We start from the raw sequence: 1,063,460 nt of genomic DNA, 5'->3' as shown, positions 1-1,063,460 counted from the left end.
TTTCATTTAAAGCATTAATTGAGGGAAAAGAAACACATTGCAACCGATTGGCATTAAAATAAATCAATTTAATTTTTTTTTGCAAAATTTCCCAAAAAAATCGTAAGGGGTACCCCTTATGAAATTTTCGAGTTGAAAATTTTTTTTAAAATTTTTTTGCGATTTTATATTCTTTTTTTAATTTAAAGCATTATTTGAGTGAAAAGAAACTTATTGCAACAAATTCGCATTATAATATATCACATTTAAAAATTTTGCTACATTGCTCAAAAATGAGGAAAATTTTACATTTTCTCAAACAGGGTAAGGAACTTGGTTCCTCGAATAACTTCTGGCACAGACATCTGAGCGCATGGCCGTCCAAGAAGAAAATGTAGCCATAGGTGCCATCTATCGACCACAGGTTAAAGATTGGCGATTCGGTGGATACCGACCGAGTTATAGGCAAAACTTGGTGCAAAAATGAGCCTTAGTAACTTTTTATTTTTTAGATTTTTTGATTATTTTTCACTTTTTTTTTTATTTAAAGCATTACTTGAGTGAAAAGAAACACATTGCAACCGATTGGCATTAAAATAAAACAATTTAATTTTTTTTGCAAAATTTCTCAAAAAAATCGTAAGGGGTACCCCTTATAAAATTTTCGAGTTGAAAATTTTTTTAAAATTTTTTTGCGATTTTTTATTCTTTTTTTAATTTGAAGCATTTTTTGAGTGAAAAGAAACTTATTGCAACAAATTCGCATTATAATATATCACATTTAACAATGTTGCTACATTGCTCAAAAATGAGGAAAATTTTACATTTTCTCAAACAGGTAAGGAACTTGGTTCCTCGAATAACTTCTGGCACAGACATCTGAGCGCATGGCCGTCCAAGAAGAAAATGTAGCCATTGGTGTCATCTATCGACCACAGGTTAAAGATTGGCGATTCGGTGGATATCAACCGAGTTAAAGGCAAAACTTGGTACAAAAAAGAGCCTTAGTAAATTGTTATTTTTTTGATTTTTTTGATTTTTGATTATTTTTCACACTTTTTTTTATTTAAAGCATTAATTGAGTGAAAAGAAACACATTGCAACCGATTAGCATTAAAATAAAACAATTTAATTTTTTTTGCAAAATTTCTCAAAAAAATCGTAAGGGGTACCCCTTATGAAATTTTCGAGTTGAAAATTTTTTTAAAATTTTTTTTCGATTTTTTATTCTTTTTTTAATTTAAAGCATTATTTGAGTGAAAAGAAACTTATTGCAACAAATTCGCATTATAATATATCACATTTAAAAATGTTGCTACATTGCTCAAAAATGAGGAAAATTTTACATTTTCTCAAACAGGGTAAGGAACTTGGTTCCTCGAATAACTTCTGGCACAGACATCTGAGCGCATGGCCGTCCAAGAAAAAAATGTAGCCATTGCTGCCATCTATCGACCACAGGTTAAAGATTGGCGATTCGGTGGATATCCACCGAGTTATAGGCAAAACTTGGTGCAAAAATGAGCCTTAGTAAATTTTTATTTTTTTGATTTTTTTGATTTTTTGATTATTTTTCACTCTTTTTTTTATTTAAAGCATTAATTGAGTGAAAAGAAACACATTGCAACCGATTAGCATTAAAATAAAACAATTTAATTTTTTTTGCAAAATTTCTCAAAAAAATCGTAAGGGGTACCCCTTATAAAATTTTCGAGTTGAAAATTTTTTTAAAATTTTTTTGCGATATTGTATTCTTTTTTTAATTTAAAGCATTATTTGAGTGAAAAGAAACTTATTGCAACATATTCGCAATAAAATATATCACATTTAAAAATTTTGCTGAATTGCAGAAAAATGAGGAAAATTTTACATTTTCTCAAACAGGGTAAGGAACTTGGTTCCTCGAATAACTTCTGGCACAGACATCTGAGCGCATGGCCGTCCAAGAAAAAAATGTAGTCATTGGTGCCATCTATCGACCACAGGTTAAAGATTGGCGATTCGGTGGATATCAACCGAGTTATAGGCAAAACTTGGTGCAAAAATGAGCCTTAGTAAATTTTTATTTTTTTGATTTTTTTGATTTTTTGATTATTTTTCACTCTTTTTTTTATTTAAAGCATTAATTGAGTGAAAAGAAACACATTGCAACCGATTAGCATTAAAATAAAACAATTTAATTTTTTTTTGCAAAATTTCTCAAAAAAATCGTAAGGGGTACCCCTTATGAAATTTTCGAGTTGAAATTTGTTTTAAATTTTTTTTCGATTTTTTATTCTTTTTTTAATTTAAAGCATTATTTGAGTGAAAAGAAACTTATTGCAACAAATTCGCATTATAATGTATCACATTTAAAAATTTTGCTACATTGCTCAAAAATGAGGAAAATTTTACATTTTCTCAAACAGGGTAAGGAACTTGGTTCCTCGAATAACTTCTGGCACAGACATCTGAGCACATGGCCGTCCAAGAAGAAAATGTAGCCATAGGTGCCATCTATCGACCACAGGTTAAAGATTGGCGATTCGGTGGATACCGACCGAGTTATAGGCAAAACTTGGTGCAAAAATGAGCCTTAGTAACTTTTTATTTTTTTGATTTTTTGATTATTTTTCACTTTTTTTTTATTTAAAGCATTACTTGAGTGAAAAGAAACACATTGCAACCGATTGGCATTAAAATAAAACAATTTAATTTTTTTTGCAAAATTTCTCAAAAAAATCGTAAGGGGTACCCCTTATAAAATTTTCGAGTTGAAAATTTTTTTAAAATTTTTTTTCGATTTTTTATTCTTTTTTTAATTTGAAGCATTTTTTGAGTGAAAAGAAACTTATTGCAACAAATTCGCATTATAATATATCACATTTAAAAATGTTGCTACATTGCTCAAAAATGAGGAAAATTTTACATTTTCTCAAACAGGTAAGGAACTTGGTTCCTCGAATAACTTCTGGCACAGACATCTGAGCGCATGGCCGTCCAAGAAAAAAATGTAGCCATTGGTACCATCTATCGACCACAGGTTAAAGATTGGCGATTCGGTGGATATCAACCGAGTTATAGGCAAAACTTGGTGCAAAAATGAAGAAAATTTTACATTTTCTTAAACAGGGTAAGGAACTTGGTTCCTCGAATAACTTCTGGCACAGACATCTGAGCGCATGGCCGTCCAAGAAAAAAATGTAGCCATTGATGCCATCTATCGACCACAGGTTAAATATTGGCGATTCGGTGGATATCAACCGAGTTATAGGCAAAACTTGGTGCAAAAATGAGCCTTAGTAAATTTTTATTTTTTTGATTTTTTGATTATTTTTCACTCTTTTTTTTATTTAAAGTATTAATTGAGTGAAAAGAAACACATTGCAACCGATTGGCATTAAAATAAAACAATTTAATTTTTTTTGCAAAATTTCTCAAAAAATCGTAAGGGGTACCCCTTATGAAATTTTCGAGTTGAAATTTTTTTTAAATTTTTTTTGCGATTTTTTATTCTTTTTTTAATTTAAAGCATTATTTGAGTGAAAAGAAACTTATTGCAAACAAATTCGCATTATAATATATCACATTTAAAAATTTTGTTACATTGCTCAAAAATGAGGAAAATTTTACATTTTCTCAAACATCGGGCCAGCAATAAGAAAAAAAAAAGTAAAATCCAGTCATCGACGAGCGACAACCCGTTACAAGTGTCTCGAGATCGATAAACCAAAAATATATCAACCCGACACAACCATCTCGGAACCTTGGCTGACAAGCCTTCTGGCCGTTGAGCTGTTAGTGCCTATTGTACCCTGATCCTGAATGCTAGGCGTAAATCACCTTTAATCATCGAACAACTTCAGCGGCTTTGTGAAGCACGGAGTGCAGCGCGTAGAAGAACTACAACCACGCTACAATATTTTACACAACAACATCCTACGTCATCAAGCGGAGTGCAGCGCGTACAAATCTACAACTACAACTGAAACTACAACTACGCGGCTGTTTGCTGATCACCCGTTTATCTGTATCGGTCCTGGGGGCAAAGACAACGAGCGCGGAGAGCAACTGAAAAGGACCATCAACACACTGCAAGACACTACATGCGGATACGGTTGATGTAAGTACGCGAAAAATTTGATATGATACCTAAATACTAATCAATGCTGCGTGTTGAAAACGGTTGTTGTGCGCGTATATACGAAAGTGAAATTTGCAAAGTGTGAGGTTAGGCATGGACTCGTAGGAACGCATAACACGTGCTAACATATCGTACCAAAACACACTACCTGTACTATCTGGTGTGCGCGAATTAGTGAAACCGACGATTGTGATGGTGAAATGTGAGGTTAAGAGTTTACAGAATGTTAGGTTAGGCGTTATATAAGGACGTTATTAAATTCACATCCATAAAAATATTCGACCTACCAAAAAAAAAAAAGTAAAGTATAAGGGTAAAGTGTTTGCTTATTACGATTTTCTTGAGATCGCTTTGTGTGGTTCGGGTGTGCTCGCAAATATCTGATTGAATAACGGGAAAAATGAATTTTCGCATTGCAAAAATAGCTCATAGGTAAAAAAAAAAAATCGTGCGTAGAAAATGCGGCTAATTTTTTTATTATTTTTTTTGCACCTACATCTATTCTAATCTGATAACGGCTGTAAGGTAAAAAAAAAAAAAAAGAAAAGAAAAAAAAAAGTCAATAGCGGATTTCTATTTCATACATCTTTTTCATCTTATCGTTACGTTTGTAGTATTACTATCATAAATTTAATTTTTGCAAACTTTATTTTTCATGCCGGTACACCATTACGTTTATCTCATAATATTACACACGTATGTACGGTGCGCGTTTTACTCATTCGTTGCATGTACCTCGCATGCCCGCAAGAACTCGTGGTAGACCAAAAGGAAGTGGAAGTAACAAAATGGCGGAAAAGTTGGATTTAAGCTTAGCTCTGAAGCTAGTAAAACCTTTTTCAGGAAATTCAACGGAGTTATCAAGCTTCATAGAAAGTGTTGAATTGTTAAAGGACTATTCAGAAAAAGTGGAAGAAGCCCAAATTTTAAGGTTAATGAAGGTCACGCTAACCGGAGCCGCACATGGCGCTATTGACGGTGCCACTACTTTAAAAGAAGCTTTTACGCTTTTAAAGACAAGATTTGGAGTGAAAATTTCACCAAATGCGGTCGAAAATGAGATGAAGTCCTCAAAGCAGGCAGAAAAATCAATTACTGATTTTGGAGCCGAAATCGAGGCTCTTTCGACCAAACTAGCGGCAGCGCATGTGTCATTGGGAACTTTCTCAACCGAAGCAGCTGCATCTAATGTGGTACAACCCATAGCCGTGCGAGCGTTCATTAACGGGCTGACTAATGCAACCACTCGGTTTTTTTTAAAGGCCCGAAATCCCACGTCCATGACAAAAACAATTTCAGATGCACTTGAATGTGACGATACAGAACCAGAATCCACTGCTGATTGTGCATTTTTAAACCCATATTATCAGCAAGGGATACTAAATCGGTATCCGCGTTACACATATCGACGTCCCCAATACAACCGAGGTCAAACTTATTATATGGGTTACTATACACGAGGAAACAAACCGAACAGAGGATATTATCCACAAAACCAAAGAGTACGTGGTCAAAATCGGCCTCCGCAAAGCAGGGAAAACTTCCATAGGAACAATTCAACTTTGAGATTTTCGGATAGGAATAATGCAAATTTAGCAGTGTTGCCACAGGAACAGGAACAAGATAATGAATCAAGTGAAGTTGCGGAAAATGAAGAAACTTCTCTACTGACTGATCTTTTTCGTTAGTTACAGTTTAAACAGTAACACAAAAGCAGATTTTTTTTTATTCAATAATCCTGTAAAGTTGATAATAGATAGCGGAGCATCATGCTGCATATTAAACTCAAAAATTGTTCCTCGCCATATAACAATAAATACTAGCCTCCAACTCTCTGTACGAGGAATAAGTGGTTTCACCAAAACCAGAGGATTTGTCGACACTATTATCATTTATGAATCTATTCAATTCCCTATTAGATTTCACGTGTTAGACAATTTACCTGCACTTGGATTAATTGGCACAAATTTTTTGAAAAGGTTTGGAGCCAAATTAGATTTTAAAAAGGAAACATTGATTTTTCAAACCATTCCTAATTATAATAGAACTATTAACATACCGCCTCGAACAGAGATTATTACATATATTAACACTTCTGAAGTTGATACATGTGTTGTTTGGAATGAAGAAATTATTCCTCAAGTTTTTATATCGAATACAATAGCAAAACCAACAAATGGAAAAATTCCTATTAAAATTATGAATTTGAAAAATAAACCTGTCCAAGTAACTAATTTCAATCCCACTATAAAACCAGCATCAAATTATTCAATACTTTGCATCAACACACCTAAATATCATTCTGATCACGGAACTCAAACTTTAAACGAATTAAACTTAAATCATTTATCAAAGGAGGACAAACAAACCATTCAAAATATTTGTCTAAAATTCAATGATATTTTTTGTTTAGAAAACGATTCTCTAAGTACAACTAAACTACATAGTGCTTCATTACATTTAAAAGAAACTATTAATCCTTTATATACCAAACAATATAGATTACCGCAATATCAGAAACCAGAGGTGGAAAAACAAGTCAGGCAAATGCTTAAAGAAAAGGTTATCGAACCAAGCACATCGGAATGGAATAGCCCTATTTTATTGGTGCCAAAAAAGTCCTCTAATGACAAAAAGAAATGGCGTTTAGTAGTTGACTACAGAAAAATCAATGCAATACTTCAGGACGATAAGTTTCCATTGCCAAATATCGAAGAAATTATAGATTCTTTAAGTGGGGCTAAATATTTTACTCATTTAGACCTATCGCAGGGCTATTATCAGTGTGAACTGAAACCTGAAGATAGACCAATAACGTCGTTCACTACCCCATCAGGTCAATATCAGATGACCCGTCTGCCAATGGGTCTAAAAGTCAGCCCGTCAATTTTTTCTAGATTAATGACAGTGGCAATGTCGGGATTGAATATTGAAAAGTGTTTAGTGTATTTAGATGACATTATTGTACATGGAAAAACTATGAGTGAGCATAACCAAAATTTAATGAGAGTATTCGAACGTTTGAGGAAAGTTAATTTAAAACTAAACCCAACCAAATGCAATTTCCTTCAAAAGGAATTGGTTTATTTAGGTCATCTAATTTCAGCTGAGGGTATTAAGCCTGACCCAGCAAAAATAGATTGCATAAAAAATTGGGCGATCCCATCAACAGCAGACGTAGTTAAAAGATTTATCGCATTTGCGAATTATTATAGGAAACGTATTCCTAATTTTGCTAAACGTTGCATTCCTTTAAATAAATTAACTAGAAAGGAAGTTAAGTTCGAATGGTCAGACGAATGCCAGAGAGCATTTGATACACTTAAAGACAAATTTATTAATCCCCCTGTGCTAGATTTTCCAGATTTTAGCGACAAAAACACATTTACCTTACACACAGATGCCTCAGGATACGCTATTGGTGCAGTGTTGAGCAACGAAAATGGAAAACCAGTTGCATATGCCAGTCGCGCTTTAAATAAAGCCGAGCAGAACTATGGGACGATTGATAAGGAACTTTTGGCCATTGTCTGGGCAACAAAACATTTCCGGCCATATCTATATGGAAAACCATTCAATCTATACACAGATCACAGACCTTTAGTATTTCTCTTTTCTTTGACCGACCCATCAAGTCGGCTAACAAAGTTCCGATTAGCACTAGAGGAGTATAACTTCACGATTATGTATAAAAAAGGCAAGGATAACGTAGTTGCTGATGCACTATCCAGGCTAACTAGCTCAGATCTAAAAAGCTTAAATCATAACATTTTCCAAGTAATAACGCGTTCGAAAGCTAAAGCTCTATCCTATAAGGATGATATAAAAAAAAAACACAATTGATAATGGTAATGAAAGCACAAGTACGGTTTATTTGGAGCTTAAAATTGATCCCAAAGCTAAAAAATTAATTATTTCAAATGAAGAAATCATTTTCCCTTCTATCATGAGCACAACTTACTAACGAGGAGTTATGACAAAGGTAAAGGAACATGAGAAAAATATAAAAAAATCTATATGCCTAATCACGAACGAAAATGAAAAAGTTATAAAAGATTTATTAAATAGAATGAAATTTTTAAGTATGAACGGGTTACCAAGGATAGTCCAAATAAACAAAAATGTAAAGATAATAGATGAAAGAGATGTTGGAAAAAAGAAATTAATAATGAACGACCACCACGTACTACCTACAGCAGGACATGCGGGAATCCAAAAAACGCTACACACTATAAAACAGAAATACACATGGAAAGGAATAGATAGCGATGTAAAACAAATGATTAAAACTTGCCCACTTTGTCAATATTTTAAACAAAACAATAATCCAAAAATACCAATGAAAGTAACAGAAACCGCATCAAAACCCATGCAAAAACTATATCTCGATTTAGTAGGACCGTTGGTTAACTCGGAGGGATGTGAGTACGTATTGACCACTCAGTGTGATTTTACGAAATTCATTACTGCAACACCGATAAAGAACAAGAAGACAGAAACAGTAGCAAAAGCTTTTACGGAAAATGTAATATTGCGATATGGAATACCAGAAACAATTTGTACAGATAGGGGAAAAGAATTCATGTCGGAATTATTCAACAAAATATGCAAAATGTTACAAATTAAAAAATTAAACTCTACGGCTTACCATCACCAATCAATAGGTTCGTTAGAAAATTCACACAAAATGCTAGGGAATTTTTTAAGAATCTATTGCGACAAAAATCCTCTATCTTGGATACAGTGGATTAGATTTTATGAATTTGCGTTTAACAACACGGTACATATGTCTACCAAATCATACTCCATTTTATCTGCTATATGGCCGACATCCTAATGTACCATCAAATTTGGTAGAAGAACCTAGAGAGCGTATATCCGACGATATGGATAGTTATACTGAATTTGTAAAAGCTAGACTAAGGATAGCACATAATATAGTAAAAGAAAGATTAGCTAATAGGAAACAAATCAACAAAAGAATTTACGATATGAACTCAAAAATAAAAACATTTCAAATAGGAGATAAGATATTGTTAAAAAATGAAGTGGGGAAAAAACTAGATACTAAATACACCGGCCCATACGAAATAACAAAGGATAGTGATGAAAACGTAGAAATAAAAGTAGGAAACAAAACAGAAATAGTACATAAAAATAGAATTAAACAATTTCATGAAAATTTTTTTTTTTTATTAAGGAAGGGCGTGTAGCGTGCGAAGCAAGATAAAAATTTTTGTTAAGGAAGGGCGTGTAGTGTAGACTCGCATTAAGCGGAATATTGTTACGTTAAGTTTCGTTAAGTTAAGTTTCGTTAAGTAAGATCACGTTAAGTTAGATTCGTTAAGTAAGGTAGCAAGTATAAAATAAAGAATAAACTTCCGGGAAGCCTCTTTGGCCGTTCAACCGCGAACCTAAACGAAACACATAAAGTACACATTACACTACATTGCTCAAAAATGAGGAAAATTTTACATTTTCTCAAACAGGGTAAGGAACTTGGTTCCTCGAATAACTTCTGGCACAGACATCTGAGCGCATGGCCGTCCAAGAAGAAAATGTAGCCATTGGTGCCATCTATCGACCACAGGTTAAAGATTGGCGATTCGGTGGATATCAACCGAGTTATAGGCAAAACTTGGTGCAAAAATGAAGAAAATTTTACATTTTCTTAAACAGGTAAGGAACTTGGTTCTTCGAATAACTTCTGGCACAGACATCTGAGCGCATGGCCGTCCAAGAAAAAAATGTAGCCATTGGTGCCATCTATCGACCACAGGTTAAAGATTGGCGATTCGGTGGATATCAACCGAGTTATAGGCAAAACTTGGTGCAAAAATGAGCCTTAGTAAATTTTTATTTTTTTGATTTTTTTGATTTTTTGATTATTTTTCACTCTTTTTTTATTTAAAGCATTACTTGAGTGTAAAGAAACACATTGCAACCGATTGGCATTAAAATAAAACAATTTCATTTTTTTTTGCAAAATTTCTCAAAAAAATCGTAAGGGGTACCCCTTACGAAATTTTCGAGTTGAAAATTTTGCTAACATTTTTTTGCGATTTTTTATTCTTTTTTTAATTTAAAGCATTATTTGAGTGAAAAGAAACTTATTGCAACAAATTCGCATTATAATATATCACATTTAAAAATTTTGCTACATTGCTCAAAAATGAGGAAAATTTTACATTTTCTCAAACAGGGTAAGGAACTTGGTTCCTCGAATAACTTCTGGCACAGACATCTGAGCGCATGGCCGTCCAAGAAGAAAATGTAGCCATTGGTGCCATCTATCGACCACAGGTTAAAGATTGGCGATTCGGTGGATATCAACCGAGTTATAGGCAAAACTTGGTGCAAAAATGAAGAAAATTTTACATTTTCTTAAACAGGGTAAGGAACTTGGTTCCTCGAATAACTTCAGGCACAGACATCTGAGCGCATGGCCGTCCAAGAAAAAAATGTAGCCATTGGTACCATCTATCGACCACAGGTTAAAGATTGGCGATCCGTTGGATACCGACCGAGTTAAAGGCAAAACTTGGTGCAAAAATAGCCTTAGTAAATTTTTATTTTTTTGATTTTTTGATTATTTTTCACTCTTTTTTTTATGTTAAGCATTACCTGAGTGAAAAGAAACACATTGCAACCGATTGGCATTAAAATAAAACAATTTAATTTTTTTTGCAACATTTCTCAAAAAAATCGTAAGGGGTACCCCTTACGAAACTTTCGAGTTGAAAATTTTTTTACAATTTTTTTCGATTTTTTATTCTTTTTTTAATTTAAAGCATTATTTGAGTGAAAAGAAACTTATTGCAACAAATTCGCATTATAATATATCACATTTAAAAATTTTGCTACATTGCTCAAAAATGAGGAAAATTTTACATTTTCTCAAACAGGGTAAGGAACTTGGTTCCTCGAATAACTTCTGGCACAGACATCTGAGCGCATGGCCGTCCAAGAAAAAAATGTAGCCATTGGTGCCATCTATCGACCACAGGTTAAAGATTGGCGATAGGGTGGATATCAACCGAGTTATAGGCAAAACTTGGTGCAAAAATGAAGAAAATTTTACATTTTCTTAAACAGGTAAGGAACTTGGTTCCTCGAATAACTTCTGGCACAGACATCTGAGCGCATGGCCGTCCAAGAAGAAAATGTAGCCATTGGTGCCATCTATCGACCACAGGTTAAAGATTGGCGATTCGGAGGATATCAACCGAGTTATAGGCAAAACTTGGTGCAAAATGAGGAAAATTTTACATTTTCTCAAACAGAGTAGCGAACTTGGTTCCTCGAATAACTTCTGGCACAGACATCTGAGCGCATGGCCGTCCAAGAAGAAAATGTAGCCATTGGTGCCATCTATCGACCACAGGTTAAAGATTGGTGATTCGGAGGATATCAACCGAGTTATAGGCAAAACTTGGTGCAAAAATGAGGAAAATTTTACATTTTCTCAAACAGAGTAGCGAACTTGGTTCCTCGAATAACTTCTGGCACAGACATCTGAGCGCATGGCCGTCCAAGAAAAAAATGTAGCCATTGGTGCCATCTATCGACCACAGGTTAAAGATTGGCGATTCGGTGGATATCAACCGAGTTATAGTCAAAACTTGGTGCAAAAATGAGCCTTAGTAAATTTTTATTTTTTTGATTTTTTTGATTTTTTGATTATTTTTCACTCTTTTTTTTATTTAAAGCATTACTTGAGTGAAAAGAAACACATTGCAACCGATTGGCATTAAAATAAAACAATTTCATTTTTTTTTGCAAAATTTCTCAAAAAAATCGTAAGGGGTACCCCTTATGAAATTTTCGAGTTGAAAATTTTGCTAACATTTTTTTGCGATTTTTTATTCTTTTTTTAATTTAAAGCATTATTTGAGTGAAAAGAAACTTATTGCAACAAATTCGCATTATAATATATCACATTTAAAAATTTTGCTACATTGCTCAAAAATGAGAAAAATTTTACATTTTCTCAAACAGGGTAAGGAACTTGATTCCTCGAATAACTTCTGGCACAGACATCTGAGCGCATGGCCGTCCAAGAAGAAAATGTAGCCATTGGTGCCATCTATCGACCACAGGTTAAAGATTGGCGATTCGGTGGATATCAACCGAGTTATATCAACCGAGTTATACAATTTTTTTTCGATTTTTTATTCTTTTTTTAATTTAAAGCATTATTTGAGTGAAAAGAAACTTATTGCAACAAATTCGCATTATAATATATCACATTTAAAAATTTTGCTACATTGCTCAAAAATGAGGAAAATTTTACATTTTCTCAAACAGGGTAAGGAACTTGGTTCCTCGAATAACTTCTGGCACAGACATCTGAGCGCATGGCCGTCCAAGAAAAAAATGTAGCCATTGGTGCCATCTATCGACCACAGGTTAAAGATTGGCGATTCGGTGGATATCAACCGAGTTATAGGCAAAACTTGGTGCAAAAATGAAGAAAATTTTACATTTTCTTAAACAGGGTAAGGAACTTGGTTCCTCGAATAACTTCTGGCACAGACATCTGAGCGCATGGCCGTCCAAGAAGAAAATGTAGCCATTGGTGCCATCTATCGACCACAGGTTAAAGATTGGCGATTCGGAGGATATCAACCGAGTTATAGGCAAAACTTGGTGCAAAATGAAGAAAATTTTACATTTTCTCAAACAGAGTAGCGAACTTGGTTCCTCGAATAACTTCTGGCACAGACATCTGAGCGCATGGCCGTCCAAGAAGAAAATGTAGCCATTGGTGCCATCTATCGACCACAGGTTAAAGATTGGTGATTCGGTGGATATCAACCGAGTTATAGGCAAAACTTGGTGCAAAAATGAAGAAAATTTTACATTTTCTAAAACAGAGTAGCGAACTTGGTTCCTCGAATAACTTCTGGCACAGACATCTGAGCGCATGGCCGTCCAAGAAAAAAATGTAGCCATTGGTGCCATCTATCGACCACAGGTTAAAGATTGGCGATTCGGTGGATATCAACCGAGTTATAGTCAAAACTTGGTGCAAAAATGAGCCTTAGTAAATTTTTATTTTTTTGATTTTTTTGATTTTTTGATTATTTTTCACTCTTTTTTTTATTTAAAGCATTACTTGAGTGAAAAGAAACACATTGCAACCGATTGGCATTAAAATAAAACAATTTAATTTTTTTTGCAAAATTTCTCAAAAAAATCGTAAGGGGTACCCCTTATGAAATTTTCGAGTTGAAAATTTTGCTAACATTTTTTTGCGATTTTTTATTCTTTTTTTAATTTAAAGCATTATTTGAGTGAAAAGAAACTTATTGCAACAAATTCGCATTATAATATATCACATTTAAAAATTTTGCTACATTGCTCAAAAATGAGGAAAATTTTACATTTTCTCAAACAGGGTAAGGAACTTGGTTCCTCGAATAACTTCTGGCACGGACATCTGAGCGCATGGCCGTCCAAGAAGAAAATGTAGCCATTGGTGCCATCTATCGACCACAGGTTAAAGATTGGCGATTCGGTGGATATCAACCGAGTTATAGGCAAAACTTGGTGCAAAAATGAACCTTAGTAAATTTTTATTTTTTTGATTTTTTTGATTTTTTGATTATTTTTCACTCTTTTTTTTATTTAAAGCATTACTTGAGTGAAAAGAAACACATTGCAACCGATTGGCATTAAAATAAAACAATTTAATTTTTTTTGCAAAATTTCTCAAAAAAAATCGTAAGGGCGCGACCCTTAAAAGCGACCCTTATAAAATTTTCGAGTTGAAAATTTTTTTAAAATTTTTTTTCGATTTTTTATTCTTTTTTTAATTTAAAGCATTATTTGAGTGAAAAGAAACTTATTGCAACAAATTCGCATTATAATATATCACATTTAAAAATTTTGTTACATTGCTCAAAAATGAAGAAAATTTTACATTTTCTTAAACAGGGTAAGGAACTTGGTTCCTCGAATAACTTCTGGCACAGACATCTGAGCGCATGGCCGTCCAAGAAGAAAATGTAGCCATTGGTGTCATCTATCGACCACAGGTTAAAGATTGGCGATTCGGAGGATATCAACCGAGTTATAGGCAAAACTTGGTGCAAAATGAAGAAAATTTTACATTTTCTCAAACAGAGTAGCGAACTTGGTTCCTCGAATAACTTCTGGCACAGACATCTGAGCGCATGGCCGTCCAAGAAGAAAATGTAGCCATTGGTGCCATCTATCGACCACAGGTTAAAGATTGGTGATTCGGAGGATATCAACCGAGTTATAGGCAAAACTTGGTGCAAAAATGAAGAAAATTTTACATTTTCTAAAACAGAGTAGCGAACTTGGTTCCTCGAATAACTTCTGGCACAGACATCTGAGCGCATGGCCGTCCAAGAAAAAAATGTAGCCATTGGTGCCATCTATCGACCACAGGTTAAAGATTGGCGATTCGGTGGATATCAACCGAGTTATAGTCAAAACTTGGTGCAAAAATGAGCCTTAGTAAATTTTTATTTTTTTGATTTTTTTGATTTTTTGATTATTTTTCACTCTTTTTTTTATTTAAAGCATTACTTAAGTGAAAAGAAACACATTGCAACCGATTGGCATTAAAATAAAACAATTTAATTTTTTTTTGCAAAATTTCTCAAAAAAATCGTAAGGGGTACCCCTTATGAAATTTTCGAGTTGAAAATTTTGCTAACATTTTTTTGCGATTTTTTATTCTTTTTTTAATTTAAAGCATTATTTGAGTGAAAAGAAACTTATTGCAACAAATTCGCATTATAATATATCACATTTAAAAATTTTGCTACATTGCTCAAAAATGAGAAAAATTTTACATTTTCTCAAACAGGGTAAGGAACTTGGTTCCTCGAATAACTTCTGGCACAGACATCTGAGCGCATGGCCGTCCAAGAAGAAAATGTAGCCATTGGTGCCATCTATCGACCACAGGTTAAAGATTGGCGATTCGGTGGATATCAACCGAGTTATAGGCAAAACTTGGTGCAAAAATGAACCTTAGTAAATTGTTATTTTTTTGATTTTTTTGATTTTTTGATTATTTTTCACTCTTTCTTTTATTTAAAGCATTACTTGAGTGAAAAGAAACACATTGCAACCGATTGGCATTAAAATAAAACAATTTAATTTTTTTTTGCAAAATTTCTCAAAAAAAATCGTAAGGGGTACCCCTTATAAAATTTTCGAGTTGAAAATTTTTTTAAAATTTTTTTTCGATTTTTTATTCTTTTTTTAATTTAAAGCATTATTTGAGTGAAAAGAAACTTATTGCAACAAATTCTCATTATAATATATCACATTTAAAAATTTTGTTACATTGCTCAAAAATGAAGAAAATTTTACATTTTCTTAAACAGGGTAAGGAACTTGGTTCCTCGAATAACTTCTGGCACAGACATCTGAGCGCATGGCCGTCCAAGAAGAAAATGTAGCCATTGGTGCCATCTATCGACCACAGGTTAAAGATTAGCGATTCGGTGGGTATCAACCGAGTTATAGGCAAAACTTGGTGCAAAAATGAGCCTTAGTAAATTTTTATTTATTTTGATTTTTTTTTATTTTTTGATTGTTTTTCACTCTTTTTATTTATTTAAAGCATTACTTGAGTGAAAAGAAACACATTGCAACCGATTGGCATTAAAATAAAACAATTTAATTTTTTTTGCAAAATATCTCAAAAAAATCGTAAGGGGTACCCCTTATGAAATTTTCGAGGTGAAATTTTTTTTGCGATTTTTTATTCTTTTTTTAATTTAAAGCATTATTTGAGTGAAAAGAAACTTATTGCAACAAATTCGCAGTATAATATATCACATTTAAAAATTTTGCTACATTGCTCAAAAATGAGAAAAATTTTACATTTTCTCAAACAGGGTAAGGAACTTGATTCCTCGAATAACTTCTGGCACAGACATCTGAGGGCATGGCCGTCCAAGAAGAAAATGTAGCCATAGGTGCCATCTATCGACCACAGGTTAAAAATTGGCGATTCGTTGGATATCAACCGAGTTATAGGCAAAACTTAGCGCAAAAATGAGGAAAATTTTACATTTTCTCAAACAGAGTAGCGAACTTTTTTCCTCGAATAACTTTTGGCACAGACATCTGAGCGCATGGCCGTCCAAGAAGAAAATGTAGCCATTGGTGCCATCTATCGACCACAGGTTAAAGATTGGCGATTCGGTGGATATCAACCGAGTTATATCAACCGAGTTATACAATTTTTTTTCGATTTTTTATTCTTTTTTTAATTTAAAGCATTATTTGAGTGAAAAGAAACTTATTGCAACAAATTCGCATTATAATATATCACATTTAAAAATTTTGCTACATTGCTCAAAAATGAGGAAAATTTTACATTTTCTCAAACAGGGTAAGGAACTTGGTTCCTCGAATAACTTCTGGCACAGACATCTGAGCGCATGGCCGTCCAAGAAAAAAATGTAGCCATTGGTGCCATCTATCGACCACAGGTTAAAGATTGGCGATTCGGTGGATATCAACCGAGTTATAGGCAAAACTTGGTGCAAAAATGAGGAAAATTTTACATTTTCTTAAACAGGGTAAGGAACTTGGTTCCTCGAATAACTTCTGGCACAGACATCTGAGCGCATGGCCGTCCAAGAAGAAAATGTAGCCATTGGTGCCATCTATCGACCACAGGTTAAAGATTGGCGATTCGGAGGATATCAACCGAATTATAAGCAAAACTTGGTGCAAAAATGAAGAAAATTTTACATCTTCTTAAACAGGGTAAGGAACTTGGTTCCTCGAATAACTTCTGGCACAGACATCTGAGCGCATGGCCGTCCAAGAAGAAAATGTAGCCATTGGTGCCATCTATCGACCACAGGTTAAAGATTGGCGATTCGGTGGATATCAACCGAGTTAAAGGCAAAACTTGGTGCAAAAATGAAGAAAATTTTACATTTTCTCAAACAGGGTAAGGAACTTGGTTCCTCGAATAACTTTTGGCACAGACATCTGAGCGCATGGCCGTCCAAGAAGAAAATGTAGTCTTTGGTGCCATCTATCGACCACAGGTTAAAGATTGGCGATTCGGTGGATATCAACCGAGTTATAGGCAAAACTTGGTACAAAAAAGAGCCTTAGTAAATTTTTATTTTTTTGATTTTTTTGATTTTTTGATTATTTTTCACTCTTTTTTTTATTTAAAGCATTACTTGAGTGAAAAGAAACACATTGCAACCGATTGGCATTAAAATAAAACAATTTTTTTTTTTTTGCAAAATTTCTCAAAAAAATCGTAAGGGGTACCCCTTATGAAATTTTCGAGTTGAAAATTTTTTTAAAATTTTTTTGCGATTTTTTATTCTTTTTTTAATTTAAAGCATTATTTGAGTGAAAAGAAACTTATTGCAACAAATTCGCAGTATAATATATCACATTTAAAAATTTTGCTACATTGCTCAAAAATGAGGAAAATTTTACATTTTCTCAAACAGGGTAAGGAACTTGATTCCTCGAATAACTTCTGGCACAGACATCTGAGGGCATGGCCGTCCAAGAAGAAAATGTAGCCATAGGTGCCATCTATCGACCACAGGTTAAAGATTGGCGATTCGGTGGATATCAACCGAGTTATAGGCAAAACTTGGTGCAAAAATGAAGAAAATTTTACATTTTCTCAAACAGAGTAGCGAACTTGGTTCCTCGAATAACTTCTGGCACAGACATCTGAGCGCATGGCCGTCCAAGAAGAAAATGTAGCCATTGGTGCCATCTATCGACCACAGGTTGAAGATTGGCGATTCGGTGGATATCAACCGAGTTATAGGCAAAACTTGGTGCAAAAATGAAGAAAATTTTACATTTTCTTAAACAGGGTAAGGAACTTGGTTCCTCGAATAACTTCTGGCACAGACATCTGAGCGCATGGCCGTCCAAGAAGAAAATGTAGCCATTGGTGCCATCTATCGACCACAGGTTAAAGATTGGCGATTCGGTGGATATCAACCGAGTTATAGGCAAAACTTGGTGCAAAAATGAGCGTTAGTAAATTTTTATTTTTTTGATTTTTTTGATTTTTTGATTATTTTTCACTCTTTTTTTTATTTAAAGCATTACCTGATTGAATAAAAACACATTGCAACCGATTGGCATTAAAATAAAACAATTTAATTTTTTTTGCAAAATTTCTCAAAAAAATCGTAAGGGGTACCCCTTATGAAATTTTCGAGTTGAAATTTTTTTTTAAATTTTTTTGCGATTTTGTATTCTTTTTTTAATTTAAAGCATTATTTGAGTGAAAAGAAACTTATTGCAACAAATTCGCATTATAATATATCACATTTAAAAATTTTGCTACATTGCTCAAAAATGAGGAAAATTTTACATTTTCTCAAACAGGGTAAGGAACTTGGTTCCTCGAATAACTTCTGGCACAGACATCTGAGCACATGGCCGTCCAACAAGAAAATGTAGCCATTGGTGCCATCTATCGACCACAGGTTAAAGATTGGCGATCCGTTGGATACCGACCGAGTTATAGGCAAAACTTGGTGCAAAAATGAAGAAAATTTTACATTTTCTTAAACAGGGTAAGGAACTTGTTTCCACGAATAACTTCTGGCACAGACATCTGAGCGCATGGCCGTCCAAGAAGAAAATGTAGCCATTGGTGCCATCTATCGACCACAGGTTAAAGATTGGCGATTCGGTGGATATCAACCGAGTTATAGGCAAAACTTGGTGCAAAAATGAGCCTTAGTAAATTTTGATTTTTTTGATTTTTTGATTATTTTTCACTCTTTTCTTTTATTTAAAGCATTACTTGAGTGAAAAGAAACACATTGCAACCGATTGGCATTAAAATAAAACAATTTAATTTTTTTTGCAAAATTTCTCAAAAAAATCGTAAGGGGTACCCCTTATGAAATTTTCGAGTTGAAATTTTTTTTTAAATTTTTTTGCGATTTTTTATTCTTTTTTTAATTTAAAGCATTATTTGAGTGAAAAGAAACTTATTGCAACAAATTCGCATTATAATATATCACATTTAAAAATTTTGCTACATTGCTCAAAAATGAGGAAAATTTTACATTTTCTCAAACAGGGTAAGGAACTTGGTTCCTCGAATAACTTCTGGCACAGACATCTGAGCGCATGGCCGTCCAAGAAGAAAATGTAGCCATTGGTGCCATCTATCGACCACAGGTTAAAGATTGGCAATTCGGTGGATATCAACCGAGTTATAGGCAAAACTTGGTGCAAAATGAGCCTTAGTAAATTTTTATTTTTTTGATTTTTTTTGATTTTTTGATTATTTTTCACTCTTTTTTTTATTTAAAGCATTACTTGAGTGAAAAGAAACACATTGCAACCGATTGGCATTAAAATAAAACAATTTAATTTTTTTTGCAAAATTTCTCAACAAAATCGTAAGGGGTACCCCTTATGAAATTTTCGAGTTGAAAATTTTTTTAAAATTTGTTTGCGATTTTTTATTCTTTTTTTAATTTAAAGCATTATTTGAGTGAAAAGAAACTTATTGCAACAAATTCGCATTATAATATATCACATTTAAAAATTTTGCTACATTGCTCAAAAATGAGGAAAATTTTACATTTTCTTAAACAGGGTAAGGAACTTGGTTCCTCGAATAACTACTGGCACAGACATCTGAGCGCATGGCCGTCCAAGAAGAAAATGTAGCCATTGGTGCCATCTATCGACCACAGGTTAAAGATTGGCGATCCGTTGGATACCGACCGAGTTATAGGCAAAACTTGGTGCAAAAATGAGCCTTAGTAAATTTTTATTTTTTTGATTTTTTTGATTTTTTGATTATTTTTCACTCTTTTTTTATTTAAAGCATTACCTGATTGAATAAAAACACATTGCAACCGATTGGCATTAAAATAAAACAATTTAATTTTTTTTGCAAAATTTCTCAAAAAAATCGTAAGGGGTACCCCTTATGAAATTTTCGAGTTGAAATTTTTTTTAAAATTTTTTTGCGATTTTGTATTCTTTTTTAAATTTAAAGCATTATTTGAGTGAAAAGAAACTTATTGCAACAAATTCGCATTATAATGTAGCACATTTAAAAATTTTGCTACATTGCTCAAAAATGAGGAAAATTTTACATTTTCTCAAACAGGGTAAGGAACTTGGTTCCTCGAATAACTTCTGGCACAGACATCTGAGCACATGGCCGTCCAAGAAGAAAATGTAGCCATTGGTGCCATCTATCGACCACAGGTTAAAGATTGGCGATCCGTTGGATACCGACCGAGTTATAGGCAAAACTTGGTGCAAAAATGAAGAAAATTTTACATTTTCTTAAACAGGGTAAGGAACTTGGTTCCTCGAATAACTTCTGGCACAGACATCTGAGCGCATGGCCGTCCAAGAAGAAAATGTAGCCATTGGTGCCATCTATCGACCACAGGTTAAAGATTGGCGATCCGTTGGATACCGACCGAGTTATAGGCAAAACTTGGTGCAAAAATGAAGAAAATTTTACATTTTCTTAAACAGGGTAAGGAACTTGGTTCCTCGAATAACTGCTGGCACAGACATCTGAGCGCATGGCCGTCCAAGAAGAAAATGTAGCCATTGGTGCCATCTATCGACCACAGGTAAAAGATTGGCGATTCGGTGGGTATCAACCGAGTTATAGGCAAAACTTGGTGCAAAAATGAAGAAAATTTTACATTTTCTCAAACAGAGTAGCGAACTTGGTTCCTCGAATAACTTCTGGCACAGACATCTGAGCGCATGGCCGTCCAAGAAGAAAATGTAGCCATTGGTGCCATCTATCGACCACAGGTTAAAGATTGGCGATTCGGTGGATATCAACCGAGTTATAGGCAAAACTTGGTGCAAAAATGAGCCTTAGTAAATTTTTATTTTTTTGATTTTTTTGATTTTTGATTAATTTTCACTCTTTTTTTATTTAAAGCATTACTTGAGTGAAAAGAAACACATTGCAACCGATTGGCATTAAAATAAAACAATTTAATTTTTTTTGCAAAATTTCTCAAAAAAATCGTAAGGGGTACCCCTTATGAAATTTTCGAGTTGAAAATTTTTTTTAAAATTTTTTTGCGATTTTTTATTCTTTTTTTATTTTAAAGCATTATTTGAGTGAAAAGAAACTTATTGCAACAAATTCGCATTATAATGTATCACATATAAAAATTTTGCTACATTGCTCAAAAATGAGGAAAATTTTACATTTTCTCAAACAGGGTAAGGAACTTGGTTCCTCGAATAACTTCTGGCACAGACATCTGAGCACATGGCCGTCCAAGAAGAAAATGTAGCCATTGGTGCCATCTATCGACCACAGGTTAAAGATTGGCGATCCGTTGGATACCGACCGAGTTATAGGCAAAACTTGGTGCAAAAATGAAGAAAATTTTACATTTTCTTAAACAGGGTAAGGAACTTGGTTCCTCGAATAACTTCTGGCACAGACATCTGAGCGCATGGCCGTCCAAGAAAAAAATGTAGCCATTGGTGCCATCTATCGACCACAGGTTAAAGATTGGCGATTCGGTGGATATCAACCGAGTTATAGGCAAAACTTGGTGCAAAAATGAGCCTTAGTAAATTTTGATTTTTTTGATTTTTTTGATTTTTTGATTATTTTTCACTCTTTTCTTTTATTTAAAGCATTACTTGAGTGAAAAGAAACACACTGCAACCGATTGGCATTAAAATAAAACAATTTAATTTTTTTTGCAAAATTTCTCAAAAAAATCGTAAGGGGTACCCCTTATGAAATTTTCGAGTTGAAATTTTTTTTAAATTTTTTTTTCGATTTTTTATTCTTTTTTTCATTTAAAGCATTATTTGAGTGAAAAGAAACTTATTGCAACAAATTCGCATTATAATATATCACATTTAAAAATGTTGCTACATTGCTCAAAAATGAGGAAAATTTTACATTTTCTCAAACAGGGTAAGGAACTTGGTTCCTCGAATAACTTCTGGCACAGGCATCTGAGCGCATGGCCGTCCAAGAAGAAAATGTAGCCATTGGTGCCATCTATCGACCACAGGTTAAAGATTGGCGATTCGGTGGATATCCACCGAGTTATAGGCAAAACTTGGTGCAAATATGTGCCTTAGTAAATTTTTTTTTTTATTTTTTTGATTTTTTGATTATTTTTCACTCTTTTTTTTATTTAAAGCATTACTTGAGTGAAAAGAAACACATTGCAACCGATTGGCATTAAAATAAAACAATTTTTTTTTTTGTAAAATTTCTCAAAAAAATCGTAAGGGGTACCCCTTATGAAATTTTCGAGTTGAAAATTTTTTTAAAATTTTTTTGCGATTTTTTATTCTTTTTTTAATTTAAAGCATTATTTGAGTGAAAAGAAACTTATTGCAACAAATTCGCATTATAATATATCACATTTAAAAATTTTGCTACATTGCTCAAAAATGAGGAAAATTTTACATTTTCTCAAACTGGGTAAGGAACTTGGTTCCTCGAATAACTTCTGGCACAGGCATCTGAGCGCATGGCCGTCCAAGAAGAAAATGTAGCCATTGGAGCCATCTATCGACCACAGGTTGAAGATTGGCGATTCGGTGGATATCAACCGAGTTATAGGCAAAACTTGGTGCAAAAATGAAGAAAATTTTACATTTTCTCAAACAGGGTAAGGAACTTGGTTCCTCGAATAACTTCTGGCACAGACATCTGAGCGCATGGCCGTCCAAGAAAAAAATGTAGCCATTGCTGCCATCTATCGACCACAGGTTAAAGATTGGCGATTCGGTGGATATCCACCGAGTTATAGGCAAAGCTTGGTGCAAAAATGAGCCTTAGTAATTTTTTATTTTTTTGGATTTTTTTGATTTTTTGATTATTTTTCACTCTTTTTTTTATTTAAAGCATTACTTGAGTGAAAAGAAATACATTGCAACCGATTGGCATTAAAATAAAACAATTTAATTTTTTTGCAAAATTTCTCAAAAAAATCGTAAGGGGTACCCCTTATAAAATTTTGGAGTTGAAAATTTTGTTTAAATTTGTTTGCGATGTTTTATTCTTTTTTTAATTTAAAGCATTATTTGAGTGAAAAGAAACTTATTGCAACTAATTCGCATTATAATATATCACATTTACAAATTTTGCTACATTGCTCAAAAATGAGGAAAATTTTACATTTTCTCAAACAGGGTAAGGAACTTGGTTCCTCGAATAACTTCTGGCACAGACATCTGAGCGCATGGCCGTCTAAGAAAAAAATGTAGCCATTGGTGCCATCTATCGACCACAGGTTAAAGGTTGGCGATTCGGTGGATATCAACCGAGTTATAGGCAAAACTTGGTGCAAAAATGAAGAAAATTTTACATTTTCTTAAACAGGGTAAGGAACTTGGTTCCTCGAATAACTTCTGGCACAGACATCTGAGCGCATGGCCGTCCAAGAAAAAAATGTAGCCATTGGTGCCATCTATCGACCACAGGTTAAAGATTGGCGATTCGGTGGATATCAACCGAGTTATAGGCAAAACTTGGTGCAAAAAAGAGCCTTAGTAAATTTTTATTTTTTTGATTTTTTTGATTTTTTGATTATTTTTCACTCTTTTTTTATTTTAAGCATTACTTGAGTGAAAAGAAACACATTGCAACCGATTGGCATTAAAATAAAACAATTTAATTTTTTTTGCAAAATTTCTCAAAAAAATCGTAAGGGGTACCCCTTATGAAATTTTCGAGTTGAAAATTTTTTTTAAATTTTTTTGCGATTTTTTATTCTTCTTTTAATTTAAAGCATTATTTGAGTGAAAAGAAACTTATTGCAACAAATTCGCATTATAATATATCACATTTAAAAATTTTGCTACATTGCTCAAAAATGAGGAAAATTTTACATTTTCTCAAACAGGTTAAGGAACTTGGTTCCTCGAATAACTTCTGGCACAGACATCTGAGGGCATGGCCGTCCAAGAAGAAAATGTAGCCATTGGTGTCATCTATCGACCACAGGTTAAAGATTGGCGATTCGGTGGATATCAACCGAGTTATAGGCAAAACTTGGTGCAAAAATGAGCCTTGGTAATTTTTTTTTTTTATTTTTTTGATTTTTTGATTATTTTTCACTCTTTTTTTATTTAAAGCATTACTTGAGTGAAAAGAAACACATTGCAATCGATTGGCATTAAAATAAAACAATTTAATTTTTTTTGCAAAATTTCTCAAAAAAATCGTAAGGGGTACCCGTTATGAAATTTTCGAGTTGAAAATTTTTTTAAAATTTTTTTGCGATTTTTTATTCTTTTTTTAATTTAAAGCATTATTTGAGTGAAAAGAAACTTATTGCAACAAATTCGCATTATAATATATCACATTTAAAAATTTTGCTACATTGCTCAAAAATGAGGAAAATTTTACATTTTCTCAAACAGGGTAAGGAACTTGGTTCCTCGAATAACTTCTGGCACAGACATCTGAGCGCATGGCCGTCGAAGAAAAAAATGTAGCCATTGGTGCCATCTATCGACCACAGGTTAAAGATTGGCGATTCGGTGGATATCAACCGAGTTATAGGCAAAACTTGGTGCAAAAATGAAGAAAATTTTACATTTTCTTAAACAGGGTAAGGAACTTGGTTCCTCGAATAACTTCTGGCACAGACATCTGAGCGCATGGCCGTCCAAGAAAAAAATGTAGCCATTGGTACCATCTATCGACCACAGGTTAAAGATTGGCGATTCGGTGGATATCAACCGAGTTATAGGCAAAACTTGGTCCAAAAATGAAGAAAATTTTACATTTTCTTAAACAGGGTAAGGAACTTGGTTCCTCGAATAACTTTTGACACAGACATCTGAGCGCATGGCCGTCCAAGAAGAAAATGTAGCCATTGGAGCCATCTATCGACCACAGGTTAAAGATTGGCGATTCGGTGGATATCAACCGAGTTATAGGCAAAACTTGGTGCAAAAATGAGCCTTAGTAAATTTTTATTTTTTTGATTTTTTTGATTTTTTGATTATTTTTCACTCTTTTTTTATTTTAAGCATTACCTGATTGAAAAGAAACACATTGCAACCGATTGGCATTAAAATAAAACAATTTATTTTTTTTTGCAAAATTTCTCAAAAAAATCGTAAAGGGTACCCCTTATGAAATTTTCGAGTTGAAAATTTTGTTAAAATTTTTTTGCGATTTTTTATTCTTTTTTTAATTTAAAGCATTATTTGAGTGAAAAGAAACTTATTGCAACCAATTCGCATTATAATATATCACATTTAAAAATTTTGCTACATTGCTCAAAAATGAGGAAAATTTTACATTTTCTCAAACAGGGTAAGGAACTTGGTTCCTCGAATAACTTCTGGCACAGACATCTGAGGGCATGGCCGTCCAAGAAGAAAATGTAGCCATTGGTGCCATCTATCGACCACAGGTTAAAGATTGGCAATCTGTTGTATACCGACCGAGTTATAGGCAAAACTTGGTGCAAAAATGAGCCGTAGTAAATTTTTATTTTTTTTATTATTTTATATTTTTTTATTATTTTTCACTCTTTTTTTTATTTAATGCATTACTTGAGTGAAAAGAAACACATTGCAACCAATTCGCATTAAAATAAATCAATCTATAAATTTAGAAAAAAAATCCCACAAAAAAAGTTAAGCCTTTTTTATCGTGCACAGCCTCCTTGTCAGCTCACTGCACTATAATGTCATCTAGATTTGTTTACCTTTTTATAAAATGCCTTTGGAGGAAATGCCGATGTCGTTACAAAATCATTTGAGAAACACTGTATGTAAAATTAAACCAATTCACCATTTCACATGTACTAAAAATTTTAGCGCCTTCTGTTGAATGGTAGCCAAATTAACCTGTTGGCGATGGTTTGCAATTCGTGTTGCTATTGCGCCTGGAGCGTATGCAATCGAGGATGTATTTACTTCAATGTTGCTAGTACTTCACTTTCTACCGTTCATGTTCTCTGGATATCAGAAATTGAAAGTGTTCGTTTTTGGAATCTCTCAACGATGGGAGATTTCAGTGAGCAGAGATGAGACGAATAAATTTTGCACGTGTTACAAAATGTGATATGTGCCATGTTTAAATTCAGATTCATATATGTAAAACGAGTTGTTTAGATTTGTAAATAACATTTGTAACTTTTTATTTGAATCCTTCACGCCGTCGTGTGTTGAGTATGAGAGGACCAAATTGTATGTACATCTCGATGATTTTAACTGCTTATTATTAGCTTGCACTTACTATAAATCTATTTTTACAAGTACTTTCCATCATGACAGTGTATCGCTGCTCATTACCATTCATAATCCTACCAAAACGCTTGCCGTTTTCAGTTCTCGTAAGCGCTATGAGTGAACGAACCATCCTATATAATGTGTTACAATCATCGTTCTGTGTGCCTCACAATTAGTTTGCGGTTTGTAAAGTTGTAGAAAAATTAAAGTGTGTTTAAAAAACTCGCTATTGACACACACACGCACAAAGATTGAACTACACCGGTACACCGGAAATTGGCTAACGAGCGGTCAATGAAATTAAAGCTAATTCGGCACCCAAATCATTCGACGCGTCCGAACGCACTCGTCGCCTGCTGAATAGGCCCAATTTTAGTGGATGTATGTGTGTGGAGTTCAAACTGAACTTATTGTAAATCAAACACTTAGTTGTAGAACCGAAGGGTGTATAATTTATCGTACATACATGGCAGCATAACTTCGTGACGGGTTTAAGGGTATGATCGGAATTGTCCTAAACTCTTCGTTCGTTGCGCCCTTCTATCGGCGCCGGTCTCGATCACGATCGCGTGATCGTTCGCGCTCATGCTTGGACGATCGATGCCTACTGCTGCTATCACTATGGCGACTAGAGCCATATTTATCATGCTTCCCATTGTCCCGGTAATCTTTCTCACTGCGCCTATAGTCGTCCCGATCGTAGGCTCCTCCTCCTCCGCCACCACCACCGCCTAGCTTGCCGCTATCTGATCTCATTCGATCCCTGTCGCGATCGCGATTTCGTGAGTGATCCATTGAGTTGTTCGTTCCTTTCGAACGATCGCGATCACGTTCGGAACCGTTGGTGTAACGATTGTCGTTGTTTCTATCTTCACCCCCTCTTCCAGAACGACGATCGTATTTCTTATCACTGCAAACGATAAATCAGAAGAGATTAGTCTATCGGTTTACTGGGTAAATCTGATTCAGATTCATTCATCTTTAAATTCTTCCTAAGCCTTACCTCTTTTTGTACTTCTGAGGCGAATCGGGCGACGGGGAACGGGATGAGTAGTGGCGAGACGATTTTTTCTTAGCCGATGACGACACTTTTAGCGGCGTTCTGGAACGGTGCCGTGACTTTTTCGACGTTCTTCTAGAGCCACCCTTCTCGGTAGGATAGTGAGGCGAGTTTCGTGATCGCGATCTTGACCGTGAGCGTGAAGCTATGCTGCGTGAACGTGAAGTGCGCGTTTTCGAGCGCGACCGTGAATGGGACGTTCGCGAACGGGATCGTGTACCGCGTGAACGGGACCGTGACACGGAACGTGACATCGACCGTGGTGAGCGTGACTTTGAACGGGACGATTTCGATAATGATTTCGAACGAGATCTCGACTTCTTCCCATCGGCCGTCGGTCCTCCGGTGTCAGATTCGTTGTTGTTCAGACCGGCGGCATTACTGTTCGCATTGGTACCACTACCAGTAACACTTCCGGTCGCAGCCGTATTACTCCCTCCGCTATTTGTGGTGCCCGCATTGCCGGACGAATTTAGCGGCAATGGCATCGCACGTTGTATGAAACCACCCCACGCATTGTGGGATCCATTGTTCCGATCGACCGTAATGACGGTTGGTGCTGCTGCCGCCGGATTAGCCTCGGGCCGATCCTTTTTGCGCTGCTCTTGGTACTTTTTCTTTAAAGCTTCAACCGCTTCCTCCAGCTGCTCCGCGTTCGGTTTGCCCCGCTTGTACAGTGCCATGATGCGGTAGCAAACGTCCAGCATGTCGTCCTCGCTGACGCGAAATATCACGAACCACGGTGGACTGTTCGGCAGGGGAATGTTGTGCTTGCGTGCGGTCAAATAAATGCACGCACACGCGATCGTTTCCGGCTGGTACCGCACGAACACATCCGTCCGGAAGGAATCGTTCATGAAGTTCCACGCCATCTGCATCATGTTCTGGTGCTTCTCCAGCTCGAGATACTTCAGGTACATCACGATCAGCTTGTGCGGGTGCTTCACGTGCACGCAGAACCCGAGCTCCTTCAGTACGCGCCGTTCCGCCTTGATCACCTGTGATTTCAGATTGATGTAGTGCTGGTCCAGTATCATCGGTATCATGGGCCTAAGTTTCGCACGGCAGGAAAAAGATAGGCAAAAAACAATCGGGTAAGGAGAGAAAGAAAAACCGAAAAAAGCAAGCAAGTAAACACAAGCACCGTGGCGCGTTTTAGCTGACTCTGTGTTTGTCCGCAAGCCTGGCGTGATGTTGCTCACTGCTCTTTTTAATAATGGGGAACCATTTCCCGGTTTGGGGGCGAGGGTTCAAAATTTGCATGAACAAAACAAAACAAAACAAAAACGCATCTCGTTACACGCTCTTTACCAGCGGCAATGCGCCCATGTCTAGCGAATGGAATCAAACTCTGCACAGCTCATACGTTCCGTTCTTCTTTTCACCTCATTTCTATGTAGAAATTTTTCTTTAACAAATTTTACGTCCAAACAAGACGATTTTCTAATAAAAACACTGTTTTTGAAACAAAAAAAAACCGTCACAATAAAATAAATAAATGATTTGAAATTACTGTTTTAAAAATAGGAATAAACCTTAACCTAACTGTGTTAGCAGTTGCAGTCACCATTCATTCGTAAATCAATTGGAAACGTTGTACAGTGTGCGTTGTCCGTCATATAGATGGATCAAATTACCTGCCAACTTACCAAACGTCTTTCGTCTACACAATCACGCGATTACCCGTTCATTTCCCAGTCGGAATCTTGCAGAAACCAAACAGGACTAAAAAATATCTTAAAAAGCTCATTATTACAAACTAAACCAATCACCGCTAGCTCCAGTTAGTGTTATCAGCGTCCTCGCCAACCATTATTGCCCGTTTATCGGCGATCGTTTTAGCTCCCGCGCTTCATCATCTCTAGGACCATCGCATCGTTGTCCATGTTTGGGGACGCGTTGCTGCCGTCCAAGGTTGTCCGGTTGTCCGAAAATACCGATCACACAACATCCTGCCAATCTTCCTTCATCTCTGGTACACCGTCACACCACGGCCCCTCAGACCGGTGACCCCATTGTCGTTGGCGTTCCGAATCATTCGCTCGCAAGAGTTGTGAGCCGCTAGATCCAGCTCCTTTTCCCCGGTGGGCGCTAAAGGACGCTCGCTTACGTACGGTTGGTTCAGTGATAAGAAAACATAAAGAAAAAAAAAGAGAGAGAACATACTATGCTTCGAGAGTGGGATAGAGAGAAGTTAGAAAGAAACACAAACAAGACTAGTGGCCACACAGTAAAGTGTGGTATAGTGCTACTATTTGTCACATCCCCCCAGGCGGTGTCATCCGGTTGGGTTGGTTGGTTTCTGTTTCTTTGCTGCACTTTTCTCCCCATTTCAATTGTACATTGTACGCGCTCGTCGTTTGCTTTACACCGTTCTGGAATGGTGCAGAGGATCTTTTGGCCGCTTCCAAGTGATTGATTCTCGCACCCGACGACACAGATGAGACCGTCTCCGAACCGGGACGGGAAGGATGTTCCAGAGGGAAGGACGATGGTAACCGAACGTGGATCAATATTTCCAGTCTTCCCGTTCATCTTCTTGCCGATCGTCCTCGCTGTGCTGATGAGTATGTGGAGGGAACATTACCTTGCTTGTGCGACGTTCTATCACGCACTGCAGACAATGGTGAACGATCGTCAAGCCGAGCCGATTCTTCTTTGCTCTTGCATCCGCAGTGATGAAGGGCCCGCATTGTCTTGTTTTTACGATGGATGGGTTGAGAGCTAAGGACACTTAATAACACACACTCGTTTAAACTAACCTGGCCGCTGGTTTTGCAATCGGTAACGCTCGCTTATATGGCCATTGGTTTTTGGGTAACTCGTCGCTGCGCAGCGCTCCGGCACACGTGTTTCAGAGATGGCGATTTGGGTTTTGTTTTGTTCTGTTCAGACCGTAGGTTTGTTTGTATGTTTTGTTTTTAGTTTTGTTCTTTTTTTTTTGGGAGGGTAGGGAGTTTCCCATAGCTTTGCTTGGGATTTGCTTTTACAGAAGGAGACAGAGTTTTGAGTAAGATTGAGCGTCTTACCTACAAAACTATAAGTGAAATAAGTTAATAGAAGTCGCTTAGTGGTACGGGCCAGCAGCAGCAGACGTGTTGCTTGCGGTACAGAGACGGTAACCAGATCGTACGGATCGGCTCCCAGGATACTTACTTTTGGCTTCGGACTTGTTTGATATGATGAAAGACGTTTATCACGTCCCGTATCCGACGGGGTGCTTCCTCGATTTTGGACGCCAGGCAGATGCAGCTCATCGCCGTTGCCTCCATACTGTGACGCACGAAGGATTTCGAATAGAAGAACCGCTGGAACAGTACCTGCCCGGTCGCCATAGCAACCTAAAAGCGTGAAGAAAAAACACATTTAAAACTTGTTTGTTTCGTGTGGTTGTGAAAGTTGGGTTTTTTCTGCTGCTAGCCAACAACAAAAAAACGCTGGAGGACACTTTCAATGACATGCAAAAACAATGAAAACAGTGTCTTTCTTTGTGTTGCAGTGCAAATGGAAACGGTGCTTTGGCAAGTAAAATTATCTTGCAATAGTAACAGTTTGCTGTGAATCATTCAAATGGCATTAATTCAACGAATAATGAGTTTTTATACCGTAAGTGCTACCTTCATCTGCCAAACTTCGCATTCGCGCACTGACTCACACAAACGCACATACACACACACACATGCACGCACACGACAAGATGGCGTCGGAAGCGCTTATGAAACCTCCGAAACTGAAGCATATGCTTACCTGGGGCAATTTAAGCAGTATGCCTGCCGTCTGAATCAGCTCACAGCCAAGGATACGCAGATCGGTTTCCGTTTCCCGATCAAGCCCATCGTTTTGGGACGGCGTTTGGTCGAGCTTCACTTCCGGAAGCAGACAGTTTTCGAGCGTGAGCACAATTTTCCCATATGGGCGCTGCACGGGCATCGTGCTCGCTGCTGCTGGTGCTTGTGCGGTAATCACTGCCGATGCCGTTTTGCCGCTGGTAACCGTTTCAGTGATTGTTTTACTCACGCTCATGATTGCAACGTGCACTTTAACTACGCATCAAGCGGGAGAAAAATCAAATCAGGTTCACGGAAACACAGCCTTGCTCTTTCCGCGATAAAGCAACTTTGAATCTGTCAGCTAGGGTGAGATGGTGTGAGTTAACGAACAAAGCGTACGTGAGAAGGTTTGACAGCTTCGTTTACACCAATACAATGACGGATGCTTTTTGACGGCGCAGGGACAGTGGAAATTTGCCAAATTTGATCGATTTTTTTATCAATTTATTTGTAGAAACTACATTAATATGCAAGTCAGAAAGATGAACAATTTTGTAAAATTTAAAAAATCACAATAGAAATGTATTTTTACATCCAAAATTACCGATGAAGTGCAGACGGCACCGAAACCCTATAACAGTCATCAACTGTTTCGTTTGCACGGTTCCGTTCATTTCTTCCGACACGTGCAAATTTGTACGGCCGCTACTGGCGTTTGATAAATAATTAAATATAAATAAAAATAAACAATGTCCCTTTACATTCTCTTAATTGTATTTAATCTTTGTCAAGACTGTGCTGAGCTGAACGTGAAAGAGCATCGTCGTAACTGCGGAGGTTCTTTTCACATGATATTTTTCTGCATGCTTCGAAACCTCGTGCCGTTCGATCATTGAACCGTATGTCGTCTTCACCACGTGGATCGTACGGACTGCATTTTGTTTCCAACGTGTGGACGATATTTTACAAGAAAAATGTACTATTTCCTGATCTTCCTCGCAAACGGTTTATAGTCATCTGTGCTCTGCATCACGTGAACGTTATTTTGCATCGAAGTGTATGATTTATTTCCAATTATGAATCTAGGGCTTGACCAAAGCAATTTTTTTAAAGTAGTCATATAATTTTGATGATATTAATTCATGATAATTATTTGTTTTCATGTAATGAAGAAAACCATTATGCTGGTTGGTGTAGGTGAGCGTGTCTAAATTGAGTTCAAATCACATCTACAAATAAGTTTTCATTCTACAACTCCATTCATGGGCAGAAGAACTCTTAACGAACAAGCAAAAGGGACTTTCTCACAACGGGTTTTGGGGTTAAAAAACTAAACTTAACTAAACTACTTGTGAGCGTGGCTACGGATGCTTAAAACATTCGTTGGCGGAGGGTACGGGGGCTCTAAACACGTGTGGGCGGGACAAATACACTTTACGAGGACATAGCCCTGCCCACAACTAGTTTAGCTCCACCCACACGTTTTTTAAGCCCTCGTAGCCCCAGACACACATGTTTTGAGCCCTCGTAGCCCCACCCACAAATGTTTAAGCCCTTGTAGCTCCATACGCAAGCAATATATAAAGCATTCATTGGCCGCGTTACGAAGGATCCTAACACGTATGGGCGGAGCTAAAACACTTTATGAGAGCGTAGCCCGCCCAAAAATGCTTTGGCCCCGCCCACACGTGATTTAATCTCTTGTAGCCTCACTCACACGTGTTTCAAGCCCTCGTAGCCTTGTTCACGTAGCCCTGTCCACAACTGTTTTAAGACTCCCGTAGCTCCTCCCACGCGTGTTTTAATTCCAGGTAGCCTCATCCACACGTGTTCTAAGCTCTCTTAGCCCCACCCACAAGTGTTTAAGCCCTTGTAGCACCGTCCGCAAGTGTTTCATCCCCGCTCACACGTGTTTAAGGCATTTGTAGGCGTGACTACGATATTTTAAAATACTTGTGGGCGTGGCTACGAGGGCTTAAAGCATTCATTGGTGGGGCTACGAGGGCTCCAAACACGTATGGGTGGAGCTAAAACAGTTTCTGAGGGCGTACCCACAAATGCTTTGGCCCCGCCCAAACGTGATTTAATCCCTTGTAGCCTCAGCCACACGTGTTTCAAGCCCTCGTAGCCTTGATCACACGTGTTGAAGCCCTCGTAACCTCGACCATACTTGTTTGAAGCCTTCGTAGCCCTGCCTACAAGTGTTTTAAGACCCCGGTAGCTCCTCCCACACGTGTTTTAATCCCTTGTAGCCCCACCCACACGTGTTTTAATCTCACGTAGCCCCATTTGTTTTAAGCCCTCGTAGCCTCATCCACACGTGTTTTAAGCCCTCGTAGCCCCCAACTATTTTAAGCTCCTGTAGTCTCGTCAACGCGTGTTTTAAACGCTCTAAACGGTCCTTGTTTGTGTGCAAAACATTTGGGTCAGGGAGTATGGAACAAGAAGCAATGCAGGATGCAAAATTCATCATAGTTGCGGCGATGGACGCTTTTGGGTATAAATAAACAACTGACCGGCCGGGCAGACTCTGAACATTTTCGTGTTCTCGAATGAAAGTTTTTACTATTATCGCGAATTTTTGGGCCAGCGCCATCAGTTTTGTCGCTAGGGCATGATTTCCTGCGTCCACGCTGCATACATTTCGTACATCAAGCAGCGCCATCTTTTGACTGCTAGCTGTACTATAAAATTTTGTAACGACGGTTAATAATGTTCGAACTATTTTTTGTGGGATTGAATTTTTTTTCATAAAATCCTAATTCATTAACTGATTTTTTACATAATATATTCACATTATATACTACCTATTCCCTTTTTCCACTTACTTCAGAGTCACATTCCATCCACCTATCACAAATGTAGCAGCTTTATAGTGTCTTAAAGGAATGCATTGTTATCGGTATTCATTCCAAGCTCGATAAAGGAAGACCTCTTTCCTTGCTTATCGAACTATTCGGAAAAACAGCCACAGAAAAAAAGCTTCCTATTCCGTACATCGCATTCCGTACTCTCTTCCTGACAAATTAATTAGTTTTCACCTATGTAACCCGAAGCATTCTTTGCATATCAACCAGCCAGCGAATGGCAAAGGATACACCAATCAGGTTCAAAGTAGAACACGAAAAATTAAAATGACAACGAGAAGAAAAGAAATGTTGATAGTGCTCTAGTTACAATGATTCTCAATTTCGGAACTACCAAACGAGAGAGGGAGAGAGAGAGAAAGAACACTGTGATTATTGTTCTGTGGGGGATGATTTTTTTGTGTTCCATCTCACCCCCTCACAGCAACGGTGTGTGGTTATCGATAAGGTGGAGTCGTTCATTCACTGTTCACAGTCCACTGTGCCCAACTTCCGGCTCTTGCATAGAGAGAACAGTTCAGGTGACATGATATGCCACTCCTTCCAGAACTCGACCGGAAAAGACTCAGGGTGCCAGTAACAGTGATCATTTAGCATAGCGTAGCCACCTGGTGGGAACGGATGCAGCAACGTTTTAATTAAAACTCATTTTTATTTAGTTCCCCGTCGGTGGCGGGTTGTCCTCTGCCGTTCGATTGGTTGTGCTTGAGACGGCGAGACACTGAAACGTTCCAAAAAAATAACCCCGACCCGTGGAGGTTAAGAGATGGACCCCGTTGGTGAATGGGGTGGGAAACAAATTAAATCAGACCAGGGTGTACGTATCGCCCGAGGAAAGCAAAATTCCACCAGGGCGTTGACATCGCGGAAGACATCCCAGGGAAAAAGATATGGCCTGGTGGGAAGAAATCATCCTCAAAGATGAGACCAAGGAAGAAAAAAACAAACTTTCCCAATACCCAAGCGGTGAGTGAGGTGGTTCGATAAGTGGTCGACGGTGGCGTTCCGTTCCGATGCTTTTGTGCCGTGCGCAGGGAAATGGAGTTTTCCCACCGGATCGAGTATTAGCAAGAAATGGGGAACGATTACGGTACGGTTCATCATCTTTCTTCCGGAAGGACTCGAGCACCGTTTATAGTGTCAGCCGTCGCTGTTCAGCGTTGCCACCCTTCTTATCGTTTAATCACGTTTACAATGGGGAGAAGTAAGGAAAAAAACAATTTACACACACACACACACAGTCCACGAATGCCGCTATCCTTTCACTATCTTACTTCTGCCCCATTCCTCAAGGGAAGAAGATTGGTTAGAACGAAAAAAACATACCCTTCTCCCTCCCTGTGACCCCGGTGGGCTCAACGAGGAGGTCAGGCAAACAAATTAGAGGGCTACTTAAGCAAAGGAACGGGGTCTAATTCATAATGATTTCAGATCAGTTTCGACTGGCCCACGGGACGAACGGAAACGATAAAGGGAGCTTTAGTATTTCCTTTTGCTTTTTTGCGTTTTTAGATCCGCAAATCAGCAAACACGAGCAATGCAAATTAGCCTTTGCGCGGGATGAACGTTTCTTCGTTTCGTGATTTTATAACATAATGGATCGGTTTAATGCTCCCGAGCTCGCGGGTTATTGTCGGTCCCTATTTTTGTCACTTCAATTATGGTGGGCCCCTCCCCGGTAAGTAAGGATTATTTTTCTTTGCTACCATTGAGCCACAGACTCATGCTTTTTTTGGTGGGAGGAAGGGGGGTTTGGGGTGGATTTTGTTTTGTCCTGACCTCATTACAATTTTCGAAATTTTAGAAACTCAACAAAAACTGCTGCACTTCACTCCTTTCGATACGTTGGTTTTGGGGATGGCGTAAACTGTAAAGCGTGTTTTATTCTGTTCTATGGGTTGGAAAATTAACGAAAAACATCATCTTTTGCAGCGTTTAATGTTGCTGACAGGGAGTGAAAAAAGACATTGGTAAAATCCACAAAACAGTGTAATAGTAAACGATATCATAACGATAAATGCTTTGCAAAGCAACGGAATCTCGGGTAAACCAACTGAATGCGAATTAATTGAGTCAAATTAATCAGCTTATGTGACACGAGAGGATTTTATCTAAAGAGCTACCATCTAATAAAAACAAGTCTTTTAATTGGAATTGAATTTTCTTGGAAAATGGAGTATTTCAAACAGATTCATACATTGCACAAATATCAGTGTACTGATTGTGGAAATAATTAACTGTAATTGATTCCGAGACATTTGAGTTGGGAGATTAATTTCTAATTTAAAGGTAATTTAGCGCACAATGCGCATATGTGACTATTTATATAATTCCACGTAAACAATTAAAGGTGCTGCTAGCGTTAACACATTCCTAGAACTACTCTCAAGTATTAACATTGAAGTTCTGGAAGACATCAGAAAGTGCGTTGAGTCGCTTTCCTGCTTGTAAGTGACTGTATTGGAAAATAAATCCATTTGGTTTGCTATTCGGGAATTCCATTACAGCAAAAACCTTGGGAAACGAATGCTGAAATGATGCACGGCAATGAAGATGAGCACGGGCTTAATATTATTTAAATGAAAAAGCAAACGTAATTCAAGCGTCCTATCAATGGTGTCTACCAAGTACGGAACGGAAAACCGATGTAATGAATGAGTTTTTAAGCCTCAACTGTTGAAGTGGTAGCGTATGGCGGGGGTGGTTTGGGGACATAAGGAAAAAGGGCACAAGAAGGAGAAAAAGGGGGGAAAATCCACTCCTGAAAGCAGAATGATATTCGCACTGATTCGTAAAGCCGTTTGAAGAACTTTTTTTTCTCGTTATTTTGTCCCTTTTTTGTATTTCGAATGGATGTAGGTTTGAGTATTTTTCCCTGTTGCATGTATTCTGTATCTTCCATTATGTTATTGTATCGTCGTCAAATAATCTGCTCGGTGATCATCCTGAACCAGTCCGGGGAATGCTGGAGGGGCTTCGAAGGAGGTTGGCTGATGAGGGCCGAGGGCCAAATTTGGCTCCAATTTGGTGTTTTCAGTGGTGCGCACGGGATCCACTGTGTCGATTGACAATAGTGCCTTTAAATGAGCTCTCTTAGGCAGTCGGCACCGTCTAGATTCGGATGGCTTTTACGCGAATCTCGTGTTACAATGTTCGAAGCAACAACAACAGCAAAAAAAAAAAAACGTAGAAAGAAATAAAATTAAGATCCGCACACCTTGGCGGACAATTGTCTGAGGGTGGATGAGCAGATAAAGCCAACCATCCGTAGAGGTCGTCCATGGAGGGGGCGAAGGGAAAGGCGATCAGGAAAAGCTTCATCAAATACCATCCGAGAAAAGAAGAGCCAAAGGAGAAGATAAAACGGGTTCCGAAAGTGTCTCGGGAACGGAAAGCTGACATAGGACGGGATGGTACGCCGATAGGGATTAAAAGGTTTTTTTGTTGCTTTCCTTCCTATTTAGCTTTTGTGCCCCGTTTTGGTTGCCTTTCCTCCGGCCTGTAGTATCTAAATGTTCGTGCGCTTAATTTACGCGGAAACGGAAACATAACATAGAGAACCGGCCGGATGGAGAGAGAGAAAGAGAGAGAAAGAAAGAGAGGGAGAAAATATATATCCCTATCCTGCGGAATATCCTAACAACTCCCTCCCTTTCCCTCCCTTTTTCCCTCCCTACCCTCCTCCACTTCATTCAACACTCGTGCCTCATTCGATTTGAAAATGTATTTTCATTAATTTTGCCAATATTCCAGCCAGCTCAAGGTAAAATGCTTCGAGCCATTTGAGGCTCTCATCGTTCGAATCGTGTAATGAAGGCGGATGGTTGTGATATCAGATATAGCGCTTCGCAGGCACCCTGCCTGGAATCGGCTTCTGGCGGGCTACAGAATTTATCTCAAATGAAAGCAATCAACCGAACCTCGAATCCCGTTCCGTTTGGAGCATGGTGCAGTTACCTGGAATCGATTAAGCTAAAGAATTTACCAGGAACGGAAGCATTATTTTTAGCGCTGCATTTAGAAGCGCCAAATTACAGCAAATGTAGCAAAGCCGTGACAGTATGAAACTGAAATTATTAATTTAAGCCGATGCTTGTTACGTATGGTACAATCAAGGTCACAGCTTTTTAGATACGAGTACACGAATGTAAACAGAGAACTGTCTTGAATGTTGAATGTAAATAATTAGCACATTCGTTGGGTATAACAGAAAGGTCTTAGACATATTTGAATGATTAAGTAAGGATGATAAACTTAATTTCCTTACTGAAACGTATTACAATCAGTTACTGAGATAATCGTTATGTTAAATTATCATCAAAAAGGACTGTAATAGATGTTTCGTAGAATTGTCTAACGACTGATCCCACGTATTGGGCTCAAAATTATAGGATGAAATCATTCGTTAGAGGTTTGGCTAAGAATGCTCTAATGGTCCCTATTGAGTTCCATTGGGAACGTTGGTAGTCTTCATAGGAAATGTTACATTTCTGAACTTCATATCTCCACCAGTGATTTCTTAACGTGAAAGCAACAACTTTGAGAAGACACTTTGCGACCATATCGTAAATCACTGCAAGTTAAGAAAAGATAATACTATTTTTCTTTTCTCCGATAATTAACAACCACAAGTAGCTTCTGGTGATGGAATTTTCGTATATGGTGTTGGAATTGGCAATGATTATCTTCTTGTTGGAGTTAACATCTTTTAAGAATCTCCCTTACCTCCTTTTAGCTGCTGCCATAACGAATCTAGGCAAGCACATCATCCATCAACATACTGACGTTGCGTCGGAAAGAATTTTATCACCAGCACCTTCAGCCTTTCCTGTTAAGTGATGGTCTTCTGGTCAGATACGGAAAATCTCCACTGAAACTTTAGCATAACAATGTCTATCTTGTTCAGGTACTTCTTTACCAATTGGATTGTTGCACCAACTTCCCAGGAAAATGATGTGGTTTATTTTCTCGCGATCTTCATCGTTAACATCTGAAGCACTTTATCTAAAGTTCCGTAGTAGTATGATCGCGAAAAGTATGTTGTTAAGCACTCTCTCCTTTCTGCACAAGAGATATGATATAATACATGTAGGAGTGTGAGTGTCACTCCGTGACCAATAATTCTGTATATAAGTTGTTGAAAATAAAATAGCAAGACAGTTGCTGCCTGGACTTCAAAAAGGAAACAAGCGTATTTTGCTTTCCTACATGGGGGCTCGTCCGGGAACAGAATTCCGCGAATAAGTGTATTGTGCTTTGTGCGCTGTGGTAAACACTTCGCGTGTTGAGAGTGTACTGTCTGTACGCTGTTTACGCTGTGTGCGTTGTGTACTGTGTGTACGCTGATTACGCTGTGTGCGTTGTGTACTGTGTGTACGCTGATTACGCTGTGTGCGTTGTGTACTGTGTGTACGCTGGTTACGCTGTGTGCGTCGGGTTAGTGTGCTGTGTGCACGCCGGTTTTGCTGTGTGCGTTGCGTGTAGTGCGTGTTGCGCGCGTCGGTAGAAAGTTCGATAACACGTGTCCATTAGCCAAAAATGGAAAAGTTGATCGAAGAGTTTACGCGAACGGGACTAGTGCGCAAGTGTGAAACGGCCGGATTGCCAACAGCCGGTAACAAGGAAGATCTGGCAAAGCGGTTGGTCGACGCTGGCCTAGAAAACATGGAAGGTGATCCCGAGAAGGATCCCATGAGTTCCACCGGTTATCTCGATGCTGAAACGATGCCAGCCGTTAGCACAGCATTGGTGCAAAAAACGGATCATGTCCATCCATACTCCTTTCGCGACGTAGAAGATGGCATAGAGACGTTTGGCGAGGACATCAGTCGAGACGTAAACGAGTGGATCGCCGATTTTGAGAGCGTGGCTAACATTGCCGGGTGGTCAAAGAGTCAAATGTTTATCATGTGCCGAAAGAAGCTCGTGAAAACGGCTAGGAAATTCGCGACTACTTTGCGTGATATTAAACATTATGATCAGCTACGTGTCGCGCTAATTAGGGAATTCGGAACCATCGTCAGGGGAAAGGATGTTCACCGGAAACTTGCATCGCGTGCGAAAAGAAAAAATGAAAATATGTTGGATTACATATACGAGATGCAAAGGATTGCGGCGAGTATCGAACTCGACCAGGATAGTTTGATCGAGTACATAGTTGACGGTGTGACCACGGAGGTCAAAACTCGAGCGTTGCTGTATCGAGCTAAAACAATTGCGGGTTTGAAAGAAGAGCTCGTGTTGCTGGAGCGAGCCGAGAGAAAAACCGAAAAACAATTTCTTAGAAATCCACGATCGGCAACGGAAGCTATACCACAAAAAGCATGTTATAATTGTGGTGAAATGGATCATTTTCGTAAGGACTGTAAGAAGGTTGAAAGTGTTCCGAAAAAAGAAAATAGAAAAGAGAAAAAAACAAAGTGCTATTCGTGCGGTGACAGTGGGCACATTTCGACAGCTTGCCCGAAAAAGTTGAAACCAGCAGTGAACAATATAACTAGTCGATACCCGACAATTTCTGTGAAAATTGACGGACACTCCTTCGATGGAATGATCGACACGGGCAGCGATGTGACATTGTTACGCGAAGACGTGGTGCAAACAATTCGGCGGAAGTATAAGAACAGTAATCGAATTGTTCGCGGGTATGGCGGAGAGCGTCAGTGTGTTAGAGGAGAGCTATTCGTAGAAGCCGAAGTTGGTATCGTAAAAAGAAAAATTAACTTTCTTGTGGTTCTGTGTAAGGCAATCGACACACAGGTACTGATCGGTATGGATTTCCTCAACACAGTGGAGTATGTTATCTCTAATAGTGTGGTAGAGATACGTGAGAAAAATGATCATTGTGATCAAGACGACGAACAATGGATACATCACTTGGATTGTGGTGTGCAAGAATCGTTGGACGTTCCCAGTAAGTACGAGAAAGAGGTGCTGACCATAGTATCGGACTATGAGAGTGGGAAGTTGTGTGATGATTCCTTTGAAAACGACAAAACCGTAGGTGAAATGAGGATCAAATTACACGACGATGAAATTGTGTGTGCGCGACCTCGTCGTTTAGCTCCGTTGGAAAAGCAAATCGTGAAGGAGCAAGTGCGTGAGTGGATTAAAGATGGAATTGTTCGACCATCGTTTAGTCCGTACTCCAGTGCGGTTGTTGTTGTGCCAAAAAAAGGAGGAAAACATCGTGTGTGCATCGATTATCGCGAGTTGAACAAAAAGATAGAGCGCGACAAATACCCGACACCGAACATTGAAGATCAAATTGATGCATTGTCTGAGGCGCGTGTGTATACAACGCTTGATTTAAAAAATTCATATTTTCACGTGAAGCTTAGTGCGGAAAGTTGTAAATATACCTCGTTTATTACAACAGAAGGACAATATGAATTCCTGAGAGCACCATTCGGGTTGTGTACAAGCGGCAGTTCGTTTTGCAGATTTATCAATTCAGTGTTCAAGGAATTGATCGACGCGGGTGAAATTCTGTCGTATATCGATGACATTATTATTCCGTCCAGGAGCGAGGACGAAGGGCTCGTCAAGCTACGACGTGTTATGGAGCTAGCTGCAAAGGCTAATCTGCAGTTTAATTGGAGAAAATGTGCTTTCTTGAAAAGGCGCGTTGAATACCTCGGTTATTCTGTGTATGAAGGGAAAATCGAGCCATCGCAAGAAAAGATTGAGAAGGTGCGACATTTTCCGAAGCCAAGAACGGTTAAGGCATTGCAACGATTTCTTGGACTGGCAAGCTATTTTCGGAAATTTGTTCCGGATTTTGCCAAACGATCGCGTTCGTTGACCATGCTGCTGAAGAAGGATGCTGAGTTCGTCTTTAATGCTGATGCTGATTGTGCATTTGAGGACCTCAAAGCCGCGTTGTCGCAGTATCCAGTGCTGATGATTTTCAAGCCCGGTGTGGAAACTGAAGTTCACACAGACGCTAGCAAGGAAGGGCTAGCGGGAATCTTGATGCAGCGGTCGGTAGAAGATGGATTATTCCACCCCTGTTATTTTTACAGTCGCGTAACGAACAGTGCGGAGCGGAATTATCATTCGTATGATTTGGAAGCATTAGCGGTCGTGGAATCGTTGAAAAAATTCAGGTATTACCTTTTAGGACAAAAGGTTACGGTCATAACAGATTGTATTGCATTCAAGCAATCGATGTCGAAAGTAAATCCAAATGCAAGAGTCGCTAGATGGTTCGTTGTGTTGTCAGAGTTCGATTATCAGATTCAACATCGATCGGCTGAAAAGATGAAACATGTAGATGCGTTATCTAGGGCGACTATAATGCGAATATCTCTCACGGTGAGCAAAAGAATTATTCAGGCTCAACAGGAAGATGCGAAAATAGCAGCAATTAGAAATGCGATAAGTTCTGGTGAATGTTGCGAAGACTTTCATATTGTTAACGGCGTGTTATACAAGACAGAACATGGTAAAGAAAAAGTTGTCATACCAACACAAATTGAGTCGAGCATCATTAGGGAAGCTCATGAGCAAGGTCATTTTAGTGTTAAAAAGACAAAAGAACGTTTATCGGATGATTACTACATTGCTGATATAGAGTCCAAAATAAGGAGATGCGTTGATAATTGCGTTAGGTGTATTGTGAGTGAGAGGAAACGTGGTAAGGCTGAAGGTGAGCTTAAACCTATCCCGAAGGGGGAGTTGCCCCTCGATACTTTTCATGTGGATCATTTGGGTCCGATGCCTTCGACACGTAAATCATACAATTACCTTTTTACTGTAGTAGACGCATTTACAAAGTACGTATGGTTATTCCCAACAAAAACCACAAATGCGGAAGAAGTGGTTAAAAAGTTGAAGATAGTTTCAGAAATATTCGGAGATCCGAGACGCATAGTTTGTGATCGTGGAGCGGCATTTACGTCCGGATTATTTATAAACTATTGTGCGGAACGCGAAATTGAATTACATACAATTGTAACGGGTGTCCCCCGAGGAAATGGACAAGTGGAGAGAATCCACAGGATTATTATACCTGCTTTGACAAAGTTATCGGTTCAGAACCCAGAAGAATGGTTTAAGCATGTCAGTTACGTTCAGATTGCGATTAATAATAGTTGGCAGCGTGCCATACGAATGACACCGTTTGAACTTTTAACAGGAGTAAAAATGAAAACGAAAGCAGATATTGTTATACACAATATTTTGGAACAGGAATTACAAAATGGATTTGTTAATGATCGGGCTGAGTTAAGAAAGTTAGCTGGCCAAGGAATCGAAAGGATTCAGCAAGAAAATATGCGATCTTACAATTTGCGTCGTAAGCCGGTACGTAAATATCAAATAGGAGATTTGGTGGGTGTACCAGTGACCCAATTTGGGGTAAGACGTAAAGTGAAGGCTAAATTTTATGGACCTTATAGAATTTCAAAGGTACTTCCGAATGATCGCATAGAAGTAAAGAAATTAGACCAGGAATTAGAAGGTCCACAAGTAACAACAACAGCCACGGATTGCGTGAAACCATGGAACAATTATGTTGATTAGAATATGTGTAAATCTTTCTTCCAGGTGGAAGAACAGTCAGGAAAGGCCGTGTAGGAGTGTGAGTGTCACTCCGTGACCAATAATTCTGTATATAAGTTGTTGAAAATAAAATAGCAAGACAGTTGCTGCCTGGACTTCAAAAAGGAAACAAGCGTATTTTGCTTTCCTACATACATCTAGCATTACCTAAAATCACTCTCTACAAAATACATCCACAAGTACCTCCAGTGTGACGTTATTATTATTATTATTTTTTTGAAAATATTGGAAAGGAATTACCTTGTTGGTTTCGCAAGGTACGAAGTCAAATTTTGGCTAAGCACAATATGATGACTTGTCCGAGATGTTTTGGCTGGTAGTTTTGGAAGACCAGGGACAACGGTCTTATCCTTTGAATACTACCCCAATGTCCCCTCTCCACCTATTGTTATCCTATTGTTGTGTTGTATTAGTCTTTTTTTGTACTTCGCCAAGCCGTTACAGAAACAGTCGCCTTCGAGAATAACACCAAAGCCGCAAAAGGGAGGTAGACCCGGTGTTTTGTGTTGCCCACAAAATTCGAACTGTTGTTTGTTCTGTTACAGTCCCGTGTAGGTCCCGACCAACAAGCGACAAGACCGCTATTGGTACTGTCCACCACCAACAAACAATAGTACAGTATCAAAAATCAACATTCAACCTGGACACATCGATGCTCACATACCAATAGAATATAGTATAAAGCAACCCACAATAACAACAATTGCACCAACAACAGCAAAACCTTCTATCACCCACTATCAGAACTGAGTAAGCCCTGGATAAGGCAAAGTACAAGGAGGAAATGCTTTGTGGAAATTGTGCACAATTCAGCCCTTTGAGGCTGACAATACGGATAAATGTCGTATTAATTAAATATAAATAAAAATAAATAAAACAATATGATTATTTCAGAATAAAAGTATTCGTCACTAGGTGGCAGGGAACTCATAACAAAAATCGCCAAAAGTTTGTCTAGCGTTACGTGCGTCCTTCTAGAGCGATTCTTTCCCCTTGCAAAAAACTTTAAGATTTAATGCAAAAAAATGGCTTTTTGCTGAAGTTTTAAAGAAAATATTCGAGAACGCTTTAACAATTCATACTACAGCTGCAAATGTTTTGAAGACAGACCATAAAACATCCAACATTAGCAGCAAACTTGTACCAGTACTTTTGTGTGATTTGAGCCCCACCGTTTCCATTCCGTTTGTTCAAATTTGTCGCTTCGTTGCACCAGCCACTGAATTGCAGAAAATGATCTCCAATTCGCTCCATCACCTTTCTCGATTTCACAATTAGCACAATTGACTTGCATTGCTCCTAAACGATCAAAGGGCGTTTTTTTTTGGTATGTGTGTGTGGAAAGAATAAGCGCTAGATCTCCCATTCACAATCACCGTTCAATTTCATCCCGGCAAACGTTGAAGAATACCTGGTTGTGTTCATTGTGATGATTGAATTTTCTCCCACCATCATTAGCTGTTGACTCAAGGCTGAAGCGTCAAGCGTTTGCGTATTGTGTTGGTTCGAAAACGAAGATCGAATGCCATCGTCCAGCAGATGCAAATTTCATCCTCCTCAGTTTGTGGGTGGCGGTACCGATTCGGTGGCTTGGCGTACCGGGCTAGACCATTTGTTGCTACTGGGAAAGGGGGGCCAAAACGGCACTGGACAAGCATCCCTTGCACACACATACACATACCCACACAGTATCACTAGTGTTTTGCCGCTCATGCAAACAATGTCGGCAAAAGGAAACACAAACAATGGAAGCATGGTTGTGTGAGCGGTATGCTAGAATGGGAACGGACCGAGAACAGGAGTGGCAAAAGGCAACACACACACCCGAATGGATGAAATTGAAATTTGCATTCACGGTTTTCTGTTTATTGAAAGCTGTCGATTCGTTCCTTAAACATACCGCTCAGTCAGTGCCGGGTACTGTTGTGCGGTCCGGCTGGGTCTTCCCCCCCATTCCCGATTTGCTTCGCTATTTGTAGCATTCCTTGAAGTTTGCCGGCCTGATGTGTCTTCGATTTTGCAGCATTACTGTCTACTTTTTGTCCTGCAATCTCGACCCGGCCACCGCCACCAACGCTGGCAAACCGCTGGAAGCCGTTTTTCTATCGCTACCTTCTATGTGCGCTGTTGTTTGTGTACGAGCGCGTACTTTTACGGTTAGTTGAGTGTTTGTGCAGTGAAATGTTAGCACCCTTTTGGTCCATGGGGGCACGGGGACACGTGTGGGGTGTCACCGCTACAAGGACTCGGGGCGCACAAAACAACCTTCCGAACAACTCGCACCAAATCTCGTTCTCCCTACCGTCCCACAACCGTCCCATCGTGAAGCATCCGTGTATGGGAACATTTGTGCCATGATTGTATTGCCTCGGTTGTACACATCACCATCAGTACCACCCAGTTGTGCATCACCCTGCTCTGGCCCGTTCCCGAACGATGCTTGGAATCGTTAGACGCAAACATAGTGCCGGAATGATACCGACTACATCGACAATGGCGATGACAACAGTGCGGACGACAAAGGTAACAACGATCGTTTTGAAATGTCACCATGGTGTCGCCTGTTCGGGCCGCGTTTTGCTACCACTGAGCTCGGTGTACTAACATTGAGCACTGCTGGGTTGGGATCGGTCCGGGATCCCGGTAGGCAACAGTCACGGTACGACCGGAGTACATTTTTTTTTGTTCTGTTTGTTTGTTAGCACGATTGAATTACGATTCGCTGCCAGACCAGGAGCCGGTATTGTAAAATTAATAAATAAAACTCTATTGATACTCTTTTTTTAATCCCCTTTTCTGTCCAACTACAGCCAGGGGATCCTGTCAAAACCCGACCATAGGAATCTTATACGCACATTCACGTTGAAACGTTGCGGTACTGTGTGGTGCGGATAGAATGTTTCTTTTTTAACAACGGAAAAAAGAAAAGAACTGAATGGTGTCGAAATGAAAATATATGCCAGCTATTGTGTAGATCCTTTCTCACGCATAGAGAATGGGTTTAAACAGTGTGCGACACAGGTACGGGGCGTTTGTGGAGTCGAAACATTGTAGTTCGTGCTTTCGAAGCGGGATCATACCGGCGGTACATGGTGAACCGCATCAATGGATGTTCTTTGTTTATGGAGTATTTGGTTCGAAACAGAAACAATTCTTTATTTTTAAAGCTACTCTGGCCGCTACCACTCCATACCTCTTGAAGTTATAGTTAATGCTTGTTATTCCAATACGAATGCGGATTTTATACATATAATTACTTGGATTCCCTTATCTAACTGTTGTAACTATTTTGGTTGTCTAAATTAATGTTCTTCAGTGAAATGTTGACTCACTGCACAGTAAAATACAGCAGAGTTAATTTAAACATAGATTAAAATTGCATTGAATAATTCATTCAAGATTCAAAAACCGGTAATCAGATCGATTTCTATGAAAGGATTACACACTGTGATTGGAAAATTGATTTTATACCAAACTAGCGTCTTCATTTTTTTGTATACCAGACACTAGGCGTCTCCTTTTTTTATATACCAGAGACTAGGCGTCTCCATTTTTTTTATCTACAGGCACTAGGCGCCTCCATTGGTATTTTATGTAGTGTAAGCTTTTTTTAATCTACTAAGCTAAATATAAAATAAATGGCTAAAGTCTGAAACACGACCCCCCCCACTCACGGTCACTCATCTGCGTGTCAATTTTTCGTACAGGGTGGTTCGGAAACTATGCAATGTGGCCTGAATTTGATTTTTTTTACAATTACTATTAAATTGTAAGGAGGTTTTCGCATAGTGAAAAGTGATTTATTCATCGAGGAACCAAGTTCCATACGCTGTTTGTGAAACCGTAAAATTTTCCTCATTTTTGGCCCAACTTTGCCCCATAGCTCCGCCGGTATCCAAGATATCGCCAAACTTTCTTCTGGCCATGGCTAGATGGCACTTGTGGCTACATTTCGTCCATGCACCACTAATCGCTACCATGTCTGTGGCCGGAGCTATTCGCGAAAGCTCCAACGGATCGCCAATCTTTGACCTGTGGTCGATAGATGGCACCATTTGCTACATTTTCTTCTTCGACGACCTTGCCCTCAGCTGTCTGTGTCTCGAAACATAATTAAAAAAACACAAAACCGATTTCGAACCACCCTGCACGAAAAAAAGTCACTCAAATGAGTGCCCGTGAGTGGGGGGGTCGTGTTTCAGACTTTAGCCAAATAAATTTTTTGTTAAGCTTGCATTTATAAGCATCATAGTTGAGCGTTAATATGTGATTTGACTTTTTTTAACTGATGAAATATATAATATTATGGTGGATGGTGGATATTATGGTTTTACCTCTCCACACAAACAGGCGTGTCAATTTAGCCTGTGTATTTCCGTTTAGAATGTTTCAATGCTACAAAAGCGTAGATGATCGTCATCTCTGATCCCTACTCGTTTGTCTGACCACACCCGGTCAGACAAATTGTACTAAAGGACCCTTAAAATCTCCTTTTAATTACTGGGTAAATTAGCAGTCGTTTTTATATCTATTTGAGTAGTTTGATATATTGACATTATTAATTTATTGTATTCTAATTTTCATTTACTTTACCTAAACGGTAATATATTATTTGTTATACTTGTATTGTTTTATATATTTGTAAATTAAACAGAAATTTTTAAGGAAAACTATTTCACTAGGTTTACACCGGGGCAAAAATAACTAATTAAAATTAAAATTTAATTTTTAATTTTTTTTTAATTAAAGAACTAAAAAATTAATTTCGAAGCCTATGGCCTGCCTTTAAAACACAGGAACAAATGACATAGTCTGCCGATAAAAAATGCTCGAATGGATAAATTAATAGGTAATATTATTGATGAAAATTAAACAAAAACATTGACTAATACATTTAAGATAATGCTTTGAATAATAGAAAAGAGGACATCAACACGAAAAATAAAAAATGAAATGCCCAATAAATAATTATCTAAAAGTATAAACGACACGTTGAATAACAAAACAGAAAAAACATGAAAATATTTAAAATTTTCACTACACACAGCAGCTGCACGGCTTTAACAATTTAAATCGTTTTATAGAATAAAATAATGATAAAAGCATAATTAAATCAACTCCATTTGAAACAACCGTCCCAAACATGTAGAAAAGGTGCGTGACAAAAAAAAACATTCAACAACATAAAAGTACGCAGTAAGAGTTGGACATAAAAATTTTAAATGATTTTTTCCTCCCTTTTTGAAACCCACATCAGCGTGGCAGGTGGCATCGGAACGGAAAGCATCTGTACCGGTCACGGTACTGTTTTATGAGCGTTATTTGAATCGAATTAATTTGCGAATCATTGAGCTAGCAATAAATATAAATTTTTAATAATAAATAACTTTCATTTCGATGTGTTGCACCCATTTCGTGTCAACGCAATATTTTTTTCTTTCTTTCACGCTGTCGCTGTGGTCGACGGCTACGGTACGATCACTTGCAAAACGTGTCCATGATGATTGAGAATGAAACGGTGCGTTGCGAGCAAAACGAGGGCGAAAAAAAGGGTTGTCATCACGGTTAAAATAAATGAACAAAAGAGGAACGACTTTGTTACCAAAGCATCGGCATTTCCGGTGCACAGTAGAAGGCAGTTAGTGCAATCGGTTGAAAGGAAGTCACACATTCCATGCCTATCCTTTGGTCAGATTGCTTTCCTATAAATGAGCAGCCTAAATGTTAACCCGCGTGACGTTCACCAAAATGTTCTCCAAAGCCCAATCCGTGCTGTGATCAGTCTGCGGAAGGAAATCATTTTCCGAACAACATACAAAAAATCAAACAAAAAAAAAAATAAAGAACCCATAGAAACCCATTTGCTCTTCCAATCGTTCCCGGTAGTGAGTGAACGCAAGCATTATAAAACGCTGTAATGAACATGCAATGCGATGCACGTTTTCATCAAACAAAAAACTTCCCACAATAGCTGTAAATGAACGAACGGGAAAGAAAAAATAGCGTTGCCCCCGTACGATAGGTAGCTTATTAAAAGGAAATGTGGAAACGCGAACAACAACGAAACAGAAATAATCATGAAGTACATCTGGTAAAGTGGCGCCACAACAAAAAAAATTGTTTGACACAGTGGACCATAACTAAAGGTAAAATAACAATAAAAAAAACCCCTACCGAACGCAACAAGCCTCTCGCAAAACCCAAAATTCGGATAGAAATATGACCAACCAACTACACTTTGAACGTAACAAACAAAAAAAAATCCTCTCCGGGACGGATGAATGAATCTACCAGGCCGAAGGACGACGATGATGATGGAACGAAAAATGGAAACATCGGGCGAAAGCATAAAATAAAAGCGACACATATTATAAGTCAATTATGAAACATTTAATTTCCAATAAATAATGTGCAAGCCCCCGACGTAGCACGTGCAATGAGATGATGTGAATGAAGCCTATTAAACAAAAAAAAAGAGACAGAATAAAACGGGAAACAGAAAAGCAAGAAATGGAAGAAAAAATTGTCACAAAATATATATATTAAAAAGTGTAAGCACACATGCAACATGGGTGGTCGGTACGTTGAACTGTGTCGGTGGTGGAAGCTTCTGTACCTTTTACGCCATGGTCGTAATTTTTATTTCTTCGTCGGTTCTGTTTCAGGTTTTCGCATTTTTTCTTTTGTTTTTTGTTTATAATTTTTTGGGCTGATTTTCTCGTACTGCCGGGTTGTTTCGCAAGCACTTTTTTTCATTCTGTTTTGGTTTTTTTGTGCTCTTTTTTTGCTCACTCTTCGCTGGATGGGTGGATTTCACGTGATGTTCAGAAATCAACTTAAATTATTTAAACAATAATTACACGAATCAAAAAGTTTTTCGGCTTTCGGGAAAAAATCTTTTTTTCCTCCGGCTTTGGTGTGCGCACACACACACACACGTTTCGTGGTAATGCCGTTCGAGATATTTTCCCACTTTCGCTAGCCCTTTTGGGAATGCGCGTATGTTGCGGTACGACCACATACCTTTCCTTCTCTCTCTTTTTCTCTCGCTTTCTCTGTCCCTCTCATTTTCCATCATACACGTGTGGAGTTTGAAGGACGTGTCGCGGCCAAACCGTACGAGACGCGTATCGAGCGCGTGGTGGGAATGAATAATACATGCTGATTTTCACGATTGAAATACGAGATAAGTTTAAATATGACATGGAATAAATTAATGGGTAAGAAAGTTTCAGCTTACGTGCCCACCCGATACCACAACGTACCGAAAGCATGTGGGATGGATAAAATGGGTGGTCGGTAAACTTTATACTGACAATTTGGCGAAATATGCGTACAGCGAATTCGGTTCGATTTTCACATGCAGCTGCACAAAGGTGGGTGTGTGCGTTGTGTGGAATTTCGCTACCGTCCCACCAAATGCATGATGGGTTTGGTCGCTTTTTCGAGGAAAACTTAATTGATGAGGATAAATCAAAGGCATGAATAATGGGACAAAACTGTCGCTTCAATGATGCCGATTGCAAAACGTCGATAAATGCTGGTCTTTAAACTTTAATAATGCTTACACGAAGCATGTATAGGCGGCGATATGCTTTTGATCGTTTGAAGCGTTTCATTAAAGTTGTGTTTATTGCATTTAAAAATGAATAAATTATTTGTAAAAAGCAAATTCGCACATTTCTATTTGAAATCTGTGGCAGCAAAGCAAGCTACTTAAAATGCAAATCCATTCTCACTAAAGTGAGACAACAAAGCGACGGCTTAGGCAACCCCATTAGCATAATTTGTTTACTTTTGCTGAAGCAATTAGCAAGAACAAAAGCCAAAACAATGCGATCGGTTTTTGTGCGGGGTAAATTGTGCAACAGAACCGTTACCATATACACCGTCACTTCCGGCCATCATTTCGCACATCATAAGTTAGATGAGCATGGCAAAACGGATGGAAAAAGTGATAAATTGTTGCATCGCCGAGTCCGGAATGGGATTTGTCTTATGCATTTGGTTTGCAGGGGTTTCGAGTGCAACTGTACAAGGTCTGAACAATGTATGGATTGTGTTTAGGTAGAGCGGTGTATGATGTACTTTATGTTTAAAGAATTTAAAATAATGTGAATTTATTTGAGTACAACCTTGTATCCTGCCGAAGGATATGTTGAGGTCTGCTCAAATCTTTCGAATTGCTGTTATGTTAAATCGCAGCATCTGCTAAACGTATCGCAGGAATTCCATGCTATTACTCTTTCTCGAATGTTTTACTGGTTCTTGTCTCTTCTGCTCGTGACCCTAGGGTAATACTTGATGACAGATTAAACTATAACCTAATGTTGATGAGATTCTTTCGAAAGCCAATAGATCCCTTGCATTCATTCTTCGGGTCACCTTGGATTTCAGGGATTTAATCTGCCTTCTTCTTCTTTCTTTCTTGGCCTGCTCCGGCCAGGAGCACGTCGCGAAGACATGGTGAGGTCTTCAATTAGTTTCCAGGAAACTCGGTCTAGGGCTGCAGCGAGTCGCTGACAGGCACCTTCCTGGTGAGGCTTGGGTCCGGCATCCTCATCACGTAGCCCAACCATCGTATCCACGTCAGGATATACTAGCGAGTTCCTTGGCGTCCTCCGTTAGCAAAGTCCACGATTCGTACCTGTAGAGGACTACACGACGCATTAATGTGCGATTAATCGAGCATTTCGTGTGTTGCTGGAGTCTTCTGTACCGTAGGTGTTTGTTGAGCTCGTAGTAATCACGATTTCCCTGAAATCGCCTTCGAAAGCCTTCGGATTTCGCTGCTCATGTTGTTGTCCGAAGTTACGATCATACCAAGGTAGCAGAACTCCTTAACCACCTCTAGATCGACGCCGTCAGTTCCCTCTTTATTGGAGTATGCTTGTATATGGTAACATATCGTTACCATATCGTTATCGTGTCAGAATTGAAAAAAATGCAGCTGTATTTCCAGGCCAGGACAAAATTCTACATATGCTATATTACCATAAAGGACCACTCCACAGGTGGTTTAGTCGATTTTACCATCAGTTCCAATGGGGCTTGCGTTTTAAACTTTTTTCATGTCTCGTAATGTTATCGCTTGTTTCTTGTTTTATCCTTTTCCTTCATTCGCGTTTTGCGCTTACGATAGTTTTTTTTTAAATTCATAGTTGTTCATCAGTATTAGTGTAAGGTATAGTATAGATTAGGGAAAAATTTTAAGCCTAATGGCAGATAATTTAATATTAATGTAATTGAATATAAATATTATAACAGACCCAATTATTTTATAACGAGTCTTTAACCCTGTAAAGCAGTATGTCAGTAGAGAAACCTTCGAACAAGATCAATGTCCACTTGCTCCTTAAAGAGTATTCGAAATCTATTCTAGTTTGCAACGTTGTACTCGAAAACCCTGTATTCATCCATTGGGAAAAGCCGCACTAAGTGCGATACCGTTCTTCTTAAAAATGGCTACAACTAGACTGTGTGTGTAGATCATGCTCCATACCTTCAACGAGTAACCATTTCCTCAACGAGGTGTCAACGAGAGCGTTGGAAGCGACGTGTATCACTCCAAGCCGTATGTTTCATTTCTATTTTGCTACCACTCTGACAGCTAATTCGCGATCTTTTCGCAACATACTGTGCGGCTGCTATGCTACTAGCTCGTCTGGGAAAGCATCGGGCGTTTCGTACATCTAACCACCTTGGAAAGAACCACCAAAAAGATGGAAAGGGGAGTGGGTGAGAGTGGCAAAAGGAAACAAAAATAACGGAACGGAACAGATCCGACATCCCACTTAGTCACCGCCATTATCCTGCTGGAAATGAGGTTGTTAATATGTTTATAACTTTGTCTCTCAGAGGCACAACACACAAGCACACACGATGTCATATTTGGTGTGCGTGTGTATCCGGCCATCGGGAAAACATTTTCCCCCTCAACCCTCGTCCCAGAAAGAACAGTTAAAACTTCAATGTATCGAGCACAGTAGAGAGAAAAAAGAGGGAAACGGGTTACGGTTCGGTTGGGCTAAGCGGTTGGTCGGAAAGCTGTGTTTTCATTCAACTCCAGGCCTATTAAACACATGTGTGGACTTTGTTTTGCAAAGCTGTTTGTCGGGCTGCAAGAGGGAAGGAAAAGTGATAAAAGTGAATAAAAAAAAAAGGCAAAACTGATTCTATTCCTTTCGGAATTAGTGCCTTACGGGGTATATTATTTTGTGTTGATTGAAATAATAAACACAGCAGGGGGAACTAATAGTCAAAAGTATTTTACGAAAAAAATGAATTCTCTAGAATTTACCTTGATTTGAATACTCTATTAGGAGAAACAGGTATTAAAAACCGTCCATGAACATGTTCAAGAAATGAATTATTAATTTTATCCATTTTCTTGAAGCTCGAACGAATAACGAATTTTAACCAAATAAGTCAACGCACCGCCATTAGTGTGAAATAAATGGATGACTCTTAATTTTGCTTTCTCTAGATTCATGAACCTTCAAAGATTATTTTTTCTTCTTTTGTGGTACTACAACCTCAAGGGGTCTTTTCCTGGATATTTCTGGCTATTTATGAAAATATTTACATCAAGCTTAACAATCAATTCTGCGTCTACACATCGGGCGCTCCAGGAGATTATTTAATCTGTATTAGAATTTTACTAAAGGAAAAACCATAAAAGGGCTTACAATTATAGATTCTAAGAGTTTCATGATAATATAGGGATTCATACTAATAAATCTTTTGAGAGTTGACTCATGATTTGAATGATTGAAGTTTCGTATGAATGATTCTTTTCAAAGGATTAATTAACCAAAAAACTAATCAAAAGTTCCCTAAAAATATTCTTAAAGCTTTGTATTCCGATTTATTTGACGAATTGCTAATGCGTATCGCAAAATTCGTTTTTTCCTCAGCGCTGAGCGCTCCCAAGAACGTGTTGTAAAATCGTCAATTTTTGATATTTTTTTAATAAGTTTTTTTTAGTTATTAAAAAATAAGAATACCTTCAAACGATATGCTAGCCAGGGGATACCAACATTTCCATTTAAAATGCATAAAAAAATGAAATGTTTTTTGAGTTTCTGAACGTATTTTTCCACTTAATGCATGTTGTTTGTGGAAATATTAACATTAATTGTCACCTCCTTCCCATCGTATAATGGGTTCCTGTTACAGGCATATTACATTGCAATTCAACATGCACCATCAAAACATGGCTAGCAAAAAAAAGGGAACGAAAGGACAAAAAAACTACGAAACCGATGTCATACCTAGCTGCATACAAACTTTTTTTCCTTTACTGCAAGGTGATCGGAAGTCTCGGTGGCTTTGCGTTGGCCTTCCCAACGAACATGACATTATTATTAACATCCATCGTTATTTTCATATAAACAAGATTCTCTTTAACCCACATACGAAACATGCTCCGTTCGGTGTCCTTAGTGAAAGCAAACGAAAAGCCATACCCCGTTTTGACATTCACATTGTTTTGTGTACTCTCTAGGTGGGTGCAGTTGGTTGGTTTTGCTTTCACATTCGCCAGGTTTCGTGTATCGTGCTGCTTCGATGGGAGGATTGAGAATTGGCTCTAGAGGAAGCGGAACACAGCTAACAAAAAAGAGGAGACTTCGCCTCAAGTACGAGATATAAAAACGTAAAAAGATCGGCGATACTACCGGCGAACGATGTAGGCCACACGCTCCACTTCACTTCGGTAAAGGGAAACTGATAGCTCCCTGCTTCTGCATCAAAAGCGATCCACCGGGTACGGCCATTGAGAAATGGGAAGATAATGGTGAAGGGATAGCCGTTTCGTCCTTCATCTTATGTGTGGAAAAGCAGTTATTGCTTGGCAATCTTTCCCTGGTGAGTCTTTCGAGGCAATCGAGGACCAAAAAATGGTAACGAAACGTTACCACCCGAGATACTGCCATCATCATCTGCCATTCCCACTGCTAGCCACCGAACCGAAATTCTAGCCACTAGTCGTCCTATGTGCCCGCTTCCTGCCTATTTTCACTACGTGTGCCACGACTCTTGATGCCTTCATTGGCACTACTTGAGGTGGAAAATCACGAGTGCACGAAGAGTTGTCTTCACACGCAACACAAGCGCGCCCCAGGTTTGCGGTATCGGATGTACGTTCTGTGGCGGATTTTTCCATTTCAAATGTCCTCCTTAAACATTATGCCATTTTTCCACTACCACCCCCCTCGGCGAACAAAACCGGGAAAAGCTTGAAGTGAGCTAGTGTGCTTTTAGTACCTACGGGCAGCATATTGTCTTCTCGGTAGCATAAAATGAATACGATTTGAATAAATGTAGCTATGTAGCAGGCACCATCATTTGGCGCAGGAAAAAGCGTACGTAGCAAAAACCTCCCACCGTTTCGGATACGGCGTATCATTATGCCCGGGATCGGTATTTCCCATCCACGCTGGCTAGGAGAACAATTTTCAACTCCATCTTTTAACGATGCCTAATGGACAATTATGTTGGTGACTGCGCGTAAAAGTGGTGCACACCACGAGGAAAGAATTCAAAGTGAATTGATTTTAATTTTCCCAGCAATGGGCATTGTGGAGTTCGTAAATGGGCGCATTAAAGTGGGATTGGCTTTCGGGGTTCCTTTGCTAGTTAAAGGAACAGCAGAATTATGCATCCGGTAGCTAGCATCCTTCCGTACTAGTATCCTTTCAGTGACTATTTTACATCTATTACAAGGCTAACTTTCTTGGGATGCGGAAAAACACTTGCCGATAATGTGATGTGGTTATTTGCTTTCTGTTTCTGCGTTATTCACACCGACCACGCAAAAAAAAAAAGAAAAAGAATGAGGAGAAATGTTGCTTCCAAACATAAATGCGATAAATCTAAAAGGAAACTCGATAGAAAGTAAAACAATAATGTTCAGAACATTCTGAAAGTATACAAAAAACTTCAAATAAAAATATTTCAAAAGAAATCAAATAAAAGTCAATAAGCAGATGGATTTAACCATAAACGACGAAGCTCGCGTCCATTGATCAATAGCTTTCTGAAGGATGTTTTGGGCCTCAAACGCGTCAAATCTCGAATGGGCCGTCTTTCACTGTACTCCTTCTTTTCGCTAAAAACTCGACTCATATTATATCGTGCTCCTAATTCACCTGAATTGACAATATTTTACTTTCAGCACAGCAATAAGCTCAAAAACTATCTCTGTAGATACTGTTTTCAGACGAGAGTGCAGATTAAAACAAGTGCAAAGATGGTTCTGAAGGTCACCTTCTTCTTCTTCTTCTTTTCGTTGAGTGGGGCACTACCCTATATGGGACTAAGAAGTTACCTCCTCCGCCATATTCAATGGTACAACCACTCCTGTAGGGCTTTCGACTACTAGAGTCATATGCCTCTCTTTCCTTCTTCTTCCTCATTATATGTGTACGTACCGCTAGGATTAGTTATTTGTATGTAACGCTAGATTTAGATATTTGTATTTGTACTATCGCTATAAAATGTAATCGTATAAAATGTAATGTATTCGTGACATATTGCTAGTAAGAATAAAACACTCAGTCGAGTTTTACACCTAGAAGCGACAGCATCTCTGGCAAGAACTATAACTTGTATATCCGTCTCCTGCATGAAACCCACTATGTGTTTTATGATGGCTCCCTCCCTGTAAGGTCATCCTTGAAATCAATTTATTCAACTGTTCCAAAGATTGGAAAATGCGTTAGCATAAGCCCATTGCATCGGGAAGGGTATAATCGGGCAAAAATTACTTTGAACGTGATGAAGTTATGTTGGAAGAAATAATGAAGAGATTTCAACATTAATGGAAAGTATTCTTATTTTTTGAGACTGCGTTTCATTTTTGCTTAATTTTTAAGAGGTATTAAAGAGAGAAGCATCAATATAAATACATATGTAGGTGTGAGTGTAGAAAGTGTATAGGTTTTTTTTTAAATAAAGCAACTATCTGATTTAAAGACGCTTTTCATCTCTTATTTTAATCTTTTTTCTACGCATTTAAAGTGTGCGTTACGCTTTGATTTGATTAATTGATTTGCTTGAAAGTCACCCCATAACGGTTTACCCATTTTGGAGATTGGAACGTGCACGTGACTGTATATGTTCGCTAGTGGAAATTAATTCTTTCCAGTCTCCCCTTGCCCCCTTTCTACATCCCCCGCCAATGAACGGACATAAGAAAGAATCAATGACGCATATGTGGTGCTTCTTAATTGGTTTCAAGTGTGGTTGAACTTTTAATATACGCATTTTAAAAGAAAACCCCCGTTTCCCGGGCGAAGGCATTTTAATTTGTGCGTGTGTGTGGTAGTGTGTGGCATTCGGGTTTATCCCACCCACATTCCCGACCGATCGGATAAGATCAATAATTTACATTCCTTCGATTGATTCGTTTCGCCCGGTGTGCGAGGTGTAGTGTAGAATGTGCAAACAAAAGGAATCCATTTTTACTCCTTCCGTCTGCAAAGACGCACAAAGCCTCCTACCACGGAGGATGGACGGGATGATGGAATGGTTTTTGTGAGACGATCTTTTTTTATACCACATTCTCCACTTACGATACGGCTCACTGCACACGGCGAAGGGGTTTCGGGTATGTCCCGGATGGGATGAACTTTTCAAAAGAAGCAAAGTCAACGACTGCCTTCAGTGCTGACAGCAACAGGGGAACGATACTTGGTAGGAAAAAGCGAGTCAAACCTGGGTGGGCATGTTTTATAATGAAGTGAAGCAAAGCACAAACACACAGTCGGCTGGAGTATGGCGTGAAGCCATTGGTAGAGTGCTTCGTCAGTCTTACCGAGCCTTTGCCAGGAGCCAGGTTTTCTGTATATCGATTTGATTTAGTGTGTTTACTGGTTGATTGATGTTGTTTGAATATTTTATGAGTTTTCCGGTTGAACGCATGTTTCGTTTTATGTGTGACAATGATGAAAAGCCCTACCGCTTCCCTGTCGGCGTTCGCATCGGTGACGTGTGTTACCGTGTGGGGGGTTGTGAGGGCTGGGACCGGTTAAATTGGTTCGTCGCACTCCCATCGAGTGTGGGTGTATGGAAAGACGAAGTTTGTGGTTGAACGGAGGGACAAGCTCACCGAAGGTGGTATCTTAGAATTGCGGTGTACGTTAACGTAACGCACATACGCTTCCCTTGACATTATGAATTGGTGGTGCGTCGAGCGATCGCTTTAATGGTTGCGAATTTACGGAGATGGCTCTACGCTTGTTTCTTCGCACGGGATTGATGGAAGCGTGGCGTGAACATGGTTTAGAAAAACATGATTTCATAATTAGAATTTGTGCTGCGAATGTGTTTCTTTTTTTGTTCTTTCACTGAGTATCGTGCAATCGCTTTTACATCGTTTCGCTAACAGGACAAACAAACATTGTGTGCGTGCGTGACGATAATGATACTCAAATACGTGTGATGTAAATAAACGACCAGTAAAATGGAGGAGGGATTTTGAATTGAGAGGAAAATTGGGCAATGTTTATGCAACTCATAGGTTAACAGCAACATTGTCATATAAATTAAGCTTTTATGCTAATTATGAAGATGCGTACGCATTTAGAAAAAAGTCTACTGCGGGAAAAAACTGCGGTGCGACACCCCTGTTGTGATGTAAATTATAAAAATAAAAAACTTCATTTCGACGACGCGTCAGTGCAGTTTGCGCTTTGTTGCTGCATCTGCCCATTGGGCAAACACTACACAAAGATTATCGTCAAATTTTTTTAAATAATTCAATATAATTTCATGCCCCTTCATTTCATTTATTTTATTGTTCGCCTCAAGGATATAAAAATATATAATATGATAAACTGAAGTCAAAATGATTGAAGCTCCTTATGCAATGAGGCTATGTATCGTTCTGACCATGAAGAGTGCGACGATTTATTATTGCGACGATAAATTATTTATAACCGAGTATTCCCGGGATAAAACAAACTACTGCTAAATGCGCTAATCATGAAATACAAATAAAATAATGTATTCATATTACTGAAGACCTCTTGTGATTTGAGCAAACATGGTTAAAGCAATATTTTAAATACAAATATTTTTCGAGGGATCGCAATCATCTGAACATCACTAGTGTGCTAGCATTCTTTTAAAGATCCTTTCCTCAAACCTTTTTCTCGGAAACAAAGTCCATCATAACTGGCTATCCTTCCCGGAAGGTGACCAAACCGATTTTTTTCCCTGTAAAGAAAGGATCTCAACCTGCTACCTTACATAATACGGATCAGGAAAGAAAAAAGTTTAACGTTTTGCAGCGGTTAGCACCGTAAGTAATTAAAGCCTCATTTGTGTTTGTTTGGGGTTTTTTTCATTACTTCATGTATTGCGACTCTTGTAAACATTGTACAAAAGATCCCAAAAATCGGATTTTGTTTGTTTTCTTTTTTTATTGTGATTTTCCACCACTTAACGTCACCTCGATAAATTGCGCTCCCATCGATGACACGCAATCTTGAAAATGTGATGTTTTAAAAGAACGCTTTTATGACTTTCGTTGTTTTGTTTTCCAATTTCCTTTTTCTCGCATTTCACCTCCTTCCATCCCTTCTCAAAACGCAACGTTTTGCTTGTTTGCACAATTGCATCACCACCATCGGTAAAACTGTGCCATTTCAGCTTCAGCTTGTTGAAGAACAAGAAGCATAAAAGCCCAGAATCGACAAGCGAAAGCTGTTGAAAAATTGTAATCCGTTATTGTCTTACTCTTTTACTCGTTTCCCTTCTTATTTGAGGGGATTTTGCCTCAGTTTCCTTGAGGCACCTTCAGCATTTCGGGGCAAAGGAATGTTGAATGGATGCAAGGAGTGTGTAAGGATTAAGAAAACTTTTTACCGTCAGGCGCAAACCCGGAACAAATCGTGAGAAAATAGAGAAAAAATAGAGAAAGAAGTGATAGCAAAAAACAAAAAAGAAGTAAAAGCAAGTAAACGCAAGAGCAAGTCGGAAAAGTCCGTTTCCGATCGGTAATGATGAGGGTACCAGGGTGATCCTAACTTTGGCAACTGGTCCGGGGTGTATGTGGCGAAGCGATAAGCGGCAACAGTGTACGTACCACACGGTTTGAGATCCCGGTTCCCACTAAGCAGCAGTTAAATCGCAACGGGGTAAAGTTCTCACCGTATTTTCCCCGTAACCCCTAACCCTCCCCGTCGGTAGATGGGATTGAGTAGCCCGAGGCGTCCACGAGCCAACCGGTGTACGGTTACGAAGTGGAAAAATCGATGAAATAAAAATTAAACTTTGTTTGCTAGAGCAACATCCATTCCGCTGTAGGATAACAAGATAAAGCTTTTAAACTCTTTCTATTATAAATTATTAGATGTATGTGGTGCTATTTTTCTTTAACAGCGCTTTGTACCTTCCTTGTCTCAGGCGTCAAGGTCGGCTAAGAAGTTGTTTCGGCTGGCAATGACTTTTCCCTCACCTCCCTGTTTTAGCTATGCTTTACCAAGGAACTTTGGAATCGTGAAGAAGGAGTAACACCAAGGGTATAACACAAATGGATCCAAACCATGGAGCGAGCATGGATGCTGGATGCATGCTGTACCGCTGGGGTGACGTGGTTCACTGACGTCTTGTGATTGTTGGGAACTGCCACTGCCCTCGCCTACCTTCGTGCCGATTTGCTAGGTTAATAATGTAAGTCTGGAACCCGAGTAGGACCGTTGCGAAAGTTTCCCAACGCTTGTACCGGCACCCAGAACATGGCTGCGAACGGTTAGATAGGCGAACCGTACATGAACACGTGCACATCCGAGGGTACGCGTCACGGTATGGGCGATTCAGCCAGTATTCAGATTACATCGCACGGCAAGCAGAAAGCATGTTTCGCTCTCCCATAGGCATCCGGGCAACGGACATCTCGGTGGTGAAGGTTTTTGGTATTGCCGCCTTTGATAAGGAATGCTCTCGGTCTCTGCCGTAGGGGTGGGGTAGGGAGGTTTGGACATTTTGTGTGGCGCGTACACAGATTTAGAAGTATGCAGCAATAATGTGGGCTTAACAAACAGCTTGCTTGTTACCGCCGAAGGGTGTTACCAGTGTGGAGAGGCTACATCACGATAACGCAATTACCTTTGGTAAAATTGTTTACGATCATCACATTGCCAATGGTTTGCCGAGTTGTGCAGAAAGAAGTGTGTGTGTGAGTCTTGTCAGATTGCAATGCCTTAAATACGGCTTAATATGAGCCGTGGTGGTGATATTACAGGGAGGGAAAGGCAACAAAAAAACAGGATGCAACTTCTTATCAGTGTAATATTTGGACATTTGGAGTTTTATCTCCGGTTGTCAACGTGTTCAACATAAATTCATTGGAAAAATCCTACAACTAAAAATACACCACGCTGCCACGTGGCACCGATCTTCCCATAACAGCTGAGCGGGCATAATTATTCGAAGAGCTTTGTGTAAGGCAATAATTTTTACCGGTGAATAGCGAACTTTTCACACAGCATGCAAAATCATCATTTATGGAATTATCTTTCCACTCTTCTCTTCTTCTACCCCCTGTTCCCCTCTTGTCACAATCCGTAAAAGCCTGGCAGGCGGCAAAAACTGAACAAATAATGAAAAACCCATAAGATTTGGGTATTCTGAGGGATTGGAGAGGGTGCGGAGGGGGAGAGGAAGAAGTGAGTGAAATTAATTTTGAATATTGCGTTTTGCTAGCGGCCATTTTGCTGGTGGCCAAAAACTGGGACCTTCTTTTAATGGCGCGAAAACCGATGATAACATGGTACCATGGTGTGGATGTTGGATGCCCGAAAGTTGCCTCCGACATTCGCTAATGAAATGTATATTTCCCAGTGACTATCGCACCACAAGGTGCGCACTAGAATTTTAGGGAGTTCCGTGTGTTTGTTTGTGTGTCTGTGTGTCTTCAATACAGACACAACAATCGGGGTTGGAAAAGTCGAAATTATCCATTAGCTAATGAGCAATAGCATTTAATACGAGTATATTATACGAATTCTCATCGTGTGTAGGGACACAGATATACCTCGGGTTGCGAGTTTTCCCCGCATCGGATGCGCACAACAGTAAGCACAACAGATTTCTTTTCATCCAACAATCCCCAAAAGTGGTAACACTCTTGTTCGTACACTTTTCCATGTTGCTTCATCTCCGAAAGGAAGACCAAAGCCCGCCACACCGTGTGCCGGGCAGACAATTGGGCAGATGAGGCTAGATGCGTATGTGACATCGGATATAGCAGCAGCACCGGCAGTACAAGAAGACTCGGCTTGGCAGATTAGAGAACTGATAAAACTATTCTATTAGCTTACGGGCACACATTTGGGGGGGAATGTGGCACAAAAGTTGGAGTGCATAAACTCCCGGAAGCTTTTAAAATCACTTTGAAAAGCACTTAAAACTTATGAAATCGACATACCGAAAAAGATGGCAGCAGTACACTGGGAGTTGCCAACCGTTGTTTTTTTTTCTTTTAGGGGAAGGAGATGAGGCATTTGTGCAACTACTATTCAACGGGATGTGATGTGAGAACACAGTTGCACACCGTATGCAACGGTATGTGAAGACACTCGGTGCGTTTGGTCCGAGAGAAGGTCATTCCCGGGTCGCTTGGTACGAGGTCCAGATAAACAGTAAGCGCGCTCGCTTGTGAGATAAAACAGGAACGAAGGGCAGTGAACTGAGGGATTTCGGGAACAAATTTAAGCAAAACTTTTGCAACCCCTTCATACGCTTGCTGTCGGCAGAAAGTGTCCTGTCGGAGCAAAAGAAACGGTATCTTCATCGAAGGGATGGGGAAACATCAAGTTGGAGTACCTTCAAGCAAGCAAGAATTGTCGCCATCCTCCGTCTCTATGCTCGTTTCGCGTGCATCAATGAATGGCACAATAAGCATTTGGCAAATGCTGATGGCAAAACAGCGTGTGAAGGTGGTTCGGTTATCTTTCTCCTTTTCTATTCGCTGTTCCCAGTTTTCATAAATAAGCTTTATCAACACCATGTCGGCGGGGGAAGTTTTTATATGGGAGAGGAGGGAGCAACAAAACTTAAAAGGAAAAGCTCATACACACAAGAAAGATAAGTCGCCCTTTATGCCTTCGAGTGCGTCCAGTCGTAACGCATTCGAGTTTTGATAGGAAAATAATGGTTACGATGGCAGGGGATGTTTTTAGAGGAAAATGGATGCTATCGTTCCCTCTTCTCTCTCTCTATTGAGTAATGAAATGAGTACAGGGTGGTATAATTATCTCGGCTTAGGTTACTCTCATTACAGTGCCTGGTGTAGAATCGTTTCAGTACTGTTGAATAATGCATGTTTACTTGTCATAGCAGCTTCTTTCATGTCAGGAAAACAGCTATTTTGGGGTAGATTTCAGTGCGAAGTAAGTGTAAGTATTACAAGTTAAAGACAAAAATAGCTCAATTGATGTTCCAGTTTCGTACGGTAATTGGGTCTCTAAATGATGTGACGGTTTGCGAACGAAAATGCCAAACTCGATAACATTTCCTCTTTACTCAGAATATGTCTGTTTGTCTGTTGAAAACTAGGCATTTCGAAGGAGGAAACAATTAGTAAGGATTGAACGCTTACCGCCTGGCAAACGATTGCTTGTACTGCCATCAACACATTGCTGAGCGTGTAACAACCCAAATCGCAACGCGTCACCTAGTGGCTCAGCCAAACTGACAAGGGATTTTGTAAATTTATCTACAATGCTAATACACCGGCCACATATTCTGCCATCACCACAGCCACGTAACTCAGCACATGGATGGATACCATGTCAGTCGAGAACGCAAATGTTGCGATGCTGAAGGTGGATCGTAGTTGGGGAATATACCCCACATCCAGTGCGGCAGCGTTGGTGTCAGTCGGCACCGTTGATGTGTCGTACAACACGGAACCGACGGAACCGGCTTGCCACTGTAATCAGATAAGATGACAACCGAACCGCCTTCAGCGGGACGATCCCCCAGTGCAAGGGAAAAGTGACGCTGATGATGACTGATATGATTCAACGGATGGTTGCTCGTGAGCCAAACTTGTATCATTTTGCGAAAACACTTATGAAAAACTTGCTGTTGCGTGTGTTTGTTTTTTGTTGTTGTTGCTTTTCCTTTCACTTCTTTTTGTTGTGTTTCGCTTACGTCTTGTCCTTCCGATTTTCAACCATTCGCTTGTACGGCGAGCTGGTTAAGATTTGCAAAGTTAGATAAATTGTTGTGTTTGGTTAAGGGGTACGCAATACACTTGTGTGTGCCTTCGTTTTTTTTTGCCTCCGTATCCATCTGCGTTGATTAATAGTTATTGGTTTTAGTGTGGCATTGTCGGGAGCTGGGATATTTGATTTACAGCGAGATTTGTGTATCTTGTTAGCAGCTTATAGCGCGGACCGGCAGATCTAGATGGCAGCACATACATATTTGCATGGATTTTGACAAATTTGTCAGTGCAGCAGTTCACTTCAGCGGATGCTACTGATGATGCTTTGCCTTTTAGTATTTGTTCAAGTAAAGTGTATTTTCTATGTAAGCACAAAACAAACGCTTAAAACACACACATACGCGAACGCGAGCGCGAGTTCCATATATTATCTAATGTAAGCTATTTGTTATCATTTCGTTCTTACTTAGCGTCGTTGAAAGCTTCACACTTTCAGGAGGAGAAGGAAGTATTTAAAAGACAGCGGAATCTTACGGCAGCTTTAACATGTAAAGTCCATTAGCCAATGTCGCGCCTATTACGTAGCCCTTTCATACGTGGGCAACATTTGATAATGCAGATACAACGCCATATAGCAGACGGTCCGTAACTGTTACAAATGGTTTTATTAAGAAGGGTTCATAACTGTTTGGCTTGTAATTTGATAAGGTTTTAGATAGTAAGTACCGTCTTCAAGAATTTGAGTTATAAATGAACTAAAATAATGAATTAATTGAAGGTAGCAAAGATAGAATCAAGAGACCAGAATAATTAAAAAAAGTGCAATAAGATTTTTAACTAATAACAAATGTAAAAAAAAATAATAAATACATGAAACGTATAATAACATAAGAAACTATCGAGGTAAAAGTGATGGAGGCGCATGGTGGTTGGTGATACGATACTGTTGAAATACTGTCGGTTGAAATTCATGATTAAAATGGACGATATTCAGAATTGCAAATTCAGAACAAACCAAAAACAGTTGTAAGAAAAAATGTCAACCAAAACTTCATTATTTTTGTTCATTTAATGTATTAAAATGACTTATTGGACATTATTTCAAGTGCTTTTTTATATAGCGTAAATTTCTGAAATCAGTTTCATTAATTTTTGATGAACTTAAGTTGGATTAGAATTCAAATTTATTAGGTTAAATTTAAATTATATCAATTGAATTATTATTATTTACTATAAGCTATAATAAACACCTTTTACGGTATGTAGAACATAAAGAGTTACAAGACCAAAGCAAACAATAAAAAAAACTTTGGACTGATTCTACTTTATCCATTCTGTACTGTTGCGTTGGTGTCCAGATAATACCTGCAAATTTGAAAATAACAATAATGATAGCACAAAATAAAGCTTGAAGATTGCAAGGATCCTTAAAATCTTTACCGCCCCGAAAGATAAATACTTAAAAACGAATCGCTTTGAAAATGATGAGCTCTTAATCATCTTGAAGAGTCAATCTGCTGTCTAACAACACAACTACATTACGAATCACGTCTTTACGTGGATAAAATGTTTTGGAAAATGAGTGAGGCAATGTGTGCGAAGTAGAGAAGCGCTTAAATTTTATATTTTGCATCTGTGAAAAAGAAATTGGTTATAAAAAGTTCAATCATATCGATTATATTATTTAAAACTTTGTAGCAAATTCTTTTAGTGATTATTAAAACAACAATTTAGATATCAAAGAGTTCAACACTAAGTATACTAGACGCATTGTTTTTATACACGAATCATCATCAAATCATCAAAGGAAAGAAACAATTGCCTCCAGCCAAAAACGTCGCAATAGAAACTTTGTTGAAATGAAACAAAATACAATAGTTCTAAACGATGCTTGCACCTGACTCGAACATAATTGAAATAGAATCAAATTTTCTAACGTTACCTGTTATCGTGCCAAACCCGTCTATATCGAAAGTTGGATTTTCAACATAGAAATTGTTCTATTTCGCTTTGTGTTTGTTTCACGTGCGTTGGAATAAATTAAACATTTGTTTATATTTTTAAATGACATGTGCTTCATTTGCAAGAATAGCTACCAGAGCAATCGGATGCGTTACGTTTTGCAAAAGAATCAGTCCAAAGTGGAACTGGTAATTGTTATTAAAACGTTATTAAAACATCGTGCACAGAACCACCACACCGTGCCATCTCAACAGTCGCAGTATGATGTCAAACCGGGCCCGTTCGCCTAGTCAATGGCCAGGTGGTGCGCACGATGCGACCGGAAGCAAAAGTTTCAACCACTTGTGAATGCGAAGTGCTTATCTGTCGTGGCGTAAAAGTTTAATTAATTCAAATCTCAAGATGCCCATCCATCGATCGGGGATCCAGGGGACGGAGGAAGAGGAAGAGAGGATGAAGGGAGGGAGCAGAGGAAGAAGTGGAACTGTACCAGCCAAGCAGATGACTAAAGTTTGACTAGTTATTCAGCCATAAGAATGGTGCCGTACTGATAGAAGACGGAAGTCACTAAAGGTAGAGGAGAAAGTTCTTAAACTGATTAAAGCACATGATGGTTTGCCGTTCGGTAGTAATTGGCCACATTGCAATCGGGTTCGAGCCAGTCTAGTTTCAGGTAGGGTTTTATATTTTTTTTCGATTTAACAGAGTTTTGTGCCCAGTCAAAAATCGACCAAAAAGACGATGCTTCAGTAGCAGTTCAGTTCGAAATTGCAATCTTAAGAAGTCTATCAAATATAAAACTCACGTAGCGCTTAGAAGGTAAATGAAATCATAACTTTATTGTCAAATATTGATCTGATTTTAAGGGAATTCGGTTGCGACAAATGGATGTCATAATGATTGGGTCGGTGGATGATTTCTCGAATCGTCAATTGAACCGTTCCGAAAGAATGGACTTAGAAGCACCTTCTGGAGCTCTCGAGACGGGTTGAAAGTTGGTTTGATTGTCAATAGGTGTATTTCTCTGTTGGTTTTTTTGTTCTCTTCCGTTAGATTACATGCAGAAGAACTGAAGATTGAAGCGTTTTCAAAGGTTTTGCTTTGTTGACCATCAAAAAATAGAAACAGATGAAGCTTACGCATTTTTATGTTTTTACAATCAACATTGAGTTTAAAGTAAATTTAGATACTTTTTTGAAAAAGAAAAAAATTCAAAATAATGTTTTATTCCAATAAATCCTTCACAAAACAAACGACAGAAGAAACAAAATTGATCAAAATTGTATCTTGCTTGGGAAACCTTCCATCGTTTGGGAAGGAATAATGAAAGTTTTTGTATCCTTTTCACAGGAATTTAAATAAATTTCAACTATGGTGACGCAGCAGTAGACAAAGTTTTTTGTTTTTCTCCATGCTCTTCGTGTGGCCATGTTGAAAATTACACACAAACACACAAGCACACCCCACTTACTGGGAATGGTCATTCTAAAAATTCATTCCTCGGGAACTTGTCCACCTGCACGTAGATCAGTTGCCTGCAAACAGTAATAGCACTTGTAACGAAACGTTCCACTACTTCTACCTTTCGTTCGGTTACAAAAACAAACCCTCACCCCCAGAACTTCGAAGATGGATCTGAAAGAGTTGTGTAGGAAAAAGCTTTCCTAAACAAACATTTCGATCCATGATGGATTTTTCCACACTCCCATGCTTTTTTTTTATTGTACCTTTACTTTCGCTATAGTCAAGGAGGAGGACAAGAAAAACACTTCTGCTGAAGAAAGCACACAAGGGGCGAAAGGTTGTTCCCGGGGCCGAAACATAATAAGGAAGGACAGCACGATGGAATTCATCAATTGAACGGTACATTGAAACGAAAAGCGAAACATATGAACCAATTGTGGGTAAAGATAGATTGGTGAAGCGCATCGTACGCTTCCGAGACACGACGTGTATAACTAACCGACGGGAGGCAAAGCATCTTGGGCGAGTAAAAGGTTTCGCAACATGGAAAAAAACCTCACAACACAGTGAAGCACATTGTTTGATGTTGTTTGGAAGCTATCGGGCTGTTGGAGGTTTTGCTTGATCAGGATTCTTTCGACCGATGAATGGAAACGACGGCTGCTCACGTGGTAAGTGTGACATCTTCACCCCCCTAAAAACTACTGCAACAAACTGTGGAGGGGCTGAATGGCAAGAAGCTTCCGATGGGAATTGAATACCAAATTAGATGCTGTAGAACAAATGGTTCGAGTGTTGTAAATTGAAAGGGGATTTTTGCGGATAGTTCCCAGATGGACCTGTGGGCACGGTGAGCGAAATGAAGAACGAATCAGTAAAAGGTTGGTTTCACGGTTGAGCTGTTTTACATCGCTCCATGGTATGGTGCCATGTGGAACAAGGTGCTGTGGATGTAGTTCAGTAATGTGTCCCAAAAACCGGATACCGCTCAAGGACCTCCCACAATCGCCAAAGAAGAAACGGATCGAGGTGCTTTGTGGAACACAAAGAAATAGAAGGAACCAGCAAAAAAAAACAGAAAAGAACGGAAGCACGTACGCCTCACTTTAACCAGAATAGGAATGGACAGGAATGGACAGGTAAGTCCAATAAGTCGAAACCTTCTTAAGAAACCGAAACGAAACTTCCCAGCTAAACCAGTTTCAAACCGTTTGACTTGTTGAAGGTTAATTGAGTGAAGAATCCGGGGACAGCAAGATCCCATTGTTCGAAATTTTAATACCACTCGTTTCGGTCGGGTTTTTGGGAAATAGTGCCGATGGATGATGGGTAAAAAAGAAGGATAGAAATGAGAGGAAAAAAACTCCTGAAAATTCTTGCACCAATACGACTTCTTGGGCGAATAAATGCAGCATCTTCTTGGGGAAGGGACAAACGTCTCGTTACACCCTTCTGGCCTGTGGATGAAATATTCCGAAGCCATCCAGGAAGCATAATTAATAATACTTTACATCGAGTGCTTCTGTCTTGGGCAGCAGCCTCTCGGGACTGGTGCTTCTGAAGGTGATCACGAAAAAAAAAGAAAGGATAATTACCATTCGACAAACGAGAACAGGAGCAGAGAGCTGGTGAAGGAAGAAGATTTTCTAGAGATTTCTTTGATTTTCACAAACTTTTTTTTCCACGCTAAAGTCCTGTAAGGAAGTTGGAAACCCGTTAGCACAAACCATGATCGACTTGCATCGAAGAAGGGCGTTGAATATTAGTTGTTGACAATATGTCAAGCGCTCATGTCCAGCGACGGACCAGGGTGGGACCCGAGCGGTTTTGACAGCGCAGAACACCAGTAGAAAAAGAATAGCGAACGGGAACGGAGCTAAGGAAAAAAGCACTAAAAAATTTATCATCATTCACACTTCGACATAGACACGGAATTTGAATAAAAGAAAGTGTAGAACATCACGATTAAGTTTTTGCATTAAAATCCTTTAGAATCAGTAAAATCAGTTAACGCGTAAATTGTTAACATTATAAATTTTTTATTGTGAATCGTTCGCTATCGAGAAAAAAGTTCTGCTTACGTGCGCAAGTGAGAAGTACGATCTCAGGATTAGCGGGAAAGTGAACAACCCGACCGAGCGATGAGCCGTTGGGAAGAACAATAGCCTTCTAGAATGTGATGAAAAGTTTCGACCGAGCGATGAGCCGTCGAATGAGAAAGCGTTCTTAGAGAAGAAAGGATATTGTCTGGTCCGAGTGCTGAACCGTCCAGAGTGTTCGAAGCGTTCCTGAAGAATCGAAAAAGCGTATTTTCCTGAAAATATACACGTGTAACCGTGCGTGAACGCAAAAAGACATATTGTGCTTCACGATCAAAGAAGTTTGAGAATTGTTTCTGGTCCGAGTGATGAACCGTCCAGAACATTCGGAGCGTCCACAAGCGTCCTGAACGTGCGCGATCGTGCTTAAACGTGTTTCCTTGCAAACCTTTGTACTTCGTTTGGGTACCGTTCTGAGAACGTAGTGAGAGTGCGACCGAGCGATGAGCCGTCGAGTTGTCGAGCGTTCTGAGAATTTTAGTAACATTGTTTGATCCGAGTGCTGAACCATCCAGAGAGTTCCGAGCGTTCCTGAAGGAAAAGGCGCGTTTTGTGAGACACACACACTAACACCAGTTGAGTTGAAAACGCCATCTTGTGTTTTAAGAAAGAACAATAATCAAACGTGCGACGCGTGGTTTGGTTTTACGTGCGTTCGAGAATAGAGTGAGTTTCGTTCGAACTGGAAACAAGGTTACTCCAAAAATGTCTAAACGAGTGACCCGGAGCACGACGAGTGCTAACATCGCTCCGAAAGACAAAGCTGTTCCTCCTTCAAAAGAAAGGGAACCAGAAGAAGTAAAATCCGTGATGACGAACGCGTCATCGAACAAAATGGCGTTGGCCATGAAAAAACTCCAGGAAGAACAAGAAATTCTGGAAGAAGTTGTGCAACGGAAAGCGGAGTTGAAAATGCAAGCCCTCCAACGCAAGTACGAACTTCTTGAAGCAATGACCGATCCTGATCCTGATTTGGCTTCCAGTGAGCATTTCAGCCGACTCGACGATAGAGTGCACCATTGGGTTAACGAAACAGGATTAACCCTCTTGAACGTCGGCGAGAAACAAAATGAGCCATCTTGCGAAAAGAAAATGGCGTCACCCATAGCTGCACATGATCAGCATCAAACTATTAATGTTGACCACAAAAAGGAATTTGAGATTACTCGTTCCCAGGCGGCTGCGCGTAAGGTTGTTTCTGTAGACCTGCCAAAATTCGACGGAAGTTCCGAATCCTGGCCCCTCTTCATAGCTACAGTGAGAAACACGACAAGAATGTGTGGTTATTCCGATGAGGAAAATATGGTTCGCTTGCAAAAGGCTCTCAAAGGCAAGGCTTATGACGCAGTCAAGCCTATGATGATGAACCCAGAGAATTTCGAAGAAGCCTTAAGCACGCTTAAAATGTTGTTCGGCCAACCGGAGCGTGTTATTCATCAGTTGTTGGAAAAAATATCAGCACTTCCAAAAATCCGTGAACATCGATTCGACCAAATCATCGACTTTGCGGTTGCTGTAAAAAACTACAAAGCTACTGTGGAAGCATGCGGACTGGAAGAGTACATGTACAACGTCACCCTGCTGCACCAGCTTGTGTTGAAGCTGCCACCTAACCTCCAATCCAACTGGGCCGAATACAAGGGTAGTTCGGCTACATCGAATCTATCGGTGTTCAGCACGTGGCTGTATGCGAGGGCAAGCGCCTTGAGTACAATCGTCATGCCTGGACCAAGTATTCAACCGCCAAGTGAAAACGCCCGCCAGAGGAACAGTCATCTCCATACTCATCACAGCAACAATAGTAGCGTGGGTATACAAGCTGCCAGATCAAAGTTTTCTTGTTTTCTTTGTAGCAACCAATGCGAGTCTCTAGCGAAATGTGAGAAATTCCGACAACTGCCCGTTCGTGAACGCTGGTCGACGGTTCGGAACGCAAGGGTGTGTAGGATCTGCCTGGGAAAACACAAAAGACCTTGCGTAGCAGCACGATGTGGAAGGAATGGTTGTAGCTATAATCATCACATCCTTCTTCACGACGATGATTTTCGAGCTGGATTACGTTTGCGAGAAGGGCAACCAACATCACCGACAGTCGTCAACAACGAAATGGGCTGTAATAACCATCAGGCACTAACGACATCCACGATCATGCGATATGTTCCAGTCGTGCTATCTGGTCCTAGGGGCGAGTTGCAGACCTTCGCGTTTCTAGATGAGGGATCGGATGTAACACTTATTGACAAGGAAGTAGCCGACCAACTGGGTTTAATTGGTACTCATTTACCTTTATATTTACGTTGGACTGGAGATACTAAGAGGGAAGAGTTGGACTCTCGCGTTGTTGATTTGGTCATAAAAGGGATTCCTAACAGGAAGAGTTTCTCTCTTAGCGGAGTTCGTACAGTGACACACCTTGAACTACCACAACAGAGTGTAGACATGTCGGAGCTATCCCATAATTATGGACACTTGCGAGGTTTGCCTCTAATGTCTTACCGCAACGCTAAACCACCAATTCTTCTGGGTATATGCCATGCTCATTTGGGCCTACCATTGAAGACAAGAGAAGGAAAGCCATACCATCCGGTTGCTACTAAAACTCGATTGGGTTGGTGTGTAGGAGGCTGTTTGGGAAATGAAAAGAACCAGACCGTATACTCTGCCAACGTACATTTATGCCAAGACCATTGCGACGAAGAGGTTCATAACGCGATGAAGAGATATTTCGCTATTGACAGTCATGGAATATCACAACCAGGAAAAGAGATCATGTCTAAAGAGAATGAGAGAGCTTTATCTATGTTGGAGAAACAAACCATTTTCAACGGTGAACGATATGAGACTGGACTTTTGTGGCGCTTCGATGTGAATATCCTCCCTAATAACAAAGAAATGGCCTGGCAACGTCATCGAAGTATGCAAAGTAAAATGAACAAAGATCCGCTCTTGAAAGATATGTTGCAGAAAAAAATCATATCATACATCGAAAAGGATTATGTTCGCGAGCTTTCGGCCAAAGAAGAAAATGATGTAAAGTGGCTTTTACCAGTATTTCCTGTGCAGAACGTGAATAAGCCAGGAAAGATTAGATTAGTATGGGATGCTGCTGCAAAGTTTAAGGGTCAGTCTCTTAATTCCGTTCTTCTTAAAGGACCCGATCTCATGTGCTCTCTCTGGGGAATTTTGTTAAGATTCAGATTACATCCGATTGGACTTACAGGAGACATATGCGAAATGTTTCACCAAATTCGCATACGGGAAGAAGACCAGCTACATCAATGTTTCCTATGGCCTGGGGCAGATGGAGAAACAGTCACCTACGCCATGAAAGTGATGACCTTTGGCGCTTGTTGTTCACCTAGTACGGCGCAATATGTAAAAAATGTCAACGCAGCCAGATTCAAGGACCAATATCCCAGTGCTTATAACGCGATAACACAGTCTCACTATGTGGATGATCTCTTGGTAAGCGTTAAAACATCGGAAGAGGCCATTAAACTTGCCACCGAAGTGAGGGAAATCCATGGCGATGGTGGATTTCGGATTCGAAACTGGTTGAGCAATTCCAAACAAGTGTTGAAAGCGCTCGAAGCCGAGGATACTGAGAAGAAAGATATGAGCCCTTCGGATGATGATTCTCCACAAAAGGTATTGGGAATGTACTGGAATACAACGACGGATTATTTCACGTACAAAATAAATTATAACAATTTCCCACAACAGATGATGAAGGGGGATAGACGACCCACAAAACGAGAATTGCTTCGCGTACTAATGTCGATATACGACCCCATAGGCCTGATATCTCATTTTTTGATGTATTTGAAAGCCCTGCTACAGGATATTTGGAAATCAGGAGTAGCCTGGGACGATGCCATCGGGGATACAGAATTTGAGAATTGGTTACTATGGCTGAAGGTTCTTCCGCAAATAGAAAACGTGCAAATTCCTCGATGTTATAGCGTGGACTTTCCTCTTCACCAAGCAGACGACATACAACTGCATACGTTTGTGGACGCTGGAGCTACTGGAATGGCTGCCATTGTTTTTCTGAGGATAAAAATGGACGAAGTTGTCAACTGCGCCATCGTTGCATCGAAGACAAAAGTCGCGCCCTTGAAGCTTGTTTCAGTACCACGTTTAGAACTGCAAGCGGCGCTGATGGGAACCCGCCTTGCGAAAGCAACTCTAGACGAACTGAAGATCGAGGTCGCTAAGAAAGTTTATTGGACTGATTCAAGGGACGTTCTATGTTGGCTTAAGTCAGACCATAGAAGATACAGCCAATTTGTTGGTTTCCGAGTCACAGAGATTCAAGAATCAACAGAACTCAACGAGTGGCGATATGTGCCCAGCAAGATGAACGTTGCGGATGACGCGACTAAGAGGAAGAAAGTGCCAGATTTCTCTGACTGTAGTAGGTGGTTCAATGGCCCGCCATTTTTGTATGAAGCGGAAAAAGAGTGGCCACAATATAACGTCACTAAAGAGCCCACAGAAGAAGAAAAGCTGCATGTACATACTCATCATTCAGTGAAAACTCCAATATTCAGCCTACATGAATTTTCCAGCTGGTCCCGGCTTCTCCGCATTGTGGCTTGGGTCAAAAGATACATAGATAATGTGCGAAGGAAGGCTAAAAAAAAAGGTATCAGACAAGGGCCACTCTCGAGCGATGAACTCCAGGCAGCCGAATGGTATATCCTACGTAGCGCTCAACAAGAGTGTTTTCCTGCGGAGTACAGTATCCTGTTATCGGGAAAGTCGCTTCCGAAGAGCAGCAAGCTCTATACACTGATCCCGGAACTAGACGATCACGGAGTGATGCGAATGCGGACACGCATTGCTGCATGTCAATATGCAACTGAAGACGCTAAGCGACCCATCATAATGTCGCGCTATCATCGTGCCACAGAATTAATAGTAGCCACTTACCATTCCAAATATCACCATCATAACCATGAAACAGTAATCAACGAGGTGCGACAGAGATATCAAATATTTGGATTGAGAGCTTGCTACAACGCAGTTCGTCGAAAGTGTCAGCGGTGTAAGCTGGATAAAGCCATTCCTCATCCACCACCAATGGCAGATCTTCCCCCATGCCGACTCGAAGCCTTTTCACGCCCTTTCACCCATACGGGGATAGACTTCTTTGGTCCTATAGAAGTCACATTTGGAAGACGGTGTGAGAAGCGTTGGGTTATGCTAGCGACATGTTTAACAGTACGTGCTATCCACTTAGAGGTCGTCCACTCCCTATCTACAACGTCCTGCATACTTGCAATACGCAATTTCATTGCTCGACGTGGACAACCTCGAACCTTCTATAGCGACCGTGGAACCAACTTTGTTGGAGCGAAGAGAGAGTTGGAAAGCATCAAAGCAAAAATCGACAGCGACATTATAATGCGAGAGTTTACAACTAACGACACGGAGTGGGTGTTAAATCCCCCGCTTAGTCCGCACATGGGTGGAAGCTGGGAGAGACAAGTAAGAACTGTGAAGAAAAATTTACTGGCTGTTGCGTCTCTGAAAAAGCTCTCCGATGAGACTTTGCTCAACTTTCTTATTGAAGTTGAGCAAACCGTAAATGCTCATCCTCTTACTCATGTCCCAGTGGACGACGACTCAGCCCCAGCTTTGACGCCGAACCACTTCCTCCTGGGATCCTCTAATGGTATCAAGCCTCTTTCTAGATTGAACGAAACCGGGTCGGCGTTGAAACAAAATTGGCAAACAACACAGATCTTGGCCAATCTGTTTTGGAAGAGGTGGGTCAGCGATTACCTACCGGAAATCACTCGGCGATCGAAATGGTTCCAGGAGGTAAAACCAATAGAAGTTGGAGATATTGTGCTCATCGTGGACGACAAACTACCCCGCAACTGTTGGCCGAAAGGAAGGGTTGTAGACACCACACCAGGTCGCGACGGACGTGTACGATCAGCGACGGTGCAGACAGCCCGCGGTGTCTATGTACGACCAGCCGCAAAAATAGCCGTACTGGACATCCTGCGCGAATCGGAGTAAAGGAACTCGTGGTTCCTGTACTGGGGGGGAGTGTTGACAATATGTCAAGCGCTCATGTCCAGCGACGGACCAGGGTGGGACCCGAGCGGTTTTGACAGCGCAGAACACCAGTAGAAAAAGAATAGCGAACGGGAACGGAGCTAAGGAAAAAAGCACTAAAAAATTTATCATCATTCACACTTCGACATAGACACGGAATTTGAATAAAAGAAAGTGTAGAACATCACGATTAAGTTTTTGCATTAAAATCCTTTAGAATCAGTAAAATCAGTTAACGCGTAAATTGTTAACATTAGTTTTTTTTTGTATATCGTAAAAATGCCTCTACGGCTTGTGTGGCATTTCTGTGGCAGATAACGGAATGGAAATCGATGCTTGTTTTTCATGCCACACAATTTTTCTCCTCCTTGCTCCAAACTAGTAGCAAGGGAAAATATTATAAATTTAGCGAAAATAATTGCTCACGATGTGCTATCGGCTGTGCACGAACGAAGCAAACTCATCGCAACGACTTTACGGAAGAATAAATCGCAAATGATTCACTTCCTACCAACTAGCACGTTCACTTCAAAGCAAGCTTGCAGTGTAGTGGAAATAGAGTACCAAACAGTGGAAAGTGGCGAAAAGAAAATGTACACCAAAAGCTTACATTAATGGAAAGTTATCTCATTAATTACACCGTTTTTATGTTTTTCTTTTCGTCAAGACTTGTGTTTTGTCTTTTCAATTAGCCATATTCTTTTCATGTCACGATGACGGCACACTTTTGCTCATTATCATATTTACTAAGATTGTTCAGCTTTTTTTGTATTTTTGTTGAAGGAAATCAGTTGCGAACTTGGGAAGGAACTCGACTTGGCGGGAAGACACAGGTAAGGAATGTTATTATAACTTTAACGAACATAGATGCTGATGTTGACATGTTTGAAAGCAATTTGTGGGAATTTTGTTCTTTATTTATAATCGAGTTAATAACAGTGAATGGAGGTCACATCAGGTTTTGCTGCTGGCCGCGAGCAAACGATTTAAAATCCCAACTAAGCATGAAGGCAATTCACCGGTCGGATTTATCGTTAACACAAAAGACCTTTTCATTTTGTGTGTGTATGTGTGTGTGTGTGTGTTTTTTGGTTTGGAAAATGTTTGGATGAGACGGAAGGATGGGATTGCAACAAGGAAAAACCGTGCAACAGATTACGGTAAAGGATTTTCCACCAACCCATATCTAACCCGCCCGGCAAAATGCAGGTGTTTTACGTGTTTTATGATATGCAAACGCGATTTGCTGTTTTTTTAACAGTGGTGGTGGATGTTGTTTATATGTATGTTTTGAGCGGGGTATGGTGGCGAAGGTTGGTTGGGTGCACATTTGTTTTATTGCCAGCATTATTGCCATTTTCGCAAATTCACCTTTCAACGAAACACTTGCCGAGATCGCATTGTAAATCCGTGATAAAAAGTGGGTGAGATAAAAAAATGGCTATGGCGATATGGGAACCGATTCCGGGTGGGTCGACAAATATTTCCGAGGTTTCTAACCCTTACCAATCATTTGTATATCCTGTTCGATATGAGTTCTTTTTTTTGGGAGGTAGAGGAGGTTTAGTATGTAAAGGAGAGAAAAAAAATACGAAGCATACTTTCGAGTTACATTGGCAGGTTTGTTCACTGTTCACGATATCATGCGCTTGCCATCACACAGATAGGACACTCACCCACTCACCCCCAACCCCATACACCCCGAGACCGGGGTTTTTTATCCATAATCCCGCTGACTTTTATGCTACCCCCGATAAGCGATACGAATGGCCACCAGGCCAACAGAAACGGCTAGCCGACATGATTGCCGTATATGGGCAGGCAGCCGCGATGTGCTGCGTTTTCATTTTCCCCGATAACATTTACATTAGATTAAATTCCATTTTATTATAGACTTTGGATTATCGCTTATTCGCATGCGACAGTTCGGCGTGACCGGTGGTGCAACGTTTTTGAAACGCTTTCCCGGGCAATTCCCTGACGGTTCTTGGGTTTTTCGTTTCTGGCAAACTGCGTCTCCTGCTGCAATGCGGTTCGTGCCGTTCCGTGGCAGTATGGGAACCGCATGGACGGTTAGCCGTTGCATAAGAACCGTCTGCAGAGTGCAGAGTGCAGGAAAATACCATCAGAACGTATTGAAGTCGTGCAAAACACCACCAACCATCGGTTAAAGGAGGATTCAGAGTGAAACCAAAAAAAGAAAAAGCTTTTCCTTCCGTTTTTCCTCGAAACGGAGTGGTTAAAGCGTCGTGGCTGGAACTATCGCTTGATGGTACGCGGAACTCACGGTTGACAATGGAAACCGCCGTGGAAATCGGTGGAAAAGCTGCACGTTTTTCATTCTATCACGTGCGATGAAGATAGAGGTTTAATTGCTTCCGATGTGGCCTGGGTGCGTTTATTACAAGCAGTCAACCGTGGCGGGCGCTTTACCGCCACCAGCGTGTCGGATTGATCTTGATCTCTAATTGGTCGATATAAAATTGGAATTTATTTCTTATCTAATTGGCCAGTTTTGTTTGAAAATGTGTGTTTCGCGTACTGTTTCTTTTTCGTATGTCCAGAATGTGGACTCAATTCGTACGATGATGCTCGATGAGAGTTGTTGCCAGCGATTGGTCACGAATTGGAAGCGAACGCTCTTTTTTTGGTTGGCATTTCCCTCGCGATTTAAGGGTGATTATTATTGGTAGGTTTTGTTTTTGCGCTGATAATAATCGTTTCTTTTTAAATAAAAATAAAACCATTTTTTCCTCCTTGCTATTCGCTTATCGATCGATAAATAGTTGACAATGTAGGGGGTGAATAAAAATTTGCTTCACGATACAAAATATAAAATCACACAAAAGGTACATTATTTTGCAAAAGCAAACAAAACAAGAAATTATTCCGGCACAAGCGGCACAAAACTTCATTTCGTTAATGGAAGCGTCTTACCATTTCCGGATTCACCTTTTGTACGCAACAATCGCACGCGCACACAAATGTTTCCGTCAGAGCGTAGCAACGGAAAGGAACAAAAGTCGTCGCGACACGCTGGAACTGGAAAATGTTTTGCAGGAAGCCTGCAGTTTACATCCGTTATCATTAACCATTGTTTAGTGATGTTACACATGCAATAATTACCACTACTTTTTTGCCGGAAAGAGGATATGAATGGGAGGAGGAAAGCCTAACAGATCGGGTAGTGACCTGCTTTCTATTGCACTAGTTTTAAAAATGGCTAGACATCGGGAGTTTTTTTTTGTATGGAATGGAATTGAAGCATGAGCTCGCCAACGGTAGAAGAAGCAATTTGTTTAATTCGGTGTTTCTATTTTTAAGAGTTCACGTACGTCCATGCATGGTACCAGGAGGAACTTGTTTGTTTTACGGGGATTTTCTTTTTTTTTTTTTGAGGAAAGGAACACAAAGCTGATGAGTGTTGCGTGACGAAGAAACTGCTTCTGGTACGTTTAGCAATTGTACAAATCATACGGTAAAGCGGCCAATTTTACCCATGTACCAGTTTACATTCCTCATTATCACTGGTGAAGGTGAAAATTTCATCCAATTTTAGACCCCGATTTGGTAAATCATTTTCCTGCCCGACCGGACGCGCTGTGTTCGCCTTGACGCTGTGCTCTCTCGAGTACGGTCTTTCGCATGATAAGATGCAATTCTAAGCATTTCAATCATTTGCCCTGGGATCCGGGGACGGCGTAGCTGCACAGCACGTCAATCGTGTTTAATCGTAGAGAAATAATTTATTAAATTATGTTTTGCATTGCTACGAGTTGATCTGTTCAAGAGCGGTCGGTACTTGACGGAGCGACGCTTCGTGGCATCGTGCGAAGGACGGTTAATTAGGTAGGATCTCTTACCTCAAAGCCATGTGCCCATTTGGGTTGGTTGTGTGCTGTTGTTGCGAGATGAAAGACAGTGGAGTCCACTTGAGTCCATCCAGTTTGCCCGTCTTGTGGAGCGGTTGTTGGATTTGTTGTTGATGGGGGGGGGGAGAGGTTGTCTCCCACACTGTCACTGCGGGAAGGTCCCGTCCATCATCCGTAAGTGATCCTTCCTGAGTTGTGGCGGAGCAGTTTTCGAGTGTGCGCTTAAGTGGCTCAAGAAAGCGAGGAGTGAGTAGGATGGGATGTTTGTGGCAAAAGGGTTGTGTTGGAAAGTCAGTCAGTCAGCCAGCTAGTCATTCAAAAACAGTCGCTCTGGCAGTGAATGGATTAGCGGAGATGCACAAACGCACAATCGACCAGCTTCAATTAAAACATCACTCAATATGTTCCGACAACTGGCGCCAAAGCCAAGTGAGCTTAGCTCGGATGGCAGATCACCGTCAACCGTATTGGCTTCTTGCATCGATGGCTAGATGGCGTCCCCTTCTCCTTGCTCCCTTCCGACCCCCCGTCCACGTGGCAGACATCATGCGGCTGTTAAACGGCTTGCGGTACCATTTTGCATCCAAAGCACCATCCCACGAACGATGCAACTACTGGCTGCTGAATTATTTATCACCCCACCCGAGTTCCTGCGTACCTAACAAAAAAAAACGGAAAGGAAGGAACTAACGAGAGAAGCGGCAACCAACCCCGCCCAAATGGTGGCGCATCATAAAAGCACCAACAACAAAAAAACATAAAAGCTACAACGCAGCATCACAGGTATCGGGAACACGTGAGTAACACAATTTGGAGCGTTTGGTTTATGTATCCCTTTTAAAAGGTTCGGAGTTTTATTTTTTTTTTTGTTAGTGTTTGTATGTGTTCGACGTGGTGTTGTGTGTTTTTTTTTATTCGCTTCGAGCTCAACGTTGTCGTTCACTGTTGCGCACAGAACGCGAGGTCCGGGTACGTGTGTGCATTATTATCGTTGGAAATTTAAATATCTCGTCTCGTCTTTTGCTGCATCACCAGCGTGTTGCTGAACAAGCTGGTCTTTTGGGGTTGAAACGGAGGACTACTACTACTACTGCCGTGGCATAATCGGGGTATGTGCAGTACCATGAGCCGACCGTTCGGTCGTTCTGGCACATGTAAGGGAACGTGTGTTCGCTTCTCCATTGCCTCCGGTTTCTAACCCTATCTAGCTAGCTGGTGGAATGTGGTACGGCGCTTGTCATGCTGAACACAACCCGGGAAACTGGTGGACATACACCGAACATACAATGGACCAGAAGAGATAGCAGCAGAACACTTACCGAAACGTACGCGCTTGCTGCAACTGACAGAATGCAAGTCCTGTCAGTCACCCATCATAAGTGGTGGTTCGCTGGTCCACATGTGACCACCGATCCTCTCCCACATCCTGCACTACTTGCATCCGGTTACGCTGAGCTGCTGGAAACCATTGTGCGTCCATAGCGACTGGTGCTCCGTACAACCGTTCGTACAGGGTGCTCGAGAGATGATTTTAACCCGCGTTTCGCCTTGAAGTGTCATTTGCAAATAAAAGCAGCAGGTATGGGGCGTTACCTTCGGGACGTGTGGAACTTTCACGCGATGAAGCATTAGAACCTGCAGCACGCGTTCATTGAACGATTGGACGAAGAATCGGACAGAGCATAAAGGTTGTGATTGATGCTACCGTGCCGCTGTAGATATAATAAGCAATTTTAAAACAAGCTCTACTACACTGTTAGTAGGATAAAACTAACAGGAAAAAGGGAACAAAATGTCGTTTAAACAAAAAGAAAAAAAGAAGCGAAAAAAGGCATACGAACAGAATTAAATTCCAATCAAATCAACTCGGATGGAAATCGATCCGAGAAGTGGAAACAAAACGATACAATTAACAACTTTACTCCATAAACCAGTCACTAACACACTTCCCATGCTGCTGATGCTGATGGATGTAGAATCTATCTTGAAGGAGCGATTATTTATGTTTTTTCGCTTTGGTGTGTACTTTACACCTCCCAGGACCACATCCGCACCCGGCAAACGTTTCAATCCGAAAAAAAATCCAAACGCTCATTTCCGATCTTGCTTTTCCACAGGTTTCTCCTCTGCGGGAGAAGGAATTTCGACGCATCATCAAAGCGAAATTTGTTTCAAATAAAATCTCGCTCGGTTCATAAAAAGGCGAGTTTTATGTTGCAACAACTGGTAACTTTGTCTTCCTCGTAAACGAACGGAGCCAACAAAAGCGAAAGAGAAATAGAGGGAGAGAAGGAGCGTTTGGTGCAGTTTCGGTGGTTTGTTTTCCCATTTGGGATGTTGTTTTTCACTTGCCTGTTGCCACCGGCCAACCGAGGCCTTTGTTTTTCGGGCGGGTGGGAAATCAGTATGATTTTCCAACGCGAATTAATGCTACGAAAAACAAAAAAAACGCCAGTTTTCTGATGCGCCGTCGTGACAGTAATGATTATGATCGTAAATTGAAACCGAACAGCATGGACGCACCCAGCCCAAAATTCCTAATGTTTGAGAGGTCATAAATTAGTGCCGGAATAGATTAAAACAGAACTACCAGTTAAGGCGAGACGAAAGACAAATAAATAAATGCTCGTCAAATGTGATTGTTATGAGCTGCCCCGCTTGTTGATATCCAAATGGGGCACTCACTTATCCGTGGATCAGTGATTGGAAGAGAGCCCATCATCATCATCATCATCGTCATCTGGTGCTACAGTGTTGTGTTCTGTTTTGACCTACCACGCCGTTACGGATGCAACCGATGTTTGGGGGAGTAATGGAAACGGTTCGGTTGAAGTGCATTAGGGACCTCTCTTACTCTCTCTCTCTCTCTTTTTTCCGCCGAACAACCCAAACCCCCATTACGTCTTTGCGAAGCAAACGAACCAGAGGATTGAAATGAAAAGCAACAGGGAAAATGGGAAGCGAAAATGAAGGCCGCTTGACGTAAAACAAAGACCACGGAAAATGGATGGAAACACATCGTTTTCACGGTGGTTTTCCAAACCAGTCATTTTCTAAAGCTGGACCCGGCGGGAAAGGTTGGCCTTCTTCTTCTTCTGCTCGTCTCACTGCCCCGATGATTTATGCTGAGCTGGGTTTAGCCTTTTTTCCCGACCACTCCTCCCAATCGCTCCATTCCTCGTGGCCTTCAGCGTAACTTCATTTGTTATTTTATTTTCTTAGGGATGAATGGCATGGATGCGATCCGGTCCCCAATGCTCTTGGTTCCCTCATCCAAGCAGCAAACTCCAAATGTAGGTCGGGTGTTTTGAGAAGGTGGCCGAAGTGGTGGAAGGTTTGTCGGTGTAGTGTTGTTCACGGTTTCACGCGGAATGGCTGTATGGAAAATGGATTTTTCCCTCACTAAAACGTTGTTTTGAATTTGGTTTTCCACTTTTCATGCCCATACCACGCTCACACAAACACACGCATGGCATGTTATCTCAATTGCGTCTTGTTCCTTTGGTTTTTGCTGCTGAGTTTTTTTGTTGTTGCTGTTGGATAGTCTTTATCGCGACTGTTTGGGTGTTTTAATGGGGTATGCGAGAATGGAGTACCGAGTGGAATCGGTGTGCGTTCCTGCCGAGCCTGTGCGACGTGTCACTTGGCCCATCGTGATGATACAGCGCTGCACGGAAATAGACTTTTAATGGATTTAATATCATCATTCCGCTCACGAACGTGTGATTAGAGCAGACACAATCGATCACATTTAGCAGGATTATATTTTCCCTCCTCGGCAAGAGGCTTTCGGAAGGAAAAAAAACCCAGGCGATCCGTAGTACGTGGTATGCATAGCCCACTGTTGTCAGACACAACCGGTGCCAAACGATGATGACGATAATCTGGCTCGTACTGCCAGATCGGGTGGGTGCGATGCTAGAGACAGGCTGCACAACACAAGCTGATCCCATGTTTGTATATGGAATGTTTCACTTTTGTTTGAAATGAAACAGAAAACAATCGACCCCGGCTGGAGCAGTGCGGTGGTGAAGATTTATGGTTTTGCGATCCTAATTTAGGTGGAAAGTCATTTTCTTTCATTTTTCCTTTTTGTATGGATGTTTTTGTTTGTTCCACCAGTGGATGACAAATATCGACAGGTTTGGAAGGTGTTAGCTTAATTTATGAATGTACTAGAAGCGCATCTTGAGTAGGAGCCATCGTTATCTGGAGTGTTTTTCTAGAGTGTGAAAGTTAATCTGTTGCCCTGAAGATGTTTGTAAAAATAATTGAAGTGGAATTAGAGACGATGCTACTGACATTACAGCTGGATGATCTTCGGTATGGTTTTCTAGTGCTTAGAAATGTGTACCTAATTTTATGTGAGTGTGTGTGTGTGTTTAAATTAGTTTAAAGAATTTTCTTCTAGTCAAGAAGAAGTAATTTAGAATTGTTGGAAAGTGATAATTAGACACTATCACTGCAAGTGGTCATTCATGGAATTTGAATAAATGCACTTAGCACGTTGAAGAATAATTAAATTTATCTGTATTCTGAAAATGCTTATCGAAATATGTGAATAAGTATCTACTGCACGTATCTACTGCATGTGAATAAGTATCTAGGGGCGGCCCGGTGGTGCATGTGATAAACGGCGCCAGTCCACACGGCCGGACCGGGTTCAAATCCCATCCGGACCTTCCCCCCGTAGCAAGCACTGACTATCCGGCTACGTGGTAAAATAAGTCTAGTAAGCCAGAAATGGCCGGCGTGACCTGTAAGGTCGTTAAGCCAAGAAGAAGAAGAAGATCTACTGCACATACAATAACTTCATTGTCTATGTTGTGTTCGGCTCTTAATGAGTACTGAGCTCTTTGTAACTTCGCCTTATTTGTCTGCTCAGGGTCGAGCCATGGCCAGGTCGTCAATCCGTTTCCAGGAAACTCGGTCTAGGGCTGCAGTCCTCCATCCGCAGCTGCATCCAATCTCCGGCAGGTTTGACTCCACCACTGATTCAGCCAACGAGGTCGCTGTCCTCCTCTACGTCTTATTCCTGGTGGGGCAGCCATTATATCCTTCCGTCAGGGTATCTGCACCGCAAAACAGCACATCTAGATCGTGGCTTTTTTATCTTCAAGCTTATATTACCATCTTAAACTAATAACATAAAATACGCAAAAATGTATATTTGTTATTTTTCTTTTATAATTTCAAATTACAAATCCAAAGTCTGGTATGGTTGACATCAGAAAACAAAAAAAAAGAACATGTTTTAAAATGTTAAATTGAAGCTTGACAACGATTTCTCGCTCCGTCTAATTACCGTTGAGTTGTGCTTCCCACACTTTTAATGAAGCTATGCAAAGTAAAGGGAAATTTTGCTCAATCTTTACCTCAAAATGATTCAAATCAAATCAATCCAGTTTACATAATAATGTTGGTAATTTTTCTCATGGTTTTTGTTTCTCCTTCCTGATTTTCTTGTAAGTGCCACAATTCGCCTTTGCCAGTGAAATATCCACGATGTCGTTGTTGATTGATTGGTTCCATATTTAATAAAGTTATTGCGAAGAATCGTTTCGAAACTGGCATCATTTGATTGGCCAGCCGGGCGGAATGGTTCCAGGTACAACAGTAGTCAACATCGCTGACAACAACAAACCTTCGGCAGCAATCCCCATTTATGTACCTCATTCATCAGCGTCGGAAGCACTGTGAGACAAATATGCATATAAATGAATAAATTCAGGAAATCAGGAATCAATTGGACGACTGGGTTTCCGTACAGTTGGAGGGGACAATATATACATATAGATATGTTTGTACGTTCGTGTACGGGAGCATTTTACTAGCAGCGACGAACGAAACCCCGTCCAAACAGCACAGAGCTGAGACCGGATGAGCCTTGAGTAAATCAACACAAATAAGCAATATTGGGTTATCGGGCAAATCCGCTTTACATTCCACCAATAACGTTTGTACCAACCAAAGAAGCCAGTTTCGCGTTCGACGTCGTCAACTACGCAACGAAAGGATGCTTACAACCGTTCCGGAGACGGTTACTAAAGTAAGGGGGGCCAAACAAAAAAAAACTGGCAATTCAACGGTTTCACCAAACGTTGGGTATTGCATTCAGACTGGCAAAAATCGGAAAGTCTTTCACGTTTGGTGAGCGTGTCGTAGCCTTGTGTGTCGTTTCATTCGGGAACTTTTTCCCCATGTTGCTTTGCTTGGAAAAGCGGAGGTTTGCTTGGGTCGGTTTGTGTGAAGAAAAGCGGGCAAAATTGAAAACTAACGCTCATCGTTTTGCATATGTACCCGGGAGCTTGGTTCGTCGTTCGTCTTGTACCGTTTGAAGGTTGTTCATGTCAAATCGTTAACCGGATATATACAGGAAAATTGGTTCGCTTTCGGGAGGTTTTGTTCCCTTCATTTTCCTTACCCGAGAGCAAAACGAGCGCCAAAGTTTTCCCACTGTAACGCACGTTGTTATTCTTTCTAATCCAATTCAACGCAATCGACTACTGAGCGGGAGATCCTGGCGATTTGAGCAAGGAATGGTAAAGTTGTCTGGGTTTAGGAAGTCGTGGGTTTATTGAACTTTTGATGAGGCCTACTTCGGCTGACACGGTACGGTTCTTTGGTTGTTTGGTCGGAGTGTTTTGTTTGTGACACTTCTTTTGGCATGCGTCCTACTGACGGCTGACGAAGGAACGGGTTCGTTCTAAACGGGTTTGTTGCTTGTAAATACATGAAAATAAAGTTGTACACATTGGTGAAGAACGAATTTCGATGGGTTTGTTTTGGAATGGCTAGGAATTCAATATTGGCTGTAGGGAGTTGTTATTTATAGGTCGTATTAAAACTAAAAAAGCTTGGAAAACTGGTGATACTTATACTCAATTGTACGTGATCTAATAAATATTTCGAATGGTGTAATGGTGTTTGGGTTTTTATTGATTGGAGTAACGCAACTATGACCAACTTACTGGAGTAACTTAATAGTGTGGGAAAAGGACAATCAATTGTAAGAACAGATCATCTACATACGCAGAGTAAACATCTCTCTAGATATCTATAGGAATAAGCACCTCCCGTGCATCTTAAAAATCATTAACTTTGGAAATATTCCGTGACTCAGAAATATCCTTGGGAACTGAAATGCTCTCGAAACCTCGAAAGAAAACCTCGAAACGAAACGAAAGAAAAAGATAGGTAAGAAGTTTTGAAGACTAGTATCATAAGATACACATATTATGATCAATTTTGATTTTAACTTGATCGACAAAATGACGAATATTGGACGAGAATATGACGAAGTCCATAACATAAGTCTTTTAGGATTTTGACTCTTTAATCTCCAACCCTCATATCATCAGAATATTCGAGAATCGCGATTGAATAAAAAATTATAATCAGCAAAGCTTGCATGGGCGTGTCCTGGAAGTAGAGATTGAAGACATGCAAACCCATCGTCTCGACGAGTACTCTTGATGCTAGTAGAGGAACTACCTAGCCTAGTAGGAACTCATCTTTACCCAAATCTGCCACATGTTAAAGATCCCATTGCATAAGCTCCGTAACTTCTCAAAACGGCAAACGATGTAAATCATTCCGTTTTACAACATTTACTAAGGGTAACGAAGGATTAAGATGCCACACATATTCTACTCCAAATCATTGCACGATCTGTACCCAGCTCCATCAGCAAACACAAACTTGCTTCCTTAATCTACCGTACGGCAGTCGAAACACCCCAAGTCACTAGTACACACAAACCGCAGCAAGGTACCGAGCAAGGATAGCTAAGTATGGGGTGCTTATCCCTACGATTCAATCGTTCATGTAAAGTGTATACACGAGCAAAGCGAAGAAGCAAAGCGATGCGAAATAGCGATGGAAAATGGTCCATGAAAGCACCGCTTTTTCCAGCGATGGCAATATTGTGTATCTATTCGCGTAATGGTATGGCGTTACCCGGTCCCAAAAAACCCGCGACAGAATTGACCTGCCCCTCGGAACGCGCGTAGAGATGTTAGCGCGAACGATCAAATTATCGTGGTGTAATTGAACGTGATTAATTAAATATGGAAAATAGTGCGTTTGCTCAGTGATGCAATAAATGCAAAATAGCTGTAAAAAAAGCTATGGTACCGTAGGTGTATGGGAAGGGAAATTTCATCACCTTTTTTAACGTGAAAAAGGACCTAATAAAAAAAATACTCCCCTGACTGACCGAAACCGAGAGTGGATCCCACCGAAACCAAAACCAATTCGGTGTGTGTTTGTGTGTGAGTGGACCAACTTCGGTACGGAACACCGTACTGCACCGTATCGGAAGCTATGCTTTCACTTATGCTCAACGTGGCGAGAAAGTCAATTGTGTGGAAAATCATTACGACGCTCCATAAAGCCGGCCAGTTTCAGTTCGGGGCAGTTGAACCGGTGCGGAAAGATGCTGTATATTAACGCAGCAGTACCAGTATCTTCCTGCCATCGCTATGATAAAGCCGTACGTACGTTAAGCTTCCCACGTTCTGCCACCGAACCGAGTCGGCTATTTGTTTGAACAATTAAAGTTTTCCAAACATCATCACTTGCTTCGTTCGCTTCGTTCGTGTCCGTGCGGTCCCGGCGCAAAAGAAGCTGTCAAGAAAGCTAATTCAATTCGTTCCCTTCCACCACGGGGTTTGGGGGCCACTTGGACCGGAAACCGGTCACCACGCGGCGGTCGTTCAATGTTGATGAGCCTTGAAAATTGTCCAGCTCCCCGAAGTTATGAGCTGGGAGTGGCCACCGGTTCTAAATGAAAATGAATGGCGGTCATTAATCACCCCTCCAAATACCCGTGACATTGTGATTATTCATGACAGACGCCTTTCGAAATGTGCTACCTCAACCCGGTTTCGGTGGGTGAATAAATAGATGCACGTACCAGATGCCGTCCAACCATGTTGCGCCTTCCCGCCTCAAACGACTCCAACGAAGGGCTGATTCGTTCTTAAGTGTGGTTAGTTTTTCGTACTATCAGCCCAAACGCAGGCCAGCTTCAGGTTGTTAGGAGGACTTTGGACGAAAAACAGAAAACTGGTCAGTTGTAAGCCGTGGTCAAGCTGTGTCCCATCATCATGTTTCCATTACGGCGAAGCCCGGAGGCTACCGGGCACCCGACGAGGTGCATATTCGAATGTGAAGATAGCGTCGATGCTTAGAATATCAAAATCTTGCCCCACTCAAAAGGGTGTGTTTGTGTGTCATGTGTGTATCGTTCGTCAGTTCTTGGATGTTGTTTTACTTCGAAACGCTCCTTCCGCCGGTACCGTTTTCCATCGGGACGATGGTCAGCATCTGAAGCAAAATGGGGCGAAGGGGCTGTGTGTGTGACCCATAGTAAAATGGTACACTGGATGCTCGGTTAGGACAATAACAACACTGCTGACGACGTGCTAACATGAGTCATCATCATGCCCCGCTTGACAAGTGTAAATCGACCCCACGAGACCGGACGGAAACGGGAGGGCCGGACGAATCGTTTTCGGCAAGGCAAACAGGGTGAATAACGGGCAAGTTTACTGAAGGATTGACGGCCTCGTGGCGACGGTGCAGTTTTCCCGTGGCAAAAGACAAAACCCCGAGTACCCCTTGAATTGGTTTGCATGAATAGTGGGTGCCACATGGGGAAGTGCAAGGCAAGCGGATTGGTCACGGAAATTGCAATCACGTACACAAATGGAGTGGTGTGCCGTTTTGTCAATGAGTCACCACCGCCGGTCAAGCCGATGGTGGACTGTTGACGGTTGACCTCCGGATGAGCATGTACGCTGATGGTACAACAGTGGAAATAATGGCCACATAATTTCACTGCGGTTCAACAAAGTGATCTTTTCGGGTGCGAGAGTGGGACAGAGAGTGGACATCAAATCAGTAGCCTTTTGAAGTGATTGTCACATCGAACCTGAAGCGGCAAACAATGCAACAAGCGCAATTTGTGCAAACGATTTGCATGGTTCATAAAGTTTTCATGACGAGTGATATTATTTATTGGACATACAGTGTCGGACACGATCGGGTACCAATCAATACAGCGGTATGATTTTGTACGGAAGTGAACCATTGATGGGAAATGTAGGTTTGGCGATTGGATCAAGGGAACAAGGTCCCTACGGTGCATACAGATTAATAACAGTTGTTTACTTTGTGCTTAATTGTATTGCACACACGACACGGTAAGCATGCTGAGAATAATGTAATACAGAACATAACTGAAAATAATGAACTAGAGAAGTTCCGATTAAGAATGGAAAACAATATTTAACAAGAAGTAATTAATACTAAAAAATGAAAAGACTAATTTAAAATACAAAGGAACGAAATAACAAAATAAAATAATAAAGGAAAAGAATAAAAAAGAGGGTTATTCAGGATGCAAAGGGGAAATGAGACGAAAACTAAAGGAGTAAAGGGTAATGATGAAGTAAAATACATGAACAACAATACAATGAACATATGCATATTTGTTTTTATTTTTCCTTCATTATACTTATATTTTATACAAAATATATTTTTATGCCTACAATGGCAGAGTAATTAAATTCGCAACTATTTCTACCGGCGCGGTTTGTGTACCGCCTTCTAAAGGGTCACCACATTGTTACCGCCTTTCACTTCACTTTTCTCACGACCGCAACGGACGGTTGAGTGTTGCGTCTACCAAAAAATCCGAACCATTCGCAAGCATGCACAGCATCCGATTGTCGATCTGGCATCGATCAGCACGCGCCTGTCGTGTGGCGGCGCTTGACTCTGTGATCGATCGCAAATCTTTGAACATTTCTCGTGCACGGTAGACACCAGCCACGCACACCAACATCTATCGGTTTATAGTGTGTCGCATACAGTACTCTACCACGAATCACGCATTGACACGCGACTCGTCTAAAATTAGCCCATTTGCCCGTGGTGAAAAAGATTCTGATCAACTGTGAGCCACCTTTAACGCTTCAAAGGGGTTGCAAGTGCAGCAAATGGGAATTTTTTTTTTCCTACGAAAAAGCTAGAAGTAGAGATTGAGTCAGCTGGATGCAATGAGAATGTTTGAATGCACGCGGCACCGATAGTCTTCTGACGGAGAGACAATATGCATTTAGCAATAGATCACCGTAATAGCGTATGATGGATTGGAAGAGTAGAGATACAGCCCTTGGCATAAATTATGCAATATTAGCCAAATGCACTTTTTCTCTACAGGAACAGGCTCAAATTTTGTGGACTGTTTGCCATTAGTTGACGATAATAAATGGAGCATCTATCCAGGTCCGGGAGTGCTCGGGTTTTGTGGTTCGGTATCCCGCTGTCATTGTTGCGGTTTGGCCGGTACATGATGGCGCAAGTAGTTGATGCCCAAATGCTCCCTCTCTTTCCCCCATATTCTCACCCGCATTTGGACCTCCTACAACCCGGAGCTAATTATTGGAAAATAGTTGTGGCTAAGCGATAATAATTTCATTACTGGTAGCGTCACGCATATTGACACATTCAATATCGAAATCGGGTGTACAAAAGGGATGCATTTTAACACAAACCCCACCTGCGTGGAACCATTCGGCGAAGATCTAATTATGTGGCTCCGTCACGGTTGCCACCATTCGGTTTGCTGTCGTCGGTGCAGTGTGTGCGAAAAAACACGTCGATCCTATCGTAGATCAGGTACGCCACCAGTGTGTTCGGGGTCATCCACGTGGGTGTGTTTGCTGTATTTAGTCAAATAATGCACCTCATATTTCGGCATGCATCGCAAATCATTACCGCATGTGGGCGAAAAAAAAGCCCCACACCAAAAACCCGTACCGGGTCTAGCTGCATAATGTGATTTATGCGTTCCGGTTTCCAGCGGCCATCGGGATTTTGAATATTGAGACGGTTGCGCATCGACACGTTCCCGCAGTACAGCCACAAATCGGAACGCCACGTCTCGTCTCGGTACTCTAATGGAATGGGGTTGCTATTGTACATAAGTAAACCCGGCAAGGAGTGCGTGATGGGGAAGAGAGATGTCATCATTATCATTGTCGGCCATCGGGTGCCGAATGGTAAATTTAAATGGAAATAAATGGCTACCAAATGGAGGATGCAAATATGCACCTCGCCGTGCTTCACGCACGCACAAATACACGGGTCTCTGTTTGCTTTGTAATCCAGCGGCGACCTCGTGTGCCTGGTTGGTTGGGATAACCGACAGAGAAATGTTAGCAAACGGACCACATGTTTAATTATGGTTGTGATCAATTTGTTCCGGGTGTGTGATGCATTATTGCAAATGGAGGACACAAAAAAATGAACTCACATACTACCATCTAGTTTACCATCAAAACGCTCGAACTACGATTGCACGTATATTGTACTGTATTTAGACTAATGGAGTGTATCATCCTTCAAAAGGTGACATTGTTTGAGTGTTTAGTACTCAAACTAACATAAATCATACTCGGTTCGTTGCTCAGTAAATATTACACAGCGTTACATAAAATACTATTGGCTAGCAGATGAACAATACCTTGAAGAACCTTTTCTATGTCTCCCTACAGGTGCTCAGATCGGAAGTTATGATATTTGTCATAAAACTATTTATTATTATCATTAATTTTTCTCATCTAAATAATTGTCTAGCTCAGTTCAGGTTGAGACAAAACTTTATTCATATCTCAATATCAAATACTTATATTCTAATTTATGACTAATTTCCTAATCATCCACTAATCCGAAGCTTTTGTTATAAGTTAATTCAGATCCTGACAAACACTGATAACGTAGACATTATTGGTTAAAGGATCTATAGTAAAGTTTATCTAAAGATTTAGCAGGTAGTGGAAAACCATGGAGATTTTTTTAGTGAATAACGGCCTGGCCGTATTCACATTATTGAAGCCCAATTTGATCATGCCGTACATCACGAATAAAAAAAAATAATAATAATCTCCAAGGTTTTCCGCTACCTTGGACATTATTCAGACTAACAAATTTTGGCTTACGCAGGTGTGATATACAAATAGGATAACACACTTTGGAGGTCGTCCAAAACTTCCCCTACATATCTTAAGTTAAAGGATAGAACCGACAACAACATTGATGTTGAGATATGCGCTAGGATTCTGGATGTCAACAGGTCTTGCTAGAGTCTGAGGAAACTCAGACTCACTCAAAACACCTGTCGCAATGATCGAAGCTGAGATTATATAGATCCTTTATAGCTTCAGTACTAACATACGTCTCTGAGACATGGACTCGGTCCAAAACTGACGAAACACTCTTAGCCGCATTCGATAGGAAGTGACTCAAAAGAATTGTTGGCCCTGTATGTGTGGAAAGGCAATGACGAGTTCTATGATATGTACTAAGAATTTATAGAAGATGACTTGTGAAGTCCTTATAGATGTGTCCACCAGAAAGGAATATTGGATTGGCAGGCGACAGCGCTCCTCTGAGAGCAATTTAGAGGACTCCTCCAACAGGGAAAGATTGGGTTGTCGCGCCTTATAAGCAGGTGAGTGAAGTTGAATAAAAGAAGTAAAACTCCCAACAAAATGCAACTATAGTAAGGTGAATGTGAGAAAGATAATTCAAATAACTTAATCTTCCTGCAAACTAAGTGCACCATTCGAAACACTATCCAATAACATTTAGATCATAAAACATGTGATACTTAAACAAGACATAAATAAGACACTAATAAAACCATATCCGCCCTTAAGTACCAGTTTGTTTTTCCGAATGAAGACATTTTTCATACACACTTCTGAACCCGATTACGGCTGAAGAAAATCAAATGCATAAATAAAAGGCCTATCCTGTGCCCCACCGGAACGGCACTGATTTACACTTACTCACACACGGCCACACGGACACATACAGTGAATCTGATCGTTTGTGCTTTGCCGGTGCCTAGATTTCCACCTCGTGTTGTTCGAGCTGAAGCTTTCAGAACCATAAATAACAAAATCAAATAATATTTACTTGGTGCGTGGTGGTACTGGGGCTGTTGAAATATGCACATTCTATCAGTTCAAATTATGCCGTTGTTAAATTCCATTCGTAACTCCCGATGGTGGTCCATGCACACACCATCCATCCATCCATCCATCCATCATCCGTGAAGCCGTACGGGGCGCAATGGTACAATAAATTTTGTACAAAATAAAGTATTCACTACCATTCACGCTGTAAAAGAACCCCATTGTGTGTGTGTGTCAGAGGAGGGAGATTTTTCTTTCCGGAACCGGTGGGTGAGTTTTTGGGTAAAACTTTACTTAGCTCAATAACCTTCTCAACACTGACGCTTTGCCGGATGCCGGTGGATACTTTTCGTTGTTGAAAGGGCTAAGTGGGATGGTTGTGAGAAGAAGAGAAGGAGGACGTTTTCTCACTAGCTTCTCGTATCACCGACAAACCGCACTCCATGATGACAGGTGAAAAGATCGTTTTAACCCTTGGAGTTTGTGCCTGGTGAGTTGGGCCGTCGAAGGATATGAAGTGCTATTGGGAAGGGAATGGGGCGGAAGGTTGGAAAAACCCAACCACCTGGAAAGGTGCGGATGGTGGAAAGAACAAAAAAAAGAAAAGCGAATTCAAACACTTCATACAAATAACGAAAAAAGTAACCGACGTTGGCGTAGTGTAGAAAAACACACCTACCTCATCCTCACTCACGATGGTGCCACGGTAAGGTAATACTTTTTCACCAAATGAGCATTGCTAAAACAAGCTGGCATAGAAATATGTTTTTAATTAACGGCTTGACTGACAGGGCTACGGTAAATGCCTTGTGTGTCCCGTTTTGCTCTTTCGTCCCTGTGGTTGCGTTTGCTAAGGTCTTCCATCACAACAGGGCAACAGCAACGGCACTAACCGAAACAAAACAAAAAAAAAAATCAAACCCCAAAGAAAAACAAACACAGCTACGTGCCAAAGAAATGGCTATCTACCCATTCTCATCGGAATACCAGATAGGCTGCGTTTTTTTTTTCATTCGCATGCGTATCCTTTTTACTTTTTTTGCTGGTGTGCTGCGTTCCGGTAAGGTGTTGGATTTGGGTGAGTGGTGGTTGGACCATTTTTCGCCACCTTCGGACGCGGTTCACTTCCAAGCGCCGGGACACAACAGGCCCGGAACACGGACTTGTTGTTTGATTCGGTGATTTTGACAGCACGACATCCACTAGCAACGACCGGAACTGGGTGTATAAGTTTTTTTTTCCCTACGTTGTTGTTTTCGTTTGTTGCCGCTTTTTTTTGGTTTGGAAGCTTTCTTCTGCCCGAAAGCTACCGGTTCCTGACCTTGTCCCATAGCAAAGAACGATGTAGCTAATGGGTAGTATGGGAAACAGCGCTACAAGGGTGGACGCTTGCAAGGATACGCAGCATGAATCATGCAACGGTTGACCGACAAAATAAAATTATCATTTTAATTAAAGCGAACGGACACGGCGCGAGTTAACGGGCACAGGCGCGTACCAAAGCGCACGTTGTGAGACCCCTGCAACCGAACCATGGGGACATCGCAGAAGTACGTGGGCTGTAATCCATTCTTTGCCCTGGATGCAACCCAGGGTCTCGTTGTTATGGTGTCTCTCTCGTCGGGAGACGGACCGACACGGTAGGGACGATAAATTATGTTTCACGAGCCGCACACTCTTTAAAGCGTATTCAAAACTGGTCATCATGCATGATGTAGATATTGTTGGCATGGTGATAAATGAACTGTGAATTTCATTATTATTACAGTATCGTTTTATACAGTACACAGTGCCGGCCGCGGGTTGGGACACTGTCACTCGTGACGCTTGCTTGACCGTTTTTAGTGTTTTGGGGGGGCGTTGGATCCCTTTTTCGGCTGGCTCTTAATTAGTTTCATGCTGGAAGTGTACGCGCCAAAATGCGCTAAAATGCATGGAATTTTATTTGATGTGAGGTAAGTTGTTGCATGTAAGCTGTACGGTGTTGGGTAATGAGTTGTAGTTTGTTACAAAAAGTGATAATTTTGTTTTATCTTTGCTTGAGTAATATTTCAAGCGTCAAATATTCACATAAAGTCTTTTATTTTGAAGTTCTTATTTCCTAATAAATTGTGTTAGTTATATTTAATAGCTTCAGAATATATGATATTAAAAATCCATGTTAAAGTTTATCAATTAAAAACTAAAAATAGCATAATTATACATTTTAAATCTACCATCAGTACTGTAACCTATAAGCAACTCCCTTTGATCTCCATCTATTGTTACCTGATATATTTTTATAATCAATAGTCCTATTTAATTAATTTTTCACTGTGTTAAATTAATTAATTTGGGTTTTTAATTTGTTTAAAAATATTTATACTGAATAGATTTGCTTTAAATTCATTCTCCTTATTTCAGCATAAATTAAATGGTATGAGCAAATTTCATGCGAATTTCTAATTACACATAATAATTTACCTAATTGCGCTGTAGTTTAATGAAAAATCATATCAACAAAACGACCACGATTGTAAACCTCTCTTCGCATGGTTTATAATTATTTTACAATGTGTTAATCATTACCAGTGAATCGATTGTTTATTTTTGCGAGAAAAAAAAACCCTTTCCATCCCCGTTTCAACTTCCCACTTAGTAATTAATTCAAAACTCTCATTTTATCAACGCTTTCAATGGTGTCATTCATTAAATGGAAACTGTAACTCGGAAAACTCCTGGCTAAAACATAACACAAAACCAAATTAAAAAGACGATACACCAGTGTTGAAAGCAAAACCAACCAATCCCGATGTCGACGAGTTTTGGCTAGCATTACATTAGAGAGCCAGTTTTGATGTTCAAAGCAGAGAAGAAAAAAAAAACACGAGAAGCTGAATATCAGAAAGGACACAGAAAAAAACGACATCAGCAACGCTGTGATGTTGGGGATGTTTAACTTATTTTTCCTCTTGTTACTTTTCTCACTCTTCATTGTTCTAGAAACGGTTGGATGAAAAGGGTTGACATGTTATTTTGGAATGCTGAGTGATTCATAAGATTCCATCAAAGCGCAACCCTTCAGGGAAAGGATTCTATCGGGCTTATTAGTTTGGTGGAGTTGAAAAAGAAACATACACACATACATACGCACACATACACAAACCGACACATGTACACATTTACACACGCGGGGCAACACGGTTGTATACGCGGGTCAGACCAATGTACACTTGCACGCTTTAATGCGCATTCCTGTCCACGGTATGACACGGGCAGGAATTTGAATATGTATGACAATGCTTAAACTTTCGTATTTGGTGTTATCTCGAGCTGTGAAAGAAACCAGCCCCCCCTCGCCGCTCGATGTTAGCCACAAAATGAGAACCAAATATTCAACAGTGTCTCGTTACGAATGATTATAAAGTATGTGGATATTGGATCGTTTCGGTGCAGCACTGGTAATTGAATTCTCCTATATTTCCACTCCCTTTTTGAAATTGGGTAACGTTGTTGTACATCTTCCTACTGAGCACTGAAGGTATTATCAGAATTTGGAAATTGAATTTAATCGCGTACAGGAAACTGTATCCTTGCAACTGAACCAAAAACATTAGCATTTGAACTAACTGAGCTGTGCTGTGCTGTCTGGTGGTGTTTAATGTCTAGTCAATATGCACAACACATAAAACGCGCTTCGTTCGAGATTAGGTTCCTCGCCTTGAGGTGTGTAAGTGTGATGAGCTGAATCGCACCGTTCGGCTTCGCACCATATAAGGCATTCAGGTAGGAAACAGCTGACCGATTTGGCGGCGCTTGGCACACCACTCATCAATAGTTCGATCTCATTCAATCCATATCGGGCCAGTCTCTGGCACTTCCACCAGGGGTTTTCGGCGAAACACTGCAAAAGGCTTGACGCCTCGAATTCACTGACAAACGCGATCACGGCGAAACGAACACATCGAACACATTCGTTTGATTAGTATGCTATTTTGGTGACGTTTTCATCGGTCTAAACCTCGATTCCTCTCGTGTACCGAACGAGACACACCTTCCCCCGGGGGGGCCGCCATTTTCCATTGGGGGGAAAAACCCGAACGTGCGCCGTCTTCGGTACTCGAAATCCGATCAAATGGCTGAGCTCTCCTTTTTGGAGCTATTTTTGGGGCGACGTATGCGACGGATGCAAGTGGATGCAGATTTTTCGCAAACCAGCACGCACCTACGGAACCTTACCGTTCCGCCATGGTCGCCCGACGACGACACGATTGTTGTTGCGTTTGTCCGATCGACGAGCGATCCTTTAATGGTGATATGGTGATCGATCTTTACTACCGCAGTATATAAGTTGGCACGCGTCAGTTTTGGCTCTCAGTCACCGCCTTGTAGCTGTCGGTTTGTATCGCGTGCAGTATCAGTTCAGTTGAGGTGAGTGTTTGTTGGGTTATTTTTTTTTTTTTGGTGGTGATACGACCGAGTAAAACACGATACCGTTCTGTCATCTGTACCTTCAACAGCCAGCCAGTAACAACACTCAAGCCTCAAGATGTGTGACGATGATGCGGGAGCACTAGTCGTGGACAATGGATCCGGAATGTGCAAAGCGGGTTTCGCCGGTGATGATGCGCCACGTGCCGTCTTCCCGTCCATCGTTGGCCGTCCGCGCCACCAGGGTGTGATGGTCGGTATGGGCAACAAGGATGCGTACGTGGGTGATGAGGCACAGTCCAAGCGCGGTATACTGACGCTCAAGTATCCGATCGAGCATGGTATCATTACGAACTGGGACGATATGGAGAAGATCTGGCATCACACCTTCTACAATGAGCTGCGTGTGGCACCGGAGGAACATCCGGTGCTGCTGACGGAGGCTCCACTCAACCCGAAGTCTAACCGTGAGAAGATGACACAGATCATGTTCGAAACGTTCGCTGCACCGGCCGTCTATGTTGCCATCCAGGCTGTGCTGTCGCTGTACGCATCCGGTCGTACGACGGGTGTGGTACTTGACTCCGGTGATGGTGTATCACATACTGTGCCGATCTATGAAGGATATGCGCTGCCCCATGCAATCCTCCGTATGGATCTGGCCGGTCGCGATCTTACCGACTACCTGATGAAGATTCTGACCGAGCGTGGTTACTCGTTCACGACCACGGCCGAGCGGGAGATCGTGCGTGACATTAAGGAGAAGCTGTGCTACGTTGCGTTGGACTTTGAGCAGGAAATGCAGGCCGCTGCCGCTTCTTCCTCGTCCGAGAAGTCGTACGAATTGCCCGACGGACAGGTCATCACCATCGGCAATGAGCGTTTCCGTGCTCCGGAAGCACTGTTCCAGCCGTCCTTCCTCGGCATGGAGTCGACTGGTATTCACGAGACGGTGTACAACTCGATCATGCGATGCGATGTTGACATCCGTAAGGATCTGTACGCTAACAGTGTCCTGTCCGGTGGTACCACCATGTATCCGGGTATGTTTCGTTCATTGGACGATCGTTGCCGAGTGTGTTGTGGAGATGGTTACTCAAACCCGATCTTATCTTGCAGGTATTGCCGATCGTATGCAGAAGGAAATTACCTCGCTTGCACCGTCGACCATCAAGATCAAGATCATTGCCCCGCCGGAACGTAAGTACTCCGTTTGGATCGGTGGTTCCATCCTTGCCTCGCTGTCCACCTTCCAAACGATGTGGATCTCGAAGCACGAGTACGACGAGGGTGGCCCAGGAATTGTGCACCGCAAGTGCTTCTAGGGTGGGCAGGAGTTCCTACACAGAATCAAACCAAAAAACCAAACCAAACCAAAAAAAAAACTCACCAGAATATCCCTCCTATATTCCGCCCGCGGAACGGAATGCTCATGCGGTGTCGTCTCTTTTTCTTTTTACATTACATCGTTATATTTTTTTTTTAATCTGAAATTGTACCATCTTGGGGAGTAGAGCTAGCGAAGTAAATATATCTTTTTTGATTACATCACGGGTGTTCTGTACGAACGGGGTAGGCGGACGGACGGTCGCAATGCTCGATGTTGCGTGATACCCCGAGCGGTATAGTTGCTGAGAAATGATAATATATTGGAACTGCAGGGTATGTAAATTATATCACCACCGGGGACAAACTCGTTTGTCTCTAGACGTTCGAAAAATGGTTTTTTTTTGTTTGAAGAAGTAGGTACACTCGCGTACTTTTGCGATAAGCTTCTTTTCGGTAAGACGATATGAACTCACCGTACTTCAACAATTGTTTCTTTTTCATCCATATGCAATAGCTGCTGGCATGAGCAGGAACAGCATGTTCGTGTAACTATTTCATTTTTGTTTTGCTACTCATCAATGAAAATTGATTCTTCTCCCGTTGGAAAACCGTTCGTCGAAACAATAGCACGTGAAAGTGTCTCAAGGAACGAAAACCTTCGACCAAGTTCAAGCATGTCTTCGATGAGTTCTCGTTTGCACCGAATAATGCTAATTTCATGTAGATGACTTTCTACCCGACAATGCGTCTGTATGTGTGCTTGTGTGTGTAAAGAGCCATGGTACTGTATCGTACGCCATTTCGCATTTTATGCACTTGTTTTTCTTTATTCTTAGCCACGCAGACGTATTCCTGTGTACACATTTGTTTTCCTTAATTCCACTACACTATTGCGCGCGACGGAAATTGGCGAATGAAAACAAGCGATACCTTTTTTCGGAGCGACATCTCATCACGACAGGAACGGTGGAATTTTTACTGTCCCGCTTTGCATTACGACATTTTCTGCTCGTTTTGTGCGTGGCATTAGCTGTGCTGATGCTGCTACTACATTTATAGAAACGCATTCGTATTTGATGAAAGCATCGAACGGGTGGTACAGTTCAATGGTGAATGCACTCAGCTACGGTGTGTGGCTGATGCTGCTGATAGAGGGTATTATAATGATGGGGTTTTGTTCTGGATTTGTAACAGGCACGCCGTATCTGGTGTGACAGTGCGCCACGAAACGGAGATCATTAAACGGAAGGTTGAAAAGTCAATGTTAAATCATTCGGGTGCAAAAGTTTCCAATCGTCAGTGTGCGAGTGAAGTTGGGGTTTTTAAGCATTCCTAACATTTTAATCAAACAAATAAAAAAACACCGTCCGTGGAGGGAGAGGGAGACAGTTCTGGAGCCATTGCACTGTTTGGGCAGAAGTTTCTAAATGCAGAGCAAACCGAGATCGCACCATTCAACTTTAAGTGAACCGTCTGTAAAATCCATCAAAATGGTAGTTAGTTTCAAACATTCCGACAACAATCCGCAAGCAGATATGAAAGTGATTGAACCGCATGGAATGAATGGCGCATTTGGTTGTACATAAAGAAAAATTGTGCTGATTTAAACTCAACCCGCGTAGAATTCCAATGTGTTTTTTTGTTGTTGTTGTCTCTTCGTTCCTTCGTTTTGCTAAGCACCTAACTTCACCAGTACCATTCATCGCAAACATCGAACAAAACTTTAAATCCAATATCGGTTTGTCAGTTCTGATATACGTTTTTTATCCAAAAACCCATCAATTCGTGGCCACATGGTAAAGCCGCATGTCAGCCACGATTGTCAAAAAATAAAATAATTTTCCCTTTTTAAACGACTTTTCCACACCCATCCTCACGGGAGAGGTTAGCGTTTTTTTTTACTTTGGAGGTGCTTCACTTGAGTGGTGCTTATCTCTTAGTGAGCGAACGAACTTCAGCTTCGATCAACAAAACCGTAATCCCTTCCCAGCGCAATCTGAAGCGACTCACCGCCGTCCCGACGGGTAATAAGAAAAAGTGAACCCATTTAGCTTTATTGTCCTTGGGTGAGCATGCTCGACGTTACTGTTTGGGCACTCATATGCTCTTAGGAAATCTGTGCCATAACACTGAAGACGATTATAATGAAACTAAGACGACGGTCGCAAATATTACTGGGCATGGTATGTGAAACGGAGGAAAAAAAGAGCCAAATTGCAATATGGGAGGATTATATCGTTCAACCACAGGAAAAAAGTTTGTGAAGAGTGTCTTGGTTTGCTGGTAACTAAACAGAATTATCCGTTAATACAAAGACTCTCGATTAAAATTATTATTAAATTTTAGTCTGGAATAAGACTCAGTTTTTTTAATATCCTAATTTAGTCTTTAATGCACTCCCTTACAAATGATAAATTTATATCCCTTTTTATCAAAGATATAAATTCTAACCGCTGGCGCTGGTCATGAATAAATAAAACAATAAAAATGATCATGAATCTTCCAAATAAATCATATTACTGAACGCTTTTTTTACGCTCTTCAGCATGCTTAAAACAAATACTGTCTGCAGTTTTCAACCCAACTCCAATCAACGAATGCATTTTTTATCATCATATCTTTCCATTGCTACACTCCCTGGCTTCATTATGGCACGTTGGCAATTGCAATCCAACCTTCATCAAGGCTATTTGGTTTGGTACGGTGTGCCAAAAATGCGCTTCACTACGGACGGTAATGGTATCGGCGAAGTAAGAGCGGTAGTAACAGTGTTGGTTTTGGTTGCCTCATCGGATTCACCACAACGGAAATGGGACTGTCCTTCATCATTTACTTGGGATGCGCGTGAAACGAAAATAAAAGACATTCTAAGAATCCGCCATCTCTCCTCACCAACTCCATCAGCCGTAGAGCACATTGCTTAATCAATGAACTTGTGTTTGAATTATGCAAACCCCCAAAGGACCTCCCGAGGAACTGAGGCGGGAGTGCAAACGATAAGAGTGGCCTGAACAATTTTGGAGCTTGACGTGGAGTTTATTTTTAACCAGCAAATAGTGACTAATACATTGAGACCCCGAAGCAAGCTAGCATGAAATCAGTTTAGCAAATGTTACTACAACTTTCAATATTTTGTTTCTGTTTTCTCAAGGCTATTTGCAAACGGGTGTTGAAAAGCACGGTGTAAATACGGACACGGTGAAGGTTTTATTTATCCGAAGCATTCGCAAAACGGAACAAATTCTTCCAACATTCATAAATCATGGCTCGCCGTAACAACGTGTTGCTTAGCGTAATTTATCATAATTAGACTTTAGGTTGCTTTTAGCTTTATTTGTGCCTTTGAAGGAAGTAAGAAATGAAATTAACTCTACACCGTAGTAAGGAGTGGATTATTTAAAACTGAAGTTTGTTTGTTGGTTTTACGAAAAGCTACTTTGAAGTTTGATACATTCAAACTCAGGGAAGTAGGACATGAGAATACTTAAAGTTCTCGGCTATGCTGTACTTGAAAAAAAAAAGAAAATTTCCATAATACTGGCGTATTTAAGACTCTGTTTCAACAAGAGCTTCCCTTCATGACGTATATGATGAAAAAAGCTTACCGTTAATTCCAGAACCAATCCACACATTTAACACGCGAGCTTTAAATGATGCAACTAAAGCCCCAACAGAACGAGTCCAGTCCCTCAATAATGTGCATTCCGCAAAATCATTAGTGCAACGATGGACAGCATCAGCTTCAGCTGACAAATGCATTTTCTACCGAACGGACCGAACCTCCACCAAGAACATCATTTGCCTATCGTGCATGTCCTTCAACCCAACACAAGCCCGAGCCCGAGAAGTTTGCGGAAAAACGGTGAGGACATCACGGCAATAACAGCAGACTGATGACGCATCGCTGCTGACCTTGTTTACGCTGGCAGCCGTGTTTTAATTCAGATTGAAACTAATGTTAAATTGCTTAAATAAAACAACCGGAAAACATAATCTGCTCATTAGGAGCGACGCCTGTGACAGTTTGCAAATGAGCTTGGCTTGGGTAGGAAAAACCACTCATTTTGTTACGCTTTTCCTGCTGTACAAAAGGAATGCCGGTGGTTGGTGCCGGTTAGGAGGGAAAATGGGGAAAGGGAGAAGAGTGTGTTCTTGAAAAAGCAAGGGGAAGTTCCGGCCATCATCGGATACCGGTTCGGTGCAAAACGGAAAAATGGAAATGTGTCAGTCAGAAGAAACGAGCGATGCGGTTGGGAAGAGCATCAGCATAAACCCACTCTTTATGGTACACTACGCTTACCATTTTTCTCAATTTCGCAAACATTCAAAGCTGAAAGGCAGCTCAATTATCGTTGGCGTTGGCATAGAGCGTTCGGGTGCCGCTCTGTACGGTTTCCGTGGCTTACGCTACTTCCGCGTGCTGCTGCTGCTGTTGCAAGCACGTCTCCACGCATCCGAACAAGTGCGTCCGAGTGCCGGAGGTCCCGGGTGTTGGGAGTTTCCTATATCCACGCTATAGTTCCTACCCGGCTTACGCGCCTGACAAGATAGCGAACTGACATTGGCTGTGTCGCCGTGGTATGGCTGGCATACCAGCATTTTAGCCCTCTCATGTCCCCAGCATCATCTCAACCGACATTTGGCTTAGCCAACCGTGGTGGATTGTGACTGTAGTTTTTTCTCCCACTTTCTCTCTCTATTTCTGTTCCTGCTAGATACTTAAAGGGAGCCAGAAACGGGGTAAAACAAGACAGCAAGTGTGGAAGAGAAATTCATGCAAGACGCAAAGCACAAAGCTCGTACAAGGAATATCCCTAAAATAGATTTTCTCCAAACTAGTCGAGTTGTTGGGCGACTTAAGCGTTGAGAGTGGAGCTGTGTGCTGGTGGAAAGCTTTTCGGCCATCGTCTTCGAGCTTTTGCCGTAAAGAATATTTTTCCCTTGCCTGCCTGCCCCGATGGTGGATGGAAAAATCTTTTGCATAATGCAAAATAAACAGACATTCTTTATGAGCAGCTGTTAGTGCCCGGCAAAACAGTGGCAAAACAGCATTCCCGGGGTGGTGAGTGTGTCGCGTAAAAGGGGTTTTTTCGCCTAGCGCGAGTTTTGCAACCAACTGACCAACTGATGGTTACTAGTTCCCGGGGGGGGGATCAGAATATTAAGAGCTCCAATGAAGAGTTCTGGATTTGGTTGTATCCTGCTTACCGTTCTTACCTCTACCCCCAGCCAGCAGGCGATGGTAGAAGATTCAATCGAGGAACGAAATTTGTTGGTTGACTTTTTGGAGCATTGCGGAAGTATGCAACCTCGCGGAAGGCGGACACAACAAGACGCGTTTGTAGCAGAGTTGGTTAAAAATTCTTAAAACATAATCACCTCACTGTGGAACGGGGGTTCTGGGTGTTTTGTTGTCGGGTGTTGGATTGGGGTCTAAAGACAAGCCTTTTTGGGGAAGATAATGCTCTAACAGGCACCCAACAGCACCTCACACAAAAACAACAGATTAGCGCTGGACGAAAGTTTCCGAAACAGTGGCAGAACAATACGCTTGCCTAAACTTTTCCGTGCCTCTGTAAATGTAAACAAATTTGTTGTGTTTTTTTTTTGTTTACAATTCGAATGGGGTTGGGAATAGCTGGTCCGCGTTGCACGATAAAAAGGATGAAAAATGAATGATGTTATTGTAAAGTAAAAAAGATTTTTTTTTTGCTTCGGTAGCAAAAGTTTCGCTAGATGGTAATGCTGTAAGACGTTTCGTTTTGGCTGTGCATAAGTTTGGAAATAATTCTTAGTATAAAACCGCAAAACTGTTGATAAAAGCTTTTGCGTTTTGATTAGAATGGAGAGCTGAAGTTAATTATTGAAAGCAAAAAATTTTCCGACCTTTGACTTTTGTGCTTATTCGAAAAAAAAATTAAAATGTGCTAATTATTCAATAAGGTATTATTAAACAGATTTTATAACAATTATACAGTGGTGGTGAACATATGGGATCCATAATTTTAAAATAAATAAGGATCCATAAAGCTTTAGCAGATAAAAGTATACAAAATAGTTTAAGTTGTATATTGTTTTGAAGTATTGATAAGAAACTTGAACTTTATGTACTTTACATTTTAAATATATATTTAAATATTACAGAAAGAAGGAAGAAATTACATTTCTTATTCTTTAAAATAACAACTTCCCATAGCGCAATCATTTATGCTTCTGTTATCATAAACATTGAACTGAAGCCAGGAAAATTGCATCAAACATTCACGCCGTTCGCTTTCACCCGGACTCGTTTGTTTGGCTTCGGCAAAAGCTCGCATCACCATTGAGGGACCTTGAAAGAGAGAGAGAAAAAAAGGAAAAGCACGCACCCAATATTTGGACTTTGTAAACTTTTTTGCCGTAAAACGCAATCAACCAACCAACCATCGTTCGTTCGATGTTTTTCGCTTGAGGAAAATGGAAAACACCTACCAACCATGTTCTATATTTGTTTCGTAACATGCTTCACCAGGCGTATATACGCCTGCGTCTTCCAAACGGCTAAACGGAAGCACTGATCTTGGCGCGTGATTTAATTCGAACACATTGAATGAAAATTTAATATTTTAATTCACACACAAATAAAATACAATGACCGTAGCAAACGTGTTGTGCACGCGGTATGACAGCGATATGTCCACGATTCGGCAGTCCGCTGACTGTTTTGTGCTGAAGCGAGCGAAACGGTTTTTGCATAATCCATCGCGTGTTTTTTTCCTCCCCTTTTGGAGGTCAACAATAAGGCTCTACTGAAATGAATTTCCGAACGAAATTGTGTTATTGAACACAAAGAATGGAGGCGAGCTTAGCCTTGCAAAGTGTACATAATTCAATAGGCAAAACTTTGTGACAACTGGATCAGTGCAGCTCATGGTGCAAAAGTTCACGTTTCTAATTGCCCCACAAAATGTTTTGACAAGATACACATCAGTACCATTTTAGCCCTCTAAAACATCCATTCATGTGGTCGATTTTTTTTGTCGCTTGTTGAACAAACAAAAACTGCAGCTTTATCGATTTACAACGGCAACAGATGTAACGGTGTGTTTGAAAAGGGGTGTGAACACATCATTTACATGCAAAACCTCTGACAAATGACCAACGTTGACTAATCATCATCACCGTGCAAACTTAGCATAATGGTGCATTAATGTTCAATTAATTTGACGTACTTACCGCAAATTATTACTTAATTGCCTGATTGCATATTCATCAACATAGCGGGTGAGAGGTGCAGCGTGCTGTGGCCTCTAATTAGCGCAAAACTGAACGGCCAAAACCTAATCATTTGATCAGTTTTGCAGCATCCTGCGGTGCATGCGATCGGATCGGTGGATGGGAGTGGGAAAGCTTTTTAATTCAACACTGAAATTAAAAAAAAAATCTTTAAATAGAACTCAGGAATGCGGTGTACTAATTTTATAAGCTTGATCTTTTTAATTGACTAATTCTAAGTGTTACTGTTCGGGTGGGGAAAAAGTTTATATTCATTCGCATGCCTCCGTCAAACATAAACAGCAGGAAAGAATTCATCATCCAACAATCGACCGTGAAATGCCATAATATCGTTACTGAATGTTTTATGAGCCTGTTTACGAGCTCAGTAAAAATACCTTGGCCCGGGCAGTTTGTGTCATCATTGATAAGTTTTAATGGTCCATCGGTAGGCCTCTTGACCGCGCACAGGTTTTTTTGTGGAATGAACCTCGAAGCATCCTCACTGCTCCGGTGCCGGAACACAGCGACGACGGTAGATAAAGTTTGGCGAAACTTATCGACTCGGCCCGGGGTTTTGGTTCGTAGCACGTAGCCCGATAGTGTTTGCAGTTCGGCCCACTTTGATGTTGGGAGGATGGGGCACAACATGTAACGGAACTTAAAGCGGATTAATTAAGTTCTCCAAACCGCTTACGAAAAGGAAAACATTCTCCCGGCATTTACATTTAACAGGGCCTGGTTTTGTTGGCTTTGATCCGGGCGAGATAATGTGACGGTGAAGGGTGGTGGAAGGCTTTTTTTGTGCTTCATATATTTACTAGTCTCTACAGTTTGCCTAACGATGGAGACGAAAACTTAAACTAGGATGGGCCCGTACAGTGATCTGGCGCTTGCATGAAGTTTTTGATAAGACCTAGAGCGTTTTGCTTTATGTACCGCTGGGGAAGTGGTTTAGTGCTAAAGTTAATAGCACTATCGTTAAAGTTCTTTTCGAGTCAATTTCTCGTGCGATTGCCTTTGCGGTTGTCCGGGCTGGACTTTGCAGGATTGATTTTATGGCTTTTACGATAGGCTTCGGTTTGAAATTGAAGCAGTATTTAGGTGAAATATGTTTAAGTGCATCATTGACCATGAAATGAAGTAAATTCTTCGAATTGCAAATCTGGATATCGTTCGAAAGGCTAGGGAGTCAGCTCTAATGCTTGTCTTTCAATGTTGCATCATTGCAAAGGTTGGCAGTTACCTGGTCGCTGAAGGTTCTAAGATTATAGGGACGAATAGAAGAAGAACAGTAACATTTAGAACAGAACAATGTAGCAGAGAGAACATTAACGTTGACCGGATTGATTTTTAGGATATCTTCTAAGTTGTAGTCAATATACCTGAATTAGGGATTTTTGGAAACATGGCAACATAATCGCCTCTTCTTGAGAATATGGAAGGCATCATATCCATCAAATCCTTCAAAGTTTTCTCGCAGATGTAAACAAAATACGTCGAAAGATATCTGATCGTCTAAGAGATACTAAGGTGCTTCAGATATGGGTTAAATGGGTTAAGAATGGGTTGCTCTGAAAGCAAGAGAGAAAGATTATGAAAAGTGAGGAGATGAAGAAAATAATTGATGCGTATGCGTCGGTCAGAAATAAACTAAACTTTTACCTTTTACCTGAACTTTACCTGAGCTTACTGTTGTTGGAGCATTATTACGAGGATTCTACAGCCTGAGGTCTTACTGAGGTACGCCAGATTTGCAAGACCTGTTAGATCGCATAGAAATCGGTTGAAATACATTTACAAATACAAATTATGAATTGGTTTTAATTTTAACTTTAAAAAAAGGCCGAAATAATTAATCGAATGACGAGGGTTCTCGACCGTGAGGGTTTTAAAGGACTTCATCAGCAGCTGAAGATCTTGAAGCTTAGGTTGTAGTCCCAAATAAGCAAGTAAGTAATTATTTACAAAGCGAGTTAATGCTTTCGGCGACGATTAAGTTGATCGTGTGAAAAGACCATGATCTACTATAACGTTACGCCGGAGAGAGGACAGAAGAAAGAGTGAACATCGTCCTACATGTTTATTCCCAAGATACAAGGGGGCGCCGATTATCTAGGTACCGTTTATCCGGCTGTCCCATTATCCGTACAGCTCGGAAATGACAGTCCCGAGCGACGATTGACATATGATATACAAAACCGATGATGGCAACAAATAAAAGTCTACCCATTACAAACTAAACACTAATATTTATCAATAAAAAGATTTGTGCCTATTATCCGTGATATTCGCTTATCCGACAAGGGCTGAGTCCCGATGAGCACGGATAACCGACGCTCCACTGTATGTTCAAAAAACTTTTTAAAATTAACAAAAAAGTATTATTCAAGCTAGAAAATAACCAGATTTAACAAACAATTTGTTCTGGGAAATGTGAGTAACTCTTGTTTTTTTAGTGTTCTAGCCAACAATGTCAACAGTAACATTTGAAATGATAAATCTCCCTTTTTTCTCCGCTACGTAGGAGCGCCAACATTCCATCTTTGCCAGGTGTTCGCACAATGCGAAGTAAGGCATGCTTTATAAACGCACATCCTTTGACACAGCGAGCCGATTATCCGGATGTCAACCGAACCAACCTTTGTACGAAAAGAACTGTGAAACAATAAAGGCGTTGGTGAAATCAGAAAACCTAAAATACCAGTGTGAGCTTATATCGACATTTTTTGGTCCTTCAACCCTGATAAAATAAGCAAACGGAATGGCAGAAGCGCGTAAAATCAAGTCGCTGAAACTTCAGCTGAATGCGGTAAAACAATCAATAGATGCAATAGTTGATTTTGCCGAAAAAGCAGCTAAAAACCATGTGGAGGTTACCACGCGCCGGGATAACCTACAAAAGCTGTACTCTCGATTTATCAGTCTGCAGGACGAGCTTATATCACTAGATGATGACCATGAAGAACAACATTTTGCGTTTCGTTTAACAGTGGAAGAGGCTTATTATAAAGCAGATGGCATATTGTCGAGCGCCCGCGACATCGAGGAGAAAAAGGTAAGCCTAACCTCAAAAGTGAAGCTGCCGGACATAAAACTGCCCACGTTTAATGGAAATTCCAAAGATTGGATGAATTTCCACTCGATATTTTTATCCATGATCAACGATGCTCCGCAATACAATGGTACGCAAAAATTGTACTATTTACGTACATCATTGTCCGGCCCAGCACTACAACTCATTCAAAGTATTCCAATCTGCGAAGAAAACTATAACGTGGCGTGGCAACTGCTGACAAAACATTATAACGATCCAAAGAAAATTAAGCAGTTACACGTGGATGCGCTGTTCGACAATGCTGCGTTAAAGAAGGAGTCGGCTAGTGACCTTAGAAGCATGGTCGAAAACTTCGAGGCCAACGTAAATGCATTAAAGCAGTTAGGTGAACCAACCTCTCAATGGGACACGCTGCTCATCCACATGCTGAGTCATCAGCTTGATGCCACTACGTTGCGTAGCTGGAAGGAGTACGCTGCGGAAAAGGATGTGGAAACTTTCACTGATCTGGTTGCGTACATCTACAGACATGTTAGTGTGTTGGAAGATTTAACACCTACAACAGTGGTAAAACCAACCAAACACCGTGCCCTAACCACACAAACGATCAACAGCAAGGGTTGTGTTTTCTGTTGCCAGCAACATCCTCTTTACATGTGTGATGAATTTTTCAAGCTGTCGTTACAGGACAAAGAGAAGTTCGTGAATGAGCACAGACTTTGTCTTAACTGCATGCGTCCTGGACACCGAGCGCGCGAATGTAAATCATCTAGCACATGCAAGAAATGCCGTAAACGCCACCATACTCTGCTATGTCCGTCCTTGCTACAAGTAACTGATTCACCATCCCTGAGACAACACAACGATACTCCGACCACGTCAACTATGTCGTCGATCGTCGAGCCGATCTCTTGTGCGTCGTCCGGGCAACGTAAGACTACATTGCTGGCCACTGCCGCGGTAATTATCGTTGACGACGACGGCAAAGAATACATCGCACGAGCGCTGCTAGATTCAGGGAGTGATACCTGTTTCATTACTGAAAACCTAGCCCAGCAACTCAAATCTCGTAAGGAGAAAAACAATCTTAAAATCTCCGGCATTAGTTCCACCACTACCACAACAAAGTACAGCATACGAGCGACACTTCGCTCACGGATCGGGCGATACTTCGCCGACCTGCAATTTTACGTGTTACCGAAGATCACGGAAAACATTCCTTCTTCGTCGATTGACACATCCGGATGGAATCTGCCGAGCAACATCTTTCTAGCTGATCCTCATTTTGATCGCAGTGATCGAATTGACGTACTGATCGGAGCAGAAATCTTCTTTGAAATAATGAAGCCTCCTGGACGTATTCATCTCGGAAATGATCGACCAACTCTTGTCAATTCAGAATTTGGATGGATATTCACGGGGCCAGTCGTAAGTACGCTCATGTCATCTTTTAAGTCTATTGTAGTTCACCACGTGACGACGAGTGTCAACGAAGTCCATAAACTTATGGAACAATTCTGGACAGTAGAAGAAGATGACAGCGCCAGCGTAATCTCGAGCGAGCAAGCAGCATGTGAAGAACACTTTCGTAACACGTTTTCTCGCACTTCTTCCGGGCGATACGTCGTAAGGCTGCCGGTAAAGTCGCATATTCTTGACAAGCTTGTCGATAATCGCAACACGGCAGTGCGTCGGTTTCATTCATTACAAAATCGTCTCAACACAAATGAGGATCTGCGTAAGGGGTACAGTTCGTTTATCAATGAGTACAACAGACTGGGCCACATGGAACGTATTTCAGAGAACGAATATTTTGATAAAACACAACATCATTATTATCTACCACATCACGCTGTGACACGAGTAGATTCTGCTACGACAAAGCTACGTGTTGTTTTCGACGCGTCCTGTAAGACGCCTAGTGGAGTATCGTTAAACGATGCGTTGATGGTAGGGCCCACTATACAGGATGACATTAGAGCTATTATTATGCGTGCTCGAAAGCATCCCATCATGATCATTGCGGATATTAAGATGATGTACCGTCAAATCCTCGTCGATAATCGTGACACATCACTTCAGCTTATCGTATGGAAGTCGTCAACTTCAGATTCTCTTCAAACATATAAACTTTGTACTGTAACATACGGCACAGCTAGTGCTCCGTATCTTGCAACTCGAGTACTCTCGCAACTCGCCGAAGATGAAGGCGATGATTATCCAGATGCAGCCCAAGTACTGAAAAGGGATTTCTATGTTGATGATTTGGTAACCGGTTCATCTACTGTAGCAGAGGCAACCGAAATCATACAACAACTATCCAAACTCGTTGAAAGAGGTGGCTTCACCTTACGAAAATGGGCTACAAATAATGAAGAGGTACGTCAGAGCATCTCCAACGACAACTTGGCAGACGAAGAATCATTCTGTTTCGACCGAGATCAAGTCATCAAAACACTTGGCTTGCGCTGGCATCCCTTGAACGATACCATGACCTATAGCATTGAATCTCAGAATGAGGTGCAGCCTATAACTAAACGTTCTGCTCTTTCTACAATTGCTCGTCTGTTTGATCCCATAGGTCTCGTGGGACCAGTAGTAGTCAAGGCAAAGATCTTTATGCAGTCACTCTGGACACTTAAGGCAAGTGATGGTTCCTGTTGGGAATGGGATACAGAACTACCGCAGCAGTACAAACAGCAATGGTTAGCCCTCCAACAAGAATTACCTCAACTAAATTCCGTAAAAATCGATCGATGTGTATTACTTCAAGATCCCACTAGCGTCCAATTACACATCTTTGCAGACGCATCTCAAGTTGCGTATGGTACGTGTGCTTATCTTAGATCAACGGACAAGAAAGGTAACATCAAGGTAGCATTGATTGCTGCTAGATCACGAGTGGCGCCTCTGAAGTCGCTGAGTATCCCGAGATTAGAGCTATGCAGTGCCCTCTTAGCCAGCGAATTGAGGACTTCTGTTCAGAAAGCCATGCAACTTGATGCTGAATGTTACTGTTGGCTCGACAGTACCGTGGCTCTTCATTGGATTCAAGCATCTCCATCCAAATGGAACGCTTTTGTGGGCAACCGTGTAACAAAAATACAACAGGCAACTAGCGGTTGTATATGGAGTCACGTCAGCGGTACAGACAACCCAGCTGATCATATATCCCGCGGACTCACTCCCACGGAGCTGATCAGTTGTGACTTATGGTGGCACGGTCCTCCATGGTTACAGCTAGAACAAGATGGGTGGCCGCGATCACAACTGTCGTCAGAACTGCCACCAGAGGTATCCATCGAATCTCGCGTAATAATTCTTTCGGCTCCCGCTGCCCAGTGCGGTGATGTCGAGCAAATAGAGTTTATGAACAACCTGATCGCCAAAATGTCAGATTATCAGAAACTCTTACGAGTGTTGGCTTACTGTATCCGGTATATACATAATCTACGCTCTCCAGCCGTCCAGCCTTCAGTTTTAATTCTTCGCGCAGATGAAATATTGCATGCGGAATCGCTGATCCTGCAAGTCGTGCAGAAGGAAGTCTTTGAAAAAGAATGGAACCAGCTTAACCAGAAACTTCCGGTGTCAACAAAATCTCGACTGAAGTGGTTTCATCCATTCTTGTCATCTGACAAGCTCATACGCATTGGTGGACGTCTATCTCGATCGAATCAACCATATGACGCTAAACATCAGATCTTACTGACTGCATCTCATCCACTATCAGTGTTGTTAGTGAGACATCTTCATCAAAAGCATTTGCATGCAGCGCCGCAGCTATTGGTGACGATACTTCGTCAACGGTACTGGCTCATCGGGGCCAGATCCCTAGCCAAACGCATATGCCATGAGTGTGTAACCTGTTGCCGTGCTCGTCCTCGCCTTCTAGAACAATTTATGGCTGAACTTCCGCGTACACGCATTACTCCCAGCCGACCCTTTTCGATCGTCGGTGTAGACTACTGGGGTCCTATCAGTATGACTCCGATTCATCGTCGTGCAGCACTAGGCAAAGCATTTGTAGCCGTATTCATCTGCTTTGCAACTAAGGCGGTGCACTTAGAGCTTGTTTTGGACCTTACAACAGCAAAGTTCATCCAGGCATTTCGTCGATTCGTCGCTCGACGGGGATTGTGTAATGAGGTTTACAGCGACAATGGGCGAAACTTCATCGGAGCATCGAGAGAGTTGCGTGAGTTAACGCTCGTCGCCACAACCCTTCCACCGGATGTACCCTTTCCTATGATATCTACCTGAAGAATAGGCTACAGATACATAAACATCCGTTCAGGTGCAAGACATGAACATCATCCAGACATCAACAGCCTAAAATGTCCTTCACATCCAGCCAGCATACTGTTGTAAAACAATTCACCAACTATCGCCATGCACCTTTACCTGGTCATCTGTATCCTGGCTATTCAGATACATGCATCCCTAGACCCGTATTGGAATTCCCTGATAAACCGTCTAACATCAGGTACTCCAAGCCACCATCAAGCAAGCAGCGAAACAACGAATCATTAACCCTTCCATCCTGCTTCCTCATATTGTGAAATAGAAATAGTTTATTATATTTAAGGACGAAATTTAGAAATACATTCACTCTCAGTTCAGCTCTTAAACAACAACGTTACTCTGTCCGAGGAATCCGAATCCAACCCCAACCCCCGTGTTTGTTAACTGGCGCCCGAATAGGGACCCGGATACTGCATTTCGTGGACATCTCTCCCGAAGGAAGCCTAGGACCCGTAGTAGGACAACACCAAAAAGGATCATCCGAAGCATCAAGCAGCCTCGCAGGACGGAGCATGAGCATCATCGTATTATTTTCGATGTTACTGTGAGTCATTATAATTTTAAGAAGTGATAATAGGGAATTACTGTCCATCTAGATCAAGGAAAGTGACGAAAGTGAAAATTCAATCAAGAAAACGTGTTAATTGAACGTTTTGAGTGTTTATGGTGGATTATAATTTTGATAGAAAACAGAAAAGACAAGAAGTATACACAAGAAACAGAATGGTTACCGAAAGTACAAGTGCCACGATGACGTACGAAGAGTATATCCAAGTGGGTAAAGTCCCAGATTACGTTAGGGAGTTACCTACATTTGAAGGGAAAGCTGGTGACTTAATGAAATGGATAATGGAAGTAGAGCATGTACTACAAATGTACGCTAGACTCCCAAGGGATTCTACAGCTTACCATGTAATAGAGGGAACCATACGAAGAAAGATCAAAGGTGAAGCATCAGATGTTTTAAATACTAATTGTGTTACCGGAGGTTGGTCACAAATAAAATCAATCCTACTTCTTTATTATAAGGATAAACGGGAATTGAAAACGCTTGATCATGAACTAAGTGGGATCAGCAAAAAACCAAGTGAAAGTTTGAGCAGTTACTTTAGTAGAGTGAACGATCTACAGAACTCGATCATCACTCAAGTACAAACTGACCCGAAATATGCCGTAAATGCGGAAGCTCATACATCCTACTTCAGAGAAAAGGCTTTGGATTGTTTCATAAGAGGTCTGGATAATCCTCTTTGTTTTTTGCTTAAGAATAACAATCCCCCTAATTTGAATGCAGCATATAATTATTGCCTAGAATATTGTAACATGAATATGAGATCAACGCCATTTAAATCTGAACCTCGAACTAATTATGTTCCTAAACCACGAGATCTTTACGTAACACCTCCTAGAGGGACTAGTTATCATACCGCACACCATCAAGGACCACTTCCGCCCAGAAACTTTTCGTACCAATGGCCAAATCCCCCACAAAGAAATAATTACCGATCAGGTCAACATAGCCAAACAAGAAATTATTTTTCTGGAAGAAATCCAGCTGAGCAAGCTAAGATTAATCATCCAGTGCCTATGGAAGTTGATCATAAGAGAGCTAGACCTTCCTCGGCACAGTATAGGCAAACATATTCGGTAGATGCTCCACCGGATTATGTGGCAGGAGCACCGCCGTTAAACGAAACAGAAACTGGAAGGAACTTTAGCTCATATAACGAACCATCCAATCCAATATACGAAGGAGAAACTCATTTTAGATTGGGCCGCAAAATAGTGAAACCATTTCACCCATATATCTTTTTGCGGACAACACAGGGAGAATATCCATTTTTGATAGATAGTGGGTCAAACATTAACCTAATATCGCCGAAACTTGCTTATGCTTACAAGAATTCTAAGCCATATGAATATTCCACTCTTAGCATAAAAAGTGCTACAGGCAAATTCAACGCTACTTCGGCCATAGACATTGCATTTTTTTACCCTAAATCTAACATAAAGTTTCAATTCATTGTGCATGAATTTCATTCATTCTTCTTTGGTATCGTAGGTACATCTATTTTAAAAACACTTGAAGCTCAATTATGCTTCAAGAATAATGTTCTTACAATAATCTCAGACAATGGAATGCCGTTTACAATACCTTTACATGTATATCAGGCTGTTAAAGAAAATCATCTTATTGATTTTCGGGTAGATCATCTAGACCCGTCACAAAAGGGTATGTTAACGGAAGTATTGAACAAAAATAATAATGTTTTTCATAAACCAAACCTTGCCCTGACATGCACCACCAACGTAGAGTGTATAATAAATACCTCAGACGATATACCTGTGCATCAGAAAGTGTACCCTTACCCTGCAGCATATACAGCCGAGGTAAATGAACAAATCAAAACCCTCCTAGAGACAGGTATAATTAGACCATCCAGATCAGCTTGGACTTCTCCAGTCTGGATAGTACCAAAAAAAAACGATGCATCAGGTCAAAAAAAGTTTAGGATGGTAATCGATTATAGGAAATTGAACGAGAAAACAATTAGCGACAGGTACCCAATGCCCGAAATAACGTACGTATTAGATCAATTGAAGGGACAACAATATTTTTCATCTCTAGATCTTGCTTCTGGTTTTCATCAAATCAAAATGAAACCCGAAGATATTGAAAAAACTGCATTCTCTATAAATCACGGAAAATATGAATTCCTGAGAATGCCATTTGGATTAAAAAACGCTCCAGCTATTTTCCAACGAGCTATAGATGATGTCCTAAGAGATCATATAGGGAAAATATGTTACATATATATGGACGATGTAATTGTTTTTGGAAAAACAATGGAAGAACATCTTAAAAATCTTAACACAGTGCTCAGAACGTTAGACACGGCTAATCTGAAAGTGCAAATAGACAAATCTGAATTTCTGCATAGAGAAATAGAATTCCTGGGTCATGTAGTTTCATGCGATGGAATAAAACCTAACATGAAAAAAATAGAAGCCATAAAAATGTTTCCTGCCCCAAGAACCATAAAGGAATTGCGATCATTTTTAGGATTAATGGGTTACTACAGGAGATTTATTAAAGATTTTGCAAAAATAGCAAAGCCATTAACGACTGCATTACGAGGTGAAACAAATCCGGCCTCCAATAGAAAAATAATATTATCATCAGAACAAGTCAAATGCTTTGACAAAATGAAGAATCTTCTATCGTCTTCAGATATTTTAATATATCCCGATTACAGTCAACCGTTTATATTGACAACGGACGCGTCCGACTTTGCCATTGGAGCGGTACTCTCACAAGGAGAGCTGGGTAAAGATAAACCGATCCACTTTGGTTCCCGGTCATTATCAAAAACCGAGGAGTCATATTCTGTACCGGAAAAAGAAATGTTAGCGATAATTTGGGCATTAAAAACCTTCCGAAATTATCTGTATGGTGCCAAGTTTAAAATCTTAACTGATCACCAACCACTCACATTTACGCTTTCTCAAAAAAACACTAACGCTAAACTAAAGAGATGGAAATCATATTTAGAAGAACACGATTATGAAATTATTTATAAACCCGGAAAAACTAACGTAGTAGCAGATGCTCTGAGTCGAGTGGTATATTCCATGACTGCGACACGACATTCTGCAAACGAAAGCGATAATTTCTTTATTCCATCAACCGAAGCTCCTTTGAATGCTTTCAGGCATCAAATCATTTTAAAAGAAGGAGACGACACTGTTTGTTCTTCGCAACCTTTCGAAAACTTCGAACGAAAACAAGTAACGATCTCGGATACTAGTGATAGAAACTTGCTACATGTTTTAAAGACACATTTTAATTCTGCAAAACTAAATGGCTTATTCACAAGTGAATCACTAATGGGAAAAATACAGGAAGTATACAGGCAAAACTATGGAAGACAAAACATGCTGAAAATTCGTTTTACCCAAACGTTACTACAAGATGTAGAAAATGAAAACGACCAGCAGGATATAATAATTAGAGAACATGATAGAGCACATAGAGGATGCGAAGAAAACAAAGCACAAATTATTAAACAGTATTATTTCCCAAAAATGTCTGCCAGAATTAAATATTTCATACGGTCTTGTCGTACTTGTAATGAATGCAAGTATGATAGAAGCCCAATAGTACCGCCAATGCAAAAAACTCCTTTGCCAAACACACCATTTCAAATATTACACATCGACATACTTTTCTTGGAAAAACATTACTTTTTAACTTGTGTAGATAAATTTTCGAAATATGCACAAGTAGTAAAAATTGACTCCAGAGCCGTTGTTGATGTATTACCAGCGTTGAGAGAAGTAATACTAAAACATAAACCTCCCGAAAGCATTGTCTTAGATGGAGAAAAATCTTTTAATTCACGGGAAATTACAGAATTCTTTAAAATCTGTAAAATCAACCCTTACCTAACAGCTACTGGAAGAAGCGAAATGAATGGTGTAGTAGAAAGATTCCATTCAACTTTGCTTGAAATATATCGTATCACAAAATCTGAACATCCTTACAAATCCGTTTTAGATTTAGTTACGATGGCAGTTCACAAATACAATAATTCTATACATTCTTGTACTACATTCACTCCTATCGAAATTATAACACCCACCGACAACACACCTTCAATCTTAAAAAAAGTTCAAACCAATTTGAAGATAAAGCAAGATAAAGATACTAAGTACCATAACAAGAATCGAAAAACAGAAAACATAGCTAACACATCTCAAGCGTACATGAAAACAAAAAGAAGGCTCAAACAAGCAAAACCGTTTAAAAAGATAGAAATAGAGAAGGTTAATAGAACCACCGTTTTAACAAAAGAAGGAAAGAGGATCCATATGAGCGATATAAAACTTAAACCTTTATAAATATATTCTCACAGGTGCCTACGTTGCAGCTATGGCCAAAACATTACATTATCTAACTTGGATAACATACCTATATTGGCATTTAACAGGGGCGACGCGAGAGTAGCAATGGGTAATAACTATTATATCCATCATTTCAATGTTTCAAACATACAGAGCGAAATTAAGATCCTATCGGTTGAATTCAGAACCCTAGAAGAAACCCAATTCTCAACAATGATTGAACAAGAATTTCGAAATGCATACGAAATGTTAAAAAATACTTTCCCAATTCATAGAACTAAAAGATGGGACTCAATAGGAGCCGCTTGGAAATTCATAGCAGGAAGTCCAGATGCCAATGATTTGCGTCTGATTAATTCCACACTAAACGAATTGATAATTAATAATAATGCTCAAGTTAAAATAAATAATGATCTTACGTTTCAACTAACAGATACACTGAAACAAATCAAAGAAGCACTTAGACTTTCGCGAGATTCCTCAATAGATTTCTATTCTCTCAACATTCTCCTAAACCTCAAATACTTATCAGAAAAATTAAGTCTAGTTACAGACAGCATTGCTCTAGCAAAATTAGGTATAACGAATCCTCGCATATTGAATAGAAATGAAATAGACTTATTAATTAATGACATAAAAGAACAAAATATTCCGATTCAAACAATCTCTGAAGCCTTATCATATACGAGTACAAAAATAGCTACTAACAAGGATGAAATGTTATTCATAATAAGTTGTCCAAAACTAACAAACGATGTATACAAAAAAATTGAATTGTATGGTGTAACGAATAAGAATAAGAAAATCGATGTTCCCAAAAAGTTTTACCTTTCCCTACAATCCCAATTCTTCATTGTACCAAACGTCGACAAGAATATCTACGATTCAAAAGAGTTGCAAGAAGACAACGGTAAATGCGTCCCAGCTCTTTTACGAGGACAACCAGCAGTATGTGACTTCATAGCGAACCCAGCAATGATCGAAATCATTCATCTAGACATGGCTCACATTTTGATCAACTCAGCAGTGGAGTTCACAATTAAAACCACATGCGGTCTAAAAAGGAGAAACCTGACAGGCTCGTTTCTCCTATCATACGAATCATGCAACATATTCCTGAATGAGGAAGAGATTTCGAGCAACAAAACTGAACTACATGGATCACCGTTGAATCTTCCTATCTACGAACTCAGAAACGAGATGCACCAAATTCGATTAGAATCCAAGAGCTTCACTTGGACCGGATGGTCTATTACCAGCTTAGTAAGTACACCAATAATGCTGATGATCGTTATCTGTATATACTTCACTACAAAGATGCGGAAAAGAACAATCATAAACATCCATGAAAAACCAACACCTAGAACTGCATCATCGAAATCCCAAGATAGTGAACCCAACGTTGAAAACTTTCACCCGCCAACTATTATGGAAGTTTTTCGGACGGAGCCTCAAATTTAAGGAGGGGCAAGTTAACGCTCGTCGCCACAACCCTTCCACCGGATGTACCCTTTCCTATGATATCTACCTGAAGAATAGGCTACAGATACATAAACATCCGTTCAGGTGCAAGACATGAACATCATCCAGACATCAACAGCCTAAAATGTCCTTCACATCCAGCCAGCATACTGTTGTAAAACAATTCACCAACTATCGCCATGCACCTTTACCTGGTCATCTGTATCCTGGCTATTCAGATACATGCATCCCTAGACCCGTATTGGAATTCCCTGATAAACCGTCTAACATCAGGTACTCCAAGCCACCATCAAGCAAGCAGCGAAACAACGAATCATTAACCCTTCCATCCTGCTTCCTCATATTGTGAAATAGAAATAGTTTATTATATTTAAGGACGAAATTTAGAAATACATTCACTCTCAGTTCAGCTCTTAAACAACAACGTTACTCTGTCCGAGGAATCCGAATCCAACCCCAACCCCCGTGTTTGTTAACTCGTGCACTGGTAACTGGCAAACAACATCGCATCAGCATCATGCAGGAGTGCTCTTCCCTAGGAATCCATTGGTATTTTAATCCACCCAAAGCCTCACACTTCGGTGGATTGTGGGAATCAGCGATTAAATCGGCGCAAAAGCATTTTTTACGTGTCCTCGGCAAGACAACACTTTCACAAGATGACATGGAAACGTTACTGTGTCAAATTGAATGTTGTCTTAACTCGCGTCCATTGGTTCCTCTCAGCGACGACCCATCAGACCTAGAACCACTCACTCCAGGACACTTCCTTGTTGGTGGTAATCTTAAGGCGGTCCCAGATACTAACTACGAGGAGGTATCAATGAACCGGTTGAAACGGTATCATATTGTGCAGAAACTTCTGCAGCATATATGGAGACGATGGAGTGCCGAATATTTGAGCATCCTACAGCCTAGATCAAAGTGGCTCAAAGCACCCGTGACCATAGAGATCGGCCAACTTGTTCTCGTGAAGGATGAATCTACAGGTCCCCTCCATTGGCCAATCGGCAGAATCATCAAGCTTCATCCAGGCGCCGATGGAATAACAAGAGTCGTTACACTTAAAACTGCGTCCGGCGACTACACCCGTCCTGTTGCAAAACTGTGTCTTCTTCCAATACCAACAATGGGTCAGAACGCAAGTTCTGAGGGGCCAGGATGTTCGCACAATGCGAAGTAAGGCATGCTTTATAAACGCACATCCTTTGACACAGCGAGCCGATTATCCGGATGTCAACCGAACCAACCTTTGTACGAAAAGAACTGTGAAACAATAAAGGCGTTGGTGAAATCAGAAAACCTAAAATACCAGTGTGAGCTTATATCGACACCAGGATAAATGCAACTTAATAGACTCACAAGATGGACAACACAACCAACACCGAACCATGAATGCAAAGTCGATGCATTAATGCTACTTTAGTTGAAAGCCGTTACGGGTTTAAAGCACAAAAAAATGTCATTTGATTTTTTACTTCTATTTCCCTATGTACTTTGTGTTATGCCCCACTAGGTTGGGCCGTGGAACACATCCTCGCTTGGCTCGGCGATCCAAGTAGCTCCCGAACCCGAAAACCAATGGATGTGACGACGTTCGGACGATGCCTTACGGCTTTCTGCAAATGCAAAAAGCTCATTCTTCATCCGGGACCACGAGTGTTCGTTCGTGTTCGCTGGTCGCTCGGTTCCAGACAATCGCCGTACCACGACGTAGCAAAGCGGCATAACGTGATTTTAGTTATAATGGAATTATTTCGTGAAGATTATGCAAATCTGCTCAAATGCTCTTTGTGGCTGTCTTCGGCAGCGATGCAGCCATTGTCGGAACGGGAACATACACCGGTCCTGGTGCAGCCCAGTTGAAGGGAATGGCGATTATGTTTTAATGAGGCAGAAAGCAGTCGGACACCGCAGTAAGTTTAAGGCTTTGTGTAGTGTTTGTTCCACGGAAGGACTTGCAAAACCGAGCGGTTCGCAAGTAACAAGCATTATCCAAATTGATAGTGCTGCTTGGGAGTGAATGGAAAATGGTATTGTAATACAATTGCCTTCAGGAATGTTCAACTATCCTATACAATACACGGACCAGTGGACACGATTTGACACGAACCAGACATTCAAGGTCTGATTACACTTCAGAAGCGTTCATCAAGAGCTGCAAGTGAGATACAGAAATTTACACGCAGACCTGTAAAAAAAACCTCTCACCCCAAGCAACAAAACCAAAAATCGAATTCCAATCCCTCATATCCAACATCAAACATTATGTTAACCTGGCTGGCCGGATTATTTGTTGCCATTCGGTATAAATTAAATTAAAAATGCAACATTGATGAAATCAACAGCAAACTGATGGTTTGGCTACTGTTTGCTTTAGCGATGGCTCATCATACCAGCCGAGGTTTCGTTGCAGAACGTCCTTCCGCAATGTGTCCCTTCCGCTGGGTGTTTTTTTTGTGTTGCTTTGTTTTCATCCACTCTTCTGTCCCGAATCCGGACACACCTGAATAAATACAAAATTATTTAACAATCGTTTATTAATTCCCATATCATTGGTACCGTTTTCGATTGGTAGGTAACCCCGTTGCCATTGGTTTTTGGTACCACAAGCCGCACACACTGCAACAACATTCGGAACCACAACGCGCGATGACCACCGGTGTACATCATTATTGATCGCCGTCATGCTTACCGTTTGCAAGCCACTTTCATTGCTATTTCGATTTTGGGGTGAATAAATTCAAACCACCCCAATACTGCCCCCTACCCCGTTTTGTGGGGTGCCATTTGCTCTAGCATTTTTGTTGGGGTGGGGGTGGGGGGTGGGAAGATGACCTCCAAAATACAGTTGCATTTCCGGAATGCACTCGAACACCAACCAAGGGTAGATGGCAAAGCAAAACGATAGGATAATTTGGTGCTTCGATAATAAATAACCGCACCGTTCCGACGACGACCGGTCGGACACCGGCGGTCCACGGTGTGTGTTGGGTGCATTTGAATAAATATTTGTGTGTTGCGAGAGTGTCTGCGAGGTGGTGCTGGTTCGTACATTTCGGGAAGTGGAATAATATGGGTTGAATGAGCTTGCAGTACGGTTAACCGAGAATTAATAAACATTGACCACAATGCGCGGTCACGAGAACGTATCGATACCCGCTGCATTTCATTGCGTTTTAATGAGCTATCTTCCGGTGTGAGTGTTGCATCGGTTGCACACGAAACGATCGCTTCAGGAGCAATCATTTTGATATTATTTTAGTACGCTGCTATGGAGCTTACAACCTTTTATGGGAGTTTGAGGCAATGGAGTTTTGCTCAATTGTACCATGCCGCGGATGGGAATGAAGAAAGGTTCTGCTGAAGCACTTCAATCGGCACTGGTACACGATGACCTTGAATCATCTTTTGTGTTGGTTGGTTTTCTATTTCGAAATTTTCATTTTCCCACACCCACACTATCGCATAACGCTTCAATCGAAAGGGATTAGAGTTTGCCAGTCTATTAATATTCATTTTAAAATCTTATCACTCCTCGGAGGCCACAGCACAATCAACCGGCGGGTTTGTAGCACATCTTGCCAGTGCGAATGGGTATACACCTTCATGAACTTAATCTTTCCCACAGGTATCTTTATAGCTCACCGATAAATCGCCAGAACCAGAACGTCGGTTTTTCCACCGTAGACGGAATACGCTGGGAGGAAGTGATTAGTGTGCACGGTTGGGCGAATCTGGTAATTTATCGTTCTGTCTAAATTTTCCCAACAACATTATCCTGCTGGGAAGAAAAAAAAAAAACGTTTTCACCCTCTTATATACGAATTTCTCAATAGCTTACGCTGACACAAAAATACGCACCGAAACGATGGAAAATTGTGAAGATGTATATAGACGAAAAAAAGGCGAATGTTTCGATTTTCTAAATGGTTGATATAGTCCATTATGGAGGGTAAATCGAATTTTCCATTGGTGAATAAAAAAATGGCTTATTATTTCCCTGAAGGAGCGCACCATGGAAGACAGGTATATTTGATCTGGGAAATAGCCATGTTTCTCTTGTAAAAACTTTATTTAATTATGCAAGCAGGAACAATTTACAATTTAGATCAATTTAGAAGGATACAATTTTTGAGTTCAATGGTTAATGCATTGATTATTTATCGCTTACTTAATGAAAAGAATTCAGAAGACTTCATAGAAAAATAAAATTAACATATAGCAGCTGGTGTGCTATTCTCGATTATAATGTATGTAAATTTTAATTGACAAACTTATTTTCAATGTATTTCGAGAAAAACGCTTTCTGATATGAATGTCTGGTAAGCTTTCGGAAAATCGAAAAAAAGAGTAGCAAGAGTAGCATCTGTGAACATTTAAACTGGTACAAAATAAATGTTACAAGGGATCATTCAACTAGTACGTAACGCTGATAGGGAGGGAGGTTGTTACTATCAGCGTTACATTCTGGGACATATGGTTCAGCTTTCTGTCACGTAACATGACATAAGATTACAAAAATTATTTCTACTATGCTTGATAAAAGCATGCATAAAAAATGTTAATTGTCCTGTAGTAATTATATAGTTTATCAGTTAATTTAAAGAAAATTAAACTAACTAAATCAAAATAATTAAAGAGGCTAAAACAGTCACACAGTGAACAACTGCAAGAAAACCTTGAACGTGAGTGCTTTTGTGCAGATATCTTTACTTCGTTGTTTAGTGATTTGGCATTTTAGGCACTACAAAAAAGTACAAAATCAGAACACACAGGTTACATAATCAAGAAATCGACCAACACCAACACCAACGACCAACTGGACATACTAGTCAACGTAAATTTAATTCAAAAACCTTTTTGAGAGGAATCGGGAGGTGGTAGGTTGTTACGTGATTAAAGCAGGGAGGATGTTTCAGGCGTTACGTTTTGTTACTGTAATGGCTTACGCGATAAAAAATCAGAATTTCTCCTTTACGTAATGCTTGAATGATCCCTAAGGTATATCCTTTTTTCACATTCAATTGCATATCACCAAGCGAAGCTATCAAACGTGCACAGAGTCACTAGCGAAACTTTTTTAATAAGTTTATCAACAATGTTTATCCTATAGCAACACGATAAGTGCAAAACTTTTTGTCAAAGATCGTTACGCCCCATATGGCTGGTTGCCATTTAAACAACAACCCGAGTACATGAGTAAACATGCCTTGTACGCTTAACAGAGAATCACAACAAACCGATCAAACGTTTGGAAAAATCCATTAAGTAGCATATTTTGCTGGAATGTACTTTCATTTTATTTTGACTGAGAAAACTCCTTGTCCATTTGGTTTTCTCCGCTCGGAACGTATTGAAAAGTGCTTTAAAGTTTTGTGGTAAGGAATGTTGCTGCAGTTTAACTGCAACATGTTAGTGGAAGTAAGTTATGTCGCAATTTGTAGATAGTTTCATTCTGATGCAAGAAAAGAAAATCCCAAAAGAGTTTGTTCATTAAAACAACATGTGATGTACAGCTTTCTAAAATTGAAGTGAAGTAGGATGCTCACGTAACTGGTATTAAAATTTGTTTTCAAATTTGTAGAAACTACCTTTCTTCTCTCCAAAAAATATTGCTCGAATTCAAAACCAACTGACAAGAACGGATTAATTTAAATGGCCCTCTTTAAACATGGGCCCAATCGTACAGGTTTCGCATGGCATTATCTCGAGTTCATCTTTCATTCACCTTCCTAATTCCAGCCATGTTCTGGGTGTGTGTTTTGCCGTGTTTGGCAGGTGTATCGGGTTGCCCTAGCTACAGGTCCGTACCGACACTTCCGTGCATGGGCGAGCGTTTAGCTGACACATGTAAATAGCTGCTGACAGGAGTTAATTAACCATTCTTCGGCTGAACGGAGGGCGTTAGTTCGGACGCCACGTCATGTCCGTTTGCTGATTGTTTCGTGAAGCGGTTTTGCAGCACAACCTGGGTGCAAATAAACGGTTCCCTCAACCAAAGATGATGCCAATCTCGTCCTCCTGCCCAACCCACATCTCGCTGGTAGAATAAACATTTGGCACGAAAATTTTCCCACTGTCACGGGGAGGTGTGGAAATTTGTATGCAAATAAGAAAAGTGGTCCGTTCATCCGTCTGTGTCCGTCTGTCCCGGGCCTGATGCCGTTGATGTCGTACGTCCAGTTTTGCCGGATGTCCCGGTGCCCGAGATTAAATCCTTGCCACCGTTTCACGCAACCATTCATGTGTCCATGGTCCGACGGGAGGTGACCGGACAGGAGTTTAGAAGCTGCCACGTTTTGCACCCGTGTTCGAATGTTGAGAGCCGCGAACCCTAACCACCGGCCACTGGGATATGCTTTCTGGCAAAGGATAACTGCTTTCAGTTAATTAAAATAGAGCAAACAATTAGGTTTAATTATCAGTGTGAAGGTGAGCGCCCGCTGAGGCTAAGTTGTGCACACATTGTATGCATACAAATGCCAATAGGCGCCTTCGTGTATGTGTGTGTTGGTGTATTTTCCGTATTCCGTTCGAGTGGGCTATCGCGGAATTTTCACGCCTTGAAGCGCACTCGAACCGACCAGCCACACCGGGAGCGTTTCTCATGCTATTCTAGTCATGCTCAGTTGAACTGATTAAATTGGTTGCAATAATTAAAACAACACACACACACACATACACCCACCCCCACGTACACGATCGCGTAAATGGTTAAGAGATAGGAATTTTCATTCGGTTACCACGGCCAAACGGAAATGTAGCCATCAGGTTTCCGTTTTAACATATTTTACATGACGTTATGTGAAGTTGTCCCATCTTACCGGGATCTGTCTATTTTTAAACCAAAACCTATCGAATTCTGTTCCTATTTCTTGCGTATATTTAATCTTTAATTTAACAAAACGCCTCACTGCTTTGCTTAATGCTTAATGGTCACGAAAGGAAGGAAATGAAAGTTAATTTAATTCAACTACCGAAACCACTTCAAATGTGGAATGGAATTAACGAAATTTGTTAACAAGCAAATAAAATCGCACAAAATGGTGGGTGGCCCGTGATTACTGCTAGGAGCGCATTTAAAAGCAACTCCAACTACGGTTTTAATTCCGCACAGAGAACAAGGAAAAAAACCCCGATTCGGACCTTATAAATTGGTGTGTTTGTGTTCGACCGGTGGTGTGTGTGTGTGCGCCAAAGCCTAAGAAGGAAAGAAAGCTAGAATGAAACGCTTCCAATCCTAACGAATGCGTGGAAAATTAATGAAACAAAACGAATCCCGGTGTAAGTGCTCGAAACGTGCAACGAGTTTACTTACACACATACCCAAACAAAATGTGCCCGGAAAAGAAAAGCTCTCGTAGAATTCACCATGTAATGTTTTGTATTTTATTAGTCTTTTTGCGCATGGCTAGTTAAGGGAACAAAGTTAGCTACGGAGAGTAGAACATTTTTTCTCCTTCTTCTTCTCTACACCTTCATGCGCTCTATTGTTTTGTTCCGTCTATTTTCACTATTTTCATTTACAGCATCTCCAGTAGAATCGGACCGGTTTTTTTTTTGGGTGGAAAACATCTGTAGCCCTAACCCCCCATCGCAACCCCCTTGGTTGCAAGCGACTAATCCCAGCTTAGTCTTAGAGCAGTGTGCTTGTGGAAGGATTTTTCGGTGGTGATTGCGCTTGTTTAGTGACCAATTTGTTTTGTAGATTATTATAATGAACTCCCTTGTACCGGGTACGGACCCCGGCAAGACGGGGGGGGGGGGGGGGGTTGTTGATGGGCGACGGCCAACCCAGTACCAGTAGTCTTGAAGCGTGTAATTTAATCTTACATTCAGCTGGTAATTCTTATGCGAAGAGCGAGTTGTGGTCAGCGTTCACATTCCTTTATGCCAACACCTGGTACCTGGCCAACCTGGCCAAAAACTGGAGCAGAGGTAGTGGTTTAATCCTTTTCTTTCCATCCCTTTTTTTCGCTCTTCGTTTGTGGGTTGTAGAATTGCTTTTAATTTTCAAAACAACTTGAGAATATTTCCATCGCTCTGGTGTGGTTTTGATGATGGTTGTACATTTAGCTCCTAATTTATTCCAATTCACGATTCGACCACAAGCACAATTTGCGATGCGAGGTTATGATCTCCTGGTGTGGGAGGGACTGGGTTACCCTGGTTGTGATTTGAATCCTTTTTTCTTTCAACCTATGTTAGTTCGTACTAGCAGTTTAATTATCAATGAATTTTTACAACCATTTAAATCTTACTGAAACAAGAGAGAGAGAGAGAGAGAGAGGAAGAGAGAGAGGAAGAGAGAAATAAAATGAGTATGTAACCACGTTCGCAAATGTTGCAGATTTTCCTGCCGAAAACTTTCAGCTAATTGTGGCGGAATCGAGGCAGAATGTCTGATAAGAACCAACCTATATGGTGCTTACGGGGGGGAAACTTGTACACGCCAACAGTCTTTTTTCCTGAGTTACAGTGCCTGTTTGAAAAGTAGCTCTATTGCATGTGAAGTTATACCCTTCACGGTACCTGTATTATGTGGTGCAAAACGGTGGATAGAACACGGTTGCACTCCAACGTTGCGCTGCGCCGGTGAAATGAAGGTGATTATTCATACCGGTTGCTTTCGGCCTGGGTGATAATTTATTCATCCTCATCTCGAGACGACGGAACCGTTTACTCATTTTACGCTTCCCCGCATGCACAAACGGTGCTAGTGATGGAAAGTTTGCCCACGCAGACCACGCCGACGACGGTGGAGTTGTTCCGACGGGGCTGGTGGCTGGTTGCAGCGATTCAAATCATTGCAATGTAGCGCCATCATCATCCACGAATGTTTTCTTTTAAGTGCAGTGTTATGCTACCGGGATGAAGATCTTTCACCGAGGATAAAAAAAATATCCCGAAGCTTCTTGTCCCGCTTTCGCTACTTCGGTAGCAGCTCCAAATCATACATCGCACCACTGCACTGTGCAATGGTTTCATTCAATCGTGCGGATTGATTTTTCACGATCATGCACGAAAACATCGCTTCCCTGTTTGCTAACATTTCGAGTGGTTTCCCAACATCGTTATCGCCGCACTAGCCAGGAAATATCTTCAGTGGGTTTTTCTGCGGTCGTTCCGCAGGATTGTGAGAGTGCGTATGGTTTCTTCTTTTTTTATGCTTTTCTTTTGCACTGCCTTTGGGAAATATGTGGTTTTCCGTTTGCAATTTTCCACGGCAACAAACACTTGCAATTCGAGTGGTTGGATGATGTTGGATGATGCGTTTTCTCCCGAGTGCGTTGTATCATCGAATGAAGAACAGATTAAACGAAATGCAGCGTTCGTTTGCTGTTGGGAACTTTATCAGGCAGTAGGGAGAATAGAAACGGAAATTCTTTCTTTTAAAATACAAACAATTTTAAAAATATATTAGTTTTATAAAAAAACTTGATGTTCCTGTAAGTCGATGGAATACTAAGAAATTTCTTTTCCATATTGAATCGCCTTCAATGTAGAAGCCTCAAAATTTAATGTAATCTCAAGTCTTAATTTGTTGCCTTCCCCTAGACGGGTGGAATCTGATATCTTGTCTGACAGATTTTTTTTTCACCATTCAACTTTTTTTGTAATAAGTTTTTTTTCGAGAATATCTGTGCGAGATACAACGATGTACGTGCGTTCAAATTATAAACCTTGGAGCGTCGAGAATTCAACGCATTGATTGCGTATTATTGCATTGCATCCGCTGGCTTCGCTTCGGTGCAAATCGTTCCCAGTGTGCTTCCCTTGCTTCGCTACGTTCGAAAGAATGTGTCCCAAAGAACGGATCTTGTGGCTTGGTGATGAATAACAGCTTCGTTGTGGCCACCAACCACAACGCTATCAGGAGCTAACCGGGTAGGCCCTAGTGTTGCTACCTTACTTAGTCCGTAGCACATTGCTGTCTGTGTTGTGAAGTGTGGAGCCGATTTGGGCCTTAAAACACATGTCTCCATATTCTCTTCCTCTAGAGCGTTGCAAATTTCGTTCCCAACTTCACCATCGAGGATTGCCTTTTTGTGCTGGGAAGCGTTTTTAGCTCTGTGGATTTGGGGATGCTTTCGGTACGGTGCGACTTGTCTGATGTGTTGTGCCATTGATCAGTGGCACGAAGCAGCTCGATGAAACCAAAATCTGTGCCCCGAAATGGCTGACCGTGGGTATGGATGCGGAGTGTCGATGTATATCCTCGGGAGGCACACGTGGTAGCCTGACATTGGCTCATTGATGTGGTATCAGAAGTTTACCTTACGATGAGAATCTTCCGGTCGTACATGTGTTCTGCATCACATGTTACCTACCAGTCATGGTAAACATGCGAAATTCTTACCCTGCCGTACGTTGTTTGGTACATTTGATGAAGGTTTTTTTTTGGTTGGTTTTTGATGCGTTTGGACTCCTTTTTATATGAACCAATATTTTGTTTTTCTTCTCTACATTCTACACCATTCCGAGTGCGTCCGGATGGAACACACTTTAAGCTGTGCTGTTCGTTTGATGTGTGTCCAATAACATTTGAAGTTGAAATTCCTTATCATAGCATGGTGCCGGAGTGCTGGTACGGTTGAATGATGAAAGCGTGTCATCGTCGATGTAGCCAACTGCTGCTTTGTTGCTGCTTCTCAGCAGAAGCGATAAGCTTAAGTCAACAAAACTAAACAGCAGGACAAGCAAAAGGAGGAAAGCGGAGTAATGGCAATAGAAGGTGCAAGGTATCTGACGCTGGAAATATGTATGCAGTCTGTGGTTTACCTTTGTTTTGCGTTGTTTTCACAACTGCTTAGAGATCGCCGTAATATGTGCCGTTAACTCTTGTGGTCGTATCTGCGAAATATCTGGTCCGTGTTGCAACAGATTTTGTGCGTACAGTGTCAGTTAGTTAGAGGAAGTTCCGTTTTGCAAGTGATAATGATTGAGGCAGACATGAGCATAATACACTAGTGTTGTTCTTAAGGAAGCTTATGAAAGGAATGAATACTCATAATTGTGTGAATCCTCAAAGATTTACGAATCCTAATTGATCCATGAATCTGTAACGAATTATGGTTGTACGAATTTTTATTGTGGTTAGCTGTAGAAAAAAAGGATATTTTACAGTATTCGACAGGTCCAATCTCGCCTGGGCCGTACTCGTGACTATCCATCCATAGGTAAATAAACTCAAACAAGGACCAAAAATGGTTAACCAGGATCTCTCATCCAAGTACTGCAAGCATACAATTTTGTACGCAGATTGAGCCGGATTTTTTTTCCAACATTTTGTTTCCTTTGTGGCACTCCAACCTCAAGAGGTCTTGGACACCCATTTCTGGCTTTCCTTCGATTCGAATGGGATTTGATATCCGTTCCCTTTGTGTTAGACCGGCGCTGTTACTTTATAAAACATCGGGATGTCCAGAAACTGTGAGGATTTGTGATTCTATGAAGATTTCAGAAACTTCCTCTTAAGATCATCTTCATCTTCGAGATCTTCAGAATAGAGATTTAGAGTCAGAGTTCAAAGAATCATTCAGAGCTGAACTGTATGACAAGTAAACATAAACATTTTTATGTTAAGTTAATATTGAAATTGATATAACAAAGCAAATTCGTCTTGATTATTAATCCTTGAAATTAACCACACAAATCTACACCGTGGTTTTCTCTTAACTCTGATGCTTGTCTATTATGTAACTGTGCGGTGTCCTTTGGCAAGGAATTCATTAGTGTAGGAAAATTGTTCTGCTTCGGTAACGGATCTTACACTGCCCTAAAATTACCTCGAGGCACGGGTCATCTTTAGGACCGAAACACGCTGGGTTTAATATTTATGGCACATATTCCCTCCGTATCGATTCCTCGCATTGGTCGTAACTTGGGTTTCGGTCCACTGTACAACCTGACCGGAATGATCGACTTTAGCGGCACATTTGTTTGGTGGAAAGGTTAACCGAAAGCTAGAAATGTGGCATCGGTCGGTACAAAACAAATGGTCGTAATTCTTCTCCGGGTTTGCTGCTGGCAAATGTTGAATGCCTTCCATGCACCCTCGACGTGCCACCTACAGACCCTTTTGCTAGGTTTGATGAAGCAAACCCAAAAAAAAACAACAACTCACACACAATGCCCGAAGGTTCGTTCTTGGGTTTCGTTCCAGTGTCAGCAGGTTTGGTTGATCGATCCTTTGCCGGGTTACAGCGGACAGGGATGCGGGCACATTTATCAAAACAAACAAACACATTCAACGGACGCACCACGCATACGCAAAGACACACGTGGTACCTTCCTGGCGCAACATAAGGAAAGGGAATGCCCGAATGCCTAATGCGTACGTACGTGTCGTTTTGTCTGCCGAGGAAGCGAGGAGTGTTGGATAACGCATTGGACCGGTCCTGCATGACTTTCGGATCAAAACAAGCCATTTTACGGGAATTGATTGTTGAAGCATAATGAAGAAGGTATATCGATGTACTCGAAACGATCACCGTGGATGGTGATGCAAAGCATTCCAGGACTGTTAGAGCACTGGCTCCTGATCGAACCGTATTGGTGCGTTGACACTGATCGATTGTTATGAAGATGTTGGGAATGTTGAGAACAGTCCTAGAAGTGCTAACATAGGAGCATAGAGTTTAGCATAAGGGGACAGTTCATGGCGAGAAGCTAGAAATATAAATTATTTGGAAAATTAAGCATTTTGAGCTCGTTTCGATGCTGTTTAGAGCTGGCAGTGAATCACTTGGAGAAGTTTGTTACATTCAATTTTCATCGGCAATTTTACGCGCCAACAAACAAATTAAAGGCGGATTTGGAATAGAATTGAATTTCACGACCTGTCACACGGTCTGATAGATTAGGTAGAAAAGAAGGATCACTCTACACGCAACATCGATGCGAAAGATGCGTTTCCTCTCCCCTCAAGAAATCAATTATCCACTTAATCTCCTTCTTCTTGCAAACGAAGGCAGGGACAGCTGACCGGAGGGGATGTGCCATTATCGTATCATAAACCTTTCTAATGTGCTCATCGTATTTCGGTACGGGTTACGGTGCTAATAGCCCAACACTTAGTTGCTTTTGTCAGTGTGTAACGGAAATCGGTTAAAACCATTTAGTGCGAAAGGGATGGTCCGGGTTCGTAATGGAAACCAACAGCAACAAACGAAAAAACGCCTCTCGAATGCACACAAACGAATGACCAACGCGACAATCGTAACAATGAGTATAGTGTGACTAAACAATGGTCACCACCGAAAAAGTGCTTCGGGGTGTCCCGTCGCGTCTAGCCGACCGGTATGAATAATCATGATGTCATGGTCGTTTAGGGGTGTGATTAATAATCATGATTCATGGGGAAGTTTATCGAATAGTTTCTAGGGAGGGCTTTTTTCCCCCTTTTTTCTTCTTCTGTGCTATGGTACCTCGGTTCGTTTCGAATGTTCCCGGGGTGTAGAGTACAGGATGTGGACGGACTAGCAGTGTGGAACAAACGGCAAACGGGCATTCGAAACCGAAGGGATCGAATTTGGGCACGTTCTAATCCAAAACATTTATTATAGCACCAGTGTGGAGACAAAAGTGTTTCGATTTGGAGTGTTAGGTGGGATAAATTTGTGTGGGCTATTGGTAAGGGCGACTACGCCAGAAGCATGTTAGAACGCAGATCGAACGTAGCCGATAAAAGCGAAACGAACTCATCTCACCTTCTACCGGACAAGGTACACACTACTACACACCATTCTGCCACAGCCACGGGGAAAAAGATCCTCCCGAAAGACACCTTTTTTTTGGCCCCGTAAAGGAACGTGTCACGCAGGCACGCACGCGAAAAGTGTGTTTCTTGCTGTGCGTTCTGCTGAGCTTCCGGGCGTTTTTCGATGAAAAATATCCCGTACACAAAGTGTCGGTGCTGCTAACGCCTACCAATACCGGGGTACCGTTTATCGGACTGGATCGATCCACAAAATCCACACCCAAATGATTTCCCGCAACCGTCCTAGAAAGATACGAGACAAGTTTACGCTAATGGAAAATGGTCGAATCGTGGACGTGTTTCTATTCTCCTTCCGGTGTATTCCGGTTGGAAGCTATGCATCTAATTTGATGAGTGTGCCTCTGATAAGACAAGCCCACACCACACGACTAATTCCAATTCAGTCCTACCACACGTTGACGGTATTATCCTCATCCTCCGGTAGGTAGCTCGCATCGGAATCGTAGGTTCTAGGGATTGAAAAGTTATTAGCACAGGAGTCGCTCGCGCGTCTACGTGTGATGATGAACCAGTACACATCCCTCAAGCAGGTCCGCGAAGTTCCATGTTTTCGGACTGGCCCATTGTCGGATTGCCGGAGGGTTGGGATACTAACCGACAAGTGGCAGTGGTGGTGGTCTGTTTTGAACACTAATTGGATTTCAGCTGCTGTACAACCCAATCTGTCCGCACGTTGTCACGTAGTGGTGTAATTTGCGACAGATGTTGATAATGATTGAACAGTGATTAAGAAACGATGTGTTGCCGATGCCTTGCGCTTGTGTATCGGACAGACAGTGGCTAGTGTGTGCCGTAACCTTTACAGCTATTTTGAGGCAAGCATTATGCGTTGTGGGTTGAGGATCAGAGCAAGTGCTCACTTATGCTGGATGTAATTAATTATCAGTCGCAATTAAAGGTTTTAGCCAGAAAGGTAAATCGTGCAGGGAAACGGGAAGATTAAAGGATTTCTGGAACGTTCTGGATATTAGTAAAATCCATCAGAAGGAATTGTACAGGGTTTTAAGAATTACACTGTATAGATAAATATAATAATATTTTGAATATAAAATATTACTCTTATGAGTTATTCTTTTCTAGTTCCCTTCCCAATATTATGATTGTAACATTAAAATATTTATATTAAACCAAACAATTTCAATACTGAGCAACATTGACTCAATAGCTCTTGGCTCAATATTAAGTTTCAAATACTACGGAAATAAACCAATAAATTTCCAATAAAACAAGTTTTGGACATTTGAAGAAGGGTTCTCAACCTTAATGCCTGTTGATAGAATTTTTAATGTCAAGGTGATTGAATATTTGGACTTGATAAGAAACAATTTGTTCTGTTAGCAGTGTATGCAGTCAGTGTATGAACGGCGTACAGAATGGTAATATATCACTTCAAATATCTGAGCTTGAGTATATCGAGAAACTCAACCTCTTGGGAAGATGGGTTATATGGCAAAATTGAGCGGAGAATCATTGCACAGCCAGCGTCTGTTCTCCAGGTTAGGGGCGGCTGGATGTCCCTTCTGTCCTGACATCCTACGGGACTTTAAACAGCTAGAATGCGTAGGCCCTCCGACGAGACAGGTGGTTCAGAGAGAGAGGTCTTGCAAGCCACTCCCAATATAAACACAACAGAAAGTCAAAAAAAAATTCTAGACTATGCTAGCAGAGGATGCCAATGCACTCGCCATTTTCGAACGGCGAGTTCTAAGAACTAGGTGCTGGTGTGTGAAAGCAGGGCGTGTGGAGAAGGAGAATGAACGACGAGCTAGCTGAGCTGTTTGGCGGTCCGATATCCTGACGGTTGTCAAAGCAGCAAGGATACGATGGCTGGGGCACGTGATGAGGCCCCACGACGAACGAGACGTAAAGGACGTAGAGGATCAAGTGGAGTCGAACCTGTCGGAGATCGGATGCAGCTGCGGAGTGCTGCAGACCTAGACTGAGTGTCCTGGAAACAAATTGGAGACCTGATCATGTCTTCGTGAGCTTCGACCCTGAGCAGACCAAGAAGAAGTATAAGAAGAATCAGTTTGTTTATGGCAATACAATATACAATATTGCAAGAATTTGTCTTTTAATACATAGGATTAGGACATAAAATGTAGCCGCACCTATCTTTATTAAAAAAAATCTTTCTACGGTTTAGCTTAAGTATTTTTTTCTGCGCTGCGATATACTAATTCAAAAATGTTTTGATCGAAATTTAAAATAAGGATAATTGCACCTTATTTAAAAAGGATTTGTGAATCACAGGTAGCCAGTGGTTGTAAACAACTGATGCAGTAAATCATGGGGAAAAAATAACCTCCGAGTGAAAACCTTACGATTTACACGAACTGCAACTAAAGTAGTTTTCCTCGATCCGAGAAAACCATGATCGTTTCTCAACGTACCGATTTTAACTGCTTATTTCTATGTCTAAGTCATTCTAAGTCATCCTTGTCAAGTCTATGTCATTAACTGAACTCGATAATTTGTCCAACTATTTTATACAGTGTAATTCCGTTTCAGTTCATCTTTGGGATATTTCATAAATGATTCAAATTCTTCAAACTCCTAATTCTTCAAACTCCTCCTTAATTAATATAAATTAAAATGAAACAACAACCTGCTAGAAAGTTTGTATGATGTAACAATGCTTCTAAGATGAACTATCAGTAACACTAATCATCATCTCCTGTTTAAACTTGATTTCATGAACAACACTTTTACAACATACCCGTACAAAACATACAAGACAACAATTCTGTTCGAATTGATTTTTACTTATCTCTCCGCATTCATTAGAGTCACTGCAAGTGTTAATCATTTAATAAAACATCCTTCCGCTCCTGCAGCAAACACTTCTAATGTCGCTTATTGTTTTTGCTTCTCCACTTTCGAAAGCATCATTCCAGCTAGTCTCATTAAGATTTATGACCTTCCCATAATTAAGGTCTTAACACAAAAATTTTCATTCTTTCCCCCGGCTTCGCTTCGTCGCCCCTGAACGGTTAGTGGTCAAAGGTTGGCCATGGCTAACTAAAATTACAACTAAAACCTACGGTGTGGTTGTACCGCCATCACCACCCCAAAAGAGCAGAAAAACAGCTTCATCATCGCCATGGAAACGATAGTGTGCCACAAATAGTTTTCTCAACACTTGCCACCGATGCTTCGTGACAGCGGCCCATGACAACGCTGCTGACAATTTTACACATTTCCCGTATGCCGGCCGGAGGAAAAACCCGCATTATTTTCGAGCGTGTCATGTTTTCAAAACGGGGCTCACCGTTACGAAGTGCGTCGTAATGACGGATGACTTAGTTAAAACACTTTCCGAGAGCTGGTTGGTTCATTTCACCATAGGTTTTCACTGCCACTGTCGGAGGGTTTTCCGTTGTGGTTGTCTGTTTTTGTGCTTTTTTGTGTCTTTCATTTCGTTGCGCTTCTATCGCACTTGATTCCCTTATCTGTCCTAATGTGTTGTTTTTATGTACGATACCATTGGATACCCCTATTGTTTGCCGGAAACTGCCGAAAAACTCCACTTACAAAACATGCCATTTCATCGAATGGGTGCTGCGGAAACCGAGCGCCGGTGTGAGACGTTTAAATTTTCACATCCTTGACCACAGAACCTTATAGGCCAGCAAAAAAAATAAATACCGTAAAACCCAGAACGTGTCACGAGGAATTCAAAGTCTCATATTTCGTACTCCCGCACTCCTGTTTAGCACTAAGACCCACGTGTGTGCTGTGCGAATAATATTGTGCCGCGCATGACTAGTAACGATGGCGCGCAATCCAACGAAACGAAATTATGTTAATTTCTTTGTAAGGTTCATGAGAATATGTTAATTGGAATTGAATTAGGGGCAATATTTGCTTTTTGAAAAACAGGACCACCGAGTATGAGCATGGCCTAGTACGGGCCAGGGAGGCAAAGGGTGTGAGGAGGGGATTTGTTTTTCCTGCATTGCTGAAAATTGCGTACCGCGTGAATTTCGGCAATATTTGGCAACGCTCAGCAAAAAAAAAAGCGAGCGTACCACGAGCTTGGGTTTTGCTTGGGGTTTTTCGCTGCTCGCGAACTAGTACGCCGTCCGGTGTACGATTCCGCCAGATCGGCCCCAATCGAGGCTTCATTCGACTGGTGTGTGTGTGTGTGTTTTTGTTGATCCAGTTGACCACTTTTGATGTTAGTTTCCGTTACCTATGCAAATCGATTTATTTTTTAATTACCATTCGGACGCTCGGGCGCTAATTTAGGCTATCTGCTGGTAAAATCGCGTAACCTAGCAGGTCACTTTACGCTTTCAGTTTTTGGGGCGCACCGAACACTGGTATTAAAATTAACATTTAAATTACATCCAAACCTGGATGCTGCAGTGCGTGATCGGAGCATTCACGGAGTGTGTGTATGTGTGTGCTGGATAAAATATTTGTTGGTAGAATATGATGACCTAAAGCGAAGTTCGACTTTGATTGGAATGACCTCAATTAAATTCCTGGACATCAGTGTAATGACAGCATGAAAGCTTTAGCCCCCAAAATATGTTTCAGCTGCAGCATCATTCCCGTTTTCCTCATTCCTTTCTGGTTGCTAATTTCTCACCAAGTTGGGGAGCGTTTTAACGTGAAAAGTATGCCTTCTTCAGGAGATTTCAACACCCTTCCCGCTTGCAGCGTGTAAGATGCCTTTTCAAGTACCATTTTGTCTTCCCATTTACTATGAAAAATGATACTGGCGCCTGTTTGGTCTATGCGCGAACTTTTGCCCGGAATTAGTGTAAAATCTTGCAGGGGATAGACAGAAAAAAATGCTGCAAAAGAACAGGAAAAAAGTGTTTTTGAAAAAATAAAAAAAAATCCCTCAGTAGCCTAATAGCACCGAACGAACGAAGTTGGTCAACTGCCGGGGACATGCCAGGAGCAAATTATGACGATCGAATTTCGATACAAAAAGGGCGGTCGTGATGTTGGCCGAACGGCAAAGGAAGTAATTGAATTTATGAAACTTTCGGCAAGTATCATTTTTCTTTTATCGCTCGAATTGAATTAAATTTTATGGCTTTTCACCGACCGAACTGAACGTCGGGACTCAAAACATGGCGCCACACCATGCCACACAACAATGCAAACTCTCAGACACACACACATACGTACATTTAAGAGGAAAGGACGAAGTTGCAGCAGCCAAGCACTGGAAATTGGCTTCGACCAACTTTATTTATTGGTTGTAATCGATGTTTCTTTGTTTGAGAATCATTTTGTAGCGAATTATTATTTACGATGTACAACCCAATCCCGGTGGGCCCTTCAGTATTGCACCGGTGAGTTGGTGAGACTTTGAGCCCAAAACCCTTCAGGTATCTCTTAAGGTAAACTCTTGAGGGCAACTCGAGAATGTATCGTAAATGGAGGCAAATTACCGAAGGCAGACCTCATGCATATGCACCGGCATGAAGTGTTTTAATCCGACAGTGCCCAGACAGTAGTGTCCCAGGATGAGGTACTTAAAACCGTGGCAACTAATCGCTTTGGAGCCAATTTCATTAGCCATCCCGTGTGAAGTGAAGGTACGGTACGCGCCAAACATCGCAAACAGGATAAGCCGCAGAAGGGAATTAGGAAGTCACTGAACCAAGGAAAACCTTGCAAATGCTTCGGATGTAGGGTGTTGGGTGTAAAATTCGCGCTGTTTAATTTTTTCTTTCTCCCCATCTTTAGACCCTGTCTAATCCACAACCAAACACACGCACATATACACACATAAGACACTTTCGTCTGGGAAATATGGTGCACGATGGTACGTCGGACGATGGCAAAGCGTTTTTTTGGGGGCAGTTCTTGTCCGAACGTTTTGCTAATTATGATGTACGAGGTTCTTCTTCACGTCAGCAACAACGTAGCAGATGGTACAGTAACACTGGGTGAACCTTAAGCTTTCACTCATATAATGAATAACCTTTCGCTACAGTGCGCCACGTGCCCAACGCTTGGAAAACGGGTCTTGCGTTGGTAAGATGTTTCATTAAATCGTTGCGTAACGAATTCCGGGGCTTTTGAAATTAAAGTGTTTTGTAGGCAATTTTATAAACCATGTTTTTTGCTATTTTAAAGCTATCTTAGCTTGAGCACAAAACGCTTCACACGTTTCATCTTCAAGTATAGAACAAAACGACTAAAAGCAGATGCATTACATCGATTAGCCGATAACTTCTATTGCACACTTGTGCTTAGCTTGGAATTGGGTACCAGATTACGGGTTTTGGTGCACTTTCCCTAAACACCCAGGAGCAAAAAAAGTGGAATAAAAGCACTCAGTAGCTCTTCGCATTGATGGGAAACAATTTGGAAACACGAACCCGATCCGGCCAACCGATCCATGTCGACCGGTGCACGCTACGCTATGGAAATGTTCGGAAAACAAACAATTGGAAAAGTTTTCTTATAGGAACTTCATCAGCAAATGCCAGGAACTAGCTCCGTTTTCGGACGATTCGGACGTGTGCTTCACGGTGAGTCGTGAGCTTCATGGAGAGTCACTACGAGCAGTGGCGATTTTCGTCACAACAACCAAAAACGTTATTGGGAGGGAGTGGAACTCCAGAAGCTAAACACCCTCCGTCCGGTGAGATGCTGGCTGGAGTGCTGCTACTCAGTGATCGGATGAAGGTTTTTGTTTTCTTCCGATCATGTTACATGGTTTGGGGGTAGGGGGAACCTGTTGTGGAGGAACATAGAAAGGAGAACAGTTGAACCGTTTTTGTGATGGAAAAGTTGTAGACCGAAGTTAGCATCACGTCAGACAGGACAGTTTTGCTAAACGTTCCACGATAACACTTTGTGCGGCTGAACTAGTTGGGAATGTGTTTAAATTAATTGCTAACTAATAGCATCACTACCGATTGGAGGTGGTTACAAAAAAATATAAATGCGCTATAAATTACAATTACAAGTTCAATATTAGTGAGATAAATTGAAGTTACATGGCGCACCTTGTGTGAAGAATAAATCACACACTTTATCCAACTAATTTACATTCTTTTTCAAATGCTGCTATCGCGATACAACATACAAACAAACGATTGGAGCAGCTTTTTCCATCGTAAGCTGTCAGCGTATTTCCTTCAAACTTCAAAACGACTTTCACACCAATCGAATGGTGAAAAATTCGCGCACAAACACACGGGAAAAGGAAGGTTTCTCCTCTTGGCCAGAAAACGATAATGCCATCGTACCGACGACACCACCATGAGAAGCGGCAGTTTTCTCTTGGCGCGTAGAAGAAATCTGTCGATTTGTCCGTACCTCCGTCTACTCCCTCCAAAACCCCCCAAACCCCAGGAAAAAAGAACGTTTCTTACATTCTCAAAACCCGTCAGTCACAGTCTCCCCGTTCGTTTGCAGCAGCTCGTTGAAGGATTTAAAAGGAAAACTTCGTGAAAACGGATTTATCTGTCATGCTCGTCGTGCCGTCGTAGTTTTCAACCTACCATTCGAGGGACCAACCCCGGCTGCCTGGATCTACGTACATACACACCCAGACCAAACGCACCATTCGCTACCGGCTCTGGTGCATATACATACATCCATTCGATATGAAAAATAATGCAACCCAAGTGAAGCAGAATAATTTGAATTTAGATTGGATTCCATTCCATCCTTTTGTGTGCGTGCAGGTGTGTGTGTGCGTGCGTGTTCTTACCATCTATACACACACAGATACATACAAATATATTTTCTTCTTATGCACCCATCATCATATTTCTTGGCAAGTACGGATGGAATGGAAGCAGGGAAGTTGTTTCTTGAGGTGCATGGTGACGCCGATGCAAGGATAACGGCACATCGTCAATAGACAAACATACAACCGATGACGAAGGAAACGGCATGAACGGGGATCCGGGACCGCAAAAGGTGGAAAGGTGCCAGCAGACCAAACAAAAATAATGCTACCATTTTTCTCATCTTTTCGACGATGATTCTGACAATCGGTTATCCATAACTTTTATCAAGACCCAATTTTCCAAACGTACTGCTCTCCCCCTCCCCATAACCCTCCGTTCATGTCCCGGCCAGGATCTTGATATTGTTTGTTTGCCGAGTCACATCCTTCCTTTTGGACGTGGATGAAACGTTGACTTTTGGGTATGAAATTTTCTTCAGCAGCACACATCGTTCGTGTCTGATACAAACGTACGAAAATGGTACGATCGTATGTACTACACCTGATCTCATGCAGGACCAGTCTGCCCTAACAATGGGTCGGTTGTAACTTTGAAGATAGGTACAGAACATGGAATAGTGGTTTTAACGGGAAAAATCCCGTTCTAAAGCAAATATTTTCTACACTAAACTTACTCTCGAAAGATGGGTTTATGTGCAAAAAAAACATGAAATGTTCGAATTAGTGCGAAGCTAGTGCTTCTGTTAAATAATCCAACATCAAAAAGGGTGTGCATAAAATATATGCTTCCCACATCATATACCCCAGTTCTGGCACGGCTCGGAATGGAAAGCAATCGTAATTTGATTTCGATGTGGAAAATCAAATTACAAACACACGTATACACCTGCTAAAGGTAACACCATCGAAGGAGTTTTTGTGGTTTCTTCAAACATTGAAAGGGTAAGAAATGGGGAATTTTAGGAGACAACGTGTTGTTGGTAATAACATTCGTACTTTGACTTAAAATAGCAGCTTTTTTTGCCCTCCACCTTTGTCAACGACCTTTGACGTTGAAATAAATTAAGCATACGGATCAGTTAGGGAATTTACAACCATATACCAAATTCAATTCGTAGAATTTTACATCAAAATTGCTCGGATGTGCTTTGCTTTAGAAATATTTTCTAATTTTTCTCACACCTTCTGGCACACAAATAAATGCAAAGTACAAACATCAGTGAGGCCATTTTAAATTGCGTGAGAGAGAACGTACGGTTCATCCCATTCACCCGAAGGCGGAAGTCGATGCGGACGTTGGAACATCTTTGCAAAAACAAAATAGTTTTATAAATTGCATTTCATCTGCACGTTAGTTAGAGATCCTGTCCGGTTATGATACATGCACCAATTGTACTTTTTTTCTTCTTCTATTTCTGTGTGTGTGTGTGTTTGTGTTCCCGCGTCACTGCAGATATGCCATGGCTGGGTGGAAATCGGTTTTCCCGGGTGCTCTGTTGCTTTTATTTTGCAGCCATATTCATTCGGCATGAAATGGAATTAGAGCTGACGAAATGAAATGGTTCGGGGATGTTTAGAGATGCACCAGAAAAATGAGGCGCAGTGGGTGTGTGTGTCCATTGTGCAAGGATCCGTGCATTGGCGCTTTGTGTTCGTCCTTGTTGAGTGGGTGGGAAGGAGCAACGAGAGAAAGAGGAAGAAAGGGGTGGTTAGTCAGTGAATGACAGGGGCGCGTAGTGGCTGACATACAATATTTGCTGTCAACATTTTATGACATTCTGCGCTAGTAGATTAAGCTCCGTTATTGTATTAGCATCGAAGCGAAAGGACATCGGCAATGTGGTGTGAGGGATGTCGGAAGCAGCGATGGAAGGTGCCAGGGTTTTATTGAAGAATACATAAAAGTTTAGCTTTTGCTGCATCACAGCTTATGGTTGCGTATTTTAGCTGGTGTTAGTTGCACTCGTTAGTGTTGCAAGCAGATCAACGTTTTTTTTTTGTTTTGTTTTGTTTCACTGTTGATTTTGTGTTAAAGGAAGTGTTGGAAATTTATACTCTCCCAGCAAGAAAAAAAAAGCTCGATTTATTTCACCCACTTTTACCACTGTTTCTACACCAGCTATTCAATAATCTACAGGCAAGACCGCCGTTGGAAAAGATATTGACTACATGAACAAATATTTTGCAATAAAATATAATTGTTTACCGTCCGCGTTCGTAGTGTGTTTCGTTCGGTTCGGTTTGATTGCAAGTTTCCACAGCAAACACAATCGCGCAAAAGGCGTATGAACAGCTTTACGATTACGATGTGGCAGAATGGTACTTTTACATTATTGCTTGCCCGATGATTGCGACGAAAGTTTTTTTTTCTTTCCTTTTTCTCGTAGCACAACCATCAAGTGAGGTGCTTGTTAAAGAAACAAAATAAAGGTCAAAAAACTAAACTACAGCTAATGCATCGTTATGTTGGGATAAGGGGGGTGGCCGGCAATGGGGTGAGAGGTGGTAGAGGGTGCACACACGACCGGACACGCCGAACCGCCAATCCAAAACGGTGGAAAACAAATCTGTAAACAGAAGCAATGGACCGAACACGCGCTAGCTCTAGCAAACAGACTGTTCGAGATTTTTATGATCTTTCGTTAGAAACACGTCTCGCTCGCTTGCTGTTGCCTTGTTGTTTTTTTCTTTTTGTTTCAATTCCTCCCTAATGGCCCAAAGACATATCAATAGCATTGTCTAGAGCCCGAACAAATCCACCCTCCAGTGGAGTAGGTGTGGAATTATGTGTTTGTGGGTGTGCAAGAAAGGGTGGGGAAATCGTATCGTAGTTCCCAAAATAATTCACCCCCAAAATCGCGTGTAACGTGGGAGGCTTCGATTGGTGCGATCAATAAAATGCATCATAAATTAAAGCAGTTTACATAAAATCGAGCTAACAAGAGCTGCTGGATTTTGTTTCTTTAGCTTTTATTCCTGAACATCTTCATACGTTTCTGGAGGTGAATTGAGCATGGTACGGTGTTGGTTTTTGGAAAACCGATCCGTTGCGATAGAGACTTCCAATGACATTAGCATAAGTAATCTGAATCGTACATTTCCTTTGGGGTTGTAATGGTGTGTAATCAAGTCGAAACAGTGAAGCGAAATATGATGCCGTAAAAATATTACTACATGACAGGCACATGTTCACTCGCTGGGGTTAACGGTCACAATGTGGAGCAGTTAATTTACGGCATGAAGGAATCAATATTCATTTAAAAGTTGAATGATTCATGTAAATCATTTAGCTAATAGAAAAAAATAATTTAAAAATAAATTGTTAAGACATTTTTGATGCTATGATTTTGATCATTAATTTAAAAGTAAATCAAGATCTATGACCGGGCGGTCCGGTGGTGCATGTGATAAACGGCGCCAGTCCACACGGCCGGACCGGGTTCAAATCCCATCCGGACCGTTCCCCCGTAGCAAGGACTGACTATCCGGCTACGTGGTAAAATAAGTCTAGTAAGCCAGAAATGGACGGCGTGACCTGTAAGGTCGTTATGCCAAGAAGAAGAAGAAGAAGAAGAAGAAGAAGAAGAAAGATCTATGAATACCTTACTAAAACTTCCAATAAAATAATTTCTACTTTTTCCTCCTTGTCTTCTTCTTCTGCAGACACTTCTGCAGACATTTTTCTTATATGAAGCAAAAAAAACAATATTCTTAGAGTATTGACTACTATTTCTACTTGTGAAGTAGATTAGTTAGTCTATTTTCATAGTTTATTCTCATGTGTTTACTGTTTCTGCTACTTTTCTTAAAACTAATCTAGTATTCTTTTTGCTGTTGGTTTATTTTAGCACAATTTTTTATTCTTTTATTTAATTTATTATTATTTTAGTTTTTTTAATTGTAGACTATGATTCTAATTGATATTTTTTACTTTGATTTGAATTTGTCTATCTTCCATTTTTTCTAATTTTTCTAACATTTAAACCATTTAAGGAAAACATATAACTACGCGATATGGATTTCTAATCGCGAAGTGCTTACAAAAATCACTGAGCAAAATAGACGGACAAGATTTGAACCCAGACCCAGTGAGCCGATAAGTCGGGCGATGTCCATTTAATTTTCGTTGAATCATCATTTCAAAGGTTTTTGGTCTTCAGAACAATTTTCTGAGTGATACAACATAGTTAATAATCTAACCAATGCTAATGAGTTATTTATTAATTTTCGCTTTGGTTCTCAGCTCCTAATGTCAGGCCAATTATTTTAAGGTTACTTCCATTTTGTGTAGTTTAATTTGGAGAATTGGCAACGTATTGTTGGGGGTGTCCTTTTGTCCTGTCCGTCTGATTCTCGCCTTCTACACATACGGAAATAAGATAAGTCCGTCAGTACTGATCAACTTTAGTACTTTATCGTCAACTTGTTTATCAATTCGTTTATCAATTTGTCCGTCAACTTGTCCTTCAACTTTTCTATAATTTCTATACTACGAATTCCAAATGTTATAAGGTGTAAAATAATAGAAGAATTAAACAGGAAATAATAAATACAGCAGAAAAATAAGTAACAAACAAAACGAACCCTCATGGAAGTGATTCTTCGCGCTCGTGAACGTGACAACACTTCAAGCATCAAATTAATTTAATCATTTAACAAAATGCACCATCAACCCTTCGCGTTGATTATATCTTCTTTCATTATCATTCTGCCGTTGTTTCACCGAGACCATATCCACACCGATTCCCACAGGCATGCATTTCGGGGGCAATATTTCACGATGCCTTTCGTTCGTCAACGCATCATTTGTATTATTTTTCATGTACGCAGTTTCCTCCTGATGCCCATGATGGGCGGTTTTTTTCTGTTCCCCTTGCGATGCACAGATGATGTCAGCTCGTTCCACTGCGCGAGGTAGTTGGCTGGTGACAATAAAATCTTTTATGGAGCAAAACCGAATCCCCGAAAAATCATAAACAAAACACCATCAGCATGGTTGTTTCGAGGGTGGGTTATCATTGCCCTCCGGGTCCCATCGCATGGCTCTTGAGGGAGAGCATTGAGTGCGTGCGCCACTGCCACAAAGGAGCGTAGGAGAATAGCAAAGCAGAACTAGCGGAACCGGCAGAAAGATACAGAAACGTTTCCGCGAAATGGAACTGTTTGGTGGAAAAATGACTGTCACTAGGAGGATCGCTCCGTAGCGCGATCGTTCCGAGCTCCCACCACCAAAAGCCCGTTGCTTCGTCGGTACGAATCGTTTGAAGTTCAGCTGCCATAACCCGTGGAAAGTGCCTTCATCTGCGTCCCTTGCGTTCCTCGATGCATATGTTGCGTGCTGGGGCTGTGTTTGGATGATTTTATTATTATTTTGGTGTATATGTTTGCGAGTCGACTGCCGACGTGGTCTATTGGCCTTTCGCGAAAGCCTTTGTTCCGTGGGCACATAGGTCGTGGAGATATTATGTTATACCGCGCACTGGTCCTCTTGTGGCACACTATATCCGCACAACACCAGGAAAAAAGATGAACCCACACACAAAAAAACGAACATCCAACTCGGATTCAGGCAACTGTTCCTGCACTGTGTTCCGATGGATGGAGTTGCCCACTTTACATGACATGTGTGGCGACATAGTTTTGAGCCGTTGTTTTCAAAAGTCGATACAATTACATTACGCATGACATATTTTGTTATGTTTTCTTTCGCTGTGAGTGTACGTTCGTCACCCATTCCGATTCTCATCCGGATTCGAAAAAGTAAAACAACAAGGAGAAAAAAAACTTCATTTGCGTCCGTTTTTTTGTAAGTGTTTTCTTTAGTCGCTTTTGCGGGTGAATATATTTTTTTTGAATTCTTTTCTAGTGGTTATAATTTTTTTTGTTCTGTTTGTTTACCGACATCTGGTGGCAGCCCACCATGTGACGGGTTACAGCATCAAAGGAGTAAAAAAGCGATGCTAATGGAATTGTGTTTCATTTTTTTTCTCTCCCTCTCTCTCTCCCTCGGGCATCAGCACCATCAGCACCATGTGTTTGGTCCTAGACCTGTAAAAGGGAAACGCTTCATGAAACTTGAGATCGTACCGTGGCGCTACGGATCCGCACTGGCGATGCATCGCGCCTATCACTTCCTACCCTGTTTTCCGATCCCTGGACATCGAGGACAAAAAAAGCCCATCCATTATAAAGCCAATGAGTCATTACGGATTTAATAAAACAGAATCTTGATTGCTATTTTGGGGTGGCAACAGATCTGGGAGGGTGGACACTGTTTGTCTGCGGGACGCTTGGACTACACGTGATTGTAGCATTGTATGTGACAGCATCGTAAGGCGCGACTGATATGTCCCCCTTGCTTGCTTTTTTGTTGGAGGGTCACACATTGAAACATGTGCTTTAATGAGACAAGTGACAGGTTTTGTATGGGAACGTTTGGAAGTGGAGCTGTGTGAGAAATAGAACGAAGTTGTGTTCATACATTCGGGGTTAGTTTTTTTCCCCCGATTTATATTGGGAATTGGTTTTACGGAAATATTAAAGATTGGATATTGTTCTTATGGATGTGGTTAGTTTCTCATATGAAACTATTACTGGAGAAGTCCTCTGAATCGTTCAATGTCAATTGTCTGCCAATTGTTTGAACTTCGTCCCTTCATCTCAGTTTAGGCCACACCAAGACTTTTATAGACTGATACACCTGGTGTCATTCTAATTGCATGACCCACACACCGGAATCTGGCGAGTTAAATTACTGATCATTGTATCGGCTCCTGCATTGTCCGTTCACACAAACGAGGCTTGGAATTTATAAGGCCTCAGGGACATATTTGAATGCTGTAACTATGAAAGTTTTATCTAATCCCATCTACAACCATAGCATTCAAGATATTTTGAATTAAAAAAAAATCATCAGACTATAGCCAATACTCCAGCTTTACTAACTCGGAGGATTGGAGTATATCTTTATTTTTATCAATTTTCACTTAAGGGGTGATTCTACTACTATGTAACGCAAAACTTGTGAATTTTTGACCACCTACCTTCTTTTTGTAACAAAACGTAACGCTGGAGGCATCGCTCTCTATTCTCTTCTCCCTCTCTATTCTAGTCTCTTTCTCTCTCTCTCTCTCTCTCTCTCTCTCTCTCTCTCTCTATTTCTCTTTCTCCCTCTCTCTCTCTTTCTCTCTTTCGTGTTGGCTTAACGACCCTTAAGGCCATACCGGCCATTTCTGGCTTACTAGACGTATCTTACTACCTAGCCTGGGAGTCAGTCTTTGCTACGGTGGACGCGTCCGGATTTGATATCCAGTCCTGTCGTGTGGAACCGGACCCGCTAAATGATCAAGTCGCTCTTAAAGCAATTGACATCCCTAAATGTTCTTACTTTCCTTGCATTAATTTATTTTCTGTATATGTAGTGGGCACCGAATCAACAATGTTAATACATGTTTTGAACGGTAATTTTTCCAACCTATTGTAAAAAATTTCGTATTTCTTCCCTTATAAATGGCAAGCATGACAAGAGCTTCCAGACGATTGAATAAATTGTTTAAAAATGTTTTACGTGCTCTAAATTGCGTTGAAAATAATTGTGATTTTGAAAAATCACCCCTTCCAGTGTGACAAAACAGTTGCATGATTTCTAATTGATTTTTTTTGTTTGGATGTGAATAAGCTTTAGCATTAATCAACTTTTCAAATACTAATTGTTTTACTTTCATTCTTTTTTATGTTTCTCATTTTCTCCTTACGTTTTTTATAACTCACGTTATGATTGTTCATCACATTTTTTTGTATTACTTTGTATATTTATATTTTTTAATAATGGTGTAATAACTTCATAATAATGCAAACAACATATTGTTTTCCTTCTACTTTTTTAGACATGCACTAGGCCTCAAAGTAAAGCAACGCCACTTCCTAAAACCAACCCAGAAGCTGTTGGGGATGAAGTGTCATCACTTTCCGCGACATCTGTAATCAAATGCGGACCCTTTCGCCTGCAGACAAATCGAATGAATTATTCAATCCAATTGATAGCTCCGCAGCTTAAACCGATTGCATAAACCATATTTGCGCCAGGCGATCGAGCACGGTGCACATTGGCAAAAAACAATCAATCAATATTGCAGCTCCGTTTTGCAGGCAGATGACGGCGACGACGACGCGGTATGGACGGATCGATGTGAATATTATTTTTTCATTTCCGGAGAAAAACTTCTCAGCATACACCACCAACAGCACCGTCCTTCCTTTGGTGGAAGGAGGTATGCGATGGGGGAACACGGGCGACGCAAGTCGATCACAATTTAAGCGAAGCGTTTGAATATTTATCTCGGTTTGTTTCACTACGAAGGGAAAACACTTTTGGCTTCGGGTGCAAGCCGTTTCGCTTGCCAGCGTGAAGAGTGAAGCCTCAGCAATAATTTCCTGCCCGTTTATTTTTGTACTTTGTACTGCGACGAGAGCGCCATGGTCCCCAGATGGTAACGGGTGGAATTGTTTTTGTGTGCCAGTTTTGTCATCCTTCTCGGGATGCTGTTATGGTGCTGAATGGGGGAGAGATGTTTGAGGCTTTGATCGGTTGGCAGTTGAGGCGTCAGAAGGTACGATCGATGAACACTTGTCAACAGTGCGACAAGGAAACTTTTGTGTTTTTTTTTTTCAGAGCCAATCTTCGGATGTATGAGAAGCGGGCAGAGAAGAAATGTATAAATGTTTCCAATAGTTTTCCCTTTAACAAATGTAAACGTAACAAATGTTCGCAAGTGTATCGAGATGGTAGTAAAAGCGAGAAGGTATTCAATCGTTCGATGCAATTGAAAGGAAGCAATCGTTTCAGGATTTTACTTCCACTGTTCCGATACAAACCGGCTTGAAGGTGCTCAAGAGAGAGAGATAGTGATTTGCCTCACCGCTTAGCACATCCCAAAACCAAGTCTCTGCCGAAGTCGTATTATCCCTCCGCATACCACCGGCCACACAAGACCATCAGATGAGGTGAAAATAGGGAGGAAAGTCATAAAAATTTATCATATTTATTGTTTCGCTCCGTCTATATCCCTTCAACCCGCCTTCTCCCCCACTTTATCGTCCTTTTGTGTGGTACATGTTTCATCGGCACTCGATGGAAAAATGGTGGAGCGTTGGAGTTCCCATGTGCAGTCGAGCGGTAAGACCTCGGTTGAGACACTCTCGAGTCACCCCGTGGGACATGATAAACGGTTGCGCTGAAATTACTCTCGGAAGGATGTTGACGCTTGACAATTTTTCAAGTTCGCAGCACTCGTGCCACCGCCCGTGTAAGATACCAACGACAAGAGGCTGTGTAAACCAAAACGAACGTAAAGACCGAACGCAACCGGTAGGACGGAAATTAACAACGACAGCGACTCTTCATCCAATACAGGTTGGAAGTTGGCAATGTGGGCTGGTACGCCCATTCGCGAATGCCAATGTGCGAGATTCGACCCAAAAGGCACATGGTACGTTATGAATTTTCCTCACCGGTTTGGCCGATGTCTTGCGTTCGCTTTGCTTCGATCCGAACATCTAAACAGCAGTTTGTCTGTCTTTTCAACTATATCTGCGCTCCTTTTGATGTTTTGAGGCCCGGCCTCGATGGTTCAGTTTAAAATAGTTTTGCTGTGCGGCCTATACACGGCCGGAGCAGCGAAAGTTAATCAGCGCGTATAATTAAGCGCCCAAAAATGGATGAGAATTAGAATTTGCCGAAAAGCGTGAATCCCTTCGGGGAGTTGTGCAGTCACTGGGGCATGATTTTAAATGCGAAAGAACGTAAACGTGGGTGGCTAATGGCAGAAGGCGTTTTGAAAGAAAATCCCTTTAAAAGGGGGCGCCTAACGCCGACAGGTGGTTCTAATGTTTTTAGTGCAAATTAAAACCAATTTCCCGCGTTTGAAGAAAGCATTGGAAAATATTCGAGTTATTATGTGACCTATTTATATGATTTTTGTGTTAATGAATCTATCAAAATGCAACAATTAACTTCACCTGCAATAATGCACTCCGGGAAACAGTTCAGTTTTGTGCCCTTTTTTGTTTTTACTTCCCGGAAGGAGTTCAAAGTTGCGGCAAAAATTAAACCAAAATCTGTTTGTTTATAATTTCGCATTTGTTTCGCAGGCAATGCCTGGAATGCCGGAAAGAGTGGATTAAAATTTTTGCTCATGGCAAAAAAAAACAATCGGTATATATAATTGAAATCAGTTCCATTATCGAAACCCATTTCCAGCACTTTATACCACGAGAGCCGATTTTCGGGCTTTTCCCGAATCGAAACACATTAATGGATTTTTGAAGCTCAACAAAAATGGCGCCCATTTCGATTGATTCTTGGTTTGGTACTGCCTGTTCAGCAGGTTGTTGCAATTGCTTTCCCAGTTTGTTAGTTGATGTTCATGTGAATGAAGTGTGTTTTAAATAAAATAGAAATAATGGATCAATTTCAACACAAGCAACATCGGCAGAGCCAAAGGTATGTAACTGATGGTCAGTAAAAGCGAAACATTCGACAGCATTGTTTAATTATCAGCTGCCATTTTGCTGCTTGTAGCGTTAACGTTAGATGGTGGTTTCGTTACAACGGTTCGCACACACACAGACACACCGGTTTCAGGGTTTTGTTGATCCTGCACGATAGGAAACTAACCATTGGGCAGCCTTCCGTTAAACCACTGTAATTAGTCGCATCCAGCAAAACGGGACAGTTGTGCGGAAGTTTATCTATCTAAGGTTGCGCATCCTGTGTCAGCACTTCAGCATTGACCGGAAAGCACAAAACCGGGACTGATGCACTGATCTAACAGGGACTAAATCTGCATCGTCTGTATGCGAATAATGTTTTATCGAAGCGTTAAAGGGGCGTACCGTAATTGAATCGAAACCCATCTTGAACGGAACTCATGGAGCCGAGGTTCGCATTCGATTCTCGTTCAACGGAGTGTTGGTGTGTGTGTGTGTGTGCGTAGTGCAACAGTGTAAAGTCGGTGAAGAAGCTAATTAGTTTCGATTTGTTGATCAACTGCTCCATTTTGCACAATCGTCAATCGTCGATGATTTTCCACCTGCTGCTTTTCCACTGACCACACTGGATGGATGGTGATGGCGATAAGTGAAAACTACAATCACATCTTATTCGCATTGTCTTGCGAGGCATCTTGTCATCAAGGTTTTCCTTCTTGGGTTGTTCAAATAGTGAGGTTAAAGATAAAAAATTTATCTAATAATATTTTTTTCACAAATCATTTCATTTGCTTCACACTATCTGTCACATGCATTTGTCGCCCGTTTTTTATATGTTTCAATAAAACCATCTAGCTTAAGCTGATGTGACAGTAATCTAAAATTTACCGCCCTTTGCACAATAAAATAGATTATTTACACCAGTGCCAATGTTTCGTACCGTTTCAGTCGATACGCGCAATACAAATATCCCCGGCTTTCATCGGTACAAACGTTGACCTCGTCGAGTGAGCGATAATCCCCGATCACATGGCCGGAAGTGCTCAACCATTTGCCATTTGACCAGCACCATTCGGTACCGTTTCCGCTCTGTGCATCGCGCACCATACAGGGAGGAGGTGGCAGGAACGTCGGAGGGAGGGGGGAGGGCGAGAAGGAGAGTGGCAACATCGCTTGGCCACTCTAGGAAAAAAAAGAAGGAAATGGGAAAATCGTCGGCCAAACGGAGTAGAAATGAAACGGCTACTGTCACACTGATTATAATGTGAAACGTGACTTTTCCGATGATGCGCTTTTGTTACAACGTTCTGCACACGACGATTGCTTCGCATCCTTTCAGCTCTATGTGAGACAGCGAGAAGCAGTGACGGGAGAAGAAAGGCGCCCTTTAAACGCTCCCGGGCGCTTGAGTACCGATGAAACTGCTTGTTTGTGACGCTCGAGCCTTTCGACTTTTCCTTGGCTTAGCACTCGTCCGTTCAGCTTGTTTTTATTTTCCTCAATGTCTTCCCATCTAGACGGGCGCTATTAATTTACTCTGGCAGTGCAACGGCAAAGGCAGGCCCAGCTGACAAGCGTCCCGCGCCGGTCGATGGGATTTGAAGGCTTATCTTTATCTTTTGCACACTTGCCTTCCTAGTTCGATGCCGTTTTGGCGTTTGCCATAGCGGAAGTCGATCCCAGTCCCAGGTTATGCAGGATATGCAGTTTGGAGGCAGTCTGGTCGATGACTTGGATAGGGTGGAATGAACACACAAAAAAAACGGAGAGAGTTTCCCAGACTGAAGTATAAATTTTTCCAACGCTGACACTTGTGCTGATCCTGGCTGGATCATTATCATGTAAACATTCAACGACAATGGCCGACGTGGTTGCATAGCGAAGACGCACCGGATGCTCTACGGCAGTAGCCCAAACGATGGTAAAGTGAGCTGTTGTTTTTCGATCTTTATAGAATCGTTTTCTTTTCACTTGTTCGTGTGTGTGTGTATGTGTTTTTTTGTTGTACTTTTTACATGGACTTGAGCAGTAGGAAGGATTTTTTCCGCATAACTCATCGTATTGCAATGTTTGGCTTTATTTAATGGGATTTTCGGAGAAGCTATGAAATGAATGAACTGGAGTTCGTCGGCTTTAAGTAAAATGATTTAAAGTGATTTAGGTTTCATAACAACAGTTTTACACGAGGAATTAGTACAGTGCGTAGCATAAGTAAAAGCTCAGTAGTGTTGTAAAACTAGAAAGAAAAATCGAATAAATCGACACAAATTTTGCATTTCGAAATATTCCAAAAGCGTTAAATCTTAAATTATATTTTTTTAATTTTTTATACAAAATTGTTTAGAAGTAGCTAATTTATAGTTGGTGTTAATTTAGTTTTACTTTCTTATATGATTTAATATTTGAAATACCAAGCATTTTAAGTAGATTTTATTGTTTATTGGACATTGTACTACAGAATGTATATGTAAAACTCATGTTTCAACTACCATAACACTGTTTAACCTAAAAAAAACTGTGATTAAAATGAAACTTCCCACCTAAAATGATTGGTCCGGTAGTTCTTGTGTTAAATATTTAAAAAGGTAGAAATTGGGACGAACAATAACTCCTCTTAATAATTAATTTTGCTATTTTTTCGTTAAGTAAATTATACAATGGGGAAAAATGGGAAAAATTATAAAAGTTCCATTGAACGACACTTTAAAAAATTAAAATATTTTGTTTAATTAACAAAAAAAATCTCCCAAAACTAAAATATGTTTAAATATTGAAATCGCAAGCTTTCTCTAGTGCAAAAATAACAAACATAACATAACCCATTTGCCTGCGTCAACAAATGTAAGCGTTTTGCTTTTAATTTAATTGTGCTTTCACCCCAGCGCATCCCGGTAACGCTTTAATCGGCTGCATTTTCAACGGGTTCCCCCCATTTCCTGCGTATTTTGTGAGTATTTTGGGCCAGCTTTTTCGACCACCCGTCAGCCAAACCGCTTTGCCGCTTTTGGCAGGATGGTAAATGTGAGCATTCGCTTAGATAAAGTGCAATTCATTGCGTTGTGCGGTAAATTAAATTTCATCGACCATAAATTGCTCCACCGTTTATGTAGTTTGAAAACGGAGCTTTGTGCTTTGCTGGATGGGAATGGGGGGGTCGGTAGGAAGAGTGGAACAGGGGACACGTGTGGATGTAGAGCGAAAAAATAGTGATCCAAACCGATGATAGGATGGTAAAAACTGGATCGCCAAATCGATGCACGATGTGGGAAAATCGCGTGGCAAGTTGAGCACAATGTGGCCCACCGGTAAGTTTTTGATGTAACCTCCACGGGTGCTTTCGATCCAATCGCTCCAATACGCGGTAGTTTGGGAAGTGAAAACTAGAACCAGAGGAAAAAAAGTCTCTCCCTTCTGCATATATGTGGCCACATTAAGGTGAATATCTTCTTTGCACTGTCGAACACAAATCGTTGTTCTCACGCTTTTCGAGCTGTGGTCTGATAGTGGCCGATCGTTGCCGATTGCTGACACGGGTGGAAAATCTATCCTCGCACCGAAACGTGGCACACTAATCGTACCGCAAAAATGTATGAGTTCGCACAAATTTTCCACGGACAAAAACCTCCCACACGAATGGACGATCAGCAAGCTGTCTAACCTCCGTGTAGGTTATGATGATGTTGATCTCGATGACGATGACGAGAGGTCGTTTGTTTATCGCTATCGCATCGACGTTTATTGGGGCTTGAGTTACAAAAAAAAACAAAAAATCATGAAAAAACTATTCAACACGCATCAACTAAGCCAATGAATTCCCCGAAACTAAAAAAAAAACCCCTCTGTGGTAGAAATTTTGGAGCTTGCGAAGCAAAACCGTACACGTTCCAGGCAGCAAATGCTTCCAGTTCAGCACGTTTCCGCTCGCTCGGGTTTCGTTTGCGGCTAGAAGATTAATAGCTAAGGATAATTGAATTCTTTTCCAGCCAAATTTGCCGATGCAAACCATGGCACCGATGGTGCGATGGTTGTTGGTGTCGATTTGAAACAGAGGGTGCATTTATATATATAAAAAACCCGCTTTCACAGTGAGCAAGTTTCTCGCATGCAACTGCGCTAGCTTGGAAAATTTATTGATCTTGTTCCGAAAAGGTTTTATTGCCTCGATTTGCCCGACACCCGACAGCCATTGACTGAAAAGGATGCACCGGATGCGATTGAGATCGTTCGGTTGTAACGGTTTTGCAATTCAAACAGGGGTCGGGGGAAGAAAAAAAAGTGGAAACCATTGGGAAGAGATTAAGATTCGTTTAGTGCTGACGCTTATCGGCCTTCTTTTTTTAGTTTGATAATTTATGCAAAAATAAAAGACTGAAGGTCATTCGGTGTCACTGTTCGTTTGAAATAAATGCTGTTAAAAAAGAAAGGAACAAATGCATTATTGCATTCGTGATGGAATGTGCAATGAAATGCTGTGAAATTATTTTTGAAAAAAAAATCCAATTTTCTTTTCGTTTTGAAAATCGGGTTTTAAAAACATTTAGAATAAAAAAAAATAAAAAAATGGAAAATCCTTTTTTTTCTGAGTAAAATATAACACATCAATCAAGACAAAACCCATTAGCTGCCGGACGAAGGGTACCAATATTGGTTTAGAATTGTCTAACCGTGACGGTGTAGAAAATTTAACAAGTATGCAAATGAGTACCGCATTAGACGTATCAAACACGATTGCCCACCAACGCCGACCCTCCCCAAAATGACAGTGTCTCTCGTTTTAAGACATCATCCCACTTCGGTGTTTTATTTTCTCCAGGTCACAGGGTCTTCGATTTTAGCAGGTTACGCTTTTTTGTGTGTGTCACTCCTTCATTTTTTTGTCGTTGCTTTTTGCTAAGGTTCAATGAATAATTTTCCCCACTTTGCAATTCATTACACTTCATGAATCGTAAGTAATGCTCATTACCATGTAGAGTAAGTTGTGTTCCAATTGGTAAACGAGTGATATTGTAACCGATTCCAATTGGCAGCTGCCTTGGGGAGGGGGTGGATGGTGTTGTAAAAAAAAGAAGAAATAATCAATTTGAATTTGATTACAGTTCTCCACCCCACCCCGATGTTGCCGGTGCGAATGAATTTGTTTAGCTGCTGTTTTTCTTTACAGGTACAGACAGTCGGCATAATCTTTGGTGAAGCATAAAAGAATCAGTTTAGGTTTCGGTAAAGACACCACGACCTTTACCGAATACTGGAATGACTGTAGGTGGAATTTGGTTGTGAACGCTTCACTTAGTAATGGAATGTTTTGATTGTTTAAAGAAAAAGAATATGGGACTCATTTTTGCCTGTTTAAAATTAAACGAAACTTATCCAAAAAAGTGCAGCTCAAAATTTTAGGTTAATTAACAAGTTTTAAACATATTTTTTTATTGTACCAAATAATGGCTATCGTTCGAGAGTTCTGATTCAAAACAAAACACAATCCTTCCCAACATGCTCACAGATGTGTTCTCACGCTGGCGTGACGATCATTGAGCGTAGATTCGTTCATTTTATGCTCCCCGGTTCGGGTTTTATGCTCTTTATGTAGCTGCAGTTGCGTGAGAGCTGAGCGTGAATGTTTGGTATGCTCCCGACTAGCTGACAGGCTGCATTTATTCATTCTACAAATTCACCTCCAAGCGCACTGTGTCTTGAGTAATGGACGTATGAGAAAGATAATTGTTGATTGAAAAATGAAAATTTATTCTGTATGTCTAGAGACTTGCTTAAGGAGTTTTTAAAAAAACAAACGAAATAAAACTAGAAAAGGAATTTATTTTCCTTTTTTTAGGAAATGTCCTCCAAAAAAGGATTAATATAGCATTGGAAAATGATAATTTTAAAACTTGGACCAATTTGAACACTTCTGAAAAAGGCGAAATCCCACAAACCTATTTCAATAAGTTTCTATGTCAATTATTTAACAAATTTTCATGGGTTGAGCTATGCAGCTTTTTTTTCTGAATTGCTTACGTCGTTGAGCTATTCGTTGCAATTTTAATTAGCTCTGATTATTTTGTTATTTTGTGAAAGTATATGACGGTTAACTATTTTGTTTTTAAGGGTCATGATAAAAATACAACAAGAAATGCTTAAAAAAAATTAAACTTAAGAACCAAAGTGGTAAAAAATATATACTAGTTTTGAATTATTCTATAAAAAAATGTTTTCATAAATAAATAACAGTTTTTAAAAGATTCAATAAACGATGAAAAACTGTTAAAATAATGAAATAAAATTGAAATTTAAGAAAATATACAAAAAAAGAAACAAGTTAGCAGATGTTTTTCGACAAGCAGATAGTTCGTTCTCCAATTCCACTTTACAGTGTACGCAGCTCCGTTTGGTTCATTCACAATCAACCGTGCAGCGATGCAACTTCAGCGCACGTTGGCTATAGGGCACTCACGAGAGAACCTACCCTAATCGTGAACATTTGCTTCCCGCACTTCCGATGCCAATATGTTTTCGTCAAAAAAACCAAAATCCATCTCACACAACATAGGTGTGCCACTCCCAAAAAAGGAACACTTTTCCAAATGCTCACACACCGCACTCGGAAAAGCGGAGGGGAAAATGTCGGCATTCTCTGGCAAAGGATTTTTCGGTCGCCCACAACGCCAGCCGGTGAGAGAGCGAGAGAGGAAGGCGGAGAGAGAATTGTTCACCGTGCGTTATTAGCTCGCAAGCTCTCTCACGCACGATGCAGCCTCGTTGTCGGCAGCAACAAACAAAATCGAGCGTCTCGATGTTTGCGTGTGCCCTACCCGAAGACGCGACCTCTCGTTTTTCATTCAGTTTTTGTTCGAGTTCTGTCCATGGTACGTCGTGCCGTGCGTGCGTGCACACCGAACCTGGAAGCTGTTCCGTCGAATCGGTCGAATGGAATTGTCGCTGTACACGTGAAACTTACCCGATCATCTGCGTGCGGTAGGTGGATACAGCGGGGGTGTGTGATGGGATGTGAGATGTGAGGATGCTTCTTATCATAGAAGTGGTGCCCTTCTTGAGCGGTGTTATAGTGTGGGAAAAACAAAATTAAAGCTGATAAATGAAGCAGTTCGTTTGGTGGCGTGGTGCGTTTTTTGGCGGGTGCGTGAACTGAGAATGGAAAGCAAAAGGAAGAAATTAAGTTTTTTTCTATTTGTGGTGAATCATGTGCCTGTTCAAGTAACCTTATCGCAGTGTTAAAAAGGATGAAGCTTATCTGTCGTCACTGAGTCAATCGTTTGTGATGTGTTCCAGTGCAATGAGAAAAAATCCTCCTCAAAAAAAAAATTATGAGCAAAACCGAATGTTTAAACAAAACACCTAACGAGGCACGGGAAGGATGCACGGATCACGCTATCATACTTAGTGCATGCGTACGTGATATTTCATCTCGGTCGATGAGTGCTGTGACAGCAGAATGCGAAAGAAAGCAAACAAAAAAAAAGCAAGTGAAAACGAATCATAGAATCACACGGGCGCCCAGTCACCGAGCCACACACACCGAAAGTGGCCTGTCAACGTGCTATCATCATTATTTCGCAGCTCGCACATTTGCTGGTTTTGTTTAGTTTTGTATCCCGGCGTGTTCGTACGTTATCGTACGCCAGGTTTCAAAGCATGCTGGCTGGTTCTGCCTGCCCACCGGTAACCCCACCAACATGCAAACCCTCGCTCCACTTAACAGTGTCCTGATGCTACTACTCGTGAAAAGAAAAAAAAAACGATGTGCGTATGATTTGTTGTTTTTCTCTTAATGTGCCTCAAGCGACTGCGTGCTGCGTATGATCTCTGAACGGCCCCTGTGCGTGTGCCAGTGTATGGAGATGTGTTTTTTGTGTTTGTGAGTAAAATTCTGTGATGCTTCTACCATCACACCACCAGCTAGAAGGTGGAAATATACAACAAATGGAATAAAAATACAAAATAAAAAAAAATCCAAAACGATAATTTGGCCATTTCGAACCCCCACAAAACCCTCGCGAGCTGCGTGAGTGCCGGGATGACTCAATTGTGAAACGCGGAATGTTTTATTTATGTGTCAGTGAAATACATCATAACAAAAGCACCATCTTCATCAGCCGTGACCATTTCCACCGTGTTTGCTTGGTGAATGAATGAAAATTGCCAGCAAGAAGAGAAGAATTATACCGTTTTTTTCCTGCCCGGTTTGCCGTTAAATGCCACGCACTAACCAGTGATCACCATCGTCATCATAAAGCGAAATGGTCACGGGGACTCGTGACTCATGGAAGGGGAAAAAAGCATGAAATGAATGAGAAACATCTGTGAAGAAGAAGAGAGAGAGGGAGAGACCCACCGTCACTTTCCTTCTCCGGTACACACTTGACTTTTGCGGGATATACTTATCCTTGACAGCGTCGTGGATTCCATCTTTCTGTGTGTTTCTTGTTGGTTCTTGTTGATCCATATTCGTCCTATATTTACCATTCTCGGTATGCGCGTGTATGTTGTATCATACGTGCACCTATTGTTTGCTAGACTTTCCACCTTGAGACATGTCACACGCGCCGTGTAGCTCCGGAAAGTCAGCTCGCGTATTATGGCATAAAAGGAAGAAAGAAAAAAACCAAACTATTTCATCAACAGGACGCGCACCGGATGATGGAACGTCTTGAGAACTCTTGTACGCTAGTCCTAGTAAAAGGGAAGCGACTCATTCAGGGGGGGAGGGAAGGGAAACTCGGTACAGCGATAAACTAGGACATGTGGGCGGGAAAATTCCCCAAACCCCTCCGAGGCCTTTGTTTTTATGTTTGTGTGTGCGAGTGTGTGCGAGAATGTATTAAAAGAAATGGTTGCTTTTGTTGCCTTACGGATGAATGTCACACGAGCGCATAAAACACATCGACCATAAGAGAAGAAGGCGTCCAGAAGCCATATTGATATGTGACCATGTCCATCCTTGACTTCAGTTTGCTGGCGGATTATTTCCGACACACAACTATTCAGTACAATCTGGTGCAAAGCGTTGGACGCTTGCTTTTTTTTTTTGAACTTGACCTCGGTTGTGTATGCGAGTGGGTGTACCATTAATGTCTTCCATTTCGCTGAACTCACGCAGCACAAAAAAAAACAGTGAAAAAAAAATGAAAGCTAATGAAGGAAAAACAAAAGCCTCACCGCCATGGCATGATCGGTTCGGGACACTTTTTCTTCAAGCATAGTTCCGACATTTTCGGGCTTGACGTTGCAATTTTTCCGCACATGTACGCACCAAAACTCAATCTAATTTCTTTTCTATAGTGTCTGTTTTTTGCTGTCTCTTTTTCCTTTTTTTTTTCTCTTCACCTCGATCGGGTTTCTCATGTGGAGTTCGATCGTTGGACGATTTGGTTCGAATTTTACTATCGCTTAAATTGTACGGGTTTTTTGCTTGATTCACCACAGTAGAAGAAAAAAATCTCTTTCACATCCTAAAAAGACCATCCAAAGCAGCATCTTTGCCTTTTGCGGTTAGCCGTCGGCCATGTGTTCCGGAATATGCTTTGCGAATAGCCGACGTGCCGGGATTAGATTTCGGTCCGCTCAGGTGAATGCTGGCTTTTTTTTTGTATGCGCAGCAAGTGCTGTACTGTATTCTGCCAAAAACTGCTGGCGCCAGCATGGTTTTAGCGTGGACTGAATCCACACGGTTTTACGACGCTTTGCCATTTAGTGTCGGTATGCTGCGTGTAATGGTAGATCGCATGTGTTTGTTTCTGTATGTTTGTGTGTGTGTGTGGGAATAGTTTGTCGTGTAGGGGCAAATATCAATTCGTGCAGAAATAGCCAACCATCATAAAGGATAATGCTGGCACTTGGCACTGTTAGCAAAACGTTAGTTAAATATTGCAAACGATTAAAGATACATTCATACAAGTTACGGCCACAAAATGGTGCGCAATTGAATTTGGTTGGGAAAAAAATGTTAAGCTGGTGTTTAAATTATATTATTTTACTTTTCAGGAAGGCTACAAATTGTGAATTGAACAAAAAAAAAACATATATAAAAGAGGAGAAAAACCAAGCTTCGATTAAATATTAATAAAAAAAATGTGTTTGCATTCGATATTCCTACAAAGAATTATTCTGTTATCGGATTAATTGTGCAACAGAATAATATCTTTTATCTGATGTGTGCTGTATTAAATATTGACAGGCAATTATAAAACACAAATATTGGTTGTGCCTGCGATGGAGTAATTAAATGTTAAAATGAAATTTTTAAATTTTCCACGTGTTTTTCCAAAAAAAAAAAGTTTGACGTAAAATAAAAAAAACCCAAAAAAAGTAGTGAATGTGTAAACGAGTGTATAAGTTGAGCAATCGGAAGAAAAAAAAGTGCAACAAAAGTAGTAAAACATAATATGGCCAACGGTGCAACAGTCTCGATCAAGGCCAACGGAAAAGGATCGATTCCGTGCCGTGGTAATGGTAACCCCGTCACAATGTGCAATCAACTGCATTAGCCACATATGTTACGCAACAGACGATAACTTTTGAGCTAGTGGATTAAAAAAAGGAGCAAGAAAACATAAAAAAAACCCAACGAATCTATCTTGCAACTGACACAATCGTAATTTGACGTACGAGTCCGGGTTTTTTTGTTATTTCGGAATCGGAAGTGAAGTCTGTGTTGCACAGCAAGCACTGTGCAAGCATCCCTGGCAAACACGGCGGGGTGGCGGCATACGAAGGTGAAAAATGCATCGGAAGAGTTCACAATCAGCTGTAGAAGTGGTTGAGTGCCAGCCGTAAGCTTATCCATGCGATGGAAAACTTCCACCCGGCGGGTGGAATGATACACCGGAAATAGGTAAATATTTGATTTATGATCATTTCCTTGGCATCATTGTGCCACGGGCATAAGGTGGGGAGGACAAGCAAAACTGGCACTTTGCTTTTCTGTTGTCGGTGAACTTTCACACACACAAATATAGATATGAGAAAAAAATGGAAATGCAGCAAAAAAAAGGACAGGAAAATCTTCCACACACACACATATTGCGTCCTTCCTTGCCTCGAGGGTTGAATTCTGGACTACTCACCGATTTGTCCACGGTTTGGTTTTAGTCCACCAAATGAATGGTCCATATGTACGTAAGAGATGAACGCTTGAGGGATGAGAAAAACCCTCCCATCGGAAAATGGGGCCTGCCAGGTACCGGGCGGGAGGAAAAAAGAGAATGGAAAATTTTCCTCCGAGCGCTACAGATTTAACGATGAAATATTTGTTTTTCACTGCTAAATCAACCGATAGCTTCATCTCCGGCGCTCCGGACTTTTGATGATTTATTGCTAGCAAAGGTTACGATATGGAGCTTTGTTTGTGTGTGTTTGTGTTTTCCTGTTTTGTTTTCCTTTTATTTGAGTACCACCGGGTGGCGGGGGAGTGTTGGACCTTCCCTTCGGACAGCGTACCCCGGGCTGAAGTGGGTTGTCACACGGGGTGGAACCGATCGGTTGATAGTTTTTCATCCATTTTGCTTTTTACACTGGCAAAGCAACGCATTTGTTGCTGGACAAATTTTTGTCCTCTAAATTCCACCCTGATCGCTCCGGTCTGGTCCGGAATACGGAGGGGGTGTCACCAAGGACGTGTGTGGAAATGAAAATAGAAAAAAAACATTTGCTAGAAGTTTATTTGATCGAGTGGATAAAGTTTTTTTTAACTCACACACATGCAGGAAAAAAGAGAGAGGGTAAATAAATGAATAGGAAAAAATCAATACACCTCAGCTCGCGTGGTGAAGAATTTCAATTTTGTGTCATAAATCAATCGAAAGAGTAAGGCAGATAGGTGGTTATTGGATCATAATGTTTTTGCACTCTTGACAGTATTGGGAATATACATATGAAGGGAATTTAAAGAAAGAAATTGAAAATAGATACCAATTTTTCACAGAATAAAATTACACTAAAAACAGTTTTAGTTTACAGTAGTAAATGTAATATTTTACTTCATTGGTTAATATCTCCTTATTTTCATCCCTTAATTTACTGGAAAAACAAACACAAATATTAGTCAACCTGTCAACCCACGTACGTAGAAACGATTGATGGCCAATATTTGTAATCAACATGTTGAGTTTGTTCCATCGCTAACGGGAGCAAACCGTCTCAAGCCTTCCCTTCGATTTATAACAACCATTACTCTAAGCCGGTTATTGCTTTACGAGTAGGTTGGCTACACATTTTACACCACGCTAAGTACATACGGTACCGTTTGAACAGATTTGTGACGGAACAAGCTCGAGTTGTTTTTGGGGTGCGCCAGGATGTGCGTCACACCGTCGAAAGGCTTGTTTGATCCATTTATCATACCGGGAAGCTTTTTTGGCCTGTGAGGGGTAGGTAAAATTGATGTCACCGAAAGGCGCATCCCTGTCGAAAGTGGTACCAAGTGTCGGTAGCTGTCAGCCACATTTACATCCAATCGATGTTACCCGCCCGATGTCCTAGTCCCGGAAAACCGCTCCTGTGTGTGTGGATGTTTCGCTCCATGGCGTGTTGGTGACAAACACAAAATCCCTACCCCAGCTTCCATTTCCCAACGTAGGCTTTGCGAAGGCGGCGAAGAATTTCTTCGGTCCCATGTGTGTTTTTAAGGGGGAGGGGTAGACTTTATCGTTTTGGCGGTCGGTTATACTTTCTGCTAAGGATGGTTTTGTGCCGAAAAGGTAAATAAATGAAGCATCGGTCTGGATCATGAATATTACCATTTTGTCATCGAATTTTCCGAGGCTCAAGAAAGATTGGATGGCGGTTTTCGGGCTCATGTGTGTGTGGTTTTCGCTCCTTGCTTATTTTACGCACACAAGGATAGTTTCGATCAGGAAAAGCGTTTCAGGAAAAATGGATCATTTTTCATAATTGAGATAAAATGTAAATTTTTTGGCCAAATCGTTTTTTTTAAACATTGACGTGTGAAGAAAGTAAAAATCCATATATCGTACGATTCTGGGAAATATTTTTGTTTCTCCAAATGATTTATACTAAAGCAGCTTGTTGAAGTCCTAAAAAAAATATATGAAATATTACATTTTCATAACCCTCGGTATGATTTCAATTACCGAAACCACAATCCATCCAATGCTGCCATTCAACCGAGCACCAACCACACACACACACACAATAAAAATCTTGACTCCTTCGGTTAGGCTGCCATTGTTTCAATACCGTAACCAGACACTCATGTTTGCCAATTTATCCGTCTACCGGCTATGGGGGCCTTAACTCAAGCATGCTCAAAAACCTGGCAGCGATGTAATATCGGTATCCGGGCACATTTCCCGCATCGTCCTGACAGGCGAGACGTTGTGACTGTTCGTGCGAAAATCGCAAAACCATTGTGTCAGTTCGGCCAGACGGTTTTACGCTAGCTCAGCTGATTTAATAACAGCCTCGTGCCGTAACAAAAGCTCGGTGAATTGTTGACTGAGCGTCTGTAATGTGTCCACACGCCCGCACCACCAGTATCAGTTCCGTCTTGTGTAAGAGCATGTTTCTTCTTCCGGTGGAGATTTTCCTCCGAGATTTTCCTCCGGTGGCTGGTTGGTAGGAAATTAATTTGATTTAAAAGTTACACTCTCACCACCGATCCAATAACCAATCGCTGTGGATAAGCGATGGCACATCTAATGAAAGAAGCATGGAGTATAAAAAAAATAAGACTGACAGTACAAGATGGCTGCTGAGTGGGAAACTCGAATGGGAAATGCAAACCTACGGTCGGAAGCCGTCGGTTCGTTCCGGAGTGGCAATAGTTTAGCAAAGGAAACTGACACTCGATGGGTTGTCAATAATGTCACCGTTTCGAGAAAGTTTGAAGTTAAAGCCAATTCCAATCCAATTCATCGCTTCAGCTTCAAGACGAACATGGACGTGCAGTCAGAGCTTTTGAAGAGTAAGACTTTTGTGGTCGTTCAATGAGGGTGGTTTATTGTGATTGATACGTTGTTATGGAGTGGCTTTTAATAATGTTCTGTGAGCGTTTTCGATAGCTTAAACAGTGTTGTGTAGCCCTTGAAAGTGGGGTTTGAACATGGTATTGAAATGTTGAGTGATGGTAATTATGTCAGCAATAGATTCTAATCGCTCTTCAAATGCTTTTACCGCATTGTTTCGTGCTCAAAAGTTGAAGGGAACACAATTACATCTACAACTATTTATAAGATGAATTTTGAGCGCCAAAACAATCACCATCAGATATTTATCCAGGCCACTGTAAGCTGATAGCGCTGATTTATCACCCGCGCTCTAATAGACCCGTGATGGGCGAATCTGTTTGATGATTCAAACAAAAGATCCACACCGATTCAATGTGATCCGCAACCGAAATCATCGAACACAAAACATCAAACGCTCTTGTCCCTTGCGTTGGTACAGTATGCGATGGCTACAGCGGAATGTAATCAGATTCTTTTCACCGAGGGCTTACTTTTCACCCCAAAAAAACGTTCTATCCTAGCCGTGGGCGGTGAAGGTTTGCTTAACAAGGTGAAGCAGTTCAGCTGGTTGAAGCTGATGGGGATATTTTTGTTTGTGGCATCTTCTGTCGTCCTTCGTTTTTTGTTTGGTCGTGCCAATGTCGAACTGTCACCGAGCCGGAACGTCCACCAGTTGACTGAGCTTAAAATTGGTTTCGATTGTTGGTATGGTCCCAGCACCAGCTTGGGACTACTCTCGAGGGATACGGCACTATTCAGCTTCAGCCCGTCCGATTGGCTAGAACCCGAACGTTACGGGATTCTATTTCCCAGCGAGTTGACCCATCACGGTACAGCGACACGGTGGTGCGACTGTGCACTTTGTGGCACTAATCCGTGCGCCGGGTTGGAAAGGAAAAGTGCCGCAGCGAGGGGAAGTTGCTGCGAGCGTTCCAAGTTCCAAGACATGGCGAAGCAAAATCACCCCACGGGGGGGATAAATTGAATTACCGAAATGAACCATCAAACGGCTGGACTGGCTAGAGTTGGCCAAAGTACCGAAAAGAAAACTTTTCTGTTCCATTAGATTAAACTTGAAAGTGAACTTAATTATCGTTTCAGCTAATTCGGTCGAACCATAGCGAATCGAACGTGAAAGTACTGCGGCGATAGTGAACCGAGTGAGCCGATAATGAGCCAACTGGTTGACGCGGCAAGTGCTCTAGCGGTGGTCCAGTGTGGGTGTGATACCACCAGCGCACCAAGTGAGCTTTTTACTTGCTGTTATCTATGTTTGTGCAAAATAGAAGAAAAACATCGATAGCGGCAAAGATGCTTCGAGCAGATCCCAGCTGTTTCTGATGAAAGGTGGAGATGTTTGAAGCAGTTGATTAAATCAGAGACAATGATTAAAACGGGACGAGACAATGGTAAAGAACAGCTAAAACACAAAAGCTAGGTGTGGAATATGTTCTGAGACAAGTGGCTGCGCTGGGTTGAGTTACTCAGTTTACCGAAGTGGATATTTGATTTCAATTTACCAATTTCAGTTGGTTTTGAATAAAGAAGCTTGATTCGTTTATCGGAATCGGTAGCTCAGTAATGAGAGAGATATTTGATAACATTTGTGAAAGTTCAGACCACCTTTCAAGTGGTTTTACTTGACTTGTAATAAATGCTTGTAGTTCGCTGGCTTGTAATTAGAATGATACCAGACAATCAGTCCGTAAAGTAGGGCTCTTCTTGGACATCTTCACGGACGTAGAAAACAAGACTCAAATTCAGTAGTTTTAAAGGAATTAAAACTAAGATTTTTGGTTGATTGCGGAGGTATAAATCTGTCATCTACATGTTAAAAAATCTGTATGTTAAAAAATTGAGCGCGGGATAAGGCAAATTACAAGAATTAAATGATTTGTGAAAAATGTACACTTCAGCCTTTTAATAGAGGCGACAATACGGCTAAATGTCGTAATAATTAAATATACTATAAATATGTTAAAAAATATTTTTCTAATTATTTTTTACGCAGAACGCCCATGTTGCATTGCTTTCCTATGCGGTATATGTGAAAAACAGTGCCAATTCCACACAAGTGGATCGGGCATTAAATCTCATCCAGAGCGTTTCCCCGTAGAGAGAGAATAAATATGAATATGAAGCAAATATAGTTCTCTACCTGACTGAATTTCTTAATTCGACTTCTTTAGAATCTTCAATAAAAATACAAAACATAAAATTCTATAAAATGCCCGCAAACTTTCTTTCCTGGAATATATTTTTTCGTTTGTTGTCGAAAAGGCACGAATCCAATCCAATTTGAGCTAATATTTCAACAATACCCACAACACAATTTCAGTTTGTTTATTGTCCTAACCGAACAAAAAAAATCCAACAAAGGAAGAAAAAGTAATCTCACAGTTTATTACCACACCAATATGGTCGCGTTACTACTACACCGCAGCCTTCGATCATAGCCAATAAACGCGTTTTATCGCGGTCTTCGGTTAATAATAACTTTCTTCCAGCCGGTCCACTGGAACGTCCGCGCGGTACGCGGGAAGACATTCGTTCGTGCAGATAAAGGGCAATTTATTCACCGTAGGTGTCATTTTTTGTTATACGCCTGACCGTGCGATACCTAAGCTACGCGTACTTGCGTACATGCCCGGAAGCTGCAAAAACAGACAATCCGCGAATCAGCGCACACACACAAACCACAAAACACCGAGAGCAAGGAAACGGATCCGATAACAAGGTATCCAGTGCGAGTATCCGCCTGCGAACCGCCAAACCATTTCGAACCACATTTCGAAGGTATAATCGCTCCATTATTATTTCGATGCACAGAATACGGAATCAATAATCAACATATGGCGTAACGCGCAGTGAACCAAAACTCCAAAAACCAGCAGCAACCGGAGGTCGGAGGTCGATCATGGACGTGAATATCACGCACGCACGATACTGCCTCCTGACGCCCCCCGGGAAAAAATGGCTCCACGTACGTTACCGTTAGCTGGCTCCAACCACCAACAACGGTGGAAGCTGACAGGGGCAGCGACGTGGACATGCATGGTGGCGTAAATTTACGAACACTCGGTTGGTGGTGTCCTCCTTTTACGGTGCCATTTGTGGGCATTTGGCTCCGTATTCAAGCCGCGTTGCAGTAACAATTTTCCGGCCAAGAAGCGCTGCCAAAAGCGTTTTGGTCGCTTTCCCAATCAAACATGGCGATGTGTGTCGGTGTGCGTGAGAGTAAACGCAAACAAGTTTGGGCAATGGGAAATAAGGAAAGCGGAAGAAACAAAAAACGAGGGAAGGGAAATATTAATAACGACAACGCAACCCGAAAAACGATGGTAACGCCAGAAGGATGCTTAGCATGTGCACGTACGCGTGTGCGCATACGATGTGTTTGTGTGAAATTCGGCAGTTTAAAGCGTACATGCGTGTGGTGTTTTTTTTTTTTTTGGTTGTTGTGGCCGTGTGCGGATGAGTTCCCCGAGGGCACGTTTGGATCCGTTCCGGTCGATTTGCTCGAGATTGGTTTGGATGTTTAGCGTTCTGGCAGAAAACCTCCCCACCCAAAAGGCCCGTTTGGGTAACGTTGACGCTTGACGCAGGGTTTAGAAACAACGTGCGTGTGTGTATGTGGGTTTGTGTCAATATGTGTGTTCATATGTGGCTTATTGAGGCGTCTTTCGACGGTTAACCATTTAAGGGAGCTCTAGCGCCTCGTCGCAAATACCCACAAAACCACAATCTACCCATCATTTTGCACTGAAATATATCATTTCATGGGTACGCTATGGTTGGTGTATATTCTCTCTGTGCGTGTGAGTGTGTGTGCTTTTTGGGGGTTTCTTAAACCATTGTGGCGCAAGGATTATGCTTTCCTTTTAATCCTCTTCCTTATATTCCACATTATCTCACCGACCCGTTGCTGTACGGCTAACATTTGGTTTGATTCACCCGGCGCAGCTGTTTTGTCCCTTGGGACTCACTCAGGTACGACGGTACGCATACCACCGTAAGCGTAAAAGGTTCCGAATCGTTCGGCTGAACGATTTCCATCACAGAAAGAAAATGGTTTCCTGTGTGGGTAAAGCAAACCGGCAGGGAACATGATAACGATGGTGATCGGTGAATAAATAATAAAATTTCAGCCACGGCGTAAAGAGGGAAAAATTTATAGCTTCGGGTGTGTTAATAAACATAAACACGATCGTATGCGAATATATAAGCATAAATCGAGAAATCCCCGTTGCGTAACGTGAGAAGCCGTTACGTCTGGGTCACCCTCGCTCCATCCCTCGCAGGGGCGCTACGATGCGTTTGAAGATGGTTTTAGAGCCGCGAAGGCTTCCCAAGTAGCCAAATTAATAAAAATGCAACCATAACGCTGCTTGCAGGCTGCTTAACGAAAAAACGAACCTTGTCCGAACCTTGGGGTCGTTTAAACTGCACACCGTACTCGATGGAACTATGGAGCTTGTTAGTGGTCGGTTAATGGTTCGTTATGGAACTATAAGGTCCATCAATAAGCACACGGTACTCGATGGAACTATGGGGCTTGTTATTGGTCGGTTAGTGGTTCACAATGGAACTACAAGGTTCAACAAGAAGCACACGGTACTCGATGGCATTTTGTTTACAATCCCATCGCTAATCTGTCAAATGTCGGCATCGCAAAACGACGCCATGTGCTCCGAAAAGTGAACTTTAATAATGCAATGTTTTCCGGTGGAAAAAAAAATCGGTGGAAATTTAACGTAAACGCGATCAAATGAAAGCGCTGTCGTCTTCTGTGCGTTAATGTAAACGTTTCTTGTGTCGTTTATTTTACCTCAAATGATAAGTTTTGCCTTGACTGCTAACTGCTAACAGTTCCTTATGCCCTCAAGCGTCCACAGTTTCAACGATGTTAAACGGCATCTTTCGACATTCAAAGAAAATATTGTGATTGTGACTGATGTCTGGAGGATGTATAAATGCAACTCCAAGCAGAAATGAGTCATTTTTTCACATTTTCTTTGGTTTTTTGTAATATAATAATATAATAACATTAACAATAATAATAATAACATAATCTTGCGTGAAAATAAAACTTGCATAAATACTTTCTTTAACATTTTGACGTTCAGGCTGCTCAAGGGTCGGTTAAAAGTACGGCGAACTTTGAAGCTGTTTATCTACTGCAAAAGTCGTATTAGAGAAGCGATCTTTAGCGTGCTCAAAATAGCTGCTTAAGATAATTTGGCTATTTGGGTTTGAAGCACGATGGTGCTCGATGGTTTTTGGCGAACCCAAAAAAAGTCTGGCTGAAATGGGGGGATGTTGTGAGTGATTGAATTGTAAACGATGGTTTCGTTCGGGTTTTGTATTGTTGGGAGTGGGTGTGATGTTAAAAAAAAAGAAGGTAAACCGTATGGCAATGGGACTGGGAGAAAAGTTTGTCTGCTGCCACACATAACACACGCGCCACACAATGAAACCTTCACACCAACAACATGGAGTAGAACTCCTTTTTGGGATTGCTATCGGAACGGTCTGATAGGGGAAGAATAAAATAAAAAACGAGGCCCACCAGAATGTTGTGTGATTTTACTTCCCTCGAGGCCATCCTAAGAGGACAATTTTGATGAACGAACACGGTGAGATTCGATCCAATGTTGCCGGTGAGCTCGTCGCTTTCGATGTTTGTCATTCGTTCTTTTTTTGTCGGAATTATTTTTATGTTTTGCCTAGCCTTTTGCGTTGAACGATGGAGATCGATTTTAAGGAGGGGTTTGTTATGCACGATGCTGAATTATTGCTGTGGATGGTGGATTTTGCAGTTAAATATCAATCAATACTGAAACGATTTTCCGATCAATAATGAAAATGGTGTCGTTTTGCATGATGGAAGCTTCATAATGTGTGTGATAAATCATCATCAAAACTTAGTTAAATGTGAAATAAATTGTATAAAAACCATTCTTAAAATAATTACAATACTACAATCGCATTTACTGATGTATCACGCACCATATTATAAAACACTAGGCGCCTCCATTAAGTACAATTGTTCTAAAAAATAATCTCTCAATATAAAAATAAAACATGTTGTTTATTAATTTTACCTAAAATGTCTCGCCCCACCTTTTCCAAAAGCAATATTAAACTATCTCCCATCAACATGAAAGGCTTGTCTACAAAGACAATTCTACAATCGCATTTACTGATGTTTCACGCACCATATTATAAAACACTAGGCGCCTCCATTAAGTACAATTGTTCTAAAAAATAATCTCTCAATATAAAAAGAAACATGTTGTTTATTAATTTTACCTAAAAATTTTTCGCCCCACCTTTTCCAAAAGCAGTATTAAACTATCTCCCATCAACATGAAAGGCTTGTCTACAAAGACAATTCTACAATCGAATTTACTGATGTTTTGATCACTATTTTTCAAAACACTAGGCGCCTCCATTGTGTATAAATGTGCTACAAATTATCTCTCAATATAAATAGGTTCATGTTCTTTATTAATTTTACCTAGAATCTCTCGAACCACCTTTTCCAAAAGCAATATTAAACTATCTCCTATCAACATGAAAGGCTTGTAAACAAATTAGGCTCGAGTTTTTCATCACACCCTTGTACCAGGGCAATGCTGAGCAATGCTCGTTATCTAAGTCAACGTAATCTCAATTGAAAACAGAACATACCATGATTAAACAGCAATAAGGAACGTTTGCCCTGACATTCTATACTGCTCTCTCGGTTGATAAATACATTCGTCTGTAATCATCGCCATTCATCATCCAGTCTCATCATCAAGGGGCGTGTAATATTATCGCAATAGGTAACGTACTTCAAACAGTCTCGATGCTGTAGCTGAAGGCGCACTGCGTCAATGATGAACTTTAAATTTGCTGCCAGAACAAGAAGAAGCGTTTTTCCACGAACTCGAAACCCGTTCATCTGCAAAATAACCTGCGTGTGGGTCGGTTCTCGGTCGGCCTACCGGTTTAGAAAGGTGATTAGGTGCGTTTGTTTGTGAGGCTAGAACCGTACCGAAAAGTACGAAAAAGAAAAACAAGTAGGAAGAACATATTTTGTATCGAATTCTTGCTAAAGGACGATTCCAATTCAACGAGCTAACTTTAATTAGCGATACCGAAGATTTCGCTTCGGGCAAGATATTTCTTCCTTACCAGTCACGACAGTAACGATTTGTATCTCCCGCTTCTTTAGTGAAGCTCCCAACAATTTGCTGCTGTTGTAAAGGTTTTTGGTGCGGGATTGTTGTTGTGCGGGTGCGAGTTTGCGGTTTTGATTATTAGCTAACACCAGCTACTTGTGCTAATGGAACCGGCATGATTACGATTATTACCGCGCTCGGGTTTTTCGTGGGGGATGATTGCTATAGACGTAGAAGTGTGTCTCTGTGTGTGTGATTGTTGACGCGTATTTTCTAACTCATTGTGATGGCGTGGATTTTGCTGCGGTAAAGTCACACCGTGAAATAGATAACACGTTGAAAATAATACACGATCACATGTCTTCATGTTAACCAGCTATCAATAGCACAACGTGGAGATCTGTGCAAGTAAGAAGTGGGTTGATCATTTGCAAAAAAACATGGAATCAAAACAAATTAATTACGCAATTATGAAAATGTTGTGATGATGATTGTTGATGTTTGTTTGAACATAGTTCCTGCCAATGAGAACTCGTCCAGAGCAATACTAGCAAACTTGTTTAAATGAACAATCTACATGTGTATCTCAATTCAGCAGAATTCCATTGCATGGTTGAACGTTTCATTGAAGCTCGAGATAGTTAATTAAGATAACGAGATATATTGTGTAACTTTCATAAGCCATCGTGAAGAATGCTTCCATTGGAACTTGCAATTCTAAGCATTGAGTGTTATGCGACTTAGTAAGCATATTTAAGTTCTCAACAAAAATGTTCGTTTTGCATGCTTTAACGTCTGTTTTACCTTATACGGGAGAGATTGATCCATATATATCCACACAGTGGGCAGCATCGAAGAAATGATGGGATAAAAACAGTTTTTTGTTAAGATTGTTTAATATAGTTTTTCTTGATGCGTTCATAGAAACTTTTTTATATTTTGTGGAATAACTTCAAAACTAAAACAAACCGGAAAACAAACAATGATGTTTGTACAATCACACGTACACAAACAATAAATTTTAGAGTCATGAGAAGAAATGTAAAAATATTTGAAATTAGATATTGAAAGTTCGAATTGAAATCTTCGATGGAGTATCATTTTTAGTTCACATTAAACATGCAAATTAGAGAAAACTCATCCATTGCATCGAAAGGAAACAGCAAGGTTTTGTTTTTTTTTGTTTTTTTTGTTCGCGGTGAGAACGGTCTGGTCGTATCAAGACTTATTTTACCACGTAGCAGGATAGTCAGTCCATACTACGAGGGGTCGGTAAAAATGGAATTTGAACCCGGTCCGGCCGTGTGGACGGGCGCCGTTTTCACATGCACCATCAAGGTTTTGTTTTCATATTAAAGAAAATATTAATGGAAAGCGAAGAATAGCTTCAACATGGTTTATATATGTGAAGAAAAGCAAATAGCTTAAGATCCTTTCATAGTGACCTGGAATGCTTAACGTTCGAATGCTTAACGGTGAATGTTTTTCTTTCGTTTTCTTCTGTCCGTCACCGAAGCTATTTCCAAGCCGGTCCGTTACATCGCAAGTAACCAGATATCCAGATAAACTCCGTACTGAGTTTTTTACGGCAAAATGAATGTGAAAAAGTTCGTGTTGACTGGACTGGCACTCTTATTTTAAAATTCTTGGCTGCTCTTTCTCCGGAGGGGGTCTGTTACACTCTTGTCTCCCGCCTTTGTGCAGTCGTTTTGCTGTATTTGGTTGTTGTTGCTGCTTTTCCTCCCTTCGCTTTTTTGCACGATGACGCTGCTCTGCATAAACCATCGTTCCAACAGCTATCGTTCTTTTAATAGCTGGGAAAATTCATTCCAGTGCAGTGCATCGAGATGGGTTTGAGTTTTCCGTTGGCTGCCACAATGTACCCACATCCAGTACATGGCGCTTTGTTTGAGTGTGTGTGTATGTGTATAAGGTTCGGTTGTGCATGGTCGTGATGCACAACCAAGCAAGGGTATTTTGTCTGGTTTTGGCTTGCCGTCCGCAATCGGCGGTTGTGGTAAATTTTCTAGCACGAAAGGCGTTCCGGTGGACAGCTGAGAGCAAAACCGACAGAATAACAGTGCCCAAATGACAAAAACATGAGCCAAAATCGTGCTTACAGTGTGCGATGAGGTTTGTTGGAATAATGTTTACTATGAACATGATTTATGATTATTGTTGTTTAAGGAAAAGTCGAGAAAAAATTGAGCATGCAAAACACGATATTTGGTCAAGGGATAAGGAATTAAAAACGTATATTTTTGATACAGGAGCGGATTTTTCATAGAGGCTTCATATGAAGGCAAACATGGTGTCATTGTGCCTATCAATTTAAATTTATTAATCATTTAATTATTCAATCAAATAAAATTAAAATCAATTTTTGGATAAAATAATTTTTGTTCATATTTTTAATTCTTATGGGTTATTTACCTTTATGTTTGAATGGCTGTTTAAATAGCTGAAGTATTTTTAATTTACTTTTAATTATATTTTATTGCATTGTAAAACATAATTTTTAAACGTGTCGATAGAGGTCTAATAGTCGAAATAAATATAAATCAGACTGAGAGCAATGAACAGCAGCGATTTATATGTTCGTCTCCTATTTCAAGCTGTTGCAGTATCATGTTTGATATATTCATATCTGGATAAAAATTTAATAAGAATTTAAAAACATTTTTTGGAAAATTTTGGAAATTTTGGAAAAAAAATTAAGCAACCCAATATTTGTTCTAACAAATATAAGTTCTATTAAGTACAATAATATCCACAAGTTTCAAAATTATGTTTTTTCTCAAAGAAAGGTTGTTGGGGATCTACCATGCAAATTCACCCTAGTTCACACAAGTTTCATAATTCACTCTTCAACCAACGTTATGTAGCTGTTGCGATCGTTCAAAAACCATACAGCCGGGCAATTCCTTCCATATCCTTACTTTCGTGCCCATTCCACACCTTATCCACCGTACGCTCTATATTAATGGGCATTATGTGTGGCGGATCGTTTCGAAATCCGTCAGCGCAAAACAGCCCCGATAGGGCGTTTCGCGTTTCGCAGCAGGAAATTGAAATTTCGATTAAAAGCAAGATTTCAGTAGAAAATTCAATTAGCACTAGCGGCCAGTAGGGGGGGCCCCCCGGGTAGGTGGGGGTGGAAAATATCATCCAGAACATCATTCACCCACCCGATCGCAATATGCTGGTGTTTGACGGCGTCTAAAAAGTTGGTGTTTTCTCGACGCTTTTCTAATTTCCACTTTCACACCCGGGACAGAAAAGTTCACTTTCCTTTCACACCCTTCGTAAATTGATAAGGTGCGAGAGTGTATGTGCGTGTGTGCTTATCAAATGAGATTTTTCATCTCGCTTTTTCTCACGATGGGCAAGACATCATACACGGCCTTCGGATGTCGGATGAAGTTTGAGCGCAAAAGTTCACGTGCACACATCGTCACACATTCAGCGGGCTGGGGAAAAGGCGTATAAATTGCATGAGACGATGCAGCTTCACAGTGGATCTTCGTGGCAGGCGGAAATTTGCAAAACGCCACCACCGGATCGGTTCCACGATCGTCGCGGCGATAAAACAAGTGTATTGAGCGCAGGACATTTCGTGTGGAAGCGTGTGATACGGTTGCTATAATCGCTTTTTTATATGCTCATCCTGGTTGCGGGAGCTGAACGTGCTGAACCGGGCTACGGCTGCATCCAGAGATGAAGTTGACATCCGTCAAAGCGGGACCGAGCATTCGAACGGCGCCAGTTGGTTGAAGGTTGAATGAAGTTTAACTCATCGGGCAAACATATGTTCGGTGCAGCGAGCAAACACAGCCACACGTAGCCCGGGTATCGGGCACGTTATACATAAGTGTACAGCGACGACGATGCTGATGATGACGATGGCACGAACAAGGCATCGGGGGGGAAACATGACTGGCACGGTCAATGTGGCGTATCCGGTTATGGAACCATTCGTGTGCGGTTAATTTGAAAAGTAGTTTTGCAAGTTTCGTTTCGCTTTTGGCCCACCTCCGTACGAACCTGATCCGGGGGTTTGCGAACGATGGTTAGGAACATGATCCGCTGCGGTCTACCTTTCAGTATGCTCGGGGGTAGATGGCTGGATGGATCGGTAATGGCAAAAATAAACATTCGGTTAGCAACATTTGTTGTACCCGCACGGTATCATGTGTGATGTTTTTGATGAGCAGAATATAGAAATTGTTTAATGTTTGGTTTCCCGTTCAACAACTACGGTAAACATCGGTGATATCTAATGTGCGTTTGATTGAGGTTTCGATAGTGTGTGAATGAAGAGTAACTTCATAGACCTGCTATTAACAAGCCAATTTTGAAAAACGTTTATTAATAAATGAACTGAATGGGGAAGTTCATGAAATAATAATACTCGTAAAATCGAAGGATCTTTTCAAACTGAATTATTCGGTTATGTGACTAGCTTTAGACGTTGTACCTTATACATTTAATGTTTGCCAACGCTTTACCACTAGAATTGCTTTATATGATTGTTCCATTTTGCAGTCATTTACACAGTGATTTGATTTGCCTTCACAAAGCCAATTCCAAAAGAGCTCTTTGTTAGCTTGTTTTACAGACGAAAATTTCCATCTCCATCCCAGCCGGTTCCTGTTGACTTTAGACGTACCAAAAACTAACGAAAGTTAAATTGGGGTACATGTTTGGAGTTTTTTTTGTGCAAGAATTTCATCCAATAAGGTCAACGGATGTATTCGAACAGGAATTTTTGGGAGAGATGGAACATTCGAACATGTAATATAAGCCTCGTACAGCACTTCCAAGTATCATATGGTTGCACTCATCAAGTGTTTCCTTTTTTGCTGAACCAACAGCATGTCCGCACAACATATGGAATGCTTCGAGATCCAGTCCTGTCATTCATTGGTGTGGCAGAAACACACACACAAAATCAGCTTTCCTGAGAATGTCAATCAAATATCGAGTTCCATCAAATGGCAGGATGAATTCTCATTACTTGGAAACCGATTGAAATGTGGATGGATCAAAATGATTTCGAATCATAAAACTTCAATCTTTTCTCATCTCCAGTGTTTTGAGCTTTTTTGAGTGCATGAACTAAGGGTCTGGAATTTATGAAACAAAAACACAAAGAGAAATCATTACTTTTTCTTCTTCCCATAGGGTGAAACGCGCTGCCCAATGCAATGGTGAGGTAAAATTATAAACAATATGAAAATTCAATCGACTGTTGATGTTCCAGCTTCGTCCAGCCATTTGGAGCTTCATTATAAAGCAATTGTTTCGATCGTACGTTTCGTACATGAAGCGTTCGGTTGTTAAACACGTTTAGTGCCCAGGATGTCCGGTTAAAAACCCCCGAAACAAAAGCATGTGCTATGGTTCATAAAGGAATTCACCTGCCAGCGCACTACATCGATCACAGGGTACGGGTGATGTAGTAAGAAAGAAAATGTAATTTATTTCTCATCGCCATTAGAAACTTAACTTCGTCCGTTGATTGTCCGTTGGGGTTAAACACCGGTTAACAAAATGGAACATTTTAAACTGTTGCCTTTTTCATGTTGTGCAGCTTGTGATGAAGCTTCGATGGGAGTTGTTTTTAAACGAACATTGTTTTTTACTATGTTAAATTGGAGTTATGTTTAGCCATCGAGCTAACAAAATGGTTGAAGATACAAAAAGATTGATTTTTTTTTTACATTGAATATCTTCTATTAAATCGTATTGCAACTTATTTTAAAAAATTGCGATAAAAAAATGAGAAAAAAGGGGGGAAATCTATGGGGATTTTCCGCCACCCCCGGGACACAATGTAAGCTAAACTGGCCGTCGAACGGTAAAGCTTTTCATTTCGTTTCTGCAGCATAATTTTTCACACGATCAAAATGGCAGCAGCAAATTTTCCACCCCATAGATACCTGTCACAGTGCATTCACGTTTACCTTTCGACCTCATTTCCGGGAAGGTCTTGCGATTGTTCGCTAGCATATTGCACGGTACGTCAATGAGCAGTTTGAACAGTTTCCACCATCTGCGGTGCGGTGCGAAGGAAAAATCCCCGTTTAGACGCACGGGTAAGGTATTGGGACAGTTTCGTCCTGGTTCTTCCACATTCCACCTTCCACCGCGTCCCGCCTTTTTGTCCACTGCTCCAATGCTTAACGAACTGAACGAACTGCTAAAGGTGTTGGTGCATGGAAATCAACAAAACATTGTTATATGCGCATGTATGCGCGTTCGCTTCATCTGTTTTCTATTTAACAAAGAAGTGAGACATACAAAAAAACATTGCTTGTGGAAATGATTGGATATATGATATTGGCAATGAAAACGGTAATTCTGTAGGGGCAGTAGGACATAGCGTTTTTGGGTAATAATACAAAAAGGGGAAAACCTCTGAATTTGGTTTGGTTTTCCACATTGGGAACGTGTCTCGTGGCCCATTTTGTGGTGACCCTCCCCGTTTTCGCTAGTTCCCCTCCCACCTCAATCGACGATGGAACGATAATTTGTACGCAACAGAAAGGGTCAAATAAATACGTACAGCAGGATAATAATGTTGCGCTTAGCGTGCTTGATTATGATGATTATTTTTATACACTGCCAAATACCAAACGCCAAACTCCACACCTTTCGCAGCCACACTATATTATTATGTCCTTTAGTGTCCCTCCGCTGAACCGCCCACACTGTTTTGATGGGTTTCGCGTTCGTTGCGCAAAATAATACCTACCCAGTATCGTTTATTTACGCTTTCCGTCGAGAAAGAGAGATAGTGAAAGGGAAAGGCAAAATGTAGCAACAGTCGCGATAATAGCCACCCGATGCCCACACACAGAGCGGTGTTTAGATCGGGTTCGGTGCCACACCCCAGCCCAGAGGGTGGTGGAGGGAATAAACAATAGGGCACGAAGGCTTATTTGATTATAATTATGGCAGTGCAAATAAAGATTGATTGAATGATTAATTGTGTTTGTATAGCTTGTGCTTGGTGAGCAACCTAAAACCCGGGAAGCTCCAATTGTAGGTCTATTGGTGCCCGGTAAAAGAATTGACTTCCTTTCCTTTGGGGTCCGGCCCAGCCCACTCTTCCTGATCCAATAAATTAGTCTTACCGAAAATGGATCCACTTTCCGGTCAAATGAAACCTCGTTTACTTAGCGTGTATTTTGCTAATTTTGAAGGAAGCAATAAGGAATAAGCGAGGGAAGAGATCTTTAAGGTTCGTGGAAGAATCAAAAGTTGTCCCTAGGGTATTATGAGTTTTTTTTGTTTACTGATGTTCAGCTTGATTGGTTTTAGCAAAAAGTATTAGCAACACCTCAGTGCGTCAACCCGAACGTAGGAAATCGGGTCATTGAAGCTTGCGAAGTGTCTTGAATCATTAGCTTAATTGGTTATAATTATTGCTGCCGCCGACGGCTGCCGGTGGTCGCTCAATTAAGTGTCGTACTTCAAACACGCCTTTGAATCCGGTGGTAGGGTAAAACTGCGACTGGTTCATCATGGTTTAGGATTATTTGGGCATGCTAGAGCAGAAATACAATAAACATAAAATCGCTTATATTATAAACCATTCCACAAGAGCATTTAACCTCTAATTCTTTCGCCACGTTTCTGGTGAGGGTACTTTTTTTCTTGGGTAAATAAAACCAACATCAAGGTAGCAACGAAAAAAAGCGGAATCGTGTAGGAAATACACATTTAAAATATGTTGTCACTCAAGGTGTGGCTAACAGCTTCATCTCATCGTGGATAATGTGGACTCGTGGACTATGGAGTTGCTATTTATAGCTATTTTTGTGTGTGCGGACATGACGCTACCGGTCATGTCTTGCTTTTCCTCTCCTCGTGAGCTGATCTTTTCCAAACATTTTTTCCACCGATTCAGGTGCGTGCGTGTTTGATCGTGGAGGAAAACATTTTTCCGTATCATTTTCAGGGTGGCATTTTTAAAACGGGAAGAAGCCAAAGGTGTTAGTGATCTATTTCTTTATTATTTTCCACCTCGTCCATTAGACAAATTAAAAAAGAGATTCAAGAAATACCTTTTTTGTCATGTATTTTAATCACTCAAGCAAATTTATTGAAAATTAGAAATTCGTAACATTTTTTTCCTCATAATTTTCTTAGAGTTTTTCCTAACTGGAGCCATTAAAAATTCCCTGACATTGAAACTTCAAAATTTGGAAAAGAGAATTCTTTTACACGGAAAAAACACATTAATAGACAATGCAAATAATTTCCAGGCGTGAAAAGAAAATCAAATCTCAATTGCTACACTTCGTTCCGGTTGCATCGGTTGCATTCTTGCGCTTTCCTGTGCAAACAACCCAGCAAACAAAAAGCCCATAACATTGAATGTATTCTACTCGATTTAATTTTATTTGTATTTTCGATTTCGAAAATCAAAAAAGAAAAACCAAAAATCTGTATTCCGATCTCATGCACCAGAAACAGCACCAAATGGAACGGACATTTTAATCTATTTAGAAGTTCTTTTCGCACAACACTTCAAACCTTCGTGTTTTCTTTCAAACTAACTTTACCTTAGGTCTGTGAAAGTGTGTGCTGGTGTGTGTCTGTTTGTGTTAAGTTTTTCTTTTGCTTTGTTTATTAAATTTCGGCTAAAATAATCAAATTTTCAATCTCTTCAAGCTTTGTCCCAATTTGAGTAGACTGACGATAAAAGGGTTCCGCAGTTCTTCTGTGTGTGTATGTGGCTGGCTGAGAACAAAACGGAAACACAGAGGCTTGTTCGTAGACGGACTTTTTTTCGTTGTTATTGTGATCGAGCTATATCAAAGTTGGCAACATCGTTGGCCAGTTGACAAACAAACAGGATAACAAGGAACGATCATTTTACGTTTTCCGATGTGAAACGGGATTTAATTTGAATCCCTGCGGTAGGAAAAGCGTTTTCATTCCGGGTGCGGTTGTTGCATTCGTTTCGTGATTTCTTTCCATGAACACGACTGCTGGCCGGGGTACGAAAAAAGGGCCGTACGAAACATAAAGGAAACCCTTCGATGTGTGTGTTTGAGTGGTTTGAGAAATGTATCCATCCTCAAGCTGTAGAGGGCTCTAACACACCGAGGGCCCCCATTCATACTGTGGCCAGCAGGAAAACCCGGCAGGATATTGGAACTCCAACGGGCTCCACAAAACGTGTAGCTTTCCGTTAGGTGGGTAAAAAAAAGCTACATCGTATCCACTTTTCTTTACGGCTGTTGTGCGAAACCTGTGCTACGGTTTCATCGTGTACGAGAGATGCTAAACATCCGGTGAACAGAACAATCAAAGCGAAAGAAAAGCGCCCGGTCGTAGGAATATACACATTGTTTGATATCCCGGTCCCGTTCCAGTCCAGTACGTGCGGAGTGGTACATATTTTGTGGCACATTTTCCCTGCAATGGGGTTTTTGGGGCGAAGAGGCGAACAGCTTTTGGGAGATCCGTGCATCTTCGGGCGGGCAGCGATACCGAGCGAGCCCTGACGTTGACCACAGCGGCGAAAGGATGGAAAAACCAAGTTTTAAAATTCATCCTACGTCCGAAAATGAGGGTATGGATGTACCGCCGTACGGGAAAATAAAGGGGCCGATTCGAATGGCGAATGCATCCCAAGCAAAAGGGGATGTAAAGACGTGTCCAAGGTTTTAACGCCCAAGCAAAAGCCATAAAGCCATTCAGCTAAGAAAAACTTTCAAACAGCACGAGTTTGACAATCGTTTGTCGGAATGAAAAAAGTTGAGTAAGCAAACGGCGATGATGTTGCTGCTGCCACAATCGAAATGATGTTTTTTTCTCCCTTGCTAGAAATGCATTTTTATTTTACAGGTATTCTTTGAAATGAGAAAATTCTTTATATATGTTTCAAAGCACGACACGATGGAAACTGTTTGCCAAAGCTCTGTCGAATTGAATGTTTTGATTTCTGATTGCCAATGTTCTTTTGGTTTGATTCAAATCGAAAAAAATATTCGAATCGAATGTCCGAGACAGTTATAAATATCTAATAGTTAAAAAATAATACATTAAAACGAGAAGTATGCAATAAATCATTTAAAAGAGCAGTAAAAAGAACAAAACACTAACTTTAAAACAAACAAAAAAGAACATGACAATCATAAAAGAAAGAAACACCGAAAAGGAATAAGTTAAAGAAGGAAACAAAGAAAAAAACAACAAAATAAAGGAAAAAATCCAAAAAAACAAAAAGATGTAACCAAAAATAAGTAGTAAAAGAAAATGAAAAAATGACAAACGAAAGGTAAAACAGATATAGGAGAATATTTAAAAAAAAGTTTATAATAAGAGATGCAAATTATGACTTTGAAAGGAAAAAAAATCGTTTAAACTGTAAACTGTTCTAAGTAACAAAACAAGAAGTTATTTTATTATGCTGGATATCATTAAATATAAAGAACTGTATTGGAAATATGGAAGCGAGATAAAAACGAATATCAAATGTAATTTATGAAGTATATTAAACAAACTATTTTGTATGAAACGTTACTTCAAAATTAACAACGAAACAACCAAATTGTACACTTGTAAAGTCCTTTCAATAAATAATTGGAACGAGTTCAGGAAACTAAACGAGTTTAAAAAAAAAATCGGTATGTAACATCACTTGATTACTTCGTACAGCCAGACACTTTTTATTAACACTGCAATATTAAAAAGTTTCGCCCAAAAAAAAACAAAACTTCTATGCATTGGTTCGCATTTTTGGAATCTCCACAAAGATTGTGCTTCACTATTTTTTGGAAAAAGAATTTTCCCCCTCCACACAAAATCATTCGTTTCAGGGCGACATGACCATTTTGCACTCGACGCACATTAGCAGCCGCCTTGCGAGCACCGGTTCAGCATTGGATGGTGCCACACTTTCTAGTTCGTTGCTGGTCCAGTGCCTTTTTTCTGCCCGCAGAATGTGCAATTCGTTCACCGAAGTTGGGGAAGTTTTTAATTTATAAGAGAATGACGATTCGACCGCCAAACTATTTGTGCTATTTGTGCGCACCGAACCGGTAGTACGACACATTAATGGAAAAATAGCGAAGCTCGTGTGCGGTGCAGTGCACAAATATAAATTGAAAGTGAACGAAAAAACGAGCGAAAACCTTCAGCGAATCTTTTGCAAATAAACTGTGGCATAGCGTGGATTCCAAACGAGGAGGGAGAGAGAGAGAGACTAAAAAATCATTCACAAAAAGAATACGGCTTTTAAACCATCCGATGATTTCCGCACCACAAACGCCAAGGATAGTTCTACTCGGAAGTGGCAGTTTGGCAATGAGATGACTTAGTTCGTGGGCACAAGGGCAGTCCAGCGTATGTGTGCGCTTCTCCACAGGGCAAAAAAAATAAACGGCCCCCATTATTTTCGCAAGGACAGCGGTCAAATCTGCGCCCAAGGAATGTTGGGCATCGGGTAGCCCGATGGTTTATTTGTTTGCCTATTTTTTTTTTTTGGGGAGCTAGAAATTTTCTTTCACATTTAATCGCGGTGGAAAAGCAATGAAGCATTTTCCTTCTTTGCGCAAAACCCCTGCACGCGTCCCGTGAGCGTGTGTAATTCCATTCGGTATTCGGTACGCGGTAGTTCGTGGTGAAAAAGTGAAAGAAAATGGCATCGAAAAATAAAAATAAGCGTGTGATGTGTTTCGGCGTTCAAACATTCGGGCCGGGAAAAGCGCCTTCGGTCGTTTGGAAAAACATGCCGTAAAGAATCAAAGCGGCTGCGGGAAGGAAAGTTGAACGAAAATAATGTTATAACTACGCGTGTGCCACTGCCGCTAACCTCGATTTTGTGAGGGTTTGGGGTCGGGGCTGCTAAAAATAAGCACCACTCATTTTCGACACTGGCCACTACTGGTGCTGCTACTGGTGATGGTTTGGGGCGTTGGGTTGCTCTAAAATTTCGGACAGTCCGGACCATCGTCGTCTGAACCTTGGTGCCGGTATTTTTGGGGCAGAGGGTTACCTTTTGAATTCTGACCGTAGAAGTCGCTGGTCGCTTTCTCCACACCCTTCTCTCGTCACGTTCACCAGAACCAAAAGATGGAGATGGTATTGCGAAAGAGAATAGTCCGACTTTTTCCCTGTAAACCCGTGCGCCCGTGTGACAACACGCACACACTATTTGGTACTGATGATCATCACCCCTCTCAACCTACCTCTCCTCAATCCCCTCCTCTTTACTATACATACCAACGGGGGACAACGTCCATGGATTGAAAAATTTATCGCCTTTTTTTCTGCTTTTCATAACTGAAAGAAAAAGGGACCGAAAGTAGAGGAAAATGGGCCCATTTATGACGGTCGTCAGTTTGAGAAGAGATCGCATTACGTAGGATGAAAGAGTTGCTGGTGGTGGTGGTATGGACGGATGCTTCGGGTATGGACCGGAGAGCCGGTGATGTCTCATTTAGTGTGTCATTTTATGAAGACCGTCCGATGCATGGTCGGCATCCGAAAATGTTTACATTGCGTTCGTTTAGGATTGAATGAATGCTACCATTTTTTTTTTTTTTGATAGAAAATCCCTTTTTGCCGCATAGTTGGACAGACAGGGCTCATAATTCGTACATTCATGGTTGGTTTTCCGTTTTTTTATGAGACATTACAGATTTACATTGTCTAGAACTATTCATGGCAGCTTTTGGGGTGGAATTTTTCTTTGCTATGAAATGTATCCATGGCAGTAAATTTTTTTTTGTAATGCAAATAATGTTGAATTCTTTTTTTATAATTTATAAGTTATATAATTCAATTATTAGGCTTTTTTATTAAAAAAAAATTGTAGTTCAGTTTTAAGAAGTGTACAGAGAATCTGTCTTGTTGTATTATCGACCTCATAGAGGCCATTTCCAGGTAAAAACATTTATTTGTACCACGTAGCAGCAGAGTCAGTCCTTGCTACGGGGAGATGGTCCGGATGGGATTTGAAACCCGGTTCTGTCGTGTAGAACCGACGTCGTGTATAGCATACACCACCTTGCCGATCCGGTGTTCCATCGTGTTCATTGTCGATCGTTGTTTTTCCTTCCAGCTTGTAACAACTTTCGCTTATGCTAAAAGCTCTCCTAAGTCAGATCAACGTTTTATACAAAATGGATCATCTTCTAGTCCTATCCTTACCAAAAACTCCATACAATCCCCGTTCTCATACACCATCTTGTACGACACAGACTCATATAGTTTTTACTCATATTTAAATGAATTATGCAGCTGTAGTTGTGTACTTTGGCCAGTAGAATCCTTTTCATTATACATTTAGTTTGTATGTCTACCATCTTAGTATTCAATAAATTTGAAGAATTGGCTTTAACTGCGAAATTGTTTAGCAAAATATTAAGCAGCATTTTTTTATTAAAATATCTATTAACTGCTAACATTGAAAAAAAATTGGTAGTAAAAGGATTAATTAATATTTTCAAACAAAAATCAAGTCGATTTAAGGAATTAGGGCACATAGGAAAATTTGAACAAAAATCAATTTGTAAAAAACTAATGTGAGAAAATTTCACTTAATGATGGCTGAGAATTTTAATTTTGTTTCAATGCTTTTCAACCGTTTATTCGTCTGTTCATAATAATTAATTTGCAATAAAATAACGTACATACAAATTCATTATCTGCTCTGAATAAGTCGTCCCAATAACTTATCAAGTATACTTTCGTTTCAATTCGTCCTTGTGGTATTTTATGATAATAGTTCCTGTAATTAATTATTTAATTCCTGTAACCTTTTCAATATTGACGAATGATAAATTGCTATTAAGCGATTTGATATACTTTAAATACTTGAGCTTAAAGTTCCAGTGAAGTCGACAAACAAAAACCATAACAAAGAGTTTTAGTAAAAGAAATTGTTAACATATTCCGGTTTCTCCCTCTCTTTAGTCTTTTGTCTTGCAATTCAGTACAATTAACCTAACAAAAACGACCATTTTGTGAAACAGCTTCATTGATACTTTACTTCTAAATTATCATAATGTAAACTTAAAACCTCGCTGTTACCTCAGTTGCTCTTTCCTTTAAGAGTTACACCGAACAGCAAGTAAAAGATTGTGCACTATAAAGCCATTATTAATTTACATGCTACGTACGCAATATCAACACTCAATTACCTTGCCATTCTTCTCATGGGCAGACATGCTGACGGTAGTTTCCGCGTTACCATCCCAATCTAATGGAATATGCACCATTATGCTTTCACATTACCGCTGCATACAATCGGTAGGAAATGTAATTACGAATCCCGGTGGACGTTCTGTTGGACCCGGGCATGATCGCGTAGCTATTCACCATCCATTCCCGGTCTCTCGCTGGAACGGTCTCACCTTTTTTTCACCTCTTCCACACGCTCGCTATCGGGTAAACCGGGTCGTGGCACATTTGTGCGACCGTGCGACCAATTCTGCCACAAGACACAAGCATATCCGGTTATCTAAATTTTATCCTTTTTCCGTATACTCTTCATACAACTCGTGACCAGCGAACCGTTGCCGAAGGGTGGGGTAGGTGGGATGGAGCGAAAAAAAAGGAGGACGGATCAGCTCCACCGCTTCTGAGATTCATAGACTCCCGTAGCAAAACCCGTTAGCCGAATGACAGCACCGGTCGGTTGCGGTGTCGTGTCGTCGGTTACGCTTACTAACTTCGCGACGTGAAAATCTCGCTCGCACTTTCGCTTACGCTTTCCGAGTGGCGTACCAGCAGACGTACCGGTATGAGGGGGGGGGGGGGAGTTGAATTTATTCGTCTCCTGTTTCTAATAATTCCTCATTTTCATATGGTACTCGAGCAACGAGCGGTTTCCGCATTCGACATTTTCCTCGGACGACCATTCCGATTCGTTTGGCTTGAGAGGGTTGGAATTGCGTACCGTGGACGGGAGAGCGGAGCTCACTCCACCACACTCCACGTGGTGAAAAGGGGCCACGTGAACCTACCAAGTTGGTGACGCTGTGTGTCTGTGTGGATGGAAGGCAACAGAGATCCCAACTTGGTCGGCGTCCTCGCCGTTGGCAGAAATGCCAGTTTTTGAATAATTTCCGCAGCATTCATTTCCTTCCTGTTTTCATAACCGTCGCTTGCCAGTTTCCCGGACGCCGGGTGCCGGAATCGGTCCCTACCCTTCCGTGCGCCATCTTTTTCCTCTTCGGCTTTGCCTTCTACCGGCGTACCGGCTGGCCAACGACGCGCTGGTGTTTCCGTAATATTTTCACCAACCACCAACCTGTCCTACTTCGCTCTTCCTACCCTCCCTTTTGCCATGCTTCTTCAAGCAGTGCTTTTTGCATTTGCAAAGATTCTTCTTTTTCTTCTCATAAATGTTAGATTAGTACATGGCACGGTGGTTCCGGGAATGGTTCCTGCGAAACATTACGTAACGCTGACTAACACACCATCATTCAGCATACCCCTTTCCCTCCTCCGCCCGCCAATCCACTGGCCGGTACCATTTTCCCTCACGTTCCCCGTTCGGTAAGAAGTCACATTATTGCCCGGCAAAAGGGGGAATGTGACTCAATGTGACGAAGGATCCAGCATGGTAACGCTACGGACAAACTACGGCGGCGACCATTTTCCCAAAAAAAAAACCCACTGGCAATGGTACTTCACAATCGGTCGTTCGGATAGAATCGGAACGGCTTAAGCTACCCACCACTCTCTAGCTGCCAGCAAAACCGGAAGGACGATGAAGATGGAAAACAAAGAGAAAATGAAGTGAACGAAGAGAAGAAGAAAATGGAGACAAAAAAAGGAACATGAACACCACGGAACAGAATGAACGGGCGGGCGCCCGGGCGCCAAAAGGAAATGAGATGGAAATAACCAATTATTCTGTCTTGTTGAACGTGTCCTTTCGCTGTCCGGAACGGTACTGGAAGGGTGTTTTTTTTTGTTTTTACTTCTCTTGTCTCCGTGCTATTTGGGGGGAAGGTTTATATATTTCTCTCCCGGTCCCACCACGAGATCGTCGCTTTGTTTTCCCGCCAACCTTTATAGCATGTCGCCATAGCCCTTAACTAGTACTGACGTGTGGCTAACTCGTACTCGGCACAAAGCGCCCACCAATAATGGTCGCGATGGTCAGTATGGCAAACTAAAGATGAGAAGCAGTAGCACAGTAGAACAAAATGAAACCAGACCACTCACTTGTGTCACCGTATACTGCGGGACACAACACTTGTGAGTACATTTTTATTAATTGTAACTTTCGGACAACACCCTCCCCCTGAACTTCCCAAGGCTCCCCTCCCCAGTTTTTGCACAACTATTTCGTCAGTCACTTATTTCAGCTCATTATTCTCTGCCTCATATCTTAATCGGATGTAGGCCAATGACACAACGGCTCATGACGGCGTCATCGGGGTGTGTTTTGGAATTGGAGTGAAATTTTTTTTTGATGATATCATGCTTGACCATTGCCAATGGCTTTTGCTGAATGTTTGTGGTGGGTCGGTAACATTCTAACACTTCCCTTTTTCTTCTCCACATAGCTTGGGTGTCAAATGGGATGCTAACACGGTACCCGGCACTGGTCCACTGGTGGATTGTTGGAACGTGGATTTAGCTGGAACATAAAAAGCCAACATATCATGTGTAGTGGGTGTCTGTAGATCTTTCTCGGAAGATGGCAATTCGAGTCCCTCCTTCCTGTCTGAAGGCAATGTACGAGAGTGCTCTGTCATGATGAATTGCTGGGAATCTTTCACACGCGTACCATTCCAGAGCAGAAAACGAATAGTTTCGTCCTTGACGTTAAATTTTGTTCCACAATTGCGTGCGTCACTGTGGTTGCTGTTAACGCGGGGAGGAATGGTTACACAAAACTTTCCCTATTGCTAAAACGTGGGTTTTTGAAGTTAACTTACACGACCTGCATTGTTTAAATGGGGATCTTTTTTGTTATACCGAAACTCCAACTGAAGTGGAACGGGTTCTGTCCGACAAGAAGGAAGCGCTTCAAAAAAGTATCCCATCGAAATGAGTCAGCAGGCTGGGACATTGTGCCGAGCCCCAGACACAGAAGGAAAAGTGTCAATCGAAGTGTCAATTAGTGTGAAGAAAAAAGATTGATGGGGATGACGATCGGAACTGGTTTGCTGGTTTTAAGGGTGAGTTAGATGATAGAAACGAAGGTGAAAGAATGGACAGCATGAAGTGTCCTCTTGGGTTGGAGATTAAAAAGACAATAACGAACGACAGACAATGACTTGAAATGAAAATTGTAAAAAAGATGCGTGCGTCATGGACGAAAAAGCGTTTTTACAAGAAGAAAAAAAGGCATCATTTTCATCCATTCCATGAAACTCGTTATTACTGTTGGAACAAATGATCATTTAACTTGGGAACTAAAGATACAACCGATCGAACACAAAAAGGCTTATTGATTGAATGCGTTAGGAATTTGTCTATACTTCCCGTAGCAAATTTTCTCTGATGCGGAAACGTTTTAACTTTTATTCAATCACTTTTTTTGGCAAACTGGTACGTGTCCTGTCCAAGAAATTAATGTCCATCTCCTACCCCATTTTTCTTGCGTTCGCGTAATGTAATAAGCATCAAATGTTCCCGCTGAGCAAATCAGGCAACAAAAAGCGCAAAACCTAAATCACATCCCGAATTAGACATGCGGGACTCGTTCCGGAAGGAATCAACCAATTTGCGGGTCACATTTACCAGGCTAACTGTGAAAGTCTTCTTGTTTCTTATCGGCGTGTATGATTTTTTTTCTGTTTTTTTTTGTGGTCGTACACGCGGGGAAATATTTTTTTTTCTGATCAAACTACCGATGTGCCCCAATCATAATGGCCGATTTGAGGTGTGCCGTAGGAGCTGTGGGAAAAACAAAGATAAACCCGAGGTCACGTTAACGATCGACAGGCACGCATGCCACATTTACCTTACGCTGGTGCAGTGTTTGTTGAAGGACGCATGTGAATATAAATAAATTACATATTCGCTCAACAAACAAAACAAAAAACGAAACGATGAACGAAACTTTCCCAAGACAACGAACGGCCAAATGTTCCGGTAAGAATCACTGTCATTTGTATACCCGCCTTGGGGAATTATCGTTCTCGATGGGTTCGATACAGTACTTCACACATATGAATGTACGCCAGGGTGGAAAAAAAGCTTCCTTACGCCACCGTTCATAAAACAACTTTCCCTCGCTATGGACCGATTGCAATGATTTTTCGACCACCCAACAGTGAAGAGAGCTTTCGATTTCCAATCCACCAGCGCAGAAAGCGCAGAAAAGAACAATCCGGAAGCCGTAGATTTAATTTTCTCTTTCACCGTATTCGGGACCTGTTTTCCGCGGTGCTGGCTGGGGCTGGTTCGAACTTTCCAAGTCAGCCTGTGCCAACGTACGCCAGTTCGCTAAGGGGTGATGAACCGAAACGACCGAAGTAGGCTTTATGGGGTCCCGTCGCGTTTACTGCTTAGTATTTTTATTTTCCGCGCATTTGGCGTGGCGCTGCCTCTAAGCGGAATGATCCCTCTTATCAATGTGAACGCACTCCGGGGGCGTTTCCGCAGAAGATTTTAGAAGCCCATAGAATCTCGCCGCTTTTCCCCCTCAGACCTATTTCTCCCCCCACCCGATTTTCATCGTCCCATGTGTGTGGAAAGCATCATGAACTGGAGGAAATTTCGCAAAATCCATACGACTACGGGTGTGTGCGTGTGTATGTGTGTGTTTGCTTCCGGGTGATCGTCTCTTGCCACTCATACCGGCTGCTATGGTCGATGAATCTGAAAAATCTGCTGCACGGTGTACAGTGTGCACAGTAGGGAACGGAACGGGTCTTTATTGGTTTTAGCGCAAAACGGTAACTTGTGCTTTTTTTCTCTTTGCTTTGCTTTACTTTTTGCTGCTTTGCTTGCCTCATTGCCAACCACCGGGCTGTCGTCGTCATAGGAGGTCGTTAAGGATGCGAGGGTATATCCGGATCCGGTATGTTGAGCAACATCACGAAGAGAGTAAGCGAAACAGCGAAAAAAGGAAGCTTTCGCTATATTGCTCTACTGGGGGATCAACAAAAAAAAAACGCAGACACACACACACAGACACAAGAGAGTAGAGGCTGGAGATTGGCGGCTAAACTTTGCTTCTTGCTATATTCATAGAAGCGTCCTGCCCTCTCCCCTTCACATCTCTCCCCCCGCGTTGATGGTGGATGGTGGTGATTGAGCTGAAGAATGAACAAAGAACAATTTTCACCAATTTAACGAAGCTCTTGAGTCAGGTCTGTGTATCTTTTGGGTGGGCAGTGGATTACCGTATGATATCAGACTTTACGTACGGCTGCCAACTGGCAATCATAACCTCACCGTTTCAGAAATGAAAGAATAAAGGTTTAGCAAAATGGAAGGAAGAAAAAAACACAAAAATACCAACCATCTGTACAACGTTTGAACATATGAGGAGAAAAATATGATTCAGTATCGACTACGTGCAGTAGAGGATGCTGTGTGTGCGTGTGTCTGTGTTTGAGTATTATTTGTGTTTTCACTGAAGCTTTCAAAACGGATTCTTGACTTCATAACGAAGCAGTGAAGACGAATATCAAATGCGACACACAGGTTACGCGTTCATTCAACTCAAGTCTTACATTATGCCCGTATTTTCTTGTGTCTCGTTGACAGATTTCTTTTTAAAGGCAAGTATCATGTTTTTGTGAGCATAACATGGTGACAACATGTTGGTGGTTTTTAGCAACGTCCTCTTTTATCTGTTCACGTATTTTTTAAACATTTGTTCTTATTTTGTCAATGATAATTACTTGTTAATTGCAGGAATTAAAGGAAGAAGTCCAATGGCAGAGTAACCTCAATATTCGACCTGGAGGTTAAAGTCTTCCTGAAGATCCGTCATCAAGATCTTAGACTAACTTCATTAAGCCAACTATAATGGGGAACAAAGAAGAGATCTAAACCCTCCCAAAATGGTTGTGATTCGACCGAAATTATAGTATATGGGGCGGCCCGGTAGTGCATGTGATAAACGGCACCGGTCTACACGACAGGACTGGGTTCAGATCCCATCTGGACCGTCCCCCGTAGCAAGGACTGACTATCCGGCTACGTGGTAAAATAAGTCTAGTAAGCTAGAAATGGCCGGTGTGACCAGTAAGGTCGTTGAAGCCAAGAAGAGAGAGGTTATAGTTCTGAGAAAACCTCTCAATGAGCTAAATATTTGAAGATTTCCCAACTCTCAGCCTAAACCGAAATCAAATTTTTAACATTTACTTTTCATCACTTTCTGGCAAACTAAGGATTTGACGTCCTTTATGGACAAAACCATTTTCATCAAACTGAAATTTAAATCTTAACTTCGTGAGAAATGGTGGAAGTATCTATCGAGGATGAGGAATCTTAAAGAATCGAAAACTGTTGTCCTGAAACCAATGAGACGAAAAATATTTCAAGTATCAATAGAATTAAAATTAACATCATCGATATACTGGGAGAATGTAAACAATATTAATTGTAAAATAATTGAAACCCGTTTTTCAATATTTGATAATAGAAGGATTTGGTATACCAGGATCTTCTGGATGATCCAAACAAATCATGGAGCCTTCTCAGGATAAGATAATACGCCAAAGTTAGGTATCTGTTGAATTTGTCAATCTCAGGACATGATCAACTCACTGGAATCCTAAAATATGATGTTATGTGATTAGTTAACTGCACTTAATATAAGTCTAGAATACACTCATTGGAGGTAGAGCAATTGAGATTCTATTTTTGATCTAATCTGATTTAGTTTTCAATGACAATTTCTCACAATTTGAAGTGAGTAATCTCCTCAGGACATGGAAACAATTCTTTCTCCCGTGATTACAATACATCTCCAAGAATTTAACGTCTATTACGTTTAATGGTGCACGTGCAGAAACTCTGGGTTAGAAATCTCTATTCTGTTTATTCATTTCACCTCACTCAAGATATTCATCTTAACTACAGAATCATGATAGAATAGGAGTTCACTATATCCTTCTACACCAATTCTTCGATTTCTTACAACAATAAATTCCACTTTTGAATATTATTCTACGGAAAAGAGAAATATTTTAATGCATTTTCCAACAGTTTTATTTAATAACCTCCATTAAAGGTACGAAAGTGGGAGTTTCTCCGAAAAACCCGAGAGCAAACATACAACTGTTGAAAGCTTCCCAATTCATGTTTCCCAGCTAAAACCACACAAAAGTGAAACAGTGGGTGATACTTTCGTTCAACTATGCAGAGAAAATTAGCTTCCAAAAGCTTCCCCAGCTCATTCATGACTTGGTAACTTTTACCAGTGAACAACCGTAACTATACAGTTTGCAAAGTTATCCAGCATAAATGTATGCTTGAATATACGTCCGGATGCATACCCGAAATGAAACTCGAGACCAGCGTTGGTAACGTATAGTAAGGGTGTTTCAATCATTTCGGTTTGGCCACAGCAGAACGTAACGGGTCGTGCCTCTAATTGAAAGGTTACTCAAATCAAAGTTCAAAGTTGGATGGTCCGGAAACATTTTTATGCTTACCCCAGCACATACCCAGCAAATGCCTTCAGTCTTCAACCGAATGCAGCATCTTATGGGAAATTCCGAACCCCATTTCACTGGACGCTGGTTGTTCAAATCCTTCCCATTATAGTACCCCAGCCAAAGCTAGTACTATAGTACGGGAGCCAAAGCTGTGTGTGAGCTCTATTGAATGAAGATTTGAACTTTTTGGCTTCTGTTTAATCTTATTACCCCCCCCTTTTTTATGTGTAGCTGATGCAGGTATGCTAGCAACATTCTACCACACTTAGAATATGCATTTAATTTCTTGTGTGTGAGTGTCCTGAGCCACCAACCAAGTGCCATTTTTGAACGATTCCCACTGGAATACTGCTTTCATCTCGGTAAATTATTTATACCACCGGTTCCGATTCCTTCGAAAATGGAATCGGGTGCAGTAAGAAAGATACAGCTACAGGTGAAACAGTAACACTAACATAGAACACTGTAAACCTTTTTGGTCCGAACGTGCCGGTGTGGACAATACTTTCCTGTTGTAGTACAATCAGAGCGAGGAACAGTAAAGCAAAGGATGAAGGTATGGAGCTTTCGATGGGAAAAGGATATTGCGAATCATATAAGGTACTGTCGTTACATCGAGCAATGCTGAAGGCGAAAAACCACATCCACCTTCCATTTTTTTTGTGTGAGCGACAGGACGATGTGGTGCCCGGTTGTGGTTAGAGGTTTGACGAGAATTCGAGTTTTCTCTGGCGTTCGGTGGTTTGCCCTAAATCTTGTGCATGTGCATATTAAAACAAGAACTGTTACTCACCGGTAACATTCCGCTTCTTCTGGTTTTTGTGTTTCGTTTCTAGTAAATCAAACATTGACAGTTGTAAAGCTTCTTCTGTTTTTCAAACGTTTGTCGGAATTGTTTTATCGAAAGGTGCATAACTTTGAAGCTTTTGTTGGGAATTGCATAACTTAACTGAGTACAAAGTATTACCGTAAAACTATGCTTAACTAATGTTTATTTCTTATTACAAATTTTATTGCAATTCTTAACATACTTTAATTTCTTACCTTAACCTCTATAACAGACCCCAAAACAATATTTCCATCAGCAAACTTCATCAACTGGTTTTAGTTTGCAGTTTTGCAACAACCGAGCCAATTTCGCTTTCCAAGTCTTTCCCACACCAAACCACATCTTCACCGGATATGATCTGTTTAATATTGCACACAGATTCCTGCAGTGCAAGAGAGCGTTGGGGGGCAGACTCTTGATTTTGTGCACGTTTGTATCTTCATGTACATATGTGTGTCTGTCTTTTAAGCTGCACCATCCAATGCATCGGACGGTAGTATGCATGTTGTTGCAGTTTCGCTGCAGCCATTACGGTATAGATAATGTGGACGATAACACGTGGCACTGGAGGTGTTTTTGGAGAAATCGGAAAAGGATGTACTAGAACTACTTTATACTACTTTACGGTTCCAGCTTAAACCATGCTAGTGAGATGCTTCTTCTAACTGGGAAGCTTTCTGTGAAGCATATTTTTTCCCTCCACTTTTACTAAAGCGTAGATTAGGGAGTTATTCGTTAGTATGCGAACAAGAATAATTCCGTGAAAAAGGATGCAACAGAAAAACATGATCCTTTCTACAGGTGGTTCTTCTTTCCTCATAAGCTTTTACCAGCCTGTATGCATCAAACCGTTACATTCCATTTGGTAAATTAATGTGAATAATAAACCTCAACACAAAACGGTACGGAGATTAATAAAGGAAAACGTTACCTTTTGCACGGGTATGGAAACTGGAACAAGAAAGGAATCATTTCTACACACATTGTGTACACCTCTTCGTGATCGTACTCATCGTTGTTGGAGTTTGTTACCGAGGAGTTGATATTGTTCCCCTTCCTCGGATCACCGGATGCATTTTGTTTCTGAGACGAATACGAGTGTGTGCGTCATCACCACCGTATGATAAATAGAGCGGATGGATATGGTAACGATGGGACACAAGTTGTTTTGTGTTCGTCCAGGTGTTTCAGTTGAAAATTATTACCAAGTGACAAATTGTGCTACCATTATCGAGCGGAGCGACCTCCCCGCTGGACAACCGGCCGTGTGAACCGTGTGCTTGCTGACCGAACCTGTACGCCACCCGGTTCCCGGTCATTTGTCATAATGCGTCCGATGTTATCACGTTCAACATCACTTTCCTTAAATCACTACTAATTTCATTAGAGCTTCCAATCGCATCCATCGTCTCCAGGCGGGCGTTTTGTGTCCCGTGGTCTTTACTCGTATCTTGTCCCGATGGGTCTCGTGACGTGATGGCTGACGATAGGCGAGTATCAACCGGAATTGTGTCTGGATCCACCATTGGCTACACCGGGTGACACAGGCACGGTTACTGTGTGTGCGCAAGCCAGGTCGCTTGCCCGGCATGATTTATGATTATTTCCAACGGTAGTGGCAAAAAGCTAGCGGGCTGCTGGTTTTGCTACTTCTGTTCCACCAACAACAAGACCCAAAAGCAAAAGAAAAAAAAAACACCCCATCGGGCGGCCAGATCTTGAGTTCATGTGGCCTTATGGACGTCATCATCTGTAATGATGGTAGCGCCTCGGGTCGTCCTTTCAGCCGAATGTCAGTGTCATATCATGGCTGATTCATATCACGGAAAGTTGTTCATTTTTTGTATTTTCTTCTTCTAGTCTCTTGTACAGCCTCTTGTTTTGTTGCCGTTGGTTCGTCTTTCACCCGGTCGCGATGTTTCCTTTTCTTTACCTTTTACATCCTACATGGATGCGTGAGAACGGGGGAAACTGCAGGGTGGGGACCGGGAAGGGAAGATGGAGGGTCAAATTCTGGACTGTCAATGGTGGCCGATAGCTGCCAGCTGCCGATCTTTGTTTGTTTTTCCGACTCCTTACACTCTCGAGATCACAGCAAATATCGTTCGGCCAGACTTTTACCCATCTTCAAGAAGCACATCCAAAGCACACAAACAGCGACAACACACAAAGACGCACACACTTCAAACGGCCACGTGCACAACAGGAGATACTGCGGTGACGCAAGATTGATGCCAGAGTGTTCAGTTCAGATTACATTACCGTTCGGTTTCATCTTGTGGTGACCGTAGAACCGGAGGAAAAAGTCGCGTCTTGTGTGAAGGAAGCAAGTACGTCACCGACCCATACCTGTGACCAAATTGTAAATTCAACCATTCACTTGTGCGAATTTCCAGTTTTCCACTGTGAAACGATGAAGAATATTGAACCGGAATTGGTTCTCTCGCTTTCTCTCTCTCTCTCTCTCTCTCTCTCTCTCTTTCTCTTTCTCTCTCTCTCTCTTGCGAATCTTTGATGCCAGTTAAAGCTTTTGCCGTGTGTTTCATCCGGACCCGAAGAAGGTGGATCGATCGAGTGGAGCTTGTTTTCCTTGCGCTCAGTCAAGCAACAAATGCGTTTCTTGCTTCGTCCTGCCGTTCCGCAAAAAAAAACAGGGTAACAAACAATAATTGGCCATCGTAAAATCATCTCGAGCAGCTTTATTTTCAATTTCCGTTCCCTGCGAAACGAATTGCTGGTTGTTTTGATGCTGCAATGATTTCTGCACGCGATCGTCGTTAGATAGTAGTCAATTAGGAGAAGGAGTTCTATTTGGAATCGAAATCGCGTTGCTATGGATGGTGAATACATTTCACAATAGACTGGGCACATTTTGCAGGATTTTATTGAATAATGGAACCGATTGATATAATTGCTACATAATGATGCAATTTGTTAAGACTTATTTTTTCTCTCTCTTTTTTTACAGGTAATTTTATTAAGCAGTCTGGATCTGGTTTGCGAGAATTGATGCTAAGAAGTACTTTGTAAACGTTTGATAGGTATATAAAAATTATTATCTTTTGTCGGATAAAATAATATATTAATTATGAGATTTTTTTTCGTAGCGCAGTTCAAGCCTATTTTAAGTATTTGACATCTGCATGAAATTTTACTTTAATAAATATTAATAGTACTAGTGCACTTTCCAAAAGTGTATTGTATGATCATTTGTTATCGCATAAATTGTTGTCACCATTAGGGAGCAAAATGTTCGGGGGTTGATCAATTAAAAACAATTTCACGCCTACCGAACAGTACGCATTGTAGTGCCTTGTTGGTGCTACCATTTTGGAATCCCACCACCGGCACACCGATCTGCAAGGGGTGAACACGGGTCGAGGTGATTTATCGTTCGTATCCGTATCCCCTTCACACAATCACCCAGCAACAACAAGTTGTTTCAGTCGCCGTTTTGTTTGCTTTTATTTGCTATGTGGTTCACACAGTTGGAAACCCGGTTTTTTACCAATGCATATACATATATCCATAGATTTATTGGAACGATTCGATCGAAAGATTCTACCAGGCCGTTTAAACCCTAACAAAACACCACCACCATAGCGCAACTGGTGAACTGGGTGAACAAAACAACGCTTTTCCCATTCGGCATCAATTTTTATTGTCCACCAAGTTCTGTCAACAGCGATAAAACCACTCCGGGGATGTTGTTAAAAATGCTCACCGGCAGAATGCAGCTTTCATGGAGCTTTTGGAGGTCGAATGGAATTGGGGATGACATAAAATTTCACCCCGCGGGGCAAAAATGCAAAAAAAAGGTGTGAGAAAGAATAAATAAATAAAGTAAAACAGTGGCACCGGGTCGTTGGCGAAACCGCAGTCACAATTTTACATCGCCCGAGTGGATATTTGATTCGTGGCTTTTCGTAGAAAAAAAAATACAGCTAACACAACCTGACACGGAGACATCTGCTAACCCTCCCCCAAACCGGGGTGTAATAGTGCAGGTGGCGATGCAATTTCATTTGAAATGTATCATTTTATAATAAACCTATCGAAATGGAAACGGTAGTTTTGTGTTATTTTTTGTTGTTGTCTCCCCATAGGAGAGTGAAGTTTGCGAAACGATTTCCATGTCGTTTCTGGAATGTCGGCCAACTGAAAATAGTTTTTAGAATACTACTAAATTGTAAAATTTATTTTAAAAAACTATTTCAAAACTAAAAAAAAAATAAAGCTAAAATGAATCAGTCTTTTGGTTTTTCTTAAAATAAAAACTAATAAAATTCTCTCAACACAAAATAGCCGCCACTTATTTTCTCCACCTTCAATAAAGTATAATTGCTAACTTGTGAGGTTTTGACCACCCCCACGGATGGTGGTATTAAATTGCAGAGCAAGTTTTCATTTCAAACTTTCCCCACTCAGCCTCGGAATCTTGAACAAAGTTGCTGCCAACGGTTTTTCATGCCATTTATTGCCACCTTGAAAAGTGAAAGAGTACTGCAGAAAATGCAATGTAGCCTTTATCATAGGCACCTTAATGGGTGGCGGGTTTTTTGTCTAAATGCTAGACAAGGGTAAGTGAATTATTTCAATCTGTACAGACAACCCTCTGCAATGCAATTTTAACTAAAGCAAATGCTTTTATTGTTTGTTCTTGCCCTTTTTCGGAAAATGAACTTTTTAATATATCCACTCTTCAGATGGAATAATTTCATTATGAATTTAAAATGTGCGTATTTGATCGTTTCTCTTATAATAATCAAATAAATGAAAGAACCCAAATGGACAACAAATGACTTTTAAGAAAATTGACTGACATTCGTTACACTTTTTAATGTTTACCAAGTCTTTTGACGTCCTTCCATAGGCTCTAGTCTCGTCATTCGAAGAAAAAAGTCAAACATCACCTTAAGTCACATGATGCTGTGTAATGGTTTTCCTTACTGTGGACACTAAAGGAGTTTTTCTCCCTATGATGGTGCTATGTATGAATACATCCGTTTTCCCGAGCCGTTTTTGTCTGCACAGGACATGACAATCGGAAGCAATCGGGACCTTATGATCCTGTAGCTTAGTCTTGTTTCATTGCTCAAGGCAATAGGAATTTTAACGTTTAAGAGTTTAAGAGCCCAAAAAATGCTACAAAATATGATTAATATTATGTTTGATTTTTGTAATAAATTGAACATTAATATAGGTGAATTGAAAAATAAAAAAAAGGATAATAATAAAGGGTTTTATGAAAATGATTAACTTTCTCAGACAAAGCAGGAAACAAAATGGTTCCCTCTACTTTATTGCCGGTTTGCACTACGATACAAAGCGAGTTCACGACGAGTTGATTCTCTTGCGGCTCGGCTGTTATTGCCACTACCACTTTGACCGACACGGAAACCACTTGCAAACCTGCATGTCTCGAGGGGACATCACTAGGTATGCCTTTTGTCCCTTTCAGTTGTTATTTTATTTCCTGTCCCCAAACCAACCCATGGACATTTCGTTCGTTCATTCCTTGTACGAGTGTGTTTCGCTTCGAGCATCATCCGCCCCGAGGAGACATTTTGGTATCGTTCTTCGTCACGTTCACGTTGATTTTTCGCTGGCCACTTTCAACCACCATCGAGTTATGTGTTAGGGAGTTAGAGGGGAGGAGGAGGTCACCCACCCAAGGGGGAGGGGGGAAGTTGTGCAAAAAAGAGTATGTCTTCTAGCCATGTTCAAATGACAACAGGAACATTTCAGACACGAAGAGATACCACCAACCCGGGCAAGATGCTCTCGGCACAAGGATGCTCTTCAAACTGCTGATTCTACCGCCTACTAACCAAACGGTAAGGGTTTTAAGATTGAGCACTTAAAAATTCATTTTTACCCTGTTTTTCGTCTCCACGGGTTGGTGGTACTCGTGGCAAACGGCAAATGGAAGACGAATCCCAATTCCTTTATGGAATCGTCGCCGTAGATGCAAGCACACTTCGAATTGCACGAATTGTAGTACTTTAATCCTCGGTGTTCATAACAGCGTTGGACAGGCGATAGCAAAAGGGCGAATGAATCGAAAAGGATTACCCCCCAAAAGGGGTGTAGAAGGAAAGAGTTTAAAGTGCTTCCAGTGCTGCTTTTGGTGCACACTTGCATCATTATACAACAACCCTGGAAGGAAGAAACACTTTAAATCTACCGAGAAAAGCAGGATTACTACCAAAAGTGTTTGTTACTCTTGTTCACCTTGTTTTGGAACCGATGTTGATTGATGTTGCTTCTCGGTTGTGCAGAATGTTATTAGAAACCTGTTGGTGCTGTTGGGTTACCGGCATTCATAAATTTCTTCCCCATTCCGAAAGGAAGCGTATGTTTGGAGTGTAAACATCCCATGTTGTCACAGCAGCATTCTACCAAACTCATCCTTTCTTCTCCCAAAATTGCGGGATGTGCCGATATGATGATGTCTTATTGTGTAGCCTAAACAAAACAACAAAATATTAAGTGTGAAAATTGTACGTACATGTGATGGGAAATGTTGACACAAGAATCTTCTCACTGGGATTTACTCTCACCTGGAATGGATTGGGCTCCATAGAAAGGATTATGCAAATTGTCTTTTAATAAATAAATTTCATTTCCCCTTACCAAAAACCTATCGACCTGTGCTTCTTACCTACCTGGGTCTGGTCACATATCTATCTCCACACCGTTACAATACGCTGGGGTTTTTCGTGGTAAAGCCATTGCAGAAAGTCCTTCACTTTCCGGGTGATTTAGTTAAAATTAATTGAAAATCCTTCCACTACAATCCGATGCACAGATAAAAGGATTCGTTAGTAGAAACATTGACAGGATTTTTTTAATATACTGTCCTCTTAGTATGTGTGTTCTACATCTCAAATGGCATGGCAGAAATCTCTGGAAAGCAGCCTGAAATTAGTTCGTACTAGTAAGCCTTACTAGGCTACAAACGTGCATTTGCAAGGGTTTTAGTCAGCAATTCGCTTGGCATGTCTGGTCGATACATCCCCGGCACGTAATCATAATCAGATTTGTAGACTTTATGAAAGACATAAACGAAGCACAAAGCGTCATGCGTCTTCCGGTGCACGAATACACTGGAGAAAATCGACATGCTGCTGACGTTACCGGTCGATTTGTAATTGGCGCAACCTTTTTCCTCAGCCAACCGTTATGCAGTTAAGCATTATTCTAATACGGGTTCTTTGCTTTGAACTTTTTTGCCTACCCGGTTACGTGTACACCTACAGCCACCGTTTTGCTTAGCCTAGCATCCGGAATGCATTGAAGGCATAGCGAACTCGTATCGAAAACTTTCTCCTTTTCACATTGGATGGAAATTTAGGCTTTGCTGCTACATATCTTTACGAAATTATATGTCTAAGCCGATAAAAACACTAGCCGTTGATTGGAAACAGGACAAACTACTTAGTGTTTGCCGGGGGCCCGACCACCGATTATGGTTGCGCCTATAATATGTTTTCCTTTGTGCCGGAAGCGGATCGATCGTTATCCTGTGATTGAAATCTTGGCAGTACAGTTTTTATCCACCCGAAGGCGTCTGGTGGCGTGTTCGGTGTGCGAGACGAACCAAAAAAAAAATAACGAAGAAAAGCTGAATATATTAAATCCTCCATGATAATGAAAATGTTCCGGGCATATGAAGCTTAGATACATTCAATAATGTGATTTTCGCATTCCGATCGATCCGGAACCCCAACCTCCAGAAAACCCGGCATGACTAATCCAATGGGATTGCGAGCTGGTCGTCGAATGAAGATCCGAAGCTTCCGATAGGCTCGCGCACACACACACACACCCACACGTGTTTAGATACTGGCAAAGGGATGTAGACTTTATGCTCAAAACTTGCATGACCGTACGCTATCCGCTGGACCGGATGTATGGAAAGGAAGAAGACTCGATTGGCCAGTCTGTGATGCGAGCGAGTGTCTGTTCGGTCTTGCAGAAATTCGATAGTCACAGTGTCGACTTTGGGCCGCACAGAAAGGGGCGGGGTCTGTTGGGACGAAAAGTTTTGAGCTTGCTCAAGCACCCAGATATCCTGCCTCCATGCTCGTGATTGTGCCACGTCCCGCCAGAGAGCACAGAGTTTCTGATTATTTCCGCCTATCGATCGGATCAATTCCCGGACTAAAGAAACCCGGAAGTGACGCTAGAGTAGTCGATGACAGCAGACGCCTTGCTGTTAGGGCTACGCGTCCAACGATGGTTTTGAACGATGGACATGCTATTGGGAGGGCGAGAAGACGTTCAGCTCCATTCACACGTAAGACCGACCGGGACTTCGACTTCTTAGTCCGGCATCCCATCCCACTCTCGGACTCTCGGGTTAGCCAAAAACCTATACGCGGGGAAAGTATTTATACGGAGAAGATAATTCAATTTCAAAACTTAATTTATCTAACAACCACCAGTCGGCGATGTCGTCGTCATCATCGCAGATGCTAGTGGGACGTCGTACCGTAGCCGGACAGGGTCAGCAGTAGAAGCAACCGGACTTGAAGGACTTGAAGCAGAGTGCAAACTGGTGGTGAACTAGCTTTTTGGAGATGCTTCTCAAACGAGCATTTCTCCGCATAGGCCACCGATTTACGGACCAGGGGACATCCATTGACACACTAATCTTCTAAATCGTAGAGCCGCGCGCCATTGCTCCCTGCGCCATAACCAATGCACATATACAGAGGAGTGGATTTTTTCTTTCTATTCTTTATATACAATACCAGTGTGTGGCCATCTTTGTAGCCACTTTCAAGTGAAACCATTTGTTTTCTATTACCGTCCGGTAATAGAGACACTGGGTGTGCGACGGCCAAATGACGAACAGTCAGTTCAGTGGCGAGTGCAATTGGAGGCAAGACTAAATTGGGTGCTTCTAATGAATAGAGTGCCAAAATGCCCTCGGGCGATCGGGTAATCTACTCCAATCGACAATCTGGGACTTTGCGTCGAACAGGACGATTTGTTTGCAGGTGTTCGAATGGGTGTATAATAGATGCGATAGAGAAGGAGTGTGTTTATGTGTCTGTATGTGTGAACTAAAATGAGATGATTTGACGTATTAATTCGGTTCTATTATCAATAAGGATAATAGGTACTCGAACTTTGATTAGTTTCGGGTATGCATTCCAATATTATGGCAGAGTTATCTCGCAAAGGATGAAAATAATTTATCAACAATCAACTAGAGTTTAGAAAAGTTTTTCAATTGATTAAAGGTACACACGTGAATACAAATCATCAAGGACAGAAATTTTTACATGAGGAGTACCTCAGTTTTTAAAGTTTCATAACATTCATAATTAATTTCCTCCAGTGCTTCCCACGACTTTTTTCCCACTCCTATTTTGCATCGAAACTATTTTTGGATCTGATAAGCGATGGGGGAGTTTTATCGTAGCAAAACATTTACGTTCCACAGCCACCTGCTTTGTTGTTGCCTTATTTTTCATTCACCCAACACGAATACTAACTGAACTTCAGGAAATTGTACAGTAAACGAGCACGATGGTGTAATTCAATTGTCGTTACGGGTAGCACAGCACCAGAGTTGTTTAGGGAAGAATGGTTTTTTTTTTTAATTATCCACGGGGACTAGTTTCAGAGTTGGTGTGTGAAACTTTGGAACTATTCACTTACAGGGTACAAGAGCGTTTCGATAGCTCCAAGGAGTGGACAAAGTTTTGTTGAGGTTTTTTCCGTTCTTTCCCAAAAATATTCAATTATTGAACAAAAGGTGAATGTGTGAATGTTTTTTTTTGTCTAGTAAATATTTTATTTCTGTTGCTTGTACCGCTTTTGATGTGAAGTGCAATCGATGGGTAATTTTAATACAATAGAATTAATAAACATTTTCGTTTAATCATATCTTTATCCTTTAACCATGCAAAGCACAATATGATTGATAACTTGAAGGACAATCCTTTTTTTATAGTTTGTTTTATCTCGTTTGGGTGGTAGCTAATGTAATCACCTCACCAGCCTGATAGCATTGCACCTTTAATTGATTGTTCAAATAAATTCCATAACGAATGAAACATTTCCGTGACAGGTCGCTTCATTGAATATCTACGCCTTTCAAACTTGATGGACCAGCCCCCACGTATGACGTTAATGGACGATATTAAGCCACATTTAATACCGGTCTGTGGTACATATGAAATTGAATGGCAGATATTTATTTGATGCGATACGGCAGACCGCGAAGAATAAACGTGTCACTATGGAAGAAATTCAATTAGTTTTAATACACCAACCGTCGGGGTAGGTGAAAATGTTTCGTTCCGGTCGTCACGGTACTGGCCATACAGGACCTGGTGCAGGATACCCCAGGTATGGTGCAATCGAAGGTGCGACTTCCCCCTTCAACCAGCCGAATAATAATCCATTCGAGGCACGAATCAACGGGAACAGTTTTCGCTTCGATTTATAGTTCTTCCCGTTCCCGTCCCAAAAACCCGGGTTCGTAGCACGGATCGATGGCCTTGTGTTCTCAAGCACCCTTTTAGCCCGTGGTGTCGCTGACGGTGCGCGTGAGGTCTTAAAGGCCTGAAATTGATGCCGGAAATGAAGTAGCTGTCAGTGTTTCTATAGTGGCATTCGAGCATCACCTGGGCTGACGGTGTTCTCGCGATGAAGCCCTAACCGGCCCAGTAGAACAAAGACACCCGGGGGTGGGTGCGGGTGTTTGTTTCCATTCCCCTTTTCCCGGGAGTTCAAAGTTGTCCACATGTCAAACGCCAAAACCGGGTGCGGCTATTGAGTGGAACGTGAAAATGCGGTGATATACACTCGTGCCGATCCGGTGCAGTGCCAGGACCTGGACAAGAAAACCGATTCAGTGTTAGCTTGTGAACAACGGACAAACGATAAGCAGTCGTTGAGTCGTATGGTGAACGTATGTCTTTTTTCCTTTTTTGGAGGATAATTTTCCAACAGAACAATCGGCGCAATCGATCTACAATCATCGAGGCTCGAGACTTCATCAGCATCATCCGGTGAAGGTGCGAGGTGGATTCCTTGGCCATCGGACCTGGTAACTGAACGAATCTGATTTACAACGCCAGTCTCGTCCGATGGCAATTTATCAGAGGCTTTGAGGCTGCCGGCGAACGGTGCGTGACACTGTTCAAACTGACTGATGACGGTGATGACGACGTGCTACATACTTCCATGCTTTCATGCGAAAACCAACGATCGATTTGCCGATTTTAGGTCGTCCAATGTGTGAAGCAACACGAACGCTTGAAGAACGAACCCGAGATGCCTTTAGCGACAGGGACTGAGGGATGGACGCGTCATGAAACTTCTTGACACTTTGACGATAAATAATAAATCGCCAGCGATGGCTAGCAAAAGCGTGGTAGGCTCATCATTGACGCATTGTGCAAGTATGTACAACGTTGCCTTCCATCAACACCACGTCCTCGACGATGTTTCCATCCGACCTCCGGCAAAAAGGGATTCCTTTCCGTTTTCCCCATACGCGCCCTTTTGCACCATAGGATCGCTTTCAAAGTGATAGACAAACGATAGAAAGCAATCACGATCACGATAATGACGCGTAATGATATAATATGAAATCGTAATTACGTCAAATCTGTCAATTTATTTTGATTAATGCGAGTTTCTTCGGCTGGTGGTAGAATTTGCATTTCAGGGTATTATTCACGCACACAAATGTTGTTTCAATTGATGCGTCTTTGTGCGTTATTTTGAGATGTGTAATATTTTGTTCATTTTGCACGATTAATGATCTTTCTTCTTTTCGTTTAAATTCTAATTTATCTTTTCTTTTGTTTGATATGGTGTTATTGGTTTTTGTATTCACTTGTTGCTAAAATGTTTTATTATTATTTTTATGTAAAGTTTAATTTATTTTTATTATTTAATTCTTATTGTATATGTGTTGACCATTTTGTTTCTCTAGTTGCAACAAACCAATTCATTTTTCTTGTCCAATAATTAAAATTGTCAGACACACTACGAATGCACCCAGTATCCGATGGGGTTAAGTTGTATCCTGTTCTACATCAAATTCTCCTCCAGCAGTTTCTGCTCTCTGCACACTCTGTGATCCATAAAAAAAAGAAGTCCATAGGATTGCCGACCACGAATCCTTCGCAATGTCTGATTGCACAAAACGGTGCTTGGTGCGGTTACAGCAGGGCAACAAGTCCCTGAAGCAATTTCTGTTCCGTTTCAAATTCAATTTTTAATTAAAATTAGAACACGGGTTATGCTGCTACCAGTTGCAAAACGTTGCAACCAAACCATACCACCAGCAGTAGCCCTCACCAGTGCATGAGTCAGTAAGGAAGTGTATGCGCTTCTGCTTTCTTTTTTTAGTTCAAATGTTTCTCCACTTCGCGCTCGCCTGTCAGTGAGCGGGGTGAATAATATTTCCCTTGTGTTAACTCGAGAGGTTCACGGGCTGATCTTGCTGCTGATGATAGTTGACCAGAGCAATTGGAGTGCTACATCTGCCCTACAGCGGGACATGCAGTTATGAATGGGGTAGCCATAATTATGGGCCTCAATCTTCTATGAAGTTTTTTTATTCCCGGTTTTTTGCTGTCGAGTTCAGGCGTGATGCTGGGGTGAACGAGCCTATGCAGCTCGGTGCATCATATCTGTCAGGTATTACCAAGGGCAAATGTGTTAGCGGCAGATTGAGAAGGCTTTTAATTTTCCTAACAGCACTTCTGGTTGTCAAAAGTTTACTTTTTTTTATTAAATTGCAACAATTTAATTTAGGATTGTTTTAAGAGAGAGGTAATGAAGTGCATTCAATACTCAACGGCTGATATGTATAACACATTGACTAAGCATTTAGTATTTTATTTTTATAGCATAATAATAACAAATGGAATACAGAAAAATAAGGAGATTTTACAAAAAAAAAAACGATTAAGTGACAAAAATGTTTTTTCCCCATTTTTTGGAATAATGTTGGTGAAGGAAAATCAGTTTTCCCATTCGGTATTGGTACTGAATTGATGATTGATTGGCATGTATTATGCCAATGAATGGTGTTATGCAGTGAATGATTGACAATAAGCGTGGGGAAACTTTAATTAGTATAATTTGTTATTTAACGTTGAACATTGCTGACAGATTTTTTTCAATTCCTCAATTCATCGATTATAAAATTTAATTATAAAAATACAAGTTTCAATCGTTTGCCCGGGTTAAATTAAATCATAATAAAATGTTACCAATTAAATAGCAAAAATTTGAACCTACCACAAAATTTATGAACATGTCTGAAATTCATGCAGCAAAGCATTGATTAAGGGTAAAACTATTGACGTATGAATGACAGGCATTACGCTCTGCTAGTGACATTAATGAAGGTTTACATAAAACGCTACCAGCTGATGGAAACCATTTCATTGGTTTTCAATTTATACGTTTAATTAATGTACCCACATGTGGACAGGCATTTGAGGTGTGCTATTATGGATGAGAAATTTGGTTGTGATAAAAGTATGTTCATCCTTCAAAATTGAAACACATTATGGACGAAGCATGGGTTTTCGCAACAAAATAGTTTACTATAAAAAAGGTTGATCTATAAAGAAATGGAAATCGTTTCGTAGAAATATATCCAATCAACAAGTTCATATTAATGTTTCTCAACCATAAACTTTACATCGTTGGGCGGATGAAAAACTCTTGATAAAAATAAGTTTTTATTCCCCTTTTCATAAACCACACGAAAACAATATGTCGATTGGTTGTGCTGTACCCATCCCCATACATACAGATGCATAAACAATGACAAAATTGAAACAAAAAGTAATTAACGTGCGTGTTGGGGGGGGGGGGGGGGGGGAAAGGTCATCCGTGTCCGGAAACTCATGATGTGCCGGCCGAATGTTGCGGTACGTTCATGAATGTTTATTACATTTTATGAACCCGAAGCATATGGCCATCAGATGGTGCACCGGAGATGCGCTCCCTGCTATTCGCGGTATTCTATTCTGGCAGCATTTAACTGGAATATTTCTCTCGCTTCTATTGCCTTTTTATTCACGATGGTCAGATCGAGGCCATCGAACGTTTGAGAAAGAAGGCAGAAAAGTCAACGATTCAACTAATAATACTTCTTGCCGCCATGTGCCACAGAAACCCCCCCGGCTGGAGGCTGAGGTCAAACGAGACAAAGCGATGGCGTCCGTGCACATCATCAGTGGCTCGGTCGGTTATTGCCAAGCGCGCAAGTGTATCCATCATCGTGCACTCGCTGATCAATTCTCACGATGATCCATTACGTCGCGGATTGGATTTCCTGCGCGTGCATTCGGTCCGGCTGGTGGAAAATTGTCTTCCCTTGGTGGGTACATCTTTTATGATGCTGAAGGGGGAAAATTGGGTGAGCGGACGTAACAAAACAGATACACAGTATGAAATAGGATTATTTACTATCCGTCCGAACCTTACCCGAGTAATCTCGTTTTGTGGCTAAAGGATCAGACATTGGCCCGGTGGATTGGATGGATAAAGAAAGACGAAAAAAGGACACAAAAAACACAGACAGGGACGTTATTTGATATTTATCCGCGACATAACCACATTCGAGACATTGGTGAGCGGGGTGTTTTATGCTGCCAACCCAGCTCCTGAGGGTCTATCGGCCCACTTTAACAACCCGTCTCGGCCCGATCGATGAAACCCGGTCAATGTCACGTGGTTTGCAGAAGGTGACAAAATGTATCAAAATAACGTTATGCAATACGACTGTTCCGCACGGGTTTTGCGATTGCATCAATCTTAATAAAAGTAAGAAGCATCACGCCCCAAAAACCGATTGGCTCGTGCTAAATGATTGCTGATGCAACTGATGAATCCAAACACCAACCATCAGCTCCTCATGCTTTTCCCTCTTTCCCCGTTCGCTCTTCGTTGGTGTGAATAAATGTGTTTAATTAATTTTTATTTATCATCAACACTTGCGACTGAGTGCATTGTGCCTGGGACTGGGGGGGTTCCAAGCGTATGCAAATAGCAAATGACATCTGACGGATTCATGGCTGCAACAGTATCATCAGTTGACCGGTCGAATCGACAGTTCAATTGAATCGTTCCTATTGTATGTGTGTCTGTGGGGGTTGAAACCCGTTGGTTTAAGGGTGGCAGATCGTAGCTGCAGGTGTCAGTGATACTAAGCGAGCTACTTAAGACACATAGCAGCATCGAAACCCTTTGAAACCAGGGCAGTGCAAACGATGATGGCTGATGATTGGTAAAATATTGTTTTGACACATTGCGCACACGCACACGCTGGGCATACATTTACGGCGCCACAAATACATTAATCACAATTTATGCTGCATGGTGCGCTAACTGGCAGCACGAGTAGATGGACAGTTCGGTCTCACTAACGCAATTATTGTTCGCACATATAGAATCCATCTACCCTCCCAGTTGGCAGACCGTTCAATAATTAAGCCATGAAGCTTCCCGGAACCCGAGCGAAAGGCCGGGTTCTTACTGATGGCAAAAGGCGTTTCATTAGTGGCAGAATGTGCTGTCAGCTTTGGTGTGAAAAGCTTCTGCTGCTAGAGATGATGTGACGGGGTGGTGGTAGGTGTCAACTGTTTTAGCTGTTCATAAATGAGTAGATGAACTATGTGGTTTTAATTAAATTCCCAGAATTTAGGAAGAAACGAACAAGAGGGAATAAAAAATGCATGTAAAGTCCCACATAACGAGATATTACTTTTAATGAGTTTTTCACATAACGAGTTCGCATAACGGAAATATATCTCATAAAGCGTTACATCTCACATAACGAACATTTGAGTTTCAGAAACACTTTCCGATTTTGCTGCTCGATGATGAAGTCCAAATATTGAAGAATATTGGAACCGGATATAGAAAGTTCAAAAGGCGCTCAGTTCTATGCCACTAGAGAATTAACTTTCATTGAACTTGTGACGATGGTCAATCGTTTAGGATTGGCAATGGAGAACAATAATATTGGAGAACTTCGAACGGAGCACATGTAAGATCCAAATCCAATATCCCAAAGATTTTAGTACTTGAGTTACTGATGCCAAAGAAAAGGTTTGTGCAACAAAAGATAAAACAACTCTTCAATTTGTGTATTACTTCTTAAGAACGGCCTAGCCGTATCAAGACTTATTTTACCACTCTTCAGCTAACCGAAAACTTAATTATGAAGATGTTGAAAATTGATTCTATAATATGTTCTTTGAATATTGACGCTTTATAATGAAAATATTCTTAACAAATGAAATAAATTAGACAAATTTTATACTTGAATTTTATTTAAATGAAATGTGTAAGAATCTTTTTTAATTAATGAATGATAATGATTTAATTTTAATAGAATGATTTTAAAATAATGGAGTGCCCCCAACTTGATTTTATAACGACGAAGATATTACATTTTTTTAATTATATTGTAAAATTGTTTATATCCATATTAACAAAACAGACAAATTTTCTCTCAAAGTGCATTGCCCTCCTGTAGCGTTATGTATAGACGAATGAGCCGTCTTTTGCTAACATGAGCAATCTTAAAACTTCCTTCATGTTGCGCTTACGCAACCTGTCGGTCCAACATAAATCCGCTGCATCCGCAAAGGCAAGTGCAGCAGTGCAGCTCGATAGTTTACTGTGCTCGAATGTACAAGAAATCGTCAATTTCACCGTACGGTTGTCGCTTAATCCACGCCATAACTGCATATCAAACCGCCCCAGCTAACCCACCTGCCAGTGTGTGCGTGCGTGTGTCGCGATATTACGGCTGTGAAGCTTGCTGCGGCATCATTTGTCATGGTGCATGCAAAATCACCCCCTTGCGCGCACCATCGGATGGATGAAAATTTGCGGTGTATTTCCTTATTGCTTTTCAAATGGCTCAAAGGCTACCGTCGATCATTCCGGTGTCATTGAAACGATAAGCCCCACCTTACGCTGACAGCAGCAGTAGTAGGGTGGATCCCTTGACGAGAAGGGGGGCGCTTGGTGTGGGGAAAGTGACGATGGATTGGCATTAAGGAAAGATCCGGTGTGTGTGTGTCCGTCTTGCACAGTGCACGTGTGAGTGCATTTGCCCGGACTGCAGCTACCAGACCGGTGCAGTCGCGTACGGCATTCGGTCGGGTCCACTCTTGGACAGGAATAAATCGTTCTGCTACACTTGCTTGCATGTCACAGACTGTTTACGATCGGATCAACGCTATTTGCTAATTAAGAACTCGCTTCCGCTACGGGTAGGGAGTCGTGTGCTACATTATGCGGAGTGGAGTGAGACTCAAGTGGACGCGTACCGTTTCAAGATAAGCCTCAAGTTGTAGAAGAAACATAAATAAACATCTTTGAATTAGAGCAGTGAAAATATTTGTTTTTTTAAAGTGAACAATTATTAATTTGAAAGGCAATACATTTTTAAAGTTTATTTATACTCTCCTCAAATTAAAAAAAAAAACTAATGGAAAAAAGGTCCCGCATCGTATTTTGGCATTTTCTACACGTTTAGACCGATCAATGCCAATTAAAATCGGACAGCAATACAAATTGTACCCGTGCAACAAATCTTACCATTCAACCCTTACCTCACAATCAGCTCCTCACAATGGGGCTATTGTTCAGATTACGATTCCCGCTTTATCCCGCACATAAATTTAACTCCCCCAGTTAAAAAAAAGCATAGCAAAAAACAACAAAACACCCCCAAAGCTATGAAAACAACATAACAGAAAACGAAGTGAAAAGTCGCATTAACTCTTCTAGTCAAATTAACTTTCGGTTGTACTGCACCGAAAGACAAACAAAAAAGGGGCAAGTTCCTTCCCTCCGAAAGCTTCATCAACCGGCAATGAGCCTTTGATTACAATTTTTCCAATCAGATTGAAAACAGGCTGAAAGTTCTATTTTTTAGAAAAGGGTGGGAAAAAGGGAAGGAAAGGTTCAAACATTTGAAAGTAAAATCCGACAAAAAATACGTCCAAGGAGAACAAGAAATTACCTGCACAAGAAATGGGTAACTGTGTTACCTTCTTCCCCAAAAACTCTTCCCAAAGATGGTAGAATTACTGCTCCGAAGCAAAGTTTCATAGCCATTTGCCGTTGCGCTAATCAGTGTTGACTTCTGTCAGAGTTGGGTGAAATAAGAGATGAAATAAATTCACAAAAACCTTCGAAATTGTGAAGGCCTTTTCAAACGGGGAAAGTAAATTGAATACAAAAAAGCACGACAAGAAGAACAAACAACAGCACCAGAAACAAGAATTACAAGCTTTTACAAGCTGGAGAAAATTGCAAAACGAAAAAGGGTTTGCTGTAATTAATCTGGCTGACGTGCAGCGATGGCCACGAAACGATACCTATGAAAGGAAGTCATTTGAGCAATTGGAATTTGCCGGTTTGCCGAAAGTTCAGCTACCGATGATAGGTCGTATTGTTTTTCGCAGGTCGTGCGAAACTGCAGCGGGAGGGAGGCAAATTTTAATTATATGCCTTGATTCGGTTCAATTGATCTTGACGCGCTACTGTCAAAGCTGTAGGTAATGGAAGTCAATGAAATTTTATGTCAAATAGTGACTGTAATTACAGAACTTTTGTAAAGAACTTAATATACAGTTAGTGATTTATTTGTCTAAATAGTACGTATATTGCTTTACCTCAAAGTTTCATACTTCAAAACACCACTGACCTTAACGTACACACGATCGTGCTTACATTGACAGTTGGGAAATGTAATATATCCTCAATTACGCACGCTACGGGTGTAAGGCTGTCGATTGAATGTGGCCATTCCAGTAATGTAACGATCGGCAATTTGTTCCAATACCACCCAAAAACGATAATGACGTAGCACTTTCCCGTGGCACCAATCCCGAAATGTCACGTTCGCAACTTTGTTTGGCCGTGCCTATGACGCACAGTATTTGCTTACGAAATGATGAAAACAACCTTTTCGCAAACCTCCACCCACCCACCCGACCCCAAAAAAAGGGTCTCCAACGTGAGGCTTCTCTTCAATGAAGCTCATCAACATTCAGAACAAAAACCGATCGTTATCCTGCCGAAAACGCAACCGGCTGGTGTTTCCGGCCGAATTTCACCCAATCGATATGAGACCCGTTCCCAAAAACAAGGACCCCGGCTGTGGGAACTCGCGAAGAGGAGGATACAAGTTTCCAAGAAAATGATACTGACTGATATTGGTGTAAGATAGCGAGCTGGGAGAATTGATCCCGGATGTCAAAGATGCCGCGCGAAGAAATGGGACAGAGAGGCAAAAATGGCAACAACCAAAAAAAAACAAACGAAAGATGAAATGCTTTGCTGCCGGGAGCTACGCTACTTCCGCAAATCGGAACCTAAAGTTGAAGAAACAAATAGCTTCCGCTAGCGTTCGATGCTCTTCATCTCGTCAAAAGGGGACGATAAAAATTTCTCTTCTGTATTCTTTTGTCTATCCGTTGCTTGGTTTTTAGCGGCTGGACCCGTACTTGCTACAAGCTAGCAAAAATATGATGTTTTATGTGTATGCTTTTTGTTTTACTTCTCCCTGTTCCCTCTGTACGAAAAGTAGGTCAAAACGGTATGAGGAGGTTTGTGATATGGTGCAAAAGGTTTTGTCCGCCCGTCCCGGTATGGCTTATGATCGTCCAGTTTTGCACCGAAACCTAGACTAGCGCAGCACTAACACTGCACCGTAATGGGATGAGGCATCCTGGCGCCAGCGAAATGGGGACAAAATGTTAAATGAATCAAATTTACACCAATTATGCGACCATCATCATTCGTCATCCGTCGCCAAGCGGTTGATGGGAGCTGGCTCCAGAAGTGAAAACCCGGTGGCAAACATTGAGCAGCGACCCGAACATAACTGGGGTGGCTTAAATGGAGCTAGGAGGAGTTTGATTGCTGACATTTTTTTGTTTTTGCTGTTATTGTTAAAGAAGAATATTAAATTAACGTTTTTGAAAGAAGTTAAATTTAATTTATTTTATACTTTGTTGGGCGCATTAAAATGTAGAAGAAGAAAAAAGTGTTGCATTATCAAACAACTGAAACTGAAATGAATTCAACTCTTGCATGCATAATTGGCGCAGTATAGTGCCGCAACGGTCTAGTCTGCTGTACGAACGGTCTGGAATTTATTCCCCATTTTGGAAGGATTCACTATTTGGCCTTAATAATTGTAGTCGCTGATAATTTAGCTGTTAATTCACTTGAAACTACTGAGTAAAGCCACTAGTAATCATTCTACGCAATGTGGTAACAATAACTGTAAGGATTTTTTATTCATTACTGTCCTGATAGACATTAAAGCTCGGAGATAGACGAACGCTGCAGGTTAATGTTTATTTAGTATAAATATTCGACATGCCTGGCTTGAACGTGTCGCAGACGTTATTTAACTTGCGGCATATTTCAAGGAATTACTCTGAAGATCCAAAGGTAGTGCGTTGATCATCCCCTACTCGCAAGCGATTCAACCGAAAGGGAGGCATGGGTAGGAACGAATAGATTGATAGCCGAGAGTAGCGCAAAAGGCTCAACGCGGCCATTTATAAGTCCCATCACGAAAAATCTTCAGTAAAGGTGTTCAACAACCTTTCCTGGAGGAGCGCTAGTCCAACCAGCAAACACCTGGTCCGATTTTCGAGTCGGCAATTCCAGGACCTTATTGTGAGTCATTCACGTGAAATTTCAAGTCACATTTGTTTTGATGGCAAAATATTGTGTTTATTAAACAATTCTACTAAATGTTAGCTCCTGTAATTGAATTCAAAACAGTGTCACATACATGCAACATCCTCTGAAATAAATCTTTGGTCAGATCTTGTGTCTTCAGACATGTATTTTTCCGTAAATTACAAACAATTTGAAAAAGGAAGTTCCTCTATTTGACTGCCTTTACTATTTCCTCAACAAAATTAAGATATTATTAACTTGTCCAGCGTCGCAACCTAATCTTCATGGTCCTCTCCAGATGCAGTCCTCAAAACCCGTTACGATCGAGTGCCGGGGTCTGAAAAGCCACCAACCCGCGCTTTTTGGCGTACCCATTAACACCATCATTCCATCTCACTCTGGACCTTTCCACCCTTGTGGACGATCTAAAAAGACTTCACGGACTGGGTTTGCCGGTGCCACAGGAGCCTGTCGTGTGTAATTCGCTGTACAAAAATATCAACATATTATCGTACAACTCATAGGGTTCGTCATTGTAGCGCCTTCTTCAGTGTCCTTCCACACTTACGGAGCCAAAAAATCTTCTGAACTTCTTCCTCTCGATCGCTGCTAACTGGGTTTTTAAACTTTTTGGACAAAGCCTATGTCTCAGAGGCGTATGTGAGTACTTCCAAGTAATCAACCGTCAAGTCAGGTGTTTTGAGTGGAGAAATTTCCTCATACTATGGAAAGAGCGTGTGTTAGCCTTCACCATACTGTGTATCTCCACATCTATGTTGTTATCAAAAATTATTGTTGTATTAAAAAATTTAGTATTTATCTTAAATATTTCCTTGCAGAAGCAAACATCGAAAATGTTTAAATAGTCATTTAAATATGCTTGACACAGTTTTGTGCATTCCTAAAACTACCCCAATAGTAAACCCCATTAGAAGCTAGCAATAGGCAATGTAACGGAAAAAAGTGAAATTGATTTGTCATGCTCAAAACAAAAAGGCGCGATGAAACGATGTTTTGCTAGTAATCCCCATATTATCCTACCGTGAGAACGATCAGCTGCTGCACACTAACAACAGTTTAGTGTAGAACAGAAAAAAAACAGAGTTTGCTGTACACCGATTCTGTTGTCAGTATCAACCTTCACACAATTTAAAAGCACTCCTGCTGATGCCGCGTGAACTAAAACGGCCCCCGCAAACACTTCATACACGTTAGTTCTAGATGCCAATCATCAACGAGCCCGGAATGGGAAACCCCAGCGCCGTTTAATTTGTTTCTGATGAATGTGTTGGTAAACAAGCAGGGAACATTTTATCCGCAAGCTGATCTAGCTAATGATGGAAATCATGTTGTTTTTGCGTCCTTTGTAAACCCTGCCGATACGCGGTTCCACAACCCTTTTAACCTGTGTCGCGTGACAAACGTACCAGAATCGTGATTGTAACCCATTTGCTGGATTTCCCCCCCCTCCCCCTTCCCCCTCTTTCCTAAGGTCACACAGGTTGCATACCCCCGTAACAACCCTTGTGGGTGACTAATCATCAGTCACCATCTAACCGTCAAACTGTCGTTCAGTTCACCCTTCATACACACTAATGATTTCCTTTCCGTTTCTCTTTTCTGTTTTCGGTGGGCGATTGCCCTCTGTTAATCGTTTCAGAACATGAGTCATCCGGGTGCGGCATGAGCCACGAATTCCGAGGATTCCAACTACGAACCTGCGAAACTGATCGGTGGAACTGTTGGAAAACTCCGATTTTTTAAAAAATACTTCAAGAATTCCAATTAAAACACACTCGGAATGGTAAATTCGGTGAACGATCGTAGTGCTTGCTGGTCGAATGTTTGTGTACCGGGGGAAAACATTAGCTAAACCGTTTTATAACTTCAAAATCAACAAAATCGTGTGCACGTGTAATGCTATCCCGACTGTACCTTAATTAACGTGAATGTGTTTCCGCGCCACCCTGTAAGCGTGCAACGTTGCGCATCCCATCGGTCCCAAGGGAATAAGGAAAACGCGTGTGCGTGTATTCCGTCGATCGTCGGCACCTCTTTGTTTCTCTCTGCACACACGCTACGAAATGCACCCGGCAGCTGTTCCATTTTTATGGTTCACGACATCGTACCGCGATCACCGTTCCCGCTTCCGTCGCCGGTCCGATCGTCTGTTTCCGTGCTGCGTTCGGCGATAAGTGTGCGATCGTGCGTTGCGTTAGATGCGCTGCAAAACCGAAACAAAGTGACGCATGGTGATGGTTTAAGGCTAAAAATGCATTCGTTCCAGCTTGGCGACAGAAGCATCGTCCCGGGGGGAATTAGCTTGTTAGTGCAAATGGGGAACTGGGTTCAAACATAAATAAAACGCAAAACGCATACTCAAAAGGATCCACCAACGGAAAGGAAATAAATCTAACCACAACCATGTGTGTGTATGTGTGTGTGTGTGGCGCGGGAAAAGTGTACGTGTGCGTGTGGGTGAATGAAAATGATTTTCCGTGTAGTACGTGTGCGTGAATTTTGTCCCACAGCCTAGGCACGTAAACCTTCCGGGGCCGTAGGGCGAGAATAAAGTGGAAAAAATAGTTCAAAATTTCGAAAGATCAAAGTGTGGTGAAAAAATAAAGTTGTGTTTTCCCGATTCTCCCTTTACCGGGTGTGACAAGGGTTTGGCATTAAGTGATTTCCCACCTTCCCGTTAGCTTTATTCTGTATTCTGTGCCATCCTCTGTGAGGTGAAACGAAGCATCATATATTGAAGAAAAAGGAAGAAAAAAAAAGATGTCCCCAACGAATCGGGATGCAACGGGCGGCTCGTTAAAATCCGATCCATCACGGTTAAAGATGTATCGATGTCACAATCGGCTCGATTTACAGCAGCAGCATCACAAATGCAAAAGCTACCGAAGAACGTTATGGACCGGTAGCTCCGGTCAGATCACCGTTAAGTGTGTCCCACCCGTAGGCCATCGCCGTTGTGAACCCTTGACGCCGGATATGGAGTCTTCCAGTGGTAGTGGCGGTTGCCGGCGGCTGCCAGTGCAATCCGATCCGGTGCAGCCACCGTACACTAGCACTCGAAGTGGCCGTCCCACCGCCGGCCATTGCCGACCGGGACGACGCATCTCGCAGCAGCTGTTCTGGACTGCCGTCCTGCTTCTGTGCGCTGGCTTCTGTACAAAGACCGGATGTGACGATACGGAGCAGTTCCAGAAAAACAGTGAGTACACTTGGGTCGCTTATTTTTTCCTGGGGGGGGGGGGGGGGCGTGTATCGAGGGAGTTGTGAGGGTTCTCCGGTCACATGAGATCGATTGCGACCGTAGCAACGCGCGCTCGATCCCGATCCAGTTGGATGGGGGCAAAGATATTTGAGGAATTTCAATGTCTTTCAATGACAACCCTGCAACGGAGGGCAGGTGGAGGGGGTAAAGGGAAATCGAAATGGTATTTCGATATAATCGGAAAATTGGATCCCTTGTCGGCCCCAAGCGGACCCGGTTCCAAGGAAAAAACTGTAAAAGGCGAATGCGTCTGCCAGTGGAGTCTAGTGAGTAGGATTTATGGGTTCGATTTAAATGCACCCTATACCAGCCTCCACTGGCAAAGGAATGTGAAACGCATGACTGTCTGTGTGTGTGTGTGCGTTTTTTTCTTTCTGCTTCTACGCATTACAAACATTCCCAATATGTTAGGGAAAATGTTAAACCAAATACGTGTGTTCCCCAAATTGTCCCCACCAGCCCCAAAAAAAGGGACGCATCGCGCGTATCTTGATCAAGCGACGAGTGAAATGTGATGATCTATATCGAAAAACATTCCGCAAGCGTTCAATTAAATTTGGAACTCGCACAAGAACGAAAACGAGCACAATATCCAGTTGCAAATGGGACTTTCGTTTTTCTCGTTTGACATTGGGCTTGATGACATTTTTTTTTGCATGGGAGGGGGGGGGGGAACTCATCAGAGCAGGATGTATATTGGCAGAAGGGTACCCCAGAGGCATTCAGGATGGCCTGGTAGTAAATGAATTCTGCACCGTCTGTCACACGGGGACCGACATGTGCCAATGGCGCAGTCATCATTTGATTGATTTGACTGCCATTGATTTCGCTTACCCGCCGGCTTGATGGACCTATCGGAAAAGTCGGAAGCTTTTCGTTTCGTATTTATGCCCGGTTGCCTTTTTCTTTCCTTACCCTCAACCTTGAAAAGCACTTTGGCTTTTCCCCGAATCAATTTGGCTCCAGGCGGGGGCTGCTACAATAGATGTGCATGAGGTTTCGCAAAACTTCACTCCCGGTAATGATGGAAATGTGAGTTTGGTTGGGCAAAAAAAAGCAAGAAAACAAATGGGCTTTACAGGGTTGCTGCCAGGGACCATTCACTTACAAAAAAAAACCCCCGGTACATTACGTTGCATTATGTCGACCGTACGCTAATGTTGGTACGATAATAATGTGCCTTTGGTGCGGTGCCTTCGCTTATTCTCTGCTCAATGTCATTTTTCAAAACCTCCACACAAAAGCCCCGGTGCAAGTGCTTCCTTAGGCAAAAGGGGTTTTTCTGTTGTTAAGGAAGGCACAAAAGAATGTGTGCCGGAAAAATTTGGCCATTTTTCGGATTCAACTTCGATAATGAGCATTTCCTTTTTGCATTGAAAGCCATCGTTAGACATGGCGGAGATGTACGTGTGTACGGTTGTACTACTAATATGATATCTTACTCACAACATGACAGCTGTCAAACACAGCGAACAGTAGTGACATGTGGCTATGGAAATGTCCAAACAATTGGTAAATCATTCGGGCAGTGCACCTGGAAGGTTGGTGGGAGTTTCTTCCAATCGGCGGAAAGTTAGTACCTACTGGGTGGGATGCGGGGAAAATAGGAGAAGAAATCATAAATATGTAAATGTTCCAAACAGGACACATACACATATGTATACGAACAGCTTGTGTTCGATTGGGCCAGTTTATGATTGGAGTATCTCAGCGCTTGCCCACATCAACGGTAGTGAGCATAAATCTTTCTCGATGCTATTTCTGTACCAACTTCCACAACAATTTAATGAGTTTTCGGCATTCGCTCCCGGACGGTTCTGTGGCATGTGTATGTGTACCATCTCGCATGTAGTGCTGCGAGTCGCCGCACTCCACCACACGGCATGCGACCCAATGGTCCACGTTTCGCGATACCTTACGCATATTGCGCTACGTTTTTTTTTCGCTTGCAAATGTTCTTCAGGATCTTCACAATTTAGCGTTGTTTTTGAACTTCTCAAGAAGCAAGCTCCGATGTAAACAGTAAATCTTCACAAGGAAGAAGAAAAACCTCCCCTCACGGGCGGATGGGGCAACCGTAACTAACTGGCGGGTACCGGGCGCGACCGCACCGGGCACAAACTTTATGATTTATGCCAACATATGCCGGGAGAGCGTGCAAAATCTTAACATTGAAATATTTTGCCGCTCCCCGAAACGTGAAGCACCACGGTACCGAATGTTTCACGGCAAAAAACCTGGCTCGTGCCCGGCCTTTGATGACTTCGTTTTCCGTTTTGCGCGGGATGTTTTAGGGGAAAATTCCTGGGACAGCTGCTTACTACGGTCGAGCGGGTTTTTCGGCTGAGCCTGGGACGGCACATTTTAAAGCGAGGGAACGGAGGAGGAGGAAAGTTAAACATTGCTCGCAACGAAAAATGGGGCCAAAAATCTAACCAGTTGGCATGTGTATATGTGCCAAGTGACACTGTGGACAAGCGGGGCCCTACAGAGTAGTGGCCGCTTTTTGATGTCTGTCGCTCGACACACAAATGTCGAGATCTGCGCCAGTGTAGGTGCTGACATTATAGCGAGAAGCTGGCATGAAGATGTGAAAGATGTTGCCGGTGCTCTACTGCTTCGTACGATCGTGAAAAGGTTGAAGTAAAGGCGGTACGATTTAGTTTGAAGGCCGACATTAAACACGTTCCAGAGAATGTCCACACAGTATCCTCAAAATGCTGCATTCAAACAGTGAAAGAAGGTTGGGCTCTGCAAATTCCCGCGTAGGATTTCCGTTTCCAAACGAGACAGTTCATTTAAAAGCAAGTGCAGTTTATAGATCATCCTTCTCAATGTCGTAAAATCCACAGCCGATTTGAAGTTGGGACAAGGCTTTTTCCCCTATCGAGCCCCAATCATAAACATAGCCCTCCATTTAAAGTGATTGGTTTTTTGGGGGAGGGCAAAACTTTCCACCGTTACGCGCGTTACGTTCGGGCATCCATCTTTTAAAACGACCGCCCTTTTACCCACAAAATGGACAGTTACCACCGTTTCGAAGAAGCTTGTTGCTTACTGCTGCGTAAAACTTTACCCTTTGGGTAGCGTCAGTTACCACGACCACGAGATGTGTTGCAGAACAAAAAAGCAACAAAAAAAGTAGGTGAGCAACATTTTGGGCCGCTTGGTCGTGAATCGTCAACAAAAACCAGATTTTCACGAAAGCTTCCCTCTCTCTCTCTCTCTCGGATGGTGGGAAATTTGTTGATCAATCTCTGACATGATGTAGGGGAAGAGTAGTGGTAAATGTAAGTGAGGAAAGGGAATTTGGGTGGTACAAAAGTTTCCCAATGGAAAGGGGCACCAGCGAAGAAGCAAGAGTTTTGTGTCCCGGTATGGAAAAAAGCCGCAGAACAGCTAGCTTAAATAATGAATGTTGCCATCGGGTTTGGTTGGCTGGCGTGACGATACCGGAGGATCCCGGTTTCGCGAGTTTATATTTTCATTCTGGGTATTTCTTTTTTCCCCTTGTTTCTGCAACCACCCAAAAGCTTTTGTGTGCTCCCTGTGTGCAGTTGCCATGCGAACATGTTGGTCGATTCGGTGGTTTTGGCGAGTGGTTTTCGTTGGTTGTTTAGTTGGAGGAGTTGGTTACGGGATGCTGAAAGAGGATCGTTTTCGGTTGTTGCAAGAAGGGTTGTTGCTGTTTTTTTGTTGGCTTTGTTTGTTGATGCTTTCAATGCCAGCAGCTTTCTGCGCCAAAAAAAACCCGAAACCATGGGCACCACCGTGAAGGTTTATCGTATCGCCCCTGGTTTGCCCTGATACAGTGTGGCAAGCTGAAACTCATCGCTCGTGCATGAACTATGAATATCGCATTATGTTGTGCTGTCGTGAATTATGACACGAGCCTCATAATAATATTTCGCTTCACCGGCCCAGATGGTCCGATACAGGGTGGCGGAGTTCTGGATTATGTTTCCAACACGATCATGATTCTGCCATTTTTACCCGTGCGTTCTTGCATCGAGGGGGTAAACAAGGCTTATTGAGATTTTTTGATAAAAAAAACTTTTGAGGGTTGAAAGAGTTTTGTTTCATATTTGCGAACGAGTTAAATGCTATTAATTTAAACATTTTCTACACAAATGAAAACTATTCACTGGGTTACCTCTTAACCTCTAACCGGAAGGGTGAAATAAATAAATTTAAAAGCATTTAGCTGGAAGATGAATTCTTTTTAAATTATGCACAAAAAATACAATCCGACTCTGTCGGCTGCGTGCTCAGAAAACAGGCAAAAGGATGTATTTAACTGCAGAACAAATTCATTCAGTGTCATTCAAGCTGGTGGCCATCGCAAATTTATGACCAGGATTCGAAATTTAGATCGTCCATTTTAGGCACGTTTGCATCTCTGGGTCCCCTGATGCAAAGCCTACCCTCTCCGTCCCTCTCTTCTCTCCTTCTTCCCGCCCGACATGAGGATAAGATAGGGCAGCAGTTAAGTAGGTCGTACGTTACTGCTTCACTAACTTCATTTGAATATAATAAAAAGCTACGGCCCGCTCAATGTTTGACTGACTGTTCTTTCCCCACTGCTGGCTGGCGAATCCTTTTTGCAAAAGTCGACTTTGCTCTGAAAACATAAATCTACGAACCGGGAGGGGTCGATTTTCTCCCATCCAACGGTTCTTCCGGGATTACGCTTGCATTATTTCCCACTTTCCAGCCCGCGCAATGCAATGCACTCAACCATTCTTTGTGGCAGATAATAGTGGCCCCAGTGTGCTTTCAAAAAATACCGACACCGAATGGTTGCCTGCTGCTAGTGGTAGCATTATCATTTCTACCGACAGTCGGTAGTTCGTATTGAAGCTGGCGACGACTCTCTCTCTCGGTCACCATTCGTTCGGTACGAAGGCCTGGGGAGGATCGTCGAGCTGTGACGCGGGTATCACGCTCTCGTTTAGGAGGGAAAAAGCTTTAGTGATATTTGCCAGCAGCAAATCAATACACACTGTGTCATGGTGGTGGGTTAGTTTATTATGAAATAGTGTGGCTATTGGGATTGCGCCTGTGTGATGCACCTAAAACGCTTCGGAAGCTAGCCGGAAATGGGAAATTGCACATATTTTAGTGATGCTTAGCAGCACACTCCAGTTCACCTCCCAGTTCCAGGATGAACCGCTCTCGGTATGCCTTGCCTGTCACGACCATTAAGCTCGGGTGTGCCAATTGTGATCTATGCATGTTTTGTTTCAGCTTCAGCTAACTGCAATTGAAGCCGGTCTTCCGTTGCATGGCTGTATCGGGCAAACGGGAGGATCATAAATTTCCATCATGGCTTCATTTGTGCTAGATAAAAATATGCTTTTGCGAAATATAGTTTGTACAAAAAGGGGGGGCTATTTCATTGATTTTTTTTTGTTTTCCTCTCATTTAAGAAGCTTTTCCACATAATGCCTGCAGTAATATCTCTTGTCGATGAAACAATAACACTCAACATCAATTTCAATTCAAGCTGCTTTTTGCGTGTATGTTCGTTTTGAAAAGATAAACTCCCTTTTTAGACACTGGAAACCATTGTAAGCTATTTAAATTTTTTTAATAGAATATTTAACCAAATGGTAAAATCGGTTTTGTTTGCTGTTCAAAAGTTCCACGAACTCAATCGGCTTCATTATGTTCGATGTAATCATTTGTTATAACATCAGGACATAAAACGTTCCATTCATCCGATCATATTACAAAGCGCAATTTTTTTTTGTCATAAAAAGGCTAAATGGGAGGAAGTGTGTTTTGCATACCACAAAGTTATCTCTTTTGTACCGTAACCCAATGTATGTTGTTACCATGCGATTCCAGTCGTTTTCGGAACTATTTCACTTTGCAAACAATGATTGCTAATGACTGGTAAAGCGGATTCCGATGCATATCATGCATTTCCGATTGAAAAAGTTGACTATTTCCGGGCTCCATAATTCCTTGGATGTGTTGCTAGCTTGGTAACAGCCTGCCTGAAACAATTGCCATTGCTATTGTATACGTTCGACCGGAAAAGCTTACATTTGCCCCTCTTGCGTAACGGCAGGACACAGACAAAAACCCCCGCCTCCCAAAAAGGTGAACAGGGGTTGATGCTAGTGGCCGGAGGGGTTAAAGAGCCCTAGCACACTGTGCACACATCCCGGCAGCATAAATTAGTTATGAGTTCAACCCCGAAAACCTCAGGTGCCGCACGGTTGTGATGCTGCGGTCAGCCGTACCGGCACCTTCTAAGCACGGTGTAAGTTCCGAACTTCATGACTTATGCAAAGCAATTCTTGCGCTTTGTCAAGCATTGTATTGGCTTCGTCTCGTTACGCATTGTTTTTTTTTTCCTCTTCCTGATGCCCGGCAAAGATCCTGGACGCTTGGCCACGTCAATCCATTAGCTTTCATTAGGTTGGCCTAATTGTCACGATTCGCTTGCTTTATTTAAGGGGAAAACATGAGGAAACGGGGAGTGCGTTTGTGGAAAGACGGGGTTTGGAAAAACTTCTGCCTACGCTGGACAATGACCTACACGCTGGCTAACTTGGAATTGGTTGGTTGATGTGAGCTCAGCAACACACTTGTGATGTGATGTGCTTTCCATGAAGTATAGCTTTGCCGACATAGGCCAAGAACAAGAAGCGATGAATAAAAAAAGAGAAGCGAAAAAACATACATAAAAAAGACTTCAAAACTCACTCCAGGAAAAGCATTGACGTACCAGGGCCCTTATATTCCACAACTGGTGCTAAAGTTGTTTGCATTATGCAAACTAATTTTACGCTCAACTGGCAAAGAACACACGCTTGTGAGTAGCTGCCCAAATTACAAAAAGATGGAACCAGGCCGGATCAAACACCGTTTGATCCAGTTAAAGCTGCTGTGCTCTTTGTTGTACAAAGGACTTGCCCACTAACACAAAAAGCTCTTTTTTTAAAAAGCTCCATCTGGAACCTTAATATGAGCCAAAGTTCATCGTTTTTGGTGATACTCAACTGTGATAAGAGAGTGTGAGTACTCTGAACCAAACCATAACAAAAAAAACGAATAGGCACCAAATTGTGTTGGGCCGAAATGGATTAAATAAATTCTGCCAAAACACACACACAAACACGTATCAGCCTTTCGAATCGGAAACCGTAGTTGGGCAGTGATCCGAAATAATGGAGTCTGAACTGGTAAGACACGATCGTTTCATGGTTTTGCACATAACACACACACACACACACACACACACACACACACACACACACACACACACAGCCTTTCTCTCACTCTCTTCCTCCTTCTCTCTGTCTCAAATACCCCTTTTGACGAAGCTAGTGCTCCTCTGTTTGGAAAAGGTTGAATTTTTCCCTAGCCAAAATAAACCAAAACTTTGATCTCCATCTCCGTAACCATAATTAAATATACTTCTACTGTAAGGAAAACCATTTGCCCTGTGCACCGGAACGGTATCGGCCCTACTGCAAGGACGATGTGTGTCCACAGTGTCGGGAACGAGTGTTTGCGCAGATGTACATTTGCTGGAGTGAAATGGTTTTGAAGGCATTTTAATTACTGTGGACCTGGTAGTAGGAACTGCGCATCGTACTTTTTGGGGGCATGTCTTTGTGTACCAAGTGCTCACGGTGTGCGAAATAGTTTGAGGTAAAAATAAATTTATCCAACAGAAAGTTTTCCAGGGAAACTTTCGGTTGCAAGATTTTCGTACTCCAAGGTAATCCACTTCTGGACCAGAGGAGGGAAGTCACTTTGGTCAAACTGATTTCTCTCTCTCTCTCTCTCTCGTGTGGTATCAAAAAGCCCACAATGTGATAAATCTCTATTCCCGTACGATTGATGGAATGCGGGAATGCTGATGCAAACAGTCGACGTCCTCTGGACATTGGAAGACCCATGTGGGACAGTTTATTTTCTTTAATTTAATTGATTTGTGCATTTATTTTCACTATCCGAACCATGGCATGGGCAAATGCCGCAAATTGAGATTGCTTACCATTGCGCCCTTTGTGAGAGTTGCCTTCTATTTCGCTTACGGACAGATGTTGTCATTAGTGCAGATTCTACCAATTAGTGAGCAAATCTACATCTTCAAAAGGATCGTCTGTGTGTCTGGATGTGTGTCGAGATTCAAAACCTGGATTCTCTTATTGCATTAAGAGAGTGTCCATGGTATGTGGATTAATACCAACGACCAGGATTAGCGCACTGAAAGGTACGGTTTTGCACTGATATTACAAGCACCGAATGGGCGCTCCGGATATGAAAGTTCCCAGTTGCTCTGGCTTCTGGCTGAAGTGACATTTTGTCATCTTATACCCTGTCTGCTGGTGTATGATGTCTCTAGCACGCTCATTATATGTATCATCGTCATCATCGTCATCGTCGTCGTGTGGCCGAGAGGATTCTTCTCCGACTCCCGCCTGTCACGTCAACTACAGCAGCAGCAACTTTTCAGTGCTATTAACATGATCAAAATGAAACCCGTAGCTATTGTTTTTGTCTCCTTCCCTCTGCTGTCCCTGCTTTATCCTGCCTTCATCTGTCAGTCAGCCCATCTTACCCAACGCCGCCCTGTTGAAGATTGTCACGCAACTTTTGTGTGCTTCGGGCCCACCCTCAGCTTAGTTTGCAGCATTCATCGGCTCATCATAAGGAACACATTATCTATGCTTTTCCTTCCATCTTTGCGTTTGCCATGGATTTGCCATTCCTCCCAATAGCGCCCATATTCAACGATGGAACCAATGGGGACAATGTTGTGTGCTGAACCTGTGAAACCCTGGGCTGCAATTACATTCAGCAGTTTTGTGTCTCCGTCTCGTGGGCTTTGAAATCATGGTCCACCACGGGTTTCGTGTTGGGTAGCTTGATATCCTTGAAAGCACGAAGTACACAACCACTCACTTTCATCAAGAGCACACACACACACACACGCACGCACGTGGAAAGTGTGACTTTGTACCGGGGATGTATTTCCGGTGACCGGTACACAAGCTGGCGAATAGGGGGCTACTACTCGAGAACCAACTCGAGCTTCTTAGCACCTTAGCAGCAAGGGGCAACCATTTTGCCCATGACGCGACCAGGCTCATCGTCATACGGGGACCGATGGCTGTAGTGTTGCCGTGTTGCTAAGCGGCTAAATGAAGGAAAGAAACGAAACGTATGGAAACTCGGTACATCATAAGTACCTCACATGCAACACTCCATTAACAGTACGTTCCAGCACATCCCACCGGCATCTGGTTTCCACACCACACCAAGACACGGGAAGGTAACATCACTTTTGCAGCAATTTTTTACTACGCTTAACGAGCCTCTAACGCAACCCTGAACGGTGGCAGGTGGCCGATGTGAAACGTGTTGAAGGCTGTTCCACCTACGACGACGGAACGTGCAGAAAGGCAAAACGACAAAAAAAACAAAACAAGAAAGCAAAGCAAAAAAAAGAGGAAAAATACAGAACAAAAAAAAACGTTCGAAAGGAATGAGGAAAAGATTGTGGGGGGGAAAAGCGTTGTAGGGAGAAAAAAAACGCTAGCACATAAACTAAATTGTTTGTGAAAATTACACGACCGTTTTGTTTAGCTTCACTTTTTACTTTTTGCTCTGTGTGTTTTTCTTTTCCACCTTGCTTCACCATTATCAATGTTGGAGATTCGTTTTATGGGTGGAAAGAGAGGGGAAGAGGTGAAAAGGGCTTCTATACATTTATCCACCCAAGAATGGGCATCTTTTCGGTATGAAAATGTCGTCGCCTTCCAAGGAAATTCGTAGCGACCTGAAGACTAAAGCGGGAAAATGAAACTAAACATTCTAGTTAGGCAAGCGCAAATATTTCCACCCAGCCAAGGTCTGAATGCGAAAATGTACCTTTGGGAGGGAGAAAAGCAACAAACACACACACACACACAACAACCGACCACAAACGAGCAGAAAAGGAAAGTGTGTTCCTGTTAAAATAACCCTTGGCCTGACGCGACGCGGCTTGGTACGTTTCTGCAACGCGGGAAACATTTGCAGCAAAGCACCGAAAAGCGGAACATCTTGAAGCTAAAAACCGTTCGGGTCAAAGAAAACCCCCATAACCGGTACCCTACCCCTGGAAACAAGAAGGAAAAAAAGGAAAAAAAAAATGCGCAAGAAAATCTGCTTACCCTGAAGCGTTTTTATCATCATCTTCGTGTTCCGCTTTTTGTTTCAGTTGCGAGTCCTTTTCCGGACGAATGGCTCTGTGTGTGCTTCAAACTTCAAACGTGCTCACAGTGCGTTCGGTGCCAGTTTCACGCGAAATGTTGGCAAAATTTGAAATGGGCTTGAGAAACCTTTTTTTTTTGGTGTTTTGGACAACCATTTCCATATAACGCATGGTGTAGGACGGTACGCAGTGCGTACACAGTCTCGCGCAAGAAGGAAAGGGGAAAGTTTTGCTTTCGACATGAAAAGGTGGTTCAAACCGGGGAAAGAAAATCTTCAAGAAGGTAAAGAATTCGAATGTAACAAACTGGGCAAACTTCTCGGTTACAACATTCCCGCTTTCTGTAAGGAGATTTGTTCCGCGGCGATGCTTCCTTTCGGATGAAGTTTCGAGACACACAGCCGAGAATGTGGTCAAAACCCGTAAACGTGCACGTGAAGGGTGATGTTTTACTGCAGAATAAAAAACAAACCGTGCGCGAGATGGATTTTCAAACGTTTATTCTCCTTCTATACCGTGATGGGATGGGATTTTCCAGGAAATGGTTGCGAACGCGAATTTCAACATCATTTTCTGCTGGAAAATTATGCTCACCCGCGTATAGCCACGAACCATCGAGCTATGGAGTGAAGGGTGAGAATGGGTTGGGTGTGTGGGCTAGGGAAAAGTTTGCAGTTTTGCACCAAACCGCACACGCTCAGCAGTGGCACGGAGCGCTATAAAATCGCAGCTGTAACGCTAGCGATGGATTTCCTTCCACGATGGACGGTGACGGTGGAAATCTTTGGTCTTTGGCCGGCTAACCGCTAACGATGGGTTTTGAATCGTTGTCTTTGCAAAACCTTTCAGTTCGGTCGTTCGGTCGGTTGGGTTGGTTCGTGATCGGATAAGTTAAGCGTGCATTTGGAGCCACATTCATACACCGTGTGGTTTGCTGCAAAATGCATCATCATTTTATATGTGGCTGTGAGCTACAATCGTTTGCTGGAATGTCAATGGTGTATGGATGGTTTATTGGGAAAATGTGTTGCCTATTTACAGAACTGGATGTGGAGTGTAGCTTTGCTTTTCCAGGTGTAAAATAATTTATTTACACTGTTAAATTGTAACATCTAATGGTTTTCGATCGAGATCTGATATGTTTCTAATGACATGACTAACGTATCGGAAATTTGTGAGTTTAGGTCAATAGACACTTCACTTTGACGTAGAGGGATTCAGTATTACGTTGTTAGACAACGAGACCACCCCTTGGGTACTAACGGACAGCGGATTGTTATCAATTAAAACCATCTCCAGGATATTACTTTCTCAATAATTCTCCTATAAGATAAATCACTAAGAGATGTATCGCATCGTAGGCATCGCAACTTATGCTGATGAGACTTCGGTTTCTTTGGTAATGTACTGGTAGCAGGTGTACTTCAGAGGAATATAAAGGTCGATACAGTTTGTTGCTGAGAGCCTGAACCGGTATCTCTCGCACATCCAGATATTGCGACTCCTTGATGAGCTTCGTGTCTCGCGAGCAGCTCTGGCTTAAGCCTGAATCTAGAATCCTGGAACTATAGAAACTAATCTTAGCTTCGTATTACTGAGAAGAAAAGTGAGCCTATTTTCCTGACTCAGATACTTAGCAGTATTAATGGGTCTTGAGAAGCTACTAACTACCTTTGCCTCGTACATGGTGGAAATGATCATGAAATACTTGGTTAATATCGCAGGGATTCGTACTTGTTCATTCAATGCGTCTTCACATAGAACTTCTAACGACTTCAAGTGATTAGTTAATATGGCCAATAAATTTCACTCCAATTTCCCTCCTAAATAAACTCTTTTCACTCCATCCCCATCAAAATTCACTTTTATCATAGAGAAAAAACCTCAAAACTCAACCTCAAAATTCTACTAAATCCAGCGTACCAAAAGCTGCAATAGAACAGAATTTGATTTAAATTTTCGATTTCATCTTCCAATTCCGGCATTTTTTCTCCAATAAAGCTAACCTTCACACCACCACCAACAACCATTGACCTTCTGACGGGGCGTTGAAAAACCGTGTGGAAAAGTGTCAAGCACGCTGTACCATCCAACGGACTTACTGACAGTGGACAACACTAGCACTACACTTGCGCTTTTGTTGCAATGCAAGCCACCATCCAATGGGGGGTTTTTTTGGGACCAGCTACTGCGTCTTCCAGATTTTATGACCATTCTTAGAAACCCAAGCACAAGTCATCTTCAACCATGAGCACCATCCCGGGGTTGGCCGACGTGATGGCAAAAGTAAAACAAAGAATTTTCCATCGCACAGCAAACCCATCTCGTGTGGGGAGTTTCTTACCAACCACCAGCAGCAGCACCAGCACCACCACCATTAACTACTGACAGGACGGTCACCTCGAACCTCGTAACCACCGTCCTGAGGTCAGGAGTTAGGATGTGGCTTCAATTCGTCGAATTCTCCCATCCCTGCTCTCTGCTAGAATATGAGTTGGCGAAAACTCATTGCAAAAGCTATAATTGAACTTATAAAACCTCACCCATTACGGACGTGCCAGTGGACTGAAGTGGATGCTGCTACCGCTTCGTGCCTTCGTAAGACGGGCGAAACCGTGCTGCCGGGCTGCCTTTAAGAATGTGGATTCTTCGGGAACCCACATTTTAATGGCGAGTTGTTACGGGATCGGAGATTTTCCATCGATCGAGGGATGCTGCTTATGGTATAGCTACTTGGGGTTTGGGGCCGTTGAACGGGGCGGGAGAACCGTTGCCGATGTAAGCATTTTCGAGTGATTTTAATTGACTCCTCCACAACTGGGGTATCTGGTGTGGAGTTTTATGAACTCTTGAGCGGTTGCTCTGCGTTTCGGTCGCGGTAAACAGCAGCAGCAGGCAGCAGCAGGCAGCAGCAGCGAGAGCTGTTTATTTAAATTTACACCCACCGGCATACACAACAAGCACCGTATCGGGCGTTTTTGTTGTGATAAAAGTACAATCTTTTAATAAGAGCATTGCCTCGGGAGTAGCGTTATTTATTGTTTCTGCTACGCTCACCATCCCTATGATAACGGTGGAGCCGTTTGCTTCTGCAAACCGAGCAATGAAGCAGTGGCATACCACGAGATATTTAGGTGTAGGTGTAGCGCCAAGTTGACGTTTTCTGGTAACTTTTTCCCGACAACATCTTGTTGTGAAACCTTAAAAGATTCCGCTACCTGATTGTGTGTATCTTAACCGACGTTTGGTTGCAAAAGTTCACCAAAACAATCGCTCCGTGCGCGAGATAGTGCACCCATTGATGGTTGTATAAAACAGCTCATAACGCCTCGGAAACAGCTTCCCTTTAGGCAACTTTTGAGTTGATCTCGATAAAGAGGAATTACACTGTAGCCCTGTTTTGTTCCAATGGAAGAAAAAAAAACACTAAAAAGTGACCAGTGATGCTGTAAATCACTGTTCTACCATTGTGGTGTGGTTGGTGCGTAAAAATGTATTAAAAAAATAATTACACCATTCCGTCGTGGGGTGTAGTAGCCGGAAGAACCGTTGGTATGGCAATTCCCAATGACCACAGAAGGGATCATTTTTACGATTTTCAGGAGTTAAGGGAAGGTTTTCGTTTTTGGCGGGTGGTTTTTTTCTTCTTCTATTATGCGTGATGGCAAAACCACTGCAAAAGTTTTCAACAGCACAGAAGTAAAGAGAACAGAAAAAAAACCTTCAACCTACTACTGTGTTTGTGGTGTCAATTGTGAGTCAAAAGTTTTTCCACACCGCAGTAGATATATACACCGGAACGCGGGATGTTAATTAAACGCGGACGTGATTTGACCGACTTGTTTTTGCTGAAGTGAGCTACCACAGGGTGTTATAATAATTATAAATGCTGTTTGTGTTTTACTGGTTTTTTTTCTTCTCCTTTTTGGTTTCGTTTTTACTTCATCCGACCAAACAGTACTGTTTCGCTGTGGCTACATAAACATGGCATCGAATTAGTAATGGACTGCTTGTTATCGAGCTTTGTAGGTGGGGTGGGTGAAGGAGATTGCTATTCCAGTGTCAGATAGAATGTGAAACTTTAACCCGATGGGAGATGAATTTTTATCTATAATATTTCAATTCTTTTCCAATTGTTAGATAACAACATACACACAATTTATTATTTTTCATTTATTATTCAGTGAATTAAATAAATAGATAAAAATAAGAAGCTGTTTAGGTTTTAACTATAAATAAAATTTTCTTCTAAATATTAACGTATCCTAATATTTACAAGGAAACGGCGAGCCGTTGATATCAATTGCACGCGATCCTAAGTCATTTTTTCAATTTGTCAACCTATTTGGTGTTTCGGTATCAACTGCCGCGCATTTCATATTTGTTTGCACGATCCTATAAAGTTGGCCTACCATACCCTATCATTTGCGTTTCTCGTTAAATTGTGTACCATTTTGGAAACTCCTTTTCTTTTATTTATTTTATGTATTTTAAATGAACTTTATTATTTTGATTAAAATTTATTACTACATATTATACTTTGTTATATTTTATTTTACAATTTATTGTGCTTGAAATTATTCCCATAAACTGCAATAATAGTAGCAAACGGGACCCGTTTTTACCCCTTTGTGCAGCATATGCTTGACTCAGTAACACTAACAACACTTCCTTCAAAATTCTATACACAGCATACAAAACTTTCCACCTTTTTCGAGAAAGGATGCGGAAAAATAGATCTTTTTTCTTCCCTGCATTTCCTGGACATGGAAAATAGGAAAGTATAGCTAAACTTTCCTCAACAGCAGCACACAATAGACGTCTCTGACGCTCGTTAAACTTTTACTTGGTAACGCGGATAACCGCGCCCAACGATGAAAAAGGAAGCGGATAAGTTTATTTTCAAGCTCATCTACGAGGGAAAAGCTGTTGTGTACAAAAAAACCAAACAAACTAGACGAAACAACTAAACAGGTTTGGCAGTTAATACGCGTTACTTAGCGTTCCTATTTTGATGGAAACACTGTCTTGCTTATCTTCATGTTGGTCTTGTTTTTGGGACATTATTGTAAGGTGAAGATATATGAACGATAAAGGAAAAGCTTAAATGTTGTACCATTATCTCTCTATAAACTTAACACTTTCGATAAAACACAGCAAGCACCCACACGGACAAACTTCCGTTGCAATCGGTGCTACAAACAAAGTAAAAAACGCAAAATCTCGAAACGCAACGAAACAATCAACAGGGATGTTGTGTCGTCGTTTCGAATCTTTGCGTAAGAGTGTAAACTACGTGATGAGGATTTGGAAACGTGTCCAACCCAACACCTACACACTTTTTTTCTAACGGTGAAATCCTTTACACGGTACAGTGCACGTAGCACCCAGGACGACCCACCCAGGTTGGAAAGTGGGGAAAATTTGTTCACAAAACTTTCAACACTCCTATTTTGAATTGCAAGCGAGTGTGAGTGGCTGTGTGTGTTTGGGATTTTGTGAACGTGGCAAGAAAAATGTGGCCCCACAACACACAACAAGATGGTGAATCGGGGGATGGGATGGGTGGAGCTTTTCGGATACAAACATGATTTGTTCGGAATGACAAAGCTTTTCTTCATTTTTGCATTTTCTTTAACGTTCGTGCTGTCTGTTCCGTAGCCGGAATGCATCGTTGCATACACGACACCCGGCTCGAGTGGCAACAGCGGCAAAGGGATGAAGCTGCACATGTTGATCTTGCTAGTTATTAGTTTGCCCTAGGGTTGGTGTTAACGAGTTTGCTGAAAAGTTTAGCATGAACAGAATTATTCGCTACTTTACTATGGAGCTTCCTCCTCCCCACGGCGGAAGGATACTTGGGGGATGTTCGAAACCAGCCCAGCGCATTTGAATATGCGCAGGAAATTGTCGAGTGCAATTGAAAGAAGTTGCACTATAAGCCTTGTTTCAGGTGGGAGTATTTTTTTTTTGCTCTTCTTCCCCTTTGTTCGAAGTACTCGCGTTTAATGTTCGCCCAAGGTAAAAATAATTGTGTGGCTCGTTTTGTAGTTTTACTAACAGTGCAACAGTTTAAAAAAGCCCTGTCAAACAGGTATGAGTGTTTTTTATTGTATCGTTATAAATTTCGTGTACATTAAACAAAAATTTGGTAACGGTTGGCCGCTGCGTCTACACTTCCACGGCCATCTGTTACGCAAAAGTTGAGCTGATAAACGATTAAACTTTACCTACCTCGTACCACTTGAGTGAGTTGCTTGAGTTTCATTTTTTTGCGCTTTAACCAGTTCATATTTCATGAAACATATTAAATTATGAATGGTGAATGCTATGAGCTACTTTTGAAAACTCTTATGATATTATAAATAATGTATAAAATACAATAAAGCACTTTTCATTTGGAATTCGAACATATAGTTTCAAGGGTGGATTATTTAGTGGTGTTTTCAATTGCTTTAAATGATGGAAGTACAACGTAAGTCATTGATTTTGGATGTTCCCATACTACATCAAACCATGGTCCCAGCAAAATAGGTTTAAGGCAAGGTTACCATAGCACAGAGTGATATTCGCATCAAATTCAAATACATTAGATATGATAAATATGCCCGCAAAATGAAAATTTGGTAAGTCATTGGCAACTACAAGTTCAAAACACGGCTTTTCATCAGAAAATTAACCCAAAAATTGGAAAATAACAATCTGGAAAGTGATTTTTTGTCATTCATGAAGTATAGTAAAGGTTCAGGTTTACTAATTTACTGACCAAAATAGGAAAGCTGTCACTGCAGTCGGGAAGTATTAAAATGGTACATCAACAATGAACGGAAGTAAGAATTACGTTAAGACTGGAAACAAAATCCTGCTGCTATCAAATGAATCCTTAAAGCAGAACCTGATGGACGACACTCAAAGAAAGATCCCCCCATTCATGCGTACATCCATGTTTTATTTAAAAAAAATATGTTTTATTGAAATAACAACCTTTATTTGATTCTTAAGAACCGCCAGGCCGTATCAAGACTTATCTTTACCACGTAGCGATGATAGTGAGTCCTTGCTACGGGGAGACGGTCCGTGTGGGATTTCATACCTGGCCCTGTCGTGTGGAACTGGCGCCGTTTATCACATATAACACGAGGTCGCCCCTAATAACAATCATTTGATATGATGAAAATAATTCCTTTGATTTTTCATTAAACAAACATAAAAGCTCTCAGTCGAATGGGCTGATATTTTCACATATTTGATCAAGTTTAAATGTTGGTAATTTTGTGACCATTTTTAGATTCATTTTTAGTTTAGTTACTCTTACTGTCTCTCTTATTTAGTACTAAATTTTAACCCCGTTTCGATATACTTCGTGCTTCAAATTTTCATTGAACAGATAATTGATCTATTTCGTTCAAACTACTTATATGTGTATTGTATATTATTCCCTTGGGAATAAACATATGTTCATCCCTACTTTAAGCTGTTACGTGGAAATTTTAAAAATAAAACCACCGCCCGTTTGAACTTCGAACTCACCGTACAACTAGTTTCCTTTTGGGGGCATGATACGGCCGGCAGCTCCATGCGACATCTGAACGACCGTAAACATTCAAAACGATTCAACAACGAGAAAAAACTCCCGTACACTCGCATAACCCCATAAACAACACTAGTCGAGTGAAACGAGTTTCTGCCTCCCGGGCTTCCCGGGGAAAAATATGGTTGCTGTTTGTCGTCTATGTTGCTGCAAACGTAAAATATGCAACGGAACCAGAGCGCAGCAAAAACCGGTCGCAGGAAGCAGAACATTAAACGTGTATTTATAGACGTCACAAATGTCTCGCTGGCCTTACATACCGGTGCATACGACACACAAACACACGTTTTCGATGCCATTACTATATTAGCTTCATTCTCTGCCATCACCCATCGTCTGCTAGCTGACTTTGTGCCTGGCAAAAATTGTCATTGCCCCGTGGCGTATGGCCGACGACGCCGACCGATCGCATGCATGAGGAAATGCCATCATACCGAGAACGAGCGTAACTCCCGCGAATAGCGATTGGAGCCAGGGATTTACGTTGATTTTTAATGGGAACTCTTGTTTTGTAATAAGAAAGAAATCGTGTAGTTGGAATTTTAATTTCGGAAAGAAGTTGGAATAAATTATATTTCTTGAGTTTCTTTGAAGACTTCATATACTCAATCTCAATATCTTGGAATGAGACGTACACGTGAGAGATTTCTTGGGTTTTTATTTGAAGTTCAGTTCAGCCAAAGATCCTAAAGTTATTCTACAGGCTAAAATAATCATCCACTCGAAAATCTTAAGATCTCGTTAAAATATTTAAAATAATCTTCACGATAGCTTCGTCCTCCTCAGGTCCATGCAAGGGGTGAAACCTGGGACATCATCCTCTTTTATAGTATCATTCGTTGTTTCACAAAATGATATATCAAATACTCTGATAGCCTTAAAGCGTCAAAAATATTTATCTGAGAAATTTAGTCTGTATCATGAACAGAGACTCTCTTATCTTACTCATCTATCTTAAGAATCGAATCCTATAGCGACTTAAGTGCCAATACGAAGTATATCTTCACTTTAACAACTACACAAACACATAACTGGTGAGCGCACTCGAGTGGAACGCTCAAGTATGTCAACGTCTAGCACGATTACTTCGCAGAACTAGCCTAATGACTCCCTTGTGGCTGTGAACATAACATGGTCCAGTTCCAGGCGAAAACGCAGCAATGACCAAACCACATCCGTTTACATCCCAGACCCTGTACGGCAAACCACAGGCACACGAATGTCCCCGAGGGAAGTTTCGATTGATACGATAGAAACACGTCCAGGATGGACTAATAGCCGATCAAACCATCGTTTGTGGAAGTACACTATTGCAGGCACGTTGTGAACATGATAAAACTTTAATCATGTCGAAAATCAGCAAACTTGTGTGCAATATTTATAAGATCAAAGAACATTAAATTAACGATGTATAGACGACGGAATGGGCGGGAAAAACTGCTGGTGCACAAGGTGAGTAGAGGTGAATTTTGCTGCAATAAGCTACAGAACAAGCGTCACCATGCTGTGGTACTTTACCATCATGCCACCAGTAATCAATTGCATCAATGAAGAATTCATCGGTTGTGTTTTAAGCACCGCTCGTAAAACTGGACCAAATCGCTTCCCATCCCCGCTATTCAGGCACGGGATAAGCACCACTGTTTGCCGTACCGAAATTTTATTGCATTTCGTGTGGCAATAGTTTTAAGCAGTGTAACGTCCATCACACTTCTTCGGCGTCCCAGCCATGGTGGAGCAAAACTTTAATGAGCGAATGCCGCCACAGTGACGCGTCTCCCCTCGCAGGAGTGTGGCTTTTTGAGGACCGTTGCCCCGATAACTTCCCAAACCTGTCTACAGATCTGGGCTTCGGGTTCGGCGGAGAAAAAGTTAAACACATTTACGAGGCACCTTACCCATTCGCCAACCAGAAAAACACACGTTCGGATGTGCTTGTGTTTCCGCTTTAATCGATCCTTTATGTGCTCCATTCTCGTGCCGGCAGCCGGCAACCTCAAATCTCATTAAAGGGCCGGTAAACTTTTGCGTAAATAAATAAAGTTGGTTTTGGGTTTTTTGGCCGGTGGTGAAAAACCAACGCTTTTCGTTGCCAGGAAGTGTAGAAGTGTGTTGCATAAAATAAATTACTTCCCTTCTGCATGTTGTCGGACATTGTCGGACATTGTCGGAACGGTTGGCAAATTTTTGTATAAATTTTTGGAATTAACTTTGAAATTGGATAAGTATTCCAAGAGTTCTTGAGATATAATTTTTTGAATTTCTGGAAGACTCTCCAAGGATCTTTTCCATAGAAAAATAGTATCACAAATCAAGTACGGTTTTATGCGACTCCAACTTTGATTTTATTTTGCATGCAATTATTTCCAACACACACACAAAATATAATTATCTGCAAACTATTGAAGTGATGATAATGGAACCAGATATAACTAAGTACTGATCTCGCCCCATAAACGTCCAATATGTAGCCCCACCTTTCCCCGGTGATATGAGTCATAAAAAATGTTTTATTTAATTGCAATGCGATGCCGTCACGCGGCAATTTCAAATATGTGGCGCCCTTGAGCTACCCGGCTGAGGCTGACGGTTGGTACCAAATATCAGACCACAGCATCCACAACAGTACGAACACAAGCACTAAATGCCATCCAAATTATACCACAATTTTACCAAGATCGCAGATGCAGATGAGCGAAAAAAAAGAAAGGAAACCAGCAACGAACATTGGTATTCAAGGAATAAAACGTTTTTCACATTTTTCCAACACTTCGGTGTGCTGCAAAATGGGAATGGTACGAAAGCAAAGCGTTGGTGATAATGGTGCCTCATCCCAGTTTTGGTGAAATGGCAGGGTGGTTGAAATGAGCCCGAGAAAAAAAATAAATAAAAATAAAATACCCACCCCCCAGAGCCACAAGACAAAAAACCACTATCCGTGGAAAGGCTTTCCTATTGCGGGCAAAGGAAACGCACCCGTAGCATCGGGACGAACTCGGGACGGCAGGCAAACCACTCCACGGATGCCAACTATCTCATCACACTATCGGTAACTATTTACATAATAAGAGCTTCGAATCAGCATGAGCCGGCAAAGAATACGTCTATGCAAATTGAATTAGTTTCGATGCTATAATATGGCACCCCTGGCGGTATAGGGCTTGGGCTGAATTCCTGAAAAGGCTCTCTGGTGCTACGTGTGTGAGCGAAAGATTGGCAAAAGCAGTGCTTCGGTGCTGTGGACTGCGACCACCACACACATGAGAAAAGCGGAACGATGGATGGATGGTTTGTGCTGGCATCTGTTGGAAGCGCGTGTTGGAAAGACGCAAACTGTACCCGAGTCGGCCTTCTTTTCTTCTACGGTTTGCCATGAACGTGTCAACGGTAAAACTAGAATGGTTTGCTAGTGAAGCAAAGAGAAAAAAAATCGTGAAGGCCATTTCCTTAACCACGAGCATGTCAGATGGCATGACGGTATGGAGGGGGTTTTTCCGGATACCTACGCGAAGAAAATTGCGGTTGGGAGTTTTCGGGACGTTACCCTCAACGGGTAACAAGATGAAAGATGAAGCCGGTGATACACTTGCACGCCAGAGCGTTTTAGCAGCGTCCGTGTGAAGAATGGAAGCATGAATGCATTTGCTTAAAAAAGTCACGTCTTCTACTATGGAGGCGAACACCGATGCAATAGCAGGAAAAAAAAAGTCTCTCCCGGAAGAAGCGCACAGGCCGAGAAGCATAAAGAAAATAGCAAATTTAGCCAAGCCAGCAACAGGAAGTAGCGTCACACCGGAAGCAGAAGCAAAAGCATCGCAAAAAAATGCGAAAAAATAATAACACAAGAAACGAGGGAAAGAGAGTTTCTGAGAGTTTCATTTATTTCTATTTTTTATTTCTCGCATTTTTTTGTGTGTTGTTTCCTTCATCACCAAACGCTTCATTCAGTGGCGAAAGCGTTGTGGTTAAGGAGAAGAAAAAGGTGTTGCCTCCATGCCGACAGAAAGCTTGTCCTCCGCAGCCAAGGTTCTTTCGGGCGATTCATCGCGCCCAGCGAGCAGCAAACGAGAAGCTTCGAACGGAACTGAGTTGCTTAATTTTTCGCCCGCTTCAGATTCCTCTAGGATTCATCCGTTGTTTTTTTTTACATCCTTTTTTCAGCCTGCTGTTTCATTGAGTAACGTGTGTGTGAGAGTGTGTGTGTGTGTTAAAGAACGGCAAGTGCACGTGATTTGTGTCGAACGGAGCTAGTGGGTGGTGGCATTTTAGTACTGTGAAGTGAAAAGTTGGAATAATTAGCATAGCGGTGCTTGTAAGTAGCTCAGCGAAATGAGAAATAGGTTAATTTTTAGCACGCACTAGAATATGCAGGATGGGTACTTTCAATTTGAGATTTTTTCTGGGTTTTTTTTTCTCAAAGTGCAGTAAAGCGGCGCCGTGCTGGGCGCACCCTGTGTTGCGATTTGAAGAGCAATTTTACGAAAGTAAAGCTTTTCAGTAATTTCTCTACGCAAATGTACTTGAAGTTTTGGTGGGAAGTTTTTTTTTCTTGCTGATGATTGAAACAATTTTTTAAAGTAAAAACTGCATGAATAATTCATGGAAAAAAACCTTTTTATATACAGCTAATTTCGGTTTGCTTGTTTGCCACACTACGTTTAAAATAGTTTTTGAAATGTCCAATCATAAATTGGTTTACAATCAAATGCTGTATTTTAAATAATTTTGAGAAATGAAAATAAAATGTTCAAAAGTACATTTAAACACGAATTACACTGGAACGCCGATTAGAAGTGCTCATCGGTACTCAGCTCTTTCCGGATAATCGAATATCACGGATAATAGGCACAGCTATTTTTATTGATAAATATTAGTGTTTAGTCGTTAATAGGTGGACGTTTTTCTAAAGCAAGATGTTAATTTTCTTTTTGCAAAATAAATTTGTTCTGTTTAGTCGAACTTAAGGAAATAGTATCATTGCCTTTGAGGCTTTTATTACTCGCTATCAACGATTTAAAGTTAATATGTCAATTCGCCTATGGAACTGTCATTTCCGAGCTGCACAAATAATGGGACAGCCGGATAAATCGTACCCGTATAATCGGTGTTCCACTGTAATGTGAAAAATTAACTTAAACATTTTACGACTTTGAGTGAAACTTAGTCAGGCATCTTACGGTTAGCCATTATTTTTCTAGATTTTATAATTCAGCTTTTTGCCGAGATTTTTGTAATAAAATAGCAAATTAAATATTACGTACCATTGTTAAAAACGTTATAGTTTTTAAAATAAAACTTTGTATTGCCGATGGAAAACGATCATTGCCCACAAAATGAAAATTGAAAACTGAAATATACTTAGCATATTAATGCTTATATCAGACTGTTTAAACCATACTTACATATACCAAAAGAATAAAAAAATCACCAGAAAATGGCTTAAAGAAATTAGGTTTGCATTAAATGCTTTACGTAGTAAGAATAACTTTAATTTGTATTTTTAAAAACTTTTGGAAAACATTGTAATATCATTTTCTCGATCCCATTCATTCGCTGGGAGCCACGTGATGGTTAAATTCATCCTTAAAGTAGGTAAAAAAAGAAATCCATAATGTAATATTGGCTTTCGAGAGCAGCGAGTTTACGCAAAACACTTAGAAAATCTTCTTTTCACAGGAAAAGGGATATTTACGCAAAACACTTAGAAAATCTTCTTTTCACAGGAAAAGGGATATTTACGCAAAACACTTAGAAAATCTTCTTTTCACAGGAAAAGGGAAATTTACGCAAAACACACAGGAAAAGGAATATTTATTGTTTGATAACGTTTCGGTTTACGTGAAATAGCAACCCCCGAAAACCAGCACTAAAGGTTTTAAATTGTGCCGTTTTAGAGATGCTTTCACACAAAATTCACAATCCAAAGCCAATTACGCATTAGAAGTGTTTAAAATTGATGAACTAAAAACCACCTGGCTGATGTTGTTGTTTTTTTTCTTTCGTTTGTTGTTTGACGCAATGTCTTCTAGCTGTTATTTGTTACGCAAAACCCGTTTCAGCGCGAGAACACAGTTTTTTATCAATCCCGTTGATACGCGTTGAGTTTTTGAATCTTCTTGTCTATCTATAAGCTTAACGGGAGATTCGTTACTGACGAAAACTCGTTTTTCAACCCCCTTCCACCCCCACCCCCCCGGTTTCCATGGGGTCAAAAAGGCTCTGGAAGTTGAGTTTTACTTTTCCACCGTACCATGCGCCCTACGTCGCAGGCCAATCGTGGGAGCGAAACACTGCCAGGCGGTGATGGTGGTGTAATTTCAACCGACAGCTGCTGCCTGATTCGATTTCGCAAAAAGTTCGTTGAATATTGTGCCACGGGCATCACACAACTCGCGTCCTCCCTGGGCTCACTTGGCGCGATTGTCCGGCGCACTTAAACATCGTTATCTTGCCGATGGTAAGAGCGAATAAAACGCGCCCGAATACGGTAGAAGTGTACCTTCGTCAAACAAAATTGACAAGTCATTTAAATTGGTATCACCGGTGTGGAAATGTTCTTGTCAAAAGTTGAAGGATTTTCGGTTGCGAGGGTTGGGAGAACCACTAGCGAGGATCATCAGATGGGCCGCGGGAATGGGGGACCTATGAATTTTGATGCATTCACTTGCTGAGCGGGCGTGCTGACTGAGGGCGTGCTTAGGGCGCATAAAATGAAGCAAATAAATTCATGGCCTTATCATGGCACGTTGAACTGTTGTTGGATAATTATAAATAGCTTCGAGGAAAGCAGCTGTTAGATGGATCACTTTGCATGGTTCGGTGACGAAGCTATTTCTTCGAACGGCGTCAAGTTCCAGCGAATTTGAATTTGCATAGAAAGTTTCCGATTGAATAAATCTTTTAGGCAAAAATTAAACTATTTTTTTCTTCCTACTACAACATCATTTCATGCCCATCGTTGGCACATTTTTCCAACCATGAACTCATCGAACAGTTAAATGGAGCCGATGTTTCCCGGTGTGTTTCTAATTTTAGTTGGTAAAAACGCAGTAAAGAACGTATTTCCTCACATGTCAGCAGATGCAGATGGGGTAGAATGGAGAAGAAAAAATATACATCCATAGCGTGATCTATCTGCTAAAAGGTTGAAATGGGTAGATGTGTGGTTTTTCTCGCGCTCATTCTCGGTAACTGTGTTCTACGGAAACGAACTAAATACGGTATGGCACATCACGCCGAACTGCCAAGGACAGAAGGGATCCCCCTTCGGGCAGACCACGCGCGTAAACTAGTTTGCTTAATTGATCTGAAAAAATAAATATTCCGCATTGCCGGTGCTGCTGTTCGTGACATGGAGAAAAAAGTCATCATAGTGGGTGGGCATGTTCGAAGGGAATCTCGACCTTGTCGTTAGTTATCTCTGTGGAAATGTTCCTTTCGAAAGGTAGAATTAGATTTTGACTAAAAGAAGAGCAATTCTACACTAAATTTGTTTTAAATTATGCATCAACTCTAAGGCCATGAAAAATATCTCTAAAGATGTCGGTTTTTTATAAATATTATTTAATGATAAGTTTGTTGAAGGTGCAGGGTTTTTGAAGGTATAACTGACATGTTGATCGATATGTTAGAGCACATTATTAACTCTTTCAATTCAGTTTTAAAAAAGATGGCGTTGACTTAGCGGTCGATAAGGCCCTTGGAGGCCCTAAGCAGAATAGCTTTTAGGGGCACCTATCTATACAAAACTGCTGAAAATGTTGTAAACTAAACAGAATGTGGTTTACTTACCCGGCTAAACGATAGTTTATACGCAGGACACTTTACTTTCGTAAACCGCAGGTATGCATTTCGGCCCCTTCGCGGTCCCTTTGCTTTCACACGTTTCACACAGTTTTCTTTCATTTATTCGAACATTTAAAACACCACACTCACCTTTAACTGTAACATTTTTCACGTAATAATCGAATCACAAGCTCATTAAGATAAGGACATCACTTTTTTACCAAAAAACAAAAAAAATAATTGCATTTTTTTAGCGCATAAAGGCACATACACACTGCAATGCGCTTCGGCACTTGTAAAACACAACACTCATCTACAATGGCCACATTTTTCCTACACAATTTCACGCAATATTATCATTGAAAAATGGACATAACTTTTTTTCACCAAAAACTACAAACCGTGCCCAAATGATGGAAGCCGCATGCCACAAAATGCCCCGAAAGTTTTCTTTTATTTATTTCAAATTTTATAAAATAGCTAAAGCTGGCACGGAGGTTATGATAAAAAAAACAAACACCACACGTTTATGGAATGCTTTTATGCTAAAACTCGTTGTACCGCACTGCACAACACAACGCAAAACGAACTGCACAACACAAATGCAAATACAAATTGTCATGTTTAGTGCAAGCATAGTACACGCACTGATTGTAAATGTTTTTACTCTCACACACGTATCCTCCGGCGTTAGCGTACATTCATTGCGCCGGTAAGCGTGATAGATCAAATCTTGTTATCCTGAGTATCAGTGGTGCTCTTCTTTCACTTACACGCTTTACGCTTTCTTGTATTGAACACGCCATACTCGTTCGCCAAACGAACAAGTGACACGCATACGCTGACACAACCCAAGCCTCTAAGCCAAGCCGACGCTGGCTACAATTTAAACACGTGCTAAACAATTTCATCACTGTTTTACATCACATTAACACTCGAATTGTTGTACTTTATCATTATTTGAACTTTGTTCACCTTTTGGCACCCAAAAAAAAAAACAACTGTTGCTAAATGTTCTATCTTCCGAAAGAGTTTTTTTACGCACCTTTAATGTACCGCTGTCCGATCGCTACTGATCACAGCTTCGGCTTATCTCATGATCATTATCTCTTCTGCATCGTTATCATGACGCACCTACACAACCCTAACTGGCGAACCGGTTTGCTCTCAACGTCTCTAACGCACTTCGCTCCTGCTTGAGAGACGAATGAAAAAAGGCTCGTAAAAATCTTCTCGATCAAATCTGTCCTTACATTAATGCATCTAAAATGTTGGTACATTAACACTTATTTATAACATAAAAAACAACACTCTTTAGAAAAAGGCACTGCATAACAAATGCATCTCATTTGTAAGTTTAGTACACACACTGAATGTAAATTTCCTTACTCACCCACACACGTACCCTCGAGCGTTAGCGTACAGCCGTGACTAGCAGAAAGATAGAACGCTAGAAGAAAGAAGAAGATTAATTCGAATAATCCGATCGAAGGGTATAAACGTAAGCTACTGTCAGGGAGAAGAGAAACGATTTGATGTTTTAGTGCGTAAGAAATCAATTCTTCCAAGTGGTATCGCATTATCTAAGTACTTATCAAAGTCGAAGCAACAGTGATGCCAGGAGCAACATGCGACCAATGCTCAATAGTTTTGTTAAGCATGTCAACGCCATCTTCTGTATTATTCAATAACTCGATAAAAGGGTCAATTATATGCTCTAATGAAACTCAGCGAGCATGTTTATTATATCTTTGAAAAGCCTTCATTTTTAACATTACGCAGCATGTTTTCTTCAATAGAAATATTAATTAAAATGGCCGTAAAAGGAATATTTTTGTATATGTGTAAGCAATTGTAAAGGACATACAGTTTTAACGTCAGTTTCCCCTTACCAAAATAGGGTAAGGGTTTAGCAGTTATTAGAGTTATTAGAGTACTTGTAGTTATTTTTGTTTGAGCTCTTAGTATGATGTTAACAAACATTTTTTGCTCAAAACATGCCTCTTTGTGATTATCAATTTGAATCCAACCACCTAATTGTACTTACTATTCGAATGTGTTATAAAATTATCAATTGAAAATCATTTATAGCCCCCACTACAGTAGAATCCAGTTCCTCCATTACAAAAACAAATGATAATTCCAATCAATTTTACAATCACCTTGAAGTTGAAACGTTTGTGGAAATTGTATCCAAATAGATGCTGCTTTGTAGTCCTATTGTTCACAAATCAACAATGTAAGCCTGCTCATTTCCATCTACTCAACCAGTTCGATGAATTATTATCACATGCTGATGGTTACACTACATCAAGCAAAAATCTCACATCTGTCTGACAGATTCTAAACAAAAGCCATGCGCGCCGTTTTGTGTGTTATTCCTAAACAAACCGCACCCTGCATCCCGTAATGTAATAAAAGTCACATCGTGATCATCAATACTTGATCGTTCGGTAGATTGATGAACAGGTTTATCGTTTGTTTCAATAACAGATTCAGTAAACATCCGTTTGTTTCTCTCCCTCTCTCGCGTTTTTTCACCACCATTGCTTATGATTTTCTTAGAACCCACGTTGCTACTTGATTGCCGTGTAAGCATACACAAATCCCTCACCCCAAAACCACCCCTCAATAAAACAACCCCCCCGACCGTACTTGTAAGTCCATCACGTGGGAAGTCCCATCAAGCCATGTTTATCCCAATTCAAGCGCTGTAGGCGAAATCGAGTAAATCCCATCGGCAACGTCGAGGATGGAAAAATTAATCTCAGTTCTTTCATCAATCAGATAAGCTTTCCTCTCAATTAATATTTGTTTTGTGGTGTATTTATAAGACAACTGCGTGTTTCCCGATGGGATCATTGCTGTGAAAAGCAGGCGAGTAAGGCAAGACAACAATCACAATCCAAAAAAAAAACACAAAATCCCCCCGCGAGTTAATGCATTAGAAGATCAGCCAAAGTGCAGAAGAACTTCAGGCCTTTTTTATTTTCTTTTTTTTCTCTCTCTAAAAGTGGTCAATAAGCAAAGAAAAGCATCCTCCGTGAGCATGTGTTTCTTTTTTATTTTTTTTTCTTGCTTCATTCTCCCTTGCTTTGCAAACCACGAACGAGAAGTTTGCCCAAGTCGAATAACTTGTTTACGTTTGGCAAATGTTTCCTTTTTCCGCCAATGATTTCATACGGCGCTCGAAGAGGGTGAGAAAAATTTATAGCTCTTGGGAAAATAAAATCGTTCCATTCTAGCTTCGACGTTGAAGCAAAGAAAAAAAACAAGAAGGGAGGAATTCTGCCCAAGACCCAACCAGTTTCGAATGGTCAGTTGGAAAATCATGAACTGTAAGGATGCTTATGGGTCGCTTCCGGTTTCATTTGATTCTACTACTTCCCAGCCACCAAGTGAGTGCAGGAAGGGTCGCTAAGGGCAAGCGCCAGGCGAAAAGTTGTTTATTTCACATTCGACGATTTTTATCGATAACTTAATTTAACTTCTCTGATTGAATTCATCAGGGATGGGAGTGAGCGAGTGGTACACCGGACTACTGGGCGAAACTCACCATTAAGTTTGATTTCGCCCTGGTGCACTACACGAACCGAAATGACGAAAAACAGCTGAGGTACAACAAGCGACTCAAACAAACCAACAATACAAAAAAAGAAAAGTGTTGGGTCGCCCACTCTCAAAAAACGGAACCATGAATAGATGAAAAATAACTTGCTCGAAAAGTGAAAATAAGCTGACTTCACAGAAGCCAAATGCCAGCTGGACAGCAGTCGGGAGTCAAAGTTGCTGAGAGTTGGAAACTCAATTTCTCAAGCTCAACAGCTCGATCGTGATCACATGGGGATATAGCGCTTGGGTAGCTGGCTAACACCCCAGTACAATCTAGCAAAAAGAAATGTCTCTTCAACTTTCTCGTTTGCCAAAACAAAAAAACAAATAAATTGGGAATAGTCGTTGTAGATTTTCTCTCCGTGGGTACGTTTTTTGTATAACTCATTTTATTCCGCATTTGCTGCTCTCTATTTTATTTCCCCAAAAAGGAAACAAGTTGTTTTGTGCATACGGGCGTATCAACACACCAGACCCGATAGCAAATCCCGACAAGCGGAAATAAATAAATCAATTTACTTCGAACGCAGCGAAACAGGAAACTTTTTGGACCAGCAGAAAAGAAAGGGCAAACGGAAATGGGACGATTTTTGTACACTTGTTGGTTCGCTTTTGCAGTTGCTTACGGATGTCAGGAACATTCTCATTCAGAAGGACGTTTTTTTTTCGGGGGAAAAATGGTGGATGTAAAAGGGAAGTATGCTCATTTGCCAATAAACTGCTACTGTATGTCGATTTAGCATTAAACTGATCCTAAGAAACAGCAGCGGAATAAAAATTAATTATGTTCAAAAACTGGACAAATAGCCATAATCCATAAACTGCTTTTTTATGATATTTCCTGAAAGCTGAAGATCTGACGAATATCTGGTAAAACTTAATGATCAAACCATTTTCTCCCGAAATATCGCTGTATAATTATATTCATTTCTCGAAATCCAGTAAACCTATTAAGTTGGCTGGTTCTGCAAGTATTTTTTTTTTTATTTTCAAGGACTTTTATTGAATGAAGAAACCTGCTTTAACTAATAAATTCTGTTCATCACATATTGGTTTCAATCGCGATTTTTAATGTTTTGATTCAATAATTTTCTACGAAAGGCCTATACTTTTTTGCTGCAACGTTCCAAAGGACCAACTGGAATGGAAATTATTGTATTTTTCCAATATTTTTCCTTTTCAAGTACTCTTGAATGTATTGTATTTTCTTGTGAAAATACTGAGGATCTCAATTCAAGCATACGAATGCTTCACAAAATTGGTTTATCTTTTTGCTTTATTATTATTTGTTGTTTTTTATCTTTTATTAAACATACCTTCGTCCTTATCGGTCCCAAGCAGATACAAAAGGTGGGAAATCATTTTCATCAATTATTATCAATTATTGTTCAGAAACGCTTAAATAATTTGAAAAATCTTTGAGAAAGAAAATAATCTGTATGAACGATTTGTTTGAACGAAATTGAGCCCGATCAATTTGCAGAATCATTCGGCACTCTGATGGCAGGTGGATAAGGGAATATATTTCACAAGGACTACAATAATTTCAGCAGGCTATCCATATATACTTACATATATTTTATACTGGCCAAAATGAACGCAATAATTGTATCTCGTTGGTGCTTAAAGTAAATAAGTCTTTTCATAATTCAAAACTCATTTCTCTCACCATAAAAAATTAAAAAACCAAAAATCCATGGTTCTAAAGAATCCATAAAACTCAAACAAAACAAAGTGACAACATAAAAGTTCCTTTGTATAGAAATAGTTTTCCGAGCATTTCTATTTACAAAGAAATTTTTGCAAACAATGTATGTGAGAGTATGTGATGTGGTGAAACTCCGAAAGCACTTACATTTCTTCGGCATAGTCATTTACAAGCAAAAAAAAGGTGTTTATTTACAAACGCTGCTCCGTACATTCGATTGGGTTCACTGCTTACAGACTGCTGCCATTGTCTCAAGCACAAAGAAAATCCCTTCCGAGTGTTAAGGATAAACTATCGAACCGAACAACATCAAACGATAGATTATGGTTGTAATGCCATTCCCCTTTTACAAGACCCCAGAACATTGTACCAAATGACACATCATTTCTGACTCCCTGTGAAGTGGAATGAATGCTTGGGGAAAAAGTGCTGAGAAAACAAAACCAACAATACGGCTCAAAGGGGAAGAAAAGGGGGGACCCTTTTCTTCTGAGCTGTTTGTGCAACAGAATGCAGGTGTTGATGGGTGTTCTAAGCCCCGATGTCTTGCAGTGTGGTTTAACTGGAAATAAATCCTTCCAACCGACACCACAAAACAGAAGCGACTCGTCGTCTTTCAGTGCCGTAATCCTTAATGAAAATGCAGATGAGTTTTCATCGTTGTTAGAGTGCAGATTTACATCGTTTCTTCCTTTTTTTCTCTGTTTCAATTTCTTTACTGTTCCTTTACTGTTGGCTGTCGGACGCAGTGCACCCCATTGCCAGTGCGGCCTTACCGTGCTAACTACTTGCCCATAAAAGTTATGAAAATCAATAACCATAACGGGAACGAGGCAATGAAATTACTAAAGCTGCTGGCTGCTGCTGTTAGCATAATTGTTCAGTAAATAAAATCCAGCAAAAAGGAAAAACAAAAAAGCTCAATCGATACACCGTCTCCATGTTCGTTTGCGATTTTGGGTTTGTTCCCACCATTACGGTCACTACCAAACACGGAATGGAACAGGAATAACCTCATGAAGACGGAATCTGCTTTCGTGCAGAAGGGGAGGATTAAATTGCCCAGACGTGGCCAATGGACCTTCCGTACGTAGCACATCTCCCTCCCCAACCCATCATTGCTGTCTTTGATGCTTAATGTCAATAACAAATCAGCATAACCTCAAAAGCGTACCTCAAAAGAATGTTTGCACAAAACCAGACACTGGGATTAAGGTCGTTTTCTTGAAGGGGGAGATGACGATCGTTTGGTTCTTCAGTTGCTGTTTTTTCCTCCGTTCTGCATGTTTTTGGTTTGATCTTCTGTGTACAGAAACAGATGGCGCAAAAAGTTTGTTGACCGTGACAAAAGTTTCGTTTGCGTTTGTCATTTGGCCAAAATGCAATACATAGTTTGTTCTATTTCTATTTGCCAAATAAGAAAATCCTGGAAGACGTTTAGCTCCTTTGGCTTTTTCTAAAGGTTTAAAATATATTACTTAATTAATTCTAAATAATTGAATAGTATTTCATAATAATGAAGCAATAAAAATACCTTTTTTCTCACACATTTCAATAAAAACATGACTAACTCACAGAATTCACCATTAAAGCCTCACATGCACAATATTCTGTTTCTCCGTCAATCAAATGTGTAACCGAACAACGTGCCGTCTGTTCCGCGCTGCAAACCATACAAAACGGAATGAAAGTCGTTCGACCATGTTCTCATTTCTGTTCCCGATCTTTTGCTGCCTTTATTAACCACCATAAATATGTCTAGCATTTGCTCGAGACGAACGGCATTGGGCTCATACATACAGGGGACAGTGTGTGACACATGCAGTGCCGTAACGGGGCACGTTCGTTATGAACATCCATTCTGTCCCAAAACCCCCGGTTGACAGTACGGTTTCCGGTCCCGACAGAGTGTCAAATGATGCTCCATCTCGTTGCGTGTTCCCCTAACCCCTGGTATTGCTGCCACCACGATCGGTGCCTCAGTAGGGTGCTATTTTAGATTAAATTTTGTGCCCAGCTGTATGTCTGTGCGAAATACTCCTTCTGTTTCGTATTAACCAAACGCAGATGTAACCTTCAGCGAAATACTGATTGGTTGGGACGCTAAGATGTATGTTGCATGGATGGGGATGAGTTTTCTTACATCGATTGTGAATCTTGGCAGATTTATTCTTAACCATTGAATATTTTCTAACTGGCAATTCTTTTCGTCTATTAAAAACTTAATTAAAATTCTAATTGAAAGATTGACTAACAATTTGTTCTTTTGTTTCGTTACAGGTACGTTGGAATAGATGACTGAAGGCATCATTTCGTGAGACCACAAAACTAGACGTTTGGGGATGCGTTTTTTTGTTTTGAAACACACTTTACTTACACAACCATTACGCACACAGTTTTATTTAGTATTACAACTATGTAACAAAACACCTTTCAGTATTTTTTGTACTAACATTCCTAATCCTTTAAGTTATCTGTTTGTATTAAAATGTTTTATAGATTTTTTTCCTTAAAGATGTCTTAACGTAAGACGTTCCCTTGCTAAAGATGTTAAAGGTGCGTAAGACGTTAAAAATCGTTATAACTGTAATAGTGGATTCAAAAGTTTCGAAATGTTGCTCTCGTTCCGTGAAAATAAAACCCACGCCAAATCGCAAATAAAATAAGTCCTCACCAGAAACATGTGTTAACAATAATTCAAGTTGGAGCAAATCAACGCTTCTACGAATCGGAAGATATTTACGATTTCAGCCCCTGTATGTTCCTGTTGTTTGTTCAGGGGGCTCGTTTTGTGAAGAAGAAGAAGAAAAAAATTGTCAAATGTCGCGAACGAAAATGCGCATAAAGTTTTCCATCGTTTTATACAGAAATTCCAAAAATATGGGTGGCCCGCTTTATCCGATGGCAAACAATTGGGATTGCATGCTGGAGCCGAATAAATTTTGACATAAAATAATAATGATTCCAAGAAGCAGGGCAACATTCTTCCACTGGAAGGGCAAAATTTGTATTAAGACATGTTTATTTTTTTGTTCTTTTACTTCACCCAACTATTGAAATTTCTTTTAAATATTCTATTCACTTCCATCCTACATAACTTACACAACAAAGCATACACAGCATATCGCCCACAAATGTTACACCAACGTTTATGTGAGGATATTTGCAACATTCTTTCAAACGACAGTTTTGTTCAAATGAAAATGTTTTTAATTTCAGGAAAATTTACTCCCACAACAGCAACAGTCGACACCAGTACGTACGACTTTAGTGAAATTACTTAGAATGATTTAGTCGCTCTATTTCCGTTCATGTAGCCATTCATTACCTATTTCATGCTCGTTTCCTTCGATGTCTTGATAAGATTGTTATAATGCTGTAGTTTGAAACGTTTCGTTACGGGAAACATTTTTTCTTTTCAATCTCAATTAATCGTTGCTAATGGGCGATTTTCTTTACAGTCACGCAGCCTTCAGAATCGTTTTTGATCCCTTATGAATGACTTGTTTATATTCATTGAACAGTTTCTTTAGACTAAACTACATTTTGATTCAATTATAATTTATTTGAATTGAAAAATGTTAGAATATTAGTTAAATTTAAGTAGAATTTTAGTAGCTTAAAGAGTTTAATAGTTTAATGAATAATATATTTTTTATTTTTGTAAAATTTCTAAAAAGTAGCTCTAGCTCGAAATAAGTTACTCGAGTATTTACTCGTACCATTCTCATTTCGGCAGTAGTTTGTCGAAATTGTGCATGTCTTCCTACCATTTTTATTATTAATTTTATTGATAAAGTTTAATAATTTATGAACGAATTATTTTCTAATTTATAAAAATTGTCCATTTGAAAATCCATTTTTCTAAAATTAACAATTTGTTCAGGACCACATCTGCAGTATGCATGGCGGTAATGGTTTTTGATGAATAAATTCGTTGATCCTTTAGTGAAGTGAAGCATTTGGTTTTTAGTCAGCATTGGATAAACCTTTCCCCATCCAGCTCCACCGAAAAAAAAATCCGCTAGACAAACATCGTTTTTTGATCGTCTTACATGGCGCATCTGGAACACTGCGAATGGGTATGGTACGTGCGGGACATCGTCATGTGGCCAAGAACACATGAAAAAGTGACGCCACCGTTTGAATCTGGCAACTGGCATTGCTGCTCCCGGGATATGGCGGAGGCTTATGTCAAATGCGAATGTATGTCGCACTTGTTCTACTTTTTTGTGTCCTTCTTGTCTCTGGTTGCTGGTTGCTTCATCCACCGTGAGCAGCTTGTACAGCCGGTTGCACATAATCTTCTAATCCTTTTTTAACATTCAACAAAAATAAGTCCCCCACAATATGTTGTTACTGCTGTGATTTTATGCCTGTTTTCTTCCCTTGCTCGACATCGGTAGCGTCCTTAGTATTTTGGAGGGCCTGCCTTGTACGGGGGTTTTTTTATGAACCGACTGGCTCCACAACCCACTGGGTTTGGGGCCCTTTTTCATTCCCATGTATGGTACTTGGGAGACGGGTTTTCATCAGTTTAACTCCCCTTTCAGAACGCTCGTCCAGGCGTTGATGCTTCAGGCTCAAGTCAACCTTGCGCTAGTGCCACGTGACGACGAAAGGACGTGCATTTTGGACGCTTCTTCACGGTGGATCATGTGGTTCCGTTCTTATGGACGCAACACAAAAAAAATGGGTTGAACAGGGCGAAAACTGGCTCTCTCACTGGGACAAATAACAACAATTTTACGCTTATGTTGCAGCGATTCGTTTTCCATTTTTTTCTTCTTCCTTCTGTATGTACCATTTTGTGCACTGGCGAAGGTTCGTACGGGAATGGTTTACCTCTTTTTTTTTTTCGTTGTTGTTACCGAGCCTCTGTTTCATCGGCAATTTTACACACGGCTGACGGTTGCTTGCAAATTTACACACCTGTACGGTCATCTTTCCGCTTAAGAGCCTTGGCACGGTGATGATGCTGAGAGGGACGATACTCGTGGGTGCTTGGCTCCAACAAAAAAAAAGGCTGGGACCGTTCAGACCCAAGTACGACCGACACGATGCTGAGTCGGGATTTATTTTTTACGAGTCTTTCGGGATAATGAGCAAAGTACTTTCGCTCGACGTGGTCGTCCCAATTTGCCGTTACACTAACCATGCCCGTTTTCAGCTGCAGGAATTATCTCTTTCTCTCTTTAGATAGCATGGAGAAAATAAGACACATGGCAAATAAAACAAACAAAAAGGAAGATGAAAAAACATGCTAACCAAATCGCTACAACCGAAAAACCAGGTGTACGAGGGAGATTAAAAATTAATGAACCGGACTTACTGGACCACAATACCTACCTACACCTGCCAGCGCAAAACCACCGAGTTCCCACGTGTAGCACGCGTGGGCATATCGACAAGGCATTGGAATGTTGGCGCGCCGTTTTTTTTTTTTGTTTATTTGTTGGGGAGTGAAGTAAAGACACCCATCCCAGAACAATTCCCCTTACCGCTTGACAAGGGAAAAGTGGTTTAGTTTTGATAGGATAATGTGGTAGCCACTAAGCTGGTCGATGCTCCTGTGGCCAGAGAAAAGCCATCACACATGTAGTAACTGCGTTTGCAATTATTTGCATTATTTAGTAGTTTTCTCCTGGTAAGATACGACGGCAGAAAATTGCATTGGCTACATTTAGAGCGAGTTCTCGATGCGGTGTAGTTGCGTAAAGTTCCTTCCGAACGGGCGCGCAAACCACACTGACATACGCTTCTGGTAGGTTTTAGGCTAATGCACATTCGCTTCACATTTGCCTGCTACAGCACAACAATTAGAATGGACAGACGAACGGGTATGCAAGCCACTATGTTTGGCCACTAAAGGAGAAAGAGGAAGAGGAAGAGATGAGGCTGACAGGCAAGCGATTAATAATTAACGCTGGGAGAGATACGCTTGCCTAAGGATTATTTGCACTAAGCTAGGATAGCCTGGTCTGCTCTAGGCCGATAGCCCCCGATAATTCTGAGTATAATATTTATTAGCATTTAAATGCAATATACATCCAGGATGAAGGGAACGTAGTAAGCAGGGAACAGATGCCTTAATTCAATACGGATCCAATGTTGTGTAACATTGTTGGGGAGCATATTACCTTTCAAGCTTATAGTTTTGTGAAGCATGAAGAAGCCAACGGAACTTTTTAGTTGCTAATGCATGACTGTTGCCTTCATAAAAAGAATAAAAGAGGACAAAGTCTAAAGCATTTAGTAGTGTTAAGCTTATCGAAATTTTTAAAAAGAGTCATTATGAAGAGTCATATGAATCTGAGAGAGATAGAGAGAGAGAGAGAGAGAGAGAGAGAGAGAGAGAATAATTCTGAAGAGTTAAATGAATCTTCAGTGAAGAGTCAGTCAAATCATGAACCGACTCCCAAAATATGAAACAATTTTCATAAATTCTATTCCACATAAATTCAAATGAATCCTGAACGATTCATGAATCTGATATCATTCGCTGCCAACAAACTTAAATTAAAAGTTCTGCTCGGAGGGGTTTGAGGAAGTAATGGAGAGACTATCACATATATCATCAGGCTGTCCCGAAACTCTAAGGATTAATAATTCAATGAAGATTCATGAATCTTCAGAAAAGAAATTCATGATTCATTCATTCAGCTCAAAGATTCGTTCAGATTCATGAATTTGAATCAGATTCACCCAACACTAATATTTTGATTGTATTAGAATGCTTACTCCTAGTTAAAAGATTCTACTTGTTAAAGCTTTTATACTTATTTAGATTACATTTGTTTTCATCCCTTTAAGTTTCCTTGTAGATGTAATCTTCATTCTCTACGTCTGCATGCCATTGGTAGTAAACGATCATCTTCAATGTTTCTCGTCCATTCTTTTATGGTTCATTTTTTCTTGGATAACTTCATGACCTTTTTTTTTGCTACTCTTTGCACATTTCATTTCACAGTTCCAGCGCGCATTGTATGGGCAGCGATTGATCATGATGCGGAGCTACCGTGCGACATTACGGCACCATCGTCACAGGATGGCGTCAAGCTAGTACTGTGGTTTAAGGATTCCACCGGAATTCCGCTGTACAGTTTGGACTCGCGCAGCGGTGTAGCGATATCGGCCGCCCAACACTCCACCATCGCGAACGATCTCGGCCAGCGGTTGTTTTTCTCGGTCGGGGCAACACCGAAGGAGGCTCGCCTGCAGATACGCAACATCAAAACATCCGACGGTGGCGTCTACCGGTGCCGGGTGGACTATTTCAACTCACCCACGCGCAACTACCGTGTCAATTTGACGCTAGCCGGTAAGATACGGGAACGTTAATGCCGCAAGCCATTCGCTGCGGGATGAAAGTGGAAATTTTGGTTCGTTCCTTTCTGCTTCGGTTTTAAACTTTGTGTATGAATAAGAAATAGGATAAAATTGGAAGTTGAATGAAATTTTATTTGTACAACTTTAGCATTTTAAATATTAAACTTGCACTCCTCTTGCATGCTTAACAGTTCCACCAGAAGAACCAAGAATATTCGACGCACAGGGTAAAGAGATATCAACCGTTGCTGGACCGTTTCGAGAGGGTCATGAACTGTTCCTGTCATGTCAAGTGTCTGGAGGTAAGCAAAAGCTGCGATTATATTACTTTATTTAATTTCTATTTTGAGAGTATGATTTCATAAGTTAAATATTTACTTTTTCCGCCAAATTCAATATGAAAAGACTTATATTAACTAAAAAACATTAGCCATTTCCCAGAAAACTAAAGCACCTCATGAAATGTATATAATCCTCAAATCCATTTCAACGCTTTTTACTCCAATGTAACTATTTTTTTCCAAACTTCCATAAACTGGACTAGATCTTGTAGCGGGTTTTTTCCAACTGGTTTTTATACCCTCGCAATCGCCTTAACGATCGGGACAATTCTAGCTGCAATGGTATCAATGTGTTTCAAAAACCCCGACTGGATGAAGCTCCTGCACTTCTACATTGCAATCCGATTGCCAAACATGCCTCGGGGGTTGGAACGGATGTCCTGAGTACACATCACGAAATCCGAGTCCCTCTTGACGTCGTATATTGAACGCTCATGGCTTATAGTATTTTTTCCCCAGTTTTCGTGGAAATTGAAGTTTGAACGGACCTTGGTTTGAACTGCCAAGAAATCCTTTAACCGAGCTTGAACTGTTAGTCGATGAGCGAGTAAAGCTTGCCAACAATAGGAGCACTACCATTTCGACCAGACGAGATAGTTGGCTTTACCGATTGGTACTTGGTGTGTTGGTTTTTTTTTCTCTCTCTCTCTCTCTCTCTCTCTATTCCTCCTTCAACTACAACTACCTTGTGCTACAGCGTTTGCAGGATTTCAGTTTGATTTTTCCAACATTTTATGTCAGCAGGTAACGTACACGATATGCCATACCCGTGAGACGTTCTATCCCCAAAAATTGCTTCACCAGTAACTGGCAATCTAGCGACCTACCTACCTAACTCCACGGTTTGTGAAAGGAAAAGCAAAATAAAATAAAAATAAATAAATTTTCACAACGGGCTGCTCGTTTACTGAGGAAACACACTGGCAAGAGATACCGTGGGCACCCCGTACGTATGATGTTGATGATGTTGATAACGGCAAACCGGTGGAACCGGTAATGCCTGCAAGCTCGTAAAAAGTCACCAAACATAACCCTGCAAGCTCGTGTCGGGCTTCGGTCCTTGGTGTCGAATGTAAATTGTTTGCATTCGAATTTAGGGCCATAGATTGGCGCGAAAAATCCGCTTCCGTTTACGACGCTAGAATGAACGATCCAATTGAAGACCCGTGGAGTGAGGGTTTTTTTATATATACCGAGATGTGTGTGTGTCGTATGTACGATCAGTTTTGGTATCAATGGATGCAGAAGCCATTGGAAAATGGGAATAAGACTTGAATTCGTATGAGCTGTGCAATCATATGTTGGTCTCTATTGTACAGTACATTGAACCATGTTTGGTTTTGTTTATTTTCAAAACATAAAAATTGTGTCTTTTTCTTCATAAAATATTTTACTGGCTGTAAAATATGTTAGGTTAAAAAAATATGTTTCGCTTTGTGGGTTTTGGAATTCACTTTTCTTGGTCTTAACAGTGTCAGAAATATGTTTTGGCAATTTTTTGAATAAATTTTCAAAACTCGAAAAAAGGAACTGGACAAGACTGGGCCATAGGGAACTATACTTATGGGCTTTTGTCGAACATAGTAAAATTGCAGAAAATTAATTTCGTTTTAATATTTTATACATTTAAGGATTTCCACATTATGTTTTGTTCTTGAGAAAAAAAAGTGTAAAGCAAGACTAAATTGTTCAAGAGAAAATGACTTAAATAAAAAGAAGAAAAAATCATTCAGAATTATTCTATCATAGAAAAACGACGGTCATAAAAGCAATGAATAATGAAATAAAAAAAAGTGAATAGGTTTCAACCATTGACATGGATGACTCTTAGAAACTACGCCTGAAAGTATGCATTCACTAGTTTTAGAATCTTTTTCAACTGCCTGCGAGTCTGTAATAAGTACTCGCAACTCTGTCCTAAGCGCTTTTTGTGAAATATTCAACAGAATATCATTTTGCCCACTTTTCAAAGCATTCATTGCATAAAAGCTGATTTATTTATTTTTATTTATAAGCCTTCGCAAAAATGCTCCGAATGCTCCAATTTACCACCCACCTTGAAACATACAAAAATGAAAATTTATTCTTTTTGTTCACAAAACGATGTACTACTTGGCAAAATAATGTTTCCACAGTTGGTCGACCGGTTCATAAACAGCGGGGCCCATTCACCCTAAATACCACCCGAAAATGTTTCCAATGAAACGAATTACATTTTAACATTGCCACCACACATCACTAAAACACCACGCAGCGCAATGAGAAGGGGCGCACAGCGTCATGGGAAAAAGTTGCTCATTCACGTATTCCACTTTCCAGCATTTCCCATTTAGCTTCAAACATTTGATAGACCATTCACGCTCAGAACTTAGGAATACGAGGCTGCAACAACAACAAAAAAACATTCCTAATCTACGCGCCGCAAAGGATGTTACTCGAAAATGGTTTTGCCGAATTTAGAAGGGTGCAACATAAAAGTGTGCCACGGCGAACGAAAGGTTATGGCCACAAGCGCCTATACTGTCACCATCGTCATCCACTTCTGCCAAAAAAACAATTCAACGTGCCACAGTAAATTGTTCGGCTACGTTAAGGTTCTGATTCGCTGCCGAAAAGCCCAGGGTAACAACACCACACCCCGCTCCGCCAGTGGATCTCACGCCAAGTACCGAGAAAATCAAGGGCGCGTATGAAACATTGTACTTTTTCAGCTACGTCTCCGCCGATGGCACCGCGCGTTGGACGGAAGCTGATAAACTGAATGTAGGAACTTATTTTCCTAAGTTTTTCTCATCATTGGAGGGGTTTTTATTACCCCCGGTCGCTCGCTCGCACGCTCGCTCGCTTCGTCCCTGCAAATAGGCTTATTATTTATTTAGATCTTCCATGAAGCGCACCCATTTGGTTGATGCAAACAACAGTGAAGTGAACGAAAGTATTTTCCGTTGTTCCGGAACTACATTTTGCAAAATGCGCAGGGGGAGAGGGTGGCAATAGAGAAGTGGTCGACTAGCAAGACATGTGTATGACAAGGAACATCGGACGGAGTGTATATGTGTGAAAAAACACTTTATATTCATGGTCGAAATGCGGCACGTGGCACATTTCGTATCCCTTCGGAGTGGTGTAGGGAAAATGGGAAAAAAGGAATAATCGAGCGAAGAAACTAAATCACACGACGAATGTCGACAAAGCGGGCGTCAGGAAAAAGCGCACACGCTCGGTAAATTGTAAGCGAAGCTTTAAAGCTTTTCGACCAAAGTTGTAACCATTTCGGGGGCTCGTTTCGCACACAGAATACATAGAAGCACGAGAAAGTGTGTGTGTGTGAGTTTTTTTTTTGTTTGTTTGAAAAGTAAATGAAAGTTTTATGACTTTTAAAGTGGTCTTGAAAGGAAAATGTATTTTAAGGTGGAAAATAAAATCAAAAAGAAAAGAGAAAAATACCATGCTACGGGGGTGATTTTTTTTTTAAATTAGCAACATAACCATTTCCACCGGTCCAACATGTTTCCTGTTGATCCCGAACAATGCATAAAACATTCCGCATTCATGTTTCGTAATTTTGATAAGCTTCTTCCTTTTTTTTTTTGTTGGCACAGCATGATTGCCCAAAACAAAAAGTAGAAGCGCAAGAGAAATAGAATCAAACAATTTAAATAAATAATGTACCTATTTGCAATACGTTTCTTCGCTGCCCGTCGCTGCAGGACGTCCACCGCCGCGCGTTACCTGGTGGCGGGATGGTGTTGAAATTTCCAGCACCAGCCATCCATCCGCCGTCGAAGGTACCTCCGCCATGGTTAATCAACTATTCATCAGCACCGTCACGAGGGACTTTTACGGCACGAAGCTGCAGTGCCGTGCCGCCGGTTCGAAGCTAGTGCCGGCCGTCTCGAAGGAAGTTGCCATACAAGTACACCGTAAGTATACAGGCACACCTGCTTCGTGGCGTTTCAGGAAGATTTCGGGAAAGCAAATAGCCAACCGGATGTTCACTACCGCCCGCAAAGCAAATCGATAGTCAAAACGAACCCATCGGTTTCTTGCGTTTCTATTTGCCAGTAAAACCGCTGCGAGTGAAAATCATTTCACCGAACGAGCTGCTGACAGCGGGTCGCCCGGTTCCAATTAGATGCGAAGCGTGGGGTTCCTTTCCGGCGGCGAAAATCGTTTGGCTGCTCGATGGTGAACCACTGCGCAGTGGCGACATTACGGTGCACACCGACAGCAATGTAAGTAACAACCCGTGTCCTCGCGTTTCGGCCACAATCCACCACAAAACCCCGTATTTCATACTTCCGTTTCCTTCATTTTTCCCATCCGGAATGCTTCGCAGGATTCGAACCTAACCTCCAGCATACTGACGCTCCGGGTAACGGCCGAAAACGATGGTGCCGAGCTGACCTGTCGCGCATCGAATGCGTGGTTTTCTGGCGGTGCGATCGAGGATAAGCGCATCATAAGTGTTGCATGTAAGTAAAACTTACCGCACCGTTCGCATCATCATCATCATCTTCTGATTGGACGGGTTTGTCTCGTATCGGGGTATAAATTACGCCCATCACGTCTGAAGCTGTGAAGCCCTTTTAGCACGCGAGGTGATGAAATCTTTAACGACTTCCGTAAATATTGGTGACGCCGGGCCCGGGCAGAGTGTTATTTATGGGACGCTCTGGTGTTATCTCTCAAACCCTTCTTCTACCCCTGCATCTCTATTTTTGGTGCAGAAACTCGCACAGAGTCATCGATCTTCAGACAAAGTCTAGGTACTTTATGGCGCGTTTTCGTTATCGTAACATGAACGAATGGGAATGTTGTTTTTTTTCCTTCTCTTCCTAAAAATGATACAACTTCTCAACCACAATAACCACTACACAAACTAATCATTCAAAACAACATAAGGCCGTTTTTGGGTAGTAGAACGGCCACACTTCCGGAAGTCGGGCGGTTTTCTCTGACGGTGCATCCATGCGACAATGTGCAGCAGCTCAGTCTGGATGAAAAATAGTGCACGTTACCGATTTATCACATGCTACGAAAAGCAGTAAAAGCAGTTCTATCTGCCACGTGTATGATGTGTCCCTGTCCCTGTACGAACCGTCCTGTGCCCGGAAAGATGAAAGAACTCCACGGTATGGGTAGCGCTTTTTCCCATCCATCCATCGGTATCCCGGGTGCTGGATAACTTACGACCGACCATTATTGCAACTCAGCAAACCGAAGAAATTGCTGCTACGTTATACTGCGCTCTGTGCAACAGAACAACCAGTACCGGGAAAAGCAGGATAATGGTGCTACGCTTTTCCAACCCGAAACCCCGGGCCAGTCGTTCCGTTTGGCGCACTGCTGACTGAACACTGCAAAAGCTAATGGTTTCTGCTGTGACCTTCTGCGGTTGTACATTGATTTATGAACGGTATGTGCGCTCGTGTTGCTCCCTTTTTCGGCTGGCCGCAAATCGAGGTCTGATGAGCTTTAATCATGTCATGCATATTGGGTCGACAGTGGTATAACATGGGGTGCCTCGCATGCCCAGAATGTTTCATCCCCAGGCTCCGGGCTGTACTTTAATAAAATAATTACTATTCAATTTTATTGAATTTTCCGTAATTAAAAGCATTTAAGCCTAAACTAGGAATTAATGAAATTTATTTGCCCCCCAACCCAACCCACTATTTCCAGCAATGTTCGGGCGGTTTTTCCCGTCCATACCGAAATTACATTGGGTGCAGTTTATTTTCTCCCCTTTCCACACCGTCCACACCGGATAAATGGTGCCCCAAAAGCCCTGCTGCACGAACATTTACATTCACCATATTTTAGTCGATTTCTATTACGTGCTCAACCGAAATGGAGTGCATTTTCATCTCCGTGAATCGCTCCATGTAACGCACAACATGCTTATCATCATTATCGGCAATAACACGATCTCCAGCTGCGTTTTATCTCCCTTACTGTACGGTTGCCAGTCACCACAAATCGTTTCGTAGTACCGAAAAACGAATCCCCTCTATATTGTTTGACCAGCTTGGGGAGAGGGAGTTGACCATCATTCCCTTTCACCGTTTATCTCTCCGGGTCAACCCTTGGTCGCGGTGCGAGAAGTGATGGACCTATCATATCAATATTTTACGCGACACAGTTTTCTATTTTCGGTGAATGTATTCATTCGTCCATAAAATGCTTACCACCGCATGAAATAGTTAATTATTTTCGGTAAATTTTCTAAATCTCCTCCGCGCGCTTTGGTCGTGGGGTTTCGCTGCCGGTAGTGACGAGCCCGCTGGGAGTGGTACATGTAATTTTCCATAGAGTATTTAGCTAATGCTTTGCCCTTTTAGGCAGATGTGGGCTGGTCAGTGTGTGTGGTTTTAGCTGCAGCTGTATCGAGCCATGAACAGTATCAACGGGGAGGAAAGATTGATGTTCGCTAAAGCACGTATTGTTGTGTTTGGAAGGTTTCTGCTGATGCACGGTTGGCGTTGGCAAGTAACAACGCTCATTACATGATAGATTTTAATTGAAGCTAAGCATAGCGAAAATGGAAATTTATCACAAATTAATGAAGGGTTTTGTTTGATCATGAAATGTTTCACTTATGTTTTAAGTAATTTAATATTATCTATATATAAATAACTCTTCATTTTGTAGTTATTTTTAAAGCCAATATGTTTATGTTCCCCTTTTGCAATTAATTAACCAAATATGGTTTAATGATGTTCAAAACTTAAACAACTTTCTTACAAGTATTGAAAAGTATAAGTTAGATTTAAAGTTTTATTTTCATCTTCGGATTTATTAGTAATTATTTGATTTTAAAATAAATGATTTATTTGACATTAAATTAAACCTCATTGAAAAATTTTTGACAAAAAATTACAGAAACTATTTGTAGGAAATTTTTAAACAGGGTTGCTTGTTCCTTGATACTTCGATTTTTACTTTACAATTAAATATTTTAATTGTGCAATTCGATTCGATTTTCTACTTCGGCACAACGTACATAGAGTCTTCTAAGAATTATTGAAAAAAATATTACGATGTCGAGTTTTTTTCATACAATATATTCTTTATCTGAAAAAGAAAAGAAAAAAATGCAAACAAAAGTTTAATATGGTGGCAAAAAGAAAAGAAGATAAAAGTAAAAGAAAAAATATCAATTATTGAAAATAAATATTTCAGAAAAATTACTCATACATTTACCACAGAGAGTTTGTTTGTGTAAAATTTAAAAACGATTATTTAATTCAGTCTTTTTGATATTATAAGTAAAACAAACTCAAATTATTTACTGTTGCTGAATAAAAACACATTTAGTAGTAACGTTACTAACGAAAAGTTAGTAACCATCCCAAAAACGATTTAATAGTAAACGATCAAACATTACTCTTCACCATGTCACAGGACAGTTAAATTTATGTTGTACCCATCAAGTTATTAAGTAATTGATGCTTTTTCACACATGAAAATTTACACCCAACGTGATGGCCAGTTATTTTCACACCCTTTTTTCTTAGTATACCAAAAACAAACACCAAACATAGTAATGTAAAGCAATCAATCGTGTCACCGAACACTATCAAAGTAAAATCATTGCCCCGTTTAGACAGCGAACTTAAAAAAAAAATCACCACAAAAAATGTGAACAGCAGCAACCTTACCAGTGGCAATGTCATTTAATTGAAGTTGAACAGACATCCGGCAAAACCGTGACCCATTACGGTGGAAATTTACACAGCCCAACGCAATGCGCGTGTCCTTTAATCATCCCACGAATGAGGCGTGTGCAATGGAACGATAAATTCAATTTTATAGTTTCCTTAATGGTGCGTCTGAGCCGACAGTGCAAAAACGATTTCACTCGAACGACTACCCATTTCCAACGCTACGTCCCACCAGACCCGTGCGTCACACGTACATACATGTACGCTTTCACCATTTGGTACTCCATTGTTGCGAATTAAAATTAACTTTTCACTGCATTGTTGCTGTTTCAACTCGTTTCATTCAGCGTATGTGTTTTTTCCTCTGTTGCTTCTTTCTTCCCGATCCACTTCACTACTGACCCACACAAATTTAGACGAACCGGTCGTATCGGTGCATCTGTCCAACGAGGATCCGAGCCGGGTGATAACGCGTGCTGAGGGTGAAAATGTTACGCTCAAATGCCGTGCGGATGCGAGACCACCGGTCACTTCCTTTTCCTGGTACAAAAACGTAAGTATTATTGCATATTTCCTCACAAACTACCGACTAACAAACACAAAACACGCGCAGCCGAGAGATAGAGACCGAACGCCCATCACCGTCATCCGATCCGAGCTCGGGTCGGACACGGGTTCATAATATAAGTGTACCCCCACAGTGCACTCAATTAGCCCCAAATGGTGTAGCGGAAGCCGTGAAGCAAGCTGCAGGAAAATATGATGCTCTCATTGGACAAATCAAGTGCCTTCTATTAGGTCGAGTACGGTTTCTCTTCGCCACGACGAGTACGGGCGAAACGAAAAAGCCACAGAAGTGTCGTGTTCTGGGTGACAACGGACACGAATGTGCACGGGCTCGAACGGGCAACGAAGCGAAGGCTTCATTCTTGATGAGATTCCCGATGACGCTAGGCAACTGGACTGTGTCACGGTGTCTTCCCGTTAACCGTCGGCCCAGTCTCCCCTCTGGATGTCCCTCTCTGTGGAAAGCGGAAAGAGTCCTTAATGCGACCGCCCGACCCCCGGGGGGTGCGAAGTTTTGCTCCCGGGTGGGAGATAGTAGGTTGTGGGTTTCCGGCACGTAATTAAATCATTAATCCCTTATTTCAAACAAATTAATCTTATTACCTTGCCTCAATCCTTCAGATATAATTAGTTTTACTATCGCCCCACCGAAAACCTTTACCATACAATCGCAAGAGTCCGGGTGGCCAGGATCGATCCTACTGTGGCTTCCGGTGTTGGGCGAAGGTTTTTTTTTTTGGGTGTCTGTGTGCGAATCGAAACCACTCACTGGAGCGCACTCAATTGGTCTTATACCTTCGATCGATCTGGGTTTTCAGCATACTTTATACGCCGCACGTCGGATAGCTTAATTCATCGAACGAGTACAGTAGCAGCTCTGGAGTAACCAACTCCAGCCAACGATAATCGACCTGGTAGCAAAAGGTGTACAAATCCAATTAAAGAGATACGGGTCATAATTCAATTTGTTTTAAATAGTGCTTACAAGCAGTTAATGTGAACAAAACCTTGGCAATGGTGCACTAAATGCTGCAATGCGGTTCTTTGCGGGAGGAAAATTGAATCTGTTTTTTTTTTAATTTTATATCCACGCCACCAGGACGATGATAGCTGAAGCTGAAAGCAATCTGTTATCAGGCACACAAAGTTTACGTTGCTTTTAAAGCTCTTAAGAATGCAGCTCCTGAGATAGGAGTTTTGGTGGACTAGAGTTTTATGCGCAAAAGGGACACTCCTGTTTTTTTTTTTTTTGGAAGATCTTGGGAAATACACAAAGACACACCAGCTTTAAGGTGACATCTCATTCGAAAAGATGTTGCGTTTTAATTCCTCCGTGTGATGAATGATACTATCGAGCTTAACTTGGATGCTGACACCATATCCCCCCGCCCTACCCTCCATTTCCGTCCTAATTCTTTGACTACTGAAAATGAGTCCTTGTGCTCTGAAGCTCAATTTAATTATCACTATGAACTCCCATTCACTGCTAAGCCATTCAACTGGCAGGACACAAAAGGTTCGAAAGATGGACGCTACAGACAACCCAGGCTTTTGCGCGAATATTGACCCGTTTTTTGCTGTCCCAGGCACGTTCAACTTCAACCGGCACCAACAACCATAAGTTCCTTTTCGGTGTAGCTTCTGGAAGAGATAACACCGAACAGTTTCGCTTTCGCATGCTTTCCATCATTCCACTGACCTACGACCGTGTGTATGTGTGTGTGGGTGTACCAATGGTTTTGATGATATCAAAATCTTTACCAGTAGTTTACAACAAGAAAGAGAAAGTTAACTTCACTGATGATGATTCCCTTTTTTTGTTGTTGCGAGAGAATCCTTCTAACCGGGGGAACGGAAAAGTTTGTCCTTGCAAAATAGATGATAACCCTTATTTTGACGATGACCTTACCCGTCATGTTTTCCTGAGCTCTGGCTGTTGGCTTGAAATATGGCTTACCAATTTTCCTGACGCTTCCGATCTTCGATGCTGAAACCATCACAAAAGAACGGGGGGTTTTCATTCTAGGGACTTTAGCTTGAGTGAAACCTATCATTTCTTGCCGGCCAGGATCTCAGCCGGGAATCCTTACGCAGGATTGCCAACCGGGTCGAGCAAAGGAATCGATCGGAAGCCGGGCATCCGATTTGGAAACTCGGTTTATCGAATCGGTATTTCGCCCGTTCTCCGAACAGTCCTATAGAAAGGCTTTACGAATCAAGCATCCAACCATGATCTTGCGTTTGCCATCCGGAATTGGGATGGGAATGGGGCAGCAAGGATCAAACAAATGGCCGACATTTCGATGGCAACCAAGATAAAACTAATTAATTTCCCGGCTCGGCAAGCCGGGATGACCGAATGTCTCCTGACTGTTTCTCGGTGTCAACCAATTGTTCAGGGTGGGATGGTGACGGCAAATGGCAGCATTTGCTTGCGGTTCGTCTCGAACTTTCGGCTCAATGTCAAAGAAATCGTTATTGGGTTGGCTTTTGCTAGGAAAGTGATGGCGATGCTGTGATGTAAACAGTTCGTCCCGTTTCCTTTCAATTTGCCGATTTAGCCGCTACCAATTTGTGGTTTGCCGGCGTAAAGTAAAGTTTGCCTGGAAAGGCTGTCCGGATGGAGGCCCGGCATCCTAAAGCGGGCCGGTATGTCTCCAGCTGAGGATTCATCTCAGCAATAATGGTTGGTAAAGTTCAAGTGTTAATAAGTTTGTAAAGTTTTCGGTTTCATTTTAAAATTTTAATATAATTCATTTCCGTAACAACAATTACCCGAACAGCTTGTTTTGGAAAGTTTTGTAATGAGTAGCTTACATTAAATTACGGTTTAAAGATTCGTAACATGCAACATCAGGTGTCAATCATCAGTTTGGCCATTCGTTCAAAATGCAAAGAAAAATAAAAATTTGTTCATTATTTTTTCATAGACGCTCAATTACGATTTTACGATAAAGATCTTACCTTTTGCGTTTGCAATATTCCAAGCAGAGCGTTGGCAACTAACACAAAAATAACCTAAGTAAATCCTGTTCAAACCATCACTCTACTTGAAATGGGTAAGGCTTTTGATTTTTACCGTCCCATTTGCAGGGACTACACCACCGATGAAGCTGTTGCCAGTGCTTTTGATTGATGCATGGCAACAAGAGAAAAAAACGGAAAAACAGAACGAATTGGCGAAAACCATGGTTCACCAATGTTGCAGCATGGGGAAATCAGAACAGTGTGGCAGCACCAAACACTGTAACACACGAGCTTGACAGTTCAATTATAGCTCGATTTTTTACCTTTCCGATCTCACCACTCCCAAAAACCCATTCCGGTACCAGTCCGTAGTGATCCCGACCTAGGATATTCCGTTCCTTTCCACCCAAAAAACCCCTCTTCATTCCCCGTCCTTTAACACCAAATGTTCTTTTTGCGAGCCGTGTAATATCACACGAAAACACACTCTCGAGCAAGAAGTGGTCCGGAAGTCCGTACCACAGGCGAACACAGTGCAAGGCAACCTTATCGACGGCTGGTGCCATTTCTCACCGCACGGTAAAACGACCTTCAAAATAATGGATGCCCGTTTTCCCAAAATGCTTCCCAGCGAACTCCACCATTTCTGCGGTACGAACGGGCTCGCAAACATGGCAGCTAAAGATTTGCTAACAAATGTTCATCTATCGCAACGAGATCTATCATTAGCTAACCGTAACACGGAAAAGATCGATCGGAGTTCGGTGCTCGGTGCACGACCGCAGCGCAGGTTTTCCGATGTTCCCGGTATAAGATCGAAACGCAATTGAAGGGCGCTAATGATGCGCTTGTTTCCCGCCAAATCCACCCACAACTACCGATACGCAACGGAACGGATTTTCCGAGTACTGGGCAAAGTGTAGTATGTGCCACACACATATTCCCTGTTACACGTCCGTTTTCCTTCGTCCACTCCCAACGTCTGAAACGCCCCTTCCCGGAGCGGAGAAGTTTTGGTGCATTTGTTCCTATCTCCAACAGTGTGACAGTTTTGCAAGCTTTTACGCCAACGTATCCCGAACACACACACTAACGACTTCTTTTTTCCCTATCGTCGGCACAGAATATGAGGATGTCCGGAGAAAATGGGGAAACCTTGTACTTGACACAGCTGGAGCGGGAAAGTGCCGGTTCGTATGCTTGTGCTGCCTCCAACACGGAAGGTGAAACTCGCAGCTCATCTCTAACGCTCAAAATACAGTGTAAGTAGTAGCAAAACATGACGGTTAAGATGTTCCTTTTTTCACGTAGACACTTTTAGGATTTATGAGCTTCTGGTGCTCGTTTTGCGGTGAAATTGTAGAGTAAATAAGATAAGGTTCTTTAAGAAAACTCAGACGCATCTTCTATAAATTTTTTAAAGAATTTTCCATATTTTTCTGTATTTAATTTAAAGGAATTATTTTTTTCACCTAATTTTGTTTACAAAAGCAAATAAGTTTTCCTTCATTTTTAAGATGTAAGATGTGTAATAAAAAATTAAATTGTTCATCCATTTTAGCGGCTCTTCCAACCCTCAATTTTCATAATATTTTGTACGATTTAACGTACACTACCTTTGACCCACCTTTTAGTATTACAATCTTGGCATGGAAAATGTTCTTTTCCCTCAATTTTAGATCCTCATTCAATCTGCTATCACCATCTGACTCATCTTAATTGGGGTGGTCCTATTTTTTCCATCTACCGCGCCAACCATTACCATAATTGAAAATCCATGAAAATTTAACATTCCGCCCTCCCCGCCCAAACAAGATCGTGTTTCGGAACGCTGCAGCAATGTACACACAGAGAAAGGCCATAAAAAATCGTACACTGCCCATAAATGCTCGATAACTTTGGTCAACCGTCGACCGCCGAGTCATTGGGCCGGGCAATGAGAAAACAATCCCCTTCATAGCTTGTGGAGGCGGCCTGCGTGTGTGGGTGTGAAATATGGCGTTGTTTTTTTTTGTATAATTGAAACCTATTTAAATGTAAATAGAAGCTGCGGTAACAAAATGTATAATTGATTGTTACGATTGATGAGTATTTTACTGAGTGATTTTACGGCAAAGAAATGCAACAAACCAAAACATGCTTCCGTTTTGATAATGTAGTAAAGAACATAAAAGAAAGGAAATAAATATTGTTCTATCTAATATAAAAAAATTACAAATTATTTCGTCCTGAAGTTTAGCACACTTTCATTCATAACTAAGCACAGCTGGCTAAATTTGTTTGACCAATCATTAGGTGAAGGCAGTTCGGGGGTTTTATGCTATTCCCACCAGTCCCTCATGTATGCTGCTGAGGGCACACATTAGGTATCTGTGTAGCCGAAAGCAGCAAAAAAAGACCCCAACCACATTGCACACATCATAGAGATAATTGAATAAAATGGAACCGAGCATAAAGAATAACAAACGATAATCATCGAACAGGGACGTCCGCATCGAAGTGGCTTCACGCTGCTATCAGTAACGTATCAGCGAAATGGTCACAGTTCATCGTCGGCATCGTGGTTGGCAGTAAAGTGCAAGAAGGACCAAAAACTGGAATGGCCAACCTGCCGAATGTTACTTTTTTCTCTCTCCTTCAACATTATCCATGAATCAGAATCGCAGGCAAGCAGAGTGGTAGAGGGTGCCCAATAAGTGCGGACGGACGGACAGACAGACAATGGCAAACAATGGCAAAGGAAAGGCAAATTCCCGCCGGCGATAATCAAGACAAGTTCCGCCGGTATCGTTTGCGAACATTCCGAACCTAAAGGACAGGCTTTAGCGTAGAGCTTTCCGGTTTCTTCTATCTTCTTTTCCTTTGCTTTTGGACCGGTAGCTTAGCACTTAGTGTCATCCCTATCCCTGGCAGTGGATCGAAGAACCGTCCAGAAGGTGGTAACATCGATTGGGACAAAAGAGAAGTGTTTGCTTTTGTCCGTAGGCGTTTCATCCTTTCCGACCCTGTCAATAACGGCAATGGATGCAGCGGGAGAGATAATAATATTTCCCGTTTTTGGGGGATTTTTCTTCTTTCCGTACTTTAACGGGGGGGTTCTTTTTTTCCTCCCTGTGGTCCTTGTGTGTGTCGTGTTGTACCAGCTGTCCCAGACAGAGAAAATTTCGCTACATGTGCTGTGAAAGCATTTATTCGTGTACTTTGAGCGGTTTCATTCTGGTTGGCTTCAGCGTCCAATCGAGAGAAATCGTTGTAGCGTTATATATTTAAGCAATCCCCCAACCCTCCCCAACAACATGGCAAACAATTGCTCATGAAAATATTATCATCAGACTTGGTTTCACTTTTTGTTTTGTTCGATTTTTTTACTTGTTCAGGGAACCGTGTAGCCATATGATCTGTGTTCGATATAACGAATAAGAGAAGTAGTTCTTTTATGTGAAAATTATGCTACACTACCGAATCACTTCTGGCTGCCTTTCTTGATAAGGTCTATCTAACACTTTTCCTCACACGTCGACTAACGAGTTCGAGTAGCGGAGTGCTACATAAATGCTTAATATGTTGACCCTTTCCCCCTACCGGACCGCCTCCCTCTCCCCCATTCTTCCCTAAAAACACCCAACCAGTAGTACAACCCGAGATTGACCGAAAACAGGTTTGTTCTAGTGGTTTAGTCTTGTAGTTCGGCACCTTCCCACGCCCGTATCCAACCCCATGTCCGTCGTTGGTAAAAATTAGTCTTCGTCCGTGGTATAAATTCGTCCTTCGTCAAATTTGGTACTTTTGGGGGGGGGGGGGGGGTGGAATTTTCCTCCCAAAAATCGGAACACCGTACCTTCAACGAACGGAATGGAATTAAAATGTGTGAATAATGAACGAAATGGTGTGGTCCCCCGCCCGTTTGTCGTTATGGGAAGATGTTCTGCCCTGCGCTGAAAGTGGGAAACCATTTCTTTGCGTTCCTTCCATTGTTGCCCTAAACGACCGGGGGGGGGGGGGGGGGGGGGGGGAGTTCTGCTTTATCCCTTTTTACCGAGCTGCCTGTTAAGATTGTTTTGTGTACGCTCACTCACACCGCAAACCCCGACAAAACAACAATGTTCCCATTTGTACGGTGAAGCTAAACACATCTCAAAATCGGATTCCGGCCTTACCGCGCACCTCGGCCGCGTCGTAACAAAAAGTGCACAAGTAGTACTAACCGAACGGAAAAAGGAAACCGTGCGAAGAACCGTGCACGGTGTGCTGAAACTAAAGCGACGACTTTGTTTTGTTTTTGTTGTGCCAAAAGTTTAAACAATTCCTTACGCCCGGAAAGCACGTGTTGGCGGATTTTTGGGTGCAGACATTTGCCGAGCAGCATGGGCTTTGGCGCTTTGGCGCTTTTGCACTAAAATATTTGTGTAGGGACTTTTCCAACGACATCCCAAAAACCCGGGCGAGGTTAGTTTTTTTTTGGGGTTATTGTTTGAGTATTGTTAAATTTATGTGAATATTATGTTCATTCCGTTCGCTGTTTAATGTTTAAGGGGTTGTAAGGTTTTAAATAATTCGGTGAAACAAATTCACTGTACAGAAAGATAAACTGTTAAGGTGGAAATACTTAGTGCAGTGTCTTATCAAGAGCACTATTCAATGCTATTTCACTTCTTCGCAATAAAATAAGTAGATTCACTTATATGGATAACATTTATTATTTTACAGGTCTAAAGTTATCTATATTTCAAAGAAGTATATAATATATAATAAAGAAGTAAAACAGAAGAAATATAATTGACAAGCATTTAATTGACAATAAAAAGGGAATGTAGAAAAGCGGTACAAAGTACATACAACCCTCTTAATCCCTACCAGCGTTTCAATTGTTGTGTGATATTGTGTGAAGGTTCTTAAGGATCGTGAAGAAAATAATCCATTCAACACTGAAAAATACCCATTTAAAGATCGTTAAATTTGTTTATTAATTAGCAAAGCTTTGAAAAGTTGATAACCGGCTGGTTCTCGGATGGCATTAATATGAACTGCTTCTGAATCAGTCCTTCAACTTCAACAAATCGAGCAACAAAAATAATGGAATTGCAGGGATGACAAAATGCACGTTTTGAAAGGTTTTTCTAGTTGAAAGCAGTTATTTCGTAGCAATAAAATTTGCTCGTCCAGCGAAAAACTCGTTATAAGGGAGTTAACTCTACTATTTTCTGTTGTTGTGTTAGTATATTTATTCAAAATTCTTATCTCTACTTTAATGTTTATAGTTGAGCATAGCAATGCTCGTTGGAGAATTATATCTTGCTTTAAAATGCCGTGACCTATGTAAAGATTTCATCAGTTGACATAATGGCCGAAAGAAGTCGACATAATGGTCGTTAGGACTGGACAAAAAAGGTGTTATATAGGGTACAAAGGCGCACTTTCGGAGTATTGTTTTTTGGTTTAGTAAACGGAAGTAAAGTAAAGTCTAGTAAAGTCCTGAGAAAATGCTCATTAATAAAACAATACAGATTTTCCTTAAATTTTCCACAAAATTCCACAAATAAATGTTACAGGCTCAATATTGATTTTCTTCTCAAGTATATTTATTAATCGCATCAAGAAAATTACCTACAACATAATTATACTAACAGCGTAGAATGAAAATGCATTCCTTAAGTTCATTAATCGTAATATTTATCAATATGAGAATTATAAAATGTAGATAAAAAAAGTTATAGGTTTAATTGAATTTTTTTTTCTTTATGAATCAGAAGTCTATAGAAAATCAAATAAAGATAAGCAAATAAAAGATAATAATTCGAATCAATATCGCAAACGACATTGAATCTGTTTTCAAAAAAAAACACATACAATTCTTGTATTTCCTTTTTAAACGTATTAATTAATGAAAGGAGATAAAATTTCATGTACGAGCTCGAAAAGATTTTTTTCTTGTCACAATTCTTCATGTCGTACTTTACTAACCAGCTGCAAACTCTCTCTCATTTTTCCCCCATTACAGTTGCACCACGTTGCAAACCTGGCTCGGAGCAAACCTCGGTCGGATCGCTTAACATGCATTCGCTGCACGTTAAGTGTGAGGTGGAGGCGGACCCACCCGATGGTGTACGGTTCAGCTGGACGTACAACAACACGCGTAACGTGTCACCGGTGCTAAACTCGCGCATCAGCTCACACGGTCTCGTCAGCACCATGACCTATCTGCCACAGTCCGACTCGGAGCTGGTAACGCTTGCCTGCTGGGCGATCAACAATGTCGGCCGGCAGACGGTGCCATGTTTGATACATATTTTACCTGCAAGTACGTTCTGGTGCGGCACTGTGTGCGCCTTCCCGTTTTTTTAAATCAATTCATCGTCTTTGATTGAGCCCAAACCGTAAGCTATCGTAACTGCGTCGGATGGACGTTGTACGCCTCCCCCCCGAAGCTTCGTGATTGCCAAAATGTAGGTTCGGTGGGTGAGAAAAAAACAACGCACAGAGTCAATCCACAAATGAGAACTGCCAAATCAAATAACGTTGCCATCGAGAACGGTTACACGGAAGGACTCACCTCACCAAGAACTCACCCACCGAATGTGTCCCTCCGTACGTGTTGCTACGATAGCTTCGGTTGCAGTGAGACGTCCTGCATTTCCTGCTGCCACAAAATTGAACCAACATGCAGTTACTGCAAATATGCTCGATTCCATGGCTTTTAATTAAAAATGCTGATGTTTGTGTCTTTTGCGTTTTCTCTTCACTTTTCTCTCTCTCTCTCTCTCTTTCTCGATTTCATGTTTCTGCATGGGGACGACTACCGACGACGATGACGACGACAATGATGATGATGTTTTCGGTGTGATGCTGTCACAAACGCAGAGATTCCCGATCCGCCCCGGAACTGCGAACTGCACAACGATACGGTGCTGGAGGTGGTGTGCCTGGCCGGCAGTGACGGTGGTCTAATGCAGTCGTTTCTGCTCGAGGTCGTCGGTGGTATGGCACCGTCCGCTTACAATCTCGACTTTACCCGGGGCCCACCGACCGAGATCGATAATGAAATTTCCACCATGAACGATCAGGTAATGGCATTTGTTTGTACGTACGGTTCACATGAATATCCAACAAGCAATGTTTAGCAGCACTGCTGCACTGCCCGAAGCATTTGGTTCGGATCGGAGAGAGAAAAAATTCTCCCCCTCCCCAACACACTGGAAGTTTCCAAAGATGGACAGGAAATTGCTTCGAAACCTCGTCGAAACTATTTTTGGTGGTTTTAATTGGCATTCGAACGAGTAATCGATTGCGTTTTTGTCCTTAACCTCTCGCCTTTCGCTGCACTGCATGGGACCGACAAAAAGGGTCAAACGTTTAAATTCTTCCACTTACGGCCAGCTGACTTATGGCTACTGATTGGGCCACCGTAAGCAGCCACTGCATTTAAGAGCTTCATTAAACGAACATATTTCCTAAGCGCACAATCCCTTGTACGCTGTTACTGTTGCTGCTAACGGAACGATGCGATATGGCCATTTGCATCCCTGGGGGAAGGTGGGTGATATTTTGAACCAGCTTCTGTTAGAAAATGGTGCTTCATTTACGAGTTTGTTGGGTTTTTTGGATTTTTTTTTTTTGTTTCACATTTTCTCCCGTTAAATCCACACTCCAGCCTGGGGGGTGGATGTCATTGGCGGAAGCACATTTCAGCCCATATGATAATGGCCACACAACGGCTGCATGGAAAAGCCCAGCCAGCCACACATCAGCTTGTTAACAGTTCCGCACGCTGGAGACTGGAGATGAGAATTCCAGCAGCGATGTCGGCAATTAAAACTTAATCCTACTTCTCTCTCACACACAAACACACTTCCAACACATATTCCACATGTGCACGTGCCGCTGCTCACCGTCGTATGTTTATTATTTTCATCCGCAGGCCACATTAGCACCATTATTCCGAATCCAGGAGCAGATACCGCAGTTTAAATTGCACAGCTTAGAACCGGGCCGCGACTATCAGCTGTTGGTGTACGCCGTCAACGCAAAGGGCAAAAGTGATCCACCGTTCGTTATCGATAAAGTGCGCGTCGGGTCGGCGCTGGTACCTCCGTACGGTAAGTTTCAGGACGTTTCAGAAACGGGTTTTTGGAGTATGAAAACCTTATGCATTCAGGCCGGGGTACGGTGGTACGGTGCTCACGTGAGCTTTTCCAGGCAACCACTTTAATTATAATCTGTTGCCTGCTAAGCCATACCATTGCTTACTAGTGCCTGGGATGTGGGGATATGAACGTGTAGAGGTAGTTCCAACTCGCCAACTACTGTTTCGTAGAACATTGGGGGAAGTTGAATGTTTTAACGGAATGATTTTCCCGGAATATGTGCTATTTGTAACGAGCAAACTTTGGTTGAAATTGTACGGGAATAGAGCTATTGAAAGTGCATATCGTTATCAGTGCTTAATTAGAAAGAATATTCGTTCAAATTTCAATTTATTAAATGATTTTATAGCATTTAAAAAAATATTAAGCTTCAGGAACAAAATTTTATATTAGCAAAATAATATGTTAGGTCGGGGTGGTCCCCCGATATAGATTTCATCGTGCTGCTCATAAAGATAATTGTTCTTATTGGTCCTTTCCTCTCCTACCAAACAACCCAGCCCTGCCAAAGGGCGCCAAAAAATAATTGATTCATTCTTCTTCTTCTTGGCTTAACGACCTTACAGGTCACGCCGGCCATTTCTGGCTTACTAGACTTATTTTACCACGTAGCCGGATAGTCAGTCCTTGCTACTTGGGGGACGGTCCGGGTGGGATTTGAACTCAGTCCGGCCGTGTGGACTGGCGCCGTTTATCACATGCACCACCGGACCGCCCCCTTGATTCATTAATTCATTGATTCATTATTTACTACAATTTCCTCGTGATTTGAACTTTTCAAGTTTTTTGTCCGCTTAGGAAAGAATCTATATTTCTGAGCTGTTTTTTAACGCTGAACTAAAATTTTCTGCTTTGAGAAATTCAAGTCGTACATAGCCTTTCCTAAGACGAGGCTAAACGGCCCGGTCTTCACATTACAGAACCGATATCACATCCTATTTGAAACCATCTCCCGTTCGCTGGCTTATTATTATGATTATTATTTATTTGTTTGCGACGTGGGTTTTACAAAGCAATTAATTTCACCTAAGGAAAAGCATGAGAAAACTTGAGCGGAATTAGGATACAGAAGTTCCAAAATCGTACAAGTGGTATACATTGTCAAAGGCTGAAAGGCTGAAGTGCTCTAACCAAAAGGACATTTTCACCATGACTAGAGTGACGCTTGAGTTGGAATGAGGAGTTGAGGTCTTTCTCGCAAACGTCAGGAGATCGTTCTGATGATCCGAAAGGAGACAAGCGAGAAAATATTATTTTGAGTGAGAAATTTGCGTTCTTAACGACTCCAGGTTTAGCAGACAACATAGCAGATGAGAGTTACTTCCGAATACTGAGAAAATAACCGGCGAATAGCAACGCGAATAAACTTTTGACGCACCCTTCCCATCTTGTTCATCATTGTTACACCAATTTCCGAAGCATATTCCAAACAATGAGCAAACCAAATAGAAGTACTGTGATTTTAGACAGAACAGATTACGAATTTCTGAGAATTGGACGATAAATCCGTTTGCCATATTTGTCTTATGGAGTGTGTTGTCTATATCTGTATAAAAAGTCAGCAGGATACCTCTTCGGCTATGTTTTAAAAAGTGAAGCTAAGCTAGAATGAATAAATCCACTCAACTGCAACAAAATCCGAATTTGACTTCGAATTACTCTGCACTCAACTTCTAAGTCAACTCCGGGCCCAACTCCGGTATTTCTCTGGATTCAAATCCGGAGTTGAAAGAGATATCGTCTCCAATTTCCGGATTCCGGATAAATGCCGAATTTTTCAGCAGTGTTCCATACGAGTTTTTACTAGCTTCCATACTAGCTTCCAAATAAGTATTTCCCAGTTTTACTGAAGTTTTCTTGTAATTTTCTTCATATTTTGTGGCATTATTCTACATGTTTTCCCAAAGTTTTGAAATTGTTTTTTTTTTCCAATTGGAGGTCTTCATAGTTTTTTTCTAGGTTTAAAATAATTTTTTTCGGGGGTTTTCAAAGTTTTCAATGCTATTTTTCATAGTTTTCAGTTGGTATTGGTATTGGAGTACCAATGTTTTGATGACCAATGCTCTCCCTAGTCATCGATGACTTTTTTAACAGTTTTCATACAACTGTCCATATTTCGGAATGAATCCGGTGTTGACTTCGGAATGTCCAGGAGTTGGATTACACCTACTCCAAAAAAAAAAATAGAATTTTACCCATCACTATATTAATGATCATCCACTGAAAATATAACACCGTCTAACAAGTGAAAATCGCTACAAATCATCCAAAGCGATGAAACACCTACTCAACTCCGCCAGAAATTCTCGCTTTCACTCAACACTCAGAAAAGGTGTAATCGTGCTGAAACATATGATCTCCGATTTATGCGTTGAGGTAGAATGAATTGTACGGATCACAAACGTTTCGGGAACGTAATGCGATGTTCCAGTTCCACATTCTTCAGGAAAACGAGTGATATTGGGTGGGTGGGAATCAATAGAAAAAGCAAGGATTTAATTTCAACCTGCTCACCTGGCATTAAACGTGTTCGACATTCACTTGCTGCCTATTGAATGGAGTTGGGCAAAACTCCTTCCCCGTTCATTCTATTCGGTCCGGTCGGGGTGTAGATCAATCGTCTATTGAATGTCATTTTTTTATATTCCACGTTGATGTTGGTGTGATACTTCAGATGCGTGTTTTTTTTTACTTCTCATAGGGTCTTTCGGTTGCGTTGTAGAGGGTTGAGATATTTCCAACCAACCCGAGAGGCTCGTTTGAGTGTGAATGATGTTTTTTTTTGTTATGCTTTTTTGCTACACATTTCCATTTCGTTACATTTTCGAACTGCTTCGGATGAGCTGTCGAGAAAGGATACGGAAGTGTCGGAATGGGAAATGTTGATCCTTTTCTCTCACTTTCTACAATTGTTCGCCTGCCCTTCCCGGCAGGTTTGGCCGTTGTTAGAAATGTTTTCTCAGCACAGTTTCCGGAGCTTTTGCAACACCCGATAAAAAGGACTAACACACTTTGCATACCCTTGCTCACACACACACGCTCACGATCGGTATTCGGGCCAGTTTCGATTGTTCGAACCCGGCTGCAGTTGGCTGAAGGAATCAATTTCAGTGCGAATTCGCTCCATTCGGCCGCGGCTGGAAAATGGCCGTTAAGGGGGAAGGGTAACAAAGCGAAAACTAAAAAAAAAAGAAAAACAGCGAAAGCCGTACTCCAACCATCCGGAATCGATCGCTCATAGTATAAAATAACCATCAATCTTGTGTTTTCATTTGCGAGTGAAACGCCGTGACAGGTCCACCACGGGTGCGGGTTGCCTTTGCCGGTTCACTGACCAGATTCCGTGTGTGTGTGTGGGCAAAGGGTAAGCCTTCACGAAAAGGGATCGAGGCTTGGCCCATTTACTCGTTCAATGCCGATCCGTATGTGTTTGCGAGGTTTTGCGGTGAAACCCGATCCATTACGCAAATGTTAAGCTCCCTCTTTCGTGGGCTTCCAATTTTTCCAACTGAAACTATTCAATGCCGGTTGTATTAAGAGATTGAGTAATGGATAGATTAATACGGGGGAAATATACCCATTCCGTTAAGCATCCTGGCAGGTGCCAAGCTGGAAACGACCCGGAACGGTTTGCTATATATTGCTACACGGAATGGAGTTATTTCGCACAACACATCGACCACTCAAAAAAAAATTTTTTTTGTAATGATCGATGTGTTTAGAAAAAGAACTAGTTTATGACTTTTTAACCTTTTACGGCATGGGTGAAAATTTTTTATCTTCATTTCTATTGGATCTAAAAAATGTATCTACGTTTTTACCACTTTTTTCACAGTGGATGAAACCATCATCTCCGAGGATCCAACACCGGCGGAAACGTCACACCAGGACAAGCAAAAGCAACAGTCGCAGATGGTAATGTTTGCTGCTGTGGCGGCTGCCGTCGGTGTCATCATAGCGTCCATAATCGTGGCCGGTTTCGTCGCGATATGTAGGCTCAAGCGGCAGAAACCTCCTGAACCGCAGGAAGTTCGGAAGCGTATGCGGTAAGTAATTTGATTATGTTTTATTATAATCATTTGGAATTAGAAACAAGAATTATTTTATGAAATATTAAGGATAGCTACGTGGCCATGACAGCTGAGACTTTTTCTCAAACTTCCTCAATCACTCAAATGTGTCTCAAAAAGCGTCTCATATCCGTTGCGTTGCTTTTCCAGATTTTTCTCAAATTTTGTCTCTCAAACTATCGCTTAAGGCGGCCATACTGCTTTTCTTTTCATTAGCATCAATACCCATTGAAATAAGATTTCAGTTTAGCTTGCAAAATAGAAGAACAAAATCTCCGTAACCTTTCATTTCACTTGACAATTATAGTTTCTTCAGATTTAAACATTTCCCGATCAAGGTCCTATTCCGTTCCTTTTGGTCCATCATTTATTTCTTCCACCCGAACATCACAAATGCCCAATGTTTGATTGCAATAGCGATAACAAGTTCAAAAATCATTCCCCTTATTTCCCCGAAGCAGGAGAGCAAAAATTCCTGTCTGATTTTTTGTTTCCATTTCATTGCCCTTTTACAGGGAAAATCATTACCTGCCCGAATGGTTTTCACAGCATGCCCACACTGGAAGTGGGATCCTTCGAAGATCCTTTTTTTTGCCGACTTCCCCACGGTTTTGTTTCTGCCAGTAGCTACAAGATTTGTCCATCTTTTTTTTGTGTTACTGTACGGTGTGATTTGAAATCGGAAACAGATCCGGAACCAGAAACCGAACAGGGTGTTACCGTGCTTGGAGCGAAATAATGATATGCGTCATTTTCCATCTTCACTAATCCCAAGGGTTAATGATGCCGGCCGTTTGGGTCGATTCACCGCACTGGCTGACTGGCTGTCGATGCGAACAGATGATGATGCCGCGCACCACCCATCCTGGTGAGAAAAAAGGCAAAACGAGCAAGGAAAATCTTCTTTCAAATAATTCGTAGCTTTTCATTTCCCTACCGCTTTCGGTACGGTCCGGTTCGCCTGCGGCAAAGTGAGTCGCGCACAGAGGCGTCGAATGGTCGCTTTCAGGGGCCATTAGGCTGCCTGACGAAGGGCTCAGCGTTTGTGTTCCATTCCCACCGGGGAACCGGAAAGGTTTGAACTGCTGGCGCCAAAGACAGCTTTACTTTTGCGGGACGAATTCTTCGTTCCTTCCTGGCAACAACAATTTTCCCCGACGAGCCGGTTTTGTGCGCTTTGTGGATCGAACATTTTCTCTGCAACATTTTGCTGCAGTCAGGCAACATTTCAGTGGAACAAATGACTTAGATTGTTTAAATTGATAACGTAATTTCTCTGACTTTATGGTTCAATGGTTCAATTGGAACAAGTCAAGGGTAAACCTGGACCCGTCCCTTCCCAATACATCCATCTGGCCATCGGGTTTCATCGTGCTTAGTGCAAAGAAGAAGGAAATAGCTTTTCCCCTTGTAGCGTTCGAGATGCTTTACGATGGAAGAAAATGAATTTGCCGACCGGTGTGCCGGGCCCGTATTGAATCGATTGAAGCGTTGTGTCACGCTGACGGGAATAATTACTGTCTGTGCCTGCTTGCTGCCGGCCATTCATTTATTCCTTCCCGAGCAAGCTCAACCATCGTTCGACGTGACTTTTGATAGATCTGTTAATAACACGCCAACTCGAAGTGCGCAATGCTTTTGTGTTGTATCATCCCCCATTCCCCCATAAAAACCCCCCGGTAAACGCACGGCAATAAATACCGCCTTTGGTCGCAAAAGCAAGTCCCATCAGGCGGGAAGTGTGACATAATTACAAGTGATTCGGCAATTGGTCCGCTGGACGGTTGGTGTGAAACAGTGATAAGCGAACCACTGCTTTTGGATGTTGGTGAACAGCGCCAATGGCCATCTCGTTACACTGGCACGACATCGTAATCGACACGGTTTTGTGATGGGTTCCCTTTTGCCAAAACCATTTTAATGCCATTCCAAATGATAGCCCCGCAGTGCTTTCGGTACTTGCATGGTACGATGGGAAGACTGATGGTGACTGGTGACTGTCGTTGGCCATGCTCATGTTCATGTTTGTCTCACGCTTCTCCATTCCCGTTCCATTCCACAGACCTGCCCGAACCGATGTGCCATCGATGTACGCCGAGGACGATGTATTCGATGATGAGTATCAGCGGCAGCTGGATGTACGCTGCAGTCGTGCCTCGTCCACCATTAGAAGTAGTCGTTACGTATCGGAAGGATTTGTACAGTATTCACAACCTAGTCTTAATGGTAAGTACCGCGTCGGACAGCGTTCGACAGCTAGTGGAAGATTAATATCCCTGTTCGAGGAATTTTTCAACGAACAAAATTTTCCCCCATTCTCATCTCGAAAAGGATAAAACAAACTGTTTGCTGTTTGTAGTACGATACGGGGAATAGATTACATCCGGGGGGGTTTATTCGTATGTTACATTTAGCTTGGGGGGGGGAAAAAGGTTGATCAACGTGATCTATATCAGATGTATGTCCTTTTGAAACAATTATCAAATATTTACGTAAAAGTTTTTTTGAGTTTTTGTGTAATACGAATGATCAAATCCCCGTTCATGTTTCCACCGTGCGACATTAATCCAACATGTGTTTGGGGAAAGCATTGTATCAGCTTTGTCTCCTTCAGACAAACCTTTAATCGAGAGGAAAAAGCATCTCCGCCATAAATAACACACACTCCGCGTAAAGATAAAACCATCTCCGACCTTAAGCTGGGCCAAAAACAAATCATAGACGGTACGCTGATCTATTATTTAGGCGGAACTCAATTCCACCAACATATACCGTAAAGCGGTATATATATCAAACCTCGATATGGTCGCATGGATCGCACGGGCTGCAGCTAATGTGCGTCTCCGATCTGTGTATGTGTGTGTCTGTGTGATGCAGATGCTTGAAAGTACCCAATTTTCTCTTCCGGAAATATAATCCCCATACTTATGCCCCACATCACCGCCGTTGTGACGTTGGGTGTTCTTTCTTTTCTTTGCGTTTCGTTGTTCTTCCTGGCTTCCCTGCCCCTGTGCTCGTTTGCATTTGGATGTTCTTAATCGCTTCTCGAAGGCAGTATCTGTTTCCTTTTTTTTCCTTTTCTTTTCCCCATCCCCTCGACTTCCCCTTTGGGAAGAAGTTTTTCCTTCAACTTCAAGCGGAGTTTTCCGGGATGGAACCGTCAGCAAGTGGCTCAAGGTTTCATTTGGCAAACGGTAACGGTTCCGTTTTCCGGCAGGCAAATGAGCATGGCACGTTAGCATTACCTCTGTCCGCATGGACATTTTTCCCAAAAACCCTGATGATGAATGTGAGTTTTCAGCAGCATGGGAAATGTTTTTGGGTGCGCTTCAACCCCTACCCAATACATACACAGCAACGCAACACAACACAACACACTGGCAATGCGGTACCGACTTTTTCGTGGCAAAGTCCCCGTACTGGCTGTATGTAAGTGTGCATTTGACGCTCGATCCTATTAATGTTACTGCTTTTCCTTCGATTCAATCAATGACGATTGTATCATATATCAACAAGATGAATGAGGCGATAAACAACCCCTCGGATGGTATCATCTCGAACGCCTGTCCGTTTCTCTCTTTCTCTCACACTTCGTGGTGTAAGTGGTTGAGCTTTTTGCTTTGCTTTCATTCTGTGACCTCAAGCACACAGAACACACATACACTAGTGAAATCTTGTGCTGCTTCCGCATTAGCATCCAATCACGTACGACCTATCGTTTTCCCAGTAAGTTGTGAGCTAGAAGTGAAAATATTTCTTTCAGTAGCAATAGAAGATGGATCACCAAGAGTGCAGAGAGAGAGAGAGAGAGAGAGAGAGAGAGAGAGAGAGAGAGAGAGAGATAGAGAGAGAAGATTCTTTTTACGTCAATCGTCAAGCATCAACTCTTTAATTTTTCTGAACTGCAACATTACGAGCTGCAAACCTGGCGGCCACTAACGCTTGCCCTCTTGTTCGATTAACATTAGGGCGGAAAATATTCGTTCCTCAAGAAGACAGGGTTTGCGTTAATGCGTTCTCTTACGTGGCTGTGAAGTTCCTTTTTTCTTTTGCATATTTCTCCTTTTCGGGTTTTCCCTTCCAGTCCAAAAAAAAAAAGCGAAACCTTTCACAACCGTCACTTATCAAAAACCTTGCAAAGAGCAATGGTTGTTCCGTGTTGTCGGTATCCATCTCCATTCCGAACGGGAGCAAATGGAATTCAGATTTGCCATCTCATTTTACTTAATTTCACCCACATTACTCGTGCAACGGGATCGGCAACCGAAGGTTGCCCGTGCCCTAACAGCATCCATCAGCTCGAGCACGGTTTGTTGTCGACTCACCGTACCGATGGATCGCCTGGTTGAACTGGGCAGATAGAACCGAGCGCGGAAACACTCCCACACACACACATATACAAGAACTCGGCCAGTGAGTGGTACCTTTTTGTGGACGAATGTTTCACCTGCTAGAAATACGCAAATTCGATTACGTGATGATGATAATCCAAATCAATAAATAAATGAGATTCGGTGTGCCATGCGCCGACAGCCACGGTTGGCACCATGGTCAGGTGTGCTTTTCTCACCGCCACCGGCAGACAGACAAGCCGCAAGACCGAACGATTTTGTAGCGTGGGTAAAGCGATGCCGGTACCATTAGTGTGGTATGCTGACAGTTTTGGTCCATCCAGGCATATCGCGGGTACGTCAGTCAGAACCAAATGGGACGGCTCGGGTGGGTTGTTTTTTTTTTTTGGGATGCTATACCACCTGTCTGGTGACAAAATTATGCGCTGGCACCTAGCACAATATCGACACGATCGATTTCAAGCAATTTGGAACCGCGCCCGAGCGGGCTCTGTCGGTGAGGGCTGTGTTTTTGGTGGGGTGTTAGGGAAAATCTTATGCTAGCCGTAAGGATACTTTATGGCACACTTTCCGCGTGGCGGGATATGTGAAAGCGAATGATTGTTTAACATATTTTACCACCAATGACTGGCGGTGATAGCGAGTGATAGGTTTTTGCTGAGTGGTATCATAAATGCAATCAATTAGATTTTTTTCTTGGTACTCTTTGCAATCATTACCTAAATTATCTGTTTCTGATTGCAACACGTCAAAAGTGTGTAGGATGAAATATTGTGTGATTGTGTGCACTGAGGGTGAAAATGTCTCAATTATTTTTGTTTCTTTTTTTTGTTGGTTTTACTTTAGTCGTTGTTTGACATTAGTTGTAGAGTGAGTTAGTTGGAATCTAAAAGTTAAGGTAAAAATGACCGAAATGGTTAATTTTTAAATTTGCAATGGAGGCACCTGGTGGATCACATCGGTTTTTGATAACGATGGGTTTCACACGACAGGAACACTATCAAATCACAATTTCGACTGTTCCAGTTTATATCAGCAACACGATAAAAATAATTCTAGAACTAGTCATTAATTACCAACCGCATATTAGTGGATTGTTTGTCCAATATCTAGCAATGGAGGCGCCTGGTGGATCACATAGTTGGTTCGTTTTGATAACGATGGTCTTCACCCGACAGAAACGCAATCAAATTATAATTTAGACTATTGTATTGGGATAGAAATCTCAGCTACATGTTAAAAATAAATCTTAGCTTTCAGCTGGAACATAAAACTTAATGTAAAAAAAAACTAAATGGAGAAAAAACTAAATTAAAACTTTAATGGAGACGCTTGGTGCATCAAACCATGTTTTGAAACCGATGGTCTTCACACGACAGGAACGCTATCAAATCATAATTTACACTATTGTAATCTACACCAGCTATACGGTAAAAATAAATCTTAGCTTTTAGATGAAATATAAAACTTTAGGTAAACATGACTAAGAAAATTAATTTTTAAAACTTCAATGGAGACGCCTGGTAGATTAAATCGTTTTTTAAAAACGATGATTTTCACACTACAGGAACGCTATTAAATCACAATTTAGACTATTCTAGTTTATACCAGCTACATAGTTAAAAATAAACCTACAACTAACCATTAAATACCAACCGCAAACTAGTGGATTGTTCGTCCAACATCTAGCAATGGAGACGCCTGGTGTCTTATAAATTTTGCATGTAAATGCACAGAAGCAGATCGTATGATGTACCACAAACAAACGATTCGAAGTTGTTTGTAAAGACATTTATTTGTCTGTCCTAGACCCGTGTACTGTTAGCATAGGGAATAATTTATTATTTTGCTCTTACATGTACCATCTCACAAGGCACACATAAACACGCACACACACACGCATGGATGCATGTCCACAATCTCTGTGGCATTAATCAAACGGACATCAAATATTGGGACAGTACCATGAGTACATTCTTCACTGTTACGTACCAAAAAGACTTCCATCCGGTAAGATGAGCGTGGCTGTCGCTTTCACAAACACTTCAAAAAATCACTTCAAATAAACTTATGTACCAAACAGTGCTTGCAATACACAAAACACACTGACTACACATTTCTAACCCCCTCGGGGCGGGGGTAGGTGCAAAAAATACTCCATCCCGCAGACTTGCACACTGCCGGTGTCTGGCTTGTGTCGTACTGGGAATATGGCCGATGTGATGTTGTGGTGTATGGAAATAGAAAAATTGATGAGCTTCCCAAAATCTTTCACGCCTTCACCTTAACCGGACGGAAAGGATGGAAGGACATAGAGACAGGATGCGCAACGACAATCACGGCACGGCCGCAAATGAATCTCGCTTGCTGTGTGCCCAGTCGTGGGCTGTGGGACGGACGTATAGAAAACCCAATCAAACACTGAATCCTAAACAAATTCCCACACTTTCAGGTCGCAACTGGTCGTAACCGTATTGATGGTACACAAGCCGGCACTGTGTACCAGTCTGGGTAGTTAGATGCGATTGAATAGAGTTTGCTACCCTGAAGCAGAAACTGTACTGGGTTGTACTAAAAGTTTGATTCTTTTTTCGATGAAAAGTCTATTTTTTCTAAATGAATCGAATTTTATTTTTTCAAACGAGCTCGATAGCAGCTCGTTGTTTATTAAAATGCATAAACATTTTTTTATGAATACTACAAACCACTTCCATTGTCTAGTGGGCATCAATCTCGTTAGACATTCACTACTTATCCTTCGGCTCTTGAGTTTGTTGTTTCAATATGATCCTAAATGGATCAGCGAACGATCGAAGCGTAACCTTCCAAATAAGACAAAAAAAAAGAAGTAATAGTCCACCTTCAAGAAAACCACCAAAAAGCTTCCTACCCACCCGGGTAATAAAGTTCGATCGGACCCTTTTTTTCAACTCACTTCCATCCAGCAAAAGGAGACGATCGATTGGGACAGCAAGGGAAAGATCTAACAAACCCCCGCCGGGGTTTCATATGCAAATATGTAATGTGTTTGTTAGATGATTTGAAGCTACCTTCGAACCGGTAGCAAAACGTTTCACTGTACGGCAAGTGTCTGGGGTTAGGCCACACCAGCAGCCACAGAAACATCAGCTTTACAGCGACCAAGCTTCCTATTTTCCTATACACATCCCGTTTTCTCTAGTTTTACGGCGCACACTTGCGCAAACACACGCACAAAATGCGGCCCAAATCTCGTTCCCTCTAGGGTGATGTCCTTCTGCTTACCGCCAGAAAAGGTCCGTGTTTGGGCGCCCTGTCCATCCAGCGGTGGTACGCTTCGGTGAACCTTTTCTCATTCGCTGTGCGCCGGAAAGAATTTTGCTCCATCATCATCTTCACTTCGGTCACGGGAGAAAGAAGATATTGTTGTAATGCTGCAGGGCAGCTTTGTTCTCCAACGTTTCGGCCGATTCTTTCGGGCAGCCTATTTGTGTGTGTGTGTGTGTGGTTTGAACCGCTACCGTACCGAAATCCGGCATATTTTTCACCAAACAGTCGCTTTCTTGAGGTTCCGGACGAGGCTCTAGGGGGTTATTAAGTTGCTTCTTTTTAACTTCACTGATCGAAAAAGGTAGTTAAGCATGATTTTCCTCTTTCTACGCTCGGTCTGAAGTGCAAGGAGAACAGGAAGAAAAAGCGATTTTTTGAGCAAGGTTTTAGCTAATGCAAATGTTGGTAAATAAACTATCAAGCGTGATAAGCCAGAAAGCCTTCAGATATTGAAAGAAGCTTTGAGTGCATTTGTGTACCGGATAAAATGTTTCATTTCGAACATCTGGTTCTATCTATATAAAAAAGATTTATTACTGATTCGCGCTCAATTTGGACAAACGCTAATGGGGGAAAAGTGGTTTTTCATATTGAATTGTTGATTACATGTTGAAAAGCATCTCGTTTTCCAAATTTTAATGTAATAAAAGGTTTTTTGTGTGTGTGTGTGTGTGTACCATTTCAAAACGAATTTAACCATCCACTTACCGGTGTTTCTCTTCTCTTACATTTCCACGTCTTTCGTTGGCTTTCGCTTCCTCTTTCGTTGCACCGTTTTGTTATAATTTTTTCAGTTTATATTGCAGATCCCGATCTAATACTGCCGCGCGGTGGCGACATCGAGTTTACCACACTATCAGGAGCTTAACACACACTGCTGGCTGACCAACGGACACCTGCGGGCCAATAGAGGAATAGCGACCGGCTGGAGAAGTGACAGTCCAACTGATGCAACTTACACTTAATCACAGTAGTGCGATGCGTACGTTTTTAAACAAAACTTAAAACAAATTCAAAAAAACACACACTGGTAGGGATAAGATAGGGGAAACAATGGAATGGCGTTAGGCTTAGCCGGTAGGAAGAGAAGAAAACATACAAATCAAAAGTAGCTAATCAAACCAAATGAATTAAGATGCATAGGCACGGCCGAGGGTGAGTGAGCGAGTAAGGATAAACGAGTAAGGATGTAAGAAATACAGATTTTAGCGTTAGTGTTACAACCCGAAAACGTTGCAAACAAAAACAAAGAGAGAAAGAGAGAAACAAAACACAAAATTGTTGCCCCCGTTTGTGGTTCCATTGTAAACACGTCACAATAGAGTTTAATAGGAAAAAAAAGAAACAAAAAATCAAGTGGGTAAAAAAGCAAAGTGGATGGGAATAGAACAGTTTTACTTTTTCTGTTTGTATTGAATAAGCTCATCAAGTTGACCTGGAAATTGGAACAAACAAACAAAAAAAACACTAAACAAATTGTGTTGGTGTGTGGAGTTTGAAAGTTGATTTAGTTTACGTTATTGTATAAAAGCGTTAAAATTTAGTGATAGAATAAAGGAACTTACACACACACACTGACACACACATCCATCTGTAACGATACACATGCCGTTACGTATGTGAATGAACTCATCATTGTACGATACGCAAAAGTGCAAAGGGAAGTTTTGCGTATCATAATGGCCAAAAAGGAAATAAAATTGTGTTCGTAAAAGATTAGTTACGAAACGTTCCATCGGTGGAAGGAGCTCAGCCACACACAAAAGTAGCACAACGTGCTGTAATTTACAAAACAAAAAAACAATTGCTATTCGAATCTAACAAAATTGGGTAATGTTGCTAACATTGTAAATCATACACAATACACACACACAAACACGAGTCATCAGGAAGTTAATGGAAGGACAGTGGGTTTTTTGAAGTGAAACAAATAAATTCAGAAACCAAATGATAAAACCAATGTCGACGGTTAAAATAGACTATGAAGAAACTTTTAGCGTGTATAAAAAAAGGGAGAAAACAACAATAACAGAAGAAAAAGAGCAAACAAAACAAAAAAAATGGTGTAAAAGCGAAACAGTATGAAATACAAAATCAAACAAAAACACACAAAAGAAGAACGGGAGAAAAACGAGCGAAATACCATAAACCAAATGCCACAGTTTTCGATGGAACAAAAACTACTAACAATCAAACGAATAAAGCAAACCAAACAACTGGATAACTTCGTTTAAATGAAAGCTCACGAATGTTGGTTTAATTTCTTTCGTCCTTTGTTTTTTTCATTAAATATTTTTAAACATTCCAAGCGCCAGTTGTTCTTATCCGTTTTGGGTTTTTTATGAAAGATTGCTTTACGCACTCACGGGTGGTACATTTGTTGGGTTCAAAAATCATCACTTTTATTACCGGTTCACAGATTGTGGTAAGTATTTGCCTGGCTAAAATCCCGAACCCGGCGGTCCGAAAGCAAAACTTTTACCGAAAAACCACGTGTCAAACCACTCAAACCGAACAATTTTCCCAAGGGAACCTACCTGCCTGCCTACCTGCCGGCTTCTCTGGTCCGTCAATACTGCTGCTACGTTGCCGCTATCCTCAGGATGGATGTATTAAAATGCAAAACACTTGTTTAGGACTCTAATCTCAGATCTCGCTCTTTTGTCCATTTACCGGATGCAAATAAATACTGACGTGAAGATGAAGATACTAGGGTACGTGGGTAGGGTTTTGCTGCAAATGTGGGTGTTTTGCTGACACTGATCCCCAAGGAGGCACGGTCACCATCCCCCCCGGGAAGGGGGTCAGCAAAAGTGCCACGTGTTTTGCAAAGGGCCGGGATGAAAAGCCATACCGTGGAAAGGTTAAAAAGTCCTGATCGTTATTGTTTGTTCACTTCATCCAAAGAAAAATAAAAAAAACCCCTGGAGTTCCCGTTATGGGTTTGCTTCCGGTGGCACTTTTACAACCACTCTGCTCCATTTATCCCTCCAACCCTACCCCTCTAATCCTCCTTTCTTCCCATACCTTATGCGGCATGGCTACAAAACCAGTAAAAAGGCAAAAATGGTTGTCCTCTTCTGGGCGAACGATCGTAAAGGTGAACATCGTAACAATTCCCATTGCGTCTGTTTTTCCACCGCGTTCTCTCTTCACCGGGTGCAAAGGTTGGTGCGTTGATTCTCAGGCGAAATGGGTGCCAGGCCCTGGACATTTGGGTTTTCTTTTCGGGTGAGATTTCGCTGACACCAGCAGTAGGAACGGCAGATCCATTGAGGACTTTATGAAATTTATCACTCTCTTTTTTGTGATTGAGTGTATTGCAGGACTGTTACTGCAAAACGTGTTTAATTCACGAAACAGCCGTGACGAAAGATAAAGGGAGAAGGAAACGTACACAAACGCTCCGTCGTCACACGACGGCACACCCGGACGGAAAGATCCACTCCGGTTGATGGTTGTTGAAATTAGTAAAAATTAAATGTGACAATTACTTGCCGCTGGCACAAGGGATGTCCATTGCAACGATCCAGGTGTGTGCTGGAAATGTTCTAAAATATTAATATTAACTCCCCCGCGTGCCGGTGTACGGGCACGGGGAGTTTGAGATCGTGACAAATTACAATGGTACGGCGCAACGTTAGGAACAAACCTCACATTAAACGTGCAATATTACATGTACTGCAAATCGCATTAAAATTATACTATTTCATAATAAAAGGGAAACAAATAGGTTGAACGCAGATGACCGCACCAAACACGGTGCAGTTGGTCGCACAATGGTTCCGATGGTGGACGTTTAGCTTCATTTTGGAAAGATAAATTTATACACTGCAAGCACATTGAGTAATAATCACAAAAAATCAACAAAAAACCTAAATTTAACTACCTTTAATACATTAATTTGTAAGTTATAGCCACTTTATTTGGACATTTACATGTAATTGACCTATTTAATAAAACTAGTGTCGAACTATTAAAACAACTATCAGTGTTATTGATTTTATTCTATATCTATGTAATTATTTGTTAATTTTACCTAGTTTCATAGAATTTTCTCTCTATTTCTCTCTACTTCAGATCTACAAGAAATTGATTTGAATGTTCATGTCGGCCGATATATTTAGAAATAAACATTAGGAGTATACATTACATATTTTTATGGTTACAGATGTTCCTTTTTTATTTTGACTGCGACTTTGTTAAAATTCAAAACAAAATCACCCCAAAACATTAATAAATTATAGCTTTTCAAGACTACAGAATTATAATAACCGCGATCATGAAAACATTGAATATTTAAATTTTATGTTATGAGTTGAGAATTTATGAGATGAAAGGTTGAGAATTAATTATATAGTATGTTACACGATTTACATAAGAATTTTTCAGGAAACATTTCCAGGACGAACTGAAACAAAATTAAACTAGATAAGTTACTTCAATATGTCATTCAGGGAAGTTAACCAATAATAAAACTATTTTTTTATTAATATAAAAATACAATTGAAAAAATTCTTACGTCCACCTATTATCCTTAACTGGACCATTGTGCACCGCACCAAGCATGATAATTGCACATTTACGGCGATCGTGCCTTATGAAGCGAATGTGAGGAAAGTAGCAAACAACGAAAACAAAAAAGAAAAAAGAAAAATTTTGAAACAGGCAAAAAAACGTATCCTACACGGCAAAGGACCATTTGCTTTATAACGGGGGGCAAAAGGTCGCGCTCGTTCCCATTCCCACCCAATGTCAACAAATCTGGGCCCATCTCGTTTGGATGGATGGCAACGCAAAAAGAATGAAAAAATAATTCCAACAAAACGGTTACTGTTTGTGCTGCTAAAACACCTTAATCGGTGTGTATGTGTGTTCGCTTACCATAGGGCAGGCTACTCGAGCTGCAGCTTACTAAATTGAAGGTAAATTGTGTGTCATTATAAAATGCAATAAATGGACGTTGGCACGGTTTTGTGATAAAAATGGTTCCAAATGAAAACAGGGTAAGAAGGTACGGTATAATGGTTAGGTTAAGCAAAACAATTAATGTGAGGTAAGGCTTTTTCTTCTCCTCTCTTAAAATACTAACATTTCTTTTAGTGCTTAGTTTTTATTTTCAAAAAGAAAACTATTATGTTTCCTCTTACCGGACGCTTGCACGTTGAACGTTTTCAATTACTTTTGTGTCCTTTTCAGCAACAACAACTAAATCCTAATCACAACACACTAATAGCTGTGTACGAAATTCGCGGCAAGGAATCTTCCATCGCCAATCATCATCATCATCATCATCATCATCACCGCCAAGGACAGGTAGATTTCACCTAGAGCAATATTTTTCTTCGAAACGAGCTTGTTGTTTGCTACCTGGTTTGGACCAACAACAAAAAAGGTGTAGGGAAAAACAAAATTCGCAATCATCCCGTCTATCGTGCAATGGACCCGCTGCTGCTGGTGGAACATTTTAGCAATGTCATCCGACTGGTCCGGGGGCGGCAATGGGTTTTCCACCGTTTTTGGGTGGATCGTTGGAAACTTTTCCCCTGCCTGCAAGATGCCTGCAAGTGTTGGCGTAGTTCTCTCAGGTTTTGCTGTTCACTGTTGATGCTTGTTTCGAATTTTCACCAGCCGGATAACAAAAAAAGCTCCCCTTCCCCTCCCACCCCTTTAGCCAACAATTTTCCAACCCTGTTTGTTAACGGCTTGGTTTGGTTCCGACACTATCCGGAACTAACAATACAGGACACAGGCACCAACATTCACAACGACGTAGGAGAAAATGAAGAATGCTAGAGAGTCGGAAGCTAGACTTTGAGTATTGCTTCAAACAAAACTTTTGATAAAACGCTTTCCTACACCCCGCATTTATCGTACGGGCTCGATTTGTACTGGCTCCACTCCGACGGTGTCGGAACTGAGGAACTTTGAGGAATGGTGAAGCTGCGAAAAAAAAACTTTCTCACAGCTTGCAGAACATTTGTCCTTGCGGTTTGCTGGTTGCGAAGACTAGTGTGTCGAGTGGGTAAAGCAACCAACCTGCCACATTCAACCCCATCATCACCGTGTTTTCACCGGGATGGAAAATGCCGGAAACGGAACCTCAAGTGGGCCGTCACTCGTTCGGTGCATTGTTTACTCGCCGTAGCGCACGGGCGAAACTACGAAACAGTTAAGCGATAATCCAACCCTCCTCCCCCCAAAATGGCGGGAACCGGTCACAAGCGTGCGTTCCAGACCGGCGACCCGGTGATGCTTGCTGACGCGATCGATTCGCGTACCTACCGACCGGACCGGGAGGTACACATGAGTGCGCTGCTAAATTTTAGGGAAATGTGCTTGAGTTTAAGTAAAACCAACAACAAGCGGAAGATTGCATTCTTCACTTTTCTACATCAATTTTCCTTGAGAGTGGGCCACCAAGTGCTAGCCAAAGATGCTTTCCGAAATGGTCCGTGTGTGTGTGTGTGTGTGTGTGTGTGTGTGTGTGTGTGTGTGTGTGTGTGTGTGTGTGTGTGTGTGTGTGTGTGTGTGTGTGTGTGTGTGTGTGTGTGTGTGTGTGTGTGTGTGTGTGTGTGTGTGTGTGTGTGTGTGTGTGTGTGTGTGTGTGTGTGTGTGTGTGTGTGTGTGTGTGTGTGTGTGTGTGTGTGTATGTTTATGGTACAAAACGGCTCCACCGAGTATATATGCGCCATAGATTGGTGTATATTTAAAGGAAACTCTGCACACTGCTGATAAAAGCAATAGACTGGCGGAATAAAACAAACAGTGTAGGAGCATTGAAAAATTGTTCGAGTTTGCTATACAGTCATGTATGAGAAATTGTAGATTTTCGAACAATATTTGGTAATATAATTTTAAATAAATACATCAACCAATTACGGAGTAACAGCCAAAAAAATACAGCAAAACTTAAAATTATATGTTTTATTAAAGGTATACGTTTTACATTAAATAGCGTTTGGTGAAAAATAGCAAAATAAATCTCAAAGACTTACTCAGAGGTTTTCCGAGGTAATTGATTTGTTTTTATTTGGACAAAATGGTGACTAATTTTCTCTCTTTAAAATTATGTTTTTAACTTAAAAATCGCCATTCTGTTTATAAGTTCAAAGTTACAAAATCTAGCTAATCCAATACTCGCTTAATTGCATTAAAATATTAACAATTTTTTAAAGATAATTTACAATACATATTTAAAAATTTTGTAATATTTGATTAAACGTTCGTAAATAAATAAAATAAATTAAACATTATAAAAACATTTTCTGTTTATTATTTAAATTAGTTTCCTTTTTAAAAATCTTTTTTTTTAGTATTAGAAATTCTTAGTGAATATTCTTCGACTCAACTTCTCTTAATCTTCCTTTAAGCAAACACGTGGAATTAAATATTTTTTATTTATTTAAAAACAAACTACCAAAACTATGCACACTACTGTATGAATGATCTCATTCACAGGACTCTCGTTTACGCTCACCAGTATGCTCGACCGACCGTGACTAAAGGGTCATAAGAACATTTGAACATGTGGACGGAAACACTTACGCCGGCATTCGACTAAGGAGGATCAGCCAAGCATATGTGTGCAAGTGCAAAAAAAAGTATACTTCCGGCTACATTTCCGAGCCAAAATTAAGACTGTTATTATTATGATGATTTTTAAAAAGCACTTGCACACTTTCACTGCTTCGTTTAAATCGTGTTGCTTTGCAGGGCGTATTTATGGATCTGCAGACTTGCTTAATAAAAAGAAAAACCAAGGAAAATTTTAAAAAAAGTTACAGAAAATAAAAGAATAATTATTAACATTTAAACAAAGCTTCCATTTCATAAGCTTTAAATCCTCTTTCAACATGTGTTAGATTGTTACTAGCTGCAAATAATATCTAATTTCTATGTCAACTTAACAAATTCCTAATTTTCAATAAACATATTCAAGTTTACAAACCAGTCAAGTTTCACTCTAAAACATCAGAAAATTTAAAAAAAAAACAGTATCACATACATAAAATAAATACACGCGCATCGTCATAAATCCAACCAATCAGTATCATAAATCTGGTTTTCTTATGAAATATTTCAACGTAACCTAGCCAGAGCTAAAAGCATGACTTACTTAACGAGCTACCTAGCAACCGCCAACCGGCCAACCTTTTAACACTAGAACTACCGGACCAGTCATTTTGACTGGAACGCTTAATTTTCGTCACAATATTTTTGGGTGTTAATCAATCCTACTGTAGTTGAAACATGAGTTTTACAAATATATTCTATGGTACGATCTGCAATAAACAATAAAATATACTCCAACTCTTCGGATTTGTTTCAAAATCAAGTAAGAACGTAAAACGCTTAAAACGCTTGGTAGTTCTAGTGTTAAGGAGTTGAGCGTCCGCTGTGAGTGCTCACACCTTGCGTAGCGTTTCGCCATTTCTCTTCCCCAGCACCAAACGAGTGGCTAAAGCTTTAGCGGTAAGCTTTACCGGTGAGGGAATGCATAACCGGCACCGGCAGCAGAAAAGGCCATTATGAAAATGAAAGGATAGTGAATATAAACAACAAACTCCCAAACAAAGTTTACCAAAGTTTTGCAATCCACCGTATACAGGAGTTCCGGGAAAATGCAGGGCATGCTGCCAAGTTAATTTTGTTCCGCACATTCGCAACAAACACACTTTACGTTGGCAGGTTTTTGGAGGCACAGTATTTTTGTTTGTTTTTTTTTGTGCAAACTTTTATGGAGAAAAAGGTATATAAGGTGAAAGTACATTTATTTTTGAGGGCCAATCTGTACTAAAAAGTAATCCGAACCAACGGTTTGGATTTGTTTTGTTTGGGAATTAATTTTTAAATATCAAATTTAATACTTTACTCTAAACGGTAAGAGCTTATAAAGGTGGAATTGTAAAGTAATATATCACTTTCCTGGATATTTCATAAACTACGCAAATCCAATCATTGTTTTACAGGTTACACCTACATTGCTAAGCAGCATAACGAAGCAAAGGTCACGCACCACCTACAAATCTTCAGCCCTTTTTCACCCCTCTACCCCGCTCCCTCTTGACCCAACCAACACGTTCAAGTGGGTGAGCGAAAGCTTCACCAACTTTACAACCCAACAACCCAACTCGAAGCACCCAAACCCAACCGACGCGTGAACAAATGCAAACTAATTCCCAACGAACAATCAGCGCAAAACCGTCCCCCCGCCGTAAAAAAAACCGGAGACCAATCGCCAAAAAACGGAACCGCTGCAGCAATATTTACAACTAAAGCCAACCATTTTATCGCCCCCAAAAATGGATCCGTTGATTGTACCTAACAATGTTAACGACCACGGGGCTCTGGTGGGGGTGCTTTGCTGATGACGATAATCATGCCGAGTGCGCCTCCCTGTCGTCAAACCGGCACGACTCGCACAGACACGCGAGAACAATGCTAATCAGGGTGGCCAGTGTTGTCCACTACCACCCCTACTGCAGCTCATTGTGCATTTTTCGACGAAATGCAGATTAACTTTATTATCCGGCATGGAGCAGGAGGATGTTTTGCGTCTGTCGCCCAACGAGCATTTTTGGGGGGCCTGAAGGAGCACGGAAAGGGATAAGGGATGTTGTTGTCTATTATTTCCGCTTCCAGGACGGCTTGGCTGTTAGCTGACAAAGCCATTGTGTTAAGCTTTCGGCTCGGAGTTGTTACGGGGCTGTACGGAGCATGGGGATGATGCCAAGACTAGCACCATTAGAATGAGCTGAATGTGTCTCGGTGGAGTGGCATTTCGGCATTCGGCTGCTTTCGAGACACAGTACACGGCAGAACGAGCTGGTGATTTTGGGTGATGGTTTCGCTAACTGGAACCTCCGTGACATTGTATCCTTGACGTCTTGGTAAGACACTTTATGGATAAAACAAGAACACAGCCTTAGCGAATAATGGGGAGAATACACAACGGGTGACGGGTTTTTGCTAGAAACCATGGAAAACCGGTTCCAAGCTAGACAGCATCTTATCGGACATCAAAGGGAAAAAATGAAGAAACAAGGGATGAAATTTGATAGCCATTGTTTTCTACTAGGCCCCCGATAGCTATCACACCGGTAAGCCGATGAAAGCTGCACTTTGGAGCGAAAGATCAGTTTGAAACTTCTCACTTACAACACACAATAAGTACAACGGGTGAATGGGGGGTTTTTGTGTTTTGTGCTAGATTATTGTTTTGTTCTTCTATTTATTTACAACATGTCCACAAAGGAGTTAGCTAAACGTTGACAATAAATAACGAACGCATTATTTACTACACATGCCTTTTTTCCCGTGTGGGGGAGGGAGAGCAGGATTAACTCGCTGCCTTACATCACTATTAAAAGCAAAGTTACAAAATAGTTTTTTTATTATTATTTAATTATTAATTTTCTAAATTCTCTCTACATGTACATAGTACCGTTAATGAAATAAACTACTCTTTTTAATTTTAAATTTGCACCAAAAACAAAAACGCTATAAAAGGACACTTGATTTGGAACACGTTCATCACATCGAGAATGTATGAAGCTTTTGCGGGAAACTACCGCACACGATAATCGTCAACGAATACGCGGTTTTGTCTGCTTAATACGGTTCCATAAATGTCCCGATGCATTGAAGATGCCTGCTGCACAAGCTCGGCAGTATAGTTGCGCATTGTGCTTCATGGAACATCAATCGCATTAGTGTATGTAGTGTAACCGTATTACTATCAGCACTTTGGCAAACCCATCAGGAACGAGCAGCAACGAGGAAAACAGCAGATCCTCACATCAACAGCCTCAGCAGCACCAGCAGCAGCAGCAACATCAGCCCCAGTAACGACTGCACCAACGATCCCGGAACTTGATATCCGCTCCAAAACAAAGAACGCTTTCCTGAAACATGTTGCACGTCGGTGTACGTCGGCTGAAAGTTTTGCCCCATTCCTCACCCGTATGGAGTGAATTTCCCAACCACGCTAGGAGCAGCCGCAGTATGAGCCTCGATCGGTTATTAATAATGCGCACGCGGGCACCAGGTACACCAGACCCCCGGGAGGCCCGGGAATCGGAAGTCGCATAGTGAAATAATGATGAAGCAAAAGCTAATTAAATTTTGCAACAGTTTCGCTCCGATTGATGATGTTCCGGAAGACTTCGTCGGCTTTACATTTTACTGCCACACATTGTTTGTGAAGCATGGGGAAAGTGAGGTTGCGAGAGAGCAGTTTTTCTTGCCCCATTCCCGGTAATTGGTAGCAAAAAAGCAGGAAGTAACGATCGTGTGTACGTTGCTTGAGAAGGAAACTGGGGATGGAACATTAGATGATACAACAACAGCAAATGTTCCACAAATTGTTTGATGAAACAAAACGGTTTTTACTCTAATGAACTAATAAGGAAACTCTCGCACGATGCTGTTCGTTGTTGAACGTTTTATGCTTTGAAGAGGATTGTCTAACTATGAACAATTGCAGTTTTTTGTTTTGTTCTTCAATTTATTAAGTGACCTATTTCAACATGAGAAAGTGTGTTTGCACGCTAACGCACAGAATCCCATTGCTGTGTGGTGACGTTGGAAAATTGCATGACCTGGGCCTGTGTTTTACGGCTCGTATGCAAATCATCCCTTAAAGTTAAGGAACCTTTTCCCACGAAGGGAAAATGGTGGAAAAATGGGGTAAATGGTGGGAGACTATAATTACCACAGTTCCAGCTGATTTAGGTCAAGGACATTCGTGTAGGCTTCCTGGGAAGCTGAAAACCCCACATGAAAATGGGGATCCCACACTGACCTTCAACCCTAAAACACGCACAAGAACTTCAAGGACATATTGGAACGTACGGAAGGGTCAAGGTGACGATCATTACCAAACGACCTTAACAAAGAAAAAAGCAACCACAACCGACGAACAAAAACGAGCGAATAGTTAACGAATAGTTTATACCATCGTCTATTTTCTCCAAAGAACGCACATTACTCCCACAAGGCTTTTCCCCCCCAAAAAAGGAAAAAAGAAAACACGAGTCAAAGAGTTGAAGTTGAATGAATTTGGTTTGATTCTTTGTTTTTTTTTCCATTTGTTTGTTTTTTTTTGCTTCTTATCGAAGGTACTTAAGCGAACATTACAACACTCTCATAAACAAGTGAGCCCCTCTGCAACTCGTCCGAATCCCCAAAAACCAAGAATGCCCAAAACCCTAGACCAAAGGATCATATATTTACAGCAAAACACACACACACAAGCCTACCCACACCGGCGGGTATAACCGTGCTACCATTACAATCTCATTGCCACACGGTTACCGTCAAGCTTCGGTGTAAAAAGAACCCAACCCAACCGAACACCAGACCCGTGGAGCGAATGCCGCAATGTCGGTGCTATGCAGGAGTTCCCCCGGGATTGCCAACGGACCGATGCTCCTCTACTGTGGGAAGGGCACGGGACTGCGGCTGTGACCCAACAGACGGTGACCGTTCCGTGGCTGAAGGATGGTGTTGCTGCTGTGGCTGATGTTGCTGCCTTCGTTGTGGCTGAGCGTTATCTTGGGCATCAGCAGCTGATGGTTGCTCGGAGGGCTGCTGCTGTTGCGGTGCTGTTGCTGCTGCTGCTCGTCCGGGTTCGCCTGTGGATAGATGGGGATCACCGTCAGTGTTGGAGTCCGGATTTAGCGTGAACGTTACATAGTATCGCTTATTGCTATCGAGCTTTTCCGATGGCAGTGTAATGACCTGCTTGCTGTTACCATGCGTCAACTCCAGTGCGACCTTCCCACCGGTGCAGCTGCGATCCGTCGGGTGCGTTAGGATTTTCGGCAGGAAAAAGCTACCCACCCCGGACGTGCTCGATTTGTACGGCCCAAAGCCAAGCTTCGGTATCGTGTGATGGTTCATCATCGGTACTGGTCGGGTCGGGTCAGGAAGATCCATTCGGCAAATGCACAAGGAATGCACAATTAGATCACGCTTGCTAGCGGTGTTGTTGTCCTTGTGGACAGAGCGGGTTTTACTTACTGTACGCAGCGCAGGGGATTCCCGTGTAGGCGTGGGTTGCATGAAGACATCGGTGTGTTTTGGTTGTGCAGTTTAGGGCCCGCTCGTAACGACTCACATCCGGACTGAGCCTTCGTTCGGCCTGGGAAAAAAAACGGTGGAAATGTGGAAATCAGTACCGCTAGCAATGGACATGAATATTTTCATATTAACGAATTTATCTAGCAAAGAACATCTTGACCGACCGATACGACGAATCGTCATCGTCTCCAGCAATCGTCTCATGATTGCTATTTGAAATATTAAACTGTTCATCACCTAAGTGAAAACGCTTGACTACGACAATCAGTACACACGGTGGTAACGAACTTTCGCAGCCAGCGAAACGATAACCGGAGACCCTTCGATACGATGCAGAGTAACGTCCTGGGCAAACAAATTTATGTCCCTGACGTGCTTTCGTTCCTCCCTGTCTAACTATCCTGTCCTTCATTTTACGATCGGTAGCCGGCATATCGGTTCTATTTACTTTTCATCGTGTAAAAGTGCACCATTCCAGCACTGCGAGATCATTATGGCATTTCTACGACTGCACAAAAAAAAACAACATAAAACAAACCTTTATGATATCTCGGAAACGGTGCAAAGTACAAAGGTTCGTGACAATTGACGAACCTTGGATGTGACGAACGGAGAAAGAAACAGAGAAAATACAAAAAATCGCAAAAAAAACTCAAGATCCGCCAACAACACCCAACCCATCCGGACGGTCGTTCGGATTAGTTGCCGTACGATACTGAAAACTGGACAAATCTCAGCCAGACGTTACGATGTAATTATGGCGACAGAAATGAAGGACTTATGAATAAATCTCGTCAGCAGCAGCACGACATCAACGAGCACGAAAGATGACTGGCGAACTGGCGCACTCGTGCGAAAAAGCTTGAAGACTAATGAAGTCCCCCGCGGGCAATGTGACTATCAGCAAATTGCAGAAATATGCTCAACTTTTCAGCGAAGGAGGTAGAAACCAGTGCGAGAGTTTCAAAACAGTTTGTGTGCAATATTGTAATGGGCCGCTTGGAAGATATGGTTTTCAATCTCTTAAATCGGTTGTGAAATGAACGCCACGCGCTTAATGGAAATGGACAACCCGTTTAAGCCGGCACTTAACTTTCATACTCACCTCATCGTACACCTCGGAGATGTTCTGGAAGTTGTACGTCTCCTTCTTCTGCAGGCTCTTGAGCGTGTCGTACAGGAACAGCTCAAAGTTCCGGAACGAATACTCCGTGTAAGGGTAGCGCTTGAGCGTGCTGCCCGTCTCGTACCCGAGCTCGATCGTCGACTTGTGGTAATCGTCGACGGCCCGCTTCACCAGCACCGACTCGTTCACTTTCGTCGACCGTATTTGCAAACTTTTCAGTTCTAACAAGTGTTGGAAAATTTTTCTTTCCATATAATATCTGGGAATAAGAGCGGGCAGTGATGGCGATTGATAGGTTGTTTTGTAGAGTTACAATTGATTGTTAAGCTGGTTGTTGTTGTGTGTCTTTTTTTTGAGGGCGCAAGTTTTCAATGTTTTTTATGGTAGTATATCGCAATGGGGTGTATAATTGGTTGTTTATGTTTGTTACATTATTTGCTATCTTTGCTACCTCGCTAGGTAAACTTTGTTTGAATCTAAATAATCTCTTCAATGTACGCGAAATATATATTAGAATCGGGAAACAATGAAAGCTCAATATTAATTGTATATTTTGAGTATCTTATAAAAGCTTCTTGAAGCATTATCGAATGTGTGACACGGCACAGATGTGAGCAAATGGTTAATCAACAAAATGGATATTAGTGAAGTCTATTGCTTTTAGTGCACATCTACGCCTGAAAGTATGCAATCTCATATACATGTAGTACATCATCTAAAAAAGTTTGGAGCTAAGTTTAACCACTCTATAATCTGGGATACTCTGTAAGAATATTAGGATACCCTATAAGAATGACCCTTAGATGGCTGAATTAATTTTTCTATTTTATGCACTCATATACATCTTAAAATGCTCTATAACGCAATAGACTTTCACTAACATCTGAAAGGGATAATTCAAGTACTATGTAACGCTGGAAACAGGAATGGAGAGGGATTAACTTTGTGTTACTAATATAAAAATATTAGGTTGGTATAAAGGTATAAGGTATAAAATTATTAGGTTGAACGCACTCCAACAGAAACCTAGTTTTGGGTTCTTGGCAATAGACGCATCGATAAAGTGCAGCAGAAAATAAGGATCAAGACCAAGGGTAGAGTAATCTCACCGTTACACCAAAAGGTTTAAGCCTGCCTGAAGATCCGTTATCAAGAACAGTGCACAAAGGAATACAGAAGGGGTGAGAAAGTTTTGACGTAGATCCCTAATCTTCTAAATAGTAGTAAAATGTATGATAGACATAACAGTTTCGGGAAAACTTGAATCCAAGGTAAGTTATTTTGCTAGTTATTTCAAGTTTAAAACGAAGAGGCAATTTATTTTATAAAGAATTATCAACATTTTTTATCTGGCTCAAAAGTTTTCAAATTGTATTACTATTCAAATAGCTAAGGGAGATGGGTCTAATTTATATTTTTGAGCGTTACCTAATAGTTGAATGATCCCGAAGGAAAAATGTTATTATGAATAATACAAGCTGACGTCAAAACAAACATCATTACACGAAAGACGAAATTGCATACGAATGAAAATGAATGTCCACAAATGGATGTTTTCGGTACAGGTTACGAGTAGGATGCTTTGTAAGGATTCCGGTTCACTAGTTTCAGAATAAATCGTTTGCTCAAATCCATGACTTGCACTAAGAAATTGCCCTTTTCACTAGCAAAACTTTATTTTGCACCACATTTTTCCTAACAGCTATTCAAACACTAACACTTTAACACACATTAACACTACTGTTCTCTTTCTCATTCTCTCTCTCTCTCTTTCTCTCTTTGGTGGAAGATGCTACATCGGTGGGTTGATATTGTTGGCTACAAATCCTACTGTCATTATATTTCCTAGCGAAAAATTTCACACAACAAAACACGTTTCGAAACACACTCACAAAAACACGCACTAGCACTAGAAAAACACCTAGTTCAGTATTGCACACTAATTACCTACAAGGGAAGTTGTCTAACAAACATGGCGCAATCACTCCTGTCAACACTTACAGCTAGCTATTAACGACACAGTAGAAGAATCGGTGGTCATTGCTATCACTTGAATACGGATCAATTACAACTACACAAACTGTTGCTGACTACAGACACTAATACTATGTCTTTTGGGGTTGTTTTAAGCTACAAAACTGGAATATTTAAACCACTACAATCACTCGGACGTGAAGCTTTCAGGGGTAAAGGGGATTTTCAAATATTTATTAATTCTTGTTGGAAAAAGTCGGGTATTTGATGACAATCCCCACATTAGTTTGATGTTTCCTGCTCTTCGTATGGATGACTGCGTTCGATGCTTCTCATTGCTTCGTTTCTTGCAGCTCTTCCACATTCAATGCACTTACGAGCATGAAAAGTGAACAACTTTACAGAAGCACAGTAATGCCTGCCGGATGTTTTAGAGTATTGTTATCTGTATCTGTGTTCGGGTTTTTTGTGTTCTGGTACTCTATTTCATTTTTTTTTTTGAATGTTTTTAATGTGTTACACTCTCTCCGACACAAAACACTTCTTGATTTCATTTTTACTTTTATCTGAAACAATAATACGGTGGAGGGGTTCGGCTTCAGCGTTAGGTCTCTTATTAGGTGGCAAAAACACTAGTTACTGGAACACTAGGAAGGGAAAGGACAGAAGGACGATAGAGGGGTAGGGCACGTGCAGACACTCCTCAAAAAATAATCGTAACACCCACACAAACACAACACAAAACACACACACACGCATACAACCTGGCAGGATAGGGGTGAAAAGTTAAGGAACGGTAGCGAGTGAGATGATGTCTAAAGTGAAGGGTGGCCACCGACCACTAGCGGAGGGAACTACTCACACAAAACGGTTTTTAGATAACGTGTTCATGTGTGTGTGTATGTGTGTGTGTGTGTTAGTGTGTGTATATACTACACGTCTAAATGGGCACTCAATTGGGACCTACCTTCGGATATTGCGATGGATCGACTGCTGGACGGTCGTCATGTTGACTGCATTCTTGTCGCCCGGCTTCCGACCTTCGGGCCGCGAACTGACCGCTCGCTCTTCCACCATCGTGAAGGCTGACCTTCGCGGTAGGGTAGCCGTGTGTGTCGGACGCTCGAAAATGGACGGTTTGCTACGTATTGCCTGCGGGCTCGGTTCGAACCCCGAATCCTGATCCTTGCTGCTTTGCTGCTCCTGCTGTTCTTCTTCCTTCAGGCGAGGTTTCTTCTTGATTTTCTTCTTCTTCTTCTCATCATCCTCGGTACCGTCGAGACTGACGAAAAAGCCTCTCGTTTGATCTACCTTCTCCTGATCTAACAGCTCCGGCACAGCCGCATCCTTTCCCTCTTTTGTCGGTTCGACCGGTGCCACCATTTTTGTATCCTCCTCCACACTTTCCATTTTAGATTCCATCGAACGGCGCAACTTCGGTCGCTCTTTAGGATGTTCTGGTGGTTTCGGTTTTTCCACCACTGGCGGTATCTCTTCCACCACTGCCGGTGGTTCGTCTACCGTTTTTGGGACCGGTTTTTCGGTCGCTTCTTCCACAACGGATGATGGTTCTGTCTCTTCGCTTGATTTTGAAGGTGAACTTTCGGTCGATTCTTCAGGCGTAGGTTTCTCCTCTTCAACCGGTACCGGGACCGGTTTCGTTTCCATCTGTACCGGTTCTTCCGGTTCTATTAGGGGCGGTAACGATTCCTCTGCTATTAAAGACTCATCGTCACCCATGCCTCCACCACGGTCTACTTCCAAACCCTGCAGTGGCTGCGATTCTACCGCCGACTCCCTTCTGTCCTCCGTAACTTCTGGCAGTGTTTCTAGCTGTGGCAGTGATACTGGCTGTGGCTCCGGTTGCGGTTCCGGCACGGGGATTCCTTCAGGCTTGGGCGGTACGGGTGGCTCTGGTACCGGTTCCGGTGTTTTCTCCTTTACTAAAGGCGACGATGGTGGTGGTGCCGGCGGTACTACCGGTTCCTCTACAGCGGGTTTCTGTTGCACTTTTGCCGATTCCTTATCGGATGATTCGGACTTGGAGCGACTTTTGCTATCACTCTTGGCGGATTTTAGCTTCGAGCGATCCTTCCGTACCTCCACACGGGTTGCGGCCGTCTGCTGCTGCACCAGCTCGACCGCATGCTCGTCACGAACCTCCTCAATAGTTTCCGTCACTGGTTTGCTCGTCACGCGCGGTTTCCCAGCGCGATCTTCCGTCTCGCTGAGCCCCTCCACATCCGACCGCGTTCGCTGCTCAATCGTGTAGGTTGCATCCGTTGCTGCACCATCATCTTCCGTCGATTTCGACATCGATTCCGGCGGTTGATGTACCTGCGCTTCCGTCACAACCTCCGTTGAGCTCGGGGGTTTTGCCTGTTCTTCCTCGCTTGGTGAGTCGGACTTTTTGGTTGACTTTGCTAGTTTGGTTTTTTTGCCCGTTCCCTTGAGCTTTTTTTTCTTCGTCGTGCTGGAATCCGATGATTTGCCTTCGCTCTTCGTGTCCGATTCTTTGCGTATGTTGAACTCCGCACGGGGTGGTGTCCGTGGGGATGTTGGTTCGTCTAAAAAATCACCCAACCCACCGGAAGGATCAAATGTACCTGCGCCACCGTACTGCAATCCGGCCGGTAGTCCTAAATGTGTTTCCCGTGCGGTCCGTTCGGAGGAGAACTTTAATGCTCCCGTACGGCCACCAACGTTCGACGGCGAGTCATTCTCGGAAGAACCACTGTGTACCTGTTTTAGGATTATTTTCCCACACCGTTCACCTGGCTTGCGTGGTCCAGCATCCTTCTTTTCGGCATACTTAAACTCGTACTCCTTCATTGCGTCCTGCTGCTTCGGATCGTGCGGCTCTTCCCGTTCCCGATCCTTGTGACGATCTCTCGAGTGTGAACGTTTGGAATTGCACTTTTTGTAGCATTTGTGCTTTCTTCGTACATGCTTGCAGCAACTGTCCGACGACGAACCGGTAGTGCTAGCGGACGATGAGCTGCTAGTTCGGCGATGCTTTGTCGATCGTTGATCGCTACGATGCAGCTCGGCATTGCTCCGCGATCGACTGATATCGTTCGACCCATCCCGGTACAGATACACCGTATCGCTGCAGCTACTAGTACGACGGCCACGATGACTTCCTTTTCGCTTGTGGCGACTCTTCCGGTGTGTCCGATCTTCTTGCGATTCACTCTCAGAGTTGGAGTTAAGGTAAACGATATAACGTTTCGATGTTTTCAGATCAATCAACTCCTCTTTCTCCGTCAGCTTGAGTGGCTCCACACGATCAATGTCCGGAAGGATCTTTTGCTGCCGGCCGGATAGTCGCAGTTTGTTAGCTGGCAAACCACCCTGCATTTGTAGGTACTTGGCCGTTGACCGGTAACCCTTAACAAGCGCATAATCTAGCGGTGTCAGTGGTGCACCCTTGGACGATGGTCGATACAACAAATTGATGTCTGCACCCAGCTCTAGCAGCAGTTTACACATGTCCACATTATCGTGCCCGGCGGCAATATGTAGCAGCGTACGTCCATCGTTGCTGGTCGTGTTGATGTGCTTCGGTTTCATCTGAATCAACCACTGTACGAGCTGGCGCCGTCCCGACGATGCCGCATCGTGTACCGGAAGATCACCCTTGGCATTCCTCAGCCACAGATTACCCTTTTTCGTGTGTAGTATCTTCACCGTTTCCATCTGTCCCTTCGCACAACCGCAGTGGGCCGGTGTACGTCCTTTCCGGTCCTGTCGGTTCGGATCGGCATCCAGCTTGAGCAGCAGCGAGGTAGCATCGGCATGGCCGAGTGTCACCGCATAATGCAGCGCGGTGCAACCATTCGAATCGATCTGATCGGTGTGCGCACCGCAAAGGTTAATCAGCGTATCGATACACTCCGTATGTCCGCGCGATGCTGCACAGTGTAAAGCGGTTAATCCGTCTCTGCGAAAAACCAAACAAAAAAGAAAAAAAAGTGTTTACGTATCAGATGCACATAATGCAATTTGGCTGCTAGTTTGCAGCACATACTTATCGGCACTTTCGACGTGAGCACCAGCTTTTATCAAAGCCAGCACAGCCTTGGCCGAACCGGCGGATGCGGCCCACAGCAACGGTTGTCGCCCATCCTTATCCTCTACTTCGACCGAAGTATCAGGATGGTTCAGGAGCGTATTGAGTATCTCGAGCGCCAGCTTCGCCGATGCCCGGGCCGTCTTTCCCTCGTAGTTTGCACCACACATTTGGGCCGCATAATGGAGCGGGCTGCCACCGTTTATGTCCGGCGTGGACACATCCGCACCGGCTGCTAATACTGCACGTAGTGCTTCCACCTCACCGCACACTGTGAAAGAAGGAAAAGGGCACCGTTTTCACACTGTTTAGAAGAAGAAGAAAAATGCTACGGGCGCAAATGTAGCATAGAAGCGCCTCCGGAACACTAACGCCGGTTTGGCGGTGACTCCTACAATAGCAACGGAGCGCCACGAATATCGATTAAATATGGTTTGCGTTACGCGAAGCGCGGTGCTTGTTTACGAAAGGTCTAAATTACTGCTCATTTTAGGTGTTTCAAATTGAAATGTAATTTAAATTACGGTTCGCTAGGCTTTGCAAGTTATTAAACTAATTTTGAAAAACTATCGTACGTATCCTTCAAAGCATCAATATCGGAGGTTGCCACAAAATCACAAATTTGGAATAATAATGTATGGCTCAAAAACTAATGCCACCCGGGCTTCGTATCAAATTTCACAATAATTTTCACGTCAAAAACACATCCATCAAACAAGCGGGTTCAACACGTACCGGTGGCCCAATGGACGACCGAGTGGCCCTCGTTGTCGAGCGCATTTACATCGGCCCCGTTCGCCAGCAGTAGGTTGACCAGTTGCAGATTTCCCTGTATCACCGCCAGATGTAGCGGCGTAAATCCATCCTCGTCCGCTGACTCGATCAGCTCCGGTGCTACCATGGCGACGCTGGCAGCCGCAGCAATATCCTGCGCACTGCTACAATAATGTAAGGCACTTTTGTTGCTCCGATCCCGTCGATGTACGGCACTGGGCTGGAATGGGATAAAATGGTATGAAGCTGTTAGCAAAAACTGACCGTTCGATGTTTGGTGCTCAGTTTTTAATAGGAAGAAAAGTATTTATCGAACATCACTTTAATGCACATGAAGCAGAACCAAACGAAACCGGAAGCTGACAGTTGAAAGATGGATATGGACGGTTTTTGGCACGGCGGACAAATGCTTCGTGGCGCACTAATGCACAAAATTAACTATTAACTTGCACGAATACCACTCTTATGATGATGCCATCGAAGCGTCTCCATTCCAGTGGCGATTGTCCTGTATCTTCTGTGTTTACTTCCAGGAAGCACCGGAGTCACAATATGGAGCTCAGTGCGAATCACACCGGAATAACAAAAAACCCCGAACGACTGCGCTGGTTCCTTCGCACAAATGTTTGTCAAAACTGAAGTCTGAACCAAAATAACAACTACTAACGGTTGTAGGCATCCTATGGGTACCACCCGCATACTGTTGTGCTTCCAGGCAACCGTTGCTAGGGTGAACATGCTTCCAATTGAGCATGCCGCCGAAGGCTTGTTTGATGGTGCAATCCGACACAACACGGTTGGGCCAAAGTGTAAATACACACAAAAACAGACATACACGACGCAACAAATCTGACATTGGTTGACGAATTCTCAAAAGAAATGGTTAGTTAGGCTTGTTTGTTGTTACTTTTAATATGTTTTTTTTGTTCCAGGAAGTATCTTTTAAAAATAGAAAGTATTACAAATTTTTAAAAAATATCTAGGTATTCCACTTTTACTAAAACTTTTTTAATACTTCCCAATGTAATCTCCTAATGGAAAAAATGTATATAAAAATTATGAAAATTTTCAACTAATATATTTTGCTAAGCAATTCTACAATCTGATCCGCTTTCAAGGTTATCGAGTGCTTTTTTTTCTTAGTCATTCCCAAATCGTCTCGTAATGCCATTCAACGTCCTCGACCTCAAAAACCATCGTCTACGTTCAGTTCCGTCTGATCCGTTCTAGTGCGCTAACCTTCTCCAGCGGTTATCCTGTCAACCGGCACCGGCGACGAATTGAAATGTCCCTATGAATCAACAAAACGTACCATCGTTTCCGAGCAGACAAAAGTGTACTACCTTGAAAAGCGAAGAAAAAAAAGGGAAAAAAATCCACCCCTACCGACAGCCAATTCAGTTCCGTACCTCGAAACGAATCGGTAGTATACCGTGAATTATTAACGATCCGTTGACGACAGCGTATCCGCGCTGTATAGCAGCGGTACACGGCCAAGTGCCTTGCAGTTGACGTGCATTATTTCTCCGCTCTGGCTCTCTGCGTCGATGATGCGCTTTAGTTTGTGCAGTTTTTTTTTTGAGTTTCTTCCACTCATCCCATCCCATCCCGCCGAGACCCTTGAACTCCTACCGTATCACCTTTTGTGCTGTACCGATTGCATGCCACCGGCATGTACCCTTGTCCATTCACGCGGCATTGGATGGATTTGAAGGAAACACCTACGCCCGCACCTGATGCTCTTTAGCCTCTAGATGCCAATGCCAATCGAATTTTGCACCCGAAAATGGGATGATTGGTGTTTTTGACGCCATACGCTAGCATATTCATCGCGAAACGTTTCGGAAAACTGCACCCGGCTGGTTTTTGGACCAGGTGAATGCATATCGGTAGAAAATCGGTTCATCGAAACTGCTGTGCAAGTGATATGGTTTTGGATCTGTTCGGTGCAGTTTGTATTTACGAGGAAAAAAATATATATGTTAAATGATTGGCCCGAATGAAGTTAAATGGGGCAATAAACGAGTTTGGCTGAATGTTTGCGTGGAATAGTTTTGCATCGCACCGGCATTTAATATTGCACAATACGAGAAGGATTACTAGGAATTTATTTCGATGTCCGATCACTCGAAAATGAAATAAAAAGTTTTAATTTCAGCCATATTTCAGTGGAATGTTCCAGTACGGGGGCCAAACAACTTGTCTTGAGTAATGGATCGAGAAAGGAATAATCAGGATAAGGAGCTTTAGAGCTGTGTCAAAGACAGCTCGTAGTTCTGTTTGACCAACTAGAGCACATTGTTGCTAAGTGAAGATGCTGTACTGTTTACTAGCATCCTTGGTTCAGTGCCCTTCTGTTGCATGTTCCCTGGCACGGCTGGAGTCCATCAGCAGAAAATCACTCAGTTCGATCTCCGTTCTTGGATAATCAAAACGGATTACGAAGGATCGTTACTTGACCCCATTGACTATCGAATCGGCTTGCTGGCACTACTCTCTGTCCCACAACTCAACCCATAATTCCCGGTGAGATCGCTACGTGATCGTAGATCATACTGAGTAAGAGTGAGTGAGTGAATTTAATCCTGCATGTAGATTTATGGTTTAAACTAAACATGAAGAGTTTTTTTTATTAATCTTTTACTCACTCCTTTAACGTTTTAACTCACTCAAACTCTCTGCCAAATAGCGACACAATCTTTAGTGTATCGTTTTGGATTAAAATCACTCAATAAGAGGGAATTAAACAATTTACAGTCATCGAACAAAAAAGAGTAACTAAATTCAAATGAATTACCATTACACAAAAAAAATGAATGGAATGAATAACTAATAACTAATCACTGCAATAAAGTGATTTAAATAAATAAAAATCAGCTACGAAACTCTTGTATTCAATTTTATTGAGTGATTTTAATTAAAATAAAAGGACAAAACTGTTGTATTCATTCCTATTGAGTGCTAAACATTGAATCGCAAGTCGGCACATAGTGTGAAAGAATTGAAATACAAAACTGTGAGTCAACTCTCGCTAGTCAACTCAGAGAGTGAGTTACTTGAAATGTAAAAGAGTGAGTCACTAGTCGGCGAAGTGAGTAATTGAATTAAAATGAAATAGAGTAGTCAAAGGATTAGTTTAGAGCAATATTGTTTTGAATCTCAAAAGAGCGAATAAAAGATTATAATCTTTTCACTTTGTCTAAACTCTTTGAAAAGAGTCCTCTGATCCGATCCTCATTAAATTCAAGTAATTAATAACTAGTAATCAATATTTCAATGACATGGTCGTGTAATTTTTACCAAAAATATATTGCTTATTGCAAAACTGCCATTCTTATTGAAAATATGTCTACTACCGAATGATAAACTTCACTCTGGGTAACTAAAAAAATTTACATATATTAATTTTCTCGCAGATCTTCTCTGTCCCGCATGCAAAAACCGCCATCAACGAAACAACTGTTGATTTTGTAATGAGGAAAACTATTTACCAAAAACCTTACTGAGCTACTTGACCGGACACTTCCGCAAAATGAGACAGCTTGGCAAGAAGGTTGCTAGAACTAATTGGAACGACCAGCTCCCAATCACCGATTCCAACATCAGCTACCAAAAACCAAACCTAGCGCCTCGTCTCAATCGGGGGATTGCCTTGTCAGCTGGGTCATTCATCCTTGTTTACCATCAACAAGAGACCGATTATACCGGACAGCCTATAATTCAATACGTCTTCTTCGGGCACGTCCGGCCGATTGTGCCCAAATCACAATCGTGGCGAAGTCATCCTAAATGCCCGCGCGCCGGCCCGGCCACGCAAACGCAACTGGCCGACGATAAGAACTGCCGGTGACGACAGGCAAGTGAGCGACCACGCAACATTTCCTACACTTGCCGGCGGCCATAAATAAATCTTACTCGCTCCTTGTTTCCCATCCTTCCCCACCGGTTTAGCTTGGTGACTTCCGCCGAAAAAGTGAGTAAGAGCCGTTTTTTTCCCCCCAAATGCTTGAAAATAATGTCTCGTGGGATAAATGAGTTTTTGTTGCCTGTGTTTTTCCCCCGTTTCATCCCCCATTCTCTGTACCATTTCACCGATTGCGTCACGAGGGGAAAGACATTCTTCAGTTTAAGCCCATCCTTAAAACCCTGTTTGAATGATGAGCACGAACGAGTATCTATCAAACTGAAGAAGGATAATATTAACTTGAGCGTAATTTCTTGTAATCGAACGGGGAAGGAAAATCTTGTATCATCAATTAAAAAATTGGAAAAATATTGTCTAATCCGATGATGAATTAAAGCAATTTTCAGGAAGGGAAGTAAACACAATAACCAGTCAATAAATGGTCTCCTCTCCTCCGTAATGTTGTTGTGTACTTAAATCAAATTCTTTGGAATAAAGCGATCGGATTATGTTTTCCGTACGGTGAAGGATATAAAAAAAATGTACTTTAAAATGGACAAAAAAATAGGGAGGACAAGAAACGGAAAGAAGGAAAACAGGGCTTTTCTTTGGTTGTTTCCTCCTTTCTTAACGGTTGAATGGGAAAGAAAATTGAAAATTCTTCACTTTTCCAGCACACGACCAACAGTTAGTTCCCCCCAGGAAGCTTCAAAATCTTGCAAGACACCAAAAATAGATAAAATCCCATCAATGTCGCCTGAAACTAAAGCAGCATCGGCAGAATACTGAGTCTCAGCAAAATAACTCCACTCACTTGCACTGATCGTACTTAACGGATATTGAGAGATGGACACGACACGGACGATGGATCAGCCATGGCTACGGCGAAACCAGTACCAGTTCCCGGAAGTATAGACAGTATTGGTGGAATTTTACACTTCGCTTAAAACCTTAACCAGAGACCTTCCATATTTAGTGCTAGACGAACTCCATCACATCATCAACTTGGTTTCACGAACGAATGCAGCGCCAATGACCAACTTGACCAACAAATGGCGAATGCCGATTCACTCAGATAAAAGCGTATGCGCTTCAGATTAAATGGAGGTTTACCGAAATAGAGTGGCCTCATGCACAGGATCGTATGTGGTTCAGCATATTGTCAACCTTTTTGGTGACCGAAGACACCCGATCAAATCCCCCCAGGACAAATCTGTACCCGTGTCCCGTGAATACACTCCCAAAGATGGCAGATGAACACGTGTCCTTTCCTTGCTAGAAACCTGCCCCCCTTTCCTCCCTTCTATTACTGTTCGTTCCTTATGCAACTCACTCTCACCCTCTCCACCACCCCACCTTGGTCGGGTAGCTTATTGGTAGAGAAATGGAAAATGACCCAAAACAAGCCTTGTTTTGTCAAGCTCCTAAACCAATTGACGTAATGGGTTTCCGGACGCTGTTCGGAAACTAACTTTAACTATGCTGGTCGGACCATTTGCCGTCCACACAGCACGGAACGTTGGGTTCGGCTCGGTTCCCAGAGTACCCCGTGTATCGTGCTCCCTTCTACAAATACAGCCAAACCGACCAAACTCACCTATATTTGCTGTAACAAAAGGAAGCTACGACTATTAGCTCTCGGTTTTGATAGTCTGCTGAGCCGTCCGTTTCATGTGGGTTTGTCCAGCGTTTCGCCATTGGAAAAGGGAAAAGGAACACTGTTTGTTTTATCCCGATGGTATGGCGCTTTATCGGTCAGCATTCAACCCTTTTTGTCACCGATACCGGACACGCTAGCTGTGTGCGTGCCTGTGCCTGAATGCCCACTACCCTTAGGTGTTTCGTTATTCATAAAAACAGGCGAAATGAAAGTAACCTTTGCGTAATTTGCGAAAGAACTTCTTAAAGGTACGGGCGGTTCGATTGTCTTCGAGAAAGGTATACAAAATTTATCAACAAGTCATATATTATGAAGCTCTATTTACATCGGGGCGGTGGCTTACATCCGAGAATTATCTATCGATACTTAAGAAAGCAAGCTGCAGAAATCGCAAAAAAGAGATTGTAACACTTTTTGAAGAAATACATCGCATAATATTTGTAAAAGTTTATATTGGTGTTGGTTGAATCTGTACGAATCTTTGATGAATGACTCTGAATTTCTATTCTGAAGGTTCATGAATCTTCACAGTTTGGAGGCAGCCCAGGTGTTTTATGTGGTATAGAGGACGGTCTTTTCGGATATAAAACTCCATCCGGACCATACTCAACACTGGATATCTCGCTACGGCTAAAGCCAAAGATAGACAGAAATGGCAGGCGCAACATACCTTGAAGTTGTAGTACCACAAAATAAAAAGATTTTATAATTTTTATTCATAAAGAAGGGCTTCGCCTAATTTCTTACCAATAACTTATAAATAAGATAATAAAAAGTTGTTCGAAAAAAAAATTCAGCTCAATCCAGCTTCACAATGGAATTCTTGGACTACGTTTTCTACGTACGACTACGTTACGCCGAGTAACAAGGGATCTTGGTTTGAAGTTTCATTTCTTGTTTCAGTTTATTTCTCCATACCTGAGTAGTCGAGAATACGACCCCATGTGGGATTTCATACCATTACATTCGTGTAAAACCCGACGCCATTATCATCTACACACTGGGTTATTTCTACACATTGTCCATTTCATTTCTGAACCAATTCTGAAACCATTTCAAAAAAATCTGAAACCCAATACATAACATAATTACATCACAAAAATTCTTTAAATCATAATTCTTTAATGATTCATGAATCTTTGAGGATATCTTAATCTTTGAGGATTAATAGATCTTCAAGGATTCATTAATCTTTTGATAGTCGATTCACCATTTGAATTATTCTTGACTAAATATTCTTTTTGAATGACTCTTTTTATGAGATTCATATAGCACAACCCTGCCATAGATTAACTCGATTCTTGTAATAAGAGCATCCGAACAAGATCAATCCCTTTGCAAGACGACTATCATCCAAACAAATGTTTCACTTCACACCCATGCAAAATTGATTGAATTGCGCTCGTTGAAACAGTTTTCCCTTTTGCTTTGCAAAGTGGCTCTAACAACTTTCACGACTTAGTTCGTTTGGTTAAACGCATGTAAAGTGATTGTCCCATAGCCGTAATCGGAAGCTACGGGTAGCACTGTTAAAATATGAACCTTTGCCACTGCATACGCTCGCGGAAGCCACAACTTCACAACAAAAGGGTACAAGCTTTATTTTTTTTTTATTTTGTACCAATTCACAAGATGCGCATGTAAAGCTTGAAGCATAAAAGCGAAAGATTATCGATAAAATGCTCTGTACGGTGTATGCTGCTGCTGCCTTTTCCGCCCTGCCCCGGGGGGGCGAGGGGACATTCATGCAAAGAATGTATCGTTTTGCCACACTTCCATTTGTGGCCACATTCCAGTATTCTGCGAGCTACCACTTTGATCCATCCAGGGCGGCCTTAGGCAAAGATGCAAAGATGCAACGATAAGGATGCTTACTGACATTGCTGCTGCTGCTGCTGCTGCTACAGGAAGCGTGATGGAGGGCTTTTTCATCGGCACCGGAGTGGTTCGGTGTGCATCGATCGAACCCGATTACGATTCGCATACCAGAAGTCATCGACATGTTCGTGTGTATGTGTGTGAAGCACTCCATCCATACCCCGATACAATACGGCATCGTTGAACGATAAGATACCTTACGATAAATAGCTACAAGCACCGGAAGCGCAACGGTAAACGATGTTTGATGTAATCTTTCTATTTGTTGACACACGCACCAATGGAATGCTGTAAAAGCTGTTTCCACTTTAGCTCGTATGCGCCAGTATTTGCTTCGTTTGATATTTGGATGAAAGTGACTGATAAATCCTTGATTCCTTCGCCCTCCTTCCCGGTTACGTCCTGCGCTCTATTTGCCAATGACATACGACCCGAACGATATGATGTTAAATTGAAACACAAAGTCATTTGTGAGTTTGCATAAACGATCAGAATCTATGATTTTCCGATAAAAGAAGATAAGAGATTCCGTTTGCACGTTTGTGTATTGAAATTATTTTAATTGGTTGAATACTGCTGTAAATGGTTCAAAAGAAATTGAACAAATAGCTAAGCTGTTTAGAGAATATTCACTTTGCAGCAATCTATGAATTGAAATTCATGTTAATTCTAATTCCAAAATGGGAATATATGGACACAATGGAGGGAAAATTTCTTTGGAAAACAAATGCTACTCACAAAGGAAAAAAAACCCTACATTTTTCACAATTTGTACAAACACACAAAAATCTCTCCCCTAATCTAATAACACTGAAACATCTCATAATTTGTCAGTCATTTTTCTCGAAGCACTTACCACCCCAAAAAAAAACCATTCAGCCCACTTATTGTATGAGTATTTGATCAAATTGTGCCACCTCGCGCCTGCAACGGTACAGTCTTAGACAGTTTGCTTGCCTGTGTCCTGATGCCAACCGTAGACAGTGACAGATGACAACAACAGGTGTACGTACCCCGTTCCAGCATGGAACTTTTTTTGCTCGGTTGGTTAAAATTGGAAAGAAAACAGTTCACACAATGCCACAATGGCAAACGGCAAAACGGCCAATCCAATCTAATAATATCTGATTTAATTTTGATCCCTACCAACTGACACACATACACAATTGCTTGCTGCCGTTTATACAATTTAGCCACATTTATCCCGTCACACAGCTTGCCGTGCGTTGCGCAACACGAGTGCACGATTGTTGCGTTTGTTCTTTGTTGCGTTCGTGTTTTCGCAAGAGGGTTTTTTTCATTGCACGAAGTGCTTTTCTTTCTTCTTCTAGCAATAAGTGACAGCACGGGAAAGAGATTAAGTTTAATATCATTTAACATTGCTATAAGTGGTGCCCGTAGGTGTAGGTGCTTTTGTACGAAGTTTCATGGAAGATTGTGTTGAATTATATTACAAAAATATGGTTGACAAAATTGCAAACGAGTGAAAGACTGGGCGTCTCCATTTGCTCTATGCAATGGGGGAAAATTTTAATAAACTAACAATCATTTTCAATGTGATTTTTTCCCCCACTTGAGACGTCAAATATATTGATAAAGTTTTATTTTTATTATTAATTTTGCTTTATAAACTCAACAAATTTGTTTTTTTTTTGTTGTAGCATAATAAAGCATTCGTTTATATTCGTGCCATCGATTTCGATTTATTTCACCACATTATTTCCATTTTCTTTGTATAGTGCTCGTTTGAAACATCGTTGAAGAGAGTTTTCCTTGACTTATTCGCTTCCGCAAGGTCATTCCATTCGAATGGATTCGGATAGCTACTTGCACGATATTCAGCTCTGCCCATGTGGATCATGGACTAGGAAAACTGATTAGGAAATCTAGATTGATGATACCGTTTTTTTGTACGGACCATTGCTACGTTCGAGTGATTTAATAGGCATTTCGCTTATTAAAGTTAGTTCGAGCTTTCCGAATCGTTCCGGTTTGATCATTGACAGTTTTTTTTGCGGGAGTGGAGGGAAATTTTAAACGTCTCCAAGACTGTGGCCAATCGTTTCAATGACAAAAGAAAACGCAACAGCGTGACGAATGGGGCACAACTACGGCTACATCTTCTTGCCCAACTCGTCCAGTACGGGTACGAATGAACTGACCAGAAGCATAGCAGACGATTGAAAGTATAAGGCAAACGGAGATGGTTTTGGGTGGGAAAGAATGAAAGTGGAAAGAGGGGGAGACGGGGAATGCGAAATCTCACCTTTTGTCGCAGCTCCTTCAATATATCACCGGTAAGACCCTGCTGGCAGGCGTACATTAGCGATGTACATCCTTCGGATAACCGTTGCTCGCCCGGTTTCACCTTCTGGCTCACCTTCGCATCCACCTTCCTCGGAAGCGCTCGTGTATCGGCAACAGACTGTTCACCGGTGGTGGCGTTTTTCGGCCGCGCGGGCGTTAGCGGCGGAAGCGCAAACGTTACGGCCGTCTTCGGCGGGGTCGGTTCGGGTGAACCGGGTGACGGTGACGGTGGTTCGACCGTTACCACCAGCACGTCTTCCCGCACATCACACTGGTCCTTAAACTTGACCGTATGCTTGGCGGACTTTTTCTTCACCTTCACAGGCGAACCGACGGGTGGCCGGCGGGTTCGGGGTTCACTTCGTGGCTCCATTTATCGCCCCTGTCCTGGCACGGGGTGAGAGCACTTTTCATTTTCTTCCACACGGCCACCGGACGTCGGGACAGACGCGAAACACTCAGCAACACACCGGTTCGTCTCACACCGGGGCCGTTTCTATCCATTTAGGATGCTCATTTAGTGGGAGATAGCAGCGAAGAAATAATTACCTAATTGCACTTTACACCGAAAATTTTTGCCCTCTCGGCCGGGAACTATTGATTTACAACTTTTTGTGAAGCAAAGACAAAATAACAAACAAACAAACAAAAGCTAACCCCGCGAAAGCGAAATGTTTCTATACAAAACGAAACGTTCAATCTTGGTTTCACTTTTGCTTTTAACAGGAAATTGATTTTACAAAAAGAAAACACATCATTATTTCACGCTATTATTTACATTAATTAATATTATTGAATATAATTTAATATAATTAGGTTTGTAGTCCACTTTTTATGTAAAGTTTTTTTAGCTTTAACTATACTTAAACTAAAACTAATAACTTTAAATATTTTCCTCAGGCAAACTATTGCATATTTTACACCAAAATAATTCCCCAAGAATACTCCATTTTTGTGTCGTTTTTTTATCTATACAAAACTATCCACAAGCGTTTAATCTTTAATACACTAAGGTTTTGTGTTGTCGCACCAAATAAACCCCGCTGCGAAGATAATCCCCGAACAAAATCATCAATCAACTGCGCGAATATGTGAACAGCATCCTAAAACCCCACCGACTGCAAGTGTCCCACTTTCCTTCCAAAATTGTAATTAATACCATCCACGTGGCCATCGGCAGTAAAGAACGATACTGCTACCGGTGCACATTAGCCAAAGAAACGCTGCAAGATGCAAGTTGTACAGTCGATTAACTGCGGGTTTAATTTATCATCATTATCGATGGCGATCAGATATTATTTTGGCGCTCTTGTTTTGTGTCCCTTCCCTACTTCAACGCCACACACCAATATCGCTTCTTTACTGAGCTCTTCAAGGACGCAAGTGTCCGTGGTTTGTACTTCTGCTGCTGACCCGCTTCTTGTTGCCTATAGCGCGAACGTCAGCGATGGATTTGTGCTGATGACAGCACAGACACCCTTCATATCGCACCCTTCCCTATTAGTAGTGGTCGGATTGCTTTTTGGAGGGCTGTGGTCTGAAATATGTTACACTTTCGGTGTTCTACATTCTCCTCGTCGTAAACACACACACACACATCAACCTCGGGTGTGCGGAAGACATGACCAAGTGCCAGGTCCGGGGTCCGGTTGCACGGTTGTGCTACATAAATATTGATTCCCTTACCATCATCAGAGGCACTGATTAAGAAAAGCGAGTCAAGGCTATACGTCCAGTCGTTTTCCGATGCATCCGATTACTGACAGGCAAAATGGGCACCAACCAACCAGGCACCGATCAAGATGTGAGGAAACGAAAGTAAACCTGTGTGTACCAGCAATTAACCTATATTCAAGTGGGTCTATTCAACAGCCGGTACGCCCTTGCAGGTAAGTGTTCCGTTCCGATCGAAGAACCCGCTTTTGGATCGCTTCGTTTTGTCCACCGAAAAACGAGGCCCGTGTGCCGCTTCATTATGCAAACCACCGCTCGGGGTGCCTAAATAGGAGGTCAGCCTTGCGGTCGTACCGAACTCCGAACACCCCGGACAAACCTCACTCCGAGGGAAGGTGATAAATCACCGGAGACTACACTAATGCTGCTGTTGCTGCCGGAACTGTTGTGCCAGCAAGGTTTACTACTCGGATGTTGCTGCCTTACAGAATGCTGCCTCCCCGCCCTTTTTAAACTTGAGTGGAAAGTATGGACTCAACAGTAAACCCGGATCAGGTACTCGTACAACCGTTCGAAACGGTATCCCACAGACCAATGGTTGGACCATCGAGAGACCAATTTGCCCCCCAAAAACTATGGATACGGTTCCATCTTGTTTGAAGATGACCAAAGATCACAAACTAACCCACTCGCAGACCCAATGTCCGGTACTCATATTCCCTATCACGACCAGTAATCGATGAAATACATTAATTAATCGATGGTCGGATTATATTCGTGCTAGTCGCTCCACTTTGGTGGTTTGTGTGTATTCGTCCCTTTTTATACTTCGTAACCCATTCCGGAAGCGCGTTATTTGATGCGAGCAAACGATCGTTCAACCGGACCGGTTATGCTGGCGTTGAGCTTGATTTAACGGCTAAATGTTCAGGATACTGGCAACTCGAGAAAGATACTTATTGAACAAAACTGTCGGAAGCCAATAGAACTTCCGCTCTTGATGGTGAACGTCGTTCTGCGATGACACTCGGTACGCCATTGTACGATGGCAGCTCAGTTTTGCAGAAGGAAAATTATGATTCGATGAAATCAATAGCTTGTAAGTCAACTCACGCAAAGCTTCGTATGATATTTAGCTGGCACACTAATCAATATCAGATCAGATTGTTGCAATATCAGTAGATACTTCTTATCTACTGTGGAGTAATTAATTTAATTAACTAACAATTAATAAAACTATTCAAAATATGAACTGTGCATGCAGACTTGGTGAGCTTTTAATCGGTGGAAAAAATCTCATTTCTACACTTTAGACAAAGAATTCTCATCGAGATTAAAATTACTTGGAGTTTTTCACTTCATAAGCTTTTTTATTAAGCTTTTCACTTGTTCTTTTTTATTAGCAAGAACTCCCTGGTGTAAAACTACGCTCGTATACAATTTTCTGCATAGTGTGCTGCTGTGTGCAATCCTGCTTTCTTTAGAACTTTTCGAACATTTCAGTGTCCGCCATGGCTACCATGAATCGGTGTATGAAGTATTGCCACTAAAGAGAGGAGAAAAAAAGTTATTAAATTCCAGTAGATCTATTAATCCATCGGTTCATTTCATCCGGTCCCAGGCAGTCGGCGAAGCACCAGAAGAAACAGAAACAAGTCTCGACAAAATATAACCGGAAATGAATTAAGACATCCACCGGCATCATATTGCACGTCAAGCGCGTATAGTGTACCCGGGAGGGGAGTACCGGAAGAAAGCGTAATATGATCCGTACCGTAAACTACTGCTGCACTACACTGACGCACTACAGCGCCACTACTAAAGAACGGAGCATCGCATAACGCAAGCAGCAATGCAAGACAAGAAGATCCGCTAAGCAGCATGATAGCGCTCCTGTTCGTCGCTGTTCTAATTTTCTCGCTTGGCAGATGAAAGCTAAACGTTTCGACATCCTTTTTTTTGTTGCATAAAATGTTGCCACACCTCGCCGTTTCATTTGTGCCGTAAGTGAGCATGCCATGGTGGAAATCTTTAATAAATTCCTATTACTTTCGTTCCATTTCTTGTATGTTTTTTTTTGCTGGTACTCATATTCTTATGACAAGAATTATAGCTGCAAAAAAGAATCGTCCAAACGAAGGGAAAAAATTGTGCTCTTCTAAGCTTTTAAGTGAAATCGAAAGAGGATGAAAAAAGAGAACCGAGAGCCAAACGAAAGTTGATTCGATGTAATGTTCTACCTTCACCGGTACTACATTCCTGAGTGGGAGAACGAAGAAAAAAATTGGATCTGCTGCTAAATAACGTACGAGACTGAAGCATCTGCTAGAGTAGAGTAGAGTATTTTGTGGACACTCAAAAAAAACTCTTCAACATTTTTATTTTCTCCATTCTGAAGAGTGAAGCGTATATTTACACAACTCATAGGAAACCTGAATCGGGTATAGTTTTAGTTGACCAATGCACAATGGGCTGTCAGGAGATAATATCAAACGAAAATTATCGCTCATGGTGCAAAGCTACTATATTGTGTAGTATTTTTAAAATTTATAAGTGATTTAAATATTTAAAAATAACGAAATTTATTTCTACGGAACAATAGGTGATATTTAAAAAAAAAAAAATAATATAATATTATAATTTAAAAGGGATAATTTAAAAAATTTAAAAATCATATAAAACGATCAGGTCGTACAGCGCGAGTAAAGTTTCAGACGATTTAACGTTGTTTTAACTCGTGTTTTATGAATAGAAAAGTTTTATATTTTTACTAAGTTCCCTTAACTCATTGATTTGATTATTTGATTGTGTTGGGCAATACTTTAGGTTCGCCAATAATAGATCTTTGTTAGCTTTAACATCTAGAAGAGTCGAAGAGAGTCTTCCAGAAGCTAAAACAAAAGAAAAGCACGTTTCGAAAATTATTTTCTTGTGAAAATACACTTTTGAGTTTTAAGAATATTTGGCCAGCCTTTTACCCACTGTGCAATGGAGTGATATTAGCGTTAAAAACCTATTGTTGGAAGTGTGATGGCTTCTACTGAGGTAATATTAAACCTAAACTATGCTAAACAAGATCACCGTAATGATGAAAAAGCTTCATTACAATCCTCCTTCGAATGACGTCCAACGGTGGTACAAAAAAATCGAAAATAGTTCCTATTTGCGAACGCACATAAACTTTCCAACCAACTCTCTGCAGTAACCTTTTTTAAAATGCTACCATCATGTCACTGGCTTAAAAATAGCTTACAATCCTTGTTCCATTAGAATATCCATTCTATTTCTGAGACTTTCTATTGCGCACTTCTCTTTTATTTATGTGCAATCATCAATATAGCTGCTTGGGAAAACGGCTTCACAACGAACAGGAATTAGTATTAAAAATGTCATACTTGGGAATGAACTCAACACTGTTTAAGCTGAAATATTGCGAACAGGTTCATGACGCGCACTTGCTTGTCCATATTTTTTAGTACACCCAATTCAATTCTTACGAATTCTATAATGTAAAATATAGGTTCGGCCTGACCCTTCTTACAAGAATAAATAAATAATAAAATAGTCTCAGGTCAAGCTTGTCAAATATGTTTTCCTGTAACTCAGGACAAAAAAATTGTAGAAAAAAAAAATAAAGCCGTTCTGTTTGGTTTAACGGATATCTTCAAATTCCGGACGTTTTCCATGTTTTTACTAAATTTGTTCCTAGACAGACTATAAATCATATCATTTATTATTTTTATTTGATTTCCATGTTTTACTGCAATTTTCGCGATTACCCTTATTTCATGAATAAATATTTTCTGTACATCAATCCATCACCAGTGACATTCTCATACTCCAATGTAATTTCATCATTAATTCTCTTTAATATGAACCAACTGCATCGGAGTACGATGGAATTCATTATTGAAACAATTACCGATGTGAACACTATAGTGTTTTATCATATTTTACGCAGAGGTTCATAAAAACTCTCCTGTCACTTTGTCTGGAATTGAGAAATTGTCCGGAATTCAGAAATTCCTTGTTCTACATTCCGGATAGACGAATTTTAAATTGCATTTATATGTAAAACAAATATTTTAGATTATGATCACTGGAAAACTACGATATTTGATGATGAGTGTGACCAATGGCTAGAAATAACGAAACATGGATACTGTCCAGAATTTGAAGCAAAACGTCCGTCATGTGACACATGACATACAAAATGCCTGGAACTCGAACCACGATAACGTTACCAGATTTCATGGTATTGAGTGATATTCTTGGAAATTCTCATTCGTTTATGAATGGTCTAATATTATATGACTGACATTTACCAGGAGCTGCTTTTTTGTGAAAATATCACTATTTTTATTTCTGTGTGCTTCTTGATACTTAGCTCTATTATCGATGCTTAAGGTCGAAGTTTATATTGCTAAAGAGGTAAAGTTTGAGTGGTTTGGTTTGAAGTTTGAGAATAAACTTCATCTATTTTTAAACCAAAATGAAAAGATCTTTTACACAAAAGAGCTACAAAGACTTTTCATTATTAACTATCATCACATCTTATCTCTCGGATGATATTTTTTTCAGGATGTATTCGATCAACCAACGCTGCTGCAATCGCATCATAAATCACTGGAACTCACTCCGCAGCATTGTGTCCATCAGTAAGATTCGTATCTCGGATGCAAACAACATTGACCAACTCTGACATGACAAATCCCATTTTGTGCCTTCGCAAAACTTACATATGGCGTTATTTTCCATCACAGCCGAACCACCACCGTCGCGATGTTACCGCATTTCCAGCGGGTAGAAAATGAATAATTTATTTCACTCGCAGCTGAATACGCAACCGACCAACGGTGGAAAACAAGATGATGAATATTTTCCACCTCCCCTGGCAATTGGACGATTTCTGTTTTTTGTACAACTTTTTGTTGTTGCTTCATATTTTTTTTGTTGTTGTTGCCAAATCTATTCACATTTCGTTCATCTACATCTTTGCGCTACATCTGCTTTTCTTTTGAACTTTTTCTAAATATTTTATACGCGTTTTTCTTGTGTTTGTTTTTTTTTGTTTCTTGCATCTTTTTCTATCACTTTCTTCTGCGTATGTTGCTTTAATGTTGTGTATTCTGTTTACGTTTCTTCTGTGTTTTTTTTTATTCCTCTCCCTTTCTCTCTCGCCCCCAAAGTCATCAAAGCTACCCCCATACAGCCACTGTGCGGCACACGGGGCTACAAATTGATGTTGCAAATAGCAGACCGCAACCGAAAGAATATGCACGGCCAAAAGTTTTGTCATTTTCATCGAAAAGTTTAGTCCATCTGGGAGGTAGCGCAAACGTTGTACGGGAGATTTTTTTTTTTTTGGGAGAGGTGAAATATTTCATCCAAATCTACCCTAGAAACGTGTGCCTGGTATTCGGTGAGCTATTTGATTATTGTGCTTTATTTTTTTCCTTTGTTGTGTGTGAATCAGCAACGGTGGCACGTTAGTGAGATTAGCGGAAAGTATTTTAAAACACAAAAATACTTCATCAGTATGTAAATCAAAACTAGCGTGAAGCTTTAGCACGACCAACAGTAATGATATGAAAATTCATTCTCACCTTTAAACTTATTAAACACCCAACTCCAATCTGATATAACACAATTAGATTAAAAAGAGAAGGAGCAAAAAAACGCATCTATAAATCGAAGAAGCAACCGGCAAAAAGCAGAACCACTATCGGTTCATAACTAAACCAACTTCAGCTTTCTTCCAATCGCCCGCTACCAGGCTGGTTGGTTCCCATCGCCCGAGGAAAATGGTATCGTTTCGAATAAATCTTAGCTTTGATTAAACAAGGGAACGAACGAATCTCCCAGTCATGGTGTAAGATTTACAACGGAAGCTTCTTGTGCCTGGTGCTGTTTCGGATGCGGGTTGGCAAATGGTACGTACATGCATGGCAAACACATGTGCAAAAGTTTTCCCCGATGGTTTAGGAAGCAATTTGGCTGGGAGGAATATGCAGCGCGATTTAGAAACGATGTAAAGTAGGTCCAAGCCACTAATACGAAACGCTTGAGTTGGTGGTGTGTTATCGAATGTCTCTCCCTTTCCCATCCTTTCCCCTTTTCCAGCTCCCCAACCTGTGGGTACCAGTGGGTTTTCGTATGATTGTTTGTGTATCGGTGTACGCGTGTTCCGATCGTCTATTACGAGCCGTGCGTTGATTATACACCGGGGATGAATTACAGATGTTTACAGCAGGTTGAATAATTATCAACGAGTTATTTATTGTGTAGAAAACTCGCCCAACCATAGCTTTAGGTGCGAAAGCTTATTAACATGGAAATTTGCCTATAATTCATCCGAATATGTGCCACCTACTGCGGTCCCTTCTATATTAAAGCAAAATATTAAAATAATGCTGTGAAGCCCTATTTTTTTTGAAAAATAAAACTAAAGAGCAAAGCAATTTTGCCATACTTCAAACTTTTGCAATAATTCCCTGTCACCTCGTTCGGTGAAATGAAAACTAACAAAACTATTTGCACCACAATTTCCCCATTCCGAACACATCCGTACAGGTGTGTCCAATGCTGCTTTGTGCATCGAACCATATTTCCCACACGATATTTATATATAACGCAAAATATATTGCCCGTTACAGTGGGAACGAAGCTCGTTCGTGCCAGCTTCGACATTCGGTTCACAATGTCTCCTTCCAGTATCAGAAATGTGCTTCAAAGTGAGTAAAGTAAAGACAACAACCAAAGAAAAAAAAACCCGAGTCACACATTGGGATACGTTTGATTGTCTGTTTGTGCAAGGACATGGTTGATTTCCATACCGGCATACACACACACACATACCAATTTTGGTTCATTTTGACTGTTTTTGGGCCCTTTTCTTTCGCTTCGTTTTTTCGTCTTGCTACTGTTTATTGTGCTCTCCTACCCACCAATAACTGGCAATCGCTTGATGTCAATTCGATATTCCGGAATTTCCGACTCACGACACATTGCCATCGAACGGCCACATATACACACATACATGCAAATGTTTTTCGCACCCGATGTTACCACCCAGCAGACCAGGTGGATATATGTTTGTGTGCGAGTTTATACGAGTTTCCTCTTCCTTAGCTCAGGACCACAGTACGGTTTCTTGACTCTGTTTGAACTTCGGCAGTAGCGAAGGCTTGCTAACTTTTCGTTCAATTTTTTCATATCCTTATGCCACCTTTTTTTTGTCTCTAACTTCCCCAACACAACCGAAAAAAGCGTTACAAGGGGCTGGGGAGGGGGAAAATAACAGCACAACTGTGAAAGAATTTTGCAACCCCAAGGTACCGTACACCGTACAAAAGTCCGAAACAAGCGTGATGATTGTGTTTGAATCAATTTTTGTTGAGAAAATTGCTAGCAACAAACCGCATCGTACCGAAAAACGAGGGACACAAGAAAAAATAAGTCTACACAAAAAAAGAAAAAGAAATCATAGCAAATATTGGATGAGAATTGAAATGGGAAGCAAACAAAAAAATCCGGCCCAGGATACTGTTTTGTAAAAGCAACAGTATGCAGGCAATTGAGCTAGATTTTTTACGCAAGGCTCGGCTCGGAAGAATAATCCGAAAGGTGAGGAAAAAAAAGGAAAAAACCCCCCGTAGGACGCAAATTGCAAATTGAGGAAAATTCGCGGTACTTCATCATTCACCGTCCGGTGTAAATCGCGGCTATATTAAATTGGTGAAAGCGCGTGAAGGAAAAATGAATTGCCCTAGATAGGCCTGGTGGAATGTGGCTGCTGATGTGCGGCTGTACAAGATTTTTTTTTTTGCTTCCTTTCGCTTTTCTTCGGCCGCTACTAGAGCGAAACTAGTGGTAGCATTTGCAAAGAAAGGTGATAAACTTAGTTGGTGATTTTAGTGTTTGGTAGTGGCCCAAAATCTGAGAAAACTTGCCTGCCTTTTTTTTGCTCACCTTTCCCCCAAAACGGGGTGTTTTATTTTCTTCTCTATTTTCGCAGTGTTACTTAAGTTAGATTAAAGAAAACGTCAAAAATAACCGCGCTTGAAACTACATTTTCTTGCGCTAACACACACTAGCAGCCATTTGAAGGCAATTCTGTACAACATCACACAACCCTGTAAAGGGGATTCTCCCCCAAAAAAAAACAGGAGCACGACAGCAAACACAACCACGCGGCTACAAACGATGCTACATCCCGGATGGCGAGTTCTGGACAGTAATTGGGTCAACTATTCCAGGCAAGGCCGGTAACCCGGTTTTTGGATCACTTTAATGTTCAATCGATTGTTACAAGTTTACTGTTGAACGCACTAATACTACCAACTATACTACAAAGGTACCTTATCTATTTGGATTTTTTGCTTTAATATTTACATTACTTTATTCTGATTTAAAATTAACACTTGTTCTTAAATTAGGTTTCAATTTTTCCCAACACTCAATATCACATTTAATATTTATATTAAATTATTTCTTACAAAAAAATTAACTTTCATTAACTTGAAAAAAACAAATAGTCAGCCATCTTTTAAAAAAACACCTTTAAAAACGATAGGACTGTATACGCACGAACCTAACCGATCGGCAACATTGTGCCCTTATCACACACAAACACACACAAAACTCACACTTATACACACGTACACCCACCACGATCGCAGTACACAGGCCCAAGCGGAAGCACCAGCACGAAATCACGGCCCGCACGGCATATACACACGGAGGTCCGAAAGTGAAATCCACCCGTCGTCTAGTGGAGCAAACTTTTGACTGACACAATTCGCAGCCAAAGTTTAGCCCGCGACCGACCAGACCAGCCGAAAGACCTTAGCGAAACAGCGGAAGCTTTGCGTCTCCACCAATGGTACAGGGTGCGTCTGTTTTTTTTCTTCTGTCTCTCTCTCCTTCTGTTCTGCACTTTCCCTTAGTGGTAGTATCTCACTGGTGGTCGCTCACATCAGTATTAGTAAGACCCTGTTTCGTTTTTTTTTCCTTTTGCTACGATCTCAAACTACAAGTTGCCGTCCCACTGAACTTATCCTGTACGCCTACCCGACCGTAGGCACAATTCTTGCTGTGCCCTTATTCATTGCACCCTTCGAGCAAATGTAGACCCTTTATAGACAGGATTGATTAAGCACCCACACAGGTTGGGGGGGAAGGATGTGGGGTGTACCATGCGAGAATGAGACAGCCTATCGGAGGTCAATGGAGCACCGAATGAAGCGGCCAAAAGCAGAAACAGAAGACGCTATATAAAGGCAACACGGGGTTTTCCCCGCGTTGGCTGACTCTTGCTAGTAGTGGTGGGGAGAAAATCGAAGCCCACCATCGATGGAGCTCGCCGCTCGAAGGACGCAGACCCGTCGTCAGCGGTACCAACAGCCAAACATCGCCAACCCAGCCATCGATGAAAGGTGAAAAACCACCCGGAAGCCTTTGCCATTTGGTGGTAGTGGGAGGGGGGAAGTTGTGGGAGGGCGTGTAGTATTTCAAGGCAAATCGGTACACTTACCTGCCAACTGAGACGTGTCTGGTGGAGTACATTGGCACACAAGGCGGTAACCGATGAGTTACCCTGAAGGACTTAACTGCTAGCGAAAGGTGCATGCACGGTACACACGATACTTATACACACAGGTGTGACAGGATTGACACCGTACGTATCGGTACTGGTGCGTGTGGTTTTGATGTACACACTTGCCACACACCGTTATGCCAATGATTGAAAAGCGTCCTCTGAAGTCCTTCCCGCGTCCTACCCGACCACGTACGACCGGCACTATGGTGGTAAAGTAAACTAAACGGCAATGAGCTAAAGTTTTGCGAAAGAATTGGCCACACTCTCGTATTGCGGGTGTGACGAAGGAAAAATATTTGCATAATCTCATTCGCAACACCCGGTGTGCTGGAATCTGGTTACTGCGGCAAGGTTTTGTTGCAAAGCCAACATCCGTAGTAGTAGTGTTTAATGAAAACAACTTCCCCCCATCCCGCAAAGCAGACTGTTTCTTCCGAAATACTGAGCTGCCAATCTGAGCTGTCTTTTGCTCACTATTCCTGCCCTGAAGCTCACCCCAACAACCAACAAAAAAGGGGTGTTAAGGCTTTCGAGCTTTTTCGGGGAGATGGGGATGTAACGGGGGGTGAAGATTATGCTTTTTTGTATGCAAAGTAAAGAGATTTTCCCGTTTTTTCCGGCAAACGACGTGTAAATATGTTTGTGAAAATTACTTCAACGTAGTGTAAATAGCATTTTAATGCAGCCCCATTCTCATCTGTTGGGATAGCTTTGTTGCAGGTTGCTTGAGCCCATTCCAAAAAAAGGGGAAGTTTACATTCTTCACGAAGCTCCCCGACGAAGGTTTTCCTCTACCCCGTCCCGCCGTACTCACTTTCGGGGCAAATAAGCTTCGTCCAACTGGTCGCTGGTCAAGGCGCGTGAAAACGCGGTCAGTTGCGCGTCAGTTTGTTGGTCAGCTAAACCCAAACACTGGTAGCCAGGCAACTGTGGGGCGTTAGTGTGCGTTCCAAAAAGCTACAAGAAAATGCCCATGTTGACCACTTACACCAGTGCACCCTTAAGTGTTTTTGGGGAGGGTGGATGACGCCACATTCAGATGTAAGGTCTGACCATGAATTGTTTCCGACGTTTGGATCGGACGGTATGCCTCCAAACGGAAACCACCAACACATCAACCCTGGGCGATGAACGCTTAATGGGTGGGTTTGTTTTTTTTTCACCCATTGAAGGTGATGGAAAATAGAATAAATTATTGTCGCTTATCCTGGGCAGTGCGTTCGCTAGCAAAACGGCGCATGGTAGATAAATATAGCATCATGACGATGACCGAGTGTTTATTGTGCTAGCGAATGGCAAGCTTTCGTTTACTTGCGTTTATTTATTTTTAAAGTTGCGAGGAATAAATATTGATCAGCAAAACCCGGTGTGACCGTCATTATTAAAATGAGTGAGATGAAATGGAAAAGGAGAAAGACTTGAATGAAATCGAACACATGCATATGATATTGAAAACAAATAAATAGAGAAGAGTTTACATTGCTAAAAAAGAAAACATTAAAATTATAACCGATAGCATGAAATTTTGAGGCATAATTTTTAAAAATATTTTTTTTAATTTACCAAAAAAACAAAGTTCTTCTACATTCCTAACGATACTAACTTGATTATCAAATAACAAATCGAGTTAAATCTGGATTCAATCCACAAGCGTCGTAAGGAAGGATCTACAGTCAGCATTCACGAAGAAATTGATTTAAATTTTAAAGCATTTTCTTAAAGCTCAAGGTTTCAAGAGAAACTGGTGAAAATGTTAAATCAATATATCGATAAATGTCGAAGTTACAGAATAAAGAGTAAACATATCTCCAAAAACCCGCATTCAAAGTTTAATATTCAAACGGATTTTTCTTTAAATCAATTCCTAGCAAAACAGTACCCAGAAATTGTCTGGAAGCCTTTGTTCTATACCCGAAATAGGGCACATTTTTGGTTAAAAACCATTTGCCTAACTTTAAAGGTCTGTCATTTTGTTATAAACAAATAGTAATCAAAATTTGCTTTGTAATATATTAGAGTTATGTATCTTCTTTCAAAATATTTTTAAGTTTTTGGAGTCCAATGCTTTTAAACGAAACGATAGCAGGTACCGTAAACTAGATTTTTGCAATACTTCGAAGAAAGGCAGATAAAAACGTCGCTTATTGTATACAATATTATTACGCTTATTTTATTCAATATATTTTACTTTCTTTCATTTTTCTTTGAATATAACTATACATACATTCAAATAGACACGCTAGTCTTCTTATATATGAGAAAGTTTTGGTTTTGAAAATTCTTAAAAATGCTCTGTTTTTCACCGTCTGGGTTCATTGCTAGACACTACTGGACATCCATTTTTGGATGGTTAACTATTGAAACGACAATAGCTCTTAGGTTTTAAGAGAAAAAAATTCTCTAAGTTAAATATTTTTTAGTAGCAATACGCCGTAAAGCCGTTATAAATAAATTGAAAAATATAAGAAAAGATTTTTGGAAAATCGACTTAAAAAAAATTACCAAAAAAAATTACTATATTAATTTCAAATTCATTCTTTTATTCATTCATTTCAGTGTTAAATAAATTCCTATTTTGTAGAAACCATTTTGTAATCGAAACATTGTAGCTTTAAAAACAATTAAATTTCATTATTTAAAATTTTTATTTTTTGACGATCGAATTCCATTACATTCAATTCAATGAAAATACGCAATCGGTATGCTTAAATGACTCGCTTAACCAACCGGCAAGGCGTAACGAGACAGTTGTAATATGAACTTACAGTTTGTCGAAAACAATTGTCAGGAAAACAACCAAACAGGCACACATGCAACATTACACTTTGATCGAAATTATTCAATTCGATGGAAGTTTATACATAATGCTGGTGCAACTTACCACGAAAAATCCCGCACTGAACGACATTAACAGTATCTGGCTGCATTCTTCTACCTCATCGAAATGATGAGAAGAAAAAAACTACCAAACAATAATGATTATCAATTGTTACTTTTAATTGCTTTCCGAATCATTGCATATGATCGAACGTACTTTGCAATTATCTCCAATGGAGGTGTCATAGACCATGCAGGTTTGGGTGCAGGTGTTGCAGTTTTCCCAAGGACACACAATCACGCAACCCGATGAAAGACACCAATACTTTTCTGGTTGTGATTGAAATGGCATTTTACGAGTGCAATCGGTTTTATTGCACCACATTGATATCAGTTGACCTTCCCTTTTTTTTTGCTTGCTAGAAACAATAAAAGTGCAGTTCCCGCTTAAACATCCTATATTCACTTACAAACCTTTACAGATTGAATTAAGGATAATTTAGGTAAGCTATTTTATAGGATTATGTGATTGTGCTTGGTAAAACACAAATGCCCACACAGTGCGGCTACAATCGAAACCCATCATGGATACAGATATTTTGTTCGTAGTGAAACCCTTTCGAGGACAAAACCCACAAACCACTAGTAGCAGTTTCGGGTTTTTTTTTCTTTTTTGGGAGGGAGAAATCTGCATCCCATCATTGTGTGTTTTGGATGCATCCTATTTGCATGCCGCATTTGATAAATATTTCAGTCGGATGAATCTAAACTGCATGCCAAGCATTCAACCGTACCTTCTTTTGAATGCCATCGTGACGCTTCCCGCCCTACATGCATCGGTTGAATCCGATGCTGAACCCAATGAAATATGTTACAAGGCTGTACATTAATCTCCCACTACAGCCTCGAAACCTCGGTTCCGAGAGCAACACAGACCTCCACTCCCACCCGGGGACAGTCGTCTAATGTCCTTCCGGTTCGCCTTGGGACATTGTGCTTTTTCGGAAAATTATTCCTACTACCACTACTGCCAATGAAGTGACCCAATGTTTAACGAACGATAAAATAAATATCCGATCGCAGAGATTCAACAGTGTCGTTGTACCCGTGCCAGAAATTGGGCAAAACCGAAAGGCCCATGTCGTACTGTGTGACGGTACGGTCGGGTTGAGATGATAGTTCACTCCTTCACCGGTTTTTGGGGCTGCTTTCGGAAATCGAAATAGAAGGTAGACTCCCGTTGGTCCTTCAGTGCCCGATTCAGGTTGAGGTCGAACGGATACCCGAACGGATACGGACGGGCAGCAGGAAGCAGGAACGGAAACCACGCCATTGGTGGTGAGTGTTTCCGATCTGACCACCAGTTTTGTGCTAACTGCCAGTAATGTCTACAGCACGAAGAAAAGTAATGCTTCCCAGTGCTAGGAAACAGTAAACGATGGTTGTGAAATTTAATCCAACGTGAGCTTTCGTTTTATTACGTTTGAGAATAGAATAAAAGACATTTTTGTTTTGATTTTATATTTAAAAAAATAAATATTAAATAATCAACTTTAATCGATTACTTTCCAATCACTTTCGCGACAATTTATTTACTTTCTTAAGAAATTGCAACATCTCAAAGAAAACATCTCCTCCACAAACTATCCTTCTGAACTTTGAACAACTAGGTGGCAAATAGTTTCAATAATGTTGGCCATTTTTATTTCTGTTGCTTCTGCTTTTTTCCCCTCCCCAATTCATTTACCCACTCCATGAGCACTCAGCACAACAACGACCGAAGAAAGGTGGTTCTGTCGTTGATTGAAAAAAATATATACCAAAAATAAACGAAATAACAGAACCTCCTGCTCCTCCAGGAAAGGTGGAATAAATTTGGTCGTTTCGATTTGGGAAGTAATTTTTCTCCTATTATCTACGGAGAAAGAGGAAGAGCAACCAGTTATCTTTTTTCTCTCTTTTAGGCTGTTTTATGCTATCTACTCTTTCCCCTTTCAAGCAAACAATCCAGCGCTCGAACCGTGGCTCGTGAATCTCGCAACGTGCTAATGATGGCCTTGTAAATCGTTTACGCCGAAAATGATAGCTAGCAAAACGTGCCAAGGTTTCAGGTACCGGTTTCATTGAATTTTATCAATGAGGAAGGGTGTAAATGGGAGAAGAGGTACATGGATGTTAGCCTGGGTTAGTTACTCAACGAGCCGATGCGCAAAATTGAATACCGTGTCAGCATGAGCGCTAATTCTAGCAAAATCCCCAACGATAAACGATGAGCGGATGAGATATGTTTGGACGGTGTTTTTCGTTGCCGTGGAGGTTTTGTGGAATTTCAGCATAATAAACTAATTTCTCGTACCTCGTCCCTTTAATCAGCTTGAATACAAATGAATTTTCTTAAAAATGAAAATGGCGAAATAATCTTCCCTGAAAAATGTCCGAAAATTGGTACGTATTGCGTAGTTAAAAAATAAAATAAACTCAATTATATTATTTTCTAACCATATCAAATTATGAAAGTATTAAAATTGTACCTTTCCCAAAACGTACATTAAATTAGGCAAAACGATAAATGCTTAATGCTATTCGCACGTTTTGCGAAAACTTTCACCACGCACACTCGCGAAAGTGGATTTGGTTTTTTTTTACACGAACTAGCAATAAAATGATTAATCACCACAATTTTTCATTTCAGCAAAATATTTGCCTTACGCCCATGAGGAGCGTTTCCCACCATTCCATCCCTTCCAATCCCCCAAAAAGTGGAGGGTGATTCTATCTCTTTTTTCCTCTCCTTTTTACGGGGTGCTCCCAATGTCACACAAATGATGAATGGGATTCCGCTGCAGTAAAGCACTGACCCTCCCGCAAACGACCAAGACCCTTATCCACTTCCGGCAAATGGGATGCTTCGGTTCAGGTTTAATAAATATTGCCCAATACCTACCAGACGTCCGGGGATGTACCCAACTGGCACTTGTTTGATTTTTAACCCAAAAATTATATCGATTTCGACCGGTTCGCATAAAACCGGTCGCGCGGGGTTTGACCATTAGGCGGAAAGGGGAAAACAAGGGAATCGTTGCAAAAATGTCAAGGCCAGTCAAAGTCATTCATCATACGGAGTAGCTGATGAAAAGAAGATTGCCTGACGACGTACCCAAGCAAAACATTAAATCCCTTCACAATCCTTACCTCATCTACCAGATGTGCAGTACGATAATTTTTGTAACGATGGCTTAAAGATAAGGAACTGGGATTTGTACTTTCAAGAATAAGGAGAAGCATATTCCGTTCTAAACATCATGACCCTACTCACCATGAGCTTTTGAAAGTTTAAATTTTATAAATTACTTAGCCTACTATGCTACTGTCCACGATGCTGGAATGATATATATTTTTATGGACCCATTCAAGGACTACGCTTCATTAGATAGCATCACACCAACGCCCTCGTGTTTTCAGTTTTCGACACCATTACCAAAGGTCGAACACCCTCCCCCCTCCACCCGTCTAACCACCCCGTCTAACCATGTACGGTGTATACAGCATTGACCCAATTCTCTACCATCGTCTTACCTCGTCGGGCTGCCCATAAAAATGCCGACACGGATGTCGGTCCGAGCGTCGTTGGCATCTGGCATGGCAGGAAAACATAATTGACCATATTCCCTTCCGTTCACCCGAGTGGTGATGGTTTTCCTTCGCATCCAAAGTCCGAATCCGAAACCAAACTGGGACCGGGGTAAGAGAAACAAGGGGGTAAGAAAACTCATGAACGGAAAGGTAATTTGAATGTTTCCGTTCATCATTTTATTTCCTTCCATCTTATGCTGGTAGGGGTATATACAGCCCCTCGGTATGGCGTGTGATTTGCTGCTTCCTTTCCCTTCAAGTCAAGAGCAACTCGAACTTTGGTGAGAAAATTCCTTTCCTTAAAAAAAGGACCCATCCCCTAGGGAAGGAAGAAAGTGTTACACCTTCGCGCATGATTATCATCTTTATAATGCTTGGGTCAGCTAAAAAGAATAACCTAGACACTGGGTGGGTGCCCTGCCTTGATTCTCTGGTGCGAAGGTCAATTATGCTGTCACATGCGAGTCCTAGATCAAGCTCCCCGCGGCGTACCGCATCCCGACCGACGGTTCGTTAGGCTTGAAAAAGATGAATGGGTGTAGCACCGACGTTTTGCCTTTTACCATCCACGGAAGGTTATTCTTGTTATTATGGTTCAATTTTCTTGCAACGAACCAACCAAGGCCAAACGCTCTAGATTCACAATTCCTGTGGAAATCCCGTTTGTCTAAGCTCCACCAGCTTCATCATCACATTAAGTTCGCTTGAGATTTTAATGCATTTAACATGCAACATCAACTCACCTCACGGGTGAAAAGAAAAATAGTGATTAACACGGCAAAGCCAACCGAACGTACCGAACGGCACGTTGTACGATGATCTCACGCACGATGCATCAATCGTCCACGTCTCGCTACTATCACTGAGCGTCTTAAATGCCTTTCGCTAAAGCTCTTCACGTAGGCATCAGCAAACATGCTGACCCGCCTGGCCACGTGAGTTCGTGCTCGTTCGCTATGCAGCAATTCTACGCTCGTTTCGTTGTACGCTGCCTAGGACATATGCGTCCAGATGACAGAAATGCATACCTCGAAGAATGGTTCGAGATTTCAAACATCAATCGACGTGGTACGTGGTGAGCTATAATTCCTCGCTGGGAATTTCAGATTTTTTTCCAAGGCAAGGTTCAAAGGTGAATCGTCGATTGATTGCAAAACGAAAAATTGAGAATTTTCATCTCGTCAGCAAGAATTAGCAAAGACTCGTCCAGTAAAATATTCCCGGTATAGTTAACGAATATCCTATCACAATGATCGGGTATCTGAATAACGAAAAAAAGAGAAAAAGAAACAGCACACACTATCGATGAACTATCAGGTCCGGAAACATGTCCTACTGACAGCTTTCCCGGCCCTGTTTTTTTGTGCGTAAAGCAACAGCTTCAGCGAAAAACACTACAGAGCAGACCGAATTCAAGGTTAACCGTGCACAATTGAGCCAGTCAGTCAGTGTGGTCGGGGTGGGATGCAATCGTTCATTCATTCCGATTCCGTTAAAACCTTGCCTCACTTCCTCAGCTTCCTGCCGCGATGGTACCGACGATCTATTATTACTACGTTATCTCAACACAACCACATTTGCCCGCTAGCATTTTATCACGGGCATTTCCGCTCACAGTCATAAATCAAACAGGTTGGACCGTTCATTCTCCCTCTCGTTTTTCCGTAGCACCATCCCACCCGTCCTGGATGTCATTCTGGTCAAGGTTCTGTTGAAATCGAAATTTCCACGTCCCATTCCCGCATGTCTGTTTTTATTTTTTGTCAATAAAAAGCTTTGCCTGAGCTTTGCTGAAACATTCCAATTGCTGGAAATGAAATGGTATTCTGGGTTAGAGGGACATCATTTTTTTTAGCCATTGGATCAGAGTGATTTTTATTGTCGTTTACTAGTACCACCACAAAAGCGGAGGTGACATCTGACTGGGTTGGAATCTCAACCGATGTATGTGAAGCTTCAGTGAAAGGGACACAAGGTAGAAACGAGACGGAAATCCTTCATCAACCATTATCGATAGAATGTAAGCAAATGTCCAAGGACATTACTGTTGAATTGCGAAGTGATGCTTTAAACTTTGTTTCTTCTAAATGATGAAAGCTGGGAAAAATTAAAAAATTGAACAATGAATTTTAAATTTGATTCCTACAACAAACCATTATTTCATCGACTCATAAGCGGATTATAAAATTCACCATGTTTTATACTTTTGCAGTGTTAAGCATTTGTTAATATTTATAGTAATCGGATTTCATTTGCAGTGTTAAGCATTTGTTAATATTTGTCGTAATCGGATTTCATTAAATTTTAAAATAGGGTATATTGCACAGTTGATGCTTGGATGGATGAAAAGCCTACAAGAATCGGTATTGAATAAATTTCAACAATTCGTTGGATTCGTACTCTATTTTTTAACATTAATTGGTGAAACCTTCAACATTTAGCCTTGAATAAGCCAGCAACTATTGATGATATACAAGCTTTAAATATATATGAATTAAACGATGGATTAAACATATTTGTATGTGTCTTTATAAGTTTTCCTTCTCGGAGGCCCTAAGGGGAATGGTAATTGGAACTAGAGATGTGCAAAGTGAGTAAGAGTGAGATAGTGAGCTGAAACGTTGTATTGAACGAGTTTCGTTCACTCACCACGAGGAGTTTTAGCGACTCTTTTTTCCCTTACTCATTTCTATAGATTTAAAAAAAAAATATTACTTTTTATTTTTTATTTAAAGCATTGTTTGAATAAAAAGAAACTTATTTCAACAAATTCGCATTAAAATACATCAATTTATAAAATTTTGCTAAATTTCTCCAAAAAAAAGGTAAGGCTATAGCCTTAGAAAGTTTTTAAATTTTTAGATTTTATTTTATTTTTTTTATTATTATTATTTTTTTTATTAGGCACGGCCCCCAAGCATTATTTTGCGCCGCTTGCCAGAACCATTTGGTTTGGTACTTGAGATCGGGACCCCTTCAAGCCGGTGACCCCACGTGGCCGGTTAGACCGATTATAGGAAAATCCGCCTCTGGTCAGGACAAAGAACTCAGAATGTTCACTTGACAGCTGCTTAGGTTGTTGAATTATTAAGAAGGACAGCAATTTAACTGGTTACAACAGTTAACAATTAATTGCTTATTATTCGCCATTCACTAGGTAAACAATAATTTTAATGAAAAATGTAAAATAAATCCATTTACAGTGTAAAACGCTTACAAGAGTAAGGAAGAAGCAATACCTACAGACTAAAATGGTGTTTTATAAAAAAAAGTCTTTCAAAAGCTTAAGTCAGACGATGGACTTGATAAAAGGAGGTATTAAAATTGTTGTCGAATTCATTTTCAACTATTAACACCAATAATGATTACTTGTTTATCACCTAAAAAAAAACACAAAATATCACCATATCAAATAAATTATTCCAACCCAAAAAGGGGCTCAATATAAACCCAAAAATATTCATTTCTGGCAAATCAAATTTCACCAATAAATATCATCTTCAAACTCTATGATCTTGTGTGATATATGCTGTCTGCTTTCTGTTATCATCTCATCTCGTACACAACAACACTGCAAATAATTCCTTTAATGTTAAATTCATGTTATAATTATCACCCCGTTTCATTAGCACCAGTAACAGCGCACAAACATTCCGCACTTATCTTCATTTCAGACATTTAAGCCATCAGCTGAAAGCTTTAAGCTGCAGAGTATTTTCCCTTTTTACCAGTGATTTTTAGTGTTGCATTACTTCTGTGTGTGTGTGTGTGGGGGGGGGGGGAAGTGTTTCATCACAAGGGAGATGATGACGAGAGAAAAAAGGGGATGCTTTCCGTTCGTCACGGGATGTTGAGCTACGGGACTGTCGGCTGTACTGTACCAACCCTTCAGTCGCTATCCTTCGTTTCCTATGATAATTGCTTAATTTCCACCGGATGGGGTCCTCGTTTTTCCTAACCATTCTAACAAAAAACAAAAATAATACCCTTCATGTTAGATTATTGTGGGCTTCTTCTTTTTTTTCCTCTCTCCCTCTGTAAGGGATGAAAAGGAGGTTTTCATCTATTTTATATTCTGTGTTTTAGTTAAAGGATAGCATAAGTAGAAAATAAAAAATAAGTAAAACCAAAAAAACCAACAACACCCTGCTATTAAAAACATGCAAATAGCTCCACCATCCCAGTTGCCAGCAATGTTTTACCCAAAAACAGCTTTAAAAAACATTTCATCATGTGACACACACATCATGCGATAAAATACGACGATAAGGGTATTGCCATTCCGTTCCCATCACGCTGGAGATGGAGAAATAACAATTTTATAATCACTTCGTCTACCGCACAGCACCCACATTCCGGCACACACACATTCCGTATCGCATGACAAACGCAACATGTTCCGGTGTTCCCGGACGGTACCAGTTCGAAAGGTTCGACCTCATACGACTTCCGAAAACGCGTTGGATAGGTCATAAAACAAACGCCTGTAAGCGCACCGCAACCCAGTGTATCCGGCCAGCAAAAGGAGCAGGACGTGGGTGATCCTTCTTCAGTCACTCACGCACGCAATACCGGAAGTGACAATGAGAGCAAAATGTTCCGATTCATTCGTTCCCACACTTGAAAGTGTGGTGTAAATTGAGGCGTACAATGATGTGTTTTTTTTCCTCCCTGTCTTCATTGTCCTTTTTCTGTCTTCATCCTCAATTTTTTACCGGTTTTGATAAATGGTTCCAACTTTTATGCATTTAACCACACACACGCACACACACACGCACATGCCCGATGTACAGTGGCAAATGGGGTTGTAAATGAAACGAGCGTTCGAGTGGAAAACCACCCATCGCCGGTGATCCCGTGCGATAGGCGGATGTGTTTTTTTTTTGGTTCGCTCCTCCGGGGCACTGGCCATGATGTGAGAAGCCGTAAAGGTAATCGTAAAAGATTGCCAAATGATGATGCCGGGTGTCGATTTGTCTTTATTGCTTACCGGGCTAACGGTAACACTCGATCATATATATATATATATACGGATGGAAATTTGATTTTGTTTCCACACGCAATGTCGGGTGTGGTGAATAAGGTTAGATTCCCTTCCTTAAAAGGGGAAGGTGTGGGGGAAGGACATTTTTCTTAAAAATACCTCTCCTCACCATCTCTTCTTCTACAATTCCTTCTACGCATTCCGTTTAATCGCTACCTTGTATCGTAAACGGTACATTTATGATATGCCGCCCACCTCCCTGGTTAGACCTTGCAGCCCGAAAATGTGTTTCCATTCCGTCCGTGTGAACATGCGAATGGCAGTGAACAATTGTCGATTGTCGGCCCAAGGTATGATGTACAGCGAGAACGTCTCGAAATGAGATTTAAATTGAAGAATCTTATGAATTGAATGACAACACTCGGCAATAACATATATCGCTGTGTGGAGCTACAAATTAAAATTTTTACCATAAACTTAAGCTCACAAAAAAAAACAAAGAAGACTAGACTGGATATTAATTCATTTAAGATGGGTGTTAAACCCGATTACAGCACATTTGCTGAATGTTGGGCGCTAAAAGTGTTATCAGCTTTTATCCATTAAAGTGTATTTTGCGAACATAACTCTAACGATACGATTCCAGAAATTTGATGAAACGAAATAATGATCAACCAATTTGTTAGTATTTTTACCACCCAGCACTAACTTTTCGGCGTACATTATTAGTAATTTGGAATTTTATTTTAAGTAGCAAAGTGTCTCATATTCCAGCTTGTTAGTTTCGGTGCTATTTTCTACTTACCCGATACAAACGCTGCGGACTGTGGTACATGTTGGAGGAGTCGGTGCGAAGGGTGTGCTGTTCGTCAAAATAATTAAAATCCCTTTTTCACTCGGTTCCAGCGAAAAGCATTAAAAAAGCTTCTAAATTTTAATTCACTGAACTGTCACTCGGTGTTGCGTTTTGTAGCAAGTAATCCATGCACCTTTTTTTGTTAACATCACAAACTGTTGCCACTGTACATTACGTTTTTTTATGTTCCGTTTAATTAATGATACGAATTTCCACTAGCATAAACAGTACAATCGAGTTTTTTAGAGTGAACTGATCTGCGAAACTTCGCAAAACAGCTGCGAGAATTTGCTATTAACAACACATCATTCTGTAAAGCTGTGCACATGGGACTAGACACCAGCGATTAGACACGTGTCCTGTGCACTGGGACTCACAGGGACTGAAGTTGGCCCGACCCGGTCAGCGTCCTGATTAAAACTAAACTGCCACTGTGGCCGAGATCGACAAGTTGCTAGTTCGGCCCTCTTTCCATCACCTGGCTAAAAAACGGACCCAAAGCCATGTAATATGAGTTTGCTCTTGAAACATGAAATCATGATCAAGCGTACACACACAACCGCAGGGGGCGCGCGCACACTTTACAGCTAACCAAAAAAAATCCCTGTCGATCCGCCACGTGTTGAAAGGGTACGAATAGTTTCCAAAACAACCATCACACCCAACAGTAGCCACACGACACCAGCCAACAAGCGCGTGCTGACCAATCCCTTATAGCACAAACCTTCGCTGGAGGTCAATCCGTTGGGTGCGGTTTTCTGGTGGCACTCGTTCGCTACTGTATCGGCCTCAAGGATAATTGCATTTCTTATTTACTTTAACACCCGCTCGAAGACGTTACGCGAGAGAGGTTGTAGAATTCGTCGTAAAGAACAAGAACGCGGGAGGCGTACTGTTCTAGCGGCCACACTATGAGACGCAATCGAAGAAAAAGATTAATTCCTTTTTTTATAAACAATAAGGCTCGTATAAGGTGGAAATTAAATAAATATAACAATTAAAAAAATGTGCGTAAAACTATAATTAATTTTAAAGCTTTATTTTTTATTTAACACTAGAACTACCAAGCGTTTTAAGCGTTTTTCGTTCGTGGTTAGTTTTTAAACAATTTCGAATAATTAAAATATATTTTATTATTTATTGGAGTTCATTACTTACAAAAATATATATAAAACTCATGTCTCATGTTTAGGATTGTTTAACCGCAAAAAAAATGTGATGAAAATGAAGCGTTTTAAGTAGAAATTACTAATTCGGTAGTTCTAGTGTTAATTAAATAACTAGTTAAATAAATTATAAAAGAAGTATTACTACTTAATTAAGCCTTTAAGTAACACTTTAATATACAAATTTCTAGTTCGCATTCGACCCACTGTTCACATCGTTAGACCACTGGTCAGCTAAACACACCAACCAACACACATCGAATTCGTACCAGTCTCGTACCCGTATTGTAGGAATTACCCTTTTTTCTCACCCCCCCACAAACACCCCTACGAAACCCTTTGTCCCTTGACCGAATGGGTTGAATTCACGGTTACACGTGGGTAACACTGAAACCATTAAACGAGAGAGACCTTCCTTGCACACACGTCATGCCTGCCAGCACGCATCCTCTCGCACCAGAACATGTCCGAGCACTGTTACAACATGCCGCAAAATCAAGGATAACGCCTGTGCCCATACCTTGGATGACCCCATCGTCGAGTCGAACGGTCCGCGCGATTGGGTCACTTGGGTCGCTGTGTTGCTCCATCTTCACCCCCACCTCCCCCAACCCCCTTTTCGGTTTCGCGTTTCGGAGCAACAAATAATGTGACCATAACTCAAAATGAATCACCATTTATATTCCGTGTATCCTTGATAAGACGAAGGTTTATCGGTTTAACTGCCTTTTGACTGCTGAGCCATCGCGCCCAGGAAAAAGTGCCCACATGGAAATTGGGGGTGAGGTCCTCTTTCGTGTGAGTAGGGGGTTTCTTATTCTTCTTCTTCTTCTCGTCACATCCGGTTACTGCCGCTGAAGCTTACGATTACCGGCAGTGCCCCAGGGAGTCCGTGCACACATCCACATTTCGGGCCGGAAAAACGATGTTCAGCCCCCTTTCGAGACTGCGACATTCAAGCGGTAGTCCCTCTTGGTGTGTATGTGTGCAACGCAGACGATGAAATAAATTAAAATTACTCGCCTTAAACTCGCACCAACCGACGGCAATTCCTTACCCAAAAACCCAAGGCGGATGTAACGCGCGTTTACCCAATTCGTTGGCCATCTTCATGGTCCGCTGTGTACGTGTTTTTTTTTTTTTGTTGTTGCTCCTACTCCAGGATACTACACCGGGCACATGTCAAAGAGAGCGGGAGGAAAATCCAACGTCCAACGCGGATGCGGACACATTTTTGAGGCACCCCGTGAAGGTGAGAAAATTAGCAGCTTTTTAAATGCAAACAAATTAATCACTCTCGAGTGCGGCATGATTTATTCGATTTAACCGGTATCACGCGCCGCTTCGTGAATGACTTCCCTTTCCATCTTTCCTCCTTCATTCTTCCCTATGTGTTCCTCCCTTCTTTTGGGGTAAAGGAATGCAGCGCCCGAAATGTTTCACCGTGATAAATGTATCGTTTTGGTGAGGAAAATGTTTCTACTTTTTCACAGCAACTTTTCCAACACACAACCACTATATACAAGCGTCTGTCCTTTCTGTCTATCTCTCTCTCTCTCATGCTCTTTTTTTGCCTTTCCAATCTGTGCCAGTATTTGTTTCCTTAGTGCCAGACACAGGTAGTGCGACAGGTTGACGAAAGGGACGTCAGTGTCTGGATCGGATTTTATACTCCACCATGAAGTGTACGAGGATTGTTGATTTTTTTTTTAATCTTTTTTTTGCTGTTACTTACATCCAGTGAAAACATCATCCAAAAAAGGGAAGTTGCTTTCGGTTTGCCTACGGATGTAGGATAACTTGTCAGCAATGGAAATGACACTGGCGCATCAGACTGACAGACGCCGGAAAGAGGATACAATTAATTTTGGTATTTTTCATTTTTCCCTCAACATCATCTTACCTCGGAAACCACCTCGAGTACGAGTACGAGTCCTTAATTTAGCATTTCATGTAAGTGGGATACCACATTCATATAGGTTTGCACAATTTCAAGTGGAAATGTAGCTTGTTGTATGGATTTTTACATAGAAGCTTATGCGCATGAAATCCACCATCTGAGATGAATTAAGTTTTTAATTTAATATTTATTTAAAATTGTGTCAGAAGATCCAGTTTGAAATCCTCTATAAAATAAAGTTACAGTGTAACGCCGACTATCCGTGCTCATGGAGACTTAGCCCTTGCCGGATAAACGAATATCACGGATAGTAGGCTCAACTCTTTTTATTGATAAATATTAGTGTTTAGTGTGTAATGGATGAACTTTCTTTCTAAAGCAAAATGTTAATTTGCTTAGTTATACCTTGAAAAATAAATCTGTTCTAATTCGTCGAACTTGAGCAAATTGTTTCATTCCCTATTAAGGCTTTTATTTATTGCCATCGTCGGTTTTGCGGTTAATATGTCTATTCCCCTTTGGAATTGTCTATTCCGAGCTGCACGGATAATGAGACAACCGGATAACAAGTACCCGAATAACCGGTGCTCCACTGTATTTAGTTGCTTAAAAAGCAATGCAAATAAAAAATCATATTTAATAATAAAATCTCTTCTCAAACCAAACTTTCTCCCAAAAATACCTTACCGACTGGAGCTCTAATAAAGATGATAATTAAAATCTCATATGCACAAACTTTTAACCACCTTTTTCTTACGTTCATGAGCAACATAAAGTAGGACCATTTCAATCATGCCCTCTAATTTATAGCCATCACTAAAGTAAACGACAAACGGCTGACAAAACTTCACTCAAACCAACCCCAAAAAACACCGACATACGACACAGTGGCGAGGGTCAGGGTAAGCTTTTCTTAACTTTAATTACCAAATCTACCATCCCACAAAACAAAACAAAAAAGAGGGTAAATTTAACCGAAAAGTGTGCCATCGGCCGGCCATCATTACTCCTCACCGAGGGTCATGCACATAAACTTATGACGATCGTGCACCATATTACGTCCTGTCGGAAGCATCCGGCGCTTATTATTGCACTTCACCTACACGCCCTGACTGGGGTAGGAAAATGTTGGGAAAACCCCAGTCTAAACATAGGGCTGAGTTCCATCTATCCACCAAACCGGACCGAATAGTGTCGATCGGAGCACAGAAATATAATCACATTGTCAAAGAGGTAATCCAGAACTGGGTTAAGGACACCGTCGCCATCATCAACCCGCGACCTTAAAGGTTATGTTTACTTTCTTTTTTTTCTCTTCTTCTTCAATCGTCTGGAGTTATGGTGAGAGAAAGCGCGAACCTTTATTCTACGCGGGCAACAGTCGAGAACTTCTTATTTGCTCGTATCGTATCGCTCAAGAAAATTCACCAAGCGATGTGTTAATCTCTTATGCAACAACGACGATTACAATCGGTAGCGATAAGAGGTGAGGAACAAATGAATTGCCTTTCCTTTTTACCTAGCATTCATTGCTTGGGTTTTTTTCTTTCTTTCTCATCCCAACTGCTTCTTGTTTCTCGTGTTCTCATCACTCCAGTTTTGTGTTGTGTGATATTCATTAGCGAACCAAACCGAACATCATTTCCTACCATTCGTCTAGTGACCACAACCCATCTCCGGTTTTGCATTAGCTCTGACCCAGTAGAATGGCATAACGATTTCGGAAACAACACCACCACCACCATCACCATCACCACGTCTAAGCAGGTCAAGTTTACATTTCGACGATTCTCAGCGCTACCGTGCAGCCATTGTGATTGTGAGCTTAAAAGCTCATGAATATATGCAACGCGTTTGCCGCGACGGACATTCGCGCGATAGTCGAAATTGTTCCTTTTTGGTCGAGTGGGTCTATCTAGCTGTTGCAAGGGACAGCACAACGACATGACAGTGAGCAAAACGGAATAGATTTCTTATCGTTAACATTGTCGTCTTCTTCGCCCTGTCCTGTCTCTCGTTACGCTGAAAAGCTTTGTAACCGGTCACGGTCAACGGAAGTCGATGAGTGTGTTGTTTGAATTTCGTCCGCCACCATAATCACATGGCCAGTAGGCATGATGATGATATTTGACACGCCTTTACCTACAACCAAAAAAAACTTTTATTTCTTTAGAAGCAAAAGTTTCAAAAAAAAGACGCCTTGTAGACAGGTGGCTTTGCACGCCACCTTAGTTCAAGGTTTTTTCCCACAACACCAACAGTACTAACTTCCTTCCTGTTGCCTCGTTAAAGCTACTGGCATTACTTCAAATCGTTCCCAATTATGACAACTCCAAAAGTTGATTTATCATATTGTTCAACACAATCATCTTTTAACAACATTCAAAAGCAACTCGCACCAGACACGTTACTTGGCAGACCTGGGTGAACCGAGTAATTGGGTCAATGTTAAACAAAAAAAAACCTGAAACAACCCCTCCGAATGTCTTACTATTGGCCTTTGTATGCCTTCCGCGAATAGAGAAGTCTTTACAGTACCGGCCGTTTACTTTCTTCCCTGTTTTTTTTCCGTGCCATTTCCTAGTGGCAGATCCATTTATTAAGATTGCCACTTGTTTTATAAGCTGCTGCAAGCAGCCATGGAAGAGTAAGTTTCAATGTGCTAACGGTGAACACGCGCGACATAACCCTTAGCCGTTTCCGCCCTTTTTGTTTTACCCTCCATTTTCACCCTCCGCAAGTAATGGGCTACGTGGCTAACAGTGCAATTTCTCTTCAATGGACACATAAACACACACACACACACAATTTCCCCCCCAAACGGTGTTTAATGCTTTCGATTCGGAATGTGCTTCGAGAATGCTAATCCTGTCACGATCAGGAAGTTTCGTCCCCATCAGTAGTTTGGGGGCTTCCGAAATTTTCCTAACAATAGTGCCCTGCCAAACGATGGCGTGAATGGATGACATTAACATTGAGAAACGCTCAGCCGCATTCGCATATCGGGCAACCATTTTCGGTGGTTCGATACAATGAGATACACGGAATCAGGGAAGCCAGAAAGCCCAAAATGTGAAGTGTTGAAAAGCATTCAAACAATTAAACTACAAGTTAAACGATTTTTTTATGCTTTATACTTGATGCGATTTCGAGCAACAATCACGTTTTGGTGCGGGAAATGTTCTTAACTCAATTTAATACTTCCTAAAACTCCAACATAAAACATTAACAACAAATTTGAATTCCTTTCAATTACATGTCGTTTTTTTATAGCTTTGACCTCCCGTATGCTTTACTTATGCTCGTTAAACGAAGATCGAAAGCGAGTTCGTAGCTGGTCATAAAACGACAAATTTGATCGATACACAACCTGTTGAGCAAATTGTTATTCTCTTCCTTCCCTTTTTATCCCTTTGGAACAGCTGTGCCACAGTCCAAAAAATCTTAACCCATGCACGAGGTTTACATGAACCGGCAGGGAGGCCTCTTGGTCTAGCCTCTTGACGGCTTGGCTCGTTCGTAAGCCTCCCGTAGCGCAAATACAACGGCAAAATGAATCGTAAATTTAATCACCTCCGTCGTTGTCGTTACCCGCAACTCGCCTCGTTTTTGTGGTATTTTTATGGTGATTTTTTCGCAATCATTCGCTTATTTTCCGCATTATGTTGTGCGAATAAGGATGATCGTTTTTCCCGTCGCGAAACAAAATAAGAAATCAATTCACTACTTGGAAAGCAGCTGTTCCGAAAGTCAACACGAAAGTGAATGATAAGTATTACGAATATTATAAAGGTGTACAAATGAGTATTTTTGGCTTGTTTTTTCACCTTATACGTACATGAAACAAGTGGAAAATTATATCAATACGGCCAGGCCGTTCTATCTGAACAAAAAAAATACAAAAATAAAGACACATATGTACAAACGCTTAACTTACACCAGGCGTCTCCATCGATCGCCATACCAACGAGCTTTGTGCTTTACACTAGAGACGAGAATAACAACTCTTTTTAGTGAATCAACTCAGAGTTAATGAGTCGTTATTAGGAGTCAGCTCGTTTAACGATTCATTTCGGAGTCATAAAAAACCCGGCATAAATCTCCTAAGACTATAGCCTTACCTTTTTTTGAGTAATTCAATTTTGAAGTTTGTAATTTTGAAGTAATTTTGAGTAATTTTGTTGAAATAAGTTTCTTTTAACTCAAATAAAGCTTTAAATGAAAAAAAAAATTAAAATAAAATAAATAAAAAAAATTAAAAATTTGAAAATTTTCTAAGGCTATAGCTTTAGTTTTTTTTTTGGGAAATTTTGCAAAATTTAAAAAATTGATTTATTTTAATGCGAAATGGTTGAAAATAAGTGCCTTTTCACTCAAATAAAGCTTTAAATAAAAAAATAATAAAAAGAACTTAAAAAAACTAAAAAATTGAAAATTTCCTAAGGCTATAGCCTTATTTTCGTTTCAACTCACGTATTTACTCTTTCTACAACTCGACTCACCACGGTTACATGCTTACACTCATGAGTGAGTAAGTGAAAAAGGAGTCGCTAAAACTCCTCGTGGTGAGTGAACGAAACTCGTTCAATACAACGTTTCAGCTCACTATCTCACTCTTACTCACTTTGCACATCTCTACTTTACACCCAGGCACCAGATTGGCGGTAGCTAAGAGTAAAACCATGCTCACCATCAGTCAGCATCGAAATAATCACCTTCCAGTACGTTACCCTTGGCACAAGTTTGTAATGATTGTTTCAAAGGCGGGAAATTTATCCATACACGCACTGATGTACCGCAGATAAGCGTACATTTTTTTATAACGCAATACTCTAACTCTTTTTTATTTAAAAAAAACATAATTCAACTCTCTAAATCAATTAGCTAAGAAATTAATTCCAACTGCAAGAAGCATTATAATACAAATTTCCATCGCACTCCCATCACGTGCATACAGAAACTTTTCCTCACATACTGTCGATACAATTACTCTGTGGGAAAAGCACACACCACTGAATGCGGCGAAGGTAAGCAGAACAAATGATGTGTAAAAATAAATTACCTTCAAAGTTACCACACTTACACACACACACACACACATACCTAAGCGTGTAATGAAAAAGCTCCCGGATCTATACTGACATTCGACACGGAACGCGCCTTCCATAAGGCAAGCGCGATCAGTACGAGTACTTTGGCTGCAGGCATACATTTTTCACTGCTTTCCCACACCGTAATGAACAACAGTTTGGGTTTGCGTTACGAGACTAACTACAGAAAAAAAGCCAGGAAAAAACCACCAAAAAAATAAATAAATATCGGAATGTAAAGATATGAACGAATTGCACTGCACCAACCGGTCCCAAATATACGACCAATCGGGTGTTTTTTTTTTGTTTTCCACCCCACCAATTTTTTCTGGTTGTTATTTGTTGTTGTTGTTGGCAGGGTGTGTGTGTAACAGGCCTTCATCAGATTTTTTCGCTGATTGAAGTCTTTCCTCGTCGTGGCTTCAAAAAAGGGGTTGGAAGCAATTTCAGCCGCTTCCTGTGGATACCAAACAACACACAGCGGCATATCCGTATCCAGGCAGTGAAGTGTGGCAGCACGTAGTAAGCGTTGGATAGTTTCCTACCGCGCTACTGTGTGTTCGATTTAAAGTGGAAATTAATGCTCAATACTTGGTACCACATTGCACGTTTGCACCTCGCATGGTACGGACGCACAGCCGATTGTTCTTCCATTCGCATTCCGTTTGTGAGTTTAGTGCATTTACACCCAATACTGTGCGTGTGTGTGTGTGTGTGTGTGGACACGTTTTTTTATTTTTGTCTGTGAAGAAAAAGAATGCCCATGATCGGTTCACAAGCATAGAAATATGGCGGAAGAAAAGAAGAAAAAAGAGGAAAAGGAGGAAGATCCTTGCTCTGCGTTTGTGGGACGGTACGTTATCAAAACGATGCGCTTGAAGGATGAAAAGTGGCAAAAACTGATCGGCAATGAGGAGCTGCGTACGATCGTGATGGATTGGGTGTTGCATCCGGCCGTCATGAAGCTATTCATTACGCTTAACAATGCAGGAGCGCTGGTGCCGAGTTACCATTTTCCAACCAACGCCAAGGGCAAGATATGCTATTACGTCAAGATCTCGGAGATGGCTTTGGAAATTGGGAAAATTCGTGAGGTAGGTTAAGCAAATTTTTTGGTTAGGTAAATATGTATTTGTGTGTGTGTTTGTGTACGTGTGAAGATCAATGTGTACGACGATTGTTAACGTTTTAGGGGTTGCTTTGTTGCTTTAAAACAAAAACCCGCAAGTACTACTATCGCGTCACCATCATCGTCGTCCGTTACCAATGGGAACGGCCATGGCTACTTGGCCCTTGAGTTGTTTATGCGTTTGATTGTGAAACGCGTTAAGGCAATTGTGTTTTGAAAATCGTACCATGTGGCGCCAAAATCCAAGGTTTTTTTTCGGTATAATTTCAACTCGACTCGGTCTGGTCGATATGCGTACATGGCTGATGGTGCGGTCTCCTTTTCTTTTTGCACATTTAAAACCTTTTTTTATTCACACCATTCCACACCAAAAATCCCTTTTGATATGATAATTTGAAAGCACAAATTTAACAAACACTAAAAAGTTACTCCCCAAAAAAAATTAAACACGCTTACTGTAAGGTAGATGGTTTTTCTACAATACACTGCTTGTTCACACTTTTATGTGTTCCCGTTCGAACGGTACCAGATTGCGTGTGAAGATCCATTTAGTTCGCACACTTTCGCCGTGACCAACCCGAGCTAGAAGCAACATCTTGCAAACGACCCAAAATTGGTGGTAGCTACCATGGCTGAGAACGGGCATAAAATTTCTTAATTTAGGAACAATTACGACGTATGTAATCTAAGGTGCGATTGGGGTGTATATTGGAAGAACATGCAACACACGTGTTTTGCACCTAGAGTAAAGAACATGTCGAACATGGTGCTTTTGCAATGACCTTGTGACCATGGGTGGCAAGGCAACAATACTTTAAATGAAACAATCGAAGCAACTAATGTCCTTGTAAACATATTGGGTACATTTGCTAGACACTTTGACACCCTCAAGCTAACTCTATTGAATGTTCACCCCATCCAGCAACTCATTTACGGCGACCTAACACCGAATCCGATCGATGATCTGTCGATTTTGGTTGATGAAATTTTTTACCCGATGATAAACAACCCACAAAACCAAGAAGGATGGCCTACGGCAATCGTTAAGGACATCGATAATCATGTCCAGGAATTGCGAAACATTATTTCCGAGGTACGTACCCATTTTATGTAGCGAGCAATCAATAGAATAAAAAAATCGCTACTAATAATTATGACTAATACATTCCGTGCGTCGCCCACTTTATAGGTGAAAGGCAATATCATAAATCAAACGCTTCTCCCGATGCCTATTGCTATCGACAACATTATGCAGGTCGGTGAAGAAGTTCTCGAAGGGTAAGTTTCGTTCACTCCAACCCCCTTTCCCATGGTAAACTCCCATGAGCCCCAACTGCCGTTAGAGTATCACAAAAACGAAAGCAAAAAAAATAGTTAATAATTAACTTTCACCCATTACCGGCACACATCATTCACGTACCATTTCCTTCGCATTTGCTTCGAAAAACCGGAAATTTCGCACACATTCAGCAACATCGATGCATGCAGCCTGAAAATGAAAAACTCCCTCGAGGGCATTATAATTAAGTGGGCTTGCCAGATTAACGACGTACTGAAGGAAGATTCGTCGCAGGCATTTAAAGACGGGCGGCATCCGACGCCGGTGGAGGAAATTAACTTTTGGGAATCGCGACAGAAAAATCTACGCAACATCTACGCCCAGCTAACCGAACCGAAATCGCGTCAAATTGGTATCATTCTCGAGGGTATCGATTCGGTGTACTCATCATCGTTCAAGAACACGTTCCGGAGCGTGGTCCAAGCGGTACACGAAGCGGATGATATTTCGCTATACTTGAAACCGCTGGTAAGTAAAATATCGATCGCTTTCGGTAGAACCGGTTCTTTGATGCAATCATTGTTACGCGTGTTCTTTCAGCGGAAAACGTTCGAAACTTTTGAGAGTACGGATTTTATGGATTCGGCCGATATGATATCGCCCATGCTTCACCTTGTATGTTTAGTGTGGGCCCACTCGTGCTACTATGGCATCAATTCTCGATTGGTGATTCTGTTCAAAATGATAAGCAACATGATGATTGCGGAGGCGAGCAAATCGCTTGATCCTGGCTCACTGTTCCAAGGTGAGGTCGATGAATCGTTGATCAAAATCACCCAAATCATTGATACTTTGGAATTCTACAAGTAGGTGGCACACTTTTTCAAATCATTTTTTTTTCTATTCAAATTGTTTTAAACATTTTTCTGTTTTTGTACATCATAGATCAGAGTTTCACGATTTCCGTTCGCGGCTCAGTGAGTTTGAAAAACCGAACACTCAACCAATCACCTGGACATTTCGCACACGTGACATATTTAATCGGCTCGACGTGTACATAGTACGGCTTAACGAGATCAAAGACATTTTCAACACGGCGAACGAATTCAAAAAGCTTGAAAAGGTAGAAATCGGTGGCCTGAGAGGGCGTGCTATCAGTCGCAAAATTCAGGAAATTTACGACGACTACAACAAGCTCTATCAACGCTGGGGATCGATACAGTACGATCCGTTGGATCCCGATCCGAAGCTGAAGGGGTTCCAAAAGGATCGGCAACGCTATTTAGAGAAGGCAAGCATTCTCGAACGAAGACTCGCGGCTCAATTCGTTCTTGCTTTTGAGGAGTGTTTCAATGTGGAGCAATTGATGAAACTCGTGCAAGTGTTGGGTAGTTTGCTGAACAGAGTTCTCATACAACCGGATGTGTCTCAAAAGATCACCAGCATCGTTGAGCTATTTGATGCAGATCTAAATGCAATTAAAACCATATACGAGAGTGGGTTTGAGGAATTCCAAGCTAAAGGGCTGAAAGGAATTCCAATCGATGATGGGTTCCCGCCGGTAGCAGGAGCTATAGCCTGGGTGCACAAGTTGCAAGATCGTATCAAGAAGCCGATCAATGAACTGGCGATGATTGACCTACCGTAAGACAATCCATATACTACATATTTATTGTTTTCTGTAAGAAATATATTTCAAATTACACAGGATATTCCAAAATGAGAAAGGACAACGTGTATTGCAAAAGGCGGAACAACAGAAGGAACAGTTGGAGGAGTTTGAGCAACAGCTCTTCTCAACATGGGTAGCCGACGTTACGAAACATATTGACAATTTCATGAGTAAATCACTGCTCAGCAGAACCGACCCTCGTTTGCTGGAGATGAACTTCAATCAGATTCTTCAAACCATTATGGCAGAAGTTCGTTACCTCAAGTGTATGAAAACCGTTAACATACCAGAAAAGGCACAGCATTATTATGCCTCTGGAGAAGCTCTCTGGGTAAGATACTTTTGTACATGGAGCTCCATTTGGTGCGATAGATACTTACATTTTCAAAACCTTTATATCGATTGTAGAACGCTCGGATGAAACTTTCGCGCATTGTTGAATGGTACAATGAAATATGCAAAACGTGTGCACCGTGCGAGTTCGAACTGATACAAAAAGAGATTGACGAAATCGACGCAATACTAGCGGACGCATGCTCTGGAAGGATCGATTGGAATAACTTTAATCAAACCTTTATTGACGGGTTGTACGACAAACTGTACAATCTGTATTCGCGTGTACTAAAGGCGAAGGCAAACATAAAGAAAGTTCAAACCAGCATTCGTGGCTGGGGTCAGATTCCACTGTACGAACGGCTAAACGGTGATAACAACTCGCTCATCAACATCGAAAACCGTTCCTTAATCGTTCAACGGCGGCTTGAGGCGTGTCTGGACACGAAGAAGCTTATCGAGAAGGTGATGGATGAAAACTTCAAGCTGTATTTTGATTATCTGGTCGCCTTGTCCGAAGAGAAATTGTCCTCCACTAGCGGAACGGGATCGCAAAGAAGAAGTAGCGTTATAATGCCCGCTGTTGAGCAGGCCCCTCAAGAGGAGCCGCAACAGTCGGCGAATGTTGTAGCTTTGGAAGTGCCAGACATTGAGGAAGAACAATCTGCTGCTGATACGTTGGATGATGTGCCGTCTCTAGATCAGTCCGAGCTGGGAAAGAATCTCTCCCAGCTGGAATTGTTCCGCCCGTACGAGGAGTACGTGGATTCTATACTTTCGAAAGAAATTATGGACGCGGTGCACGTAAGCGTCAAATACATCATGTTCGAAATGGAAAATCGGCTGAAGCACGATACACCGATATTCGAGATAAAGTACGAGCTCCATCCACCCGACACTCGTTTCTGTCCATCGCTTGATCCTTATGATCCGGATGGGTTCTTTGCCCTAGTTGAGAGTATGATCACCGATATCTATTGCATGTCGGACATGATACCACGTGTAGCCCAACCACCAGAAAATGAACGCACGGATGACGAAGGCAATGTTTATCCGGAAACCTACATCAGTAAGCATTCAATTCGGAGAGAGCTAGTAGTTGTTGTGTATGCTTTTGATGTGCATTAATCGACTATTCTATTTGCAGCTCACCTAAGCAATAATGATGCCATCGAGCGTATGAAGCACTCCATCATGCTAATGGTCATCCAATCCACAAGGGAGGCGGAAAAGTATGTCAAACAGTTCGATAACTACAACTATCTATGGCTGGACGATAAGCACAGTGTGTTAGCTCAATTCCTCAAATATGGACGACCGCTAACGCAAGACGAGATGGAAATGTTACTCTCGACGGAAACTCCACTCAAGGAGGTAGCACCAACTTTGGAACAGTTTAAGGCCCAGATCGATAGCTACATCGATCTCTTTGATGAGGTGTACCAAACGGAAGTGTCGCACGTGTTTGACAAATGGCTGTTGATAGATTTCCGTCACTTCAAACACAAGCTGCTGCACGAAATAGGCAAATGGTCTAACATTTACAAGCAAACGTTGATCGATCGTGTGGTGGTGAGCTTGCAAGAGCTGGAAGAGTTCAGCATTGAATGTGACGAGGTGCTCGGGCTCGATGCGGCTGAGGAAGACTTCCCTACGCTGCTCAAGATACTGTCCGTATTGAATAAAATCAAAGAGCGAGAAACCGCTACCGACAACATGTTCGAACCGTTGAAAGCAACCGTTGATCTGCTGAAAACGTACAACGTGGAGTTTAATGAAACAGTATACAAGCAGTTTACTGAGCTGCCTGAACGATGGCTACACATGAAGAAGACGGCTCAGAAGGTGCGGGAAAAGATTGCCCCAGCCCAAGCCTACCAAGTAGATCTCATCCGGAAGCGCATCAGTCTGTTTGACATTCGCATGAAACTTTACCGTGACGGATTTAAGAAGCTGCCCTGCTTCAAGGTCCCTTGCAAGAACGTGTACGACATTTGTGATCAGGTCAATCTGGAGCTTAACATTATGGAGACACAGCTGAAAAACTTAACCGATTCGGCGGGCCTTTTCGAACTCAGTCCACCAGATGACACAAAACTGCGCCTTTGCCGGAAAGAGGTGAAAATGTTGAAACAAATTTGGGACTTTGTGTACACGGTTGAATCCTGTGTAAACGATTGGAAGAAAACATCCTGGAAGAAAATTGATGTCGAAACAATGGATGTGGAATGTAAAAATTATGGCAAACAAATAAGACAGCTGGATAAGGATATGCGTAACTGGGCACCGTATCTGCATCTAGAGGCGATTCTGAAAAATCTGATGACTTCGTTGCGTGCCATTACCGAGCTGCAGAATCCGGCTATTCGTGAGCGCCATTGGTTTGAGCTGATGCAAGCTACAAAGGTATGTAACCGTACAATATATTGTCCCCTTTTTCCATGTTGCTTTTCGATAATACACTCTTGTTTCTGTTGTTCGTGGTTACAAATCTTGATTCCGTTTTCCATTCGACCGTAATGCTCATCTCTCACTTCACCGACATCAACTTAAATGACAACGCGGGATATCAGCTGATACAAACATATGGAAAAGATATGCTGGTTTGTGATGGCTTCTTTCTTTGCAATGATTGGCCGTGTTTAATAGTTTAATTTTTTCACTATTATGCACCTTATTGTCTAAATTTTTGATACACCCAGGACTCCATTGGCACCGACGGTATATATTTCTGTTCTGTTATTATTTTTGAAGCACTTACACTATTCCTCGTTTGTTTAACTTGTTGCTTTTCTTTCCATACATGACGGAGTTGTGGATAATATTAATGTACTTTTCGTCTTCTAACAATTTAGGTTCGCTTCCAAATGGTGGACTCAACCACGCTTGCCGATTTACTCGAGCTAAATCTGCACAACTATGAAGAAGAGGTTAAAGGAATAGTGGACAAATCGGTAAAAGAGATGTCAATGGAAAAAATGCTCAACGACCTTCAAATAGCGTGGAAAGATCTACAGTTTGATTTCGATCCGCACGAGCGCACCAACTTGAAGCTGCTCAAAATTTCCGAGGAAGTCATGGAGATGCTGGAAGAGAATCAAGTACAGCTACAAAACTTACTATCCTCCAAGTACGTCGCATATTTCCTTGAGCAAGTATCTCGCTGGCAACTGTCACTGTCAAATGCGGACTGTGTCATTACCGCTTGGTTCGAGGTCCAACGCAAATGGATGTACTTGGAGAGTATCTTCATCGGTTCGGAAGACATTCGGAACCAGCTGCCGGAAGATTCGAAGCGTTTCGATAACATCGACAAGGAGTTTAAGCAACTTTTGACGGGAATCGTCGCCAATCCGAACATTGTAAAGGCAACAAATCGTCCGGGTTTGTTCGAAAAGCTTGAAGGACTGCTGGAACAGCTAATACTCTGCGAGAAAGCGTTGAACGATTATCTGGAAACGAAACGTTTGGCCTATCCCCGGTTCTACTTCGTTTCGTCCGCCGATTTGTTGGACATCCTGTCGAACGGAAATCAACCCGAGCTGGTTGCAAAGCATCTCACCAAGCTGTACGATTCCATCGCCAAACTTCGCTTTGACAAAACATCCAACAAAACCGCCGTCGGTATGGTGTCGAAGGAGAATGAAGAATTCGTCCAGTTCAAGGATGAGTGTGATTGTGATGGTAAGGTTGAGATATGGCTTAACCGCATCACCGACTCCATGCGCATGACGTTGCGAGACCTCTTCGAACGGTCCGTGTCCGCGTACGAGGAAAAACCGCGCGATGCGTGGACCTTCGACTGGCCGGCACAACCGGCACTCTGTGCGACCCAAATCTGGTGGACGACCGAGGTGAACGTTGCGTTTGCCAAGCTGGAGGAAGGTTACGAAAATGCACTCAAAGACTATCAGAAGAAACAGATCCTACAGCTGAATGCGCTCATTGTGCTATTGTGCGGTGAGCTTAGCCAAGGAGATCGCCAGAAGATTATGACCATCTGTACCATCGACGTACATTCGCGCGATGTGGTGGCGAAAATGATACTGCAAAAGGTGGAAACCGGACAGGCGTTCCAGTGGCAGAGCCAGCTACGGCACCGGTGGGATGATAAGCAGCGGGATTGTTTCGCAAACATCTGCGATGCCCAGTTCCGGTACGATTACGAGTATCTGGGCAATACGCCCCGTTTAGTAATTACACCCCTAACGGATCGATGCTATATCACCCTGACTCAGGTACGAAATCAAAAACCATAAAATCAACGTTTCATCTCATGTTTGCTACATTTAACCACACACATACTTCGTGCCCGTGTGTTGCAACCATCCGCTTTTTGCTACCGTTACAGTCGCTGCATTTAGTCATGGGTGGTGCACCGGCAGGACCGGCCGGTACGGGCAAAACTGAAACGACCAAGGATCTTGGCCGTGCACTCGGCATCATGGTGTACGTGTTTAACTGCTCCGAACAGATGGACTACAAATCGTGCGGCAACATCTACAAGGGCTTATCGCAAACCGGCGCTTGGGGATGCTTCGACGAGTTTAACCGCATCTCCGTCGAGGTGCTGTCCGTCGTGGCGGTACAGGTCAAATCGATACAGGATGCCATCAAGGTAAGCGGTCCGACCAAAAAACACCCAATATGAGCGCAATCGGTTGTACAGAATTCTCCATTTTTGTGTACATGGTACTCGCCCTGTAACTGGAACAATTTCTTTTTTCTTTTGGTGGTTGAATAATGTTTTGTGTGTGGTGTTGTAATGATACAGGGTGGGAAAAAGTATGCAACCCTTAGCGATAGCAAGGTAAATTTGTATAAATCGAACGGTATCGTTGGTGGTACACTTAGAACACAACTACAGGCTAGAACTGAAAACAAAAAATGGCGATGTTTATGTGATTTTACTAGATTTCTTGCATGTACCATAAGTTAATAAGTTATGTACCATAAGTTAATTATGTTTACTGTTTAACTATATTGATTTATAAGCAGTTTAGTAGTAGTCTCGTAAGTAATAGTCAGTTTGAAAAACACTTCCCTTCCCATTATTTTTAAATCATTATTTTATTGCGATTTTTTTATTACACAGGAGTAGTTGTAAGCATTTTATTCTGCTTTAAATGTATTATAATGCTATCAAACAGCCAGGCACCGATTTTTTTTCTTATCGACACTACCCTGCACAAATCATACCATTCTTACAAGCATTCACATTACTTCTACCTTTCTGCATTTTCTTTTTCATCCTTCTGCTTCACCTTCACCTTCGCGTATCTTGCACACCATATCTGCAACAACAACAACAAAAAAAACGTTGCAAATGTCGCTGGGAAATGATAATCAAATTTACATACAAATAGGGCAAGAAAACCATATTTAATTTTATGGGCGAAACCATTTCGCTCGTGCCCACCGTGGGAATTTTCATCACCATGAACCCCGGGTACGCGGGCCGTACCGAGCTGCCCGAGAATTTGAAAGCGCTCTTTCGTCCGTGTGCGATGGTCGTGCCGGATTTTGAGCTCATTTGCGAAATCATGCTGGTGGCGGAAGGTTTCCAGGAGGCACGATTACTGGCCCGTAAGTTCATTACGCTGTACACCCTGTGCAAGGAGTTGCTGTCGAAGCAGGATCACTACGATTGGGGTCTTCGGGCTATCAAATCGGTGTTGGTGGTTGCCGGGTCCTTAAAGGTGAGTTTACTTAAGAGTTTATTAGATGTCGTTTGGTTGCTTGTCAACATTTATGCTTTCCGTACCGCACCACAGAGAAGCGATCGGGAACGTCCGGAAGATCAGGTGCTGATGCGTGCGCTGCGTGATTTTAACATACCGAAAATTGTGACCGACGATGTGCCCGTGTTTATGGGGCTAATTGGTGATTTGTTCCCCGCGCTTGATGTGCCACGTAAACGATCGCCCGACTTTGAGAAACTAATAAGACGTTCGACGCAAGAGATGAAGCTACAGCCAGAGGACAGTTTCACCTTGAAGGTGGTACAGCTGGAGGAATTGTTTGCTGTACGACATTCCGTATTTATAGTCGGTAATGCCGGTACGGGCAAAACGCAAGTGTGGAAAGCACTGTTTAAAACGTACCAGAACCAGAAACGAAAACCACACTTTAACGATCTCAACCCGAAAGCGGTGACGAATGATGAGCTGTTCGGTATCATTAATCCCGCTACGAGAGAATGGAAAGATGGTTTGTTTTCCGTCATCATGCGGGACCAGGCGAACATGCCCGGTACGGGACCGAAGTGGATAGTGCTCGATGGTGATATCGATCCGATGTGGATCGAAAGTTTGAACACGGTTATGGACGACAACAAGGTGCTAACGTTGGCGAGCAACGAGCGGATAGCGCTGACGAAGGAGATGCGACTGCTGTTCGAAATTTCCAACCTTCGTACCGCAACACCGGCCACGGTATCGCGCGCCGGCATCCTTTACATCAATCCGCAGGATTTGGGCTGGAATCCGTTCGTCGCTTCATGGATTGATTCGCGCGATACGCAGGCGGAAAAAGGCATACTGTCGGTGCTGTTCGACAAATATATTCCCCCGCTGATGGATGCACACAAACGATTTAAAAAGATTACTCCCATATCGGAAATCGCCATGATACAAATGACTTGCCACCTGTTGGATTGTTTGCTGACGCCGCAAAACTTGCCACCCGAGTGTCCGAAGGAGTGGTACGAAATATACTACGTGTTTGCTGTCATTTGGGGATTCGGATCGTCGCTTTATCAAGATCAGCTGGTCGATTGGCGTACCGAGTTTCACAAATGGTGGATCAACGAGTTTAAGGCCATTCGTTTCCCGCCCGGTGGAACCATCTTTAGCTACTACATCGATCCGGAAACGAAGAAGTTTAACCCGTGGACGGATTTGGTACCATCGTTCGAGCTAGATACGGATATACCACTGCAATCGATGTTGGTACCGACCACGGAAACGACACGACTTCGTTGGTTTATGGATATACTGATCGAAGAGAAACACCCAATCATGCTGGTCGGTGGTGCAGGCTCTGGTAAAAGTGTCATCGTGGCCGATAAGCTGAATAGTCTCTCGTACAAGTACGCCGTAACGAATGTGCCGTTTAATTTCTACACCACCTCGGAAATGTTGCAGCGTGTGCTCGAGAAACCGCTGGAAAAGAAAGCCGGACGAAACTATGGTCCGCCGGGAAATAAAACGATGGTTTATTTTGTGGACGATATGAACATGCCGGAAGTTGATGCGTACGGCACGGTCCAACCCCACACGCTGATCCGCCAGTTTATGGACTATCGGCATTGGTATGATCGGGCAAAGCTTTCGCTGAAGGACATCCACAACTGCCAGTTTGTGTCGTGCATGAACCCAACGGCCGGATCGTTTACCATTGATCCACGCTTACAGCGACACTTTTGTGTGTTTGCCGTCAGCTTCCCCAGTGGCGATCCGCTGTACCACATCTACTACTCGGTACTGTCACAGCACCTGTCCAATCCGTTGAACAAGTTCAATCTAGCTACACAGAAAATCTGTGCCGCTTTGGTAACCTGCGCTCTGAACTTACACACCAAGATGGGACAAATGTTCCTCCCGACGGCCATTAAGTTTCACTACGTGTTTAATATGCGCGATTTGGCGAACATCTTCCAAGGGATGTTGTTTGGCAACGGGGAAACGTGCCAGGAACCGAACCAACTCATCCGACTGTGGGCTCACGAAGCAACGCGCGTGTACGGTGACAAGCTGGTCGAAGAACGGGACATTGATAATTTCAACAAACTGATAGTGGATGTGGTGAAGAAATCGTTTGAGGAGATGGACGAAACGAAGGTGTTTTCAAAGCCAATCATTTACTCACATTTCGCCGAAGGACTTACCGATCCGAAGTATATGCCCGTGGCTAGCTGGGAGTTGCTGAACAAAACGTTGGAGGAAGCTCAGGCTAACTACAACGATATGATTGGTGCGATGAATCTCGTGCTGTTTGAAGATGCAATGAGTCATATTTGTCGTATCAGTCGCATATTGGAAGGACCTCGAGGAAATGCACTGTTAATCGGTGTAGGTGGATCCGGTAAGCAGTCTCTGTCGAGGCTGGCGGCTTTTATATCAGGCCTGGAGGTATTCCAGATACAGCTCCGAAAGGGATACAGCATTGCGGATCTAAAAGCAGATTTGGCCGTACTGTACATTAAGGCGGGAGTTAAAAATGTTCCCTGCATGTACCTGATGACGGATGCACAAGTGGCCGAAGAATCATTTTTGGTGCTAATCAACGATCTTTTAGCATCGGGTGAGATCCCTGAGCTATTCCCGGAGGATGAAATAGATAACAATATCATCAATGCGCTGCGCAATGAAGTTAAACAGCTGGGAATGATGGATTCCAAGGAGAATTGCTGGAAGTATTTCATCGAAAAGGTTCGCAAGTCACTCAAGCTAGTATTGTGTTTCTCACCGGTTGGTTCCACACTGCGTGTAAGAGCTCGTAAATTTCCAGCAATCGTCAATTGTACCGCCATCAACTGGTTCCATGAATGGCCCAAAAATGCCTTGGAATCTGTATCGACACGCTTCCTTTCGGAAATTGAAGTACTGCCGGTAAGTACATCGTGGTAGCAAAATAATATTCATGCGTGATAATGTGTTTTCTAAATTCTATTCGCATCTTAGCCGGAACTGGTTGAACCCATTGCTGTGTTTATGTCGTACGTGCACGGTACAGTGAATGAGATGTCTCAAACATATCTACAAAACGAGCGCCGCTATAATTATACCACACCGAAATCATTTCTGGAACTTATTTCCCTGTACGCTAAGCTGCTCACGGATAAAACGCTTGAGCTGCATGATCGTATCCATCGTCTGGAGAGCGGTATCCTGAAATTGGCCGAGTGTGCCAAACAGGTGGACTCATTACAACTTCAGCTGGCCGATCAAGAGATAGTGCTCAAAGTGAAAAATGAAGAAGCAGATAAACTGATCAAGGTGGTTGGTGCGGAGAATGAAAAGGTACAAAAGGAAAAGAACATTGCCGCCGAAGAAGAGCTAAAGGTGCGCGTGATCGAAGAAGACGTTGGCGCCAAGGCGAAGATATGCGAGGAAGATCTCCGTAAAGCTGAACCGGCATTACTTGCCGCTCAGGCTGCCCTGGATACACTCGACAAGACGAATCTGACGGAATTGAAATCGTTTGGATCCCCGCCGGATGCTGTCGTTAATGTGTGCGCTGCTGTGTTAGTGCTGTTCTCACCCAAGGGTAAAATACCGAAAGATCGCAGCTGGAAGTCGTGTAAGATGATCATGAACAAGGTGGATGTCTTCTTGAACGATCTCCTCTACTACGACAAGGAGCACATCCATCCTGACGTGATTAAGGCACTGCAGCTCTATCTTAAAGACCCTGAGTTTGATCCGGACAAGATTCGGGCTAAATCAATCGCTGCTGCCGGTCTGAGTGCATGGGTCATCAACATACACAGGTTCTACGAAGTCTACCAAGTGGTCGAACCGAAGCAGCGTGCGCTTAACGAAGCGCAAACTGAGTTAAAGGATGCGCAAGACAAGCTCATGGAGCTGACGTCCAAGATTACCGAGCTGGAGGATAAGCTGGGTGTGATCGAAGCTACGTTCAAGAATGCGCTGGCGGAGAAGCAAAAGTGTCAGGACGAGGCGGACAAGACGGCCTTTACTATCGATCTGGCGCATCGTTTGGTGAACGGACTGGCATCGGAAAATGTGCGCTGGCGGGAATCGATAGCCATGCTGAAGGGTCAAACAGTGACCCTACCGGGCGATGTGCTATTGGTTGCTTGCTTTATCAGCTATGTCGGTTGCTTCACCAGACGATACCGCGTCGAGTTGCAGGAAAAACTGTGGATTCCCACGTTTCGCATGTCCCGACCGATGATACCGTTCACGGAAGGTGTTGATCCGCTGAGTTTGATCTGTGACGATGCAATGATCGCCTCGTGGAACAACGAAGGTTTGCCGTCTGATCGCATGTCGGCTGAAAATGCGACCATACTGACGTATTCCTCCCGTTGGCCACTCATGATCGATCCACAACTGTGAGTACTAGATGTTTGACTATTGTTTCCAAAGTTGTATATAGTTGTATATATTTCTCCCTTTCACTTCTAGTCAAGGAATCAAGTGGATCAAGCAGAGATATGGTGACGAGTTAACAGTTTTACGCCTTACCGTACGTGGATATCTGGATGTGATCGAACGATGTGTGGTGAATGGAAAAATTCTTCTAATTGAAAACATTGGCGAAACTGTCGATGCCGTACTTGACCCGTTGTTGGGTCGTATGCTGGTGAAAAAGGGCCGCTGTCTTCGGATGGGAGAAAAGGAAATCGACTACAATCCTAGCTTCCAGTTGATTCTACAGACAAAGCTGGCTAATCCACACTACAAACCGGAGATGCAGGCTCAAACGACTCTGATCAACTTTACCGTCACCCGAGATGGCCTAGAGGAACAACTACTTGCCGAGGTAGTGAAGGCTGAGCGTCCCGATTTGGAGAAACAGAAAGCTGATCTAACGACCGAACAAAACAAATTTAAAATCACACTCAAACTATTGGAGGATGATCTACTGAGTCGGCTTTCGTCCGCTGGCGAGAATGTGCTCGAAGACGCTTCCCTTGTACTGAATCTTGAGAAAACGAAGAAAACTGCCGCCGAGGTTGAGATCAAAGTTCGGGAAAGCAAGAAAACATCCGAAGCGATTGACATCGCTTTCGAAAGCTATCGTTCAGCGGCCGAGCGAGCGTCTATTTTGTATTTTATACTAAACGACCTGCACAAGATCAATCCCATCTATCAGTTTTCGCTGAAAGCGTTTACAACTGTATTCAAAGATGCGATTGCCAAAACACCTTCAGCGGACAAGCTAAAAGAACGCGTCATTAACCTGATCGAATCGATAACATTTGCGGTACACATGTACACCACGCGTGGTTTATTTGAGAAGGACAAACTAATTTTTATGGCGCAAATGGCGATCCAGATTCTGCTCCATGCGAAAGAGATCGATCCAACAGAACTTGACTTCTTGCTACGCTTCCCGTACACACCCAATCTTACGTCTCCGTTCGATTTCCTATCCAATAGTGGCTGGGGTGGCATTAAAGCGCTAGCCAACATGGATGAGTTCCGTGCGTTGGATAAAGATATTGAAGGATCTGCTAAGCGATGGCGGAAGCTGGTCGAATCGGAATGCCCCGAGCGGGAAAAGATGCCAGGTGAATGGAAAAACAAGAACGCATTGCAAAGGCTGTGCATAATGCGCTGTCTGCGTCCGGATCGCATGACGTACGCCATACGCTTTTTCGTCGAGGAGAAGCTCGGTGCCAGATACGTCGAGGCACGGACGGTAGAGTTTGCCCGCTCGTTTGAGGAATCAAGTGCGAGTACACCGGTATTCTTCATCCTTTCTGCCGGCGTTGATCCGCTAAAGGATGTGGAAAAGCTGGGCAAGAAAATGAAGTACTCGTCGGACTATGGCAACTTCTACAATGTGTCCCTCGGACAGGGTCAGGAAGTGGTTGCGGAGGCGGCAATGGACGTGGCCTGTAAGGAGGGTCACTGGGTGATATTGCAAAACATTCACTTGGTTGCGAAATGGTTACCAACATTGGAAAAGAAGATGGAAGCGACACAAGAAGGAGCAAACGAGAACTACCGTCTCTTCATCAGCGGAGAACCAGCACCGTCGGCCGAGTATCACATCATACCGCAGGGCATTCTGGAGTCGGCTATAAAGATCACGAACGAACCACCCACGGGTATGCTGGCCAACGTACACAAAGCGCTCGATAACTTCAACCAAGAAACGCTGGAAATGTGCGGCAAAGAGGCAGAATTCAAAGCAATTCTGTTCTCTCTGTGCTATTTCCATGCGGTTGTGGCGGAACGGCGCAAGTTTGGTCCACAGGGATGGAATCGCTCCTATCCCTTCAATGTTGGTGATCTCACTATCAGTGTTTATGTGCTGTATAACTATCTGGAGGCGAACAATCGTGTACCGTGGGAAGATCTGCGGTATCTGTTTGGCGAGATCATGTACGGAGGCCATATCACGGATGATTGGGATCGTCGGCTGTGCCGGACGTATCTGGAGGAGTTTATGCAACCGGAGCTGGTGGACGGAGATCTGAACTTTGCGATAGGTTTTCCAGCACCTCCAAATCTGGACTACGTTGGCTATCATAACTACATCGACGATAATTTGCCGTCAGAGTCACCGCATTTGTACGGACTGCATCCGAATGCTGAAATCGGCTTTCTGACCACTCTGTCCGAGCAAGCGTTCAAGACAATCTTCGAACTACAACCACGAGACTCCGGTGCGTCGAGCAGCTCCTCCATTAGTCGTGAGGATGTGGTGAAAAACATTATCGATGACTTTCTCGACAAATTACCTGAGGAATTCAACATGGTGGAACTGATGGCTCGAGTCGAAGATCGCACACCGTTCATAATTGTCGCGTTCCAAGAGTGCGAACGGATGAACATTCTCGTGCGTGAATTAAAACGATCATTGCGTGAGCTGCTGCTTGGTCTGAAGGGTGAATTGACCATCACCACCGATATGGAGACACTAGAGGGATCCCTGTTCTTTGATCACGTGCCGGATAACTGGACCAAGCGTGCATACCCGTCGATGTACGGGCTGCAGTCGTGGTTCGCCGATTTGCTGATACGCATCAAGGAGCTAGAGGCGTGGTCGAACGACTTCAACCTACCTTCGTCGGTGTGGCTGGCTGGGTTCTTCAATCCGCAAAGCTTTCTCACGGCCATCATGCAGCAGACGGCTCGCAAAAACGAATGGCCCCTGGACAAGATGTGTCTCAGCTGCGACGTGACCAAGAAGTGGAAGGAGGACTTTAGTGCTCCACCCCGCGAAGGCGCATACGTGAACGGGCTTTTCATGGAGGGAGCCCGATGGGACATAAACGTTGGCTCGATTGCGAACTCCTTGATGAAGGAACTGTTTCCCCAGATGCCTGTCATCTACATCAAAGCCATCACGCAGGACAAACAGGAGACGAAGAATATTTACGAGTGTCCTGTTTACAAAACACGGTAAGTGTAGCGCATGGGGCGTCTATTACCGGGAAAAACGAACGACAGCTGACGAACGTTTCTTTATTTGCAGAACCCGCGGTCCCACATTCGTGTGGACGTTCAACTTGAAAACGAAGGAAAAATCAGCCAAATGGACTCTCGGTGGTGTTTGTTTGTTGCTTCAGGTTTGAACAAACATTCAATTCTAAATTATGCACTCTAGTGATTACCTTTTATGCTTTCAATGAATTGATAAAAACATTCAACTAAATCATCACAACTGTTTCTAATCAATAAATTGGCTATTATGTTGTGTATAAACATAATAACAGTAAAAGTTACAGACTCTAATTTTTAAAATACTTGCAAACAACCCTTTGAAAGATGTCAAATTCCTGTGTTTAGCTGTAAAAGTATTACAGAAACTAATTCCAATTTAACAATATTGTAATATGGCGTTGCTTTACTGTCCTACATGTCTTTTTTTTTTGTTCGGTTAGAACGGCCTGGCCGTATCAAGACTTATTTTACCACGTAGCAGGATAGTCAGTCCATGCTACGGGGAGACGGTCCGGATAGGATTTGAACCCGGTCCCTGCCGTGTGGACGGGCGCCGTTTTTCACATGCACCACCGGGCCGCCCCGGTGTCCTACATGTCGTGTAATGGTAAATTTACCTTGTAAATTGGTTTATCTGTTTTATGCCGAAATTACTTTATTCTGTATGCATAAGCTAACCCCCGGAAAAAACGAAAAATTCAAACTATTCTACGGTTTATACGAAGAAAATGGCGAAAAAAAGCGTATTGCATAAAACTAATACTGGGCGAATCGAACATTGCATGCAACAAATCACAAATCACCCGGTGACTAAACGCTCAGCAATTGTCGCAAATTGGTGTATTTTAAGGCAAATTTGTTGAAATTAGCTTCTTTTCACTCAACTAATGCTTTAAATGAAAAAAAATAAAGAATCCGAAAAAAAATAAAAAATTCTAAAAAATTGAAAATTTTTCAAGGCTTATAGCCTTACCTTTTTTTGGGAAATTTTGCAAAATTTTATAAATTGTTTTATTTTAATGCGAATTGATTGAAACAAGTTTGTTTTCACTCAAATAATTCTTTAATTAAAAAAAGAATATGAACTAATATGAAAATTAAAAAATTCTAATATTATGAAAATTTCGTAAGGCTTACCTTTTTTGGGAAATTTAGCAAAATTTTATAAATTGATTCATTTTAATGCGATTTGGTTGAAACAAGTTTCTTTTCACTCAAATAAAGCTTTAATTGAAAAAAAGAGTAAGAACTAATATGAAAATTATAAACATTCTAAAATTATGAAAATTTCGTAAGGCTTAACTTTTTTTGAGAAATTTAGCAAAATTTTATAAATTGATTTATTTTAATGCGAATTGGTTGAAACAAGTTTCTTTTCACTCAAATAAAGCTTTAATTGAAAAAAGAGTAAGAACTAATATGAAAATTATAAACATTCTAAAATTATGAAAATTTCGTAAGGCTTAACTTTTTTTGAGAAATTTAGCAAAATTTTATAAATTGTTTTATTTTAATGCGAATTGGTTGAAACAAGTTTCTTTTCACTCAGATAAAGCTTTAATTAAAAAAAGAGTAAGAACTAATATGAAAATTAAAAAAATCTAAAATTATGAAAATTTCGTAAGGCTTACCTTTTTTGGGAAATTTTGCAAAATTTTATAAATTGATTTATTTTAATGCGATTTGGTTGAAACAAGTTTCTTTTCACTCAGATAAAGCTTTAATTAAAAAAAGAGGAGGAACTAATATGAAAATTAAAAAAATTCTAAAATTATGAAAATTTCGTAAGGCTTACCTTTTTTTGAGAAATTTAGCAAAATTTTATAAATTGATTCATTTTAATGCGATTTGGTTGAAACAAGTTTCTTTTCACTCAAATAAAGCTTTAATTGAAAAAAGAGAAAGAACTAATATGAAAATTATAAACATTCTAAAATTATGAAAATTTCGTAAGGCTTACCTTTTTTTGAGAAATTTAGCAAAATTTTATAAATTGATTTATTTTAATGCGAATTGGTTGAAACAAGTTTTTTTTCAATCAAATAAAGCTTTAATTAAAAAAAGAATAAGAACTAATATGAAAATTAAAATAATTCTAAAATTGTGAAAATTTCTTAAGGCCTTACCTATTTTTGAGAAATTTAGCAAAATTTTATAAATTGTTTTATTTTAATGCGAATTGGCTGAAACAAGTTTCTTTTCACTCAAATAAAGCTTTAATTAAAAAAAGAATATGAACTAATATGAAAATTAAAAAAATCTAAAAATTTGAAAATTTCCTAAATTTCCTACCTTTTTTTGAGAAATTTAGCAAAATTTTATAAATTGATTTATTTTAATGCGAATTTGTTGAAATAAGTTTCTTTTCACTCAAATAATGCTTTGAATAAAAAAAAGAATAAAAAATAACAAGAAAAATAAAAAAAAATTATAAATTTGAAAATTTCCTAAGGCTATTATAACCTTAGCTTTTTTTTTGGGAAATTTAGCAAAATTTTATAAATAATGTGTTTTAATGCGAATTTGTTGAAATAAGTTTCTTTTCACTCAAATAATTGCTTGATTGTTAATGAATTTAATACTGGTATGTTGAACTTATTTCAACATTGTCGGTATAAACAACGCATTTTGCCATCTTGCTAGATAAGTCCCACTACATACAGGTGTTTGATAAGTTTCGGAAGTTATGCCGGATTCGTAGTTATGATTACCTGAGTATGGATGGTACGGTGACGGTCATGAAATGAGAAAAAAATCCGTACAAGTTCGATTACCCGAATACAAAGGTTTTTATCTTTTTTTCTACTCGAAGCTATGTCTAATTGGTACTATCCGACTTCTAATATTCGATCCCGATTGTATTTTGCCCGGTGTATGACGGGGTAGGCAAAAATATCTTCGTTCACTTATTTATCTTGTTACAATTTCTTCTAGCTACCAGAAAAAATATGGCAAGATTTTCTAGCGCCAAACACACAAGAAAACAAAACGGACAGCAGCGTCCGGCGACGAGCTTTCTTGATGGTACGTTGTTTTGAAACATCGTCACTGAGCTTAAAAAACTTGCCTTTCTTATCGACTTCATCAAAACAATAAATTGATTATTTATTATAATTTTTCTTTATTTCTTGATACGGCCAGGCCGCTTTAACCTAGCAAAAAAAAACAATTTTCTTTATTTATATTAAAATAATTTAATTCAGGATTATTTTCTCGCTACCGGCTCGATTAAAAACGTAAAAAAATCTTGCACGTGAAGAGTTAAACAACCTTGAAGTCGCACCAGAATTTCAAAATTATTTTGGTCGCAAACGCGACAATTGCTAAGCATGTAGTGATGGGGTGACCCCGTCAAAATAGCTAGATTTGTGATTTGTTGCATGCAATGTTCGCTTAGTCCAGTATTAGTTGTATGCAATACGCTTTTCTTCGCCATTTTCTTCGTATAAATCGTAGAATAGTTTGAATTTTTCGTTTCTTTTCCGGCGGTTAGCTTATGTATATAGAAGAAAGTAAGGCAGCGCGCTGTGAACCGCCAAACAAACCAGACAAACACGACACTGTTCGAAAGGTGCTCTGCCAATTGTCGTGCAGAACTGTCACTCCATCGACAATTTCAATGCCTAGTACTGTCGTTAAGCAATCTTATCTCGTTTTATTCCAATTTCGGTGATTTTATGTATGCTAAAAATCTGAAATTCTCTGTTCCACAATAACTATTAACAAAGCAATCCAGCACACAAACCGCTTCGGTGAAATTTGACAAGGTATAGAGAGTTTCAAGGTGTGACACAGACATGCAAGACAAAATCAAACTGTTTTGTTCTATGTCGTGTTTGTCTGGTTTGTTCTATGCAGGTTGACAGAGCACCTCCATATGATTGCTTGGATTTGTTCTTGTGGTTTTGTCTGGTTTGTCTTGTTCGAGAAGTGACAGCGCGCTGCCTAATTTTGGCGTAAAACACATGAACCAATTTGCAAGGTAGGTTACCAATTTACAAGGTAGGATTTAGTTGAATGCTTTCATCTATGCTTCTATGATTATTGAAAGCTTAAAAAGTAACCGCTAGAGTGCATAATTTGGTTTTTCGGCCAGAGAGTAGAAAGAGCCCACAAGTTTTTCTTCCTTGCAAGATGCATTCAAAATATCAAAAAGTGCATCCATATGGATACGGTCGACCGTCTTTGATATCGAGCGGTGTACCAACCAACCATGACCGGCTCTGCTTTGACTTTCAGAAGTGAAGAATATGACGCCCGGGCAAGGGAAACCTTGAACAACAATGACGAAATAACTGACTCAGGGAGGAAGAACTGATGTCGTTTATTATTTTATAGAACATGGGCAGCTACATTCGCTTCACAAGAGGAACTGATCCCATGACCATCTGTGTAGAAATCGATAATGTAACGCAAATGCCATGGGAATAACAGTCTAATCTGGTAACCAAAGTCCACCTTGTGGGCTCTTTCTACTCCTTTGACGGTTTTTTCTACTATTGAGCCTTATATTCTGTAACTGATAACGATTAACTTAACTACAAAAACTGTAAAAATTATTTCATTCCCCGCAATTAATCGAAGTGAAATACATAAAAGATAGTAAATGTTTTAACTACATTCATCTTCATTATTTTTTAAAAAATCTGTTCAACGACTATTTGATGCTCAACGTTCTGTCAATTTTAAATCTTGAGCTACTGAGCAATTTTTTCTACGTTGCTCATTTCGCAAATGTCAAAAATGCATCATGTTGCAGCTACGCACACATATGCACGTACTCTTTGCTACGGATTGTGTAGGGCTGTGCCAAAGTGTCGATGATTCGTCATACCACTCGGAGCATTATTTCCATGTTCCTCGCGGGTAGTGTGTGAAGAGAAAGGTTCGTCACGAGATGAAACATAAATCCGTGTTGCCTTGGAATGGTTTAACGAGCTCAAAGCATAAAACGACGGCGCCCTAGCATTGTCACCGTGGCGTTAGTGTGCGTATTGGTGTGGTGCGGCCAGTGTTTTCGTGTTCGTGCGTGAATCCCCGAGAAAATATTTCCAGCGCTCCGCGAGATAAGGCACCGTTTGTGAGACAGTTTTTCTTTCTGGCGTGAATGGGTTTGCTTCCTCCGGAGCAACGTTTTTTAGTGTCGTGCGTTCGGGAGTGATCTTTTCCCCCTTTTTGCTATTGAATTGCGGCGTGCGATATTAAACACAAAAGAGAAAAAGTTTATGCGTGGAACAAGGCACTGCTGTAGGTGCCACTCGGTGTGTGATTCTATTGTGTTCGTTGCAAGTGCTATTTGTCGCGTACCATAGCTACAGATTTGCCGTTGTAGGGAACTCCGTCCCTGCCATTCTTCTCACTATCCGAATCGCAGCGTAAACGAACAAAATGATTAAAAACATTTTCGGTAGCAGACGGGCGAAGGATTCCGAGCGGAACAAAATTTCCGAAATCGGTCTCCCGACGAACGTGGTGCACGGGATGCACGTCAGTAAAAACCAGCAAACGGGTCACCTGGAAGGGCTGCCGAAATCATGGATCCGCATGATGGATGCGCTGATCACGCACGACGAACAGAGCAAAAACCCGGAGGCGGCCTACCAGGCGGTGAAATTTTACAGCTATTCGATCAAAAAGAAGGAAGCCACGGAACCGTTCAAACCGTTCATCACGGAAGATGCGATCCACGAGGAGACGGAATCGATCGATCAGTTTCTCGATCAGAAAAGTACGCACAAAAGCGAAGATTCGCTGGCGGGAAGCAGCGAAGAGAATGAAAGTGTCCCACAGCCACCGCCACCGCCGTTGCCCAAGAAAAGCATGACCTTACCGCCGAAACCACAACTGAAACCAAAGCCCAAAAACTACACCAGCAAGGTGTACAAAGGCATGGACAATCTGCATCTGATCGATTCCGGTAGCAACAGCGAAACGATGATCATCCACAACGTTCCCCATCTGGACACGCACCAAAGTTCCTATGCGATCTGCGCAAACGTCAACAATAACAACAGCCTTGACCAGGAGCCCGAACCAGCCGATAGTGATTTAATACTGCGACCTAAGGAAAAGCTGGCCCGACAGCCGAAGAGCGACGAGCAGGTTTACTTCGAGCTGAAGAAGATCTGCAACCTAAACGATCCGCTCCAGCGGTACGAGAAAACGGTCGAGGTGGGCAAGGGTGCATCAGGGGTGGTGTTTATTGCGCTCGATCGTAACACCGGGTCCAAGGTGGCCATCAAAACGATCGACATGAAGAACCAATCGTCCAAGGAATCGATACTGAACGAGATAAATGTGCTGAAGGACTTTAACCATAAGAATTTGGTCAACTTCCTGGAGGCATACTACCTGGAGGACGTGGACCAGCTGTGGGTAATTCTCGAGTATATGGACGGTGGTCCACTGACAGATGTGGTTACCGAGACGGTAATGAAAGATCGACAGATTGCGGCCGTCTGTCGGGAGGTTCTGCTAGCCATTGACTTCCTGCACGCGAAAGGCATTATTCATCGCGATATCAAATCGGACAACGTGTTGCTCGGTATGGACGGTTCGGTAAAGGTGACCGACTTTGGTTTCTGCGCTAATATCGAGGGTGACGAGAAGCGGCAAACGATGGTCGGCACACCGTACTGGATGGCACCGGAAGTGGTGACGCGCAAACAGTACGGTAAAAAGGTGGACATCTGGTCATTGGGCATCATGGCTATAGAGATGATCGAGGGCCAACCGCCGTACCTCAATCAGGCTCCGCTACGTGCACTCTATCTGATTGCGGCCAACGGTCGACCGGACATCAAAAGCTGGGACAAACTGTCGGACAATCTGAAGGACTTTCTCGACCGCTGCCTGCAGGTGGAGGTCGACATGCGTGCCTCGGCTGACGAGTTGTTGCGGCATCCTTTCCTGCAGGACTGTATGGAGCTGCGTACGCTAACGCCACTGATAAAGGCCGCCCGCCGATTGCTGAAGCGAGACAACTGAGGGGGCCGACTGCAAACCCCGACGCATGCTGAAGAAAATGGCTACACCACTTTTCTCTGCAGGTAACGGAAGCGGTAGTTAGAACGGAACAATCGAACGTAACAAAAAAAAGTCAGATGTAGAATCGTTAGTAGGAACATTTTTGCCGTATGTGGCTGTGAGATTTAGTGCCTTGATACCGATGATACGGAAATGGAAAGTAGAGCCAAAAAAAAAAACAAACAAACGCCTAGGGGCACACATTGGTGCGAAAATTTGGTATGATAAACGGAAAGAGTAGAAGCAGAAGGATGGGCATAAGCGTGTAACCTCCGGGTGCGTTGTGTTGCGCCACAATGCGGCCAGCAAACCTCACACCCCATAGTCAAGACGAGCTTAAAGATAAGGAAAAAGTAGAGCTTACCATAGATTCGCTGAACGAGATCGAAGGCAACATCGATAGCGGCAAACGGTCAGAGGTACGGTGCTGCTGCTAAAGCAGTAAGGGATGATAAGGACTGGTGTCCAGACGTTTAGACGAAACAGTTGTGGCTGCATTCGATTTTGGTGTTGGATTTCGATGTAGAAACGGAACAATCAATCATAACGCGTGACTCTTTGTGCCGCAACACACACACACAATCTGCATTTGCAGTTTGGGGGGCCTTCATGAAACAGTATTCGGGCAGGAACATGCCTATGTTGGCTGGAAACCGAAAGGAAAAAGTGTGGAACATCCATACATTCCACGATTGTGCGAAGAAAGTAACCTTTTTTTTGTTTTTGGTTTGGATTAGTAGAAGCAATAAGCAATCCAAGACTATTGTCCACATACGCTTCACGCGTACGATCATTGATCACGTCACTGCCACTCGATAGTTGTATGAAGCTAAAATGTGTGTTACATTACATTTGTGTTCACGTTTTGTGTGAACAAACCGAGCGAGGAACACTGTCAATAATGGATGAGTGTTTTTTTTTATTTTTTGGGCTGGATCCGTGCGGACATATACATAATATGAGCGTAAATAGTAACATTCCATTGCCAAAAAGAATGTGTGACGTACGAAACGCACAACCAACGGCAAAAGAGGCAGAAACGATCATCCCCATGTCTGGAAGGTTTCTGGTGTATGAAGAAGTCCGAGAACGATAATAATGTCGCTTGCGATTAGCCGGAACCCATCGTCGCTACGAGGCAAGAAAATGGAATAAAGTGCGTTTTGTCTGCTGCAAGAGCAAACGAAGCAAAAGAGCATCCCTTTCCCACTCTGACCAGTACGAATTGGCATTGGCACTGGTCCTCTAGCAGTGGTGGTATACTAGACGGCCTCGATGATGACGACGGGAAGACGACGACGTCTGCTGGTTTGGTTTCGATGTCATCCTCCTTCACGACCGGTACCGCACACACTGGCGTTAAACTTGCTGTGCCACTGCGTTGAACAAAAACTGCAAAGTTTACTTCTGGTGAAGATGGAGTTGATGGTTGCTGCGATCATCCATCACTTCTTGCCGTGGTAGCGCACGAGATAGACCGGTCGTGGTGTCGTGGAACGTGCACAGAAAGTGCATTTGTTCAGTTTACTGTGCTGCTGCTGCTGCATCGTACACGAAAAGAAAGAATGAAAGAGAGAAAAAGAGAGGAATTGAGTGTGTGTGTCCACCTTACAAGTACGGGGTTAGTGTGGCTGGAATTATTCTATTAAAATTTACATCTCATTGATGAAAATCACGTTGGTTCATTCCGCCCGGGCATTTCCAGAACACTGTGGTGTGACGTATGTTTTGCTCGCGTTCGTATTCCTAGCGGGCGCCGAGGTACGACACTCTTTTGCCAATTTTCATTAGCACAGTGGTGCGATTTAACAGCCAAGAAGAACTTTAGATTGCGGGTTTTGAATGGTTTTGAACCATCCGCACACACACAGAAAACAAATGCATAAAACTCATCCGGTTCCGAACCTGGCACAAAGCGAAGGAAGGCTATACTACTGGCTACAGAGAAGAGTCTTAGACGATCCTATCTTTGCAGACGACTGTGGTACAAACGAACGAACATCATATGTCGCCAGCTGGAGTGAAATTCTTCAAAACGTTAAGAGCAACATAAGCGCGACGAACATATGCACGGCCAGTGCGCTTCGTGCCAGACAGTGAAACTGGCCGGGTTAAAACAGGGGACAAAACGTACAACATGAAAAAAAAGAAGGAATTTTGATGTGCTTTTTATGTGTGTTATAAAAATAATTTGCCTTTACAAACGTTGGCTCCAATGGAAGGTTCATTTATAGCGGGTTCTTTCCTCGAAGCCCCTTCCTGCGATACTTGCACACAAGCGTTAAGAGAAAGATTCAAGATTGAAGAGGATGGCTTTTTGTTTACAACTAATGGCACTACTTACAATAATGTAAACGTTGGGTTTTGATACATCTACACAAAAAGGTAATGAACGAGATGAGAGCGCACTTTGCGGGGCAATTGATTTCCTATTCCATCGTACCGAAATCTCTACAAACCTTGCCCAGCGGGAATCATAAAACTGGTATGCTTTAAAGAAAGTGAGAGTATTTCAACGTATCCATGCTCAGAAGGTGGAAAGAGAATGATGGTTTTATCTATGAGTCAGCGCCAGTTTTTCATCAAAAATACCGCCATTAAACTTCAACGTCTCACACACAAGCTACATCATATAGCTGAGTGTCACGGGAGACGGCAAGGACTTTGCCGCCGTGGGTTTTGGCTGTACGGATGATTCATCCGTAGAAAGTCCACCGGACAGTGTTTGTTGTACGGATGGACGGGTTACACATGGTCGCACTGTCCAGTCTGGCGTGTCACAAGCATCAAATGAATTAAATCCACTAAGACTATTGTCGCTAGAATTTGTAACCCGCCGCTCGCAGCGGAAGATGTACACAATCAAGGGTTGAAATGGAAGGTGAGAAATTTGATCTTACTTTGTTGTGGGATCGTATTGCTCTCTTAACACTCGATTGTTGGGATGGCTTAGAATATTGTAAAGGGGAAGTAAATAAAACACTTCCCACCACCGTACGATATGTGATGCCTCCCTTCGATATATGAACGTTGATTTGGACCGGTTTAACGGTGTAATAACGCATGATAGATTTAACTGATTTGACAAAAAAAAATAAATCGTATGTACCTACAAGCTTATCGTGGGTCTAACAGTTGTGTGTAGATATTACATGCTAACAAAAATCGCGCAACAATTGTCGATAGAACGAACAATTTCCCGACTAGATTTTGTTTTTGTTTCGTTTGTCTCTTGCAACCGTCTGTTGAATAATCAGCTTTTGTTTGAGATTCTTTCTGTTTCCTCTAGAATTAAACAATTACCTAGCGGTCTGATGACACGGTAAAGAACGATTCTCTTTACCTACCGTACCTTCCTAATGTAATTCGTGCCAATGTTGATTATATGGTGCGCTTGGCAAACGGTGCTTTAATGTTTTACGCTTCACGGCTACGATAATCGGTATGGTGCACAGGCGCTGACACCTACCGGCCGTATACGCCTCGATGTCTATCGAAACTGTTACGGCACAACCATCATGACACCCTGATGATGGCACCCGCCATCAAACTCGGAAGCAGGGAATCCGATACGGGAGCGTCTTGGTGATGAGGTAAATTAATTTGACCTTATGCTGCTTTGTGCCACCATCTTTGCCGTACCGTTTGGGAATCTGGCTGGTAGAATTCAAGTCGTTCAATCACCGTTTTAAGCGATTGTTCCTAGTTTTACTACATACAAGTGGCTAAGAAAAAATGGTCCAAGAATTGAGCGAGGAAGTAGCCCTTCAGCCGTTGGTCCGAATAGAATAAATTCAGATTTCCGGATGAAGAGATCACTGTCGCGAATTGGTGAACGTGTAACATCTTCCTCATGTCCGTACGATCGCGATCATACTCTAAAACGATACGAGAAACGAAATTAATAAATTCGATTTTAGGCTCGCATGTTGTAGGACACCGTGGATTGAAGAAGGTTTTAAGATTGATAACATTGATAAAATCATCCTTTGCCAAACTCAGTTGAAGTTGAGTTGCGAGTATTTTTCTAAGCTATCAGACGAAACAAATGTTTTATAATACCCTTTTTTGCGTCCATTTCGTCACTTGCTCCGCAGTCGATTCGAAATGCCATTTATCAGCTGTTATCAGATAACGCGTTTGAAGCACAGTAACAGCAAATAGGTAACACTGCTGCTATTGCACCATCCTTTACATATAGGCCTGGTGGCGGCCAAAAGGTGCTAATAATGAACTCTCCACTTCTTTCGGTATGGTCGTGACATGCGTGTGTAACCTTACTCGTTCACAAACACAGAGAGATCGCACGCGTTAGCGAGTACTTCCGGTTATTTCTTATCAGCCTAGCGGACATGAATTCGCACTATATGAAACGATCAACGATGTGCTGTATTAAGCTAAATGCACTATTAGTGCATCTTCACAAACCAACTACACTTTTTTAAGTACAGTTTGGAATTAAAAAACCAATTTAGTTGTTGCACGACTATAACAAGACAACATCATATTGCAAAGGTTTATCACTCGGCAACACAGTGAAACACGATTTCAAATACATTCCCGCCCTTCCAGTTGGACTAGCTGTTGATTGCCTTGAACAGTATTTGGAGGCTATGCGTCGATCGTACAGTTTGTCCCGAACTCGGAACAACAATAGCACACGGCGTGTAACCTTAAATGAGGAAGCAGAAAACTCCAAAGCCACAGCAGCAACATGTTGCACATGTTTCGCATAAAAAAAACGACGCCCCAACACCCAATCGAGGTCCGCATAGAAACCCCAACACATATTGAATGGTAACGTCTTCCGCGCAGTATGCCACTTACATCAGCGACGACGTTGTTACGTGCCCCTGTGGTAGTACCCAGAAGAACTGAATGTTGATAGTCGTTCGAAAGCAGAACGCGCGTGTAGTATGAAGGGTGGGTTGGCGCAAAAAGAAACATGCTCTCGGCACAAGAATGCTTGGTTATACCAAGCGGCGAATTATGTTTGTTTAATGTAATAGAAATAGGCCCAGCGCGCCACACACCATCTGGACTGTACTGGATGACTGTTTGAAGAGGTACATCTGCATCGTCCATAGTAGAGAGAAACCATCCCGGGCCATATTTAAGTTTTGACGATCAGAATACCGTCCGTAGCTTATGATTGATTGGTGGCTGCAATCAGTCAGCAGTTGTCCATATTTTGCAACGGCCAGCAATAAACAGAAAATAAGTACGTTTTTTCTTCGTTTAGCTATACATGTCTGACTATTATTGTACATAGAACGGAAAGTATTGGTGTTTCCTGTAATCGAAAATGGTTCGCAAGGGCGTTGTTAACATGTTAAGCTAAATCTTTAATCGACGCTTTAACATTTTAACTGATGCCAATAGGTTGTAAATAGGTGGAGCATTACAAGAACACAACAACAAACCATCACAATTCTACCGATAAGAGATATAGGCACTTATGGAGAAAGCTTGCTATTTTATTCCTGTAACTGTAGAACAAACATTCTGACCATGTTGCTTTTGATCGCGCTTAGTTTATAAAGGAAGCATGTTTTTATACGTATTACAAGATTAGGAATTATGTGTAATCGAAAACAATGGGAAACAACAGGAAAACTCTCTGACATAGAACGCTTGTCTAGTACCAGATACATTACCACACTACTTGCATCGTTAAACGTGTGTATAAGTGCGACTGCAACAAAAAACCTGGCATTCAATTAAGAATTGTATTCGGGATAGAAACATTCACAATATGTTTTATTTCTATTTTACCACAATTTAAACAACATAATAGCAACAACGATCACCAGATAGAGGATATTATTCGGTGCGAGCAGTAAATGCTTTTGAAAGTATTTCTTTTCTTTAGCGTGGACACAACGATTCAAATGTAAACAGCATTCAACATTGGAACTATTTTGTAGTAGAACGTTTTTTTTTTGTTTGCAATATTGTTTAAAACGTTTATGTTTAGAATATAGTTTGTAATAGGAAGATACAATTGTCTCGACTGATTTACTAATTGCTTCTCATCCGAAAATAACGAGCTTTGGAAGGAGTGCAACGTCTGGGATTTATCAAGTAAGTTGCTTCTTATTTCAATAAGAATATCACACGAAACATTTAAAAGGAAAGTTTAATTTTCACATTGTACAAATTAACATGTTTTGTAATTTTATTTGTATCGCTTGCAGCTACCCATTATATGTCATTTGTTATAATTACAGTTTATGTAATTCAAAGCCAAACATCTTCACGATATTTGCCATCCTTCTTAAGCCCACTAATAAGTGCTTTGATATCCTCTTGTGTTTCTGATGCTTGGACCAGTATGTCGATTACGGTGTTAGTTATTTGTGGTAAAAGTACCTTTGAATCTCCGCAAACATAAAACAACGCCTGTGGGTTGCGTATGTTTTCAACGATTTGGCAACGTTTTTCCACTATCTGACTTTGCACATACTTGTACCGTGTATCGGCATCTCGTGAAAATGCTTCATAACAAGCATCCAACACGCCCGCTTTAAGATACTTTTTGATTTCATCTCTACACAGATAGTTACGCTCTCGATAGCGAAATCCTACGAACAGTTCGGCACGACCTAGTGTTTCACCTTTAGCTAGAGCATCTGCACGTAGCTCAAGAAACGAAAGATATGGAGATATTCCCGTACCGGTGCCAACCATTATAATGTTTCGTTTTAGATCACTGTCCTTGTAGACAAATGCACTGCTCTGGCGAAAGTAAAAATATAACGTTGCCCCTTTTTCCAATCGCCGAAGGTACGTTGTGGTAATCCCCGGATTGTTTTCGTTGTGCGAGAAAAGAAAGCGTAGCGCTGGGCTGTCTCCTTCTCGGTACACGTTCGCAATCGAATAGGGACGTGGCATAAGCCTGGGAAGATGTTCTACAAATATTGCGACCGTTGGTTTACACGATGGGACCAGCTGGAGCAAAGAAATTATTCCCTTTCCGTTCTGCAGGACTAGTTTTTCATACCAAAAGTTTCCTTCTTTTGAGCATAAAATTTCCAGGATGCGACGATCATTCTCATTCGTAGTATATGGTATTAAAGCGCGTATCAAGAGCTAAAATGATAAATATGATTTGAAGTACTGCTGACGGTACGATGTTATGATTTGAGGGCAAAAGTAACTCCCCTTTTTACTTACTTTCTTTGGTACCGCATGAAGATCCAAACACTCTCTGAACAGACGTCGGTAATTTACGACATGAGGTACGAACATCGGGATCTTGGCACCCTTTTTAGTTGTACTCTGGTCAATGCCGATCTTACAAACAGTTTCACATTGGGACAACAAATTCAAACGGTCTAGAATGTAATCGACATCACTATCTGTGTTGTAGGATAAAATGCCTATCGTATCTCCGGGCCAATATCGGTGTCCTGTGTGATGTTCGTAATTAAATGTTAAATCGTGTACAGGTTTTACATCCTCCTCTTCCACGATCGTTGCAATGTTGGTGACAAATGCCGTAAATACATCCGTCGCGGCGAACGGTTGAAGCACATTAGCTTGCAAGTGTGCTGCTTGTGGTACATCTTCCTGCGGAACACATTTAATGTATCATTTAAGCTATTAAAAATCATAGCTGCGAGTTTCCTTACCGTGGTCTCTTCCAGCACAATAAAATTCGAAGGAAGAGCTGGCAATGTTATCTTTTTTCCCTCGAATTCGTGTAAAACTTCCAAAGACATGCTGCCGATTTACAAATTTCGATGTGATTCACAGCTGAGCTAAAACATAAACAATGCAAATACACGTTGGTCACCATGCAGTGTTGCCAGCAGAAGCAATGTTTTTTTTCATTTAGTTTATGTTGGTAATAACCGTATGGGTTTGAAATGTTTTACTGTTATTTAAGCATAATTAAATCATGAAAATTGATACATAAAATTAACGGAAAGTTCTTTACAAGTGATAATTTTGTTTCGTTTCCTACGAATTGTAATACGGATGTATTACGGAAGATATAACTTTTCGGAAGGAGGCTTTGGTAGCCTAATAACAAAGACGGAAGGTATAACGGAAGAACGGAAGACAAAACGGAAGAACGGAAGAACGGAAGATGTTGCTTGTACAACGATCCAATAACGAATATCTTTATTCAGCATGACAGTTGCGCAGCACACTGTCATGTCCAATGGTCATAATTCACTCTGACATTTCGAAAGCTCTTCACAATGATACCGGTTGCGGACCTGACACTACAGTATATTACAGCTCGGCTATCCTGACTTAGGATTGACCTCAATTCTACTTGACTACATACCTAATCATATTTACGTATTAGTGGCCCACTTCCTAAGCTTATCAACTTCTAGAACGCCATCATAGGCCATTTGTGTATGTTGACATCCCTCAACATCTCTAACGACATAGCGGTCATGAGGAAGAATTTTGTGAATTATATAAGGGCCGCGAAACCTACAGTTAAGCTTTTTGTTGACACCGCTTGTGTCTGTATATTTGATAGCTACTAGATCTCCTACGTTGAATTTAGGAGCTGGCTTGTTCCTATCGGCTAAGTATTGCTCATTTCGATTTTGCGATATTTCGATATTTTCCTGTGCTTCGGAACGGAGACGATTAAGGTCTCGACTAACGTCTTCTGTTTTGGACTCAAGAAATTCACGCAATTCATCCACGACCCAACCCCGCTGCTCGACCCCGAAGAGTAGAATGGACGGTAGGAAGCCCGTGGAACTATGGACCGTATTATTAAGAGCGTATTCGGCAGATCGTAAATGCGAACTCCAATCAGAGTAGTCGGTGAGCTCAGACAGTTTGCTTAGTATAGGACGGAGTACACGATTAACGCGTTCGACCTGACCATTCGCTTGGGGAGAGGCTGTAGCATTAAGTACATGGGAGATATTGTGAGACTCTAGAAATTCTTTAAAAAGATTCGAAGTAAAACACGTTGCTCGATCACTAATGATCCGTTTTGGTCGACTGTAGTATGTCATATACTGATTGAGTGCGTCACATACCTCGTTAGTGTTAGTTGTAGCAGTAGCATATAATTTCGTAAATTTAGTAAAAGAATCTATAATGACCAAAACATATTTCTTGCGAGACCCAGTACAGGGCAATGGACCCAGATGGTCCAAGTGTATAGTGTCAAAAGGCAGCGGTACTTTTGGGATGCTAAATAGGTTACGATTATTTATCCTAGAGGGGGCTGAATATACAATACATTTTATACAATTTTTAAGAAAGTTCTCAATCTTAACTGTCATTTGAGGAAACCAATAATGCTGACGAATAGTGTGAAAGGTCTTAGTAGTTGCGAGATGGCCAATCTTTTCATGGTTGTGTCGTATGACGTTATCTACCATTTCACGAGGTACATACAATTGGAGGGGATAGAGGGGAGACTGATGATAAACAAGACCATCTTGCAAGACGAATCCATTAACAGGACCGACTTCGAGTTTTCGTTTTAAAGAGTCAATGGAAGGATCTCTTGATTGAGCTACCTGAAGTTGAAAGTCAAGGTCTAATTCGCTAATTGCACCTACTGCTTCAGTTCGGCTTAATGCATCCACGTGAGCCATAGAAGTTCCGGAACGATAATGAATGGTGTAATCATAGTTCTCCAGAAAAAGAGACCATCGAGCAATTTTTGCAGATCCATTACGGTTCTTTAGGGTCTCGACCAATGAATTACAATCTGTGTATATCTTCAAAGGGAGCCCGTGAACGTAGGTATGGAATCTCTTAAGTGCATAGATAACGGAGAGCGTTTCTAGCTCATAACTATGCAGCTTCGCTTCTTCTTTCGAGGTTGTTTTCGAGAAATAGGCGATAGGATGAAGTTTCTTGTCGTCCTGCCTCTGCAACAATACTGCTCCAAATCCGAATGAGCTTGCATCACAGTGAAGTTCGGTTTCCCTTTTTGGGTTAAAAATGGCAAGTACAGGAGATTGAATGAGTCTCTCGCGGAGAGTTTCAAAAGCCTCACGACAATTAGCATCAAAGCTAAAGACGGCATCCTTCTGTAGTAACTGAGTAAGGGGTTTAGCAATGCAGGAAAAAGACGGAACAAAACGTCGAAAGTAAGAGAATAAACCCAAGCATCTTCTAAGTTGTTTCACATTTAAAGGCATTGGGTAGTTTCGTAAGGCTTTAATATGCCGGTCACTAGGTCGGATACCAGAGGCGCTCGCCTTATATCCTAGATAATCCAACTCCTCATGCGCAAACCTACACTTATCCACCCGTAGTTCTAGGCCAGACTGTTTGATTCTCCTCAGAACAGATTGGAGGGTTTCCAGGTGGGACTGAAGATCGGCGGAAGCAATAATTATATCGTCCAAGTAGACCACTAGTTTTTCATCATCAATAAATTCGCGGAAGATTGAATTAATGAAACGCTGGAATTCGGAAGGAGCGTTTTTAAGGCCAAAAGGCATTTTTGTATATTCGTACTGACCGTCAGGGGTAACAAAGGAAGTGTAAGGAATGGAAGATTCTTCCATCTGTACCTGATGGAATCCGCTTTTCAAATCCAACAAGCTGAAGAACTTTTTGTTACTGAGATGCTCTAAGCAAGTCTCGATCAACGGAAGAGGGTAGTTGTCCCTTACAGTAATCTTATTTAGCGGTCGATAGTCCACGCACATCCGTATCTCTCCACTCTTTTTCCTAACGAGCACCAGGGCAGACGCATAAGGGGAATTACTTGGTCTGATGACTTCCTCTTCGAGTAATTTGGATACGATTTCCTTAACTTGGTTCCGCTCTCCATAAGAGAGTCGACGGGGTTTAGTAAAAATAGGGGTCTGATGAGTGAGGTTGATCTTCATCTTATGATTTATTAACTGAGTGCATTGAATAGAATTGTCGAGATAATTTTCCTTAATGATTGATAGGACAATAGCGGAATGCCTGGAAGATAATGTGGGGCCAACATCAAGCTCAATTTCCGATTCATAAACGTCAATAGCAGAAATTTCATTGGTTGCTACATCTAGTGAATCCTGGTTCTGGGTTTCAATTTCCCCCCGAGGGGGCTGCGTAAGAGAGACGTAATTCTTAGAGTACGTAAGACTGACGTTAAACGAAGGGAGTATATCTCTACCAATAATTATTGGCCAGGCCATAGAGTTCTCGGGTAATATAATAAATGAATGATTGAGGATCACCTCCTTAAATTTTATACGGCACGTTACTTGACCACGAGTATAAAGTCGGGAGTTCCCAAGGCCACGAAATCGAGAAGGGGCTAACGTAGCCAGGAGTCCAACTGGAACTATGGATTCATTTATAAAACTTACAGAACTACCTGTATCAAATAGAGATTGTATTCCTTTTACTACCACAACCGGTTTTCCTAACTTGAGAAAAGAAACACTCACCTCTTGTAATTCATCTAATGCCAGAGTTTCATTATCATCACCCGCAATACGAGCAATTGGATCCGGATGAGCAGCAGCATTCGCGACCTTCTTTGGGCAATTTTTGTAGTTATGCCCCATCTGGAAACACGTGAAGCATGCCCCCGGTGGTCGGTTGGGGCGAGAACAGGCACTCTTAAGATGTCCAAACTCCGAGCAGTTGTAACATCGAATGATGTTCTGCGTTGCTCCTCGATTGGTCGAAACAGGAACTTTCTCCGGAATTGAAGATGATGTCGTCGTCGGCTTGGGGACTCTTCTGGACCGAATAGTCTCGAATTTCTTAAGCATAGGCTTCAGATCTTCCACGTTGTTTGCCATGAATCGCATCCCAGCAGTAAGAGATGGGCTATCCAGACCATCAAGGATAATGTTGATCAATTCAGGTTCCGGGATGGGGGCTCGGCTGGCAATACGTTGCATATCCAACACATAACGTAAGGCGGTCTCCTTTGGGGAGAGACGACGGGATCGTAATTGTCGAAGAACGGCTTCAACCGTTGGCGGCACACTCAAGGTTGAGATGAGTTCTTCCTTTAACTGTTCCAGGGTAAGGGCACGAGATGACTGGGCAACGATAGCCGCAGATCCTTTAAGCAGCCGACGAGCATGAACAAATTTATCAGCATCCTTCACACGATGTAGGGAGAAAGTATAATCGAGGTCATCCAACCATTGGATGATACATCTGTCGTCGTCTCCCGTGAAGGGTTCGATTGTTTTATCGAGCTTTAAGTCAGCAATCGGTGGTGAAGCACATTCAGCCTGGTGTTCCAAAGCCTGAATCTTACGGCGCAAATCCACTAACTCCAATTGTTGCTGCAATCTGCGAATTTCGTCATCGTAAGTAGCCTGGGTGCATTTGTTAGTCGGGTTACGTTCTTTGGCCGCACTATCAACACGCTCCGCTTCGGTAGCGTCCAACATGGCAGCACCGCTTGAAGCGTCCAAAATGGCGACATCACGCTTCGCGAGTATGGCACTCGAGGCGTCCAAAATGGCGGCATCGCGCTTCGCAAGTGTGGCACTCGAGGCGTCCAAAATGGCGGCATCGCGCTTCACGGGTGTAGCACTCGAAGCGTCCAAAATGGCGGACAGGCACGTGGTAGGAGCATCGGTCAAAGGCGCTTCGGAAGCTGGTTCCTCGTCTGGTATCGGTGTGGCGTCAATTCCCATAATTTCAGCAAACAATCTCCGGATCTGGGCAACGGTAGCGGAAGGGGGAACCGCAATCCCCGCATCCGACAGAACGCCCAACATTTCATCACGGCTAGGCATGATCTAAACCAAGATGACACAACGGCAGCACGGGGCGAATCCCACTTCTGAGATGTAATACGGATGTATTACGGAAGATATAACTTTTCGGAAGGAGGCTTTGGTAGCCTAATAACAAAGACGGAAGGTATAACGGAAGAACGGAAGACAAAACGGAAGAACGGAAGAACGGAAGATGTTGCTTGTACAACGATCCAATAACGAATATCTTTATTCAGCATGACAGTTGCGCAGCACACTGTCATGTCCAATGGTCATAATTCACTCTGACATTTCGAAAGCTCTTCACAATGATACCGGTTGCGGACCTGACACTACAGTATATTACAGAATATTGTTTCAAACTGTCAACAATGTCAAACTTGCTTTGACAGTTCTCATCATTCGCATGCGGTGCAATGTTGTTCAACAATCCTCTCGAAGAAAGCTTGTAAATGGTGTGATCTGTTCGATTTAAGTGTGGAAATATATTTGTTTGCAGCTTTTACGAAGCGGATTTAGTTGTGAAAAAAGACAACATTCAAAAAACTCCACAACAGAATGGGCCGGTTCGGACCAAAGCATCGTAAAATCCCCGTTCCCAAACGCCATGGTGTTCGTGACCCGCTGAAACGGCTCGCCGAAAAAGAAGCTGCGTAAGTAATAGAATACAAGTGAAATCCACTTTTAATCTTAGCCTAAAACTTTTCCCCCCACGATAGCATTAAAGACAAAATCAACAACCCTCCGAAGGAACATGATGTTCAGGAGGTTTCGAATCGTTTCAAGCGATTTATGGTACTAACCAAGGAGGCCAATCAACCCAGGCAACGATTCAAAAAAACAATAGAAAAACCAAAATTGCGAATCGGAAACTCGATTGTCGAAAAGCGCAATAAAGAATCGGAAGAATCGTTCCTGATGCGTGCTAGTAACCTCCAGCATGCTCGTGAGGTAGAGGCCAATTTTGGTGTCAGGTTTGGTGTTGAGGTGGAACACGACGATCAAACGGGAGCAATTCGTGTCGTCAAACGGAAAGGTATCGAAGTAGATGGCATGTTGGAAAAAATCAGCGATGAAAAACGTGGCAAAGTAAGCAAGCGAAAATTAAGGGCCGCAGAAGCTGCCAAAACCAAAAAAGCCATGATAGCGGAAAAGAAACAGAAAGCGATTGATAACCAACGAGAGGAGGAAGATCTGTTGCTGCGAGAGTATCAATACGAACGAGTGCCTTTTGGTGAGGTTGTAAAGGAACCGCCAAAACTCCGTGCACTTCCACGGCGAGCCAAAAGGGAGGGTGTTCCAAGGGTAAGTTATTCGTGGATGTGGATTCAACATGATAGAGAACATTCTTTTAATTGACAATTGTCCCTTTTTTTAGCCTGGATCCAAAGGCCTGTTGTTAAGTACATTACTGCAGCCAAAACAAACAGAAAATCAAGAAGAACCGGTTCCCAAGAAAACGTCCAAAAAGAAGAAAACCGAAACGAAGTTGGATCTCAAAGGCAAGCGAAAGAAACTGCCGATGGCAACCAGAATGAACATTGAACGTGAACAGCAAAATGTCATCGAAATGTACCGGCAATTGAAGAAGAAATCAAACCAATAAAGAAATGAAGCAACGGTTCCTGCTATTGGGAATCTTAAATCAGGTATGTCTACTTCCTTACTTTTGCATTGGTTTCTAAATTACTCTGTTCTTTGAAATAAGGAACAAACTTTCAGTAGTCGATTGTTTAACGTAATCGAACGTCCGAACTCATTTATTATAAACTACTCAGCAGGTTGTCAGTTATAAATATGGGCTTCTTGTATTATACAGCCATTTCTACACACATCGCCAACAAACAAAAATCCACTCAGTATCGTATCATCGAATAGTACAGATACTTCCCCGTCTTCTTATACTCCGCCAGCAGGTCGGCTGCTTCTGCTTTGGGTATAGACTTTACTTTACTCATGCACGTCACTATCGTGTCCTGAATGCGGGGAAGCATGGTGCGACCTTCCCCGCAGAGATAAAGCTTTGTGGTGTCGTCAAGCAGTAGCTCCACCAGCTCCTCCTTTCTATCCTCGATGATGTCCTGCACATACTTGTACTGGCTGTCCTCATCACGGGACGAAGCTACATGCAACCGATCCAGCACACTGGCTTGCATGAAACCCTTCAACTCGTTCTCGTAAAGATAGTTGCGATCCTGGTAGCGGCAGCTTGCCAACAACCAAGCAGATCCCATCTTAATCTTTCGATTAGAACTCTTCATCTGCTTGCGATACTCGAGGAAGCCAATGTACGGGGTCACACCAGTACCCGGTCCGATCATTATAATGTTTCGTTCGAGATCCTCTTCGCGATAGTTAAAGACAGGTTTCAACTGGCGCAGGTATATGTACAGATATTTGTCCCATTTGTTTGGATGCAGCAATTTGCTTTCGAGCATGTGCGTCGTGATGCCAACATGCCCATCGTTCAGCATAGCAAAGGCAATACGGATGTGGTTCTCCCGTCCATAGCTCGCTATAGAATAGGGTCGTGCTTGAAGCCGTGGCAGATGTTCAATCAGCATCGCCAATGGTGGCCTACAGGTAGCCACGTACTTTAGCACGTGCAGGAAGTTCATCTCGTTCTTCAGGATCAATTCATTGTAAAGGTTGGAACCTTCTTTCGAAGATAAAATCTCTAGCAAACGCTTTTCACACTCATCTGCCGTGTGGCTAGCCATGGCCTGTAGCAACCCCTTTCGGGGTGTAATCCGAATGTCCAAGCACTCGGAGAGAAGTCTCCGCGGTGTGACGTACTTCGGCACGTAATGTGGTAATTCCGGGTTTTTCTTCTTTATAGGTTTTGCCAGCTTAACTTCGTACGTTTGATCGGCCGATTCAAGAAGATGCAACCGGTCCAGCACGTAATCTACCTCGCTGGCCAGGTTGTACGTAAGAATTCCGATTGCATCGCCTGGAAAATATTCTTCTTCCATGTTCTGAAACACATTAATGCGAATGATGAATGAAAGTTTTACTTAAAATCATTCTCTCTTACCGGTGGAAGTTTAATTGCGGCTTCGTACACCGTCTTCACGTCGTCACCCTCGGCCAGGACACGATAATGGAGTATGCTTGTTTTGTAAACATTGCTCGAACCGAACGGTTGTCGTGTGGTGCTCTGCAGATGATCCGAAGGCTGAAAACCCATAAACGCACAAACGCAAAACGTGAATGTTTTATTGAATATTTTTCATTTGTTCAAAACGCGTTACCACTTGTCCACTTTCGGAAGGATTCGCCTCGATGAACGATGCTGGTAGTTTGCTTAGCGTCAGTGGTGTCGCTTTAAATTGCTCCAGAACGTTCATGTTGGTTTCGTTGATGGTCGATGGAGGGTGTAATAGATGCAAAATATTTCACAATTACAGTTCACCGATTAATCTCGGATATTTGGATGGATTGTCACGACTTATCAGAGCTGAACGCTTCTTCAATACACATTTATAACTGGTATGTATCGAATGTGTGAATCATTATGGTCAATAAAACAAACGCATAGATATAACTGTTCACCATACGCTTATCACAAAACTAAAATTAATAGTCTCAATTAAAAAAAAACTTTTTTCATTCACTTATAACCTAACCGCATGAAATATGCGTCGGTACACAAATGGTTCGGACTTAACTTATTGTTTAATGCACTTAACACACTGAATAAGTTTCGGCTAAAAAAAGATAGTTTTGGTCACAGTTAAGTAGCGATGGTAATTGCTATCCCTGGAGAGTATTATTTTTACAATAAAAGATAGATCAAAGTTTTCGGCTGCCTGATGGTAAAAGCGGACGCGTTATTTCGGCCGCTATTGTTGTAAATAAAGACAGGTGTGCTGTGTGAACCTTGTCAAGGTACATACAGATCAACGTGACAGCGTATTTCGAGGGGTAGGAATGCTATTTCCTAGTGTTGGCCCTTCATAATCTTCTTGTTCCATATTTAAAAATAAATCATTTTCATCAGAACTGTTCATATTAGAACCCGATGATATTGAAGCTTTCTTCCAAAGTTGGGGAAGGCTCGATGGTGATTGTGATAAAACAACACTGATTCCAAACGACAGGATCGAATATCAAATCCCATCCGAACCGTCACTCCGTAGCAAGAACAGACTATAAAAAAATAAAATAAGTTGTAACGGCAATGTTGTTTCCAGTGAAAGTATATCAACTATTTTTTTTATAATTTTATGAGATAAATTTTGTTAAAACTTTAAGTACCATGAACATTTCGATTACATTTTACTTTCAACGCCATTTTCATAAAAACTAGAAAAAGAAATAGTTTATATAACGCTGGTCAGAAAGAATGTATATCAATTGCTTTTTAATTTTGTATCGCTGTTTTTTTTTGCATGGCCAGTTTGTATGAAATTATCAGTGGCGGATTCAAACTTGTGGAGACCCTATTAAACGGGAAAGTAATCGACGCCTCTAAAAAATGTTAAGGAAACGTGGAATTTTAAATACTTGCCGGTTTATATGCGATTATGTGAGACAACTGGTAACCGTAGCTCATGTAAACATGTTAATTATACTGTCGAAGACTCTGTTATATTTGAGATAATTTTTCTTTTTAAAGGTCAGCTATCAGCCAAATATTTCCCGTATTCCTTTAATGATATTTTTTACTAATAAACCGCTTGAATATAACGTATTTAAATGCAATATAATTTATGCTTCATTGCTAATAATCATCGATAAGCTCGTTAGAAATGTGTTCCTCTTTAGTTCGAAATGTAATAACTTAAAGCATGATAATGCTAACCCGTCATGTAATAATTCAATTGATGACTATTACTGCCATCACTTTCTATTGAATGAGGATAATTGAATTATGTTAACAATACAAATGGTAGCTCATCATGCTCACCATCATAAGAATCTCTCCCGCCTGTTATGCACCGTGCAAAAAGAGGCTTACGCAAAAATAATTATCAAATCAATCAATCGTTATTCGATCGATGCTCGTTCCGGTTGATTGGATTCCCTGGGAGGCTGCCTGGCCACCGGTAAGCGCTATGGAGATTAATTTTATTTGCGCTTTTTTTTTAAAGCATACAATCCTTTGTACTCTGTTTCGGTCCCTATGCGATATACGATATCCGTAAGGCACGATCGATGAAAAACGGTGAAAATGAAATCAGTGCCAATTATCTAATTGATCGCCGGCGAGATGGATGGGTTGATCTTCAGCTCCTCCCGTTTTCCGATACAATCACAAAATTAGCCAACCTAGCAGCATCTTAACGCATCGGTTAATTTTTTAAAAGAAAATTTTAAATAAAACTGCATGTGTCACTTCCCTTTCTACTATTTCTTGGACCCCAGCAAAAAAAAAAATGAGAGAAGTCAATCGAAAAACTAATCAAGATGAAGCAACTGACCGCGGACAGTGAAAGGGAAAAGCAACAAAAGGGTACGAAAGTAAATCATAACACAAATTTATCTACACACGGTTTGTTCCGTATCCGAAAAGGATGTTGCGCCTGGTTGGGCTACGTTAGCCAGTCCGTACATCTTCAAACATTCGAATTACCGATGCTCCCGGTGATCGGTAATACTGACACGGAGGAGTACATACGCATATTTGGTATCCTCTGGTCGAAGGCTGATGTAACGGAAGTGTAACTGAGCGGAGAAATAGTCATCATCATCTTCGCCCTAACACAAGGCCCTTAATTCCAGTGCCTTTGAAGGGCCCACGCACTACAGGTCATGCGGGAAATTTTTACTTTTTACATTCCACGCTTAAAGTGATAACGGTTGTAATGATATATTGTTGAAAGCTGGTCATATTTTTGTACAAGTGTTAAATTTTATTATGGGGGTTTAAAACTATTAACAAGCTATGGAATATATCAATGTTGGAGGTCACCCTTGATTGTATAATTAATAAAACATTTTTTCATAATTTAAAATAATTAAGAACATTTTTTACATCACAATTTGACTATATACCCCATTTTCTCTCTCGCGCAAATCTTTCTCTTCTTGGCTTTAAGACCTCTAAAGATATGCCGGCGGCTTCAAACGTGGGGACGGTCGGCATGGGATTCGATCTCCGGTCCTGTCGTTTGGAACTGGCTTCGTTTATAACATGCACTACCGGAACGCTCCCTATCACGGATCATAAGCCCTTTTAAAGTATGTCTTATTTATGATCTTCTTTTATGATTCACAAATTACAAATTAGCCGAGAACATGAAATCTTTTGAAAGCAAAGCAAAATAGAAGGTAAACTGCTATTACAACTTCTCTAAAAAAGTGTTTTTTTTTTGTGTTTTTAATTTGGAATGCCTAAAAGAACGCATTAAAGACTTCATAATTGATTTTTTAGAATCTAGAATTTTTAGAGCTGTTAGAGAACATTTTAGGTAGCATATTTTCCCACGTATAAAATATGTACATCTCTTTATCAAAATTTGGTTTTTGAAATTAGAGATATCACTATTTTTCAGTATACAGAACTTTGTACGAATAATGGCCTGGTCGATGCGTCACATTGAGTCAGACATTGTAAATCAAAATGCTATTCCTGAATTCCCTCACGAAGTGAACCGTGTCTGTCTAGCGAATAGTATTGTGGTCTTTGCCTTTTTTCTCTACAAGTTATTTTTTCCCCCAAATTTCATATCCAAATTCTAAGCATGTTTCTTGTACAAGATCGGAAATCGGAACTATGCTTGAAGTGACTAATGATCGGTGTTTGCTCACCATTGAAATAATGTGTATTAATTGTTTCACGATCTGTAGACTAGGGACACTAAAAGTTATGAATTGTTATATGAATAAATTCTTGATGTGGCCAGCGGATGGAAAGTCTACGTTCTTTTTATACACGTTGCACTGCACTTATTTAGCACTATCGAACCAAATGTGGATTACTTCAGTTGCATTGAATAATTTAAGCCAGCTACGCAATGTTTAGCCCATCCGTTACCGCTTCCCTTCGTTGTGCAATGAAAAAACGTTCCATTACTTCCATCATCCGGATAGCAGCAGCATGGTATTTTCGCATTTCAAAAACAAAAGCACAATATTGAACCAAGTGAAGCGATTCTCAGCGTACGAAGTGTTAGACACTGCAGCAGGCAGTGCAAATTAGGTGCAAGAAATAATTAATTTACCCAACCCAACAGCACGCAGCACATTTCTCCATCTATGAGCGATTTTGGCATTATTTAAACATCCAAATTTTTATTCATGGCCGGAAGAAAAAGTTGTAGCATGTGCCATATAATGAAAAGCTAGATGGTCCGATGCCCTCATTCTTGCCAGACATTCCTAGGGCTATTGTAGATGTCGGGCCAAGTGAATGTAAGTTTCAGGAATGGTTAATTTAATTAATTTTATTCAACATGTTACATACCGTAACGACGATCGCTTTCGTTTGTCTCATAGTGAGCAATAGTTACGTTTTGTAAATTAAAAAGAAAAAACATCTGTCGGTGGTGATCTATCTAAAATGAAATGTTTATCTTGATTATTCATTTTTGTGTTGCGTGTTTTAACGCTCTCATACAATGTTATTGTAATTGAAGAATAATTTTTCGATGCAGCAGTTCCGATATGGGAACCAAAAGAAACCAAAGCACAATTAGTGTGTTACCGTTTAATGGTTTATTTTTCATTATTGATGACAATGATGATGTTTTTGTTTACATCGAATAATTTCCAACTGTTTTCTAATGCGTGTTTGATTACTTGTTTCTATTAATAATAAATTTGCTAACAGTTGCTATTGGTTAGGAGTTTAAGATTTAGATATCAGAAGTTGTGATAAACGTAATTTTTGGGATTTTTGAAAGAAAAACTATCACACATTTTTTGTTAATTTTTAAAGATCTGTCTCATATATTGGATGGAAAATGTTTTCATTTGAGTGTATGCTTATTCAATAGGGCGTTATTAAACATTAATGAACGCTTAAAATTAACATTTTTAAAGGCTTTTTGGAGTTTTAAAAGCGATTTTAATCAAAACCGCTTTGCAAATAAAACAAAGAGAAATAAAGCTAAAAATAAACCTTAACACGAAGCTTGAAGGAGAAGTTTAATCGATTAATCACCATCGAAGTTCAAGATCTAGATCAACTTTCAGTAGTTAGTTTCTGAGATCGCCACCTAATAATTATAGTTAGTTTTCCTTTTTTTTCACATGAATTATATTTTGAATCTGATCTTCTTTGTCAGCACCTGATAGGATCTGAGTATTTTTCCCGTATCCAGCTGTTTCCAAAGTAATTTCTAATATCTGGTTGATTTGTGATTTTTAGCCCAGAATCTTGTCTACTAATTCCAAATAATAGAGCAATAGAGTATTAACTAATTAAAAAAAGATGAGAATTGGTTCGAAATGTCCGACTACAATTACGCCATAAAAGTGTCTGATCATGCCAGCTCTTAACAAAACATATCTTTGAATGAATCCAAGAGCTTCCAATATAACTGAAATGGTTGTAATATTTATTAAAATAATCAACAATTCGTACCGTGATTAGTTTGTTTTGAAATTGATGCAATCTTCTACCTTATGTTGCTCCAGTTTCTAGAATGTGGCAAGATCAATTTATTTATTTGCTTTGTTTCTGCTAATTCAATTTCGATTGTACAATTAGAATGTTTGACGTTACAAAAGTAGCACCATTTACTACACCTCTCAACAACATCACTCAAAAGAGCCACTTTAACCCAGGGAAAAGAATGTCTTTGCTGAAGAATTGGATCATCGAATGAACTAACTGTGCCCTTATTTTGCACAATACCGTACCTCACTTCTTCTGATTCGATTTGGGTGGTTATAAAACCGAACAACGTGATAAAATGTATTCCCGATTAATATCACTAGCTACAACCAGAAGCCCCCGCGTGCACCAGGAGCGCAAGACAAATGTGCTGCAACTCACAAAATAATGAAACACGGTAAGAGGCATAATTATGCTTTGCCTTAGGTCATAACCAACAGCATCTTGGTCTTGGCGGGAAGATAGGGGGCCTTTTTGGGTAAATGTTACGAAACTTTGCTCTCACCATCATCGTTATAATGATCAATCAGGTACTTCCTCAGATAAGCGTTTAGCGCATATTAATCGTTTTCACCTTCATAAAGTGTTTCTTACTACCATTACTTATCCAAAATGCGTGTGCCGCTTGCGAGTTGAAGATGAAACTGTTCAGCGTCTAGTGTGAGGCGCCTGTTTCCCTTTTGTTGCTGCCGAACGGTGTAACGAATTTTTGGGGAAGAGTAATCCGCCTGTTGTGGTCAATCACGCGTGGTACAACCACTATCAGTCGGATGGAAACCTACGCGCATCCATGTGTAAAGCGCCCATCTGGACAGGGTTTTCCCTTTTTCCGATTCTCCTCCATTCGCCCCTGGTGACCGGTGGCGCGTGCTTCTCACAATGCACCGTGCACGGATGCGCCACACGGATTGCGCAATAGGATAAGAAGCAAGCCTTCATGTAACTCGGGTGTTGATTCAATCCCTTGGGCACTGGTTTTCCACCCGGCGTACGTACGTTTGTTTTGCTTCGCACTTTTTTTTCGCGCACTTCGTTTCTTGTCCACTTGGCTTGACCGGCGATAAGATTAGGAAAGGAAAAGCTTCCCCGAGTAGGTTCGGGGTTTATGATTGAAGATGCCGGAACCTTTATTTTCGTTAACGGCAAAGTACATTGCAGACTTCAAATGTTGGGGTCTTTTTTCTGATTGTAGCAAAATTTAACGATTCAAAAGATAATTTGCAAACGGTAACAAAAATGCTTAGCCTCCCATTAGGTTACATCTATTTCGTTTTCCTTTTTTTTGTTGTTGAATGGGGTAAATGGAAAATTATCTTATCGAGTGGGATGCAAACTACCCATGTCTGTCCGAAACAATTCGAACCTCTTCACACAAGAAGATCACGATCACACACGGGAAGCAAAACAAAATGTAGACAAACAAACCGCTTCCAGGAGCGAAGGTAAACCGGTAACGGAATGGGAAAAGTAACAACAAAAAATATTCACTTTGCGGTTGGTTTTTTATTACGCGCCTTTCTTCGATTGCGCCTATGCGGATCGCTGCGGAAATGGCCTGGAATAGGTGCATAAACGGGTAAGGAAGTTCAAAAATTTCCGCCACCAACCCTGCTGGGTTCGGTACACTTATTCGGTCAGATTTTGAATTAAACCTTTTGCTTAAAAAAATGGCCACTTTTGACACTTTTTTTTTGGTGTTAGCAATGCATGCGTTCGAACGCGCGCGCACTCGCCTGTCTGTGTACTTCAAAGAAGTACATAAGTGTGAAGTGGCAACGATGAGTGTACGTGATTAGTGGCTGCACTATGGGCAAACTCAAGGGATACTTAACGGGAGGTAAATAAATAAATAATCATATGATAAGTATAGCAAAACGATCTGTTCATATTCCCGGATTACTGAAAGGTGCAGAAACGAAACTTCTGTTCAGGTTTTGTCTTTGGTGAATAGCGCCAAAAATTATGGACTGCACACGCGTAAAATTGGCACTGTTCTTGAAAATTTAAATTTTTAACTATAGAAAATATGTAATCTTTTTATAAGACAACTAATTCTGCACGTTATCCCACTTAGCAGCGATCCTCAAGTTTATGTTCCAATACAAAAAAAAGAATTTCTAAAATGCATTCCAATGGTCCATTTTGGGGTAAAGTTAAGTGAAGAAAAGTAGAAAAAACTAAAAAGCTAAGATCTAAAAACATCTTAACAAAACATTTCTTCAAAACAAACAAAGAAAAAACCTTAGGATTATTCAGATAAAAAATACAATCTTAAATCCTTGAAAGTTTAGTGTATCGGTTCTTATACACGTAAAAATACTGTATGTATATTACATTTCAATTATGTTCACAACACCTAGCATTTCCGTTTATCACACTTCAAAGGACTAATTCTACTTTAAATATTTATTAACATTAAAACTAACCGACCAGTTATTTTGAGTGTAAAGCTTTTCACATTCATTTTTTAGTGTTGAACAATTCTAAATTAATTGATACATGATTTTTACAAATCTATTCTCAATGACGAACTTAAAAAAAATCTTTAAAAACTTAATGCAGCTGTTCGAAATTGTTTGTTAAGTAATTACCAATAATAAAGCAAGTACCTGTTTTAAGTGTTAAAAAGTAAAATAAAGTTTAATTCTTAGTTTAATTTATATTTATTAGTTAACTTCTCCGTAATAAAAGCTGAACAAATTTAAGTGTAATTTACACTTATCAGCTAATGGTATATCAACAAAACAAAAAATACTACATCAGTAGTAATCCAATCAATTTGTTCCACAGTGCACCGAGCGGACCACTAAGCCGAACGCGCTTTCGTTTTCGTACAGGCTTCGAACGGCACGAACCTTTGTGTTCGCGATTGTCCGGTCCAATCATAGCGCGCAGGTGAAAGGAACGGAACGAACGGGAAAAACTATCGATCGAGAGATTCCGCACCCGCAGCTTCCCACCGTAACGATCGCGTCCGATCGGTGCGTATGCACCGGGCACCTGAAACCGAAACATCAACCCCATTCGTGTGCCATTTCATTTTCTATCGTTTTTCATCCGAATTCGTTTGTAATAAGCCTTGCGGAACCTAAACTATCTCCTACTAGTTCGAACAGGGGAAAGAGAGAAAAACCGTGCGTCTACGAACGAGGAAAACGAACGAAAGCAAAACAAACCAAAAACCCCTGCAATGAAGAAAGATGGAGCCCAGGTAACCCAACAGGAGGGGGTTCGTGGTTTTGGATGTATTTTTTTTTTGTTTAGTTTTCGCACGAGCAGGACGAACCGCACCGCATGGCGCTGTGAGCGGTTTCTGTGGCGGTATCTATAAAAATGCGCCCGATCGAAGTCGGAAGGCAGCATTGGCAATTTGTCGGTTCGATTGTTAGGACGGCGTGTTAGTAGTTCCTCGTCTTTTTTGGTGTGGCTTTTTATTTGGTGTGATTTTTTCGTGAATTTTTACAAGCAGTTTTTCACCATTGTGCAGCAGTGTTGCAGTTTTGTTAAGCATTAAACATCGTTTGTTGTTCCTAATTACACCGACTAGTGTGCATTTCCTGTAGTGCTGTTGGGTTTGTGTTATATCCTCATTCTCTTTCTTTCGTTGATCGGAATATTCAAATCGTAGCCGGTTTGAGGTGAAGAAAAACTAGTGATTGAAAGTGTTTTATTGCAAAGCATTGCTGTGTGACTGGTGGTTAAACAACGTGTTGAAATCTTCTTTACGAGAAGCAATTTCATTTGTGGTACGTAGAAAATAAACTATTTTTTTAATACTTTAATTTAGCCCACGGACTAAGATATATAGTATACGAAGCTCCTACTCGACCGAGTGGTTAATAATAAAAAAATCTTATAAAACAAGATTAAGATATTAAATTAGTCATCCTCGTCGTAATGAAAATTTAAAAAATAACATAAATAAAAATATAAAAGAGAAAAAAAGTATTTATGTGTAGAATATTAATAAACGATATAAGAAAATGAATTTGCTGGTAAATTGCAACATCAATTTAAAAAATGGCGATTTTTTGTCCAATAAGCTGCTTGTCATATCCACAATATTATAAAAAGTTAATGCTAAAGTATATTACAGAAAAGATTGATCAGGTTTGAAAAAAAATCGTAAATCAATAATTTCTCATAATTGCTTACATAAAATAATTTAACTTCAAATAACTTTCGTAAACAAAAGAGAATGTTTACACTTGTTCTACATTTTACACCATTTATACTAAATGCACTTACATCATTTTTTGTAAATCTTTGAATTTTAATCGGATTTTCTAGACATTTCTAAAATCTAAACGTAAATTTTATTGCTTACCTTTATTTGTTCAATTTGTTCTCTGGTTTGCAATTTACAGTTTATTTTTCATTTTTTTTAATAATAGCAAATGAAAACTTTCCTTTTAAGTTGTATTGTCTCTCTGCATTAATATTCTAAAATAATGCTATTATTAAACAACATCATTAAAAGTATTTTCAGACCCTATTCCGGTTTAATTCTTATTTTATACTTAACTTCAGTTTCAACTCTTTTTTTAGTATTATGTGATTAATAGCCATATTTTGATTGCAATTAAAAGAAATAATTGTTCTCTTCCTTCCAACCACCGCCTAATCATCGGCTAAATATCATTTCGTCGATACGAACCACTCGGAAGCGACTTCCTGAGTTGTGATGTTCCGTTTTTCGTACCCTCCCAAAAATATGTGTTTTGTAACCCCCTTTTTGGGGTAACCTTTATGGAGATGAACATAATGGGTCTACTTCCAGCACAAACTGCGGATCAGTTTGGGTGTTATGTAACATTTCCACTAAACATTATAACACGCGATCGCTCTTACTGATGGGCACGTGGACTGACGGAACATGAATCAATCAAACACAACAACCACAAAAAATACAACGGAACCGGTCAGTAACGCTTTTCAACGCAATTTCATGGCACATCATAAATATGGTGGTATCAACAACAAAAAACCCCTAGACACACACACGCATATCAGCAGAAGCGCACAACACGCGAAAATGAATTGATCGTAAAAAAAATATCACTTTTGGCAATTTTTTTTCCAATGGGTGCTCGAGCCTTCCGCATTTTGCTAGTTCACAATTTCCCTAACCTTACTTCACAGTAGCGAGGAAGTGGAAGACCTAGGTGAAATGGTCAGGTGAAAGTGCGAAAGTCCATTACTTTCGACACTTGCGTTGTTGGTACTTTTGTGCTCGGATGGCACTAAAGCAATCGAACACTTTGAAACAAAACAAAAACACAAACACACACGCAGTACTAAATTATCTTGATTGGGGTGTGAACTTTTGCTAATTGTTTTGCGAAATCTTATAGTCCTTTATGGATGAAGGATTATAAAATACAGTCATTTGCTTCCTATTGAGTTTTTGAGTGATCTTGTGATGTGACGAAATGACGGGTTATTCCGGGTGGGATTTGAAATTATCCGCCGGAAAGGAGGATTTTTGAGTGATCGTGGAATGAGACGAAATGACGTGTTATTCCGGGTAGGATTTGAAATTATCCGCCGGAAAGGAAAAAAAAACAGAAACAAAATGTCACTATTGAATAATAATTATGAAACTAAAGCACATTGTCCATTTCTAAATTAACTAATTTAATAAAATGTGGAGCAAAACTCACAATCGCTTGATTAATGAGAACAATCAATTTGTATTGCATTATTAATCGTCGATAAATAATCGATTATTTAAGTTAAAAAAAAAGCATTGAAAAATTAGCAAATAGGTGTCATAAGAGGTTACATTTATTATATGTACATAACCAAAACTAAACAACTGGAGCAACTAAAATTTCTCTAACCCGTTTTCATCACTTTCAATCCATTCCCACCCATAGGGAGAGAGGGAGAGACAATTATTTCGTCCGGTCTTCCAGTTTATCCTGTTCCGTGTGTAGACCTACTTCTTCTCCAGGGATTATCGAACACGTTTTGCCCGTCCACCCTTATCGATCGAACACGCTTTAGATACAAAATATATGTAACAATGTGTTTTTAATTTTTTATTACTTCATTAAATTATGCAACAAATTAAATTGACGCTAAAGGGGTCTTATAGCACACAATCTAGCGTTTCGTTCGATTTTAATTGATTCGATTTCACGATCAATCACCATCGATCGATTTAGCGGATGGTTGGGCGTTTTGTGTGTTTTTTTATATTATTAACTTTCAATTTATGTTTCATCAAATTACCATCAACGGGAACGATGGATTCACTTCCAAGAAATCAATCGCCGGAAGCTTCATTATACATCTTTCACGTGTTCACTCCATCCGCAGTAACTAGCGTTCGTATTTCTTTCTTTACCTTTTTACGGTGTGTTTTTGTTTTGTTAAGACAAACACAATTGAACACTCAAACATACGTGAAAGTGTTAGAAAAATTGTCGATCGGACTCAATTGGTGCGAGAAACGTCAGAAAAGTATTACTTTTATCGCGCGTTGGTGAAATTCCATTTGACTCAATGCCAAATAATAATGTTGTTTATTGAACGCGATTAGTTCGTAGCAAAAGAAAAGTAAGATAAACATTCAATTTATTATTTTTGTTTAGCTTAGCGATGGTTAGCGATGTGATTAACTTGACTTGAGTGCATGGAGCATAGAAAGAATTGTTTATCTCTCTTCTCGCTCGTTGAAGTCTCCACCGGTGGTTGATATGAAAACCTCCAGAAACGGTTGTTTCAATCATTTCAAGTACCAAAAGATCATCCGCAAAAAAGATAGCATTTATTAGTCTAACAATTTGGATGAGAATTGCTCTCAATTGTAAATTTCTCTCTCTCTACTGTCCCTCATACTTACACCTATACTATCATTATCGATAGAATAGTCAAGTGCAAACGATCTTCTCTCACAATTAGTGATAACTTGCGGAAACGGGACAGCTATATGAAACATCAGAATTAGAACAGGTATAAGGAATAAGTGTCACCTCTTCGCATGGATGTTATCTTGTTACCAACCATCAAATAGAGAATTTTGAAGAGATCGACAGATGAAAAGAGATAAAAGATTCTTTCTGTGATAGTAATTATGTCTTCTACTATGTATGCTTCCCTGGTATCAGAATTTACCCAAACAAATTCATTTCGGTAGGAATTGTTACGAAAGATTTTAACAATGCTTCAACAAATGCTTTTGAAGGAAAGCATTTTTATCATATTTTTTTATGATTAACAGTAATTTGCGCATTTATTAAAAATGGTAATACTTCTCTATAATAAACTGTAAAAAAATGGTTAATATAAATTCAAGTTTAAAACTTTATTTTTGTACCTAAACATAATAAAAAAATATTTAATGAAAAGTTAGTGTGTTTTAGTGTGTTTTTTCCCACACGACATCCGTTAAATGCACTCTAGGCGAATGATTTACTAACGTATTAAAATAGTTTTATTAAATTGCCTTTTTTCCACAATTCTTTCGCGCGAATTGTACCCATTCGTCATGTTTTAGTTTTTGAAATACGAATAGTAATGGCATTACGCAACTTTGCCGGACAAACGCGCACAAACCCAGACGGAAAGCACACGGTTTTTTGCCACCTTTCCGCTTTACACTAACTTGTTCCGTTTTGTTATTTCATTTCACCTCCAGCTTCCACCGACAACGACGACGACAGGCAACGAAGATGAAGTCCGTTAACATCACCCTCACTGTTGGTTTGGTGCTTTGCCTGTTTGCCATCGGTACCGTATATATGCACACGCTCACTCGTGCCACCTATTTGCATCCGTATCGTTAATTCCGGCTTCATTTAATCTTCATGCAATTTCGTTTTTGCGTTTCTATCGTAGATGGTATCACGGCACGGTCTGGTGCAGACCGTAAGAAGGACTACGATTACGAGTACGAGACGGGACTTTCCAGCTCAGGTGGAGGAGGAGGCTACAGCAGTTCGGGTAGCAGCTACACGCCCAAATCGGGCTACAGTGCCGGCAGTGGGTTGCGTTCCATTGCCCAAGGTTCAGCCGATCAGGCTAACTCGGCCGTAGCGAATCAGCATGCCGCAGCCAAACAGGCTGCGTACGTTGCCCAGAACACGCTCGCTCAGGCCGCTTCACAGGCGGCCGCAACTGCTCAGGCCGCACTCGCCGGCAAGCACGTGCTGCTCCAGGGTCTCGAGCAGCAAAGTCTCGAAGCACATCAGGCGCTCGATGCGGAGATACAGCAGCTGCAGCAAGCGAAACGTTCCGCTAAAGCAGCTCAGCACGCCGCCCAACAAGCCCTGAACCATGTGCAGGTGTTGCAGTCCGCGCTAAACAATGCTCAAGTAGCAGCCGAACACGCGCAACAGAGTGCGAGCGAAGCGGCAGCAGAATTGGCCTCCCAGACGCAGATGGTCGGTTCGGCGAAACAGCGAGTGGAAGCGCTCGAGGAGCAGCTCAATTCGGCCCGCGTTGACTTTGAAGCTACGCAGGAAGCCGCCCATAAGGCGGCCGCCTCGGCCCAAGAAGCGCAGAACAATGCGGCCGAAGCGGCGGCTCACGCAGCCATTCCGCTCGTACATGTGGCTCAATCGATCTCGGACGGACATGGACTCGGCAACAGCCACACACTGCAGGCGAAGATCGGTAAGGTGGGTGGCAAGCAGCAACATCACGCATCGTCCGAGGATGAGATTAACAGTGGCGAGATTGAGGTGGCAGCAAACCACAACTATGGTGACTTTAAACCATCCCAGCAGACGTTCAGCTTTGCTGGATACTAATGCGTATCTGGTCTTGAGTCAGGCATCTGCTCCATACATCCACCATCTCATTCACTATTATCACGCTGTTCCGCAGTGCAGCAAAGATCTATGTTTTAATAGACCCACATACGAACACAAACACACATACACGCAAATCCACGAATGTACGCAGCTTCGAAGACATGAAGGAGGCAAAAGCAGAAGCGGGGACGAGATTGCATCCAACAACTTCCCAAGATCAGTGTCAATGCGCGCCAGTGCACGCGCGCGCACATTCAGATGAAAGTGAAATCGATCGATCCGCCGATCATGTGGTACGAGCGGTTGAAAGCGGAACTACATTGGAGGCTCCATTGCAACAAGCATCAAATACCGTAATCCCGGAAGATGAAGACTTTCACGGTCCCCACGCTACATTGCATTGCCAAAAGCCGGTTTTCGCAATGATCGCATTGACGAAGGGCGTAGAGAGAACGAGTAACGCAGGGGAAGGAGAAGGGTGAGGTAAGTTTTTCCTGCTCCTCCGGTTCATATTCCGTCCCAACCGGTAGTGCTTCGAACTATATGAAAGACTACTAAACTAAATGAAAGAATGAACGAACGAACCGACCGAACCGACAGATATAGAGACAGAGAGACACGTGATCGCAAAGTTTGTATTTATTTATGTAACTATCTAGGACGCGAGGAGGCTAGACAAAAACAAAACAATCTGAGTGAACGTTTGAAAGACACTCTTTAGAATGTAGTTAATATTGGTTGTGTTTTCTTTCTTTGTTTCGTTCTCTTCTACTACTTTTACTACTATTACTAATTTTGCTACTGAGTTTTTTTTGTTGTTGTACAGTTAAGCTGATTGTGAAGATTTATGTAATAAAAACGTGAAGGAATAGTACATGTAATTAATTATTGTTCTGCAGATGGTTTAAATGATCGTTTATCGATGACATGTTGGTATATAATAACATTCATACTTTTTTTTTTATTACATTGAAATATCTCAACAAAAGGTTTAATCGTATCCATCAATGATAACAACTGATAACGGCGCAAGCTAGAAAGAAAAATTGCCAAATGATGCGTGTGAAAAATTAAAAGGTTTCTTTTCCCTTCATTCGATATGCTCATACTGTCCAATAATCAATAGGAAAAGATCATGAATAATAATCAATGGTAACATGCGAAAAAAGAATAGCTATATGATCAACTGAAATGGCTAGTCGGCTGGAAGATAGAACTAAGTGTTACTTCCCTCCATGGATGCTCTCTTGAAGTTGAGGATAGAGATGAGAATAACAACACTTTTTAGTGAGTCAACTCAGTGTGAATGAGTCGTTATAAGGAGTTAGCTCGTTTAACGACTCATTTTGGAGTTATAAAAAAACCGGCATAAATCTCCTAAGGCCTTATGATGATTTATTGACAATATAATATAAATTGATTTATTTTAATGCCAATTGGTTAAAAAATGTTTCATTTTACTCAAAAAATGCATTAAGTAAAAATAAAATCAAAAATAATAAAAAAATTAAAAAATTGTAAAAAATTGAAAATTTCTTAAGGCTATAGCCTTAGTATTTTTGGAAAAATTAAAAAAAAAAATTAATTTATTTTCATTCAAATTGGTGGAAATAAGTTTCTTTTTACTCAAATAATGCTTTAAATTAAAAAAATAATAAAAAATCAAAAAAATTTAAAAAAAAAATTTCAACTCAAAAATTTCATAAGGGGTACCCCTTACGTTTTTTTTAAGAAATTTTGCAAAAAAAATTAAATTGATTTATTTTAATGCCAATTTGTTGCAATGTGTTTCTTTTCACTCAAATAATGCTTTAAATAAAAAAAAGAGTGAAAAAAATAAAAAAATTCAAAAAAATCAAAAAAATAAAAATTTACTAAGGCTCATTTTTGCACCAAGTATTGCCTATAACTCGGTCGGTATCCAACGTATCGCCAATCTTTAACCTGTGGTCGATAGATGGCATCAATGGCTACATTTTCTTCTTAGACGGCCATGCCCTCAGATGTCTGTGCCAGCAATTATTCGAGGAACCAAGTTCCTTACCCTGTTTGAGAAAATGTAAAATTTTCCTCATTTTTGAGCAATTTAGCAAAATTTTTAAATGTGATATATTTTCATGCAAATTTGTTGCAATGTGTTTCTTCTCACTCAAAGAATTCTTTAAATTAAAAAAATAATAAAAAATCAGAAAAATTTAAAAAAAAAATTCAACTCAAAAATTTCATAAGGGGTACCCCTTACGTTTTTTTTGAGAAATTTTGCAAAAAAAATTAAATTGATTTATTTTAATGACAATCGGTTGCAATGTGTTTCTTTTCACTCAAATAATGCTTTACATAAAAAAAGAGTGTAAAAAAATTAAAAAAATCAAAAAAATCAAAAAATTAAAAATTTACTAAGGCTCATTTTTGCACCAAGTTTTGCCTATAACTCGGTCGGTATCTTTCGGTCACATCTTTAAGCTGTGGTCGATAGATGACATCAATGGCTACATTTTCTTCTTGGACGGCCATGCCCTCAGATGTCTGTGCCAGAAGTTATTGGAGGAACCAAGATCCATACCCTGTTCCAGAAAATGTAAAATTTTCCTCATTTTTGCACCAAGTTTTGCCTATAACTCGGTTGATATCCAACGAATCGCCAATCTTTAACCTGTGGTCGATAGATGGCACCAATGGCTACATTTTCTTCTTGAACGGCCATGCGCTCAGATGTCTGTGCCAGAAATTATTCGAGGAACCAAGTTCCTTACCCTGTTTGAGAAAATGTAAAATTTTCTTCATTTTTGCACCAAGTTTTGCCTATAACTCGGTTGATATAAAACGGATCGCCAATCTTTAAGCTGTGGTCGATAGATGGCATCAATGGCTACATTTTCTTCTTAGACGGCCATGCCCTCAGATGTCTGTGCCAGAAATTATTCGAGGAACCAAGTTCCTTACCCTGTTTGAGAAAATGTAAAATTTTCCTCATTTTTGAGCAATTTTGAAAAATTTATAAATTTGATATATTTTCATGCAAATTTGTTGCAATGTGTTTCTTTTCACTCAAAGAATTCTTAAAATTAAAAAAATAATAAAAAAATCAGAATAATTAAAAAAAAATTTTCAACTCGAAAATTTCATAAGGCTTACCCCTTACGTTTTTTGGGAAATTTTGCAAAAAAATGAAATTGATTGATTTTAATGCCAATTGATTGCAATGTGTTTCTTTTCACTCAAATAATGCTTTAAATTAGAAAAAAATGAAAAATAATAAAAAAAATTAATAAAATCTAAAAATATGAAAATTTTCCTCATTTTTGCACCAAGTTTTGCCTATAACTCGGTCGGTATCCAAAGGATCGCCAATCTTTAACCTGTGGTCGATAGATGGCATCAATGGCTACATTTTCTTCTTAGACGGCCATGCCCTCAGATGTCTGTGCCAGCAATTATTCGAGGAACCAAGTTCCTTACCCTGTTTGAGAAAATGTAAAATTTTCCTCATTTTTGAGCAATTTAGCAAAATTTTTAAATGTGATATATTTTCATGCAAATTTGTTGCAATGTGTTTCTTCTCACTCAAAGAATTCTTTAAATTAAAAAAATAATAAAAAATCAGAAAAATTTAAAAAAAAAATTCAACTCAAAAATTTCATAAGGGGTACCCCTTACGTTTTTTTTGAGAAATTTTGCAAAAAAAATTAAATTGATTTATTTTAATGACAATCGGTTGCAATGTGTTTCTTTTCACTCAAATAATGCTTTACATAAAAAAAGAGTGTAAAAAAATTAAAAAAATCAAAAAAATCAAAAAATTAAAAATTTACTAAGGCTCATTTTTGCACCAAGTTTTGCCTATAACTCGGTCGGTATCTTTCGGTCACATCTTTAAGCTGTGGTCGATAGATGACATCAATGGCTACATTTTCTTCTTGGACGGCCATGCCCTCAGATGTCTGTGCCAGAAGTTATTGGAGGAACCAAGATCCATACCCTGTTCCAGAAAATGTAAAATTTTCCTCATTTTTGCACCAAGTTTTGCCTATAACTCGGTTGATATCCAACGAATCGCCAATCTTTAACCTGTGGTCGATAGATGGCACCAATGGCTACATTTTCTTCTTGAACGGCCATGCGCTCAGATGTCTGTGCCAGAAATTATTCGAGGAACCAAGTTCCTTACCCTGTTTGAGAAAATGTAAAATTTTCTTCATTTTTGCACCAAGTTTTGCCTATAACTCGGTTGATATAAAACGGATCGCCAATCTTTAAGCTGTGGTCGATAGATGGCATCAATGGCTACATTTTCTTCTTAGACGGCCATGCCCTCAGATGTCTGTGCCAGAAATTATTCGAGGAACCAAGTTCCTTACCCTGTTTGAGAAAATGTAAAATTTTCCTCATTTTTGAGCAATTTTGAAAAATTTATAAATTTGATATATTTTCATGCAAATTTGTTGCAATGTGTTTCTTTTCACTCAAAGAATTCTTAAAATTAAAAAAATAATAAAAAAATCAGAATAATTAAAAAAAAATTTTCAACTCGAAAATTTCATAAGGCTTACCCCTTACGTTTTTTGGGAAATTTTGCAAAAAAATGAAATTGATTGATTTTAATGCCAATTGATTGCAATGTGTTTCTTTTCACTCAAATAATGCTTTAAATTAGAAAAAAATGAAAAATAATAAAAAAAATTAATAAAATCTAAAAATATGAAAATTTTCCTCATTTTTGCACCAAGTTTTGCCTATAACTCGGTCGGTATCCAAAGGATCGGCAATCTTTAACCTGTGGTCGATAGATGGCATCAATGGCTACATTTTCTTCTTGGACGGCCATGCCCTCAGATGTTTGTGCCAGAAGTTATTCGAGGAACCAAGTTCCTTACCCTGTTTAAGAAAATGTAAAATTTTCCTCATTTTTGCACCAAGTTTTGCCTATAACTCGGTTGATATCCAACGAATCGGCAATCTTTAACCTGTGGTCGATAGATGGCATCAATGGCTACATTTTCTTTTTGAACGGCCATGCGCTCAGATGTCTGTGCCAGAAATTATTCGAGGAACCAAGTTCCTTACCCTGTTTGAGAAAATGTAAAATTTTCCTCATTTTTGAGCAATTTAGCAAAATTTATAAATGTGATATATTTTATTGCGAATTTGTTGCAATGAGTTTCTTTTCACTCAAATAATGCTTTAAATTAAAAAAAGAATAAAAAATCGGAAAAAAATTTAAAAAAAATTTTCAACTCGAAAATTTCATAAGGCTTACCCCTTACGTTTTTTTTGGGAAATTTTGTAAAAAAAATAAAATTGATTTATTTTAATGCGAATTGGTTGAAATAAGTTTCTTTTCACTCAAATATTGCTTTAAATAAAAAAAAAACAATGAAAAAATAAAAAAAATCTTAAAATGTATTCAACTCATTTTTATTTCAACTCACGCGCACATTTTCGTTTCAAGTCACGCATTTACTCTTTTTGCAACTCGACTCACCACGGCTACATGCTCACACTCGTGAGTGAGTAAGTGAAAAAAGAGTCGCTAAAACTCGTCGTGGTGAGTGAACGAAACTCGTTCAATACAGCGTTTCAACTCACTATCTCACTTTGCACATCGCTAGTTGAGGATTCATTTTTCGACGATTTTATCAAAACATCAAGAGAGCATCCTGGCCGAGAGGTAACATTAACAGCCGGTCGTCAGCTCAGTGCTTCATATGGCGCACTCTTTTTCCGCTTGTTATCATTGAAAGTAATCCGTCGGCCTTTACTATTGCCCCAAAGGACTGAGGGAGATGAGAGATTCCTTACCCTTCGTCGGATACTCTCATACTATCGATCACCAATACTAGATCATCTTCAGATAGACCGTTTCCCCAGCTTAGTGCTTCATATGGCGCTCTCTTTTCCGCATGTTATAATTGAAGATAATCCGTCGGCCTTTACTATTGCTACAAAGGATTGAGGGAGATGAGAGATTATTTCCGCTTAATCGGTCACTCTCATACTATCGATCACCAATACTAGATCATCTTCAGATAGACCGTTTCCCCAGCTTAGTGCTTCATATAGCGCTCTCTATTTCGCATGTTATCATTGATGGTAATCCGTCGGCCTTTACTATTGCTCCAATGGACTGAGAGATGATGAGAGATTATTTCCCCTTCGTCGGATACTCCCATACTATCGATCACCAATACTAGATCATCTTCAGATAGAACTGAGTGTTACCTCCTTCCATGGATGCTCTCTTGGTGTTGAGGATTAAATTTTCGACCAAAACAACAAGAGAGCATCCCACCAAAATGGTAACATGAACAGCCGTTCGCCTCCTTTAATTTGTGTAGCATTTTCACTGGGGTGCAATGTGACAGCTGGATGACAGATTGCATGGGGAACTGTTTGACATATTGATTGTTATTGTGCGGTAAATAAGCCGGCATCGTAAATTTTGCAGTGTTACAGCAATTTTACGCATTTAATTACTAGTTTTCCGAACTATTTGCAATGAACGCCATAATACAACGTATCATGGGTATGTATCTGCTTGAAAGCTTTATGTTTCTTCTCCATTCATAACGAAAACACATGTCTTTGCAGTTGGTGACGAAACGGTAAGCTCGATTAGCAAATGGACTGTGCGTGCTGGTAGGCATTTCCTCCGATGATAATGCAAACAAGGCAGAGTGGATGTGGGTATGCAGTAGAAATGTAACCTTTCTCCGCGTTCATGGTGGGGTAATGTGTTCCCTACGTTCCGCTTACTTGTAGCCCACCAAAATTGCTCAATCTACGGATGTACGATGATCCAGCTACCGGGAAACGATAAACAGAATCGGTCGCAGATCAGCGCGTGGAAATATTGTGCGTTTACCATCGATTGAAAGGAAACAGATCGAACATTAGCCGAGCCATGCAGGGACCGGAAGCACAGCAACTTTACGGATCATTGCTGAAGCAGTTGCGTGAACAGTACATATCGAAACGCATACAGGACGGTCGGTTTTGGGGCAATGATGCAGGTACACATTCAAAACGACGGATTGGTTACGCTGGAAATAGGATCGCCCGAACAAAGTGAACAAGAGCTAAAGGGAACGATAGAGCTTATAGCAAATACTGCTGGCAAAATCGACAGCAAACTAATGTGTAGCGCTGAAGGAACCGTGAAGAATACTACCAAAGCAGAATAAACATAAAATTTCCTTTACAGTAAAGAATAATATTGGTTTAATTTGTTCGAATTTCGATTATTTATTAGCTTTTGTTTGGTTTTAAACCTTGCAGTCTTCACTGCAAGGCATAAAAATTATAAAACACTTGGCAAAAATTATAATTATAAAATTATAATGCACTTGGCATAAAAATTATAAAACAAAAATAAGTGTTACCTTCCTCCGCGGCTGCTCTCTTGGTGACGAAGAATCATTTCTGTTTGATTGTACCCGTCGCTGCAAAATCGAACAGTTATCTCTTTTGTGGGATGCTCTCTTGTTGTTTCGGATGATGAAACTGGCCACATTCGTCGCAGAAAATGACCGGTTTTAGCATTCAAAACGACAAGAGAGCATCCTAGCCAAGAGGTAACATTAACAGTCGGTCGCCTGCTTAGTGTTTCTCTTTTCCACTTGTTGTCATTAATACCAATTCGAGATCCTCGTATATTAATCCAATGGATTAAGAGAGATAAAAGATTATTTCCCCTTCGTTGGATACTCACACACTCTCGATCACCACTACGAGATCATCTTCAGGCAGAAGCGAATGTTACCTCCTCCGATGGATGCTCTCTTGGTGTTGAAGAATCGATTTTGGTCGTTTTTAGCAAAACTACAAAAGAGCATCCAACGGAGGTGGTATCACTTACTTCTCTCATCTAGCCGTCATATTAGTATTAGTGATCGGTAGAATAATTTGAACAAGAGAGCATCCTAGCCGAGAGGTAACATTAACAGCCGGTCGTCAGTTCAGTGCTTCATATAGCGCTCTCTTTTCCGCATGTTATCATTGAAGGTAATCCGTAGGCTTTTGCTATTGCTCCAAAGGACTGAGGGAGATGAGAGATTATTTCCCCTTAATCGGATACTCCCATACTATCGATCACCAATACTAGATCATCTTCAGATAGACCGTTTCCCCAGTTTAGTGCTCCATACGGTGCTCTCTTTTCCGCATGTTATCATTGAATCATTGAGTGGTAATCCGTCGGCCTTTCCTATTGCTCCAAAGGATTAAGGGAGATGAGAGATTATTTCCCCTTAATCGGATACTCCCATACTATCGATCACAAAAACTAGATCATCTTCGGATAGAACGAAGTATCACCTTCCTCCTTGGATGCTCTCTTGGTGTTGAAAAATATATACTTACTCATACCATCAACAGCATTGCTCCGCCAGAGCAGCAACGTTCGGATAAAATTAAAATTAACTAAAAATACTGCATTAAAATGCAAAAGAACAACAACAAGGCGCATTCAGTTTTTAATTTTTTCTCAATTTTTATTTTAATTAAAAAAACTAAGTGTATTTATACTTTTATGTATCAATAATAGTAATTACAAATATTTTCTCCGTTCCGTAATAGAATTTGCTTTTTTCCCCCGCACTTCCTCACTTTCATTTTTTGCTGACACACATCGCACTACTATATATGTGTGTATGTGTGTCTGTGTGTTTCTGTACGTGTGCCTAATTCCCCTACTCGTATTCACGTCACGCCACGGGCTTCACATGGCCCCCATATTATGCTCGTATAGTACGGTATGACCCCAACTGTTAAGATTGTATGTGTTCTGCGTTGTTTGTGTGTTGCCACATGTTTCTTTTTTTTCTTGTTTTTCTTTTCCATTTTGTTTCTTCGTTTTTTTGCCTTCTTCGTATTTTTCTTTACGTTTCCTTTTTTTACTAGCGCGCGCCAATTGAATGCCGCCAGCACACCAGACAGAGTGCAGGGGCGCATATCCATCTTTTGTTCCTTCAAAAGCTATCCTCTTTTTATCGTAAGATTGTGTTTGTCTGCCTTGCTTATGTGTGTGTGTGTATTTTGTGTTCTTTTCTACAGGATAGATAGGCGAAGATCCACAATTCCCGAGGCTTTCCGGTTTTCCTTCATATCTTCATTACCTCGGTCTACTACTTATGTCTACTGCCAATGCTACAACTATATCCGTCGCTTCTGTTTTTTTGCGCACCGCGTATACTATTATACACATAGAGACTTATTGGGTTGTAAAAGTGTTACAGCTTTGTTTAAACATATCTCGCACTCATCCATTGTCATTCATCATCCATTCAATCCTCAACAACACCGCCCTAAAGGTCCTACCATTTATCTTCAGCTTAGTTAATAATCACCCACCCACCCCAAAGAGCCCCTGTTCTACCGCGTTTTGTTCTCACACGTTTTGCGCGACATCACTGACAAAATTCACAACTACACCACCACATTTTGAAAAACCAAAAAAATGTGTTATTTTTCATTCGTTTCCATTCTTGTTTTTTTGTTTTGCTAATTACCGCGGTGCCACCACATATCCATCGAACTAGCGCCACTAGAGAAACTAAGGAAAAAAAACAACGATTTTTTGTTGTTGTTGCTTATCCATTTTTTAGTGCACAGCACACTACTACTCGCGCGTGTGTGTTTTGTCCTTTTTGCCATTTGTTTTTTGTCACTAGAATTGCTACCGCACGCCTGTATGTGTGTATCCTTCTATTTGTTTTATCTATAGTTATACGCCGCGTGCGCGCATGTGTGTGTGTGTGCTTGTATGTGGATTTACTTACAACTATTATCAACGTGTGGTTTTGCTCCTTTTTTCATTCATACAAAAAGGACCACACCACCCAAACCATTACCACACATCAACATTAACCGCGCCATTCGTACACAGATTCACATACGCTCCGAATTCACGATGCACACCTCAATCTGTATGTGTGTGCGCTTGTGGGGTTTGCACATTAAGGGTAGAATTTGAATTAAAAACCCACCAAACCGTGTAATACCCTCTCTTTTCGCGTGCGGCAGATGATTTAAGTTTTAATTTGCTCCACATACGTTATGCGTGCGCTTGCTTTGCGTGTGTGTGTGTTTTTTTATGTTTTGTTTTGTTTACTACATTTTACCCCTTTGACTCGTTCGCTCGTGTACATACACCCACGGCACGCACATGCCTACAACTTCTATTTGCTAAGTGTAATTAAATTAACCATAAACTACGCTTAGCTTCAGTTTACTATTTTTTTTACACTTTACCCCCACACACACACGCGCGCTGTTAGTGGGAAAGAATGTAGCAAGCAGTCTGCCTTTGATGCTTTTGATTGGAAGAAAGAGAGAATAGAAGGGAATAAAAAAAGAGGAAAAAACGCCTTTTGAAAGAAGCCGCCTACTAAGCACAAATTTTTCCTAGCTGCTTTTATGTCCAAGAATCGATTATCATCGCAGCAGCCTTCAAGTGCACAAAATTGTCTAGCAGACACAAGACAAGGATCGACAGGAACGATCATGTACGTGTAAGATCATTGTGCCGAAAAATTGTAAATGAAAAATATTCGATCTGCGTGCGTGCGTGTGTCTGTTTACGAAAGGAAACCAGAAGGAAACTGATGATTAGCAGATGCTAGTAGTGTTGCTAACAAAAATAGCTTATTTAGTTTGAAAAACAAATAAATAACTTATCACCTTTTTTGCAGATTATTTCCTACCATTCTGGCTGTTCTTTTTTTTTGTTCACGCACACATTATCGCAAACGCACGCACCCCCTACATATGATTCTTTATTTCTGTGAGCTGCTCTGTTATGTTTCTCTCTACTAATATCCATATAGAGTCCTAGTCTATCGACCGTAGGCAAACAAGAAAAGCTCTAAATAACTACTCTTCGCAATAAGAGTTTCCTTTCTTTTTCATGACTTACGCGGAATGGAGAAGTATTCGAAAATGGACCAAAAATAAATCCCACCCAGAAACATGATCATACGCACACACGATCACCACATAGTACGCGTGTAGTACGATACATTTGATTTCTGTAGCGTCCTGTCTGTTCTGATACAGAAGGATACAACACACAACAAACACACTGTTTTGCTTGATTTAAGAAAAGAAGAGGAGCATAACCGAACCGTAAGAAATAAGGATGAATAAACGTTTAAATTGTGGAGATTCGTTTTCGTGTGCAACATGTGTGTCAGCGGCAGCACTGCCTGCCCATCCATTCCCGGTCTCTCTCCGTCTCTTCAAAGGACAACCGCAGAATGCATTGCAGCGAATCCCGCTCAAGTGCCCACCACAAGCAACTCGATCAGGACTCGCGGTGCGGGAATGTTGCCTTTTTTTTTCTTGCGTGTCCTTTCCACCTTCTTTCCACCATTTCTGTGATTCTGTCCTGTCTGCCCAACTAAAACTAGTGCTTTTAAATCCATTATGTACACATTGTTCTTAAGCATTTTTTTACCACCAATTGCTATACCTTTACTATACACACGGTCACATGGGGACACAAACACAGAGGGGCGCGCGCGCACCCCTCGTTGCCTTTCTTTGACTTCATAAAACTGTTTCAACACTACGCTACTGTAACACATTTTCGATTATTCTACTCTCGCGTACATTCGCACCTTGCATGATTCCTTCCCGATTACCCTACTATATACAGGTTAAACCCTTTCCCGCTTGAACTCACTTTACTGCAAGTTATTCGCCCTTGAAAATTGGGTCAAATTGGCGCAAGCCGATGCATGCTTTTCTTTTAGTTTAGTTATGTTTTGTAGTGGGCCTTCTTGACGTTTGGTAGGTGAGTATGATTTTTCTTGCCAAATAGTTTCACTAGTGCCTATCTGCTTGGTGTGTGTGTGCATCACCGCTACACAGAATGCAACCGAATAAAACTAAAAGGGCACATTTCTCATTCCTAACTTCCTTACTGCTGCTTTACCATCCCATCGTCTTCACCCATTCCGGCAAATAACGCTCTAGAAGCGAGAGTGCGATGCCCGCCGCGTGTCATCGGAATGGATAAGAAGCAAAACCGTTTTTGGCTAAAAACTAAAACCCTGCATTCGGTGTGTTTGTTGTAATACTTTCTGCTGCTTCTTATCATGTTTCACACAATCGGTATTGATAGTTGCTGCTGCATCGTGCTTTGCTTTCTGTATCGATGAAAGGACTATCGCTGCATCCTGGCCAATAAATGAACTGTTTGCAATAACTACAAAAAAAAGATCTTCTGCAGCTATACGGCACACCTTGTCTTATACATTTCGAAACCAATCAAAAGCGCAATTTAAAGCGATATAATACCCCACCCCCCCCCCCCCCCCCCCCCCCGTCTCAATCGGATCGATGCACAGAGCTGGAACCGGAACAATGAACAGCGCGCGCATAACAATTAGTGTTATTTGTCCTTTCGATCATACAAACACACGCATACACGCGAGCACACGCATACGCATGATACCCATATCAGGAGCGCCCCTTCGTGCGTTTTCAATTGCACGTTTGTTGATGCATGTGAAAACAGTCCAACACACACGCGTGTGCGGGGATATTTACTTTCAATCAAAACATTACAAATTTACTCATTTGGATAAGTAATTATATGCATGTATGTACGCGTATGCGTGTTCGTTTGTGAGACCTTGTTCTTACGATTTTTGTCCTTCATCGTAGTCCTTTTGTTTCCTCTCCTAATGCCACATATTGTTATGGGCTCTTCTTCCTTATTAACACCACCACGACTTCTCATTCTCGTTTCTTCAATCTTTCTGTGGTTTTACCGTTTCTTTTCCTTTTTTGTTTTAATCCTGTTTCTGGTGTGCAGTTTTTCTATGCTACCCGCAAATTAAACCCTTCTTCCAGTTTTGCTTGATTTTATCATCGATCTTCGCTTTTTCATTTTGCTAAATATATATTCCTATAAATATATATATATAATATGTGTGTAACTATAAATAACTTTGTATATATATATAATCTTCGATATACACATGTTGCCATTCAGTAGTATCGTTCGCCACCAAACCAATCACACCAGCTCATTAAACCTCCGATTCTTGGCACCGTTTGATGTTAACCATTCCCCCATTCGAGACACTAATGTCAACGTGTAAGATGTTAAAGCTGCCGCTGGTGGCGTAATATCGTGGCTCAGTAGAGAATTCACTACGATGAAGCCGTTATCGGATGCTGTGAAGATGGCTGTGGAGGTGCCGTGGCCACATTCGCTGCCGGAGAGGAGGGATTTGTTGATGCTGCAGCTGATGGACTCGTGGGAACGGCGTTACCACTACTGCTGCTGCTGTTGCTACTACTGCTGCTGTTATTGTTACTACTATTGTTGTTGGTACTACAATTGGTACTGCTGCTAGTGCCACTATTTGTTGTTGCCGTACCACCACTGGCGTTGCTGTTGGGCGTCCCATCTGGGTTTACCGATGCAACGGACGTCGCTGCTTCAGGGGAGGCAGGCGCGTTAGTTACCGAAGTACCATGATCTGCCGTAGCATTCGAGGACGATGAAGAACTGGATTCATCGTACCCCGGTACTACCGTTGTCGAAGCAGTAATGGAGGCTGCATCCAAATTGGTTGATCGGCTGCTGCTGCTGTTTGCGCTGCTATCTACACCCTCAGTAACGTTAGCCGCTGTCGAAGGTGTGGATGGCGTGACAAATTCTTCCGCCGTCATTTGTCCGTTCGTCGCGGCAGGTTGGGGATTAGACGCAGTTCCATTGTTCGTTACGCTCGCACCACTACCATTTGATGCAACATTCGATGATGTACCATCTACCGTACTTGGCATGGTGCTGCTGCTGCTGCCGCCATTCGAAGACATCGCTGTTGATGCTGCCTTCGAATCAGCTCCCGCCTTTGCTTCCATCACAGACGAAGAGTTGGAGGCAGCCGTTACGGAGGAGGAGGAGATGGAGGAGTTGGTCAAAGTGTTCGCTTTACCTCCCGATTCGATCTCCATCGTCGTAAGCGGTCCAGTCCCCCGGGAACACTGATACAGCACACGGGAGATAATGAGCGCCACCTGCTGGTCCAGTATGTGACTCATCACCAGACCCAGCAATCGTTGCTCCTGCTGCATGAATAGGGGCCGATTGTCCGGGTGTTTTGCTAAGTGGAGCAATGTACCGGCCGCCCTCCGCAACATATCAAGACTAGTACCCATAGAGTCAGGATTATCCCGCAGGAAGTTAATGCCGTGCTGGTTGGCCACACCCAATGCTGACTGTTCGGCCTGTTCGATAAACGCCACCAGATATGATACGCACGGTGATTGCAATGCAACCGTGCGTGCCATCGAACTGTCGGCAGCAGCGAGATAATGCAGCAGATTGACCGAAAACTCGCGCAACACCTGATCCTCGTTCTTGCACAGGTGACGCGTTAGCACCGAGCACAGCTTTTCCAACCGCGAAAATGGCGGCGTCGCTATTACCAAATCCACATTTGCGTCCGTCACGCACAGTTTGCACAGTGCCTCGAGAGCTAACCGCTGTGGCGATAAGGCCGCATTTGGACCGAGCGTTGGGAACGGATCCTGACCGTGCGCCGACGGGCAGACCGCCCAGTGCAGCAGTCCGTCCAGGATTGGGCGTGAGATCGGCTCATCGAAACGGGACAGATCGAGCTGGCCGGAAATGTTTGCTGTCGCCACCAGCATATTCTCGCGGATCTGCACCAAAAAGTCCCACCACCATTCGTGCTCACCCTGCAAGCTGCTGCACGAATCGGAGAAGTCGGCATCTTCCTCGCGGTCGTAATTGCGCGTCTTTTTCGTACGCAACGGGTGCTCGTGGTTAAGCAGCAGCAACTTGCCAAGTATCGCCAGAAAGCGGGACGATTTGGAAAACTCCGTCTCGTTGTTTGGCAGGAAGGTGAGATTGCGCAAGATGTTCGAGATAGCCACACAACGCCGAGCCAATGCATCCTGTCCCTCCGTAACCAGGTATAGGCTCGCCTCGTCGCGCGTATAACATTCGTCCTCGTAGTCACTCATGCGGCGACGCTTGAGCACACGGGCCGGATCGCGGACCGTTTCCGCTATGTCGAAAGCTATCGTCTTTCCGACCGCCGAAACTATTGCCGACGACGATTCCTCATCTTCTTCCGTTTCATCAATGTCCATCTTTTCGTCCACCGGTTTTACGGTCGCTGGTGACTTCTGACATTCCTCCAATTTCACGCTATTTTGCTGATGTTGCTGTTCGCGATCACCCGACGGTGACGATACGCTTTTTTCGCTACTTTGTTCCCGCTCACTGTCAGCGTTGTGGGCCGGTTCTTGCGGCCCATTCGATAAACTGGACGTCTTCTCCAGCTCCATATCGATTTCCCGACAGTCCGCATCCATAGGCGTCGGAGTCGTACCCTTTGCGGCAGCCTTGCTATCGACTGTCTCTGCTGCTGTCGCATCCTTATCATCTACCATAGATTTATCTTTCTTCACTATACAATTCTTTACTACCTTGTCCACACCACTTTCTAGCATCTTTTCCTTCGCTTCCTCCTCCTCGCCGCTTTCGCCGTTCATTAGGCGCGCGATGTGGTGATCTTTCCGGGTGCGTAACGTCGGTGCCGCTGCGGCCAATTCTTCTTTCCTTCGCTTCGGTGGCGATAGCAGCTCTTCCTCCTCTTCTACATCCATCTCCGTGTCCTCTTCGGACGTGTTTTTCAACGCCGTTGTCGGATTCTTCTCCACCGGTGCTTCTTGTACTTCTTCTTGTTCCTTCTGATGTTGGAGCTCCCGCTCGTTTTTGCTTGTACACTTTGCACTGTTGTTGTTGTTGTTGTTAGTCATGGCGCTATTATAGCAGTTGTTGTTAATGTTGGTTGCTATCCGCTTGCCATTCCGGGGGGACGTCGTTTTAGCAGCTTCAGCATACTTGGCGCTGGTTTTAATGTACTTTGCAAATGGAATGTTCACAAACTCGGCCCGAAACGTGTCCATGATGTAATCGTGCGGGTCTGGATCGGTATGACCAGCCGTCCACGGATCGCCACCGACCTCGGTGTCTCGCTGATACTGATAGTCAGACGCCCGATCCCAATCCCGCCGATGATCGAGCACAAATACGTCGTCTTCCGCGGGATGAATCTTTACCGGGCGACCCTTGCGGGACGTCATCGTATAGTTTGTCGTCGACGTCAGTATCAATGTTCGTTCGTCCGGATGTGGTGGGTTCTTTACCGAGCCCAAATCCAGTTCCTCGTTTGAATCACATGGTTTCGTACTGCGTCGCGCATAGCACTGCGTGGTTCTTCGCCTATCAATAGTCGAACTAGCACATTTGGCCGTCCCTTTAGTACCACCGTTCTCCTGCGTTCCATTGTGATGCAGTAAAGCGGCATCGGGTAGACCATTCTCTAGCTTCTCTTGCTTGATCATGGTGGTTGTAGTTGTCATTGTTGTTGTTGTCGCCATCATTATAGGCGACGCTGGTTCCAGTTTTATCGTCGTTTCAGTAGTTGTGGTTACCGCAATCGAGGAGGCATTCACTATGGAAGATTGTTGGTGCATTTTACGGCCAGCTTCCTCCTTCTCCGGTGCATCATCATCATCGACGTCTAGCATTTTGTCCAACAGCGCAGCACGATGACTTCCCTCTACGCTGAACCGGTTTGTTGTGCCCTCCCTTTTGCCACTCTCAAACATATCGCAAAGACTCTTCTGGAAGTGATCTAGCAGCAAATTCAACAATCCCGGCATGTGTGCTAGCCCAAAGTATGCGACGGATGAATCATCGAATAGCAGAATATTTAGCACATCCAACGCCCAGGTACTTTCGACAAGCAGTCCGGACCGTAGGGCCATAAATATCCGCCAGGCATCAGTTTGTCCAATATCTAGTTTGGTTATGCGCTTCCTCCGGTAGAGCACAGGTGTGGTTGCCTCTACACTATCCGTTGGGAACACAATGTCTCGCTTTTGCTGTACACCACCAGTGGCAGATGGCTGGAAGTTAGGACCGGCCGGTTGGACTTGTCCTCCGCCTTGCACTGTCGGCTGTACTTTAACCGCTGGTGACGCATTTGGTATTGGTGCTGCCCCGGGTACCACACCACTGGCATTAACAGCAACGGAAGGCACGCCACTACCCGGTACAACGCCGCCAGCGGAGGGAACAACGGGTGGAACACCACCCGTAACAGGAACGACCGGCACAGATGACGTGGTTGAACCGGGCGGAACTCCCACAACTCCCGGCTGTTGCGGAGGCGTATTAATGCTGGCGGTTGGCATTCCTGGCATGGAACCAGGAGGCGTCGGAACACCGGGACCGGCACCCGCCATCGGCGGATACGGTTTGCCACTGCGCAATGGTGGTCGAAGTGGTGAATTCTGCGACGTTGGTGGCATCTGATTCCAGGGCTGTTGTTGACCCTGCGGAAAGTGAAAGATACAGATAAGACACAGTTGCATAAAACTAAAGTAAACCAAAATCAATCATCTACCAACCTGTTGATGCGTTGGATAAGGTGGTTGCTGCTGATTGGGAGGGTAGCGATTAACGTCCGCCGCCGCTCCCCACTGACCCGGAGCACCTGGTGGACCACCCGGAGGGCCTCCGGCACCCGGTGGTCCCGGAGGACCGCTTGGCCGGGGACCATTGTGTGCCCATTGTTGTTGAGGACTTTGTGGAGGATATTGACCACGGTATTGACCACCAGGACCTGCCTGCCATCCACCTGCTGCAAACAAAGCAAAGAACACAGATCTTAATTATCAAGAAAAAAAGAAACGGCAGCCTACATAACAGTCGAATACTTACGGTACATTTGAGGCCGCTGCTGGTATGGAGGGTAGGGCTGTTGACTCTTTTCGAAGTCCGGATGACGCCTCGGCTGGTTGGGCTGTGGGTAGGGAAGAGCCTTGAAACACATTTACACGATAAATATCAGAGCGAAACACAAAAAGAAGCCAAAACAGATAAGATAACAATAGGAGAAAAAAATAAAGAGAGCCTGACATACCTGATCCTGCTGCTGTCGGTAGTAATCTGCCGCCGATTGTGGCACTCCCGGTTGACCAACCGGTGCCGGATAGCCTCCGGGTGCACCTGGTTGACCCTGTGCGCCAGGTTGCTGCTGTGGTGGAGGTGTTTGCTGCGGTTGCTGTTGCTGCTGCGATGGTGGCCCACCCGGTGGCACTTGCCCTTGTGAGGCACCACCGGCCTGACCCGGAATTGGAGGCGTACCGGCCGGAGGAACTCCTGGCGCCGCACTGACGACGGGTTGCTGTTGTGGCGGATATGGTCGCTGTTGGGGCGGAGGAGGGTATGGTGAGCTGCCGTATCCACGGTAGGGATCAGCCGCGGATGGAGGGCCTGGGACGCCGGCCGCCGACGATGGTGGTGTGCCTCTGTAGAGAGATCTGTCATTAGGTTAAACGCATTGGTCTTTATTCATTTGTTCTGTATGCTTGCACGACAAAATCACAACACAGTACGAACATAGAGCGATACGGTAGGACAGAAAGAAGATCGATGAAGAGAGTTGGTCGGCACCAAACCGGCTCTTAAAACCGAATCTTCTACTGCCACTGTTACACGCCTAACACTACACCGACGGTCTCACAAACTGACACAAAACATAGTAATATAATCAATATCCTTACCCTTCTCCAGTTTCTGGCGGTGCATACGGAGGATAGAGCGGTCGATTCGCTGGAGGGTACTGTCCCTGTTGACCGGGCGGTGGTGGATACTGTCCAGGCGGTGTACCCGCCGATGGGCCGTACTGTTCCGGAGCACCATACTGTCCGTAACCACCCGGCTGTCCTTGATAAGGTGCACCTACACGTGTACAAGAATTAAGCCGAAGCAAAGAAATGGAACCAGTTAATTACACTACTTTGTAACGAGAATGCTCTTATAGTTGCTGTTAGAGATTACATTTGGGGAACATTTCGGTGCAGAATGTTAAGCTTGGGGTGTTGTTATGGAACTTTTTTTTGTTCGCATATTGATCTTTTATACAAATGGTTATGACGTTAGTAACATTAAGGGATCACTGTCTGGATGAACAAACAACAGAAACAAATGGTAAAGGGACGGGGATGAAGGAACGAACTGAACCATTTGGGTGTTAGCGTGGGAATGGAGATAGGGAGCAGTGATGTGCCATTACCTTGGGGACGTGAAACCGGTGGATAGGGAGCGCCCTGTTGATACGGGGGACGCTGTGGACCCACAGGATCATCAAAGGGATTGCTCACGCTAATGTTATCGCCAGAGGCAGGCGGTGCCGAACCTACACGATGTTAGAAAGAGGATAAACAGAGAGAGAGAGAGAACGCAATGATGGAAGAGGAACCATAAGTCACATATACAAAAACTGGGAATACGGTGTATCTATTTGAAGACAACGCATAAAGACGTATTTTGCAGGGAAAGTGACCGAGACGTGAGCTACAGCTGGTACAGTGAATGATGGGACACTAGTAACTGGGACACTGATGTTGAGTTGCATATATACACATATGATGTGGAGTGTACAGTGTGTATCACAATGTTATCAATTATTAGCTCGTCTTAATTAATTGTAATTCATGTAATTCAAGTAAAAATTAATTAAAGACAACATTTTCACAACAATTTTTATAGAAATAAGTAATAAAATGTATCGATATACACCTTCACCAAATTATTTCACTACGACGGTAAACACAAACGAACAAAAACATGTGAACACAGGTTATAAGTGTGTTGTTTTCAGGGATTATGAACCGTAAACCGAAACACCCCTACCTGGATGAGGAGACTGAGTGCCACTCTGTTGCGAAGGTGGCCTTTGCTGGGGTTGTGGCGTTTGTTGCTGACCCGGACCCGGTTGTGCACCGGCCGTAGCGGCACCCGGTGGACCACCGGCACTTCCTTGCTGCTGTTGCTGTTGCACATAGTCCGGCGTAGAACCGGGCGGATAACCGCTACCCGGATACGGCCCATAGCCATCCATCGAGGCACTGCTGCTGCCAGGCGCGGGAAATGAATCTTGGGAGTTGGATGAACCTGAAACGAATGAGGAGAAAACAATGTTGATAAGAATGTACGTTCCAGCATATGTTCGTCACTAGAGTAACGCCTTCCTTACCTGGCGAAGGAACGGATGTCGTTTTGGCGGACTTTTTCTTCGAACCCGCCTCCACCTGTGCAATGATCGGACCGGGATCGATGCCACCCCGATCAAATTTACACTCGAACGGTAGCAGATTTTTTGTGTAGTGTTTCCGCAGCGTATAGGCCGCACTGCTGCTCGCTCCAATACCTAGCATACCGGCAATATCCTTCCACGTTTTGCTCTTGGTAACCTTCAGTGATTTGGGTGGCGGTAGAAGGAATAGGTGTGGTGGTGAGGAAAGGAGGTAAAAAAAGAGAAGAAAACACGCAGACACCCGCGTTGTACGCTCAACCATTCTCGAATAAGCTTCAGCTGCCTCAACGGTTAGAGTGGGAGGGTGGGGTTATGTTTGGGGGATCGGACAGGTCAGGACAGCTTAGCAACTCACCTTACACACCTCAACAAACCCGCCACGCTCCTGCACGTACACGTACAGCTTGTACAGATCCAACGGTGTCTTCGAGATCGTCGGACAGGCCGTGATCGGCGATCTTCGCTCGTCCATGTACGCCAACAGCTTATCCAGAAACACGCGTCGTTCCGGCTTGTCGTCCATCTCGTACAATTTGTTCAGACTGTCCGATTTCTGCTGGATTTGTCATAAAATGATAAATAACATGATAGCGGAAAAATTAGATTGTAGAATAAGCATTGTTATAGGTAGGTAAATAAAACGTAAGAACAACAAAAATCGAAATCACCTGTGTTATGAAAGAAAATAAATGAGTTAAAATCTCACACCAAAATAAAAAAAAATCTAGAAAAATTTGTTTTATTGTAAGTCGAAGATTGATACACAGATATCAATAAAATGTATTAATCCAAAAAATAAATGATTATTAACGCAAGTTGTTAGTAAATAGTAAACGATGTATTATAAAGCCAAACCTAATGTTTTGACATAGAGAAAAATCATATGATCACTGACAAGTGTATGCAATAGGATAATAGGAATTCGAAAAAAGTTTCCTTTCCATTCTATTTAAATCTTAACAAAATATGTGCGAGATTTTAAATTATAGTTAAACAAATGTACGATTGTTTAAAAAAACAGCATTATCTGAGAGAGGGTTAGGTTGTTAATCTAATGGGTAATAAAACAAAATCGCTCACACCACACTGTGCAAATGGTAAAACAATGTTGTGTTGATTAAATAATTAATTAAAAGAAAAGAAAAATATGAAAATGCAAACGCTCTATCACCGTGCAAGTTGTTCCAAACAGAAAAGGAACACGAGGGAAACATAAGACTTAAAATAGTATATAATGGCAACCAAAATGAAAGCACCGAAGCACAAACATCCAAATCCAATCCATGCAATAATACTTTTTTGCTGTAACGAACGCGCAGTTGGCATTCGGTTGGCAAGTGAAAGAAACGATATTAACCTTAGTTGATCTAAAAGGTGTCTCCGGCGTGGGAGGAACGTGACTGTTAAATACCTGCGAATTAGAATGAGAAAACGGTCAAAGGGAACGAGTTCAGTAAATGCGTCAAACTTTCTGTAAATGGTGGTGATGGTGGTGGTTTATCGGAAAATTAGATATCATTTTGTCATTGCAACAATGATACCATAAACGTGAATATGATAGTCCAAATTCTTACGGATGGTGTGTTGGTAGCGGGAAGAAGGATAGTTAACTTCTGATATGAAAAGGGTACCACCGAGCTACGGTTATGTTCAAGTGACATTGTCCATCTATCGTGTATACATTTTGATAGGTGTTTTTATGTTTTGCAAACTAATAAAAGCATAACACAACGTTATAACTTATATCCCCATAATAAGCTCAGTAGTAAAAACTGAAAAAAATCACTTGGGCAGACAAAACAGCACAACAACGGAGCGGGATGAAAGCAAACATTCAAAACGCAACAACGAAAGTAAGACAGCTCTCACACGTACGACGCACAACGAAACAGCGGAAAGAATGCTACGAAACTAAGAAAAAAATACCATAAATCACTACTACTGACAAGGAAAACAACCAAAGCTTGAAATAAAAATAACAAACATATTGAAAACTTTAAGTGTTTGATCGTGTAAACTGTGTCTGTGTGTTTGTTGTTAGATGATGATGGGATATATGCCAAGACATTCTTACTTCAATTTTGACTTCAATTTACTTTGTTTTTGAAGGAAAACCGAAAAACATTCCAATTTGCAATAGCTAATTTGAACGTCTTCGAACTGAATTCGTAACTAAAGTGAATTCTGAGGGAAAGAATTTTTCTTAGGGGCGCATAACGTTTGCTCATGGGATAAGGAATCACCACAATTACGCGATTGTTGGTGTGGAAAAATTTTGTTTAGGATACTCGGAAAGGAGGAAAAGGTGACAAAAACACAGTTGATCTATAGTAAGAAGGCGCAAAAAAGAAAACCGATTGTACATCTACGTTTCTACTACGACTGGCTACGTTCGACGGACGACGTGTCAACATCGGCGTCGCCGGCGTGCTCGGCACGAGGACGTGTGAACGCGACGGCGACGTATAGGAGGAGTAGGAGTACCAGTACGCAACAAGTGCCGCCGCGGCCGCTGCAGTAGCAGCCGCAGCCGACGATGTCGACGACGATGCAGCACAAGACGATGTTGAAGACGGTGACAAATCTTCTCGGTGAGCCAATGGCGACGAAGACGATGAAGTGACAGCACCAGCAGCAGCCCCAACACCACCAACAGAAGGAACTACTAATGAATGATCGCGAATTGATCGCGATCGGGAGGAGGTGGTCCCAAACTCAGTTTCGATAAAGGTGGATCGATTCGATGGAGTCATCGATCGTTGCGAGAAGGAATTCGGTCGATAAAACAACCGATTGTAAGGATACGATGGGAGGTGATGGTGATTTTGGTCAGACTGTTGAAAGGGAACATTGTATATTGGTTGAAATTGGTTTCGACGCAGAGAAATTGCGCCTCTACTGTTCATGGGACGCTGTAGAAACGCAACTCTACTGCTCTCGTCAAACAAGGGCGAAGCGGATGTAGGAATGTAAGCAATGGCACCCTCGCCTTCCATCGATAGTTGCTCCTGTTGGTGTTGCTGATGTTGCCGCTGTTGCTGCTCATTCCGAATCCGTACCGAAGGGAGAAGAAGTGTCTGTGAACTGGAGGAGCTCATACAACCGTCAACCACATCTCTATTGCTGTCGCTGTTGCAGAGTTGCTGTGGTTGCTGCTGCTGTTGTTGCTGCTGTTGCTGCTGACGGTGCTGTTGCTGTTGGTTAGTGTTGTTGCGGTTGCTACCGTTGCGATCGTTGCTGCTGATGTTGTTGCCACTGGCGACAGCAGCGATAGTAGTAGCGGTGGTTTCGCCATGCGTTACTATACTCACTGGACTAGCTGGCGTCCGGGGCCAGGACGTTGGGGACGAGTTGAGCTCGAAGTCTTCATGTGCGTTGTGCGGCCCGGGCGACGCGTTCGATGACGACGGTGTGTTGGTGCCCGTCAGATGGCTTTGGTTGTAGTGATCGTTTTTCCGCGATTTCGGCGTCGAGCACGTAGGATCTTCTCCGGAAGCTGTGAAAGCGTGAGGAAAAAAAAAATTAGATTGCACAGCTCGACATAGAACGGTGGTGCAAACGTAACATCACGATTCGTGGAATACTTGCCTACTGAGGTATTGGATAAGGTACTCTGCTGACTGGCTTCGTCGAGTGGTGCGCCATCAGGTCCCGTCGTAACGAGTGAGGTAACTGGGTGATGATGATGGGGATGATGGTGATGATGGGGACCTCCACCCGCTCCTCCACCTGGCCCGCCGGTCGCATTTACAATGCCATTATCCTGTCCCGCTCCCGCCAGCAGCCCGTGATGTGGTTGCGGTGGCACATCGGCACCAGGATGGTGACCCGGTTGGTGCTGCGCATGGGGTGGTGGCCCGTGCGGATGATGATGGGGCGAGTGGGGAGGAGGTTGCTGTTGCGGTTGTTGCGGCTGTTGACCGGGGTGCTGTGGTTGCGTCGGCGGTTGCTGCTGATGCGGCGAAGGCGGATGGCCACTGTCTTGCTGCGACGGATGCTGGTGACCTACGGCGCCACTACCCGCACCGGAAGGTGACTGGCTAGGTGGGGTACCGGCCGGTGGTGGTGGACCCATACTGCTTGCATTTGGCGGTGGCGGCAGCCCCATCGGTGGACCCATGTGGTGAGGTGGACCCATCGGTGGATGCATACCGGGACCGTTGCCGTAGCCCTGGCCAGGTGGTGGCGTCGGACTGGGTGCGCCACTGTACGCGCCCTTGTGCTGAAGGTGCTGCTTCAGGTAGTTGAGCGGTTGCGGTGAACCACTCTGGGGCGGAGGTTGCTGGGACTGGGGTTGCCCCGGATGGTGGGGCGGCTGATGATGCGCCTGATGGTGCGGTTGATGATGTGGTGGCGGCTGGTGGTGTTGCGAGTGTTGCTGCTGCTGGGGCGATTGCGGGTGTACACCTCCAGCTCCCGGTGGCCCCGGCGGCATTCCCTTACCCTGCCGGGGGCCTCCTGCTCCACCGGGCGTCGGCGGACCGCTCTGTCCCTGTTGCGATTGCTGTACATGATTATTTACATGGCCCGGACCGGCTCCACCCGGTCCGGCTTGTGTGTGCGGTGGTCCCCAGGGACTTGGTGGCTGATGTGGATACTGATGCGGAGGGTACTGCGAATGCGGTGGAGGTGGACCACCGGCACCCACATGATTAGGCATACGGTGTTGCCCGGGATAGCCACCGGGTGGTGGATGTTGTGGCGGAGGTCCACCACTCCCGGGTGGACCTTGCTGGGGCGACTGTGTCCCGGGAGGTGGTGGCGGTCCCGGCACGGGTGGCGATGGCCCATACGCTCCCGGGTACTGCGGACGCGGCGAGTAACTCGCGGGCGAGTGTGGTGAATACTGCTGCGACTGCGGCGGTGGTTGCTGGTGAGGGGGCGGTGGCGGATACGGAGACATCTGCTGTCCGGGACCACCCGGAGGCATACCGCCAGGCCCTCCGGGACCCATCTTGTACGGACCGTGCATGTGGGGCGGATGTGGCGCTTGCGCCTGATAGCCTTGAGCGGCCATACCTGCCGCTGCACCGGCCGACCCTCCGCCGCCTGCCTGAGACGACGGTGGCAACGATGCACTGCCTGACGGGGCAGTCGAAACTGTCGGTAGTTGCTGTGCGGAGGCCGACGGTGGACGATTCGGTGAGGCAACACGCGCGTGATGATCCGGCGGTCCCTGTGTCTGATTGCCGTGCACGAGATTACTGTTACTGCTGCCGTGCTGATGATTCGGGCCCTGCTGTTGCTGATTTGGAGTTTGCGAGTGACTGCTGGATGGACGAGGAGGCATCGAAACACTTTGCTGGCCTATAATGGACAAAGAAAGAAAATACACACAGTATTAGTCACCACTTAGAACAAGCCGAAAACAAATTAATACACGATATTGTAACACTAGCAACTGGCAACATAATTTCTCCTTAATGTAGCAGCGGACTATTCCCAGATTTTACAAGTTAAATCTCTAAAACATTAGAACTATATTATTAAAATTTACGCCAAAAAAAGAAGATGAAAATAGAATTGAATGATCATTCGCGGATTAACACACTATACGATCGATCGCGGATTATCCGGGTATCCGATTGTCCGTGCCGCTAGAAAATGACATTTCCAAATGTGATTTGACATACTAACTGCATAACAGTTGATTGCAAAAATGAGGAATCAATAGCGAAGGATATAATAAGCTCATGATCGCGTACAAAAATTACAGATTTGTTTTGCAAAAAAATCAACCACAAAGTAAAACAAAATCATGCCATATATTGTAGTACCATAATATTTATCAACAAAAAATAATATTACGGCATGGATAATCAACATGACAAAACCATTCTTTTCTAAGTTATGACACTATTTTGCAAACTTGCTGTATTTTATAACAGAATATTTTTTCACTTTGTCCTGATAGCTCAACTCTCTCTCTTCTCTCGGTAGCTTGAACAACGTAAAATAAACTACCTCCCACGATAACAATAATCGAAAGTAACGACGTCGAAAATCGTTCCAACAACATTATCGGTGCACGTATTGCCTGATACTTATCAGAGTTCACAATCGAACACAACAATGCAGAGAAATATTTTATTTCCAAAACGACATTCTCAAAACACCGTCGGTATAGCGGCCCCGGTCATCAGCAACAAGTGGTGATTGACTTACCTACTGCCGGCGACATAGAACGTGATCCGCTACCAGAACCTGTTGGCGACGGCGTTGGCCTCATGCCCTGAGACGACGAGGAGGAGGAGGAGTTCGGTGTACCGGGCGCACCGTGGACGCCTGTCGGCCCTGTGGAATTGCCAGGCCCGCCACTACCTCCTGTCGTACTGTCATTACTGTTCTGACCCGTGGAATCCTGTAGAAACAATGAAAGAAAGAAAAAAACATCTGTTAGTGGTACTATTCGCGAATGTAAGTTTTACGACAGTGTTGTATCGAACATGTTCACATCTGGTTGTAGTTATTATAGTTAGTATTCACATACAAACGAACCACCGAAGAACCAGCATGAACTAGCCCCGGTACTATTATAACGTCGAGATGGCCAACGGCGTACGGTTGGCGTTGGTGCCGGTAACATTGTTGGTGTCGTCCGAGGGAACCCAGGCATTGTCAGTCCGGGATAGGAAGTGGACGAAGATGAAACCATCATCGCTAGTCGCCACCAATCATCGTACGCGGGCGTAGCGGAGGATGATGGAGCAGACGATGATGACGTCGCCGAGGACGATGGTGTTGACGATGTAGACGACGAAGAAGAAGGTGGCCTATAGTTCATAGTGCTACCAAGAGTGCAAAACGGATCCAAAATACGTAAGCAAACACCTGCGCACACCAACACAGCACAAACACACTTCACACCACGCAAGGAGTGATGACGAAATGGTCAACAACAGCAAAAAAAGGAAAGAACCACCGTGATCACGTTTCCCACTATTCAAATGTTGTTGATACTTGATTATCCTTCTTTCTCTGATCGTTTTGTTGTTTTTGTTGCCTTTACTTTTGCACCAAACAACAAGTCGAGGTGAGAGTCTTGCCCACCAGTAGTAGCTGTTCGGACATGGTACAGCAGCAACAACGAAGGCAACAAAAAGTGCAGTGCGTATGGTAAAATTTTTCGCACAAACTCCACCATCCCCATTTAATCGCCCAAATGTGACTGATTTAATAGCCTTCCGGTGCTGTAGCAGTAGCCAAGGACCAAACACGGCCCTGTTTGGTGCGTTATGCTTTTGCTGCATATTTTTACTTTACTATACGCATATACGCATACACGCTGCTGCTACTACTACTACTACTAGTACCTCTACGACTACCACTAAGGGAGGGAAACAGAACCTCCAGGATATAATATTTCGCCCCAGAACAAAACGCGTGTCCGTACGCACTACAAAACGATGCTGCATTCTGTGGGATACACAAATGACAGGTGGAAAGGACACGGTTCACCCTACTCACACAAACGCCCACGACGCTCGCTTAATCCAATATACGCACACAAATACAAAAATCCAATGATTGAGTTTTGTTTTGGAGATGAACGAAATGCAAAAGCAAAAAAAGAAAACAAAAATGCCACAGGAACAAGGAGGAGATGAAACAGAAACAAAATGATGAATCCCCTTATTTTCTCCCCTTTTTAAACAGACACATACACACATCTGTATATATATACACACTAGGGGGTCAGAAAAACCAAATGACCACAGCAAACCAACACACACACACACAGACACACACGGAGGACAGGAAGGTGCAACAAATGCAACAACCATTTTAAATGTGCCTTTATTTGGAGCATGGGGGGACAATTTCAAGGGGAACAGCCCTCCAACCCACCATCATCATCATTATCAGTATTGCATTGGCAACAAGAACAACAAGAATGGCGGTAATTTTTGTAGGCCGTGGTTCACCACCCACCGAAACCAAACCAAAAAAACCACCACCGTGAAAAACCACCGCACGGTAATAGTTGGAACACAGTTTGGATAAAAACCGGGGAATGCACACAAATTGCAAACATTCTCTTCCCTTTGCATTTTGTACATTTTATAGTCTTCCTATTTCGACCCTTTTTACTCTATGCGTCCTTCCTTGCCTTTAAAAAAAAAGCGAGCGTTTGGTCAACGATGTACAACACACAGAAAAACATCAGAAAGACCGCGGACATTCACAGAATCTGCTGCTGCTACTGCTGGGCTAGTCACCTCAAACCACTCAATCGGACACAACGGACACCACACACATCAAATTTCCATGATACAACCCTGGCACAACACTGTTTTATCCTAGCCCCTCTGCCGCACAAAGTGTTCCAACTTAAATTCGTATGTTATTTTTTTTTTACAATTTTCCCCAATATAACCAATAATCGTTTCCAATGGGAAAGCCTGACACACCGTGTGTCCATTTTCTCGCTCACCCTTCTACACTCTATCCCATTTTCGCCGCTGGTTTGCTTTTATATTTTTGTTCCCTTTTTTTGTTGTTATTGTTTGGAGGAAGGGTGGGGTGGGGGGATGAAAATGAAATTGCACGTGCGCGCGAATAGTGTAAAAAAGAGATAGAGAAAAAGAAACAAAAATTGCAAAACCCACCCACACATACCTTTGACTGGACCGCTTCGGAAATTTAAAAGGATAAAAGGGGCAAAAGAATAACATAGAATGCATTTTACAAAAACGCAGTTGCATGCGAAAAAGAGAGAAGGTCACACAAAATGAGCACGCGTTCCACATTTTATGTGTATGAGTTTTTGGATAGAACAAGGCTTCTGTGTGTGTGGTGAATAAAAAATAAATAAATGAATAAATGCAGCAATTCACGAACCCTATCAAAACCTGGAAACGGAGAATGCATCGAAGCCGCAATATTGGGGATGAGCAGAAAACTGGGAGATTGTGTGTGCATGGCCATTCAATTAGCCAGGATAACACGAAAGGGATAGTGCTGGGGAGGGGCGGAGTTGAAGGGACGAGGGGAGCATTTGTGGAAATGAAATTAGAGTGATGCAGCAGTGGCTTTTGGTCACACAATCGAGTTTAATATGTGTCCTGCCTGAGACTACCTATTACCACCAACCGAGCTATCCTCCCTCTGGACTCTCTCCTTCTCCTCTTCGTCTGTTATACAAAATATCAGATGAAAAGTTTTATTTTATTTGCTATTTTAATATACACCACCGCCCACCCACCTGTCCCTACGTTTTTCCCTTACATTGAGTGTATAGTAGCCTCCACCAGCTACCACACACGGCAATGCTGTTTTCGTTGGATGCAGCATATACATCATTTATGTATATTTTCAAGTAACACCGGGAAAGCATACACTTTTCCAGGGCTGACCGGGACTCGTGTGTGCCATTGAGTGATGAAACAAACAAAAAAAAAGATTTATCATTACCGGCCGCATCCGAGCCCGAGCAATGTGGGTTGTGGCAGTGAGGCTCAATGTACTGGAAACTAATAGTAGAGGCGAGAGTGCTGCTGGCTTTTCCTTTCGAAACCGTGCTACTCCTATCATTATTGCATGTGAAGGGTAAACGTACAAAAAGGTATAAAAAACTACACAAGAGTGTATTTAAATGTTTTTTTTTGTGCTAGTATTATGTGGGTTAAGTTTTGAAACATGGAACCATATCTCCTGAAATAAGAATAGAAATTTAACTTCCACTCTCAGGACGATTGTTGGCAGATTTTTAACAATAATTCGGTGATGATTTTTGGTTAACATATAGTAATGATTGTACAAAAAATATTGTTCTTTTCTATTGCATTTGAAACCATTAAAAAGAAATTTGATACATCTTTGAATCATCCTGTCTCAAGGTCAGTCGACTTGTGTGAGTTGAATAAGTTATCCTTTGCTGATCGCTAGAGGTTCTTGAAGCCAAGGATGGAAAATTTATTTTACACTAACATAACCCACATCAGACAATCGTGTAACTTTGATAGTTAAATTCCAATATGCTACAATCAGATTAAAATACCTAAATAAATCACTGTGCTGCCGTATTTTGTATTATACGTAATACTATGGTTGCGTTCTTTATTGTAGCTACATCCGTCACCTACACACCACCAATATGGATGTCCAGGAGAAAATTTCCAATATTCGGTTCAATATTATTATGAAATCCCCCACTGGGAACAGATGTAATGAAATTTGGCACCCGATGGGGTAGATAAAAGGGTAAAGAACTTAATGGAAGGAAGGGGAAAAAAATCATCCAACAATAAAAGTACCAGTAATCCGAAACCATATCATGAACGATAGCGCATCACCACAAAATGGTGCATGAAAAGTTGTATAATACATATTATACCTCATGCAACTCGAGTTAAACATACGAAACAGCATGAAAATGAAGCTAGATGGAACATGACTCTATGTACGCAGCAAACACAATTGACGATCGCTCGAGCAAGCAAAATGCAAACAACGACAGCGGGGGGAGGGCAATTTGAGGTAGTGCAGCGATAGGAAATACGGGAAATATATACATATTTTTAATTTTATCAGTTTCCAACGCATTCACATAATTTTCAATATAATTATGCTGCATTTGCAAATATGTGCATTCATGCTGTGAATGCCGCGCACACAGAAGTTCTATCGTACCGTGTTGATCATGACCTCTCCCTCATTACTTTTCACTAAAGGCATATAAAAATATGCTGCAAAAAATCGACACAAAAGGGTACCGAATACGATGGTGCGACAAAGGTTTAGCCGTGAATCCATTTTCACCTCACAGCTATAAAATTGGATTACAGTTTCGAGAGCTTCTCTGACTTCCCTGAATTTGGTAGAAAATATCTATGAGAAAAAAAAATCACACACAAAAAAGTTATTAAATCATTGATAAATAAATAAGGCGAGAAGATTTAAATTTTTATCACTCATATTTTACATCCATCCATCTTTACAATTTAGATTTAAAAATAAATTACAATAATGCGGTAAACCCACTCTCGGTGAAACTTCAATAAGCTTATACGAAACCTTAATCAATCGTGGAATACACAAATCGATTGCAAACGCCCAAAAAAGAAGGTTGATGCTTGCTTATGCCAACATCCAAACATATTGCAGGAATTATGTTGTGGAAGATCAATATCAGAATCGTGTGCCTCCACTGAACATGCCTTTGCTGATGGATTGGGATGCTGATTTTGGGCTCAAATCAAACATATCGAATGAAGTATTTAAAACAAAAACAAAAGTGTGAGGGGTTCGACAATCGTCGCGAAACATAGAGAAATGCAATTAATTAATTATTTTGCTTATTTGTAAGGAAAAATCGTTGCGAGTTATGAAAACTAGAACAATGCTAGAACAAACTCGTACAGCTAGAGGAAATTCGAATTCAATTTTTAATATCGCTGTAAACGCAAAAATGTTTGCAGTTTATAGCATAAAAACACATTTTCGATATTTCCCCTTTTGTTAAGCTTCCTACCGAAGGAGAAATCAAAACAAAATATTATGCTTAATTTATACATAATACTAGTATTTAAATTGCTTGCACAAACAACCCCCTTTTACTTGGGAAAATGTACAACATTCTGTGTACAAAATCAACTCAAGTATAAATCCGTCCAGGAATTCTAGTCATCTGGCAGAAGAAACCCATGTTGATAGTGAGGGAAATGGGAGAAAAAGGCGTTTCAATAAAACCTAAGAAACAAATACCAAGTATGATTGGCGTAATGGTGAGGAGCGAAACACACACAGGATTGTGTAATCGAATTCCGTACAAGTAAAACTCATGCTTCATCGATGAAAAATCGCATATTACTTACACACAAACTACGGCACAAGAGTAAAGAATGTTTTTGTATGAAAGAGAGGTATATCACCACCGTATGGTCGAATCACTACTGCTGCCCAACACAGCACTTTACCTCCCCCGTATTGCTTTGCCATGATTTCAACTTCCATCCCCGGTTTCTGATCGACATTTTTCATTTTTAATTTCATATAAATCTTTCCAAACGATAGTGATGGACCAAGCACGAACCGGAACAAAAACTTCAGAACTCAAACCAACCATCACCCTTCCCTCTCGGGTTCCATACACTTCCACCCACAGAGACAACAGAGAAATCGACAGAGAGAGTCTTTGCGTCAATTTATTTGCCCACCTTCCTCCTTCCTTGCTACCTAATGGAGGAGGAGGAGGACGAGAAGATGTTAGGACTTTTCTTTAACTCGGGTTTCACAGTTTCTTTTGTGAACAAAGAGGAGCGGAGGAGATGGAGTAGTGGCCATTTTGCCTGACCACTATTACTACCAGTATCCTGGTCTCCTGGGCAGGGGGTTGGTACGGGACCATCATCCTTAATTACACTGGCATACCGAGGCATATACAGCCAAGAAAACAACTAGCACAAGACAGAGCAGCCGGTCTTTCTTGGAAATCGTGTCCCGGTTGGGAAAATCGACAGGACGGTAAGGAGGATCTTTTGCGCAAAATATCGATCAGTTTGCTGAGTTCGTATCGTCCTTTACTTTGAAGCATCGTCCTACAGCTCCCGTCCTGTGTGTGTGAGTAAAATCATTCCCTGATTGGAGTTTATTGGAAGAGACCAGAGTACACTTTTGCTCCTATTTTATCGTGTACCAGTGTTTGTGTACGTGTGCCAGTGAGTTTATCGCTCTTTGACTTTCCGAAGAAATGGTTTTTAAATAAAACCACAAACCCAAACATCAAGAAAAGGAATTCATTAAATTTTAAGCAGGTGAACTATTCATAAACACAACAAGAAGCAATAGAGAGGATTTTTTTTTTGCTTATGGAGAAAAAAAACTATTGATCGCGATTAATGTCTCGCAATAATTTATTGCATATTGTGATTTAACTACCCCCTTTAACAAGTGGTAGTAATTGTAAGAGAACTTTTTCCTCAATTAAACTCAGCAGAGTATAGTACTTTCAAATGCCTAATCATATAATTGGGTCTATTTAGTCTATTTAAACAAAATAATAGGGGCGGCCCGGTGGTGCATGTGATAAACGGCGGCAGTCCACACGGCCGGACCGGGTTCAAATCCCATCCGGACCGTCCCCCCGTAGCAAGGACTGACTATCCGGCTACGTGGTAAAATAAGTCTAGTAAGCCAGAAATGGCCGGCGTGACCTGTAATGTCGTTAAGCCAAGAAGAAGAAGAAACAAAATAATAATACCATAAAAGACATCAGTTGCAGTCATTGACGATCAACCCTAGAGATTAGGGGTACCTCCCCCCTTGAGGCGAAGTATGGATGAATGTTCATTGATACACTTTTATAACACTCCTCGCTCTACGACAGTCATTGACCTCACATGGTGAGGAGAAGAAGAAAAAGTAACAACAAAGAAAATACTCAACTTCCGATGGCATCCAACACCGTAACACCGTAACCCATGGTACCATGCCGAACTGCATCACAAAAGTGTGTCATATATGGGCTTTGGCTGCATATCCCACAAACCAACCAACCGTGTGTGTGTGTGTGTGTATATGCACCACAATACGGACAAGAATCCCTTTTGCCGTTGCTTTCAAGGTCACACAGCATAAGCAAAGGCGCACTTTTCCTTCAGTGGGTCGCCGATGAACCGAGCCACTTGATGATGTTGAAGGTTGGGGGTTTGTTCTCTTTTTTTTCTTTTCTTTCCACCCTTCGTTTGGGCTTTTACCGATCCACCGCCGGAATTCCGTTATCGGACGCGTGCGCGCATATACACAAACCAACACACACGCATGCAAGCACATCCAAACAAACGAGAGATGATATTGCCGGATCGTGTACATCTCCATCGTAAATGCATCTCACTCTTGCGTTCGTTACGCGGCCACCCGATGATTAAGGTCATCGTTCGCTCGACTGCGGAGTGATATGTAGAGCAGCGAACCTTTTTAGCAAAGGCAGCGCGCGCGCCGGGCAGGGAAGAAGCACCAGCATAAAGAAAAGTTTACAATAATTGCATAATCGACGAGGGCGGCACGCGGCAGGTGACGACTTTACTGTTTGTGTTCGGGTTCCGGATGATTGGGGGATGAGAGTGCAAATAATTGACGGAAAAAGATGAAGGTATGAAGACAATTAACAAAAACAAAAAAACAAAATCAATACATTTATTTCTCTATTTGTCTAAGTTCAATGTAACTAATGTTGTGATCCTTTCGTGAATCGCTACAACAAATGACAGTGTCCGTTGCGCTGTATGATGCATTACCTCGCCACACTAAATGCACCCGCGCATGCCAGTCCCTTAGTTGCATACCGGACAGACCTCAAACGGCCACACCAAAGCAAACGGCATGATAATTGAAGTGACGTCAATTAATGTCACAAATGTTGTCTGCTTCTCGTTCGCTTATCACTTCTCTTCGGAGAGCAGGGTGTGTATTCAATAAAATTCGCAAAATGCACATAAAAACACACACACACACACACACACACAAATGGAACTCTGCAAAAACTGTCAGAGTAGTTTGAGACTCTTCAAAAGCCAACGGACACTCTCACTTCCCAGTCACTTCTTCAAAGCAACCTCATCATCATCATCATCATCACAGGACCGCGTCGAAACGTACAATGCAGCAACATTGTGCGGTTATGGTCAAACATAAACCAACCCATCGCTTCCCTCCATCATCTTTTCCTCTTCCCTTGTCATTTGCTAACGTGCTGAATTGAAAAAGTAACATTAGTTGCCAAAGCGGTCCCTGACGACGAGGGAAAAACACAGCACGGTTCTTGTCATAAACGCATTAAATTGCAACGAAGTCATCGTCATCACCGTCGTGTCGGTCTCCGTCCTCTTGTGGCCGGCCAAAAGAAACCGGGCGGCGCCCGTATTAACCTTGGCACGATCGTGTCGTGTTGGGCCTCCCAGCCAAACGCTCATTTTACCCCACCACATCACCCCCCCCCCCCTCCCCCCCCCCCCTCACATCATCATGACCATCCGTCGTTAAACTAACGAGAACGAGTTGAGTCAACGGGCACACACAACAGAACGGATAGTAAACTTTGTATGTTTATTTTTCCGTACCGAGAGAGGAAGGAAGAAAGAGTCGTTTGCAACCCCCGTTGTCGACACTCCAGCCGACGCACCCCTTTCACAAACTTCCGAACACATATTTTGGACCATACAATTTTGTGTTCTCTTTGCCGGTGCGAAATACAACAAAAACGCAAAATTGTATTCTTTTCTTTGAGAGCGTGTTCCACCACCAATCGTTTGAGACGCTTGGGTCAATCCCACTTAGTTCGTTCGTCGATGGACAGTTTATGTTCTCATCAATCATTGATTGTTTTTTAAAAATTTAGTATGACGTAACGACGGCGAATTGCCGGTCGCGAATTCTGACCAGAAGCTATCAAGTCTCTGAAGAGAATAAATACCAGTAGCCAAACAGTGCCATTCGCCTTTTTATCGCCTACACGTTAATCAAACTTCTTTGGAGCTTGTTGTTAACGTGTCTCGATGCTTTCACGTGCGTTTTTATATCACTTCGATTGACTTCCGAAAGTTGGTACGACAATAAAAAAACGTCTTTAAAACGAAAAATGCATAGACAAAACCGGAATGTATAATACGTGGTTCGTTCAACGATTTGCATCCGTGCTGGATGATCTTCATACATCTCAGAAATCAATTTTGCATTCTTAGTACAAATGTTCTGATACATCTAGGGAATTAATGAACAATGATTACGATAATTAATAATTTAACCCTTAGTTGAAAATTCTTTTGCCTCCACAATTTACACTCAGCAAACAGAAATTACACTACTAACCCGCTTTTTTCATTTCCTTTTTACGAATGTTGGTTATGCGATTTTTGAGAAGGAAAAAGCAACAAAACGAATGATATACAGTTAAGGCACCGATACAAAACAGCATAAATCCGGGAAGTTTCCAATGCTGATGAGTCGAGCACTGCTCTGCTGAGGTGGAATAAGTATGAAACGTAAATGTGCATCAGCTTCAAAATTTCCACCCACACTCGCCACCGAGTGGGGAGAAGAAATGGACAGACTAAGTGCCAAACCCTGAGTTTTGTGTCCCAACCGGAATCCACCGAATGGATGAAGGACAGATAAACAGGGCAAAAGGGCTTCCCTTAGTCGAGGGCGCTCCTACTTTTATGTTGTTCGCTTAGACACGGTGTGTCTGAAACGCAAGAGCTATAAATGAGATTGCGAGGTTGCCTCCTGTGTCTGTGTCAGGGTCTAATCTAATGGCGAAGAGGACACCACCACCGGCAGTGAAATTATTCCAGTGACTCATCCTCTTCCGTCCTAGGGATCATCTGGGCTCATTGTACGGGAAGTTTTCCCACTCCAGTGTCAGAAACCCTCTGTAGGGAAACGGGGGCGCACGGTTCCAAATTGCCATCAAACAATCCGGGGACTCGAACAACGTCGCGCCGACGAGGTCTTGGTCCGTTGCCATCCAGATAGAATCTGGGAAAGCTATGCCCCCGCTAAGAGAATAAATAATAGCTCGAACAGAAAGAGACAGAGGGTGTGTACTGTGCTGCTGCCCCGGCTTGCAGTGCTTAGGGCTTCGTTGGCTTTTCCCAAAGGGTCGTCGTCGGTTCAACGCAGCAAAACCAAGCAAAAGCCCGTCGTCCGGTGTTCTTGTAATCTCGTGTGTGCGTCTCCGCTAAATTGCCAGCATTTGCTTTCTCGCTCATTCAGACACGCGAAAGCAATTGCTGCGATTATATTCCTTCCTCGAATGGCGAATCGCTCATTCCTTACAAAAAGGAACACACAACTCCCTTTCGAGGCGGATTGGCAGATGCGGGAGACCGGGCTTGAACTTCACGAAAGTCGGAACCAGTAGAAAAATCAGCCAGAGCGACGGTAACGTCGACGACGATGAGAAGCCGCACACAGCACTGGGGGGAAGAAAACAAAAAATGCTCACATAACCATCTTATCCGCTGCTCCGGCTTCTTTGCTGCTGTTGCTGCTGCTGCTTCTCGCCACACGTTCCATACATCATCATTCCAAAGAAACACACGATTGAGTGAGTTCAGGTCTCTTGCGGTGAATGTCGTCGTCGTTGTCGACGTAGCTCTCTTCCCAGCGGCACACAAAACAGGATGACAAACATGCAGAGGACGGGATGCGCGTGCGGGCAGAGCCTGCTTGTTGTTGGCCTAACGACGTATACGCGCCCCTTCTTTCCACCAATTATACTTTGCTGCTCTCATGGCCAACAGCGATGGTTTCAAGCTCGTCGGTATCAGCTCTACACACACAGCGCACCAACCAACAAGGCATCGAAAATCCATCCTCACGGCAACGAGCGAACCAAGGCACACCACCGTGTGCGCCACATTGAAATAAAGCATGTATAGTGAGTTGCTGCTGCTGTTGCTGTTGCTGCTGCTGCTGCTGCGGTGGTAGCACCAGTCGCCAGTGCCGTGCCATGCCATATCAGCGTAGCCAAAGCCGGGACACGGCACAACACCGAGAGTAAAGTGTATTTTCGACCCGGACCCGACCGACCGAAGCGAGCGCGATACGCCTCTGTGCTGTGCGCTTTGGTGCGGCTTTGGTCCAACGACACACCGAGCGCACCGGCACACTAGGCACGGAGCGTTTCTCTTCGATGGTCAAAATATAGTGACATGTGAATGCATCGACATGAGTAGGAACACAAATGTGTAAAGCGTATCTCAAATACTTTAAAATTTATTGTGAAGAACTAGATTTTGATGACCATGTCCTAATAGAAATTCTGTGTTTTTTGAATTTTTAGTAACGCTTTTTGGTTAAATCGTTTCACGTAGTACATTACAGGTGCTACTAGTAACAAGATTGTAAATTTTAATACCATTTTGCTACAATTTACACGTTTAAACGTTTACGCATAACTTCCATAAAAGCACAAGAAAATAGCAAATTTTGACCTATCGGAATATACACCATAAACCACCGTGCCTCGACGGTCGGTGTGTACCCCAATGTCGACGCTTTCTGTGCTCTTGCTATGTGCTGTGGCGGTGTGCTGTCATGCCAGCGCGTCCATTCGTCCGTCCGGGTGTCGATGTTCGTTCTCGATGTGTTTTTCCCCCTTGATATCCTGGGGTACAAGCACACAGAGCACAGTCGAGTTAGTCGAAGTCAAAAGAAGACACACACAAGGGGGCCGCACACGAGAGTGAGAAAAAAGCGAGTTGATGGGGAGTTATGGTCGGAGCTGCTACGCCACACAACATTGCTGCCTGCTGCTGTTGCTGCTCTGCTGACGCTGTTTTCTGCTGTTATAGCAGACACACAGCCAGGCAGAGTACTAAAATGCGCTCGGCCCTGCCCTGGGTGTATCCACATCACGTCGTTTGCCGGTGGTTCATTCGAGCAGAGCCAAGCTCCAACCCAGCAATAACAGGCACAGTTCCAGCGCAACAACAGCAGCAGCAGTACAAAAGCATTAACTCTGAAGAAGAATCTTCTCTTTCTTTCTTTCTGCGCCACAGAATCGCACTATAAACTGGCACCTCTATTTTTTACCCATTCCACAAACAGAAAAAGGGAGGCATTTTCGCCGTATAATTCCCTTCCGACAACGCTGCTCCATTCGACCGCATTCTATATAAGCGCTCGGACATGGTTCGGCTGACGTTGTTTTGTGCTGATGTCGCATCGCAACTGACAGCACAACTGACACAAAAAATTATACACGCACACATATCCACACACAACTACTCCACTTTACATCCCTTGCGCATCGCATCGCAATGCCGATCAACGATCGTTGGGGGTGAGTTAGGGAAAATGGGAAAGATGAGTGCTGGTAAACAGACAGGGCATGAAAGAAGGAAAAAAACAGTACAGCAACCACAACAAAAAAACGAACTCATGAAATAAAAATAAAGAGGAGGCAGCTTTGGCCCCGGCGGTTCGCTCTCGTTTGTGAAGTAAGCGAATGCGATTGAAGCCAGCCGTAATGCGTAAAGAATAGCGCATGCACCACCGCACGCACGCATACACATATATGCTGCGGGGAGCAACAAAAAACCACACATTAAATATCGCGATATCGCGCGCAGCCTGGGCCCAGGGTGACTGAAGGTAAAGAACTGTGTTTTCTTTTTTCTTTACTACTACTACCACCACTACTCCCGATCAACACAACATGTTTTGCCTTTCACCCCTCTCATTGTATCTGTGTAGGGTGTAAAAGTGCGAGAATCGGAACGAATGGAACTTTACTTTATCTAAAGGATTGATACCGCACAAAAGCAGCAACAACGAAAAAAAAAACCTATAAAAAGCAGTTCCAACTCTTGTGTTTACACGGGGTGGCGATGCTTTTTGCAACCTTTTCGTACGACTTTTAAATTGCCTGTACGCGAACAAAGTGGACACACACGAGAGCTCACCCGGTGTTTTGATGCAATAAAATCCATCGCCTCACCTGTCGCGCGCTGTGGCCGATGCGCGGAAAGACAAAAAACACGTAAAGTAATTAACGCACACAAACGAATATGAACACATCGCGCGCGCATGAGAAACCAGCGAGCGGAAATTCATTAAACTCATATGTTTCACTCTCGGGGTGTGTGTGTGCAGCACAAAGGGTTGATTGTGAGATAATAATTTCGATCAAAAAAATGATAACAAAACCGAACGTCGAATGTTGTTCATAAAAATGGATTCACAAATATAACAACAAAAAAGACAGATCAATAAGAAAAAAATGGCTATTCGTTTCGGAACGTGGAATGTTGATCAAAATAATGCTTTACGGCGCACTGCTTGATCCAGCGAGCTCAAAGGAGAGAGATCGTCATTTATGTTTGCCGTATCCAAACGTTGATTGAAATTGTTGTGTTTGTTTCAGGAAAAAGAAGTTTCTACTACTGGACAGGTGTGAGAAAAATAAAGCGCGATAAGAATGTGCGATGCATTTATTGCCCTATGGCGCGTGATCTCGTAATTTCACTTCTCATTCGTGAGAGCAATGACTAACCAACATTACTCACGTCAGTTCCTATTGGGGTTCCTTTTCCGCGTGTTATCTTACGCAGCCGGCATGGGTTTACACAACTCGACTAAGGGTGTGGGGGGTTGGATACGAAAAAAGTTCCCGCCAAAATGTTCATTTCATTGTTAGGAAAGGCGTGGAGAAAAAAATTGGGCAAACGGTGAAGAATCGGAAGTATGTGGCAATATCCTCTTCCTGCTCTAGCAGTATCGAATAGAATTGTACGAAGAAAAAAACAACTCAACACGCTAAGGAGGACACATAAACAAGCAGCATCCACAAGCTCAAAGAACAAGCAAAAACAAACATCGATGAAAACAGATTCGCAAGATCTGCTCAGCATCTGCCAAATTGTACACTCGGGTGTATGTGAGCAAAGCGAGGTGAGATGAGAAAGAATGAGAATGGACAAAAAACTTAGTTGTGAAATGCAAAAATTCGACCTCTTTCAACAACGGCTTGCACAATCCCAAGGGCAAACGTTGAGAACTTTTCAAGGGCTGTTCCTTTTTCCCGATTGCCGGTTTTCCGATGATACAACAATCATCCGTAAAATCCAGTACCTTTTACTAGCAAAAAAAAACAAAACCGCCGGCAATATATACACAAACATTTGCTCGATAGATTCAAAACCATACTCCCTTTCGTAGTGAGATTATTGTGGAATAGAGTCTTTCCTTTGCCGCACGTTGGGCGACGGTGGCGTACACATATACACAGGTTAGTGAGTGAGTGGGTGGTGTGGTCATGTTTTGCTTTGAGCCGGCATAATAACGATGCTAACGAGCAGCGATAGCATTATTGTGACTACTTACAAACACACGCACACACACATCACAACCATCGGCATCATATCACGTGCTGCCTTCCATTGCGAAACACACAGAAACCAGACACGGTATCATTCATATCAACCAGAACGTCGTTAAGGGAAGATCGTGACCAACGCCAATCGCTAGAAAACTCGCTGCGCTTGAGCTTGAGATGGTGCCTGTAATGGGGTGAGGAAAAGCTACCGCGCGATTCCTCATTCAAAAGGAAAATTTGCTTTACCGGTAAAACGATTTTTTTTCTTCGGTGGTCGATGTTGTACGTTAACTTCGGCAAAATCTTCCCGGGCAACGCTGCAGCGCGGGGATGTCTTTTTGCTTGCTTTGCAGAAAACGGAAAGCGTTTCGATGAAAGTGAAATTCCCTGGAAAGTGACGCAATAGCATCAAACGCTTCGGGGAAATCCCATTATGCGCTGCGGCAATCTGTCTACCATAAACTAGGTCAATAATTGTGGAACTTTCTGCCAAAATATATCAACAATGTCGACTGAGATTTTTGCGGAATATAAATAAGGGTTTTGAACTTTAAACCACTCGGCCAGGTGCGGTGGAAAATCATCCAAATCACAGCGGACGTGTGAGGACAGCGTAAGAGATGCGTGAGATGGTAGCACCAAATCATAATGGCACACTGCCTATATGTGTATACCCTAATCAACGAACCTTGTTCTCTCTCACTCGTCGTCATGGCAATCAAGTACTCGTTACATTAAATTGCGATAAAAAAAAACTCACCAATAACACACAATACCGACAGACACAAACAGCTCAAAATAAAGGCCGCCTGCACCGTGGTGGTGTGTTCCGTAATCAAGTTGGGAAAGGTTAAGAGCAACCAGAAGAATAAAAACAAACCCCCTAAAGGAGACCAATCCAAACCGCACCACACCCCGTTGTGCGCGTACTACCGCATTCAACAAGGGAAAAAAAACACTGCAAGACAAAACACGTGAAAAGGGATCAACAGCGGATCGCGGGGAGGTCGAAATGAGAAACGTGTGAACACACAGCCGGCATTTAACCGTCGCGCTGGTGTGTCGTCGCGTCACATATCTGTTCGTGTGCGTGTGTGTGCTCATGAGATGGGGTCGGTCTTCAATAATAACAAGCAATAGCAATATCAGCAATGCACCGTACACGGCCGAGCTGCAAGCAGAAAAGCCGCCGCACCACGGAGGAAACATAAACAAATACTTTACACACACATACACACACACACACACAACTCTTACCGCCCTTATCCGCTTGTATCAATGGTCTACAACCAGTTTCGCCTACGGCCACGTGGGCAATATCTTGCCGTAATCTGGTGTTGTTCAGCTACGACCAGATTGACAGTTTCGCTACTGTCAGAGATCGATTCTTATCAACAAACACACACGCAAGTTACAGTGAAAGTCAATATTATAATTATCAGCTGCTAATATTATAATTATGCTGTTGATGAAAAAAAACAAAAGATGCATCCTGATCGATGCCTTTTTAACACGACAGGACCTCTACGAAATCGCGGATTAGAGTCCCATTCTCATGTCGCCTGAGGTTTGAAAAGACCAAAGCAAATGAAGAAGGAAAACACATCCGTTAACTGACAAATTCTCAAGTTAACGTCTAAGATATAGTGCTCCAATAAAAAGAGCTTCTTTTTGTCGAACATTTCTAGCTTGACTTATTTTTACCACGTAGGTCCGGATGGGATTTGATACCCGGCCCTGTCGTGTGGAACTGGCCCGCATTTATAACAAACACCACACCGGGCTCCGCCCAATAAAAAGTTAATATTGTTCGTTCAATGAGAAAAGAGAAATCGCATAAATTTATGTTACTCGATAAGAAAGACATAAAAAGCAATTAAAACCACCATCGAATGCCATGAAAACACACATTTCTCCGTGTCAGTGCGCACAACACGTAGCACACAAATTTATGCTTAGAACATTTGTGGCCCATTTAGAAATTCCTTGCATGGTGAGATGATCTGATTCTTCGTGAATCTAGAAAAAGCTGTACAAAAAAAGAATGTCGAAAGGACACTAAAGAACGGCGGTGACCTGGCTAAAAGAGAAATTATACCGGCACCGGTAGGCGATTTTCTTCGCCCTCAACGATAAAAGGTACGAGGAGTTGGGGGAGGAAGTTTGAGTGTAATGAGTCGGTAAAAGCAAGAAAAGGCCGCACACAGAGCGCTGATGAACGCCATCGTCCTGTTCTGTTGTTTTTCTTCTGTACCACACTGTAAAGAAAGGGCAATGAAAACAGGACCGAACACGGTTGCTGGTGTATCAGGGAAAGCGAGGAAAATGCCAACCACAAAACCGAAGCAACCAAGCAGACGGTGTGTGTGTGAAGGCACTATGTGGCGCAATAAAACGGAAACTCCGAATGAAAGAACGAGTTTCCTGTGTAGGGGCAAAGGCAAAACGCACACAGCCATGAATAAATATAGCAACGGCAAATAATACAGCAACGGAAAAATCGTCTTTCTCCAACCCGTAGAGAGAAGCCACAATCAGCACACACAGTCGACGTATTCGTCCAAGGAAGAGAACAGAGCTTAGTCTGTGCTAGGACGAAATGGTACGAACTGGAATAGTTGGAATATCCGACAAGTTCATACCAAAAAATTTCTCATAACAGGTCCACACAACACATGCAATTTATATGTTTGTCTTTATGGAAATTATTATATTACTATATTAATATTTAGATGATTATGTTATACTTTACTAAAACAATTTTACACTTAATTCGAAACCTATTTAGATAATCCTAAATCAGGAAACAATAGTAAATTTCATATTGTTTATAAAAATTAAAATTAAAAACATATAAAAGCAAAACATAAATCACTGTTGAAAGCAATCAGCCCACTGTGCCGGAACCATCGGGCACATTGCTGGCAAATATCACTCACTGCTTTTTTTTCTCGCTTTTCTCGCACTGGTGTCGAAAGACGAAGTAGCAGAATCAGCAGAATCAACCATATTCCGTACACAGTGGAGTCCTGGAGTAAGTCCTTGGTGAGCCAAAGCAAAGGGAATGATGATCCACCTTTCCTCCTTCACTGGGAGAAAGAGATCCCTGTGAGCTGATATATGAGGGACCCAACATCCAAACCAGACTACTCGCTTCTCATTCCACACTATTGAAGAGCAGGGACAGAAATTTTCCTCCTTGATGCCGGGCGCGCACTGTCACATCCGGTTTCTTTCGGCATCGAAAACACTCTACCAACCTAACCCTATTCCTGCATGGACATATTTCGTAATGCTCAACGGTATATGTGTTCTTCTATATCTTCAGTGGATTCTTTATACGATGGGGTACAGAAAACATGTACATAGGCAAAAATTTGCTTCTCCAGTAGCAAAATGATAATAGTGATACGGGAAGATACACATTCCTTTGCCACCCCTTAGGGACCAATGGAGTACACGAAGGACGTGAGGCGAAAAGAGGACTGCTCCGAAGTATTTGAGCACACACATCATCGGTCTTTCATCGATTTACTCAGTGAAGATAAAGGACGAACGACGATACTTGGTGTGTGTTTGTGTGTGTGTGTGTACATTTTGATTCATTGTAGGAAACATTTTCCATCGGAACGATAAAAGCTGACACGATTGGGATGAACGACAAGCGCGACATTCTACATCAGGATGAAATAAGGGATAGATCCAATATGGATATATAAAAAATATGCGAAATATTTCAATACAATTTTCGCCCGCAGCAATTTTGTTAAAGGCTTTTATGGTTGGGTGTTTCGTTCCAGTTCCGATAACAATTAAAAAGGGCCTACGTTATGACAACAACTTTCTATATTATTGGATCAGTTCTTAATCTTCGATTCGTACTGATAATCTCAGAACCTCCTAACCAAGCAAATATTAGCATTATGTGATGTTAATATAGTGAGGACGGTTCAATAGTGTTGTAGTACCGTGTGCGTCGATCGATTCTCATCTCGATAGTTGTTTATATCATGGTTTTACAATACCATAAAAACAAAACTAACATGCCAAACAAGTTTGTTTAATACCTATGGTTTGATTAATCTCTAAAGATTCTGGTTTTACTTATCTCGACCATTCTTCTTCTATGTTTGACTTATTCACAAGCTCTGTTATTCTTTGATTACTAAGAGTGATTGATAAATCATTAAAGATTCATGAAAGATCATGTAAAGATACATTCAGATTCATATGAATCTCAATCAGATTCACCCTACACTAAGGAGAACTTTATGTATCACCAACATGATCTTGTAGATTGTAGTGTGAAAAAGAGATTTATACACATCAATAAGTTATAATTTAAACAAAAATAAACCACCTACATAGAGCCGTGACCATAGAGAGTATAGAAAATGAACGTCAGCCACATCAAAACAGCTGCTTTAAAAAAAAGAAAAGAAGACTATAGGCAGACACGGGGTTGATCCGAAGGCATAGTTATTTTCCCACAACAGAGGAATATAAAGCAATGCACACATAAAATATCCACGACCTACGTCAAGCTTTACCAAAAATGAACGTCGACAAAGGGGGGAGGCATACGGGTCAGGGTAGAGAATTTCAGAGGCAAGAGGCTACACAGAACAGATGGCAATAGTACGGAGTTGGTGTGTTTGTGCGTATGTGTATACGCGGGAAATCCCAAACAAACCACCCAAACCACCCTCGATCTCAGTATGTTTTTTTTGCGGAGGGATGGTGGATGAGGATCTATCGTCGTTATCGGTCTTCTCATGTTCTACGCAATTCCTACAAACTGGACGAGAGACGGATGAATCCCACACCGCTGCGAAACCTTTCGAAACGTGTCGCTTCACCATCCCCCGGAACCGTACACAGCTTCCGCCGTTCACCATCCGAAATGGTTTACGTGAAGTGAATGAAAAGTTGTGCAACCGATGATGCTTGGGGTTTGCAAATATTGTACTTTTCTGTTACGTGTTCTACCGACCCCCCACAGTAGGTGAGTGTGTTGGTGTAGGTAAATCGGGTTAATCAAAAATCCTTCAGACTGTTCAGCGTGTGCAAACATTCTAAACATTAGCGGCTTGTAGCAACTGCGAACGGATCAGCTACAAGTGTTACAGTGCTGTTGGCGAATAACGCGACGTATCCACGAAATGACGCCTTTATTTCCGTACTGATAAATCCATCAAAAACGACATCAAATAAGTACATACACATTGGAGTTGTAAATCATCTTTAATTTGAACAAAAGTCACTAATATCTGCCCAAGTTTCCCAAGATATCTTCTGAAGTTTAAAAAAAAACTACATTTATGGAAAAGACGTGTTTTTGCATGTAAAATTGTGTATGCTGAGTTATAATGGCTATGTTATTATTATTAATAATATTATTATTTTTTATTTGTTATGTATTTGTTACACAACCCATGCGGCAGACAATGCGGTGGAAAATGGGAATGTTGAAATCGAACAGATGATGATCTATGTTGAATAAAGCGCATAGTCTTAACCAGGGATCATTCTGGCCATAAACCGAACCGGTTGGCCTGTCGAGAAGTCAGTATTTTCAAAATTTGATGGTTATATAAACCTTCCAGATGTGAATTTATCGATAGTGCGACCATCTTCAGTTTTGAGGCCCTAAGTACTATTTCGCTTAGGGACTCCGAGAAGCCTGACCCGCCATTGTCGTTACACTACTTACTTTATTCTTACTCTCAAACAATATGTTAGTTGAGACGTTAAAATTATTGTCCAAACGTACCTGCAACGAAACAAGAAAATAACATGAAGTTAATTATATGTTAATAATATGTAATTAGCATTCTGTAAATAAAAAATATATATAAACCTTACAAGTATACACCTTACACGCACAAGTAAAGTTAGAATTGAATTCTTCTAATTCGAAAGGTCGACAAGGTTCGCGTAAACAAGACTGAATGACGAGAGGTTGTTTTTTTGGTGAGATTTTCATGCACTATTCATTCAACAACATAAAAGCATCACAGCTAGACGACCTTGCACCGATGTTGGCGAAGCTTACTCATAAACACGGACACACACAACCGGCCAACCGGGATAGAGCCGGTGTAGAAACGACGAAATGATGTGCGTGTGCATTAAGTTTACGCGCAATTCTCTTGCTCCGAACGCACACACTAGCTATGATTTGCGATTCTGACTAGGACTAGGACGTCGAGTATCAGCTGGAGTGCGTTGTGAAATCAAACCAGGATGTCCAATAACATTGCTCACTGAGAGGATGAGGCTTTTCGTTGGATGGAAGCAAGCAAATCCGCTCGTTCGTTCGTTCGTTAGGAGGTTTTTCGCTTACGATGCATCTCGGTCCGCAGTGCATCGTTGCAGTGGCAGTGGAAACTCTGCACAAGGCACGCACATGACACGTTGCTAGCTGTTTACTTTCATTTAAACAATTCATGTATTCAACAAGACCAGCACGTGGTAACAGTTCGGTGTATTGCTGAATGTTGCAAAGTATCTCCACAAATCTAACATCAACTCTGCGACTAACGCACACACACCAGTGTTTATTGGAAATGTTGGGAAAACAGTTTGCAACATTGCAAATATGTTAAAATCACATTCTCATAAAGTTTCGCTATATTAGCACACGACAAACTCCAAACCAAAAACCGGAATATCTCTTGATCCAACATTTCCTTTAGAAGCTCAACCTTCATAGAGCATAACCACGTGGACCAAGCGGTGAATGGGCTAATGCTGTACGGGTGTGTGTGTGTGCGTGGACATAGTAAGTGAAACGAGCAAAACGTGCAAGTGTACACACAATAATAAACCGCATCTGCTATCATCTCCCCTCTGGCCGTCGCGCACCAAAAGCAAACCCAATTTCCATCTCTCGGGTCTTCCACACAACAGTACACCACACCACGTCGATTATCAAAACTGGGAAATGTCGGGTAGAATCGGTAATGCCGTTCTCTGTTTAAGCAAGAACCATGCACAAACCGGGAGGAAGCCAACCAACCGTTTCTTTGTGCATATTCACCGTGTTTAGGAATGGAACACGGCGGGGGTTTTTATCGTCCCACATTCGTAGGAGGTTGTCGCACAGATGGAATGGGGGTACGGAAGTGTACGACGACCTTGGGAATATATCGTGGTCATCGACCTACATTGAAACGAAAATAGCAAACGAACTGACGGCAAACACTCCGGCGACCGGAGCAAGCGGAAAGGCGAAGGGCTTTGAGATATGAGACCCTGGATTTTGGGTTATTCTCGTGTGGTGTAGAGTGAGGCCTTTTACCACCGTGTTACCATCAGATCAGCTGATTGTGAATACCATGGCCATGTGGGAAAGTGATGAAATTGTGAGATGAGGATGAAATGATGTATCTTGACCGTGAGAAGGTAAAACAAAAAACATGAAAAACTGGACGAATTGCTTGGACCAGTTTCGAGTAGTAATCTCTCTACTGACAATCTAGATTCTGAAGTGCCGAAGCTGTAATTGACAGACTTCAAAGCTGGCTTTATTATCGTCTAACAATGAAAGTTTTCCACTTTTTAACAGAAGCGATTAATTTCGTTTGATGTGATTGTAGAAAAACGCGGTTTTTTAAATGGTTCCTTAGGGACGCTAGTCGCGAATCTAAAAATTAGTCACTTTATTATTTGCCGGTTTTTTACTCAAGAGGTCCTTGCACATAATTCCGCCCATTTTATAGCTTTCGTCTCACCTCACCTAAACTCACCACGGTTCTAGACGTTCCGACCGAATGCCAAGATTTATACATCGAATGTCGACTTTAGGAACCGAAGTGACAGCGGCGGTCGGTGTAAACAAAGTGGATACAGATATCAGGTGGGCTTATCCCTAACGATTTGACAGCTGCGCTGTAGAAAAATGAATTAAAATTTGACGTTTATGGGTTCGATTTTTTGTCAATGTATGTGAGCGAATCCTTTGGAATGTGCTATGTGTGTGAGTGAAAATATATGCATCACAATCGAACCCACAAACTTCTAATTGGTTTTCAATATGTCTACCGCGTCAAAGCTATAAGCCCACCTAGTCTCTTTACCCACTTTAGGTGTTAACACCGTTTGTTTACAACAGTGATAAAAAAGATTTTCTGGAAGAATATGAACCTTGTTTTCAATTTATGTTTAATTTACTTTATAATACGACCGGTACAATAATTATTATTGTGTTGCCATCTTTTCCTAATTGGTTTTTGGTGCGTTCGTGCACAGTTTATCCAACATTTTAGTGATCAGAAAAGATCAACCAGTTTTTGGTAGATAACTTGAATATTTTGACAGCAAAAGTTCATATACGTGAATGATAACCCATTCGACAACTTCTAAAAATTCGACAAACATAACGCGTTTAGATTGATCCTCGTCCAACCATCGAAGAAAAGTTCATCACCATCTCATGCCCATTCACACCAATATCATTGAACAGAGGAATTCACGGATGCACACGAGAGGGGCTTTGCGATTGGAGCGCAAGTAGCACGTGCTGCTGGCTGGCGATGGTCGGTCACGAGTAAAGATAGGTCGGGTTTTAATGAATGAATCATGTTACCGGTGCTGAACTGTGACGTTTACGGTTTCGTTTAGGTTCGCTCTGTTGTTGTTATTATTTTACGCCCGGCATCAATCCCCCTCCCTTTCGGAAGCACCCTACTTTACACCTTTTGCCTTCCTTTTTTACACCATTTAACCACTGGTCTGATCGGTCTGATCAGACCGAGGCGCGTAAAGGAGTGGAAAAGAAAGAGAATGGAAACGAAAAATACACCACCCAACATCACAGCAGTTGGAAAGGGAAAAAAGAATTCGTTCACAAACAGACCGTTCATAGAAAAAAAAGAAGAAAAACTACAACCCCTATTCCCATCTCCATCCATCGTCTCACAGCATGACGATTACATCACCGGACACAAACAACGAAAGCGCAAATCTTCCGTGGAGTTTTCTCCACACTTTGCCACCCTTGCCAGGCACATACACACACGCCGCAGATATACCGGCAACGCGCATCAGCTGATCATTTACTAACGATCTTTTAGTCCAACACAATCTTCCGCATTATGAAGGTCGCTTGCGCTATAAAGGTCGACCTACTGTACCCACCGTAACACTTGCACCCTATCTCTCTCTGCGTCACTGACAGAACCACCATACTGGAAGTGGTTTGTGGTTTCTTTATCTTATCACTGTTATCTTATCATAAGTGTGTTTGTGTCACTTACTGAATACACCAGAGGTGGGTGAGGCGGATACATGTAGTCGCTTGCCAAGAAATGCATCCAAAAAAACATATTTAAAACTCAGTTCAATGCAACAAAATGCAGATTGTTTTGTGTTTTTTTTCCGGTGAGTTAAATTATTTGATTAAAAATTTATCATTCGCTAACCATAATAGTACAAAATGGTGATATACCGGATGGCAGTGACATATCGATGGGTTTGCCAATGAGTCAGAGCATGGAAACCACCACTAGGGGAAAGGTTTTCAGAGTGTGTAAAATGGAATGACGAGACAACACGAAATCTGGTTCCATGGGGCTGTCTTGGGTGTGAGTACACGATGACGCATCGAACTTTTTTGAGGTTGGTGGAGTAGTGACGACCGATAGTGGCGTTGCAGCGGTAATGAGATGTAAACAAACATAGGAGTTTAGAACCAAACATTAACCAAGAAACTCCCACAGAGAGTAGGAGTTTACAAAAACGCAACGGAGTAGGCAAAATAACGATGAAATTGTAATACCTAACTCAGATGAATAAAATACGTGAAAAAAAAATCAAAAACGAATAGTTTTACAAACACAAAAAATTAACAAAATTATCTTATAGGAACTTTCAACGAAATTTTTTGACTAAAAATATCATGTGTATAAGAGAACATATTGTGGACAAAAGAACGAGCATATCCGGGGAAAAAAATATCACCATGTGACCCCGTGCCTACATGCTTAGCAATTGTCGCGTTTGCGAACGCGACAATCGTAGCACAGTTTTCCCAAAAAATTTTGCGACTTTCGGCGCGACTTCAAGGTTGTTTAAGTTTTCTCGTGCAAGGTTTGTTTATGTTTTCAATCTGGCCGGTAGCGGGAAATTAATTTCAAATTAAATTAAATTAATTTAAACAAAGAAAATTATAATAAATAGTAAATTTATTGTTTTGGTGAAGTTGATGAGAAAGGGAAGTTTTTTAAGCCCAGTGACGATGTTTCAAAACAATGGACCATCAAGAAAGCTCGTGGCAGGATGCTGCTGACTCCTGTGATACAAATAACGGCTGTTGCTAACAGTACCGCAGATTTGTCCGTTTTGTTTTCTTGTGTGTTTGACGCTGGAAAATCTTGTTATAATTTTTTCCGGTAGCCAGAAGGAATTGTAACAAGATAAATAGGTGAACGAAGATGTGTTTGCCCACCGCGCCATACACCGGGCAAAATAGAATTGGGATCGGCAGCTTCGAGTAGCATAAAGGTAAAAATCTTCGAATACGGGTAATCAAACGTGTATGGCTTTTTTCTTATTTCATGACCGTCACCGTACCCTCAATATACAGGTATTCATAACCACGATTCCAACACAGCTTCCAAACTACCATCAATATACAGGTATTCATAACCACGATTCCAACACAGCTTCCAAAAGGGATCGAACACTGTGCTGTGGACTATCTAATATTTTTTAACTCTATTTTTTTAATTCTAATAATTTTTCTAATTAATTAATTTAATTAATTATTAATTAATTATTAATTAATTTATCTTGTTCAAGCAAGTTCAACATACAAGTAATAAATTCATAAACAATGCAGCCATGCATTTGTCCACGATATGGGATTTTTGTTTTGAATTAACAGCGATTCTTCTGTTTTAAAAATAATATTGACATTCACAATAATTATATACAAATCCTGCGTACTTTTAAAAAATAAATAGTACTCGTTTTGTTAATTTAATTTACAATATTTAATAACACTCAAAATATTTAATTTTTTAATTTGTATTAGTTTACCTTGGTATTGCCATGTTTACCTTGTTATTACAGAAAACTGTCATGGCGTCAAGTCGCGCTTCGAATCGCGATTTTTCGCTGAAAATACACGTATAGCGACTTTTCACAATTTTTTTTATATGGAGTTTCGCAAAATTTTTCTGATTCGCGTTCGCAAACGCGACAATTGCTAAGCGTTTAGAGCCGGGGTGACGTTCTCTCGCTAGCTTTTCGCCTGGCCAAAAGCTGTTCCTTCGTTTTGGCACATTTTTCACAACAAAAAGATCAGTAACACAAGCATCGAACATCGGCGCGTACACACAAACAGGATGAGAAATTTCCCAGAAAAGTGTGCATAAACTTGTATGTATGTGTATGTGTGTCGAAACATAAACATGCTTCCAATCAACCAACACCGGGAGCAGGGATATGCGTGTGGCCAGGATAGAGCGAGAGTTCGGGTAGGTTCGTGGACTTTACGCAAAAAAAAAAACAAAATCTCCGTCCCACTTTTGCTTTCCAAAAATTGGAAACGATTTTTCTTTTTTTTGTTGTTGCAAACTTTTCGTTTGGTGTGTGAGTGAGTTTTGTGAAGTGCATTTTTTCCTTCTTTTTTTCTGCCACCCTGTGAAAACACCGGAAAATTCCTTTCACTTTCTGTGTTGTTTTCCTCGCTTTTGATTACGGTGTGATTACGGCGGAGAGTGTGGTGAAGCGTGTTTCATGATCTTTTCGTTTGCCACCGTTTTTCTTTCCGATTGCTTTTTTTTTCTTCTTACTATAAACTTTATCTCTTTCAAATGCACACATTGAAAGCTTTTGAAGTGAAGTACATTTTAACGTAAAACCACATAAAAAACCGACCGAATAAAAATGCTCGGAAGTTTCGAGACAGCTCTTATCAGCTCGCGTGTCCTTGACCTACAGGAAGAAAAATGAAAATGCAGATATCGTTCCTTCACACATTTCTATACTGTTGTGTATGCAGCTCATTTTTTAGTTGCTATTCGCACCCAAAGGGATCGAATACAAGCGACTGATACATAAGCAGATATCTAACAAACCTTCTTTCGTATGTTGCTGACCAAACTGCGATGAAAATTCTTCATTTTTACACAAGATTTCACACTCACCTAACCTTTCTGAGAAAAATCAACATTCGACTATCAAATTCGGCTTCACACAACCATGACCTAAGAGGAGCCGTCTCTAACCAAAGAGCGTTACGCTCGTAACGGACGTGATTCCACATCGCGCAACCACTGTGTATATGCGCGACCCTCCGCCTAGACCCGGTTCTGACGCATTTCAATTTCATCGAAAAATCATGAATGAAATCTTTGTTTACATTTTTTTTGTTCAAGGTACAGTATATTCTTCACTTCTTCCCTTTCGCGTTCCCATACGAGCCGCCCCAACAAGGTCTTGTGTTGTGTGCATGTATCTGACAGCGCGTGGTTCATCCTTTGCTTGGGGGGAGGAGAAGCCGATTGTACACCCTTCGCCAGAACTCTATTATTATATCGCACGTCGGTACTTACGCGAACGGAAGTGTCTGTGTGTGTGTGTGAGTGGAGAAAAAATAAATATGCATCCATTCCGAAACAAGAATCTAGGCAATTTTTTCCTTCCCTTTGCACACTATTGCTCCTTTCTCGCTGTGAGGAGTTTTAATCATCCCAGAAATGTCATACAATAAAAGGCATAAATATGGCGATTTGCATAAAAGTATCCTTTTAAAAGCGAATTTTCACCACCCAGAAAACCCATGATGCGAAAAATGCCGGCATAAACACACACGCACACAGCAGACGAAGAAGAAAGATTACCTTTTTGCTGTTTCCCCCATTTCTTGTGGTGTTAGCTGCCTTTCTCACCATTCGGTGGGCCCGGTGAAGTGACCTTCAGCGACAGCTTAAAGCACGTGTTATTATGACATTGTTATGGGCCTTAAAAATCATCGAAACACTGCCGACGACACCATGATGCAAGCAAACAAGGAAACGGAAATTTCATGAAACGATGTAAAACGCCGGCATAATAACTTACTTTGATCCTCTCCCAGCGCTGGATGTTTTTAATGGCAGCACTTGACAATTGTTTTGCGTTTCTTCTGACAGTTTGCTTGCGTATTGCCGTTACAGTATCGTAAAATGAATCCTTTGTTTCTTTGGATTGTTTTCACTGTGCAACACTTGTTATTATTTATTATTATTATTAAGAGCAGAGCACTACGCCTGTTTTATATTTTCACTAGTTTTATTAACCGAAACTTCACTAAACATTCACACACCTCACGCAGTACGATTTTTCCTTTTTCGAGCCATTTTGTGTCACGAGTTGAAGACGTATGCTACTCATGTCTGATGAGTAAGCAATGAAGGTAGAAATAAATTAAAATATAATATTAAATTACATAATTTTTCTGTATATAATGTACAAACTTTTCATTTCCATGACAAATACTTAAAATTTCACTTTTGTTTCTTATTCCTATGTAAAACCTACTATGAGAGAGCAAAATCAAGGAAAAAAAACATTTTTTTGGAAACAGATGTTGCTCAAATAAAACAGAACGGAAAACATTATTGGCCCTAGGAAAAAAGTAACGTTAGATGTAACGTAACGTAAGATTTTGAATTTCGAGACAAACGTTACAATTTAATCTTTTCACGTAACTCCTCTTGTGTAAACAGGGGAGCTGACGGATAAAAAATACAATAAAAAATACACGCTATGTATGTGGAAACAGCCCAAGGAGACTGTGCCCTTTTTTTGATATCTATCATCATGGTGCAACTAACAACATTATTATTGTTCGTGGTAGTGGTGAATAATCAATGTTTCCCGTTGTTTGCAATTTCACGTGGCAGCTGAGGCAGCTCCAATCACCCGGTTTGACATATCGTGAGACGATCGTAGCGAGAGAGAGGAACAACAACAACAACAAAAAAGTTCAATTGACGCACTGTCCACGTACAACACGATTGCTTTGTGATTTGTTATTCACAAAAATCTCACATCTGACCACAAACACATGCACACTAATACTGGAACGCTCGCCGAATTTATCACCCCCAAATCATGTGTCACTTTTTAAAAGCGAATTACACTTTTCGTAATTTTTTTTGTGCGATCACTTTTCAAACATGTCAAAAATTACCCTCTGCTGCGTTTAGCATATCACTACCCTTCACGCGCACTAAAAACACATCGTCAGGATGCTGAACAGGATCGGTGAGAGATGAGATGAGATGAGTACGATGTTGGGTCGCTTATGTTGTTTTTCGTTAAACCGTTCTCACCTAACATCATCACCACACTACCACATTCGCATTTCACTTGATGGGTTCCACTTCATAGTGAGTTGCTTCTGGGAGCCTCTTCCGCTGCTTGTTCACCGAGTGCAAGAAACGCGCCTATTTTTCTTTGCTTTTTGTGATAACGATTTCGATTAAATCGTAAGATGCTTACTTTTGAACTTCACCACACACAGAGCACAAACATTAATCAATACCTTTTTTTTCATACACTTCGGCAGCACTTTTTTTTATATAGCACTGCTGCTTAGAGCACACACATGTACACGCAACACGATCGCTCAGAACCTGAAGGGTTTTATTTTTCGTTTCAACATACGCGGGTAAAGTAGAGCACGGACTGATTTGCTGACCGCGCAACGCCACGATTTGCAGTGATATCAGAGTACGTCGTTTGGGTGGTAATAGTTTTTCCTTCACTTAATAAAAATTGAACACTTTTTCCTGTCCGAAACCCAACAAGAGCGACCCGTATAAACGGGAAAAGCGCACGGAACGACGGGCCACAGTTCGAAAGCGAACCTCCGTACGGAAAAACGACACCCGACTGTTCACTGCTTCGACGGCGGCAACTTGGCCAAGCGGCAGCGCCATCGAACGACCACACTGTGTGTGCAGCAGCACACGCGAAACAGAGAGAGGAGTAGCGCGCGCGAGAGCGAACGGGACGGAGCGACCCTTAAGCTCCTATACACTGGCAAAAGCAAACGGAGGCCAACCACACCATCTCACGACGGTATACCCACTCTCGTGTATGCGCTCTTTCCCTTCCGCACATACTTCTTCCTGCGGGCGATGGTGGTGGTGTAATCGAACAACACTACGCTGCTCTAACACGCTTGTAAAGCTGTGTGCGTACGCCTGTGTGCAATTCATATCGATAGCGCGCGCATCACTAAAGAAGGGCATGAGAACAAGATACGGGAACGCACACACAAGAAGCGCAAGAAGAAAATCGAAACACAATAAAAAAACCAGGCGCTATTGCAAGAAAAAGGGCCGCTCGCACACACAATGTTGTTGGCAGTTAGATTCACAAACTGCACACATACACCGTCGTTCTTCTTGTGCTATTTTACTATGAAAAAAAACTCATCAGCTTTACCAACACACGGACAGTGTGGTAATGTGACGCTGGCTCTGACTACGCAACCGGCCCCATTCGCCGTCGTAGGGAGAGAAAGCGATCGAAGAACACATAACCTAAAAATGCTTTGCCAACTGCTTGTCTTCAAACTATTGCACTGCCACTACACTACTACACCACTGCCACAATACAACGTACAACGTACGTACAACAATGCTTGTGTGTTCGTGAGATGATTCGAGCGTGAGATAACGAGCGAGAGCCAGCGTGTTGGTGTGAGCGTAATTGTATGCTTATTTCAAAGGCGCAGCCAGCTCACCAAGGTGAGAACGAAGCAATATCTTTTGCTTATTCACTTTCATACCAACGTTGTTTCATTTCTAGTAAGAGACTGCTTTCAACATGTTAAAAATATATTAAAGGGTTGCGGGAAAAAAAACCTACTTCTTGGCCATGCATATACTAAAGTCTAAGAACATTTTGTAGCAATTTGTTTCTTTCTATCCACACCACAGGCAAACAACAAGTGTAAACCAGCACAAAACACACGTCGGTTGTTCAATAATTCCTTACTTCCCATGTCATGTTTTGTGTTTCAGCCGCTAAAGGTTTACAGCCGAAGGCAAGGAATAATACATGAAGCGAAAAATTCTACTAAACCCCGGCCGCAATTCGGGTAGCAAAAGGAATTATCACATCATGTCTCACGATTCTCACGCGCACCTCTCATCTCATCTCGCTTTGGGCCAGCCCGCATTTCTCATCCACAATTTAATACCGGCTCTTAAAATGTTGTTTTAGTCGTTGCTGCCCCACACATCGCAACCCCGCCAACCAACCAACCATCACGCAACGTGCCGCGCAGAACAAACAACTAATAAATAAACCCCCCCACCCTCTTCCTTCATCAGGCCTTGACTGCTCCAACTTGCCATCATGCGGTTCAAACTCTATACCCAATCATTACTAACAAAGCATTACCCATGCTGCCTCATTCCTTTTTTTCCATCTGCGCTATCACAAGACAACACACAAGCCGGCGAACCAGAGATGTGGTTCGTCTCTCGCAACGGGGGCGCGCAGCAAAATACGGGAAAAGATAAACAAGTAAACGCGCGCGCACCCATACACACGCGTACACACATCTCGCACAAATCGATCGTCCGTCGCCCACTCATACGCGCCTGGGTGCTGGAGATGCTTATGCCACCACACCAAATTTGCCACCGTGAGATGAATTGTGACACGCGTCGCAGGATTTGCTGGAGTGAGAAGCAAATTGCTCACACACACACACGCGAAGGATCAGGCGCGGACGGAGGACCCAACTAAAAGGACACCAAATGTCATTGAATTTAGGGAAAGTTTGACGTATCCCTTGCCGTCCGGACAATGAGACATCACTCACTGTCAAAACCGGGTGTCTGTTTGCAGTCGTAGGATTCAACCTACGAAACCATTTCCGGACCGGGTATACGGTGGCCAGATGAAGCCAAGGATTGGGAAAAGTCTCACTTGGGGTGAGCGGCGGATTGGTGTGTAAAGGCAGATAAATCACGCACGGCTTCTGTACGTCTGTGCGTCCTGGGTGCCTGTGATAATAATTGTTGCAAACGAATAAAGGCAAAAAGAGTTCCATTTGATGTCCTTATCTAAGGTATGATTTTTGAAGTTGCCTTCTTTTAAACTACTCATTGCTTATCCAGCAATTTCTAGCACGGGTCTGGAAGAAGCATCGATATTTACGTAATTGGTGATGTTATTCAACAATGGGTTCTATGATACCTTAAGTTAGAAAGCTAAAATTTTTAGCCCGGATCTGTCAAAACATCGAGCAGAATCGAGCGGGAAATTGTTGACAGGTTATATCATCATGCAAGGATTTCTCAAGAACATTTCGTTTTTCGACATAAACAATGACATTATCTGATTCATAAAATAATTGGCAACTCACAAGTAAAAGTTTGTATTATTTTTCACAAAAAAAAGTTTAAAATAATTAAACTTATGTAATTTAGTTGTCGTTTTAAATCTTAATTCAATCAACCCAAATCAACTTTCGAAAAATATGGCCTAAACTGTTTCAGACCTGCTAGAAAAATGCCTTGTTTTGATCAGCTGGATCGAAACTATGATTAGAAATCATTTTCTAATCTGAAATACACAGGCTAATTTTGCTGAGTTGTTTGTATGGAAAGCTTGCAGCAAATAAGCTACCAAACGTCAAAGTTCATATAAAAATACTAGTGGAAGGTGGTATCATATACCCCAATGTTGGATATAATTTATTAACCCGATAAATTATACTCAGAAAGGATACTGGGAAACTGTGAAATAATTACGAGCAAAACATTCATGATATCCACCAGTGGATAATATTTTCTAGAATGCACCAAGAAATTAGGAAAAGATTACAAGACACTAAATAATCCTGCACCATTCGTGTAAACAAATCTAATGAATTCGTATTGTGATTAATTCAGTACACAGCAAAGCACAACCTAACCTTAGTAGCGTAAATATACACAGGAAAACAAATGAAATGGAAAGACATGCAATGAAAAAAAACAACAACCTTTAAGTTGCATCACAGATGGCTCGCATCCGGATGTGGGTTGAGAGATGAGGAAGACCTAACTCACTTTCATTCATAAAAAAACGAAACAAACAAAACAACCCCCACCCCGCTTCTTCTCCACTAACCACCCAATTTCCCTTGACAGGGAGGAAAGCTGCTACTAGAAGATGGAAAAAGAATGTGACCTTCTCAGGGTAGTTGGGTAAAGGTAAGGGTAAGGAAGGTGAAAAGAGAGTAGCAACAAGAACAGAAGTTTTCTTCAGTATCACAGCAACCCCCGACAAACTCCCGCGTTCTTCCAACCCACCCCTCAGCCACCCCTGCCCCACCCCCTGATATACTAGTTTCATCAATGTGGTTTGGCGGCACACGCGAAACCCCCAAACAACGATGCTGGCAAAAAATAAGCAAAACAAGCCAGTGTGTCGACACAGACGCAGCGAGGCAACAATCGGTAAATCGTGGACAAGACGCGAAGGTGACTTGGTTTGTGCGGTTTCGGGAAGGAGATCACTTTTTGCCGATAGTAAACAAAAACAGATTACGCCCTAATAAGAGTGAGAAACCAAAAAAAAAGAAAGAAACAACCAAACATTGCAAAAACATAAAGAACGAGAGCTACAACAACAAAAAAGTGCCGGTTGTGCACATTACCCCCGACACACACACACGCACATACAACGGACACAACGGGATGGCGCTTGGTGCGATAACAAAACAAAACGATCAAAAGAATGGGTGCCAAAAAAAAAAGAAGCAAGCTCGAAACGTTGAAGAAGCAAAGTAAGAGGAACAACGAATGCGAAAATGTATGAAGAAGACAACAAAAATACACCAGCAGCAGCATAGCAAATTCATGAATCACACACCAGCATTGCCTACAACATCGTCGATGAAGATGGATGAATAAGGAAAAAAGGGCCATTGGAAGGGCCAGCAGAAGCACAAAATTCGTGAGCAATGAAAAGGGATGAGCTTTGCCGGGCGATACACAGGGACGTGGGCAAAGTTTTGTGTGTGAAGGAATACTGTATAAAAAAAGAGCGACCACCGAATAAACAAGTGCACCACCTCCACGACCTAGTTCGTGTTGGAGGTATTGGATGGAAGGTAGGAAGAGCACCGGCTGTCCCATTGCGCGCGTAATAAAAATTGGGAAGTTGAGAGTTTCCAACAAGTGGATTTCTCCAGACCCATACCGGTGCACGCTGACACGTCCTGGGGCACCGTAAGAGGCATCAAAACGTTCCGGCGACAACAAGCCGACGACACGTTTTTCTCGCATAAACGTAAACGCCAAACCAACCACCCTCGACTCCGGCGCCAATACCTCCAGCGAACGAAGAGATCGAAGCAATGGTCGCGTTGTGCCGGGCCGTGTGTGGTAGCACCGTTGGTGTAGTTGGAGAACAACCTCATCCTGCCCTCATCGTGTCCTGATACCATGGGAGAGTTGGGGGTTTATGTTACGCTTTCGGTGTGTCTTCCTTGTCCGTATCACCATTCCGCGGCAACTAACACGCAGAAATTCATAGCGCAAAAGGTGAATGTGCCTTGTAAATGCAAGTGTCCGATCGACCGACCACCAGCCGTTGGTTGTTGGCTGTATTTTGTCAGTCTTTCTTCCTACAAACCTACACTACCGAACGCGCTCAGAAGTTTATTTTTCCATATTGGTTACGATTGTTACGCAATGTATAAACGGAAAAACCCATTTATCCTGTTTTGCAGTGTTTTTTGTTGTTGTTTCTTTAGAACTACAGTCGATATGGTTGTGGTGAAGGTACAATGGACCACATATTTTCTAGTACAAAGGTAAAAATACAGCTTTATTGGAGAATGGAAAGAATTTCAAAATTTAATTTAAACACTTTTATTTCAATTTTAAAACATATCTGTGACCAATCTCTCACTATTGGCATTTTTTTTGTCTTGCTTCCTTACTATGGCTTACGAATCTTTTATATGATTTTTGAACAGAACAGAAACAGAATAGTTTAGAGCAGATCCGACCCTCGAGGTCCTTGAATCCGGCCCGCGAAGGAAGAATGAGCTTGAAACATTGAGGAATAATTTGTATATGATGTGTGTGTACTCTTTTACACTTAAGTAACACGCCCGTGAATCCTTCTTGAAGTACAAACAACTGTAGAGTTTTATTACCTCTCGACTGCTCCCTCCCCTTCATTCTTATCTTGGCCCGCAAGCCATAATGAGTTTGACATCACTGATTTAGAATTTTAATGTAGGATGTTCATCTTGATCAACTGATGATCCTGCGATTTAGTTAGCTAACTCTAACAATCCTCCGAACCAATCCGTTAAGCTCATTTTCGTTAGGAAATATCACAAAAGATAGGAAAACAATTCTGTAACCGACGGATAAATTTCCTTTTTGCTATGCTATACTCATATGGGTATAATAAATTACTATTTCATAAACCTCTGAGTTCTGGAAGCTAACTTTCACTAATGAAGCAGTGTAAGCCAGTTTTATACAAAAGTACAATGGAACGCCGATTATCCGTGTTCATCGGGACTCGGCACTTGCTGGATAATCGAATATCACGGATAATAGGCACAACTCTTTTTATTGATACACTGTGCCTTTGTTCCACTGTGCATTAGTGTTTAGTATGTAATGGGTGGACTTTTTTCTAAAGCTAGATGTGACCAGGGATGCTTGATGGTGGACTTTGTAAAATAAATCTGTTCTATTTGGTCGAACTTGAGCAAATAATATCATTTCCTATTGAGGCTTTCATTTCTTGCCATCACCTGTTTGCAGTTCATATGTCAATTCGCGAACGCGCAATTCGGAACTTTAATTTCCGAGATGCACGGATAATGGAACAGCCGGATAAAAGGTACCCGGATAATCGTAGCTCCACTGTATTATTAAGGATTTGAATTAATCTGCTTGCCCAATCATCATATCATCTTAAAATGCCTTCTCTCCGATCCTTAATTCAACAGAAACATTGAAATGTTGAGCATAAAATGTTGGAATTCAAATATTAGGAATATTAAAAGAAATTGGCCATAGCGAAAGCCATACCAACGACAAATGTTGGGACATTTGATGCAGAACTGTTTCGTGCCATTGACCGATCAATTGTCATTCGATTTTATACCAAAAGCATTGAATAAAATTCGTCGTCCTATCACTTAAACTATTCGAAAAAAATACGCAACATTCCAGTCTGCATGATGGGGGTATGCATGTATATGCATAAGAGTGACAAACGAACAGCTGACCTGAATCGATACATACTTCCGGTGTGAACAGTACGTCGCCCGAAAAAGGGAAGATTAAACGCAACCAAGCAGAAGAGATAAGCGAAAGTGTCTGAAGAAGAGAGTCTGCAGCATAATAACGCATACACAAATACATCTAACGACAAAGGGACCAAAACGAAAGAAGAAAAACAAGCGGAACAGCTGACAGCTAGTGCCAATCGCAAAAAGCCCCCAACATCCCACGTGGCATACACATAAAACTCAAACCACACACCAAGCGCAAAACAAAAAAAAGGACTTGCACGAATTTTCCAATATAACGAAAAAAAGGGATACAATCCACATTCACTTGTCTGTTAACTCCGTTTTTTTTGGATAAGGTATGATGATGCACAAGCAAACCACATGAAGCACTTTCATTTTCAACTGACGCACAAGGTGGAAAAGTAAGACTAGTCGAACGGAAAGGTTCAATACAGTACGTAATCCTTCAAAAAGGATTGAAACTATTTCGTTTCCTCTTGTGATCTCTTGTGCAGAGATCTGACTGTATTATTCACCATTTTATTTAGTGAAATTTAGTAAAAGTAGAAATTGCCTAAAAAGATTGCCTAAAGTACTCAACAATGTTAACAATGAAAACTTTTTCTGTTCAAATTCCCTCCTACAGCGTACGGGTCAACAATCGGCATGGGATGTAGTACCAATGCTGTTGAACAAAAAAAAAACCCGGCGCCCCTAGTATTAAATCATCGAGAAATCATGAACCAAAGGTATGCAATGCGCTTTGCAATATATTTTATGACCTTATTTACGGCTTGTTAACAAGGCTTTAAATGCATAAAAAAGCCTTTGCATCGCATTTTACAATCAAAATAAACAAAACAAAAATCTGTTTGCTTTCAGCTTGCAGAACAACACAACCGACCGAATGTGAAGGAAGCGCAAAAGCCCGATAACTTCCATACTTAAATTTGCTCCACTTCATTAGCATGCAATTGCAACGAACTCGTCCTACAAGCGCGCTGTCCAATTAATTACGTAATGTTTCCAGGCATATGCAGGAGAGCCCCCTTGCCCGTGAGATCATTCATTTTGTATTCTGCCTTTAGCTATTCTTTCTGGCCATCAAATTAAGGAAGGGAGGCAAAAAAAGCCCGCCGGAACCGTACACACACCTCTTTTACTTTTACTCAGTCGAACGATGTTTAGAACCTTGCGACGCGAAGCTGGTGCATTCAGGTTCTGCGAAAAACAGCTGATGGGAAATAAACCACCACAGCCAGTCAAGAACACATAAGCATGATGTGGACGGGTGGAGATATTTGGGGTGAAAGGAGAAAGAGATTCGTTTCCATCCGAGACCTGTGTACGGGGTGGGGGGGGGGGGGGGGGGGGGGAGCGCACACAATTCACGTCCGATGGGTCGTCGGCGGCAGTAAAAGCGAACGCTGCGCTGTGGCGATTCATTTTTAATTTACTTCTTGCACATTCCCATCCATCAGAGTCAGCGTCTTGTTGTTGCAGGGTTTTATGGTTCGTTTTTCGTAATTTTATTACAATATTCTTTTGCGAGGTTCGATCCTCACAAGGGAAGAGAGCGACCTAAACGCGATAACAGGCAAGGAAAGGTAATTTCGTACATCGAACAAAAAAAAAGACAAAAAGCCTCTTGCACAATTCAGACTCTCCCCCGTCGTGGATGTTTTTTTCTTTTTCCTTCTGTACGTTCCTCACACAGGAGTTTACTTCGTTTGTAACGCAAGGGGTGTAAAAGGGTTTTATACAACCCTTAATCAATTTCGTTCCGTTTTTCCTTCGCTACACGGCAATAATACAAATTTTCAAAGAATGTTAAAAAGAGAGAGAGAGAGTGAGTGAGAGCATATTCGCATACCAACAATACAAACCCAAAAAAAAGCTATTTCCTGCGTAAGTTCGTTCGAGTGTTGGGCGCGTGGGGTGAAAGCAATGGTACGGTGTGAACGGTACGTGTGTTTCGAAGGGCGATTGATTGTAAAACCCGAATGGTATGAAAATCAGGATAAAACGAACTGAACAGAGCCTTGGCGAAGTGAGGGGTGGTAAAACATTACACACATCCTTTTAGCTTGCTTTTGCCCATTGAAAGGGCGAATGCGATGCCTAACGACGGACGGCTTGCATATAATGCTCGTCGCCTCTTGTCACATTCGGCACGATGAAGGCTCATCGATCGGTGGTGAAGTTTTTATTTATCTTTTACCACACACCACTTCTATTCGATGGCAAAAAACACACACACCACTAAAGTTAGCGTACATACACTTATATTGTGTGCGTGTGTATATACGTATAGCTGTGTAAGTGCGAACGTACAGTAGTGTGAGTGTGTATTGTCGCATAAATATTTCACTTCATCTCAGTTGGCACTTGCGTGCGCATAAGGCTGTGTGAGTGTATGGTGCCGATAGAAAGAGACAGAGATCATTTCCAACGCTACGGCCATTTGCTTCCCAAGCGACGGATAACGTTCTTTCTTTTCTTAGCCACCGTACACAAACCCCAACCGGAATCGAAATCCGGTTGTCACAAAACGCACCCCCCAGGGTCACATTTATTCGAGCAGCAAAGGTGAAACATGTAATTCGAGCAGACCATGGTTTCGTGTGCGAGCGAGAGCGATGACGCTGCTATATAAAATGCTCTGCCTGTAGTGTGTGAGTGTATGTGTGTGTGTGGGGAAATCGATGTTTCATAGCATTTAAGGGTGCGAAAGAATGAGAGACATATAGCAGTAAACGTATGAGCAAGTGTGAGAAACGAGAACGTGTGTGGTGAGAAGACTGCTGCTGCGGCTGCTGCTGGTTGCTTGCCAACGCGCGCTCTACCCAACTAGCAGTACATAGGGGGATCGAGCAAATGCGTGGCCGTTTACATACCTCGCTATTTTCGTGGCCCTATTCATTCTCACCACACACCAACGAAAGGATGTTTGTGTGAGCTGAATATGGCGAGTTGATGTTAAAATTATACCCACCAGCGAAACAGAACGGAACACCGTTCACAGCAGGCGCATTTTCGTTTTCGAGCACGAGCGGTTGTTGGTGGAGAAAAGGAGAAGGCGGCCCGTGACGTTCACCGACCAACTGGGCATTAAAACGATGTCAGGCCAGGTTGGTTTGGCTCGAATGGCAACGATGGGTAAGGGTGTGTGGACATGACACAGCGGGGCGGTGGTGGCTTTACTGGCAAAAACAGTAAATCCATTTCGATATTTAACATTCCACCAACGCACCATTTTCCTTGCCGGCAGAACACGATTCTTCCACTAGCAGTCGAACGGCAAAGGATGTGGCAGCAGAACACACAAGATGAGCGAAAGAGACAGATAGTTGCAAATAATAAAAAAAAATGAAATTGAATCAAACATCCCTTGGATCGAAGCGGGATGGGTGGTGTATATACTGAGTGACGCCGTTATACACTAATCGTAAGACGAACAAAAGCCTGTCATACACCCGCCCCCTTGTGCACTCGGCGGGGGTGGTGCTGTTTTGAGGGTGTACTTTTTTCTTCTGTTTAGCTACCCGGTAAATATTGTTACTACTTTTATCGAGCTAGTGTTCGAAATAGGGGATGAATTATTTTCCTCTTTTTTCCTCTTTCGTACGGCGTGTAGTGTAACGAAAACGCTCTGCAAACGTCGAATGGGAATGAAATTAGATTGCATCCACGGCGCACCGGCAGGCGACGAACAGAACTCAGGAACCGGGAGCGATCAGACGCCGGCAATATTTAAAGTGAAGTTTCTGTTTCTCTACGAGTCACAGAGAACGAACGATTTCTGTGAGATATTGGATGTGGAAAGCGGGTTAATATTTAACGCTGATAAATGTGCCCTTTAGGCAGAATTGTTCCCTTATGAACAGAAAGCTACAAGAAGGAAAGAAATTTACTCTAAACAATGGGTGACAGGAAATGGGAAGATATCCATATAGGTGTCGTCGATCGATGACGTAGATTTATGTACTTTTCTGCACCGAATTTCGGGGAAATGAAACATCTGATGTATTTGCAATTAACTTCTTTTTAAGATTATATTGTTTATAATTATTTGATTTGATTATTTGAAATTTTGTGCAAAAAACAATTTATTCTGAGATTGGAATGCAAATCATTTCCAGTCTGAACACATTCTTAAAAAATTTGTAACAAATTAGAATTATCACCTGTACGAGTTTTTGCAAGTGAACAATACAAAGGAATATTTGTGGGTGATCAAATAAGCGACCTACTTTCGTTGTGAAATTTCGTCCTTCACTCTTCATTAAGCGAACCTACAAGTTCTACACCCAAAGTTTAGAGTGATGTTCGAGTTCCTGTTGAGGCACACACTCTCACACACGTACACGAAATCTCACATGCGTGTCGAACAAAAACAAAAGGATAGCCAAATAATAACAACAAATAAAGGAAAACCCTACTCGAGATCCGAGCCATAGTCCGGTAGCGGAAGCATGCAGGCGATTCATACGCAGCGCGCGCCGTACACACATAGACCGCACAAAACCACGTGCAGAGTCCAGTCTCAGAGCCGTGGACGACCTTGAGGCGGCACACATAATGCATTATTCTAAAACCGAAAGTGCGTACGGCAAATCCAGGAAAGGCGAGAGACGCAAGCGTTTTGGGGAGGAGATGATAGAGGGTATAGGTACACATACACCACACACTAACCGAACACCAAAACACAGCTGTTGAACGGTGCGCGCCCGTCGTCGTCGTCGTCATGAAATCCCGCCAATGAAAAATGTAGGTCTTCCTCTTTCAGTGCAAGCCCCGGGAACGATGGGATTGGCAAGTTAATGGGTGCTTGGTGGGGGGGAAGGTTGATTGGGAAGAGAGCCGGTCGAGTAGACAACCCGCAGACGAGATAACCGGGGCAACGTAAAACCCGGCTGAGGATGATGGCGAGTAGGAGATAAAAGCCTCCGATCCTCTTTTCTCCACTGTCGGCGGTTCTCGCCCATCGACGAGAACGTCCTCCAATTTCTTCTTCCCTAATCCAGCGCGACCCACAAGAGCTGCCTCTGTGTTCTATTTCGTCGATGGCTAAACAAAACAGTCCCCCGACGATAACGGCACAAACGACGAACTAACGGCGGTGAAAGGTTAGGGAATGATGATGGGGAGCTTTTGTTTACCCGTTGCCACTATCTCAGTGTCCTCCCCGCCATTGATCGCATGCTCGGGACCATCATGCCGATGATAGGCCGTGGTGAGCATGGCGCTGATGTCGGTTGCATGGATCTGCAATCGTACCGTATACGACGACCCGTACCCACCATTCAAAGCAATGACCGACGAAGAAGCGTCTACTCGCACTTACTCGTTACCGAAAACAACACGGACAATTGGCAAATGCAAAATTTTGATATGCGATGTTTTTTTGTGCTTTTGCTTCGATTTCAAAAAAGGAAAAGTAAAGAGACAAACGAATACCGTCCACAAAGAATGAATTAAATGGCAACTGACAAGCTGCTGCTTCCGTTATACGCAATGCAGACTACTCTCCCTTGACTTAAAGGCCTCTAAGGTCAAAGGCATTTCAGACTTACTTGCAACGTAGCCGAATAGTTAGTCCTTTGTTCGGAGAGACGGTCCGGTTGGGATTTGATATGCGGTTCTGTCGTGTGGAACCAGAGCCATTTATCAGACACACCACTGAGCCACAGAATACTTCTTTGCGCAAAAGTAGTACGAAAATCGATATTCAAAGTTTGTAGAATGTCACCAAGATATTTGCAAATTTAGAGTCGTTTCTATGTCGAGTATACTATGATTGAACGTGGATTCAAAAGAGTACATTGCATTGGATCGGATATCATAGATCGGGGGTCGCCAAACTACGGCGCTCCAGAGAGATCCCGAGATTGCCTTCCACTCAATGCGACCCGCCGTCTAAAAAGTTTGAAGACCCCTGTCATAGATAGATGGGTATCCATGAATACACCGTCGCACGGCGAGGTACGGCATTAAAAGATTGGTGAGATATTGGTGAGTTGCCAAATCATCCAATGTTTACATTTTTACTTTCGATACTCACGTGCCTGAAGCATGTTTGATGTGTTTTATCATATCAAACCATGTTACCCATGACCTCACAAAACATGATGGTTGTAGATTATACCAGTATTTTAAACGAAAGTTACCTATGGAAGAAAATAGAAAGAGAAATAACGATTGATTATATTTATACGTTTCATGTTAAATAGTTGAGATAGCAATCAACATAACCGTTAGAGTAAAATAGCATTATCCTAGTGGTGAATCCTGGGTTAGCAGCTCTATCACGTATGTATACAAAAAAATATCACAACTCTTTTACAAACGGTAAAAGCTTTTCCGGTGGTTTTTTTGTGTATGTCCACTTATGTCGTACCATACAGTATCGTACAGTATCGTACCGTAATAGTGCAAAAGTCTACGCGCGCACATCTCCCAGCCATACATAAAACAGGCATCATGAATGGGCCCCGGCAAGGCTAAGGCACATGAATGAATGAATGAGAATGCATCCGGAAACAGTCAAGTCCGAACACGACCTGACAACGAGGAAACGACAGGCAGGAGATGGGAAAGGTACGGCGGTTTGTTTTGGTATCGGGTATAGCGGGAACACGCAGCTTCAGTTCGCGTGGCCGTCGTCATCTCATCCCTTCAATCTGCTGCTCTCTCCTCCTTTTTCTACTCCTCGGTCCTGTGTCTTCTGTGTACACATTTGGTGTTGTTTCCTCCGTACGCCCAAATGTAGTGCAATCTCCGTTACGAACGTACGATACACCGTTGTGTATACCGGCGGCATTCGTATATGATCACACATCGTACCCCAAAAACCCACCCCAGACACACACACACCCTGCGAAGAAGGCAAACTAGTAGAAATGCGTTTGCCAGCTATACCGCCCGGTGTGCCGCTCGTTAATAGGACTTTGCACTCTGGTGGACTGCTAGCACACACTCTTAACTGTGCAGTCTGCAATCTGGTGCATTCCAGGAATTCTATCACCACCCATAAACACAGACGATTTGGTAATGTGCAAGCAGGATCGTTCAAAAAGTGGATGTGTAGCCGGAATAGTTAGAATTCTGAACTTCTGGATATACATCTACAGTTTACAGGGCTCTCAATCAGCTGACCAGTTTTTAGCACGAAAAGCACAAATTTCTTGGAAATTAATTGCTCAGCTGTAAAACATAAACGAATTCGTCTCAATTCACAATCATTTTTTCTTAATTCTCTAACATTTACATACATGATCAATTAAATGCTTTTAAGTGTCATGGTGATTTTCTGCCAAAGCGAAATTCGCAAATTCTGTACACTAATCCCAATTTGCAGAACAACCATTCCGAGCGAATAATTCGTCCCTTCCAACCGACCAAGAAGTAACAAACTACCCGATCATCTGACACCTGTCAAGTGCAGCGTGACACATTGCTTGAGCATTATTTACCCTTGTTTTTTTTGGTTATTCGTACACCAGCCCATCCGTCACCTGCGCGCCCCAAAACGGACGATGTTCTTGTATATTTAAATACACTTGCGGTAGAAGCAATGAGAACCACATGTTGACCGGCATTCTTTGCTGGTTACATACTTACTCACCACCACACACTATCGATAAATGGGTGGTCTTTGGGAAAAAGAGCTCCGACACGCTATGTAAGTACCATCTTCGCTTCCGATGCGTGCGACAGGGGTTGGAAAGTATAGGCGAGGAGAGCAGAAAAGAGCAAAATAAAAACATTCCGTTAAAGGGAGAACAGTGCCTGGTTTTGTGCCCTTGCTTGCCGCCGGTTTGCAAAGTGCTATGCTTTTCCCGCGCAAAATGCGCACTTTTTCGTTTCTTCCACTGTATTCTTTATCGTGTAGATCGCAAAATTAAAAGAAAAAAAATAGTATTCACTTTGTGATGGTTTTTTTTTCATACAAATAATATTGTTATTTTGTTCAAACATTAACAAATGACCAAATTTTACATTGTTTAAAAATTGATCAAAGTTGATTTCAAAGACTTGCACTAAACTTCAAAGTTTGATGAAGATGTTTAATTTAATAAAATAATAATAAACCTTATTGGAGTAACCTTCGTAACCTAATATTTGTGTTAATTTCGAGGATGTTCAATAAAAAACAACGAAAAACATAACAATGAAATAAATCGAAGGATAATAAAAGAATAAGCAACAAAGAGAACACGCAAAACAGAGCAAGATTAATGAGTATGCTGCTGTTCTCCCATGCTTTCCTTCGGCTTAGCGTGCATGCTGCTGCTGCTGCTACTGATATTTGTTTAATCGCTCCTAAAAGGCAGACATTCGGTTGAACAAAACCTGGAAGCGAGTAAAACCAGAACCGACTGTTGTGGAAATGAAATAGAAACAAAGTGACAGTTCCTTCAAACGTACGCAATATGCACACGAATAATACAAAATTGCAAACACTCTTGTTGGCACACATGGGACATGCGGTATGGAGAAGTCGAACGGTTGTGGGGCGACAACGACAAACGAGATAGGAACCTTTCTCGGTTTGCAATACGTACAGATATGATGATAAAAAGCAACCCACCGAAACCCCCCGCCATATGAAACGATACTCCATCGCATCGAAACGATGACTGATGAGGCCGGGTCGGGGTGCGATGACGATGATGATTGGATGAGTCAAATATAAAATCTAACCGATTGCCGGCGCACAAAAATGACTCCCCACACCGCAGGGCGAGTAGTACTGGCAGAGCTTAGGGTGGGAAATGGGGATTGAAAAATTAAAGACAGATCGACCACGTGTATGCACGGGTGAGTGTCTGACTTGTGTTGGGAAAGGGGGGAGTGGAAAGTTCGTTAGTGCGAATGACGACGAACGAACGAAGCGCAAATAATAAAAAAAGAACGCCAACCGTAGCACAAATCATTCCTCATCCGCACACCCTCCCACACCCAGCGCCCACCCTACCCAACGATAAGGGGTTGTGGACGTAAGAGAGCGAGAGAGCTGTGCATCGTAAGGGAGGTGAGTGTGTGCGAGATAATGAAACCGGGGAACTTTGACAGACGAGCGCGGCACCATTGACGTTCGCATTCGTATCCGTCCGTTCAATTTAAGGCCCCATGCCAAACAGCATGCACCACCACGCGCTATAAAATTAAGGCACACATACAATCAGAAATTTCAGGGTGAGATGGTTGTTGGGGGTGAGTGAGTTTTGGCTTTCAGCTCAATGAAAAACAACGCAACTAGAACGTGCGAGTGAAAGAGAAGGGTTTTAAAAATAGATGAAAGAAGACAGCAAGCGAAGCATTTTTTTGCGTTGTTGTCTCACTCGCTCGCAGCACAACCGAACAGGGCGATGATTTCATCCCCCCATACCAAACGTACAACAGCTATCGGCCGCCCTTGTTTCGCTGTGTACGCGCTTTCCTTGTCGTGCACTTCTCTTCAACCAAACGTGATCCTTTTTTCCAATGAAAACGCACCCGAGATCCCGTCGGCAATTTTGTGAAGCGAAGGTGGGCAGCGAAGATGGCAGAGCAAGGAAGGAAACATTGGTATGGCATGCTGCAGCAGGCGGGCCAAAGTATGTTTGTGCTTCGTTTCGTTTAAGCTGAAGAATTGAACCATCACCCTCCGTATGCATACGCGCGGGACCTAGGAGGATACCAAGGGTTTTGCTCTCTACACTGCGGCGCTGTGTGGCTGTTGTTGCTGCTGCTGCTGCTGTTGATGATGATGATGATGATGAGAGCATACACCGCCGCAGAAGAGCTCACGTCATAGCAGCAGCAGCAGGCATGGCTAAATCGACCATCGTCGCTGTGCACAACAGCACCGAGCGCACCGAGAGAGCACCAGCCAGGCACACCGACGGCAAGAGACAGTGAGTGCGAAGCGTTGCTTCACGTTGGTCATAAAATGTTAACTTCGATTCGTCGTACAATACGGGGAGTTTTCTTTATTTTTATTTTAAAAAAAGGTGTAAAACTTTTTTTTTTAAGTTTCATACTTATTCAATTAAATCATTAAACTTTTACGATCGTTACAGCCAAGAAACACGTATCGGACGACAGCGGATGCAGTATTAGAACGGCAAATTAGAACAAAAATTAGTATTAGAACAAAAATTGCCCCGCAAAGATCAGAAGTAGCCCGGCCCCACACTATTTACCAGGCTAAGAACCAACATTTTATAGCATTGTCGGATCTCAACCAGTACGTGTGTTCCAGCTGCTCCTTTGCTAATCGTTAGATCATTAAGGAATCGCGAATATATTTAGAGAATTGCAGGCCAATGGTGCGTATGCCACAATTTGTTATTTCATAGAAATCTCGAAGACTCGATGTGTAAATCATGAGGGTCTAGCGGTAATGACAAGATAGTAAACGGCAATTAGATGCATCTGTTTGGAGCTATCCCTTTATGATTGCAATTGCATTTAACGAGGGTTGTAAATTCATATTTTTGGTAGAACGACTAGGCTCTGTGTATCGATTTATTTCATGCAGTATATAATTTTGAAGGTTGTGCAGTTTTAAAAATTTTTAAAAACTAAAATCCAAATTATTGAAAATTATACAAATACAACTACTTATCCGCATGATCTAATGTCGAGAAAATTAAAGAAGGACACAGACATACAAACATGTCATACAAACAACATGATATAAATTTTGCCCACTGCACGGCCATCTTTCGCATCCCAGTGTGCCGTTGCCCAGTTAGTGTGCTTCTCCGGTGCGCTGTGCCGGGTTTGTTGGTGCGCTGTGGCTCTACACTGCTCCGTGTGCCCCTTTTTGTTGTTGATTCCGAGTGTGTCCCGTGTGCGTTAGTTGGTTGGCTTTCGCATCTCGCTTTGCTTCACTACTTCCCGCCACACGGAGGGGTTTGTTCGGTGGACCGGGTCTCAGGGTCCGTGACCATCTCATATCATCTCATCAGCCAGCGCCGCACACAACACACACAGGAGAGGGGTTTTAGGTGTTCCGGACCGATCCATCCATTCGTTTCATTCGTTGAAGCGCTCGTTCATTTCGAGCGCGTTTTTGCTGCAGCCACATACCCTCTGCTGCTTTTCACCCTTCATCAACATCTAGCTGCTTTTTTCAAAACTACCCCGTCTTCTCCGGCAAGGGGACTTGCGGTTCGTTCAGCAGAGCACTACGGAACGTGTGAATGAGATCGTCTCCGAGTAAGAGAATGGGACGGAGTTACAAAGCGTGTGGAATGTGCTGACTGCGTTCGCCGCTTTTAATACTGTTCGCGTTTGCTCTGTCTCTCTCGTTCCCATGCCGTCGCTTTTTGTTACACGGACTCAAATTGGACCGCGTGTGTCCTGACCCTTGAAGAAGAAAAAAAAACGAAACCCTCTGACAACCGGTGGAATAAAAACAACCACATCCCAAGTGGAAGGAACGAGCGTTGTATGCCGGTGGGAGGACGGTGGGTTTATTCTTCGCCCGGGTCCAACCCCGAAGAAAAACCCGACACTAATCCCCTTTTTACCATTTATATGGCTCGAGAGCGTAGCACAAACCGTCACGAGAGACGGAGCGTGTGCAGAGGGGATATGAAATCCTTCCTTCGCTTCGTGCCTCTTCTCGAGCAAGAAACGCGCGGAATATGTTTTGCTTCCGCCCACCGCAGAATCTCATCAGAACCGATCTTTTTTGCCCTTAAGAGAAGCGCTACACTGCGATATCTTTCGCTGTCATCCCAGATGCTATGAACACGGAAAGCCGGGAATTTTCTTTAGTTTGGCGGAAAAACCGACATTACCACACAGACACACTAAAACTGGTGGAAGAGGGAACAAAAAATTACAGCAAAACCTCTCATCAGCCCCCACCAACCATTCACATTTGGCGCTTCGTTCGTAGTGTCATTTTTCTTTTATGCAAGGTTCGAATCCGGCAAGCGAGAGGTTTTATGTTGTTTTTGAAGTCGACTTCCGTTGAAACTGGACTGACGGGCGCACACCATTTAAATGCGATGGAAGTATTTGGTCGAAATTTATCAGAAAGTGCTTTATATAAATAATAATAAAATTAAAACATAATAAAAATTATAACACAATATGACACATACAACTTATTATTTTTCATACACTTTTTAAAGATTCTAAATCTTCTTCTATTCCAATATGCATGCGCTTCCGATCGGCGGGGTCGTTCAAACATACCTCGGAAAACATCCCCGCGAATGGGGAAAAGTTGTTTTGAACGGATGAATTTACAAAAATAGAAAAGATCGCACCCGCCTGAATGTGCAAACAAACAACGGCGCATTGCTTCACGTATCTTAGCAAAATACAGGCTGTGTATGTTGTGTGTTGGTTTTCAAAAATTCTAAAATACGGCCGCAAATTTTGTCCATAAATTTAGCGTATCAGTCCGCGTGTGAGATGGTGAAAGCAGCAAACAGAAGCAGAACGAAACGTAGCAAGAAGTGAAAAAAATACCGAACGATAACGCAACCACGTGCGCGCGGAGTTTGGCTGGTGCAATGAGAGAAAAATTAATCACCACCGCACCAAGAAAAACGGTACTCGCCGGAAAGATAAGTGAAAATTGGCAAAGAAAGGAACAAAGGGAAACAAAACCCGAGCAGACAAGAAGCAATTAGTTACGTGCACGGTTCTCGTTCGCGAACATCTTTTAATGGCTGCGGTAGTGTTGGTGGTTGGTCGATACCACTAAAAAGGGACAGCAAAAAAAAACTTAAACGAAATTGTCGTTCATTCTGAGTTTATTGAAAAATTGAACCCGGTTCAACAAGCAGGAGAATGTTTTTTTCTCCAACGTAATTAAATTATTAAAAACACAACATTTTAGCGTCTATTGGAAAGTTACTTAGGATGCATAAATTTAATATAAAATTACAGTAAAATCATCCATTAACCTAAACTTAGTTGTTCATGAGGAAGAAAAACAAATACAATACTACAAAAGATTCCGATACAAAACGAATGACGTTGGATATCTTTTTTCGTTCGACCTCACACATTCGCTTCACATGCGAGAATGGGAATTGGAGAGACTGCGGCTTATTGTACGGAAACGAAAGAAACAAAAATCCTCACTACCCCAAAAGCTAAAACGTAAACCAAAAACCCGAAACGAAGGAAATAGAACCAATTAACTTTCCCGCCGGAATTACGTCAAAGGCCCACCACCGCACGATAGTTGAAGTTCCCCACAATATGTGGCGGTTAGGCGCAGGGTGAACGAGAGAAGAAAAAAGGGAAAATGCACTAACGGAAGTAAGTCGATGAGAAGACGGAAAGGAAAAGAAACGGAAAACAGCAACAAACCTCTACATGCATTAGTGTTGGAAAATGGAAAATATTTGTCATATTTTTTTCTGTTGGTCTTTTTCCATTAAATTAATCATGTTACGTTTGGCTACCAAATGAAAAAGCACTTTTGGTAATATAAAATTTGGTAATGTATCTTGTTTGTGTACAATAAGCCAAATTTTACTCATGACTTTGAGTCAAAGTCAAAAAACGGTTTTATAATCAATTTTACATTTAAAACTATTTACTACTTACATATAAATTTATAATTTTTGTTACGTAAAACTATGAAATATTCCATGATATTGTAGCATTTGTGCTAAATTTTGTCTAATCATTATAATTATTTGCAACACTGTTAATTTATTTTTCCCACACGAATTGTAAAAAGCACAGAAAGATAAAACGAACAGAAGTTCGAAATGGTGCCGCGTAAGTAGCAGAAAAAAGCTACTTACTAATAAAACGTTTATAACACAATTTACAACAATATAACAATTTGCTAATTACATCAAAACAAACAACGAAGAAAATATTGAAGTGATGCAACAATATATTGCCGACTTAACTCCGAGGCATGATGTTAAGATTTAACTGCCATTTTTTGCATACATTTCATCCCATCCCATTGACGATAATAAACAGATAAACTTTACAGCCTGTGCTTTTCATTCTGCCTTTCGTTTGATTCTTTTCGATTCCTTTCACATCCCTTTTATGCAGCGAACGGAGCGAACGATCAAGATATCAGATGAAGGTGCAATCAAACCCAATGCATCAGGTTTTTGCGCGAGGCGCAAAGCGAATGCACATTTTTCATGCATTTTTTAAGTTTTATTTTTATTTTGCCGCGAATGGTTTTGTTTGTTTATTTAAACGGTGATCTGCAATTTTTTTTATTAAATCCAATTTTATATTTGATGGTTTTGCGTTTGAATTATTTGTAGGTAATTAATTTAAGCATTAATAAATTTATTTAAAATTAGTTTTTTGGCAACAAAGCTTCAATCTTTTACTAAAAAGCACGCTCATTCTATTCCTCAATTCGGTTCAGTTGCACAACAAAACGCAACGTGTAAAAAAGCCCGCGCAGTTGGTCGCCTTTTATATTGGTGTGTGTGCATTTTTTTGCTGTTTTTATGTTCTCTCTTATCTCATGAAGAATGGAAGTTTAGAATGGAACCCATCCTTTCGGTTCCTCTTTTGAGCGTAACAAAACAAAACATTCCAATGTGCCAGAAGGCAAAATCGTCGAAACTGAGCAAAGTGCATGCGAGAGTAAGTGAAACCGATTTTTTTCTTTTAATACCATATTGTATTCACGCATGTATTCGTGTCTAGGGGTAGTGTAGCAAAGCGGCGTTTTTTTATTGGCATTGTGTTTGTTTTGCTCATTTCGACTACCAAAATCATGCAAAGAAATAAAGAATGATTCGGTAAACAAGTGCAACCATTCCGGAACAGCTGCTGCAATTCGGGGAAAAGGCAGTTCATTTTTTAAGCGTGACGGTCGTATCGCTGTTTTTTTTTCGTTTAACAATTAATTACATAAAACTTATGCTACTTTCGCAAAACAAAAGATCAAGACCATCTTTAAATGCATATCCGTGGCGACACGAGGAGTGCCACGAGATGGATGAGTGAACGCGTTGGGCTTTCAGCTGTGAAAATGAATAATTCCTTTTTGGTAAACCTTCAACAATATTACGATTACCTCATATACATGTGCCAACAAATGAATTTTAACCATCCAGTGAACGGAAACGTCAAGACAGTGAAAAAAACAAGGTTTTAAAAAAGCGGAAATTTCAAAAGGTTTATTAAATACACCTGATTTTACCTAATTATCGGATATTTAAAATATCGTTCATGTATCAAAGGTTACTCATGAATATATGAAATAACTTATGCAAAAATAAAATCGTCATCATAGCGAACACACTGCATTAGCTAAACCAATTATGATTGTGTTTTAATGAAAATGTTAAAACATGACTTAAAAACCCCAAATACCATTGATCATAAACCCTTTTGCTATGTCTTTTTATATGATCTCTTTGCATGGTACAAGCGAAAAATATGCTTTAATAACTAATTGTGTTGATATCAACCCTCCGAAGTGGGATGTTATACCTTTACATGAACAATAGAAAGCTGCAATTTAATCCACACACCCAAACACATCAAAAGGCTCCCCAAGCTAGAGGCTTCCGGTATGATAGGTACAGAATGGCAAGCAGGCTTATATGAACATTTAATTTGGTACGGAATTAAATGTTAACAATTAGCTTATGCATTACGCTTTCTCTCTCTCTCTTGCTCATTAAGCCTCATTTAATGATGCGTTTCTTCTTTTTTTTTTCATTATAATAAATTATCAATCAAAAATCAATCATTCATTCGCATGCAGTACGAGTGACTGGAACGCGCCGGGTCATCCGCGATTGAAAGTGGAAATAAATCCCATTCGCTTGGAAATGCTCCATTTGTGTTTCATATGCCTCTCACAGCCCGATGGTGCGCATAAATTCCCAAAACAACTCTTGGGGGGCTCTGTTGTGTATCGATCGACCGGGTTCGCTAAAGTTGTCGCTTTATTATCTGATATCACCACATATCAATATTAATAATTAGCGCAACATAATCAAATACACAGGGCTGTGTGAAGGGAGACCCCGGGCAGAGGTGTTTTCCCAAATAAATTATTATTGAAAACTGAACTGAATGTATTTTACGTCAATTTTTCGTCGGGTGGTTTGTTGACTCGAGAAGGAAGGCAGGAAGGTAATGGGCTAATGGAAATTATTGCCGAGCGCAAATAGTGAAGGAAAAGACAAATCTGATTAAAATAAATGTGTTTTTCCATGTTGGGGTTGAGTGAGACGATTGATAAAAATTTATTTTCACAAACGCACTTCTTGAAATGTCGGATAAGCATTTATTAATAATGTAAAGCCAATTTCGGAACGATTTCAAAGTTCTGGCGATAATAAGCGAATCATTTCCGGGCGTTTTTTTTTAGCACGTAAATCTTTTCCCTTACGATTAAGCGTGCCATGAAACGGCTTATTACAACACACAATATTTCATAATTTTCAATAAGTGTAATTAATTAACGAACGACAATCTGCTCCGCTTCAGTTTTATAATATCTCTCTCTCTCTCTCTTAGTTTCCTAGGCTTGAATCGTTCAAAAAATGCATTCATATTTATGTTCCTTCTACCTTTTAGATCTGCCCGCCCCCCGGCGAAGGTATTGTTGACAGTGTAGAAGAAGGACATACAGGAAAAGTGGAAGGATATAATTATTATTCATAATTAAAATAAAGCCCACTACCACAACCCCCACTTTTTGCCATCATCATCATCATGTTCTACCTATGCACAATATTCCTTGTTGTTTCAATGGGTTATGGTGCTATACATACGACGACTATATGGTTTAAACGCATTAAAAGTTAAAACAGAAATAAAAGCATAACGTGAACCCATCGTCCATAGAAACGATTTCTGCATGAAAGGATTTTGGGTAACTAATTGAAAATAATCTGTCCCCTTTTGCGTGAAGTTTTATAAGCGATATTAATTACACTATTCTTATATGGAAGAAAGTTTAATAATAATATTTCTCCTATTGACCGTGAAATCATTGCGCCCAATAGTACCCTCCAGGCAACAATTGTTTTATTCGTATATATTATTTGCTGTCAAATTGGTTTCAAAAACCAGTGGCAGAAGAATTAAACGGAAGTGCGCAGAACTTGGGTGCAGCAATTGGTGCGGGAAAGCAACAGTGCGATTCATAAGAGAAGCCCAAGCATAAGAATAGAAGAAAAAAAAGCCAACCAACCTGTGCTTGAAACCAAATCAAAACAAACCCCCTTCTCCCTCAGTACCAACCCTCTTCCACCCCCGACAAAAAAAAACATTTCACAACCCAACCACATCCCGACTGGTACGCGCGCGAGGTCGTTTGATGTTTCTTCTTGTTCATTTTTCTCTTTCTTTTTTGCTGCTGTTGCTGTTGTTGTTATTGTTGGTTATTGCTTTGCTTCGCTGCGCTTTCCTCGTGCCTTCGTAATTCTTTGCTGCCAAATGCTTCACATTGAACGATATCGGGAGGGTGAGGGTGTATGTGCGCATGATGACGGGAAACAGGAAGGCCACCGTCTAGCGCCGAACGACCTTGAGAGAGAGAGCAGCGTTATATGCCAGCCCTCCCCATCCCGACAGCAAAACCAATGGTCCCATGAATAACAGAACCTGATTCACTTCCTCCGGCACCGATAGCGCACTACACACCACCACATCGCCTTTCCACCCTTCATACTTTTCCACTTCCTTTCTCCACTGACACGGGGTCCGTTGACCGTCTCGATAGTAACAGCTTCCTTTTGCCTTGGCCTTCATCCTTCATCGTGCGGTCTATCCTTCTTTCTCTCGCTCTTGTGCTGTGTGTGCAGCCCTTTCTCTAGCAGTAAATTTTTATAGACCATCGCGTTGGGCGTTCTTCACCTTCCCCAACCATCATTCCCACTCATCCCCAATTCGCAGCATTGCACTGTTGACGCAACGCGAACAAGTACACGTTCACGAGCAAAAGGCGACTACACCATGCCCATGCCCACTCACACACCCGGGCCATTGCACCAATGACAGGGCCAAGGACGCGAAATGATGTGACATAATCGGTTGGATGGAAATACGGGCGAAGTGTTTTTTTTTTATTTTATTTTTCGAGTACCGCTAGGAAGCCATTTCCCCCATTCTGGTGAAGTATGGGGCACCCAAGCACACACTTGTTGCAAAACCGCAATTTTCTCTTTTTCTAATCTCCCGTTGAAGTTCTTAGTTAACTGCAACTGGTACCAACACAGGTCATGTTTCGTGTTGTTTTATTCACAACTCAGATTGCTTCACGATTAAAGTGAATAAAATAAGCTTGCGGTTTATTTAAACCTTTTTTTTTGTTTAAGATCTCCCAGTCTTTGACGGCAAAATATTGAAGAGATGAAAATTATCCTTCAATTTTTTAAATATTTCAAAATTCACATAGTAATAGCCAGTGCCTTTATATTGAAAGCGCAACGCTGAAGGAGTTCAATGACCGCCAAAAGTCATAAATCCGTCTTTCTGCTTACTGTCTACTCTTCTGTTGGGATGAAGTGTTAATTTACGCACATCGACCACCCATGTGTATAACATGACACGAAGAGGAACGGTACATGTGTCAATGTGTAAGTTAAATAACATTTCAATCAAGAGCCTTTTAAGGATGTACACATTTTTGATAGTAATATTTGTACAGCAGATACACTAAAAACTTTCCGGATGGAAATGGCGGAAGCATGTGGTCGTTCAGTGTTCGGCAATGACAGTTTGTAACGCAATTTGACAGCTCGTAACGCCTAAAACCAATATCGGCATTTAGGCTGGTGGAAGTGCCCATTCGTATAAAACTTTTTTTTAAATTTTGTATGGGATTTGACAGATAAAGTCGGATGACGTTTTTGGTCGTGTACGACTTCTTCCGTCAAGTTGAACTCGCTTGTATAAACGCGAAATTAACGTTATTTTCTCGATGTTCATGTAAACAAATTATTTCAATATTGTTTTAACTGACCTGATCGGATTTAACGACCAAATCGGATGAGCAATGACACTCCTTCGGTTTGGTCGTGCGATTAAAATAGTCGTACGACTGGGCACTGCCACCAGTCTTAGTAAAAGAGTCAATTGCACTGATAAAATAGAGAATCACAAAACCGAGTATTATTGCAATCAACAGACTTCCGGAACAGCAATTCAGCTAGGCTCGCGCTTCACTATACTATACTACTATATTTCACTATGGTACTATATTTCAACGTCTTTTTTACTACGTAGATGAGTACTCAGTGTTGAGTTCGAAAGATTAGTATTGATGGGATATAGGTATTGGTTCTTTGATAAAAAAAAAGTACAAACTATCATTAGTCCACCGGAGGCCAGGTTTAATGTATAACTTACGGAAGAGGTAACGCATACGACAATAACGTACTAAATGTGAAAAAGTTTTGCTAACCGAGCAAAAAAAAGTCTTATGAAGGAAAACCTATTTTTCCGTCATAAAAAGAATAGTAATTGGTTTGTATCAGATAAGCATGCCAATTCCGTAACCAGAAACAGAGTGATCAAATGGTCGAAACGAGAAGTGAAACTAAACATGTTAAAATTTACACCACACTTTATGGAACTTGCATCAACATCGTAGCCTAATTCACTTATTTAAATTGAAAATCAAATGTTTCATTATTGGCTTTAGCTCATTAGAGTAGTACTATTAGAATATCCTTTACACAGTAATAATATGAGGAGAAAGTAAATATATATAGGAAATATGTTCCTCACACACATTGAATTACCATAATGAGAAATGATGATTTTTTTCTCTCAAATACCTTTCCCATTTAGAAAACTATTCGACAGGCAAAACCCCAATAACATATTATTGACCAAAGGCTGCACCAAAGGGGGGCAAGTGTCGTCTAGAAAGTGGAACAATCGCACCATGTCGGTGTATGCCGTTTTTTATGCATTTGTTTATTACGTGGCTCACAGTGAAAGAGAAAGAAGAAAAAACGTTCGCGGCTGGCCATCGAACACTGCCGCCAGTGTGGTGTGTTAGCGTGTTGTCTTTAGCAAAAGCAATCTAATTTATGATCCACACCATTATGTACATATACATACACACACACCCCCAGTATATTGGATGTAGGCAGGCGAGACATTCGCGCTTTTCACCTCTTCCTCTGTTTGCCCTACTGCTCCCCTGCAACCTCTTCTTCGGCTGAAATTCCTTCACACATACACCTTTTCTTTCCCCGCCGGCCGGCATTCGTTGGAGTGCGATTTGTTTTATAATAGCCCACACTCACCCTACCGACCCTCTTATACACCCTCTCTCTCCCTTGTGAACTATCCGAAACATACAAAAAAAAACCAGACACACACAGTGAACTGAGGGGGTTGGGGCGGTTTGTACCGTTTGTTGATTGTTTGTTTGTTTTGAACAGCTGAGAGTCTCGAGAGTTGTCTGTCGATGGAGGTCAATGTACTGCGCGTGACGGGTCCGGGTCTAGTGTGAGGGATGGAGGGTTGCCCGTTAAGACTAGGGATAAACGATGGGCGGGGGAGTCGGACCCTCTCCCTATCCCTCCCAACACCCTCACCACTTGGATTGCATCGATGACGCTGCTAAAATCGAACTCGCAAAAGCCTAGACGACACATACGTCATCTTGGAAGAATGCCTGCCTATCCCTACGACAAAACGGAGGGTGGTGTGTGTTTTTTTTGTTTTGTTTGATCGTATTTTTACCCAGTAAAACAACTTGCTCTTCTTACAGTAGGTCGGCAGGTAAAGGGAAACGTTTACCGATGGAGGTGTGTCTAGTGCCGTAACATCATCATCACCGTTCCGAGAATGAACAATCGTGCACGGTATTAACTGGGCCATTCACAGCTGAGACCAAACACAGCTATACCCGCACCATTTGTCCCTCTTGTATTCACCTAACCCACCATCTCCCTCTACACACCGACCAATGCTATTGCCACGAATGAATGAAGCCCGGGACCACCGAACAGTAGGATCCGCCGCCACCGTTTCGCTCTTGGAATTGCCACCATTTTAAACGTCCTTGACATTCATCAATCAATCGTGATGCCGTATGAACTCACCTATACACAACGATGGCGAGACACCGCACCGCGGTAGTTTTCACTTTGGCCCTTATAGTACGAGACTGGCCTTGCCGTGTGTAGTGACGACGTCCAAGCGATCGTTGGGATAAATTTAAATCAGACTCTTCCATCACCCATTCTCCATTCTCAGAATGCTTTCGCTACGCACCGTGTCTCATCGTTTCCATCCAGTGCAAACAAAACACTTCCGAAAGTCCGAAAAGTTCGGCCATCAGTCAGATCGCAAACATGCAAAACGGCCAGAAACACCAGACCAGCATCCTTAGCACGTGTCGGGCTAGCGAATCAAAACCTATCAACAACACGAACCACCCTCCAGTAGGCCATGTGTGTGTGTGCTGTTCGGCGGAAAATTCGTCTACATTGCACAGCATCGTCTCTTCTGTCCAGCATAGAATGGCACCGCTTGAATCGCCTTCAACAGGCTTCGCCGGAACAGGCTTATCGAAAATGGTAACGACAGTGACGGAATCGTCTGTGTATGCCGGTGATTGTACAACGAAACTGGAGCATATACCCGGTAGCCATGTGCTCACCCCGGTAGGGTACTATTTAGCTGAACCATTTCAGATTTGTACGTGTGTTCTGGGTGTTCGTTCATTAAATCAGCTGATGGTGAAGCCTTTTTGGGTCGAAAGGCTCGACTCAAACCCGATCACAAACGGTACAGAAAGAGATTATTTTGACATGAGTTGAATCAGTTATGTTAATAATTGCATTTAAAACTTTTATTTCCTTCCTAAGAATTCAATCTTTTTCGTAGGTCTACATTCAAATTAACAATTCTCAAGCCATGGATTTCTTGCCTCGGCGTTCAATCTAAATTCGCTAATATGCTCGTAAATCGAATCTTGTCTGGTATCTGGGATTTTCATTGCATGAATCGCTCTGCGGTGGTGATAGAACATATTTCCAACAACCCATTAACCCCTTCAAGATCATAAGCTATTTAAGATTAAAAATGGCTATTCAACACAATAATTTAGCTATTTGTACACCCCCAAATAGCTCACCCCAAATAAGAGAACATCCCCAGAAAAACATAGCAGAATGTGTAAGTTTTCTATAATTTCATGGAAAACATTTTCCTTATGGACCATAAAAGTAAATAAACTACGAATTTGATTTTTTGTTATAAATCGCGGATTCCTTTTCGGAAAAATGATACGTTTTTCGACGTAATCCAGGTATCCAACCAATTGTGGATCTGTTCATAGGAGGAGAACTGTTGGTCAGCCAATCCATGTGCCAAGAATCGGAACAGATGGAATTCCGATGGTGCCAGATCCGATGAATACGGCGGGTGCGGTAAAACGTCCCATTTGAGGGTATTAAGGTAGTTTTTCACAGGTTGCGCAACATGTGGCCGAGCATTGTCATGCAGCAGAATAACTTTGTCGTGGCGTGATGAGTATTCTGGCCGTTTTTCACGCATTGCTCGGCTTAAGCTCATGAATTGTTTCCGGTAGCATTCACCAGTGATTGTTTCTCCCGGTTTCAGAAGTTCGTAGTAGATGACGCCGAGCTGGTTCCACCAAATACTCTTTTTGCGCCTTCCTTCACGTTGTGCATCCTCCACGGCGAAATCACCGCTTCGAAAGCGTCGAAACCAATCTCGACACCTTGTTTTGATTAGAGCAGCATCGCCGTAAACACTCGAAAGCTCTCGATACGCTTATCCGGCTCAAAATCAGACATTTTCAAAAACTAGGAACTGTTACTCGCACGAAATAATCACTAATCTGTTTACACAGTTTGATTATGTCATTCCCGAAGTAAAATAAATGCTTTTCATGTTTTTTTATGGTTTGCCACGAAACAACTACGTGCGCTTGTGAAGCACAAATGGATGTGTTTTTAGCACACAGTTTTTCTTTATTGACAGACTTCATAATTCGTTCCGCCAAGAAGAAGACCAATATGCTTCTCGCAGAAAATCAAATGGCATATCAAACAATCATAAAAGTTGTAAAAACGTTTGAAGAAATAAAGAAAATATTCAATTGCTTACCATAAATCTAGTAAATGAGGTTTGTTTCGAAAAGGCCTTATTTGTATTTTAATGTTTACATACCTAAAAAGAGAAGAAAATAAGACAATATCAGTTAATGGTTATTGTAAAAAAAATCTTATCTTAATTCTTATTCAAAAAAAAAAAATTAAGAAAACACAGAATATTTTGTAACCTATGAATTTTTTTTAAAGTGAGTTTTAGTTTATTCTTATCTCAATTTGGTTTAACATGAAAACAACTTCTAGATGCTAAAGGCCGTAGCACGGATAAGCGAACAACACGGATCAGCCGGAAAAACGCACGACCCGGATTAAAAATGTGTATCTGTTTGTGGTTAACGCTGTTTAATTTTATTTTAAATGGTTACTGTATAAACCCGTGATTGGATTCATTTCCGTACAGCACGGATAAACGGTTAACCCGGTTAAAAGGCACCCGTATTAACGACGTTCCATTATATGTTGGTTTTTTTCCTTTCGACATATGCGAGCTACTCCAACGGGACGAACTTCTCTAGAGGACCACCCAAGATTTCATGTACAGTTTGAACTACATCATAAAACTGCACATAAAGCGTAACAAGCAACAGCATCACAACACCAAAAATCGAACCGAAAATTGCCGTCCATAAAATGTTGCTCCGAACGAAGCGCAACGGTAACGAAACTGACACATTACGCTGCTGGAGAAATTACAAGCGAGAAAGAAGGTGAATTTACCTTTTACTTTCGCTTTCTTTACAAACCGGCGAACATTGAGGAGCGAAGAAAAGGCTGAACATTGGAAATTTGGAACAAAATAAAAATCCATTTTACCCCCAGCTCGTAACCCGGAGCTCCGAAAACCGTTCGAGCAAACGCTACTGCAAACGTAAGCGAAAACATTCTCCACGGGTCGTTTGGTCGTTCCTTATGTTTATTTAACTGTTACGGCCGCTTACGAGACACAGAACGGGCATAGAGAAGTACGAGCAGAGAAGCAAAAAAAAAATCGGTTCGGGACGATAAAAATCAAAAGCCATTCGGTGTTAACTTTTGAACGGGTAAATGGGAGAAAAACAGAGGCATAGAATGTAAGCCACCGTAATTTCACCTACATGTTAACGTTTTCTTGTACCGCTTCCCGATGTACGGTCGCAAAAGGACATTAAGCCCAAACGGGCTGTGTAACGAGGGCCAGCGAGCAAGAGCAAACACAGGTGGGTGGTAAAGGGTTTTATGGTAAAATAAATGGATTAAAATGAAAGGAAGCTGACACAGGGAGGTTTGAGCAAACATACCCACCAACTAGCGCATCAGGTGTGCCTTGGTTTCGTGAGCTAGGGCAAAGGGAACATCCGTTCAGTTGAGGTTTTTTTTGTGTAAGAGGAAAGTGTCTTACGAGGTTCGTTTTTTTATATAAATCGATTCGATTTTGTAAGGAAACAGCCGCCACTGGGCAAAATACATTGCTGTGCACGTCATGCAGTTGAATCGGTGCGTTGTTGTCTTTTCTTTTTTCATTACCTTGCGCAAGACAGGAGACGAAAAATATCGATTTCCATGACCATCCCACATTCCCTTTTCCATATACAAAGGCATCGTTTTATGGCTTGATGCGAAGGTTGGTTCACCAGGCGACTTGTTTCTCTCTCTGTCTGTTTTTATCTTTTTTTTTAGTTCAACAGCTCCGACACAAGGGAAAAGAATTTCCGTCCGAAAGTTTCACTTTCACCGGCTTCTGAATAACGTCACAATAACAAAGGAAGAAAGAAAACACCAATTCCGCGCGCTTCGGTTAGACCGGTGTCACGGTGAATAAGGAAAAAATGAAGGAAACTTGCGTCCTACAGCGCCCTTATCCGGTTAGAATACGATGGAGATAGAAAAAAAACTCAGCCACGTTCCATCCATTTTGCAAAGCAAGTGAAAGAAAAGTGTGCAAGAAATGTCTACGAGCGAATGGAGACGCCCGGTGGCTGACGGAAAAAATAAGAAAATAATGGCTACGCGTGAGGAGAGCGGGAGAGGGGAACCGGGAGCACAATTCTACTCGTTTTTATGAATTTTCCAGGAGGGAGGAAGATGGTAAAACATTGTTTGTCCGACCGAATAGGACGATATCTATATCGCAAAGGAAATGAACTGCTGAGCCAAGATTACGTGATGGTGGTGGTACAAGGGCCATTTCCCTTTGATAGCGAGACGATTCTACATAATATCAATCACTCTCCTGGTTCTTTTTTTTTCCTTCATACATCCTTCTTTCCCAAAGAAAAGACACACACATATATATACAGTTATCCAACCATTCAATCGGATCGATTGGTGCTTGGTTTACTTCGTCGCGGGCTAAAAGCTAGCAGGATCGAAAGAAATTAAGAACCGCTTTCGTTTCGAGACGGGCAAGAGTCTTCGTTCGCTGTCGTCCGTTGTCTTTATCGAATCGATTTTTCTTGCGCAACACAATTTCATCCCATTTACACAGTGTGGTATAAGTCCTTCGGTGTAAGTGCAAAAGGAAACGCTTTTCTTTTGTGTTTCCTCTGAGTTGGAAATACTGAGTGAAGTGAGAGAGAGAACGAGACAAGTCATCGCAAGCAGTTACGTTATTCCCAGTGTTTTTATGGTTTGAGAGTGAGAGCGTGAGAGAGATAGAAAGAGAGAGTGTATGAGAGGAACGAAAAGGGAAAGGAATAATTTTATGTAAAGATTTTATTCGTATGTACCGTTTGCGTTACCGTCCTTTGCAGAGAAATTTCCACCGTTACATAGCAACATTTTGCCAGCAGCAACAGAAAGGGGAGAACGCAGAGGAGTTCCTGCCATTGGAACGTTTGCGGCACTGCTCAAAACAGAGTCTTCTGCTGGGTCGATAAACAGACTTTGCTGTTACCATTTACGCGCTCCCTCCTCCCCACTAGTGGAAAAGGGCGGTGTTAGATTATAGTTAAATGTAGGATGAAGGAGGATAACCGAACCTAAACCAAGGCAGCTAAATTGGATGGTGGGTACCATAAAATTCTTTAGCTTGAGTTGTTGTCGAACTTTGGACATTTTTTTTGTTTGCCTTTTTTTCACTAGAGAGTGATTTTAACTTACGTACGCGTTCGCAGTGATTTGTCTGAGCCGTCTTCTTGTGAAGTTTACTTTACATTTATTGCTCTGTTACGAAATTTACAATTTGTGCTTAGGAGTGTTTGGCAGCTGTAAGTGTAATAATAATTTCTATTTTTTTTGTATTGTTTGATTTAAGCTACATTTTTTTCCCGAGAGTTTGATTCGAATAGATTAGAAACACACATTAATAATCCGTCCAGTTTTTAAGGAGGTCATTAATTTAAACTATCGAGCAATACGGCCAGGCCGTTCTTTATGAATAAAAAAAAATTTAAAATATCGCATACCTAATGAGAACCACCAACCAGTCTTGGTTAGATAAAATTTGCGTAATATCGTTCCCTTCAACAGGTTGTTTTACCAATCAAAACAAATCCACGCAACACACACACACACGTTGGTCACATGGACAGAAAAGTAAGGGTTTGCGCTTTTTTGCTACACTTCCTTGCATAACTTCAATCTACCTAACCACAACCCTACACTTTCTCGTTTACAACCGCGTGCAGAAGGCTTTTCAAGTGCAATGGCTTTCATCAACGATGCAATGGGGAATGGTATTGTGCTCCAATACCTGTCCCCCATCCCTTAAACCGCCCCAAATAAGCGTCCCAGAATTGTACGGGGAATTCCATCAAAAAGGACGAGCCGTCTGTGTGTGTGTGTGGGTGTGTGTGGGATGATGTAAAGGAACGAGCGCGAATGAATTTTCCACCAACAGACATGCTCCAGACGGTCGAAAGCAAAAAAAAGGTCTAAAATGGCGCGTAATACCATACCACAATAGATGGGATGAGAGTAGGTAAAGAAGAGGAGAGGAGGGAGGGACACATTTTGGATATGAGATGACTATTCGAGATTGAATAATCCTGGTAGTGGGTGGCGAACGAACATGTGCAAGTATTGGTACGGTGTGGCTTTGTGCGAATATTCCACAGAGGTCGGCAAATTTTGTGTAGAAGAGTATAAAAGCTATTATGCGAAATATACAAATGTATAAAGGTAAACATTAGAATGGCCAACAAAGAACGCTCTGTGAATTACAGCAATGTATACATATAATTGAATCAGCTGAGTCAATATGAGTTACGATATGACAATAAATGGAAATGCAAATTCTTTGTTTTTATTACATCTGTTAAACATGTTCAAGAAGCAGAAGATGTTTAACTTTTTTGAACCAAACTTCAATAGCTCTAGACAGCAAAAACTGTTTCCTTCAACAAATACATCGATTGAAAAATTTGGGTTAATTTTGAAAATAGTATTACATGCTATTTTTATTCGTTGGTATAGTTCTTTTATACAATTTGAAATAGAATTTAATATCGTAAAAAGAAAGATGGAGACTCCGTTGTGGAGATGCTAGCGGTATCGGTCTCTACAAGAAAGGACCGGGTATGAAGTCCCATCCTGACCGTACCTCCATACGCAGGACTCAGTTTCCGGCTATGGGTAAATGACGTCAAAGAAAATCAGAAATGGCAGGCCAAGACCTCCTGAGGTAGTATCCAGATAAGAATAAATAAAAGGAAAATCTAGGAACGATACAAGTGGGCCCGGTGGTATATGTGATAAACGGCGCCGGTCCACACGGCAGGATCGAGGATCAAATCCCATCTGGACCGTTCCCCCCGTAGCAAGGACTGACTATGCGGCTACGTGGTACAATAAGTCTCGTAAGTCAAAAATGACCGGCATGACCTAAGAGGTCGCTAAACGAAGAAGAAGAAGAAGCCAGAAATAGCCGACATAACTTCAGAGGTCGTTACGCCAAGAAGAAGAAGAAGGAACGAGACTCCAAACGATTCTAGCAGCGTGTACGTGTCGTGGACTATGAGGCTAACATCATGTTACAGGTTACAAAACTAAAAAAAATACTCTTTAAAATTCTAGAATCTGTAATAAGTCGAATCGAAACCTAAAATAGTCAGACTAGATAGAGTCAGACGTAGTCCAGTACCAACCGCCTGGGAATTCTAAGGGCCCAAACTAGAAAAGGTCGATGAGAACATAATAAATATTGGCATTTGTTCCAGATTTTTCGTGGGACTGACGATCGGTTGTCCCTTTATATTGGCCTCGAAATTATTGGACTAGATGCTATATTTCATTGGGCGCCCAGGTGAGATATCTGGTCTGAACTGGATATCAAATCCTATACGTTGAATTCAACCTTCTTCTTTTGCTGCTGTTGGACTTAAAAGCCACATCCACAGCCCGTGTGCCGAGAACTCTAGGTTCTGTTCGACCCAGTTTCTCCCAGTCTCTCCAGTTTTGACCCTTCTCTCCAGAATGGTAAGCGTAAATACCAATTTGGCTATATCTGCTGAACAAAGGAAGTGTCTCATGAGATTTAAATTGTTCCGTTGTAAAGGTGATATTGCGAACAAACCTTTACGAGTCAGTTTGATGGATGGTTTTCATAATGGTTGCTACAAATTAACTAATGAAATTTTCCACAAATGGAGAGCTACGGCAAATCATGTATAATTGAATTCATCACTAGCTGATTAGAAATTTGTATAATTTGTTTGCCTGCGGTCTTCTTCAGATGGGAACATGTTGCAACAAACTTTCAAAATGAAAATTTTAAACGGAGTTCGAATGTAATAGTACCGTTGTGTAAACTTTTTTGAAGTCTTAAGAAAGAACTATGAACACAGAAGAAAAAAAAAGCCACAAAGTCGACACAATCCAGGAGAAAGCTTATACAAGACGAATATCACAATTCATGGACCACCGTAGACCCGGTAAATGGGGGGGAATATACCGACGGGCTGGTAAATATAACACGATACAGTGGACAAAGATAAAACATCAAAAAAGGGCCGTCGGTTACGTGATACAACGGTGACGAAAGCCGAGGGGTACTCTTTCGATGGATGGATGGATGGGGGGGGGGAAGTGTGTATGGAAACGCACGAGTTCACACGATAAAACACACTTGTACAGTAAAAAGGAAAAGCAACCAGACTGGTACGGGGTGAGGGGAGGCCAAATGTAGAGCGAAGAGTCGTGGGAAAGGGTGCGCGCGGCAAGGTCGAATGGACTTGTTGCCCGTCGAGTCGTCGTCATCGTCGTCGAGAGAAAGACCGACGTCAGTAGGTCGCGAGGTAGCATCGGAACTAGGCTACGAGAGCGAGAGAGGGTGGTACAGCGGGAAACAAATACAGGGTAGAAGGAGGGAAAGGCTACTGGGAGACCCGGGCGGTTGGGGATACTCTGGTTGTGTTGTGGATGATATGCGGATGCGGAGGTGAATGAACGACCAAACGACCGACAGACGAACGAACACCCGAACCCCACCCTCCCCCTTTCCCCCGCTTCGCTTCCAACACACGTACCCTTTTTTTCAGTCTCCCATCCCAACCGCCCCATCGACGGACGGCCTAGCGCCGAGCGAGGGGGTAATGTACGGGAGGTGTGAAGCAGTGAAGCGAATGGTGAATCACCATCTTCCGGCCCCTCTATCTTGGCTCACTCACACTCTCGTCGTTCATCCACCCCGACAAAACAATCCCATCTGTTGCTTCGTTATACAAAAAAAAGCGCAAACACACAGGAAAGAAAGAAAAAAAATATATATACATAAAAACGGGAAAGAAAACGCAGCGAGCAAAAGTGGCATTCGAATTCCGTCCGTTCGTCCTGCCATTTTCTTGCCTTTTTTCCGACCCTTTCCACAGCCGATCAGATTGCACAAGGCGGTACACGCGTGCAGAAAACGGGGAACCTAAGAGGAACTACGGTGACAGGAGCAGAAGAACAACAACAAGAGCGTGAGAGCTTCCTCGCGCTTGTGGTGCCGCACATTGATGGCGGTGGCGGCAAACACTGGTTCGGTTCGGTTTTGTGCTTACGCTTCTCACACCTCTTCAAGCTCGCCTTTCACGTCCTCCCCCCTCTTTCAACCCTCCCCTCTATTTTGCTCCCCTATTGCCAACTACATACCAACTTGACGACACATTCATCGCGTTTGATGGAATGGCAGAAGCCGGCAAAAGCAACAACAACACTCCACACTGCCACGTCTATCAACAACCTTACCGTCCCCTATCATCATCAGTCCACAAAAACACCGCTCGATGCCCCCCGTCCCGCGCGTTTTGTCTCTCACAATCAAAACAAACCTTCCGCCTTTCGGGTGGAAGGAAGCAAAATTTGCCTGTTTTATCTGGCGTTCTTAGCCCAACAGACCGCGTGTGTGTGTGTGTGTGTGTGTGTGTTTGGTTTTATTTTAGTGGTTTTTTTCATTCGCCATTCCGTCAGATCGCTGTGGACGGTATGCAATCGACCCCCTTCGAAATCTGGGCCACTGTCAAGGTCGACTCTCTTGAAATGATAGGATAAGAGTGTGGCGCGAATTTGTACGGAAAGGTTACGCGTTAACAAGCATTGAACGAGCAAACACGGATGGGATGCGGTCTAGGACAGAGTGATAGCTATCAGTTTGAATTTGATTTAGCCGAATGTAGCGCGCACACTGCACTACTACCGGCGAAACTCAATAACACCAAACATTCTATTGGACTACGTTGGAATGGAACAAATTATTTTCGCTTATTAATGGAACAAAGAAGTACTGTAGCTGCACAAACAATTCTTTTTTGCTACAAAGCTGTTTTTGAACACTTTTGAGCAGCTAAAGCTCAGCATAGTTCACAAATGTCACAGAAAAATTTATACGGCTATACAAAGGAGACGGCTTCGAATAGGATTTTGGCCCAGTCGTATCGTACACAAGACTGATTCCACTACCACTACGCCACCGAGTTACCTGATCGACATCGCGTTAAATGTCAAACAAGACTAACACTCGAATACACTATTTTACTTCAAATATAGCTTAAAATCAATCCTTTTGTACAGCGATGCTCTATGTTACATATTGTTTGTTCTTTCGAAAAGACCGAGAACAAACATTCCAACAGCTGAATTAATTCTTATTTGATAATACTAAAGCTTGTTCTACATTTATTCGTGTTTCTTTATTGTCGAATTGGACTAAAAGCTTTTTTTTTACTAACCTGATGCGGTGATGGAGCTGGTTGTGGTGGCTGCGGTGACGGACTGGGACCACTGTGTTGCTGCTGTTGCTGCTGTCCAGGACTTTGCGGCGGGCCGTGTGGTGAGGGAGGCATATGTCCCGGACCCGGTCCCGGACTAGCGGCTGGCGATGGCCACGATCTGACCGGTTCGTACTGTAACGATAAGAGACACAGCGATGAAAAAAAAATACATACATGACAAAAAGAAAGAATTGGATTTTATATTTGCGATGTATTTTGTGCGAAAATTCGTCATAGTTGCAAAAAAGATTACACTTTGTTGCCATGACGTTGCCATCATCTAATATTAGCTGTACAAATGTTTTACAAAAAAGGGGTTGAATGAATGGTTTGTATTTGATGGTTAATTCGTTTGGAAGGATTGATGAGAACGTTATCAACATCAAAAAATCTGCTGATGACCAAGCTTTGTATGTTTCCCATTAACATTAGAAGTTGTTTTTTTATTTGCTTCCGTATTCACTAGAAGGAACAAATTTTGAACTAATATTTGTTTTCACTAGGATCAAATATGATTACACCCTAAATCCAGTGTATTATGCTTTTATCATGATGAATAACCTTTTGACTTTACCACACGGTTTAATTGAGGTGTAGCTTAATAATAACGCTACTGGATCTGATTAGTCGTCCAGCATCATTTTTTGAAACTAATACGCACAGATAGACTCAAAGGCAACAACAATCTACAAACAGGTACTCCATTTGAGGTAGATATTTGCAGTTGAAGTTTCTTTACAGTGTTTGCAAACAAGCGATTAAGCGACGAACGCAAATGTAAGCCACCCTTAACGAAAGTAATAGCGTCCGGTAGCACGAGCACGGTTCTCAAGGACGTATGCGAGGTCTAGGTAACTGAACCGTAAAACAAATTTCTATTAGCCCCCCTCTCAAACATTGCGTATCAAACATCAGCTGATGCAGAGCGCGTACGAGATGATGATGGTTCGTACGTTGTAGACAGAATCGCCCATTCGAATGGATGATACGTATAGTAAGCGATTATCAGAACAGCTGTTTGGAACGGTGTTCACACTTTGCGAGGACGATGAAAAACGGTGAGTCGGTTCCTTTTCCGCACCGGCTTCACATAATCGAATCGGAGTAAATCTAGACCGGATGCCTAATATCACCGTGGAAGCGCTGATAGAGCTTCGTAGTCGGTAGCGTGGTGATGATTTATACGTTCCGAGAAAACTGTTTATGTCGCCGTAGGAAAACGCATTACCCGAGGGCCCGGGGGTCTTACCTGATGCGGCGGATACGGCGTACGATGGTTCGGTGCGTTCGGTCCACCTGGCGTCGGATAGCGCTGTGGCTGGTAAGGAGTATACTGAGTATTGGCGGGCGGTCCCTGCGATGTGGGTGGATGATGCTGTGGTGACTGACCGGGCGCTCCGCCAGCGGGCCCACCGGGGGTACCCGCCGGCGGTGGTCCCTGCCCTGGTGGAGCACCTGGTGCCGCACCCGGTTGGCTACCGGCCGACTGGGGTGGACCGGGCGGTTGCTGCTGTTGCGATCCCTGACCGGGCGGTTGAGGTGGAGGATAACTGCCGGGCGCTTGGCCCGGTGGGCCCGGCGGATATGGTGACTGTCCTCGTCCGGTATTACCCTATTGCGCCGGAAAAAAATGTAAAAAAGAAAGAAAGAAAAATTGTTTAAAAAATGTTGTAAAATAAGTTTAGTGTAACAATACATAATAATACTATTAATATTTTGAAAATAAAAAAAATCTTTGAAAATATCTACACGAAATTGAACCATCTCTCACGCAAATGAACATGCATTTCATCCAATCAAACCCAAAATTCCCGTAGGTTCATTTAATTTTCCATTTACGAAGGTAACAACAATCGTCAATCAAATCTACCGTCCCCATAATGGACATCTGTTTCGGGTATCTGTAGCTGATTCCTTCCATATTTCATGCAAAATCTCGCAAAAACACCAGTGCAAAATGGTGCAAACTGAGTAAAGCGCATTACAAATCAATACATTACGGTAGCAAATTCGGTTGAAAAGCAAGTCCCTTCACTGATAATCATGATGAGCAGGATTTACTCACCATCCGATGTCCCACGAGAACATGCCACCGTACTAAAAAGCCACTAGAGCAGCATATATCGTTACGGACAGATGCATCCTTGCTGTGGTGGCTATCAACATTAAACAACCGTCAGCCAGTCGACATCACCGATGGCATGTGCGCTAGTAATGGTACCATAATCGTCATCATCACCTTTGCAACCCAGCGCTTGTGCAGTTTAGAACTGGTCAATGCTGGTACCTCCCGTGTCCATTGCTAGTCCTTTGACTCATTGTAACGTACTCGAACCGGTGGAATGATGTATACCATTTCACACATCATCCGGATGTAGCCTTCGAGTGGCTGATGATACACACTTTTTAAAACATTTAGCAACATATGTCGATATAGTTACCAGCGTCTGTTGTATTGGACAGCATTAAAATCACATACACTACCGTCAGAATACGACTGTAGCAAATCATAGAAACCAGGGAACGGCAAACTGCGTGTGTTGCGCCTTATCATATAAAAATATGTTTATTGAAATGTTTTTTAATTTACTTAAAAAATGTATTTATAATAATTACACAATAGTAACCTCTTTTTTAAAAAAGATGAGGATGGTTTATTTATTTCAAAATTCTTAAAAAACAATTTGACGAAGCTTACTCAAATATCCTCAAAATTTGTTTCTAAGTTTGCAGAAATTCCAAAAAAGCAGTGAAGAATATCAGCCCGAACCATCACAGTAAATTTGTGTTTATTCCTTTCGCCACCCCTGATACGAGACGATGAAACTTTTATGAACGATTATTGATCTAATTGAAGCTGCATAATTCCAGACCATTATGCCACGTTCTTCAAAACGTGTCACGAGGTTTGGGAAAGAATAGCCAAGGGCAGATGAAGTATACGGCTTAAGAGCAGTGTCAGTTATTAGAATAGTTAAGTACAAATTATAATAAATATTTCCCATAGGCATTGGTTGCAGAATTTATGCATTTGATGTTCGATGCTGATGTTTGTCTAACAACAAGATCAGGCTTAATAGTTATTTTTTTTATTGTTTTGTGAAATGTACTCCAGCAAACTAGGACAAATAAAACGAAAGTCCTGTTTCGCAATGGAAATGTAGATGTTTGGTAAATACATAAGAAAACTGTTTTGTAGACGAATTAGTAGCAAATGCATTTAACGTACTACTTTCCACTCAAATCACTTGGCTTTCTGAAGTTTGTTTGTTGTGCGAATTTTTTTCCATTGTTTCGACATTGTGTGCTCTTACTTTTTAAGGTTCCGTAGATGGATGCTACATAATTGCTAGAGTTCCCAAACGCCCATCATGCTGATGACGTTTTTGACTAAATTATGGTGGGTGTTGTTTTAACATCCACTAACAACCAGACGTCGGAATGAGTGTTCATGTAGTAAAAAATAAAAAAAACCCCTGGAGTTCCATCCCGTACAAATAAAACTCGATAACCTACGCAGAAGGGCAAAGGACAAAAAAAAACGAATTTCGAAACTATAGAAACTGCACACACCTTCAAATAGTGCATAGTACCCTCATCCCCCGGCCATCGAAAGATCTTTCCTTCGTATAGCAAAAATAGTACACAAATTTTGTAACATTCAAACACATTACATCGCACACCGGTCCCGGCAGAGTGCCCATTGTTTCCATTAGTAAGTGGCATGTGATTGCAGAAATTGTGTTTTTCCTCCACCGATTCACAATGGTCGACGGCGTCAGGTGGAAAGCGAACATCCCTGCGTTATCCTTTTTGCCGACATACACCAGCTACATACAGCCGGCATGGGGAAGAGAAATCCACGAAAACGCCCCTGTTTCCAATCACGCCCATTCTTCTTTCCCCTATTGTTTTCCTCCCTCCCCTTTTCCCCCTTTTCCATGCGCCGTATTATCGGGCACGAAATTGCAAAACGCGCTTCTTCCTACGCTTGCACTAATCCCAAACACCACGAATATCCCTGTATGATTCGTGGTACGTGCAGATATACATCGTTCGGTGCTCTGCTAAGAGTACAAACACCACACACACACATACATACAATTCCTCTCTCTTTCTCTCTCTCTCTACTGAACGAAGAAGTGTAATGGAGGCGCCTGGTCGATGGTAACAGTTTTGCGACTGCAAGCTCCGCCCATCAGCATCAGCACAGCACCAGGCACAAAATGGCTGACCAGCTAAAAGCCCAACCGTTCCAGGCCCGCTGATGTAGCTGCTGCCTGAATGTGGCGCACACTTTGCAATGTGGTGCGGTATACTGGGAAATTGCTTGTATCAAAACGGGCAACATGAAGCCCGTATATGAAGCGGGGCGGAACAGTGGTAGTGGTGGGCTTCTTCATCGTTCCACCGCACATTCCGGCATGCGATTGTACGGTGTGCGATGCTATTGGACGATCGTACCCAAAAGCCAGGGGTGGCAAATATCGATTTTCCTTTGGAGTCGCCGATGTAGGTAGAGTACACTCTCCAGCAGAGAAATCTGATTCCTGAAGCAATTGTTGGTGTTTGTGTGAGAGATGGCTCTATGTATACTCTAGCAGTGAGGTAAGATGCGCATGTATTGGTAAGCACTTTTACTGGTGCCCTGAGTAAGCTATTGACGTGGCAACTGTCATTTCCAGTGCAGCTAAAACAGGATACAAATCGGTGTTGAGGAATTTATGAGTCAAAAAAAAACTTTATATTTTCATTTTGTAAAAGTAAAATAATTTAAACTTTCAAATCAAATGATAAATTATATACATTAATGATTTCATTCATGAAATTCATGATTCATTCATTTTTTTCTTGATCCATGTATAAAAATAATGTTAAACACTGCCAGGACAGATAATTCCATTTGGAGCAACCGATTCGCTTCATCCTAAACAGAAACCGGTAATGTCAGTGAGATAGCACTAACTGTCAAAATGGTCCTGCTGTTATTATCGCTCGCCAGAATACGCTTATGGCCGTCATCGAGCTATATGCCATCGACAAGGGGAATGGAAACGATCAGATTTTCCACACATATTGCATCCATATTAGAGTTGACAACTCATGGTGCCCATGAGCGCACATTGAGGCACAAAGGACTTGCAGCATTGTTTGGTAATGTAACGAATGCCAAGGTAGCGTGGTAACGAATGCCGAAGGATACATAAAATGTGGTTGCCAAAAGGAGAGGAAACAACAAAACGCTTATAGATTGTAATTTTATGACAACGTGCAATCGTTTCGCCCTTTTCCATACTGCTGTGCTGGTTGGTTTCTTCTGAATATAATTGAACGTAAATATATTTCTCTGCAACCGTCATGCAAGCCCCTTTTCACAGATTTTATCACAACATTCAACAAGCAGAAGCAGTGAGGAAAATTCAATTCCGGCGGGAAAAGCGAGAAAATGGCTAGAAACAGACTTTCATAAGTGAAACAATTGCGTCGGTGTGCATGTTCCTTTTTTCCATCCGGGAAATTTTATGCTACCGCGTACAATGGATCATTTTACCGGTTCGAATTCACCGGATTGGACGTTTAGCAGGAAAAACGTCACTGCCCAACTGACGGGAAGTGAATAAGTTGTGTTGCGAAGAGCTACAAGCGATTCTATCGTATCCAATGGAGGCGCCTGGTGTTTGTAAGAAAAAAACAATATATGGGAATTAAACAAAAAAAAAGATTAGTATTGCCACGTGAACTCAGCATCCGTCTACTTTGCGTTGCTTTTTCTTTTTTCCCCCAGTACCCATTGCTACAAACTCCAGCCAGAAAACCCATTCATTGCCGTTACACGGCACTGCTTTCGACTGCTGCCGTGCAATGGGTCTTTGCGTTTTCTGAATTGCTTTGCGATTTACACATGGAAGCAGCAGCAAGAACAGAGACAGGATAACAGTGAAGATGGAAAAACAAAATCGTTGGCAGTGGCACAAAAAAAAACCCGAAGGGACATCACTCACTGTTTTGCGCTTGCTGCCTTCGTTCTGCTAACACATCTTTCTCTCTCTTTATCTCTCTGTCCCAATACCCGGCTCTTGCTACTTTTTTCAACGGGAAAATGGATAGGAAAACAGACACACCAACACACACATACAAAGAAACCCACCCACTAAAAAGGGGAGGATTGCGTTGGTGGTTATATTCGAGCACGGAGTGGAGCATGCACAACAACAAAAAGCGCTCTCGGTTGCTGCTTCGTGTGCTTCGCCGCGGTTCACTTCCTTTTGCTGGATGATGAAGTGAGGGGAAGAGGAGAAATGGGAGGTAGGAAGAGTTAGCAAGTAGCAAAGAGGGGATGCAATGCAATAGATGAGGGAACAGGCAGGGACAATGTTGGCGTGTGTCCCACGTGCCGGAATCGTTATCCGTTTTATTCCAATGTGCCGCCATGCTTCGGCAATCCTAGTTTTCCAAGTGTCCGGGCACAGTGGGATAAAAACATGCACTTGCAAATATGTTTTAAGCGGTGGCCAAAATTGTTAAATATCCTATCAATAATTGGAAACTTCACTAGCAATTGTCTAAAAGGCAAGTAAAGTCAAAAACAATTTTTGTTTATTAAAATTTTAATATAATTAATGTATTTGAAAGGATAAATAAAACGAAAATTGTTTCACATTTTTAGAAACTACAGGCACTATCTATTTTATTTTTAAAACATATAAAATAACATGAAAAATGTAATATAAAATGTGCATATGCATTCTATTTTATTCGTATAATTTTTTTTAATAAATTTTTTTTTTAATTTGATATAACTTTTGTTTTAATAAAGTAAAACATTTCGCAAATTTGGCCTATGTCACCCGCAGGATTGCACTCAGTGTTCCGGGACGGTTTTGTCATCGCTGCCGAGCACACCAGAAAAGCCGGAGCCACAACACACCAGCCAGCCATAAACGACTGAATGCCAGCAGCTAAGCATCGGGCACCGACCGGGGCCCAAAACATCGAACACATTTTCCCGGTGCCACCGGGCTGCCCCCGGTCGAGTCAGGACAATCGTGCACACGCACACATACAGACCCCTAGGCACACGGTACGCTGGAAGGCAGAACACATTTTTGTGCACACGCCTTGACTGGTTTCCAAAACTCCCACTCGCCCACTGACACAGCAGTGGCGGTTTTGTGCCGTTGGTTTGTGCGCTCCACCCTCGTGACAGTTGCTTCCACCTTCGCGACTCCCCTCTTTTGGGCGTCCATGTTGTACTACTACACTTGCCAGCCTTGCCACAGCTCAACTTTGCTGATGGTAGTATTTTATGCTCGGCTCGCAATCAACCACCCGGACCCGGTAGTGTTAAGCCCATTCCCGTAACACCAGCTATCTGAAGAGACCGGTGAAGCTTGATTTTCTTCAGTAACGAAAATCCAAGCTACTTACTATGGGGTAGAGTATGGTGTTTTAAGCGGCAGAAGGAAAAGCAGATAGAAGACTTGTTCTTGTGCGAAATGTGAAGCCAGCCGGTCGGTTTGGTAGCAGCGACAGGGCGAGTTTGTGCTGCACAAGAAATTGTGGCAGCGAGCGACCAATTTTGGACTCACACATGCACATTTGTGGCAGTTTGTCAGAAGGCCCCTCCCGCCGGTACTGGGGGAAGTTTCCGTCCAACGACGTCTTTGGACGACCAGGCTAGGACGACCGGTTGGGGTAACGCTTTAGTTCGAGAGATCTTTGAAAAAGGATAACAAACCCAGACACACACCGGGGCTTTTTATTCCTTTAGCTATCCGGGTCTGAGTAACCTGCTAGGATGGTTAACTCCGGTATTCTCCCAACAGAACCTAACCCCTCCATTTTGTTTCCATTCCATCACCGACTTGGCCGATATACAAACTACAAATAGAAAATTTCTTCCACCTTTCCGGCTCTAGTCCGGACGCGATATCGTCTAGCAAAGAATATTTCTACTCTTCGGTCGACTACTGTAAAAGCATAACCTTCATCAGCTATAAGGCTTGGCAGTGTGGAGAGGTACAATAAATGAGCACACAGAACGAAAGGACTCTAACTGAGGTTTGGTACCAGCGTTGGTACAAAACAACACCCAGTGGAATGACTGTGGAACGCCCAACCGATATACGATTCTGTGTCAGAGGGGATGGTTTATGGAGATGCATCTGATCTTGACGATTAGACAAACGGGCAAACGGGCAAAGTGGATCGAGTGTACCTTCTTTGCTGCTCAGTCAAGCGAAAAGACGGAAAGCAAGACATTTCAGTTGACAGTTGACTAAAGGTAACGATAGGGGAGGTGTCAGGACCACGTGTCAGGACGAAAGCGTTATAACGAAGTAAGCAAAGATGTCGTAAATGAGTGACTGCGGGCATATGTCTAAAGTTTGCCATTTGAAATACTGTCCCTGTACGGAATTGAATGTTGCGCTTGTGATGAAGCTATTTCTTTACGAAAAGGAACTATTGCCCAAAACCTTGAGGTTTGGAATGAACTTTTCATCATCAGATTTTTTTTCTAGAATTATTTCAAGAATTATCTCACGTTTCATATAAATTTTGATTAATAAAGGGTTTAATTTAAATGCGAGTCCTATAAACATAATCACTAATTGTAGAATACTGATTAACGTATTACCAAGGTTTTGTAGAATAAATCTTCGATTTTTTTTAAATCGATTTTGCCCTAAAATTAATCCGCAACGGAGAAATAAGCTTATTCAACATATAACAAGGGAGAAAAAAAGCCTTTCAGAATCTTTCCCTAAGTAAAGTTGTTGACAAAATGACGAAAGAATTCCTATTATTCCTCAGAACTGTTAAATACTTTCTCCTAACAAAATTAATGACAATGTGAAAATAAGGTACAAATTAAGCGACAAAAGTCACGTACCGGATCGTTGTAAACGGGCGAAAACTATACCAAAGATTGAAACATCATTGCACCTGCGCTTGCAACGAATGTTAGTGGCGATGACACGTTCTGAACAGATATCTGTTAAACGATAAGCAGGACGAGAACGAAAAAAAAACACGTCCAAACGGATGTATTCGTTTATTCTAGCCGGAAGTAATGAGTTTCCGACACTACGTAGTGTACTACAAAAAGGATGCACAGTAGTGATGGGATACCAACAAGTACGACTTACGCAAGGTATCATCGCCGGGCGTACTATGCATGACCTGTAGGAACTCAATTGCAAAACCCCCGTTGCAAAAAGTGCACGGCGGGGTGGATCATAAAAAAATCGTTGCATCCGATCGTTTTCCATCGAGACCTAACTGAAATGAAGTAGTGCACGATGATTGCTTCCCCGTGCGAATGGAAAACAGAAAAAGGGAAGGGAAAACGTTCAATTGAAACGAGCATTATCCGATGGTTGAAGGACGGGAAAATGAGGCTATGGAATGAGAATTGAGAGAAAGAGAGAGACGGAAGGACATGCGACGACGTGTTGCGAGAGTAAACGTTCGTACAGGTTTCTACGGTTTTTCCTTTCTGCAGTGAACCGTACGCGAGTTTAAATTGAGGAGCTGGATACAAAGTTTACGACGATTGCACCAATCACGCTGATTTGGAAGAAAGAGGGAAAAAACAATGCCACAAGTCGGACGGTCATAGTTTTATCCTGACATGGTATTAATTTATTGTGCAGCAGTATTGCTCACTAATGAAAAATATTATGTTATCGAATGAAATGTTAACTGCTGTGGCAATAAAAATGATTGAAGGATTTTTAAAAAAAATAATTATCTTTTTTTATAATTTAAAAGCTTATATTACTCAAGTTATTTTGAAATAAAATACATGCTAAGATTTAATAAAACACGGAGTAGACTGGGCATGTACTTAAAATGATACCGGACAACGAAGACCATAAAGTACACCATACACATGACAGACGCGTGATAAGGTCTAATTGAAATAACGTGATGATGAGACCTTTCGACTGTGAATTGTTCAGACGACTCCTATTCAGAGGACTACAAGGTCTCTTCTTCTTCTTTTTAATATGGGAGATGGCTGTACCCTCCTATGCTCAGTGAAACCTCTGTTTCACTGTCCATAATCACAGGTTTACCTATCTCTAAGTTTGCCAAGGTCTCCAAAGTCTCCAAGGTCTCAAAACAATCATATTACATGATCAATAAATAGTTAGTAAAGCCCTCTTTCCTGTTTTTGTGTGCCCCTATAACGACGACCTCTATGATTTGTACGATGAACTCAATATCGTACATCGAATTAGACTCGCCCGGCTCCAATGAGCTGGTCATGTCATTCGAAAGACACCGGACGACCCACTCCGTAAAGTCTTGTTAGGTAGTCCTGTTAGGTAGTCTTGTTAGGAGGCGTGGCAGAGGTAAATTGAAAAGAATTTATGGCGTTTATGAGTGCTCCAGAAAGACGAGGATAATGTATTGGCAGACGATGTGGTTAAGAGGACTCCAGCAGCAGGCCAAGACCATGTCTGATAAGTAAGTATCTAAAGCCCTCTTTTCGACTACTAAAATTCTTATAAAGGTTTTCACTCTGGAATTGGAAAGGTGTGAAAGTGCTACGGAAAATATCCTTGAAACGAAATTCCAAACAAGGATCATGTACTCTAGTGGTCGTGACGTGAAAATGGATAAACCACAGTTTTCCATCATCCAAGAGAGCAACATGACGTTAAAGATTTCTTGTATGCTTGTTACTATCATCAAAGAATTAACTCCTATTTCTGAGTTTTCCTAATGTTATTTGCCTGTCGACTACTGTGTACTGGAGTACAATATAGACGAGATTTGGTGACGGTTTAGTCATTTGAAGAATGGCAGCGCTATCATCAAACTATCGAGGAACCTCTCAACATTAATTTCCAAGTGCTGATATCAACTACAATTTCTTTTTTTAAAGGACTCTTTAAAATGCATCATCTTGAAACGCTGTCTAAGCCATCCAATGATCGTCAATCACTAGTAGGTCAATCATAATATACTGTTTTGCTTCGTTGTAAAAATGCAGGTAAAATGTCACCACTTTAAATGACAGAAACAGGACGAAAGATAAGGGTTCTAAGAATGGCGTAATCTTCGATTGCCTTATAGTAGACCGAACCGCCTCCAATTTAAAATTATTTATTGTCCAGGTCAGGCACATTGTAGTGCAAAAGGCAATGCAAAAACGACGAGCTTCAAGGAATATTTTAAATGGGCAAACATACGATATTCATATATTATTAACCCCTGTTTGAAAAGGAAAGCATTTATCAATTTGCCTGACCTCCGGTTCCCAATCATGCCTGTCATGTGTGAGTGAGCGAATCGAAATTCGAATTACTTTTTCTGTTTGACGTGAGCATTTTCAACAGAACCTAAGAATAATAAATTCTGCTTGATATTTATACAATTCAAAGAGTTCTAAATGTACGTAGCACCAGATTAATTTAAGTGAATTAAAAACGCACTTAATGATATTAATTAATACAATCGCTAAAATAAAACCATGTTTTTTTTAAATAAATTGTTAACAATATTGTTCTGACGTATTTATCAAAATCCTCCCCATTTATTGCTTGTGCGATTTAAGACGAAACACTGAAGATTTAAACGAAGTGAGTATCATCGGTTAGTTAGATCTTGCTTATGCTTGCTTGTAGTCATTCGCTGAAATGGATAAATTTGCTTCCTTAGAAGGCACATTGACCTCTCATCTGCCCTGTCCTTTAGACTTAGCAGTCTCTCGCAACCCATCGTTTGCATTGTCTTCAGTGGCAAGCAAATTAATTTTGCTAATTAACTTTTGATTGATACTCTCCCGTTCACCCACACAGGAGAGCAAAAACGGACGACGAAGTGGTTGATGTTCGTTTGAGCATTTACAACGAAACAAATCGAAGAAAATTCGAATCTCTCAAAGAGAAACAGGAAATGGCGCATAATACTATACACACATACACACGGAATTTTGAACGTGTATTTGTGTTTTCCTTTCACTCCTACCACATTGCCTTGGCATAGAGATAATTAGAAAATGCATCCGATGCATCCAAGCACATGAGAGCATATTCAATCCCCCGTGATTACAAACAATTGGTAATAAGCGATGTACACAAATACATGTACACAAAACCGAATGCGATAACGACGATCGATTATTTAGAGTCTTTGGAATTGGAGGGGGGGGGGGGGGCGATTTTTGGGGGGATGGGTGAAGGAAGGAATCGCTTCTGCTTTGCGCATGCATTTTCGCTTGCAACGAAATCGATGATATCCTTGCAAAATCCATTTTCACGTTCTAAGATGGCTGACGATGTCCTTAGGTCAAAGGAACATAACGTCGCAGGTGAAAGAGGTGCTATAAAATTATTCGATCGTTGCAAAAGAAAATCGATAAAGACGGAAACCTACAGCTAAATACTGGTCAAGCCGTAATATTCATATAGTTTTAAACCCTTACCTGTATTTTGTCAGAAGAAAAAGGGCAGCGAGAGAAACGAAAGAAAGAAAAAAACGATGGAAGAAAAATATTAGTTTAATTTGGTTTGCTCTAAGATAAACTAACCCTTAAACGCTTAGAATTATTTACGATGGATGAAACAACAAGAGGGCGCTTAGCTTCGATTCTAGCCAATACATCACCAGCTCGACGATTAAATGGGTTCTAGTGAAAAGGGTAGTAGTTGATGCTCCCTGCGGTGAAGGGATGTCAAGAAAAACTTCTTCTCTTCTTCTCACAGTACTTTCTTCTTTCTTCCAACTAATGAAGTTAAGATTTTAATTTAAAAAAAAAACAGCGAAAAATGGGACAAATGGACGACTGTGGGATACAGCAAGTAAGTTCACTGTTATCCACCGAAACGGATGTGTCTGCCTGTTTCGTTACACGAAGGTATTGGTAAGAAAAAAAGGAAATTAAAAAAAGCCTGGTAAGGAAGAGCGATAGACACGGTTACACTTTCGCCACTACGTAGTATTCGTGAGTACGATATGCACTTTTTTCCGAATGTGGGCCACAAAACACCAAATGCACCTCCTGTAGGTTACACTGTCGGCGAAAAACTGAACGTTCGCCGAAAGTCTCCAGCTTCCGACCCGTGCTGTTTGCCCGAAACGGCGACGGACTGGGTGACCCCCAATGCACTGGCGAAATTCTGACAAAACCGCCGTTTGGCGAACAAACTTGGCGAGGGAGACGCAAGAAAAGCGCGCGACGGTAAAGCCGAAATGGACAACAATATTATTCGACGTAGTGTGTAGTTGCAGCCCGTGTTCCGTTTTCGCCCGAGGAGATGACGGCGAAAGTAGCAAAGGATGTGTTCCCCCCTGCATGCATCCTTCCACTGGCACCATCGCCCCCAAAACGCACTAGAGGTGCGCATTTCGATAGCAAACGGTCATCATTATTTGCCGATGAATGGTGGTGGTGCATGCAAAATACAGCATGCAGAAGGGAGGTGGGACGGCATACGACCTAAGTGCGTTTAACTGAAACGCAACAACACGCATAAATGAAATACAGCTCCTCCTCGCTCGTCCTGCGGGAAAACCAAACATCGACAATACGCTCGGCGAACCCCTTTCACGCATACCAACAAAGCAGCAGCAGTTCTGGGAAATTGTACTAGAGTGAGTGTGTGGTCTCGATGCACATTCCTCGAGTCCTTACAAGGACACGTGAGGCAACCTCTCACTGGGGGGGCCGCGCCTTTTACCTCATTGCATTCACTTTCCCGGCAAAGGTAAATGTCAGATTGAGAAGCAGTCGCCGACGTACGCAAATTTCCATTTTCTGTTGCAATGCTATCTCTCCTTATCTGACCCGTACGGCTTTGATTAAAGCGTTCAGCAGTGTTTGGTAGCTGAACCGTGCGAATCAGGTATTAGTAATTCTAATACGAAGCAATTTTTTATCCTGAATTAGTGTCGCTGTAGGTGTTCTGATGAACGTAGAATGCCGTTCTATCGATTGCTGGTATGTGTTTTGTGTGATAGCCTTATCGATCGATGTTGTATGGATATGTCTTAAGTATTTTGACGATGTGTGAAGCGTAACGCAAACACAGACATCAAATATATAACACACGTAACACCTCTGTGAGCACATTTGAATTATTTAAAGCAAAAAAAATCATAAAAAATTATTCCTTTTTAACCGTAGAGTTGGCAACCAAATTTACACACGTAAGTTGGCAACCGGCATACCCGGGTATTCCATACGTTTTAACGCGTACAATTAATGTTTTTTTATTACATTTTATAAATTATATACTATATACTACACTATACTATAATATACTATAATTATAATAATATAATGATAATTAAAGATTATAATTTATTATATTTCTTTAGATACGATAATACTAACGATCCATTTGAAATTTTAAATCCAAAAAAAAGAAGAAGATAAACGTCATTCTCCATACAAAATGTATGGAATACCCGGGTATGCTGGTTGCCAACTTACGTGATAAAGTTTAAAATAAATCAAAATAAAATACTTACTGTTTGTTTAAAATTACAATTTTTGTACCAAAATTCGGAAATAAAAAGTTGGGAGGCTACTGAAAATTTCAGGTAAATACAAACAATGAATCAAAAGTTATTGCAGTTCGAAGTTGAAAAAAATACCCGGGTATCCGGTTGCCTACTTGAAGGTTAATTTATCATTTTGAATGGAGACGCCTGGTGCTTTATTCATACGCCATATTTAAATCATCCTTTTACTTGCTCAAGTCTTACAACCGACATGGATAAAGACGTGCATGCAAAAGATTTGTCTCATCCATAATTGAAGCTATGTATACAGTACCCATTTCTCTGTGCGACTTATTTAAAAAAAAACAGTAATTATGGCAAAATTATGGCATCCTAATAAATAGTTCTAAAAAACAACGCAACTGCCATGGGTGCGCCGATGTAATTGGTAAATATAGACGCAAAATTCTCTAGACGATAAATGACGAGAGAAGAAAAAAAAACGCATCCCTATCGAGCCATGACCTGTGCCAACACGAATGCTGAACAAACGATCCAACAGAGCACTTGGATTTATAACAAGTGGCGGTACACAACCGTAAACCATCCGAAAGCGTCGCAAGGTAGACGAAGAAAAAGCAAAACAAGGAGCGATGACATGGTATAAAAAAGACGGTAAGCAATGGCAAGAGAAGCGCAATAACAAAGAATTGAAAGATTCAGCACGATTGTAGGTACATTCTCTTTAAGTTCCCTATCCGTACCCTACTATTCTTTTTTTTTACTAAGAAAACGGGATGCCGTCTTTAAAATGTTCGCTCAGTGTTTATATCGTGCTTTAACTGTGTGTCTCTTCCTGATTAGAATCCTTATTTTGCATCCATCTCTTAATAGTGGAAGCAAAACTGATTCTGTTTTTTTGTTATAGTAACGTAACGTATTCGCGCGTTACGCGTTACGTGGAAAGAGATTGATTGAATGAAGTCAGAATCAGACATTGTGCATAAAACTCACGTGCAATTGCACCAGACGGCAGCTGATTTGCGCGTAACTCACTCACTCTATCTGTCACTACCAAGGTGGGTAAAGGTAAAAAAAAAGTGACGTCATTGACGACCCAAGCCAATTATCAAACACTATTCAAAACACGGAAAAATAGTCAATAGTCAACCATCGGTATTATGAGTGTGTGTCGCTCCTCATACCACTCCGTACAAAACCCATGGTATTGTGCGTCATCGACAGGCTTCGCATTAAGAGCACGACCACGCGGTTATGTGTGTCGTCGCCGAGTTGACCACCCACCATTCCCGCGGACAGCATGTCGCTGTTGATGCAGTTATTTATAAAACCCCATTTGCACGGCAAGCCGTTGTGCCGATGGACGAGTGTGCTCAGGAACTTTATCTGTCAGGCGGCGAGAAACTGATGATGATGATGGTGACGGCAATGACGGTTCGCCTTAGTCTTGCCACCACAAACGGTCGCGTTCGGTTAATGTGAACCGACGACAACCAACCATGTTTCGCGGGTGGACTATTTTTGGCGATTATTTCAAACAAGCGACATTGGACAAGTTATGCATTGAAACGAAGAAGAAAAGGTGAGGCTTTTTAGGAGGGGAGGGTAAAAGTAACAATGTAGTTAAAAGCCTAATTGAGAAAAAGATTCGAAACTCCAAAATGGTGATATATTTACCGAATGGGAAATATTCTGATACCGTTTGCAAAGGAGTTGAATATGTTTATCTAAACAATTATAAAACTCTGAATCTGAATTGTGATACAATCTGACTTAACGACTAACAGTGCAGCAAAGGCCACTAAACAATTAGATTGTTCAATATAAGGTTGGAGGCTCCGATTCTAATCCTTTATTCCTATGTGAAATGAAATACATTTTAGTTCATTTACCCAATACTACGAGTTTGGTAACTGCTCAATAAAAATTGCGCATAAAAATCACTGATCTAGTGCAATTCCCTGTCAGTTCTTGTTCTTCAGAAATTTTTCATGAAAGATTTCACTTTTGCTATAATTAATTTTCTACGTGTTTTGAAATTTTGTTGAAGTTCTTAAACCCAACAAATACAGTGGAGCGCCGATTATCCGTGTACCTTTTATATGGCTATCCCAGTATTCGTGCAGCACGGAAATGACACTTCTAAAGGCGAATTGACATATTAACTGCAAACCGCTGATGGCAAGAAATCACAGCCTCAAATAATACAATATGCTCAAGTTCGACCAAATAGAACAGATTTATTTTACAAATCACTTTACTAGCATCTAGTTAACATCAGGCTTTAGAAAAAAGTCTGCACACACAACACTTACTTATAAATAAAAATAATTGTGCCTATTATCCGTTATATTCGCTTATCCGGCAAGGGCTGAGTCCCGATGCGCACGGATAATCGGCGTTCCACTGTAATGTGATTAGAAGCAGTTATGGGTAAACCGGAGTGGAATCGTTGATCCACTGCTACTCCGCGTATGAAAAATTAATTCCGACTCCGACTAAAAACCAAAGATGACTCCGACTAGTCTGGTCGAGCCCGATTGAGTCCGGTCGAGTCCGAATGGGTTCGATGTAGTCCGACTAATCGTGGGTGAATTGTAAGTTGCTCAGGACTCGATTCTACCCCCTTCTCCCCCCCCCCCCCCCCCCCCCCTTTGCTCGCTTCCTCAGTAGCCAGTAAATTGTCAATTTTGCAAGACTAAACCGTACCACCCCGCTCACTTCTGTCGGAATCATTCCGACTCCGACTCCAGATGGCGACGGAGTCCCACCGATCCGATTCCGTCAAAATTTATAAATTACCCATCACTAATTAGAAGGACCAATACCAACCAAAATGACTTCTAGTGTCAATACGACGAATATAATCAATCCTATATATGAGACATATCAGTAACTTCAGTAAATTTCAACCCTATACATTGAGACAGAAATTCGGACCGATTTAGCTCCAAATAGGAAAATACAGTGAAATAGGGATAAAGTCACCCCACATGCTTGAAAAGCCATGAATGTGAACAACAGCAAAAGTACTCACCGGTGGTGCCGGTCGATACGGTTGCGAGTGCGGACTGTAGGGTCGGGGCGGCGGTGCCCAACCCTGCTGCTGATGTCCACCATGGTACGGATGCATACCGGGCTGTCCTTGACCGGGTGGTCCACCTCCAGGACCGGGCGGTTGACCGGGTCCGGGCGCCTGTTGACTTTGCGGTGCCGACGGATCGTAACCGGTCGGCGGATAGCGTTGGTGCGGTGCACCCGGATGCGGTGGCGGCGGTGGATGCGATTGAAGCAACAAGTTAAGCGTCGGCGTCGGGCCACCGGCGGCTGGTCCACCGGGCGGTGGCGCGTTCGCACCTCCGCCGGGTGGTGGCTGACCGCCAGCACCGGCACCACCGGCACCAGCGGCCGTCGGCTGCTGAGACATGTAGCGACTGTGCCGCCCATGCATCGGACTGCCGGTGGCTGCTGCTGCTGCGGCGGCGGCAGCTGCTGTTGCAGCGGCGGCCGCGGCAGCCGGTTTACCGCCGGTATGCTGCGGGGGCGGTGTGCCCGCACCACCGGCACCGCTACCACCACCGGCACCACCGGTCGAGGCAGCAGCCGCTGCGGCCGCTGCTGCGGCGGCTGCTGCCGCACCCATCCGATGCGCGTGATAGTGTGCGTAAGGATCGGGTGCCCCACCAGCACCCGGCGGCTGCACGTTCGGGTCGTGCGGATGATGGGGATGGTGATGGTGGTAGCGGGGCGCATACTGTTGCTGTTGGTGCTGCATTGCCGGCGGTGGCGGCTGACCGTACACCTGCCCGTGATGCTGCATCTGATGATGGTGGTGACCCATCGGGGGTGGCGGTGGTGGACCGCCTGCTCCACCGTGCGGTGGCGGTGGCGGAGGCCCATGGCTATGGTGCGGCGGTGGCAACGCTTCATCCTTTCCGCTACCGCCTGCACCGGAACTACCGCCGTTCGGTGCATCACCCGGTCCGGATCCCGGCACCGGATGGTGGTGTTCGTAGGGCAACGAATGGTGTGGCGGTGGCCCATGACCTGGCGGCGGCGGTGGTGGTTGCTGCTGATGGTCACCACCCGCACCCGGTGGTCCCGGCGGATGGTGATGCGGGTGATGGTGTTGATGCGGATGCGGCGCCATATGCAGCGGGTGCGGTGCATGCGAATGGTGCGGTGGTGGTGGCGGAGGCTGATGATGATGCTGCAGCTGCGCATGCGGATGATGCGAAGGCGGCTGATGATGTTGCTGTTGCTGCGGCGTCGTTACCGGTGTGGTCGCAGCTGAAGTTGTCGTCGTTGTCGTGGCAGAGGCGACTGCCGTCGATGATGCTCCTCCTCCGGGGCCTCCACCGGTCGCCCCACCCGCCGTACCCGCCACACCTCCTCCTGGGGCGGACTTTTGACTTTTCGGATCACCCATCGTGTGACGTCGGTGCGGCGGCTGACCTCTGTTATTGCAATTGGCAGTTGGTTAGCAGCGGCGGCGCCGTCGTCGTCTTCGGTCACGGGGTGACGTGATTTCTCTCCGTGAGGCGACAGACCACTTAACTTCTGCTGTGGTACTGCTTTACGGCCGCTACTGTTCTACTCGAACGGCGCTGGTTCGATTCCAACATTGCTGTTGGGTTGAGATGTTGAAGGACTTCCGTCCCGAGCAAAATACGGAATACACACACACATACGCACACAAACGGGCGCGCGCGCTCGACTTTCCTTTCTCTACACGCGCGCAGCTTTCGGTTTACAAGAACGTTTCTTTCACTTGCTGCAATGCGGCTACGCGCGACACAATATTCATGACAATCGTACACGTACACGGTTACACACTCACACACATACACTTACGCAATAGCTAAATGCATATACATATACACACGCACAGACACACACACACTAACACGCATGTGCGGGGTAAACAAAATCTGACCGATGTTGTTGATAATTTTCCAGTAATACTTAACCTTCACTCTCTTGCTTCCTTTCTGCTTTTTTCACTCATTTTCTTCTCACTTGCGCAAATCAACACGCTGCTTTTATACCACTTTTCTTAAGCTACTTTGCGCAGCACGCGCGCACACAGACACACACTAAACACAATGAGCGAGTGAGCAAGCACAACATTTTTGCACAACGTGATTGACACATTCACAGACACTTTTATCATAATAATTGCAGAACTCGCGCGGATGCATTTTCTTCCTGCAACAACACACAGCAAACTTAGATATTGATATACATACGCACACGCGCGCGCGGACACACACACGCATACACATTTAAATTTGAAAAAAAAACATACGACGTGCACTAGCCATTCAATGAACACGCAGATATGAGCTAAAGGAAAAATCAACACACGCCGGCTGACTTTTCTATCGGCTCCTCGTTGCAAACTGAACAGCGTATAACAGCACCAACAAAAAATAAATAATTATACAAAATATACGAATACGAATTTAACACTACACCCCCTATTTCAGACATAATTTTTCAAATCCCTTAACCGATATTAAACTGGTAATCATCAAAAACCTTAGAACACCAACCAACTGACAGGTAAATATAATTGGTAAGGCGAAAAAATCACTTTTTGGATGCTTTTAAACAAAAACTTAAAACTCCGTCTCTTTTATGCGCTGTAGGCTTTGGTACGGCAGTCCTGAGGTATCTACGAAATAGGTTCTGAAAATATAGAAGAAAAAGAATATTATTATTAGATTAATGTATAAATATGTATCATAAATGGCGTCATAAACGTTGAGGTAAATTGCATAAATAAAAAAAATTGAATCAATCTTTTTTTTAAAGTGTTTTGTACTAATATTTGCGTGTGTGTAATATTCGCCAGAAAAGATTCGTTCCATGTAAGAGTATCAATTTGATGGCATTTCAAATACACTAGACGTTGATTATCCGGGGGCGGATTAACCGGTGGTTAGATTAACCGTGCGCCGAAAATTGACAGCTGTTCAACCGTGGTGCACATTTGTACTGATGTCAGTTTGGTTAAAATTATTCAAATCATCACCAAACGATATATTTGAAATGATTTTTTTTACATTCTAAATTGTAATTGGTTATATTTATTATCTTTATCTTTATTTAGATATATAAATGGCCTTGATATTTACGGGACTATTATCCGTGGAAATCGATTAACCGGCATCAGTCCCAAAGTGGGTAAAGAGACTAGGTGGGCTTATAGCTTTGACGCGGTAGACATATTGAAAACCAATTAGAAGTTTGTGGGTTCGATTGTGATACATATATTTTCACTCACACACATAGCACATTCCAAAGGATTCGCTCACATACATTTACAAAAAATCGAACCCATAAACGTCAAATTTTAATTCATTTTTCTACAGCGCAGCTGTCAAATCGTTAGGGATAAGCCCACCTGATATCTATACCCACTTTGATCAGTCCAGTCCCGAGCACCCCGGATATTCGACTTTCTACTGTTATTGCAACTAGATACAGTGGAACGCCGATTATCCGTGCTCATCGGGACTCAGCCCTTGTCGGATAAACGCCTATCACGGATAATAGACAAAACTCTTTTTATTGATAAATATTAGTGTTTAGTATGTACTGGGTGGACTTTTTTTCTAAATCTAAATGTAAATTTTCTTAGGTGCACTTTGCAAAAGAAATCTGTTCTATTTGGTCGAACTTCAGCCAATTGTACCATTTCCTATTGCGATTTTTATTTCTTGCCATCACCGGTTTGCACTTAAGGTGTCTTTGGAGCACGCCTTTGGAACTGTCATATCCGAGCTGCACGGATAAAAGGTACCCGGATAATCGGCGCTCCACTGTATTAGTATTTTAAAATCGGCCTATAAATAAACCCTGTAAGCATATGTTCATGTGTCAAACCGTATCCGAACGAAATTGTAAACAAACTAATTTTGGGGGTGTTCTTATCTTTCAAGCCTTGCATATTTCGTGTGGAAAATTATGAAAACGTGCCGAAAACCTTGTGAACATATTCTGGTGTAATGGAAATAATCAATCGAACACATCTTCAGACAAACGAAAAATGCCGTTCATATCGTGAACTGTTAATTCCATCAATAGAAACAAAAACTCCACCTTCGACATGCCGGAAGCAGCTGCAACATTTGTATTTCGTGAATGCACAATTTTACACCAAAACAATTCCTTGTTTAATCGCTGGCAAACTGCAAAACAAAGTGTGTCACATCTTGCAAAACGATTCCCAACTTACACCGAGAAAATCCCACCCCCCGGGGGCCCCGATTCGGGATGCCTTGTGGCAGTAAGAAATTAAGCTTTACAACTCACCCAACCCACAACCCTCTAACTGTGTTCACAACCGGGGAAAAACAAAACGCGAGAAAGCGCATCGAAGAAAAGATTGTGTAAAATCAGACACGGCCAAAGTGGAACTGGCGATTGAACGGCAAGAGAAACCGCGAAACGGAGCATATAAATTGAAACGCGCTTTCGAAAGCAACACGCGGTAGTTTTCTTTTCGTCTTTTTTTTCGGGCTCTATAAATTCCACCGGATTCAGAGTGTCAAAAAAAAATGTTCGACGCTCGAAAAGCATTTTGACGATGCCGGGAAAAGCAATGCAAAAAAACAACAAACCTCAACAGTAACTTCAGTTTGGAAATGGTTTGAGTTACCCGGATACCACCCCGTTCGGTACCATGGATAGCACTCGTGTACGAAGATACAAAAGCCGGATAAGAGTGGCATGCATGGAAAATGGCAACAGAACTCAACATCTTCGTACCGTTTGGCGTCTTCAAAATGGGCCCTCCCCAAAAAATGCACATTGCACAAAGCTGCTCCATACACACACATACATCAGACAGTAAAATAATCATTTAAAAAAAAAAATAATAAAAATAAATACACTAACACAACTCGATTCTGTCCACCTTTCCACTTCGCCTGTCATCATCTCATTTGCTTTGCTTCACGTTTGAATAATTTTGCGCAGCAGCTGTGCGCGCCAAACGTGCCGGCGCAACGAAACGTTGGGAATGATTTTCATATTTTGCTCAATTTTAACCTCTCAAAAGTTAAAACTTTGTCCATTGCCGTTTTCGGCGCCCTACCATCATCATACCAGCGTATTTTTTTCCAAAAAGGCAAGGCCTACCCACCCATCATGGGCACTACTTATGATGGTCAGCTTCTTCAAAATGTTTAGCTTCTTTATAAGCGGTTCCCTTTCGTTGCCATGGTGCGGCTCTTATGGAGCCAGTTTGCCATTCCAAAACTGTGAAACGCGAAACGAACCGCACCGATGGTGTACGCTGCTAAACAACGGCGGAATATGAAACGGCAGCTTGCAAGAAAACGAACACTTAACCGTGTGTTTGGGTATCTCGACCGCGGCGTGGCTGTGCGGTTCAGAAGATAAACGAGCGATTGCGCCGATGTTGGACAGAACGGACCGCATACGCTCGAAACAACAATCAGCCAAACCTCATCCACAGCGCACACCTTCGGAACGAAACGATACCAATGGTTCACTCTGCTGGCAAGCGAATGGCTGCTGGAACCACATCCTGGCAATCGTTGCGGCGCCCTGCTCTGTTCGGTAACGGTGGGTGCGAACGTTAGCTAAAGTAGGACAGAATTCAATTCTTACAAATTCCATTTTTTTAATTTTGAATTAAGTTGAATTATTGCTTAAATATATATGATTTTACACTAAACAAATTTATTTTTCTTCACATAATTCTAGAGGTGAAATGGTAATATTTTAACCATATCTAGATTCTTCGGATGTTGAAGTGGAGCATGTAAAGATAAATGTGAAATCTTTTAATTTCTCTCTTTACTAAAACAATCATTTTGAACAAAGAAAGATGCCACATTTACCTCTATGTATTTTCCCTCTACTTGAGGAGACTTCAATAATAGTTCCAACGTTATCATTTGAACTGGAATAATAACAGGAATTTTGGGCTGTTATATGAGAAGCATACTTCAGCGAAGCACGATCGATACTTTGCGAGAGGTGCGATGGAGAGTAATTCTGTCCAAATTATTTGTGGCAGACATGATCTACTAGGACCTTACAGGAAGCAGAAAAAGTTATACATTGCCCAAATATCTGTGCCATAAACAGCTGTATTGTTTATTTAACTAAGCGTATAGTTGTTGCAATTTTTTCAGATGTTTTTGAAACCGACGAGCGAAATAAACCAAATAAAAAATAAATATTCGTATTTACAAGCACTTTTCTTTAAAATTCTGCCTATAATTAATCTTTATCGTTCCGTGTCCAACCAACTTCATGCTTCTAACCCATAGTGACGCCTCTGTTAACCTTGCCTGTGGTATTTATTTTCTTGTCCCGTTTGGCGTTCTGTCAAGCGCGAGAAGCTAAGAAAAATATGCCTCGACCCGAGAGTTATCCAAAAAAAAAAGACACGACCGGCCAGAAAAGTAGATATAGAGAGTGAGAAAAAGAGAAGGAACGGGATTTCCGTTTCTTGTGGCTCCATTGGACAATTCAGCATGTTGCGAAGAGAAGCGGCCAGAAGGAACAAAAAAAAGTGACCACAAAAGAACGAAACATAATGTATAAGCAAAAAATAAAAAATAAACGAACGTGCAGTAAAAACGAGTCAACAACAGAGCGAAGAACGAACGCCACTCAACAGCATCGATGTGCTTACGAACGAAACACAACACCGGGCTCCCCGCTTAACAACTCGGCACAACTTAATGTAGCTTCCTCTCAGCAATATGGAGAGCTTTTGCTTTATAAGAAACAAGCAACAACACATCAGCAGCACCAGCAGAACCAATCTCGAGCTATATTTTTCAAACCATTCCCACCGGTGCTGTGCCCGCCCGGGGTTGCAAATCGGTGGGGAGAGGTTGTGGCGCGGCGGGTGGTTATGGTGCGGAGGGTTGTTATTTGTGCCCTCTTCTTCAGGCTGCCCACATTTTTAGTACTGCGTGTTTTTTTTTTGTACGGTTGGCCACCACAATGTCAGGGAGAAGTGATGAGAAAACGCACGAAGAACCTCATCTTTGACCGTATCCCAAAAGGGAAGCTTACCCCTACCAGCGGCCGTTTGCATCGTAAGAGGTTGGGATAATGAAGATGAAGAGAGAATAGGAGAAAACCAACTAAAGTGGATCTTAGCTCCAAACCGAGGGACGATCGACCAAAGGTGCGCGCGAATCCCAGGTCGAAAGGAAGAAATAAATAAATGGGAGAAGAGAAAAAAAAAGTGCTCCATACACAAAAGCGACCATCCGGGACCGAACCCCGAAAGGGACATAAGGCTGCGTCATTCTCCGCGTTCCCTCCGGATTGTCTTGTCCGGCTTCAAGTGAGAAGCATTCTTCCAGCGCGATCTCGATGACTCTGGTGGGACGAAGCGGATGAAACGAACAATAAAAATGTGTTCGAGCCCAAAAACCTAAAATGAACCTTCGCCAGTCGCCGGGAAACGAGAACTGGTGCTGTGGGTACCACATTCGAAACGATGGGAGAAGATCGCATCGATCGCAAAAAGACAAAAAAAAAATTCACAACCCCTTTCGCGAAACCTAAGCTGAGCTGTCAGTAAATGCTGTGTGAGAAAAAGAGATGCAAGCGATCAAGTACGATCACTATTCGCGATAGTTATGCTCTCTCATCAACCCGTAAGCACAGGGGGGAAGAAACACAACACGCAACACGCAGAATAAAGGGTGAACGCATTTCAATTTTTCTTCAAAGCAACAAAGATCACTTGATCAGCCCAATTGAGTGTAGAAAACAAATATTAATCCTGAAGTTTTCTCGCTCTCTCTCTCTCTCTCTCGTTCGGGTAGCATCCTGTGTGCTTCGCATTACTGCCGTTGTTTGGCCTTTTCAACGTACTTCCTCCGTGGACGATAATTTAAAATCTTGACATTTTACGACACACGATACCGTGCGCCTTATTCTTTAGTTTTCGCTTATATTGTAGTGTGCTCGTTGTTGTTCGAGCTCCAAACCCATTGACTAGCCGAGTTTTTGCCATTCGTTCGTGTGGATTAAGTCCTGATTGTCTAGGGAGATATGTGGATGCTACAACAATATCATGATCAACACCTAACAGTAAGGATATTTTAACCGAAATAAATTGCCTTATTGACACTAGATTACAAAACCCATAACAATGGTTTATATTTTTTTTGAAACTACATAAATATAATAATACCATTGAAGATTGTAAAAAGATTCTTTTTTGAGTTACAAAATACTACTACTGGTTTCTAAGTTATAATAATTCAATTATATATGAGGTTGAGGTCCGGTAGATATGGTAGCGGTGCCGGCCTCTACATGGTAAGACTAGATATCAAATCCCATCCGGACCGAACCTCCGAACGCCTGATTAACATTCTCTCTCGCTGCGGATAAATGTAGTCAAGGAAAGCCAATAATGGCAGGCCAAACCCTCTTAAGGTTGTAGTACCACAAAAGAAGAAGAAAGCATGTGATCTGGCAGGATATATGTGAAAATGAATAATATCTGTAAGTACTGTAGAACGCCGATTATCCGTGCTCATCTGGACTCAGCACTTACCGGATAAGCGAATACCCCGGATAATAGGCACAACTCTTTCTATTGATAAATATTAGTGTTTAGTGTGTAATGGCTGAACTTTTTTCTAACGCTAGATGTTAACTAGATGCTAGAGCATGCAGATAAATCTGTTCTATTTGGTCGAACTTGAGCCAATTGTATCATTTCCTATTGAGGCTTTTATTTCTTACCATCACCGGTTGCACTTAATATGTCAATTCGCCTTTGGAACTGTCATTTCCGAGCTACACGGATAATGGGACGGCCGGGTAAAAGGTACCCGAATAATCGGTGCTCCACGATAATCAAAAGCGTTCAGATGTCATTTTTCTTATTTGCCAATGGACTCTAAAACTACAAACAAAAATCACGTAAATCGTCGTGCTTTGTAATCTTTAAAATTAATTATCTAAATTTGCAAATTCAAATTCAATATGTAGCAAGGATTCAGTCAACAATTCAGCCAGTATCGGGCGGTGGTATCATATCGCACAATAGTGGCTATTTGACTTTTTTGATGCAACATTAACAGGAGCGATCGTTAACATTTCAGTGAAATACAGGAATAAAATAAGAATTTCAATAAAAAAAATTTTAAAAATCGTTAATGACATGAGAGAATTATTCCACACCGCGAACACCGTGGACATTGTGAAGAAAATGCTAACACTGTCATCGTCTGCTTCACAAACCTTTCGTCTGCTTTACGATTATCCCGACCAACTAACCTGCTTGTCGGTGATGTTTCATTCGCAGATTTCCCAGACAAGCTTCCACGTTTCGGGAGGACTCCTACCTTACGTCACGAAACATTTTATGGTGGCAATAAAACGGTTTTAACGGTTTTCAGGACCGGAGAAGAAATGAGGTGCACCCAACAAGCAAAACAACCGGAAAGACTTCAAGAATTCACGAGCGCACCTTATGGGCTGCCCCAAGTGGATTGCCGTATGGAAGTGAATGAGCAAAAAAAACACACCTCATGAAAGACAAACCGGACACCTTTTTATGACGGCGATGACGGATGACAGAGAATAAAGAAAACAGGCATCCAATCTCCGCGGTCACCCGAACCAACGGAAAGGCAAAGTGCAACCGGGATGAATGTGGCTTTTGCATGGATGAAACAATTTGCAAAATCATAAATCAGACCCATTCCGGGCGTATGCTTGGAGGTGTGAAAATCAACCACTCTTGCGTTGTTTCGTTCGTTTCGTTTTATCCTTTTTTCGTTTATTAATTTTCGATAATTTACCACCTCCGCAACCGGTCGGGGCAATACGGCCTGGAGGGATGGAGTTTTAATTTTACTTTCCGTGGCGGAAAAGCACGAGGATGGTGAACAATTTGCTACTGGGTAGTTACATCTCCGCTGCGCTACTCGCTGTTGAAGAAGTTGTACAACCAGTGAGCAATAAAAGGAAGTTTAACGTTAGCGTGGTCAACGATTCGCCGTTCTTCTGCTGGTAGATAACGAAAAAGATACACATTATTTGAGCTCCCACCATTCGCGGTAAGGAGCGTTTGATTTATGGTACCGAACGCTTGCTTGAAGGTTTCCAACCGTAGCGGTCGCTAAAATATATCAATTAGGGCTCGAGCGGGCAGGAGCAGTAATCGGGTCAGCAGAAACACACTGGACTGAAGTCAGCTGATTTTTGTTTCACCTTAAGACATTAGACATAAACACATTAGAAAGTATTTTAAGACGATGTGTATGGTGAAAAATTGCATACGTAATTATATAGCTTAGTATAAACTCTATGCAAATACTACAAAAAACCCTCTTCGACAGATATCTTACAAAAATCGGTGTCTACAAGAACTTCAATTATTAAATTGTAGCTAATTGATGTAATTCATAAGCTAAATTAACTAGACTATTTTCCTATAATTGTCAAAATCAGAATACTAAAGTGGTATACTTTTCCGATCGCTGAACTTTGCTTGACTTGATTGACCGTAATATCACTCTTCAGGAAAAACGTAAATCCATTTTCTACGTATAGCTATTTCAAAGTAAACATGAACTTTCGACTGTTGTCGACACCAAATAAGCGGTGGACAACAAATGCTAAAATGAATTCGACAAACCCAACCAAAAACCAACCGGTCCCCAACACAATGGATGTCTAATGAGTCAATCACAAAATTTGTCTTCATTTTACACGTTTCTATTCCGTTCGCAGCATCTTAACAGTATTTTAATTGTACTAAAAACATACTTCAATTTGACTTTTCTAGCTTAATATTAGCCGTAAAGGAAGAAAGCAAGCGCTTGTCTAAGAATTTCAACAACAAAAAATTACCCATGAAAAATTGCTAATTGCTAGTCACGTCGAATTTTCCTTTCCGCCTCAAATCTATCCAGCCCACATTGTGCAAAAAAAAATCTTCTTACATCCTCCTTTCTACCCATTTTTTTAACGTTTAAACCTAACCACCACTAGGGAAAGAATGGCACACAACCATCCACAAATGTTGGACGAGCCTCGGCAATACCCACGAGAATCTCAGCCCGGAGAGTAGTACGTGCAGAATACATGGACCACGTTTATCCAATCTTGCTTCTTTAGCGTTCCCTCCTTCTGACAAACCGGGGCAACTTTGCGTTCCGTGCCATCGTGAAAGGTTGCCGTAGTGATGGGTGATACTAGTGGTGGTGGTGGTGATGGGATAGGGATCGGGCCCACGTTCATTTAATCAAGGTGCAGCAGCACAGCAGCACAATTTGAAATATTGCCACCGCAGCACGGAACGGTTGGATTTATCCTTTTTTTTTTAGTTGCTTTTTGTCTTCCTTCCCCATTTGCCGTACATATCATCAGTGTTTTGCTCTCCGTTTGCTGCTCGGCACTGGGGCGTCGTTTTGACCTTCTGTTGGAAAGAAGGGACCGAGGATTTTGGCGAGAGGTTCGTGATGAAATCATGCCTTCCTTTTTGCACGATGAAACTCAACTGACGGACTGACGGAGCGTTTCATGCATTCGCAGAAAACGAACCCCGCCAGTGAGATCTTCCCCGGGAACGGGTAAAAGATCGCAATCGTACACTATCCCGCCGCTGGAAGGGTTCATCCATTCCTTGGGAGGGCTTTCTTGTTCGTCGGGACGAACGCGCGCTCGGAACGCGCAGCAAAGATTGCGCTCTCCTCCAACGTGGTGCTCTCGGGGTCGCATTGGACCAACGATCAGTTAAATTGACTCTCTTTCCATTTCATTCCAACCAACCGCATTTATCCTTGTATCCTTGGATGCATATTTAGTTACCAAAGCTCCTATAGCCGGACCTCTTGGTTCCATTGCGGGGGGACGAATTGCTTGGTGAAAAAGATAAAATTCGCCGAGACGCGCGTTACATTCCTTAATCATGGGGCACCATACAAGGCGCTTCTCGCGCAAATCGAGCGCTACAACGAAGCGCGAACGGTGCAGCTAGCCTCCTCCTTTTATTTCGATTCTTCTGGCGCAATTTCACTCCGACTCCTATTCCGTGTGCCTAAAAGGGTAACCATGTGCAAGATTGATTATCGATCGTAAAAGCAGCGGCTCTGCAAGGATAGATGCCAGTCTGGGCGTTCGGAGCTGGCTGGTTCGCTTCTTCCCATTTCCCTTTCCTGTGGCTGTGTGTAATACTTCGCTCGCAATATGATCCAATCCCAGTACCATTCAGTGTCCGCTTCGACCGACTAGTCAATAATGCCGGAACATATAAAGGATCGCACAAAGCACAATCTCGCTAAAGCGCGGCTGTATGGGTAGAAATTGATTTTTAAATTCACTCGAGATTGAACGAACATGCAACATGTGAGAAGGTGCATTATTAGTGTGAATTGATACATTTTAAAGGAAAAAGGGCGCACAATTTGTACACTCCTTCATCTTTTTTTGGGGGGTAAATGAAGAAAACGTGATGACACTTGTACATGTTTCAACAAAATAAATTATTTTTGTGTATCACAAATCGAACCAGTTTAAGTAACATTTTACGAACCAACGAACGGATCACTCGCTTCAAAACTAAATCACGATGATGAAACCCACCGAAGGCTGCTGTTGCGTTACCGCTGAATGAAGAAGGAATTGATAATGTGTATCCACCAAGACTCTTCTACAACTGGACCTACCTCACTGTTTGGAAAAAGGTTGGTCCTTTTTACACAATCAACCTTCGCTCCTCCCTTCCTTCCTTTCCTGGATGGATCACTGGCAGGTCCACGTGCAAAGTGGTGAATAAAGACACACAAAAAAGAACAAGGAACAGAAGAAGAAAACAAACGCCAAAACCCTTATAACAAGCGGCCGCTATTCATTCCCGAAAAGCATTGCATTGTACACCCGATGGGGTTTTCATCTCAGTCTGTTTACAGTTGCCCTTCTTTTGTTTTGCGATTTTGCGTTTGCGCCAATTAAGCCCCTGGAATGCTTGTTTTGTTTTTTTTTCTAGATATCGGAATGGGATGTTTTATCAATTCTTGCACTATTTTTATGGGAAGCATTTTTTTTCTACATTTTCACATTATGCATTGGAGAGATATTTTAACCGATTCCTTGTGGATGGCTTCAGATAAGTGGATGGGGAAATTATAAATTTTGCCTGAGTCGGATCGGTCCGACTCCGCCGCCAGCTGGAGTCGGAATGAATCCGGCAGAAGTGAGCAGAGGGTGGATCGACTCCTGTTGAACCTGATCGAGCCCGAGAACAACTCCGATTGGGTTCGGACTCATCCGGATTCGATCGGACCCATTCGGACTCATCCGAACTCGATCGAACTCGAAGTCGACCGGACTCGCCGGAGTCAATTTTGATTTTTAGCCGGAGTCGGAATCAATTTTTCATACGCGGAGTCGGAGTGGATCCACGATTCCACTCCGGATTACATATCACTACTTCAGATGAAGTAATTGTTTATCAGATTTTAGTACTCCAATTTTAGCAAACGTCACAGCTTATTTAAAGTAAAAATATAATTCACACGTACTACCAGCAGCAGTTTTTGTCCCTTCAAACTAGACACGCTCGACCAAACAAGGTACTTCATGTTTTGCCGGGTGGAGTAGTATATATGCTCTGTGGCCCCAAACCATGAAACAGTAGCACCAACCAAAGGCAAAGCTATATATCGGGTGTATTTGACGTTTTGCCGGTTGCTTGATTGTGGGTTGTGCATGCACTACTCACCCACCCTGAGGCATCGTACCACCCCCGGCCCGCCCGCACTGAACATTTTCCAAATCCTTCCCTTTTTTTCTCTCCACCCTCTGGAACATAATAAAGGACCCGGCGAAAAAGAAGCAAACAACAACCAAAACCAAAAAAAAAAACAAAACAACCTCCGGTTACGCCAATGGCAAACCACGTTGTAAACATCAAAGACGGCAGCGGGAATGGTAGTAGTAAAAAAAAGAGCAACGCGTTGCTACACACAACAGTAAAAAATAAATAAAAACGTCGAGACATTTCCCTTTCGTTCTGCAGCACCGGTGAAGGTTGCTTTTTTTTGCTTGCTTGCCTTCCTCAGTAGTAGCATTGCAGCACGAAGGGACACGTTTTCGTGGTATGAGGATTCGTGGTATCTACACCACATACAATGTGCCGCCACCGAAAGAGGATGATTTTTTCATGTTGCTTGCTTCCTTAATCTTCAGTCGCCACCCTTTAGTTGTATGGTGGACGACAAAAAAAAACACACACAACAAAATAACACTTTTGCGAGAGAAGCACTTTTCACTTTCTTTTCGCCATCATCAACGGAAAGGGGAGTGTGGTGTGGGTGGGGGGAATTATTTTCGCGTGCAACCGCGAGAAACAAGTTACCACCAGCATGCCCGGTGTTGCCTGACATCATCTCTCGCTCTAAGCAAGGAAAGGATGACACACATATTCTAAGGGCGTACGACGGTACAAGCACACTACGGACGAGCTGGACAACAGGCGGGAATAAATAATCGACCCAAAACCATATCAAGCCTCTTTATCGATGAAAACATCAACACAACATCGGTTCGGTGTGTCTGTGTGTTGTTGCAAATGTTGTACCGCGCGTGCATGGGGAAAGGAGCATACGCGGGTTATAAACAATCGCGTCCCACTGACATCGAGCGGAGACATGACAGACGTCACCCAAACGGGCCCAAACCCAAGCTCTTTCTGTGTGTGTGTGTGTGTGTGTGTGTGTGTGTGTGTGGGTGTGGACGGATTCCAAAACCGAAGCTTTTGTCAGTTTGTGCTACCGGTTGTGCGCAGAGATTGCACCGTACGTGAAGCTAGAAGCGTGTTTGATAAGGTACGGGACGAGTGTCATATGTCAATTTGCTGTTATTTATTGCCGGGAAATGAAGGGCGGCAGTGGATGCAGAGTCTGTTTGACCATCGACCACACACACACACATTTTTGGGGAGTACCGGTTATCACAAAATATCATTTGAGCACAATACAATGCTGATGTTTAACTGTTTTCCTTCATCCATCAAAGAAACGCACGTTTTTTTGTGGAATGATTTTTGGGGATGTAAAAAACGCGTCCCGAGTGGGTGAGGCGGGAATGCTTCTGACATGCGTTACACACCTACAAAGTAAAGTGCAATGCAAAAATGACCCTCTTTCTTTGCTCTGGCCGTATCTTTGACCGTAAGCAAAAAGATGGTGTGTCACATTTTGGTGTCAATGAATGAAAAAGACACATAATTTATCAGCAAAATCACTCATCGATAGGTAAAATTTACTCTAAACACAGTATGACACGATAATACGTCTTTGCAATTAGCTTAAATACCCAAATAAAACGTTTACAACCATTTAGTCTTTCGCATACATCGTTTTTAAAGATTTCCTAATTCATTTATCTTAATTTTTCTATCACATTATAGCGTTCTTATATATAAAAATAATAGTTTAATGTACAATGCAACGAAGGATGCAATAACGTGTGCATTACTGTACATGCCGGTAAGTTTGTATAGCAAAAGAATTGTTTACATAGACAAAAAGCATATAAACATAGGCAAATAAGCTTTTTAAGTGGTTCACAGTGGTAGCAAATTTTAATCTCCCTGAGGAACATATAAACGAAAAATTTCAATTAAAACTTTATATGAAGTGCAACACTATTGTTAAATGAAGAACAGTAGCGTTCATTGAAATGAAATGTGTGTATGTTTGCAACATAGGTATAACATAAATCATTCAACAAATCTGAACATCCATGAAACGAAATGGTAGACTTCACGCTCGCTCGCCCTGTCTCTGTCTCTCTTCTCACGCTATGAGCAAATGTTTCTCACCCGCATTAAGTGAGACGGAGTAAGACTGGATTTTCTATCTACCTTTTGCGAAAGTAAAGGTCACGAACAGAAGAAAAAAAGTTAACTCGCTTAACCCCAACTTTCTTCTGACCTGTCCACTGTTGATCACTATCCATGCAAGGCGATGGTTTTTTATCCATTTCAGTCATCAATGACAATAGGTTTTCATTGATTTTCACTTGCTCACTTCTCATCTTGTTGCTCACAACATTTTTTTTGTCTGCTCACATCCGTTTGTCAAAACATCACACCAAAAGACCAATGGACAAAAAGCAACGATTGCACCTGGTAAGAAATCGAGAGGCACAGGTTGGATGGATGCACAATGACAATTTTACTGTTGATCCTTTGACAGATGCAGCACAATGCAGCCATTCTCTCTCAGCCCACCGATTAGCGTATGGTTCGGCCCTCACTTGGCGTTCTCATTTTCTGCAGTACCAAAGATTGGTACCAAACCATTCACGGTTGGGAACAAAGAACCACGCCACTCCGTTTACTCGTGCGGCATTTTCACTCCTGCATATCTCATGCACCGCAAATCGAACAACAATGCACAATTTACAAACTAAATCACATATTTAAAATATAAAATACATAACACCAACCTGTACAGTAGCTAACATGCAGCATTCACTGCTTTTCTCAGCGGTTTGCGAATGAGATTGAGTTGCCCTCACAGCGTCACTGCGGTTTCACTGCTCTGGCTGGCCATAGTACACTGGACAATTTGGGATGGATGCTGACTGGTAGGTTCGAAACGTACACGACACATCTCATTTCATTCGACTGTTTTTCCAAATCCGATTCTTTCGGTTTCGGTCCTGTACGCAATATATGATGCAGTGGCAGTATACGATCACTCATATAATTCGAGACTTCGATGAGAAAAGACACATTAACGTGGAACGTACTGTCGCTAGTTCCATTGGTAGCAGTGGTGGTAACATTTCCCACGACGGGAAACGGCAACAGCGACACGAAACATTAAGCCGGTTAGTGCGCTTTTCCTGCCAGTACCTCAATCATCCCACCGTCATTAACAGCTTCCTGTCTTGATTATTCTTGATTGCTCTTTCGCTATCTCCCTCTTCGCTTTTCACATTTTCCTATGCCATTGATGACGCTGGAAAATACACATTCTACCGTTTGCCATATCGAACGATTCAGCGATCAATGTTTCAGCTGCCAAGACACTTTTCATTCGATATTGGCATTCAATGTGAAAAATAAAATCGATCACTTTCTTTTCACGCTCAAGTTAAAGGAATACACTGGCGAATATTTCCTGCCACTAGCCACTGTAGGAATCGAACAAACCCGTAACTGAGCCGAGGAACACTGGAAAATGTCGCAGCCTTCTTCGGTGATCTGGTACGGAAACATATCTCTGGAGCGCGCGTGCCCCAATACGAAGTAGGCACAGAGTACTTTACACACACATACCGGGCAGAAGGAATGCAGTATCTAATATCTGTACACACGATCAAAGGGGCCACCACTTTTTCCAACGGGTCAATTTTATCACATTTTTTGGGTTCCCTGTTCTGGGTAAGCAGGTGTCTGTCCTTTCGTTTATTACCGTTTTCCTTCTGCGGCACCGTACAAGCTTTCTTTTTATAGGAATACTTTGATTTTCCGTTCCGTACACTGCAAAGAAAGAAACGATTGTGAAATGATTAGGGGGGAGGGTTTTTGCTTTGCTCTGTTTCGTGAATTATTTTTTTTTTATGTAAGGAATCGGCAAACGGCTATGGCTGACGCACTTTCACGATGCTGAGCGCACACAGTGTACACCATCATCGTCGGCTGGCTAAATCACCATTCATCTTTTTTTGCTTTATGAATGACGATGATGATGATGATGATGATTGATATCCAAAGGTTGTAATGTTTCGTGTGGCGTCTCAGTGATGCTGACGCGGTTATGCCGATTCTTGCAGAATTTCCTTCCAACCATTCCTCGAATTGAGAAGCATTTTACTGAAGCACAACGCCGCCATCGACGGGCACCATGCACACACACGCACACACACACACATACAGACACCGAGGTAAAAGGTGTCTACTTCACTCGGCTGCCCTCAGCAGCTTAGCAGAGGATAATCGATCCAAGCCAACGAAGAAAGAATCGGCACTTTTAATCAACTTACATTCTATATTCCGGGACACGATGATTACCGGCGAACTGGTGAATCGGTGGTAAAGCTGTATTCAAACTACTTTACCATTGGTTTTATTAAAACGAACGGAAACGGTCAAAAATGCTCAGCGACCGAAGGGAAATCTCCGCGTTCGCGTTTTTCGCTTGGTCTGCGCTTCTGGCTGCTTGCTTGCTTCGATTCGAACGATTTTCGGAATTTACGCACACTTACCCAACTACCTACAAGAGTACGTTTCACGCACCACACACACACACACTCAGTCTCGCTCATCATGGTGTCTCTTCCATGCGCTCAGCGGTGTGCTATGCATCGGGTTCACTCACACGCTCCGTCAAACGCACACAGCTGCGGCTAAATTTCGGACACGCTTTTGCTCGACCCATGTTCGAAAATGTTTCGGTGTGAGAAAGATTCGAGTAGTTGTTAAATTTTCGAGCTAATTTTGACAATGGAAGCGTTTTTGTTTGAAGCGTGAAATTAATACAAATTAAAACATGTGAAAATTTAGTTTCGCTGTAAATTAATATTTTTTTATATGTATTATAATGTTTTGAGGACTAAGATTCGTAAATTATTACGTTAACAAACTCATTTTGAAGTATCCGAGCTGATTTACCACTCAAACCGAACTAAATTCCTATTTAACAGTTGTACTACAAAAATTGGGGTTACTACAAAGTTGGGGCAGCCCGGTGGTGCATGTGATAAACGGCGCCAGTCCACACGGCCGGACCGGGTTCAAATCCCATCCGGACCGTCCCCCCGTAGCAGGGACTGACTATCCGGCTACGTGGTAAAAATAAGTCTAGTAAGCCAGAAATGGCCGGCGTGACCTGTAAGGTCGTTAAAGCCAAGAAGAGACTACAAAAATTGTAAACGAACCATTGAATACACATTTATGCATTTATTTTGTCTCTTTTTTATAAAATGTTATTCAAGTGTTTTATTACATCTTATTCCTTACACTTAGTATTATAATTGTTTTTATTGTAGTAGTAAAATTTAAAAGAAAACAGAAAGGTGTTATACACTGCACAGCAGTTCTTGCCCTTCCGCGAAGGGCTCGATAGTAGTTTCAGTGTGTTCTGTTTCATTCGGTTTGTTCCTTCATTCCAACGTTTCCGAGCTTCTCATTGCTCCTTTGAAGCATTTAATGTTGTTGAAATGGTCCTACGAATGATAGGCACAGCAATCAAGGCGATGGATGATGATCGGCACATAGAAACGCCAATGCGCATTACAATTAACAGAAAAAAATACCGCTGACCTACCTAATTATTGCCATCAACATTCCAACGACTATCTCAGCGAATATTGATATGATGTGTGAAATAGAATTCGGAAGGAACTATTAAGATAAGTGCGACTGTATGATCATGCACCCTGCTAACGAAAGCAAGCAAACGGTTTCGATAAAATGATGAACGCGTGTAATGAGCACGAATAAGCAAGCTATTAATTCCGCCAGATTGGGACGATACTAAATTTCCAGTGAGTGCGCTGCATTTCGAGTTGTAGGACAGTTTTACTAATTCATGTTGCTCCCTATGTTTTGTTACTCCCTTTAACGATCAGTTTCACATTCGCTTTCTTCACTTTATACAATGATCACAATCTCATGCTGAACTGTCCAAAACAGTTCAATCGCCCACGCATCAGTCATCGACGAAAGTCTTATTATACTTAAGCTGATCGTCACCGCTTTCCTCGCCATAAGTTGGACGAAACACACGTTCGATCACGAGGAACCGAATTCCTTCATCCACTGCTGATACTTCGCTAGATCGTCTTTGGATACGCTCTTGTTGCACTTGGCAATGGCCTCTTTGAAGTCCTGCTTCGACACCGGCAGATCGAGTTCCTCCTTTGCCAGCTGCCGTATCTGTTCTGGCCGCAAGCCGGCGATCTTGCGCCGCATCGACATCATCGATGCATCGCGGCAAACATTCGTTATGTCCGCACCGGAGTAACCATCTAGCCGGTCAGCAATGTCGCGCATGTCCACCGATTCGTCCACCTTTACTTCACGCAGATTAATCTTTAACAGTGCCTCACGGCCCTCACTGTTCGGAAGTGGGATATAGATTCGTTTTTCGAGTCGTCTCCGTAACGCCTCGTCAATGTCCCAGGGGAAATTGGTCGCGGCCAGTACCATAACTATCTTGGTCGCTTCATCGTTACTGACGCCGTCCATCTGCACCAGCAGCTCGGATTTGACACGCCGCGAAGCTTCATGCTCGGACTCCGAACCACGGCGAGAGCATAGTGAATCGATTTCATCGATAAAGATCGTACTGGGCGCGTAGAAACGTGCCATCTCGAACAGGAGACGAACCAGCTTCTCAGACTCACCCCGATACTTTGAGGTAAGTGTCGACGAGGACACGTTGAAGAACGTTGTGCCGCATTCGGTAGCTACGGCTTTAGCGAGCATAGTTTTCCCGGTACCGGGTGGACCAACCATCAGCACACCTTTCCACGGTCTTCGGATGCCCTTGAAATAGTCCGGCATCCACATCGGCAGGACGACGGCTTCCTCCAGCAGCCGTTTCGCTTCATGCAGGTCCGCTATATCATCCCAGTGAATGTTTGGATTCTTCTGCAGTATGTCACGCTCGAGCATATCCACTAGATCCACATCCACGTGGCTGGCCGGTTCGAATTTGCGCTCCACTTCCTCCGGTGTATCGCCACCGTTACCTTCCTCGTCGTCCAGCTTTTCCTTGTCGCTCTTCTCTCCATTGCCGTTAGTAGCATCACCAGCCCCAGTTACGGTCGAGCTCCGCTGTCCTGCCCCACCTTTCGTTCTCGTCAGCGTTCCGGTGCGCGATGCACCATTCATTCCCGAGCTGCCGCCAGTCGTGGCACGTGACGACTGGCTGATTGTCTTGCGTCCTCCGACGGTTGACGTGGATGCCGATTTAGTAGCCGCATTTCGGCGGTTTACTTCCGACTTCCGGTTCAGCGCCGTGCTGGAGCGTGATTGATTGCGGGGTGCTACGGCGCGACGATGATCCGGCGGTGGCATATCCGGTGGTGGTGCCCACACATCCGGGTCAACGGCACCTCGGCCGGATACAGGCGGCATCCAGATGTCTGGATCGGCCCGAAACCAAGCTGCTGGATCTTTGCTGGCCGTTTCGTGCAGGGGCGTGCGGATGCGAGCTTGTAGCGGTGCATTTTGCAGATCCATTGTAATCTCCGTAAGCGTCTTTTGAATAAGTTTCATTTGATTGTACTCTTTGTTAATTTCTTGTTGTATCTACAACCGAATGAGATAAAGAAAAAATATAGGAAAAGTTAGTAAAACAAATGGTACAAAGCCATGTGTCAGCACCACGTCTTACCATTAACCATTTGCCCTTTTGCAGTGGTTCACTAAGGCCGATCAGCAGTTTGCGCAGCATTTGTAGCACACCCTCATAGTAGATACCGGCCGAATCGTAGTTCCCCATCACGGCCATTTCACGGGCCAGTTTCGTGTTTTCACATATTTCCGATGTCGATAGACCAGCCATAACGATGGTCATTCCTCCTGCCGTATGGCGTGACGGCGCGTCGGTAGCGGCGACACAAGGAACTAATGTTCTGTTCAGCTTTCAGTTATCCTTTGATTTCTAAGTGTTTGCTCTACACGCCGCATTTAGGATTTACTCAGTAGATCTGCAATTAAATTTAAGTTAGAAAACAACATTTTAAATTCAATTTGTACAAATATACGTTGAAAGAACAATGCGTTTAAGAATGTACGTATCTACTAGGCTAATACTTTTAGCTACTTCATATTTCAAACATAAGTTAAATTTTTTTTTTGTTACTAGCTTCTCCTCCTATATCTTTCACACTGAATGTAAGTGACATGATGATAGCCCGTGGGTACAACGTCGGCAAATAAGACGCAACACGGAACCGACACGTAGCCGGACGTAGTCAAAAGCGAAAAAAAACCCAAACCTTAAAACAGAGCTCATTAAAAAGTTCTCACATTTCAATCACCTATACAGCGACCCTGATACTGACCGGCGTCTTTTGTGGCCTCGTTAAAACCTTCGCCCATTGGGCGGCTGGTGCTGTTTGTAATCGACGACGACGAAACCACAACGAGGGAAGCAAAAGTTTCATCCATTTACAACCCGGTCGTGCCAGGTCCTGTGGGTCTATCCTACTACCGGTTTCGACTACCTTATTCTGTGTGTATACCTATTTTCTTCCACCTAGTACCTGTGACACAATCGTCAATTATAAGCTAATTAGTGAAGACATATGCATACCTTCTCCCTTGTCTATAAACACCACCTTTTGCTAGGTGTTGTTGCTTTCGGTTCTGAATTCTTTGACCGGTCGAAGCTACTCTTCGTCACAAATCACACCGTTCCAGTGTACTTGTGTGAAACCATGACGGTTGAATTTGTAATCAGAATTATGTGGCCGAAGAAAGCCAGACGAAGGTGCACGTATGTCTGGCAAACAGTAAGCAGATAGAACCAGACGATACTCTGTTACCACGGATGTATTTACATTTTTATCGGTTGAGTGAAAGGAAATTGCGTGCGGTGAAGAAATACATCTTACCATCACCAATGCATTTTCCTCTTTGGACACTTTCTTTCCTTAATGTGTTTTTTTTCGTTGTTGATTACTCCCTTAATGGTATCGTCTCTTATAGAGTACTTGAGTTTCCAAAGTTTATACCTTGTTCATCGACAAAAACAATGTACATCAAACAACAACCATCATCAATCGCATCAATGTCACACGAAATGGAGTGAGAAAAAGCTTAAGCCCTTCTTAAATTAATTAACCACTGCACTTCGGTCAAACACGAAAAGGTAAAGCAATTCTTCTGCCTACTTTGCGCTGCGTGGCGCGCAAAAGCTTTATCTCACTGACCTACAAAAGACAACCACGACAGCGCTGGGAATGAAGCACAAGCACATGACTAGCGTTGGAAATCATTTTGAAAGGTTGAAATAGTACGTACAATGTGTAGGATGAACTTTACTAAAAGTAAGTCAGACCAGTTTAGCACATTGCTGAACCACCTTAAGCAATGTCGGGGTTGTCCAACTCATTATTTGGAGGTTGGTATTGATGTCGAAACGGTATTATAGTTTCAGGGCTGTTACAGAAGTCTCTATTTTAAAACCGCGAAATCCGCGCCAACCCATTTGAAATCCGCGCCAACCCATTTGAAATCCGCGCCAACCCATTTGAAATCCGCGCTAGATTTTCAAATCCGCGCCAATATGAAAGTAACCCATAGAATTATTGAATCAAGGTATTGATAATGAAAAAAAAGTACTCAGTTTATTTTTTCCCGATGTTGGAACATTTGAAACAAAATGTAGTTAATTAACCCTCTATGATGATTAATTGAATAACCGCTTTGCCTATGATGCAACCAATTGTTAAGTCTTCTTCTTCTTGGCTTAACGACCTTACAGGTCACGCCGGCCATTTCTGGCTTACTAGACTTATTTTACCACGTAGCCGGATAGTCAGTCCTTGCTACGGGGGGACGGTCCGGATTGTTAAGTCTACACCTTGTATTTCCCAGGGAGACATTGCCCCAACGACCTGTCACAAGCAGGAGAAAAGAAGGATAAAAACAAGAAGTTTGGAAAAAAGCATAAAAATCGTAGGCAACGCCTGCGTAGACAAATAAATATCTTTTTTTGCCACCTGCGAGCCACGTCTGTTAATCGGTGTTCAGCAAAAAAAAGTCTTATTAGTTAGCAAATTTCCGAAAAACCAAATTCTAGAATTCTAGAAATTTCAAGAATCCACAAAGTTAATAAAAAAAAATTTGGTAAAAGTTCATCATTACGTACTATGCAAAACTAATAGTTATTCCATATTCTGTGCCTGGCACTACCAATATGCTAGAATTTTATGAAGTCTGATTCAATAGTTTAGTTCAGTGTTAAAAAAATACTCAGTGAAAAGATTGCTACACACTATAATCATAGAATTAAAAATTCGTAAATTCGTTTCATCCTGCTGCTTCTCCGTAGGAATGAAATTCTTCAATCCACCAAACTACCAAAAAATCCGCACGCTTTCTCGCTTTATTTGTTTGAAATCATATGTGGCAGAGCGAGAAGAATGACACACTCAACCATATTGGAAAATTTCAGCGCGAGACTTTTTTGTGAGTGGCAAAGATGAAAATAGGTGTTCAAAACATTTAATCATTTTTTGCGTCGTATGTCCTATAAACAAAATGAGTATGATTTCCCATTACGTCCACTACATTCAGAATTGATAAAATGAGCAATTTTTCGATTTTGATTATGAGTAGATTGGATGAGAAGACGTTATTATGATTTTAGACGTTATTTTGTACATTTACGCAAAATCCGCGCAGATAAAGGGTAAAAACGCGCGAAATCCGCGCGAAACGCAAAATCCGCGCCAAACGCAAAATACGCGCTAGCTGTAACAGCCCTGTAGTTTGCATCTTCTTCTGTTTTCCTTTTGACCAACCAATATCTAGTCAAATCGTGTGTTCTGCCAGAATTTTGTTTATTCTTTTGTGTTTCAATATGAACCGATTGAAACGTTTAGTTTATAATGTACGATATAGCTTGTAGGCTACATGACGTCCAACGTTCTCGCTCCGTCTATTACACCAAAGATCGTATAGAATAAAATAATAGAACAAATAGAAACTTATTTGGATCTGTGCCTTCTATGAAAAATCTTTAACTATCTGTTAAAAATCAACCTTAATGTGCCAAAATCTCTCTCTCTTAAAGGTAGTAAAACCAAAAATAAAAAGTAATACTTCTATACTACTTATCAATTTAAGTGTTTTTGTACACAATTATTAAGAGCTTGATTATATATTCATATACATACTACAAAACCTCAAATACGGAATTCGGAACAAATATATAAGTCTTTCATCAACAAGAGATCAACATGTTTAGAATCAGACATTTTTTTCCTACTAATTTTTGCAACAAATATTAAGTGTGACAAACCAACAAAAATAACTAGTCTGATAGCTTTAGTGTTAACAATAGCGCTACAACACACATCTCCAGTTTTGACATACCTGACTTTAGCGAACGATCAATCGGTAATACTCTTCTTAAGTCAGGACAGACAAGACATTGAAACTAGTCCGTACCTTATGACTATTACGATCACTTGTGTGCTGGTGTCCTACAAAGAAAAAGAAAAGGCAAAACATAAAAATCAAATATAGAAAGCGCAACCGGTGGTCCTACAGAAAAACAAACAACAATGGACAAATAAAATATGAAACATAATTAGCCTATTCGTTCTCTCCCTCGTACGTTTAGATTGAATGTTTCCCGCTTCGTTCGAATGGTGTTGAACTCCCCCCGCAAAACCCAGTTCTATTTTGAATCAAATATCCTCGGATTAATGCATCCACCAGCAAATAAGCGGGAAAGGTTGACCAAGGAGGAGTGTATTTGGCGGGCCGTGTACAATGCAATTGTTGTTCGTTGAGCCATTTATCTACCCAGATCTTCGCCAGTATGCTACCCTCACCAAAAACATGGTAACAGGTCAGCCAGAAAACGAGACTTTTGCACCACTTTCGTACCGGTAAAGTTTCGGCTGTGTCTATCAATCTCTTTATTCATCGCACGAGATCACCACCGTTTAGAACGGTTCGTACCGCAACCGCCTTCTGATCGCGAAAATTTGTTTCTTCTTCATTCTTTTGCGATGCAACGATGCACACGAAAATAAAACGTGCGGTGCACGCCCGTGTACCGAAAACCGGGGGGTACGGCACAATCCTACTTGACGACTAGAAAGAATGTGTATCCTTAGTGGCTGAACGCGTCACAGGGCCAGGCAGGGCGTTTTGGTATGTGCGGCGGACGTCTTGTACCGGTCGTGTATCTTTTGCAGCATGCCCGATTTAGAGCAGTTTTTCCATAATACGCAAACAGCAGTGTCGCTTCGTCATCGGGTTTATGTAGAGGGAATTCGTGTGAGTCATACTGAACGGTATGCGACAATGCTGCCATTTGGTGGGTTTTTAAGTGAATCCAATACCAGGATTTGTGTGTAAATATGAAAGAAAGGATTTTTTTAACTGAAATAAATAAAACAATTAAAAAAATGATTGGATTGATCACATTAATTTTTAAAACCAACACATTAAAAATAACACGAACATAATTTGAAACTCGATCATGTCTCGCACAACACTCACGAAGTGTTTCGTATTGCAACAAAGCACGGTGCAATTTAAATATAAAATTGCACCGATTTACACTGAAATTGCAATCGCAAAATTCCCTTCGTCTTTGGGGCCACGCTGCACAAAACGATGCATCGCAACGGGGTGGCAAGGTACTGTGGATGACGATTCTACCCCAAAGGGGTTTCAACCGACGGAGCGCACACTTCGTCTAGGGCGGTTAGGAAATAAACGATAGTCATCGATCACGGTACATCGAAACAGTTTTTAGGGATAGCAAAATACATTTGGTTTAGTGGGATACGGAATACGGAAAGCGTCGCTTTGAGGAAGATAGATCGGTGTGCTCACAGCGTTGCCGTAGAAAGTTCGTCGAATGATCGAGGTGATCGATTCCCGTAACCAATCTCATCCTAAAACACCTTCTGAATACTGCCACCCAGCTGGTAGTATAAGCGATGGGTCATTATTGTCCTACTGTCCGGCGGCAAAAGGGAAAACAATGATCCAAACCCCCACTATTGAAAGGGCCACAAAGAAGAAGTCATTTGTGAGTGAATGTGTTTTAAGCAATGGAAATTTGTCTATCCGCGGTAGATGGCCACGGTTCGCTACGGTTGTTGGAGGAAGAATAGAGTGATGGATATAGTGAGGCAGAGGTTCATGGTTTAACCGTTCGTTCGGCAATCTAAAACCTGAATGGGAACGAAAAATAAACCGTTCCAATGGACAGCATCACATTGCAGTTTTGTAACAATAGACAACGTGTACCTTTTGCGTGAGGCAAACAGAGAACTCCATTGTTGAATAATTTCGATCCTATTGCTGCAAAGAATGGATCAATTCAAATGAATAAAGATGTCTTACTTACTGGGTAATGTAGTAAGAGATTGTTTAACTTAAAGATACATTTAATTCGTATCAGAATTTGTTAAATATTTGTATATTTGAACTATTTTTAAATATACTTTTTTCAGTCATCAGTTCTTCATCTGTTTCATCTTATAAATAATAAAATAAAATCATATGCTTATGCGGCTTTCGCACAACCTTCCTAGCACGGTGGCAAATGCGTACATCAACCTCATCTTCAAATCCGAACAGGGAACTTTCTGAAGAACTACAAACACAGCAGTGCAACGAAGTACGCGCACACAACGGCCACAGTCCATAAATCAAATGTACGAGGGTAGGGCAAACGCAACGAATCAGCTGTCCCAAAACCACTGACGATTTGTCTCGAACCGTTCCAGCGGACCATCGCCACCAGACATATGAAGGGTCAGAGACATTCGCTACGAACTTCGAAGCAAAAGGAAGAGAACCAGCAAATGCAATGAACTTCCGTAATGGAGTAGCGAAGAGTGTATTGATGTATTAATAATTTGCCCTGAACTTGACCGATCCAACAATGATACAAACAAAACAACCATCGTAAGAAAAAAAGAATGATGAAGATTGAAAAATAGCCAAGAGAACTGTGTCCACTACATCCATTACTAACCCTTCGAGAAGCATCAGCCAAAAACAAGAAAAAAGTGTAATGAAACGATCACTGAAACACGTAGAAGGATTTTCGTGCTCGAATATGTCACTTTTTTAGCCGATATGGTGAGTTCAAAAATGTCATCCCCAGAGAACTAATCACTGCCCTGATTAACCATCTACGAGTATACCAAAATATAAGTAAGACTGAAATGGCTGGCCAAGACTTTCGTGGTTGTAGAGTCACAAAGAAGACGATGTATTCTACTACAATTACAGGCTCTATGCATCGAATGATACTCTCCAGGAATCGGTGGGCTGAACATATCATTAAAATGACACACCGGAGGTACCAATGTTGGTGTTGATGCGCATCTCGAAAAGCGACAGATTAAACGTCGGTAGTCTTCGGTCGTAAGCGACTATAGTTCCTGGTAAGAAAGTAAGCACGATATATGTAGAAATAGCATCAGGGTCGATTAAAACGTTATTCGCATTTATGTATCATTCTTTTTTTGCACATTATCTACTTCATATGAACCCGCATTGACCCATCTCAGTGGATCCTAAGGAACCCTTTTTTATGAGGGAATTTCATGACATGAAGTTTTCAAGTTTCCTTTCAAAAATGTATAGAACCTTATCCTGTTTTTCTTCGCTAATTTGAGGCCTGTTTTGAGAATCTTTTTTTTTAATCAACATACACTTATGCAACTGTTACAATCCTCTGCACAAAAACTATACGAAAAACCAAGCTTCTAATCTTGTTTGTTCATTTAAGGGTTATCCGGTACAAAAACCACATACGATCACTCAGGAACATGCGTCGGTGGTTGAAATAGTAAACACTTCCATCGCGAGAAAGGCCAGAGAAGGCCACGGTGCTATTAATTTGTACCATGCAAATAGTTCGTTACAACCACGTGTAACCATATGAGGTGGTTGGTGTTTTGTGACGACAACATCAGGGAACCTTGATAGTTGCCAACATTGTAGCAACAACGGTCGCAGTCGGAAGTTCACGGTAAAGTTCACAGTATTTCTGTTCAGTTTTTTTCTTGCATGTATTGTACAAATACACATCACTCATTTGCTGCAAAGCCTCAGGTCAAACATATTTAGCAAATTTCAAGACGAACAATCACTTTTCCCTGTAGTGTGCTACCTCCCGATCTGTTTGTACGATTTCCCATTTCAAACCTCCCAATGGACAAGACACAAAACTAACGTCCCGCAAAAGCCTACCAAGTTGCAGAAGGCTAATGGACGCAGAAACCACTCCTCTCGGTACAAGTAAGTACGCATGGAGCTGTAACGGCGACCCCGGTCTCGACAGTGAAAGATTGTGCCCAAACAGGTACACACGCACAGGGGAGAGAGAGTGTTTACCGTGGTATGATGCTGATCTGTCCGTATGGAAGATACGGTACAAGAGGTGTGGTGTTTACGGTTAATTTCTCGCAAATACTCGTCATTCAATTTAAGAGACCGTAATTACACTCCCAGGTCCGGACGGGAGTCGATGTGTGTGACTGCGACCCTTTTCTTCCACCGAACGGCCAGCAAAGCCCGACCAAAGGCTTCAAACGCGTACACCGGTATCTTGGAAAAAGGAAAAATGGTAAAAGAAAATGTTTAACGTAGTTGTTCTTTGCGGCAGAAGTTTGCCCAGGGAGTGGAGTGGCAGCCAAAGGAAAAACACGAAAAGTGCTCCAAAACGGAGGAATAGAAAAGAAGCTAAACTATTCGAGTGTATCCAAACTCTGCTAACGGAATTTCCGTCCTCAAGGTAGTGGACGAACCTCACAGCTGCGCAATGACGGATTTTTTTTCGTTTTAAAATATAACATCTTGTACTAAGTTGAGCTATACACGTGGACAGATTGGACACATGTTCGATTATCTAAGAAGTGTTTGTGAAAACTCTTCTGCTTTACAAATTATGACCCATCGATCACATCACGATGCAAATGACTTCATACGTGGCGGGTTGGAAAGATGGTAAATATCAACATTTCATCCCCAAACATAGGACAAACGAAACCACAAAGCATCAGAGGTGTAAATAACACTCTGAATTCACACTTAAAATGTTGTTTGGTTGCGAATTTAAAAACGGATGCAACAGCAGACGACGGACATTTGGAGAATAGCTCTGTTAGTTTGAAGCTTAATCAACTACTGTTTTTTACACTTTAGGATTTTAATTTTTGTTAATTGATCCCACCAGTTTTTATTTAATCCCAATGTCTGTGTTTTATAGAAGTATATAACTGATTCATATATTTATCACACAAATTAATGGTTTGGACTATGCTTCTGGTTACTTTCAACTACACAATTTGTCACAAAATTGACTAAAATCTTGATTTTCTGATCACATCAACCGATCATCAGCGTTTAATCAATGTTCAATAATATTTTTTACTGCTTTTCGTAATAATGTCATGCAAACATTCAAATTTAATCGTTGATCGCAAACAGTAATAGAGGTCATGAACCAGTATGTAAGTAAATTAAAAAATCTTCAAATATCACATTAATTTTTCCATACTTGATAAAGTCAATGAAAATGCTGAGAATAAATTAAAATTAGTGTATTTTTTGTCTTTTACTGCGTAACAATCCGATAGTAACGTGGCATCCTTCTCTCTTTAAAGTACTGGCGGTTTTGGATCTCTTCTCATGCAAAACGGCCGCTCTGTAGCAGAAACTATTTATTCAGGTACACGTAGTAATTCACTTACTACCAGTCTTACTGAGTCTGAATCAGAGACAAAATATTTGAAATTGTAGAAAGCATTTAATGAGCAGGAATACTATTCTACGGAAACATTTCAGCTAAATCTTCTCCTTCAACAGCAGACATTTCCTTTGGAAATTGGCATCGAATCGCTAATTTGTATCACCTCAACCAACCACGTTCGACCCTGAACCGTTCGACGATCGCGTCGAAATTACACGACCGCCGGGGGATCGGTATGTACCGTGCCTTGGAACCAATACTCAAACTACTACGATCCACAACAACCGTCAAGCATGTGAAGGTCGTACTCGAATTTGCTTACCGGTAAATACGATCCAAATCGCAAAGCAAAAAAACAATCATTTTAAAAGATCGGTAAGAAAGAAACACGTGCGATTTCCCCACCTTCCGGATAGTTGCCGAGCAAAATTGTGTTATTTTTTTTTTCTATACTTCGGTTTACTTGATGCAATGCTTTGTGCTTCCATTCCCTAGACATTCCTACATTCGCCATTACGTACGCCCAGTATTTGCCGCTGGTCCAAATGCGTTCGGCTAGTGGCCAAAAAATGTTCCGGAACCGTTTCCGGCCTGTTGCTTCTCGGAGGAAATAGCAAACAAAAAAAAATACAAACAAACGATCGATTAGTCAAAAAGAAAATAAGCCGTGTGCACGGGGTGGGATCTTTTTTTTGGGTACCTAAAAATAGTAAAATAGAAACATCAGGAAGAAAGTACCATTCCACAAGTGATCGCATTTGTGGTCGTATATTGTGTGCGTTTTTTTTGTTGTTGTTTGAATGTTTGAAAAGTCTTTTAAAGAAGTGCAAATTGTTGCCTTACGCCGATGCTACGGATGGATAGAGAGTGGCCAGCTTTTACGTGTCTCTCCGTACGAAAACTACCGGATCTTTACTTAGTTTCGGCACCACACAGCTATGCAGCAGCGCGTTCAGAGGAGTTTTAGGTGAAAATGAAACAATTGCACCACAAACTGGTGCGCTGTGCGTCGAGAGTACGGAAATAGAGCTAGTAGAGAGCGGTGTGCACCGAAGGAAAAGTACACATTTGAATGCACGTGAAAATCTTTTTAAATTTAAATCATTCATCAGAAAACCCCGAAAAAAGAGGTAACAAAATACAGCACAGTCGTGGTTGGTGAAGATGTGATCCTAAACTACGCGATACAGAAAACAATCGTTTTGGGACTGATTTTCCATCCATTACTTGGGGCCGGGAGCTGCATCAACGCATCAGGGACAGGAAAAGTGTGGGAAGCAACCATCAACGGGAGTTTAAATCGTTGTGCAGATAGAGACTGTGCCCTGGTCTGGGGCCTATGGTTGGGTGGCAGGTTAGCTTAGAAGCGGAAGTGGAAAGTGCCGACTGCATAACGACCTTCGCGGTGCGGTTGGACGAATGGTGGATGGCAGGCGGGTGTTGTAAAGCTTTGGCACAGATTAAGCGGATCATACCCGTCTCTACTTAGCTAAAGTTGCATTTCAGTGTATGCGTGATTTGAACATTTTTTTTTTTGCTGTCTGTGACACACATTTGCTTTTGCTCTTCGTTTTACATTGTTTCTTCGTACAGTTCGTTGCGAATCATTACACCAAGCGGGTCATATCAGCAGCAAGTTGATTAATTAGTAAGTCTTTGCATTAATTTCTGAGGTGGTAAATATATTGTAGTTATTTTTTTTTTTGGCTATAAAGACTTGTTCATTAGTAATCGGTTAATGATGAATAAATTTGTTTTGACAAAGAAATAAACACTGATGAACTGTTTTATTTTATGTCTTCTTTTCTATTTGCTATTATCCTTAATGGTGTCTCGTGCTTGCTATTATAATAAAGTGGCGAACAGCTTTAAAATGGATTGGAATGTATACTAATAAAAAACTATAAACGAATCGATCCGCATTCACCAGTCCGTAGACATTCGTAACCTTTTTTTTTGGGGAACGGTTATTGGTTCCATTCCACGACTCAACAAGTTTGTTAAGAGTTTGGTAGAGTTAATGAGTCGTCTACCCACTGATACTGCAAATTTAAACACGAACGGAACAAGACGGATTGGATTCCAATAGCAAAAAATCAACTAGAAAACTAGTTGATACGAATTACTAGTGGCTAATGAGTCACTAGCTACATTATTTTAAAATGTTGAATGTTACCCAACAAATATTCAAATTTTACAAAACTCTAACTCGACACTTTGCAAGTGGTTATAATATATTATGCATTTTATTACAATTCAATCTTGCAAAAGAGTCATAAAGCCAAACATGTGCGTAACATACATCCTCGTTTTCAACAAAAATCAATAAACAAACAAGAATTGAAAGAAAGAAAAAAACGTTTAAAATGTAATGCCACGCCGTTTCCGATCTCTAATCAAATCAGAACATTATGTCCTACCCACGAAAGTACGAACTGACACTTGCACAAACCATTCATCTCCGAACAGCAGACTTGGAATCTACTACAGCCGTCTTTACCACAGCTGACGTCACCGAATTGAAGCGCGGACTCATTCAAAAATCACAACCAACACCCCTTAACGCCTCCGCAAATTTGCCAGCAAAATACGCACAGCAGACGAAAAAAAAACCAAACACCAATCTCTGTGATCGAAGAGTATTTAAACTCTAACAGCAAACCGAATGGCATGATATGAAGCGACCGATCGATGGCCACTTCCAACCCGTGAGACCTTGTATCCGGATGGATGTGTGCTTTTTTCTCTCTCGATATTGTGTTTGTGTTGCTGTAGAGTACCGTGGACCTAGCGTAGGACGACATCGACGATGATGACGGCGACGTTCCCAAATGGAACTTGGGGATGGGGTGGACTTTAAACAAGCGGCAAGGTATGGTCTTGCATGGAGCACCAACGATTACGATCCTCCCCCGCACGATCGTTCACACGTCTTACACGTCTTTCCAGTATGGAAGCTGTCGTTCGTGCGTGATCTGCTGTGCCGAGAAGTATACATTATTTGTGATGGATTATCGAGACTTGCAATTGGTATACGTAATTCAATCTTCTATATGCATTTTGGTTAAAAGTTTCCCCGAAAGGCCGATCGTGGTTAAAAAGGATAAGTTAATAAAAGATAAGTAAATAAAAGTAAATAAAATTCTGAAAGAAAATGTAAAAAATATCATTCAATGTTACAAAGGCTGAAGAGAGAAAAAATAGTCTTATTTACGGCTAAAGGAAGCCCCATTACATTCAACGTATCCTAAGCTAAACTCGCTCGTGATGTAAACTTCCGATACTTGGCACGTGAAAACGATGAAGCAAAAAGGTCGCAGCAAACGAATGTATTATGCATATTGATGATGCCTCGTTGCACGGAGGCGCAATTTGCCAATCATTTTTCTACCCTTTATGTCTAGTCCGATCTCATATTCTTGTCTCCCACCAACCTCAATATAATCGGCGAGTGTATCTCCCCGTACGAGATTGGTTTGGAAGTGAACCCGAGTAAAAGCAAAAAGTTGCAAAAAAACAATGCTAGTTTTCTCACACATATAACTCATTTTGTTATATGCGGATCACATGCATGAATAGCGAACATGGAAAATAGCGAAGAAAATGCTTCTTACCGAGAGACACTTTGCCTCCGACCGAGATTCGTTACGATCGCACATGATAAATGATCGTACGGATTTGAATGATCGAGTGTAACGAACGTGATCCATAATTGTTTGGTTTGTTTCACAGTCTGCATCGGCCATTGCAGTCATCATACTATTTTTGATCGTTCGTTTGATTCGTTGGTGACAGTTAAAAAATCTAAAAAGATGTAAATGATACTTGAAATGTTAAAATTCGTTTGAATATGTCCCAACCTTCCAATTTGGCTGAAAGAAAAAAAATCTGTTAAAGAATAAATCTTTAATTTTGTTTCAAGTCAATAACAACCGCTAGGAATTGATAGCTGACGTTGCGTTTATGTATCTTACCGCCAAGCGCGTAGGAAGGAGGGAATTGACACCCCTGGCGAGTTGAATTCACCCTTTCCATTTCGAGTGTCGATCGGTCCATGCTGGTCCATCGGTAGCTTAGAAATGGAAAGTGATATCTTCCGGACGCGCATGGCACGATCGGTTAGCACACCCGTTTCTGTCCCGGAGATCGGATTCACATTATGCTCCATTTTTTTTGGCAGATCGTTTCCATTTCTAACGCGCCCCTCCGCCAACATCAGGGTGCGAAACAGTTGCCCGTTCGGTTGCGAAAGTTAATCACTAGCCGGCACATTAAATGCGAATTATATCAGGGTGAATCGGGTGAATCGATACGAAAATTTAAACTTTGTGCGCGGGTGAAAGCAATGGCGGGAATAAAAGTTTCCATTACAAAACAAGCAAGATCAGTTGCACGAAACCATTGTTGGCTAACAGGAATGAAAGCAAAACGATACACAAGTGGAAGGTTCGTCTACTTCTCGAACTCCTAGGCCATCACCACTTAAACCATCACCTGAGCTAACACGTGTTTGTGCACACAGGTTTACTGTTTTTATTTTCTCGCTTTATTTTACCATCAACTCTTTCCAATTGAATACGAACGGTGAAGAACTAATTGCCCTGTACAAATTTAGCGTCAGCACCGTTAGTATCGTTTGACGGAAGTGAAACAGAGCACCGACGTCTTATCGGTGGAAACAGTGCCCCTGTTGTAGGTGGCGATGAGTCGTGATGAAAAACAAATTGACTGGCCCCAAGTGGGTGACTAACAAAACTATCACAATCGTGGTGGTGGAAGGGTTTGCTTCTTTTGTCGACAGGGGAAAAAGGTGCCAACTGATATCAACATCTAGCTCACGCAATTACTGTCCTTAAAGCATCAACGTTTTGTCGTGTGGACGATTTCTTGTATGAAGGTGTGTTTAATACTTTGTGTAATAATAACTGTTACGTTATGTTGTTATGCTTAATATCGATTAAAATCAATTACTAATCAACTAGACGATAAACAAGAGACTTAAATATCTATTTTAGCCTAATGAATTGAGCTCCCATAGTACAGTGGAGCGCCGATTATCCGGGTACCTTTTATCCGGCTGTCCCATTATCCGTGCAGCTCGGAAATGACAGTTCCAAAAGCGAATTGACATATTAACTGTAAACCGGTGATGGCAAAAAATAAAAGCCTCAATAGGAAATGATACAATTGGCTCAAGTTCGACCAAATAAAACAGATTTAATTTGCAACCTATGGGCACCTAAGAATATTAACAATTAGCTTTAGAAAAAAAGTCCACCCATTACACACAAAACACTAATATTTATCAATAAAAAGAGTTGTGCCAATTATCCGTGATATTCGCTTATCCGGCAAGGGCTGAGTCCGTATCAGCACGGATAATCGGCGTTCCACTGTACTTCATCGAACCGTAAGGATGTTCTTTATTGACCTCACGGGTTATACACATATCGAAATATAATGTTTTAGATCATCGGGTAGATATGTTTCTACACAAATCGATGAAATACTACACAATGGATCGGTTTTTTTGTTGTTTGATAAAATAAAAAAGGGCACACGTACCACACGAAACGACCGCGTCATCGTAAACTTCCAAACGGAACTAGATTAGTCTTTATCAAGAAAGGTAGCTATTTCGATAACATTTTTTCTGCCCCCAACTATCCGCAACCCGCCCTGGGCGAGCTAACAAACATAACCAAGGAAATAACTACCAAATTGTACTCCCATGAAGAACTGGAACACGCTTGATCAATACACGCGAGTCACGCAGTGTGTTTGTGTCTTTAGCTAGATACAATAAAGAAGCCTGCAAGCGCCTGAAAAGAAATAATAGCCCAAAATTTAAGGGACCGAGACAGAAAGACTCCCACGAAATCAGAAGGGCGGTGGGATTTCGAAAGAGCTTCGAAGAAAGTGCCACCGGAACCGTAGCAGTACGTTTAAATACAACGAAAAACCTTTTTAGACATCGTGTATCTGCACCTGGAGAAGCAATTTCTATTTCGCACGCATTTCTTGTAGCTGGAACTACCTTTGCCAGCAAACAGACATCATATGATCGACCTCGTTCACACCGGAACTAAGCTTTCCTGTAAATACACCTCCCCCCCCTTTGGGAAGTTTGTTGAATACATCATTTTCTCACCCCGCTCGTTTGTATGAGAAGTGAAAAACTACCCCCAAAAAATGAACTACATCGACCTTAAGGGATGGTTTGGCCTTGAAAGCATAAACCAAACGTTGGAAGTGCTTGTGGGAACTCTGGTCGCGAATATAACGCTTCTAATCGCGGTTAGATCCCATCAGCGCGAAACCTTCCTGCCAGCGTAGCTTTTGCTGATGTTGTTACAGGTGACAACAAGTTTGATGGCCTTTCTTGGCACGGCCGCTGACGTCGAAACCGGTTGACCTCGACGGCAGTGGTCGGGCGGTGTGTGGAATAGAACGTGTCGGTCTTGTGTCCCCGACGTGCTTGCTTGGGCAAACAACGCAAAGCGGTTCTCTTGTGTGGCCACAATATCTGGACAGTTGTCTCCCTTGACAGGTGAATGAAATCGGTCTCTAGACGGTACGGTGTTGCCGAATCTTCTTTTCGTCTATTAGAGCGTAGATGTAAATGAATTCGTACGTTCGACCATTTTAAGCTACGGTTGAAGATTATGCATTAAGCTTTTACGGGTTGAAGCAATCATCTTACCGATCGAAGTAGCCGCCTCCTATTTGACAGGTTCACCTCTGTTTTGGTTTCGCTTTCTACAGCACCTTTCGGAATACGTAATTTCAACCGAATGGGAAGGCAACGGACGCCATTGTGTGCAAGGCGGGCGCGCTTGGGCGACGAAACGGCAAAACAAGCAAGCTGATAACGACGACGACGTATGTGTTTCGATTCTGACGGAGCAGCGCGGGTAGGATGCCAGCTGATAAAGAAAACTCGTTACGCCACCCCACTAGTGGTTGACCACTCCGCGCTATACACCCACGGCGACAAGCGTTCTTGCCGTCTTTTGATGGTCGATTTCGTTGGCGACGATGCTTTTCCAGCTGCCAGCAATGGACAGCCTCATTTTCCGTGTTGCCTAGCTTCGAGCAACAATTGCCTTTTCTTGAAAGAGTCTACTCGTACTGCTGATGTTGGTTCAGAAAATCGCAATGAAGAAAAAAAAACACTCATAAACACACACACACTCACACTTATGCACGCACACAACTTATTGTGTAGGAATATTCTTTCACACACGCTACTTTGCTCGGTGTTTTCTTTGCTTCATCGTTCCTTCTAAACTGCGGGTTTTTCTAAAGGTGAATAACACACAACCGTTTGCTTGGTCGATTTCTTTCTGGTTCCGGTGTCAGATGGTAACTTGCACCACTATGCACGGTGCGTTCTGACGAGAAAAACACATTAAATTATAAACTCCAAGGTAATTGTGACACGGTGCGGCGTGTGGATTTTGTAGTTTTTTTGTATAGAAACACAAATGTTTAAGAAACGAATTCACACAGAGGGTACACACCGTGGACCGTGGGGAAACCAGCAATGGCACCAAACACACATAGAACGATGGTGCACCGTTTTTCGCATGTACAGCGAAAGATGCACTTCACTGCTAAACCGTTGGGAAGCTGTTGATCTGTTCACACAAGAGCTTCGATCACCTCCGATCGCCGTATACGCAGTGCACGGCTTCTCACGGTACTCTCTTTTCTCTTCGCAAAACCAATTCACACAAACACACGGCCGAAGCAGAACGATGAGCCATCAACGTGAATCTGAACAAGGTACGGGCAACACATGCGTTGTCACAAGATGTGTAGAAAATAATTTCAGCTTTTGACAATAGCAACCCAGCTTGTTTGTGATGTAGTTTTTCTTGTGTTTCATTCGATTTGATCTCTCAAAACGTAAGTATATTTGCGTAACAGCCTAGGCGAAGACAATGGATAAATTTCTATGTTTGAAAACCGTTTTGTGTTTTAATAAACGAGCGTCTTAAAACAACATTGTGCCACAAATGTCAAAACAGATTCCGACATGGATGGAAATGAGATGAAAGCACCTCGTTTTTCGTACTCAAATCGAGATGTCAAATGTACATCGCTAAATTTTAAATTTGATGACACAAAATTTAAAAAAAGATCTCAAACAAACTTTTGAAAGAGTAGTGGAGTTGCTAATTAAATTATTTATCTAAATTACAAATACGTAAAACCGTATTTTTTGTTTTATAATCATTTTCATTTTTGGCTGCTAAAAAAACAGCATGGCGGCTAATTATGTTTCGGCGGCTAATTTTCTGCAGCGACCTGAATTAATCAGGGGTTTATTATAATTTACAAAACTTTCAAATCCAAATCCCCTAATAATATGTATGTTCTTTTGCAACAATAACACAATTAATTTGGATTTGCCAAACTATTATTTTTGAGTGGAATAAAATATTTTGTAATACACAAACGTAAACAAAACCGTTTCAACCGGTTCGATTTGACACTTGCGTTGACTGGCCGTGCGCACACGCACACAGTCAAATCGTTCTTGTAAAAAGCAATAGGCGAAGGAAAACGTCGTTGGTTCGGAAAAACACAGTGTGATATCGTGCTTACACTCGTAGCTCAAGTCTTTTCCCCAATTTTTGCGTGTAATTTCTTGAAGTGAGTGAATTCTATGCTGCCGAAACTTTCGAAGAAACGTGGTTACATATTGTGGAATAAGATAAGGCACTATATGGCTCTAGTGTGCAAATAGCAAAAAAAACCCTTTGTAGACAAAGCAGGAGCAATACTTGTAGACAAATTATAGTTTTTCTTATGAGTGGAAAATGAACATGTGGTGCGTTGCATGAAAGTCCATTCTCTATTAACTCTCCAAATTTACGCACATGTTTGAAGGCTCATCGGACGGGGCAGCGTGTTTGAGTTTTCCACATGTCCTTATTGAAAAAGAAGAAAGAAGGTCATTCTGGAACCGTGAAAAAACAGGATAGTGTTTCTCTTGGTATGTTTTGTGTGTGGTTGTGTTAGTGAGAAATCCTTTTGTCCTGTCATCGTAGAGCGATTCAGCTGGTGCATTACTAGTGTAGTATTTGGAGTTCGATGCTATTTCACATCGAATATGTGGATGCCAAAAAGCCTAAAGAATCATGTTCAAGGCAAACTGAACCGATTCCATCCGACTACATATCGAATGCGAACAAAGCAGCTCTCAGTTTCAGTTTACCCATATGCAAAGCAGGCAAATGCACCATATAGTCACCGAAGAGTGCGTGGAGTGCGTCAGAGAAGTGATCTAACAAAGTGTGAGAGAGAACGACATAAATATAGTTATGAGGAGCGAGAGAGAGTAGAAGAGAAAAAAACACGAGCGTGAAGGGATGAAATTGGTTAGTTTTTCAGCGTACAGTTAGTAATTTGTATTTTCGACTTATCGTACTAACGAATAATTAACCACGACTCGTTGCAGAAGAGCGTTTTGGTTTTTGGGGGGGGTGGTAGCGACCCACTTGGTGGTGCTTTGTCCGTTTCCTATCTTCTTTTTCTTTAAGTGTTTAACTACCCCCTTATGTGTTCATCGTCCAACAAACACGTTACGCGGAACCGCGCTGCAGAAAACGCGCACCGCATTGCGTGACATTACAACGCACGCATACCATGGTGAATGGGAAGTTTGTCTGCATGTGTGTGCCGGTTGCTACCCCTAAGGGTGGTGATTACAACTCTTTACAAACCAGAGCTCAGGGATGCTCAGTGGTTGCTCTGACTACCAAATGATTGCTGAGATATGCGTTGTGATGTACTCTAGCATATGTATATTAGTGTTTGAATAATGTAATCATATTATTCTTAAAAGGAGCATAGGTACACAAAAGCTGCAATATGCTGAATAAATTTTTGTCAAACTCTTGTCCACTTGATCTTGTAATTGGCCATTTTTATACGGGTTGCTTTAATGCAGTTTAATACAGTAGAAGGTCGATTATCCGGTGTGCTCGGGACCGGACTGATGCCGGTTAATCGATTTCCACGGATAATAGTTCCTTCAATATCAAGTTCATTTATATACATATCTCATAATTTATAAAGCATATATAATATCTTTATACTATACTATGGTAGTCCTTTTGCTGCTAAAATGATTATTATCAAATAATATTTAAAATATAGAACGTAAAATAAAATCATTTCAAATATATCGTTTGGTGACGATTTTAATCATTTTAACCAACCAGTACATCAGTACAAATGTTTGCCACGGTTGAACAGCTGTTATTTTTTGGCGCACGGTTAATCCGCCCTCGGATAATCGACGTTCTACTGTACTTTGTTTTTGTTTTTTTCATTTATGTCATGTGTTAATTAAAATAATTTTCAAAACAGCACTAACTACCTAAATGTAGGCCATTTCAATTATACCATAAATTAACTTAAATAATTTGCAAAACAGCACTACTAAGAAAAATTAACATTTTATGAAATAGTTCACATACACACTTGAGTATCTCTGGCTGTCAATCGTTACCCTAGCACAGCTGATGGTCCGTAGGAGTGTTTGCGTACAAGTACAAGCAAGTTGTTGCAGAGAGGGGAAAGAAGTTGGAGAGAAACTAGATGAAGCTGTTTACCTGCGAATATGTATGGATGGAGAAGTAAAAGGGAAGTAATGGACGAAGTCAGAGTTGCGTATTTCGGGCGACATTCTCTTTAAATTTTTCTCTCCCTACTCTCTCGCTCTCTCTTTCTCTCGTCCGACTCTCCCTAGCAACTAGATAGGATGGTTCGTTTCGAATTGCCCTAATAAAATTAAATCATATTTAAACTTTTCCCTCCACAAATGCACCCGGAATCAACTTGAAGTGCATCGAGCCAATAGGTTACCATAGTTACTGTCAGTTACATCATTACATCACGATGCATCGCGTTAGCTGAATAGTAGTGCACCTCTCTCACTAACAGTGGAGAGTATTTCTCTCTGGAAAACTCTTTTAAACATATCTACCCACTACACCCACCCACCGACCAACACCCTCCCGAATGGCTGCACCGTTCGCAGCAGCCTGTGTAGTTTGAAGATTCACCCTTGTTGTTTGTTCACAGTTCTCGCGCTAACCTGCCGGAAGGTGGTCACACGGCAACGCCAGCAAACCGTCGGCATTTGCAATTTATTGTTTCAAAAGTGAAAAGTCCGAAACGTGGCCCGCAACAGTGTTGTTTGTCTCTGTGTGTGAAAAATTAACAGTGTGGGAAAATACAACGGCAGCAGAAAACAACAACAAATTACTTTGCTGGTAAAGAAATTTCAACGCAGCCTACAATCTTCTAGCTAGCTCTTCTTTTGCCCTTCTACTGAGCGGTTCCTTCGGAGGCAACGAACTGCTCATACTTCGGTACCAATTTTCGACCCTTTTTTGCCGTGTACGGGTGGGTGCGAATTAATTTGTGTCGCTGCTAAATTCCGCCCCCAAACCAAAACTTACCCACGGATCCGGACGGTTCTGCCACAACCAATTCCAACACCAGTCAAGGATGTGCCAGTTCAGAGTTTTCTAGCATCGTTCTACAGCGAAAGAAAATCTAAAGTAAGTATGGCATGATTGGGTGTATTATTCCATTTTATTTCTTTCTCACAATAAGATTAAGCGGTCGTAATCAAATACTAAATTACAATGACAAAATGCTGTAAACCAAAAAAAGAGGTATTGAAGCCAAACACTTCTCTACTCTAGAGTTAGTTCATTTCTAAAGCAAACATTCCGTTGTGTGCCTTTGTGCGATTGCACTCCATCTGTGGGTTGTTTGCTGCTGGTGTACTTAGATAAGAGAAGAGAACAGGTTTCCCTAGGTTTTCCTTTCATTGCCATCCCCCCATCGGCGAATGACACCCGTGCAGAACTTGGTGAGCAACTTGCATAATCCATCAACCCGCACGTCTCAACCGGTTCATTGTAGAATGCAATCAAATGGCTGCTTTTGTGTGGCTGCAGGTTCTAGCTGGCTGCAACAGTGTGCAGTAACAAAACTGTCGCCACCCCAAAAACCAGTTGCCACGGGGGGGCGGTGCGGGGGTTCACGACCTTGCCAAGTTGGTTTGAGTCTAGCAAATGAGTGAGCGCGTGATTCGATTGCGCATGGATAGTTTTTCGAATTGAAACGCTTATACGCCTATATACTGCTGCTGACAGACGGCGGGCAAGATATACCGCAAGACATTGCCATTCGCCTGGAGGCCGTATGCGAACCACGGAATTGGACGAACTTCCTTATCGTTGGTCGGAGAGTCCAATCGTTTTCTTGGAGGGAGGATGGGGGGGGGGGGGGATGTGGGAGGGTATGCCGGGAACGATACCACGCCACAGACTGCAATCACATATGTGTGTGAGGAGCGTCATGCGTACTGCTTTGTTTTGTTGCGGAACCCGGCCCGATTGCTGTGGATTCGGGCTATTTTGCTGGGTTTATTTTGTACGTTTTGTTTCTTTATGCTTGCCCGTCAAGTGGACTGAGTCATTAGTGTACTTGCCTCGAACCAGTATAGGCTATCGAAGAAGAAGCCGTCAGCTGTTGAACGTAGATTTATGCAATGAATGATCATTTATAAGTTAAAAAACAGGTTCTCTATTTCATTTTTTGTAAAATTGTTTGATATAAAATATTTCAAACTTTTTCACAAAAACACTTTCAGACAATAGAATTAAGCCCCTCATAACGTGTATCATTTGTAATGAGTTTTTCGAAAAACGAGTAAATTTAAATACGACTATCCCTTGTAATGAGTAATAAATACAGCAATATGAGTATTTGGGTTCTTCTGGAACTCAGTTTTTTATGCTATTCAGTACCGAAATCAAATTATTGAACTAGAAAAAAAATTTGGTTTGATATGGAATGTTCATAAAGAAATAAACTTTATAGTAGAAGTAGACTAGAGAAGCAACCGCAAAAAGGATTGTGACAAAGGTCTACTAAATTTAAAATAATAATAATAATAAAGAGTTTCTAACGAAATTCATGAAAGACTCATTGCCGGAAGAACTTATCGTATTACTGATGCGAAGGAAAAATCAACCAAAAACATGCTGAAGTTGTTGATAGCACGGGATGTTGTGTCTTTATATTTTTACACCTTTTTCTTGTAATCAAGATAACAAACCAATTAGATGAGCATTAATTCCCAGAAAAAGAAAGAAATTGCTGGAACATATTAAATTCGTTATTAAATGATTCATTTGAGCTTGTTCCTAATTGTGCTTTTTGTTATCCATTTTACAGGAAAATAATGTCGAAAAAAGCTTCAAATACCTTACTGAGTTTTAGTATCAAAAGTAAAAGAAAAGTTTTGTAGTGCGGAGTTAAGGTAGACAGAGCCCTGTCGAGGTTTCAACCCAAAGATGGTCTATTTATGAATCATGCATCATTGGTTATGCCAAGAAGTTCGATCGATTCCGACACGTGGGACTCGAACACGCTGCACCTATGAATTGGAGTTGCTTGTGTTCTCTTGCACCAGCCGGAATGGTTGTTCCTACGGGTTGTTTAAGGCTCCAACTCGATAGTTTCGGATCGATCCGCACATCAGTAATGATGATAATGTGTCAAATAGATAGACTTACTATAGTTACAGAAGTACTATTCTTCTTCTTTTTTGTGGGACTGCAATTTCAAGAGGAGGGTCGTTGTTTAATTTTATTTATATGTTTGAAAAGAAATAACCCTGAGTACGGCTGTACAGTCTGGATGAGAGTTGATCCTCAATCCTGTCGTACAAGACAAGGCCACATATGAAGTACTATGAAAATGTAGGAATTTTTCATTCACAGAAAAGTATTGCTGTTATTTTAAAATTTAAATTAAAAAATAAATTGATATAAACAACATATAAAGACAATTACAGCATGATAAACATGTGTATTATATGTATTTCTTATGCGTTTTGCACAAATCTGTAAAGATTGAAGAAAATAATTTGAAGAACTAGTGAATTTCGTAGGAAGGAACTTCAAGTTCAACCTCACATGCATTTAGAATAACAATTTGTTACCAGAATTTGCTGTCAGCAGTCGGGTACATCCATCAGTTTCTAAGTAACCGAATAGTAGCAAGAAATTCAAGGGAATGTAACGATCAATGTAACTGGTTTTGTGTGCTCTACACTGAATATTGGCAAAACGTGTTGATTTTTTAGATGAACAACATTTCCCTCTCGATGGAGTAACTTAAAATGAAACACAAAAAGCAATCTCAAAAAATACAAAACTCATAGTTGTGGTAGATGGTACCATAACGACACTGTTTCTCCTCTCGAAAAAAGCACGTACAATCTGCAGTGCAGCGTCAATCTCGAGACCGGAGCATGAGTTTCATCTTTATCTATCTTTGCTCGTACATCGGCTCGACCGCTATGACCGAATGTTTTCAAACACATTGAAAGCTGTGGCGGAAAAAAATCTTCACTCTGGCGTCATCTAATATAACCAACGTTGACCATTGTGTTATGTGTTTGTATAATTTTGGGGCTATGTTTTCCTGTGGAAAAAAATCCCCAACATGATGGGATGCAGTTTGCAGTAGCAACATGTTGTTGCGAACTGGTCCAAAAAAAAAAAAACGTTCGAGGACACCATTTGTTGGCACAGGTCCAAGTTGGAAAACCGCAGTTTTATCGGTCGGCAAAGGCCTGCGTGTTGATGCTGTATCGGCCATGTTTGACTATCCCAATGACCTAGCAGTTAAACGGGCAGAACATCCCTTCCGGTTTGTTAGGCTTTTGCACATGACCTTGGATAGAGCGTTGATTTATGTTCTGTTCGCTTTTGCATTGCTATATAACAGTGTAATGTTTGCATTCGTGAAATTTATAGTTCGTGCTTTTGTAGCATTTTTTTGGGGAGAAATTTATATTATTTATTCTATCGGAACAATGAATTTACTGTTTCATTTAACTTCATTGCAAATACGTATATTTTTATACCGTGTTGTAACTTTGGTGCATGCAGCATTTAGGATGGGTTTCGCCACGTACACATTTGACTTATTAATTTACCAAATTAACACTAGAACTCCAGATCAGTCATTTTGACTGGAACGCATCATTTTCGTCACATTATTTTTTGGAGTTAAATTTTACATATAATATTCTATTATATACTATAATTAAATACTATCCAACTCTTCGAATTTTTTAAAAAGTAACCACGACCGAAAAACGCTTAAAACGCTTGGTAGTTTTAGTGTTAAAAAAGACAATATACTATGTTAAACGCTTCATATTATTAATTTAATCGTTTTAATGAGCATTATTCATTGCTCGTAATTATACCATCCTTGTCCGTTTTTTTTTAAGATTTATCATATTGTGCTCGCGTTGCTTTAGTTTCGGTTAGTGTCCACACATATGTGTACATGCGCGTAATGAACGATAAGCGGTTTTTAACGAAGATAAACGGATTAAGTTGTGAGCAAGTAAAAATATGCACCTAACCGCGTACCATTCGTTGCAAAAGCATGATTACACGATTGTAATGAATAAGCATCGGTTGTGAGATTTAATGTGATGAGCAGTACAAATCAGCATGCTAACGACGATACCGGACACAAAAGCAAATGATTTATATAAAAGTAAAAAGTAAAAATAATTCTAAAAAAAAATTTCCTGCTCTGAAAATGTTGCTTAAAACCCATATTTTCTAGTCGTAACATAACGTCAAAATATTTTATTTTCAATATTTTATGTTTTTTTTATTTTACACAAAATAAAATGAATCGAACACCATTCGGTTGATGGTTGACATTTTTCCTATCGAGAACACGCGCACCTTCCCAGTATGCCACCGGATTATTCTCTTTGTATGCATGCTTTGTCCCCAGTTAAATGGAACAGCAATCAGCATGGAAATCTTCCGGCACGATAATACTCTGGAACGGTTGTAGCACGGTTTTCCACGTTTCATCATACACTCGAACAGGTGTAAATATCATCACCAACGTTCCCTGGAACGCAATACGCAGGCGGAAAACGGATGCTGTTTCAACTGCCTGTTCAAGCTATTGGTTTTCCCGTTTTTTAGGTTCCGTTTGATAAAGCGATCCTCACTGGATAATTGTACATGATAATGGCATAAATGTGGTGTTTTGGCTTTGGCCGGTCGTGTGATATGACGCTAACCTACATAATGCATCGGCAGAGAGTGATAATCCTGTAGAATGAATAGCCGGAAATGTTTTTTCCGTTGAAAAGCACATTATACGGGGAAAAAATTTGTTGGAAAAATGCCGTAAATATGGATGTTTACTGATGTCAATGTCACGATATGGAGCAGACGATCGTTCGGGGTTGGTGAATGGGCAGGCAAGTGCCTATAATATTTTGCTTATTAAATATTTTTCAATGCAATACGTTATTAATTAAAATATTGAAATTGATATAATGGATATAGGAGGAAATATTATGGGATATTATGTAGGAATGAAATGGAAGAAAATATATTGAACGTACCAACCGAATATTTTTGCAAGTTTGATGAGGATAATCCGAATACTGTGGCATGCATCTGTTATCTGCCATCTGCATTTTGACTCATTTTGCCAGGAGTCATGTATTTTGTGAAATTTATAAACACTAGAACTACCGGACGAGCCATTTTGACTGGAACGATTCATTTTCATTACATTATTTTTTGTGGTTAAACATTTCTAAACATGAATTTTACATATATATTCTATAGTACGATCACCAATTAACAAATATACTCCAAGTCTTTGAAAATGTTTAAAAATAAACCACGAACGAAAAACGCTTAAAACGCTTGGTAGTTTTAGTGTTAAATAATTTTTTTTTACACCGTTTCATATGATTATGCCTTGTGGAATTATTTAACAAACTTTTCTTTTCATTTATTAATATTTACCCGGTTCATTAATTATGAAAATAGCAAACAACAAAAAACCAAATAGAAACGAAATATGCAAATACAAATTAGTAACGCATTCCCACGTGTGGTCAAACGCTTTTTTTTGCGTTCTGAATTTCGATGGTAGTGTTACTACCATCTGGTGTTAATGTCATCATAACACTCAGCAAATAGTGACCACTCGTTTGGATAATGATGGAACCCCCCCCCCCCCCCTTAACAATACCGTCACATAACGCTTCGTTAGCGGTTTTCATGTATTGATTTTTATTTACTTTGGCTTTTCACCACTTTGCTGAAGCTAACGTTTGATAACATTAAGCGGTGCTTCGCCCTGACCCCGGCAACATTACTTCCAATGCGAGTGTGCATTATTTGGCTGTTGTGGTTGACTTAATTTATTACATTTATGGCACTATATCATAAGCGTAGTGTGCCATTACAAAGCGGGACAGAACATAAATTATGATCACTTTGTGTCCATAAATGGTGGCGCGGTCCGAAGTGTGCCAACTTTGTTTTATTTTGTTTTTATTTTGACCATATTTTAGCGAGATCAATATTAGTTTTTTTTTATTTGTTTATTTGGCTTTTAGACTTATTTTGTTCAATACACAAACTTTATTAAATGTTTTGTATAATATCAATTTGTAAAGTTATTAACATAGCATAATTATTTTTTTAGATCATTATTTTCCCGCTCCCGTTAAGAAAATCAAGTCCAATTAGAACTTCTTAGTAATGAGCAATTTTCCGTAATTTTTATTTTGTTTTTGTCACGTTCCTTCTATCGCCATTACTCGTCAAAAGCGATTTGATGCCTTTTCGAAGCGGAATTGAAAGCTTTCACACAAAACCGACAATGAATGATGTCCAACAGTGTGTTGTCTATCGCTGCTTTAGTCGCGCCTATTAGTCTCGATCGCTTTCACTCGCATCAACTCAAAAGCATTCGAACAAAAAAAGGCATTTTCGCGAACCATCAATCTTTCTGCTGTGATGAAACCAGCACAACGTAGCGGCATACAACGTGTGTTTGGTTGTTTCGTTTTTCCTTTCTCCTACTGTATCTATTAAAATCATCTTCTCTCCAGCGCGTATACGAGCCTTGGACAGGCTGGCGTCACCTTTACTGTGAGGAAATCGTCCTGCCATCGTTTGGCGCCAGCAATGAATGTGTTTATCGGTGTCGTCGTCTTTGGCGCCATCATCTTGTACGTGGTGTTGTCGCCACGGCCACATGTGGTGCCAAACGTCGAATGGTTCGTTCTTTAAGGATTAGAAATTGTAATCGAGCGGAAATAGTGTGGTACGATAATGCTAAAATTGGGAAATTGGCTAATGGGAAAATTTGCCGGTTGTTTTGGAATTTTCATTACAATTTCTTGGAAAAATTACGGAAAATATTTTTTTTTTTTACAACCCATCTATTGAACATTATACCACCAAAACACTAAAATGATTTATCTAACATTATCTTATCGTTATCATTTTAAACTAATCTTAATCACCTCATAGTTTTTTTTATAAACTTCATATGAATGTCTTAGTTTATGGGACAAGCCTTAAACATCAACGGGCGACATTGTTATTGACTTCTAAGGCCGATAAAGACGATAATAGTTAAAGATAACAGATAAGCTCACATGATTGTGCAATCATAAATTAGGTTTAATGATTGCTTACTGATAATACAAGCATAAAAAAAACGTTAAATATTAAAAATCGTTTTAATGTACGAAACTCTTGAAATTCATCTTTATTTTGAAAAAAGGATTATGCACTTTAGTTATGCAAAAAATAAATTCTAAATAATCTTTTGATGTGGTAAAAGTTATTCAAAATTTATTTAAAAAAATTTAATATTTGAGTTTTACTATTAGTTTTGTTAATATTCAGTTGTGAAGCTTGAGGCTGTGAGACAGTAAAATTAAAAAAAAGTTCAAAAATTGAATTTTATTACTATGCTATATAAAAATAAGAAAATTCTTTCTACTTCCATCAGTATTAGAATGTCTGTCCGGCAAACAAGAAACCTTTATTAAATGCACCTATTTTTATGAGCCCCACCAGGCGGCTCCATTGATTGGTTGATAGTTGCTGTCTTCAGTTGAATGGCACAGGGGAAGGACGCAAAGACCTAGCGTTAAAAGGCACGTGCTAGGTTAAGGGTAAGGATATTTCGTTCCTACCGTCAAACGATCATTTGTCTCTGGTACCCTATACACTTCGCACCACCCGACGTTCCTCGAACAACCTCGATGGAGGCGCATGATGGGTTTCACGAACGTTCCAGTTCGAGACAATGTGGGTTCAAGGTTTTGATTTTTTTTGTCCTTCCTCTTTTCTTAAACACCTTTAACGTTCCGCTTGTCCCATTTTCCCCCTTTTCTCGTGCACAAAAGGTACACGTGTATGGACGAAAACATAGGATTATGGTACAAGCGTGTTATTAGTGCTATGCTTTCGGACAACCATTCCTTTTACGGTTGGTAGTGACGGAAACAACAAGGAAAGTCGTGTGAACATCCGTACCATGCTCTCGGTATGCATGTTTGTGGGTATTATAAATACATTAAGCACTAACACATCGGAGGTTATGGGACGAATGGTTGAGGAGGTTGCCATTCTTCGGTTCCTGCACGTGTATCAATCGAAGCTAGTTGGAAAAGCAAAAGGACTAAAAGGCCCAGTGTTTTGAGGGCTGTTATGCAATAAACAGGGCGAATCTATAAATCGTCAGCACCAGCAAGCTGTACCATAAATTGTATTGAAACATTGATTTAATGGTTGCGTACATTAATTTTGGACAGTTTATCAGTGTGTTATAAGAGTCGGGCGCCATTTTTAAGGGAATAGGATTGGTATTTCAAGGTATGCTGCTGCTGTAAGAGATCTTTTTAAGTAGTTGTATAATACAGCCGAAAGCTGTTTATCCGTGTTCGTCGGGACTCGACCCTTTTTCCGGATGAGCGGGAAACACGGATAATAAATTCATTTGTCTTTGTTGACAAATATGAGTGTATGATGTATGGTTATTTAAATGAATGCTTTTAAGGGGTTATTAGCTTATTTGGCTTAATTCGGATTTTGTATTCGCTAAACATTTTGCGTATTTGGGAAACATCTGTCAACATCTTCAAAATCACTGTTTTAGGCTGGTGGCAGTGCTCAGTCGTATACGACTTTTTTTTTTTAAATTGTATGGGATTTAACAGATAAAATCGGGCTGCTGTCAAATCCCATACAAAATTTTGAAAAAAAGTCGTATACAACCAAAGTAGGTATATAAGGAGGTGTATTCATAGCATTTGACACATTGCCATTTTGAATTTCATTTTGACAGCAGGGGTCGATATACGTATACCGATGAAGGTCACACATACAATGATGGTATTGTTGACGATCAATGCAGGTGCTGTAGATGCCCACAATGATTGTAATGTGGGAAACGTCTCGGATTTGATAACTGGGGTCGATCCTCTTTTTCCAACCAAATGTTCTACATGACTACACCTCCTTATATACCCACTTTGGTATACGACTGAGCACTGCCACCAGCCTTAAAGCGGAAATTGCTAAATGGCTATGAATTTTTAAGTTTGACAAATCAATTTCACAACTTTTGACCAAAATATTAATTAATCGAGAGAAAAAATTTAATAAAAAAAATATTTTGGTTCAAGGGTGTCATCACAATAGCAGAAGACCTTTTTCTGTCAAACGCTGATATTGGCAGATAGAATCCAAAACAATATGACAGTATTTTCCCCAATCGAATAACACCTTTATTTTACTTTATGTTGTCCTTGTGTCGTCCGAGTAAAAATCCGTCACAAAATGAAAAGCAGAGCAATTTGAGGTTTATAACTTATTGTTATTTTGTTATTTATTAAATGATTTTTGTTTTACATAAGATTGATGAGAGTATTCATAGATGCTGTATAGTTTATTAATAATACTATCTCGATAAGTAGCATCTTCGAATGTATTTGAATGAACTGGTAAACTTGTCAAAGTAATATATTTTGATTAATAACATAAAGGAAGCTGATAAGTAGCAACTTATCGTTATGTTACTATCACCATGTAGACATCTGAACCTACAAACAATGGTACACAGAACAAGTCCGGAAATTGTAGATCTACCTACTTGACGGAAAGGAAACCAAATTGTAAACGTGAACGTTCGCCTTTATTGATTCATCCATTCATACACAGCCTGATCATACGCTGCACTCATTTCGTTGTACGTTGCGATCACATGCGGCCAGATTGGTCCGAATGATCTTCATTCGGGGGGGGCAGTATGTATAAACCGAGCGTTCATGCGTCGGTTGAGTGCTCCGCCCGGTCGGATGATGAGCGGCTATGGATCGGTTCCGTTCCGAACCGGTGAAGCAGTTCAGCTTCCGGCTTCGAAGCTGCCACAACCCATCGGAGCTCTCGGTCGAATCGGAAACAAACAAAACCTTTGTGCTTCAACGCTTCAAGAGCACATCTCCGTACCACAATGGTTCGAACCAACTAGTTTGCACGCGAACTGCAAACAGAACATCGTTAAATCCCGTGTGTTGTGTGTGTGTGGTTGTGTGTTTCCGCTTGTAACCGAACAAAATGTGTCCGTTCGGTGCTTTGTTGTGTGGTGTGGTTTGAATTTCCACAGCTGCCTTGTTCCGTGTTTGTATCGAGATTTTTGCTGCAGATCGAGGAACGGGGTAGATGGGCTGTCGTGTGCAACCATTTGCAGCAGGTGGATTTTGCAGGTGGCCGCAAGTGTAACACCTTTTTCGGACGAGGAAGGGTTTTGTTTTTGTTTATAATTATCCAATCGATTACCGTGGCATCGGGACGGGCCAGTAGTAGTACGGTGGCAGAAGCCAACGCGAAACGTTTGTTCACACAAACCATCGTCCACGGGAAGGTGTTTGGCCTTTGCGTTTGAATCTATTTTGTGTGTTTGTGTGTTTTTTCTGCTCTATTTGTGGCAAAAGAGTGCGAAAAAAAGGGTAACGATATTTTTAAAGAACCAAAACAAACCGACCCTTCAGCACGCACGCGCGCGTCACAACCACCAGTGTGTGTGTGTGTGTGGTTTTTGGCTTAATGCTCGTTCCGTTCGTGACCTTTGCAGAAGACGCTTCTTCGGCATTTCGGAAGATATTCTCGGGAAGATCCTCCTAGTGACAGTCCCCTCCCCGAAATCGGTGAACGTGAATTTTGTGTTGTTGTGATGTTCCTTCCAACAGGTGATCGAAGTGTGGTTGTGGTTTGAATCATTCGTACCCAGGTATCGAAATACGACGAAGATTTGCATTTGTTTTAAGTGCATCCACACCAACCGAGGCAACAGGACTGTGGAGGCTGACAGTAGAATAGTTGTCACCGAGAACCCGCTGCTCTGTTTGCCCTGTTCGGGGTTTGCTCGCCCCAACAACTTTCACCACCGAACGTAAAAGATAACGATAGATGATAACGTGCCCGTATGAGGTATAAGGCCGAAGACAACATTTGAGGAAAGTACGACGGACTTTAGGAGAAACGGATCGGCAGAAGAACGCGCGTAATCGGCGAGAGGTTAACTGTCATCTCCCAAGTCGAACGTCATTCATTGCCGGCTTCTGGAAGTGTCCGACCAGTGTGTGGTGGCATCATTATCAGTATAGGATGATCTAAATATGCGAAGCTAACCGTTCCGGTACACCCGGCCCCGTGTGTGTGTGGTTTTGCTCTCGATCGCGATTCGTTACAGGAACACTTTGAAAGGCTTCAAACGCCCGTGTGGATTGTGTGTTGCAGAGGAAAAGTACATTCCCTTACCGCATGGTAGTTGTTTGACGTGATTTGGTTTCGATGAATCAACTAACGAGAAGGTGGTTTTTCTGTGTTTGTAAAATATTTACCACATCAAAGGTGCAGCGTGAAGCGTGTGAGGGATAGTGAATTGTGCATTTGGGGTGATATTATTTTTTATACGGTGTTTTGTGATACGCAACAACAGTTTAAGGAGCAATGGTGCAGCTTACAATGGTAATAGAGAATGCCACTATGTGGCAAGTGTTTTAAATAACGCTTCACTAGATATGGGGTAAAAGGAATAATAATCTAATAAAAAATATGTTTAGATTTTTCTTCGTAAATGGTGCAATAATACTCTTCAAGATGAAAAATTTCATTGCGGAAAAGTGTGACGTTTTGAATGATCGTTTGGTGTTGGTTACACCATTAACACTAAAACTACCAAAAACCAGTCATTTCCACTAAAAACGCTTTATTTTCATCACATTATTTTTTGCGGTTAAACAATCCTAAGGTAGTTGAATTATGAGTCTAACATACATATTCTATAGTACGATCTCCAATAAACAATAAAATATACATCAACTCTTCGAAATTCTTTATAAATTAACTCAGAACCAAAAACGCTTAAAACGCTTAGTAGTTCTAGTGTTACAATCCCTTAGACCTGTAGTCTCCAACCTATGGTCCGTGACTTAAGTAGAAATGATCCGGGGAAGCAATTTTCCGTCGTTGGGCCGATCATTTGAACACTTTTTGTTTACCATTTCAAGCGTTTTTACGTATCGAAATCATTCTACGCTTCTCGATGTGTCAGATTGTGGACAATTACAATTTTTGCTAATGTTTTATTTAAAAATTCGCCTTAACAACGGTATATATACTATGTCTATATTATGTCGAACAAAAAGTGGTCCGCGGTACCAAAAAAGGTAGGGGAGCACTGCCTTAGACATTCAATATTAAATTGATTTATATATCTACTTGGCTCATTCTTAACACTAGAACTGCCAAGCGTTTTAAGCGATTTTCGTTTTGGTTAATTTTTCAACAATTTCGAAGAGTTGGAATATATTTTATTGTTTATTGGAGATCTTACTATAGAATATACTATACTTACTATAGAATATAGAATATTATATGTAAAAGTCAAGGGTAAACTATCCCAATAACCCCAAAATATATTGTGATGAAAATGATGCGTTCCTATCAAAATGACTGGTCCGGTAGTTCTAGTGTTAAAGGGAGGTTCTAGAGTAAAGCAGGTTGATCATTTGATCCATCACTAACCAAGGCACTGTTTGTTTTGCAATCCATCGTAATAAAGACGATTTCGCAGTGAAATGTACTGTCCTTGAAGCATTTATTGCGCCAAGCTAATTGTTGTGCAAATAAAAATAAATATATACATTAGTGATGCTGCTCATTGGGGACACCTGCACGAATTGATGAATAGAGAGAGGGAGAAGTACATATATTCACCACCAAGTAGAGTCGCTATAAACCTCCCAAAAATTCATCCAACATTTCCATAAAAGTTATGAATAGTTGTCCCATAAAACATGGCGCCCAAATGGTGAAAGAATATTGTTGCCACGATATAAAGAAATTCTATTATGCATACAGCATTAGTACACCTTGCTTTGCTTTGTACCATCGCATTGCATAATGTTAACTTCAATCAAGCTGTGATAAAGCGTAGGTAAATGGGCACGAAAACGTTACACGACGACAAACGCGGACGAATTAATCGAATTCAGAAGAAAGTAACTTAATATGTCTGCCTTTTACGACGACAAAAACGTCACTTCTTACCGCACGCAAAGCGTTTGTTTTGTGATGGTGGTATTATATTTCATGGTTTGTGTTTTCAAAAGGAAAAAAAACGGAAAACGAAAGTGAAAAAAAAATCTGCGACGAATGATTCAATATGCAGTTGATATTTGTAAGTCACACTTCGATCGATGATTAATGGAGCACCGAACTTCAAGCTCAAGCTCAAGAAAGGATTAGTTTGTAGTTCTCACACTGCACTCAAAGAGCACCCTGCTTCTTGGCTGAGTGGACGACGTTGAATAGTACTGGTTTTAATTTGTCACCGAGGAAACGATTTTTCCACCTAATTACACTTTAATTTTGTGTCACCGGCAAAAAAGGCAATCTCGAGCATGAAACATTGCTATCAGCCAGACTACAACCGTACCGTACATCGAGCACATCGTTACAGTGGTGACCTACATTTTTACACGATCTTAGTTTCCCTTGATGGTTTTGGAATGGTCCAGAAGCAGAACTGTGTCACAAGAATGTGGTGCGGAAGTGCACTAGAATCCACAATTGATGTTGAGCCGGAGAGTTAATGGTGGATTTTACGTGTAATTTATCATGCTGCATTGAAATGCATTTGCAATTTGAAGCATTTCGATAGATGCAACTGATGCAACGGATGCGTTTTTCGAAGATAATTTCGATCAAGTCATTATGAAAGTGTCGTAGAAAAATATTGTCACAATAGCTTTCTATAATTTAATATCTTGTAGAAAGAAGACTATTTTTGCTTATATTACATCTTACCTATATTTTTACTAGTTTATGCTTCTTTCAGCTTATATTAAAAAGATGGAATTAATAGCTAGAATACTTTTGTTTGTGTTACAAATAATAATTTTCTCTTTGTCACACTTGATCACATACTTTCAGCTTCATTGGGGATTTGTTTACGATTTACATACTTGGGGACCTTACTTGAATATACCTCACTTATGTTTACTCAAACACTGAATTCTTCGTTCAGTTCCAGTTCTTCGTATGCTGTAAACATTGCTCATACTCTGTTGGAGGTTTTTTTTTGTTTTCTTTTCAACTGTTTACGGTCGAGTAACAGCAGCACTTGGTAAGCAAATAGTTTGAAGCTCAAGTGCAGATTTTTTAAAAGATAAATCCTGAGCTCACGACAATGTCTGATGAGTGGATTATAGCGCAACAGTGCATTGTTTACATTAGGCGTATTTTGTATCTTTTTCGGTGGATAGAATGGTAATTATTTTTTACCATGGAATGCAACATTTTAAAACAAAACCGGACCGGAAATGGATGTGTAATTGAATATCCATTCCTAATGAAATGGATTATTTGTTTTTGTTACTCAAAAATGGATAAAATGATCACTAACTAAAACTAAATTCTTTTTGATTAAGTTTGAATTTTTATGGTGTAAAAAATATGGTCAGGAATCTTTGAGAAAACAACAAGATAAAGATAGAACACCTTTGGACTCTAAAGTAAGGGTTCTTACTCAAAGAAACTCCAAAGAACAAACTATGCAATTTTAAAAGAAGCCAATCAACGGTGAAACAAGCAGATAATAGCGGATGCTATGGGGAAAACAAATAACTTAACTTTGGAATTTTGCAATTCCGCGAGTGTGCTGTCCATGAAGTTTTCCGCAGCCCAGCGCCACGAAGTCGTGTTAATAATTTATGTGGTTATCCTTCCGGAAACTATCTTATCCCACCGATTGGTAAAACAAACATTCGGTAGATAGTGTGAAACGATATGGCCGTCGTAGGGTTTCGTAAAATGGTAAGGTGTGTGCAGAAAGATTCTCGTTCCCCCAATAACGATGCAAAAGCTGGATCGAGAAGACTGTAAGCTGCTCATTTTGCATAATTTAAATTTGAGAACATTTTCACAAGCTGCACACGAACCGATTGCACATCTTACCGGATGTGGTACGTTCTTTCGTCTTCCTGCTTTTGGGTCGATTCCTTCGGGAAGGATGGAAGCTGTGAACGATGCAACCGGAACTGCATCTTTCCGTACATGCCGTATCTAGGTCAACGGGCTTTTCCATCCGCTTCGTAGTATTTGGAAGTTACCATTAGCCGATGCATTGTATGCAGGTGCAAATCAGGACTATTCTGGAAGGGAGAGATTTATTTTTTTTCGTTAGAAGAGAAAGCATTGTAGTAAAATTAGAACTTTCAAAGGAAAAATAAAGGAATAAAGTACACTCACAATGGGCACCATGCATCATCGTTCTCGGCGTGGGATCGTTAAATGAGCAACGAACGAACAACTGTGTGTCCATGGAGCAATTCGTGCAGGACTTTCGGGACAGGAACCACTTGCAGGTCGTTAGGTTAGGTAGGAGTGCTGGTTGTGGTGCTATTTTTAGTCACCATCAAGTCGTCGCTATGCCGTACCGAAAGCTCTCAGTGTCATGCTGTTACCGGCCATGTGTGCACCTCCAGGATCTGCACCTAACCATCCAAGGATAGTGCCTTCAGCTGGAAGTCTGAGAAACGAGACCCACGGCTAGTGGTAAAGGAAAACTTTCCGCAAATCCAATTCTGTTCCCATCATGTTCGTTCTTTTCGCTAATGCATGGGAGGACTGTTTAATGATGTTTGATCGTTAAGGTAGGGTGGCTCACAATCAATAACAAATGCTTCCTCAGTTGGGTGGGTAGAGATGCCGGGCGTTCCAATTTTATCAATAAATTCTTTCGTTTTCTATTGTTTTCTCGTGTTTTTTTTTCGAATATACCAAACGCCACCAAAACGGGCGTCTTCGGGCTTCCATATTGGGCTGTTTGCCAACAGTGGGCACCACTATTTACACCCCACTAGGTGTATGTGTGGGATACTGTATTAGTGGCATAATAGGTACGAAGAAAGGGAAAATTCTCGAATAGTAATTTAGATTGGTTTTTCTTGTTCAACCATGACAAAGATTGTATTGCTAGCTGTTTGATGAATTGTGACAGTCACTGCACCCGTACGTGTAAGGGTGTGAATTGATGATTAAATGTATCTTCTCCACACTATCATGCAAAGGATGTATTATAGAGACTTTGAGCTTTGATCGATTAGAGCTGGGAGGAAGTAATTATCTTATCTTGGCAATGTGTTTGCTATTATATGTAGAATACTTCAATTCATCTGCTGGATTGTTCCAGTTTTAAATATATCTTGCAACGAATCTCAGTTATAATGGTTATCTAAGGCTTAGTGACATAATGATGATAACTATAACCAATAAGTGTGCGTTGTAGTCTAATTAGTAACAGATTTTTACTTGGTCTCAGTTAGTTTAAATTTGTATGTACTCAAAAAAGGTAACTAACGCCGCGGGCTCCAATGTGTTTTCAATTGTCATTCGACCTAATACACTGTAGGTGCGGATGGCCGAATGGTGTATTTGTTAAACGGTGCCAGCTCCAATCGACAGGATCGGGTATCAAATCCAATCCGGACCGTCTTCCCTTAAAAGCATTGACTATCCGGTTTCGTAGTAAAATAAGTCTAGTAAGCAATATATGGCCGGCATTACCTATTCTAAGGTTCTTCTAACGTCGTTAAGCCCCAAGAAAAGAGAGGGATACACCTTAGGTCATGTATCGAATCTCTTCTCGAATGGTTTTCCGATTCTGACTAGATGGTGAAATAATTTTAGTAATCAATTACATGACAAATTTGACGTAGTAGTTCGTTAACTTTATTGAATTACAGTGGAGCGCCGATTATCTGGGTACCTTTTATCCGGTTGTCTCATCAACCGTGCTGCACGAAAATGACAGTTCCAAAGGCAAATTAACAGGCGAATTATGCCAAGTAATAAAAGGCTTAATGTTGAAGGATACAATTAGCTCAACTTCAACCAAAAAGATTTATTTTGCAACGTGGAACTAAGAAAATTAACATCATGATTTAGAAAAAGTCCTTCCCGTTACACATTAAACACTAATATTTATCAATAAAACCGAAATGTGCTTATTATCCGTGATATTCGCTTATACGGGAATGGCTGAGTTCCGATGAGGACGGATAATCGACGTTCCACTGTACTTGTATACTTGTTCGAAGTTAGTATGGCGTATGGATAGTACCTTCTAATCCTCTGGAGATTAGAACGTTGGTCATCAGACGTGTTTTCTTCTGTCTGCAACGAATACAAAAACAATCTTTCGATTAAGCTGCAAACAAAAATGTAAGGCGTTGTAAATTTCCACTTTAAAAAAGCACATATTACAATCAATGTCACCTCCACCGAGTCTCGATCAGCTGATCGTTGCGCTTGGTAGTCGACCGACGATGGGACGCGGACAAACAGATGACATTATCATTTTTCGTCACAGTTCCCCCACATATTGCACACCATTCGCCGTGCATTGTTGGAAAGTACAGAAAACGGATCGAAGGTTAAATATTCATCAACAAGCCGTTGTGCTTCGGTCGGTCGGGTACTAGTGTGAACAGCCGAAGATGGGTTTTAGATCCCTCGAGGTGTATTTTCTTTAAAGGCTCGTTTGAATGTGGTACTGGTGATGTATAAAAAGCGCCGTACAAGCTTCCATAGCGTCGTATAAAGCCATCACCCGACCCTATCAGTTCACCATCGTAAACAGCTCACTTCATCACTATACGGACACCCATCCATTTGGCCGTTGCAATATTGCGTCACATGAATTATGCATCGTGCTTGTCGCACCGTTTACACCGATGATTGGTATATGTTGAAATTTTCCCGACAAAAATCATACGATGTGGCTGTGTGATCTCTGTGTGCGTTTCTACCATTGTCGTTGATGATCGGCGTTGTAGCAAGGGAGAGGCAACAGGGAGGAAAAAAAGGTAAAACATTCGCACAAGTGAAAGCCAAAGTGTTAACCGACCGGAAACTGGTGCCCCCGTGGAGTGGAAAGCAGCCGAACCGAATGCACGTTTTTCTGATGGGAGTATTTTTAAAATTTATTATTTGCCGGTTCATGAAAAAGATGCTCACGTTTGGGAAGATTTGTGTCTTAGGTATGGCACCACAGATCAGTTTTTTTCTTTTTTTGTTTGTTTGAGAGGACAACCATAGGATGAACGGGACGGAGAATGGATTGCATTTGCTTTGATTGTTATTTTTATCTTGTTTTTCTTCAATTTCTTTTTTTCTCTCTCGTGTGCTGTCCGATAGAAAAAACATTTTTTACCGTATGATCCGCAAAATTCTGACAAGGTTTTTTTTGGGGGAGTGTATCGGGGTATGAAAATAGGGTGTATTGGGCAAGTTCAAGGCCCATTTAAATTGCAGAATACTTGAAAAAACTAGCGTGTGCACATAACATTGTAGCGCCTTATTGCCGGCAGTACAGAAGTAATGTCGAAATATTAAATGAAAATCGATTAGTGATAGTCTTTTTAATTATTCTTTAAATTAATATTAATCTCTTGCCTTTTTTCAACTATGCTGGAAGATTTTAACAATCTCAATCTATCTTCAGAATCCTACTAAACAGCTGGCCTAATGATAGATTTGCTCTTCGTTTGCTTATCTCCTCCATTCGACCAGCACACGAACCTTTGAAGTTTCTTTTTCATAAGCCATTTTAGCCACATTTTAGTAGTTAATCTTCGCGCTCGTTAGTTGCGTTTTGGGACTCTGCCTCTGACACGAAGGATCATCATAGTGTGTGCTGTTCCATGGCCATGAAGAGCACATGGCATTCGGTCGTCGTCGTCGTCTAAACGCACATGTACTGATTATAAGACCGCTATCAGCAACCTCTACCCAGCAGACCATACAATTAGAACAGTGTCGAACATTCAGCCACCATTGGGCTATCGTCCGATTTCCATGGAGGTGTGCTTCTCGTTGGGTTCCAAAAGCAAATGAAACAATACGCATTGGGCGTTATCGATCGAAACAAGCGTTCAGAAAAAATCAAAACCACAAGCATGGTGTTGCAAATCTATCGTCCCCCCCAAAAAAAAAAAACTCGGCCGATGTCCATGACCCAAGGAAAAGCGGAACGATTAGGTAACATGAACCCCAGGATGACGTTTGTTTGAAGCACTCCCGTGTTAATAATGTTTCATAACCGCATACACGTGAATCGATTAAAATGGGCAACAAGAAGAACAAAAAACATGGAACCAAAAAAGGTCATCGACATCAAATGTGGCGAACGGATCGAAACGTATTTAAAGTAATCTAACATTACCAAGGTCGCTAGAAATGATCTGAAATAAGTTGTCCTCAAGTTGCACATCTTTAGGAATAGATTTTGTTTAATTTTAAATTTATGTTGCTCTTTTTAAATGCGATAGAAATGCTCAGACTTCATAAAATCTAATAATAGCCGATGGAATCTATGTCGTACCGATAAAAATCTTATAATGCACAGGGCCTGCAGGGTAAATGCCATCACTACTATCAACTACTTCAGTCCCATTCTAGAAAACTCTTTCCTCAAAGTAGCGTTTGATAGCGCCGGACTGATGTTGTTACTATGGCTGATTTGGCTTCCTTGCAGATAAGGAGTTTGACGGCTAGGGTTAGAGTAGTACTAAGATCGGCTGCAAAAGAAAAAGGTTATTCTATTAACCTTAGTACCACTAACGCATAGCTTTTCAGCAGATGTCGACGACGTTTGACGTCGAACAAGTGTCGATTGATGTGAGAGTAGCAAAGGAAGCCTATTATTATTTCTTATCTTTTGGCAGCCAAAATAATTTCAGCTACTCAATCAATCGATTGAACTTCACTATGAGCCATTGATATTTAGATTTGAAAAGCATTAGGGGATGATAAGCGAAGCAGAGGTAGTATAGTGTTTGATGTTGTACCACCTCTTATCGCTTCCCAGGCATGCTAGTGGTAATGTATGTGAAAATAATCTTCTCTTTTTTAAAGTGATTTATGGGTCAGATTTTATTGTTGAAAGATGCTCAAATTTCATTTTGTGTTTAGTTTCAATATTAAAAAAAATGCAAAAAAAAACCACTGTGCACCTGACTGACCTAGAAACAGTTCGTTCGTGCAAGGGTTGTAACACTACCAGGGCATTGCTGATCGGTATGAATAAAGCGTAGCAACACCCTGATACGGCGGTACACATCAGTTAATCACACCAAACTGCAAAGTGTGCTGGTGTTCGCACTTATTCTAATTCAATCTAGGTGTCGTGCGCGTTACTACCTCGTGGCAAAAAAAAAATGTCAAAACCACGGCTGTCGGAAGCAGCTTTTGTGTTTCAATCTCGCTCAATATTGGTCCCGTTCTTCGCGATTCAAACAACACTGCATTGGCGACGGGCCAGTATGTGCCTTTTTTACCATGTTGTTGTTTTCGTTTCGTGTTCCCGCCGTGTTCTAAAGGTTCCGGCTCGAAAGGCCTTCTTGTGGGAAGGCGGTCGGCTGACATTCAGGCCAATTTGACTATGCCGGACATTTATTGTGCATGGAACGAAAGTAAAACGTGTTACCCGTGATGGGATGTGTAATGCGTCACGGTGTCGCATACCCATCGCAAACGTTGTTCGACTTAATGAAGGTGATTTTAATGTCCACTTTGGCGGAAGCGATGACAACCATTTTGTCCCGGCGTTGCATCGGGCTCACCGGAAGCTGTGTGTACAACCCCGTATGGCAAGAGCGTGCAAATGGGCTTTTCAATGCATTAATCAACGGAGCCCCCTGGTGGTGTGTGCGCTTTGGAATGGATTGCTTTCTGTGGTGTGGTTTTTCCTAAATCAGATAGATTATTATGTGGGTGCATTTAGACTGTTTGATGGACATGCTAATGGAGTTCTGGTTTGTTAGAATGTGACTGACATTACTAGAAGTGTGGAGAATAAGTAATTCACTTGATATATCGCGGATTTTTTTCACACTTTAAGCGCTGATATCCACATTTCCGTGTAATAGCACATAAATCTTCAATTTTTAATTAAAAAAGTAAAACTGACAAAAAAAAATTATAGAAAAAAAGGAGCGTTACTAAAATGGGATGAATGTAACTTGTCCAATAAGAATCATATGGTGTATATCCGACAGTACGCGATTTGCAAATTATACGGATTATGAGTAGGTTTTTCATAATTGATTTAACGAACTTAAATTAAATTCAAATCAATCTCTTCACACTTGAAATAAATTGTATTAAAGAAAAACGTTACAGAGCGTTACAATTTTATGAACTTAATGAGATTTCCTACTGAAGATGTGTCGCTTTCTTAACACTAGAACTACCGGAGCAGTCATTTTGACTGGAACGCTTCATTTTCATCAGATTATTTTTTTAAACATCCTATGGTAATTGAACCATGAAATTTACATATATATTCTATAAAAAAACTGCAATCAACAATCAACTATACTCTCCAGCTCTACGAAAATGCTTAAAAATGAACTACGAACGAAAAACGCTTAAAACGCTTGGTAGTTTTAGTGTTAAATAATACATTTGTATTACGGTAACATCCAATAGGTTGATTCGTGTTTAAGAACCATTCCACCCAGGGAAAAGATGATTGGATGCAATTAAACAATTGACAGTATGTTAGTTCAGATCGTTCAGTTTAGTTCTATTTCTTAATTGCTATCGAGAACGGTACTCTTGTATCAATCGATTAACGCTTCTGCAACACCACCAGCTGAAGAGAAATGGATGATGAATTTCGATCTTTAAAAGTGTTGATCTTCCTTCCATAGTCTATTTGACCCAATTGTGCTACTTTATAATGGAATTAATTAATGTAGCCCTAACGTAACGTTAGAGAGAACAATAATAAAATTATGTAAGCCTTTGTTAAGTACTAATATCTCATCTCTTTTCCAACTACTTTCCAGATTCATCGAATCGTGCTATACAGTATTCGGATAAAACCGCATGGACGCCTTTTTCACGAAACGTAGGCAACATTACGCGACTGGCGGTGATTTTCATTCACCATCTCCATATTCCAAACAAGCGCAACGTAGAAGGAATATTTTTTCCGAACAAGAGGTAAATTGTACGCACAGCTTACGGAAGCCCTTGATCAGCCGATTAATTTTGCTGTTTTGTCGTTTGCTGTACATTTGCAGGTGTTCCGCATGCTCGCCCCCCAACTAGATCCATTAGCAAGGCGTCACGATCGCCATAATCGGGAAGAATGGATATTATCAGAGCGCCTGGAAATATTAATATTAATGGTAATGACAGCGGCGGCAGCAACAGTCTGGAGCCGCTGTTACGCAGCCCCCAAGGGGCTAAATCAAAGGACAATAATGGTGGAAGCGCCCTACGGCAGCATAACTTTCCCGACGATCGTCAACCACAACAACAGGGTGGTGGAAGGAACGGCCTAAAGGGTACGCCCGGATCGACGTCGTCGGTTGCATCCACCGTTACAACGCCGCATCGTCAAACACCACCCCAGTGCCCGTCCACCGATTCGGGCAACAGTTCCTGTGTGAGCAGTGGGAGCAACGGTGGTGGTAGCAGCAGCAGCGCTGGTGGAGGTGGTAGTTGTAGTAGTGCTAGTGCTTCCGGTGGTGGTGTAGTGGATGATCCAGAAACTCAAAAACGGCACCGTCCCTCACGATCATCGTCCGCGTCATCGCTCAAGAATCGAAATATTTACGTAAACAGAACCTATGACGATGAGTCGCTAGAGGGTGGTGCAGTGCGCGCTGGTGCCGATACCGGTTCGGCCGTTTCGATTTCAATCGATGAAGGAATTGACGTGAATGTGTGTGCCGATGCGTGTGGTAATGCGAGTGAGGATGGTGCCGTCGGTGCCGATGGGCTTGGGAATCCGGAAGAGGAAGAAATAAAACCATTGCTCGAGGTAACGCATGAACGGCGGAAGACGAAGAGTATCGTGAAGAGTCCGTCGAGTCAAAGCATCGGTGAGAAACCGGTACGTCAGCTTAGCTTGCAGTTTTCCCAACCGGAGTCGGTAATTGTGGCCGAACGGCCGGTGCATCATGTGCAGTTCAGCAATGGTAGCAGATACGTCAACGTTACCGGAGGAGATGGTGGCGAACGGTCGGCAGTCGGCGGTGGAACGTACGGTACCCAGCAGGGGCTCGGTACGAACGCGATAGAACCTTCGAGTCCGGTTGGCAGCATTCTGTCACACGGTTCGGGATCCTCTACGTCCTCATCCGGTTCGTCCTCGTCATCATCGTCATCGAATGAGAACAGTTCGTTGGGTGCGTACGCCGAAGCCCGACCACCGGATGGTGGCTGGGGCTGGGTTGTCTGTTTTGCCTCCTTTATGGTGAACCTGATCGCGGACGGCGTTACGTTCAGTTTCGGCGTAATGTACATTGAGCTGCTTTCATATTTTGGTGAAGGCAAAGGCAAGACAGCCTGGGTTGGTTCGTTGTTTATGGCGATGCCACTGCTGTGCGGTCCGGTCGCATCGTTTCTAACGGATCGTTACGGCTGCCGGAAGGTAACGATTATCGGCTCGATACTGGCTTCCATTGGATTTGCGCTGTCCGCGTACGCTACCTCGATCGAGATGCTTTACCTTACGTTCGGCATTCTATCTGGGTTTGGGCTTAGTCTGTGTTATGTTGCCGCAGTTGTTATCGTTGCGTACTACTTCGATAAGAAGCGTTCCTTCGCTACGGGTTTGTCGGTGTGTGGCAGCGGTATCGGAACGTTCGTGTTTGCCTCGCTAACGCAGATCCTGCTGGACGAGTATGGATGGCGCGGTACGACCCTTATTCTTGCCGGCATCTTCCTCAACATGTGCCTGTGCGGTTTGTTGATGCGCGACCTAGAATGGACGACGCACAAGTCAAAGCAGAAGCGCCGCAAACAGCAACAGCAGCAAGCCGATTCGGTGAGCAACAGCACGAATACGGCCGGCGGTAATACGAGCATGCTGATGGGCAACGGTGGCATCATCGATGGAGTACCGATCGGTGGCGTGATCGGTGGTAACGGAGGTCTTGTAGATGCAACAAACGATCATATCTACGATCTGGATGATCCGCGCCTGTTCAGCTCATTGATAACGCTACCGACGTTCCTGCAGAATGGAAGTGGACAGGATAAGATTACCCTGGAGGTGTTGGCTATGCTGAGCAAGCAGCACAACATGCACGATCACCATGTGCTGCAGAGTCTTCCGGCGGCACGCATGAGCAGCTCGCGGAGCTTCAGTCAACCACTGTCTCCGCAGAGTGGAGATAACTTAGCAGATCTCAAGGAACACGAACAGGATACCGCGAAGGCAACGGTATCGGAAGCAGCAGCAGTATCCGCGGACGTAAACAGCGATGACAAAGGACAGAATGCGAAGGAAAGCAAGCAGAAAGAAGAAGAATTGGCAAACGATGGCACGACGGCGGTGGTGCAGCCGTCGCGTCAACGAGCAGCCGGCGGTCAGCGGTCCGGTGCAAGGGGACGGAATGGGGCTGCCACCGATGCCGTCGGTACTCCGTACGAACAGGGCACCGAGTTGCCGCCCGTGTTCCTGCGGCGGGTGCACAGCCACAGCACGCGCGGTACGGCCCCGCCGTCCGCGGGGCCACCTGCCGCGACCGCTTCCTACCTGAAGGATCTGCGGATGCACCGCCATTCGCTAACGTACCGCGGTGCTATGCTGAACATTCAGCGCTACCGGCTGCGGGCCTCCTCCTGCCCGGACATCTACCGCAACTCGATGACGACGATCGCAAAGGAGAAGTCCGCCTGGTACCAGGGCGTGGAGGAGTTCCGAACACTGCTGGTCAGTATTCTGGACTTCTCCTACTTCTCGGACGTGCACTACCTGCTGTTTGCCATCTCGAACTTTCTGTTGTACACGTTCTACGACGTGCCGTACGTTTACCTCGGTGATAATGCGTCCCAGATTGGGTTTTCTCACGCCCAATCGTCGATGCTGATCGCGATCATCGGCATATTGAATATGGTCGGCGAGGTAAGTTTGCCGGGAATGCGTCCGTACATTAAAATGTGGCTGTTAGCTATCGCTTTTGCATGTAGGCAGTTTGTGTGGTTAAAGCTTGCAAAATTTTGTTATTCATCCAGCTACTTCGAATATTTTCAGATAAGAATCAAACATGACACAAATTTAGTTTTTTGATGTGATTTTTTATTTCATAGTATGTAGTATGTAACCAAATTCGTCTTTTTTAATTGGATATGCTGCATGTATATTTGCTTCCAGTCACAATAGCGTTAAACAGTGTGTATCTTGTAGTGTAGTGTGTTATAATGATACCCAATACTATTTTCAATTTAGTAGATAAAACATTTAAAATTATTATATAGTTAACTTAATTCGTGGCGATTCTTTGTAGAGCATACATCCTCTACAGAGGATCAATTTTTTGAAGTTTGAAGTTTTTGAAGTCATTTGAAATAGAATGCCACAGTAAGTTAAATATGTAATAATATCTATACAATTCTTGTACACTAAAGCACATCCCTTACCTGCTGTATTTTTAATTTGCTTTCATGTTGCTCTACTCTATCGTCTGTTACGCACGCTCTGGCTCGTTTGCATTTGCGCAGCATGCACCGCTCGTTCTAGTAACTTGCTGGAACGTTTCGGAACGATGTGACATCTTGTTAACTTGTATGTCCCTTCGAACACAGAACACTCTAAAGATCATCAGTTTGATCGTATGTGATTTATATGTTTTTTCAAATGCGCTGTACTTTTTTTTCTAGAAAAAGAATGAGAAGCTATTCTTACCAAACACACAAGCATAAATTGATCCGCTCGATTCCGTCGCAAGAAGGATTCATATTGGAACTTCCTACCTTCCTACCCAAAAAAAACCGTATATACCTCCTACTGCACCCCGTTTGAACAGTGTGGTCTCTATATATTTCTATAAGTGTCTATCTATTATATACCTTTATACCATGCGTGCGTATGTGTGTGTGTGCCAGTGTACGTGTTGGACTACGAGTGGGAACTAAGAACTAGAACATTGTTAGAGTAGGTGATTGCATTGCTGGACGATGATATTAATATATTTTTTCCTTCTTCTTCCTCGTTCTGCACACTTTCCAATTCAAATGATCCTAACTGACTTAGGTTGTGCTCGGATGGATGGGTGATCGGAAATCGGTGAACGCTAACTATACGTACGCCATCTGTATGGCACTTTGTGGACTAGTGACTGCGCTGGTGCCTCTGTTCAAAGATTACACGGTAAGGGAGATAGACAGCAAAGAAACACATTCTGATTGGGTTTTCCAATAGAATATACTAACCTTAATCTATTATTACTTTCAGAGTCTATCCGTATTAGCTGGTGGATTTGGATTGTTTATAGCAGCAAATTATTCGTTGACCAGTATTATCCTGGTGGAATTGATCACGCTGGAGCGTTTCACCAATGCGTACGGTTTGCTGCTTCTTGTGCAAGGTGTAGCAAATCTTGTCGGTCCCCCACTAGCAGGTACATCACCTCGTTCTATTTTCCTGTCGGAAAATATCTCCATACTTATAGCACTAAACAACCAACAATTGTGCTTTATTTACAGGCTGGATCTCTGATCTAACAGAGTCGTACGATTTGGCATTCTATTTGGCTGGCTTTTTCATAGTAATTTCCGGTGCATTATTGCTGGTACTGCCCACGATAACGAAGGTGCGCAAAATATTGGACAAAAGACGGCATAGTTCTACCCTTGCCAGCGGTGATACCATCAAACTCAACAAAAAGGTAGTTCGTTGTACCAAAAGTGGTAAAAGAAGGATCATCAAAGCTAATATATCTCTTTTCCATTACGTCCACAGAGTTCTTCCGCAAGCTATAACCAGCAGAACAATAATGTCGCCAATAAGCCAGTCGTGCTGGATCTGAAAACTACGTACGTCAGCAATGGTAAACGTATCGTCACCGGTGTTGACGCTAGGAATGGGTCCACACCGAATGGGGTTAGCACGGGCCTTAACGGTTACAAGCTGCCAATGGAGGAAGGTGCCACCGTTTAGAATGTAAATGGCGGTGTGATTTGCGGATTGCTATAGTATGTACCCGTCGGTAATCGGTTTCTTCCATAATCATTGTAACTCGAAAGCGCGAAAACTTTATTGTGTACAGAATTCCTACCCAAAAACAACGCCAACTCTACAGCGGAGGACGCGTTTACATTTGTCATGTCCCTAGGTCTTTGTTTTAGTATTTGCATTAAGTTTCCCTTGTTGTACGGATGTTAAAATTGGGTGTTCGTTTGCGTTGGTTTTCTTTCTTATCAGAATACATAGCTAAGGAAATACAAACAACACCCGGTAGATGGTACCTGGGGGTGGGAACATATACCTCAGACTTATTCACTAAAGGATATCATCTGTTTCATAAAAAAAATCAAGACATTAATGTAGTTTCACGAAGAACCTAAGGAAAAATTAAAATTACCCTACTCACAGAGTAAATGCTTTCGCAATGGATTTTTTTTTGTTACTGAATTAGAAACGTTTCAATTTAATCTACTGATTAATTTTGCAATGTTTAGAGATGATTTGAAACTTGTTTGGATTTTATTTAAAAGTTTTGGAAACCTTTTTTTTCTATTGCTTGGTTTTATATGAAGAAACTCAGCAAACATGTACCAATAAATATATAAACACATTTGACTCTATAGGCACCCTATTTATAAAATCATAATCAATAATACACCATAGGAACAGAACAGAACATATTACTGATACTGGCAAGTGTGTAAAGATACGAAAACTTGTGGACACATTTGCATTTCGTTCAATTGATATGAAACAAGACGCCTGACGCATTACATTGTTGAAGTATGCACCGAATTGGGAGACATCATAAACATGATCTTTCACAGGCTCACCGGCAGAATGATTGGCCGTTTGTTTTTTCAAGAGTAAACTGGATGGAAAGCGATATCGTGATAACGGAAAATGCAATGACCAACTTCATGAATGAAATAATTCATTTCTGCTCGCATAATTACGTTTTATATCTTGACACGATCGAGTCATTGTTGATCAAACGCAGACACAAATTAGATTTTTCACACAACACATGCATTCTCTATAATGAATATCAGAAGATTTTGCCCACGTATATTAAAGCTTTTCGAAACAACTTGAACAAAAACCCCGTTTGGGACGATGTGCTGTCAGGCGATGCTGAAAAATTACAAAGTTGTAATATTTGCCTCTTTACTAAAAAAAGGGGAAATTTTATGAAATGTATGGAATATTATTAATACCATTAAAGGAGAACAAAAACGCAAAGATAAAGCGTCACGTGACTGGAAGTGTAATGTGTTGGAAGTAGAACTGAAAATGGGGACAACACTAGGTAGAAAGAGGAAAGGAAAAAAATAATATATATATTCATCAGCTGTGATCACCTAGTATATTAATAATTAAACTAAACTTAGTAAAGCGATACTAATTAGACACAGAAATTGTAGTCGTGTATCGGAAGACATATAGCATACACCTTACAAGCGGAAGGGAACGGTCACGATGGTTAGGATAGGGAAAAAAAGCGACCAGCAATGAAAAGGTTTAGCCGCGAGGAAATGGCTAACTTGCGATTGGATAAAAGACAATGTTAGTGGATGTTTATTTTGAAATAGCAAGAAGAAAAAAAACAAAAACAAAGGTAAATATGATATACCTGAGCGTTATTCTATTTTTCAGTTTGTTGAAGCACTTTAAAGGACACTGTTGCGGTTAAATAAAGGAAAGACAAAGGCTACCTGTTCGAATAGGACTGTACACAGTGGGAAAGCACGAGAGCACGTTTGTGAGTGGTTAAAAAAATATAATTCAACGATAAAAAAAAACAACGGGATCAAACTCAACCAAGATGAGGCTATGCTCACGCAAAACAAAACAAAACAGAAAAGGCGAGTGGTAAACTAAATCAGGTGTACACGTTTCTGCCAAATAAGAAGAAAGACACGACGGTAACGGAGCGTCAAACTATATCAACAGATTTAATCGACATATATTTTGTAATGTAAATATTACTCTTGCGTAAACCTCCTCGTGGTAGCGAAAGGTACACAAGGTACAGGAGTGTGTTTAAAGATACAAAGTTAAATTATAGTTTTGAAACAAGATAAGTTGTATGTAAGTACGCTGAACAGCTGAGAATTTTGCTTCACGATTCGTTAAACTGTAATGTAACAGAAAAACAAAACTTTACGATGTATGATTTACAGTTTTTTCGAATGAAGAGAAATCGGTATGCTTGTGTCGGATTGTGTAGTCAGGAAAATGCCAGCGAATTGACGGCGAAATTCATGCTAAGTTGGGCCAATAATTGGAAACCATCTGTGAGTGGACGGACAGGGCTCGAAACGATAGATGTGAGATAATAATTACATGCATCCATGTATGTACACGTTACTCTAGAGCATAATCTAGTAATTTGAATTTAAAACAGAAATTAAGCATATGTTGTTTAACAGGTTTGATACAAATTCGAGTGACTCACCCACATACATACACACATATGCAGTTACTTACCAGGATACACGAGGAAATTGGAGTAATTGTGTGTGGTGAAAAAAACAACAAATAAATTAAAATGTAACACACAACTTTAGAAGCAGCAAGAAGCACACAGTCACTTTGAAAAAAAAACCAGTTCATGCACCGACAGAAAAATTTCCCAATTTACCACACTTTTGGGACAAAACATGATACGGTTCTAATTTCAAATGAATGGGACAAGAATGTTAGAAACAACTTAAAACCCAATTTAACCTACAACACAGTAACATAGAAGAGCATTACAAAATATAATGCAATGAAAATGCGCCTATAAACAGTGCGCGTACACGTGCGCGCGCGCGCCCTCGTTCGTGTAGTAAAAAAGTAATTTTTTTCTCGCTGTTAGGTACCAGATAAACAAAGGCAAAATATAGCAAAAACAAATTATAACGTGAAACACAGTGGAAGACAAAATCTCTAAAATAAAGCTCGTTTCAATCGAATTTCAATGGATTGTTTGTTCTTTAATATTTAAAGACTTATTTTTTTTTGTCGAAATTACGGTTTGTAAGCAATTTTCAGACTATTTTTTTACGTTTGCTAAGTGTTTACTGATGGTGTGGGCAACGCTAGACATGCTGAAATTAAATAACTGGAACAAAATAATCATTCAAGGAAGAAAGAACATGTTTCAATTACCTGTACCTCATTAATATAGATTGAATTTGTACGAGGAACACACGGCTTTACTAAGAGTAAAATGAAGGTCATTTTAATTGTACATTTGACCTATAGCTGGAAAGCTTTCCAACACTCCAACTTCACCGACCGGAACATGGGTAAGAAGACATGAACATTTTTTTATTGCCATTAAACCATACCACAACTTTGTCTTTGTAGGCATCACGATAACGGAAAGGAACAAATACGGGCAGGTGGCATTATGTCTCGACGCCTACAACTGGGTCATTCCCGAAAAAAAAAATACCACCATCAAACAAAACCAAAAAACCGAATTCCCCGTTCACGACCGGGAGCAACTAACCCGATTGAGTTATTGCAATCGGTTCATTTACTGTTGGGCACCCGAATGTGCTGAAATGCAGAAGGTGATCCATCGTGGTTTGATCACGCAGGACGCCGCACCCAACATACGGGAACGGAGAGAGAAAAACAAACCAACCAACCAAGCCAGCGTTGATGCGTTGCTCGGGACAGCGACCAGCCCTTTGAGCATTTCTTCAGTACAATTTGTCCACCCTCCGCCCCGGGGAAGGTATGTTGATTTTTTGTTTTATTTTTCAACTGCGGAAGTTAGAAGCGTGGTGTATGCCGTCCATCCCTAACAGACATTACCCGTTCTTGGGGGTGGTTTGAAAGAGATAGCAAAAGTATGCGAGAGTATGTATGTGTGTGCCAGGTTGCGTTAGGAATGGGGAAGCATCGGTTTAGTCGCGCGTTGTTCGTCCGCCGGATCGGTAACGGATTTTCCGACGGCAGGTTTTTTTTTGTACGGGTGTGTCATACGTGCCGCGATCGTTACAGTTATTGGTAATGTTTTAACCCTCCTTCCCAAAAAAAAACCCTTGGCGTGCGTGATCACTGCAGTCTGTAGAGTGCGCTTTGTTGGTGATTAAAATACGTTGTGCTGTCATCATTAGTGGTTTGTTTCGAGAGAAAGGATCCTGTGTGTATGTTCGCTTGTCACACGGTCGGAGGGCCAACGCAGCGAAGAAGGGCCTCCACCTAATCGTACAGACAGACTCAGAAGATGCTCAGATGCAAGAGCGGAATATGTTCCATTTTTGTCGTTTTCGTATGCCTATAAATAGTCGACGCGTGATCGTGCGGAACTCGGATGGTTTTTTTTGGTTTCGAAACATAAGTTTTAGTGCGACCGTGTCTTCTGTTTGGTTGTTTGTTATATGAATCTTGAAGCTGCGATTTTTTTTCTCACATCAGTCAACAGTCAACCGAACAAGTGATGTTAACCTTCTTGTGTTTAAAAACTATTATTTCTGCGACTTACAAATATAGCTACCTTTATTGAAATTCCCTCCCCGGGAAAGGGACACGCCTATACACGCAGGTTACTAAGGAACCGGAAAGAAAATTCCATCGGATTTTTCCACCTTCTTCCAACCCTGGTGGGCTGTATTGTTTGCCGAAGCCGAAAATGTTTAATCAATCAAAACCATAGCACCCTTCTGCATGCAATTGCACGGTGCGACTATTATTATGTTCGCATTCCTGTTCGCCGTTTGGTGCGAGCGTCTTGGAAACCGGCCACCCAACCTATACACCTTTCGGGAATGTTTTCGCATTCCTACCACCGGTGCTGCTTCGACATTTTTGAACGATTCACTGTCGGTAGTCGATGCTTAACGGTACGGTAAGAGTTGTTTTTGTTGTGGCGCCATTTTGGCCGATAATTTAAGAACCTTCGTTCCTGGAGGGCTTATGCCAGGTGTGTGTACGCTGGTCGTCCTGGGTGACGCACTAAAGTTGTTTGGGAAGCAAGACATGCCTGTTCGATGTCTGATGTTCATTGAAAGAAACCACCAACAATCCTTGAATGCGTTACCCACCCCCCGAGTTCCCGGTTAGTGTAATGGTAGATTAATCGTTTCTAGATAATACTTTAACAGCTCTATATCGCTAGAATCATTTTACAAATTGAAGCTTTTTCATTTCAAGATTAGCTACCCCTTAGCAAAAGCCCAACTGCTTCAATCTCAAAATCGACTACCAAAGTTGGTCCGTAAAATTGGTTTTGCTATCGGATCAACCACCAAACAACACCGCGTAAGGACCATGGTGATGATCCACTTTTCACTAATGACATCCCGCAGCAGGTTTTTCGGTGATTTTTTTTCCTTTTTGGTTGGGTGGTACTGAAAGGGGTGAGAATGGATTCGTTCTAAAACACCATTAACTTTTACCTTTCCGTTTGTCCATAGAATGTTTATGATTACTGGCTTTTGGGGGTTCGTGGGTTGGTACGTGTTTTTCTTTTTCGTCATAGAAACGTCGCACAGCCGTTGGACCGTTAGTGTAATAGGGGAAAGGCTTGCTAAAATTGTTTAACCTAGATTTTGAATTTTTATCACCATCCCATGCTGGGGAAGGGGTACTCACATTACGATAACGTTTTGGCGTGTTTCGGTTTTTTAAAAGGTATGTAACTAGCAAAAGAAAAAGTACGAAACGTGAGTAAACGATTGAGAAAATAGTTTAAAACAAAAACGGAATACGGAATAAAGAACTTACAATCGCGAACGGCATCAGTGTGATTTGTTTAAACACACTAATTTAACGTAATGAATAGAGTGGAGCAAGAGTGGACGAAGGTTTTGCTTAGATTTTGCCTCTCACTCATCATGGCGTACTCTAGAGTAAACACAAACCGGAAGGTGATGATCGAATTGATCGCAACCGGAAAACAGTGGCGTATAATAAAAGTGGAAATAAATGAATAGGGAGAAAAACAAAGAGAGAGAGAGAAAGGGAAGCAATTGTGGCCAATTCGTCGGTTCCAGTTCATTGGATAGAGGTTACCAGTGTTTATGATTTTTTATGCTTGATGTTTAACTCATATAAAGAGGTGCAGTGCCAAAATTTGTTTGTGGCCTTTCGATTGGGAGAAACCCGATTGACATTGACAGCGAAAACACTAGGTTGAAGATTATTTCTTTTTCACACTCTGACGCGTTGTGATGATGTTTGGTGTTAATTATATTCTTTGTGTGAAGATAAAAAAATGCGATAATTAGAAAATATAAATATACCAGAACGAAAATGCAACAGATGGAGAGTGAGCTGCAAAGAAGTGAACAAATAAAAATAAATCAGAGCGCAATGTATAAAATAAATAAATGAGTACAACAAAAAAAGGGAAAAAAATCAAGTATGGTGATCGTTATACATCCAACTATAAATAAAGTTGTGTAAGTGTAAGTGATTATTACAAAGTGTGTTTTAGTGAAGAAGCAAAATAAGTTCTCAATTATTGCTGCTAATTACAACATGAATCAAATGAAAGTGAAAATATAAAAAGGAATACAAGCAGATAAGATGAATAGTAACAGCAACGAGGGAAAGACATCGACAGCATCGATTTATCGTTTGTTGCAGGTAATTTTTAGTAGTGTAATTAGTTTAAAATAAATTTAAATTGAAGTTACTAAAATTACACTCAGTTGGCAGCCAATAACTCAATTAGCTAGTAATGGATCATTGTATAAAGCGCACGGTACAGCAAATAACTTCGATCAGATCATCAGCGTCAATCAACCGAAACAAGGAAGCAAATGTTCTATGTGCCTAGATGCCTCACCCAGAAGCGGGAATGCAAATCGATCTTTGTAAACTAGAACATTAGCCATAAGGCCCTGTCTAGCTGCACAATACATATATGTATATGTATGAGCGTACGAAACCCCTATCTCGATCGTCAATTAAGATCCACTTATGATGTCTGCTAAATTTTCTTCGCAAAAAAACAACGTCGACTCGCTCCAATGCCTTGACCGTCAATGATCTGTGACCGATAAGGAAAAAATACATATATTTCCTTCCATTCCCACCAGCCACAGGAAACACTGTTTGCTTCCCATGTTTTGTGCCATGTGTTTTTACTCAAGTGCAAACAACACTTCGGGCTGTGTGTAAAGGCACATGCGAGAGATTAATTACAACCAGCGGGAAGCAATCGGTTCTTGGGTGTCTGTTTCTCTTGCTGTTTCTTTGGTGGAGAATCTGCTTCAGGCTGTCATCACAGGGATTGAAACGAAGATTAGAAGATTGTTTGCTGAAAAGATGGTAAAAGATCTGTTGGGTTTGTTGTTGAAATATATGTGCAGCTTAAAGAACGCAATACTTATACTATTGTGCAATACAATATGAAAAGATAACAGATTATTATAGGGAAAACAAAAAAGGAAAATAGAAAAAATAGAAATAATGGAAAATATTTCATACATTAGTGGGTATATTTCATACATTTTTATTAATTGAGCTTAAACATTGACAAGTAACTCAATGGTTTGCGTAAGAAGCTAAATTGTTTAGTGGTTTGCATACTTCCAGGAGTGATTGCCATACTTTAATTGCCTTCCTTTCCCTTTTCTGCTCCATTTGTTTTCCAGAATCCGGCACCGATATGTATGTTTTATTTTGCACATCCTTTTGGCATCGCTTCACCGGCCAGTGGAGCGAAACTGGCCCAAGTTCGCGATGATGCCACGAAAGGATGCTCCAAAAATGCACCCACGGAAGAAGCTATCAGTGCAAAATGTACCACCACCGCCGCCAATGGTACGGTGAATAGTGACCAAAGGTTACGAAAATCGAACGGAAAGTTAGCTGACGGTGTACGGAATCCTTCCAAATCACATCGGAAAATTAATGGCATATGCAGTGGTGTGGTTGACTCGAAACATCAATCGCACCAGTCGCACCGGGATCCGGCGAAGAAGCATAAAAAGCATCGAACACATCGTAGAATTAGCAACTTTGAAAAGTTTCTGCTCGAAATTCAACATTCGCACACGTGTGGACGAGGTTCGCCGAAGGTGCGGCACATCGATCGTGAAGATCGTCTAACACCGCTCGTACCGTGGCCAAGCATCATCTGGAATCGAGATTTTCTCATTCCTACGTTGCTGCAAGCATTGGCACAGCAGCATGGTAAGTAAATGCTACCGTTTGTTTTGAATCGAATGTTTTTTTTTCTCTAGGTCTCTATAATTAAGATTTAGTCCATGAGTTCCAAACAAAACAAAAATCCCTCATACTTGAGGCAGAAAATGGAAAATGGGATTTTATCTTCTTCCAATGTTCCATTTGTGCCATTTGTTTGACTTCAGTTTTGGCCAAAAAGTGGTGAATCTGTTCGGCTCCAAAGGCACTCATTTCGGCTAGACTGGGGTGAGAGAGACACCAACGAGGGAAAATATACACGCCGGTCGGGAAAATCCATATCCTACTGTGTGCGGCATGTGTGAAAAAATGTAAACAAAACAGCTGATGGAAAACGTGTTGCTAGATTTTCCTCTCCCCGAAGTGTTTGGCACCTTTCCTCGGATGGGTTTTCCCGTTCGGGCATATTCGTGCGGTCACTCACTCTCTCAGTGTGTGGCGAAGCTTAGTAAGATGAGTTACGATGAGCGGAGTACAAGGAATGCTTCTACTGTTAGTCAATTAGTAACATATTTTTAAAGGTGATCTAATATGGTGAATGTTTGATTGTTTTTTTTGTTTACATTGAAGGTTTACATTGATTTAGATTGATTTTTTGTTAAGAAAAAAAAATATTTGGGAAGATATTTTGCTATCAAATTTATATATCTTTAATCAATGCTTTGCTTATCATTCAAAAGAAACCTGTTGTTGCTGTTGCTAATATTTTCTACTAAAACGAAGTAGAATTAAAGTAAAAGTACATAAAATTTTAAATACGATTTTTTTTACTCTTACTATCGTTTAGTTATTTTTCTACGTCAAGCAACATTAAATACAAATACTTTTTTTACAAGTGCGTTACGCGTCCATGAGCGCCATCCTAGTAACTCGATCGCTCCACCAAACTCATCTGTGAGTACCTGCTCGAGTACGCTCTCAGCTGGCTGGGGCTCTTCCCTATCGGCAGCTAAACCAAACGACTTCGAGTCTGTTGACGGCCGCCGACCGGGTACGTCGTTTAGCAATCCGGATTTGGTAGTGATCGACCAACCGACCACATCTAGCCGCGATATCGAAAACGACCGGTTCAATTCATAGACGCTCTTCGCGAGCAATCAAGACGCCATCCGAAGGTTTCGCTTTGTTAGTAGCAGACGACGCCGTGTTGTGTCGTCGAGTTAAACGACAAATCGGTACGAGCCGTAGATCGTGTCGCGTTGACGGTTCCTATTTCTTTGTGAAACGCATCGGTCACCGTTAAGTGCAACGTTAGTCAGTGTCGTTAAACACCCTCGCAGGCCTTTGGTCAGTGACGGTAACCTCGCGATGTCATAACGGGCCCCCAAACCGTGTATGTTGTGAACCGTGGAGGTGAAAGTGAGATGCGTGCAATGGTGTTGTTTTTCTGTATTTTTGGTTCATCAATTGCAGCCGAGCGTTTTGGAAGATGTTTCGAGATTTGAACAGTGAAGCAAGATTTTACAAGCCGTGCAATTATCGAATGTGTTTTGCCGTGGGCTATTAAAGCGTAGTTTGATTGGTGCCGTGTAATATTATCGCAAAGTTGTTGTTTGGGAAAAAAATAAATCGGTTCAATTATTTAAAAACCTGTGGCTCCACTTCTGATGCTTATCACGCGCATATTTTCATGCAACAGGCATAATTTTCCTTCCAATGCAAAACACGTAACACTCGGAACCTAACCTGAAAAAATGGGAACACTAGCCCACGGGGTAACTATGTCCACGGAACCATAGACGACATAGGTAGCCGACAATAGAGGGGTATTGTTTTCCTTGGCCCAAGTCTCCGCACCAGTGCATACGTTAAGGTAGGTTTGCTGTCCATTCGAAAGCATTTAAAAAGAACCCCAATAGTAGAGCCACAGGATGGACTAGGTACCATCCCTTCTTCCGGATAAACTAACCCCATATTTTGCTAACATTTCCGCTCTCAACCGCTCTCAACTCACAAAAGAAAACGGATGGAATGGTTTTTCCAAGAAATTACACGCAAACAAATCCAAAACCTGGGTCTTTATCTTGCTGATTACGAACCAGAGAACCATCGTGAAGCATAAGTTGGCAACGCTGTTTTTATATTGGTATCTGGTACACCGTTGATAAAGGAGGACATTTTCCACAGACAGAAATTTCCTCAGGCATTATAATTTCTGAGAAACAGCCATTTTCTACTTGTTGCGTTGTTCTTTTGCAACAACTGGAAGATGGCTTATTAAGGTACTTTATGTTGTGCTGATTGCATACTTTTAGGCTAACTTACTTAAATAATTCGTGTAAATTGAAGCTATTTTGATTCTATTTCAGAATTAAGCATCACTTGCTTACACAATATTTTAAACACATTAAACAACTTCTACCATTTAATGCACGAAAGCACGAATCAATTTCCATCATCATTATATGCACGCGTAAATTAGTTTCCGTTCGTTTGTTACGATCGATCACAACTTTTACCTCATATCATCAATGAAATGGGCTAAACTCCCACTAAATTGGTACCCACACTATTCGTGCAAACATCCAGTTTCGACTCATCATGAACGCCAACACTATTGTTGATCAATGTTGTTCGCTCGATTATCGATTACAAGACTTGTGAATGTTTGAATAGGTAGAATAGACACAAAAAAAAAGACGTCATAAAAAATGAAACCACTTCATGACGTAGAACGTGTTTCTTTTCTTGCCTGTAATTGAACCATACAGGCCTGAACGGACTCTTGTAGAAGTGGCGCTTCAGTGGCGCAACATCGACATATACACAGGGTTAGTCCTGTGTCTGCACGGGCAAGAGAACCTAGGGAAGAAACTAACAGCTGGATCAGTTCCCTTCGCTTTAGTTCATAATTTATCGTCTCAAAGTTCGTTGAATTCAATTCGAGACTTCAGCAAGCACGAGTTGGTCGAGGAAGCGAAGATACAGAACGTGTCTTTCCTTCGCGTGTTCGCATAAAACTTTCAAACCAGAGGGACAAAACTTTTCAACCTGAAATGGTTCTATTGTCTTCACGTCCTTGTCTGCTTGTGCATATGCGTGTGTTTGTGTCCTGCACAATAACGAAATGAACAGGACTTGCACGTACGGAAGCCTGCAAATGCTATTTGGAGGCCTTGGAAGCCAGTGCTGGCTGCTAAAGAAGGACCTCTCAATAGTTGATGATCTTCAAAAAGAGAGCTTATGTATTTTATTTAGTTGTTTATTTCAATTTGCCAAGGGGTGTGGGAACATTCGCATTCGCAGCTTAATAGCTACTAGTCAGCACCAACAAGTGTCTTCGGGAGAATGAAAAAGGAGCACTCAAGAAGTTTCCTCTTGTTCTGGATTGGCTTCGAGTGTAAATAGATTGATTGTGTAAAACATTTTGTGGCCTGAGGTGTCGATATGAATAGGGGAAGTTTGTTTCTGTCTTTGTTATATTTGAAATTCATAGCGCTTATGGGAGTATACAGAGTTACCAGACACTTTGATCCTTTGATGATCGACATCAGTAAGTGATTAGACTACACAAGAACTACAAGAAAACAATATTGTACGGTATATCATTACTGTATTCAGAATTTCTTATAAAGGCTAATGAAGCAAGAGACTTCGTTTGATAGCCAGTAGCTGCCATTGGGTACCATTTCATCCATCCAGACACTCTAGAACTCATTAAAATATTCGGAGAAATTGTTCCAGCACGAACCACCACCACAAAACCGACATGTGAGACAAAACAAAAGTAAAAACTGTCAGCGTGCCAGTAATCATACATTTATGACATTCGCCCTTTCCGTTTTCGCACGCCAAACATCGTGGTATACCGATGCTAAAAGGATGAGTCACCGAGCATGACCAAACTCAAGGGTGAAGGAAGAATTGTCGTCTTAGTCTGCCCGACTGCCATATCGTATGGTTTCCATCGTTTCAAAATAGTCCCATGTTACATCATAATGGTTCGCGGGAAATTTGTTCACCAGAATCACCCGAGAGATCCGGATCGAATGCCACATCGCTCATTAGTGGGGCCAATTTTAACCTCAGAGCGAAACCTCAGGGGGAAGAATTTATGCATTAACTGAAGAACGCCACGGGGACGGACAAAACCTTGGGTAAATGGTTGGCTAACTATTTTATTCTTCATCAAGAATTGAAAGGTCTATGTATTGTGTTCTCAACTACATTTTGAAATTCAATAACAGACTATTTGTGCGTTTTATAGCACTACAAGATGTAAATATTTGACAGCAAAATAAAACCATATGCTTCAGCGTCGTAGTGCGTGATCTAGTCTGAATATACGTGTCCTCCAATGAACCAAATGTTGCTCAACACCAAACACATGGAATAGCTCCACTCGTGTTATTAATGTTCAAATATTCAAAAAATGACATTTGGCTCTAACACAATCTGCTAAAAGAGGAATGTATTCTTTTTCTTCGCGGCTTAACTGGCTTACTAGACTTATTACCGGCCATTTCTGGCTTACTAGACTTATTTTTACCACGTAGCCGGATAGTCAGTTCTTGCTACGGCGAGACGATACGGATGGGATTTGATACTCGGTCCTGTCGTGTAGAACTGGCTCCGTTTATCACATACACTATCGAGCCGCCCATGTAGGAATGTGTTCTGTTCTCTAATTTAAAACTGTACGATCCCAAGGAAGAAAGGATTTGTAGTCATTATGTTTTGTTTTTGCTCGGTTAGAACGGCCTGGCCGTATTAAGACTTATTTGACCACGTAGCAGGATAGTCAGTCCATGCTACGGGGGGACAATCCGGATGGGATTTGAACCCGGTCCTGCCGTGTAGACGGACGCCACATGCACCGCCGGGCCGCCCCTTGTAGCCATTATGATTAAAGTAAAATTGTGAAATGAAATTATGAGCAATTTTTATGATAATATCCCAATGGATTAACACCTCCTCAGAAGCTGCCAATTGCAATAACCACTGTGTGAAATATAAATAAATAAAAAAAAGGACTTTCACTTGACTTCACTAGTACTTGACATACTAAATAAATTAAATTAAATTAAATAACCATCCTGTGATATTTCAAGTTTAAGCGCTTGTTTCATGTTATATGGAAGTTCTTAAGCTTTCACATTTTATTAAAGCTATTTGCTGACACTTTAGCACCATTGGATTAAGTTGACAACGTGTTGCTTATCTACCACGTGTGAATAACGTCACGTAGCCCGTTTAGCGCGTTTTCCGTACATCCGCAGTCCTGTGTGCGACGTGGGAGAATAAAGTGTGCCGGATGTTCTTTTTTTATCGGTACTTCGTTCTTAATATTTGCTTCAATAAATCTCTTCCACCGTGGACACCTTTTTTTTCACCATCCCACCCACACACACGCTGTAGCTGCGTTACGATACAGACCGGGAAGATAATCTTCCTTTTTTTTGTTATTGCCATATAACCGTACGTTGAGTGAGTACATTTGCCTTGACAGGAGCGTTATAATGTAGTCGCTTGGTCGAGCTCCGACCAATCCGACGTCGGTGCAATGCTTCATGTCCTGGTAGATTATATCCATTCGATGCACACAGGAGTGTGAACGTTTCTGTAGAAGAACCAACCCTCCTCAGTGCGACGGTTGGTTACGGTTTGCCTACGGGGGAGCTATTTTTTGAACAGATTCCCTCCCCTTTTTTCACCCCCCACACCCCCATTTTGTGGTTAGCTTGCAGCAATTGCTTCGATCGATTGGAACGACAAACGGTTGTGAAAGGTCATGGTCATCCTTGGATGGATAGGATCCCCCAGGAATAAAGCTAAAGCTATGGTGTTAAGGGAGTCTATACGACACAAGCTGGATAGCTGCTGATGGATTGTATGATGCACTGGAATAGTTGCAATAAGGGAGAAAATTACTAACCGGTAGCCTAATGACTGAGCTTAATTGATTCATCAAGGCTTACGGAATTGAGTTACGATGTTTCTTCTTCCTCAAGAACAATTGAACACTGGAAAGTAAAAACAATTAGTCCTTTTTTTTCTTCTTTATTATTGAAGTAAGTCACTTGGGACACAAAATCTAACCCGTTTCCACATACATTACTAACACACTTGTTCACTCACATACTTATAAGCTTTAAATAGCTGCACCACCCAGACGATGCATTCCTGCTGATTGTAAGCAGTGTAATTTACAATTTAAATTGCAGCAGATTGTAAAATTAGATTCCCTTCTAGCGTCTTGTGTGTCTTCATATCAATCAAGCCATGGTTTAAATAGAATAATTGCCTTTATTTGATAGTCTTTTTCAAGAGGGAGGTTTGTTTTTTGTTATAACCGTCGACAATAAGCTCGTGCACGTTGTCAGTACGCGACCATACAGCAAGTGTGGCAATTTATGTTTGTTTATTAATTTTTGGCTTGTACTTGGTTACGATACGCTTCACTTCTTCGTCCGATAATCATCGATCCTCACCACAAAACCGCTTCAACGCTTAATTATGTCAACGAAAGCAATAAAAAAACTGTGACGAACAGACAAAGTGATAAGATAAATCACTCGACAAAAAAGCCGATCGCAATCCATCACATCGTTTCTGATGTGTCTTGGTTTGTCCGACAGGATTGGCACGGCACAAAATGGGAAGTGGATATAAAGTGGACCGTAAAAATATGCTACCTTACCGCAGAACCGTTCGCGGGCGATAGCCGACCACGTCTGGAGGTGTTAGGGCCGACCCGTCACGGCCGGTCACAGGACATTTATTGACGAGACGTGATCTCGGTCGTGAAAGTCAGAAGAATTTTGTTTGTGACGTTGTTTGTTAAGCTTTTTACGCGGAGCGGTTTTTTTTGGCTTCATTTTACCGCTCACTTATTGATGGGAAAGTGTTTCATTTGCTTTCGTATGTTTTTTTTTGTGTTTCCTTTTGTCGACAAAACCAAATTAATCTCCATCGGAAGGACTTGAAGCAGCAGGAAATTGATGCGTGCGCGGTTGACGAAGCAAAATGGTAGAAGCTTTTAAGACGGTTGACAGCCTAAGTAGTTTTGCGGTGAAACCTGGACCTGGCTTGTTAGAGACATGTGGTTGTTGCTAATGTTGAATGGTGTTTGCATTATTTAAATCGTATTGCTATATTTAAGACACGTACAAGCAGATACGGATGGCTACATGTTTTTACAGTGTAAATTATCCTTGTGCACTGATCTGAGTTATATTGTTTGTAATACGAAAATACGATACGGTTGCATGAGATCATTTATTGTAGGTCCAGATAGGAAGAGTTTAATTAATAATTCGAACGAGAAAGATAATTAAATATTAAATAATTCAATAAGAGTTGGGTGAAAACAAATATCTTCTTCTTATCTTTTGGCCTGCTCATGGTCGAGCACGTCGCGAAGACATGGCCAGGTCGCCAATCGGTTTCCACGAAACTTGGTCTAAGGCTGCAGTTCTCCATCCACGACTGCATCCGATCTCCGACAGGTTCGACTCCACCACTGATTCAGCCAGAGCTCGCTGTCCTCCTCTACGTCTCGTGCCCGACGTCATCATGTACCCCAGCAATCGTATTCTTCCAGCTTTGACAACCGTCAGGATATCTGCACCGCCAAACAGCTCAGCTAGCTTGAAGTTTCCTTTGGACTTTTCGTTGCGTTTGTATTGGGGGTGGCTTGCAAGACCTCTCCCTCAACGCCCTGTCTTGTCGGAGGGCCTACGCATTCTAGCTGTTTAAAGTCCCGTAGGATGCCAAAAAAACAAATTTAAATTTGCTAATGATCTGTCCAAACGTATTATTTAATCTTTCTTTTGCCATTTAAGAAATTCATTCCTTGTCGTGTTCTTTAACAGTCTTTTCGTGCTGGATGGACATCAACACCTTCAATTCTTCTCAATTTGCACCAATCACACCCTCTCTGTCCATGTAGAAGATTAAACCAGTTTTACGAATTGGGTCGTCCGGTGTCATTCTGAGTACATGACCAGCCTTTTGTACTTTGATGCATCTTCAGGATGTCGGACAAGTTGTACACCTATGTTATGCATCACCAGCATAAGGAAACAATGTTATCTATGTGATCATGCTAATGCAAAAATTTCCATAAACTTATAAACGATGGCTTTCTAATTTTGTGTCTCCGAATCTCTGATGATCCACTCTAGCGTGAAGTCAAAGGGGCATAGGCTTTTCCTTCTTCACCAAGGAGTATCCACTAGCACTAGACATTATCCAAGAAAATAAACAGATCGGCAAAATCCGGGTCCGGATAAATTAAAATAAAATCATATCCGATGAATCTTGGATGATCCTCTCTAGCGTGAAGATAAAAGGACATAGGCTTTTCCATCTTCAGCAAAGAGACTTTGGTCGGAACTTGTAAATTTGCTGTCCACTATCACTTGACATTAGCCAAGAAAACAAACAGATCGGGAAATCCCGAGTCCAGTTCTCTCTCTATTTGGCTAAACGACCTCTACGACAAAACTGGAATATATTTTGTCTTTGATTATTTTTAACACCTCCATAACTCCACAATTAATTCAAAATTGCACCCCCATACCATGTTCTACCGCAAATGATGCAAATAAGCTGTTAGTTGCTTTAGCTTTTAAAATTTAACAATTATAGTTATGTCCCAAAACACGTGTCACCATAAATGCTGCTAGTCAAAAAGGAGGTTAAGACTGCTAACCGACTACCAGGTAATGTTGAAACAGTTCTACTGGCCATTAGGACAACACCGACAGAATGGATCAATTAATTCCGGACACTCGGAGCAAAAGGGACGGAGCCACTACACCCGACAACAAACAGGAAACCACTCAGCTATGGCCAAATGATAATCGGTCAGGTTGGAGCCCGACTCGAGAAATGAGGCTATTGCAGAGAGGCCCACTGTACGACTTACGAATGCGATTGCGTTTCGTGCTTTCTTTCCCCCCGCTAACAAAACCCAACAGCCCCAAATAGAATAAATTGTATGGATATATATATTTTGTTTTGTTCTACCTTTTGCTTATCGAAAAGTGTGACAGCTGACCTGCTCCAAGTAACTCGCGTAGACTTTACGCGACTTCTGTGGCAAGTTTTGTTTCACAACATTTTTTTGTTTTGCTGTGTGTGTATAATTTGGGTCAATAGCCTGTATGGGTCAATCAAGCTACTACACATTGGGTTTGGTAGTAAGAAAGAGATTGACTACCGAAACCGGCAGCGACCTAAACTCGTAAGTCGGAAACAACGAATCACAACAACACATTACCACTGTTTCGTTTCGTTTTGTTTTTTTGGAGTATTTCGGAATGTTCTTCACCTTTCGGTTACTATCGGACGGTAAGGATCTAGTGCAAACGCGAGTTTAATTGCCCCTTAACTGGCCGCCGGCCCGAAACCTAACCTCATTCACTTTCGTTAACCTCTTTCATGCTTGTGCAATGACCGACCGGTGGTCTGCGCTGGTAAAGGACCCTTAATTTAAGTCCGTAAGTAATGCTGGTTAGACATTTCCAGCCAGTCCAAACAAAATAAGGGAAATTGAGCAAATGGGTAGCACTTTGCACGTCGCAAGCCGTTTTGGGGGCGAATAGATAGTTCAGGATGGACATCCTCGAACAGAAAAAAACAACAAGCATCTAGGGGTAGTTACACGAAACTCTAATCTGACGAGGAGATAGATAATTCGCGTGCTCGTCCAATGGTGAAGTTTATGTGCACACAAGTTTCACAAACTTTTCCCTCCCGCTGAACTTTGGTGAATCTCTCCAATTAGGGTGCGACATTCGTTGTGAGCTTTTTAGGTGATCGCTAATGATGTAAATTTGGTCCATCCTGTATCTAACTTTAGAGCCCAACTTTGTTCAACGCCACCCCAGAGGACACACAATATACAAAGAGAAGAAAATTTTCCAACCAGATATCCTTCCGACAGTATTGTGCTACTGTTCTTGATGTCCAAAATGGTGTCTACTTGTACAGGTGATCCAACCACCTCGCCGAAGCGTTACAACTCAAACAATGTTTATTGTTTTTGGGTGCAATACTCTCGAGAGTAGGCAAATATTGAATTTTGGAAAGAAAAACTAAAGCATCCTTATGCGTGCTACAATAAAAACAACCACAAAAACCAATAAACCATACAACTTGAGTACCGGAGGCGTCTCCATCGAACAGGAAGCCAGTCCCAACCTTTGCTAACCTTTTGCAATGACCTTTCAGTTTTGGCAGTAGGAGAGAGTTGTGCCAGCTTGTTAAGAATGTGCTACGAATAACAGCTTCGTTGCTGGTGATAGAAGTTTCACTTGCAAAAGTATCAAGACTAAATTCAGAACAAAACAGAAGAAGAGATCAACATTGCCGTGGAAACACGATCTATCCCAATGTTATGTTAGTTGTTGCTCAAGTTCATTTTGAAAGTGTTTGCAAATGTTTTGTGTTTACTATTACTGTGCGAAAAGTAATAATACTGATACTAACTTTCTTACGCGTTTTACCATGTAGACACTTGAAAATCATATTTACTTTGTGATCTATCGTTCGAGAATTTGTTATTGATTTTCCTGGTATCTCAGAGGAACCATTGCATGAGCACAGTTTCTGGTGCTTGAGTTTGAAATTTCAATATCTATCAACTATCCTACTTCCGCAAACTATCCTTCTTCCGCTTCTTGTGTTAGTTAAGTATTATCAAAAGATGCTGTACACGGTCACCTTATCAGTTTTACCTGAAATATGTCTATCCATTTGGGACATCACAAAAAAAGGTTTTTCTACCGTCTAAAAATGGGAATTATTTTCAAACCTACATAAAATAGCCCCATCGAAAGGATGTTTACAAATGGGGTGTCCTTTATCATGTCACCCACTCGTCCCATTGTGTTTGTCAATTTACGGGAATTTACCGACACCAATCACATCGTATTGGATATTCGCAGGCACACGCGTTGGCGTCACGTTTTGTTTGGATTTAATAGAACATCATTTTTATCTTCTATAAATCTTGCTTAAACCTTGCAAAACGTTTCGTTATTTTGCAATTCACAGCCGTGGGAATAAGTGAATTAAAGGTTAGCATGCGGATGGATGATTGAAGCGTAAGATAATAACGCACATAAATAAGCATATTGTATGCATTTTCAATATAAATATCATCACCACCACCATCAGACAGGCTATCTAACGGTCCCTACACGTCGTCAATATTTCTTTGAAGGCATATGAAATTAGCGCTGAATGTCACAAGGCTTTAACTCTCGCATTTAGTGAGCTGCGGGTTGCAAGTTGAGTAATTGCATCGATGCCGATCACGCTTGACTTGGGGCCTGTGTTATTGCAATAGGTATGTTGAACAAATAAACATAAAATGAGACCGTTGAGACTGGTGCAAGTGCGAAGGGCGAAAGCGAAGGGAACACATTGTCATTAGATTGGAATGGCGATATTATGGATATAGTATCGCATACTGGGAGATACAAATGTACTTTCATTCAATTAGTTTTTAGAAAAGGGAAATTGACATCAGGGGAGCTCGTGACTTGCCAATAGTTTTGTTCTGGTATCGTCAAAAAATTGTTAAAAACAATAGTTTAATATTATTTCTGATTAATGCTAACTTTTTTGTATTCCATTATTCCCTCCCGTTAATATATGAATTGTATTACTGTACTCATTGTTTTTTTTTGTATTTCCATACGTCTGTTCTCATTCAAAATTAAAACATTTTATTAGTGGATATTTATGCTGCCGGGAGCCTGTTCTTTTTTTTAGTGACCCATAATCTGGTTGTTCTATTATGAATATTAAATTGCAAGCTTTTCGGTAAACAGGTGTTAAAGGACTTTTCTTAATATATTTAACAATCCATGAATCCTCTCTTGTTGCTGTGGACCAAGAATGACCTTCCGAGTATGCTGTAGTTTTATTGTTACAATTGTTTGCCGTTGCTCATTTTATAAGGTTAATTGTGCAAAAGTACATTAAATCTAATGTAGTAAGGATTGTAAATATGGCTCTAAGTTTACTAGTTTAGAAATAAATTTAGTATTTTGTGCGAATGAATAAATTTTCGTTGGGGGCGGGCCGATAACGGCGCAGTTCTCTACAAGACAGGATCGGGAATCAAATCCTACCCCGGAATGTCTCGCCGTAGCAAGGACTGACTATCTTGCTACTTGATAAAATCAGTCTTAATACAGCCTGACCGTCCTTAAGAAGCAAAAAAAGCTTTCGTTGGACTTTATTCATCCACTACAAAAAATCTTTGCGATAGGTTACAAAAGCTCATCCCGGTTATTAACCATTAAATTAACGATAAGAAGCACACAACATGCCGTATTTTTTTATTCAGGTAGAGCGGCCTGCCCGTAATGATACAAAATGCAGTCTTCATTAAAGAAATGCTTTAAAAGAAAAGTAAATGCTTAAAGAAATCAGTTTTTTCATTGATGATTAACAGCTCTTGTGTTAATTATAATAAAATACAATGATTGAACATTTTTATTTGTTAGGCTGTATCGGTTCTAGTCTTAGTACAAATAGGAAACAGAACAATAGGAAACAGCATCAACGAGTACTTCCAATTATTCTGAACAAAAAAAGGGTAAAGAAAAATTTATTTAAAAAATAAAAATTCCCTATAATGGTTTATACTATTAAATGCTTTCTGATCTACCCAACACTTATCAGCTGCTCGGTCAAACACTTCAGATTTTGTCTATGTGAAGTCTCACTGAGTGTCTTCTTCAACCGGTAAGATTCAGCATTTTATCGACCGGTAATCGGCCACCATTACTCAAGGTCATCGGAACCATCGTCACGCCGTTCTGATCATCAAAAAATTGTGCTGCTGTTTCGTCTCACCTCGCACGTGGAAACTGATGTTCTATGTCAACGATTAGAAAGGCAGCGAACACTAAGAACTGACACACTTCGATCGTGGCATACCTTGTGCGTCACATTGACCATTCACGAAGGCAAGAGGAAAAAAAACAAGCAAAAAGTTGGACACAATCTCTGCTAAGGAAGGGTACCCAAAAAATGCATTATTTATTTCCTTCACCAAGTCCACACCGTGGCCGAACTTGATGGAGACGCTGGGGTGATGAAACATGGCTTAAATCGTTTTAAAACATTTATTTCACACACGTTTTCACTTTTGTTTTTGAAGCGTGCATCGGCCTGTTTCAATTTAATTAAGGATAGATTAAATGAGGCGCAATATGTTGTAATGTTGAGTGACGTTATTTGTGGAAAAGGACACATTTTAATCACAAAAATGTCTTTCTCACATGTGTAACTTAAAAAATCATTTGGTTGTAATTTAAAAAATAATCACTGAAATATATTTGTATCGAGTCATTAAAGCACATAAATTCTCACTTACCTGTTATTATGTTGATGCGATTATTTTTCTCATTTTATGCACTTTACAGCATCTGAAAGTAAAATTAAATTAAAAAACATACATTTAGTATATTAATAAGCATATTGAATTGTAATTTATTTAGTTTAAATCTCTCGAACTGAACTGAATTCAATTAATTACGCACTAACCATATCAATACCACATTAAGAAATAATATAACATCAAATGAAACGACCGGGTTACTGATTTTGGAGCACTTAAATCCCCCCGGGGGGGAATAGTTTGCAGCAATGAGCGGATGATACCAGTGTCACATCAATCAGGCACGTACGCACGTACACCCGCGGGAATAATCGTGGTCAAAAGCAACACGCACATTAAATCCCTTTTTTTAAATACAAACATACCACAAACCAATTTCACACAGTGCATTAATTGTTTATGTGTTTTTTTTTCTTTCTTCATTCCCTAGGCCGAAAAATACCCGACATCGAGCAGATCCTGCGTACGGTTCGATCCGCCTGGAATACACCGAAATCGCAACGATCACATTTGCAAAGGTAACGACATTTCTCATGTGTGAGCAAAAGGGAGAATGAAAGATTTCGATGTTGGTTCAACCGAAAAAATTGTTCCGGAACTGACCTACATGAAACAACCACGATAACAACAGCCTAAACCGATTTTTGCGGCTTTACAAAAAACGATGAATTCCGTTCTCGGCTGAATTCCAACCCGACCTATTCCACCAGATTCCATCAGATTTTTGGTGTGGTTTTTTGTGCTCTTCTTTCACTCACTTGCTTCCTGGTCCCGCTTCTAAATGGTACTAATTAAATTATAATCCACGCACCTGGGACAACCATTTTTTCCATTCCACGCTGTGGAATGAAATAATACCAACTTCACAGAAACGAGACCCTTTTGAGAGTCGGTGGGTTTTTTTTGTATCCTTTTATGATGCCCATTTTTTACGACGGTTTTTGACCCACTGCAGGAAGTATGTAGCTACGATTCGGATATTCCGGTGTACCGCCGGTTTACCACAAAACTTCAAAAAACGCCTTCGAAAACACCACATCCTCCCCGGGTTTTGGGGGTAGGTTAGGTTAAGACGCGTGAATAATTAAATACACACGCTCCCTCTTGACGCAATTCCGGAGGTTAAAACCCTCGAGTGCGCGAAAGAAATGAACGACTAAACCAATAGAACCGAAATAAGAACGCACAGCGGAAGTTAGCACCCAAAGTGGCATTGGAGGGTAGAGGGTAGAAAATATGAACAGGCACATAATTATTCACGAGAAAATGAGCTCAAACTTCCGCTGGCAGAGATCCGGTTTTTTGTGAGCTCTTTGGGGGGACGTAACGTTTTTCACCCTTTAACGGTCGATTGAATGAAAAGCTAGTTAGTACACGGGGTTGGTGAGTTGGAAAAAATAAAGGTCCACATTTGTTTAGTTTTATTTAAAACATATCCCTGGGACTTTTGGGGGTTCAAGCCCGTTTATGGTTCCTGGCGATAGTTTAAATTAATTAAATACACATTTAATATTGCCTTTAATTTTTCCAACCTTTGTCCATGGACACCTTCAACAAGTTGCATCTTCAACACATGCTGATTACTACTCAATTCCACGTTAACAGTCATCTCACTTATAACAACCATTTGGAGTTCCCGGCAGGACCATTTACTGATTACTTCGGTATCCGCTTGCTTTTGTGCTCGATTGGTCCCCTGATTGGAGTTTTGGGTTAACTGTTTACGACACCCTTAAGGGTAGTATTGGATTGGTACATCCAATTCTTCCACCGGTTCACATTAAAAGCATCTATTAGACCACAGTTAGACCAACAGCACAAACACAACAATATATCAACGAAGCACCCGAAATCACAACGCCACCGGTTCTCAACCATTCCTTTTCGTGACTTCCTTTAGCTGATCCCATTAATAATGCAAATGTTGAATGCTAGTTCTAGTCCACACACGGCGGCACGTGTTGCGAGATCATCGTTTCGATGTTGTATCGCTTCCAACACCTGGAGACTTCATCTGGAGACGTTCGTGATTATTTGCTGCCGTTTCGATTCGCACAACAAACTTTTCCTCTCCTGGGTAATCAGACTGAGTGTGGGCTGGGTGGTTGAGTGAAAATTATGATTTAGATTTCCACGGGCAAAGCTTTCTAGGCGCGATCACTTAAAAATCACCCGGCGTACGTGGTCGTCCCAGAGCGATTAGTTGCTAATGATGCTGAACGTAGCAAGGAACCATTCTTTTTATTGAATTGTCTTATCCGTTTTTTTTGGGGGCAATAATATGATTTGTCACGGTTTTCGTGCAAAAGAGAGAAACATTTCGTGTAAGGTAATGATGATAAATGATGAGGCTAAAATATCGCACGCGTGTAATAGAATATGCCATACAGTTTTAATATGAGTGAAATTTAATATATTCTAAACAAATTATATATATATATATATTTATATTATATAAATAAATTATATAAACAAATGATAAACGTAGTTATATAAGGAAAAAAAATTAACGAAAAATATATTTCTTATTTACCAATTCTTAAGTAACTTTTCGTTTTGCCTCACCAGCTCTCTTGTTCGTTGAGCGCCATCTATTAGCCGATAGCGAAAACTAACGGACCCTAACAGGGGTAGCATTTTTTAAAAGCCAAAAAGGGAAAGTGACACCTAAAAAGTTCATGAACTTCGTTATGTACATGAATAATTTATATATTATTTGCTCCCCATCTGTTTTGCCCGGCCAGACCACTTGGTCAGTGTAGGTACCCTCTATCCGTACATTGCGTGAGGACCAAAATTGTGGGCCCTTTGCGTGTTTGAATGAGGTACGCTGGTGCGGATTCGTACGTTCATCGATTAACTGATTCCTTGAGCGAAAGTTACTTTTAATTATTAAAATGAAGTTTTTTTTCTCTCTACAGTTCGTGCATCTGTTCGGTGTGCGCTAGATTTTCTAACCACCTAGAATTCCGTTTGGATTAATGTAATGCGGTTGCGTATTATCAGTTTTCGCAACTCGAAATGTATTCGATCTGACAAATGCAACAACCGTGTACACGTGTGTCTAACATTCGTACTAGCAAAAAAAAGTACAATTGAATTACGGTTAGTTGATCGATGTAACGACTTCTGACAGGAGAAGAGTCCTGGAGCCTTCCTCATGGTGTGGCACTCTCTGGGGACAAGGTTTTGTAACTTCATCTTCCATTACTTCACATCAATTGAGAAAGTAGAGTACATAAAAAAATCCACAAAAAAAGGAAAACGTTCGCAACTGCAAAAGTATGTTAAATAAATAATGTAAAGCATGCTCTAGTAGAATGCAAGCCGTAGGTTACATTGTTGTCAAACATTGTTACAAAACTTTTGTTGATTTGGGACTCATTTCAAACCGCTCCCAGTTTGTGGAGTATGGAAGAAACATTGGCTATGTTTTTCATAGATAAATAGATACGCAACACTGCCTTTCCTGTTGGGTTGTCAATCTACAGGCAAAGTCCAAAATAAAACTAAATTTTTTAACCTGTTTTATGGAGCAAATAGTGGAAAACTAAATACAAAAAAATGATTCATAATAAGCAAGTCAGGTATTAGTCTTCAAAGTGGTTTATTTATACGATCATTGCACATGATTGTCCGTTCTTCCTATGATTAAAACTACTTCTTGTACATCCCTGCATTTTGTACAATAAAAATCACATATTTGGTCGCGGACTGTTGGCCCCCCAGTCATACACACACACAGCTACAAATACATCTTGATTTACAAATATACAATAAATTAACAATTATCGCTATGCTCTAGATGTCGTCCAGTTCTGGGCGATCTGGTCGCGTTGGCTTTACACTTCCTTAATTCTGTTGGCTTTGCAGTTGCAAAGCATCGTTAGTAGCAGATATCCGCGTCGTGTCCTTTGTCTTTCGCTGCTTGCGCTGCATTTTCCGCTCATGTGATCCCTCATGGCTGTGGCAGTGATCTTTCCGGGCAAACGTTTTCGCACAGTATCGGCAGGCATGCGGTGCCTTTCCGGTATGCTGGAACCCATGGCGACGCAGATCGTTCTTGTGAAAGAAAGCTTTCGGGCACAGCTGGCATTGGTACGGCTTGTCGATACTCGTGTGCCGCTCGAGATGATCGTCCAGGGCGATCTGTTCACTAAAACATTTCCCACACGTTATGCAGCGGAATGGCTTCTCACCCGAATGATGCCACTTTGTGTGCTGCGTAAGACCGCACTGCCGCGCAAAGGTACGTCTACACTCGGGACACGCGTACTGGTCACCGTAGTTGTTAGTTTTGCGCGTCGGTTTCTTCACTGGTACGGTGTCGGGATTGCTGTCTGCCCTATTATCCTTCGGTTGAGACAGCAGATGAGACGCAGACGGTGATTTACAAATGCCACTTGGTCCGTGTAAATCCACAACACTGCTATTGCCACCGGGTGGAGGCGATAGGGATGAGTTGGACACAAGCTCCAACTTAACGCAGCTACCACCGGTGATGGTAGAGGGCGAAGGACTGTTGTAGGCTGACGAAATATATTCCTGCTTGATCGCTATCGCGTGTTCCATCGGTGACATCAACGGTTGGATTATGGGCGATTCCGTATTCCACGCATCGTACTTTAGTGGTGCGAACGGGGATTCTAGCGGCGATAAGCCAATGCCAGGAAACGCTGGTGAACTCTCCCCATATCCCATAGGGGACACATTGTACGGTTGGTAAAGTTCGTTGCTAACTGGACCATTACATAAGCTGGACATCGCAGATTCCGCGTAACCGGTGTAGCCGATTTGTGCCGGTGCATGGTTACCATTCATGTAAACCACACCGAACGGTTTACTATTGTAGCTCGCTTCTTCCGTAGTTAATCCCTGTACCGGTGGGGAAGGATACAAGCTTGGTTGCGGCACCGGTGATCCAGTAGCGGTGGTTGCCAATGTACGTCCAGGTTGGGTGTAGTAACCGTGAGGAACATATCGGGCACTGTTTGGAGAAATCTTCCGGATCGGTTGGGACTGTTTTTGCGGATGATTTTGTTGCAAATGCTGATTCGCTCCATAGTTCACTGTCTGATGTTGATGATGATGGTATGGTACCGCGTAAGGATAAGTGTTCTGTGTAGAATCGGCCTCCGCCGCTTCGATCGGTGACGCCTGGGATGTGATTCGATTAATTCCTCTTGCGTTCGCCGGTTGGAAGAAATTGTTTTGCTGTGCCATAGATTCACAGGTCTGCCGTGCACTTTCCAGGCTCGTTGAAGGCGATATTAACCATTCCGCACCCGGTACACTGTAGTCACTGTAACTGTACGGAATCGCACTCCACGAACCACTCAACTGTTCGTTTGTCATTATATCGATCGTATTGGCTTGCATTTTGTACACAGAAACTGCACGCGTTTTTTCAGTCACGATCACTCGATTTACTCGAACTAGGATCTTTTATTTTGCTCGTCCGCTGAATTATCCTTCCACTCTGTTGAACGGAAAATTTTCGACTGTTACGTGATTTGTCTACGTCTGCAGCTTTTATACTGTAATCCGCAAGAACCGATCCTGGAAAGAGAGAAAATGCATGCCTTTAGCAGCCGGTCAAGCAGCGTATCCTTTTTTTGGGGGCGTAATACCTGTGACACTTTATCCTGGCATACCTAGTTACGGAGTATGATCATGCTACCTGCGACATTCCTCCTTCTCCGGGCGTTTTACCACACATAACCAAGATGTACCTGGACGCGTTTTAGCAGGACGCGTTAAGAGGCGCACTCTTACCTAATTATTTTTTTCACTTACCTTACGAGTAAAAAAAAACGATGGCGAGGGGTGATCAGAAATAGGCGACAAACCTAACCTCGCACAATGTTCAATCCATGTTCTAAATGTACGAAAAGATGCAACTTAATAAAACTTAATTTAAACGATAAACGTTTTAAACTCATGCTATATAACATTGAAGAAGCTTTGTTTTATGTCAATTTACCTACAAGGAAGCGTAAAGTTGGGTTGTATTCGATCACACATTAAATTTATTATCATATCCTTCTACCGATTATTACCTTATCTTGTCAACCGGTGACGATACGTCAAAATTTCTAAATGCATCATAAAAGTACACCAATACATTCATGCATTTGTTTTGTTCTGTTTGTTATCAATGCGGCTTAGCCATTCGTTAAGAAAATGATTGCTCTCTCTCTCTTATGGAGATCAGCAATCGTCTCAGTCTTGTATCGGTGTACAGTCCTCCGTCTTGCGCACTTTTTTCCGTTTTTTCTCCTTTTGATGTGTTAATTCGTGCTTCCGCATATGATCCTGCCGGGCGAATCCTTTCGCACAGATAGAACAATTATACGGTTTATTAGCGGTGTGACGGTATTCATGGCGGCGCAGATCTGTGCGGTAGCAAAAACTCTTCGGACAATGATCACACTTGTGCGGTTTGGCCTGCGTATCGTGCCGCAAGATATGCCGCTGAAGCTGCACCTGTTCCGAGAATCGTTTGCCGCATGTTACGCAACGGTGCGGTCGCACACCGGTATGTCTTGCCAGGTTATGATGCTTTAGACCGGTATGGCTAACAAAGTATCTATTACACTGTTCACAGCACCATTCGGAAATGCCCTGGCTAAGAGAATTGGATTGTTCTGCCGGCTCAGGCAGATTTGGAACGGTAGCGAAATTATTCGACACAGGCTGCAGCAGCATGCCGTCGGCCGTCGATCGGTAAGGATTTGGTAGACTGTGATACAGTATCTTGGTGTGCGGATATTCCAACGATACCATCGATCGGGGATGTGGTCCTATTTGCTCTATCACGTGTTCGGGCGGTGGAGAACAGAAGGGAGTTGACACCGCGGGTTCAGCACCCATGTAATATTTATCACGCTGCTGTAATGCAAAACGATCTTAATAATGTTCCATTGCATGCTTTCATGCTCAACAATACCTTCGTTGGAGAAAGCGTAGTTGATAGTGCTGGCGATGGCAACGACCAATAAAATCCAAACTCAGGCTGTATTGGTTGATAGTTCGTCGGGACGGCATCGCCAAGCTGGGTATTGCCATAGGTAACATGCCCACCGTATAGATGCGGGTATGGCAGGGTGTCGCTCCAGTTAAAATTTTGCCCACCGAAGAGATAAGAACACGATCCGTCTAATTTGTGACCTGGTGTAAAATGAAACCCTTCACCCGATCTAATCGTCGTCTGATCGTTCGGTATGGCCTGCGACCAGTGATGATCATTTCCGTAGCTTTCCATCGACTTCTAATTTTGTAACAAATTCCTTCCTCCTGGCACTAATCAGAAGTTGTGAAATGACAGCGATCAGTAAATCAGTGACAGCGATTATTATTTACAGTGCTGCCAGTTTTGTTAGTATCGTTCGTCGAAACCGACTAAACGTAATACAATAAAATTCAGTGGTCGGCAATTTGTTGCGCTTCAACGTTTCTGGATCGCTCAGCATTCGGATCAGTGCAAAATTAATTTCTTATGCGAAAATGAGTTTTCCTTTCTTTGTACACAAATTTCATCGTGACGGCTGTAAGGTAAAAAAAAAAGTTTAAAATGTTAGAAAGTGACTAAAAATAGATAGACCAAACTTACCTGCCTTAACTATAGTGAAAGGTAGCGTGGGAAACGGAGGCGTCCGATACCGATGGCAAGAGGTTCACCTGCTAATAATCCAATCCACCAGACCTGTACCTGTAGCAAGGTGTACACTTGACTAAAACACAAGTCCACAATAATTATAATTTACATCGACAGTATAGATAGCAAGGTAGTGAAGAATTCCACTACCTCTGTATGATCGCATGTTTAGACAACAAATTAAATAGCTAAAATCAGGAGCCTCAACATGCCGTGGGAGTCATTCATATCACGGATATTGCAAACTTCTACGATCGCGAAATGGGAGTAGCCTAATCTAAGTAGGCACTAAGTATACTGAAGAACACAATTAGTATCTTGGTAGAGAACACAAATTTCTTTGCCATTGTGTGCAAGCATGGCCCCAGGAGTTGACATAGCAATTACAGGATAAAAAACAAACTCCTACAACAATACTGTTTGGAAGTCCTCATTTTTACTACTTTTAAACACAATTGGCACATTTAATTTAACAAGAAATAGCTTGATGGTGAAACTGAATATATCGGACTAAATTTTAAAGTTAGAAAATGAATAGAAAACTCATAATAACAATATTCATTTCACTTTGTGCCTGGGTACCGTATTCTATCGTAAAAACACATTTAACCTAAATTCGTCTACAGTATGTTGTCCCGTGCACCAAGCAGCGATTGGAAGTTCGTAAAACGTCGCAATGAATTTTGCATGACACGGATGTTCCTGAGCAAAAAAAAAACCCCCCGAAACACGCCAGTACAAATTTGCGTGATTTCGCCAGCCGGTACGCCAATGTGGAATAGTAGCATTGACCTCTTCGTTCCGGAACCGCATGCCTACGGCGTGCGAGCGAACACCAAGTGCAAGGCTGGTGTTGAATTCTGGTCTGTGCTACTTTTAGGCTACTGGTCTGGTAGACCGGTAAAGGAAATCGTTCGCACGGTGATAGTCCGGGTACGTTCTAGCCCGTCTCTGTTGCCGTCTGTTGTTTAATTTTAGCGGCATTTTCACATCGAACGTTCCACCTCGAAGATTCGTCTGGCGGTTTGCAAACCGCCTTTGGAATTGCATTTATCAACATCCGGCCTCGCGGTGCCATTCCCGGGATTGTATACTGTTAGGAATGTGCTAAATATAATGGCTCAATGTCATCAGTTCATTTCAGTGCGCTGTGTTGCCTTGAACATTTGGTGCAAAAGATACTTAATCTCGTACTTCGTTAATACCCCATGCCATTAATCCGTTAATATTAAGCATTTCATTGGTTTGCTTTCTTCCCAATCCAGCCAAGACAGCCGGGAATCGTCCGCATCGAACTGGGACCTATCGAGCTTCTGCGATAGTTGCAGCCTTAACCCAGTTCACCCCAGGATGGGTGCGGGAACGTACGCGAATGCGGCCAGCCCCGGGCCGGGATTACTTCGGAGGCGTTATTCGGTACCGGAAATCATTATGCGCAAGTAAGTTACACTTTTGATCGTTTATAACCATAACTCTGTACGTACAGTGGAGCGCCGATTATCCGGGGACCTTTTATCCGGCTGTCTCATTATCTGTGCAAAACCGATAATGGCAAGAAATTAAAAACTCAATAGCAAATGATAAAATTTCCTCCAGTTCGACCTAGTTAGATTGTAATATGCAAGGAAGAAAATTAACGTCTTGCTTTAGAAAAAAGTCCAACTACTACACACTAAACACTAATATTTATCAATAAAAACAATTGTGCGTATTATCCGTGATATTCGCTTATCCGATAAGGACTGAGTTCCGATGAACACGGATAATCGGCGTTCTACTGTACTTTCTTTCGTAATTTTAAACACTATTAAAGTAAACTGACCAAATTGACTTTCAGTTTTGACGTTAAATGGTAGTCGTTTTTGACGTTAAAAGTTCGTTACCCCTTGTTGCTAGTTTTTTTTTGTCCCCAAAGCTTTTCGTGTCGATTTATCATGTACAGACGTACGGGCTAATGACGGTGGTGTAGGGCTTTAATTATACCAAAATTTTAGGTTTTAAAAAGCGCACCAAATGGATTTTAAATCCATTTGAATTTGCTAATAAACTATAATCGCAACATGGTAAATCGTAAGCACTACTTGTCACGAGGTCATATCGTTACATGCGCAGGATCGTTCCTGTTTGTTATCCTTGCATGCACCACCAGTCCAGTCGACCGAAGATGGTAGGGAATGTGGTGGGTGGAGATCGTAAATAACCCAACGTGTTACAGTTTCGCACAATTCGTAGGCCGAACCCGGTGGGCGTTATTTGGTATTATTGACAAAGACCTCCTGCTAACACAAGAAATAAAATGTACCACAAAAGACACCAGTCGGGTACACACTTTACCTAATTTTTAGGACGACCGTTATGTGAAAATAGGAGGTGGTTCTGTTTTCATCCCCCTTCAAACGTTGGTAACTGATCCTTGTACCCTCCCCCCTGTGTCTTCCAGCAGCCATTTCGTGCGAGTAACGTATTTGACAACAGGTAACAACTATTAAACGTTATTAAGCATCACGAACCGTTGCATAGCAACTCGTATACGATCGAGTGATTTGTCGCACGGTGATCGCAGTGCACTGGCTCCATTGAGGATTGTTGTGCTTTTTAAAGCACCAAGTTGGTTCTTTGATTTTCTGATGCTATTTCAAGGGTAGTGAAATAAAAGAAACCAAAATCGTATTAGACGCACCACTCAATGGTATTGTTTTGGGGTAGGAGAGAGAAGAAGAAAAAAAGATCAAAAGTTATGAAATTGATCGTTTCCGTCTGCCATTAGTGTTGCTGGTGGCGTTACTTTGAAAATCATGCCCAGACTATACTCTGTGCGAAAGTGGAAAATGCATGCGGTGTATCCTGTTTTTTTTTCTTTTCAAGATTATGTGTGCCAAATGAGAATTGTTTGTACTCTGTTTTGGATATTTACGCTTGGGTGTGTTTACTTATTTCGCTTTTTTTCTATTCTGCACTTCAAACTTTACATAACAACTCGATGATTCGATACTAAGCACAGATTCGTTCTTTTTCACCCTCAAACACCTCAAAAACAAAAAGGACCTAAATGCACATTCTTATGTACAAAGCACAAAAAGCAGGAAAAACACATTCGTGTGAAAATCGAATTCTCCCATTCGCGAAAGTCGCACGACCGGAGCGCCAATCAAGCGTGGAAACTGGTGCGAAGTGCTTCCAGTGCATCGTCGTCCAACCGCTTTCCATATCCGTTAGGCATCCACCACAATCACACAACTAAAAGGATATTACTTGTTGGCTGACGTCACCCGGATCGGCCGGGTGGCAGACGAGCACCGGACCTACGGCTGCTCGTTGTTTTTTTTTTTTTGGTGTAGTTAGAAAAAATCGATAACTCCAGCCACCCAGGAATTCACCACCCCAGACAAACTGGTTGCTGCCAGCATCTGTCACCCTCCCACAAGGACGACCTATTCCTGTGTGAAAAACAACACCCCCGGTCGCCATGTGAACGACCCTATACAGCGCGATGGCACATGAAACAAGCAGAGGAATGCTTGAGTTTGATTTGATTAGAATCGAATCGTTGCGCAACACCCCAAATACACAGGACAAGGGCAGATGGTGTGGTGAACTGGCAAACACCACTAAAGGGTTGACCTTCGTCCAACCCCCAAAGAGGAGCTCCCGAGACCTTCGCTCATGGATGAGAACGATTTGAATGTTGGAAGGTGAAGTTTTGCGAATGAACCCCAAAAGTCCACGGCATGGAAGTCCTTTAGCAGATTGTTTGTCCGTTATTTTTGACTTCTGTTTTGATCCATTCGTCAAGCGCATTGACACACATGGTATGTCAATTCTCGCACTTCCAATGGTCCTATCCGAGAAAAAAAAACCCACTTCCAGAACGGTTTGTATCGAAAGGCGATTCAATTATTGATGTCTATGCTCGTCATTTAGTTTTTGGGCCGGTTGTGTTCGATGAAGTTCACTGGTGGTGGGAGCTTGGTTCCTGCCATCCAAACACTTTCCATGCCGCACGTCCATCATCCCTAGGTGGGAAAAGTTTCAAGGCCAAACAGTCAATTAGGAGGAGGAATGATTCGAACATAAATACTGTAATATTCATTCGCGATCCGTATTGACGTGCGCGCGTTTTGTTTCGACTAACCTTCACCGACGATTTGAATGTTAGGCTTCAATTGATCGAATACATCGACATGCATCAGGTGCTGCGGTAATTGATCCGGGTCTTGATTCCGGGAGGAGAATATAAACTTTAATTACAAAAATTATTTGCTATCCGAACACAAACCGCGATTCCACAGACATGAGCAATACGGCCTCTGGAACTGTTGACTACTTTGAGTTACTAAGATAAAAATAAATATCGAGCTTTTGGGCTTCGGATATGACGAACTAGTCCTCTAGCAATCTAGTCACCCTTATTATCCTTGCTAGACCGCTAGTGACTAACCTTCCGAGAAAAGCCTGTTTTGCAAACTACGCATTTCGATCGTAGCAATCGGCCAACTTTTCGAGGGCAACCATCGAGAAGTTTTACCATGTATATAGGTATATGCAGGCAAAACAACCAAAGTCTGTAATTATGCCACTCGGAGTTCGTAACCACTTGGGGTCTTTAGCACCTTTTCCTCCCTCTGTGTGTGTTAGAAAGAGAACGAAGGAAAAAGATTGAAACAGAGCGCAGAACTAGGGGCTATGGAAGCACTGTGTTGTTCCGGACCTTTAGCCTAATTTTGGCACCGAAGTATATCAAAAGCTTTAGGAACGCATACGCTCATGATACCACCCGGGGTTTGAGGTGAAAAACTCGCTCCGAAATGGTCAGGTAAAAGGTTACTTCTTTTTTGTTGTTTTGTTCAGCTTTTAATTGCTTGGTGGGAGTTGGATTTTATCGATCCAACTCGCATGATTTCAGTAAGGGTTTTTTGTTTTATTTTGCGAAGTTGTTAAATAAAGGGATGAACGAAATGAGGCGTTTTGCCTCTTACTTCAAACTTTTTTAAATGTGTTTAAAATGGAGGGAAACGGAGTTCTTTTTGTCGCATATAATAATGCTGAAGAATGTGTCGTGAAGGCACTGTCCAACAGTGTTTTATTAACATTTAAAGGAGCAAAATTAATATATTGTCCTTATTCTTTCAAATTTTCCATCGACCCAGGCATACGCTGGCACAGCAGAAAACGGATGATGAATCCCTGTGGCTGCACCATGACACCAATCACAATGTGATCGAAGTGGTGGTGAACAAACACACGGGCACGGCTTCGGCCCGAGGAATGCTGAACGGACGGTTCAGTGGTCACCAGCGGACACCACCGCACCGGAAGTCCTTCGGTTTGCGACATCACCGGGACCACCACAGTTCCATGACTGGTCGCAGCAGTAGCGTGGAAAGTGGCGGTGGAGGAGTCGAACGTGCCGGAAGTAACGATTGGTTGGCGGGGACGGTACAAACGGGAACACTCACAGCGACCGGTTCCGACCCGAACCTGGCCGCCCTGAAGCATCGGAATCTGGCCGGAGGACGGTGTAGCAGCCCGCTGTGCAATGGTATCGGGTCAAGCCGTGCCGTGGCCACCGGGACCGGAGGTAGTTTACGATCTATCCACAATAATTCTCTCAGTTGCAGTAGCTCTAGCAGTGTGAACGGTGGGCCCCTTGCCAATGGTGGCGTCGTTGGTGGTGTTGGTGTTGTTGCCGGTGTTGGTAGTTGTGGCGGTCAGCAGCAGCACTATCCGCTGGTGCCTGCGTACCGGGACGGTGACTTCTCCATGCGTAAGACGACGCTGTTGCGGCGCATGTGGAGCCGAGAGTTGCGGCGCTACGAACGCTCTGGTAGCTGGTCGCCACCGTTGCGCCGAACGCCGCCCCGCATTTACAGCGTCGAAAGCATCATCGCCTCGGTCGAAGGACACCAAAGTCCATCGCGTGCGGACGATAGCGAGAGCGTGCTGGGGGAACGGGTGGCGGGCCGACCGGGCAGCAGTGGTAGCGGCAGCAGCGTCGGTAGTGGTCGTTGCGCTACCACGGCAACGACGACGACGACTGGTACGACCGACACGACCGGTACGACCTCGTGCCTTGAGTGCGCCAAGCTCGAACGTCAGTACAACGGTGGCTTCGGTACGGGCAAGAAGTTGCTCACGCGTACGCCTTCCCGCGATATCGACTGTACCGCGGGTCAAGCATCGGGTGTCCCGAGTCCGGTTCACGTCTCTCCCACCGATCCGGCCACGGTCGATGACCGGCGGCAGCGGCGCCGACGACGCATGTGTTCCTCGCAAACGGCCGACCTTGGCGAATCGGAGCCGATCATACTGGCAGCTGTTTCGGCTGCGGCCCCAACTGTCCTTGAGGGTGACGAACACGAACGGGAGGACGTCAATCGCCGCGTGAACGATCACGACGTTGACGACGACCTCGAGGACGAGTATCCTTCGCACAGTAGCTCAGTATCGTCGATAGCGTCACAATCGTACCGCGTACCGTCGGCAACGCGCGTTCGACCCGCCGACAACGAGAGTGATTTGAGCGAGTTCCTGCAACAGGAACGGTTAGCTGGGGCGGATGGCGATGGGCGTGATCGCCCGCCTGCTCGGGAAGTTACTGGTGTCCGCGTTGGTAGTGCTGATGCTAGCGATTATCCTCGAGAACGTGCTTCGGTTGCTGATGGCACTGCAGGAGCAGCAGCAGCAACAGCAGCAGCAAGAGCTCCGGCACCAGTCGAACCTTCCGAACCAGCAGCAGTAGAGCAACAGTTTCCACCGGGCAGCAAACGCCGTCCAAGTGAGGACAGTAGTGTTGCGCTAAGTGCTGCTCTCTCAGAAGACTCAGATTCCGGTGAAGAGGCCGGTAGTGAAACGGGGATTCAGGGTCAAACGGTAAACGGTGTTGCTGATGCAGAACGTGCCCGATTGGATGAGTACATTTCTGGGCTGCTCCTGGACAATCTGAACAATCTCGCTGACGCTAAAGAGCTCGTCCTGGCAACGGATGTACGTGACGGTGAGACCGAAATACTCGGCGTTTACAGTGAACGACGTGCGCAGTTGAGAGAACCGAAACAGACGACGGTAGAATCTGATCGACAAAATAATAATAATCAATTTCTCGCTTCGGAACCACAGTTCGGTGGTACGATGAAGCAAAAGCTTACGGAAAAGTACATCGGTGATGGGGGTGGTGTAGTGTGCAACTCTCCTCCACAATCGGACAAACGTAAGCTTTCACCCAAACTAGGTGCTGGTGAGGAAGTAGAATGTGATAAGGAGAACGAGGAAGATGTTGCTAACAACAACAACAACAACAACAACAACAACAAGAATAGTAATCAAAATAATAATAGTGATAATGGCCCAAGTGAGCGTGGACACCGACGGCAGAAGCATCGTTCGAAGGGAAATGGTTTCTTCTTAAGATCCGGCAGTCGATCACCTCGAGCAATCGATGCAACAATCAATGGTGGGGCGGCCGAAATAGATTTGAATGGCAAATATTACTTCCCGGCGTACGGGCTCGAAACGGATCCGTCCGACAATACGGACATTGCGTCAGAACCGGAAGGCTTGGTGTTGGGCAAGATTGGTACGGGCTCCACGTACGATCGGGGATCTGTGGTGGTTCCGCGCTTTTCCGCAATGCCACGCACCGAATCGATGGAAGTGCAACCATCCTCTACCAATTCGGCCGAGGACGATGTCGATGGTGCCGATGGTGCCGGCGAACGTGACGAAGAGGACGATGAGGACGAGATCGATGATTCGGATGCGAGCAGTTTGGTGGACAGTTTGGATGGATTTGGACCACCGCAGTTGGTGGAGTCCGTAACGCGAACTCGAAAGCCTAGACAACCGAAAGCCGATGTAGGCGAATCGACCACAAGTTCAACCGATCGATCACCAAGGCACGAAAAGGGTGAGGCGTTCTTCGTACCGATACACGCTGAAACGACGGCAGCTTTACGGATCGATGAGCGTGTAGTCGTAGCTGATACGATGCCGTTGCGCATAAAAGAACGGTTAAACAATCGGCGACGTTTGATGAAGTGGAAACAGGAGCAGGAGAATCTCAAGAAGCAGCGCAAAATGATGCGACTAATCGAGCAGAAGCGATTCTACGGTGAGCCGGCAATACAGGTGATCAGCACAATCGATAAGTCGATCAGCCGCAAGGAGTTTATTCCACCCGGTGCCAAGAAGAGCGTATTCGGTGGTGCCAGTACTGCGGTTATACGTGACACGTCCACTCCTTCGGCACCTACACCTTTCCGGGCGATGAAACCGAAGAAGCGCGCTGGTGGTGGACCGGCAGCTACGGGATCTGCATTACGTTCCGAGCTGGGGATGTTGGAGTCGTACAAGATTGACGGGAAGGGTAACATGCAGATACAAAACACAGCTTCCGGTGCAGGTGGACGAAAAGGAGGTGCTGGTCCACCATCAGTCGCAGCGAAGAATCCGTGGGGTATGACTGCCGATAAGCGCCAGGGGAAACCTCCTCAAACTCATTCTACTGCTTCGACTACGGTCGGTAGTTCCGGTCGTACGAGTACGGGCCGTACAGGCACTGGAAAGGCACCACCCACAACTGACGGACGTCGTCGACAGCAGGTGTTGAAGGATGTGCAACAGATGACACTCTATCCACAGGCGGATCTTACGCCAGATATTGAAGGAGGGCCGCGCCGTGTTTACCAGAAGACAGAAATCCAGGAAGGTGATAAGCACATTGAAATATTGGAGATCGTGGAGTGTGCCGACAGTGCACCGCGGAATCGGCACGGAAGTGTAAGGCCACCACGTGTACACAGTGGTGGTCGACGTCACGAACGCGGTGGAGGTAGAGGAGATTCCGGTAGTAGACATCGATCACGCATTCCCGTCCCAATTTACCGATTCGGACAGTACCGTCGTAGTACACATTCGCGGGATGGTAGTCCACTCTCGACTGGCAGCAATCCAAAGGTAGACCGAATGATTGCCGATCTGTTGCTGGAGGCGTTAACCAATCCGGAAGAGGTCGGTGTAAAGTTAGTCCGAACACCGGAAGCTTTGCGGGACGCTTCCCGTGCATCGTCCAAATCCAGACCATCTGGTGCTTCCACGTCCAAGAAATCGGTCTCCACAACTGGTAACAGTGGTGGAAGTGGCAATAGCGCGAATAACAACAACAACCTTTTAACACCACGGCGCACTGCCAGCGGACGTTACACGCAAAAGTTTGAGGTAATCCCGGAAGAACGGTCCAGCGTTTCGATCGAGTCTTCTACCGAGGAACTATCCACCGGTGGTGGTCGTAAGAAGGGTCCACATCCTTCACCGCGGCGTGTCAGTTTTGACGAAAATCATCAGATATTGAACCGGGACGAACTGGAGGCTCCTGGTGGAACGACACTTGTCGTTCCGACTCCTTCACCCAAGCGTCAATCGGTAACATCATCGCCCGCGAAAAGTCCAACCCGAAGTCAACCGGTGGCCGGCGTGAAGAAACAAGGCACGGCTACGGTTATGACCAGCGCTGGCAACACTGGCACGACCAACACCAACACCACGACCACGACCAGCCGGGGCAAGGCGGCAATCCAGAGTGACGTGATCGAGGAGAAGGGATGGATCGGGTTCAGTACCCAGCATGAGGATATGGCCACACCGGTCCACACCGGACAGGACGATGAAGGTATTTATCAAATGTTTGAATCAAATTGTTTTGTTAACCAAAAAAACGTTTGTGATTTTCGTACTCAAAACACTTACTGTACAGCGCAATATTGCATGTGGCAAATATGTTGAATGTGCACGACCGTTTTTTGATGTCGATTTCTCCTGTTTAATTGCATTTGTGCACTATGCTGCACGATATTTGTTCTTTGTATTCTAAACCGTACAGTAGTTAAGGATAGTTTATTAATTTTTCTTTTTTAAATCTCTTCAGTTAGTAATTAAAAAAACGATTTTTAAATGAGCGATAATTGAAATTTCAAAGTAGCAAAATCAACAGTGATGTAAATTACCTAAATTAAGTTATAAAAAAAAGAAATATCTAGAAGCATAAAATATTCCAAAACGATACCCTTTAAAAAATGTTGGATTCGGGGCGGCCCGGTGGTGTATGTGATAAACGGCGCCGTTTCCACACGATAGGACCGGGGTTCAAATCACATCCGGACCGTCTCATGCTACGTGGTAAAATAAGTCTTAATACGGTCGGCCTGGCAGTTCTTAACAAGCAACAACAAAATCTTGGATCAAATTCTTCAATTTTCATGCAAACGCAATTGCAGACAACGAGTTAGAAATATTACAAAAATAATACCAAACAGGCAAGATGACCTCTCAGCGATCCATAATGATTCCCAAGTTCGTTTCTGTGAGTCAATGTTAGATTATTACGCATTTACTCTAGTACTTGCACGATAGTATTTTAATAGAGATGAATGAGTTCTATGCCCCCATGCAAAGTTCGGTGCGGATTTCAATATAATGGAGCATAATGGGAGTCCCCGTTCTTAAGCGAAACGGAACATTAATCTACGAAACCGAACAGAGGCGAATGGAAGAAGCTAATTGAAGGTACAAATGGATGGATGAATATTCCGTAACCCACTTTCTACAGCGCAACATTTCGACAATGTCGCAGTTTGATTTGGTTTGGAGAAACACTCCGTCCTTCGAACAAAACCTTGCCACCCTACGAAGCCTTAAAACGAGTGGGTGAGCTCTTGGCACGCAAATGTTTCATTTGTAATCGTAGCGAAACGTTTGTCAGCTTGACCAAATATTCGAACCACCGCGAAGAAAGTGTCCTTTCTTCTGTCACCAGGGGTTTTGTACCTGTTCGGTAGCATTTTAATTCGTTTCCCTTGTTGTCCTTATCGATGACTGGCTCTGGTAATAAAAATGTGTATAAATTCTGTACTTTTAAAGAAGGTGCATGAAATCATTGCAACTATAGGTTGGGAGTCAATTTTCCGGTTGCTTCATTCTTTGCTCAGTGTTTTTGTGTTCTTCAGTTGCTCGAACGCTAGACAACGAAACCATCATTTGTTTTAGCGTAAGCAGCGCAGTCTGTGAGCTTGTGTGGTCGGTATGGCCAAACATAATTGGGCCACATGGAATCTACCAACCAAATCCTTGACACAAAATAAGCTCCTTAAGAACGAAAGAAACGAAGAAAAACGAAACAGTTGGACGTACGTATCAGAAACCGGTACGGGCAGTAGGTTCACCATTTGCCGTTTTACTTTATGCTGCGTTTGTTTGTCTTTTCAAGCATCGAACCAACTTCCGAACTTCCAGACCACCAGTCGTACATAGTGCCGGTCAGTCCCTGTACATTCCAACGAAACAATGAGACCACAGCAAGTAGCTCTAATCGAAAACTTATCCTACCGAGCAGTTCAACCAGAGGTTCCATTTTGTATGCCACACACACTGTGCCGTGGAAGTGATTTTCCGCGGGTTTTTTTTTGGCGATGAAACATTTGGACAGAAAATCAATGCTTGAAAGTGTAGGAATTTCGATGGGGGGAAAAAACAAATAAACCGACAGCGAAACGCTACAGGCTACTGAATTTGACCAATAGGCTAATGTCTGCTAATAAAGCCTTAACTCAAGGATGTTAACTCGTTTTAATGTTTTCCCCCTCCTCCGTTACCCCTTTACACGGGTTTGTCGTCTTTTTCTGTCGTTAAGGAAATAAACATCATCTCGACACTTAAGCCCTATCGAGCCCTTGAGCTTTCGGAATAGACCTTCGAGCCACAAAGGCTCTCTCAGAGGAATTGTTATTTCCATCCCAAAAACAAACTTATTGTTTGCCGGAGGTCGTGTCCAAGTTGATGACCACGTGGCCTTCCAGAATACGAGGGTCAGGTCTGTGGCTTATGTATAAATAAGCATGAATTGATTGGTAATTGATAGCCAAGCTTAATGGTGTGTAGAAGCTTTCACATTGTTTCTGTTGTACTGAACTTCAAAATAAGAATTATTTAGTATAAGTTATACATATCAAATAATCTTAAGTAAGAACTCTTCAGTCTCTAGAAGCTGTTTATAGTTGATCTATTGGCAGAAAATGATAGCTCATACATGACTAATAGAGATGTGCACGCTAAGTATTTAGGAGTGAGTGAGTGAGTTTAATCGTGCAAAAGACTTATGACTCTTTTACTTACTCCTTTCCGTTTTTACTCACACACTCTCTGTCCCGACTCTCTCTTATTGCGTTAGTTGAAACGCAACAGAGTGAGTCATTAGTCGGCTGAGAGAGTGAGTGAGTAAAAACCCCAAGGAGTGAGTCATTAGTCGGCAGAGAGAGAGAGAGAGTGAGTGAGTAAAAACGTTAATGAGTAATTAAAACATTCTCTCTCTTCTTGGCTTTTAACGACCTTACAGGTCACGCCGGCCATTTCTGGCTTATTAGACTTATTTTTACCAAGTAGCCGGATAGTCGGTCCTTGCTACGGGGGACGGTCCGGATGGGATTTGAACCAGGTCCTGTCGTGTGGACCGGCGCCCTTTATCACATGCACCATCGGGCCGCCCCTATTAAAACACTACTTTAGAGTAATATCAAATAATCAAATAGAGTAATATACTCAAAAGAGTGAGTAAAAGATTCAAATCCTTCTAATAACTCTTTCACTCTGTTTCAACTCTCTGCAAAGAGTGAGTATTCTCATCTCTAATGACTAACAGATAAAGAAAGAAGATTTTTTACCTTACAATTGCTGACGGTTACATTTCAATTTGTATTAATTTGTTTAAATATATTTGTATAATTTGTAAATTAATTTATTTAATTTGTTTTTATTATTTTATTTTTCTTTATTATTTATATTTTATCCCCCCCACGTTTTCTTTTTCCCTATTTCTCCTTCACCCTTAAACGCAGGACTAACGAACTGCCTTGCACGCATCGCTCAGTACGCCGGTATGTTTCTGTTTCGGTTTTGCTACATCGTGAATGAACTGCTGATCGTGTAGTGGCCTCTGTGGCCGTATATTTATATCAAATATCGCAACGAAACTTTTCCTCGCACCAAACTTCATTTATCAACTTTAATCCATGTTGCCGTGTGCTATGTTTGATTGTGATAGCTGAATGAAATGCTGTGATTCTTCCCTGGCTGTTTTTTTTGTTTGCTGTTCGAGCATTTGTATGTTTGTGTTTTGTGCACAAATTAATTGCACTTCTCGTGTGTTTCCTTCTCTACGAATTTGCAAATGTAAGAGCACATTTTACTGTGTGTGTTTTTTATCTTCTCTTCTAGAGAGCTTTATGTTTTACTGGTTTTCATTTTGTTTTATTTTTCTTTTGCAGGATTAGTTTGCTGTAGAACGTAGTGGATGGATTAGCTCGTTAGCATGTGCAAAAAAAAGTGTGTTATGTACATTTGGCTGCGTGGTTTAAGCTTTGCCTAGTTAGCATTTGACGTGCAGAAACGGATGTTCATGTTTAATATTAGTTTAGTATTTATCCCCCTCCTAGCTCTCCGTCGAGTAGCGGAGAAGTAATTTTAATAAAAGATTTTGCGACAATAAACGCACGAAATGGAAAACGAAATTTGTATATTAAATGTACTTTTGATGGGACGTTTTTTTAAATACCATATCACTCCAGTACATAGAATAATTGATTAAATTAATTAATTAAATGAAGCACCTTTACATTTTTTTTCATTGGTTTCAATTTAAAAACGTTACCTTGACAAATCTTTTGAGACGCTTTTTATTATAAATTTTAATGTATCTTTACTTCAAAAAAAGAAACGAACGTGTGTACAAAAAACAATCTTCTTTATTTCAACATTTAATTTTTAACTAAACATGAATTGTAAGCTGTATTAGATGGTGTAAAATATACAAAAAAAAACCTCCATCAACCCATCAGTCCTGGAATATAGCTTAAACGGGGGCGCACATATACTACCAAACAATTGTGTAAATACACGCACCCTTCACACCTACTATGCCCTCCACTCCATCCGTATGCATTTCAGACACAAGACTCCACATCGTGCCGCGCGGCGCACTAGAGCAAGCCCCTTCCCGTAGCCCACCGCACAACGGTAGAAGTGTAGTAAGGACGATCACCATCGGCAACTGTGTGCCGGAGGCGATCGAACACCATCGGGCCCGAATACCCGACCATTCGCACATCGTTTCTAATTCCTCCCCCCACGGTGACGGTATCGCTCTCGGTGCTGATGATGGTCCCACTTGCAACGCGTACGATGACATCCGGGACGTTCATCATCATCCTGCCTCAACAGCAGATTCATTCGTAACGGATAGTTTAAATACCAAACTAACGCCTGCCTCCGGACCATCCTTTCCTTCATTGCCCACGTCGGCGATTCGATGTTGTGAAACATTAGTCGAAACCGGACGACAAACAAATGGTGAAAAACAGCGAAACGGTAAAGAACCAGGTGAAATTGTCTCGTACCAACATCACCATCACCATCATCGATTACCAGCGCCACCATTTCAGCACCAGATACGTGAAGAAAATGCCTGGCAAGTGTTCCAGACGGGCGACTGTAAGGTGATCCAATCGAAGATCGAGTACTACGAAACCTCCATCCACCGCACACCGCTAACGACTGGTGGTGGTGATGGTGGTGAATTCTTCACGTCCGAAACGACCGCCCTCTGCCCACACACGGCACCACTCTCAACGGCAGACTCGCTGGAAGAGATGGCACGTTCGAGTACGGGATCGTGGCATCGGCAACGTACCACCAGCTTCGGTGCTGGTTCGGATGCTCCTCCCAAAACGTCCGATACGACATGTTCTTCCTGTTGCTTCTGCAATCCGGAGCTTCACAATCATGGTGCCAGCCTAAAGTCGATCACTGACGGGTGTTTCTACTGTCGGGCAAAACTCGGCCAATCTCCTACACGTAGTTTCCCGGCACCACCAACACCTCCCAACATACAGACATCTCCGGTTCCACCATCACCGCAGACACCAATCACAGAGCTAACGCCAACACCTTCACTCCACGAGATAGCAGTTCCAGTGCGGAAGAGTTCACTTGCACCACGACCCGTTGGAAAAGATGTAAAGATAAACGAACCAAATGTTCCAGCACGTGAGGACATCCCGTCTAGGAGATGTGATGTACCACCCAAAACTAAACATCCAAAACCTTCTTCGGATGCGTTCGCGGACAAATTAGGTAAACGTTCTACTGTCAAAAGTTCCACCTCCAACGCGACCGTAACAACGGTGACGGGTAGTGAAGAGGGACCACAAAAGCCATTGCCACCAGTACCGGGAGCACAAACACCAAAGATGGCACGTAAAAAACCAAACGAACCGGGGGCTGTGCTAAATCGACCCAAGTACACGAACCATCTGACCCGTGCCACCACAGTCGTACAGTCGGTACAGAAGGAAATCAAGAATGAGCTACGGGCACCGATTCGTGTATTACCCAAGACAGCGAAGGAGGTTAACAATCGGAAGGAAAAGGAAAGGCAGATTGGTTTAAGCCTGCCGAAAGACTACGACTGTCGTACCCGTCCACCGGTGAACGTTGTCGAGGATGAACCGATGCTGGTGGCAGGTGGATCGGCTGAAACACACGGTTACGATAACGAAACGACCAGTTCCGATACGTCCGATGGTAACTCAACGGCAGACAGCACCCCAAATGTAAGTCCTTTCAAGCGACCGAACCTTCAGCAGCAGCAGCAACAACAATCATTACAATCCTCACAACCACCAACGGCGGCTACACGCTGGAAGACGAATAGTGAGCGCAATCTGTCACAGCTGGCCAAACAGAAGCTGGTGAGCGCAAGCCGTTGGGGTAGCAAGTGGCGAAAGGGAGTTACTAAGGACTCACAGCAGCTTGAACAGACGGATAGGAGCCAACTTGCAGGAGATGATGAAGTTATGGCATCGGTGGGCAGTTGCAGTGAGTTGAGTCCGTTAAAAACGGGAACTAGCGGTGGAGGTGGTGGTGTTGGGACAATAGGTTCTACGGCCGGTACGACAACATCGAACATCATCAGTGGGATCACACAGTCAAGCTCCAACCAAGGTACACAAACACAATCTTCTCTTTTTCATCTACGAGCCATTAGCAACGACTGTGTGGCTACTCCTCTTAACCACGAATTCCAAGGATCTGTTCTGATCGCGTCATAGCGTCTACTTATACTACATGTTACTACCTGTATTACTTCTTACCAACATAATCTGCGCCTTCTTTCTTACTTATATATATTTTTTGTGTTCTTATCGTTCGTTTGCCCTACAGGCTGGACGGTGACGGTGGCTGGAAACTACAATCCTGAGATGGCCCCGGATGTTGAGATGAGACTCAGCTTCCCCAAGGGTGCAGCAGGTGCTGGAAGTGGTGGCAAGTCGGCTTTGACTAGCTCGGCCGCTACTGGTAGCTTAAGTCATGCACCCAGCGGTAGCTATACTAACTCAAACGGACCTTCTACTGCTGCTGGACGGAATCGCCAGACACATCAGTTTGTGGATGGTGATCCTCTGGACGGTATTGGGTATCCCGGTGCCAGTAGGAGTACTTCCCGAGCTGGTGCCTTACCTCCAACATCATCACAGGCACCGGGTATCCTTAATCCGCGACGCAACCTAACACGCTCCGATGGAACAGGTACATACTTAATATACTTATACTTAGACTACCTTATCTCATATCATATCTGTTTCTTCACCATTACTTCCTTTTTAAGGTGCTGGTACCACAACCAAGGATTATCGTCTTCCGAATGTTGGTTCAACGCACAACATTCTGGCAAGACCAACGGCGAGGAAAGCGATCAAGGTACCAGAACGCGCGGCGGCTCCAACTCCAGTAATGACACAGGCGCGCAAAACACATCAAATTCCCCAACACCAACAACGGAGTAGTCGTCATCTTTCGGCTACTTAGTGTGTTTGTTTTGCGTGTATGCGTGTGTGTGTGTGTGCGTGTTGTATATCGGAAGTCATTGACCGATCCTTCCGATTGTCTACTGTGGACAAAGCAGATGTGTAGTTTTCGGGACGGAAATGAACCACTCTTTTGCCTTAGAATGAATACTTCTACATGTGTATCCCTTTTTTAATGCTATGGCAGAATTATGGTATGAATAGCGCATACCACCGTACGCTTGGAAAACAGCCTTACGCTTGCACGGTGTTGCCCTCTGTTAATGGATTAGTGTATTAGTCCCGCCAGCCCCATTTTGAAACCTTGTAGCAGAACGAAACACACACCCACACAGGACAGCTTCCTTAGAGGAAGTTGGTTAGGTAAAGCAAAATGGCCAATTCTTTCATACTTACTACTTTTCCTTCTAAACTCTGTGTACTCGTTTCGTTTATCTTCGCTTTGCCTTGTTGTAAGCGTCATGTAGCTTCTGTGAATGTTTGACCGCGCCGAATCAGCTCGATTCTTGTGTGCCTTTGTGCCATTAATGTGTATGTGTCCTTTTGGTTTGGTTGTGAATAGTTTCAACTTCAGTATTGTTCCAAGCATATCTCATTCTGCAGTCAATCATCGATAATACTAGCATTTGATGCTCATCAACTCATTCATTCGGTCACACATCTAGTGCATGTGGATGTATTCAGAATGATCCGGGTTTCATCATTTTTACATACCATTCTAGCCGTTGTCCATTTTCGTTTGAATCTAACTTCAATGCATCTCATCCCGGACAAGTAGTATAATTCAAACGAATGTTAGAAACGTAGATCATGTGAATGTCATGTCTTTCATTACAAGGATCCGCAATAGAACATCATCCGCAATCCGGATGTTTTTTTTTCATAGAACCATTCAGTCACTTCAATGCACTTCGATGTAGTAAATCGTTACTGGAAATAATTGCCGTAACAATATTTAGTATTACATGTTCGTTGTTGTGCTATTCGACGATTTTCCATTTCGTAATATCGTTTAGCTTCCTTTACTGTGTCGTTGCGTTTGAATGGTTCTTGTTTTTAGTTTCGCCTACCATTTTCCTTCCCTCGCCGCCATCTGCCGGGACTGCTCGATGCTGCTTTTGCTCGCCTCGTGCATGTGATCTCCTTAAAAGGGAGATCTGCCGGCACGACCTCACAGGCGAAGTCATTCTTATGTTTTTTACACGTTTTCATTCTCGTTGTCATTCCATCGGTTACGCTTGCGGTCGGTTCCAGACGGTCGAATGTAGTGTCGTGGCGTCCGCAACTCGCACCATCGCCAACAGCTACCACCAGCTGTCTCACCAGCATCAGGCGGCAAACAGTGGACAGCAGCAGCAGCAACATTATTTGGCTTCGCGTGCGCCACCGATGGCAACGGGGCGCGGTGGTCGTCCACGGCCCAGCAATCCGTTGCTTCCTCAGCCTACCGCACAAGTACTCCATCCCACATTGCAAAATGGGAGCGGTGGAAAGTTTCTCTCATCGTCCTCCCCTTCACTAGTGTCTCAGCAGCAACATCCATCGCAGCGCTTTCACCATACCGAACCATCATACCATCTAGAAGACTATGGGTAATTTCATCCTATTCGCTTTTTTTCTGTTGTGTGTCATGATTCTGGCTAATTCCACTCACCAAAACGAATCTGCATCAACACAATACTATTAATTTGCACAACCACCACAATCGGCTATTACCACTGAGAAGCAAACTTCTTCGTGCCAAGATGTCGGTTCGAAAATGTCCTTCTAAGTTTTATTTTTCCAACCTTCTGCTAGCAATGTTTACTACGGACACCAGCAGCAACAATCCCATCCGAGACGAATGTCACTTGACAGCCAGCAGCAGCAGCAACATCAGGCAGGATCGCCCATAGCAACGGATTGCCTGTCGGTCATGGGTAATGCGATCGCACCAGAGCTAAAACCCAGGGTACCTACCATGAGCGAACGGGATCTTACACGCAGGCACCACGTGTGCTATACCCGCACACAGCCTTACTTTTCCTAAGGCGTAGCATAAGGACACTAGCATACGGTATGCCATGTAGAGCAGGAAAAGGATTCTACGTTTGGCGATGACAATTCTCAGGACAGGTGTAAGCAACTACAGTGCGATGTGGTGGCCCATCTTTCTCCATTAACCAGTTGACAACAATCCTTCAGCAATGGACCTTCACATTTGTTTTTAGTGTAAGAAATAGTGCATTTTAGTAAATAAAAACACAACATTAGAATGTAATTCTTGTCGAAAGTTGGGTGTTTGTGTATGCGGTGTACAGCGACGGGTAAGGATTTTATGCCACAAGTGAGTTATCACTGAATTATGCCATACATATGTTCTGTCTCCAAAAAAACTATCATTGAATTTCTTACATATCAAGCGCATATAGATGTAGGTTCTATACAATACCGGCTTCGATCATCGCGTCAGGTGTTTTAAGTGGAGGAGTTTCCACTATTTATGGGAAATGATCCCGAATGTTGGGATCGGATTTTGACTATTTCAGACCCAGATCAGATCGGATCATATGATCCGGATCAAATTTGAGAGGTGGAATGGTTGCAGGAGGGAGCCACATCGTATTATTGAAGAAATCCTGGATCGTTGCGGATCACATCGCCATATAATGGAGATCACGTATCATTACGGATCAACTTCCCCATATAAAGCATCAACTTTGCCATATAAAGGTGATCTCAGACAATTACGGATCACATCGCCGTACAAAAGTTGATCACAGATCATTGCATCCCTTATTATTGGATCGGATCAGATTGGATCCCTTATTATTGCATGGAACCTCCAAATTCGCATAACTAATTTCCACAGACTGTAGAAAGACCGGTTACCGGCCAGCATGCTAGCACGTATCTCAACATAAATGTTTTAGGTGGTTTTTACCTGTAGGGCTGATAATTTCGAACTTCGAAAAAGGTGAAAGTGTGGGGGACTTCAAAAGTGTGATCATCTCACTGTACACCTCCTTTGAGTTGCGGATGGCCTTCTCTGGCGGCCATTAATCATTGACCTGATAAGTAATATTCTAACTCAAAACAGTCTGTAGTATTCAATAATGGAAAATCTTCTGTCGTACTAGGCGACCAAGTGACGGATTAATACCCTTGGAGGCCAGGGGTGGAATCAGTGGCGGACTAAAGTATTTAAAACCAGAACTATTTCTTCAGTGTATTAATTTCTTCAAGTAAAAATTTTACTTCCGATATTTCTGATTGAATGTGGTTCACTTACCTGGGGAAACGAAAGTTTGTACGCAGGACACTTAGCTTTCATAAAACAGAGGAAAACATTTCTTTTAGAAGGCAAAAGAGCTTCTTCGCGGCCACTTTGATTTTATATACTGCCATTTTCTTTTTTTTCTTCTCTTACATACACACTTCAATTTGGCTCTTGCACATTATAAACACAACACTCACCAACAATGGCCATATTTTTCACCCCATTAGCGAATAAGTAATCAGCTCCTTGAGAAAAAGACATCACTTTCCCCCAAAAAGCAACCAACACTTCACACTTTTTTGTGTGCTTAAAGGCACATACACAGTTCAATGCACTTTCAAAACACAACACTCACCTACAATGAGCACATTTTTCACTACACTAATTCACGCAATAAGCAATAAGCTCATCGAGAAATAGACATCAACACAATAGACACATTTTTTCACCAAAAAACAACCAACACTTACATATTTTCACTATGCACAAAGGATGGGAGTCATTTTCCACAACATATACCGAAAGTTTTCTTCTAATAATTAAAAATTTTATGAACTAGCTGAAGCCGGCACGGAGGTTATGATACAAACCAACAAAACACGTTAAAACTGGTTGACAAAATCCACTGCACAACACAAATGCAAGTAATTTGCAAGCTTAGTACACGCACTGATTTTAAATTTCCTCACACACACTCTCACACACGGACCACCCGGCGTCACACGAACGTCCATTGCCTGCGCAGGTAATCGCAAGATGGAAAAATTTTGTTATCGCTTTACCACGATCACCACGATACCGTTAGAATTGAAACTGCATTGATGATTTAGCATTCCCTCTTGGAAGACAATACTGCTTGTGATTTTTGGGTTCCTTTACATTCACAAAGTGATATATTCTTCTTTCACTTACACGACTTTGCGCTTTGTTGTATTGAAAACACCACACTCGATCGATGTGAACAAATATCACGCATACACCGACGCAAACCAAGCCGACGCTGGCAACAATTAGTACACGTGCTAAACAATTCCCTTCATTGTTTAAAATCACACCAACACACGAATTGTTATACTAAACTATTCTTTGTATGGAATACAATCCTCGAGGATCACTTGTTTGAACCAATTATTCAATGTACCGAAAGCTTCCTTTCACAACTTACATGTATCACTGTCCGATCACTACTGATCACAAATTCTCCTTATCTCGTGATCATTATCATGACACACCTACACAACCATAATTGGCGAAGCGGCTTGCTCTCACCTTCTCTCATTCTTTCGCGCGCACTTCGTGCCTGCTTGAGAGAGGAATGAAAAATGTCTCGTAAACAAACAATTCTTCGCTCTCGATTAAATCCATTCTTACATTTATGACATGGAAAATGGCGGGCATTTAAACCCTTTTTAAATAACATGAATCACTATTGTTGTGATTAGTAGCAAAACGCTTTAAAGGGGTTTATTGGTTCGATCATGTGTCAATGAATTACTTAGAAAACGAGGGTCCTTTCCCATACCACCGTGTTGGCAAGTTTGCCGGTGCTAGAAGAAAGGTTTTGTTTGGAGGCTCACCCGGACCGGCAAGGTTCTTCAAGGAGAAAGGCCGGTAAAATGAATGAGTTGTTTAGAGGATTCCTGGATATGTTAAATTCCACACCTTACCAAACTACCAATACAAAACTGGATAAGCTAACGAGTAAGCAGAATTTCTTTCTTTTATCAAAGGCAAACAAAAGCACGAATCACAGTGTATACGATTGCATATATTCCATAAAATTGATAATTTTAATATGCCGTTTCAAACCATATCCGTCGTCTTGCTTATCTATTACATGTACGGATGTAGCTCCAACCGATAGTTACTGCTTCCACTCGGTGTTTGCTCTTTTACGTTGAGAAATGGCCAGAATGGCTTACGGCAAAAGGAAACAATGCAGAGATAGTAAAGATGAACTCATTTCGTGTTTTGTTAAATGAAATTTTAGCTGAAGTTTATACTAAACGCATACAAATTTCCATCTACGGAATCTTAGTATTTGTTGTGCGTTAGCTACGATAGAATTAGTGGAAAAGTGAAAATACCTTAAAAATAAAATTAGATATACAAAAAAAACAAACGTAGCTCACGACATACCGAGTTTGATCCTTACGATATGTCTTCAATTCCGGTACCATCATCATCAGAAATCGCTTTCTTTTCCATTCATTGGCCGTGTTTCAGAATGAAATAGTTCATACATTCGACACATACCAAGTACCACAGAACCACATTTGTTAGGAGAGTAAAGTGTGGCAAATAGTCCTGCTGCTTCGTGTCTACGACCACCTCCCTTCATGAAGTTAAATGTCCTTTCCTGTCTCACTAAACACAAAAGACACCCTTCGTAACACACAACAAACACGCTATATTTTAATGCCGCACCATTTCTTGCTCCATTGTGCCTACCCTGCGATGCTTATTGTTTATACCACCTTCTTCTGCTGTTTTTTTTTGCTATCTACAAATAGGACATTTATTCCATCCTCATCCATTGCTGCTATCACCTGATCGCTCTTGAGATGCTTTGCATATTGTCCACCGTTTGTTTTTTTTTTTTGTTGAATTGAAAACGCCCCACGTGGTTTCATACTATTATTGTGTTTGGCGATTGCTCTTGTCCTAGAAGATCGATTTCACACCGAAGCCACAGCGTTGTACAATAGCCGACATTCCCCGTATAAGCGCATCATTACTAAACATACCTTACCAGCAATTGCATAAAAAATCAGGTATGTTCACAAGATAAACAAAATATGAATCCATTCAACAATTCGATGCATCGTCGAATCACTGCTATGGAAAGTAGTACATGCTCAGCAATTCCAACACGGTGAAAAGGAAACATTTCCCGCACTTTGCATCATTTGCATCACTTGATTTAAAAGATACAGCTGAAACAAAGGTGAATAAATTGACAACTGAAGATGAAATAGATGATTATAGTTTAAATATGTTGAACGCAATAGTTTTCACATGGGTAGACATTTTTCTTTACAACAAAATTTCAAACAAACTGTTCCTTTTTTCCTTCCACATGATTTGTTACGTTGATCGGTAATATCATTAGTTTACCAGCTAGTAAAATATGTTGAGAAATGATGGTGCGTTTGTAAGAATTTTGGCCATTATGATACGATTATAAATATATATCTATATTCAAAGATATCGATTTTGTTATAATATTTGCATGCTTCTGTTACACTCGCGGATACGCTGATCCCTAATTCGTAGGCGTAATAGTAATCCTAATCCTCTAGCTTTCTATTCATCCTATTTCCATGCCTTACTTATCTCCGGTATTGTTTCACTTTTGCGAGTGAAATCCCCCCCCCCCCCTAATCGCAACGTAATCTGAAACTGTGAAGTATGTTTTAAAAAATCGGGAAAAAGGTATGGTAGAGCTCAACTAGAGACGTACACATTCGAAAAGAAAAACTTATTGAAAGAACGTTATGTGTTAACACACATATTCATATCGTACAGTTTTTTTTTGTTTGTTTGAAGACTATGGGTGTAATGTTTCCCCCAGTCGAAGAACGTTTCTCTTCAGTTGTGTGCGCTCTCGTGTGCTAACTGTTACAATTTCCATGATCAATTACATATCTCAACCGATCTGCCTATATGTTCATAGCTACGATGCTCGTTGTACCGCACACATTGGTCACTTGTGATAATAATGTGGCGGCTTACACCACACGTTCTACTCCTCTTCACTTTCGCTTTACACCTTTTTGTTAAGTTAAGCGCAGAGAAATCATAACCGTTGCATGGCGATTCGATGATTTCCCATCATTGGCAATTTTCGTTTGTGTTTATGCTAGTATCACCCTAAATAATACGCAAAAACTAGACCTACTTTATTTTTTTGTTTATCTGTTTCATTCATTCGCTCGAACCAAGCATTTCTAACGTGGTTCATGAATAGAAGCAAACATACAAACAAGCAAGTGTTTTTGTTTTGTATGCTTGATTACAACTTACTATGGTTGCAGATTTAACTACAAGAAAAGGATAACACAAAACTAAACGTAAAACAATTCTGAAACCGATAAGTGATCATGTAAATCATCCGAAGAAAAAAAACAGAACATTTGTTAATAACCACAGAAAAAATATGAATATTGCCTTGCTACAGAATGCTACGCACGCATTTACTCTATTTCTGGTTCGAGTTTACGCTAGCATTTAAGGAAACATGCTTTCCCTCTTCAAATTATGATCAGTGCACTGTCCTTTTTTTACTTTAGTACGTGGTTCCATATGGTCGCCCCTAAACAGGGCCCAAAAAGGACGCCCAATTAATTTACCCTTTTCATTCTTCTCTTTCTTCTTCTCTCATTCTATTTAGCTTTTCCCTTTCATCTACCTTTCTCCGCCAAATTTTACACAAATCCAAAGTTCTTTGTTTTGATCGCTAGCAGGAGTTTGTGCCGCAGGACTGCTTTGCTTGAGTAGAGTGGAATATACAGCCGCGAGATGCACGTGTTCGCCGTCGGTAAATGGGAGTCATCTGCCGGGCGTATTGTCACCGATGGCATCGGTTGGAATCCTTCCTCGGAAGCAGGAAGCGCTGGTGAACCAGTCCAGAAGTAAACCTGTCGTTGGGGAATAGGTAAAATAATAAACACATGAAAACGTTGCTCCAAAGATGCGTTGTAAGAAGATGGGACAGACATATAACTCACCAAATCTTGTCTCTCTAGGTTGGTCATTTTTTCAACCACATTCCAGAGCCAGCGCTTGAATTTGGTTAACTTATCGCTTGGTTCGTTCGATTCGTCATTGAACGCCGTGTAAGAAATGAGCGTGGCTACGTGAATATCGCCCACCCCGTTCAGCAACAATCGCAAATCTTCAGCAGTCAGTTGATCCAGTGCCGTATCGGGCAGTACATCAAACACGCCGGACCGAATAGCCTGTGGAGGTAGTAACAGGGGAGCAATAGGTTAGAATGGGCTCTGCTCTGCTATATTTTAGCGATCTGTGTCACTTACTTCCAATGACTTCTCTTGCGTTTTGATCATACGATACTCTGCGTACTTACGCACATAATCGTACACATTGTTCTCGTTAACTTGAATATCCCGTCCACCCGGTACCAGTTCCACCGTTCCCGAGCCTTCCTCCATCATGAGGTCGATCCTGTAAAGGGCGAAATAAACAACACACATACAAGATATTATAAGTACGACAGCTATTTCGTGAATAAACAGCAAAACTTACACAAAGTTCATTTCAAGACTCTGCAGCATGCTGATGCCTCCGGTTTTGGTTTGCGAATCCTTTATTAGCTGCCGGAGCGACTCGTACAACACTGGATCGAAGAATGCTAAATCGTGGAAGCGAATCTGTCGGCCAAGAATGTACTTTAGCACGTGACGTTGAAGGAACAGCGGAAATAGTTCGTTCTGGAGCAAGCACAAACCAATCAATCTGTAAAACAAATTAATTAAAGATAATATTCATTATTTCACATTGTATGTTGCATGGGATGACTAAGTACAGGCGTCCGCCGAGTTACGACCTCCTCGAGATACGACGGTTTTGATCTTGACAGTTGACAGTTGTTATTTTGCCCAATACATTCTTGATAAATATTTTAAGGAAATATTGAATAGATATTGGAAAAATAAATAATAAACTATTCAAAACGATTTCTAGATATTGTTTTCCTCTAGAATATTTGAATAAAGCTTTCGATTCTCTAAGTACGGTTATAAACGATGTATTCTCGACATACGGCGATTTCGACTTATGCCTTGCTTCGGGCTCTTTTTTCGGACCCAAATACAATCAGAACTCAGGGAAGGGCCTGTATACCAAGTCACAAATAGTACACCCGTCGACTCACCTGCCTACATTACGGAACGCATTCATTCGTTCGCTGGAAGGATATCCCTGTCGCGGACTGTAGAAACCACGTTTACCCGGTGTGTAGAACAATGGCGCATCCATCTGACAGTCTTCCAGCAGTAACACCGGTGTACATTTTTTCGCTAACGAAGGTGTGCCTTGTCCTGTGATGCTGCTGTAGCCACCGCTAGCAGTAATACTACCACTGCCAACAACTTGATCGCTACCAGTGCCAGATCCTGAACCGGACGAACCACCACCACTAGTTCCCGCCATTGATATGGAACTACCGAGCGAGGATGAAGCCCCCTGGCCGACTGACGCACCGGCACCTCCAGATGAGGTCGATTGATTTCCACCATTGGAAAGGTTGTCCATCTCTAACCTCTGGCGTTGCACAATTATCTCCACTGCTTCACTGATGCGCTGGCGCAAATTTTCGTCCGATGCTAGCAAATGTAACACCTGCGTTGGCGGTAGCTCAAGTAACATTCCCGTAATCTTAGCAGCATTGTTCGGATGCTGCAGTTGTACCTTTGGATAAAGCCGGTCGCCTAGCTGTTGCTGCTGAACGGAAAACATTTCCCCGACGTTCAGCAGGGTAGGACTTGCACCGCCACCACTGCCTGCCCCTGCCACATTCTGTTCATTTGCTGGCCGGAAGGGCCGAGCGTCGTAGTTGAGCGTTTTGCGAGATTCACGATTCGGACGCCACAAGGGTTGCTTGCTGGACAGTCCTCGACGGGAACTGCTGCTACTCCCGCTTCCACCGACACCACTGCCCGGTGCATTACTACCTCCTCCGCTGCCACCAACACCAGGACCTACATTCGAACTTCCTCCACCGCCACTGCCACCACCAGCGCTACTGCTGCCACGATGCCGTAACATGCTGTTGAACGGTCCTCCGCCGTACTTTGTTGGCGTTTGGGCCACGTCAAGAGGTGGTAGCTTTTCATTTGCCAGCAGTGCTTCGGCGATAGCAGTGTAGAAACTACGTGCCACACCGGAACCTTCGCCGGGTTCGTCTTTGAACGTAACCTTCACCCGGTTAAATACCAGTGGCTGCTGCACACGGCGGTTGTTGTAAAGCACGTTCAGCTCCTTGAAGGTTTGCGTCAGCAGCGCCGCCCTATTGCGCTCCATTTTTAGCAATGTCAAATCTTTTTGTGTCGTACAGCGCAACTTCTCCATATAGCGTCGGAATTTTGTCTCCTTCACGGGGAATCCGTTCAGTTCGTAGATGACGCTACCCGGTTCAACACCGACGTCTTCGAGAAATACGCGTGCGAACAGAATTAACGACAAACGCCAGCGACCTAACAATATGTCGGACAAAATCGATGAAGACAAGGCCGACGAACCGCGCAAATAGATGCCCCGTGGAGGCATTTCGGGCTGTAGTGCTGTCGGTAGCACATTCGGCGTGGTTTCGACTGTTACGTGAGCTGATATTTCCTGTATATCCATCGCTTCGGCCGATTGAATTAAATCGACGGAATTGCTGCTACTGCTACCGATATTTCCCGCGGCAAACACCTAAAACGAATAAAACCGAACGGAAACGCCCGTGTGAAATTTTCAAAAGAGCACAACAAAACATAAAAATAACAATTTATGTTCACTTCGTATCTGTCCTCTAGTTAAACTCTTACCAACTAGAGGTCATCGGAAAGCATGGCGATTAAAAAAAAAACGCCATAATCTATGAGCAGTAAGTGAAAGGAAATTCACGGCTTTTCAAAAACTTCCTCCGTTATCTGTGAAGCTCACTAGTGCACGGGAGAGAACTGGAATGTTGACGCAAAGAACTTACCGCTGATGAAGGCCCAGCGCGAACAATAACACTTTTGCCAGGGGATGTACCTGCGGGTGTATTACCGATCGTCACCAGCGGATTTGCGAAGGAAACTGACGGACCCGAGGACGAAGCAGTGCCACCAATTTGCTGTTCGCCAGCCATTACAACGTCCGACGAAATAGTACCTTGTGCTAAAAGAGAAGGAAAAACGTCACATTCAAGTACACATTCAACACAAACTACGCTATTTTTCTAACTAAATCCACCGACCTAGAGCGACTGATGTTCCGTCCAGTGTAGGGCCCGATCCCGATCCGCCAGCTACCTTTCTGCGTGCAACAATAATCGGCGGACGTATTGCAGACGCGGGTTCCTGTTGCTGTTGCTGTGGTGACTGCTGCTGGCCAGCCACACCTTCACTGCTGCTTCCTTGCTGTAGCGACATCGTTATCGTTGCAGCCGTTGCATTGCTTCCTACGCCTCCTCCGATATCGCTTCCGGCATCGTCCAGCTTCTGGCGTTTGGCCGTCGACGATGAATGTTGCCGCGAATCCTCCGAATCCGACTCCGACAGCTCATCATGATCCTGATCCGTATCGACATCGATTTTAATCGACGATTGCGACAAGTCCTGTGGCTCATCCGAGCTGATACTCACTTCATCGACGTCGGATTCTTCGCTGTACTTGCTCTTCAGATAGAACAGCCGGTTCTTTTTGTAGTAAACCTCCGAGAACGTTGTGGTCGAAGCGCTAGTGCTGCTGCCAGTGGGACCGCCAGTACTATTACTGCCACTGCTGTTTCCACCACTTATCGGCGGTGGAGGTGGCGGAGGTGGCTTGGGAGAATGCGTTTCATTCGCTTTCGTTGATGTTGCGCTACTGCCACCACTGCTGCTGCTATTGCTGCTGCTCCCACCGGCTGTTCCACCGAGCCCGGATGGGTCCAGTTCCTGCTGTTGTTTGCTAGACGATCCGTTTCCAACGGTACCCGATCCGCTCGCCGCAGCTTGATAAATTCCTACGGGAAGAGAAATTTCTACCCTCACACGAGAGTCCGTGTTCGGTTCGGTTTGTGTGACACTTCCATCGATAAAAGCTACGGTGTTATCTTGGTTGGATGGTTGATGCTGCTGTTGTGACTCGGAATATAATGCTTCCGTCGGATCGACAATGATCCCTGTGGCAACTATGCTGTTGCTCATTTCGTGTCGAATCGAGGACGATAAACTTAACCGAACGGGAGGCAATTCCAGATTAGTTATACCTCCGGCACCACAAGATCCTCCTTCCGGCGAACCTGTATAGGCATTGTTTTGTTGTTGCAAACCACTGCCGCTGGCACTAGCACCAACGCCCGGTGCAAGCGTAATCGGCCACTTGGGCATGCCGAACAGATCTTCTCGCTTTGCCGTGGGCTGCAAACGGTGCGGTTGATCCGCCAAGGGCAACGCATCAATCAATGGTGTATTGAACGGATCCGGTGCGGGGCACCCGAGACAGAGCGTTGAGTCCGATCGCTGGAAGAACGAATGACGTCGACCGAGCGATGGTCGACTAAGCATATCCTCGTCCACGGAATCCGTATCCATGACGATGGAAGTAGAGATATCCTCTTCCGCTTCTTCGTTTTCGTTCTCATCCTGATCGTCCCATACGTTGGACCCGTTTGTTGTACGGTCGAGATCACAATCATTTGTTGCACGCATGTAAAACAGGATTGCGTCAAGCACGTACGCCACATGGCGTAGAGCCGTCACATCCAATACTGGCAAAGAGTCGCGGTGCTCTGAATTATGCGCACGCATCAATGAAAGACAGTAGGTGAGAAAATCACGTCTGCTAGATTCCGAGTCTGCCGTCATGGAGGAACCACCTATGAGAAAGGAAATATAAAATTGTACATTAGTGATGACTTCATTGTTTGCTACAGGGGTACATATATCGTGAAAAACAAGCGCGAAAAAATAAACAAACAAAACCAAAATAATACAAAATAGTACTTTAAGGATAATTGTTTATGATGGCTAATTAAATTGCCATAAAATTTAAAAAAGGCAGAAATTGAGTATGAGCCCGTTTTCGCTTATTTGTTTAAGAAAATACTAATTTCAATTACACAACGTACCATCTCGCGCGCTACGGTCATTATCGGCAAATCCTAGGTTGCGCGCTGTGGTCGCTGTGCCGAGCGTGCTGATCGTGGCTCTACTCCTGCCTGCTGAAAATACACGTAGCGAATGAAATCATGAAGAATCGCATTTAAATTCCCTTACTGAAATACTTACTCGTAACACCGATCATTGCGGACGGCGTAGCTTCGCTAGTGCTGGACGAAGACGGAATGTTGAGCGGATGTAGCGGATGCGAAGGATCGGTGGAATCAGTCAATGAAGCTCCAAAGCGCAGTTGTGCTTCGGTTGCTTCCATCACGGTTAATATCCACTCCCACGTAAGCTTCAACCGTTTTTCAACGTACATCTAAGAAAGGCCAACATAAAGGATACAGAGATATTAAACCTGCAATCCACTTGCAATGAACCCATTTCCGAACCGTACCTGAAGCTGTACAGCGTCCTGATGTGTCACGTCAAGTACGGACGAGGAACCACTGATGCTGGTTGGCAACATACCGATCAGATCGGAAATTTGTCGCAAGATAATACCAAACGCACGTGCAAGTGCACTGGCCGTTGTCGTCATCGTTGGGGATTCTTGTTGTTGCGCGGTCGTTACGGCGGTAGTCGACCGGCGCAATGAGCTCGGATCGATGAAAACCAGGTTCGAACTACCCGTTGTTAAACGGACACGCTCTGGGGCGGTTGTTTCGCGGCTGCGTATGGCCCACTGCATTGACTGCGGGGCAAGATTGTTGCGCTGGTTTCCACCCGGTGTCTGGCGGCGTTCGAGTTGATCATCGTTCAGGTTGAAATCAACAGTGGACTGATCGTCACTTTCACCGTCCTCTGAACCTTCATCGTCCGGTTGTGTCGAATCGCCGGAATCGTCTTCGTTGTCGAACAGCAGGGAGTTTAGTCCTGTAAGTTGTGATACCATTTAACATCAACCACCACAATCGCCCAGGGTTCTCCCGGAAAGCGTAAATAATGATTTATCTGGCAATTGGTCGCCTTTCGGGTGTTTGGGGGAAAGGTTATATAAATGTAAAAACATAATAATAACAAAAGCTGGATCTTCACCTGTATCTGAACCGGCTGTCGCTCCTGTTTGAACGCTCCGTTGAGCATCCTGGGTGCTCTGATTATCGTCGGAATCGGACTCGGTTTCAGCCTCATGGAAATTGAATTCGTTATCACTTTCGCCCTGGGCATTTTCTTCGCTTCGCAGTAAATCCTGTGATTCTTCCTCGGCATTCATTGAAACCGCACTAGTAACTGGCCGTAGGGAGGATGAGCGCCTCGGTGGTGGCTGCTCCCGTTCCGCCATATCTTCCTGTTCCGATGTTTCACCATCGTCCTGTACCAACGCGTCCGCATCGTTATTATCTTCGATATCACCCAGGCGTATGTTAATGCGGGAAATGAATCCCGATGACGAACGTTCACTGTCCAGTGGGTCCACACCGAGGTGCACGTTGGCGGTGTTGTTAGTAATCTGGGCAATGCCAGCAGCATTGGAGCGATTCGTCGGCGGTGCTAACGGCTCGACCGAGAACAATTCATCAGTACTCTGAAAGAAAGAAAAATAGTTTATGTGAAAGTCGTAGTGTTGTGAATAATTGTATGTATCACTTACGTCGATATTGTTAGAAGACAAATTGAACGGCGCGATTGGCTTCACGACTCCCAGCCGTACCGGTGTTATGAGTGCATCTGCTATTTCAACCAGCTCTTCGATGGCGAATTTAAACAGTGCAGTAAACACCCGGCGATATGCTTGCAGATGCTTTGTCTGCGTCGTTGAGTTACGTTGCTTCTCCGGGTTTTGGAACCGTTCGATACTGAATATAACGTATACGCGTGCCACAGAGCGCACGAAACGACGAGCCACCTTTTGTGCCTCTTCCACACGCCCCGGTATCGATTCATTCTGCAGTTCGTGCACGAGTGTCATTAGCAACTTTTCGAGTGGATCGCTACTGCAACGCACGATCAAACTGTGCGTAAACTTGTCTAACAGCGAGGTGCCGCTTTGCGATTGCAGATACACCTGCTGGTTATCGTCATCGTAGAACGGCTGTTGGTTTGCATTCGGTACGATCGGTTTCTCATGTTCGGCACCCGTCATAATCATCGCTCGTACGGCTGGCCAATCGTTAAGCAGCCGATCCAATGCCTTGCGGGCGAAACGTGGCGGTTCGAGATTGTGTTCTGGCATTTCATTATCCGGCTCAAGGTTGGGCGTTTTGCGCGTATTGCTAGACGACGTTGAACGGACGCGTGATGTTGCTCGGTACTGACGCTGCTCCACCATCTGGCGGCCAACGGTCTGTATGAGAAATAGCAAAATGGATTCGCCACGGGAATTAAAACGCGTTACCAGATCCGTCTCGGCAGCCATCTTGCACAGCAGATCGTGACGCTTCGATTGGTTGCCCGCGATCAATGCTTTGCACTTGCACTTTTCCCAACAATCGCAGTATGCCGTCGGTGAGGTACGTTTCAGCTTGCAGTCGTGTCCCTTGTGGCACACCTTAGCACATTCGGTGCAACAGCAGAGCGATCCCGTCAATCCGCAGGTGCGACACTCGAAGATATCTTGATTGATATGATCCGCACCGGTCCACGTGAAGGAGCATGTATCGTTGCAGCACAGTATCCCCAGCGGTGATTGATCTGGTGAAGAACCGGGTGGGAATATCATCGAGTCCCGTACAGCATCATCACCGTTAGCTATTTTCTGAATGGCTTTAAACACCGTAATACCCGCCTGATAGGCACGGCATGTTACCGCCAGCATAAACGGAGTCTGACCCTGAGCATCTTTAGCGCTCAACAGTCGGTGCAAAGATGGTTGCAGTATAGGGCTTTCGCATAGCAGCTGCAAAACCAGTTGCGCGTTTTGACGCCGCTCGTTTGGATCGGATACGTACGTTTCAGGAATTGCAGACACCGATTTCTGCGTCGTGAATATCGTTTGTTGACTAGCAAGTGCTCCCGAATGCTGTTGCTGCTGATGGGATCCCGTGCCGGCCATAGCGTTGTTTAATCCACCAAGGCTATCATCGTCACCGCTCGTTGGATCGTATTCCGATGGCCAGTAAACCACCGGCATTGAGTTCGCGCTCAGCACCGGTGGTTGATCTTCGGCACCTGGTGCAATGGGAACCGGCAGCCCGCTCTGCACGTTATTGGAAACGATCGCGTTACTATTGCTCGTACCATCCATTTCACGATTACCTACATTACGACGCATGATCTCCCTAATGCTGACCGGCCGGTTGCCTATCATCGTGTTCGTTATGACATTGATCGATTCGAGACCGGCGGACGAATTATTTCCTCCTGCCGAACCGTTTCCACCATTCGATGCACCACCGTTTCCATTGGATCCACCACCAGTAGACACAAAGTCCGGCTCCCGATTCGATGTCGGTGAGCACATGCTAATGCAAGCATGGATTACATTTCTGTTACCGTCCGTGTGCTCTGCTAACGTCGATGCCAGCGAAATCCTATTCTGCCCGTCGTCCGTCGCTATGTGGGCAAGCAGCTGCCGTACGCCTTCAATGTCGCAGCGCAATATCTTTGACATGAGCAACTGCTGCTCCGGAGCTAGAACTACCAGCGCTACCTGCGATTTTAGATTTACGCCTACCGAAGGTAACGTGAGGGAAGCTGCTGCAATACACTTTATCGGTGGTAGATCGAGCCAGCTTGGGTCTCGTATTGCATCGACACAATCTTTTGCCATCGGATAGATCGTGTTGTTACCGTCGCGTAACAGTAGTACACTGTCCGAACTATCACCAACACACGTCAGTGATACATCATGCATCGAAGTGCCGAGAAATGAACCAATATCAGTCGGGAATACACTATCCTGCTCCTGTCGGCCCGTGTTCAAGTTGAACAGTGAGTAGTGCAGTCGATTGTTGGCCGTCTTCATAATACCATGAATACCCTTGGGATCTACAGCAATCGTTAGCAACTGAGAGGTACCACCCATTGCATCACTATTGCTGCTTGACGAAGCCGTTGGGTTAAGCACAATGCGACGCGGTATCTTTTGGAAGCAGTCGGGAACGCGTGGTGTCGTCGCTGATTTTATCACCTGCAAATCGTCCTTGCGCAACAGCCGACAGTCTTGCCAAGCTTCGATGCTATCGTCAAATTTATCCTTACTATTGCTGCCACTATTGTTTGACGAGGTCATGGAACCACCCGAACCGGGTGGTGGAGGAAACTTGACAGCGGCAAAATCACCATCAACCTTTAGCACGCGCCCAATCGGAACGGAGCGAACGTCCTCAACGAAAATGACATCCCTGGAGAGCAAAAAGAAAGAAGAAAAAAGTATTGCCTGCAGGAGAATAACCACATTTACGAATATGACTCACTTCAATAACCACTGCTCTTCGTCCTTTTTCGGGTCCGGTTCCTCCTTCGGTGTCATACGCTTAGGACGTTTGTGAGAATTTGTCACACTGCCGGTATCACTGCACGTACTGGAAGCCGGAGAAGGTGGCGGTGGCATATCGATACGATCCGCGGATTCCTTATTGTTGCCAGCCCCTTGCTTCGAGGATGAAACTCCCCCTGACGCAGACGAACTACCGGCAGCCGCGGCTGAAGTGCTTCCGCCTTTGGAATCTTTATCTAAAATTCCACTCATCGCTCCCGATACAGCGGCAGATGAACTTTGTGATCCTATTCCGCATGCATTTGTGCCAGCACTCAGCGAACCTGCAATGCCGCTGTTGGAAAGTGTTGAGCTTGTGCCCAACCCACTTCCGCCAACTGTTCCGGTCGTGGTCCCTGTGGTTCCTCCCTGCGTGCTGGCAGCTAGCTGTTGCGACAAAGTTGACATTGAGAGCAGCTTAAACCGGCATACCTTGGTAAATTCCCAAGCAGCATTCATCAACTGTCCTACTTTCGGTACACCATTCGAGATGGTAAATCCAATGGCGCCATGCTGGTACATTGGGCAGCTTTTCATGCACACCTGAGCCCCGACCGTTACTTCCGGCGTGTTTACGCTCGGTCGAACGGGTTTCTTTGCCTTCGCCTGATACTTATCCCAGAGGCGCTTGCGTTGCCCGAATGGCAGTACACCCCACCAAAATAGTTCACCACTCTCCGTGCGAGCAACCGTGTACAGCGTGCAAGTGTGCAGCGACACTATCCGATCGAGTGCGAACTCAGGATAGTTGGTCGCACTATGCTCCAGCTTATTGCCGGCGTATCCAAGTAGCTCATCCATCCATGTAGCAATGCGGCCACTCTCGGTGGCAACGGAGCATCGGATAAGTGTAGCCGATATATGTGTCACCTTTTCATACAACAGGTTCAACGGAATTGTCTTCGGATGGTGAACGTTTGATGCGTCATTGCTACGGTACGGTTCTGCATCGGCCCAACGCCACTGATGGATCTCACCACGGGCAGTCACTCCTATAAACTCGGAGTACAACGAAGCTATTTCCGTAAAACGCACCGAATGTTCCTTCTCCGGCCAAGGCTCCATCTCATCCGATACCCACAAGGGATATCCGGATGAATAGTCCTTCTTTTTCGAATCTGAAAAGAGAGGTTGACGTTAACTTCAATCATGTACAACAACCTACAGTGCAAATGATGCATTCACTTACCACCTGCTTCCTTCTCCCATACATCCTCCCTTCCTCCTTGAAACCAACGACGTGGTCCAAAGTATTGCCGATCTCTCCATCGTCCGAAGCCTTCGCGTTCTGCACTACTAAGCCCAGAGCTTCCAGATACACCTGAGGGTCCACCGGCTCCACCAGATGAACTACCGCTAGACTGAGCGTTGCCAGCAATGATCGCCGATGAGCCGGTTCCTCCTCCCGCTCCAGCTGCACCGGACTGGCTGCCGCTACCGCTAGATCGGCCACCGGTTGCCGTACCGTCGTTGCTGTTTCCAGCCGATCCGGCTGCACCACCGGATCCTCCACCACTGCCGCTACCACCAGCGGATGATGAATTGTTTTGATTTCGTTCACTACGGGCACGACTGTATAACATCAAACTAGTAAATGAAACAATCGTTACGAAAAATGTACATACATGTTAGATTAATGGATCCAAAAGGCCGAAACAGATTAATGAATTTTGTGTTCAAAAGTATTACTCTTATAAAAAAATTTAATTCTATCCAAGTTACATTTTCAGAAAAATTGTCCGCTCTATTTACAAAACAACAATTAACAACATAAATCGTATAATACTTAAATTAATAAATCTAAATTTATACATCTGTATTATAATTCTAATAGAATTTTAACGAAAATTTTAGCATCTGTTCTGCATTGAATTGAATTAAAAAGAAAACAGCTTCTAGACAATCGATCGGTGAATAATTGTCACAAGTGCGTGTTTTTGTCTTGAATTACTCTTATATGAATATCTTTTTATTCCGAACCTTAAATTGGTTCCAAATCTAAATACAAATATCACAATGTGTGACCATATGGACAAAATAATCATAACTTTGCTGTTCACAATTTAATTTTGGTTGGATAAAACCATGTCTACATCATGTGCGTAGCACCGTGTTACCGCCTCCTTCGGCAAAGAGTGTAATTTTGAATGTACAAATTTTAGTATGTATCTACTTAAAACTACCGTTATCGCCCATTGCTAGACAGCTAAACAACCGACTAAATAAAAAAAGCAAAACACTACTTACTTTCGTATATTCGAAAATCCAAACACATCGTCGGTGAACATAGCTTCCGCATCGATAATGACGCTATTATCCGGATGGAAACCACCGTCCAGGAGCGAGATCAGATCCTCGGCTACATAATTGTCGCTACCTTCCTCCGTATCATCGCCACCTTCATCATCTCGCGATAGCAGGTTGTTGACGGCCAGATTCACGTCCAGGTTAGTACGCTGCAGTTCACGAATAATCAAATTGCGGCTCTTGCCTTGCAGTACCACCTGTGCCTGCGCCACCAGTTCTTCCGGCACGAACGGTGCAGGAACGGATACGATCGATCGACTACCGGACGATCCACCACCCATAATAACACCTGTACTGCGTGAACCGGATCCCTGCGAGCCACTGCCGGCCCGGACCGAACTGCTTGTACGCATAATGCGCGCCCGAGAGCGACATTGCCGAGAGGTAGGGGTACTTTTTGAGTTGTTGTTCGACTGATTCGATGATTGACTTCCTCCACCACCTCCGCCACCACTGCCACCACCCCCGGTACCACCACCTCCTCCGCCTCCACCACCGCCGCCACCACCACCGCCACCGCCGCCGCCTCCGGAACCACCTGTCTTTGAGGCGTCCTGTTTGCTGAGATCTAGCCGCTCAGGTATGATGGAAAAGGCCACTCGGAAGGCACGTCCATCCTCAAGCAGTATCCCGAGGTGTGCCGGTCCGATGACGATTTGTTTTACCGGAACTTTCAGTGACTGTAATCCGGGTAACGTTTGGACACCGTATTTGTTGATTTTATCGGCCACGTCTCGTATCCTAAAAATAAAACAAAAGTAAATTAATTTGAACTGCACTGACCAAAACTTAAAATTCTCTCATTGAAAAGAATATAGACTACAATTTAGAATAGATGCATACAAAGAAAACGTTTAACAGCCACGTTTTGAATCAAAAACGGAAAAACGATCCACAATTTTGCTGTACTCCAGTTATTGTAATGTTTCCCTGTTGTATGTTAATTTTAGATAGAAATAAATTAAGGAAATACTCTATTTTTTTACTCCCCACAATGACGCTACAACCAGAACACATATGGGGAAGAAACATGTTGGATGCCAACTGAACAGAACGTACAGGTGTGAAAGAGACAATCAACCAACTATCCAATCCAAACTACGGAGGCGCTGTCATACACATCTGACAGTTTCGCTATATTTTTTCTACATCCAAAGCCATTAACGCTATGGATGTATCATGTTGTATGGAGAAATTACAATAAGCTGATTTACGGAGTGCTAAAATGTAACACTTTTAATCCTTTCAGTCATTGGTCAATTGCATGTTGACAAGTGCGCGTTTTACAAAACCATAATCTATAGTAACAACGTTAACTGTACCCACCACCTGTACACCATAATGGCGGACATGAGAAAGCTTGGCACTGTTGTTCGTTCACCATTGGGCTAAGTTCGGAAGAAGGGTTTGAAGATGATCGCTTTATGCGAGTTATCAAACAATAGTTACCTGTCGTTAAGTTGATCCTCTGTGCCAGGAAGCGGATGGACGACAAAATGTAACGTGGACATCTTGTCTAGCGAGTTTTTCCTATGCTTCTATTGCGCTACACGATCGCCTATGTGTTTTGCCAATGCTCACTGCGCGGTGCGCTCTCATTTACGAGATAATGTCGTTCTACAGCAGCGCGACCGTTTGATTGCTTCATCGACAGAATCTGCCTCCAGCTACGACACGCGTTCCGACAAGTTGACTTCACTGATTGAACCAATAATGCTCTACGGCAGACAAAAACGTTGTTCTTGTCCTGCACCACACACAGTACTTTTGCGAACACCGATTCACACACTACTGTACTGTGGCTAGGGTTGCGGTACTACTGGTGTGCTCTTCTTCCTCCCAACACTGTTGGCACTGCATATGTCAGTGACACACGACGAAGAGCATGCACTAACACGCACACACACACATGCACACACTCGCCGTCGCACTGACGTCCTGTGCTGTACTTCACTCACACACTAGAAAACAGAAATTACATTATTTTCTTCAACACACGGTTCTCGGTTTCGATCCTCCGTCTTTTTGGGGGGTGCACACGAATACAAGCACACTCGCGCACACGTAGCGAGTCGACGACCACGGAAAAAAGATTCGTTTTCTTTCTCTCCTGCTTTATTCTTCTTCCTAGCCACAGTCCGGATTTTCCGGTGCGGACACCAAAAACGCATCAAGAAGAGACAGCCTGGCCCTCGTATTATTATTACTCCAAACTCTTTGCTTCCCTAATCCTATCGCTAATCTGTATCCGATATGCAATACACTGGCTTTATAGTTTTTTTATTTCCACTATTGCATGAAGTACCTTTTGGAAAAGTATTCTAGAGCACACACGCGATGTGAGTACAGGGTTAGTTAAGAAAAAAAAAACACCTTCACGGCTTACTCTGCGTGAAACATTTGTTCCACGTACAAAACGGTCCCTCTGTTCTCAACGTATGACTCTGCAATTCACCGGAACCAGATAACGTTCTTCTTACTCCTAAACCGCGTGTCGGGGGAAAACTGTTGCTGCGAGAAAATTTCAGCAAACCTACAATACATCCAGGGAGGGTTTTTGCTTAAGAAATATCCACTCCGCCATCATATAAATCGTTGCCCGTCGCCGCCAGGATGGTAGCGCTGACGGAAGCACCACTACTACTACCACTACTGTCTCGCGTTGCTTAACCAGAACCTGCTGGTACCCAATAGTGGTTCCGGCCTCATGGCTACGTAGTTCGCCGGGCGTGTCTCTCAGGATTCCGTGAAACTATTCGCCCCGCTTATTGGGATTTCTTAAATATATCTTTTCTGTGCAGTATTTCTCGTAAGCAGAAGACATCTGCCCCTTCCTGGTTTGCCTGCTAACCTATCTCACTGACTTGTAATGCTCTCTCATACGGTCTCTAAAAGCAAAAGATAAGCTGGCAGTATGAACAATAGAACACCGCGCTGCAATGCTCATTGAGGAAACCAATAAATTTTTCAGTAATTTAAACTATTTTAGCTGCCATATCACCTTTTTTCGCTTTCTAACTCAACACCTTCGAACAGAACCCGTGCACGATGTGTGAACTTAATAGTGATGGTGACTCATCATTGTGCGAACGTTTAGTTCCAGGTTCCATGCTCCGAGTGGGATTCAATCCGATCCGTTCCATTTTTTATTCGTTCCGATTCATATGATCCTTCTATGTTCAGCGCAATGTATAAAACATAATTTTTAAGGTATTTTATGGGGCGTAGGTGAAAATTTACAATAATGCTGTAATTTTGTCCATCAGTTGCACGAAACCAAAACAGTTTATTGATCATCATACCAAATCTGAAAATATTTGTATGCTTTGAAAAATGAATAAATACAGTTTTCTAGATTGTTTGTCGTATTCATTTTGCATATATACAATTTAATCATATTTTTGGATTTTAAAAATCATCGAATATGAGGAAAAACATTAGTAAAGATATAAAATTCAAGAAACACGCGACATTCCGTGCGATAATATGAAACGCTTATGTCAATTATGTGCTGCTGTCAAAATGGTCAAACGAACTAGCCTGGCCTCCCATCGCAAATGCCAATTTTCATAAATAGTTGGGTTCATTTGCTGTCAAACACTTAAACCGATGTAACGCGAATAAAGCTGCAGGATCCGATACAACAGTAACGTAGATTTTTACTGATTTTCCGTATTTCATACGTACATTGTTGTTACCGTTGGTGTGTGTGTGTGTTTAGTGGCTGCCGCAAATAGTTTTTCCCATTTGGCGAAAATCCATCTTCCGCGTGCCCCAATATGTGACGTCCACGCACTATATGGTGCATGTGGTGGATGTTTTCATTGTGAAGTTCACTCGATTCATTGGCCGCTGACGCGCTTCGATAATCTGGCCACCGTCGTTATCTCGGGTGTCCGGCTAGTTCACATCGTGCCTAATCGTCGTGTCTTGCCTCCCGGACGGTTTTTCGACGTCATGGCTTACGTACCCGTTTCTATACCGCTAACCCACCACCACCCACTGCATCCCTGATTACGTGGTGGCCTTGATCGATGTGAAAACGAATCGGATGGTTTGGTGAAACGTTTCTCTGTGTGTCAATTTGCTATGTGTATATATTTTGCATAAACGACCTTCTTGAGTTTGCCCACTACAGCCGAACGGAAAGAAGTAACGAAAAAAAAAAATTGTACGTGCGTGCGAAGTGCGTAGTTTGCGGTTTTCACCGACCATCCCACATACACACATGCACAGCCGCAGCATCAGCTAGCGGGTTTTGTGCATTGCGCGAGGGAAATTGCCCAGCAGCCCAGCTACTATTCCTCTCATGCCTTCACAACCAAATCATTGTGAATCGCGGCATTGTGTGTGCGTGCTCTAGTATAGTGTTTCATTTGCTCGTGTTTAATGTGCTGCTTGCCATTGTTTCGAACAACCGAAGCAAGATGGTTCCCGTAGTCTAGTGAAAAGTGGACGACGAGTGGAAAGCATAATATGAAAAAAAAATCGCTTGGTTGCTTTTAATGTTTTTCTCTTTCTCGCTCTTTTAACTATAGTCAATAGTAGTGCTGGGTATAAGTGGTTGGCCGGTAAAAATAGAGACATACGAAGCAGACGGTACCGGTTCATGGTCAACTAGATCCTATCCATTTGGTTTCATTTGCTGGTTTTCATTGTTAGTTTCCGTCAATTAAAAGTGTGCTTTTTGGACAACGTGTGGCTGAGACGAGAACTAAATTGGAACACATCTGCAAACCTGAGAACGTTTTGCAAAAAGCGAGTGGCGAAAAACCTCGCCTGGTGAGGAATATATAAGCGAATAGAATACAAGGTAATTAAAATAGGTACTTTCATATTATGTTTATGTTATTCATATCTATGTTATTTTAGCAAATTTCATGTCGGAAAGCGACATACATTGCAATTGCATCGGTAAAGCTAAATGCGCGTCATCCATCAGTGTGTTTGGTATTTGTCTGTTTGGTTTGGCCTTTAGTTCCGGGTTCATTGCACCCTTTGCACTAGGGCAAATTTAATGTGTATTAAAATGTCTACTGGTAAATATGCTGCAATGCCAGACTACTTATCAGCAACATCGAATTTATTGGTGATTAATTGATATTTGATCTTATCTTTATAATATTTACACTGGTAATTATATTTTGACTAGAATGCTTCATTATAATTATATTAACTTTTAGGGGTTTAACATGTCTTTCCATTGTTTGATACATTACTTGCGCATATCTTTTTTATAATACGATCTTCATGAAAATATACAAATATTATTCACCTCTTCGAAATTGTTTACACGATTCAAACCGAAAATCCACTTTGGCACAGTTATTCTTCATTACTTCAATCATTTTTTCTTTTTCAATAACTTTAGGCAAAAGTATTCTATCATTACAGGGTTTCGAATCATATAAGGGAACAGTTCAATCGGTATGGAGAAAGATTCAACCGCTCAGGGGATGTTTGCAACGCTTTGGTGGAACTTTTCACTCGCTTAGGAGAATTTTGCAAGCATATAGGGGAATGTGTCAAGCAGTTAGGGGAACCGTGCAATCATAATAGGGAATTTTGCAACCGCTGAGGAGAGCAATCTGTCAACCTCCAAAATGTCATCGTTGGTCGTCCGTTGTTTGTTTATATTGAGCAATTATCCGTAATCAAAACGTTTGCGAAAGCAGTTTATTTTATTAAGCTTATTTTAAATTCATATTTTGTGTAATTTTATGTTCATTTTTTCGTAATGCAGCTGCTCAATGTAAACAAACAACGGACGGCTAAAGTTGACATTTTGGAGGTTGACAGATTGTTCTCCTCAGCGGTTGCAAAATTCCCTACTATGATTGCACGGTTCCCCTAACTGCTTGACACATTCCCCTATATGCTTGCAAAATTCTCCTAAGCGAGTGAAAAGTTCCACCAAAGCGTTGCAAACATCCCCTGAGCGGTTGAATCTTTCTCCATACCGATTGAACTGTTCCCTTATATGATTCGAAACCCTGTATTTGCTTCTCTGCTGACGCACCACCAACACTTAAAATAACAAAAATAGAATTAAAAAAAATTACAAACAATAATAAAGAGCTTTCATACATAAGGGCCATGTGGAACGAAAAATAAATAATAATATTAACCACACTGTACATAATGAATGCCATTTGTATTTAGCAACAATTTTCTTATTACCTTATTACCTAGTTATCAACTTCATTGAAGCAACATCAGCAACACAGAGGAGGAAGAGTTATTAAGATGAAGGGCCTAAACAATAATTAGTTTTGTTATTTATGGCCGGCCTGTTTCGGCAGGCGTTGGTGCACAAATTAACTATGTTGTTGGTAAAAGTAAATAAATTGAAAAAGAAATGAAATGAAAGGTATGTTGGAGGATGGTTGATTTATATATTTTGTCTACAAATTCGATAACAATTTCTTCAATTTTAGGTTAGTATTTTATGAACATGCGAGTAATGTTCGTATCTTAGATGGTCGTTCTATGTTTCATCTGTATTTGTGTTAAAGGATTTTCGTCCTTTTCGAAAGATTTTCCAGACGTGCATGGGACGAAAATGGAAAAAATGATTTGCTTCAATAACGCGAAGAATTACGTTACTTTAGTAGATTTCATTGCAAATAACCATTAATAGTAGTATAAAAGAAAATATTCGCAACAGCGGCTCTAGTATGTTTTAGTATTATTAATGGTTTCCACAAGTAAAATGTAAATGTTCTTGTTTACCCACCTGACTCCCCACGAGTGCTCCTAAGTGTAGCATATTTTTCAAATATTTTCTTAGCAACTTGTATTGTATTTTTCCCCGTATTTACTTTATTTCTTTGTAGGCGAAAAACAAACAAAAATCACAAAATAAAACATACAAATATATCAACAACTTTACTCCACCCCATTGCATGAGGGAAAATCATTCCTTATCACCATTGTTTGCTTTACCGGTACTATCCGGCGCGTTGATATCATTTCCGACACACAAATTGCGAGCAGCGAATCGGGTGCTAACCTCCCGTACTCCCGTACGATCCCGTTCACTCGCTTCACCTCCTGCAGCCGTACCAATTATGCAATCAATTAATTAGTCCAATCAAGAATGAACGCACACACCACGGATTGCCTGCTGTGTCTGGTGTCTGCCTGTGCTACAAATTGATGGCAGTTCTAGTACGAATGTTGCTACAAAAATGAAACTTTAGGTGTGGAAGCTTTTACCAGGGCAAGGGCACAAGGTTTGCGTGAGCGATCGTTTTACGAAGCTTGCGCTTAGATTGTCACTGATGAAAGTTTCGATCCGCGTACTGTCTGTCTGAACTGGTACCTAACACTCATATATGAATTTGCTAGGGCACATAGGCTGTGATCCATTGTTAACCCTTCAATCAGAATGTTTAAAATTGAGAAAGCGTTGAATTGCTTCATAATATTTCTGGTTTATTAGACTTATTTTTATTATACAGCCAAGGTGTCAATCCTTGCCACAGAGGAATGGCGCGGATGGGATTTTGTACCGGTACTGTTGTGTGAAAGACCGGTGCCGCTGTCACCATTACCTTCAAGCTGTCATCAAGCTTTCCAATGTCAAGTTAAGAGTAAGGATACTACTTGCGTGTATGTGATAAACGGCGACGGTTCCCCATAACTCGACAGGGTATCAAATCCCATTCCGGACCGTCCCTCCGTAGCAAGGACCGACTATCGGACTACTTGCCGATAGTAAGTAAGTCAGAAATGGCCGGCGTGACCTTTAAGGACGTTAAACCAAGAAGAGAGAAAAGGTAACTAATCTTACTTTGGTTAAAGAAAATATTGTTTCTTTAGTAGAAATAATTTTTAATATACAGTAGATCGCCAATTATCCGTGCTCATCGGGACTCGGCCCTTGCCGGATAAGCGAATATCACGAATAATAGGCACAATTCTTTTTATTGATAAATATTAGTGTTTAGTGTGTAATGGGTGGACTTTTTTTCTAAAACTACAAATTAATTTGCTTAGTTGCACTTTGCAAAATAAAACTGCTCTTTTTGGTCGAACTTGAGCCGATTGTATCCTTCACTACTGAGCCTTTTATTACATCATTCGCCTGTCAATTCGCCTTTGGAACTGTCATTTCCAAGCAACACGGATGATGGGAGAGCCGGATAAAAGGTACCCGGATAATCGGCGCTCTACTGTATTTAATTTTCTCTAATATGGTGAGAATTTCGACTTAATGGCGATGACTTATGGTTTCACAAACTGTAAATATGGATATACTTGCAACCCATATTTATTCCACTTTTCATATTTTGTGTTTTGTTTTACATTAAGCAAACAACAAAACGGCTTAATAGTTAAGGGTTTTGTTCACATCACTTCGCATTGTAACAGAAGGTCGACACAGAATCGATCGAACAGTGGCGGAGACCCATTAATATAAATCGCTGTTTTGCTGTCTGTCGTCAGTCTTTCCCTGATCCATTGCGTTCCGGTAGATGGATTATTAGCTATTTTGCTTTCCTCCTAACCAAAACACCGACAGACACAGGGACATGCGCGGAAGTGTGGTTAGTTGAAACTTTAATTTGGTTTACCCCGTACCGAAGGAAGCTACTATCACTGGCAAGCTCATATTCCACACCAAACCGGGGAGGAGGATGGAGTTGTTCTCCTTTTCATCGCTGTTGGTGACGTTAGTCGGTTACCATGCAACTATAAGGTCGGACCAGCAAAAGGAATATCTTTTACACAAACAAATCGCACTGTTCGAAAGTTTTGAAGGCCTTTGCAAGTTGGACAAGTTGTTTGGGGAGAATCTCGTTGGAGATTGAAAAAAATAGATGCTTTACGGTAGATAGCCCAATACCTTGTTGGATGTTTTTTTTTTGTTACAGTAACTCTAGAGCCCCTATTCTCTAGAGCCCAGTCCATTGGACACATCGGAACCCAAAACTTTACTGCATTCAAAAACATTTTTCATATCAGAACTGTCTCGGAATTACGATATACTCCCGAGGAAACATAAACCAGCACTAATCCCGTTGGAAGATAGCTTGAGTGTTGGTTTTTCTTGGACCCATGTTTGAAGTGGTAAATAGATTACAACGATACAATGGAATAGAACCTCCAAATTCACAGATCACCAAAAATGTATCATATTGTTTAGTGCCGGGATATTATGAGTGTACATAACGATCTAAAGAGTGCATAACAATAGTTCACGATCAATTTTCTTCTTTGCTTAATGCCCCACTAGGTCTACAAGTCTTGGAACAACGTTCTGATAGTCATTCGTTGCTAAGAGGACCTGTGAAGAAGATAAACATCGCTCTACGACTTTCGGTGTACTAAACAGTATGCAGAAATACTAGTATTTACTCAAGATAGGAGAGTCTTCTTCTTCTTCTTCGTGGCTTAACGATCTCTAAAGGTGATGTCGACCATGTCTGGCTTATTAGACTTATTTTTACCACGTAGCCGGATAGTCAGTCCTTAGGCAAAGGGGTTACGATCTGGATGGGATTTGATGCCCGGTCCTGCCGTGTGGACCCGCTGCCGTTTATCACATACACCACCGGGGCGCCACTGTGTTATTCTAGTGTATATAGGAGAGTGTTCTTGAGAAAAACTGAGGAATTTAACATAATAGTATGAATTTTATTTGTACTTCTTCAATGGGTTAATACAATAAACTTAATACCAACTGTTACAACCACTACAAATTTGTATTTTTAACTTTTTAACCAGTATACACGAGTAACTTAAGCTTCGATAAAATAAGCAAACTTATAAATACGGCCAGGCCGTTCTACCTGAATAAAAAAAAAAGAGCTAACTTGTTTACGCCCATTTCTCATCATCCGCTATCATTTTTGCTTTTAATCCAATAAATCGAGAACTCATCCACGTCAATTAGCTTATCGTTTCGAGTGCTGATTCAATTAAATGTCCTCCGTCATTGATCCAGACAAACTGGAACCGGTACTGGAAATAGGTACTGTGGTCAGCTTTAATCTAGGTTGAATTGATATTTAACATAGCGTAGAAACGGTAGTCCCAGCCTTGATTTATTGCAGCATTACACGGATTGCATTTGTAGTTTTTCTTGTAGTTGATTTACCATTTCTCCATTACCAGGAAGTAAGCATATCCTATTTTGTGTGAAACTAATTGTGATGATGCATTTCAGAATTCTAGGCATTTTACATAGACTTTGAAATTCAAATGGAATCAAATATATTTCAATTCCATTTCCCGCTCTGCATTCTGGTCATATCAGTAAATAGCTTATTATGGGGGTATCGCAGTAATGCTTGCATATCTGTTCATCGATTTGATGGAATACCAGGAATGGAACGGTAGCAGGGTATTTTTATTAGTCTACTGAATCCATTTGAAATCGTGAAACATACTCCTCACAATTGGATGCTATTCTGTACTGTATCTTGTTGTGCTGTTAGCTTTACAGACCTATACAGACTAAAATTTTCCAACCCTGACCTTTCAATACACAATCGCACCTAATGTCCTTTACTGATTGATGATGGAATAACTTCCGTGTTGCGTGGTTCGGGCAGTGGTAACAAGTCGATACTGTTGAAAAGCACGTACGTACGGGGTCACCAAATCATCACTCGGATAGCATGTTGGCACCCGTGCTGATGACGTGCTTTGGAGCGGAAATCATACATCCTTGCAGTCGTTGATCCAACGTTCCAGTTCCACACTGAAACGAGAGAACAAGAATGCTGCCACCCGGGGGAATGATTTTTCGCAAGAAGAAAATTATACTTGCAACCACAATTGCCGACTCTCCCCATTGAAAATGACCTAGTTTACCTGAATGTGAGCGAACGAAAATGTCACCAAGCTTGTCCAACTGTAGTGTTTTACCAATGTTGTGACAACTTTTCTGCTTGTCGTTTGTCTCCGGAATGTGGTGTGGGGTCTTACCGAGCACCGAGTGCTCACACCGGATTGGAAACATCTTCGCACGGTCGTATCACACCTAGTGCTTTAGCTTTCCTTTTTGGTGAACATAGACGTTTTGCCGCTTTGCAGCAATCATGCCCACGTTCCGCAAGTGATCGCTATATTTGCTGGTATCATAATGGTTTTCCAGCTTCCTGTTCTCATCTCTCATTTACTGATATTTCTTTTTTTGTTGTATCTCTTTTTCTTTCCTCAGACATCTTCATGGCTGGTTGCTTTCGGTTAGGAAGACATGCTTGACGTGCCGGCTGGTGACTTTCGTCCTTATCGACGAACGATTTCCGCTCAGTAGTAGCGGCAGGTGTATTAAAATAGAGCTGTTTTTGTCGGTATCCGCCCGCTTTAACCTGTCGACATAGGATCCTGTCAATTGTGAAGGTATATTGAAGCATGGCAATCAAGTCATATCCTGTCAATCAAATCATTTAAGCATCTGTATATATTTTAGTAGACATGAACATCTATCATTGTTCCTCTGTCCTGTTTATTTGTAGAAAATATTTGAATTACTGTAACGTTTTTATCTTTAAAGACGTTTTCTATTTACTCTTTTATTTCTAATTCTTTTATTTTCCAAATTATGTTTATTATGTTGTTTATGTGCTGTACTATCGGTTATTGAGTATGGTTTTGTTAGAAATTGTAACGCTTCACCATTTTTTCCATGTTTGTCACTCGCCATTATTTCGCCATTAGATTAACAATTTTTTTCTAATTCTTTCCTTCTCTTTCTTTTCTTTTCTTTCTCCCATATCTTTCCCTTTTTTCCGTGTTTTTGTGTTGTACGATTCTTTGTTGCTGGTAATTGGGGATAACTGTCTATCTATACTTTGTACAATATTTTATTGTAATTATTTGTTTTTCTGACTATTTTGAATTAATTAAAAGTACATGTTTCTGTTGCTTTTTTATATATTTTTTTGCAATTGTTGTGCTATATTTCAAATGTAAAAATATCAAGTTGAAAAGAATCAATAAACGATTCTTCGAAAAACGTTTTTCGGTACTGATATAGTACGGATCTTTCACTTAGTGCTAGGGAAAAGCAAACTAAATAGACAAAATTTCCCAAAGTGCTTTTTTGGCGTACAATGAAATCCACTGGTACGCAAAGATCTTTAGTAAAAAGTGTTGACGATTCTACCACAAATCAAGCCGGTGTGCAAAGCCACAGTTGGGAAGGTTCCACTGTCAACAAATCGAACGGCGAGCAATTAACTATGGCCGGATACCAGCAGCGGGCTCTGTCGCTTCGTAAGCCCCGCATACAACGGCTTCTGCGTCATCGATATCAGGAGCAACTGGATCAACCGTCTCTACACTCTGTTGCCAAAGCTAAAATGATGTCACGATTTACACGTATACAAGGTACTGCTGTTCCGTGGGATTTTGCTTAAGCTTCTGTTTCGACCTAGTAGACAACTTGTCTTTTACTGACCGGCTGGGACTACTAATCTCACTTGTGTGTGTGAATTCTTTTGAACTTGCTATCATACTTAATCGCATTTAATCGTTTGCTAGGTTTAAGCTTCACACTTAATTGCCACAAGGTTGTTATAAAAACGTTAGACCTTGTACAGCTAGTGAATAAAAAATATGTCTAAAAGAATCTTCAACAACTGGATCTGGTTTGTGGCTAATACGAATCTATCTGTAGTACAGAATATTGGAGAATATTTTTAGCTGTAACTTGTTCATAAAGAAGTAATCAAAACGAGTACTTCCTGTGCAAGGACTATTCAACTCACTCACTTGATCTATTTCGTCCTATCCAACACACGATTAGGCCCATAAAATGCAAAACCAAACCATGCTTATAGTAGTGATAAGCTTAGCTCATAAATGTAGGATGGTGTTGCGTTGCGAAGTATAAATGATTTTGTTGTCGTTGTGTGGTTGTTATTGTTTGTTCTCCCTCTTTAACCGCACGTTCAACACTGCGTGGATTATTGCCTTAGATAAGACCGATCAAAATGGACACAATACAGGGCATGACATAGTTACACTTTCCGGTACTTACCTTCCGTATTTCCTGAATGGTCACGGTCGCGTGTCCTTTAACTGTGCCATTAAAAGCACGCTAACAATGTGGCCCGTCCTCGGTACGCAGGAGGTGATGTAGGCTTGTGAGTTAGTTCAGGCGCCATAAAAGTATTCACACTCGGGCAACACAGGACCCGCAGGTTGATGGACAATTAATTACACTCCATCTTCTTACTTCCCGGACCCTGTTCCGGACGACTTGTGTGTATGTTTCGGGAAATGATAAAAGTGTTAACTACTACCCTCACCGATACTAACTAGGAAAAAGGGTTTGTTCAAGGAAATATTGTTCTTCTTCTTTAAGCTTCAAGCAGTACGAAAGAACGCCCAAACCGGACACCCGCCGTAATTAAATAATATTTTAAGTGATAAGAAACTGTGCTCTCCGATCATGTGGAGGAAGCGTGGAAGGGTAGTAGGAGTGGGTGTCTTACAGAGACAAGATGTTTGACTGACAGAGTTTCTTTGGAAAAGCAAAAAAAAACCCTAAGCCTTATTGGGAATGGGTTCCTATTGCTCAGCATCAATATCTTCCCTAATTCTATGGCGACATTAATAAGTTTTCTTGCTCTACAGATTGAAAAACAGATAATTACGGTTAGGAAGTTTCCGAGAGGCCCGTTTGAAATGTTCGTCAAGTTCATTACAATGTTTTATCCGTCTATCTACGCCAGCGCAAGATTCCCTGGTTTTATTTTTCCGAACCGGAAAGCCTTTTGTTTCGCGGGAAAAATGTTCCTACCCAATCGTTGATGAACACGCCGCTGTTAAAAACAAGCTGGTGAAGAAAATTGCAGTTGATTTTCAATCTTCCCTTGAGACTTTGAGAAAAATATGGCCACGAATAGGCAACTTTTTTCCTTCTGCTGTAGAAGTGGCTCTTTAAGTTTCTGTTAGTTTGTTTTTTTTTTCGTTTTCGGGTTTTCATTCCCCTAGTAGCGCTCAACATTTTTCCTTTTTTTTCGCGGACTGTGTTTTGTGTTGAACGACCAAAAGGAGTGTCTTTTTCATCAGGAGTTTTTTTCTTCTTGCTCCATTTTTGAATCTGTCGCTGAAGCCTTCTTTTTAGTGCGAGCTGTTGTTGGTGATGCTGAAGACGCTAAGAAATTGATGGCAGGACGAAGGTAAAGCAAAAAAAGAAAGAGATCCTATCGGTTATCACTCCCATCTGTGAACTTTTGAGGTTGGAGGTTAATCGAACGAGAAGCAAGTTGGTTTGTACTAAATTATTCATCTGCTTTTTCTTCCGCTATTTTGTATCCTTTTCGTTTGGTTCGATAAAAATGGTTAAAACATCATCCCTAGACAATAAGATCCAGCCATACCCAAGCAAGGTCTATAGGCGTAGATCTCAAAGTGGCTTGCTCGATTTACATCTAGATGCGTTTCAAACTTCCTTATATTTTTTGTCTGTTTGTAGGTAGCCTTTTTTTCGGTCGTGTTTGCTCGCGTAATTTGATGATTGGCCAAACCCGTTGTCCAAACCCTCCGTCCCTAAAAAAAAGCAACCAAAGAGAGTGTACTCTCGCACGGAGATAGCTGAATTGGTCACCGAAAATAAAAGCGTGTGTGGTGTTACCTTCTTATCAGATATCGGCGGGTGTCGCATGCTGTTCTCACACGCGATAAAGATATTGTCGCGCGTATCTCAAACGCGTCACTTTATATAGGAGTGATTGCAGAACTGTATGGGCTGTGCGTGACGTCAATGGAGCGTAACAGGGTGCCATTTTCTTCCGGAATTGTTTATTTATTCTTCGCCCGTAACCGTGCGTCTCGTGGTTGAGTTGAGTTGGGTTTAAGTGTAGGGTGTACTTACCCTCAGACAGGCACCTTTTTCTATTTAAAAATATAGAATGTTTTTGTATTCACTATTATTATTGTTATTTATAATACACATTTGTCTGCCTTTTCAGACTACACAAATCTAAACTTAGTTACTACGTTACTATGTAACATACAGCTCCGTGATGCTAAGTAGCACTTATCATAACTATCTGTTCAACATGATAACGTACCCGAAGTTTTTGGGCGTTAGACGAGGGTGGGACAAAAAAAGGATAAATGAAAGTCATGACAGGTTATATTGTTATAAATTGATCAGAGTTGATTGTGATTTACGATAATTGTAACATATTGACATTTTAAGTAAATTTGTTATTGTACAAAAAAGTGAAATTTATTTCCCTAACATGAATAGGATTTTGTTTTCATTAGTTTAAAATCACAAACTTTAATGTATGGGCGTTTGTTGCTACATATAGCGATGTTTGTCAACCCCATTAGCCAAAGTCATCATCTGCAGCGCCCATTAGCGGACGTGTGATGAAGTGGTGCCAGGGACTCGTTATCCTTTTTATGTTATGTGCCTTATGACAGTGTCGCGGACGACCGTCATTATCGAGAAGTGCCACTCGGTAACACACGGTCCACGATGAGTGGTGGTTTGTCTCGCCAGCAAAATACAGGTGTATCCCGGTGTTCTCTATTATTCCTGCAAGAAGTCACTTGAGAACACAAACACAAATATGCTACCATTATATGATGTTGTAGGTTGATGCTTTTTAGCTTTCTTTCGATGATAATTTCTGAATGGAAGTAAAAATGTTTCCACTGACAAAACTTGGAATCATCATCATCACCGATGATGATTGTTGGTTTACGATCGATTTCTCCTGTTCAAGCCATAAAGGGGAGACATTTTTAGTCAGAATATTCACACGGTGTTTATCATGCATATTGGTGTTTTTCGCGATACCAACCAGATGAAACCGCCATCTAACAATAATTAACAAGTGAGGAAATTCTATTGTCTTATTACTATAGTGGAAGCTGTCTTACAGATCTAGTAATACGTTGTAATCCACTCGGTAATGATGGGCTCTTATCTACTGAAACCATGTCATGCAGTCATCTCTAACCAAGGCGTAACTTTTGGAGGGATTTTACGGAACATTAATGTCGTTTAAATGCTATGCCTATTTTTATAATATTACCCAAATATTTATTAAGCCGAATAATTTTTATTACTAATCAGGCATTATGGATTTAATTAATTTATTAATTTTTATTTTAGAATTATTAATTGTTTGGCATTCTACGACGCTATTCTAAACCCTATTTTAAGTATGCATGTATATAAGTATTTAATTAATTTTTATTAACTTTTAATCTTTATTTGCAACATCAACTATACTATTTGTTACAGCTGAACTGAAAAAGAATACGTTTAATTCTCATTAACACTTGAATCATTGTAGCGGATCACCTTCGCATGCGCCCATAGTAAAGTCATATTCGCGGCATATAGAAATCTTCCATTTCCCAGCATGCGTTTCCTTTTAATGCAATGTATTGTTTTATTGTTCTAATTGTTTTGTGATGATTTTCTCCAGCGAGATAAAACATCTCTTTTGTCTGTTGAACCCGATGCGTACACCCGTTGAGTTATTGAAATCCACAGGAAATGGTTTATTTAAACCCAGTTATTTCTTATGGCGAAAGAAGCAAACATACATGCTCATTCTCAGTAACAAACGGGAAACTTTCCGTCACAAACACTCTAACCAAACGGGAAGCAAATTTGCATTCCGCACACCCGTTAGAGTCGATGAAAGCTTCATCGACTTTTTTCTTGGATCAATCAATCTGTCAAGATGAAAAACCATAAACAAAATTTAAAATAGCAGTTCGTCGAGAGAAGCGACTGTATGATTTTTTAACAAAATTTGAGTTTTGAAGTCGCAAATCTCATCACCACTGTTGTATTTCGTGTTAATAATGAGTTACAAAAGAACTGGACACCTCCATATTCACTTTTTTATAATCAATTCTCAAGAAAATTGTACTTTCCGTTGCTTTCGGCTGACGGAAAATTTTCTCTCTAACGGGGTTTCCGTTTGGCACAGGTAATGCAAATTTTGTACTTTCCGTTGAACATCAAGTTATCATTGATTTTTGAAACGTCTGAATGTGCCAAACGGAGAGCCAAACGGAAAGTCATAATACCAAAATGACATTTTCGTGACGTTTGAGAAGACGTTTGTTACTGAGAATGAGCATGATAGTCGCGTGGCTCATTGTCTTACAAACTCCTTCTTTATCACTGTTCCATCCTGAAAACGCGTTACTCCCTGTGCGTTACAAGCAATAGGAGTGCTCATCGCCTTTTTTCAAGTTTCAGCTGGTTGACTACACGATAATGAAAGCTGACTGTTTGACTAATACAGTTAAACGGGGAAGAAAAGAAGCATCAAACGCCTAAACCGTCCCTAATGTCGTCTGATTAATTCTATTAGCCCCTTTTGTGGATTGATTGTGGATTCTTCGTGATATGCTATCCAATTTTTCTTAACATGATCTCTTTTTTTCTCTCTCTCTCTCCCTCTCTTCCGTTTACTTTCAATCTTGGCGACGGCAATCCTACGGATTACTTGCCACTTTTTCGTTCGGATGATGTTGTTCCTGATACGCTTATTCTGCTGGCTGCGTGGATCCCAATCGACTGACACCGTGATGATGGCATGGTGTCTTTTTTTTCTTCTTCCCCGTATACCGTTGGTTCGCTGCATAGTGTTAAGCATTATCAAATTAGCAACCATGGACAAACTGCGCGAAACGGGTGCAGGTGGACCGAATGACCCGACCGCTCAGCAACGGTTATCGACGGAGGGTGGTGGTGCGGGTGGCGGCGGAAAGGCGGCCGGTGACGGAGGTTCCGATGAGTATCACCATCAGTTCTATAATACCGGCCGGATAGGACGCCGGAATGCACTGCCAGACATACTGGGGACGCACTGTACCACGACAACGGCCGACCTGTCGACGCAACTGGGTGCTCTCTCTACCTCGGGTAAGTTGTAGATACTGTGGCCTGATGGTTTACATCCTGTGCCTGTCAGGCACACTGTTTGCCGACTAGGCTAGTCCTTGAGCACGAACAATAGTTTTTGATGGTTCTGTGTTAGCTGGCACGTAATCGAAATTCAATTACAATGCTCGTAAACTTGATCGTTGCATAATGCAAAGTGAGTATACCATGTATGGTTATATTAGTTTCTTGATTGTTTTTTTGAGATGATCGGTACGAGCTTCTCAAAAGCCCTTTCGTGTCACCGGAAGCTACTACCCATTAGTCTGTATGTTAACGTTTCGTTATAGCTAGTGCAAGAACGAAATGAGTATTGGAAGTAGAATAAATTGGAGAATTTCTTTGTACATCGGCATTACATATATAAAGAAAAATGGCTAACCTAATGCCTACATATAAAATTTTCCTGCGAATTGTTTCCTCTGTTGCGATACGCAGTACACACTAACCCGGGCGTGAATGTCGTTGATTTAATTAGTACGTAATTACGAAAGGCAGAAACGTTCGACCCTGTGATTCGATTTCTATTAACTCTCCTATTGGGCTTTTCTATCCTTCGCAGACTGTACGGGCAAAGCATCCGACGCAAGTAGCAGCAGCATAGCAGCCGGAAACAACGGTCAGCTCCCACCGACGACAACCGCCACGTAAAGCCAACCAGAATCTATCTATCGGTGATTCGGCACCGTTAAGTGAACTCTGCGGTAGAAGGTGTCCTCCCTGTATCTGTGAGCGTATTCGTAAAGCCAAGGCAAACGTCCGATAGAAAACTGTTGGCTCACAAGCGAAGGAACGTTTTCAACATTGTCCAGCCAGGGAGCGATATAGCCGGTTTGTGATGGAGCAGCAGTCAGTAGAGAGGAAGGGCGGGAAGTTTCTCAGTTAATTTATTTATTTTTCACACCTTGAATTCGTTATTCAGGATGTTATTTGAAGTTTGTAGTGGACGCGGATAGAAGAAAGCACATTGAGCATTTAGGAAAAAAAAGCAACACATTTAGACAACTCTAAGAGCCAAAGATATGCGTTCCGAGGTGGACAGTTGAATCGGAAACATGGTGGTGAATATTTTTGATAGCTAGGTTAGATGCTTTTTGTACGCGAAATTGGCTCAGTTTTGTAGCTAGGATTATGAACGTAGCGGAGTGCATATTTATTCCACGCGGAACGATGCCTCCAATCTAGGACGATGTATATGTATCTATTAAACCAGCGCCAATCCCATGAAAGACGGTGTCGGTGGAGTACGGACGATACTCTTTGACGTGATCTCTTGATAGATTTGTTTGTCTTTTTTCCACATTATTACGCATCATTTGCAATGCAGTGGAATGAATGACAATTGATTGCAAAAGGAAAGTTTATAACCTTAACAGTATGGTTTGCTTACGCTTTAGGATTATTGTTTTATAATGATGCTCGAAACAAACAAAAAAAAAAACGCTCGTGGTCCTTTTTTGGTTGTGTGCATCAAAATTATTAAGCACTAGTAGCATAATGTATTTTTGTGCTTCACTTCCTATTCTCCTTCACATTTCAAAGCAAGTTCTATATTGATGCGCAAAAAATGCATGTTCCTTACGTTGTTGCTTTGTCGTTTAGATATTATCTAGACCTTTAGGTGTAAGTGAAATTGAAAGGCAGAGAGTAGTCAACAGAGATCGAAAAGATGTTTAATGTGATCTAGACTAGCTTTAGTTTATTATTTGCACACAGACGTATTACAGGGCGAACATCCTTTAGTATCGATTAAAAAAAAAAGTTTTTTTTAAATGTTTACCGATATTTGTTAGCTTTTAGCACCAATGGACAATGTTTTCATCAACGTGTTTATAAGTTGGATTATTAATCAATGTTAATTGCTGCCTCATTAAAGAAAAGAAAAACATCACTGATTTGCTTTATCAGAAGTCTTGTAACTCCCTGCGATCGTTGCATGAATCTGTTTGTTCCTTAGACTGCACTCCATTGGAAAACAACGAATTTTGGCACTCGCGTCGCACTAAGAAATGCTTATTATGTGAAGTGATAAAATTATTCATTTGTTTAATTGACGCGTGTTGTTGAAAGGTTTAGAAATACCTACGTTTGCTTTATCTTTCTGCAAATGCATACTTCGTATGTTATTTTCTACTTTTTCCTCAACGGTACATCGCCACTGTTGGTACGGGGAGGATGTGTAGAGGATGCGCTTAAACCTAAGAATATATCCATGTGATAATTAGACCTTACATGCACGAAAGGATACAATAACACGAGCAAACTAATGGCAATTTCTTCGTACGAGCTACACTCCGTTTCTCCCAGCCATACAATGTTGTGTTACAATATGTTGACGCTCTCTGCAAAGCCGCTAGTTTCCCATGACTATTTTCTACGGACCGTTCGGTATTGTTTCAATTTCGTTGAACTTTGCTCAGTATTCATTTCGATTCATCGAAGAAGTTTGTCGTTTTGTTTCAGCTTTTTTGAATGTTAAAAATGATGCTAGAATGGATATGGCGATTTAATGAAAACTTTTAAAAAAACACAACACGTTAACATGAACAATCGTGCGGTTGACCGGTGCCGGTGATCTAGAATCCTGTCGAATGGGAGATATGCACGCTTTGAAAGTAAACAGAAGTGAATGATAATAAGAACATGCTAACAGAAAAGGAAGCATTAAATAAAATTCACCGTTCTATATGTGTCAATTGTCGAAATACAAAAATAAACAAATTCGGTGAATGATTACGCGTAATACAACAATTAAGGACAACCTTTAATTAAAACGCGTGCCACAAAGATGGGCTACGAATTGGGGGGAAAAAAAAGTTTGATAGAATCTTAATGTTGCATGCCGAACCCAATTATTTAAATGAAATTTACAAAACAAAAAAATATATATACACAAAGAAATAGGATCTTAAATGAAAACTAAAGAGGAGAAAGCAAAATGTGGTCGGCGTGCTTATGATGTGGAAACAGACAAAATACATCACATGTGAACGAGGAACAGCGAAATTGGTGTGAAAATTGTTTCAAAATTTGTACTAAATTATCTATTCGTTTCTAGCAATATGATCATCTGGTCGATCTTTATTAATAATTTAAAAAAATTACTCGTCTGGTGTGTTGCAGCTTGCCGAGGAACGCAAGGAGAACAATACATTTCGAGAAACATTTTTTTTGGAAACACACCGTAATGTGGAAACAACAAAAAACACCCCTTTGACACCATACCGATCACATAAATTTAGCGGCAAATTGTATAGATTTTAAGAGCTGTATTTATGCTAAACAGATAAAAATATACATATTACAATGGATGAATGAATAAAAGAATGACGACGTTAAATTCGAGTAGTTTCTGTTAATATATAACATTAAAAAAGCCGATTCGTAAAGTAAAAAAATGGATTAGTACCAGTACAATTTTTTTTTATTCTTTTTTCATTTAAAGCATTACTTGAGTGAAAAGAAACTTATTTCAACAAATTCGCATTAAAACAGATCAATTTTTAAAATTTTGCTAAATTTCCCAAAAAAAAAGTTAAGGCTGCCTTAGGAAACTTTCAAATTTTTAGATTTTTTTTTAATTTTTGTATTAGTTTTTATTTTTTTTTTATTTAAAGCATTATTTGAGTGAAAAGAAACTTATTTAAAAAAATCGCATTTTAATTCGTAATGTTTAGGAAAGGATTTATAAATTAAATTTTAACAAGCCCAAATCGTCGTAACTGCACAGTTGATAAAATGTTGTAACCACACAATTGATTCAAGTGGCTAAACCGGTTATGAGAGAAATTGGTAATTGTTTTATATTGTATTTTCTACTTGCTCGGGATGGTGCAGTATTTAAAACAAAATATACTCAGACAACATGTAATTTTGGTAAATTTTTAGTAAAAATTCAAATCGTTCTTTACAATAGACTCAGCTCTCACAAACCCTGCTAACTTTGACGTTTGCGGTTTGTTGTTGCCAGGGTTGTCTAATCGATACGTAATCAAAACAACTTGTCAGACACGATTGACGGGCGAAGACGCAAACAATAATAAAGAGTAAAATTTACACAAACCTTACCGGCCCAAAAGCGATAACGAAAAAAGGGCTCCGCATGGCGTGGAAAGGGAGAGTGTAAAGAAGGAAAAAAACTATCGATCGTTTCTGTGGTCGGGTAACGTGTGTTTTCGGTGCATACACAAATCCGGTACAATTTACTGCGGAAACAGTTGTTGGCTCATCGGTGCAGTCACGTTTTTTGCACGAAAGTGAAGTGGTAGCACGCGCTGAGTTAATAAAAGCTGTTGATAGTTTTTTTCCGGTGTGATTGGACTATCTAGCAATCTATTTTCGGTTGCTTTTTGATTGCTTGCTATCGTGAGGTCTTGTCGCAGAGCGGTATGTCTCTGTCTACGCTGTACAATCGTGCCCTCGTGCGTTATCCCGTGTTGGTGCAGTCGGTCCAATCGGGACTACTGATGGGAGCCGGCGATGTGATTGCGCAAGGATTCATCGAACGAAAAGATTGGAAGTCTTTCGACGCTTTGCGAGCCTTTAAATTCTTTGGAATAGGATTTTGCGTCGGTGTAAGTAATGCGTAATGCTGTTTTTATTTTGTAAAGAGCTAGAGCTGATCCTTGACATCTCGTTAATGGTGTAATTTTAGGGGCCAGGATTACGGAAATGGTACGGTGTGCTGGATCGACACATTGGCAACAAGGGTGGCAGTAAAGCGATCACGACGCTGAAAAAAGTCGCACTAGATCAGCTCATCTTTGCACCTGTCTTTCTTGGCACCCTGATCGGAACGATTGGTTTGCTGCAAGGACACAACATGGGCGAAATTAAGCACAAATTGCGCCACGAGTATGGAGATATTCTGCTGACGAACTACTACATCTGGCCGTGGGTGCAGCTGGCAAACTTCTATCTAGTCCCACTCAACTACCAGGTGCTGCTTGTACAGTCGGTGGCAGTGTTCTGGAATACGTACCTTTCCTGGAAGACAAACCAAAACGAAGTTACACCTGGTAAACATGGCACCGTGAAACCAATCGCCCACGACCCACTTGCCACCGGGGAGGAAACTGTTGCCACGTAAGATCGATACGATGGTGAAGAGTGTGCGCGGTACGTGTGACATCAGGAACGGCCGCATGAACTTTGTGATACTAGTGGATATGTACCGGTGAGTGGCATTCGGTAGCAATAGGGAAACTCTATTGCGATTGGGAAATGAAACAGTAAGAACGTGATTGTTAAGAAAATGGGAATATGTTACAGACATTAAATTGTTGATAAATGTGACATAGGAATAAGAAACATAGACATTTATATAGTTCTTCCCTTGAGAGCTTATGCACATTTAAATGCAACAGATAGCCATGTCCTAATCGTTTTAAAAATCAGTTACCACAACTTTAACAATATATGGTTGGTAGCCATTAAGATACGTTTATTACGTTGGGAAAAAAGAAAACAATTAAAAATTGCCATATACTCTAGAGGTAACACTATGTCGAGTCAAACAGTGGTAAAACATATTTCCTTTTAAAATTGCACAGCTAAAAACATCATAACAAACACTTTAATTAGCAAAGCTATTCATAGGCATTCTTATCTTCTCGATGCCATTATAGGGCAATGGGTTTAACTTTTGTTTGGCTATTTTTACTGCTAAATCGCACCAATTTAGCAACGCAATGACACCAATCCAATACCAGATAAATATAAATTTAACAACAGAAAAAGCTTCCATCAAATACTAAAAGCAGGCATCGGTATTCAGCTAGAGTTTAGGGACAAATATTTAGACAAATCCAGTTTGAGCTCGTAGAAAACATCGCCAGCAAACAATTCAAAAGTTCCTTTTCGTTTCAATTATATAGCACGAAAAAAGCTATAGACATAATTAACAAATAAATCGGTCTTTCACATCCGACTAGCAACGTCCAGTTTTTATTTATTCTTTTTTTTTTTCTAGTTTATATTTGTTCTACTTTTACACGTGCTAAGTACGTAATGTTGTAAGGCGATATTTTACAACTTCTGACCTGCCTCAACATATCTTATATGTTTTTCATCGTTCGCGTTGAATATCTATTGTTCAATCTCCTCTAGGTCGTAGATTGTGAACCATTTTCATCAGATTTTCAGCTTCATCTCGACCGGTCGACAGCACTATACTGCGGAAGGCACCATCAGCCCGTGCCAGTAACTCAGCGGGCCGTCCAAACTCCACCGACGTACCTTCGCTCATGACCAACACTCGATCGTAGTCCATGATCGTGTTAAGCCGATGTGCGATCGTAAGCACAGTACAGCCGGCAAATTGTTCCCGAATGGTGCGCTGAATTAACCGATCCGTGTCAGGGTCAACGTTTGCCGTCGCTTCGTCCAGCACCAGAATACGATTACCGCGCAGGATGGCACGTGCGAGACAAAGCAATTGGCGCTGACCGACGCTAAAGTTTTGCCCACCGGCAGCAACATACGCTTGCAGCCCAAGTCCGGCCGATGATTCACTGGCAAGTTCGCGCAATTCTACCAACTCCAGTGCACGCCACAGTGCAGCATCTGGGTACGTTTCGAAGGGATCCAGATTACGGCGCAGTGTGCCGGAAAACAGGACCGGATCCTGCGGTATGATGGATATGTGCGAACGAAGCGTTTCCAGCGGCACATTGGCTGTGTTTGTACCATCGATCAGTATGTCACCTTCGACTAGCGCCATCCGAAAGAGGGCAGCAATGATGGATGATTTACCGGCTCCGGTACGTCCTACGATTCCTACCTTTTCCTGCGGTTCGATCGCGAATGTTAGATCGCGTAGCACTGTCACATCATTATCCGCGTAACGGAAGCAAACATTCTTAAACTCGATGCTACCCCTCTGTGGCCAGTCGTCAGCGATCGGAACGTGAGGAATCGGTACGCTACGAGCTGCGTTTTTCTTTCCACCTTCCGATAGCTCCCGACGCTCCGCAGGAAGTTCACGGTACTCGAGCAATCGTTCTACCGCAATCAGATGGTTAAACATTTCCGCACTTTGTCGGATGCCAAACTGCAGCTGACTGCCAATGCTACCGATCTGTGTGATGGCGAGACCGACCCGTGCCCCCGTAGCATCATCATCGAGCGTCAGATAGGTGAATGTTACGATCGTAAGAAACAGGAAAAAGATACTGTCCAGAAACAATCCGAAAGCGATACGAGCCGAGTGAAACATAAAGTACGCGCCGGTGTTTACGTTCTGATGCGTGTCGAACTCTTGTATAAGTAAACGCTGCACACCGTAGGATCGTATCGTTGGCAACCCGTTAAGAGTTGCCGCAATGTGCGTAAAGATTGGAGATCTGGCTGCAATGAAAAGAACGATTAGATAAGGTTGCATTTTCGTGGTTAAATGTGACACGTTCTTACTTATCCCCTCCAGACGTCTTGTGTTCTGCGATGTGCGTAGGTAGACGCGTCTGGCGGCCAATAGCGCAGCAAACAGCAGCAGTATAGGCACCATAAAGAATGGTTGTACAAATACCACCACCATCATGGCACCGACAAACATGAGCAGAGTTTGTGTCGCGTCCAGAATTGACTTTGGCAGCATATCATCCATCGCTCCCATATCCTTCGAGAAACGGTTCAGAATACGACCAGATGGATTTGTCTCGAAAAAGCGCATCTTTGCACCGATAAAGCCCGCAAATACGGTATCGTGTATGGTTTGTGAAGCACGGGCACACGCTTTATAGAAACCGAACGCTCGGAGTACTGCCACGAAAAAGATAGTGCCAACGAGTGTGCCGTGCACGAGCACACAAGCATCCCTGCTGAGGCGATCCGTCTGAACGATCACGTCAGTTGGTGATTGAGTTGCGTTAAACGTTTGTCCGGTTTCAAGCGGTCTGCCTTCCTCCAGTGCGGTCCAGTAAGATAACCACCAATCGGCTACACTAACGACAAGCTGCGTTACAGCGAACAGTAGCACTAAACCGACAAAGATCAACCAGCTGCCGGCACTGGAGACGTATTGGAGAAATACCGACCCTGGCACAGTTCCTTGGGATGAAGCTTCAAACTTTTCTTTGGCAATGTCTGCCTCGTTTACGTCACCGCTGGTAAGGTCCTCTAGCGTTACACTGTCCACCGTAACTGTGGAGCTAGTGGAAGTGTGCGATATCTTGCGATCGGTAATGATGTTTTCTTCGTCGGGTTCGCCTTGTTCCAGGTGCTCTAGCTCAATGCCTCGTTTTTGCAGGTCTTGGGGTGTTCCTTGCGCTTCCACATGACCCTGAATATGAGATGAATAGCAATTAGTATTATGTATTAAAAGATTATAGATTGCAACATTTTATTACCTCCTTCATAACGACAACCCAATCCGCTTGCTTCAGGAAGTGTATCTGATGTGTTACAAGGATACGGGTTGCGTTTGGATTGCGACGTTTTAGAAATCCTCCGTTGCCGATACACAGCTCAAACAGGTGTTTGGCGACATGTGCATCAACTGCACTTAGTGGATCGTCTAAAAGGTACACGTCCGCTTTGCGATAAACCGCCCGAGCTAAACTAATAGGTAAGATCGATTAAAAATAAAAATTGATTTAATTATTTAATTATTCGTTTTCTTTTCCACTTACCAGATGCGTGCCTTTTGGCCACCGGACAACGAAACACCGCGTTCACCGATCACGGTCATATCACCGGCAGGCAGATGTGCCAGATCTGGTTGTAGGGCACAAACTTTCAACACCTGCCTGTACCGATATTGATCTAGGCCTTCGCCAAACAGTACGTTCTGTCGTACACTGCCCGTAAACAGCCACGGTTCTTGGCTCGCATAAGCAATGGAACATTTTCCCATGTTTAGGCTGCCACTCTCAATCGGAAGTTCGCGTAACAGAACTTGCAAGATGGAACTCTTCCCCGAACCGACCGGTCCGACGATACCGATCAGACAGCCCCGTTTAAATTGTATGTCCAGTTGCGAAAGAGTTGCCGGCACGTTCAGTGGTTCGAGAGCTGTATCGTGCGATTCATTCGGCATTGTCCAGCGAGCGGTAAGATTGTGCATTGCGATAGCTACCTCATCCTCCGGTAAACTGTCGTTGGTTTCATCTAGCAACCGTTTCGTTTCACCGACGTTACCATTTTCAGTTTCCTTCCCATCCTTCGGTCGGTCGCTCTTAACAGTTTCCTCTTCCTGTGGCACCTCGTCGTACTCGAGAAACCGTTGCAATCGACGTGTTGCGACCAATCCTTCACCCAGTTCGGCAATTCCCCGTCCAAACAAACCCGCCATAGTGTAGGACACGTTCGAGAGATAGCTGGCGGCAACGAACACCTTAGCCGCAGTAATATCCTCATCGAAGGCAATAAAGGCAAGCATCACACCAAGAATGGCCGCGCGTGTAGTGAACAGCTGGAATGACATATAGAGCGCACGGAGGTAACCACTCTTGAGTACCTCCTTCATTTCTTTCCGGCGAGCCAGTGAGATAAGTTTCGCGAAAGGACGCTCCCATGCGTACATCTTAATGACGGCGATACCGGCTATGATTTCGTCCATCAGTCGGATTCGTTCGTCGGTTTTTAGTGCGGTCCGTAACCGGTAGCGAGACGTAAGTGTGCCGGTATAAGCTGGAAAAGGGAGAAGATCAGATAGAATTTAATGAAGGTACGATCGTGTTGGATCCTCTCACCATTACATCGGTGCAATTATTTTGTTTGTTTTGTTTATAATTTTAGGAAAATGGTTGTATTACTCACACTGGATCGGTGTAATAATGACGATCGCGATCAAACCCATCACGCCCGACCAACCAATCTCGTACCAGAGCAATAAGGCAGCGAGCAGCATTACGAGCGGTGATGTCCACATGAAACACACCAGATAGGACGCGATATCGAACCGGTTCACATCATTCGACATCAGATTCACCATCTTCCCGGGCGAGGTGTCACCGAGAGCGTTACGGGCCAATCGTAACGATTTCCGGTACACCACACTGCATACGGCGATCTTTGCCTTCACACCGGTCAGGACTGAGATGATACCGTACTGATTGTCACACAGGACGATGATCGCGCGCACTGCCACCATACCGCCTGCGTAGTATAGTGCGTCCTCACGCGTCATGTTTGATCCTTCGCTGAAGAGACACAGATATGGAAGAGAGTGCTAGGAAAATTGGAATCCTTAGTATTTGGTTATACTCACCGGAAGTATAGCAACATTCTACCGAGAAAGATGGGTTGCAGTAGACGAAGTACTACCTCGGCGAAAAACGCTAGTACGGAAAGTGTGAGCCATTCCTTCCAGAGCGTTCGAAAGATGGCACGTACCAGCGATGGGTTGTGGGATGGTGTACGGCTATGTAGCTCCAACTGTCTGTTCCACTGTCTATTGCGCGTAGACACATTGAAATATTAGTTTTTCGTTCGGCTAAGCTTTTTTGATTGGATTGAGAATTAATTGGAAATTAATTTTGTTCCTTTCCCCACCTTTCCAAACGATCACCCAACCGATCGGCACGATCTTCCTCAAGCGGTGTGTAAAGATCACTGATGTCAAACGTTTGATTGTAACCCTTCCGGAACATGTCCACCGTCCACCAGAAGGTGAGTATCGAGAGGAAGTTTGCCCGTTGTCGCGGGTTAGCACTTAAGCTGACACGTGTTGCTTCCATTTTTTATCCTTCCAGCGAGGACAGCCCAAGCCAGCGTTCTAATTACAAGGAAAGCACATAGCTTGGTACACAAAAACAAGGTTAATTTAGAACAAATAGAACTCGCCGTGTGGGTGCACACAGACGCACTCAGCGGTTTGATTGTTTTTGCTTTTAAAGATATGGCTTATCATACTGCATACGATACCCGCACTTGGCGCGAATGTCCAGTCGGAAAAGGAACGATCAAGCTTATTCAACAGGGCAAATAACACCCTTCAGCACCAGCGCCGGGTTGTTGTTTGTCTTTAAAATCAACAGGCCCCGCTTGCTGCAATTATAAATCATATTAACTACAAAACACTAGCAAAAGCTCAAGCCCCATCCTGTTTAGCAAAAAGAAAAAAAAACTAAAGAAAACAGGAACAACAGCGTCAACTTTAGTGCACAATAAGAATAACGCATGTGTTTGGCATAACGCCACCAATAGCGCCAACCGCTGGCAGTGAATTTCCGCTCCCACTCTACCCCCCTTTGTTCAACACATGTTAATTCACACACATACACACGTACGCGCACATACACACGCAGAGGCACCTAGAGGCGTGCAAGTTTGTTGTGTTTTTCGTTATTTTTTTCCAAGCCAAAAATCAGCTGTTTTGCCTGACAACCTTGCATAACGCAACCGTGTGTGTATATGACGCGTTTAGAGCAGTGATGACGTTGGTACCGCAATCGTGAGAACAAACCACTGATAACGATACGCCAGCATCTAAACCCGGGTCCGCTTTGGTAGAAGAATCCGCGAAGACTAACAGTGCGGAATCGGTCGGTGATTTAATCGGTGGGTAGCCGCGGCCAAGTAGTGGCGAGAATCGCGAACACGCTACCACTCACACCAACGCGTGAATGGTTTGCGCGCGTGTTCTTGAATGGTAACGTAGCAACGGAATGAAGGCGGTGTGCAAAGGAGTTTTACACGTGCGTACTTCACGTGTGTGTGCGCTGTAAGCTGGAAACTGTTGTTATTGTGTTTTTATCAGATTTTTTAATGATTCTGTTTTTGAAACAGGAGTTTGCGACTAAAATTTTTAACGCTTGGTTTATTGAAATTTTAACCAACTTGAATACAACGTGGGTCTATTGTTCCGTTCGATCTTGCGCACGTATTGAGGCAGGGAAAAGCAACACGTAAAATTGTTCGATTTTACATCATGTTTTTTTACATGTTGTTTGTTTTAATTCACACAAAAAATCCTCTTGTTGTTAGTAATAAAGCATTGAAAAAAACAATTTACAATATTAAACTACATCCGGCGGCGAATTAAGAAAAAACGTTTGCCAAATTAAATGTTTTGTTTCTGATTAAAATTGATTTAATAATTACACTTACTATACTATATGCAAAAATAGAAAACTTTCCATACGGCACAATAGTTGCGAACCCCTGCATTCCCTATCTAACCGCGCACGAAGAATCTCGCGCGAAGTTCCTGCGTGCTCCGTGCGGCTTCACCGACACGAACGATACACTTGGCTGTTCATTCGTTTTTCTCCCAAGACGCGGAGTAGAAGTCACCAGCTTTACCGGTGCGTCTCTAACGGCGGCAGTAACGGAGCGCGTGAATTACGCGTAACCACCAGTGTGTTGTGATTTGCTGTGTTGGTCTTAGTTTCCCCACCTCTTACCACCCATCCCTACACACGTGCACAATCCACGTTCATTGAATGTTCATTGGTTGATGTTAAGTAATAAGACGCTGTATTCTAATTATCGGCAAACCCTCGTCGCGTTTTTCAATTACGCACCCATCTCGTGTTGTTTGTATGCGTTATGTGCGTATGTCATCGTCCGTGGAATGTGTGTTGTGCGCAAGTGAAATTTTTGACAAGTAACAAAAAAAAAACACGAATGAAAGATATTACGAAACCGAGCCAACTGGTGGTCCTTTGTGTCGGTTGAGCTACAGGTGTTTGATGCTGTTCAATTAAATTCCGATACTGCAATGTGCATTAGCGTACAAGGCACGGTAGATGTTTGCGTGCGTGTGTCAGTGTGTGTGTGCGTGCGTGTGTGTAGTTGGCAAGAACAATATCACAAGCAAACGCGGACCAGCAAGAGCGAAGCCGGAATTTTGACAGATAACATTGTTTGTTTACATACGTATTTGCACAGCCGGCAGAGATTGGCAGCGCACGGTATGGTGTATGCGCGAAAGATTACGGTGTTTCTGTGGACGACGTGTGCGTGTGTGTGTGTGTGTGTGTGTATGTGTGCAATTTTTTGTTGTTTGCATTGTTGTTCATCAGCTTGATGGATGATGGGGTGACTTTCAACTCAATAGTACCGAGTTGTGGTTTATTTTTAAACTGATCAGATCGCAAGAAGTTTTTGTTTTTTCAATGTCACGACTTTTTTTTCTCTTCAGCGAAATACATCCCAAGCAATCTGAAAACCATATGGCTATTTAATCTCGCGTCCCGTTATCGGAGGAGACCGAAATTTGACGGTGCTTCATAACACCATGAATAATCGGGCCTAACAAACGTATACCATGGCGTCGTATCAGGAGTGTTGAACTTCTGAGTTGAAGAGATGCTGCGACGAAGGATTGTCACTTGCTTATCGCACGTAATGACGCTGGTCACTAAATTTCTCGTACAATTCCACACAATTAGTAGACAGAGAAATACTCCCATGTAATCATCTCTTTTGCGTGTAGCAGCACCGGCGAGTGATAAGAACGTGTTGCGAGATATTAACTAGTGAACCACGTTTGCTAGCAGTTACAGGACATGGGAAATAGAATGCACAAAATTGCATTCAGTTGGAAGCAGGAACTGTTGGCGGGAGGATAAATTACAACCTACCGATGCAACGACGACGACGACGTAAAGCACCAGTTTGCCTCGTCATGCTAGTTGATCGAAGAAGGTACCACGACGAGAACGATCAAATATTTGCGTCATGTGCTGTGTAGGCTCGCTGCTTGTTGACACAATGATAGCCGCCGATAGTAATGGCGTGGCCACGAGAACGAATGGAACGAACAACTTGAGTAGTAGGGCAGGAAGCGAAAGAGAGACAGTGAAGAGGAGCAAAAAAAATATGTAATTACATGAAATTGTTCCCTTTTTTCGTATGTTGTCACTTCGTTATCAGTATGGACAAACCCTTCTCAAGATCAAAACATGTCCGGAACCATCGAAGGTCACAAAAAGGAGGTACATGTCGATCGAGACACGTCGCAACTAATGCTGACCCGTCAAAATTTTGATCTATTTCTCCTATACATTATCTCACTTGCATCTTTACTACTAAATGCGAAAGGTTTTACCAATTTTCCTCTATATTGGTATAGAAAAGAATAAGAGAAATTTTTTGTTATCTTTTACTGCACAATATGGTGTAATAGTAAAAGAGCACCCCAACTGGACAAAGTGTTTAAACATCAATAAACGTTTGACTGATTTATCTCTAGTGCAGGGGAAGTGTCCTTCACAAAGATAAAGGCACGTGTATAGTAACTTTAGCAAAATAGCAAACCATGCACTATACAAGACAGTGCAAAGTGAGATAGTGAACCATTAAACAGACGATTAAACGATGACGTTTAACCGCGATCAGTTCCGTTTATTTAAATTAGCAACGTGTTTTATCGTTTCCCTGCGCCCACTAGTAAAAGCACACACGATACACGCCCAAGCGGAAATGAATAGTTAATATTTTAAGCTCGTTTAAATGTTAGACAAAAAGCAGAACAGGCGTGGGTTTTGCGTGACTTTAATTACATGCTAAGCTAAGAACCATCTCCGCGATAAAGTTATCAATGGGTTTCAGGAAAACGGTTGTAACGAAGGCTTGGCGCGATTTAAATGCATCATGATATATGTGACAGTGTTGCATTTCAGTTAGTGCCGTAGATTGTGGCGATCGGCCTATTTCGGTGATACTGTTATCAGTTTATAGCTGGGCGCCAAGCTGTCGTGTGACTAAAATTTTGGAAAGTGAAATAGATTAAGTATCTAATCCATTTTGATTACGTTTCCAGCACACGGTCCGGCAAAGGTGATCGTAATCGGTGTGCAATGATCTTTGGAGATTGCAGAAGTTAAGTGTGACTGTTTAAGTGTCTGCGTTTTTATGTGTTTTTAGTGTCAATTTTTGATAAATAGCAACGATTGATAGTGTGATTTGTTTTTTTATGTTACCGCGGGTGCCAACTGATTGTAACAGATTGTTAGATATACGGGCTATGAGCACTTTGCAAACGTTTGACAACCCCGAACGATCGTTAACGCTTGTGAAAAAAATCGTACCGAAAGCAAGTGTGTGACCAGCCAGAAAAACGGTGCCAACGAAATGGAAGCAATCACACGTAAGCTGCCACCGAATCCGCGTCAAAATGCTAGCATCGTTTCAGCGCTTACGTTCTGGTGGACGATTGATCTGTTCCGGAAAGGGTATAGCAAGGTGCTGGAGCTGCAGGATCTCTTCCGCCCGCTGGATGTCGATCGTTCCGATGTGCTTGGTGATCGGTTAGAAAAGTAAGTATGCGACAAGCTGACTGAATAAGACTAGCGACTAGCGTGAAGCTCTTATTTGAAGCTCTAGAAAGGTGACCATTTGTACTGGAGATGCTTATATTCTTGACGTAACATACGTCTAGGTCATGTTTAACGGTAAAAACTTTGTTGGATGAAGAAAATTTTCCATTCAAAGCACCTGCAGCGATTGTTAATGCTAGCATATTACACATTTATACACCTCTGAGATATGAATTCTGGCCAGAACTGGCGAATATCTCTTGGAGGTGTTCTGGAGAGATATCCTTACAAGGATTTTGGGGTGTACGTATAGAAAACAACTTGGTCTTGTCATTCAAATGGAACCGAACAATCCAGTGCATAAGATCTTATAAGTCGACAGGTTTACTTTCCTCAAGGAACGTTCCTCAAGGTACTTTCCTCAAGAATGTTCCTCCTTCTATCGTTAGCAGTTTAAGTGACTGCTGTAGCTGAGAATCAGTTACAGCAGCATAGTTGAAACTATTTTTCTACAAAACACCGCTTCAAATGGAACTTTTCAATCCACGACATTCGATTAATCAGACCGAAGTGCCGGTCAAGGCAAGAGAATTCGTGATCGCCCTGTGCGGATGATGCCTATCTATTTTTTGCTTACGTATCACTATACAATCATCAGGTTTTAAATAATAACATTAAAAACTAATTGATTTTATTTAAAATTCTACTTAAAAGACAACATGTCTAGAAACAACAAAACATCTTAAAAAGACTGATTCTATTTTAACTACTAAGCTTAAATAACATTTTGCAGATTGTCTATCTTTTGCTGGATTACGATTGAAGTATCATATCATAGTATTGAAATAAAAACATTAAAGAAAATCACGATGGCGATGGTTTAGAAATGGCAGAAAATAACAATGTTTTCTATAGATAATTTAAACAATCGCATTTGAACGGAGCAAAGTTTACAGTTTCAAAAACCAGAAACATTGCAAACCTCTGGACTATGTTGCGGCATGACGGAATTTGGCGTGTCCGGATCGCGTTACTATACAATCGCATTTTGTTCGATCGCCTATGTACCGGATGGAAGAAGATCACATCTGAAGTGTTGCGGAAGGGGAGATCATGACGGAAACGGGCAGTATTCCAACACATTAACGCGAAACCGTGAGTCAGCATGTTTCATTGCGATTGTGAAGGCACGTGAAGATCGGTCGTTCGAGCAGAGAATGATGATAGGTTTCCGCGCGAGAGTCATTGGGACACCCAAAGCACCAAATGGGCGGTTTGTTACGTCGATCGTTTCCCAGCAAGCAGCACGAGAACCCACGGATGTGGATTGAATAAGAAGTAAGCGTTGGTGTAGAGTGTTTTGCTGGTTGTGCTTAGTTGGTATATTTCTAATTTTGGCATGTGGTTGATTTACAGCAAGACTCCGACATGATTGGAGTTGTTGGAGAGAAACAATCAATTGAAGCTCAGCAGCTTTTGTACGTTTGTTTGTCAAGAGAACTAAAACGAATCACAAATTTGTTGATCGTAACACAGCATCTTGGGCTGAAACAGCTTTGTAAAAATTAACCCATCTGTGTATCGAACCTTGCCTTGGTTCACTCGATTGTTGACGCGTGCTCCCCTTAATAAAATAAATGAAACTTGAGCTGTCACAGCAAAAAAAACACACACAACCGGCAACACGCTCATGGATGCTCGAGACGAACCGTTTTCGCTTTTGCGCCAACAACCACAAGGATGATGATACAAATTGAACTTTATTAAAACTAATTGACCGGCGTCACGCGTATCACTTGTTGGTGATATGATGGTCGTGAAACGAAAAACTGTGCCACACACAGGAACACATTCCGCAATTGATATGCGTTCGCGATCCGCTAGTGCATGTACCATGACCTTCTTAAATGGTATTGATGAGTTTGTGTCCACTGTTTCGGTTCCGGTATGTGTGTGGAATGATTACATTCTTTGCATAAACTGGTGGAATACGTTTGTTGACAAAACATAATTTTTGGGTGGAATTTAGTACTAGATATAAGGGATCTAGAGGGTGTGGTGTTAAACGGCTAAAGTTCTAGTTTTACACGACAGGACCGGGTATCAAATCCCACCTGGATCGTTCGGAACAAGGACTGACTCTCCTTGTCAGTCTCCTTGTCTCCTTGTCAAAATACGTCAAGTAAGCAAGAAATAGCCGGCGTGATCTTAGAGGTCGTTAAGCCAAGAAGAGAGACACTATTAGATATAGAGTGATATTTCATCCAACAAATCTACAATTCAACAAATCCTAATGTGTCTAAACAGACCATTTGTAACGGTACCAAAAGCCGGATGATATTCAACATCAAGTCACAGAGAACTGCTTGTTACTCTGAGTTTTTAGTACAATGTGTTTAGTACAAGAAATTACCTGCTTGAATGTTGCCTTATCCCGGGCATACAAGGTTTATTTTATTGATTTATAAATTGTAATATTTTTTCACATTTTAATTCATCTGCTAAGTACAAACAACAAGGTATTATTAAAAGATAAATTGAAAATATTTCCGGGTGCTTCTTTTGCTTATTTTGCTCCCCCGCTTTAAGCTAGTTAAAGCATCGTAACTTTGCACATCGTAATGACCAACCTTACGGGGTTAACTGTTTCCTCCCTTCGTATCGGTGTGTTGTAGACAAACAAATTATTTAAACTTCTCTCTTTTCTGCTTCATCTTCCTCTTCATCATTAACATCCCCTCCCCCCCCCACCAGCCTGCAAAGTTCTAACGATGTTTGACGGTTGACGGTTACAATACACACTGTTTGGCGCTTCAATATTGACTGTTTGCCATATACACGTACGGTTTTCGTTGGGTGGAAAAGAGCTGCGGTTTCTGTGGTTTCTTCTCACACATCGATCGTCGTACGTATACTAGAAGTGTACACTTGCGTGCGCGTTTGGTTGTGAGTTTTAAAATTGCAGCATCATTGTTACGGCGCTCTTCCATCCCTTCGTTGAAGTCCCCCCCCAAAAATGGAGACTAATGTTTACCGTACCGGTGATGCTGATGATGAGGGTGATCGTTATTCTTTTTCAAATTCTTGTTTTCCCTACCTAGCACCTAGCGATCCGTGCATAACCGGCTACGGACGATGTCATAATTTCCGTGTCACTGACCAGATTTTCTTGCTCGTCATCGTTACACATGGTTGTGATAAGAGGCATGATGAATCGTCACGGCACTGCTATTGCACAACAGTAGTATTAATATAATTTCACAGTATTGCGTTTACTACCTAGTGATACTAAAGAATTGTAGAAAAGTTTTTTTTTTCATTCATAGGATAATTGTACACAATATTGGAATAATTTGTTTATGCAACTCCGCAAATGTTTAACTTCCAGCCCTGCAATGAATTCTTCCATTGCATTTGTATGCACGTGAATGGAAAAGCTAATTATCCACGGTTGACCGGATTGGAGGAAACCTCTAATTACAAACCTTTCTGGTGTGTACCCTTCCCCTTACGGTCGTCGTGGTCCTCTATTCATATTGATGTTGCTGTGAATAGATGGAGCAAAAATGGACAAAGAATTACTTAAATACTTTGCGTTAAAATCTGGATGTTCTGGATGAAATTCTTTTAACAAAAGTTATGCATTTTAAAAACATTGATCACAGCTTGAAACTCGCATGAAAAAAAAAATACATAAAAATTGTATTAATTTTATATTTTCTTCCTTTTGTTTTCTTTGTAGGAAATGGTTCGAACAACAAGCCGGACCTGGCCGACCATCGCTTGTGAAAGCAATTTTTAAAACATTTTGGCGTGAGTACGGCGTGCTCGGGTTCATTACCATCATCAACGACATTGTCATCCGGCTAGCACAGCCCATCTTTCTCGGTTGGTTACTGCTTTACTTCCGGTGAGTTTTGGGCCTCATCCTACTGCTTATCAGACAAAAGCTTATCGTTTTTTACCCCCTTTTTTCTCCCCTCGACAGGAAGGACTCGGAAGTGAGCCGTGAAAGTGCGTTCCTGTATGCCGGTGCGATCGTACTGCTGAACGCGCTGAGTGTCATCACGATCAATCAGTACGTGCTGGGCAGCTTCCAGAATGGTATGAAAGTTCGTATAGCGGTGTGTAGTGTCATCTACCGGAAGGCGCTACGTCTATCGCGAACCGCCCTCGGTGATACGGCACCCGGCAAGGTGGTTAACTTGCTGTCGAACGATGTGAACCGTTTCGACATCGTGTCGGTGTTTTTGCATTCCATGTGGTCAGCTCCACTGTTGGCGATTGTGATCGGGATACTGCTGTACATCGAGATCGGTGTAGCCGGTCTGATCGGTATGGTGGTCATCTTTATCGTAACACCGATCCAATCGTACACGGGTAAGCTGACGTCCCGGTTCCGGCTGCAGACGGCGTTACGTACCGACGAGCGTATCCGGCTGATGGACGAAATCATCTCGGGCATTCAGGTGATCAAGATGTACGCATGGGAGCGACCGTTTGCGAAATTGATCCGACACGCGCGCCAGATGGAGCTGAAGATCGTACGCAAAAGTGCGTACGTGCGCGGTCTGTACATGACGTTTCTACTGTTCACTACACGGACGGCACTATTCTGCACGATGATGGCGATGGCACTGCTCGGCGATGAGCTGACGGCGGCACGAGTCTTTGTGATCGCGACGTACTTTGGCATCCTGGCAAACACGATGTCGGCCATGTTTGTGCGCGGTATTGCGGAAATTGCCGAAGCGATGGTGGCAATGCGACGGTTGCAGCGTTTTCTAGAGTTCGAAGAACGGGCGGAGGACAGAGCGTTGCCCGATAGCAAAAGCCGACTGCTGGCAGAGTTTGGACTGAATGGAGATGCCACCGAAAAGCAACGTTTGATTGAGTCCGAAACGCAGCTGCCACCGACCATTGCCGTGTCGATGAAGGGTGTGACGGCGCGGTGGGGCGCTGTCCGCAAGCAGGAGGATTTTCCACGCAAGGGTGAAAAGCAATCGAACGGCAGAGTGGCTGCTGCCGAAGAACCGGATGATGTACCGCCGACGACACTTGCCAACCTAAACATTGACTTCCGCAAGGGACTGCTGATCGGTGTTATTGGACCGGTCGGTTCGGGCAAATCTTCCCTGCTGCAGGCAATCTTGCGTGAGCTTCCGCTGGAAACGGGATGTGTCGTAGCGCAGGGCCGGATGGCGTACGTGAGTCAAGAACCGTGGGTGTTTTCCGGTACCGTTCGGCAGAACATCCTTTTTGGCCAATCGATGGACAAGGAACGTTACGATGCGGTGGTACAAGCCTGTGCACTTGTAACGGACTTTGAGCAGCTGCCCGACGGTGATCGCACGATGATCGGTGAACGTGGTGCTGCACTGTCCGGGGGGCAGAAAGCTCGCATTAGCCTGGCCCGGGCCGTCTATCGGCGGGCGGACGTATATTTGCTGGACGATCCGCTAAGTGCGGTTGATGCACACGTCGGGCGCCATCTGTTCGATCTGTGCATTGGTCCACAGGGACGGCTCGGTTCGCAGCGGACGACGCGCATACTCGTCACGCATCAGGTGCACTTTCTGAAGGAGGCCGATTGGGTAGTGGTGCTGAACGAGGGACAGGTGCAAGCGCAAGGTACACCACACGATCTGTCTCAGAGTGGTATTGATTTCGTGGAACTGGTGGAACGTAAAGGTGAGGATGGCAGCGAACACGACGGTACAGGCGGTGAGGGTGATGGTGGATCTGTAACTGAAGGCGCTGACAAACGTAGCCGACGGGATTCACGTGCATCGGCCCGTTCGGGTGGATCGTCTGGAGCGCATGCCGAACTGACGGATGATGAGCTGAAACGGGAAGAGCGCGAAATGGCAGCTGATGCACCGGTCCAGAGCAACATGGAAGGCACCTCCAGGGGGATGGTAGAAGGTTCGCTACTGCTCAGCTATCTCGGAAGTGGTGCGAACGGGCTGGTTATGTGTGGACTGTTTGCGCTTTTCCTAGCGACTCAGCTTGCTGCAAGTGGGGCAGACTATTGGGTTGCTTTTTGGTAAGTGTGCGCTGTTGTTGAATTCGTGCGGGAATCAAGACGTACTTAGGAGTTTTCTTGTTTTTTTTTTGTAGGACCTCACAGGAAGAACAGCGACTTTTCCGTGCAGCACATCAAGATACCATCGCGAACAGTACGGATGCAGCCACGGAAGAGCTACGACCGTTGCTCAGTACGGAGACCTGTATGGCCATCCATGGAGCACTGGTCGGAAGTATCTTTCTCATTGCCATTACCAGGTGAGACACGCGAGGAAGACACGATGCGATAGAAAGAGAGAAACCCAACTAACTGCTTGTCCACATTCACCTCACTTTCCAGATCAATTAGCTTCTACCAGACTTCGGTGCGTGCATCACAAAATCTGCACGATGCCATGTTTGCGGGTTGCGTATCAACAACGATGCGTTTCTACGACACCAATCCATCGGGCCGCATCCTGAACCGCTTCTCCAAAGATATGGGCTCAGTCGATGAGTTGCTACCAAAGGCAATGCTGGACGCGTCTCAGATCATTCTCAGCCTGTGCGGTACACTGGTCGTCACCGTGATCGTGAACCCAATGTTTCTTATACCGCTCGCTGTACTTGGCGTTATCTTTTGGTTCGTGCGTCGTATTTACCTCAAAACATCGAAAAATATCAAGCGGCTGGAGGGTATTACGAGATCGCCCGTCTTCTCGCATCTATCCGCGTCGTTGGCTGGTTTGCCGACGATACGCGCCTTCGGTGCGCAGGGTGAACTGATCCGAGAGTTCGATGCCCATCAAGATATTCACACGGCTTCGTTCTACATGTTCATAACCGCCAGCACAGCGTTCGGGTTTGCGCTCGATCTGCTCTGCCTAATATTTGTGTTTATTGTCGTGTTTAGCTTTCTGCTGCTGGAACAAGACTCTTTCGGCGATCGGGTTGGGTTGGCGATCACGCAAGCGATGGCCCTTACCGGTATGATGCAGTGGGGCATTCGGCAGAGTGCGGAGGTGGCTAATTTCATGATGTCTGTGGAACGATTGCTAGAGTATCGCGATCTTTCACCGGAACGGCAACCGGAACGTCCACGTGCGCTTAATGCTAGTTGGCCGGAAGAGGGACGAATCGATTTCAAGAACGTCACGTATCGGTACTATGAGGGAGCCTCGGCGGTATTGCGCGATCTGTCGTTCGAGATTCGACCACGGGAAAAGATCGGCATCGTGGGCCGAACCGGTGCAGGAAAATCGTCGTTAATTGGAGCACTGTTCCGTTTGGCACAGATTGAAGGAGAGATTCAGCTCGACGGTATCGATACGGCGGACATTACGCTGGAGAACCTCCGATCGAAGGTATCCATTATCCCGCAAGATCCGGTACTCTTTTCCGGTACGTTACGTCGCAATCTGGACCCCTTTGAAGACTATCCGGATGTGGAGCTGTGGGGTGCGCTGGAACAGGTAGAGCTGAAAGAGCTCGCCAATACGCCGGCAGGTTTGCAGATGGCGGTCGCAGCTGGTGGTTCCAACTTTAGCGTCGGCCAACGGCAGTTGATTTGTCTCGCGCGAGCCATTTTGCGCAACAATCGCATTCTGGTGCTGGATGAAGCGACTGCCAATGTTGATCCAACGTAAGTTTAATTTCCCCCTCAAACGAAACAGATGAAGATGTTTGGATTGTGATCGTTTTTGTTGTTGTATGTTTCACTTCCAGCACTGATCGATTGATCCAAGACACGATACGGCAAAAGTTTGCTGACTGTACCGTGCTGACGATCGCCCACCGGCTTAACACAATCATGGATTCGGACCGCGTGCTAGTGATGGATGCGGGCCAGGCAGTGGAACTGGGTACACCGTACGAGCTGCTACAGCTACCGATCAGCATCTTCCGCGATATGGTGCTCGCAACGGGACCGGCCGAATCGGAACGTTTGCAGGAGATCGCGCGGCTTAAGCACGAACAAACAGCGCATGTTCAGTGACCACTACGGGGGTGGCAATAGTAGTAAAAAAGTGTCCTTACGTGGAGATGGCGATGGAACGTGGAACGTGAATCTCGTGCGTGTTACCCTGATGGTGGCATACCCGAATCCTATTCTTTCCGCTTTACATCCTTGTGTCCTTATGTGTAGGTTATTGTTGTTGTTGTTGAATGAAATGGCGCAAAACTAAGTACAATCTAAGATGTATCGCAGGCGGATAACACATTCGGGTCCAAATGGTGTATCCCACTGCTTTCCTTTACTGAGCGGTTAGTAATTAAGTAGACGAAATTAACGAAATCGAACAAAAGTAGTAACTGTTACGAGGAGAGTGTTTCTTAAAAGAAACATTTTGTTTTATTATATAACAAATATAGCGTGATAACAGGAGTGACGTTATGGAATTTTTGGCGTATTTAATTCATCTTTGTTATGTACAAAAATTACATCCCTGTAGGATTGTGGATGGAGATCGAATAATGGGTAACTTTATTTTTCGTATTTCTTACATTTACTGCATGGAAATGCAAGCGAATTTTTTGTACCGGAATGGATCGTTGGTATGTAAAAGCATTGTCGAGGCGATAGAAAGGTATGTTAATCGTTCTGAGAGCAAATTAAGACTGGTTACATTTATTCAGTATTCGCTGTAACCCCGGTTGCTCTCACCGATGGCTACTCGATTACAATTAAAATGTAATGTTAACAGGAATCCACCACTGCATCAATACTACTGTGGTAGCGAATGTTGCTGTGGTAGCCCCATTTCTGCGATGATTCCGTGTTTGTAGCACAACAGTGCCGCATGTTTACCAGGGGCGCAGACAGACCGGTCAGATGGAGGTGTTTTAGATGGGGCGAGTAGATGGCTGTCTCTTTTCTCGTTGGTTGTTCACCAGTGTTTGTGCGTTTCACAGTGGAAGGGCATGGCAGGGGTAGTCAATCCACTGAAAATGTGATTTGAAAAAATATCATTTTTATTTCGCTAATGTGCAGCGGTTTTCTTGTGAAAATAGCTTCGTTGGTCTATATTTAAAATAATGCAGATATTTTTTACTAATTTCTAAGCAAAAGTTTATACATACTATTTATATAGTTTGTGTCGCATCATCGTTTTTATTCAAACAATGAGCGCAATAAATTCATGCCACAAAAGTGAGCTTGAGTAGCCCTGTACGGGCTGCTTACGGCATGATGCAAACGAAACCGGAACGCTCTTCACGCACTGCGCTCTTGGCAGTATGACGCGAAAGGTCTACAAACCTTTATCGTGTCGCAACGCGAACATGTGCGCGCTAATTTCGTTCGTTTGCCGGCTTTTTCGCTTCGCCACATGATGGACGTGATGGACGTGCTGTGCAAAGCGCATGCGCAGTAAAGCGATGGTCTATTGAGTGTCGAAAAACATTGTGAAAATATAAATTTATAAAAATAATTTTTCATTTTTTATTGGGTTGCGAATGATTGGGTTTGATTGAAGCAAAACAATGAGCCCAAACGAAATATGATTTATTTGACGTTTACTTATACTTGTTATTGCACGATGCTCTGATAGATTTCATGAGAATGTATTTTCTTTCATTTAAAAAATATATTGTATTGTTATATTGTTCTCAATATTCCCTGTTCTCTTTCTTTTTTCTATTAAATAATGCTCAGTTTTGCAAACATCATTAGCAAAGTCAGGTATTATTATGTGCCCTTTATAGACCATTGTCTGCGACGTACCTTTTTGGCTCGCCTTGTAACAAAAACATGCTTTCTCGCCCTGTCTTATTAACAATCAACCTTGCCATAGCGAAAAAGCATGTTACTTCGGTCGTGAATGACGTTGCCATGGGAAAGTGTGCAGCCTGCTACAGCTCCTGCTTGGCTGTTCAGAAAACGCGACGGTTGTACAAAGTGTTGAAAATGTGCGAAACAAGTGCGAAAATCGGTTCACACTGCGATGGGTTGCGACTTTAAAAACGAACGTGCACGTCCACTTTAAACGGAATCGTCGTCAAACGGAATTCGAAAATAGCTCGCTTTTGGAACGAATGTACCGCAACTGCACCGGGCGCTCATGGTACGATGGAGGTACGAATGCGCTGATCACTTCCAGTGCGCTAAACCTTTGGCGGTTGCGCAGACGTTTGTGCGTGTTGACTGCTACGTACACTGTGCTCCTAAGATTTGTAAAGCAGAACAAGCCGAAATGCGCACGGTTGCGGTGGCGGCCATCGTGAAAACTGCTTCTTCTTTGGCTATTGTACTTGTTGGTGACCAGTGTTTTATGTTCTTGTACATGCAGGGGATGGTAAGTAAAATGCAAAATGGCTTACTGTTGTTAGACAGTTTCACGTGTTGCTCAAAAAATATTATTTAGTGTACGTCAAGAAAGAATGTCATTCAAAACAACGTCGTTATTATTCTCATTAAATTTCATCCTTTGAACCTAATTTAAGACACACTGTTATTTTGAAATTTTCCATGGAATATGATTCTACCAACAAAAGGAACTAATAACAGATCGCTTGCTAACCACTGTACTGGGCTGGTTAAATAGCGCCTGGTAATGAAGGCAGCACCTCTGTGCTCCTGGTACCAGTCACAACTTCAGCAGTGTCACACGTGTGAACGCTGTGAACGTCATTGAAACGAAACGCGCAATTTAAAATATATTTTCCGTAATATATTGAAGGTAGTAGAGAAAATTGAACAGAAATTTTAAGAAATATTGGAAAACAACTATGAAATTTTGGGAATATATTTTCATAGGAAGAAATTTGGAAAAAAGAATTAAAACAAAAAATAAATTATTAAAGAAGAAAGTGTAACGTTTAAATTTAAATTAAAAAAAAAAATAATTAGAACCAAATTAACTTTTGTTAATTGAAAATGAAAATACCTCTCCTACTAATATTATTATTCAATATTTATTAAAACGCAAAAGTTTTGTTAATAATAAGAAAAACGAAAGTTTAATTTGTTTTCCTTTAAAAGGAAAGAAACTTTAATTTGTTTTTCCTAAATAAGGTAAACAAAGTTGAGCAATAATTGTCAAAACAATAAACAAAAAATGTAAAAAACTTTATTAAAAACATTGAGATTAAAAATGCGTCGAAAATGGGTAACCTTGAAATGAAAATGATAAAAACCATTTTATCTTTTTTATGTATTTTTATTTTATAATTAATGATTACGGCTTCGGCTGTAATTTTATGTGTTTTAATTGAATCAATAATTCTCCAAACAAAAGAAAAAATATATTTGACAAATTTAATTTAAAGCATTAAGCTTAAAAATGCTTCGAAAATGGTTAACGTTGAAAATGATAGCCCTTTGATCTCTTCTAATTGTATCCAAAAGTTGTTTTTATTCTTACATGGTCAATTGCTGTTTGTAACAATATATTAAACGAAACAATAGTCGTAACTATCCAACAGGTATTCCGGATAAACTAGCTTCTTAGAAAGTTGTATATGAGGTGTAAATTTATAAAATTGTCCAATCCAAAAAGTTTGGAAAGATCTTCTTACAGCAATGTACTCCGATTGCCTCAGATTGGTGACAAGAATATTCTTGTCTCTATTCCTTCCTTGCGTGTGGTTCTTAAATTAACATTTCCAGCGTTGAACACACAGACACACGACTGGTTAGATTAGTCAAGATAACCGATCCTACATGTGCCAGAGATAGAGAATGAAGTGTGCCCTGGTAGTGAACTTTACTTTCTCCCTCAAACGTTTTTGTACAAAATTATTGCACGTCATCCTATTGCATCCAAGCAGAAAATCCAAGCATAAAAGCATACCGATCGTGTATGATGAAGATCAGTCTATCTAAAAGTAGCAAACGTGACGGTTGGTAAGAAATGATGTTTCTGTACACGTTTGGTTTGTTCGCGGTAGCGCTCTATCTTGGCCTTCGGTATGTCTATTCGTACTGGGCCCGTCACGGGTTGGTTCATCTGCGACCTGAAATTCCATACGGCAATTTGCGAGCACTTGCCGAAAAACGTGAATCGTTCGGAGTGGCCGTCAATCAACTGTATGATCGTAGCACGGAACGGCTCGTCGGGGTGTATCTTTTCTTCCGGCCGGCCATACTAGTGCGCGATGCCCATCTTGCCAAGCGTATGATGGTGAGCGATTTCCATTACTTTCATGATCGGGGTGTGTTTTGTGACGAACATCGGGATCCCATGTCGGCCAATCTGTTTGCCCTGCCGGGTGCACGCTGGAAGCGGTTGCGGGCGAAACTTACGCCGACGTTCACATCGGGCCAATTGCGCCAGATGATGCCCACGTTTCTGGACGTTAGCCATAAGCTGTTGGACCTGTTGGAACCGATGGCCGACGAAGGTCGTGTGGTAGATATGCGGGATATTGCTTCGCGCTACGTACTGGATGTGATTGCTTCCGTGTTCTTTGGATTCGAGACGAACTGTTTGCGTGATCCGAGCGATCCATTCATCAAGGTCTTGCATGACGTTAACAATCCGAACAGCTTCATGAACAACATCCGTTCGGCTGGTGTGTTTGTGTGTCCGGGGTTGCTGAAAATCACCGGCCTAAGTTCGTTGCCGCCTGAGATGCGTCGCTTTGCGATGGACGTCGTCACGGGGCAGATTGAACACCGGGAGCGTAATCCGCAAGCGGGCCGCAAAGACTTCATCCAGCTGCTGATCGATTTGCGGCGCGAGACAGCGAACGAAGATCGCTTAACGATCGCACAGTGTGCGGCAAATGTGTTTCTCTTTTACGTGGCCGGTGCCGATACTTCGATCGGTCTCATCTCGTTCACACTGCACGAGCTAACGCATAACGTGGAAGCGATGGCCAAAGCACGGCAAGAAATCGACTCCGTGCTGGAACGGTACGGTGGTGTCATTAGCTACGAGAGCCTACGGGAACTAAGATATTTGGATCTGTGTGTGAAGGAAACGCTTCGCAAGTATCCTGGTTTGCCGATATTAAATCGTGTCTGTACACAGGACTATCGCGTACCGGACAGTGACATTGTTGTGCGGGCAGGGACACAGGTGATTATACCACTGCTCGGTATCGGGATGGATGATAAATATTTCCCCGATGCGGACGATTACTCCCCTGAGCGGTTTGATGAGCAGGAGCCGAATTATGATACGGATGCTTACTACCCATTCGGCCTGGGGCCTCGCAATTGTATTGGTAGGTAGAAATTTTTAATTCTTCATCCTTCGAACAACATACTAATGAAGCACCGTGTTTTTTATTTTGCAGGACTACGGCAAGGAATAATGTTGTCGAAAATTGGGCTCGTACTGATGCTGTCACGGTTCGAGTTTGAGACTACCATTCCCAAGAGGGTCAGATTTGAACCGGCCAATGTTACCCTTCAGCCAGATGGTGGACTTCCGATGAAGATTACGTTGCGTGGGAATCGTAAAAAAGTAATATCCGTAGATGGAGTGGCTAGTTTCGCTGGTGTGAATTAACAATTAAGTTTTTACTAGGAATGTTTCGTTGCTTCGGTGATTAAGTTTAAGCTATTTGCGTGAATTTTATTTCACAAGTACACTCTATTAATTCTACAGTCAATTCCTCTATTCAGTTCCTCTTTTAACGATTTTTTTTAACGAAATTGAATCAAAACCAATGTATTTCAACTGAGTTTTTCGTTGATGAATTCGAAACAATAAAGAAACACGTGCCTGATATGAATTGTTTAGAACGTACTTAAATTTATATCACAGAAGAACGCAGAGAAACTCTAAATGCACTTATCACGTTGTTCAGTAGTTTGGGTTTGAGAATGGAAGACTAATTCACCGAATAAATTATGAAGTAATTGATGACCAGGGGAATGTTTTTTTTTGCAGTGAAAAGTGAAAACAAATTCATCATCAAATAAAAACATGCTGCTGCGTGTTGTTTCATATATTATATCACACAAATTAAGAGGAAGCAATTTCTCATTTTCGGTCATGCAAATATCACGATCACGAAAAAAATGTATTACAACGATCAAGAATAGCATATTTTATTGTCTTTTCCTTTTTATCAGGTTAATTAACAATTTATCTGTATTGGGATTGAGTTTTATTTTAGAGTGATAAAATATTATATCAATTTTTATATAAATTGCACATAAAAGGTCCTCCTGCGTAAAGAGCGTTTCGTATAAACGATAAAACAATGGAACGGTTAAACTCGTTTAACGTGAGTAGATTGTGTATGAATTATTCGATGCGAAAGAAAACAAAAACAGAAAGATTAATTTATTAAGAATATATGAATAGTTTCTTGCTGAAAGGAGTTGAAACAAAATAGTTAATTTATTGTTTATACCTTCGAGCAAAGTTTCATTCCAACATGGTTTCCTAAAAACTTTTAAAAAGTAATCCGGTAACTTGCAAATTGAATACTTTTAGGCTTGTAGGGATGATTCAATTATAACGTAACGCAAAAGGGGGTAGCAAACCCTTCCACCCTATTGTAACAAAACGTAACGGTTGGAGGCATCCCTTGTCTGTTTTATAGGTAATTTTATCTACGCACCCCTAACACCGGTCACAAAACATAAAAAAAAGGTTTTATAACAGCTTTTTCTATGCTAATGGACCTGCTGGATACGTTTCATCTGTCGTTATTTTAAACGATCGTATGACAGTAACATCTTGAAAATTATAAAGAACATTTTACAATTTTACATTTTGCGAAATTTTACTTAATGTTTCATACATAATTAAAATGTATAAAAAAGTATGTTTACATTTCCAAAATATAGAAAACACGTCCGCGGTGGTCAGATCTGCCAGAAAGTTGCATTGGTTTGACATCCTTGCCTTGACAAATGGCCAGTTTCATCATTCGAAATTACTAACAACAGAACATCCAAGCAAAGAGGTAACATAAACTACCTGTCACCAGCTTAGTCCTTCATACGGCGCTCTCTTTTCCGCCTGTTATCGTTGAAGGTAATCCGTCAGCCTCTACTATGGCTTCAAAGGACTGAGAGAGATGAGAGATCATTTCCCCTTCATCGGATACTCTCATACTATCGATCACCAATACTAGATCATCTTCAGATAGACCGTTTCGCCAGCTTAGCGATTCATATGGTGCTCTCTTTTTCGCATGTTATCATTGAAGGTAATCCGTCGGCCTTTACTATTGCTCCAATGAATTGAGGGAGATGAGCGATTATTTCCCCTTAATTAGATACTCCCATACTATCGATCACCAATACTAGATCATCATCTGATGGAACCGAGTGTTACCTCCCTCCATGGATGCTCTCTTAGTGTTGAAAAATCGTTTTTGGTTTTAGCGGACGTTTGGATTTTTTACGGAAGAAACGAGTCGGAGCAATCAAAAATCAACCATAAACAACATTTCGTCCTGCTTACCCTATCGATCATGCGTTACATAGCGAGCTTTTTTCAGGCATGCATTAAAAATCCATTTAGAATTTAAGAAGAATTCTATTTTATGTTATTTAACATAAATTAGATCCACCCCTAGGGATGGCAGTAAACCCCTCGTCACCCCTCGCATTGTCCCGTAATAATTGAATGATCCCTTAGATTTTCTTTATCTCTTGCGTGGCCCCACGCGTGCGTGGCCTTTTTCGAAATAAAACCAAAAATTGCACAATTTGTGATATATTTGATGACAGACGATGATGTAAACCAGTCTCCACAATAAAACAATTTACACCGCAGCCATGTTATTCTGTCTGATCATTCTTTATTTGTCTCTTAAACTCAGTGAAAATAAATATCAAACGGGAAAAACACATTCGACACAAGGGTGGCACGAACGTAATTACACGCAAACATAGTTTTTGTTTTTTAGTACGGTTTTTTGGAAAGGAGCCGTTGGCGCTTTGCTCCCCTGGGCCTGTGTTCCAGTTACATTACCCGGTACCATGTGTCCTGTACTCGATATCGCATCTCTTCCCTGCCTGTCCGCCCGATAGGCCCGATGTTGGCGTACACTTAATAAATTTCTCCTAATTTGCAATGACAAACACACTACATTTCAATCCCTATTAGAGCCTTTGCCGGGCCGTTTATTCGTTTCGGCTTTCCCCTCTGTTTCCACTTCCTGCGCCATTGTTCTAAAATTAATCAAATTTTAATGTAAATGCTCTCTTACGTTAAAGTTTGGTTGTATTTTTTTTTATTGAACTTTTGAATTATTCCATTCCTAATTCCCATTTCCCCATCGTTCCCTTCCCGTGAGAGGGAGGACTGTGTGTAAGTGTTTTTGTTTTGTTTTTTACTTTTTCCATGATTCGCCCCTTTTCATTCTATAATAATTGAACTATAATTCCGACCGAATGGTGGATATCCGATCGGTTAACGCTCACTCTGCTAAATATATGTGTATGTGTATTTCCGATGATTTCATCGAATGGCAAAGGAAAAAGGTTTTACCATTTTTGTTTTGTTTTTTTTTCACTTGTTCTTGTTTCATTTCTGCTCTTACCACCTTCTTTAATAGCTTTCCTTGCCTATTTTATTACCTTTTATTATTTATATTTAACTAGTTTTAAATGTGTTTATGTGTGTGTGTGTGGGTAATGGATGTGTTTTCGTCCTTCTCGTTCATATTTGTTTTTTTTACGATAACTGTTTTTGTTTGTTTGTTTCTAGTGTTTGAAATAGCGTAAAGAATTCTGTGTAGTGTTGTAGAACTGTTTAGTTGATCTTTTTGCTTGATCTTTGTAATTGGATGTTTTAACGTATGTGTTGGCTTGCGATTTGTTTCTGTTTTTCCTTTTTTCATTTATAATTTTCCTCCATGTCTTTATGTGACCACCTTTATGTGTAAAAATATGAACTTTGCAATATATTTCTGTTTGTCCTTTTCTTTTCTACTGCTCAATTTCCATTATCTGCACAGTTAATAGAAAAAATGTTGCTGCTGCTTGTATTGTGTGTGAGTTGTATTTTTTTTGTTAATATTTTGACGGATTAGGTTTTTTTTTGTTTTGCTGTTACATACTCCTTTATATATTGAGATATTTTGAACTTTTTGTTTGCTTGAGATTTTTTTTTACTTTATCAATTTCTAACATACACAGCTGCGTTTGTTTTTTTGTTTGTTTTACTATGTCTTGCTTTACCTGTTTTTTTCTTCTTATTTCCAGCGTGTGCATGTAGTGTACCGGAGTGTTACCCCCTCACAAAGAAGGGCAGTTGGAAAAAGTAAAATCGAATCATGGCCGCTACCAGCGCTGAACCATATTGATCACAATGAACGTGATAGTTGTGTTTTGCTTTGAGTTAGTTCATGAAAAAATGCGGCCTTCATGCAAACAAACTGGCCCACAAGATGCGAATGGATAGTTTTGTGGTAGTGAAACGAGGTAAAGCTTGTATCCATCTACTTCCAAACGGGAACCCTGCCTGCCCTGCCTTACTGGCTAGGATTAGAAGATGTACTAAATTTGCCGTTTTTTTGTTGTTGCGAATTTTAACACGCACAGGACGTAAACGCTGTAATCGGCCCGTATATCCTGACAATGTTATTTTTGTTTCATGTTTTTTTTCTTTTTACATTTTGTCATCCGTTCCATTTCCACGCGGTTTGCACGGTTTGATTTGTTCGTTCATTAGTTTCATTTCACTTTATTTTCATATATATTTTTTTGTTTTGTTTTCACTCTTTCGCACTATAAACAATTCTCTTGACACTATCTATTCACTTTAAATTTGTTTTTTTTGCTGTTCTGTGTTTTGGTATTTTTTTCTTTTACCATTCAACCATTTTCGCTTATAATCCTGGCACTAACTTTTCGGTTCACCATTTCTTGTCATATGGTTGCACGGTTTTAACACTTTATTGCATCCTATTCTACGGTGTCACATAAGTGTTTTTTTGGTTGCATTTTCTTTTTATTAATTTCTTTTTAATACTTCCATTACACACTATACGCTCTATAAACTGTCGGAACAAGTTCCCCTTGTTTTTGTTCCGTCTGGTTTGTATTTTTTTCTGAACAGACATTTCACAAAACAACAATATAATCTTACTAGTTCCCTTTTTAAGAAATCCCCCCCGGGGCGACGACGGTTCAAGCAATCGACAGTTGGCCATCTTATACTGCGGTAGTAAGACAGAATGTAAAACTAACCATGGTTTTTATGTTTGTGTGTGGATTATCGTGAAATTTGTTTCCTAGTTTTTGCTATATCTTAACAACTATAAGAAAAGACCTGTTTGCTAGTTGATAAGGAATAATACAAACAAAACAAACGCAAGGCGTTTTTATCTGTTCATCTTGTTTTGTTTTTTTTTTGTTTTGGTAAAACTTACGAATATAAACCGCAACAAATGGACTAGTGAGAGTTATATAAAAAAACCTAAAAGCTTTTCTTTAACACAACAGCAATAAACAGGGACAGTCGATAACCATTTTTTAAATGGTTTCAATTTTCTTGTTTTTTATGTATGCGTGGTTTTAGTGTAAGTTTAGAAGAGAACGTGAGAAAACGTGTGAAGATGTTTAACTGTGCCTTAGACGTTAGATGTGTCAATGATGATAGGAAATGGTGTTAAAAGGTTACCCGAACGGGGGAACGCATTCCCTTCCAAGGGCATTGTTTTATAAGAACGTTCTATTTACTGTAGTTCCATTAGCAGGTTTTTATATAATTCTCTATCTTACAACGATTTTCCCTTTTTGTTTCGTGTGGTAGGGGATTGGGTAGGAGGGGAGAGAAAGAGAGTGAGAGAGAGAGGTTGTGCTTGTTAAAGTTTTGCTGAAAATATTGTCTATCATTGAATTGTTATGGTATTTAGAGTTTCATTACGCTAGTTTTGGTTTTGATCTCGCATCTTTTACGCTTTGCCTTTCGTTATTGGATGAATTCGTGTTTTTTTTCTTCAGCTATCATATGTAAACAACGCGAGAGTTGTTTTATTTTGAGATAGTTAATTAGTTTTTGTTTTAATTTTTTTGTGTTGAAGTTGATTTTTATTAAACGCATTTACTTTGAGAGAACATTTTCTATACGAAAACAAATTATTAAACAAGGTAGATTGATGAAGAAATTTCTCAAACGCATTGTTTTTAAAACAATTTTCATATTCTTTGAAAAATTTTAACGAATTATAGTTTCTATACTGCTACTAAATAATGCATATTCTCTACGCAAAATATTCTCTTCGCATCGTTATCGATGATTGTAGAACAAAACAGAACAATTAATACTAGACTGACTAGTAAAACTTCGTAAAATGTGGGCACGGTGAGGAAAAATGGTGTTTTGCAAAAAGGTTGAATGAAGGGTATGGAAAAGTTTGTTCTTTAGTAGCATAGTAGCACTGCGTATATAATTTCTATCGGTAAACATGGTGGTAGTATGGTAGTGTGCATAGTATTGAGAAACATGGAGACCACTTGTGATGCCATTGGTTTTGTGTTCGCAAAGGTTTTCGCTGTGCGCCATTGTTAGTATGCGTGTAACAATTTGCATTGCATTGCTTGTGGCACAATTTAATGCATCTTATCACTCTGCAGCAAACTGGAAGAAGAAGTAAAATGGACTTTACAGTGTGTTTATGTACGCGTACTATCATGCATGCAATTTGGTTTAGAATGAAAAATTTACATTTTAAACGAAATTTAAAAAACGGGTTCGTCGCCTATACGCACATCGACATCGTGCTGCGGCTAACGGCCATTTGAACTAAAACTTTATCCATCTTTAACAACAATCGGATAGAAGTTTTTTAACCTTATAATGTGTGTTAATGTTAGTGTGTGTTTAGTGGAAATAAAAATTATTTGTTTCCTAACGTTGCCCAATTTCCCTAGTTGCTTTCCTTCATCGACTTAAACAATTATCCTTTTTCAGTCTACCAATGTATCAATAGTTACTACAAGAAACATTTTAAGAGGATTCTATTTAAATGTGATTTTTTGTTGTCTCTCTCCCGTTCTCTTCTTTTGTTTTTCGCACCCACACTTTGCTCACCGAGTTCGTCGAGTTTCATGGTAGAAAGAGAAGATTTAGAAAGAATGCAATACAAACATACGGTTCAATCTTTCGCTTGTCCCTTTGTCTTCATGCTCACTAGCTCGCTAGTTACAGTAAATAACAGTTTTTTGGCGCACCGTACACATATACACGGCACAACAACACAATGCAATTTTGCACCCCCTTCTACGGCTTCCATGCTTAAGTGACGTGTCGTTAATTCTACAGTGTTTATGTTTCTGTTTGCTTTCTTAGAAAAATATCTTTCTATAAACTTTCGTACCTTAACCTTGTCTTCTACTGTAACGGACGCGTATTGGTAATCGGTTAATTGTATGCGCACACTCTTTGTATACACTGCCTTTTGTAACTAACGATCTTCGTGCTTGTTGCTAGTTGCATGCTTTAATTTGATTTGTTTGTCGTTTGTTTGACGTTTTCATTTCTTTGTTTTTTTTGTTAGTTTTAGTTTTTTTTTGCAATATTTAATTATTTAAATACTTTTTTGTTTGTTTCACAACGCTTGTAACCACTTGTGTTCGCTTCTTAGCTAATCGCTCGCTAACCATTAACGGTCAATGTTTAAAGGGTTTTTGGAACTGTGTTTTTTTTTCATTTCGTTTGTGCCTTTTGTTTTTGCTTCTATTGCACAGTTCTTTACGTTCAAGTGGTTGTATTGTTTTAGGTTTCTTTTTCTTGTCTAGCAAAAAGGGGGAGAGGACCACACCACAGTAAAAGAGGAAGGTGTGCGTGGCTATGTGCAGGATAAAATTCGTAGAATAGCATTTGGTTTTCTATAATTTCCTAAGTGTAACATCTCTTACATCATGCGTCTGTCTTATGATTTATGGAAAAAAAACTAGCTGCATGATAGATTTTTTTCAATAATTTCTTACAGGGAGCATCATAATGCGCCTCCATTACGTGACCTAAATGTGACTTAATGTCTGAAGACTGGTTTAACGGTCTGGCTGGATAACATGAACATTTCTTTACAACATTTTTGCATTACCGACAAATGGGTAGAAGCATTCATCAGCCTTCTGCTTCAGTAGGTACATAATTTTGCGGTGACCCTCGAAAGTACAAATTACAAAACAAACGCAAAATACAACAGTTTCAAACGCACACTAACGCAACAACTGATGAAACGTAATTTACCAAACACATCATGTTGATCATATTTTTACGCTCTTCTTATCTCATCTGATATCGCTTAGCAAACCCTTACGCTCCTGTACACCGGAGTGTGTGTGTGTGTATGTCGTGTTTAAGTTATCCATTCAACAAGTAACAGCAATAGATTTATCTACCATCACAACGTTAGACATAATCGGCTCTCTAGACATTGTTCCTTTTTTACAGACTTTTTGGTTTTGTATTCCAGGCAGAATACATCCAAAACAGCAAACAGGCTTCCTTCCCTTCGACCGGTGTGTTGTACTATCGATTGCTAAATTAATTCTTCATTTCCCGGCTACCTCTTTCATGGCGATCCTTAGCTTTTTACACGCATGGTTGCATTACACTTTTTGGGATCGGGATGTTAATGAAATGAGCTAAAAATAAAAACAAATTAAAATTAGTAATGAAATAATATTATAATTACCTAAGTTGTACAAAATAGAAAGAGAAGAAAATAATAAAAAATATAAGAAAACAACATTTATAGAAATAACCTAAAAAAGGAATAAATCAAATAAGAATCAAAAGATAAAACAAAATACTACCCCTTTTAATAAACTCCAACATACGACAAAAAAAAACACTTACTGGAACATAAGTTGTCCCACATTCAGTTATCTCTTGTAATGTTCCATGTATTTTCTCCTATTTTTCATCCATAAAACCTTTCTTATCGGTTTTTGCCCCACGCATTTAATGTTGTGATTCGTTTCACCTATCCTACACACTTGTCTTGTCTACTGTTTTATCTCCTTTGTTGTTGTTTCTGTTGCCGTTTGATTCTACACTACACTCGTGCATACATTTCCAGTCATTTAACGGTAACATTACGAATCCATTGCATTATGTCACAATCACCGTTCCCTGTGGTAATTCAATTTGTTAATTTTCTACTACACACTTTCGATTTCGTTTTACCACTTTTCGCATTTGTTTTTTCATCTTTTATTGCACCACACGATTTTCTCTACCCATGCTTCATTCTCTAGCCTGTTTATGTAGTTTTATGTTCGCATTTATTTTTTAACTCTTGTTTTTGTTTGTGTTGTGTGTAGTTGTATCTAGGCGTATCTACTTCTGTCGGCTTTCATTTTCACTATAAATATAGATAAACTTTGAATAAAACATAACACAGTAGAGTAGTAGTAGTAGATGGTACGAGTGTATGCATGCAATATAATGTCTATGTTTGTGTGTGGGTGTACGTGCTATCATTGTGAACGTGCTAAATGGTGTTGTGATAATGAAAGGTTAGCCGTTTCCTTTAAACCTTTAATAAATTCCCGCTCTAGTTCTGCCCTCAACATTCGGACGACTGATTGACTACGTTATGTTTCGAAACTAAACCACATTGTGTGTGATGCTGAACGTATTACGCTTATCGATTTCGTCCGCAAATCGGTGCAAATCACACATGAAAATAAAAGAACCCGTCAAAAACGCTTTACAAAACTATCACACGCTTACGGAACGTACATACATACTTCCTTCCCACATACATTGCACACATTCATACTGTGACTGTGTTTTATATTCTTCCCCGTTTCGAGGCATCCTGCCGGTTTCATGGTAACTGAATAAAGAATTAAATGTTGCTAATAATTACATCATTTTTTAACATCTGACGTGTATGTGTGGGTGTGTGTGTGGGTACGTGTATTGGAACACTTTAAATGGATTAATGTACCTAAAATTATTCGTTATTTATATAATGTTCCACAACAGATCCCACCATATCGCTCGCTCCATCCTCTGTGTTCACCAAAAGCAAAAAAGAAAACCACTCTTGTACCCGTTTCCGTTCCGGTGTTTTTGCCATCCCTACTGTCCATTCAATTTAGGAGGGTTCGCATTTTTAAAACACTAAAATATCCCTCCGATCGTGCGTTTGCAAGAAAGAAAGTTGAAAGTACATTTGCAAATTTAAATAGTGCAAAACAGAAACGAAAAACAGAAAAGAGAAATTCACAGCCTTCAAGGAAGAAAGGCAAAATGAAGAAACAAAAAAGGCAGAAAGACAAGGTGCAACAAGGATATGCAAGGCTTCGGCTTCCCCGGGGGCGGTGGTTTGTCGAAGACGGCACTCATACTGGAAGGTGGCCCCAACACAGTCTTATCGCTAAGTTGAATGGCCTGGCACATAAAATTCGACGTGTCTTTTGTGTGTGTGTGTGTGTGTGTGTGTGTGTTTGTAGGTTACTGTTTTTATGCAAGTGTTTTGCTACAGTCTGCTCAATTATCCTTTTATGCTCATTCTTTTTGTTTGCTTTCTTATCCTTTTGCCTTTTTTGTTTCTCTTCTTATCAAACATTAACATTGATATTTGTCTTTCATCCTTGAAGTTGTTCAGTGCTATGAGTTTTCACATTTCCCAATACTCGTCAGTTTGTCCCACACGGATCTCGGGGTATTTGTTAGTCGTCTTTTTTGGTTGTGTTTTTCCTTCTCACAAGAGTGGGCTTTTTCCTTTACCTTTTCTTATTTTGCTCTTTCTTTCCCCCCGAAAAAACAGCTAAGTTTTAGCGCACTAACATAAGTAAAACTATTTTTGGGATGAATTTCCATCCCCCGAGAGTGGAACGAACGTGATAAAACATCTGTGACGTGAAGTGTAAATAAACAAAACATCTGAAATAACGTCGTACAAAAGAAAAAGGGTACTAAATTGCCATTTCAACCATTTTTTGCTTCTAAAGAATTGCAATATTGCACACCGGACATCCATAAGTGGAAGAACATTCAGCAGCGATATTTTAAACGTTTTGCGTTCCAGGTCATACACATATTCGCTGGGCTACTAATAAACTAAACAAGGTAACATTGGAAAGCATAACGAAACGTACAGCTATTTAAAAGAAATGAATTCTTAGGCCTGGCCCTTGTTACTGTGTACTGCAAACTTTTTGCTAACACACGAGCAAAACTGTGTTGAAGCAAATGATTGAACCGAACAAAACATGATGGTTGAAAACATGAATTGTGCATGCCATAACTTTATCAACCAAACCACAATAATCGTTTTGTTTTTTTTTTACAGATACCTTATTACATATTTAGCCTACCAATATACCCCCGGGGAGGGTCCCGTTTAAACACTTTCCAATTTTATCCGTTTAACAGAGTTTGCATATGTTGCACAGTTACAAACAAGAAAATAAAACTTTATACTCAATAAAACTAATCCATTAGAATAATGTCCCGACTAAATATTGTGCCAATCCAATCCGAATGTTCGGCTAACTGTAAAGCATTTTTTTTGCTAGCTTGTCTCTGTCTATTTTCACCATAATATTCCACATTTCCCGACGCGTTCCTTTGGAGCGTTCTACCATATGTTTTTGTTAGAACGAGATATGAGAACGTAAAAAGTACACCGTATATAACTACAAATTAAAAATTTGCCCCATTTTGCTGTGGATGTGGATAAACACTAGCAAACGCAGGTTTTAGTGCTAAGATGATGATCGGTTAGTATGACTATGGCCACGTCTAACAATCGAATAGTGCCGGTCCATTTTGTGGCCGCAAGTAACATTAAAAAAAACAAAAATATTGTAAATTAAAAAAGAAAAACAAAACTAACTGGAACCATTGTCTGATGCGGTTGATGTCAATGTAGTTGGTGTTGTTGAACTAGCAACGATGAAGCTTTTTTGGTATTGTTTAACGGCATATGGGTTGTATGACTGACTGGCATCATGGCATTTACAATTGATAAAGGATTGCTAAGGAAAGGAAAACATCAAACCTCCGCACAAATGGGCTTCACTACCCCATCGCTGTGATGCATTGCCACGAAAAAGGGTTGCAGAATTTTTGTGTTCTTATTCCACTTAGCAACACGGTTCTAGGTTATCTGCTACGAAAACGAACAAGGGTAACATTGTTTAACTGCTGCATTAAAATGGCTTACGCTATATCGGGGGTTTGTTTTTCTTTTAAAAAAATGAAACATTAATCCTACCAACGAACTTAACATGCTCTCTATGCCTTTATGCTTACACTCTCTTTTTTCGTTTCTTTAGTGTGTATGTGTGTGATGTTGTTTATGTATCAGTAACGTTCATTTTTTTATATAACTTTGTTTCATTAGTTTAACTGTGTTTTTGTTTTACTATGTTAGATTCTTTCGACACCATTTTTTCTTAGTTTATGGTGTATGATGTTTCGTTAAAATTTTCTATACATGAGTGGGTGTTTATGTGTGTGGTTCTGGTAAATGGATGCACATGTGATTTCTGTGTGATTTTCCTTTGTTTTCCCCTCTTTTGTTTGTGTCGTCTGATGATTATATCGCTCGACGATAACAAACATGGATTTCAATTTATCTAGTAAAAATAACAATCATGCATTATTGCATCCGCCATTTTTTCCCCCTACAAAACGTAATATGCAATAGTTTGTGTACGTGTATGTGAATGTGTGTTTGTGTGTACTACCCCAAAATTTGGTTTTTTTATCTAAGCGATCTGCCTTTCTTTTTTCGTTTTGCCTAAACCATTTCCTTCATTGCATTTCCGCTTATCACAATGCGAAATCATTTCATTTGATAAATGTAGCTTTCCGCTCTACGTTTGTCACGAGTTTTCCCACTAACCGATGTCCGGTTTTTTTGCCTTGTAACGTTTCACGTTTACCAAACAGAAGCTGTGAAGCCGTGTTTGGGAACTATTTAAGGGCCTCAGAAATGAAACGGGAAACGGAAACCCGAACGAACTTTGGGGTTCCACTGTGCATGAATTAAAATTAACAACAAAGTACGATGAAACGATGTACGAGTAACAATAAACAATCCTTTTAAAAAAAACAAGAAAAAAAACATTATCCCACAACAAAAACCGGATCTTTTGCGAGCGTCTTTTGCTGATTTGATGGCTATACCGTGTTGTACATGCCACCAATGCTTTTTTTTGTTGGAGAACGTACTCCAACCACCATCGTACACACGGAACGGTTCGTTTAATAGCTAATGCTTTACTCGTAAAGCCTTTCGTTACCGTATAACGCCTCTTTTGTGATGTCGTGTGGTTTGTAACTGAACCGTAACACGTATCTACTAGTATGTCTTCCTTTTTTCCGGTTTTTGCAGATACTATCACTATACTCCAGCTTCCACTAGCTAAACTCGTCTTTTCCTACTTTAACACCTTTGCTTAGTTTTGCTGCTGTCTAACACACACATTGATCGCGATTTCAGATTGAAGGATGCGCTACGTACAGATGAATGTTCGCCTTAAATTCGTCGATCGCGGACTGTAGGCGGCTTTTGGGCGGACTAGCGTAAGCTGCTAGGCTAGAAGCGGCTGCTGCTGGTGCTGCTGCTGCTCCTAATGCCGTCCGGCACCCCTATTGCGTCACGGTAGCGACGGAGGCGGCGGATGTTTTGTTGGTGGCCGCAGCATTGGCCGTCTGGCAGGCCCGCTTCGTCTCCTCCTGGCTGATGCGCTCCTCTATTAGATACTGCGCCACGTTGATCGCGTTCGGCTGACCGGTGATGGTGACGATCCGGTTGCGCGTGCCCGGCGCAAAGATGCCCTTCTTCGAGATCTGTATATTCGCGCCGGATATGTGCTGAATTTCGACCAAACTGCGCCCGGCCGGTCCTGTGAGCGAATGGTGCGCGTGAACAGAGAAAAAGAAAAACAACACAATTAGTATACATTTGGTCGATTATGGATGATGGTTTTCGATTTGTTTTTCGCTTCCTTTCACATGCTCGTGACATTGATCCAGTGCATTTTCGGCAAAAAAAAAACGTTCGCGTCATTCTGCATGCACATTGCTGGAAAAACGTCACGCATGATGTAGGTAAGGCAATAGATTTTCCCGGAAGCTTTATTTTTGTTTTTGTTTTGTCCCCCAAAACACCAGGTTAGTATGCATTTGCTGTACAATGTTTCGATTAGCGGAAGTGGATAGACGTGAAGGTATTGAAGAAAACGGTGCTACTGCGCTGGTTCAAGCTGTTCGATTGTTTCCATTTCCGGTTCTTGCAAAATTCTTGTTTCATAAGGATGGATACACAAATTGTGAATCTATTGGTCGTATAGAACTAATTTTGATAAAGATTGCTTTAACAAAACATCTACTACATTCACTAACATATGTTATATGATACGCGATGATATTGTGATAAATGTGTTGCCCGACAGAAAAAAAACCGATGAGTGTTTTGAGACCAGAACAACTTAACAAACAACCTATTTTACCCAAAAACACAACATCATACAGAGATTGATGGAGAAAACAGCTAAAGATCATATACATAAAAGGAACCTTTCCCGAGTCGAATACAGTTGATGTACGTAGGCCGTGCGGGTTAGTTCGCGATGGTGATGATATATTTCGATCTCAAACCTTTACTAGTGTTGTGTCAAAAAGCCTTCATAGAATATCATATTTGTACAATAAAAATGTAAAAAATAATCTATCCTTTAATTTAATTGACTACCATCTCATTAGAATATTATTAAAATTTTCTCTCTTTCCATTCGTTTAAATCTCTGATGGTTAAGGCAAGATTCTCTACGAAAAAATGGTAGTACTTAGCTACACTTTGAATTTTGGTGTATAGATATTTCTTTTCCATAGATTATTAACGATGGCTATTAATATTAATATTAATATCACATTCTCATCCATCACATGAAAGTGATCGGTGTAGTCGTACGGCGCAAGATATTATTATAATCTTTTTCATATGTTTTACAGTGCGTTACATAATTATACACACACTTGTTTAAAAAATAGATAGAATAGCCGATGTTTAATCGATTTTATTAAATATTACAAATGGACTTTAAACGAATGGAATGGTGAAGATAGTAATAACAAGGAGAATGATAAAAAATGTGGCAACTATTTATTGATATTTTGAATTTAATTATTTTAAACTTTAGTTTATGACACAACACTAACCAAACCATCTTTTCTTTTGCTACCGGAAATGGATCAAACAGTAACTCAGCAAATATTTTGTTTCATATTTCCTATAAAGGATTCATTCAACGAGACAGCACCTATTTAGAACAGTAAACATTTCCCTTAAGCTGTATGTTATTGTTAGCCGGGTGAAGTGTGCAGTATGATAAAGCGTACAAAAAATAAAATGGCGAAAAACACACATATAACCGATAAAACAAGGCAGAAGCAGACGGGAAAGGGTTTGAGAACAGAAGTAAAAGTAAAACAAAGAAGTTATATTAATTAAAAGTGTGTATATACTTGGGCAATGGGAGCGGAAAAAAGCGGCCAGATTCGGTCCCGATCGATCGTCGCACAAACTTTCTGTCACACAATCGCGCTCGCACTGTTAGCAATCCGCTTGTCTGGCGGGTTGCACGTTGCCCCGGCACGTTGCGCGCAGGGTTGTCGTAATGCCATGGCCAATGCACTGCCGGACAGTGGGTTAAAGCCGGCCGTCAAAATACGAATCGATGCATCACAATTTCCGGTCGTCGGTTGTTTCGTTCTGTATGTCCCGCGTGGAGTGTTTCGTCTCGTTTGTTTTAATGAGTGTGAAGGTTTGGTGAAATGGTTTAACTAGTGCTTTGTACTTTTGGGAAAACGGCAAGGCTTCTTACGTTACGCTAATGGAGCTATTCTTTCATTTCAAGGACCCTGCAAAAGGCACATATGAATCACTATAAACTATTCACTATAAAAAAATGGAACAATGTGATACTAAAATACTACAAACTAGCCTCTTAACAATTCTAACACGCGTGTTATTGCCTTACTAATGGAGTAAAATGTATCAAATGGAAATATGGTAAAGAATATGGCAAAAATGTGAGAAAAAAAATCGCTACACTCTATTCTTTGCTAAGGAGCAATGGCGGCGCAAAAAATGATTTAAAGAGAATATTTCATTCTTTCCTTTTTTCCCTAAAACAACTACAGTTTACAGTGGACACCGTTGGTCTTATCACATGTACCGGTGAGCTTTAAAGGCACACGAACGTGGAACGTCCTTTCTAGTGGAATTTGTTTCGGGTAGCTAAATAGTGCGCAGAGAATCCTTTTAGGTTTTCCAACTTCTCTCAAAACCATGTCAGCTGCCTACTATAATCTATGATACGTGTATGTGTGTTTCTATGTGTGCGTGTAAGCCCTTTTTCGCTGGTCATTTACTGGTCAGTTTGGCAAGTGTTTGGTCTTAATAGTGATGATCGATAACGTTTTCGACCGAGCTCATGGGATATGCACATTGCAGAAATGGCGTGTATGTCGATTGCAGGTAGGGATTACCTGGAAGAGTAAACGTTTATTTGGTCAAATTGGTGGCGTTTGTTTTTTTGTTTTTTTGGGGAGAGATGGCGTGTGGAGCATGCGCTCGTTTTGCTTGTTTGGCACAAAATGTTTGCATAACTGTTCCGATTTTAATTTTATATCCTGGTTGTTCAAGATGTATATTTGGTTGCAGGATGGGCTGAAGATGTTTGTTATCTGCTGTTTAGCAATGATACGACGAATGATTACGGAAGTTTTTTATTTTACGATCATGACGTGTAGTCCTTTTCTGTGTGGAAATGAAACTAATACGAAACTACTGGATCGTTGATGCAAAGATAAAAGGGCAAAAAAACTTTGCGTTGATTTACACACGAATACGATCCGATCCGATGATTGTGACACATGGGTGAACGAGTGAAATGGACAATGGATAGCGGAAAGTATGATTGTTGAAGATTGTTTTATATTTGTACAGATTTACATAAGGCAGAAGCCAATTAAATATTAAATTATTGAATTAAAGACATTCATGTTCATAATTATTGAGCAACCTAAAATATGTGTTTATTTTAGTATTGGGTGGATTTGAATCAGGTTCATGAATCTGAACGTATCTTTGAAGTGAATAAATGACTCGGAATCTCTATTATGAAGATTCATGAGTCCCCATTGAATTACAAATCCTTGGAGTTTCGGGACAGCCCGATGATTGATCTGGTTAACCACTTGCAGGCCACTGCACTGCCACTGCAGGCACTGGAATAAGTCCACCCCTACCCCCCCTCTCGGGTTAGGCTATCCAATTTCAATTTGTTGACAGCAAATAATAAAGGATTTATGAATCTTTGAGGATTCATTTGAATTTATGAAAATTGATTAATATTTTAGGAATCAGCTCATGATCTGAATGACTCTTCCCTGAAGATTTTTATGAATGATTCTTTTCAAAAGATTCAATTAGTACAATACTAGTAAAAAAGACAGGAAAATAGACAATACAGGATCTCCGTCCATGTGTTTCAATTTTTAGTGTGTCACGATAGCGAATCTTAAGTTGTTACGTTTTTTGGTATTCACTTTGCCTCTGCATTCGTGATCGCGGCATTAGACTAGCGACTCTAACAGTAGAATGAAATATGAATAGATTAGGATTAATGAGAGATCTCAACGAGTGATCAATTGCTTTTATTCTCGACCGCCGAGTGGAAGAGATAAATCCAACGGACACATCTTTTTTTTAAATAGTTAGAAAAATAGTTCTTTTCACAACTATATCTCATAGTTCGCATGTGGTTTGATTGGCTAAAAATATATTTAATTTGTTGTGTAAACTTTAAATCTCTTGCTCGTTCCTTACAAAAAACATAGTGAATTGATTTCAGATTGATCCAAATCCAATCCAAAAATGCTTTTGTTATGTATCTAAACCTAGTTTTTTCTTAATATATTCCATAATATGAGTTGGATATGCATCCCAGGAGGATAGGTTGACTTGTATTATAAAATATAATGACACAATAATTGATTCCTTTCATTTGTGAGCAACCTTGGGCAATATAATTGAAAAACAAACTTTGTTTGGAAATTCAATTTGATTTCGAACTATTGCTTCAAGTGTGTTTGAACATTTTTTTTAAACAATTATGTACCATGTACACTGAATGCTATAAAAGCTAGTGCTGGTAATGTCCTAATGTAAAGAAAAGGACTATTTTGGGGAAAATATCGACCACATTCGTTAAATCGATAATACTAAAATACATTACAAAAATTGTGTCAAGCTCTCTTATATCTCAAATTTTTTGTGTAATCTTAAAAATTTTAAAAAAAGTATTAAATGGTCTTGGCTTGAGAAGCACTGTGGTTTTGCGAAGTACCATGAGAAGCTTGAAAATTAAAAAAAAATCCATAGTTGCTGAGTATCGGAATCCGGATGAGATTCTATCCACAACCTTCAGTGTAGTAGATCAAGTCCGCGGATCAATACCACGGGATCGTCCAACAGATTGTGTAGTTATTAGTACACCTTTATGCACTAAGTGTAAGATTCAAATTTTATTTTTCCACAGTACAGTATTTTTCTCTATCTACAAAAGGTGTACATCGAAACAACCTACAAACTTGGTTGAGACAAGCATAGTCTTTTTGGTCTTAAAACATGTTGATATGTAGCGAACATGTAGTTCTGAACTGATCACAACGATCTATTCCCCAATATTTACAATATACGTGTGCAAGTTTCACACGCTCAAAATAGCGATTACAAAACAAAGATCGCTTTGAAATGGTTTTGATTTCTTTCCATAATGTTAGTAATGATGGCTGTACATTACGTTCGTTACACGAAGATGAGCGAGATAGTAGTGTTCAGGTGACGTTCCTGGTGAAACTTCAGCATCCTTCAGTAGAAGCTTGTGTGAGCGCTTGATGAAAGTGTGACAAGACAGAGCAGTGCAGTAGCGTAAAATCGATCACACGAAAGATCGTTACGATCATGGACGATAGAAACGGTATAATTTTTTTGGCGGAAGATTTGTTTTTTACAAAAGAAAATGGAAATATAGGAATGAGCGAAACAGGATGCGAATAATTGGTTAGGCAATAAGAACAAGATCCTTGAAATGGTTGATGGGTTTTGTTACCGTTTGTGGGCTCAGGTGTATGGTGTAAGATGGCGGTGAAGATGCATGTGAGTGATGTTTAATGTCGAGAAAAAGCGTTTAACCATGCTGGCAGATAACAATGTGAATGTGAACGTGTGAATGTGCGTGAGTTTTGAAACCACTCTAAATCAAAACAGAACGCAGCGTGTGTGTGTGGAGTTGTATTGAATAATTGATAGTGGGTACAAGTTTCAATGTGTATATGAGTGTGTGCGCATGTGTAATGATAATGGATGGATTTTCTTTCTAAATGTTTTTCTTTACTCTCATGTAAGTTACTCATGTCCCACCCCAGGAACAAAAAGAAAGAAAAAAAAAACGCACACACACACGCGCACAAAACAACACACGGCGTAGTGTGGGAGGATGGAGGAACTTACCGAGAATGGCACCCACGATCACTTCCGGGATTTCGACGTTCTTCTCCTTGCTGGTAGTCATCTCGGCTGGTGTTGGGCTCTTGCTGAGCGAACCGAGCGTCTGTGCGGCCGCATTTAGGGCGCTCGGGTTACCTAAGCCGAACGCATTGTTGTTGATCGAGATCGGTGTGGCCGCCTGTGTACCCGGATGCCGGAACGGATCGAACGTGGTCGGATCGTAGCGATCGATGGTGGTGGTGCGGGGCGTCGCCGTGCCCGCCCCATGCAGGTACGAATCGAGGTTGAGCTGACCGACGGCACCGTACACGCCGGTGGCGGCCGATGCCGCGGCCGCTGCAGCCGCCGTCGACTGTTGCATTTCCGGCATGCCCAGGTAGCCGAGCGTGGTCGAGTGTGTGCCATTCTGGAGACCGACACCGATACCGAGGACGCCATACTTAGCCAGAACGGTAAGGGCGGCATGCACCTCAGCCGTAGCCGTGTCCGTGTAGCCGGACTGTCTCATGGCAGTCTGCAGCAATGCCACAAATGTGGACACGAGAGAAAGCGAGAGAGAGAAAGAAAGGAGAAAAACGGAAGGAAAGAAGAAAAAGGGAAAGTTTAAGTTAAATGTGACACGTTGACATAAAGGACGATCTGCGCGATGGCACACTGTACACCGAAACACTGAAGAAGGGAATCACAAAAAAAAGCTTTTGTATGGATGGGAGGGAACGTGGATAAACGGGATGTGTGTAAGCTTCGGAAAAGCTTTATGAATTTTAAGAATTTTCAACCATCCTCAGAACGCAATAAGTATAGATCTTTTAAAAAAATGGCCATTTTGAAGATTTTCTTTTACAAAGGAGCGCATCATTGCACAAGTTCATGTTCGTATAGGAACAAAAAGCTTGCGATAATAGAAAAAAGCTCTTTCTGGGATTGGGATTGTATGTGTATGAAGCAGCCAAGGGTGTGAGTGCCAAAAACTTAATCGCATACAAATTACAAAATGAACATTTCGCACGAATCTAACGAATGGATCCGTTTTAAAAAATAAAGAGAGAGAGGGAGAGAGTGAGAGAGAGAGAATGGAATGAAAAATGGCCTGCTCATGTGCTCGATCGGTTGATGAGAGCAAAAGTTTCACAGAAAATGTACAATCTCTATACATTTCGTAGAAAGAAGAAAAAAAACAAAACAACAGCAAAGTAAACACATATAGATAAACAAATGTAGCAAGAGCCAGGTGATAAATGTAATGTAATGATGCGATCACATACATATATATATTTAAATTTATTTTGCTAGCAACGAGTATTTGAAGTAGTGACAGAAAGAAGGAGAAGGAGAAGATAGAGCAATGTTGCAAAAAGGTAAACTTGAAGAAGGAAAACAAAATGGCGTACGCACATACAAAACAACATCTAGAACCGTGTCGCAGGATCGCAACAGGGTGATGATTCGCTTCACAGTGGACCGATGGGACAGATTGTGTGTTGGTGGCGGTGTTCACAGTGACTGAGCAGCTCAGCGAAAAAAAACGGAACAATTTGGAAGGACTCGACGCTGAATGTCGTCGAAATGTTTGAGGACCGGAAATTGGATGAAGAGTTGGTGAGGGGGGGTAGGGAGTGAAGGAAGGAGATAGGGAGGAAGGACGGAGGGGGTGTAGAATGGGAAACCCTCCCCAAAAAAAAAAGAACAGAACAAAGAAAAAACGATGAACGTTTGATTCTACCTTAATATGATCAAGCAATTGTGTGATAGCTGTAGGATTAGTCTGTGGTGATGGTGCACCTAGGTTTAATGACAGATTGAGTCCGGTGCCGTTGACCAGCAAACCGGTGGCCGTCGCACTCGGCAGGGGCCCGCTAATGGCGGAGTTGAGTGAGGCGGTGCTCGAGCTGAAATTGGGATTCTGTGAGGCGGCGAATGGCGAACCAGTGGGATTGAAGTTGGCCACCGGTCCGTTGATGTCTGCGTATGATACGTTCAAGCAGGTGCCGGATGAGGGATCTTCGACGATCTTGGCCAGGATCATCTTGCATGCAATCCGGTTGTTCTCCTTCTCGCCGATGATCGTGATGCAACGCTCCTGCAGCGTCAGCTCTTTCGGCTTCTGCGAGATCTGCACGTAGGAGCCGGACTCCTCCTTGATCTGTTTGATGTACGCACCGGCCTTACCGATGATCATGCCTGCGGTCGTGTTCGGCACCAGGATCTTGACCTGCTTGTCGCGCTCCTGTGCCTGCTTCGCGTCCGCCTCGGTCAGTGCTTTGGTAATGTCGGGTTTCTCGCGTATCTTGTCAGTGATAAAGTCGAGCACGGTCAGGATGCCCTCAACCGTGCCGCTAATGAGACAGATACGCTCGGTGGTTCCTTTTGAAAAATGAAGAGAAGTGAGTACAACATGAGAGAAAGAAGAGAGAGAGAGAGAGAGAGAGAGAGAGGGAGAGAAAGAGAGAAAAAAAGAGTTGATGAGCCTGAATGATGAATAAGTTCTTGTTTTTTACAAAATGGTTGTGCAATTTTTTTCTCCACTTGGCATGTTCGATATGGAGGGAGAAAAATTGGGGGAGAGAACATTAAAAGAAAAGAAAACTAGGAACAAAGTGGGGAGTTTCTTTACACTATTAAGTACGAAGGGGATTAAACCCAATCATGTGGTTAAAATGCTCGAACCGTTAGTAAAATAAATCACCGACAACAGCTATTTAGCATATCATTTAATTGATCATTTACAATGTCCTGCAATGGGGAACGCGAACGTATAAGAGAGTGGACAGCCAATTGAAATGACACAAAAGTGGCACCGGATAGATACGCATTAATGAGTATTTTCGCACACAACTCGATACGCTGTTTTGTAAAGATGGCTACAGGAAGAAAAACAAAATGGTCGAACAATGATCATGACAGTGAGAACGATTTTGAGCGCGAAAAATTTATGTATGTTGCGTGTTGTGCTGCTTTGCGATGGGGCGAAGGCATGGCAAAAAAAGGTACATTTGATTTCGTGAATGGATAGCTGTTGCGCAAAAAAAACGGTTATTACTAACAGAAAAAGGTACATCAATAAGGAAATTAAATATAGACACACAGCAAACGCACACGACGTATGATCAAGTACACGAATGTAGGTTCTGTTTTGCTTGGTTGTATGATTGGCTTTAACAGAGAGTAATGTGTGTTTTTTCTTTTGTGGGAGGCAGCTTAAAAAAGAAGATGAGACAGATGCCCACAAGAATTAGGATTAAATTAAAAGGATAATATTGAACAAAGAAAAAAAAACCCTCATCAAAGAAGGGTTTCTGCACGTCGATAGGCGCAGAGCTTTGTTCATTAAAATATCAGCAGAAATAAGGGGAAATAAGGGGGGCGGTCCGGTGGTGCATGTGATAAACGGCGCCAGTCCACACGGCCGGACCGGGTTCAAATCCCATCCGGACCGTCCCCCCGTAGCAAGGACTGACTATCCGGCTGCGTGGTAAAATAAGTCTAGTAAGCCAGAAATGGCCGGCGTGACCTGTAAGGTCGTTAAGCCAAGAAGAAGAAGAAGAAGGGGAAACAATTTTGTTATTTCGAATGAAAATATGCGACACAGACAGAAAATGTGTGAGGACAGACACAACAGAAACAGAGAAGTTCGGGGGGCGGGGAGGAAAAAAGAAAGCACAGTCGAGAGATAGAGACAGAAAACTAGAGATGATGGCATCATCTGCCGTTGGTAACACTTACCGGGATAGAAGTCGTGTGATTTGGACATCTTCACCCGGGCACCGGCGTCCTTCTGTAGCGAGGCAATGGTTTCGCCACCCTTGCCGATGATGGCACCGGCCGCAACCGACGGTACCAGCGTTTTGAAATGATAGTTGTCGCCGCCGCCATTGGTGGCTGTGGTTGTGGTGGCGGTAGTAGTTCCCGTAGCTAGAAAGAAACGATAAAGCAAAAAAAAAGGGAAAATATAATGACCGCATTCGTGAGCAAAGACGTATGCAAATGAGAACTTTGTGGTAAATTTTAAAATAAGGTTAAAACACATTAAATATTCATTCCAATGGTTTAGGCCCCGGTGGAATTTATATGTTTTTCCAATATTTTTTGTTGTTGCTAGATCCATGTTTTAGTGCAATCAAGATGTTCCTACGTAAAATGGTTTGTGATTTTAAAAGCTCATCATTATACAATGATTTTATTGTCATCTCCATTCACGCGAGAGGGAGCGATCGGTTAAATGGCAACACCTTTACTACCGTTCTCCCCCGGGGGTACTATAAACTGCTAATGTTATATCACAATTCTGTTAAGTGAGTTGCGCTTTTTGGTAACAAAACAAATAATGTTCACTCGAGAATGTGTTGTTTCTTGTTTTGTGACAGACACCTCTCAATAAAAACCACAAACTAAACGCAAACACGGAAGGTGATTTTGGATATTTTGTTTTGCGTTTTTTTTTTCTCCCTTTGAATGTCATGGTCAGGTCCCAGATTACCTCAGCAAAATAGCAGCGAACGAAAAAAAACTTTATGCAAATAATGACTTGTATTCGTCAGCTGCTTGTCCACACACTCTCGCTAGCTCCAACGCTAAACTTCATTTGACATTCAATTTCAAATCGATAAGAAAAAAAAATACTTCTTTCGGGAGTAGCATTACTTAAAAAAAAACAAGCAGGAAACGATGTTTAAATTACGCTCATTGGTTGCCAATGTTTCACTACTTCACTGAGTGGGTTGCGTTAAATCAAAGACATAAAAACCCACTTCCATCATCACTACCCCTCGAACCGGGGGAACCGAGAAGGAGCGTGAAGATGCAGAGAGCCATCAAAGATCGCGGAATTGTCAATTACCGATGCCGGCCGTAAATGGTGGGTACACGATAAGTGTACTGGGGCTCGCAAGCGCAAAATGCTGCCCGGCATTGCACAATCGGAGTGACGGACGAAGTGAGGCACTGTGTGAACTGTTACACGGTTTCACTTTCACGGCGCTTCTCACTTTCGTTTGATGAATTGCATGTCGGAGGGGTGTGTTTGAGTGGTGGCCAAAGTAAAGCAACGATAAAGAGATACGTCAAGATTGATGGCTGACACAGTGAACGTTAGGATTTTTTTCTCTTTCTCTCTCTTAGTATCTTTTCTTTAAATAAGGAATGGTGACATAATAGATAATGAAATTAGACTTTTTATATGCGAATAAAATTAGCCTAATGTAGCTTACACACATTGTCCTTCTACAATGTCTTCATCAAGTATGGTAATCATCAACACTTTGTTTGACAAAAACCAACCGCTGACGAACGAAATTTTGTCAAATCAAACGAAGCGTAGATTATTTATTATAAATTGTTATTTAAGTAAACAAAACGATTTTCATTGATAAGATTTTTGTAAAAAAAATATAAAAAATAAAAAAAAAATTGTTTGCGATTTCTTATTCAACTTTAAAAAGCATTCAATTTTGTTCAGATGATACAAATTTTGAAGATTTTGACATCTGAATATTCTGTTTCTGCTTTTCTTCGTTAGTAGGGTTTCTACATTCTATGACGTAGAAGTTCCCAATTAGGCAATCACCGTCAAAGGTACAATCACTCTTTGTGGAGTCATTTACCTGTCCTTATATTTTCAAACCCTAATAATAATAAAATATAATCAAAACCCAATTCCAAAACCAGGATTATTCAGAATTTTGGCTCATACTCATTCGCTAAACGGATGGTTCGTTTGCTCTTACCTTTAAAAAAAAAGGATTTATTTAATAACATTTTTGACCAAAAGTACAACAAAGTTTTGAGTAAAATAAAATTCAATCTCTTGTGAGTATGATTCAATTTACTGAATTGAAGGGCTATAATAAATCTGCTGACGGATGAAAAGTTTTAAGTGTTTCGCTTGCAATTTTTAGTGCAACCACTTCTACTGAAAACTCCGTATCACTTCAAAGCACAACTACGGCTACAGAAAGCAATGAAAAGTTTAGCAAAAACAAAACTACAACAACTACCTCCCTCTAGCCCATTAAAACGTTGTTGTGGGAATCGTGCTCTATCAACGAGTTATTTCAATCTGCATGGTTCACCTTTCCTTCCACACTTGCAAGCTGCATGTAGAGCGAAGAGTGCTTTATTTGTATCCTGCGTCACACATAGTGCTGTGAATGTGAATGGATATGCTTCATTTGGTGCCTAGCGCAAGCTTTTTTTCTTCCTTTCATTAGCACATGTTTCGGATTTTTATCTGAGTAAAAATCCCAGTCACGGTGAATACTAGTAGCCAGCAGGGATGGCTCATCATGGCCAGAAGGCAATAAAAGTTAATTGTGTTGTGTCCCTTGTGGACGAGCTCCTTTTTCTCCATTGCACCGCTAGAACGCCGGCCGGAAAGAGGGTTTAACGATGGGTACACCCCGGTAGAACATGTTGCCCGGTTTCGTGCACCATTATCTAACCTACTTTCCGGCCATCTGGTTCTGGGTAGAGAACCCGAAAAGCAAGAACAAAAAAACAACTTCCACGCAAAAGCGGTCGATGTCACGTACGATAACTAAAGTTATCCTTCCGGGAGGATTCAGGCATTTGCAACGAAACAATACTAATAACTCAGTTCGTTTTTATTCCTGCTTTGGCAGAAGAATGACCGAAAAAGAAGGACAAACGTAAGCATAGACACATGGTGAAAGGGAAAACTTTCGCTTTAACTGCGTTTTGCTATAGAGTGGATAGCTTTAAATGAGTATTAATGAAGTTTTGCTACAAGAAATTGACCTTTTTAGAACGCTACATACATAAACAAAAAAAACCCAAAAATTCTTTCTTGCGTTGCAGAACTTTAAAAATATTGTTTGTATTTATAATATAAATCAAAGAATAAAAAAAAATAATTTGCAAACAATTTATTTTATTGGGTTTTTTTTGAGAATTTTTTCTTATAGTAAATCTTTCTAAATTCAAAGTAAATCTAAATTTAGGGGCGGCTCGGTGGTCTATGTGATAAACTCCCCGTAGCATAGACTGACTATCCGGCTACGTGGTAAAATAAGTCTTGATACGGCCCGGCCGTTCTTAAGAAGTAAAAAATAAACTCATAATTTCATAGTCAATATTTCAAAAATTTTGATGGTAAAACAAATTAATAATTATTGTGTTAAGGTTAGAGAAGTAAAAACCGGTATCAATATACATAAATTCCAAAAATGTAAACTACTATTAGCAATGAAATTCTTAATACGGCCAGGCCGTTCTAACCTAGCAAAAAAAAAAAAATATTAGCAATGAAATAAATATCCATTTATCTATCTCTCTATCTGTCAAACAAATTATGTTTCATTTATCATTAACAAGCTTGTTAAATCATATAAATTTAATGCCTTAATATTCATCGAAATCAAGTTTAATGAAATTGTAGAACGGAAATGCCTTTTATGACGAAGTAATCAAGAATAACGAATAAATCAACAGTTTGTACAGTACTCTTTTCCAATCCACCCAGAGCAGCACCGTTAAGCAACAGTTCATCTTAACTGATTGTAATGACTATAATCCTCAAACTAAACATCACTTGTGTGGTGGTGCAGTGGTGCAGTGTGGGTACAAACAGGACGGAGCACTAAATTATCCCTCGTTCGATGGCATATCCAAGATCCGACCGGTTGCTAATGATAGTTTGCCTCAGCTACTACACCCTCTTGTGTGGTGTGAGTGCGGTAGTGGTAGGAAGCTGTGCGACAATCGGTCTTGTTTCTCGGTCAGGGTCAGACCTATGGCAAACTAGCGCTAGAGCCTGTTCAACCCATTCTAACCTACTAGCCTACTGTAGCGATCGCAATGGCTGTCAACAGATGCAGCAGAATCGAGTTTGGAGTACATTAAGTTAAAACTGTGTAAAGTTTTTTATATTATTTAAAAAAACACTTTAAAAAAAGGTGATTTCTACTGATTTTTTTTTGCTGCATGTGCTTTACAGTATCGATGCTATAATGCACAGAAATTATACGTCCGACGTAACACGCTTTGTGGTGCAGTCAACTGAATTCATTAGACGATGTTTTATGCGCAACGATTGTGTGTGTGCCTTGGTGTGTAAAGAGCTGTATTTTTATGGTCGTATAGAATTCCCCACGCTGTACACACCATGCAACCGGGTGCCGATGATATTGGTGTGACATTTCAGTGTCCCCTGATGTCAACGAGATGCGTCGTTCGGTCCTTCGATGGACCCGAACAGACAGTTTCTTCAGTGCGGACTTTGATTCGATTGAATAATGAAACGAACGTTTGTACATATCTCTATCCGTTTTATTTATTTTTTTAACGGCGAAACGGTGTGGTAGGTAACAGGACGGGATGAAACTCACAACAGCGCTGGTGACACTATTTTTAACACCGAGCAGTGATCGAATGGTTAGGGGGGATCGCAAGCAATAAAATGGTGACCTGCGCTACTTGCGATTCTGACCGGTACTAAACAATTTGCCGCTGTTTGCTGATCATGCAGCACTGTGAAGATGCGACGTGACCGAAAAAAACAGGCTACACATTCCGTCCCAAGGTGGTAGGAAAGAAAACAAGCAAATCGAATCGATGAATGATCCGCTAGGCACGAAACAGTCGAACAAAAGCGACACACAGCAGAAACACTGTTCGCTAATAAAATTTGAATAAAACTTTCGAATCAAGTCCAAGGTCTCGGTAACGTATACGGCCGTGAGCGACGACCGGCCGTTTGATTGCGTCAACGTTCGTTAGGGCCGATTGAAATGCTGTCGGCAAACGAGAGAGAGAAAAAAAGACGTGATCAAGCATAAACCCAGACAGACAGTTGCATTGTTACCGTGCATGTTGCAGCTGTGTGGTAGTGGTTTTGCTGCACTTTTAATAAGTATGAACCTGGGTTTTGCTGCAACCCAAAAAGCTTGTCCACGACACGTGCGCGACGTGTAAAGGTTTGCAGCACTGGAATGACATTCGTTTGTTGTTGCGTGGACATCTGCACTAATCTGTATGTTCGTGAAAAAACGTTCCAAACCACTCAAAATATGAAAGGGTAGCTTTATCTTTAGGTGCATTACTCTGGCTATTATGTAAATGTGCAAAAATGTTAAAAACTTTTTGTGAATAAATGGTTGTAATAAAAGAAAACCTTTCAAAGTTCTGATTTTCTACGTGTAAAGGAAACAAAAGGAGAGGTTTATTATTTAATTATAATTGCGCAATCTGCATGAAGCAATAACACGGAACAGGCTGTTAAAATGGTTGATTTAAAATATTCGCACTTCCACGATTCTGCTCCAAAAAAAAAGAAAAACCTTGAGAATCGAGTTCATCCACTTAATGGAAACCGAACAAGCAGTCAATAACCGTGTCGAAGCGAAGTACGGTGCAATAAAAGTTATGAACAGATAAAACCTCCATGTAATCGTAACCCGTAAAGGTACAGTTTGTGTTGATTTTGGTTACTTGCTTCACAACCGTTACAAGCTGATAAATGATGCAACATCGATTCTCTGGCTTAACTGTCAACTGCCCAAACTCACAGCCATAAAACGTTAACCTACCGCGACGCAAGCTTTGGTTTGTTAGTGGGGACGCAGTCGTTTGAAATGAACGTTTTCAAATGGGTTTGAAACGGTTGATCTTCCGTTTCCGTATCCGGTATTGGTGCGGGAGAAACTTCGGTGGAGTTGTAAGTTTCGAAGCGCGACAATAAAAATTACACCCTCCGTCAGAAGTAATCAGAAAGTTCTGCCTTCCCAATTGTTCTGTGTGGAAATTGCATGTGTGAACGTGTACTGGCTGGATGATCGGAATCGCCCTTCCGCGGGGTTTGGGGGTGAGATTATGTAAGGTGAGCAGCCGAACAGCATCATCCCAGCGTAATAAAACCCATCGCGAGAATGATGGAGACCACGGTTTTGCGGACGGTTCGATGGAGTCAAGCTCAACCGACCGAATATCCGACGATTATGATTATTATTGCGGGCATCCAGGCAGGACGTGTAAAAACCTAGGGAGACCGTGTGTGATGGAGGTAACAATTCGACCGAGTTTGGAAAATGATTGCCATTACGAGCTGGAAGTGTGTGATTGTGGTTTTAACACGTTGATTTGCAACAATCGTCTGGCAGCGAGTTTATTATCGTTTGTGTTTGTCCTTACATTTATTCTTCCGAAAATTTTATTACCACACTGCGCGGGGAGAAAATAAAACTTTTTCGCCGTGTTAAAATTTTGCTGGAGAAGATAAAAGGGAGACGGTTTCTCCCCGCAATCCTCGGTAAGCTTATCTGCAACTATTTTTGTACCATCAAAATAGTAATGGTGGTGAAAGTTTTTTTAACGAACAAACTTTTCCAGATAGTTGCAGATGAAAATAGCTTGAGCAGTATGGTAGCCAATTAACAGTATATCTCCGGCGATGGAAAACATCTTCACAAAACTACTAGCAAAAGTAATCAGACACCCGAAACATGTCCATCGAACACAATTATACGGCCAGTGACGTGACACAATACGTAGTTGGAAAGTAGGAAAAATCAACAAAGTGACTCTTGAGCTTGTGCTAGTGCTACTTTAGGGCGTCTCGTGAGTGGTTTCGATCTCTCAATAATATGTTGGCATCATTGATCGTACGTGCGATACCACACGATATTTGAGGAGATCAAGTGACTGCAGGGAAACAGTTAGCTATAAGAGAAAATAAAAGTCAATTGCTAGTTCAATTTCGGCTCAATTTGAACACTTCACCATTACACAAAATAGGCCATGGTGCTGGTGGTGATGCTAGACATACTTCACCCTATAAGCATTTAGCTAACTAGAAAAAAAATCGCTGTGTTAAGATGTATACCGAATGGGATCTTGTGCAATAAGGTAATAATATTTTTATTTAAATGATTTGTTTAAAAAAATATCCATTACAGTATCAATAGTGCATAAGTATCATATCTAGTCAGAAAGAAGTTTTATTTAAATTTTATAAGACTTATTTTACCACCCAGCAGGATAGTCTGTTCTTGCTATGGGAGGACGGTATGAATTGGATTTGATAGTCAGTCTGTCGTGTGGAAACGACCCCGTTTATCACATACCAAAGAATAAACCAAAGAATGGTTTAATTGAGTATTATTTTACAAAAAAAATAATACATAAGATCTGATAAGAGGCGACCTGTAAATATTTTTCTTATGTGAAAACCTTCAGCATAAAAAAAATTAAAGTGTTGGGTTTTTAATATTAATTTCAGCAAATGATTGTGGTTTTTCTTTTAAAAAATTAGACAAACAATTGTTTTTTTTTGAAATATTTTGGAGTGTGTCGCTACTATCGAGAAATATCGGCAAAATGTGAATGAGTTTACCAACAACAAGTAGTTTTGAGCATGTACCGCAGAATAATTGAGGTATGGAGGTGTTCTTATTTTTATTTTTTTGATAAAAACCCTAAAGAAACATGTCCGAAGCACAACGTAAAGTGAAAGATATCATTCTACATTCAAACTTATACTCGCATTAGTCTCTTTGTCTTCTCTTATTTGTAATTCAGTCTCTTTGAAATGCAAAATTAATAACCAATAAAAAGCTACTCAACACTTAAGACATATGCAAGACGAAATGTTAAAAATGTTTTAAAACATTTTCTGTGTATGTTACGGTGCCATAAAATGCGCCACATCTTAACCATACACGCACAGTTAAATCTTTACCAAACGATTCATTTCGAGCGGAACACAAGCGCCTTCCTAATGCGCCACGGCATGGTGTAAAAAAAATTAAATGCACATCCGAAATTTGCACCCACCCAGACGAAATGAACAATTCTGCGGCATGCGGAGAGCAGCCTTGATACTGTCGCTTTTTTATGGGTTTGTTCGTTTTGCATTCTTTCTTTCTTTTTGAAAAGTATTTTTCATGTTTCCAAACGACAACTCGTGCGCCGGTACGGAAACATTTTTCCCCGAAACGCCAGGTAAGGTGAAGAAGCATGCTGGGCTTCAATTTCGTTTGCCTGATGGCTTCATCACGAAAGATTTAACTGCAGTACGCCTGTGACGTTTCCGAAACGTTCGCTGTGCGTCGTGTGAAGCTGCGGTGCAGCAAAAACCGCGTACCAAGAAATGTTTTTTTCTTTTTATTATTTTGGCAGTACCGAAAACGTAAGAGCGGTACACACTTTTTTTATGCGCTCGTAAATGCGACTGGCACGGCGCGTTATTATTACTTTTATTGCACAAAACCCTGGGTGCGGTGAGTGAAATCATGCAGGAAAGGCGCAGGACAGCTTTCCCTTAGGGAGTGGGTCTGCGCGTGGTACACCAAAAACGAGGTGAAGAAAAATCTGATTTTATGCTCACTGGTCATGGTGATGATGATGATGATGATGGTGGTGTTGGAGACGGTAGTACTGGCGCTATGTGTAAGCTGAGGTTAGAATTGGCTGTTTTTTTGGGGGGGAATTATTTTTAGATCGACCAGCGGTGCCGTAACGGCGGTGAAATGGCGGTGGAGAAACTGAGGCGATCGTTCTCGTCCTGTGGCTTATGAGTGTCCGGTAATTGTAAACGCGTCGGCAAGTGACGGTCATGATGTGTCTGTACTAACTGCGATGATGAGTTTGTTTTGGCATTGCATGCTTGATCTGCTTTTCACATGTGACAAGTAATTATGATGATTTCTGTATTTGCAGTTTAAAAAGAATAAATTGAACTTGTTCTCAATTCAATGTTGTTAATTTTTATGTTTTAAAAATCACGTTTATGTTTAATTACAAAGTGCTATAAAATTTCATATGATTAATAGCATTCATAAAAAAATCGGCTCACCCACGTCAAGTGTAGCTTTTTATGAGCAACTAACAGGGTCCAAATGTGTTAAACGGATGAAAAGACGCAAAGAATATGCATCCACCGAGTTGCCCGTACATCCAGTACGGTACTGTAGCGTGAAATTATGAACACACATCGAAGCAATTCCGCACATTAACGCTGCCATTAAACGCAGTGAATGTTGGCCGTGTGGCGTCAAGAGCATCAAGTGGAGAAGAAAAAAGAATAATAAGCATATTGGCTTCAAGTCTTTTCCTTACCAAAATTCTTAAAGCATCACCACTCAATATTATCATGGTCCATGTGTGAGCCGCGTCTCACCCAGTAATGTGGGTGTGGGCGGGGTGGCGAACCTAAACTTGACATAATCGTTTCAATATTTTGGGTGAGGAAAGGCTAGATATGCCGGCCCGGCTTGATCACCCTACGACGAGTGGCCCCTCTTGTACGGTGGGCTGCGAAACGATCGGAAACATAAAGTGAAAATGTTTGGATGATCTGTTTTGTTCAATTGCCGTCCGTTTGGTTAAATTTCCAGATGCCCCGATGGATGAAAGTGATCGAGCAAGAAACACTTTCCGATCGGTTCTGCTTCACTTGTGGAAGAAGATTCAAGTGTTGCTCTTTTTCTTTTTTTTTTATTTATCAGTGTAGGTGGTGAATGAATTCAAGAACCCGTTTGATGGATGGATTTCATAAAGAGAATGAAAAAATAAAGAACCACCCACCAAGTAGTTAAAAACGGAAAAAGGTTGAGAGGTTAATGTGAGGTAAAGTATCGTAAAATGTTTTTCTCTCCTTTTTTTCGGAGTTCCAGATCACTCCGTTCTGCTCATCATTTATGTCGCTTACAAACCATCAAAATGGAAGTTAATTGAAATCACATGTTTTTTCTTTTAGTGTGATGATGCTTTTTGCTATAGTACCTTATTAAGGTGAAGATATTAAGATTTAAACTAAATGAGACGCACTTTGAAACGGAACACTCCAAAAGTTCGCAATTTGTCTTGTAATTTCTGCCAAGATTTCTGCCAGATTGCTGGTTTGTACCGTACATTTATTTCCTCTTGACCTTTTTGCGCCAAACGGTGCATAGTGTTGCTAGATCGATACCCTTGCATGACTTTTTACCCCAGTGACCCATTAGAACACCTTCACAGTGGATCAGTAAAATTATACGCTACATATGATGCTCTCAAACGCACAGACACAACCGGGAGCGCACTCAAAAGAATCGTACACTAACAAGATGACGTTTTATGAGCCACTTCCGGTGTACTCTGATCTTCCCATGGGGATGTGTCGGAAGGACAAATCTCAACCGGGTTTATTGCCGAACGCGCAATGGTGTAGGTCCCGTCATTTTATGACACCTTCTGAAGAAGGTAGAACATGGTTCTACGGTCAAGATACACTCCATTGAAGATGAGATTCCCTGGGGGTCAGTTTTGGACTATCATTTGCAAGATTGGACACATGTTGGAGTATTTTTTCGTTCTTCTTCTTCTTCCGTATGTACCTACATTCGGGATGTATCGTAAAAATTTGGTTAATGTGTAGGAGAATAGTATTGGGCAGCTTCAGTACGGATTCCCAGTTTCTAAGCAGAGTAGGTGTCACACCTGAGTGTGGGACACACATGTACACCCCGGGTATACTCACCCACAAGAATATTCGTTCTTCATCGCCACTCACTAAAGAAGCAACCGAGACTAATGATATGAAAATATTTACACATCATCAGAACCGAATTCCGCTCCACGGGGGGGTAGTTTTCTTTCGTTTGGTTTGCTGCTTCCTAGGCCAAACAGAAAGGTAACTTTCTTTTGGGAAAAGGAAGTAGCAAAGACGGCAAAAAACAACATGAAAGTAAAGGCGCCTTTTCACCGAACATTTCATCGAAAACTGGTGTCTTCTCCGACACGTCAGAGCAATTCGCTCTAATTAGTTTTCTAGTAGGATGCTTGTGTCAAACTTGGTGATGACTGCGTGTGTAGTGTTTTTCTTTTGATGGATTGCAATTTAGAGATTACATGTTGTGGCGCCTGTAGTAAGAAGATCGTTTTACTACGTTTGGATCCATGATCAGTCAATCGTAGTGCTTTTACGGGGTAGGTTTGATAGTAATGTGAAGTGGAATGAGGGTATGAGGGTAGAGAGAAATGTGATAATGATGGATTGACAATATCATTTGAATATATCACCTTAACCATTTTTTTTCGTTATGATTACGTGATAATATTGGTAATTTGGAGGAACAAGATGAAGAACGGGAATTATATTGCAATACAAAGTCGATGAAAAGAGTCTGACAAAAGTCTGATATTTTTTTTAAATCAATTAAGAAGTAAGGAAGAGGAAGAAGTATTGGTGTATTGGTTATCAGACTACGTGTGATGTCTTTCAATTTTAATTACAAGCTTCTCGAGTAGTGGTCTAAATCTGTTAATTCTAATTTTCCTGGATGTTATATACCAGTCTGTCTCTGCGACCTTGGTTCGGGCGGCTCTCTATAGATCGTGCATTCATTCGGATGATGTCTCGTCTCGAATCATTTCACTCTTGATGCACATCGACAAAGGCGAAGTCTCCACGATGAGGATTACCTTCTGTGGTCCTGCGTAGAATTTGAAGACGCGAGACCCTCCTTGATAAGCGCAGTTTAAGCCATCGGCAGACAGCCGGATACACCGATTCGAGATGGTTTGGCTTGCAGGGACCTGAAGTACATGAGGCTTGTCTTCCGCTTCACCAGTGATAATGGTCTCCTCCTTTGAATCCTATCAAAATTGTTTTCCTCTTTCCCCTTCCTTGTACACCTATTGTTATCTGATGTGTTGTATTAATCTATACATGTCTTTTTGTAGTGCCTTAGCCAGTCACCTTCGAGGATATCACCAGACGCGCAGACCGGGAGTTTTGTGTCGTCTTGAAAAAACGAACTGTTGTTTGTTCTGTTACAGTCACGTGTACGTCCCGCACAGTAAGCGAAAAGACCGCTATTAGTACTCTCCACCACCATCACTACCATCATCACCAAAAAACAATAGTTCAAGCATGGACCCAAAACTCAACAATAACCCTGTACACATTGATGCACACAAACCAATAGAATATAGGACGAAACAACCCACAACACCAACAACAGCGATAGCCCGGGATAAGGCAAAGTACGAGGAGGAAATGCTTTCTGAAAATTGTATACAATTCTGCCTTTTGAGACTTACAATACGGCTAAATGCCGTAATAATCATAGAGATAAAAATAAATAAATATTCCAGTCTGTGGGGAATTTGGTTTAGCCGAGATTTTAGCTACGGTCCGGCCGTGTGAAGACTGGCGCCGCTACTATTAAACCATTGACTTACTACAATAAAATAACACAAATAAACCAATAAGAATGCAAAGATAATTTTGTAGCTGTAGTTTCCGCAAGTTCGTAGCCATAAAGTAAAAATATGCTATTTGGGTGTCTTTCATGTCGGAAGTTCTTGAAGACCAACGAATTATTTTGGTCCGCTAAATGCCAGGCCCATAAATCCTCCTGATCAACTACCGAAAGCTCACTAGTACACCACTCGCATTGGTACATATTTCAGGTGGGTGAAACATTATGGTCACATAAAAATCACCATTCAACTTCCTGTATCGTTCCCCCTGTTTTTTTTTTATAATGCAAAACATCCCTGTTTCTACGTTAGCAGAAGTAAATTTATCGCTTCATTCGAAGGCCAGCTGTACGGTGTGTACAAATTTCCGGTATCACTGTAACCTTTCATTCCGCACCTTCGACGGAAAAGGAATCACTTCATCATGCAAGCTTGCATGAATATGCTGGTGTAGCATATTCTCAAGCACTTCTTCGACGTCACCGTACCCGCAACATGAGACAAACATTGAAGAAAGTACAACCTTTTGCTCATCGAACCAGAAGCAGAACGGAAGTGCGCTCTAGCGGAAAGCTTCCGACACAATAGCAGCACTAAATGAAGACGGTTTTGTGGGGGGGGGGGCGGCGATCGGTATCCCACAGGAAAAGCCGTTTTTGTTTCCTTCTCAGGCTGAGCTCACTCATTGATCCGTTCCTAGACTTCGTTCCGTAGCGAGCCAGTATGAGCAGTTCCTGTACCTTCCTGTGTTTTTTTTCTATTCTCGATTCACCACTGGTCCCCATCGCTAGGTGTGTGATTGGTGCTGAAGCGAAATAAGGAGGCTTAACGATGGAAGAAAACTTCACGTCGGCTACTTCAAGCACCTCGGGTGAGTTAACATCCATCCTGTTTTTGAGTACTATACCCGACATCCCCAGACGAACGGGAACAATTGCAAACGCAGGAAGTGATTAGAAGCTGGCGGAAGCCTGCTACGGCTGGTTTGGATGACTGGATGAGATGGGTTTCCTGCAGCTTCTTCTTATTGCAGGTATGGCACGACCTGCTCGTCAGCAGAAAATAGCAAAACCACACACAACCAACCTGCGAATGCCGAAGTGCGCCAAATATCGGACGGTTGGGTATGGGGTTCTCTGTGTCTATTTTTAAGTTCCTTCGTGCACCGGCGGTAAATGGGCGTTTTGGGGGGACGAAGTTTTGTCGTGCGGGAGTTGTAGAACCCGTTCCCAATGTATGTCGCCGGGTCCTACGCAGACGAAGTTATGGTACCGCCGAGGCGGGGGGAAATGTGTCGTGAAAGAATGAAACCACCCTTGAGATACGCCCGCGCCTCGTTTGTTTTCGGTTGTGCAAGGAAGTTGACTCTTGGAGCGGTGACTCCAATAGGTGACAGGGCATCGTCAACCCGTCAGTGTTTGGCGCTACAATATGGAACACCGAGGTATGGATGGATATAAAGGAGGTATTCGATCAAATTGTTTTTCACACTCTACCTCAATGGAAAAAAAGAAATCTTTTCCCTTTTTTTAAGATTCCTTACACCACGTTGCTTGTGTTTGTAGGAATTTGAACCAACGTGTAGTTTGTTTTTTCTCTCTTGTTGTTGTTATGAAATTTCTTTCGAAAGCAATCACCGGATCATCCGTACACAAAACGGGATTCCGAATAAAAGAAAGCGGTATTGAATTTAAAGAATTCTTAGAACAAGCACACAAAAAGGTGACGATGAGAATTGTTAGGAATTTTTTAAGAGGAAAGGTAACATGATTTCCTGCTTCAAAAAAAAAGTAGTACCATATCGCGACAAGACGGAGCCACGAATAAAGGTGCATTAAGCATCCTACTTATCATCACTTCTCCCTCATCCTAAAGCCGCTCCACCTGCCTCACGTAGTGCTGGACTATTTTCATCTAATACATTTGTTTGCCAATCGTAAGGCGTAAAGCGTCTTGATTTACCTACATAAATCAACGAAGCGCGCAGAGCGCCTCAACAGACGGAAATACCTCGAATGAAGCTGTCCGTTTTGAATAAACAACGGGAAACGCTGGATTGCCGTTTGCTGCGTGATCGATGGGCACCCCGAAGATACTGCAATTTGTTATCGTTTGCAGCATTCGAAATGAAAATATGCTCATTAATTTATGTGTTGCAATGGAGCAACACGCACAGGTCAGGGAAGTGAGAGATGGTTCCGGTTAAGTGCATCGTTAACCTTGCCTGTGAAGCGGTGGTTTAACCAATTTTGACGCTCGACTGTTTGATGTTTTTTTAGCGTGTTGATTATAAACATCGAAAATTGCACTACAACATTTGAGCTACTTTGTATATAGTAGTAAATAAACTAGAGATGAGAATTCTCACTCTTTTCAGTGAGTTGAAACAAAGTGAAAGAGTTTTTATAAGGATTTTAATCTTTAACTCACTCTTTTGAGATTCATGTAAATATTGCTCTAACCTGATCTTTTAATTACTATTTGGCGTTTTTCACGCACTCACTCTCTGTGACGACTCACTCTTTTGCGTTTTTACTCACTCAATAAGAGTGAGTAAATGTTTGGTTACAATTTTTGGGATTTTTGGGTTGTTACTCCTTTTGGATTTAAATTGTTACTCATTAGTCGGCACGGAGAGTGAGTGATTAAAAGCACAAAAGAGTCAGTCATTAGTCGGCATAGAGAGAAAATATGAGTAAAAACGTAAAGGAGTAAGTAAAAGAATTATAAAAACTCCTTTGCAAGATTAAACTAACTCACTCACTCTTACTCTGTGCGAACATCCCTAAAATAAACACGATATTTCCATGAGTTTGTGTTGTCTGTTCTAGACCTCTATAACACTAATTCACACACCCACACAAAGAAGAGAAATGTTTTCTATTATCTTCACTGTTGTAATTCTGTAATCATTTGTTTCTTCGCTTTCACACAGAACGAGCGGGTTCATGAATGGTTGATGATTCAATTTGCTCTGTTGCCGTAAGAGGGTTGTACATATTTCATATCGCTACAATAAGACTATACGTTTGATTCTTTTTTTGGGCGATGTTTTTCCTCTAGATTAAAGTAGATATAAGATCCCATCCAATGAACCAGCTCATTTTTTATAAAACTTCTCTAATTATAATAAAAGCCCATGTTTCGAAAAGCGTGTAAAAGCCCTTCATGCAAAGACACTATTACTATAAAAAATGTGTAATGTGGCTATAAAGCGTTTATTAACAATGAAAAGTAATCAGCTCCATTTTATAAACATTTATCTAATCAAAACAAATGATTGTGTAAAATAAACAAATTACCTTGCTTGCTTGTGTACCATTTATTCATCATAAAAAGCCATTAATGTATTACTGAGCTCTCGTTGTATAACATACAATAAATGGCAACGTTAATAGGAATCAATTATCAATCGCCAATTGAGTTGGCACGTGCACTTACAAAATGGTCGATGTACCGAGCACGCTATAATGGTTGTACCGCACAAATCGCTGTCAAGGCGGACGAGCATGGAACGGCGTTGCAGCGGTTGCAGTAGCTATCGACCATTTGAGGGCAAGGCCAACACAGTGGAAATCTCCCGTACGCCGATACTCTCGGACAATTCGGATGGGGTATAACTGGGCTTGCTAAATGAACCATACATCGGTTAGTTTTCTTTCTGCAGCGACCTTCACGAACAGCTTGAAGGTATGTTGCAGTACAAGTTACTGTCCACTTTGCAGGAAAAAAGGCACAACTTCCGAGCAGTGTGACAAAGGTGCTAAAACGTTGCATGGTCAGGATGGTCTTACGATCGCAATGGCTTCTACTGCAACATTACTGCAGCAATGGAGAATAATAAAAACGTGAAGGCAGAAAACGTGAGCCATTTTTAGCACGTTATTTACTTAGAACAGATTTACACTTCTGTCGTTGGAAACTTCTTTCGCGTATGGATACTACATTAGCTTCTTGCACCGAGAGTGTGTGTTTATACCATGTGACGCTTTTTATGGTGTATTTATTTTTATTTGGTACCTAACGTACCTAAGCTAATTTGAAACAGAGACGCCGAATGCAAAACACAAATCATTGTTACATTTTTGCTCCCGTACTGTAAATGGTGCAATAGTAAACTATTTTAGCTACCGTCACAACGCTAGGTGCTGCACCTAATTGAAGCAAATGGGTCAGAGATAAAAGCGAACCGTCGCTTCGCAACCGCTCACAATGGGGGTTCAAGAAATTTTCACCTGCCGGATTCACGCATACGCTTCATGTTCGGGGTAACGTGAACAACAACCATAAGAAGAAGGCACACAAATACACGCCCCGGCAATTAGTAGGCTGGTCGCAGTTCATCGAGCAACCGTCACTTTCCGTGTGCGCTTCATTGAAGGGCGCCGTACGAGAAAGTGTTACGGTATGGTACGGAAAACGAGAGCACGAGAGCGAGAGCGATTTTATTTAGTTTAGGCCACGAAAATGCGTACCAAGGCCAAGACTTTGCTGCGTTTCACCACCCCCCCGGGTGGGGTTTTTCACCGTGCGTGCGTTCGCTTCCCTGTGCGCTTATAACCTTCTCGGTACGGCCAAGGAGCGGTATGCTTGCTGGGGTTTTTACCTAGGTTTTGCAACACATCTACTTGACTGTTTCGTAGCTTTGTTTGGGGGGAGTTGGGATGGGTTTGAAATTCTTTTGTAAGTGGCTTTTAAAATACCAAAAATACTTCGTCTGTTCATTTGACTTGGGAAGATATCAGTATATTTTAATATCCTCGAAAGAAATATTAATTTGAAACTCGAAAACAAATCCACTAGAGGTTCATATGTTTAAATTCAATTAAAAACTTGGTAAACTAAAGATTAATTTTTTTTTTGTACAGTAACCACATAGCGTATTGTTTAATTGATAGACAATTAGGGCTTCTTTCTCAGTCCGTGGAGACAAATGAATTTTCACTACAGAAAAATCTAATGATTTTATCATTCAAACTAATTTCAATACGAAATTGGGCTACACCCTGGTATCAAATTTTCAAACATATATCACGCCCGGCGACAACAACTACTTAGCGGTAGAGACGAGTAGCACTAGCTAATCGTCAATTTATGGGTTTGATCTCGACCTTTGATATGTGTTTGTATCGATTGGGAAGAGAATTTGTTCCACTTGTCGAACGAATTGAGGTCATTAAGAAACAGTACACAGTCTTCTCGTATATCGCGCCCGAGAGAGAGAGGACGAGACAGAGCGATCCATCGTCATACTGTAGACGATCGGTGGTCACCCGGTATTTCTGCAGGTGTAGCGAAAAAGAAAATTGTCCTTTTGCCTCTTCACAACGAGGAAAATCTCACCTTACGTTTGAGACTCGGAGACTAGGCGTGGAAAATCCCTGTTGGAAGAAAAACTGTCTACGGATGAAGCAATCGGCAAAAGGTGCTCTCTGGTAGTGGTGTTGACCATTACCGTAAGGTAGCGTCTATTTTTACAATATGCGTACGACGAATTTGCCATCGTCTCGTTGCCATGGGTGATGGGGTGTGCTAACCTGTAGGTGAATAAATTCCAACCCAAAAAAAAAAAAACGACGCCCGAGAGGACGCCACCACTCTGGCCGGTTCTGGCGGCAGGAATGCTCGGTAATGCTATTAGAGTGATTATTCTACCCAGACAAATACCGTCATATACCGGGAAGCCCCCACAAAACCGCCGTGTTTGCCGCCGCATCAGTTTCCCAGCCAGACGGGAAGGAATTTTTACATCGCAAGGTGAACTAAACGGGGCGAGCGACTTTTCTCTGCTTTCGTAGAAAATATCAAACAACACCGAATCAAATTGTCAAGTGGCCAACGGGTCGATTCTGGGAGCAGTCTAATTGGGATACGTTACCTAATAAATATTGTCGCAAGAGAAAGGCATGTTAAATGGGAAAATGCTCAATTTTAGCTATTTTTGCACTTAGTTATTACAACTATTCTCAAATAAACCATGGATAGAAGCGTTATGCAATCGGAAAAACACGGTGAACAAACTTGCGGAATTCGGATGCTGAATTTTCTTTCGAGAATAGTTACCGTACGATTGGCGGGATTTTAAGCGAAGAAGAGGGATTTTGTTTATTTGTTTTCCCTTTTATAACCTTTTCTCTGAGTGCCCACTGAGTGCCACCGGCACTCACAATACGACAGTTGCTGAAACTTGACGAAACCAGCAAACTGTCGGTTTATACCACTATTGTGGTTCTTGTGTAAACATACTCCCCCCCATGACAGAATGTCATAACAAAGGCGAAAGGAACTAGCATGTGGTTTCACCGTCCGCTAACGGCAGTAAGCAGATTTTGTTGATCGGACGAGTGATGATCCCTTTTACCGTTTGTAGTTTTACCACACGTGTGAGCTGGTCCTCTCCAGGATGAATTGCAACGATGCGTGCTAGGGGCCATCGGGTTGTTGGTAAGGATTCATCCAGTAGTATAACCAATCGGCCGGGGAGTATATCGTTGGTTCGGTGATGTCTCATGTTGTCTTTCTGCATTTCCTGCAGATACTCCGTAGACCAATGCTTCCAGAATCGCTGAACGGTTAGCTGCCACCTTTGCAGTTCATCGAGAGTGTACGCCTTCAATTTGGTATAATCAGGAACAGGAACTGCGTGCATGGACGTACCGATGAGGAAATGCGCTGGGGTAAGTGCTGCCAGATCATTCGGGTCGTCGGACATAGGCAGCAAGGGTCGGGAGTTCATTGCCGCTTCGATTTGTTGAAGGATAGTGCAATATCCTTCGTATGACAGCCTCGAGCTGCCTAGATGACGATAGAGGTGTCGTTTGGCTGTTTTCACCGCTGCTTCCCATAATCCACCGAAGTGTGGAGCTTTGGGTGGAGTGAAATGCCAAGTGATACCTTTGTTGGCACAATTGGTGGCAATGATGTGCTGCTGCTGTTCGTCGTTCAGCATGTTGACTAGTTCGCTGAGCTCGTGCGCAGCGCCTTCGAAATTCTTTCCGTTGTCTGAGTGTATGTGCGCTGGCAAACCGCGCCGGGATGCAAATCGATGTAACGCCGCCAGAAAACCAGCTGTGGTGAGGTCGCCCACCAGCTCTAAGTGGACCGCTTTCGTTGCGAAGCATACAAATACGCACAAGTAGCTTTTAACAGCGGCAGCTCGACGATGTGCTGGTTTCAGATAGAATGGGCCAGCGTAATCCACTCCGGTTACGGAGAACGGCCGGCTGGGAATGACCCGAGGTGGTGGAAGTTGGCCGATTTGTTGTTGCTCGAGTGTAGGATCGTGACGTATGCAACGGAAACAGTTTCGCACGATTTTTTTCACCAAGCACCTTCCGTCTAGTGGCCAATATGCTTCCCTTATTTGCGACAGCAATAGTCTTCCGCCGCCATGCATAAGTTGCTCGTGATAGTGGGTTGCAATTAGATGTGCGAATTTGTGCTTCTTAGGAAGTACTATGGGATGCTGGGATTGGTAGGGAAGCTGCGAAAGCTTCAATCGTCCTCCTACTCGTATTATTCCTTGCTCGTCGAGGAATGGGTTGAGTCGCCGTAGTGGTGATTGTCTTCCTATTGCTTCACCTTTTGCCAATTGCCGTAGCTCCGCTGAAAATGCGTCTTGCTGTGCTAAACGACATAGCACAGTTTTAGCAGCTTCCATGTGTTCGGGAGTGATGACTAAAGGTGATGCGAAGTGTGTTGGTGTTCGTTGAGTGCGTGCCTTCTCCTTAGTGTTACGTGTGAAGCGAATGCAGTATGCAACGATGCGCAACAATCGCGTGTAGCTGGAACACAACGTAAACCAAGGGTTAGTGATGGTGTTTACATAGGCAGCACTCACCTGACGAATTTCGAGATTCGTATCTTCAGCTGGTTCAGGATTACAGTTGGGCCAGTTGGATGCGGGTAGTGCTAGCCATTCCGGACCGCAACTCCACAGCTTGCTCTGCAGGAAATCTGCTGCTGACATGCCGCGTGAGACCAGATCGGCAGGGTTAGTTGAGCCGGGAACATGCCTCCACTGACGAGGATGAGTATAATGCTGCACCTCCGATACTCGGTTGCCTACGAACGTTGCCCACGTGTTAGGTGAGGCGCTGATCCACTTTAACGTGACGGTAGAATCGGACCAAAAGAATACTTCTGCTGCGTGTAGTCCCATCGCCTTCTTGACTCGATCGTAAAGATGAGCGCCTAATACTGCAGCACACAGTTCCAGTCGAGGTAGTGTGACACGCTTAAGTGGTGCCACTCGCGACTTGGATGAAAGTAAAGTGGTGCGAACTTCCCCTTGCTCACTTTCGCAACGAACATAAATGCAGGCCCCGTAAGCTGCTTCAGATGCGTCACAGAAGGTGTGTAACTGCAATTTACTACCAGGTAACAGCGCATAGCGATCGATCTTGAAACCGGATATGAGTGGCCAATCTTGCTGAATATTTTTCCATTTCTTGCAGATAGAATCAGGAACAAGATCGTCCCAACCAGCTTTCTGCAACCACAACTCCTGCATCAAGATTTTGGCTCGCACGACTATGGGAGAAATCAGGCCAAGCGGATCGAACATGCGGGTTATGTTAGAGAGGATGCTTCTTTTAGTAGGACTTGCTGTGTCGGTGTCGATTGCGGACTCGAATGATAGAACATCATGTTCTGGCTCCCACGAAACTCCAAGAGTCTTTACCGTTTCGTCGGGTATAAACTGTAGCGCTGACTTTGTGCCGATCTGATCCGCAGTTAGACCGGTAAGCACCTCTAATCGGTTTGAAGTCCACTTCCGTAATTCAAAACCACCCCTTGAAAGTAATTCATCTAACTCTACTCGTAGACGCCGAGCGCTTTCGATCGAATCCGCACCGCCTATGAAGTCGTCCACGTAGAAATTGCTCTTCAGAGCGGATGCGGCAACAGGATATGTGGTTCCCTCATCGTTTGCAAGCTGCTGCAAGGTTCGAGTTGCAAGGAAGGATGATGGGGACAACCCATAGGTTACGGTGTTCAGCTCGTAATACTGGATCGGTGAATGCGCATCAAACCGGAAACAAATGCGGGCATACTTCCTATCGTCTGGATGCAGTAGTATTTGGCGGTACATTTTAGCAATGTCTCCAACAACTGCCACCTTATACGTGCGGAATCGTAGAATGATGTCCAACAAATCATCCTGCACTGCAGGGCCGACACATAGCGCTTCGTTGAGCGAATATCCAGATGATGTTTTCGCTGATCCATCAAACACCACCCTGGTTTTTGTTGTTGTGCTCGACGCCTTGAATACGGGATGGTGCGGCAGATAATATGCTGATTCGTCGTCAGCTGGAGCTTGTATCAGCGACATGTGCCCTAGCTCCAAATATTCATGCATGAATTCATGGTATGCCGCTTTAATATGAGGATCGCGTTCTAGGCGCCTTTCGAGCATTGTAAAACGTCGTAGAGCTGATAATTTCGAAAGACCCAGCTTTTCTTCAAAGTCAGGCTGCTTTGGTAAACGAACAATATAACGACCAGTATCGTCTCGTTGTGTTGTATCTTGGTATAATTTTTCGCAATACCTTTCTTCGGGGGAGTAACCATCTCTTATTTGTAATTCTTCCACTTTCCAGAATCGCTCGAGTGATTCCTCAAGCGTGCTCATGCAGACGGCGGAAGATGCGTTGGAAGTTTCGGTGTTGTTATTACATGCTGATGCTGAGCCGGTCACGATCCAGCCGAACACACTTTCAATGAGGACAGGAAGGTTATGCGAAATTTTATATTGCGCCCCGCTCTGGAAAAATGCATGATAATGCCGGGCACCGAGGATAAGATCGAGCGGTGCCGACTTATTAAACTGGGGGTCGGCAAGCATAAAATTCAGCGGAATTTGCCACTCGGCGGTGCGCACATCATGTGCTGGCAAATCCCCAATCAAATTGTCCACAATCAAGAAATCAGCATTCAGCTGATATTGGCCCGTTCGGGAGGAAATTTTCGCACGCACCGATTTCCGCACCGGGGTGGAAGAGTGACCCGCACCGATGAGCGTTACGTTGACCGTGTCAAGTTTCAACGCTAACCTCTGAGCAAGCCTGGTGCTCATCAAATCAGGCTGCGAGGCACTATCCAATAGTGCTCGCACTGGATGCAGAGTACCATGTGAATCAGCAACGTGTACCACGGCAGTTTGCAGAAACACGTGATCATATGTTTGCTGGCTTGCGTGTGCTGCTACGTGGTGTCTTTGGGTGTTTGTGGCGTGATCGTCTTTGTTCTGTGGGTGGCTTACCGGAACATTTCGCGCAGCTGGCATGGTGTTTGCAGTGGGAAGTGCTCCTTGTGCGTTGTGTACGTTGTGTAACAGTGTATGGTGTGCTGAGTGACAGTGTCTGCATTTGTATTGCGAGGAGCAATCGCGCGCTCGGTGGTTGTCCCGCAAACAATTTAAACATAGTTTATTGGACATGACCTGTCGATATCGTTCTTCCGGACCCATAGTCATGAATCGCGGACATTTCGTGATGCTATGCTCTTGCTGGCATATTATGCACCTACGTGTTTCGTGAGAGGTAGACGGAAAACTAGCCAGCCGAGTGAGATTCGATTGTTTATGTGTGAAGTGCGTGTGATTTCCGCTAGAGGGCGCGTCGGTATTGTTTACCATTAGAGTTTCGAGCACTCGCATTCGGCGTTGCAAAAATTGCACCAAGCCTTCGTAGCTTGGATTTTCATTTGTTGATGCAAATTCCTCCCAATCGCGCAACGTTGTTGTAGGCAATTTTGTGCATAGCAAATGTTCCAATACGCTACTCCAAGCATCTGTGTTTTCACCCAAGTGGTTTAGCGTTTTCTTGTGCCGCTCGAACTCATCGACAAGATGGTGAAGGGTTGAGGCACTTTCCCGTTTCATGGTGGCCATTCCGAATAAGGCTTGCAAATGACGCTTTTTTAACAGGTACTCGTTAGAGTAACGCTCCGTCAGTATTTTCCATGCTATTTCATAGTTTGCGGCACTGATGGTGATGGATTCAATAACCTTAGCGGCTTCTCCCTTTAATGATGCGCGCAAATAGTGGAACTTTTGGATCGGCGGTAGCTCGGGGTTATCATGTATTAAGCCCTCAAAAGTGTCCCTATACGTTAGCCACTGCATGTAATCACCATCGTATTCGGGAAGCGCGATGGTGGGAAGTTTAATGCCTACTAGGGGGCTCGGGCCAGCGTTTGGTGTGGAACTAATGCTTCGAGGAACATGCACCCTTTTAGCCTTTAGCTGGGAATGTGCGCGTATCAAGCGCGGCTCAAAATCATCGCGTAAAGCGGCATTGTGCGCAATTTCTTCTTCGGTGATTGCCAAATCCTCTAGCTGACCTTGGATTTTCTCCAAGTCAATGGACAGCTGGTCGAACTTTTTTATGCGCGTTTCGATCTCGATAGCGTCTCGTTCCGGGAGAAAATCAAGGAGGAACTTTTCGTAGCGATCTAATGAGACCAGCAAAATTGCCCTTCGGGACGATAGAATGACGGCAGACGCTGGCATGATCAGACACGATGGTAATAGCTTCGTCAGCGGTAACGAAAAAACGGGAGTGTTGTGTCGCGATAAAATTTGCGTTATGCGTAGGAAAAAACAGGTCGCGAGAATCCGCAAATTAATAACCAGCAATTCGGCGTATCCTGGTCACGGCACCAATGAACAAACTTGCGGAATTCGGATGCTGAATTTTCTTTCGAGAATAGTTACCGTACGATTGGCGGGATTTTAAGCGAAGAAGAGGGATTTTGTTTATTTGTTTTCCCTTTTATAACCTTTTCTCTGAGTGCCCACTGAGTGCCACCGGCACTCACAATACGACAGTTGCTGAAACTTGACGAAACCAGCAAACTGTCGGTTTATACCACTATTGTGGTTCTTGTGTAAACACACGGATTTGATGCTATTTTCATTGTGTTTTCACCTACACCTAGTCAAGCACAGATTGGCTTTAAGCGCATCTTGTTTGTTTGGGAATCAAATGATGATTGCAACGATTAACTGTGCAACGTGTTTATGGCAAAGGGAAGAGTGTTGATAAAGCTGAAATGGTTTGTTTACTTTTCGAGGGAATCAAATATTGTTTACTACCTTTAGAATTGGGTTATACGTTTGAATGATGCATTAGCTAACAGGCGCGTTTCATATACCAAAATAGAGGAATAAAGTGTAGAAACGTATCTCCTCGTTTAGACAGATTTTGTAATAAAGTGATAAATTAACTAGTAATATTTTTTACCACATTTTAACCTGAGTTAAAATGTATTTGAAAAATATCAAAACATCTCTTTTTCATGCCCAACATTTCAGCAAGCTTTTTCAACAATTTCACTCGCAAGAGTGGATCCTAACCATCTTACATTTTCTGCTACGTGCTACGTCCGATCATTATCACATCACAAACATTCGTTTCGCCCTTTGAAGGAGCAGCAGCAAAAGCGAAACGAAAACATCCAGCTACACCCGGCACAGAGATCTGCAGACCATTTCCATAATCTGTGATATTTATGGCTGGCAAGGTAGCAAAAGTCAATGGCAGCAGTGACCGGCTCTAGTGCAGTGCAAAAGGTTTATACATACACACAAGCACACACCCTCGCCCATGGGCGAGGTAAACTGTACGAGGTGGTGCGAATAGCAGAAGCATATTTTTCCATCTGCGCATCGTTTTTATTCCTTTAGAGTGATCCCTACCTTCGAACAGTTCCATTGCGTGGTTCAGTTGTGCGACCGTCCTGCTGGGATCAATGTGCGCATCGGGAGACTTACCTGTGAGACGGAGAAAAGGAAGAGAAAGAAGAAAAAACCAAGGTAACATTAGACCCGTTTACGTAATATACACGCGCGCGTATTGCGTGTCTGTTCTATTTCTTATACATCCATACAGGTTAGGTTTACAAAAATAGCAGGTTTGAATGGAAAAGGTAAGGGACAGGGGTATCCCCGGGTAATGGAATGTATCCGGAATCTGCTGGATTCCCGTGCGAAGAACAAAGAAGCAAAGCGGCAAGGAGAAGGTGAGCCGCGGAAAAGCGTTTTCCCGGTTGGCCGACTTTCTCCCGGGTTTGGTTGTGGATAATCTTTTGCGTCCAACTTCCATCCCTAAAGCAGGAGAAGGAAATCAGTTAGCAGTGGCAAAACGTGATGAGCAAGGAATGGTGAAGCGAACCAGGGGTGGCGATCTAGGGCAACGTGCTCGGGAGGGGAGCGAAACCAATCTTTCCCACGCCGTGCAAAGGTTAGCGCAGGATGGTTCCGACCCGCTTCCGAGCCAGCCTTCCTGGTGGGTGGGGTGTGCCTGTGAGGGAGTTTTCTTTTGACTGATAAATTTGTTTTTTTTCCTTCAAGCTGCTCGGTGGTTCATTTATTACATTACACGACCACCAAAGAGCCGGTCCCACAGCGAGCGGTCAGTAAGAATAATGTGAAAAAATACCATAAGAAGCATAAAACATAGTACGGTTCGGAGTGCATTAGAAGTAAAGATGTGTAGAGAAGAAAAAATGTTTTCATGAAAATGAAGCAAGTGTATGTTGCAATGTATTCATGAAAAACGCCTCATTAGTCGCGTTATCAACTAATGACATTCTATGTACAATTAAAAGAAGAACATAATAGAATGAAAATATTGCAATAATACGAGTCTAACGAGTAACAACGATCGAATCATCAACACTAACAGTGTGCTTGGGTCAATCACTAGCAACGTCGCTTTAAAAAAAAAACTTATTTGCTTGATACAGTTGTAGCTCTAATAATCCTCCTTCGTTCCGCAAAATGAATTTCTGGTTCTGGTGAAAGTGAATGAATCGAGCTAGCGGAAAGGAAAAATGAAAATTTTCCACCAGCCACCAAACTCTCTGTCGGTATAGTACATTTACATATTTTATCATCAAAACAAAGAGAAAAAAAAGTTAACATTCCAACAATGTTCCTGTTCGTCGGGGATGGTTTCCGCACGATGTAGAAAATACTCAACCAAAGACACCGAGTGCCAGAGTACCGGTACCCGGCCAATGGAAACCTTGGGTAGTATAATGGCAAATGGAAATAATATAAGCAAATCGTATGCGAACGAACGACATGGTGATGATGGTGCTAGGGTAGTTTCTAAACTTTTATTTTTCTGTACAGAATGTAAATGAAGATAAGCGTTACAAGTACGACCATCCTTTACGCAAACAAAATGAAGCGTAGGAGTACATTTTCACTTTCGGCCCACAGACCAGACAGGAGTTAGGACTAGGCTACAGAGGGAAAAAATATATTTCCCACGAGACTAATGAACGACTACGGCTTTAATTTTTGTTGTTAAAAATGGTTTACTGCTTTGTGTTAGCATAGAAATAGCGCACTGTTTGGACATTGCTAGGAAGGATTTGTAAAATTTTATTTATCTGATTTAACATCCCGTCCATTCGAGAATTGTTTCTATTTTCTAGTGATGCAAACAAAGATTCTCAAAATAAAGGCATTAAGACAACAAAGTAACGAGATACATGTTTAATGATTTAGTACTCGTTGTTTAACATGTTTTATTTTCCCATTACACGATACATTCGGGACAGTTTTGCTTCAGTTTTGGTTGCCATTATACATCCCAGTCCGTGAATATCGATCAAACGATTTCGATCGCAAACATTTTCCGGGGGTGCCCCATCCCCATGATAAAACAAACACGAATCGCTTGTTATGAAAACAAAACTGACAACATAACAACAATCACACCGGACATAGCTGCAGTGACCCTGGCGTTGGGAAGGGAAGTTATCACTAACTGTAGCAAAGTATTTGTTACACCCGTACACGAATGAAACCAATCTCCAATTGACACTTTGGCACTTTTGGCCGTACAGAAATGGCGACTAATTATTATTGCTACTGTCCCTTAAGGTTGGCAGGGGTGGCAGACTGCGGATAACAAAACTGATACATTGGTGGTGCTGACAAGCAACAGCGATGAATCCCAGTTCATCATTGGCAATTGATGTCACTGATGTGTTTTTATTGGAATTAGCTAGGCACAGTTGTTGCAGCTTCTAGGAATTTTATTTTTACCTCTCCTCGAATGTGCAAAAAGCATAGATTTTCGTATGAAATAAAAACGTATGCTTGTTAGCTGATTGTGTAACTACTACATAACTGACTGTGCTATGCGAATAAATAGAAAATACGGTTTGTGGAATAATTTTTGTCGAGGTACCAGGCGTCTCCATCAATTAAGCAATAATATTTTTTTTCGATATGCATGTATTTATTTAAACATATACATATAAAATGTTTCGAATCGCAACATAAAGAAGTTTATTCTCATTGTTGACCCAATTTAATAATCTGGTTGCTTTAAATAAGCCTTGAGTGTAAGGAACCCCTTGGAATAAGTGGGTTGCTATTTACCAACCACTGGGCGCCTCCATTATGTCTTCATCTCGAACGATAAGACAATACAACGGTCAAAGTATGCTCATTAATAAACAAATTGATTGCTTATATGAGCTGTAAAAGTTGTTTGATTACACGCAAATCACACCGATTTGTTTCATCATAATGTAATGTTTCGAAATGAGCACAAACAGTTTTCCTTTATATTGTTTTTTTTTCTTCTTCATGGCAAGGTAAGAGTTTACTGTGTGTTTCGTATTGAATTAGTCACAGAGCGTTTTTAGCATTCCCATATGAGTGTAGAAAAAAAAACATGGTACCGTCCATGACATGCCAGACGTCAAGTTACAATCAATCAGCATGTTAAAACAAGATAGAAAACGTGCGGCAAATGACACTTTACACACACACATACATACTGCTTGCGTTTGTACGCTCGTGTCAAAATCACTCGACTGATGAATATCATTATCATGATTCTCATCAGTAAGCCAAAAAAAACTCCAAAAAAAAACAAGAAATCTGTCAACCAAGTCAACAACTCTCATCTCGTGCTGCACTCCGTTCATGCTTTGATGGTATCCATTTAACGTATAACGCATCAAGGGGACGGGCGGCGACATCTTCACTAGCACTAGGAAAAAACAAGCATACGGCCAGCAGTCGGTCGGGGAAAGGATAGAACATGAAACAAAAACTAGGCCATCAAGTTCGATTTCTTCTGTTCAACCGATTGAACTATAGACTCGTGGGTGGTTTGTCGCAAGCGACACACAGAAAGAGAGAGATACCTAAGTCCTGTGACAGTGAGGTAGACCAACGGACCCAAATACGGCTACAGTGAAGTAGACCTTGTACGATGCGTGTGGTAAATTTTCACTCACACCATCCTGAGTGTTGGTGGGGAGGAACATATTTCTGAACTAAGCCTCACGTTTGCACTGCTGCCACCACGTGTTTAAAGCGCATGTGCTTTAGTTTGTTGTTCGCTTCAGTAATAGACAATGCAGTAGAAGAAGTTTCACAGAAAAAAGGATAATAAATGAGGTTTTGTTTTAATTAATTTATGATAGTACATTAAAAGGCAAACAAAAGTGTGTGGATTTCGGCATACAAATAGGAACAGAGAAAAAGAAATTAATTCCAAAGCAATGATACTAAAATATTTCTAAAACTATTAATTATTACCCCCGAAAAATTATATCCCGAGTGTGATCTATAAAAAAAATTTATTAGCAGACGAACAGTAAAGAATATCCTAAAGTAGTTAGGTCGTGTCGCTGGCACTAACCAAGAACAATGGTACAGAAAATCGAACATGCCTTAAATCCTTGCTACAGTTTACTGCATCGCTTACGTAACGGTATGGAACGGAATTCTAAAAGGAACCACTTCAACATGCGCTTCCCATTCACTCCCATTCACAAGAGTCCGTTCGTTTATGTTGCCGGCGTGGACATTGTAGCTAGAACCCGCTTTATAGCGCAACCACAGAAACTGTGCCATGACCTGGTCGCAGATATTTAGAGCAAAACCCAGCTTCAGTGCGATGTAAATGGATTAACCGTAAAGGGGCACGACGGCTCGACACCACACCCTACCTCAAGGCGATACAGAAGACTGTAGGGAAGCATTTTGCTTAATGAGCAGATCGACTAAGGACCTTAGTCGCTTAGTAGCATCGGTATCGCGTTAGAGAAGTGCATCGAGTAGCGTAAAGGGTCATTAATTATGCTAAAAGGATCGAAAGATGATGCATAGAAGGCTACAAAAGGAAAAAAAACCCAGATATTTAAAGATAGAACACGTTTCCTTAGCAGCAAGAAAGAAAAACGCAGTAGAATGGGATGAAAGATTTTTTTTTCTTCTTGCTCGTTGCTCTATAAGCTTTAGGTCACTCTAACAATAACTATATCAATACAGCAGCAATCTATTAGTGGCAAACTGAGCTAAATGGTTGCTTTTTAATAGCGTTTCATTATCATAAGCACAATTACGCTTTGAAACGATTGCGAACGTTAGTATCGATTGTTAGAATCACATTTACAGTACAGATTAATGGCTCATATAAACAGTGTGAAGAGTTGCACGTTGGTACTTCAACGAGTATGCTAAACGATGTTTAATCCATAAATAATATTGTAACACCCATAACTTATTGCACAACCGCTTAAAAAACAATGTTCTAAAATTAATTCGCCATACAAACGCAACAAAGTAAATGGAATTCGAATGAGTTTTTAATGACAATGTTAAGTCGTGTAGATAAAATAGGACTGTGAAAAGGCCGTAGAAATTTTGCTTCTGTAATGAAATGTTTTTAATGCGAAACAATTTAAAGTTTAAAACTTTTTACGAGCTAATATTAAAGAAAGATATGCATGAAAGTCTTATAATATTAGGAAAACACAATGTTAAAAATTTCCTACAAAAATGTTACTCAACTGAATTACAGTGTAACGCCGATTATCCCTGCTCATCGGGACTCAGCCCTTGCCGGATAAGCGCCTATCACGGATAATAGACAACACTCTTTTTATTGATAAATATAAGTGTTTAGTATGTACTGGTTGGACTTTTTTTTCTAAAGCTAAATGTTAATATTCTTAGGTGCACTTTGCAAATTAAATCTGTTTTATTTGGTCGAACTTGAGCCAATTGTATCATTTCCTATTGAGGCTTTTATTTTTTGCCATCACCGGTTTACAGTTAATATGTCAATTCGCTTTTGGAACTGTCATTTCCGAGCTGCACGGATAATGGGACAGCCGGATAAAAGGTACCCAGATAATCGGCGCTCCACTGTAATATGAACATCTGACAGCATATTTGTTTTGGTCATTTAGTGTTTGTGTATGTGAGCGTGATCTTTGCTTGCTTTCTCTCTTTCACTCTTTCACTTGGAAATGTTTCCAATGTGTAGCACATCATTTCGAAGCGTACGGAAAACAGGCAGAATATTGAGATTCGATGAAAATTATACACCAATTAAGATGCCAACTTATAACCCGGAGATTTTTTAAATGTCACTGTTTATTCCCATAAGGAGAAAATAGAGGTGAAATATGTAATTTCCGCTTTATTCCGCCGTACACGCTTTATTATGTTGTTTTTAGCTTGCTAATGGTATAAGTATTCGTTTCGTTTAGTATACAGGATGAGAAACGTGATAGTTAAACCCATAAAAACATGACTGAGCACGTGTAGCAGAAGTGATAATGGTAGTAGCGGAAGTAATAGTTGTAGTAATAGCAGCAGAAGTAGTAATCGGTGACAGCAGATGTACTGAATGATGAAAGCTGTCACTTTGACATTTGTGAGTATGTTGCTCTCTCCGTTCCATTTCTCGACGTTTACTTCTTTCTCCAGCTTTGGGTGCATGTGTTCGTGTGTATTTTTTCTTTGTCTCATAATGGCGTTATGTCCTTTCCGCTTTCGGGCATCGTGAAGGTGGTGATTGAAATGGCGATGAAATTTTTTGTTTTGGTGGTGGAAGCTGATGATGTTACAGTTTTCAGTCTGTTTCGTTACAGTTTAATTGGCAGATTTTTTGCTACAGAATTGATGAAATTCACATGCATATGCGTGTACGATGAGCGGCAGAATGAATCGTTTCTTCTCAGTTTGGTTCTTGTGTTTTATTGACGTATCCAAAAAAAAAAACAAAATCCAAAACAAAAAATGTAGAATAGCAGAGCGAGTGTGTTGTGAGGTGGGGGTGAGAAAAGACAGCGGGCTTTGGCTTCACGCATAATCTGGCTATACTGTTGCGTCCCTTGAGAGCATGATTGCAATATTGAGTCGGGGTTTTGCCTTCTTGTAATAATGTTATTGGGTATGATTGTTCGGGCCGAACGAAACAATAAGTTCGCATACGGAAAAGAAGATAGGTAACAACACATCGCACTGTCCGATTGCCAGTGGAAGGTTCTGGAAGAGTGAAAACTCACCGAAACCCGGCCTCTGCTGTGTGTTCTGGTGATGGTGAAGATGGTACTGCTGTTGATGTTGACTCTGATAAAAGGTCACTTTGTGCTGCTGTTGCTGGTGTTGTTGCTGGTGTCCAGTTTGTGCAAAGTTGTTGTGGAACTGGGCGCTACTAACCCCACCACCATATGGTTGCTGGATGCTGGTGACTGTTGCAGCAGTTGGGAATGTTGTGCCATCCGTACCATCGATCGGTGAGTGTTGCGCAAAGGATGTGCCACCACCGCTTCGTACCAGTGCGGATGCGAGCATTTGCTGCTGGTGTTGTTGCGCAAGGGCACTGACCGGCGTACCGCCATTCGTGGGCGATGACCGTATGGTTGCAACCACACCCATTGTGCTACCGTCGATCGTTGCACCATTGGACGGTGATCGCGTACCGCTGTATTGCTGCTGCTGCTGCTGCTGATTGAGCTGATTGATTCGTGCCATTAGACTGTCACCATTGCTGAGCAAACTGTTGGTACTGCCCGAGTTGTTGGAGCTGACCGCAGACCTGGGACTGCTTCCGTTTGCAGACGATTGCTGTGGCCGATGCTGCGAACGATGATGGTGATTGTTGCCGCCATTGTTACGCTCGTCGTGCAGGGCCGAGCTAAGTTCGTCGAACATGAAGAAGCTGGCGGTGGAATTGCTATGGTCGGGAGAATTTTCCGCCGACGAATGGCTACCGTTTGTGCCGGTTTGCGGTTGACCACCATCCTGCCGCTGTCCCGTTGCATACTGCCGCTGCTGGTCGTTGTTCAACATTTGGTAGTATTTTTTTGTTTTTTTTTTCGGCCAGATGCACGTGTGCAATCACACCCTTTGTATAGTGGCTCACGCGAGACCAGCAATAAGGCCCCTTACGATTGAACACCACAGCCTACAGTGAAGGCACACCGAGTACGCGTGAGGGTTGCGAAGTAATGCTACGGAAGCTTTTTTTTCGCCTTTTTTCCGATGACCACTCTAATGACCACACAACAGGCTAAACAGTTCCGCTGAGGTTAATGATCGTGCTGCTGCGTTCTGTGAAGGGTGGCGAAAGGTAGACGGGACATCGGGGCTAGTAACTTTCGATTCACTTTAACGCCCCGTAATGTGGTTTCACACTCGGATTGGAAAATAATTGCACTTGGTTTCCTAGTGTACAACGCGCTGTTTTGCCGGTTTTGTGCGGACACTTTGTCACATTTCATTTACTCCACAGTACAATCGTTCCTGTTCAGTATCGCTTCATTCCGCAGTAGTCGTAGCATGCTGTCCAGCGTACAGTTGACGGTGGTATGTGTGCCCTAAAAGCCGATTGATTATTTTACCAGTGGTGAGCAAAGCTTCTTCACGAGCGACAATAAACAATAGTAAAGAATGAGATAATGTGAAGATACGCAAAAAAACGAGGGAGGGGCAAAAACTTTTTTTATATAGCACATTTAACTAACATTTAGGTTTTTGGTTGATGCGGGTTTTGCTTGTCGGTGGAAGCCATATTCCGGTTTTGCTTGCGGCGGTTAATTAATGCACGATGAATAATTTATGCTTTTTTGTTCGATACTCTATTCGCTACGTTTTGCTTGGGCAAAATGCCATAAAGCAAAGTTCAGGTAGAATATACATCAAAGCATAACTTTGATTTAGGATGGCAGAGGTATAGAAATGTCGAAATATGTGAAGATGATAACCTCCCAATTTAGCTGAAAAATGGAAGCTTCATAAAGATGAGATTGCTTTTGAAATTAGTTAAATAAATAAAACTAATTTAAAACAAATTGCATGCTTACTAGGCTGCATTTAAAAGAAGGTTTCTTGAAATGAAAATCGGATCAACTTGAACGTTTCTAATTTTTCATTTCATTAGCAAAATCGTGAAGTGTCAAACATAGTATGAGTTTCTAGTTTAGTCGTTACATTAAACATTAAACATTAAACATAGATTTTTAAAATAAAAAATATCTTCTTTTTCCAAACAATTCGATATGGAAATAAAAACAAGCATTGGAAGTGAAAAATGCTCATCAAATGTGTCAAAATCTAATGAAAAACAGTCAACAATATTGCAAATATTATAGCCTTCGATCCGGTTTCAGATATTTTCATTCAGGTATTCAAAACAGGTTCAATATAAAACTTATTATTACATTTTTATTTGCCATCGGAAACTTTTCCAAACCCCATGAATGAATTTAAAATTCAACTAAACAGTTTTCATCTATCGCTAGTGCAGTTTAATCTTCTTTTTTAATCTTTGCTGAAATGAACACGACTGACCGTAGTGAAACATTTGTAGCGAGAAGGGTAATGTTGAATAAAAATAACCCCTCAAACAAGGCAAGCGATAACGTGGTACAACATCTACGAATGCCACATACAGCATAGATCCCCGGCACGAAACACAAGCACAAAAAATCCGAAATACCAATGGAAAACGGTTTTAATCGCGTTGGTTGTTGTATTTCTTCCGTTCTTCGTTAACGACTAATCGAAAGTTTAGTTTCGGAGATTCTTCCAACATTTCCACACGATTTCTTTTGCGCTCTATCTCTGTAAAAGCGTGTTTCGATCGTAACGTTGTCTCTCGGGGTCAGCAGCATCTTGCAGCACTGTCGCTTCATTATCACTTTACGCTTCTGCCCGACCACCATTCATTGTCCACCACATGAACCATACCATACGGATGACAAAGTTGTGTACGAAAATAAAAAAAAAAATATTCATATATGTATCACGCTAAAGGAAAGAAAGAAATGAGAATCAAATGAAATGTGCTGACAACGCGTACAACGAAAAGAAGAGAAAGAGACCACAAACGTGACAAATGAGAAGCTAAGCACAAACAGCTAGCGTGACTTCTTTTTTTTTTGAAACCCCTGTAGGAAACAACGATCGAGTTTGAATATTTAAATATTCAAATAAACCGGCCTCTGCAGATTGCGTTTGCATTTTCGGTGGCATCAGTGGGCAACATCCCGCCGTTAAGGGCAACAAATGGAAAGCTAGAGCGAGAAAAAGATGATCGCGAACTGATCGTGGAGCACATGTGGGAAGCACTGCACACTAAGCGGCAAAACCCGTGTGTGCCTTATGATGGAACATCATCATAATGCGTTTGACTTTTTTTTTCTTCCCATCGGGCTATGAATAAAACGGATCGAATTCGTGGATCGGTTGCACGGATGGCGTGGACGATCATGGCGATAGGGATCGTGACCATGTGTGCGTTAGGTTAATCGCGTGTCTCACCACATCAACCCCATTCCCGAGTGTTAGAAGCAGGTTAGGTATGGTGACCCTGTTTAGTGTGATCAAATATACCAAATATTCCAACTAAAAACTCCAAGAGCGCTTAATTTGGGAAGAAAAGCGTTAGAAACTAACGATTTGCTTAAAGTTTTGAATTTTTATTTAAACTATATTCAAATAAGCTAATCAGTTTTGGTCTAATAAGCCAGTTTTGATCATTAAATTTCTCTCAAGCCTGGAATTACGCTTCAAAATGCTGTACGAAAGGTGTTCTGGGCGTTGGGCGGAAGTGCATTATTAGTTCCAGCAATAGACCATGCGTCGAAATGAGTAATTATTGAATACCTCGACATATCACATATTGTGCAAATGGCTTAAAAAGTGCTTTAAAGTGAGTATGGAGTGCATTTTACGGTAAAGTAAATTAATGAAAAATTATCATAAATAAATTTACTTAAATAGGTTCTTCATAAAGAAACAAAATAAATAAAAATATTTGTTGGAACTCCTCATTTTATATGATGGAAATTAATACCTTTTCGAAATAGAAAACCTTTTATTTGAAAACGACAGTATCTCTGCCTGTCTCTGTACTCTGTATAGACCAAAACAGATATATGTGAGCAAACAACAAAAAAAAGAAAAAAAATGAAAAATATGAACGAAGCCGACAAAACAAAACCATTCAGCGCCATATTTGTGTGTTGAAAAAAAGCGACATTCAGTACAGTAGTACATGACAAGAACTGTATCAACTGAGTCGACTGTTGTAAAAGCTGTTTTTCTTATCATCGTGCAATACGAACCACAAATACAACCGCAAAAGCAACATTACAAACACGCATCAGAACTTATGGTGTGAAGCTGCCAGCGTGTATTTTATTTTTTCACTTCCACGCGATGTTGGTCCAATTCGCGGACAGTTGCGTGACAAACATAATGTTTGGTAAATTATGATTCTCGCACCCGTGATTGAAACTATATAAATCGTAGGGCAAATTTTTGTAGAAACATTTTGTTTCGTATGTTTTTTTTTTCTTTTTTTCTCTTTATTTAATAGAGCGGTAAGAGCGTCTAACTCACGTTGCAGTATCATTGCCAGCAGGTGCGATTCCATAGCCTTGCCTTCGTTGTGATCCGTTGCGTATTCCAGGCGCCACATCGCACTCGGTGGAGGTGCCAGGTGTTTGGTGCAAGGATATGACCACTAGCCCTTACAACAACAAAAACAGGCTTGCTAAAATCAATCACAAAATGGTACTATCACCCTTTGCGGACTGGTAAGCGAAAAATGTCACCATGTATGTATGTAATATGCTGCAGAGCGACAAAATGGCACACGAGAAAGCACTATTTTAAATTAAGACAATAAGCATTTTGGAACCTAGAACACAGGAACATTGCAAAACACACACATATACACACATAAACACGTACGGACACACAAGCACGATTCGGGTGTGGGTAGCAAAACCACATCTCAACACTGTATGTAAAGCTTGGAGTGCCCGGTTTTGTGGCGTTTAGCGATAGAACTAATTCCGCGTACGTGTCACCAACTGTACGAAACGATCGGACTGTCGTACATTTTTTTTCGGGGTGGAGAGAAAAAAAGATCACCCAGACACAACGCGTATACGCGTGTAAGTGCGCACCCGCGCGCTAGCGCCTGTGTCAAGAACGATCGCGTAACGCAGTGTAACGCGTTGCTAGATAAACAAACAATGGAGCTGGGCCGAACTGGAGTGTCACACTGTAGCACACGATCGTAGGCTTTTCGGCGCGCGCGCGCGCATCAACACAACAACCAAACGCACGCATACAATCGCTGTCAAACGTGTGGAATCGATCGCACCAAACGCATACGGCACTAAAAGGGTGGGGGGAGGGGGGGGTGATGTTTCTTCCGAGTTCCCGCCCAAACCTCACAAGGGGCCCATGAACGGACGGGGTTTGACACTTGTTGACGTTGACGGTTCCGCCTCGGTTCGCTTGTTAGGTTCTGTTTTGTCGCAAAACATACTCTCTCTCTCTCTTTCTTTCGTGGTTAGTGGACAAGTGCGAACCAGAATGGGGTGTGTTTTTTGTATTTTTTTTTTTTAGGTTAAAAGAAGATTCTACACTCAGTTCTGTTCCATGACAGTTCTAATAATGTGGCGACAGCCTGACGTGGACAAAATGTCGTGCGGGTGTCGAACTAATATCAATAGAAACTTTATCAACCCTTTTAAGCGCACACTCACACGCACACATACACAATCCAATGGCAATGGGGGTTGTTCTGAGGCTGTACCACACGCTCTGTCACGGTCACACGATTGGTCACGAGAAAAGGTATGTTATGGTGAGAGCATGTTTTAAACATACGCTCAACGTCATCGTTTAGCAAACAACAACATGCCCCCCCCCCCCTCATACACGCACGTACAGCTACACACATACACACGCACACGGAGTCGTACGAATTAGTGAGCAAAACCTCGGGTGCGAGCCGCAACAGCACCGTCAACCGTTTTTGTCTATTTCTATTCACGACCGATATTGGACTGAAACTGACACGCGCTTGGTGGTGGCGGACGCCCTCATCGTCGTCGTTGTCAGCGTGGTCCAGGTCCGGATCTCTCGCTCACACACGCGCGTTCGATTTCGATCGCTGCACCCCGCTCTCTCGCGTGCTCTTTACTTTTACGCTCGTTTCCTCCTACCCACGGATTTGTTGTGCCACTGTGCTTTGCGCAATCATAGAACGGCCACATCGGGCCAAACGAGCCCACCCGCGGAAAAGCTTAACCGAGGTGAGACGAGTTAAGGGATGATCGACGAAGCCCTGGTGGTGATGATCGTGAGGCGCCTCCACCAAGCGCTACATCCATGATCTTAAACACCATATTCCGGTTCGTAGGGATTGTTGTTATCGGATCTGTCCGAAATTGTGTCAGAAAATGTACGAAAGGTTTGAAGCATAAACATCTATGAATGAAGTAAAAATGGGATTTCATTTAACACTTCTCGAAAGACTAGTAGAAATGGAAATGATCATGGCGACAGTAGCATCTTCACACGCCTGTTAATCTGTGCAACGACGCAAAGTGCAAATGAGAGTCCGATAAGACCCAAGAGAAATAGAAATCACGAGAGAGAGAGAGAGAGAGAGAGAGAGAGAGAGAGAACGAGGAAGAGAGAAATGGAATAAACCCGATCGCCGAATCAAACGAGACAGATCAATATGGAGCCGCTGGAAGCTGTTTGTGAATGTATTTCTGTTGTATGTATGCATGTGTGGGGAGCGCGAATATATGAAGAGTTGTGAATTCAAAGTGCTTCTTAACTTAAACTCATTTCATTTCCTTGTGTTTTTTTTGCAACATCTGGCAAAACGATCGCATTAAATCACAGTGAAATTAGGAAGCGATACTTCGAACAGTGCTACAAGTGTTTTGAGCTCTAACACAAACGAAAACATTAACGAACAAAATGAAATAAGGAAATGTGATTAGTATACTCATTGCGATAGCAAAATATGCTAAAAACAAGATGAAGTAAATAAGTATAAAAAGTTCGGTTAGCAAAGAAGAAAATATAATAAAAAACCTCAAGTGTTGAAAGGTAGTTCATCATCGATTAGTTCACGAAACGTTCCTTTTAAATATGCACTTTGTACACTTTAGACGAAAAACATTTAAATGAAACTTCAACACCGTTCGAACGTGTTCAAGGGTACACACCATTCGGTTGGTGCGAAAAATTTGTCGAAACAGCTCATTAGCGACTCATTTGCACGAGATAATAGAAGGGTTGGAACGGACTGTGCGTGATTGACTTAAACGCCCATTTGGCCACGAACGCGTGTGTTGGTGCAAAATGTTCGAAAGCCTAAAACACTATTTCCTCTTTTTGTGTGCGGCATTCAAATGCTTGATTATTGGGCTAAATATTTTACCGTTGGCTAATTGGTGCTCAATTGCGGTAAAACTGGACACGTGATTCCTTTAGCGGCGAGCGTTTTAAATGGCCTGTGATATTTGTATTTAAAAATTTGACATATTTTTTGGCACTATAAATATTAATTGAATTAATTTTAACATGGACGGGCAAAAAATAAAAATTAAATGCAGCTTAAACAATTCTTTTCAACAGTTTAGTGTGGCCCACAAACGGTAACGTCGTTGAAATCGTTGTCGTCGAAGGCTGACAAGTTGACGGCTGTCAATACACCAACGAGGTTAGAATGGTAAGAAATTCAATTGAGCAATGCTTCATCGATGGAGGAACAAGACACGAGGTACGTTGCGTTTGCACAACTGCAACGCCGCGTCTTGTTGCACTTCTGAAGGCAAACTGAAGGCGACAGGCGCTGAAGTACAATCGATGGTTTGTTCTGCTGCAATTGTTCTATTGCAAAATGATAGTGAAAGAATAGGATGAAACAATATTTTTACTTTGTGCAATAAAACATAATGGTACAGTGGAAGTTGGTGGATGTTTAAAAGGGTTTTAACAAAACAATATTCCAATATGAAGGAGGCAGTCAAGAGCTGTGTACACAATCACTAAAACACCATCATAAGCCATGCAGCTGGCTGCAATCATTCCGTTCCGGTCAATTAAATGGAGAGACCATTCGAAACAGACGGGAAACCCGGCGCAGAAACCGAAATCCCTTCTCACGGATGTATGTTGAGCTCTGTTTGAGCTTCTTTATGCCTTCTCGCGGTCACCGTATCAAATGGTGCGATTACCGATCAAAGGTTCATAAATGGCCGAATAGAGGATTGATTTATCGAAGGAAAAAACCACAACCAGCCCAGATAAGCTCGTTTGCGGAGAGCTGTTTTAGGGTCGTTAATACCTTCATCACATCGTAATGGTTCCGAGGGGTTCCGAGGTATGCCGACCAAGTGCGACTAAAAAACATGCCGACTGGTACGCGTTCCAAAATGAAGTCAAGCAAGCAAGCAAAACGCGTAACAAAAATAGATTAAAACTGTGTAACAGCAGTGCGATTGATAAGAGCGTTATCGCATACACACTGAGGAAGCATACGAAAAATCGCTTCCAAAAGCGAGTTGTGTTCCGAAACTGTACGCGAGCAGTACAACATATTTACTTCCTTATCATTGTGTGTTAGATGAAACTTCTTACCAAGTGAGCAAAAAAATAAAAAGGTTGCCAAAGTTTGAAAGAACAAACAAAAACCAGAGACCCGAGCGTTGAGGAAAATAAAAACGATATTTCAATTATTGAAGCTTATCACCAAGGTTGTTGAAAAATTTCCAAGGATTTTTTAGTGTCTTAATTTAAAATTTATAGTTTTACGGTTTTTTCTTCTTGTTCGTTATCAGTTTTTCCTGCTTTTAGCAAAAGTTTTGTTTTTTTTGAAGTCCCTTTTTCTGAGTGTATTTTTACTTTGCAGGACTAATAGCGGTTGGGATTCGGTTATCTTGGAGCCGATATATATATTGTTATAGAAGACAGTAGTGAGTCGATAAAGTATGCAATAAATTTTAACAAGATGTTTTTTTTTCACCAAGATAATGCTACCATTGCGTCACATCCGGCAGCTGACTAATCAACGGAATCTGGCGTGTGATTGAACATCACATAAGAATCCCAAAAACTGATGATCAACGTACACATCGTCTGCGACACAAAAAGGGGGCTACACAAACTGCAGTCAGCAAACTGCTCCAAATGTTCCCCGTCCTGACATTTGACATATTGAAGCTAAATGTAGGACAACGGCGTACGGTGACACAGCGCATGGTTTGCAACGATGGATTTGGGGTGTCATCAGGCTTCGGGGTGCCATCGCACTGCAGCACGCTAGGAAAACACACACGTGCGCCATCGTTAAACCCCAAAAACACGAAAACGTCACACACACACTCGTATACAAGCGAGCGAACCGAGTTGGGGGATGAAAACCGATAAAGGTTGAATGTATGTGTCAGATTAAACAAGTTGCATCTGTGTTGTGAAAAGGATCAATATCATTGGGGCCTAGGAATTGGAATGTTGTATACTGTATGTGTGTGTGTGTGCGAGTGATGAGGGAGTAAATGTGGCATAATCAAGAGAGTGACTCTTCCCCGAAATGCAGGCGACAAACAGCTGTTGAACGACGTGTCCCTCCAGTGACAGGAGACTCACCCGAACTGAGCTTCGTGAATGCGCTAGTGTTCGACAGCTTATTTTCAAACAGAAACAATAGATATCGGGGAATGCTCATGAAAAAATGGAAGCATCATTTAAAAATCCGAAAACACCCATGAGAAACTCGTTATGAGTTACCTTCCATGTGAGCAAAACCATAGTCAGCATTGTGAATATTGTACGTCAGCGAGAGCAATTTACAATATGGTCAGGGTTTTGTGTGGGGTTAGTATTTAAAAAAAACGGACATTCTGTTGACCAATACAAGCGTATCGCCTGAAGGACGACCTGATGTACAGGGGGAGAGAATACAGTTTTCCCGAGAAAACACGTGCGTTGTCCATTGTCGTTGATTTAGTAGCAGACTGAGAGGGTGAGAGAGAGAAAAAGAGAGAATGGAAATCTGCGAGTAAAAATCTTAATTTTTAAACACACCACAAAATGATCTTTAAATTTTAACATAAGCAAAAATTTTAAAATTTCTTCAAAATTAGAGCATTCCTGTAATGTAGGAAATTTTCTTTTTTCACAAGCACACGTTGGTCTTATTTTTCATCCCTCATTGCATTCTTCCTTTGCTTGTTATGTGTACACTTCGTGGGGGAGAGAAAGAATGTTGGCATCGAAAAAAAACACGAGAGTCCCTGTACGGATGAAAACTTTCTCTCGCGATTTTTCCCCATGTTTTCTTCTCTCTGTTAGTTTATTGACAGCTGTGTTTGAAAAAGCTTTAAATGGTTTTTTCCCCAGCCAAAAAGGAATGGTAGGCAAACGGAACGGGGTATGCAGGTGAACAGGAAAGGTGTTCTTTTTGGTTGTTTCTCTAGCTCCAGCTGGAAATGTAACCGTCCTAGTTTGGTTTCGGTTTGTGTTTCCGTAACCGTATTCGGGTTCCGTTTTGCACCCGACCAGTTAGGACAAATGTTGCCCAATGGACACCAAAAGTATTTGCCGCAATGAATGAATGATTACAGCACACGTACACACACACACATACACAAACGCATAGCAACTTCAAGTTGCACTACCGTTGTATCTTCATATCAACCTTCAAACGTCAATACTGTGTATTTGTACACTTTCGTGTTGGAAAAAAAAACATTTGGAAATTGTGTTTTTAGGTGTTCAGTTGTATAATTGACTAAAAAACACTTCACAAGTACAACGGACATTCATCACGCAACAGTTTAGCTTAAGTTAAAAAAAAAGAAAATAAAAACCAGAGCAAAGTTTTACATTACACAAACCAAATGAAATATAAAAAATAGTGAAAATTTTAAAATATCAAAAGAAATAAAACCGAAACAACCAAAAAAGGAAAGGGGTGAGGGGAAAAAAAACAAATACAACCGCAAGGTAAAGAAAACAACTATAAATTGTACTGCTTACGTTGGTGTGCACCACCGTTGACGATGAAGGAATCCAGGATGAGGCCGCTACACCGTAATCGGAACCGTGTTTATGAACCGAACTTCAAACCGTCGACGAAAACCTGCAGCCTTAGAAGCGCCCGCACTACTGCTGGCGCTCGACAAATGCTTCCGGTCTGACTGACGGGGTTTGCGCGCACGTGTATCGGTCAGGGTGGCCCCAACACAACACACGAGAACGTTGCGGTGGAATCGATTTTCCCGGCAGTGAAATGAAGCCAGCGCACCTTTTGCGTTCGACGTTTTTCGCCGTACTGCATGAAACGGTCCGTCAAGTTTACAGCTTCAATTTGCTACTTAAAAAAACTGTCACAACTGACCGGTGAGGATGTGTAGGAACGTGTCGTGGACACATGTATCGGGCAAAAACTACGAATGCACATATTCTTCCACCAAGACCGGAAATTACCACACACCGAGATATGATAACTATTCACTCTTCGTTACCTTCACACTGAGCACTGGACACTTCTTGTGGGCAGTTCACTAAAAACCTGGTGGTTGCTTTGATGCTTTCTTTTGTTCGGTTTGTATACTCTGGAATGCGTTAATGTGACCACTATGAGAAAGCAAAAATGGTAATGCAAACACACCAAAAAAGCTAAACTTTTGACTGGAAAACTGTACGACGAGACTGTTCAGCGAGACAGTTGGAATCCCCGGGCAAACTAAAGGCCCCCGTTATCCTTCGACCGATGATACCACACGCACGTACACACGCAAACTACCGTCGGTCGGTGGTACGCAGCAGTAATGACGTACAGTCCATGCGTGTGTATGTGCGTCTGTCTGGTTCGGGTTTTGGACCAGAAGGACATCGCGAAGTGGTTGACATTTTGCTTACGGCTAACTATTTTGATTTTAAAGTTGAACTGAAAATTTGCCAAAAAGGATCGCTACTACTATTATGACACACATGTTCAGATTATGTTCGTTTCCTACTCTAGCTGTGGATCTCTCTCTCGCTCTCTATTTGCCAGCCTGAATGTTTTCTCCTATTCCTGCCGTAGCTCTCTATTTACGCTCGCATATCGTCTGCCCAACAGTTCTTGTAGGTGTTACAGAACACCCCGTAGCTATTCACATTCACGGGATGCCCGGATTACCGTTGTTATCCTACCGCCGACACCAGCGCATCCCTTACTAGCGACCCCGAGATGGAGCGCACCAAACAACGAGAACTGCGGCAAAAACCGTACAACACTGCGCCACTGCTGTTGGCAGGACGTGTCTGTGGGATCTTTAGCTCCTCTCCGTTTCTCGTCACTCTCACTGTTATTTGATTGTTGTTATGCTGGGGCTGTTATGGACATTGGACACCTCTACTAGAGGAAGTTTCGCATTTCCGCACCGTACCGTAAAACAAAACACACACTGAAACTGTACGCAAGAGAACGTTTGGAAACGGTTTTTTTGTGTTGTTGGAAAATTGACACCTTTTGAAAGGAAATTACAATCTAGGATTTGGGAGCGAAAGGTTTGTTTTGCCTGCAGCTACTGTTAAAAACTGTGCCCGAATGTGCCACGTCCAACGTTAGGACATGGTCTGGTTGTTGGGACAGAACCTTCTCGGCAAACCTGACCCAACGACGGGACACTAGCACAATAATGCAAAACACGCACACAAACACACACTTATAAACGCGATGGAATCACGAGAATGAAAAACAGATGAAAATTGACAAACAGGAGAGCGAGAGAAAACTTCTGAATATAGGCAAAAGGCAAGAGTTTACACAGGTTTTTTTTTAACACGGTTTTGTTTTAATCACAATTAGCTTTGCTAGTGTACACTTGCTATACTATTGGCCACGTACTGAAGCCCTTACAAGTATCGGGTATAGAAAAGTCTTCAACAAAACAGACCACACTGCTAAAAGGAATGCACTGAAGTTGTCTTGAATGGGTTCTTTCATGCCAGGTTATGATGGTGTGATGTTGTCACAAAACGTTATGGAAAACCCATGGGTGAACTCCAGCTTTCCAATAAGGAAAGAAAAATAAATACACACATACACACACACACAAGTACACCCACACTCGCGCGAAAGGATGAAGTGACAGTTAGTGGTCGCGGGTGTCAGACAACCGAACGACCAACCGTACGGTATGCGAATCGGTCGCGATCGAGAGAATGACCGGCTGAGTCGCGGAAGGCTCGGTCCGATTAAGGAGGGAAAGCACTCTAGACCCTGGGCATCCGAGTTCTGAACCGAGCCAGCAGGAGAGAGTGTCAGATCTCGCGACATTCCATCACCGATTTCCCCCCTTTCAATGGGTTGACATTAATGCTCCCTTGACTCTCTGAGCACTCATGCACAGAACACTCAACACACTCAAACAAACCGTTTGCTGCAGTATTGAACAGAAGCAAACAGCAAAACAAAAAAAAAAACAACAAAACGGGCGCGCTGTCAAACAGGACTGTCCGAGCGAGCCTGGGTGGTTGAAATGGAAAAGGCACCATCCCCCCATTTGGGGGTTGCGCAACCGTCAGCTTGGCGCAGTACTTTGGAAATTGGGAGAAAGAGAAGAATACAAGTGAGTGCCCACACGAGTGCGAGAGAACGGGCACATTTGCTCTCTCTACATTCTCTGCTCATCGACAGAAAAAAAAACATCAGCATCAGCTGGAAAGAATAGGAGGAAGTTTGTGGTGGGCGCAAAATGTCTCCCCAAAAGCGCTAGTGCCCGCAACCGATTGCGACTGTGCGTGTGCCCGCCACCGTGTGTTTCTTGGTTTGGAAATCTTCTCCTTGTAAAACAACCCTCCTCGTCAGCTGGCCGCACACTTTTTTGGGCTATCAGCTGAAGATGTCGAGAGACACACGGCAGAGAAAATGTTGGAGCGTGAGTTCCTGCTTCGTCAAGGTTTTTTGGGAGGATGACGGATTTTGTCGCACTGTGTGAGAGCGCGCACTCACGGCGCGTGGTCCACGTGGTTTGTGGACTGAGCGTAACATGGAATTGTGAACGAATGTTCACAACGTTGCTGAACGGGGAGAGCAAATTGTTTATGTAATGGTATGTTATGTGCGGGTAGGCGACGACTCTCACGGAAAAAAAAACGAGTGACATTCCACGAACAACCAACCCCCTACCACCCCCAAAAGCGCACAACAACCATGTGCCGTGACGTTTGTTTGGCGTGTGGAACGAAAGTGGGAACCAAATCCATGATGGGAGCTATGCATTCCTCAAACGAGCTATACATTTCGAGCACCGATGACGTTCCGGGCAAGGAAAAAGGGTCAAATTCGTGTTGTTTTGGGACAACTCTTTTTATAAAATTTCTAACCAAAACTTGAGCTACCTTTCGCTTTAATTTTCATTTGTTTTTCTTTGGTATGTCTTTATTTTTTTTTTGTTGGATTAGAAGCTATCACAATGCAGCAAATTTTTTTTATGTTCTCCGTAACCCTTACACATGACAGAGTGTCTTCAACGCCGGCGGGAAGATATTCATAATGCGGATCAACAACGAAAACTAGGTCACTGGCAAAATGGTAAAGCACGGCAAACGGAAGGAATTGTCGCTACTGTCGCATTTTTCTAGCCAGCTACTACTACCCAGGGCCAGAACCTTGTCATGGCTTTCTCTCTCTTGCTTGTTGACATTTCACGGCGCATCGCCCTCCACATGGTGAGAATGGTAGGAGGGTTGGTTCTATTGCAACATATTGCAACAAACTTGATTTAAAACAGAAAAATAAGTAGCTGAAGTATTTATTTAAACAATAAATAATTGTTTAAAATAACGAATGGACTAACTAAATAGAAGCCAATTAATTAAGTCATGTTTCACATGGAAATGCTATATATATTCAAAAGCATTCAATAATCACAACTTATTTCAAATATGAAAATTAGTCCCCCACTCGTACAATTCATAATGGAGCACATTAATTCATATGCCAAATTGCATAGCGTTTTGCATGGAATGTGCATTAATGAAGAATGCATAAACACAGCTTTAAGACTTCGTCACGCGGGTTTATTTTTAACGGCAAATCAATGATTAATGTTTGCAGATTAATGAATCGTATGAAATGCTTTTAAAACACGCAGAGTAAATGTTTTTCTATGAATAAATAAAGTATAATCACATCACATATAATAAAGGTAACATTTTATAATGACCTTGTAATGCTTCTCTTTAACTTTGCTGCTACTGTGATTAAAGGGTGGAATGCTTTTATACTAGCAACTATTAACAGAAGACATCAAAAGAGAAATAATTTAAAGCGAGAACTGAGAAACAGTTTAAGACATAAAACGAATATTAGAAAATTGAGAAACATACTTAAGCCTTAAGTGACAAAACAAGTAGTACGAAGTGGCGGAAAAAAACAAAAAAATATAAGAAAAAAATACACCATTTTGTAAAGGTGAACCAGCCATTTTTCTAAACGTTTGGTGACACCAGAACGTAGGAAGGGGTTTTTGGGGAGGAGGCAAAGTAAACAAAACGAGGACCATGAACCATGAACCATCGATTCAAATTCAAATACTGTTCATAACACCGCCAGCCCAAAAGGAACCAAAAACCTGTCCCCGTAGCAGCAACGAATACAAGCAAACAAGGACAGGCAGGCTGAAGGGTGTTAGCAAACAAATGGCGAAAAGTGAGAAAGAAAAAAAAACACCATATTTAAATCGAACCGGTTGGGCACGGAAACGAACAGCAAAATCGGAATCCGAAGGTTGATTCGGTTTTTGGGAATTCCTGTTTTTTTGGTTTGCTTCTCCATCCTCCAAACCAACCGCAAAATATCATGCCGGTGTAGATGGGTTTGTATGGGTGAGTATTATGCGTTTATACAACTTCATCTCCATGATCGTTTCCCCCATCCCACCACCCAGGGTCACCTTGTTTAAGACATGACCAGGCCAGCGCCCGATTCGCGAATCATCGATTAAACGATCAGCCTCTAATCAGGTGAATCTCAGGTGTGGTTGTGTGGGTTTTTTTTTAATATATCGCGCCACGCGCACACTGCTGGCAATTTGAATAATCCTACGAGGGTCATTTAAAAAACTCGCAGCAAACTTTAAACTTGTATATGGACGTTTTATGAGTTTCACCTTGATGTTTATGTGCTGGAGGCGTCACAATAAAAAAATGAGCAGAAAATGTAGCAAATGTACCAGCTAGAAGAAATAGACATATTGAAAACAGAATACAAAATATATTGCTTCCAGAGTAGGTGTATGTAAATCGATTAACAAATGCTAATATATGACGGATGAGTCAATGGTTGAATAGAAATTCCAATACAACAAAACACAAACGAAATTGTTTTTGTTCGCTCCTAAAGGCAGCCTTTGTACTGAAACTAATTAAAAGTAAATGATTTAGTGATGATGAAGTGAAATCGAATTGGCAGTGCACTTATTGCCAAAGGTATACATTTGTCATTTGTAGGTTAATTCAATTACCGGCAATTAAAATGCACACTACAGTAAACATGCATGCGTTTTCTACCACTCGTTACAGTGTGTGCTATAAAGCTGCTTCTATTAGCATTAGAACGGAAAAAAACAACAAAATATTTCCCTTATTGCCCAGGGAGTATGCAACATTTGATGTCGATTTTTCGCTTCCGAAAATGTTCCCTCCGGGTACCTTTACAATCACTGTAAAAAGGGATTTCAGCGTTTAAGGGGGGCCCCTTGATGGCTGAAGCTGACGTTTCACTTTTGCGGGAAAAGCTACCACTTCCACGTCCTTTTATCCTATTCTAATTAGCTAACGGGCCCGGCATAAAGCTCTGCTGCCAAAAGTGCCAAACAGTCATGTCTCGTTCAATGTCAAATTAGGTCGCACTGTGTCACGTGTGTGGGAAAGATAGAGGGGGAGGGAAAAGGATGAAACACACGCTGATCAGGATGGACGCTGTTATATGACGCACTGGGAAAAAGGGACACACTGGCAGCTAATTAAAATTCATTCAAAATTCTCATTACACTCCTTCTCGGCATTTTGGGCCGTTTTAGGTACACACTAGAGTGTCAGAGCGCTTGTGCTCTGGAAGATCCTTGCCAGTTTTCCCGCTGGGTTGTCCTTTTTCCGGCTTCGTCCGGGCTTGGACTGCCTAACCAGGTAGAATAAAAAATTGCTTCGCTCTGCCAGAATCCTCACGGTCCTACATACCGGACACTCCGTCTGTTTCATGCTACCGTTAGTGGTGGTTCTCCTCAATTACGACACAGTGTGGCAGGGCGTCAAGCTGATATGGGCGGGACGCACCGTACCGTTTATTGGATTTTAATTAGGACTTGACGCCCCGAAGCCACCGGCAAGCGCGGTAGAAACCCCTTTTTTGCTTTTGTTTTGCTACTTGGAATTAGGGCGATTGATATGTTCGATCTGTTTAGCGTCGGCGAGTGTTGCCGATGTCGACAAGACGTAACAACATCCCACAACACAATCATTTGTGCACCTGCTACTCGGGGGCCTTTATTAGGCCGTTTCGGGTCCAGGTATGTATACACATACAGAAAAAAAGGAAACCCTACTTTACATTGACCACAAAACTAGAACACGTAAGCTGGGGACGGGTTACCGGTTCAGCATTCTAGAGGAATTTTCTTCTAATTCCAACCATGCTCGAGGGAAGCCGTGCAGCTAACCGGTGCTGTACAACCTCGTGTAAGAAGCAATAGAACTTATCGATGCGTGAAGAGAATTACACGCGTGTGTCTTCTCGATAGGTCTGTGTTGTGTCAAACCGCCATTTGGCCGCCACAGTTTTGCACCTGCGAATGGCCGGAAAAGAAATTCAACTGACCATGATCCATTCCATTTTGTTATGGGTTGTGTCATTGTGAAGCCATGCAGCAGTTCATTGAAATTGATAAAAAAGCATTTTAAAAAATTCATAACAAGCAATAAAGTTGTACAAACATATCATAAATTGATTAAAAGCGTTTTAGAGAACGACTATCAAAAAAAAAAGTCGAAAGGAAGTAATAAAAGATTAATTTTCCCACATTTTTATTCATTGGCTATAAATCACATTTGACAAAAGGGCATCCATTATTTGTGAAATTGACGATTGAATTCATGCTGGGTAATCTATTTTCATCTATTTAATATTGTAGAAAGTAGATCAACTCCAAAAATATACAAACATTTTTTTTACTTTAATTACTTTAAGTTACATAACTTTTATTATTTATTTTTTATTTTAAAAAAATAATAATTTTAAAATTATATTTCTTTGTATCTGTCATTCTTTACAAATTTGTTGATTCATGGAGACTTTGAATTTTCTCAATTACAATCGTTTGATTATCTTCGTCAGAAAAAACCAACACAGTTTTGCAGTTGTCTTTCATTTTGCCCATAAGGTCCCATAAGACTTCGGATAATCCGCATTCTATTGTAATTATTTATATTACGCTATTCATAGAAAAAATAATAAAGAAGTCATTATTTCTATTTTTTGTCCATATTTTAGTAGTGTTTGCTGTAGTCAATATCATTTTCCGGATGCATAAAAAGGCATTCAAACCGTTTGGTAACTTATCATCTCTACATTTACCCCCTGATAATGGTATCGGGCCTGCCAAGGCTTGTACATGTTTGGCAACGAGCAATACTGATAAGATTCTTGCTAAAGATACGTGGCGTGCTACCATTTAAAAAAATGGAAACCTTTGTAATCAACTGAAACTGTTTACGAAAACGTTTTTTGTACGCTCGAACGCCATAACGATCCCATTGGCTATCGGGTCCGGGTCGGTTCAAGCTTAATCTTATCGCAACAAATATGAGCTCAAATACCTTTTCCTTCGAGTATGATTTGAATACAAAAAATCACACACTCAAACATTTTCTAAAGTCACTCATGTTATAATAAAAAAGAGACTTAACAAGCCGTACTACACAGACCAATAAGAAGTGAGCCGTTTCATTTCGATTGCAAATACATTTTTTGCCTGTTTTTTTGTTATCAAGCCATGTTTAAATTTAGGGACATGTGTTTACGCAGATGACTGTTCAAAGTTATTTCAGGGGGGAAATATTACGGATACGAATAAGAAACATGCAACCAGAATCACAAAAAGCATATCAGTTTACTGTTGATTGGTAGCGGAGTGAACCATTTATTTTACTTTCTTATCAAATCAAACTTAAAAGACTGAAAAAACCCCAAAATCGGACTCAATAATTTTGTGCAGCACATTAAGATAAGAGAAAAAAAAAAGTTAAAGCCATCCATTTTTCCATTCACAATCAAACTTCAAGGCGTAATAGAATAAGAAAAATGAAACTAGCTCAGCAAATAAAGCAATAAACGGAACCGATCTAGCCAAGCATTAAACATAACTAAACATAATCCACTTGATGAAGTACCAGCATCACTATCACCTACCATCCATCTCGGTCATATGACACGCTGCATTGGAGTACTTTTCTTTTAGTCAGAAAAGCAACCGAAAAAGGAACAAAAGAAGCACGCCAACAAAACGATGTTGGGAAACTCCGAAACCACGTTGGGTATGTGATAATGGTTGTCGCGATACACATAAGAACCAGAACACAAGGAAACCTCAAGAATGGAAACCATGCCCGGACGGAGTGGAATTCTGTTTCCCCCCCCCCCCCCCCCCCCCGAGAAAGCCATTGACTCCATTCGTCTGTACGCTTGTATGTGTGTCTCGCGATAGTGTGATTCGCGGGGAAAAAGTTTTCCCTCGCTTAGCCTGGTTTGCCACATTCTATCGGTGGTGGAAATGGTTTGGTCCACAGCATCCGTACCACAGGATGGCATTATTAAGTGGGCATAGTCAGCACAAATGCTTCGAGAAACAGGGGAACATAATTCACACAAAAGTTGCTGATGGCATCACTTACAAGTGGAACATTGTTTCCGGTTTGCTGACGGATCGCTGTCAACCGGTGCAAGCTGGGATTGCATGGAAGCGTGGTTTTATTGTTTTTTTTCCCTTTGGTGTCACATTTTAGTTTGCAAAACTTTTTTTAAAATATTTGTGTGTTGAATTTTTCCTTCTTTAAATACGTATTTTAAAACGAGGTTAAATATATTAGAAACATTTCTAAATAATTTGTAAGCTTAAAAAAAGTTTATGAGAAGCTTTATATATTAAACATAATAAATTGTTTTCAATATAGGATATATATATAAAATGGAAGATTTGCAATATTTTTTTCTTTCTATGATAATTTTATCAATTCTTTACAAATATTTTTGATAACTTTAACAAAAACAGTTGTTTAATAATAAGTCTTCACATGAAATAACAATTTATTAAAACGATTACCCAATAGTGCAAACCAATCTTTTACATAAAACAATCTATTTGAGAGTATTCATGAACGAAAAAGCGAACGACAAGAGAGGGGTTTCACACAACCAACGTATGGTGAAGCCGAATAAATTGTTACTAATTCAAATCACTTAAAATGGGAAACATCCGGGCGCTATCGGCAGCACTTTACACAGCTGATACGCCTAACGCTATATACGTTATATTTAACGTATATCATCCGCTGGTGGTTTTTCCCTCCACCATTACCTACCCACAAAACCCCTTTCCAACCAAATCACCCTCTTGTCACCCCACCCCTTGGTTTGATGGCATATCGGCAAAAGAGGGATCGTATCGTATCCGTTTGTTTGCCGGATTCAACAAGTATGCTAAATTGCATCCAATTGAGTCTATCAAAGTTGTTGCTGCCGTTTGCTGGGTATTGAAGACAGCCGAAATAAAACGCACGCTACTAGTACTAACACAACGTATGAAAACCGTACAATATTGTTGGAAGTATAACTTTACCGTGGAGAGTTCTTGAGCGGCTGAGATGAATCTCTGCTAGAGCCCGCATCTTCGTTCAGCGATGACGAGACGATGGCAAAGCTAAACATGGCATACATATAGTGTTGCAGCACAATTGGTCAATTGGATTGCCTGTGGCGAGGGGTCTTCTCTCATACTGCGTAGTGTGTTTCTTCATGCTTTTTATTCCTGTTTAGTTGGATTTTTTTTTTGGTTTTGGTTTTTATTTCCAAAAATTCTTCTTCAACAAACCATACGCTCTTAACAAACCAATCTCCTCGTTCGGAATGATCGTACGGAATTTAACACTCAATCCACTGTCGATCCGTTTGCTTTGATTGCGTAAAGTGCGGTAAAGTGTTATGATGCGTAAGATTTGCCACCAATCAACCCCGGTCAGGTAAGGGTAAATATATATATACACACACACACACGCACACAGAAATGGACAGTCACACCATGGTATCCAATTCTGTGGATCAAGTGAACGCTAACTGACGAAACACGCTCGTCGTCGACCTCCAACCAAAGCCAAGTCGACATTGTCGTCATCAACCTACTCTATTGTTTCGTGTGTTGCAAGTCCAACTGCAGCCCCATGTTGGTTTTCTTCGTACTGTTTGTTTATTTTTAAAAGCCATAGCAATAGGTTAAAGGAGAGAGAAAAAAACGCGATTTTTTCCGAAAAGAATCAACGGAAGCACCGGACCAAAGCAAACTCCACAGCGGCAAGCAATCGAAATGGTCGAGATGATGAGCGCGCCACGCACACAACCGGTTCGGTGCGGCGATTGTGCAAACAGATGTCATCGGTACACTGCAGGTTTCGCACACTTGCGGCCTTAAAAATCACTGACCACTCTCACACACCACCGCCCCGGCGGGGGGTGGGTTTGCTGGTATGCATTCTCATACATTCACGCTCGACGAAAGTGACTTTAGACATCGGAGCGTATTTAGCGTGTGGGGTGCATAGTAAGGGGGGTTGGTTTTTATTTTATTACTCGTCACGGATGTCATAAAATATACCACCTTTGCCCGCACCATTTGTCCTGACCAAAACTCACTTATAAAAAAAAACGTAAAAGAGAACATCCTTTTCCTCAGCAACCACTACAACACACAAAACGGTTTGCCCTTTTTATTAGCTGTTGGTTTCACAACCCCTCTAATGGAGATGGACACACGGTTGCGGTTGGTCTTTTTTCTTCGATCTTTTCAACGAAAGCATATTTGGAAAAAAATAGAAAAATATTCATTTCGGTTTCCATTTCTTGATGATGTATGACTGTGAGTTGTTATTGGGATGGGAGCAGTAAGACACAAACCGAAAAAAAATTAAACACTCTCACAAAAATAATTCATTTCTCGGCACATAAATCGACGAGAGAATGATTTTACGAATGACCTTTCGCTTGGTGCCGTATCGGATAGCTGCAGGCAAAACGTCTTTGTGTTAGGTTAGTACACGATCATAAATCAACTGGTGATGGTGCGGTTTGTTCACCTTGGTGGAGGCGCACATAACGTGAGGCGAGCATTATTACAATAATTTTTTGGGATAGTTCACACTCTCCCCATTTTGTGCTATTTTTTCACTATTTATTGTGATTTGTATTTTTAAAAAGGTTTCACTTGAAGAAGGTGATTTTTTTTTAACACTCAGAGTGTTACCACTATTGGAAATGAAGCTGAAAATGTGAATTTCTCACCTCACGATCCCATTTGGCAAATAACAGTTTGAAACGTGACCTACTACAATCCCCCGCGTACTGTTTACGTCATTTGCCAGTGCGCTCGTTTACTTTGCGGCTTTCTTTGGCGAAAGAAGCAGGGATGCACAGCTGAACAGCCCCCTTACCGGTGGTTGGGACAAAAGTAGGCTGAATGGACACAACTTTCCCTTTCATCTTGACCTTACGATTACTGGCCAAATTGTGCCGAAGCTGGTGAACAGGTTTCGTGGGTTAACCATAACAATGGCGGAAGGATAAATCGAAACATCCATATGTGAGGTAACATGCACGATTCGGGTAGGAGGTCAGTAAGATCAAGATGTGGGACAGACACCTTGACACATTAAGAAAACTATATTTGGATTATTTCCGGATAGGTTTTGCCATATCACATCATATCCAGCTTAAAAAAGATGCTCCAATTAAATATTATTAATAATTATTTATTTTTTATGACTATATATTTTTGAAGACGGAATTAGATATTATTTTCTAAAGTAAGCAAATATATTAAAAATGAAAATATATTAAATTAAAGAAGACCAAACCTTGAAAAATCTTCAATTTTTCGGGACTTTGCTAGGAATTCAATTAATTTACTAATTAATTATCCAAAAAGATACTGCTTAGCAGCTAACAGGTTCGTTAATATTTGTTTACTTTTCGTACTGCAATTAGTCTTCACTGTTTCGCACCTTCGGACAACAACTCGTAAAATATATTTGGTGCTCACTCATTGTCAATGCCATTCGGGGTGGCGCCATTTTTGGAGGTAAGAACCGGTTTTTCCCATTTTTCGATTTTACGTAAGCGAATGGAAATAGGCCACAAATCAAGCAGTGATGTCACTGACCACGACCAAAAACTGATGCAGTTTTTGGCTGGTGAGAGATGATATTCACGATGGCATTGTCTTACCTCATGAAAATCACAACCACTACCAACACCACCGTAATATCACACAGCTGATCGGTCCAATAAACAAAACACGGGGGTTGTGATTATACGATTATATACCAGCGGTGTGGTAAAGGAATGGCACTCAGAAGGTAAACAAGATTCCTACGTACGGCATTGGGAAAGGTTCGATCGTTCGGTCGTTGGATGGATTGCGACAGTGGCAGTCAGGGAGTTGGGATGTTTGTATGATGAAAAACTGATCAAAACAGATTTTTGTGAACCTGTTAGGCATTGTTTAAGGGGCTTTGTGTTGGGTTGGACGGACGGAAGTTGCGTTATATTCCTTTCTTGAAGTTTCAACATACGTTGAAACTTTAGGATTAGTAGTTCTTTGGGAGTTGGAAATGTGGAAATGTTTGACGATAAATCTCTCCCCTGCACCGACATTGAAATTGAGGATTTGTTTAACAATAGAACCAAGCGATTTAAGCGTTTTTCGTTCGCGGTTAATTTGGAATTAATTTCGAAGATTTGGAGTACACATATTTAATTGTTTATTGGAAATCGTGCTATAGAATATACATGTGAAATTCATGTTTCAACAACCTTAGGATTGATTAGGATAACCCTAAAAAAATAATGTGATGAAAATGAAGCGTTCCAATCAAAATGACAGGTCCGGTAGTTCTAGTGTTAAATATCATTATTTTATTCGAAAAGTGTGACATCCTTAGTATCACACTGCTCCGTTGTATTACGTATATGAATTCGTGTACTTCATCAATTCTTCAATAACCTTCTTATATGACCATTGCTCCAAATATTAATAAATGATATCAGTTCACTGTTTTCATGGACATCACTACTACGCATTTGTCCATATCTGAATTCCCAATATCTGCGATCAGGGTCATTTTATTTCAGATTAGCAGAACTTAACGTATATCACCAATTACCAATAACATCTCACCAATATTACAATTGATGTAGATAATGTACATTTAAAGATAGTAAAACTAATGTCAAATTAGTCCAATTTGGATTCTAAATATCCTTAAAGCATCAATTATTCCACCCGTTATCAGTTTTGCTCCTCCTGTTAGCTTGTGTTTTTGGGATATTTGTGAGCATTAAGAGAAAATGAAACAAATTTCATTTTTGGGGATTTTAAACCCAATAAAAACCCAAACCGAAGAGTAAATCTTTACTAACGCACTCAAGGTACGTTTATTTCTTTTTTCCTGTATCGATTGGGTTGATTGCGGTTTGGGAAATTAACCAAACCTGCCTTTACAGCCAACGAAGGGGAACGTTCCCAGGCGTAACGAACGTTGGTTTAAGGACTGAAGTGAATTATGTAGGTTTAAGAGCTTCAGGCATTCCACGTACCTTTTGCTTTGAAAAAAAAGCGCACCCAAACGCTTCAATCCGTGAAACCCAACCGAGTTTAACCGCGCTGTGTGACGTAAAGCGATGACGACATCAGGATTCGCGGTATCATCTATCTTCCGCTGTCCTTAGGCTGTCGCTGGCAATTCCTTTCGTTTCGAATTCGAGCGGAAGCACAAATCGACGTTAATTAACGGTAAGCGTTTTTGGGGGAGAGTAACAACCAAAAAAAAAACCCCTCCCGCTTGATTCTCCCTGGGGAGAGAAGAAACCGATGAACGTGCGATAGGAAGTGGTGCTGTGATCGGTTCCACAGCAAATGGTGACATTAAGGTGTAATGAGAAAATTCATCTTCATCTGAACAGGGTTTCACACGTGGCTGGTGGCGATTTCAATGACGTGTGGAGAAAAGTAATTTTCCTGATGCTGAACAGTTGATCCAATTACCATATTACATTACCTTCTTCCGGGCATATGTTTTGGGTGATAGAATTATGGGCGATTTTGAAGAGTATGGATTTTTGGGTAGAAATAAAGGTGTTTCCATGAAGTGTGAGTATAGGAGATGAGATGGATAAAAGAAATGTGTCAATCAGCATTTAAAGATAAATGGAATTGGCAAATATAAGTGTACAAAATGATGCAAAAAATGGATAAATTAAGACACTCATTGCTTTCCCAGGTCGGATAAAATCAATAAGAGTTAAAATACGTAATTGTGTTAAGTGATACAAGGAAGGAGAAATATACCACAACATGGTTATATTAGGATTTTGTTTTTTAATTTCCTTTGGTCAAATATTTTGCAAAAAAAAAATTTACTTAAAATAATATAATCCGATTTCCTCAACAACAACAAAAAGAATGATTTATAAATCGGATCTTCTTTACACATTTTATCACTTTGCGATAAAAGCTTCTTCTTCTATTTCAGTCAAATTTCGCCTTCATTAAATATCCATTGAAACTTGAGAAACCTGGCATAAGAATTACTAAACTTTAGTATCTTCATTTAAAGCCTAATAATTTATTTTATTTTCAAAGTTTTTTGACGAAACGCTGAAACGTATTGCAAATTTTGTTTTGTTTGAAGAATTGTTTGTAAAAAAAGGCCTAAATATTTTGTTTTTTTATAACTTTCTGTGACGCACTTTTGACTGTGTGGCTTTCTCGCAACTACTTATCTGGGAAAGCTATTTCCAATCTAATGCTTGAAGTAGTTTTCGATTTCCTGTTTTGAGCTAAATCAACATAATTTCCTTAACAAAAAAAAAAATAAAGATCATAGTTTGTTGCCATACAACAATATAACAAAATGTCTTTTACAATCTCTTTAATTTTCACCACAAATTGACATATTCAGTAAGCCAGAAATCCAATTCGGAAAAGAAAGCTGTGAAAAATATGGCAAACAAAAACAAAAAAAAAACACTTACCGATCGTGCTGCCCGGGTACGGTTGTGCGATCGGTGGCAGGTCAGAACCGCTGCTCGACGATGATGATTTGGCATGAATCGTCCCGAATGAGAGTGTGTAATGATCATGAAAATGGGTGTCATCTAAAAGGAAAAAAATATGAATGATAAAACAACCGATGGCGTGGAAAAAGGTGAAGGAACAAAACGAAGACAATGTTTTGCATTAACATTTGACATCTTTTTATCAAACAAAACCGAAGCGAATGGTGTGACTGGTTCTAAAGGTGTGTCTAAACCGTTGGTATGCCTCATGCAATCATGCTTAGCTTAGCGCAATTTGTGTTCGAGGTGTTGAGATTTCCCTTTTTCCCTTTTCAATTGTGTTCAGACCGTTTCGTAACGTCGAAGTGACCAACGAATCTTCACAGCATCGGAGATAGCCCTTTTGTTGGGATAACAAAATTCAAAACAAACCACTCCCACCATTACAAATGCATGTAGTCGGTCCCATAACAAACTTGATCGTGCATTCAAACGATCCTCATCAAAACTCAGCCGCTGATGTGTATGTTTAATTTTTCCATTACGACCCCAACACATTGCACCAGCACCAGTACAGTTGTTTACTTGTACGATCCGGCCTATCCGAAGGTGGAAATACACGGCACAGAAAGCTCATTGCACGTGTTTGTTCAAACGCCGTTGTCACTGGCGTCGCAATGCGCAACTGCAGCACAAAAATGGCCATCCACAGCTGAGCAACGAGAAGGAACCACTTTTAATCGGCACGAAATTGGATTATTGTAATTATTTTCACACACAGTGTTGTTTTACCGTGGCGCTGGCTTTTGGCTTTTCTTTTTTCGAAACATTTTAAGCCAATGTCAGCTGTCACCGTAGGAAGGGATTTTTTGGCAAACAATATATGCGCCACACATTAAACACTGTTGGTTGTGGAGTTATTTACTATTAAAATGAACATAAAATAAATAAATAAATAATAAATAAATAAATACTAAAATAAATACTTAAATATTTTAAAACAGCAGAAAAAGGAAGAAAATCAAATAAATGAAACAAGTTTATAAAACAAGCATTGATGTTACGATATTTCTTAGTAACACTAGTACTACCGGTTTAGTCATTTTGATAATAAAATGTTTGAGTAAATTTTATCATAATTAAAGCATGACTTTTGTATAACTATTGCATAGCACGAACCAAAAAAAATCAAATCAAAATAGTTTATAAAGAAATCACAAATTTAAAAAAAACGCTTAAAAAGTCTCTCTCTCTCTGAATAGTCAGTCCTTGCTACGGGGTGGAGACAGTCCGGATGTGATTTGATCTCCGGTCCTGTCGTATGAACCACTCGCGGTGAGTAGGTAATTTTAGTATTGAAACTGCTATTTATTTATTTATTTATTTATTTATTTATTAATGATTAATGATGACTGCATTTAGCCCTCTTGTCAACCTCAGAAAGCTAAATTATTTATATTATTTTTTCAATTAATAAAAAACTTTATCTGCATTGCTGTAATAACTAGAATCCATCTTCTAATTGTTACTTAACTTCAAAAAGTATAGTATATCATAAAAACTGTTAGTGTGGGTGAGTGCCAAAATGAATCATTTGCACCGTACGACGAAACACTGCTGCTGTTAGTTGTGTGCAATTGTTAACAATACGGACACGCCATATTATCACCTAATCGTCACACCATAAATTCATCATTACCGAGCACGAATACCGGCCCGTGGGTGTTATTCAATGTGTGATTTAATTTTGTTTTGTTTTTGCTTCAACCCATTTCGGTGACACCACCATTTCGTACGTCCGCAAAATGGCATCTCCGCAAAGGCATGCAGGTGATAATGAAGCTGCACTTTTAGCGCTAAGCTATAAGCGCAATTTTGTTATTCAACAATCCGTGCAAAATGGCAACGGCCGGTGTAAAGCAAGCAGCAGCAAACAAAAATGGAACACAAGCGAAAATAAATGAGATGTACAAAATGGGGAGCAATGGTTTTTTTTCCTTTTTGGCGAAACATGTTGGGACTGCAGCATAGAAAATGAAGAAGAACACCAACAAAAAAAAAGCTTATCCGAAAATAAACGATTTGTCCGACCGTCCTTGAGCTAGTCTTGTAGTCGGTACAGAGGCAGATCCCTTGATTCAAGGGCGTCAAACTACGAGTTGGCGTGAGCGCAAGCCAACTGCGGGAGCTTTCGTGAGGCACAGGATGAACCGAACAGACGGCCATACCATTACGAATGCACATTTGCACACGTCCTTGATTTGTCCTATCCGGGCCATCGAAAAGCTGCGATGACCTGCATCTTTTGCTATTTTTGACAACCCCCGGTCGGACGCCTGACCATCTCGATCGGTAATTGTTGTTGAAATGTATTTTTAATTTCCCCCCTTTCGCATGATCGAATGTGTTTGTTTGTGACAATCTTTGTTTTGTCGAAGAGAATGTTTTATTACATTTTTGCATTTATTTTGCGTGTTTATGTTAAAAGGGATCCCCAACCCATCAGTTTGCTTTTAATGGATAAACCATCAGCTGGAAAGCTTTTAGATTGGTGGAAAGATTTACTGACATTTGAACGGAAATCCTGAGCAGGAAGCGACTTTTCATCCTTCCGGTGTTCTCTCGGTTGGCCGCTACCGGACAGTTAACGGATAAAAGCCGACAGAAATTTAGCGAAACAGAAGCCGAACACGTACACAAACCCGAATCGTCCCGGATGAGCTTATGGAAATTTACAGGGTTTTCCAGCCCAGTTCAAATATATAACGGGAGGTTTCAAAGTCGTAAAACGCAAAGTAAAAGAAGCACGACAGTATTCAAGTATGGAAAGCCAATTCAAAGTAGTAAGATAGCACCTCAAAATCGTAACAGCAAATCTCAAATTCAGCAGTTGTTTACCCCTACTGACGTTTTGGCGGTTCTTCGAAACTATGGGATAGAGGTAGCGATAATGAAGTCAAAATATTTTTGTATATTAATTATGATAACTCTTTCAACAAAATATGCATTTTTGTATGCCTATAGTACATCAGTATTTTCCAAAAAATATTAAAATATCAATGACAGTTACAAGAGTACATAATAGGGCAAAACTAAATGGAAATTTATAAATATTTTTAGAATTTTTAATTAAGCACTTGAAATTTATTTAAAAAAAAAATATTTTGACTTAATTATCGCTATCTCTATCCCATAGTTTCGAAGAACCGCCAAAACGTCAGTAGGGATAAACAACTGTCGGATTTGAGATTTGGTGTTACGATTTTGAGGTGCTATCTTACTACTTTGAATTGGCTTTCCAGACTTGAATACTGTCGTGCTTCTTTCACTTTGCGTTTTACGAATTTGAAACCTCCCATTATATATTTGAACTGGGCTGGAAAACCCTGTAATGTCCCGTACATTAGACATGAAGCAAACCGATGTTTTCCCTCCCTCCGGGCGCAACTATTACCAGGTGTCGGTTAGCTTTAGCCGGTTTTGGGGAAAGAAATCTACTGCGGAAATTCTTCCATTCTTTACTAGTAGCCAGACTTGAACCAGAGCCAACCGAGAAACAACACGCAACAGAGACGTAAAGTTAGGAACAAAATTTGGTTAATAAATTGGCTTTAGCTACGATTTAATCAGTATGCTGATCCGTTTTGGTGTGTTTTTTTGTGGTATAATTTAGTTTAATTGTTTCGTGTGTTCTACACGTTGTACGGCGTTTGGAAAAGGGACCTAAAATTAGGCTTTATAGCAAGCTTTATAGCTACAACTCCGGTGTGTATGTAGAACTTTTTTTTTATTTTTGTATCCTTTTGCGATAAAATCTTCGATTTAATTAAATGCCTGCCGCTGTTCCCCTTCGATCCAATCGCTGCACAATGAAGAAACTGGGACGTGACCCACTGCTAGCAAATAGGCAAATGAAGCCCAGAAAGAACCCAGAAAGCGGGCCAGAACTCTCCGTGACATTTAATCATGGTAGATGAAGATTTCACGTACACGTGTCTGGCAGGTGGGTTGCGTTGTTAAAGATTGATCCATTTGGCACCATTTTAAACCAAAAACCTGGTACATCGGAGTACAGTGGAGAAGCAGCGCCAGAAATGCTTTTTTACTCCTGCCCCCCCCCCCCCCCCCCCCCCGGGCCAACAAAACACGATCCCTTCTGATGACCCTGTGGAAAGATGACGCACTGCGGACACACCGAGATTGGCCCTTTGCCCAATTTAATGCCATCTGAACTGTTTGTGTTTTTTATATGCGAGGAGACTCTGTATATTACAGAGGACATCAATGGAAAGGAAGACAGGAGCAACATTTAATTATGTGGAGAAGGTCCTACAGACAATCGTTCGCCGATTTTACCGTAGGCTTTCGGTCAACGGGACACACAAAACGTTGATGATTTATAAAGTTCGGAAATGAGTTGTATAATGTGACACACCCTCACCCGGGAGTGAAAAATCGCATAAATATACGACTCCTGGGTCTATTAGCTTCGTGTCCGTTTGAAGTCAATTTATTTTGTGGAAGGACCTTCTAAACTACCACAACACAAATGAAGCATAAGTGACGCTTAATAAATTCTGAACATACATGTTACTTCGCCGAATTACGTAGGACTTTTAGACGAGATGTTTATCAAAAAGTTGGAAGGAAATTAGGAAGCATTACACGAAAAAAATATACATCAGAAGATCTCAATTTTACGAGTCTCCAAACGAATAGACCAAATTGAAGCTTTTGGAATGGTTTTTTGTTTCATGTTTTCTCACATATCTCTTGGGCATTCGCTGTAACTTGGAATATGTCAGATTGTTTGAAAACATCGGTACCCAAAATGGAGGATTCGCAGGATTTACTTGACACCATAAATCATTCCTACCCAAAAAAAAAAAAAAAATTACAACGAAAACCGGCAATGTTACCACCTCATGGAAAAGCTAGCCGGCAGGCATTCCAGATGCTTTCGGTTATTCGGTCACATTTCGGTCAGTGTTTTGGGGCTGTTGCCTTTGCCACAGTGAAACCACAACCGTCTGAGGTGCCCATGACCGAGTAGGCAAGTGTTCCGGATACTGTCGTTTGAATAACCAAACACAGCTCCTTAAAGGAGTGAAAACAGAAGTATCAACCAACACCCACAAACTACGGGAAGGTTTTAGCAGCTCGTTTTCATTGCGTGATGTGCCACGATTGATCCACTTTTGCCAAGGGTTCAAATGCCAGGTTTTTTTGGGCAATAAATAAAGGTAAGCCAAAGTTGTTTGTGTAGAGCTGTTGCCTTGATGTTTCTTTTTTTACTTTATTGGGGTCACCACTTATTGTTCTGATAGGAAAATTGTTAGTTGAGATAAGAGATATTTTTGGTCCTATTTTTGCATTGTAAAATTAAAATAAATAATGTTGAAGATATTTTTAGAATTTAAACTCTATTTCACACTAGAACTACCAAGCGTTTTAGGCGTTTTACGTTCTTGATTATTTTTTAAACAATTTCGAAGAGTTGGAGTATTTTTTTTTGTTTTTGGAGGATATTTTATTGTTTATTGGGGATCGTTACTATAGAAAATATATGTAAAAGTCATGTTGCAACTAGTTTGGGATTGTTTAACACCCAAAAATAATGTGATGAAAATGAAGCGGCCCAATCAAAATGCCTTATCCGGTAGTTCTAGTGCTAACGTTTTAAATTCAATCAATTCAAATTATAACTCGTTTGTAGTTAAATGTCTTCCAAACTTTCCAAAAAGAAGGAAAGTACCAAAAAGCAATATCTCGACTCTCTTGTATTATAACATAAGCCCGACAAGTGAACGATTGTTTCACGACTTTTTATTGCTCAATCGAAGAAAAAAAAATGAAAACTGTGAACTGCACTGAACCATCCGCGATGGCACCATACATTCAATACGGCCAACCACATCACGTATCGAGTGATCGTTTGCAAACGAATATCCCTGAGGTGACACTAAAAACGGATGCGAACGGAACGGTTAGTAGCGCAGGAGTGAGCGTATTATTAAATTACGTGTGGCGTGCGCTTCCGAACTGAGTATCGAAATAGAAAAAAAAAAAACGGAACAGAAAACCCGATGTTGGAAAGTGGAAAAACGGCCATCAATTATCCATAAGTCACGTGGTAGCTTCCGTTGCACACAATCAAACCCCGCTCACTCATATCAACCCCCTGATGGTGGGGCGGCCTGCAAACAATGCGCAGCTGTTCTCTAGTTGCAGTTGTAAAATGTATGTTTCGTGTGTTGTAAAAAAGGAAAAAGGGTTGTATTATATCGAATAATGTTACGTTTTACATTTTAATGTTTTGATGTTTTTGTTTCAAATATTCCAATTTCAACCCTTATTTGTTCACCTGATGGAGGGCAAACATAAGAGAAAAAAAGGGAAATATTCTGAGAAGCTTTCCTGCTCAATGCGACGAATAGCAGCAACAGCTCACTGAAAGATAAAAAAACAATAAACACACACACCGAGAGTGAAGAGAAGAAAATGGACCGAAAAATTCAATACTCTCCCTGGTCTCGTTGTAAAGCTCTCTTCTTCAGAGCAAAAAAACAAAATGCGCGGATTGAAAAGCTTCGTCGTTTGGGCATGGATTTCGCTTTCTCGGTTTCTATTACAAGGTCGCATGCATTGCGCAGATGTCGCTTGTCTTCTCTCCTTTTTTTCCTTTCTTTCTTTCTGCCCTGACACACAAAACTCAACCAAACAACCATCGCCAGAGCTTGCCGTTTGATGCCTTGGCTAACGAACGGAAAACACGACTCATTTCTTCCCATTTAAATACAGAAGACAGAAAAAAGGGGAGCAAGAAACATCGTTACCATGGTGCCCTGCCGTTTGCAGAGAATAGGTTGCTTTTAATTTTGGTTTGGTCGTACTCCAAAGAGAAGCTTCGGTGGCTTTTAGTTTCTAGTTCCCAAAAGGTGTGCATCTTGATGCTTGGCGATTGTGTACAGCTTGGTGACGGGAGTAAATCCTTTTGCGGAGTAGAATTAGGAAGGTGTTAAGCTTGTTACAGGCGTCAAAAAATAAGCTTTAGGGTTTTTTTTATTTGTTGTGAGTGAAAGTCCCGAAAGCTACCCAAAAAAGCTGTGATTTATTAACATGTTTGCTGACTACAGAAGAAATAAAAAATCTAACAAAAATGACACAATTAATACTAAATTTGGAAAGAATTCTAACAGCAACAAACTGACGAAAGAAAATAAAAAAGGACACAAAAAAGAGAGCAAATTGAAAAAGGATACATATATTTTGATCCTGCCTGAAAGTGGGATGTTCGCCCGGTATAATCGTATATAGCCCCATCTGCACAATCTTGGCGCAATGCCACACTAGAAAATAGAGCAATCGAGCATGAAGACGAGAGCCTTTCCTCTAGCATGTATCCATATACCTATGTGTGTGTATGGTGAAGAAAAAAAATGCAGCAGCGGGCGAATGTAGGACACGGACGGAACTGTTAAAGTCCGTTTGATGCCAAACACTGTTCGAATGACTTCGTCCCAGAAGGGAGTGCCATACCTTGTATTGGGGGAAAGGAATCGGTGGGGGGTGGGTGGGTGTAGCAGAGCATATCTTCCCGGTAGAAGCAATTGATGCAGCTGCAAACGATCCTTAGCACTACAAATCAAAGCCGTACAGGGCACAGATTCGCTATATTAGGATCATTGTTTTTATTTTTTTATTATTTCCTTTTTTTACATTCTTGTGCCTTGCTGAAGTGGAGTAGAGAACGAAACAAAAGGGACACACACAGAGCACGTTAAGTTGGCCATTTTTAATAGACTATTCACGACTGAGATTCTTCCCCGAGTGAGAAGGATCGTTTACAGGAAAGAATAGAAGAAAAAAAAGCAGGACACACTGGAAACATCCTGGGTGTGCTGGTGGGTGTAGAATGAGCACGGAATGAAACTCACCGAAAGGACGATAAAACAATAATGTAATCTTTGAAATGAATCCCATCGAAAATGGGTCACTAAGGGTGGACCAACTTTGTACAAGTGCTATGTTGAGGATTGTAGGAAAAAAAAGAAAACGCCCCAAAACAGAAATAAGTACGTTTTGGTGGGCAATTGTTAATAGTGGATTGGTACCTAAAAGAATACACTATAGTGATGGGAAAAATGGAAAATGGGACTCCCGGACATTCGGCAGTCGACTCTGGATCAACTCCGAAATTTGGAGAATATCAACAAGATGGTACGGAACAGTGGAAACCACCTTTACTAATTTGTTGAAAACCAACTATAGTAAGGTCGTAAAAAATGTGAGAAAACCTCTCCGAAATCTATTTAAATAAAGTCCCCGACAACAATGGAGCCTTTGAAACATTGATACTAAATACCAATATCCAATTAAAATCTGTGACAAATACCAACGAAAAATGTTTAAAAAATCAGAAGTTCGAAACATTTAGGAAAACTTTGGAGAACTCCAATTGGAATAATCCCCAATAATACGGAATTTTACTCCGGAGTTGAATCCGGATTCTGTTGGAGTCGAATCCGGTACTGCAACTCCAGAGTCGGAGCAGATTCATGATTCCGCTCCGCGGAGTTCCCATCACTAGAATACACCCCGAATACATTTAGTATATGATGAGTACTTTTATGAAAAGCGTTTCTTTTCATTTGTACATTACTAGTACGTCTATTTCAACCTTATCGCGTAATGTTATCAAACCTATTTAAAATGCAATAAAATTGTAACCTAATTTTCTATGGGAAACAAATTCTATTTGTTCATTGTTTACAGCTCAATATTGTTGCAAGGTATGTACATTAGAGAACGTTAACGTATGTGTTAGAAATAGTATTAAATGTTGATGTATGGTGCTTTTAGATAAGGGTTTTTTTGCGTCCCTTTGCTTGTGAACATATTGGGCATATTTATGCTTTCGTAAAACGCAATCTACGCTTCAGCTAACAGTACGATTCACCCCCGTTTTTTTTCCAAAGCGTCACACCGTAACCAGCATTTGTCGTAACAAAGCAGAGAATAGAAAATAAAAAATATATTTTGAAATAGAAACCCATTACACATCGTTCGTTTGGAAACATAAGAGACAGATAAGTGGAAGCGGAAATGAGTATAATTAATTGTGGCTAGCGAAAGCAAAATAGCACAAAATAAAAAAAAAGAAAAACATTGTGACACTTTTCGATGTGAGCTATCTTATCACCTTTGCACACAAGTTTTGGAATAGTGCAGTTAATTATTTGTGCTAAATTAAAATTGAGATAATAAAATTTAAATCATATGTAAAGGTGTTTCACATGAAACCTGCTTTTAATCATTTATGACCGCACACTGACGTCCATCATTTCCACCACTAGTGCACGTTTCCAATACGCGCGTACACGTGGGGGACTCTACATCGTACTTCGCAAACGGGCGCTCTAATCAAGCTTTGTTGCAGATGCAGTGCAAAAAGATCCCGACCTCTGCCTACTCGGCACCTGTCCGGCACATGAAGGGGTGGAGGATTGTGTTTTATTTATCGATGCACCTACATTCACAAAAGCCTCCGACTCCGGTCGGCTAGCAGAACCGGACGGATACAATGGAAATTCGCGAACGAATGAATTAGAAGTGTGCGCCCCCATATGCTCAAACCCTATTGCCTATTTGCACCCACATGATTGGACGTATCGGGGACCCAAGCCTGAACGATGGCGTTGCAAATCCCATCTCGACCTGAACCGAACCATCGTACGAGCCATCGTTTGGTGGCTGGCCCTTGTTTCATACAACGATGCCTTTTGTTTGTAACGCAGGGCAAGCTGATGCTGTCAAATACGTTCCAATAAGCGATGTGTGCGGGCAAAATGAAGAGAAGAAAAAAGCATCAAACGATGGAAATGATCACAAATACGGTTGATTGCGGGTTTTGGTGCTGAAGGTGCTGGAACGTATGTGGAACTATTGTTACCGATGATGGAAATGAAGCAGTTACAGTTGCACACTGCATCCGATGCACCGTCGAATGGAAACAAAAAAATGGGTTTGCAATTTACTACGGAAGTAATACACATTTGCACACACATTACTTCGTGGTTGTCTTTATCTCTTTGTTTGCAAAAAAGTAACGAAAAACAGTTCATATCTTTCCAGTGTTTGTAACAGATAATATAAGCCACAAATTCAACGTTCATACATTGCAAATAAAAAGCTCTTTATGGTATTACTCAATCGATAGTCTGTCGATGAACTTTACCAACTACCCATTAAAGGGTATAAAAGGATGTTTAAGGATGGAAAAGAGGGCTCAGCCTTTGCATATTAATGAGCATGTCTTGCTTGAAAACATCGGGAATGAAATTATGCGATCGATTTGTACTTAATTTCCTAATTAGTATGCGTTTAACTTGCGAGAAAACTTTACCAAACTTCATTTTCAGCAAATAGATAAAACTATACACTTAAAATTCTAACAAAATCCCCCCTTAATTCTATTCGCAAACCCCTTTTTTCCACCAACTGATCCTTCACCAAACAATGGTGGCAGAAAAAAAGTTACCGAAGATAAAAAGTACAAATAAAATCAATGATTGATTAAATGCTTGAACCTTGGCACGGGTATGTGGTTGCCCTTTTTTCCCTATTAGCCTATTGAATGAATTTGTTGAAACTAGGCCGTTTTGATGTTTTTTTTTGTCGCTTGCAGCGATGAAATGTTTATCCCGCCGTGCGGCGGGGAGCGAAAATAGAATGATGAACGACATTTTGCGGTCATTTGTCAACGCGGCTGATAAGGTTTTTTTTTGTTTTCTTTTTGGTGAACGTCAACACTATCGAAACATTTCACTATTTGGTAGGAAAAAACAACGAAAAAACATGAAAACACAGGTCGTGTATAAATGTTTGAAGAAATGGGATAATCCATAATCGTGGACATAAGAAGAAAAAGAAAGATAAACAAATATGATAACGTGAATTAATCCTTTTTGGGCACACTAGAAGGATTTTTTCAAATGAAATCATCAAGCGAAAGCTTTCTATAAATGATTGATTGATATAATTATGCACAAGTATTCCAAATTGATACACGAATACGAAATAAAAAACCTCAACTGTACTAAAAGCCCTCATGTACTAAAGATCCTGTATGCCTTTACAGGATGAAATATAGTGTGTAGAATTTAAATAAAGTTTAAGTACAAAGCTGGAAGTTATGTGTTATTCTTCTAGAAAGAATTTAATATCTGTTGGAACTGTAAAAATTCGTAACTTCTATTACTACAGAATTGGGATTGTTTTGCGATCAAGCATATTATGGGAAGAAAATTAGACATTCTTCTGACGTCGTTTCTGATACACTGTAGAAACGAATGCATAAGTCATAATTGCACCAAAAATATCTTTGAAGGTGCTCAGTAAACTAGGCTCTGTAACGATGTCTTCACTCCGCTACGAACAAGCTTTTTACCCATCTCCAAAGTACCCTTACGCATTGACCAGATGGAACACCAGTCTACGTACACCGATGATCGCGAATACGACGGGTTTTTTGGGGGCGCACTGGCACAGACTTACCGTTGGTGCTGAAGTGTGATCGCTTGGAAGTTCCATCGTCCGTACCATCATCCAGCGGTCGCTTGCGCGAATCTCCCAGCTCCGGGCTTGGACAGGTCGTGTCCATGGCAGCATCGGCGGCCATTATACTGTTGTTGTTGTTGTTGAGTATGTTCAGAACCTTATCGCAGACCACGTTGCCGGAGGCTGCTGCTGCCGCTACTGCCGCTGCTGCTGCTGCCGCCGCCGCCGCCCCTGTTGTCGTACCGTGCTCCACCGTGACCACGTGTTATGCCACCGGATCAGTGGAGGGTAAAGGTGCACGCTTAGGGCAAAATACTCCCTTTCGTATTTCGGCAAGAAAGTTTTGTGCGCGAGTCCGTTTTTGTCGCGACACACCACAGGATGATTCTCCTGCGATCAGGATTTTTTTTTAAAAGAAAACTTTGTAAAACAAAAAAAACAACCACTCACTGCACTACCTTTCTATATATATATATATCTCAACCTTTTGCAGGGATACTATTTTTACGGTTTGATAATTTTCTATTAAATTGCTTCTCTTTTTTTTGTGTTTCACTTTGAATCTTGATCGCTTTTTAGCGGCTTTTACACATCGTAAAACTTCACTTAAATTTTCTAACTCACCAACGCTTCTCACATTAAAAACACTCGCGTAAAACAAACTTCACCGATATCCACTTTAAAACAAAAACAAAATATCACCATTTATCAGGGGATCAAAAGAACATCAATAAATGCCCTTCACCAGATGAATTGTTTTGCTTTTCCGTTTTGAGCTCATAAAAATTTTTGTGTATCGAAACCGAAAATAGTACGCCCGCGCGTTAAAGTAAAAACAATCGCTGTTCAGTGTTACATACGTTACGCGTTACGCCCGGCTCAAAACTTATTCCTCACCCGGGGAAGAGGCGAGTAAAATGAAACACAAAACCCGCGACAAATCAGCTGCACAGCATGTTGGATAAGCAATCGACGTGAAAATTCACCCACTGATCAAGGTTGCTATCAGAAGGATTAAGCCAAGTACGCAAGCTTCTTAACAAAGGCGCACCTCACACATTTACACCCGGCGATGATCACGATCGGTTTAGCAGCAAAAAGAAAGGAACACTTTTGCACACTTAACAAGCGTTTGTTTTGCGTTGCGACTGCTGCTGCTACTGCTGTGATCGGTGAGGAGAAGAAAAACAGAGAAAATGATTATATTGCACCGTTTGTCGAGTTCGAAGGGTGATTTGTGCGCCACAACCACAACCGAACCCAATCACGTAGAACGTTTGGCTTATCAATAAATATGGTTTGGTTCACTTTTTTCCTTGTTGTGAGTAGAAGAAGAACCCTCAACACCAGATGTACCTCCGTTGTGTGCGTGTGTGATCATGCGTACCGTTCCTATCTCTGTTGCGCGTTATTATCTTACCCTCGGCTTTTTCGTTGTGGTTTCGAAAGAACAGAGCGCCCTAAACATACCCAGCGGACCAGCGAGAAATTAAACTGATAACACAGTGTACGGGATGTGTTGGCAGAACACGTAGCAACATGCCCCCGCACATACATTCGCGCTGTGTGTGTAATGTTTCTTATCAAACATATGCGAACGCTCAAACACGCGCGCTATCAGTGCCGTAAGAAGTGCGTTGTTTGCGTGATACAATACAATCACAAAACAGCAGGCGCTTTAATAAAACCGTCCCGATGTGTCCCGTTTTACGGTGGTGTTTGTAAATTTGTAATGAATCCGGTACCGTCTCTGTGTGTGCGTCCGATGTGACAATGAGCGGGTATAAATAATCGCCCTCATAGCCCACCGTGGGTCAACTGAACGCTGTTATCGAGGTAGTACAAATACCGGCCATGATTGTTTTGTTTGCTTTTCTTTAACAATCAAACAACAGTAATATTAGCTCAATGCGTTAGAATGAAATGAATCATGCAGACAAACAAGATCACTAAGCATTCTTACTAAGCATGCTGAAAATATGATCATCACATTGATCTAGTGATCTTTGAAGCATAACTAAATAGGACACAAGTAAATGCATCTTTCAAGTCAGAACGAATTGTAATTATAATATACTTTATCAGCTTTCGGAGCAAACAAATGTGTTAAAGAATTATTTCTCTAGAATAAGTATATGCTATAATTATGGCACATTGTTCAGTCAGTCTCCAAGATGCATTTATAGAGGAGTAGATTAAAGCAAATGTATTGGAACAAATCAGAAGGAACAATTAATTATATTCTCTTTTGTTTGAACGGCGTTACTGTGTTAAAATCCTAAAGGTGGACAATTTAAATAAACAAATATAGTAGAACGTCGATTATCCGGGGCGGTTTAACCGTGCGTCAAAAATTGACAGCTGTTCAACCGTGGTGAACATTTGTACTGATGTCAGGTTGGTTAAATTTATTTGTGACCAAACGATATATTTGAAATGTTCTTATTTTACGTTCTAAACAAAATGTTAACTGTTATTTGATAATAATTTGCTCGGTCTGGAATCATTTTTGCAACCAAAAGGACTACCCCACAGAGGCATTTTATAATTGTATAACGCTCAATAACAACCAGCAGAATCAGTTTTGAACATAGATCACATGTTTTTGGTCACATTTTTTTCCACCAAATGTAACTAGCATAATTTAACCAATGGACCAGGGAGTAATAAGTTGACTGAAACGACTGTACCGATCCAGTATCTTAAATATGTTTCTTGAACAGGACGACGAGGTGTTGGATTTTTGGAAAATAAAATAAATGTTGCTAAGTTAAGTGACATTGACGTTTATAGGACTATTATCCGTGGAAATCGATTAACCGGCGGTTCCGGTTCCGAACACCCCGGATAATCGACGTTCTACTGTACAAATAAAGTTCCTAAAGCACTCAAAATTTCAAAATCCCTGTGTGCCTGAGTGTCATTTAGCAAAGGCATCAACTTAAACAGCGTTTATTGAAGGTATTTTTAAGTAAATGTCCTGCATCCGAGAGAAGAACGATTGTTGACATTTAGGTGAAGGTAGGTAAAGACGGACACTGTGGGAAAGATGGGCACCTTTTATAATTATTTAAAAAAAAACAATTTTATAAACTATTTCAATTATGCAGCAACATTTTTCAACGTGTAGCAAAACATTTGAGAACAACTGTTTAGTCAGATTTGTCAAATTATTTAATGCCAAAAAGTATTCCTCGTCAGCCAGCTTCTTCTTCTTGGCTTAACGACCTTATAGGTCACGCCGGCCATTTCTGGCTTACTAGACTTATTTTACCACGTAGCCGAATAGTCAGTCCTTGCTACGGGGGAACGATCCGGATGGGATTTGAACCCGGTCCTGCCGTGTGGACCGGCGCCGTTTATCACATGCACCACCGGACCGCCCCTCGTCAGCCAGCTAGTGGATGTAATTTGGTTACTACTTGTGTTAAGTTCTGTTGCGTCTTGAAGCAATATTTTCGGCCAGTTTAGTAAATTACCGAGTTGTTTGGAGTACCAAGCGCACTCCTGTTGAAAACGGTAATTATAACAACAAAAAACAATTGTATTATAGTAGTTTAAAAAAAAATACACCAAAATGGGAAAGACGGACACTTTGTTGAAGGTAAAGATGGACAAAAGAATAGTTTGATCCATTTTGCTTATGTTATGAATTTATGGTTAATAGATGCTAACAAATTGCATTCTCAAATGCAAACCGAAAATCATGGAGCCCCCAACAGATGGAACAGGCACTGAAATCTATGAAGTAAGGAAGAGCAGGGAAAAACAGCAACTCTAGAATTTGCTGTTCCTCGCACGACCCTCAAGAATCCCAATATATTTCCATGCTGCTATTGGAGTACTGCTATTAACATTTAGTGAGATTGTGAATCGTTGAAAATCAAATAAATTTTTGCAATGAATGTTAACAGGTTTAACAGACATAAACAATATCTTAAATAAATAAAATTTTGGGTATATGCATTTGGAATCGAAGCACAATACATTATGTTAAAACATACTCATCTTCTTAAACTTCAAAAAAAGAAAAGAAATAAAAACTTGTAAGTTTCTATAAGGATCCACAGTTCCCTTCATGGTGTCCATCTTACCCATATCAAGTGTCCGTGTTTTCCGTACATTTTAAAACTGCACATTAAAAACCATTTTTTTGATAGATGAAAAACAGGTTGAATTCTTTGAAAAGTTCAAGGTGTTAATAGATTATTTGCACATCGTAAATGATCACTGCATTTATATATAAATAGATATTTTGAATTTGAATATTTTGAATAAACCATAAGGTGTCCGTCTTTACGTACTTTCCCCTACGTGAAAATAATTCTAGTTTTGTGGAACAACTCAGAATAGTATAATTTAAGTACACACAGTGCAAAACAACTTGAAAAGCGTTTTTTCCTTCCTTTTCAACGGTGAAAAACTCCAACATTGTTCTATTTGAATGTTTGCCTCCTGAGCCCAATTAAGTATTGTCCTCTCGTGTGAATCCGACCGCTCTCACTATCAACCAAAAGCACTCTCACTAGCGTGAACGTTATGCTCTCACACCGTGAAAGGATGCCGATTTTCATGGCTTGCTTGGGAAAATGTGAGCGCAACAAGAGAAAAGCGTGAATTGTTGTTGAACAGTGAACAGGAGGGTTCGGACCATTACTACATAGGTACCTGTTTTGAGGTGCTAAAAGCTACACAATCTGCAATACAAACACACACAAACAACATAAAACCACCCCCAAAACAGGCGGTCTGTATCTGTTTGACTGTGTCACTACTTTTCCGGGAAAATGGGAAATGTAACCAGCTGACCAAAAACCACACGATTGTTTTGATTCACAAACTGCGCCGCTTTTTTAAACACTCTTTGACAAAAATTTCACCCTTTAAAAGACACACACACAGACACGTGCACGAGGGAACAAAAACACAAGCAAATTGGTCCGAAGGGATTGTAGTGGAATTGCAACAGCATGTGCCGCGTGCACCATCGTTTAGTAACTTCCTTCTTCTCCGTTTTCGGAAGTGCAACCGGAGACCATGGCGTTAGGTGTGTGTGTGTATGTGTGTCTCTCCGTTTTGACATTAATGTTTCACATAGCTTTGTAAGCAGAGGGAACACGCACTATCTCACAGACGCACAGAAATCAATCAGGCAATGTAGAAGGAACTCTGTGAACGACCGCACAAACCGCTAGCTGACACCAGAGCAGAAAAACCACTCCACCACCCGTAACTATAAAAGCTCGTAGATTACAACCGAAAATCCACCCTCCATCGTACACGCACAGGTGGTCACCAGAAACCAGATTGCTCACAAACTCACACACGCGGGTGTCGCGGGGTTTCTTAACACACCGTCCGTTCGTCCGTCCGTCCATCCATTTCCACGCGTATTTTTGCCCTTGGGCAAACACAAAAGCAAAAGCTTATTGTTTAGTGATCTCACGTTTGTCACACTGTCGTCGATGTTTTGCTGTTCTCGAACTTTTGCTGTACCTAGGCGCGGGTTGCCACCTACTACTTCCCAGCGAACGAACACGACTCGACTTACTCGCTGCAGCAGCAGCAAACATCAATGGTCTGTTGGGGTTGATGCATGCGGGTCGATCCCAAAAGCAGGGAAGGGGTCGGGTGGTTGGGAGTCGGATGAGCAGTGAAACAAATCCGCGTCGTCCCCAGAGTGGTAGTGTGTGCGGCTAACGCACACGCAAAGAGACCTGGGGCGGTGAGATACCGCCGATTCCAAATCTCATCTTGACCGTACAGGGTGGTACGTGTGGAAGGTTGTATTTTTTTTTTCGTTTTCGAGAAAAGAATTTTATCGAAACACTTTAGAAGCTGCTAGGCTTAGAAGATAGTACCATGTGTTTTAGTATATTTAGAGACAAACATCACGATTTGAAAAGTAATCTTAATTATTACAAGCATGTTTTAGCGAAACGTTTCTTCTGCTAGTACACGCAGTTTGACTGACGTTTGAAACGTCAAAATTTAGTAAATTTTCAAATTCAAGTAACAATTCCGTTAGATCCGTTATTGTTGTTTTTCTTAAAAAAACAGAAAACAAAATTACACAATATTTTGTGGCGCGAATCAATTTATCATTTAGTAACTTTTCAAATTCAAATAAACATAATACACTAATAATAAAATTAGTACTTCTCAATACGTCTTCATTCAATTCACTCAATTCTGTTGCACCAAAAATTCATCAAAATTGCACAATATTTTGAGACGCGAATCAATTGATCATTCTTCAATGCTTGCTGCGTTAATTTCACGACTATAAATTGAATTTTTACACCTCAAATTAATCTCATTTTTCTTCAACCAAACACCGGCCTACGTTGTTCTAAACCACCCTGTATTTCTTACAAACACACACACACACGCACACATTTATGTTCTCGCGCTCTTTATTCGCCCGTTGCTCAAACGAAAATACACACTCTCTCACAGAATTGGTGGAATTTTCTCACTTGAATCGTGCGTGCAGGTGGGTATGGTGGGTGGTTCGCTGTGCGTGCACCGTACACAGAGTGTTCACGACTGGGTTAGGTCACTCACAAAAGCCCTCCCCGCCCCCAAATAAGCTGGTGTACGCGACCGTGTACTGTGCGACCCGGGCACAATGATTGCGCAAGTCGCTAGCAAAAAGGTAGCGCGCGAAGATGACGTCACTCGATTCGGTAGACGACGGAGGGTGGATTTTTGGTGGGGTGGGTTGGTAGACGGAGTGGCCACAAAACCACGCACACACCGTCACACAGCGTGCGATGAGATCCAATAGAGAGGAGCAAAAAAAACACGCACTTCACGAGCTCACGAGGGCACTCCGGATTCATTCACAAGCTGCTCGCTGCTGTTCACAATATGTGGGTCGTCTGACAAATGAATCGAACTTGTGGGGCGGAAAACGAAGTATGCGATGGTATTTCAAATTCGATCGATTCACTCTCAACGAAACCGCGGGCACACACTGATAACGCACACCTACACACATACACATGTATGCTCTACTTTTCGTAAAGATGATAAGACGTATTCTAAACTTTCATCCGCAAAAACAACATTCGTCTTCGTTCGTTCGACTAGCTAACGATCTAATTATGTGGCGACACCTCACACACAGCACCAACACTTGCCTCGCAAAAAGGTAAAAAGGGCCAGGCACCGTCCGTCACGCGTCGTCGTGGTCGTCGTGTTCGCCGTTGTCAAATGCCAAAACCTTTTTTCCCGTGCGCGCTGGTTGCTGGCAAACTACAACGTGATGCTGCTGCTGCTGCTGATGTTGACGTTCTGTTGTCCGTACGCAGCTCAATTTCGTGCTCGCGTTGTTCTCTCTCTCTCTCTCCCGCTTGTCACTTTCGCTCTTGCTCGCGCTCTTATTTTAGCACGCGCGCGCGACTGTGTGCGTTTGTTCTATGCTCCCGCCTCAGAAGGGTGTGCGTGCGTGTATGTATTTATCTGTGCCGAGCATAGTGTGATGGAATGTTTTATGAAAAGGGCCCCATCTAGATGGGTAACAACATGTAAAATTAATACAACTGCAACACCTCGAAAATATGGTTCAAAAACTTTGATTAAACTAAGAAATATATTTTTGAAAAACACAAATAAAAAAGCGTTTTCCTCATTGTTGCATTTCTATTGATTGGTTTATGTTTTTTTCTTTTCGTTCGCTACGGGCTAATGTTTTTCAAACACAGCACCAACACAGCGACGTTTAGCAGTGCACAATGGAAGCGAAACAGGCCAAAACGAATTTTAATTTTGTTGACAACGTGACTCAATTACTCTCCTTGGTAGTGGCTCGCTCGCTCTCTCTCTCTCTCTCGCTTTATTATGTATCTCTTCTCTTTCGATTAAGGTTAAGAACGGCTAATGGGGACGAGTTTGATTCATCGAATTAAGGGTTAGTGGTAAGGGCTATACAAATCCCGCCATTCAATACAAATCTTTTAAGTCAATAAGAAATTTTTCAATGAAAATATATCTTTCGAAATGTGATGGGAAAAGTAGGTAGAATTCAGCATAAATTAATAAATTTAATCACTAGAAAAATTACTTATTTTATCTTTAATTTTATTGTCTCTTCATAAATGAAATCAACTTTGGATTCGGTTCCAGTTTTGAATTGAATTGTGCTACGTTTGAAGAACCACCGGCACCGATCGTGCCTAAACGATCGTGAACTATCGTTTATCTTAGTGGCCGGAAGATTACATCCCACCCCGACTGAACATCCCCCTTTACAACCTGTTGTGATGCGAAAGTGAAGGTTAGCTACTCTCGGTAGCGATCATAAGCGCATGATGGAGAACCTTTCCCAGTGCCTTCCGGTAGGGTCGGTTCCGCTCACGACAAGGTCTCTCTAAGCTTGAAGATGCTTTATCTGCTTTGATTACAGCCATTGTGTGTGTGTTTGTGGATGTGATGTATGCACTTTGCAGGAAGCGGCCATTATGCTGTCACGAATTGAAGGGCAAAAGCGAATCTTTCGATCGTGCCCGACTCATCATCACCGTTACGATCACAATGATCGCGAAAGAAGCGATTAATGTTGTATGAAATAATAGTAATAATGATCTGTTCCAACTGAGAAATCCACATAAAGTTCTACCTAGAGATGTACGTCGCATTTGAGGCAATTTTGTTTATCATCCCTCAATAAAGCAATGGACAGATAAGCAATTGTTGCACGAACAATGGGCGCACACGTAGTACGACGTGTCAGGCACGAAACGTCACTGGCTTTTAGTGTACCGTTTTTGACAGGGATTGATCGGTTGTCACCTGACCGGTTACGTAAGGTAATTGACTACTCGCTACTCATCTGTCTGTTCGCCGTAAGATGCGCAGCACGCGGTTTATTCTAACTACATGTATATGAATATTACCTTTATTTTAAAAGGCTTTTAATTTAAAAGACAAGTGACGATTTCAGTTGAGCACGAATTTTTATCGGTTTTTTTTCATCACACAACAATCATCACACAATCACGTATTGTGAAACAGGACGTACCTATCATATTGTGAACGTTGAAATTTCGATTTCGTTTACGATTCGTTCGATCGTCTCATTGTTGGTCATGGTCGATGTTTACGTTCCGAGTGTGGTTTTTTTTGGGGTTCCGCTGTACGACCGAAAAACGTGATCCAACACGTGGTCACACCACGGTGCGGTAAACCGATTGAAATGAAGATCGTAAATGGGTGGTCAGCTCCAAAGGTAGAAAAACCTTCGCAACAATCGCTTCCATCTTACAAGATAAATACAAGGGACCGGGAGTTAACGAGCGTAAAGTTCGCCACATTCGAATGACGAATCCGATTGGACGTGGTTTTTAGTCTTTCTTGTTGGGAAACTATTTCGGGTTCTTAGTTCCGGCTTAACACGGAAATGATTTAGAAGGAAAACGTTGGTATTTTTTTTTTCAAAATTAGTGTGAAAATATTATTATTGCAATATTTTTTTCCAATGTAACGCTAAGTAAACATTTTTAATTAGTTTTCTGTTTCCATTGCTTTAAACCGTGAAGGTTTCTAAATATGACCCGCTCAGTAAACAACCATGAAAAATGTTGCGAACTGAACAACTAAATCAAAATGTTTTATTTTTTTTAAATCAACGTTGAAGCGATTCACTGTATTTCATAATTATGGAAACGTTACAATCCACTAGAGAGGGCCCTAACCCAAAACAATTTCCTTCATCCGAACGATCGATCATATGGCCCCTATAGCCCGCTTAGGTGATTCATTCAAGCTGTTTACGAACGTCTCAATTGGACAGATTTCGGTCACCGAGCACGGGTTATGCTGTCCAACGTAATCTTTGTTACATTACATACCCGACGATGGTTTAAACTAACGCAAAAGGGTCATAATGTAAGGGCCTTTCACTCGTTTCACCCGTTGTATGTTTGGAGTTGTGTAAAGCAAATGTGAGATAAAGTGAGATAAGCTTTTTTTGTGACTTGTTTTCCCTACGTCTGTTATCTGTTCTTTAGTTTGCTTACCTTACTTTCTTCTTGTACGTTTTGCAAGACACATATTCAGTTTTATCTCTCTTTTACGTTTATCTATTATTCGTGTTTCACTTAGAACACATTAGTTTTTCTCCTCAAAATGTATGCTTGCCTAAATCATCATAAGGAGACAATTATACAAAACTCTGCTTTTTTTCTTGTGTTTTAAAGAAATTCAATATCTTTCCTCCAATTTTCTGACCCTTTTAAACCGTTAACAAATGTGATGAAGGTTCAAAAATAAAAAAAAAACGACAAACGATCGGTCCATCGATATCGGTTGCAGCTGGTGCAGTTTTCCATCTTCGGAGTTGAGCGGCCCAGCTGCGTGACGCACTTTCGGTTCACCTGGCCGGTATGAAAATAAACCATTTTTCCAATGAATGTCCCGCCTCTCATCATCGATGCTTGACGCCTGAAAATTGAAGCGCCCTATACCACCGACAGTTATATATGTTTCTTTTTGTCTAGTCCGCGACGGTTTCAGTTTTCGCGCTCTTGCTTCATTCATTTGCAATCGGCATGTACGTGTGTTTGTGTGAATGAATTCCTATCCCCCCGGGGGGGCCCAGGGGGTCGACAATGTTTGTTGGGGGTTGGTTTTGTTTATTTTTAGCACCCCTTGCTAAACCGTACCACTGTATCCCAGCTGATCCCGGGGTGGTCATCGGTTTTTGGTCCCGTGGCCAGTATAATGGCCGGTATGCGTGAATCATATGCACACACACACACAGATGTATATGCCGAACTCGGCAAGGGAGCTGCGGTAGCTTAACGTTTCACCTTTTACAAAATCGCCCCGTAAGAATTGCTTATGAGCTGTAAAATTATTAAGCGTTTTAATCGGTTTTTAATGATGTGGTTACTCTGCGTTGAACCGCTGGATTGTGTTTTAAATGTTGGAATGTGTTTAAATTTTTTAAAAGTTTTTTTTTATCGCAGAATAAATATGAAAAAAAAAACAAAAAAAAATTAGAAGAAACTGAACTAGTGAAAATGAATGATCCCGTAGTTTTTGTCTTAAAACGCTGTTCAAATTAGTAGGATAATGGTTGTTAAAATTTCACCAGAAAACTCGGAAACCGTAAACTTTGAAGCGTTTTTCTTTTTCAAATTCATTTTTAAAAAATCCCCATAAATCAAGGCACTAATCACAAGTGATCCTGAGAGAAAATAGATTGATCTGTTCATTAATATGCCGCTCAAACGCTAAATATCAAAACTGCTACATCACACACGGTACCACCGTTGTGGCCTCCGTATCGACACACCATTTTTAAAATGTTTTTCGTTTTTGGCATTATCGAGCTCGTTGAGGCCATTGCAATGATTTGAAAATAAAAAAAAAAACAATTCCCCAAGCAACGGGAAACATGTAGAAACAATTGATAAATACACTAAAACGAACCCCCCGCCCCATCCCAAAGGGTCGAAAGCGGACGCTAAAATTTTACCTCCGCGCCAAGCAATCGAGTAATGATGATCAAACATGCGGCCCAAGGAACCACGCGGTGCTGCATTTACGCGTCAAGCGCGCCATTTGATTGCAACCAGTCACGAAACATAATTTGAATTTTCATCGTCTGTAAGCTGTCGAATGTCGACTGACCCGAGTGGGTCCCCGTCATGTTGAGGTTCCTCTATTCTACCGCTCACACACACACACACACACACACACACACACACACACACACACACAAATAAACACACACCGGACACTCGACCGGAAGGTCATCCAGCTAGCCAGCAGGCTGGGGAGGCAACGATCGATCGGTTTATTTATGCTGCCGCGGGGTGGTTTTGTTGTCTCCCATCCCCAATTATCCGTGTGATGTTTGCCGATTGGGACTGGATAAATTGTTCCGGAATATTTTGAAACCTCGTCGACCTCTACGACACTCCCATCTGGATCCGTGTTTAGAGACGAGCCTACGCCAAAAAACAAAACCAAAAAAACACACACACACGTGCCAACATACGATAATGTGAAGAACCTTAGTCCATTCGTTCGTTCGCGCCCTATCTCAAGCCGATACGTCCATGGATTGGATATCGACTTGGATGGGGCCGATAAATATATGCTCCACAATGTTTTCTGGGTCAAACTATTGGGGCCGGTCGGTCACGTCACACACACACACACAAACAGAAACACACAAAGTCGTTCTACTTCCGGTGTTTTGCTCGCCGTACGTGTGGAGGTGTAAGGTTCATAAATTTTCAGCACCCACCCCCATTCCACGGAACGTGTTTCCGGATGACCATCCGGCCTTTGGCTTGGCACTCCTTGATTTTTCACTATTGATATTAGCTAGAAATTTATGCTTCTAGCTGTGTGACATGCGGAATGAATACGTCCGTCCAAAAGTAGCCGAACGAACGATCGGATCTTGACGAATCGGCTTCACGGACCAGCTGTGGCCTAGGTTACAGAAGCAGCCGTGATGGAATAGCGGATCATAAATACGCAGTCCTGGTACGGTTAGCTGCGATAAGCACCTAACGTCGCGCTCATATCGCCTTTTGAAACACGGTGAGCTCACGTAGGTTTCGCCGTTGATAAGAAATAGTTGAAATACGCCCCGAAATCGCTGGACCCGATAAGATAAGGGTGAGCTGGCGACGAGGTGAATTGGTACCAGATCCTTCGAAATGCGTGAAGCAGCTAATCAAACACGTTATCGATTGGGATTGTTTGCCTTTGGTGAAATTTGTCACCGGATAGAACGAGAACGGTACAGACGCAAGCTGTACAACCAATCGGTTAATGTGAAGCAAGCGTCCAGGGAGCTAAGATAAGAATATGTTTGTGGCAAATTGTGTGAAGAAATAAATTTTATGATCTTTACTTCGCCAGGAAAATTTATATCACTTCACATTTTTATTTTTTTCTTGTTTTTATTTGAGAGAATAAAGATTGATTTAGTAAGATATGTGTTTTTGGGGTACTTTAAAAGGGACACAACGGAAAGGGAGTTGTACACATTGGAGTATATCTATTTACAACTCCTCGATGATCATGGCAGAGTATTGCAGAATATGAGTTGATCCTCATCTATTGGATCGAAGCAATGCTTAACTCAAGCAATCTCGATTCAAGCGTATTGAAAGAAATCATGCAGCTTCTGTAAGCTTAGCAATCCCACCGGCACATTTGCAACCGTCCGTCCGGTTGATGCAGCGACTTTAATCCATAACAAAACTGCACTAGCTGTAATAAGGGTCACATCTTTGACTACATATTTCCATGGGCGAATTTATCCATCACGCGATCGGATGTGGTTGTATGAAAAGTTAATAGAGTCGTTTTTGTTATTAATTTCTAAAAAAAACCTATTCCTTACATCGCTAGTAATGTAAATTTAAACGTATTTCCTTCTAGCCCGTTTCATAATAATTTCTTTTATTCGTCAAATATCTACGCTCTTCTTAAAGGGCAAGATAAGTTCAATACATAATATGGTTAAATTAGCTAATCTTAATGTTGCTTCACGTGATTCATGTGTAACTTTTAATTTATTTGCATTAAGGAATTTGAATTCCTGTGGCATTGTCATTCCATCTTTCTTGGATTTGGGTAGGCTTGGTTCTAATTTGTGTAACGTAATATAAATTAGGACACTTTTAAAGTTCTGGATTTTTAATGCATGCTTGATAAATGCCAACCAATCCAAAAACCAAAAAGTAAGATGAAAACCTAAATATTATCTGTTTCCTTTCGTAAATTTCCCCGTGATCGTCCAGTAAAAAACATACGATTCTTCATCCATCATTCCATACGAGAGCATCCATGGAAGAAGGTAACACTCATTTTTATCCTCCAACCGCCATTTTAGTAGATGGTATAGTTGTCCCTTTTCCGACGGTTATCATTGATCATGATTTGTATTGGTGATCGATAGTATGAGAGTATTCGATGGAGGGGAAATAATCTCTTATCTCTCTCAAACCAATTTGAGCCACAGAAAATGATCATGAATTGTCATTAATCATGATAACATGCGGAAAAGAGACCACCATATGAAGCATTCAGCTGGGGAACAGTAGTTAATGCTACCTCTTTGCTAGGATGCTCTCTTGTTAGTAATTTCGAATGATGAAACTGGCCATTTGTCAAGGCAAGGATGTCAAACCAATGCATTTTTCTAGCAGATCTGCACACGGCCGTGTCTTCTATAATTTGCTAATTAAAACAAACGTTTTATACATTTTTATTATTTTGTATACATAAAAATAAAAAATAAAATTCTTTTTAATTTTCAAGATATTGCTATCATACGATCGTTTAAAATCATGTCTAGGAGTGAGCGGCTGGAGACGTTTTCATCTGTATGTCTTAAACGTCCTTGAAGAATATAATAGGATGACGAGGATTTCTAATCCACCAAAAAGACAAAGAAGAGAAAACAAAAGAGAAGAATTCCGTGGGTTTAAAAACTTTAACAGCAGGCCAAGGGTATAAAGCAATTATAGATCCTTTCGAAGAAAAAAAACATTACATAAGTATCAGCGAAACCTTCAAAACACAAGAACAAATAATTTGATGACATGTTCGATAAGCAAAAAGCGTTTCTGTTTAACATTGAATTGACGAAGTAATAAAAAAATACTCAAAAAAAATCAGACTGATCATCTTTTGGAAGTTGCGCTGTTTGGTTTAAAAACAATTTACACATTTTGCTGTGTGCATATGTTAGCAAATCACTTATTCCATATTACAACATTACGATAAAAAATAAATAAATAAAATCCGCATAATCATCTGTGGCGTAAAACAGCAAGTAATGTATAATTATTGTGCTGTCTTTTCCGTGAAAGCCAAATACGTTTGCGATGAATTCGTTTCCTCTTGTACCGTCATGAAGGTGTTTTGGCGTGGATGTAACAAATGTCAAGGTCATGGTAGGAATTAGCTTTTGCAACTAGATACCGTAGCGAGAGTTTCAAATTCTTCCTGCCGTGTTTGTGCACGTGTTCACGATCATGCAAAAGGTGATCGTTGCTCTGACTGAATGTGTTCATCTTTTACACCATTTCTTAAAACAATGGTTTAATGTTTCGTGTAAAAGTAATTAGTAAGTATGAACCAAAAATGAGAAGTAAAATACTGCCAGCCATAATGATACATCAAACACCGTACCTTGTTGTTCACCTTTAATGCTTGTTGTTTCTGTTTGAAATCATTCTCGATGTAACGTCGACCGCAGTACGATCGGAACCAGATGCATTTGCCAGCAAATGTTTCAACAATGGTTGATTGTTTCAGCGGGAGAAACAGGAAACTCTACTGCAACTGCCCGTGGTGTGATGCGTATTAGGGCTAAGCTCGTGCGCAGTTGCGTGCAAAACGTGATTAGTAACGTAGTAACTACTGGTGGAAGATGCTAATTGTCTACATGCTACTAACACATTCGGACGAGGTTACTGCTCCTCCACCGAGAAAAAGATGGGAAGTGTGTAGAGCACCACAGCTTTATAGATGAACGCTCTAAAGACGGTTCGCTTGATCGAGGCCAATGTCAAGGTTAAATGTATGCTCTATACAAACATTTAAACAAAAAATCGTATAATCGAAGGTGTTATGCATACATGGAAAAAAACGCCATAATACCGCTTCCTGCTAATGTCCGAAAAGCAAGCAAACAAAACTGACTTCCCGAGGTGGGTCGATCCGGGTCAAAGTGTAAAGGCATAAAATTCCCCCGATGCATTTGGGCTGGCAAATTTGCATTCCAAATAAGGTTCTAGGTGGAAGTTGTTTTCGTTCATTATAGCAAACAAAACTCCCCGATCCACTCGGCGGCCGCTTGTACGCGAACCGATCGGTGATCGACCAAGTGCCGCACTTCATTACTGCTGGTGGTAGTGTAACTTTTGTTGTCCACATGCAGTACCGCGTATCGTGCAATTTGGTGACGTGGTGTGCGTCAGCATCTGGTTGGTCGGACCGAGGGTGTGCAGGGCCCGAGTGCATCCACAATTATGGCGTCGCCGGTCGCCGGAAGATGATGGCGTTGCGGACGCAGACGAGGAATTGATTTGTACGACCACAAACCGACGACTGCGAGACTGCGATGCTGACGGTGATGACGATGACTACGGCGAATATGATTAACTTGGTTGGCCTTGGCAACGAGTTAGGCAAACGAATTGCTGCGCATTCAAACTTGCCGCTTGCGAGCATCACGTTATCATTCGTTTAAGATGCGTTTCGGAAAGATCTTGCGGAAGCAGTTGGTAGTGATGAATCTTACTTAAACAATAGAAAAATCGATAACCACGCTTCACTATCGTCCCCTGCGCATAGTGACCGTTTCATATGGCTGTTCATTACAAACTTCACACCTTTTCTGCAAAAAAAAAGTTTTCTAGCATGAAATCTCACAATATGATGTAATGCGACCGGTGCCGCAAGACAAGCAACACAAACACATGGAAGATGGTCATGCGGTTTAATCTTGGTTAACCTTGATGGCTTCAAGCATAAGCTAACGAGCATTCATGGTCATCTTTATTTTGTTGCTACTTGTGCGTTCGAAGCTTATGCTTTGCGGATTGGGAAGCACATCACAATGATACGCTTTCAATTTGTATTCTCGCAAATATAGACAATCATCCGGCAATACATCTTAATTGATGAATTGATTGGTCCATTGCATTACATGTTGCGATTTATTTTTTTGCTATCATTTTGTATTCCACATTTTCGCTACCGTCGATTTCATTGGTCGAAGTTTAGTTTTCGCTGCGTAGTGCGTGCAAGAGGTGTTTATTAGTATTGCACACATTGATCTGGACAAAGCGAATCCACACTTTCTTGGGTTTTTCAACCCAAATCATCAAGCTGCAATGAGAGAATGGATTTTGTTTTGTACGTTTTAATGTAGAAATGACATTTTACTGGATGTTTTTCTTAGTGCATTTAATGTGTTCTTAAACTTACTTAATACGTTAAGAAGCTGAAAATAAAAATCAATTGATTAATTCTTCTTGATTAATAAATAAATCCATTAAAACATTTGCAACTTAAAATTTTGAACGAACCATTCAAAGTTTGTGAGACATTCAACGAAGCGTCAAATCATTTAACGAAAGTAACCGTGGACATGAACCACGACTGCGGTAACAAAACGCTTGGAGCCGTTTGAAGCGTTTTTCAGAGGGAACTAAAATTTAAATGTAGGGAGAAAGAAATAATGGATTTGTTCTGTAAATCATCAATTTATCGTAATGTATATAATGTATAATGTAATGTATATTGTATAATTTTGGTTTTGTCCAAAATAGAGCACCTGAACATAAGCACTTTCGGCATCAGGGATAAAACAAACATCACGGAACTAAAAGGTAAATATAAAATCATTTGCTGCGTATCATCTGGTCTGGTATATGCATTTCACAAAATATTTATTGTTCGAGTACGCGAAAAATTCACACGCAATATTAATCACTCTCGCTCTCTCACTATAGCTGCTAGCATTTGGCTCACAATTGGATGGAGCAGTGGAATTAATGGAATATTGTTTTGTTTTCTGTTTCACAACACAAACACACACATTAAACATATTTGTAAATAATGCCATGCGACGCAAAATTAGCAACACAATATCAAACGATAGTGAATTCAAAAGCACACCAAGTTGAAAAGCAAATTCAAATACGCACACTTATTTTCTTTTTGTAGTGATGTTCTTTGTCTTACATTCTAGTGTGAATATTATGTGTATGTGGCATGTTTTTTTTGATAAGTAATATGCAAAAAGGGAAATAATTTCAAATCATCATAGCAAAGAAGCTTTTTTTTATCGATGTCTCATCACTCTTTTCGTTCATCACTTTTTCGGAAAGATCACTTCATCTTTCCTTGAACAAACGATTGCTCAACATCGTGTACATGATTGCTGAATAACATGTTTGTGGATAAAAAAGCATAGCATTTGTAGATTAAGATAAAATCGCTTTCAATGTTGTCTAAACCATCGCTTAGCGCTCAACTTAAAGTAAATGTTTTTCTTTACCTCTTCCTGGCATTGTCACTTTAAAAGCGAATGGCCGAAAGTATTTCTGTCCACCTCATTGTAGTGGTTGCCTTCCCATTTGTAATCAGCATTTTCCTTCGTTCTATTGTGGTAACTGATTTTGTATACTAATTTTCCCTGAATTCGATTGTGTTACGTTAATTTTACGGAGAAAACACTGTTTTACCTGATCAATTGCGTTCGATCTCATGATCTGAGGCATCATTTTGTATGTTTCTTCGTCCTGCAACTTGCTGTCTTGTAGCTTTGTTGATTTACTCTTCTTTAGTGTAAATAAAATGTTTTATGTCTCTTTTGTTCTTAGTTCGTAAATGGCATCTGATCGTCACCACAGTCGACAATATACTTCTTTTTAAGGACTAGATTGGTTTTCTAGAATTATGGCCATTGGAACAAATATTGAATTTGCAATTGAACTTCATAATAAAGTTTCCTATAGGATTGGTTTCAGGATTTAGAGGTTTTGTGAGAAAAGGTGGGTTGCGATTGATTTGTGCTTCGGTTTATACGTGCTTTCGGGGCCCTGTGTACCATAACCACCAGCGTATTCACTCGCATAGTGAAAACACGGGAATGTTGATGAGACAGTTATCGATGGGATATCGTGAACCATTTGAAACTTATTTGGCCGCTTCCGGAGGACAATCCGGTTGATTAGATGGATGGGCTGCCCGAAAAGCGGGATGGCCTTCCAGTTCGCGATCGATACGCAAAATAATTGGATACGGACGCAAATCTACGTGGAACCGTCGAGCATTGAACACTTGCGGCACGAGACAGCAATCGGCGAGAGTAATCTCATCGCCGACACAAAATTTGCCCGCCGACGTTGAGAGCAGCTTTTCGATTGCCCGGAAACCGCGCGTTATCCAATGCTGTGCCCATTCCTTCTTCTTTTCTTCGCCCACATGAATAAGCACTATCAGATTTTGCAACGGTTGAACACCGGATGCAACAACCTAGAAGAAAAACAAAACAATCATTAATTAGGTATCTTTAGAAAAAGGAGTTGTAGTTGCGTCTGTTACAATACCTCACAAATTTCCCGTACTTTGGCACGCTTCAATACATCCTGCGGCATCAGTGGACGCTGAGGACGCGTCTCCTCCAGGTAATACATTATCGAGAGCGATTCGATAAGCGTGTGACCATCTGAAAGAGAGCAAATAACAATCCATTAATCAAACAATTTAGTTGTGAAATATTTTTACACATCCAAGACACTATCCTCAGCCTTTCGAATGTGTCCAATATCTGTTGGGACATATAGATTTAATGATCCAGTTGTTCCTTTCATTGCAACGAAGAAGCATCACTATGATAAATAGCGATAAGGGTACGCACTACGGCAAAGACAATAAGTGACCACTGATCGGCGGCGGCATTTTGTTCATTGAACCTCGAGATAGTGCAAGTAATCGTAAAGCGAGCGGATATGAATACGATGGTTTTGTTGCCGAAAACAGGGCATGATAAAATGGTTTATGATGGTACAATCAAAATTAGACTGACCGTTCAATTCCGCTTCCGATCCGTTCTGCTTTACGGCATCCAACGGAAACGTAGATCAGCTCGGCAGCTATAGAATTGAACGCGGGCAGTTGATGCACATCAGTTTTCTTCCGGAACTTGAGGCGACCGAAAGTGACCACTTGTAAAGCTAGTGTCTTCCCTTCAACAACAAAAAAGGACCCCAATCGTGCTGTGATTTTCGCAAATATGTGGCAAAAGATTGTGCTAGTGACGGTGTTGGCATCCTTTGCCTGTCAGCAGGTGAGAAAGAAGTTTGTCTAAAGTTTTCAAAATCAACCTTTTAAGAAACAATTTTTCTTAACTTAGCTCGTATCGTCGAAAACGGTTGCAGTGCCGGAAGCGGTGAAGAAAGTCCTGCCAAGAGCCGAAAGTGATGTGCTGATCGAGTTCGATCGGTTGTTTAACCAGCTGCATTATGATATCGACTATAAGCTGCGCGTGCTGCGCATGAACCAATCGCTAGCGATCAAAAACCTGAACGCACAGTTCATTTCACGCTTTGGCATTGTGATCACTGAGATTCAGCAGGAGAAGCTGCGCGTTAAGGATGTCATCCTGCAGCACGCGCTGGACATCGGAGACACGCAGAATCCTTGCATTGTCGAACAGAATGATGAAGCATTGCGTCAGGCAACACAGTCTGCGGCCGATATTAGTTTGGCTGCTGAGCTGGCCTACGCCGATATGGCTACGGCATCGCGCGTTTTCTTCTACCCGCAGGTGCAAGCGTTCCAGAACAGCTCGACTGATCTGCAGAGTGCAGTGTTGGAGAAGTTGGGTCGTTCTAATGCCGTCACCGACCTGGACATTACGCTTGCCGAGTTGGCCTACATGTACGAAGGTGAGGAGGACAAAGTTGAACGTGTGCTGTCCGGGATTGAGCAGGAGTTGGAAAACTTCCAAGAAGTTGTCAACAATGTTCGCCGTGACATTTGGGCCATGTCGGACATGATCGGGCGTAATTTCGTCTTCAACATGGGCCTGCTGCTCGAGGATGCACTCCAGTGCTCGTAACACTTCCCGATTGCACGGAATTTGCGGGGGTGCTTTCATCTTCCGGTGTGTTGAGCCTGCTGTAAAAAAATTATCGCGATTCTAGTGCCCCAGGAACATGGCCGGGGCAAGAGTTAAGCGAGGGAGAGGAGTATGCTGCTCAATTATCGAGATATGGCTTCTAATAAATGGTTTTTAGCAGGTAAAAAATGTTGTTTTTCTTCCTGATTAAACGGTTTTTTAACCCTCACAACAGTCCTAACCTGCCGTAATCAGTAATCTAATCGGTACGATAGCAAAACATCGGCCCTCTCGTTTGCGCCTCCTGATGTTGGTAGGTAAATATGCGTTTCGTACTGACGTAAAATTACTCGGCACGACAAAGCTTTGTCCTCCAGCCTTATCCCGGAGTGGAATTCAAAATTATATAAGAGCCTTCGCTGGGCGGCTGTTTTGATATAGCAATTGCTCCATCACTGCCGCTCGTTTCGCTGCTCGTGTAACCTAAAGATGAAGACGTTTACGTCCATTACGCTGTGCGTTCTGCTTGCTGCCGTGGTAAGTGCTTTAAGTTTAAATGGAAAGAATGGAAAGTGATCCTGCGAAATTATTTGGTTACTACAATTCACTCTTCCAACACAGTCGATCCAGGCACAACTGTCGATGCGGGAATTGTCCGAAATTACAGAGACTTTCCGTGTGCGCTTTGACGACCTGCACGACGACAAGGATGATTTCATCAACCTCGCACGCCGGTTAACTCGGGCTGAGCTGAAGGGATTGAATGAGGCGACACTGGCAAATCTGGCCAATGCACGAGAGGACATCGATGACATTCTTTTGGATACCCGTGAGGAGATTGCGGCCGCCATTATCGAGCCAAACGCGAACGAACAGTGTCTGCTTGGTTTGGTCGACACGGTCATTGCTGAGGGACGCACTGCAGGTGAAGGTATGAGCGCCTGTGCCGCTGACAAGATCGCCATCAAGGAAGGACTCGGCGATGAGTTCCGGGCACTGACCAACACGCTGCAGCGCATCGCAACGGCTGCGTCAGAGTACACGCTCTACACGTTCGCCATTCACAACTCGTTCACCGATCCCGAGGAGCATGTCGAATGGTTGGAGGAGAACTACGACAATCAGGTCGAGTTCTGGGACAATGTTGCCCGTCCGGAAGCGCAGGAAGATCTGGACAATCTGGAAATTAATCGTCCGGCTCTGGTTGAGGAAAATCGGCAATGTCTGAACGCAGTGGTTACTAGCCTCAACACGGCCATGAATACCGTTCGTGGACAAATCAACAGCTGTTAAATGGAATATTGTAATTTCTTGTGGACGCCAGTATCTTGAGCCATCCAATCTTATTTACATCATTTTTTTGCATTACCGTACTTGTGAGTATGTGTGAAACAGTTACGAAATAAAACCATGATAGGCTGGACGCACAGGACACACGATCACAAAGTTCATTCTGATTGCTACCCTACCGAACGATTTTTTGTACACATGGCTTTATCAAACCGCAAAGCTAATTGTATTGATCATGCTATCGGTTTACCGATGGTTAGCTAATAGATTAATGGACCAATTGCAAGCGGTATTAGCAGATAAGCCAAGGGCACTGATATAGAAATTACACGTAAAACATAAAACCCGAAGAATGAATAATTGAGTTAGCTTTATCAAATTGGACGATAACCAATAATCATCGGATGTGCATGACGAAGGAGAAAAATGATTTTCTTATCGCATACCACAATATTCAAGGAAGCGATAGTATCTCTCTCGTTTTGTGCTGATGTGGATTATGGCTAATGGGTGTTAGCTGCCCCTTTAACGAAGGACACGCAGATTTTCTCGGTGCTTACACACTAGAAGATGGTACTTACGTGATTCTAATGCACAATTCACGTTTGCAATGCATTTTTAAAGTACACTACACGTTTGTACGTGTTTTTTTTTACTTTTAAAGGGTGATTATGTGTGACTTAACCACCCTAGGCGAAAAGTCAGATCTGCATTCCAGATGGCCAGAGGCAAAGCCCAGTCGAGGTTTTAATCCAAGCAGGACGCATGCACCCCATATTAGACTCTTTGAATGATTTGAATTCTCACAAGATATGATTAGTCAGAAATATTGGCATACTTTTAAAACAACCATGAGATCTTCAATGCTTAGGGAATTTGAGGTGAAATTTGAGGTTATGAAGTTTCTCACTTTTTGTATTAAAACAACTTCTAAAAGTCTAGTAATCCAGAAATGGCCAGGTATAAGGTCGTTAAGCCAAGAAGAAGGGAGAAATCTTTTAACTTTGTCAATTTTTGTGTTGAGCTTACTACAGCATTTGTTATTAAGTGGAACGCCCAAATGTTTGCAATTGATAAGGCACCATGTATGTACATTGTGTTTAAAAAAGTGATTGTGCTGATAAATTTCAATGTACAAAACGATTTCATATAAAAAAGCATATATGCATTAGTTTTGTAAGCAATATGCAATACGAAATTAAACGCTTTATCGTTTATAAGTAAATGAGAAACGTTTTCGACGATAACGCGGGTCATAAACAAGATTTAATTATCCAATATTATAACCGATACGCATGTGTTATTGTCTTATCGATATGCTCAGGCATGTTAGATATTCTGTAACAATTGTATCTCTTTTATATTATTACTTCTTAAAGGATGTATTCCTGTTGCTACTTTTACAAGCACGATGGAATTCTTTGACGAATCGCATCTTCGAACGCTTGCTGTCTGTCCTCGATTTCCTGCAGACACTCTGCATTATCGGCCACGATCAGCGGACGATTGTACTCCATAGCATCCAGCTCGAACTGCATCAGCGGCAAAGCCTCCTCATTCCAGGCACGATCCGTTTCCTCAAATGATTCCTGCAGAAACTCCAGGTGACGTTCCGGATCGGTAACCGAGTTCTGGCTCACGAACGTGTAGAGCGGCGTCTCGGCGATCGAGTTGGAAAGGCGTTGCAGCAGGTTTAGGAACTCGTAGAACGATTCCGGTAGTGCATCCTTTGTGTCGGTCGTACCAGCCGAACAGCGGCTGATTTCCTCCCCAAGCTGTACCTTCTCAGCGACGATTTCGTACACCAGATCCAACAGACACTGTTCATTGTGGTTGCCTTCCACGATCAGCAGACTAATTTCTAGGCGCACATCGTCAAACCCGTACTCCACAATGTTGCGTGTTTCGCCCAGATCGACCAGAACCTCCTCGTTCATTCGGCGTATTGTTGCCCACAGTCCGGTACGGGCGAACTGCAGGAATTGATCCTTTTCCTTGTGCAAATCATCGAACCGAACGCGATACTCTTCAATCGCTTCACGCAGCTCCTGGTTGCGGGGTTTGATGGCCGTTTTGGATGGAGCAGCGCTGATGGTGCTAGCCTGAAATTTATTTCATACATTACGTGATGTGTGTCGTACAGCGTGTCACTTTCGCTTGAACCAAAGTGAAATTAGCGATAATGTTCACCGTGTACCAGGCAATGGGGGGAGGATACATTGCTAGGTACTGCCGCAGCAACTCACCATCAGAGCACATGCTGCGATAAGGACGAACGCAAAATTGCACGCCATTTTGTAGACTGCGGAGCTTCTATCACCTCTGAACGACACTGAACGCAACCACTAAATTTAGTTAATTGCAACCGCAGCTACCAACACCGGGAGTTTATATCAGTCGACGACGGAAGCGAAGGAAACAGATTGAACTGTATAGTTAAGTTAAGCCAACACCAGTGTCCGATTAGATTGGAGCAAGGTACAGCCAATATTCGTGTGCGAGGTTTCTTTTTTTTCTCAACTCCAATCGTGTCCAGATGTTACCCACCGGTTTACGACAGTTCTCTGAGCACCTGACGATGGTGGCGGAAATTTGGCTCAACAGTTCTTATTGCTGACCAGGTGTGCTGGTCACTCGCTGTCTTTAGATAACGCGAGTGACCGTCAATGCCATTAAGGAAACAATAAATAAATATCCTGTCCTCTTGGTGATACAGAGATGTAAAATGAAGACATTGAGGTATTTATGCGTGAATATATTTCAACGTGAAATTTCTAGATATTAAAGAGGTTTATAAGCACATGGGCTTTAAAGATATCTTAAGATATTCCTTTTTTTGTATATAGGTATCAAGAAACCCGTGTTATTGATCTTACATACTTTCAACTAGGTCTTAGTCTGAGCACTTACGAAAGAGATTATCAAGTTTTGCATGCAATTGTATGCAACCAGCCAAAAGCTTTTTCGAACTAAGTAATCAACTCTTTTTACCAAACAGATGTCGCTACCATAAGTCGATCACGGTCACATTACGTTGCATACCGTCCTCAATATCGACAACATCTTTATTGCCCTTAACTGACCACAGCTAAACCTTTGCCAATGGTACCCTCGCTAGGTGGCAGACGAAAAAACATTGTCGTGTTTGATGAGTTTCATATTATTGCGCCGATAGCAGATACCAGCTTGCTTAAAATCTCATGCAATCTAGAAACACGGCGGTCAAAATTCAACGTTCGGTAATCGAATTATCGTTTGCTTATCGTATCGGCCGGATAGGTATGTGAACGGTTTTTATAACATCCGCTCCGTGCGTTATGGACAATACAAAAACATACTTATAAGTCATCATTGGCTTGCCGTGGTAGGAAGTGTAATATTGCAGCAAACAAAGATGTTTCGAAGCACGATCATCACGACGTTTGTTTTCGTGTGCCTGAGCCTTGGCTCGGTACGATCGCTACCTTCGTTCGTGTCCTTCCAGGAGCAGTTTGGTAACTATTCACAAATTGGTGAAATTCTGATGCAGACTAAACGTAGCGGAAATTCGATGGCAACGTCTCAGTTTAACATTGAACTGGTGAGACTCCTGGGTAATGCTACCATCGAGCTGAGACAGATTGCAAATGCTACGATCGAGACGATCATCGGTGCCGATGCTATCGACGATGAGTGCCGTGCGATTGTGGATGATCTTCGCTACATATTTACGCTGTTCAGTGAGCTCGACGTAAATTACTGTGCGGTAACTGCTGCCGAAGAATTGAAACCATGGACATTGGATCGCTTCTTCCGCTACGCAGATTATGTGCACAGTGAGTTAACGCAGCTGACGTACCGAGTTTCGCAGGTGTTGGCGACATACAGCAAGATCAGCGAGATGGATCGCATTGACGCGCAGCTGCAGCTGTACTATGAAGACTTCAATTACATCTACAACAGTTACCAGTTTATTCTAAGTGCCGAGCTGGAACGTTTCGAGGATGTTGAGCATCCGGTACGACAAGCACTTTACGAGTGTCTCGATACGGCCGTCCATTGGTACGAAAGTGATATGGAGTACGTACTAAGCTACATCGATGATAACTGTGCGGATATTCGTCGGGATTTGTAAATTTTAAGTTAGCTAAACCATCACTCTATAGCAGGTGAAGAATAATGAAATAAATGTGTTGAGTTGAACAACTTGAACAAAAGTTAAGCTTATGGCATGTACATATAAATGTTTGAATGTAGATTCCATAACTTTTCTACTTCTTTTCTGTATCCTTGGGCTATATACGGTGATAACCAAGACAGAAGCATTACACTTTATAACCTCTCCAATTATCGCCTCCTTATCAGTAGGATCCAACCATCCGAAAAGAACTACTGTACAGGGTGCTTATGGTATACATGCCAGTACTCACCAGTGAATCGACGAGTGGCAATATGTTATCTAACCTGTTCACCATTGTGACGTGCTGCCTAATCCTGGGACCGGGCTGGCATGCGGTCTTCGCCGTACCTGCCATCGTTAGCTATCAGGACCGTTTCGCCAATCACTCAACGTATGGCGAACAGTTGATGCAGAGTAGGAGGACAATTAACTCAGCTGTAACCCGTGAGTTGAATGAAGATTTGATACGTATGCTAGCGAACGCTACGATCATGATCAGACAAACAAGTAATGAAACGAAACAACTTATTGAGGATGCGGAAATTACGGACGATTCGTGTAAGAACATAGTGGTGGATCTGCAGGAATATTACACCTGGTATGCGGTTGTAGATATGAAACAGTGTGCGTGGTACACGGCCGAAGGAATGGTACCGTGGACGATGAGCAGATTTTTCCGATATGCGGATTATGTGAACAAACAGTTAACACAACTGACGCACCGTGTAGTGCGGGTACTGGCTAGTTACAACTCGCTAGCACAGATCTATGGCATCGAAAATCTTTTGGCGCAGTACTATGAAAATTTCAGCTGGATCTATAACAGCTACCAAATTATACTAGACTACGAGCTCGAGCGGTTCGATGATCCGGAGCATCCACTAAGAGTGGATCTGTACCAGTGCCTTGACACAACCATCATGATATACTTGTCCGACATGGAATTTGTGTTAGATTATGCGAATCTATACTGTTGACACAATATAAGAAATCAATAATAAATGCTACCGAAAACATAAATCAGAAAGGGAAAGCTACATATCACAACAACCAATCGATAAGGGTTGGTGAAATATTTCAACTGTATATTTTCAGCAACAATGCCCTTCAAGACGGATCGAATGTGTGATAAAGAAACAATTCTTGTCCCCGTGAAAACCGTTGTAATATGGCAAAATTATTGACCTTCTTATCTTAATCATCAGGTGGGTTGTGGTTGGCCGATAGAATTTGTCTTACAGTCGCTAATTTTCCGTCGGTGAAACACGACAGGTTGCAAATTTATCTCTCATTCAAACATTTTTTCCCTACAAAAATTGTTCAAATGCAAAATGTTTCATTGGAGTTGGAAGCTCGTGATAAGCACATATATCCTGTTTTGCGTAGTTGAATCTGCATCAGCTGAAGATGTTCCCGCTACTGTGCAATACCAAGAATGGTTCAGTGAGTACGCTACCATATTGGAATATACGATGCAGATTAAACGGCAGGCCAATTCCAACATCACATTACACTTCAACAAGGAATTGTTGAAGTTGTTGGCCAACGCTACGATCGAGATGAGATTGATTGACAACACAACCGAAAGCACAATTATCCAATCGGATTCCATTACTCAAGCATGTCGTCAGGAAGTGTTAGAATTGTTCGAGGTTTACCGTACGTTCGGTCAAACGGACATGCAGGTGTGCGCAGAATACATTACGGAACAGTTGGAGTATTGGACGACGGAACGTTTCTTTCGCTACGCTAACATGCTTCATCGTGAAGCGACGGAACTTACACATCGCGTGAGCCTCATACTGGAGGAGTACAACAAGATCACACAGATGGACAACATTCTCGACGTACTGACGGAAGCATACTACCGATTCAATAACTTCAACAATGTGCTGCAGGATATTTTAAACAGTGAGTTGGATCGATTTGCCTCACCGGATCATCTGCTGCGAAAAGCACTGTTCGATTGTCTGGATTCAACCGTGACGTTCCACCAACTGATCATGGAGTACGTTCTAAGTTATGTGGATAGTGGTTGTACGAGTGTTTAATAATACGACGCATAATATGATTAAAACATTAGAATATATCATTAAACGTATGTTGAGATGTACATTAATAAAAAATCAAGCATTTCACAATCAAATTTATAAACCATTTCCATGAGAGATTTGCCTACCACCAACCTAAATGACACGGGGCCGGTATATGTCGTATTACAGGACTGCAAGGACTGACTATCCGGCTACTTGGTAAAGATATATCCAGTAAGCCAGAAATGGCCGACATGACTTCAGAGATCGTTCAGCCAAAAAGAAACACCTAAATAAATGAAGCTTAATTAATGCATAGATGCGCACCGTCAAGATAATTATCTTTCATACTTGGAAGTTCTTGTTGGTTGTTAACAAGAAATAACATTGATATTGGATTGTACTTTCGCTTAAAGCTCTCTTTAAAAAGATTTAATCTATCATCGTCAGGAGTTTTACCGGGAGTCTATATTTCAATTTGCACAGCAGGGTTTGGCACTACGCTAACCAGGCGTTGAAGGTATCCTTTTCAACTGTTCTTTTCGCAATACTCATCTACGGGATCATCTCAATGCAACTACGAGATAGCGTAACTGCTGGTTGATACTATCCTTGAGAAGCGATAGACCACAAATGCTACGATCGATACGATCATCGGTGTTTATGACATCGAGGATAAGTGTCTGGAGATTCTGGACCATATTTGCTACGCATTTACCGTGATTAAAATCCGCAAGATTTAAAGTACAGTTGTAGCACTACGATAAAGAATTATGTCTCTGACGTCGCGTCTAGGACATTGTAGCATAGAAACATTATCGACCTTCTTATCATAATTATCAGGTGGGTTATGGTTGGTCGATAGAATTTTTTCTTACAGTTGAATACCTCCCGTCGGTAAAACACGTCTGGTTGACATCAAACAGTAGATATTGAAAAAAGTTTTAAAGCAAGATGCTAGTATGGAATTGGACTCTCGCGCTATCCACGTCCTTCCTGATTTACATAGCTGTATCAGCCTCAGCTCAAGATGTACCGGTCATTGTACAATACCAAGAATCGTTCGGTGAGTATGCGAACATGTTGGAAAATACGATGCAGATAAAGCGTCAGGCCAACTCCAACATCACACTACACTTCAACATTGAGCTGTTGAAGTTGTTGGGCAACGCCACAAACGAAATGAGATTGATTGACAACACAACCGAAAGCACAATTATCCAATCGAGTTCCATCACCCAACCGTGCCGACTGGTGGTGTTGGAAATATTTAAACTTTTCCGAACAATTGGACAAGCGGAATTACAGGCATGTGCAGCATACGCCACGGGACAATTATACTACTGGACGATGCAACGTTTCTTCGGCTACGCTAACATGATTCATCGTGAAGCGACGGAACTTACACACCGGGTGGGGCTTATACTGGAGGAGTACAACAAGTTCACACAAATGGACAACATCCTAGACGTACTGGCGGAAGAATACTACCGGTTGAATAATTTTAATAATGCGCTTCAGGAGGTATTAAACCGAGAGTTGGATCGATTCTCGGCTACGGATCATCCTTTGCGGGAAGCACTGTTCGATTGCCTAGATACAACAGTGACGATCCATCAACTGGACATGGAGTACGTTCTAAGTTATGTGGATAATGGTTGCATTAACATAGGAAACGCAATATGGTGAAACATTCAAAAATATAGCCTTGTGCGTGTGCGATTACAAGAAACCATCCAGTCCTGTACTCTGATAAGCGGTGAAATATATCACTTCACGAATGCTGGAAGGTTGCATTACCAAAAACCCAGCATTTCATAACAAAATCCATACGTCATTCCCATGCGTGAATTAACTTCCACATCTTCCTAGATGACGGAAACCTAAATGACGCACACGAATAAGCGAATAACCAGGTCGCGTATTTGTCAAGGTGCGCAACGTGTAGATAATTTTCATTACTACTCCGAAGTTTACAACCAACAAGATATAACATTGATATTGGATTGTACTTCCACAACGCGAGCTTATCTTGACCATGGTTTAATCCGTCATTATTGCGACGCATTTCGATCGTTATTTCAGTAGTCGTTGGTCAGCATAAGGATTCGTGTCTAGGGAGAAGTGTGAGAAAGTACAGTTTCTGTTACAAAACGATGCGTTCAATCGCGAACCTGTTAGTTCCGGTAGCTCTGCTACTATCTTCCGGTTACGTTGGTACAGCTTTAGCCAACTTTCTCGTCGACTATAATGGGAACTTTTCCACGCTGTCACGTGATGCTGAGTTTGAGCTGCAACAGATGCGTCAGTTCAATGGAGAACTGATCCGGGAGTTTAATCGCGAGTTGTTGCTCGAGTTTGCCAGCATGATTCCACGCATGCGTCAGGCTAGCGAGGAGTTGGAAATGTATATTCAGAATCGCGATGACGTGGATGACGAGTGTCGTGAGTACACCATGGAATTGTTTGAGCTGTACCGAATGTTCCAGGCGTTTGACATTCAGGACTGTGCGTACTATGCGTTCAACGATCTGCGGACCGATGCGCTATATCGGTTCATACCGGTTGAACGATCTTACTCGAAAGAAAACTATCGCTCCATCAGTCAGACAGTGATCACGCTTGGTCGCAATAATGTCCTGGAAACGGAAGAGGTTCAGGCGGAACTTCAAGAGGAATTCGAGTACTTCTCGACGTTACGCGACAGTTACCGCACGCTGTTGCAGGAGGAGCTGGCCAAGCACGGTGAGGATGCGTATATCACGATCAATCGCTTCGAAGATTGTCGTGATGAGGCGTTCTATTGGCAGGATATCGATATCGAGTACGTAAAAAGTTATCTGGATGATAACTGCTACTTGTAAGAAATGGCCATAAATGTTATGCCACGCGTGTTATCGGTTTGACAATAAAATCATAAATCGTTCAGGAGCACATGATGGCTGTTGGATGTTGTTTCCGTTAAGAAAGATTACTTTTTTTACTTCGGAGGGGTAATTCACTTCATTTTAGTTAAGCGACAAGTTAAGTTAAGAGCCCACGGTGATCCACAAAATGATGACAAAGTGGTTATTGATATTGGGTGTTGTTGGGATCGTCATAATCCCGAATTCATCTGTGGAAGGATATCTTCTCGAGTATCAGGATGAGCTAGCCAACCTTAGTTCGCTAGTGGTGCGCGAGGTCACCGTCAGCTGGGCTGCCAATAGTGAGCTGAATGGACTGTTCAATCGCAGACTCTTAGCGCAAATCGGAGAAGCTACAATACAGATGAGGTTTCGCGATGAAACCGTGGCAGAACTGTTAGAAAATGAACGAGACAGTTTAAGTGAAGCTTGTTGGCAATCTTTAGAGGAATATTATACTTTTTATCGTACGCTGTGGGGTGTAGATTTGCGCAATTGTATGCAAGAAGCTTACCAGGATTTGGAATACGATAGACTGGGTCGATTCCGTCCACAAGCTTCATCCGCACAGCGCATCATTAAGACCGCTACCTATCAGGTTATTCGGACCCTATCGATGAGCGATATATTCGACGAGGAAAGTATTCGCAGAAAACTCACGGAAGAGCAACAATCGTACGAAAACACTTGGGAGTACTATGCTACTACGCTACAGGAAGAGCTAGATCGGCATGATGGAATTGTGAGTGGTACGATGGGACGGTTGGAGATATGTATCGATCGTGTACTGGATTATCAACAGGAGGATATTGACGTGATAGAAGAAGAGATACAAACGAATTGTAACAATCAGGTGAAAATGTTTATGAAATAAAAGATATGCAACAGGGGTGATTTGCAATCAACTTAGAAATAAATATTATGACTGTTATGTGATGCGTGTGGATAGTTTTCGGATGGCGCTTCACACACGGAACACAAACTTGACTAACACACTAAAAATCAATCATATTTGTAATAATACGCTGATAACGCTTTTCAGATGATACTTAAGAGAACGCTTTTCAGATGCGTATACCGGCCGCCACTGATATTATTTGTCCGCTTGTAAAAAAAAACTCGAATGCTAATCTTGCTTCTGACCGTGTAACGTTATGCCTAGGCTTGAACTTTGGCTTTGGCAGTCTTCGTCAGTAGCGTACGTCGACGCTTGAAGCGATCCAGAGGATCAAGTAGTGCGACGCTGCCCGCATCTGCAGCAATGATCATCAACAAGCTTCGTTTACCCCCGTCTTAAAAGGTTCCGAATTAGAACGCAGAAACAATTTCCTTTTTTTGTGCAACACACTCTTATCATTCGTCACGGATAATCGTTCCATCAATTTTTGAACGAGGTAATGAAGATAAGCGTATGATGGCGACCATACACAGATTAAATGGTAATTAAAGCAATCGTTTTGTTTAAGATAATGAAGAATATATAGAAGTACAGGAACTAAGATTTAACCAGTCGCATAGCAGTACAGTATCCGCCGTAAACCATACATTGTTTCCAAAAAAAACGATGTTTCTGTTCCTAAAAAGTGCGAACAATTCAGCCCTTGTAGTGGTGATTCTTTTCACCACCATACCTTCATTTTATTGCAATCTTCTAGATTACCAAGGCAAGTTTGCAACGGAAGGACAACGCATTAATTTTCAAATGGTTCAAATTACCGATAGTCAACGGAATGCTTTCTCCTATGTTACTAGCATCGCGTTGAAATTGATCGGTGAGACGATCATCGCTGGTCGTACCAGAACCAAAGAAGCTTGGGATTTTATCGAATCGTTCGAAGATGACGTTTCATCTCAAGAAGCAGTTTGTATTGAGGCCGCACAAACCGCACACACTGTTTACGCGCAACTGTTCGGTGATGATATCTCGCAGTGTAACGACTATCTCGATGATGCGATAATGGAGCAACACAGGGATGAAAATGTTGTAGCACTTTCCACTGCACATCGTCTGGCCACAGAAACTATCGGAGCAGCTTTGCAAGTATTGGAAAACGAAAGTGATCCGTTTCAACAGTTAGAAGCTTTACGCCTGCGCCAGACCGATCTTGACACAGCATGGCTCGTTTCACAAATCGAATTGGAATCAATCAGCAAACGGAAAACTATGGCGAACGATGAGGCACTGTACAACTTGGAACTGTGTCTCACTCAGTGCGTTCTGTTCTTCAATTATACGATCGTTTACGTTAAAGATGAACTGGAAGCATGTTTAAGGGAAGAAAAGTAAGCAATAAACACTTACCGATTTGCAGTGCCGGTACTTGCTCCATTGGATTCACCTCTCGATACTCATTGCAGTGCTGTTCGCCTCCGGACTTTATTAAACTGATCGGCTTAATGTCGTACGGAATCTCCTTCAGGTTTAGGGCAATGCGCACACGCCAGGAACAGGAACTGCGCCAGTACGAGTACAGAATGGGCTGCGATTCGGGAAGAAGATCTTGGTTAGACATGGCTGAATTTTACACTTCTGTGCACAAGGAACGATTTAGAATGAATGTGGCTGCTAGCCGCAATGTTTGTTCGATTCAAAAGTGATCGGAATGTAGCCGGTTTTGTCGAGAACTGGTTTTGTTTCCTATCGTTATTATAATGATCTGAACACTCCTGGAAACAGGCGCCGAAACAAACCAGTTGATAAAGGCATCACATGATGTTACGTGGTTTGCATATCTTCAAGGGGTTTAGTGCAGAGCGGGGTTGTTTTGTTGTTTTTGATGCTCTTTTGCTTACCTTCGACATCGCAGACAGCGACATCGAGCCATGGAACTTGGAGTAATTAATTTTAAAGCCGTTTGTAAGCGACTGCAGCAGTGGAAATTGTTTCAGGGATGCTGTTGCCGCGCCTAGCACACTGTATACGGATGCGTGACGATTGTCAACAAAGGGAAAGCCAAGGATGTTGGGAGGATAGAACAGAAAAACAAAAACCACAAAAATGGGAAGTATAAATCAAGAGAGGAAAAAGTCGAGGATGTCGATATCGCAGAACAGTAGCAGAAGATAATATCCTCAAAAACTCACTACTTTTTGGGAAAGAACGCACAAATTGCCGGCATCGTTTGTTTACGCTTTATTATTGCCCTGTCAATCAACTGTCAGTGATATGCACACAGGGGTTGAGAATGGTGTAATCGCCACCGTATTGCTCATAACTGCTTTTGTAAAATTATGGAAATATCAATGAAAGCGAAAACTGAATCATTTCTTTATTGAATAAATAGCAGTAGTTAGGAAAACAGTACAAGAGATAATTAGCTGACCAATATTTTATTGATGAGCAGCCGCTGTGCTCGAAGTTTGACACCTGTCAATAGTTTGTTGTGTAACTCATGTTTTGTTTCTAAAATTCTCGAGGATCCGGAGGAACCGAAAAAATGATGAAATTGTGTTAATTTACAGCAAAGTTTTTGCCAATTGCAAGATTTAGTTAAGAATTCAGCAATTAACTTTCACTTGAACGAGTGGGAAACGCAACATCAATATGGCAAAATATATAGCCCAAATTATCGTGCTTGGTGGCCAAATCATAGGAAAGGCATTCACGCGAGCACTTAAGCAGGAGATAGCTGCCTCCCAAGAAGCGGCAAAACGTGCCGGTGGTGGACAAAAGGGTCAAGATCGAGCTGCGGCTAACCTAAGGACGGGTAACGTAAAATCATAACGCTCACTATAATCATGCGCTTACACGTGTTCTTTCTCATCTTTCCGGTAGGCATGACCCTTGAAGAGGCACAGCAAATCCTCAACGTAACGAAGCTCGACCCAGAAGAGGTGAAGAAAAACTACGAACACTTATTCACCGTGAACGATAAATCCAAGGGAGGATCGTTTTATCTACAATCTAAAGTTTTCCGCGCTAAAGAACGAATAGATCAGGAACTGAAGGAGGAAAAACCGCCGGAAGGAGAGAAAACGGACACCGGTACGGGGAAACCCGAAACGGCGCAGTAATCAGTTATGTATCGTTGCAGTATTTTTCCACGAAAGACAAACTCACTGCAATGATAACTGTTAAATTTATAAGTAAATATGGCTATATAGTGCAAAACATAGTACAAAAGTAGTTTTCAAATTCAAATAGTACTCATAAGATTTCATCATATCATCGAACTACAGTTCCTCCTCAGATTCTTCCAATGACTTCAGTATTCGTTCGTCCTGCACTTCTAGATTTAGCGTTTGTTGATTGATTTCTTTCGTGCTGCATGTGGCCACATCCATCAGAGGAACTGGTTTAACAGTTTTAGCAGTTGCTGTTTCAACGCTAAGTTGTATATCGCGGGATTTAATTTGCAGCTCCTCAACCTGTGTGAAGAAGGGTCTTGTTACAAAAGTAACCGGCTTTGCGACGAACGTCAAGAAATGTAGATACGATATCTTACCACCAGTTGGTTCAATTCGTGGTTGATTTTATCGATCATTGATTTGAGTATGGTTTCAGTTTTCTTCAGTTGCCGTTGCTCTTTTATTAGGGAAGAGTATTGTGTGGAATTACGCATATTGTGTGGATCCAGTTTGCTGTACACTTGAACTATTTTCTAAATCGTTTGTTTATTGATAACTTTAATTTGGACTAAACGTAAACAAATCAGAACTGACAGTAGCGCTTGACAGTGTTGCCAATTTAATGTGGTTTCGTTGATTTAAATTTAAATTATTTTCCTATTGTTTCTAAATACCGTTTGGAATATAAAACGATATGGAAATTATGTAAAAAGCAACGAAATAAATTAAATGAATAGTTAAATTGTTTTTGTTGCACATATTGAAACAATGAAGGGTGTTAAACGGCTGTTTTGACTATCGATCGAACCCGTTGCTATATAGCAACGTAAGATCATCACGACAGAGCACGTGAAGATATGAATAGAATGATTGATCGTGAAACAAAACAGTAAAACCACACAATTGTGAAGTCGCAACCATGGATTTTTTAAAATTGGTCCTTGTGTTCTTTCACCGGGTATATCCGAGTCGCACCCCATTGCGCCTGTCTGTTGCGGGTTGGCTTCGCTTACCCATGCATTTGACAGGAATTGTACAGGACATTCAGCAAGGATCGTTTCGCAAAACTGTTCACAATCTTTTACGTTTCTGATAGTGCCATATCATGCTGAAATGATATTTTGTAACGTAATTAAACAATATTCCCAGTGATACAACTAAAAATGGTCGGCCTAACGACGGATGATATGATCGTCCGGACGCAACAACAGCAGCAACCGTCTCCAAACCGACATTTAGGCGGTGGCCAGAGTGAGTTTCCTGTTTTTATCCCGCCGAGAAAACGGCAAACAGGAAAGAAATCTAACCTTGGCAATCATATTGACCACATCGTCAACATACAGGCAAGTGTACGATCGAAATAAGACGCTCATAGCGCTACGAAATGGTTAGCGTCTTTGTGGGGTGGGTCATCTTGTTGCTTTTGTTATTGCATCGAATATCCTTTCTTCGCGATAGTGTCATAGTATTAGTACGATTGTTTTGACGTGCAGGATGGTCCATGTGTTGGTGTTTAGGATAAGGATGTTTGTTTTGATCGGGACCGGTAAAATTTACTCTTTTCTCTTGGTTGGCATATGAAATCCGTTTAGGAAAGATCCCTAAAGGTATTCTCTTTTCCTACAGGGTACGCGCAAAGAATGGGATTTGACGCCGGAACGTGAAGACTGTAGAAGAAACAAGCGATGGAATAGTGAAGAAATCATCGAGATAAACTCCAACAGTAAAGGACCGACATCGAACGGTACCAACGAAGATGAAGATGATTTGAACGAATTGCAAAACTTTCATCCACTCAAGGATAGTTCAACCGTAACGCCGAGCAGCATTTCCGAAAGTAGTCTCGACCGAAAGTCAAGCAAATCGGCCGAACTGCTTACCGGAGGCAGTGGTTCGAAGCGGTCAAAGAAACGTGTCAACATTCGCACCGATTTGGACGAAATCGGTCGGCGTCGTTCACCGTCCGCAATCTGCAACTATGAAGATTTGGAATCGGGTGAAACGAGTGTCCTTAATGCGGACCTGGACCAGCAAAGTCTTGAGCGGTACAATACGAACCGTTCGTATGCATCATCCACCGACAACTATCTTACGATGACGGGTACGATCAAGCGCGGACGCAAAAAGGGACAATCGATCGACGTGCAGCTTAACATTTCCCGCGAAGAGCTGGAGCAGATTAGCAAGCAGGCACTTGCCGTACATGGCGAGTCGAACCGAAACGATCGGAGCTGCTGTACCCTTCGGACTGGTGTGCACATTCTACTGCTTTCGCTCATCTGTCTGCCGTTCGTGACTTTTACGACCGGTATCTATTCATTTTACATGGGCACCGTGACTTGGTATAACATGTTTACATACTTTAACGAGGAGCGATCATACTGCCATAAGCTGCTAATGTCGCCCCTACTCATTCTGGCCTACCCGCTCGGCATTGTACTGTGCACGGTTGGGCTTGCACTGTACGCCGGCATCCGACAGATCAGTTTCCATTTTAGAACATGGCTCAACGAAATAGCGGACATCGAGAAGGGATTTTACGGTTGGCTGTGCTCCGTTCTACACCTTTCCGACTGCAGTCCGTACGAGGTAGTCATACTGACTGAGATCTGTCCCACAAATTCTCAACTAAACGGAAACACGACCGGAGTGGACGGATTGCCAGCTGGCGTAAGGGTACATCCCAGCGATGGACGATTGCAGGGTGAATCAACACAAATTAATTCTTCCACCGAAGAGCTTTCAGTTTGAAGGAAATCGTAACTGTGAAGCGATTTTTTTAGTTATAATGCCCTTTTTTCTACGATATTGAAATTACACTAATTCGCTTAGTGTTTATTCAACTAAATTAGTGCAAAACGTTTCAAAATGTTGAATTTATAATAACAACTAAACACATCATTAGTATCGTGGTAAGACGCTTGCGTAAGATAGCATAGTATTTCCAGGACGGGTGTTGATTAGACACGATCTACACTAACTATTTTACTTCATTTTTCTAGTCATTCCCGCAATGCAGTTTGTGTATCAGCATTGTAACGTTGTTGCGAGACAAAGTAGAAAGCAAAATTTCCCTCACCCTTTAGTCAAATTTGGTAGAAAGGTGCGAGGGACCAAACTCTCTACTATAAGGGAACAAAAAAGGAAGTGAAAAAAAACCCGTCGAAACTAAAGCATAAGTTATACTTTTCGCCTACTGCCATATGTGTTCCGCTTTCCATTTAAACTGGTAGCTTTCTTCTGGTAGCGATAAATTCATTTCTTTGTGTGTAATATTTTCTTACACATGTATTTTATCAATCTCTATGATACTATTAAACATCTGGTTGACTTAAACGTCAGAGCGAGAAAACAAGGCGATCGTATGAGAATCGTTTGTAGAATTAAACGATCAATCTGAAACGATATTGAAGTACACATATTACGAGAGACTGTGTAACACACATTGCAATGAAGGTGCGAAACAAGCTAAAATCAAATCATATTTAAATACTACGACAAGACTTTACACATACCCGGACAGAACCACGGTGCTATAATGGCATATTATCGTTGAATGATGATCGACAAGATCATCAAGCAGCTACTAGCGCTCGTGAGCCGTTTTGGCCCAAAAATGGGCGGCAGGCACATTGATCAGAAATGCATTATAATAATGTATAAATATACGAAATGAGTGAATTATTGAAAAATAAAAATAGTGTTATTTTTTCGTTTACTTTTTCTCACGTTGGGCTGATTGGGTAAAGAAGCAGCATAAAATATAGAATCAAGTCCATCCGCTTGGACTACTTCATATATTTGTTTGCAAAAATATGCTCGTAGCTTTTAACATATCATCATCGTTTATCTATATATATAAACCACTGTTCCTTCTTTTATATAGAGGTATACCTTCATCAAGATACACAGTAACCTAAACAGTAGTCGTTTTTCTGCTCTATATCCGCCCACGTCGGTTCACTATCAAACCTTACACTGCAGTCATATTATCAAAAAATTCATTTAGCTTTGCTTTTATATCATCCTACATAACTTATCCCGTTCGTTCTTTATCGCACATCCAGTCGTTTGTTGTAGTTTGTTCCTCCTTCTGTTTTTGATTGGCCATCACAGTAGTAGTAGTAGTAGTAGTAGTAGTAGTAGTAATAATGTTATCAATATATTAGATGCACAGTTTATATATATATATATGCTTGCCTGCACTGCACCGAATCATATCCATTTCGTTTCAATACCAAACATAATTATTCCTTACATACATCCTTCGAAGTGGTAGTGGTGGTAGCTCCCGGTTTGCCCCCCCCCCCTTGTTTCATTATCTCGGTTTCATCTGTTATTTCCTCTTCGCCGAAAAGTAAACATTAACATTATCGTCCTTTTGAACATCCTCAAGTCTTAACTCCTAGCTGATCATGCACCGATCAACCAACGAATGGGACACAAATGTATTAGTTCGTTTCTGTGTGAGTGTGTGTGCTATTGTTTGCTTCTTGTGGGGAAGCGCTTAACACCCTTTCTCCTATCGCACATCGGACTGTGGCCGATCGGGTAAGCAGGAGTAGAAAAGAATGTACGCAGCACTAGCTTGCACATCGGACGCATCAATGCTGGACACGTTGTAATCATCGAATTTGAACCATCTGTAACGGAAAGCGGACCATTATTACTATATAAGATATATCCTTACTGCGAGCAACGCAACACGCTAATGCTTACTTTTGATGTATATTGTTCAAACAGAATGCGGTATAGTGACCACTCTCCATCGAACCGTAATGGTTCGAAACACCGTACAGATGGTAGCGGAACGTCGTTAGCCGTTTGTTGCGGTTCACCTCAGTCCGGGCCAGGTAGCGCGTCATGTTCAGTTCGCTCAGCGGAAACTTGACGAGCGTTTGCTTCTTCCGGTAAACCGTCGCCATCGTGTCCGGATCGGCGTAAAACCGCTTAAAGTGCACTACTAATATCGATGGTAGTCGGGAGATGTCTAACTTTTTGATCGCATCCTGATTGCTTTTGCACTTTGGACAGTGCCATCCGCGTACCTCCTCTCCGTTAAAGTACATATCGAGACAGTTCTGAAGTGGATATCACACATCGTAAGTAAAGACGAATAAAGTAAAAAAAATAGGAAGAATTCTATACAAACTTACCTCCAAGTAACAGATATTCGAATCTTGCGGTAGCTCCAGGCTCAGATTCGAGAAGGACTCGTAGGTGGCACTCTCCTTGTGGCAACGGGTGCACTTGACCGTACTTTTGATTTGTCCATAGAACAGCTCCGATATGTAGCTGCCCTTGCCCTTAAAATGCTCTATCCACGCCTTCTCCGACGGTGGCATCTGATCGAGGCTGGTTGATATCTAGAGGAAAGGAAATTTCATTCAATCCATTGAAAGTGACAAACTATTGCGGTCGTGTATTTATTTTACCTGCATCTGTTTCGTTTGCAGATCGGAGTGTAACCAATCCATAAGTATGGTGAGAAACTCGTGTGAATCCTGCTGCTCGATACCACCAAACTGTCGCTCGTACTGTCCAACGACGTACTGCAAGTAGGGAAACGTACACAAACGTTACTACCTTCAACCATAGCGCTTAGCTTAAATTTTATCGTAACGTTGAGTCTTATGACGCTGAGATTGTTTGCCTCAACAGCGGTATTATTTAAAAGGCGCCACAAACAGTACACTCAATGGCGATAACAAGATTAAACGGCTTTATTTATGACAACGTGTCATACGATGGATAATCTGGCGATTAATTTAACACAAACAAACACAAATCCTTTAACCCTATATCGAGAACATTACAACGTTATACCGGTTCGTTGGATTTTCAATCGTAAACCATGGTGTAATTTAAATAACAAAAGAACGAGAATTTATAATACATTGGTCATTCGTTCATGTAACGATTTCTTCCTAATTTCAAGGATAGTACCGTTCATATTATCCATACATAATTCATTCAATTCAAGTTCACGTCTCCATTACACGTGTACTGGTGTTCGTAACCAGTGAGTAAGCTAATTACTTTATACCTTACGCTTGGTTCCGTCTCAAGTTCAACCCTTTGGGGTACCTATACGTAGCAAACTCTCGACATAAGCAAAACGGTTACTACAATTTGCATCATAAATTAAGCGAAACACGAACCATCGCACCTGTCGGCTTAGGCTTAGGTACCGTAGGATAATAGTAACTTACCCGTAAATTTTTACTCGCAATGCACTTGTACTGTCCCGTCCAGAGTGCCTTGATGACGGCGGCTACCTCTTCGCCGATTTTTCCTTGCGTTTTATTGTTGCTGATGAAAGGGGAGAAAGTAACGATAAATGGAGAAGGATAAGAAAGAGGAAAAAACGCATACATAACCGATGTTACAGCACACAGCAGTGGAGTCGGTTAAGGGTATCAAATCCTTTCCGTATGCATAAATTTGTCAATCATACTCACCGATTGAGGTGCATCTTGAACGATGGATCGTGGAAGAATTCATTCAAAAAGTACGTATTGCTGAGGCACTGTAGTATGCTGTTCATATAGCAGGTATTACCCAGATTCTTTAACCCGGTTAGTCCACGTCCCTGTTGGAAAATAAAGAAATGAAGAATGACCAATCGTGTGAGTATATAATTGTAAAAACAAGCTACGGCTTTGGCATGCACGACATTTTGCCATTTTTACTTTGATTCCATTTTTAACTCTTCGAAAGCGCTCTCCAACGACATACAGCACGCTTCCGAGGGTAGGAACGGCTACTTTGTGGGAGGGAAAACTACAAAAACAAATATGCAAATGCAGCACATTCTTCCAACGTCTGCACTTGACTTCTAACGCGGTCAAGAAGCAGCCTTCTTGAGCACAAGACGGCTACGGCGGAAAGACAAGCAAAACCCAAATGACAAGAACTCGTGTAATCCGCTCACTGTGTGTACTTTCTCCACCATTCGTGATGCGTTTTGTGCTCGCGAGTAATTAAATTAAACTATTAGAAAAAAATCCATATTCAAAACAGAACCTTTGGCACGTTTGGCAGCGCAAAACGCTGTGAAGAAATGGATTGCTCACCGTATGTTGAGTAATAATCGATCGATTTCTTAGTTTTGCAACTACATGTGATCAGCTTTAAAAGGAAGCTTGACGTGTCCCAAGATGTTTTCTTAGGTGGTAAATCTTTTTAGGATGTTTTTTTTACAAATAAAAAACACAAAATACTACAGTAATAATTTGACCAAAAAAACTATTTAAAGAGTTCATTCATTTTAGAAGTAAAAGTATCGGCAAATCTTCTAAAATCCTTTACTAGAACATTAAATGGAATAAACGACCATGAGAGCTAGGTAAAAAGGTTCAAGGCACTATATAACAAACAAACGCTAAGAAAGAATCAATTACTCTGCCATTAACTCCTTTTACCATTTCCCGGCTTTTCGTAACAGGACCATTATATAGCCAAGAAAATCTTGTTCTTCCATTTCTCAGGCTCAGCGGATAGTGCCCGGTCGTAGCATTATTTTCTTCCTTTTCTTATGGTAATCCACCACCCTTTGTTGCCCACTTCAACAGAAGAAGAAAAAAAAACAAAAATCACCCCTTACTACTGTATCCTTATCGAATAACATACATCTGCCGAAAAACGGCATGCTATCGTGCAGTAAAGTAAATTGGATAGAAGAAAACAAAACCCTTTCAACTACATAACTCGAAGGGACGGGGAGAGAAAAGAAAACTTTTGTTTTTCATGAAAAATCATTCCCAAACCCCACACACTTCGTTCAATTTCTTCTCCATTGTTTCGCTTGTTGGCTGTTGTTGTCGGTCATCCATCTTCAGAGAGTGAACGAAAAATATCACAATCTCATACCCTTCTCCTCATACGGCACAAATGGGGACCCATGACGCCGATTTGTGCATGCCGTCTACACGGAAGGCTTTTCCACTCGATCTGGCAGCCGCGCAGCATGGATTTGCATTGGCAAAAAGCAACCCCTGCATCATCGGGAGGCACAAAAAAGTAAGGCGCATTATCAGTATATTTTGTACACCTCAAGAGCCCCACCAGGGTTCCAGTTACGTGCAAAAACAATTTTATTAAAAATAGCTTAGCTGTCTACTTTGTGCTGATGAATAATTAAATCGTTCTCCCTTCAACCTTCAGCGGGTACGGCGTGGTACCTCCTACCAGGAAGTTCGTCCGATTGTATGCACTACGTCATACGGACAAGTACAAGTCCTATTTTGTTGCCGAACGGCGTCAATCGTCTAATCCGCGGGTGCGAGTGAAAATGACAGTGGCAACCCACACGGTGGGCCCCACCGTTAAGTAGAGGAAAAGTTTCTTCCGCACTTTCTTGCTTCCACGACGACCGAGACAGAGCGTGCAGACCATTTGGTGCAGTAATGGATAACCCCAATACGACCCGTCTGTAGGTGGCACACTCAGACACAGTCGCAAGCAGGCTTAAATAGCACCAAACCAGGAAGCGTGCCGACAGCCTGCTGACAGATGTTCATTTTCCGGTCATACGGGTTTTCCTTCGTTCGGGTTTTTTTTCCCTTTCGAAATTCAAATTGTTACTATTAATAGGGTTTTAGCTATTTGTACATATGCTATGTGTTAAACAATTGCTTGTATGCTCTTCCAAAACAAATATTATTTTAAATAAAACCGTTGGCTGTATTTAAATGTTCACGCAAATAATCACGCAAACATGACATCAAAGGATATTTGCCATTATTAATTCCCCGAAGCCACGACCCAGCAGCAAGGCTCATCACGCTCACGCTGGCAAATGTTAATTAATGATATACACATAAATATCTGCATACCTTGTTGGATTCTTTCCAGCCTGCATACTGGCCATTTTGGGGGGAGAGAATTGAAAACAAAGCTCGTTCCATTGCACCTTATTCAAACCGGGCGGATGGCCTTCAACCCCTCTCCCTCCCATGGGTGATCCCTGGAGAAGGACGCAATTCAGTGGCCATTTGCCCGCCAAAATATGGCAGGCTTGTGCCCTCCCGAAAGCTGTCCCATTTGGTGCAAACGTTCAGCAGAACACAGCGAAACAGAGAGACATGATAAAAACCAAACGAAAGGTAATTTACTTTTCACGAGCTGATGTCACGCTATATGGTGAAGTTCTAATGCTATCCGGTTTTGCGCTGTGAATTCAACACACCTTTTTGGGGGGGTGTGGGAGGGAATTGCGAAAGATGATAGGGTGTGATAAATTTTACCACTCTGTTTAATTTCGAAGCGATAAACACGAATGAAGAGATGGATTGATAGCTAAGGGTAAGGAGGTTGATGAACAAAAAAAAACACATTGCAACGCTTTGAAGCTTTGAAAGTGACAATATAAAAAGTAACCAGAAATTAAGTACTGTTTTATATGGTGCTTTTATATAGAAGAAAGTTTACAACAACAGAGATGGCTTAGCTATATCCGATTACTTTCACCTCATACCATTGCGTTTACATACCTTTTTATAAGGGATAAGCTGATGATAGTGTGGAAGCTTTATTTTATAACCTGCGACAACGACCATCTTGCTGGATATGGTGGTTTGGTATCTTCAAACCGGGGAAACTTTCCGTAACAATAAAAAAAGGTGTTTCGGTGCTCGGTAAGCACGAAAGACTTTTTTTCCCTGTATGATTAGTTGTAGCGTTTCTAGCGCATGACACACTTTACGCTAACTTTAGACCATTTGTGGTTGACTGCGAGGTTTTCTGTATTTTTTGGTATGTATTTTTTAACCTTTTTGTTGTGGTGGTCTAGTGGCTAATCCTTTGTTTCTATATTCCGTCTAGTTCCAGTGGTGAATTTCGATGGCTAGAGTGAGTCTGCTGCTTTGGCACTTGAGGTATGCGTGACGAGCAAGTTTAGCTGCTTCCCAATCAAGTGTAGATGCCGAGCTGCTTCTTACTGATGATCGTTGGTTTGTCGTTAATCTCATAGACCCATCCAATGCTGACGATGACGCTAAGGCTGATGCGTTTGGGTAACGCGATAAAATCAAATAACAATCAGCACCCGCACCAGTTCTCATTGCAGTTGGGTTCAACCGATTGGCCGGAATATGGGACAGCTTATGTTGGTAGTTTTAGTCAATCAGCACCACCACCGGTACACTACACCACAAACACACAAGAAGGCACGAACTTTTTTTTAAATGACTCTTAATGTTAAATTATGCCGTCTTAATCCCCTTTCGTCCTGGCTAAGGGAAAGCTTTCGTCGTAAGCCGTACTAACGGTCACAACATTGTACCGAGCGGTCACAATTAAACAACGTCAGTAATCTTCACCCCTTCTTCGCTCATATCGCTGACCATCAAACGACGCGTTTGTGTAGTTTTATTTCTTTTTATGGTTGCACATACGCACACAGCTTGTGTATTGATTTGGTCTATTTGAAAACAAGTAAAACACACAAAAAGAAAATCCCGTCACCATACACGCGCGCGCACCGAACGACGCGTTAATGAAGAGAAAGAAAAGTTTCAGTTTTCCGCGCGAAAGAATTTGATTTCTTCCCTTCCTTCGCTCAATCGTTCACCAAACCACTAAAAAGGGCTACACCACCGAAAGTGGCTAGTGGCAATAATACTAACACATACGAACACAATCACAAAGCAGCACCGATGGAAAAATAGTCGAACAAATATGAAAACCGTTCCGACAAAACGACCTGCCTGTGTTGTTGTGGCTCAATTAGTTGCGGTGCTGAGAAGTGTCAGGGACCACGTTTCACCACCGGCGACATGAACGAACTAACGTACTGGAGTGCGCCGTCAAACATTCGCCATGATCCGGTATGTCGAACTGCTTCGTTGTTCGACCGAAGCCGAAAGGATTCCCGATGACAAAACTGAAGAGAGTTTGGAGAGCAGCTTTCCGGCAAAAACTCTCTTGTGTTTTTTGCACGGGTTTTGGAAAAAAAACATAAAACCCGTCTTCCATGCACTAGACTCCACTAATTGACAAGAATCGGCACAGAACACGAACGATGCCGACACATGGCCAAAACAAAAGTCATTGCCATGGTGCTGCAGCACAATATACGGTAAACATCGTACCGGCTGAATGTTACGGCCAACGGACCTGTCTGGCTACACGGGAACGCTGAGCAAAGGATAGCAAACAAACGATAGAGAGAGAGAGAGAGAGAGAGAGAGAGAACAGAGGGGAATCACACATATACCGTAGACCAGCAGGTTGTGGAATTTTGTCCCTCGACGTACGGCGGTGCAACGTGTTTTCTGGAAAGCCTCAACTCATTTCCGGGGACATTGCTGCAGTGAAGAAGGTAAGTAGAGTCGCAGTTGGGGTGTTTTCCGTGGAGGAGTAGTATAAACAGTACAAAAGCAATGCGTAGAGCTTTTTCGTACTCCGGTTGTAACCGGTAGTCGGTTTACGTTGGATACACGTGGGCTGCGTAAAAAGCGTGTGTGTCTAATACCCACCGATTTACCATCCCACTGAACCCCCCCGGCTTTTAGTGGCTCGTGGCCCGGTTGCAACAGATTTGTAAGCGCCAGTTTACGTGTGGCACCAAAGGAAAGACAATTCCATAGAAATGGTATTGCAAGAAAAAGAAATAAAAAAAACAAGCAGAATTGTTTTTGCACAATTAATTATATACATTTTAATAACTTAATGAGAAGAGAGGTTAAAATTTTCATTTTTGTTACAAAATATGAAATTTGAAAAAGAAAGCTTGATTTATCATTATGCGTCAACCACCAGGCGTCTCCATTGGTAACAGCCAAACTAGGGAAAGCTTTCGTTTCCAATTGAAATCGTAAACATTACTGATTAAATAATGGTATAGCTACAAACAAATCCGTGTCGAATGGTCGTAGCGAAGGACTTTAAGCGGAACAAGCATAACAAACACGCAAATTTGATTTCCCAAACCCAACCCCCAAAAGGATGTTTTTTGGTTGGAGCCGCTTCCGGACCGGAAAACTCACACACCCACAAACACGTATGAGGAAACGAGATTGCGAACGAGCTGCGAAATGCCACTGTCAAGGGCACTACACACACACACACCATTCGGGAGGATGCTGCCGTTGGTGTTGGATGTCGCATCGGTCGCACCCGGCATTAGCAATTGCATGACAATTTACTCGTCTACATCTGCAATGCATCACAACCACCACCATCCAGCAGGGTGTACGGTTTGCCGAATTATAGCGTACAGTCCGGGGGATTTCAAACCCTCGGGCGGTTGTTGGAATGTTCCTTTTTCGGTACATTATTTTCGGCGCATCAATTATGCTCCTATTATTTACCATGCTTCGTGTGTCTGTGTAGAGGCGTCCAATAGATCGCTTTTATGCTGCTCTTACTAGCCCTTCCACCAGGATGGTATTGGTGGAACGTACCCATTGAAGAGCAACTCTGCTGAGGGATGAGTCAAGTACTCTCTTGGCAAAAGTTGTTATTGAATTCGCGTATCGGAAAAAGTTGGACGGCGCCGCTTTGACATAATAGGCGCATTGAAGGCACAGGGATAAGAGCAAAACAGGAACCGCATCGTTATTATTAGGTTTCGTTGGTCTGAGATATGGCAACAAGGATACTTGAGATAGCAGCTGGAGATATATAGATGAAAGTGATGTTTACTTTTTCGTTTATAAATACTTAAGGCAAATCATGAAAGATTCGTATCGGTGGATCTTTTAATTATAGAATTCTTGTTTAATTAGAGCATTTAGGGGGAGTTTAGCTCTTCTCACTTCTTCGCATTAAATGTCAAATTAACTATAGCGAAGTAAGTTTTCTTAAAAGGTCTCTGTTCCTGTTTTTGGACATTGATTTCATTGTATTACTGATGATTTTCAAAGAATAAAAGCTCCGTTTAGGAAGCTTTTTTTCTATTTGTAGAACACAGATTATTTACGCATTTATTCAAAATGCTTACAAATGAATGAATGGCATTTAAAAATGGATAACCAGTTCATGCATCAGCATACAAAAATATATTAAATTGAATAGCATTTTCATGTAAAAAAAAGAAGAATACATTTGCCAGTGATTGAGATGCTTCACCAGCTATGATTAACAGGTCTTTTTATCGGTCTACCCATAAGCATGTTTCGCATAAGAACATATAGCACGTCTTCTTAGCATTGCTTGACCAAAACGAATTAGAAACCGAAAGTTTCAACAGAGACCAACCACGTTGCGTACACATAACGACGCATGCATCGTTACGCGTCACATAATAATCCCTCCAGGTCACGTTCTGCACAACGATACAACCATATACCCAACGATGGCGTTTGGTTGAAATCGTACAAAAGCAATACCCGTATCCATGTGTCTAGTACTCACCACGCTTCCATATACCGGTGCAAAGTCGCGCTGCACTACGTCCAGATCACGTATACGCAAGTTGTGATTATGGTCCGCCAACGGTTTAGCGGACCGGTCAAACAGTGGCAACCTCATCACATTGCTGCCGTACGAGTTGGGACCCTGGTCTTCCTCGGAATAAGGTCGTTTTACTGTCTCGGGCACGTTCTCCTTAAGGTGCCGCTTTTGCTCACGGGCTAGCGTAAGTTTTTCTTCACGCTCGCGCGCCAAACGCTGACATTTTTCTTCCAGCTCTCGTTGTTCCCGCTCCTTGTCGCGCAATCTATGGAAAAAGAAAAAAGAATGTAAATAGTGATTTGTATAATATGGAAGAAAACAAAAAAATATATAATTGCGTCAACACACCTACGCTCGTATGCTTCTCGTTCTAGCTGTTCCGCTTGTTCGGTAGAAATTTGTTCGCCTCGCTCCTGTTGTTCCTTTTCCATTTCCTTATACTTTTCTTCCTCTTCTAAAATGCGTGCTTTTTCAGCTTCCTATAAAATCAGAACCATTTAGTATATCTGTGCTAAAGTTGACCAGTATCCATGAAAACCTACAAAATCTCGCTGACGATCCTTTAGCTGCATCACTTCGAATAGCAGCGATTCTTGCGTTTCATCCGCGCCGGGCTCAGGCGGTTGTTGCTTTTCGAGATTTTTCAGTTCCGTTTCGGTGTTAATAATTTCCAGCGCATTTTGTTTCGATTTGTCCAGTATCTGCTCATGTTCGACTAGAATATCCTCCAGTGGTTTGTTGCGTGCTTCGTACAAGGTAACTGCTGCCACCTTGCTGTTACGATCGATGGTAGGCTTAAAACCAGGCTTCGTGAAGCTTTCTTCTTTCATCGGAATGTCACTAATGTTCGGATATTCAATATCGTCTGTAAATGGGAAACAGATTCGCGAGAGGATTGTGAAGCTTTTTCTACTAAAAATATCATGAATTATTATGAAGCAAATACCTATGTTATCGCCCAACCCGTCCACAACCATCGGTGGACGGTAGGAAGGATTCAAACAGCTCGCCGGATAATGCAACACGAAGCTTTCATAGCCTCCATCTAGTCGAATAATTTTCGTATCTTCGATATCCTGATCGTACTGTTTGTAAAAAAAGGAACAAAAATGTGGGTTAAGTTCCTTCGCGACACTCATCGTACATGCTTAAGACACTTACATGGCATAGGATGTAATTCAAAATGTAAATGGGCGTATCCTTCACCGGTGCCCCGGCCGTATTCCAATCCATCAGTACCACTTGATCCTTCACCATCCTGTTTGACCAGAGTGTACGCGATTCAGCGGGAAGTGCATGGTTAATCTTGCCGGCGGTCATACCGGCCACCAGTAAATGCTCTGGTACATTAACCAGGTACGAGTACCGCAAATGAGACGCAACGAAATCTTTCACTGGACGACAGTCCATTATCAGCATACTAATTCGACAATCATTTATCATTCCGTGCAGTTCCATCGCAGTAACGGTTTGTTTGTGTCCGGTTGCCGGTATTATTGTGTCTATATCTTTTCCTACCACTGATCCATTGCTTTTTTCCTGACCCAAATCAATAGTCTTCGGAGGGATTGTTTGTCCTTTTTGTCGGGCTCGCTCTTGATACCGATGTTCTAGGCTTTCTTTCAATTTTTGCAGCTTCTCGAAAATCCGATTGAAATCACTCTGCGTGCCCAGCAGTTTCGTGACCGTTTCCTTTTTTCGCGCGTAATCCTTATTCTTCCGTATGACCTGTACCAGATTCATCAGCTTCATGTATCCAATGTACGCCAGCTCTTCATCCCGGTTGATGTAGTGTTTTTCGCTGTGCTCGATGAGCTTCCGTGCCGATTTGCATATTATGTCCAGTTCGCGGTCCTTAATGTCGGGCGGAAGCTTCATGTAAAGCCTTTCCAAATCATCAATATGCTCTCCCATGTGCAGCTGCTTCGGATAACTCATGATTATTTCCGATTAAGCATAATATGCTCATACAAACTGAATCATCGAACGGACGGGCAGTCGTCCGTAACCCGCGCAAATGGGAACTACAGCTGAAATGTAATATACTCTGCGTATAGTTATAAAGTAGTGCACCGATTATACGTCCCGATTTACGATCGAAAAGCGATATTTTTCACGAATTTCACACAAATTTGGTGTTTCAAGCACAATGTTTTTATTTAGCATACATTCTGTACGAATACTTTTGTCAAAATATCTGCACTACTGTCAAAATGCCGATGACAATAGGGCGGTTTCTACTCGTTTTGTATCGAATACGAAACATCCTCAAAAAGGCATTAAATGCGATATAATTAATTTATTAAAATATTAAAACAGTAAATAAAAATAATTGCTCTAGTTTTGATTTCTTACTAGAACAGGAAGAATGATTTAAATTATTTTATGAACGACTACACAACTTTTAGCTCAACCCTGCACAGAATGACATGATGCTGACCAGACCTGTCATGACGTCGTGAACCGTCATCGACGTGAAGTTATTTACTGTTTACCAAAATAATTTTTCGTCTCCGTTGCAGCGATGAGTAACGAAAATAGTTGTTAAACTGCTGTGAGCGTGCTACGAATCTACTAAACGCGTCCATAGAAGATATAATTGAGGAAATAGTATCAAGTGCGAATACAATGAAGTACGCTACGTCACCTACTCCATCTCGCAGCAACAGCTCGCTGCTGGGGATGTCTTCCAGAACTACATCACCATTACCTGCACCGGCTAACTATAGAGATTGCATGAGTGCCACCACGAAAAGCTACAAATATTTACGGCGTTTTGTCAAATTCGATCAAATGGACTTCGAGTATGCAATGTGGCAGATGGTATACCTATTCATAGCTCCGAAGAAGGTGTATCGTAACTTCAACTATCGTAAACGTAAGAGAACCAATATGAATTCCGCTTCTCATAGTATTCTAATGAAATATCGTTGTATTGCAGAAACCAAATCGCAATTCGCACGTGATGATCCAGCATTTCTGGTGTTGCTTGTAGGATGTCTTTGTGGTAGGATATTCGAGAACGAAACAAGTTGTATCAAATCCACATCTTTCACAATTTCCTTTCTTTGCAGTTACATCAATTGGCTTTGCGTGGGTTTTAAGCTTAGGATTCGCTCAAACCATTCTGTTCACGCTGTACGTCGTGTTTGTCGACTGCATATTTTGTGGTATGATCGTGGCCACCTTACTGTGGCTGATTACGAACCGATATTTTCGCGATCGAAACAGCGATTTCGATATGGAGTGGGGCTACGCGTTCGATGTGCACTTGAATGCATTTTTCCCACCACTAATATTGCTTCATTTCATACAGCTGTTTTTCTACCATCCTTTGATAAGCAGGGATCTGTTTATTTCAACCTTTATCGGCAATACAATCTGGCTACTGGCGCTGGGATACTACATCTATATTACTTTCCTGGGATATAACGGTATGTGTAAAACATTGTCTTTTTACAGTAATCGCTGTTTAAACATTATTCTTTTTTGCGTTTACAGTTGTTCCATCTCTAAAAAATACGCGAATAATTCTCGTAACACTACCGCTGCTGTGTTTGTTCTATATAATGACACTAATTATAGGATGGAACTTAAGTGTTTCGTTGATGTACTATTATCACTATCGAGTGTTATAAACAATAAAGTAAACATTTACAGGACGTTGAGTAACAGAATACTATTCGATGCAATCTGATGCTGTATTCATTGTGACATAAACCATTCAAAGAAGGAATGGAAGGACACCAGAGAACTGCCAGGCATGGTATTAGTTTCTATATTTAAAAATAACAGCGGTAGACCTTACATCCTGATGTAATTCAACATCCTTCGGTGTGAATTGAGTTATTGTATTTTGTTTTGTTTTCTCATATTCTTATAAAACTAGAATCTCATAAGTTTGTAATAAAGCATAAACACAAAAGGTGGTATGCAATGAAATGCTTCAGAAATCTTTAGAAAATATCCAAATTAATTTAAATAGGAAATCTCTAAATCGAAGACGCAATTGAAAGCTAGTGTCAAATCGTAACATAACATGGCGCCTGTTTGGACCTGCCTAACTATATAGCTGTCACAGGGGCAGCTGTCAAGCAAAGGACACCAATGAATGAATGAATAAGATGGCAAATATCCCCTAATCACTACGCATACGAAAAGGATAACCATAGCAACGCACCCCAACGGGACAGACAAAAAAAGGAATTCGCCATTTTAAAAAGTCTATCACTTGCTGCTGCTACTGGTACGATTGCTCCCCGTAGTATCGAATAAAAAAACGGGGGGTGAGTATAGTGAAGAACAATAAATGGCAACCCCTATTTTTCCGCACACGCTTCGTGTATTCCGCAACATGGTGTAACATAGTGTTTCGGCTATCCGATCCATGTTTTGTGAGCAGTGCGGATGCTGGAGCAAGTGCAGACAGTCGTCTAGAATCGAGAAAGTTGCATCGGCCACCCATCACCCGTCAGGCGTGCAAGGCGACCGCGTCAGTGTATGTAGTGCAGGAAGCGAAAATTGAAATCGCGCACACCGTAGATCACCCCAACCGTCCGCAGAGAGATATCGCGCTATTTCGCGGACCTCGCTAATTACTTTCTATTGCGGATATCTCGTAAAGAACCTGTTCTAGTGCGAAGTCAAGTTTGTTGATGCAATTGTAAGCCTTACCATCTCGCTACAGCTCAAACCAGCAAATGCAGATCTGCAAATGCGGAAATCGAATAGAACCGCATCCAGTGTTGGCTTGTTGCATCGTAGACGCGTCTGTGCTATTCTGCAGCAGTTCAACAGAGGGAAAAGTGTAAAGTTACAAGGGCTACATTTGCAAAGAAAACAACAACAAAACAGCAGCGTTACCTCACATCCGGACGGGCAATATATCGTCATTCGATGATTCAAGCAGGATACAGAAAGACGATATATTCCCAAACTGAACATTCAGACATTCTCTTGCCTCGTACCAGAAATGTAAATTTCCCTATGAAAAGCATTCATTTAGTGCAAAAAAAATTGTGATGTGTGGGCTACTGTGAAACGTGAATCTCGGCAAGCAAGGGTGTGGGTGCGTGCATGTGTATCCGACGCATTTTAAGAAAAGAAAGTCGAGACCATAAGAAAAAGGAAACCCACGCGAAGAGCGAACAGTAGAACGAAACAATAACTGGCCAGACGACGTTTTCCCAAGGCACTGGTGGTACACACTGCTTGACGCCCGGTGGGGGGTAAAAATATTATTTGCGAATGGTGGTGGGAAGCAGAACCATGCGTTAACATTGTTGCGTGTTGGTAGATATGTCCTTGTAAAAATTGCTATTCTTTAGGTCTACCATTAGCAAAGTTTGCGGTGCATGCGACCGTAAGGAAGCAGAAAATTTTCCTTTTCCCTTCAGGGGTCGTGTAATAGCACAGTATACGCATATGTGTGTGTGTGTGTGTGAATGTGTATGAGCGCGTGCGTAACCATCACTGTGTGCGTGTGTTCCTGGTGGTGAATGTCAAAATTTCTGTTTGACAGAGATTTGTTGGTGTTTTGTTTCCCTCTTGCGTCTCCCGGTCAGCATAAAAGTGTATAATCAAAAGTAACCCCGTTTCTGCTTGGATCCACAGTGTGTATGTTACCTTGAACGGGTGAAAAACTTTCCCTGCAAAAGCCGGCACACCGTTACGGTGAAATAAGCAAAACTTTGCTGTGTCTACGGTTGTTTAGCATCATCGTGTAACGCTAGATGCATTTCCTGTTTGGAATGCTGCCTGGCATTGGCGTACGGGAGAGAATAAACAAACGTGGCCGAAGGGAATTGCATCTAGTTGGTGACATTTGAACGAAAGCCAGCAGTTCAGTTTTATCTGTGGTGGAAGTGCAACATAGAGCAAAGGTGGAAGAACGAACTTTGCTTGCACGTTAAACATTAAAGTGAGAAACATTCTACAATTGACAAAATCACCGTACAGAGGAACTAACGGAACTATTGGATGTGCAAGTAATTTACTTGACATCTTCATCTTCCGTAACATCTTAAGATCCCGAAGCTCGAAGGACATCCACATCACACCGGTACACGGCACCGTCAGGGTTCAGCAAGGTGGATACTAAAAGCAACCTGGGACTTTCCCAGGATTTTGAGAGGATGGTCGGGCTGACGGGTGGATCGCATCTGTATGCGGCCGGTATACCAGCGGCCGCACAGGAAAGTATGTACAATTACGCGAATACGTATAATAATTTTTTGGAGCTCTCGATTTTCACTTGTCTAATGATGTCTTTTCCCTCCCGACAGTCGTTCGCGACATGGCCGCCATGCCAACGGCGGCCCCGACCAGTGCGGACGCGTGCCTCAGCATCGTCCATTCGCTAATGTGCCACCGACAGGGAGGCGAAAGCGAAGGCTTTTCCAAGCGTGCCATCGAGTCGCTGGTAAAGAAACTGAAGGAAAAACGGGACGAACTGGATTCCTTAATTACGGCCATCACAACGAACGGGGCACATCCGAGCAAATGTGTTACGATACAACGTACGCTTGATGGTCGATTGCAGGTGAGTTTCATGAGAAAGTTTTACCTTTGCGGAATTCAATAAAGTGCAGGAATGTAGGGATTAGTAAAGATTTACCTTAATTTAGAACTACTAGAGAAGTTACCTTATCATATTTATTTCTTCTTCTTTTTAGGTCGCTGGACGCAAAGGATTTCCACATGTGATCTATGCGCGTATTTGGCGTTGGCCCGATCTGCACAAGAATGAACTAAAGCACGTAAAATTTTGTCAGTTTGCGTTCGATCTAAAGTGTGATTCGGTCTGTGTTAATCCTTACCATTACGAGCGTGTTGTTTCACCCGGAATCGGTAAGTGGAAGGATATGGGTAGATTTTTTTTACGGTTTAATTTCATAACATTATTTCATATGTACGGATATTTTGGTACTGTAGATCTATCGGGTCTTACGCTGCAGTCTGGTCCAAGCCGCTTAATAAAAGATGAATACACGCCGGGCTCGGTCGTTGGTGGAGGAATGGATATAGATGGCAATGAAATCGGTACCATACAGCATCACCCATCGATGGTTGCCGGTGGTGCGTATAGCACCATGTCCATGCATCCGCAAGTGCCCGGTAAGAAAAGATAATGATTTAAACATGTTTTTTAGTTTATTAATTTTTGTTTTCTTTATTCATTTTATTCTCGGTTATTCTTGACTTGGGTTATGTATTGTTTGCGTTAAACCACGTATCTGTTATATCAATAGACCCGTCTCAAATGAGCGGGCTGTATGGATCTAGTAGTGGTCCACGGCCGATCCCGAAACTGGAATCTGCCGAACAATCTCGAAATAGTGGTCCGAGCAGTTGGATGAGCGGTGCTGTCAGCGTCAGTGGTCCATCGTCCGCCGCGGCGGCCATGATATCGGTCGCCTCCTCATCTGGAAGCCAGCAGCACACGCGCTTGTCTTCTTCCTTACCCCTTTGTGAGCGATTTTTATTTTATTTTATTATTACTGCAAACAAAATAAGCACAATTTTTTAAATCAGAGTTACTAAATTAACATACCCCATTTTCCTGTGTTACTATTTTTAGCATCCGTTATCGGTGGTCCCGCCGGGCTAACGAATAATGGTTTACGAGCGCCGCAAAGCTCACAGCAACAGCCACCACCAACACAACAGCAACAGCAGCCTTCATCACAATCCAGTTCCCAATTAACAAACGGTGGAAATAGCGGCTTACTTGGAAGCTCTACCCAATCAAGCTCCAGTGGTGGTGGTAGCAGTGGTGGGTTGATCGGTGGAGAAGCCTCTCAATACTATACAAACGCTGCCAGCGCCGACCCGTCGATGGGAAACGATCCCCAAAGTGGAATGGGACCGTCCAGCATGTCCGGTTCGCTTTCGGCAACCTCGCCCGTCTCCCCTCATCTGCAGCAAAATGGGTATGTGTCGGCCAGCAATGGTCAGTCGGCACAAGCCGGTCCTTCCGGCGCTCAGCCGCAACCGAATCAAACGGGTGCGCAACAATACCAGCAACAGCAGCAACAGCAGCAATCGCAACAACAGCAGCAAGGTGGTTCCGCAACGTGGTCCGGTTCGAATACTCTAAATTACACACAATCGATACAACCTCCGGCACATGCAGGTGGTTCGCATCAGCAACAAGCGTCACAACAACCGTCACAGTACTGGCCGCACAGTTCCGGCGGTGCTACCGGTGCGGTTGGGGCTGCCACTGGTTCCAGTGTTGGTACTGCCACCGGTGGGCAGCTATCGGAATTGCCCGGTCAGCAACGCTTATTGTCGCGTCAGCCTGCGCCGGAGTATTGGTGTTCGGTGGCTTATTTCGAGCTGGACACGCAGGTCGGTGAAATGTTCAAAGTACCTTCGAACCGGCCAAACGTCACAATCGATGGATACGTTGACCCGTCCGGCGGTAATCGATTCTGTCTCGGAGCGCTTAGCAACGTACATCGAACGGAGCAGAGTGAAAAGGCTAGGTAAGTTTTGTCCGCCGTGTTAGAGATAATATTATGACAATTACATGGCGGATTCAAACATTTATTATGATGTTTTATTTGCAGGTTACATATTGGCAAAGGTGTACAACTGGATCTACGCGGCGAAGGAGACGTTTGGTTGCGATGTCTCAGTGATCATTCAGTATTTGTACAGAGCTACTACCTCGACCGGGAAGCAGGCCGAACGCCTGGCGATGCCGTACACAAAATTTATCCCGCAGCGTGTATAAAGGTTTGTTAAATGTATTTTAATAGCTTTACATAGCAATACCAGTGGTAATGATGGTCTGTAGACGGAGCTCAATAATATTTTGTTACGTTTCCATGCTTTGTCAGGTATTCGATCTGCGACAGTGTCATTTGCAGATGCAATCCCTCGCCAACTGTGCCCAGAAGGCGGCTCAAATGCAGGCCGCTGTGGTGGCGGGTGTGTCGGCTGTAGGAGCTCCTAGAAGTATGTAATTGAAACACTACAATTCGCGCACTACAATTTAACAACCGTTTGTTCGATTCTTGCCTTGCAGGTCTCTCCGCTGTCGCTGGTATTGGTGTAGACGATTTACGACGTCTCTGTATTTTGCGACTGTCATTCGTGAAGGGTTGGGGTCCCGACTATCCACGGCAATCGATCAAGGAAACGCCATGCTGGGTAGAGGTACATCTGCACCGTGCACTACAACTGCTGGACGAAGTGCTGCACCAGATGCCGATTGATGGGCCCCGTGCCATCGAGTAAAGTAAAGGCAACAGTTGTGCACGGAAACGACGACGTTACTTAGCTTTCTCGGCAATGGTTATTGAGCGTTTGTGCAGGTGAGGTATGATAAGTAGAGTCTAAAGTCACTACATCGATTGGATCAACCGACCATATACGATCAACAGTCGTAGAATGTGCGGAAAGATTCGTGGAGGAAAACTGTGTAAATATAGACTTGAACCCTAGATATGGTTCAAGCAGGGTGAATGGGTGATGACGATAATGAGTGGGTTTCGTAGTGTGTACAAGTGTGATTCTAATATGACAAAGATTTAGTTTGATAAGAAAGCATACGCAATCGAAAAAGGCAAATGCGCACTTGCATGTGCAGCTGTAGCGAGTGGCACGATTAGGGGATAGAATAGTGGTACTACAAAAAAAAACTAGGGCATGAAAGTGATGCAACGTTATTCAAACCTTCTCATGTATACTAATGTTGGGCAAAGATAAACAAATGTGCTGAAAAGATATATTAAGAAACAAACACGAACACAACGCATAATACTACACAGCAAAACCCACAGCGACAGGTTTTCTGGAAGGATGAGCTACTTTAGGAAACTGAGCAAAGTGGGATATACTTTGTTCTAAGAGCAATTGTATATGGCTTATTATACTACCGCTGTATCGTTCGCGTACTATGCAGTGAAAGTAAGATTCTAACGACTTAGAAGCTGGATGCATGTACTCAATGACGATAAATTTATGAATATGTTTAAATAGCAGACCACTGCCTCAATCCACTTTGCGGGAAAAGGGCACGTAGAAACGGAATGCAAACTTTGGCATTAAATTAAAAGTGAATCGTGTGCTAGTGTAAATCCAGCGATTATAAGCATCGAGCGTAACAGGAAAAACAAATGAGACAAACAAACAAACAACCTACAAAAATGGTCTACCTCTAAATGAAAAAAGTATGTTAAACAAACGTTCAGCTGCTTATGCTGGAGGCCAATGCTATCCAGACTCATACAAAAGTTTGCTACAGGTAGGATTATTCATCAAATGTTGCTGAGCCTTTCGGACGTGTTTAACAGTACGGTATAAAAATGTATTGGAAGTAATAATTTTCTTGCCCTACAAAAATCCTCTTTTTTCCCTTCTTTGGCCGTAAAAATCAATGTTGTATGTGGGTTGATTTTAATTTCAATGGCTCGATAATAATTTTTCATTTTTGCTGTGTGTAAAATCTTACATGAGCTCGTGGTAGGGATTGTTACAGGCAGAGCCTATAGTTGATATTTTTCAATTTTAAAAACGGAAGCTGAAAATTTTTTGCAAAATCATATAAAGTAAAGATTAAATTTTCTTACAGCATGAATATACAATGTTCATCCATTGCAGCAAGTAATGTATCCAATGCATTGCGATTAAACCGTGAGAGTGCCCTATCGTTTGAAGATAAGATACAATGTTTCGATTGAAGATGATGCCCAAGCATGTAAGGCGAGCGAAGAAAAGCTTTCTATATGCCGCTTAAAAGGTTCTTCACGTTTGTGCCATTTTCGTTTGTTTTGCGTATTCTTTCGTTGAAGTTATGAATTAGTTAAACTGGTTCTATACTTTTACACAGCTATTTTAATGCAATCTTACAACTATCAGCAATTTCCGACAACTGATCACATTCGTTAGAACCGATTGATTTACTTGAGTCCCTCGCATTAAACGTTGCTTTGACTTTAATCGTAAAATAATACCAAGTTCAGTAAGATGATGCGTTTTCACTTAAGACATTTGGTATAACGTGTGGGAATAAATTACAAAATCTGTGAATACTAAAAATGTCACGATAAACGCGTGACCGAATACAGCATGAAAATTAAAATTAATAAAAGAATATCGTTTGATTTCGTTAGAAAGATACAAGTGCAATGAATCCAACGTAAGAAAAGAGTAAAATAGTTATAAAACAAACATTGATAAAAACGAATATATTGTAGTAAAAAGGAAACAGAAACAATATAAAACACATGGCGCACACAAGCACTGAACTGTACTGCAACATGAAACAAAATCCAACAAAATAAATCAGCATCACTTGGGGCGAAGCATACGAAACGTACTGTGTACAAGGATAAAAATTATCTTCAGCATACAAACAACAGACCACAGAGGAGAATTTTCTTTCCCAGCTCCTTGTGCCTTTATCCAATGCTCCTGTTTTCTGGAATCCATTTCTCCTGTTTGTTTGTGGAATACTTCGTTAAACCCTTTACTATTTTCTTGTTTTTAGTTGTTGATTTTGCAGTAATTTAAAAAAAACAAACAAATTGTTTTTGTGATACACCTTCGATATACATGCTTCAAAATGCTTCAAAAGTTTCTCTTGATTAGGTTCAACATTACACAGAATATTAGCAATGTTCTAATTTTGTTGCTTGATTACGTTTTCACAATATTTACTATTTTTTATAAATCAATATAAATCATTTTAGTAGTTGCAAAACAAATGGTTTTTGTTTTAATATTATGTTTTTCATTTTGAGCCTATTGATAAAAGATATGGGTAAAATGTTTACAAAGCGACAAATGTACTTGTATCGCTTTCCAAGTTTTCTTCAAGGGCACATATTTGGAATTTAGCCAGCAGAGGTGATGCAAATATTCATTATTTTTCCTTTGTTTCAATAAATCAAATGTAAAATGTTCGAGGAGCTAATGTGCAAACACGACAAAGAAATCAAAATTGAAAGCAGATAAATAACACTAGCATGAGAAGTCCAATCTGGGTACTAGCAACGTGACCTGGCAGAAAATGTAGCAAAAAAGCATTAAAGAATAGAGGAGAAAAAAAGATGAAAAAGTAAAACAGAAAGTAATAAAAAATTTGCAAAATTAAGAGAAAAGCAGAAAAGCGAAACAAAATATATACATTATAGATTTATCCCTATTACGAAGTGTAAATGAGTTGCATCATTTTATGAATAAAAAGATCCACTATTTTTAAGTAAATACACCATGCTACAGTTTCGGTAATGAAAACCATTCGCTGGTAATGTTTAATAATCCGAGAAACCCCCCAATTTTCTACACCTTACTATCGAAGGAATATCTTCAGTTGATACGCGAGTACGTTATTGTATAATGAAAATTTCTGGAAAATGAAATGAAAACTTTTTATTTGATATTATCCATCACTTATCCATTCACTTAATATGTATTTACAGATGAAGAGGAACGAACACCTGCTTTCGTTCAAAGAATGTTGTGACCAAAAAGCTAGAGCGCGCTACAAATCGATGCGTTGTGTACTGAGCAGTGAAACTGTCCCATTACATGCTAGAATCGAACAATAATTCGTGTGTTCTTACTTTAAAGTTTGCACAGATTCTACTGCTAATGAGTAACGGTTGTACATTATGTTGAACGCACTAGCGAAACACCATAACATCCACTGAACTCCATTAATGTACGAGACTAGATACCCTACTTGATAGTTTGTACAGAGTAAACTCTGATGTCCGCAAGAGGATTTTGGGAGCAAACATTACACCTGTTTATATGACGAACAAAATGCTTGGAATTCAGAAACCAAGAACAGCATCAAAATTCTTTAGAGAAAACCATGCTCGTTTAGGAACTCGTCACTAATTTCCTGCTCGTTGATGTTTATCAGGTTCCCGAAATCACTCTCATCGAAGTTTCCCATGTCGGGTAGGTAGTAGGGAATGGTTTCAACCACCACGTTTGGACCCGCCTGGACCTGCTGGACGTTACTGAAGAATGGCACAATGATGTCGTCGTTCGCGGGCTGCGGAATTTCATTATCGGAGAAGATCTGCGTGAGTAAAGAGACATCACTTCAATATAATATCCGATTTCTGGATTTTGCCAGCTTAACATTACTTACCTCGTCCACGTTGAGATTGTTGAAAATACTGGCTCCATTTTCACCGTTGATGATGGAATCGAAGTTAATCGTGCAGCTTTCTACCATCGCACTAGCTCGCATCAGTTGCTCCTCGTTTACTGGTAGTTCCGCAACTGGCTGCAAGATAGACAACTCTGTTTGTCCAACATGCTCACCGGTAGCAATGATCGGTACTGGCTGAAGAACGGTGTCCATCGCTGACTTGCTATAGTTGTCAATGATATCGATCATTACGTTCTGCACCTGCAGAGGTGTAGCTAGGACCTGTGGCTGAGGACAGCTGTTATTGTTGCTGTCTAGTGTGGTCAACTGTTCCCGGTGCGTTACTTGCGAGTCACCAGCACAATCGTTCGTTATTGGTGACGTTGTTGCGATCGCATCTAGCGTTCCCTCAGAAGATGGTGCTATCGGATACTTAGGAAGATTGTTGTTGACGGTTTGTTCGTTGTTGTTGTTGTTGATGGTGCCAGCATGATCAACAGTACCGTTCGTTGTTTGCTTCAGTTCGAAACGAGCCGATGACGATCGACGGTTGCATTGTGAGCCATTGTTGTTTGATTTGTTCCGCTGCCTTACACGTACCCGCCGACGTTCGCTTTTTGACACATCCATAGATAGTTCCCAGTAGCCTCCCTTGCCCTTCTCATCTTTGGCCCGTTGTACTTTGGTAAAGAAAAAACTCAACGACAAATTGTGCCGGATGGAGTTCTGGAGAGAAATGCAATGTAAGAAACAATATTATACTGCTTTTGGATTTCTTCATCAGTAAGCGAAGAATCGCGATACCTACATTCCAGTTTTTGTGCACTTTGTAGTAGGAAAACTTTTCCTGTATCCATTTGCATATCTGCTTGAGCGTCATGCGGCCCTCCTCCAACATGGCCATGGCGATGATTTGTGCATAGTTGAAGGGTGGTTTTTCCAACGAGCTCGACAGTGATGTGTACTGTTCTTTGCGCTTGTCGTATGTTTCCCGGCTCCTGCCCAATACGGTAGATTAGAAATAGAATAGTGTCGGGCGAGCGAAACCCTTGTTCGAACCCATTCCCCTACGGTACATACCTTCGTACTTGTGCAATAAATTTATTAAACCGTGCCGTTGGCAAATCCGTAAGTGGGGCGTCCGACGGTGTCAGGTTCGTGATGTTCTTCAACTCCGTCAACCACGACAGATTGGTTAGTTCCGGTTCGGAATCGTCATCCTCCTCTTCCCGCGATTCACCGGGACCGGTTCCAGTATCCATCTCTTCATATTCGAGTTCGTCTGTCTCGGTTTCTTCGGTAAGGCCTGCTGCGTTAGGTTCTCCCAATATTTCCGACACGGCGGGTTCAGATGTTTCGACACTACTGAAGCTGTGATCCAGCTCGGAGTTACCAGGAGTTTCCAGTGCAATGGAGGTAGGAGAACCGACCGCCAGCTGAGGAACTCCATTGGTGCTGTTATGGTTGATGGGACTTGGCGAATGTGTCACGTCCGCATCGATCGATCCACTGCTGTTTAGGTCGTCCACCGATTGTTCCGACGTGGCTGAACCGGCAGTAGAAGTCGCCGGTGTCAGCGGGAGTGCTACATTATGAGCATTTAGTATGTAATCATAGGCTGTAAGGGAAGAAAATGTTTGGAGAGAGGACATTCACCGTGAGCTAGGGAATATGTTGGTGCAACGAGCTACATGAGTTAGAAATAGTAATAGATGCCACTGTCCTGTTATCATTTATTGTACTTAATTTGAAAAAAGTTCCGACAGAGCAGAATAGACATTTGTTGAGGTCATATTTAAATTGATGAACTTAATGTGACACTATTTTTAGCGGCTACTTACAGCTCATATCATTGTTGTAAATGATAATGGTGCCAGGGATTTTCAGCAAGTTGTTCAAAAGGTCGTCTTCCTCCAGTTGCGTCATTGTGTGATTGCGTATCAGAAATCCTTACTAGCCCGTTCTGTCGGAATTGCGTTTGCTCAAATCAATCACCGTCGAAATGGCGACGTGCGAATAGTGCGAGGTTCGTTGAGAGACACACCAATATACTACCACCTCACAGCTTTATCCAAGGGACAGTAGAAATTGCGCACTGCGTATACGGTCCACGGGAGCCATTAATCCGTCATTGAACAAACCGGGAAAAACGGTCATCATTTTCGTACTTCTTTGCAAATGATAGATTTGCGCTTATGTGCACCACTACCTAATGTTGCACTACTATTGTTTCACTAAGGCTCAAAAAGCCCGTTTTTTTAAGCTTCACTTTCACGTAACTCACATAAGTGCTAACGCATCGCAGGTCGTTGTTAATTATTCACGCAAGCGGACCGACAAGAAACTTCTTTTCTCGTGGTTCAATTCGCTTGGCAAATTTTTATTTAAAACACACATTTCTTTCACTCGGTTTAAAAGCATTAGAATTGCAGTTTTTCTAGCCTTTTAATGGACTACGTTCACTACCTTCTGGAGGGTCATTCACGGTCTTCAGGATCGATGACAAATTTTAACGGAAAACACGCGCACTGACGCTCGCTCATGTGTAATGTCGCGTAACGATTCGATCATGGACAGCATTCATCGATTATTTGGAGATTCGATCCAGTAAACGAATGTACCACTTCAGCACTGTTTTAAACTATTGTTTTGTAGTGCACTATTGTTTTGTTTGCTTACATTTAATTAAACTTTTTCTCCAGCAAGATTAAATCCACCTGCGGGGTGGAAATCTGGGGGTGAATTTTCCATCCTTTATTTTTTTTTCTGTTCGTTATGCGCGCGCCTTTAACCATTTACAGCCACGTTAACCGTTTGCTGCTGTCGCCTTCGTACAATGACCGACTGGACAAAGGTTTCACTGTTCGGGGTCCAAGCTCCGGTAAGGCTACAGCAGTGGTCAGTCGATGCACAGTCACCGTTTGTCCTGTTCTAGCTTTCGGTAGGGTGGTTCTGCTTTTCCACTCGCTGATGGGATGACCGTTTGCTAGAGACGCAGTATACGTACTGCCCTACTGAATGGTACACTACTGACACCTCCACTGTTTGACCTCCTGTTCGCATCGAGAAGAGGGTCCAGGATATACATATGGCTGTGTAAGTGTGTGTAAATATGGTCGGAAAAATGAACACGTCGTCCAGGTTCGATCGTACCAGTTCGGCAGATGTCCTTTTCCGTTTCGCGTTAAAAACCCACGGGGAAGAGGTCCTGCTCTATTCCGGATCCAACGTGTGTCGCCTCTGAAGGATACTGTCGTGTGGACATACTTTTTGTTCCCTGTCGGTCTTTTCCCTTCGTTGGCCGATTGCATCATGTGCTGGGGCCTTTAAACAGTGCTTGGGCATGTGGGTTTCGTGCATATGTTAAAGTTGTTTAACGGTTGAGCAACGCTCACTAAGCCTAGTAATAGAAATTGTGGACGTATAGTTGGAAAGGCGACGAAAAGCCGAAAGTGTGGCAGTCTGCATTGCCTCCCTGCATCAGGAACACCAGGACGCCAGCGATATTCAGTGATCCTTTTGCTTTCTATTTTCCTTTTTATTTTAACTGTTCTCCTTTTTGCTGGCCATTGGTGCCCCTTTCCCGTGTCGTTCCATTGACTGACTTCGTACGTGAAACGGTAATGAATAAAGAATGAACATGGACTTCGGCTGTGCTTTGCACGAGTGAGAACGAATACATGCGTTTGCGGAAGTTAGAAAAGGAAAGGGAAACGATTCCAAAACGGAAAAATAGTGCTGAAGGGGGTCCAAAGGAAAGAATTATGCCTTCTGTTCGGGTATATAAGGTAACATCCGGTCTGATGTTAAAGTTGCGATGTGAAAACAGGACATTATGACGTCATTATGTAGCCCAAGTGGTAGGCCATTTCTCCAACCACAAACCCTAATCGGTCATTCCTCTCACCGACCGATTTCACAATGAAATACAAAAGAAAAATCTTCAACAAACCGGACTCTACGTGGTCCTTACTGTCCGGCAAAAGACGCAAAATTAAGAGCAAACTTTGACCTCAGCACGTGTCCGGATACTCTCCGGTGAGTTGAAAGGAACAATCGAACATTTTTACCTTTTACCTAGCTCAAACTATCAAGCATTACATACGGCACGGTGGTACACAGTCTTGTTAAACCTACGATATTTGCTCTAGGTCGGTCCGATAGGTTCGTTCAAACAGTGGCGCACCATGCTTTGTGGACGTAGCCATGTGTTCTGCGAAGTTTTTACTTCGTTCAGTGTGTGCCACGCGACGCACCTTATGCGTGGCAGGTGCAGTGAAGCGTATCGAGCAGAACAGGACAAAGTACCTAGAATACCGCACAGGTAAGATAGTTTGGTCTCATTTTCAATTGATCGATGAGCAGATGATGGCTGAGTTTCGGAAGGACACTTTATTTATGCTTGTGCAGCATAGCAACATTTTTGTAAATGTTTCTTTATTTGTGTTTTTTACTTAATTGAATGTGTTTTTTTGTGTATTTTACTTAAGTAAATGAAAAGATATAAATTTCACTTTAGTTATATGCATCCTAAGAAATTGTAAAACACATAAATTGTATTTATTGATACATTTTCGTGACTTAAGTGCATGATGATGGCATTCCGATGATCTTGTGTCTCGGCGTTCGATCTAATTCACCGAAAGTTGTCGATGGCATTTCATTTAAACTAGCTGTTAGTATCTCTATCAGTAGTCTTGACTATCCAACTATGCCAAAGAAAGAGAATGTCACAACTACTGCACCTCAATATCCTCAAGAATCCTCACAAACGAAAAACGTGCAAACATTGTGTTTTTATTAGTGAATTGAGTGAATCTGATTCAGATTCATAAATCTGAACTAATCTTTGAACTGAATTAATGACTCTGATTCTTTATTCTGTTTCTATTTCTATTTCATACCTCAGCATTTTTGGAATAAGTTCCAACACTAGTTTTTATGCATTATTTTCCTCATTTCATCTACTTTAAGTACCTGTATTTTTGTGGGTAACAAATTAAAGTTGCTCCCTTTATCTAAAACTGTCTTTTACTTCATCGTTTCAAACGTACCATCGTTTTTCCTATGCGACAATAATTGACACCACCAATAAATGTCTGCATCTACGGCACTTCACACGTACTTTGCCACGATTTAACCACGCGTTCTTCCAGCTGTAAAACTGTCCGTGTATGCAAGGGGCTAACATTTTGTACTAGGGTGCTTCAATCGTTTTATGCTCCCTGTGTGTGGTATTGTGTTCGTGTGTGTGTGTCTCTATCTCCACTCGTACTAAATCGAACCTTGAAAAGGACGCAAGGACTTTCTAAATAGTTTGCAAGGTGCAGGTGTTGCATGGGAAATTATTCGTCCTGCACGCGATCGGCTTTATCTAACGTAAGCTACCCTATACGCAATCCGATCAGCAAGTTGTTCCGTTAAGCATCACCCTCGGAGAGGTTTTGGTGGGTGATAGAGTGTACCATGCCAGTCATCACGTACGTAGAACACTTTCAGCTGTTTTTTTGGGGTGGAATAATTGTTTACATTCATTTCATCCCCTAATAGTGGAGGGTACTATACTACGCACCGTAAAGTGCTCCTTACCAAAGGGTCTATGTGGCGTGCATATCATTGCTAACAGCAGCTCAAGGGGTCTTTCATTCTTCGTACGGATCCACCCCATGCTGTTTCATCGTTCGCTGCTTGATAGATAATCTGTGCCACAGTAGCTCTAGCAGAAAGCACACCAACCCCAAGCTGAGCCCAACTCCCAGCAGAAAGAACGCTCCAACCAGGTGCGATGGTTGCAGCGCAATCGGACCAGGATTGTCGAAATGACGCGAAATAGAGATGTCGTGCTGAACCTTATTATCGGCAAACTTTGTCACCACCTTTTCGGGAAGAAAAATGGGTGAAGATGAATTAGTTTCCAGGCTAAGGATATGAAGGAGAATTTCTTAAAGGCAGGGAGAAATGCAAATATCGACAATATGCTAAAGTAGTTTTTAAACACTGGAAACTGGCCACTGTATTGAATGTCGTCCATGTTCCAAAATTACCGCTTGCCAATACTGTGCCTTTTGAAGGGGGTTGAACAAAGATTCGCAGCCATACATGCGCATTAGAAGCCACGAGTTCTTGCCGATAGTTACAGTATCTGTCCCTGTTTGGCTCGGTGATTAAATTGCACCATACTGACCACAGGGGTAACACCTTCTTGTCAGGTTGTGTGTGGCTATAGGTACATAAGGACCACCTCTATCTGCTTCTTACCTTCGCCTCCCAGTAGCGCTGTATTCCGCTCTGGAAAATGACCAGCGTCAGCTCGTCCAGTTCGTTCATGAGCGGCCAGGTTTTGGTGGCCATTGCCACACAGTTCTCCCAGTAAATGTCTTCGAGCATGATTTCGTAGTTGTGTGATACGTCGTCCGTAATGTAGTCACCAACAGCGTAGTGTCCGTACGGTAAACGTTCGATACTGTACGCCAGATCTCGGTGTTTTGCCTTCGCGTGCAGTACATCTTTCGGGTAGGTGACGAAATTTTCCAACAATCTCACAATTGTCGGCTGGAAGAAGTCGTAAAACGTAAATCTGTGTAACGCACTTCCTTACACGGAACGGACCTCAAGCGTTACGGACCTGCGTTGCGAGTTGAATGGAGAAGATCCAGGCATCATGGGTCGAACCCCAGCGTAGATTACGATCGGCAAGATCCTGCACAGTGTCGATCGATTTCTCGTAGCGTGGCACCGTCATAATACTTGCCAGTCCACCACTGTAAGCGTTTCCTATCATCAAACCTACGAAAAGCAGCGATCCAATCAAGATCATCTGCGAACTGTACGGATTTCGATTGTTGCGCAGCAGTACGGCCTGAAGAATGAAAATGGATATAATGCCCATCATGGATTCACATACATCCACCCGATGTGACTGTGGAATAGTAGCAAAAGTGCAATGTTTGTGTGGATTAGTACGACTCCTTCAAAGTAAATAATACTTCAAACTATTATTACCTCACTGGTTCTAAACTTTTGCGTTACAAAGCTGATGATCACTTCGAATACGGTGGATACTAGAATGGTTGCAAGTACGGCTAACCACAGAAATGTTGAAAATGGTAGTACACCAATCAACCAGGAGGACAGTGGTAAAGGTTTCGGAACGATACACGTGACACCGGTACGTGAGATTGGTTTCGAGAGTGCCAGGAACAAAGACTCATGGTACCAAGAGTAGAGGGCTCCAACTCCGATATCAGCTCGTCGCTCAACTATTGCTCCAATAATTCCATCGCCCGTTCGATTGTCATAGATCTGTCCCCATTCGCCTGCTTCATCTAGCGAGATCTCCAGGGTACAGTTGAGTTTGGCACAAAACTCAACAAACAGCCGGGACTCTGTACCATCAATCGCCAACGAACGATTTTGTTGGTAGAATGCGTTAGCATCGTCCGAATTCTCCACGCTGTTCCATATTGTGTATGGTTCGTAGTTGAAGATTGCAAGACGTACGTAACGTCCGCGCAGATTAGTACGCCTGTTAGGGAACAGATTTGTGTTGAGGGATGGTGGTGAGGATGTAAGGTACCTATCCAAAAGCATCCACTCGTCTGTTTCGGGTTCATTCGTCAACAGATCCACACGCCTTTGATCTGGTTGAGGGTGTACCAGCAACAAATCCATCACATCACGAATTGCACTGTGTTCCAAGATGGCACGTCCAGTTTCCAGGGTTTCATCGTGTATGATGATGATGCGCTTCTGGTAGTATCGTACAGTGGCGCGATCATGGACGTAGTGAAACTGATCCAAAAACGTGATGGCAGCCGACTGTGCCAGAATGAAGGTCTGTTGAAGGAAGGAACGCGGTGTTGCGTGATAGCTTTAAATTAATGTAATAATTAGTGGGTTGTTGCTATTTTCGCACGAGATCCGATCGAGAACTTTATCTCGGTAGTTGAACGCTGTCGCTATGAATCATGCTCAAAATACATGTGATTTTTTTATACGTGAATCAATCTGTAATCTACTGAGCGCCAGGGTTAAGGTTAGATCTTGATTTAGAGCACGGTAACAGGGAAAAAAAACAACTGAAAAATAAAAGTTCCGTCACAATAACGCATACTACCTGACATCCGTTTTCGATTGCTTCCAGAAGAACGTTTCGTTCATTGCTGGACAAATTCACTATTATAACAGGATGTGGGAATTGCTCAGTAGCAGCCGTCCAATGTCCAACGTTGTTTGTGCCTACCACAATGCAGGTACAGAAAAAGGTTACCAAATGTTGATTAACTACAAGAAAAATAAAACGTTTTAAGTGAGCAGTTCCTCCAATTGTACCTACCATGAACTTACATATCCATAATAAAAGTTTATTTAAGTCGACGATAAAAATTTCACGCTGCGTTAGCTCCAAAAGCTCCTGGCTGATGTTCATATTTCTACCATGTGCTGAGGGCTTTAGAAATTTTCTCTCCCGATTTTATTCTCGCTACATTTATACCTTCGATTCAAACAAAATGTATAATATTGACGCAAAAAATAACAAAAGTTATTTGAACTTGTAAATTTCCTAGCAAACATTTCATTTGTTGGATATAGTTCTATATGAAAAACGCCCTCGTTTAGTTGATGAGTTGATTTAGTCGTTTAATTTCATCAACGTAACTTCTTAGCAAACAATTTAAACGGATCGTCTCTAAACTGTTTGCTCATTACAAATTTCTCTATTATGGTTCGATTGCGTAGGTGCGCACACAAGGATACGATTGAGCTGGTTGGAGTCGATTTTCCGTCAATAAGGTACTGTTTTTTTGGTATCAATAGTGCATGCCGTAATTAATCTTGATTCATACGGAAATTGTCGTCTAAAACTCATCAAAATGTGTGACACCTGGCATGCAAAACAACTGTTTGGAGTGTTTTATCGTCAACGATCTTCCCAACTCAATTCGATAATCATTTGCGACCAGATGGTAATACGAAAAATCACCCTTCTAACGTGACTTACGTCGATGGAAGTTAGCATCACTAGGTGTTTTGATCAATTGAGCGGAAGTTGGATTTTGAGGATGAGGATGCTGGAGGTTGGGCAGAGCAGCAGGTAATGCTTATAATTAGGGGTTGGTACTAAAAACACAAAGATATACATGCAACTGTCGCTATCGTTTCAGCAGCTAACGTGTTGGAATGAACGATCGTCGCGATCCTACTATGTATAAAAGATTACATGTTAGTACTGGACGGTGTGTAGTTTCAGTCCATATCCATTACGATGAAGTTCTGCATTGCTCTAGTGGCGTTCTGTTTTGCCGTGATAGGCACGGTCAATGTGAAGGTAACGGATTGTTCCTGAAAGCTCGTTCATACAATCGTTCCCGGTCTCATGTTTTTCGTTCCTTTGTGCATACAGGCGAATCAGGATGAAGACGTGGAGCAGGCAAAGGAAGTGATCCGTGGTTTGGCAGCGGAGTGTAAAACCAAAGAAGGTGCAACGGACGACGATGTGGAAGGGTTCGTAAACGATAAGATACCCGATACGCGCACACAGAAATGCTTGACCGCTTGCATGCAGGAACAGTTCGGTATCTCGAATGGGAATGCGTTCCAGGAGGATGGATTCATCGAAATCGCAAAGATGCTCATGAAGGGCGATGAGAGTAAGGTCGAAATTGCGAAACAGATCGCTGCCGACTGTAAGGATGTAACGAACGATGATCGGTGCGAGTTGGCGTTGGACATTATGACCTGTTTGAAAGATTCGGCCGAAAAGCATGGCATTGAGCTTAAGCATTAAGAAATAGTATTCTCGTCAAATCACACCAAAAACTAATAAACAACGAAAAACGATAGGGACGGCAACTGATGGACGAATGTTAGTTTAGGAGCGCCAGCTACTTTCGGAATGGAAACTGCATGAGTTTGATGTCATTCAAGCGTTCCTGTATTAAAATAAAAACGATTCTTATAAACACAAATCACTCTATCATATTGTTTTATTTTGTTCTCTGCATTCCTTGCCTTTACTCAAACTTATAATTGTTCATCACCTCGTTAAATATAGGCTTACAATCGATCTTCGCATTTAACCGAGCGCACAAGAGAAACACCCCGGAAAGCTTCCTGTGCAGTGAATAGATTTCTTCCGGTGGTGGGCAAAGCCGATGGGCGATCATTACCGGTACTAGTGCCGCTATCTTCTTTGTGGTGCTCTGCCGCCCAAATTCAAACTCACCCGGTACGCTAAACACTTCGCCCAGTATGAGCACTGCGTCGATGTGTGCATTTTCCATTGCTGGCGTTTCATAGCCAGTAAGGAAGCCCATCTTGCGCGATAGCTCCAGTATCTGTTGGCGGTCGTTTTTTGTGGCGGCAATAATAACCTACATCGAGATAAGGGAAGGGGGAGTGGTATCAAAACGCACAATGACTAATACGCTTGTATGTTGTTCTTACTTTTAAGTAATCGTCCATGAATGCTTTCTGGTAGAAGCGTGTCGCACCAAAGTCAATCAGCATAACCTGTTTCGTTGATGCGTCGTAAAGGAAGTTGGACCAATTCGGATCGGTCTGCATGCATCGGAAGGTGAACAGCTCGTTCAGGCAGAGCTTCATCACGCAATATGCGATGTGATTCCGATGTTCTTGACTAAAACATCAAACATTAGTCTTGGTTGGTGCAAGTTTGTCAACTTCAATCATTAGTTTAGCCTTACCTCATGTCAAAGCATCGATCCATCGGTACACCCGGGACCAGCTCGGTTGTGAGCACATTCTTGGAGGTTAGTTCCTTCACCACGCGTGGTACACGATATTCGGGCATGTGTCGTATCATTTCGCCAAACCGTGTCGTGTACTCGGCCTCGCGTGTGTAATCTACCTCCCAGGCCAGCTCACGCTTGGCCACCGCTACAACATTGTCGATGAAAACACCGGCCGGAAACACGTCCCATACCTTCAGCATCGACACCAAATTGTCGATATCACTTTCGATACTTTTGGCTACGCCGGGATACTGAATCTTAATCGCTACTTCCATCCCATCGTCCTTCAGAACGCCACGATGTACCTGCCCGATTGAGGCAGCGGCAAACGGTTTTTGGTCGAAGCTTTGCAACTTCGAACGCCAGTCCGGTCCAAGCTCACTAACGAGTTGCTTCTCCACCTGCCAGTCTGGCATGTAATCGGCCGCTTGCCGGACACGCTCGAACGCTTTCACCAGCTGCGGTGAAACGATGTTCGAATCTTGAATGCTGAGGATTTGCCCCAGCTTCAGGGCAGCGCCACGGACCTTGCAGAGTGTGTCGACGATTCGTTCGGCATTGGTAGGACTGAACAGGGCTTGCTTCACGTCTAGCGTTCCTCCAATGCCCAGAGCACCTTTAGCGAGTTCATTTACCGTACCCAACCCAAGACCGGCGAATAATCCACCAAATGATGCGAGTCGTGCTACGCGAGAAGATGGCACTTTTCGCTGCTTGGCCACGGTGCTTAGCTGAGGTAATTCAATTGGTTGTACTGCGGCGTTAGTCGGGGGCATAACTGGCTGTGCTGGTACAGAAGAATTCTTATCATAAGAGGAAACAAAATGCATCATCTTTTCTATCTGTTGCTTATCGTGTGTAAAAGCTTTCGTTGCACGAGCCGGCTCTGGAGGTAGATTGGTGCGTGATGCCGTTGTTTGCTGTGGAGGAGCAGGGCTTTCTGTCCCAATGACTGGTTCTGGTTCGGTTTTAGCGCTGGATGGCTTACTGTTGTCTAAGCTTAATTTTATTTCACGATTTTTGCTATGTTCCGATAAAATTGATTCCAGTTCTTTAAGCGTTATCTTGGAAATGTCCAAACTGGCTATATCGCCCGGTTGTTCCGTAGCTGTTGCCGACACTGTTCCAGATGCGTGAATGCGCTGACTCAAAAAGGCATCGGGAGACAGAGGGCCAACTTTTGGCATCGCAGCTACGGTTAGTTGCCGCAAACCTTCCGCAACGACTGCTGTCCGTTCGATAGTTTCACGTAGCATTCCACCGGCCTTTTCCAACTCTTTCGTCGGGTTATTGAGAACTTGCTTTACTGATTGTTCGCCGGTAGTTAGCTGTTGTTCGAGTGCTTCACGTACGCTCGAATTAGCCCAAAGGTGCTTTGCGTATTCGGATTGCGATTTGCCTACAGCATCGGCCACAATTTTAAGGCCCCGCAGAATACCAACGGCGTCTTGTGCGCGGGACATTGTAGAAGCGAAGAAGCTAGCTTTGAAAGAAACACTTTTTATCTAGCGTAAATAATACGACTTTTAAACTTAAACAATTACGCTGTGGTAAAGATTGTGTACAACAGCTTCTGGTAGTCTTATTTCACAACATGATACTGACGATTAGATAATAAACATGCAAACCGGTTAAAAAAATTGGAGCTTCGAGAACTGTCAGGAATGGAATGTAAATAAATAAGGGTGGCCCAAGCAACAATACGAACGCTTGCCAAAGAAACGCTTGCACCAAACGCTTAAGCGCCACTCGCGGCATTTTGTGAAACTAATCAATTTCAAAATATCGAAGAGCAAATTGCACAATTTGAATGGTAAATATTTAAACTTATTTTAACTTCACAAATTTTGTTTAATTTATAAAATGGTAAATGAAATGAACACTTCATGAAGGTACCCTATAAATAACCTAAAAAACAAGAACATGTCCCAGCAGTGAATGTAGATCCCCAGTACATTTTCGAAAAATTAAAGTTACAATTACTGTTCATCATAACATCTTCTCGGAAAATGTTGTAGTATTAAAAAAAATCGATCTCAAAATCAAGGAAATCGAATCAATTGAATTGCTATGTTTAGTATACAACTGTTAAATTGCCTTTGAGGCAATCTTTCTGTAGCGTATAAATCAGGCCAAGTGATGATTTTGGGTGCAAAAAAGGCGGGATTAAATAATGTTGCACAAATGTTCACAGCTCGTATTAGCTGGTGGAAAGGAATGAGAGCAAAATCACTCAACACACGTGGACGGACCGTGTGTAAGTTACGCGCAACTAATGCGATTTTAAACAAAATAAAGGCACTGCGAATGGTGGTGCTACATTGGATCGCACGTTTGCTATTCATGTGGAGGCGCAAGAGCAAGATGAAAGTGTCCAAGTGCCCCTTTCACATTATGTCACCGAGCGCGTCGAGTGAAGACTCTACGTAAAACAAAGGGGTGGACTTAATAAACTAACAGAAATCAATGGTTTTACTAACGTTCATTATCAACCGTTCCGATTGATCGCGGATCGCTTTATGACGTACAATCAACACTTCGTTTTTTTTCTGGAGGCAACTTTTCTCCAACGCTTCGCCGAAAATCCAATACTTTCTCTGTCGCACATCGATAGCATTTACCGGCGTCTCCATTGAAGTGCAAACGCGTGGCACGTGGTTTGTTTGGTGGAAGCATTTTACCAATGCTGTGAAACAAGCCACAAACCCGGTTTTTATCGGTTTCGGAAGAATAGAGTGGAAAATTATTCTAACTCTCAAAACCTTCAGAACGGATAGCGATTGGGAGCGATCCGTTGTTAACGAAGGAGTGTCCATTCTCATCTTTACCTTGATGTAATCAAACAATTTGTAGTTTTTTCGTTTTTACCTCACATCGGGCTTGGGTGTAACTTCGGTTGGTTGTTTTATATCCATTGCCCCAAGAAAACCATATTTTCTAGCTGGGAAAATGTCAACCGTCGCCCCAGTAACCTTGAAAGCGGCCTAGTGTCGGTGTATGCCGTATTGCGTCATTGAAAATAGTGGGCGATGGTTGGCTTATGGTGTTGTTTGCAAATTAGGCTGTTCATTTCCGTTTTCTCATCTAGTATATCAGTGCGTTGTGTTTTTTGTCGTTTGTTTCGGTGTGGAATTTCGGTTTGTCTAATATTAATCCATGAGATAGAGGCGTCTCTAATGACCGTTGTAATGACATTTATTGAAGGGATTAAGTACTTGGGCAGATGTAACGGGTATAGAAATCAAGAACAATATAATTATCCTTTTTCTAACATTATGTCCTATTTTAATGTACTATTTTATAATTACTACAAAATAGTATTCACCATTAAGCTCAAATTTGTATGTTTTATAAAAAAAAATCAAAACAAAATCTCAAAAAGTAATAAATGTGAAGACTGACCTTCTCCTTTGTCTGTACTACACTGATCTATTGTTTTAAACGTACCCAAAATGTCGTAACAGTTTCTATTAAGCTTACCCAGATTAGACGGTAATGATAAATCATCCCAATTCCTTCACAAACGCCCCAGTGCCACCAGGCCCACCGTGGGTGAGTGAGTTAATTTATGCTTGTTTGGGAAGTTTTTGAATGGGCACTACATGCAAAGAGTGATCCTCGTCACGTCGAACATCCATCGAGATGGATAAAATTAACAAAAGGGGGAAAAAAGGAATCAAATACGGAGGGTATACAGTGAATTGTAATTCTGTGGGTCGTAGGACATGTAGATGTATATTTTTTGAATGTTACGTGTAATGCATTGGTTGTGTTGAAGATGAGCACTGTTTTTTGTTGAGTAAGTAAAATGAGGTTGAATAATTCCATTTATGTTTTAGCATAAAATGGCAAGGAGTAATAATGCTGACGTTGGTTTGCTTATGAATGTACCCCAGTTTAAATGCATTATCACTACCCATTACTCACCTGCACTCATGTAAAAGACCCAACAATGTCTAGAAACAAACACATTCCCAATCCTGCACATTCCAGCATTAGTCGTCCGTCATTCATCTCCGCTCTGCTGAAACTAGCAAGAAACAAAAAATCCCTCCATAATGATGGATAATAGTGAAACAGAGCTATCCAACTCCAGCCGTTGCGATCGACCACTTTTGCAACGGTTTATTACGCAACAGCTCCAATTGACTGATTGCAACGGTTCGTGCTGCAGTCATCGCCTTACGGAAATGGGACGATGCTTTCCTTTTGCACCCGAGATGATCTAGCCTCCTTTAATGTGGTCCGTGGAATGGTGACCGAGGAATTGGTGACCGGTGGAAGCTTTCATTAATCTTTATTAAATCATATAAGCCCTAGAAAGGCGAACGATCGAGCTGCGAAAGCGAAAGTACCTGGAGGACGAATCCCTTGGCTTCCTTGATCGCACGATATCTTCGGGCAGAAGGAGACCGAGAACAGATGCTTGCTGCAAAGATACAGCAGGGTGAACTTCGTTTATTAAATTGCTTTCCTATTATGTTTGAGGAAGAACTGCAACATTGTTTGGTGCGGCACGGAAAGGAAGTGGGTTAAGTGGGTGAGAGAATTGTTGGCAACTGTTAGAAGAGTTAATGTTCGAAGGCTCTTGATCGCCATCATGGGCAGAGCGAAAGCATCGTTCGTGCTGTTTAACATTCTAAAAAAAAACGACCACCACAAGTGGTAATTCTTTTCCTCCTCAGCTCTAGCGCCGCCAAACTAGCTTCACCAGCTCAAAAAAAAACAGTCCAAACTGTGGGTGATGTTGATGTTTGATTGATTTGCGATCAATCGTAATTGGTGAAGGGGGTCATTTCGGAACGGCTAGGACGGTTAGTGGTGTTCGGTTGCGAATTGGCCGCAAATTTCGCTCGCACTCGCTGGTGAAGGTGATCGCGAGTGAAGAATTTCCCTTTTGTTTCTGCCTGCCTTCATCTCACGGAATCATCGATCGCAACTATTCGCATGATCATCTCACCACTGTATGTGTTGTTGCTTGTTTTGTTTGTTTGTTTCATTTCTTTCCACTTGCCATACTACCGGAACTGGGTACGATTTTTCCTCTAATGACGAACGCGGCGTACGAGGTGATTTCGAAGCGTCACAGATCTGCACCATTTGTACACCGTTTTGTCCACCTTTTCTGCTGATGTTGATGATGATCGTCTGTGAATGGTCCAATGACCAATCGGTATCCGTCGTTTGTCGGTAGCCTCTCGTTTTCGTTGCAGGCAATGGAGAGATGGTGAGGATTATTTTGAGGTTTTTCTTTATTTTGGGTGTCTCGATCGATGGTAAACAGCTCGTTAGCTCTTATACGGCTTAACAATGAGGGTGGTTTTGGGCTGCTTCCGTTGGTAGAAAATTGAGCGAATGCTATTGCAAAACTTACATCTAGATTGACAAGGCGATCTTGATGGATTGGTTGGCGAATGGTTGATATGAGGGTTTTTTTTCTTTAACTGCGCAACAATTAACAGAAACACCATTTAACAACGTGATTGGACCGGTGCGTTGAAATCAATAGCTAGGGTTTTTGCATTATTTAACAGACTACACAACAAGATGCAATTTCCAGAAGATGTTTATATAAGCTGCCTTATGCTCATTGATTCCAATTAGTTTTTTTTAGAAACTTTTTTCAGACAGTTAAAGATCAAGGATTCCACGGTTCCGATTAGGATTTGAGTTCTTAAACTTCAAAGATTTAGAGATATTATTTTTAGAAAGAAATAATGCATAACATTAAAAAAAATGCTTCAAATTCACGTAAACAATATATTTCCCATTGGTGGATATTATTAATGCGCCTTATATTTTACCACCGAAAAACAAAAACAAACATCCTCTTTGTGTGCGTTTTTCCCCCCAAAAAAAAAGCTCTTGCTTATCCAACCTGAACCATTAAAACCTTCACGACGGCTCAAAACGCAAAACAAGCAAAGAATTCGTAATTCAAAACATCTCTTTACGTCTGAAAAACGTGCGCAGATTTGTATGTGACCGGTTTCGATTCACCATAGTGTCTGCTGACCGTTTTTGGTAGTTCATATTTTACGTTCCTCATGTTTGCCGGTGGCTATGGTTTATGACTCACCTTCTGGTGGGCTCGTTACACTCTTTACTTTCTTCCTCCGAGGTTTAATATTGTGTTGTATATTTTGTATTGGCTGTTTTTCTCTTCCTTCCCATTTCTTTTTTTACCGACGCGAGTGCGTAGCGTTCGTAAAGCGACACATAAATCAGACGATTGATTGTGGAGCAATAAGATTTTTCCTTTTTTATTTCGGTCTTTTCGGTTCGTACGATTGAAGTCACCCGTCCGTGGATGCGTTGCGTTTTCCCCCTTGGCGCTAGCAGACGAGCTCGCTTGGACATAACGCAGCAATTGATGTGAGTAGAAGTACAAAAAACAACAAAATAAAAAAAAGATCGAAAAGGTTTCAGCCCTATACGCCCAATACGCCCCTCCACCTCCACTGTTAAATGGGCTAAAGGTTTCACTTTTTTGCAAACGTTTTTTCTTCTTTTTTTTCTCCAATCGTAAACATTTCCCGATCGTACGGATACTGATGAAGATCTTCCCGCAGTAAGCATACAGCTGCAAGGTGGAGTATTGGAATGACAGACGCAACTATCATGTCCCCCTCCTGACGAGGAGGATGTTTAATTAGAACTAATTGTGGGAATGTTCGTCAAAAGCGACGAACCATATCGCCTGTTTGGCGATATGCGCAGAAAGCAAAAGGAAACCGATCATGTAATATTGTGCTAGAAGTCGAATCGTCTAATGTTTCCAATAAAAGCACGGCCAATTTAAAATCTTATCTATTTATTCGTTGCTGGTAACTCTTTTTTGTAGCGATGGAAACGAATTAAATAAGACCGAAAGTGAGCACTTTCTCCATGAAATGTCCTCCTGCAGCACGTCCGGAATTGCAATTGCAAAAGATTCTTTTCCCTTCTCTGGTGTTTCGTCGTTACCCTCCTCTCAATAAGTTAATTTCCCCGGAAGGTGCATACCAGAATAAGTCCCTTTGACGCGTGGCCCACCCTTAAAATCGCTGAACCTCATCTCGATCACGTGCTACACATTCAGTTTGTGGTTATGTGGTTATGGTGAGGCGAGGAACACAAACCGGAGACAAAAGGGCTACGATACGGGTGTTTGTTGGAGGGTCGATCCAACACCGATCGCGGCGCAAGTACAAATCATTCAACCCCTTCAAACCCTTTCAAACTCTCTTTTTTGTCCCCTTGCGTGGACAATGGGTGGGAGGGAATACTTACCTCATGACCTGCCAGTAAAACTACTACCGGGCCGGTTACAATTGTTGGTGGACGCTTTTTGAAGATCATCGGTCCGATCTCGTTTCGCAGAATCGCTAACCGCGACGACGGTGGCAACCTCGAGGGTGATGCAGCCCGTCAGCCGAAGCAAAGAAAAGACAACACAACACGGCCCGACAATGGGCCAATGGGTTGGAGGTGGTATATAAGCAGGTGAATTTCGGCAGTCTTTGAAGCATTCCTTTGCGGTCGGTGGCTGAAGATAGATCGTTTCACCAGTAGTTCCATAGAGACAGAGAGAAAAAAAAATAAACAAAAAATCGGACCAATATATCGGAGTGATTAATTTTTTGCCGGGAAGGTGTCATAAACGTGTGATAGTTTTACGCTGGAAAGTGCACATTTCGGACAGACGGATTTTTTGTTTTTGCTTGCGCCAAACAACGAAGCGTAAATATACGCCCAGTGTAGCTGATAATGGTTAGTGAAGCTGCAATAGAAACCTCCAGCAAAAGGAGCAATTAACAGTTGCATACATTATCGATTGAAAGTTGTACAAAAGACATGTGATCGTGATCGTGCAGATCAGCGCAATAGCGATCGCATTAAAACGAGTGAAATCATTCGCTGAGGTGAAAACTGTCACATAAAGACACTGGTGCTGTGATAAGTGATGAGCAAGTGGGATGAAATCGAATGTGTCCATTTAACATAATAAAATGTGTTTCAAGTTATCCTTTATGTGTGAAAGTTTCAATGTCTATAATTGAAGTTAACATATTAACCTTCCTATTTAAATGCTCCTAAAAATTATTGCAATCTCTAAACTGATTCAATTAAATTTAAATGTATTCAAAAGACTGTATCAATAACATATTACAGTACCAATTTTCCTTGGACTTAGATATTTTCTAAGTTAATTAAGACACTTTGTCCAAGTGCCCTTCAGTTTCTTCAGCATACGTTTGACATTCGATTTAATCTGGACACCCATTAACTCATCACATTTCACTCGATTCTCCGCCGTTGCTTGATTATCATAACAATACGCTTCTGCCGATCTTGCACCAGTTTTCAGACGTGTTTCACCACATTCCCTTTACCGTCTTTCTTCGATCCCTACAGGCTGTTAAACTGGTAGCCTTGGTCTTGCTGCTCACGGTAGCCGTCCTTGCCAGCAAAGATACCAGCAAACCGGTCGACAGTGTGGCCATTGCCAGCACGCAGAAGAACCAGCAACCTTCCACACCTTCTAAGGCACCAGCCGTCACCGGAGCGAAGAAGGCCCCGCACGGTAAGCGAGAGGTGACCAGCTACGGATTACCGCACCATACGCATCATCGTTACTCGCTTGGACATGCGCAACCACTGACGGAGTTCTACGCTCCGGCCACTAGCCATGGGTCGTACAGTTACAGCATCCCGCAGCATTCGTTATTCCCGTCCATGCACGGACCGGCATCGTTCGGGACGCATAAACTCTACCTTAGCCCAGCACCGGCCGTCACCGGGTTCAAGTATACGCCGGGTGTGGCTTCATCGCATGCCTTCTACTCACCTTCGCTTGGACATCATGCGTCGCATCAGTCCTTCGGTGGTGGATTCGTTGAACCTGGACCGGTTAAGTATGGTACGTTCGGTTCCAAGGATTTGGCCGACTTACTGAAACAGATCCATTCGGTGGGTCCGCTCACGATTAAGGCCGTCCCGAGCAGCTACGCGTACGGTACACCGTTTGCGGAGTCGCACGACACTGGTAGCAATCCTTCGGTGCTGTTCGATAGTGGTGCCTTCCATCTGAAACCGATGGCGCTTAAGTTTCACGAGGTGCCTAACTTTGCTCACGGATCGGGTCTTCCGCATGCAGCTGCCTTGACGGCACCGGCAGGTCCCACGTCAACGTCTTCCACGTACGGACACGTGGCACACACGCTCGGTTACGAACCGTCGTATGCTAGCGGAGTCAAAGGACTACGCCACTATTCCACCTCGAACGTACCGACGAACGATCTCTACTCCGGCAACAAGTACATCTCCACGCTGAATCTACATCAGCCCACGACTGCCACCATGGTGTCGCCGCTGCATACGTCGGTTCACTCAACGGTCGGTCACCAGAAACCCTTCAAACCCTCGACGTACATCGGTTCCACGCATGAAACCATCTCCGCTCCATCGACATCCCACACCGGATCGTATCTGCCTCCTTCGCTTCAGTACCTTCCGCCAGTAAGCAAAGGCACACCGTTCCCGCACAAGCACAGTTACGAATCACCTGCCAAACATGGTTACCTTCCACCAGCGCCACCTTCCACCAATGCGTACCTACCGCCGCTCCACAAACCTGCCAACGGATATTTGCCTCCCGTGTCCAGTGGTAGTAGTTCCAACTATATCTCCCTAGAATCGGGTTCCGCTCCATCATCGTCTGGGTCGCACGAGGACACGGTCCGGAAGCCACAGCTGCACCATCACCATCATCAACACCATACGGAGCATTCTAGCGAAAGTCTCGAGTATAGTGGAGCGACCGCACCCGTTCCAACGCCATCTGCCGTTACATCAGCGCATCACTGGAAGCACTAGTCGTCGGTACATAAAACACTTACACTCCGACAAGTACGGTCGGCTAGTTTGAGCTAGTGCAGTGTTAGTATTCGAAATGCAGCAGTCACAAATGCTACGCGCTAAGTAAGTAGCGCATTTCCTCTCTTTTTTTGTTTTGGTGGCCACACTGTACGCATTTTGTTTCCGACATTTTGACCGCCACGCCACCATTTCACACATGATCAGTTTCTGGCAAAGTTTTACTGGTCCCGTATCAAGGTATAAAGGTTTGTAAAATGGCCAATATGCAATAGCTCAAAGGGGAATACTTAACTCTACAAAACGGTAACGATCGTATGGAAGTAGTAATAGTAGACAGGGACCAACCTTGGCTTATCGTTAAAGTAATGGGCTTTGGACAAGGTTTGTGAGAATGAGCTGCCAGCGCTAGGGTGTAGAATGTACGATAACTTATATATGTTAATACTATTTACTGAGAGATACTACCTGGGTTACGTGCTTCACTAATGGTCGCATTAGTAAGAGCGAACTCATTAAATTAAATAAAACAAACACACAAACAATCGCCATGTTTCATTTTTAAATACTTCCTTTCACCACTTGTTGTGCTACCTATTCATCTCGTGCATAGTAAGTAAACCTCGACGTATTCCAGACGAAAGTGACACAGAGATTGTGTGCCCTGTGGGTGCCCGTTCCGGTGCGTGAACATCCTTCGCACACGTAACAAATGGTGGTTCATCCGAAAGCACTGATCTGGTTGGAATAGTTTCAATCAATTTGAATGATACGGTTACGCTAATTAAACGCTAATATACACAGCATGGCAAATTGTACGGTGAAACTAGTCATTGATGGTTTTTTTGGCCATGGGTGATAAAAGTGTGCGGGAGCATACTCCCGTAACCGAGGATCGTAGAAAAGAAAGATAAGTGTTTTACGCTGAACTAAAACGGGGGCATTTAGTTTTATAGAAATTTTTTAAAGTAAAAGTTTGTTACAAATATTCATGAAAGTTTATTGCTTTCAAACTTAATACATAATGAAGATCAGTAAAAAAAAGCGACGATGAAGCAAGTTTACAAAACGTGGAAATAATTGCTGGTGCCATGACCAGGATATTGAGGTGTGATGCATACTATAAGAAGAACTGGCCTTGAAGAACATCGGAATAAGGCTGCATTCCACAAAGAAGTGAGTGGAAAAATTTCTTTTGGGAAGGTGTGCGCGCATTGTTTGCATTGTAATAATATGGTGCGGGTCATGCAGATGGACTGTTGCAATATGGATCGTGCTTTGCATTATTCATTGAAGATGGAGAAGATTTTGGGAAATATTTCAATAATATTGCGTATATCTTATTCCGACGAGAATTTTCCTTTGTTTAATCATCATTTGATTTTTTTTATAATTTGTGTACATTAAATCATTCTTTGTTTGTTTAAAAGCTTACTCCAGATATTATGGATATATTCTATTATTTATGGATCGTATAATGATCTGCTGGATCTATTTTAAACTCGTAATGGTAGAGTAGTTTTTAGTGTGTTTGATCGTATGGTGAGGGCAGAACTCATTAAAAAAATGTTCCCTTTGGCCATAGCTCTTTTTTCCTGCACGCCCCGCTTCAATGGTAAACCGATTTTTACCACAAATTTCCTACATCCTACAAATAATACAAACAAAAACCTTGAACTTGTTCATGAATTATACGGTAAACAATAAGCTCCAAATTTTGGTTCCCACGTAAAGTTAACAAGCAAAAGCAATAAATATCGCACCACACCACCAAGCTTATCGGTGTTCCGGCGTATGAAACGCTACCCGATCATCGTTTTCATCTTCTGTAGCGATCGTAACAAAACGCACCACCACGTTTCCACCGGGGGCAAGGTCGACCGAAGGAAAGCGTAAAGAAATCCAAACGACTCGGCACGCGTATTCCGCCTCTTGATGAGCAGTGCTCTGCGCTGCTGGTGGTGAAATGTGCCTCATGCGCCACAAATGGACGTACGAATTGCATCATGGAAGAGACGTTGCACTTGCCCCGTACCGAGTCATCTCTTTAGTGACTGAATTTCACATACGCACTCCCCGTAAACGAACCGATCGAATAATGTCGATGTTTCAGGCGCTAACGTGCTCCTTTCAACGGCTTCCAAAGCCTGGCGTGGCCATTGCTCTAATTATAACCCATCCTCAACGAGAAAGGTGGTGCAATTGGGTGGCTATGAGGAAAGTGTATTATGAGCTAAAGCGACTTGCAAATCGGCTTGCTCGACTTTACCGTCCCGCTGTCAGCTAACAACCACTTGATCGTGTGCGCGCGATCTAACAAGCTGTTTATATGAAAGTAACCTTCACGACCAAACGAAAACCGTTCCATCCTAACGCAGCTGCCGGCTTACTGGCCGAATAATCCGTTTGGTAAAGTGAGGTGATCCGTGTCCATCCCGGTGCCGAAAGGCATAAGGGATTAGTGATGATGATTACGAACCCGCTCGGAACCGGTTCTATCCGTGCTCTACGTCGGTGAATGATTATGTTAGCGTTAGCGTAATGTAATTACTGTCGTTATTAGCTCGACAATACATCGACACCATGAAAAATCCGTCTCCGTACTAACGAGATGTGTCCGGAAACTGGTGCACGGAAAAAGGTACGATCAGGCGGCCAAACGAGAGCGAAAGCAAACACGGAAAGGTTCACCACCGCTGGACGGTTTCGTAGCATTGCGCTCGGAAGTAACAGCGGACCATTCGGTCCGTGTGATCGTCTATACAGATATCTCCCGATCTGCACGTGTGCTAAAGTGGGTCCGATGAAATAATTCCCATTTTTGACAAATTCGTTGCAAAAGAAACATAAAACAGTGCGACCGAACATGCCGCGTATGATCGAGCGTGCAAGAAATCCGCCCTATCTTTGCTGTTTTCCTTTTCTACCGTGCTTCGACCATTGCTCAGCAGCAGTGGAGCAGCATCTCGGCCGGTCTGTGATGCTATGCTTAAGCTGATACTTCCCTTTTCTACACACAAGGGCCGCTAGTAAACTGGCTCACTGGTGACGATTCCGACGGCTACGATCGTACATGTCCGTGTTCCATGTTTTGACGGAATAAGGTTGTTAGCCATGGAAGAACCATCGCTCTAGAAGGAAACTAACCAAAAACATACGCGCCCGTCAGTTTGACTCGTTTACCTACTTTAGGAGACTACCGGAAGCCGGCATACCCGGATTGTTCCTTACACATGATCATGTCAGTTTTGTCGCCTGCACGGCAATGATCGGAAAGGCACAAAAAATGGTTACAAAATCGCTTTAATGGTAGTTCCAATGTTTGTGGCATAATATCTGCGGAGAATGCGGAACACGTGCGTCATGTTATGGGAGCAAGTTTGCACTTGGAAATGAATCAACCGGAAAGTTGTCACATGCTCTGGGAAAAGAGACATTTATGAATTTGATCGTAACTTTAGGTACCGAAAAATTGGCAACTGTTTTAATGACTTTCCTTGTGGTAATGTGGAATGGTTTGTTAGGTCTTGTTTGGAAGTGTAATACCATGAATGGGTTTCTTTTTATGATATCGTTACGCACACGACACGTGTTTTTGGGGGTGAATAAATAATACATAAAATTAGAGTTTTATATCCACCAGGGAAAGAGTATTTTTTATGGCAACTTGGAAATCTATAAACACGTGATCTCGATCGTACAACGAAGATTAGTTTCTGGGCAGCTACTGATGTCAGTAATATTACAACGAGAGGATAGATGACCATCAGCCTGGTTAGGATAAATAATTTCCAACATCTATACATCTATAAATCACCAAGGTTTTACCTTCCTTTGCCTTTCATTCCAATGATCGTTACATTTCTAATGCCCTTTCCAGGTCTATTTATCGTGGCGCGGACAGTAGGATTGGTCCACGCGGTCCAAACGATAAGCAGGATAATGAACTTGAAACTTAATCACTAATCGTACGAAACCAAACCGTCTCCAGTGCCGTTTTGCTAGCGTACGAGCGTAAGCGTATGTTTGGGCTTAAGTGTGCAATGGCGTGAAACGTTGGTTCCGACACCGAACCGGAGCCTGCCGGCTATATCAGCCCATGCATCCACGGGGGCAGATGATTAGTCGTTGTTCATGTGATTACTTTCTACATAATTTTCAAACTTGCTGCACTGACAAAGCGAGATCCAGGGTGCACCTGAAGCAGGATAGACGGGCAACCCGTGGTCTAGTTGGTGGAGGCCAATGCCGTACGTGTCTGTTCGTCTGCCGAGTCAGTGCGAAAGGGAGCAATGTATTTGCATACTGTTGCGATCTGCGTACCGGACGCTGATGTGATCGGTTCGCAACCGGATGATGCATACCGGAACAAACGCCGAGCGCGTGGCACCCATTCACTTGCACTAATCTGCACACACTGCATACCAGATACGCAGATAATGGTGGTGATGATTAGCACGCCAGCATAAATAACGAAGGTTAGGTCGAAGATGTAGGTTTGGGGCAGAAAATTTTCCTCAAGGAAGTTTGTTTTCTATCGAACGGTGTGTGCAGTGCCTCCCCCCCAAAGGGTGTAATGGCAAGAACTGCACATTTGCTACAAAATGTGTGATACTTACACCAAACACCTTCAGCATTATCTTAGATGGTCGCGATCGCCAAAGGTAGTGGTATACCCTTTAATTCTCCTGCGATCGCATCGAGCCGAGAGCAGAAGTAAGGAAGTGACTTAAACATAGCGCCCAATCAACACTAGCACACATGGCAAACGGTAGATTCGAAGGGGTCTCGAGCTCAAAAAGGGCTTCTGGCGGGGGGCTACCCGGTCCTGTCCGATGCTCGTACACTGGGTAGGATTTTCCTCGTACAATAACAACCATTGCGATTGGAGCCTCTCACCTTGCATCGCTCGTACCTCGGGCACACCAACGGCCACAACTCGATCATGCGACCGAAACCAGCCATCATTAATGGTAGGCGAAGTGTTGTGGGCTGCCCTAGCTACACCGTCCATCCTTTTTTGTCGCGTTCGCGTTTTCCGCTTTTCCGCTTTTCCTTCCGTTCGGCACGCGAGCGCGCCTCACTGCAAAAAAAAAAGCCAAGACAAGAGGCATTGGCGTATTTGTGCAGTGCTGTTTGGAACGATTATTTTTTCCCTAACCCTTAGCACCGCCCTACCGATGGGCTATGGTACCGTGCGGCATGTGGTGTAATATAAAAGACGCAACACCTATCAGGGTGGCGTTCATTTATCAATCAAAGCCCTGTACCGGTGGCAGGCCAGTGCGGTTTCTTGACGTTCCAGACATCTTCGTTATCGGCGTTCCGTGTGTGGTTTTTTTTTCTTTACGCTGATTTTGTGCCCATCTGTGCAAGTGATCGTGTGATCGTGAGTGTAAAAATGAAGCTGTTCGTGTGTATGATGATGTGTTTCAGCCTGGTTCTTGGTGATCCGGGCGTAATAGGACCGCAGGATGCACGAAAGGTGCGTAATCCTGCTAGTGGACCGACGAGTTACAATACGATCGCACCACCGGATAGTGAAACGTTAAGCAAGCTGCAAAATCAAGTCGCACCGACGGTTCAAATTCCCAGCAAATCTCTGACCACGGTTAAAGTGCCGGAAGTAGCATCACCATTCCACACTGTTGCACCGCCGAGTGTAGTTCCGTCGCCCTATCTACGGCAACCAGCGCCAGCGATTGCTCCTGTGTCTGCCCCTGGACAATACTATCTGGCTATGGTTCCACAAACGGCAAGCAATCATATGCTGCAGCCTGGTATGTGAATCACCAAAAGAGAACAAACTTCAAATCATCTGGCACCTTTACCATAATGATCTAATTCTCTTCACAGCAACGACGCCCCTGATCATGCAGTACATTAATCCTCAGGGACAGCCTACTGGAGGTCTGCAATACATTCAGCTACTACGGCCGGTAGTTTATCCCTACGCACCGAACCAGCAATATCAAGCGGCGTATCAGCAATATCCGGGATATCTTCAGCAATCGCCTGCAACTCTTAGTAGCTCACCGCATGGTCCGGTTCCACCGACGCCATACAACGTGTCGCCAACACCTCCACCGACCACTTCAACCACACAGCCCGGATTCGTCCCGTTCCAGCCGGCCACCCAATATGCCCCGGTGAGCCACGGACAGCCTCCACAACCTCCGGCATACAGCAATGGTCCAGTAGGACAATATTCTAGCCCCGTTCTATCGTACTATCCACATCGGTTTCTTATCAACCCGTCGGAATTGAATTTCAACACAAATGAATATGTGCCATCGCCCGGTGATGGTGTCTACATCAAGGGTGTAAAGAGTATTCGGGCTTAAGCGTCGGAAAAAAATCCTTTTTTCTAAAACCCAATCCAAAAGACAAACCGAATATCAAAGTACAATCGTTAATCCCACGATCACAAACCCGTCCGCAGGTATATAGTATTAACGGCCCACCCTCCTGTGACTGGGCATGCAATTTTATTAATTAATTTATATCTGTTTTGTAACCTGTAACGTGTGTCGTTGCCTACCAGATCCCACGAGTTCCAAAAAATAAATAAATGATAAATTTAAAATTTTGTTTGAAAAGAGTTTTCATTACAAACTGTATGATGAAGGCCGCATTTGGAGAAAACCTTTTGGAGTAATTAGAATGTGCTGTAAAACATAATAAAAATTAAGCAGAAACATAACACATCAGAGAAAATGTGATAAAATTTTACTTGAAGTTAAAATATTAAAAACATGTTTTTAAAAGAAAAGCTGTTGAAACCTGTCTTTTTAAACTGGTATAATCGAATTTGACATGTATACCAGTTCGTATGCATTCGAAACGACCCGAAGCAAACCGAAGTTTGACAGTTGGTTTCTTCTTCGCGTCCACCTTTCTCATCTTCTTATTTATGTAAACTTTGACATAAACCGTATTGTTGCCGCTTTTTCCAATCACCAAAAAGGCTTCCGCATCGTTAGAAAATTAATAAATTTGAGTCAGAAAGCAACATTTTCCATCTATATAATCGTTTGTCTGCGTAAAACAAACGAAATGTGTAAGTGGTGGCGATGTTTTTGAGGTTTTCCGTTCGCTTGTTTCGGCGTGCGGTAGAGTTGGCGTCAGACCGCAAAAATCAATATGTCGCTAGCTCTACACCGCTACGCTGGTACAGGTTTTTGGTCGGGAATGTTTTTCGTGTGCTATGTCGGTGTTCATGGTTTTCTTTAAATATTTTAGCTGATCGTGATCGTGAATATCGTGGTGGAGGAGGTGGTCGTGGCGGCGGAGGCGGTGGTGGAGGTGGAGGTGGTGGCGGCGGTGGTGGAGGAGGAGGTGGCGGCGGTGGACGCCATCGTTCACGGTCCCGCGAGCGTCGCCGTAGCCGTTCCCGAAGCCGTGGAGAGCGTAGAAGATCGTCCCGTTCCCGTTCGCCATACCGAAAGCATCGTTCTCGTAGGCGTAAGCCATCGCTTTACTGGGATGTTCCACCACCAGGTTTCGAACACATTACACCGCTACAATACAAAGCGATGCAGGCTGCCGGACAGATACCGGCTAATATAGTAGCGGACACACCGCAGGCAGCTGTCCCGGTGGTTGGTTCAACTATCACACGGCAGGCGAGGCGGTTGTACGTGGGCAACATACCGTTCGGCGTGACGGAGGAAGAAATGATGGAGTTCTTTAACCAGCAGATGCATCTGTCCGGTTTGGCTCAGGCTGCCGGAAATCCCGTACTTGCCTGCCAGATCAATTTGGACAAAAACTTTGCGTTCCTGGAATTTCGCTCGATCGACGAAACCACCCAAGCCATGGCATTCGATAGCATTAATTTTAAGGGACAAAGCTTGAAAATTCGAAGACCGCACGATTACCAGCCCATGCCCGGTATGACCGATTCGGCGGCGGTCAATGTTCCCGGTAAGTGAAATAGTTTTTATAGCTACGATTACGATGTGTTAATTTGTGTTTCGTGCTTCGTTTTTAGAAAAATTCTCCGGCGTTATCAGCACAGTGGTACCCGACTCACCGCACAAGATCTTCATCGGTGGTTTGCCGAACTACTTGAACGAGGATCAGGTACGTATTGCTTGGATGTGTGGTTCGATGTACCCTTCTCAGCCTGCACTAGGCAATCTGAGAAGCATTAATATCGTAGCAGGCTTTGAAACAAACAGGAACACGAATCGAACGATTTATTTTCTAGTGGTTGAGGAAGTGTCTATGGCAATGCTGCGGGATGCAATAGAACAGAATGCATGCATGGAATTTCATCCCGGTCTTTAGGTACTTGCGACAGCGTAAAAAACAATCGCCGTTTTCCCAATTTTTTTTCCTCTTAGCCCAGACAAACGCAAACCAAAAAAGGTTCAACCTAATGGCTACAGCAATCAATGCAACAAAGATTAAATCAGATTTCAGTTGCACAGCCTCCATCCTACATGGCATTTGAAATAGTGTGCAAGCAACAAGTTATGCTTCTCGCATGCTGCCAATAAGCTAGAACACATGGTGGCTGTTAAATTGTGCTTTTATCCCAACGACATCACAGAAATTGGCCCGGTTGTATGAAGAGCGTTCCCGCGTGTTCGATCCGCAGACGGTAAATTTGTCTCATTTCAGATGCCTTTTTGGAAAATTTTATAGCTTCTTTTAAGGACGTTTATTTCCAATCTACTGGTATATTTCGTTTTTCCCCCCCTTACACAACGTTTAGGCAGCGTTTTCAGATAGGATCGTCGGTATCCTTGTTTTTTTTTTGTTTTGTTTTGTTCTACAGTTGCTCAGTGCAAACACCCGGGGAAGGGGCGCACACTAAAAAGGAGCCGAAGGATTTGTATCTAGCATTAAATTTAACTTTCAGCAAGCCCCTTAGCAAAACAGCTTAAAAAATAGCGTCCGTGCAAAGAATCCATATCCTTCAGCGGGGCGGAACTGCGAGGTGCATCTGCCTGCATTTTCCTTTTTCTCGATTTCAGTACCGTTTTCAGCTTCGTCTCTATACAACCGGTACCATCGATGGGGGAGTCCAAGTGTTACGCGTCTTGTATTGCACCTTAGAGAAGGATCATTTTATATTATTTCAGTTGCAGAATTGTTTCCGTTTTTCTTTCAATCTTATTACAGCGTTCCTTATAATTTAGCGTGCACGGATGTGTTTCACCCAAAATGCATCTAGCAATTATCTGCATTAAAAAAACAAGCTGATAACTAGAACACTGATCCATTTTCTCTTCTTTTCTTCTCTTTCTTTTCTCTCTTTCCATCCTTGCTCCGAAAAATCTGACTTCGGTTTGAGGCCATATGCTCGGGATGGTCGGGGTTCCTTGATACGTTCGCACCGTTTTCAGTTTCAACGGAAGCGAATCAGATGTTGTTTGACAAAATGGCCCGGTGTGGGGTGGGGGAGGGTCCTGCCAATGTCCCTTGGGTATTTGTGTTTTTAGGAAACTTTTCACCACTTTGCAGGTATCGCGCAATGTGTGCGTCACATTATCGAGAAAGAGAATGTGCATACATGAGCCAAGCGAACCCAAGGAAACCGAAATGTTAGCAATGTATTATAATTTTCAGCTGTGACCAGGCCGGCAAACACCGACTGGAGGTTTTCTTTTTCTTAGGCAAAAATGTTCCCCAAAGACGTTTGTAATAGCTCTGGCGGGCTTAAGTATGTGTGGAGCACGTGGACCATGTTTCTCTTTGTGGCCACAAGGCAAGTGCATTTCAGCAAAAAACAAAACAAAATGGCAGCAAATTTATTCTCTTCCCCCTATTTCTATGCAGGAAGTGTGTCTTTGTTTTCAGCGTTTATGTACGCAAACAACTCTACTTTCATATAGGGCATATAAAGCAGGGCTTTAGTTGGTTCAGGAAAATGAAGAGCACAGTCACATACAGTCAGAAAGTTGTAGAATCTATCTAACAATCTATGTTTATTTATGGACAACACAGTAGTTGCGGTTAGATTTTATGAAACAAAAGTATTAACCTGTCTTTTGACTACGGTAAGTATCGTTGAGGTGTCATAACTGCTTCGAAGATAAAAGAAGATGTTGGCAAAATTAAAAATTAAAAGCGAATTGCAAATTGTATGAAATTAGTTGCATTTCAATCAGTCAAGTATCTTATTAGTTCGCCGTCGTTAGGTTCAGTTAGCATTAGTAAAGTTGTTCCGTGCGCGCGGTACTGATCGTGATCTCATTTCTTCGTCGATCGATTGCAAACAAACATACATGCATGTGTACGATCATCTATAATAATATGTGAATGTTTTCTTTTGTTTCGTTTTTATCCCCAACTCCTTACACTGATGCACTGTCCTTTCCATATTCCCGTTCCTCGGTTCCACCTATTCCTTGATTCCATCGTTAAACGGCGCCTTGTTGGCCGTTGTTCGTCGTACGATATCTTCTCCGTGTGCAGGTAAAGGAGTTGTTGCTTTCGTTCGGTCAACTGAAGGCATTCAATCTGGTCAAGGACGCCGCAACAGGTCTGGGCAAAGGTTACGCCTTTGCTGAGTATGTGGAATACACAACAACCGATCAGGTAGGACAATGTGCGAGAGAAATTCGCGACAAAGCGCACACGACTAATTGGTGCATTTTTTTTTCACTTCATTTGCAGGCAATTGCTGGGTTGAACGGTATGCAGTTGGGTGATAAAAAATTGATCGTACAACGTGCCAGTGTAGGAGCGAAGAACTCGAACGCTGCCGTTGTAGCACCGGTTCAGATTCAGGTATGTAAAGACCGCGCAACATTATGTGTGGAATAGTTTGTGCATCACCATTGGCTCACAATGATTTCATTGGTTCTTCCCCCACAGGTGCCGGGACTTTCGCTTGTCGGGTCATCTGGTCCACCGACCGAGGTCCTTTGCCTACTGAACATGGTCACACCGGACGAGCTGAAGGATGAGGAAGAGTACGAGGATATTCTTGAAGACATTCGGGAAGAGTGCAACAAGTACGGTGTGGTACGGAGTGTGGAAATACCTCGCCCCATCGAGGGTGTAGACGTGCCCGGCTGTGGAAAGGTATTTGTCGAGTTCAATTCCATCGTCGACTGTCAGAAAGCACAGCAAGCGCTGACCGGGCGTAAGTTTAGCGACCGTGTCGTTGTGACGTCCTATTTCGATCCAGATAAGTATCATCGACGAGAGTTTTAAGGACATGCGGAAGAGAGTATGTGGCATGATCGGGGAGTGTGATTAGTGTATAATGTGACGATCGCTCCAACTTTGACATTATGGATTGTATTATTTCACTCTTTCTTTTTCTTATTTCGATCCCACTATCGTTGCCGGTTTTGGTCTAACTAATCCCCATTAGGAGGTTATCTGTGACTTAATGTATCTTTTCGAAATGTTGGATTTTGGACATAAACTATCAATAATTCCATTGGAATAATTCCACTCAGAACTATCCATGTATAGTAACCCCCGGATGAAACTTAGGGGACTCGAAAAAGAAAAATGGTGTCCTTATGTACGTGAAAGCAGGGTTATATTTTTTAACTTTGCCTATCAATCATAGCACATCTTCATTCATAGCTATGAATGTTTTGTCATATTGAACATATTTTTTTCAGCTTCAAATGTGATCAAATGTGATTTACTTACAATGATCCAAAAAAATGCTAATATTGAAAGTACTCTGACCAATCCCTAAACGGATCCTTGGAAAATAGGACATGCTTCTTCTAAATTCTTAGTCGATGACTCAGCGTCTGTTATTTTATTCTGCGATCGTATACAATCTACAAATGACTAAACTCAACGTCCGGACCAAAGTCGACAGCGACCTAAAATATATTGTCTTGAAATGAAAGTCCACAGCGTAGATTAACAGCATCGATTTTAGGCTCCTCTCGATTACTTGCGCAATCGTCTCTAGTGTAACGTAACGTAGATGTTTAAGATAACAAGGAAGCGAAGTACGTGACGATTGACGCATGTAATGCAGTTTTGAAATTTCCAATGTTTTCAACAGCGACACTAACTAATAAAAGACTATTCAGTGAAAATATTTGTATTCTTTTTTTGATCGTGTAATATTAAAATAAGTTGAAAGAAAGAAAATAAGCTTATAAATGTTCTATTCATAAAAACTGTTGGTTAATTGCTCACAAAAATCAAATTATTTGCTATCCAATAATGTAACCTAACTTGGCTCTATGCGCAATCAGCTCCATCATGCAATTGTAATAAAAAAAATCAAATTAAGAAAAGGCCATGACGTCAGTACTTCGCATGCCTAAGATGATGAACCACAGAGCTGCCGTCGACTCAACTGCGTTACAGCCTTTTAATGTGCAATGTGTTTTGCCACCTTTATGAATGTGCAATGAGCATGTTACAGAAAGGGGCTCATACGCAAGTCATCTTTGCTTGATGCACTTTGCGCTAGACGAACCCAACGCAGAAAGATAAGTCTGTAAAAGAGGGCAGGTGTAATATCTCTTACCTCGTCACTAAACGCTTAGCAATTGTCGCGTTTGCGAACGTGATTCAGGTTTTTTTTGCGAAACTCTACATTAAAAAAATTGCGAAAAGTCGTCATTCAATATTGTATAGTTTGAAACAATCGAGTCCTTTTTTATTTTTCGAAAAACGTACGTGTTGTAAATAATTATTATGATTGTAAACACTATTTTTAAAACAGAAGAATTGGCTGTTAATTCGAAAAAAAACTCTTCTCATGGACATTTCCCAAAAAATCTAGAAATTTGCCAATTTCCTAAGGCCATAGCCTTACCTTTTTTTTGGGAAATTTAGAAAAATTTTATAAATTGATTTATTTTAATGCGAATTGGTTGAAATAACTTTCTTTTCACTCAAGTAATGCTTTAAATAAAAAAGAATAAAAATTAATAAAAAAATTAAAAATTCTAAAAATATGAAAATTTCCTAAGGCTATATAGCCTTACCTTTTTTTGGGAAATTTAGCAAAATTTTATAAATTGATTAATTTTAATGCGAATTGGTTGAAATAAGTTTCTTTTCACACAAGTAATGCTTTAAATAAAAAAAGGAATAAAAAATAATAAAAAAATTAAAAAAATTCTATTCTATAAATCTGAAAATTTCCTAAGACCTTCTTAATGGTCCGTTGTTTTGAACCATCGTCACTGGGCTTAAAAAAGTTGCCTTTCTCATCGACCATCGAATTTATTACTTATTATAATTTTGTTTGTTTAAATTAATTTAATTTAATTCAAGACTATTTTCTCGCTACCGGCTCGATTAAAAACGTAAACAAACCTTACACGAGAAAAGTTAAACAACAAAAATATTTTTGAAAATTGAGCAACTTTTGTCGCGTTCGCAAACGCGACAATTGCTAAGCATGTAGTGACGGGGTTACTGCTGAAGTCTTGAATATTATTGAAGTTTTCGCACAGAGTCACAAATTGGAAAACTATTTACTGATTTTCTTTTTTTTTGTTATAGTTTTGTGGAAGGACGTTAAGCAAGTTTAGAACATTAAGGCTACAAAAAGGAAGTTGCAAGAACACTTGAAAATTATGTTTAAAAAATAGAAACGTGTAATACTCTTGGCTTTGTAAAAAATGTACCGTGCCATTAGATTTATGCTAAGACAAAATGCTAATATGTAACTACTTTTCTATAAATTTCGATTAGTTAATCATGAGTTAATTTGTAAAAAGGAGTTATATTATAATTATTTTTTAGAAAGGCGCGTATCTCTCATCTCCAAACAATGGAACCGCTAAAGGAATGAACGGGGGTGTGTGTGGGTCAATAAAGGGTATGATGTGAATAATGCATTTGTGCATCAAATAATTCACCAGTTTTTGATGACATGACAATTTATGCATCGTATCGTGGGCAGAATTTAGAGACAGAGAGAGAGAGAGCGCTCAGGGTGAAGGGCGACAGTACCTAGACATCGATGATGATTTATTTGATTTGAATGCATTTTCTGCGTTGCGTTTGCAACTGTCCCGCGTGTATGCATTGTAAACTGATGGTGGCCAAGTCATTGAACTCTGGGGGAAGCAAAATGGAAACGACCGGGAGGGGGGCGGTTAATCTATCATTCGCGACAACATTCACGAACCGTAAGCACAACAAAACACGTGCTCTTGGTGGTCGTTCGCGGGTGGCTGATTTCGCACACAATGGCCACACACCGTGGACACGATCGCGGTCGGTATTGCGGTACGGTGGTAGTGGAAGCATATGGATGTACACGGCGTCGTTAAGAAGCGGAAGAGCGCCACCCTATGTCACCGGTGCGCTACTAAACGGCACCGAATGCCTAGTGGCATAACTGATTGATGAGATTAGGAAGGAAAAGTGACCGTTTCGGTTCGTATGGCCAGCCGACACGTACACTGGCCTGGGGGGCGGAGAGGCCGTGTCATAATTATGATCCGCAACGGTAGCAAATGGCTGTGTACCGCAGCATAATATGATTGGTGTAGCAACTAAGTGGAACGAAAATGCCAGGCGTCAAGCGTGATTGTGATAGCAATTATTAACCACTGGCTGGGTGTATGGATGAGTTCCAGCTAAACGAAAGGATTTGCTTTTTATTGCGAGCAGAAAGCAACACATAATTCGCTTTGGTCGAATGTGTCTAAAGCTTGGGAGAAAGCTTTACTGGTTGAGCGAGTTGTTTTGTAGGTAAGTAACAATTGAAGTCAATAGCAAATAGTTTTTAATTGAAATTAAAAGGCGAAAATGGGTAGGGTTAAGGTACAATCAAATCAACTTAACTAATCGTTTTTAGATGTTGGGTTCATTAGACAGATAATTTCTATTTGATTGCCGATGCAATTGGTAGTGGGTTGATAAAAAACTTTTTCCTCATCCTTAGATAATTTCCTTTCAATTAGTGGATTTTTTTTTTGTTCGAATGCATTTCACCAGAATCGAGGATCGTTCATCAGTTTCGTAGTTTATTGCTTTTGTATACTGTAGTTTAGAAACAAAAAGATCATTTAAATCTTTTGTTAAAATACTATTAAATTCGCTCCTTTTCTCGTGATCAGCTTTAATCGTTTAACCTGTATCCAGCAAAAACAAAACACCCAACCCAGAATAACTAATTACTCCTCACGTGGATAAGGTGATTTCATAATATTAATTATCGATCCATGATCGAATGATGTTTATGGGTTTGTGGCGTTTATGTGGCCGTACGCATTTGTTGTTGTTTCGGTCACTGAGAGAGAGAGAGAGCAAAACAAAAAAGCCGGTTATACCGGTGATTAGATCATCGCTGATGGCGGTGTGTAGATGGGGAGAGATAGAGAGAGAAAAAGAGAAGAAGAAAGGTGAAAGTGTACGTGTGTGTGAGCGGGGATTGAAAGTGGATTTTTGATATGTTGGCCACCGTTTCGGTAGTCGGCTGTTTATTTAACTGTCTGTTATCTGATTATCTCATTAGGTTGTGATGATTTGTTTATCTTCATTAAAGCAGTCTGCAATGATTTAATGTTTTGTGCTTTTGTTTTAACATCATTCCGATTCGATTAATTTGTTGTGTAAGTTAGGTGTGTTTAATTGCAGTTTTTTCGTTGCTACCTGACACTGTATAACATTGTCCTGAATGTTTTTTTGATTCGATAAATATTTTCTAAATATGTTTTTATTTTAAATTTAACTTATACAAGCCATTAGAGTCATACTGCTAGAGCAATATTAATGTTGATTCAAATCGTTTTTAAATAGGAATTACAAAACCGAAAGGAAGCTGAACACTTCAGTCCACACGTATACGACTCCGTTGACTTTCGATCGGGCCAAAGGGCATCACACCCGTTGCCAGCAACGAGCGGCTGATCTTAAAAAATAAAGAAATTGAAAGTAAAATACCGAGTAGGTCAGTGGGTGTTTAGTGAAGGGCAAAAGGGCATCGAAAGGAAAGCAGAAGCAGAAGAGAACAGAAGAGCTGTGAGGGTAATGCTGCACCGTCTAGGTGGTAGCAGCACCGATCGTTATGATATAACCAAGAAAGGTCAATATGCGTACCGTCGATGTCGTCGTGCGTTAAGAAACGGGGCAGGTTGTTTTGCTGTCCCAAAACGCCATCCAACAAAATCGTGTTGGTCGCTAATGCTACAAACAAATGCTAATCGTACCGAAACAAACTGTATTATTGTTAAAAACAAAGTTTTTGTTTTGTTTCATTTTAGATTGCTGCATTCGGAAGCTTCACTGGCGCAGGAAATGGCATGACGACGGGTTGTTTCCTAAAAAAAACTGGTGAACAGGTTGCACAGGTTTCGCTGCGCACCAAGCTTCAAGGTCGTGTTGGATTAAACGCAGAACAAGCTCGAGGCGAGTTGGATGCACACTACCCCGCATCACACAGACAGCCGGCTATTCTTGTGCTATGGCGCCCGCTTACCGCCTCGGCATCGCTTGTGATGAGCGCTCACTGAGAACGGGTTCGTCGCTTGCAGTCTTTCGTACACGGTCGTATGGTATTTTACGATGAAACGCTACAGTTCTTTACCACGGCATGGAACACGAGCATGCCGAAAGGCTGATGAATCAGGCCCTTTTTGGTGCGAGTAGAAAGGGAGAGCGCGGGCACAAACTGGATTCTAAAATGTAAGTTTCCCATATTTACTTTTGCCCCACTTTACTTCCAGCCGTGTGTCGAGTGAAACGCGACGCGTTCGTTGGGGTTTGAAGCCATTTTTAAATGTCAGCCAGCCAGCCTAGTCTCACACTCTGCCCTTCAAACAGGACCCCCTTTCCCCTCTCCCTCCTCTACTCGCGCAGGAGGGAAAATACTGCGTTGAAGATGCTGGCAGGGAATCAACGCCATCATCGTGTTTTTTTTTCGCGATCTACGTAAATGAGAAGTTATATAATTTTTGCCAACTCAAAAAACCGAAGATCGCAACGGGTGATGTGAAATAGTTTAACGATGAAACAGCGGAGGACATCCATATTAAAATGGGTTTAATGGATTTTTGTTGTTAGGCTTGTTAGGCTTGAAGCGAACCGAAGTTTAAACAGTTTGAACCAAAATTTGCAACGTTAGACCCCAACATCCAACCACTAAACCGGAAGGTATAGAAATTGATTATTTTACTGTGATTATGTAAATAATCGCCACCCAGTAGCGATCCCCGTCCCCAAAGAAGGAGTTCATAAGTGAAGTTTATTGGAAGTGCCACGGGAACGGGATAGACGGTCAAAGCGTAAGCACATCACATCGTAGACGCACCAGCTTCTTTTTGGGAAGGTTTGTTGTGTTTGTAGGCTGTTGCATTACACAACCAAAAACGGCTGGTCGGTGTGGCTGGTCGCCCAGCATCCAACCTCAAAAGCAGGGCGCGCATGTGCCTGCACCACAAACAGATGAGAAATAAAACCATATAAGATGGCAACCCCCCAGTTGGGGGGTACACTCGGTGAAGAAAATGGCAAAACGGTTGTTGTGTATTGTAAGGCAAAATGCACGCAAAATACAACCAGCACGAGAAAGTTCGTGCAATCGGTGAGAGAGAGAGGGAGAATGCCCGGTGTGAGTGAGTCATATGGCGCCCGTTTGTTGGTACTCTGGTTGTTGTTGAATTTTCAATCACAAAGCTTAACAATTGTGTTCACTATAAAGAAAAAAAAAGAGTGAGCAAGACCATATGCTGATGAGATGAAAGAAATAGCTCACCGTGAAATTGATAGCTTTTTGGTACATGTTCACACTTCACGCTTTTCGAGAGCTGATCGAGGGATAGTTTTTCACACGGATTAGCAATTTGTTACAACTAACGCGTTGTAATCGTTTGGATGCGGACATCTCTTTCACATCTTGCCGCTTTTAGGCGCACATCGGGTGCGCATCGAGATCGAGTCAAATCAGGCGAACCATAACTACGTCATCACTCTCGCTTTCACTATAGCGTGGTGAGCATTTTTGGGGGAGACGAAAGACCGCAGCTTTATTTGGCCATTCGAAAAACGGTGCGAAAATAGGTTACGCAATTGCACAACGGGCTCATCTTTGTGCTTGTTTTTTTTTGCCAGTGGACAGAAGTTTTGCTTAAAATGTTTAAATTCGTCTTTGATTTTGGAAGGTGTCAGTCCAGATTTTATTCGATTTTACAGCTCGAGTTTGTGTCTCAGTTCTTGTATGCTCAACTGAATATGAATTTAAATTTAAAGATATATTAGTTCATGCTATAAACCATACTATAAACATTCGACCACAGTAATTATAAAGCTTCTTCATACGATTTTGCAATGGAAAAGTGATTAAAATAGAAATAAAAAGCGTCATCACGGTCACCATGAGCGGGAAAGAAATTGGCAGAAGGTTTTGCTAGAGAGGGTTGGCAGAAGGAAAATCGCTACACAGAGCTACCCTTCTCGACATGCAGCGCTAGAAGGTGCACTAAAGAAAAATAAAATTGAAAAAAACCCCATTCCCCTTAGGGATGGGAAAGAGAAAACAGAAACATAACAAAATAGAAGAGAAAAAAAATCACACGATCACTTAAAGACGATGGTGCATGCATCGGTTCTCCCCAATCACCACCCCACCACCCCGGGTTCGGTCAGGAGCATCAATGCACCGATGTTCACTTTGTGTCTACGATGTGGTTCATCTCGATCCATTCGCTTTTCTCGTTCGCTCTCTTCGTCGCGCGAGACGTGACACTCTTTCATAAAATGCAGTGGCCCAAGCGATCCTCACCGATGAGAGAAGCCCTTGGGAGTATGGGTGTGGGGGGGGGGGGGGGGGGGGGCATAAGAGTGAGCGAATACGAATATGAGCTGATCGTAAAAAAGCTCCTTCCCCCTAGCATAAACACTCCCCACCAGCCGGGGGTTGATCACATTCCCCCCAAGAGACAGTCTTTGGCTGGGCCGGTAAAACTTGTCCCACCGTTCGTGACGTTCGGTTCGGTTTTGTGGTTCACAGTTCGTTTTGGCCACTTCAGTGACAAACATCGCGAGGTACGTTGTAGCTGTGGATTGTGGGACGGACAGGCATTAACCTCATCTCCCTTTCTCGTTCGTGTCCGTTCTATTCTTCACGTACGGTGCCGTTTTCAATCAGTGAATGGGGGTTTGTTGCATATTAGCTCATTCCCGTATGTGTCGTTCCTGTCTCTTTGTGTGTGTGTTAAGTGTTTGTGTGAGAACCAAACTCCTTCTAATCGAGAAATGAGTGTATTTATCCTTAGCAGAGCACAAGAAAGGAACAAAAAACACAAAGCTATTACATGAAGGATATCCTGTTTGACTGCCAGTTGAAATAGAAAGACGAGTGGTTAAAAACTAAAACCCATGTTACACTGTACCGCGTCACGACACTCCCCTTGTGGTCGGTAATGTGGTAAACGTACCGTGTGGCCCATCTCTTACGTACCGCCCATCACGAACATCGTCTAAGCCCTTCTTTGTCTCGGTAGTAATCGGATTGCGGGAAGGCTTTCCCCCCCCCCCCTCTGTAGAATGTCCATCGTTACCCGCACCCAGCCGTTCAATTGAGCGATGAAAAATCAGCCTCATCTCGGTACGTGTCCTCCTGTGGTCAGGCTGCAAATACCGATTTGGTGGCCCCGCACACAATATGTGTGTGTGTGTGTGTGTGTGTGCATGTGTGGGAAACCGAAAGTGTGGACCTGGTCCTGGTTGTTGGTCTGGTTCAACCCCGGTAAGCGGCTTGTTTGCTTTCTTCCGGCTAGTTGGTGAAATAGAATGTGAACATAACATCTCGGGTTTTTTGTTGTTGTGAGCCATGGAAGCTTTGTGTTCGACTCTTTGGGGGCGGGGGGGAGTCTAAGCCGGGGGTTGAGTTTTTTTTCTTTAAAGTAAAAGGTGTTTAGTTTAGCGACACCCACATAACAATGATAAGATTGACGTTGAAAGGACAAGGTAGAATTGTTTACAATAACAGAACGTAAAATTCTAACCTTGAAGTTGATTTTATACGTTTTTGTGCTGATTGAAAAAATTTGTTTTGTTGTGAATACTTTGACATTTCACTAGTGTGGAATTTTAATTGGTATTAAAAAGCTTTGATGGCTAACCATAATAATCATTAGAATAATAATAAGAAAAATACTTATTAGATCTACACAAAAAAGAGTCGATTTAGCCTTGGACAAAGCCCGTAAAGAGCTGATTGTTTTAGTAGTACGTTTTTCGTTATAATGTTATAAGCTTTCGTTTTTTTTACAGTATAAAAAAGATATGACATATTTTATTTGTAACTTTTAAATGAGATTAACATGTAGTATGTTTAAGGAAATTCTTTTTTAAGTCCAGATTCTTAGCAATAAATTGACAAACATTAAATTACATGCGATTCTGTAAACTCATCTGTACGCAATAATTTATTAATGCATTTTGCAAATCGTTAGCTATACTTCAGTTGACTCGAAGAGTTTAAGTATTTTTTTACTTTTTAATACTGTTTCGATAGTTTTTAAATTTAAACGTCTGTCTTTTTGTAATTAATTAAAAACAATCATATCTAGGTAGTTCAGTTTAGTATCTATAGTATATTTTTTATTAGAATTATTCATTGTACATCCTTTTTTTTGGAAGCAGTCACAAGAAGGCATCACTTATCCATATGTGTAATACAATCTACAATCTATACATTCCGTTTATGTAAATTCTTAAGAAAGGATTTAGTAAGCGATAAAAATAAGGCTTTTGAAGCATCACATTTGCTACATCTTCAAAACAATATTCAATTTATGGAGACCACGAGAAACCACGAAAGGAAGTAAACTTATGCGAAATTCCCTTACTCGATTGGCCATTTAACTGAATTAACCTCAAAATATGTGAGACCAAGAAAGCCACAAACTACAAACAATGTCTAATACCAACATAGCAAAATGCAAATCCATTTCCAGACTATTTATTGCGATTTCTATACGAAAATAATTACTGCTGAAAGTTTTTGTGTAAAAAAGATAATTGAAATAAAAAAAACACACATTAATATTTCAATTTCAGCCTAGTGAATTTATCTACTTAAAAAAAACAAGGTCTTGCTACTATCATCAAGTGTTGGTCGACTTCGTTTCACTTTTTCCCTATTGCTCTAAACGTTGAACAGGAATCCGTAGTGAACTAAACAAGTTCTTTTCTATAAACATCGAACGTGTGCGTTGCGTGTGCGTGTGTCTTTGTGTGCCGCCATTTGTGAAAAGTGCATGTGCAGCAGCCAGTTTGGTGAGATCGTGTCAACCGACCCCCGGTGGAACGAAGAAAGTGAAATCAGGTGAAATCCGGTGAATGGTGAAAAACGTGTGTAGGGGTGAAAAACAGCAATAACTCGATCGTTTCCAGTATCACGAGTGACTTGTCCAGCTTTTTTTCGCCACCCCCCACGGAGAGAGAAATGGCGTGGAAATCACATACGATCGTTCTGATCTCGTTGTTGATCGGTAAGTTTTAATAGACTTTTTTTAATTGTTTTAAATCGGAAAAAAGCGATACAGAACAGAAGAAATGAATATAATTTCAAATAGAACAGAAAGTTCTATCAAACGAAACAAGAATGGTTTTACAACCGCAGTGAATCCATTTGATTTCCCATTTTGATTCCGAGCGCTGGCCAATTGCAAAGCCAAGTTGTCGTAAAAAGCAAAGAAAGAAAGGTTAAAAACAATACACCACACACTCATAACGTGTTACGAGTGTTTTCCGGATATGGCCATGATCCTGAATTAGTTTACTTTTCCGGCTTCGGTTTTTTGTCTTCTCTCGCTTCTTCTCCTTGATGGCACCCCCAAGGAAAGGATCATGGTGTTTAATGTAAAGCATAAAGTTTATGTTGATATTTCTACGCAGCTAGAAGTGTGTGTGTGTGTGGTGCCACATTTCCAAACGTCGTGCTGTGGCCCTGGCGGACATAAAGAATCCGTTTCGACCACGATTCGACTACAATTTTTGGGGTACTGATGGAATAAAACAGTTTCAACGGTTTATGGGTTATAGCGCGCTGAACCGTATTCGGTGTTTGCGAAATCCCATTGGGGCACTTGTCAACCCGAAAAAAAATGGAACGGAATGGTTGGTTGGCTCGTTACAGTGTTTGTGGTACATTTTTACTGTCGTACAACATTTAACATTTCCGAGACCATTGGGGTACGTTTGGAGCAGTTTTGGATTTTAGTTTGCTTGGGAAAATAGTAAAAGAATTAATAAGCTTTTGTTGATAATTTTCTCTTTTGTTAAAGTACATCATATAAGTATTAAATTTCAGTTGAAATGAAACAAAACAAAATAAAAATTAAACGATATTAAAATTATTCCAAAAACGACCTTACATTCCATCGTCCGATTGTTGAGGGAAAAGGACATGATCGTTCTGCTACGGTTGTTGATGGTTTATTGCATGCTGTTCATTTTATGGGGCAAATTCTACAAAAGAAGACCCTTTATCGGACCACTCGCTTTGAGCTGTCACACTGTGTGTACAGATGTTGGATAGTATCTTGTGTTTATTTGTATGGCCCTGTTGGTACATTTGGTTGAATGTTATCACACGTTTCGTTAGACAGTTGGTATTTGTGGTATTTTTCCCTCCTATTCTGAACAATCCGATTATGCCTTACCCCAACAACTGTTCTAGCACTATCATTACATTTTTGGAGAGTAAAAAAAATATTTTTTCCTACACAAAACATTCCATTTGGGAGCAATCTTCGTTTATTTGTGCGTTTGTAGAGGTTTTTTTTTATGAAACCATTTAGTCAATCAAAAGAGTCAAAAGAATCAGCTGTTCTTGGAATCATTTTGAAATCATCAGATAAATTTCCTGTGTTACAAAACGATTGTTGGGATTGAAATGCATTCACTTGGAAAGTGCTGCGATAAAAATATGCGCCCATTGATGGACTGCTTTTATTTTCTTCTGTCAGACAGTTCCATAAAAAGTGGGGACACGTGGGGACACGAAACAGTAATCTTCCTTACCAATCTAACGAGCAACCCTCGAAAATTCTGAAAATTTTTGTGCAAAACATTTATTGCACAATTCATAGAAATGTTTAAACACAGGATTTTTTTTTGAAGTGGTTTTTTTTAGTAACAGGTAAGAGTAAATAAATGATTAATAAAATTTCAATAAAAATATATTCATCTCATGGAATTCAGTTTTATCGTTTAATTTTTCCGGGTTACAGTAAAGTTAATTGTTTGGATTTTTTCCGTATAGTAAATGTTCCCGAAAAAAACTATATCCATGTCGCATGGAAAAGCGTCAATTTGGGTTTTGGAAGTTTATTTTATTTCCTTTTATTTATTCCGTAAGTACCATTGCATGTGCTTAAACATGATTAATTCTACCGTCACAGGACGGCAATGCTAAATTGTTCAAATACGTCATGGTATAACGAAATTTGTCGTAATATCTGCTGGTTATTTTTCTAGAAACTTGCCATTTACCAATTTTTATGAAATGGCCTAGAATTCGTTTGTGCAGAATTGCGTCACGCTTGACGATAGCTCTTTTGAGTGATGACGGATTTCGACTGATTACTCCAACATTTCGGCAGCCGCGTGTTATCAGATGGAAATCAGAAAAATTCTGCTTCAGCTGGAAATGGTTTGTTCCGGATTGTAACTATCTTGGTCATCGAAATTCGTCTGTTTTTCGTATTATTAATGTCTGTACATAGGGTGATATATTCTACATCATAATAGTAAAAGCTACTTTGTGAGGTAAAATGTGTGCTTCTTCTTCCATCTGACGTAATATACCGAGCATCGTTAGTCGAATAAAATATGGTCCGATTTCCCCAAAAAAAAGTCATCAAGCACCAAGCACGTTTAACCAACAAAAGCAAATTATTTTTGATGTATTATTTTTTCGTCTCTTCTTCCTTTTAAGTCATAAAAGCACACTGAATTTCAAAAAGAGCATTCCAACGAAACAACGATTGCTAGCATTCATAAATGGAAAACAATTTTCATTGCATTTCCCAAGTAACGCCACAAAATTTTGTTGCGGTACCATGAACAAAAAAAGGGAACCATATTAAAAATTCCTTCCCATTTTCCTGCAAGTGCAGTGCAAATGTAAAAGGGCTTTGGCACCCGGGTTTTTGGTTCGGTAGCAGCCGCAGCGATGCAGCTAATTAAGTCGAATGCAAACTCCGGAATGTACTTGGTCTGTACGTGAAGGAAATAAGTAAATTCCCTCCACACCCCCCCAATTCAAGGTGTTTTCTTCGAAAACGGAGTTCCTGATAACGCTTTTCTGCCTAGCAAATGGCAAGTGGAAAGAAAGTTGAAAGTCGTATAAGAGGCTTACTCTGCTTGGAAAAAAATTGCCTTAACCACCAAGTGAGGTAGTGGGTTCTTCCACGCCGGCTTCACTTGTTTGGCTTTAGGTCTTCATTGCTCCATGTTTTCTATTGAATAAACGTGAGCGGGATAAACGAATTATTAGTTAAATGGTAATGCTTCAAAGTCGTGATTGCTCACCCAAAAATGGGAAATTTGCCTGCAGAGTGTTGTCTGCTTGATGAGTTTCTTCTTACCTTTCCCGATTCCCGTGTTATGTAAGGTACGTGAAAAATAAAAATAAAACCACAAAAAAAACACACTCATCACGCCTAACCCCCAAAAGGTTGGCGGGAAGCGGCTTCCATAATCGGGGGCCGCCCAATAAGGTTTTGTTTGTCGTTCGCCTGTCGACGATGCTTCGGGCCAAAAAACACCGACGTAAGAGTAACCACAAAACAACTGTTGTCAAGATTTTCACAGCTTCCCGCTGGCCGCCATACTAAGGGTGAGAGAAGCATTTGTCTTTTTTTTATTCGTACCGCCAATAGATGTTTGTCCAGGTGGCGTTACTGGAGAGGCCTTTTTTGTTTGCGGCGTTTTGGGTTTGTGCACACTCGAGCCGTGCGTGCGTGCGTGCGCGTGTTAAATGTCTGCCACAGAAATGGAGCAGATGAACAATCCATTTAACCATCCGGGTCATACGGATGACGTGCATGTACAGCTGTGTTGGAAACTATCTCATTCATAAGCAGACGCCATTAAAAATGCATTGAGTGATTTTTGGTGTATGATTGTTTCACAATTTTTCACAAGTTTGAAACGTATTTTTTTCGGTCTCAATTTTCCCACAACACGGCATCCAAAAAACGCAACGCGCAAGCGTGAGAAATGAGTCGTAGACACTGATGAAACTTAGCTGCAAGATCAGATGAAATAAAGTTGGGTCAACCGATGGTAATGTGCATCAATGTGAGACGCATCAAGCTGAGCAACAACAACAACAAAAAGCTCAACGAAAAGCAACGCAAAGTAATCAGCGTGGAAAATGATGTTTCTAAAGCGGCAAACACAACAGACTTAAAATGTGGGATGGGAAATAATGAAGCAAAAGAAGCGTGCAAAGATAATTGTTTATTGCACCAACGACGCTCGGGTATTGTGAAGGTGGATTGTTCATAGAAACGGTAAGCAGTTTTTTTTTTTGTGACATTTAGCTCGTAACTCATTTTGGGGATGTTATAAATGTGAAGTGAAATATGATCAAGAGAGCAAGATACATTATGAATTAGTTTAAGATGGGTTTTTTTTCATCAAAAAGTTTTTGGGACACATATGCGATGTGGTTTGGGAAAACAATTTAACACTAGAACTACCAAGCGTTTTAAGCGTTTTTCGTTCGTGGTTAATTTTAAAACAATTTTGAAGAGTCAACAACTTCGTAATAAACAATAAAATATACTGAAATTTTATTGTTTACGTTATAGATCGTACTAAATAATATAATACCCCCGTCGCAAGGACTACGGGGCGTTCCAGTCAAAATGACTGATCCGGAAGTTCTAGTGTTAAAAGTGATATTCTATTGGGACATTTATCACACTAAACAGTCCATTATTATTTATCATAAAATTAGAAGCAAATTAAGAAAATAAAACAAAAAAAATGAAAATATGACAAAAATTAATCTATTTTGAACCAAATGTTATTATTTTTGATTAAAAATGGTAAATTCCTAAATTTACAGTATTTTAGTCAGTTTAATAGATTGTTTTTTCTCTTTTATTTGAATGTTTGTTGTCGAATGCTGCATTTATATAATTAATGAGCATGATTTGATTGCTAAATTTCTGTTTTTTTTTTCTTTTTGTTGCACGGATGCTGCTACCGATCGTGGCATTTCATTCAAATGTCAAGTTACTTAACACAAAATTGAAAATCAAAAATATACGACCGCAACAGCTGAAACATCGCGTACGATCGTATGAAACCGCGGGTTGTTGTTAAAGATCCATCACTGCTGACGTGAGAAATGACAACGTGAAGGTGAAAAATGAGGTGAGCTCCGGTTCGCTTAAATTCACCTTGAACTGGTACAGGCGTGCGGTGGTTAGTTTTTAGGGTGTTCAAAAACAAACAAAAAAGTGGAGATGTTTTTTGCGAAAGTGATGCGATGTAAGTTATTGCAAGAAATCAATATCGGAGAGTAGCATGGTGGCAAGAACTGGCTGCATAGATGGGCCCAAATTTCACTCGTGTGCCATTAGTAGTGGAGTGTGAAAATATGCTGTTGCATTTGTATTGATGTACTAGATCAGCAAAATAAGTTTATTGTAGTTGATGTAAGAAGTTCTAGAAGGCCATAAAAAACACTAAAAAAACGATGACAATTTTAATAAAAACACAACAGACACAATGTAAAGCAATCGTTTCTCATCGATCGAACCAGATTGAATGAATGATGGGTATGAAGTTGAGAGGAAACATCTCGAACTTCTCGAAAGCTTTAAACACTACTGGTCCGGTTTTCCGCCTCCATACTGTTAGCAGCATCTCTCTTTCCCTTTCTCTCTTTTGCGATGGTTAATTAAACGCATGCAACGCTGACCTGGTAACGATGGAAATTACGATGTTGTAATGATGTTGTTTGCTGGTCGAGTTCGGCACAATTGTATGCTGGTTTTTGGTGTTGCTCGTTGGTGTGCTTGAAAGCTTCAATTATGGACTTTTTTGCGGAGGGAGAGCTTTGAGGGTTTCCTTTCCTTTCTTTTACGGGTCCGAACGGTTGATTCTCAAGGTTTGTACGTGTGATTTTTTTTTATCAGCTCAAGTAGGATGGCTTCAGATTGAGTCATCAAGGATCGATGAATAATGATGATGATTTTTTTCACTTTTCGCACCCTGTGGTGCTGTTGTTCCTGCAATGGACCGGTCGTGAAATCGTGTTTCGTCAGTTTGGTCAAAAAATTTCGACGTTGGGAGAAAAGTTGCACCAACAAAAATGACGGACCCGCAACCGGTAATTGATGTGTGGAATTAATTTTTTTAGGTATGTCACACAAGTTGGAATTCCGATTTATTGTTCATTTTTATATGAATTATAATGCATACGATTAATAAAGAAAATATTTTAAAATAAAAACAAAATTATTTTGCTAACATTTTTCAACTTGATGTACATTTCACATTGTGTGTATTGGGTCATAAAAAAATGCGAAAGTTTTTAAAGTTTGTTTTTGGATGTATAAATAGAAGCGATATTTTCACTTGTGTCAGATATGCGTATATCCACAGTAGTTTTAAAATTAAAAAAATGTACATTTAATTCATAAGTATTCAACGACGATGGCGAAGGAAGTCGTATTCAGCTTGATCTTCGCGGGAAAATCAACAAAACAAATAGCTGAGGCTGTGGAGTGCAATGTGGACGTTGACACTCCTCCGCGGTCGGCTTGAACTTCAAGGGTGATTAGATCCGTGAAAGTAAAATTGAAGCGAAACCCAGTACGATCCATTCGACAGTTGGCAGAAGAGACCAATATCACCAAAACTTCAATCCAACTTAAATTCAAAGTCCAAGGAACGAGAAAAACACCACTTAATGAAGGATTAAAATTTAAAGGCTAAAACGATCGAAGATTATGTTGAACATGCTCAAGAAAAAACATTCGATCGTCGTGTTCTCTGATGAGAAACTTTGCACTATCGATCCTGTGTAAAATTTACAGCTGTTTGAGGATGTTCCAGAGAAGGTAAAGTCTAAATTCATCGCTCACTATCCCGCCGGAATTGATCAAACATCCCAATCAGTTGATCGCCGGTTTTCATCGAAGCTGGGTTGAGGCTGAATACCGATAACTATTTCGGATTTTTTTTGGGTGTTTCCTTGTATCAAAAAGAACTTTAATGAGCACCAATTGGCCATTTTTAAACGGGACGAAGCGCCGTGTCATACCTCTCAAAAAGACTCAAGAGTGGTTGAAGAATAACATGGCTTGTTAGTAAAAAGATGTTTGGCCTCCTAGCAGCCCAGACTTCAACCCACTCGATTACTCAGTATGGGCAAATGTTCAAGCAAAAACCTGTGTTCTCATCCCAGTGTCGATGTCCTAAAAGCCTTCATTACAAAAGCATGGAAATCCATGTCTGATTCATACATTTAGCGGGTATGCTCCCGTTTCCAAGTATGCACCGCTGGAGAAGGTGATGAAAAACAGCGGTGGCCTCATCGAATAATGTTAAGCATGAAGTTTGAATAAACAAATCGATAAACTACATTTGTAATGGTCTCCATTAATCCTACTGAAGACGATCTTATAAAGTAGTATATAGATTTTCGCATTTTTTAATGGGCTATACTGTAGATATTGAGATTTGAACCTGTGTCGTTATTTTTTTATGTTAAGCAATGTTATGCAAAATTATTTAAATCGGAAAATAGAAGATAAGGGGTGTTTATTTTTTTTTAAATAAATTGTGTTAATTCTGTCAGACGCATAAAATTCTCAAAATCCCAACTCCTTCCAAACGAATCAAAAACACCATTGTGTTGATTTTTGCATTCCAAACCGACTGTGAACGCATCGGTCGGAACAGATTGGACAACTAAAAATGCATAATTGACCAAAAGCCCTCCTTCCGGTCCCAGGGTGCGCGATATAATGCTAACCGTGGAGGATGCATTAATTTGGATTTAATCAATTATTAATTGCACCCCGATCGTGACTTAATTAATTTGTGTGAATTTTATGGTAACAAATTGTTTGAATTGTTTCACCGCACATCGAGTGCCATTGACGGGTTGTTGCCTGTTTTTTTTACCATCCGCGTTTGGATGAGTTTTGTCGACTAATTTTACGCACTGGATTAAAAACATATGAATCGAGCAAATGGGGATAGTAGCGCGGATATTGAATGCATATGTGTTCTAGTAGCGCTTCATTCACGCATCAACGGTTGGAAAACCGGATGGGCCAATGTAATTGCCGTTTGATGTGCAAAAACCCTGTTAGCGCACTAGTATGAGGTGTCTGTCCACCTGCAAACAATTGACACGAGTGTGTAGGGTAGCAACAAAAAAGAGAGGAGATATGAAGAAGAAGTAAAAAAAGGGTCGGAAACAGATGTTATGAAAAGAATATAAATGGGTGAATAAAAATCAGAAAATCATAGCAATTGCAATTTACGAAGCAGATGATTATTCGATTTATTTTTTGATGAGTGCTGGTCCACGCCAGTGTTGGTATTTGACGCATTTTCCACCCCGATACACGCAAAAGTGTGCCACACACACACACACACCCATACACATACACACTCGGTTCCAAAGTGATAGTGGCCGTGTGATCAAAGCGTTAATTTTCCATCACTTCATTTTCATCGGTACAACTTAATCACGCCGGGTGACCGCCGGTACGCAGTTTTGTATCGTTGGACCGGATGTATCCAGACAGGGATATAATTGGTTTTATTATGTTAACTGGCATTTAAATCGGACCAGATTCGCAACCCTCCGACGTGACGTGATAGATGCAATGTTTAATGGGGGAAAAGAAGAGCAAGTCCTGTGTTTATCGTCCTGTATCGGACAACTTTTTCATTGGGCGCGACTGTGGAATGTTTGTTTTTTTTTTGGTTTTTAAATAAAAAGCCATGAGTAAAGGTTATTTTTATGCTATTGAACTATTTCCTATGTACGTAATTGGAAAGGAAGAACGAAATGCGATCAATTTACTGGCACTGGAATCCATTTTAATGGAAATAAAAAAAACGTAGCTATCGATTACATATTTTTAAATTGACTCAAGTTATTCTACTCATCTAGAGTAGGTCACTTATAAAAATCTGTTAAAAAAATTAAAAAATTCTTGATCAAGCTTTAAACTCATACGAGTGTTCGATAAGAAGTTTTTTTGTTAGTTTGTTCAAAGATATTTAAAAAAATTCGCTTTATTTAAGGATGTAAGCTCGATTCTCTTGTGATCCGTGTTGATTCATTTCGGTGCATATGGGACCAATGTATTACATTTGATTGATGGTTATGCTTTGTTCTCATCGGACAGATTACGCAGCATCAAACCATCACGCTTAACATAGATTTCTAATTTCCCCCTGTTACTGTTCCAGCAAGGTTGATCAACGAAGACTTGTATTAGCCATTGAAACTTTTTCATATCTTATTGAAATGGGTTTGCTCTTGAGTGAATGATAGGTGTCAGAGGATTTAAATTGATCAGATTTGGTTAATGGTTAAAATTATATGTGGAATGTACGAACTTCTGATGGTTTGGTAATGGAGGCGTCGGATTCTCCACGGCAGGACCGGACATCAAATCCTATCCGGATGCAGGGCTGGTAACGGATACCCAAAGACCAGGAAAGGAAAACCAGAAACTTTTTTTTGGTTGTTGAAGCCATAAAAGAAGAACGTTTTGTTTAGGCTCCATATATGTTCTTTCTGGCGTTTTCATCAAATAAAAATATTTAACAGGTGACAAGAATATTAAAATTCATTGACTCATTGAGCCAATGGCAAAACCCCAATAAATGTCATCATATGAGGATAATTTATTGCCTATTAATTAAGCTTCTAGTCCTAATTTCGGTCTGTTATTTAAATGATATTTCCGATCATTTTGATGTAGATTCTTTCGGATCGGATGTATGGCAATGTAACATACGAACACTCCCTTTGTTTACTATTAAACGAAGGTTTAAACAAGGGGAGAATTAAAAATGAAGCAGGACCCTTGTAAAACCCAATTAGAAGAAATGTGAACTGAACGGAGAAACTGTTGCTTTTATTGCCGGTACGGTTCACTTATCACCAAGACTTAATTTAACAAGCGGGAAATGTTGAATTATTCAAATGTTTTGTACCCCACATCGTACGCTGGAATGTCCGGAGGGTGCGCGAATCTTCCCCTGGTACGTTTGCTTTGTAGATTCCATGCTTTTCTTAAGCGTAGTTATTGTTTAGGAGATGTACAGTAAAAAAAACACACACAAATCAAACCATTTAAACCACTCCCAAGAGGGAATAATGAAAATGAAATAAGTCCGCCATGGGAAAAAGCCCAGCGTTAATTTTAAGGGATGATGTCTTACCGGAAACCCTATGAATTTAAATACAGAACACTGACAGTCGGAAACAAACGGATAATGAGTTTAAAAACATTAACCACGTGAGCAGCTTTTTCTAAAAAAGTGACAAAAGATCACCGAAAGAAAACTAGCCTTTTTACTCGTAAGGAAAATAATCTCACTTTCGCCATGTTTTCCATTTTCCCGAACTCGTCGTGGTTTGAGATTATGAAGAAAAGAAGTAAGAAATGGTAAAATCACATTCAAGCCCAAGCACCGCATCGGGATGAAACGTTTTGGGCTTTGAGTTTGAACTTTAGTCCCTGATTTTTGAGGGGGGGGGGGGGAGAGGGACCCCGGATTCGGTCAACAACTGTGGTCGCTGTGGGAGTTTAACGAAGCTTAAAGCAAACGGCCGGAAGTAGTCCACCAGGGCGTTTTGAAAATTGTACTGGTGTACTTCCGCTTTTATTTGTTGTTGTTGGTCTTATGTCACGATCCTAACGCTTAAAAGCTCGGTACAGTTTCTCCTGAGGTCAATTAAATTTTCATTAAATTCGTTCGCCTTTAAAAAACGGTAGTGCGGTCTCGTGGATTCAATTTAAAATTTTCAAAACAAAGTGCGCCGGTACGGTTTTTTTGGGGGGACACACGGATGATAGTGGAGGTTGAAAAGGTAGAACAAACGACAAAAGCACAGTTTTCAGGTACGGCGCGAAAATTTTTCTTTTGCCATCCCTTTGTTTCTTCTTTTTTTGCTGTATCGTGCTGTGTAGATGCAAACGAGGTCACAGGGTTTGGGGTGTAGAAATGGAGGGTATGTACAAACCCGTGCTAATCGGTGTTCACACCTGTCGTTGGCTTTGCGTGTTGGCCTGTGCGACATTGAATTTTTGGGGATTAGTTTTGGTAGGATGAGATTATGGATTTTTCGGAGCGATGCCATTCAAATGACGATAAGCATGATGGTAGGATAATTGCAATGCATTAAATGGAAAATACAAATGGGAAAGGGAGAAAAGCGTGAATAGAATCGTGCGATTATGGAAGTATTTGGTATTAGTAACGTTTTAGAGGAAATGTTATTTAATCGATTAAATATAAAGCTAGATAAACAGATATGAAGAAAGAAGGAAATGATCGATTTTGTATTAAGTTTTTTGATAACTTAGCAGATGTTTCAACTGTCTTCTGCAGGAGTAATTTTTTTAAATTAAGATGTCTCCTGTGCGCCTTTGCATAGCTTCTAAACCTTTATCAGGTAGCGTCGTCTGGTATCATTTTAATGACATGTCTTAGCGGAGCATGAAGAATCTTATTCGTTGGTCCCATCATTATAAGTACTTTCTTCTGCTACACATACAGTTTTAAATATATTTTCGAGCATTTTCCTTTCAATCCTGAACAGATATTGTTCCTTTCTTGCTTTGGGTTTGGCAGTGGTCTGTATGAACTCAAAACATAGGACACTCTCTAGAGTGCGTATTTTGAGTATAACTTAAAAATTTATGTTTATTAGCTTTATTAGCTTATTTATTAGCTTTATTTCACTAGTCAAATTTGTTACCCGAAGTAAAATTCTTTAATTTGGTTTCCTCAACTAATCTTTCTCTTCTTGGCTTAACGACATCTAAGTTCGAGCCGGCCATTTCTAGCTTACTAGACTTGTTTTGCTTCATAGCCGGCTAGTCAGTCCTTGCCAAGGCTGGGGAACGATCCGGAGGGGGTTTGACACCTGGAAATGGGCGTCGTTTATCACATACACCACCGTAACCCCTTTAACTAATCTTAAACTAATAAATTATTTATTTATTCCTTAAATCCCAGTGGCCACCGTGAGTTATAGTTTGAGAGAAATCAATCGTCAAAAGGCATCGGAATGCTTGGATTTGAGTGACTGTGGACGTTTGAGGAAAAGTCGCCACTGAAATCGCCCTTCAGCCTGAGATTTGGTACCGGTTCTATCCTGTAGGAACTGGCGCCACTAGCTTCTAACTAAATAAATTTCACACGGTCCCAGCTTTGATTTTTACCCAGAATCGCTTGTAGATTTCCCATTAATAATCAAACTGGAACCATTTATAAGTGGAAACGTCCTTCATTGACGTTAAAAGTGGAAATAACGTTCAACAAATGTAACTATTTTAATATTTAGCAATTGAATTGCAACTTAAATTGCTTCAAAATAAAGTTTAATTTTCACTAAATCACTTTCACAATCTAACTTTCAGTCTACAATTTCCCACAATGAACAATGAATCCCTTGTCGCTATTGCAATACAGCCACAGCTTCATTTCATTTACGACAAATTGAAATAATTTTCCCCGAAAAATTTAAATTAGGAAAAACGTTTTTCCTCATATCCATGGTATGTGTTTTTTTTGTTTTTGTTTTTTCGTTTCGCACGAAGAAAGCTTTGCATCGTCCATTTCCGTTTGCGCTCTTGGTTATGCCTCGAAGTGAAATGGAAGGTACCAGGTATTTTCTGTTTCTGTTCAATGTTGTTAATTTCAGCCAAGGGTTTCGGTGTCGGTTTTGTGTACACGAGGGACAGATTGCAATGGACTATTGTTTAAAGGTTGTGCGCTTAGAAGCTAGCAAACCGGCCGAGCACCGGGCTACATCCCACACACACACACACACACACAGCCATTTCCCTGTTTACCCCTTGTGACCGGGATGGGAAGTGGTTTGGATAACCCTTGGGAAAATGGGCAACCGGTCGCTTAGCATACGAAATGCATTCCCATTTATAAAATTGCAAATATTCTCATACACGTAGTTGCCCCGTGCGGTCGACTGTCTCTTGGTTTGAGTTTTGTTCACATCCGGCACCGTTGCACACCATCTGCCCGGTCAAACCTGGAACGCATCCAGGTGTGTAAGCTCGGTGCTATATGGTTCCGTACGTTTCACACCCTGTCTCGAGCGTTTCGTTAAGAAATAGGAGGGAGGAAAAATTTTGGGCCCCCGGAGGTTGTACAGCTTTTCGGTTGCACATGACTCATTTATTTGGGATTCGGTTAGCTTAAACATGCAGCACTGCACAGTGAACGTTTCGCTTACCCAGCCCAATGGGTCACACGCCTTTTGTCAACTGGAATGGAAGGAGTTTTTTTTTGTTTTTAATTTGTCGTTGCTTTTGGTATTATTATTGTGTCACCCATTTTGCCGTGTCATACCCCGGGGGTTACCATCTTCTGACCGGGTTTGCATGGTAACCCTGGCTGCTGGTTGCCAATGTGTGATGAAAGTGTTTTTCGTTTGGTGCTGAATAGAGAGACTGCTTGAAGCAATGTGGCAAGTGTTTCGGAGGGAGGGAGGAACTCTACCAGATGGGTTTGCAGAAAGAAGCAGAAAGTTTCATTAAAATGAACCAATGCTTGTGGTTGGTGCAATGGTGAATGGCATTTCCTAAAACCATCCTAGCTTACTGGAAAATTAAATTTGCACTAAAAGGATCTGCGAATTTGCAGATACAATATTTTCTGCTGTGTGGGGAAAAAAATGGTTGCATTTGTTGAGAAATGAAATTTCATTTTATGAGCATTTACCATCATATTTTCTGCAGCAATGAACATTTGTTACATCATTAATTGTGTCACCCATTTTGCGTTTGGCAGGATTTTGAGGAATTGTAAATGAATTCAACAGAATTAGGAACTGAGTGCTGTTTTTCCGGTAGAGACTCTTATGAATATCCGGAATATCCGACACAATTATAGAAAGAAAATGTTCCAAACATGATGTACCTTCAATATGTCATCTTCAAAACCGATGACGGTAAAGTGAAAAGACTCCAGCAGTTTGAGGTGTCTTTGCAAAAAGTAATCCTTAAAATATCAATGTTTAGATTGTCTTCAGGATAAATATGACATATTTCTTCTTGACGTGCTCATGGTCGAGCGCATGACGAAGATATGACCAGATCGCTAATTCTTTTCCAAGAAACTCGGTCTATGGTTACATCCGATCTCCGACAGGATCGACTCCACTTGATCGAGCCAACGAGCACCTTCCTGGTAGGGCATGAGTCCGGCATCCTCATCACGTGCTCCATTCAATGTATCCTTCCAGATTTGACTTCTTCTTCTTCTTCTTGTTATCGAGGTGGATTGCATCGTCCTATGCTCTTTTAGCGATAGCCTAAATACCAATATTCAGAGGCCTACTTCCTCTTTACACTTCGACTAACTGGAGTGATCTGTGTTTTCGACTTTGACAACCTTCAGGATATCTGCATCGCCAAACACCTCTTTTAGCTCGTGGTTCATTCTCCTTCTCCACATGCCCTGCTCGTACACACCGCCAACGGTGGCGTTCGAAAACTGTGAGTGAATTGGCGTCCTCCATTAGTAAGTCCAGGACTCGTACCCGTAGAGAACTACCGGTCGTATCAGTTTGCGATATATCGTGCTTGAGTCTTCTGGATCGCAGGAGTTTGTGGAGTCCGTAGTAGGCACGATTTCCCTGAACAATGCGCCTTCGGATTTCGCTGCCAATGGTGTTGTCTGAAGATACGAACGTACCAAGGTAGCAGAACTCCTGAATTGATTATATTTTTCCGTAGCTTAGAAGTATTAACAAACGCTTCTTGCCACTTCAAACTTTTTAAGCCTTTTTTATTCATAAAGCATTTGTCAAAAAGGATGGCCGATTGGAAATTATTTGCATCCTGGAAGAGAATAACTTGCATCATGATGATTCGTGCCGGGCATTGAAATAAAAATATTTTGATTGGTTGAACTACACCGTCCTCTGGCCATAACTCTGTGAAAAATAAAAAAAAGGTTATCTACACATTTCTAAAACTTCATCGGTCCACATGTTTGGCCTCCAAACGTCTCAGACCTTAACCTCATTGACTATTTTGTATAGGGCGTAGTTGAAAATGTATCCTTCTCAAGGAGATTAGTAGCATCAGCTAGTCCGAGAAATCTAAGCAGAATTGAAGCTGTGATCCATTCCATCCATAAAAATCAACCTGTAAGATGAATATTCTTGATTATATTGTATCTTGATAATTGATAAAATTAATTATCAAAACTATTTTTTTCTTTGTCCAATTTATCCCGAATTTTTCCCCTGTAATTACCCAAATTTACATAGAATTATGAGTCACCAAATACTGATGTATCCAGAAGAGATCAAAAATGCAACGAGCACTGATAAACGGATTTCCGCTGTATGTGGACTGTACTGACTGTATGTCTTTCAACGATAACGATAAAATACATAAAAGCTTTAGCTAAAATACAATGGAATAAAAGTCTAATAATAAATCTAATTTATTAGGAAGAAAATAAAAAATATATTTTTAAAAGCAGCTAATACAGACATAACTGTTTGTCGGGTGTGTTTCTGCTGCACGTTTTCGTCATGAGTTTTTCATTTACCATATGAATTGTACCAAATTTCAACCATCCGCAGCATCCAATGTTCAACGTTCAACTTTTGCACTAGTAAGGGGTGCAAAACATTCACGGCTGCAAATAAACCAAACACGACTGTAACACTGTTGTAGTGGAGAAATGAAATAAATTAATACCATACAAAACATGCTTTAAAATATGCACAGGACGTAAAATGTGAATTCAGCACGTTGATGTAGTTATTTCTTTTCTTCCACATATACACTGTACCCTCGGTACGGTACCGTTGCCACAACACGATGGTGGTTTTTGGTGTGCATGGACAAAAAAGCAAATTAGATATTTATTTTACAAATATGGAAATTTCGCTCTCGTCTACACAGCCCCCACCGGGTCCGTGCGTACCGTGTCGGTGTAATAAATAGTCCATTTCCGCCAGTTTGACGTTGAACTAAATCCGCCGCTTCGGTCAATAGCGATGATGGTGGTGGTGCTGTTGGTGTTGGTGGTAAAAAGCGATTTGGAGTTATGTTGCCATTTTGCGACCGAAAAGTGGAAGCTATCGCACCGTACAAGAGCTGGGGAGAAAAATGGAACGAAAGAAGTTAAACCTTACTCCTTCTCTCTTAAAGTAAAATAAAAAAAAACTCACCCCCAAACCCGCCATTCTCACAAACGACGCGATAAAGACCCAAACACCTCCCCGGTAACTATAGGGCCGAAACCTGGTTTAACTTTCCCAGGCCAAATGCAACTCAACCACCACACACAAAGCTCGGCATTCCATTCATCTAGCTTGCCGCGTTTGGTTTGCAAGGATACACGATCAACCGTATCGGGTTGAAAAATGAACAAATTTCTCCGGACCCATCACTTCAGCAGGATGGGATACTGGACAGCAGCATGAATGCTGTGGGAGCTGTCGTCGAAATGCAAAAGTTTTGCCTTTCGGCGGGCCGGCAACCGCCTCGCGCATGTTATCTTTTGTAACCGTTTCCGGACGATGGGCGATTTATTTTGCAACCGGCTGGGTCATTTGTTCGGTAGTAGTTCGTCTGCATTTGCCGTTTGCCGCTTGAAGGGCATGCAAAAGCTTTGATGCAAAATAATGTCAGCATTTCTTTCCTTCTATGGATGGAGGGTGTAGAACCAAACTCGACGAAAGCGGTGGAAAAAGAGGGAATGGATGGAGAGATGCCAGGGAAATCATAATGAATAACTTCAACGTGGATGCATTCGGAGTGACGCCAAAGTTTGTGGCACGTTGGTGTATGTGTAGCAATTCGTTGGTTTTGGGTTTCGTTTTTTTTCTCGTTGCATTTCAGCTTTGAGTGTAGTAATTTTATCACGCGATAAAAGTTTAAGTTTGACTTTAGCCGTCGCAGAATGGAGGCTTTCGTACAGAGCAATATTTGGTGTTGGGTACATTCAGTCATTCGTTTCGTTGTGACTCGGCGACCAGTGATAAACGGCTGGAGCGGGAAATTGTACTACTATTAAGGAAGGTAGGAAAGTTTTTCTGTCCTTCTAAGGAAACAAGGTTCAGGTTCGGTGTCGATAGGTAAGTCAATTTGCATTAGTGCACTAATTCATCCGCTTCGGAAGATGAAGAAACATTTTTCTGTGGTATCAATATCAAAAGTTAATTGTTAATTGTTTTGTCTACTCTTACTACGTAATATAATTTATTTACATTTTTTATTTGCCCGTTTTTAATTACTTTTGTTAGTCTTTAATGGAAGTTCTAACCTACCATTGCGTGGTTGTTCGGTTCTAAATATCATTATTACAAATGATTTTGAATTCTGACTATTTCTCTCTCTTGTCTTGGCTTTTAACGACCTTACAGGTTACGCCGGCCATTTCTGGCTTACTAGACCTTTTTTTACCACGTAGCCGTATCACATGCACCATCGGGCCGCCCCATTCTGACTATTACATCGATCAAAACTCAAGAAGTTTTAAGGTATTTGAGTAACAGTAACCAGAAGTTTTTGTTAAAGTAATCTAGGTTTTACTTTCAGTAACTTTAAAAATCGGACTGTAACTTCTACGGCAATCAATGTCAATTTTCCTTCCAAACACATTCATGATCGTTTATTCCTTCGTTAACCAACCGTTAATGTTCAGTATAATTAAAACTATTCTGTTCCAATACCAATAGTACCTTAGCAAGAGTGCTACAAGAAAGGGTGTTGTTTGGAATATTATTTAACTCTGTAATATTATTTTAATCTAATAACAAAAATACATCAGAGACAATGTTCAAGGCAAATAATTCCACTAAACGCACTAGCAACAAGAAAATATGAATCCAACTCTTGGCATAGTAGAAATGACATGACATAGTACAAATGACACAATAGAACAAAACTATCTATGTACAAATGATCTAATTATATCCAAAATCCCCAATGGAAATATAGAAAAATGTTCAAGAAATCAGTAAAAAGTTGTCAATAGAATAAATTAATGCTTACAGATCTTAAAGAAGTGAAAACTCAATTAAGTTGAAAATTTAGGATAAGATAAGATAAGAAAATGGAATAATTAAGATGTAGATAATAATTGTAAAATAAGATATAGACTTCAAAATATGAAGAAATGTAGTTCTTAGTTCAAGTATATTTAAAAATTACCAAAATTTTTGTTTCTTTACTCGTACTTCAATTTTAAAGCAGATGTGTTACATCTTTTTTATCTACCTTTTACTTTGCTGGGGATCCACAACTTGGTGTTATTTTTTCTCAAAGTAGCGGCTGGACTAGATAAAAGGATCGTTTCGTAGAAATGCCATGTAAATGCAACTATCGAGTTTTGAGGTTAATCCGTTCGAGTTCCTATCCTTTACATACAGCAGTTGTTGTTGTGATTCACCACAATCCAAACTATTATTCTCGAATCGGGTGAACGGTTGAATGAAGAAAATGTGCTCTATACGGTGATATACAACAAAAAAAATGGCAATAGCTCCCCGTCCATCCTGCGCTCCACCCTGGGGGCAGATTCTACAAAAGTGATCCATTTTATTTTTCACGAATGATACTCGTGAACATAAACGATGATGGGGGTGTGGGTGAGTGAGTTTGGGCTGCTTCAAGCTGCGTTAGGGTAAATAAAAAAGGGCAAATATTATTGTAAGCTTTCAAGTGGGAATGAAGCATTCGTAAAACCTTCCTTTCACGATGAGAAGGACCCGTGGTTTATTATTTCCCTGCTGCTGCTGCTGCTGCTGTTGCAAACCTTTCGCGACTGTGCTGATGATGATGACGATGACGATGACGCTTGGTAGATGGAACTCGACCATTATTATTTTCTCTTCGTATTGTTGTCTATCTTTGCGATGGTAAATATAACAAACAATAAAAAAAAAGACAAACGAACAAAACCAAACCCTTCCTGCTCTTCGCCCATGATGGCGTCAGGGGATGCCATTTTTGGAGCTTTGTGTTGTGGGAGTGCTCACGCGCGCTTGTGTATGTGGGAGGGTTTTTTTTTGTCCTCCCCTTCTTGGACGCCATCATCATCGCCAGCTCGTCCGTTTCTGTACGTGACTTTGAGTGTACCAGTCGCGAAAATGCACTTTGTGGCTGAATGAATGCATCCAATTCATACTGGACGCAGCTCCGGTGAAATGGGGCACGTTAGTCATGTCGGCGTGGCGCGGACCGGGCAAAGGAAAATACATATTTTCAACGTTTGGTTTGACATATTTTCGTTCTCACGTTTTCGGGCCTTACTTCTTTGCGTACGTAGGTACGTTTGCGGAATGCACAGAATGCATATTTGCAGTCGGCTATAGAGTGGTGCAATCGTTTAGTTTGAAAGGTGCATGAAACGTGCTCGGGCTCTCGGGATGGTAGGTTTTTTTGTGTATGTGTTGTTTTCTTTTTCTTTTTTGGCAGCACGAGGTGAATGCTCTGGGAATTTCTATTCCAGGACTATAGGACTTCTTTTTTGTATTACAGAATTACAGCTCTTTTATAGGCTTACGGGCATGTTATGTGCATATGAATAGTTTATGTGCATTTTAAACCTTTATTAAGGTAAATTTTTACAAGTTTTAATTATGAAATTAGGTAAAGGAATAAATGATGAATAATAATAGTGTTTTAAAATTAGAATTAGAAACTCAAATTATCAGATTTTATTCCTAAACAACTCATTTATGTACTTTTATTGCATTGCGAATAACTATTAAATTGGACTAGTTATAAAGCAACAAGAATGCAAAATGAAAACGAACGCTAAGCTTTGAACTTTGTATTGATGATTTTGAAGATACCAAAGAAAACTCGTTCTCAATTGTCATGGGTGAAGATAACCAAAACCCTCTCAGTTCCAATACGATCGGAAACTGTGCCAAGTACGTACCAAGCACTTTCCAATGCGAGACACTTAGTTGGAAAATGTTTTCCACCTCACAATTGGCAGTGCATTAGAAACAGTAGCCAGCAATAAGGTCAGGTTGAGGGCGCCGGTACACATTACCCCGTGTACTTTCCAGCAGCCGACTGTAACTTTTCGTGGAAAAGTGCACGCTGTCTCGATAAAACCGGCCACACGGGGGTGGGGAAAGTTTTTCTGCAGGTGTGACAGTGCACCTCCATTGCCTGCACTGTTGGAGTGCTATCGTTTAAGTGTTATTATCGTTAATTATGTTACTGCCAAAGGTTACTGCTCGGAGCCGAACCTTTGGGTGACTTGTTGGCGGAAGTTTTGCCAGTCGCTTCCGTCTGTGTGCCGTTGTGTCCGGAGGGCAGAGTGGGTATTTGGAGCAGGTCGAGACTGCTGGTTAGTGTTACAGCAGTAGTCGATCGGGAAGATGGTGGTTCTCGGTTTCCACATGATGGAAAATGAGGTGAGTGAATGATCGTGATGCGTCACAATTGGGGTCAGCAACTACGCGGCATCTAATAGAAATTATCTCATCTGTCGTTGCCATTTTTTGCGTATTTTATATACTATTTCTCTTAGCTTACAATTTATTTCTCTTTGGAACTTAAATATTGTATGACACATTTTAACATCAAGTAGCGTTCGTTGAACCGACGTGCGGTATATTTTTTCTTATTTTATAAACTTCAATTTCCTTTGTAACCACAAAATCTCATTTTCTTAATCAGTGATCTGCATCGTGTAAGTGTGTCAAAATTGATTTCACCCTAAATTACTTCATTAGATGCAATATACTGGTGTGCTGCCCTGAGTGGTTGTCGAAATTGTGGAGCGATGTACACTTTGAAGTTGGTTACAGCTTTTCCACAAGTGTCGATCATCTCCAGCCAGATATACAGGTTACTGGCAAAAGCGAGACATGTGGTACTATCTGGCGGTGAGTCATTTTGATACGTTCGTCCTTATTTCATCTCACTCAATCAAGCGTGGATGTGCGATAGATGAGGCGACCGTATACCGTGTTTACGTAAATTCAATTTCGGGAACTCGCGCACCTCGTTTCTCAGGTTTTGCAGGGAAAAGGTGTAGCTTCACGTTCGAGTATACCCAAACTGATACCAAAAATTGAGATCTGATGAGCAGATCGTAGGGTGTGGAAAATGGTAAAAAGAAAGAAAGAAAAACACACACCCACACACACGAAGCACTCGTTAACAAGCCACAGTTTAGCCAAAAACTTCATAAAGTTTTCCAGCGAAAGCTCCGCCAGTGAAGACCTGTTGATGGGTAACCCGGAGGTAACCGCAACAAGCAGCAGCTGTCACGAAGGTGCGCCTTGCTGGCACGCTGACATCTTCAAAGAACCGATAACTCCAAAGCGATGGGCGACCGCTATGTCCCGTGGCGGGGCGGGCGGAGGTCATGTACTGCCGGTCGTACGAGCCTTTCCTTTGATCCCTTTTTCGACGCGAAAGTGGCACGATATTGCGGAGCGTGTCATTCGCACAAAACGCATCAAGCGCGAAACATTACCATCAAAACAGCGAAAAGCACACAAACGCACAGGGGGGAGGGAATTTTTCCTGGAGGCGTGATGAAGTGACTGTTTAAAGTGTTCTCAATTACGCAACACGGAATACCGGGGCCCGTTGGGAGGTGTTTTGCAGGTTGGAGTAAAGCCTTAAATAAAATATAATTTAAAGATTTAATAACAAAGGTAGGGAAGATTGCGTGGGCAGCAAGCGAGCAACAGAAGTAAAGCATAACGAATACATTAATAAAGAAGGGAAAGTATTCTACGGCATTGTTAGCTATGCTGGAGCGGAAATGTTGGAAAGCACCATTTTTGAAATCATAATATTTAACTCATTCAGCAGAAGAATTGTCGTTGATTTTTGTTTGTTTGTTGTACAATCAAATTTTATGTTGATTTTTGTGTTAAACATTCAAGATAAGAATATGTTTCTAGATGCGATCCACTTTTCACTGATTTGTTTAAGTTATTCAGCATAAAGAAAGGTAATGAAGGGGAACATTTGTAACTTGTTCTTTTATTTTTTTGAATCGCTCAATTACTTACTTAGTCGTTATAATGCCGTCGTCTTTTAATTGATTATTTATGGCACAAACATGCATACCATCACTATAACTCAGTTTTAGGAATTGCTTCGTTTGGTGCCATTTCAAGGAAAATGATCCATTAACCGAATTTCTAGTGGGTCTAATTAACGATGGTGAGTTTCGTCGTGTAAGTAAGGAGTTCTTCATTGTAATGTCTTATCCACTGTCCTGCTACACATACGGGATTCGAAAATCCTTCTAAGCATCTTCCTCTCCACCGAGGCTAAGAAGCTATCCTTATCCTTAGTAATATTTTTATAACTCTCAAAAGGGTGAGTAAAAGATTCACCACTCTTTCACTCTATTTTAACTTTCTTAAGAAGTGAGAACTCTCATCTCAACTCAAGATGGATGTTTGTATAGACAACATTAAAGATGCATTCTTACCCCGTCACTAAACGCTTAGCAATTGTCGCGTTTGCTAACGCGAATCAAAAAAAATTTGCGAAACTCCATATAAAAAAATTGCGAAAAGTCGCTATACGTGTATTTTCAGCGATAAATCGCTATTCGAAGCGCAACTTGACGCCATGACAATTTTCTGTAATGGCCAGGATAGCTCGATTTTGCTGGCAATCACAGGGTAAACAAATACAAATTAAAAAATTAGATCGGTTGAGTGTCAATAAATGTTGTAAAGTTAAAAAAACGAGTGCCTTTTTATTTTTTAAAGTATGTACGAGTTGTATATAATTAGTGTGAATGTAAATATTGTTTTTAAAACACAAGAATGGCTGTTAATACGAAAAAAATCTCATCTCGTTAAAATTTCCCAAAAAAAATGTATAAATTTGAAAATCTCCTTAGCCTGTTTTTGAGTTATTTAGCAAAAGTAAGAGTAATTTATTTTAATGCGAATTGGTTGAAATAAATTTCTTTTCACTCAAGTAATGCTTAAAATTAAAAAAAAAACAATAAAAAATAATAATTAATTAAAAAAATCTAAAAAATTGCCAATCTCCTAAAGCTATACCTTACATTTTTTTTGGGAAATTTATCAAAATTTATAAATTGATGTATTTTAATGCGAATTTGTTGAAATGAGTTTCTTTTCACTCAAATAATTGCTGCATTGTTCATGATTTTTTTTACTGGTATGTTGAACTTGCTTCAACAATGTCGGTATAAACAAACGCGTTTGGCCATCTTGCAGATATTTTTAGCCCACTACATAGTTTCGGACGCTATGTTCGAATCGTAGTTATGATTACCTGACTATTGATGGTACGGTGACGGTCATGAAATGAGAAAAAAGCCGGCCAAGTTCGATACAAAGGTTTTTATCTTTAAGCTACTCGAAGCTGCTTCTATGTATGTTGATAAACTAATGATGTGTGTTCGAGTAGCTTATGCCTGCATCTGGATTGATTTCCAAGTATCTGAATCCGAAGTTTCCATTCCCTTATGTCGAATGACCATCTTTAAGCAGTAGGTTTAAGAGTTAATTATGTTTATGTATTTTTATTGCATACTTCTGTGATAAATAAGAACAATGGTGTATATTGCATTAGATTCTTAATAATTTATATTTATTAAACTTCAGTGTGATTAATAAATCGGTTGACCAATTTGACTGAAAGGTTAAGCAATATAATTATGTTGACATTTAACATGTAACCGATGCGAGCCACTGATTATGCCAGACAGCGTAAACGAATGCACAGAAACTTTAAAAAATATAAAAAACTACAACGAGATGGGAAGCTGTCATCGTAAGCGAACAGTAAGCAAACAAGCTTTGCTAGTAAGTCAGTTAGTGAGTCCGTTAGCCGGTTTGACGAGTCACTTAAAGAGTTCATTCCCGTCCGAGAAACGTTCGACTCGTTCGCTACCATGGCTTTGGTGTCTTTTCTGCTACATAAACAACCACATCATTGGCGTTGGCCCAGAAGGCAATAATTCTCTGCCAATGCGATTATCTCGGTCTGTCTTAATCTTTTCTTTTGCTTATTAAACTTCCTGCCACTTTCTTCTCGAGCGCTGGTTTCTTTTCCCATTTTGTCGGTTGTTTTGAACCATTCTTTTTTTATACGTAGGCCCCCGAAACCTGTATAGCAAGGATACATAAACCGAGCAGTGCTTTGATCCTTGACTTGAACCTGGCGGCAGTATAAAAGCCGACCCTCCGTGAAATGCCACTTGATGTCGATTTCCCGTTTTTACGCTGTTTTATGTGAAGCATGGATTCAACGCTGCTAAGGCAAACCAGACGCTAGGCTCAGCACGTGGGCTGACAGGATTAGTGTTCCCGGTCGACCGTGAGACATCCTTGTGTGTGTGTGTGTGTTTTTTTTGGGCAACTTTGCAAAGCAAGAAGCAGCATTAAGCGGGTGTTATTATTTTTATTGTATGAAAGCACTTGAAATCACGAGAACTGGCAATTTTTAGAGTTTTTTTTTGTTTTGTTTTATTTCATTTTCGAGATTTGGTCGGATAGCGGAGTACCATCCCTTTGTGTGAAAATATTACGTCCTCCTGGAGGAAGTTGGAGGGCAGCGCGAGGTCTTCTGGGCCGTCTGTTGTGATTTTTGCAGGAGTAAAAGCAACGAACAGTATCAAGATGCAAAATGAATGAAACGCGCTGCCTTGTGGTTCTTTATATTTAGTGGTACACAGTTTCATTACCTATTCAGGGGCGACAACAAAAAGGCAACATCAAGCAAACCGAGGGCCCAGAAAGCTTCAACACTCAAGGATCCCGTGTCGAGAGCGCTCGGGCAAAATAGTGCTCGTGCGAGAAGACAATCCGGTCGGCAAGATGGTTAGCGTTCATTAAACGAACGGTTCGACTGCGATTTTTGTGAGTTGCACTCGAAAGCACCCGAAAATAACAATAGTATTAGCGACAGTGAATAGCGATACTATTTATCGGTGGGGCTTATTTGTGGGTGAGTGAAACTTAAAATTGCACCATTGATGCTTGATGCGAAGCTTCAACGGCACTTAGCTTTGTGTGGTATGTAACGCTAAATAAATTTCCCCAGTTTGAAGCACACCCTCGAGCAAATGTTGGCATGGTATTGCGTTTTCCAGCCGGTGAACAATCGGGCCCGGTTTTTGTTCGAGTGGAAGAATGTTTATTTTCTTTCTCCGGCGCTCCGGTGCGGTTTGAAACTGTTTGATGTATCCCGAAACAGCCGCAACCATATCGGTGGATTGTGTGCTGATTAGTAAGGATTTTAAATAAAAAATGTAAATCCCTGCTATTCAGAGGGGGGGCAAAATCATTTTGTGGTAAATTACTATACTAGCGAAGGTTTGGAGTATCCACTTGAAAGTTCACATCGAGCATCTGGTTTGGTGCGTGCGTATACGTTTGTGGTGCTTGAAGCTTGAATCACTGTTGAAGGGCATTTTTTTTGTGGGTGACTATCTTGTTATTGGACTGTAAATTTTTGTTTTCTCCTTTTTTTTTGCGTTTCATTTTTGTTCCCTCCGCATTGTGTTGTTTAATGATTCGGCGAAGGAATTTTATTTTGCTTTTATTTGTAAAAGTAAATTTTTCCAAGCTTTACAGCACAAGCTTTTCTTTTGCGCGCTGGAACGCTGTGTACGGAAACGAGGCATCCATAACAACAAAACACCATGCGAATCGGAGCTTTGTCGCTTGGATGTGGAAAGGCGGCGGAAAAAATAAAAACAAAATCGTTCAGTAGCCAATAGTGCTTTGACGTCGTAGCGTCCGTTACCAGGCAACGCAGATCCACCCTCCACCCCCAGCAGCAAAGTTTTCTGCGAAGCTTTTAGATTCACATCCGCCCACACACCGGGGGGGTAGCGTGAACGGTGGCGTGCTGATATGGCGGGAAGTTTTCCTGCGAAAACGAACGCAACCGAAACGGATCCATTTCCGAACATTCTTTTCACCATATTGTTCACGCCGTGGATGCTGCGTGATGGCGTGAGGGCTAAGAAACCTCAATACAGTTCGTCATTTTTTGTTTTTTTTTTTTTTATGTGGAATGCTTGCGCTTTGTTATGCTGAAGTGATGATGTTTATTGTGTGTTTGTTTTTTTTGTTTTGTTGTTGTATATATTTTGTTTCTCATCTTCAAACGGTTTATTAGGTGAAATTGAGAAATGCGTCGCATAAGAAAAATGTCTCGCTTTGGGGGGGGAAAAAAGTTTTTCTTTTCGGCGGGGCAAAAGAATCTCCGTGTGTTTTGATGTTAAAGTTTTAGCGACTTGAAGATAAGATAATACTACTCCATACGGATGCGTGTGTACCCGTGTATGCGGGATAGGTCTTTTCCTTTCGTTTCGTTGACAACAACGTGTTTCGGCTTAAATTTCCCACTCTCACCCCCGGAAAGATCTAATCCATTCCACTACAGGTCCCGGGAAGCTTATTTCGTCTCCTAAAGCAGCAGCATAAGATAGACGCTATCAGCGTTTGCTTTCGGTTGCGGTTGTGGACATGAATTGTTGCCGCCTGGTGTGCGAAAGACGACCGGTGGATAATTTAAATGTCGTGTCTTAATTTAAATTGATACCGCACGCAGCAACCGCAACAACCGCCAAATCGGCTTAAACCGCCTGCCTGCCCGCGGTGCCCGGGCCGGAACGGAAAACCTCGAACCGGAACGACGTGCGTTCGGCCATCAAGCCAATCTAATTTCGTTTGCGCGGTGCGGTGTGCGGTTTTTTGGTGGGCCGAAGGAGACGCCCGGTGCTCTTTAAGGTGGCGCCACGAACAAACACACACACACACACACATACAGACTTGAAGATTGAACCGACAACCGAGGGTGACCACGGTCACTAAGTAAACTCGTGAAACGGTTTTGTCTTCCATTCTCATTTCCTCACCTTCCTTTTTGTCGTTGCATATCCAACATCTAAGTTTCAGTTTCGGTTTTGCGGACGTTACATGTACGAACATTTCCGTTTCCACGTGTACTTGTTATCCTTTTGGCCGTGTTGTTTCTCCCACACTCACTCTGTCTGCCGCCCGTGAATGTGTTCCTTCCACTGTTGACTTAATGCTTTCCTCGCCCCCCCCAAAGGGTTAGAAATGGGGATTTAGATGAGTTCCACCCGTGAAGTACCTTTTCGGAATATAACTTTCGCCACAGGATACATTTCATAATTGTGAAAGTTATTGAAATTTATTGAAGTTTGTCTTATTAACATAAATATGCCTGTGCCGGTTCGGTTAGGAATTTTGGAAAACTCGCTCTCTACCCCTTGTTCCCACTTTTCCTTCTAACTCATTCCTCTCGGGTGTTTTTTGGGGTAAGTAAGGCTGCTGTTCCCCTTTGGTAAAGACTGGTCCGGTCTGGTATGGAGTGTCTAGGTGGTTAAATCTAATTTAAACTCTAGCACAACGGGGTAGAATATGATCGTTCAAATATGCTACCCGTAGGTGGCACTAAGCAAAGCCGGCCAGAACCGGCTGATCCCAGTGGGACTTGGAGGTGGGTGGTGTGAAGTCTGGAATGGAAATGGACTTTGCTTTACTGGACGGTCGTTGCTGTTTGCGGGAGCAAGCGGAATATGGTAATTAGTCATTGTTGGATGGTGTTGAACCGAAACAGGCACCCCCTTTCCATCCGTCTCCATCACTCCATCCGGACGAGAATTGTAAATGGATATTTAGGAGATGCAAAAACCGGAACCGTGAGCAGTGCAGGAGAATAAAATTTTACCGATAGAATTATCACACCGTACCAAACCGGACCTGGTATTTATGGTGGAATTGATTGAGTGTTCCAATTATGCTTTATTACAATCATAAGCCTGGACCCGGTCACACTGACAGCCATCTGTAAAACACCTGCAAGATTTTTGAAAGCTTTTCATCAGAATCAATTTTAATGGATACTTCCTGTGCCATGCTTTCCAGCACACTGTGAGCTCAGTGGAACTTTTTCAGCTCGGAAATCGGCTTAAAAAGTTAAAAGCATTGGCCAACAAAAAAAAAAAACAATCAGCCTGTCGAAGAGCCCGTACTAAGTGCCGCAAACTTTCGCTAGCAAATCGTATCCGTTGCGTGAAGCATTTTTATGCTAAGCGCGTCTTTGCAAAAGGCGAAGCCATGTGCTGGCACACGGGGGGGAACATTAAATTTCTTCGCACGTGTTGGTTGAGAGTGCCGAGAGTGTCTTCAGTAATAGTAGCCGTAGTCTCGGTTGGTTATTGTTATTATTTTTGGCTTTATTGATCGTTCGGATAATTATGAAGCACATTCTGGCATAATGGAAAGAGTATTGTCTGCTAACGGCTGAAGGAATGGCTGAGCATTCTACAGTGTGGTTCTTTTTTTTTTGCAAATCTCCAGAATGAAGAACACTCTATCATTCTTTAGAAGTGCTGTCAAAAAATGGCTATAAGTCTGGGGTAAAAATAATAATAATAATTTCGTAACCACACGCCTGTCTTTCTCGCCCGTCAATAGACCGAAACGGACTTTCCGTCCAGGATGTTTCGTTCGGTTGTTTAGGCCACTCGGTAAAAGTTTTCATAATCACTTCCTTTGCATTGAAAAGCAATGATGAATTATGGTCCACCGTTTGCGTGGAAGTAAAAAGCGATCCGACAAGGGGTTCTCAGGATCTCAAGAGCTAAGCGCTGCAATGAAATTATGTTGAAATTGCATGACGACTGTAGTGCGCGGCCTCTTTTTCACAGGTGCGTACTTGCCATTTATTTTGGTTGTGTTTGGTTGGGACATTTGAATGGATTTCAATGAATCTAAACAAAAAAAGAAATACATCAACAATTATGTAAACATTTCGGTTCGCGGGAATTTGATGGATGGTGTTTTACATTTACATTTCAACATTTGAAGCGTTGAAGAGTTACAACCGAAGGCAACCACTTTGGAGCTTTTTAATTAATAAAGTTTGTAATTACATGATGGGGTTTTTGAGAGCGCTAGTTTTACTCCATTTTTTGTTTTACAACTGAAGAATCATAATTATTTTTTTATTTTTGTGCATTTTTTAAATTTTGCATACAGTGAAGAGCGATGTAAGGTAGGACAGCATGATGACCATGAGTAGTTTTCTCTCTATCTCTCGCTCTCTCTTGTTGGCTTAACGAGCCTTAAGCTCACGCCGGCCATTTCAGGCTCACTTGATTTATTTTACCACGTAGCCAGATAGTCACTTCTTGTTATGGGAGATGGTTCAGATGGGATTTGACACCCGGTCCTGTCGTGTGGAACTGGGGCCTTTTTTCACATATACCACCGGGCCGTTACTACTAGAGATGAGAATTACAACTCTTTTTAGTGAGTCAACTCACAGTTAATGAGTCGTTATTAGGAGTCAGCTCGTTTAACGACTCATTTCGGAGTCACAAAAAAACGCGGCATAAACGTATAGGAGGACTAGGAGGGTTAGGACCTTATAAAATTTTCAATTTTTTTGATTTTTTATTATTTTTCACTATTTTTTTTATTTAAAGCATTATTTGAGTGAAAAGAAACTCATCGCAACCAATTGGCATTAAAATAAATGAATTTAATTTTTTTTTGCAAAATTTCCCAAAAAAACGTACGGGGTAAGCCTTATGAAATTTGGAAAAATATTTTTTTATTTTTTTCTGATTTTTTATTTTTTTTTTAATTTAAAGCACTATTTAAGTGAAAAGAAACTGATTGCAACAAATTCGCATTTAAATAAATCAATTTTTAAAATTTTGCAAAATTACTCCAAAATGAGAAAATTTTTACATTTTCTCAAACATGGTAAGGAACTTGATTCCTCGAATAACTTCTGGCACAGGCATCTGAGGGCATGGCCGTCCATGAAGAAAATGTAGCCATTGGTGCCATCTATCGACCACAGGTTAAAGATTGGCGATCCGTTGGATACCGACCGAGTTATTGGTAAAACTTGGTGCAAAAATGAGGAAAATTTTACATTTTCTCAAACAGAGTATGGAACTTGGTTCCTCGAATATCTTCTGGCACAGACATCTGAGGGCGTGGCTGTCCAAGAAGAAAATGTAGCTATTGATGCAATCTATCGACCACAGGTTAAATATTGGCGATCCGTTGGATACCGACCGAGTTATAAGCAAAACTTGCTGCAAAAAAGAGCCTTATGAAATTTTCGAGTTAAATTTTTTTTAATTTTTTTTTGTGATTTTTTTTTCTTTTTTAATTTAAAGCATTATTTGAGTCGAAAGAAGCTTATTTCAACCAATAGGCATTAAAATAAATCAATTTAAATTTTTTCAAAATTACTTAAAAATATACAGAGCGAGCAGTATATTCCTTTGGGTAGTTTGGGTATTGTATGGTATTGTGCCTTTCGTTTTATCTCATTTTTGTTTCAACTTACGTATTTACTCTTTTTGCGACTCGACTCAACACGGCTACATGCTTACACACATGAGTGAGTAAGTGAAAAAAGAGTCACTAAGACTCCTCGTGGTGAGTGAACGAAACTCGTTCAATACAACGTTTCAACTCACTATCTCACTCTTACTCACTTTGCACATCTCTAGTTACTACCGTAGTTATTGATGGGAAATAAAATTCAAAGTTTATTATTTTCATTTTTTGTAAGAGTGACCTGGTCTTGCATCTAGTTTTGAACAAATATCGGTAAAAAATAAATAAATATTTCTATTAAAAAGAAAATTATAGCGAAAGCGTCCGTCCACACGGCAGGACCGGGTTCAAATCCCATCCGGACCGTCCCCCCGTAGCATGAACTGACTATCCTGCTACGTGGTAAAATAAGTCTAGATACGGCCAGGCCGTGTTATTTTGTTCTAACCGAGCAAAAAAAACATATAGCGAAAGCTCATCGTGCTATAAGAAGCATACGTTCAATGTTCAAGCGTATTTGGCTAATCGGTATTAATAATTTTAAGAAACTTTATGAAACGAATATTAATATTATTGTTTTATGCAGCATTCCTGAAAAATTCTAATATTATCATGTCACCTTTTGATGAATACAACTTGCGTTTATGACAAAAAATTTACATTCGCGGAAGTTCGATGGGAAAAGAAAATGGCGTAATGTTATATGCATGTTATGAAACTATATCATATTTTCAAAGAAATACTTATATTAAAATACCGATCAGATATGACGACATTTATCCACGCTGTCACATCTGAAAGCCTTTTTTTTGCTCCATTCTTTTGCCCCAGCTCGTTGTTCTCCCTTTTTCACGATTCACCTTTTGCTTGGGCGTATGAAAGGAGGTTTCCCCGAAGTCTCCTTCCGCTTGCCCTAACTATCGGCAATGGTAGCAACGATACGACGATGTGGGCTGATAATCGAAAATTTGTTTGTCTGACAAAACGGGCCCACACGTTCTGGGCTGTGGTGGTGAAATTTTACGCCTTTATGTGACGATCGTTGATAAACAGTCCTGCAGCGTGTGTCCAAATTTAAGTAACCAAGGTGTCGAAAATGCTTGTGAAAAGTTTCCTTCACTTATGAGGGCTGGTGTGGTGTTCGCCGTCCGGTACAAACCAGCACGTGCCATATGCTTTCGGTACTCTTGGTTGCCTTTTGCATCCGTCCCGTAGGTGGTCGATTTTATGACGTTTCACTTTCATGGTACAGTTTGAAGGCAAATATGTTTTTACCATAAATTGTTATGAGAGATAACAAAGCGGTGACGTGAGTGAGTGGGGCCGACGAACAGGGGAACAGGACAGCCCAAAAACCACCGGCTAGAACTACCCACTCGGGTGAGTTGGATGCACGAGTTTGATTAAGTTTGTACCGAAATTATTATTATACTGGTTGCGTGCGTATCTTCCTAGTTTTGTACCCATGTCCCCGGCCCGGACAGGTATTAAATGTTTGGAGTGTGTGATGCGATTCTGAGGCCCGTATGCCTAAGGGAGTTGGTCTAATAAAATGGTTCACTTCATGATCGTTTGCCGTGTGATGTGTCGTATGGTGCCCCCTGGTTTGTCAGACTCCCGGGGATAGCTTTTGATGAGGTTTTCGCTCCGACATGGTCCGGTCCTTCGACAAGGTAACTGAGTTGGGTTAAGGTACCGGTTTCGTCACTGTGACCAGTGATTCTGCCGACTGTGGGAGTCCGTTTTTGGTTGATGCACACACCGGCATAAGGAATACCAAACTCCACCACGAGAACACACTTTCCGGCCGGTTCCAGGGCCACTGTTCGTGCGTATGTTGACGTAGAAAATCTTTGATAATATACAAATATTTGCCGGGAAAGTTTGGCTGTCTCGAGAAAATATTTGTGCTATTCTTGCGGTGGTCATTCGTGCAAACCGTTGGGGGACAGTTTACCAGTACGACGTGAGCTGGTTTGACGAGTGACGGTGCGTATGAAAAAGGGGGATTTACGCAGGTGGTGAATTCTCCACCGACACAAGCTTCGGCAGCGCACCGAAAAGGGAGTTTGTCTGCGTGTGTTAGAAGAAGGATTCTTGTTTTTACGTCTAGAGAACGTTTAAGAGAATGTGGACGTGGGGAATTGAAAGCCAAAGTTGTACGAGCAGCAATTGTTCTTCCCACCCCTCGCCCAACAATGTTGGCTTACCTTCGGGGTGTAAATGTTTGAAATGACTGCAAGGTGCGTCGTCCTCATCCAAACGGGCTTGCGATCGCTGGCAGGGGTTTGGAAGTTTTTGGAACGGTTTTTGCGTACGATGCCACGGGAATGTTTTCTTTTAATCTCACCACAACGGTAAACACAGATGGAAGGATGAGTTTAAGTTTTTTGTTTTTGGAAGCGGGGGCACAAGCTAACAAAACTTTGGAGTGAATTGATTGCATAAAGCGCTGTGCTGAAGTGAAACAGAAAAAAAGAATGGTTTTAGTGATTTACATTATTACATTGGTGAAAACTCACACAGTGGACATAGTTACGAAGGCGAGAATGTAATTTTTGTCGCTAAATTTGCTCGTTTTTCTATTTGGAATGATGACGTTTTCATTTTCAGTATTCTGAATATAATAAAGCATTCAGTAATAAAGTTTTTGAAACTTTAAATACTGAATTCTAAAGTCTAAGAGTAAAGCATATGAAAATTGACTAATTTTAGAAGAGATACAGTTTTGGTAAATGCGATAAAATATATGGAATAAAATTTGTTCAAGTCAGTCGGATTACGGGATGCGTATTAAAATATTTAGTGCTAAAATTTACTTTGAAAAAATATAATCTTGCTCGATCGTGCGTTTGTCTTGGAGACGAGTACACTCTTTGAGTTCGTTAGTTGTAAGTGTATTGATAGGATAATTTTAATGAAATATTAGGACTATAAATAAGTTCGTGCGATTTTAGTACAAACAGAGTTAATTATTCAATTTTACTTGAATTGAATTTTACTTGATCAGTTGGGTGTAGTACGAGCTGCTACAACCGAACGAAAGGAGTTGTCTACAGACGACAATCGATGAGTTTGAGCCATGGATAAAAAGAAAAACGATCACAATACGCCGATAGAAACGACGAAATCATTTTACTGCATGATAATGCTCGACCAAATGTGGCAGACCCAGGTAAAAAATGTTTGGAAACACTTAAATGACATGTTCTACCTCACAATGCCGTATAGCCCAAACATTGCACCATCTGATTACCATCTGTTCCGATCGATGGAACATGGCACAATTATGGACAAGTGAAAAAATTGATTGATGGCTGGATAGCGTCAAAAGAATCCTCTTTATATCTATTTAATCCGCAGTTTTCCCAAAAAGATGGGAAAAAGTATTATTAAACGATAGAAAATACTTTGGGGATTGAAACAGTTACCAATTTTTCATAAAAGAAATATTTGAATTTTGTTAAAAATCCTATCTAACTGATTTATACTTCCGATACAAAGTATACTATCGAATATATGTACTAAGTGTAACACTTTCTCCTTGGTGTCACGACCTATCACCACGCAGTCGACTAGGGAATCCTTGCAGCGGAGGAATTTATAGGATAATGACTCTGTAAACATCCCCTTCAAATAATCATAAGAATACGTTCCAACTACCTTCAGGGATTACCTAACCTTACGATGTTTATTATTCTCAAACTAACTTTAGCCCTTTTGTGCATTTATTAAACAACAGTACAGTTTCTTTCGTGTGTTTAACCACACCGAAAAACAAGATCCATCAAAGAATGTTATGGGCATCGTTCAACAAAGAATCGAATGTTCACTCAACCGTTGTAGCTGTGGTTTTAGCGTTTTTTTTCATGGATCGGTCAAACAGCAGCATAAACGGGAGCCACACATGAGCTACATTTTAATATCTTATCCTTTTATTCCCGCTCAGCGGTCCAGAAAAACCACATCAAACAACCGGCAAAATCTCTGCCGTTCGAGCGTATGGATAAGAAAGTTAACAAAATCAGATCTAATAAGTTAACGCAGAAGATGTTCACGCACACAAACCCCGAACGTTGCGGGGAAAGCGAAAGTTAACGTAGAAAATTGGCACTTGCGGTTCGTTGACATGGTGAATAGTTTACGGGACACCGCAAAGACACCGCGTCCCACCTTCCTTATCCATTCTACCGAAATGTCCCTTTCTTTTTCACAGGGTTTCAGTTACGGTTCCAAGGGTTTGGTGTGAAGTTGAAGAGATGAAAAAGGAAGCTGTTGGAAGTAACCTTAACTTTTCCGCAAAACCTTTCCTTTTCTTCACATCCCCATCGCTCAGTCAGTATGGTCAGTTTTCGCTTTTGTGTAATTAATTACAGCTTTTTTCCATTAGCTACCGAATAGCAAATGCCCACGGTCCCGAATGGAAACTTATTTATTGCGGAATTAATTAAAAACAAACTTTTTGTACCGTCTCGGGCACATAAAATTGACGTCGGTGAAGGAAGGATCTTGTTAGTAACCTTGGGCAAGGATGATGGAAGGTGATCGAATTATAGGAATGATCTTTCTTGATTGGTGTATGGTTACAGCTGTGAGGCTTCTTGTTAATGCTCATCAAGTCAATTTTTGCGAAAGAATAAAAGAAAAATGTTGATAAATAAAATGTGAATAAAGGAGAGAGCACAATGTTTAAGGTGAAAAATAAAGTTACAAAATTCAGATAAACTGATGAAGAAATCTTTTTTTAAAAATAATGTATTAGTTTTCACCATCAATCTCAATGATGCTTGAAAACTGACCAATGATTATCAAGTTTACTAATTTAAAAAAATAAAAAATCTTTTGGTGAACAATCTATCTCTTGTCTCTCTTCTTGGCTTAACGACCTCTAAGGTCATGTCGGCCATTTCTGGCTTACTTGACGTATTTTGACGGATAGTCAGTCCTTGCTACGTGAGGACGGTCCGGATGAGACGGGTGAACAATAAAGTTTCCTAATAAAAGTCTCCCAATATATTTTTTTTCTAAATTATTTGATAAATACACAAATACAGAATTACGACACAGTAATACAACAGTGGTTGTTGTTTAATATTGTTGCTTTGGTACAACAACCTTTCGTACATCTGTTTTCATTGTTTTCTGCTACTTATTTCAAAATAGCTTGTTTGTTTTTTCTTAGTGCTATTGTTGCATGTTTGCCAACGGTCGTTTTCATTAGCGTTCCAGTTAGTAGCTCCTGTTAATTCCACTTAAAATGATTTTATGCAACGACTCGTGCCGGGGATAGGGGATAAGTATCATCCTCAAGTTACAGTACCGAATGCAAAAAAAACGAACCTCCGGTCGCAGCCTGAACTGCAGCGATAATGAAAAAAGTTGTTCGCTTCAGTGTTTCGGTGCTCGGTTTGCCTTGTTGGGTTAATTAATCAGGTACCCTGCGGTAAGCGGAGAAAAAAGGATGCGATGGATTGTGTTTTCTGTCGCTAGCTTCTTGAAGCATTTGCCGTTCGGTAGTGTTTTGTGCAGGAAAAAAGCCCAGGATGATGTGTAAGGGTAGGGTTGTAGTGCGCAATGCAACGGATTCCTGGTTTCCGCTCATCATCACGCTACGCGATCGGGATAATTAAAATATTTCTGTTGTTACGCTAGAAATAACGTTGCAGCCATAAATGAACGGCTCACTACTCGCGCAACTGCAAACGACCTCTTGGTCGTTGGGTTTTCAAATAAATTACATAAAAAGTTGCACTTGTTTTTGCTGTTGTTTGTTTGAAATGTGCACCTGGTAATTATTCTAAAAGCGTCTTAATCGTTAACGGTAGGTAAACGCTGGTTTTCCTGGTGAATGTGAAGTCTTATGGTAATCCGAACGGTTGCACTATCAATTAATGTAATGAGCACTTTGCATAATGTCACACACTGGGTTACCGAGCTGCGGACATTAATGAAGTACGTGCTGGGTGGCATTATGTTGGGCTATGGTTGGGGGAAACGGTTTTCTTCCATCTATCGACATGGAGCTTGCAGGGAGCAGGAAAGATAGCTCCAAATTCCAATTATGACTTCCAAAATCTTTAGGCTGCACAAGAAAGCTACCAAGCGACAATCGTTTTGGAAGTGGAGCAGCCGGGATACTTACCGCTTTTACTGAAATCACCACAGCGGGACCATTTAGACAGGATGTGTATTACGCGTGGAAAGCTACTGAAGTTGCAGTGAATGCTGAGTGTGGCGGTACTTTTAATTCGTATAATTATTTTAATTTCAATTTCACTTCACTGAAGCGACCGTTCCCTGTTTTGGTAGGCAGGGAAACCAATGATTGCTTACCTGAAGTGCAATAAAACTGGCGTTCTGTTTTGTATTGCTGCCGCCTGCTGCCGTCGGTAGCGCAAAGTCCCAGACCGACGTTTTAGCTCATCATAATTTATAATTATTGCTGTGAGAAAAAGGTACGGTCGAAGTGTAAAGGATAGCTTGCAGTCTCGATTCATGCTTTATCATATCGTGGTGGTATGATTGCAGCAGCAGCAGCAGGAAGTCGATATGAGGCACGTTTGGCAGCAGTGAAACGAGCAGATGTTTTCGGGTATTTATGGCAAAGTCTGGGAAAGATCGCCGATAAAAGTCACAGCGCTAATTAAGCACATCTTTTCCGGTAGCCTAAACGTCACCCCGGAGTGTGATTGAACGGTGGCGGATGTGGAAGGCAAATGGTGGACTCAAACACAGCGCAATTGTTCCTTTGCTACGACGGTTAGCCAAAGCTTCCCTCTCTGTCGCCTGTTTTATCTCCTGCACGCATTGGTTCGAGTTTTGGTGGAATAAGAAAAGCAAAAAACAGCGATTTTAATTCTTTAAAGATTTTTTTGCCCCGCAAGTCGTTTGTGCTTATCGTGAGGGTTGATGTTGTGGGATTTTTGTTGTTTTGTCTGAAAAGAGATGGTCATACCGGGATGGGCCGATGGCAGCTGTAGGGCCAAGAGCTATACAGAGTGGGTAGGGGGGGTGGTTTACATAAAGTTCTGACAGTTTGCAATTTGACCCCGAAGTCTAATTAGGATGAGCAACCGACAGTAGAGATAAAAATCAACTCGAAGTATGAAGACGAACAAAGCGCAAACAGAAGAGGAGAAAAAAAATATATACCGTTCCATCCAACTAAAGCAAGACTACCGGAATGGGATTGGGAAATGGAAGTAAAAGGTAAAGGGAAACAAAAAAAACCCAACCTGAGCGGGTCGAACAAATCGCAGTAATTAACATTCAGGCAAGCAATCGAGAGGGAATGGTAAATTAGATAAACTGGCCACCGGTGGCAGTGAATTTTTATGCAAGCGCGGGTATGCCCTTGAGCGGTATCTTACATCCGATAAGTGTGTGCGGTACCGGGCGTCTCCATTAGTCGCACGCTTGAATGACCGGGCGTCTCCATCGATGGTCGCTTCAGCACGGGATGACACAAATGAAGCGCGAAGGGAAATGCGTTCGAGCTGTCAGTTTCGAGCTGCAGGGCCTGGTAGGATAATTCGAAGCGAGCGATTTACGACATGACAACTTTACAGATAAGCGTCCAGTAAAAGGTAAGAAGAACGATAATTCGAATTGTTTCACCTGCTTTCGGAAGCAATGCACGGCGAGGAAAAGAATAAAAGGAAAACGTTTTTTTCCCCCTTACAATAGTCATTTAAAATTGGCTCGTAGTTGTACGGGCTTATCGAAATTTGGCAAATCATTTGCTACGGCGGAAACAAGAAAAGGTAATGGAAAGCATTAGGTAACAAAAGATTCATCCTAGAAGCAGGATGATTTAGGCCGAAAGCTTTGCCCAAAGCAAGACCGAGGTGTATTTATGAATTTAATTATCGGCCCCTCGATGGACTGAGCAATGATGTTAGCAGCATCTTACGGACGCAACAACGGTTCAACGTCTTTCGAAGATATCCTAATGGTAGCTTCGTTTTTTTTCTCTACTGTCCTGTGACTTTTCTTTAGCCCCAAGGGCAGCATGAGACGGTGCGAGTGAGCGTTACCTAATGAGTGTTGGATTTACAGTTCATTTTATCGAACCCATCCAGGGTAGGAGCGGGATATAATTTGTGTCATTTTTGTTGTTCATTAAAATACTTTTTTGCTTTTGGTTGTAAAATAAATCTACCATTCGTAAAAGCACCAGACAGTCCGATGCGGCCTGTTGCGGCTTGTGCCCGGTTTGATTGAATTAAATTGTATCAAATAGAAAGCTTAATGTGTTCATCGGGCGAAAGCTGAATTATGATCGAGATAAGAAACGTAACAAAAAAAAATATCGCAAAACGACAATAAGACGCACGGGAAATGAGATTATAAATAGATTGTTCAAGCAGTGCGGCTATGTCCTTCGGCAAGCGATATTTGGTTTTACCATTTCCTTGGAGATTTTGTCGGTGACGCAATCGAACGAGAAGCGAGAAACGAATGAACGGCTATATAATGCATATAAAAAACCCAACCTTTACTCTCTTGGGGTTCGTCTACAAGGAACAACTCAGCCTGTCGCCATTGCTGAAGGGAAAATCGAGTGTCGATTTTTTTGCTTTCCCCCCCAAAAGTCCGCTTTTCGAACCACTTTAAGGCTTACGCAGTGCAGAGTCCTTTATTATCGCTTCCGTGTTTGGCAGGTGGAAATCTCAAATCATATTTCCATCATAATCGAATTAATTACCGTTGTGCCAAATGGGAAATGCGAGATTTCCGCTTGCCGTGACGATTTCCTTTGGGGGAAAAAACATGGAAAACCGAGAGAAAGGTGCGAGAATCGAATAGTGAATGTGGACCGAAATTTTATGCAATTAATTTAATGTGTAAAGGACATCGGGGTTGGAGGATTTTTTTTTCGTTGCTTTATGTTATCCTCGTTCATCCACTGCTTAAGAGCAAAGAAGTGCTTCGTTTAATTCGATTACAAGCCGTCGATAGTGGAGTGCAAAACCCCCCATAGTGCCGGGGTGTACTATGGTCAACGTTTCGCATTTTCCGCGGGGGAGAAAAGTGTGATTTTACATTATGTTATCCCGTGTAAAGAGATTGCCGTTCGCCTTAAACCATATGTATGTGACGAAAGTGCTTCATGAAAGAGAAAACTTCGGTGAACACAATGTTCAGATTACCAGCTGCCAGCTAAATAGAACCCCGATAGGACAGAGAGTGCAGACAGTCGCGTTCCGCCCTGTGAAATCCGACCACCTGTCGATGGTTGGCAAGCATCGTCTGGTTTTCCACGCGTGCACTAGCCGGAAAATGGCGTGCGAACCGTCCGTTAAAACGCTTAAAGTATTAAGGAATTAATTATCTCTCTCGCCCGAGCTTTCGTTCAGCTATCACGTTACGCGAGTGTGATTGCATGATTGCGAAACGGAATCGTTTTTAGTGTAGTAGACGCCGTATCGTCAAAAAGGGATACTAACTAGGGAGGGTTCGGTCTGTAAAACAGATCGAACACAAAACTGGCCATGGGAATCAATTTTAACAAATGCCCACACTACCAGCAAAAGCGTTGCAAACGATCGAATTCGATGGTAACGAAATGGCAACGTGTTGCAGTAGGATAATCAGCAAAATTCGGTGTCGATATCCGGTGTGCTTTCCGCTTTGACACATCGGCTTGTGAGCGGGCAGACAAATGGAATTCAATCACGATCGGTATGGCTTTGACAGGAATGATGGTGAACACGCGATGGCGAATTGTTCGGTAGGCGTTTGTGATGAAAATTTCCAATCAAACTGTTTATTCGGTAAGATTTGAATTGAATTGACAGAGTTGCTATTTAGTAGCGAAAAGAGACTTTCCCCAACGGAAGCACCTGTAGGTCATCGGAACGAACGGCTTAATGGGCTTATTGCTATCCATTTATAGCGTGTGGAGATACTCAGACATGAAGGACACAAATCAACTAAGTTGATACAAATAGTGTTTAATAAAACTCGTCACAAAATCGTGTGTCACTTATAAAAACAACTATTTAAGTACGTAATAGTTTTCTTTAAATTTAATATCTTTTTAATATTTTCAACTTTTTGCTAATTATTTTTTTTATAATTCAAGCGTTTTGCTTTTTACCACGGCTAGACGGTCAATCGGAAACGATGCAAAAGCTTTATTGAATGTTAGTTGCGGATTTTTCTTTATGGCCGGAGGCTCGCTGTCAACATCAAGTCGCTAGCATGGCTATACCATAGGGGAAAGTGGGTAAAAACGGACACCTTAACATTAATTTAAAAATATGTTGCTATATATGTATAAGAAGAAATCATAAACTGTGTTCAAGCATTATTTTACATTAATTGTTTAACAGTAAATTTACTGATTTATTTTTTGATTTTTTCATTAAATTTAATGTGTTTGCAATTAATAAAAAAACTGAGTTTTTTCGTGCAATTTTGTTATAGCAAAAATTTACACTTTAAGAGGTAAAATGGACACTTATAGAAAAAATGTGAAGTGTCTCGTACATCAATAAAGTGACTTTTATTGTGACATTGTTTACCATAAAAATTTGAACATAATATCATTATTCAAATGTCCAACAAATTTTATAAAATTCATTGCAAAAATCATTTCATATATCATCGAGCAAAGTTAAATCCCGTGTTGACGTCAATAAATCAAAAGAAACATTCTATGCACATAGTCAAGACTGTTTTTAGGTCTAAATCCGAATTTTTGAGAACCACATGCATCGCACAGATTATCACAAACCGTCTCAGTCTTACATATCCTAACATATCACCCTAGTCAGTAGAAGTCTGTTCATAATGCGATGATCTTCCTTTTTTGGGGCCGTGAATACTAATCTGGTTCCAATGCCTGCAAGGAGTTTGATACTTCACTGTTAGTAATCCATGACTTTCGGTTGTTCCTCCAAAAAAATTTTTCATACGCAAAATGAATCAATTATTTTGTTTGCAAACTTGGATATATTGCAAGATTTATTAAGAAAGATTTAAAAATAACGCCCAGACTATTATAAAAATGATTATTCTTAAACTATAAGAAGTGTACTATCCGTACCACGGTGTCCATCTTTCCCTATTTTCCCCTACTAACTAGGGCGTATTAAATTTATTCTCCATCCTTCAAGATAAGTTCACCAAAAGTTTGCCCGAACTAACCCATCATTCGTGAACGGCGGGCACACGGGGCCGAGTACGAGCAAGATCCTAACGCTGACGGTATTCAATTACATTGGAATGTAATTAAAAGTTGTGCTCGTTCACGGTGTATTTTCCTTTTGAAGGTATGTTTGTGTGTCAGATTCGCGAGTTGTGCGAATCGTCAGTAGGCGTCTGTCAGCGACACTTTCGCTGATCGAGTCGGTACCAGCATGAGCTGTTGGGGTGTGTTCCTTATGTTGCAACAGTGTTTTCATTTGCATTTACATTTCATCCTTCGCTCGGAACCCCGTAAGTTAGGTTCAAACTTACCAAGTCACATTGCAAACTTGAACTAAGTATCTTAAGGGTTGTAGTCTAGCGGGGTGGGGGTTTTTGAACTTGTTCTACGTTTTCGGTGACTTTATTGACTTTTCCGTAGGCAACAGGTTAGTTAGACGAAATTGGAACGTTGAGCACTGGAAAAGAAGTAACTTTAAACCAGTAAAGTGCATCATCTGGTGCTACTTTCCAGCCGTTGTTACAGTAGAAATGACATTTAGCGCTAAATAGACGAGACTACATTCGGTTATTCATATTTTATGCTTCTTCCTTTCCATTGCAGGAGTTGCCAGTGCTCAACGACAAGATCAAGAGGATCCGTGTAAAACCAAATCGAAGGTTGTCGGTGATGTGACGTACTGTGATCGATACTGGGAATGCATCAACAGCCAGCCAGAACTGTACGACTGTCCGAATGGGCTCGTGTTCGCCGGCAAACATCGTGGCGTCACCGAGGGTTGTGATTATCCGTGGCGATCAAACTACTGCGATGGAAAACAGCTGGCAAGTAAGTTCAAAGGGGGGTCTGTATGGGTAATGTTCGCGAATTGATACTTAAGTGTCTATCAGTGTCCTTTTGCTCTTTTAAAGCATCCTTGAAAACTTCATTCCCGAATTGAGGGTTTTCCGCAACTTCATAACTATTGTTGATATTGTTCAAGAATTTTAATTCAGAATGAGAGTTCCCTTTTTTGTTTGATCAATTTAAAAAAACGTAATTATATTTAATACCAATTAATTTATTTCACCTCGAAAAAAACTTTCCATCAACCAAGCTACCATGTAATGGAAAACAGCGTTTTAATATGCAAACAATGCATTTTCCAAACCATTGTACCAAGCAAAACCAAGTTTTGCTAACATTTTCCCAAAAACCTTGTTTGCCTGACAAACATACAGGATGAAAATGGTTACAAACAATTTCGAAACAAAAAACGTTGCTTTGAAGTACGCCAAGCGAGTTGGATATGGATTTCACAATGGCGCCTCGCAAAAAAAAACATCAAAACCAACTAAAAATAGAAGAAAAATAAAAAGAAGAAAGAAGGCAAAAAAAAACAAATACACAGACAAACTCTCTCTCTCACACACACACGCAGTGACTGAAGTTGAAACAAAGTTTTCCGGTGCATTTTCCGGAAATTAACCCAATTTACCGACATTATTGCAGCTCGCAAGCGGTAACATGAAACCCCGTTTTGCAAAGCGGAATTAGCAACTCCATCAAAGGGCTTGCTTGCCCGTTAGCATTCCTTCCGCAAACCCTCGGGTTTTTTTTGCGCTCATTTATCGGTTCACCTTCGAACGGGGTGAACTCGGCTGTTGTGCTGTGTGGCTGTACCCGATGCACTAAGTGCAACCGAACCCCAAAGTCTTCTAAGGTGAGACGATGAGGGATCCAAACTTAATCGAGCTCGCTTTTTTTTTGTTTGCTGTTGATAGTCTTTGTTCGATTGTGCGCGGGCGCGCGTGCTTCTTTTCGACGAGCTGGAGCACCGAGTCGAAAACCCCTTCTAACGGCTCGTCAGTAAGGGGTTTTTGGTATTGTATGGACAGCTTTTGCGATGTGCAACAAAATTGCTGAAAATTGAGTGCACTCGAACGTGCTGTGTAGTGTTTGTGGGTCGGTACTACGATTTGATGCCCAGAATAGAGAAGGGAAAAAGAAACACTTTTGCAATGGTAAATCGACGAGCAAAACATCACAGTACTGCCAGCGCATTCGTGGCGCATTATGGACCAACGAAGGCGGGGTACAATGTACGAGTGTCGTTTAGTTTTAAGCAGGGACCGTAATGACCGGTGCAAAGTTTGTCCTTCTGGTGCTATGCTTGTGCTTGTATAGAGAAAACCCTACGGTCCGGTGTTGGGTTCGACTGAAGTCGTTCTCTTCTGGTCGGGCGATAATTTTAATCCTGCACCCCATTACCCATGTACTGGCCCCGAGTCTTCCCTAAATCGGTATCCTCTGCCCGATATACCATATTTTCAGACGGTCCAATCTCGACGGAACACTGTGATTGGTTGTACGGTATCTTCGGTCACGAGACGTCGTGTACGCGATACTGGACCTGCTGGAATGGTACCGCTACCGAGCAGCTCTGCATCGGTGGTCTGCTGTACAACGAAAACGCACACAGCTGCGATTGGCCCGAAAACGTTGATGGATGTCAGAAGCACCGTAAGTAAAAATTATAGCAATTTTCGTTTACTTATTTGATAGAGGTAGAAATGGTGTAGTAAACAGCAATAAATGAACTATATTTTGTTATATAATTGATAAAAAAAACATGCAAAAAGAAGTTAATTTAACTCATTTCGTTATATTAAATGGTATTGAACAAACGATCGAAAAAAAAGAACTGAAGAGAAAAATAATTTAATTATTCATTTGTTAACACGTTTTAGCACTCTGCAACGAGGATGCGAACGGTAATGTCCCGCTAGGCAAGTCCTGCAATCGTTACTGGCAGTGCCAGGGTGGTTACCCGCGGCTTCAACGTTGCCCGGCAATGCTTGTGTTCGATCGACGCAGTCTGCGCTGTGTCGTGCCACCTACGGAGGACTGTGATATACCAACCACTCCGCTACCGTTGGAGTATGAACCGGAGCAACAGCAGCAGCAACAGCAACAACAGCATGGAAAGGTATGGCTGGTAAATTAGAAACAAAAGTTTTAACCATTGTTGGCAATATGATTGACAACAATACCTAATTGTTTGCGTATTAGTATTTAAACACTAGAACTACCAAGCGTTTTAAGCGTTTTTCGTTCTTGGTTAATTAAAAAAAAAATAGTATGTATATTTTATTGTTTATTGGGGATCATACTATAAAAGAAATATGTACAATTCATGTTTCAACTACCTTAGGATTGTTTAATTCCAAAAAATAAGGTGGTGAAAATGAAGCATTTCAGTCAAAATGACTGGTCCGGTAGTTGTAGTTTTAAACACTAACTAAAGACTAAAACTCAGCTGATTCTCAAAAACTCATTTGAAACTCATGAAAATCGTGTAGGGGATTTATAATTTTTTGTAGTAATTTTTCTCAGAGTACATGCCAAACAAGCCACTTAAAAAACATCAGTTTAGATTATTTTTTGTATTACAAGCATGTAACCCACATCATCAACAAAGTCATAGACTGTGCTGTATAAGATCGTATATAAATATTTCCAGGATTTCTACACTTTAATCTGTGTTATAACTCGCACATGTGCGTCTCCATTTGCAAAAAAAACCTTATCTCATGCCAATGCCCGCCTTTTTGTTTCTTTTTCTTTGTTTCTCTCTCTCTCTCTCCCTCTCTCACTCTCTCTCTCTCTACGTCTCTCTCTGTCTGTCTGTTTCACACCTATCCTGATTATTTTTCAGGGAAATCCAAACGCTATTCACCAATCGTCCGGCATCGGTGGACTGCAGGGTGGCAAATTGCAATCGGGAGGACGAAACAAGAACTAAACAATCACTGTCAGCCACACACAGACACCGCAGATACAACCCCAACCACGGAAAGTGCAGTTGGACCAGTCGAACGATGAACTTCGCTGACCACCCCTGAGGGCACTGATAACAGTCACAGTCGTGTTATAGCCTTTGTGTGTAGGTGTATATCTGTATGTGTAGTTGCTGATATTCTCTTCTTCAAACTTCACCATCAGTCGCCTTCCGTCGCGAGTCCTCCATCCTTGCTGGATTTTAGCACCAAATTTCTGTCACACTTTTTCCCTCCAAACAGCAAAGCCAGCAAACTATTGGGCGTTCTATAGAATACATACGTTTTAGCTGCCCGGTATAGACACGACCCGAAATAAGGTGAAAATTGAACATCCAATGGGTAGTGTCTTGTTGCTTCGGAACATGCACCTTAGCACCCCGGACATTGTATTTCGTTACCGCCGAACTAACCTTTTGTGTGTACGGAATTCGAAACAAGCAGGAAAGTACCCTGTCAGTGGCAGCTACGACACCGGAGCCACCGAACTAAATGAGCTAACGACTTACTTAATCAACTACATCATCTCGGTGCCGCATTGCCAAATGCGTTTCGAAGCGAATATTAATTCATTCAGCAAAACGCATACTTTGGATCGTAGAAACACGTTCATTTTCCCAATTTTTGCTAACATTGTTTCGTCGCAGAATCCATTTGTATCATTCCACACCTCCGCTCGCGTTTGTAACTGTATTCTTACCTTTATTTTTTGTCCCATTGTCTCACTATTTAAGAATGTGTAACGTACGTTAAGCCGAAGAAAGAAAGCGTAAAATAAAGCGTAAATAAAAGTATAGATGTAAAAACAACTCTTACAGAATATTTTGTTTGATTTTCTTGTTGGTTTCTGCTTCGTTAACAAAAGAATGTCGGTATGAGGTTTATTTTAATCATACTTAGCAGAAGCTGTCAGGAAGAAACTTCCCACCATGGCGCAAGTAAAAAGTTTTAAAAGCCATAAATATCACCACCCGTAGCATCTGGGAGCTGCTGATGCATCCGCATCTAATTGCACCGGAAGGCGCATCCGTGACAAGTACGAACGATTTAATATCTTCTCTAATATGACAGTTTTATGGTGGAGTCTTACCACGGCAAAATGGTACCCGTAGGGGTGAGAAAAAAAATGTGTATGTGTGTTTTACTTTGTTTGCTGTTTCTGTACGTGTCGCCGAACAGTTCGTCTTCGTTTCCCACGGGGAAAAGTTATTTTCTTGCGTTGATTTTCTTTTAACGTTCTATGGTACTGCCCACGCTGTGCCCGAGTTGATGGCAGAAGCTAAATGGTTATGGAAGCGAATCGTAATTTTCCCATTGCGGGAATGTTGAAACAATAAATGAAAATTGCCTGTGAGTAGGAGCAGTTGCAGTTGCAACTAGGTTTTTTCTTTTTTCCTGGTGCAACGCTATTTAAGGAATGGTGCGAAACCGGACAGAACTTACCGGCCTATGGTAGAACCATTGACACCCACAAAAATGCCGCAATAAAGCTGGGCATTGCAAATAGATTGTACTTCCGCGGTGAATAAGAATATCCGGTACAAGGAAGTGAAGAAATTATATGATGATTTGTGGCGTAAGCAATGAGAAAATGCATCACAGTGTTATTGTTAAGTGGTATGTTGATTTTATTACTTGAGAGAGGGATCTGCAATTCCTGAGGTTCCCTTCCAAAGAATTAAGTGTTAATGTCTATGATAGCTTATGTTAGGAAGTTAAAGTTTAACGACGTCATCAGTCAAACATCCGAATCAACTGGAATAAACTATGGACGAATTCCTATGGATATATTGTGGAATTCAACTGTTTTAAAATAATATAATGTTTTTTATCAACAACCAAGGATGTAGATATCAGCAACAGACGATGTCATCAGAGCGAGACGTTTGCATGGAAGAGTGAAGGTGTTCTTATACTCTCTCTTCTTGGCTGGGAGAAATTGATCCAATTCGGAGAATCTCTTCTTATACTTTGTCTTCTTGGCCTAACGACCACTAAAGTGATTCCGGTGATTTCTGGATTACAAGACTTATTTTTACCACGTAGCTTGATAGTCCGTTCTTGCTACGGGTGGACGGTCCGGAAGGAATTTTATTCCCGGTCCTGTCGTGTGGAACTAGCGCCGTTTATTACATACAACACAGTTCTTATACATGTTCGTATACTATGTGTACTATGCTCTATGTAGTGCTCTGCGCACCAGATTTTGTCTACGTATTAAGCGTACTAGAAGTAATTACGGAAAGATTCCCCCCATGATACGGATTTCTCATATGTTTAATGAAATCTGTTTGACTGTAGTATGTCATCATCTTTTATCATATATCGGGTACGACTGTACCATGCATTTTGATTCTAGTTATATCAAACTGTTTTTAAATAAAATAAAAAAATGTGTGTTTACTTTTACTATATATTACTTCAAATAAATTAAGTAATAACAGACTCTCCAATGTTTCTATTACCCGAGGTTCATTAACAAGCGACCTTGAGGTGATTCAAGTTGATGATGATCTACTCAGAGCTGATAGGACTTTAGGATTTATCTTACGTCCTACCTGTAATTTTTGGGATCCGATCGACTTAAAGAATCTTTTTTTGCAACCTAGTATGCCCAATTTTGTAGTATGAAAGTTCTATCTCTCAGTTAAGGGTTTTTTACGTTTTTATCGCTTCGAAAAACCACGATGCCAAGCCTAGAAACCAACTAGAGTGGAGCGCCGATTTTCCGGGTACCTTTTATCCGGCTGTACCATTATCCGTGCAGCTTGGATGACAGTTCCAAAGACGAATTGACATATTAACTGTAAACCAGTGATGGGAAGAAATAAAATACAATTTGCGACCAAATAGAACAGATTTATTTTACAAAGTGCACCATCTAGCATCTAATTAACATCTAGCTTTAGAAAAGTCCAGACACTAAACACTAATATTTACCAAAAAAAAAGAGTTGTGCCTATTATCCGTGATATTCGCTCAAAGCTGAAGTCCTGATGAGCACGGATAATCGGCGTTCCAGCTTGCATTGTTGGTGGCGTACTTATCGGTTCAACCGTTCCTCCTGATTTCTTTTCCTAAGTATTTTTAAATGTTTCTCTCTGTTCCCTTCGTCTTCATGTTCTTTTGGAAATGTTTTGACCATTTTTCTCCTTCTCATCTCGTGCGTTCGTTCTTTTTATATCCTTCCATTGCTACTGGATTCAAACCTACGACCGTCTTTGGTAACGCTTTGGTATATTATTATAATTAGTCTAAGTTTAAATTACAATAAATGAAATAATTTAAAGATGCACAAAACCACCGAACTAACCAGCTATTTCCTTCATTTATTTGAGTGCAAAATTAATTACTTTTCCCATTTTCAAGCTGTTTCCTGCTAATCCATATTGCAGTTATTAGTATTATTCTATTATATGCTCGTCCACACACGCCACCAAGAATTTATGATAATACAGTTTTTGGCCTAGACTCAGTTGCTTTTAAAGTTGATTAATCTCGACACAATCATTCCCATTTTTCTTTCCGTTAAATCACACCTCCAACGGTTGCGTGTGACTTCAAGTTCGCCAGAAAAAAAAACAAGAAACAAGTAAAGGACAAGCTGACCTATATCCGTCATATTTCAAGCGTAGAAAATAAATTGTGACAAATGTAACGCAACGTCAGTCACATCGATCATGGCGCGGAAATTGTGCTCTCGTTTATTTTCTAGCGTAACTTTTCAAACATCCTTAAAAACAAAAAAAAAACACACACACACACACACACGAAATGTTCACGGCACGAATTGAAATTAAAGTCAAACTTTTGATGTTGATGGGAAGGAGCAAAAAAAAAGGAGGCCTTATCCATCGCGATCGGACCCGTGACCGCCATAACACACACCATCCGCTTGTCGCAAGAAGTGTTTTTCACTGTTCCAGCACATTTACGCCCTGCGTTACGCTGCTCGGGCACGCGGGTTCGGTGTAGCTTTATCGTTAATTTTGGACACATCAACATGAGTTTAATGGCAGCTTCGCAAATTGAAGCTAACGCTACGGGACAGCTTCAGCCGGGTGAAAATGTTACTTCATGTTTTGGGTCGGCTCCCCTTTCCCGGCGTTCTTCCTTTGATGGGGCCGGGTTTTTCAATGTCCACAAGCGGCATTATTATATGATGCTACTTTCCCGCAACCGTTAGCCGCTCTTCCCCGTGTGTGTTTGTGAAAGTAGGAAGAAAAAGCAAAAATACATCATTTCGAACATGATCCAGCGTAATATTGCCTTCCGGCGGCCGTCGGGACGGAGGCAAGTGTACCCGTACCTTCACTTTACCACCAAAAAGGCACGGCGAAAGAAATCTTTATCATAAGTTCCCTTTCCTCCTTCCCTTATTCGTTTCGTTTCCATCTCCCATGGCTGGCCACCAGTTTGTGGTTTTTCCATCCCGCAAGGTTTTACCAATTTTCGAAGCATAACCATAACGTCTCATGCTGCGACGCAGCAGGACACCAGCCGAGTGCCTTACCTTTCTACCATTACCATCTGAAGCTTCTTTAGCCAAAGAACATCATACCCGCTTTTCCCTTTCTGCCGTTGCGGTGCGAACATCTGTGGAAAATCTGTGAAATTAATGCCACAAAAATTACCACTGAATTTAAAATTAATTAAAAATAAAATTTATTGGAAAACTTTCGCGAACCGTTTTGGGCAATGCCGCTGGTGGCTGCCGAGGATGGGTATGCTAAAGCGACATGCCTGATCCGAGGACGATGGGGCCCAATCGGATGGGTGCTGTGAAAGCACAATTTCTTGTAAGATCTTGGCGGAAGTTTACACACCTTACCCGTAACAGGGCTGGTCGCCATATCCCGGTCGGTTTGGGGAAGGTTTTTGCTTATGTCTTTAGCAAGTCTTTTAGTTTTTTTTGTTATAGTTGTGTGCTTTTATTCGCCTTTTCCTTACCATTACTTCTCGCTTAAGGTAAGCTTCGCCGGTTGGTACAGCAAGTTTTTCGGTACTCTGCGGTGTTAGGCCAATTTGCTTGCACATCGCGAAATAATGCCAGCCACGTAGCGTAAGACCGCTTATTAGTTGGTCCCCGCGCTGGGGACAGATAAACATTCCGAGTGGCTAAAGTGGGGAGAGCATAAAAGCGAAGAAGAATTGTCATTTAATTCTTTGCCATTTCTTTTTTTCGTTTTTGTTTTGTGCTCCCATAGTATCATATCTCATTATCAAACGAGTGGACGAAAGTCGCTGATCAGTGGGAGAAAAGCAGTGAAGGCGAAACGGGTTGTGGAACAGAGCGTTGGAACGATGAAGCGAACTCGATTGTAAAGTTGTGCCTTTGGGGTGTAAAACGCATTTGACCAAAGGGAACAATGTGCCGTGAAGCAAAAGGGTGAGCAACAAAAAAAAAGAATGGAAATAAAAATAATCAGAAAACACGAAACACACAGAGAAGCCGATTGAGTTGGGACGACTCGCCGATAGCAGGGGTGATGGGCAGACAAATGGAAAAGTTTGGAATGTAAATAAAACTATCCTTCCGAAAGTGTCGTTGGAGGATTTGCTCCGTTCTGGTGCTGCTAGTCGACGTTTCGGTGGACGAACGAATCCCTCCTGGAGGATTGTGCCATTCGCTTGTTTGCCGTGTCTTATTATGCCGTATTTCATTCGAAGGTTTGTGGACGTTGTATTTTTTTTTCTCTCTTTTATGCACTGTTGTTTTTTTTTGTTTTTATTTTCATCTCTATCTTCATCTTTTCGTACCAGGAGACAGTCACTTGCAACTGCAAACCATTTACGGAATCGGTTTTTTTCTTCTTGTTTTTTTAGATTGTGTTTCATTAGGGTTGTTTGTAGCTGGTTGGGCTATTTCTAGCGGTATGGTGGATTTTTGTTTGGTTCCATTTCAAGCTGACCACGAACGCAATGGTAACTACAACTTCACAACGAGCGAAGTTAATCTGACCATAAAGAAGGATAGAAGGGAAGAGAAGCGGTATTTTGTGTTTTATTTTGGTGTAAAATCGTTATCCAGCTAGTGCAGTGATAGTAAAAAATAGACACAAATAAACGAAAAAAAAACAACTAGCAAATAGTAGTTATCGTTAACAAACACAATTTTACTGTGTGCATAAGAGAAACAAAGAAACATCGCTTGTTTAGTAAAACTTTAACTTTAAACTTTTAAGGATAAGAAAATTTGAATTTAACTAACAATTTTGTTAGCAATAAAAAAAATGTTAATGAATAAAAGATTTTAAGAATTTTTATAGTCTTTAATAAGAATTGAATAGTAGTTCTATTTGAAGTAAGTGATTTTGATATATAAGACAAAAATAATTTTAAAAAATACAAACATTTAACACTAGAACTACCAAGCGTTTTAAGCGTTTTTCGTTCGTAGTTAATTTTAAAACAATTTCGAAGAGATGAAGTATATTTTATAATTTATTGGAGACTTATATAGTGCTTATAGAATAGATATGTAATATTCATGTTTCAACTAACTTAGGATTGTTTAACCCCCAAAAAAACGAATGTGATGAAAATGAAGCGTTCCAGTCGAAATGACTGCACTGGTAGTTCTAGTGTTAATAAACGATACACCAAGTTCTTCGTTAATTCTACTCTAATCTTAGCACAAAACCCCTACCTGCCGGTGTTTAACAACATCCCTAATCCTTCCAAATTGTTTTTGGCAGGCAAGCGAACGCTTACGAAGCTGCAGGAAACAAACGCGAGTGAAACATTAACATGCTAACGTTGCCTTTACACATGCCATGCATGCATGCTACTAGTCTCTAGTGTTGTTTGGGGTAACAAAAAAACAAACTCCATCCAAAACAAAACAAAAAAAAATCACATTGAAATATTTACTGAAATTTTATGATCATTACAATGGAGCCGCTATTACTGGTTTTGGTGGAATGGATTTTACGGACCCAACTTACGGACCCAACTTACGAACCCAACTTACGGAACTCCACACTAAAAACAAATGCACAGACACAAGCATATATTTATATACTAAATATACATAGTTACTCCCGAGATGCAGTTCAGGAGCGTAGTAATTGAGCCAGGCGGTTACGTGGCTTTTTTTTTGGGGTGGAAATTTTAGATCCTGGATTGGGTTACTTTTTACCCTCCTCTTCTTCATCTATCCATTGGCCCACCTCTGGTGTGGGGATTTTGTTTTGTTTTCAACAAAGCAGTACTGAAAATTCTTTTCCTTCGTGTATGGACCGAGGACCTGGATTTTCCTAGCATTCGGACGCAACGTGCATTTTAGTGCCAATATTTATCCAATGTGTTCCCGCTGACCTGCCACTAACCCGGGTGGCGTGTGTTGCTGAAGATGCTGTTTGCTAAGCCAAAGGCTCGCCCGGTTATTACCGTTGTTCGCCGTAATCGTGCACCATTGGTGGCTAACGAAATTGGGTTTTTTTGGCTGTTGCGCCATTCCCTCAATCACCACCGACTTCCCCGAGTCAGTGCAATTGTCGTGTTGTGCACGGTTGGGATATCTTATAGCTTTATTTTAGGTGTTTGTAGGTTGTGTTTTGAGAATGGTATTCAATTTTTCGTTTTTTTAAATTCTCTTTCTCTTTTGTAATAATCTGTATCATTCCGTTCCGTGTTATGATTCTAGCTACCCGCCATATTCAGCCTGGTTTTGCATGTTTCACTTCGTTGGTTCGTTGTTGTGTTTGGTTATTGTTTTTGATTTGCAAAGGCACGATCTGGCGATTTTTGCGCTTCCGTACGAACGATGGTGTCGTATCCCGTTGCTTTCAAATGCTTTCCAAACACATTGCCACGAGTTGATTGGTTTAGGTGAATAAAAATGTAACACTATCCCGTAGCTTAAAGGGAAGGTTGCAAATTGGCTGCATGAAGAGTGATAGAATCCGGAAGCACATAAATTCCCATCCCCAGGTTTGCCCACGTAATGGGTTCGCATGGTTAACATGTGTGTGTGTGTGTAGACAAAGTGATATTATGTTGTTGATGTCATAAATTTTCCCCCCGGATAGCAAAAACCCGTCGAAGCTTCAGCATCGGCCTGTGCTGTCCAGACAGGGCATCTAAACCTCCCGTACGAGGAAAACGATGAAGCGATGATTGTAGGGTGCGAAAAAAGAAAACGAATACTTCAAAAATACTCTCCATCCGGAGTTTTCTTCACCGCAAAGCGAATGCTCACAGCACGGGGGCGATTCGTAAGGATTTTGTGGCGTAAATTTTATTAGTTTCCAAGTACGACCGTGCGGCCTGGTCTGTGGCTGTGTGTCTGTGGGAACACTGAGTGCACGAGATTGTACCACCCTGGGTATGGAGTTGTCATGTTTGTGTCGTTGTTGCCTTCACTTCCGTCAGCAACCTACTACTTCATCGTGTGCAAGTATCCCGTTTGAGAGCGGGTGGGAAACGCGGAAAAAAAAGTCAAACGAATTTCTGGTGAAAAGTACCATGCGTCTCCATTTCATAACGGATGCTTGCGGTTGCTTGTTTTGCCCCGTTTTGCTGGGATCCTACGATCCCACACTCTGGGTCCGATATTTGTATTGTACTACGTGGGTGAAAAAGTGACGCATTCGTCGTTATGTTGATGACGAGAAATAACACCGTGTGTCCGTGATGGAAGGCGAAAATTGAAGCATTAAGCCGACGTGCAAAGGCACAGCGCAGTAGATTGAGCGCAAAACGTGCTCTTGCGAGACTGTAGCCAGGCGCTATCAACTGCTGTGGGTGGGTTTAACCTTTTGATGAATTTGTGTTTGAGGTTTTAGACGCATTCTCAACAGGTTCGCTGCTGTGCGCTAGATGTTGATTAAAAGAGAAACAAGTGCAACTGATGGATGGGATGGAGTGCCTGTTGTTTTTTTTATTTGGAAGCGGAAGCATACAATAATGTAGGTTAGGAAAATAAATAGACATTTTGATGATGCCAACTGGTAATGTTTTTTTTTTGCTGTACTGTGAGGAGTTACTTAATTTATGCACAGTGTATGTTGAATATGGTTTGGTGTAATGTACGAATTTTGTTTCGTATTGTATCTGAAATGCTTTAAATATGTTTTAAGTTTAAGATTAAAGTTTACTCTTTCGTGAAATGTTATGCGCTTCGATGTTTGCAATCAATGCTGTACTGATAATAATACTGATACTGATAATATTTTCAAAATAGTAAAAGAGTCAACAAACTTTTATGTTTCAAAATAGTATGACATAAGCAACCTTTAACACTAAAAACTGTATAAGAAATGGTACAAAATGGTGTTGAAAACTAAAATCCATGGAGCCATTTAATTTAAATAAATATGTTTTTATTCTTCTATATTGCAATCAAATATTTTTTTCGCTTCCATCAAAAATATCCGAAATTTAGGAATGTAGTAAAACTATCCAATCCATGCTTTCATTATTAGAGGATCTACTCCCCACATAAAGAAAATCATCCTCTGTGCATGATAGCTTTAAGTAAGATGTTCCATTGAGGTAAAAATTTCAACGAAAAGATGCAGTTTTATTATGATGTGTCCGAAGAAATGTAGCTGATCCATACGCCAAGAAGCGTTCGAATTTGTAAAGTAAGTAAATATTTTCTTACAACAGCAGTTTATTGTAGTTTATAGTAATAATTCTATAGTAACGTAAAGTTGCAGAAAAAACAACAACATCACCACAAAAAATCCCTAGCGTTATGCTACGGTGACTGGCCAGATGCAATCGTCCATCGTTCGGTGGTTTCTTATTTCTGTGTTTGACCACCGGAAATACGGTCAAAGTCCGAGTCAGCAACACAATAATAGTGAAATATGGCACCATTGCTACTGGATAGTGCAGACATATAAAACGAAAGAAAAAAAAACGAAAGTATGACACTTGGACCATACACAAGAGCAACACGCGAAAATTGCCACCTTTCTTTTCTTTTGAATGTTTCAGCATTCTTGGCTAGATACATAGTCGACCGTTCGAGCATCGTCGAAGAAAAGTACTTCTTCAGCAAGGATGGACAAACAGGATGAATCCGAAGATAAAAAAGAGGAACGAAACGAAGAAACGGAAGAAGAACGAACGAAAGGTGAGAATGAATGGGATAGAGTTGTAGCTGCATCCTGCTTAAGCACATCCTGGACAGCACAACCACCAGCCCCAGGAAAAACGCTAGCACAATGCACGAAACAAGTCTGGTCGCGTTGAGCTGCGCTTGGGTATCGTTTAATTAGTTTAATGGTCACCTGGAATTTTCTGCTCAAAATAAATTACTCTCGATACAAGCGACCACGTAGCTCATTAGGGCAGCGGGTTCCGTTGCTGCAGCGGTTTTGGTAACGCTTGCCGTACGGCATAGCGCCTCGTGACTTTTTCCCGTGGTTTGGTTAGTGTCAGGTTTCGGAAGGAACTGCAACGTTAATTATTTTACTGCACCACACACACACAGACACACACAGCATATCACCTTTATACTGGGACTGTGCTAGTGAGCGGGCAGCTCTACTTTTATTATTTATTTTTATACTTTTTCTGTTGCGTCTTAAGTAGCTGAATCAGCTAGATGAATGAAAAAAAGCGTGTAAAAACAATCCTCTCACCAATACTCACGGCATGTTTAATGGGGAGATTTATACTGCGAAGAAAATGGCAAGGAGCATCAAACACGCATACATTTTGATACGAAGTAATGAAATAAATGATTGTGCGTAAAAGTGTTGAATGGGGGTTTTTTTCATTTGTGACTGATTTTTGTTGTTCTTGTTAAGAATGGCCAGGCCGTATTAAGACTTATTAAACCACGTAGCAGGATAGTCAGTTCTGTTGTCAGTGTTTGTAGCAATACCGCACTGATATGGGTATGGATCCGAAGCCTCTCTAAGAATAATATAGGCACCCCATATCCTACTCCGACTCAATACGTCCCCGTCGTACATAATGATAACATATCTCTCCTAATATCTGAGCTTGGGTATACGGAGAAACCCAACCCCTTGGGAAGATGGATTATATGACTAAATTGAGCGCAGGGGGACAGCCACCGTCTGTTCTCCATGTCAGGGGCGGCTGGATGTCCCTTCTGTCCTGGCACCCTTCGGAAATTAAAACAGCTATAATGCGTAGGCCCTCCAACGAGACAGTGGGTTGGAGGAGAGGCCTTGCAAGCCACCCCAATAGAAATGCAACGAAAAGTAATCAAGACATTTCGAATCGGAATAAAATATATCGACCCACGCAACCGAACAAGGACTACGACTGGAAACTCGGGGCATGGAACTGCAGATCCCTCACAGCACCCGGAAGTACCCGCATTCTTTCCAGCGAGGTGAGGGCAAGCGGCTTCGGTGTAGTAGCTCTTCAGGACGTGCGATGGAAAGGAGTTATGGAGCGCTCCTACCGCAGGGATTGCAAGATCTACCAGAGCGGTGGTGAAAAGCATGAACTCGGTACAGCGTTCCGGATCATAGGTGCGATGCGAAAGAGAGTAATCGTTTGGTGGCTGATCAACGAACGGATGTGCAGGTTTAGGGTTCGTGGAAGGTTCTTCAACCTGAACATTATTAACGGGCATAGTCAGCACGTTGGAAGCACCGATGCACCTATACGCCCTTGAACAAGTGCAAGTACGACCGCTGCCCAAAACACGAAGTCAAGATCGTCATCGGAAACTTTAACGCTCAGGTCGGACGGTAGGAGGCATACAAACCCATGATAGGTGCCTCCGCGATCCTGGGACGAAATCATTAGTGCCATCAAACAGCTGAAATGCAACAAGTCAGCTGGCAGCAATAGTCTGGTGGCAGAGCTGTTCAAGATGGGCCCGGAGATGCTTGCCGCGCTTATGCATCGGCTGATCGCAAGGATTTGGGATCAGGAAGAACTACCGGACGAGAGGAAGCTGGGTGTCATACACCCAGTGTACAAAAAGGACGACAGGCTGGTCTGTGCTAACTTCCGAGCCATCACAGTCCTGAATGCTTCCTGTCCAGGATCTGTCCCGAATACTCACTGCAGACTTGCGCCCCTTGCCACAGATTTCGTCGGAAGCTACCAACCTGGATTTGTTGTAGACAAATCGACCACGGACCAAATCTTTACTCTACGACAAATCCTCCAGAAGTGCCGAGAGCATCGTATCCCTATGCACCACCTGTTCATTGACTTTAAGGCAGCCTACGATACCATAGATCGGACCAAACTATGGAACACCATGCAGCAGTACGGATTCCCAGGGAAGCTGGTACGGCTGTTAAAGGCCACGATGGATGGGGTGCACTGCAAGGTGAGAGTATCGAACATGCTGTCGGAATCGTTCGAATCTCACCGGGGTCTGAGGCAAGGGGACGGACTCTCCTGTTGGTTGTTCAACATCGTTCTGGAAGGTGTCATGCGAAGCGCGCGCTTTAACATAAGGGGCACGATTTTCACCCGTTCTCTCCAATTTCTCGGCTTCGCGGATGACATCGACATCATCGGACGGACATCTGCGGCGGTGTGCGACGCGTACACCCGACTGAAACGCGAGGCCGACAGAATTGGATTGAGAATTGGTAGAGGAGTTCTGATACCTCGGTACGATCGTAACTTCGGACAACAACATGAGCAGCGAAATCCGAAGACGCGTTCAGGGAAATCGTGCCTACTATGGTCTCCAACAAACTCCAGCGATCCAGAAGACTCCAGCACGATATATCACACACTGATACGTCCGGTAGTCCTCTACGGGTACGAGTCCTGTACTTTGCTAACGGAGGTTGCCAATGCACTCATTATTTTACGAACGGCGGGTGCTAAGAACTCTCGTTGGTGATGTGTGCAAGCAGGGCGTGTGGAGAAGGAGAATGAACCACGAGCTAGCTGAGTTGTTTGGCGACGCAGATATCCTGACGGTGGTCAAAGCCGGAAGGATACGATGGCTGGGGCACGTGATGAGGATGCCGGACTCATGACCCATCAGGAAGGTGCTCGTCAGCGATCCGTTCGGCACGAGGCGGAGAGGAGCACAGCGAGCTCGTTGCCTTAATCAGGTGGAGTCAAAGCTATCGGAGATCGGATCCAACCGTGGATAGAGGATTGCAGTCCTAGGCCGAGTTTCCTGGAAACGGATTGGCGACCAGCCCATGTCTTGGCGACGTGCTTGACCGTCAGCAAGCCAGGAAAGAAGAAGAAGAGGCAGGATAGCCACTCCTTGCTACCGGGGGACGACGTTCCGGATAGGATTTGATACCCGGTCCTGTCATGTGGAACCGGCGCCATTTATCAAATACACCTCCGGGCCGCCCCATTTGTGACTAATTTGTGGTTAAGAATAAAACACAAGCTCGAAATGAAATTAATTAAAAATGTTACATTTTTATTACAAAACTTTATAATTTTAAAATTTGTCAATTGGGATTTTTTTGCAGAGTTTTTTTTTTTGGGTTTTTTTTGTCGCGAAGTGTTTGTTTTCACAGATGTCTGTTCTACACCGTACATGGGATAAACATGGGTTGTGTTGCGTAAATTCTATATAAGATTCGGAATATGCAGTGCATCAACGGAAACTGTTTGCCCAATTGCTTTAAACAAGTGCAAAATTTTGAACGATTGACGTCAGTAGCCGTTTTGCGATACCTGTTCTAGATAACATTTGAGCAAACATTTGAGGGGCAGAATCTAGCAAAACAGCATGTGGCAAAATAGTTGTATGCTTTGATTAGATTGCAAAAACAGGTTACATTTGGTAACAGTATATCCGTCTGCCGATATCACGTTCCGAATGATCGGATACATTGAAGTATGCAGATAAAGAAGACGAGATCTGTAACTGTGAGAACTGTTTTGCAAAAAGTTATATGGTTACCCTTGAACTTGAACGGTTAACTTGAACGTCAGCTATAGCTCTGAAAAAATTGAAAAAAAAACTTTTAGTACTGTTTTGAAGATTCATTATTATGTCTGATGTTTTGTAAATTTTCATCATTACTTTCGGATGGTCACGCCGATATTCTACCGAATTATTTTCCAAATTTACCAACTTTTTCTTTTGTTAAACTATTTTATGTTCACATTCTGGGTAATGAACGTTTTTAACGGGCTTTACTTTTTTCATAAAATATCTTTAAGTTATCTTACATGGAAAGTTTTCAAACAACAAAACATAACAAAAAAATTTAAACAAAATGTTTAAATCGCTGCACTTTCGTACAATAATAACTTAGTTTATCTGACCAACTTAGCAGTATTTAGTTAATATAACACATTCCTATAAACGCAGTAATAGTATTACTACCAACACATCCAGTTAGAAATATTGAGTGAATTGTACTTTTATAACTATGAGTAAACAACATATTAAATAAATAATGTTTAGCATTTAGTTCAGTAATGTAATACATTTATGTACCATTCTCGTCTCAATGCAGATATGTCTATGTCTGAATGGATCACGTTTTTTTCTTGATTTTTGCTTGTTGTAAAACTAGCTATTTGTCTGGTTCTTTCAACTGTTTCAGTGGAATAAATAAAGAATTTTTAGATTTACAAGGTTTTAACATGTTTAGGTGAATGTTATATTTCCTTCATTTCCTATCACATAGTTGAAACAGGGTTTAAAAGAACAGACACATCTCACAACCTCATGTGATATTTTTTTCAAGAAGTCTATGGTTTTGATACAGGTGATCACGCGTAGAACTGACAAACGTATCCATCAAGTTTGGCCGAACATTGTACATCATCCCATTTTCCACGGTTCGGTGCTACCCAGTTTCCGACGGACAAACATTCTTGGTTGCCTCCGAGATTGTTGGGCTCTCCTGGATAGAAGTTGCGGTAGTCAGTGGTTTCGATCACCTTGTTCAAAGCAATCCACATCCAACGAGCAAAACGGCCAACGTCAGTTCCGCCGATAAAGTAAACCCCTTTTGGATTGTTGGTTCGGCCCATTGCCTGTTCCACAAGACTTTGCTCAGATGCGGACCTTATAGTTGCCAAATCTCCACCGTAGGCGTGGCAGTCTTGCCACGCTTCGAAAAAGTTGGCACTTTTAGTGAAAGCGACGTAGTACTGTGCGGCTGTACAGAAGAAGAGTGTCATTAGAAAATGTTACACCTTACCAAAGCCGATAATGCTCAGAATCACTCACCTTCGATGCCATTCAGTGCGAGCACCACCACGCACAACGATAGGAAGAGAGTCTTGAACGACATGTTGTTATCTCTGCTGAAGCGATACTGCACCAAACTGTGATTGAAGATCGCTTTTCAGACACTATTTATACTTCTTTCTCACACTCAGTTTGCAGGACTCGAAGATCCTCTGTTTACTCAAGTGTCTCATGATGTGGCACTGGGTGTTTCGTCTGAGAACAATTTGCCTACGTGTTGCCTTCAGTACCGATCGAACCGAGGATGAAATTAGACTTGTTTGGTAGATGCTCAGAATTCAGAGTGGATTTTGTTCAATAACCATTTTGTGCTAGGTCCGAATTCAGTAGTTCGCTGCCATCGCTGCCATTTAACACGATCTTAATCTTAACTACATTGAAGATTGACTACACGCCGCATCTGCCCGCACTATGACGTGCAATTTTCAGTGCAACATTTCCTAATAAAATGTTACGCATACAGCAAGTAAAGGAGAACACATAATTTGGTGTAAGATATCGAGGAAGTAGTATTATAAACAATTATAAAAAAGCGGTTCCGGCTAGTTAACGGTATTACTTCGTATTTCTATGGGAAAATGACTTTAGCGTATGAGTAATTTGATATACGGGCAATGTGTGGAAAGAATTAAATTCGAGATCTCGTGGTATCAATGTATGATCAATGTCGACAAAAACAGTTATTGGATTGTCCAATACCAATAATACTTATAATGTTGTAATTTTTCTTCTATTGCATGTTCTGTTGGCTTTATATAATGGTAGTTCTCAAATCAGCCCGAGCGCTTGTTGCAAATAAATAAATGAAATTGTTACAAAATAATAAATGAAATTTACACTTTTCTTTCTTGACCGTTCGGCGTACGCATGGTTTATTTGGTTGTCGAACAGTTTTTATTTCGCTGTAGCGAATCCCCATTTCCAGGCGGTCTCCTTCGTTCTGAGATGGCCTAGGGCCGTTCCTGTCCTCCGAGGAAATCGTACACATTATTGACAGGACTGGCGCTTCCTTCTCACAATTTAGAATAATTTGCAGTATGAGGAGTTCTCTATGTATGAATGTATCTTCGATACGTTGAGTCTAAGTCATTCAACGTGAAACTATAAACAATAGTACTGCAAACATTTGTTTAAGCTTAGGTTGCTTATTCAATGAATAGTCTAGAACAAAACAAAAACAAGTGAAAGATGTTAACAGATATCTTTGATGAACCTCTCAATGCAATTGTGTGCACTTATGTAAACAATTCTCAACCCTCGTACATGGTTGTGTTTTTGTCCTAATAGATCATGCATGGTTTTTGTATTTAGTTTTGTATAAAATCTTTGTTTTTCAAATATTATTTTGTAAAACGAGCAATATTTTCAGTTCTTTCAATTGTTTCACTGGAATAACTAATGTATTAAAACGATGTTTCGAAGAAGTTTTAGCTTAATCAAGTGAATGCTTTATTTCCTGCAATTCCTATCACATAGTTGAAACAGGGTTTAAAAGAACAGACACATCTCACAACCTCATGTGATACTTTTTTCTTAAACCCTTGGGAATGGTGCAGGTGGGGTTACTTCGAACTCACAAACATATCCGGCTAATTTGGACAAACATTCTACATCATCCCATTTTCCACGGTTATCTGCAAAGTTTCCGACTGACAAACATTCTTGGTTGCCTCCGAGATTGTTGGGCTCTCCTGGATAGAAGTTGCGGTAGTCAGTGCTTTCGATCACCTTGTTAAAACCAATCCACATCCAGCGACCATCACGGCCAATGTCAGTTCCACCGATAAAGTAAACCCCATTTGGACTGCTAGTTCTGGCCACTGCCTGTTCCACAAGACTTTGCTCTGCTGCGGACCTTACAGTTGCTAAATGAGCATCGTAGGAATTGCAGTCTTGCCACGCTTCGAAAAAGTTGGAGCTTTTCACGAAAGCGATGTAGGACTTTTTGGCTGCACGGAACAAGAGTGTCATTAGAACATGTTACACCTTACCGAAACTGATAGCCTATCGTTCTCCCATCACTCACCTTCGATGCCATTCATAGCGACCACCACCACGCACAACGATAGGAAGAGAGTCTTGAACGACATGATGTTTTCTCTGTTGACCTGCACCGATACTGCACCAAACTGTGATTGAAGATCGCTTTTCATACACTATTTATACTCATTTCTCAGTCTCGGTCTCAGTTCTCACTGATACCCAAAGATCCTGTATTGACTCAGGTGTCTCATCATGTGGCACGCGTGTCAGTTTGGTGTTTTTACGAGTTGCAGGATAATCATGTTTTTTTTCGTTTAATGAATCGTCAAATTCGGTGTTGATACAAATCTCGAACCAGCATTTAGGTTGCACGCTAGAAAATTTTGGCAAGTAACAACACCTGTTCAAATTGTTTTTCTTATCACTACGTAAATGAAAAGCCTGGAACCTGTATGCGATTGACGTCAGTCCCTATATCAATTGCACTTGTTTAAACTAGATCTTCACAAATTCTTTCCTAAATGTACTCCATCTCCCACAGTTATGGGCATAATTTTGCGTATGCATATTGTGATCTAAGTTGATGATGTGCCATATGATGATGTGGCATTCATTTTTATTGGAAACAAGATCATCTACTGATGAAGTTTCCAAGTCAAAGAGCTATGAGAAGGATATCTAAATTACACGTCATCATCCTTTCTTTCATTTTAAATTATTTCGTTTTGGTACCTAAACAATACTATTCTTTATATTAATCAAACTGAACGACATGAAACGGGAGTAAATTAAATGAAAAGTTTGTACAAAAAACTATTTTCACACAAAACAATTTTCTTGAATTACGAGACATGTGTAGCTCGTAGATTGCATCTTCAGATAGAGCGTAGAATATTGTATGTTTCTTTATTCAAATACCTGTATGATAAGATTAAACAACACAAAAAAATGATATATATCTTAGCTTTCATTAATAAAGAAAATACACAAAAATTGAATGATTTCACAGGTTCCTCTGAAGAAGCTCTCATTGTAATACACTTGTGTAAACACTTCTCAACCATCATAAAATACCTTTTCTAACTTGAGCACATCGAATCTTCAAACTCCCGATCACTCCATATGAGAGCTGATAATCACTATTTGCAACACAAAATAATTTCAACCTTCAATTGCAATTAAGGAGATCTGTTATATTGTTCAGCATTTAGTTCAGTAATGTAGTGCATTTATGTACCATTCTCGTCTCAATGTAGATATGTCTATGTCTGAACGGATCACGTTTTTTCTTAATTTTTGATTTTTGCTTGTTGTAAAACTAGCTACTTTTTTAGTTCTTTCAACTGTTTCAGTCGAATAAATAAAGAATTTTTAGATTTACAAGGTTTTAACATGTTTGGGTGGTTGTTATATTTCCTTCATTTCCTATCACATAGTTGAAACAGGATTTATAAGAGCCTACACATCTCACAACCTCATGTGATATTTTTTTCAAGAAGTCTATAGTTTTGATACAGGTGATCACGCGTAGAACTGACAAACGTATCCATCAAGTTTGGCCGAACATTGTACATCATCCCATTTTCCACGGTTCGGTGCTACCCAGTTTCCGACGGACAAACATTCTTGGTTGCCTCTGAGATTGTTGGGCTCTCCTGGATAGAAGTTGCGGTAGTCAGTGAGTTCGATCACCTTGTTCAAACCAATCCATATCCAACGAGCAAAACGGCCAACGTCAGTTCCGTTCCGGGATTTACTTTATCGGCGGAACTGACATTGGCCGTGATGGTCGCTGGATGTGGATTGGTTTTAACAAGGTGATCGAAAGCACTGACTACCGCAACTTCTATCCAGGAGAGCCAAACAATAACGGAGGCAGCCAAGAATGTTTGGCGATAGGAAACTTTGCAGATAACCGTGGAAAATGGGATGACATAGAATGTATAGCAAATTTGCCGGATATGTTTGTGAGTTCGAAGTAACACCACCTGCACCATTCCCAAGGGTTTAAGAAAAAAATATCACATGAGGTTGTGAGATGTGTCTGTTCTTTTAAACCCTGTTTCAACTATGTGATAGGAATTGCAGGAAATAAAACATTCACTTGATTAAGCTAAAACTTCTTCGAAACATCGTTTTAATACATTAGTTATTCCAGTGAAGCAATTGAAAGAACTGAAAATATTGCTCGTTTTACAAAATAATATTTGAGAAACAATGATTTTATACAAAACTAAATACAAAAAAACATGCATGATCCATTAGGACAAAAACACAACCATGTACGAGGGTTGAGAATTGTTTACATAAGTGCACACAATTGCATTGAGAGGTTCATCAAAGATATCTGTTAACATCTTTCACTTGTTTTTGTTTTGTTCTAGACTATTCATTGAATAAGCAACCTAAGCTTAAACAAATGTTTGCAGTACTATTGTTTATAGTTTCACGTTGAATGACTTAGACTCAACGTATCGAAGATACATTCATACATAGAGAACTCCTCATACTGCAAATTATTCTAAATTGTGAGAAGGAAGCGCCAGTCCTGTCAATAATGTGTACGATTTCCTCGGAGAACAAAAACGGTTCTCAGAACGGAGGAGACCGCCTGGAAATGGGGATTCGCTACAGCGAAATAAAAACTGTTCGACAACCAAATAAACCATGCGTACGCCGAATGGTCAAGAAATAAAAGTGTAATTTTCATTTATTATTTTGTAACAATTTCATTTATTTATTTGCAACAAGCGCTCGGGCTGATTTGAGAAGTAGCAAAATATAAAACCAACAGAACATGCAATAGAATAAAAATTACAACATTATAAGTATTATTGGTATTGGAAAATCCAATAACTGTTTTTGTCGACATTGATCATACATTGATACCACGAGATCTCGAATTTAATTCTTTCCACACATTGCCCGTATATCTAATTACTCATACGTTAAAGTCATTTTCCCATAGAAATACGAAGTAATACCGTTAACTAGCCGGAACCGCTTTTTTATAATTGTTTATAATACTACTTCCTCGATATCTTACACCAAATTATGTGTTCTCCTTTACTTGCTGTATGCGTAACATTTTATTAGGAAATGTTGCACTGAAAATTGCACGTCATAGTGCGGGCAGATGCGGCGTGTAGTCAATCTTCAATGTAGTTAAGATTAAGATCGTGTTAAATGGCAGCGATGGCAGCGAACTACTGAATTCGGACCTAGCACAAAATGGTTATTGAACAAAATCCACTCTGAATTCTGAGCATCTACCAAACAAGTCTAATTTCATCCTCGGTTCGATCGGTACTGAAGGCAACACGTAGGCAAATTGTTCTCAGACGAAACACCCAGTGCCACATCATGAGACACTTGAGTAAACAGAGGATCTTCGAGTCCTGCAAACTGAGTGTGAGAAAGAAGTATAAATAGTGTCTGAAAAGCGATCTTCAATCACAGTTTGGTGCAGTATCGCTTCAGCAGAGATAACAACATGTCGTTCAAGACTCTCTTCCTATCGTTGTGCGTGGTGGTGCTCGCACTGAATGGCATCGAAGGTGAGTGATTCTGAGCATTATCGGCTTTGGTAAGGTGTAACATTTTCTAATGACACTCTTCTTCTGTACAGCCGCACAGTACTACGTCGCTTTCACTAAAAGTGCCAACTTTTTCGAAGCGTGGCAAGACTGCCACGCCTACGGTGGAGATTTGGCAACTATAAGGTCCGCATCTGAGCAAAGTCTTGTGGAACAGGCAATGGGCCGAACCAACAATCCAAAAGGGGTTTACTTTATCGGCGGAACTGACGTTGGCCGTTTTGCTCGTTGGATGTGGATTGCTTTGAACAAGGTGATCGAAACCACTGACTACCGCAACTTCTATCCAGGAGAGCCCAACAATCTCGGAGGCAACCAAGAATGTTTGTCCGTCGGAAACTGGGTAGCACCGAACCGTGGAAAATGGGATGATGTACAATGTTCGGCCAAACTTGATGGATACGTTTGTCAGTTCTACGCGTGATCACCTGTATCAAAACCATAGACTTCTTGAAAAAAATATCACATGAGGTTGTGAGATGTGTCTGCTCTTATAAATCCTGTTTCAACTATGTGATAGGAAATGAAGGAAATATAACATTCACCTAAACATGTTAAAACCTTGTAAATCTAAAAATTCTTTATTTATTCCACTGAAACAGTTGAAAGAACCAGACAAATAGCTAGTTTTACAACAAGCAAAAATCAAAAATTAAGAAAAAACGTGATCCGTTCAGACATAGACATATCTACATTGAGACGAGAATGGTACATAAATGCATTACATTACTGAACTAAATGCTAAACAGTATAACAGATCTCCTTAATTGCAATTGAAGGTTGAAATTATTTTGTGTTGCAAATAGTGATTATCAGCTCTCATATGGAGTGATCGGGAGTTTGAAGATTCGATGTGCTCAAGTTAGAAAAGGTATTTTATGATGGTTGAGAAGTGTTTACACAAGTGTATTACAATGAGAGCTTCTTCAGAGGAACCTGTGAAATCATTCAATTTTTGTGTATTTTCTTTATTAATGAAAGCTAAGATATATATCATTTTTTTGTGTTGTTTAATCTTATCATACAGGTATTTGAATAAAGAAACATACAATATTCTACGCTCTATCTGAAGATGCAATCTACGAGCTACACATGTCTCGTAATTCAAGAAAATTGTTTTGTGTGAAAATAGTTTTTTGTACAAACTTTTCATTTAATTTACTCCCGTTTCATGTCGTTCAGTTTGATTAATATAAAGAATAGTATTGTTTAGGTACCAAAACGAAATAATTTAAAATGAAAGAAAGGATGATGACGTGTAATTTAGATATCCTTCTCATAGCTCTTTGACTTGGAAACTTCATCAGTAGATGATCTTGTTTCCAATAAAAATGAATGCCACATCATCATATGGCACATCATCAACTTAGATCACAATATGCATACGCAAAATTATGCCCATAACTGTGGGAGATGGAGTACATTTAGGAAAGAATTTGTGAAGATCTAGTTTAAACAAGTGCAATTGATATAGGGACTGACGTCAATCGCATACAGGTTCCAGGCTTTTCATTTACGTAGTGATAAGAAAAACAATTTGAACAGGTGTTGTTACTTGCCAAAATTTTCTAGCGTGCAACCTAAATGCTGGTTCGAGATTTGTATCAACACCGAATTTGACGATTCATTAAACGAAAAAAAACATGATTATCCTGCAACTCGTAAAAACACCAAACTGACACGCGTGCCACATGATGAGACACCTGAGTCAATACAGGATCTTTGGGTATCAGTGAGAACTGAGACCGAGACTGAGAAATGAGTATAAATAGTGTATGAAAAGCGATCTTCAATCACAGTTTGGTGCAGTATCGGTGCAGGTCAACAGAGAAAACATCATGTCGTTCAAGACTCTCTTCCTATCGTTGTGCGTGGTGGTGGTCGCTATGAATGGCATCGAAGGTGAGTGATGGGAGAACGATAGGCTATCAGTTTCGGTAAGGTGTAACATGTTCTAATGACACTCTTGTTCCGTGCAGCCAAAAAGTCCTACATCGCTTTCGTGAAAAGCTCCAACTTTTTCGAAGCGTGGCAAGACTGCAATTCCTACGATGCTCATTTAGCAACTGTAAGGTCCGCAGCAGAGCAAAGTCTTGTGGAACAGGCAGTGGCCAGAACTAGCAGTCCAAATGGGGTTTACTTTATCGGTGGAACTGACATTGGCCGTGATGGTCGCTGGATGTGGATTGGTTTTAACAAGGTGATCGAAAGCACTGACTACCGCAACTTCTATCCAGGAGAGCCCAACAATCTCGGAGGCAACCAAGAATGTTTGTCAGTCGGAAACTTTGCAGATAACCGTGGAAAATGGGATGATGTAGAATGTTTGTCCAAATTAGCCGGATATGTTTGTGAGTTCGAAGTAACCCCACCTGCACCATTCCCAAGGGTTTAAGAAAAAAGTATCACATGAGGTTGTGAGATGTGTCTGTTCTTTTAAACCCTGTTTCAACTATGTGATAGGAATTGCAGGAAATAAAGCATTCACTTGATTAAGCTAAAACATCTTCGAAACATCGTTTTAATACATTAGTTATTCCAGTGAAACAATTGAAAGAACTGAAAATATTGCTCGTTTTACAAAATAATATTTGAAAAACAAAGATTTTATACAAAACTAAATACAAAAACCATGCATGATCTATTAGGACAAAAACACAACCATGTACGAGGGTTGAGAATTGTTTACATAAGTGCACACAATTGCATTGAGAGGTTCATCAAAGATATCTGTTAACATCTTTCACTTGTTTTTGTTTTGTTCTAGACTATTCATTGAATAAGCAACCTAAGCTTAAACAAATGTTTGCAGTACTATTGTTTATAGTTTCACGTTGAATGACTTAGACTCAACGTATCGAAGATACATTCATACATAGAGAACTCCTCATACTGCAAATTATTCTAAATTGTGAGAAGGAAGCGCCAGTCCTGTCAATAATGTGTACGATTTCCTCGGAGGACAGGAACGGCCCTAGGCCATCTCAGAACGAAGGAGACCGCCTGGAAATGGGGATTCGCTACAGCGAAATAAAAACTGTTCGACAACCAAATAAACCATGCGTACGCCGAACGGTCAAGAAAGAAAAGTGTAAATTTCATTTATTATTTTGTAACAATTTCATTTATTTATTTGCAACAAGCGCTCGGGCTGATTTGAGAACTACCATTATATAAAGCCAACAGAACATGCAATAGAAGAAAAATTACAACATTATAAGTATTATTGGTATTGGACAATCCAATAACTGTTTTTGTCGACATTGATCATACATTGATACCACGAGATCTCGAATTTAATTCTTTCCACACATTGCCCGTATATCAAATTACTCATACGCTAAAGTCATTTTCCCATAGAAATACGAAGTAATACCGTTAACTAGCCGGAACCGCTTTTTTATAATTGTTTATAATACTACTTCCTCGATATCTTACACCAAATTATGTGTTCTCCTTTACTTGCTGTATGCGTAACATTTTATTAGGAAATGTTGCACTGAAAATTGCACGTCATAGTGCGGGCAGATGCGGCGTGTAGTCAATCTTCAATGTAGTTAAGATTAAGATCGTGTTAAATGGCAGCGATGGCAGCGAACTACTGAATTCGGACCTAGCACAAAATGGTTATTGAACAAAATCCACTCTGAATTCTGAGCATCTACCAAACAAGTCTAATTTCATCCTCGGTTCGATCGGTACTGAAGGCAACACGTAGGCAAATTGTTCTCAGACGAAACACCCAGTGCCACATCATGAGACACTTGAGTAAACAGAGGATCTTCGAGTCCTGCAAACTGAGTGTGAGAAAGAAGTATAAATAGTGTCTGAAAAGCGATCTTCAATCACAGTTTGGTGCAGTATCGCTTCAGCAGAGATAACAACATGTCGTTCAAGACTCTCTTCCTATCGTTGTGCGTGGTGGTGCTCGCACTGAATGGCATCGAAGGTGAGTGATTCTGAGCATTATCGGCTTTGGTAAGGTGTAACATTTTCTAATGACACTCTTCTTCTGTACAGCCGCACAGTACTACGTCGCTTTCACTAAAAGTGCCAACTTTTTCGAAGCGTGGCAAGACTGCCACGCCTACGGTGGAGATTTGGCAACTATAAGGTCCGCATCTGAGCAAAGTCTTGTGGAACAGGCAATGGGCCGAACCAACAATCCAAAAGGGGTTTACTTTATCGGCGGAACTGACGTTGGCCGTTTTGCTCGTTGGATGTGGATTGCTTTGAACAAGGTGATCGAAACCACTGACTACCGCAACTTCTATCCAGGAGAGCCCAACAATCTCGGAGGCAACCAAGAATGTTTGTCCGTCGGAAACTGGGTAGCACCGAACCGTGGAAAATGGGATGATGTACAATGTTCGGCCAAACTTGATGGATACGTTTGTCAGTTCTACGCGTGATCACCTGTATCAAAACCATAGACTTCTTGAAAAAAATATCACATGAGGTTGTGAGATGTGTCTGCTCTTATAAATCCTGTTTCAACTATGTGATAGGAAATGAAGGAAATATAACATTCACCTAAACATGTTAAAACCTTGTAAATCTAAAAATTCTTTATTTATTCCACTGAAACAGTTGAAAGAACCAGACAAATAGCTAGTTTTACAACAAGCAAAAATCAAAAATTAAGAAAAAACGTGATCCGTTCAGACATAGACATATCTACATTGAGACGAGAATGGTACATAAATGCATTACATTACTGAACTAAATGCTAAACAGTATAACAGATCTCCTTAATTGCAATTGAAGGTTGAAATTATTTTGTGTTGCAAATAGTGATTATCAGCTCTCATATGGAGTGATCGGGAGTTTGAAGATTCGATGTGCTCAAGTTAGAAAAGGTATTTTATGATGGTTGAGAAGTGTTTACACAAGTGTATTACAATGAGAGCTTCTTCAGAGGAACCTGTTAAATCATTCAATTTTTGTGTATTTTCTTGATTAATGAAGGCTAAGACATATATCATGTTTTGTATTGTTTAATCTTATCATACAGGTATTTGAATAAAGAAACATACAATATTCTACGCTCTATCTGAAGATGCAATCTACGAGCAACACATATCTCTTAATTCAAGAAAATTGTTTTGTGTGAAAATATTTTTGTGTGTTTTTGTGAAAACTTTTCATTTAATTTACTCCCGTTTCATGTCGTTCAGTTTGATTAATATAAAGAATAGTATTGTTTAGGTACCAAAACGAAATAATTTAAAATGAAAGAAAGGATGATGACGTGTAATTTAGATATCCTTCTCATAGCTAATTGCTTTGGAAACTTCATCAGTAGATGATCTTGTTTCGAATAAAAATGAATGCCACATCATCATATGGCAAACTTAGATCACAATATGCATACGCAAAATTATGCCCATAACTGTGGGAGATGGAGTACATTTAGGAAAGAATTTGTGAAGATCTAGTTTAAACAAGTGCAATTGATATAGGGACTGACGTCAATCGCATACAGGTTCCAGGCTTTTCATTTACGTAGTGATAAGAAAAACAATTTGAACAGGTGTTGTTACTTGCCAAAATTTTCTAGCGTGCAACCTAAATGCTGGTTCGAGATTTGTATCAACACCGAATTTGACGATTCATTAAACGAAAAAAAACATGATTATCCTGCAACTCGTAAAAACACCAAACTGACACGCGTGCCACATGATGAGACACCTGAGTCAATACAGGATCTTTGGGTATCAGTGAGAACTGAGACCGAGACTGAGAAATGAGTATAAATAGTGTATGAAAAGCGATCTTCAATCACAGTTTGGTGCAGTATCGGTGCAGGTCAACAGAGAAAACATCATGTCGTTCAAGACTCTCTTCCTATCGTTGTGCGTGGTGGTGGTCGCTATGAATGGCATCGAAGGTGAGTGATGGGAGAACGATAGGCTATCAGTTTCGGTAAGGTGTAACATGTTCTAATGACACTCTTGTTCCGTGCAGCCAAAAAGTCCTACATCGCTTTCGTGAAAAGCTCCAACTTTTTCGAAGCGTGGCAAGACTGCAATTCCTACGATGCTCATTTAGCAACTGTAAGGTCCGCAGCAGAGCAAAGTCTTGTGGAACAGGCAGTGGCCAGAACTAGCAGTCCAAATGGGGTTTACTTTATCGGTGGAACTGACATTGGCCGTGATGGTCGCTGGATGTGGATTGGTTTTAACAAGGTGATCGAAAGCACTGACTACCGCAACTTCTATCCAGGAGAGCCCAACAATCTCGGAGGCAACCAAGAATGTTTGTCAGTCGGAAACTTTGCAGATAACCGTGGAAAATGGGATGATGTAGAATGTTTGTCCAAATTAGCCGGATATGTTTGTGAGTTCGAAGTAACCCCACCTGCACCATTCCCAAGGGTTTAAGAAAAAAGTATCACATGAGGTTGTGAGATGTGTCTGTTCTTTTAAACCCTGTTTCAACTATGTGATAGGAATTGCAGGAAATAAAGCATTCACTTGATTAAGCTAAAACTTCTTCGAAACATCGTTTTAATACATTAGTTATTCCAGTGAAACAATTGAAAGAACTGAAAATATTGCTCGTTTTACAAAATAATATTTGAAAAACAAAGATTTTATACAAAACTAAATACAAAAACCATGCATGATCCATTAGGACAAAAACACAACCATGTACGAGGGTTGAGAATTGTTTACATAAGTGCACACAATTTCATTGAGAGGTTCCTCAAAGATATCTGTTAATATCTCTCACTTGTTTTTGTTTTGTTCTAGACTATTCATTGAATAAGCAACCTAAGCTTAGACAAATGTTTGCAGTACTATTGTTTATAGTTTCACGTTGAATGACTTAGACTCAACGTATCGAACAACACATTCATACATAGAGAACTCTTCCTGCTGCAAATTATTCTAAATTGTGAGAAGGAAGCGCCAGTCCTGTCCTAGAAGTCCTAGAAGGCCGCCTCAGAACGGAGGAGACCGCCTGGAAATGGGGATTCGCTACAGCGAAAAGGAAAATCTCAGGTTTGCTAAGATGTCCTCTTACAAAGGGACTATAAGTTAGTTTAAACTGTCGGAGAGTTTAGACTAACCATAGTTATCGACAAAATCCCCCCTCAGTGAGATTATCCTTAAACAAATGAAGTCATTGTATTTAGTATTTGTATTTTACACTGGGGCAGCCCGGCGGTATATGTGATAAACGGTGCTAATTCCCGAAAAGAATTAAATGGAATTGCAGATTGTTTCGTTTTGTCTATCATTTAATTGGTGGCATCAACATCAACAAGGTAATCACAGTCGGAAATCCAATAGTGGAGATTATGGTTGACGAGGGTGGTTGAGTATGGGAAGAATCAAATTATTCCTTTCATGTAACTGCCAGCCGGTTCTGTTCCATTAGACTCCCTGTCAAATGTGAAACTGTTACTCAATTATGTAAATGACTTTCATCACGAAACAGTCATCTAAGCGAGAGGATGAGTGAAAAGAGAATAGAATAGTAAGTATAGTATAGTATAGTTGTGTTTATGGGAAGACAAGTCAAAAAGGGGAATAAATGCCAAAGGAGGTTGGCAAAAGGCCACCCAGACTATGATGTTTTAATAACCGATTACAAACACCTTCGCTCGTAACGAATGCCAACCCGTCCCACGGCTAGCCAAACGGAAAGGAATCCGTTACCGCGGGTACCAGACAGTGTGGCACTTATCATAAACATGACGGGTGTATCATAAATCTTGCCTTAGTTCTATCATAATTATCGTTCTATGCTTTTTGCAACTGGCGTTGGATTAGACTGTGGCACTGAGACGGGATAAAGTCTCAATAATTAGATACAGTTCAAGTTTTTGTTTGCCAAGCAGGGGCTTCCATCATCCTCGCACGTTCGGTTGCGCTGGGAAAAAGGGATTCTCATTTCCAACCCCATTACGACGGGGGCCCAGTTTTGAGGGTGTGTGTTTCTGGTGTGTGAATATCGGTTGATATCGTCATCGCGGTCGTTTAAGAGTGGAACTTTCTTTCCTATTGCTCGGACGCACTTTTAATGGCTCAAAGTTAGATCTAGTTACGTAGTGTTATGGTCAAAACTTTGGTTTGGTGTTGTACCCCCCCACCGGTTTATGAGTCCCTCGGTGGAAGTTGGGCGCCTATAAAAGCTACACGTGCTTTGAGTTGTTTTTTTTTTTCATTGTTAATATTCACATTTGAAGATGTACGATGAAAAAAGTGGCACTTGAGTTGATATTTTATTAACCTTTGAAACATCCTTGGAAACTTTCACAAGGAGAGAGGAGAGAGAGAAAGGGGAGGATATGCAATAATGTGGAGAAATTTCAACGAGGATGGGGAGCGAGATTTGTGTCAGTAAAAAAAGGCTTCATTTTTATGTACGATCGTGATGCAAACCATTACTTTTTCTCTGGTAGTCTGGGCTGCAAAGCCAGTGCAAATTGATTTGGTAAGAAGTTTTATAATTTGATCAGCCTTCGCGAAGATTTATGATATTTTTATACAAATGTCCATAAAGCACTGCAATGCTGCCTACCCACTTTGGCGTCCGATCGTTGCTGATCCCGTATCATCGCCGTAGCTTGTGTTGTGTTTCCGTCGTTCTTTATGGACCATACTGTTTCTTAAGGGTGCGCTACTCGTTAGTGGTTGGGAAAAGTTTTACCATCATTCGTGCTTGAAGTGCTGTCCTTTCTCCACCGCAAAACTCGTTGGAATTTACTTGGATATTTGCGAGGAATAAATAAAATGACGCCGCACTAGAACCCGCTAGAAGAAGGGCGTATAGAGTGGAAGGTCGACATTCTGCACCTCGGTCAACTGCACCAGTGTGGAGGGTGTAATAAATTTTCATAATTTTGTTCAACGTATAATGCAAACAAATTGAGGTATTAGCTATTAGCAGAAAACAAAGCTTCACAATGACCTGTTCGACAATGCTGAAGGTGAACTTTGACAGGTGGCACAATGGTGGCAATGAAATATAATTTAATGCCGCAAACGTCCATTTTTGAAATGTGATTAAGTTAACCTTGAACTCAGACTGGAAATAAGTTAAAAGTAGCATAAAATTTAATATGAATAATTGTTTAAGTACTGATCCTTGCGGTTGTTCCATTGAAATTGATCTAGGGAAAAATATTTAAGAATCACTATTTAAGTTGTTGTTGTTGAAATATTATAGAGACTTTAAAACTCGGTAGTTTTTTTCGTCTCTCGAGAAAAAAAAAAAAAAAATACAATAAAAACAAAATAAAATAAAATAGATAAATACAATAACTAAACTAAAGAGATTGAATAAAAAATAAAAAAATAAAAAATAAAATAAAAACCCAATAAAGTATAAAAAATAACATAAAATAAAATAAGGTAACGGGCTGAAACCTGGAAAGCAAGAATTACCGTCCAGGTACCTGCAGCTTGAGTTGTGCGGTAACTCGGACCATTTTCCTAAGTGACGGTAGACTAAGTTAATTTTAGTCGAATTTATCACAGGATTTAATATTTTCCTCTCTTTTGTTATGTTTTACGGATTTAAATCCTTTTGTATCCTTATTTGTTATTATTTATATTTTTTTGTCTAGTTCAGTTAGGCGGATGAATTTTAATACTTTTTTCTGAGCGGTTAGATCTGAAGAAAGTATCGTATCAATATTATCATCTAGATCACATATTTTTCTTTCGGCATTATATGCTAAACATTCCGTTAGGATATGTCGAACTGTGATTTGTACACCACAATTGGGACATGTCGGTGGAGGTTCTTTGTTTAGTCGATAGCTATGGGTCAGTCTAGTGTGGCCAATTCGCAACCTAGTTAGTAGTCTCTGGCTACTATGACATGGGTGATCTACCCAGGGAAGTATTGATAATTTGTTTGTTCTTAACAAATTGTCCAATTCGTTTTGCCAAGATTTTTGCCATGATTTGGATAACAGAAGTTTGCATGATTTGGTAGCATCTTTTTTTGATATCGGGTGATGGTTTATATTGCTGGACCTTCGGCCTTCATTTGCTAGTCTGTCGGCTACCTCATTACCAGGTATACCAACATGACTAGGAATCCAGCAGAAGGATATATTATTGAGTTTAGAGGATAGGTCTATTGCTTGTATGTGTGGATCTCTTGTACATCCGTATTCTAACGCTGTTAGAACACTGGCGCTGTCGGAGAAAATTACGTTTGGGGTGTTTTCTTCTGTATCTTCTTCAATAGCTAAACCCACAGCAATTGCTTCGGCTGAAAACACAGAGGTGTTATCTGGAAGCTTGATGGCACAGTTTGATTTTAAAGAATGAATTCCGCAACCAGCTGATTGATTGTGGATAGATCCGTCTGTATAAATTTTATAATGGTTTTGATAGTGTTTATGTATGTGATCGCAGAATGATTGAAAAAAGTGTTTTGTGTTGAGCCGTGATAGGTTACGCATAGTCCAGTCGATTTTTGGTAATGGTTGATTCCAAGGACGGCCGACTGTGCTGGGAAGTTTAAGGATTCTTGGAAGGGGTATGCCTGTTAAATTGTAGAAATCTGTATTAGCCCGTTGTACAAGGGGAACTGAATGGAGATTTTTTTCTATGCAGCGAAGTGCTGAATTAACTAAGTGTTGGGTTATTCGGTAGGCGAAAGGAAGTTGTCCCCTTTCACATAGCAGTGAATTTATGGGACTCGTAATAAATGCTCCTGAGGAGTATCTCAAGGCTGTGTGATATGCAGGAGCAAGAAGTTTATTGAACCTATCTTTTTCAAGTGAAAGAATTTCAGTTCCATATAAGATTTTAGGTAACATCCAACAGTTAAGTAATCGGAGGAGAATCGACCGAGAGGCTCTTATACTACCACCTCCTAGTATTTTGAATAAATTCATGCTATATTTTGTAATTTTTTTTATGTTTTTGAAATGAGGATGGAATGAAAGGTTAGAATCAAATGTGATACCTAAAATTTTTGCTTGTCTGGTTTTTGGAATTGTTGAGTTATTGTAGGAAATGGGTATGGATTTGAATGATTTGTTCTTTTGTTTAACTGCATTAATATGAAGGATTTTGCATTTCTCTGGAGAAACTTGAAACCCTGTTAAGCTGCACCACTGTTTTATTCTATTTATCCCTAGTTGTAGTTGGTTGATGGATAATGAATTTGTGGATGCCGAAGATATAAGAACAATATCATCTGCATATATGAGAGGTGTAATGTTGGAAGGAATGAATTGGAATAATGATTGAATGCTGATTATAAAAAGGGTGGGAGATAGTATGGCACCCTGTGGAACTCCGTTTTCTAACGTATGCTGTTGTGATAGACATGATCCGATAATGACGGAAAATGTACGGTTCAGTAAGAAATTGGCAATAAATCCCGGTAAATTACCTCGAAAATCCCAGTTGTAAAGTTGTTTCAGTATTGCATGGCGCCATGTGATATCATAGGCTTTCGCAAGGTCCAAAATTGCAAGGTTAGAGTGCCAGTTCTTTTTGTTGGCATTTGACAGTAATTCCTCAAGTTTTGCAAAATAAGTTTCTGAACCATAACCTTTACGAAAGGCATGTTGGCTAGTGTGGAGTAGTTTTCTTTTCTCTAACTCATGGCATAATCTTCTGTTTACCATCCTCTCTAAGATTTTTGCTATACAATTTATCAACGATATCGGTCTAAAACTATCAACATCGTGTGGATTTCTGTTGTTTTTGGGAATTGGGATGGTGAAGCTATTTTTCCAATGATTGGGAATTTTTCCGGATTTCCAAATATTATTGTAAATTTCTAAAAGGTAATTCAAAGCGCATATTGGTAAGTGTTGTAGCAAAGGGTAACCGATTCCGTCCGGTCCAGCTGATTTACCACGACATTTCTTAAGAGCGAACTGGAGTTCTTCAATAGAGAATGGATTGTTGTATTCTATGTTACAGGGTGTGACGAAAGATGGTGTTTTAGATTCCGATTTAGTTTTATATTTTAGGAAACTATCAGGATAGCTATTGTTTGAGGAGATGGAACTGAAGTGTGTCGCGAAAGCATCGGCTATTTCAACAGGATTTGTTATAGGGTTTCGAGGATTTAAAATTGGGATAGTTGGTTTAGAGCCTTTCCCTCCTAGTTGTTTAACTCTTCTCCACAGTTCTTTTGATGAAATAGATGGATTCATTTCATTAACAAACTTTTCCCATGTTTGTTCCTTAGCTTGTTTGATCATGTTTTTAGCGATTTGGTTTGCTTCTTTAAATTTGGCCAAGAAAACATTTGCATTATAAGCAATGTTGCCAGTTCTGCGGTGTTTCGTTAGTTGACGGAGACATTTCCTTCTATTTTTTATTGCTAGAGCAACTTCTTTGTTCCACCAGGGTGCGAACTTTTTTGGCGGAATACCATTAGTTTTGGGAATGCTACTTTGAGCTGCTTCATGTATCAGCTCAATTAATCTAGTTTCGTTAACTGATATAGCATTCCATGGAATATTTTCAAGAAATTTATAGTATTCAACCCAGTTTGCTTCCTCATACTTCCATCTGGGTCTGTTAGAAAGTTGTAAATTATTGATTGGGATTTCATTTATTTGGACTATTATTGGAAAGTGATCACTACCATGCAGATCTTTAACGGAGAAACTAGAGAATTTTGCTGCTATTGCGGATGATATAATGCAATGGTCTATTGTTGAGCTATTTCCAGTACTTGGATCTATACGTGTAGGAAAATTATGCGTTAATGTGAGAGCTTGGTTCAGCGTTAAAATATTTTCTATATCTGTGCCACGTGAAGTGGTGATGAGACTTCCCCACTCTTTATGTTGGGCATTAAAGTCCCCTATTATTAAAATAGGAGATGGTATTTGAAAAAATATTTTCTGAAATTCGGAACTTATGTCGCAACTAGAATTAGGAGAAACATATGTGCATACTATGTGTATATTAAACGGGATTGTTATATGTATACAAAGTGTGGGGATGTCGGTATTAATAGGCATCTGTTTAAAAGGTAATTTTTTTTTAATTCCTATAGTGATGCTATGATGTGTAATCGAGGATTTTTTTGAAAGCCAAGTATAATTATTAAGCGGAGAGTGCGTCAGGAATCTATCAGAGATGTAGGATTCTTGTAGTGTAACAATTTCCGGTTGATATTTGAAAACTAGAAGTTTGAGTTCGTCGATATTTTTGTTGAAGCTACGGATATTCCAATTCAAGATAAAATTTCTCATTGGATTTGTAACTCTGTTGTTGACGTTGTCATTGACATTGCTTTTCCTTACTGGAACCACGACGAAAGGTAAAAAGACATATTTTGTCGCAATCTTATTGGAATATTTGAGTATTGTGTGAGGTATCTAACTGTTTTTTTGCTTTTTCTTGGTTTTCTTTGTAGTGGTTAATTCTTCTTGTGTCTCTTCACTAGAGGAGCGTTGATGTTTCGGATTTGTAGTTGTATTGGTGTTGTCTGGGAGATTGTTATTTGTGATGGTGGTGTTGTCTGAAATAGTGTTACTTGTGTCAGTTATTGCAGTGCCCGAGGAGTTTACTTCAATATTTGTATCACTCTTTTTGGCGGTTAGTTGTGTGATTGTAAGTGTGAGATATGCTATTTCTGCTTGTAATTTGTTCACTGACTGTGAGAGTTGTTCTATTATCTTGTCTTTTGGATCAGGAATCTGAGCTGTGTTTAGCCTTTGTTGAACAACGCTAGCTACTGTTTCCACGTTATGTTTTTGATGGGATTGCAGAATAGTGCGTGCTTCGCGGAAAGAACAGTTGTGATCTATTTTTATTTTGATCAAATCAGTCTCCCTTTGGTAGAACGGACATTTCAGGTCAAAAGCGTTGTGCGGGTTTTTGCAGTTTAAGCAACTGATCGGGTTGGAGCAATTTTCATGGAAATCTCCTCCACAGTTCGAGCAAGCCTGATTCTTTTTGCAAAACTTTTTGGTGTGACCGAACATTAGGCAATTATTGCAACGCATAGGGCGAGGGTAGTAGATACGCGTCTTAACACGTTCCATGCCAATGTAGATGTATTCCGGTACCCTGACAGCTTGCATCGTAACTACGTACGAGTTTGTTTGTATTTGTTGTCCATTTGATTGCTTCTTGAACCGGTAAACGTCTGTTACATTATCTCCTTCCAGATATTTTTTTATTTCCTCAGTGGACATTTCTGAGATTGAACTGCATGTGAAGACAAATTTAACAGAGTTGAAGCTCGGGTGGGGTTCAATGATTATCTTTTCACCGGTCACAAGCGTATTCACTTTCTGTAGCTCAGAGAATGATTTTTCGGATCGCGTTTCTAGAATGTAGTTGTGAAGATCAACCGCATGCCCGCTTTCCACTTTTCCGTTTGCCCTCTTGATTGTCTCACTGTAGATCCACGGATTTTTGGGTAGCGGTTTGCCCTCCAAGGACCGTAGGATCAGATATCTCTTTTCCCCGTACTCATTGTTTTTATCCATATATGATGGAAGAGTCCTATCTCTTTTCTCCCTCCCGCCGAGCGGGGGGAAACCAGCATTTGCTGGTGCCCCCTGCATTTTTTAGTTCCTGTTAAAACAGGCTGTGCACTACTCTATACGTTTCTTGTGTTCTCTTTAGTGTTGGTGTCTGCACCACAAAACAGTTCGATCCCGATCGCACAAACACACTTGAACTAACGTCCTCACACAGAAATACCGAATTCCACAACTGAGTGTCACACTTTAGGACGGAAAGACAACCACTCGCGTTGACGTCTCACCAGCAACTGAATCACTATTTAAGTGAGTAATTCTAGTTCTAGTGTCCATAATGCAAGGATATATTTACACTACCATTTTAATATAACACCAGAGGTGCAGTGAATGTAAGGGTAAGCGGAATAGGTGCCCACCAGTCAGGGAGAGAAGGGGGGGGTCCTTGAAGAACGGAAATACGTATGAATGTTGGTAGCAGTACCAACAAGAACGCAAGAACACATTTAACAAGAAAGGAAACCTTTCTTTAAGTCACGACACACTCACCAACACGGTGGCATAGGCAAGCGTTTTCTAAGTAATTCATTCATCACAACATTAGTGCTGTATGTAATTAGAAAATGCTTATATGGTTACATTTAGCGTGCCATAAATGTAAGAACTAAATTTATCGAAAGGAGCGTGTTTTTTACGACTCTTTTTTCATTCGTCTCTCAAGGAGCAGCACAGTGTGTTCGAAAGAATGAGAGAAGGTGAGAGCAGCAAACCGCTTCGCCGCAATTATAGTTGTGTAGGTGTGTCGTGATAACGAAGCAGAAGAGATAATGGATAATGGGCAAAGGAGTAATTCTGATCAGTAGCGATCGGACAGCGATACATGTGTGTTGTGAAAAAAGCTTTCGGCAAAGGTGTGGAAACCGACGCCCTTGCTTTGTGCATAGGAAATTTAGCAGGAGTTGTTTTTTTGGTGCGGAAAAGTTATATTCTTTCCGTGAGGATCATATTCCATATCAAAAATGGTTAGTATATCAATTAATGTGTTGATGTGATGCGAAACAATGAAGATTTGTTTAGCACGCGTCGGAATTGCTGCCAGCGTCGGCTTGGTTTGTGTCAACGTATGTGTGATATTTGTTCATATCGATCGAGTGTGGTGTTTCCAGTACACCAAAGCTTAAAGTGTGTAAGTGAAACAAGGCTGGAACATAGATTGTACGCAAAACGTTGTGATCGTGGTTAACTAATAACAAGATTTTTCCTCGTTGCGCTTACTTGCGCAGGTTGATGTACGTTCTTGTAACGCCGTACATGTACAGTGAATTTTTCCAACGAGTTTTGTGTTATTTGTGCGTAAATTCGTGTATTAAACAATGTGCCCATCATAAGCGAGTGTGGTGTTTTAAATGTGTCAATGTAAAATCAATGTGAAAAAAGGGATTTAAAAATATTTCTTAATGAGCTTTTATTGCTTATTTCTTTTGGCCTGGAAAATGAAAATGGCCTGGAAATTGTAGGCAAGAGTGGTGTTTTCAATGTGCTAAAGCGTATTGATGTGTGTTTGGTAAAGAAAAAAGCCAATGTGTAAAAAAAGGGCTGCGAAAAAAGAGTATTGTCTTCCGAATTAAATGGTTTCCTATGGATTAAGAAAGTAAATTGTCCTCCGAATAAACTATCGTGTTCCCAGGTAAGCAAACAACATTCAATCAGAAATATCGGAATAATCATTTTTACTATCATTAATAATAATTAGTGTAATATACTGTAGTGTCAGGTCCGCAACCGGTATCATTGTGAAGAGCTTTCGAAATGTCAGAGTGAATTATGACCCTTGGACATGACAGTGTGCTGCGCAACTGTCATGCTGAATAAAGATATTCGTTATTGGATCGTTGTACAAGCAACATCTTCCGTTCTTCCGTTCTTCCGTTCTTCCGTTCTGTCTTCCGTTCTTCCGTTATACCTTCCGTCTTGTTATTAGGCTACCAAAGCCTCCTTCCGAAAAGTAATATCTTCCGTAATACATCCGTATTACATCTCAGAAGTGGGATTCGCCCCGTGCTGCCGTCGTGTCATCTTGGTTTAGATCATGCACAGCCGTGATGAAATGTTGGGCGTTCTGTCGGATGCGGGGATTGCGGTTCCCCCTTCCGCTACCGTTGCCCAGATCCGGAGATTGTTTGCTGAAATTATGGGAATTGACGCCACACCGATACCAGACGAGGAACCAGCTTCCGAAGCGCCTTTGACCGATGCTCCTACCACGTGCCTGTCCGCCATTTTGGACGCCTCGAGTGCCATACTTGCGAAGCGCGATGCCGCCATTTTGGACGCCTCGAGTGCCATACTCGCGAAGCGTGATGTCGCCATTTTGGACGCTTCAAGCGGTGCTGCCATGTTGGACGCTACCGAAGCGGAGCGTGTTGATAGTGCGGCCAAAGAATGTAACCCGACTAACAAATGCACCCAGGCTACTTACGATGACGAAATTCGCAGATTGCAGCAACAATTGGAGTTAGTGGATTTGCGCCGTAAGATTCAGGCTTTGGAACACCAGTCTGAATGTGCTTCACCACCGATTGCTGACTTAAAGCTCGATAAAACAATCGAACCCTTCACGGGAGACGACGACAGATGTATCATCCAATGGTTGGATGACCTCGATTATACTTTCTCACTACATCGTGTGAAGGATGCTGATAAATTCGTTCATGCTCGTCGGCTGCTTAAAGGATCTGCGGCTATCGTTGCCCAGTCATCTCGTGCCCTTACGCTGGAACAGTTAAAGGAAGAACTCATCTCAACCTTGAGTGTGCCGCCCACGGTTGAAGCCGTTCTTCGACACTTACGATCCCGTCGTCTCTCCCCAAAGGAGACCGCCTTACGTTATGTGTTGGATATGCAACGTATTGCCAGCCGAGCCCCCATCCCGGAACCCGAATTGATCAACATTATCCTCGATGGTCTGGATAGCCCATCTCTTACTGCTGGGATGCGATTCATGGCGAACAACGTGGAAGACTTGAAGCCTATGCTTAAGAAATACGAGACTATTCGGTCCAGAAGAGTCCCCAAGCCGACGACGACATCATCTTCAATTCCGGAGAAAGTTCCTGTTTCGACCAGTCGAGGAGCAACGCAGAACATCATTCGATGTTACAACTGTTCGGAGTTTGGACATCTTAAGAGTGCCTGTTCTCGCCCCAACCGACCACCGGGGGCATGCTTCACGTGTTTCCAGATGGGGCATAACTACAAAAACTGCCCAAAGAGGGTTGCGAATGCTGCTGCTCATCCGGATCCAATTGCTCGTATTGCGGATGATGATAATGAAACTCTGGCATTAGATGAATTACAAGAGGTGAGTGTTTCTTTTCTTAAGTTAGGAAAACCGGTTGTGGTAGTAAAAGGAATACAATCTCTATTTGATACAGGTAGTTCTGTAAGTTTTATAAATGAATCCATAGTGCCAGTTGGACTCCTGGCTCCGTTAGCCCTTTCTCGATTTCGTGGCCTAGGGAACTCCCGACTTTATACTCGTGGTCAAGTAACGTGCCGTATAAAATTTAAGGAGGTGATCCTCAATCATTCATTTGTTATATTACCCGAGAACTCTATGGCCTGGCCAATAATTATAGGTAAAGATATACTCCCTTCGTTTAACGTCCGTCTTACGTACTCTAAGAATTACGTCTCTCTTATGCAACCCCCTCGGGGGGAAATTGAAACCCAGAACCAGGATTCACTAGATGTGGCAACCAATGAAATTTCTGCTATTGACGTTTATGAATCAGAAATTGAGCCTGATGTTGGCCCCACATTATCTTCAAAGCAATCCGCTATTGTCCCATCAATCATTAAGGAAAATTATCTCGACGATTCTATTCAATGCACTCAGTTAGTAAACCATAAAATGAAGATCAATCTCACTCATCAGACTTCTATGGCTCACGTGGATGCATTAAGCCGAACTGAAGCAGTAGGTGCAATTAGTGAATTAGACCTTGACCTTCAACTTCAGGTAGCTCAATCAAGAGATCCTTCCATTGACTCTTTAAAACGAAAACTCGAAGTCGGTCCTGTTAATGGATTCGTCTTGCAAGATGGTCTTGTTTATCATCAGTCTCCCCTCTATCCCCTCCAATTGTATGTACCTCGTGAATTTCTTGAGTCCAAAACAGAAGACTGTAGTGTCAGGTCCGCAACCGGTATCATTGTGAAGAGCTTTCGAAATGTCAGAGTGAATTATGACCCTTGGACATGACAGTGTGCTGCGCAACTGTCATGCTGAATAAAGATATTCGTTATTGGATCGTTGTACAAGCAACATCTTCCGTTCTTCCGTTCTTCCGTTCTTCCGTTCTGTCTTCCGTTCTTCCGTTATACCTTCCGTCTTGTTATTAGGCTACCAAAGCCTCCTTCCGAAAAGTAATATCTTCCGTAATACATCCGTATTACATTAGGTACGATTTTAAAAATATTTACACAACTATTTATTTTTATATTAAATCCCAACAAATACAATTTTTTATGATGTATTGATTTGTCCCTCACTTTTCTACAGTGTGTCTGCCACAAAAGTGACTACGCCCAAATATATGCAACACGCATCACCAATGAATTGGTGCTTTGCGTTAGTAACGTTATTCATCGTTAAACCGTTAAACCGGTTCACGTAACGTTGGCGTAACGTGTAAAAACTAAAAAAAAAATCATATGCTATGAGATATGCTTTAAGATATATTCATTGACGTTCGCTCAATTGATTGTATTTAAAACACAACTAACGCATTACTTTCTTTCCTTGTCCAAAAACCCGACTGATCCGCGCAACAAACAAACTTCCTCTTACCAATTAGTACCGAAATTAGTTAGTTGGCAAAACTTTCTTCGCAAATAATATTCAACGGGTATGACAATAAATTACTAATCTTTCGGTCACGCGCCCTTTCATGAAAATGCATTTATAAGAAATGGCAGCATTCATTATCCGCAAGCGATGAAAAAAGTTTGGCGCAAAGTTTGGCTCCAACTTGGATGCTGTCGCTGCGAATGGATGCAGATAAGGAAGAGTTACAGTCAGAAATGTTCAGCGAACATAAATAAGGGATTGCAAAAAAAAAAAAAAAGTTGGCGTAGTTCTACATTGAACACCAGTTTCGAGTAGTTCGGAGTAGTACTGTGCTATTGTCTGTGAAGTAGAGACCGGGTTGTCGTTAATTAGACAGTACAAGAACAAGATTGATGTACGAATTGAGATGGTCACCGTTGAAGCTCGCACAGCATTATCATTTGAAGGACGTTAGAAGTAAAAGTTAGCTCTGGATAGTGTTGTATCATGCTTCACGACGTTGTGCGATCTCTCGGTCGGGTTGAGTTTTTGTATCGAAACAAAGAATGCACACAGCAAAGGCGAAACGTAACATGAAACTGCATGCTGCATTGTTTTCTTCCAAAGATACCAGAGCTATGAAACATCATCTTACGCGTCGAGATGAGCTGATAACGGGTTATGGGGAGAAAAACCATGTCTCACGGTGGTTCCAAAACAGTTTTCCCAGCATATTCCAACGAAAACAGCAAACTATTGTCCACGAAAAACGTGCCACTTACGCAACTGGAAGGTTGCCATGCGTTTTCGGTGGTGCCAGTAGTTGAAACCTGGAACCTTCTTCGGTTGTGGTAGCAATTGAAAATGATAGATTCATCACAAAATACTGCCAAGATTATGTAAGTGTTTATTATTTTGCTTAACATTTTCGAGAGGAGAAGAGGAAAAAATAGCCAAAAAACAAAAGTTTAAAGTTTACAGGGAAACAATTAATACCACCATTGTACCCGGGCTAATCAAAAGCTCATCTCACGGTACATAACTTTCCCCAACAGATTGTCCCATTTTACATCGGTTGATATTGGTTGCAATTTAAACTTATAAAAGGCGCAAAAATTATTTTATTAATTTCAAGTTTTTGGTTCGAATGAAGGAAGAAGTAAAATAAAAAATAAAAGTTGATTCACCACGGAGTTGACCCAAAACGCATAGAGCTCACACCATTATTTAGCGGACAAATCCGTTATATTTAGTGATTTGAGTGACAAAAATGTAAATACCACAATTAGCACCCTTGCCACCGGGGTGTAATGTGATAGAACACCGCTTAAGTGGAACACCGCTTTAAAAACTCTTCGGACAGGTTACGCAATTTTGCTTCAACTTTGTGGTAGATGTCTGCAATTGTGGCAGGTTTATTTAGTTGGTTGAATTCTTTGTAAAATTTGCCTCCAACACAGTTACACAGTCAGCATTTTACCGTCCAGATAGCGGATGGGATAGTACGTTGGGAACTTGTTCAGCTTGTTTCTTGGCGAATAGTGAACCGTTTCTTTCAAACCTTTTACATGCCAAACCACCAAACAAAGTTTAGCAATGTAGGGAATTAAACGAGGGAATGCCAAGTCTGACGGGCAGTTTATAAAATGATTTCATTAATGAAACTTTTTTCGTTCTTTGCTCGAGTTGGGACGATAAATTTGTCATTCGATGCAAAGTAAAACAACTAGAAGGAACTCCGATACGATTCAGAGCAGTGTGATTACAGCGTCATAAATGTCATACCGAAAATAAAATTAAAAGAAAGCTGAAAAACACCTAACATTATAACACAAAAATTGTCGTTCAACGAATGGAGGAAGTGTCCGTGGTATAAAAAGAAATTGAACAACGCACGAAAAGGCACGTTCTGTACACGTTGGTGTTATGATTCACTCCATCATAAAGCTGTCTTCCATGGAAAACACTCACAAACAAAACTATCCTTGGGTGAGGCAAAATGTATGTGAAAACAAGAAAAAAAGCTAAGAAAAATGAAAAACATCCTCATCCAGGTGCAGCCTCTAATGCAAAGGTTCTGCACATACCCAGTTGTTTGCTTGTAAAATATGAAACGGTTATTTAAAACATTTCAAACCTGCACAGTAAAGTTCAGTCAACCAGGGTAGAATAAATAAAAATATGACTCCAACAAATTAGCAACTCAGATCGTTTCACACCCCAATCATCAGTCACGTCATTTCAAGGGCGATAATTGGCAAGAACCTTAATTTTCGGATACACTTTGCCTCACTTGACCACCGTTATACGGAGGCACAATGTATTTCTTTTTTACAATTTTAACTGTCAAATTTCATAGTTTATTCATTTACGTTCAGGTTTTCCCTTCCGGTAGTAATATACGTTTTTTTTTATCATTAATTCATAATCGATACCACAGCTGATCAGTTGTTTACTTATGTTACCTCTGGTTAGTTGCTTGTTAGCACACCTCATTCACTTTTTCTTTTTCAATATGTTCTTAGCTATACAGTAACAACAGACTTTTATCATTTTGCTTTTATAGTTGTTTTTCTTTCGTTTGATTTGCTTATCAACTTTCTACTACGTTGCCTGTTTTTGTTTATCAATCCTGTTTTCTTTTGTTTATACTATTTAGTACAATAATCACGTTTACCCTGGCGAAGGATGATCATCAAGATGAAAGGTAATGGAGATACGGCATGCGGATGAGATAGTTTACTGCATTTGTTTAGTTTTTATTTTGCATTTCAAAAACCAAAAAAAAAAATACCAGAAGAACAACGTTCCTATATAGACTTTATGGTTTATATTTGCTTTTTGACACACATTGATTTTAACAGTGAAATATTGCTCCATTTGCGATGTGTTTCGACAGCTAGGGTTTGCACGTAAACTTTGCAGATAACAAAAAGGAAACGTTTTCTTTTTATATTTCTCCCACTGTTTCATACAGTTTTTGTAGATGATAATAACGATTTATATCGGTTAACATGCGGGAAACGTTCCGCACTTATACGGATAGGAACGAACAGGTGTATAAATCTGAATAAAAAGAATGGGTTTTGTGAATGTTTTGGAAGGGAAGGAGTGTTGTTTTTGTTGCTTTACAAAATGTACAATTCAATACTCAACGCACTTCATCACATCCGAAGGGAAGCAATGATTGCTTGCTAATTCAAATGATCTTTCATGTTTTGCTTTTTTGTTATTGTTTTTTTGCGCATAAGAACAACACCCTAACGGGAACGTTCATACTAGCCGATCCATTCATCAGATTCAATATTGCCTCGATCGTGCTATGGTTTGTAGTGAAATACAATTTTCTATTTCTTAGCCACCTATATTCATGCCACATTATCCGTTAGAGGAGTAAATTGGCAGTCAGCTGAAAAAGGGCCACGTAGAGGAAGAACGGCAAAGAATATCAAACTTAATAATGGTGGGAAAAAATATCGTCGAGCAATCGATACCTTACGCTTGCTAACCGGTGTTCTGTTATGCGGTTTATGTTTTGTTTTTGTGCTGTTTCGCTTTTCTTGCATTCATTTTCCCCTTTCCGGATGGTCCGGAACACATTTGCAAACGGTTTTGCGATACACCCTGGCACTGATCCCCATATTTGCTGTCGATGCTGACAAGAAGCGAGTGAGATTTTAATTAATTTTTTTTTGGCATATTTTCCTTCCGATCCTCTGAATCCGATCGAAACGAAACACCAAGTTCGGGCGGGAAGTTTTAGTTTGGGCACGCGTTTGACGATATGTAAAAGTGAGATGAAAAGCTATGCTTTTGCATGTGAGGGAGCTAAACAATCGTGGAATTATTCGCCTGTTAGATCGCTCTCTTATCGTATATTATGTTGCATTATATTTCCATTATTATAATCGTTACGTGTACTATAGCTATTCTCACCATCATGGTTGGTTGTTTTTGTGGTATTTATGATGTGTTTTCTTATGTTTTGTTTATACCCTTTAATGCGTTTCACTTGTCTCGTTCCACTTGCCAGCTGCAGCTGCCCGTTGTGTGCAATGTTTCGTTTCCAGTAGTTTTAACACATAGCAGATTTACACCACTCGAGGGAACCGAAAATCAAAATCGCCAGTCCCTTCGTGCGAGGGCTGCACCATTTAAACATAACAACAGAATAAGAAACATACATCACAATGGCTTCTTTTATATGCACGTATCGAACATACCTCCTATTGACTTAGCGTGCACACGGTTTTTGAACTGTGGCAACTCTCTTTTGTGTGAAATGGTACCTTCTTCCATCTATGTTTGTATCGTTTGCAGTTATTGTTTTCCTTTTTTTTGTAATTTGGATATTTATGTGTGATGAAACAAGTCTCCCATTCATGGAGTTGTTACCTGTTCTTGATTTCATCTCTCGATCAAGTTGATCGGTCATTATTTTGGTTTAATCTATTGTTTTGCGTCTGAATAATTTGCTTTTGGTCTTACTACATTTTACAATATCCTTGTTTTTTCTTCTTTAAATTCTATTTACTGGCCACCACTATTCATGTTCGCAAATTCAAAACGTATGGCTTTGAGAAACGACGAGAGAAAAAAATTGTGTGTCTTCCTTGTGTTATGGTTCTGGGAAATGTAAAGCAGGCAAATCCTGTCATCTCTTGTCTACCGAGAGTATTTACAACGAAATTCCACTTAACAGAGCAACGAGAATAGAATCAAAACATTACAACTGAACGAAAACAATTATACCAAACATTTGTCGTCTGCTGATTTGATGGAAACATTGCATGTACTCCTACCATCCATAACGTGTCTAACCGTGTATATAGTGTTATCAAACTTTGGCCTCAAAGCTACACCCGCTCGGTAGGAAATGTTCCACCAATTGGGTGAAGGACGTACTTTTAAACTATTGTGCTAACAATGGTTTCCTACTCGTATGTGCTAAACTTCCTAACAGGTCCGGGATGCTCTACAGTTATGTTTAGGCAGATAGAATTAAAACCCACCGCGGCTAGGCTTAACGGATTGAATGTTGCAAAACTTAACTCAAATTTTCGATCACCGTGAGTAGCTTAAACAGTCAAATTGTGAGTTTGTGTGGTTTGGGAAATTACATGTTCATTCCTTCATTTTTGTTTCCTCCTGGATAAACTTTTTTACGCTCGATGTTCACATATTTCTCCATTTATTACAACTTTACAACCAATTTTACTGTAAGTAAGGGATGGTGTGTGCGTTTGTTGCTAATATAGTACCTTTTGCTAGTTGAGTGTTGCTTCGTAAGCGTACCCTGGTTCTTATCAGACTAAAAAAAAAGCACATTCGCTTCCATTTGCTGTTTTGCATTCTAACCCTACCGATCGTATTCTTCGTTTATTTTCGTTTGACACACCGCTAGGAACCTAGGCCGAAGGGCATATTCGCAATGGTTCGCCCTGTTAAACTTGTTTCACACGCGCACTTCTCACATTCTAACGCACACACTCACACACAGACCGTGATTCACATCCTTGTCTAGAAAACAATTTTTCCTAACCCTTATTGCCTAATGCCTAACAGTTTTTCCCCCTCCTTCTCATTAGTCTTCGCTCACACGACTACCACACGGTAGTGACTATCAATTAAACTATGTACAGAGTTCGGCTTCGATCGAAGCGCGTCGAGGAGCCTGCTCTCGGAGCACCGTGCTGCTGCTGTTGGTGATAGTGGTGGTGGTGATGGTGATGATGATACTGAGGCTGATTAGCAGAACCATCGCCCGCCCTCGAGTACCGATTAACGGCGTGAAGCCGCGCATGTCGCTCCTGCAGGTCTGTCCTTCGCCGGTACGCCAGTCGCTAGGAACGGTAGAATCCATTCTTCGCCACTGTATCCATCTCACCGAGCGCGTTAGGAACGTCGGGAATACCACCGGGAGCATCCTCTTCCGCGGATTTCCTGATACAATCACGCACAGCCTGCAGCACGATGGCTACCCGTCGATCAAGTGCCGTCAAGTGTGGTTCCCACAGAACGGGTGCAATCGGATCGATCGCCATCGATTCACGCATCGCCTCCGACAGTGCTTTTGGACCGTTGTGGAAGCGCAGCAGCGTCTCCAGTGTGGACGCACGGATTAAACAGCACTGCAGTACTGGCGCTAGAATGGACAGCTCGTCGTGGAACGGTTTACCAAACCCGCGCCCATGGTCAAGGTGAATCGGGAACGTATCGTTGCCGAAGATTTTGAACGTTTCGTAATGATGCCGGTCCATGTTACCGGTGAGAAAATCGAACACGGACATGTCCATCAGGTCGAGCAACCGGCGACCCTCGTCGTACGGTGGAATGTCACGCACCATCGTGCAGTAGTCGGAGTCCGTTTCCCACTGTGCCTTCCGGCGCTTGTGGTACGATCGCCGCCACGGATGCCGCCACACCTTGCGCTGCGTATCATCCTGCGTGGGCAGAAACGCGGCAAACGAACCCTCCAGCGTGTCCGGATTGCCGCAGATCGCGTGTGACGTATCGCAGTAGTATGAACACTTGCCGTGGAAGCACAGATTGCTGGACGGCGATACGAAGAACGTCTTCAGCAGTACCTCATCGCCGACCTGGTAGATTTCGGTGGTGATGTTAAGGATGCGTCCGGTCACGGGCATTGCACGCCGGAATCCAAGCAGCCGGTCCAGATGGAAGGCAGCAATTTCGGCCGTGTGTCGCTCGTAATCCGTGAAGTAAAAGTGATTCGGCAGGGTTTGCTGTTCGCGCGGAAACCGCATCGGTTTGAACAGTGCGTGCACATCGTTCGGATAGTCGATGATGAGCTTCAGCTGGGTTCCACCCTCCTTTTGCACCACGTGCAAGATGGGCATCCGTATCATGTCGTCGATGACCGCATTCACCAGCGTATCTTCTCGGCTGTACAGTTCACGCTTGGAGATGCGCAGCTGAAATCGCTCCAGGTTGGACGCATTTAAGCCGGGCCGCAGATCCAACAATTCGCCCAGCGTTGGATTAGCTTCATCCTCATCCAACGGTTCGTCCGTGTACGATTCCTCCCGGACAATAATCCGCTCGAACGGTTGCGGTGCCCGATGTTTGCTGGCACGCGGCGCCACAACAAGTGCCGTCAGGTCCTTGAAACGATCGTGCGGTGGTGGATCGGTAGTTGTCGATGCCGATTTGCCGGGGTAGCCCGGACCGGAGGTATCGGTGTGACCGCGATGCTGTGCTTGCGCGTTCGTCGTTAGGTATTCCTTCGATCCGGACGCATTACTTTTCGCCAGATACTTCCGATGGAACTCGTTGTAGATCCCGCTTCGATCCTGCTGGTTTGCGTACCGGATGCGGGCATGGGACGGGATAAACTCACCCCTAGACACACCCAGATCCATCTGTAGATCAACCACCAACAGCAGTGTAAAGAGGACGAGCAGAGCACCGAATCCGAGCGCAAGCCGCTCGCGCAGCTTCTTCGACCGGATCCAGTACATGATGGCCACAGTGATGCTACGCTTGCAGAATCGTTGAGACGCTGACGTCGATCCGTTCGCCACGGTTACTGCTTGCCGAGTGGCAGCTGCTGCTTGTGGGGGGATGCTAACTAGCTGCTGCTACACCGCATACACGTCGGTCACAATGTTGCAACGTTCCGTTTAGCACCTACCTACGCCTCCCCCGTCAACACTGCTGGAGGATGACCTCCTATGCGTTGAAAACACCTTTCTTCCGAAACCTTTCCGGAATGGTCTTGAAGTACACATGCACACACGTACAGCACTGGGCAGCAAATTCAAAATAATAAGTAAAAACAACACAAGGCTCCCATAGACACAAAGCGTTTCCGTTTCACCTTCGCAAACGGTGCCCTTCTACACAACGTCGTGGAACCAAACGCGAAAAACGGTTCGCTTATCACTTGGCCAACCTGAGTCACCTTACAGAACTCAAACGGCTAATCGTCTGAACGAGCGATCACATGAACGAGATCAACGGCACTATCGATCGCACTCAAACTTGATCTTAACTGATCGTTTCTTATCGCGCTAATGGTCGGCACACTGGTGTGAACGGACTCGGTGCCCCTCAATATGTGCTGCACTGTCGCTAACGACACCATCGTCAAACGGAAGACACTGGTCGACCACCGGTCACTGGTGCTGCTGCTACTGCTGCTGTCGGCTGTTTACACTGAACACGCGGTATTGGCTAGTGTTGCTTTTTTTGCACCAGTCAGCATTTCACGTTCAACCACCGACTGGATGGCACACGAAAACATTTGCCTTCCAGTGTGTTCTCACACATGCCACACATGCGGAATGTCCAGTAAAGTCACACGTCCCTTGCTGGCAGAGGTTCAGTTTGCGAATGACTGGTACGGTGCGCAGTTAGTTCTTAGTTGCGGATGTTCCTCAAAAAACCCGTTCGCGTTGGAGAATTTTATTACGTTGCGCACAGACTATTCCACACGCGAATACGATCGGTTCTTAAATACGCACACAAGCTCTCTCACACAAAAACACACACACACACTCTGCGGGATGCTGGTGATGATGCAGAGGATGATAAGAATATGGCTGAGAGTTGTTCGCGGATGTTCGCTGAACAGCCACGTTCGTGTGATGACGGGGAGTTGGTGGGATTACAATGATTTACATAACACCTCGAGTTAAGCTCGAGTATGTCGGGCCGTCCCCCAAAAAGGTCCACAAATGCCGGATTCGTTGATGTGCTGCTACTCGCGACGCGCTTCGTCCGAAACCCGAGCCAACACTGGTGCGCTGTTCGTGTTTGCGGCGACGCATTAACTATCGCACCGGCCTAACCCTTTCCCAGCGGTGTGACGTCCGCGACGGTGCTCTGGATATACTGGCTGCGGGCTCTCGCGCTAGGCTCTCGTGAAGATGGTACACCGCCAAATTGAAGTGTACACGCGCGGCAGCTAAACCACTCTCCGGGAGAAACTGATACTGGCTGCTGGGGAAGCTTTTCGATTTCCGCGGCCGTACTTCGTGTGGATGCGCTCTGACGATTGCGTTATGCTCCCGAACGTTGGCACGGTATCCGAACGAGTGCTGGTGCTGAATGAAGATGATGATGATGGTGATCGACGCTGATGAGGGAGAGATGGTCACGAGTGTAGTGGTGTGTATCGTGGTTCGGGAACTGATCCACCCAGTCTGCCAGCCACTCAGGTGGGCTGGTTTGTTAAAGCCACCCCTCTAAATGACAGGTGGAATCAATGCGTAAAACGTTTGCTTCTGGACACTTTATCGTGGAAGCCGTTTCTTTCGCCAATGTGTCTGCGCAATCTTGGCGAATTAGACGAGGGGAATTATGTTGTTCTCGACCATACGAGAAGGCTGAGGCACTGCAATTAGAACGTAAGAAGAGAAGAGACAGTATTAAGATACGATTCTACCAAGTTTACAAACATCTGATTGAAGTTAATGTTGTTTTGTTTTTCATTTCTGTATTGTGCTCTCACATCGTTGTTAGACCCCGTATTTTCAAATCGACACATGAGATAAGTTGTTGTGTTTTGCTTTAGCTATGTTTTTTTTCCTATTCACCCCGTTCTGTAACGTTGCAATAGATGAACGCTGGTTGCGGGGTGGTGGGAGAAATTATGATTATAAGAACAAGGCCACACCGGTGCACGCGTGCATGATGATCGTAGCTGATCGTATCGATCGTACACAGCGCGTTTGGAGCGGTGGATGCTAGCACAAAACATCGTACACAAGATATGCATTTGGTAGATAATTACAGCTTGACCCATATATGCATATTCCTCCTGATTGGACAAACAATTCGCGCACACGCAATTGCTGCAAAACGCACGTGCTTGGTTTTTTGTTGTTGCTCGTTGTCTGCTTGTTTTGTTTCCCTTATGTGTGTGTGTGTAGGTTTTTTTACCGCCCGTCAAGACTATTTATCATCGTGCCAGTTGCAGTTGTACTGCAGAGCATCCGTTTCGTTTGATTACGGTTATTATGGCTGTGAATGCGAGATGCCCACCAAAAGTTCCCATTTCTTCGAGGTGATTAGATTTAATTTGCTGCACCAACATTAGTTGACCCCGTTTTGTTTGTGTGTTTGTGTTTTATTTTCGCAATAGGAAACACATATCGGGCTTTTAGATCGAAAAGGGTTAAGTCCCAAAAATTGGACTGAAAAAAAAAACCAAAAACTGGGCCATAGTGTGGGGTTTGGAGCTTTGGCATGTAAACTAGATGATGTTGGACTCGGAACGAGAAAACTCTTGGGGAAGCATTTCAAATCGGGAATCTTTGCTGTATGCTCCTAAAGAAAACGCGCTCAAAACAGCAGCGGCTGTAAGGGTTGTGGGAAGAAGAGATCGTTTCCCTTCCGATTAACGATCTTAAAAGGATGTGGTCTGCGTTCGTGAATGGGTACCGATCCACATAAATCATATTCAGCGGTCAGTGTCAGAGGCTTCGGATCACGCATGTCAGTCAGCTTCGTTTCACATGAGAGGGATTACCAGCGTGTCCGCGCCGGCCCTGTTCAAACGAGTTAACGAGAAATATCTGACCGTGCCGATGACCCGAAACTGTTCACATCTCACAGGGGCGCGCAGACACTCGCACGGAATAGCCGTATTCCCATCATCGCACCGCACACTACAGTCATTTAAACTGTAACGGAAACAGCGTTTGGATGAGGAAATGGCCGGAAATGCAAGCACAAAACGGTTCAACCGTGTGGTAGGCCCGTTCGGGCTAGAAAATGGACCGGGCGGCGATTGTCGCTTAGTGATGTGTTTTTTGTTTTGGTTGCCCTTCCTTTACTTTATTCACACTGTTGTGTTTCTAAATTGATTTTTGATAGCTTTGCTTTCGCGTCCAACAAACACACATACACACTCGTAACGCCGTTGCCATTTGTCACGTTTTGTCACGTTGTAACTATTTGCTTTTATTGACGGATTTCTATTGTTTTCTTTTTTCTCACTGGGATTTGGTTTTGTTTTTTGTTGTTTTTGTGCTGTGTCCGATACATTAGCGACCACACATAATCTGTAAAAGTTAATCCAATGTTCACGCCGCAATTAAAGGAGAAGGAAACTTTGCCCGGGTATCCGGGTATCGCCTCCCCTTGGATGGGAAGAAAATTTTGGCAATTTAAGGTATGACAGTAATTTGAATAAAAATCAGTAGAAAAAGCAGAAAAAAGCAGCAATTATAAGAAAGGGGGTAAAAAAAAGCACACCCCATGGCACCGAGGGGTCTTGCTCTGATTGAGGTTTCTTGGTTCCGTGGTTATATCGATTCCCCGCTGGTTATCTCATCGATGAACAAGCATTAATCCTCACCAAAAAGGCACAGTAATTCTAGCTAACGGACCGTTTCGGAAAGCTCACCACGGGTCCAGAGCGGTTAACAGCCGTTAGCCGCACAGAACCGCTAGCGCAGCAGCGTAAGAGAACGAAACGAAACGAAAGAAAGTGAAGCCTAAGGGAGAAATAAAATTTAAGCATAATAAAAGGAGAGAGAGAAAAAAATGTTACATTTCTTGTTCAAATGCTGTATACTGTGTAAGCTTACAGTAAAAAAAAAATTCACGTACGGTTATCACACGATGTATCGTGTATCATCGTCAAAGCTGCTTTCGGTCGGCAACAAAATGGATCACTTTCAGTGCCGGACAACATCAAGCTTCTGCCGCTCTGCTACCGGTTAACGATAATTAAACCGAACCACCTCTTCTTCGGTGCTCGGTTGCTTTAGTTTTGATGGAAGGGAAAAGATTTTCCTACGCCAAACCATTTCGAAAAGACGAAACATCGCAGCTCGAAAGATCTTTTCTGGATCAAAGATCAGACTGGCCCCTGTTGCGCAATAGTACGCGCCAGGTTTAATGTTTCCTTTTTTGGGTGGAAGGGGTTAGAAGAAAAAAAAACGAGACGAGGTGGTGGACTTTTCCCGATTTATCGTCTCGGTGGCATCTTTATTATTAAACCAGTCGGATGGAAGCGCGGGAAGGGAATGGAACAATGCGACGCTAAGTGCAGCTGAAACCTAGAATAAACCACAAAGACGAGGTTTAGCTATCGTAACGTAGACGGTTAATCATTAACGGATTATAGCTAGGAAACGGAACCGAAGAAAAAACCGAGCTTGATGCTTCTAATACGGGATCCTTCCACTTTGGTAGAAGCGGTCACATTAACTCACACTCATGCTATGGTTATTGTTGTGGTTTTGAAAACACTTCAATGGAGTGCGTTGCATTGTCTTTTGCTGTACATCGTTGTGTAATTGTTAGTCTGGAGTTTAAATCACGTTTGGTGTGTCTCTTCTATTAAGCCTTGGTGCTCAGAACTTTCGCAGATCACATTCTGGACGAATAGTTTACATGTCGACGAACAAATCAGGACATAGTCAAGGTTTTTCCCAACAATCGTTCATCTAGATTTTTGAGTATTTACATTACTTAATTACAGCAAAAAAAAAGCATTTCAAAACGCGATAGTTCCACCAATTTGAAACAAACGTTATAATTGGTTTCGATCTCCATAAAATAAGCTTTCGTTTGAAGAAACTATAATTACTATTGATGAACGTTATCCGGATCGCTCGGGGAGAGAGGCAGAGGTTGATCTCAATTTTTTTTCAAATGTTTTTGAGATCCAACGCATCATTCGTACCCATTGTTACGGGGGAAGGTGATAATAAATCATTACCACGTTCGATAAGCCACCCAGATTTTTCTTCAATTCGTTCGCTACCCTCACCGGTGTGGTTGGATGTGGCCAATCGATGGTAAACCTTCTAATTATTACATCCATGCGCAACGATACTCATGATGGAGAGGGGGTTTTTTTTTGCCCTCCCTCGGTAAGCTGGTACAAGCACAATCTGTATCATAACATCGAAGGTTCTGACCAATTGGAACACCATTCACGATTCGTGGCTCAAATCGTGCATGTACCGTTTGGCCCGCTTTTACAACTTCTTCACGGTGAACTCATTCTTTATGATGATTTGAACGCTATGGCTTGAGGAATTCTGTTTTTTTTTGTTCACCTCGAAACTACAAAATTTTGAATAAGAGTTTGAAAAAGTCGACAACACCTCGATTTACAGCATTAAAAGATGCAAAAGAAGCGGCAGATGTTACAACAGTAAATAGCAAAAAAGGCAGCTGTTCTGTGCCCAGGTTGTAATAGCACCATGTATTTCGCCCGGTTTTGTGGGTTAATGGGTAGTGTTTTCATTAAAATTTCTTCGAAAGTTTGATCGCTCAAGTTACGCAACAGTATGCCTGGTTTAGAGGAATTGGAGGATGGAAATTTAAAAAAACAAAACGAAAAAAAATGCTCATAAACTACACCATAGGCTTTTTCCGGTGGTTTGTTAGCGGGAATTGTAGGAAATTGTTGTAGAGCAAAAAGAAAGAGATGCTTCAACACTCCACGGAACAACTCTGGTTTATCACGTCTTTGACCTTTTCCAGCAAATAAGCTGTAAGTCAGGAAGCAGAACGCAGTAAGCGTTAGAAAGCATTTGTGGTATGGTGGACTGGTAAGAAAGAAAAAACCTTGGGAATTGTTAATTATTCAAATTCAGCTGTAATATGCAAGCCGAAATAGTACTGCTAGTCTTATTAAATAGAATGGCACATAAAGAGAAAAATATACAACAAGATAGATGAACCCCTCCACACAACATTTTCTGCCCTCGAACCGACGATCGCATCGCGAACAAAGAAGGTTGCTGTTAGTGAAACAACGTGGAAACATTTGCACAAATTACTGACCTGCTGACAGGCCCCGTTCGCTTACCGGCCACGTGAAAGGCGACACGATCGTTGTGCGAAAAATAGCACCAATTGCATAAATGCACTTTGCAAATTGACCTCGGGGCGGTCGTGGATCGGTGTTTGAACTCGTACGAAAGGATTTCTCGTGTTTGTTTGATTTTGTTCGATAGTGAGGCTTGATAAGAGATGCAACTGCATTGATTCAAGACCGGATTCCAACGAATGTTTTGCTCAATGGATGATTCGTTACAGCTTACTGCAGTGCTCTAGAGATTTGTTTCACGAGAAAAAAAAAACTGAAGCCACACTTTATCTCTTGTTGTGCGATCAAGCAGCTTGTGAAATCGTTGATTCGAGTTGATTTGATTTGCAAGGAAATAAATGTCTTCGTTGCTTTGTTGCCTTCTTACGAATGTCTGTGGAGTAATATTGGAACTCAGGTTAAAACTCAAGGTTAGTTTCTGATGTTTGTTTGTGTGAAATTTATTCTCTCTCTGTCTTGCCTTAATCTTATCATACCCGTTTTATTGCCTGTTTCCATTATAAATGGGTTTAAACGTCGAACCAGAAACACACTAGGAACTCGTCAGTATCGTCCATTAATTGCCAGGTGGCTAGTAATCGCCACCAGACGACGGGCTAGAGATTTGTCGCTTAAGTCTTTAGATAAAAGTAAAACCAACAGTTAAAAAATGACCTCACGTACCAAGTGAACAACCGATTGCGGCTAAGCTGGTGTTGAGACCAAAGATCGCTAATCAATGAATCATAAACGAATGGCGATTTAACCCTTTCGAGAGATAAGACTGCAGAGTACGAAATCGCTAAGAAAGGTCAGACATTTGATAAATGCTGTTCCGCATTCGTGTATGGTTAGTAGCTTTCGCCATGAAAAATCATAATTTAAAAACGAACATATTTCATATTTAAAGTTCATAAATTCCTACCTGGCGTATGTGATAAACGGAGCCGGTCCACACGGCAGGACCGGAGATCAAATCCCATCCGGACCTTCCCTGCGTAGAAAAGGACTGACTATCCGGCTACGAGGTAAAATAAGTCTCGTAAGCCAGAAATGGCCTGCGTGACCTTAGAGGTCGTTAAAGCCAACAAGAGAGAGAGAGAGAAATTCTTACTTATTTTTTTTTGTTCGGTTAGAACGGCCTGGCCGTATCAAGACTTATTTTACCACGTAGCAGGATAGTCAGTCCATGCTACGGGGGGACGATCCGGATGGGATTTGAACCCGGTCCCTGCCGTGTGGACGGGCGCCGCCCCAAATTCTTACTTATAATAAAGATTTTTTTTTTATTAAACTTGTTCACTTCCATAACACTCATTCCATTATTAGCCATTCATTTCCATCAATGAATCAATTACATCCAAAAAACACAAACGTTCGTTATCGATATCTTGTATGCGCGGTGTCATTAAGATAACAAACGTCCCTCATTGACTCCGCGTCCAAATTCTACCATTAACTGTCCAACGTGTGACACTATTATATCATGTCATACAACAGCACTACTTGCAACACGATCCGGTTGCTTGATAGCTGTCTGGCACCGGTGGCTGATTCACTGTTTCGTGTCTTTTATCTCGACACAAACGCAGCTTTTTTCATCAGTTTGTCTCCACGTTGGCTTACTTTACCGCGTTTCGTTCCCTCGAAAAAGCGATCCACTTGGTACAATATTTACACAGCGTGTTTTAATGAGGCGATCTACTCCACTTTTCTGTGTACTGTTTTTGATTAACCTTTTGAGTGGTTCGTCGTGTGTTTTCATCCGTGCAGTGGCGACGAAACTGAGAAAACTGCTACCAAAAACTCAATGATATGCTAAAACTTTTTCACCGACTGACCTATATGGCTTTTCCTCATTTTTCCGGGAACCAAGTTCCCACTGGACTTTACAGTCCGACAGTGCCTCTTTTGGGTTTTTGAAGTCTGCAAACAGTCTGGACTAATAAAATGCGACGATTGCGTAGCCGATTGCGAAGCTTGGTACCGTTTTTTCACGGGGTCGCGGTGACATTCAATTATAAGCTTGACGGTTACGCTCACCGACCATCCTTCGCATGGTTCATTCCTGGTCACGGCACCAGGTTACGCAGCCTAATCGCGATGAGCAAACGTACGAATGAATGGTGATGGTAAGATTTTCCCACCCAGCAGATCGGCCGCAACGTGCTGCACCGGATCGGTCCCACTTTCCAGGTCAGGTCGTGGGTCTCGTTTTGTGGTGAATGTTTTCCGACGTAATCGTTCGCTTAATTTCGTCTGTCTCCGGCTGGTCGGTTCTTTTTTTTTGCCATCCAGCACTATAGCAGGTGTGTTAAGGCGTCCCGCTCGTGTTCATCGTTTGGTATAAGGGGGTTTTTCTTTTTCTGCCACCATTCCTATGCTCGTTGTTATGGTGTTAATTTCCGTTCTTCTGCAGCATTACGTCCACTTCCTAGGATAAGTGGTTGTGTTGTTTCCAATTTTCGGACCCCATTGCTTCGTTAATCGTCTCGCGTTTGGTACAGTGTTGGGGCAGCGGAGCAAACGGATCATCTTGGGACATCCATTACCCGCCTGTCAGCTCCGTCCGCAAGCGTTGTTCGAGTTTCGTGAGCCACTTTCTGCGCAGTTTGGCAGCAGGAAACCTGCCGCTTTCCACCAAGAAGAAAGGAAACCATTTCTACGTGTCATGATTTTATTTTCTCTCCGCACAAGGGGATGGAAGAGGCCAGACACAAAACGCGTGCCTAATTCTTGACCCACCCATTGAGTGCGAAAAGAAAAGTCGTCGAGAGACACACTCGGTGTGGGGCTCATTATCGCAATCTTCATCATTGTCAGGCGCCGCATTCACGTGCAATCAGCATCTTTCAACGCATGCGGTCTTCCGACGCGACGACCTCGAAATCGGAAATAGAAAGAAAAAAAATATATGGTGGGACGCCAGCCAAAAAAAGCGACTGCCGAACCATAATGCGATCGCTTGTCGCTTTCCAACGGCAATGCGTACACATCGCAAGCGAATAGCGACCATACTCCACTCACGTACTCACGCCGTGTACGCTTTTCGAGATGTGGATGCGAATTGCCAGGTGCGAACTGATTACATTGTGGCCCCCCTCGCCCCCCAAAAAGTAACCAAAAAGCAAGAGTGATGAGCGCAGCGAATGTATGAAAAAAGAGAGACAGGAAAAGAGGCGCATTTTCCGGGCGCCCTGTCTGATGCAAAGTGCGAAATTGACCCAATTATATCGACATAATTTCTTTGCTGAGATTTTAACACCGTGCGCTCGTTTCTAAGGTGGCCTGGAAAATGGGGGATTTTTTTTAACGAAAATAATACAAATTAATCTGAAAAGCTATCTATAGCCATTCCAAAAGCGTCTCGTCGTGGATCGTGTAATACGTGAACGGTGCGCGGGACTTCTGTGCGTTTGTGCGATAATTTGTGACCTTATGTTGCCGGGAAAAACAGATACGAGAGAAAACTCAAAACACAATACGAACGTTACATGAAGTAGTAGGAAGAAAAACGAACCAATGCAGACACCGGCATACATCGGCAAGACACAGGTGCTAACGTGCGTGAAGCTGGTCGCTTTTCGGAAGCGATTTTTCACGAGAAAAATCGAGCGTAACGCAAATGAAAAAGAAATTTATCTCAAGCTTAAAACAAAAACAACCAAACGTTAGACACAGCGTAGAACAGCAAAATCTTCGCTTCCAGGGAAAACCTGGAATTGAAGCCGGGGGGAAATTCCCGACATTCCGAAAATCATGCAAAAATGGAGAAAGCGAAACCGCCGGGGGAGATGGAACGTGTCATGCCAAAACAAAAGGGCTGATCGGGGTTGATCGTTTGCAGGAAAAGCATAGAAAATGTATGCGATCGTAAATGAAACGGCGAGAACGGTGAAACGATCATCGCAAAAGTCGGTTACGCCAGGGTGACAATGGGTGGTTTTCCGCTTTGGTCGTGTGTTACGATCAAGGGCACACGAAACCGACAGCAACCCAAGTTGGATGGTTAGGACGAAAGGGTGGAAAACAGACACTGTAAAGGGAAAATTCAACGCTTTGAAAAAGAAAGCCAATACGGTGGATGGTTGATGCGATTTGTGGACTGTTTTTCCGCCATTTAACCACCCCCTGCCAAGGGCGTTTAGTTAGTATCGTACGTAGAAAGGAAAAATGGTGAAATGCTAATTTGTTTTGATGTACAAAAAATGAAATTTTATACGATGGAAGACATATTAATTAATCATTAATCATTTAATTTTTGTTAAAATTTGAACGCTATTGAAAGAACAACTTAAAATATAAATAAACTAATATTATTTTCGAATAAATAGGAGTCTTATTGTGACGTAAATGCTTAACAGTTTAAGAATATGTAAATGCATTTATTCTTTTAATTAATCAAATTTTGAATTATTAAATAATATTGTTTTTTAATAGGAGAGGAAATTATTTGAACGAAAAATAACCTTTTCAAATACACAAAAATTAACGCCCTTTAATTCTGTCCGATTGTTCTCGCAACCAAAAGCTATACATCGAGCTTAGCTGATAGATTTTAGCACACAAAACAAAACAATGCAAAAAAACACGACCCTTCGAAAAACAAATGACACTGCAAACTGTCATCATTCATGTTCACATTTTGCCTTGTGATGCATTTTTCATGCACAGCCGGCATTATTTTGCGCCTGTGGTGTACGGTTTTGCGGTGTGTTTTCTCACTTGTATACCCAGTCTTACCGATTTTCCAACCCCTTCTTTCCCCTACACCATCTGTTAACCCATCAACTGGCTACACTTTTCGTTTCCTTCGTCTAGCGCCTTCACCTTATGCGTCTGTTTCACGTTGCATTGTAATAGCGTGAGGTGCGAATTTGATAGCGCCCATGTGTGGAACGGTAGCATGAAACGGTCGCTAGAACTGTGTACGCAGGAAAAACAAAAAACAAAACGCGGCGAAAACAAACACTAGAAAAGCTTCACGGTAAAAAAAAATCCACAAAACCAGACCAGGCTTCATAAATCAATCAACCGCCAGCCGAACGGATTTATGGTTGCTGTCAAGGTGAAGGCCTCCGGGCCTTCGTCAGCGCACTCCGGAGCGGCCGCTGCGTTGATTCTATACCATTTCCTTCCAATAACGTTTTGTCCCACATTTTCCACTCTCACTTCGTCCACCATGCTCGGTGATCAGCATAAACAAAACGGACGGTTTTTGCCATGTTCGAGACCCGGCGCTATCTTGTAGCGTGTCTTTTTCAATGTGAGTAAATCTTTCCCAGATGCTTCGCGAGCTTTCACTATCGATATGCGTTGCTACAACTTGTAGTTACCGTATCGCTCCGTATGACGTACCTGGCCAGAAAGTGTCTATTGTTTCTGAACGGGCCGGAAAGACCCGCATACATCACAGCAGGAAGGTTGGATCTGTTGGGATGTACGCCACAAAACGATAAGGCTAAAAGCTGCTAAAGGCAAGTTCCATTGTCACATAACTTGAAATATATTTCCGGCCACTAACTATCCATCCAGCTCGTTTAAGTTTAATGCAATCAACCGATACAAAACCGTGCAGTTTGGGATGGGATTTTTGCATTTTTGACTATACTCACAAATAAATGTTTAATAATGTTTTTCCAAAATATTAGGCAGTTTTTGCATTTCCTCTTCATATGTGGCGATTTTATTTACTTTATTTTTTTTTTTTTTGGTTTAAAATATTTGACGAATGATAAATTGGTTTGATTTGATTTTTATTCTTGTTATGTGCATTTGTTTTAGAAAACAACTCGTGGTTTTCAAAAAAAAATATAAAAAGGAGAAATAAAAATTTCATATTTTTGTTTGCAATCGTTCTTCAGGTCACCATTGTCACTAACGACACTGGCTGGTAGGGAATAGTGACTTTTTTCCACCATGTTTGTACAAACGCGTCCCCTCAGTGGACCCGGGAACACTTTCACACTAATTCTCTGGTGCCGAGGTTATGTACATTCAGGTTTTGTTAGCCTTTTGGGGTGTTGAAATAAAAATCAAGCCAACTGGTCAGAAATTTCGGTGATGTGTTTTCCGAGCCACTCGTATTGGGTTAAATTTTTTGTTCGCTCTCTCTCTCTCTCTCTCTCTCTCTCTCTCTCTCTCTTTCCATATTTTAATACCCTTCAATCACGGCAGCAGGAACGGAGTTTTCTGAACAAACATTGATTGTAATTGATTTTTCACGATTTATTCTCGCTACGTTGTGCGTGTTGTGAAGCATGAGAAAGTTAGAATAGATTCGACTCTGGCACAGATTCACTGTGATACGTTTCTTTTTTTTGTTGTGTGTGTGTGCACTAGTTACAAAAATTGAATTTCACGAACGAACGTACCTAACGGAGCGAATGAAAGCTAATTTTATTTCGATATTTGCGTTTGAAGAGTTTTTGAGCTGTTTCGATGAATTTTTCCTATCGCTTCAGCACGTATTCCAACCAAAAGTGAATACTAGAAATAGGGTAGAACTTGACTTCTAGAAAAAATGTATAACAAGCAGCCACGATGTGTCGGTTTTATGCCCTTGTGATAACACAAGTTGTAGATCTAATCTCGTCTAGACTGGCCTCAAACGGCAAAGAATTTTTCACCTTTTTTATGTGTGCTAAAAAGCCATTATATAAAAGGAATGTGACACAGTATAGACCGATAGACCCAACCTTATGACTGTGATCTTGAAAAAAAAAAGATATCAGGAGATATCAGTAAATGATCAGAGACTATTACTTGAACGAAGGAGTCAGGGTTTCATTGCGTTTTCATTTATAGTTCAAACTAGTGATAGGTCATACGATTCATTTCATACAATAGGTCGACCCGCAGCACCCGTACTCGGGTACAGGAGAATCGGAATCTATTCCGTCCCATGGGTGCAGCGAGTATTGATGGGCGCTCCGGAGTGCACTCACGGTTCCGGAGCCAGCTCCGATCAAACGGCTCCGGAGTCGGTTCCGAAGCCGAATTGCTTTCTCGCTTTGACAGGTTTGATTGTCAGTTAGGCAATGCGAGAAAGTACGTTGTTTTTTTTTTAGTTGGGCACACAAAGCTGTTGGTTCGGAACCGGCACTGGTTCCAGAGTCCGTTGGTTCGGAGCCGGCTCAGGAGCCTGTTACAATTTTTTTTTAGTCGGCCGTAGCCGGCTGTGGAGCCGTTTTTCCCATCACTAGCAGCGAGTTCTGCCAAACCCGTAAATACAAGTAGGTTCAGTAGTTCCAACCAGAACTCGCTGCACCCACGGGTCGGAGTCGCTGACCTACCGGAATCGTTGCACCTAGTGAATCTACTTGTATCGACCGGTCAACCCGATTCGGTTCGGATCGCTTATGGATGGTTCCGACTTTTTAGGTTCGAGTCGACCCGCCCATCACTAGTTCAAAAAACTAAATTGAAATAATGTTCAATTTAATATCATCTGATAAGGCCGATCCATTGTAGAGGTTAGAGGTGGACCATCATCATCATCATCAAAAATGAATTTGTTATCACTAATTCTTACAGCAATTCGATTCGGTAACAAATAATGCGAAGTATGTAATTTTACTTCCTGCTGATGAGGAAAAAATTGCAAGAATATATTTTATATGAAGTACAATTATTATTAAAATATGAAAATCTTTATACGAGTGAAATACTTCAAATTAATGTATCGAATTCACTTCCAGCTAAAGATTTAATTCTGTTTACTGCTCATCATAAAAGAATACCGAAAATCAGTAACTCAAAAGAAGCCAGATATTAAAGTCAATCACTCTCAAAGTGCCTTACAAGTGTGCACATTTTTTTTTGTGCGTAAAAGACGAGAAATTGCTCCACACATAATCATAGAGCACTCGGAACGCACATGATACCATATAGTCATTAAACTTTCCAGCATCCAGTGCGTGCGAAATGCAAAAGTAACACTCGCGTTAACATACTTAACCGGAGAAGTGATTCCACTTTGTTCAACCTGGCAACAGGTATCATCCAGGTAGGAATCATTAAGCAAACCCCATCGAAGCGTAACATAAACAATCGTAGCGCTTTTCGCCCAATGCTATTGTGGGAATTTGGAAGCCAGCACGAAGTATGTTGGAAAGTCGGGTACGGTTTGGAAAACTCGCAGCCGGTAAGTTTAACTCTTGAAGAGGCTCGCACCACTCGTTTGAACGTTTTTGTGCTTCGGGAGTTCGAGAGGTTGTAATTAAAAACAAATCTCAAAAGGATTTCGTTGTTGCATCTCTATGCTGAAGTGTTGATATGGCCACTTGCGGCCATGTTGTGCCAAGTTTCGTTTGGGTTGCGATTGTTGAAAATTTGCACAAGCATAATGCTTAGAAAGCTTCAATTTTTGGTTTTCCGGGGGAGCCATTCAAGCTATTCATCCCAGTGTGCAAATGCGACTGATTTGCTATGAAACGAACCTGAGAGATGTGGATTGCTACGGGGAAGGAGATTGGTTACGAAAGAAATCGTAGCCGGAAACCGGTTGTTTCCGATTATGAAGGGGATCGGTCGGGTTTAACATTTCCCCGTACATCACCGACAACTCAAACCCTAAAGTTTGCCGAAACAAACGCACACAAAAAAGCGTCGCGTGGAGAAAGTATGGATACAACGATCAAGATAGTTGGTATCATGCATCTCATTATGCGTTCCTGCTACAGCATTAAATGCGAATGCGAGAGGTTAAATCAAATTTCTAACCAACCCAGCAACCAGCGAAGATATTGGGTACGAATCTTGAGAGGAAGCGAAGATATGAGAAATAAGTGGAGCAAACTCGTCACGAAAAAGGAAGACATGCAAAAGGGTTGATGTTACAACGCAGCGAAACTAGAGGACCGGAGCGATATGAGTGTGCTTAAAACAGTGGTTTTCTTTGGCATTATTTTTCCCCATACATGAAGTGGAAACTTTGAAGACCCAGCGCTCTACAGACATTAATGGCCCGGTGGTCAAGGAAAGATAGCAGCACCCTCATAAGCGCGGGGCCACAAACGAGACTTGCGCGAGACGATTGCCTTGTTCGTAACAATAACACAAAAAACCCGTCGATTACTCTTACACAATTTACTCCTCAAACTGGACGCGCTAGAAAAGCATCATCGAAGGGAAGAAAAGAGGTGACTTAATGGTTCAATTACGAATTGTTTTTCTCCCGAATGCTGCAACTAGCCGATGAGGGGAACTCTTCACTTGAGCAGAAACGTCTTTTATGTAACGATTATAACTTCATAAAACAGGGCGATCACCGTTCAATGGTGGCGGAGACGTTTTTCGTGAAAGAAGACGTTTGTGCAATGGGTTGGGTTGCCAAGAAGGTTACCAAAAAAGTAGTTCCTATGGTTGCGATGTTTCCATGTTCTGATCGAGAATGGAAGAAATTGTTCTAAAGACCCAAGTTGTGCCACAAAGAAAAGTGTTGTTTTTGAACGTTTAACCACGTGGGTGACACGTTCTTTGTTGGTTTGAAGGTGATAAGAAAATTTTCTATTTTTCGTACATTGAGTACAAGTAGAGCATTAATTAAAACATTTTTATAAACGACTGGCGATAACCTTCGTACGAAGAAAAATATTTTTTTATTAAATATCGAATCATTTGCAGCTTCCTTTTTTTAGATGTAGTTTTGAAATTGTTACAATTTTTTTTTCGCTTTCTACACTTTCTTAAAAAAAGCTTTCATTGTATTCCACACATTAAACCTTTATCCAGCAGTCCGAAGGTAATAAAACGAAATGATGGCATTATCGTTAAAGCGGCCCTCAACCGACCAACCCTTCTAATAAAGATATCAATAGCACAACCCATTCAAATACGCGATCGGGGCTCGAATTTACAATTTTGAATCCCGTTCTAAGCAGCTAAGCCGGTTAAAAAAGCAAAAAAAAAAGCAGGTGCTAATAAATGGTAAAACACCACAAATGTACCGGCTGCGGTTTTATGTGCGACCAGCCCAAACCACCATCGTTTCGGTACCGAATTAGGCAGCTACACGTCGTTTTCGCTTAACCCATCGGAAAGCGATGCCAACCCGATCCCAGTCCAGTCCACAGGCCACAGAAAGGCATCATTCGCGGTTGAAGGGATTTGAAAAATTGATCAATTAATTGGACACTTTTGCCGGCCGAGGGCTGGTGTGAGGCGCGAAAATTGGAATACCCCTACACGGTTTTTGGCATTACTATTTTGGGGTTCTCACCTGCTCGGTGGCAATTTTGTTTTGCTGTGGCACGGTTACGGTGATGCTGCAAAATGAGGCTATTTGCACGCAGCATTGGCATTGGGTTTGCCGTGGAAATGGGACGTTTCATGTTTTGCGTGCGAGAAGGGGAAAGCTGTGGAAAATTGGATCGTGCCACCGGAAGCGGTGCCTTTTGTAACGGTGTTCAGTGTGCATCGTTAATCGATTCAATTTCCGCCTTTCGGCCTCGACCTTGAAGTGTTAAAGTTTGCGTTTGAAAAACCCCCATCAGCAGGTGGGTGATTATTAAAAGAGATTTTGTGCAAACAAAACAAACGACACAACAAGCTTGAAGAAAAGTCTCCTGAATATTGATCTTAAAGTCTAACAAAATAATTTAATGTTTCCCAAGATTCATTATTGTTTGTGTTCTAAATTAATTGAAATAAATTTTTATCTTTTAATTTTAAATTTAACATTATTTTATAAAACTTGTCCACATTTTTTTCATCACTCAAAAAAAACATCTCAAAATGTAAAACAATTTAATTCTACTACCAAAAACCACTCTACATGCGTGTGCGTCACAATCAATTTCATGCTCACTTTTCCACTGGCCCGAAAGAAAAAAAAATCTGTCCCATTTGTCCCAAAAACCCACTACACTTAACCCTCATCTATCAGACCTGCCTTCCCCCCAATTTTCCATCGTTTTGCAGCGCGGCTTCATTTCTTGTAGCATGCCATGAAAAATTAGCTTCACATGCTACACATGCTCCCGCCACGGTTTCATGTCGCAGCAGTGTCCCATATCGGTCGCACCTGATCGCGAACGATGTAACGGCTCGATGCGGTTCATGCGTTGTCGTACATCGTGTCACCTTCCGCACAAAAGCGAATAATGACGATCGAACCTCCAGCCTCTCCCAATCCCCACCGTCATTCGATGGTAGCCCTGGAAGCTACCAGTGGAGCACACGCTTCCTTTTGAGCCGCGCATTTTCCAAGCTGCTCGTTTGACACGTGACATAGAAGAAACATGCAAACACATTGCGCTTAGTTTTACCGCAAAAAAAACTGCAGCAATGCCTTGTACCCGGGCAGCTGAGTTCCGAATCGATCAGTTCAAGGTTGACGCGTCACGCACGATAGCACAGCGGTCGGTATAACCGAGTACATGGATGGATGCTGATAAACTCAATAGAACAACGTTGTGCACAAGTGTCCATAATGTTCTACTGATGGGCCTGTTTTTGGGGGAAGTTATTTTTTTATTATATGTATTTTTCAAAAATGAATTTTAACTGCACTCCCTTCGCGTTCAGCATCGCTTTAACTTCATACAAACTTTTGGAACCGATCGTGTCCAGGAAGACATTGATGATTGGATAACGTTGGAACTAAACTTGCGCTCAATATTTGCACTTGCGTCAGTGTTAAATGGTGTGGAACAGGCCCAGCCGAACGGTTTTTGGGTGACACATTGCTGTCAAAGCAAACAGTACGGTACGTAATCGGATGAACCAACAACTGAGTAGATTGAATCATGCTTAAAGTGTTTTGCATTCATTGATATGCTGATACTATCTCAGATGTAAATAGTGATGGATGTGTATACTTAAATAGATGTACAATGTTGTGCAGTAAGTAGAATCATACTTACAAATTTTTTCTATTAAACAGGATTGGCACCAAGCTCATTCAAATCGCTCTGTACATGGCAGCTGAAAGAAGAAAAATAAGATTAAATTTTAGATAATGTAGATTTAGATTAAAGAAATTTATTTATTTATTATTACGGTCTAGGCCAATTTTTGTCGAGATGGCCTCAACGAAGATTTTGCATTCTTTATTAGACAATTCTTCCTAACAAACTGCGGGATCTCGGTTTAGATTCAAGATATAGACAAAACCAACCATTATCTTAATTTAGCTCCAAAAAAAGAGAGTCTCCACCATAAGAGAGTTCTTTTCTGTCTATTCCCCCAATTTCCCCAAATTCCCTTCGCACTTGACAGTAATGACCAAGGTCCGTAAAGATTTTCCATAGATATAAGCAGCGTGTACTATTGTCACAGAAAATTAAACACAAATACGATGTCATTATGTTACAAGCTGTGCTTCATGTGTAAACGGTTCATATTCCAAATAAAGGGTTAACCTCAAAACCCTTTGCCACCGTTTCTTTCCCTTTTATTCTCACAAACCCCACTCCTCCAAAAACTCTCACTATGATTTACAAACATTCATCCTTGTGTATCAGGCTAATAAATCTTCTCCTTCCTCATCCCCAAAAAGCGTTATTTCAGGGGTGGAGAGTTACCCCTGCCAGAAGAAAGCTAATTGAATCCGAAGCACCAACCATTGCGTGACGCAGTAAATTGTGCACCCGGATTGTGCCGCCGGTGTGCGCAAACACACTCCCCTCCACATGCCCGCCAGCGTATTTAGGGAGCGCGCGCAATCAAATTTACTTCCGGCCATCGATCGGCTCCCTGACCATGTGCGCGATCTGTTCTGGCAAAACGTACAGCAAGGCCACAAATTTCGCGAGTTAGATGCCAATATTGACACAATCAACCCCGTAAGCATGCTTCCGGAATGTCAGCCGTAGAGTGGCTGGGTGGGCTGGGATTGGAATGTCATTAGCGTCGGGGATATGGCACGGCGAATGGGTCACCTTGCGGGCCACAGAATAAACAATAACGGAGTGTACCTCTCGATTCCCTTGCTATGTGCCAAGCATTCCAGCATTCACTACCGGCACCGGTTGAATAATCAATCCCACTCGTCCAGCAGCAGGAAACGGCCATGTTTCTAATGTTCAGCCAGTCAGAGGGAGTTGCCTCTCGCCCGGTACGTACATGTCCGAAAACCTGCCAATGACGAAACGTGATGATCCGACGATATGGTGAGTTGAATGAAGAAGGTGTTTTGGAAGTGGTTGGATGGATGGAGGGAAGGGAGAAGAAAGGCACAAATCCTCTGGAGATCCTAAATCCTTCCATCCATCGCCGGGTCACGCACGGTACGGACATCCATACGCCGTGTCAACCGCGGAAGTGCTACACCGGAAAAGGCTAATTAAGAGCCAGTTGAAGCCCCAGCTCAGGCACGGTAGCATTTGCTCGACCATGCGCGTCACTGGTCAGTTGGCTGTTGATTGCATTAGTTTGGCCATGCATTGGAGAGTTTGGAGAGTTGGATGGTCCCATACGCAGCATACCGGACGGTACCGACATCATAACACACCAAACTTGACCCCAAACAGCATAACTAGAGGATAGGATTGCGATTTGTTTGCAGTTCGTTTGGTTACTGATTCTGTTTTTTTTTCCTCACTCTCTCTCTCTCTCTTCTCTTTGCGCCCCATCTTTTACCTCCCTCTGCAGTGGAGTGCGCTACAGTCAGCTCCACAGCTTCGAGTGCATGGTGTGGAATAATTTGCCACTAATTCGCGTATCATTCGCACATCGCTCTAGGGAGACATGATACGCGTAGCACCGAACATGCAGCACCGGGCAAAGAAGTCATTTCGTTTCGTTGCTGGCAAAATAATTGGATTTTCATGATTGATTGAGTTGTTCTCGCGGATGAACCTCTCGGGTGCGTTCGAAGCAGTCGAACTGGAAACTAGCAACACAGTCACTATGTCCCAGATTGCCTTCATGTAGGAAACCGATCAGCAACTTTGTGTTACCAAATTTGGACAGAAAAAGAATGTGATACAGCATTATTATTGATATTTGACAAGCTGTACAACAGCCAGGATTAGAAATAAAGTACTTGTTTGAAGTATTTAGTTTGTATGTTTACCCTATTTAACACAAATCAGACACTTGAATCAATAAAGTTATGTATTTCTCCTTCTTGGCTTAACAAGCTGTTAGATTATGGGTACTATGTATTAACCCAACCTATTTCGATTTGTCAACCTTACTCCCGATGAAAGATTGTTCACGATCTTCGGTATATTAGCCTAAATATCGACGAAAAATATCAAAAACCACCTTAAAGTAATATAATATAACTACTTGCAAATTATCAATTTTATTTAGTTGTTAGAAGCAATTTAAATTTCATTAAAAGAGCCTTTATCCAGGAATAAGACATGACAACAAAATAAAAAAAATCCCTTAAAAAGTTAGACTTTTTTCAAATTTTAAATTTTAAAATACAGTGTTAATGTATCTTGCAATAGCTACACACACCGAATAACAAACGAAAGAACAAACCAAAAAGTCAAGTCTTTAGGGGTTCATTTTTAATTATCGATTTAGTTATGACTTCTATTTCGCCATTTTACAGTTTGATAATTATTTTTATTTATTATTTTTACATTTTTTTCTCTACTTTTACTGTTTTACTGATAATGTAACTACATTACTACAACGTTATTTCTTTTTTGAGTTATTATATTCACTGTTTTTATCCAGTTTTACTATAACTGTGCACGGTTTCGCCAAGGGAATCAAGAAGCGTTACAGAGCGTTACACTTGAGCTATCAATAATTTCGTTTCGAATGTTTTTCGATGCGTGTAACTGGAGTAAATATTGAGCTATTAGTCTTTAAAAAAGACATTTGTGGTTGAATAGTTGAATAGCAACGTTATTTTTTAAAATATTTAACAAGTACGGTAGGAAAATCGAAAGTGGAAAATTGTGACTAAATTATCACATTCACATTTCGTTAACATGTTTTTAGCACCACGTACAAAATTAGATTTTAAATTATAAACACTTAGCACAGTTAATATCATTAAGCAGGACATTGTAACCAGTAGGAAACGTAACCCATTAAACTGATCTTTTCAACTGTGTATGATTGTACCGTAAGTGGTACTAATAAATGTTTTTACGACAAAGCTGAAAAGAAAACTACGACAGCAACCTACATTTTTCTCTCTACACGCGAGATATGACCGCCTGCCCGACAACTGGGTCGAATCATAGAAGATTTTATTGCTCACCGCCACAGTTCGGACCCTGCAAAACAACAATGCAGCTGCACATTTGCATTCCGGTCCCGCACAAATCCGCGTTGGTGCGCGAGTTATTTTTAATGGTCAAACGTCAAACGTTTATCGTTATTGCTCGCGTTCTGCGTGGTACGTTCGCAGTTATTGTAGGTAAATAAACAAAGTTTTTTTTGTTTTGCTATATACTTTTCTACGACGCACACACAAACCAATCCATTTCCGGATTGGTGTAAATGTGTTGAGCGAGTGTGATACACGACAGTATAGTTACTAAGCCAAGCGATACAGCGAGACAGTCAGGTTGAAATGAAATGCAAATGGTTTTAGTTTTATTTTTTACAAACCGGTTTCTAATATTATGGTCGTAAATGTTCGTGTGCGGAAATAACTTTAAAGGAAGAAGATAACATATAAAACCGAAGGCGATAACGCATAACGTTGCCAAAAAAACTTGTTTTTTTTTGTAGCAAAAAGCGAATGACCGATTCATTTTTTTGTTCCATTTTTCACACAACATAACAAATAAATGATATTCCATTCCGAACAACATTGGAACAGAATAATTAATTGTCTCCAAAAAGGCATGAGATACACCGAATCATGATGAACCATGTTAGACAAGAAATAAATGATAAAAGATAGCTTCTTCAATGTCACCTGTGCAAAGCATTATTCACATGCCAGTAAAGTACACAATCATTCTGCAATGGTTCCACACGTCTGTCCAACTGCCGGCATATCTTCGTCTTTTGCAAGGCGTTGGGTCGTTTGTCTAAACACTCTAAGGCGGAGGACAAATCTCTTGGCGGCATTCACTTAAATCACACTCTCAAATCGATGCGACGTGACTGGATTGGAATAACAAATAGTGCCGTGTGAAGACAGTAGCATTGGATCGATGGATGGGTAAGCATAAATCGTCCGAAATGTCGATCATGTCGATTTATTCCCAGGCACCGGGAGAAGATGTTAGGCACTCCGCTCTGCCATTTTATTTGTTTTTTTGGCTCCTTTGGTGAAGGAAGTATGGTAAGCGCGTTTAGGAATTTCTAATGCGAAACCTGGATGGGTAAATAAAAATGCATACTCATGAACGTTAGCCATCCACAAGCAAGACAACGCATAAAAAGTCAAACATGTTGAAATGACGACAACAACAACAAAATCAGCAGAACGTTGTTAAGCAGGATGTAGAAGTGTAATAAGCCACGTACAAAGTTACAGAGAAAAAACCCGCCATTACATTAATTTGTTTTCTCCAAACGACAAATTATTCACCAAAGCTTAGCTGCATTTCCGGCTTTATGCCTTTCGACGCATTAATGAATCGCGTTGCTTTGTGGGTGATTTTGAAGCACGCTTTGTTACTCGCTTCATTAGCTGCAAGCATTGAATGGTGGAACCAAACACGTGTACCAACCCCATTTGGGGGGGGGGGGGGGGGGGGGGGGGGGTTTTGATGTTTGAAATTGTAAATTCAATTTAAACCAATCCACAATGCCACGTGCTAGAAATGCGGACCGTTTTCTTGCAAAATTATATCTAATGCAACTCCATTAGGTAAGGACTTTTCCATCGGTGACAACACTTTCGCTTCGAATTTAATAACCTGACACAACGCAAACAGGCGTAACAAAGGGACGGTCTGTGGCCTTCCACGGGGTTACGGGTTTGCCTTCCCTGCGGCAGGCCTGGGCCGCTGCCAGCCCAGTTTGTCCCCGAGGGGCACCCTCTTAAGGTTGTCACAATTAATTACAATCTAAACCGTGGTTCGGTGAAGCTTTTGCGTAAAACTATCGCCCGATTTTGTGAGCACTCAAATGCTCGGTGGTAGGCGGTAGAATCTTCTCCAGTGCGTGTGTTAACGACGTTCCGGGCATTGGAGCTACCGTTGCGAACCCCAACGACACCCAACTCCACTTCCCGCACCTACGCGATGTCATTACGAGCATTGGTAATTAATCAACCACCAACAATTAGCGGCAGATGGGATGTAGGCACGGGCAACACATTCCACCAAACCAGCTAATTAAAGCATCGTTCGCTTGCTCTTTAAAACAGCGGCTAAACAGCGCTTAAACAGCGTACGGAATTGTGTAACTGTACACAAACGGAGAGAAAATCACGGTCCACGGCACTCCGCATGTGCCGAATTATTGAAACACACATGCCAAACCTCATCTCACCCTTCTTGCTCTCCCATCTCTCAAATGCCCTGGCCACACGGTTGTGGGAAATCCGTACCGGCATCAATATTTCATGTGCGGCGATTGAAAGGAGCCCGTGGGAAAAAGCTAGGTTGGTTTTGGTACACCCTCCTCCAATCATTTAACGCACGATAGCCGCAAGCTTCGGTCCCAGGACCGAGGGTAGTCCATCCCTTGATGGAATCGGATGAGTCTTACCACCAAACATGGCTTGCTGCTCTTGTTTCGGCTGCAAATCATCATTGCCTCCCAGCAGTGTGTGGTTGCGTTACGGAAAAGCGCAACGGGAGAGTTGCTACGATGTACCGCTGGCGCAGGTTTCTCGTACCTCCCACCCATTTATGAATACTAGTAGAGTTAAAAGAAGAAGAAAAAAACATAGACCAGAATTCCATACCAATCAACCGGCATTAATGGTGTGTGTGTGCTTGGAAACGCATCAAAATATCCACATTCTTCCGGTAGTTCCATCTTCCGTAGCGATTTCCAACTGTTCCAATGAATTTTTTGGTTAACAAGCATTTGCTAGTTGTTAGTGAAGCTTGTTTGTGCTATAGGCCGAGAATGAGTTTTGAGGTTATGTTAGCTTGTTAGGTTAGGAGCAATCTACCGGTTGATCAGATTGAATCCTATATTTACCACAAACGAAACTAACAATTGAAACAGTTTATTTCTGGTTCACTTCCCCCAAAAGTGTACTGATGAACCACAAATAGGAGTACCGTTCTTACGATTTCCTGCTAGAATAAAATTGAGGAGTTACATGTCAGGTAAGGAAAGTTTCAGTTAGTAAAATATTAACACAACTCCAACTTTATATCTTGTTAGCACAGTTCCGCCGCAATCGATTCACTTTCAAGAATATTCCATAAAAAAAACCAAATGTTCATCCCACTTTCCATCAAGTTATCCTTTTCCCCTTGGGGGAGGTGGAAATTCTGTGGAATTTATCTGATTTGCATGCGGCACGCAGTGTTGTATCCGGCTGTCCATTCCGTGCGAAAGCTACACGATTAGGGGCGAATGAATTGTGCAACGTTCGTGTGTTCGTTATGGTTATTAAGCCGTATCAGTTCGGCAGCAATTCCACTGCCTGTCCACGTGTCTACACACGGAATTGTACTACCCTTGGTCACATGGTACACATGCAGTCGGTGGAGTTTGCTGAATAGGGACGATCGAATGTCCAGCATATCTCCGTCAACTTCGTGTCCCGTGGTTGCTCTCTTTCCAAAAACATGAACATAACACATCAGAACATTCCAAGACTATCGAGATGGATGGTACACTGGAACACGTTCGGGTCTGGTGGTGTCACAATTTTCCGTACAAATGACACATATTCTACAAACTTCCCCAATCCGCCCCATCTCGCAGTCTCTCACTTTCAAATTCTCAGTATTCGGAAATGCTTCCATCGCCTGGTCAAAACATGTTTGTTGACGAGCGATTCGAGTGCAGCGGAACGTAGCACCGACCTGTACGGAAAGCTTGCACATTTTTGGTCCGAAAGTCCCCAAGAGTTACCCAGGTGGTAGTGGAGATGGAAAAGGGGATAAACCTGCCAACTTGCCTGGTTGCGACAGCTTCTGATTTGCACTAATAATAAACATATTTATTTTCGCCACCTCCACAGCATGTGGGCCGGTAATACGTAGAGGGAGGACCACAGGGAACGGATTAACATACACGCAGCTGACCAGGAACCATCGTCCTTGCTGCTCGTCTCGTTTGCCAATGCTTCCTGTGTGTGTGTGTGTGTACATAGCCACTGGCTCGATGGTGATAAGGCAAAAAGTGACCGTACAAGGTATGGAAGGGCACTCTCTGGTTCCACTGTTCCGGGTCTTTCGCGGTTTTCTTCCGTACGCGTAAAGCATAGAGAATAAACCCACACATCCGAACATGGCGTGCATTATGATGGACACTTTATCTAGCGTGCTGCAGATTGCCTCCAGTACACTGGCGTGAACTGTAATCGGGCAGAGGCTTGTGTAATACCACGCTGCTGTTTGGTTCTTTGGGTCTGATTAATTATATCATTGTTGTAGTAACAGCGTGCTGGTAACAGTAACATGCTGCGAAAGCCTGGATGGAATGATGTGGCCTCCATCAGGAACATTGTAAGTAAATCCTCCATGGATTGTCCTGGAGAACAGTGTTTGGAAACTGCAACCACTCTGGAAGACAGTCCGATAAAGGACCGTTTTTCATGTACCGCCCCGGGGAGAATGTTTCCGGTGGAAAATGTGAATTATTTGCACCAGATTCGCGTAGTTGTTTAAAATTGTGCAAAACGCTAGTGCAAACTTATAATGTTAACTTTTAGTTTTGGAGTGGATATGTTGAATTTATGCGATTATATTTCAACTTTCTCCAAAAATGTTATTTACTTAATCGAAATGATTTTCGTTTTTCTAAGATTAAAAAACCTATTTTAAAGTATATCTCATTTAATTTAATTTTACTACGCTTTCGAACTCATAAAAACAGCAGAGTTCAAGATCTGCTACCTTAAATGTAAAACCGACATGATTTCTACAGTATTAAATTATTATTATAAAAATCAGTGTTATAAACATACTTCAGTCAAACATTAAACAAGCAAGAAAAAAAAAGCTCAACTACTCAACACTCAATCGTACCGGTCAGATAGAATCTGACACGCCAGTTAATGACCATTCCGTGTTGCGATTTGATTCGATTACCGATGGCTTCCGGCATAGTAACAAACTCAAACACACGATGCAATAGCTGTACAGAAGGAAGAAACGAATCAAACAAACAAAAAACACCCGCCCTAGAACACTATCGCACAAACAAACGACCGTGATGTAATCATGCCTCAAGCGATCGAAATCTTAATGCCGATTGACCCCATATTGTACCGAATTGTGCAAATTTGAAACGTCAATAAAAGAAGCAATAAGGAAAAAAAGGTTAAAAAGGCGGCAAATTTTCTCACCAATTTCAGGCTCGTTGTTTTCGATTGCGAAAACGGAAAACGTTTCAAACTGGTCTATAGCGAAAAGCCGTAGGAATTCCAGCATTGGGTAAATTCAAGTCATGCCCACGGTTCCGAAACCGGCTTCATTCCTGGGATTAAAGCAATATCAATGTGTACGGCGAAGGAAGGAAAAGGAAGGAACCAACTTCATGCCCCGGTCCGGTTCTAGCGAGGTTCTGCAAGTATTCGCATTGACACCGATCTTCAGGTGCCTCAGGGCAATATCGCATCAGAACCAAAACGTATATTTTTTTATTCACTTGAAAACCTTGGTCATTATACGAACAAGCTGTTTTGGGATTTCCCCCCTCGTAAAGATTCAGACAGCACTACTCTCCAGGCATTTTTTGTTTACCCAAAACCCAAGCGCCCTCGAAGAAGCCATTGACGTCCGACGAAGTGTTGAAGCCTTAATTTATTTTGTATTATGGAATTTATTTTTGGCTAGACATTATTTGTTCACTGCTTCTTTTTTTGTAAAAATGATAGCCATTTGGAGGCTTTTTTCGTGATTTAGAAATAGTTTCAATCAATATCAAATTCTTGCCCATTAACACTAGAACTACCGGGACAGTCACTTTGACTGGAACACTTCATTTTCATCACATTATTTTTTGCGGTTAATCAATCCTAAGGTAGTTTTACATTTTACACGATCTCCAATAAACAATAACATGCTCTCCAACTCTTCGAAGTTTGTTTAAGAATTAACCACAAATGAAAAACGCTTAAAATGCTTGATAGTTCTAGTGTTTAGCTTAACATAAAGCTGTAACTTTATAACAAAGAAATGCAGAATTCATGAAAAATGGCTACAAAATCTAATCGATCCATATAAAAAGATGAGAGTAGCTCGCAGTTGTGATTTTTAGCTTAATGTGTGTCTTGTTTGAAAGTTGTTCTGAACGATGGGGACAGTCTTTTTTATGACATCTTTTTAAAATGCGTACTTTAACCCTTGTTCTTCTGTGTCCGGTGATGTGCTCATATTCAGTAAATGGTCGAATGAAACCGGGTTCCAGCATTCACCCAACCAATCATGCCATCTATTGACTCTAAAAAATCTCAACAACAACAAAAAAAGACAAGCTTAAAATCCAACAGATTCCCCAGAAACAGGTTTCGATGGCTTTTTTAACCGCCAACCAGTACCGAACCATCTCACATCGCGTCTTCAGGTGTTTGGCGACGTTAGTGAGGTTCAAACGGTTCACCTTCCCAATTCCAAGGTCTCTTCTCAAGACGCAACAAACAAAAAAAACACATTCGTAGTATAGCAGCAAACAAACAAACGAACGAAAAAACATGTTCGAAAACATCGCTAATGCACGCAGTATAGAGTGGTGGTTGTCTTCCGTCCATCGCACTCATAATGCCATGCGAACAATCGATCGGTATGGGGATCGATGGTCGTCGGTTTTGCCTGCGAGAATGGCGTCCATCGGTGTAAGGCCGAACGAATCATTACATTTTCATTTCATGCCATCAGCACATATGGTACGAGATGGTTGGTACCATTGCTATCGAACTATCCACGCGATTCACATTATCCCCATTCGTTCATCTGTTGCCATTTTGGGGTTTGCCTTCATGCGTACGTCGAACTGCGTGCGCGCCAAGGAAGAGGGGGTGCGAACGAGTAAAAGTTTTCCACCGGTTTGCTGTTGCTGCTCATTTCCATCATTTGCGGCATTTTGTTTGTGGATGTAAACATTTCGCTTCAAAACTTTTGTATCACGTGCCGATCCGACCAACGGGGCACGCACGTTTTCATGATGCTATTTAAACGTGGTTAATAAATCATATTGAAAAAAAAAACATATATAGGTATACCGTCATTGAAGTTGAGGGAAAGCTGATGGTGAGAAATCGATTGCATTCTGGGCATTATCCATACACACACGTAAGTCAAAATGAAAGACGAAATGAATCTAGTTGTTTTCTAAAGCCAGATTAACACTAGATTGACTGTACTAGTCACTTCGACTGGAACGCTTAATTTACATCACATTATTTTTTGGGGTTAAACAATCCTAAGATAGTTGAAACATGAGTTTTACATGTATATTATATAGTACGATCTCCAATAAATAATATTTTATTTTTTTTATTTTTTTTTATTACTATTTCATTGCTAATGCTAGTTTTCATTTTTAAATTCATATTGATACCGGTTTTTAGTTTTCTAACCTTAACACAATAATTATTAATCTGTATTTATCATTAACATTTTTGAGACGTTGACTATAGATTTTTGAGTTTTACCATAGGGAAAAATTGACAAAAAAACCCAGGATTGTTATAAAATATACACAAATCTACGAAAATGTTTAAAAATAAACTACCAACGAAAAACGCTTAAAACGCTTAGTAGTTCTAGTGTTAACAGAATGATTTCCATCTTTGAATAAAAAATTGCACATTCAGGCAAAAGTATCAAACTTTTGACGATATTATATTATTTAAAAAATCAAAATTAAATTAAATTTCATTTATAATTTAAATAACTGATATTGAAACATGAACTAATAAATCGCGTGGACTAAGACACATAACTATCATTCCCTTCAAAGATATCAAATATTGAATGATACCTAACCTTGAAGGATAAGCTATAAGTATGATGAAATAATGAGATCATTACAGCTGCTCGTAAGTATGGAAACCAAGTTAACGAATTTTCTCTTATTAATAAGACGGAAAACCATTTGTTTTTCTTCTCCCTCTCTTCCTGCGGTAATATTAAAGAAGCCATCCAATGCCAACCTCCGCTTGATGCAAAATCATTTTCAACTCTTACGCGGGGTCAAGAGACGATCGCCAACCACAAAACGCTACTCGTCTTCCAACTCACTAAGAGAGACCCACCAATAATGTGTTTCTACTACTTCTTTTCATAATGTTCCTTCCAACCATAAAAAAAATCTGTAGCCAGGTAGCCGCCATAAACTGCTCCATGACGTAAAAGTAAGAGTGATGCAGAGTGGCATCATCAAAGCCGGGAGACCGAGATTTGGTGGGTGGTGGTAGCAATGGAGAGCAAAGGAATAAAAACAACATCTTGCCCAAAACGTCGTACCATGATCCGATGATCCGTTTTGCCATTGTGTACGCACGCGATATCCTCGGTACGCACCGGGGTTCGTGTGAAGTTATGGTACAGAAAGCAAAACAAAAAAAAACCTCCGTGTTTTGGGACTTACGCTAGAGAAAGGTGCCGCTTAGGAAGTTGGCCCCGGAAAATGAGGCCTTGTATGCGCCACCATCGGTGTACGGAAAATGATCTGTTCATCTGCTTTTTTTCTGTTCACCGTGAAGATTAGCCTCGCGTATGGCCGCCCCCATGGTGGTTGGGGGGGTGGATTGGGGGTGGCCACAGGTAGGTGAAATAATGAACCTCAAATATGATGCCATCGTGTGCCGGGAGAAACTTTTTTTTTTGTTATTGTGGCAAATGTAAGCGAATGTTTTCTTTGGGTGTGCGTTTTCCTTTTTTTTCTTTTCCCTCCCTGTATTATGATAAAATTTGTAGCAAAACGGTGAAAAGTTTGCAGCAAGCGGTAAAGCACACGTTTTGAGCCGATTTTTTTTTTGTTATTTTGCTTTTGCCATAAATAAGTACAGGCTGCGTGCAGGCAGTCGTAAAATCGCATCACATTCGCTTTTGGGATGCAAATCCGGCAAGCAGGCACATTAATGATGGATTTAAAGTTTTGTTTTTTGAAGCATTATTTTCTTTGTAAAGCTTTTTTTTGTTTAAAGGTGAGTATTCTAGATATTCTCAAAGGACGTATAAAAGCTTTTAAGCTTCGAGAATTTTCTTTTTTTTGCTACTTCATTAATTCAAAAGCTGTAACATCGTGAAAATTTCGTATTAAATAAAGTTCAAACGACTGTTGATATTTATCCACTAACATTTCAACAAGAAACAACAAAAAAAACTAAGAGTGGGGACTACAAAAATGAACAAAATTGTTTAAATATTTGATAAAAAGGTTAACGTTGAACTCAGCAATCACTTTAACTTACTTCGCCCACTGTAACTGGCTTCAACAAAGTGGTTCTCATGAATATTGATCGAACATAACCCCAAAAAAAACTAGGACGCGTAGCCATTCAAACAATCGACTCTCAAGAATCAGAGAAAAGTCGTGGATCAGCATTTGGCGGTGGGAAAACTGGAAAAATCGCATCAATGTTGAGCTAACTGCAGCACGATCTGACGCTACGGGAGATGCACCCCCCGCAATGCAACGAGCCATGCAAAAACGAATGAGAGAACCCCCTCTTTTTCTTCTCTTTCACACACATACGCAGTGCACATCCCTCAGTTTGTAAGATTGGTCCGTTTTGTTTTCCTTCCCACTAACACTGCACACAGACTAAAAGTTATTCGCCTCCCGCCATCTTTGGCAGACCACACGGACACTGACCGCGATCATGGCTGAATGCACATGAATGCACTTTTCACGCTACTCTACGGTGCGAACGCCGAATAGAATAGGCTGCAGGTCATACTTTTCGGGGACTGTGGGTCAGTGGGTTTCGAGTGTTTACGACGGTACACATGACCGACGATGCACGTTGCTGCAGTTACGGCTTAGCCGCAGGGGGGGTTTTGAAGGCAAGGTAAAAGAAGGGAAAAGATTGTGTGTGTGTACCCACGCCAAGTTGACAGGTTCGTTAGGAAGAGAGTTTCGGTAGGATCGGTACGAAAAACTCCGTCCGACGCGTCGACTGACCTACTTTCGAAGCATTTTTCCTTTCGGCACGCCATTATCCGTGCGCCAAGCAATGAGATGAAAGTGAGCGGATCGGTTTTCCTCCTTCTGCGGGATACAATTGTGTATTCCTCTAGGGGGGACAATAATAGTACGACCTGCTAACCACATCCAGTGTCTCTTAATCACCAAAAGAAAGCCACACACACATCTCAAACGCAACTTTTGAACTGGATGCCAAAAAGTTAAACAGAAAGATTGTAACGCAATACAATGGGGATGGTGATACAAAAATACACTAAATTAATGTGTGTAATTGAGCACGCTGCACGTACAATTGTGTTGCATGTGTCGCATTTATAGTTTTCCCCTTGTTTAGAGATTCGCTTTCCTATCGCCTATCGGTACGATTGTGTGTGCGAGACTGAGCGCGATCGTGAAAGATTTCACTTCTCACACCTCGCTCACTGCTCACCGTGTGTTTGCTTTCACCCTGCAGACTCCTCCCGTCGTGTTAGGACGACACAATGCAACCGAGCCGAGCCGTGGTCTGATCCACCGGAATGCAATCGCATGCCAGTGCACCGATACGGAACGGAACGGAATGAAGGTATATACCAGCAGAAAATCAACAAAAAGTGAAATCCTCTGCCGATGTAGCATCATCTTCTCACCCGGGAACGAGAATACTCATCTCATCTTCGTAATGTGGCTTTATTCGGTAATGCTAGGAGATCGAATCGAACAAACAGGTTTTTCTCATACTGTTTCTAAATGAGGAAGAACAAGTTCTTAATAACTAAATAGAATATTGCTCCTTTTTCTGTAAAAACTCAGAAATTTGGTTTTTTTAAATTTAAACAAATTTCAGATTGATTTATTTGGAATATCTGATTTAATTAGGTAATTGTAAATGTTAATCAATTTTACAGTACATCGAACATTGCAAAAGGGAAGTCAATAATATTAAACATGTTTGTGTTTGCTGCTTATTCATAATTATTTTATGCAACTAAACGTAGCTAGGTCAAAAGTATTAAAAAAATATACTTTTTATATAAATAATATGCTGCTATTCTCACATGTTTGAAAAAAAAATTACGGCACAGAGCTGATGCTGCGTGAGTAGCAATAGTGAGAGAATGGGAGAGTATGAGCATACATTTATACTCTCTCATTGTACGGCAGGGAATGGCAACCTATGTTTCAAATTGGACTATCAGAAGAAATGTTAAATATGGTCTTTTTCTTCAATAAAGTATAGGAATCCATTCAATCTTACCATAAATATGAAGTAGACATTAAATAAATGGCTCAAGTAAAGGCATTGATATATTTCGAATGAGGAAAACTAACTTTTAGGTCGCTGTAAATGATTTTGGATATTTTATTATAATCAAAATTCATAATCTAAACATTTTTAGTAAAGTTGAGTTTAAAAGCAAGCAATTTATATCGTTCAACTAATTGTTCAATACTGAAGAATTGTTCGCCCCTGATATATGGTACCGTTGTTTCGAATTGACACAAAATCAATATACCCTCTCACCTGCTTTTCTTCCAACCATTTCGCCTGTTTTCATGAGCTATTGCGAGAAAATTCAAATGGATGTAGTTTTCCTAATTGTGTATATTGTTGCAATCCACAATTTGACTTCGTTGCACCATTCGTATGTGACCCCAAAAAACACCGCCTGACCTTCTCAATATCCCACATAGAACATCTCACTTCTCACGCAGAGTTTTCGTTCGATATTTTCACGTCTGCACCAAACGTCAAAACAATGCGCACCTCGCTACCGCACCACCGTGCACCACACTTCACGCACACAGCGCAAACACTGCATCAACCGATACTATGCGCGATGTTGATAGGGGATTTCTTAAACAAATCACTTTCTGACACTGACCGACACTGGATCGGGGTTGGAATAAAACGGAAATAACACTGAAAAACTACGTCGCGCACATTCGATTCGATGACGTACAGCACCTGCAACCTCGGTTGTTTGCGCCACTGAAACAGTCGTCCGGCATTCGATCACATTCGGAATCAAATTGAACGGGAATGGTAAAAGATTTGGCACAGCGTAGAGGCTAAGCTGTAGAAACGGTACGGACGTCTTTCTTACCCGTACAGGCAGACGTTTCTCACATAAAGATGCACCCTTAAGATGATAACGCAAGAACAAACTCGCGGGCTGATAGCGCGTGAAGTGCGTGTGAGTGCGCTGAAGATGAGACCACAAACCATTTTGGGTGAATTTGCGCACGCCAACCAACGTTCGAGCTCTCACATTTGGTCCAGTGTTGTAAATCCTGGAGTACGGCAGGATAACAGTTCGCGTTTTATTAGTTTTTATTGGACAAAGCTAAAACCACACACACGGACCACTTGGTCGCGGAACACAACAGCACGGTCAACAAAACACAGCGGTTGGTTTCACTGTGAACAAACAGCAGTTGATGGTGCACGGGAGAGTGAGAGAATGAGTTGTGAGTAAAACGTTTCATCTGTGTAAAAATGAAACCGAAGTTTGGTACACTGTTGAGGTACGCGCTTAAAGAGCAAATGGTACAAAACTTTTTTAATATAGAATTAACAAAAATTTTACAATGCAGTTTAAGTACAATATAATAATTCATGTGTAAAAGAAATTTGAAAAATTGATTTTTCTCATTAAAATTTCATAAATTATGGTTCAGTAGGAGTTAGTTAAGAATAAAAACCACAGCAAAACAATGTAATAAAATGACTAAAAATTGTACTTCGAAAATGAAAAGGTTTTGCATCGATATCGATAAAATAACAACACATTACTCCAAGTAGCTTTTGTAGAAGCAATGAATTAAAAATTCTACTTATTTAACATTTACCTTATCCAATAGTTGAATCACATTTTTAATTTCATTATTTTCATCATCAACTTTAAAAATATTGTGAACAAACCAGGATCACTTTAACACAAACTTAACGCAACACAAAACCGATTTTTAGTAACCAAACACAAATCAGTTTCATTTTCACACAAGCGAAATAATCTCAAGAGAGACTCAAAAAGAGAAATCGAAACTCGATGGGAGAGACCAATTCTCAGTACAATTGAATATAATTTTCTCTTTATGATTTTTTAATTCGCACATTGAGAGCATAACGTACCTGCAAGAGGTTAAAATTATGTTGAGCGTAATGTAATTTCTATTGAACGTTGAACAATCTATTTTGTTTTTAGTTTCAGGCAAAAGTATTCGTACATGTTTGTACAAAAAAACTTTTATAATAAACTAAATTTATAATAAACTTAAACACTAAGTCAGAACCTATAGTGAACCCACATGATGAGCATAACGTAAAATCCTCTAAGCCATTTTGAATAATTTTCAAATATGGAATAAATTTAATATGTCCAAACTTTAGCTTCTATTTCAATAAAAGTAATTGTCAAATTTGCAATCAACCTAACAAAAAGTCTTATACTATATGGTAAGTGCAAAACAATGAGCATAACTCATATCTTGCAATGTCTAGGCCAGCCCCACCATGTTGGGTTTACTTCAGCTACTAAGCTTCCCGCGCCAAACACCGGACCTTAGTTAAATGTCAACAGCAAATGTAAAAAAAAACAGAACGTGGTGTGAGTAAACCTGCCCGACAATCATCTGTTAACGGGTGCAACATAACGGCGCGAAACGACCACGAGGGAGTACTTGCGCAGTAAAAACCCGGAGTTGCAGCACAGCAAAACAAGGGGCTGGGAAACTGTGGCGCATTATCTTACCGTGGAAATAGACGTAGAGCGACATTTCTCGCGCGACATTTCTCGTCAATATTCGATGAAATGCGATGAAAAGTCCATATATAAAAAACAGCATCGAAACGTCATTTCCATAGAAACACATAGAAATATTCCAACGAAGTAGGCACAGAAATGTCTCGCCGAGCGATTTGCTTTGTTTGCAGAATTGAGCTACTTTTGAGAAATGTCGCGCGAGAAATGTCTCTCTACGTCTATTTCCACGGTTATGATGATAAACTCGATTTTTTTCTCCCCCTTCTCCCATTGCCCTTGGTCAGGGTGTGTACGTGTCAGCTAGTTCCGACACAAGGGAGCATATAGCTTAGAGAACGAGTTCTGTATACCCTTTGGCTAACGCGGAGGAGGTACAACCCCTTCTTCCTCCCTTGCGTTCTGGATGCGTGGGAAGTGGCGTCTTGTATGCAGTTCTTTGCTTTCTCAGAAAGCTAAGTAATACACTCGTTCCAATCACGTCGGATCGTGACTATGTTTTTTTTTCTTTCTCCCTTCTACTGCTGCTGCTGCTTTTATTTTCAAACCTTTTCTTCCGGATTCTTCCCAGAATGGAAGCGGCATCAAGATGGACGCTTTGCACTTTCTTCTGCTAATGTGCATCACGTTGATCCGTGGGCGGTATATATGCAAAAGAAACAGTGTATTTGCAGCAGCAAGAAAATAATGCACCTGTCACACTTGGCTTTTTTTCTTCTCTCTTTTGCGCAGACAGTCGACACCCTTTCAGTGAGAAGCAAATACTAGCTGCATAAAATGGAAAAATAGTATCCAACCGGTGAAGGTACTTCGACTGAAACGTTTCTTTTTACTGTCATTTGCAAAGAAGCACATTTCTAGTGGTGTGTTTATTCTAAAACCTCCTCCGGACTTGCACTATCTGGTTTCTCCACTATCTTGGACATGGGTACTACCCGATGCAGTTGATTATTGTAGATTGCCAAGAGAAAGACAAGACGCACCTTTTAAACGAACGAATAATGTTCTGACCAGCATCGCTACTGTCATCTTAGACCAGTGCATCATCGTGTCAAGGAGTTTCTATCGTTTTCTTTTTCCCTTGTCCCAAGCGTACAATAGCTTTCAGTCCAATCGCGTTAGAAAGACGACAATGATGAGTTAACTCAACGTACTCAATTGGTGCTGGGGAGCGTCCAGCTAGTCCCCTTCTGCTGCTGCACTGCCATCATCCATTCCAGTTACGGCTGAAGTGCGTGACGTAGCCGCACTGTGCGAAATGCTGGACCGACATGATGCATTCCTCATTGAAGCAATAACAATTTCCTGTGCAAATTTAAATTAAATCGTCCCAACAGCAGCATCAGCAGCAGCAGCAACTAAAGTCCCGGGACTCCTGTACAGTGTCTGTCTGTCGTCCGTTTCTGTTCCGACTCCGGTTCCACTTTGCCATCTTACCTCGAAAACTTTGCACTGGACACTGTGCGAATGGGAAAGGTAACTGTGGTTTGGTTTGCTTTGAACTTGCCGCGCTAGTAGCCAACATGCGTTTATAAAACCGTTTTCAAGTGTTTCAAATGGAAGACTCTATTTAGTTCGTACGGAAGCCGTAGACTATGGTATATCGCGGGTATGGCAATCGTAACTTGGAGACTTGGAGGAGTTTTTTTTTTGTTTCTCTCAAGAGCTCCAGTTAAACTAATGAAGATGAAGATGGCGAGAGCTTCTTGCATGGTGGAGTGTGCTTATGAGAATTTATTCGATTTTTATGGCTAGTTTAATTTACTTACGCTTCCCAAGGGGGACGACACTTTTGTTAAGGTAAAATTTTCTGTAACAAATTTGGCTCATTTAAAAAAACTACAAATAATGAATTGTAAAAAATACATGTCACACATTTTTTTTTAAATTTAATAATAATATACCATTTCATTTTTGCACCAAAACCAGTATCAAATTTCACTTTTTTATTCAGTTGCATCACAAAAAACAATGTGATCGCCCATAAAATTGATGCATTTTTTGTTCAGCTATTTTCTCCCAATCCATATGCATAAACGCAGTACGCATAAATTATTATTACGTTTATATCCATCTACCATGCGCGGTGTATAATTGCATCGGATGATGAAAATGTATTCACAATGCAAAAATCGAAACGTTAAGACTCGATCAATTTGCAAAAGATTTATTACAATCAGAAAGTGATCCGAAGCGTAAACCTTTTTTCCTTTCTCCCCCGTTTCTTTTCATTCAGTGGCCCCTACATTCACCAGCATACATACGGTAGTTATGTTATGAATCTCACTCAGTGAAAGCATGGAATGACCCAAATCGTAACGCACGCCATAGAACCACCATAGGAAATGTGTCAGTTTTTCCTCATTTTCATGCATCACGATCTGCAACGATCGCACTATGAGCAGGCATGGGATGCGTTTAAACGTTGCCAGTGAACGTTCCGTCCCTGGTCGGCCAGCTGTGTGTGTGTGTGTGGTTTTGTTTTTTGTAACAAATTATGGTAAAATATTAAAGTTTTTATTCGTCACGTCACCGATCAGTGCATGGCACGTGCTCCTGATCTCTATCTCGACACTAATGTGCTGTTGAGGAATGTTCCGAATGTAGGCAAAAGCGTTAAGGAAAATGTTGTTATACACCCACCAGTTGAAGTAAGAAGGTAGCTTAAGGTAAACAATGTAAACATTACTTTGCTACTAATTAAATTAACATTAGCGCGTGCACGCTCTTGGTTGCACGAACCAACCTTTTGTATATTCATGATTTTATGCATTCACAGATTAATTGATTGAATAGAAGATTTCATTAAATATAATAGAAAAAAATAATGTAAATTATCTACAGAATTTCAGGTCTTCTACATTTAGGAAACAAATATTTTTTTAGCTTTATTGGCTAAAACATTTGAATAAACTCCTCAGATACTATTTCCTTTTTATCCTTGCCTTTATTTATATTAATTTATGTGAAGATGAATGAAATTGAATCAGGAACTGAGCTATTGGAAAATGTATTCATCTCATATTTTGCAATTGGATTGTAAAAGCGGTTAATGTTTAAAACAAGAATAAACCTTTTGAACCGAATATGTCCGGGATAAGGCAAAGTATAAGGGTGAAATACCTTGGAAAAATTTCGCTTTTCAGCCTTTCAATAGAGGTATAATATGGCTAAATTCCGTAATAATTAAATATAAATTAAAAAAAGAATAAATCGTCTAAGAAATCATATGAAAATAGTGTTATTAAAATTGAATTATAACATAAGCAAAATCATCTAAAATCTTTAAAATAAATAAATAAATAAAAATATTTTGCTTAATAAATTCCCGTAACGGTCTTGAAGAGATGTTCTACATGAATTTACTTATTTGCTTTTAACAACTTGAAACATTAGCATTTATTCGGTAGAACACAACAATTTGAGATCATTCCGTTACAGCAGCAGAAGCCCGGCCACCATATCTACACAGCATCCAACAAAAGAGTTACAAACACCCATGACTTCGGGGGTTACTTTAACACCCCAAACCAACCGGCTAAACCGACACACTCACTAACAAAAGCGCACGACCCGCGGCCGCGTTTGCTTATTATTTTTCGCGTCTCTAGCCGTGTGTCTGTGCACGGTGGTGCGCGCGGTGTCTTCGAAATTATTCATCTTGCGAAACAATTCACCTTCGCTGCCACCGCTGCGGTGTCGTGCGAGACCGTGCCCCCGACGAAACCACCGGGGACCGGGCGATCTTCCTTTTGCACGAAACTGCAACCCTTTTTTCATTCCTTCCCGTTTCTTTCAACAGCATCCCTTTCTGTCTCTCTGCGTGCGTACAGTACCAGTGTAGACCGAACAGAACCGAACATAAAATTGTGGGAACATTGCATAATGTTCGTTTCATGTCCTCCCCTTCCCAATACCGTGCAAACATTTGGCTGGTCGCTTCGGCTAGCTGTTGAGTTTTTCGGGGTTGAAAGCGAACGTGGTGGGATGCCAAGGGGGTTGGTTCACTCTTCGTGAGAAGCCGCACCGGAGGTTCGGTTGGTGGAACGTGAATCTTCCAAAATGTTACCACCACACGGCGCGGGGGGGAAAAAAAGCACAAACCACACAAACGAACGGACCATTTCGCGATAGTGACCGAAAGCGCAAAGTTCATCGGGCACGCGGTGGTTTAGGGATGGGCGTCCGTTTGAAGAAAATGATTGTAGGGTGGAAACTAAAGGTAACAAAACATTGGTGTCTGGATGGAAACTTGGTGGTGGTATATTAATTATGTTAGAAACCCGGCAACAGACAAACGTGTACGATATGGATCACACAGGTATCTTATTTCTCATCGTTTGAGCTCCACCACCACCACCGGATCGTTTGTAAGCTTGTTATGTCAGTTCAAAGCCTTTCTTAGTGGTGAAATGAAATTACTAAGATCTTTTGTATGATTTTTCCATCAAAGAAATCATTTTTGTAGAATTATTATTTCCAAAATTTGTATACATTCGTATGACAATTGGTGATTACAAGAGTTTTCCAACATCTTGGAAACTCAAGGTGATGAGGTGCAACAATTCCATATTCTAGTAACAAAGTTAAATGTGGAATCTATCCAGCTATATCGAACTATTTATTCTACTCAATGGAAGGCGCTTGTGTGGTACGATGGTGGAATTCGGCTTCCGGGGCCTTCCCCTACTGGGCCTACGCTCCAAAGCCTCAAAGTTTTCGTGTCCAGCAACTTAGGCTACATGTTCCATGGAACTATTGTAATGTAGCAAAAATGTCTGACAGTGGATTACAATGCGTCCTGCTATAATAGCCTCATGTTGGCTCATGATTTTTTCTTTATTATCAGTGGCCAAGGCTTCTAGATATATTTTTGTTTTATAAATGAGTGTTCTTATATGATAAACCAATACTTCCCATAAATATTTATTTTGAGCATCAAGCATGATTAAACTTCCGATTCAATTATTGAAATGTTTCCGTCACCTCAGGGACCTACTGCTTACCAAAATCAATTGCATTTCATTAATTAGTGCCGTGTGATAATGTGTTTTTAGTCGGAATTATATTACAAACTTATGTGAGGTTATGGCTATAAGACGCAATAAATTCTCTTTTATTTTCACGGTTAGTTTTGCACGATTTTAAAAAATGTAGTCAATGATATTTATTCATTTATAACACATACATATCTAGTGCGCTTCGGTGGTGTATGTGTTAAACGCCGCCGGTTCCACACGACAGGACTGGGGATCAAATCCCATCCGGTCCGACACCCCGTAGCAAAAATAACTCTAGTAAACCAGAAATGGAAACCGCGATCTCTGGTGGTGGCAGGAACGGGTAGCTCCATGCTCAAGGTCCCCGGATAAGGACAGATGCTCCGGCTAAATAATATCTAAATAACCTCTATTAAGATCTAAATAATATAAAAATATTTTTAAATATTCAATTGTCTTCGCACCACATGAAAAAGCAAACAAATTGAGGCTATCATTTTAAGACGCAGAGTAGCTTCCCAACTATCTCAACAGAATTCAGTTAAATTTGAAAAATAATTTGGCGACAGTTGCAAGTTTGCTACCTTTTAACCTCTGGAAACATTTGGACACGAATTTGATGTAATTGAGTACATTTCTATTAGCTAATCAATTCTAATACAAAGCAGAAAAAAATGTTGCAAAAATGGGGGTTTCTAGTGATGAAAGATACAAATTTCAATTAAATTCACGGCTCCATCCAGTCCCTGTAATGAGTTGATGACTCCAACCAAATTTGCACACGCTTCAATAATTGTCTTTCAATGTGTTTTTCTCGATCTTTACCGGCGTTCCAGCAAAGCTGTTGCACAGTGTGATTGATTTTCACCGAAATAATAAATGTACCGAATGTCAGTGTTACACTTTTTATCAACATTCCACAAAGTGTACCGCCGCCCGTGGTGAAATAGTTTTTCCCTCCCTATAGGAATGCATTTCGATCGATCAATCAGCACACGATGACCTCTCCGCCTTGCAGAGAAGCTCGGCCAAACGATACAGCTTTCGTTGCTAGTCAACCAACAGCTGGCAACGAGACGAGGAGATTGCTATCTCCAATTTCTGCTTCCAATTGAACGGTGCCATCGATAAAACCGTCCCGTCGATTGTGCGCTACAGGGTTCAGGAAATGCAACAGTGACAGGTTGCAGCACTGCACTCGAATGCACTCGTTTTGCAGTGCTGTAATGGTAAGCCTCAAGTGTGGTTTTACGACACATGTAAAGTGCCGCTGCAGGTTCGTCGCCCTGCTTCACCGTTTCGCGCACAGTGCATATGCCAACATATGCATCATTTTCAGACTTTTTCCCTGTTCCGCCGGTACCCTGCCTTCCCTGCCGTTGTTTGGAACCGTTTTGTTCGCCCTTCCCGTCAATTTGAGTCCAATTTCGAAACTGTTTTGTGTATGAGTGTCGAGATTCAAGCAATCAAAACTAATTCCTATTTGTCTCTCCATGGGTACGCTTATCACAGTGTGCCCAGAGTGTTTGGAGGGTTCGCTCGTTGCACGTATGTTCTGCATGGTGGGTGGATGGGTTTGGCCGTAAAGGAAGAGATTTGTGCTCGGTACATTCGCTTTTGTCGTTCCTTTGTAACATTATTCCCACGTCGAGTTTGATAATTAGTTGGGAGTAGTTTTCTGGCTTTGTTTCCTACACAGATTGATATGTTTTTAGCATATTAAAAGTATCAATTAGTAATGCTCAAAAATTGATAGAATTTTCTCCCATAGAAAGCATAACCGAATTGCAGTTGCTGGTTCAAATGTTGGAATAAAATCTTGGAATAATTTTCCATTTTCCAACTGTTTCCCTACATGCAACATTAAAATATCATCTTGTCATCTGCAAATCATTACGTGCGCCAGTACCGGTTACTGGAGGTTACTAGAGAAGTGAACCTTTCCGTTCGCAAAATAAACATCCACAAACGCACACAGGTGATGAGTCTGTTGCAGCCGGTCGATGATAGATCCTTTCCAGCGCTAGATGAAATTAGGATGCACTACCCAGCACGGCATACGTTCAGTTTTACTTGCACCTGTGGGATACCCGAATTCAAACTAACAATGACTGGAGAAAGTTACATAATGTGATGGAATTAGTAGTTTCGCATGCCAAACTATTCAACGGAAAACGTGAACAGCATCGAATGCACAACGCATGTGTATGGTTTTGTATTCTGTGGGTGTTCATTTTATGCTCAATGTACAAAAAAAAGTCTATAATAATAGATTAAATTGAATGTGTAGTAATGAGTCAAGCAAAAGTAATGGATATTGTGGAGTAATCCTCATGAAAAACAGATATTTGTCCATTTCACCCTCTTAATCCTTTTTTTCTTTTTTATTTTTTTTTTGCTATTGAAACAAGAATAAATATGTTAAAAAAACATATAATTATCACGAATTATAAACAAAATAATTATTATACAAAATATAAGTCAAATCAACGGAAATTACTATGTGCTCAGCCATATTGTAAATTGAAATTCAAAAGTTAGTCATAGCGTCACCTAGCGGGAAATGAATGCAAATTAGTTTACTGATTAGCAGAATCTGTGCAGCTGTGGATTTGCAAACCGATTAAATCCTTCGCCTAAATAAACTGAGTTATGTTTGATTTTAATGCTTCTCGATCTAGATAGAACGCGTGCATAACCGTAAACTACTGATCAGATTTATTTACCTATTTTACTGATTCTTATCACTAAACGCTGTGTTTCAGTATACTCCTCAGCTAATCTAACAAATCTAGCAATTAGTTTGCGTTTTAAAAACTGATTCACTAGCAGCGGGGAAAGGGAGATAGATTTGATGAATGCTTCTTACCGCACCATCCACACCGATCCACAGCAATCGATGGTGGAGTCGAACCGGCAGAATAGGGAGCTGATAACTTCTGCCCTCGCAGTGGCACCAGCACCGTACGAATAAACATGCACCGAGCGATCCGAGCGTGTGGACCTGAGAAGAAGGTCTGATAAGAGGATCGAGTGCCGCGTATTGATGATGGCCCTGGTGCCCATCGATGGGGAATCTTCTCCCGAGGCCGATCGTTTGTTTTACATTCGTTTTTTTCCTCTTCTTCTTGTATTACTAGCAGCCAGTTTTGTTCGTGAGTCTGGCTTTGCTTTTGTTGTGTTCGTTCCTGTTCCTTCTGTTCTACTTGTCCTGTGTGTGAGCCTTGGAATGGATCCTATTCCTGATACCCTTGAAGCGGTGTGACATCAGTACGCAACACTTGTCCGGTAATAATCAGTTCGCTTGCGTCCGTGCAACGTTCCGGAAGGTGCTGTACAGCAGTGTATATAGGTACAGAAACGAAGATACTTTACATTTTGTTAATAGCGTAAATTGTTAACAAATTTGGTAAAAGTAAAAGGTTTGATTCGCGTCGATAAAAAAGAGTGATTTGTTTACTTTTATCGAGCCAAAGTGTAAAGAAATTGAGTGGTAATCTTTGACGTAATAATTGCCAGTTAAGTTAAAGAACTGTCAGTGAGTTTTAAGGTTTTTTTTCGAGTGTTAATAATAATAAACTAAAGCAACAAAAAGTGCCATTCAGTACAGTGAAAAGTGCTTGAATCCAAACCCACTTCAAAGCGTTACATTTGCTTTGCTCATTTGCCGTTTCGAGGTAAGAGTTTCTTTTCTCAGTGTAATATGTTAGAAACAATAAGCATTTTTGAGCTTGTTCATTAATGACAATTAAAAAATTAAAATGGAAATAAGACAACACAACTTCTTTTAACTTTATATTATAAAAGATAAGTAGTCAATGTTTTGATTGAGCCATACAGCAATAAAACAATATCACAGAATCAATTAAATAAGAAAAGAGTTAGGAAAAGAGGAAACAGAAAATGAATCTGAATAAACACATGAACATAAAACAGAAACAAAAAACCCATCAAACTGTGACAGAATAACGTGACGGAGCTTTCTTTCAACGTGGCTCTGTCGGAAGCCGAAGATGTTCTTTTCGACTTTCTCCACCTTCCAGTTAATAACCCCTGCTAAGCCCCATGTTAACGTGAGCGGAACACACTTGAAGATTATAACGTACTTCAGTGTATGATTTTTTGTTAGAATGTAACGGAGCGAAGAAGATGGTTCCCCTTCACCGAGGGAACCCTGCTTTGACCGAGTTTTATTTTCATTCGGGTACGGTAACGGATCGGTTTTTGGAAATGGAAATGCAATTACCATCTGATTGTTTTACTCTACGATTTACCACACCCCAGGAAGCGCTGTTGGGTCAGCATTCTAACTAGTCTTTATTTTACGATTTGATTGAGGCTATTGCAATTGTAAAACAAAAATCTTGCAACGCACATGAACCGTACACACTTCTAAGTAAAGTTTTTCGCTTCTGAGAGAAAGAGAAGTATTTATTTTTTAATGAAAGTTACACTGTGTTCAGCACATCCGTACAAAACTTTTATCTTTCCGTTGAAGAAGCAACCATCATCATGCTATGTAACTTCCGTGACAATATTTTCCCAAGCGTACCGTTTTGTACTATCTATGACCGAAACGCTTCCAAAACATCGAAGCGAAGCTGGAGAATTAAAAATTAAGGCAAAGAGAAAAGCATCGAAACAGTCCCCGATTGTTGGTGGGGTGTAGACAAACAGAACACAAAGCAGATGCAAATGAATTATTTACCGACTGGCTAAAATTGAAATCACTCAGCGCAAAACCCTTTCCAGCGTGCAGTTCCGCTTTACAGTGGACAGGGGAAAAACTTAACAAAAAAAAAAAACGCCAAAAGCTTCATGTCTTACCGCACTCGGTCCTCGTAGTGCTGCATGCAGTTGCACTGGAAAATGTGCATCATGGACAGTGTGGCTGCACCCAACGCTTGTTACAAAATGGGGGTGAAAAATGGAGGAAAAGAAGAAGGATTTTGTAGCATTTAATTATTCTTCGTCAAGAGCTTTTTTTGATTTCCTTTTTTTTTGTTTTTTTTGTTGGACTTGATGGTTGTTCATTCGGTTCCCTTTTTCTTATTCTGTTTTTTGGCTTATGAAAGTTCGGTTCCTACGACTGGTTCGGTCGCAAATGTACGGCTAGGTATCCTTATTTATTACCATGAATATTCACAGCCACTCTTGTATTTATTCTTGCTTTGAAAGCAGCGATGAAATTAAAACAAAAAGAAGTAAAATGAAAAGATTAAATGTGCGCGTATGACAATTTTGCCAACTTTGTCGTTGTCTTTTTTTCGTCTTCTACTCCTTTGAACATACGTAAAACATTTTTTAATACGGTTCCCTGTTACTGACTACTACCGACCGGAAGATAAGTTTTGTGAAGCACTGACATAAAAACACACCAGACAAGGCAAATGAACGGACGAGTGTCTTTCCAGACATCATTAGAGGAGAGGTTTTTAAGCCACAGCGGGTTCTTTTCATTTCGGCGGTGACTCGATGAACAGACCGACACAACTGGATGAAATTAAATCATAATTACAACAAGACACTAATTAAGTGCGCCCACCTGTACAAGCGGGCCTGTTACACCTTGTTCATGAGGCAAATTGAGTTGGGGAGAAGAGCATGGAATTGTTGCTTACGTTGATGCGATGACGGGTAGATGGACAAAAGACATCGCGGACATGCGTGGTACGATGGAATGGATTAATAGTTTTAAAATGATTTATTTTTTGGTTTTAGTGTCTTGTCAAACATAAGTACATTCAGGTAAAAGATTTAATTAATTGCATACCATCAGCACGAATTTCTCATATATGGATAATCAACATTACGATTTGTTGGTGGTTGCATTTATATAAAAAGTTTATTTAAATACACAAAAACAAAACACCTGAAGCCCTTTGTGTTACATTATGCAATCAAAGAGAATTGTGCTTAGTTTTTTTATCTTAATCGTTCTCTTTCAATTGTAACAATGGTTCACATTAGTCCGGCGCTCAGCACACAGCTAGTTGCGAGTGATTTGTAGTAATTATACCTCAACTGCTTCGTGTCTACCTTTTAATGGGATCCCGTTGTTTTTTTTTTTTGTTTTGTTTATCATTACAACTACCTCATCAGGCAAGCGGGGCAAAATGGGTGTTTGAATTCAATCAAGGATGGCACGCTAATGGATTATACACTCTCCAATGGTTGTCGAGAAACAAATGAAACTAAATTTGCTGCCCTTCCCCCCTTTTTCTGGATCTTCTGCTATTCGATCGATTATCAACCCTTAATGGATTTATCTCGGCTACCTGTTCACTGAGAACATAAAGCAGCAAAACAGAAGATACAACGAACGAACTAATTTACCCCTGAACGAGGATGGATGCTGCCACTTTTGCCATGTGAGCGGAATTGGCAAATTTTTATCTCTACTAACCGTCTCCACTAATTGATATCTATTGACAATCAACACACAAAAAAAGGAAGCATCAAGGGGCAAAACTTAAGGAAATAGTCTGAAAGGTGCAATTAAATTACAACGCAACCCTGCCCTCTAATATGCCATGGGGGGTTGATGCTGCGTACACATTCGCATGTGCCAAATGATGCTACTTCCGCGGAAAAAGGGCTCTCACGTATGATGGTCGCGTCGCCATGCTTCTAATGGATTAATAACAGCTATACAGCTAATTCGAGCTGATTGTATGTTTTGATCGCGGGAGCACACACTGATTGAGGTGGGTGTTTTCTTTACCTCCTCCGTTTATCACTTGTTGGTGGTGCTTCTGGTTTTTGTCTTTTTCCATACGATACATTAATGGTGGGACAGCTAGCAATCGCAAAAACCTTTGTGGCTAGTATTAGAACTATGAAGAATAGTTGGCAAATTACTGGAAAGTATGTGTTGAATCAGCTTTAGCAAAACATTATCCTATTGCAATCAATAACGATTTGAATTGCGTAAGTGATTGCTGTAAATGTGATACAAAAAATTGCAAAAAACATTGAATTGGAAGAAGTAACTAAAATGAAAATAATACATTTTTCGTACCATATCTGACATGTGGAGATTCCGGAGAATTATTTTTCTTGTAAAGGCACCTTTGAAATAATTTTATTGGAAACATTAAATGTTTCAATACTTCTATGTTATGTTACATTTAGTTTTTATTAAGTATTGGTTTGTTCAATCCAATTGAATAGTATGGATTAATTTACACCTCTTTCAAATGGAAAAATATAAATAAAAGTACTTTTAGAAGATAGGCTAGTTTTTAATGTTTTCTTAAAAAACTTTGGGCTATATTGAGAAGAATTTTTATCAGAAACTATACTTTTTTCCCAATTTTCCTGTAAAATTTTAATTTTTTACCAAAAGAAATAATCGCCTTTGAAGACGAAGAACACATAGAATCAATTTCTGATAGTGTCTTGTCTCTAGACTCATATTCTTGTCATTTTTCTTACAGTGGTCGCTTGTAACGAATTTGCTGCGTTTGTAATCTTTTCCCTCTGATGGCTAAATCACTTGGAAGGGGATCTTAATATATCATGTCTTTCTAAACTATTTGCGAGGAAATATTTCACTGTGGAAACGATGAATCTTGCTCATCAGTATTGGTATATGATTTTTTAATTTTTGTTTCGAATTATAATAAATTCTGTTAAAGATTCTCTTATTTTTTGGAGCAAACAACATGCGCCGGTTGCATTTTTCTTTATATTAAAGAATTGGATGAAATATTTTTATTCAACAACATCTTTTTATTCAATAGAATAACCATAATTTCACTCAAACTAAAATATAATGATACAATATCATGTTACTAACATTGGCTGTTATGCTCCCAATGTTATGCTCCCACTCTAATTGATCATTATTATCCAAGCATTCTAATATTAAAACAAGCAATTAGCAATTTGCTGATTCACATGAATATGCTAAGCCAGGCAGATTTCACTGCACTGTACTTCCGTCATTGCACCGGTCAAGATGCCGTAAACATACATTACCCCAAGGCGAACGAACCAAAACCGTACCAACCCTAAGGGCAACTGCGGGCGAAAGATTAGAGCTTGTGAAATTCTAAAAACAAAACGGTAAGAAAATAATTTAACACGCTTCGTGTACACGCGTGCATTAGGTGTCGTAATTTTGTGTGCGGATTTTAAAATACTTGGCGGTCCTCGGTTGCGGTTTTAAATACATCCTAACGGATGTTTGTTTCACCTGCCCAGGTTCTTTAGTGCCGCCGGGTGTGCTTCGCCACAAAACAAAAACCTTAAGTCCACCCTCTTTAGCAGCCGGCCAGACCAGGAAATAGGCTGGTAAGCGGAATGGAGCTTACGGAACCACATGCCCGATGCCCCCCGTAGGAGATTGCTTACTTGGATTTGCTCCCCTCATTTGAAATCCACACTCACCTGCAGCCATGAAGAAAGCGTTTCGTGCGTCAATCCGGACCTGTGTGGTGATGGGGCGATGAAAAGTTGTCGTTGAGAAACGTTCCGCTGTAAAAGTTTAGATTCTACCGCCTTACACCGCCTTCGGTAATTATCAGCGGCAGCTTTCAACACGCTTTAGTTTAGAACTTCACCGCGCGCGGCCACAGTTTCCATTCACCACTTTTGCAAAGCGTGCAGAGAGTCCATCCATTTTTTGGTTGGGGTTGCCAGTGCTATTATGGTGAAGATTGCGATCGATCCCACTCGGAGGGGCCCGTTGGTTGCGGTGGACCGGTGTGCCCGAAGGGATGTAATGAATGCTCAAGCTCAACACCTCTTACGCTGTGCGAAGAATGATGCGCTTTCCGGGTGCAAAGATTTCAATTAAGAAATCTCCCAGCATAGCAAAGCATTCGTGTTGCTGGTACTGAAGGGTGTTCGTTTCGTTGAATTTCTCCCTCTGGCCCGGGGGGAAGAGGTGGCAGCTTCGAGAAATAGCTTTTCCAAGGTGCGAGGCGTTCGAGGAATCGCTTGCCGAAGTTAGGTTGGAGCACGTGCAGCAATGGGGTTTTCTCACACAGCCTAGCCCTTGTGCTGGTTTTGTTTCGCACGAACACAACACATTCTAAGTAACACGAGGTTTTGCAAACATTCGACGATCGAATCAACACTTTACACAGTCGAGATGATTTCTTTACTTAAGAACTGTGAAAGCGAAAGATCTTAACAGCTTCTTCAGCATGATTTAGCACCACTAATTCCGCCCACTAACTTGTCCGACCCCCTTTAATCCGAACGCAATCGAACAACTACCGAACGAATGGATAACGACAGACCTGATCTCTCTCCGACAAACGCTGTGAGTGACGATCCTCGCACAATCGCGCACGGTTCGTGCGGAAATTTGACGCAAACAGTCACGCACCACCATGCGCACCAATACTGCTTTCATGCGGCATCTGTTGCATCTGGTTCGTATCTCGCACACGTTCCTACCTTTGTGTCATTCGATCTGTCTGAATGCACGCGCATTTGTGCAACAATATGTTTTCGTACCACCCCACTCCTAGGAGGAAGCGTGTGTGTGATGTGGGGTAGTAACGAAATTATTCCACCCCTACCTGGCGACCTGGGCAATGAACACGAAGTACGAAAACTGTGTTTTTTTATACATTTGCCGAAATTCGTACACCAGCCCCGGTACCGAACAATAGACGAGATCACCAAGATAAGGCGCCGTTGCATTCGTCGATGGTAACGTGCGTACCAAAAAACCCCGTGGCGTTCGGATGGGTTAGAGTGAACAAGATGAGCTCACACAAAGGAGAGAAGATTTATTTGGTGGCCGTAAATTAATTAAGAAGCGTTACGCGAGCACAGCCACCATCGTCGATTGTTTGCCGTAGGCCAAAAGAAACGTCTGCTGTAGGGGAACTCTGGTCAGCGGTGTCACTGATGCGTAGAGTGCACTTTGGTGTCGGTTGCGAACTCAAAGAGAAGGGATGCAAATCTTGCAAAAGATGGCACAGATGAAGTCCAATTCCATTCGTTTACTAGTCGGATGAACTCTAGTGTCGAGTGACGTTTAAGCTATTCGTAGTACATTTTTAATATTGATGAACTAATTTACAAGCCAAGGTTTACTGTACCCAGGTGGTTCTAAAACCAAGAACACGCTTTCTCAACAAATGCCTGTATCATGCCTGTATCTAGTTAAGCTAATGCCCATCCACACCAACACAAACTCCCAGCAAATGCCCTTGGTAAGGTTGATAACTCGATCGTTGTCATGTAGCAACGGTGATCACGCAGCCCATTTAATACATCGGGTTAGAATTAGAATTCACCTAATTCGTATTCCAGTGACGTCTTTTCTGTAAGTGGACGATAAATTGCGCTTTGCTTCAATTGTCCAACGGAGAGGTGGCCTTTTGGTCCATTGCATCAGCCGGTATCAAGTGCAATCAATCGATTTAGATTTACAAAACGCAACAGATTGTTGTTTACGAGCAAAAAAGGGAGGAGAAAAAAATATCATTCGATGTCGTAATGTTGCGGAAGTTGTGTGTTTAAAATTAGCTCGAAGCATTCACACCCAATCGTTCGATAATGTTCACCATCAACCTTCCAACTGTGCCCGGAGAAGGCAAACTTCCATCGGCGCTATCGATCGATAGGAAAGAAGCAGTTTTCTATATTATTGTTAAACATTGGGGTGAAAAAAATAGTCACCTTAGTAGCGTTTCCTGGAAAGCGTTATACGAAGAGCAGCCAAGTAAACAATCACACGTTGACAGGTCAGCGGACTAAACGTCAACAACGATTCCGTTGACAGGTCTACTAGGAGGCTGAAAACGAGGATGAAAAAACCGCGACCTATGCCATGCGATCGTATGAGATACGGTCGTATGAAGCGATGCATTATCGCCCTATCATCTCCGGCTCACTACTCCACACGCTCATGTGCGGGCACGTGCGAAACCTAAGCAACCGTGTATGGTCAAACCGATGGCTTAGGAGGGGACCCGGAGTGGCTCTAGTGTTTTGACGTTACGCGTGGAAAAGCCGGTCACAGGGCCACTGGTGCAGTAGCTGCCGGAGTGGAGGATGGAGAAGATCGAGTTTGTGTTGCAAATAGTGCCCAGCCAGGGTTTAAGTTCAGTTTAAGGGGTTGTCCACGTACACGTACACACCACACTAGTCGCAGCGCTGCTAGTCGAACCGGTACGTTCAAGTGCCCTTGAGGGTTGGTTTCCTTTGCCGCGTTGTTGTTTGGAATCTCGCGCGCACACAAGAGTCTTGACCACGGGAAAGGGTGTGGTCCGGTTTAGCTTTTTTTTATCCCTTCCCTCACCCGGTAGCAAACTGCCATGAGTGTGTCGGTACAGCATCGCGTCATCGCGACACCGTCGGAACGGTGTGATGTGGTACCTGCTCACTCTCGTACACCGGTATAACCTGTTCCGAATCGTTAGCATGCACTTCTACCACTACTGCCGGTACGAAACTTCGGTATTGAACTTCACCGTACGCCAAGGATCAATCTGCTGGTTGCTCAGTCCTGGAGGTCGTCGAGTGTTCCGGTTTCGCTTTCGTCGCTCGTACACCAACTGAAACGTTTACACATTCCTTACGGATGGTTATCGATTAGAGGTTGCTTTTTGATCGGCACGAGCTAGACGAACGTTTGGCGTTCGTATCGTAGCAAAGCGGACATAGTAGCATCGGAAGCTTCCGGCATTTGATAGCAAAAATAAAGTGTTACGTTCGATTCGATGCATGCATTAAACTGCACAGATGGATGAGCTCATTGGAATACGCTGTTGGTGAGGTAGAAGAATGTAAGTTATGAGTTTAGGGAGCTTTACAATGCACAGCATAAAAGGGTTCTGTGCAATTTTTAGGGTTATGTGAACTCGTTGAAAGTTGTAATTAAAGTTTGAGGTTAATTTATCCTGTTGAAAAGCTTTCTTTGGAGAAGATCTTTTTTTTCTTGGGTGTTTTTGGCAAACAGAGAAACATTCCAAAATATTAGTGTTGTACCGCTGTTGGTCTAGATATTAGCTAACTATTTTATTTTGGCGTTTAAACTAAGGATAATATGCATAAAAGGAGCAACAGATAAACACTCAGTGAAAATCTTAAAAAAAATATAGAAATATATTCTCTTAACTGAAGAACGGCCCGGGTGTCAAAAAGCAGAATTGTACTGATCGCTCGAAATCAACTCACCATCATCATCGAAAAGTACAGTAAAGAAAAACGATAAAGCGATAACGATCGAGACCAAAGTGCTCATGTCTTTCCCACTGAAGATTGAATGCAATCCTCCAAACAGTGAACAAGTACCTAGACAAGATCTGGTGAGCGGTAAACTATTTTGCCAGAAAGAGCGGTTAAAGGTTCTACTTAAAACAAGCTTATCGATTGATTAAGGCAAACGTTTTACCAAAGATTGCCAATCCTCTGAATGATGCTCCGATATGTCCGACTAAGCTTGTTAGACAATACTTCAAACGGAGGATCAAGTACAATGATTTCGTGACCAAAACAGGGTAACAGTTCAATACCAAAGCCACGAAAATGCTGAAACAAATGTTAACATTTTGATTTAGGTGGCCTCTAAGAACTCTATAAGAATTTGACCAGTTGTAGCAAAAAAAAACTGTCGATAAAGGGCATTTAAATATTTCTAGAATATTTTTTAAAAGTGGGATTCAAGTAAAACTTGTTTCGTTTAATAACTTTTTTGGTCATCACCAATCCAAATTAGTTTTTTTTTATTTTCTTTCGTATACGGCTTTGCCATTCTTTACGAAAACAATGGTTGTCTAGCTTTTCCACTAGATTTGTGACATATTTTGTTAAGTACACTTGTTGCGTCCAGCAACAAAGATTGCGTCCAGCAATCACAGATTTCTTTCCCTAAATATTTACTCGCGACACGCAGTTTTCTTTAACTATACTCTATATTGCACACGTGTATTTTGTGTGTTAGTGTGGTGTGTGGATTGTGTGTGGTGTGAATTGATGTGGTGTTAAAAAAAACCTCTGCTTCTTGTCTTGTTACTGAGTCGCTAGGGAAAGAGCCCTGGCGCCAGCTTCGGTGGGCTTTTATTCAGCGGCACTCATCTCGCTCAGCCGAATATCCTCGCTTAGCCGAAGCTCCTCACTCAGCCGAAATCGCTATCTAGCGGGAACTCATCTATCTAGCGAAAGTTCAATTGAACCGTTTTGCAGAACAACACTAGTATTAGTCCACTAATACTGTGACTTAGCCCACAGCTGTTTGTTAGAATTTTAAATGGTGTCATAATAATATGACCTCAAAAGCCCATTATGTCAAACAGAACAAAAGTTATGAAACGTGGAAAAAGTTACTTTCAGGCCTTTTTCACGTCATCTTCGTTTCTAAATCTTCCAAAACAACACCGTATACACCGTTCCAGAAGCGAATACTACCAGCAGCAAACACTTTTGTCTCATTTATCTGAGCTGTTTGAACAAACGTTGGAAAAAACACAAACATCGTCTGGCGAACGGAACAAGAAGCACCCAGTACCTAATGGCAAATAATATAGGCCCTATACGTTCCTGGAAGGCGCGTAACGCTATGATGCAGAAGATTAGATAAAGAGCGCTAGTAAAACAGTACCCAAAAACCCAAGCACACAGTAAGCAAGCAAACAGGTCGCATAATAAATACGCATCCGAATGTGTTTGTTCTGTGTTTTGCCAAAATCAACAGTCCACGTTCCACGTGTCCGGTAGAGGGATATTTTTAGCTGGCGAAAAAAGAGGTTAAGTCGATGTAATGTGCAAATGCGGAAATTAAGCACTTTCGAAGGGGTACAGGAAATGGAGTTAGTAAGCAAAAAAAAAAAAAAAATGTTTCGTACATTGTTTGTCATGTTTTACATTTTAATATAAAATCATTTTACCTCTTCGCCTTCCCAGAGTGGCTAAAACGAACTGAACTCGTTCACCATAGCGACAGCATGTTTAAATGTCACTCATTTCATCCACTCCGGATCCGTTTGAAGTAGCGTCAAAACCAATTCCGCTGAAAACAGTTTGTCCATGCTTTGCGTTATCATTTCCTTTGCAAAACTCTCAAATCGACTCGAAACTTCGCTGTCATGGCATTTTTGGGGTGAACATTTTCCGCTACTGCCAATGATGGCTACCATCACCCCGGGCGACGAACGGCAAAGGACGGCCACCATTTGAATGTACCAGTCCAAAGGGATGGTCCTTCGGTATCGTGCGGGTTTCATCATCGACAGCCGGGGGTTTTTTTCCTGGGGCGGTCTCTGGCTACCATGGAGAATAAATAAATCATTTTTATGCCAAATACGCACCGAAAATTGGTCGCCAAAGCCGCGATCCTCCAAGGACCGCTTGCTGTAAGTAGCGAAGAAATAAACATACAGCAACGAACACAAACGGGCGTAACGACAAAAGCGAGTTGAAAGCAACACATCATGCACAAGAAAGGATGAGGGCAAATGGACGCCTGCTGTCCGAAATTGTGGAAAATGAAATTGAATATAAATTACAGGATTTACGACCGGAACGTACGCACGCGAGAAAAACACACGGGATGGAAGGTTTCGTCCGAATCGGGGATTAGTATTTTTCGTTCACTAGTTTCTTTTTTTTTCGCGCCACTCTTTCTCACCGTTTGCCAAGTCCTTCCATTCGTGATCATTGTGGCTTGACGAGAGAGAGAGAGAGAGAGAGCGGGAGAGTGGAAAACAAAAAGTAGAATGAAAAAATCAACGTTCGTGTGAAAGTGTGTCCTTTTGTCGTGCACAATATTTCTATTTCTGGTTTCAAAACTCATCCCTAGTCCCCTCCCGTGCATCCGGTTTCAGCAGATGGAAGATTGTCCGTGATTGAATATTTGTGCGAAACGGTTACGATCAAACGGAATGAGAAACGATTGGGAAGGTCGTCCTGGTCGTACGGCGAAAGAAAAAAAAGCGTAAAGACCTCCGGGAACCTGGGGAAAGCCGTGCTTCCTGGAAGCATACCACCTCTAATAGGATTCCCAATCGTTATTTTCCGCGTTCGATTTGCGCAAAAGGACCGTTCGTACCATGGCATGGGCAACAGTTGGTACGGTTTCGTTTTGATGAAATGTTTTTGCAATGCCACTGGTCGGTGATATTACTACTCCTCCATCTGCGTCCTGTTGTTTGGTTTCCCTTCGTCCGTAAATCGAACGGTTCACAAATTAGACACTAAATATGCGAATAATTGGTACAAAACCCCGAGTCGTTTGGGACCCGCGCACAAAATCGTGGATTCCATTCCATTATAGGGATTTTTTTTTGTTTTTACGCTAGCATTACTTATACGGTGACTCATGTTGACACGGAAACACACGCCGAACCTTGAGGTGAAGAGGTGAGCGCCACTGCTCTAGAATGTTTACAGCAAATTGCGAGAGGATAAATCATTTGAAAGGACAGTAAATACAGGTTAACATGGTAGGGTAGAATTTTCGTCCCTAGATATAAGCTGGCAGGAATGTTATTGAAATTCTATCTGTGTGCGAGTAAAAAAAAACAAAGTCCCTTGGTTACCAATTATCGATATCCTTTCATTATCGATTCGCGTTTGTGGACAGGTTCTTCAGCTAAAGCGTAGGCAAATGAACCCAGCTGAATATGAGTTCAATGTAAAAGGGAATTTTGGATATTCCATGACATTTATATGTGAATGTCATGCAAACGAGCAACACCGCCTTTGGGGTTCTACAAAATAAAATATTCTCATGAAACTTTTAGTCGTACCAGAACCGTTTATCAAAGATGTTAATATTCTCAAGTAGTAAATGGTTTACTAGTACAAAAAAGTTTTTTACAATTTCACAAGAAAACTATAAATGTATATTAAATGCAAATAATATCTATGTAGTGACATGGACATCGTGAAATCGTATTGCGTCGAATATTGAATCGCCCAATGTTGAATCGCCAATTTGAATGAAGCGTTAAAGGCATAAAAGATGTTGTCTCCTGCTTCTTGAATAATTCGACGTTGCCGGATTTTTTTTTTCGAGGAACAATCAAGTACAGCGCATTTATTTGAGATGGATCGTCAATTGTTTCTAGTAATAAAGCTGTTATATGGCAAATATGAATTCTGTACCGCTTAGTTTCTAAAGATTCAAGGCCCAGAACTATCGCGAAAATATGTAGTTGAAAGGGAAAATACTTTCAACGTTACGTTTTGATACGATAGCGAGGGAGTCTTTCAATAATGCACAATTTTTGCACTACAGTATAGTTGAATCATCCCTAAAAAAGAATTTATTCGCTATTTTATTGCAATAATTGATTCAAAAAAGTTACTTTAAATCTACTCCCTTGTTCTATTCAGCGTACGTTACATGTATTGAACCGGTTCAAGCATCAACTCGAAGGTGTTGTGGCGCTTGCCTACATTTAGGCGTTTAATATTTTTTAAGCGTTACCTACTTTTCCCATAATCCAATACCAGCAGTAAAGCGCTTCATGTTCAACATTCATTTTAAAATCATATTTTTATTAAATGATTGTTATTTTTTATGACTTGTACATATCATGTTTTTTCTCTTCGTAATAACAATGTATTAATTAGACAAAACGGAGGTTTTTAAAACAATAAATTAAACATTGTATGGTTCATGGGTTACAGCTCGTTATCTTATTATGTGCTCATCAATATTGATTCCTCTGCCAATCAATCGACCACTCGATAAGTAATTGGATAGCACAGGGTAAACGTACGCCGATGTCTAGCATTATGCCGACGGCCACAATGATAGCTGTATGCTGGACTTTACAATCGGCTGTATTTTACGCCCAGAACTACTACACTCCCTGGCTGGCAATTGCTTCTGACGACACCATAATGATTGGTGTTGAAGGGTATGTGTTTGGTTCAGTGTTATCTCGGCTTAATTCGCCGCGTACAAAGCATACAGCGGTGGTGGTTTTGCACTAATCGTACGCACCAGTTACAAAACACTCGTGTGTTGGTAGGCGCCTGTTTAGGTCGGGCAAATTTTGCTGGATGTGTTTATTTCTTCACTTCAACCGACCACGGACCGATTGGTGTCTACTACCGTCAGTTGATATCTGCTAACCAAACGCACAACGCCACAACGTTGTGTGGTTTGTTGATTATTCGTGTGACACTGCCATATTCACCGGCAAACAATTACGGCGTTTGCGTTGCGCGCTTCCAAGCGCTAGTGCAGCTGAACCTAAGCGAAGTAGAATGTGTGTACCAGAAGTGTAAATTTTATACAACTTTAAATAGCATAGAATGGCATCATAACTGTTATCGTGGCACAGCTAAAAAACAACTTCATTCCATTGATTCTCGCGTTTCGATTAAACGCACTTTACCGGTTGGCATATTTGCGTGAACATAGCTAGAACTGGGATGTTTCGTTGTGTACGGTGTGTAGAGGAAACTTTTTTTTATGTGGAATGTGAATAAAAACACAAATTAACTGAAACTGGAAGTTGCATACCCCGGTTGATGATGTTTGTTCCTCAAATTATGGTAGCTGGTTTTTTTTCTACAATTGTTTAACATACAAAAGGAACAAAAAAATAAAACACACAATTCTGCGGCAATCTACCATGTTGTGTTGTTTACTTGGCTGATTGATTGCGTTTACTTTCAATCTGTGTGCAAGTTTTCTTCCTTTGGTCTCATTTGTTGGATTTGGATTTGTTGGAATAGCTTGAAACAATTATATTTGCCATAAGGTTTTAATTAATTTTTATTCATTCTTGGTGTCAATAAAAATCTTGACAGTTAGCGTTCATTGGAATTTTTGTTAACCTTTATCACGTAATAGTTTATCTGAAACGGCAATTAAATAGTTACGGATACCCTGATAATTCGTATTCTTTAAATTCTATCAATAAAAATAAAAAGCTTCACTTCGATGGCAAATTTCGACCTAGTTCGACCCTATTCCCACAGGTCATTAGTACAACAACCTCAACCATCGTTCCCGTGACGTTCCGCTTATTTTAACCCGCCTCACGTTTTAACCCTTTTGCGACCATTCATTTATTTCACAGGAATTCTGAAGAGGACATCGAGATGCTGTCGAGAGTAATTAGTTTTGATGAGGTTGTTAAAACATCAATCGAAACATTCCGCAACACGTTTGGTGCCGAGCCGGATCTTGCCGCATGTGCCCCCGGTCGGGTCAACCTGATCGGTGAGCACATCGACTACAACGATGGTTTCGTCCTACCGATGGTAAGTGTGTGTATATATGTGTGTGTGTGAGTGTCTAGCAAAATTCCTGTTACACCCGTAGGCAGGGGGGAAGTATTCAAATTCACCTTTGCTCCAACGGGGGGAAAATGGGGTGAGACAGTTGCATGTAAAACATTAGAAAAACGCTTGTTTTTACTGAGTTGACCATTACCGGGTGCTGTAGCCACAAAGAGACATACCATTTCGCCCGGTGAAACACGTGAAAATCCGTTCGTTCGTTTGGGAACGCGTTGATGAGTTTGACGGTATGCCTGAATGCAACAGTGACGGACCGTTACTGAGCGTTACGAGTGTTTCATACCCCGTTCCAAGAATAATGGCGGCATGTTTCACCGGACACAGATGGAACCGAACTTTGGTGAACTGAATGATGCTCGGAATTGGTTTTTGTGGCACATTTATTTGCATTGGGAATAGGCTTGAGTGGTGGTTCGTTATTCAACATAAATTGGCATCAATCAGGTTTGGAAAAGATGAAATTTTAAGGCAATTTAATGTTAGCACGATGGAAGGTAGTGCTATTTATCTAGATTACATAAAAATTACTTAAGATTTAGCAAAGAATTATAATAATTTAAAGTATTGCATGATTTTTTTCTTTACATTTACCACAAGTATGATTATTTCATACGTTAATAAAATAGTTCTAGCTGCAGATCAAAGAAAAATGAAATTTACAACAAAAACCAATACCCAGGCCATATATCGCTCATGTATGTCCTTGCTTCGAATGAAGAAAATATGTCAACAATGCAGATACAGGCGAAGTACTTTATTTCCGTAACTCATAAATCCACCTGTGACGAGCGATTTTATGAGTACAAAAATGAAAACAATTGAAAATTGAATAGACAAAGGTAATAAAACACGTCCAACCGGGTGGGTGGTATCGCTCATCAAACATGTGCTGTAAATGAACTGCTGATAGAGGGAGAAACGGAGAAGCAGTATAGGTAGAGAAGTAGAGTCCAACATAGCTCAAGGTGCCATTAACGCATCCACTCTATTTGGATCGATTTATCGGCCCAATCCAACCCAATCTTTCAACCGGGTTGTTCAAGCCTTATCAGCATGTGGTCACATTTATCTGCCGCTCGGTAGGCTCACTGATGAAAGAATAACACTTGTTGGCCATTTTTATCACCGGCGGCATAGCTTCACCCGATGATAGAGCTCGACATATTTCCCTGTGCCAACCAGTAATAGTGTGGAACGAGGTGGCAAAAGGTGTGTGTAATAAAACATCACTTGCTTCCTTCACCTGTTGATGATGGACGAATAGCAACAAAAAAAAAGCAAAGGCTAAGTAATACGAATTTCAAACATAAGCCTATACCCGCTTCTGGTAGGAAGGACGAAATGATGATACGAAAATGCGGCTTCACTTACCTCCATTTACATTCATGGTGCGGCGTTTGTGGTGGTACACAAAGTAACCATTCAATTCCGATCTGACACATAATGATGAAGGAGTTACGAGCTTAGCATTGAAGATAAAAGCTTCCTTACGACCTACACGTACACATACTTCACGAATGCAAACCTTCAATTAGTGGTGCAGTGGCAGATGGAAAGGCTTTCGCACTCATCAATGGCTTACGCTTACACATCCAATGCCATAATCCGATTCGTTATAGTGTATGAAGCTTGATACCGGAGTTGATAGTGCTTATGCAGTTGTTCTCGTTTGTGAGTTTGTTTAATCGATCGAGTGTTTATTAGCCACTCAAAGAGTCATCCATTCGGGAGATTATTGATATTTCCTGGAATCGGTGTTTCCCTTGGGTAAGCCAATTTAATGATACGGAGTGTTTAATATTTCCAGGACATTAATGCACGTTTGTTTCTGTGGAATAATCCATAAAAAGGAATTAAGCGTGTTTAGCTTAATGGGCTGTAATTCAAATTTTGATTCCTCTCTCTATTCTTTTGGCTTAATTACCTTTTAGGTTAGGCCGGCTAATTCTGGCTTAGTATATTTGCTTTACCACGTAGCCGGATAGTCAGTCCGTGCTACGGGAGGACATGGTCCGGATGGGATATGATCCCCGATCTTGTCTTGTGGAACCGGTGCCGTTTATCACATACCTCCTCCGGGCCCACCCCTTTTTGTTTTAGTAATTTAAAATGCACGTAAGAATTGGGTTTGACAGCCCTGGAAGACTATCCGAGGCAAGAAAAGGAGTATAAAAGGAGCAGCGATCTGTCAGTCGTGTTGTGAATTTCGGAACGAAAAAAAAATCATAATAAAGACTAGAATTCCCCCTGCTTTTACGTACATATTTTTTTAACCCTGAAATGTTTATAATAAATAAAAAAACACATTGCGTAATATCAGGCAGAAAATGCTTGAGATTGATATATTTTGATTTTATTCATACAGAACGGCCAGGTCATGTTTCTTGAAACTATCGGTAGTCAAATCTAAGATACAATTCACATTTTATGAGAAACATTTTATATTTGCATTTAAATATATTTATATGAGAAATCTTGAGCCGTTCACTTAATATTCTTGCACTGACAAAGTTAAACAATTATTTCGTTTCTTGAGTGCAAATAAATTTTAATTTTCATAGTTTTTTTTATTTCTTTTATAACAATTTTACTTTTACATTACAGTAAATCATTATATTTCAGTATTGAGGATTTCGGAATATTCGGATTATTTCGACAGATAATTAAGGATATTTGTTTAGTAGATTGACGAATGATAGTATACGAAGTTAGTTGTTATTTCTAGCTTGTTTTATAAAGATTTTTTTGCGATTTAAATTAGTGTTGTAATATAAAAATTCCATTATAAAACACCAATTTAATAACGTTAAAGAGCTCCTTTGAAACTAAAGGTATAAATATTCGCAACTCTCTCAACATCGTTAGTGAAGTCACCGACACCATACACCATACATGCGGCCATTCAACAACTGAACTAATTGTTTACTCTCATTAATTTCTTCCTGTGCCCTCGCTGTTCGTACCGTCCTTCCAACGCCCACGGATAAACGCAAACACCGGCAGGCACTCCAGCTGGGAACGGTGATCGTTGGACGGCGTAACGGAACCGACACGACCTGCGACGTGGTTACCTGTTCCGACAGCATCAAGGAAGGCACGAAGCGCGCCCAGTTCGACAGCAGTACCATCGCGAAAGGATCGCCCAAGTAAGGACTATTGCTTTACCCCGTTTGCGTCTAAACTTTATTCCTTGCCCATTCGCGTGCACATTCGTTGGCATCGCTAGTTAATTAATTAGACACCGCTTTCCGGATTGCGGCCTCGCGCACGCATAATTTGCATTTGCACTCGTCCTTAAACGGGATGGCAAACCCGAGCCGTGTGGTGGGTATGCAGTGGGAAACGATAGCAAAACATATAGTGCCAATCGAAGCGTGGAAGAGAAAAAGTGCAAGAGAAGCCAAAGAGAGAAGAGGGCCGGCAGTGAGCAGGTGAAGTTTGTGGAACAGGACAACCAGTTGCCGGTACATGAACGTTGCGTGAAATTCCGCACTGCAGCAAGCGACCGCGATCTCGAACACATACAAACACACTAACTCATGCTGCGAGGACAACACACATTGAGGAGGAAGAGGATGCTGAAGCGAAGCGAATCCTTGTACAGGCGTTCTTCAAAACTTGGCCATTCGTGGCGCGGATCAGTAGCAGTGTAGCAGTGGGAGGTTGTTGTTCGTGTGTTTTTACACCTCGGCACTATTTCGGCCGTCGGTCGCTACGTCTGAGAATTGATCATGGAGGTGCAGTGTGCTATTGCACAATGTGAAACGACCTCATCAAAATGTGGTCATTATTAAACCGACCGAGAACTGAGGTTTATTTCATTCTATAAAAAAATATGAAAAGTCATAAATTAGACCCCGTTTTAACCAGTGATGGGAAAAAATCCGATTTTATCTGGAGTCGGAGTATTCCAACTCCAGTACATTCTGCAATCGACTCCGGATCAATTACGAAATTTGGAGGATATCAATAAGATGATACGGAACAGCGAAAATCACCCTTAACTAAAGTACTCGACAACAATGGAGCTTTTTAAACATTGATACTGAATAGCAATACCCAATTGAAAACTATGAAAAATACCAACGAAAATTGTTTTAAAACCCAGAACTTGGAAACATTGAGAAAAACTGAGGAAAACTCCATTTCGAATAATCCCCAGTAATACGGAGTTGACTCCGAAGTTGAATCCGGATTCTATTGGAGAAGAATTTTTTTCGGTCGGAGTGGATTTAATATTCCGCTCCGTAGTTCCGATCATTAGGTTTAAGAGATTGGCTAAGATTCGATTTGTAAGGTTCTGCTGTTTAATCTTGTTAGTCAATTTATTCTTACTGGACTGGGTCACGATCGTTAGTGTATTGATCGTTAAATAGATAGAAGGTCCTTCCTAAAAGGAAACTAGTCCAGATGAAAATCTCTCCAGGACCTTCGGTGTTTTAGACCTTATTCTAAAGCAAACGATCATGGAATTTCCACAAAAAATCAATGAAAAATTTTCTGATAAGATCATACTGGTTTCGTGGATCATATTAAAAAAAAACATTTCTGGATGACTTATTGGCCTAAAATCTGAATTTCAATCATAATTACTATCAAAAGAGTTTTGTATATCCTTTTAAAACAATTGAAAATCAATATTAACCCTCTAAAGTGCATAAACTTTAAACAGCTAAAGTGTAAAGTAAAATAAGATGTAGTTTAAAATGGAAAGGTCTATAACCACCATATCACTAACTCACTGTGCACTGGTGGCAGTTATTCATCGGTACACCACCCAGAACATCGTCCGTGTTTGAACGTGTGCTTTTTTTTTCTTCGAGCCTCCCGCCGGTTGGGTTGGGAAGCGCACAGAAAGCAAAATGGCGCGTTCATTTTCATATTCATGTATTTAAATTAAATAATACGACATCAAAACTCGCGGAAAATTCGCGCGCATAATGAATGTGCAAACGTGTACATAATTCATGCAAACTTTTCGCTCACCGTGTACCGTGTGTATGTTTTGCCTGGCCACACTACACTGGCCACCTACCGAAGAAAACGCACGTATGATGGTACCCCGGCTGGGAAGTGTTCGGTTTTCTTTCTCGTTTTGTTTGTTTTTTTTTTGCTCGGTTGGTTCGTGGAAAGACTAAAACTAATCGGCTCACATCGCCCGGCTTAAATGTCCCGAGTGTGTCCTTATATTTGTCGATGGGGAGGTTTTATTTAAGGTTTTTTTATTATCTTTCTTTCTCTTACGCTTTCTATGTTGTGAAGGAAATAGCCGCAAAAGCTAAATGTGGGTCGTGTATTTTGTGTTTTTTTGGTTAAGTTGTTCGCGACCGAAAGCGAGAAACACAGTACGGGAAAATGGGGATTTTGTTTCTGTGTTTTGGAAAGCTTGTAGATGGTTGGGATGTGGGATTTGGTAAATGTTTTTTTTTTCCCTGCCAACACAGCACAGTTGCCGAAAATTGATTAATTTCCCACACATTTCAACACTGCCGGGGAATAACAAAAATTGTACGTGTGTGTGTGTGACAGGGAAATGAAGAGAGAAAAGGGTAAAACAAGATTTTTTAAGGGAGTTCGTTTCCCCTCTCATTTTTACCGTGTCCATTCCCACTTTTCCCACGTATTGAATGTTTGTGTTCGGTGTAAAAAAGAAACACCCAAAAATGCACTGGTGCATATGCGTGGATCAGTTTGCGTGTGGGAAAGGTTGCCGAAAACATGTGTCATTCGGGTAGTGCCCGCAGTGCTGGAAGATAAAATTTGATTAAGGACTCCGCGAATCCAAGCGAATCCAAGCGGTGGTCTGAGTGCTGGCTTCCAGCAATTGGCCGTACTGCAGCAGACAGTGGTGATGTATACATACAACACATACACACCGGCACCGGCATGTTGCATCCTGTTGCAAGACCGTTTGTTGTCAAATTAACCGAGAATTATTTCACCCGTGCCACTGAACACAGGGAAATAAATGTACAGAGCCAAGCGAATCCAAGGGTTGGGTGAGAAAATTAAACACCACACACACGCCATCGCTGTACATACACACAAACCCAAGTGGAATATATACCGAAAAAGAAAGAGAGCATGCGATCATTATTATCATCGCCATCATCATCATCATTGGGGAATGTACCCTTTAGTCGGTTAGGTGGCACACGTGCACACGTGCAAACATATCCTCCACTTTAGGTGGATTACTAGTGGATTCTCCTGGGGATACGCATCCGAAAGGTGATTATCTGTGATTAAGCTGGTGATACATCCGCTTGCAGTATGGAAACGCTTCCGAGTGTGGTGGATGTTTTAAATCCTGATCCTCGATTGTTTTTCGTGCAGCTATGTTGCTACTAATGCTATGGATGATGTTTGCAATTGACGAGCGACAGACGATCATTTGTTTGATTTATTGTGAGCGATCTACAAACTTTGTGTGATTTTCTTATTAGTCTTAGAGATTTTAAACTAACTATCCTTAATTGGTAAATCAGACACAAAGCAACGTTTCTCTAAAGAGTTCTAATGGTAGTGGAGATACAACCGATACACCGATACAGTGGACGGAAGGAGGTTTTTTAGTAGGTTTTTTAGGTAGAAGCTCTAACGATATGGAAAGAATGTGGGCTTTATGTTATTACTCACAAACATTTGGACATATGGAAGCTTTGTTCAAAGTTGGTACTCAGCTACTATTATCTGTTCGCCAACCTGCAGAGAATGTTGGCTGGAACATAGATTTAAGACCAATGTTGAAGTAATCGCTAAAGCAGAGGCCTATTCTAAGACTATAAACGCTGTATCGACCTGGAAAGCGATTCTATTGATAAAACGTAAAAAATACCCAAAAATGAAATAGTTTTAAAGCTTTAGGCTTCAGACATACCATTTCTAGTTTTGATTGAGTTGACGGTTGACCGTATGGGATTTTGTACCAGGCGCCTCCATCGACCTTATCAATGCGCCTCAAATTGTTAACCAAATACTTCTTTCTCATGCACATGTGGTTGATTTAAAACAAATAAAATAAATCTAGCTATTTTCAAAATGGTCTTTACACGACAGGATCTGGGATCAAATTTCATCCTGTTCAAACCCCTGTACGCAGGGGTGACTATACTACTAGGGGTAAAAAGTGAAGGAAAACCATAGTAATGGAAGGGCAAAACATCTTGAAGTTGTAGTACCACAAAGCACGAATTTGTAGTGCTAGTTTGGTGTAATTCTAATAACATGTCCTATCGTCTGGCGAGTATTTTTATTTATAAACGATATGGCCGTATTCGTTAAATTCATTGTAAATATAGAGGATCACTTACAGCGCACACTCAACACTCAAACCTATAGGAATTTTCTTTGGCTTATTCCGTCTTCTCCGCTTCTTGGCTTCCTCTATGCGAAGCGAAACGACGAACTCTCTTTTATGAGCGATCCTCTGCTCATCTACATTCATCTCTTCAACGGATATTCCAATTTCTTCGATTATGATGCTTTCCTTTTCATCTTCCGACTCATGCTCATTATCCTTTTCTTTTTTTTTTTTTGGTTCATCCTCTTTGGTTCTGTTCTTCACTTCCTTTTAGTTTCTAGTTTAGTATTTAAACGTTTTTTTGTGCAGTCTTATGAAAAACAAAATAAACATAAATCTCTCGCGTATTTCAACATCAATTCTATTGTCTAATGTGCTGTTTGACTTGAATTATAGTAATATAACAAAACAGAAATTGGCACATAAAATATTAATTCGATTTAAAAGCTCTTTATTCGATTAAAAACAAGAAACAACTGATGTAAAGTTTGTATGTTCTTTTTCTGATAAATTAATTTATGATAACTTTTCTTCGAAAACTTAATGAGTTTGGTGACCTATTTTCGTGCATATTTCATCAACTGAATTGTATTATTGTTTATCCTCTTTCACAACACACTGTTAGTTCCGTTATCCATTCTTTCGCTGATCAATTCTTCGAACACCAGCATCATTCTGATACTCATTCGAGCGAATCGAGTTAATTGCATTTATAATTAGCAAACTTCAACCTGTAGCTTCCCACACCCTGAAGCCTGAAGCTTCCCTTATCGCCATTGTTCAGTGTTTACGCCCGGTCTATGTAATCAATGTTTGCCGGCACCCACACACACGTCCAGCAAAACTTTGGTGAAATAACACTCTTTTTTTTGCAAACGTAATCATTATAATTGCAATCCGTTCGGGAAGCGATGATTTGCTTGGTTTGTTGTTGTTTTGGGGGTACTTTATTCCCCTTCTGCTTTCCCAGCAAACGAACGAAAGCCATCGTGTATAACAAATTTGCACATTTTCGGTTCATGATTGTTAAACATACTCGTATGTGAATGTTTAAAAAAAAGGGACACGGAAATGTATCGGAACAATGTGCTGTAACAGCATTGTTCACGCTCACATTTCAGCCAAAAAAACACAGCAACAGACATCAAAAGAGCGGCAGAGAATTGAAATCACCCTTTGGACAAAAGTAATGGCGGCGTTGGAAAGCTAATTTCCGCGTGTAAACGTAATTGAAATCGTGTAGTTAGATTGAATTTCGATGCTTCTGTGCGCACACACGCCCGTTCGCTAAAGGTCTGATTAGCCGACCTTTTTGGTCAATTTAATTAAACTTTCAAATAATTCTAGCCCCTGCGAGCTACACACACTGGAACAAAGTGAACAATTGTGTTTGATCCTGTCGTATTTGAATGGTCGTTTTGTGTTTAATAAATAATTGTTTTTCATTGTTTAAAGAGAAAAACGCATTAGATTAATGTTAAAATTTTGTTTTCCAGATGGCTTAACTACGTCAAAGGTGTAATGTTTCATTTCCGTCAACCGGTGCCGGGTTTCAATGCGGTCATCCATACGAACGTTCCGGTGGGTAGCGGTCTCTCTAGTTCGGCTGCTCTTGAGGTGGCCACGTTAGCGTTTCTGGAGCAGCTTACCGGGAAAAAGGTTCCAAGGTGAGTGTTGTGTAGGATTACAGGTACAGTGCCGAATGAAGCTTATTGTTCACCATGTATTTACAGTCCGGCCGAAGGTGCCAAGCTGTGTCAACGTGCGGAACACACGTTTGCGAATGTTCCCTGTGGAATAATGGATCAGCTGATTGCGATCGGAGGCCGGGCGGATCATGCACTCTTGATCGATTGTCGGTGAGTAATAATGATGAAGAAAAACCTCTAAAATTTTTATTTGTGTAGAAATATTATTTATGCGTATTTTAGTTTGCGGGAGTATATATGATTATATTTTTTAAGGAACTGAAAGCACCTTTTGCATGGTTATCTTTGTAAGGCTTAAGGGTAAGGTATCCCTAAGCGGAAACATGTTTTTCACCAGTATATTAAAAATATATGCAAGTTTTTTCATGCAGACCCTGTTTGTTTCAATCAAAGAACATGAAAAACCAAGCTCAAGTCACAAGTTACGTTGATTCTACAGTGCGATACATTCATTTAGTCGCACGTGAAAATAATAGACGTTTGCGTAGAAACACATGCACTGGACAAAATGACGATGGTCCTGATTGCTACAGCCATTATTGGCATGATGTAAGGAATCCACAGGCGATTCGTTCGAAGAGAAATGTTGAACGCTGAATAAGCATATGGTGAATATTCACGAAAATGAATTCAGAAAGTTACTGCGAGCCGCCTGGAAGATGATTTGATTTCTCATTTGAAAGAACACTCAAACAATTTGCCCGTTTTCGAGCAAGATAATGCCTCTAATCATGTATCTAACTCCGAAGACATGGTTTGAGCAGAAGGAAATAACCACTTTTGTGTGGCCAGCATGCATTTCGGATGCCTCTATTCTATTGCGTGATATCTTTGCGGGATAATGGCGCAAAAGGTTTACGCAAATGGACGACAATTTACTTAGCATCGTTAAATATTTAAAAGCTTGCATTAAATAATACGGGGAGGAAATTGTTCCAAAAACATTAAAAACCTTATCCTATTCCATGTCAAACCGAATTTTTGAACTCACGAAAGAAGAAAGGAGAAACCTACCAAATACTAACCATTCAGCATATAATGAAATTATGACTGATTTTTTTTAGTTTTTAGAGGGGGCGATTTTATATTATTTAAACTTGTGAAAGCGCACTATTGTTGATAGTTTTTCTACTATAATATGAGTTTGAAAATATTTAAAAAAACTTAAAGTTAGGTCCAATTTAATCGGATTTCTTTCCATTGAGAAACCTATCCAATATGATGGTGCGGTTATACGAATGCATCGCACTGTAGAGTTGATAAACATGTTTTACTTTCCTGTACCGTGCAGTGAATACATTCATGGTTTATCAATCTCACCAGCATTATTTCACTCATCGAAGGATTACTTGCTACTGCACAAGAAACCAACTGCAAAAGACATGGTACCGGTGTCCCGAGTTTCGCCGAAGCGTAACATTGGCTTACGGTTTTGATACGCTGCTTCGAACCCACTTCGATTACCGGCCAATATTGCTGGTCTCGGCAGGAAAAAGGGCCAAGCAACACGTGTTACCAAACCCGGGAGAACGACGAGAGCGTTTTGTGATTTTAAAGCATTATCCCAACCGTGACACACACACACACACAGACGTGTTTGGTTGGGGATGCATCAAGACGACTAGTCTCGAACGGACGACCGGGGTTTAATCCTTTCGCTATGGCTTACCGGGGGGATTTTGCAAACAACTGACCATTTTGGGCACTGTTGAGATGGTCAGCATCACTTGACATATAATGGCTACACTCAGTACCCCCGAAAGTAGGCAACCACTTGACGTGAGGCGGTGGCTCGATGGAAAATATCGAGCGTGTCCTTAACCGAAACGGAAGGTTGCGTTGGTGTTGCGAAAGTGGAACAATGGATTTTCCCACCACACGGTGAGGCAACGCCCCCGGATGCATATCTCTTTAATTAAGGTGCACAAATGAATCTCCCCCCGAATGTTACAGCCATTCGTGTCCTTCTAATCCTTTGCTGGTGAAAGAGGATTCACCTTCTTCATTCTTGAGCGCATCATCCACCCCATGGATTGAAGGGGAGCTTAATTCTGGGCTAATATATTCGTAGATGTGCTTCGAAGAATTTCCTCTCTCACTGCCGTTGCTCCACTGTATCACCTTTCGGGGTTGTCCATCCTTGTCCGGTTTCGTACTGATGCCGCAATGTCTCAGGAGGCGTCCATTCTGACATAGATTCAACTAACCGGACAATGCTTTCGAATGCTGTGGTATAAGGGTTCGAACGATTTGGTTCGTTGAATACACCGGAACACGACCGGTACTGGGAACATGGTTAAAATAAAATTCAAAACCAGAAGATGCCAAAGAACGTCCACACTGCTAATCCTTTCTCTATCATCAGTTTCGCAGTGTATGTCCTTGCTACGGTGTCGGATAGGAGGATGCATTGTTAGGGATGCATTTTGTGCAACGTACAGAATGCACTCGAAGTGGAGGATTAAACTGCAAAAACCCCTCTGTAGAATGTACGTACTGTTCGTTGTGGTGCACGATTAAATTACATTAACGTTGACGATACTTTTGATTACAGTTTGTGATATTATTTTAAACAACACAAAATCACTAACGTTGTTCGTACGCGAAGAAAAGCATCTTTAAGTGCCTTCTGGAATCCAGAATCTGGATGCGATCATGAAAGGACTCAATGTCCTTCCTGTTTCGATAAACTTTTCAAATCAATCCCAACCCATCGACATTCATTATACACCAAATGTCACCGTGTCCGGAAATCCTGTACGCCGTTGCCTTTACCTATCCGATCCCATGTATAGACATGCACAAGGGGTAGAAAATCCGACATGTCAAGACACAATTTGTCAAATCAGGTCTTATCTTTCTTCCGGCTGGAAATGCTTTGCCGGCTGTGGTATATCGCACCACCGACTCGTCCTCCAAACGTGAAAGGTGTCTGCGTTTATTGAAGAGCGAAAGGGAGAGAAGGAGAGTTGTAAATGGGGTTTGCTTTAAAGCGAAGTGCCATCACTTTGTCCATGGCCGGAGGATATCCTCGCGGGTTTTGGGGATGCCGGTGTTGTGGGTGTATACTGCTTTTGCAAAACCGGCACCAAACCGGACCTAAGGATGGTGAAGTACACAGGAAGACATTCATTACGCCTCGCTCCCCCGGAGACTAGTAAGTTTGCAAAAGGAGCAACAGATCGGAAACGGATCGAATACACCGGAAAAGCCGTTGCACTCTGCCCACTCTGATGGTGGTTCTGGAATGGCTGCAAAGGGAAATGCAAAAGACCATGCGTGTGTTAACATTGGAAAGCGGAAATATGAAACATACCATTTGCTGGTAGTACGTGCACACGTTTACTTTGTACTGAAACAATCCATTCTACAGCTGTACGACGTTGTTACTAATCAGTTGTGTGATACGATGCCAGCTGAGCATATTGTTTGAATTCTGTAATTCTGCCGAAGCGTTAGCTCTGAGCTGGACCCGCGTTTGACATTTGAGTGGACGCAAATTACTACATCATCAGAGCAGAAGTCAAACGAAATTACAGGGCAGTAGCAGAGATGGACTTTTTTCCATCAACGGTATCGTGTACCATAATGCTTTAGAAAGTAAATTATTTAAAAAAAGGATATTCAAACATGGCACATTAAATGATGTTCATTAAATAAATTCATTAGTATGCGCTTGTTTTTTCTTTTAAATTAACTTATTAAATTAATGCTGATATGATGATTTCTAGATGTCCTTTATAGATTTTTTATTCACACTTCAGTGAAAATGGATATGTAACTAATCACATTTTCAATTGAAATTAATTGACACCATTGAAGAGCCTTTGGTAAAAGAAAAAATACATTTAGATGATTAGCTTCACGACATACGGTGTGAAACCAATACGTCACTTTTCAATAGGATCTTTAGCATATGTATATAGAAATATTAGGTGGGTAGGTTAAATTCAGTGCTTTATTGATTTGCAACCCCTTCGTTGCGCTGCTCCGATGCGACTCTCCGCGCACACTTGTTTAGCGCTAGTTTTTAGGTTAAATGCTATAATAATTATAGCACAGTACCCGCGCAACATTTTCTTCTTCTCTCCTACATGTATACGGTTGTAAAATAAAAGAAATGATCAAAAAAATTCAGAAGATATTAGGAGTATCAAAAAGTTCGTAGCGATTCGATGTCAAATGTCGTCACTTGTTAATTCCATGCTCTTTTTTAATCAGGTAACACCGTTATGAGGAAGTGCCTGGATTAGACCTTCTTTCCCACAACTTATTATACGGATTCACAGGTATCAGCTCTGGCACATAACTTGCCAAATGTTTGTTAGCAACTCACTAAAAGTTCTTTCATGCATGAAACAGTCATGACTCTTTGCAGCCTCACTGACTCACTCAAGAGAGAGTTATTTTACTCATGTTTAAATAAATTAAGATGCTCTTCGTAAATCGATGCGTATATTTAGTGAGTAAAATGAATCTTTTATAAGGTTTATAAAGGACACTGATGTTGAGCTACGGATAACCGGTCCTTCTTAATTATGAGGAATCTTTTCAATTCAAAACATCTGTTGCGACGATCGAACCTGGGATTATATAGAACTTATACAGTTAAAATGCTCACATACGCCACTGAGACATGGGCTCTTAGCCGCGTGCGAGTGGAAAATGCACAGAAGGATTTTTAGATCCCGCATGTGTGAAAGGAAAATGAAGGAGCCGCTACAATGAAGAGTTCTATGAGTTATACGATGAACTCACTTTTGTACTTCGAATTAGACCCACTAAGTTCCGATGGACTGTTAATGCCATTCGAAGGGCACTGGACGACCCAGTCCGTAAAGTCCTTTTAGATCACCCACAAGGACAGTCGAGATGTGGTTGGCCGAAACTGAGGAGTTGAAATTCAGACCGCAAGAACGGCCGGGATTCGCCGATTATGGCGCCCGTGAGCGATCTAAAGGACTCCTGTAGTAGGCTGAGACAATGAAGTGGTTGTAACTCCTGATAAGTAAATATGTAAAAGATGATTATTTTCGCTTGATTTATCAACTCAACTCAAGAATGGTGTATCTGAACTCAAGAATTAGGTACATAATAAATTTTATACATTCAGTATGAAACAAAGGAAACAAAACATTACAAAAGCGTTAATGAATAATTAATTTTTCCAATTAAATTAAACAGAAACGGGGTTAAAAATCCGTGCTATAAAAAAGGATTTTTACACATAGCGTTAAATTGACAGAAGAGGCAAAACTACCACTAAAGCGTAAATTAAGGCACTTTAAAAAATTACCACATCAAACCAACCGTACGGGAAACACACCTGAAGCCTGCAGAATTGTCCACAAGCCCGACACGATTAGACGGTGTATGTGTATGTTTCTGTCAGTGATGAAAACTCTCCTAGATGCAACGTCCCGTTGTCTGGCAACAGTTATGAACCTCGGAACTTTCGTTCCTTTCTGGGTGAAACGTTCGAGTGAGGAATGGGTGAAATACTTTTTGTCTACAGGCAGTTGGCCATAACCGCAAAACCCAAGGTGCCACGGGTGGGTTTCGGGAATGGAAGAGTGCTAGAGAGAATTGGTTCAGTTTGCGAGAAGCTCAACTCGATGTGATAATGAAATTGTTCTGGCTCGTATGCGCTCCGGAAATGCGTTCGAGTGAATGCTGTGCCCTACTCGTTGCTAGACACCTTGGCAATGTGTCTTTCTTTCATTCGTAGAAAGCTTCACGAACGTGGAATGGAAATATTTGCACTATTTGCATTGGAACCCGGCGGCTCATACCGTTGTTTCGGGGAAAAACAATCGCAATGTATTGGCTCGGCAAACTTTCTTGGATGCCGCTTCTGGTGATAATTGTACGTGAATGCAATCACAGGAATATGTCGTAAAAATATATCACATTCAAATGTAAGAAGAAATCGCTGCAGGGAAATCATGTTCGGATTGATAAATGTTTGCTAAATGTTTGATACGATAGCAGGAAACGGTTTGATGGAATTTATTTCCAGTAATGTTATATTTTTCCTGCTTATGCTTTACATGACTACACCAGATATGTGCATCAGACATGATTAACGCTTTCTACTGAAACATTTCTTCGGAGGAATTGTCTCTGGTCGAGAACTCTGGCGAATCTTTGAAGTTCTTATCAAAATCCATCCACTGTATTGTTCATTTCCAGCAATCTGGACACGGAACCGATTCCGTTCGATGCTCCCGAGCTAGCGATACTCATCTGCAACTCAAACGTGAAGCACGAACTATCCTCGAGCGAATATCCGATAAGACGGAAGCAGTGCCAGGAGGCACTAGAGCTGATGGGGCTGGCGAGCTACCGGGATGCCACGGTCGAACATCTAAAAGGTGAGTGATTTTAATGGCAAAACTGTAACTGTAAGCAAGCGTACAGTCAACCAGCTTGGGTTGGGCGGGCGAACTATTTAAAGGATTAAAGAATTTCCAACTTGTAAGCTCCTTCGCAAAACCATAATTACTGCGTCAGTCGACCGACACTAAGCTTTCACACACATGCTTTTAATCACTTGCCTACCCGTTGGTTGTTCCTTTACATTTCCGCACCCGGTACCGTGTTACGCTTTTGCGAGCAGCTCTGGAGAACGCAAACGAGGTGTTAGTGCGTCGAGCCCGGCACGTCATTACGGAAATACAGCGCACCCAGGCGGCGGCTGAAGCATTAAAAGCGAAGAACTTCGTTAAGGTAAGTTGAAATGTTAATACGACAGCTGGTTACCATTAAATGAGTTGCACCGTTCAACCAGTGTTGCTTGAAGCAGTGCTATCAATTACGGTTCAATACGCGGAGAAAGTGTTCGAAAAATTGCCGTACCTATGGGGCATTTGTACAGGAAGCCATGCACAACCGAGTTGTAAGATGTACAGGTGTAAATTTATGGATCAAATGTGAAACATTAAAACATCAAAGTGCTATGAGCAGCGATTGTAGTTATCAACCGATTCATTTGATGCTTTCAAACCATGTGCATTTAATGTAGCCCTAATGACAGAACTATTCTGAAAACCTGACAACAAACTTTTTTTGTTTGCTAATAGTTGGGTAGATTCCAATTGTTTTTCACAGATTTTCCAAATTATTTGTATTTGCCACCATTTTCTACGTGATTTTCCATTAGATTTCAATAAAAATCTAACCAGCTACGAAACAAATATATAAATCATGAACACATTGCAAATTGTTAATAGTTTAGAAGAATATAATAAAAATAGAGAAACTAAAATGTTACAAAATTTAAAGAAAAAATACTATTGTTGGGTGAGTCTGATTCAAATTCATGAATCTAAATGAATCTCTGAAGTGAATGAATGATTCTGAACCTTTTTTGTGAATATTTATGAATCCACATTGAATTATAAAGCCTTGGAATAAGTCCATTGACCTCCCCCATTTCTAAAACAAAAAACCTAAATAAAAGTTATGTCAGTTTGCTATGAAAGAGATGAAAATTCGTGGTGTAAAAAATCTTATACTCTCTGTATTATAACACCTAACAAAAACTTAACAGAAAATTGATGGTAATTTTTAGGTAAAATTATGGTAAATGGTTAAAATTCTAGAAAAATGTTCGGGAAAAAAGATTCGGAAAAATGTTATAGCTTTCTGTGAAAAAAAAAACTTCATTTATAGCACGAAGTAATAAGATAAGAAAAATTTTATATTAAAAGCATCATATAAAAACAACCTTGATCAAGGAAGGGCTTAAATCGCCCATTGCCATCTGCATAGTGAGTGTGAGTGAGCTAGACAGCAGAGATGTGCATAATGAGTAAGAGTGAGATAGTGAGTTGAAACGTTGTATTGAAGAAGAGGAAATACGTGAGTGGAAACGAAACGTTTGATACACATGAGTTGCAATGGAATACATGTGTACAATACCCAAACTAGCCAAATGAATATACTGCTCGTTCTGCCTATCTATCAAACCT

The 1,063,460-nt window shown here is 41.4% G+C and overlaps 50 protein-coding genes, 1 long non-coding RNA gene and 1 pseudogene across 138 annotated transcripts; 31 read left to right on the top strand and 21 right to left on the bottom strand.

Annotated features, from left to right (window-relative positions):
- Positions 1 to 26,213: 26,213 nt before the first annotated feature.
- LOC125761001 (cyclin-L2) lies at positions 26,214 to 31,562 on the bottom strand. The gene is made up of 4 exons (XM_049421721.1): positions 31,146 to 31,562; positions 30,555 to 30,739; positions 27,342 to 28,448; positions 26,214 to 27,248 (listed from the first exon to the last, which is right to left on the bottom strand). Exons 1-4 carry the CDS (start codon positions 31,419 to 31,421, stop codon positions 26,879 to 26,881), a joined length of 1,938 nt encoding a protein of 645 aa, XP_049277678.1. The 5' UTR covers positions 31,422 to 31,562; the 3' UTR covers positions 26,214 to 26,878.
- Positions 31,563 to 92,904: 61,342 nt separating this feature from the next.
- On the bottom strand, positions 92,905 to 98,094 carry LOC125766029 (uncharacterized). Of its 2 annotated transcripts, XR_007418649.1 has the most exons (3): positions 95,210 to 98,094; positions 94,920 to 95,128; positions 92,905 to 94,805 (listed from the first exon to the last, which is right to left on the bottom strand). It is a non-coding gene; the product is annotated as an uncharacterized LOC125766029 (long non-coding RNA). The 2 variants fall into 2 exon arrangements; XR_007418648.1 differs by having other exon boundaries at positions 94,920 to 98,094.
- A 445-nt stretch (positions 98,095 to 98,539) lies between these two features.
- On the top strand, positions 98,540 to 100,198 carry LOC125766028 (actin, muscle-type A2-like). Its single transcript, XM_049431607.1, has 3 exons — positions 98,540 to 98,650; positions 98,740 to 99,693; positions 99,770 to 100,198. Exons 2-3 carry the CDS (start codon positions 98,769 to 98,771, stop codon positions 99,973 to 99,975), a joined length of 1,131 nt encoding a protein of 376 aa, XP_049287564.1. The 5' UTR covers positions 98,540 to 98,650; positions 98,740 to 98,768; the 3' UTR covers positions 99,976 to 100,198.
- Positions 100,199 to 109,997: 9,799 nt separating this feature from the next.
- On the top strand, positions 109,998 to 112,533 carry LOC125765617 (uncharacterized). The gene is made up of 2 exons (XM_049430950.1): positions 109,998 to 111,719; positions 112,447 to 112,533. The coding sequence occupies exons 1-2, from the start codon at positions 109,998 to 110,000 to the stop codon at positions 112,531 to 112,533; spliced, it is 1,809 nt and encodes a 602-aa protein (XP_049286907.1).
- A 6,182-nt stretch (positions 112,534 to 118,715) lies between these two features.
- On the top strand, positions 118,716 to 121,464 carry LOC125775208 (uncharacterized). The gene is made up of 2 exons (XM_049445759.1): positions 118,716 to 120,764; positions 120,830 to 121,464. The coding sequence occupies exons 1-2, from the start codon at positions 119,607 to 119,609 to the stop codon at positions 120,848 to 120,850; spliced, it is 1,179 nt and encodes a 392-aa protein (XP_049301716.1). The 5' UTR covers positions 118,716 to 119,606; the 3' UTR covers positions 120,851 to 121,464.
- A 38,262-nt stretch (positions 121,465 to 159,726) lies between these two features.
- On the top strand, positions 159,727 to 292,416 carry LOC125764595 (contactin-3). Its single transcript, XM_049428971.1, has 17 exons — positions 159,727 to 159,901; positions 162,929 to 163,778; positions 218,893 to 220,452; positions 254,653 to 254,688; positions 258,404 to 258,754; positions 258,954 to 259,064; positions 262,814 to 263,026; positions 263,169 to 263,338; positions 263,443 to 263,578; positions 267,187 to 267,323; positions 271,428 to 271,566; positions 276,303 to 276,602; positions 277,163 to 277,365; positions 278,220 to 278,397; positions 282,281 to 282,491; positions 284,578 to 284,741; positions 290,983 to 292,416. Exons 3-17 carry the CDS (start codon positions 220,014 to 220,016, stop codon positions 291,042 to 291,044), a joined length of 2,850 nt encoding a protein of 949 aa, XP_049284928.1. The 5' UTR covers positions 159,727 to 159,901; positions 162,929 to 163,778; positions 218,893 to 220,013; the 3' UTR covers positions 291,045 to 292,416.
- A 7,954-nt stretch (positions 292,417 to 300,370) lies between these two features.
- LOC125766083 (ankyrin repeat domain-containing protein 12-like) lies at positions 300,371 to 331,562 on the bottom strand. Of its 4 annotated transcripts, XM_049431675.1 has the most exons (8): positions 320,917 to 321,765; positions 311,170 to 311,428; positions 310,393 to 310,705; positions 307,330 to 310,305; positions 304,368 to 304,647; positions 303,203 to 303,323; positions 302,921 to 303,090; positions 300,371 to 302,814 (listed from the first exon to the last, which is right to left on the bottom strand). In XM_049431675.1, exons 1-8 carry the CDS (start codon positions 321,328 to 321,330, stop codon positions 302,614 to 302,616), a joined length of 4,734 nt encoding a protein of 1,577 aa, XP_049287632.1. In that variant the 5' UTR covers positions 321,331 to 321,765; the 3' UTR covers positions 300,371 to 302,613. The 4 variants fall into 4 exon arrangements, with proteins under 4 accessions (XP_049287632.1, XP_049287633.1, XP_049287631.1 ...); XM_049431676.1 differs by lacking the exon at positions 320,917 to 321,765 and adding an exon at positions 330,603 to 331,562 and having other exon boundaries at positions 300,371 to 303,090; XM_049431674.1 differs by having other exon boundaries at positions 300,371 to 303,090; positions 320,917 to 321,763.
- Positions 331,563 to 352,093: 20,531 nt separating this feature from the next.
- Positions 352,094 to 370,516, top strand: LOC125766170 (dynein beta chain, ciliary-like). 7 transcript variants are annotated; one of them, XM_049431887.1, is made up of 17 exons: positions 352,094 to 353,772; positions 354,730 to 354,900; positions 354,997 to 355,085; positions 355,278 to 355,614; positions 355,687 to 355,952; positions 356,032 to 356,730; positions 356,795 to 357,089; positions 357,167 to 358,160; positions 358,239 to 359,497; positions 359,665 to 359,694; positions 359,947 to 361,329; positions 361,443 to 361,709; positions 362,458 to 362,790; positions 362,866 to 365,703; positions 365,776 to 367,172; positions 367,246 to 370,197; positions 370,271 to 370,516. In XM_049431887.1, the coding sequence occupies exons 1-17, from the start codon at positions 353,467 to 353,469 to the stop codon at positions 370,368 to 370,370; spliced, it is 13,716 nt and encodes a 4,571-aa protein (XP_049287844.1). In that variant the 5' UTR covers positions 352,094 to 353,466; the 3' UTR covers positions 370,371 to 370,516. The 7 variants fall into 7 exon arrangements, with proteins under 7 accessions (XP_049287844.1, XP_049287845.1, XP_049287841.1 ...); XM_049431888.1 differs by lacking the exon at positions 359,665 to 359,694; XM_049431884.1 differs by having other exon boundaries at positions 362,458 to 365,703.
- Positions 370,517 to 374,974: 4,458 nt separating this feature from the next.
- On the top strand, positions 374,975 to 378,807 carry LOC125765620 (serine/threonine-protein kinase PAK 1). Its single transcript, XM_049430954.1, has one exon. It carries the CDS (start codon positions 375,628 to 375,630, stop codon positions 377,224 to 377,226), a length of 1,599 nt encoding a protein of 532 aa, XP_049286911.1. The 5' UTR covers positions 374,975 to 375,627; the 3' UTR covers positions 377,227 to 378,807.
- A 4,326-nt stretch (positions 378,808 to 383,133) lies between these two features.
- Positions 383,134 to 385,078, bottom strand: LOC125765621 (methionine synthase reductase-like). Its single transcript, XM_049430955.1, has 3 exons — positions 384,900 to 385,078; positions 384,442 to 384,837; positions 383,134 to 384,357 (listed from the first exon to the last, which is right to left on the bottom strand). The coding sequence occupies exons 1-3, from the start codon at positions 384,987 to 384,989 to the stop codon at positions 383,506 to 383,508; spliced, it is 1,338 nt and encodes a 445-aa protein (XP_049286912.1). The 5' UTR covers positions 384,990 to 385,078; the 3' UTR covers positions 383,134 to 383,505.
- A 5,295-nt stretch (positions 385,079 to 390,373) lies between these two features.
- Positions 390,374 to 391,602, top strand: LOC125766173 (coiled-coil domain-containing protein 137). Its single transcript, XM_049431891.1, has 3 exons — positions 390,374 to 390,607; positions 390,674 to 391,259; positions 391,333 to 391,602. Exons 1-3 carry the CDS (start codon positions 390,513 to 390,515, stop codon positions 391,558 to 391,560), a joined length of 909 nt encoding a protein of 302 aa, XP_049287848.1. The 5' UTR covers positions 390,374 to 390,512; the 3' UTR covers positions 391,561 to 391,602.
- An 11-nt stretch (positions 391,603 to 391,613) lies between these two features.
- LOC125766171 (methionine synthase reductase) lies at positions 391,614 to 394,043 on the bottom strand. The gene is made up of 3 exons (XM_049431889.1): positions 393,209 to 394,043; positions 392,992 to 393,132; positions 391,614 to 392,932 (listed from the first exon to the last, which is right to left on the bottom strand). The coding sequence occupies exons 1-3, from the start codon at positions 393,302 to 393,304 to the stop codon at positions 391,811 to 391,813; spliced, it is 1,359 nt and encodes a 452-aa protein (XP_049287846.1). The 5' UTR covers positions 393,305 to 394,043; the 3' UTR covers positions 391,614 to 391,810.
- Positions 394,044 to 401,380: 7,337 nt separating this feature from the next.
- LOC125766172 (uncharacterized) lies at positions 401,381 to 408,663 on the top strand. Its single transcript, XM_049431890.1, has 3 exons — positions 401,381 to 402,266; positions 406,166 to 406,257; positions 406,366 to 408,663. The coding sequence occupies exons 2-3, from the start codon at positions 406,200 to 406,202 to the stop codon at positions 407,277 to 407,279; spliced, it is 972 nt and encodes a 323-aa protein (XP_049287847.1). The 5' UTR covers positions 401,381 to 402,266; positions 406,166 to 406,199; the 3' UTR covers positions 407,280 to 408,663.
- A 5,138-nt stretch (positions 408,664 to 413,801) lies between these two features.
- On the top strand, positions 413,802 to 414,493 carry LOC125765530 (D-aminoacyl-tRNA deacylase-like; annotated as a pseudogene).
- Positions 414,494 to 419,930: 5,437 nt separating this feature from the next.
- Positions 419,931 to 536,487, bottom strand: LOC125763783 (trithorax group protein osa). Of its 21 annotated transcripts, none has more exons than XM_049427268.1 (19): positions 536,288 to 536,487; positions 534,743 to 535,784; positions 518,295 to 520,948; positions 502,026 to 502,388; positions 500,735 to 500,908; positions 453,973 to 454,032; positions 433,604 to 433,799; positions 431,027 to 432,745; positions 430,750 to 430,934; positions 428,796 to 428,849; positions 427,794 to 427,994; positions 427,379 to 427,595; positions 427,036 to 427,296; positions 426,416 to 426,538; positions 425,904 to 426,081; positions 425,261 to 425,660; positions 425,059 to 425,158; positions 424,746 to 424,978; positions 419,931 to 424,670 (listed from the first exon to the last, which is right to left on the bottom strand). In XM_049427268.1, the coding sequence occupies exons 3-19, from the start codon at positions 519,684 to 519,686 to the stop codon at positions 420,441 to 420,443; spliced, it is 10,086 nt and encodes a 3,361-aa protein (XP_049283225.1). In that variant the 5' UTR covers positions 519,687 to 520,948; positions 534,743 to 535,784; positions 536,288 to 536,487; the 3' UTR covers positions 419,931 to 420,440. The 21 variants fall into 21 exon arrangements, with proteins under 21 accessions (XP_049283225.1, XP_049283233.1, XP_049283237.1 ...); XM_049427276.1 differs by having other exon boundaries at positions 424,746 to 424,975; XM_049427280.1 differs by having other exon boundaries at positions 425,059 to 425,140.
- A 701-nt stretch (positions 536,488 to 537,188) lies between these two features.
- LOC125765885 (katanin p60 ATPase-containing subunit A-like 1) lies at positions 537,189 to 556,523 on the bottom strand. The gene is made up of 4 exons (XM_049431383.1): positions 555,422 to 556,523; positions 543,360 to 543,469; positions 539,647 to 539,962; positions 537,189 to 539,561 (listed from the first exon to the last, which is right to left on the bottom strand). The coding sequence occupies exons 3-4, from the start codon at positions 539,827 to 539,829 to the stop codon at positions 538,038 to 538,040; spliced, it is 1,707 nt and encodes a 568-aa protein (XP_049287340.1). The 5' UTR covers positions 539,830 to 539,962; positions 543,360 to 543,469; positions 555,422 to 556,523; the 3' UTR covers positions 537,189 to 538,037.
- A 723-nt stretch (positions 556,524 to 557,246) lies between these two features.
- On the top strand, positions 557,247 to 590,144 carry LOC125764202 (uncharacterized). 5 transcript variants are annotated; one of them, XM_049428167.1, is made up of 8 exons: positions 557,247 to 557,379; positions 559,819 to 560,300; positions 582,050 to 582,206; positions 582,287 to 585,123; positions 586,252 to 586,368; positions 586,453 to 586,618; positions 586,704 to 586,885; positions 586,960 to 590,144. In XM_049428167.1, the coding sequence occupies exons 4-8, from the start codon at positions 582,355 to 582,357 to the stop codon at positions 587,155 to 587,157; spliced, it is 3,432 nt and encodes a 1,143-aa protein (XP_049284124.1). In that variant the 5' UTR covers positions 557,247 to 557,379; positions 559,819 to 560,300; positions 582,050 to 582,206; positions 582,287 to 582,354; the 3' UTR covers positions 587,158 to 590,144. The 5 variants fall into 5 exon arrangements, with proteins under 5 accessions (XP_049284124.1, XP_049284125.1, XP_049284127.1 ...); XM_049428168.1 differs by lacking the exons at positions 557,247 to 557,379; positions 559,819 to 560,300 and adding exons at positions 570,049 to 570,144; positions 571,542 to 571,658; XM_049428169.1 differs by lacking the exons at positions 557,247 to 557,379; positions 559,819 to 560,300 and adding exons at positions 570,151 to 570,394; positions 571,542 to 571,658.
- A 46-nt stretch (positions 590,145 to 590,190) lies between these two features.
- On the top strand, positions 590,191 to 635,531 carry LOC125764201 (uncharacterized). Of its 2 annotated transcripts, XM_049428164.1 has the most exons (11): positions 590,191 to 591,304; positions 593,394 to 593,775; positions 594,789 to 595,329; positions 609,138 to 609,225; positions 617,630 to 617,803; positions 621,512 to 626,028; positions 630,354 to 632,408; positions 632,628 to 632,993; positions 633,073 to 633,164; positions 634,526 to 634,863; positions 635,069 to 635,531. In XM_049428164.1, exons 2-11 carry the CDS (start codon positions 593,716 to 593,718, stop codon positions 635,298 to 635,300), a joined length of 8,463 nt encoding a protein of 2,820 aa, XP_049284121.1. In that variant the 5' UTR covers positions 590,191 to 591,304; positions 593,394 to 593,715; the 3' UTR covers positions 635,301 to 635,531. The 2 variants fall into 2 exon arrangements, with proteins under 2 accessions (XP_049284121.1, XP_049284122.1); XM_049428165.1 differs by lacking the exons at positions 590,191 to 591,304; positions 593,394 to 593,775; positions 594,789 to 595,329 and adding an exon at positions 596,232 to 597,154.
- Positions 612,298 to 614,914, bottom strand: LOC125764204 (protein krueppel-like). Of its 7 annotated transcripts, XM_049428176.1 has the most exons (4): positions 614,691 to 614,914; positions 614,504 to 614,585; positions 614,338 to 614,439; positions 612,298 to 614,266 (listed from the first exon to the last, which is right to left on the bottom strand). In XM_049428176.1, exon 4 carries the CDS (start codon positions 614,084 to 614,086, stop codon positions 612,560 to 612,562), a length of 1,527 nt encoding a protein of 508 aa, XP_049284133.1. In that variant the 5' UTR covers positions 614,087 to 614,266; positions 614,338 to 614,439; positions 614,504 to 614,585; positions 614,691 to 614,914; the 3' UTR covers positions 612,298 to 612,559. The 7 variants fall into 7 exon arrangements, with proteins under 7 accessions (XP_049284133.1, XP_049284130.1, XP_049284128.1 ...); XM_049428173.1 differs by having other exon boundaries at positions 614,338 to 614,607; XM_049428171.1 differs by having other exon boundaries at positions 614,338 to 614,585.
- A 3,585-nt stretch (positions 635,532 to 639,116) lies between the features above and the next one.
- LOC125764388 (E3 ubiquitin-protein ligase hyd) lies at positions 639,117 to 656,219 on the bottom strand. 7 transcript variants are annotated; one of them, XM_049428557.1, is made up of 18 exons: positions 656,119 to 656,219; positions 654,567 to 655,078; positions 653,058 to 653,858; positions 652,000 to 652,397; positions 650,749 to 651,928; positions 647,985 to 650,676; positions 647,429 to 647,918; positions 646,788 to 647,266; positions 646,517 to 646,709; positions 646,357 to 646,449; positions 644,888 to 646,104; positions 644,500 to 644,815; positions 644,245 to 644,420; positions 642,427 to 643,967; positions 641,799 to 642,008; positions 641,570 to 641,717; positions 641,261 to 641,491; positions 639,117 to 641,170 (listed from the first exon to the last, which is right to left on the bottom strand). In XM_049428557.1, the coding sequence occupies exons 2-18, from the start codon at positions 654,626 to 654,628 to the stop codon at positions 640,958 to 640,960; spliced, it is 10,440 nt and encodes a 3,479-aa protein (XP_049284514.1). In that variant the 5' UTR covers positions 654,629 to 655,078; positions 656,119 to 656,219; the 3' UTR covers positions 639,117 to 640,957. The 7 variants fall into 7 exon arrangements, with proteins under 7 accessions (XP_049284514.1, XP_049284507.1, XP_049284511.1 ...); XM_049428550.1 differs by having other exon boundaries at positions 644,500 to 646,104; XM_049428554.1 differs by having other exon boundaries at positions 644,500 to 646,104; positions 646,357 to 646,446.
- A 408-nt stretch (positions 656,220 to 656,627) lies between these two features.
- Positions 656,628 to 674,347, top strand: LOC125764389 (uncharacterized). 5 transcript variants are annotated; one of them, XM_049428558.1, is made up of 6 exons: positions 656,636 to 656,763; positions 657,656 to 657,930; positions 664,291 to 664,472; positions 665,056 to 665,462; positions 670,711 to 670,989; positions 671,570 to 674,347. In XM_049428558.1, exons 4-6 carry the CDS (start codon positions 665,186 to 665,188, stop codon positions 671,656 to 671,658), a joined length of 645 nt encoding a protein of 214 aa, XP_049284515.1. In that variant the 5' UTR covers positions 656,636 to 656,763; positions 657,656 to 657,930; positions 664,291 to 664,472; positions 665,056 to 665,185; the 3' UTR covers positions 671,659 to 674,347. The 5 variants fall into 5 exon arrangements, 4 of the variants coding, with proteins under 4 accessions (XP_049284515.1, XP_049284518.1, XP_049284516.1 ...); XM_049428559.1 differs by having other exon boundaries at positions 656,642 to 656,763; positions 657,780 to 657,930; XM_049428561.1 differs by lacking the exon at positions 665,056 to 665,462.
- A 642-nt stretch (positions 674,348 to 674,989) lies between these two features.
- On the top strand, positions 674,990 to 676,943 carry LOC125765242 (protein Mpv17). Its single transcript, XM_049430164.1, has 2 exons — positions 674,990 to 675,581; positions 675,662 to 676,943. Exons 1-2 carry the CDS (start codon positions 675,396 to 675,398, stop codon positions 676,094 to 676,096), a joined length of 621 nt encoding a protein of 206 aa, XP_049286121.1. The 5' UTR covers positions 674,990 to 675,395; the 3' UTR covers positions 676,097 to 676,943.
- LOC125765241 (ATP-binding cassette sub-family C member 4-like) lies at positions 676,907 to 682,599 on the bottom strand. Of its 2 annotated transcripts, none has more exons than XM_049430163.1 (8): positions 682,412 to 682,599; positions 681,499 to 681,721; positions 681,215 to 681,397; positions 680,764 to 681,146; positions 679,635 to 680,634; positions 679,353 to 679,563; positions 678,418 to 679,285; positions 676,907 to 678,354 (listed from the first exon to the last, which is right to left on the bottom strand). In XM_049430163.1, exons 2-8 carry the CDS (start codon positions 681,681 to 681,683, stop codon positions 677,102 to 677,104), a joined length of 4,083 nt encoding a protein of 1,360 aa, XP_049286120.1. In that variant the 5' UTR covers positions 681,684 to 681,721; positions 682,412 to 682,599; the 3' UTR covers positions 676,907 to 677,101. The 2 variants fall into 2 exon arrangements, with proteins under 2 accessions (XP_049286120.1, XP_049286119.1); XM_049430162.1 differs by having other exon boundaries at positions 681,499 to 681,744; positions 682,412 to 682,598.
- Positions 682,600 to 683,127: 528 nt separating this feature from the next.
- On the top strand, positions 683,128 to 694,616 carry LOC125765240 (ATP-binding cassette sub-family C member 4-like). Of its 4 annotated transcripts, none has more exons than XM_049430160.1 (7): positions 683,128 to 683,252; positions 685,715 to 686,210; positions 689,953 to 690,120; positions 690,199 to 692,256; positions 692,331 to 692,495; positions 692,578 to 693,858; positions 693,942 to 694,616. In XM_049430160.1, exons 2-7 carry the CDS (start codon positions 686,026 to 686,028, stop codon positions 694,210 to 694,212), a joined length of 4,128 nt encoding a protein of 1,375 aa, XP_049286117.1. In that variant the 5' UTR covers positions 683,128 to 683,252; positions 685,715 to 686,025; the 3' UTR covers positions 694,213 to 694,616. The 4 variants fall into 4 exon arrangements, with proteins under 4 accessions (XP_049286117.1, XP_049286114.1, XP_049286115.1 ...); XM_049430157.1 differs by having other exon boundaries at positions 683,186 to 683,305; XM_049430158.1 differs by having other exon boundaries at positions 683,192 to 683,324.
- A 3,374-nt stretch (positions 694,617 to 697,990) lies between these two features.
- LOC125764821 (cytochrome P450 6d3-like) lies at positions 697,991 to 700,003 on the top strand. The gene is made up of 2 exons (XM_049429425.1): positions 697,991 to 699,386; positions 699,459 to 700,003. Exons 1-2 carry the CDS (start codon positions 698,069 to 698,071, stop codon positions 699,671 to 699,673), a joined length of 1,533 nt encoding a protein of 510 aa, XP_049285382.1. The 5' UTR covers positions 697,991 to 698,068; the 3' UTR covers positions 699,674 to 700,003.
- A 1,904-nt stretch (positions 700,004 to 701,907) lies between these two features.
- LOC125763695 (RNA-binding protein Pasilla) lies at positions 701,908 to 799,171 on the bottom strand. Of its 17 annotated transcripts, XM_049427071.1 has the most exons (9): positions 798,680 to 799,171; positions 792,918 to 793,029; positions 791,864 to 792,543; positions 780,284 to 780,406; positions 747,535 to 747,609; positions 722,355 to 722,543; positions 720,355 to 720,995; positions 718,635 to 719,145; positions 701,908 to 712,959 (listed from the first exon to the last, which is right to left on the bottom strand). In XM_049427071.1, exons 3-9 carry the CDS (start codon positions 791,985 to 791,987, stop codon positions 712,703 to 712,705), a joined length of 1,920 nt encoding a protein of 639 aa, XP_049283028.1. In that variant the 5' UTR covers positions 791,988 to 792,543; positions 792,918 to 793,029; positions 798,680 to 799,171; the 3' UTR covers positions 701,908 to 712,702. The 17 variants fall into 17 exon arrangements, 16 of the variants coding, with proteins under 16 accessions (XP_049283028.1, XP_049283025.1, XP_049283026.1 ...); XM_049427068.1 differs by having other exon boundaries at positions 791,864 to 793,026; positions 798,858 to 799,171; XM_049427069.1 differs by having other exon boundaries at positions 791,864 to 793,029; positions 798,872 to 799,171.
- Positions 799,172 to 809,259: 10,088 nt separating this feature from the next.
- On the bottom strand, positions 809,260 to 826,029 carry LOC125764152 (probable maleylacetoacetate isomerase 2). Its single transcript, XM_049428071.1, has 5 exons — positions 825,956 to 826,029; positions 825,665 to 825,785; positions 825,174 to 825,351; positions 810,970 to 811,088; positions 809,260 to 810,895 (listed from the first exon to the last, which is right to left on the bottom strand). The coding sequence occupies exons 1-5, from the start codon at positions 825,988 to 825,990 to the stop codon at positions 810,557 to 810,559; spliced, it is 792 nt and encodes a 263-aa protein (XP_049284028.1). The 5' UTR covers positions 825,991 to 826,029; the 3' UTR covers positions 809,260 to 810,556.
- Positions 811,286 to 812,755, top strand: LOC125764153 (uncharacterized). The gene is made up of 2 exons (XM_049428072.1): positions 811,286 to 811,709; positions 811,776 to 812,755. Exons 1-2 carry the CDS (start codon positions 811,656 to 811,658, stop codon positions 812,481 to 812,483), a joined length of 762 nt encoding a protein of 253 aa, XP_049284029.1. The 5' UTR covers positions 811,286 to 811,655; the 3' UTR covers positions 812,484 to 812,755.
- Positions 812,778 to 813,913, top strand: LOC125764155 (uncharacterized). Its single transcript, XM_049428074.1, has 2 exons — positions 812,778 to 813,020; positions 813,105 to 813,913. The coding sequence occupies exons 1-2, from the start codon at positions 812,973 to 812,975 to the stop codon at positions 813,774 to 813,776; spliced, it is 720 nt and encodes a 239-aa protein (XP_049284031.1). The 5' UTR covers positions 812,778 to 812,972; the 3' UTR covers positions 813,777 to 813,913.
- On the bottom strand, positions 814,828 to 816,105 carry LOC125764154 (uncharacterized). Its single transcript, XM_049428073.1, has 2 exons — positions 816,020 to 816,105; positions 814,828 to 815,875 (listed from the first exon to the last, which is right to left on the bottom strand). The coding sequence occupies exons 1-2, from the start codon at positions 816,065 to 816,067 to the stop codon at positions 815,174 to 815,176; spliced, it is 750 nt and encodes a 249-aa protein (XP_049284030.1). The 5' UTR covers positions 816,068 to 816,105; the 3' UTR covers positions 814,828 to 815,173.
- Positions 826,030 to 826,221: 192 nt separating the features above from the next.
- On the top strand, positions 826,222 to 826,986 carry LOC125764157 (mitochondrial import inner membrane translocase subunit Tim16). The gene is made up of 2 exons (XM_049428077.1): positions 826,222 to 826,578; positions 826,647 to 826,986. Exons 1-2 carry the CDS (start codon positions 826,416 to 826,418, stop codon positions 826,883 to 826,885), a joined length of 402 nt encoding a protein of 133 aa, XP_049284034.1. The 5' UTR covers positions 826,222 to 826,415; the 3' UTR covers positions 826,886 to 826,986.
- Positions 826,932 to 827,475, bottom strand: LOC125764158 (uncharacterized). Its single transcript, XM_049428078.1, has 2 exons — positions 827,317 to 827,475; positions 826,932 to 827,239 (listed from the first exon to the last, which is right to left on the bottom strand). The coding sequence occupies exons 1-2, from the start codon at positions 827,431 to 827,433 to the stop codon at positions 827,045 to 827,047; spliced, it is 312 nt and encodes a 103-aa protein (XP_049284035.1). The 5' UTR covers positions 827,434 to 827,475; the 3' UTR covers positions 826,932 to 827,044.
- A 305-nt stretch (positions 827,476 to 827,780) lies between these two features.
- Positions 827,781 to 830,691, top strand: LOC125764150 (transmembrane protein 169). 2 transcript variants are annotated; one of them, XM_049428067.1, is made up of 2 exons: positions 827,781 to 828,282; positions 828,566 to 830,691. In XM_049428067.1, exons 1-2 carry the CDS (start codon positions 828,103 to 828,105, stop codon positions 829,688 to 829,690), a joined length of 1,305 nt encoding a protein of 434 aa, XP_049284024.1. In that variant the 5' UTR covers positions 827,781 to 828,102; the 3' UTR covers positions 829,691 to 830,691. The 2 variants fall into 2 exon arrangements, with proteins under 2 accessions (XP_049284024.1, XP_049284025.1); XM_049428068.1 differs by lacking the exon at positions 827,781 to 828,282 and adding an exon at positions 828,289 to 828,508.
- A 12-nt stretch (positions 830,692 to 830,703) lies between these two features.
- LOC125764144 (ubiquitin carboxyl-terminal hydrolase 8) lies at positions 830,704 to 842,552 on the bottom strand. Of its 2 annotated transcripts, XM_049428054.1 has the most exons (11): positions 841,499 to 842,552; positions 841,284 to 841,422; positions 840,880 to 841,202; positions 840,686 to 840,816; positions 840,299 to 840,602; positions 833,401 to 833,531; positions 833,152 to 833,251; positions 832,375 to 832,491; positions 832,096 to 832,305; positions 831,659 to 832,020; positions 830,704 to 831,582 (listed from the first exon to the last, which is right to left on the bottom strand). In XM_049428054.1, the coding sequence occupies exons 1-11, from the start codon at positions 842,273 to 842,275 to the stop codon at positions 831,462 to 831,464; spliced, it is 2,715 nt and encodes a 904-aa protein (XP_049284011.1). In that variant the 5' UTR covers positions 842,276 to 842,552; the 3' UTR covers positions 830,704 to 831,461. The 2 variants fall into 2 exon arrangements, with proteins under 2 accessions (XP_049284011.1, XP_049284012.1); XM_049428055.1 differs by lacking the exons at positions 840,299 to 840,602; positions 840,686 to 840,816; positions 840,880 to 841,202; positions 841,284 to 841,422; positions 841,499 to 842,552 and adding an exon at positions 836,434 to 837,974.
- A 226-nt stretch (positions 842,553 to 842,778) lies between these two features.
- Positions 842,779 to 844,029, top strand: LOC125764151 (protein unc-50 homolog). Its single transcript, XM_049428070.1, has 4 exons — positions 842,779 to 843,215; positions 843,279 to 843,344; positions 843,412 to 843,771; positions 843,839 to 844,029. Exons 1-4 carry the CDS (start codon positions 842,966 to 842,968, stop codon positions 843,973 to 843,975), a joined length of 813 nt encoding a protein of 270 aa, XP_049284027.1. The 5' UTR covers positions 842,779 to 842,965; the 3' UTR covers positions 843,976 to 844,029.
- Positions 844,030 to 844,151: 122 nt separating this feature from the next.
- On the top strand, positions 844,152 to 852,556 carry LOC125764146 (mothers against decapentaplegic homolog 4). 7 transcript variants are annotated; one of them, XM_049428062.1, is made up of 10 exons: positions 844,152 to 844,583; positions 845,951 to 846,535; positions 846,622 to 846,878; positions 847,012 to 847,186; positions 847,271 to 847,453; positions 847,588 to 847,806; positions 847,917 to 848,826; positions 848,911 to 849,079; positions 849,184 to 849,301; positions 849,372 to 852,556. In XM_049428062.1, the coding sequence occupies exons 2-10, from the start codon at positions 846,472 to 846,474 to the stop codon at positions 849,581 to 849,583; spliced, it is 2,307 nt and encodes a 768-aa protein (XP_049284019.1). In that variant the 5' UTR covers positions 844,152 to 844,583; positions 845,951 to 846,471; the 3' UTR covers positions 849,584 to 852,556. The 7 variants fall into 7 exon arrangements, with proteins under 7 accessions (XP_049284019.1, XP_049284013.1, XP_049284014.1 ...); XM_049428056.1 differs by having other exon boundaries at positions 844,524 to 844,623; XM_049428057.1 differs by having other exon boundaries at positions 844,536 to 844,835; positions 845,665 to 846,535.
- A 129-nt stretch (positions 852,557 to 852,685) lies between these two features.
- LOC125764148 (forkhead box protein J1-A) lies at positions 852,686 to 857,826 on the bottom strand. Its single transcript, XM_049428065.1, has 5 exons — positions 855,299 to 857,826; positions 854,538 to 855,075; positions 854,266 to 854,455; positions 853,455 to 854,183; positions 852,686 to 853,382 (listed from the first exon to the last, which is right to left on the bottom strand). Exons 1-5 carry the CDS (start codon positions 855,381 to 855,383, stop codon positions 853,158 to 853,160), a joined length of 1,767 nt encoding a protein of 588 aa, XP_049284022.1. The 5' UTR covers positions 855,384 to 857,826; the 3' UTR covers positions 852,686 to 853,157.
- Positions 857,827 to 857,851: 25 nt separating this feature from the next.
- LOC125765523 (probable glutamate receptor) lies at positions 857,852 to 861,439 on the bottom strand. The gene is made up of 5 exons (XM_049430760.1): positions 861,429 to 861,439; positions 860,460 to 861,327; positions 860,083 to 860,376; positions 859,716 to 860,009; positions 857,852 to 859,333 (listed from the first exon to the last, which is right to left on the bottom strand). Exons 1-5 carry the CDS (start codon positions 861,437 to 861,439, stop codon positions 859,100 to 859,102), a joined length of 1,701 nt encoding a protein of 566 aa, XP_049286717.1. The 3' UTR covers positions 857,852 to 859,099.
- A 1,217-nt stretch (positions 861,440 to 862,656) lies between these two features.
- Positions 862,657 to 863,425, top strand: LOC125764156 (general odorant-binding protein 19d-like). Its single transcript, XM_049428075.1, has 2 exons — positions 862,657 to 862,785; positions 862,861 to 863,425. Exons 1-2 carry the CDS (start codon positions 862,723 to 862,725, stop codon positions 863,242 to 863,244), a joined length of 447 nt encoding a protein of 148 aa, XP_049284032.1. The 5' UTR covers positions 862,657 to 862,722; the 3' UTR covers positions 863,245 to 863,425.
- LOC125764147 (atypical kinase COQ8B, mitochondrial) lies at positions 863,371 to 865,986 on the bottom strand. The gene is made up of 3 exons (XM_049428064.1): positions 864,164 to 865,986; positions 863,904 to 864,096; positions 863,371 to 863,830 (listed from the first exon to the last, which is right to left on the bottom strand). The coding sequence occupies exons 1-3, from the start codon at positions 865,672 to 865,674 to the stop codon at positions 863,471 to 863,473; spliced, it is 2,064 nt and encodes a 687-aa protein (XP_049284021.1). The 5' UTR covers positions 865,675 to 865,986; the 3' UTR covers positions 863,371 to 863,470.
- Positions 865,987 to 870,541: 4,555 nt separating this feature from the next.
- Positions 870,542 to 875,431, top strand: LOC125764149 (mucin-6-like). The gene is made up of 2 exons (XM_049428066.1): positions 870,542 to 871,963; positions 872,609 to 875,431. The coding sequence occupies exons 1-2, from the start codon at positions 871,961 to 871,963 to the stop codon at positions 874,067 to 874,069; spliced, it is 1,464 nt and encodes a 487-aa protein (XP_049284023.1). The 5' UTR covers positions 870,542 to 871,960; the 3' UTR covers positions 874,070 to 875,431.
- A 3,870-nt stretch (positions 875,432 to 879,301) lies between these two features.
- Positions 879,302 to 880,826, top strand: LOC125766192 (uncharacterized). The gene is made up of 2 exons (XM_049431916.1): positions 879,302 to 879,849; positions 879,926 to 880,826. Exons 1-2 carry the CDS (start codon positions 879,471 to 879,473, stop codon positions 880,411 to 880,413), a joined length of 867 nt encoding a protein of 288 aa, XP_049287873.1. The 5' UTR covers positions 879,302 to 879,470; the 3' UTR covers positions 880,414 to 880,826.
- A 144-nt stretch (positions 880,827 to 880,970) lies between these two features.
- Positions 880,971 to 886,100, top strand: LOC125766292 (splicing factor U2AF 50 kDa subunit). The gene is made up of 6 exons (XM_049432096.1): positions 880,971 to 881,129; positions 881,312 to 881,995; positions 882,063 to 882,154; positions 884,498 to 884,620; positions 884,699 to 884,812; positions 884,900 to 886,100. The coding sequence occupies exons 1-6, from the start codon at positions 881,126 to 881,128 to the stop codon at positions 885,239 to 885,241; spliced, it is 1,359 nt and encodes a 452-aa protein (XP_049288053.1). The 5' UTR covers positions 880,971 to 881,125; the 3' UTR covers positions 885,242 to 886,100.
- A 6,739-nt stretch (positions 886,101 to 892,839) lies between these two features.
- On the top strand, positions 892,840 to 941,367 carry LOC125764345 (protein obstructor-E-like). 7 transcript variants are annotated; one of them, XM_049428505.1, is made up of 6 exons: positions 892,840 to 893,017; positions 895,140 to 895,470; positions 937,333 to 937,557; positions 939,043 to 939,231; positions 939,459 to 939,697; positions 940,427 to 941,367. In XM_049428505.1, exons 2-6 carry the CDS (start codon positions 895,425 to 895,427, stop codon positions 940,511 to 940,513), a joined length of 786 nt encoding a protein of 261 aa, XP_049284462.1. In that variant the 5' UTR covers positions 892,840 to 893,017; positions 895,140 to 895,424; the 3' UTR covers positions 940,514 to 941,367. The 7 variants fall into 7 exon arrangements, with proteins under 7 accessions (XP_049284462.1, XP_049284458.1, XP_049284460.1 ...); XM_049428501.1 differs by having other exon boundaries at positions 895,037 to 895,470; XM_049428503.1 differs by having other exon boundaries at positions 892,840 to 893,098; positions 895,037 to 895,470.
- Positions 941,368 to 955,153: 13,786 nt separating this feature from the next.
- LOC125764372 (ladderlectin-like) lies at positions 955,154 to 956,970 on the bottom strand. The gene is made up of 2 exons (XM_049428541.1): positions 955,672 to 956,970; positions 955,154 to 955,600 (listed from the first exon to the last, which is right to left on the bottom strand). Exons 1-2 carry the CDS (start codon positions 955,733 to 955,735, stop codon positions 955,209 to 955,211), a joined length of 456 nt encoding a protein of 151 aa, XP_049284498.1. The 5' UTR covers positions 955,736 to 956,970; the 3' UTR covers positions 955,154 to 955,208.
- A 25-nt stretch (positions 956,971 to 956,995) lies between these two features.
- Positions 956,996 to 958,208, bottom strand: LOC125764363 (perlucin-like). The gene is made up of 2 exons (XM_049428528.1): positions 957,719 to 958,208; positions 956,996 to 957,641 (listed from the first exon to the last, which is right to left on the bottom strand). The coding sequence occupies exons 1-2, from the start codon at positions 957,843 to 957,845 to the stop codon at positions 957,226 to 957,228; spliced, it is 543 nt and encodes a 180-aa protein (XP_049284485.1). The 5' UTR covers positions 957,846 to 958,208; the 3' UTR covers positions 956,996 to 957,225.
- A 2,260-nt stretch (positions 958,209 to 960,468) lies between these two features.
- On the top strand, positions 960,469 to 962,311 carry LOC125764370 (ladderlectin-like). Its single transcript, XM_049428539.1, has 2 exons — positions 960,469 to 961,232; positions 961,304 to 962,311. The coding sequence occupies exons 1-2, from the start codon at positions 961,169 to 961,171 to the stop codon at positions 961,693 to 961,695; spliced, it is 456 nt and encodes a 151-aa protein (XP_049284496.1). The 5' UTR covers positions 960,469 to 961,168; the 3' UTR covers positions 961,696 to 962,311.
- Positions 962,312 to 962,683: 372 nt separating this feature from the next.
- On the top strand, positions 962,684 to 963,755 carry LOC125764361 (perlucin-like). The gene is made up of 2 exons (XM_049428526.1): positions 962,684 to 963,173; positions 963,251 to 963,755. Exons 1-2 carry the CDS (start codon positions 963,047 to 963,049, stop codon positions 963,664 to 963,666), a joined length of 543 nt encoding a protein of 180 aa, XP_049284483.1. The 5' UTR covers positions 962,684 to 963,046; the 3' UTR covers positions 963,667 to 963,755.
- A 171-nt stretch (positions 963,756 to 963,926) lies between these two features.
- LOC125764371 (ladderlectin-like) lies at positions 963,927 to 966,361 on the top strand. The gene is made up of 2 exons (XM_049428540.1): positions 963,927 to 965,220; positions 965,292 to 966,361. Exons 1-2 carry the CDS (start codon positions 965,157 to 965,159, stop codon positions 965,681 to 965,683), a joined length of 456 nt encoding a protein of 151 aa, XP_049284497.1. The 5' UTR covers positions 963,927 to 965,156; the 3' UTR covers positions 965,684 to 966,361.
- A 73-nt stretch (positions 966,362 to 966,434) lies between these two features.
- LOC125764362 (perlucin-like) lies at positions 966,435 to 967,884 on the top strand. Its single transcript, XM_049428527.1, has 2 exons — positions 966,435 to 967,161; positions 967,239 to 967,884. Exons 1-2 carry the CDS (start codon positions 967,035 to 967,037, stop codon positions 967,652 to 967,654), a joined length of 543 nt encoding a protein of 180 aa, XP_049284484.1. The 5' UTR covers positions 966,435 to 967,034; the 3' UTR covers positions 967,655 to 967,884.
- Positions 967,885 to 982,862: 14,978 nt separating this feature from the next.
- LOC125764320 (extracellular serine/threonine protein CG31145) lies at positions 982,863 to 1,038,816 on the bottom strand. 2 transcript variants are annotated; one of them, XM_049428465.1, is made up of 3 exons: positions 1,036,639 to 1,038,816; positions 1,006,205 to 1,006,265; positions 982,863 to 989,897 (listed from the first exon to the last, which is right to left on the bottom strand). In XM_049428465.1, exon 3 carries the CDS (start codon positions 988,018 to 988,020, stop codon positions 986,383 to 986,385), a length of 1,638 nt encoding a protein of 545 aa, XP_049284422.1. In that variant the 5' UTR covers positions 988,021 to 989,897; positions 1,006,205 to 1,006,265; positions 1,036,639 to 1,038,816; the 3' UTR covers positions 982,863 to 986,382. The 2 variants fall into 2 exon arrangements, with proteins under 2 accessions (XP_049284422.1, XP_049284421.1); XM_049428464.1 differs by lacking the exon at positions 1,036,639 to 1,038,816 and adding an exon at positions 1,021,006 to 1,021,954.
- On the top strand, positions 1,031,372 to 1,062,516 carry LOC125764343 (galactokinase-like). 2 transcript variants are annotated; one of them, XM_049428497.1, is made up of 7 exons: positions 1,031,372 to 1,031,921; positions 1,046,253 to 1,046,436; positions 1,049,479 to 1,049,621; positions 1,055,275 to 1,055,445; positions 1,055,512 to 1,055,637; positions 1,061,680 to 1,061,861; positions 1,062,107 to 1,062,515. In XM_049428497.1, the coding sequence occupies exons 2-7, from the start codon at positions 1,046,275 to 1,046,277 to the stop codon at positions 1,062,223 to 1,062,225; spliced, it is 903 nt and encodes a 300-aa protein (XP_049284454.1). In that variant the 5' UTR covers positions 1,031,372 to 1,031,921; positions 1,046,253 to 1,046,274; the 3' UTR covers positions 1,062,226 to 1,062,515. The 2 variants fall into 2 exon arrangements, with proteins under 2 accessions (XP_049284454.1, XP_049284453.1); XM_049428496.1 differs by lacking the exon at positions 1,031,372 to 1,031,921 and adding an exon at positions 1,045,253 to 1,045,433 and having other exon boundaries at positions 1,062,107 to 1,062,516.
- The last annotated feature ends 944 nt before the right edge of the window (positions 1,062,517 to 1,063,460 follow it).

Source organism: Anopheles funestus, chromosome 2RL (assembly GCF_943734845.2).
Source record: "Anopheles funestus chromosome 2RL, idAnoFuneDA-416_04, whole genome shotgun sequence".
Classification (NCBI taxonomy): Eukaryota; Metazoa; Arthropoda; class Insecta; order Diptera; family Culicidae; genus Anopheles; species Anopheles funestus.
The sequence above is the reverse complement of the archived record's forward strand: the minus strand, read 5'-3'. Positions and strand labels throughout refer to the sequence as shown.

What these genes read in the sequence shown, in the direction of transcription:
- LOC125761001 (XM_049421721.1), bottom strand. Translation starts at nt 31,421, where the DNA reads ATGAGCGTGAGTAAAACAATCACTGAAACGGTTACCAGCGGCAAAACG. An exon ending in TACTGCTTAAATTGCCCCAG is followed by an intron (nt 30,740 to 31,145) that starts GTAAGCATATGC and finishes TCACGCTTTTAG; the next exon opens with GTTGCTATGGCGACCGGGCA. An exon ending in AAACAAGTCCGAAGCCAAAA is followed by an intron (nt 28,449 to 30,554) that starts GTAAGTATCCTG and finishes TGCGAAACTTAG; the next exon opens with GCCCATGATACCGATGATAC.
- LOC125766028 (XM_049431607.1), top strand. Translation starts at nt 98,769, where the DNA reads ATGTGTGACGATGATGCGGGAGCACTAGTCGTGGACAATGGATCCGGA. An exon ending in TGGTACCACCATGTATCCGG is followed by an intron (nt 99,694 to 99,769) that starts GTATGTTTCGTT and finishes CTTATCTTGCAG; the next exon opens with GTATTGCCGATCGTATGCAG.
- LOC125765617 (XM_049430950.1), top strand. Translation starts at nt 109,998, where the DNA reads ATGGCAGAAGCGCGTAAAATCAAGTCGCTGAAACTTCAGCTGAATGCG. An exon ending in GGATATTCACGGGGCCAGTC is followed by an intron (nt 111,720 to 112,446) that starts GTAAGTACGCTC and finishes CATACGGCACAG; the next exon opens with CTAGTGCTCCGTATCTTGCA.
- LOC125775208 (XM_049445759.1), top strand. Translation starts at nt 119,607, where the DNA reads ATGGGTAATAACTATTATATCCATCATTTCAATGTTTCAAACATACAG. An exon ending in GATGGTCTATTACCAGCTTA is followed by an intron (nt 120,765 to 120,829) that starts GTAAGTACACCA and finishes GATGCGGAAAAG; the next exon opens with AACAATCATAAACATCCATG.
- LOC125764595 (XM_049428971.1), top strand. Translation starts at nt 220,014, where the DNA reads ATGTCCCCAACGAATCGGGATGCAACGGGCGGCTCGTTAAAATCCGAT. An exon ending in AACAGCAACAGTCGACACCA is followed by an intron (nt 254,689 to 258,403) that starts GTACGTACGACT and finishes TTCATTTCACAG; the next exon opens with TTCCAGCGCGCATTGTATGG. An exon ending in GGCGCTGGTACCTCCGTACG is followed by an intron (nt 278,398 to 282,280) that starts GTAAGTTTCAGG and finishes CTTTTTTCACAG; the next exon opens with TGGATGAAACCATCATCTCC.
- LOC125766083 (XM_049431674.1), bottom strand. Translation starts at nt 321,330, where the DNA reads ATGGAGCCACGAAGTGAACCCCGAACCCGCCGGCCACCCGTCGGTTCG. An exon ending in GGTCGTCCATTGGGCCACCG is followed by an intron (nt 310,706 to 311,169) that starts GTACGTGTTGAA and finishes CTTCTTTCACAG; the next exon opens with TGTGCGGTGAGGTGGAAGCA. An exon ending in AATCCCCTGCGCTGCGTACA is followed by an intron (nt 303,091 to 303,202) that starts GTAAGTAAAACC and finishes CGACCCGACCAG; the next exon opens with TACCGATGATGAACCATCAC.
- LOC125766170 (XM_049431881.1), top strand. Translation starts at nt 353,467, where the DNA reads ATGGCGGAAGAAAAGAAGAAAAAAGAGGAAAAGGAGGAAGATCCTTGC. An exon ending in TTATCCGGAAACCTACATCA is followed by an intron (nt 358,161 to 358,238) that starts GTAAGCATTCAA and finishes TTCTATTTGCAG; the next exon opens with CTCACCTAAGCAATAATGAT. An exon ending in GCTATATCACCCTGACTCAG is followed by an intron (nt 361,330 to 361,442) that starts GTACGAAATCAA and finishes CTACCGTTACAG; the next exon opens with TCGCTGCATTTAGTCATGGG.
- LOC125765620 (XM_049430954.1), top strand. Translation starts at nt 375,628, where the DNA reads ATGATTAAAAACATTTTCGGTAGCAGACGGGCGAAGGATTCCGAGCGG.
- LOC125765621 (XM_049430955.1), bottom strand. Translation starts at nt 384,989, where the DNA reads ATGTCTTTGGAAGTTTTACACGAATTCGAGGGAAAAAAGATAACATTG. An exon ending in TTGTGCTGGAAGAGACCACG is followed by an intron (nt 384,838 to 384,899) that starts GTAAGGAAACTC and finishes TGTGTTCCGCAG; the next exon opens with GAAGATGTACCACAAGCAGC. An exon ending in TTCATGCGGTACCAAAGAAA is followed by an intron (nt 384,358 to 384,441) that starts GTAAGTAAAAAG and finishes TTATCATTTTAG; the next exon opens with CTCTTGATACGCGCTTTAAT.
- LOC125766173 (XM_049431891.1), top strand. Translation starts at nt 390,513, where the DNA reads ATGGGCCGGTTCGGACCAAAGCATCGTAAAATCCCCGTTCCCAAACGC. An exon ending in CTCGCCGAAAAAGAAGCTGC is followed by an intron (nt 390,608 to 390,673) that starts GTAAGTAATAGA and finishes CCCCCACGATAG; the next exon opens with CATTAAAGACAAAATCAACA. An exon ending in AAAGGGAGGGTGTTCCAAGG is followed by an intron (nt 391,260 to 391,332) that starts GTAAGTTATTCG and finishes CCCTTTTTTTAG; the next exon opens with CCTGGATCCAAAGGCCTGTT.
- LOC125766171 (XM_049431889.1), bottom strand. Translation starts at nt 393,304, where the DNA reads ATGAACGTTCTGGAGCAATTTAAAGCGACACCACTGACGCTAAGCAAA. An exon ending in CTTCCGAAAGTGGACAAGTG is followed by an intron (nt 393,133 to 393,208) that starts GTAACGCGTTTT and finishes ATGGGTTTTCAG; the next exon opens with CCTTCGGATCATCTGCAGAG. An exon ending in CCGCAATTAAACTTCCACCG is followed by an intron (nt 392,933 to 392,991) that starts GTAAGAGAGAAT and finishes AATGTGTTTCAG; the next exon opens with AACATGGAAGAAGAATATTT.
- LOC125766172 (XM_049431890.1), top strand. Translation starts at nt 406,200, where the DNA reads ATGAAGTCCGTTAACATCACCCTCACTGTTGGTTTGGTGCTTTGCCTG. An exon ending in GCTTTGCCTGTTTGCCATCG is followed by an intron (nt 406,258 to 406,365) that starts GTACCGTATATA and finishes TTTCTATCGTAG; the next exon opens with ATGGTATCACGGCACGGTCT.
- LOC125763783 (XM_049427268.1), bottom strand. Translation starts at nt 519,686, where the DNA reads ATGGGTGATCCGAAAAGTCAAAAGTCCGCCCCAGGAGGAGGTGTGGCG. An exon ending in GACATCCGTTCCTTCGCCAG is followed by an intron (nt 427,297 to 427,378) that starts GTAAGGAAGGCG and finishes CATTCGTTTCAG; the next exon opens with GTTCATCCAACTCCCAAGAT. An exon ending in ACCGACAGCAGCAGGATCAG is followed by an intron (nt 425,159 to 425,260) that starts GTATGTCAGGCT and finishes ATGTGTTTCAAG; the next exon opens with GCTCTTCCCTACCCACAGCC.
- LOC125765885 (XM_049431383.1), bottom strand. Translation starts at nt 539,829, where the DNA reads ATGACCATCGTTATGGCTGGTCTATCGACATCGGAAATATGTGAAAAC. An exon ending in AAAAGGGCAAATGGTTAATG is followed by an intron (nt 539,562 to 539,646) that starts GTAAGACGTGGT and finishes ATTCGGTTGTAG; the next exon opens with ATACAACAAGAAATTAACAA.
- LOC125764202 (XM_049428167.1), top strand. Translation starts at nt 582,355, where the DNA reads ATGGATATTATCAGAGCGCCTGGAAATATTAATATTAATGGTAATGAC. An exon ending in CTCTGTTCAAAGATTACACG is followed by an intron (nt 586,369 to 586,452) that starts GTAAGGGAGATA and finishes TATTACTTTCAG; the next exon opens with AGTCTATCCGTATTAGCTGG. An exon ending in TGTCGGTCCCCCACTAGCAG is followed by an intron (nt 586,619 to 586,703) that starts GTACATCACCTC and finishes CTTTATTTACAG; the next exon opens with GCTGGATCTCTGATCTAACA.
- LOC125764201 (XM_049428164.1), top strand. Translation starts at nt 593,716, where the DNA reads ATGAATAGTAACAGCAACGAGGGAAAGACATCGACAGCATCGATTTAT. An exon ending in ACAGTCAAGCTCCAACCAAG is followed by an intron (nt 632,409 to 632,627) that starts GTACACAAACAC and finishes TTTGCCCTACAG; the next exon opens with GCTGGACGGTGACGGTGGCT. An exon ending in AACACGCTCCGATGGAACAG is followed by an intron (nt 632,994 to 633,072) that starts GTACATACTTAA and finishes TTCCTTTTTAAG; the next exon opens with GTGCTGGTACCACAACCAAG.
- LOC125764204 (XM_049428173.1), bottom strand. Translation starts at nt 614,086, where the DNA reads ATGCAAGCCAATACGATCGATATAATGACAAACGAACAGTTGAGTGGT.
- LOC125764388 (XM_049428550.1), bottom strand. Translation starts at nt 654,628, where the DNA reads ATGTCCACGTTACATTTTGTCGTCCATCCGCTTCCTGGCACAGAGGAT. An exon ending in GGATTTTCGAATATACGAAA is followed by an intron (nt 652,398 to 653,057) that starts GTAAGTAGTGTT and finishes TTCATTTACTAG; the next exon opens with TTTGATGTTATACAGTCGTG. An exon ending in CGGAACATCAGTCGCTCTAG is followed by an intron (nt 644,421 to 644,499) that starts GTCGGTGGATTT and finishes CTTCTCTTTTAG; the next exon opens with CACAAGGTACTATTTCGTCG.
- LOC125764389 (XM_049428558.1), top strand. Translation starts at nt 665,186, where the DNA reads ATGAAATCCACTGGTACGCAAAGATCTTTAGTAAAAAGTGTTGACGAT. An exon ending in ACGATTTACACGTATACAAG is followed by an intron (nt 665,463 to 670,710) that starts GTACTGCTGTTC and finishes TTCGCTGCATAG; the next exon opens with TGTTAAGCATTATCAAATTA. An exon ending in GGGTGCTCTCTCTACCTCGG is followed by an intron (nt 670,990 to 671,569) that starts GTAAGTTGTAGA and finishes TATCCTTCGCAG; the next exon opens with ACTGTACGGGCAAAGCATCC.
- LOC125765242 (XM_049430164.1), top strand. Translation starts at nt 675,396, where the DNA reads ATGTCTCTGTCTACGCTGTACAATCGTGCCCTCGTGCGTTATCCCGTG. An exon ending in GAATAGGATTTTGCGTCGGT is followed by an intron (nt 675,582 to 675,661) that starts GTAAGTAATGCG and finishes GTGTAATTTTAG; the next exon opens with GGGCCAGGATTACGGAAATG.
- LOC125765241 (XM_049430163.1), bottom strand. Translation starts at nt 681,683, where the DNA reads ATGGAAGCAACACGTGTCAGCTTAAGTGCTAACCCGCGACAACGGGCA. An exon ending in GGGTTGTCGTTATGAAGGAG is followed by an intron (nt 679,286 to 679,352) that starts GTAATAAAATGT and finishes TCTCATATTCAG; the next exon opens with GGTCATGTGGAAGCGCAAGG. An exon ending in AAGACGTCTGGAGGGGATAA is followed by an intron (nt 678,355 to 678,417) that starts GTAAGAACGTGT and finishes TTTTCATTGCAG; the next exon opens with CCAGATCTCCAATCTTTACG.
- LOC125765240 (XM_049430160.1), top strand. Translation starts at nt 686,026, where the DNA reads ATGGAAGCAATCACACGTAAGCTGCCACCGAATCCGCGTCAAAATGCT. An exon ending in GACTATTGGGTTGCTTTTTG is followed by an intron (nt 692,257 to 692,330) that starts GTAAGTGTGCGC and finishes TTTTTTTTGTAG; the next exon opens with GACCTCACAGGAAGAACAGC. An exon ending in ACTGCCAATGTTGATCCAAC is followed by an intron (nt 693,859 to 693,941) that starts GTAAGTTTAATT and finishes TTTCACTTCCAG; the next exon opens with CACTGATCGATTGATCCAAG.
- LOC125764821 (XM_049429425.1), top strand. Translation starts at nt 698,069, where the DNA reads ATGATGTTTCTGTACACGTTTGGTTTGTTCGCGGTAGCGCTCTATCTT. An exon ending in GGGGCCTCGCAATTGTATTG is followed by an intron (nt 699,387 to 699,458) that starts GTAGGTAGAAAT and finishes TTTATTTTGCAG; the next exon opens with GACTACGGCAAGGAATAATG.
- LOC125763695 (XM_049427063.1), bottom strand. Translation starts at nt 754,959, where the DNA reads ATGTTGAACAACGACCAGCAGCGGCAGTATGCAACGGGACAGCGGCAG. An exon ending in ATCACACGACTTCTATCCCG is followed by an intron (nt 720,996 to 722,354) that starts GTAAGTGTTACC and finishes ATTTTTCAAAAG; the next exon opens with GAACCACCGAGCGTATCTGT. An exon ending in AATTGCTTGATCATATTAAG is followed by an intron (nt 719,146 to 720,354) that starts GTAGAATCAAAC and finishes GCATTGCTGCAG; the next exon opens with ACTGCCATGAGACAGTCCGG.
- LOC125764153 (XM_049428072.1), top strand. Translation starts at nt 811,656, where the DNA reads ATGTGGCAAAAGATTGTGCTAGTGACGGTGTTGGCATCCTTTGCCTGT. An exon ending in CATCCTTTGCCTGTCAGCAG is followed by an intron (nt 811,710 to 811,775) that starts GTGAGAAAGAAG and finishes TTCTTAACTTAG; the next exon opens with CTCGTATCGTCGAAAACGGT.
- LOC125764155 (XM_049428074.1), top strand. Translation starts at nt 812,973, where the DNA reads ATGAAGACGTTTACGTCCATTACGCTGTGCGTTCTGCTTGCTGCCGTG. An exon ending in GCGTTCTGCTTGCTGCCGTG is followed by an intron (nt 813,021 to 813,104) that starts GTAAGTGCTTTA and finishes CTTCCAACACAG; the next exon opens with TCGATCCAGGCACAACTGTC.
- LOC125764154 (XM_049428073.1), bottom strand. Translation starts at nt 816,067, where the DNA reads ATGGCGTGCAATTTTGCGTTCGTCCTTATCGCAGCATGTGCTCTGATG. An exon ending in TCGCAGCATGTGCTCTGATG is followed by an intron (nt 815,876 to 816,019) that starts GTGAGTTGCTGC and finishes AATAAATTTCAG; the next exon opens with GCTAGCACCATCAGCGCTGC.
- LOC125764152 (XM_049428071.1), bottom strand. Translation starts at nt 825,990, where the DNA reads ATGCCGGCAATTTGTGCGTTCTTTCCCAAAAAGTA. An exon ending in GCGTTCTTTCCCAAAAAGTA is followed by an intron (nt 825,786 to 825,955) that starts GTGAGTTTTTGA and finishes ATCCGTATACAG; the next exon opens with TGTGCTAGGCGCGGCAACAG. An exon ending in CGCTGTCTGCGATGTCGAAG is followed by an intron (nt 825,352 to 825,664) that starts GTAAGCAAAAGA and finishes CCCGAATCGCAG; the next exon opens with CCCATTCTGTACTCGTACTG.
- LOC125764157 (XM_049428077.1), top strand. Translation starts at nt 826,416, where the DNA reads ATGGCAAAATATATAGCCCAAATTATCGTGCTTGGTGGCCAAATCATA. An exon ending in TGCGGCTAACCTAAGGACGG is followed by an intron (nt 826,579 to 826,646) that starts GTAACGTAAAAT and finishes TCTTTCCGGTAG; the next exon opens with GCATGACCCTTGAAGAGGCA.
- LOC125764158 (XM_049428078.1), bottom strand. Translation starts at nt 827,433, where the DNA reads ATGCGTAATTCCACACAATACTCTTCCCTAATAAAAGAGCAACGGCAA. An exon ending in ACGAATTGAACCAACTGGTG is followed by an intron (nt 827,240 to 827,316) that starts GTAAGATATCGT and finishes TTCTTCACACAG; the next exon opens with GTTGAGGAGCTGCAAATTAA.
- LOC125764150 (XM_049428067.1), top strand. Translation starts at nt 828,103, where the DNA reads ATGGTCGGCCTAACGACGGATGATATGATCGTCCGGACGCAACAACAG. An exon ending in ACCACATCGTCAACATACAG is followed by an intron (nt 828,283 to 828,565) that starts GCAAGTGTACGA and finishes CTTTTCCTACAG; the next exon opens with GGTACGCGCAAAGAATGGGA.
- LOC125764144 (XM_049428054.1), bottom strand. Translation starts at nt 842,275, where the DNA reads ATGAGTTATCCGAAGCAGCTGCACATGGGAGAGCATATTGATGATTTG. An exon ending in CACCGGTATATGGAAGCGTG is followed by an intron (nt 833,532 to 840,298) that starts GTGAGTACTAGA and finishes ATTTTCCAACAG; the next exon opens with GGACGTGGACTAACCGGGTT. An exon ending in TTGCGAGTAAAAATTTACGG is followed by an intron (nt 832,492 to 833,151) that starts GTAAGTTACTAT and finishes CCCTACTTGCAG; the next exon opens with TACGTCGTTGGACAGTACGA.
- LOC125764151 (XM_049428070.1), top strand. Translation starts at nt 842,966, where the DNA reads ATGAAGTACGCTACGTCACCTACTCCATCTCGCAGCAACAGCTCGCTG. An exon ending in TAACTTCAACTATCGTAAAC is followed by an intron (nt 843,216 to 843,278) that starts GTAAGAGAACCA and finishes GTTGTATTGCAG; the next exon opens with AAACCAAATCGCAATTCGCA. An exon ending in TACTTTCCTGGGATATAACG is followed by an intron (nt 843,772 to 843,838) that starts GTATGTGTAAAA and finishes TTGCGTTTACAG; the next exon opens with TTGTTCCATCTCTAAAAAAT.
- LOC125764146 (XM_049428062.1), top strand. Translation starts at nt 846,472, where the DNA reads ATGGTCGGGCTGACGGGTGGATCGCATCTGTATGCGGCCGGTATACCA. An exon ending in GTCTTCTTCCTTACCCCTTT is followed by an intron (nt 847,807 to 847,916) that starts GTGAGCGATTTT and finishes TACTATTTTTAG; the next exon opens with CATCCGTTATCGGTGGTCCC. An exon ending in GAGCAGAGTGAAAAGGCTAG is followed by an intron (nt 848,827 to 848,910) that starts GTAAGTTTTGTC and finishes TTTTATTTGCAG; the next exon opens with GTTACATATTGGCAAAGGTG.
- LOC125764148 (XM_049428065.1), bottom strand. Translation starts at nt 855,383, where the DNA reads ATGACGCAACTGGAGGAAGACGACCTTTTGAACAACTTGCTGAAAATC. An exon ending in TTACAACAATGATATGAGCT is followed by an intron (nt 855,076 to 855,298) that starts GTAAGTAGCCGC and finishes CTTCCCTTACAG; the next exon opens with CCTATGATTACATACTAAAT. An exon ending in TTTATTGCACAAGTACGAAG is followed by an intron (nt 854,456 to 854,537) that starts GTATGTACCGTA and finishes CGTATTGGGCAG; the next exon opens with GAGCCGGGAAACATACGACA.
- LOC125765523 (XM_049430760.1), bottom strand. An exon ending in CCATTCAACTCGCAACGCAG is followed by an intron (nt 860,010 to 860,082) that starts GTCCGTAACGCT and finishes GACTTCTTCCAG; the next exon opens with CCGACAATTGTGAGATTGTT. An exon ending in AGCGCTACTGGGAGGCGAAG is followed by an intron (nt 859,334 to 859,715) that starts GTAAGAAGCAGA and finishes CTTCCCGAAAAG; the next exon opens with GTGGTGACAAAGTTTGCCGA.
- LOC125764156 (XM_049428075.1), top strand. Translation starts at nt 862,723, where the DNA reads ATGAAGTTCTGCATTGCTCTAGTGGCGTTCTGTTTTGCCGTGATAGGC. An exon ending in TAGGCACGGTCAATGTGAAG is followed by an intron (nt 862,786 to 862,860) that starts GTAACGGATTGT and finishes TTGTGCATACAG; the next exon opens with GCGAATCAGGATGAAGACGT.
- LOC125764147 (XM_049428064.1), bottom strand. Translation starts at nt 865,674, where the DNA reads ATGTCCCGCGCACAAGACGCCGTTGGTATTCTGCGGGGCCTTAAAATT. An exon ending in GATCGATGCTTTGACATGAG is followed by an intron (nt 864,097 to 864,163) that starts GTAAGGCTAAAC and finishes TTGATGTTTTAG; the next exon opens with TCAAGAACATCGGAATCACA. An exon ending in TCATGGACGATTACTTAAAA is followed by an intron (nt 863,831 to 863,903) that starts GTAAGAACAACA and finishes ATCTCGATGTAG; the next exon opens with GTTATTATTGCCGCCACAAA.
- LOC125766192 (XM_049431916.1), top strand. Translation starts at nt 879,471, where the DNA reads ATGAAGCTGTTCGTGTGTATGATGATGTGTTTCAGCCTGGTTCTTGGT. An exon ending in CAATCATATGCTGCAGCCTG is followed by an intron (nt 879,850 to 879,925) that starts GTATGTGAATCA and finishes TTCTCTTCACAG; the next exon opens with CAACGACGCCCCTGATCATG.
- LOC125766292 (XM_049432096.1), top strand. An exon ending in ACTACTTGAACGAGGATCAG is followed by an intron (nt 882,155 to 884,497) that starts GTACGTATTGCT and finishes CTCCGTGTGCAG; the next exon opens with GTAAAGGAGTTGTTGCTTTC. An exon ending in TAGCACCGGTTCAGATTCAG is followed by an intron (nt 884,813 to 884,899) that starts GTATGTAAAGAC and finishes CTTCCCCCACAG; the next exon opens with GTGCCGGGACTTTCGCTTGT.
- LOC125764345 (XM_049428505.1), top strand. Translation starts at nt 895,425, where the DNA reads ATGGCGTGGAAATCACATACGATCGTTCTGATCTCGTTGTTGATCG. An exon ending in CGATGGAAAACAGCTGGCAA is followed by an intron (nt 937,558 to 939,042) that starts GTAAGTTCAAAG and finishes CCATATTTTCAG; the next exon opens with ACGGTCCAATCTCGACGGAA. An exon ending in AGCAACAACAGCATGGAAAG is followed by an intron (nt 939,698 to 940,426) that starts GTATGGCTGGTA and finishes ATTATTTTTCAG; the next exon opens with GGAAATCCAAACGCTATTCA.
- LOC125764372 (XM_049428541.1), bottom strand. Translation starts at nt 955,735, where the DNA reads ATGTCGTTCAAGACTCTCTTCCTATCGTTGTGCGTGGTGGTGCTCGCA. An exon ending in CGCACTGAATGGCATCGAAG is followed by an intron (nt 955,601 to 955,671) that starts GTGAGTGATTCT and finishes TCTTCTGTACAG; the next exon opens with CCGCACAGTACTACGTCGCT.
- LOC125764363 (XM_049428528.1), bottom strand. Translation starts at nt 957,845, where the DNA reads ATGAAAAGCGATCTTCAATCACAGTTTGGTGCAGTATCGGTGCAGGTC. An exon ending in CGCTATGAATGGCATCGAAG is followed by an intron (nt 957,642 to 957,718) that starts GTGAGTGATGGG and finishes TGTTCCGTGCAG; the next exon opens with CCAAAAAGTCCTACATCGCT.
- LOC125764370 (XM_049428539.1), top strand. Translation starts at nt 961,169, where the DNA reads ATGTCGTTCAAGACTCTCTTCCTATCGTTGTGCGTGGTGGTGCTCGCA. An exon ending in CGCACTGAATGGCATCGAAG is followed by an intron (nt 961,233 to 961,303) that starts GTGAGTGATTCT and finishes TCTTCTGTACAG; the next exon opens with CCGCACAGTACTACGTCGCT.
- LOC125764361 (XM_049428526.1), top strand. Translation starts at nt 963,047, where the DNA reads ATGAAAAGCGATCTTCAATCACAGTTTGGTGCAGTATCGGTGCAGGTC. An exon ending in CGCTATGAATGGCATCGAAG is followed by an intron (nt 963,174 to 963,250) that starts GTGAGTGATGGG and finishes TGTTCCGTGCAG; the next exon opens with CCAAAAAGTCCTACATCGCT.
- LOC125764371 (XM_049428540.1), top strand. Translation starts at nt 965,157, where the DNA reads ATGTCGTTCAAGACTCTCTTCCTATCGTTGTGCGTGGTGGTGCTCGCA. An exon ending in CGCACTGAATGGCATCGAAG is followed by an intron (nt 965,221 to 965,291) that starts GTGAGTGATTCT and finishes TCTTCTGTACAG; the next exon opens with CCGCACAGTACTACGTCGCT.
- LOC125764362 (XM_049428527.1), top strand. Translation starts at nt 967,035, where the DNA reads ATGAAAAGCGATCTTCAATCACAGTTTGGTGCAGTATCGGTGCAGGTC. An exon ending in CGCTATGAATGGCATCGAAG is followed by an intron (nt 967,162 to 967,238) that starts GTGAGTGATGGG and finishes TGTTCCGTGCAG; the next exon opens with CCAAAAAGTCCTACATCGCT.
- LOC125764320 (XM_049428465.1), bottom strand. Translation starts at nt 988,020, where the DNA reads ATGTACTGGATCCGGTCGAAGAAGCTGCGCGAGCGGCTTGCGCTCGGA.
- LOC125764343 (XM_049428496.1), top strand. An exon ending in ATCGCGAAAGGATCGCCCAA is followed by an intron (nt 1,049,622 to 1,055,274) that starts GTAAGGACTATT and finishes TTTGTTTTCCAG; the next exon opens with ATGGCTTAACTACGTCAAAG. An exon ending in GCACTCTTGATCGATTGTCG is followed by an intron (nt 1,055,638 to 1,061,679) that starts GTGAGTAATAAT and finishes GTTCATTTCCAG; the next exon opens with CAATCTGGACACGGAACCGA.